The sequence below is a fragment of the Diabrotica undecimpunctata genome, chromosome 3, assembly GCF_040954645.1.
Source record: "Diabrotica undecimpunctata isolate CICGRU chromosome 3, icDiaUnde3, whole genome shotgun sequence".
NCBI classification, from domain to species: Eukaryota; Metazoa; Arthropoda; class Insecta; order Coleoptera; family Chrysomelidae; genus Diabrotica; species Diabrotica undecimpunctata.
In genome coordinates, this window is record NC_092805.1 from 11,856,120 (window position 1) to 12,837,512 (window position 981,393).

A 981,393-nucleotide genomic window follows, 5' to 3' on the forward strand; every position below is an offset into this window, starting at 1 on the left:
TTGTTTTCTCTTACGTTTCCATTTAGCACCATTACTTAATTTTTGCCAATTTAACAATGTTTCTGATAAACTTTCTTGGTTGTGGTTATCACTCCATTCAACTACCCTGTTACAAATATTTAGAGTTTTAACATTAGCTTTGCAACTTCTTTATACATACTGCCAACGTTTGATATCATTACCAATCATTTTATGGAAGTAATACTTGCAATTATTGTCAATCACTAGTAGAGACTTGCCCTTTTTGCTTAATATTCCACTTCAAATCAAATCAATTCAAATTCAAATCTTTTCTCAAAAATATATCACTTGCAATTTGTGACACGGAAAACCCAATCAAATATTAAACCAGGGAATAATAGCTCTAACATCATAATACTTTAGTGATAATATCGTTATATAATTTTCAGTAAGAAGCAGTTTTATATTTGGGTAACTACAAAGTTTGAGAAATATTTATAAAAAATTTTATTACTAAAATATATCAAAGTACCTGCTTTATGAAGACAACATTCTCTATTTACGCTGACCCTGAATTATTATTAATTGTGAACCTACTAAAAGCATTTTAAAACTATCTTTTCTAAGAAATATATGGCCGGATCGAATTTACCTGTGAATCTTTTCTGTAGAGTATTAAAATCTGATCGCCGCGCCGGATAGAACAAGTATATGCCCGTCCTATTTACACTTTTTGTAAATTGTGTTATGCATTATTTTCAGAATTATGTTTAAGATATGAGACATAAGACTTTTCAGTTGAAAGTCGTTACATTTTTTAGGGTTCTTGGATTTAGGGAGGGGTACATAAATGTTAGCCAATTTTATAGAATTTTGTAATTTTTATATATAGTATCGAAGATTTGTGCAAGAATGTCTTACACAAATTCTTGCACTAGGAAGTTTTTATCTTCTAAGAGCTGTACAATTTCACTATGAATGTTATTGGATCCAGGTGTTTTTCCAATATTTATGTTTTTCAATGCGTATTGTATTTATGATGTTAAAATGGGTAAATTATTATCAATGTTTAAATATCTGTTGATATCTTGTTCCCTGTTGCCTAAGAATAGATTTTGTACATATGTTTTCCATTCATCGTTTATTTCTTCAAATGATGAGAGGACTTTATCATACATGCTTGTTAGTATGTTGTACTGTCTATTAGTTCTATTGCCTTATGGCTGGAGGATAACTTTATCCATAATTAAATTAAAGAGCATCGGGTTTAATGAATTTCCCTATCTTATTTCGCCTACTATGTCTAATCTTCCAACGGATAACCCTTGACTATTATAGTCCACTATCGTACTCTGACGGCTTAATATGCTTTAGTTACTTTAAGCTAAAGTTACAGGAAATACCATTTTCACTTCTTCTTCTTGTTTCTTGTATGTAGGCTTTAAATCCTCTCTTCATGTGCCTTGTCCATCCCGAACGTTAGCAATCAACATGGCTATTCTGACTTTGTTTACGGCAGATCTGAATAGTTCAGCAGATGACAATTCGAACCATTGCCGCAAGTTTTGGAGCCACGAGTGTCTTCTCCTCCCTGGACCCCTTCTGCTGTCTATTTTCCCTTGAACGATCAGCTGTAGTCATCATCATTTAACCCGGATCTATCCACTGCTGGATATAGGTCTCCCTCAGTCTTTTCCATGTATTTCTGTTTTGTGCTGTTTGCATCCAACTTTTGTCGATCCGTTTTATGTCATCAGACCATCTTGTTGGTGGACGACCTCTACTTCGATGTGCTTCTTGTCTCGGTCCCCACTATATTATTCGCTGTGTCCATCTGTTATCCGACATTCTAGCTATGTGCCCCGCCCAGTTCCACTTAAGGGTCATAATTCTTTCTATGGCATCTGTCACTCCCGTTCTCCGTCTTATTTCCTTGTTCGTGATCCGATCCCTACGAGAAATGCCTAACATCGATCGTTCCATGGCTCTTTGGGTAACACAAATTTTATTTCTTACTTTCTTGGTTAGTGTTAATGTCTCTGCACCATATGTGAAGGTGAAACTTCTTATATCACTGTTTTTATTTTTTATAAATTATTATATCACTCATTGAGAGTCACCAACTATTTCTTTGGCATAGGGTAGTAATCATTTTAGCGGAATTAAAGCAACTATTTTATAAGTAGTATTGATTAGTGAAATTCCTCCTCCATATGTAAGTACTGGCAACACGCACTGATTAAAGACTTTTCTTTTAAGACACATAGGCAGTTCTGATTTAAGAACATAGCTTAGCTTGCCGAATGCCACCCAAGTGAGTCCTATGGGCTTAGTTCGCACGTTTGATTATCTCTTCCTATGCGTATCTCATATCCTAAGTACTTATATGAGGTGGTTTCTTCAATATGCATGCCATTTACTGAAATCTTTTCGCTTAACACAAGATTTGTCATGATTTGTGTTTTTATGTGGTTGATTTTTAATCCTACTTGTAGGGAGGCTAGGTATAGTTTCTCCAGTTGTGATACTGCATCATCGATTCTGTCAGCAAAAAGGACAATATCGTCAGCAAACCTCAAATGACTAAGCATTTCTCCATTGACATTAATTCCTTTTTCACTCAGATTTGCGTTCTTAAACATATGCTCTAATAATGTTGTAAACAATTTTGGCGAAATTGTGTCTCCCTGTCGCACTCTCCAGCTGTAGTACTTTATATTTATTATGTCTCATAACGTGACCCAAGTAGTCCAACTTTCTTTTCTTTATACTTATTCCTACCTCTCTCTCTCTCTTTACCTATCCGGCGTAGTACCTCTTCGTTGGTCACGTGCGCAGTCCAGGATATACGTAAAGCCTGTTTCTTCTTTAATATTAGCCTAGTAAATCGTTTAAATTGTCGCACCATCTTTTTCTTGGTCTGCCAATACTTCTTCGTCCATTTGGTGTCTCATCTCGTGTTATTCGTACTATCCTATCCTCTGCCATTCTACTGTGTTCGTTACAGGTGTTTCCGTTTTGTCATCCATCCATTTATGTCTTCGGTATTGCATGCTCTTCTTATGTTTCGCTTCTAACCCTATCCAACAGACTTTTCCCTGATATTCGTCGAAGTATTTTCATCTTTGTTGTTTCTAGTAGTTGTCTCGTTTTAGATGTGTAAGGTCTTGTCTCCGTCGTGTATGTTAATATAGGTCTAACTACTGCTTTATAGATTCTTCTTTTTGTGTCTTGTCTTAGGTGTTTGTTCTTCCAGATTGTGTCATTAAGAGATCTTGCCTCTTTACTTGCTTTTAAGCTTTGTTGTCGTACTTCTTCTTTAACATCTCCGTAACTAGTTATATCTATTCCCAGATATCTACACCTTGCTTCCTACTTTATTATTTTCCCATCAATTTCGATTTTACGTCGTGGTGGGTATTTAGATATTGTCATACATTTGGTTTTTTCTGCTGTTATTATCATATTGTATTTCTTGACTGTTGTATTGAAGATGTGTTTTAATCCTTGGAGCTCGTCTTCTGTTTCAGCAATTAATGCAGCGTCGTCTGCATAACATAATATTTGGATTTCTTTGTTCGCCATTCTGTAACCATGACCTTTAAGTACTGCTTGTATTATTTCGTCCATTATTACATTAAAAAGAAATAGGCTTATCGAGTCACCCTGCCTGACTCCGTTTTGTACTGGTATACACTGTGTTAGTTTTACATTTATCTTTGCCTTTGTCTTAGTACAAATACGGCGATTACGCAGAATCTTCCGGATCTGAATCCTTGTTGTTAATCTGATAAAGTTGTTAGTTTATTGATTTTGTCGGTTAGGACTTTTGTGGTAAGCTTAAGTGCGGTGTTCAGTAGATTTATACCTCTATAATTTTTGTGGTCTTCTTTATCTCCTTTCTTAAACATTGGTAACATTATGCTGTTTCTCCACTCGTCTAGTATCTTGAAGTGCAATATTAGTTTTGTCATCTCTAGGGTTATACTTTATCCTCCGTGTTTTAGAAGCTCGTTGGTTATTCCGTTTGGTCCTGGTGACTTTATATTTTTAAGTGAATTTATGGCTATCTCTACTTCCTGGAAACTGATTTCTATTTCGTGTATTAATTCAGGTACGTTATTGTATTGATTATTATTTTCCTTTCCTCTTAACAGTTCCGTCAGGTATCTTTCCCATTCGTTTGCTGGTATGTTATTGTATTCCTTTAATTCTGCCATTTCTTTCTGTTGGTTTCTTATGAATCTCCATATTTGTTTTTGTGTACCGTAGAAGTCGTTTTCCATCCTTTTTGTAAACTATTCCCAGTGTTCTTTTTTTTTGTTCTTCTAACCAACTGCTTTGTTTCATTTTGTATTCTTCTATAGGTGTCTCGGGATTCTGAAGTATTTGATGTTTTGTACCTCGTGTAGGCCTCTCGTTTCTCTTTACATTTCTCTTCTATTTTCACTGATTAGGGTAAATAAATAAATGTAACGCAAAAATTTTAAAATTTTTATTCACATATAATTTTCAACAACGTGCTTGTGTGGATTTTGTAATTACTGATGATTTAACACAAAAGTTATAACAACTATATAACATTGACTAAAGTTACTAATACTGTCCTAATCGGGTTAGCGAAAAACATAAAAGGACGAGAACTAAAAAACATTCATAATAAAAAGGATATTCCATATGGTATATACATATAGATAGTTATAAATACATTGGAAGGATTGGACATTGTTTACTTATATATCGAAAAGTTTAAACGTTTAAAAAAGTTATTTAAAACTTCTTCTATCACTGTTTTTATTTTTTATAAATTATATTACTCATTGCCAAATATTCCACAATATTGCGAGTCACCAACTATTTCTTTGGCATAGAGTAGTAATCATTTTAGCGGAATTAAAGCAACTATTTTATAAGTAGTATTGATTACTTACTGAAATTCCTCGTAATTTTTATAGGAGTCCTTTTTTTGTTTCATATGTATTGATATAATAATAGCACCATACAATTCTTGCGGCATTATTTCTTGTTTTTAATCAGTTCTGTATCAATATTGTCCAGACCCGAAATTAGCCTTTTTTAAAGGTTTTAATGCATTAGTAATTTCTGATCTATTTCAGCTTTTCTCGATACAACGGTTTTCAATTTGCATAAGAGTCGAGAGACAACAAATCCGTTTTTGAAGAGAAAGAAATATCTTCAACTTGAAACAATTTACAGCAAGAAATCTTGCATAAATCAAGAAAATCACTTCAGCTTATTAACCTACAAAAGTCATATAACAAACTATGATTCTGAAATTTATATACATTTAATTAATTTATTTTATTTAATCACAAATTAAAACTGGAAGTAAATTATAGCAAAGATTCCAATTCAATAAAGTCCTCCATCAGAAATGCTATATACAGTTTATCTTGTTAAAATATACATTGCGAAAGAATTTTAAAGTGGAAATGTAAATTAAGGAGTATGGGTATAGACCTTAGAGATGTATACCTATTTGATAGTTGCACCAAAGCCAAAGATAAAGATGATTTAGAATATAATTATTGCAACATAACTATAAGAAATATATCTACTGACTCTGGCGACTAAAAATCATCATCCAGCCTCAAGAGTCCACTGCTGAACATAGGCATCTTCTTCATGTTTCCAACCCCGTTTATCTTGCGCCGCTCTCATCCAGTTTTTATTGAGTCTTCTTAAATCGTCAGTCCATCTTGTAGGTGGTCGACCGACGTTTCTCTTGTCTTCCCTTGGCCTCCATTCCAATAACCTCTTTGTCCATCGCCCATCTGTCATTCTGGCTATGTGTCCTGCCCATCTCCATTTTAGTCTGGCTATCTTCTCGATGATGTCAGTCACTCCGGTTCTTCTCCTAATGTCTTCGTTGGTTATTCTGTCTCGCAGAGTTATTCCTAACATGGACCGCTCCATTCTTCTCTGCGTGACTCTCAGTTTGGTAGCTGCTGCTTTTGTTAAGGTAAGTGTTTCTGCTCCGTACGTCAAGACTGGGAGGACGCACTGATCAAATACCTTTGTCTTTAGGCATGTGGGCAGCTCACTTTTAAAAGTTTCTCTCAGTTTTCCAAATGCTGCCCACCCAAGGCCGATTCTTCTCTTCAGTTCATGAGTCTGGTTATCCCTGCCAATCATAATTTCATGTCCCAGGTATTTATATCTATCTACGAGTTCTATTTCTTTTCCACCAATACTGATGTTCTGGTTGGGTACCAAATTGGTCATGATTTTTGTTTTCGAGATATTTATATTTAAACCTACACTTTCTGTAGCCACAACGAGTTCCTGTACCATCTCTCTTGCCATATCTAGATCTTCAGCTATTATAAGTATATCATCGGCGAAACGTAAGTTGTTTAGATATTCTCCATCTATTTTTATTCCCTTTGTCATCCAATCCAAATTCTTAAAAGCATGTTCTAGCACCGTATTAAAAAGTTTAGGTGACATTGGGTCTCCTTGTCTAACCCCCCGTTCTATTTTTATGCGATTACTGTTAGTATGTAATCTGACAGTGGTTGTTGCCTAAAAATAACTAAATACAAATAGAAACTGAACTAACAATTCTTATATTCAACAATAATGATTTCATGATGATCTATAATCATACTTTGATATGATCAAATTGCTGAAAATAAGGCGGTTGCAATAATCAGTAATCGGACAACAGTTTGTTTGTAATTTGATTTGTAATTTGTTTCTTGGAGATAAGGGGATTTTCAAATATTTCAGTTAGCTTTGATCTGTATATATGTACATTAGTACAATATTTTACAAGAGAATTAAAATAGATAATTTTTTAATATTTTTTTGTACTATTTATACGTTGAGCAGTGTAAATATTTAAATTTATAGTTGTATAATTATAGCATATAGTTGTGCTGCTGACGTGGGTAAAAATGTCAAAATTTTTTACCCTGGGTTTTAAATTCTTAGATTGTAGCTGTTTAAGTATGGCTTAGAGGTATATTTAAACTATTTATTTAACGTTTATCAGTAAAATATTTGCTTATATTATTATTTACTCCTTAATTACTCACAGTGTGTAATAAAATATAATATTACACCAAAATATTGATGTACTGTCATCCAACTGTCAATATTAAATTAAAATTACTACTAACATTAGCATACTATCAAACTAAATAATTTTTTCTTCAAACGTCAAATAATGATGACATTACTTATCTAACTTGATCCTGTCAAAGTTTGATGTCTCCGCCGGCAGCAGTTTTTTTTTCCATTTCTTTACGGCGGAGGGAAAAATGTTGTCATGGCAACAATATGAAACATGTCACAAAGCAACAATACAAATGTCATTAACAACAATTAAACATCATTTTTATTTATAGTAATATTAAAAGTACAATTAGTTAATGAGGCATTTTCAAAATTGAAACCGTGCAAAAATGTTCCCGACTCTTGATACGCATTGGTAATTGTTGATGATACTGATGGTCGAGAACAACTTTCAGCAATCATTCCCGATGTTGGCGAATCATGAAGGTTTAAAATTTTTTGAGCATTATCGTTCTTATTTCTTATTGAATCCTCTATATATCCTTCGGCAACCGTGCTTGATTTCCAGCCCCCATGTCGTTTGAGGCATTCTAGATTTCCGCCTTCATCAATTAAAAGTGTTGCTGAAGTTCGTCGTAAAGAGTGACCCGTGTATGCGCTTGCATCGTTTAAATTTAAATAACTAGCTACTTTTTGGGCTACTGCGCTGATCGAATGTATTCCCATGACGCTTCGGTAACACTTTCCATTTTGGTACTTGATAAAAAATCGGTTTTCTGTGAAATTTTCAGGCCGCAGTGATGCATACTTTTTATACAGTTTAATGTAGTTTTGACCAATTATCGTAAAAGATCTAATTTGTCGTGTTTTACTGTCTGGAATTTTGATAACTATTACATTTTCTTTATCCTCAATGTCCACAGTCTTCATTTTTACCATTTCGTCGCATCGACAGGCGCCGGTAACCCCAATTAACAAAACAATCTGAAATATTTTTATAATTAAATAGAGTATACTACATGCTTTGCAATATAATTTTTTTTACCTTTAATCCTAAATACAACTTATCTGGCGCTTCAAACAAAAATTTATCAAACTCGTCTTTAGTGAAAACTTTAGACTTCTTTGCAGTATATCCTTCGTTTGTTTTTTTCAGAAAGGCACGTAACTTTAAAAATTTGCTATATCCACATTTTTTCTAATAACTAACTCGGATTTTATCATAGAGTATCGTGACCACATTGTAGAAGATTCCCATTTATTTTCATTTTCCATTATATTAAAATAGGCCAGTAAAACGTCTTCGGTAACTTGCCGTACTCCTCTTGTACCGCATCACTCTTGGAAGTGCTTGTACGCTAACCGATACTTTATTCCGGACTTGGAGGGCCCCAAACGTGCTACTGCATCATTAGCCGCGGACTCAATTTCGTTTAGGTTTTCCATTTTTGCACTAAATTTGCTGCAACAACAATAAGCTGTCTTTAATAATTGCAAACAACTGTAACCAGGGAGACGCAAATCCCACCGATGACTTAATTATTTTAATTTCTAACATCTAGACGACTTTGATAGTTGTCACAGTTAATTTCGAGTAAAAATAGCGTATGAATTGTACTATTTATGGTTGAAAATTGCTACGTTTGAAGAAAAAATAGTATACTTTATTCGGCAAAGAAGCGACTTTTCTTGACTTGCCCTCTATTACGCGCCTCACTTCGTTCGGCGCGTAATATCGGGCGCGTCAAGAAAAGTCATGCTTCTCCGCCTCATAAAGTAATATACTATTATTTTACTGTTAACAGAAATATATTAGAGAGGCAGTACTTAACTGTACGCCTAACTTTTAATCGATGATATTTTGATTAGTTGGCGTCAGGAAAGCAGAATTTTTTTCGTACTAATTGACTTTTAAGTACCTCCTTTTTATTTCACGATTTGTCACAAATTATAAGAAATATCCAACTGTATCATTCACCAAGAATTGATTGGATACTAACATTTGAAAGGTTTGGCCTGTAAATTTTTATTTTTAGTGGATTAAAAACAGAATAATTAGAGAGGGAATTTATGATTCATATTATGTATTCTAACGACAACTAACAGGTAGAATCTATTTATCTTTTATTTAATTTGTAAAATTTTCAGCGATCTTTCCTAAAAATTTCTTTTAAATTCATTCTGCTTTCAAACATCATTTATCAGCCTTATGTATGTTGTATACAATTATTTGTTATAACCTGTTTAGTATATTCACCATTTATAATATGAATTTAATTTATCTTTTAGTTCATTTTGTGCCGTACGATTCTTCACCATTTTTTTTAGATATTTTTTATCATACCATTAAAAATCGACAAATCGATTTATTTAATGGTAAACTGATATGAATTATAATTAACAATTCTTACTTTTTGATAGTAGTTATGAATTATCCCTGTAACGCATTCCTCCTTGAAATTTATAAATAATAATATATATTATGTGAAATTTTATATTCATTAAACAAGATCTGTAGGTTCCTTTAAACGAAATTATTCAATTTTATAAGAGCATTAGCATATTATTAAACTAAATAGATTCATTTCACTGTTTTATATTTGGTTATGCATTGCTAAATTTATAGATACTAATAAAAGAAATATATGAGAGAGGCGGTATTTTACGCCTATCTCGATGATATTTTGATTAGTTGGCGTCAGGAAAGTGGAACTTTTTTCGTACTAATTGACTTTTAAGTACCTCCTTTTTATTTTACGATTTATCACAAATTATATAAGAAATATCCAACTGTATGATTCACCAAGAATTGATTGGATATTAGCATTTGAAAGATTTGGTCTGTAAATTTTTATTTTTAGTAGATTTCCAACAGAATAATAAACTTTAGCAAACAGGCATTTGCTAAAATTTTGGAGAGGGAATTTATGATTCATATTATTTTAATGGCAACTAATTCCAATTTTCTTTTATTTAATTTGTCAAATTTTCGGCGATCTGTTCTAAGAATTTTCTATTAAACTAATTCTGCTTTCAAACATCATTTATCAGCCTTATGTATGTTTTATACAATTATTTGTTATAACCGTTTATTGTTTACCATTTATTATATGAATTCAAAATATCTTTTAGTTCATTTTATGCTGTACAATTCACCACCAATTTTTTATCATACCATGCAGGAACACCAGCAGCTTTAAATTTTGTATTTTGGTAATGGTTGGTCACATAGAGATACCTGTCATTCGCTAAAACTAGGTCTTCTTCTGTGCAGATCTCTATCATCTATGTGCAAGTTAGCAGATGGTGACTATTCTGAACCTGAATGTGTTGTAGCTGAGGCTTACCATAGGTGTATTTTTTTTTCGAGATTTTAGTCTACTTGGCTGAATTTGCTAAATAATGCTAAGGCAGAAGTACGGAGAGTGTGTGGTTGTGCTCCCCATTTTGTATTTGTTAGTTTGCGGATGATATTATTTCTGGCGCTTACTTTTTTCTTGACATCTTGACAGTGATATCGATAAGACAGAGTTGTATCCAGATGTACGCCAAGGTATTTTGGCGTCTCATTGTGTTCCAGCATCTGATCACGCCATTCCACCTCCAGTGTCCTTCGGGCATGCTTGTTTCTAAGGTGAACGACTTGAAAAGGTGACACAAAAAAAGACAGGTCTAAAACTCTTTGTATTCGCCGAATCCTTTCCGTTTTAAGAGAGCCACCACTCTAGCTTTCCTCCAGATTTTAAGGATTTGGAATGTACGGACGCAACAGTTCATTATTTTTAATATCCACTCTAGGGTTTTTGGTCCAGAGTGCTTTATTTGTTCTATTCGTATATCGTCTAGATCATATTTAATAGTAAACTAATATGATTTTTAAGTGACTATTCTTATTAGTTATGAATTATCCCTGCAACGCATTTTTACTTGCAATTTATAATAATACCTACGTGAAATTTTATATTCATAACACATGATCTGTAATTCCTTTAAATACAGGAAGTAACTTTATTTTACTGTTAACAGAATAAATAGATTAGGGAGGCGGTACTTTATGACTATATTTTAATCGATGATATTTTGATTAGTTGGCGTCAGGCAAGCAGAACTTTTTTCGTACTAATTGACTTTGAAGTACCTCCTTTTTATTTTACGATTTGTTACACATTATAAGAAGTATTCAACTGTATGATTCACCATGAATTGATTGGATTCTAGCATTTGAAAGGTTTGGCCTGTACATTTTTATTTTTAGTGGATTTAAAACAGAATAATGAACTTTAGCAAATAGGCATTAGCTTAAGTTTTAGAGAGGAAATTTATGATTCATCAGTTTTATCAATCTAATAATAACTAACTCGTGTTTACTTTTTATTTAATTTGTCAATTCAGCGATCTGTTCTTTCTATTAAACTAATCTTGCATTCAAATATAATTCATCAACCTTATGTATGTTGTATTCAATTATTTGTTATAACCGTTTACAGTAAACGCCACATAGGAAGATCCAACGTCACGCATGTGGCGTATGCCGACTGTATCCGAAGAGGTGGACAGTGCCGTGATTATGCTTTTTATATCAAGGCTTCCCAAACTCTGCGTCGCGACTGCAATATCCCAGGGGCGTCGCGTGTCAGCGCTGGCTTTTAATACAGAAAATATATTTATTTGATTTTAAATGAGTACCTATAAAATATATTATGTATTTTCTTCTTCTTCTTGTGCCACTCTTATCGGAGATTGGAAATCATCAAGGCCATCCTGAGTTTGTTTACAGCTGACCTAAAGAGTTCATTAGTAGTACAGCCAAACCTCTCTCTCTCCCAAATTACGCGACCATGATATTCTTCTACGGCCTGGATTCCTTCTATTTTTCCTCGCATTATATTTTGAAGTTATGCGTATTTATGTCTTCTCATCAGGTGACCCAAATATTCGAGTTTTCTTCGTTTGATCGTTGACAAAATTTCGGGGCCTTTTTCTATCCTTCGTATTACTTCAAAGTTTGTGACTCAAAGTTACATACTTCAAAGTTCGTGTATTAATAAATAAATCGATAGAACCTTGAATGACTCGAAATTATTCAAGAAATTGTTCAATCCGAAAATTATCTGATGGTACACGAAATTATTCGAAAATCGGATAATTATCCGGAAATTGGCAACACTGGAGTTGAGTGAGCGCCGAGCGCATTCTGTTTCGCAAGTCGGCTCCCCTCGCCCGTAATCCCTACTGTCGCCTGTGTTATATCATTTTTTAGCCAAGCTTTGAAACCCTTTCCTGTCATTCACGCCATCGACACTTTCAACAGAGGAAGAAGAACAACTAACAGAATTGTAATGTGATTCCAGCCAAAAGCTTCAATACGACAAGAACAAACTGTTTGAATTTTGGAGCTCACTTTCTCATGAATATCATTCCATCAGCACTGGTAATTGCTGTAATAAATTGGTAAGTATGATTGGTGGTTGGGTTGAGGGGGCGTCGCAAAAAATAGCAAAGTCCCAAGGATGTCACAGTACGAATAAGTTTGGGAAGCTCTGTTTTATATAATTAACGGCACCGAATAGTTACGGCTGCGCTACTGATAAATATGTAATCAAGGCGCTTGGATCGAATCGGTTCGAAAATAAGGATTGGCACTGGATCTTCGTAACTGGCTCGTACAGTAGGATGTTTATAATTTTTCATATGAGTTCAATTTATCTTTTAGTTCATTTTGTGCTGTACAATTTACAACCAATTTTTTTTTAAATATTTTTATCATACTATTAAAAACCAACAAGTAGATTTACTTAATGGTAAATTAATATGAATATTAATTAATTATTCTTATTTCTTGTTAGTGGTTATGAATTATCCTTTTTATTTTTAATGTTACGCATACAATAAACAACTTAGGAACCTAGAGTCAATGATTTTTGGGGGAGTTTGTATATAAAAGTTAAAGGAATTTTCTTTCGGCAAAATATTGGTCATGTGCATTTATTTGGTAATTGGAACTGCATCATATTTTGCAAGAATATTTCAAAATAATTAGAAGCAACTAAATTATGTATATTATATATATATATATATAGGTATATATATATATATATATATATATATATATATATATATATATATATATTATAGACGTCTTTTGTCATTTTGTATCGCATGCTTATTAAACCTATGCGAGACAACGAAGCACTAAGCCTACCAATTTTCCTCAGCAAGATGAACCGCTATGCAACTTTTTGCATTTGATTTGCAAAAGTGCCAAGAAAGTTTGTGAATACAAATCATAATAATAAAATGAAAATTACATTTTGTGCATAAGGGAAATGCATTTCCAAAGTTCACAGAAAATGAAAAATTTGTAACTTTAATCATATAGACAGAAATGAATTCAATTTTCTTACTCAGAGATTTTTGGGGTCGCTGAACACGAATATGATGACGACAATGGTGCCCAGGGTGGACCTCGTCTCCTGCATTTTTATGTTATTTTTGTTCAAAATTAGTCGAAAGTCATTACCAATGAGTTTAAGAGGTCGCTGAATACGAATTTGATAACGAAGAAGATACTCGAGCTAGTTGGTGCCCAGGGTGAATCTCTTCTCCTGGAGATTTAGAACATTTTCATTCAAAATTAGTCAAAACTCATTCTTCAAGGGTTTTTGGGGTTGCTGAACACGAATATTACGACGGCGATGATCTCTAAGGTATCTTGTGCCCAGGATGGACCTCACCTCTTGGAGTTTCATGTTAATTTCATTCTAAAACAGTCGACAATCATACTCGTGGGTTTTGGAGGTCACTGAATACGAATATTTCGTTGATATAATGACATATGAAACTTTAAAAAATTATCTAAAACAATATTTTTTATATTTGGCGTTTTTAGGCAGTTAATAGTACTGAGGAAATGTCAGCTGATACATAAGGTAATTCAGGGTGATATGGTGATCGGGTGAAATGGTAAAATCCTCTATTTCTTCTCCCGGTACACAGATGTCTCTGTAAATCTAAATGCCGACAGTTTATCATCATTTATGAAACAAATCCGTTGTGGAAATAAGCCACGTTTAAAAATTTAGTGCTTTTTAGTGCTTCATTGCCTCGCCTACCCAGTTGATTGTTCTGCTTAAAACCACTTTGATTGTTGTTTCGTTAAACCACCATCTCGTTATACTCTTCCATGCACTTTGCAATGCTGTAATTATAGCTTCATTACAAGGGTATAGAGTATTTTAATACTTTTTTTGAGGTTAGTATATATGAAGAATTTATTTATTTCTACAATACATTTTTTTAATTAAAGACGTGATTAAAAATTAAACAATAGCTTTACCAAAGATGAATATCACGATGCAACCAATAAGATGCAGTTTCAAAGCAGTCTTTTAGGAATGACTATATGTTACTGCACAAAATAATTTTATTTCTACATGCAGAATGTCTTAAACCAATTGCGATATGAATTTCTTTGTTTCTTAGCTTTAATCAAGAATTGCGTGGAAAATTGGACTTTCCTTTTAGTATTTTGGAAAGTAGAGAGACAACTAATTGCGAAATAAATATGGTTTAATCGGTATATTTTGTTAATAAAACGATACACTTGATGCTAAATATGTTAAACAGTAAAGTAAAACGAACTTATTGCAAAAGAAGTATCAATCATATTTTAATTATGAAGGAACACGTAGTGATAAAATAAGGTTTCAATAGTAGATCACTCACATTGACGTGGACGCCATTGTGTCAACTGTTAGCTATCTTGAAAACTGTCGTCTGTCAACTTATGTCATTCCATCTCTCTCGAGATAAATGTTTATTTCATATTTACTTCCGATTCGTTCAAAAATAAAAACTATTTAACGCCACAAAGCCTATGAGACTCAACCCAACCCAATGACCCAATGAAACCCAACTAATGACAGTGAAAAATTCAGATTACCCAGAATCAACTTTCAGGTTAGAAAATTGCACTTTTGAAAAAAGGCAAAAACCCAAAGAAAAAACTATATTTTTCAAGCCATTTTTAAAAAACATCAAAGGAAATAGCATACCCGATAATTGTATAAAGTGAAACAAATAGGTTAGAAACAACAATATGGCTTTAAACCAAATAAATTTAGACGTTTTTGACATACTGATTTTGCTATTATTGTAAATTTATTCAAATTTAATCCAAAATTACTATGCTTTAAATATAATTAGCTCTAGTACAAACGTTTAATCATCATAATCCGATACTAAGACAAATGGCGTATGACAAATGACAGCCGATACGAAATATTTGACAGAAAGAAAATAATAGTTGCTTACTTTCATTTCTATAGATATATAAACTGTTTAAGTTAAATTATTATCTACTTAAAAAGTCACCTAGCGGTAAGGGTTCTGGAAGCGTTCATAGTTAGTTAAAAGCTAGTTCAAGACTATTACCACCATTGCGATGATCAACAATTAATTTTGGTGCTAGGATAATTAGATTTTTAGCGACCATTGTTTCAGCGAGAGTGAGCATATGAGGCAGGCCAGACTATACGTAACATGGCTTTCCAAAAACATAGAAAGAGTTGGGGGTTTGCTCACCCGTAGATGTTATTTGATAAACGGAATGTCCACTGGCCGTATCACAATAACTGAGTCGAAATAATTCCGTTGAGGAAGCTTGTGGCTTACAATGTGGCTGGCAATGGTGATGGCTTAGACTTAAATGTAGGCTTACCTCGCTAATCTTTGATAAAGATACTGGAGTAGCTGGGTTCTGATCCGTTGCAGACTAGGTTATAGTATTAGCTGTGTGCAAGTCCTTGAAGGGGATACAAGAAACGATGCCTTGCATTTTTATTTCATAAGTACTATAATTGAAGAAAATGGGATTTCGCAAATGTTATATTATAAATTGTAGAAAAACAACAAGAAATAGTCAATTCAAGTTCTATTTGTTTAGAAATTATAAGAAAAAATTAATGCAAAGCGAAAAGTGGATTCCTAATATACATTACAATAATTATTGTAATAAATAAACAAGTTTAGATCATTTTATTTGTAGTTTACGTACGAGTAATATATTAAAAGTTCTAATAATTTCGCTGATCTATGATACTAGGTGGCGCTCTTATGAACTTGCACATAGCGAATTGTCATGACGTAAAAGGTGAAAAAATAGATGTCTTTAGGTGGTTAAGTATCTTAAGTGCTTACTGTATCATACGGATATACAGTACTCACAAATAAGTAGGCCGGAATTACTTGTAATTTATTACACAATTTAGTTTACGACATTTTGCATTACTCTAACCAAAATCTATATAATATATTTCTCTTTTTTAACAAGAATAGTTTTGTACACAAAAAAATACGCCTTATATTAGGGATTATGTTTAAATATCTTTATTTTTGTCAACAATTGTTTTAAAATTTCGATCTTTGGGTTAGAAATTAATAAAAACTACATAAAAGATATCTATTATACTGAAATAGTTGGAAAAATAAATTTAAACAATAGAAACATATAATAAAAGCTTCAAAGATTTAATATTAAAATATGTAGAATCCTATATTGTAAAAATGTGTGATTAATATCGTTGGATGTGGTTTAGATAAAACAATCTAGTCTGATTAATAAAAAAATTGTGGTAGTTTCCATAATAGGTATTTTTTTGTGTACTTTATTTTCATAAAAATATCTTCACATATCAATATAACTGTTTATTTCCGAACAAAAATATGTAGACACTTGAATTTAAGTACAAAATGCAATAATAAATGCAGCTTTTTAATGAAACATTAGTTTTTTTTTAACACATAGTAACATGAAATAATAAATATTATAAATCAATAAAAACTGATTACTAGTAAATAAGGTAAAGAAAGTTATGAGTAACAGTATTAAATAACATTTCCTAATACAAATAAAACCTTTGTTTCCTAAATAATCACCAGATTTGTTTGTATAAATTCCAAGAGTTTTCATCTTTCTGCGCCTACAATACATCATTCTCGCCATAATTACGGTAATAGTGGTACAAACCTCTAAACGGATCGAATTAAACAATTATACCTTTTTTATTTTATGGCAGCGCTCGTTTTCTCGATATTTTCAATGGAAGTGAAATCTGGTGAAGGTGCTGGCCAAGGAATTGTTGCCAAATGGTGTTCAAAAAGTTTGTAGTGTATGTTTTTACTCTTTCTATTGGGCTCATTTGGACACGGTGAGCAAAATAATAGAGGAGGTGTGCTACTACATTTTTTATTGCATCATCGGCTCTATGTGATGAACACATTTTTCAAAAAGAACCAACAATAAGTGGACGTGGGCTAGTCTAGATGGCATAACAAAAAACGAAATTGATTTCATCATCACAAACAGAAAAAATATTGTCCAAGATGTTACAGTAATTAATAAAATCACTGTTGAGAGTGACCATCGGTTGGTTAGAGCAAAAATAATGATCAACATTAGACGAGAGAGGACAGCAATGATAAGAGAGAGGTATTCTAATAAATGGAAATCAATAGAAGATAGAGTAGCTTATCAGAATCTCATAACTTCAGAACTGAAAGAAGTAGAACATCTAAATGAAAATGCATTAGCTATAGAGGTGACAAACATACGAATAAATAGTGCGATTATTATATAGGATATGGTCAGATCCGCAGCATGCTCCAATTCGGCTCTTCACATCTTGTATGCTTGTTGCGGCCCGTTTGTCTATCAAAACATGATCAATTTTGTTGGAGGTTTTTCCTCCATGCATAATCCATGTCGCTTTGTGTATGTCGGGGTGTGGGAAAAAAGTCGAACTTATGATCATGTTTTTTCTACTGGCAAAGTTGATAAGTAATTCTCCATTTTCATAGGTATTTTGATGGAGTGAATGTTTACCAATGGTTCCTAAGAAAAGTTCTTCTTTGCCTATTTGAGCATTCATATCTCCTAGCACGATCTTGATGTCGTTTCTTCATGAATGTGAAAAACATGTTTATATAAAAAAACAAAACCACATGTTCTTTTTGCTGTGCTTAGTTTGAACAAATTGTTAACTTATTTAGTTCAATTTATTGTTTATACATCGTAATCGTATAATGTCCATTTACTTAAGTGTCTTTACAACTTTAATATCACTGACTGCTACATATCTTTTTATGATAACACATGTAACAACTTTTTCATGCTTGTGTGGTTTTTTCATATTGTTCTTTTTAGATGAATTGATAATGCTTTCTGATTAAGAAAGCGAAACGTCTTCAATAAATAGATGAAGTTGCCATCAACTTTGTCTTTTTTCTCCACCTTTTGACCGAAAAAACCCACTACTCTTCTGAGTGATCCTTAATTTATATAATATATATATATATATATATATATATATATATATATATATATATATATATATATATATATTCTCTGCCTTGGATATACAAACAAATTTTGTGAATATTTAGAAAACAATAATTTTTAATTTAGTCATGCTAATGGATTCGCCTGACAAATTTTTAATTAAAAACATCTCAAACTTCAAAAAAAGTTATAATAAACAAATAAATGCAACAAATATAGAATCACAATGACAATATTTATAAATATGTTAATTTTTAATATAAACTATAAAAGATTCAACAATATTAGAGGAAAATACCATTTAAAATATATTTAGAAATATCTAAATCATGCTTATGTTTAAGATAAAATAAATAAATATTCAAAGACATGCCGTTAAAAGAAATATCATTTGTATTGATCGACATTTGTAAGTGTAATCAAAAAAATGTTGTTAAAATGTTGTTATTTGTATTTTATTTTAAAAGTAAAAAGTTTCAATTTGTAAATCGTTTCCGATCTACTCGAAGCTAACAGACCAGGTGCCTTTCTTACCTTAGTAGTATAATTATCAAATACGGAGGGTCCCATAGGAATGTAAAGAGTAGGATTACAAAGGAGAAAAAACTGGTCTTGCATAATTTTAAATCAGATAGAGATTGCAAGAGATTATCCCAATCTCTATTTGAGAGGGTGAAAAGTTACACAAAAAACGAAAACAAGCTTAAAATTTTTAGTCTGACAGGACAGAGAACAAGACTGAGTTCCGCAAATAAGCTCCTTCTGGTCACTAAGGTAAGACAGGTACACAAAAACCTTAGGCAGAATGTAGTAAAGACCCTCGATAAGCACTTAATTGAAAAACATCGGATATCTTTATGTTTCACGTAGTGCTATGCATATTCCACACATTTATATAAAAGTGTTTAAAACGTGGGTATATATACAAATGTTAGAGGACTATGAAGCGCCAGATGTTGGATGTCTCTCTCTTTGAGACCGAATCAAAAACGAAAGAATACGCCGTAGCACAAAAACAACAGACGTCGCCAGACTATCAGACAAGCGATGGACAAAACTTGTCGAGACAGAAGAAGTACTACGGAACAGAGAACGCCCACGAACCAGATGAACTGACGACTTGAAGCGTAATAGCAGAAACTGGATGAAAATGGCACAAGACACAGATAGATGGAAAGAGCTGAAGGAGATATATGTCCATGTCCATAAACGCATATGGGCAGACATCTTGATCTTAACAATAACATAAAAAGCTAAGAACTACATACTTTGGTCGTGAGTCATAATAAATACGATTTTATTTAACTCATAATAGAGAGTAAAATAAAAAGTGCTTACGGAACAGGAAACGGATAGTACTCTTGAATTAAGAACACCTGAGATTGGACATGCTTGTGGTCAAATTATTGACCACAAGCTTATCGCAGAAAATAATTTAAAAAAATTATTGCCTATCTTCGATGAAAATAACCATTCAAAGAAGAAAAAGAAATCGGGCACAAACGACTGGTATGAGAATAGTTCAGAAGAAGTTTAAAAGGCAAGACAAAATTTGGCAACTGACGGATAAATAAAGAAACTTTACTTGGCAGGATCGCCGTGTTTGTTATACATAGTCAGACAAGATAATTATATAATCTCAATTATTTTTAGTCATAAGCGGTTATGTTTTTCTTTACTACTAAATTTTTAGAAACCTTAGACCCCCTAATTCAATAAAGTACAGTTTTTAGTAAAGTGTAGTTTTTCATGCCGTTTTCCTAAGAGTATTTGAGAAGAAAAACATTGCGAATATTTCACCAAAAAAAGCGATAATATAATAACTGCTTTAGGGATAGCTGGCTGATTAGAGTAGCAATTCTCTCGCCTTTCTTATTACCCTAGAGGTAGCGTAAAAATTCTAGATGTAGAAAGTCGACAGCACAAAATCGTGTATTTAGAAGCTCAAGGGTACATATTGAGTGCTAAGCCCAGTAGGTATATTGCGACTGATTGACAACAAACTTAATGATTTGAAGATGGAAACTTCCAGCGCATTGAGCCGGTTCTACCGTCTTCCGAATTTAAACTTGACTCATTTCTGTTTAGAATATTCACAGTGTACTGAGTTTAGTGCTCTTCTGTTCCTATCTGAAACGTCTACAGTGTATACGATCCTAATTATATTGTGGTAAAACCCTAGATGTGTTGCCGCTGACATGTACACAGCATTACAACGAAAAAAACCGATAGATCAAAAGACAAGATATCATGTATACATGAAAGCCAAAGAACAGAGGTCTAAGACATATAAAAAAAACAGCAAATGACAGCACCTACTTAAAAAGCACGTAAAAGTTTTCTACAATAAAAGAATTGTATTCTATTCACGTCACAATATGTTGTAAAAAAGAATATTTAATATATTTAAGAGAATAATTATAATTACTAGGCATTGTAAGGAAGGCCGGGGTGCAAAGGATAAGATAGATAGGTCATATCTCACGAAAATCAGATAACCGATAGCCGAAACTAGTGTCGCAGTCTTGTGAGGGATGCGCGGGTTTTTCTTATAGCGGGAAGAGGAACAGTTTTAAACAAGTCTTTTGTTATAAACATTTTTTATTTTGGTTATTCCAGACACGCCCGATACGCTGTTTATTAGATCCTTTAATCTAATGACTACGCAGAAAATGTTTGTATAACAATGACCTATATAATAGATTATAAAATGGTAATGTACCTGAAAAACAAGATCAATAATTATAATTGGGTTATGTGTAAGTGAAAGTTATTAACAAACGTATTTCATCGAGACAAAGTGTTAAGTTTGTTAACGAGGAAAATTAGGAGAGCTCTTGTTCTACCTGCAGCACGATGGCACGAAGTCAATATAAACTTTGCTTCACAGTTTAACTCAAAAGGAAGAAAACTATTACGATGACCACGAACCAGATGGAGAAACAACATGGCTAAAGATCTCAATACCATGGGATTAGAGATCTTTATGGTGGATAGGAAGAAATGGAGGCAGATAGTACAGTCAGCCAAGAGTAAGTAATTAGGTAAGTAAGGATTTACTATGAATTTTAAGGAATATTTTTTAAATGCCATTTTCCAGTTTCATAATAATTTAAAGATATGCCTTTTTATTTTGTATAAGTTTATTAAATGGTTCATTGTACCATAGTTTTTACAGTTGTCAGAAAAATAAAGCAGTTAGAGGTATAAAAAGTATTCCTGATTTCTTGAAGCAACAGACAGCCAGTGATAATCATTTAGTAAACTTTATTCTGATTTTAAATATTGTTATTCGCTTAGAATATGCGTATTTATAAATACATATAACAGAAAAATAACATCTTTGTGATGACAGAACCACTGTATCAATTAGAGAAGATCATCAGTATGTATATTTATCCAAATTGTCCAAAAATATTTGGTATATATTTTATATAATAATTTTTTCTTAGGTTTTCACTGACTGTCTATATACCTATATGTCTTACACGTTTTTTTTATACAATATTAGAGGGATTTAAATGATACACATGATGAGATCCAAAAACTGAGTGCTTATGAAAACTCGAAAGGATGTGCTTAACAGTAATCTTCTTTGGATGCGGTTCATAGTTGCTTCTAATGCTTTACTAAACAAGTAAAACTACTGAATAACTAAATTGTAATTACCAATCGCCCGGAAGAACATTTCGACTGATAATAGCTAAAAAAATTGTCTATAAGTAAAAAATCGATTTATTATTATTATAACCGATGGCCAGTTAAATTTCTCATCCGATATTGTTTCTTAATAGACAAAAAAGCTAGTTCGTAGCAATATTTGATAATAAATTGTGTTTTCAAAGCATTAACTGTTATCAAAGTCTTTAAAACATTTTTAATATGTTGACATAACAGTTGCACTGTTGGATGGTATTTAAATGACCTTTAGTAGCTAATCAATGGCGTCAATTCCCAGAAGCAGTAGTGGTAAACCATAAATAAGTAATCAAATATGAGAAATTATAAAACAAAGAAGGCAAATTTAAATTGACAGTTATGATTAAAAGGTTTATAAAACCTTATCCAGAGAAATTAAACCAAGATGTTGCAAAGATAAAGATGAATATGTTTTTAACACGGTATTGCTCTTGATAGGATGTTAACATAGAATTCACACTTAAATGGTAGAGCTAAATAAGCATAATATATTGCCTATGAGCAATGTGGCCTTTCACCCAGGGTGATCGCCTGGGTCTACACTTCTGTTATTAGGCTAATGCTAACTTACAAAGGTATTGCTTGGGTACCAAAAGTGCTACAGGCAACAGCGATTTGTGAATATTTTACTGCAGTGTGCAATTGGTGCCATTGTCCAGTCAGAAGGCCACGTGCACGCCTCCCATACTTTTTGGTGTTTCGTATCATGTCATCTACATGGGCATAATATATTATCCGGAAAAGCTGCTTTATTGTTTTTTTCTTTGTCTTTTAATTGCTGCTTTAAGTTCACTTTGAAGTACGTTAGGTTCATTCCCAAAATTCGTATCTTCACGTTTTGGTAGAAGATCCAAATTTCCTTTTTTTGTGAGTCCTCGCATTATTCTATGAGGAGATTGATTAGTATCAAGCTATTCATATATTTTGACAGCCTCTCTAAATAGGTCTATTGAGGTGCCATTACATTATATTAATCCTTTCTTGCATTGTCATTGAATGCCATAGACTGTGGACTAGTATGCATTTTGATGTGCATCGCCCCGCCTCGAATTTTCCCATTGGCTCTTGACCTGGAAATCCCTATTTATCGCTCTAATAGCGCATATAAATATTGGCGATTTTCAGGTCAGCCAATTCAGTCCCTCACGGGCTCTCCGAGAGCTTATTGCTCTCGGGGCTCTGCTTCCTGCATTTATTTTCCATACTCTGTGGCTGATAATTGTTTCAACTTAACTTGGTGTTTTTATTTCGACGAAGAAATTGTCATGTAAGAAATAGCTTGCCTTTTTCAAGGCAAGACACCGAAGATAAATATTTTCCAAGTCCATAAACCGAAAATGGACTTAAGTAGAGGAGCTCTCGACGTTTACTCCGAAGCCCTCTACAGAGCACCCGGGGATATCAGAAGGTGGTTAGACCCTTATTTGTTCCCCCGAGGTGACAGCATGTAACGTGCCTTACTACTTTATACTTATCACCTTCAGAAAATGCTTCAGATATCATGGACAGATCACAAGAAATCACACAATCCTACAAGAAATTGTGGTTAATTCTCATTAATTATAGTAAATGATATTAAAATGCAACAAGAAAATAGCATCAGAATAATACGATATTTTAACATTTCTTTTTGTTGCGATTTGATCTTGGAATATTTCACGAACCAGGCTATAAAGGAATAATTTTCATTACACAATATTTTTCTTATGAAACGTAACATCAAAATGTACTTATTTACTTTAATAATATTTCAATATAATTAACTTTAGCAAATATAAGTCTACGTAAATATAACAGATAGTTGCATAAACACTTTTCCATAATTTCGCTTCACGTTAAATAATTTCCATTGATTTTATTATTAATTAATTATAATATGAGATTTTGTTCTTGCTTTCTTACCTGGTTTGCCTAGTTTTGAAATCTAACATTGACCTAATAATTAAAACCACGTCATTTTCAGCTGTTTGTGTTATCATACTGACTTAGTCTGTGTTTTGTCTGTGTTATTTAGTGTTTTTGCCGCGTATGTCATTATTGGTCTAATGATTGTTTTGTAAATTCTGCCTTTCATTTTTTCCCTATATTTTTATTTCTTCATATTGTTAGTTCAGTCAACCTGCGGTTCTGTTTGCTGTATTCATTTGATCTTCCATTTCTTTTTAGAGCTTTCCGTAACAAGATAGTGTAATGCCTAGATATTTGATCTCCATCACTTGTTCTATTATCTGACCTTCCAGCTTCAATTTATAACTTAGTAAATTTACTCTTATAACCATGCATTTTATCTTTTTTGGGGAAAATGTTAAATTTTCTGGCGGTTATATTAAATTGGTGCAGCCGACGTTGTAAATCATCTTCACTTTGAGAGAGTAGTATTGCGTCATCTTCATAGCAAATTATTTTAAGTTGTTTTTCTTCCATTTCTCCCAAAAGTTATACTTCTGTGCACTAGAGGGCATGAAGTACTTACATGTACATACATGCCATAGGGGGCATGTGACGCACAGACAGAATAGACCTAAAGGTATCTCCAGGGGCATGTGACGCAAGAACTAGTATATTAAGTATTTAACCGCCGCAGTTTCGTTTCTTTGTTGCTTCTTAGGTTTTTCAGTGTTCTGTAAAATAATTTTACGTTTTCTGTGCTGTTTTCTTCCATTTTTTCCCCGAATTTTTCCCAACTTTTCTTTTTCTCTTTCTTAACTATCTCTTTAACTTTTGTTCTTTGTCTCTTATAATTTTCATATTTTTGTTGTGTTTTGTCTTGGATGTATTCTTTCCATAATTTCTTCTTTTCTTTTATTTCTCTTTTCACTTCATCGTTCCACCAAGATGTTCGTTTTCCTCTGTTGTTATTTCTTGTGGTTCCACATATTGATTTAGCTGTTTTTATCATCGCATTTTTAAATTTTCCCATTCTTCTTCTATTGTTTCTGTTATTTTATGTTCATTATCCATCTCTTTCTCTAGTCCTTCTGAGTATCTTATTCTCGTTGTTTCTTCCCGTAGTTTATAAATTTTTATTATTTCTTTGTGTTTTCTGTTTATGTTTTCATTTCTTTTTATTTCTTTTCTTTTGCTTTTGAATGTGGTTTCTAGTAGATACTGGTCACTACCAATTTCATAACTTCTTTTTACCCTTACGTCTCTTATCCAGTTCTTTTCTGTTTTTTGCACTATAGTATAGTCTATAATTGATTGTTCGTCTCTTGATTTGACTTCTCTTGTGATCTTGTGTATCCTTTTATGTTGGAAGTGTGTGTTCATAATCACCAGGTTATTGTCTAGATAGAATTCGAGTAGTAATTTTCCATTTTTGTTTAGTTTGTCCTCCCCATAAGGTCCGATGACATTGTTCCATTTTTCTGTTTCTTTCCCCACTCTACTGTTCATGTCTCCTGTGATCATAATTTTCTCTGTACAATCATTTATCACTTCTTGTAATTTGTCCCAGAATTCATTCTTTTCGTTTTTTGTTGCGTCTTCATCTGGTCCATAATATATGATTAGGTTTGTATTGGTTTACAATTGGTGGTAAACAAATAATGAACAAGGAAGGAACAATAATAAACGACGATAAGACAATAATGGAAAGATGGAGGGAACATTTTCAGCTGATACTGAATGGAAATCAAGCGAATACAATGGAGAAGGCAAGCCACAACAGGAGAGTATCCATGAGAAACACGGAAAATCCAGAAACTATAGAAAAAGAAGAACTGGAAGAAGCAAAAAGAAAGATAAAGACTGGAAAAGCACCAGGAAGCGATGAAGTAGCACCAGAAATGATGAAATATATAGGAGTAAAAGCAAAAGAAAAATTGTTATACATATTATATAACCTAATATGGAAGAGAAAAGTAATACCCAGAGAATGGACAAATGCAGTAATTATACCTATATACAAGAAAGGAAACACAAGAGACTGTATGAACTATAGAGGTATATCACTACTATGTGTAGCAGCAAAAGTATACGAAACCATAATAGAAAGGAAAATTAGAAAAGAAATAGAACATAAATTAGAGGATGTACAAAGTGGATTCAGGAAAGGACACAACACACAAGACCATATATTCACCATGCAACAAGTAATAGAAAAAGCCTTAAAGAAAAATAAAGAAATACATCTGAGCTTTATAGACATGGAAAAAGCATTCGACTCAGTCAAAAGAAAAGATATATGGGAAAGCCTAAAGAAGAAACAAGTAAGTGAAGAACTGATAGAAGCAACAAAGAGTATATACATGAAAACAACAAATACAGTAAGAATGTTAAATATACAGTCAGAACCATTTGAAACAACCCAAGGAGTTAGACAAGGGGGAAGTCTCAGCCCAGTACTATTCATAAATGTAATAGATGAGATAGTGAAAGAATGTAAGAAAACATTCAAGAAATACTGCATCGGTTGGAACAGAATGCAAATGATAAATGCTGAGATGTGTATATTTGCAGACGACATAGTATTAATTGCGGAAACTGCAGAAAAACTGAAATACAACTTTGAGAAATGGAACCTAGAAGCAAGCAAATACAACTTAAACGTAAACAAAGAGAAGACTCAAATAATGAAAATATCAAGGAAACAAGGGACGGAAGATCAAATAGAAGTAATGATAGACCAACAAAAAATAATACAGACAAATTTATACAAATACTTAGGAACAGTAATCAACAACAAAGGAGACATCGAGGATGATCTTAACAACAGAATGGAAAACACAGGAAAACTATTCCAAGCACTAAATAGAGGATTCCTTAATAACAAAGAAATATCAACAAAGACCAAGATGACAATATACAAAACAATATATAGACCTACAGTGACATATGGAGCAGAAAATTGGATATTAAACAAAAGACATCAGAGCAGAATTCAGGCAGCAGAGATGAAATACCTCAGAAGAACGATAGGAGTAAAAAGAACTGATAGAATCAGAAATGAAGAAATAAGAGAAAGACTCAAAATCAAACCGATACTCGAGTCAATCAAAGAGAAAAAATTGGCATGGTTCGGACATCTAACCCGGATGGACAATAATAGACAAGTAAAAAGAGTGTGGGACGCCAAACCAATAGGGAAGAACAGAAGAGGAAGACCCATTAAAGAATGGAACAGTGACATCTCGCAGATACTGCAGAGTAAGGGTAAGACTTGGCAGGAAGCAACACAGATGGCATTCAATAGGAAGGAATGGAGAAAGTTCGTTAAGAGCTAGGACACCTCAGAAGACTGTCAAATATTGTAATTTAATGAATTGTATTTTAAACGGCCCAACACCGAAAGGTACATATGGGTCTACTGATTAAGTAATTAAGTAAGTAACCGCCGCAGTCAAGGTGTGAAATAGCCACATAAATTGCAAGTTCTGTGCTCAAACATTTACATTGCTTAAATGACAAAGCTAGCAGTACAATTAACGTAATCTTTTATAGTGACAACTGTTGCAGGCGGCAAAAAAAATGACATGATGACCATGCACCACCAATGCGTATCTCAAAAATATTGAAAATATAATTCTTAACTTATCTACTTTAAAATGTATAATATATGCCTATCTTCATTCTAAATGAGTAAAATTTTTTGTACTACTAAATAACAAGTACTTTGGGAACTATTTCCGAAGTGAAAATCGCAAAATTAACATAAACGTATTTTCAACTGAAATTATGGCAAATTTCCATTAAAAATAGTAAATGCCACAAGAAAATAGCTTCAGAATCGAGTACACAAATAACATAAAGAAATTCTTATCTCTAAGTAAAATTAAGTATTTATTTGTACTGGTTTATTGAGTAAAACATCAATGTATTCTCAGAAGCAACTAAGATCCACCGTCTCAAAATATGGGTATAGTAAAGTTAGCTTCACAGTAATACTATTAACATTTACAAAAATATGGGAGTCATTGGCAAAAAATATTATATCCTAACAAATAGAGGCCTGCTATTCGATGAAATATATAGATTCTTCCTATACAGACTAAATTTTTCGACGTTCTCGCTGATTGTGTATATTGAGGATATTTTCAAACCTGTTTTGTTCGGAATAATTTGAAAACTGGCGTGATTGTTCAAAGTCTGGGATCCCTGTAAAAGCAAAGGTCTTTTCTGTGAGTCTGATTTGTTCTTGAAGAAGTTGACTACGTGCTTCGGGGTAGAAAGCCGAATAGATAGAGGCCTTTTGTTGGAAGAAAATGGTGCTTTCCCGTGCAAGAAAGCCAATTCCGTTCTTCTTCTGTTCAAAACGTTATTATAAACATTAGTATCTTTGTTGTTTTTTCCAAAGTTGTTATAATAATACTGCAATATACTCCCGGTATGACTATTGTTCCGTTTATTGTTCTGCTTATTAGACACGTTATTCTGGATCAGCCTAGGGGTAGGATTAGGGTAGTATATTTTGTTAAGGGTAGTTTGGGGTGCGCTTTGTTGTTTAGAGAGACAGTTACAAGGTGAAGTGGCTTGACAAGCTACTTCGCTACGTTGTCACACTTCCTGTAGGAATTTTATCGGACAAATTCCCTGGCGATTATCACCGGAGCGGATCATGACCATGCCGTCTAACTCTTCGCCAATCTGTATGACTATTTGGTCCCTAAGGAGCATCAGACCGTTATCACCATCTGACACCTGAAGGTTGTGGGTAACCTGAAACACAAAAAAACAAGGGGTTAACGACTTGAATTAATTTATAAATAATAGAGTACAGTACACCCTTGATTCTCGTTTCAAGGGTGCTTTTTTTTTCGAAAAAAAGAAAACCATTCAAAACGTGTTTTCTTGGAAATGTGTTTCATAAAATCCAATACGTCTTGTATAAATATAAAGTCTGACATAGATAAACTGAGTAACATTTATTATTATTTACTGACAAAACATCAAAAATAAAATAAAGATTTACTTTCACATATACACACCATAATACACCTGCATGTAAAACATGTTGCATACCATCAAGACAGGTTTAATATACTACTTCCATTAATAAAACATGAAGAACACTTAATTACATTTTAATAATACTATTTTTGTTTTTTCTTTCTGTTCTCTATGGATCAGTTAAAACACACCATTAAAAGATGTCACAAATGAAGTTTTACTATCAATAACTAAATTTTAAAATGTATTTTGTTCATTATTTTATGTTATATTTTATATGTGTGTTATTAATGTTGAGTGTCATAGCTTTATATAGATAATCTCGACGACTAGTAAGTTGCACTAACAATTTTTTGATATATTGTAAATTTTATACATTCTTCTAATTACAGTGTCTTGAAGAACGAATAAAAACAATTCCGAAAGCTAGACCAAAAGTCAAAAGAGTGTTTCTGTAACATTCCGGCCAAACTTTCTGACTGCAGCCCTAATAAACTGTGTTGTTTGTATATATATATATATATATATATATATATATATATATATATATATATATATATATATATATGTATATATGTAATTGATATTGAGAATGACCTTGAAAGTAGAAAGTATATTTATTAAAAAGAACGGAATTCTTGTTTTGTTGGCAACATACGATATGCATTCGTTTGAGGATCTATAGTACACAGACAAGATTGACTTGAAATAGAGTTACGTCAAGGCGCCTTGTTCCTTTTCTAAGAAAGAGAAAACATTCTTTTTTTGCTGACATATTAGGTCCCAACTTAATGTTGGGTTGCAACTGGAAAATAATACTAGACCTGATAACTAGTGAGAAGAAGATAAAAACAAGTCAAAAAATGATATATCTAGATCACATCTGGGTGAGGATGTGCCCTGAACAGAGAAGAATGTAGATTCTTCCGTCTTCTTTTTCTATCACTCTTACTAGTAATATATAATCGTTTTGAAGATATTTTAAAATAATTTCGTGTAAACGTACCACATTTAGAACGATTTGGCTCCTTTATTGTAAAATAAGTTAATTTTAGCTGAATCTAGGAATTGATAGTTTTCTTTTGTGAAAAGTTTATGTACCCACTGTATATATTAGAACTAAAACCATCACATCAGTTAGTAGTCAATATATCAATTACCTGTAACGGTTTTTCCCCAGAGCCGAGCTTTGAAACGTATTTTGATGGGAAGAATCCAATTCTTCCGAGACATTTACCCTTCCACCAATCTGGGTCAGAAGTGTCAATAACCGTTACTTTGTAGCCGGCCTTCAGGTCTAACTCATCTTGATGGCGCGATTTGAAGTTGTACAAAACTACGTAAAGGTTGGTGGGGAGAAGTCGATGTGATTTCTGAAAAAGAAAATGAGATTAAAAAACTGTTATATTTATTTTTACACAGGATTTAGTTATTACAATAAAACTAAAATATATATATTACTAAATGTTTTTAATTTTAGCAAATAAGAGGCAAGATATATAGAAGATAATATAGAAGCAACAAAAAATACCAAAAAGTATGTTATTTTTTTTTTGTTTAGACCATCACTCATACAGCTAGCCATATTTGATAAATAATTAAGGTTATTTTTGAAAAATGGAACAAAAAGAATTTGTAGATTACCTAACAACAATAATCTGGGTATTAAATTAAATTTAACGTGAAGATCGTCAAGACAGAGATCTTGAAATACAAAGAAGAAAAAAATGGAGAGTGGAAACTACCCAAGCAATACAAATTATTTTCTGTACTACTGTAGTAATTTCAAAGAACCTCCTAAAGAACATAAAACAGCTGGGTTTTAGTAAAAATCTATAAAACATTTCAGACAGAGACACTGCTCTCAATATCCAGATGCAATTGCTCTAGAACTCTACGAAAATTTTTGGGAGATACTTCAGCATTACAGAGCACTTAGAACTCAATAACAAGGAAATAGTCCTCTCAAAACTTAATCTTTTTTAAACTGTATTTATCTGGGATTAGTAAATTTCCATGTTAGAGAGAAAGAGAGCCATCATCATGATCATCACTGGTATCAAAGTCTGTTATGTGCCAAAGCCTTGTTCAGAACAATCCTCTATTCACTCCTGTCTCTGGTAACTCTTCATCATGCTCTAACTCCAATAGATTTTAAATCATGCTCTAAGTTGCTTTGATACCTAAGTCTCGATTTTCCTCTGGCCCTTTGCCCCATCGGCTCCCTTAGGTCAAAAACTTTTCTGAATATTGCACCTTCTTTCGCCTGATTACATGCCTTATCTATCTAAAGCGTGCTACCTTAATCAATTTTATAACGTCAGGTTCTCCAAAACGTCTATATAATTCAAAGTTGCAACGCCTGAGACCCAAACCTTCCTTTTATTCCTCCGTATATTCCTTAGAATATAGAATTCCTCTTAGAATTTTTGTCTCGAAAGGTTTAAGCAGTTTTTGTTCCTTCTATATAAGTGACCACGTTGCTACTCCATATATTAGCACTGGTCTTATTAGTGTTTTATAGACGGCCACTAAGTCACTAATCATCTTCATGACTGATCTTATTGTCATCAAGTAGTTCTTCAAAATTAATAGTCCATCTTTTCAGTATTTTGTTAGTTCCTCCTCCTCATTCCTTGAGCCCTTGTCAAGGCGTGGTGACACCCTAAATATTCTTGGCTTGCTGCCTCCATTGGCTGCGATTCTTATGAACGGCTTCATCTAGGGATTTTTCCACCCGAGTTTTCATTTGGTCTGCCCAAACGAAAGTATTTTATCAGCATTTCAAATTCTTTTACCTGGATTTGCCTCTACAGAAAAAGCAACAGTGCTAAAAAATTTATCTGCCTATTACTCCCACGAATGAATCACTGAATATATGTTATGGTGTAACTGTAATAAAATATTATCTTTGGAACCAAATACCTTACAATTTTGGCAACTATTCCTGTTATAAAATGCAATACTTGGGTCATGTGTTGAGAGGCGAAAGATACGAATTACTTCAAGTTATACTGGAAGGAAAACTACAGGGGAAAAGATCAGTAGGAAGACGCCAGAACTCGTGGCTGAAAGACCTGAGGAGATGATTCGACCGCAGTGTAGAACGTTCGTTCTCAACAACGAAGTGAATATAAACTTTATCCAGAAACAAAATGGGAAACAAAAGACTCAGTTCATTGGCTCTCTTGCCCATTCATTGAAACGTTAAATTAAAGCCAGACGATATATTGAATGTTATGGCAAATAACAAAAATAGATATACTTTTGTAACTACATACATGTATAATATAGTTTATAGTAGATGTTTGAGGATAGAATTTTAGATAAACTTGTTAACTTCAGAAGCTACAACGAGGTTCTGCTCATTTAGTCTAGAACAACGTTTTCAAATTTTGAACGTAGATCGAAAATTTATTCTCTGAATATTTTTTCAATACCTTATCGTATAATCTAACAAATAATTTGAGTTGTGTATGGATCCTCCCCCTTAAGCACATTTCCTGGCTACGTGCTTAAGTCTTAATAATAATTTTATAAGTTTTTCATACTCAATTGGAGCTACATACATTGATTAAAAAAAAGTAATATATTTTGTAAGTAATTAACCATTTTTAATATAATGGTCGTGAACACTTTTTAAACTCACCTTAGCACCTACTGGACTCGGACAGGGTGAAGCACTTGCAGATGAAGGACTCTTATCATTTTCATCAGGCAATTCAACTGATGACATTCTAATATTCTTTGCTGATAGCAACCGACGATTGTGGACAGGACTTGAAGGTGCTGTAAACCGTTGTCAAATTAAATAATATAAAACAATGTTAAGCAATAAAATAAATAATATATTTTATTGGGCATACCATACAATATTAGGAGTATTATTTTAATAAACAAGTCGTACAATATGCAGCAAGATATTAGGAGAAAGTCTAAATAAGATAGCAGAACGAACAGTAGTGGAATAACATATGGAATTCGGAAAAGACAAATACTAGCAAATTTTACGAATGATAAAAGCACTCAGATCATCCCTTCTTAGAGGGCATCAGCATAAGATTCCATAAGTAGGACTTACTATCCAAGGCAATGCACAATTTGGGCATACCTCAGAAATGAAATAGACTGGTAAAATAAAGTCAAAGTAAGCATTACAAAGTAATTTTGAATGATTCGACACTACTGGATCTCATTTTAGAACAAGTCGTTATAAAGACTTCAATAGAAAAAACAGCTTTCACAAAGATCAGCCTAGTTGTAGTATATGTAGAAGCTATCGATTATACTTAGCTGGAGATTATAAGACTTAGAAGATTTGTTTACTCGTTTTAAAAATGTGGCGCTAGTAATGGATGGGCTTACAAATAATTTCTAAAAAAAATACATGAAGATATCAAGAGACAAAACCTTAACGCTCAAATATCATTAAGAAATCAGGTTTTTGGGAAAATTGACCATTTAAAATATTACATTTACAACAACAATAACACTAAGATGGCAGACATAATTACACTTGAAAACCTTGCATATATATATATATATATATATATATATATATATATATATATATATATATATATATATATATATATTTAGGGATTCTACAGTATTCACTGCCTTCCCTCGCTCAACCGTTTCCATCTCTCTCTGTTGTTCCATTCTCCATCGTTTAGTCCTCTCTTACTCATGGCGTCGTCTACTTCGTTCCTCCAGGATTTTCGGGGTCGTCCTCTTTTCCTCCTTCCTATGGGGCTCCATTCGGTTATTCTTTTTATCCATCTGCTGTCGCTAGCTCTTCTTACATGTCCATACCACTTTAGTCTTTTTTGTTCTATATATGTTAGTATGTCTGTTTCTATTGATGTTCTTTGCTTTATTTCGTCATTACTTCTCCTATCCATTCTTGTTACTCTGCAGCATCTTCGTAGGCATTCCATCTCTGTTGTTATTATCTTACTGCTGTTTTTCTTGTTTATGATCCAATTTTCGGCCCCATATGTCATAATACTTCACACTAATGTTTTATAAATCTGCGTTTTTGTCTTCATATTTAGGTGTCTATCCCACCATACTGAGTTAAGTTGTCGGATTGCTGTTCTTGTTTGTCCTAATCTTTGTGTAATTTCTTCCTCTGAAAACCTTGCAACATATTATAAATCCAAATTAGAAAACCATACAGCCATATTATTATTGACAAGCTAGAATTATTAGACAGTTATTAGATCTGCGGCTACCTACGAAAATCAAAGAAAAGTGACTAAATAGATACGAAAGGTAAATATCAATAAGAGGCGTATACAGAAGAAAGAGGAATGAAAGATAATAATGAATCGTGAAATAAATAAAATATTATAACGAGTCATCTATCCTAAAGGAAATATGAAGGAAACAACTAGGTCATAGAGGCATATAAGAGAAATCAGAATTGAACAGTATTAAGTGAGGAACTAGAAAAAATATCAAAAATGAACGACCAAAAGAAGACAGCTTAATAGTCGAATTCAATTCCTAAAAGAAAAATTAAATAATGCGAAACTCATACAAAAGATAGAGGGAACAAAAAAAAAAAAAGAAAAATAAAATAAAAACATTGAAATGCAAAGATTATTGTGTTGTTTTGTGTGGTGTGGATGGCGACGACACTATTTAAAAAACGATCCTAGAAGTTTGGTCACTGATGACAATAACGATAAATGAACTAACTGTTTATCGTAACCATTTTATCTGAAACTACAAGGATATAGCCATCTTCTAACCCAACCATAACCCGTTTGATGTATTATATACAAAGTTTGCTTAAATATCTAAAAATAAGTCTATATAACACTGGTCTAAAACTAATAATTATGAACTAGGCTAGATAAATAACTTAAAAAGTGAACTACAGGATGTTTCGAAATCGTTTCAATGAAAACACTGTATAGATAAAATATTTCCTTAAATGTAAAGTACAATAATTGTCTCTTAAATATTGATCTTTAAAATAGATATCGATGTTTTACTGAAACGATATTAATAAAATTCACACAAGCAGGAGACATTAGCCGGCAGTTCTTTGTGTAAACTTGCATCAGCCCGAGTCTCTGACGACGCAGGGATGCAGAAATAACGTTATAAGACTATCAATACCGATTCATGTACGAAAGGTTTGACGAATTGTGTTTTTACCTTCTAATTATCGGCTTATTTACATTTATTACTGAGCAATATCTTGTCTAAAAACGTCTGTATTTTCAAATATGAATTGAAAATTGAAATTTTGGGTTTTTTGTGTAAGTAGTTAATTTATCATTTGTCCTTCTTTCCCAAATACCATTTGGTTTTGCGTGCCAGAAAGCGCCAATTTCTTTTTAACATTCATTTTATTTCATCTTTTGTCTCATAATAATATCCCGACTACCTGTTTTTTGTAGGTCATTGAGTTTTCTTGATCCTATCTGGTGAAATTCCATTCCACTCGATATAAATTTTCAACCATGTCGATATTGCAATTCTTAAAAGGAATAAAGGAAAATATTTAACGGTACTTCTTGGGTTAAGAACCCTCCGCTACCTGCCTACATAATTTGAATATTATCAGTCAGTTGAGAAAAAGCTATTACCAAAGTCGGTCGCAAAATTTCGTAAGCTGAAATCGCCAGCTCGCAAAATACTCGCTTCGCTTATTAATAAATTATATTTGTAACTAAGTAGTTCGCATCGCATTATTATTCATAAATATTATCAAGCCAATCATTTATAGTAATCAGTGTTTCCTAAAACCGCAGTTATAATTTTCATATAAACAGTTCATTTATTTAAACCAGAATTGTTGCCAGTAGTTCGCTTTGAACATAGAAACCACATTCCGCTAAGCAATTCTACTTGTAATTATATGCAATAGTGAAAATAGCCTCAGTGAAAATTGTAGTGAAATATTCCATATCACAATGTTTTCGGAGAGATATCAGAAATTGCTATTTAATATTAGCATTAAATATAAGTTAGTGTTTAATCTGTTTTTTATTCCAGACCTCGGCTGGTGGTCCTTCGTCCTTTAATTCTTCAAATGAGTTATTGTTCGACCACTATCTAAATTGGTTCTGCTCCATATCTAGACCTAGACCTTGGTGTGTAAAGGGATAGTGAAGCGCTATATACAATGCTGTAGCCAGGTAGCATCACTAAGCCTCTTCTACAAAATCCCCATCTTTACCTTCAAGTTTTTACAAACCGGTAACCTAAGTAACTTCACTGGAGATTAAGTAACCAACCACAGTAGAAAGTAGGTTAGAGCTGACGGAAAGGGAGTCTTGTCCAAGCGGCTTGACATAAAATCTCTGATCGTTTCTAAGTCACTAGATTCAGGTTTCTTGTCCGTGTGATTGCTGATGTGCAGAGACATTCCTACATTAAAAAAAATAGAATAAAAAAAACACACAGACATCTTCCGCGAGCAATAAAATCAGTGCTGTGCACAAAAGTCCTATAATGATCAAAAAGTTGCGATGGCGAGGCAGTCTGAAAATCGTATCTTACAAAACACATTAGATTAGCATTATCTGATATGTCTGTACTTTCATCAACTTGCAAGGAAAAATAGTTACACTCCGTTAAGTGATCTATAATAGTTTCTTTAATATTATCTGATATCTCCACAATCCTACGCTTCACTGTGTTATTTGATAGAGCCAGCGAATTCACTTGCTTTTCCGAATTGATACTATTTTCATTGCTGGAACTATTAATTTCTCGGCAATTTTGTGAGGATAACCGGTTTCAGCAATTAATTTTGATCTTCCATAAAAAGCCAGTACAAGGTTTTCAGATACAGCTTTCTGAGAAAAATTCAACGACATAGTCTTTTTGTTAGCTATTAATTCTCACTTTTTATTTAAAAAAAAAATCTATTGGCTTACTTCTGGTGCTTCAATTCCATGTGCCGCTTCAATTTTGAAGGTTTCATGGACTCATTTGAAAGTGCAACATAACAAATAACACATAATGGTTTATCATCAGTACCCTTTATAAAACCGAACTGCAAGTAATCTTTGGAATATTTTCGGGCCCAGGACTCGTTCTTCTTTTTTGTGACAGTTGTAGACTGCGCATCGAGTGGCCGTTTGTAATTACCACTTGTACCTGCCTCTGGATGGACATTACTTGACAGTCTATTAAAATTTTCGCTCTTAGAACTTGTACCTGACTACCGATAACTCGATGGTCTATTTGTACAAGTCTTAGAACTTGTACTTTGTTTTATAACAAATTTATCCATTGTCAAATTCAACGTTATCAATATGCACGAAAAATACGCGTTCTCTGGCTTGACACTGTGCTTAAACAGAATGGAATAAAAAAAGCAGCGATGCAGCAGACGAAAATTTGTAATTTTGTGGATGTGTAGTGGGAGGTTAAAATAAAAGCGGTGGCGCCAGTCAGAGCGTGGCCTTCAAAAGCAATATATAAAACGGCGAGGCGAGGCGACCCGGCATTTTGCTTTCGAGACCCGGTACGGGGTCGCGACCCACCATTTGGCAAAATCTGCAGTAGAGATCAGTTTGACGTACCTAATGCTAACAACAGCTTCAAGCAGTGCAGATAACTGTTGCACTGACTACTGACAAATACGGTCTATCATGGATCTTCGGCATCTCCTTGAAAATAAGGAATTAAAGAAACTAAGTAAGAAGAAAACTGGTCTCTGCACTTAAGCACGCTGGTTCCAATACAAATTCCTGATTATTAGAATGCCCTTCTTATTTATTTCTGCTTTTTGTAGTGCGGCGATCTTCAGGAATAGACAACGGTCAAACGCTCTGACTTAGTCAATAAAGCAAATAAAGACGTCGCAACAGACGTCTCTGAACAATAACTCTCTACAAAAGATAAAACTATTTCTCTATAATTTTTAACCCTACGATTTTCGTGAATTTAATGACAATTATGATTCTATGATATTATTTGATATGGTAAAAAGTTATTTTTGATATAATGAAAGATCAAATAATCTTCTCGTTTAAATTTTTGTGATTTGTAAGTAATTTTCTAAATACAAATATCTTCTAAGAATCCAATCAATATCCAATTAAATTAACTCTATAAAAAATTTAACCACCAACGCTATCAGAATATCTTATCTACAGCACTTTCTTGTTTACGACTTTGAAACATCCTGTATAATTCTAATTAGGAGTGCGGCAAAGTGCAATGCATACTTGATGTAGCTTTGAAGTCATCATTTCGTGCTAAAGTTATCAGAGCAGGCCTGGAAACGACTGAGAAAGAGCATGCTGATGTTAGTATTCATAAAAGATTAAAAAATGGAGAACAAGTAAGGTTAATGTACAGCTATCAAATATGTAAAAGAGAAAAAATTACGAAGTATTAAAGAACAGTATAGAAAATATTAGAAAAGGGTTGTTTAAAAGTCAGTTTGCATTTAATTTAAAATTATACATACAAGGTATCGCAAAACTACGCAAAAAGAAAATTTAAAATTATTCTAAAATATATTTTTACCTGTCAAATATAAATTGTCTTAATTCAAATGTGACACATTTTAGAATCATCAATTTTCTATTGGAATAATACGAGTATATTACTTTTCTGCTATTTTTAAGCGTTAGTACTAGTATTATGTGTATTTCTAAATAATTTAAATTATTAAAAACAACATTCTAAAGCAAAAAAGCGTTTCTTTTTGGCAAACATACCTTATTTCCTGATCAGTGTATATACGGTAAGGCCCAATTAAAAAATATGACTGAGGTATCTCCAATGGAAAAGGTTTTTCCGAAAACATCGGTTTTGCAATCAAGAAAGACATGTTTTGGTTATGAATTAATAGATAGATAGGTTTATTACCTCAAATGGGATAGCAACTTCTTCATTAATGTTAAACAAGTAAAGCCAGTGACATATCATCTTAAAGACACTTCAACTTTTTATAAATATGTTGAATTTTGTTGACCTCCTTTAATTTTCAGTAGACGCAGCTTGTCTAAGAGACCATTGGGAGTCAATGACGGTTAATTCTAAAGCCAATCGGAAGGTTTCGAGTTTCTATGGCTCCATACCTTCTTTTGATAGGTAAATTTATCGACTGTGTATCATTGCAGTGTTGATGCTCGAACTTTTCTTCTTAAAGTTCCATCTCCTATCGGAGGTTGGATATCATAACTGCTATGGTCACTTTGTTAGCTGCTGCTCTGAAAAGTTGTAGTGAACTACAGTTAAACCATTCTCTAAGGTTCTTCAGCCAGGAGATGCGTCTTCTTCCTATGTTTCTTCTTCCTTGGATCCTTCCTTGCATAATAATTCTCAGCAGCTCATATTTTTCTCCTCTGGTTATGTGACCCAAATATTCTAGTTGTCTTCTTTTTATGCTGTTCATAATTTCTAACTCCTTATTTAGACGTCGTAATACCTCAGCATTGGTAATCCTTTGAACCCACGGAATTTTTAATATTCTTCTATAACACCACATTTCGAACGCTTCTATTTTCCTTATGTGTTGTTTCTTCAATGTCCAAGCTTCCATTCCGTATAGTAAGATAGAAAATATGTAACATCTTAGAGCCCTCAATCTGAGATGCAACTGAAGGTCTCTGTTGGTAAGCATTGTCTTCATTTTCACAAATGCTTGCCTTGCAGTTTCAATTCGGACTTTGATTTCTCTGCTTTGGTCATTTTTGTCATCAACCCAGGTTCCCAGATATTTATATGTCTCTACTTTTTCTATTTGGGTTTGCTCTATCATTAATTTTTCATTTCCATGTTGCGTTTTTGAGACAATCATGAATTTAGTTTTTCTCTTATTTATTTTTAGTCCGTATCTAATGCAATAATCGTTAATTCTATTTACCAATTCTTGTAGCGATTCCAGGGTGTCTGCCATTATAACGGTGTCATCAGCGAATCTTATGTTATTTACTATTCTTCCGTTTACAGAGATTCCATCACCCAGATCCGCTATCGCTTCCTGGAATATGGCTTCTCTGTACACGTTAAACAGTAATGGTGACAGAACACAGCCCTGTCTTACTCCTCTCTTTATATCTATATTTTCGGACTTTTGTTCTTCTATCTTTATATTGGCCTTTTGATTCCAATACAGATTGATAATGATTCGTAAGTCTCGTCTGTCTATATCTTTGTTTCCCAGTATTTCTATTAGTTTTTCATGTCGGATCCTGTCGAATGCCTTCTCGAAGTCGATGAAACAGGAATAAATATCTAGGTTCATATCTAAGCATCTTTGAGAGAGGACATTAAAAGCAAACAATGCCTCTCTCGTTCCCAGTCCCTTGCGGAACCCAAACTGAGTATCATCCATATCATCTTCTAGTTTTCTATATAATCTTCCATGAATCACCTTTAGAAATATTTTGAGGGTATGGCTTATTAGTGATATTGTCCTATAGTCTGAACAATCTTTGGCATATACTGTTTTTGGTATTGCTACAAAGGTGGACACCAACCATTCCTGTGGGATTTTTCCAGTTTTATATTCTTCATTAAATAGGTCCAGAAGTACAGGTAGAGTTTCATCGTCTAGACATTTCAGTAGTTCCGCAGGTATTTCGTCTGGACCTACAGTTTTTCCGTTTTTTGCGTTTCGTATTGCTTGTTCGATTTCCTCTATTATGATCTCTGGCCCCGTTTCGCTGTCGATTTCTTCCGGTTCTTGCCGATTATCCTCAAACAGATCTGTTATGTATGTCTTCCATTTTTTTAATTTCTCTTTAATTTCTATAATGATTTTTCCATTTGCGTCTTTCAGAAGGGCATCTTTCTTTTTTCTCAGTGTATTTGTCATTTCCTTTATTTTCTTATGCATGTTAAAGCTATCATACTGTTTAGTATATGCCTCTATTTCACTGCATTGATTAGCAAGCCAGGTGCATTTGGCCTCTTTTATTTTCTTTCCTATCAATCTCTGTAGTTCCTTGTATTTTGCTTTACTCCTGCCTTTATGTTTCCTTCTTTCCTCCATTAGATCTAAGATTTCTGAAGTCATCCATCTCTGTTTTTTTCTTATTTTTGTCTGCAGTAGCTTTTCTCCTGCCTTTATTAAAGTTTCCTGTACCATGTTCCATTTGTCATTAACATCTATTGTTTTTATCACGTCTTGTTTGATTTTCTTTAGGTTATCATTTATTTCTTGTTTTAAGCTCTGACGTATAGGTTCTTCTTTTATCTTTGAAACATCAAACCGTGGTATATTTGTTTGTTTTTGGATCTTCTTCAATTTTATCTGCATTACGCCTACTAATGGATTATGGTCTGAATTTATGTCAGCTCCGGGGTATGTTCTCAGAGACTTTATAGCGTTTTTATATCTAGAGTTTATTAAAATGTAATCTATCTGGTTTCGAACAATGTTGTCTTCTGAACTGTAAGTTTATAATTTGTAAAACCGGTTCAGTGGACCGTGAGAACTAATGCCTTTTTTGCGGCATAATGCAGCTCCTATAAAACTTAATTGCTCCAGAAATATCGCCATGTCTAAGCCCATTTGATTTTTCTTTAAGAGGTGATTTGAAAAATGAAAAAGTAAAATGTAGTCTATCTCTTTAGATGATCTTTGACATCAAAAAATAGTAGCCTATAGCAAATCAATATCTTAAATGCTACAAAATATTCAGGAAAGTTATTTTATTGTATTTATTTTACTATAGGGATGTACATTGTACATGGGTTGCATTTTAATTATTGAATTAAATAAAACATGCTTGACCAATTTTTGATTAGCTTCCCGGCAGTTCCAATTATTTTAATTCTACCACAGCATAAAAAATCTGTCAATACAATTAAAATATATTTAAAATTATGTGCCACTTGACATCTCTCTAATTTAAGATTCTTGAAGAGACTGCGACCCTATTTAATGTGAAGGACCTGTATCCATTAATTTACAACCCAAAAATATTTCCTTCGAAAGCAAAATCGACATTTATCAGGGTGGCTCAGAAAAAGCTTTTCCATTAGAGATATTTCAGATGGATTTTTTAATTTAGTCACTATTATATATAAATGTATATACTAGTTATTACACAGTTTAAATAAAAAAAATTGTTTCGCAAACTGGTTTTTAAACAACTAGTAAGACAGTAAAACAAAAACCTATTTAGTAATACTACCTTTAAATCTATAATTTGAAATAAATGATGAGCAGCATTTAACAAATTATTTTTCTAGGTTTTGTTTTCTATTTTAGAAAAATTAAACTATAGAATTAAATGTTCATTAAACTAATTTTCAAAAAGGATCTGCTAATATTTCAGTCAAAATTAAGAACAAGTTTTTGGAATTGAGGATTACGTTGAGGAATAAGTCTACATAAACCTTTTGTCCTCAACACGATTAGAGAGGCAAAATATGACAAATTGGCAGCTGTAAGAGAATTCTTGAATTCGTTTAATTCAAATTTACCTAAACATTTTTCATTATCAGCTTATACAACGGTAGATGAAAAACTGGAAGCTTTTCGTGGCAAGTGTGGCTTTAGGGTATATTTGTCCAATAAACCTAATAAATACGGTATACAAATCTAGGCACAAACAGCCACCTGGCCCATATAAAGTTGATACGAGCAATATTTCCCACGTTCCTCGCCTCTGCAGTCCTATATCTGGTTCTCACAGAAATGTAACAATGGACAATTTTTTACGAGGTTCAACTTGGCCGATCTTCTTTTGAATGAACATCATTTGACTATAAGCAGAATGGAGAAGACCCGTGTCGTCAAAATAACAAGAGATAAATTACCAATCGGCAAAAAAAGTATCGGACTACTGCGCAAAAATCAAGTGACAACATTCCATAGAGGTATTAATCCGCCAATGAACAAGCAGAATTGCTTATAAAGAGGAAGAAGAAGCAAATCATCTGACTATAATAGGCACTATGAGAAAAAACAAAAGAGAGCTTCCACTTCAATTTACTGATCTTAAGAGGCCAGAAAAAACAAGTATATTTGCTTTTAGAAAAAAATGTACGATTGTATATACCCAGAAAAAACAAAAACGTTATAAACAAATATAGATCTAATGAGATCTATATCATGGAGTTTAAATACCTGGGGGCGATAATCACAGCAGACAACCACGTAGAAAAAGAGGTCTCAGCAAGGATAGCTCGGGAAGGATAGAGCATTATACTCCCTTCAACATTATTAAGATCGAAGCTGCTAAAAAGAAAATTTAAATTAACACTGTACAAGTTGATTATTCACCCAATATGGCAGGGAAACATGGACTCTCAACCAGCGGGAAATCAATAAGCTTCTAGTATTTGAAAGAAAGGTTCTCAGAATAATATTTGGCCCTCAAAGAGATGAATTCACAGGTTGATGTCTCTGTATGGAACTGAAAACATAGACATATCAAGGCAAACCGAATAAGATGGGCAAGTCACGTGGTACGATCAGAGGATGACAGAGTGTTAAAGACAGTATTTTTTGAAAGACCAGATGGTAAAAGATCAGTAGGCCGACCCAGAAAAAGATAAAAGGATGATGTTGAAGCCGATTTATCTAGAATTGGGGTACAACAATGGGAAATAGAAGCGCAAGATCGTAGAAGATGGAGGGCGATAGTGGATGCGGCGAACACTCTCCCCGAGTTGTAAAGCCAGTGAAGAATAAGAAGAAGAAAAAGAAAAAGAAAAATAAGAAGAAGAAGAAGATAGAGAAGAAGAAGAAAAAGAAGAAGAAAAAGAAGAAAAAGAAGAAGAAGAAGATCTAATGAGATAGATAAAATGCCTAGAAGATATTTTCTACAAGCTCTTGATATGGAACTAGCAAACGATCATCTGTAATGTCGATTTTTGAATAAACGTATTCCTAGATCAATTAGGTCAAAAGTAAATACATGAATGAATATGTTTTTGTGTTTTATAGTAGTCAAAATGTGAAAAAGAAAAATCTGTTAACTTTTATTTTCAAAACATGAGTTTAAATACAAGTTGTAATAAATTTGTGTGCAAATGTTTCTTTGTCTATTTTAATTATATATTTAAAGAATCGACAAGTTCTCAGACCGTTTTTACGAAAATATTTGTTTTTTGACCTTTTTTTTTAGATTTGCGGACTGCTTGTCCGACTTTACATTTTGTGTACCATCATGCCACGTTATCTCTGAAAGGTTAATTGTATCGCCAATTATAATATAGAGCTTGTCAAATCTAGAAAAGTTACACCGGTTTATTGATATTATATTCTGTAAGAAAGAAAACATAGTGGTTAAAGGCTGGTAAGGGGTCTTGGGGGCGACATGAAGCTGCCGATGCTTTTGTCGTAACAAAACGCTAAGAAATGCCCACTGTTTTCCAACGAATGAGTTGGAGGTTTTAGGAATAAAACTCAGCTCTGCCAGCAAATCCTACTCTCACGTCCACGAAGACATACCATGTCGCGTAACCACTGGGTGCATGGCGTACAATGGGAGTACGTTATGTAGCAGACGAGAGAGGGCAAAAGGCGAGTTTCTGGCGCCTAAAAACTGGAACATATCGGCTAGGGGAATAAACCCCAACAGAAAATTCGGTCCTCCAAGGATGGGGGTTAAGTCGTAAGGCCAGCGACCTTACACTTGTGAAAATTCTACAGTGCTAAAATACCCAATGAGCCTCGGTTACCGGACGGAAATTACAGTAGACGAAAACAGCAACGAAAATGGACCATGAATTACGGAATCTGGAATATACAGGGAATCCGGAACAAACAACGAGAAATTATGCAGGAATTCGTAAATCGAAAATTAGATATAGCCATTCTCTCTGAGACCAAGAAAAAAGGAAATGGAAGCGAAAAATGAAAAGACTATGTACATTTATTCTCAGGAGTGGGAAAGGATCAAAGAGCAAGAGCAGGGATATCAATATTTGTACACAAGAAATTTGAAAAATATATTAAATCTTGGGAAGCATACAACGAACGTTTTATTAAAGTGACGGTTCTCCTAAGAGGAACACAAATAACAATTCTGGGGGCATATGCCGTAAATGATGACTACTCAGTGCAAGAAAAGGAAGCTTTTGAAGAAGACTTTAGAAAAATCCTGAACCAAATTCCTAACAGCCATGAGATTATATGCGGAGGAGACTTGAATGCTAGAGTAGGAAAACAAGTTCAAAGTAAAGTGGTAGGCATGCATGGAGAAGAAACTGTTAACAACAACGGAGAAAGACTCATAAATATATGCCAACAATATGAGTTAAAGATTTTAAATGGTTTTTTCGCCCACAAGAACATACATAAATACACCTGGTATCAGCACACAAGAGGTCTAAAATCGATAATAGATTATTTCATAACAAGACAACAAACTAAGTTAAGAGTACAGGACGTAAAGGTGAATAGAGGAGCAGAGTGCGGCTCGGACCACTGCCTGATAATAGGAAAAATATATACACCATTCGTAGACAGGAACCACACAGACATCAACAAAGAACACAGAGAAAAAATAGAGAGAACTACGTACACCTTAGATAATCTAGATAACGAGAGCACACAGTTACTTTACTCCTGGAGACTAACACAAAAACTACAGGAATCACACAGATCAACGACGGATGAATACGAACATATAAAAAACTGCATGAAAGACGCAGCGCTAGAAGCCTTAGGGCCACAGGTACGAAGAGTAGATAAACCATATTGGTGGGATAAAGAAGTGGAAGAAAAGATAAAAAGAAAGAAGGAAGTATATCTACAGTTATTAGAATAGGGAGACGAACATACAAAACAACAATATAAAAACTTGAATAAAGAAGTCAAACGAGAAGTGGTTAAAAAGAAAAATAGTACATGGGAACAAAAATGCCATTACCTAGACAACCATATAGGAGGGACAAAGAGCTTTGAAGCCTGGAGAACTATAAAAACGATGAGAACAACGACAAAAAACCAAGTCATAATAAATAGAATACCAGAGAACACATGGGTAGAGCATTTTGAGAACTTATTAACAGAGAGAAGAGAAAGGTTTAAACAGACAAATGAACAAGTGGAAGTAGAAGGAAGAATCGAAATATCAATAGAACAAGTGAATGAAACAGTTAAGGGAATGAAATTAAAAAAATCTCCAGGCCCAGGCGGAATACATCCAGAGTTGATTAGGTATGGATCATCAAAACTGTTTGAGATGATCCGAAAATTATTCGAAAGATGCTTAAACGGAGAAGAAGTTCCAGAAGAATGGAGACAATCGTATATCTCTCCAATACACAAGAAAGGCACAAAGATGGATCCTAAAAACTATAGAGGGATCGCAGTGATTGCTACTATAGGCCGACTATACTCAAAAGTACTACGAAACCTGATAGAAAACGATATTAAAGACAAACAACCCGAAGAACAAGCGGGATTTAGGGCCGGACGCTCCACTATGGATAATATCTTCACATTAAAAATTGCAATGGAAAAACGAGTGCAGAGAAATAGAGAAACTCATATAGCTTTAATAGATTTGGAAAAAGCATATGACAGTGTACCGATCTCCCAACTATGGATAGAAATGGGTAACTTGAAAATAAACCCAATTCTTATTAACGCCACTCAAAAATATTACGAACAAAACTTTGCAAGAATTAAAATGGGACAAGAAATCACCTCACCTTTTCAAACAACAAAAGGACTAAGACAAGGCTGCTGTCTGTCACCCACCTTATTTAAAATCTATTTGGACAGATCCTTAGTGAAATGGGTAAAAAAATGTAGAAACATGGGAATAACGGTGGAAGAAAACAAGCTATATACACTTTTCTTTGCGGATGACCAGGTAGTAATTGCCGAAGACAGATACGATCTTAGCTATATGGTAAGAAAACTACAAGAAGAATATGAGGTGGCAGGTCTAAACATAAATATGACAAAATGTGAATATCTCTCAGTGGGAACAGATGAAATATGTGACCTAGTCTTGAAGGACGACAAAATCAAAGGCGTGCAATCCTGCAAATATTTGGGGGTCATATTCAACAAGAAGGGAAATAGCGCAGATGAAATCAGGGAAAGAATAAACAAGGGCAGAGCAGCGATCCGTGCCTTAAACTCTCTTCTCTGACAAAAAACAATTCGACGAGAAACCAAAAAACACATTTACGGTAGTATAGTCCAAAGTATTACACTTTACGGTTCGCAAGTATGGGACGTCACCAAAGCTAATAGAAACAAACTTATGACGACAGAAATGGATTATCTGAGACGAAGCTGCGGTAGATCGAAACTGGAGAGAGTTAGAAACGAACAAATAAGAAACGAAATGAAAATGGAGAGAAATATCAATGATGACATAGAAAGAAAACAATTATTCTGGTTCGGACATGTTAAAAGAATGCCAGAGTACAGATGGCCTAGGAGAGTACTGGAATGGATCCCTCCTGAAAGAAGAAAGAGAGAACGACCACGGAGAAGTTGGCGCAATGATATTAATGAAACAATGGCGGCAAGAGACTTAGAAGAGGCAACTGCATATGACAGAAAAAGATGGAAATTGGGGGCGGAGAAGCGGCGACAGCCGTAATAAATCCGTTATTATATATTATATATATAAGAAAGAAAACATGTAATCTCTATCTTGCCAATGTTTAGATTAAATGCATAATTATGGGACAATACCTGACATTTAAAGTATAGGAGCAATCATAAAACATGATGCGATTTTAGCAAAAACACCGTTGGCTGAATTTTAAAATTTAATTTCCCAATTTCAAAACTCAATGAATATGAATAGAAATTCGCTTGATGTGCCCTCTTCTTTAATAATTTAGTGGGCTACACACCAAGCTACTGAACCGAGTTAAGAAAGAGATAAAGAACTTGTTTAAGAAGTTTTCCAGGTTTCAAGCGTAAAAGTTAATCAAGAATAAATTTCTAAAACGCTTACAGATAGGTGGATTTGGAAGGGTTCTGAATTTTTTCTATTATAATATAAAAAGTAATATTCCTTCAGTCAATGAAAAAAGGTTAGTAAAAATTTGGAAATATTATACAAAGAGTTTTCAAAAGAAAACAGAAAAAATATGGAGAATTTAACAACGAAATTGCATTTGCATATATTTATTATTGTCTTTCTTTTTTTACGACATTGAGTACGACTTTGACTGAAACTGGTGGCATAATTACAGAAAAAGCAAAGAGAAATTGAAACAAGAAGTAAGGACATGATGTCTGTGGCTGCTGAGTTAGAAGCTAATTATCAGCTCATTCATGACCAGATTCCACAAGAGAAGATATAAAACTCTCCCTGCGAATAGCCTATGACTCTGACATTGTATCTCCCAGTATCATACAGCTCGTCAGCATGCAGTCTATCCATATGCAGCTTTTAGTAGTGGTTGAGATTGTTGAAGTAATTTCTTTTGTGAAAAAGTAATTTATTCAGAAGAACAGCCGATGTAGTGCAAGTTATCAGACATAACAGATACATTTAAGCAGAAAGTCATTACTTTTTACATGTCATAACATAACAAAATTCTAAGACTACCTGGAGATCAAGTTTATGTTAAATATTGTAAAATAGGTTTGCAAAAGTAAAAGGATTAAACAGACGAAATAAAATGTAGAAAGTTTTATTCGCCATATTGGCATTTCTAGATGAATTCAAAAAACATAATATCCCATGACCCTTAAAATCCTTAAAACCACCGGGGCTTTGTTTATAAACAATAAGCAATTTAAAAATAACCATTTAAAAGATCAATAGTTTATGTTTTAAACATAAAATTTAAAAACGAGTCGTCCATGATGCGCCAAAGATAAGAAAGTAAGGAAAAGTCACATATCCTAACTGGAAAACACTGGAGAATTTTTTAAAAATATTAAGGGTGGAAAGTTCTCCACTGAGGGTGAAATACTTCAAACTCATTATGTTTCAAATGAAAACTCAGAGCAGGGGGTACATATACAGAGTAAGCAAGGCGCCTTGGGATCGACAGGACTATTCCCAGTGTATACCAAGAATGTACAAGAGACCTAAACACACCTATCATTCCGGCAAGTCAACTGACGGGATTTCACGATCGTTGCCTTTAGTCTTTCTTCACACCTCAATTCTTTACAAGAACTTTCCCTTTAATCGTTAAAAAGTTGCAGTAAAACCTATGACCATCTGTCACTAGATTACCAACGGATTTTTAAATTATGTTTTCTCAGACATTAAATAATAATCCTTGTATAGGCATGTAAGTAAGATATTTAATTCTATTTTACCTAATTTAAAATGGACACAGGCAATATATTCAGTAGTTGAAGCAAATATTTATTTTGTTTTGCGATTTATTGTAAGTTATTATGTAAGCCAAATTTCAGTTTAATTCGTTAAAGATATCTGCTTTAAAATTGAGTTGCAATATTTCACCTTAACAAAATATACACATCTATATATTTCTTCTTCTCAGGGTGCCTGTCCGTTCCAAACGTTGGCGATCATTCTGGATTTGTTGGTTGCTATACGGAAGAGCTGTGCTGAGGTCTTTCTATACCATGCTCTCAGGTTAGCAAGCCAGGATATTCTTCTTCGTCCTGGGGCCCTTATTTCTTTAATTTTACCTTGCAAAATGCATTAAAGTAGCTCGTATCTGCCTTGATTTCTCAATATATGTCCCAAGTACTGCAGCTTACGGCCCTTCACGATGTTGACCAAATCCGCGGTTGTGTTCATTCTCCGTAGAACTTCTTCATTAGTGACTTTGTCTGTGTATGATATCTTCAGGATCCTTCTGTGTAACCATAGCTCAAAAGCCTGAAGTTTTGATAGAGTTTCCGCCTTCAATCTCCTGTCCACGTTTCTACTCAGTACAGAAGCACTAAGTACACGTAATATTTAAGGAGCCTTATTTTTGTTTCTAGGGTGAGATCATGGCTCTTGAACACAGAGCTCATAGTCAAGAATGCACTTTTGCCTTTCCGATGCGACATTTAACCTCTTGGGTATTGTTCCACGACTCATTGATTATAGTTCCCAAGTAGTTGTATTGTGAGACACGTTCAATTCTCATTTGGTTCACATACAGATTTGCTATAGTTATGTTTTTTTTGCTGATGATCGTTAGCTTGGGTTTTTGGTGTTTATATCCAGTCCATATATTTTACTTGTTTCTGTTATTTTGTTCAATGGGTTTTGCAGCCTTTCTATGGTATTGTGAACACTTTCTATACAATTAATTGTCAATAATGAACCGATAATAAAAGTTAACCATTTTAAATACCTAGGATATTGGATAAACGAGACACTAAATCTGGATGAAGAAATTAAAACTCGTATAGAAATTGCAAGAGGAGCATTTATTAAACAGTTCTATTCTGAGCAATTCTCAGCTGAACTTACAGCTGAGAATTAAGTTCCTAAAATGTTATGTGTATCCTGTATTACTGTATGGATGTGAAACCTGGATTACGAAGATTAACATGGTGAACAAATAAGAAGCCTTCGAGATGTGGTTATATCGAGAATGCTCAGAATATCATGGGTTCAACACATTTCAAACAGAGAAGTCTTGAACAGAGTAGGTCAAGGTGAAGGCGACTTAATAAAGATGATAAAAAAGAGAAAACTCGAATATCTGGGACATATAATGAGAGGAAGCAGATACAGGATAATACAGTCGATACTCAACGGAAAGATCGACGAAAAAAGAGGAATTGGTAGGAAGAAATACTCATGGCTCTGAAACTTTCGTTAATGGACTGGCTTATGAGCAGATGAATTATTACATGCCGCACAAGATCGAGAGCGATATCGGCAAATCGTCATGGAAGCTATCTACTATATTCTCCATCTATTCGAAGCACCGCTGATAGATTCCAATACAGATTAGCTAATATTTTTAGGTCTCTTCCATCAATCCCTGTACTCTTCAGAACTTCCATCATTTGTTTATGTCTGACTCTATCAAAAGTATTCTTGTAGTCAATCAGGCATGCAAAAACATCACAGCTAACATATCTATCTATATCTACATACGTTGCAAGTTAAATGTTGGAAATATGGATTCTGAAATACCACTGTCTGTTAGCAGACTGTTGTAGCACATTGTAGTTTGAAAATTAAGAAAGAAATTATAGTGCATACGAACATGTGATATGAAGTAAAACAAAAGTCTGAATGAGGCTAGCATGGGAGCGGGCGGGCAGTGGAAATGGCGACGGCACGACACGCACCAGTCGAAGCACGCAGTCACTCAAACACACCCACCCACTACGCACTTTCTCACGGGCCGTAGTTTTCCCATCCCTGATCTGGAACAACTTAGGTCAACAATAGTCTAATAAGGATACAATATGTTCATCTTTTATAAAAATACTACTTTAAAACTTACTTAATATTCTGCAAGCAGTTTAAAGTAAATTATCAAGAAAACATTATCATATAATAGATTAGCATTTTCATGGCTGAAGAAATCTTTTGTCAAAGTAAAATGTAAAGAAATGTTAACACTGAGATGAAATCAAGAATTTCTTAAGCCAGTATAAGACTAATAATTATTATGAGATAGCCACAACACAACAGTAAATAAACAACAAAGATGAAAGTACTAGAACACCCAGATTCAATTAGGGCTGTAGTACCTAATAATTTTATACACATATAGGTATATAATATATAAGCATATAATGTATAAGCATATAATAATTATTATCTGATTTCGAATTCTCTATTCATTTGTAAAATAGCAGATCCTTTTTTCTCATGCAATTAGCAAAGAAGCTAGACTGATATACAAATAGTAAGTATGTGTTTGTAACAAGAAGTAACTAACAAAAATTTATACACTTCTTTACGTATGCAGAAAGATCAAGAAAATAGAGTATAATTTTCAGAAACTTTGAAATATGTTTTATTTGTAATTTTAAAGAATATTTGCGGGATTTCGACATTAATATTCCTTCAGCTTTTAAAATATTGAAATATTGAATCCTGAAATGCCAATTATCGGCATTGTGTAAAATCCACAACGATATTTTTCTATGACTCGTTATTATTGACTACAAAAGACGTTCAAGACAATTTAATAAAATCTTTTGAGCGACTTAAAATTGATATTAAATAAAAAATTCAGAAAAGTATATTTTATTTCTCATTAAGGCGCTTATTGATAATATCGGGATTTTTTGTCCTTTTAATCAGCTTTTTAAAAACTAAACTTAAGAAGTAGAGACCTTATATTTATATTATATAAACACTGAGACATATTTACTCTTTAATGAAAAACTTTTGAGATGTAGATGCTCTAACGACATTCCTTTGAAGCTGTAAATGATGGACTCTTAGCCGCTTATCAATATTGCATACGTAGAGCTGCTTGAATACAATATTCTGTGATTGTAGAGCTTTGTATATGAAACTTAGTTATTCATTAGATAACTTAATCGATAGTGACGTAATTCTCAATCGGCCATAACGTCAGTTACGTAGTTTTAATTAAACACGTTTATTGGACAACCTAAATATATATATATATATTTATATACATATATATATATATATATATATATATATATATATATATATATACATATATATATATACATACATATATATATATATATATATATATATATATATATATATATATATATATATATATATATATTTATATATACATCACTGAGTGCAAAATTGGTGTAAGTCATTTAAGAACGCGGTTAGGTTGTCGTTAACAGCTGCATTATTTTTTAAAGCATTTTTCTTGAATTTCCTGTTACAAATAAGTTTTAAATATTAGTTTAAATTTGATTTTATAGTAATTATGTTATCAAATTTCCACTTTGATTCAGATGATGACATAACAGGCTTGTATTATGTTCCACCAAACGAATCAATTAGTGATATAAGGTTGAATGCTCAAATAAATGAACTTTAATCGAATGAAAGCAGATATCGAGCACAGTTTATTTATTAAATCTTGCCCAAGTACTTTTGCTCCTAGAGCATCTTTAGGATCATTTCGTTAAATTGGTAACGTAACGTTTAATTGATAACGAGGTCAACATGGAAGTTAATGCTGCAATTGTTTTACTCACTTTAGAATCTTCTGTATGTGAAAAGAATGAAGATATGGTTGTCAAAAAGACAAAAAATTCTTCTCTGTAGAAAAGGAATGTCAAAAAAGCAGAAACAAATGCTGGTAAAATATTTGAACATAAATACTGCAAGTGCAATAAAAATGTTACGGTAAGGTTAGTGATGCAAGTCGAAAGATTCCCTTTGACTCGTTTTGGGCTATGGGTGACTATAAAAATTGTTATTTATGTAGCCTAGTACGAAAAATAGCAATTGCGAATAGACGAAGGTATAATGGAAGTAGAGGAATGAAGGCCTGTACACGTAAGTATTTTTTGAACCTTGAGGGCTTCAGTTACATTGTTTCTAAGCAGTATTTTTTGCAAACATTTCAAATTTCTGATTGTAGAATGACAAGAGCCTTGCAGAAAGAAAAATCTGGTAAAGTAGGGGAAGATTTAAGAAGGAAGAGTGCAAGTTCCAATAAAACTGATGAAGAGCGTGTTGGTTTTGTAACAAATCATATCAACAGTTTTTCTGCTTACAGCAGCCATTATACGAGAACTCATAATCCAAACAGAAGATACTTATATCACTGTCTTAATGTGAAAAAGATGTTTGCTTTATACAAAGAAAAATGCCTGAAAAATACAAAGAAGATGGATTGCAACCAGTCAGTAAAATCATGTACAGAAAAATTTCAACAGTGTAATAAATTTAAGTTACGCATAGACGCAGCTGACGAATTTAATAAAAAGCTTAAAAGCCAATTATGAACTACATGTAAGGAAAGCTGAAAAGGCCAAAGCTGCAATGAAAATTAATGCGTGTTTGGCTCAGTCTGATAAAAGTTATATCAGTCTGTTAATAGTTATCATGTAGTTTTGTTTGACTTACAGAAAGCATTGCCTTTCCCCAGATTGATAATATCAATTCCTTATAACAAACGAAATTTAGGTGTACATGACTTGCATACCTATAAAGCGTGGATGTATGTATGGGACGAAACCACGGCCTCTAGAGGATCCCAGGAGATTGCTTGCTGCTTAACAAAACATTTGAAATATGAGGCAGACTGTAAAAAATACACAATAGCGTTTAGCGATGCTTGCACGGGACAAAACCGTAATTATAAAGTTGCATTAACTTAATAACTTTTTTAGTATGTTTATTAGTCGTCGAAAACGTCTGAATTTCTTTAAATATTTTTTTAATTAAAACTTAACGGATGTGTAACACTCATAATTTTTTAAATTGTCATATTTCAATGCATCTAAAAAGTATACTGTGTCAAAAAATCAGCAAAACAGTTTATATAGAAAAAGAACAACTAGTAAAAATATTTATCCATACACTGGATCCTCGACGAACTGCTCTGGTTGGAGTGCGGGTCACTAGAAGCGTTAGTCCCGTGGTGTTTTCCTCTTCGGACGTGTTCAGTACTTTCGGGAGAGTCCAGGGATAAACTCTTCATCCTCAGGTTCAACTTCTGTCGGCGCGGGGAGTGGGGAGCTGCGAAAAGTCAGAAAGAAATATTAGATGAGATATGAGACTCGATTGTAAATGGAAACTACATGCAGGTCTGATTATTGAGTTTTAGGTTGGTACCTACCGCTAGTTTTTGGAAAACTATTTGTGCTAGTGTCTTTATGAATATACTGAGGCTATTAATTGTTAAAATTAATTTTTAATTGGTTTTAAATATTATTTTAACATTCTAATATATTTTATATAAAAATATTAACAATTTGGGTTTTGGATTGTAGAACATCGGTCGATAATTCTATTTTGGTACAAGATATCCAAAAAACGTATTTAAAAGAAATGTAGACAATGATATTCTCCATACTCGGAAAATATGTGGAATTCTACAGGGTGATTAATACCTACGTGGTATAGCAAACATACAATTTTTTTAACGTGGCACCCTATATATTGTTTCATATTTATATTCCTGTTCCTATTATACACCCTCTCATAATTCTTGTTCTTATAGTATTACGTTTTGTATTAATATACAGAGTATTTAACAAGTTATGACCATTTTTATTTCGAAATCCCTATGAAATCAATACCATGTATATAAAGAAGTAATGCATAAAAAATTATTTATTTTATATAATAAGGTAAACAATTTATTGTAGTTTTAAATTAAGTTTAACTGAAACCATTGACTAAAATTTGTATACAGGGTGAACTACAAAACAAAATTACGATTTTCTCATTTTTTTTTAAATCAATCACCCTATATTTTATTTTTTAGAATTATTGTATTTATAATACTCTTTCATTTTTATATAGCATTTACTATACCTGAACTCATCACTTTCCGAGATATTTTTAGTTTTCTTCAAATTTTGGAAATACATTTAAATTTTGTGAGTAGAAATAAGTATTGAGTATTGAGTGATAATATAGCAAAATTATTTTTGTTCAATAAATAACTAACAAAAAATATAAACCATAATAATATTCAATGAATGTATCAATAAATGTTATATAATGGAAATGTCATGTTTCCTTAATGAAATACAAGATTCCTAAAATTCCTACAAGATAATATGTTTTGTATAATAATATAACAGAGAAGAGAATATCGTCAAGTTATATGAACATATAAAAAACTGTTTACACGAAGCAACATTTGAAGCAATGGGATAACTACATAAAACGCAAGGTAAACAAACCATACTAGTGGGATAACAAATAGAGGAAGAAATAAAATGTAAAAGACAACTATACCAACAGTATTTAAGCTCCAAATCATTACAAGGCAAAATAAAATATAAAGAAAAACAAGCAGAAGTACGAGGAAAAATCTCTAAGAAGAAGAACGAGTCTTGGGAAAGAAACTGCCAACGAATAAATACTTATCTAGGAGGAACTAGAAGTACAAGAAGCTGGAAACTGATAAAAAAATTAGAAAAGAGAAAAGAAAAGAATAAGAAAGTAATATAGAGCATAAAACCTGAAGAATGGGAAGAATATTTCAAAGAACTTTTGGTAGAGAATAGAGTCGAATTTCAAGAACATAGAAATCAAAACCAAGATAGAATTTCAATAGTCGGCCCAGTAAAATTAACAACAGAGGAAATTAAAAATGTATGTTAACAGCTGAAGAGAAACAAAGCATCCGGACAAGGGGATATACCCGGAGAATTGTTTAAGTACGGAACGAACAAATTGGACGAATGTCTTCGACAACTATTTCAAGAATAGATAAACAAAAGTGAAATCCCTACAGAATGAAAGATATCATACCTAAGTACTATACATTAAAAGGGTGATAAAAATAATTGTGAAAATTACCGAGGAATAGCTGTAACCGGATCTATGAGTCGAATATATGGAAAGGTTTTAAAGAACCGAATCGAGAGAGAATACTTAGATTATGAAGCAGAAGAACAAGCAGGATTTCGTACGGGTCGATCCACTATTGACCACATTTTCTCCTTAACCCAGATAATAGAAAAAAAGATGGCACGGAATCAAGAGATTCATATGTTGTTCGTCGACCTACGGAAAGCCTACGACAGCTTTCCATTGAAGAAGCTGTGGCAATCAATGGAAAGCACGAATATTAATATAGAATTAATAAAAGCCGTCAAAGTGCTATACAACCTACCAATAACAAAAATAAAAGCAGGGACACAAATAACAACAGGATTTATAACATCAAAAGAATTAAAGCAAGGATGTTGTTTGTCCCCCACTTTATTTAAAATATACCTCGAAAGTGCTTTAAAAAGATGGAAACAAAAATGCAGGACAATGGGGATACCGCTCACCAACACTATGGTATATACGCTTAACTTGGCAGACGATAAGTAATAATGGCTCAAGATTATGACGATTTAAACTATATGGCATGGAAATTAATTGAAGAGTATGATATATGGGGTCTAGAAGTAAATAAAAAGAAAACCGAATACCTGTGCATTGGAGTAGAACAAAAAGATCTCACATTAGACGATAATACCACAATAAAGCACTGCTGTGACTATAAATATCTAGGTATCACTATTTCACAAAACGGAACATTAGACAAAGCCATAAGAGAGAGAAATACGTCGGGGAGAAAAGCCATCACAATGATAAAAAGCATTTTATGGGACCAATCTATCAGCAAAGAAAATAAAAAGAGGATGTATGAGACTATGCTTAATACATCAAACGAACAAGCACATATGACCTAACAACAAAACAACTTATCTGGTTCGGACACATACAAAGAATGGATGAACAACGAATACCAAAAGAAATATTAAAATAGCAACCAGAAAGAAAGAGAAAACGAGGTAGACCAAGAAAAAGTTGGAGCGAAGGAATAAATAAAGAACTGAGATAGAGGGCCGTAGAAGAAGACCTATGGAACAACCGGACTAAGTGGCGATTGGAAGTCGGAAAACGGCGGAGAACGTTATAAACCGACAAGTAGTAGTATTATAATAATATAACAATATTATTTTTATTCAATAAATAACTCACACAAAACAGAAAGCAAAACAATATACAATTCATGTAACAATTTTTAGATTGTTGTATCAACAGTATTCTAAGCTAGGAAGTTTTAATAAAACATTTCTAACTACCGATTGTGACGAGCAGTTATTAATAAGTAAGAGACCATTTGTGTCAGTTACAAATGTAAAATAGTAGACTTTAAAAAAATGACAGTTTTCATATTAATAACCGTAAACGGTGGGCTTTGAAAATGACCACTTTTCATATTATTACCTTTTTCATCGGTCTGTGTGGCTTGTCTTTATTGTTAAAAATAAATTTTTCTGTAGAAGAGTTAACAGATATGATCTGGGTATTAGGAGAAAGTTCGAGAAATTGCTTACTTGTATCCAGAATATATCACGAGCGATATCCTGAACGAAGGAAGCCACACGCAAGAGCTTTTGAAAAATTAATGGATCGTTTTGTTCGCACTAGGTCAGTTGTATATAAAAAAATTAGAGAACCAAAACTGTTCTAAGTGAAGAAAAGAAATATGATGTACTGATTCAGCACTCGTGAAATTTCACATCAACATAACATTAGTCAAATTTCGGCGGCAAAAATCCTGCGTAAACATAAACTGCATCATTAACGCATATAGCTACATCAAGAATTGGCAGTCGATGATTATCAACGCAGATTAGCTTTTTGTCAATAATCTCAGCAGCAAGTGCAAAGTGACCGATCTTTTTTTTATTATGTGCTTTTTGGAGATGAATTTATATTTCACAAAATGGAACGGTGAATCGGTATAATTTTCATTACTATGCACCAAGAAATTCCTATTTTGTTAACACTCATAGTCAAACTAGGTTGTCTATAAATGTTTGAGGTGGTATTGTTGGCGATTGTGTGATTGCCTCACATTTTTTTGACGGTCGTGGGAATGGTGCCATATATCTGGATTTTCTAAATAATCATTTGCCGATACTACTGCAAAATGTACCTATTACTATTCGACAACAAATGTGTTGTTTTGCACGACAGTGCTCCAGTTCACCACATTGCTTCTATTCACAATCATCTAAATATTAGCTTTCCCGAGAGGTGGATAGGCAGAGGAGGACCAACTGTTTGGCCACCGCGATCACCGGAAGTCTCCAACATTGATTTTTTCATGTGGAGTTATATTTTTTGTTAGTTACTCCTTGAATAAAAATAATTTTGTTATATTATCACTCAATACTCAATACTTATTTCTACTTACAAAATTGAATATATTCACGAAATGTGAAAAAAACTCTAAAACTCTAAAAAAAAATATCTCGGAAAATAATGAGTTTAGGTGTAGGGAATGTTATATAAAAATAAAAGAATATCATAAATATAATATTTCTAAAAATAAAATACAGGGTGATCCATTAAAAAAATTAAGAAAATCGTAATAACTTAACAACAATTTGGACTTACCGTAAAAAACATTATTTAAAAAAATTGGATCGTTTGTATTTAATATCGTTGGATAAAATTTTCTTATAATATTTATGTTTGCAAAATTACCCTTTCCGTCTATCAAAATCGTCATCTGACAGATCTTGAACCAAACTTTGTATGGATATAAGTTATTATCACGTAAAATTCTCATTACAGATATTTGTGGAATATCAACTTTCCTAGATATTTATCCAGTACTCAAGTGTGGATCGCTTCTAATATGACAAAAACTTACTCCTAAAGTACATTCATTTAGCAAATTCCCATCAGTAAATATGAGCACGTGTTAATATTTGCCGTCCCATTCGTCAAGAGGCTATTAACTATAATTTATTACCTTAAGCCAGCCAGATTCTCATGTTACAGATCCCAACTTGCCAGCATTTTAAATTCAAATTTTATCGTGTTGATTTTTAAGTTAATATATTGTGTTATATTTATGTTATAGTTATTGTTAAGTTATTTACTGGTCGTGTTATTTTTTAGAGTTTAGTTTAATTGTGATATAATGATTAAATTTCAAGAAATTCTTACACTAACTGTTTCAAAAGTAAATATTTTTCAAAAAAACATATGATACATAGGTCGTACATCAGTACGACCCTGTTTGGCTTACACGTGCTTCTATTGACGATTGGGAATTTGTAAAATGAATAGGGTTTAGCAGAGTTATGGGATTTCGGTTAGGGTATAATTTATTAAAGATATTACAAGATTCTTGTTCATTTTTACGCTTATTATAATATCCTAATATAACTAAAATCTCAATTGGTTCTTTTTCAGATAAATAATCTATTTTGACCTTGAATAAAGACCAACAATAATAGTTTATTGTAACGTCAAAGTTGTTATTGTTACAATAATAACCATGTTAATATATTATTTAAATTTAGGCGAGTATAATATAAATTTAGCTATAACTCTCAAATTATAGCATATAGATGATGTTTATGGTCTTAAAATCCACTTTGTTTGTAGATATATTAAAAACTTCAAGTAATATTAAAACTAAATAATTATCAAGATCTCTTTTTAATTGGTTTATTCGTAATTTGTTGTTATTATAACCAGAAACATGAAAGTTTAAATATAATCGAAAAAATAATTAGTAATTAATTACTCACTTTTCAGTTTTTTTTCTTTATTAACATATTGCACAGTTCTATCCATATTCAAAAAGACACTAACAACTCTATCATCTAAATATTTATGTGAAAAAATCAGTTCAAACATAAAACAAAACAGAAAACCAAAAATTTGTCGGGTAACTGCCACTACGGTCACTAAGGGTCATCTCTTTAATACAGACCAGCGTTTCGACTTCCAAACATTGGACAAATGTTCACAGCACTTGGTGAAGACTTCATGCTCGTTCCTGACACAAAAACATCGAAAAACAGAATGTAGGTATTCTCTACAAGACGATAATCAAACTCCCAGACATTTTATAAGCTGAAAAGCATCAAAAACTGCACAAAACTGCAATTATGATAAACCTATCTTGTGATTATTTATATGAAATTATTTGTTATTCCTGTGTTAATGAAACGTTTGATATGTAAAAAAATTTTTCTTAACCGAAAATGTTGTCTGTTCCAAAAATAGAAATTAAACACCAATAAAATTTGGGCTTCAACATATTTTTTATAAATAAGCTTCTTTTGCATTGTTTTTATGACATTACAGTGATATAATTATTAAAATTATCGGACTAAGGCCATTTTGCAGAACGTTTTTCAACAGAATATTATCTTAAAATAATCAAAATAGGGTACTTAGATGACTATTCCACTCGAGTAGAATACCACATAGTCCAGTCGACAGAAATTTAATTAAAAATCATATGAACATTGAGAGAACGTTTGATAAAACCACACTCCCAACAGCTCAACATCAGGAATGTTCCCCTGGCCGTTAGCGAATAGATATCTAGTATGCTCTCTAATAGAGCAATAAGCATAAATGTAGAAGATGTTTCTGTTAATGGCATGGTTACGAGGGGGTGTCCACAGGAAGGGATGCTATCACCTCTCCTCTGGAACATAGTTCTAGACACCCCGATTGACCAATTCAGCAGCAACGTATTCTACACAATATCGTATGCAGACAATATAACTGTCCTGCAAAGCGGTAAGTTTGAGAACACACTATGTGAGTGATTGCAAGTTGCTCTCCAACTAATAGAAACTTGGTGCAAGGAACACTTACTATCTATAAATCATAAGAAGACAAAGAAAGTCCTCTTTACCAGGAAAAGAAAAATCACGGGCTTAATACGTCCAAGGATTCTAAACTACAGTCTAAATTTTTCTGACAAGGTGAAGTACCTTGGTATTACCCTTGACAGGAAGTTAACATGGGACTCACACTTAGATAATAGACTTAGAGCATATATTGCCTATGAGCAATGTCGACGAACAGTCGGACGCATCTGGGGCCTTTCGCCCAGGGTGATCGCCTGGATCTACACTGCTGTGCACTGTTGGTACCCAAGCAATAGCTCCTAACTTACGGAGCTATTGTTACCAACAGTGCTACAGACAACAGCGATTAACAAACTAAACCAAATTCAGCGGATGGCTTGATAAAATTTAACAGGTGCCATGAAAACAACACCAACTGCTGCAATGGAGTTGATTATTGGCATCACGTCTCTAGACATATATGCCAAAGAGATGGTGCTAGTGACAATGATGCGACTGCGCTTAGCTGGTGCAAACCTTGATGTAGGAATGGGACAATTGAGAACTCGTTTCTGGCGGAGAGAGCTGGATGCGCTACCCCTGCTACAGGCAGGCTGCGACTCAATTGAACCAAAGTTTGTCTTTGATAAACCCTACAAAATCGAAACAAAACAGTACAGGGAGACAAATGTGACAAATGCCTATTGCATGTACACCGATGGCTCCAAAACGTAAGAAGGCTTAGGATGCGGGATACTCCAGATCACTGAACCTAAGAATAAAGTGGGGTATGGGCAAAAATGCCAGCGTAGTTCAGACAGAACTGGCTGGTATCTCCATAGCCGCAAAAGAGATAACCCAAAAATGTATAGCAGGGAAAACTATAATAATCTGCACAGATAGCAGACAAGCGCTACTAACCTTGAATATACCACGTGTTATATCGGGGTTAGTAATGGAGTGTCACGAGTTACTAACTCGAGCTTCGGATGGTAATACCATCATCCTGAGGTGGGTTAAAGGACATGATAGGAATAAAGGCAACCGCATTGCTGACCAATTGGCGAGGAAGGCGGGAAGCCTAAGACTCTTAGGACCTGATGACCTTTTTGGTTGGTCAACTACAACAATCGCGGAAATTGTCAAATGTCACTCCCATACGCAAACCATAAAAAGATGGGAAGAAGGACAAGGATGTAGACTTGCCAGGGTAACACTAAGTAACCTTGAAAAGTCAGCATCAAAGAAGTACTTAGGAAAGACCAGAACAAAAGCTACGCTTGACAGATAGTTTTTTAACTAGTCATTGTCAACTAAGCAAATACCTCCACACACCGGGGCTGGTAGACACACCTCTAGGTAGGAAGTCTAAACGAGAAGACGAAACTGCAGAACATGTCCTATGTGAATGTCCGGAGTTATCGTTAATACGAGAGTACGCGTTCAGCGAGTCCTGGCCCACACTGCCCACATAAGGGAGATCACCTTTCTAGAAATGGCAGGATGGACAATGAGCTTAGGACAACAGCTCCCTGGAAGGATACACAATGGGTCAATTGTGGCCTAAGTGATGTGGAACTTAACTTGCTGTCCCTACTCTACAGATGTCCCCAAAAAAGTTTATCATTCCTACTACTCAGCTTGATAGCAAAGTAGTAGAAAAATGTAGCTGAGATAATTTTCAATAAAAATATTCATTAGCACTTTTTGGAGAAGACGGTTTTGAGTGGAGTTTGTAGCTGAAGCTTTGTAGTTTCCAAAAACGGAATTTTGTAATTGAAATGAAGCAGTTTTAGATCATTTGTAATGTGAAAGTTTAAATTCAGCGTTTTTTAGGCATATTTCAAATGTCCCACATTTGTTTTCATACCTCAAAGTAAAATTGTATGCAATAGGTTTTGAAAATAGGCTCTAACAATGTAAATTCGTTCTATATAAAAAGTACTAATTAAGGATTTTTATTTAAATTTATCTTAGCTACATTTTTTATAAAACATGTTTTTTTTCTACGGCGCACAGATTCTTGGTCAATCGTTTTTACCGCCCCCTCACGAGATGAAGTTTAATGGAGAAATGGAGGGTAGGAATAGTAAACCTTTTGCATATTTTTTGGAGTCCCAAAATGGACGTTCTCAGTAAAATTCAGCTTATTGGCGACTGGAGTAACAGTCTTCTGCTAATTATGAGTTTTTGACGATATTGTCATTATATATGTCAAAAAGACTGAGAAAAAGTCTGCAACCTTGTCTCACTTTTATATTTGATATTTTTTTCGCCAGGATTCACCATTAATTTTGTATGCAATTGTCAATAATTATTTTCAGGATATTGTTTCTGCATGTAAAACTGCCTCGCAATACGATGTAAAGCTGCCTCGAAATTTATTAAGGGTATATAAATTTACAGAATTTTATGACCCATTTATATGTCCAGATATGTATTACTGCATATTTGCTCTTTTTATAATTAATTTTGTTCTTAGGTTAGAACTAGTCCGTTGTTTAGATACATTTGCATAGATTTTATATGTGATATTTAGTGAACTAATACCTCCACAGTGGCGGAGACACAGGCTAACTCCTCGATACTTGTAAAAGCCTGAACAAACTTTAATCTTTGCTCCGCATGAATATCTGCTAAGGCACTTCTGAACACTTATGTACATGACGTGTATTCTATTTGAACGATAATTGGAGTTCTTCCAATGGATGCAAATAGCTAAGCTAGAAATGTGCTCCATTACTTTCACTACAGCTATTAAACAACGACATGTTGTAAATTTCATTTTGTTTTAGATACAAATTACACGTAGTGGCTTTTTACTACAGCATCATATCAATAGGTTCTATTAAAAAATACTTTCTGTATAAAGTAAAGTATTTAACACACAATATATACATAACACTCCTAGAACGCACTCGTTCAGATTACGACACTCACTTGTTTTTCTGCTCGTGGTCGTAATTTTGTTTCTCGTCTGTAGACTCTTTCCATCTCTATTGGAGAATATAATGATATTTGCCAGACAAGTTCTTCCAATTAAACACATGTAGTATATTTGGACTTGTATTCTTACATTATAATATTATTGCATAAATATATAAATATTGCTTATCCTTATTTATTCTAAGATTTATCCACAAATCTCTAGGATACAACTTTTCGTCTCTTTCTTAACAGTTTGGACACTTTATCGACGATTTCTCGGAGCTTCTGACGCTTTGATGCTTTTGACGAGTTGAAAATGCTTCTCACACTTTCTTGGCTCTTTCCTTATGCTTTTGGTAATACCCTCTGAGGTTTTATTGTTATCCTTTTAATAAATTTGACACATTCTGGACGCTTTTACAACAATCTTCCGATTTTTCTAACGCAATTGACGATTTTTTTAAGCTTTTTGACATTTTATCTATTATTCCTAACTCTTCTGAAGCATTTTCAACTATTTCGACGCTTTTCTAGTAATTGTTCTAAATGTTTTTACGGATTTACAATGCTTCCTAGAGTCTTTCCCTATGCTTTTGACGATTGTTCAATAATTGGACAACGTCTCAGGCTTTTTCGAGACACAGAACAAATTTTGCAGAAAATCATTTGGTATGAAAGGGTACCATTTTGCAGAAAACCAGTATCGCTGCCATTATGGCCGACAATTAAACGCTGCCCCTTACCTTAGTGTACTCGCAATACTGTCGACAAATCTTCAACAAAGGCTTGCTCTGCATTTGTTACTGTTGTATCTTGCCAAACTTTGGCGAATGTATGTCCTACGTTAACCCAAGTCTCATCAAGGTAATAAATTTTTCGTTTTGCCACACCATTTTACCGAATTGAGCGTAGACAATTACGTGGCCATGATATTATTTCCTCTTTATCTGTTAAAATGATGTTATGGCGATGTTATATCTTTCCTATACTGTTGTACGGAGTTGTGTCGTGGATTTTCACAGACGCTACCTGCAATAAAATTGATTCTATACCGCACGTTACTAACCAGGACCTTTTATTAATAATGCAAAAAGGAAAAGAGTTAACCACAATATAAACAACCAAAATCGAATACCTCGGTCACATCATGAGGAACAGCGAAAGATATGGGTGTTGCTGCAATTAATTCTACTAGGAAACGACCAATTCCGAATGATCAGCTTATTGAGCCAGGTCCTAAAACTCTTCTTAAAGATAATTCACACAAGAATATACAACAGATGTGAAGGAGACATTAGCCCCACACAGTTCGGTTTCAGATAAGGATTTGGCACAAGAGAAGCACTTTATAGCTTAACTGTCCTACTTCAGAAATGCAGAGATCAACAAAAAGATGTCTTCATATGCTTTATAGATTACCAGAAAGCGTTCGATTGTGTTAATCCTTCAGAATTAGTAAGATTGCTCCAGGAACATTCGATAGATGAGAATGACCTTAAAATCATAAAGAACCTTTATATGAATCAAGTGGCATCTGTGATAGTAGGACTGGAATCTACATTATATTTCTCAATCGAAAAAGGTGTACGACATAGTTGTGTTCTGTCACCCCTCCTTTTTAATCTTTACTCTGAAACGATTTTCGATAGAGCCTTAAGTGACACTGAAGATGGAATCAAAATGAACGGACAGACTATTAGTAATCTTCGCTATGCTGATGATACAGTCATAATAGCTGATAGCCAAGAAGCGCTATAACGACTAATAGATAGAATAAATACTGAAGGAGAACGACTGGGCTTGAAGATTAATATAGACAAGACGAAGGTAATGGTGGTTAGCAGAACACGAAATATGCAATTAAAGAGTAAACAACAAGAACATCCAAAAGGTTCCCAAGTGCAGATATCTTGGTAGTTGGATAACTGAAGATTTAGATCCAGACATAGAGATACGTAGCAGGATTGAGCAAGCCAGAACAGCATTTACTAATATGAAAACCTTGCTAAGCAACAGCAGCCTTAACTTTAGCCTTTACTCCATACTGCTATATGATGTAGAAACCTGGACCATAAAGGCCAATGTTATGAACCGATCGGAAGCCTTTGAAATGTGGGTATTTAGAAGATTACTTAAAATTCCCTGGACAGATCACACAACAAATGTCGAAGCAGTAAATCGAATAGGCAGAGAACTGCTTATCTGGGTCATATATTTCTAAATTCCAAGTACCAGTTCTTAAAGCTTATTATGGAAGGGAAGATAGAAGGAAAACGGGGCATCGGAAGAAAGAAATACTCATGGCTTAAAAACATAAGGGATTGGACAAACCTCGATGCCCATGCACTCTTTAGAGCCACACAAGACCGAGAGGAGTATGCCAGAATTGTCGCCAACATCCACTAATTGAACAGAGCACCATAAAAAGAAGAAGGAAACTTAGAAGGAAAACGAGGACCAGGAAACCGAACAGTGACTAAAAAAGACTAACAGCTTTCTTTCAAGGTAATGTTTTTTTAGTCCACCATATCCTTTCCAGATAATTTTTATTTTTCATCTATGAAGGCAAATCGTCTTATTCTAACCTAGTATTTTGCCTTCCTTCAAAATAAAAAACTATGTAACAAAATGAGTACGAAAACTATCAAGACGAAGCAATCTAACCTGATAAGTTAAACATTGATTGCAAAAACTGTTCGCATGTTTTAAATAACATTTTTGCCAATTCACCATTTACTGGCTATGTAATTCGCACTAAGAGATTAAATTATACCAGATCATTTAACGTTCAACCACTCTCAACGCTCATAGGAAGAAGAAGCAAACTGAGAGTCAAAACCAAAATCAGGGTTACAAACAGCGTCAGCAAACAGGAAGAAGATTCAGATCTCTTAAAATCAAATCATACGAGATGCATTAAAAATACCGAAATACGTACCCCTAAGATACGTATACAGAGACTCAGGACAAACCAGAATCTTACGAACGCTAGACGAAAGCGCATACGATATATTTAACGGATTAAGAAATCACCCTAGCAGAATGCTAAGAGAGCTGACTAACTACAACGAAAACATCAGGACGGTACACAGAAGACCAAGACAGTAGATAGCAGGATATATGGGAGAACCCAAACGAATATTAAAGTATGTAATGGTGCATAGTCGTCAATCATAAGGATGCAGAAAGACAGGAAAATGACCAAAAAAACTCTAGCCAGAAGGTACGCTTCTTTTTTTAGGTTTTTAGGTTTTTTAGGTAATTATAAGGACAATATACAACGGGGTGTATGAGGACCGTATACACCTGAGAATGCACACCCCAATACACACATACTTTAGGATTAAGGAAAAAAGGAAAAAATTGTTGCCCAGGCACTTTATAGTCCCGAAGCACCAAAGAAGTCCACAAAAAAAATGTGTTTTTCTGTCTAAATCACTTTGGTTTCATCTAAAATTTTAATTATCACTTCTACATTCATTGTAAATTAAACTCTTTATCGTAGACCAAATATGGAGGGCCCGTTTGGCTCTCCATATACCGCATTAGCGGACTTGACCCTTAAGGCAGATCAGGTGAATAATGCTGATCTTCACGCGAAATCCGAGCACTGAGGTCATGTGCGGCATACACGGGCTTAGTGGCCGGACCCCACTCGGGTGCTCAGCCGGCGAGGAGAACAAAATTTATTTTGCCAAATCGGCGGCTGAGTGACCGAGCACACACTCTTTTCCGGGAGTCGTCAGCTCAGGCGGCGGCTCTGTGGTCGGAACACACGCTTTTTTTCTTTCTGTTTTAGGGACTCAAGTCCCGAAGTCATGATAGAGTAACTTCAATAGAGTCAGTAAAGTAAATAGGAAGAAAAGCCTAGATGTGGCTACCCCTACAGTTGAGTGGCATAACCACAGTCAATAAAAACAGAGGGTGTTCCATTACCCAGGGCACCTTAAGTAACTTTCAGATCATAAGCCTCCTCACGTAAGTCACACAATGAGGAGGGGTGGAGGAAAAGCCTGGGGGTCAGATAGGTACCACTTCGACTAGCGAAGTGTGACCGGTTTGATCTTCGGACATGTGGATCCCATTCTTATATTGGTATACACATGTTCCAAGAGGCAGGGTTGATCACTGCGTGTGTGTGTGTGTGTCAACAAAAATGTAATATGATAACAAGTATGACAAGATGCTGTTGAAATTGTGGAATTTGACAAAAGTTGACATTTTTAAAATTAGTACTTACCAATAAATCACCCTTTCCAAAAAAGTGTTAGGGATTAATAAATAAATGTACCAAAATACTTCTACTGTGTATCATTTTAAAGACTTTCAACGAAATACCAATTCTTTTTTGAGATTTTTGATAAATTATAATAATTTTAACTTATTGACAAAAATTCTAAAATTTGTCATTTGTAAAGGGATGAATTGACATACATTTTGTAATTTTAACCACGTAGAAGCTAAAAAAAATTGTTAGATAATGGTTACAGTGCCCCTTTTGATTTTCCTGGTCTAAAAATTAATATATTAATCCTCTCTTTTGGAACAACTTTTTGAATGAAGCTAAATGCAAACAAACATATTTTTTGTATACCAAACTAAGTTAATTCGAAAAAAAAATTATATAATTAAATATATATATATATATATATATATATATATATATATATATATATATATAGATATGTTCTTTACCTAAAATAGTAACGATTATCAAGTTAAAAAACTATAAAAAATGTTCAGAAAAGTTTGCTTCAAAAAGCAAAACATCTAAAATATGATGCTTTTTACGAAACTACGCTCATGTTATATTCAAAACAAACTTTTCAATATTTAATATAAAACATGTTCTGAATATTAACCTCTTCAATTCTTTACTGCCGATAGAAAAATTTTGTTTTTTATTCAACATAAAATCTGCTACATATTTTTACACGGCAGCGCTTTTTATACTCTGTCTGGAAGTTTCATTAACGTATTTACCACTCAGAAAACAGTAAACATTTATATCTAAACACCCAGCTAAAATACATACTGCTAAAAGGGGTTAAATAAAGCTGTGAATCGAGAGTGTAGTAGTTTCTGTGCTGAAGCAAACATCGACCTTTGGTAATAAATATTGTCGATGAATTTTTGTTTCAGAGTTCATAGTATTTACAGTGTTCATAGTAGATTAGGAATTGTAAAATACATACGGCTAAAAGGGGAGAAATAAAGCTGGGAATCGAGGATTTAGTAGTTTTTCTGCTGAAGCAAACATCGATAATTGGTAATAAATGTTGTCGATAAATTTTTGTTCCAGAGTTCAAAAATATTTACAGTTTTAGACTGGACAGTAAATTTAAAAGATATTAAATATATATTTACATATTTGCTATGTATATTACGTAAGTATTATTCCTTGGTTGTATTTTTTAGTACTTAAATTTTTTGCTTTTAAAATATATGTAGTTGTTTTAAATATATAAATATTCTTGTTATGTTATAATAGTATACCGGGTGATGACTCGTGAAATAAGGCACATTCAATGGGAAATTTTAAACTGTCGAATTCCTACTTCTCAAATTATTTTACATCAAAAGTCATAGGAAACTATTTGTAGAGGACTGAAACCTGTATTGAAAACAAATATTAAAATTGTTCTACGCATTAAAACATTGGAAAATTGAAGGCTAGGACTGTAGTCACACCGTTTGTCCAGTAAGGTAACTACGTTCCCTAGGAAAGAAATCGAAACTACCGACATCTGACATTTCAATCATATTTTGTTCTTAAAACGACACGTTTATTTAATAACACTAATATTATTAATTACATTTTAATATAATTAATAATACGATTAATTTTTTCGCAAATTTGCCAAAAATATCGGTTGCAGTAATTTTAAAATAAGATCTAATAAACAAAATTTAAAGCTTTACGTTAGTTTAGATTTAAACACCTAGCGTCACCTAGGAAAGAAATGTGAACTACCATTTGTCAGATCAAATAAATTAAAATTATCTGACAGATAAAATTTAAAATATTTATTTGTCAAATTAAATACTGAATAAAAAGTTATTTGGAAAATAAATTGTGTTTATTTTAGTTCGTTATTATGTTGTAGGTTATCGCGAAATCAAAAATATAACCTAAATATAGCTCTGACTGATATTCTAAAGAATGCAGTCCTAGCTCAATGCTAACAAATATATTCTTTTTTAATTTGTGTTGTATCTGTTGACATTCCTTATAGGAAAGATAGTCTCTTTCAAGAAATAATTTGGCCTGTCAATAACCCATTAATAACAGTACGGCGATTTGGATGTTATGTTAGGCAGGTTAATGAATTTGTAAATAATTTGAAAAAAAAGTAAGTAGATCCATTTACACTTCTTACTGGCTGGATCATGCATGGATTCTTCATTTCCTCCATTAAAGGTTACATCGTTAAACTTTATCAAAATAAAGTATGATCTTTGCTATGAACATAAGCTGCCAAAGAATTGATCATCTCCGCTCCGAAATTTTTTCTACAAAGTTCATAGCCCCATTTTATTGGTTTTTTGGCATATAATGCTTCATTACACTTCCACCTTTAATAATGGATAAAGTTTAAACTCATTTATTTATCATGGATTCATCAGAAGAAATTTGCTGAGATGGGAACAAAATGTTCTCGAATTTATGTAGCAAAAAAAATATAGCACTGGTTGCAGTTAATACACCTCATCAAAATTCGGTGAACCACGAGAAGGCACAGCAGAAATATCGCTTACATAAAAATGAGCCAGTAACCAACTATATTAATTGAGACTTATCAAACAAGAAATGTACGGATCCTTAGAGTCAGAGACACTTGACCAGTAGTCTTTATAACTGGGATATAGCTTTCTATCCATTACCAAGTTTACACTCAAGAAATTTTGTGTGTTTTTTTAAATTAGTCAAAACAGAATTTTTACAATAAGCAGTTTTAATTTGCTCTTCATATAGATCAGTTTGGAAGATCAAACGTTTAATAAAATCATCATTTATGAACAAGTATATTGGGTTTGATTCCAAAGCTCTTATAAATTCGTAGAGTTTGAAGGAAAGATAGGTCTGTGATTACTTGACCATATCGGAGGTGTATACACAGAAGTAATATTTTACAGCCTATAAGCCATATCCGTTGTTGCCGCTAACGGCAAATCAGACTCAGATTCTTCGCCTGAACTGCTACAAATCTCAACATCAACTATTGCAGTTTCAACCATTTCGGATTTTATAGTGAATTCTATTACAGTGGTATACTGTAAATATAATTAAAATATATAATTGAACAAAGAAAAAGAAAACAACGATATAATACACACGATAAAACATACTTGAAAAGGAGCTCAGAGAATCTGAATATGTATTCAGTGTAAAAGAAGCTGCTATAAAAGAATAACGACATATTATATTTCAAAAAGATCTTCATATTTTGTTACCAATTTTGCTCTTATTTTATAACAGATCATTCATGAAATTATCAGTATAATCTAATAGATTTTAGGAAGCTACCCCGCTATAGGCTGATCTTATACCTTACAAATTACCAGAAAAGTGTGTTAATGCTGTCATTTTAATGGTACTTTGCCTTTATCAAAAACTGAACTAATTAATGTGTCTCTACATTTATATCATAAAAGTAATTTTAAAAAGATGACAGATGATACAAATGACAATTTCTTATAGTGAATTTTTATCGATTATTTTCTCCTGTTATATTTTTAAAAAATATGTAGGCATGTTTTTCAAAATGATTCAAAAGACTTCAGCCAAACAGAAGTGCTTTTAATTGTTGGGTTACTTTCTCATTTACAATCAATCGGTGAAATTACATTAAAAAATGTCAATCTGTTTTACTAGAAAATATTATAATTTAAGCAATATTTGACTTTATAGAAGTCGCTGTATGGCTAAAGGTATCACAAAGAATCATGAGCAGCACAAAGAATATGTTTGTATTAACGGTAGCTGCCATCATGGAATGAGGACGAGAAAAAGCTGCTCAAGCTGAAGACCGTTTCATAGTCATGGCTGCAAAAAAATTTGCTGGAAAGTGATTAGTAGTCAGACTATTATAAAAATCCAATAATATCCACTTCAATCAAATCCTAAGAAGACAGAGATGGTCCTCTTTACCAGAAAAAAAAACCCCGGGCTTAATACCCCCAAGGATTCTAAACTGCTAGACACTAAATTTTTCTAACAAGGTTATGTACCTTGGTATTACCATTGACAGAAAGTTAACATAAAAGTCACACTTAGATGGTAGAGCTGAAATAGCATATATTGCCTATGAGCAATGTCGACGAATGATGGACATTGTCACGGTGACAACGATACGACTGCGCTCAGCTGATGCAAACTTTAAATGATGCAAGCTTTATCTTTGACAAACCCTACAAAATCGAAACAAGACAGCATAGGGACATAAACGTGGCAAATGCGTATTGCATATACACTGATGGCTCCAAAATGAAAGAAGCCTTAGGATGCGGGATATACTCCAGATCACCAAGCCTAAGAAAAAAGTGAATTATGGGCAACAATGCCAGCGTAGTTCAGACAGAACTGGCTAGTATCTCCATAGCCGCAAAAGAGATAACCCAAAAAGATATAACTAGGAAAATTATAATAATCTGCACATATAGCAGATAAGCGCTGATAACCTGGAATAGACCACGTGTCACATCAGGTTTAGTAATAGAGTGTCACGAGTCACTAACTCAAGCTTCGGATGGTAAAACCATCATTCTTGAGTTAAAGGACACAATTGGAATACAGGCCACCGCATTGCTGACCAATTGGCTAGGAAGGCGGTAGGCCTAAATCTCTTAGGACCTGGGGATCGTTTTAGTTGGTCAACTACAACCATCGTGGAAATTATCAAATGTCACTCCCATACGCAAACCGTAAGAAAATGGAAAAAAGGGCAAGGATGTAGACTTGCCAGGGTACCACTAAGTAACCTTGAAAAGTCAGCATCAAAGAAGTATTTGGGAATGACCAGGAATAACCTACGCTTGATTTAACTGGTCATTGGCAACTAAGCAAACACTTCCATAAACTGAGACTAGTAACACACCTCTATGCAGGAAGTGTGAACGAAAAGACGAAACTGTAGAGCATGTCGTATGTGAATGCCCGGAATTATCGTTAATACGAGAGTACGCGTTCGGCGAGTCCTGCCCCACACCTGCCCACATAAGAGAGATGTCTCCTGGCGACGTGTACACCTTCCTAGAAATAGTAGGATGAACAATGAGCTAAGGACGACAGCTCCCTGCGAGGATGCACAATGGGCCAATTGTGGCCCAAGTGCTGTGGAACTTAACTCGACCTCCCTACTCTACAGATACAGACAGATTCACTTCAAGTGTTAAGTATATATTTCTAAAAGCAAAACAGCATAAAGAAGAAGAAAGTATATGGAAAAAAAAAGTTAAAGCTAAATAAATTAAAAAATAACAGGTGACAACTTACAGATCATTCAACCAACTCACACCTCTAAACGAATTCGTAGAAAAACTTTCGATGGAGTAAAAGTCACGGTAAACTGCACTGGTGCTCTCCATAACGTTTAATACTTTGCTAAATTTTAGGTATAAAATATATATATGTGTTATTAACCCGTTGTTCACAGCTTTGCATATTTTGTTACATTGTTTTCAATAAATGGTACTCTTGCATAATATTATTTAACGTAAATTTCTTTCACCTACTTGTTTAATAATTGTTAACTTGTTTTAAAAAACACTTCGGAGTAAACTAGAACATTTTGTCAATTCAAATAGTGGTGGTTAGATTGACCATATTATGTCTGTTAGAGTGTACTGTTTGTGAGACGTCTGCGATTAAGGGTTAAAGTTAGGGTTCTGGTAAATATATTTAACTTTTTATTTTCAAATAAAAATATTTGCACTAAAAATAAAATAATTGTGGGAAACATTTTAATTTTTTTATGTACGGTTTCCAACCATTTCTAAACTTTTTACCAAACATAATTAAATTACAATCGAGATTCCTAATCATTATTAGGCTAATTTGCTTAATGTGTGTAGGATCTTTGTAACCGGTTATATTATATTTTACCTCTCAAGCACAACGGTTAAAAAGGTTCTTTTATATTGATCTAAACTCAGTATATTGTAATTCAAACGTGTAGTTGCAAGTGACCATCATGCCTAGACGTAAGTTGGATATTGATGAATTAATTGCAAATGTGCATAAATATTTTACCATGGAAAGAGACAATGGTGGACCTTCAAAGTCATTATTATGTATAAATCAAAGCGTTTGTGACGCACTCAGGATAAGTGAAAGTAAGCTAAAAACTGTAATGAAGACTATCAGAGATTTTCAAGAAGATCTTACTGTGACTGAGTATCACGAAGACAAGAAAACAATTCGTAAACATTCTAGGAGCATTGACTTCGATTTCTTCGCATTGAATTTGAAATTCGCAATATTTTGTATCCAATGCGTAAAAACAATTAACATGTCAGTTTAGATACTTTATTAGCCAAAATAAGAGAAAGACAAGTTTCTGAAATTAAGAGGACTAGCCTTTGAAAAGTGTTGAGAGATTTATATACATATAAGCGAGGTTCCTACAGCCTCTGCCGCTTCTCGCATTTCGACCGCCATCGTTTTCTGTCCATCCATTCGTCTTCGCTGATGGCTCTATCTCTCATTATGTGCCGTACATTCTCTTCCCAGACAACTGAAGGCCTTCCCCTTCTTCTTCTTTGTTGTAGTATGTAATTTAAAGCTTTCTTTGGCTATCTATCTTCATTGATTCGCTTCACGTGACCATACCACACTAGTTGTCTCGTTTCAATTCTGTCTCCACTGGAATATACAGTATTTGTCCTCTTTCTAATATCTTCATTCCTAATATGATCTTTTTTGGATACACCACTCGCTCTCCTTAGAAAATCCATTTCTACTACTTCTATTCTTTTTCTATCTTTTTTCGTGATCTGCCAAACTTCTGCCTCATAAGTCATAATAGGCTCTACCAAGGTTCGATAGATTGTCAATTTCGTTTCTTGTCTAATATCTTTAGACCATAGTAGAGAGTTTAGAATGTTTACCGCTTTTTTCCCTGCTGCGTTCTGTTTTCGATATCTCTTTTGGTAGTGCCTTCTTTAGATATTATAGATCCGAGATATTTATATTCATTACATGTTTTTGTGTTTCTAATTTCTAGCTCTGGACCTTCTTCATCATCTCCTATTTTAAGATAGTGTGTCTTTGACATATTCATATTAAGGCACCATTTTTCATATTCTTTCTTTAGTTTTCTAAACATGTAGTCCATATCTTCCTCATCATTCGCTACGACTACCTGATCATCTGTGAAAAATAAAGTTGTTAAACATTTACCATCGCCTATGTCTATTCCCATTCCGGATAAAAGAATTAAATTTTTGAGTGAATATAATAGATTTAAATCTGAAAATACAACATTCGTATACTTAGATGAGACATGGATATTTGCAAAGGGTAGAATTAAAGGAATTTGGCAAGACGACAGCACAAAATCAATAAAACACACAAATAGCGAAGGCAAAAGACACATCGTTCTTCATGCAGGAGGGAAAGAAGAATAGCGTTTATAGAAAACGCGGATTTGATTTTTTCTTCAAAATTAAAAATCTGCTGATTACCATGAAAACATGAATGCAGATATGTTTGTTATGGCTTGAGGAGAAACTGTCACCTAGTCTGAGTGAACCATCGGTTATAGTTTTAGATAATGCACCAAAAATTGGTTAGTTAAATATAATATTAATTTTCCAAAATGCTCCTTCAAATCAACTATTTTGGACACGTAGTAAGGGGAGACCGATATAATATTCTTCAACTTATTATGATGGGTAAAATCGAAGGACGCAGAGGAATTGGTAGAAAGCAGGCCTCTTGGTTGAAGAATATCAGGGAGTGGACAGGAATGAGGAAAGCTGAGCAGCTCTTTAGAATAGCTTAAGACAGAGACAGTTTCGCCATGTTAATCGCCAACGTCAAGGGGACTTGATAGGGCACGTTAAGAATAAGAAGAAGAAGCTCCTTCAAATCAGAGTAACTGAAAATTTTGAAAGGCAATGAAGAACCAACAGTTTATATAGTTGACCAATTTGTATCAAGTTATGGACATCAAGTACTACGGTTACCGCCGTATCACTGCCAGTTTAATCCCATCAAACACATCTGGGGTATATGTAAAACGTATTATGATCATCATGTTGGATGCAGTGGATACAGTGACGATGCAGTTAGGAAAATGTGGCAAGAAGCTCTTAAAACTGCAACTCCAGAAATATGAGCCAAAACTGTAAATAAATGTGAAAAATTAATAAAAGAGGGGTGGATCCGGGAAAATAAAATAAGTGAAATTAATCCAGTCATTATAGATTTACATAATGATAGCAGTAGTGAACTAAGTAACGATGATAATGATTTATAAATTTAAATAATCAGTAAGTTCACTATTATAATGATATTTACAAAATAATTGTACAGCAAGTTAACCATTATATTTATACAAATAAACTTCTGTACGCAGGCTTGAAAATAAACGCCGGGCTTATTAGATAGAAAACAATCTCAAGTAGAAGTCACCATAAAATCGGTTCGGGATGTACAGACGGCCCAAACAGAAGTAATATGCGCGAAAATCAAGGAGAAAGAGTTTGAAAAAAAAGGACAGAAAAGATTTTCTCACTGTTTAGAAGTCACTGTATTATCGGTATTTACATACAGTCAGTGCAACAATTTTATGCATTGTGAAATTAATGAATGGAATTCTTAATTGGTAATATGTTCAGTTTATATGTGAAATTATAAGGGAATATAATAGTAACAATCCCTAATAATAAAAAACTGTTAATAAACATATTTTTGTTAGCTCTAACACCGAATGCCTTTGTTAGCTCCGAATGCTAAAGAAAAAATGTTATTAGAGCCTGAACCTATTACCTGATCAATATTAGGTTCTTGAGCCACAAATTCTCTTTCAATTTCCATGGCATGTTGACAAAAACTGCCATTCTATTAAAGAAAACGAATCAAAGAGTTCATCACGCAACTTTTCAACATAAGAGAGATTCCACCTTGATGTTATTCAATCCTTTTGCTTTGCTTAATGATATTCTTAACCATGACGGTGCTGATTCCAACAGCTTTCACCGCCCTTCGATTTTTTACTGTCCAGTTTATTAATTTCACAATATAAAAGTTTAATTCAGATATACATTAATAAACCAAGAGCAGTAGCTATATTGGTATTATGAGTACTACATTAACAATGGTTTTACAAAGTTTAAATAATATATTTATAGTTACAAAATTTGATTAAGTAATCTATGTTAATACAAAAAGTTTTTTCAATTAATTAATTCAAAATATTTAATAAGAAATTTAAATATTGTTCTGAAGCTATTTTCTTGTGGCATTTTAAAGTAATTACTATTTAAATGGGAATAAGCCACAATTCTTCTTAAAAGGTGTAAGTAAGTGTATTGACGTTTCAATTTCCAAACCAAATAAACAATAATATTTAAAATTCCATTTGAATTGTTGCTCCTCATTTTATACAAATTAACTCTAACTGATAATGCAGGCAAAAATATTCTAAACAAAGTAAGTAATTAAAAAGATTATGGAGAACTCCAGTGCAGTTTACCGTGCCTTTTACGACAACGAAAGGTTTTCTGAGAATTCCATTAATCGTTTATAAGTGTAAGTTGGTTGAATGTACTGTAATATTAAATGATGTATGAAGACAATAAATAAACAGTGGTGATTTAATATTAAAAAATTCAAACGATTTGTTTATTACATTATTAAATTTTGTATATTCATTAACAACTGCTTGACTGCATAACATCTAAAAAATAAAGTATTTAGTTGTTTTCGAAGTTTCTCCCTACATATGAGCATAATATTTGTAAACTATTTATAGCCTTTGTAATAAAAAAATTATCACTCAAAACTGCAAATGTTTTTAATAAGCAAATCATAAATCTCACCCTGACAGTAGTGTAACAATAGATCTGTTTCTTAAGAACTGTTTATAAAAGAGAATGCTTTTTACTAGTACTCACTTGAATAGCAAGACAGTTTTAAAAGAAAAAAATATGTTAATAACAATTAAATAGTTTTATTTTTATCCTAAATATCAAGCAATCTGTGCTAAATGTTATAAACAATATCCATTAAAATCATGAGTAAATAATGGTATCAAGTACTTAAAAAGTCAATTGTTGATATTGGAACTCACGTCTAGATTCCTCTTTCGTCTTACTAGTTCGATTAAAACGTTTGGCGAGGTATTTCAAAGAGAACGTAGACATGAAAAAATATTCAAAAATAACGTAAAAGCATTCTTCTTTTAATTACTTGTTTACACCACTGTTTGTTAAAAAAACCCAAACCAAAAGCAACTTACTTTACTCATTTCAAAACTGATTGATTAAACAGACTATTTTACCACTTATTTTTTTATTTATCACAGTTGGACAAGTTTGGACAAAAGTAATAAACCAAAAACAGGATCGATTAAAACTAGATAACATCTTAAAATCTTTCAAAAAATATTATTTCATCAACTTTTCGATTATTTTTTGGGTTTTGTTCGTTTCGTTGCTACTGGTGAGATTTTTCCTTTAGGGGTGCTGCTTGAGGGAGAAGGGGGAGTGTTTAAGCCATTCCCGTTCTCTAACTGGGGACCTAACAGTAGGGGTTGGCCGAAAGGCCGGTTTCCAGAGCCGTCTTGAGAATTTCGTTCTGAAAATTTAAGTAAACTACATGTCCGTTCACTACGTTTCCTTCAATTTATTAATAAAAAACAAAAATAAAAAAAAATGTTTCCTAAAAAATCAAATAATGTTGTTATTTATGAACTAGAAGACTAAACAAAGTTTTCATTTAATGAGTTGAACTAGGGCGAGGTTATTTGGATCCAAATATGTGTATCGGCCTCATAATTACTTAATCAAATGTAAAAATGCGGAAAAGCTACTGTGTAATAAAACTTTTTTGTTGTTTTCGTTTTTAACTAATATTTTCATTGTATATTTAAAAATTATTACATAATTTTATTTATAAAGGCGTGGTAAATGATTCCTGATGACGGAATTGGGTCGAAATTTTTTTGACCATGTTTTATAGTGATTTAAATCAGAAAATATGACATAAAATATTTATCAGTTAAATTATTTACACATCATGAAACACCATGTAGGTTTAAAAATGTTTGAAGACCTCCAAATATTATCGACAGTATAAAAATAAACTTGTTTAACTAAAGCTTAATATAAAATTAATAAATAATTAACAAAGTAACTTTACCTTAGTATATTTTCGTCTGGGTCTAGAAAAACGTCAATAATTTGGTCAAGATATAGTCCAAGCTGTAGAGACAAAAATGAATGGTTTTGAGCATTAATTAGTGAATCTTTGAAACCAGCACAGCGTTATGAAGAGCAATGTCTGGAGTCTCCAAGTGTTTGCAACTCCAAACTGGTTATAATTTTTTCATCGTACTTTTAAGGTACAAAAGCGGTGTTTTTTGATTATTTTTATTTTTATGGTATCAAATCAATATCATAGGGTAAAATGAGTAGAAAATTGAATGAAAGTACATAAAAGAGCTTTAATTTGAGCTATGTTACATTCAGTTCGACCCAATAGTTATGCAAAAATAACAATTAAAAGTCCAAAAATGTGAATTTTTCGACATTTTTAAAAATTAAAATAACTTTTGTAAAAACTTTGTAAAAATAAAAAAGTGTGCGTACTTTGAACTTATTGATTCTTATAGCTGAAGTCAAAACAAAAATTAAAAAAAAGTTTTGACCAATAGGAGTGAAGTTAACTTATTTTTTGTTTAAAAAATCACAGCTGCTGTGTTTATAATTATATAATTAAGAGTTAAAAGTAGCGCCATTCAATAGTTAAAGGCCTATATTTTATGAGGATATGGTTTTTATTCTTAAAAATCACTGTTTATAGTCAAAACATGAGAAAATTTAACTGTTTTTCCCAGTTGCCGAATCGGCTCGGTTTTGGTTGGTTTTCATGTCGGCCCGGTGCGTTTCATATAATTTTCACCAATTTTGTGGAAATTTTCGATATTTTTTTTGGCTGAGATTTACACGTTTTTTTACACAAATTCTCTAGTTTTTTTGGACATACATTTAAGACGACTAGATTTCGTAAATCAGCTGTCGTAAGCAAGTTATCGGCGTCCAAAATACGTAGTTGTAATTGGTTAAATGAGGAGTTTGCTGTAAGAAGGATGCATTTGGGTGGAAACATATGCCTTAATTAAAATTGGCGAATAGACTGGTATAAGAACAATGCAGATCCAATAATAAATAAAGTAATTATACGTCTTTATGGATCTGCCTTCTCACTCATTTGGTGCAAGAAAGGTTCAGCTCTGGACTTGCATCCTTTTTCCACCAAACGATTGTAAATGTTCGGTAATTTTCGTGGAATGCAAGGTCATTTTCTGTTGGCACTGGGCCAGCAGAGCAGCTGATTTGTTTTGACTTTTCATGCGGTTTAATTGTTCGTGTAAAAATTCAACGTCGTGTAAAAATGATTGAAACCGAGTCAGATCCGTTTAACGCTAGTGAGTCAGACTATGAACTTACAAGCTCTGATGAAAGTTGTTCTAATTGTGATGTTGCAGGACTTTCAGCTAGAAGAAAACATCCAAAGAAGTAACGTACCTCTGTAAAACAACAACACATTGAACCTGTTTTCAATATGGAACCCACAGAATAGCCCCCAGTTGTTCCTGTAACCAAAAACAGAAAAAGTGACAACTCCACTCTCTGGAAAAGAAATATGAAAAAAAAAACCTATTGTAGAAGTGAAAACGTATACGAACTGGAAAGGAATATAAAAGCGACCGAGATTAACTGGATCGAACTGCAACTGTAGGTACAAGTGTTTTCAGAATGTGGACGAAGAAACAAGAAAAGTTGTCTTACAAAAGTTTAACAAAATAGTTGACAAAAATTTGCAAAATACCTATTTGGGAGGGTTGATTCAAACTACTACTATTCAAAGAACTCGAAAAAAGATTAATGAAAGGCAAGACCGCACTCGTTCTCACAAATACTTTATAAAGCTGGGTAAGCTATCCAAGGAAACGTGTAGATCTCATTGCTCAAACTTTTTGTGACAGAGATATTGCAGTGCCACCTAGTAACAAACGAAAGTATACAAATAGACCCAACCGAAAATTTTAACGAAATACTCAAAAATGTGAACATGCACATCCAGAGCTTTCCAAGATGCGAATCGCATTATAGTAGAAACAAATCCCGTCGATTCTATTTATCTCCAGATCCAGATCAGAGAATATAAAGAAGATGCATCAACTCTATTTGGAACTTTACGAACCAGAAAGTGTTAGCAATCCTAAATTTAAACCCAAAGTTCCCTATGACTTCTACTATCGATACTTCAAAGAAAACTTCAACTACAGGTTTGGATCACCTCGATCAGATACGTGCAAAATATGTGATGTCTTAGATAACAAACTGACTGAAAGATGTGACCCTCGACGAAAATGAACGAAAAGTTTTAGCAGCGGAGAAGAAGTTGCATGAAATTAAGGCCGATTTGTTTTTCAAGGAGCTAAAGGAGAAAACCACATTGTGCAAGCATAGCGACGAAGTGGAGGTTCTGACCTTTGACTTTCAACAAAACCTTCCACTTCCACAAAATTCCTGCTGAAGAAGCTTTCTACAAACGTCAGTTGTGGACATACAACTTCTGCGTCCATTCTGGTAAGACAAATCAAGCACATTTTTATATATATATATGATGAAACTACGGCTCGAAAGTCGCCAAACGAGGTAGTGCCATTTTTGTACCACTATATAAAAATATACTCCCTAAAAATGTTAAGAATTTATACCTTTTCTCCGATAACACTGCTGCGCAAAACAAAAACTCAGTAATGATTCAGTTTCTGTATTTGATGGTGAGAACTAGGTCTATTGACAAGATAGAGCACCACTTTCCTGAGCCAGGACATAGCTTTCTTTTCCGTGATCGGCGCTTTGGAGTTATTGAGAAGTTTTTAAGAAAGAAGTACTACGTTTTTAGCCTTTAAATTATGATCCTGAACTTTACTGGTCACTATGAAGGACATTTTAAAAAAGTTATCTCAGGTGCAGAAAAGCAAAGATTCCAGATTTCCAAACACCGAATTTTACAGTACAGCAATGAACATTTAGATGGTATTAAAGTCAGTCTATCTACTGGCCTTCCGAGTTTTTACTTATTCCAGATCTTGATAAACCTTGACAGCGACCTCTCAGTTTTTTCTGATATTCCTATCTATTGCAATCCTATACCTGTCAAAGAAGGCAAATATGCAGATGTAATGCAGTTAGCAACACGATTCGTTCCTATGGACCAAATGGCTTTTTACACCCGTCTCTAAAGTGATGCAGCCATGGCAGAGAACCAGAAAACCGAATAATCTGGAACGGATGATGACGATCGGGTAGATAAATGAAGGATGTGTTTGTCCGTGTGTTTAATGTTTTATTTTTTTTCTGAATGCTATTTTTTTGACACCAACCCGTTTCTTTCAACAGATTTTTTCGTATTTGTTTAGTAGGCAAACCATAGTCGTTTGATTGTTGTAATCAAATAAAAGAGTTTTTGTTGGGAATTTGTTTCTCAAAAATGATGGTAAAGAAGCATTATTTCACGTGATTGGTGTAAGAAAGATGCAGATCCATCTTCTTTTTAATTTTTTTTCTTATTTTTTTCAAAAATTATCTACTTGACAATAGTCTCAAGTATTGACTAAATCTGTTTGTCATCGATTGATATTATGTAGATAAAACCTAAAAAAAACACGAGGTGTAAAGACAAACATATTATAATATTGTGCTCATTCTACCCTTAAATACTGATTTGATATAATAAAAATAGAAATAATGAAAAAATACTGTTTTTTGCCCCCTAAAGTGCCACAAAAAAATTATAACCAACAATTATTGCACGTATTTTTCTTAACAGCTTGGACTAATACGGCAAATACGTCTTAGGTTGATGGAAAACCTATATTTGAGAAACGTTAGGCCATCGGAATAATAATAATTAGTGCGAGAATAAATAAGTATAAATAAGTGAAAATAAAAAAGATACTAAATGGAAAAGAAATCAATAAAAATGTAATATATTATGTACGTACATGGCGCAGTTCTGATAGCAGAGAATCAAGATGATTTAAGACTGCTGCCTCAATTCGATATCATGGCTAAGGATTTGAAGATAGGAATATTGCCACAAGAGCCAAAAAATTTGGTTGTATTAAACGAAATCAAATGGTAAAAGGAGTAATGAAATTAAAAAACCTTGTAGCCGTTTTATCAAGTATGTGCAATGTTGAGAAAGAAATACTAAAATACGTAACAAAAACAAGCAGAATAGTGAGATATCTTAAGGATAAGGATACAAAAGAACAGAACTAAATATTACAGCTAAATGACAAATACAATACAATAACGAAAAATACATCAACAGAAAATGTATTCAATGAAGGTGAGAAAAACATGTACATATATTAGATATCTCAATTTTATCTGGTGGGATAGGCACCACACAGGGCAAAGTGTGGTGTGTGTCTACGCATCTAAGGGAGCTACAATTCTTCAAAGGATTGTAGCTCCCTTAGCATTTTTGAATGCAATGCTTAACGACTAATCGACCTAAAACGAGTTCCAAAATTTTTATTTTTTTTTGTGAATAGTTCCTAAATACCCTGTATCTAAATCTAACTATACTTGAATAGCTTTGTTATTTAAATTCAAGACAATTACCCATAATTGTAAAAAGCAGATAACTTTATTACATTACCCTTTCTAATTTAGTTTCGGTCTTCTTTCATACTCCCTTTTGTAATTAATTTAGTTTCGTAATTAGTTTTACCTCAACTCCTCTCAGCTGTGCGGAAAGCTTTGGTCAAACAAGTCATTCTACCATCAGGACGAAAAAAAGACAAAACGTCCATTAAAAATCCTTTTTCACGAAGATCTTTTGTTTTACTCATCGCTCCATCTCCCTCTCTTGTATTTTCATTAACCTAAATTTGAATGACTAACTACAAGGCAAAAAAAAAACAGATAAACGTCTGCAATCAAAAAAATTATGTTGCTTTTAAACTGTACTTTGACGGTATTTACACAACCTAATTTTGTAATTTTTAAAGGATGAAAGTGGAAGGTTGAACTTATTTCGCCATTAAATATGGCAGAGATTTTTTTACTTAAACCATCAACAAAAATTAAATGTTTGATATACTACAGCAAGTATACTACAAGGGCATATTCTAAGTATATAATGAACAAAAATTTTTCATTTGTCTCGCTATAGGCTGTTGACTATGTCAAAAAACATGGGTAAAAGAAAATAAGGAATTCAAGAAATTTTATTATTCCATTTGACGTCTAAAAATGACAAACTCAAAGATAAAATAATAAAATTACTTTAAAGCTTGAATTCCTTGATAAAAAAATAGTCAATAGTCTATCAGGCAATAGACAAAATTCCCACACAATTTATATTACAGAACCGCATCCCTCTTGATAATGGCTCCAAATTGGTAATTTGTATTTAACTGACCGAGAAAGTGTATCCGAACGTATATATATATATATATATATATATATATATATATATATATATATATATATATATATATATATATATATTGAATTAAATGACCAAATATATGGCCTAGGAGGACAAATTCGTTAACTTCCCGTGCTCGAATGGGTATCAATAAAGTGTCATGATCATTTCGGCCTATCCCAGCCTCATCATAACACTTTATTGATAACCATTCGAGCACGGGAAGTTTAAGGAATTTGTCCTCCTAGGCCATAAATTTGGTCATTTAATTCAATAAAGCGATAGCAGCTTTCGCTAAAAGATTTAATCTTTTACACATTTCGCATAGCGCAGAGGATACAGAAAATGGTTGGTACTTTGCTGACTACTATTGTTTTAGTTTTCTGAGTTGAGATTATCATATTAAATTCTTTTGCTCTTATGTTAAATTTATTGACCAGTCTTTGTAGACTATCTTCATCTTGAGCTATCAATATTGCGTCGTCTGCGTAACAGAGTATTTTTATTTCTTTGTTTCCTATTCTGTATCCTCTTTCTTTGCTAACACTTTTAATAATTTCTTCCATGACCAAATTGAAGAGCATTGAAGGCATTCCGCTGCCTATTTCTATATTTTCTGTAAATTCTATTCTGACTTCCATCTTGTTGTTTTGGTAGGTGTTTTCGCTAGTTTTTATAATGGATTACATCTTTGAGTCTTACTCTGTCAAACGCTTTATTTAGGTCAATCAGACATAGAAATGCTGGTCTATTATACTCTAGTGATTTATCAGTAATTTGCTTTATAACGAATATTGCACCTGTACACTATCTTCCATTACAAAAATCCTGTTGTTAATCTGCTAAACTTATCCACGTATTTTATTGTGTTTTATAATTTTATTATTTAATGTTGTTAATTGTTCCGTCATCGCTGCTCCACAATATTTCAATAATTCGTTTGGTATTCCGACTTTACCTGCTGCTTTTCGGTTCTTCCGGTTTTCAAGTATTTTCCGAACTTCCTGTACATTTATATTAAGTTCTTCATTTGTGGTAATTTTCGGTGTTTCCATATTTCCTTTTGCAGACCCTAAAAATCTATGTTCTAATTCTTTCGAAAAGTGTTCCCAGTGATCACATTTTATTTTTCTTACAAGTTCATGTTTCGTTTCTAATTGTCTTGTAATTATGGTATGCTTTTCGTGTTTTGGTTGACATGTATTTAAGGTAAGATTTTTTCTTTTCTTTACATTTTCCCTTCACTTCTCTACAAAGCCATGGAGTTCTTCGCCTTGGGAACGGTTTTGTTTAATTTATATTTCTTTCACCAACAACTTTCTTGGCCGGAACTTACTTGGCCTTACTTATATCTAAGTAATTACTATAACAATGTTTTCTGGAAAATGTCAACGTTTTACCCATATATTAAAAATAAAGTTGTTTTTTTATCTTATTTTGCAAAACCCTGTGGAATATATTAAGAGCAAACACTATATCTTTTAAAAGTTTCGAGAGATCTTCATTTTTTAATATTTAAAAAAAATCATCGATATCTTTATTATCAAAAAAGAAAAGTACGTTCAAAGCATGGTCGTCCTCTGCTGCGTTTGTCTTCTCTTTGGCGCCAGTCAATTAGTTTTCTGGTCCATCTTGTGTCTTTCAGTCTCGCTTATGTGACCTGCCCAATTCCATTTCAGCTTGGCTATACGTTCGACGACATCACTGATACCTGTTCTTTTCCTTAAGTCTTGATTCCTTATTTCGTCTTTTTTTGTCACGCCGAAAATTGATCTTTCCATGCGCCTTTGTGCCATTCGCAATTTTAGTGCTGTTGTTTTTGTGAGCGTGAGAGTTTCTGCTCCGTATGTCATAATAGGAAGAACGCATTGGTCAAATGTCTTCCGTTTTATAGCTATCGGGATGTTGCTCTTAAAGATTTCTTTTAGTTAACCTCTTAGTGATTTTGGATGATTAGGTGTTCGCTGGGAACTAAATTTGTCATAAATTTGGTCTTACTGATGTTCATTTTTAGACCTATTGTTGAAGATACATTTTCTAATTCTTCTACCATTTGTTGTGCTTCACCCAGATCTTCGATAATAAGTACTATGTCGTCGGCAAAACGCAGATGATTGAGCATTTCTCCATCTATTTTTATTTCTCTATTTTTGCACTTTAGCATTTTAAAGGCGTATTCGAGGACCGTTATAAATAATTTAGGTGATAGAGTGTCGTCCTGTCTCACACCTCGCTTGATATGCATTTCTCTGGTGGTATCATGTAGTTTTAGCCATGTTCAAAGCATAACGTGATTTTATTGAATAATAAAACTCATTAATGGAAGCAGTTCAGTCAGGCAAAAATCAAACAATTTGACAGGACAGTTTTAGATTATCAATATTGTATACAATTCAATAAATTATTTGCTGTTTTGCCTATCAGTAGCGCACCTAGAATTTACCTCGGGGGGGGGGGGGTTTGGTTGGTCACCGAATTTTTTTTTATGATGCTACCTCCATTTTGAGTCCTTAAAATGTGTAAATAACAGTGTCGGAATAGGGTCTTGGGGGGGGTTTAACCTCCAAAATCCCTTCCCCCTCTGGGTGCGCCACTGTTGCGTATGTTAATTAGTTGACATGGACCGTCTTTTAAGAAATCTGAATCCAGATGAATGTGTTCAGGCAATTATTTTAGCTGATGTAGGGTTAAGTTACTGTCAAATAGACTTGAGATTAAGAGTATCTCATACTACAATATCATGAGTCATTCAACTTTTTCGAGAACCAAACGACCAAACGAGACGGCGTCTACAAGGAAGAGGAAGACTCACAACACCACGCCAAGATCAGTTCATCAGGCTACGTACTAAAAGGGAACGTTTTATCACAATGAGACATTTACAAATTCAAGTGGCAAATGTTCATAATATTTAAATTAGTAGAAACACTATACACAACCGTCTTGCTGAACAAGGTCTGCATGTAAGGATACCAGTCAGAGCAACAGCTTTAAACGTAAACTATCTTAGAAGTAGATTACAATTTGTCAAAGAGCACCTTGACTAGAATTTTGATGACTAGGAGCACGTGTTGTTCACTGATAAATCGAGGTATTTCTCATATAGCTTAGACAGACGTGTGAGAGATATTCGACGGCCAAGAGAACGCTATGCACACTGCAACATACGGCCTAGTTCTTTATTCATTGGAGGATCTGTAACGGTTTAGGGAGGAAGCGATGGGACTATGACATGGATAAGAACACAAGAAATTCTCTTGGCAGTCAATCGCGGAGGAGAATGGGTGCAGATTGTAATGAATCGAGAGGTTTGTTAAGGGAGGTCATGGCTCGTATTGGCCTCTACAGACAGCCATAGGCTTGATGGATGGAATTAAATTAGTTAATTGTGATCGTAGGACTTTATTTTACTTTTGAATGCAACTTGTAGATACATATTTTTTAATAATACCAAATATAATAATTAATTATTCGACTTAAGCACTTTGCATAAATCGTTGGTGTATAAAGCATATGAATCCAATTTCAAACTCTCAGTCCGACCCTATATACTTTAGGTATCAAACGCAAATTCAATTTCCTATTCAATTCGGTATCAAAGGGACAAGATTATCCCGAAGTTTTCCAACTTTTCCTTCGTGAGACGCCTAAGGGTAAATATTCCCAGACATGTTAGATAAATCCAAAAATCCGAAGGGACACACAGGCACGTCCAGTAGGAAAATTTATTATTTTAATACAAATCCCATTTGCGATTCAGTTTTAGAACTGACACAACATATGCATATTTAACAACAATTCTATGAAGAATATGATACAAAATAAAGGAAAGGTTGGAAATATGTCTGACGTTTAAGTCAATTTAAAAAACGTTTTACTTTAGATGAAAGACGGGCTAAATAAATGAAAAATAGACTCTTAATGAAAAATGGAGCTATGTTTTAGTAAAAATTGCTAAACTGAAACAAAAATAGACGTAAGGAATATGAAAAAAGCTACGTAAAATAAACTATATGGAAAAAATGGTGTAGTGGTTACAGTTTAAAAATGACTTAACTTCTGTTTGGATGAAGTAGGTAAATGCTATAATATTATTGATCCAAATAAAAAAAAAATAACAAAATCCTTCAAAATTAAAATATTATACATTTACTTAGCACCACTTTTAAGAAATGGTATATTAAGTACTACACTGAAAAATAAAATGTCACCTGGTTTAGACAGATACCCTTTGTTAAATGCCATACATAAATTAATAGTAAATATATGGAATTATAATCTGTGTATGTGTGTGTGAGAGAGATAGCATTAGACAAAAAATCTTTTTGCCACAGAAAATTGTTATAAGGATGTTTAAATTTTTATTTTAGAATCGTTTATAAACTTGATTTAGAATATTATATATAGATTTGTCAGAATAAGATAACAGATTGCTGATGTTAACTGGTAGGCTAATATTGAGATCAATTAAACCTAAATATAGGCTTCGAGTCTGTTCCCTATGATTGGGACAATCGAAAAAAAAGTGGTTCAAATCTCCGACAGATTTACCATCACAAGGACAGAAAGGAGTTTTATAGATTCCAATCCTATGCAGATGCTCTGGAAAGAGGCCATGGTTAAGTTTTAACCGGGTTATTAACGAAGAATGTACTTTATTATAGTTAAAATTAAAATGGGGAATATTTTTTGGTAAGCATGGATGAATAGAAAAGTAAAGGTTTCTTGAGGTCTTCTGAACCTCTTTATATTTTGACATCCATCTTTCCCTGCCAGTACTCCTGATAATAGAGAAAAGATCTTTAAAGTAGTAAAAATTTGTAATTTCGGGTATCTCATTTTTGCCATACCATCCACTAATTCCTTTCCAATTACTTCATTGTGTCCTTTAACCCAGAGTAAATAACTGTTTTTTTTTGTAAATTTTAGATCATGTAATAATTTGTTGATATCAAGTATAATGGAGTTTTGAAAACTATCCAATGGATGGCTACGAATAGCTTGTAATACTGGTTGAAAATCTGATACTATTACGATGTTCTCACAATAATTAGTGACACACCAAGTTAGTGCTTTCTGTATAGCAGCAGCCTCGGCTGTAAAAATAGAACAACATTCAGCAATTCGATATTTCTCAACATAATTGCTGTTTAAAACAAAAAAAGCGAAACCAGTACTTTCAACAGTTTTTGATCCATCTGTATAAATTATTGTTAAATCTTCCCCTAATTTGCTTAGTATGGATTTGAATATTAGATTAGTTAAAATTGGCAAGTCTGAATAAGAGGGCATTATAATGGTTGGTTTGTCTATCAGAACTTCAAAGTCTTGTATGTAAAAAGGAAATTTTGGTAGCTGTAATATATAAGATTGAAATGAATTCGTATGGATAAAAGATTCTGCAAAAGGAGAAGAATTTTTTATTCTCCAGTAAGAATTTGTTAAATTTTCTGTCAAAAGTAAACCTATTTTGTGAACCATAGTTGTATTAAACGATCTGTATGTTATTAGACGTTTGTTGTCTAACATTTGCCTACGTATGTGTAAAGGTGGTTCCTGGGCTTCTGCTAGAACTGCTTGGTTTGGTGAAGACATCATAGCTCCTAGACAGATTTTATATTAAATTATAATCAACTGCCACAGGAATGGAATACCGGAGTGATCATCTCACTATACAAAAAAAAGATAAACTTCAATTCAAAAACTTTTGGACAATAACGTTACTGAATATACCAATATACTATCAAATATTGTATCTTATCCATACCGGAGAGCTGTATGGTATTCTACAAACATTAAAAAGCTTATGTTATCAAACTAAAGCCAAGAGCACTGCGATATCTACAGATTTGATGTCCTCCATCGACTCGATTAAAAATATATATTCCGAACATCCATTAGGTCATGCCATACATGAAGTAACAAACCGTCTCACTTCTTCTGGAACAAACATTAATCTGAATTCCATCACACGTTGGCATTTTAGTTAATGAGACTGCTGATGCTACCGCAAAAGAAGCAATTACAACCAAATTAGACATCAAATCTGTTCAACTAGCATCGGATCTAAAATCACTTTAGTGTTTTTAACCTCGAAATTACACAAAATACAACCTACCACCGAAACCTTTCAGCTACTCAACTTAAAGTTTGTTAAATACGAGCGAGGACAAAAAAATACTCTATACAAGGTCTTACAAATGTGATTCTTAGCAATTAGAACTTCTTCAGAATGTACTAGATTTAATTCGAGAAACGAACTTGTATTACAAAATTTAGTGTCTTCTTTTTTATTACTTTCTTCTTCTTCTTCTTCTTCCTTCTTTTATGTAGGATTTAAAGCCTATTTCTTCTTCAATATTAGCCTAATACATTGTTTGAATTCGCACCATCTTTTTCTTGGTCCGCCAATAGTTCTTCGTCCATTTGGTGACTTATCTCGTGCTATTCGTACGATCCTATCCTTTGCCATTCCACTAATTCGTTCCACTCATGTTTTCATTTTGTCACCCATCCATTTATGACACCTATCCAACAGACTTTTCCCTGATATTCGTCGGAGTATTTTTATCTCTGTTGTTTCTAGTAGTCGTCTCGTTTTAGATGTGCCAGGTCTTGTCTCCGCCGTGTCCATTAATATAGGTCTAATTGCTGCTATATAGATCCTTGTTTTTGTGTCTTGTCTTAGGTGTTAGTTCTTCCAGATTGTGTCATTAAGATATATTAATGCTGCGTCGTCTGCATAACATAATATTTGGATTTCTTTGTTCCTCAATCTGTAACCATGACCTTTACGTACTGTTTGTATTATTTCGTCCATTAATATATTAAAGAGAAGTGGGGTTAACAAGTCACTCTGTCTGACTCCGCTTTGGATGCGATCAAAAGCCTTTGCCAGGTCTATAAAACATAGATCTGTTGGTTTATTGTACTCGATGGCCTTTTTTGTGATTTGTCTTAGTACAAATACGGCGTCTACGCATAATATTCCGGATATGAATCCTTGTTGTTCATCTGATAAAGTTGTTAGTTTATTGGTTTTGTTGGTTAGGACTTTTGTCGCGACTTTCTATTTTTGAGTGAACTTATAGCTATCTCTACTTCCTGAAAACTGATTTTTATTTCGTGTCTTAATTCAGGTACGTCATTGTGTTGATTATTATTTTCCTTTCATTTAAAAAGTTCCGTCAGGTATCTTTCCCATTTGTTTGCTGGTATGTTATTGTATTTCTTCAATTCTGCCATTTCTTTCCGTTGGTTTCTTATGAATCTATATATTTGTTTTGTTTACCGTAGAAGTCGCTTTCCATCCTTTTTTTAAACTGTTCTCAGTGTTCATTTTTTGTTCTTTTTACCAACTGCTTTGGATTCTGGAGTATTTGATATTTTGTACTGCGTGTAGGCCTCTCGTTTCTCTTCACATTTCTCGTTTATTTCATTTATGTACCATGGTGTATTGTTGTTGTTTCTTTTGTTCAATATGACTTTGCGTTTTCCCACAGCTTCTGTTGCTGCTTCTTCAATGTTGTTTTTAATTTTCTCCCAGGTTGCGTTTATATCTTCGATGTCGTCTATTTGTTTCAGCTATATCTCCTGTGTATTTCTCTTGTAGAGTCATTCCACAGTGATTCTACATTAAATTTTTCCTCAGTGATTTCCTGTAGAAAATGTTTTGGTGTTATTTTCAATCTTATTTTTGCTAGTACTAGTTTGTGTTCACTCCTTGTTTCTGCTGAGTTTAAAGTTCGGATATCTAGAATCTGCCTTGGTTGGATTGTTCTATTAGTGATTATAAAATCAATCATAAATTTGTGCCCCCTGAAGTTTTTAAAAGTATATTTATACTGGAGCTTATGGCCGAAAAATGTATTATTGATTCTCAGTTCGTTAAAAGCACAGGTATTAGCCATAAGTTCTCCATTTGCGTTGGCAGGGTTTTTATTAAATCTTTGTTTTACTCCTGGAACTATTTCATTTCCGATTCGTGCATTAAAGTCAACCGTAAGAATTAAGGGTTCTTCATGGGGTCTTTCATTCAGGATGGTTAGCAATTGTTTGTATAATGCCTCTCGTTCCTTCTTATATTTGCAGTCCTCGGGGCTAGGGGCTACATATAGATATGACATTTAATTTTTGGTAGTCCATTATGATGTTCATATGTATTATTCTTTTAAAAATATAACGGCAGTTATATTTATGTCGTCTTTAAATTTTTTTATGGATGAGTATACCTACGCCTGCTCATGCTCGTTCTTCTTTCTTCACTTCACTGTATGCTAGAAAATATTGGATATAGTCTCTTTGGCCTTTACCTTTTTTCTTTGTTTGTTGGATTGCACAAATGTCTATGTTTTTATTTATCAGTTCTTCTATTATCTCTTGGTCTTTATTTTTGAAAGAAGTAATGTTCAATTTTGCTAATCTAATTGTGGGCTTATTTTTCTCTTTTACATATTCTCTTTATTGTAAATTATACCTAATGTAATGTAAAATGTACAGTAACAAAATTGACCCAGTGTCAATAAACTGGTTAAGACACAATAAACTAAATAATGTTTTTAATAATGTGTATTTTGGCAGAAGAGGACCGGGACGCCGTCGTATCTCGTGGTTGAAAAATCTCCGACAATGGTTTGGGATGACCTCAGCGGAGCTGTTTCGCAGAGCAGTCAACAAAACCATGATAGCCTTGATGATCACCAACTTCCGGACCGGATAAGGCACTGAAGAAGAAGAAGAAACTAAATAAAAAAACATGTATTGTATTTGAGAGACTAAGCGGAGCATACTTGACAGATCCGAGAAAAAACTACATCCATTTACAAGACATCCTAGATCCTAGAAAAAACTAGTGAATTTAACAAATACAAACACAATCTTTCCATTGATTTTGAGAGTATCTGTGATAACATTTATAACACATTTTTGATCCATACATTGAAAGAGTTTATTATTCCAACAAACGTCATCGCAATATTAAAAGAAATACTTAAAATACAGAGCAACATTCTAATTAAAAACCAACTAACAGATATAATGTTAGAAAAGGCCTACTTCCATTCCGCATTTCTTTGTCTCCGACAGTTTCCTTTGCAAATTCCGTTAATATTGGTTCCAATTGTCTCCATTTTTCTTCTGTAGTATCTTTATATGTGATTCCGATAAGTTTTATTTGGAGAGCTTTCCATTTTTTAATTCGACTATTTTTTTACCACTATCGCGATGTTCAGCCGCACTTTTAAGCTATATGATAATGATCTGAGTCAGAGTTCGTCCCCCAATACGTTCTGACATTAGCTATGTCTTTTGCCCATCTTTTTGAGATGAGCATGTGGTCACTTTGATTGGTTTCGTTAGATCCTGGTATTTTCCACGTTCCTTTATGGATATATTTTCTCTGGAAGTTGCTGAAAACTGCATAATTATTAGCTGCTGCTAATTGTGCAAAGTTAAATGTAATTCACTTCTTAAAAATATTTGCAAATTTGATTACAAAAAATTTCATTATAGAAAAAATTTACTGTCAATTGTATCATAAAATTGAATGGAATTATTTATTAATATTAAGGACGTTATTATTTCATAAGTGCAGAGGTTTGCAAAAGTGTCAATGATATAGTTATTGAGACATGTTAGTATACATAAATAAAAAAATATAAAATTTGCTTCCAAATTTTTTTGTAAAAATAAATAACAAAAAATTGAAAAAAAAAATATATTTGTCATATTTATAAGAATCTAATCTAAAACAATACGTGTAAAATTTTCCTTCGTAAGGTCCTGTATCTAGGACACCTCCTAAAGCAAAACTTTACACAAAAATATCCAAATCCCGTTCGATTTCCAAACGTCTAAAAGCATGTTATAAAATTGATTACAAACAAACTGGTCCTTCTCCAAGGACGTACGTACGTACACTGAAAAAAGTAGGTTGTGTAAATATTTGACTTCAGTCACTTCTGATCAAACTGGGCGACAGAGCGATTGAGTAAAACAAAATAATCTACCTACTTTAAGCCAAACTGCAGTTTTGTAAAAAAAATCTTGTTAGAGAGATTTTCGGATGATTGATGCGAGCACTGGAGGAAATTTAGATAGGAATCCACGATGAAATTTTCGATAATTGTATGTCAATATTTATGTTTGCTCGTTTGAGCGTATTTTCAGGACTTAAATGGCTTTTACATTTTGAAAGTTGTAGAAATTTATGTTCACTTGAATGATTTTATAAAAAGATTATTGAATTCTATTGATAATTATTGAAGAAACCAGTAAAATATACGTTTATCACATATAAGAGATGAGTTTTTTAACTCAATAAAAATTACTTATTTGTTTTTCTTCCTATTTATTAACAATTTTTTTAGAAACTTATTGGTAAGAGGAGAGTCAGAAAAAAATACATTTATTCATTAAATTTAGTTCGTTTGTGGTTTCAAGACATTCTAAAGACGTATATAAATCTCGAAACGTTGGCAATTTATTGAATAATGTGTTTTCCTTCTTTCTCTTCGCTTACTAACTAGTTTCTCTGAAAATTAAAAGAATTAAAATGTAAATTATTATTCTATTTATTACCATTTTTATTAAAAATATCGATATACTATGTGAAACATATCAATTCTTTAAATTCCTAATTTGGGATGAGATTTGGTTTTAAGAAAAACTTTTTGTTACACACTTTTTGTTTTGTTTAAGTTTTTAGGATTACAAATAAAATAATTTCTATTTCTAATAAAAAAAAAAGAATTTTTACTATTTATAATAGAAATAAATAATAGAAATAAATAAAAATAGAAAATTTAAGAGATGACTCCATAAAATCATTATATCAAAAAAGGCTAAAACAGAAAATACAAATGGAGAATATCGAAAATGAAAGCAATGTAGAGACTAGCTGGAGAAAACTTAAGAAAAATATTCTGGATGCTGCCCGAGAAGCCCTTGGAACGAAAATAATAAACAAAAAGTGGTCAACGAAAACACCATGGTTTATATTAGAGGTTCAACAAAAATGTCACCAAAAAAAGAAAGCTTTCCTAAAATATAAGTCAGAAAAAACGAATGAATCATATGAAGAATATAAAAGAATAAGAACTGAAACTCATCAATTGGTAAGAAAAACAAAAACAGATTACTTGGAAAGATTTACAAACGGACTAGAGATGGATGTCTATGGACAACAGAAACAAGTATGGCGCTTCATAAGACAACAAAGAAGCGAAATGAAAGAACTAGTTGAAATAGAACACATACAAGAGGATACATGGGTGGCCTTCCTGACAGAAATGTTTAAAAAACAAAACGAAGAACCTTTACCAGAAACGCCAAATATAATAACTGAGGAAAAGACCGAAATCTCCCAAAAAGATGTGAAAGAAGGAATAAACAAATTAAAAAACAGAAAGTCACCAGGAGAAGATCAAATACCAAATGAACCCTTAAAATATGGAGGTGATCACCTTGTACAACAACTGCAACTTCTTATTAATAAAATAATCACCACGAACAGAATACCAGATGAATGGAGGAGAGCGATCATGGTGATGTTCTTCAAAAAAGGAGATAAGAAAGACCCCAATAATTATCGAGCAATAAATCTATTAAATACAACACTCAAATTGACAACAAGGATAATGGCGACAAAAATAAACGAACGAATATCTCTGCAAGAGGAACAGCAAGGATTTCGGACAGGAAGATCATGCACGGATGCAGTTTTTGTAATAAGACAAATAAAAGAAAAGTCGCTGGAATACAACAAACCAGCATATATGTGTCTGATAGATTTGAAGAAAGCGTTTGATAGAGTGAGAATTCGGGACATGATACATTTATTATGTGAAAAGGGAATATCACTGGATTTAGTAAAAACTATTGAGAATATATATAAAGATAGCATAGCTATGGTAAGATGTAAAGGAAAACTATCGCAACCTATCAAATATGAAACTGGCATTAGACAAGGAGATTCGCTGAGCCAATTAATATTTAATCTGATAATGGATGAAATCATAAAGAAAGTTAAAAAAAGAAGAAGATATAGAATGGGGGAAAAGGAAATAAGGATAATATGCTACGCCGACGACGCCATAATAACAGCCGAAAATGAAGATGACCTACAAAGATTAATTAAAGAATTCGAAGATCCGGCGCTCATATACAACATATCATAACATATACGGAGATCTCAACAGAGAAAACTAAAACGATAGTGATATCAGCGGAACCGAGACGATGTAAACTAGTCGTAAATAACAAAATAATAGAACAAGTGATGGAAACTGAATACTTGGGAATAAAACTGTCAAGCTACAGAAAAGTGGAAGAAGAAGTACAAAAACAAGTGAACATGGCAAACAGAGCAGCAGGATGTCTCAACAACACAATCTGGAGAAACAAATACCTCACAACGGAAACGAAAACCAGGATATATAAATCAACAATAAGACCGATAATGACGTACACGGCGAAAACACAAAGACTACTGGAAACAACAGAAATGAAAGTCTTACGAAAAATAACAAACCAAACTCTAAGAGACAGAGTAAGAAGTGAGGAAATACGAGCGAGATGTGGTATAGAGGAAATAAACGCGTGGATCAAAAGATGAAAAGTGGAATGGAATCAACACATCGAAAGAATGACAGAAAATAGAATAGTACGAATAGCAAGAGACAAATCGCCAAATGGAAGAAGATCATTGAGACGACCGAGGAAAAGATAGTCGGACAACGTCAATTGAGGCTAAAAACCGAAGTAAAACAGGCATTAAGCCTATTTATAAAGTAGGAAGAAGAAGAAGAAATAAAATAATGTGAGTTTTTAAACTGTAAATAATATTTTGTGCATATTTTGAATGTTTGTTTTTGAATTATTTTTACCTCATTTGTTGTTTTACTAATTATTAATGTTAAAACCACCCTTAACGTATGGGGTAGAAATATGACAATTAACCAAAAACAAACGTCAAACTATTAAATACTGCAATTAACTTTTGGAGGAGATTTTTAAGACGATCTCGGTTAGAATACATAAGAAATGATAATGTTATTAGAAAAAATGGGAGTATAAAAAAATATACTAAAAGATATGAAAACAACGATTTGGTACGAATATGTCAGGGAAACAAGAAAGAGCGACACTAATGTATATGAAGGGTATCGTTAAGGCGATATCTGAAAGAAATCTTAGGGAAGAAGACTACTAGGCTATGTAAGGAAACAGCATACCTCCGACGCGTGGTACGTGTCACAATTCTCAGAAGGACGAATCTAGATCATACAATCGATAGGGTTCTCAATAGCGCCTGTCTTCGAAACGCTACCGACAAGGTAAATAGAGATGGACTACTCCAGATAATTCTCAAATAATACTTTTGGTATATAATGTAGCGCTGAAAATGTTTCCAAAAGATTCGATAAAATTTCTCAAATAATTAAAGAAGTATGTAAAGAGAACAATGACAAGATTGAAGAAGTTTCTAAAACATTCGATAAGATACAGAAAAATGTAAACAACGTAGAAGAGAAGATCAAATAATTAGAGACCATGATAACCAATACAAAAGTATTACCACCAGTTAATGGTGTAGTTTTAGATCCTGTAGTGAAAGAAGAATCACCCAAGAGACGAAACGACACATCATATGCGATTTAAATTACCACCATTCGATGAAAAGTCTTCTTGGTCCATATATCTTGGACAATTTAAAGCTATTGCGAGAGCCAATCATTGCACAGAACAAGAAAAGGCGGTTTTCTTGACTGCTACTTTACGGGGCGATGCTGCGAATATCCTAAGATCAATTCCTAAGGGTAAAGAAAAATGTTACCAGACCTTGTTCGCTCGCCTAGACAAACGTTACGGAGATGCCCGTATACAAAAAGTCCATGCTTCTGTAAAAGCACAAAAGTAAAAATTTGCACTAGTTTGAAGCAGATGTTGCTCGTATAGTGCGGTTAGCTTATTCAGAGGCACCAGACAACCTTTTGGAAGAAATTGCTGTAGATACCTTCGTCAATGGTTTGAGAAACAGTGAATTACAGAAAGCTTTAAGACCGAAAGTTCTAGAGGAAGTCTATTATAAATGTCAAAAATGGAGTTCTCAAGATCAAAGGTGAAGAAGATACTATCAGCAATGCGACGTAATAATACCCGGTAATAGTGAGAAAATTCTAATGACCAGACTTAATGGTCACTGCCTAGAGGGAAATTTAAGGATGGTCAAAGATGTAAACAATGCCGAGTTCCTAACGGCAAAAGCTTTGTTGAGAGTTCAAGACGTCGTTCCTGTAAGAGTTATGAATTTAAACGGAACTGATATTAAGTTAAGTAGAAGAACTTTGATCGGACAGTATACTTCCGTGGCTTTTAGTTTTTTTAGCTTTTTGAGATGGTGATTAAAACGTGCCAGGATCTTGATAATGAACGAACGAAAAAAGTAAAGTCTATGCTGATAGAATTTCAAGATGTTTTTGCTATTTTCATGAAGTATAAAGGCAAAAAAAGCGTAGTAACGCACAAAATTAATACCGGAGATGCTCAGCCAATCAGACAACAACCTAGACGACTTCCATTTGCGAAAATAAATGAAGCCGAAGACATCATCAAAGACACCAACAAACAAGAGGTAATTGAAGCATCAAACAGTCCATGGACGTCACCAGTAGTTCTAGTAAAGAGGAAATATGGTTCAACGCGTTTTTGTATTGATTACCGCCAGCTCAATGTGGTAAATAAGAAAGATAGTTATCCTTTGTCCAGAATAGACGATACATTGGATACTCTCTCTTTGGTTCTCGTTGGTTCTTTACTCTCGATCTAAAAAATGGATATTGGCAAGTAAACATGGAGCCAGAAAACCGCATTCTCGATAGGATCAGGCTTTGGCAGTTCAAGGTTATGCCCTTTGGTTTATGTAATACCGATGCCACATTTGAAAGATTCATGGACGCAGTTTTAAGAGGTCTAACATGGAAAATATGCCTGGTTTATTTTGATAATGTACTTGTGGTTGGAAGATCCTTTGAGAAACATGCCTACAATCTGACGGAAGTTTTTTAACGATTGCAGGCAGCGAGTAAAAAGTTTGACTAGTTTGTGCTCCAATGTTTTTATCATATATTTTTTTTCTTCTTCATTCTCTTTATAAGCAATTCTGCTTGTTCATTGGCGGATTAATACCTCTATGGAAGGTTGTCACTTTATTTTTTGCCCGATCGTCCGGTACTTCTTCTGCCGATTGGTAACTCTCTTGTTATTTTAACGACACGGGTCTCTTCCATTCTACTTATGTGGTTATTCCATTCTTTTTTTTCTATTTTGTGTATATTTAATTATACAATGTACGTTACATTTTCTTCTAATGTCTTTACTTCTCTTTCGATCTTTTGGCGTATTTCCTGTAATTCTTCTCAATACTCTCATCTCTGCAATTTCCAGTAGCTTTTGCGTTGTGGCTGTGTCGGGTCTTGTTTCTCAGGCATATGTCATTATTGGTCTTACACTGGCTTTATAAATTCTTGACTTCATCTCAGTGTTAATGTATCTGTTTTGCCATATAGTGTTATTAAGGCTTCCTGCCAGTCTATATGCTTTTTGTACTTGATCTCTCACTTATTTGTCCAGGTCTCCATAGCTAGACAGTGTAATTCCCAGCTAGCCCAGTCTGGTTAAAAAAAAAGGTGGAAAAATGTTTCGCAGATATCTGAAGCTTTTAAGACATAGGTGGGGGATACTAGATGATGAATAGATAAAAAGATACTCCTAGTTTTACCTTGCGTTTTGTTTAAGCAATAATTTATGGTCACAATTTGATTTTTTGTCTATACATTTTTTCCCTTATATTTTAAATAAACAATATTTATGTCATTTTTTTATGTCAAGAATATCTTTATTTTTCCGTTTTTTTAAATAAAATTGATAAATAATTTACAGAGATATTTGCAAAAAAGCAGTTTTTTGGCTCTAATTTATAAATTTTATTAATTTTTTTATTAACAAAATAAAATGGTATTTGTACATTTAAACATCAAGGAATTACCATCTTTTAGATTTGTGCGAAATTTCCCCCCGATGAGTCAAATATTTTATAAGTTATTTCATTTGTTTATCCCTGAGGCTAATTATTTAAACTATTGAGCTTGCCATATGCATGATGCTAGACACATTCAGCAAATTTCATAGGATTCTTTAAGACTTAGACTATCTCAGAAGTTAAATGCATATTGAGTTTTCATCGAAATTATTTACAAAATAAACGTATGAAAAAGGGGATTGTTTTTTACTTATAAACAATTGTAATAACTTCTATATTTTTCAAGCTGCAGACTTGTACGTACAACCATTGCATAGCTGGTAAAAAAGCTCACATTAAAAAATAAAAAACCTTCTATGACCAATAGGAACGAAGTTAGTGACTATTTTTAAAAAAATCATATCTCCATTGTTTATAAACATTAAGAAGTAAAATTTGCACAAATTTTGAATGAAAATCTAAACTTTATATTGAAACTTATAGCTATAAAATTTATCTAATTTTTCGAAACGACGGTACTTTCGAAAGATCGACATAGGAAGATGGAGAGGATATCTGTTTCAGCTCCGTTTTTTTTTCGGCATCAGAACTTCAAATTGCAATACGTAGGAAAAATTTACATTATCTCGGCTTCCTTTGCAGCTGCAAGCCTCTTGTTTTTATTCTGGGGTAGCTCGTCGAAATATGAATAACTACATAGTTTTCACTGGCCGAAAAATATGGGAAAACTCGGAAAAATTGAGTCCATTTGAAATTCACCCTAAATACTTACTTTTTTTTAATTTGCTCGAATAGTCTGTCGCAGTATTAATAATGATGACAAAATTTTCACCCCCCATAAATCTCGGAAAATCCCGGAAAATCAACATATGTTTTTTCATTTTATATCAATGATGTAATAATACTTATATATTTTATAAATTAAATTTCAGGTAATTTTTTACACATTATATTATTATATTCCTTATATTAATTATAATTGTTTGTATTTTTATAATTAACAATATTGATTTTTATTCTATTTTTCTTACAAATATGATATACAATATTAATCTAATCTGCCTTACTGCTTTGATAAAATAAGTCGATTTTTTCATCACTTGCCTTATTAAATTTTGCAATGTTTATTGAACTTTACTTTTTTTATTTTCTTTACATACATTGGCTTAAAAGTTAAAATTTGGTTCATTTATTCGACTTCACTGTCAGGTCTGAACCTTTTTGTTGCAGGTTGTTTGTCTTCACTTATTAAGTCAGTCTTTCATACATTAACATATTAATGGGCGATCTTAATGCCAAGGTGGGTCAAGGTAAGGTAGGAGAACAAGTAGGAAAATATCTCCACAACATACCAAAGAAAAATCAAAATCAAATAGACTACATTATGATAGCAAGGAGGTATCATAATGTTGTTAAATGTACTAAGACGTACCCAGGAGCTGATATAGGCTCAGATCATAACCCGGTAGTTACTGTGATAGAGGCGAGACCAAAAAAGATTAGAAGACCACACAGAAAGGCACTAGATTTAAATAAACTTAGAAACAAAAATATACGACAAGAAACAGGAGAAGAAATAAATGAAAACCTCCGTTCAGTGCAGCAACAAATTAACGATACAAACAACGTTAACCAAAAATTAAAGTGCATAAATACAGCTATACAAATAGCAGGAAAGAAACATCTTACAAAAACAACAACAAAGAATAAGAGATGGATGACACAAGATATACTAGACTTGATGGAACAAAGAAGAAAGATGAAGAATTACCCAGACAAATACAAAGAAATAAATAAACACATAAAAAAGAGAATAAAACAATGTGAAGAAATGGAAACCTATGAGAAAAAGTACGATGCGTTCAATATGCACAAAAAAGTAAAAGAGATAACAGGAAGCATAAAGAAATGCTAAATAGGTAAACTTAAAGATAAAGATGAAAATCTTATTGTAGATCTAGAGAATAAAATAAAAAGATGGACAGAATACCTGAATGAATTATTTGAAGACGATAAAAACAACTTAACTCAGATAATCACTGCAACTGGGCCAGACATATTGAAAGAAGAAGTAGAATACGCAATAAGAAACGCTAAAAATGGAAAATCAAATGGACCTGATAAAATTCCTACAGAACTGTTGAAGCTTTTGAATGATAAATCCGTAACCATAATATTAAATTTTGCAGCGAGGAGCTAAAACAGTTTCCCCTCCACTTTCCTATGTCGATCTTTCGAAAGTACCTTCGTTTCGAAAGGTTTTAAGTTTCAAAAAATTGGATGAATTATATAACCATAAAATTCAATATAAAGTTTAGATTTTCATTCAAAATTTGTGCAAATTTTACTTCTTAATGTTTATAAACAATATTTGTTTATAACAAATTGTCACTAACTTCATTCCTATTATTCATAGAAGGTTTATTGTTTTTGTTAAATGTGAGTTTTTTTACCAGATATCTAATGGTTGTACGTACAAGTCTGTAGCTTAAAAAATATAGAAGTTATTACAATTGTTTATAAGTACAAAACATACCCCTTTTTCAAACGTTTATTTTGTAAATAATTTCGATGAAAACTCAATATTCATTTAACTTCTGAAATAGTATAAGTCTTAAAGAATCCTATGAAATTTGTTAAATGTATCTAGCATCATTCCTGGGGCAAGTTCAATGGTTTAAATAATTAGTCCCAGGGATAAACAAATTGAATCACTTTTAAACTGTTTGACCGATCGGGGGGAAATTTCCCACAAATTTAAAGGACGGTAATTTCTCAATGTTGAAATGTATTAATAACATTTTATTTTGTTAATAAAAAAATTAATTAAATTTATAAATTAGTGCAAAAAAACTGCTTTTTTTGCAAATATCTCCGTAAATTATTTATTAATTTTAATTGAAAAAACGGAAAAATAAAGATATTCTTGATATAAAAAAATGGTATAAATATTGTTTATTTAAATTATAAGGGAAAAAACTTATAGATAAAAAATCAAATTCTGATCATAAATTATTGTTTAAAAAAAAACGCAAGGTAAAAATAGGAGTATCTTTTTATCTATTCGTCATCTAGTAACCCCCACCTATGTCTTAAAAGCTTCAGATATCTGCGAAACATTTTGCCGTGAAATCGATGATTTTTGTATAATAATACTGGGCTAAGGTACTTTATTTCCAATACTTGTTCAATAGGGATGCCATGAATTTCTATTTTACATGTGTGTAGGTTTTAATTATATTTACTAGATTTTGTGTAACTTGTAAAAACAAAAAATAAAAGCAACTTAAAAATTGTTACTTCTGTAGAAAAACCAAGAAGGGAGTTCCAAATACCAAGGATTTCAAACGAATAAATGAAACAGAATAAAAATTTATTCGAACTAAATAAATGGCGCTGAAAATCTGTGGAAAATTTATTTACATAAATAAAAATTTATAAAAAATCTCATGCGAAACAACCAAACATTCCGAAACTATAATATATAAAAAAGAAAATGGTAGGGATTCATGTAAAAAAAAAAGAATTTGTATATTTAAAATAACCCAGAATATGTATATTATTGTTAAAGTTTCCGGCATACATATAACAGCAATAGAAAGCTAAAACTATAACATGAAAAAAGAAAATGTACACACCATAAATGCTAATCAAAGAAGAAAAATATAAAAAGACATAAAGGAAGCAAATAAAAACACATATATTTATATTTAATAAAAAAATAGAACTAACCAGTAAAAAAAAACAAACAAAATTGCTGAAAAAACGTAAATAAAAATACACATACATAAAATACATGAACGAAAATAAATTCACTAGTAAAATTAAAGGATATTTCTCAATTAATCTCCTAATTCTTCTCCCACACCCATTTTTTTGTTTGTTTTTTGAATGTACTTTTGGACAAAACAGATCTTAATGGTTTAGTGATTTTAAATGTTGTGCGAGAGGGGCAGATGAAATTATACTATCAAAACCATAATAATTTGTTTAATTTAAAAACATTGTAATCCGAAAACAATTTCCGAGTCTAAAGTCAAAATGTAAGGACGAAAAAAAGCAGAGCACAACCTGGGAAGTACATTCTTGATCTCTATAACATTTCGGCAAAATTTTTGAGAGTATTCTAAATGTTCGTTTGATGGAATATCTAGAAAAACACAGAAAACTTCAACTGTAATCAACATGGCTTTAGAAAAAAGTGTAGCACTACACTAGCTATACAGAAAATTGTGAGAGATATAGTTGATGGCGTGAAGGAAGGTAATTTTGTGTCTTTGACATTGTGTGACTTATCTAAAGCTTTTGACTGTGTTTCGCATGAGTTTTATTGGAAAAAATGCATAAATATGGTATTAGGGGAAAACTCTTAATATATTTAGATCATACTTATAATAAATAGAAAACAGGCAGCTTTTATTCTGAGTTTAACACTGTCGAATGTGGGGTTACTCAAGATTCGATATTAGGACCTACTTAAAATATGTTTGCTTTGCAGATGATAAAACTTTCATTAATACATAATTTAAAAATTAAAATAGTGATACAAAGAAAGCAAAAAACTGGTTTTTACATAATAGTTTGAAGCTAAATGAAGAGAAAAATCAGAATTTTATTTTTAGTTCCGATTGGAAATATATCTTAAGAAATAGTGTTAAACTATTAGGGATCTTTCTGGATGATAATTTGGATTGGAGTGCTCATACAGATTACTTAAGTTCTAGACTTGCTACAAGTATATTTTTAATACGCAACTTAGTTTATATGATTCCTAAAAGTAATGTGCTACTTTGCACTATTTCATAGCCATCTACAGTAAGGAATAACTGTTTGGGGTAATTCTTGTTAGGCAGATCGAAGTTTTAAACTACAAAAAAGAGTACTAAGGATACTTGCAAGAGCAGAGTACATGGGACACTGAAAACCTTTATTTCTGGATTTAGGTATTATGCCAATACCTTCACTCTGTATATATGAGAGGCTGATTGAAATTCACGGCAACAAAGGTAAGTTTAACATGAACTCCAACTTCCATGATCACGATACGAGATCTAGAGATGCTATTAGAGTACAAGTTGAAAAAGAGCATAAAAAATTCGATTGATATTGGTTTGTATAACTTTTGCCAGATGAAGTAAAAAGCCTTCACTTATTATAGTTTAAGCTTAAAACCAAATCACCCTTTATAAAACATTGTTTCTATTCAAAAACGGAATACCTAAGTACAACTTTTACACAATAGCACAATAGTACTAGTTTGGTGAGAGTATTTGCCTATTATGACGATATTTCATGTTTTTATATTTTTATTTAGTGTGTTTTTCGTTTATTAAATTGTTAATATTAAATATCTGTTTGTAATGTTTATATTCGCAAAAAATTTATATGTATGTATGTAAAAAATTTAACTATTCCTTTGACTTGTCAAAAACAAAACTATTTCTCTATATTGACTAAATAAATTCTATTCTATTCTATTCTATTCATTACAACGTTTTTTTTATCTTTTAATACACATTATGATACACTATTTATAACTAAAAACCATTAGATAACTATGTAGTTAGTTCAATTTGTATAACCAAAATACAATTATTAATTTACTTTTAGTATGTTTAATGTCCTTACCTTAATTTTGATAATTAAATAATTAAATTTTATTATAAAAATATTATATTAATTAGTCAAACATCTCGTTTATATTCAGGTAAAAGCCATTTAACCAATTCATTATCGACGTATTTATTTTATAGCAACGGATTTTATAGCAATAATTCCTCTAAATTTCCTCAGCAATTTCGTAATTTAATCAAATGAAGTATATTCGTTAAAATTTAGGCCAATCTGAAAAATATGACAAAAGTAATTTAAACCAAATATATTTTATTTAATATGAATAAATATTGTATTTACAATATACTGTTGTTTTGGTTACTCTTATAGACCTTTAATTCATACATTTATTTTGCTACATGTAATAGTTCTTTTTATATATGAATTATAAGACTATAAGGCGATGGTTTGCAATAAACGCCGTACACCGCGTATAGCGTTATGCCGTACGGCTCGTCTGTATGCTTGTACAGAAGTTGCATGCTGCGTTCAGTCTACAATAAGAGACCATATCCATTATTTATTATATAAAGCATATATACGCGACGTATGACATAACGATATACGCGGCGTATGGCGTTTATTGTAGGCCACCGCCTTATATAATAAATAATAGATGAGGACTTTTAGTGTACGATGAATACAGCATGCAACTACTGTATAAGCATATAGACGCGATGTACGGTGTAACGCTTTATATGGTGTATGGCATTTATTAGAGACCACCGCCTATAACTACATGTTCTTACCATAAACTGCGAGATAAAGAATAGTTGATAAACGGATATGTGAATAAACCGAAATATTCGAAGATTTGTTTGATTTTATACAAGGTATATCAACAACAAATTCATTTTTTTTATATGACAGCTGGTGGGAAAATATAGAAATAAAGTAAAACGTGTCGATATTAAGCAATCTTATGATAAAGTACATCGAGAAGTTCTGTGACAGGCACGTCATACACAAGGAGTTCTTGGTAAGAACGTAAAGGTAAAGATATATATGTATCATTGTATAGAACAGCATGTGTTAGAACAGGTAGGTCATTAACAGTGACGAATAGTTTAAACATTATTTTAAATATTGCTGTCTCACATGATGCACTAATTTTAATAAACTAATAATGGAAGTACCCCAGTTGTTGGTATTGCTATAATTTTATTTACACAAAAAATTCATAACTCAGATATCTGGACGATGTGCAGAACGATTTAAGGAAGAATAAACTAAGAGGATGGAGAAGACAAACACTTGACAGGGACGGATGGAAGAATGTTTTGAGGCAGGCAGACGACTGCTACTTCTGCTCGTGTGATGTCAAAGGTTTCAAATCAAAACCAAAGCATTCCGTTTCATACGCAAAACTCGTCCTCTTCTTCGTAGAAAACCCTGTCCCCCAGCCTCCTGTTATCTTATAAGACATACCAGATGAAAGTGAAAAATACTCTCAAGATGATCAGGACTCGTGATCAGACTTTGAAGATGACGCTAAACAAAATTGTTCTTCCAGAAAGACATATATTATTTGGTAAGAGATCTGGATCTTCTCAAATATGCTGATGTTGCTTGGGTCACTACTTAAGAGTAAAAATTTAATAATAACATTATTAACTGATTTTTTTATTTAGATATCGTAAATAGAATTTTGTGGTTTAATGCCTTGTTTGCTCAAGAAGAAAATCTAGTTTATTGTAGTACCACTAAAGGTTAAATGGTTCAATTAAAAATTCAGTATGAATCTACTCAATTGCATCCCCTTATTGACTCATCGAAGCACGACTTAAGCAGTTTTATTTCATACCAGTGGTTTTGACGCCTCCATTCCTGTTGGTCATTCTGTGTTCTTGAAAGAGATCTATGAGAATTTGGCAATAAAATGGTTTTTTGAAAACTCAGATATAAATATCAGGGTTGGCGCAATGTGCGGTAATTTGAACATTTTGGGTACGAGGCTTGGGAATAAGCAAAATATACCAAACTTCTTTTCTTTTTTTTTCTGTGGGATAATCTAGACCGAAAACATCACCGGTCAATGGAACATTGGAAGTTGATGACGCTTATGGTTGCTTAATACAATGTTCTGCAAGAAAACTTGGTACTACCAGAAAATATTCTCCTTCCTCCACTTTATATAAAGCTAGGTCTTACAAGACAGTTTGTCAAATCTCTCCCAAAATGCGGTTAATAGTTTAAATACTCGGCATAAAAGTTTTCAGTCTCTCAGAGATAAAATTAAAGCAATGTTTATTTGTTGGACAAAATATCAGACTTCTAGCGGATCAAGAGTTCGTCAACAGCATGACAGAACTACAGAGAAAAGGTTCACATTTAATGATATGAGGAATTTTTTTTTGATATAGTGATGTGATTCTTAATGAACGGGCCTTTACTTAGTAAGGTAGTTAATTTCACTTAGTGAACAGTTACTTAGTAGGAATTTCAAATCCACCAATTTATATGCGGTTTTTTATTAAAAGAAGAATGTCATATAAACCAAAGGTTATTATTAGTTACATTAGATATGTTATAAATTATGATATATATGTATGTATTTAAGAGGGATAGTCTCTTGATTCTCTATATTACACCATATCACCTATCATCTCGGATAAATTGTTGAGGAGGCGATAATGAGACCTTTGTTGTTGCACCGGGGAGGGTCACTGTTTGTAAAGAGGTAGGAATGTGTTGGTCTTGAGTGTCCTAAGCGTAATCTGGTTAACACTGTTTGTAGGTGGCGATTGTCAGTTTTTGGGCAACAAGATATTATGTCATTTTCGAAAGATCAAAGTTTAGAATGATATTGACACCACTCGCGTTTCCGTAAGCACTTTCGACTTAAGTCACGGTTTTAAGTTACGTTGTGAGTATTCACTTACTATTTCACTATCCTTCCTCGTTGCTGCACTCCGCGCACTTCTGCTACTTCATTACCTTCGATACCGATGTGTGATAGGATCAATACAAATTTTATTAGCTTATGTGTATATATATTTAGGGATTATACAGTCACTATCTTCTCTCGCTCAACCGTTTCCATCTCTCTCTGTTGTCCCATTCTCCATCGTTTAGGCCTCTCTTACTCATGGCGTCGGCTACTTCGTTCCTCCAGGATTTTTGGGGTCGTCCTCTTTTCGTCCTTCCTATGGGGCTCCATTCAGTTATTCTCTTTATCCATCTGCTGTCGCTAGTTCTTCTTACATATCCATACCACTTTAGTCTTTTTTGTTCTATATATATTAGTATGTCTGTTTCTATTGATGTTCTTTGCTTTATTTTGTCATTACTTCTCTCATCCATTCTAGTTAATCTGCAGCATCTTCGCAGGCATTTTATTTCTGTTGCTACTATCTTACTGCTGTTTTTCTTGTTTATGATCCAATTTTTAGCCCCATATGTCATAATACTTCGCACTAATGTTTTATAAATCTGTGTTTTTGTCTTCATATTTAGGTGTCTATCCCACCATACTGAGTTAAGTTGTCGGATTGCTGTTCTTGTTTGTCCTAATCTTTGTGTAATTTCTTCCTCTGTTGTTGCCTTTTTCGTGATTATAAACCCAAGTATTTAAATTTATCCTTTCCTTTGATTCGTACGTTGTCATCAATCTGTAGATCTTCTATGTCTTTTTTACTTGTAGATAGGTACTCTGTTTTCGCGAGGTTAATATCTAGGCCAGCCTGGTATATTCTTCTTCTACTTTCTTCATCATGTAGCTGAGGTTGTCTTGGTCTTGTGCAATCACTACTTGATCGTCTGCAAAGCTTAACGTATATAGGTATTCGTTCCGTACCGGTACTCCCATGCTCTCGCATTTTCTTTTCCATATAGTCAAAGCTTTCTCTAAGTATATTTTGAATAGGGTTGGATATTTTATTGAAACAAATAGCTTATTTGTTTCCTGGAAAATTAGAAGTTTGGATATATTTGCTATGGTGTTTGAGATGTAGATGTATGGCTGCGATAGAGCTAAGAAAATCGGCCAGAATAAAAAATTGTAGAAATTTAGAGGTATTTAAATATTTTAGAGCTTGGTATATGTCATAAAGTTCTACCGTGAAGATGGTTTGTTCTGAGAACAGTTTAAATATAAGATTAGATGTTGGGAAAACTATAGCTGAACATACACCGTCATTAGATTTAGATGCGTTTGTAAAGAGAATAATCAAATTTTAATGTGCTTCTGAGAAGTTCTTTATTGAGCGTTTAATTAAAGTAATGGCAGTATTCCATTTATCGAATTGAGTAAAAAAAGGCACACACTTGGGTGCTTTTACTATCCAGGAGGAGGATCGTCAAGGTTTGTTGGGAGAACGATTGGGAAACTAATGTCTAGGGAGTTAAGAGCTATCATCACCCGCTGGTAATAAGGTTTTGCCATGCGGGGTTTATTATCGTAGAGATGCTGATACTTTAGTGTAAATGTAGTTTGAGATAGGGATGGTTTTTATTTGCTGGGATAAATATACCATGGGTAAGTGTGAGGAATATACATCTATGTTGTAAGGATGGTTCTTAGCATTCGCCCTATAAACTTTCTATTGGAGTGGAGCGAGAGGCACCAAGGGCAATTATTAGGAAATTGTTATGTATGTAGTCAAGTGGTTTTAATATTGTTTTGATTGCAACTTAGTAGGTAATTGAACTGTAGTAGATTTTTGATCGAATAAGATATTTATAAAGCATAATCAACGTGAAATAATCTGATGACAAATCGCGGTTTGAAAAAGTTCTTGATAGATTAAGTCTTTTACTACAAGTTAGGTAAGTTTTTGGTCGAACTACATACTTTTTTAATAATTTTGATGATGGTTTGAACATAATTTTTTTATTGTAAAGGAAGAGATTGCGTGTAACTACTAAAGTTTCTTGGAAAATATTACTCCAATGATTTTTGAGACTGAGAACTTGAAACCGGTGTTTAGGGACCACATTTCTAATATTGTTTAAGGAATGTCTGTAGAATTGAGGAAATATATGATGTTTGTTCCTTTGATAAAGACTATTAGATCGTCGACATAAAAGCCAGCTTGTAGTGGATTAAGTATATCTTTTACTATGTCATTAATGGCAACTAAAAATAATGTACGAATTATTACAGACCATTAAGGAGTACCATTCCCCTTAACATGAATATTGGTAACAGAATTATTTACTTTTGTTTGAAACGTTCTTTGTTTTAGAAAGTTTTAGATGTTTATATGCAGTTGCTATTATATAAATCGTTAATTTAAAATTATTCTTTTAACTTAACGTTAATTATTAATTATTTAAGTTGATGTTTCAGTAAAACGTGTCAAATTGACTGTTTCCTATGTAAATTAAAACAATTATTTTTGTTTTGTCATATAAATAACATGCACAATACAACTGTTTATCTGTTTTATACAAAACAAGATAATTTTATTATTGTTTAACAATTATATTCCACAATAAATACTCTGCTATCACAGTGAATTGAAATTTACTGCAAAATTAAATTTCAAATTTATTTCGGAGCAAAATAATTAGTTTTTAAAGTTTTTTTTTAATTTACCATCCCCAATGTTATATTAACTGACGACCTCACCACAATACTTAATAAAAGCATACTATTCGCAATTTAACGTAAACATTGATCTATTTAAGGGATGTTTTAATCGTTGAAACAACAGTTTGAATTTTGCAACAGTTTATTGACTGGTTTCTACTTTCTTCTATATAGCACCGTATTTATAAGTTTTTTTGCAAAATTCGTGGATAAAATAAATAAGTAATAAAGTTTAGACTATTTTATATTTTCAGCGTCAGGTCTGAGAATACCGTGTTGCTGACGTATCTGTAAACAAAAGTATAATTTTCAGTAAAACTTATTTCTTTCGTAACTCTAAAAGTTTTCAGATTGGTCTAATAGTGATGGATGTGAGAATAAATAAAGAGAAAGAAAAAGTTTTCTCAATTTTCGTAAAAAATAGAAAGAAAGTGTCAAGCGGCTGAAAGCACATTTCACAACACTGCGACAAGCAAAAATGTACAGCTGGTAGATAATAATGTTCTGAAGTTTGGTGTATTTTGAATCGATATTCCGTTAAGTGGAAATTGATGCATGCAGACGATAAATAAATGTCACTTTATACTATGAAATAATGTTTTATAAGAACATTATAGAAAACAAGAAGTTAAGATAATTTATAAGAAAACTTCTAAATTTGGAATAAATTATGTAATCTATTTATATTCAGGAATAATTTAACTGATACCAACGACATACAAAATAAAACACTAAAAAATCGCTTTAACTTTCAAGAGTATTCAAACTCAAAAAATTAAAGGGATTAAAGCTCTATAATTAAATGTTTCTAAGCATTAAAATGTAAGTTTTAAGTTTTAGATATTTAGAACGTTAGAGTTTTAAGGCTATAAGCTTAATGAAACTTTCGAGTTCTAAAACTTCTTAAGAGAAGTTATATTATTCTTCTTATTTTATATTTGGTTTGTGAGCAATAGTGTGCGCACAATTGACAGTGTGCGCACTATTGCCTAAATGAAACATGTTTATTATTGCTACTTTTCCTCAAGTAAGTATATACTATACATTTTATTGTTTTTAAACAATAAATCATAAAATAAACATATTCATAATTCAAATATTGTTAATATCTAACTTTATTGTGATCAAACGCAACCAGTTAGACACATTCTGCACTACGTGTTGCCTAACTTCAGAACAATATTTTACAATGGTAAGGAATAAGGTATTTCTTAAAATATTTAAGTAATGCACACCTAACACCAATTTTTTGGCAAGCAGGCCCAGACATACCTAGCAAATATTGTAGCATTGTTTCCCTATAATATTTTCAATTGCTCTAATTCTTACTACAAATTGTTTTTAAATGTTTTTGTTCCTCTTATTAGTAAATTATTATTTGTTTGATTAAGTCAACCGAAATTTGACAAAAATTGACATCTGTGTCAATGTCTGTGTCAATTTAGTATATTATAATAAATGATAAAAGCAATAATCGACCCTTCAATAGAAATTGTCAGCATACAAAATGAGCTCACTAAGAACTTTTCAATAGTAAAAGTGTGGCATGCTAAATTTTATATACTGGCTTGTATTTTCAATACTATGTCTAGAGAGATTATTAATTTTTATCGCTTAGAATACGTATTCTTCTTCTTTAGGTGCCGTTTTCTTAGCGTAGGTTGGCGATGACCTCTGCAAAGTCTTTGAAAGTCTAATCCTGTCCAATCTTTGATGTTGCGTAGCCAGGTAATTTGTCGTCTACCCGAGCCGCGTCTGCCTTCTATTTTCCCTTCTATAATAAGCTGAAGGAAGTTATACCTGTCGTGTCTAAATATGTGTCCAAGATAAGACATTTTACGCTTCTTGACAATTTCTGTGAGTTCACGTTCTCTATTCATACGCCTTAAAACTTCTTCATTTCTAACGCGGTCGGTCCATGGAATTTTCAGCATACGACGAAATACCCACATAAAGCTCTCTAAACGTCGTAACAAGCTGACTGTTAACGTCCAAGATTCCACACCGTGTAACAGTACACTATATACATAACACTTTATCATGCGGTATCGTAGGGATAAATCAAGATTACGGGTAGTGAGTAACTGTCGCATCTTTAAGAAGGTGTTTCTTGTCTGTTCTATTCTACATTTAACCTGTTGTTCTTGGTCTAAGGTTTCATGAATCCAACAGCCCAGATACTTAAACTTTTTCACCTGTTTAACTAGATTGTTGTTGACTGTTGTTGTTGTTGAATACGTATAAGTGTTTAAAATACCCAAACTTAAAAGAGGTTTTTAGTAATAAAGTATGTTTGGGACTATAGTGTTCCATAAACGAATAATTTTTCTTTTAAACCACTTTATTTAAGTATTAATCACACATATAATTCCTTTTAAAATTTTATTGGTTTTTAGTTAAAGGGGAATAAGTATTCATACTGATTCTTTCAATTTGCTGTTTCTTCTTAGAGATTATCATACATTTTGTTTGCTTAATGTTCAGTGACGTGAATGCTGTGTAGGATGGGATGATAAATTGTATATAGTCGGTCAGTATGGGTAGGTTTATGAAATACGGAGAACTCTTATTTGTTTTTAAGCCTGATAATTGTTAAATCTAAAAAATGTATGGATTAATTATGTTCTGTTTCTATTATAAATTCAATATGACTGTGGAGTAAATTAATTAATTGATAAACATTTTTGACAAAATTTACTAATTCTCAAGTTTTTTCTAAAATAATCTGCTTAAGTTTGCACGTTTAATTAAAACGCTTTTAAATGAAGCTATAAAGTACAAAACACTAATCGATTTTGAAGTAGACAGACAACTGGCTTCTGGAGTAATGTCGTAAAAATTTTATAACCTTTTGAAGTGTTTTTCAAAGTCTAGCATCCTTCGTAAACTTTGTTTATACATATGTAATGCCACTTTTATGGATATCCTTTTAACAGCAGTGTTTTATCTTAGCCATTTTATTCTGAAATGGTGTTATTAAAACTAATCAATAGAGAAAGAGTAATTTGAGTGGTTTCTCTTCAAATTGCACGTTCTAAAATAGTCCCAATAAAGCAGTTTTTCTTATTGGTAAAGTCAGAGAAATAATGTTTGTACTATTACCCTGAGAATAGGAAAGATATAGGGGAGAGTAACCTAAAACGGGACGGTAACCTAAGATGAGACACGTAATTTGCCCGTCTATTCTGTGAGGCTACTGACATCTACCGTCCCGTGCGGAAACCTTCCTTCAGTATGAACAAGTTTTACGAATATCGGCCATCATCGATCTCGCAGTGTCCTGTGAGAAGCCGTTGCTTGTTATCGTGCCATTCGTTAAAATATTCTGGTTTATTCGAGGCGTGTTTTTACTCGGAAAATGTAAGTGCGTTTTATTTCTTTATTTGGCATAACATTAGGTACTTTATACTGTACATATTGCTATGGTTGCATGATTTTATTTTCGACTGCTGATAAGTAGGGTTATGAAATTTTTTTGTATATTCATTATTCCTAAGATGGGACAGAAAGAAGTTTCCTAAGTCGAGACGTCCCATCTTAGGTAACTTATTCTATTTTCTTCTCTTATATTTGGTATGCATTACAATAAAAATAAAACATATTTTTATAAAGTGTTATCGGTTAGTAGGGTTATTTAAAGAGTTACTATGTGAATAGTAAACAGCATTTTTTCTTGTTTCTAGATGCCCAACTTAGAAAAATACAAATATGTTAGAAAAACCAATCGCGGCAAGTGGTCTCAAACAGATATGTCGCAGGCGATTGTCAAGGTCCATAAAGGAGAGCTTTCCATCAGAGACGCGGCAGAACGTTACAATGTGCCAAAAAGTACCCTCGCAAGAAGAACGGGAAATAAAAATAAAACGGTACAGAACAGCGAAAAACATCTGGGCAGATTTCGTAGCGTTTTCAATGAACAGCAAGAACAGGAAATTATAGCATACGTTTTGGAAATGGAATCAAGATTCTTTGGAGTTTCCTATAAAGAACTTCGTCGATTAGCCTTCGATTTCGCTGCAATTAACGGCATCCCCAACAACTTCAACCAAGTGACAAGAATGGCTTCCAAAAAATGGCTCTATTGTTTCCTGTCCCGTCATTCGAACATTTCTCTTAGAAAACCAGAAGCAACGTCCTACGCAAGGGCGACGGGCTTCAACAAAAATGCTGTCTCGACATTTTTCAAAAATTTAGAAGCCATCTTTGCCAAGTATGATTTGTCTCCTGATCGAATATGGAATGTGGATGAGACAGGAGTAACAACAGTACAAAAGCTGTCTAAAGTACTAGCTCAGAAAGGTAAACGACAGGTAGGAGGGCTAACAAGTGCCGAACGAGGAGTGAACACCACACTCGTCTGTGCAATGAGTGCGACGGGAAATTTTCTAGCACCAGCATTTATTTTTGCTCGTAAGAGGATAAAACCTGAGCTTATGGATAATGCTCCCAATGGAAGTGTAGCATTTGCTCAAGATAAGGGCTGGATGGACCGCGACGTTTTTTTGAAATATTTGAAATATTTTGTGGATAATGTAAGACCTACTGCCGAAAAACCAGTCCTATTAATATTAGACGGTCATGTCTCGCACACCAAAAGCTTAGACGTAATCAATTTTGCAAGAGAAAACCATCTTATCCTTTTAAGCTTGCCTCCTCATTGCACGCACAAAATGCAGCCATTAGATGTGTCATTTTTTAAACCTTTTATGACATTCTACGACGCTGGGCTAAATAGATGGATGAAAAACCACCCTGGACGTACTTTTGGCATATATCAGGTTGCTGCAGCGGTAACTGATGCTTTTTCACAGGCAGCCTCTGTTAAAACTGCTATGAATGGTTTTAGAGCAGCTGGCATATGGCCATACAACCCCGACATATTTCAGGAATACGAATTTGCCCCAAGTAAAACGACAGAATTACCTTTGGAAGAAAACGACAGAACTGAAGCCCCTCCCCCTCTAGTTATTGAAAGTAACACCAATGAAGTGTCCATTCTGGGTAAAGATCAGTCACTAAATATCCCGAATAAGAAAAAATCAAAGGAAAACGCCGGAATCTTAAATAATCCACAACCTTCAACATCAAAAATCCAGGACGAAAGTGAAAAATCTCAGAAAAAGCATATCAGCATATTGCAGATAAGTCCTGTTCCAGTAGCCCGGAGCAGAAAAAAGAAAATGAATTCTAATAGGTCCCTACCATCAACCATTCTTACTGAGTCTCCGTATAAAAATGAACTTGAAGCGAATGAAAATACAAAAAATAAAAGTGGAAAAGGCAAAAGAAAGCTAGACTCAGAACAAAAAAAAGAGCGCGAAGAAAAGGAGTTGTGTGCAGTGTGTAAATGTATTTACGCATCTAGCAAAGAGGACTGGTATCAGTGCAAAAACTGTTGCCTTTGGGCAAATGAAACTTGTGGAATTTTAGATGAACTTTATTTCACATGTATCAACTGTTGTACTTAGTGTCCCTTTTTGAGTAACCCCATGTCCCATTTTAGGATATAGGTTGCCTAAAATGGGACATTTGCAAAGTTTTTTGCATTTTAAATTAGAAAAAAAAGTTTTGTTTTTTTACATATTATCTATGAAAATGTTTCTTGTCAATGTTATAAAGTTTCTGTTTCCATATTTTGTTTTTTCATTTGCCTTAATGATTGTTTAAAATTCTTTGGAACAAAAAAAGTGTCCCATCTTATGTTACTCTCCCCTATGTCGTTTATATTTGATGTATTGTACTTAAAATAGATTGCACTAGTCAGTGTTTGACTGAAAGGTTTTTTATTACTCACCGATATACTTCTTCTTCTTCTTCATCTTTATAAGCAACACTGCTTGTTCATTGGCGGATTAACACCTCTATGGAAGGTTGTCATTACATCTTTTGCGCGATCGACCGATACTTCTTTTGTCGATTGGTGTTTTATCTCTTGGTATTTTACTTGGTACTCAAAATCTGTGGACCAGTCTTTGCAGACTATCTTCATCTTAGGCTATCAATATTACGTCGTCTGCGTAACACAGTAGTTTTATTTTTTTTTTCCCATTTTGTATCCGCTTCCTTTGTTAACGCTTTTGATAATTTCATCCATGATTAAATTGAAGAGCATGGGGTTCAATAAATCCCCTTATCTTATTACACTGCCTATTTCTATAAGTTCTGTAAGTTGTCCATCCATTCTGACTTCCATTTTGTTATTGTGGTAGATGTTTTCGATAGTTTTTATAATATTTAGGAAACTTCTCTATTATACAGAAGTCTATTATACTCTGTCAAATGCTTTCTTTAGGTCAATAAGACACAGAAATGCTGGTTTTTTATACTCTAGTGATTTCTCAGTAATTTGCTTTATAAGGAATATTGCATATATATCTGTACACGATCTTTTACTACGAAAACCGTGTTGTTCATCTGCTAAATTAATTTCTGATTTATTAGCACTTGTAAAATATTAGTTGTAAGTTTTAGCGTAGTATTTAATTTAAGTTTATACCTTTGTAGTTTTCTGGCTGTTTTTTATCTCCTTTTTTGAATAGTAGAATTAGTTCGCTCGTTCTCCATTCTGCCGGTATTTTATTGTATTTATAATTTTATTAATTTATGTTGTTAATTGTTCTGTCGTTGCTGCTCCACAATATTTCAGTAATTCGTTTGGTATCCCGTCTTTACCTGCTGATTTTCTGTTCTTCAGCTTTTCAAGTATTTTCCGAACTTCCTGTACATTTATATTAAGTTTTTCATTTGTAGTCATTTATGGTGTTTCCAGTTCTAGCGTCGTTTGTTCTTCCTCTACATTGAGCTTTCTTAGGTAGTCAATCCACGTATCCTTTTCTATGTGTTTTGGTTCTATTAGTTCCTTTACCTCCATTCTTTGACCTCTTATAAAGCTCCATATTTTCTTTTGCAGACTGTAAAAATCATGTTTCATTATGGAACTTTCGAAAAGTGTTCCCAGTGATTAAGTGCATGTGTTGCGTTTCTAATTGTCTTATAATTATAGTATGCCTCTTGTGTTTTGGTTAACATGTACTTTAGGTGAACTTTTTTCTTTTCTTTATATTCTCCCTTTACTTCTGTACAAAACCATGAAGTTCTTCGCCTTGGGAACGATACGAACGGAAATATTATTCATTTCGTTTTACCAACAGTTCTATCTGATGAGTTAGAAATAGCGAAACACGTGTCATAGAATGGCAGGTTTGACCAGTTGTGAATAGTTCTTTTTCTATATTATTTACACTATTTTTTTTTAAAGTAGAAAATTGCAAATTATTTCTACAAGACGATGCGTTCTTAGCTATTTTATAAAAAATATTAGCTGCCATCTAGTCCTTTGGAGAAGAGAGACAAAGAAGTCTTTGTAGTAAGTTTGCTTCAAGTTTATATATATATATATATATATATATATATATATATATACAGTATGGTGGAAATGAAAGGAATAAATTCGTTATTTCGTAAACCGGAGACTTTAAGGAAAAATCCTGAAACCCGTCGATTTTTATTTTTAAATAAGCTATTCGTAAGAATACATTTTTATTTTTGACGTCATCTATGTGAGCGTGATGACGTCATTGCCAAAATTTTTAAAGAAAGGGGGGTATTGTAATACATCATTTGAAAGGTCTTTTAAATACCTATTTAGCCATATCAATATGTCTGAGTATTTGATGTTTGTAATTATTTAAAAAAATTATTAAATATTTATTATTACAATAAATATTTATTAAGTATTGATATGATGTATTATTGACACCCAAAAATAAATTTTATAAAGGCCATCACTGGTAATGAAATGTCTTTTTTATCTACTTTTTACCTTTTTAAAAAAACTAGTTACCTTATCAATATGAACATTGATAGTTGGACATTCAAACTTAATTATCTTTCTGTCAAGTGATTAATAGTATTATTGTAGTAAACGTATTCAAAAAGTCTTTGTATCTTTGAACATGAAGCTAACTGAAACGCAAAGAATTGAAATTCTCATAATGATTGATTATGGAGATAAAACACGTACGCAGAAAGAAGTATGTGCGTTATTTAATAATAAATACCCCCGTCGAGAACCAATTTCACAATCCACTGTAAGCAAAATTGAGAAAAAAATTTAGAGAAACGGGTCATATTAAAGACCTTTCTAAAGGTAGTAGAAAACCAATATCTGAAAACCAACAAGTAGACGTTCTGTTAGCTTTTCAAGATAATCCTCATAACAATTCACGGCAAGTAGCATTAGATAATGATATGGACCATTCAACAGTTCTTAAACAGCTAAAGAAGGAAAAGTGGCATCCCTACAAAGTAAGTTTAGTACAAGAACTTATGGAAGATGATTTTGATAGACGAATTGAATTTTGTGACATTATAATGGAACGAAATAACAGAGATCCGATGTTTTTAAAAAAGATTATTTTCTCTGATGAAGCTACATTTCTACTAAACGGTCATGTCAATCGTCAAACTTATCGGTACTGGGCTACGGAAAATCCACACTGGATGCAAGAGTACCGTACTCAATACCCAGAGAAAATTAATGTTTGGGTGGGAATAATAGATAATAGGTGTATTGGACCATACTTTTTCGAAGAAAACTTAACAGGTCCTGGATATTTAGAATTTCTTCAAAATTTCTTGCTTCCAGAATTGAACCGGTTGTTTCCAAACAGAAATGATTTATGGCTACAGCAAGATGGTGCGCCTCCACTCTATGCTGTCTTGGTACGCAACTACTTAAACAACGCCTTTCCAAATTGGTGGATAGGTCGAAGAGGAACAATAGAATGGCCGCCTAGGTCACCTGATTTGACTCCTCTTGATTTCTTTTTATAGGGATATTTAAAAAGTAAGGTGTATCAAAATAGACCACAAAATATTACTGAACTGAAAGAAAGAATACGTAATGAGGTTGTTCAAATAACTCCGGAAGTTTTAGAGAATGTTAGAGAAGAGTTCGTGGCACGCCTTTCTCATTGTACTTTAGCTGAAGGTAAACAATTTGAGCACTTAATTTAGGTTTCGTTGTATTTATTGAATAATACTTAATAAATATTTATTGTAATAATAAAAATTTAATTTTTAATTACTTAGACATATTGATATAGCTGAATAGGTATTTAAAAGACCTTTCAAATGATGTATTACAATACCCCCCTTTCTATTCAAAAATTTTAGCAATGACGTCATTACGCTCACATAGATGACGTCAAAAATAAAAATGTATTCTTACGAATAGCTTATTTAAAAATAAAAATCGACGGGTCTCAGGATTTTTCCTTAAAGTCTCCGGTTTACGAAATAACGAATTTATTCCTTTCATTTCCACCAGACTGTATATATTTTATATATGTATATATACATATATATATATATATATATATATATATATATATATATATATATATATATATATATATATTTCTTAAAATTATTACTTATTGTTAAAAATTCTTCCATAACGTTTTATTATGTATTTTATACCCACGAATGTAACAGTAAATCCCGTTATGCCAAGCCGCTATAATATTTTCGTATCTATCCATTTTACGTCTAGCCAAAAATGATATCCGAGCTTTACTGCTATAACATAATAATAAAGAGATCAACCAAACATAAATCTTCCCTTTCTCAGATATTTCATAAAATATTATTCATCTCTAAATAGGTATACATATCAGTGGAGTTATCTTGCAGAGAACATCAGTGTAGAATATCAAGTTTACCTCGAAATAAATTTCGTTTATTATCGAACGGGATAATTCGACTGGAGGATTTTGAATAATTGATAAAGGCGGCATGCTCAGAACCGCACAGCATTTGGGAATATATTGATTGCTGACTTTGAAGATATATGGATTACAAGCCGTTATCCCAAATAATTAAACCGATTGGTTAAATCCAGAAATTGGAAGATGCTACTATTGAATCAAACTGATTGTAATCAACTTTGGGGGGTTTGTAAACAACAAGATACTTTGATGTTGTATAAATTGTATAAAGAAAAATTAAAGAAGTTTTGCCTTAATAATTAATTTTGTGATATGTTTCATGTTTCAAACGTTATATGAAAAATTTGGTACACTTCCCGTCATATAAAACTGGTACACTTTTTTTCCCAATGTAAACCTGTGTTCAGACTGGATACAATGGTCCGTGAATCAATTCGTTGTTGCCATCACAGATAACGGAATTGCACAAAATCTGAATATAAAAATAACGTTCAAAAATGTATAAAGTTTTTAGATAGGTATTATTTTTATCATTAACAAAAAAAAACTGTATCTAATAAATTTAATAACCAAAGATAGGGTTGAGCTAATATCCAAAATGTTTGAAGGAAACATTGGAATGCATCTATAGCCCAGTCTGGTTAAAAAAAAAGGTGGAAAAATGTTTCGCAGATATCTGAAGCTTTTAAGACATAGGTGGGGGATACTAGATGATGAATAGATAAAAAGATACTCCTAGTTTTACCTTGCGTTTTGTTTAAGCAATAATTTATGGTCACAATTTGATTTTTTGTCTATACATTTTTTCCCTTATATTTTAAATAAACAATATTTATGTCATTTTTTTATGTCAAGAATATCTTTATTTTCCCGTTTTTTTAAATAAAATTGATAAATAATTTACAGAGATATTTGCAAAAAAGCAGTTTTTTGGCTCTAATTTATAAATTTTATTAATTTTTTTATTAACAAAATAAAATGGTATTTGTACATTTAAACATCAAGGAATCTTTTAGATCTTTTAGAATCAAGGAAAACATCTTTTAGATTTGTGCGAAATTTCCCCCGATCAGTCAAATATTTTATAAGTTATTTCATTTGTTTATCCCTGAGGCTAATTATTTAAACTATTGAGCTTGCCATATGCATGATGCTAGACACATTCAGCAAATTTCATAGGATTCTTTAAGACTTAGACTATCTCAGAAGTTAAATGCATATTAAGTTTTCATCGAAATTATTTACAAAATAAACGTTTGAAAAAGGGGATTGTTTTTTACTTTGTACAACAATTGTAATAACTTCTATAGTTTTCAAGCTACAGACTTGTACGTACAACCATTGCATAGCTGGTAAAAAAGCTCACATTAAAAAATAAAAAACCTTCTATGACCAATAGGAACGAAGTTAGTGACTATTTTTAAAAAAATCATATCTCCATTGTTTATAAACATTAAGAAATAAAATTTGCACAAATTTTGAATGAAAATCTAAACTTTATATTGAAACTTATAGCTATAAAATTTATCTAATTTTTCGAAACGACGGTACTTTCGAAAGATCGACATAGGAAGATGGAGAGGATATCTCTTTCAGCTCCGTTTTTTTTTCGGCATCGGAACTTCAAATTGCAACACGTAGGAACAAATTACATTATTTCGGCTTCCTTTGCAGCTGCAAGCCTCTTTTTTTTATTCTGGGGTAGCTCGTCGAAATATGAATAACTACATAGTTTTCACTGGTAGGAAAATATGGGAAAACTCGGAAAAATTTAGTCCATTTGAAGTTCACCCTAAATACTTACTTTTTTTTAATTTGCTCGAATAGTCTGTCGCAGTATTAATAATGATGACATAATTTTCACCCCCCATAAATCTCGGAAAATCCCGGAAAAACAACATATGTTTTTTCATTTTATATCAATGATGTAATAATAATAATTATATATTTTATAAATTAAATTTCAGGTAATTTTTTACACATTATATTATTATATTCCTTATATTAATTATAATTGTTTGTATTTTTATAATTAACAATATTGATTTTTGTTCTATTTTTCTTACAAATATGATATACAATATTAATCTAATCTGCCTTACTGCTTTGATAAAATAAGTCGATTTTTTCATCACTTGCCTTATTAAATTTTGCAATGTTTATTGAACTTTACTTTTTTTATTTTCTTTACATACATTGGTTTAAAAGTTAAAATTTGGTTCATTTATTCGACTTCACTGTCAGGTCTGAACCTTTTTGTTGCAGGTTGTTTGTCTTCACTTATTAAGTCAGTATTTCCATACATTAACATAATAATGGGCGATCTTAATGCCAAGGTGGGTCAAGGTAAGGTAGGAGAACAAGTAGGAAAATATGGGCTTGGAAACAGAAATGACAGAGGAGATCGATTGATTCAATTTTGCCAAAGTGAAGACTTTGTAATAACAAATACCTTTTTCAAATTACCTCCTCGACGGTTATATACATGGACATCTCCACAACATACCAAAGAAAAGATATTGAGAAATCAAATAGACTACATTATGATAGCAAGGAGGTATCATAATGCTGATAAATGCACTAAGACGTACCCAGGAGCTGATATAGGCTCAGATCATAACCCGGTAGTTACTGTGATAGAGGCGAGACCAAAAAATATTAGAAGACCACACAGAAAGGCACTAGATTTAAATAAACTTAGAAACAAAAATATACGACAAGAAACAGGAGAAGAAATAAATGAAAACCTCCGTTCAGTGCAGCAACAAATTAACGATACAAACAACGTTAACCAAAAATAAAGTACATAAATACAGCTATACAAACAGCAGGAAAGAAACATCTTACAAAAACAACAACAAAGAAGGGGTGGATGACACAAGATATACTAGACTTGATGGAACAAAGAAGAAAGATGAAGAATTACCCAGACAAATACAAAGAAATAAATAAACACATAAAAAAGAAAATAAAAGAAGCCAAAGAGGAGTGGATTAAAGAACAATGTGAAGAAATGGAAACCTATGAGAAAAAGTACGATGCGTTCAATATGCACAAAAAAGTAAAAGAGATAACAGGAAGCATAAAGAAATGCCAAATAGGTAAACTTGGACAAAGATGGAAATCTTATTGTAGATCTAGAGAATAAAATAAAAAGATGGACAGAATACCTGAATGAATTATTTGAAGACGATAGAAACAACTTAACTCAGATAATCAATGCAACTGGGCTAGACATATTGAAAGAAGAAGTAGAATACGCAATAAGAAACGCTAAAAATGGAAAAGCCAATGGACCTGATGAAATTCCTATAGAACTGTTGAAGCTTTTGAATGATAAATCCGTAACCCTAATATTAAATTTTGGAGCGAGGAGCTAAAACAGTTTTCCCTCCACTTTCCTATGTCGATCTTTCGAAAGTAACTTCGTTTCGAAAGGTTTTAAGTTTCGAAAAATTAGATGAATTTTATAGCTATAAAATTCAATATAAAGTTTAGATTTTCATTCAAAATTTGTGCAAATTTTACTTTTTAATGTTTATAAACAATGGAGATATAATTAACAAAAAAATTGTCGCTAACTTCGTTCCTATTGTTCATAGAAGGTTTATTTTTTTTGTTAAATGTGAGTTTTTTACCAGCTATCTAATGGTTGTACGTACAAGTCTATAGCTTGAAAAATATAGAAGTTATTACAATTGTTTATAAGTAAAAAACATACCCCTTTTTCAAACGTTTATTTTGTAAATAATTTCGATGAAAACTCAATATTCATTTAACTTCTGAGATAGTATAAGTCTTAAAGAATCCTATGAAATTTGTTAAATGTGTCTAGCATCATTGATAGGGCAAGTTCAATGGTTTAAATAATTAGTCCCAGGGATAAACAAATTGAATAACTTTTAAACTATTTGACCGATCGGGGGGAAATTTCACACAAATTTAAAGAACGGTAATTCCTCAATGTTGAAATATATTAATAACATTTTATTTTATTAATAAAAAAATGAATTAAATTTATAAATTAGTGCAAAAAAAACCGCTTTTTTGCAAATATCTCCGTAAATTATTTATCAATTTTAATTGATAAAACGGGAAAATAAAGATATTCTTGATATAAAAAAATGGTATAAATATTGTTTATTTAAATTATAAGGGAAAAAACTTATAGATAAAAAATCAAATTCTGACCATAAATTATTGTTTAAAAAAAACGCAAGGTAAAAATAGGAGTATCTTTTTATCTATTCGTCATCTAGTAACCCCCACCTATGTCTTAAAAGCTTCAGATATCTGCGAAACATTTTGCCGTGAAATCGATGATTTTTGTATAACCAGACTGGGCTACTACTGTAATTTTATACTTCAATTACCTACCGAACACGAACTGTATTTTGTGTCAATAAGTTTAGTAACATTCAAACTACCGAGATTAAATTATTATTTATTACAAGAACAATAAATGTGAAAAATTAACATACTTTATCCTACGTATTATAAACTATAAAATATCCGGGACGAAAAATTACAGGGACAGTTACAATCCAATATCTCACTGTAATGTTTTATTATAATAATTTAAAGTCATGTTTAGATTGATTATCTATCATTATTTTTGAATTGAAATATTTTAAATTATAATAAAACACAAATCAATGTGTGGGTACTTAATTGGGATTATGGAAAATTATTATATATTATGGAATTTGTTAGGATGCATGTTTAAATAAATGTGACTGACTGATAGAGAATGCTCGATAATGTTTTAGTTTTTAGTATACTCAAAACTGGCAGTCTGGCGCACAGCCCTGCGTTTAGCTGGTTTTATATAATATTTTCGTTGAACTGACAACAGTGCCCTAGAAATTAGAATGAAACATGTGACAAGATCAACGTACACTGTAGCATTTTATTTTGAAGTCCCCTCGTATATGTGTTAATTAAAATCCCCTTATATATGCATTAGATAAAATGAAGAATTTTTTCAATGTTTCTTAGTTCGTATCCTTCAATTTAAAACCCATATAATCTTTCGTTCTTTCTTTAGGTCGCCGCCGCCGATAATGAATCATTTTATTGTTTATTTATGTCACAGTCACACATTTATGTACAATGCTTTAGCGTCATGTATAAAAAAAATTATTTTAAATAAAATTAAATTAGGAATTGTAAGGTGTATGGAACACTTCCACAGATCTTTTTGGTAAACAAAGAACAACATATAGTATGGTATTTGGGTGATATAGAAAGCGTAAAAACATACACCTACCTTGGTATGAACGTCAAAGAAAATTGGGAACATTCCCTAGAAATAAAATGTAGGATAAAGAAAGCAAGATCTGCATTTCAAAAATTGGCTAAGCTATTCAAATGCCATGATTTATAAGTACTTATAAAAATCAGGTTCCTTGATGTTATATCTTTCCTATACTGTTGTACGGAGTTGAGATGTGGACTCTCACGGACGCTACCTGCAAGAAAATTGAGGCTTTCGAAATGTAGCATAATCGTCAAGTCCTAAAGATATTCTATACCGACCACGTTACTTACGAGGATATTTTATTAAGAATACAAAATGGAAAAAACTTGTCAACCACAATAAAAACAGCCAAATTCGAATACCTCGGTCACATCATGAGGAACAGCGAAAAAAATGAGTTGCTGCAATTAATTCTTAAAGAAAAAGTAAAAGGAAAACAAGGAACAGAAAGGAGAAGGATTTCCTGGCTGAAATCTACGTAGGTACGTGGTTCAACACATCAACCACAAATCTTTTTAGAGCAGCAGTTTGCAAAATACAGATTGCCATTATGGTCGCCAACATCCAAAAGGGATAGGCACTACAAGAAGAAGAAAATCTGCATCAACAATGAGTAAAACGATAGATTAGTTAAAAGCTAGAAATATTCTACTTCCTGCTTAAATGTCAGCCCAGACTTGTATACGATTAAAAAATTATATAAAACTAAATATTTTGAATTTGGTATTGATTATAGTATTAATACTCCAGTCACTGTGGAGGAAAAGAGGTCAATACCTCTAAATTTTTTATAACTGAATCGATTTTGCTAAAAATTTGGAATTAGGCTTATATATGCGCTAGGTGAGCTTTTTATTTTTAAGGGGTGAAATCACCTCTTATTGAAAATAATGAAAAAAATTTATATTAAAGCATTTTATGGATTTAAATCGTGTTAAATTAGGTAATTGAAATATTGTCAATCATAATAATGGATATTGTGTACATTCTCAACCCTTAAATAATCTTAAAAACCATCCCTTTTAATAAAAATAATTGTAAAAAATCATTTAACAGGTTCAAACGCTTCTGTAGTGCATTTATATCATCTACAATGTAATTCTCTGCTTATATAAAATAATTTTGGTTGATTGCAACACTTCAACCCTTAAAAACTACCCCCTATGTCAAAATATATAAAAAAATCTTTTTAAACAACTTCAAAAGTTTTTAATGTACATTTATATTCAAAAATTCCTTTCTTATCAATGAAACATTTTTTGATTGGTTGCTTATTTTCAACCCTTAAAAACCACCTCTATGCTCACGAAACAAATTCCCCTTTGGTAAATGTCTAAATAAAAAAATTAAGTATACTCATGATGTTTTTATTATAAACATATATATATATATATATATATATATATATATATATATATATATATATATATATATATATATATGTGTGTTTTTATGTATGTATTATATACATAACATATATATATATATATATATATATATATATATATATATATATATATATATATATATATTATGTATGTATTATATACATATTTGTGTGAGTGTTAGTGTGTCTGTTACCAGTTTTTCGAATATACTTGAATAAAGCATTTATTTATACAGAAAATAAGTTGATGCTCCAAAATATAAATAACATGCTCCAAAATGTTTTTAGAATAACTTTGTTAATTTTTAAGCTACAGTATCCATTAAAAAAATATTTTGAAGGTAATTTCAAAAGCTACAAGACTAAGTAGATTAAAATATGTTAAAGTTCTTTCTTTTTAAATAGTAAAGGGCCAAAGTGCTGATTACAGGTGTGTCAGCCGCTGTATCTCAAACTTCAATTGGCTATATCTCTATTATTTTTCGAGCTACAACAAAAATAAAAATATCAAAATTTTTGTTGAAAAAAAAACTACATTTTAGTATGGAACCATTTTTACGTATCTCTTATAGTTTTAGATTTATTTTAAAAAATTGTAAATTTTTATATAACTAAAAAAAAAGATTTTTTAATTTAAACATGATTTTTTCAAAAAATACGCATTTTAAACAGGCTAAACTTTTAAAACTTAGAAATAACACTAAAAAAAAAATTAATTGTAAAAGATATACGTTTAATTTCAATTCTGATCGAAATAGTGTTACTTATACTGCTCGTTTTTTTTTTAAACGCTAGAGTAATTCAAATTCTTTCCTTCGTATTTCGCTTTGTTTTAATCGAAATGGCTTTTAACGTAGCTCATTTTAAAGTTTTTTTCTAGCTCTTTAAAAAGTATTGTATGAGTTTTTATCAAAAAAGATGTCCATTTTCCGATATTTGATGTTAAATGCATCGAGTACAGTATCCCAAAAATAAAAAGTCATCTTCAAACAATTATAAATCGCTTAGTATTGTACTTATAAAACTTAATAAAAAAAAATCTCTTTGTTTTTTTATAAGCTTTATTTTTGTTTATTATAGATTTTTCAATAAAACGCTTTGTTTTTGAGTTATTCGTACAAAATCATTGGAAAACATGTTTTTTTTTTGCGAAAAGTTTACTTTTTCAAGTGCGTATAACTCAAAAAGTATTGATTTAGCGAAAAAAATTTATATGACTTTTTTATTTAAAATTTGATTCTTTATCAATTCCCGTGGTTATTTTGAGTGTAAAAAATTCAACCCCCTAGATGGGGTGCCAACCACCCCAGGGGTAAATGCACACATCGGCACTATATAACTTATGTTTTTTGAGCAATTTACTACCTACTGTAAAAATTTCGAATAAATCGGTGCAGTTATAAAAAATTTAAAGGGAAAATGCCACAGTAACTGGACTATAAAAATAACAGACATGATATACCCAGGGTACCACCTAACCATCTAGATATAAACCCGATGGATTTTGTTTGAAAAGTACTAAAATATTACATTGGAACACGAAATGCAGATTTCACAGCTTTAAGAATACTATTAATTATATTCAAAAAATGTCGGATAAGATATTTAAAATATTTTCCGTACAAGATTGTGAAAAAAATGTAGTCAAAGTGAAAATTATTGAAAAAATTACGTGTCTAAAGCCCCTTTGGCAAGCCGTTCTGTTTAATTTTTCTTTATTACCGTATTCTATTTGCTAAATCCTCTCAAATGACACCTCATTCGTCACGATCCAACCAGCCGTTCTACTTTCACCACAAAAGAGCAAAAAATTATCAAAATAAACCTTAAAATTTTTTCAAATTTCCCCAGAATCTTGAAAAAAATTGATTTTCCGCTATTGTCACTTGTGCTGTTTGTCAGAAGATCTGAGAAAAAAGTATTATTGCGGGGCCGTAGGCACATAGCTTATTAACTAGTTTCATTTTAAATTATGCATTAATTGATGTTCCCATATTATGTAATTTAGGTGAAGATTCTGATAGCGAAGATATATTCTCAGACTCAGACCTGAGATTCATGATGAGGCTTTGATTCAGTTTTAAATTATATTTTTTATTATGATTCTGGTTTTTTAGAATTCATATTATTGTGTATGGCAGACGATGGCAATTAACGTATTCAGGCAATTGTAATCAATTTCAAACCATCACAATTTTATCATTGAGTAATATTATTTCCACAGTCATTATTTTATAAAAACAATGATGCATGTAAATAACTTTTCTGTGCATAAAAAGAAATCAGTCAATATTTGTAGTAATCGGGCAACCGTGTAATTTAAGCCACACACGATTTCTGCATTTCTCCTCTGGTTTGAGGCAGCTCAGGTCTATTAGTATCCTGGGCATACGGTATCAATCTGACACTGAAAAAGCAGTTGCTTATAAAGAGAAAGATCAAGAAGAAAAAGAACAACTCATAATTAAACTCAATTTTTCACGTGTAGAGTGTTTTCGGTCAAATACAGTAAAACCCATTAGGTAAAATAACATACACTAATAAATTCGTTTATCTAAATATGTATTGTAGCTTATTTACTTACACCCTGTATACGCATAATAATTGTTCCTGATAGAGTCATTAAGTGATAATATGTTAACCACCTTGAGATTTCACAGAAAAGCTGTCTAAATATATTGGTAGTTTGTCGTGTATTCTACGTATTTTATCATACACAATCTACCACTATTTTAGCCTAAAATATCATATTCTTCCATAAAATCATAACGTTGTACAACTCAAATCAATTACAATTAAATAATTATTATTTACTAAGAGGAAACCCATTCATTTATTTGAATTATACACAAATTTCCGCTTATTCCACAACCTGCGATAGAATAGTTTTCCCTCAGCTATTATAGGTGAAGTACATTCGCATTATATCCCGCCCCTTGTAATAGTATAGTTATTAACCCGACCTCATTCCCTTTGTTCACCAGCAATTGTTAGGGCGGTACAATACGTTCGCGATTACGTCTAGACCTGCTTGCCGGTTAAAGGGCAAGGTGAGAAGTATGTTTCTCGGTCAGATTGGGCAGGGGAAGCACACACTTAACGAAAACCGACTAGGAGATTAGGGGAATTGTAGAGTTATCATATGCATATTTTTATAGTTTGTAATGATTATATTGAGCAACTAACTTAAGAAATGTTTTACTTTCACCCTTATTTACGTTATAGTATTTTTTACAGTACTTTATTTTAATTTATGAACTGAAATTACTAGGCGAAACTCCAAAAAGATGACTATGTCTCATAACTCTTAGAGTACCGAGCTAATTTGGTACCAAACTGTTTGTAATAAAAATATGCGCAACTTCTTTTAATAATATTTTGATAGGAGTACGTAAAAATGTAAAGAAACAAGAAACAAGCAAAACTTTTGATTTTATAATTTTCATGAAATTTTATATTTACCTCACGATGTATCAGCTCGGTTTACTTATTTGGATTTCTATTTTTGACACAATAAATTTGTACATTTCATATGGATAAATCTATTATATATATTTTAGTAATTACTGAAGAGATAATTCATTCTTTTAAATCAGCAGCATCTGTATTTTTAGGAATTATATAGGTACTAAATATATTGTTGTTACTGTTGCTCAATATAAGTCTTATATTGTCCATGATTCTTTATTGCATAGCTCCTTTAGGAGTTTAAATTCTAGGATTAAAAGTATTACTTTATTACTATTATTAAAAAATTGAGTATAGGAATAAATGTGAGGAGAGCTAAATGACTCTATATTGGAGGAGAATAGAAGGACCTACAGCTGTATATTCTCGGGAAGAATCGCGTTGAGAATTTAAAACTTGACTTTTCGGCACCCATTTTGGAGCCATTATTAAGAGGGATATGGATCCGTTCGAGTTCAAGGTCTCAATCTACGTACTCCTCAGTATTGAGTCACGACCAATCTTACCTTGTGTAGCTGCTTTAATACCCTCAGTATGCGCGGGAACGGTATGCTCGGAAACATAGCGCTCGTCTTGTTGCCGGCAGTCTTTTAGCGTCATCGTGTGTGTTTAAACTGTTAGGGCGTTTTTCAATTTCGATGACTTCACTGATAATTTTCGATTTTAAGGAGTGGATAGGAGCGATGGTTTTGCATTTTCGATATCTATTTTCGATATGTCTGAATATGATGTTGGGCTAGAAATGGAGTAGTATCGGAATGTTTGACGGATATAAAATGTTCGTAAATACGGTTGTGGATTTATCCATTTGTTTGTCCTATGTATGTGTGGGCAACTGGAGCAAGGTATCTCGTAGACACCATGGTCTTTATTGGGGATTTGGCCTTTTACGGATCTGACGAGATTGGACAAGTTGGAGTGAGTAGTGAAGATGGTTTTGATGTTTAAAGGGTTAAGAGTTTTGCTGGTCTTGCCAGTGACACATTTGATAAAAGGTATAAAGATATTGGGTTCCTCAGGCGGCAAGGTTTCTTTTTCGAATGGAACTGGATTTAGATGTTTTTGAATGCTCCTATTGATTTGAGTTTTGCGGTAGCCGTTTTGTAAGAGTGTTTGACTTGTTGAATTGATTTCTGATGATCTGTGATTGTCGTCGCTAAGTCTTATGGAACGGGAAACAAGAGTGTTGATAACTGAATTGAGGTATGCGGGGTGATGATCTAACTAGGCATTGAGATAACGGTTTTTATGCGTGAGTTTCTGCTACACGGAATAGGAAAAACTGTGAGGTGGGTGTTTCTGAATAAGAATCTAAATAAGAACATCAAGGAATGCCAAAGAATGGGAGGGAGAAACGGGGATCCCATTGGGGCACCTTTGATTTGACGATAGAAATGGTTTTGGAATAAAAAGTATGTATTAGACATACGGTAGTTTATAAGAGATAATGTTTCTTGGGGGATTTGATGTTTAAAGTTTAAGATGAAAATAGTTGCATCAATAGTAATGTTAGTGAATAAAGATACAATGTCAAAACTAAGTAGTATATCTGAGGATAAAATGGAAATGTTTGTCAGAAGATCAATGCAAGAAAACGAATTTTTGACAAAGAACGAGGCGTTTTCGTCTAACTGTTGTAAGGATAAGGCGAGATGTTTTGCCAATTTCTGAGTGGAGCAGTTGTGTCCACTGACGATGGGCCTTAGGGGGATATTGGGACAAGCCGTATATTCTTGGAATTTGGGATGAATTTTTCCAGGATATAAGAGATTTTTTGACGTCTGAAGCTAGAGTGGACTTACTTATGAAGGATTTGGTCGTTTTTTCTAGATAGGTGATGGGATCGTTTGGGACGCGTTTTTATTTTCTATAGTTGAGAAGTTCTAACATTTTGTCGAAATAATTAGAAGAGTTGATAATGACGTGGCATTACCTTTGTCGGCCGGAAGGATGACAATGTCAAAGTTCTTTAAGAGCACGTCTTTCTAAAATAGCTTCTACAGGTTAACAAATAATTTCCTCAGTTGTGATGGGAAGGGGAGTGACACAAAATCTAAAGCCTTTTTAGAGAGCTTTGGTAGCTGAATCGGATATGTGAATATCTGAGAAATTGCGTACAATAGTAGAAGGTTGTTGATTTGAAGGGACTGTAGACTTCGCTGTCGATAAGTTGGTCCAGTTTGCGTTTCTGGGTTTGGATTTTATTGTCAGAAATGTGTTGGGCTTTTTGATCAGAAAAACAATCGAAAGTGTCCCATAATAATGGGTGGATATTGTGAGAGTGAATATTATTGTAGGCATTAAAAAGTGGGGAATTTGTTATATCTAAGTTGCGTCGGGTGGAATGAATTGAGTTTTAAAGAAGCGAAAAACCAGTTGCTCTAAGAGTTTTAAATTCTCAACGCTGTTCTTCCCGAGAACTTGGTAATTTTCAATTGTTTCTTTAATATATTACAAAATACAGCCCAATATATGAAACGTCAACAATTTTGCAAAAATTTTGCAAAATTGTGATAATTTAAGATTGTAAATTTTTAATTAAAAATAGACATTCATCTATCTATTTCCAAATTTCATCCTTGCTTTATTTTTTTTTGGGTTTTAGCAAAATTTTAACTTCATTAATCAGGCTATAAAATAAAAGTTAAACTAAAAATAACACACCTTGTTCTGACCTTTTGAAATATTCTCTATAATAAAAACATACCCTTATAAATGAACTTTTGTATACAATTTTCTTTTTGTAACAGTAATCTCCTTTATATGGCAAATAATACCAATTTGCTTAATAAATACAGAAAACCTGTAGAAAGAAAATGTAACTCAATATTGAAAATTCAAAATTTATCGACTTTTCTTATTTAGCGAATATAAATATAATCATACGATTTGGTGTAATTTGGTGTTGAAGACAGTGTTCCTTCAATCCTTATTACTATAGCGCTTTAACTGAAAAAATAAACAATTTCTTATAGTCCATGTTGTGAGACCGCTTCCGTAGGAAAAATGTTTTTGATTTATTCAAATCTAAAAAGTGCAGTGCAAAATTTTTGAGCAGAAATTTTTTAAACAATTTTTTTAAACAAAATCCAAAACTCACCTTTTTGACTCTGAAAAATATTTTTTTAAGTTTTTTGTGTAATTTTAAACAAAGAAGGTTTCCTGTTATATTTCTCTAAAGTTGACCGTTATAAGCGATTTAAAATCAGGAAAATGCGAAAATACGCATTTTTGAGGCTTTGAAACTCGTTTGTAAATTATTATTTTTAAGGTTCCCACGTGCCTAAATTGAAGTTTAAACATTCACTTTTAGGATTGTGAAAAGAAATTGAAGCTTATTTCAATTTAGACCGGTATTTTTTAATTGCGCCGACGTGCCGCACCATTTGGTGCGTCTTTGTCGCACTTATACATATACAAACTTACGCAAAAAACTCCCAACAAATATTGACATGTATTAAAATTTTGTAATTTATTATTAACATGGTGATTTTGAAATTGATTGCGTACTATTATTACAAAATTTAAACGTCAATATGTGTTGAAATTTTTTGCTTAAGTAAGTCTGATATGTACAACTGCGTCAAATACGCACCATATAGTGCGAACGACCACCGCCGCGGCGGCTTAAGAATCGAGTGGACGTGCATAATTAACAACTAAAAAAGAACGGTCTAAATTGAAATACGCTCTGATTGATCATCAGACTCTTGAAACTTAATGTTTAAACTTTAATTTAGGCTTTGGCAACTTCAAAAAAATAATAATTTGCATATTAGTTTTCAAGCCTTGAAAATGCATATTTCGCAGATTTTAAATCGCTTATAACTCGAAAACTGCCAACTTTAGAGAAAAATGGTAAAAGACTTTTTTTGTTTAAAATGTCACAAAAAAACACAAAAAATATTTTCCGAAGCAAAAATTGTGATTTTCAACATTTGTTAAAAAAAATTGTTTAAACAATTTCTGTCCAAAAATTTCGCCAAGCTCCCTCTACATTTGTTTAAAGGGGACATTTTTTAACAAGAATCCGCAAATAAACTAAATAAGAAACGTTTTTCCTACGGGAACGGTCTCACAACATGGATTATTTGCAAACAATATAGTTAATAAAGAATCATCAACAATTCAAATCATTCCAGGACAAATAAAATAAAAACACGCTGCACAACAAAAAAAATGTTAAAAGACATACATATCAGGTTAACAAAAAACAAACAGAGATAGATAGAAGGCCTAAAGTGTTCATACTTTCTGGTAGAGAGATGGAGCGATGGCCCGGCGATCCGTGTCTCGACCTTGATCCAAAACCGGTCAGACTTTTCATTCCGGCGAAAAGCCTTCTTCTCATCGAAGTCGATTCCGCCATTATCGGAGCGCTATTTGGCGTTGATGGACCTTGCTTGTAGTCTGCATTTAGAGGGCAATTTTAGTTTAAAGACAATATTTTATTAAAACTAAATTTGGAATTTAAAGTTATGTTGTTAAAATCGATATTATTAAGCAAAATCTCTTGTTATTTATACATGTAAATAAATTAAACAAAATGGCTACATTCTTATTTTATTTTATTCACGCATATACACACAAAAAAGTATTTACTAAAAATAAGACAATAAAAAAACCAATAACAAAATATATCAGTTGGTTGTTTATATTTTACTCCTATAACTAATTTTTAAATGATAAAAATTTTTTGCAACAGTTATTAGGTACACATTATATTAATAGTACTTTAAATTTAACCCTTTAACGCATACTGTTGCAGAAGTGCAACAGTGAGTGACACCTCCTAATATTTTGTGCGTTTATGATGACATGCTGTAATGCATGGTGAGATGTTTGAAGAAAGTAGCTGAACAATATCGGCAAGCGCATTTCACAAACAAATGAACCTAGTTGACATTTTGCAGTTATACCTAACCTCAAAAATACGAAAGCCCATTTTAAGCAGAAATTTGATATTGGCCCTAAAAATATGATTGAATAAATATTACGTACACAATAGACTATAGGTACTATAGAGTTCTTCTTCTTCTTTTGGTGCCTATCCTCTGTGGATGTTAGCAATCACGTTAGTTCATACAATTTTGTTGACAGCTACTCTAAATAGATGTATGGTCCTGCCCACTGTCTGATGTTCTTCAATCACGATGTCGTTCTGCACCCTTGAGATCTTTTACCTTCTATCTTGCCTTGTAAAATTAGTTGAATTAGTTGGTACTTCTCATTGCGCATAACATGCCCTAAGTATGTCATCGTTCTGATTTTCACGATACGCATAATTTCCAGATCTTTATTCATACGTTGGATCACAGTGTTGTTTGTAACATGATGGATATAGGAAATTCTGGGCATGAGGCTGTAGCACCACATTTCGAAAGCTTCTAATCGTTTGGATATTGCCTCCGTCAAGGTTCAGGCTTTGACTCCATATAAAAGAGTAGAAAATACATAGCATCTCAACACTCGTGTTCTTTTATCAATGTTCAGGTACATATTACATAAAATCTTCCTGAGGCGATTGAAGACAGCTGTCGCCTTTTCTATACATCTTATTTCCTGTGAGTGGTCCCATTCCTTATTTAGGCTGCATCCAAGGTATGTAATTTTGTCGATTATTTTCAAGGGTTTATTATTAGCTGTGAATTGGTGCTGTATTACGTCGATTTTGCTTACTACAAGAATTTTGGTCTTCTTACAGTTTAATTTTATGCCGTATCTGTCACAGGCTTCCACTACACGGTCTATTAATGATTGCAGATCCTCCGTATTATCAGCAATCAAAACGGTATCGTCCGCATATCTTAAATTGTTTATGATTTCACCATTAATTTTTATACGTTTTTTTAAACCATCAATAGCTTCCCTGGACAGCATTTCCGAGTAAGTAATGAACAACGTCGGCGATAAAATGCAGCCCTGACGTACTCCCCGTTTTATCATGAATTCGTGTGAGGTTTCGTTGTCTACTCGTACAGTTGCCCTTTGTTTTAAGTATAAATTTTTAATTAGACGTAAATCTTTGTCATCAATACTAGATTCTTTCAGTATCTTAAATAATTTTTGATGTTGCATCTTGTCAAATGCTTTTTAAAAGTCTATAAAGCATGCGTAAACATCGCAATTTACGTCTCGAACTCTTTGTATCAATAATTGTATAGAAAATAGGGCCTCCCGCGTTCCCAGTTTGCGTCTAAACCCAAACTGAACACTGCTAATATTTTCTTCAAGTTTTCTATATATGCGAGAGTGAATAACAGAAAGAAGGATTTTGAATGCATGGCTCATTAAGCCTATAATTCTGTGATCAGAGCATCTGGTGGCATTTGCCTTTTTGGGAAACTAGCCAATCTGTAGGAAATTCTGCATTTTCATAGATTTTGTTCAGTAGACTCGTTGGAGTTTGAGTTGGTTGTTTTCAAATAATTTCAATATTTCAGCTTGTATATTATCAGGTCCAGGTGCTTTGTTGGTTTTTAGTCTTTTTATTGCATATGTTACTTCACTGAGCGTTATTTCTGGTTTTGGACATCCAGAAACACTGACTTCTGTCTCTTGCTCTTCCTTGAATAATTCTTCCATGTATTGCCTCCATCTCTTAGGTATTCTCTCATTTATTTTCGTAGAGCAGATTATTGTGCTCGTCATAAAAGTGTCATGCTTCTGTTCTAGGGATTCTATTTCTATGCATTGATCTTGTAGCCATGATTCTTTTGCTTCTTTAATCTTTTTTTTAATGATTTTGTTTATATATACTTTGTTTATATATTTTAATTATGCAACTATAGAGTTACATATTCTTAAATGCTGAATTGATTGATTCTTTAATATTTCCCATTAAAATTCTTCTTTATTATGTGGATTTACAGAAAAACTCATTTGGGTAGATCACGTTACAAGGTTAAAATCTTTAGAATGAAGAGAAGTTAAAAGGGAAAAAAGGAAAAAGAAAGAAGTCAATATCTTTAACATACCAAAGGTAACATTTTTGGCATATTATTGTAAGAAGATGAATATCTTGACTAAAATACCTGAACCAAGGGTATCATCGCAAATGAGTTGCTTTAAAAGTTATAATGGTTATCATTATTGGTAACCTCTGTAACAAAGATGGTACCTAAAGATTAAAAATAAGCTGATAAAATGACAGCACAAATGTCATATTAAAGTGAAGATATCAAAAATATCGCACAAAGATCGTCCATTAGTTAGTTTATATTTTGTACAATTATTCTTTGCTTACATATTATACATACTTTTAAATAAATCGACTGTTTTATTTTTTTTTTAGTGTATAAATATACAAAAAACCCATATAATAATTGAATTGTTTGTATTGTAGCTGAACTGCTGACAGATTGATTAAATACAATGGGTAAATTATGGAACGAAATTAATGTGGTGAAAATACAATAATGAAATTTGAAACCTGAAATTGGCAGTTGTCCAAAATAAACATTTAATCAATTTTGAATAGTATAAAATAGTCAATGAAAAGTTTTTTAGATAAATACCAGCAATGGATGTAGAGAACAATAGCGACATGAAAAGGCTATTATATCAGTATAATCGTATATATCACAAGAGAGAAAATTTTGCCGGCAATATTTTCGACTGGTATGAATCTTTGTTGCCTGGCAATTTTCGCAAATTAAATTTAGACAATTAAATTACGACACGTCGGTCGAATGATTTTGTCAAAATTTCATAAGCGTGTGTGTGTGTGTTTTATTGGGACTGGTTTTGACAACCAACTGGCCACTCAATTTGTTTTAAGTTCTCTCTTTACACAAGATATTGTAAGTATTTAAATTTAAAACTATTGTATTCACAGTTAAGACATGGAATGTTAGAAACTTACTTACTAGTTTACTCTGTTTTTGCTGTTTTATTTTTTGTATCTTTTTTTTAATTTTTTTTTATTTTTTTTTACTTTTTTTTTTATTTTGTTTTATTTATTTTTTTTATTACTACACTAAGACATAAACCCGATTCGACACCTCGGAGGTTTAGATCTTCTTTGTAACCTTTTTTTATTTTATTTTTTTTTTATTTTGTTCTCCATTTTTTTTTATTCTTTATTTTTTTTTATTTTTTTGTTTTTTTTTGTCAGAGCTTTAATTTTCAACAATTAATATGACCATATAAAATTTATATTTACATCTAGATTCTTTGACTCTAAAAGATGTGTTAGATTAGATTGTGCATAAATTGTGGGTTGGATTTTTTTATAAAATTTGCCTTTGTCTGAATTGTTGTAGTGTCCCTGCCATTTTGTGCGTTTAAGAGATCTGATTACAGATATTAAATCACCCATAGGAAGTTGATAGGTTTGCAGAGTGGATTCTTTCATTGTTGCTTTTTTAGCCAGATCATCTACTATTTCGTTGTTTTTTATACCAATATGTGCTTTTATCCAGCACAATATGATATTTTTGCCCGATTTCAAAGCTTCACTATTCAGTGCTGTGATGTCACTGATGATATAATTTTCTTCAAAATTATGTAAATTATATTTCAGTTTATGTACAATGCTTTGGCAGTCTGTAAATATAACATAGTTTAGTTCTTTTTGATTCATACATATTTTGTAGGCTTCTTTGACTGCTACGAGTTCAGCTGTGAAAGTTGTCATTTTGTCAGGTAATCTGTTGTTTATCTTTATACTTTTTTGGGGGTAGAATATAGCATATCCAACTCTGCCGTCTATTTTTGAACCATCTGTATATAGTTTTTGATAACTCCCCCAATGATGTTGTACATACTGAAGGTGATCTATTCTAGTAAGAAAATCTGTGGCAAGAATATTACTTAAATGGCAGTTAAATGGAGATAAATAATCTTCATAGTTTAATTTTCGAGATGAGGTTTGTTCCATTTGGTGTATGTCATCAATGTAACTAGAAATGTTGAGAAAACTTTCCACAACTAAAAGCTGCTTCTTTTTTTCCCAGTAATGATGAGTTAGGTATATAGTGGTTAGTTGTACAATTTTATTCAACGACAGTTTATTGTTAACTGCCACTTTAACTATAAATTTCTCACTTAAGAATTCTCTGCGTAATGCAAGTGGAGGTTCATTAAGCTCACATTCCATGACCAATATGGGAGTACTACGAGGATAACCAGTGCTTAACCTAAGTGCTTTATTTTTTATACTTTCGATTTTTTGAAGTAAAGCGTTTGATGCTGAGCCATAAAATATAGATCCGTAATCTAGGATCGATCTCATTAAATTTCTGTATAGTAATATTGAAATGTTTGGGTCAGCTCCCCAGTTACTGACACTTACAGTCTTGATGATATTCATTGCGTTTTCCGTTCTTCGCAATATATAATTTGTGTGTTCTTTCCAATTTAATTTTGAGTCTAAGAATACGCCAAGAAATTTTATTGAAGTTTTATAATGAATTTTATAATTATCAAATTGTAGGTGGTTTGGAGGAGAATATCGTTTTCTGGTAAAAGTAACAATGGTTGATTTACTCTCCGAAATTGTTAAATTCTTATCCGTCGCCCATTTTTTTATAATATTCAATCCTCATTTAAGGTACTCATTACAATTTCATAAGCGAAAATTGCCAAAAGGTAACAAAATAAAACCAGAAGAAAATTTTGCCGGTAAATAATTTTCTCTCCAATGCTATTCGACAAGACTATTTCACGAGACAATTAATGCACCATATCAACGAAACATAATCTTTATTTATATGTTAACAATATTAAATGTACAATTGTGTATGATTTTGTGTATTATTGACCTGTAGCATTTGGGATACGTACGAGTTGATGCAGCTGATTATAGGTAAACTCGAAGGAAAAAGGGGTCCTGGTAGACGACAAATATCCTGGCTGAAAAACATTCGCGACTGGACCGGGTTAAACACACAGACGCTCTTAAGAAAAGCAGAAGATAGAGACGAATTTGCAATGGATATAACCAACCTTCATTAGTGGAGACGGTACTAGCAGAAGAAGAAGCATTTGGGAACTCGAAGGTCCAGTTACATTTGTTGTTCTGAGATTTTCAATCAACTTCTGGCAGTAACTGGAATCCAGCTGCAGATATAGTTTCAGAGAGCTTACATTTGAGTGATCCTTTAATTTAATTAACTCCTGTTCAGAAATACCTTGCTTGAACAAGGTTGACACAGCTGAAGATCGATGAGAATGGTTTGTTATTTTATGTTTTTTGTGCCTATTACAATTTTTTCAGCTGACACTTTTGTCCACTTAGATACGGTGTTGATTCGAAGTGGACAGTTTTTGAACCAAGATATATCCTTCCAGTTGGGATGAACGGTAAGAAAGAGTCTGTCTGATAAAATCTTTGGTCCGCTTTTTTCCAATAATTCAAAAAATAATCCAATTGGGCATACATTTTTGTTTGATAAATTTCTTACCAGCCATTTGCTGTTTGCCAAACTTTTCGAACCACCTTGATTTGTTTTGGAAAAAATGCTGTTGTATTCAATTCGGCCCGTAAATTCTCCCATAACATCAAATTAATTCTGGAAAAAGTGAATCTTGCAGTCTTGCCTCTTTGCCTTTCAAGCAAGTTCAAGTGAGTAAACCCATTCTGGGTTTCCTCGTCGTAGCTTTGGATGATTTTTAATAGCTCTTCGGTGGATAATGCTTTTGAACTGAGTTTTCTTTTTTCTTGAATACTTTAAAGCTGCCTTCACTAGGTATCTCTGGTAAATCTTGCACATTTGAAAGATATATCTGTGAAAGAGTAGATTTTTATGCCGTACTCCGTAAAATATTTTTCTTGTACCATTTTTGCTGTAGTATTCCTTATTGACTTTACAGACGACTCTTTATAGTCTTCGCCATTGCCTTTTTTGCTAGTTCCGTTATGATAGTACATCTTTTAAGCTTAAAATCTCTCACCCGTAGGAACACCAAAAATTGGGTCCAAATAGAAGGTCTGGACTTCTGCGTGTTCAATCGGACATTTTCCGCAACATATTTTTTGATTTCTTTACCTGACTGGCATCCAAATTTTGATTTTTCGTCTGGATTCATTATCTCTTTTAAAAATTGATTACCTTTCAACGACATTTGTCAAACTGACAACAATAGAATTACCAGACACCTTTGTGATGGATCTGTCATAATTTTGTCGCTGAGAAATCACGGAACAAGAAGGAGTTTTGTCAGTAGGAAACGTTGCATTGCTATGATGTTTTATCAGTTACAAATAGTCTAGTGAAAGAGTCTTTTTAAAATTCTTTTAAAATACTCGAAATACATACACAGCTTGGCGCTGAAGAATTTCCCATACTGGTACCTGGGAGAGAGTAAAGACTTTTTCTTCTTCTTCTTTAGGTACCCTCTCCTCTAAGGAGGTTGGCAATCATCACAGCTATTTTAACTTCTGTGATTGCAGCTTTGAACAAGTCGACGGAACTGCAATTATACCACTTTCTCAGATTGTTGCCAGGAGATGCGTATTCTTCCAATACTTAGTTTTCCCTGTATTTTTCCCTGCATTATGGTTGGTAGCAACACATATTTATCCCCTCTCATAACGTGGCCGAGATATTGTAACTTTCTTATCTTAATCGTATTCATGATTTCCATTTCCTTTGTCATCTTTCTGAGGACCTCAACATTTGTTATTCGGTTTACCCAACTTATTTTTAATATTCTTCGGTAGGTCCACATCTCGAATGCTTCCAGTTGATCGCCCACCTCTTTCTTTAAGGTCCAGGCCTGCACCCCATACTGCAGCACCGAAAACACATATGAACGTAATATTCTTGTTTTGAGTTGCAAACTAAGGTCTCTAGTGCATAATACTTTTCTCATCTTATTAAATGTTGCTTTAGCTTGTCCAATTCTCATTTGTATTTCTTCTGTATACTCGTTATTTTCATTAATAATTGTACCGAGATATCTGTATTTTTTTACTTTTGTTATTGGAACCCCTCTTATGTTTAAAATGTCTTGTTGTTGTGTTTTGGAAATTGTCATAAACTTTGTTTTATTAGCATTAAGCGTTAGTCCGCTTTCCTCACTAGCATTTACTACATTATCTAAAAGTGTCTGTAGATCTTGTATATTCTCTGCAATTAGTATAGTATCATCGGCATATCTGATATGGTTGATGGGTCTGCCGTTGACTTTCATTCCAATTGTTACATTTTCGAGTGATTTTTTAATTATTTCTTCTGAATATAAATTGAACAATAAGGGGGAGAGTATGCAACCTTGCCTTACGCCTCTTTTTATCTCTACTTCCTCCGAAAGTTTTTTGCCTACTCTGACTTTTGCTGTTTGGTTAAAGTAGAGATGAGTTATTATTCTTAAGTCTTTTTTGTCAATGTGTTTATCTTTAAGTAACTGTATAAGACGGTTGTGTCGAACCTTATCGAACGCCTTATTGTAATCACTAAAACAAACATAGAGTGGTTGGTTTACATCCATAGATCTTTGCATGAGGACGTTAAATCCAAATAATGCCTCTCGTGTACCCATGGCATTCCTAAATCCAAATTGGGTTTCAGTGATGTATTGTTCCACTTTTCTGAAAATTCTTAAATGGATAATTTTTAACAATATTTGTAGTGTGTGACTCATTAGACTAATTATACGGTGGGCCTTACATTCCCTTGCATTAGGTTTTTTTGGTAATGTAATAAATGTTGATTTTAGCCAATCTCTCGGAATAATACCCGTATTATATATAGTATTATATAAGTCTACTAATACATTGATCTGATCTTCTGATATTAATTTAATTATTTCAGTTGGAATTGTGTCAGGCCCCGCAGTTTTATAAGATTTTGCCAGATTTATTGCATGTATTGTTTCATCCTTAGTTATATTTGGACCTATATTATGTTCCTCGCAACCGTTCATGCTATCTTATATATAAAATACGCACAGAAAAGTAAAGAAAAAAATCAAAATAGACCCACGATTAAATTTTCCAAACCCCTAAAATTTAGAAAGATTTTCAAAAATGGAATGGAATGATCGATTAATCGATTTCTTGAGTACTTCTAGAAATTGAGCGTAAGCCTAAAAGTTTATTAAGTCAGCTATTGCCTAAGTAATTTAGACAGATTTTCAAAAAATGTTTTTCATTAAGATTAGAACGTTTCCGGAACGTATATATTAACACTTGTCTACATCTAAAAATATTTTATTTTTCAACGATATCAACAATCCATTATAACTAAGCAATAATTGGAAATTAAAAAAAAAATAGCAACATGAAAAAACTTAATTATAATCATTAGTAAACACTAAAAGGCAATTAGTTAACAATATCAAAGCTTGGTTAAACACTTATTATGACGAAAATGAAATGTATGCATCAAGCAGTTGTTACTGATAAACTTACCTAAAAATTTTAGTGATAAGTATTTGTTAAACATAAATCTAGCAAAGAGTTTCTGGTATGGTTGATACTACCTTTAAAAATAATAAAAGACAATATATTGTATGAAAGACGTAAAATTAGTTATCCATTCTGTATTCAAAGAGACCAAGTAAACGTTGCAGATAAACGTGCATTTAAGTGTAATCGTTTTGGTGTCATTATTTATGGAGTCCGCCAAAGCCGCCTCTACGGCTCAAGCCATGCCGTATATTTGGCAACGGAGGAGACAGGCTTGTTTTTACATCTTTTTGGTTTCACACATTTACATTGTATATAATAACAAATGAATAAGAATATATGTGTCAAATGGGAGCTTAAAACCAAAAGATGATATCAAAGGTGAGAAATTCGACATTGAACTTCCGGTTCCAGATTTGCAACTGGAAGTAGTCTTTTAAAGATACAGAAAAGATAGTTAAGATGTGATTTCACGTATAGCACTTCTATAATTCGCTCATACGTATTTCTTTCTTTTTAGGACTCATCAGAGCGCCTCAGAAGGAAGAACTTCACGTGAAATCAAATCTAAACTGTCTGTTCTATATCTTTATTTAATCGTATTTTGAGTATTAGAAGCCAGTTCATGAAAGGTTCTTACTAATATGGATCGATATCACGTGGAATACAATTTTCTTTACTTATTGTCTGTTTGCTATGAAAATTGTAGGAAGCACAGATTTGGGCGAGACTCTGAATTTTGGCTTTGAACAAGTAAAAGAAATCTTTTTATGTTTTGCTTTACTCTTTTAAAGTCTCCAAAATAGTAAAAGCGATATATTATTCGACGCAGCTTAGCAAGACAAGAACAAATATATACTTTCGGTTTCTGTATCACTTCTGACTAAAAATTTGTAACCGGAAATGCCTTATTGTGGTCATAGAAATAGTAAATATGATATACCAATCGACTCGTATCGAAAAATCGAGCTCGAACATTTAGTTCCGGTTTTATTGTCATTTTCGGTTAAAAAATTATGACCGGAAGTTTGGCAAAATGACTCAAAGTTAGTGAAATCGTGTATCAATCAACACAAAGTTGCACGAAAAATTTAAATATTCCGAATCTACTTCCGGTCAAATTGGATGATAACTTAGAACTTACAAAGTCCAATTGCTTGTTTGTATTGTATGTTCTGTTATCTTCTTTGTCTTTTAGTTTCAAGACCGTTATCGATCGTTGGATATCATGTTGCCTACCATGTTCGCTGTCATGACTTTATTGTCAACATAATGTAGTCGATTTTGCGTACAAGTGTCTTAGATTTTTGGATATTTCTCTCACAAATTAAGAAGAAGAAATATTTTCTTGAAGTTGAAATTATACGAAGTTAGCCCTACATGACTCATGCTTTAGGAAAATTAGATAAAATACCATTGCGATACATGAAATTCGTGGAGTATTTTTCTCATTGTACCTTTATATTTGTATCGCCCAGAAGAGAAGAAAAAGACAAATTCAGACTCAGATACAGAAAACATTTTAACTTTTATTTTTTTACTGTTTATATATACCTATATTACCTTATTTTCTTTAATATCTTATTAAATCTTTATTATTTAACAAGTAAATAATTAAATCTTCATTATTTAAATTAATAAAATCTTTTCCAACAAATTTATTTTTATTAATGCCACGCTGTGATCAGAGATTTTGCTGAGATCGTTTTTCTCTGAATACTCAGCTTTATTTCTGATCGGGCTTTTCTTTTGGGAGAAAACTGATCTTTGTATCAATTTTCTAGCCACTACCGTGGGGAGCAGGAAATAGCCAACCACACTACCGTGGGGAGCAAGAAATAGCCAACCACACTACCGTGGCGAGCAAGCAATAGCCAACCACACTATCTTGGGAAGCAAACAACAGACAAACACACTACCTTGGAGAACAATCAGTAACCACCCATAATACCTTAAATCGACTGATGCATTAGAACATAATTTAAAACCCATTTACCAACACGGGGACATAAGTGATTGCTATTATTTAGACCATCAACCCCCGACAGCAGCTAACTTCCACAAAGATCGGAACACTTCCTGGAGAACTGAACAACTTCTTCAGAACAAACTAAAGCTGAATACTTTTTAATATATTTAATTATTTTATACCGGCAACCGGCCGAATCTTTAAGTCTCGGTTTAAAAATTTATTTTTGTTTCACATTCATAATAATTTGAATTATGTTTATTTTTATTAAATAAATATATATACCTTTACTATCACTTCGTGATTAAGTTTTTTATTTCCTGTACCTTTCTGGGATTGGTGTGGGGAGAGAATGAATAGGGAACGAACCCAGTGCTGAGCAGTCGGGCAGAGCACCATTCTGATGGATAGAACGGTGGGCGTTTTTCTCTTAATAAAATAATGAACTGGGGATGGGGCAAATATTGTAAGCCTTGAAACCGGTAGCCCAAAATTCACCAACTTTATTAAATAAAAAGTATTTTATTTCAGTTCGTCATAAATTGTAATCCCCATAAACCAAGTTTTATAAATATCGTGTAAGTAATTTCCGATATATAGATAGTATAAGCTCGTCTTGAAACACCCTGTATATTAGTTTAAGATATATATACATATATATATATATATATATATATATATATATATATATATATATATACATATGTATGGACTATATTTCTAATATAATATGTTAATTGGGTGTGATGTTAAATTTGGTGATATTTTTCTTCCAATCTTATCTCATTCGATCTTTACCTATCGATGTAAGCTTCTGCAACTACCCTAAAATAACACCTTTCAGTGTTAACTAAAAGTTGGAAAATAAATTTTCTAAATCGCCAGATCTCACTCTGGTCCAAATAAAACGGAATTTTCTCTTTTTAACCTTTTAAGTACCTTATCTTTAATTCCCCAATTCTGCCAACAACGATTTAACGATTACGAAACTTATTCTTTGTCGATTAACTCTTTAATGGTTCACCGAACATGCACTAGGGCCGGACTAAATCCGAAAGACACTATTTGTACAAAAGGTGAAAGAAAACATTCAGAAACTAAAGTTTTTGACTATCGATATGGCATGATGTGTAAAATTAACTGTATACCAAAGTATAACAAATTTAAAAGTTGGTTAATTTCCGCTAAATGTAAGCAAGATCATTAAGAGTATCTGAAAAGATTCTTCAAGAGAGCAAATAAGACGAATGCTTCTTAAAATTGTATAACAGTGATATGTAATAACTATGATATTAGCCGTTAGCTGGTTAACTATTGTTTTCCATTTTTTCATATCATTTGCTTTTCTTTTTGAATTTTTTATGTTAAGTCGTCCTATGTTTTCTATAACTTCATTGCTTCATCTAAACTTTGCTCTACGTCGGCGCAATTTGCCTTTATAATTCTAAACACAACCATTCTCTGAACGTGATCATACCATTTCTACTTTGGTAATTTATTCTCAGATGTCGCTATGGCGTGCATATTGCCGCCATTTTATTGTTGCTTCTTTTGAAGGCAAAGATTTGATTTCACTTTTAGAGCTTCTGTATCAGTCGCTCTGATGATTTCTGGCAGGATGAAATACCTATTAGCGAATATACAGAGGCACTATAGGTGAAATTAAATCTTAACTGTCTTTTCTTTTATGATCCAACCAATTTAGTCTTTGTACTCGAGGTTTGTTGGATTATTGTTCTTTTTTTATTGTCCGTTTTTGTTGACCAGTTCTCTCTCTTGTCCGTCATAATCTTTTCTCTATTTATTTCTTCGGTTTTAAGTACGTGGGTGTCCGTAAGTCAGCTGGAGTCTTCTAAAAATACACACGAGACAATTTCAACGCTTTCTCCCGGGTTCAGCGTGCATTACCTAGCAACACGGCCAGCTGAACATAAGTCCAGCTAGTATGCTCCAGGCATAAGTATGCTAGTCGACATCGAAACAATTACATACCGTTTTGTTTCGAGTAAAATCGCAGATAACGTTCGCGTAAGCTTACGTTATAACAACTTTTGTTCTTATTATCAGTTTTCGCGATGCAGAATTGCGATTACCAAGATAGATTATGCTAAGGCAGTCTTTTCCTGAAAGAATCGGTAGACGTGGAAACGAACCCTGGTATAAGGTTGCCAAACATTACTCCTATGGATTTATCAATTTGAAGAATGCTTGTGAACAGAGGCTTGCGCGAAGATCGAAGATCTCAAACATTGGATACAAATCAATAAAGATCTCGCGATATTTGCTCGCATTACTATTTCAATCGAAAACGTTATTTGTAGAGTATTGAGACGATTTGTGAACATTTAGAACACTTATTGAAAATACATATTTTGTTTGCACATTTGCCAGCTGACCAATGCCCCCCATACTAATTACTCAAATTTTAGTTTCTTTATATTATTTTCGTATTGTTGTTATCAACGTTATATTGCACTGCGTAAATTGTTTATTAATCAATTCCCTAAACTTTTATTTCACATTCCATAACATTTATATACAATCCTGTGGCTATGGACTTATGGACTACTCATCCAGCTTAATTTCTGATAAAAAAATTAAAATAACTATTGTAGGTTTACTTAATTCATGATTTTTCAGTCTGTCTTTGTCCTAATACGAAAATATTGTCTACAGTACTTCTACCTTTCCTAAAACTTTACAGACACTTTCCTAAAATGGATAATTTAGACAATTTTGTTTTGTTTTATTTTCGTCTTTGCTTAATGTAATGTCTTTCAGCTTTTTTTATTTTTTGGTTTGCATTTTTAATTGCACCTTTCAGTAGTATTTCACCATATTTATTAAATCATATATTTTGTTCTCCTTTGTTGTGTAGTAAAATTGTTACTGCATTTTTCCATGTTTCCGATATGCAACAATCTGTTAGACATAGATTTAACAAAATTTTTATTTGGTTGAGAAGGGCACGTCCGCCCATCTTTATAGCTTCTATTACGACTCCATCTTCTCCTGGCGTTTTGTTGTTTTTCATCTTGATTTCGCCGTGATTCTTCATCGTGATTCTTGCGTCTTAGATTTCGCTTAGTGTGATCTCTGGTATGAGCTCTGAACCCTGGTTGATGATTTTGCGTGATGCCGCGGCTTCCAACTTCGTTTGATCTTCTCTTTGACTTGTGTATAGTTCATGATAGAAGTCTTCAAGTATGTGTAGTAGTTCTTCTCTATTTAATATGGGGATACTCTTTCTTTCTTCTTTTGTTTGTGTATTTTACATTTTCCATTGTTTAGCCGTCTTCTCGGGACTTTCAGACTTTTATTCTCTTCTATAGTTCGTGGACCTTTTCATTCTTAAATTATCTTTATAGATTTTGATATTTCTTTATTTATTTTTCTTAGTTTTTCTTCGTCAATGCTTTCGTTTCCTTTGATTTCTTTTCTGGTTTCCATTAGTTGTTTTGTTTTAATGGTTATTTTTTCGTCTTGGCGTCTTTTAGAGCAGCATTTTACTTGAGTCTCTAGAATAGATTCTACGATATTTTCGTTTGTGATATTAACATTATTAATGCTTTTATTTTGTTGTAGAATTTTATTGATATTGTCTTGGTATTCATTTAAATTCGTTGGGACGTTCCATATCGGGTTGGCTTTCTTCCTTATCATTTTGGATCTTTCTGTTATAAAATCTAATTTTAGTTTGGCTCTTACCATTCTATGATCGCTGCCTGTCGTAAAGCAATTAAGGACTGTGACATCGTTGAATATATGTTTTTTTGTCACTGACTATGTAGTCTATCTCGTTTCTAATCTTGCCATCTGGGCTTTTCCACGTTCATCTTCTGTGGTTTTTTACTAAAAAAGAAAATATTCATCTGGTATAGATTTTGTTGTAATAGAAATTCTAGTAGTGTTTGTCCTCGTGCTGTTTCATGTTTATCCTGCTTTAGACGAAGCTTTGCGTTAAGGTCGCCGTATATAATCGTGTAGTGTGTTGGTGTTTCTTTTAGTGCCGTTGAGATATCATCGTAGAATTCTTCAATCTGCCCGTCTGGATGGTCCGTTGTTGGAGCATATACTTGAATAATCTTTATTCTATACCTTCGGTTTAGCTTTACGATTAAATAGGCTACTTTTGTGGATATCATCATCATCATCATCATCATATAACGGGAGTCCTACGGCGATTGCCGATTCCCGCATTTCAGCCTCCATCTTTTCCTATCTCTCCAATCTCCCTCTTCTAAGCCTCTAGATTGCATTGTTTTTGTAATTTCTCTTCTCCAGGAATTTGGTGGTCTTCCCCTTTTCCTTCTTTCTGGCGGAACATACATTAAGGCTTTCTTTGGCCACCGCTGCTCCTCCATTCTCATCACGTGACCATACCATTGTAATTGCCTTCCTTGTATTCTATCTGAAAGAGTATCTCTAATTCCTGTACGGTTTCGTATTTCCTCATTCCTGATTCTTTCCATTCTCGATACTCGACATGACCTTCTAAGATAATCCATTTCCACAACGTCTACTTTATCTCGTTCATTCTTTGTCATCGTCCAACATTCGGCACCATATGTGGTACTTGGTTCTACAACTGCACTGTATGCGCGAAGTTTGGTATGCATCTTTATTTTATTAGACCACAGTAATGAATTCAGTATTCAGATGCATTTTTTCCCTTGGGTTATTCGGTTTTGTACATCTATCTTAACTCTGCCATCTGCTGATATGATGCTTCCTAGATATTTATACTGGTTGCAGCCTTTTATGACTGCGTTTTCAAGCCTCAGATTTGTGGTATTTCCTCCAATTTTTAAATATTCTGTTTTGCTTATGTTTACAGTAAGCCCCCATTTGGCATATTCCTCAAATAATTTTCGATTCATATAATTTATATCTTCCTCATCGGTTGCAACCACCACCTGATCATCTGCAAACAACAATGTATACAGAGTTTCTTGTCCCACTTCGATGCCCATAAATCTACATTTATTTCTCCAATTCCTCAATGCTTCTTGGACGTATATTTTAAAGAGTGTCGGTGACAAACAGCATCCTTGCTTTAGGCCTTTAGTGACTTTAAATTCATTTGAGGTTCTGGTTCCAATTTTTACACAACTAACTGCATTTTCGTACAATTTATATATCGCTCGGATATACGTCGAATCCAATCCGGACCTTTTGAGGACCTCAAAAATTTTCTTTAACGGGACACTATCATATGCTTTCTCAAGGTCTATAAATACCAAATACTCTTGTGGATATGCTTCTTATAATTACTACTATTGATTAGGTTTCACTACCTATACTGTAAAATATATGACCTGATTTTAGTGTTGTCAGGTTTAGTTTGTTTATAATAAGTCTATTTACAAATAGGTTATTAAAAATAATAAAAAAAAACTTATTTACAATCCGTTAAATAGTTCCTTCGGCGTAAAAGTCAAGTTCTCTTTTAGCGGTTCGGTAACCTGATTGAGGACCTGACGATGAGCAGAAAATTGTAGTGCTCAAAACTGATGGTTTAAGGTACTATTAGATTTATTTTTAAGTACTTTCTTTTCTTTCATGACAGTTCTGCAGCTTAAGTTTTTTGTCTCTTGTGAAGCTAGTATTTCCAATTTGTCTTTTTGACTACGTTTATTAAATGCTTCGTTTATGAAACCCTCATATTCTATTTTATCCCTAGTAATTTTTCTTGTGCCGCCTTTGTTAGTTTTCCTCGGTTCGCATGCTATTGATTTTTTTGAGATGTTTACTTTTTTCAAATGATCCTCTATTATCTTATTTAAATAGGTAGTCTATTAGATATTGGTAGCTTCTGGTAGCCTAAATTTGTACCATTTCTTTTGTTTTTTTTATCTCTAGCGAGCCTTTATGCATAGCCTAAATTTATGTTTTAATCTTCGCTGTAAGTGATGAAAGTAACTAAAAAAGAGATAAACTATCATTTATATATTATTAAAAAAAAGTATACTAAGCAAAATGCAATAAAAGTTAGAAATATGGACCAATAGTTATAGAAAAAGACAGCTAAGATATAGTATGCTAAAACAATTGTAGGAGTTTGGTTCATCTTTATACAATTTTTGATATAAATAACCTTCATTCACAAACACCGTGATACTGAATTCTTTATTATAACATAAATTTATTATATAAGATCCCTCTTAACCTAATTAGTAACTTAAACTACCGTGTGTCCTTACAGTCCGGCCCTACCGAACCCCATTTCTTGCTCCTATCAACCCGAATCAAAAGTTTTCTCTTTCTTGAACTCTGAAACAATGAATCCCGGTCGGAAATGTCGCATTTTGTACCCTTTAGGGTTTAATTTCGTGCTTTCTTAGGTCGATGAATGGAAATAGAGCAGTTAATACGGCGGAGAAATTGGTTGAATTGGGCGAATGGAGTAATTGTGGAAAATTTGTGAATCCTGCGGGGTCACATTTTCATAACTGTCACCTTACGGGGTTAATAACCAGCCAGTTGGGATCTTCGCGAAACTTACTGGGAACTCGGAATATCTATTGAAAATAATTTGATTGGTATGATAAAGTTTAATAGAACGGAAGATTATTAAGTAGTTCATGAGGAGGACTATAAACTCAAGCTGTGTAAATATGATTTTTGAGGTACGATTTTGACCAGATTTAGATCTTGTAAAATTAATTTTTTTTATATATTGTATTGAAAATGATTTTCAATTATTTTTTTATACTTTTATAATTGACTCCTTGTCCTAAAGAACAGTTATTTACTCTTCCGTTTTTCTGTTAATACCTTTTTTATTGCTTTATTTTGTAGCCCTCAATATATCTTATTTCCTCGTCTCCTTTATACAACTTCCAGTGTCTTTTTGAATCAATTACCTTCTTCTTTATGTACCGTCTCCTCTAAGGAGGGTGGTAATCACCACAGCTATTTTCACTTTTGAGATTGCAGCTCTGAACAAGTCGACGGAACTGCAATTATACCACTTTCTCAGATTGTTGAGCCAGGAGATGCGTCTTCTTCCAATACTTCGTTTTCCCTGTATTTTTCGCTACATTATGGTTTGTAGCAACACACATTTATCCCCTCTCATAACGTGGCCGAGATATTGTAACTTTTTTATCTTAATCGTATTCATAATTTCCATTTCCTTTGTCATATTTCTGAGGACCTCAACATTTGTTACTTGGTCTACCCAACTTATTTTTAATATTCTTCGGTAGGTCCACATCTGGAATGCTTCAAGTCGAATGCTCACCTCTTTCTTTAAGGTCCAGTCTCCAACCCATATAGCAGAACCGAAAACACATATGAACGTAATATTCTTATTTTGAGTTGCAAACTAAGGTCTCTTCTGCATACACCTTTTCTCATCTTATTCAATGTTGCTCTAGCTTGTCCAATTCTCATTTTTATTTCTTCTTTATATTCATTATTTTCATTAATAATTGTACCAAGATATCTGTATTTTTTACTTTTTCTATTGGAACCCCTCTTATGTTTAAAATGTCTTGTTGTTGTGTTTTGGAAATTGTCATAATTTTTTTTTATTAGCATTAAGCGTTAGTCCACTTTCCTCACTAGCATTTACTACCTTATCTAAAAATGTCTGTAGATCTTGTACATTTTCTGCAATTAGTATAGTATCACCGGCATATCTGATATTGTTGATGGGTCTGCCGTTGACTTTTATTCCAATTGTTACATTTTCGGGAAATTTTTTAATAAGGAAAGTATGTAACCTTGCCTTACGTCTCTTTTTATCTCTACTTCCTCCGAAAGTTCTTTGCCTACTCTGACTTTTGCTGTTTGGTTAAAGTAGAGATGAGTTATTATTCTTAAGTTTTTTTGTCAATGTGTTTATTATTAAGTAACTGTATAAGACGGTTGTGTCGGACCTTATCAAACGCCTTATTGTAATCAATAAAACAAACATAGAGTGGTTGGTTTACATCCATACATCTTTGAATGAGGACTTTAAATCCAAATAATGCCTCTCGTGTACCCATGGCATTCCTAAATCCACTTTTCTGAAAATTCTTAAATGGATAATTTTTAAGAACCTTTTTAGTGTGCGACTCATTAGACTAATTATACGGTGGTCATTACATTTCCTTGCATTAGGTTTTTTGGTAATGTAATAAATGTTGATTTGAGCCAATCTCTCGGAATAATACCCGTATTATATATAGTATTATATAAGTCTACTAATACATTGATCTGATTTTCTGATATTAATTTATTATTTCAGTTAGAATTGTGTCAGGCCCCGCAGTTTTATTAGATTTTACCAGATTTATTGCATGTATTATTTCATCCTTAGTTATATTTGGACTTATATCAAGTCCCTCGCAATCGTTCATGCTATCTTGTTGTGTCCTGTCGTCCTCAAACAATTCTTGGACTTATTCTCTCCATCTGTTTAGTTTGCCTTTAATATCAGACATTATTTTACCATTCGTATCAACCAGGGTGTTACTCAATCAATCAATTACCAGAGTTTGTTTAGTTTTTATACTGAGGTTAAATGAATGAATTTGATCTTGTTTATCTAATTCTTTTAGATTTTAAACCTAAAAGGCCTTTGAACAAGATTTATTTTCATTTGCCATTCGGTGGTACGCTTATGGCTAGTAGAAAGATCAGCTCTAGGTAGATGAGCAAGTATTGAAGCAAGTAAAATTCTATAAAGTAAACCAAATTTTGGATGGTTTAATGTTGTTATGAAGTAAATTGTTCCTTTCATTATCAGAACTTTCTAGTCCTCAACCTTACTAGTTTACATCGCCAGTCGTTTCTGTTCATTACCAACCGTTCCTAGATTGTCACACCAATCTTTCCCACATCCTCATTTATACCATACTTCAGTGCTGAATTTCCATTCTACTACTATTTCTCACAGGCAATAAGAATATAGTTTACAAGTGCGGCTGCCCATCTTAGGTATTTTTATGAGGAATATTATATGCCTGTCAGTTGCTATTTTAATGTACGGTTGTTCAACCTAAAGAAAAAATACCATGGTATAATTTGCAATGGATAATTTTATCATTGTCGAACAATTTATCGTCAGACAAAATTATAAACTAAGTTGTTTTCCTTTGAGACGCTATGAAGGACATCAGTTTGGTAATGACCCCAAATTAACTAATACTTAGTTATGAAATATACCACAATTCTAAATTAAAATACTTTAAAATTTTTTTTATTTCAAATTCTTTATAAAAGGTATATAATAAAATACCCAAACGGGCTATATCACAATTACATTACAGAACGTTATCGGAATGTAACTTTAAATGTTGTTAAATGTTGTTAATTTATAGTTATGTTACATTATATATTATTACAAATTAGGATGTTCAAGTTACCGTTGGAATTGGTAACATGGCGACGTATGGCTCTTCATAGGTTACATGGTCCTGAGACCAAGTGTCTTCGAGGACCTGTTGATAACAACTTGTTGTTTTCAACAGGTTTATTCGCTACTTGGGTCTTTTAAAATTCTATTATTGTAGATTGTAGAATCAAAATCCTCAAAATATAATTTATAATTCAAGTCCTCTTATTAGTGTCCTCGTCAGCTCGAATATCAGTTCTTCTAGATATTCTTTCTAGTTTATCTAGATATCGGTTCTCCTTATACTGAGATTTCTAACCAGTACAGGGAATAGGGTGTTATTTTCTAATGAATACCAACAATGAAATACTAGATTCTCTGTTGGATTCAATATAATACGTTTTGAAATACCATCAGTAGTAGTTATTTGGGACACTATCGACTAAACGGTAAATTTAGAAAAGTATTCGTCATTCCGAAAGTCTAATTCGATTTTATGTCGGCACATTTATTTTCGAGCAGTGTATTCACAATGGGACGTGCCGTGACCAAAATGGAACATATTTATCAAAGTGAACCTACTGATTTTGTAAAAAATTGGTTTAAAATCAATTCCCAACGCTAATTCTTCACGTAATTTTGTAAATATGTATATCACCTTAGGATTAAAACCCATCGAACTAAAAACATTATTTGCTTTAAAAAAATATTGTTTAAGTGACTAAAACGTCAACAACAGGCATGGAAAACATATAAGTGATACTTTTATTTTATTAAATATTATCAGTGGGATATAATATTACTGAAAAAACTGTCTCTTTCTCATGTCCTATTAAGAATGATTGATTTTTATGTTTCTAATCAAAAAATTCTAAATATTTTCTTATGTAAATCTGCAATTATTTTTTAATCGTCCTATGTTGAGTTAACCATTAGTTTATAAAAAATTCCCCACAATTCTGTTTTTAACGCGATTCAACCAACCTCTCCATTTTGATAACTGGACTATCCACATCATAAAATGACCTTTTTAGGGATTATAGCTGGAAAATTAACGGGAATATACAGGAAATGAAAGTAAAAAAGAAAAGGAGAAGGTCATGCGTGATCCAAAGGAGATAGACACACACATAGTGAACTTAACAGCTTCTAGCGTTTTACATTTAGTGAAAATTGCGAGTATGTCTTCTCTACCGTTATATTGCCGATATTACCATAATGCATATTCATCTTGGGAAGATTAGTTTAATATGTGAATATTAAACGGTATGTGCGCGTTTGATATTAACATTAAAATTGGATATTGCCCGCCTAAATTTTTAGCAATATTACTTGTAAAATTATTGTGTACAAGCCTGCAATGAAGCGTTTATTATTTTTATTATATGGTAAAATTTCCGTATGCTTCGAAAACAAGTAGTAGATTAGATAAATCATTTTGGATTTGTGAACGTCGTTGGTATAAGGCAAGCTTTATTTAGCGTGAAGGTATTGTTTCAGAAATGTAGAGATGTCAGCTGTGATGTTTTTGCATGCCTAATTAACTACAAAAAGGCTTTCGATAGAGTCAGGCATCAACAAATGATAGAAATGCTAAAGAGGACAGGGATTGACGGAAGATACCTAAAATAATAGCTAACCTGTATTGGATCTAATCAGCGATGCTCTGAATATATGAAGAATATACAGTTTAGGTCAAAATCTTAAGGGAAGTAAGACAGGGGTGCATAATTTCACCACTGATATTCAATCTGTACTCGGAGCACATTTTTGAAGAGTCTCTAAAGGAAATTAATGAAGTCATTTCAATAAATGGAGTCAAGCTCAATAACCTCCGGTATGCAGATGATACAATAGTGTTTTCCAATACCATAGAAGGGCTGCAAAACTTAATAAACAAAATAACGGAAACAAGTAGAACATATGGACTGGATATAAACACCAAAAAAACCAAGCTAATGATCATCAGCAAGGAAATCATAACTGGAGCAAATCTATATGTTAACCAAATGAAAATTGGACGTGTCTCACAGTAAAACTACTTGGGAACTATAATAAATTAGTTGTGGGACAATACCCAAGAGATTAAATGTGGCATTGGGAAGGCAAAAAGTGCATTCTTGACTATGAGCTCTGTGTTCAAGAGCCTTGACTTCACCCTAGAAACAAAAATAAGGTTCCTTAAATGTTACGTGTATTCAGTCCTTCTATACGGAGTAGAAACGTGGACATTGAAGGCGGAAACTCTATCAAAATTTAAGGCTTTTGAGCTATGTTTATACAGAAGGATCCTAAAGATACCATGGACAGACAGCTACAGTACTTGGGACATGTAATGAGAAATCAAGGCAGATATGAGCTATTCCAATGCATTTGGCAAGGTAAAATTGAAGGAAAAAGAGCCCCAGGATAAGGAAAAATATCCTGACTTGCTAACCTAAGAGCATGATATAGAAAAACCTCAACGGAGCTATTCGTAAGCTAGCGTAAAGGTAATATAGTACATATTTAACTAGGTATAAAAATTTCTGCAGATAAATTGACTGAGTGATAATCTTCACCAGATATAATATGTAAACAATTTTTCAACAAGAAAATTATAATCAATGAAATAGATATTACAGTGAAGACAAATATCAAACGCCTAGAAATTATACTGGACAAAAAACATTATTGACAACAGATATTTACATTATTACTTTAACCACAAGGTAAACATCAAAAACGGAATTATCATTATACGATAAAGCCCGAAACACCTGTTCTAATCAAAATGAATGTTAACTGCTAACTTGCTAAAAAATACTTTAATCACTTAATATTTTTTTTAATTAAAAACACAACTTTTAGAAAAAATGAGGTTCTGCAACCTTTAGGACTCAAGATAGCCCCTTTAAAAACATATTCCAATTACGTTTATTAACAACATTACGGTCTGAAATTAACCAGTATTTTATGAGAAAAGTCAAAGTTTTTGATAAAACTTTTAGCAAACAAAATTATTGAATAATTAAACGGGAGAATGTTTAAACGGGAGTTTAAAAGTTACTACACATATCAACTGTGTAACCCTTTTATAATAGGTATAGTTGTGACGAAAAAAAAATTATTGGTCTAGAAAGGATTCTTTTGAGGTTGGCACAAAAATACGTTTTTTCTTTTGTATAATATTATTTACGTATATGCGTATGTTATGTTAATGAAGAGCTATTAGAAGATAATAAGGTTATCTTTCAACCATAAAACTCCAATAAGCAATAAACCACTACCAAAAAAGCCATCGCTCAAAGCGTAAAAACGTGATCAATTTGCGTCTTGCGACTATAAATTAAGTTTACCTTTAACGCCAGTCTATCCGAGTAATTTACATTCCAGAAGTCAGGAGAACTAATCAATGATTCAACTAATGATCCGTTAGCTAACTAGTAAACCGAAGGGCGAAGTGCCAATCACTGGTTTTTTTTGGTGGATAAGGGGACTGATGAGTTCGGGAAATTTAGTAGTTACAGACAATGATTTTTTTACAGCAACATTAACAAGTTAACTGTTAATGGATGGTGTTGTTTTAAAAGAAACGTTAAAGTAAATATAGGGTAGTTGTTGACCTTAATTTTAGATAAAAGTAATTTTAAACTTGTTTGTATGCAAATTTTTTGAAAATGGGTGACACAAAGGTGAAACAATTTAAAATATTATAATAGATTAAAATGAACGAATACGTTTTTAATACAATAAAAGAGAGGTACCGTAAAATAGGGTGAAATTGATCCAAGGGGTAAAACAAAGCTTTTCTTTCTAAATCTTTAAAATGAGTAACATATATCGCGCAAATTTAAAGTTATATCAAATTTTAGATTGTTAACTATAATTTTGTTTATATACCTAAAAAAAATATTTTCGTGTAAAACTGATTCGGCCACCCTTCTTCACCACCACTGGCACTGGAACTAGATGGGACCCTACTTTGGCTTTATGCCGTTAAAATTCGTCGCTGTGGCTGTCTGTTTGCATTACAGTTACACAGCCAATTCGCATTTCAGAGATATCAGTCGGCTATTGTTAGTAAGTTAGTTAGTTCATTGCTAGTGCGGTCCCTGACCGTGTTGAATCGTGTGATTTTGTACAACATTTTAAAGCTTTGTTTTTCACGGAAAATTACATTACGCGTACGTTGGTCCGTTGGTTAAAATGTGGATCGTTAAAACGGGATAGACCTACAGACGAAGAGGGAGAAAATGCATTCAATGTTAAAGTTAAAAAGTCAATGACTCTCGAACCGAATTGTCAGTATCTCTTGAACCCAACTCGTCGGCGTCTCTTAAACCTAATTCGACCAAGATAAGTGCTGCAAAAATTAGAAATTTCAACTCTGATTATTTGGAAATGGGTTTCACGTTCACTGGCCCTGAGCAGCAGCCTAAACCTCAATGTGTAATTTGCTACGAAAGCCTTTCGAATGAGTGTATGAAGCCAACAAAACTCCGTCGGCATCTTGAGGCAAAACATCCAGAGTACAAGAGTAAGTTATTCGATTTTTTAAAAAACAAACTAGCAGAGCTTAAAAGATCTCGTAAAAACATTACTAAACGCTATGGTGCAAATGTAAATGAAAATGCAACCCTTGCATCTTGTGAGGTATCTCAGCTTGTCGCTAAATGTGGAAAAAACCATAAAATTGCTGAAGAACTTATACTACCATCACCATCAGCAATATATCTATGCAAGAGAATGTTGGGTGATGCGGCTGTTAAGATAATAAGTACTGTTCCGCTCTCTAACAACACTGTCCAAAGACGAATTTCAGATAGGACCAATAACATTGAAGATACATTGCTGGTCAGACTTAACATGAGCAACATGTTTGCTCTTCAATTGGACGAAAGCACCGCCATATCAAAAAAAGCAATAATGTTGTGTTTTGTACGATTTTTGTGGGAGGACCAGATATTGGAAAATTTTCTTTTTTCACGCGAACTACTTTACACCACAGTAGCAGATATTTTTACTGCATTAAATGATTTTTTCAATAAACATGACGTCACATGGACAAAATGTGTGGGCTTGTCTACGGATGGAGCAAAATCAATGGCTGGCCACAAAGTAGGACTTCAAGCTCGTGTCAAAGCAGTAGCTCCTGAGGTGAAATGGACACACTGTTGTATTCATCGTGAAGCCTTGCTAGCCAAAACATTGCCTGAACCTTTGCAGAAGATACTTAACGAAGTAGTTCAAATCGTTAACTACATTAAAACTCGACCTCTGCAATCCAGATTATTTTCTTTGTTGTGCAAAGAGATTGGCAGTGAGCATAAACACCTTCTTATTCATACGAAAGTAAGGTGGCTCTCTCGAGGGAGGATATTGACAAGATTTTTTGAACTTAGAGATGAAGTTCGTGTTTTTCTTCTTGACACCAAGTACGCAGATGTTCTCACTGACTTTTCTTGGCTTTGCTCAACTGCCTACTTAGCTGACGTGTTTGAACACTTGAATGTATTAAACTTAAGTTTGCATGGGAAAAACGTAGACATGTTTTGAGAAACATGAGACATGAGAAATATTTAATATAGATCTTAAATCATATTAGTAAAAAATATGTAGTAAATTTTACAATTTACTATCATATTTTTGAATGAATAATTTTAGAGTAATCAATTTCACCCCATTTTACAGTATCGAAAAAGTACAGACTACTTAAATGCTTTCCAATTTTGATATTAGCAGATGTGTTTTATGGAAGGCAAACGGAAGTTCCTAGAAAGCTGGTTCGATAAGCAAACTTGTACTTAGAGAATTCACCCGCAAGAATTGGAATTGACAACACCATACCAGAAGAATTTCTTATTGACACTGGTCTTACGCAAGCTGATCCTCTTTGCTCTTTGTTCAACTTTGTCTTAGAATATGCAGTAAGAAAATTAGTCTTACTATGGAAAACGCTTTTCAGGAATCAAAAATATTACTGGTTTTTGCTGACGATATGGACTTTTTGGTAAGATTCACCAAAATTGCAAAAGAAATCTTCACCCAATTTGAAAACGGCATTAACCGTTAAGGTTAAGGCCAAAATAGTCCTATGATTACCGAGGATACGACTAAATACATAGTGGTTACTAAGAAATTAAGCGTTTGGTCGATGACGCAATTGATTAAAAGTCAAAGTACGGTGACAATTTTCTCCAACCAAAGCGAAAAAAAAAACTCATGTACTAAATTATGGAGATATTAAATTACCTGTAAGCGTTTTTAATTTTTATTTCTTGGTAAAATATCGGCTAAAAGGGACATGCTCGCATTTTTACTAAATTATTTTTGTATTCCAAATCAATATATAAGTGCGTGGCAGCTCAAAAGTACAAAGCGAATGTATTTAGCGGAAAAACTATAAATGACTTTTGGTATTTTAAATGGTATAGATTTGTAAGTTCTGAATACTTATTATATAATATATAGGAAACATTTTTAAAACGGCGTTTTGTATATAAAATAAGTTGTGTAAATTTGTTTTTGTCCGTTTCAATTTTTTGGCAAATTTAATGTTGAAAAGCACTTCATAATTACAATTGATCTTAAACGTACTAATAAATAGATCAACCGACAATATCAGACAACATGCAATACCGCTATTTATATTTAAAAATACGTCCGAATTTTATAACTATTCCTAAAAAATATCATCCAATCCAGCAAGTTTCAATGTTCGAAGCATTTTGTTGAAAAACCAAATATCACATGGTAGAAAAATCGAAAATATTTTTAAAGGAAAGCTCTGCAAAATTATTATATAAGTAATATCGTTACATAACCATCGTGAAAAATCCACAAAAGTTTTTATAGATTGCAAAAAGAGTTCATAAATGACGGTCTTACTTCGCTAGTTTTCTTTGCAATAATATAGACGATCACCAGAGTTTTCTCTAGATTTTTCGATAGTTTTCGCTAGTTTTCTCTAGAATAATATAGACGACCTATACTCTTTTAAGTGATATTTGATAGGTATGTATGTTTATCTTTTTTACATTACGATATCTTTGATCGTTCTAATGGTTATTTTTAGTTTTTTATTTTCACGTAAATTGTTATTCGGTTGAGTAATACTTTCAGTTCCCTTACTGTACTTAAAGATTGCTCTACTAAAATTGTTAAAAAAATGAGGCACAACACATTCCCCTTACTTTTATTTATCTGCAACTTTTCGGTTCTACGTTAATTTGAGCAAGTTGGAGTAGATATTATAAGCGTGTTCTGGCTTACCTTTCAAGATGGCGGCCAGAACGCAAGCTTACATAATCGGGTTCTGGATCACTTTTCAAGATGGTGGCTGTGACGTCAGAAGAATGCAAGCTTATGTGTCCTCGTGTCTCTAGGCCTCGCCCTAGTTGGTTTCAGCATAGTATATGTATAAGATAGATATCCTGATAATGCATATTCTGTGACTGTAGTATTTAAATCTGTGTTTTATGTCAGCTTTCTTTTTGAATATTTTTAAAATTATATAGAGTCGACATGAATATTCTTATTCATACGTTTTAAAGCGTTTAATTAAAATAAATTCTTCTTTTGTCACCAATCCTCTCTTAAAGCCTAATTAAACAATAAGATTCTCGTCTAACTTTTTATAGATTCTTTTTTTAAATTTTTTAAGAAACATTTTAGAAGTGTGACTTGCCTGGTCGATGTTTAACCAGCAAGCGAGAAAGACGAGTTTTAGACACTCATTTATCGTGCTAGTTAAATAGTAATTATTGAAGTAAATTTAAAAGTAATTAAGTAAAAAACTAAGTGAAAGTGATTTGTATACTGAATATTGAAATCGTGAGTAGATAAAATATACTTTTTTTTTTATCTATTTGGATTTAGATCTTTAAGTAAATCACTGCACTTAGTTATAAGTATTATCCAATTTCCATGAACTGGTATCACAGCGAAAGCTGTCAAACAGCATTGGTTTTAGTCGGATTTTAAATCCATTTAAAAGATGTCATCTTCCAGTCAGCTACCACAAAAGGCATCATACTTAAAAGCAGTTAGTTAACCACGTAGTATATTAATCCCAAACAGAAATCAAGCTATTCTATTTAACACTCTAGAGAATTGTAAAATCATTGACTATCTTGAAGGATTGAGTCAGCATATAGAATCAAAAAATATAATTTTCGCATCCTATAACAAACGGTAGAATATGCATATATCTATCATCTAAAAACCTAATAGATAAATTCATAGAAGAAACAAAGAAGATAATAGTAAATGGAAATATATTAACAGCGAGAAGATTAATAACTCCATCAGTCCACTTAATTCTGTCCAATGCAAGTCCATGCATACATTCTACCCTAAAAATGAACGAATTAATAAAACGAGGTTTAAATTCTCTCTCAGACATAATATACCTACGAATAGGAGCAACTAATCCTGCATTCAGTCATATTCTAAGCTTACGAAGACAAATTTTCGTTTTACCTTTTCCAGACAACTTTGTACTACCTGAATCTTTTATCAACGAATTACAACAAACATCATACCGCATATATATAGCCCAAAACGAAACATGTTTCAAATGCAAATTCACTGGACACCAGGCAGCTAATTGTCTAAATATTTCATCTTCTAACCATCCTCACAATGATAGTGCAATGCAAACAGAAATGAGACAAAACTCATCAATAAATCATACTTAACAAGATATTCTACAAAATACTCCCACAATCTCAAATACCACTCCCTCCACACTTACTACGTCTTCTCAAACCACATTACAAACAGTAGCAATCCCAAATTTATTAATAAACCAAAAGAAACAATGCTCACTACAAAATACATCTATACATTTGACCACTTCTTCAGATAACACTACAATTGCAACACCTACATCGTCTGAGTCATCCTCTAATATCCAAAAACATAATCAAGCTCACTCGAAACAAGTCAACACTTACCTCCAAATAGAAATATACATATGAATTCTCACGAATCCCAGATAACTTCGAACAAAGCAACCGGAAAAAGAACCCTAGAAGATGCAATCATGCCACCCGCCGAAGAAAACTTAAGCAAAACCTAAGCTTCAATTAAAGAAAAAAACCAAAACTAATGACAAAAACTTAAGAGATGAAATATCAAATCTCCAAACATTACTAGAACCAGTTAGAGAATATGTAGAAAGGAAAAAGCAATTGTTAAGCTTCGATCAAGTAGTGGATCTATTCGAAAATATACAAGGATCAAAAGACATAATCAGCGTAACAAAATTGTTCTCAGAAGACTCTTATGCACTTATAAAGTTTCTAACGGAATTACATTCATACTACATCGACAAAAGAATGAAAACCAAAAGCACCAAATTAATACGAAAACTTGGCAAACACATAGGTTTACTCTCCACAGTGAAAACTTCATTATCGGAAGAAGATTGCGACTCGTCGGTAAATAATTCCTGTAAAGAATAATAAGATCACTTGACTTCATGTTTGTTCCATCACATTCAGGTATACAAAGAAATGAAGAAGCAGATGAACTATCCCGCTTAGCATCCTTTAGTTAAGACTCCATTCTTATTAAGGAGGTTTCTTCTGATGACTTCATATCAGAAATAAAATATAAAGTGTTAAGTGCGTGGCGGAATAAGTGGAGTGCATCGCTAGGTAAATTCAAGGAAATCGAACAATTAGTGAAACCGTGGCTCCAACCCACAGCGAATAGACACGACCAAGTGAGAATAGCGCGTTTGCGGCTTGGACACAGTGATTTGAGACATAAACGCCTCTTTGCGCGGACTGTGCCACCAATGTGTGAGAATTATCAAGTAATATTCTCCGTAAAGCATACTAACTTAATGCAAAATATATGAAGCAGCAAGAGGGAAGCACACTATCCCAAATAATATAAAGGAAGTCTTAGGAAAAAACATGATTATTAAAAAACACAACAAGTTATCTTAAAGACTCAGAACTGTATCAATTATTGTAATTTTTTCTAACTTTACCTGTATTATATGTTTTAGGTCGCTAATAACCCTTGTGGTTGCAGCGTAAATAAATAAAAAAAAGAAGTGTCTATTATTAACCTCATTAGAGTGCCGAGTAATAAATGTTTTAAAAGGAGTGCAAAATTATGTTTGGTATTATACACGAGATGTTATTTTATTAAAATAAGTCCCAGGACTTCGATTACTTCCTATAACTTGTATTTGGAAGTGTTTTACGAAAACACCGCCACAATACATTACAAGAATGTATATAAAAACGTAAAGTAAATAAAAAACATAACGGACATTAAGGAAAATATTATAGTAGCTAGACTTAATGCAGCATAAGTAAAGTAGTGCATCTACGGAACTTTCAGAAACAAGCATAAATATTTTACAACTTCCGGATGAAAGTGCATAAACTCTTAACACTGCTAATTTTTACGAGCTCTTCAACAAATCCATCACGGTATTACCAAGAGTCACATTTAGCCTTTCCCTTACATACATTCTACTACTACTTTAAGAGCATCGACTTCCACAAACCTGAACTAGTGGAACAGGGAGCGGGGTTAACGACGGCCAACGTGGATCCCGACGCTCGGGACGGTTGTAGAGGCGGCGCTCTACGGTTTAAACTCTGTCCCGAACTGCCGGAGCTCCCGGCGTTCGAACTGCTCGCAGTTTTGTCGATGGGAGCGATTATTTCTACGCTAACGCGGGGTTTGCTGTTCGATATCTCGGTGGCTTGTTTTAGCACTTGGTAGATTTGGTCGACTTCTGTTGGCTCTAAGAGAAATAGCAAGATGGTTAAGTAAAACTGAGTGGTGTGGATTATATTTGTGCGTTTTTCCAATACTAAATATACATATTGAAAATCAATCTTTTATAGTTATTTTAGATCTGGTATCAGATCCATTAATGTGGTTCGCTGTAAGAGAAATAACAAGAAGGTTAAGTATTAGTTAGACTTAAATGTAATAGTTAGAATTAAATGAAATATACAGATGTATATATATATATATATATATATATATATATATATATATATATATATATATATATATACAGGGTGAGTTTTTAGTGCGCCATCGGTCGATACTTCCATTATGGTATAGAATATCCAAAAATCTTATTTAGAAAAAATGTAGGCAATGATATTTTCCATACTTGGAAGATATGCGGAATTATACAGGGTAATTAATACCTTTCGATCGGATAGCCAAGCGGCTGGGCGGCTTCTCCTTCGATTCACTGCGAGAGATGTCAGTTCAATCCCCAGCTCGGTGTACAGAAAACAAAAAGGCTAACGCAGCAGTTTAAAATGCTAAATGAATCTGCGGCTTAGTCTAGAATATGCTGGTATCTGATCGGCCTATGGTGGAGCAGTACGGCAAGAGATAAGGGCTTGCGGCTTGGTGATACTCCTCCATAGATCCCTACCGGAAGGGCGTGTGCCGCCTAAATACCGGGTATATATATATATATATATATATATATATATATATATATATATATATATATATATATATAATTAATACCTACGTGGAATGCAAACATACAATTTTTTAAATGGGGTACCATATATATTTTTTCAAATTTGTAATCTTCTCATAATTTTTTTTATAATGTTGATCTTTGCATTACTATACAGAGTATTTAACAACTTATGACCATTTTTATTTCAAAATCTCTATGAAATCAACACTATGTATATAAAGAAGTAATGCATAAACAATTATTTATTATATAATAAAGAAAACAATATATTGTAATTTTTAAATTAAATTTAATTGAATTCATTGGCAAAAATTTGTATACAAGGTAAATTACAAAACAAAATTACGATTTTCTCAATTTTCGGAATAAGGGATCACCCTATATTTTGTTGTTTAAAAATATTGTATTTATGATACTCTTTCCGAGATATTTTTAGTTTTCTTCAAATTTCGGAAATGCATTAAATTTTTGTAAGTAGAAATAAGTATTGAGTATTGAACGATAATAAAACAATAAACAAACAATAACAAAAACTTTATTCAATATGTAACTAACAAAATTATATTAACCATGACAATATGAAAGGAATCTATCAATAAATCTGATGGAAATATCATATTTCCTTAATGAAATACAAGATTCCTAAAATTCCTACAAGATAACATGTTTTGTATAATTACATAGCAAGATTATTTTTATTCAATACATAATTCACACCAAATAGAAAGCAAAATAATATACAATTGATGTAATAATTTTTAGACTGTTATATCAACAGTATTCTAAGCCAGGAATTTTTAATAAAACATTCCTAACTGCCGATTGTGACGCGCAGTTATTAACCTTCGAGTGGTAACGTACGGTTCCTGATACCGACGTAGTAGATTTTTCGCGCTAAAACTCAAATGCACATATTGTTTTGTCCGCGCGGCCAGGTAGCTTTCGAATCCTCATCACGCTATTCAGTCTTAAAAAATCTGTGGCCAAGTGCGGATAGTTCATAATAATATGTTAGTCGACCTGACGGTGTGAGCGACCGAGCTTACCATTTGTGTTATACTCAACGGTAAGTTTTTGTCGTTTTTGGTCCATAGTCAGTTTAAATAATAGATATTCATTTTAGGAGTTGTATATGAATATGACTTACGAAAGAGAACAAATCAGGTTAAAACAACTTTTTGACGAAATTGTTGCTAATTCCGAAACGGAACCAGAAGACGACGACGCAAGTTTGCAAGATGATTGTTCAGAAGTTCGAAAATATGATACCAATTCAGAGGAGGATTTCTGTGAGAAAGAATATGTCGAAAATCATGTACCAGTAGAAGTAATACCGCGCATACCACGTTTGTTTGGGAAAGATGGAACAAGGTGGAGGAAACATCATGAATTTAATCAATCTGGCAGGACCAAAAGGTAATATTAGGCAAAAATTGGTAATAAAAGAGGTTTGAGAACGTCTTTTCACTACAGATATTCTATAAAAAATAGTAGAATGCACCAAAGTTCATAGCATTGAAACGCTATGACACAGTCAATAACAGAATGGCTAGGCCAATTGATCTTATAGAATTAAAAGATCTGTTTGGGCTGTTGTACATATCTGGCGCTAACAAAAGCAATCATCAGAACGCAAGAGGTTCCAGTTTATTGACACATTCGGTTCGATGACAAAAGTACTAAAATACAAAGGCAAGAATTCGACAAGTTGACCGCGATACGTGAGATTTTTGAAGCTTTTAATTCTAATCTACCGAAGCATTACAATCTTTCAGCATATACTACGATAGATGAAAAGTTAGAAGCCTTTCATTCATCGTTTACATACCGAATAAACCAAATCGTTCCGGTATAAAAATATATGCTTTAGCAGACGCTGAGCTGTATTATACGTCCAAGATGAAAGTATATGTTGGTAGACAGCCAGCAGGAAAATATTTTGTTGACACGTCAAATATTTCACCTGTACCTCGTCTGTGTGAACCGATTTGGGGAACGGGAAGGAACGTTACAATGGATAATTTTTTCGCAAGCGTTCAGCTCGCGCGATTACTTCAACGTGAACATCGTCTAACTGTTACAGGAACGTTACAAAAGAATAAACCTCAAATTCCTCTAGTGCTAACATAACAAAGGCCAGAAAAAACCAGTAAGTTTGCATTTCAAGAGAAGTGTACCCTTGTATCGTATGTACCCCGAAAAGGTAAAATTTTAGTGTTATCTACAATGCATTACGACGACAACATTGATAATGCAACAAGTAAACCAGAAATAATCATAGATTATAATAAGACTATAGGAGGCGTGGATGTCGTGGACAAATTCCGCTAGAGCAACCCCATTTTTTACAGTTGTTTGAATGTCGCTGGGATAAATTCCTACATTATATATAAATCGAATACAGACACACGCATTCCTAGACGAAAGTGTTTAGAATACTTAGGTTTTCAACTTATTGACGTTTCAACGTATGTTTCAACATATTCGCAGACGAGCCCTAGAACAAAATATTTTAAGGACAATTCGTATGAGGTTAGTGGAAATTTGTGGCATGCAGACAAGAAATCAACCTATCCAGAATAATGTGTATGGAAGATGTACGTTCTGCAGTGGTAGGAAAAACCGCAAATCTCGGTTTCTTTGTAGGCAGTGTGGCAAATATATGTGTTTGGAACATTTAACTCGACTATGCGTTGTGTGCAGTGTAGAAGGAAATGAGGAAGCAAACGGACAATAGTTTCAGTTTATGGTGGACATCTGTTGAATAATTTTATTTTTTGGTGACATTTGTCTTGTCTTGCTTAGTCTTTATGTTTGTTGATATTTTGTATTCAAAAACTTGACATGTTTTTTAAATTGTTTGTCAATTATGTTAGTACCTAAAAAAAGCCATTTTTTTTATTGTGCACTTTTTTCTCGAAAATAAATGAACCACCAGTTAGAAGAAGGGAATGAATCCAAAAAGTAGATTTTCAGGAAATCAATAAAAACTGTTTATTGGTTCTATTTAATTTTTTCTTGTTTAATATTGACATCTACTATAAAGTACAGTTTATATAAGTTAATTTGGATTGGAGAAAAACCCTCCAATGATTTTCGTTATCTAGAAAAACGATAAAGAAAATCTTGGATTTATTCCTTTCTTACAACTTATATTTTTTTGTTATGAATAAAGATACAACATTTTATGAAAAACTACTACCCTTCTTCCTCAATTATATTATCTGATGCAGTAGTTGGCCATGTAAGGATGTTCTCGTAAAATTCTTTTTTATTTTCTGGAGTATATGGAATTATTTTCCGAACGTCTTCCATCTTTTTCTCATTTATTGGTATTTTTGCCCTGTATGCTCTGGTAGTAAGCAATGAAGGGATCACCTAATTTTCTTGAAGTAGAAACCTCTGTTTCAAAAAACCACCGATTTGTTCTGAAACTGTTACGTAGCCTTTATGGGAAGAAGAATAATCTAAATATCTATATTTGGATATCATAAATGTAGACGTATTGTCTACCAACTTACAAGTTTTTTGTAATAAATTTTCCAGGTATTTTTGTCGAATATGTCGTCTGAGGTGATTGTTGTTACCGAAAATCCTCTTGTTTTGGCAGTAGAGATCATTAGATTCTATTCCTCTGTGTTACGTAAATCTTATCTTTTCTCCTGATAAGTCTTTTTGCTGTTCCGAAATTTCGATCGCACTGTAAAAACGAATGTCCATGCACAGGAGTACTGATAATCTTTACTGAACCGTTCAGTCGAAGCATGAACATGAACCATATCAGGGTATTGCTTCTATTCTCTCCTCCGCAAGCGTCACTTAACACGTGAATTTCGGTTATAGCAGGATCCATATTCTGGATTGTGTTCCAGATTACGCTACATACATCATCAGGTCCCCGTTTAGTTTCTCCTTCATTGTACGTGTAAAAATCTGCACAATTAGTTTTCAAATCGTAGACACAAAACACGTAAAGCCATAGTTTCCTGAGATAGAACATTTCCCGCACTGGTATTTTTAAAAGCAGAAGATTTTGCATGTAGTCGGAAACAATAGCTCCGACATTTTTCTTTTCTTGACATGACATATTCTCAACACTTCTTGCTGCTTCAGGTAAAACTTTTTAGCTCGTCTCAGATGTACTATCTTTTCTGCAACTGCTACGCGCTTGGCGTTTTAATTCAGCGTTTGACTTGTTATTTTAGCCTCAAGTGCTTCATAAGTTGAACAAACGTCAACCTGTGTTCTTCCAAATTTGTAACCATGGTTATCATTATACTAAAAGAATCATATTTAACGATGTTGGCATTTTCGGGACACTTCTTGCAAAAGAGTTCATGTATTATCTTCACATTGAGGTTAGCATCCAAATATTGAATTAATCTGGTGCTGTAATGTGATTGTTTTACCGGAAATTATAGAATGTGATGATCGATCGCAAGAACTACATTGTTATCTAAATTGTTGCCATGATTTAAATGAATACCATGGTGATCCACCGGTAATTTTCCTTTGGCAATAAGAGAGGTCAGTCAAAAAATTGCTTTATTTTTTATAGCATACAAGATTGAAAAAGCTTCCCTACATACCTAAACTCCTGCAGAATTTATTTGGATAAAATAACGAAAAGTATTGTCACGCCTTTTGGGATTTTCATTTTTGGATGGTCTTCGAATAACTTTCGAGCAGTTTATGAGGTTTATAAGAAAAGTATCCTGTTCATTTTTTGGACGTCCACTGTACACAGTTTGTAGAATCGTTTGCTTTTCTTCTAAACTAAACTTCTGTGTGCACCGGTTTTTTCATGTACACTCACTAACAGCATTTGATTTTGCCGGTACAATACGCCCTGTAGTTAAACTAGTATAGGTTTCACCTTGTAAATGATGTAATTTTTGTACCTCGTGTTTATATAAATGTTTATTTCGTACATCCAGTTTTCTCTTCCGTGACGTCGCCAAATCGCATAAAATATTTATGTTACTGTCCTCACTGCTATTACTATCACTAGTACTAGTTACAACCACTAGTTACAGCATGTCGCCGTAGGCCGCCAAAAAACACGTGGCAAACAGATTCAACCGTAAGTTTGAAGAAAGAAATAATTCCGTGATTTATTTCCTTCTTAAAACTGTCGCACATTTCGTGTTGGAATAGCTCCGTATCTTATACGGTGTTTATTCCCTACTTAGCGCGGACAGATGGGTCTTGCCTTAAAAGGTATATTTTTGTTAAAAAGTCGTTTCGCCATATTTTGGCGTTTATTCCTATCTTCTAACAGGTGGTTCAAATAAATATTGATTATTTCTTACTATATTGTTATATGAAAATAATGAGTTTAGCTATAGGGAATGCTATATAAAAATAAATCAGTATTATAAATACAATAAATGAAAGAGTGTTATAAATACAATATTTCTAAAAAACAAAATACAAGGTGATCCATTAAAAAAAATAAGAAAATCGTAATTTCGTTTTGTCGTTCACCCTGTATACAAATTTTAGTCAATGATTTCAGTTAAACTTAATTTAAAAACTACAATATATTGTTTACCTTATTATATAAAATAAATAATCGTTTATGCATTACCTTTTTATATACATGGTGTTGATTTCATAGGGATTTCGAAATAAAAATTGTCATAATTTGTTAAATATTTTGTATAGTAATGCAAAGTCCAATATTATAAAAACAAGAATTATGAGAGGAATATAAATATAAAAAAATATATAGGGTGTCCCATTTAAAAAATTTTATGTTTGCTATACCACGTAGTTATTAATCACCCTGTAGAATTTCACATATTTTTTAAGTATGGAGAATATTATTGCCTACATGTTTTCTAAATACATTTTTTGGATATCTTGTACCACAATGGAATTATCTACCGATGTCGCACTAAAAACTCATCCTGTATAAAAAAATTATTTACGATCAGAATTTTAAAGCTCTCGTTTTTATACATAGTGCTGTATATAAGTAATTCATTGCAATATGCATTAAAGTCTTTACGTAAAACTTATTTAGAAATAAAAATTAAAAAAAAAATAAACTTGTTCAAATTATCTTTGAAGATAAGATTCTTATTAATTTAAGATCTTGATTTCTGATATTGAATTTCTCCGTATTTGTCATTAAGCGTTCAACGACGACTATTGCCAGAATGTCAATTAGACTTTAATTGATTTTTCACAAGTTTGCCAAAGGACCAAATTTATGTTATTATACGGGATTATCTTTGACTCTACGATAACATTCAATAAAATTAACAACGCCGGTGTCCCTTTCAGAAACCCCAAAGGATTTAGTGGGGTTAATAGGGCGAGATCAGTTCAAGCTAATCTTCCAGGAAGGCAACGATAACGCGGATATTTCGACTGAGATATTCTTGACCAAATTTTGTTTTGCCAATTCAATTAACTTAGCAAATCCCTTTACTTTATTACTTAATTTTTTCGTTATATTGATAAAATAATTGTGAAATATATCGATGAAATTTATAAAGGGTTTAGCCGGTTAAGAGAGTAAAAATGGCTACCATTTTTACGAAAAAACCAAAAGTATTCTCACGTAATATATAAAAAAATTAAAGATATAATGTATAGTAGCGTAGATACAGAAATATTGAACATTGTTCAAATTTTTAGACCTTAGACCCCTTTATAACCTCAAAAAACCCCAAAACGAAATTTTGCGTTTTCTTAACGATTTTTCCGGTTCTAATCACCATAAGTGCTTATTTATTTTTATATTTGGAAGGTGTGTATGGTCTACAATACGTCTACAAAACGCTCGAAATTTTCATAATTCAGTAAGAAAATCTATGTAGATCAATATTAGCGACAAAAAAGTAGATAGAGCGAATGACTAGTTATTTTTATATTTGGAAGGTGTTTATTGTCGACAATACGTCTACAAAACGCTCGAAATTTTCATAATTCGGTAAGAAAATCTATGTAGATCAATATTAGCGACAAAAAAGTAGATAGAGCGAATGACTAAGAGAACGATAACATCGTTAATGGTAACCAGACGCACTTGGAAACGGAAAACTGTGGGGTTTAAAACCAGACATAGTTACACAACTCTTCTTCGAAATATATAAAATAGCGCAACAGGTGCAGTGAGAATGTATTATAGGAACACAAACACATTTCCTTTAGATAATTGTACTAGGAAAGAAGACACCATCTCTCCTAAACTATTCACCGCTTTAGTGCCATTTACAAAGTGCAATGAGAAACATTAATTGTGAAGTCAACATAAATGGGTAGTTTCTGAAAAACTTGAGGTTTGCAGACGACATAGTCCTTATTGTAGACCGAGTAGATCATGCCTGTTAACTTCTTTAAGACCTGCAGAGCTCTTGTACATAAGTTGACCTTAAAATTAACTTTTCCAAACACAATACATAACCAACCTTGTACTAGCCAAAAACATTCCAACTAATGGCACGCAAATTGAACAAGTTTAAATCTATAAGTAACTGAGACACGAGATTAAATTAGGAAGAGACAATCAAGAGTTAAACAGGAGAATAGGACTAACATGGACAGCTTACGGAAAACTGAGGAAAGTCTTTATATCAGATATTCCCATGTACTAGAAAAAAAAGGTCTTTGAACAATGTATACTTCGAGTTCTTATGTATAGAGCAGAAACATTGATATTTACTAGAAAAGTAATTAATATAGTTAGGAGAAAAACGGGTGTTACTGACCCAGATAAAATAATTACAACACTGAAATGGAACTGGTAAGACATGTTGCCAGGGATGGAACATGGACCAAGAAAATTTTAGAATAAAGAGATGGAGAGAAATGGAGACGTGGTCAGACGACATAAAGCACAACTGGATTTAGGGGCTGAAGATCAAATGCAATGAAGTTATTTACGCTATGTTCAGCAGTCGACTCAAAACGGATGATGACGATGGTGGTAAAACCAACAATAACATATAATATACCAATAGTATTGCCAAAAAGTGCAATCTTCAAATTAAGCAAGGTACAAAGACTTGCATGTCTTGCAATTACAGTGGCTATGAGGTGCTATGAGGTGGAATTCCCTTCTTAATGCATAGTTCTAAGAGGGAAGATGAAAATGGAATATTATACATGAGCAAGCTTGAGTAACGTAACGGTAAGATTATGACAAAGCAACATCATATATGATATCAGGGATACCGAATGGATAATAATTTTTGATCCTATGGTAGCTAAATATAGAGCTAAATTATCTTTTCAAGGAGGCATTTGCCCAAGAGAGATATGAGTCAAAAAAAATACTTACAGATACAGACTGCAGCCTTCTACCTGGTATACAAACATATCCAAAACTGCAAAATAGTCTGACGTAGAAATAACCCGTAGTGTCGAAAATTTAAACATTTCTATTCTGCTTCTTCTTCTTCAAGTGCCATCTTCGTTCCGAAGGTTGGCGATCATCAGGGCTATACGTATTTTCGAAACTGCTGACCGAAACAATTCGTTGCTACTACAGCTATACCATTCCCGTAGATTCTTTAGCCAGGAGTTTCGTCTTCTTCCTATGGACCTTTTTCCTGCTATTTTCCCTTGCATAATTATTCGAAGCAGTTCATATCTTTCGCCTCTTGTAATGTGTCCCAAGTATTGCAGTTTTCGTTTTTTGATCGTAAATATGACTTCCTTTTCTTTATTCATTCTTCTCAAGACCTCGACATTTGTGACTTTCTCGGTCCATGATATTCTCTCTATGATAAATCTCTTCCGCAGAACACTCTCTTCATTTTAGTGAACATGGATCTGGCTTTTTCTATTCTTATTTTGATTTCTGCTGAGCTATCGTTGTCTTCATTTATAAAAGTGCCTAAATATTTGTATTTGCTAACTCGATCGATAATTTCATTGTGTAAATATAAATTTTGGACATTTTGTGTTGATTTCGATATTACCATAAATTTAGTTTTCTTTATGTTCAAAGATAGTCCATATTCTTCGCTGCAGTCTGCTATCTTATTCACCAATGTCTGTAGCTCTTCAAGTGTTTCTGCGATCAGAACGGTGTCGTAGGCAAATCTCAGATTGTTTAATCTAACACCATTTATTTTAATACCTACGGATTGCTCAGAGAGTGTTCTATTCATTACGTCTTCGGAATAGAGATTAAACAGGGTTGGTGACAGTATACACCCTTGTCTCACACCGCGCTTTATTTCAATTTCTTCAGTGGTATTATTCTCTACTCTCACTACTGCTTTCTGATTGTAGTACATATTTGCTATTAGTCGGATGTCTCGTTTATCTAAATTCTTTTCTGTCAGGAGTCTGATTAGGTAATCATGCCGCACTTTATCAAAGGCCTTGTTGTAATCTATGAAACACATGAATACATCTTGATTTATGTCAAGACATTTTTGAGACATAACGTTCAGTGCAAACAACGCCTCTCTTGTTCCAAGTCCATTTCGGAATCCAAACTGGGTATTATTGATGTCCATTTCCAGTTTTCTGTGTACTCTAGAGTGTATAATTTTCAGAAATATTTTCAGTACATGGCTCATCAGACTGATTGTACGGTAATCACTGCATTGTTTGGCATTTATCTTTTTTGGTATTGTAACAAAGGTGGATAAAAGCCATTCTTGTGGTATTTTTCCTGATGTATAAATGCTATTGAAAAGTTTAACTAAAATGTGAATCGAGTATTTTTCTATTAGTTTAAGGATTTCCGTTGGTATTTCATCTGGACCTGGGGCTTTACCATTTTTCATTCTTTTTAGTGCGTACATTACTTCTTCTTCCGTTATTTCTGGACCTTCGTCTCCTTGTATGTTACTTAGCTCAGATTGTTGTCTATCATCTGCAAAGAGTTCTTCAATATAGTTTTTCCATGTTTTCAACTGTTCTTCTAGTTCTGTTATTATGTTTCCGTTGACATTATACAGGGTATTTGGCTGCTTACGTTTTTGTGTACCTGCAAGTTCTTTCACTTTTTTATGTACATTAAAAATATCATGTTTTGTCTGCAATTGCTCTATTTCTTAACATTTTCTTTTATAAAAATCTTCTTTTGCTATTCTGATCTCTATTTTGATTTCTTTCTGTATTTGTTTATACCTTTGTTCGTTTTTTCCTTTCATTATTCTCCGATTGTCCATGAGAAAAAGGATCTTATCAGTCATCCACCTTTGCTTTATTTTTGGTTTTTCTTTAGTCAGAATTTTCTTCACAGGACCTGTTATCGCCATTTTTACGTTTTGCCATTTTTTATCTATGTTGTTCGTTGGCTGAGATGTTTCTTTTTCATGAAGTATTTTGAAATTATTATTAATACATTTTTGCAGTTTCTCCTTTACCTCCAGGTTACATAAATGACTGACGTCTATCTGATTTGCTCTTCTTTTCTGCTCCAATCTTTTTAGTTTAATACTCATTTGCGCTATTAGAGGGAAATGAGTATTTATTCTATCTATTCTGCTAGGGAAATATAACTCTGTACTTAAGGTAAATATATGATGAAATCTAGACTAGTGTGAACACGCCAAGAGGAATTTGACGAACTGGCGAAATATAACAACAGTATTACACTTAAGTTTCAGGCCACCAGGAAATACACGGCAACTTTCACAAAGAGCTTCAGATACAAAATACTTCGATTCAGAGCCAGCCGTGGGATTGCCAAAAAGCATCATCCGCGACCGGAAAAAAGCCTGGATCCAAAGGCAACATAATTTTCACTGGGGACAAACAGACATAGACTAAATATATATTGGACGGACATGCGCTAATAGAACTGAAGTACTGCGAAAAATAAGCAAGAATCAACTTAGAGTTATAACATACTCCTTGATTGGACATGCTCTTGATAAGACACCTGCATACAATGGGGCTGTAGATGGAAACTTCAGTTGCAGACTCTAAAGCAGAAAACCAGAAACAGTCAACCATATTATTCCTGACTTCGATACATTAGATAGCAGGAGACAAACACTTTTTGAAAAGTATCGAGTTACAGATTGTCACAACTTATACCATTTTCACACTGGTATGAGTTCCAGGTCATCGAAAAATATTACTGTGTAGGTGTAGAGACTAAACAAATACTGTATTACAAACTTAAGGGAATAAGGTGTGTAGGCGGATCATTAAAAAGATGGATAAGAGTTTGATGATGTAATAGGCAATCTATACCTAAATCTCTTACAAGAAGAGAAGAATACGGTTTAAAATAATCTTAAAGACTTATTCCCGGATCTAATCCATTTCAGTGATTAAAATAACATTTTAATCTTTAAACAATTTATCTCATTCAACGTTACGGAGTTTTATATATCGGTGGTTATATTAATTTTCCATATCCAATATTAATCATCTTAATATGTCACTTTTAGTATTACTAGATATCTGAAAATATTCTCAGCAACTTTAATCGCATACATATCACCCTTAACATCAATCACCTCGCCCCGGTTTTTTCTTTACAACTTTCCCAATCATGTTTTATATGTGTTTGGAGTTGATCCCTCGCAAAAAGATGTTTTTTATTTTCCCTTTTGAATTTATAAAGAAACGGGTTATGCGAAGTATAAAATATGTTTATCGGAACGGAAAATATCATTTTCGAGAACTCTTTGCTTCAGTGGGGAGCTCCGGTTCTTTATACGGGTACATGCCGACCATGGAGTTTTTTCTTAGGAATCTTGTTAGGTCCAATTCGGACTTATTCACGTAGAAAGTCTGGGTAAATATTTTCTTAAAGTGTTACAAAGGATATAGTATATATTTTTTATTCAGTTTTAAATTTGTTTGAAAACGGCTTATTTGGTAGAGTAAAGATCAGTATTTGGGAGAGTTTGCAGAAACAAAAGAATACTTTTAATATAAAGTAATTAAAAAGACTAAAGAAGGCTATATATTATTTAAAGTATTACGAGGAGTATTACTGAAAGTAAGTAAAGAAGAATATTGATTTTGATTTTTTGAAATTGAGGTTTTTCATATTCCAATGACGCTTCTATTAATCAATAGATTATTCATCTTTATAGATGCGTTTGCCCAAATTAACGGCGTTATTTTGAGTGGAAGCCGTTTTTAGTGCACCTTGTCTTGGATCTTCGCTAAGACTAATCCGTCCACCATTTGAGTAGCGTTTATCAACGAAATATTATTAAATAATGAAGTATTTCATTGCCGAAAGGAAAAACCCACGAGATGAGCATATATACATCAGCTAATTGTACAGCAAAAAGTGCCAGTAGTCATTGTTTGCAACTGCAGAAGCTCTTAGGGGCATACCACCAGGTGTTTTGCTCTAAGAGGGTCTTGCTAGACATCCCTTCTCTGTATATTGCTATAAGGAGGAAGACCAGAATGGAATATCATAGATTGCGGGAAAACTGGAGGAACGCAATGGTAATATCTGAATATAGTAGTAATAATTTTATAATAATTCTAATATCTCTAATGAAATATCTGATTATTAAGTACCCAAATATAGATCTAATGTACTTGAATAGGTAGACATCTGTTTACGAGAGCGATATATCAGAGGAAGAGGACCGGAAGAGTCCGCGGATTTTAGAACAATGGAAAAGGAGCAATATCGGTACGTGATTCGATTCTTGTTTTTGCAACGGAAATCGTGCGGCAAAATCAAAGAGTGCTTGGATGCTGTGTACGGTGACTCTTCTCCTTCGATGGCAACCCTCCAAAATTGGTTTAACGAGTTTCAACGTTGTTGCACGTCGGTTTTTAATGAGGCACGCCCAGGTACCCCTAAATCGGCTACCATGGAGGATAAAGTGAAAAAGTTCCACGATCTCATATTGCCGACTGAAGATACACGAGGTAGCTGAGACACTAGGCACCTCAAAAGACCGAGTATGTCTTATTCTGCATAAAATTTTGGGCATGTAGAAGCTGTTAGACAAAAAATTGTTGAGAACGGTAAAAGTACGCAAGACTGCATACCTTGAACACATACTAAGAAATAATAAATATAGTCTTCTGCAGGTCATCATGCAGGGTAGAGTCGATGGCAAAAAGGGAATAGGTAGAAAGAGGAAGTCATGGCTGCGAAATATTCGAGACTGGACAAACATGACTGTAGATGAATTATTCCACGTTGCAAAAGACAGAGAAGCTTTTAAAAATGTGGTCGCCAACCTCCGTTAATGGGGACGGCATAGGAAGAAGAAGAAGAAGCTGTTAGAATGATGATGGCTTCGTTTGCTCACTCCGGACAACAAGCTTAACCGTGAGACCACTTAAGAGCAGTATTTGACGCTGCTAATTCGAAAGGAGTTTCTACGTCGTTTCGTAACCACCGACGAAACATGAATATATTGGTACACACCAGGTACCAAGAAATAGTCGAAACAGTGGCAGCATCCCCATCCGGCGAACGTGCTCCGAAGGAGACGAAGACTGTCCTATCGGCCGAAAAGGTTATTGCCACCGTATTCTAAGATTCACAAGGGGTGATCTACGTTGACTACTTAGAGAATGGTAAAACGGTCACAAGGCTTTACTACGCTGAATTATTGTGCCGATTAGATGCCGAATTGCAGAAAAACGACACAATTTAGCGATGAAAAATTCCACCATGACAACAGATCCGCTCCATACCTCCGCCGTCGCCATGGTAAAATTGATCGACTTGGGCTACGAACTATTGCTCCACCCACCATATTCTCTAGATTTGACCCCATCTAACTTCTTTTTGTTTCCAAACCTGAAAAACACACTGACCGGGCGGAACTTTAAGTCAAAACAGGAGGTCATCATCGCCAGGGAAGCATATTTTGCAGACCTCAATAAAACGTATTTTTCAGACGAGTTAAAGAAGTTAGATCATCGTTGAGCTAAAAGTAGACTATTTTGAGAAATAAATTGTCAGTTTTTCAAAATTTTCGTTTTTCTTTTGTACGGTAAATACTTCTAGGTAAGTACTACTTAAGGTGTCTCCTAATACGAGTCTATAACTGTGGAAGAATCGGATGTAGGAACATTCAGTACTTTTGGGCTCCAGGCGTATGTTTATGTAATCTTATACTGTGCATGAGAAATTGATGAGGCTTTTTGAACTTAAGCCAACTATAAACACATATAGCCAACCACTTTATTATTCATTTTTTTTTAATTTGTACTTATTTATGGTACAAATATTATACGAGTAGATGAAAAATTAAATGCACGCACAACAATTTAAAAAATTTATATATTTTAGCATTTTTTTTATCAAATAGTTCACGAGATATTATAAAGTTTTTGATACCATCTATGATCTGTACAAACAAAGACATATTTCCAGATGATGCAAAAGCGTCGTGATATTGATAATGTACACAAAAATGGTTTTTGCTAATCTTGATATTTTAATTTTTATTCTGTCAAAAATAGCTTTTAATAAATTATTTATAGATAAACAAATATCAGAAAAATATTCCACAAAAACGTTATTTACTTTCAAATAGTAGTGATATCGCAACTAAAAAAATTGTAGCATGGGTATTAGTTTGTTTGCTAATGTCTGTTTCTATTATTTCTCGTATCAATCATTCAAAGATCTGGTGAATTCTCCTGGAAAACTACTTTTTATAGAACATGCAGCCAAATTATTTAAATTTTTGTCAATTGTATACTTTATTTTCTTTTTACTGATCTTAAGTTTATTCTAATTTTTTTCCACGTTTTTAACACGCCTTTTCTAAGTATTTGATTTTTACCAACCAATTTCTTCTTGGAAGTCTCTTCAGGCGATCATTCTACTTTAATTGTGGGTACTAAACACCTTATTCTTCTATGAATAAATTTCTACTTTTTGGGTCTCTTACCTTGCTTTTTTTACCTGTTTTTTTAGTATTCTTCATATTATCATCACATGTATTTATACCGCCTCATTCAAATTTCTACTATTTTTGATCCTTACGTTTCTTCTCTTATTACCATTTTTTTTTCTATCAGAGTAAGAAAATGTCTGGAAAAATCCTTATAAACCCATAAATCTAATGAAGGGTATAGATGCAAAAGTCACATTCTCCAATTTTTGTCAAAAATGTATTTTTAGTTGTTTCGTATTCTCCACATTGAAATACACAATTTTTCAAAGTTTGAGAGAGCTGAACTATCAGTCGCTTGTACAAATTAATGAATAAAAATCGCGTTGTTAGTCCAGAACTAACATTCTCCGCCGTATTAACTTGTAGAACTCACGTTCTCCCTTTCACCCTATGAGACTGGAGGGTTACGGTTACGTGCCACCTAGGCTGTTTGTTAGCTGCAGTGTTCCCTTTCGGCTTATTTTATTATGAATTAATTACACACAAGCGAAGTACTTGCTACTAAACAGTGCTATTGCTTCGGCAGAATTAGATGACTTTTTTCCAGTTACAATCGATCAACAAAACATATCATCTGAGCAAAATAAAGATCACCAAAGCCAGAAAAATTCTGCTGATAGATACGAACAACTCTCATGTAAAAAACCTATTGAGAATCACAAGATTTTCAACTATTCTGCGGAAGCTGGATTACAGGCAAATTACGCTGCAGCTCTTATAAAAAATTTGTCTTCCTATAATAATTGTTTTCAAATTTTCGTGGACGATAAAGTTATAGATGAGATGGTTAATCAAACTAACTTTTATGCCACCCAGATTTTGTACGATACTGATGATATCAGTAACGAATCTAGAGTACATCGATGGGTTCCAATCAGCAGAAAAGAACTGATACAATTTATTGGCCTTGTGGGTTATATGGGACTTGTGAGGCTGCCTTCTATTGACAAATACTGGAGCACTGATAATTTCTACAAAAATTGTATGGTTACGAAAATTATGCTTAGAAACCGATTTCAGCTCCTTCTAAGAATGTGGAACTTATCCGACAATACCACGTGTCCAGATGATGACCGCTTGCACAAAGTCAAAGCATTGCTAGATAAATTTATTAAAAACTTTCAAGCAGTTTATAAACCAGGGCCCATATCTGTATTGATGAGTCTGTTATTCCTTTCCAAGTTCGGTTAGTAATAAAGCAGTACATACCGCAAAAGAAGCATAAGTATGAAGTTAAGCTTTTTAAGCTTTGTAGTGACAATGGCTATACGTGAATATAAGGATTTATGCAGGTAAGAAGAAAAATGAAGGTAACGCTTCTGTACCAACAAATGTAGTGATTAACCTATCAGAAAGCCTTTTGAATTCAGGGCGTACGATAGTAGCTGATAACTACTATACAAGCCTAGAGTTAGCTAATATTTTACTTGATAAGGAAACTCACTATATTGTGAGTGACGTTAAGATCAAATCGTCGTGGAAACCCAAAAGAAGTAAAAATTAAAAAATTGAAAAAAGGGGAAACGTTTGGGTTGGAAAACCAGAGACGCATCTGCTTTTTGAAGTAGAAGGATAAAAGAGATGTCTTGTTACTATCTACTTAACACACTACCGAACTAGAGCAATTCAGTGACGAAGTGGTGTTGTTCATAAACCCCTACGTTGCTCATAGCCCCTATGGAATACAATGAGGCGCATCTATACCCTTCTAATATCAGTGGCATACATTTTAATTTAAATTTAATTTCGTTATTACCGGTATTGAAACTTGCTTTTCACATTTCAAATTTCCCAATTTTAACAAATTTTATTTATGATATACTTGAATCTATATAGGTTTTGATTATTCTCTCTCTACTGATAATATATAAACTTTATTTAAGATCATTTTTCGGTGAACATTTTTCATTGAAAACTGCTGCATGTCTATGGCATGTCACACATTACTACAAAAACGAAGCATATCTTTTTCCTCTTTGATTTATTTACAGGCTTGTCTAGGGATATTGTTGATGCTCAATAGACAAAAACTAATGTAAGTGACCACAATAAATAAAAATTTCACTATAAACGAAAACATCAACATTTTAAAAAATTTTTAACAAACACTATATTGTTTGGAAAACTGGTTAAATAATGGTTTGGAATATTTATAAATAAAATCATAAAAAATTAAGCTTTATTAAAAGTTATTGTTTGACAGAATAAATATAGGCTTATGATGTTTATTTTTTATTATTTTGTTATATCAGAAGCACGAAATACGAATGGCGAACGGATCCAGTTAACATGGTAGTAGCAGCAACAACACCTTGTATAGTACCTAAAACAACAGCGTTGTTGAGATTTGGATGAAGCTGGTTGTTGTTCCTCATTGACAAACGTCTATTAATGGTTGGCATTGAGAACACTGCTGCTACCCCTGGACATAAGCGTAATATAAAGAAAATTAAAATAAACTAAAAATAATAGATATACTTATAAGTAAAAGCTACAATAAAAAAAGCAAAAATAAAAAGTATGGTACAATAGTCAAGAAAATGTGTGTTGCGAAGAAGGTATTATAGAAATAACAGAAATTGAAATTTAACAAATTAGAAAACAAAAACTGCAAAAAAATAGAACTAATAATGGTATGTATAATGCTATCCAGTGAAAACTGAAAATTTGGATTACGAAACTTTTATACCTATTATTTTAAAAAACAGATATAGCTCTTGTAGTTTCTAAACTTCATTGTTCAGTGAAAATTGTATTTAAAGAAGACAATTTGTTATGCTATGTGGTCTGAAAAGTAACCTCCTTCGCCAATTAATGCGCTGCGATCTCAAAACACCGTTACGTCCGGAAAGTATGACATTTTTTAGGTATACATGTCAAATTTTAGCGCGATGCAGCCAATAGTATATTTTTGACAACTGCATAAACTTGACGTGTTTGGAGAAATGAGGTATATGAATAAAAACGATTTTCGATGAAATAAACTTAAAGCTGGATACATATTAGGGAAATAATGCTCCTTCAGACAACAAAACAACGTACTAGATGGCCTACCGATGTAGTTACACTGGCAAATGTAAAGACAGCGCATAAAATGGTTTAAGCTAATCGTAAAGTTAAGGTGCGTGAATTGAAAGAAGCCACAAGAATTAGTAAAGAGCGTACTAGTCATATTGTAAACGAAGTTTTGAATATAAAAAGTTATCCTTTTGATGGGTGCAGATTTGCTGACGATTGACCAAAAACATGATCGTGTAAGCACTACTTAGTAGTGTCTGGTTCTCATGAAGCATAATCTACTATAAAGTGCACTAATATACACCAGAGAACAGAATAAACGGACTACAATGGACAATAACTGGCAAAAGTGCCCCGAAGCGACCAAGAACGGCTCAAAGCGTCGGAAAGGTTATGGCCATTATATTTTGGGATTACAAAGGTAGGATTTTAATTGACTATATTGAAAAGGATGAAATTATTAATAGTCAATATTATTGTGCACTATGAGACAAATCAAAGAAAAAACTTAGTGAAAAACGGCTCCATATGCAGAAAAAAGAGTTGTTTTTCAATGCAATGGCTCACAATAGCGTTATGACTGTGGCAAAAATTAATAAGTTGTGTTTCGAATTGTTTTCTCATCCTGCTTATTCTCCTAATTTGGCCTCCTAAGGAGGTTACTTTTTAGACCACCTAATATTAGCGAACTATGATTAACTCTTCCAAAGAAAAAGAACTTAAAACTTCAACTTAAACACAAAGTTAAACAAAATAATCACAAATTAGATATATTTTATATCCTTTATTATTTCGTGGTTTTCCGTATTTCGCAACCATCACCTCATTTATTTTGATATGTTTGTCGCTTATTATCTAACACACTTTTGGTTGACTTTGAAGAGATAGCGCAATATGTATCTGGTTTCTTCCGAATGCGTTCTAACTTAGCAGGTGACAAGTTCGCCAAGTCTCACTATTTGACCTAATAGTATACTCAGATGCAAAAAAAACGCAACGGAGAAAATTTTGGTCAAATTCAAAGTGTTTCAGGTTTTTTTTTAGCTATATATTAATGATTTTTGTAGCACACTTTGTAAAAATTTATAAATTTTAATTTGGTATAGTGAGCTTTTTAATAAAATTTTGTATTTGACTTATTATACGGGGTTAATCGAAAGGTGGTTTTTTATCCTAATTTTGAAACATCCTGTAAAATAATTCCGTTAATGGATTTTTATTAAATCTTGTTTTTCGGTTGCAACCATATCTTCTAAGTATCATGTTTTTTGTTTCATGTAAAAATATGGATTGGTTCATTTTTAGGAGCGAAATAACTTTGCCACCCACAATTTACGACTTTTCCTATTATTACCATTTTCTTTTGTATTCATTTGTAATACGACGATGGGGGTTTTGGTGACTGATATCGAAGGAATGTCACATCAACATCCCAGAAGCAGTGTATTTAAATAATGATTAAAAGCAACGACATGATCTTGGTTTTAATGAACAATGATAACAATAACAAAACATAAAAAAAAATAACTTAAATGTAACTTAACCTAAGTACGCAAATAACAAAGAATAACTACTAAAAAATAACTTATGACTTTGTATTGCCTCCCCTTGCCTCTATAACTGTCTGTACACGTCGGCTCGTGCTGTCTATGAGGTTGTGAATATCATATTGCTGGATATTTTGCCATTCCTCTTCTAGAGCCAAACAAAATACGTTAATTGAGGCTGGTGCGACTTTGCGCCCTCTAATATTTTTACCAAGAATGTCTGAAATGTGCTCTATTGGGTTCAGATCTGGCGAGCACGCTGGCCAGTTTATTTTATTAATACCAACTTCCTGTAAATATTGCGTGACACACATTGCAGAGTAGTGTCGCGCATTATCTTGCATTAATAGAAAATCATCGCCGATATATTGAGAAAAGCATGCTACGTGATTCACTCAAATTTCCTCAACATACCTGTGTGCAGTCAACGAACCATCAATTAATACCAATTGTGCGCCTCTAGAAATATTCCTGCCCAGATCATCACCGAACCCACTCCATGGCTAACGCGAGGACTGAAAGCGCACTCGGCAAATCTCTCTCCAGTTCGACGCCATACTTGTTTTCTCCCATCTAATGAGAGAATACAGTATCTCAACTCACCCTTAAAAAGAACATTACTCCATTGCCCTAAATTCTAATGTAAATATTCCCTGGAAAACTGTAATATAACCACTCTGTGCCGTGTAAGTAATTTGGGCCCAGTTGTTGGTCTGCAACTTTACAAACCAAATTTATGTAATCTTCGACGAGCTGTAAATACACTTACATTATTGCCTTGAACCTCTTGAGGCTTCGCAGCCCAAGAAGCTCTAGGCGAAGAAACCAGAACAGTCCACAGATCAGCGGAAAAAATCACTTGGAATACACAGCTTGAAGAGCAAAGAAATAAGAAACAGGAAGCGTACAAAAGATGGCTGAACACTAAGAATCTTAAAGATAAAGAAATATACAAAGAACAGCAAAGAATATTTAAAGATATGACAAGGAACAACAAAAATGAAACATGGGATGCAAAATGTAAAGAAGTTGACTGTTACATCGGAGGAGATATTTATAATACTGACTCACCTCAATGAATACGAGTACAAGGTGAATATGTAAACATGGAAGAAGAACAAATACAACAAGCGCTTAAATCGATAAAGAATAACAAAGCATCCGGGCCGGAGAACATACCAGCAGAACTTCTAAAAAACGGAACACCAAAACTAATAAGCTATCTTAAAGTGCTATTCACAAGATACTTAAATGGGGAAGAAATCCCGAATAGTTGGAAAGAAGCATGGATTACTCCAATTCACAAAAACGGTCCAAAAGATATTTGCGGAAACTACAGATGTATCTCTGTCACCAGTACCTTTAGCAGGTTGTTTGGTAAAATCTTAAAAAACATGATTGAGAAAGAATACGAACCTCATGAAATTGAACAGCAAGCAGGATTTAGAGCTGGAAGATCTTGCGTAGACCACATATTTACCCTAACACAACTGAATGAAAAGAAAGTTGCAAGAAACCAGGAAATACATCTTTTATTTGTGGATCTCACAAAAGCATATGACACGATTCCTGTGAGAAAGCTGTGGCAGTCTCTTGAACGATCTTTATTAAATAGCACGATCATCGCCGCAGTCAAAAAATTATATAATAAAGCATCATCAAAAATCAAACTAAACAACACCTTAACAGAAGAATTTCCAGTAACAAAAGGCTTACGACAAGGATGCTGCCTCTCTCCAATACTATTTAAGATCTATTTGAATGAAGCACTAAAACACTGGAGAAGATCATGTTCAGGAATGGGGATCCAACTTGACGACGATACAACATTATACACTCTACATTTTGTGGACGACCAAGTAGTAGTGGCAGCAGACAAGGAAGATTTAGAATTCATGACGAGACGGTTGTTTAAAACATATGAAGAATGGGGCCTCTCTGTAAATAGAAACAAAACGCAATACTTATGCCTCGGGAATGAAGTAGAAGATCTAATGGTCAACGAACATGAAACAATCAAGAACTGTGAGGAATATATATATTTGGGAACAACAATCAACAAGAGTGGGCGCACCGAAAAAGAGATAGAGCAAAGAATCGTGAAAGGAAAAAGGGTGATAGGATGCCTAAACCCGATACTATGGTCAAAAGAACTATCAAATCAAAGAAAGCATCTCCTCTTTAACTCCATCTTTAAAAGTATAGAGCTCTATGGATGCGAAACATGGCAACTTACTAAATCCCTTGAGCGACGCCTACTTGCATTGGAAATGGACTTCTGGAGAAGATCAGCTAGAAAATCAAGGCTTGATAGAATACAAAATGACCATATCGGAAATATAATGGGAGTCAAGTCAACCATCATTGACGAAATTCAAAGGAGACAACTGATCTGGTATGGTCATGTGAAAAGAATGGACGACAACAGGCTGCCAAACCAAATTTTAAAATGGACGCCAAGGGAAAGAAGGAAGAGAGGAAGGCCAAAAAAATCCTGGCTGGGCGGCATTCAGAAGGCAATGTCGGAAAGAAACCTTCACCCTGGCGAATGGAATGACCGACGTAGGTGGAAACTGGGAACCGGAAGGCGGAGAACGCTATAAAAAACCGGGAAAAAAAACCTCTTGAGGCTGATTTCTTGTTTGCATCGCTGTTAAATGATGATCCCGCAAAGGGTTGACTCATACAAAACGATCATCTAAAGCGGTAGTTTTGTACTTCCTGCCACTTCATGTTTTACGCTTGTTTGTTCCAGTTCGTATAAAACATTCTATTACCCTTTGGATGGTAGAGCGATTAGTGTGTAGTACTCTAGCCATATATTTCATAATCGGCGTTCGCACAATCTTCGACACTAACAACCATGATCAATCATAGGTAAACAAAATGTAAATGTCAATATGACATAATGATAACAGTCACCAAAGCCACCTCCTCGTATTACCAAATACTCTAAAATAATTATAATTAAAAAAGTCCTAAATTGTGGGTGGCAAATTCATTTGGCTCTGAAAAATGAACCAATGCATATTTTGACATAAGACAAAAAACACAAGACTAAGGAGACATGGTTGCAAACGAAAAATAAGGTTTTACGAAAATTTGCACACTCAATTATTCCACAAGATGTTTCAAAGTTAGGATAATAAAACCACGTTTTAATTAACCCCGTACAATAAGTCAAATATGAAATTTTATCAAAAAACTGATTATACCAAATTAAAATTTATAAATTTATACACATTGTGGTAAAAAAATCATCAAAATAGGGCTAAACATAAAAAATTGAAATACTTTGAATTTGACCAAAATTTTCTCCGTTGCATTTTTTGCATCTGAGTGTACTTCAATCAATCAATATCAATCATCGTCAGAGTTTTTCAGACGCATTTTATATACATATATTAGCTTTATGTAAAAACAACATCGCAGATGCTATTCTAAGATCCATTGGTTATCTAAAATTAATCGAATATTTTTCAGTTTGTTCCTTAATTTGATTTAAAAAGGACTGTTTGTTTCTTATACAATGTAATTAACATTGTGTAAAAACAAATGACGAAATCTGGGAAGTGTGTTTTATACTACCTTTTAGGCTTCCCGTCTACTGAACCCGAAAAGATGCGAACTGCGAAGGTGCGAATTCGGACACAGGTCCTTATAACGAAATCGTGTTCGATTTCGTTATAAGGACCTCCTGAGAGAGAAGAAGAGATGAGAATCTCCTTCGATTCATTGACGTGTCAGGCAATATAGACGAAGTAGAGAAGTGTCGGTAAATTCTTTTTACGCAAAAAACAACGAGTTTGGGGAATTTGCCTATTTGTGGTACGATGTACCAAATCGACGATGACCACCACTTCTCATATTGTCGAATAAAAAAGGATACATTCCAATACATTCTTAACAAATTCATGCTAAGCTTGAAAAATTAACCGCTCACAGTCCATTGCGTCAATCTCGCGTGATCCAAGTTTCGCACTATTTCGCAGTTAGATCCCAACATGTTGGGATCGGACGCGGAATCGTCCGAATTCAGACGAAAACGTACGAACGGTACGGGCCCAATGCATGGGCCCAATGCACGCGCTCCTCTTCAAACCTCGTGTTTAGATCTTTCGTCCGTCTTCGATCGAATTCGGATGAATTGATTTCGCAGCTTTCCGGATCCAGTGGACGGGAGGCCTTATCCTTGTAAATTTTAATTATTTTATATAGAAGTCAACTTAGATCATATAAGACTTAATGAATCTTCTCATTGAGGTTTTGGCTGATACAGAATATACATAAATTTTAGTTTGTTTAAAAAAATGTAGCTTATTGTTGTAGAACGACAAGTGCAACTTTTCATAGAAGCAGTTTAACATTGCTAAAAAACATATAAGAAAAATTTTATATTACATATATTTAAAAGTGTTTTAAAACATATTTTAAATTGTTCAAAGATCAAATAAATGTCGAGCTTACTTTCATCATCGGGGTTCAGTTCTGGCACTCTGGTTTCAATTTCTGATGTTGACTTTTGTCTTCGCAGAAGCCTTGCTTTGGTTTGACATTTTGAGGCCTTGTCTAAGCAGTCCATGTGAACGTTCATCTTGCAGATTCGGCATTTTAGGCCTTGTCTGGTGTGACCTGCAATAAGAAAATTTGGTTTGTTGTCAAATATTTTGACGAAACATGAATAATGAAGCATGAATAACTGAAGATTTTCTGTCTGGAAAACTGTTTTAAAAATGTTTAGGTAAAATATTTTATACATAAACATTTTTCTTGGTAAATGTGTAAATGTAATCATGGAAGACGGTCACAATCAATTCTATCGATCAAATAGAACAATTATTATGAGGTAACCAAATTTTCAATGACCTTACACAACTTAGTTGAGTAGTTTTAAAGCATTAGATAAACAAAATGGATCAACAAAATATAAGCCCACTACATTGTTATATTTATCAATTTTCTCTATAACTTAGCTTATGCCATTACCATTACCATATGTTTTTTCCTTTGGTTAATTACCCAAGAAAAGTTTCCTAGCAGTATTCAGATCCCAACCAGGAAGTTTCCCATTGTAAGCTTCCTAATTTAGAACTAATTTCCATCATTAAATGCCAAACAAGTTTCGGTAAAAGTTTTAGATGAATTTAGAGAATGAATCGTAAGTTAAACTTTCTAATTACTATGTAAATACACGAGAAGATTCAATCTTTGAGAGAAAATTACCTTCCTGAAACTTACACAACTAAAATTGATTTTTCCTTTTATAAAACTAGTAATGCAGTCATTTTAAAATATTTATTTTTTAAAAATTCCGATTAAGAAAAGAAGTAAATGTTGTTGTGTTTTAACTATCAATAGTGATGCCTCACTGAAACTTATTTGTAGTGTTATTAATTCTGAATAAGTAAAGTATCAAAATTCTTATAAATAAGATAAAAATAATCTAATATTGATAAATTTAAAACACAATTTTAAAGAAAATAAGATAGTTAACAAGTCAGTTGGCTGGTGACTACTGTCAGACACACGTGGGCTGTGTTTTGAGTATGTAATTTTTTCAACCTTTTAAATGCAGCTTCAACAATCTAAAATCTTATACTGCTTTGTTAAGGGATTTTAAGCAAGTACTTAAGTTTTCACTGATGATGGTCTGATAGGTCTAAAACGTTTGTAAAAATTTTAGCCTGTTTAGATCTCTCAATATTTTATTATTTTTTAACAACTATACCAATTAAGTTGAAAGTTACCTGTGACCTAGGTATTTATAGGCCATTATCTCGCATATGAATTGTGTTCCTACGCATATACTTCGCTGACTACAAGATTTGTTATCATTTCGGCTTTAGATATATTTATTTTCAATCCCCCTTCTACTGAGGAAAGGTAGAGCTGATTTAAAAGTTCTTTGGGCTCATCTATCCTAGCAGCTAGTTGCACAATATCATATGAAAACCTTAGGTTGCTAAGCTTTTCTGCATTTATATTTATGCCCTTGTCGGTCAGTTGCAGTTGTATTTAAAAAAACCCAGTGAACAATTTCGATGATATGGTGTTCCCCTAACGTACTCCAACGTTTTATCGGGAATTTCCAAGTTTGACGATCACCCACTCTAACACTAGCTGATGCGTTTTGGTATATGCAATTAATTATATTTAAATACCAATAGTCAATTCGGCATTCTACTAAGACTTCCAACATCTTTTGTTGATTTATGGTGCCTTTTCATAATCCACAAATATTGAAGCTAGCGGCTTATTATATTCAACTTGTAACAATACTATTCGGGGGATATTAACACTTAATAAGTAAAGCTCGGATTATAGGCAAAATGCCTTTTTTGCCTATTATAATTGTTTTTTGCACTTTTTGCATTTTTTCGTAAATTCCGCCTATTTGTGCCTTTTTTAAAATTTCATGGTACTACCCATGATATTATTTTATTACTAAACCATTCTATAATAAAATTTTGGGTCAATAATAAAATCCACAAGGAAACTAAGTTCCTGTGTTTGGCTGTATACCATATATTAAAAATTTTGAATAAAATCCTTTGTATAAAAAGGTATATAAAAAACCCAGTTGGGCTATGTTAAATTGGCAAAACGTTTTCGGAATAAGTATTCCATCATCAGTACCAAGTTAATACATGGATGTAGCCACTAAATATGGGGTTACAAACCCTTTAAAAATTGCTAATTGAAATTTAGTTTACATAATGTCTGTTTTACAATTTAGATGGTAAAGTTACCGTTGGATTGGTAACATGGCGACATATGACTCTGCAATAAGTTGCAAGTCCTGAGACGGTATGTCTACGAGGACTTCAATAAAGCAACTTGCTCAGTTGCTTTATTGAAGTTCTCGTAGACATACCGTCTCAGGACTTGCAACTTATTGCAGAGTCATATGTCGCCATGTTACCAATCCAACGGTAACTTTACCATCTAAATTGTAAAACAGACATTATGTAAACTAAATTTCAATTAGCAATTTTTAAAGGGTTTGTAACCCCATATTTAGTGGCTACATCCATGTATTAACTTGGTACTGATGATGGAATACTTATTCCGAAAACGTTTTGCCAATTTAACATAGCCCAACTGGGTTTTTTATATACCTTTTTATACAAAGGATTTTATTCAAAATTTTTAATAATAAAATATCAATGGTTTGTTTATATAACAGATTTCTAGGAAAATGTACCTGATCGAGACTTGAGGGTTAACTATTTGGAAATCCCTAAGCTTTATTAGTTTATTATCAGTTGTACAGTCGGTTACTGTATCAGAGTTTAGTCACAAATTGCTATATCCTAGTTTAGTTTTGTTGCGTATACCGAAAAGCAAAGAACACGTTTTAAAACGTTTTAGACATTTGTGTGAAAAGTGTGTGATCGCACCTTATTCGGAACTTTCTCTAGAAGGACATGGAGGATTTTGTAAACCATGCGGCAAATCGGTAAGTTTTATTTTTTCTCTTTTTTTCTCGTCCCACAACATAACTAAATTCTAAAGCGGTTTTAGAATTCTAATTATTTTTTTTTTAATTCTCAGATTTCAAGTAGAAAAAAGTACTTTATTGACCAGCATTGTGGAACCCCACTTCATAAACGTAATTTGGAAAAATTAAATTCCTCTAAGTTAGCCCAAATATCTCTGCGGGATAGTTTAAGCAGTTCAAAAGAAAAAAGGAGGAAGACGCATTTAAATTTGATTTATGCCAAATGATGATTGCATCCAACATTCCTCTTTATAAAGTTAATAACCCTAGTTTTAAATGCTTTTTTGAAAAATATCTTAATAAATCCTTACCGGACAAGAGTACATTGAGAAAACATACTGTGGAAAAATGTTATGTTGAATGTATTTCAAAAATTAAGCGGGAGTTAGAGGGCAATTTTTTGTATATTATCGTGGATGAAACGACAGATGTATGCGGCAGGTATATAGCTAATTTAATGATTGGAATTTTGAACGAAAACTTTGAGAGAAAACCTTATTTAGTTGCCGTTAAAGAATTGGAAAAAAACAAACAATTTAACAATAAGTCGATTTATACAAGATAGTTTAACAAACCTCTTTTTACCCAACGCTATACAAGTGAATAAAATAGTTTTAATGCTTTCAGATGCTGCGGCATATATGTTAAAAGCTGCTGTTAATTTAAAGATTTTTAGAATGCAAATTCTGCAAATAGAATTGCTAAAGAAATAAGAAATCTGTTTTCGTTGGTAAATAATTTTATAAATTTTATGAAAAAAGTTTTTGTAAAGGCTCCGTTGAGAGTGCAAATATATAAAGAAAGACTTCCCGGTGTCCCTTTGTCGCCTAAACCAGTAATTACAAGGTGAGGAACCTGGCTCGAAGCAGTTTTTTTTTACTTTGAACACTGTAATGAAATAGAATTAGTTATGTCAGAATTTGATGATATTTTCATAATAAGCCATTCGAGAAGCAAAAAACATATTAAAAAATCCCAAATTGAAACAGAAACTCGCTTATATCAATGACAATTATAAATTAATAGTTACCACAATTACCTTATTAGAAAAACAAGAGATAAATTTATGTGAGTCAGTAAAATTAATAGATAATTTAAAGACGAAAAAAAAAATGAAATATGTTTTCGACAAGAATGAAGGTTTTTCGTTTTTATCTAATGTTGCTAAAGTTTTGAATGGGACATTTTCCGAGGAATTTTAAATTATGCCAGATTTATTATCCGCTCTGAAATATGCTCCAATTACATCTGTCAATGTCAAACGTTCGTTTTCAATGTACAAATTAATTTTAAGTGATCGAAGACATAGTTTTAAGACCGAAAATATTGGAAAACATTTAGTTGTTTCTATTAATGATAAAATTTTAAGTGGTTACAATGTTTAATTATTAATTTACAGTTATTTAGTTACTAGTTTATTTATACTAATGTTATGATTATGATGTGTAAATATACATGCCTTAAGTTAATATTACGTTAATTCACTTTGTACAATAAATAATAAGTTATATTCCTTTATTGCCTATATTTTGCCTGTTACTGTTAACTGTTAATATTCCTACCTTTTTTAATAAAAATCTTTACCTATATAGGCGCCTTTTTCTTCAATTGTTGTTGTCTATAAATCCGAGCTTTATTAATAAGACATGGGATATCAGCAGAATTAATTTGTTTGTTTATATACTTTTGGCACATAAAGGAGGTAAATTAATTGAAATAAAAAATAATTTGAAAAAGTAAAAAAAAAGTGGTGGGAACTATTTTCTCGTTATTTCTTAAAAAATATTTGTTGGTGGGAAAACAATTACCTTTGTGGAGTTTGTGAAACAATTTATTTAATAAAAAAATTAAAAAATTCATAAATGGGTAAGAAAACCAATTTAAGTCCCAAATACAGCAGTGTGAAATTATTTAAAACATTTTTTTTGGGTATAAAGCTACTTGACAATAACTATATATAATGTTAGTTCGTTTTTCTTCTTTTTTTTTGTTGAGCAAAATCTGCATCTTGTATAATTTTTTTGAACATCTGGTAAATGTGCTCCTACATTTCTCAGCCAAATTCGTCTGGAACACAAAAGTTTCCCGATTTTTTATTTTTAAATATCACAGGTCGAGATGCCTTTACTGTAAAGTCACCTATGAGAGTTCTTCCAAGGCGAAGCCTAAACGTCTTGTGGGAAGAATTTTTTGATCATGAATTCTTGTTTATATAATATACGCATTAATCACACTTGCATCTAAAAGAAAAAAGAAAATCTCATCCACCATTTTCTAGACTTCCTACTTATGGAATATGATGTCCTAAAGTGGCCAAAGTGATTAACACGTCCCATGTTTAGTGTATAATCTGCAATAACTTTTGTGTACATTATATATTTATTTGTCCCATCTCTTTGTGTACGTTTTATCATGGGTACTTCATGTGGTAGATTGGCAGTAATAACCTCTAATTCTTTGGCCATCGAGATGGTTGATTGCCTAGCTGAAAACTATCGAGCTTTAAAAGCTAAGTGAGTTCTCACTGCAGAAGGCGAGTAGATCAAAGAGAATCACGCTACAAATAATTCGTTTGAGCAACAATTTGTTCTATTAGATCACAAGGGAAGAAATTTTCAAAATAAAATATTGGTTGGCTTTTATATGTGAATTGAACATTTGACTGCAAAACAGAATCAAATTTTGGTACTTCTGGAACATCTGTTTGATGTTGCATTGTTCAGTAAAATTAGTTAGCGGAACCACTGAACTCTGTTTTACCAAGACACTTCGATTTCCTTGTAGGTCATTATCAGATGTTCTTCCAGTTGTGAAATTTACATCAACAGATGTAGAAGGAACAGCTTTATCAGCTTCACCAAGCAATTGTTCAATTCTGCTATCAATCACATCTCTATGAGACTTACCGCAAATAGAAGTATATGAGTATGGTATAAATATGTCATCATCAGAGTCGATATCAACATCAGACCAATCTTCTTCTAAGGCAGCATGAAATTCACGTTCTGATAATCCCTTTCCTTAATTTATAATGCTAAAATATAATAGAAATTTTAAGGTTTCTGACGAATGATTTTTACGTTTTTTTATGCAATTGGACAAGGGAAATAATTTTTCCAACAACTTCAAAGACAAAAATCACTATCTTTTCATATATTTGTATAAAAAATTTGAATGTATTTAGTTCGCCCAAACAATATAATAAAATTACAATTACTTTGTACTTACCAGAATTTTTTTAGCCGATTCACCAAATAATTTGCTAAATTGTAATAAAAATCAACTTTTAGCGGCAAGAAATATCACAACCTATCAACATCTAATTGTCGATTGTCAACTAAAAATCAGATCCGTCGAATAACTGTCAAAACAGTTGGTGTATTTATCCATGAAACGAATACTTTATATCACGTTAATTAAGTATTTTTTTAGCTGCATCATGCTGTTCTCTTTAATCATTTTAGACAAATGCCTTTCAACCACCGGTAATATGTTAGGTAGTCCCATGAAGGGATAATGATCTTAACATCTATAATAGCATTTGTCGTTATAAACCTGAGAATTTTTGTTTGAGATTTTTAAAATTATAATCAACCTTCTCCAGCCAATACCAAACATATTAGCGTTTTTTTAAGTATGGTACAACATATTAAATTTTACATGTTACAACTCAGTAAAATCTTTCAAAGCTTTAACATTCAGGATCTTAATGTCAGTTTTAAAGGAAAAATATCTTCGTAAAAATAATAATACTTCCAACGTCCTAACTAACCTTTAGTTACTTTATTTACCAATTAAAGATAAAAATTCCCCACTTACCCCTTAGTACTTGAGAACAAACGTCGCAGGGGGTGATCTTCTTATACGTGTATTCCTGGAAATTGTGAGCATCTGGGTCCCCTTTTAACAGTTCTCTTGTAGCGGCTGCTCCATTTTTCCTACATAAAAAAATAAACAAATGAGTTTGGAAAGACAAGAAACTAAGACTGCTTTGATATTTTATGTTCGTCTTAAATTTAGTATATATTTCATTGGAATAAATTGATAAAAAATAATACCATTTCGTTTCGTGTTTTCTGTTTTCCTTTATTTTTTTTGAAATGTGTTTGACCACCACCAGATCTCTTTATTCATTAAATTCCTTCTAATTTATATAATTATACTGTTAAATTTATATTGTTAGTTTATTGATTTTAGTTTCAACATTTCTTATGTTTATCCATTCTTCTTTATTTCCATAAAACAGTTGTCAGTGTGTTTTCTTACTATTACTATTTTATCAATTAAGGCTTACCAACCTAAATATAATCGACAGCTCTTCTCTTTGTTGATCACCCTGTAAAAGCTATTAGAGGGAGTTAAACGACGCTCTTTAAAACAAGAACGTTTTAGCCTGTTTCTAAATAAAACAAACGGAACTCGAAAGAAAAGACGCCTTTAGGCTATATAAACCTATTTAGGTTCTTTTGCCGCTTTGGATGGGGTAAGAATTGAAGCATTTAGGATATTTGTTGGTATTGTTATCGATCACGTTATTTTTCAGGGAATTTAATTTTGCTCCATTTTGCGAGATCGGGGTCGCAACGATATTGAATAAAGCCAAGAAAAAAAGTTAATAGAAATAAAATCCGATCTTTTGATGGGTTTTAGGATTTTTTATATAAACACACAAAAATGAGGGATACACATCGTGTATTTGTTGTTTGTGACGAGTCACTCAAGATAAGCGTGGATTCCTTGCTGCTATTTTTATTTGATTTGCACATTTCCATCAAGTAGTTACCCTTTTTATGTAGATATTTATTTTACTAGTTATTAGACATCTCAAGGTTTTTAGTTGTGGTTTTTAGACTCGTTTTTTAAACAATAAATCTGTACAAAAAGTTTAAATTGTAATCTTATTGAAAACAAAATCTCCTAAATCAAAAAGGTTCCCAATTATGCCGATGGATCTAACCACATAAAGGAGTATAAATAAGGTAAGTAGGTCTAACACTAGACTACCAATCTTCTTTTTATTCTTTTTCTGCAGGTATATTGTCCTCTGCAGACATTGGCTATTAACATGGCAATTCTAATCTTACTTACGGCACTTCTGCCGAACCACTTCCGCAAATTTTGGACCTACCAGTGTCTATTTTTTACTGGGTAATGAATTGAGGTAGACGGTACTTATCGGTGTCTCATCTGCTGGTTCAGATGAATTACCAAGCGAGCTATTAAAGTTGGTCAACGAGAAAAACCTAGACATAATAGTAGAACTGTTCAACGCTATCTATACTACGGGAATCATCCCTAAAGAAATGTTGACATTAGCATTTGTGTGTTTGTCAAAGAAAGTGAATGCCAAAGAGTGCAGTGACTATCGAACCATTAGCTTAATGTCACATACCTTGAAAATTCTGTTGAAAATTATCCACGCCAGAATTCACTCTAAATTGGAGCTGGATATTAGTGACGAACAATATGGGTTTCGGAATGGTATGAGTACCAGAGAGGCACTATTCTTCTTCAACGTATTGACGCAGAGATGTTTGGATGTTAACCGTCCTCTTTACGTCTGTTTTATAGACTACAATAAAGCGTTTGATAAAGTAAAACATGATCGACTCATGGAAATTCTAAAAAGTAAAAACCTAGATGAAAGAGATTTAAGGCTAATAAGAAACCTTTATTGCAATCAGCGAGCAATAGTACGAATTGAAAAAGAGAGATCTGAAGAAATGGAAATAAAGAGAGGAGTCAGGCAAGGCTGCATACTATCACCTCTATTATTTAACGCTTGTTCTGAAGAGGTAATTCGAGAAACTCTGAAAGATGAAACAGTAGTTTACAAGACTCGGAAAGACTCATAAGTAAAATAGTAATATGTAGTAGGGAGTACGGACTCTCGCCCAATATCAAAAAGACGAAGTTTATGAAAATTTGTAAAAACAACCATGATCCTAACAAAATCTTGATAGTAGAGGGCCAGCAGATTGAAAGAGTAAAAAAGTACACTTACCTAGGAACACTTATAACAGAAAATAATGACTACACTGCAAAAATCAAAGTCAGAATCGAAAAAGCACGTTCTAATTTTATGAAAATGAAAAAGGTTCTATATGGCAAAGATTTAACATTAGCTCGATTAAAAAAATGTTACGTATACAGTGTACTATACTATGGAGTGGAATCATGGACCTGAAATCTAGACAAAATGAGACGACTTAATGCCTGTGAAGTGTGGACCTATAGAAGAATTATGGGGGTTTCCTGGGTAGATAGAGTTATGAACAATGAAGTACTGAGAAGAATAGGTAAAGAGAAGGAAGTTGAACTTACAATTAAAGAAAAAAGCTACAGTATCTCGGACATGTGATGCGGGGCGAGAAGTATGGCATCCTGCGGTTCATAATACAAGGAAAGATAGATGGCAGAAGAAGCATCGGAAGAAGACAAATTTCATGACTTATTAAGAACCTGAGAGAATGGTTTGGATGCAGCTCAAAACAACTATTTAGAGCTACTGCCTCAAAAATTTAAATAGCTATGATGATTGCCAACTCCCGTAGAGGAGATGGCACCTGAAGAAGAAGAAGATCGGTGTATCAATATGTGGGATAGCTATTCAAGTTTTCTTTGTTTCATTGTGCTCACGATAGGTTGGTGCCAAGATATAAGTACATAAAATTCTACCTGGTATTAATATGTTGCTTCTCTAAAACTGTCAAAGCAGTTGTTGCTTTTTGCTTATCAGCATTCAATTTGTGTTCCTAAAGTCAATCAGCACCGTTACTCCCTGCTGCAGTCTATATTTCAAGGTAAAGTCAAAGGTAAGCGGGGACCCGGTAGAAGGAGAATATCATGGCTGCGGAATTTAAGAACATGGTTTAAGAAAACCTCAACGAAGCTGTTTCGAGCCGCAGCGAGCAAGGTCATGATTGCCAATATGATTTCCAACATCCGAAACGGATAGGAACCAGAAGAAGAAGATACTGCGATAGCTTCAGCATTAAAGATTGTAAAATTGGGATTTAGTCGAAAAAGTTTTTCTCTAGTAGTTGATGGGATGTAGAAAGCACATCTAGTACCAAAAATAGACTTTAAGGCATTAGTATCTAAAGAACCTGATATACCTCCTAAATAGGTGCTTAAAATATTGAAACTGATAGCAGAATTTACATGGTACTTTGGTTGTATCACAGTAATGTTTTGCAAATAAAAATAGAAATGCTTGTAAATTAACGGAAATAGTATAACAAAAATTAAATTTTGCCAATTATCTGTGGATGAATGTAATAAGGAACTAAGAAAGACCAAACGAGAAGTGGAGAAGGCATTTCAAGGGATAGAACAGAATGCATAAAGTACAAAACTCAATCATCCTCAGATAAATGACCCTTCACCCGAAAGTTATTAAAGGTGAACTTGTATAGTAAAAATAGTCAAAATGGTGCACAGACCCTAAGAGTACTTTTCAGGATGCAATTTTCTAAGTCTGAATCTAAGTTATACTAATAGTCACAATAAAACAGACTGGACTGGAGACGATAACTTGGATTCTAGGAAAAGTTGGTGTCTAGAGGGTGGTAGATCAGGACACAACCAAATGAGCAATAAATTTATTTAAGCCATTTAAATTATCGGATCAGAACGGGATTTATCCAATATTTCTACACAAGGGAGCATGGAGATCTATAAGGTTGATTTTTATACTCAAAACTGGCAAATGAGAAACGAGAAATTTAGGTTCACGAGACCAATAAATTTGGTTGTACTGAAGAGTCCAGAAAAACTGCTCAGTTATTGAAATATTGGTATTTAAACTGCTCAATTATTAGTATTGGTTGAAAGTATGACATGTGAAGGATAAAATACATGAAGAGGTGATGCTGGTTGCATTTATAGATATAGATGGAGCATTTAAAACTCTTTTTACAAAAGAATTATAAGAGCAACTCGGCTGAAACGAATAGACAGAATATGCTGCAGATGGGTATACTAAAAGCTAAACATATGCAATTTTATTGGTGGATACAGTGTCAATACAGATAACTAGAGACTATCTAAAAGGTCTTATCAAATTTTTTGTGAAATCTATCCACAGATGGGTTGATAACCAGACTCAATAATAACACACGTCTCCTAAGCATATATCCACAGTTCATGACGAATTTGGACGCACTGAGGAGATATAATTCAATAAGAGTTGACTGTATTTGTAGTGTGATTTTCAAACTTAGATCTCAATATAAGCTCCTAGAAGTTCAGTAATAAAAATTTACCAGTAGAAGTAATTAAGAAGGATAAGGTTTTCTAATACTAATTGAGGTTTCACATATCAAAATCTGATGAGCAAATTAGAGTAAACTTGAAGTAACACTATACTCGAGGCTTACTTCAAATTAGTAGATTGAAAGTATAACAAAGATATCGGTTACTACTTTTATTGATAGAGTAATGAAGCATTACAGTAGCCACTGATGTGGGTGCAAGGTCATTGGGACTGCACAGCGACAAAGAGCAGTTGATTTAATTTGTAAAAATAGATCAGTTATAAAATACAAAGTGTCAAAAAAGATCGCATAAGATTTTAGATGCAAACATAATATAATTTTCACTGGGAAAGCAAACTTGGTCAAGCTCATAGCAAAATTTGTATTAAACAGGAATAACGTATTATATAAAACAAGCCACATTTGGCATTTGTGGACCGGCGTATGACTCTGTAACAAGGTCAGAACTATGGGAGAGAATGTACAAATTAGAAATACAGACGGAACTCATAGAAGCTACAAAAGCTCTGTATAAAAAAATAAAGTGTCCATTAAAATGGGAACATGAATCATATGAGACTTTACCACAACAAAAGGGCTCCTGCAGGGTTGTTCTACATCTCCAGTCCTATTCAAAATACACTTAAAGAAAGCCTTGACTACATGGAAAATGCGAAGGCATGGGAGTACCGGTACAGAACGAATACCTATATACGTTAAGCTTTGCAGCCGATCAAGTAGTGATTGCACAAGACCAAAACGACCTCAGCTACATAATGAAGAAACTACAAGAAGAATATACCAAGGCTAGCCTAGATATTAACCTCGCGAAAATAGAGTACCTATCTATAAGTGAAGAAGACATAGAAGATCTACAGATTGATGACAACGTAACAATCAAAGGAAAGGATAAATTCAAAGGCAACAACAGAGGAAGAAATTACACAAAGATTGGGACAAACAAGAACAGCAATCCGACAACTTAACTCAGTATGGTGGGATAGACACCTAAATATGAAGACAAAAACACAGATGTATAAAACATTAGTGCGAAGTATTATGACATATGGGGCTGAAAATTGGATCATAATCAAGAAAACTAATAGAGCAATAAAGATTCCATGCTACGCAGATGACGCAGTAATAATATTAAATAATGAAGATGACCAACAACGAATGGTTCACGCTTTGGAAGCCAACGCAGAAAAATTTAAGCTGAAAATATTAGCACCAAAAACATAGTCCGTCGTTATTGCTAGGGAGCCAGTGAGATGCAAAATTGTAATAAACTAAGAAATAATAGAACAAGTATCGAAATTCAAATATCTGGAAACGCAAACGCAAACTATGGTTTGATAGCGTACATGAAGATCTCAGAAAAAAAAATGAATTGATGGTTAGGAAGAAAGAGCTACAAACAGGGATGAATGGAGGAGAATAGTAGGCCAATTTAGTAGGCAAGAATTTAGATGACTACACAAACATATGGTATCCATCCACTAGATATGTAAAAGCTGAGAAAGAATCCTAGAGTTATGAAATAGGTGTCATATATAGGAGTTTTTAAAAACTGTTAAACAAAACAGTTAGATATAAGAAAACAGAATATTCCAAGTTCCTTTTACCAAGTCCAAAATTGAACTTTTAAATCGTAAACAATACAGGAAAGTTTATTGCAGAAAAAGTAAAAGATTGATTTTTATTACGATGTAGAAGGACTATATTTGGAAGTTGCTGTTTGGTTACAATAATTGGTTGACACACAACCAGTTTTACACAACTAAATACGTTTAGATTCAGGAAATGCAAAAAGTATACTAGATGACTAATATTTTATTCGAAACATTTCTTTCCAATTGAAATTGGGTTTCTCTACCCTCCCTTTCAGCCTGAATTGTCTTTTGTATTTATCCTACTTTTACGTTTAAGTTACTGTCATCCGTTTTAAGCTATTTTTGTTCCTAATTAGATTCTAACCCAAAGAACTGGAGCGATTTTTGTAAAAATGAAGAATTTACTGTGTAGCAAAGATTTTAACTTGCAACTCAAAAGATGGCGAATATTATGTGTTTTTTTATTCAATTTCATGTATCTTTACTTTGTTCTGTTATACATAGCCGAGGTGTAGACCATTTTGGAAGCCATGGAGAAGAGAATACTACAGGCATTCGAAGTATGGATATACTGAGCAATTCTCAAAATTCCATGGACCGCAAGAGTTACCAATGAAGAACAATGAGTTCAACCTGGCCTACCGATATCACCAACACGTCGAAAACTACAATATTTTGCACACATCGTGCACGTTGGAAAACTAAAAATTTAAGACATGTGCCTTAAAACAATTATTTAATAATTATTTTATACACGTAACTTTAATTTTGATATTAAATGATTATTAATTTTAAGACAAACATAAATTACTTTGACAAGCAATTAAGTTATTCATTCTTAACAACAAATGGATAATTAAGTTCTAGTAGATCAGCTTTTTATGTTGCTTTGTAACATATTATAAACATTGTTGGAGACACAATGAACAAATTGTGTCGTGTTTATATAAGTATTTATTTAACCATTTATTAACACCATTTAATGCGGGCATTAACAACATACATACGCTTTTTTTACAATTATGAAACTTATTACTAAGCATGCACAAAAATATCCTAAGAAAGCTTATTCACAGGTCGCATAAAAAAATTGTAATGCACAAAATTATTTAAAACAGTTTGACGTATGCACATAGGTACGTCAAGTGTTTAGAATAATTTTACATGTTTCTGGACAAAAATACATAGGTAATATATACAGTATGATGCAAATGTATGGAATAAATTCATTATTTCAGAAACAGACGACTTTTAAAAAAAAATCTTAAAACACGTCAATTTTAATTTTTGAATGACCATCAACTGACATATATGTGTTGGACATTACGTCATCAGTGTCGGCGTAATGGCGTAATCCACGATTTTTTTAAATACAAAACGAGGTCACGCGACAGCTCATTTAAAAGGTCTACAGTCTAATTTATTTCTACAGGGTTCACCAAAATTATGGTAACATGGAATTACAATAAATATTCATTCCTTGAACTAAAATACACTAAGGAACGCCACTGGGATTAAAACAAAATAGTGTTTTTCGCAGCTTCCGAAAAGACAATACATTGATAATAAACGTATATAAAAAAATAAAAAGTATTCCAAGTAATTTTTCAAAAATATTTAAATTAATATTGTCATTGACTCGTCTTTGTTTGTCAATGATCTGTGAATCTGTCAAATAATAGACGTCAAATTTTTACTATTCGAGTTTATTGCCGACAATAATAACAGCATTTACAAAAATGAAACTAACAGAAACAGAACGAATCGAGATTTTAATCATGATTGGTTATGGAGATAGAGCGAGGACTCGAGCAGAAGTTCGTAATTTATTTAATGGTAAATACCCCAATCGCGAACCAATTACTCAATCAAAAGTAAGTAAAATAAAAAAAAAAATTAGAAAAACGGGCGATGTTAAAGATCTTCCCAGAAGAGGTAGAAAATCAATGTCCGAAGCCAAGAAACTGGACGTTGTACTGGCGTTTCAAGAAAATCACCATACCAGTTCTAGGCAGATCGCTCTAGATAAGAATGTCTACCAATCAACTGTTGTAAAAGTGCTAAAAAAGGAGAAGTAGCATCCATACAAAGTACATCTGGTCTAGAAGCTATTAAAAGATGACTTATATAGAAATGTAAACGAATCGAATTCTGCGAAACCGTTATGGAAAAATGTAACAGAGATCAGGGTTTCATACAAAAGGTACTTTTTTCTGATAAAACGTCTTTTATGCTGAACAGTCACGTAAATCGCCAGACATATCAATACTAGGCAAGTGAAAATCCACAATTGGATGGAAGAGTATAGGACACAATATCCCGAGAAGGTGAATGTTTTGGGCCGGCATTATAAACAATCAAATTGTAGGGCCATATTTTTTTGAGGAAAACTTAACTGCTTCTCGTTATCTAGAATTTCTTCAGAATTATCTGTTGCCATAGCTGAATCAGCTATTACCAAATAGAAATGATTTGTGGTACCAACATGATGGGGCTCCTCCACACTACGGCATTGAGGTACAAAATGGCCTTAATAGTTTTCCCAGGTAGGTGGATAGGTAAAAGGGGGCTCATCGAATGGCCACCAAGGTCTCCAGATTTGACTCCGTTAGACTTTTTTTGTAAGCAGAGTGCATCAAAATCGACCGAGTAATGTAGAAGGGTTGAAGGAGTGCACCAGAACGGAAATTGCACAAATAGCACCTTAAGTCAACGAAAACGTTAGGAAAGAATTGATTGCCCATCTTTTACATTATATTATTGCTGAAGGTCGTCAATGTGAACATTTGTTGTAATTTGATTGTATTTAAGTAAACATTTATTGTAAGTTAATTGTATTAATAAACCAACAGTTTTGGTTAACCCTGTAGAAATAAATATTCAAATGATTATATCATTGCAAAGGAGATAAGGAGACCTTTTAAATGAGCTGTCGCGTGACCTAGGTTTGTATTTAAAAAAATCGTCGATTACGTCATTACGCCGACACTCATGACGTAATGTCCAATACATATATAGCAGTTAATGGCCATTCAAAAATTAAAATTGACGTGTTTTAAGATTTTTTTTTTGTCGTCTGTTTCTGAAATAATGAATTTATTCCATACATTTGGATCATACTGTATATATTTACAATACATTGAAAAATACAATTTTAAAAAACTCACATATTCTGTTGTTTAAAAAATGAATAACTTAATTCAAAAAGTTTTAAAAAAATTGGTTGAACTAATCATAGAATATAAAACACAGTAAAAAGCAATACGTACTCTTTTCTATTCGTGGTGCACAGGGATATCATCTAGCAGTTGTGCAAATTATGTGAAATGAGTACAGTATATGACGTGTGTATGACGTTCGTGTATGAAAATTTTTAATGAGTGAAAATGTATATTTTGTTTTACGGTTTTAAAATTAGTGTTAAAATATGTTCAGATATTTCCAGGAAATATTATAAAATATAAAACAATAATACTAAATATTATGTTTATATGGAGTGAAGCCACAATTGATTGTAATGGAAATTACATTGTTAATAGCGTTTGATGTTTCGACCTCAACTCCGAAAACCGTTTTCAAAAACGATATTAAAAAAATTGTGCGAAAAATATAACCTACATACAAGTTGTCAAGGTTTCAAAACTGATTGTTGACTTACTTGGGCTCGATCCTGCAGGCAACAGCCTTCCTTTAGTCAACAAAAAAGGCCCGATATGACGGACGTGATCCGTTTGACCGTCAGACATGAGAATTCCTTAATCCGGGGAATCTCATGATGTACCTATATATTGTTATGGTTTAAATTTATTAAAATCTAATAAAAAATAAAATTCACCGACCGGTAAAGTTGTTTCACCCCATAACTAGGAATATTAGATGTGTAAGATTCAAATATTTGAATGAGTAATGGTTTTTCCAATTTAATAGAAAGTAGGCAGATAGGAAAATAGATATTTGTACGTTAATATTGTAGCGTCTTAAATTTTTTTAACTACGAAATATTTATATATTAAAAATTTTCTAATAACTCCTGGACTATATACATAAATCTGTTTGTCTTTATTTACATTCAAATCCCCCAAAGAAAAAATCGAGTTATGAAGTTAAAATAATCAATATAATATGTGTTATTTCTACGAATTTAAAAAAGTTGTTTTTGTCGTTGAAAACGATTTGTTTACATTCGAGTCCCCTAATATTTCGGTTGAAAAAGAGGTTCTTAGAAAAAATATTGCAAGTCAGGTATTCAATTTTTCTAAAACGTAATAAAGCTGGGAATATTTCAAGTTTGTTACGAACGAGTGTCGAGGGTTTTATGTTTGTTTTAAGTTTGTAGACACAACTGGTTTCGGAGACGTAAGGGAAATTTATTTGGCGTTGAATTTGTAAAATGTAACAGAAATAAGGGGTCAAGCAAGAGATTTCAAACGAGAAGGACGTTTGGCGGATTTTGAATCCATAGCCAATTCTTTGTGTGTAATGTTTTAAGACCGGTTAAGGTGATAATACTCTTTGCACAATGGCAGTTTAGAACAGAGTAATCATCATAAGATTTGTGCAGTACACCGGAACTGATGAAATTTTGAAAACGATTATATAGGATGTCCCACCAGCTTTGTTGTCGTTTGCCTGCTTGATCCAACTCCATCTACGTCAGATCTTCGTTCCTGAGTATGGAGAAATGGTTTCCTTTTTGTTCCAGTTGAGAGTTTTGTCCTTGCAGCTCCAATCCCAGAGATAGTAGCAAGTTTTTTTCCAAAGTTAAGTGGCAAAGTTTGTGAATTAAGGTAACAATTAACATTTTAATTTTTCCAATTTAAATAGACATTATTTTTGATAATTGATAATTGCTTTCATTAAAAGAATTTGTAATATTTGAAGTTTTATATTGTGTTAGAGGCGTGGCCAACAAAATGTCATAATTTATTCTGTCTTACAATGTTATGTTGACATATGACATTTTGGCTTAAATCTGCTGTTGTTGGAAAACAATTTTAATTTGATTATTATATAGAAAATATATTCCATATATAAGGTTAAATTTTAAGATATTTTCATAAACAAGGATATCCTTAATTTTTAATAATCTAATTTGGCCATATTAATAAATAACCTAGAAACCATTTCGAAAATTTTTGTAGCAATCTCCTTTGTAAACAGATAGACATGTAAGTTTTTTTGTTCTGTATTTTGCAACTATTTATATAATATATTTTTTGCGCCATTTGTATTTTTGATAACTGTTTGTGGTAAGACACAATAAATGTTAAATTTTGTTTCTCATCATTTGTTTCTTTTTTAACTAACCTTTTTTAAGTTTTCGTTTGAAAAAGATATGTTTCTTTATGTTTGATAATTATTTCCCTAGTTACAACTAGCTGTTGTAATGGTTATAATTAGGCACCTCGAAGTGGCGCTCTTTATAAATTACTAGAGGTGTTCCCTGTTTCGTTTTGTTTTTATTTGTTCCACGAGATTCATGACCCTTTATTTCATTGTGTAGTTACCCCAATCTGACACCCTTTTCGTTCACTTATCTACGACCCCAGCTCTCCAGCTAACCTCTGAGTGCCGTTCGCACATATAACGATTGTTTTGCTTGCCCTATCTTCGCCCCCATAGTTTCAGTCCCCAATTTTCTACCCCCATGATCTTACCCCGAGGTGGGCAAAATATATATCGTTACAATATATGAAAACAACACAGGAATTCTCATAAACGAATAATGTTAATAGCCCAAATCGTCTTTTGTTTACAAAGAAATTGGACAAAGAATTAAAAAGTTTTAGAAAGAAACAAAGAAAAGATCTTATTTATGTAAAATTTGGAAGTAAAATATACTTATATATACCAAGGTTATGTGATATTATAATAGCATTGAGCTTGTATTTGACAAGTCACAGAATTTGATTGGTCGAAAGGGATGGCGTGGTATGTAGGATGTGTGTGTCTGATTGGTGAAAAAGAGCAGGAGGGATTAAAGTGGACAACGAAAGTACATCCTGTAATAAACAAACAGGTGTAAAGTATATTTTGTACTAGTCGACTAAGTTTTGAGTTTGATCCAGGAGCTTTTGGAGAGACTGTTGCGGGGATAGGGTATGCGGGAGACGGTGACAAGCAGAGGAGATAGCAGGCGTTTGTAGAGCACCTGAGAGTACGAGCAAAAGGTGGGCAGATCACAGTTGTAAGAACAAAAGGAGCCAGTACAGAATTTTTGGAAATAGTTAGTAAAAAAATAGGAAAAATAATAATAATAACACATATACGTAAACACCTACGCATTTTCCGCACTTATTTGGGATTATTAAGTGGACTAAAACGGATGTAGAAACTGTTCAGCAAAAAGTACGAACACACCTCACAAAGACACAAAAACACCATCCTCGAAGTGCAGAAGAAAGAACGACATTACCGCGGTATTTAGGAGGACGAGAACGATTTCCGAAGTGGAAATTGAAACGTCAATAAACGTACTGTAACGTTCAATTGTGGCTTATTCCCATTTAAATAGTAATTACTTAAAAATGCCACAAGAAAATAGCTTCAGAACAATATTAAGAAACCGTTATGGGCCCAGCGTTATTCAAAATTTTCGGAGATTGGAAAGTCTATACAAGAAATTGGCACATTGTCAAAATTCAATAAAATTTTTACGAAGATGTAGAGACAACAACCTAATACCAAAGGGCTTGAAGTTACGTCCAGCATACTCAAGTAGAAGGTTGGAAAACATTATACATAGAGCCAGCTTGTCCATGATCCGCGAAAGGTTGGAGAACGATTTCCGAAGGGGAAATTGAAACGTCAATAAACGTACTGTAACCTTTAATTGTGGCTTATTCCCATTTAAATAGTAATTAGATCATAATTAATTTGGTTTTTAATATTTTATTCAGTAATTTCATTTCACAATAAACATAATCTTTTAATTCAGATATAAACAAATTAAAAGAAGTAATATTTCTTGAAGGAAAATTCTTTGTCTTGATTTAATTTGAATTGATAACCAACATTTTATTTGATAAACAACCTATTTGTGTATGTTATCATTTACTATAACGAAAATAAAAGGAACTTGCAAATTGTTTTACATTGTGAAATGTTCTATTATGGTAAATTGAATTTTAACAACTGGTGTTCAAAGCGGCAATAAAATAAATCCACCGAACAAAGGAAAGCTATCATTTACAACCGTCCTTCCTGTTTTAAAGAAGAAAAAAAACTACATACCTACATTCAGATGTTTCATTGTATCTCCGCCTTTGCCGATATTTAACAATGGAGGCAGGTATCAAAAGAAGTGCTATTGCCTCGCTATTCTATTTTTCAGACGAGTCGTTGGGCAAATGGAAAAGCTCCTATTTTCCCATTTTCTCGGTGTGTGACTCAAATTCTTAGCATTTGTTTCGCTCGATTTCTCAACAGGGGCGCATCTATGACGGTTATGGTGCCCGGTGGGACTGTTTGTACCTATTTAGGTCAGAAAATGAACCGGCTAAAATGTTTTTAATGTTTTTATGATTTATACTTCGGTTAAAGAAAAAAACTATGGAGTAAGCGCCACTATACATTACCCAATGGAACTGTATTGCAAGTAATAAAGTATATATTGTAAATTTTCATTATTTTTTTTACGATACTTATCCGTTCTGGATGTTGGCGATTAATAAGGCTATCCGTTTGCTTTGGTAGCTATTCGGAATAGTTCGGTTGTATTATATGACGTACCTAACCAGTTTCTTAAGTTTTGAAGCCAAAATATTCTTCTTCTCCCTGGTCTTCTTTTTACAAACACTCTGCTCTGAAGAACAGGGTTACAACAAGCCAAATCTTTATTCATTTCTCACAACATGACCCAGATATTCCAATTTGTGCTTTTTGATTATATAAATAATCTAGTATGTCCCACTCTAAGTTAAACCTCAGCAGTAGTTACACAATCTACTCACGAAATTCTTAAGATGCGTCAATAACACCACATCTATTAGGGTTTGAGCTTTCCTAACGAATTATTAATAAAGTACTGCTAAAAGTAATACATAAGAGAATATACGAAAGGCTAGAGGAGGATATTAGCCACACGCAGTTCGAATTCCGAAATGGAATGGGTACTCGAGAAGGACTATTTGCCATCAACATATTGATTCAGCGATGTCGGGATGTAAACTTGGACCTACACTTGTGCTTTGTTAACTACGAAAAAGCTGTCGATAAAGTAAGATATGAAAAACTAATATAAATACTTATGAACAAGCGCATTGACAATAAAATCATAAATATAGTGCAAACATTATATTGAAACCAAAGTACCATAGTTGGAATTGATGGGCAATACTCAGAAGAAATGAATATCTGTAGTGGAGTTAGACAGGGATGTGTTTTATCGCCACTTTTAGTTAACTTATATTACGATGAAATTTTCCAAAACACGCTCAATAATATCAAAGCGGAAGTTTTGAAAAATGAATTAACAACTTACAATATGCAGACGACACTGTGATCATAGCAACGAGTATAAAAGATCTACAATATCTTATCGAAAGCTTAAGTATGAATAGTGTTGAGATGGGAATTACTTCTTTAAGTTTCATCTTCTATCGAAGGTTGGAAATCATCATGGCTATGCGGACTCTGTTGACTGCCCCTCTAAAAAGTTCTGCACTACTGCATTCAAACCATTCCCTTAAGTTCTTAAGCCAGGATATTCTTCGTCTTCCCACATTTCGCTTTCCTCGGATTTTGCCTTGCATAATAAGTTGTAATAATGTGTATTTTTGCCCTCTCATCACATGTCCTAAGTACTCAAGTTTTCATCTTTTGATCTTCTTCTTCATGTGCCTTGTCCGTTCCGAACGTTGGCAATCAACATGGCTATTCTGACTTTGTTTACGGCAGATCTGAATAGTTCAGCAGATGACAATCCGAACCATTGCCGCAAGTTTTGGAGCCACGAGTGTCTTCTCCTCCCTGGACCCCTTCTGCTGTCTATTTTCCCTTGAACGATTAGTTGTAGTACTCTATATTTATTATGTCTCATAACGTGACCCAAGTATTCCAACTTTCTTTTCTTTATACTTATTCCTACCTCTCTCTCTTTACCTATCCGGCGTAGTACCTCTTCGTTGGTCACGTGCTCAGTCCAGGATATACGTAAAAAAAACGAAGTACATGCTAATTACAAAAAGACCACAAAATATACATCACCTGTTAACAATCAATGGTAACGTGATAGAACAAGTAGAAAAATATCAGTACGTGGGAACTTTGATCAATGAAACCAATGATCATACTGCAGAAATAAACAGGCGAATATAGATTGCCAGATCAGCATTTATACGGATGAAGCCACTTCTAACGTGCAAAAATCTAAATTTGAAGATCAGACTACGTACCATTCGCTGTTAGATATTTTCAATATTATTATATGGAGCTGAGACTTGGACAATAAAACAATGCAATTTAAAAAAAATCGAGGCTTTCGAACTCTGGTTAGACCGCAGAGTATTAAAAATATCATGGACTGATAGAATTACAAATAAAGAAGTACTGGAGAGGGTTGGTAAAGAAACAGAACTAATCACCACTTTACAAACCAGAAAACTGGAATACCTAGGCCACGTGATGAGGGGACCAAAATATGAAATTTTGAGACTTATAATACAGGGAAAGATTCAAGGAAAAAGATCTGTTGGCTAAAGGCAGAGCTTATGGTTGAAGAATGTACGTGATTGGTATCAATGCACATCGATTTATTTGTTTAGAGCAGCAAGTGCAAAAATAAAAATAGCCATTATGATTGCCAACCTCCGTAGGAAGACGGCACTCTAAGAAGAAGAACGAATTATTATAGTCCGTTAATAACATTTAAAATACATAACATCTGATGATAGCCATTTTGGTTTTAAGTAATAAAGTGACACTTTACGTTTACGAAAACCGATCTTGCTTCCCCCAGTGTTGTTTTATTCCAATGGAGTGGCATTAGCTGTTTGTGGGTACCAAGGTAGACGTTTACTGTTTCGATTCCTACTGTATTTTACTTTAACAACTCGAAGAAATTTCTTCTCTTAGTCTTCTTTCTAGATCAGTATTGTCCAGCTAGAATATTTGGTTTTCGCTTATTCTGAAATGAACTGCTTCTTATATACCACCGAATATTACACATATTTCTCAGATCTGTTCTAAAACTATTGTATTAATTTAATGTTGATCTTATTAGCGCTTCTCTGAAGCTATGTTCCATACATTCATAATGACAGAAAAGATTTATTTTTCACGTTGAGAAAGCCTATGAATAGCTGTTCTGATGAGCCCTATTAGGGCGAAATACGTATAAACTGATACATAGACACTTTGTACGTGAAATCAAATCTTTACTGTCCTTTTCATTTTATTCGGATCTACTCTGTATGAGTACAAGAAACCAATTCGCTAAGGATTTCTTCTTAGTTGAGGAGACATGTCGTGGAATGCAAATTTTAGATTCCCCATGTCTCTATTAACATCTTTATCAACGTCTGTTTTGCCTTGCAATTTTTAGAAGGCTCAGATTAAAGAAGAAATCTGAAATTGTGCTTCGAAACTATTTTACGGATTTATTTATTTTTAGATTAACTGTTTATTAAGCGATTGATAGTGTACAATGACAAACAAGAAGAGACTAGTTTCAACGCTGGTCTTTTCTATATTTTACTAGGTATGTGAAACATGGACAGTCAAAGAATCAGAAAGACGACGCATAAACGCTTTTGAAATGTGGACATGTCACGCGAATGTCTCGGTTCTAGATAAAATTAAACCAATTATCGTCTTTCTATTACTGTTTACACTAGAGTTTTAACTTTTTTTGAACATCCATCGAAGCGATCATCACAAAATGGAGCAGTTAGTGGTCCAATGAGGACCTTAGAGTCAACGCCAATGCAGCAGACCTTCGCAGTGATGGGCAAACATTACGAAAAAGCTTTCCAACAAACAGTATACTGAGACAGTACATGTAACAGATAACAGCGATCACTGGAGAAATATCACTAATGAAATCATCTGAGCTGCTGAAGCTCAATGATAAACCACAACACATCTGCTATGATAATAATGACTATAATGATGATTTTAGGATATTAGCTAGTTTAGAATTTGTCCCATTAATTTATTATAAAAACTTTTCCAACACAATCTCCTGTCTACATGTAAACTCCTCAGATATTTAGTGAATTCTGCAACAGACATATGTGTAAGATCTGTTTTAATTTGTTGATAACGATTTATTTTATGGGTTAAATTTGTATATTCCAATTTTGCTCATTAAATTCTTTATTTTTCTGTACAATATTTTGCAGCACTTCAAAAATGGTAGAGAGGAGATTAGAAATTTTTCGTTATACTATAAATAAACATATATTAAATTGTTGCAATTTGGAAATGACATTTAAAAAAAGGACTGTAGTAAAACAGTGTTTCCTTTACTGCCCTACCCCACCACTGTGATTAAAATGCTATCGAGTTGGTATGTCCTCCGGAGGCGTGTCAGCCGGGAGCTGACAGCCGAATTTGAATATTGGTCAAAATACTTGGGAATTCCAAGTTTGGCCAAATCCAAGTTTCTAATTGACTCGATGCAGGGAAATTCCACTTTTGCTACGTAAAACAAAGGATTTGTTTTACATAAAAGCAGGTAGATTTTCTCTTATCAGTCAGTCGAGCTTGCCTCTTCTACTGTAGACCTAGTTGGTGCTATTATTGTTCCAACTAAGTTATTGTTTTATTTCTGATTTCCTATATACCATTTTTATTTTAGCATTATTGTATATTCAGACCTTTTCAGGTTAGAATATTACATTGATCTATATTTGTTCATGTATTGATTGTTTGATATTTTATTTGATTATTTTGATTGTTTATTTTTCTTGTATTTTGTGTCTAAGTTGTTCTTCCGTAAGTTAAGAACACTTAGAAATATTTATCTTGCTTTTTCTATTTTATATTTTGATTTGTACTTTGTCTAAGTAGTTCTTTCCGGTAAGTCAAAGAACTCTTAGAAATATTATTTCTCTGAATATTTGACTTGGTATTTTAATTGTTTGTCTAAGCCGTTCTTTTCCAGTAAGTCAAAAGAACACTTGGAAATATTTTCATAATCATTGTTGCATTATTATTCCCGAAATTTTATATAAGATATTTTCTTCCTTAAGTTAAGAAAATACTTAATACATTTGTCTCTTTCATTTTCTATTTTATGCTAATTTGTTTCTTCCGTAAGTCAAGAAACACTTGGACATATTTCTATAATCTGTTTCATTTTTGCATTTCTCGTTTTATATTTTGAGTATTTTATTTTTCCACTCTAAGTCGTTTCTTCCGAAAGTCAAGAAACACTTAGAAATATTTCCATATTTTACTCTCACATTTACATATTTCATTTATCTATATTTCTGTCCTAAGTTGTTTCTTCCGTAAGTCAAGAAACACTTAGAAACATTTTTTTCTTTGCATTATATTTTTATACCATTTAATTTACTTGTTTACTAAGTTATTCCTTCCATAAGTCAAGGAATACTTAGATCATTTTTACCTATCTGTTTTCCATTTTTGCTGTTACTTTGTAACTATTCCTTGGAACCGTTACCTATAACAGATATTTGTCACTGGAACTGTTATTTATAACAGCGGGGGTATTTAACCTTTCTACCAGCACAAACCAAAGATGGTGAATACCCGATCCAATTCCGGGGATAGGAAGAAGCCCGAAGAGACGGCATTGGGTCCTACAGGCCCAAATGCCCCTCTCGGCAACAGTATGGGCATACAGAAACAGTTACGTACTACTAGTACTACTTGTCGGTTTATAACGTTTTTCGCCGATTTCCGACTTCCAATCGCCACTTAGTCCAGTTGTTTCATAGGTTTTCTTCTATGGCCCTCTCTTTCAGTTCTTTATTTATTCCTTTGACCCAACTTTTTCTCGGTCTACCTCGTTTTCTCTTTTCTTCTGGTTGCCATTTTAATATTTCTTTTGGAATTCGTTGTTCATCCATTCTTTGTATGTGTCCGAACCAGATAAGTTGTTTTGTTGTTGGATCATCTGTGATTGTTCGTTTGATTTCCATTATTTCTCTAATGCGTTCGTTGGTAATACTTTCTTTTCTAAATCTTCCTGCAGCTCTTCTCCAAAAATCCATTTCCGTCGCTTTCAACGTTGCCAGTGTTCTATCTTTCAGTGGCCATACCTCACAGTTGTACAAAGTGATACTTTTACTATAGTCTCATATATCTTCTTTTAATTTTCTGTGCTGATGGATTGGTCCCATAAAATGCTGTTTAACATTGTGATGGCTTTTCTCCCTGACGTATTTCTCTCAGAAACAGTTCTCACTTACAGTAGTAAGTAACTAAAGTTTATTTATATATATTTGTAAAAAATACATTATCTATTTACAAATAATGATAACCAAAAATCGCCCCAAAAACTTTTGTCAACGGTAATGAAATTGATTGTTTTGTTTTTTTTTAAACGCTTAAGTTTTGCGATAGAGATTTGGTTAATTAATCTGCGTGGTACTATATTATGGGTTTTAGGAATTTGTCTTATATTATCACATTTGCAGAAGAGTTGAAGATAGCTGGACAGAGTTTGTAATATTAATTTACTTAAGATTTATTCCTACAAGTCAAAAAGATCTTTGTGTAATTAATGAGTTTATAAATCGAGCAATTACCGTTTTATATTATTTTTTAGAAATTCCCAAAAACTATTAAATATGGACAAGAAATGGATATGAGCAGCAAGTGAATAGAAAATATGTATTATACTTTCCACATCTAACTCAAAAATTTTAAAATTCTACTTTTTAGTTTTTTATTACTTACAGTCACATATCCTTAACAATTGTTCCTTAATTCCTAATTTTACTGCACACTTTACACAAAATTTTCTTCTCGTTTACCTCCTTTCAGTACAATAAAACAACAGGTTGCGGTCGAAAAATATCCTTTTATGGCTGAGAGTTTTATCCTCGCTTTTATCCTTTCCAGAATTGCTTTCCGTTTCAAAAAGAAGCAAGTATGTGTAATAGGTGAACTCCAGTGACACGGAAAAGTGTTTCCTTTAAAGGGAGAGTAAGTATGAATTTAATCAAGAAATACCATTTTGTGTAATAATATATATAGCTGATTAAAGAAATAAAATTAAAAGCGCTTTAAAACACGTTTTTATTATCCATATAGTTAACACACTCCTTTAATTAATTTCTACTACAAGGACATGACGGCAGGAAGAGTCACGATTGGAGAGGAAAGTGGACCGAGAGAGACTATCCTGGGCTTGAACTATCTTTATTTGAACGATACAACAGCGACACCCATCAACCAGTGAAGTGGAGAAGCTGGTGAGCCATTGCAGGAAAACATGGATGTAGCTACCCATAGGCTGTGTAGTTATTTATACAATTTGTTATGACAAATAATTTAGACATTATAGAAGACAAAATCTAGTTTCATAACTAAAAATAGAATGAAAGTAATAGACATTTACTCAAATTTCAGACACTCAAATTTCACGAGAAGTTTAATATCAGAATGGCATGCGTCTGAGTAGGAAGGCTGCTCAGACCATGGACACATAATTGACACCTTGGATGAAAAAACAGCAAGTCACTTATCGGAACCCACGTTTAATCAACTGGGAGGCTTATGTAGAAGTTCTAGTTTCGAAGGTGAGGAGAGCAATAAATGACGTCACGGACTAAGAAATATCAGTAAATAGTCTGCTGAAGCTGTCATTACAGCAATCCAAGAAACCCCAAAATGGAGAGAAGTTCCACCAAGAATACGCCATAGTGGAATAAAGAACTGCCCTTGTTGAGGAAAGGGACAAGGAAGCTGTTCAGCAAAGCCAAAGAAACCAGGAGTGGAAAGAATACAGAACCACACGGACGGAAGACTATACAGCTGGATGATAAACCAAGAGAGACACACGGGGAAACACTGTGAGGAAATTGAAAGCACTTATGATGAGGCTCAAAGGAGAAAACACAACTTACTCATAGATTGATAAGGGCGAGTATATCAACACAGGAATAGAGACGAGTAAAGAGGTCTTCAAAGTGCATTTTCTGGATCACAAATAGTTGAATCAATAATTGACTGGGAGTCAGTAGGTAACAAGGCTCTGTAGAGTCTGTAGAGTTCCTCAAGAACTAACTGGCAGGCAGTCAAAAAGGTTGTAAATTATAAAAAGTATCATGGGCTAATGTAGCTAACTAATGTAAGCCGTATAAATTATCACGAATGAATGGTACATATCCAGTGTTATTACAAAATGGACCGAAAAAACGATCCTAAAACTTACTTGCAATAAACGGACAGTGCATATAAGTATCACAAAAATATTTAATTGTAACTGGATCACGTGACAAAAAGATACAATTTTTAAAATAATACAGGGTATCTATTCCAGATAGGAATGTATAGAGAAACTAGAGGTACTATAACCAACACGATAATATCTGGTATATAGACAGATCCCAGACTAAAGAGGGTATGAGAGACAGACGACGCGAGAGAGATAGCAGCCTTGCTAAAGCAGCGGGTTGAAAGTATTTGGTGGCTCGTGTTTATGTGTTTTTTCCGATGAATGTGTGCGAGAAAGAATGGAAATCGGGTGATAGCAGAGCATCAGGAGAGATGTTTTGCCTTAATCAGCCCTTCCATCCTAGTGCCTGGAGTGACAATGGAGAGGTTGTTAGTTGGATGCCGACCGTCTCGGAGTGGTGAAGCGACGAAGTGTCAAAGGTCTAACTCCCTCGGGCTTCTCGTCCTGACACAACTTTGTTAGGGTATTAGGAACCCAACACTACCTACGTGAGTCAGAAGTGTCTGTATGCAGTTTTTCTTTTTGTCTTTAAATATGCAAAAAAATACTAGAGAGGTTATGGGGGCAAGAATATACTGGCAACTCTGAAGGCATTGATGTATCAGGAAGTGCGGTTCAGGCTGGTGTGGGACTGTATCAGAAAACTGAATGAACTGGGAGACTGGAACAAGATTGAGCTTGTCTGAGTACTAAAACACTAGGCCATCGAAAACAACGAAAAAGCCGCAGCTAAAAGAGGATAAAACATATCAAACGGACTTGCTGTGATTCTGCGACTACCAAAGACTGCAGTACGTAGGGCTAGAGACCTGTATCTGAGAAATTCACGGGCAATTATGGAAAAGAATAATAAACAAACACATAGGCAAAGGGCATATTAAAAGAGCAAAGGAACTGCTTCATATGGCAGAAAAAAACTAAGAACAGTAATAGCAATGTTTATTGGACATGCAAAAGTAAGAGAATTCCTGAATAAAATAGGCATTTACAATGGACACATTAACTACAGACTGCGAAAAGGAACCAGATACATAAATTATGCGATTCATAGGTGCAAAAGATAACAACTATATGGGCAACTAAGAAGAGATCCTGGGATATTTAGGACACACCAAGCAAAAAATATGTACAAACTTCTACAGAATACAAATGTTCCAGACTGGGAGTAGAAAATAACAATAGGCAGCAAAATCAATAAGCTTCAGCTTCAGTGATAATAGAGATCTTGAAGCAGACGCACACAGGGAAGAAAAAAAATACTCCAAAGTGTATTTTGGTAACTGCAATCCGAGTCAAATAATAAAGTCCTACCCACGAATGTACTTTATAATCTTATTTCTACTAACCCTACCTCATTCCAATATTTTCTACACAAACAACTATAGATATAGATTTGACGAAGCTTTCGGGAAAAATCAAATTCTTACGTTATCTTCAGTTTATATTAATAAATTGTTGTATTTTACGTTTGAAAGACTGGATCGTTTGAAAAGAATACTGATCCTACACTTATAGTGTACGAGAAACTCAGACCAGATCCTTTTAAAGAAATTTAACTGAAACTTTTCAATAGTCTAATTCAATGGCAATTCAGCAACGACTCAAAGAATATTTATTGGATAAAACGCTGTACTCCGTAGAGAAATTTTGCAGGAACCGGCTGGGTAATTGCGGATCTGCGGATGTTATATATATGTGTGTCCTCTATTTACTTTTATGGGTATATGGATTTTATACCTAATTTTTTATTATATATCGTCATACTTTTATAGTTTAAAACTTTTATAGTTTAATAGTTTAGAGTTGTATTACAATTATTGCCAATATTTTGTATGTTACGTTTAGGAGGGTTATTCCTTTGTAGTTGTCACATATTGTTTGATCTCTTTTCTTGTGGATAGGTACAATTATACATACATTCCAGTCTTCTGGCAACTTTATTTGCTTACAGATCAGTTCTACCAGTCTACATATATAGTATGTAAGGTTTTTTTGCCATGTTTTAAAAGTTCTGAAAAAATGATATCTGCCCCAGGAGCTTTCAATTTTTGTATAGCTTGGATGATTTCTGCCTGTGCATTGAAGTAGAACAAAAGATCTCATATTATACGATAACACCACGATAAAGCACTGCTATGACTACAAATATCTAGGTATCACTATTTCACAAGATGGAACATTAGACAAAGCCATAAGAGAGAGAAATACGTCAGGAAGAAAAGTCATCGCTGTGTTAAACAGCATTTTATGGGACCAATCCATCAGCAAATAAAATAAAAAGAGGATATATGAGACTATAGTAAAAAGTATCACTTTGTACAGCTGTGTTAGGTCACAGATGACCTAACAACAAAACAACTTATTTGGTTCGTACACATACAAAGAATGGATGAGCAATGAATACCAAAAGGAATATTACAATATCAACCAGAAGGTAAGAGAAAACGAGGTAGACCAAGAAAAAGTTGAAGCGAAGGAATAAATAAAGAACTGAGAGAGAGGGCCATAGAAGAAGACCTATGGAACAACCAGACCAAGTGGCAATTGGAAGTCGGAAAACGGCGGAGAACGTTATAAACCGACAGGTAGTAGTAGTAGGATGACTTCTACCTCTGTTGGGATGTTATCTTTTTTTATTTCGTCGTCAATGTCCTCTAGTTGGATTTCTGATTCATGGAGCTATCCCATCTCTTATATTTAGCCTTTCTGTCCATCTTTTTAGTATCTGGTCCTGATCACCAATAATCTTCCCTGTTCTATTTCTAACGATTGATAGTCTAGGTTTGAATTCTTTCCTGTTCTGGTTAATCCTCTTGTAGAACTTTCGCGTTTATGCTTGTGCCTTATAGTTCTCTAGTTCTTTTCGTTGACTCTCTATATGCTCTTTCTCCTTTTTTTTAAGTATTCGTATTTCTTCTCGTTTCAGTTGCCTATACTCTTCCTCTGTTTTTCTCGTTCTTCTCCCTTGGAGTCTTCTATATGCCTGATTTTTTCTTTGCGTTGCTTGTGCGCATTCCTCATCGTACCAGTCCAACCTTAATTTTTTACGTTTTTGCTTTTCGATAACTTCAGTTGCCACTTCTTCCAATATGGCTCTACACTGCCTCCAATAGTTGTAAATATCAGTGTGGGTTTCGTAAAGAAAGATCAACGACCGATCATATATTCCTTCTAAGGCAAGCTCTGTAAAAAACGTATGGGTATGGCATTGATACACATCACCTGTTTGTTGATTTTAGATGTGCCTATAATAGTATTGAAAGAAACGCACTGTACAAGGCCATGATAGAATTCAACATACCAGTACACTTACGGGTCGAGTGTAAAGTTAGAGTGCAGAACAGAGTTTCCAGAACGTTCCAGTTTTAGATAGGACTTAGACAAGGAGACAGCCTAATATGCCTTCTATTTAATATTGCGCTAAAAAAAGCAATAAGAGAATCTGAAATGAATCTGAACAACCAGAGAAACTATTATTAATCGCAGCGTACAATTACAAGCGTACGCCGATGACATCGACATTACTGCAAGAAGAAAGGCGGGCGTGGTCGAATCATTCAAGGCGCTTGAAGCAGCAACAGAAAGAATGGGACTGGAGGTTAACACTAGTAAGATGAAGTATATGAAAGTATCAAATTATATACAAGCAGCACAACCCGAAGATCTAACGATCGGAACATATACTTTCGAAGGAGTAAGAGAGTTTATATACCTAGGCTCACAAATGAATCAGAATATTGTAGTAAGTGCAGAAATTAACAGACGGATATCTGACAAATAGAGCCTATTATGGATTAAAAATTGTTTTAGCAACAAGCCTACCATTTTCGTATATTTATCGTCCTTACTCGACTCAATGAGTACAAGAAAGATGGTAATTTATATGGGTAAATTGTTGATGCATAGTGGAATATAAATATTCCCAGCATCGCTCTTAATGGCTTGATTAAGCATGAGTATACAATTTACTTTAATTGCTATCGACACATTTAACTTCAACAAGCCTAGTTACAAAAAGAACGAAACTAGTGATATACAGAACTCTTATCAAGCCCATCCTCACCTACGCGTTAGAAACATGAACGATGACAAAAAGCGATGAAAAACGTCTAAGATGCTTTGAACGTAAAATCCTCCGGTATATCTATGAAGGAGTACAGGAGGGTGGATTATGGCGTAGACGCTATAATTTCGAACTTTATAGTCTGTATGACAAACCTGATATTATTAGGTCCGTCAAAATAAACCAGCTGCGGTGGTTAAGTCATATAGAGAGAATGAATGAGACGGAGCCGCCAAAACATATTTATGACCAAAGAATAGATGAAATGAGAAGGAGAGGCAGACCCAGAGCACGATTTAATGACCAGGTGGAGGAAGACTTGAGAATATTGGGAGTACGAAACTGGAAAGCCAAGGCGAAGAATAGGAGAGAATAAAGACTTATCCTTGAGTAGGGCAAGACCCACCATGTGTTGTGGAGCCAATGATGGTGATGATGATTACAATTATTGATTTTCTTATCCTATTATTACTTTACCTGGTCAAATGTATTCTGATTACAATTGGCCAACTATCTTTGCAGATACAAATATCATCGTTTTATGAAACTTCCTTCGATCTTTCTTCTCTTTTTGATATGGGTTGTTGCAATTTCTTCAAGGAAACATAGAAGAAAAACGAGGACCAGGAAGGCAAAGGACTTCCTAGCTGAAAAATCTACTTAAGTGGTTCAACACAACAACCACAAATCTTTTCAGAGCAGCAGTTTGCAAAATACAGATTGTTATGATGGTCGCCAACTGTCAAAATGAATAGGCACTACAAGAAGAAGAATATACTATGTGTGTGTATTATTAATTCTAAAAGCCCAAGTTGTTGTTCAATAATAAAAAGTTATCAAATTTTTTACAAAAACAATGTTCAATAAATTCTGGAAATTTAAACTGGAAGGTTAAATTAAAGCTGTTTTTAACCATTACCTAAACCTCCTTTCTCAATAAAGATATTCTAAAAATGTTCTTCGTTTATTTTAAGATTTTCACGTAGTAACAAAAAGCGGAAATAAATCGAGTAATTAATTTTGTATTTACCCAGATTCACTCGTCGTGAATGTTCACACACCTCTTTAACTCAATCGCATGTATCTCTCTCGACATTTCATCAACTCGGTGCCATTCTATTTAAATCGCTCACTTAGAACTTGTCAAATAGATCATTCGCATTCACAAGAATTGCATTGAAGTTAATTGCAAAGTAGCACGTCAGGCTACCTACAGTAAACGTTCTCGCTATAGTGAGAAAATTAATTAAGAGACAGTCTGTGTTTCAAGAAATCTTCTGTAATTTGTATTATTTTCATCGCATTTCAAATGAATTTGGTTTTATGTTTTATATTAGAATGATTTTAAAACGCTTTAGTGGATTCATAATAAATTAAGAGAGCAATAATATTTAGAAAGTCGTGAGAAATACTAGTAATCTTGTTTTGAACTTTTATAGTCGTCATTATTATTTAGATTTGTCTATACTTGTAAAGTGTGTCATATATTTATTATATGACATTATTTGTTGTAAATAAAGGAAGGTGTTAAATAAGGGAAGGTGTTTGATACAGGGAGGGGTAACTGGAGAAGAGATAGGCAGTGTTTGAGATAAGTCAGTGATCTTTAATAGCCGGCTCTATAAATTGCTGATAATTCCATACAAGAATATAAAAATCCAATAGTTTACAAGGGAAAACATCGGAGAGCTTTTTTAAGAAAATGAAAGGGATGTTATCAGGGCCTACTGCATTAATTCTACAGGAGAATAAGACTAATTTTAGTTCATAGAGGGTAAAATGTTCATTAATGTGTGTAATCTCAAGAACGTAAATAAAATAATTTATGAGAGAAGGGACAAGAGAGGAGTTAAACGCAAAATAGGAAATTTTTCTTTAAAATGAAGAACGAAATCGTTAGAAATCGATTGGCTATTACAGATAACTTTGTCATCTATGATAAGATTAGGAATCTTATTATTTGCGACCCTGTATATCTTTTATTTTGTTAACTATTCAGACCTGACTTAAGCAGATCATCGCCTGTGTTCCAGGAAAAAAAAGAGTGCTGATTTAAGGTCGCACGTGCTAAGATCTATAGCGTTTATATATTTAAAACAGCGTATACATCAACGTTTATATATTTAAAAAAGCGTATACATTTAAAACGTTTTCAACAAGTTTTCCTCTTCCAAATGTACGCCTGGATCCCCACATAGTACAATGAGCTATAAAGTCCCCATACGTATGAATGATTGGGAAAGCTGAAAAATTAGATCAACGAATTCTTCTTCTTTTAATTTATAGTCTGGAGGAATGTATAGACTACATATGGTAAGTTTGGTTGGACACCACGCAGTAACTGCTACAGCTTCAAGGTTAGTGGTGAAAGGAGTATATATCTCTTGAAGCAAATATATATGCACCACCACTGGTCTAGAACTGTATGCGATGATACCCTTCAAACTCTTTAGACGACCACAATGATATTTATTTATTTAACTGATAAAGTCAGGACTGTAGATTGAAATAAGTTTTTGTATTCTTTCTTTGGGAGTATAGAATCCATCGTAGTCTCGTAGGAGAATGGTGAACTCTTTATTCATTCAAAAAATTAAATGATGTAGTGAAATTAATGAGTTATTAAGAAGAAGTCACTGGAATAGCATTCGTCTGTACTAAGATCTCCAGAAAGAAATGTGTAAGAGTCAGGTTCCAGTTTGCATTTAATTGTGTTCTGAAGATGCGTTAAACGATTTTTTAAGAAACTTTCAGTAGAAGCTTTATTGAGCCTATTTAAATCTTATAGAAAAGAGGAAATGTATGTAGTAAATTTGTACACTTTCACTAAAGGGTCAGAATTACCAAAAGTGTTCTCAAGAAAACAAGAAAAGCAATTATTGTGAGCTTCAGTATATAAATTTTGAATGGCAGAGCGGGTTATATTGCTTATTATTTGATTTTCAGGTATTTGTAATTTGGATTTTTTTTTTGATAGCTTTTAAATAATTTGTGATGTAATGACTTCAGAGGGGGCTAAAGTATTTGGATCAGGAAGCCTAAGGATTTCTGGTAAAATAGAGGATGGAGTTTCCAGGTAGCTATCATTGGAGTGAGTTCTTTTGTCACCAGGTTGAGATGACTGTGCAGATATCGAGGTGGTAGGAAGGTTCTGAGAGTCATCAGTGAAATTTTGCACATTGTTAATATTGTTAACGATACTATTAATATGAGAAATGTGGGAGATATGACCAATATTTGCTTGCGAGGAAATAGGACTGGATATATTGGGGCGGTGTCAGCAGTATGATGGGGCTGTTTACAAAGGAAGAATTCCAATGACGTTGTTGTAACATTGTTAACGAACGTGCTTAAAGATATTTTAAATTTTAACATGCATTTTATTGGATGTACATATACATCAGCAATAATGTTATTTTAATATTCAATTTTATTTATGTGTATAATCTTTTAATTTCTTTACTTCCGATGAAGCTATTAAATAAACAGCGAAATATTGAGCTTTAGAAAAAACAAAGATTTTTATTTAATATAGACCACATACCCGATATTTCCAACATACTTTATATATATATATATAGCTTGATTGATGTTAAGTGTTATGAAAATAATATTCCTGGAAATGTAAGCCAAGTAAAAATGTTTCTATATTATAGTTATATCAAATAAAGTAATGTGACTTTAAAATTTTATGTGCAGAATGTGTGGTAGTGTATGTACAAATATGGATGCCTGGTCATGGGTTTGTTTGTTACACGTTGATACAAGCACCATTTCATTATTAAACAAACTGTTTTTTCTAGAAAACTTTGATAATGGAGTATCAAAATAACATACCTAAGTTATTTTTTCTTTTATAAATATATTTAGCCAAAACAAATTGGTGCTTGTAAGTAAAACGACATATAAATAGGAAGATGAACATCAAAAAGTGATCTAAGTAGGAGACAATAGAGATAGAGATGAAAAACAATGATGATTTTTACCTCATCGACATTATCGTTGAAACTGCGTGGTACATTTGGTTTTTTCTAAATTTAAAAATATTAACAAACATCAATAAACCAATTGGAAAATACTGTAAAGCTACCAATGGACATACATAAATAAAATAATAATTTCTGTACTATTTTAACATGTCCTAATTAATCTTTATACATTTGTTTCCACACCATTTCTAGGACAGTCATTGACAAAGGTACCTAGCTGTTAATCTTAGTAAATATATTTATCATAATATATGATATGCGAATAATGCAAAAGATTTTCTGTTATTCTTGACCTATAAATAACATATAAGCAAATTGGGACTTCCATTAAATTTAAAGGCTTGGTTAGTATTTGTGCGAGTCAAATTTATCCAACATTGATTTGTTTTACTGGAAAAACATGTAAAAACCTTCAATTAAAAAAAAAATAAAGTCAGATTTGAAACAAGCAAATTGGTTTTTGGTTTATAAAAGTACAAAATTATATAAACTTAAATATTAATAAATTAAAAATTAAATTAAACGAAAAATATAAAAACCACGGATAACACCACCCTTACTTAAATCAATAAATGAAAAAAAAAATCATTTAAATCGTTAAAAACTGATTCGGATTATAAAAAATGTACAAAACAGGTACAAAATAAATAAAAATAATGTAGCAAAATAAGAAAGGAAACAAAGAACAATTCCGAAACTATAGAGAGGCATATCGCTTATTAGTACATCATATAAAGTACTATCAATTATCTTGCTAAAGAGACTCACACCATATTCGAAAGATATTCTAGGCGATTACCAATGCGGCTTTTGTGCTGTAAGGTCAAACATAGAGCAGATATTTACCATCCGACAAATATCAGAGAAAAACTGGGAATTCAACCGCGATGTGCACCAAATTTTCATAGATTTTCCGCAAGCATATGATTCCATAAAAAGAAGCAAATTGTGGATAGCAATGTTAGAAATGGGAATACCAAGAAAATTAGTTGAATAACTCAAATGTGCGTGACATACTCATATGCACAAGTAAAGATAAGAAGCAGAACATCGATGCCATTTGATATAACTTTAGGACTTAGGCAGGGGGACCCCTTGTCACCGTTGCTGTTTAATTTTGATTTAGAATATGCAATAAGTAAAATATGGTCTGAGCTGACAGGAGGATTTGCTGATCAAGGATCAAAATTGTTGCTGGCTTTGCTGATGATATAGATGCAGTCACGCATTCTACATGATACGTGTGAGAGGTGTTTTTACAGCTCGAGGAGGAAACAGGTAGTCTGGGTCTCCGAATAAATAAAGAAAATACGAAATACATGGTAGTAACTAAAAATCCAAGACCAAGAGTTAGGCAGAACATCCGTATTAATGATCACAACTTCCAAGTAGTATAGGAGTTTAAATACCTGGGGGCGATAATCACAGCGGAAAACCACATAGAAAAAGAGGTCTCAGCAAGGATAGCTGCGGAAAATAGAGCATTATACTCCCTTTCAACATTATTAAGATCGAAGCTGCCAAAAAGAAAATCTAAATTAACACTGTAAGTTAATTATTGGCCCAATTATTACATATAGCTGTGAAACATGGACTCTCAACCAGCGGACAATTCATAAGCCTCTAGTATTTAGAAGAAAGGTTCTCAAAATAATAATTGGCCCTTAAAGAGATGAATTCACAGGTGATTGGAGAAGACGTCGCAATGATGAATTGGTGACTCTGTATGGAACTAAAAACATAGTTAGACATATCAAGGCAAACCGAACAAGATGGGCAGGTCATGTGGTACGATCAGAGGATGACAGAGTGTTAAAGACAGTGTTTTAAGAAAGACCAGATGGTAGCAGATCAGTAGGCTGACCGAGGAAAAGATGAAAGGATAATGTTGAAGCCGATTTATCTAGAATTGGGGTACAACAATGGGAAATAGAAGCGCAAGATCGTAGACGATGGAGGGCGATAGTGGATGCGGCGAAAACTCACCCCGAGTTGTAAAGCGAGTGAAGAAAGAAGAAGAATGTAGCAAAATGTATTCAACAAGCTAAAAAAGCTTATGCAGGAGGGCTAATAAATGCTAACAGAAATATGTCATAAGCACTGTGAATAAACAGCTTAAGAAACAAACATAAAACTGATAAAAATACAAAATGATGTAATACTAACTAATGAAATAGACATATCAAATGAATGTGTAGACTACTATATACCGATTTGGGAAAACGATATGCAGAAACGATTCCCGAGCCAACTGAGTTTGCAGAAAATATATTGGAAATAAATAATCTTATGTACCTATTTCCAACGACTGAAAAAGAGGTTGAAGAAATAATAAAATCTTTAAAAAATTAAAAGTTACCAGGACATAATAATATTAGATCTGAAACTTTAAAAGAAATAACGAAACAGATTTCAAAAACCATAACTTATATAATAAATACATGTCTTAATTTAGGCATTTTTCCGGGTATATTACAAACTGGAACTATTAAACCGCTATTCAAATCTATAATCCTATCATTTTTATCTTAAACATAGGCAAGAGATTAAAAAAAAAATAATTAAGATAAGACTTTTTTTTTAAATTCAATAAATTGTCTGAATGTCAGTATGGGTTTCAAGAAGGAAATTCCACTGAAGATGCAATCTGTGCTTTAACAGCTAACATTTACAAAGCTCTTAAAATGCAAGACCAGCTCTTTGTATATTTGTAGATTTATCAAAGGCACTTCACACTGTTTCACATAAAATATTGCTAAATAAACTAAAAAAATATAGTATTAGATGGTTTGCATATAATGTCGTAGAAAGTTATCTTCTAATCAGGCAACAAGATGTTTATATAGATGGAGAAATTAGTAAGGGAAGAATTATTATATTCTCTGGAGTCCCGCAGGGAACAGCATTATTCTCTTTAACATCTACATAATTGATCTATTTAGACTGAATATTATAGGTGAGATAAGCTTTGCAGATGACACAGCTATGATCCAAATACGTGGAGTAATTTTAAACAAAATCCGAAACAGACTTTGCTACAATTTAGAAATGTTTCATTTTAATAAGCACAGCTTAAATGTAGTTAAAACAAAACTATGCCATTTACATTGTATATAAGTAACCTCCCAAATCTGGGTTCATTAAAAGTTGATGCAAAAAATGAAATTCCAAATACATACGAGATAAAATATCTAGGTAAAATAATTGATAAACGTTTAAAATGGAATAGTCAAGAAAATAATATAATAGTTAAATTAAGAGGGCCCCTATCAAGATTCAAATTTTTAAAACAATTTTTAGGAATTGTCATTTACGAATTCTTTATCATGCACTTATACAATCTCAACTTACCTATGGCCTTTTAGGATGGATGGAATACGGAATAATTACTTGCATTTTATGAAAATTATTCAGAAGTATCTAATTAAAATTATTTTTGGGGAAAATTTAAGCTGTTCTAGCGAGCTGTTATATAACTAAAGTCAATTCTTAACTGTACGTAAATTATTCTGTTACAAAGCCCTTATATATATATATATATATATATATATATATATATATATATATATATATATATATATATATATATATATATATATATGCGAAAAAAATATTAAGAGGGGAAAGAAGGGGTTGAGTATGCACTTGTAAGTCACCTCCAGACCTTGACGTTTTTTTATATATTTTTTGATGCCTAGATTCGATTTTTCGAGGGTACTAGGCTGAAAACCCGTCAGATCATTTGTTAATACTAATTTAATTATTTACATTATTGTATCTCCTAAACTAATAGAGTTATTTAATTTTACTAAAATACAAATTATTTCTTTAAAAAACAACGTACAAAATGGCGTTTGGTTAACTTTAATCCGATTATTAGAACCGGAGTTATAACAAATTTCGTGAAAAACAATTGCAAAATAGGTATTTGATGCGGCTTTTCCAAGAAGTATAACTCAGCTTTTATACATGCGACTAACTTTTAAAGTGCCTTTAGTTTAAAGGTATTTTTTAGCAAAATTGCAATATTTTTATTAATAACAGAGTTATAGCAATTAAAGATTAAAAATTTTAAAAGTTGAGCATTAATTTGTTGATAAGAGATTTAAACAAAACTAAGCTATAAACTTAAAAAATCTGGCTAATGTAAGTTATAGAAACACTCAAAATAAACATTTTAATCTTTGGTAAATGTTCCTAAGTTGATTTTTTTCTAATTTACGCGCGGCGGCTTTCGCTACGATCTGACCGTGCGCCTAAGAGCGCGTTATTAAAAGTTTCATATCTTGGTCAAAAATTAACATAAAAACATTTAGTAAAGTTTAAAATGTTCATTTTAAATGGCTCTATAACTTTTATTGGTCATATTTTCAAAGTTTATGGCTTAATTTTGTCTCTTATAAACAAATCAATTCGCAAGTGAACTTTTTAATGTTTGATTATTATAACTTCTTTATTAATAACGATAAAACAATTTTGTAACGTTTTTTTAAAGCTGAAACAAAAACCTTTAAAATGAGGGGGTTTTCGCACATATGAAAGCTGTGTTATACTTTAAAAAGCCCCATCAAATGTCTATTTTGCAATTTGCTTTTTTTGTTTTGTTTGTTTTTTTGAGATTTGTTCTAACTCCGGTTCTAATAATCGGATTAAAGTTAACCAAACGCTATTTTGTTTGTTTTTTCAAAAGGAACAATTTTCATTTACGTAAAATTAAACATCTCTATTAGTTTGGAAGATACAAAATCATTTAAACAATCAAATTGTTAATATAAAATTACCTGACGTGTTTTCAGCCTGATTCCCTCGAAAAATCAAATCTACGCGCAAAAAAAACATAAAAAATGTCAAAGTACTGCGGGGACATAAATGTGAATATTCAACTCCCTCCTGGCTATTAGACAAAAATCTTTTGAAGAAATAAATGATTTCGAAATATTCCACCTATTTTTTATTGTTTATCCCAGTATTTCTTTATACCACTATTTATTATTGAAGCTTGGTAAACCAAAAAGATATTTGTTAATATAAATACAAATATTTCATTTTATTTATGTATGCCACTGAATACTACTAATATAATATGGAAATATATCTAAACATCTAAATAATCATATAATTAGTATTTAAATAAACAGAAAAATGGTTATGCTGATTATTTTCACGAAGATTTTGCTGAAGATAAAAGAAGTAGCGATTTTCCCAAGACACTCTCTAGTACGGGTATCTAACAGTTGCTGTTAATAAATTTAGTGACAACAAGATGTAATAAACACAATAAACAACAAATTAAATGTCATTTTTTACTTATAAACAATATATAAACAATGTAAGATAGCTCTTTGATTTTAAATATTAAAGGTGAAGATCATTATATGAAACAGTGACACAATTTTACTGGAAAAGCATAGAAAATCCTTGAAAATAAGAATCTGAAAAGTTTTTTTATTAATTTTTTGCTGAAATATTGCAAAAAGAGCTTCAAAAGTCGATTTTTTGAAAATTTTTAATAATTTTTCTAAAAATATACAAAAAACTTTGATGTCGCGTGATAATAGGGACAATGTCACATGTGTTCAGCTACAAAAACTTCAAGAAGTTTCACTTAACTATCAGAAGTTTATTTCAGAAAATTTTTATTTACAACGTTTTTATGCATAAACTATTAGGACTACATGAATTCTGAAAGCAAAAAATTGAAAAAAAGAGCTTATTTTATCAAATTAAATCATTTAACGATTAAATAAGTCTATCTTAAACATTGAAAAATTGGATTACAAAAGTAATGTGATTTTAAGCTTAAAAACATTTAAAATAACTCAGATGTATCAACATGTATGAAGTTATTTCTTTTAGAACTTGGAATTCTGCCACTACTAGGTATAGGTGGTCCTGTTTCTGTAGGTATTGGCCACTGGTTCCCCCTCTCATAAAAAAATAAATTTTTTAATTTTTTATGTAATTTTTCTAGGCATTAATAATACTCTCTTCGTCCACGATTATCTATCCGTTGTTATTAACAAGTTTACTTACTCTTCTGTTTTTACATTTACCTGTATATCTCGTTGTATTGTTTTATACTTTTTTCCATCAGCTGCAAAATCTCTGTCGTTATCTATGTCTTATTCTTACCTTCTTCGTTCTTCATAAAATTGTCTTTAATGTCGTCTATCGTTTTATTAAGAAATTTTATTTTCTCTTTTGTGCTTTCCGTTGTATTACTGATTTTTTTGAATTTTCTATTTATTGTTTTGCTGACTATTTCTTTTACTTCACTACATTTCAGTTTTCTCATGTCATGTTTTTTTACAGTTTTTCTGTATGTTTTCTTTAACTTGGTTCTATACACGCCCACTAAAGGATTGTGGTCAGATTGAATATCAGCGTCTGGGTATGTTTTAACACTGTTGAAACTATGTCGATATCTTTTTTTAACAAGTGTATAGTCTATTTGGTTTCTTGTAATAACGTCTTCTGCGTTTTCTCTAGGTGATTTCCACGTATACAGGCGTCTAGGCGGTAGTTTGTAAAATGTGTTTAGCACGATTAAGTCATGCTCAGCCGCAAAGATACTTATTGTTTCTCCTCGTTGATTTCTCTCTTCTAATTTATAAGAACCAATATGTTGCCCTTCTTTTCCGTTACCTATTTTAGCATTGAAATCTCCCATGACTATAAGGAGCTCATGTCTTAGTATATCTTTTATAGGGTTGCTTATTTGTTTGTAAAATTCTGATATTTGTGATATGTTCAAAAGTTAGATTAGTTTATTGAAATTATATTTACTGAGTTTAGTTACTTCAAGTAAGTCACTCAATGAAAATATGTATATAAAAAGTCAAAAATAATATTTTACAAGTTAATTTTGTTGTAAAGTTGGTTTTCTTTTTCTTAATGTGGGATAACAGAAGCTGTGACAAATTAAACTATATTCTCTGCAATTCTTAGTACTTTTAAAGTTCATATTGACCCATTTTAAATAAACAAACGTTGAACAAAAATAAAACTATAAATAATAATATTTCTCACTTATATTCTAAACAGTTATATTCTATATATAAGAAAAGCGGCTGAAAACAACTTTGTTCTACTTTAAAAAAGCAAAAAAACTTAAAATGCTCCTGGGAAGATAAAAGTACATTTCCTGCTACCTGTCAACCGTCAACATTTAAGTGCAAAACTTTTTACCTTCCACATATTTAGATATATTTCCTTTTATATTAAATTGTGTTAAAATACATATAGGAAAAACTCAGAACAGTCAGATCAGAACTTTCGGAAAAGGAAACTCGCAAAACGATAAGTTTTACTTACTTAGGCTCCGCTTCGGGCGGTGGAGTTTTAAGACTTTTAAAAGCCTTTAGCCATTTGTTTTTCATACTTGCCGTTGAGGCGGACGACATTTTTCGTTCGCGGGTAACAGTCTCGCCCTCCAATTTGTTCGAAAAAAGTTCTTTCTGTAATGAAAATATTTTAATTAGTGGAAACTGGCATACCAGTACTAAAAACTGACAGCTATAAAAAATTAGAAGCGAAAATGTATTTTATTTATGTTAAAGACTATTTAATTATGTATTAGATCTTTAGATTTTACAGTTAATAAATTCCCATTTAAAAAATGTTTATTTTTTAATTAGGTGCACTCTAAAAATAGCCCAGTGAAATGATCAAAAATACAGTGTTTTTAACAGCCCCTGTAACTACTATCTATTAATTGTTTTAGGTTCTTAAAGAAACAGCGAGTGTTCATCCACGAGTTTCCTGTTTGGTGCCAAACCCTTGTGACGACCTGTCGAATTGTCGATTTTAATCGTTCTATTTATAGGTGGCCAATTTTTTATTTTCTTTTCTGTATTTTCATCTACCATAAGAGATCTAGCGATGCATAACCATAACGGAATTCATCGATGAAGGACCATAAAAGAAAAGCGGGTGTTCATTCACAACTTTCCTGTTGGGCGTGAAATCCTTCTGAAGACCTGTCAACATAGATTTACAGAATTTTAATGGTTGTAGGTTGTTGATTCTTTATTTTGCCTCTTGTGGAGTGAAATTATGTACAACAATTTTCTTCACTATGACACTAAAGAGGACAACAACTCTTTAAAATGGAAAGCAAATTGGACCCAGAAAATTACGGAGGAATTAATTTAATAAACACAACACTTAACAGCCAAAGTGATAAATAAACTGAATGAAATTATAACACTAGAATGTAACAGAGTAATACTTGCGACGGTCCTGTATACATTTTAAGAGACAATTTATCAGTTTTATTTTTGTTTAAGTTGAGAAGTGTGAAATAATTCATTATTGGAGACGCATTATCGTTTTCGATAAAAAACGCAAATTAGTTATTTTAGATGAAAACTCTGTTCTGCTAATTTTCAATGGTTTGGACAAACTGGTGGAGTATTTAAAATGTGCCGTGGTTGCCAGAGGTTATAATTGCCATGAAATGCAAGATTTACCATCATTAGGATGCTTAGCTACTTCTACTTTATTATAGATAAATTGACATTTGAAGACGTCAATGTCAATGAAATGCTGAGTGCTGAAGACATACAAAAATTACTAAATATTCTTAATGAATATCCTGGATATTTTGCCACCAGCATTGAGCAATTGGGTAAGAGTACCACCACGAAAATGGCCATAAAATGAGCAGACGACGTTCCTATAACATACAGACCATATCGACTCTCCTACTCAGAACTAGGAAAAGACGTGACGTAGTACAGGAATATTTAGAGAATGACATTATTTGTGAATCTAATTCACTATATGCCAGCCCGATACTACTAGTCAAAAAGAAAAATGGAGAAGTGAGGTTATGTGTTGACTACCGCGCATTAAATTGGAAAACAGTTAAGCACCGATATCCCCTATCTTGAATTGACGATCTTCTAGACCGCCTCAAGGGTTGTCATTGCTTTACTAGTTTGAATCTAGTAGCAGGATACCATCAAATAGCAGTAAAAGAGTCTATTCCTAAGACAGTATTTATTGCACCCGACGGTCATTACGAACATCTACGCATGCTCTTTGGATTAGTCAAGCGATTACCTAGATGATATTCTTATACCATCAGCAAATGTAAAAGAATTTAAAAGAAATAATAAATTAGACTTACTCACAATCAATTTAATTTAACTATCAGACGACCGGTTTCGCTTTCTACAATATGCAAAGCATCTTCAGGTCACGATACAAAGTTAAATAAATGCTGAAAATAATAAACCCATATTAGGGTGTTGTCTAATAAAGGTAAAACAAAGATAGGTGATATAAATTGTATAAATTACAGTAATTATGCCAATATTACATGGCTGTGGTTTTTAAAAATGAATAAAATGTTTAAGCAGACAAGGTAAGACCCACAAATTGGTAAAATAGTCTATTAAACTGTAATGAATTAATAAATAAACAAATAAATAAAACATTACTTACATGCCGGTACTCTATTAATTGATGGTTGAAAGAACATGGTTCAAACTATCTTGTATTGTTGATTGGAGTACTCAAGTCAACTATTGTAATTGTTTAACAGTAAACGGGGAAGTTCTTGAGGAGACAGATTTTATCCAATGAAGTAGAGATAGGTAAATGTAATTGTTTGTTTGATGAAAGTAATGTTCTATACCATTAAGTTCTTTAAAGTTATTTATATTTATTCTGGAGATATATTTATGAAATGTGTGTTATTTATTGAGATTTTTATTTTTGTTTTGGAAGGTGACAGTTGTGAGACAATGAATAAGAATAGATGTACACATTGTGTGGGTGTGCAATTATATCAGCGTGTAATTATCAAATTTCTCTGATAAAGTTATGTTACAATATGTGGCAAATTGTTGTAAAGTCCAAATTATAAAGTTAAAATTTAAAATTGAGACACTTTAAGACACACAGAAAACACACAGAAAACACTTAAAAAACGGGGGGACGAAACAGACATTAAATTTAAAAAGGGGGGATTTTTTAAAATCCTCCCCCTTGTTTATTTATTAATTCATTACAGTTTAATAGACTATTTTACCAATTTGTGGGTCTTACCTTGTCTGCTTAAACATTTTATTCATTTTTAAAAACCACAGACATGTAATATTGGCATAATTACTGTAATTTATATAATTTATATCACCTTTCTTTGTTTTACCTTTATTAGACAACACCCTAATATGGGTTTATTATTTTCAGCATTTATTTAACTTTGTATCGTGACCTGAAGATGCTTTGCATATTGTAGAAAGCGAAACCGGTCGTCTAATAGTTAAATTAAAATGATTGTGAGTAAGTCTAATTTATTATTTCTTTTACCTTTTGAAATGGACTCACACGAGCAACACATTCATGATTAGTAGAAGAATTTCTTAAAGGTTTAGAAACGGTGCTAGAACTGACTAAGAAGTCTGGCATGACATTAAGACTTCAAAAATGTCATTTTCTACAAAATTTCATCTTATATTTGGAACACGAGATATCCGAAGATGGTATACAGCCTGGAAAGGAAAAGATAATGGCAGTGTTAAACTTTTCTACTCCCACCAACGTTTATCAGATCCGCCAATTTCTGGGTCTCAGTAGTTATTTTAGCAGTGTATCAGAAATTTCGCAGCTCTTGCAAAACCACTTTCTAATCTGACGAAAAAGAATATTACATTTAACTGGTCAGCCGATAAAGAACATGCATTCGTTAATCTAAAAGCAAAACTAACGTCAAGGCCACTGCTGGCGATATACAAAAGGGAGATAGTTACGGAACTTCATACAGATGCTAGTAAAATAGGAACGGGAGGCATCCTATTGCAAGTACAACCAAACGGAGAATTATAGCCGATACAATATTTTAGCAGGTCAACTACTAAAGAAGAACAAAACTATCATTCCTACAAGCTAGAAAAGCTAGCCGTACTTAATTCGCTGAAAAAGTTTAGAGTACATTTGCTAGGTATTCAATTTAAGATTGTCACCGATTGTAATTCGTTGCGTGCTACACTAACTAAACGTGATTTGATTCCAAGGATTGGTAGATGGTGGTTGTCTACTCAAGAATTTGATTTTGAAATCAATTATCGTGCAGGCCATTTCGGGTTGGATAAGACCCTGGAGGCTATTCAGAAAATATACTGGTTTCCTGCAATGCCAAATTATACGAAGAATTGTATCTTGTGTTGTTTAGGTTGCCTATACAATAAGAAACCATTCGGTAAATCGATTGGTAGTCTAAACCCAATAGAAAAAAGGGCGATACCAGTGGATACAATCCATTTGGTTCATATGGGTCCGTTTGCGAAGAGTAAAAGAAATAACAGCTGTTATCGTGACTGTGGATGGATTTAAGAAGTTTACCTTTATGAAAGCAGTGCCCAATACAAGTACCAATCCTGTGATAAATTCTTAAATAAAGTTATAGAGCTTTTTGGTGTTCCACGGCGCATTATCTCGAATAGAGGCATAGCATGTACAAGCCAGACTTTCAAAAATTTTTGCGGTAGACTCGCAATAAAACACGTTTTATGTGCCACCGCTACTCTAAGGGTAAACGGCCAAGTAGAGCAAATGAATCGCGTCATCCTTAATGCTCTGACTGCAACAGTCGAAATCGGAGAGCGTTGGATGAACTCGTTAGCAAGGTTCGGTGAGGAATAAATTTAACAGTTTGTTCCACTACCGGCAAATCGCCTTACGAGGTGTTCCTGGGTTATCGACCTAGAGGCATAAATGATGCATGTATGAGAAGACGAACATGAGGATTTATCTTTAGTTAGAGAGGAGGTTTTTGATAGGATTGCCGAACAGCAACTGGTTCCGAAACGGGCCTACAACTCCAGACATATCCGTCCTCATGTATACGAAGTTGGGCAACACGTGCTCGTAAAGAAGGCGAAAAGCGCCAATGATGGTAAAACTACCAAGCTTAAGCCGCGCTATAAGGATCCCTTTATAATAACGAAAGTACTCGATAAATATCGATAAGTCATAGAAGATATGCCAGAAGCGAAACGGACGCGCTTGTCATATAAGGGTATATGTTCCTCTGATAATATAAAGTTATATAAAACGGGTGTAAGCTCGGAGGATACGTCCGATGAAGAAGTCAACTTACACCAAGACGAGTAGGCTTATGTTATGGTAACTAATTTGTGTTTTTGTTTCTGTTACAGGTACACGTCGCTAAGTCTTCTAGGTCTTCTAGAGGGCGCAAAGATGTCAGGTTTGGCCGACTGTAACAGAGTAATACTCGCAACAACCCTGTATACACTTTAAAAGACAATTTATCAGTTTTTTTTTGTTTAAGAAGTGTGAAATGATTTATTATTGGAGACGCATTATCGTTTTCGATAATGAAAGTTAATTAGTTAGTCTGAAATAAACCTTAAGTGGAATAAGTTGTCGGCTTTTAACTATTAGTTTATAAGTACAAGAACAACAAGGTTTTAGGTCGGGAAGATCATGCACCGACGCTATATTTATAATGAGGTAAGTGCAAAAAAAAGAAAAAAATACAACAAATCGGCACATCTACATTTTGTGGACCTTAAGAAGGAGTTTGACCATTTTTTAACTTTTCTGACTTTAAAAATTTTTTTATGCTCAAAATTTATTTTCGTGCAATATTTTATGGTTTAAAGCTTTTGAAACACTTTGAGTACAACTTAATTAAAATTACAGATGTCATTTATATTATTTCGATGAAAAGATAAATGTTTGAATTGAGTAAACACTCCAAAAGGCGAAAGGAACAAATAAAAAGCAAACAATAAAGGAAAGATCTTGACTTCTAGTTTATCCGATATAACATTATTTTATCACAACTCGAACTGCTGAATCGATCGCCTCTAATGGAATTTTCGAATAATTGGAACAGGCCAGTCTTTTAGAAATTGCTCAATTCTCGTAAAAATACCTATAGAAATACGTCACTCACGCAACTCTGAGGTTAGAAATCCAACATGTAGTAATTATGTGTATTTAGATTTAAATAATTTAATATTCTTCTTCTTCTTGATGTGCCTATCCGTTACGAATGTTGGTGATCATCATGGCAATCTTTATCTTATCTGCAGCAGCGCGGAAAAGCTGCACAGATGTTGAATTGAACCAGATTTTGAGGTTCTTTAACCAAGATGTTCTTCTTCTTCCTGAACCTCGTTTTCCAAATATTTTTCCTTGCAGGATGGCTTGAAGGAGAGTGTATCTGGATTTATTTCGCATAATATGTCCGAAGAACTGTAACTTTCGAGATTTGATGATGGTGGTCAGTACTTCTCGATTCTCTTATTCATTCTTCTGAGGACTCCCTCATTTGTGACTCGGTCAGTCCACGGGATCTTAAGCATTCTCCGATATAGCCACATCTCAAATGCTTCCAGTTTTCTGCACATATCTTCGTTCAAGGTCCACGATTCAACACTATAAAAAAGGACAGAGAAGACGTAGCATCGCAGCATTCTTACTTTTGTATCAAGAGAGAGGTTGTGATCCGATTATTTTTATTACTTTTATTCATAAAAAGGAAACTAAAAAAGTTATAAACAAAAGTAACTAATAATTTTGGAACAAATACAACATTTTTCTGGTAATTTTACAATAAAATGAGATCAGAGTAATATCATAGAGGGTTTTTCATATAATAATTTTTACTACAAATTTGGCCAGCTTCTTGAATACTCGCCATCGTGAAATAAAGGGTACAAAGGGCTTTCGCGCTCTATCCCGTAAACTACAGCTTATTTCAAATCGAGTGGTGAGCCCTTCCACGAAATAGTTAATCGCGCAGACAATAGAATATCTATAATCAGACCCATGCAGTGGCGTTGCAATATTAAACAAATTCAATTATTTGAATGTATATAACATTAACTAAATGCAATACATACGCTCCATATAATATACAGTCCTTGTTAGCCATAGGTTCTGTAACAATATATAATTTAATTATAGAATTTTTGTCACACACATGCATAGCTTTATAAATCTGTATACGTTCATGAACATTTTCATGAGCGTGTATAGGGTTAGACTTGTACCCTCTGTTTATCCTATATGTAACAATACCTTATCCGTGGTCCAGTATTGTTTGTCTGTTAAAATAAATGTCTTGATGGACCCCTAGACGAGAAGCAAGTGTCCCTGTATTTTCCTTTGACGTGTTCTTCTATTAATTATCCGTCTACTTCGTTTTAGGGATATCGCTGTGCATTTGTCTGAGAGAAATAATTTATACTTATGTGTATATACATTCTTAAGGAATATATTATGTATAACCTTTCGAGACTGGCTGAATGACGAAAGTCTATGCCACACAAAAAAACAAAAAAATTATTTAAAATCGCACTAATTACAAAATTATTACTCACTTAAATAATAAATGGAGTTTGATTGTACAGAGTGCTTCAACCCTTCTGGTGAAACATGCAGTAACATCATGAAAATATTACTTCCGTTCTTTCGTAAACATTCACCATCCATACTGAATCAGATCCTGAACCGGAGTCTAGACTATTAAAGAAAATAAAAAAACAATAGATGGAAAAAATCTTTTTAAATATATAACTATTCTCAATACTATCTCGCCTGGAAGTTGTGAGTGAGCTAGACCTAATGGGGATACCACTTAAAAAAATGCACCTCTAGACCCTACCTCAAGGCTGGTCGGCAAAAAGGTCGATAATAAACTAATAATGCCATGGGAATATTACCAAAATATTAAATTATATGAATAAAAAAGTATATAATAAATAACTTAGCTTAATGGTTCATTTTTATCGTACTCTTTTGAGTATTCAATAACTCACTCAACTTCGAAGTCTATATTTGGTCTGTACTTTTGTATGGAGCAAAGGTATGAACTAAAAGTATTAGGTATAAACAGAATTAAAGCATTGGAAGTGTGGATTCATAGAGGGATGCTTAAGATACCTTGACCAGCTAAAGTTGCCCTTTTTGGATTTTGGTATTACAGAAGAATCCTACGAATATCATGGATTTAACGGATAGTAAATGTGAAAATATTATTGGAGAGTATCAGACGGGCTTCCGACGGGGAAGATCGACACTGGATCAAATATTTACAGTCAAACAGATCTTAAGTAAATCATGGGAACATCACATTGACGTTCACAACCTGTTTGTATATTTCAAACAGGCATCAGACTCAGTCAAAAGGAACAAGCTCTACAATATGTTGGCTGAATTGGCAATACCACACAAGCTAATTAGACTCATTAAAGCCACAATGGATGAAACTCAGGCATGTGTACGAACACAAAACCACCGAACAAACTTTTTCAAAATTTCGCAGGGATTAAAGCAGGGAGATGAGCTAGCCCCAACTTTGTTTAACCTGGCACTGGAGTATGCGGTTAGGCAAATGCAAACTGGACGAGGAAACCTACTGACCAACCGAAAGGTTCAACTGGCTTTATGCCAATGATATTAATAAGTTGTAAAGTTTACATACCTGAGAGTAGAAATATATGCTGACGGATCAGAAGATGGAGAAATATGGAAGAGAATAACGCAGGCAAACAGCTTATTTTGCCCTCTCCCATATATTTCGGTCTGAAAATGTCCACCGAAACACAAAGATGAGAATCTATAAAACCTTAATTCGACCAATAGCATGCTATGGCAGTGAAACATGGGTCCTGAAAGAAACATCCAAAAGCAAACTCGATACATTCGAAAGGAAAGTACTGAGGAGAATACTAGGACCTGTGAGGAAAAACCGAATCTTCTGAAGTCTGAAGATTCACACGGTTAGACTTCATAAGAATACAAAGATTGCAATGGGCCGGACATGTGATAAGAATGGGAGAGGATAGGCTACCAAAAAGACCACTAAATGCTAGAATGCAGGGAAAGAGACCTGTTGGAAAGTCAAAAAAGCGCTGAGAAGACATAGTAAACAGCGATGGACAAGCCCTTTTAGGAGTCCGTGTATAGAGAAGATCAGCCACAGACAAGCAAAAAGTAAAGGAGGCCAAGGCTCAATTTGGGCTGCAGTGCCGTAGAAGAAGAAGAAGAAGAAATGTGAAAGTAACTAGAATGATAGAAAACAGCGGACAAATTATAACTATTAAAATACCAAAACTTCAGTAATTAGGACCTGTAACAAGAGAGCAAAAATACTCATTATTATAATTTTTATGCAAGGAAAAATTCGAAGAAAGCGAAATATGGAAAGACGAAGAATATTCTGGTTTAAAAACATATGGAAATATGTTTAGAGCGGTTGTCAAGAGGGTCTGCGGTGATTTCTAATCTTCAATAGATAGAACTTAAAGAAGAAGTATTTCAAGGAAAACCCAAGAAAAAAAGTACTAGGCGATTACCAATCCGATAGACTGGTACAATCGAGAAGTTAGTAAACACTAACTTCGTTATTCTAGCGTTATTACAGCGCAAAAAGAGCAACAACCTCTGGAAGGAACGTAACATTCCTAATCACTATGCATTTGCTAGGATGTTTAGATTGAAAGGAAGGTACATATTTTTTCTGTGCTTCTGCCTACGTGTCGTTGTAAAGTGGCAAAAATAAGTGATGGTCTTGCATCTGTGTAACAAGAATATTTGATTCTTTCTATTTTGCTCTTCCCTACAATACAACTAAATAAAAAATGAGACGAATAATTTTATCTGAGTGATTTTCTATTACAAGTGGTACCAGGTAAATGATGTATTTATTATAAATGTTATCCAGGTGTGGCGAATAATGAATGTATTCACACCTGTAATGCCCTTACAGATTAACCGGTGTGTACAATAGAAAATATATACAAAATAAATAAGTGGAAACAAATAGGAATCATTTTTGATTTCAGAACCAACTAGTTTACCAGATATTACCCTATTTGGTTTTATAAGAAAAGATAATTACCTGCTTCTTGTCACAGAATCAATTTTTTAATTCTAATGGTACTAATCTGCGAACTAAAGTTCGGATATTCTGCAAAATTACCTCGTTTTTCCACAATAAAGGGCAGTTTTTGGTAATATAAATATGCCTTGATTAAACGTGCCAACAAACATAAAATATTCTAATAGAATGTGAATTTATGAACACAACTTTCTTAATTAATTTAAGTTATTTTCAATAGATATTATTGAAAGAGTTGAGTTTAATTTCCTGAACAACTTTCAATGTGTATACAAACATGAAGATCTAAAAATAGTTTAGGGACTACAGTAGGATATATTCAGCATTTTTAATTATAAAGATAATTTTTAAATAAATAAGAAGGGATAAATATCCCAGTGTGCTTACCAAATGGGTCTTTAAAGTCACCCAACCCATTTTCGCGCGAAATTGACGAAAACTTCAACCGTAAAAGACAAAAACTGATTTTTTTCACGAAAACTCACGGCGACAGATAATATCACAAATCACGATTAACGATATCACAGCACGATATTTGAAAAAATATCCAACAACACTCAACAACAGTTTTGATCAATAAAAATAGACCTATTCAATTTTAAAAGTAGTAACCACGCTCTAGGACCCGTACAGAAGCTAGGACAACAATTTATTGATAATCCTGAGTGCGCAAACTTCCCTTTGCGCAGATTGCAGCTGAAATTCTCGTCGAAAAGGGCCGACGAGCCGCGAAACAGATGGCAAGGGAAAGTTTGGAAGTTTTATTATGAAAGGTAGTGTCCCGGAATAATAAATCATAATATACACATTTCAAAACATACAAACAGCCCAGTCGTTTGAGAAGTTGCAAATGAGAATTACGTCAAGATTTAGGTGTGTCAGAAATGATCCGTTCAAATCAATAATTTGGTTAAATATTACTCCACATTTTTTTATTTAAGATCAAATTTTTATGGCAATTTTTCCAAATAAAAATAATAAGAAATTTATGCAATACAGAATAATAAAAAATCTTACAGTAGCACACCCTCATTCACATTTGCTATAAATCTGCTTACTAATTACTTTTCAAAACGCTTTGAGTACGTGGCTCATTAAGCTGATTAGCAAGCTCAGGAAATATGCACTTAAAAAAACCCTAAAATCTCCACGCAAATTTGCACAAAAAACAGTTGAAATATGCACTAAAATAAGCTTTTTATGATTTGATGCATATAAATAAAAAACGCAGTGATACTTGTATTGAGGATATTTAATTTATTTTATGCTAAAGTTACACAAATATTTATTGAATTTGTATTATTTACATCATTAGATTCATTGATTCATCATCATTCATCATCATCATCATTCTTTATTATACTATTATTAGAGTTAAAACTATATACAGGGTGAGTCATAACTATTGGGACATAGACTAAGGACAGGTTATTTGGACCAAAATATGGCTATTGAGAAAAATATGCCTTAATAAAATGTTGATGAGAAAAAAGATACAGGGTGTTAAAGTTAATTTTTGTTATTCTTTTTTTGCTAATAGTTTCCCTGTATATTTATAAATTGCTATCAAAATTGGCACGGAGGCATATTCTTAGACAAGAAATAGTATTTTATTTACAATTCCACTATCAAATACCAAACTAATAAACAAAGTTGCAACTAACGTAAGGTTTCCGTTTTGACGATAAATCAAATCTAAACACACTTTAACTTAAAAGAACTCACAAAAACTCAAACTAAATGTTCTACATGGTCTCCTCCGATTTCTATGCCTTTTCTAATTCTTTTTATAAAGGATTTTCGGACGTTAAAAAAATATTATTCTGTCCCCTTATAAGATTAGCTGCATTTTGAATGTATCTCCAAAGTTCGTCTCGTGCATTAATTTCATTGGCATAAACTAAGGACTTCATATGTCCCCAAAAATAAAAATCTAGCGGGTTGTACTCAAGACTTCTTGGTGGCCATTGAAAATCACTGCCTCTGCCAATCCATCGTTGAGGAAATACATCATTAAGATGATTTCTAACAGCTAATGAAAAATGAGGTGGCGCTCCATCCTGCATAAACCACATTTTTCTTCTTACATCCAGTGACTGATCATCTAAAATATCACTAAGAGTATTTTCCAAAAAGAATAAATAAGAATCTCCATTTAAATTCGGAGGAAGAACATAAGGCCGTAGTAGTTGGTCGCCTATAATACCACACCAAATATTCAATTTAAACTCATGCTGAAAATGTCTAGCTTTAATAGCATGCGGGTTTTCTTCTTCCCAATAATGACTATTTCGCCAATTAAAAACCTCTCGTCTGGTAAAAGTTGCTTCGTCGGTGAACATAATATTCTTAATAAAGTGTCTGTCATTGCGATGTTTATTCAGAATACGTTGGTAAAACTGTAACCGTCGTGGAAGATCTGTTGGAAGTAAATTTTGAACAGGAGTGAAGTGATAAGGATGGAGGTTATCTTTTTTTAGAATTCTAACAATAGACGACTGACTTACTCCTGTTGCTGCTGATAGATGTCGTGAACTTATTTCAGGATTTTCATCTACTCGAACCAAACGTTCATCTTCTTGATTAGGTGTGATTTGTTTCGGTTGACCACCCCGATTTTTAGTGTGAAATGACACAATTTCACCTAAACTACGATATAATCTTGCAAAAGTTTTGTGATTTGGTTGCCTTCTGTTTATGTATAACATTCCATACCTTCTGGGTGCCGAGCGACCGCAAAAATTTTCTTGTGCGTATACGCAAATCATATCTCGCATTTCTGTATTAGTAAAATGATTGTGACGAGGCATTTCAATCAAAAAAAGTAATGATTACTTTTAAAAAATGCAACATTACACTACACTGTCACATCAAAAATAATTTACTCTGAACAAATGATATTTACCAACAACAATTATCTGACAGTCCAAAGCATACTTTTCATAAATGAAATAATATTTGAAATCCTTTTTTAAGACTCTAAGCAGTTCGACTGCGTTTTTATCGAAAACGGTTGAAATTATCATGTTTAAACAAGAGTACCAATTTTACGTAAAAATGATGTTTACGTCATATTTTCTAATAAAAATTACTAAAAAGTTTCATCAGAAAAAGTTTAGACTCAATTTAATTATTAGGAATGATCCACGTAGGGCCCTCTATGACAAAACGTAAAATTGTAAATAAAATACTATTTCTTGTCTAAGATTATGCCTCTGTGCCAATTTTGATAGCAATTTATAAATATACAGGGAAACTATTAGCAAAAAACGAAAAACAAAAATTAACTTTAACACCCTGTATCTTTTTTCTCAGCAACATTGTATTCAGGCATATTTGGCCCAATAGCCATATTTTGGTCCAAATAATATGTCCCTAATCTATGTCCCAATAGTTATGACTCACCCTGTATTATTAAATGATTCTCTATATTTTCTAGAGAAAAACTGTGCCGTCTATCTGATAATAATTGTTTATATGCTGAAAAACTTTTTTCTACTTCACATGAAGTTAAAGGAGCAAACTTAAAATATTGTATAATTAAGGGTTCTACTTGCAAAATTAAATTATTTTCACAATTCCCCATCTTCATAATATTATTTTTTTAAATCATTATTATTTAACACTGTGCAGAATTTTTGATACACATTGTTGGTTTCCCCAAGGTGTTTAATTTTTTCATTTAATGCATTAATAATTTCAATACTTAGTCTTATGAAATGTTTCGCTTTTCTAATCTAGTAATTGATTCAGCAATATTTATAAAATTGAATTGGATATGTGCCAAATTACTTTATAATAACGGTTTTTGTAAATTTGTAAAACATCCACTCATTTTTTTATCTACCACCTGCGCTATCTATATCCAAACTACAAATGACGTCTCTAATTCCCTCAAAATTATCAGTTATGAAATTTACTGAATTTAGCCATGTTTCCCATCTAGTTATCACCGGTTCAGGTGGTAAAGGTACATTAGGTAAACGATCTTTATACGCCTGTACTTGCAGAGGAACTTTTAAAATTATTTTTTTTATATTTGATACACGGGTATGTGCTAAACAGGTAACGTATCAAATTTGGAAAAAAATATTTTTAAATATTGTCCAGTTTTGATCATATGTATATAATTACACTATAATTAGTTTTTTCAGATGCTTTTATCACCGATAATTTTTCTTTCAAATTTAAAAACTTTCTTTTAGTCGAAGACATTGTTACTCTTAGATCAGAATATCGCAACGAAATTAGAAATGTGTACAAAGTATAAATAAATTCTAAAACGGCTTTTCCAATTCAAATTCGGTGTACCTATGTACTTAGTTCTATGACCAATTAGTTTTATTACAATAAGTTATATACATATTCGGTGACCTAGAAACTGACCGTTCAGCAGAGGTTTTCGTTGTGGAGGGGTGTCCGTTAACAAAAGTTTTACCGTGCTGGATAATATGCTGGATTATAAAATGGTAGTAAGTATATAATACAATTTTTTATGTATTGCTATTACTAACTTACTTGTGAATTAATCGCACTGAGATGTAGCTGAGCAACTCGTAGATCGAATCGTTTCATCGATATATCCTCTTGTAGTTCGTTGGCCTTGTTGTAGAGAGAAGCTTCGACGGATTTCTGCTGGATGCGTAGCAACGTATCAACTGCATCGTGAATTTGACGAATCTGCGCCTCGAGATCTAGAGCTTCCTTGTGGAGGACGTCATGGCTTGGTTTCAATTGGACAGCTGATAATTTATCTATTACTAGTTCGTCTCTAAGAGGAGGAGGTATGTTATCCTGAAAACATATATTAATTTTACACACCATAAATTAAAAAATAAAGTGGGTTCTTTTAATAATATAAATAAATTTTGAAATTATAAACTATTAAAAGAGTGGACTTACAAGAGATTTACACGAAATACGCAGAAAAAATTATTATTAATTTTTAGCTTATTGTACAAGAAAGTGAAACTTAACTCTTGCTAAATAATGTAATAATTACTATTTAAATGGGAATAAGCCAAAATTAAAGGTTAAAATAAGTTTATTGACGTTTCAATTTCCACTTATCATATACATTTATATATAAAATTGTATATAAAATTATTTATTTCCAACACATCATTGACGCCATGCTGATTTTTGAGGCAATATGACCAATATGGTAAATAGAAGATTCAGAAGCAGTTTTAAATCTGTCAAAACATATCCAGGAGCGGACATTGAATCTGACCATATACCTTTAGTGGGAGTCATGGATGTGAGACTGAAGACAATAAAGAAAAAGTCTAGACCTAACTACGACATGACAGCCCTGCAACATCCGGAAGTTAAAAAGCAAGTGGGGGAATATATTAACAATCAAGTTAAGCAACTAAAAGAAGAAAATAACATCCAACGAGAAATCAATCAATTCGAAGAAATAATTAAGAAAACTAAACAAGATCTGCTAAAACCAAACAAAGAAACAAAGAAGAAATCTTGGATGACTCCAGAAATCCTTCACTCAATGGAACGCAGAAGGTTAATTAAAGGAAATAAAGATGAATACAAAAAAATGCAGGCTTACATCAGAAGAAAAATAAGAGAAGCTAAAGAAAAAGAAGCTGTAGAGAAATGTAAAGAAATAGAAAGACTACAAGCCAAGCATGACAATTTTAATGTACACAAAAAGGTAAAAGAAATAACGGGTACTTTTAAAAAGAGAACACAAATGAAACTCATAGACACCAATGGAAAATTAATCATTGACACCCAAGAGATGAAGGACAAATGGAGAATATATTTGGAGACACTTTTTCAAGATCAAAGAACGGATTATAGGCATCCATTTTCAGAGAGGATGACGGGCCCGGACATACTTAAATCCGAGGTAGAAGAAGCAATAAAACGGATGAAAAGCAGAAAAGCTGTAGGGCCTGATAATATCGAAGCTGAATTTTTAAAACTCTTGGAGGATGAAGGAATAAATTGGATCACGGCTGTCTTCAATAAAATATACAATACAGGAATCATCCCTGATAAATGGCTAGAATCAGAATTCATAGCGATACCTAAAAAACAGGGGGCTAAAAAGTGCGAAGAATATCGAACAATCAGCCTAATGAGCCACATGTTGAAACTGTTTCTTAGAGTCATCCATGGAAGAATTTATAAGAAGTGCGAGGAACAAATATCAGACAGACAGTTCGGCTTCATTAACGCAGTGGGTACCAGAGAGGCACTTTTCGGAGTACAGGTACTGATTCAAAGATGCAGGGACGTTAACTGCGACGTATACGCGTGCTTGATCGACTATGAAAAGGCATTTGACAGAGTTCAACATCAAAAGATGATAAACATTTTAAAAGAAGCAGACCTGGATGACAAAGACCTCAGAATTATTTCAGAACTATACTGGAATCAGACCGCATACATAAAAATTAACGGAGAAGAAACAGATCACATAAAAATACTACGCGGAGTTAGACAGGGATGTATTCTATCGCCGTTGATATTTAATATGTACTCAGAAAAAATTTTTAACGAGGCTCTTTACGGAATAGACGAAGGCATCCTTCTAAATGGTGAAAGAGTAAACAATGTTAGATATGCCGACGACACCATGGTGATAGCAGATAGTTTAGAGGGACTTCAGAGGCTAATGGACAGAATAAACGAGTACAGTCAACAGTACGGACTAAACATTAATACCCACAAAACCAAACAAATGATTGTCAGCAAGGAGAATATAAATGGGGCTCATCTATACATTAATGGGACGCAGATAGAGCGAGTAAAACAGTATTGCTACCTGGGAACTATTATAAACGCACAGTGGAGCAATGTACAGGAAATAAAGTGCCGCATAGGAAAGGCAAGAACGGTCTTTAACAAAATGAGCGCCATCTTCAAAAGTCACAACATATCCCTGGATACAAAAATGAGACATTTGAGATGCTATGTTTTCTCTGTGTTGTTGTACGGGGCGGAGGCATGGACGCTTACAGACACCACTATTAAAAAACTTGAAGCATTTGAGATGTGGCTTTATAGAAGAATGCTGAGAATATCATGGACAGCAAGGATCATGAACAAGGAAGTTCTAGAAAAAATGAAGAAGGAACCAGAGATTGTGTTTACGATCAAACGCATAAAATTGCAATATCTGGGACACGTTATAAGAAATCAGCAGCGTTACTCCCTGCTGCAGTTTATACTACAAGGTAAAGTTAAAGGTAAGCAAGGACCCGGTAAAAGGAAAATATCATGGCTGCGGAATTTAAGAACATGGTTTAAGAAAACCTCAACGGAGCTGTTTCGAGCCGCAGCGAGCAAGGTCATGATTGCCAATATGATTTCCAACATCCGAAACGGATAGGAACCAGAAGAAGAAGAAGATGACCAATAAAAGTTATTTTAAGGTTCAAATGATCTAACCTACTCCACTGAACATTCACAAGTTATGACAATTCAAATTCATTCAATGAATTGGTCTCTAAGTAAATCAAATTGAACCTGCTACTTAAATCCACAAAAGATCTTGACGATGTAACACCTAACTACGTCAATCCAAAAAGCTACCCGAACCATTTATTCATAATGACCTGAATATTGTCACTTGGTGTACAAACTACTTTAAGAGACTTCTCTCATCTCAAGAATCATCTCGTCCAAATCCACTCGCAAAAGATCTACCGATCCCATCACTGCTTATCAGACTAAAAAGGTTGGAACCTTTTAGATCTCACCACCGCTAGTAACTAGATAGAAGTTATTCATTTGTATAAAAGTCAGAAATTTGGCAATAAAAACTAAATAGAGGCAAAGGGTGTTTCCATTGCGTCATTTTTTCTATATCTTTCATACATATTGTTTATTTATACTGATAACAGATTACAATAAATAAAGTAGGTTAAAATAAATTAACTGTATGAGAGCCAATGATAAATATAAACTTCTTAATTGTAAGTTAAAAATGCGGAATAAGTACCTCTTGATATTTATCATTCAATTTCATTTGCCTATATTAACTGGTTTCAGAGCAATAAATAAACCTTTAGTTCATCATCATTATCATCATCATCATCATCATTCAGCCTTCATTTACCACGCCCACTGCTGGACATAGACCTCCCTTAAACTCCTCCATTCTTTACGATTTTGTGTTCTTTGTTGTCAATTTTTGGTAATATGCCAGATGTCGTCAGTCCAACGTGTAGGTGGTCTTCCTCTACTACGTTTGTCTGCTCTTGGCCTCCAATTTGTAATTTTGCTCGTCCATCATGAGTCATACATTCTCGCTACATGGCCTGTCCAGTTTCATTTCAATTCCGCTATGCGTTCCACAACATCAGCAATACTCGTCCTTCTTCGCAGATCTTCTATTCTTATTCGGTCCCGCAACGACACTCCTAGCACAGACCGTTCCATTCGTCCCTGTGCCAAAGATTTCTACTGCACAAAATTAAAAAAAAGTGGTTTCGAAAGAAGTAAGGTTATGAATATTGAAAATGCTGTCATAATTATAGAATCTAGATTACAATGAAAGTACTCACCCCAAAAGAATTCTGTAGATCATTATATGAAGCTTATAATAATTCCTACCTTCTTTTATTAATTTCAAAAACAGGCAAAAAATTATATTCACACTCCGTTAGAAAAGTTGATTGAAAGAAAGTAAGGAGACTAAAGTGAAGTTTGCACAGATGACATAGGACGTAAGCGTATGATGGAATTAACTCTTCTGTCAACAAAGAACAGAATATTTAGTCTACCGGACAGAAAGAGAGTGGGCGAATATTTATTCTACCGGAAAAAAAGAAAAAGAGGGCGCCAACTACTTTTTTAAAGAAAAAATAGTAAAAACGAAACTAAAGGCAAAGGAATTAATAAATTAATAAAGGAATTAAAATAAAATAATTATTTAAATATAAATTAATAAAGATGTGACGTTTATAACGTTACAATTCCTCGTAAAACTTTTGGAATGAGCTGTATTAACTCGTCTCTACGTGATATTATTTCATTTTGCTTGTTTCTTAATTAATGAATTTCACATTTCCCATTGGTTAGCTTCCTACGTAGAACTTTTAGGTTGTTATTTTTCTGTATGGTACGTTTAATATTATCGGTTTCAAATTTCCTTAAACCTCTCCTGATTGCCTTCGAAACAGTTTTATTAATTTCTCTTAGAGTGTGGCTGTCTGTATTCTCATCGCTTCTCATTTGTCTTCTTTGATCTAGCAGCGTTTCAGTATATGGACTTATTTTACTATCTGATTTTCTTTTAGAACAGTGCACTCGGTGACTTTTTTGTAAGGCGTTTATGATGCAAGTATTTAAGTCGTTATGATCGTTCTCGGAGTTTTCATGCAGTAGTAGCTTATTATTGATATGTGTCTGATATTGGTTGATATCCAATGGGGGTGTCCAGATACCATGAGATTTATTTGTAATCATTATGTTTCTTTCTCTTTTTGTGTTGATTTGGACTTTCGCTAGTATCATTCTGTGGTCACTGCTTGTGGTGAACTTGTTGAGTACTGTTACATCTTTAAATATTTGTTTTTTGCCACTTATGATGTAGTCGATTTCGTTCGATGTTCTACCGTTTGGACTTTTGCAGATCCATCTTCTGTGCGTCTTTTTATGAAGGAAGCTGTTCGTTTTGAATAAATTATTCTAGAGTAGGAATCCTAGTAGCGTTTCTCATCGGCTATTTCTTCCTGGGAAACCAAATTTTCTCAAGGATGTTTACAGATCTGCTTCTTTTACACCTATTTTTGCGTTGTTGGAGCGTATACGTGTATAATTTTGAGTTGAAATCTACTGTTCAGCTTTAGAATAAAATATGCCACTCTAGATGATACAATTCGGATATTTAGTATCTTGTCCGTGCGGTGTTTATGGACAAAGAAACCAATGCCTTCAACTGATGTAGTTTCTAATCTTCAGTTAGTTAGGTAAATTTTAACACTTTGTATCTCTGAAAACGAAGTACTTTCTGACATACGTGCATATAGCAAACTATAATTATTTTTTATAAAAAATTACCCTCTAAAGTTTGTCGCGCTTATTTACGACATTTTAAAGCTCGGTAACTCAGAAACAATGGATTTCTGAGTCATGGTGCAATAATAACTTTTAATTCAGGATGATCAAAGCTACCTTTCTGCAAATTTTTAGACAATTTAACTAATACCACTCTCACATAAGAAAAGTACTGGAGTTAATTATTCCATTTGTTCTTACTGCCGCTTCAAACAGTTTCGTTTATGATATGCAGATGTTCCAATAAAAGGGTAATCTTGTAAATGAAGTCCAGTACGAATCATTGGGTTAATCTATTTTGCTGATGCTTATATCAATAAAATAATACCCAAATTATCTGGTAAATAGCTTCCCTAATGCATTGTATTAAACACATTATACCGACATCTCAGGAAAGCAGGTATCTTGTTTGTACAAGGGAGTTTATATACATAGGATGTTTGATAAGGGTTTAGTGTCGCAGTTCGCCTCCATTATTTAATATATTGACGGTATATTGGGAAGACGGTATGAGGAAATATAGTCCGGAATTATATTAACAGGGTAAATAATTCCCTTGTTGACAGACCATAATAAATTGCCGTTGCAGACAACTGGGGCATAGATAAATTTGAATTTAATGGTTTACAATTATGGTGTATATACTTATGGTTTAAAAATACGTTATAACAGTGAATTGAAAACAATTTATTCTCCATTTTATTGTATATAGAAAATTTTTATTAATAAGTAGGTAGTTAATATTATTTTAGAGACATATGTCTCTTTTAAAGCAAAGCTTCTATACTGGCGTTATATTACTTTCTCTATAGTAAAATACTGAGGCGATAGTCACGAAACAAGTGGCACAAAATAGTTGGAAGAGTCCATTTACTCGATGAGGAAAGTCCATTATACAACACTGAGGAGCAACTGAGCAACACGTATTAAATCCAAAATATAATTTTAAGTTATCGACGAAAAACTAATTGTGTTAAACCTAGTTAAAAGTAAATATTTTATTTACTATAAAACTTTATTAATAACATTATTTCTGTTAGAAAGTTGGAGTTTTGTGTTCAGTTTCCAATTTTTAAAGCTTTCATTTTGTTGGATTTATCTCAGTTTGCTACACATGAATAGATTTATTTCGTTTTGCCAAACCGTTGGTTGGATTTATGGCATTTTGCTAAATAAGTAAATATCTAAATGTCGAAAATAAAACACCAGTATACGAAAATACTATTATTTATTTATAAAACAAAACTTCTCAAATATGTAGGCCTGTATCATCTTCTAGACAATCACATTCCTTTCTCATTTCATGACGTTCATTAGCGGTGCCATCAGCAGTTCTCAGTTTTCTTCCCACGCATTTCCAAATTCTTGTATCAGTAAATGTTTACGATTTTATTTTCTCTTCTTTTAGTGGTTTTCGCAATCTCGCGGTTTCTAGTATCAACTGTGAGTCTTTTATACCTTTCTTAAGCAACGTTTTAGGAACTTCAAAGTTTATTTCAAATTTCATTGTTTTTTAAATATGATTCTTCTTCTTAGAGTGCCGTCTCCCTACGGAGGTTGGCAATCATAATGGCTATTTTTATTTTTAAACTTGCTGCTCTAAAAAAATCAATCGCATCAATATCTGCATTGATACTCATCACGTGGCCTAGGTATTCCAGTTTTCAGGTTTGTATAGTGGTGATTAGTTCTGTTTCTTTATCAACCCTCTCCAGTACTTCTTTGTTTGTAATTCTATCAGTCCATATAATATATAACAGCTCCATATAATAATATTGAAAATATATAACAGCGAATGGTACGTAGTCTGATCTCCAAATTTAGATTTTTGCTAGGAGTGGCTTCATTCGTATAAATGCTGATCTGGCACTCTCTATTCGCCTGTTTATTTCTGCAGTATGATCAGTTTTATTGATCAAAGTTCCCAAGTACTGATACTTTTCTACTTGTTCTATCACCTTACCATTGATTGTCAATAGGTGATGTATATTTTGTGGTCTTTTTGTAATTAGCATGTACTTCGTTTTTTTAGCGTTTATAGTAATTCCCATCTCAGCACTATTGATACTTAAGCTTTTGATAAGATGTTGTAGATCTTCTATACCCGTTGCTATGATCACAGTGTCGTCTGCATATCGTAAGTTGTTAATTAATTTTCCGTTAACGGTAACTTTCGCTTTGATATTATTGAGCGTGCTTTGAAAACTTTCTTCAGAATATAAGTTAAACAAAAGTGGCGATAAAACACATCCCTGTCTAACTCCTCTACAGATCTTCGTTTCTTCTGAGTCTTGCCCATCAATTTGAACTATGGCACTTTGGTTCCAATATAATGTTTGCACTATATTTATGATTTAACTGTCAATGCGCTTATTCATAAGTATTGATATTAGTTTTTCATGTCTTACTTTATCGAAAGCTTTTTCATAGTCAAAAAAGCACAAGTTTAGATCAACGTTTACATCCCGACATCTCTTAATCAATATGTTGATGGCAAATAGTCCTTCCCGAGTACCCGTTCCATTTCGGAACCCGAACTGCGTCTCGCTAATTACTTTCAGCAGTACTTTTAAAATATGAGGCTCAGTGTTCGATAATCAGAGCACTCTTTTGCTGCTTGTTTTTTAGGGATGGTTATAAATGCTGACTTCAGCCACTCTTGTGGTATTATTCCTGTATCGTACACCGTGTTGAATAAATCTGCAAATACATCCAAGTTATCCTCTTCCACTAGTTTTAACAGTTCTACTGGTATTTCATCTAATCTAGCTGCCTTATTGTCCTTAGAGTTTTTGATAGCATATTTGATTTCATCTATCGTGATCTTCTGTCTCTCTAAAGTTCTCTAACGTACTCCTCCGATCGTGTTAATTTCTCTGGTAAATCTATTAGTCGTACTCCTTTTTTGTCTTTTATGTATCCTTGCTGTCTATTTTGACCCATTCCAGTCACTTCTCTTATTTTTTTGTGCATATTTCTCATATCATATTTTGTTTCTAGTTCTGCTATCTCTTTACATTGTTTCATCAAATAGATTTCCTTAGCTGTTTTGATTTTTTCCTTAATTATTCGTTGTATTTCTTTATACTTCTGTAGATCTTTTCCTTTATATTTCCTTCTTTCTTCCATCTGTAATAGTATTTCTTCTGTCATCCACTGTTTTTTAGCCTCTGACCTATGTTTAGCCTCAAACTTTCTTGAGCTGGTTTCAGTAATGTGTTTTTTATATTATACCACTTTTTATTTACATCCATAATTTGTTTGTTGTCAGTTAGTGTTTTTTGCATATTAACATTCACATTATTTTTTAATTCGTTTTTTATTTCTTCTTTTTTTAGAACTCTTACATTAATTTTTGGTTGTTGTTTTCTGAGTTCAATTCTTTTTAATATTATTTTCACGTCAGCAACTAACGGATTGTGGTCTGAGTTAACATCTGCTCCAGGATAAGTTTTAACTGAGGTTATAGAGATTTTATATCTGCTATTTACGAGTATAAAGTCTATCTGGTTTCTGACAATGTGGTTTTCTGTATGTGACGGAGACGTCCATGTATATAGTCTTCTCTTAGAAAGCTGAAACAATTGCAACAAAAAATATGATTGCAATTGGTTAATATCATACAGAATCCAATCAGATTAAAGAAAGAGCGATAAATTTCTTTATATTGTTCTTTTGTCTTTAAAGAAGCAGATTTTCTGAAGGCTTTGAAGTCTGCTGTTTGTCAGCTGGTAAAAAGCTGACACCTCTAACAGGGAATGTAAGATGAATTTTAGTTAAGTTTTCAGGGATTTTTTCTTCAACTAATAGTAGAAGGCATGAATAACATTGGTGTTTTTATTTTGCCCTTTACATCCGTTACTAAAAAAAACGAACTTTTTGTTTATTTTAAAAACGTGAAAACTCACTTGTTAACTTGTTAAAATTTCGCCATCTTTTAGTTCTTTTGTGTCGAAATGAGAATGTGCTTTGTCCAATAGCAAGACTGCCTTTCTCGGTAGATTATTTTCTGCTAAATGTTTTTTAACCTTTGGTACAAATTGATTGTGAATCCAAGCTTTGAATAGAAGATTGTTTATCCAAGCAGTCTTTTGATGACGGTACCAAAATTGTCACTCTTTTCTTTTTCTTCTTGAATCCTGTGCACTGTCTTCTTGTTTTGAGGTCAGAGTATAGGACGGCAGCATTTTATAATTGAGACCTGTTTGGCCACAATTGTAAAGCTGGTCTCCAGTAATTCCTTTCGTCTTCTAATAAGCTGCGCAAGGTCTTTTTGAAGACTTTGACAACTTCTGGGTCAGCAGACAGTTTTTCACCACATATCTGTGGCTTCCGCACACTGTACCGATTTTTCCAACTCTCCAACCATCCTTCACTTGCCTTGAAATCATTATCACTTCCAATTTATTTGTTGAAGTGTAAGGCTTTTTCTTTTAATATAGGCCCTGAGATTGGTAAAACAAAGATACAAACACAAAGATACATATATTCGAAGAAAGTCAAAACGGTAGAGAGAGTAATTCAAGGTCACATACCACGCTAGAAATACACCCATTTGTAGAGAACTACCTAAGCGCGGAACTGTTTATACCTTCGAAATATTTGTTACCGAACTGTCCGAATATGGGGAGGTCCGGATGTGGCAGGTTAGACTGTACTTTCAATGTCCAAAAATTGTAAAATTAAATAAATAAACTTTGCAAATCGATGATTGTAAGAAAAATCGTAAAATAAAAAATAATACATACAAAATTAAATTACTTAATTCAATAATTTAATGCAATTGATTGTCCAGGGAAAAATAGACAGTAAGCGAGGGCCAGGCAGGAGAAGACACTCGTGGCTCCAACAACTGAGGAAGTAGTTCGGGCTCACATCGGTCGAACTATTCAGAAGCGCCGCAAACAAGATCAGAATTGCCATGTTAATAGCTAACGTTCGCAACGGACAGGGCACTTGAAGAAGAAGAAGAAGAGAAGAAGAATAATTTAATACTTACTTAAATTTTAAAAATGTGATTTAAAATACAGAAAATATGGAAAATATAGTATAAAGCTTCTAGGCTGAAGCGCTAGTCTACAGTACTGCCTACTATACCACTTTTTTCAATTTTATTTTAATGAAAAGACAAAACTTTATCGTTATATGATTTAAAAAACCAGCTCTATAATTTTTTCACGTATAACCAAATAATAAGTAACAATTTCACTTCACTTTTGTTTACTTTATTACAAGAAAAACCTCCTAATGTTTCCATGTTCTAGCGTAATAAGTTCTTTAGCCATTTCTCTCCCTCTTTTAGTGTGGTTTCCTCCACATAACATTCTACTCAACTTCAAACAGGCACACACGCCAAGTGATTTAGGTTTGTTTATTCGCAGGAATACTTCGGGATGCCGTTAGGCAGATTCTGCGATGGATTAAAATTGAAACTAACCGAATAATGTGCTGTAGCAAATATCGTGTAATTGGATCCAAAGATGTCTTGTCACTAATAATGAGATCAAACATAAAGGGATGATTAAAAGGGTATCATACACGTACATTGTGGAATAAAGAGTTCCTTTAACGTGTTTCCTTAGTTATATTATTATATATAAGGGATATATAAGGGATATATATATATATATATATATATATATATATATATATATATATATATATATATACATTTATATATAATTACGAAATAGAGTATAGTACACATACTGACGCCACGCATAATCCTAGAAAAGTACAAGAAAAAAATAGCAAAAAATAAGACGAATTTTAATAGTTTTTACCCGCATTAAATAAATATTAAAAAGTATAAAAATTATAACAATTTTTTCTTTTTTAAATTATATTCAATGATTGCAGAAAAGGAAAAATGGAAAAGTTTCAGGGATTGGCTTTCAAGGCTTTCTAATTTTATTAATACCTTCATCAATTATATCTTAGTTTTAACAAGTGGCGTAAAATTTCTTCTTTATATTTTCGCTATTTTGTTGCATTCGTTTGTTCATCCATGTTCCATTGTTTAACTGGCATCTGACTTATTGTATTTGTGTATAGATATCTTACAATTGACTTTTGCTCTAACTAAGTGATGCTCTATGTCCTAATTTATTGCTCTGAGGCTCCTTACATTTAGGATGTTGTTTCTATAACCAGACATTTAAGACGAATTGATCAATTTGATTCCTGGCGTAATCGTTTAAATCCCAAGTGGACAGTTCGAATGCAATTATAATTTTTAGTTGTTTGTAATTCCCTGTTTTCGATTCTTCTCGGTCGACGATAACAAAATAAAATGTTGAAATCGTACAGTAAAATATGGTTTTATTGACAGCTACTAAATTATTACACTATGGTTGTTGTTAAGTTAAAAATTTATAATAGACTACGTCCCAAACTAATCCCAGCGCTATATTAAATTTATAATCTCACTAAAATGCTACGATTCATCAAATAAGTGTATTGCCCTCTGCATAAAAAAACCTTTGACTTTTGAAAGCTGGCAAATATAATATAATTTGTACTGAGGAAATGGTTGCAAATATTTCCTTAATACTTATTAGGCAATTTACAGTTTGCAGGAAGTTGAACAAACTCTAATTAAGCTACTAATTGATATGTTTCATAATTATACACGGTGAAACTATAAAAATTTAGGAAATTAAGATTAATGCGATATTACAAGTTAATGGACTAATTTGTGATTAAACACCAAGTCTGTTTGTTAATGTCTTTATGTTTGACTGTATTAGCATAAACAATAATTTCCAATACTAAAGAAAGAAAACAAACAAAAAATGCCTAATCCGTGAAATGAAGAAGAAGAAAAAAAGTGTATTAATGTTAGGAAAAAAGATAAAAATATTCTCCTAATTTTTATGACAAAATTAAGATAAATAATTATCTTTTCTTTAATCTGCTTACTATAAATTTTAAATAATCTCAAGCATGTTCAAATACTTTTATCTAAAAAATATTCTTAATAATATACGTACATTATGTGGCAAGTCTTGCATTTCTCCATCGACGGATTCAGTTGGAGGTGGGGGCTGAGGTGGCACAAACAACCTTTTCAGTATGGGCCCTCTTCCCCCAGGAACAGGTAAAGATCGGGCCAAGTGATTGAGATCTGAAGTCCCGGAGACTGCCTTACATTGCGATATAAGGCTTTCGTATCTCCTGCATTGTTCCATAGACTACAAAAGCAAAATTACAATAAGTTAAAAACAAAACCTAAAAAGCAGAAGATTTTTAACTGTTCGAAACCGAAATTCAGGTTACTACCTAAATCTGAATGGACCGACATGGTGAATCTAAAATTGCATCCACGAGATATCGATTCATCTCGGTAAGAATCTAGAACCCTGTCGTGAATTGGTTTCTCATTCTCAAAAATAAATGATTAAATAAAGATAGAGAAAAGAGAGTTAAGATTTGATTTCACGTGTAGTACCACTGTCGTAAACCAACGTCGAACAAGTGGACAAATATGCATACCTGGGAACAATGATTAACTCCACAAATGACTGCAATCAGGAGATCAAAATAGAAAGAATAGAAAAGAATAGAAAAAACTAGAGCAAATTTCAACAAAATGAGAAGAGTGCTATGTACCAGAGATTTAAAACTGGAACTAAGAGTTAAGTTGGCGAGGTGCTATGTTTTTTCGACTTTATTTTATGAAATGGAATCTTGGACCTTGAATGCAACATCAATGAAAAAACTGGAATCATTCGAGAAGTGGGTGTACAGAAGAATTCTGAAAATATCATGGACAGAACACGTCACAAACAAAGAGGTTATGGGAAGGATGAACAAAGAAATGGAAATTTTAAATACAATAAAAACAAGAAAATTAGAATATCTCGGACATATTACACGTGGAGAGAAATACATCTTGCTCCAACTGATTATGCATGAAAAGATAAAAGGAAAGAGAAGCATAGGGAGGCGTAGAATGTCATGGCCAGCGCAACTTGAGAGAGTGGTACGGATGTACATCAAATAAACTTTTCAGAGCAGCCGTCTCAAAAGTCCGAATAGCTATGATGATTGCCGACCTCCGCCGCGGAGATGGCACTTGAGGAAGAAGAAGGAGTACCACTATTATTCGCTTGCTTATACGTATTTCGCCTAAGCAAGACTCATCAGAGCGAATAGTATAGAAGACCTCAAATTCGTATAAGCAAACAGTAGAGACACTATACGTGAAATCAAATCTTAACTTTTTTTTCTTATACTTATAAGTATTAAGTTAGTTATTTAAGTAGATAGTGGTCAATGGCATCATTAAAAAGTAACTGGTTAAATTTTTGAAAAACACCACGATAAGCAAACCATAATTAAGACTGATTATGTGTACAATCAGTAGTAAATATTTCCCAATCATTATTAGAAATCGTAATTTTTCCTCATTAATTATTCCCATATTCATATCTTAGTGGAAAATAAAAAATGGAAATTGGTAAAAATTCTCCGATTATATCGATAATAATATTTCCAGTTTTTAAATAAACAAACGATATTAACTCGACTACAAAGCATTTTAATCAACTTATTTTAAACGCTACACAGAAATTTTTTGGTAAATCTGTCTGTTAACCGATGTCCTGTACCGTGGTGGAATGAACGTTGTGCTACAGCAATCCGTGAAAATAAATAAATCATAAACCGATACAAACAGCATAAAATATCCAAAAATAAAGTAAAATTTAAAATGCTAAAAGCAAGGGTATATGTACCTGTCAAAACTGCTAAAAAATTTTTATGGAATAACTAAGTATCGGAAATTAATACCAATACCCCTATCTCTGATGTCTGGAATAAAGTTAGAAAAATATCTGGTTTATATACTTTACATAATTTCACCGGTTTAAAAGAAAATAATAATTTTATAACACTGAGCAGTATTAATGCAAACATTTTTGGGAAAATCTACCAAGGCCACTCATCAAATCAACAGTATACCGTAAATTTTCTTTCCCATCCCATCCCATTCATCTGTTTGAGTTCAAAATAATTCCTTAAACCATCCTGCCTGTTATCAATAGATAAACTCATCTCTTCTTAACTTGAAGGATTCTAGCCCTGGACCTGATGATAATTGTTCAGCATTTCTAAAACATCTCCCTGTTTCAGCTATAATTTATCTCTTAAACATATTAAACAAAATTTGGCTTCACCACTAATAGACAGAAATTTGGCCAAAGGCAATAGTCATTCCTCGCCTAAAAGTTGACAAAACTAAATATGACCCAGAATCATACCGACCCATATCTCGGACATGGACAGCATGCAAATTACTAGAAAATATTGTTCACTCTAGGCTGTTGAGTTTTAGAAAATTCCAATTTCTTAATCTGCGAGCAAAATGGCTATAGAAGAGATCGGTCAACCACAGATATCATTTTAGACTGGTAAAGTGAGATACATAAAGCTTTTGCTACAAACCAAAAATTTTTTAATGTAAAACATGCATTTAATAAAGCTTGAAAGCACAACACCTTGAGATAACTTCATAAATAGAATAATTCAGGGTCACTGCCCTGTCTTCATCCAAAACTTTTTAAACAACAGATATTCTTAAGTGAAAATAAATAATATTTTTTCAAATATTAATAGTTTGGAAAATGGTACCACCCATGGATCCATCCTCAGTCCAATATTATTTTAAGTAGCAATAAATGATATTACCAAAAACATTCAAGCACCCTTACAAGGCCGTTTATGCGCTGACGAGCTAGCGGTATCTATTAAAGGCAAAAATATCTGCTTAATATCTTCAATTTTTTAAAATTTTTAGATACTCTCGAAAATTGGTCCCATTTTACAGGTTATTAATTTAAATAGAAAAATCAATAGGAGTTGTAGCTTTTTGCCACAACCCCCAATCGTAAGAATTTATGAGAAACAGCTGGAGTTTAAAGATTATGGAGCAATTTTCTATTTCACTGCTAATTTATAGCTTCTTAAATCATTAGATATTATTCACAATAAAAGTCTTAGATTAATCACAGGGGCTTTTCCAACTTCTTCTCTAGCCAGCATTTATGCTCTTTTAGGAAAACCACCGCTACATCACTGCCTCATGATCCTCGCCCTATCACATGCAGCCTCAGTCGCTTGCAATATTTTAGAGTCAATATATCAAAACACTTTTAGAAACAAATATGTAAACAAATTCTAAGATATTCGCTATACTGAAAAACTATATTACGAAGGAATTAAATTCATACTTCAAATCTAAACACTAATTTTCCGGATGTTTTTTCGTTGGATATTAAGTACTCTAAGCCTTGACTCGAAGTTCGAAGCCCTCTTAGAAAAGTACCCCTGTAATAAATAAGCTTCACTTATGGTATCGTATGGTACATTTATTTAAACACACTAGATACTCATGATTTGGTTTATTAGTTATCAAGTACAATACTAGATAGTACTCAGTTGACGTTGACAATATTAACCTCGACCATTCTCTTGATTCTTCGTTCTTAACAATAATGTTAATGCTAATAATCCCGTGATTTCCAGCTATTTAACACACGTGAGTTTGTTATTATAATACGTTTGTTATTTGTTAATTAATACACGTTATTTAATAATCTTTCGACTACATTGCAAATTTCACTAGGTCAGAGTGTGTCCTCGTTACAACGATATTTTCAATGTCGTAAACAAACAATATATTTTCGCAAATGTGTTTCACGTTATTAAAAAAGATTACTTGGATCTGATGCTTGAATAAATCCCGTTACACCCCGAGCACCCTAAAATCTTCACAGATGCTCGCTTGTCTGAACACGTAGTGGGGGCATCAATCATTTCCTTAAAAAACAATCTTCTTTGCGTCTACCCCTAGTATATAGCACATATTCAGCTAAGCTTTACGCTATATACCGTGCTGCAAAACTTTTTAACGAGCTCTTTTTTGAAAAGTTACCAAAATGCTAGCTGTTCCAAGCTCATTAACATGGAAAAAGAGTTTAATTTTTGTGAGTACCCTCACACGTCAGAATAACGGGAAACGAACAAATGTCAGGTCAAGCAATTTTAAGCAATTATGGGGAGCCTATAGACAAATGTGTTTCTAGTGATTTAAAAGTATATTTTAAAAATAAAGGGTTCTGCTTGTGGTGAAATGACTAGGTTCAGACTAACTCTAACCTACTAAGCTAAATAAAATCGAAAACAATGTTTCTCAGTGGATTTCATTATCGCTTAACAGCCCTGAACAAATTGTGATTGATTAAAAGGCAAAATATTTTATCGATTTCAATTTAACTTATCGATTATCGACAACTTTTTGCTGGTTCTTGCTTCTAACAAGTAATTAGGCTAGGCTGCTGTTTAATTTTATTAAGTGGCCAGGTCCGGCTTCAGATCCTCTGTGCCAATGTACGTATATTCTCAGCGGGAAGATGGATGAACCGGAATCAGCTACTACCTCACGAAATATACCCACTACGTCACATATATCTTACTCCAATGCATTAAACAGTTTCATATATCCTTCAAAAGACCAAGGTATTATACTTCCAACCATACAAGAAATAAAAGTTTTCGAATATGTAAAAGCTTTTGGATCAATAGTATAGCCAAAAAATGTTGTTTGGGCATCCAAAATAGCAAACAACCGCATCTGCATCTACCTCTCCTTTAAATATGTAGTTGATCAATTTCTTAGCTCCCACAAATATATAAATATTGATGGTAACCAGATTGAAGTAAGAAGACTTATAACCCCTGCCCAGAGACTCATCATATCTAATGTATGTCCTACTATACCTAATAGCATAATTGAAGAGCACTTAAAAACTATGGGTATAAAATCCGCCTCCAACATGACGTTTCTACGAATAGGCATGCAAGACTCAGAATACAGCCACGTAATCAGCTTTAAGAGGCAAATGTTCATAAGTCCTTTAGAAAATGGATCAATTCCTGACTCATTTCTAATCTCATTCGGCAATACATCATATCGACTATACATTTCCATAGATGGTTTAAACTGCTCCAGATGCAAGATTGTCGGACATCACGATTCTGACTGTCCTTCTTTATCATCATCAAGCAACTCAATTAATCAAATGGAAACTGACCACCACGTGAATATACATAACTCTACCAATGAAAAATATAATCAGCTACAAGATCAACCACGAAACCAATACCAAGAAGATACCGAAACATTAATGGAACCAGAACCCAATACCATACAAAATCACGCATCAGCTACAAAGGAACAAACCACTTCCTCACAAACAAACAATGAATTACAAATCTTGAATCAACCAAAAATATTCCAAGATAATTCCTTAGTAATTGAAAGCGATAGAAAAACCACTGAAATTACTCCTACAACTAAAAGACAAATATCCTCTCCTGAAATTCTTGAAAATGACCTACCTCCTCCCGATACTCAAGAACCTAAGAAAAACCCTAAAACCTAAGAAGATATTCCAATTATTCTAAATCAATTTAAAGAAAAAGTTTAAAATAGAAACCCTTCCTTTACACTTACTTTTCATGAACTATGTGATTTTCTGGCAAATTCCCTTCACTCAAAACATCCTGAACGCATTGTTAAAAATTATTCAAATGAAAGCCAAGAAATAAAAGAAATTTTAAACTTTATATATTCTCAAATACAAAATAAAACTTTAAAAAACAATATCACCAGATTGAAGAAGAAACTGCTTCTCAACAGTCCTTCTACTGACGAAACTGACTAAAAATCAAGTTCTCAACAATAAATAGTTAACACATAAAGAGTTAATGGCCAGCACATTCATATTACAGTGGAACCCCAACGGTTATTTTACACATATAGAATCCATTAAGCTTCTTATTCAAAGAATGTCTAAGTCAAGTAGGAACCAAATTCATCTTACCAAATAATAGAAAAGACCAAGAAGTCATCATCAACCGACTCCGAATAGGACATACTTTCCTTACACACAAGCATATTTTCAACCAGGAGGCTGCTCCGATGTGTACCAAGTGCAACACACAGTTGTCAGTGAAACATAATTGTTGAGTGTCCAGTGTACCAGAACGAAAGAATCGCGTGTGCCCTTAGTGATAATTTAAAAAGTATACTAACGTCAAATTTACAGTCTTTATTAAGTTATCTTAAAATGACTAAACTATATACCAGATTGTAAAAAATATTTTTTTATGTAACAATATGTATCTTACTGTTTGTGTATGTTCCCCCGCTAATAACCCGTAGTGGTTGATGCGGGTATATTTGTTTAAATAAAAAAAAATTGTGATTGAGCGATTACGTCTAGAACATACCAAGTTAACGCACTCGTACCTCTTTAGAAAGAATAATCCACCCAAATGTGATTAGTATAACTTTCGATTAACAGTCTATTTAATAAATTGTGGTAAATATGATTAAGAAAGTCATCGTTACAATAATCCGAACTCTTTGGCAGAAGCTCTAGGTCAAAAGTGTTCCTATGATAATATCTAAGATCTATTAACATTTTCTATAATCTGTAGTTATTCACTTTTGTTATTTATATTTTGATCCATCGCATTGCTCTTAACCTTTCGGTGGATGCGACTTTTTTATAATAAAAAAAAATACTTTTTATTTTTCACTTTAAATAATATCGAGTCTTATATCACTTACATGTGAATATAGAAGAATGAAAGAATTTCTGATACTGCTTTTTAATTGCTTGAAAGCGTAGTTTTACTCTTGGGACCGCGATTATCTGACACTTTATTCAACAAGATACATAATCTTTGATCTAATGAAATTGTTAGGCCCCGGAATGGTTATAGCTCAACGAATCTCATAATTCAGTGTTAGGACAGATCTCAACGAATACGAATCCCTTGATATTAAACAGCGAGAAAGGTTATTTTTTCTGTGGCTGCTGAAATTACGTCCTTTTCATTTATAATTCGTGGGAAGTTTAATTTTTAACCCAGGTGTGTAAAGCGGTCGTTTAATGAAAAAAGCTCACAAAAACGAATGAGATTGTTTTTTCAAGGTTAGGTATCTCTTGGTGATTCATAGCAAGTAACAGGCAGCATTTTAATTAGTACGAAATTACACACTAGGTTTTATAAGTAAGAAATTAGTTCATAATAAATAAAACAAAGAACATTAAATTTGCAATGCTATACGTTAAAAGTAGAGCGCACGTTTTCTGTGCTGCGTTCTGAGGCGTGCGAAAAATAAACAGCCGCAGGGTAACTGTAAACTCTGCTATTTGCTGAAAGTCGTAATAGAGGATTAGTTACCAGTGTTAGTTTTGTTAAAATTATAAAAAAATTCCGTGTACCATTTGTGCAAGCACGTTGATTAAAATATTGTGCTTAAGTGGTACGAACAAATTGAAATTGTGGATAGGAAAACCTAATAAAATGGCTCAACAATTGATTTTTCAAATTAAATAAATATAGAATAAAAATGAGGTAAAACCTCCCAATTTTTTGGAATTACGTCAATACGGATACATACATCAACCTAAAGCATTAATAAGATTAGTAAGTTTCACAATATAGTCGGTTCACTATATTTACGCGGGTTTTTGATTAAAAATTTTATTGTAAGTACCCAGTTTTAATTACCTGCTCTTTGGGGAAATATCAACTGGTCAAATGAAATGAAAAATAATCCATAACTTTTTTTAATTAAATAATAATGGAAAATCTTTTATATAATTGACAGTATAATAAGGAAAATTACTTCATTAATGGAGTCTAATGTGGCTAATATACCTAAACCTAATAATAATTTTATATTACACTTCACACACAAAATATGTATATTTGTTCCATGGAGAGAATTTCTAATGAAAAATAAAAAAATTTAGCTTGCCAACAAAAATGAAAATCAGTCATTATCATCAAAAATATCATAATCGTCATCATCATCACTGTCATCACCATTAATTGTTATTATGATTGGACTTATTTCGTTTATTTTATTTTCACGAGTCCACCAATCTTTTATTAGTTTCTCGCACTTGAATATACAGTTGCACCACACTTCTGGAGTTACAATTGAAAGTGCCTTTCGCCAAGTTTCCCGAACTGCGTCGTCGCTATAACCGTTAGGCCCAATATGGTTGTCATAATATTGTTTTGCTATTCCCCATATATATTCGATGGGATTAAACTGGCAATGATACGGTGGCAGACGTAAAACTTAATGACCGTAACTTTCAATAATCTGATCCACAACAAAGGTTTTTGGTTTTGCGTGGATATTTGCCAAGCGTAATAATTCTGATTTTAAAATATGTTGTGTAAATGGTATATGTTTCTTCGTCAACCATTCTTTAATTTTATTAACAGTCCAAGAATTCGTTGGACTTTTGTTTAATACTTCAGAATAGTAAGGTACTCTGGGCTCACTGTTGCGTAACAACAATACTTAATATTTTTAGTCTATTTTTGTATCATATTATTTAGTTTATTTTTGTATCATACTGTTTATTAGTTTAGATATATAAAATTTCTTTGTACTAACTAATAATCTGTAAAGCGCCGTTATCTTGCATTTAAATAACTTTCTACACAAGTTTCTAAAACCTTCATAGAATCGTAACAATGAAAGGATTAGTATTTTCCAAATTACCCTCTGACGCATTCCAAAATTCCGCAAGTTGAGACAAATACCCTTATTCAGGTAGTTTTTATCAATGAAAGAGGTTAGTCTTTGTATGTGGGTATATTTTATTTTATAAAAACCCTTAAAAGGGCAACATTACAAGCACGAACGTTTTCGGAACAACTGTTCCATCATCAGGTTAAAATGCAGGTTAACATGCCTGAGCCACCAAAATATTTGGGTAAAAACCCTTTAAATTGAAAAATGTTACCGAAGAATGTACATGATGTTTATAAAATTATATGATGTTTAATATTTTAATTAGATTTTACTTCAGGTAACATACACCCATGCTTAAGTGAGTTCCAGTGTCCGGAGAGTAAACCTCTTCAAACGGACTACGGTTGGCAACTCGTAGTCTGCCAACCGTAGTCCGTTTGAAGAGGTTTACTCTCCGGACACTGGAACTCACTTAAGCATGGGTGTATGTTACCTGAAGTAAAATCTAATTAAAATATTAAACATCATATAATTTTATAAACATCATGTACATTCTTCGGTAACATTTTTCAATTTAAAGGGTTTTTACCCAAATATTTTGGTGGCTCAGGCATGTTAACCTGCATTTTAACCTGATGATGGAACAGTTGTTCCGAAAACGTTCGTGCTTGTAATGTTGCCCTTTTAAGGGTTTTTATAAAATAAAATATACCCACATACAAAGACTAACATCTTTTGTTATACGTGGTATACAGCCAGCTACAGGAATTATTTTCCTTGTGGATTTTTTTTTATCAATGATTTGAAAGTTAAAGGTATTTGAAAAATAAACATATCTTTTAATACGTCGAGGGGTCAGGGGGGAGATTTCGGAATGTTTGTGATTGAGGGGCGAGAGTGGACATCAGTATCAGTTCAAATTCCAGCACTGAAGGAGCGTCAGGCTCTACTCGCCCTAGCGGCATATTAGTGTTTTAAACCAGTCGGTATATTAATAAGTTCGTGTCAATATTGTATCACCGACAAGTGTGTATCATATGCAAGTTATCGGCGTTTAAAATACATTGTATTTGTTTAAATATATTTGTTCAAACGTTCTTTTCGAATCTTCATTTTTCCCAGTTTTCTGGGTGGTCCTTCAAAGAAATATATATATAAAGTGAACCTATTTCCCTAAGGAAAAACCTTGTTCCCCAAGGGAAAAAACCAGCGACCTATTACTGGTGCGTGAAACAAAGCCATCAGGACAAAGGTGTAAGGACAAACACCTACATCTTCGCTCACTCACTTAAACCTGGGAGAAGTTTTTCATGTAATCATTTTACAAACATTTCTGTGTTCATATTATCGTGATAGTCACTTGAGTTTGATTTAGATGAAAATATTAAATCAGCACCTTCTATAAAACCCGATTTCCCTCCTGCATGTAAAATTATGTGTCGCTTCCCTTCTCCATCAGTATGTTTGATAGACTTTACGTTATCATCTTACCATATTCTCTTGGTTGCACCCCTAGAAAATATCCATGTTTCGTCTAAATATATAAAATTTGCCCTTTCTTCTTTTAATTTAAAATATTTTCTTAGAAAGTTATGCACAACAGAACTTCTTTTACAAAGGGCTTTTCTGTTATCCTCCTTTTGACATTTGAAACCCAAATTATGTATCACTTGCCATAGACTTGTTCTGCCAATTTCGTCAAATTTTCTATCTTTTAATTCCGAGAGAATTGCATTTAAGGTCACATGTTTCTTGTTGGCTCGCATTCGATAAATGGTATCACGAATTTCAAATTTTTTTCCATCTGGAATATCTTTCGTTTTAAATGATAGGCGAGTTTTTCGGTGATCTTCTTTCGGCCGTTCATTATTGCGATTTTGTAATACTCCTCTTAGTTTGGTTTCAGTAATTCCTAGAGCATCACATACGCGTTGTTGAACAAACATTACCGATTTTAAAGGACCGCCATTTTCTTTTTCATCCGTAAAATACTTATGTACACTACAAATTAGACTATCTACATCTAACACACGTCTAGGCATTTTTAAATATTTCCACCAAACATACAATGTCAACAGTGGCAAAGAATCAATTCAACTGCAATACTGTAACAAATTTATACCTACCCTAATGTTATTTTAATGTATTTTAAAATATGACGATTAATGCAGTTTTTACCTAATTTTCTGGGAAGTCGTTTACTGCAACTGGTTATCAATGAGTCATTAGCATAATCTTGTTAATCCGAAACCCGCGTAAATATAGAGAACCGACTTTAACCGAAACCATAGCCTAGAGCTTTTTTTGGGTTGATCTTATCTTTTATTTCAGTCATTATTTCATTACTTGCTCCACTTGAACTGGTTCTTCCCAACTTTGCTCATCTTTACTGCTAGTGGCGTAATTATCGTCCTCTAGTCGTTATAGTTCTTTTTGTAGCTTTTCGCAGAGAACAATCAGTTTTATTATCATTCGGTAAATCTGTTAAATATATATTAATTGTTTCATTCTTTAGTTGGTAAATTTCTCTTTTGAGTTCTTGACTCGCATTGTTTAATCTTGTTTTATCTTGAGGAGACCTAGTTTGTTGCCATATTCTTCTTAGTTTTCTTTTAACGGTTACTAATTTTCTTATTTTCTTTGGATAATTATTAATGAAACCGAGGATACCTTTTATCCTCGGTTTCAACACAAAAGTTTTTTCTCATGCTGTTTGATGGATATTGTCCACAACCAGTTCAACTTCCTCATCTAGCTGCTCTGAGTTTTGTAGCTCTACTGCCAGGTTGACTTTCTCTTCAAGACATAGTTTGAAACGTTCCCCATCAGTTAGTTTATTAGTTAATGTTGAAGTATTATCTTTTCTAATGATCGTATCGCTTAGAGTTATTGCTATTGGAGTATTATCCGATAAAATTGTCCCAACCATCATCAATGTCTGGGTAATTGACTAAAATATTTGTAATTACGAAAAATCTATATCAAGAATTTTATGTTTATCTGTAGACCCATAGGTTGGTCGGTTCGTAGATATCAATTTGCAACTATATTCGCTGATAGCCAATAGAAGTTTCTTTTCTTAAGTTGAAGTTAGTCTAGAGCCACAGTGAGTATTATTTGCATCAAAGTCTTTTACCATATATCTCTCTCCTAAGGTCAATGTTAGATATGCGACTGACAGATGGAAAGAGAAACGACTAAATAAGATTAAAAACAAAAGTACCGGATATCGTAATAAAAATTGCCAGACTTAAATAGGGCTTCGCAGGCCACACACCGCCTAGAGATCGATAGAGTATCGATCGAGTAAGATAGAGATCGATTAAATGAATTGGAAGAGGTTGGAAGAGAGAGGTTGATGTCCAAAATTGGAGTATAGAAGGCTAAGAAAAACAAAAAGGGACAAAGAGATTGCCAAAGTAATGTGTTCTCATGCTCAAAGATCAAAAAGGTTATGCCTCGTGAGACGGTATTTTGCTGGTCCTGAAGCGACCAACACCCCTCCCCAATCGCAGACAACGTAATGAAGGCTTTAGGAAGAAATGGAGTATCTGAGAAACCTTTCTGAGGTGATGCTGCTTTAGTAGGGGTAACGTTATGTACCTTTTTTCCTTGTTTAAATTTCGTTTTGTGAATCCTTATTAGTATATAAAGAGGCCTATAAAGCGCTGAACGGTCAAATAAAACGACTCTGCAATATGGACAAGAACACACACTTGAACAAAATCTGCATGGACATAGAAGGGCATAAAACAAAAACTGAGACCAGAGACATGTTTAAAAAAATAAAGCAGATAACACGTTCCTTTACACCAAACTACCTTGCTATCAAAGACGATAATGGAACTCTACTCACTTCTAAAAAAGATATTTTACACAGATGGAAAGAATACTGTGGACGACTGATGATGGAGGAAAGCACAGACGCCCCATCACAACAAGAAGATGCCAGTTTTGCGACGGAACCTGACGTACTCAAAAGTGAAGTTGAAGCAGCAATTATGAGGCAAAAAAGTCAGAAAGCTGCCGGTCCAGATAACATACCTATTGAAATAATTTGGACCCTAGATGACGTTGGAGTGGATATAATACATCAAATTTGTCAAAGAGTGTGGGAGACAATTAAATGGCCTGAGGACTGGACACAATCACTATATATTCCCATACATAAAAAGGGAGCGAAAGATTTATGTAGCAACTATCGCACAATTACTCTAATTGCGCATTGCAGTAAGATACTCTTACACATAATTCTCGAAAGGATAAAGCCCTTTTTACTACCTAACATTGCGGAGGAACAAGCAGAGAGAATTCAACATTACAACATATTTGTGCTTCATAGATTATAGTAAAGCTTTCGATTTGGTCAACTGGAGTAAAATGAGGTAAGTTTTGTCTGAAATGGGAGTCCCCAATCATCTGATACTGCTAATTAAAAGCTTGTACAATAACAATTATGCCAGAGTTAGAATAAATGGGGAACTAACCGATAGTTTCAGGGTCACAAAGGGCGTGAGACAAGGCTGCATACTAAGCCCAATTCTATTTAACATCTATGGTGAATGGATAATGCGGAAAGCTACTGAGGACTGGAACGGTGGCATCACCATTGGCGGGGAGAAGATTCGCAACTTGAGATATGCAGATGATACTACTATCCTCGCTAGTTCTGAAGCCGAATTGATTCACCTGCTACAACGGATAGAAGACGTAAGCTTAACGATGGGCCTTAAAATAAACAGAGATAAAACGAGAATCATGATAATTGACAGAGCTAACAACAATCAGAATCATCTGGTCATGATAAACAATATCGCTGTTGTAGATAAATTTGTGTATCTGGGCTCATTAATAACCAACAAAGGGGGCTGTACTGAAGAAATAAAGCGGCGGTCAGCAATCGCAAAAATCGCTATGGCAAAATTAACAAAAATTTGGAAAAGCCATGAAATAGCTACCGATACAAAAATGAGACTAGTAAGAAGTCTAGTTTTTCCAGTTTTTACTTATGTATCGGAATGCTGGACCCTTACTGAGAAAGACAAAAAGAACATAGATGTATTTGAGATGTACTGCTGGAGAAGAATGCTGAGAATACCATGGGTGACCCGAAGAACAAATCAATCCATACTGGACCAGCTAAACATAAAGAAAAGACTAAGAACACAAATATCAGAACAAATAATAAGCTATTTTCGACATGTGCTTCGAAGAAATGGTCTTGAAAAACTTACCATCCAGGGAAAAGTAGAAGGCAAAAGAAATAGAGGTAGATCGCCCACACGATACACGGACCATATTGTTGCTACCATTGGCGCTCCATTGTTAGAATGTGCTAGAATGGCAGAAGATAGAAAAACGTGGAGGAACATTGGGAAATTTAGCTAATAGCTTCATGATATCACGATACTTGCATCAGATTAACGGCTAAGAAGAAGAAGATTAGTATATATTCTCTAGTGTTTCCATTATTTATTTTGTTCTAATTATATCAGGTCTAATTTATGAAGTGTTATAATATGCTGTGATGTTAGTTATAAAAACTGACAAGGATCGCGATGTCGGGCTATCAACCTTGCGCCCAACTCGGGTTCAGATCAACATCTTTTACCAAGAATCAAGAAAACACAGATATTAATTTTCAATTTTTTAATACAACTTCTAATATGTTTACAATTGCAATAGGTCGGAATTTACGACCTATCATAATGACCGAGCACCAGTTTGTTCTTATTTCTTCGTCGGTTGAAAATATAACGCTTTAAGTATTTGTTTTCAAGGTCGGTTTACATAATAGCGTGAATAAACATAAAAATGTATAGAATATATTATAATAATATCACGTTATTGTTATTGACATAACTCCAATTCAAATGAAAGTAAATACTTAAATTTAAACTCTATTAAGAATTATTAAATAATATTAGCAAGAATAATCGCTAAAACTTGTTTAATTTATTATTAATCGCTAATAATTGAAACAAAATGACAAAGTTGTCAAAATCGTGATTGACATGATTCTGATATAAGAGAAATTCAGGCATAAAATGTTGAAAATGATTTTTTGTCACAAAAATGAAAATACTTTCTCCAAAATAACAAAAATTATTCCCAAATAAGGTAAAATATTTCTGAAGCAAACAATCTCCGAGCGTATTTGGGGGTAAGGAATATTTCAGGGGAACACCATTTAAAGATAGAAAAGATAAAATAAGGTCTTAGAATATTTAAAGTATTAGGGAAACGTGGATAGAGACAGTAGTTGCCCAACTCGGAATGAATTTGATATAATTCCTGTAAAGAAATAAAAGAAAACGAAAAAAAGGAGGAGATCTAGAGATGGAATATTGGTAGTGAAATTTTTTCTTGATAAAGAAGTGTTGAATGTTGTGTGTGTGTGTGTGTGTATGTGTGTGTATGTATGTGTGTATGTGTGTGTGTGTGTGTGCGTGTGTGTGTATGCTATTTAAAAATGTCTGGGTGAGAATGGCATACAATTTTTCTGTTGTCAATATGGAGACATATTATTATGGTTTAATTTTGATCCATATTTTCTATTTTCTCTTTTAGAGATTTTATATTTCCGCGTATTCTCGGAAAAAAATATTTTCAGATATTAAATAGAGGAAGGCTTTATTTTGGTATATTTTGTACAAAATTTGTAACACTTTATCCTTATTAGTTGTAATTGTATTTTAACCAATAATCAATGTTAATAATTTCAAACACCTTTTAACAAACCGAATTTGCAACTAAACAATAAATTTACCAAACTTCGTTCCCACACTCAAAGCATTAACCCAATAAAACGATTCAGGAAATAACACTTGCCGCTCGATAAATTACCAAACTATTATCAGGATTTGTAACAACATTATAATTACACCAAGTAGTTGTCCAATTACTCAGGTAACTTCCTAGTGTGCGATCTCGAAAGTTGAAGTACATTGCTTTAAACTGCAGTCGCCTGGAAGACGGATCCCCTTATTCTATTAATCTGCTACAAACTGAGGCTAATCAATACAGGGAGTTTCAACGTTCACGAGGGAAATTATTTTCATAAAAAATAAGATTTTATTTTAAAAACAATTTTTAATTGATTTACAAAGAGTAAACAAAGTTGTAGAAAATAAAAAGATTTTTTTTACATAACCTCAAAGTTTACGCAACAAATTTTAATATTTTATTTCACACAAAAAACATTTTTTCCCAAAATTTGATAAAATCTTACCTTTTTATATCCCAACTGCATTTTTTTATTTAAAATATTTATTTTTTTTCCTTATTTTGATTTATAATCGAAAAATCACCCTAATTTTCAATCAATAATTTTAACATCAAAATATCTGCTTTTTTAAATAATATTGGTGTGATTTTTGTTGATAAAATCTTTATTTTCTGACAGTGTCAAAAAATATACTTTACTATGACGAATTTGCTCAGAAAATACATAAAAACTCGATTTCGAAAGTTTCAAAAATCATTACGTAAAATTTTGTGCTATAGTAGAAACCCTAGTTACAATGCAGTGTAGGTAAGATAGGCAATATATTTCTTACGGGAGAACAGCTTTGGTTTGCCCCGAGCGGCGCATCAGGACCAAATTTAAGAATCATAGCACTGGAATATACGTACACATAACAGTTAGAGGGTTTTCAGACGAGGATACTGTATGCGAGATACTGTATGCGAGATACTGTATGCGAGATACAGAATTTTCGATGGCTGCTGTATCGGATTCACGGGCATGCTCGTCAGTATGAAAATAGTAGCAGTGCAGTGCGGTTATATTTTTGGATTATGGATGTAGAAGAGTGTGTTATGCTGTGGTACATATTAAATAAAAAGAAAAAGAAACTTAAAAGATGATGTAATTTGTATGTTCATCCTATTGTAGAATTAAGAGAAACCAAGGGAACGTATAATTTGCTGTATCAAGATTTATTGCAAGATCCATCGAAGTTTTTTAACTATTTTCGAATGTCTGTGAAGTAGTTTGAAGAACTTCATAAAATTTTGGAAATTCAATTGAGTAAAAAAGACACAACTATGCGTAAAAGTATTTCATCAAAAGAACGGCTTTCTATGACCAAAAAAAAAAAAAAATAAACAAAATATCTGACAATTGACAATTTCTTGCTAACTAAAAATTCGCAATCTAATTCATGAACCAAATGGACTGATCATGAATCAGTTAGAAACATCGAACTCTTTGTCAAAGTCCCGGATTTTTAACACCGCGAACGCTTGAAAGTAGAACTGCGCATGCAGATCAGTCAGAAACCAGTCAGGGACTGTCTCCGCGAACAAAACTATAGTGTGAAGAAAGAACATACTTCTAGAGAGAAAACACAGTCATTTTTGACATCAGGTAGGATAATATGTCGATTCCTATAAAACGAATTACCAAATTTTAATTCCGAAAAAATAGATATCTTTTTAAATAGTTATCCATATTTAACCATATTTTGTATGAAATATTGAAACCGTATATACAAAATCTTTCTAGTTTTAAAATAAACTGAAGCATACAAATTTTATTGACCTTGAAATACCACGATTTTTCCACCATCTTGGGACACCCCTTATTATAACTGTAGTTAGCAACCTTAACTGGGACATGGGAAATTTAGCACTAGTTCCTACTGCGAGAAGAACGGCAATGAATGTTTAATAAGTGGCGTTGAGATGGAGGCAGGAAGTCATTAAGTGAAAGCTTAATTGAAGAAGGAAGTTTCTTGAGAAATGTAATAGTTGCTTGGATGTGATTGCTATCTACATTAATAAAGAAAAGTAAGTTTTAAATCGTTTATTTTTATGTAGTTGATTTATTATGCGATTATTGTTGAATTCAATATTTTCTAGGGGTATATTAATAAGTAAGGTAACTATATATTCACCTTCTGATGTATATTATTATTATATAGGGTCCATAATTATATATTATTATTATATATTATTAAAAGAAAGGATAAGGGACAGACGAGTTTAAAGATTTTGTTCATTTCTATAGTGGAGTAGGAAAAGACAGAAGAGCAGCGGCAGGTGTACGTATATTGATAAAGAAAAGGCTGTCACGAAATATTAAGAACTGGGAACAAATAAACGAAAGGCTAATAAAAGTTGAGATGAAGCTAAAAGGACGTGACATAGTGGTAGTGGGCGCATATGCACCTTCTGAAGATGAAAAGAACGAGGTAAAGGATAAATTTTACGACGAATTGACGGACCTGGTAGAGAGTATTGGAACTAGGAAGAAAGTAATTCTACTAGGTTAAATGCTAGAACCGGAAGAAAAGTAAATAGCAAAGTGGTCGGTCCATTTGGAGAAGAAAAAATAAATAAAAACGTTGAGAGATTAATAAGTTTCTGCGATCATATGAATTTAAAGATAATGAATGGATATTATCAGCACAAGGATATTCATAAATTCACGTGGATTTAGCCAACGAGGAATTTGAAATCAATAATCAATTACTGTATATGCAAAGAAAACTCCACAATAAAGGCTAATAACGTTAGAGTCCATCGAGGACCAGAATGTGGATCTGATCACCATTTGCTTAAAGCGTCACTACTATTTACATTTAAAGGAAGCCAACGACAAAATGAAAACGAAAGTTCAATGATACTGCAAGACATTTTAACAAAGAGATATAATCTACAAGGTTTTGAAAATGAGTCCCCAGTCCCCAGAAAATGAAACCCAGTTTCTGTATCGAATGAGGTTGAATCTGAAATTGCACGATGTTTGTTACTCCTTACCAATTAATACGTACAACGAAATTATGAAAGCTCTTGACGAAGCTGCAATGGAAGCTATTGGAGAAGTGAATAGCATAAAAAATAGAAATGAATGGTGGAATAAAGAAATAGAAGATCTTGTGGGGAAAAAGAAGAATATGTATAACAAATGGCTAGCAACAAAGGACCCTTACTATCGACAACAGTACAACAGCTTAAACAAAGAAGTAAAAAAAGAGGTAAATAAAGCCAAAAATGAGATTTGGAATAAAGCCTGCGATAACGTAGAAAATTTTATGGGTACAGCAAGAAGTAAATAAGCCTGGAAAATAATTAGAGGTACTAGAACAGATAGAAAAGAATGCAGTAGGTTAACTCTAATAGCCCCAGAATTATGGGTCGAATATTATGAACAAATGCTGACAGTAGATCGAACAGAATTCCAAGATATTGACTACCAAAAATATGATATTTCCTACCGCGAAGAAACTGAAATAACACCAGAAGAAATTAAAAAACACGCCAACGCTATGAAAAATGGAAAGGCTCCAGGACCGGGGGGAGTACCCATTGAACTGGGTAAATATGGGCCTGACAAACTATTTCAGCTATTGGCTTATACTTTTAATTTATTCTTGAGAGGAGAAGAGCTACCCCCAGAATGGAAAACTGCATATATCAGCAATCTATACAAAAATAAAGGAGACAGAAAAGATTGTAAGAACTAGCGAGGGCTTAGTGTAACTAACTCAATCTGTAGAGTCCACGGGAAGATAATTAAAAGCCGAGTTGAAGATTGCTGGGAAGACGCTGAAGATCAGAGTGGCTTTCGTACTGGTCGTTCTTGTATTGACAATGTGTTCTGCCTAAAATAAACAATAGAAAAGCATTTGGTATGTAATATGGAGACACACATGGTATTTATTGATCTTCAAAAAGCGTATGACAGTGTCCCATTAGCCAAGCTATGGCAGGTGCTAGAAGACAAGAATATTCCACCGATTTACATTACTGCTATAAGAGAGTTGTATGATGATATGACGAGTGTAATAAAGATTGGACAAAAAGGCTGCTGCATTGCACCTACGCTCTTTAAGATTTATTTGGAGGGGGTTTCGGATATTTGGAAAAGAAAATGTTAACCTATGGGTGTTAAAATTGGAGACCATACACTGTACAGCTTGAATTTTGCTGATGACCAAGTAATACTTGCAGAAGATCAAGATGATATCCACTACATGTTACGAAAAATAGATGAAGAATATACTAAGTGAGGCTTATCAATTAATCCATCAAAAACAGAGTACGTAGTAGTGGGAGGTGAAGGAAAGCACTTAGAACTAGGAAGCAAACAAATTCAAAATACTGATAGCTATAAATATCTCGGTGTAAACATTACAAACAATGGTCGGAATACAAAAGAAATAGCTACTAGAATTGGTCAAGGAAATTCAGCAATACGTTAACTGAATAGTATACTTTGGAATAACCACATCACCCGAAACACAAAAATTAGGATATACAAAAGTATCATAGAAAGCATTGCTACATATGGTTCAGAGCTTTGGGTAATAAATAAAAATGACGCATCCAAAATAAAAGCAATGGGAATGAATTATTGGAGAAGATGTTGCCAACTCACTAGAAGATATAGAGTAAGGAATACTGAAATCAGAGAGCGTATGGGCATAGACATTGACGTCCTGGAAACTATAGAATGCAAAAGGCTGAAATGGTATGGCCATGTAGAAAGGATGAATGATCAACGATGGCCAAAGAGAATGTTACAGTGGATCCCCACCAACCGCAGGAAAAAGGGAAGACCAAGAAGATCGTGGAGACAAGAAGTAAAAGGTGCAATGGAAGATAGGGGTCTACAAGTAGATGACTGGAACGATCGCAAGCGTTGGAAGCTAGGTTGCGAGAAACGGCGGCAGCTGTAATAAACTCGTTATATATATATATATATATATATATATATATATATATATATATATATATATATATATATATATAATTATATATTATTATATTATATAGGGTCAGCCAAAACCAAAGTTGTTTTTTTTAAATTGAACATATTATATATTTAATGATTTTAAATATTTTATAAAAATATTATGAGCTTGTACAGTTCCCGTCATATAAAACTGGTACACTTTTTTTCCCAATGTAAACCTGTGTTTAGACTTGATACAATGGTTCGCAAATCAATTCGTTGTTGCCATCACAGATAACGGAATTGCACTAAATCTAAATAAAAAAAGAACGTTCAAAAATGTTTAAAGTTTTTATATAGGTATTATTATTATCATTGACAACAAAAAACCGTATCTAATTAATTTAATAACCACAGAGAGGGTTGAGTTAATGCCCAAAATGTCTAAAGGATCTTTAAATGTAGGGTATTGTCACAGGGAACATTGGAATGCATCTACTGTAATTTTATAATGTCTCTGTCGTACAGCCTTTTAGCTGATTTGGTACAATATTTTCGTTGAACTGGCAACGTTGCTCTAGAAATTAGAAGGGCATATGTGACAAGATCAACTTACACAACTTGAAAAACACGATTTTCGGTTATACGAGTTGTACCAGTTTTTATGACGCGAATGGTACATGATTTATGGCCCTGAGTTAATAATTTTCAAAATATTTCCACTTTTATTGAAAAAGTGATAATATTTAAAGTTCTGTGGATTATATTTTCACGATAATAAAAATATAAATGGCATGCCAAAATGTTTCCAGTGTAGTGCAGTTTTTAAATAATTTTTTTATCATTCCATCCATCACATCCAGTCATGATAAAAAGAATATTTTGTAATAGTCCTTCACATAAAAAGAACATCTCGATATATAAAACTTATTGCTTATTTTGGTCTAAACTATTATTTTTCTTCCTTCTTGTATGTAGGCTTAAAAGCCTGTTTCTTCTTCAATAATAGCCTCCTAAATTGTTTAAATTATTGCAATAACTTTATCTTGATCTGCCAATACTTCTTCGTCCATTTGGTGACTTATTTCGTGCTATTCGTACTATCCTATCCTCTGCCATTCTACTAATGTGTTTGTTCCACTCCTGTTTCCGTTTTGTCACCCATCCATTTATGTCTTCTATATTGCATGCTCTTCTTATGTTTTCGCTTCTCTCCTATCCAACAGACTTTTCCCTGATATTTGTTGGAGTATTTTCATCTCTGTTATTTCTAGTAGTCGTCTCGTTTTAAATATGTCAGGTCTTGCCTCCGCCGTGTACGTTAATATAGGTCTAATTGCTGCTTTATAGATTCTTGTTTTTGTGTCTGGTCTTAGGTGTTTGTTCTCCCAGATTGTGTCATTAAGAGATCCCGCCGCTTTACTTGCTTCTAAGCTTTGGTATCGTATTTCTTCTTCAACATTTTCGTAATTAGTTATATCTAATCCCAGATATCTAGACCTTACTTCCTGCTTTATAATTTTTCCATCAATTTCGATTTTACGTCATAGTGGGTATTTAGCTGTTGTCATACATTTGGTTTTTTCTGCTGATATTATCATATTGTATTTCTTGGCTGTTGTATTGGAGATTTGTGTTAATCTTTGGAGCTCGTCTTCTATCTCGGCGATTAATGCGGCGTCATCTGCATAACATAATATTTGGATTTGTTTGTTCCGCATTCTGTAACCATGACTTTTACGTACTGCTTGTATTATTTCGTCCATTATTATATTAAAGAGAAGTGGGCTTAACAAGTCACCCTGTCTGACTCCGCTTTGTATTGGTATACACTTTGTTAGTTTTCTATTTATCTTTGCCTGTATTCGATTATGGAAGTAGATGTGTTCGATGTTTTGTTTAATATTGATTGGTACGTGTCTTTTATACAGTAAGTGTAAGATGTCTTCGACTTGGATGCAACCGAAAGCTTTTGTCAGGTTTATAAAATACAGGTATGCTGGTTTATTGTACTCGATGGCCTATTCTTCCGGATCTGAATCCTTGTTGTTCATCTGATAAAGTTGTTAGTTTATTGCATTTGTTGGTTAGAACTTTTGTGGTAAGCTTTAGTGCCGTGTTCAGTAGATTTATACCTCTATAATTGTCTTTATCTCCATTCTTGAACATTGGTATCATTAAGCTGTTTCTACATGCGTCTGGTATCTTCCTGTGTAATATTAGTTTTTGTATCAGTTTTGTCATTTCTAGGGTTATACTTTCTCCTTTGTGTTTTAGAAGCTCATTGGTTATTCCCTCTAATCCTGGTGACTTTTTATTTTTAAGCGAATTTATGGCTATCTCTACTTCCTGAAAATTGATTTCTATTTCGTGTCTTAATTCAGGTAAGTTATTGTGTTGATTATTATTTTCCTTTTCTTTAAACAGTTCCGTCAGGTATCTTTCTCATTCGTTTGCTGGTATGTTATTGTATTCCTTCAATTCTGCAATTTCTTTTTGTTGGTTTCTTATCAATCTCTATATTTGTTTTTGTGTAACGTAGAAGTCGCTTTTCATCCTTTTTGTAAACTGTTTCCGGTATTTGTTCTTCTTACCAACTACTTTGTTTCATTTCGTATTCTTCTATAGGTGTCTCGGAATTCTGGAGTATTTGATGTTTTGTACTGTAGGCCTCTTGTTTCTCTTTACATTTATCTTTTATTTCTTTTCTGAACCATGGTGTATTGTTGTTGTTACTTTTGTTCATTATGACTTTGCGTTTTCCTAGAGCTTCTGTTGCTGTTTCTTTAATGTTGTTTTTAATTCTCTCCCAGCTCGCGTTTATATCTTTAATGTCGTCTATTCGTTTCAGCTGTATCTTCTTTGCTAGCTCCCTCTGGTACATTTCTCTTGTAGATTCGTCCCACAGTAATTTTGCATTGAATTTTTCCTCGTTGGTTTTCCTATAGGAAATGTTTTGGTGTTATTTTCATTCTTATTTTTACTAGTACTAGTTTGTGTTCACTCCCTGAGTTTGCTGAGTTTAAAGTTCGGATATCTAGAATCTGTTTTGGGTAGATTTTTCTATTAGTGACTATAAAATCAATCAATTGATTTAAGTTTACGTGAATATACGTTTAAAGCATCGTATGATTAAACCATAGAGATTAGCCATAAGTACTCAATTTACATTAACACGGTTTTCGCTAAATATTTCTTTTCCTCCTGGAACTATTTCATTTTCGATTCGTGCATTAGTCACCCCTAAGAATTAAGGGTTCTTCATGAGGTACTTCATTCAGGATGGTTTGCAATTGTTTGTAGAATGCCTCTCATTCCTCTTTAGGTTAACAGTAATCAGGACTGTAGATAGATTTTTGGTAGTCCATTGTGATGTCCATTTCTTTCGGAGATGTAACGGCAGTCATTTATGTTGTCTTTAAATTTTTTTATGGACGAGTATACCTACGCTTGCTCATGCTCGTTCTTCTTTCTTCACTCCACTGTATGCTAAAAAATATTGGATATAGTCTTTTTGGCCTTTACCTTCCTTCTTGGTTTCTTGGATTGCACAAATGTCTATTAATGGCCTAAAGTTATTATTAACAATTTCCAAAATTTTTTTTGGCTTGTTTATCGATTTAACTGATGTAAATTTTGAAAATACAGTATTGACATAATTATATTAGGAAATAGAGTTGTTAATTATACGAATAGAAGCCATTTTTAGTAAAATACTTACTCTATTTGAAACTACTTCTGCACCCTGTAGTACCGCATCAGTCACAGTTGAACACAAGTCTACATAAATATCTTCTAATTCCTGAAACAAGTAAATTTATTGATTATAAAATATTTTAAAAAAGAAACCAACACGTCACCTTAACATCACTTGCCATACGTTTGCCACATATAAAACGTTAACTCAATTATATTAGATGACAACATTACAGTTATCGAATATGTCCAAGAATTTCAAAAACTTGGGACGAATACACCAAAGCTACATACATATACAGGGTGTTTGGTAGGTCGATGGAAATTTTTTAAGGGATAATAGGGGACGCCATTTGCAAAAATTTTTGCTAATAATGTATCGCTCAAACTGTTAAGGTTTCCGAAATAAAGTTAAATTTGTCAATATTCGAAAATAAGGCTGTTCGTCTATTTTATTTTTAAAAGTAATTATCTAAGCGAGATACTTCCCTGACATACAAAATGTTGAATCTTAATGAATTGTTAAAATAACCTTCATTAATGAAATGGGTAAGAAAGGTAAAACACAACAACGATATATCATGCTTTTTGCAACATTTATTATGCCATATTAAGTATGTACATAAACTTCAAAAAACAGTCATTGTTGTTCAAAATGAGAACCACCATTCCTAATGCACGCTCTTGCCCTGCATCATATTCCTGATGTGGTTACTTTTAACCTCAGTTCTGCCCTTATAATGTCAGCTGCTTCGATAATCCTTTCCATTAAATGAGCTCTAGTTCGGATTCGAACTTGATAAACAAGTTCTTTGAATCTGCCACAGATGTGGTAGTTACACGGTGTTAAGTCAGGCCACAAAATTGGTCCAGTTTGTCCGATCCACCTATTGGGATAGTGATTGTTGAAGTTCTTATATCAATGTTCTTAATCACTAAAAGAGATATCTACCAAAACTCATTACATGACCTTCTTTAATATTAACACATTTCAAATGTCTAAAGTCTATTCAAAGTGATAACTTTTAGAGTTCATGCTTCACTCCCTTACAAAAGTGTGAAGTAAATGTAGCACTTGGAGGTTACCATATCATAATGTTACCAAAGCCCGGAAAAAATAGCACATTCCCGCAAAACTACAGACCAATAAGCTTACTATCTGCAATTAGCAAGATTGTAGAGAGAATAATCCTCAGCAGACTCCAAACTGAAATAGACAGATTAGATATAATACCCGAAGCCCAATTAAGTTTTAGACCAGAACACTCCAGTGAGCTACAAGTACTCAGATTAACAGAGTACATAGCAGTTGGATTAAATGACAAACAATTCACAGGAGCTACCTTCCTAGATGTAATCAAAGCTTTCGACAGAGTCTGGCATAAAGGACTGATCTACAAAATAAGAATATACTGTTACAGCGGAGCAATGACAAGACTAATCTCTTCGTACTTGAACAATCGTAGTTTCAGAGTCCGGATAGGACAAGTTCTATCCGAACTCGGGAACCCGGAGGCTGGAGTACCACAGGGAGCGGTACTGTCACCTCTACTCTACACGATATACACAGCAGACATACCTACAACACCAGGTACACTACTAAGCCTCTATGCCGAGGACACAGCGATAGCGGCCAAAAACAGAAATGTAGACATAGCGGTAAACAACATACAAACAGTGCTAGACGACATAGAAGAATGGAGTTTAAAATGGAAAATCGCTATAAACTTCGAAAAGATACAGCCTTTACTTTTCAAAAAGAGGCACCAACAACCAGAAGAACAGGTAACTGTGCAAGACAATCCCATCGAGTGGAAAAGTGAAACAAAATACCTCGGAGTAATCATGGACAAAGACTTAACGTTTAGCAAACATGTAGAAGCTAGAGTACAAAAAGCCAAAATGGCAAGAGCATCAAAAAGAGGCCTAGCAGGAAGAAAAAGCAAACTTAGACTGAAAACAAAAATAGTATTAATAAATAGTATAATGCTTTCTATATTATCATATGCATCTCTCGCATGGGGATACATATGCAATACATCAAAAAAGAAAATACAAGCGGCACATAACAACAGTCTAAGAGAAGCAGTCAACGTACCGAGATACGTAGCAGAAAGTTTTTTCTTTAGAGAACTACAACAAATCAGAGTGACTGACATAATGAAAGAAAAAGCTAGGACAAAGTTCGCGGAGATAGAGAACCACCCCATCCACATATTGCGAGAGATAATAAGGTACGACGCTTTCCACAGATGGAAGCACAAAAGACCCAAACAACAAATAGTAGAATAAAATCATAATACTAGAGAGAAAATCAACAATTTTTAATAAAATCCTTTATAAAAAGGTATATAAAAACCCAGTCGGGCTATGTTAAATAGACAAAACGTTTTCGGAATAAATATTCCATCATCAGTGTCCTAAAAAAGTTTTTAACCACTTAATTAAAAATCAACAATCACACCAGAGAGAAAACAAAACACCAGAGAGAAAACACTTCAAAAAACAACAACAACCCACAATGAAGATAGATCGTAGCTCTGAAAACTCGTCGACAATCGCAACGTACAGCGTGGATCCAGTTAATTTTAAGTAGATAATTTATTATATTAATATTTACTAATTTCTTATTTTATGTTTCAGACATCTTACAAAAAAATCCAAAAAACAACAAAAAATGGCTTCAGCCACCAAAAAAATCAAAAAACTACTAACAAAATCCAGCGCAAGCCACAAAAAAAAATATTAACAAAAACCATTAAAAACCCGGGCACGTAGGGCCCAACCCCTTGAGCACCAAGTCGCCGAACTGAGCCTAGCTCAGAGCGGAGACTTGAGGCCCAAGTAAGCAATTTTAGTTCGCGGATAAGCCACATTAAGATAACAGGAATATAGCGACAATGCGCTGTCCTCAGTTTTGAATTCGGTTAGGAAACCATGTTGGGGTTCTATTACCTAGGACCTCCACATGAATAGCATTTAGCTGATAGTTGTACCCCTATCTATCGCGCATCAGAGTGCTGTAGGGAGATAAGGGATGGTCTGGAGCATTGGAACGCGGTGGAGTGACTCCTGTTTTTACTTGAGTTAATACACCCCGCTCCAATGAATTCTTACACCCGAACGTAATTCTTAGGTGTGAACATTTCTCACAGGCTGGGTTTAAATAAATTGCTTGCTTGCTTAAAATTTTAATACCTAAATCATTGAAATGATCAATCAAAATTCATCCTTCCTTTGGTATGAATATGGGTAAATTTAAATTTGAACCAATTGAGAAATATTACAGAAACCAAAGTTTCAAGAAATCTGGAAACCTCGACAAATCGTGTCTGATTCAGCTGCTTTGTCGTCTTTTAATCCCTTTAGAGCCTTTTCTGTTTCTGTTATTATACTTAGTCCCGTGTCGGAGATTTTGGCTACGAAAGGGGGTATCGATATCGTCAAAAAGATCTGTCCATACCATTTTTAGTTTTTTTCCTTGGATATCTGTGTGAGATTGCCTCAACTAATAACTTTATTTTCATTTCTGCTCTAATTTTTTTGTGAATCAAATAGACCACCTCTTGGTAAAACAACAAACATTTTTTACGTAAAAAGTAGACGAGGTGGTATAGAACATAAGTAATAAGTATAAGAATATTCTATTATCTTTCTTAAGTAATAAATAGATATCACAGCTCACTTATTATAGGATTACGCGATCCTTCAAGCCCGATATTGGTTCTCGAGGCCTCTAAATTGGCATATCAAAGAAATTTTTCAGTCGACTCGCTGCCAGGATTCTCCTAATGGATCGGGGAGTTTTTCCCGGAAATATGTGAGAGTTATGAAATAGCGGGAATGAATGATAAGTATGTGAAGTGCTTGAAGTCGCGGGAGATTTGATTTGGATTCAAAAAAAATCTGCTGTGCCATTATTATTTTCGAGCAAGCTCCGAACAAAATGAGAAAGGATCAACAAGAATCTTGACGAGGGTTTAATGGATGGAGGAAGTTCGATGGACCTTTTCAGTAAGGTTTTATTGTAAAATGGCATTGGGAAAATGTTATTTTTTATATTTATAAAAGGAAATGTTATATTCTATTAAATATAACTTTAAATATATGTGGAAATTAAATTCAAATAATCAGCAGCTATACAATCACTATTTTTTTTAATAATTTTCATCGTTAAATAAATTAAATGTTCACTCATATTTATATTAAATTTATTTAATTAATCAAATATCTAAATCCATTTTGTTTCTCAGAAGTCAAAATTCTAGGACAGTGATATAGTCAAAATACTATTAACCGTAAAATTCAGAGTTTTCTAATTATTTAAGTAATATTCAAAAACGCATTTCCTTATTAAATGCTTATTAAATAACCCACACCAAACTTGTTAGATTTTAAAAATTCAACTATCTAAATCATATATTAAAATATTATTTCTGTTAATAAGATCGCTCCAGTATCTAGGCATGATCGTAAATAAAAATTTCTTGTGATTCAGACATATAAAGTATGTAAAATAAAAGTGCGAGCGTGGAATTACTCTTCTGCGTTTTGTTTCCAAAAAAAGATGGGGTGTAGATCAACAAATCTCTTTAATATTTTATAGATTCTACATACGATCCATTCTAGAATACCGTTGTATTCTTTACGGTTCAACATACAAAACAAATCTTTTAACAGTTGACAGAATACAATTAAAATCAATAAAAAATTGTCTAGGAGCTATAATGTCTTCACGGACGTGTACGAACTCATCACTATATAGCCCCCAATAAAATTATTAGACCCTCGGAGATATAGTAAACTGATCACCGGCATCCTTTGGAGATTGGTAAACTCATCACCGCAGATAGGTAAACTCATCACCGGGATTTTTACCTGGTTTCTAATGCGAAAGGTTGCCTCTTACCTGTTATACTTCTCGTTTATGTGATAATTTAATAAATTCAGAAATTATTTCAAGCACGTCGCTTTAAAATTTCACTGAGATATTAATGTGTCACACGGTGTGGCCTATTAGACGTATCTGTCAATCTAAGTGGTTTTGAGATCTAAAAATTTAGTTGCATAGGATTTCGATAGTGAACTTTAAAATGAAAATATTTGTCAATATGTGCTATTTTTGTTTATATCGGAAGTAGTCCCAACTTCGTTATTTGATTTTCATTGCATTTTTATATTTATCATTGAATTCTCGAGATAATTTGTTAAGCATACATTCGGTCTAAGTCTTACCGTTTTGGCGTTATTTGACTATCTTGAAAATAATAGAAGATTTTGAAAAGTTAGTAAATATAAAATATCTGAAAAATAGGAAAAGCTAAAAACTTGAGTGTGCTATTAGTGCTGAAGTCGAAGGAAACTTAATTTTTTACACTTGCAAAGCTTTACATTTTATGGCATCATTGGCGGAAATTTTAAATTTACAAGTAATCAGCAATGCAGTTATTGCGACAGAATGCATCAAAAGAAATAAGTGCTTTTAAAAGAAATTTTTTTAAATATCTGAAAAATAGGAAAAGCTAAAAACTTGAGTGTGCTATTAGTGCTGAAGCCGAAGGAAACTTAATTTTTTACACTTGCAAAGCTTTACATTTTATGGCATCATTGGCGGAAATTTTAAATTTACAAGTAATCAGCAATGCAGTTATTGCGACAGAATGCATCAAAAGAAATAAGTGCTTTTAAAAGAAATTTTTTTACATTTTCTTGGTTAGTTTTCGCCATTATTTGTAGGAGTCAGATGACTTGTTCATTTCATTTTATAAACATCATGACAACTAACTTCAATTAGTGTAAGATACAAAATAATTTTTATTCTGTAATTTGTACTAATTTTGTTTATTGTAGCACCCTGATGATGCAAATAAAAATTTGCGAAAGCTTGGTAGACTAAAAAGAGTACTTCTTTGTCCTATCTTCGGCTGAATACCCAAATATGTAGTTGTGTTTTGTAGTCTAAATGATCAGCGTTGACTACAAGCGTTTATCGCTTTTTCAGTATATATATATATATATATATATATATATATATATATATATATACATATATATATATATATATATATATATATATATATATATATATATATATATATATATATATATATATATATATATATATATATATATATATATATATATATATATATATGTATATAAGTAGTCCAAGTCGGTACCATATGGAAATTTTTTTTATTTTTAGTTTTATGAAAAAAAAATTATTCTCTAGTTGTGAATGATCTAGAACTTCAATCATCAGAATCAGATATTAGTATTCTTCAGCCATTTACGCGGTTCGTTAAACAACATGAATTTTATTAAGACTTGAGAATATCCACAATTCCTGTTTTTTGACAAAACGGGTCTACAACTAAAAAAAATTTAATATCTGATCATTGTATTCTAGGGTTTAGATCATTCAAAACTTTTTATGTAACATAATTATTTTATATAACAAAATCCATAAAACTAAAAATAAAAAGGTTTCACATATGGTGCCGACTTAATTGGATACCCTGTATATACATATATATATATATATATATATATATATATATATATATATATATATATATATATATATACATACATATACATATATATATATATATATATATATATATATATATATATATATATATATATATATATATATATATACATACATATACATATACATATAACAATGTGACTTTAACAATTTATCAAAATGTAATATCGGAAAAGGTAATCTACAGCAACAAAGTAATATTATGCCTTGCCTATAAGAAACATCTTATACAGTTAACTAAAGAACTTAATTACGCTGTTTTTTTCTGTTTGATCAGGATGATTCGCGAAAACCAGTGCGAAACAACTAAACAAAAACAGTATAAAATTTCTACTTACCAGTTGTATGACATTTAGCCTTACACCCGTTCGTCGCAAAAGTCCACAAAAGGCAATTCGAATTTTTTAGAGTTTTTTGCAATTAAAATTTGAAATTATTGATAACCATCATTTTTGTCCGCGTTGGCTCAGGACGTAATCAATTAGCAGTTTAGTATCTATGTTGAAGAAACAAGGGCAAATAAAGAGAAATTTTTCTTTTCGCATGATTTTAGGTAGCTATCAATAGAATTTTGTGAAATTCCCAAATAAAAACCAATAAATTGCAGTTGCATTTAACTAGATTTGGATTATTCTGTGAAATTACCAAAAACTAACCGTTTGCTGGGATTTTATGGTCTATACCTGATCCGGGGTGCAGGTAGGCTAGTGATCAGTTTACCAATCTCTTAGGGTCTATTTTGAAAACTCTACTTTTATGGCGGTGATGAGTTTGTACTATGTACGAGGGTATTTATGGTAATTGGTGATGAGTTTACGTGTACCCGTCTTGGACCAAACCAAGCAGTTCCAGCAGACGCTTCAGAAACACCTCTACACATACGTAAGCAAATTTTAGCCAACAAACGTCTAATAACATACAGATCGTTTTTATACAACTATGGTTCACAAAATAGGTTTACTTTTGACAGAAAATTTAACAAATTTTTACTGGGGAATAAAAAATTCTCCTCCTCTTGCAGAACCTTTTATTGATACGAATTGAATTCAATCTTATATATTACAGCAATTAAAATTTCCTTTTTACTAAAATGACCTTAAAGTTCTGATAGACAAACCGATCTTTATATTGCCCTTTTATTCAAACTTGCCAATTTTAACTAATCTGATATTTGAATCCATACTAAGCAAATTAGGGGAAGATTTAACAATAATGGATACAGATGGATCAAAAACTGATGAGAGTGCTGGTTTTGCATTTTTTGTTTCAAACACCAATTATGTTGAGAAATATCGAATTCCTGAATGTTGTTCTATTTTGACAGCCGAGGCTGCTGCTAGACAGAAAGCACTAACTTTGTGTGTTACTAATTATTGTTAGAACATCGTTATAGTATCAGATTCTCAGGCAGTATTACAAGCTATTGGTAGCCATCCATTAGATAGTTTTTGAAACTCCATTATCCTAACATTAACTAAAATTCACAAAAAAAACAGATATTTTACTGTTGGTAAAAGGAGAGAGTGGAGTAATTGGAAACGAATTAGTGGACAGTATGGTAAAGAATACATCTGACATATCCAAAATTACAAAAGTTTACTACTTTAAAGATCTTTTTTCTATTAGCAGGAGTTTTTGAGGGAAATATGGATGTCAAAATATAAAGAGGTTTAGAAGACTTCAAGAAACCATTACTGTTCTATTCATACATACTTACCAAAAAATATTCGTATAATGAAAGTTAATGTTCTGTAAATAACTTAACATTTTATTATCATCAACGCTATCAAATGCCTTTTCGAAATCAGCAAGGCATAGGAAACATTATTCTCTTGGTCGTGACACTTCTGCAACAATACGTGTAGAGAAAACTGTAGAATTTTAAGTACATTACTCATAAGACTTATTAATATGAAATCTGCACATTAGAAAATTTATATTTATAGGAAATGTTTGCTTTATTAAAATTAATTTGCTTAAATATCAAACCGTCTTGGAAAAATTAATTCTTCAAATTTCATTTCCCATGAGCTGACGGGAATCACGAACGGTTGACGAGGAAAGAGTCCGAAATGTCATACGCTGCTTTGTGTTTGGCACGATAAACCCATATCCCACTGAAGTAGTATATGTCCATCCGAATAATAAGCCTTTTGTAGTGTCACGTCAGTGGGAAAGGACCACATCTGTCGGTGGCACTTGCTGAATTGGAAAATCAAACGTACATCCAATTCTTGTCTGGTATCATATAGGTCAGCGAATAGTTCTATCGCTTAATACAATTTTATCAAAAACTTTGGTTCAAAAAGTGGTCTAGTTAGAAGCAAGAATATGATTTATAGAGTTATAATCCAATAAATAAAATTAAAAAGACAAATTTAAAGAAATTGAGCAATCTAAGGAGCACTAAAATACTGTCGTTTTTCTTAGTTTATCTTTTTAAAAAGCAGGTAAGGAAAAGTAGAAATCTTCTTATACAAAACCGCTTATAACTTCTGGTTCTCTCTTATTCACTTTTGCACACTGGGTCTTCTCAAAAACAGGTCTTTTCCAGTAATAAAAAAGTTGTGATTTTGAAAAATCTTATGTAAAGGATACGCTAGAAGGCACTATTTTTTGTCTACAGACAAATAAAATCTTGCTTAAGATCTATTTGAATATTATATAGATTTTCTTGCAGATTATATATTGTTTGTAGATACAGAGGCCTCATATATCTTTCTTCACTGCGATCTGCTGTTTATTCCCTCTCACCGGACCTTTCCCGCCCCATCTTACACTCTAAAGGGGTTTTTATTTTGCTGCTGTTTAATTTTTTCTGTGACAGAAGAAGCTATGGAGTGGACAGTTATTTACAATAGAGCCCTAAGTATCGGCAGATGATTAATAAAAGTGGGGCGCTATTTAAAACCCATATTACCATACAGTAATAATGACGGATAACAACAATGATTTACAGAACGTAACTTAATGAACGCTGTCATGAGTACGGACTGAAGATAAATTTAAAGAAAACTAAATGACTATTGAAGATACTGCAATTGAGAGTGTTAATAACTATAAATACTTAGGAACATGGATAACATCAGATGTAGACCAAACCAAAGAAATTAGGACACGCATTGAAATAGGACGTGCATCATTCATTAAACTTAAAAAGTTTCTTTGTTGTCGGGATATAAGGTTAGAACTACGCCTGAGAATACTTCGATGATACGTGTTCTCTACTCTTCTTTATGGCTTGGAAGCGTGGACACTAAAACAAGTCCATCTGAATAAGTTGGCCGACTTTGAATTTTGGTGTTACAGAAGAATCCTACGAATATCATGGATTCAAAAAATGTCAAACGTGGAAGTAACTAGAAGGATAGGAAATGAGGCGGAAATAATATTAACTATCAAAAGACGAAAATTTGAGTACTTCGGACATGTGATGAGAGGGCAAAAATACGCATTATTACAACTTATTATGCAAGGCAAAATCCGAGGAAAGCGAAATGTGGGAAGGCAAAGAATATCCTGGCTTAAGAACTTAAGGGAATGGTTTGAATGCATACAGAGTCCGCATAGCTATGATGATTTTCAACCTTCGATAGAAGATGGAACTTAAAGAAGAAGAAGATTTGAAACCCAGATCACATTATCCTTATCCTTCCATCGGTCGTACTCACCTCACAAACTTAGCGACCATACCGAGAATCAAGATCTTCTATACCACGGCAAGACCTCAGTGATTCCATACAGGTAGTTGTCGGCTTTTTCTTCGATCAGTCTTCTTATTGAATTTGTCCTAAGGTTTGAACAGAATAATTATTGTAAGTTTTGGCCTGTGAATTTAAATGAAAAACTTTATGCAAATCCGTAGTACACATATTAAACAACAGAGGACTCACTATTGATACCTGTGGTAGTCCTAAATTGTTACATCTAGGAACTATCCGTTTATTATTGTTAGTTTTCTAGAGTATCTTTCTTCAGGAATAAAAATTATAAATAGCTTCTACCAACTAAGGCGGCATTTAAAAATGTTTATTCAATTTTTCCCTTAAAATGTCAAGACTCATATTTTCATACGCACTTTTAATGTCCATATTGTAGGTAAATAAGTGTTGTTGCAAAATGTGTTTTAAATATCTATTACTAGTGTAGTAAGTGCATCAAAAGTACCACATCCTTTTTTATAATAACCAAACTGAAAATCTGGAAGAAGTTTATTTTTTTCTAGACACCTTTCCAACCTTTGTTTTAATATTCGTTCTAGTGTTTTCAACATAAAGGACATAACAGAAATTGGTCTATATGAATAAGTAAAATTCAGGTTTTTAGCTGGTTTAAGTATTAGTACAACAATATCAAGATATGGTCAATAGCTGATTTATTGCTGCTTACATGATCAAAGGTAGCGAATAGATACAGTTAACGATTCCGGTAAAGTTATCTCTACTTCAGGGTCGCGACCCTGTCTACGAAAGCCATGGTTAACTCTCATTCCCCGACAATCCTTTTCGATCACCCCAAATTTCCTTCTACCAACCCGCACCCGACAGTCTCCGACAGTTCCTTGAAACCAAGCTATGGTAGTAATCTAGAAGGTAGAGTAACAGAGGATGCTTTTACAAACGACAATGGCACAGAATATGTGTTATGGCAACATAAAACACCAGCACATTCATGGACGACAATTAACTGTTGTGTTCAACAAAAGTTAAAGAACTGTTGGTAATTTCATCAAGAAACCTATTGCAGAGTGTCTTTTAATGATGGCGTAGGATATATGATAAATAAAAAATTCACAAAGCATATACTTACAACTAAAAGCATAAGTGATAGAGTTGTTATCGTATCTACCAAGTTAAAAAAAAATGAGATTAACGATCATAGGTACTCACCTACAAGTGCTCACAAGAGTAGTATATAATATTATATAGTCAAGATTCTCACATTCCAGAGGTAGAAATTCCAGCAAAACAAAATCAAGGATCTGAGGAACAGAAATAACCGAAAAGGAAATTAAATCAGCAGTAAAATGTATGAAGAACAACAAAACACTTGAAGAAGATGGCATTGCAAGAGAGAGGATAAAACTAGGAGGCGAATGCATCATAAAAGCTTTAAAAACTCTTTATAATGCCTGCCTCTTTGAAGCAATTACACCAGAAAAATAGAACAAATCTCTACTTCATTGGATAAAATCTGTCTCCTCAAGAACTTTCCCGTTTACTGTTAAACAATTACAATAGTTGACTTGAGTTCTCCAATCAACAATACAAGATAGTTTGAACCATGTTCTTTCAACCATCAATTAATAGAGTACCGGCATGTTTTATTTATTTGTTTATTTATTAATTCATTACAGTTTAATAGACTATTTTACCAATTTGTGGGTCTTACCTTGTCTGAAACATTTTATTCATTTTGAAAAACCACAGACATGTAATATTGGCATAATTACTGTAATTTATATAATTTATATCACCTATCTTTGTTTTATCTTTATTAGACAACACCGTAATATGGGTTTATTATTTTCAGCATTTATTTAACTTTGTATCGTGACCTGAAGATGCTTTGCATATTGTAGAAAGCGAAACCGGTCGTCTGATTAGTTAAATTAAATTGATTGTGAGTAAGTCTAATTTATTATTTCTTTTACCTTTTCATTACGAAAATATTACTTAAAAAAGGAGATGTAACAGAAGTTGGAAACTACAGATTTATCACCTTGTTAACTGATTTATATAAGCTCTTTATGAGAATAATTGCAAACATACTGGAACTAAAGCTATATTTTCAACCACTTCAACAAGCCGGATTTAGGTGTGGCTTTGGAACGAATGACCACCTTTAAGTAATAAAATATCCGTTTCTCTGGCGACACAGACACATTTCCTTGGATAAGGTTTTGAAGCAAGGAGATACCATCCCTCCTAAACTATTCACTGTTTTATTACAGAGTGCTATGAGGCACAATAATTGGGAAACTATTGGAGTCAACATAAATAGGGAGTTTCTGAACAAATTGAGGTTTGCAGACGACATAGTCCTTGGCCTGTGTTGATCAGTGGACTCAAAACGGGTAGTAATGACATAATTAAAACGGAGCTTGGCGGCCACATTTTTAAAAGCTTTTCTGTCTTTTGCAACGTGGAATAATTCGTCTACAGTCATGTTTGTCCAGTCTCGAATATTTCGCAACCATGACTTCCTCTTTCTACCTATTCCCTTTTTGCCATCGACTCTACCCTGCATGATGACCTGCAGAAGACTATATTTATCATTTCTCAGTATGTGTCCAAGGTATGCAGTCTTGCGTACTTTTATTGTTCTCAACAATTTTTTGTCTCGACCCATCCTTCTCAGCACTTCCTCATTGGTGACCCTGGCAGTCCATGGAATTCTCAACATTCTCCGGTATATCCAAAGTTCAAAGGCTTCAAGCTTCTTCTGCCTGGTTCTGGATAAGATTATTTCGGTTTTTAAGAAGATATTCTAATTCTGTAGGACTAAAAGATTGTAATAAATAATGGCTGTGCTTATCTGCAATATAATTATGATTTTTAGGTGGCTCAACAGATAGTGGAGCAATTTTGTCAAAGATTTTATTTTCCAAAAAGTTTATCCAAATTGTTCGTGTTTAATGTTGATTTCCTAGCTTGCTTCCACAACGTTGTAGTTGGAGTACGTTTGTTTAGAGAAGACATAAATTCTTTCCAATTCTTTTTTGGTTGATAATTTTAAGTTTTTATTAGCTTTTGCTATGCTTGACAATTTATATAATTTTCAAAATTAGCATTTTTTAAAATGACAAGAACAGGCAATGATAGAACAATTAACAACATTTTAATAATAAAATTATAAAACTCAATGGAGAACGAGCGAACTAATTCTACTATTCAAAAAAGAAGATAAAAAGCAGCGAGAAAACTACAAAGCTGTAAAATGTGTGCTAATCTGTGCTAATAAATCAGAGGATAAGTTTAGCAGATAAACAGCAGGGTTTTGTAGTGGAAGATTGTCTACAGATGCAATATTCGCTATAAAGCAAATTACTGAGAAATCACTAGAGTATAGTATTTCTGTGTCTGACTTAAAGAAAGCGTTTGACAGAGTAAGACTCAAAGATGTAACCCATCTTCTGTATAATAGAGAAGTTCCTCTAAATATTATAAAAACTATCGAAAACATCTACCAAAACAACAAAATAAAAGTCAGAATAGATGGACAACTTAGAGAACCTATAGAAATAGGCAGTGGAATAAGACAAGGGGATTCACTGAGCCCCATGCTCTTCAATTTGATCATGGATATATATATATATATATATATATATATACATATATATATATATATATATATATATATATATATATATATATATATATATATATATATATATATATATATATATATATATATATATATATATAAGCGGGAATCTACAGCTTCTGCCGCTTCCCGCATTTCGATCGCCATCTTTTTCTATCTCTCCAGGTGTCTTCATCAATGGCTCTGTCTTTCATGGTTTCCATAACACCTTGTATCCAAGACTTGGCTGGTCTTCCTCGTTTCCTTCTATTACTTGGATTGTATTCCATAGCTCTTTTTGGCCATCTGTTGTCGTCCATCCTCTGTACGTGTCCATACCATATTAACTGTCTAGTTTCTATTCTTTCAGAAGTTGTATGTACTCTATCTGTTTTTCTTAAAATTTCAGAATTAGGTATACGTTCTACTCTTGATATACGGCAAGCTCTTCTCAGGTAGTCCATTTCAACCGTGTCAACTTTTTTCTTTTCTTTTACTGTCATTTGCCAATATTCTGCTCCATATGTAAGAATGGGCTCTACAATTACTTTGTAGATAGTCATTTTAGTTCTCATAGTAGCTTTGTTGGACCAAAGTATCGAATTTAGAATTTGAACACTCTTCCTGCCTTGTTGCACTCTATAGTCTATATCTCGTTCCGTTGTTCCTTTACTGCAGATAATACTTCCCAAATATTTGTATTCGTAGCACCTTTTCATTTGTCTAATTTTCAAATCCGGGCCTTCGTCTTCACTGCCTATACGCATATATTCTGTTTTAGACATATTCATACTCATCCTCCATTTTTTGTATTCATCTTTGAGCTTTCTAAGCATATAATATGCATCTTCTTCACAGCTTGCAATTAGTACTTGATCATCTGCAAAGAACATCGTTGTCAGATAATGGTTGTTAAGCTTTAATACCATTCCCGCACACTTTTGTCTCCACTGGTGCAGTGCTTCTTTGTAAATACCTTTGAGAAAGTATTTCCTGTTTTTACAGTGCTTTGAGGACATTTATAGATGTTCAGTATTGCTTTTAGATATGTTTTACTAAGGTCCGTTTTCGTCAAGACACTAAATAGGAGTTTTAAAGGAACTGTATCATAAGCCTTCTCCAGATCTATAAATACCAGATGCGTAGGGAGGTTTCGAGCTGTTCGTTTTTCAATTACATACTTGTTGAAGGGTAAATGTGTTGTCCACACACGATCTTCCTGCTCTGAAGCCGCTTTGTTCTTCAATTTCTTTATAATCCTCTTCTGTTCTTCTTTTCAATATACCACCATATAACCTTCCCAGCGAGCTAGTTACGCTAATGCCTCTATAATTTCCGCATTCTTTTCTGTCTCCCTTTTTATAAATGGCGCTAATGTGGGCCAAATTCCAATCGTCTGGAATCGTTTGGCCTTCAATTAAGCATTTATTAAAAATATTCACTAAGCTTTCCAAAAGAGTATCCGGTCCATATTTCACCAACTCGATGGAAATGTCTCCAGGCCCGGGTGTTTTTCCATTTTTCATTTGTTTTAATTCTTTTTTCAGTTCTTCTTTGTTTATCTTAAAACTTAAAAATATAAATAATAAATAAAAACTTTAAAACCGTTAAAAAAGGAAGAGGATACAGAATGGAAAACAAAAAAACAAAATCCTCTGCTACGCAGATGACGCAATATTGATAGCCCAAGATGAAGATAATTGCAAAAGAATTTAATATGACAATCTCATCTCAGAAAATAAAAACAATAGTAGTTAGGAAAGAACCAACCAGATGTAAAATAGAAATTGATGGCATTAGTATTGAACAAGTAATGGAAATAAAATACCTGGAAATTACACTGTCTAGGGATGGAGACCTGGATAAAGAAGTGATAGAAGTGAGAGAAATGTGTAGACTGACAGGATGCCTTAATAACAATATATGGCGAAACAGATGTATTAACACTGAGATGAAATCAAGAATTTATAAAGCCAGTGTAAGACCAATAATCACATATGCCTCAGAAGCAAGACCCGACATAGCCACAACGCAGAGGCTACTGGAAACGGCAGAGATGAGAGTACTGAGAAGAATTACAGAAATTAGAATGAGAGATCGAAAGAGATCGACCGCGCAAAAGATGGAGTGACAACCTTTCATAGAGGTATTAATCCGCCAATGAACAAGCTGAATTACTTATAAAGAGGAAAAAGAAGAAGAAGAAGCATTTTTTACATTTCGAGTTAACAAGTACCTTAGAAACAGTTCTTTTGATGTCTAATTTTATATTATTAGGTGTTTCTATGATCGTATGAAGTAATACGATTTAATTAATGTTTATTCTAGCACCCACACTAAATTTTCCAAATCAACTGAAGTACAATTCCACTTGAATTAAAGTATTGATTTAACCGAATAACATAAACGAGTTAGAAAGGAGAGGTAAACACTTAATCATATTTTTCATGGAAAATGTGTATGCGCTTCATTCGACTCATTGAAAATTCATCTTAAAGTAAGTTATTCAATTAAATAATTTTAATGGATTTCTCAAGAACATCAAAAGCAGTCGGTGCACTGGAAATGCTATTACTATTTCTCTTTCAGAAATGAGATAATTACGCGAGATGCAGTTTCGAATAAAATGATTGAGTGAAATTTATTCGTCGTTCGTTATATCCGGATTGTAAAATTACATTTTTTGTTTTACTATTCCAACTTAAACAAGCTTTTATATGTAAAAAGATATGGCTAATTAACAACCAGTCTGTCCATATCATCATCATCGTCATTAATATCTTGGCATATATATATATATATATATATATATATATATATATATATATATATATATATATATATATATATATATATATATATATATATATATATATATATATATAAATCAGTTTAAAACGTTCTCCTACGTCTTCTGATACTCAATTGCCACTCCTCTCGATTCATCCATAAGTCTTCTTCTATGTCGCTGTCTTTCATTTCTTTATTGATGCCTTCTCTCCAACTAAGGCGGGGTCTTCCTCTTTTTTTTTTTCTTGGGGGGTCCACATTAAAACTTGTTTTGGGAGTCTTTTTCAGACATTCTCTGTACATGACAGTATCATCTGAGTTGTTGCATAACAATATCGTCTACTATTGTATGTTTTACTTTCATAATTTCTCTTATTCTGTTGTTCGTTACTCTTTCTAGTCTAGATTTTCCAGCTGAACGTCTCCAGAAATCCATTTCCGTTGCCTCAAGCCTAAGTTCTTAACGAACAGTATACTACCTTAGTATACCGTTCGTTAAGAAGCTTTTTCGTAATGTTCGACTATCGATGTGAAGATATGCCGCATTGGAGTTGACTCTGAGGCCTTCCTTGAACCACCAACTGCTCTATTTTGTGATCAGTTCGATGGATATGACTAAATAACTTTAAAATTATAGAGAAAAAAATTCTAGAGAGATGATTATTGAGTTTAATTTCATCTAGAATCTAGATATTCGTACGGCGAGCCGTCCATGGAATTCGAAGCAATCGTCTTCATTTCCACATTTCTATGCGTCGTCTCATTCTTTGACTGTCCGTGTCCATATCTTGCATTCATAATAAAATATGGAAAATACTAAAATTAAAACGAGTCTCTTTTTGTTTATCACATTAACGTGAAGATCACGCCAGACCTCTCTTAGTTCAGTCATTGCTGCTTTTGCTAGTAGAATGAATCTTCGTATTTTGGGTTCAAAACTACCTATGTTGTTTAAAACCAGGAAAAAAACCTCATAATACTATCCCGACATGGTAAATATTTGGTCGTGCATTTAGTTTACTTTCAATAAACACCAAATTTTGATTTTATATGTTTGTTATTTAAAAAAGATAAATGATGTATCCTCTATATGTTACCGACTTACTAATACTGGTATTTTCCTAAGTATTATAATTATTATATAATTATTAATATTATATAATTATTATATATAATATTATAGTTATAGTTGTAGTTATTATAGCTCTGGTGTATGGTCCTCAGTTTTTTGAAGGCGCTTTAGTAGCTTTTCCGAAGATAAGGCGGAACTGCAGCTATGCTGGTATTGAATAAGTGTGCAGCATTAGTAAAAATATGATAATTCTTACATAGTCGACAAATATTAGTGCCAATGATTTGTTTTATTATGTAAACTTCTCTATCAGGTTCTTTATCACTAGTAAGTGGTCGTTAGTGCTGTATGTCGATCTAAATCCAGCTTGTTCTCTAGGCTGATAAATGTCCAATTTAGCGTCCAGTCTTTTTTTTGAAAATGTTTGTGAAAAGTTTATATACGTGTGAAAGCAAACTGATAGGATGGTAGTTTTTAAATCTGTTATGTCTTCTTGCTTGTGTAATAAAATCATGACTGCATTATTCCATCCAATTCCAGCAAAATTATCCAATATCCAATAATGGATCATTTTATTTTCATCTAGTTTGATCGCTTCAGTCACTACTTCGTCATCGTCAGAGGATTTGTTTTTTTATTTCTTGAAGTGTCATTTTGATTTCGTATGGAGTTATTTCTGGCATTAATTCTGATCCCTGGTTATACATTTCGCGATAAAAGAATTCGACAACCTCAATGATTTTAATTCTATCAGTAGTAACGTTTCTATCTTTGTTTTTTATTTTGTAGATATTGTTGTTGCCTTTGTTGTTCGTATTTCGCCTTATTACTTTTAAACTTGTGATTTCTTAAATTATTTTAGTTATTTCTCATGTATTGTTTTCTCTTATGTCTTTTCGGATTGACTGGTGGATGTCTTTATTTAATTTTTTCATTGTTGTGTAGTTGGAGCCGTATTTTTTCGTCAGCTGTCTTCTTTTACCTATTAGCTCTTTGGTATTTTGGCTTAGTTTATCTGTATGGATCAAAACGGTTAAGCAACAGTTTCTTTCCGTTTCTTTTGAAGCCTTCGTTATACCATCATTTGCTTGATCTACATCTTCTATTTCATCTTGCAAGTCTTGAGTATGTCTGGTTAGTGTATCTTCATACAGGTAGTTGCTTTCTATTTTCTATTATTGTTGGCCATATATAGCATTTAAGGACGTGAATCCGGAGACAACGGTAGTTACTGAATCTGGTAAAAGTATTTCTAGCTATTGTTACTCATATCTTCACTTCTTTGTTCCAGTTCCACTTACTGTTTAAAGTAGCTTTGTAGATATTTAAATTTCTCAACTCTAGCTATAATTTGGCTGTTTATTTGTAACTGCGCTTGCATATGAGATTGTCTGCTGATCACCATTAATTTCGATTTTGTGATGTTAATGCTCAGACTATATTCCTCTCCCACTGTATAAATATTATTTAATACCTCTTGTAATTTTTGTATGTTCTCTGTTATAACAGCTGTATCTATGCTATTTGCAAAAGATTGTCCAATTTAGCTACTCTTAATCCAGAGCATCTTCACTGTTGTGCTAATTTTGGTCCGCACTGTGTATTTTATTTTCCCGGCACCATCCATACTGAGACAAACTTCCAGTGACTGCTGTATAATAAAACCCGCATATATTCCTAATAGTCTACAGAGCCAGTGATTAAAAGAATAACACCTAATATTGCTATAAAAGGCCGCCTTGAGCGAGAGCTAGAAGGAAAGCATGCGCTGAGTGACCGCCAATATGCGGTAATGCCTTTAATATGGTATCATGGGAAAAAATCATGTCCAGGATGAGAGAATTGGGCGTTAGTGAGTACCTGGTCAACGTAATTGATAGATACTTTACTGACATGTCCATAAGAGAAAAATATACCAGCATCAGTTTGTCGCAGGGTGTTCCGCAGGGTTCAGTACTAGGTCCCATCCTGTGGAATGTCTTGTACGACGAAGTGTTGAGGCTACAGATGCCAAGGGTGCCACTCTTGTAGCTTATGCTGATGATCTCGCACTGGTTGCGAAGGCGAGTCAGAAAACGGACATGGATAATGCAGCTAACACAGCCCTGCGTCGCATTAATAGGTGAATCAGAGACGACGATCTACAGCTAGCGCCTCAGAAAACTAAGGTGTTAGTTCTCAAAGAGACCCGAGAAAAACCCTCTCTTCCCTTTATAGTGGAAGGTGTGGAGGTTGCACCGGTAAAATCAATTAAGTATCTAGAAGTCTGGTTGTCGGAAGGCCTAAGGTTCGGAGTACACATCCAAAAGACAGTAGAGAAGGCGAACCGAAATCTGGAGGTCCAGGAAGCACCAAAAGAAAGGTGCTAAATAGAGTTTTCTAGTCGGTGGTAACCTACGCTGCCCCTGTGTGGTGTAGTGTTCTAAACACGCTAAGCTGATGGAGACTTCGCAAAGGCAAATGCTCCTCAAGGTATCTAGCGCATATAGGACAGTTTCAAATGAGGCTCTATATGTCATTGAAGCGGTGATACCGATCGTTTTGCTATGTAAAGAACGAGCGAGGATGTACGCGACGAGGATGGATGTAAATATAGATGAGAATGAGAGAGAAAGAACGATAGTAGAGTGGCAGAGAGAATGGGCGAATGATAGTGAAAAGGCAAGGTGGACGAAGGAGCTTATTCTCGATCTGAGACCATAGTAGGAATGTAAGTTCAGGAAACTAGACTACTTCCTGACGAAGTTTCTGACCGGACATGGTAGTTTTGGCACCTTTACAAATAGCAATCAAATCTGCCTCGGCAGACTGTACCGTTTGTACGGTACCGGACACTCCCGCCCACATTTTTATCTGCCAGAGATGGGAAAATGAGATGGGAGATTTCGAGAGGACGAATGGGTTTCGGGCTGGATGAAAGAAACATTGTAAATATAATGTTGAGAGGAGAGAAATAATGAAGAGAAGTACACTGTCTGATTTCTGGGGTGATGAAGAAAAAGGAGCAGGAGGACAGAGGAGGAAATTGAGCCAGGGATTTAAAATTTATAGTTAATATTATTTATTAGTTTATGCCCTAATGTATAAACATTTTCTGATTTACGGTAATAGGTATGGTTATTTATAAATTTTTAGTTTTTTTATTTTTACTTGTTTATTGAGTGGTAAGACCACCTCTTTAGGACTGGTGTTCTGGCCTAGTATCCTACTCGGCTGAAAGATACCAGGGTGTCTAGTTCCGTGACTTAGATGTCCAAAAAAGATTTCCCCCACTGTTGCCTGTCAGAATTCAATGGATACCTTCTTAGGCTCTTACTGGAATCTGGCAATACGGCAATTAAAAAAAATATTGCTATAAATAACTGCTTTAATGAATACATTAAAGGAAATAGAATATTTTGAAATATGGAATATACCTGCTAGGAATAAATGCTTCATAAAAACCATTATATATTTTGTTGTCTACTTTAGTATACGCGATTAAAATACAAATTAAATATTTTCCATTTCACCCCGTAGTTCACATACTTGACATGATTTCTCACACTATTTAGCTCGAGCCATTATAGCTTAGAGCTAACCTCTTAGCCACAAAACCTTCGAAGTGACTTGACTAATTAACATCGTGCATCCACTTGATGAGGGTCCATGTGAAGCTGAGCCCAAAGGGTTCAAAATCCTTCGTTAGATGCCCTCGAATGAAATTCAAGCTGACGCTAAAAGCAGAGGTGTACGATTAAAAATTTACGAGGCGAACGAACAAACTAAGTAAACTACATACACGAAATGTTAAAGTAGATGGAAATGTTTAACTGTGTACTAGAGATTATTAAATTACTAGAGACATTTATAAGAGGTGAAGTATATAAGTAGAATACTTTAAAATAATCCAACTTAAGGATTTTGAATGCTGTGCGTAATACGATTTTGTGAGTCTGCGTTGAAATATTCCAATAAACTCCTTCAGGATTTATACTACATAAAAAACGATATGTTATTCTGGTTGCGGTGCTAAAAATTGTTTTTACCGTGTGCCTCAAGAGGTCAGCTAACTCCAGAAATCTTTTATATCAAAAAAATAATCTAGATTGGCAAAGATCCTTATAAAATATTACAGTCCAAGCATAATATACCCAAAAAAAAATTGTGATAAGCTTTTGTAAAACTGCTCAATCAACACAAATTTGACGATTTTTTTTACGTTGGTGAGTCCAAAAAGTGAACTTGTAACGTAGGCAAACTATTTATCAAAATGCGAATATACTGATTTATCATAAAGATTTTAAAGGTACAACTTTTTAAGAGCACCCTGCATAGTACTACCTACATAAACATTCTAGGCCCATTCGTTTGTGTCGGAAGGAGATTTGGGTATATAGTCCAGGAAATGAAGCATTTCACCTCGCAATTTTTTCGTCCTGCGTGGATTGACTTCAAAATTGATTGACTCAAAATCTATATCGAACCAAAGTGCGCCAAATCCTTGGGGGTGGTTGCCACCCCATCTCGGGGGTGAAAATTTTTTTTACGTTTTAACCACAGGTTTCGATTAAAAAAGTGATTCTAAACAAAAAATGTTTTATACATTTTTTTCGTAAAACTGATATTTTTCAAGTTATTCGCGATTGAAAGTAACAACTTTTATAATAATATAAATAACTCGACAATGGTGCATTTTATCAAAAAAATTGTAGAGAACAAATTTGTAGCTTTTAAAAAGACAAATACAATTCATTTTTTAAAATGTTTTTGCGATATAATAGGAACCGAAATACGGCCTATCAATGTTCAGCGGTTTTCTTCAAATGCCAAATTTGAAAAATTCAAAGTCAAATATCGGGAAAATGATGCATTTCTGGAAGAAAACTCATACAACCTTTTTTAAAGAGCATAAATAGACCTATCATAAACAAAAGACTCTAGCTCAAAAATTGAGTGAGTTATGATGAAAATAAGGTCAATACCTCATTTTTTTACGAAAAAATCGATGAAAACAACCCCCTAACCACCCCCATAATTAAAATCGATCTTCACCCTTCTTTGTACATGTATTGTTAATACGTCCAAGAAGTTTGACCCATTTAAAATGTTTAGTTTTAGAAAAAGTGCAGCTTAAAGCGAGAAACGATTTACAATTTCATATTTTTTACCCTTCTTTTTTTAAATATCCCCGAAAATACTGAATATATGAAAAAAATAAAAATGTACTAGATTGTAGCTTTTTTAATGACTAAAATTTTACTTTATTTAGATTTGTTGTACAATGAATATTTGGCGAGATATAGCCGTTTAAAGCATCGATTTGCGATCAAGCACCATCTTTTTCGAGCCCTTTAAACTCACCCCATTTAAAAACCAAGGGTTCCAAAAAGATTTAATTCACAGATCCTTGTAGCTCTTAAAAACCTCTACAAAAAATAAAAGATTTGGAGGCTTTTCTCGAGCAGATGCGGTACGAACAGTTCATCAAAGCTACAACGAAAAACTGTGCGGTTAAGCTATCATCCCTTCTGCCCAATGTTGATGCCTTAGATGAGCATTTAAAAAGATGCTATTACCAAATTCAACAGTGGCTTGGCAATGAAAATATCAGAGCAACAGATTGGGGATGGTATTCCAAAGATGGTTTGTTATTACCCGTACGCATGAACAAACAACCTGCACCCTATGAACTTTTGAAAATTATTTTTTGCCAATGCAAAAAAGGATGCGGCGTTTCATGTGGGTGCAGAAAAGTTGGTTTATACTGTAATTCTACTTGTTCTGGGTGCTCAGGTGAAGGGTGCAATAATAGTCCACCAATAATTGAAGAAGATGAGGATGACATAGATCACGATGAAGATGTAATTGATGACGAATAAAATTAATATTATAATTGTTTTACCTATCAATGTAAATATTTTCAACTATTTATGTAAATGTATAAGAATATATGGTGCCATTTTATGTTGATAAATTTTTTTGTATTTAATTCTACGTTTTTCAATTTATATCTATTAAATTAGTTTATAAAAACTGCAATGTTGTAAAGGGTGATTTTCAAAAGTTGAAAAGTTGCAAAATTTTGGCAAAAAATTGTTTTCACCTATAGCACTCATAACAATTGATTTTTAGGGGTTGAAAATTTATGAAATTGTATTTTAAAGTATAAAAAAATCACTCTTTAACTAATCCATACCAAATTTCACTCATCTTAAGATTTGTAATGTTATTTTACAATTTTTGAAAATTAGGGGTAGTTTTCACCCATAAGAACAATCAGGGTTCATCGGCATGACATAAACTATAAAGCAGAGGGTGAGTTGAACTTAAATCCCAATTTTTATTCAAATCGATCCAAGGCGAAATCATTTTTTTAGAATTAGTAATTTTTTTACATTAATCTCTAACAAGGGTTGCTTTTTAAGGGTTGAAATATGATGGAACTCTATTTAAAAGTATAAAATAATCATTATTTAACTAATTCAAACCAAATCTTACCCATATTCAGGTTTAATATGTTATTTTATAATTTTTGAAAATTAGGGGTAGTTTTCACCCCTAAAACCCTTCAGCGCACTTCGGTTTGATATAGATTTTGATCCTTGGGCTATCACCTACCTTCTGTTAAAATTTCAACTCAATCCATGCAGGACGAAAAAATTGCGAGGTTTTAACTTTTTTCGAGCTTTAGTTCCTGAACTAATAGTTCTTTTAAAATTCATATACAATCTGGTTGCATTATATTTAAAATTAAAATGAATTGGGCGCCATCCGTGATTTATCCTCGTAATTGTTAGAAGTTTTAATGCATCGAAAATTTTTTAATTTCATAATTATAGAAAATATTTTATAAAGTAATAAAAACTATTGATTATTAACAAAATAATAATAAATTTAAAAACCGCATAAAATATGTAATATTAACAAAAAAAAATGTAAAAGTTTACCACTGAGTTACATCCCCTTTATTTTTAATGACATCCACAATTCTTCGAGGCATAGTTTTTTTAAAGTTGACAAAATTCTAATGTAAACGAATCCCATATTTCTTGCAATTTTTCCTTCGATGCATTGACGGACCTGGCAGGATGTTTCCTCAAAGCTTTTATTATTTCGCGCCACAAAGTCTCAATCGGGGACCAGTCCGGACTGTTAGAAACCCATTCCAGAAGTGATATGCCATGGTCTTTAATCCATTTTAAACTCTTTTTTGAGGTATGGCATCCTGCGCCGTCCTGTTGAAAGACAAAATATTCCGCTGATGTTAAACCGTGTACCATCGGTAAAAGAGATTCCTCTAAAATATTCAAATATTTTTCCGTTTACAATCCCATCAATAAAATGTAACTTTCTCAGACTTTAGGCGACATGCTGCTGCAGATCTTGACAGATACAGGAAATTTTATCTTCAGACAGTCGGGATGGGAAGCTTCATTTTTCCTGCGAATGACGAGACTCATACTGTATCCAACACACACTTTAAATCTGGAGTCATCACTCCATTATATTGAATCCCATTGCTCTTTTGATCATCTTAGTCTATTTTTCTTTTGTTGTAATGTTAAAAGTGGCTTTTCCTTAGCCTACAATAAAATGAAATTTATTAAAAACAATTCGTACTAACTTTTTCAACCATAAAACTTAATTTGTAAGTACCAAATCCTAATTTGTGGGCCTCTCGGTGACATATTGATCTAGAAACGTGTCTTCCAATAACGGTACTCCATAAAACTCGTAACTCCATATAATTTGCTCGTCAATTTTTCACTATAATGCGTCTTAATGCCATTCGACCTGCTTCGGTTGTTTTACTTTTTCGTACATTTCTAGGTTTTGTAAGGACCGAACCTGTAGTTTTGTATCTTCTGACTATATTTCTTACACTATAGCGTGACAATTGCAACATATTCGCGATTTCCGAATTGGATTTTCCAGAATTTAAAGAATCTAATAATGATTACTCAGTCACCCTGAGACAGGGTGATACAATATCACCGAAACCTTTGAATTATGTTCTGGAAGATATTTTTAAAAGATTAGAATGGGAAGAAAAAGGTATAAAAATTTGTGGACAACGCTTGAACTATCTAAAGTACGCTGATGACATCGCATTGATAGTAGATAAAAAAGAAGAATTATTTAAAATAAAGAAAGAACTGGACGTAGAAGCCGGAAAGATAGGCCTTAATATGAATTATAGCGAGACCAAAATCATAACAAATACAGATGAAGACATCACAATGAGGATCGGACAAGATGAAATAGAACAAGTTCAGGATTATATATATCTGGGTCAAACTATAAAACTTAACAAAGAAAACCAAACAGCAGAGATAAAAAGACGAGTTAGACTGGCATGGGCGGCATTTGGCAAACTAAGCTACATTCTTAAAAACAAAAGATATCCACAGAATCTTAAGACCAAAGTATACAATCAATTCGTACTCCCTGTTCTCACTTATAGTTCCCAAATGTGGACATTTACAAAAGCAAACATGAACAAAATCATAAAAACCCAAAGAGCAATCGAAAGACAAATGTTGCACATAAAACTAATGGATAAAAAGAGAAACGAGAGGATAAGAGAGGAAACAAAAGTGAAGAATGTTAGACAAGAAGTTGAAAAATTAAAATAGAGATGTGCCAGACACAATATAAGAAAAAAAGAAGACCGATGGAATAAAATGCTTAAAAGTTGGAGACCTTGGGAAAAAAAAACGAAGCAGAGGAGGGCCCCAAATGAAGTGGGCAGATGATATTAAGAAGCACGTGGGTTCTAGATGGATGGCTGTAGCGACAGACAGAGAAGAATGGAAAAGGATTGGGGAGGCCTATGTCCAAAGATGGACCAAAGAAGGCTAATTAGAATAATGATTGAAAACATTTTCTTGTCGATAACTTTACCTCGACCCATTGTATAATCCAAAAACGGCAAAAAGTTTACAATAGTATAAAATACATTTGACATTAACTGACAATACTATTGTTTCGTACGATATCTCTTCTTTTAAGTATTTGTTAGTGTGTAGCGTTATAACTGCTACATTGCCTGCTTTCTTTCTTATGTTAATATATTTCGTTAATTCTATTCTCCAGTTTCCATATCTTCTGTCATAATTCATATTCTTCTATATCCTCCATTGTATCTCTTATTTTTCTATATATTTTCTCAGATATAGATTGTATCAGAATTATGTCGTTACTTAATTGATTCATTATTCTCTTTTCATTTTTACTGGTATTTGGTATAAAAACCAGTTGGCGTCCAAATCTATCTTCTTTATATATATATATATATTTCAGTATCTACCTTTCCTATTTTCTTAATAATCATCATTTTTATCTTTTACTCAAGTTTCTAAAGAATGAATTTTATTTTGATCTCTATTTCTGTTACTTTGGAACGAGAGGTGCCATCTTTATTCTGTGTTTAGTTTAATGCTAGTGACCTTGTCATTGCATTGTTGGTTAACTGTCTGTCAAAGACTCCTTTTTGTTGACATTTCCCCCTTCCCGTTCGATACAAAATTCGATTTAATGGCTTCTATTTCTTAAAATGTGGATTTTCTCCATGACTTCTGTAAAAGTACAATAACCAATTGTTGTGTCGTCTCCTAATTAGGAGTTAACCTCCGGGATACATTTCTCAGGTGCGGGTCAAATTCTATTAACATCCAGAAGACCAACCGGCCTGAGAATGGCACTATCATTCCGATAGGGGAGTTGACTCCGGGTGTCAAGAAAATCCACAGCTAACAACATGGCTTGCTAACAACCATAACAGAAAAGACCAGGATAAAACCTAGGGTTTGGTGACAAACATTTTTCTTTACTATAATGTAACACTGTAGCAAGAAGTCGAATAATTTTTATTTAAATTCAATATCATATTTAAACATGTATTTTTCTGTCATTTTTTTTTTAATATTTTAATAAACATGTGTTAATTTAACTGTGTATTGTTTCTTCTTTTTACTTGTTTGCGTATGTTGCTCCAGAGTAGGCCATATTCACGTCCTGAGTGAGCTAGCCAGGGAGTGTTTCGTATAACGTCTAATGTAGCAATTTTGCAATTGATACATTAGGGGTTATGACGTTAAAAATTGGTCCCAACGGGAAACGATTTGTTGCTCCAACGTTGTTAGTGATGTTAGTCGGGTTGTAGCAGCAAACTAAGGTTTGCGGTTATAAGTTGACAACAGCAGCTTAACGTTGGGATGTTACAAATTGAGCCTCGAAGGGTTACAAATTGGCACCCAATGAATATTTGTTGGCACGTCATAGATTGACGTCCAATGAATGTTCGTTCGAAAGTTACAAGTGAGCTACATGCTTGTTTGCTTAAATTTTTGAAATTCAATATCTTATTTGTTTTCATACGTCTTTTTTTACGTTAAATATCCACCGCGGCATAAAATTAATCTTATACTTTCCAAAAGGCACTCCATTAGATGGTACTCTGTTATATGCCACTGATATAAATATATGCCTCTGTTTTTAGCGTCAAATTCAACAAACAGTTTTAAAGTCTGTAAACACAAGTCATAATACCGATATTTAGCAATACTATGACAATAGTGCATACATTGAAAAATATATTGAGCAATAAAATGACAAATTTTTCTATGGGCCAACAAAGAGAGATAAAAAACTTATTGGTTCCAATGAATTACCTAAAATATTTACTTCAATAATAGGTCAGATTTATAAAATTTATTATATATTTAAGTTTTTTAATGTTTTAGTGTCATTTCTAAACCTGGTAATGTAAACGAGTACATTGAATTAAAAAACAATGGTATATAAAGAATCAAAAACCATTTTAATCGAGCTTTCACTTGCCTTTAATTTCCACTTAAAAAGTTTTGAGGGATTAGAGATCCATGCTCGCTTAGGATTTAATTTTGACGAAAAAGTTGTCTCCCTCACAAACAAACTTTAAGTATTTTAGGCTTTTCGATATAATCTTTAACTGGCAGTAATTTCTTTCGTTAAGTTTCCGATGTCTCTACCCGTACGTATTCTATAAAGTATTGAGTAAAACTTATATGTAACTTGTGGTTTTTCCTTAGTAATATTTATATTTGTTTTCTGATTTTGTATTTCATAGATTTCCATGTGACGCCGCTGAAAATTACGAGAACGAGCTATATCTAAAGTAACGTACTGCCGAAGACTAGATAGGAATAATGATTACGATAAAATCAACGATAATAACCATGTTAATAGAGGTTTGAAAGCGTGCATAAACCTTTTTAGCAATTAGGCAAGGAGTCCCAATTCCAAAAACACGCTTTTCCCTTTTACTTGCCAATATTTTATCGCTGAGGAATCATTGGAAAAGGAGTCTAATATCAGACAATGAAAATCGAAAAGGCGGGAACCCTTCTTCGTTGGGTCAGTTATTGTTTTGTAAATTTAGTTATAACAGAAATTGGGTTGCTAGGGTTTAGGATATTTTATCTCAAACATTGTCGGTATATCGAAAATATTAGAAATTAATAATGTTCAAAATTGTGTTTGGAATAACAATAAAGGGAAAACGTAGGTATACTAGATATATTTCACTCTCTAACACATTAGTGTATTTGAACTTACTTAATGTCGTTAATGACGAAATTAGTTATTTCTGCTCTCTTCTCACAGTAGCACAAAATTAAAAAACACTACGGATCAAAATTACAATGAATCAGGTTAGTCAAGTTGTTTGAGAGAAATATCTATACCAGACTCATCTCGCAAACCCAAATATTCCTAAGGGCAAGTTGTTACGATCAAGTTCTTACCCTAAATAGCTCTGTTGAGAATCTATGCCCAAAGAAACTTTAGTAAGTTTCATTTACCTTCTTCTTTTTCTTCTTTCGCTTTATAAATAATTCTGCTTGTTAATTGGCAGACTAATATCTTTATTGAAGTTTGTCATTGCTATTTTGACGACACGGGTCTCCTTCATTCTGCTTATGTGGTTATTCTATTATTTTTTCTATTTAGTGTCATTTATACACTGTACGTTAGATTTCTTTCTAATGCCTTCACTTTTCTTTCGATCTCTCAGCCTATTTCCTGTAATTCTTCTCAGTACTCCCATCTCTGCCGTTTCCAGTAGCCTTTGTGTTGTGATTGTATCGGGTCTTGTTTCCTGAGTAATATGTCATTATTGGTCTACCACTGGCTTTATAAATTCTTAACTTTATCTCAGTGTTAATGTGTCTGTTTCGCAATATAGTGTTAATAAGACATCCTGCCAGTCTTTTGCACTTGATCTTTCACTTCTTTTTCCAGGTCTTCATAGCTGGACAGTGTAATTTTAAGGTATTTTATTTCCATTGCTTGTTAATACTGATGCCATTAATTTCTATTTTATATCTAGGTGGTTCTTTGCTAATTACTATTGTTTTAGTTTTCTACGATGATATTGTCATATTAAATTCTTTTGCTGTTATGTTAAATCTGTGGACCATTCTTTGCAGACTATCTCCATCTTGGGCTATCAATATTGCATCGTCTGCGTAACAGAGTATTTTTATTTCTTTTTTTCCCTTCATGATTAAATTCAAGAGCATAGGACTGAATAAGTCCCGTGTCTTATTCCGCTTCCTATTTCTATAGGTTATGTAAGTTGTTTTTCTATTCTGACTTCCATTTTGTTGTTTTGGTAAATGTTTTCGATAGTTTTTATAATATTTAGAACAACTTCTCTATTATACAGAGGCTTTTGAACTCTGGTTATACCGCATAGTATTAAAAATATCATGGACTAATAGAATTACAAATAAAGAAGTACTGGAGAGAGTTGGTAAAGAAACAGAACTAATCACCACTATACAAACCAGAAACCTGGAATAACTAGGCCATGTGATGAGGGGACCAAAATCTGAAATTTTGAGAGTCATCATACAGGGAAAGATTCAAGGAAGAAGATCTATTGGCTAAAGGCAGAACTCATGATTGAAAAATCTAGGTGATTGGTATCAATGCAGATCGACTAATTTGTTTAGAGCAGCAAGCTCAAAAATAAAAATAGTCATTATGATTCCAACCTCCGTAGACGGCACTCTAAGAAGAAGAAGATTTGTCAGTAATAAAGTTTCATTGAATTTCTTACCACAAAACGGTATGGAAAGGGCATATTTTATTTAAAATATACCAGATGGTACCGTGCCGATTATTCAATATTTTGATAAATCAAATTCGAAGCTACAAACTTTTCTAAATAATTTAAAATTCATAAAAGCAGCAAATTCAAGATTTGCAAAAGGGTCTGCCACAAGGATTGCTTTTGGTCTCTCTCTTATTTAACATTTACACATTAGATCGTAGCATTTTCTTTATGTTAACATTGTAAATTATAAAAATTTTCCATAAATAAAAGTTTTATTAATAAAAAATTGCGTCTTAAAATCGTCGAAGAGAATAGGAATATTTTAAGTGTTTGTTTGTACAGTAAGTTGATCCTAACAAGTTAGGTACTCTCCTTCTCTTATTTTAAAAGTAAAATCTGAAGAAAATAACTAAGTAGCCCGCTTATAATTCAACGTCGAAGAATATTTGGCGTTTAGATTAAATTTTTGAAGACGTTTTGAAAAACATTTGAAGAATACTTCAGTTTGGATCATGTGTACCGGAATGATCCTAGTACGAGCGACGTCTGACTTTTGGAAGAACACTGTTTTTCCGACATAAGTGTTTGTTTGTCAAAGTTTGTGATTTTATTTTTAAAAAATCTAATACGGTTTTCTTAATTTCTGGTTCACCTCTTGTTATCAAGATGACAATATGGTCTTCATTAAGAACATGACACAACCAGCACATATTAGTATAAAAGACAATCAAATTGAAAAAGTATAAAGTTACAAATACTTGGGGACTTCAATAAACGAAACTGGAGACCAAAATAATGAAATAAAAAGACGTATCGAAATTGCCAGGACCACCTTCATAAAGATGAGGAAATTCTTCTGCAACAGAGATATAAGCATCCCTCTACGATTAAGAATGCTAAGAGGCTACGTATTTAACCCGCTATTATACGGTGTAGAGGCCTGGACTCTCAAACAGAACAACATAAAAAATATTGAAAGTTTCGAGATGTGGTGCTACCGTCGAATGCTGAAGATGCGAAGGATAGGAAAAGACCCAGAAATTTTGTCAACGATCAAACGAAGAAAACTCGAATATTTGGGTCACCTGATGAGAGGACATAAATACGCATTATTTCAAAATATAGTGCAAGGAAAAATAGAAGGAAAACGGAATCCAGGCCGTAGAAGAATGTCATGGTTGCTTAATTTGAGAGAGTGGTTTGGCTGTACCACTAACGAACTCTTTAAGTTAGCTGTAAACAAGGTAAGGATAGCCTTGATGATTTCCAATCTCCGATAGGAGTGGCACAAGAAGAGGAAGAAGATCAAGATGATAAAACATATAGAGCTGACATAGTGTCTCTGTTCGATGATTTCTTAAAGTAGCTTGAGTCCAAGCTGTAGTCTAGAACCTCTGGAAAGCAGATTCGTATAGACTACAACCAAATTGTATGGTAAAAATACCCATAATTTACTGTAAGTTGGTTTTTTATTTTTGTGTTCTACTAAAGAAGATTACCATGAGATACTCTTAACCTTAAGTCTATTTCATGGATTCTTAACCTTAAGTCTATTTCAACTTAAGTCGATATTAGCTAACGTCATTATCTTTACACATTCATCGTGGCTAGATTTCTTAAAATACGGGTAATGCTAACCAACTGTCATAAGTAAAGCAGCAAAACAATTAATTGATTGTAAACAATATTATCAGTCTAAAACTCTCCTGTCAAATATTTTGATTTTTGATATCTAAATACCTGCTTATTTTATATATAATAAGCGAGTCTTCTACAGCTGGCGCCGCTTCTCGCATCCTAATTTCCAGCGTTTTCTGTCGAAGCAATCTTCAGTTGTTAAATCTCTGGCGGTCATTGCATCGTCGACATCGTCTCTCCAGGATCGTCTTGGTCTACCTCGTTTTCTTTTAGTTGGCGGAGTCCATTCTTCTATTTTTTTGGCCATCTATTTTCAGGCATTCTCTGAAGGTGTCCATACCAGTTAAGTCTTTTGGCTTCGATTGTGTCTATTATGTCTAGATCGATTTCCTTTTCTCTCCGAATATCTTCGTTTCTCACCCTATCAAGTCTAGTGAGCTGGCAACATCGTCTCCAGTAAGTCATTTTCATGGCCTTAATTTTTGATTTGTTTCTTTGGTTTATTTCCCAGAGTTCGGCGCCGTACAGCCCAATACTTTCTATTATTGTTTTATAGATTCTTCTTTTATTTTCTTTTGGTATTTTTTATTCCGTAATAGTCCGTGTAGCTGTATGGTGGCTGATCTTGCTTGGCCAATCCTGGAGTGTATTTCTTCGCTACTTCCTGCTTTTGATGTTATTTGGACTCCCAAGTATTTGAAATTGTCTGTTGGTTTTATAGTTCCCATTTCGATTTGTAGGCTTTATGGTTTTTCTCCTACAACTAAGTACTCAGTTTTTTGTATATTAATTGTGATGCCCCATTTGGTATACTCATCTTCCAGTTTTCTAAGCATGTAGCCTACATCACTCTCGTCTTCAGCTAGAATGGCTTGGTCGTCAGCGTAGTGTATCGTGTACAATCTATCATCTCCGATTGGGATGCCCATATTGCAGCACTTTCTTCTCCACACTGAGAGTGCCTCATTTAGATACATTTTGAAGAGTGTAGGTGCTATACAGTAGCCTTGCTTTAGGCCCTTACTAATAGGAATTTTTCTAGTTAATCTATTTCCAGTTTTAATGTTTGCCGTCATATTTTTGTAGAGCTGTTGTACTGCTTGTATATTTTTTTTGCTTATTCCTTGTTTTTCCATTGCTACCCAAAGCATTGAAAGTGGTACACTATCGTATGCCTTTGTCAGATCTATATAGACTATATGAGTTGAAAGGTTGTGGGCGAATCTTTTCTCCACAACTTGCTTTAGAGAGAATATACTGTCCATACAGGATCTGCCTGCACGAAAGCGATTCTGTTCTTCAACATCTGTCATCTCTTTTTCAATTTTGTTTTTTATTATTTTTCCATACAGTCTTGAGAGTGAATTTATGACACTTAGCCCCCTGTAGTTTGAACAATTCTTTCCATCTCCTTTTTTGTAGATGTTGTTAATATGTGCTTTTGTTCACTCCGGTGGTAAGTCGTGTCCATTATAGAATAAGGTAAAGACATACGCCAGTAATTCCCGTAATACTTGTGGGCTATGTTTTAATAATTCACTTGGTATACCTTGTGGTCTGCATGACTTCCGATTTTTTAGAGTTTGTATTGCATTCTCGACTTCCTGTACTGTTATTTCATCGTCTTCACTGAATTCCAGTTCATATGTTGTCGAACTGATGTTCGTGAATTGAGGTCTTGTTTCAGTCAAAAGTTGTGAGTAGTGTTCGATCCAAGATCTTTCTTCTATTAAATCTATTCTACTCGTTTCTTTTCTGTTTGTTCTCAGATTTTTTACCGTTTTCCATGCTTCTCTTGATCTTGTTGACCCTATATATTATATTTATATTAATAAGTATTAAAATATAATATAATCACGTTAGACTTTCGACGTACTTTTCCTTTTTGACAGTAAAAATATCAATATGATTTCTTTTACGAAAATGTTGAGAAAGGGTCAATCTATCTCACAAGGTTAATAAGATGTAAAGTTTTTTTCTAGTAAAACATTGACATTAGTCAGAAAATATCGTACATTAATTTTTTAAAAATAGACCTATAATGCGAAATAAAAATCATACAAATCCAGCTAACAGTTCAAAAGAAAAATATGTTTAAATTTAAGGTACATTTAAGGTTGTGCGTTAATTTTGGAGAATAGTCTATTTCTATATCCATGATGATATACTCATAATAATAATAACAAAAATATGAGTACAATACTATAGATATATTCTGTTTATTTGTCTAAAGATAATCGATACACAAAGATTCTATATTCAACGAAGATGTTTGTGTTAAATCATGATACTAAGTATATTAAACTGTCAAGTCAAAGCAAATAGTCTAGACAAACTTGAAGCTGTTGTTGAAACTGTTCGTGCCAGATGTATAATCCACCCTATTCGGTTATCGACTAATTTTAGCAACTGTATTTAGTTTCAGACGTCAATTGAAAAGTATAATAACAACCTTCAAATTGCAAAGATACATTTCTGAAGAAGAAACTTAAAAAATTGGATAATTTGTGATTATGTTTTGCAATTGTTAAAAGTGAATGTCATAAAATATTTCAACAAGTAAAACATAATGTTTTTATTGATAAAAAATACAATTCTAAAATTTATAATGATATAACTAAAAACAAATGGAAAATTCAGAACAATATTTACACTAAGTATTAATAATATAATGTTTGTATGGGATTAAGCCACAATTATTGGTTGTAATTAAAATCACATTTTTAACTAACTCATGTTTGATTTACACACTTGAAATCGTTTTCAAAAAAGATTATTATACAAATTCTGCAAAATGTATCACTAAAGTTTTTGTTATTGGTTATGTCATTTCAAAACTTGCATGTTTAACCTCGATCTTGTAGGCAAATAGTATGAAAATGGCTAAAAAAAAAATCTTAGGGTGGTCTTTTTACCATAGAAATATCAAATTCTGACTGTTTTGTGTGGTTTTTCTTATATGTTTGTGTATAAACTGTATCGTAATTAAGGCCACATAGCATAAATTACGCTATATTAGATTTGTGTTTATGTGTATTGTGTGTTGCATATGTGTTGTATCTAATATTGTAGATGCTGGTTCAAGATGGTTCTAGTTACAACGAGATAGTGGTCACTATTTATCTTAACTCCTAGTTTTATTCTTACGTCTTTAATATATTGCCTTGTTGTTCTGTTCACTAACACATAGTTTATAATGTATCTTCCTCCTCTGATTTTGACTTCTCTTGTGCGCATCTTTGTGTTGAAAAAACGTATCCAGTTTTTTAATTCTTCTTCATATGGCCCTAATATATCTGGGGTATGTTTATCTATTTCACCCACTCGATCATTTAGGTCCCCTAATACTATAGTATTACCTTCTTAACTGTGTATTATCTCTCAGGCCTTCTCCTAGAATAAGTCTTTGCCAGCTGCTAGTTCGTCATCCCACAATTTATACACATCACATATGGACCCTGTTCTGCAACAATGGTGTAACCCACAATTTGTTTACAAATGTGATATACATGCCAACAACGAAGTTTATTACGAGTGGTTTGACAAAAAACAAAAATGGTAGAAGCCGTATCTGGTACTTTAGCGACATCTATTAACCAAAGTTCTAATCCACATTCGTCAAACTAGTGATAATGCATAAATCTACAACAACCAGGTAATCCACAGTGCGGGTTACATTGTTGTTGAAAAATATTTAATGGGTATATGTATCAACATAAACTACAATAAATCTTTTTCAAAACAGAACACGTTTTACGTCCGTTGCAGTTTTCTGAGTAGTTTAAACTACTAGTAGTATTTAAAAACATTTATAAAGTGGTTCGTGTAAAAGACAAGGTATGCATTAAAATATTTTTTAAACTATTAATCCGTAGGGTTTGCAAAAAGTAAATTAAACAAAAAATTCTGTAAAAATAAATTAAACATAACCTCTCAAAATGTTTTTCATTAATATCAGTATTTGCACTGACAGAAAAAGTAAATCAATTATTTTATTAGGACAAATTGGCTATAGATCTCAGTAATCATTTGTTTTATAATATGCTGTAGTTTACTATTTACACAAATAAACTTAGCGGTTGATACCCTGGTGCTATAACATGTAGTGGGTTACGCCGTTGTTGCTTATTGCTGCATTATACATTGGGGGAAAAACTAAGACAAATTAAGTTAATTGCGTTATACATTACATGCTTTTTTATGCAATAAACGACAATTAGACCGAAATCATTAGACTGAAAGCAGTAAACCAAACTCATTGGACCGAAAAGCCCTTTACCGAAACCTCACTAGACCGAACAGCATTAGACCTACAGCATTTTCATCCGTTAAACAAATTAGTAAAGGTAAAAATAAATTAGGAGAAGAGTGACGTTAACACCATTTTAGGCACCCTGTTATGTACATATTCCTTTCCGTCTTCTGCTTTTCGGTCTCCTACTGTTAGGTCTAGTGAGGTTTCGGTTAAGTGCTTTTCGGTCTAATAAGTTTGGTCTACAAATTATCCAAAATCCTATATATTATACAGCACACAATACACAAACACATAATCTACGTAAACACACATCAAACAAACAGTCAAAATGCAATACTCCGAGGGTCCTCAGATTTTTAAAACCAACAGCAGGCATCAATTTTGAAAAACATAACCTACAGTACATTCAACCAACTTAAACCTCTAAACGATTAACGGAATTCGCAGAAAATCTTTCGTTGTAGTAAAAGGCACGGTAAACTGCACTGGAGTTCTCCATAATCTTTAACACTTTGCTAAATTTTAGGTATAAAATAAATATATGTGTCATTAACCCGTTGTTGGTAGTTTTGCATGTTTTAATACATTTTTTTTTTATTAAATAGTATTCTTGCATTATGCTATTTAACGTAAATTTCTTTCACCTACTTGTATAAATATTTTTTTTTGAAACAAATACTACCGTGCTAAGGATAATTTATATTCAACGTAGATATACAAAGTACTAAAATATCACTTTTAATTTTTGTTAAAAAATACTCCGGAGTAAACTAGAACATTTTGTCAATTTAAATAGTGGTGGTTAGATTGACCATATGTCTGTTAGAGTGTACCGTTTTTGAGACGTCTGCGATTATGAGTTAAAGTTAGGGTTTTGGTAAATATATTCAAATTTTTATTGTCAAATGAAAATATTTGTACTAAAAATAAAATAATTGTGGCATTCCTAATGATTATAAGGCTAATTTGCTTAATGTGTTTAGGATCTTTGTAAGCGGTTATATTATATTTTACCTCTCAAGCACAACAGTTAGAAAGTTTCCGTCATATTGATCTAAACCCAGTATATCGTAATTCAAACGTGTTGTTTCAAGTGACCATCATGCCAAAACGTAAGTTGGATATTGATGAATTGTAATGAGGACTGTCATAGATTCTCAAGAAGATCTTCCTGTGACTAAGTATCACGAAGACGGGAAAACAACTCGTAAACATTCTAGGAGTATTGAGTTACCTGATGGAAAAAAAATTGAAATTCGCAATATTTTGTATCGAATGCGTGAAAATAATCAACATGTCAATTTAGATACTTTACTGCCCAAAATAAGGGAAAGACAAGTTTCTGAAATAAAGAGAACTAATCTTCGGAAAGTGTTGAGAAATTTAGGATTTAAATTTAAAAAAGAAAATAAAAGGTTACTTTTATGCGAAAGAAGTAGTGTGGTTCACAAAAGAATCAAATTTTTGAGTTAAATCTGGAAATGCAACATTCGTGTACTTAGATGAGACATGGATATTTGCAAAGGGTAGAATTAAAAATAGTTTGGCAAGACGACAGCATAAAATCAATAAAACACACAGCGAAGGCAAAAGACACATCATTCTTTATGCAGGAGAAAAAGAAGGCTTTATAGAAAACGGAGATTTCATTTTTTCTTCAAAATCAAAATCTGCTGATTACCATGAAAACGTGAATGCAGATATGTTTGTTAAATGGCTTAAGGAGAAACTCTTAACTAGTCTCAGTGAACCATCAGTTATAGTTTTAGATAATGCATCTTACCATTCGGAGATTTTGGAGAAATAATTAAAACAGTCGTGGAACGTACCGAGCATAAAAAATTGGTAAGTTCCATTCTTTAATGGGTCTTCCTCTTCTGTTCTTCCCTATTGGTTTGGCGTCCCACACTCTTTTTACTTGTCTATTATTGTCCATCCGGGTTAGATGTCCGAACCATGCCAATTTTTTCTCTTTGATTGACTCGAGTATCGGTTTGATTTTGAGTCTTTCTCTTATTTCTTCATTTCTGATTCTATCAGTTCTTTTTACTCCTATCGTTCTTCTGAGGTATTTCATCTCTGCTGCCTGAATTCTGCTCTGATGTCTTTTGTTTAATATCCAATTTTCTGCTCCATATGTCACTGTAGGTCTATATATTGTTTTGTATATTGTCATCTTGGTCTTTGTTGATATTTCTTTGTTATTAAGGAATCCTCTATTTAGTGCTTGGAATAGTTTTCCTGTGTTTTCCATTCTGTTGTTAAGATCATCCTCGATGTCTCCTTTGTTGTTGATTACTGTTCCTAAGTATTTGTATGAATTTGTCTGTATTATTTTTTGTTGGTCTATCATTACTTCAATTTGATCTTCCGTCCCTTGTTTCCTTGATATTTTCATTATTTGAGTCTTCTCTTTGTTTACGTTTAAGTTGTATTTGCTTGCTTCTAGGTTCCATTTCTCTAAGTTGTATTTCAGTTTTTCTGCAGTTTCCGCAATTAATACTATGTCGTCTGCAAATATACACATCTCAGCATTTATCATTTGCATTCTGTTCCAACCGATGCAGTATTTCTTGAATGTTTTCTTACATTCTTTCACTATCTCATCTATTACATTTATGAATAGTACTGTGCTGAGACTTCCCCCTTGTCTAACTCCTTGGGTTGTTTCAAATGGTTCTGACTGTATATTTAACATTCTTACTGTATTTGTTGTTTTCATGTATATACTCTTTGTTGCTTCTATCAGTTCTTCACTTACTTGTTTCTTCTTTTTTCCATATATCTTTACTTTTGACTGAGTCGAATGCTTTTTCCATGTCTATAAAGCTCAGATGTATTTCTTTATTTTTCTTTAAGGCTTTTTCTATTACTTGTTGCATGGTGAATATATGGTCTTGTGTGTTGTGTCCTTTCCTGAATCCACTTTGTACATCCTCTAATTTATGTTCTATTTCTTTTATAATTTTCCTTTCTATTATTGTTTCGTATACTTTTGCTGCTACACATAGTAGTGATATACCTCTATAGTTCCTACAGTCTCTTGTGTTTCCTTTCTTGTATATAGGTATAATTACTGCATTTGTCCATTCTCTGGGTATTACTTTTCTCTTCCATATTAGGTTATATATGTATAACAATTTTTATTTTGCTTTTACTCCTATATATTTCATCATTTCTGGTGCTACTTCATCGCTTCCTGGTGCTTTTCCAATATTTATCTTTCTTATTGCTTCTTTCAGTTCTTCTTTTTCTATAGTTTCTGGATTTTCCGTGTTTCTCATAAATATTCTCCTGTTGTGGCTTTCCTTCTCCATTGTATTCGCTTGATTTCCATTCAGTATCAGCTGAAAATGTTCCCTCCATCTTTCCATTATTGTCTTATCGTCGTTTATTATTGTTCCTTCCTTGTTCATTATTTGTTTCAGTTTCGTTTCTTTGTTGCTTCTTAGGTTTCATGCTTCAATAGTTTATATAATTGACCAAATTGTATCAAGTTATGGACATCAATTACGGTTACCGCTGTATCACTGCCAGTTTAATCCCATCGAACACATCTGGGGTATATGTAAAACATATTATGATAATCACGTTGGATGCAGAGGATACAGTGACCATGCAGGTAGGGAAATGTGGCAAGAAGCTCTTAAAACTGCAACAGCAGAAATATGAGTCAAAACTGTAAAAAAATGTGGAAAATTTATAGAAGAGTGGTGGATCCGGGAAAATAAAATTAATTTTGACCCTTGGTGAAATTAATCCAGTGATTATAGATTTACATAATGAGAGCGGTAGTGAATTTAGTGACGATGATGATGATTTATAAATTTAAATAATCAGTAAGAACACTATTAAAATGTTATTTAGAAAATAATTGTACAGCAGGTTAACCATTATATTTATGCATTATAAGCCAAATTAACAACGATATTTAAAATTCCATTTGAATTTTTGCTTCTCATTTTATACAAATTAACTCTAATTGATAATACAGGCAAAAATATTCTAAACAAAGTAAGTAATTAAAAAGATAATGGAGAACTCCAGTGCAGTTTACCGTGCCTTTTGCTACAATGAAAGCTTTTCTGCGAATTTCATTAATAGTTTAGAGGTGTATGTTGGTTGAATGTACTTTATTAACAATTTATTAGTTTTACGTTTTGGCAGATTTTTTTAAAATAACTTCTTTTGAAAACGATTTCCGCAGTGGAATTCGAAATGTCAAACATTAGATAAATATAATTTTTAATAAAATCAATTTTGTCTTAACCTCATATGAACATAATAAATGACTAAGTAATTTTTGACCCATTAGTGTGTATCTTAAAGGTCTCCTTTGGTTGTTGTATAATATTTTGTAAAATTATCTACTTAAATTATAGTAATGCTGTTAACTTAATACTAAGCTCATTTTTCTTATTATTTTAAGAACAGGTAGAACATTGATGACAGTCGATTTTCTACAAATTCTGAAAATTTATCGGCTACCAAAATAACAATAATTTCCTTGCGGTTATCATTAAATAATACACTAGTTTCAGTTAACAACAATATGGAACCTAATTTGCTTGTTGTGTTCAGAACTGAATACATAATAAGCTCTTCGTTCTACAACAACGCGCACACAATAGAATGATTTTGTATTAGGCATTGTTTGATTACAATATTACAGGAAAACCCATTAAAGGCTAATAAAGTAAATGTCTAGTAAATCCAGCAGACATTTTTCACACTAAAATTCAAAAGCGAGCGACATATCTCACAACAAACTTTTTATTTATACTCAATGACATTAGAAGTGTTACACTTACACCTAGAAGGACTAAATTCTTGAACTCAATTTTTTGGCAACAGAATAACATTTTTTAAAACATGCTATGATAACAATATCAATGTTTTATCTTTTCTACTTTTTGTAAAAATAAAGTTTTACCTTTATATTTTTTTGTGAAGATACCGATTTGTTAAATCCGGTTTGTATAGAAATACTTAGTTATTATTCCTCAGTATAATTGTATTCAGTGTAAGAAAATGCCTCGAGTTCGAAGACATCAAAATTACCACCATGTAAGCGATTTTGACAGGGGCAGAATAATTGCGTATAGAGATGTGGGTTTTTCGTATCGTGAAATAAGCCGTCGCGTTAATTGTACGGCAATGACGGTTATGCGTGTCTGTTGTGTGTGGACAAACGAAGGTAGAGGAACACGAAGAAGACTTACTGGTCAACCGAGGCATACCACAGAGCGTCAAGATAGGCGCTTTAGATTACTTGCTCTGCGAGACCGTTTTGCTACTACGCGTCAAATTGCTAAGCAATAGTTTGGAGTAGTAGGTAGACCTGTTAGTATGCGTACACTATATCGTCGCATTCTAGCCTTTGGACTGGTTTTATTGCGCTCACGCCTGGTGCTTCCTTTGACTACGGATCACTGTCATCAACGTTTGAATTGGTGCAGAGAACAGCAGTATTGGGTGTCAGAATGGCGTAATGTAGCATTCAGGGATGAATCAAGATTCTGTTTAGGGATGCATAATGGCCGTAGTATGGTAAGATGCCGCCGTGGAGAGCGACGAGATATGGGGTTTGCTGTTGAGAGACATGTACACAGGACAGTTAAAGTAATGATTTGGGGGGCTATTGCCTATTCGAGGCAATATGACAGCTGCGCATTATGTTGATGACATCTTACAATCCACTTTACTGCCTTATCTCGACGGCTATCGAGACGTCCTTTTTCAGCAAGACAACGCGCGTCCCCATATTGCTCGTCAAACTATGGACTTTCTCCAAAATGCTGGCGTTAATGTTTTGCCGTGGTCACCCCGTGCTCCGGATTTAAATGCTATCGAACATGTATGGGATATGATGGGAAGGAGACTGTCCACTTTGCACCATCCTCCACAGACTCTGGCACAGTTAACACATGAAGTTGCTTGGAACGAGGTGCCACAAGCAGACATCGATCATCTCATTTTGTCAATGCCTAAACGTATACAGGAGTGTATTCAGCTACGGGGTCGCCAAACACCTTATTTTTTTTTGTGATTACTTGTTAATAAAAATTCTTGACGACGTTATCGTTTCATTCTTGATGTAAATCTACCATGTTGCCAAAAAATTAAGTTCAAGAAATTATTCCTTCTGGGTGTAACACTTCTAATGTCACTGAGTATATTATTTAGTTTGCATCAACAACTTACTATTATTAGCATAAAAGACAAAAAATAATAATAATATACATAAAAATATTTTGGTTTTATTTTTCGTATTTTATTTTAGGATGGTATAATATCACTCCTAGTGTTGGAGATTTTATCGGTAGTGCTAGTATGAATTTCAATATGGACTCGCTTGTATGTAGTGAGGAAGGCGCAATCAGTTGATTTAATCCGGCCGTAGATTATGTAGGCTTCTCATTATAGTTTTCGATAATTTATTGGTTTTTTGTAGTTCGTATTCTAGTATCTTCGGGTTTTGTTGGTTGGTCGGTCTTAGAGTACGTTGGGCCGGAAATTTCACTTATCTGTTTACATATAAAGTATTATAATTTGTGGACCAATACGAAATTCTGGTTTCACTGCCATCAAATGCACAATTTTCTACAAGATTTTGTAAAACACAAGTCGAAACATTTGACTTTACTGATCTGTTGACAGAAGAAATTATTTCGCTATTTATGAAGAAATTCTCGAACCAATCGAAGAATTCAAAATAGGACCTATAAACATTATACTTCCGCTCACAATCCCGTTTCAAATTTAGCTCTAGACTAACATCATTTCCATGCAGGTCACAAAATTAATTTTAAAAATTTCAGGACTATAGCTTCTACTTACTTTCATATAAAAAAATTTCGAGAAGCTATAGAGATTGAAGAACGCCCGAATAGTATCAATAAAATAGTGACGTAAACTAGTGAAGCACGTCTCCGCCGGCAGTATAAATAGATAGTGTCATATTGAAAGCAGCATTAGTGGAGTGAACAGTAAACAGTATATAAGTAAAGTGATCAGGGCTAAGCAGACTGAAGGCCCTGATGAAGACTTCAGAAAGAAAGTCGTAAGCTCAGTGTATTACAATTCGACACGATTACACCCGGAAACCAGGTGTGTTTGATACTAATATATATTAAACGTCATTAATATTATCTATAATTTAATAGTACAGATCAATTAAGATTATAGCACTATAAGACAAGACAAGTATATTACAGTAGTCATATAATTTAAAGCACTGATATCCAAGATATACTTTAAATTGGTTAGTAGTAACATAATCACACAGATTCTTAGTCACTTCGATGAAACACTTTAATCACGCTAGAATTGAAAAGAAATGTAACCGCCTACTTTTATTTAAATCAATAGTCTTTAATAATAATTCATGTTTCTATTTCCCGTTTTCATTAAGTGGTCATAAAAGAGAGTTTCCGTTTACTAATGGATTACATCTTGATCATCTTCTTCCAAAGTTGCGTTGTCAAAAAATAAATTCCTGGTCGTTGATATGTAGTGAATAATTCCTTGTTGCAATGTTTGTTTACGCCATTTAGTTTTATTTCATTTAATTTCTACAATATTCAATCTAGTTTCTTCAAATAGAGAACCTTTTTCTTGTATTTAGGTTAGATTTTAATGTAAATTATATATACCTAATTGTACGAATTGGATATTTAATATTTTCAATCTCTTAAAGTCATTTATGTCGCTGATAGACTTCGCAATAAATGCAAAAAAAATAAGTATATTTTTAGAATGAACTATAATATTCTACAAGAGATATATACAGGGATTTTTGGTATAAATGACACAGTTAATAGTGACTTCTAATTTGAGCAGCAGTCGTGACAAAGTGTCAATATTTTAGAATGACTTCAGTCATGCAGAAGTACAAATGTTCACTTAAAACATCTAATTTTTTTAGAGAGAAGCCGAGTGTGCAAGTCTACGTTCAACATCCTGTATATTGAAGGTATAAAAATTGATATTGTTGCTTAAATTCTGTACCGTGTTATTCCGATCCAAGTGGATATCACTTTGATTTTTTATTTCTTTCTAGATTTTATATAAAAAATCACTCGTTGCCACATAAATCCCCTTCAAATGAAACGCGGGTTTTCTTGGTAAGCAATTTTTAAGCCACGTGCTTGTTAAAAGATTAGTCAGCACAATTTATTTCGTATTTCTTAGGATTTTCTTTTCCACGACGTATGAAAATTACTTATGAAAGTTCGTTTAATTTGTAAACAGGCAGACGAGTCTTGAAAAGCATGAAATATTTATGAACTTTAAGAAATTCAGATCAAAACTCTAGCGAAAAAAATGTCAACACAACAATACATTAAATCCAGAAGTAATTTAATTGCAACGATTACTAACACAAAAAAATAATATTGGCAATATTCCATGAACAAAATAAAAAGAGATTCTAATAGGGTAAAGAGATAAGTGTGAAAAAAGTTAAGAAATAAAACGACATGTCCTGAAAAATATCTCACAACTAAGGAGAAAGTGTTTACAGTAGAGCAATATTTCCGCTCAGATATAAATGGACCGAATTGCAGAAGCCATGTGAGTTTGCTGAGTGTGCTGATGCCAGTAGGGACATGTTGTTTCCGAAGAGTTATATCTGTAAACCTCAACGTTATCTCATCATCATTTGGCTCTACAACTCTATGTGAGTCTTGGCTGCGTTTACTATTTGCCTTCATTGTTGTCGGTCCTGAGCAGCTATTTTCCATTGCTTGTATACAACAAATATAACTACTTTGAATGTATATTATAAAAATCTCAACAAAAATGAGAATTTGTGCTGGTTTATTTGATGCCAGGTCTCTCCCAATTGCCTCTATATTTCTCTATCTGCCAATCTAATCTACTTATTGTTTGCCTGTCACTATTCTTATGTCATCTACCCATCTTTTTTGAGGTCTTCCCATGCTTATTGTTGTAGTTCTTGGTCTCCATTCTAGAATTCTCCGTGTCCATCTGTTGTCGTTATATCGGACTACGTGACCTGCCCACCTCCATTTCATTTTTGTAATTTATTCCACAATATCCCTAATCTTCGTTCTACGTCTTATCTCGGTGTTTCTAATCTTGTCTCTCAGTGATATTCCAATTATAATTCGTTCCACTGCTCTTTGCGTTGTTTCTAATTTTTTAGCAGATTTTTTGGTAAGTGCTACTGTTTCCAAGCCGTCGGTTTTACACCTTTTTCTTTAAGTTTACAGGAATTGAGGTGTGTTTCAGATATATGCTAGTTTGCAGAAAGCGCCCCATACCAGTTGTGTTCTTCTTTTAATTTCAGCATCTTGATTTGGTTTTCCCAGTTTGATGACATGACCTAGATATACATAATGTTCAGCATTTTCTATGGTATGATTTTGTACTTTCATATTTTGTCTGGTCTCGGCTCAGTATTTTTGTTTTGTTGTAGTTTATTTTTAAGCCTACCGCTACTGAAACTGCATTCAATTGTTGTAGCATATTATTTAGTTCCTGGATACTTCCATCTCAAGTGGTTTAAGTATGATCCGTCGACGTTGATACCCTTGTGGTTCCATTCTAGTTTCTTAAAAATATCTTCTAGAGCAAGAGTAAATAGTTTGGGAGAGATGGTGTCTCCTTGTCTTACTCCCGTTGTAGTCTTATGGGATTAGTTTTTGTGCTTTTGTCCAGATTTAACTGCATGGTGGCATTTTCAAATATGTTTTCAATTATGTTAGCGAATCTTAAATCTATACGTGCATTTTCTAGAGATTCAAGCACTGCCCATAATTCGAGAATCGAATGCTTTATGGAAATCGACGAACGCCATATGAATTGGAACGTTATACTCGGTGCATTGTTCTATCAGTGTTCTTATGGTGTGAAAGTGGTCCATGGTACTAAAATGTTTCCTGAATCCAGCCTGCTCGATAGGTTGATAGAAATCGAGCGTATGTGTTAGGCGGTTGGTTATGATTTTAGTTAGTAATTTATACAGATGTGATAGCAAGGATATTGTTCGGTAATTCTCGATGTTTGCTTTGTCTCCTTTCTTGAATAGTAGAATGACTTCGGAGTTGTACCATTCTTGAGGAATCCTTCCTTTATCAATTACTTTATTAAATAAAATATTTAATACCTGTTCCATTTTTCTGCCACCAATTTTCAACATTTCAACTGTAATTTTATCCTCTCCCGGACATTTATTCGTTTTTAGTTGATTTAGGGCCATTCTTATTTCATAGTCGTTTAAGTCCGGTATTTCTTCTGAGCCGGTGTTAATTATTGTTCGTTCAGTACGTCGTTGTTGTGGTTGTGTATTTACCGAGTATAATTTAGTGTAGAATTCTTCAATGACCTCGCTTATTTCCTTTCTGTCTCAGACGGTGCCGTTTTTCTCATTTTTTATTTCTATGATTTTTGTTATGATGAGTTTTTTGCTTTCAGTACTTTCATATTGCAGTTATCTTGTATTGTATCTTTTATTAGATTGTTAGTATAGTTTCTATGATCGTTCCTAATTTCTTTCTTCATGTTTTTGTTTAAACTTTTGAAGCTGTCCAAAGTTCGATCTGATCTGTTTCTTCTTTCTTGGAGTAGTTTAATTGTATTAGGTTGGAGTTTAGATGTTTTGGCTGTTTTCGTGTTTGAGCATATTTTCTTAACCGATGTTTTTACAGTTACTTTTATTTTATTGGCTAGTCCATTTATATCCATTTGTTTCAGTAACTCTATTGATTTTAGTCTTGTGCTTAGCTCTTTTTGGTTTTCTGTTTCTTTTTAAAACAGAACATCGGTGGTTGGGTATCGTTCTCGTTTAATAAGTTTGTTTCGTTCTATTCTCGTCTGTATTTTAATATTCGCTCTTATGGTATAGAATTTGTTATACCGGTATAGAATTTGTTAAGTACTGTCTCGTCGGTGCATAAGTTTTTGTTATTGGAGAGTATGTAGTCTATAATTTCGTTCTTAGTTTTCTTGTCTGGGCTGATCCATGTCCATTTACATTGTTCAGATTGTTTAAAGAAAGTGTTGATACAAATTAAATTTTCCTTATTTTAAGTAGTTGTACAACATCTCACCACTTTCGTTTCTGTTGTCCAGCCCAAAGCAACCGATATATTGTGTGTCGCCCTCTTCTTTTGTTCCAATTTTCGAATTAAATTCTCCTGTGATTATTACGAAGTGTGATTTTTCTTGGTCCCTTGCTGTTGTCAGATCCTCGTAAAATGATTCAGCTTCCTCGTATGTTGAGCTTCTTTTCGGTGCATATCCATGTTTTATCTATAAGCTGTATCTGCTGTTCAAAGCGATGACAAGATGACAAGTTTGATACTGCACAGGACTTTGTTACTTTATAGGCAGCTCGTTTGTTTATCAGGAACGCTACACCGCCTATGTGATGATTTTCCACGGAGTTTTCCTGGTATAGCTGGTGACCAGATTTAGAGATGATATATACTTCTCTTGGTAAGCGAGTTTCGCACAGTCCAATTATATCCCATTTGATATTTGAGAGCTCTTGTTTTAGTTCGTCAAGGTGTTCTTGGGTCTCCATAGTTCTTATATTGTAAGTGGCTATACGAAGCAATGATGGGTTGTTTCTCTTATAAGATTAAGTCGAAGATTTGTCTCCCTCAGAATCCATAACGTTGACTAATTGCTCAGTGTGAGATTCTGAGTGTATAACTCTACTCACCTGGGGTAATTTCGTATTGATACTCGACATCTTCCACTTGAGATGTTTTAGCATATTTAAAACGCCACGCTTGCCGCGCGGGTTAGCGAGTGCTTCTATACACTCCCTAAAATCAGGGATTTCATCCGTGACCCTAGATAAGGGACCCTAAGCAGGTACTAGTTTCCCGAGTCAGGAAACCCCTGAAATCTGCGGAGGGCAGTGATTGATTCATTTTTCCTGATAAGACTATCCAGAGGAGTTCCTACCCGCTACCTGCAATGTACAAATACAATAGCCAATGTACAAATAAATATAAATAACAAAAAAATAAAACTTTAATAAAATGCTAAAATTTTATTAAAAAAATTCTGTTTCCTGAAAAGTTTCTCAAAGTGGAGATTGCTGGTTTTGCATCTAGACCCCTCAAATAACCCGTTTTTAACAATTTCAGTAATCGTTCTTTATAACTATGTTAATTACGGATAATTTGCAAACTCGTTACGAAGCTTATTTGCGCCGTAATGCTTCAAATTTTGAAGATGTAAGATGTAATTAAAAAATAAATACAATATTGTACTATTTTTTATTCGATTCACCATGTTTTTTGCTGTCTTTGTATATTCCAGTTAATAATGATGATAATTTAATTATTGCAAACAATTAAATAATATTCAAAAAAAGTTTTAATACTGCAATGGTGCTTTATACTTTTTATAAATTTATTGGTATAACTAAATATACATAAAAAATTATATGATTATTTTAGATCTTCTAATCGTTCATGCCTTGAAAAATAACTGAATAAGGAAAGCCATTTCACATTGGGAATTTTATCACGAAGACGTCAAAAATATTTTTAAAGAATTTGTAACAATCTTCCTCCAGCAACATCGTTTATATTCCTAGAAAGTCTCTTCATAAATTTTTCGCCACTTTGCCGAGAATAATTTCACACACGCGATAGCTTGCTTTTACATTTTTAACATGAAGCGTATATCCTTCTGGTGTTTAAACAGAGTGGTTAAACATAATGGCACAGGGTGTATATTTTTTAAAAAAATAGCCAAATTTGTTCAGAATAAATCCCCTTTTTTGGTATAACGTGGAAATTTTTAATCCTTATCCGGAAAAGACTTTTTACTTTACTACTTAAACGGGCAGCACAGTCCGCAGGATTCATTGTTTAAAGTGTGCAGTCATTTATACTTTAAATGTTTTATTTTACTATTAAAAAATGACTTCATCAACATTATCTTTGCCTTTATCCCATTGCGGGGTCGGCTTTCCTAGATAGAGCTTTCTTCTAAGTTTGTATCTTGGGTTATACCAGTATCAATCTTCTGTATTGACATTTCCTGCCTAAGGATCTCCCCCCGGCAATCCTTGGTTTTTTTTTCCTACTCCATTCGGCGTGCAAATCAGCTATTATTCAGATTGGGTAATTAAATTATGATGTTGAACTTGGCCGAACTATTTTAACTTATGCTCTTTTATCTTAGTACTTATTGGTGCCGCCCCTAAAGTTCACCTTATATACTAATTTTATCAATTTATGTCACTCCACGCATCCATCTCAGCATTCTCACTTTCGCCACATGAACTATTTGCTCTTCTTTCTTTTGAACTGCTCAACATTCAGTTTCGTATATTGTTTTATGCCCCTGCTGCATAAACGAAATTCGAAAATAAAGCAGAATGTTTTTAAAGTCAGTTAAAACAGACGCTAAAAGCCTAAAGGAAAATAATATTAATTAAATGCTTGACCATTTTAAAGCAAAATTTAAAGAGGTCGAAGATCTGACTTGGTAGGCGAACATGGACTAAGAGAGGGTAATGAACGAGACGATAGGCTGTATCAATTTTGTCAACAGCAGGATTTGATAATGCCAAATACCTGGTTTAAACTACATAAGAGGAGGCTTTATACATCGAAGGTACCAGGGGATAATCCACATCATACAGTACGTAAATCTTTCAGCTGGACATAAGTAATATACATTAAGGTAATTGTGGCAACTGCGCTTTCTTAAGCCCACTGCTGTCGTCAAGGCCACCTGTTGGAAAATCATACAATTCCAGCGGCGTGGTTAGTTCCTTATTTTTTTAGAATTCAAATATTTTATTATAACTTAATTCTCTCATTATATCTCTGTTAATGCCTTTGTCCTTCTGTGAATTTCGTAATTACCCGATCTTACCTTACTATTATGGGAATATTATAGGTATGTGACTTCCTATAATTAAAGCTCTTACCGAATGAATATCTTAAATCCAGACATATCATTGAAAAATGATTCATGTTATCTAAAAACAAATTATCTGAAAGGTATATAATCGACTAAAAAACACTACTTTTAAGGGAAGCTGTTAGTCGCTGTTATTTTTTAACAGAAGTATTAGTGGCAACAGTTGCTGCAGTTGTCTTTTTACGAAGGCAATAACTTCGTATGATTCGTGAAGTGGTTCGAGAACATTCTCCATCTTGCAGATAGTTACTCTGTTATAGTATTGGATAATGCATCTTATCACAGCCGCCTTGTTAAAGGCATTCCAACGATGCCTGATAAAAAATTATCATGCAGAGCTGGCTACGAGGAAAATGTATTTTATTTACAGAGGATATAGCCAAAGCAGAACTAATAAAAATAATCAAGAAGCATCGTGGTAGCTATCGTCAATATGCTGTTGATTTAATGGCTAGACTTCATGGTATTACTGTTTTGATACTTCAACAAAAAGAGAAAAATACAATACTTGAGTCATGTGTTGAGAGATGAAAGATATGAATTACTTCTAATCATACTGGAAGGTAAAGTGCAGGTTAAAAGATCAGTTGAAAGACGCCAGAGCTCGTGTTCATTCGCTTAGTTCATGGTTTGACCGCTCATCCACAGAAACCGTTCATGGAGCAGTTTCCAAAGCTACAATTGCTATTTGGACCGCCTACCATTGGAAGGGAGACGCTGCAATAAGAAGAAGACACTTTGCAATAATTGTGCAGCAATATCGTCAGGAGGTTGGGATTTCTGCCATGGTTTGGCCTGCGCAAAGTCCTAAACTCAACTTAATAGAACATGTTTGATACATCGTAGGGAGACGACTATTAACTAAGACAAGATAGATCTAGATAATTATCTAGGACACCAAACACATTAGATCAATTGTCTTTGCGACTAGTTGAAGTTTGGAATCCAATTGATCAAGATGAAATAAAAAGGGTAATTTTCAGTATGAGAGATTGTTGTCGAGAAGTAATACATGCCAGGGAGGGCAATACTCGCTACTATAATCTATTCACAATTTGTCGATAGCTCACTACAAGTTTAACCCTAATTAGAGAACTGAAATACAGAGAGGATAGATAATACGATATAATAGTAAAAACCAATCTGAAACTGACGGTTTAAGATGTTTTCGACTAACCCACCTTGTATCTTAAGGAATACAATACCTTATAATCCGATTACGAAGGTATTTTGAATGGTTACAGATGACTGACCAGTGTCGTAGAGTATATGATTGAAACATTTATTTCAACTAAATAAATATATTTTTTAAATTGTACTTATGTAAATTGTATTTTTGTTTTAATAAAACTTCTTTATTTTATTCAAAAATAAAAAGTGTCTTGCCATTTGTAAGAGATACATTTATTTAATTAAGGGGAAAGGCGCCAAATGTCGTCTGGCAAAATTTTCAATGTGTTTTAAATGTATCCATTATTTTGGAATCCGGAGAAAACTAATAAATATTTTTGAAAAATTTAAAAGCAGAATGAAAGATTACATTATTACTGAGGGCAGAAAGTCCCTGAAAACTTCTACAATGTTTATTTTACTACGTTATGTAACAGGGGTGAAAATAAAAGAGAAAATATAGTATAATTTTTAATTGAAAATATTGCATGCAAAAGAAACTTTCTATTTATTCTAATAAATATTTCATTCTGCCTTTAAATTTTTCAAAAATGCTTTTTAGTTTTCTCAGGATTTGAAAAAAAAAATGGATACATTTAAAACACATTAAACATTTTGATAAGCGACATTTTGCGCCTTTCCTCTTTAATTCCTTACGATTACAACTACTATTACTTACCTTATATAATTACGATTAGAAATCTATTCAAGTTCAAAATAAATAGGATCAACTTCGGAATCCGAGGCGTCTTGAGGGTTAATAATTAGCGGTTGTGTCTCTACGATCGCATCAATTATGTTATCAAGATCCCACATTTTTTGTTCTTCTTCTATTATATGTCTTACTGCATCTTTCCAGTTTTGTTCTGTAATATGTTGTAAAGACTCGTATAACAATTCACGTACAGCTTGTATTTTATATGACGTATTTTTTCTAGCCACATAACTTTTAATTTGTGTCCAAATGAGTTCAATTAGATTTATTTCGCAGTGGTAGGGTGGAAGTCTAAGAACTGTGATGTTTCGCCTTTCCGCCATTTTGTCATCTACGTATTTCTTGAACTTAGATTTGTGTTGTCGGGCAATTTTTAGAAGTTCTGCTTTTACCATTCCATTTTTGTAAGGCAGATACTTATTTCGCAGCCATTCAAGAATATCCTGTTTCTTCCATGCAGTCGTTGGAAGTCTTTTTACTAGTCGTGAATGATAAGGTGCATTATCTAATACTATAAGTGAATTTGGTGGTATGTGTTCAATCATCTGCTCATAATACTCTTCGAAAACATCAGCTGTCATCTCCTCGTGATGGTCTATTGTGCTTTTGGACTGAAATTCCAACAAACCATGCTTAACAAATCCTTTTTCACTGCCAATGGGAGAAATTATTAATCTACTGCCTTTACCAGAAAGTGGGGGGATACCAGTAAACCAACCTTCCATAAAGGCTTGCCTGGAGCTTAATATATTTTTATCTGACCAATTTTTTTTTAGAGTATGACCTGAGTTTATCCACGTTTCATCCCGGTAGAAGATTGGCCTTCCTTCAGCCCAGAATTTTCGTATGGATCGTAGATAATTTCTTCCCCAACATATTATCTCCTCCCGGTCAATCAAAAGTGACTTTCGGTCTGATTTCTCCCACTGGAAATTTAATTCTTTTAAAACTTGCCACAATTTAGTTCGTCTGATATGAGGCAAATCCGGGTCGTCTCTAACTTTAGGTAAAATTTTGTTTAGGTTTCTTTTTAAAAAAATCCATGAATTTTTCTTCTAATACCATTTTTGGCAAATTCATCAATTTCAATAGGCTTTTTCCCTCTCTTTAAGTGCTCGTTTGTATTTGGGTTAGCTATACCGTGTTTTTTTTTTCTGATAAGAATCTATATATAGCTAGTTGACTCCCCTACGCCAGTCATGTTGGCACAACTTTCGACTATGTTCGATTCTAAGAAACCAGAGCATCGTGAACATTTAGGACAATAGTCTTCTCTCTTGGTGAATAGACAGACTTACTGACTGTACGCAACAGTACCGGTGTAAAACTTGATGATGTTGATGAAGAAGCCATCACAAACAATACAACAAAACGAGCACGAGCGAAAGGTACGTGAAATACTAAACAAAAAAATTGTTTTCGTTCGTAATAACTTCACCCTTTCAAGTTAAGTTTCGAATATAAACTGAACAGACGAGGCACGTGGCCAAAGCCGGCATCTTTATACCCATTATATTATTAAAAATCTAGGGAATTCCATCTTAATTATCTTGCAACGAATAGTACCTTCGGATATGAATTCCAGGTTTTCTAGTAAAGTGATTAAACGCGAAGATTAGTATTGAAATATCCAAAGAGATAAGGTATTCTTATTTACAAAATTGTTAATGGTTAAATTCTTATTTTTATTAATATAATATAATAACCAACATTAGCCGTGAAAGTTTTAATTGTTTTTTTGCTAAATATATTATTATAAAACATTATTAATATTATATATAACAGTATTAAAACATATTATTATTTAATGAATAAACACCTCAGCAACGCCTATGATGATACCAATTTTACGGCCGTTTTATGACTTTGAGGCACATTTCGTGCTCTCAACAATTTGTGAACGAAGTATAGTTTAATTTTCTTTTTAATATTTTGAAAATATTTCAATTCCGTCATTTATTTATGATGTTAGGTAGTTTTATTGCAATACAGTTTTCTTAAAAAAACGAAAAGTTTCTTATCTCAGATATTCTTAAAGCAACCTTAAAAAATAAAACAACAAATAAAATTTTTTTCATTAGGACTGAAATTATAATTTTAAAATTATGCGGTAATTTTGACGCGCAGTGTATTTGTAGGTACATAATTTTAATACTGCGGATTTAAAGTAATAATATAACAGTTGTGACCTTACCTGTAGCAAAGACGGTAAAGTACTCTTTCCAAATTCGTCCATCATTCCATTCGTCGCATGAAGCTGCTGGATATAAGCGTTGTGGGTGTTGAAGTAAGCGCTCAGGGATTCGGTTGAAGGTGCAGCCAAGTACGCCAGGTAAGCACTTTTATATTCTTGCCGACACTAAATGAAAATGATTAAATTATTAGAGATGCGATATTATATGCGAGATTATATGAGAAATAATTAAATTAATAAAGATGCATAACTAATTAAAAATAAAGCGAAGAAATAAGATAAAAATGACCATTGTTTATCCAATTTCATGCAATAATCGTAATCAAATAAGTTTTTTTAAGTAATCAAATATCTTAAACTTAAGTACTGCTCATTAGTCGGAGTAAACAGCCCCCATGTAGACAATGTTGACAGAGTATGAAACCAAACAATAAGAATAATCCCTGGGACTATGATAACGATCGTACTATTTTGGTTGATGGTCCTGAGCAACATCAAGCCACCTAAATTATGGAAATGTAGTATAATTATAAAACACTTCATTAAGATTGTTAACAACCCAACTCACCAGGAACTTATTTATTTCAGAAGACTTAAATCCATAAGAAACCGTGGACCGCAAAACAACTCTAAAAACTACAACATCATTGAAACTGGGCCAATAGACCAGACAAATATAGTCAAATCCAGATAGCATAATCCTATTTAATCCCTCCAACCACCCAGCGAACTTTCACCTCTTAAAGAAAACATGGGCAGCAATAAACAGAATGTACAGGCCATACTTAATCGTTAAGGATCCTCCCTATTTATATGGAACTGCTATAAACCTAACGCTAGCTGCGAGAGCAGAGAAAAATAAACAAACAATCCATCACATCATCAAGGAATGCCCGCTTAGGGTTTTTACTGGTAATGTACGACTGGATATTCTATGTTCTAGTGACTTATGACCACATTTCATTCCTTGAAAATGGTCCTTGTGAATTTTTAGAACAAATGATGATGCCGACCACATATTTAATGCTTTTTAATCGCACGCCATTGCTCAGAATTGCCGTCTTTATGTGGTTACGAATAACCACAAGCAACTATTTTAGAACAAATATGATCGATAACGGCTACGAAACTTTTTTGATATTTTTTGTGTTGCTATTTTTCATATTTTCTTATGGCGCTTTTAAAACAAAATCTTTTCTCTGTAAAAGTTTCAATCACCCCATTTTCCTGCTAGTAGTTAATTGAAAAATATCGCTAAAGGCTATTTCTAATATAAGCACGAAAGCTTATGTTTCGCTGAAAATAAGAACAATACGAATTATTTATGGCCGAAGTTACGAACTCCAGAAGGCAAGCATGTTATTTCCGATGAAGTTTTAAATTGAAACAGAAAGTTGAAGCCTTGCATTATTAATAACAGTTAAGAACTTTTTACTACTTGATATTTATACATCAAAAGCAAATATCTTTGATTTGTTTTACAAAATGTACCAACCAAAAAGTGAAGCTCTAACTTGTACGTGTAGCATGTAAAGTAATGGGTTATAACTAAACTTATATATAATGCATAAAAAATGCAAAAATGTCGAATTTTGCATATTTTTATAAAAGTGAGCATAAAGTGCATATAATTTGAAAATTTGGTGTTAACTATATATTTTTATATTCAAACTTACAGATAGCATAAAAATGCTGATATTAAATTTTGTTTTATAATCCCTTGCTATTTAAATTTTTGGTATAGTAACTAATAAAATACAGCTGCTTATAGTTTTGTTACGTTTTGTCCTGGAATTAAGCGTCTGTGTTTGCCAGTTTATGTCTCTAGGTAAAATTTTTTATTCTGACGATCAGTTTCACTTGGTTTCACTTTTGTTGTAAAATTAAAGGCGTAAACAACATATATTTCTAATTGTGAATAATTATTGTGCTTTGAAAATGACGAAAATAAGCAATGTTTCAACTTGGATAGAACCTTACAAAGAGCTATCTATGTATATGGATAGAATTTATTGCTCATGTTGTGGCAAAACCGTAAGTACATACGTATTATTTTTTATTTTATTTTAAAAATTTACACGGTGGTACAAACAGTTTTTAAAATTGGAGATTATGTTTAAGAAAAGTACCGACACAAGGCTAGTTCGCAATAAATCGATGTATTTTTTCTTTTTTCAAGCATTTTTTAAACTCCTTGCGATAAAAAATAGGATACCTATTTAAAATTCAAATCATTCAATAGTCTACTGAAAGGTCGCTAACATTTTTTTTCTAACAATAGCATAGTTTGCTTTAATTTTGCTAAAAACAAAAACATATCATATATTGGACTTAATTAATTAAGTGCCTTTAATTTATGCTCACAGTATTTTTTCTTTATATGTAAACAGAAAAGACCAAGAGCCTCTTGTAAATATTTGGGGGTTCTTCTTTCTTGCATAGTCATTTCTTGACATTTTCAAGATAACTACACCAATTTTTATTTGATTTAATTTAAATATTTTAATTGTTATGCAAAAACAGTTTATTTTTAGTTTATTTCTACAATCTTAGATTTTAAAAATGAGTACAACTATAGAATATTTATATTCTTTTTTAGATTTCATCTGAAAAAAAAATTCAAATAGATCAGCATGTCTGAACCGCGAAAATTTAACTAAAAAAGTAAAAACCACATCTGGTGAAAAATCCGGTTAATTAAAGCAAAAGTGAAAGTTAAAATTTTGACCAAGGCTATAACAAAAATGTTGTATAATACTTACTGGATTTACATGTTTGAAGCCACCAAATACATGGAAAAACATATGGGTATCAGAATGAAATATCTTTATTGCAGAATGAAATAAAGAGAGGTTGTTTTTAATAGCAATGTGCAAAATTTACGTTTTTTTGTCTTTGTAACTGTCTTTGAGTATGATATATCATACGCTGCATAATGAAGGACCAATATTTCATAAAACATTATTTTAAAATTTTTACAATGTGATATTTGAAAAACATTGCTCCGGATAAAGCTTTAAAATACTCACCATTATAAATTTTAGTACTATTTATATCACTACATGATATTTAGAAGCCTTACTAGTTGAACACTACAAAAATTTTTTCAAAATAAGTCGAAAAAGTCCTACAAACTCTCAAAAACAAAAAACCTAAAATGCAATCAGCGAACTAGGAGAACTACTTCTGCGATATAGCTCGATAGAGTTTTTATACAGGGTGAGTCATAACTATTGGGACATAGACTAAGGACAGCTTATTTGGACCAAAATATGGCTATTGTGCCAAATATGCCTTAATAAAATGTTGCTGAGAAAAAAGATACAGGGTGTTAAAGTTAATTTTTGTTTTTAGTTTTTTGCTAATAGTTTCCCTGTATATTTAAAAATTGCTATCAAAATTGGCACAGAGGCATAATCTTAGACAAGAAATAGTATTTTATTTACAATTTCACTATCAAATACCAAACTAATAAACAAAGTTGCAACTAACGTAAGGTTTCCGTTTTGACGATCAATCAAAACTAAACACACTTTAACTTAAAAGAACTCACAAAAACTCAAACTAAATGTTCTACATGGTCTCCTCCGATTTCTATGCCTTTTCTAATTCTTTTTATAAAGGATTTTCGGACGTTAAAAAAAATATTATTCTGTCCCCTTATAAGATTAGCTGCATTTTGAATGTATCTCCAAAGTTCGTCTCGTGTATTAATTTCATTGGCATAAACTAAGGACTTCATATGTCCCCAAAAATAAAAATCTAGCGGGTTGTAGTCAGGACTTTTTGGTGGCCATTGAAAATCACTGCCTCTGCTAATCCATCGTTTAGGAAATACGTCATTAAGATGATTTCTAACAGCTAATGAAAAATGAGGTGGCGCTCCATCCTGCATAAACCACATTTTTCTTCTTACATCCAGTGACAGATCATCTAAAATATCACTAAGAGTATTTTCCAAAAAGAATAAATAAGAATCTCCATTTAAATTCGGAGGAAGAACATAAGGCCCTAGTAGTTGGTCGCCTATAATGCCATACCAAATATTCAATTTTAACTCATGCTGAACATGTCTAGCTTTAATAGCATGCGGGTTTTCTTCTTCCCAATAATGACTATTTCGCCAATTAAAAACCCCTCGTCTGGTAAAAGTTGCTTCGTCGGTGAACATAATATTGTTAATAAAGTGTCTTTCATTGCGATGTTTATTCAGAATACGTTGGCAAAACTGTAACCGTCATGGAAGATCTGTTGGAAGTAAATTTTGAATAGGAGTGAAGTAATAAGGGGTTCTCTTTTTTTAGAATTCTAACAATAGACGACTGACTTATTCCTGTTGCTGCTGATAGATGTCGTGAACTTATTTCAGGATTTTCATCTACTCGAACCAAAAGTTCATCTTCTTGATTGACCACCCCGACTTTTAGTGTGAAATGACCCAGTTTCACCTAAACTACGATATAATCTTGCTAAAGTTTTGTGATTTGGTTGCCTTCTGTTTGCGTATAACATTCCATACCTTCTGGCTGCCGAGCGACCGCAAAAATTTTCTTGTGCGTATACGCAAATCATATCTTGCATTTCTTCATTGGTAAAATGATTGTGACGGGCGCACGTGGCGCCCTTTATGACAAAACGTAAAATTGTAAATAAAATACTATTTCTTGTCTAAGATTATGCCTCTGTGCCAATTTTGATAGAAATTTATAAATATACAGGGAAACTATTAGCAAAAAACGAAAAACAAAAATTAAATTTAACACCCTGTATCTTTTTTCTCAGCAACATTTTATTTAGGCATATTTGGCCCAATACCCATATTTTGGTCCAAATAACCTCTCCTTAGTCTATGTCCCAATAGTTATGACTCACCTATATTATTATACCTTTTATAATTAAATTTTTTTAAATATTTTTTTTAATTAAACGATTGTAAAATAACTTATTCTGACCAGTACAAAAAGTCTAAATAGTTTTATTTAAATTAATCAACATTTACTTTGTCGCATCTCTAATATGATGTATCAGGAAAACTTAGTAGTGAACTTATGATCACAAGTGCTCACGAACCAAAACCAAGCTAAATCCGGATAAAAAATCATCTGCGTCTCCGTTCATAAATTTCGATTGCATCGATAAACCTTATTTAAAATTCACGAGGCAATCGGTATTGGATCAGATAAGGAAAATTAAAAAGAACAAGCAAACCAATCTTTCGGTAAATGCCAGCCAGATTAATCACAAAACGAATACAATTAAGTATTCGGGTCACGAATGGTATCGATTATTTTTTCTATATGTCCTTTTTGCTTTCCTGCGGTTTCTGGTTTAGGAGAGTTTGTTGATATTTTAGGTTTTGCGTCTAAATAGAGATAACACGAAAGTGATTGATACGAGGCTGCTATTTATATTTTTTGTACTTGTTAGGATATTTTATTTACATGATGAAGAACCCTGGAATAACATCAGATAGAGTTTGAAGTTTTCTAAATCTGGAACTTCTTTCCTTAACCCATTAACGCCGAGAAAAAAAAATTCTTAAAATTTTAGAAATTAATAATAATAATGACTAAAATAAGACCCTACAATATACTTTTGACCATATTTTTTATTAGAAAAAACAAGATACTTAAAAATAGCTGTTCCCATATGGTCTCGTTAGGCGCAACCTATGTTATACACAAAAAAATTATTTTTATAAGAATTAACTATTGATTATGAAACATTCGAAAACAATCTATAAAAAGTCCAATATTGCATTTGCAGCACATTGTTCGTCCTCTACTATTGCAATTGTCACCCCCACATATTCGCCTTTTACCTTCAGGGACTTAAGGCTGTTCATAAATGTGCATGCTAAGATTTTCCAGCGTATTTAAGCAGTTCCACTGTTATGCCATCTATTCCAGCAGCTTTGCTTCTTTTCGTTTTTGTATTTATCGATTCTACTTCTTCCGGAAGAACTTCTGGTACATCTTCTTGGTTACTAATTGCTTCTTCAAGTGTTTTAGAAGGTGTATATATGATTCTCCAAGTGTTTTAAAGATTCTGTGTATAGAGCTGAATTCTAAGTACATTTTTGTAATTGCCGGGAAGAATATCTGAACTAAACCTTTAATTACTATTTGACAATTATTTTAGTAACTATAACTTATTTTATTGCACACTTACTGTATGTACTTCAATATTTACGTGAACAGCGATTTTATTGGTTCAAGTAACTACCTTTGTCTTTGGATTGTCAAATGAAGAAGGCAGGTCGGGGCAGTGGTGAGCAGCTTGCAAATGGTGATTAATGCGTCAAACTAACAACATGGTTTGATAATTAAATTAAATTAATTAAGGATGGTATGAGTCTCAAACTTTATGGGTTTAGGAAATACTGGAAATACATGAAATAAAACCACAAAGAAGTATATTGAAGTTTCTCGTCCAGAATTAAAAGCAGTCAAGGCATATAATTTAAATATGGGCGGAGTTTATAGTAACATTATATATAAAACTATATAAAACTTTTATGCGGTCAAGGAAATTGACGCTTCGTATGTTTACCCACGCTATCGATATTGATTGCTTAAGTGGATGGTTGAAGTATAGAGAAAATGCTATTAAATAAAGAAATTCTAAAAAATATGTGTATATCTGTCCCAAATTGGTATTTTCTTCAATGTATACCGAAAAAAAAATATCAGCGTCAATGAAATGAACAATAATATTACTCAAATATTAAAAGAAGCTGAAAAAAAAAGCTTTAATTAAAGTGATAATACTTATTTTAGGATAGCACTGATAATGGAATTGTTATTCCGAAAACGTTCTGTGTTATGTAGCCCCATATGGTTTTTTATATTACCATACCTTTTATAAAGGAATTCTTTTAAATAAAAATTTTTGAGATTCATGGTATACAGCCAACTAGAGAAATTTAGTTTCATTGTGGAGTTTAATTAAACTTTATGACAATTTTGTAAAACATCTAATTGCAGAAACAAATATGTATTAACTGTTAAAAAGAAAAAAACGAAACTACAAATAAGGAACTTAAATATATACAAAACCTCAACAGAGAGAAGATAAAAGAGAAAAAGTATTCAGAGCATTTTATAAGAAAGTTAACATCAACAGAAAAGAATTTAATATAGAGCATATAGCGCATAAAATATTTTCTACAGTACTATGTCACCGTATGGCACCATATGCAGAACGGATAGTACGAAAATACCAGGCTGGTTTCAGAAGTGGCAAATCCATCATATTGCAACTAAGCAATTAAGCAAATTCATCAGATTGCAACACTCGAACAAATTTTAGAAAAAACTCTGAAATTTGGCATTGATACTTATTACATATCTATAGACTACAAAGCAGCCTACGACTCTGTGAATAGAAGAGAAATAACAAGGAAAAGACAGAAGAAGAGAAATGTTTAAAGCAAAGAAAGAGCTAGGAGTACCCAATCAAAACTAACGCTTAAAAAGATGGGCTGGACACATTGCTAGGATGTCAGATCACGAATACACGAAGAGATTAACATTTTCAAAACCAGAGGGCACAAGAAGCAGGGACGACCACGAATGAGATGGATTGATGATGTGGAAGAAGACCTACAGATTCTAGGGGTTAGAAGATGGAGGGAAGTTGCCGGGAATCGACAGGAGTGGCGACTTCTTTGTGAGAAGGCCAAGATCCACAACGGATTGTCGAGCCACTTACTATGATGATGGTGAACTCTTAAAAAAGTTGAATGTGTAGTACGAATTCAGGGGGAAGTGTCTGAACCTTTTAAAATAAATACCGGGCTGCGCCAGGGAGACCCTCTCTGCTGTATACTGTTCAATCTGGCTCTAGAAAAAGTAATACGTAAGTCATATACCACAACTATTGCTTCAATATATAATAAATCAGTGCAAACCCTTGCCTAGGCTGATGATATCAATATTGTTGGGAGAACAAAAAACGCTGTACGAGAGGCGTATGTAGCATTAAAAGAATCAGCTACAAAAATGGGTTTAATATTAAACACCACCAACAAAACGAAGTATATGAAAAATTACGGGAATCGATAGGGGATTGTATTCTAAGTAACTTTTGTTTATAGAGTTTTTTGCAGAAAGTCAATACTGGTTAAGCTATTTATGGTTAAAAACAGCGAAATGTCATTAAAAAAAATGTCTTTTGTTAACGGTTTTTATGTATAACTCTTATAAAAAATGCCTGTGATCGAAATAGTATGGAAAACAAAAATAAATCTTATAAAAACTGTAGTGGTTGAAACCGGTCGTCGCTTACTAAATAAATAGATTGTGAGTAAGTATGTTATTTATTTTTACTACCTAATTTAAAATAGATTCACACGATCAACCAATTCATTATTTTAATATATAAAACCACATTTTAACACGAGCGTGTATTATTTTAAGTAATTTCAGTTTGAACACTTTACCTATTGTGTGCAGATTAGTGAAGATTTGCATTTGTAATTAGCTGCCAGTTGTAAACCCACATATCTCTTCTGTATTGAACAACCGAGGATACTTTCTTTATTTGTGCCATCATTATCTACAGGGTGATCTTATCTTTCTCCCCTTTTAGTATCCCTTAAGTGACCACGAAGTTACACCATAAAAACCAATTAGTACGTGATATAACCAACCATCAGATAGAGTAAAGAAGACGTAAGAAAAACTGGTCAAAAGATCCAACTTAATAGTCACTAGTAAAATGCAACTGGACAGTTTACTCTACGAGACAAAAATTTTTAACACATTAACTTAGTGCTTTATACAGGGTAAGTCATGAGGAACTTTACATACTTCTACCATATGTAGAGTCCCTCAGCAAGCATATCATGTGGCCACTAAAAAATGTCAAGTACTCTTCTTTATTAATTAACAGGGTGATTTGTGTAATTGACCATTTATTTCATTTTACTATAGTGTTTATACGGCTCATTTGATTTTTTTAATTTTTACATGATACAGTACACTACTATCAAGCATTCGACTGGTATTAGCTAAACTAAAAAATTCCAGGACTGGCTTTGGAAAAATTAATTTAGGGATTCGTATTAAATATTACACCCTGTATAATTTTTTTTTTAAATGCAATAAGTGATTTTCAAACTACATAAATAGCCGATGAAAACGACATATGCAACAATGTTGTCGCACTTTTATTAAATTTTTAGTGAACGATCAAATCTTACCAAAAATATAACAACCATAATGAAGTATCAAATTATAAGGTATTAATTTAAACAAATGTTATAAATTTCAAACATTTTAATTAAAATGAGTTCCTACAACATAATCTAATACGTAGAAAATTAACATCTTTACTGTCACTTTGTATTATCTCTACGATAGAATCAATTGTTTTTCAATTTTAAATTTTTACTCATAGATCGTATTGGGGCATTATTTTCGATAAATAATAAATTAAATTGATTAAAAAGTCAAACCTCTTGTATGTGTTAGTTTTTGTTGATTGTAAATGATTAAAATTTTATGTCAAATAATAATACATTGCATCAACTGTACTAAATAAAAATAAATCTAAAAAAGTTTAAAATGAAGGTTGGCGTTGACCGTTTGACGTTTCTTGATATTTTATACCCATTGTCATTATTGTCATTATTATCAATTGTTATTTATGTTTACAAGAATACATATTTCTTCTGTCATATCTACGTTAAGTACATTGTGTTAGTTTTGGTAGAGCTTTTGTTACTTTCGTTCAAAATGCCACATCAGTTTTCGACCACAGAATATGCAGACATAATATTTGTTTATGGATCCTGTAATGGGAATGGTAGGGCTGCTAGTAGAGAATATCACAGGAGATTTCCTAATCGTCGAACTCCCAGTCATCCAACATTTGGGTCAGTTTTTAATTTTTACGAGAAAATGGCACTTTTCCTAGTGGAACAACAGAGCGCCATGTAGATGAAGCGCAGGAAGATGACATTATGGACGCCGTTACTATGAACCCTACAATGAGCACTAGACAAGTAAGTCGGGAACTCAATGTTACTCAATCAAAAGTAAGTAGAGTCTTACAAAAAAATAATCTATACCCATATCACATTCAAATGGTTCAGCGACTACATGCTGGAGATGAGATCGATAGGTTGGAATTTTGTAGATGGATTAACAATATTCGATCAACTCTATACAGGACACTATTTACAGATGAAGCCCAATTTACCAGAGACGGAATAAATAATTCACGAAATTCACATGTGTGGGCAGAAGAAAATCCCCATGCTATTCGTGAACGTCGTTCTCAGTTAAGATTTTCGGTTAACGTGTGGATTGGTGTCATAAATAACCAATTAGTAGGTCCTCACTTTTTTGATGGTCCTTTAACAGGGCAGGTCTATTTGAACTTTCTACAAAATGTTTTGCCGAATTTGCTTGCCAACGCGAACGTTGCTATCCGAGGGATGTATTTTCAGCATGATGGGGCACCCCTACACTTTTTACTGGCAGTGAGACAACATCTCAATAATGTTTATGGCAACAGGTGGATAGGACGTGCAGGTCCTATTTCGTGGCCTTCAAGATCCCCTGATTTCAATCCCGTTGATTACGATATTTGGGGACGATTGAAGCAACTAGTTTACGCGGTGAATATTAATAACCTACAACAATTAATTGATAGAATTATACATTGGTGTAATACTATTAGAAACGATCCCCAGAGTATCCGTAATTCAATACGTCAATTAACAATTCTGCAACAAAAATGTGTACAGGCTGCAGGGTTCCATTTCGAAAATCTATTTTGAATTATTTTTATCTTGTTACCATTATTGTATCTTTTCCAGTTCTAATTTATGGGTTTATCATAACTATGTACATATTTTTAGTTTTTTTTTAAATTGTTCTTCGGTATTGTTAGTAGTTACTGTTTTTTGTTGTGCAGTGACTGAGTTTATCATTTCAATTAAAATGTTTGAAATTTATAACATTTGTTTAAATTAATTACCTTATAATTTGATACTTCATTATGGTTGTTCTATTTTTGGTAAGATTTGATCGTTCACTAAAAATTTAATGTGTTTATAACGGCTCATTTGATTTTTTTAATTTTTACATGATACAGTACACTACTATCAAGCATTCGACTGGTATTAGCTAAACTAAAAAATTCCAGGACTGGCTTTGGAAAAATTAATTTAGGGATTCGTATTAAATATTACACCCTGTATAAATTTTTTTTTAAATGCAATAAGTGATTTTCAAACTACATAAATAGCCGATGAAAACGACATATGCAACAATGTTGTCGCACTTTTATTAAATTTTTAGTGAACGATCAAATCTTACCAAAAATATAACAACCATAATGAAGTATCAAATTATAAGGTATTAATTTAAACAAATGTTATAAATTTCAAACATTTTAATTAAAATGAGTTCCTACAACATAATCTAATACGTAGAAAATTAACATCTTTACTGTCACTTTGTATTATCTCTACGATAGAATCAATTGTTTTTCAATTTTAAATTTTTACTCATAGATCGTATTGGGGCATTATTTTCGATAAATAATAAATTAAATTGATTAAAAAGTCAAACCTCTTGTATGTGTTAGTTTTTGTTGATTGTAAATGATTAAAATTTTATGTCAAATAATAATACATTGCATCAACTGTACTAAATAAAAATAAATCTAAAAAAGTTTAAAATGAAGGTTGGCGTTGACCGTTTGACGTTTCTTGATATTTTATACCCATTGTCATTATTGTCATTATTATCAATTGTTATTTATGTTTACAAGAATACATATTTCTTCTGTCATATCTACGTTAAGTACATTGTGTTAGTTTTGGTAGAGCTTTTGTTACTTTCGTTCAAAATGCCACATCAGTTTTCGACCACAGAATATGCAGACATAATATTTGTTTATGGATCCTGTAATGGGAATGGTAGGGCTGCTAGTAGAGAATATCACAGGAGATTTCCTAATCGTCGAACTCCCAGTCATCCAACATTTGGGTCAGTTTTTAATTTTTACGAGAAAATGGCACTTTTCCTAGTGGAACAACAGAGCGCCATGTAGATGAAGCGCAGGAAGATGACATTATGGACGCCGTTACTATGAACCCTACAATGAGCACTAGACAAGTAAGTCGGGAACTCAATGTTACTCAATCAAAAGTAAGTAGAGTCTTACAAAAAAATAATCTATACCCATATCACATTCAAATGGTTCAGCGACTACATGCTGGAGATGAGATCGATAGGTTGGAATTTTGTAGATGGATTAACAATATTCGATCAACTCTATACAGGACACTATTTACAGATGAAGCCCAATTTACCAGAGACGGAATAAATAATTCACGAAATTCACATGTGTGGGCAGAAGAAAATCCCCATGCTATTCGTGAACGTCGTTCTCAGTTAAGATTTTCGGTTAACGTGTGGATTGGTGTCATAAATAACCAATTAGTAGGTCCTCACTTTTTTGATGGTCCTTTAACAGGGCAGGTCTATTTGAACTTTCTACAAAATGTTTTGCCGAATTTGCTTGCCAACGCGAACGTTGCTATCCGAGGGATGTATTTTCAGCATGATGGGGCACCCCTACACTTTTTACTGGCAGTGAGACAACATCTCAATAATGTTTATGGCAACAGGTGGATAGGACGTGCAGGTCCTATTTCGTGGCCTTCAAGATCCCCTGATTTCAATCCCGTTGATTACGATATTTGGGGACGATTGAAGCAACTAGTTTACGCGGTGAATATTAATAACCTACAACAATTAATTGATAGAATTATACATTGTTGTAATACTATTAGAAACGATCCCCAGAGTATCCGTAATTCAATACGTCAATTAACAATTCTGCAACAAAAATGTGTACAGGCTGCAGGGTTCCATTTCGAAAATCTATTTTGAATTATTTTTATCTTGTTACCATTATTGTATCTTTTCCAGTTCTAATTTATGGGTTTATCATAACTATGTACATATTTTTAGTTTTTTTTTAAATTGTTCTTCGGTATTGTTAGTAGTTACTGTTTTTTGTTGTGCAGTGACTGAGTTTATCATTTCAATTAAAATGTTTGAAATTTATAACATTTGTTTAAATTAATTACCTTATAATTTGATACTTCATTATGGTTGTTCTATTTTTGGTAAGATTTGATCGTTCACTAAAAATTTAATAAAAGTGCGACAACATTGTCGCTATGTCGTTTTCATTGGCTATTTATGTAGTTTGAAAATCACTTATTTCATTGTAAAAAAAAATTATACAGGGTGTAATATTTAATACGAATCCCTAAATTAATTTTTCCAAAACCAGTCCTGGAATTTTTTAGTTTAGCTAATACCAGTCGAATGCTTGATAGTAGTGTACTGTATCATGCAAAAATTAAAAAAATCAAATGAGCCGTATAAACACTATAGTAAAAGGAAATAAATGGTTAATTACACAAATCACCCTGTTAATTAATATAGAAGAGGAGTTGACATTTTTTAGTGGCCACATGATATGCTCCCTGAGGGACTCTGCATATGGTAGAAGTATGTAAAGTTCCTCATGACTCACCCTGTATATTTTAAGGAGTCGATTATGAATATGCGTTCAGCAATTAAAAAAGAAAATTTTCCTTTAAGATTAATTTTGTAAAAGTCCCGAAATAAAAAAAAGTACGAACATAAAGTGTTACTCAGTTTGTTAAGATTCTAGATTTAAATACAAAAAATACGAACCTAAAGTTTTACAAATACTATATCAATAAGTTACCTTTGCCAGTTTTTCCTCGGTTTTTGCAATAATCGTCTCGTAGCTCTCTCTATGCGAGAAAACTTTCCTAGATTGTATCTTTCGATGAAAGGACCTCTCCAATAATGGCCTTGACACCTGCCTTCCTAGAATCGAAGCGATATCTCCAAGAGCTTGCGAGTCGATTTCCACTTCTTGGAGAAGAGTCTCCCACGTATGAAATAACGAACTGGGACATGCCGGTCTGAAAATAACAAATAAGCAAAATTGTTAGATTTTATAAGTGCTTTTCAGTGTAAGATAATTGGCAGTATCACATTATTGAAAAGTCGAGAGTTGGTTTCAGCAGAAATTGTTATCTAACATAGGCAGATCCAGGTTAGTTAGTTTAATTGAATGTCGAGTTTCCTTTATGAAATCGTTGCATAAAGTTTTTGGTGGCGTAACAATGTAGGATTAGGTAACTTTTCTATGCTACCTTGATACATTATAATCTTATTGTAATAAAACAAATAAAAATATTGGAAAAATATCAATTCTTTAAACAAAAATATTAGTAAGTAATTATTATGTAAAATTAGTAGTAGTAAATAATATTATGCACATATACACGTAGATGTACTACGATATGTAATATCATTATATCTGACTCGGCAATCCTTTGTAGATCTTGTCCAGCTCGCAGAGAAGTCTCCATTTCCGTCGATTCCTAGCAACATATCCTTAAATCGTACGGTCTTCTTCTACATAATCAATCCGTCTTCTACGTAGTCATTCTTTACTTCTTCTACCATCTGAGTTTTAAAATGCCAATCTCTTTATGAAATCATTATCTGACATTCTAGCAAAGTGTCCAGCCCATCTTAGTCTCTGAGCTTCTTCCTGCAATCTGCCTTCTATTAGAAAAGACATAACCCCCTTGGAGAAAAAGGTACAAAGTAGTAACTCCATCAGCTGTTGGATTTTTTTATCGAGCATACTATTTCTCGCGTGGTAAACAGCAGTATCTCACACAATTGTTAGTTATTTTATTTGACAGAGAGTTTTACTTGTCATATAGTTGACAGTTCTTCTTCTTAAAGTGCCCTCTCCTCAATGGAGGTTGGCTACTACAATTTTAAAATCTTCTCTATCTTCAGCTGTTCTTATTAGCTGTTCAAAATTTAGCCCTGTCCATTGTCGGATGTTTCTGAGCCACGATAGTCTTTTCCTTCCTAGGCCTCTCTTTCCCTCGATTTTTCCTTTCACTATAAGTTGGGCATATTGGTACTTATTATTTCTCAGTATGTGGCCTAGGTATGATGTTTTTCTAACTTTTACTGTGTTAAAAAGTTCTCTTTCCTTGCCTATGCTATGCAGCACTTCTTCGTTTGAGGTATGCGATGTCCATGAAATTTTGAGCATTCTCCGGTAGATCCACATTTCAAAGGCCTCCAATTTATTTACGGTTGATGTTTTTAGGGTCCACGTTTCAACTGCATATAGAAGAGTCGACCAGACTTAGCATTTTGATAAACGTAGTCAAATTTCGAGTTTTATTCGAGAATCACAAAGCAGTTTTTTTATTTTTTCGAAAGATTTTCTGGCCTGTTCTATTCTCGAACTTATTTCTAGATCAGGATTTAGGCTACTATCGATCCAACATCCCAGGTACTTAAATCTATTGACCTGTTCTAAAATGTGCCCATTTATTGTGCAAGGTTGAGGTACGTTTTGGTTTTTTCGGATTGACATCACTTTGGTTTTTTTAATGTTTATTTTCATACCAAATTGCTCACAGGTCGAGTTGGTCTTGTCGATGAGTCGTTGTAGACCTACGTCGGAATCCCCAATTAACACTGTATCATCGGCGTATCTGATACTGTTGATATTTACGCCATTCACCTTGACTCCATCCTTGGAATCCTCCAATGCTTCTTTAAATAGAAACTCGGAGTAAAGATTAAACAGCAGAGGCGACAGAACACATCCTTGTCTAACTCCCCTCCTAATTTCTACTTCTGCGGATGTGGAACCTTTGATCCTAACTCTGGCGTTTTGGTTCCAGTACAAGTTTTTTAAGAATTTGATGTCTTTTCCATCTAAACCGACTTCTTGCAAACGTTCTAAGTTGACAATTGCAAAAATTAAAAGCAAAAATAAATTCTGACGTCTCTTATACTTTGGCAAATTTAAAAAACATGGTTGGATCGAGGATATGTGTAAATGTGGAAAAAACAAAAGCTGAAAATTTGCATGTAAGTGGTAAGTGAGGTTAACCACCAGGCGGGCGTGCTTTTAAAAATCACAAGAATGGGCGCGCGGCGCAGATTTTATACCGCAAGCAGAACAACTTATACATATTTGTAACATACATATACATATTTATTTTTAATATAAAGTTTTAAATCCTCGTAAACTTGAGATAGTTAACTAAAATAATTTATTTTACAAAAATACAAAAATAATTGTATTCCTCAAAAAAGAACATTTTTTCCTAATATTCCTCTTCCTCCAGCTGCGTAAGTACACAATTTTGGTAGGTGGTAGTTATAATGTTATGCCTCTTTCATAGAAAATTTTTACATATATTTTTGTCATCTTTGGTAATGTAGAATAAATAATCAAACTTCTGGATTTCAATAAAATCCGGATTTTAAAAGTATTCATCTCCGATGTCGCTGTTGTATAATTTCTTCAACTTCACCTTTGTCTTAATCGCTTAAGTTCACTATATCCTCGATATCTGATAAATTATCAACCAACTCTTTTACCGCTGTGGTTGTCAAATATTTTTGAAAATTTTTGTACCTGGAATTCGTTTCTTACAACTAATACTTTACTACAACTATCTCTAAGATAATGGACTACATTTTACCACAAGAAAATTTTTTTTTCTAAATAAAAAGTAATAAAACAGATACAATTCAAAACTAATTTTACTTACATCGTCGGGCGCGCTGTGACACGGAATGCCGTAAAAACACCTATTACTTCACCGTCTCACTGACAACTAAATAAATGATATAGCGATGCGGTATGTGCGTCGTAAGTAGCCTAATATACAGTATGTTCCAACGAAACTGACCCAGAAACTCAAAAACTAAGAGTTACTTTAAAATTTAAGAAAACACATCAATCTATATTGGGAAGGTGACGAGTTTTCTTGCAAAATTTATGTCCTTAAATGCAATCCTTATTACCCCGCATTAATCCCCCGTTTTAGTTTAAATAGCCAGTGTGGTTAATTTTTTTCTCTACACGACAATCTATTTATTTTGATTTACGTAACAACTTTGAAGATAATTTTAAATTTAACTAATTTGTTGATTAGATATCAGTAATAACAAGAAAAACATAAAATTTCACCAAATTAACCAATTAAATGTTATTATTTAGATTTGTTAACGACTGATTAATCAGCGATATTATTGTAAAGGCATACAAAATAAGATATTCTAGTGAAGAAAGGATAGAATTAGTTAGGCTATACTATAAAAATATTTAGTGTGCTAAAGCTAGGGCAAGGATCTTTAACACGAACCACCCAGAAAAAAACGTAAGTTACCAATACGTTAAACATTTAACTGATAATTTTAAAGCTGCAGGTGACGTTAATGACACAACTGACCGTCGAGTGCAAAATGAAGCAGTTGAAGTGGCGGTATTGGGTCATGTACAAACGGATAATCGACATTCTATCATACAACTATCTCATACATCTGGTGTATCAGTATCTCTTGTGTATCTTATTATAAATCCCATAAATTTCACCCTCATAAAATACGATTTCTTCATCAATTAAACGAAGATGATCCTGCTTGTTGACTTCAATTTTGTGAAGACTCTATTCAAATCATAAATAACAACCAACATCGATTACACAAGACGTGTTATTCCTACGAGTATACTTTTATGTTAAATCTGTAATATGGTTACTTAATAACTTTTTCATTCAAAAGCATTTAAATCTTAGGTAATGTTACTTAACATGTTTTACGACCGGACCCTTCATTTATTAAAATATTATATACAATCCTTGCTAAAAATGTATAAAAATAAGTAACATACATATTAATAAAACAGTCATATGTAGAAACAACCTTACATTTCCGCAGGATATTCTCATATTTCCTCGTTAAATTCAATTCGACTTTTTATGGCGGATTGCACGTAATAACCCCCAGCGAAAATAATAAAAAAATAAGCACAAATCTTGCTGCGTTGTTACTATTGTTTGTTTAAGGAGGATGGGGTTCGAAAAATGTATTTTATTTGCTGAATTGTTCGTTCTGTTGGATGGGGTCGAGTGCGAAACAAAAAAAAAAGCTTTGGTATTTTCTAAATAGTAATTTGTTTTGTGAGCAGACTTTTTACACATACAGGTATATTTTGTTTACAATAACGTAAGTAATCATTCAATAAATGTATTTGATTATTCTCAAAAAAGCAGAAATTTGAGTATTTTGCTTCTTGATGTTTATTTTAAAGATCAAAAATACTACTTGTCAGGTTATTTTAATTAAGTATTAGATTGGACAAATAGTTTTAATTTTAATTTAGCAAATTGCCTGTTGTTTTATTCTTGAGGGTTTCTTTTATTATTAGCTCATTTTTTGAAATGCAGTTATTATCTTCGCTTTGTACGAAATACACATGTTTAATTCATCGTTTTCTCGTTTAATTTTAATTAAAATTTTAACAAACGAATCACCCCTTCGGGCACTTGTAATTTTCTTTATAATTTTAAATTTGTTAAATAGGATGCAAACGTTTAGGAAATTATTTATTAATTTAAAGATTTCCGCGTGGAAGAATTATTTGAGAAGAACTCTTTTGAATAATATTTTCGTATTAGCCTCTTTGAGATACCTTTGGAAACTTGCCACAATCCGTTGAAAACTGATTTACTTCTAAATTCGTTTGCAATTGATCATAACCGTTTTAGCTCGGTAAAAATAATAAACGTTTTTAAATATTATAGTATTGTTACGATAAATATCCTGGCCTAAAATAACTATAAATATATGATGACTAATTCTGTTTTGTTGTAGAAATTTCGGCGGAGGATCTAGAACCAAATTATGGTGAATGAGCCCGGTCTGAGCTTCTGGTTCTTTCGATGCGAGACGACGCTGTTCTCGAATATCAGGATTTCATATATAATAACCAAACTTTGATTGAAGAAGACAGTTAAATCTGAAGACTCGCGCCCGCGATTTAATTGTCACGTTCGCCTTTAAATAAATTATGTATTATTGAGTAGTTAAATAAATTAATATAAGTTATCGTGCTTTTTAATAAATTAAAATAAGAACCTTTTAATAAAGACATTATAAATTGAATAAAGACAAAAGACAGCAGTTAAATAAATATCATTTCATTGGTGTCAGAAGTGGGATCGAACATAAATTAGACTTATAATAATAATACAAGTGAATATAAAATAAATTGTGTAAATGGCTACGATTTATGAGCTGACAGTGACTAATTTAAGAAGACATCTTGAAGACAGAGAATTAGCTTCTACCGGAAAAAAGGCTGAGTTAGTCCAACGACTAAAGAACGCTTTGCTAGAAGAAGGACTAGATCCAGAGACTTATATATTTGAAGATGCTGTCCTCTCGTCGATTTCGAAAGTTTCTGGCGATATTTTGAAACTAGAGAACAAAGTTTCTGGTGACATCGCATCATTGGAGAACAAAGTTTCTGACGATATTTCGAAAGTTTCTTCTGATGTAGCCAAAGTTTCTGATGATGTAGACAAAGTTTCTGGCGACATCGCGTCATTAGAAAACAAAGTTTCTAACGAGATTTCGTCTCTGGAAAGTAAAGTTTCTGCCAACATTTCTAAAGTAACTTCTGAGATGTCTGCCCTGGACGATAGAATGTCTTCGTTAAAAAATCAAGTTGCTGCCGATATGTTGGCCTTCGAAGAAAAGATGAAAGAGATGGAAAGGAAGATGGAGGAAACAGGGACAGCAGAGAGAGAGAAATGTAAGTTGGAGACACGGCCGAAATTTGAAGGAAGTGGAGGTTCTATTCATGTTAAAGTCCCAACTTTCGACGGAAAATCATCATGGAACAACTACATGAAACAGTTCGAATCAGCCGCAAGAGCGAATGGATGGTCTGAAATAGAAAAGGCTGTAAACCTGACTATCGCTCTTCGAGGAGATGCCTTAGATGTGCTTCAGACCATAGCCGTAGAGGAGAACGATGATTTCGAACAACTGAAGAAGAGGTTAAATATGCGATATGGCCACGAACATTTGGAGCATGTATATCAGTCGCAGCTTAAAAATCGTAGACAGAAGAAAGATGAGGCTCTTCAAGAATATGAGGTAGATATTGCCAGATTAGTACGATATGCTTATCCAACAGCTCCCGAAGACATGATGGAAAAATTGGCCGTTCAAACGTTTATTGATGGTCTTCGTGATTATGAAATGCAGAGAACACTGCGATTAGCTCGTCACAAGACGCTGGTTGATGTCCTCTCCGCCGCCCTCTAATACGAGTCAGCTACGCAGGCCTCTGGCGGGTACAGTAAAGTTAGGACTGTAAAAGAGGAAGGAGATGAAGATAAACTTGACCAGCTCGTTAATATGATGAAAAGCATGACATACAAGAAAACGAAGACCATCAGATGCTGGAATTGTGGCGAAATAGGACACGTACGAAGCTCCTGTAAGCACCCTAGGTACGAGGGAAATCAAGAAAATCACCATCAGGAAAACTAGAACGGGTCAGCCTTAGGGGGGCAGCTTCGACCCAAAACTTTTCCAAAGACCCTCTCATACTAATAGCTTCTTTGAAATGTCGTGAAGATAGTGTATATGTAGATGGAGACATGAATGGTAAAAAGCATACGTTGTTGGTGGATACCGGAGCGACCAGAACCATTATACGCCCGACAGTTATAAACAGCCGAAAGAAACTGTTACCAACGAGGTTGCGACTTCGGACCGCTACAGGTGAAAATGCCAACATTCATGGAGAAATCCAGATACAATTAGGAGTAGAATTGGAGCAGAAAAGTTCGTCCATACTGTTATAGTTGCTGACATCGAAGAGGATGTTATATTAGGAATGGACGTAATGATTATGCATGGATTCCAATTGGATTTTAAGAATAAGGTAATCAAAGTTGGCCACGAAGAGGTATTTCTTCATCCACATAATGACAACACTGTGCAAGCAGCCATTACAGAAGATACAGTCGTGCCTGCGAGAAGCGAAACGATCATAGTAACGCGACTACAGGGAATTGTAGACGAAGGGACACCTGTTATGATGGAGCCTTGGAACCACGACGATGAGGTTGGCCGTGGAATCATAATTGGAAAGGAATTGGTGACTTCGGCTAAAGAAATTCCTGTGAGACTTATCAATGTCAACGACTACCCAGTGACCATCAAGAAAGACACAAAAGTAGGAACTTGTGTACCTGTGACATCCATAATCCGTCAGGCGACAACATCTGATAATTCCAACGACAAATTCGACCAAATGGTTGCAGTTGCAGGACAGTCTCTAAATCAGATGGAGAAAAGGAAATTAAGGGAATTTCTTCGGCAGTATCGTGATATTTTCGTACCGAAAGGAAGAAAGACGGGAAGAACTACCGTTGTTAAGCATAAAATTGGTACTGGTAATGCTAAGCCAATTCGTCAAACAGCTCGACGATTACCACAGGCGAAGAGAGAGGAAGCTGAAACGATTGTTCAGGAAATGAAGAAAGACGGGGTGATAGAACCTTCTACGAGCCCATGGGTCTCTCCGGTGGTCCTGGTTAAGAAGAAAGACGGAACGACGAGGTTCTGTGTGGATTACCGTTTGCTGAACAACGTTACCACGAAAGATAGTTATCCTCTGCCTCGGATCGATGACACATTGGACACATTGGCTGGAAGTAAATTGTTTTCTACTTTGGATTTGAAGTCTGGATACTGGCAGGTAGAAATGGACCCAGTAGATAAAGAAAAGACAGCCTTCACCACAGGATCTGGATTGTGGCAATTCAACGTTATGCCATTTGGACTTTGTAATGCTCCTGCGACATTTGAGAGGCTTATGGAAAATGTGTTGAGAGGGTTATCTTGGAAAACATGCCTGGTTTATTTAGATGACATAATCGTATTGGGGGAGACATTCGAAGATCATTTGAGGAATTTAGAAAACGTTTTTAATCGACTTAAAGCTGCTCAATTGATGCTAAACTCCAAGAAGTGCCAGCTATTTCAAGGTAAAGTCAATTATCTGGGTCATATAGTCAGTAAAGAAGGAGTGGCCGTGGATAAGGGAAAAATTGATTCCATTAAGGAATGGCCAAAACCAACTGACAAACATCAAGTGAAAAGTTTTCTTGGACTATGTACTTACTACCGGAGGTTTATTAAAAAGTTTGCATATATCGCTAAGCCATTAACGCGACTTACAGAGGAAGCAAGAGAATACCGCTGGGATACAGACTGCCAAAATGCCTTTGAGACCTTAAAAAAAACATATAATAACAGCACCAATTTTAGGGTATCCACTGCCAGAAGGAGAGTTCATCTTAGATACGGATGCAAGTAACGTGGGAATTGGAGGAGTGCTGCCTCAGATTCAAGGAGGACAGGAACGAGTCCTTGGATATTTTAGTAAAGTTCTTTCAAAACCTGAGCGGAATTATTGCGTCACGAGAAGAGAACTTCTAGCAGTAGTTAAATCAGTAGAGCACTTCTATCAATACCTCTATGGCAGAAAGTTTCTAATCCGAACCGACCATGCCGCCCTTAAGTGGTTGATGCAGTTTAAGAATCCAGAGGGTCAGATAGCCGGGTGGATCGAACGACTCCAAGAATACGATTTTAAGATTGAGCATCGGGCCGGAGTTAGCCACAGAAACGCTGATTCTCTTTCCAGAAGGCCATGCCCAGCAGAGTGTTCCCACTGCAACAAAACGGAATCCAAGGAAGCAGCAGTGCTAAGAACGACGATTGTCAACGACGACTGGACGCCTACTAAAATAAGGGAAGAACAAGAGAGAGATCCAGTTATACAGAAAATCCGAAAATGGAAAGAAGAAAACCGTCGACCACCTTGGCAGGAAATATCAAACCTATGCTCAGTAGTTAAGACGTATTGGGCCCAGTGGGACTCATTTATCATCGAAGATGGCTTGCTCAAACGAGTCCTGGAAAATGATAACGGTTCAGAGAAGAGAAGACAGTTGGTGATCCCAAAGCAGAATAGCCGAAGTACTTCGTCAGTTACACGACAGTCCATCGGGAGGGCATTTTGGTGTAAGGAAAACCCTTCAGCGAATTCGGGAACGGTTTTATTGGATGAACAGTTCCAACGATGTAAAAGACTGGTGTAAGAAATGTACTATTTGTGCCACGAGTAACGGGCCTTACCGAAAAAGGAGAGCTCCTATGAGACAATATAATGTTGGAAGCCCGTTTGAAAGAATAGCTTTGGACATCGCTGGGCCATTTCCAGAAAGTGAAAATGGAGGCAAGTACATGCTGGTAGTAATGGATTACTTCACTAAGTGGGTCGAGATTTACGCACTTCCAGACCAGAAGGCCGCCACCGTTGCAGATAAGTTGATCCAAGAATATATCAGCCGATTTGGAGTGCCTTTGGAGATCCATAGTGACCAAGGCAGGAACTTCGAAAGCGATCTATTCCAAGGAATATGTGATAGACTAGGCATGAAGAAAACAAGAACTACCGCGTATCATCCGCAATCGGATGGTATGGTAGAACGAATGAATAGGACAGTTGGCAAGTATTTGACAAAGATGGTGTCCGATCATCAGCGAGACTGGGACCAATACCTTCCGTTCTTCACAATGGCCTACAGATCTGCTGTTAACGAATCAACAGGTCAGACACCAGCCAGAGTCCTATTCGGACGCGAAATGCGACTACCTTGTGATCTAGAATTTGGGTGTCGACCTGGAGAAGATGTAGCAGGTGAAGATTATGTGATCGAATTACGAAGAAGAATGGACGATGTACATGAGTTGGTCCGTTCCCACCTTCAGATCGCTAGCGACCGAATGAAGAAACGGTACGATACACAAGCCGAAAAGGGTTGCTTTAAGAAGAACGACAAAGTCTGGCTGTATAATCCCAAGAAGCGAAAAGGTTGTTCTCTCAAATTGCAGCAGTTTTGGGAAGGTCAATGCCTCATCGTGGAGAAGATCAACGATGTCATTTACCGAATAAGCAAGATTCCGAGGGGAAAGCCGATGATAGTACACCATAACCGCCTGGCGTCTTTCGAAGGTGACCATGATGTAGATGAAGAATTGGAAGTAAACCAAGTCCAAGATGTGTCTGACCTCACGTTTGAGGAATTCATGGAGGTACCGGTAAAGCGAGACATGGTGTTACCACTGAAGAAAAGCAAGATCTACTCGCGCTCCCCGCTGACTACTCGCTGGCCCTTACCATCCCGGCCAGTATCAAAGACGCACCAGGGTTAGCATCCGTCTTTCGAAGGAAGTGTGGTCGAGTTGCAGAACTTCAATGCCAGGTGCCAGCTCCCGGTAAAACCTTGAAACTCCAAGATGCATCACGTTACCTTTTCTACCTGGTAACAAAAGACACTGCCCGTGACCAACCTACCTACCGAGATGTATGGGAAGCCTTACTTCAATTGAGAGAGCACGTACTAGAGTCCGACGTGCAAAAGTTAGCCATGCCAAAGTTGGAGTGCCGCCAATTAGATTGGAGAGTTATCCGAAATATGGTGGAGGAGATCTTTAAAGACACCGAAGTCCAGGTGTTAGTCTGTTGCAATCCGCATAGTTACGGAGAGAAAACCGTCCCTTGTCATTTTTATACAACTGGAAGTTGTAAAAGAGGGTCCAGTTGCCGATACCAGCATACAGTTCCGGTTCCAGTCCCGACAAGGTTTCAGGAGGAACCATATTTTAAGAGGGGGGCAATGTTACGATAAATATCCTGGCCTAAAATAACTATAAATATATGATGACTAATTCCATTTTGTTGTAGAAATTTCGGCAGAGGATCTAGAACCAAATTATGGTGAATGAGCCCGGTCTGAGCTTCTGGTTCTTTCGATGACGCTGTTCTCGAATATCAGGATTTCATATATAATAACCGAACTTTGATTGAAGAAGACAGTTAAATCTGAAGACTCGCGCCCGCGATTTAATTGTCACGTTCGCCTTAATATAAATTTTGTATTATTGAGTAGTAAAATAAATTAATATAAGTTATCGTGCTTTTTAATAATTTAAAATAAGAACCTTTTAATAAAGACATTATAAATTGAATAAAGACAAAAGACAGCAGTTAAATAAATATCATTTCAGTATATTAATATAAAATGTAATAATAAAAAATATTAAATTTAATCGTAACCCTATTGAAAAAAACAGTAGGTATACCCGTATTATAGTAGATGTGAACGACAAATTCATACAAGTGTAACAAAGTGTTATTATTATTATTACTTCCCAGTTTATTATTTTTAAAATATACCAGTAATATATGGTAATACAGGCAAGTTTTTTCCACTAATTCAAAATATACAATAAGAAATTTAACTGAAACTTAAGAGAGAAGTTAAGGCTTTCTGGTTTATAACGATATGTTTCCTTAATTAAAATTTATACAAAAAGGATTACAATTCTTCAAAACGTTTTCGGTCCAGTCAGACCATCATCAAATAAACCTGGAAGTATATTTCCACTTTAAAATAACACAAAAATAGGTAGAACTTTGACTGTTAAATTACTAAAAATGTGTAAATACGAAACTAGTCGTAAAAATCTTTGAATGAAATAACAACTATGGTTAATTGTAATGGTAACATTTTCGTTTCACTCCGTATATAAAAAAATACCGAAAAAGATTTTTAATCTTTTTGCGTCCCTCAGATTAATAATATAAACATTTTCGAGTCTGTTTATAATAAACAACTGGCTCTTTCGATTGATCTTGGTTTCGCCTAGATATTTAGGCAAAAAATAAACAGGAACCTTTCCGCGTATGTTTACAATGATTTAGGAGGATGATGTCACTTCGCGATGGGACACTGTACAAAGCGGAAGTTTTCATTGTGGAAGTCCGAAGAATTTCGATATCACGAATTTGATAGTGTAGCGATCAGGGAGAACAATTTAGGGTCGGAATTATCGTTTTCAGAAAGTTTTGAAAACCGGCAAAATTTTCCCTTAATACATGAGTTTTGCTAAGAGTAGGGTGATTTGAGCTTAATGTGCCATGTGACAATCTTTGCAATATGAGTTAATTATCGTCGTTGTTGTTGTTCTTTTTCTTCTTCCTCTTTATAAGCAATTCTGCTTGTTCATTGGCCGATTATTACCTCTATGGAAGGTTGTCACTCCACATTTTGCGCGATCGTCCGATAGTTCTTGTGCCGATTAGTGACTTTTGCTATTTTGGCGACACGGGTCCCCTCCATTTTGCTTATGTGGTTATTCCATTCTTTTTGTCTATTTTCTGTCCATTCATTTGTACACTTCTTCTTTTTAAGTGCCATCTCTGCGACGAAGGTTGGCAATGATCACGGCTATTCTGACCTTCGAGGCAGTTGCTCTGAACAATTGCCTTAAGCAGCAACCAAACCACTCTCTCAGGTCTTCTTCATACGCTTCTCCTGCCCTCTACTTTTCCTTGAATTGTAAGTCTCAAGATTTTGTATCTTTCGCCTCTCATCACATGTCTGAGATATTGCAATTTCCTTTCTTTTATTGTATTTTCCACTTCCCTCTCTCTGTCTATTCTCCTTAACACTTCTGTATTTATCTACGCATGGAATCCTTCACAATCTTCTAAATGTCCACATTTCAAACGCGTATAGTCGATTTATTGTATTCCGGTTTAATGTCCATGATTCAGCTTCATAGTAGAGTACACTGTGTACATAGCATTTAATTAGCCTTTTTCTGAGGGTTAATGTAAGATCTTTGCTGCATAAAATCTTTTTCATTCTCACAAAGTTGGCACGTGCTTTTGCAATTCTGACTCTTATTTCTGCAGTATAATCATTATTTTCTGTGATTATCGTTCCCAAGTAAGTATATCTTTTTACTCTCTCAATCTGCTGGCCGCTTACCGTTAATAGTCCGTATTGTCCACTATATCTTAATGTTTTGGTCATTATTCTTTATTCTTTTTAAGTCTTCCAAGTTGTCGGCTATTATGACTGTATCCTCGGCATACCTAATGTTGTGTGTGTGTGTGTGTGTGTGTGTGTGTGTGTGTGTGTGTGTGTGTGTGTGTGTGTGTGTGTGTGTGTGTGTGTGTGTAGATAGTGGATGGCATTAGAACTTGTCTATTTGCCACAGAATATTTGTCTGTCTCCTGTCTCCTTTACCAAAGCTTCTTGTACGATTTCTTAGAATAAGCATTAAACAATAACGGCGACAGTATGCAACCTTGCCTGACCCCTTTTTTTTATCTTCATTTCTTCTGAGACGTCTCTTCCAATTTTCACATTTGGTCGTTGGCTGTAGTATAAATTTGATATCAATGTTACATCCCTCACATCCAGATCCTTGTTTTTGAGTACTTCTATAAATCGGTCATGTTTTACCTTATCGAATGCCTTGTTGTAGTCTATAAAGAATACATAAAGATCTCGAATAACATCCAAACATCTTTGGGTCAGCACGTTAAAAGAAAATAGTGCCTCTCTTGTGCCCATTCCATTCCGAAATCCAAACTGGGAATCACTAATATCCATCTCCAGCTTAGCATGTATTCTATTATGAACGATTTTTAGCAGTGTTTTTAAGCTATATGACATTAGACTGATCGTTCGATAATCACTACATTCTTTGACATTTACTTTCTTTGGTAGATAAATAAATGTTGATGTCAGCATTTTACGTGGAATGATTCCTGTGGAATAGATTGTGTTCAATAGTTGGACACAATTTTGGAAATTTATACACTACGTTACATTTTCTTCTAATGTCTTCACTTGTCTTTCGACCTCTCAGCGTATTTCCTGTAATTCTTCTCAATCGTTTTGTTATAAGCTGTATTCTGTGACAAGGTATTTAATAGCAGCGTCCTGAGGGCTAAGTGGGCCGACATGGTTTTAAGAAGATGAGAAATTTGAGATACTGAAAAACAAAGAATATAAAATGAATAGACGACTTAAGAATCGAGAATTAATTGTGGATGATATAAAAAGAAGAATAAAAACAAACAAAAGTATAAAGTATATACAGTGATGAGTGCCTTAAGAACCGGTAAAATAACGCAAAAGATAGAAAACATAATACGTTGTGAAATAAAAAGAGATGAAAGTAGTAGAGGTGGGATATTATAGATAGAAACCTCTAATTTACATTAAATTACATTAGGACTATCGATAGTTTCCGACCTTTAGACGTTAGCTTATGAGCTAGTTGACTTCAGTCATAATATTACAAGTATGACGTCGAACATTAACATTTTTTAAATTTCGCATAAAGTAAAAAATTATTGAAGGCAATAAAGCAAATGTAAGTAAACAGTTTAATTAGTAGTAATTTGATAATTAATTCTGTGTTGACGAATACATAATAACAAGCTATGATAATTCTGTATTGAGAAGAGTGTATGCGACGTCTCAAATCATAGTTTATTATTGATCAATATTTTAATTTTGGATAAAACAATACTCCTACTTAAACTGTTTTACTTACATTACGTGATACGTATTACTATGACTGAAGTCAACCAGCTCATAAGCTAACGTCTAAAGGTGGGCAATTTTCGATAATTCTAATGTAATGTAAAGTAAATTATAGGTTAATATCGATAATTTCTCACCTCTACTACTTTCATCTCTTTTTATTTCACAACGTATTATGTTTTCTATCTTTTGCGTTATTTTCCGGTTCTTAAGGCACTCATCCCTGTATATAAGGGAATCCCTTCGAACATAAGAATACATATCAGAAATGTTTTTGTTTCGATACATCTAATCTGATTAATATCTTGTTCTCATTGTTATGATGTGCATACACATATTTTTAAAGTATCTGTTACTAATACTTTAACAAAAACATCTTAAATATGTAAATTACACTACCAAAGGACCAAAGTCGCAAATACCCAATAAAACGTGGTTTTCATTGAATAATCCTAATATTTATTCAAAATTGGCAATTTAAATATAGCTAAAACATTTTGAACTGTGGATCATGAATAGCGTTTACAACAGCCCTTCATGTGGTGTTATTAATCATTTAATTATAACTAGAGTTATGGCAATTACCAGATGACATTTTTTATTTTGAATTTTAATTGGAACGTGGCGATCTGTGTTCTAAAGTACACCATTAAATTTTTATGCTTGAATCAGCAAAATCACGGATAAATGTGCTCTTTTAATAGACAAGCGGAAAATTAATATAACTAAAAATAAATTTAGGTGTTGGTAAATAAAAAAAAATGTAAGTAAAAATAAATATTTGTCTTGGAAGAGAAGATATGAGTTAGAATTTTCAAAAAAATATAGATAAATAGTCATCAGTAAGTAATTACAAACGTAATCAGGTATAAATTAAAACAAACATAAAATTTAATCCACAAAATAAAAAATAAAAAGCAGGGTAAAAAATATAAAGGTATATATTGTCTATACTGTAAGAACTGTCTTTGAATGAGTCAGTTTAATAATTAGTATACGGGATCAATTTTTTTATTTATTTTATTATTTAATGTTGTCCAAACCACTGAGGTTATAGACGACAACAATGGAAAATACATAATCAAACAAAGAAAAATGTTATAATATTAATTACATACTAACATAAAAGAAGATTGATATATTAGCCCAGTCTGGTTAAAAAAAAGGTCGAAAAATGTTTCGCAGATATCTGAAGCTTTTAAGTCATAGGTGGGGGTTACTAGATGAGGAATAGATGAAAAGGTACTCGTATTTTTACCTTGCGTTTTTTTTTAAACAATAATTTTGGTCCCAATTTGATTTTTTGCCTTTCCCGAGTGGTAGACAATGTATCCATTGCTCTCGAATATGTTTGACCCTAGCCATTTGGTCTCGCAGATACCTAGGATAGGAATGTCTAGTCTGGCCATTTCCAGCTGAATATTGTGTAGCTTTGCGTCTTCAAACATAGTTGTAACGTTCCACGTAGCTATCTTGTGGACTTCCACGACACGGGGTTTTAGTGGGTTTACGACCTGAGAGGCCCCGTGGTCTGGTTGTGATCTTCCTCCCCTGCCGGATCTTGGATTCCAAAGTCCACGATCATTAAAAGTATGCATACTCCTTCTTCTGTCATGGGAAGCTGTACTAGAGATATCTACAAGGATCTTTAATGTAGTGGTTTCTTCTGGCCTTCAACATCCTGATGCCATTGACAATTTCTTGGTTCCTCCGCCTTTGAGACCGATTTCTCGGTCTCAGGACAACAAAGTGCCCTATCACTCACCAACTCATCCGCTCGAAGCCGTTGACCAGTAAGTGGGAGATTGTTTATACCGACAATCATTCGGTTTATCTGTAACCCTAGACAAGGGGTCCTTACAGGGTGCTATCAGCCGGGCCAGCTGAACCCTATTCCTCCTCTTTTATCCGTACTTGGGACCGGCTGTATCAGGTGTAAAGCTACTCAGTTCACCCCACATTTAATACAGGCAGAGTTTTAAGTTATTAGGCAATTTGCAAATTTTGTGATTAATTCATTTTGATAAAATTTTTTTCTATTTTATGAACATGTGTAACTTATTCTTTTACCTGTTATACCAATAGAAAATTACAACTTGTTCCTTAACCAAAGACCTACTTTTTTATTTTTTATTATCTCCAGTTTTTTAGTCTTATTTTGATTTTATCGATTATTACTCTTTCACAGAAAGCAAAAAAACCGAAGCAATCAAACTCATTGCCACAACTAATTACTACCTCGTATGATTCGTTTCCTGTGATTCACTTAACTGTTTCCAAATTGAAAAAAAAAAATGTCAACCTCAGCCAGTTTTAAATTCGTCCCAAAGCGTAATTAAACTCTACCGTTTTACCGTTTGCTTTAATAATTTGTTTTCGATTTCGCCATCGGAAAGACTGTTTATAGCTAACTGACAGGCACAGGTAGTAGATGTGAATAGCGTTTTCCCCTAATGAACATGTTTTTCATTTTCGTTCTTCGGGAAACTTGGATAAGTGAATAAAACGATTTTAATTGAGTTCTTTGTTTCCTGCAGTGTTTCTCCCATAAATTAGGTTTACGCTAAGTGAATGAAGTTGCAGTTAAAAGGTTTATGGCTGTAAGGTGGATAAGATTTTGCTTATGGAACTTGATAATAGCTTGCACAATCTAATGCTTTATTATTTTAATAATAGCTGGATAACAGAACATTTTTTAATAAACGTAGATGAGAGATATTGAGTTTTAATATTTCTGCCGGTATTTTATAATACCATCGACTTTAAACGTGTATCTAATTTCTATTTTCACGAGTTTCATATCTCATATTTCCATCGTGTTCGAATAATTTCCAAATACTTCTATGCACTGATGCTCAGTAAGTTTAATAATACATTGTTGTCTACAGTGAACACAACCTGGCTTCATTCGTTTCAAAATGGCGGCTAGTAGTTTAACAGTCATCACAACGACGGAATTAAATAAATTGAAAAAGAACGAATTTGAAGACATTTAAGTTAATTTTAAGTTACCAGTGACAGTGAAGAACATTTAGTTAATAAATTATGTAAGTAAACTTAGAGATAAAGCTACGAACTTAATAAACAGTGATAAAGAAGAAAAATTTCATGACACGAGTGAAAATTTATCTTGTGATTGTGGAAGACTTGGAAAAGATTATGACGCTATTTAAAAAGAACTTGAAATCGTAAGTAGACTTTCATATCGACTTAAAACCAGAACTCAAAAACAAGAAGAGTTAATATTATTGTTATAACTACAAAATACTAATTCAATTTTGCAACAAATCATACCTAGAAATCTAAGTTCCTCAACGTTATCTAAAACTTAATCATACAGTGGTAATTTTGAAAGATTTGCAACAATTTGATGTTTTCGAGAAAAGCACATTACTTTGATATTAAACGTAGAAAATTTCAGTCCTGTTGTTTTAGACCATTCTTGTAGGGAATTAATAGAAAGTTGAATAATGTTTGATGCCATATTAAGATTCTTATGATAAATATAGATTACGAGGTCATCTTGTAGCATTTGAAATATATTGAAATCCCCTCGTATATGTATTAAATTGAAATCCCCTTATACATGCATTATAATAACGAAGAATTTTTTCAATGTTTCTTAGTTCGTATCTTTCAATTTAAGACCCAAATAATATTTCGCTCTTTTCACGTCGCCAAGTCGATAATAAATCATTTTATTGTTTGTTTATGTCACAGGCGCAAATTCTTCGATATTTCTTTGTTCAAACCGCCCGATATTGCGTTTTCAAATTAACAATTTACGTCTTAATTTCCATTGTGTTTTGTTTATACCCAAAGTGCTTTGATTATTCTAACTTATGCGATGAATTTTTAAAGATAATTTCATCACTCTCGCTGAAGCCGCGGTCAAGAAGAGTGATAGGCTTCAGCGTTATGTCCAAATTCACGTCGAATTTGTAGTTTCCTGTTTTTGTCCCTTTTCAGGGAAATCTTCGTCTTTCGTTATGGAAAACAATTTTAGTAGCAGTTAATTAGTTAATGCAGCCTAATTCTACCTGTTCCTGTTTTGTAAGAGGCAGAGTCATAAGTTTTGTGTCCAATGCCGGCTTCTGCCTCAAATGGTCGGTTCAATTCACAGTGTGAGATGCAGTCTTTGTTTGTGTGTTCGTGTCCAGAGTTGAACGCCAGTTTCCAACCTCGTGAAAGTGTTTTCGTAAGATCCAGGTAACTTTTTTTTGTGTCCAATTTAAAGTAAAGACAGAAATTTTTTTTTAATAATTGCTTTCATTAAAATTTGAAAGGATTTGTAATAATTAATAAATTGTAAAATTTTAGGGTTTGACTTTGGCTGTCAACTTATTTGTTCAGTTTTTTTAAATTTAATGTTAACATATGACAGCTAGCTTTATTATTTTCGATATTTATTTGTTTTGTTTGTTTTAAAAAAAGGTTAATCTCTGTGCGGTAACATTTGTAAGTTTTTTTGTATTTTGTGACTATTGTTGTATCATTTTTGCACTGTCTGTTTTGTAACTGTTTGTGGTGATACAGCAATAAATGTTAAATTTTGTTTCTTAACATTTTGTTTATTTTTTTAACTAACCTTTTTTGAGTTTAATTTGAAAAAGATATGTTTTGCATTTCTGATAATTACTGTCCTAGTTACAACTAGCTGTTGTAATGGTTATAATTAGGCACCTCGAAGTGGCGCTCTTTATAAATTACTAGAGGTGTTTCCTGTTTCTTTTTGTTTTATTTGTCCCAAGAGATTCATGACCTTTTGTTTCATATTTTTGTAGTTGTCCCAATCCAAACCCCTTGTCATTTACTTATCCACGACCCCAGCTGTCCTAACAAACCCTGAGTGCCGTTCGCACAAGTAACGATTATTTTGCTTGCCCTATTTTGCCCCCATAGTTTCTGTCCCCAATTTTCAACCACATAATCTTACCCTATGGTAGGCAAAGTAGGCAGTTTCGGATACTGTTCTCGATAACGTTAATTGCAACTAAAAAGAGTGTTGCGCTTAATTTAATAATAACGTCATATTTCCATATAGTCTCATAAGCTTTAATTATATCAAAGAAGACAGCAATAACTTGTCGATTAGTTGCAAATGCCTCATTAACTGCCGATTCTAGTGACACTAAATTGTCAGTTGTGCTTCTATTTTTTGTAAAGCTGCTTTGCTGATTAACTATTAGATTTTTTAATTCTAAAAAGGATTGTAACCGTCTATTTAAAAAATTTTCTAGTAATTCACATAAGGAAGATGTTAACGATATATGGTGGTCTATAAGATTCCGGGTTTGACTACGAACTTGTTTTCGTTAGGTTTCAAAAGAGGAATTATTGTAGCGGTACTCCAGGATTTAGAAAATTGTATAGTCGAAAATAAAAACTTGAATATATTTAGGAGTAGATGCTTAGCAGCTAAAGAAAGATTAATTAAAAAACAATTTGGAATTTCATCTGGTCCAGGGCTAGAGTTTTTAAGTCCTTGCAGTGCTTCGTTTAGTTTTTGCATACTTATTGCAACATTTAGCGGACTTATAGAATCTGTAATTTTGACCTCTTTTTCTATTTTCTTTTTGTTTTTGACAAATAATGGGTCATGTACGGAATCACTTGAATATGTCTGAAATGAATTCGCTAAAGCGTTGGCTATTTTACTGTTGTTTGTAATTAAGTTTTCCTCAATGTCAAGAGAGTTAATTTTATTGCTGTATGAAATGCCTTTAATCATACGGATTTTATCCCAGCTCTCTGATGCAGGAGTATTTTCGGTTATTGAGGAAACATAATTTTGCCATAGTTCACGTTTACTTTTCTTAATTACGTACCTTGCGTAGGCTCTATATTTTTTAACAGCTGTTATGTTTTCAGGTGTATAATGTTTTTTTTTAAAACAATAAATGCATGCTTACTTTGTTAAAGTGCCTCTTCACATTGTTTGTTCCACCACTATACTGAATGTTAACGTTTTGATTTTACTGTTTTGCCTATAATATTTGTGGCTACCTCTGTTAACCTTGAGGTAAATTTGTCTGTAACAAAATTAATGTTATCTCCTATTGTTCCAAAATTAGGTAGGTAGTCTTTAATACGTTGTTGGTAATATATCCAATTTGCATCTTTAGTTTTTCATGTTTCTGAAAAATTTATAATTGTTCTTGTGGAATTATTATTTCTTATTTCTATAGGCCAGTGGTCACTATCGTAAGTATGGGATAATACTTACCAGTTTAGACTAGGAGCTAGTTTAACATATTTAATTTTAAATATTGCTGGCTACTGTCACTTTTAGACACATACCTTCGGTTACATTAACTGCTTTGTTCCGACTTCCGTCCTAACATGTCATTTTAATTAGTTGCTATCGACAAGTCCTCGCAGAAACTTCGTTTCAGGACTAGCAACCTAAAAATTTTTTAACTATATAGTTAGTGGCTTCAAACATCCAGTAATTATTAACCACATTTTTTGTAATAACCTTGGTCAAAATTTTAACTTTCATGTTTGATTGAGGTGGTGATTGATGAAGTGGTTATCCTTTTAGGATAGCACTGATGATAGAATATTAATTTCGAAAACATTCTGTGGTGTAGTCCAATAGAGTGTTTAACCTTTCAGTGCTAACGTGAATTATTTTGACGTAAGTGCTAACGTCCGTCTCTGGGACCGTATATTTATACATGCCCTAGTACTGTAAATTTTACCAATTTTTAAAATTTAATTACTTTAAGGGTCTTATTAAATACTTTTTTATTTAAAATAAATACAGTTTTATTTAAAAATTATGTTTATAAACATTTATTTTGACAAAAATAATTACTTAACAAAAACAAGCTACTATTCTAAAATGTGGGGAAAAAAACCCTAAAATCTTACTACAAACAAAAAATTTGCTTAGTTGCTTTTAAACTAAAGCTTACATTATCCACTTATAATAACCACACTTAAAAAATTCTAATAATACGAGGTAACTTTAAACTTAAAAAAAGTCAATCTTTTTCTGAACATTCCACACATATACCCTTTATGTGTTCTAAGCACATAAATTTATTACACGAGTAACAACTGTACTTTGTTTTTCGACTTTTCTGGCTTCCACAGTAAAAACAACGACCATGAGATTTTGCAATATTTTGCACATTCAACGTAATATCAAACATTTCTCTGAGTCGCATACTTATCATCCTTGGCATATTTGGTGCAATTGCTCTACGTCTGGCATGTGGTTCAAGCAATTGAATACCCATTGTCTCTAAAAATGTTCTTCTAAGTGGTATGCGTTGGGCTCTCCGAGCAGAATTACACTTGTATATTGTATATGAATTTATGCCGGCGATATTCAGTAGTGAATAAAATATCACCATGGGCCAGCGATTAGTCGATCTTGCACAATTGTAGCTTTCACACATCTTGTCAATAGTGTCCACTCCTCCCTTGGTTGCGTTGTAATCAATTATTATGTTAGGCTTACCAGTCTGGGGATCCAACGTATCATCTTCATAATGCATTGTTGACATCAGGAGCACAACTTTTTTCGGTTTTGGAATATACGAAACAATAGTGCATTTATCTTGAAATGCAAACATACTTGTAGAAGTAGGCCTATTTATAGGCGCCGTAAATTCCAAAGGCAGTTCTGGTCTATTTCTTCGAAGAGTTCCAATTATAGTGAGCTGATGATTGGCCAATAATGTATCAGCTAGCTGCTTACTGGTAAAAAAATTATCAAGTGTAACATTTCTATTTGTACCCCAGATAGGTCTGCACAAACGTACTACTAAATCCAAAGTCTTTGTGGTTTGCTGGTAGGGTCCCTGTGGTTGCTGACCAACATAAATTTCAAAATTTGAGGTATAAGCTAATTTAGCATCAGTCAAGGCGTATATTTTTATACCGTACCTATTTGGTTTTTTTGGCATATAAACTTTGAACCCACAGCGTCCTCTAAAAGCTTCTAATTTTTCATCAACTGTACAATAGTGTGACATGGTGTAGTGTTTTGGCAAATTGGTGTTGAAGTCTTCAAAAAAGTTTCGAATAGGAGCTAATTTATCTATTTTTTGTCTCTCTGCACGAGTTTGTTTATTATCAAAGCGAATAAATGCCAATAAAAATTTGAATCGCTCGTATGGCATTGTAAGGCGAAATATTTCTAAGGAAGTACCGTTTTTTCTAAACAAGTCGCGAGCATTGAGATGGTTATTCTTGAACTTTTCTGCTATGTACAACAGGCCTATAAGTGCTTTTATTTCTAGTATATCCGTCTTTCTGTAGGTTCTATTCAAAGGATCAGCATGTAGTTCAATATTTATATTTGTATTTATTACAATAAGTTCCAACATCTGGTCTGTTATAAAAGATCCCCAAATATCACTAAAGATTAATTTCTCCTTAGCATCCCCCTTTACTCCTGGTAAATGTCTCAGTAAATTGTTTGCTCTTGTACGCACTCGCTTATTACCTTATTACATGCTTTCGCCATTTAGTTTTTTTATCCTTACCAAAAAAAATAGGAATTCGCCGGCAAATATTTTCTGCTTCTGCCTCATGAAATATATCATTTTCTGCTTCTGATATATCCTGTTCACTCTCTGTATCGAGATTTTGTATTTCAACTTCGTCTTCTTCAGAACTATCCGAAGAATCGTTGCATTCCAATTCATCATTACTATCAACGTCCTCTAGAAGTCTCTGCAAATATTTTTGCTCCTCCTCGTAGTTCATTTCTATTTCTAAAAAGTAAAAAAATAATATCTTATTCACTAAAAATACAACGCTAAAAGTTACAATCCTTACCTTTAGTACAGCCGCAAAAGCTAACATCCGTCTCTGAGACCGAAATCGTGTGTAACGAACGAACCGTGTATCTACATTCAACAAAATTTTAATACTAACAACAGTTAGGCAAAATATGAAGCTATTGAATGACCTAGCGCGAATATCGGAACGGATCGTTAATTATCGGTATGAATAGGTTAGCTCCGTCTGTGAGACCATGCGTTAGCACTGAAAGGTTAAATATTATACCTTTTATAAAGGAATTTTTAAATAAATTTGTTGTGAGTTTTATTATTAGTTTATCCAGTATCAGCACTCCCAGTTGACTCGCTCTTTCGACTTTTGGTTTCTCTCTAAACTTTGTAGAATCTTTGTTGATTATTAAATGGCATATTTGATCTGTATTCACATATTATCCAAGTTTTCTTTATGTTGAACTCAAGGCCGCTATTTATAGTTTCTCAGAATTGTTCTATGCTATTACTCTCTTCCAGTTTTACCTTATTATATTTAAAACAGATAAAATTATTAAAACAAAAAATAAATAAAATGCTCTTATCTAACAGTAAAGTATTTTTTCATTTGCAGGAAACAAGAAGAATTAAATTTTTGTAACACAACTACACACTCATTCTTCTCTGTCAATTAATCAAGTCGTCCCATAGAGGAAGTTTATTTATTAAACCGCATGACGTATGTTATAAAACAGCAAATAGCGAACGGAGAATACAGAGAAAAGCGAGACAATGGGTGATGTGTAAAAGGGGGTTAATTACCTTTCCTTCCTGAGTTCGCCGTTTCGTTTCCGGAAGTTGGCGACGAGCATTTGAAGTTCTTCCGCATGGTGCTCGTACATCTGACCCAACTGTTGGGTGAAATCGGACACTGAAACAGACACGTTTTCTTTTATTAGTTTGGTCGAATTGAACTTATGTTCGGTTTGTTCTTAGACAGTTTGCGAAGTTTCAAACAAGAACAAAGTTGTACATGTTGTCTTAATAAAAATATACAATAACTGAATACAATTAAAAGTTGTTAAATAACATATAGGTTCCTGGAAACAAAAAGTCGACAAAAATGAAATTAAAACTTTTACAAAAAAGCAAAAAATTGGATTTTAACAAGCAACTTTAAATTTATTATTTCCAGTATATCTTAACTTATGGTTTGTTTTTTAACCAGGAGGAGTAATTCAAATTTACCGCGCCGTAATGCTTGCTTGTATTTGTAAACCGCAGGCAAGTTTACTCCACTAAATTATGACATTTCACTAATGATATTTATAAAAATTCAAAATTTGTATTGACGATCTTTTGTATTTTTTGCATTATCCTTTAAATTTTTAGATTTTTCGTTTGCACTTGTATAAAAACAGTTCTGTTTAGAACTATTTAGCGACGTATTAGTGTTATTAAGATAAAAATATGGATTCAATGCCAAGTACTAAGTGGTTATTATCACTTCTCCACATAAAAAACACCGAGTAGATTTGGGTCATCTTGGGAAGCATTTTCATTTTGTTTTCATTACAATAAAAGAACTTTAGTAAATTAATGGTGTGTTTTAGTTACTCGCATCATTAACATAGCCTGTAGACTTTGCTTTTGGTATTCGTACTTTTATGCTGTATTGATAAGTTGTTTTTGTTACTGGTTGTAGATTATCACAAGAAAACTACAAAATTATGCTAGAATGTAACATAATAGATTGAATTTGTTGATTCATCATCATCATCATCACTGGCTCGACAACCCTTTTTTGGGTCTTGGCTTGTTCCAGGATTCTTCTCCATACTGATCTGTTTCGTGCTTTTTTTCTCCAGTTTTTTATTTTTAAGGTTGTTATATCATTGTCTTTTTGTTCTTAGTATCTCAGCTTTGGTCTTCCTCTTGTTCTTTTTCCTACTGGCATCTGTTTGAATATTTTGTTTGGTATTTCGCCTTCTTCCATTCTTTCTACATGTCCTATCCAACGCAGCCGTCCTATTTTAATGAATGTTATAATATCCGGATCCTGGTATATTTTGTATAGTTCAGAGTTGTACCTTCTTCGCCATATTGCAAGGTGGCTAACAATGTTTCCTCTCCTTTAGTGAATGTTCAGGTTTCTGAGCCGTATGTGAGTACGGATGTTATTAGGGTTTTATATATTTGGCATTTTGTTTTTCTTGTGACGTTATCAGATCTTAGTTGCCTAATTAAGCCATGGTAACATTTATTTGCAATAAATGTTCATCTCTTCACTTCCTCCGTAACGTTATTATCAGACGTGACTAGGGATCCCAAGTATATAAAGTTTTTTACCCCCTCAATGTTGTATTCTCCTATTGTTATATTTTGTGGCTGCCTTATTTCTGCGTTTTTACTTACGTGCATATATTTTGCTTTGGTCTGATTGATTTTAAGACCACTATTGTGTGCAGCTCGTTTTATTTGGTTGTATGCCTCTATAATTTCTCTTCTTGATCTTGCGATTATGTCAACATCATCTGCAAATGCTAGTATTTGCACGCTTTTAATAATGATTGTTCCTCGTGTATTGACTGTTGGGTCCCTCAGTATTTTCTCGAGTACGATGTTGAACAAGATGCATGATAGAGCGTCTCCCTGGCGTAGTCGCTTTTTCACATCTATTGTTTTCGTTAATTTATTTTGTATCCGGATTCTACTTTCTAGTTTTAGAGATTCTTTTACCAGTTCTGTATTGATACAGTTGGTTTTGTTATTCCTGGTTGTAGATCATCACAAGAAAACTACAAAATTATGCTAGAATGTAACATAATAGATTGAATTTGTTGATTATCTCACAAAAATCCAGTATTTTTTAGTAAATTTTATTTATTGATAAGAAACAGGACAAACCCACTGTCAAAATTAAACAAGAATCCAGCATTAAGGAAATTGCAAGTACACACTTATTTATACAAAGTATCATTTTGCATTTTAGTGCTTCAAATAGAACATAAAGATATTGATACATAATTTAAACAAATCTATCTAATTAGATAACTGATTAGTATGCATGAGAAGAAGGACCACACCTATGTTTGAACCATAATTAATTCTGTGATGGGAAACATGAAAAAATGAATTCTAAAGCAGTGAATGGGAAGGAATATGTAAAACAAATTAACTGAAGCAATTCAGGAGATTGGATTATTAAGCTTAAAAATAATGATCAAGTCAAAGTTAACTCTTCTTGTAAGAAGAGAACCTAGATTCAAGAAATTGATCACATTAGAATACGAATATGGTCTACGCAGTTTAAAAGAACAGTATTTCAGAAATCTTTAAACTCTCTCTAACTTTTTGATACATGCTTAAGTAAATGGAAAACAAAACAGAGTTGAATTTTCAACTTGAGAGCAGATAAACGTGTAAGTTTTTAGAGATGCATTCCTACAAAAATCTCTGTTATGTGTTTTAATGAAACCAAGCCATTTCATAGCTTTGTTGCATATAAGATCTATTTGCAAATTAAAAGAAACATTTCTGTGAAAAAACATACTTAAATCTGTTTATTGGTAATAAATAAATACAAAAGTATTTTTTACAAGTCAAAGAAAAAAAAAATATGTCAATATAGTTAATATACACATATGCCAAAATAAATATAAAACATAGATACAGTGTTTTAACTTATACTGTTGACAATTACAACAAATTAAAATCGAAAGTAAAATACTCCTCATATGTAAAAAAGGCATTCACTATAAGGTAACTTTTAATTTTTGCCTTAAACTGATGAAAATCAAGAGCTTTTATTCTAGCTGGCACTAAGTTGTAGAATTTTATGGCTAGATCTCTCAAGTCGGCCAAATTCTGGTATAAGATTATTGTTAAATCTGGTGTAATAATTATGAAAATCTACATGCGCATTGTATTGGCTAAGATTTTGTTTAATGTGCAACAGACACTGCATAATGTATACACAAGGTAAAGTTAAAATTTTTAAAGCTCTAAAGGAGTTTCTACAGTATGCTCTATAACAGAGCCCAGAAATAATACAAACGGTATGTACCGGCTTCCTCTGTTGCGTCTCACCCCTCCATCAGTCAAAGGGACTAGCCAATCGAAATTATTTTCAACGACGCGCTCAGAGTATCCGACCTTGATCATTCTTAGCTTTGAAAATTGCAGAACTAAAATATAGAATATGACCATATTTTTACTACGCAGTTAAAATTGCAGTGTGATTTTTCTTCGATGTGTCCAGAAGCTTACGTCATAATGTAAACAGAAACTCAACGGAATTTTATATATAGCCCAAGGATGTACCAAATTAATTTTTACATTAAATATTCGATGGTTATAAGGAATTTACACATGCCACATCCGTAGAAGACAACTCTTTTCCATGAACAGCCAAAGAATGTGGTGTAATTTTTTTATCAACAATACCATCAATTATTTGTTTTCCAAGTATTTGTTTGATTCCCTAATCAGCAAATCTATAACATCTTGGTCAACAAATAAACAATAAAATTTAATTGGTGTAGTTAGTGTTGTTAGGTGTTTCCTGATAGTGACATCTTGTACTGGGTTAAATGTAAACTTATTTAGTTTATCCATATTAGGAGTATCCCATATGAGATGTGGATTTGGTGTAGTAAGCAAAATGTCAGTTGAACCAGAGTTAAAACCATTATTTGATTCTACACAACTGGACTAATCTTCTAACATAACTATAACATCTAACATTTTAGACCTATATAAATTGAGCTTAGTGCATTTTCTTTTACGTGTCTCACTTACAGTTGCATTGTTATCATCATCAGACTCACCACTAATTTCTTCCAATTCATAATTTTCAACATATAAACTATCATCACTACCAAAAAAATCACTATCTTCTAAAATCCGTTCTAAATTTTCTTGTAGTTTTTTTGGCATTATAAAATCAATATTACAACTTAAAACACTTACACAAGAACTACACGCGTAGTTGTTGAACAAACTTAAACTGAACTGAAAGTTGTTGTCAAACTACATGTCAAAATATAAATATTTATATAACCTTAAAATTCAAGTATCAGTCAAGTAAGTTATAACCTGAGGCAAATAAGTTATGTCCTAGGACCGGATGAAAACGCTATTTAAATGTAGTTGTGTATGTGATACGGTCATAGTCGATTAATATACAGTAAAACCTCCCTTAACCGAAACCTTTTTAACCGAAACCTCGTTTAACCGAAAAGGCTGAGTTTCAATAATTTCGTCAATAAAAAGTAAATTTTTATCGCAAAACGTAAACAATTCCATTAATTTCACTCACCGATTGATGCCTATGTGTGTTGGGAAATCAAAAAAACCAAGAGCTCTAAAAGATATTTCCGAAAAAGCACTTTTTATAAAGGCCAAAAAAGCTCATGGATGTCGACCACTTTATTTTCAGAATGGTTCTAACATGAATTCGTCCCAAGTGTAAAATCCTTTTTAAAATCAAAAAACCTTTCCATCAAAGCATTGTTGCCTATTGACAATGCGATAACTCACCCTCAAAATCTACAAAATGGTGAGAATTGTTAGACTTTTGCCACGGAATGTCACGAGCTTAATTCAGCCGTTAGACCAAGGAGTAATAGAGACATTCAACAGACATTATAGAGAAGCATTCTTAAGATATCTATTATTACAGAAGACAAATGAATCCAAAAGTGTTGATTCTCAAATCTTTAACAATGAAACATGTTGTTTATTATAGTTACATATGTTTACATATTACAAGAAGAGATACGTGAGTGGTTAGCAGCCTATGACTCAAAAAGTGAATTCATCGACCAGAACATCATTGAGATGGTTCTTCATCCAGATAACCTGAGCGTATCAGACGACGAAGATGACGACCCAACAGACAACAGGCAGCACGAGACCACCGACTCGCGCTGCCTTAAATGATTTTCAATGCCGTAGAGGTAAGAATTTTATACAGTAGGCCTAATTAGTTAAGGACACGACTAGGTTCTTAATTTTTGTTGTCTTTGCATAAAGTTTTGTCCTTTTCAGATTGCTTTACTTTTCGTCGAACAATCGAATGAGGCAAACTCATGACGTTCTGCAAATGAAAGATGAAGAGATATAGCTGCAAAACATCGTTGTCAAACAAAAACGCAAAAGAAAACAAAAGATTTCTTTAAAAAAGCATGTTAAACTTGTTCATTTTCCTTAATTTTATTACTTTATTCTGTATTTACTTATTAGAAAACATTACAAAATCACCTCAAAGTATTTTTTAATACTAATACTTTGACCAAGAATACTATAAAAAACAATTTTATTTTTAACCGAAATTCTTGTTATCCGAAACGGCCTCCCCCCCAAATATTTCGGTTAATGGAGGTTTTACTGTAACTACATTGCGTATGCCCAAGTATGATGCACATGGTCTTTGAGAAAATTTCACTGTGGCCGAATTTGGTGCATATGGTCGTTAAAGTATTATTAAAATCATTAAAAATTATCAAATTAGACAAATCCACTTTAGAAACTCTTAATATTGAGTCGTTATTACAACTAGTCAAACAATTTATCCAGGATGCATCACCACCATATGTACTAAATTACACCCAATTACTAGCATTCTTAGAAGATGTTCACGGTTCTTCCATGCCAGTAGAACTAGCCGTAGAATACACATATGCTTACTGAAATATATCCCATGTTGAACGAAAGAACAATTGAATCTAGAAATACAAGAATCAAGAAAAAACTACTTGTATTCAGGATGATACCTCTGAAGAAGATACTGACTCATCACAGGAAAATACTCCTTCCAACGATAAATAAAAAAAAACTTGGCAACAATTAAACAAAATGGCTATTATTCAGTGGAACATTCAATCCGTATACGTTCAAAACACCATCAAAGAATTTTCAATGAGGATATGGCTCGAAAGATGGAAAAAACTTGACGACAATAAATTACAACGCATCAACCCAAATTTGTCACCAAAAGGGATAATGCCACAAAAACGACGAGATCAAGTCATACCGCTTGAGAATAGGACGTACCTGGTTAACCCACCAGTACCTAATGAAGAAAGAACAACAATAACTGTGCTATTTTTATGATATTCCTCTGAGAATCGAACACATTATTGTTAGTTGCCAACTCTATCACCTGGAACGGCTTCAAAGTGATTTACCAAGTGATCTGAAAAGTCCTGTGAACTATAGTAAATGTGATAAAGTGACTAAGTTTCTAAAACTAACTAAATTTTACAATATAATATAAAAATAGACTTAAGTTCTCAATTGTAATTAGTTGTTATAAGCAAACATCTGATTTTATGTACAACTCTTCCCCGCCAATAACCATGGCGGTTTACTAAATAAAAAAAAATATGTCGTATGTCATATATACAACATGATTTAAAAAAATATTTTTAAGATGTAAAAGAATTACATTATTAGCGATGATGTATATATAAAGCCGTAAAAATAAGCGTGTTTATAAATTTAATGTCTTCCTCGAATGAAACATTTACTTTATGAAAACAATTTTTAAGATACAGCATATTTCTTCCTAAAATAGCGACAAAAGCGACTCCAAATTGCTGGCGGTAAGAGCGTTTCTAATGCAACTTAAGACTCCGCTATTTCACCTAAAATCGAGAGAGAATTTAATACTCTTTCGTCGATATCCTGCAAGAGCACGAGTACGAGCTAGGCAAACAGAATCAGGAGATTGTATGTCTCTCATCAATCAATCTACGAAATACGCGAGAAATCCCATTATTCACGCTTTGATAAATGCAAAATAAATACCGTTAGATTTTTTGTCAATTTTACGCCCTCGCTATTTGGGATCGGGAATCGTGCATTGAATCAAAACGGTCGGCGAACATATAATTCCTTTATGTGCTAAATGCCCACACATAGTAATCTTGTTAAAGTTCACAAATGTTTTGAACGAATGCATAAATGGAACATTATACTAATAGTCCAGGAATTTAAATTTATAGGCCTTCTTATTCTAGTTCTATGACCGTTATCGGTCATTGGATACCACATTTGCTATCGTGACATTATTAATAGCAGCTCTAAATAGTGATATAGTCGATTTTCCGTGCAATTGTTTTAGATTTTTTGGCCAGGTTCTTCTTCTACCAAGACCTCGTTTACCTTAAACTTTTCTCAGCATGATCCGATGCAGACATTCACCTTTTTGAAGGTGTCAGTCCTATAATAGGACCTTGTGATTTTATAGTTGAAGAAGTTAATGAATAGAGGAATGGAAACGTTAATAGACAATTAATAAAAATATATATTGTTCCGTTCTCCTTTAGATGCCGCCTATGGTGATTGTGATAGGTCGTGTTGGCGTTTGTGAAGATAAAGGGCATGTATGGCCCAAGACCTTTCATTTTCCGTAATCATCATTATCTTTGCCTTTATCCCTAATGGTTCGCTTTACCGACATGTCCTGAATAAGTCCCTCTAAGTCAATTTTGGTTTCTTCTCCTACTTGTCCCAGAAACCTACAGATCAGTATTTCGTCGTATTGGATGATTAATTTCTCTACTTGAACATGACAAAACCATCTTAATTTATTCTTGTAACGATGTGCATCACCAGCCATCGCCATTTCCCCGCCATAGATTCGTACCGCTGAGTTCCACTTTCATCGATGCGCGCTAGAGGAGATGGAAGTCCGACAACAGTATAAAACAGCGTACGGCACAAAAGAGGATCAGCTCCTTTTACGTCCACAGCAGGAGTTCCACAAGGTTTAGTGTTGGCACCTATACTATACAACATATACAACAGCGACTTCCCTAACCCCCGAAACACTCGCACCCTCACTTTACTCTACGCAGACGAAACTACTTTTGTAACAACATCTCGAGACAGATGCACTACTTAGGTTTGCTCAAAATCACCTTGACCTGGTCGACAGGTGGTGCGGAAGATGAAGAGTAACACATAACACACTACTCTGTCATACCAGATTTTATTGCGTGATCCGTGGATGTTTTAAGGTTAAATTTAGCTTGAAAAAAGTTATTACTAAGGTACGTTTTAATCATTGATCATAGTGACGCTCTCGCCCACCTTTTCAACTACCAGAGATAGGAGACTTCGAGAGGTCAATGGGTTTCAAGCTGGATGAGAGAAATCTGGTAAACATATTGATAAGATGAGAGAAAGAATGTAGATAAGTACACTGTCTGATCGCTGCGTGATTATGAAGAAAGAAAAGGGGGACAGAGGAGAAAATTAAATCAGGATTTTGAAATTTTGTTTTTGTTCTCTCAAGACTCAAGAGCCAGTAAGTACCAAAATTAGTTTATAGCCTCATGAAAATATTTTTATTTTTTTATTTTCTTCTGGTAATAGGCAGTTCTTTAACTTTATTTTCTGATTTATGATGATAGGTATGGTCAGTTGTTTATATGGTTTTCCGTAATATATGAATTTTAGTTTTTTATTGAGTGGTAAGATCCATACTCTGGACTGGTGGTTAAGGTTTTAGCCGGAAAACGGTTAATCCGGCACTACTACGGTTTTATGTCTTACCGTCATACTCGATCAGGGGAAGGGTGTCTTGCTCTGTGACATTAGATGTCTACAAAAGATTTCCCCTACCACTGCTTGCCACAATTTAATGGATACCTTCTTAGGCTTCTACTGGAGTCTGGTAATACGGCAATAAAAAGAAAAAAGGTATATTTAAAGGCTATAATTATGGTATATTTTTTTCTTTTAAATTTTTTCAAAAACATTTTTTGAAATATTTTGGCCAATAAGGAGCGAATACTTATGGGGCGTTTTCTTGGTTTTTGAATAAGGGTACTTTAAGCAAACTTACAGGTAATGGGGCAATAGATCAGCTTCAAAGTACTGTTATATATAATGGTTACAAGAACTACTGATATTCTACAGAGTTGTTTGAGGACTTGTAGGGTAACGAGGAAACACTTTAAACATTTAAACAAAAATGGTCTTGTACCTCGTTTATTGTGAATTTATTAATGTTTATACTAAATTACCAATAAGAAACACTCCAACGGTAAAAATGTGGAAAGAATTTATCAAAACTGCTTTTATAGTACCTATATTAAAGTATAAGTGGATATTGGGATCTTTACACGCGCGAGTTTTTGAGCACGACAACGCAGCCGGAGTGCTCGAAATAGAGCAAGCGTTTTGAAGACCAGTTATCTACGAATAATTTACGCTATTTGTTTATTGGTACACTTTGAAATCATGTATTATTACTACAAAAAATTGAAATAAGAACTAATAATCTAAACTGGTTGAATTTGTGATGTACGTCTTCTTCGCGTGCCATATCAGAAGTATCCGACGTTGGCGATCACCTTTGCGAAGGCTTCTCGATCTTCTGCAATATGGAATAATTGTCCTGCATTTGTTGTCTGTGTCCATTCACGAATGTTTTTTAACCAAGAAACTTGTTTTCTTGCTACACCTCTACGGCCCTCTATTTTACCTTTAAGGATCAGTTGTAATATTTTATATCGACTTCCCCTTACTCTATGTCCCATATAAGACATTTTTCGATGTTTAACGGTCTTTAGTAGTTCTCTATCTTTGTTGACGCTCCTTAGTACTTCTTCATTAGTTTTCCTTGCTGTCCAAGGTATCTTCAGCATTCGTCTATGAACCCACATTTCCAATGCTTCAATTTTGTTTATGATCGATACTTTTAGCGTCCACACTTCTGCACTATACAAAAGTACGGACCAAACATAACATTTAACCATTCTTTGTCTTAGTTCTAAACTGAGATGATTGTTGCAAAGATATGACTTTTTTTCATAAAAGTAGTATTAGTCATAGCTATTCTACGTTTTATTTCTATGTCTAGATCTAGTTAGTTTGTTATCACAGTTCCCAAATATGTCATTTTGTGGACTTTCTCAACTTGGACTCCGTTTAATTGAAGCTTTGCATCGGGATGTGGGTCACGACTAAACACTAAAAATTTGGTTTTGTTTGAGTTAATTTTTGTGTCCATTTCCTCTCCTACCTCTTGAATACGATCAAGCAGAATTTGAAGACCTTCAATATTATCTGAAAGAATTACTGTATCGTCTGCATATCTAGTTACATTAAGTATTTCCCCGTTGATTTTTATTCCATATGGTTGTGTCTCAAGTGCCTTTTTAAATAACTAGTCCGAGTAAACATTGAACAATGTTGGCGACAAAATGCAACCTTGTATGACTCCTCTTTGTATGGAGACTTCATCGGCGTAGATATCTCCAATTTATACGATAGCAGTTTAATTCCAGTATAAACTTTTAATGACACCAATATCCTTGTCATCTATTCCCATATTTTTCAGTATTTGCATTAATATTACATGCTGTACTTTATCAAATGCCTTTTCGAAGTCCACGAAACATGCAAATACATTTTTTTTTGGTCATGGCATTTTTGTAATAGGATGTTAATGTTCCCATAGGATTTCTTAAACCAAATTGGGTATCTTCGAGATCTTCTTCGTATTTGCGTCTTATTCTGTTGTGAAGTATTCTTAGGAAAATTTTAAGAGTGTGGCTCATTAGGCTAATTATTCGATATTCTGAGGATTTTCTTGCATTGTATTTTTAGGTATTGCGACAAAAATGGATTTGAGCCAATCTGTGGGAATCACTTCGGTGTTATATATTGAATTAAAAAGTCTTACTACTACTTTTATGTTATCATCCCCTATTAGTTTGAGCAACTCAGTTGGTGTATCATCTGGACCACAAACTTTTCTAATTTTAGCATTATTTATAGCGTGTTCTACCTCGCATTTCATAATTTCTGGGCCGTTAGTACAGTTTTGGTAGAATGTGTCAATATTATTCCTGTCATCTTTAAACAACTCTGATATATACAGCTGCCATTCTTTTCTTATTTCGTGCTCATTTACAATAATTTGGTTACTATTGTCAACGAGTACAGAGGGAACTCGTTTTTTAAATATGTTACTCATTTCTTTTAGTTTTTTGTGCATATTAAATAAGTCGTGTTTAGGTATACATCATCCATTTCGTCGCACCTTTCTCTCATCCATTTTTCTTTGGCTAATTTGATCTCCTTTTTTATTCTTCTCTACAGGTGTCTATATTCTGTTTCATTAGATTTTATCAGTCGACGTTGTTTCATTAATTTCAAGATGTCGTCTCTACATCAGTATACCTTTCGTTATTGTGGAAATGAGAAAAACAAAAATTTATTTGCAATCTGTAAAATCAGACTAATTGTTATTACTGGTTATATATTGCTTAAAAGAAGAATGAGAAGAATGTTTCCCAACGTTATTGGGAGTACCATTAATGGAAGTACAACCCCATTGGCTTCCAAGAATGATGGTAGTATTAATTTGAACAACATTTCATCAGATTTAAAAAACGGAAGGTATAAATATTTCAAACAATACCAACAGTACTTTTCACGTTCATTTCAAAGATAAAGGTTTCCAAATATTTGGATAAAGCTTTTGAAATATTTGTTAGTAATATTTTATTATTGATATTTTATTCTGTCAGGTCCATCGAGCAAAAAAGATAAAAGAGGGAATCTAATCTTTATGACAAGAAGACCAAAATTCATAAAAGTGGCCTCTTAATATGGCGGACATATCCGGAAATGCAAAGGCGCCAAATTATAATTTTACATTTCACAATAATCATATAATGGTGTAGAGGTTCTAATTTATCTAATGGAATTAATACACAGTTTGAAAATTTTAATATAATGATTGTTTTAATTAGGAAAATATTTCATGTTTTTTTATAAGGTCATAAAACAGTAAAAATGTGACTAAAATGTGACAAAATTGTTAAAAAAACTTTTCCGCCCACCGTCCATTTATGATTAATTTTAACACCCTGAAAATCATTGATTAATGACCCCTATTAATGAATGATTTTCTATTAATGAACGATTTTATTATAGGCAATACCACATACATTGCTTGTATAAATTAATTTAACCACATTTAACGCTCTGTGATTGGCAGTTACCTGTGGTGTAGGCAACCAAACATACCTATTTATATTCCCACTAAAAAATTATTTAAAATGAAGTAGCCGCTGTAAGTACTGTCTGTCATTGTATGTCATTATTTATCGTTAAGTAAATAAAAATTTAAACTAAGATATTTTTATTTCTGAAAAGTACGGTCGACGGAAAAGTTTTGTAACGAACTCGTGAAATAAAATGGCGATTAACAATCTCGAACATCTCGTTATTATATCTCAATTGTTATTCGCCCTTATTAATACACTTGTTGGTTAAATAACTAATAATATAAGCTTTCATGTGACAGTTAGGACAAACAATAACATAACCCAACTAAATTTAATTTCTTAAACAAGGAAAGATGCTCTCTTTCCTTGTTTAATGTGGCCTCTCAAGATGGCACTTCCCGTCTAACAATATTTTTGCCCCTACTACCTTTACATTTCCTCTTCTGTCTTTTTGCTCGATGGTCAGGTCAGATAAAAATATTTAAAACTGTTGATGTCGTCATGGTAACTTTAAAACACGTGCGCTTAAGTTGAATTTAAACATGCTACGGCGTACTTTAAATAAGCAAAATGAGGTGCAAATATTAAAAAAAATATATTTAAATGCAGTCCTGAAAGCTAAGTGAAAGCGAGTGAAAATATTTTTTATATAGCAAGCGTCACTATAAGAAAATTATCGTTCGAAACAACTTTAAAAGCCTTAGCAGACTGTCTAAGGTGCTACATTTTTACCATAATACACCACAATATTAGTCATCATTCGTCTGCCTTCACGTTAAAGTCATACTCAAAAAAGCTATTTTTTATAACATCTCGCCAACCTATAGAAGCAAACACTGTTTCCGTTATAAATGAAAATTGATTATTTCGAGAAGGGTGGAAATCTAAAATGGAATATCAACACCATTAAGAAGGCTAAAACGCTTTGCTGAGGAACGTGACAATACCCAGTTTTATGTAAATACACAGTTATTAATCATTATGTAATTCAACCTTTACGAAATGTACAAAATTTGTATCAATATTTGACGACAGCGCTAGCGCTGGTGTGAGAAATTAAGTTGCTTTTAAACCTTCAAATTAAAGCAAACGTCGTGTTTGCGGCCCGGAAAACCAAAATTGAAACGCAAACTTTTGTTTTATAGGAATTAGTAGAACATTAGAAGATTAAGAATTGTTTTTATTGTAAAGTACAATTTCACTAAGTTTAATTTCATTTAAGATTCAATATTTTGGCTCACAAATAATTACAGTAAAACTTTTTTACATATATATTATACATATTTGTCATTTTGTAATACGTTAAAGTAGTTTTTTAAAAAATATTTGTTTCTTGCATTACCCAGTATAAAGTTGTCTTTGTTAACATATTTGTAATCTAGTCGATAATATTCATAGAATTGTTTATTGATTTTGAAATGCAGTTAAGAACAATTTGTGTTTGAACGTAAGATTAACGGAAAATGTTGTTTGAAAGAAATCGGGAATTTGGAGTTCCTAGAAAATGTTAAAGTACTTACAACTGGGAAATTTGAAGACGTTGAAATGAAGAAAGAAGCATATTTGTTTTGACCAATGAAAAGAAAGGAAAGTTACTGATGGAAGGGGGTGTTAAGCCAAAAGAGTATTTGAAATGAAAGAAAACGACAGTAAGTGTAAAGACAGTGTAGGGAGTTGATTACCGATAGCTGAAAGGTGCAGTTTGTCTTTAACAAAAAAAAAGTAAAAAAGTGTCGGTCTTCGTTAACCATAAGCTTTGTAGGCATACCTAAAAGTAACAATTACAAAGTAACATTTTTTGAAAAGTTTAATTTAAATTCAGTGATAAGTGATAGCAGTAAGTACCCACATAATAGTATCCGACATCGCAATTAAAAATTGTTCCAAGGTATTCAGATATACCTCTATATTTTCTTCGTTGCGAGGACTTCTGTTTCGTCTACGCATAAATACTTCAGTGTATTTTGACAGGAAATTTTACATGAACAATTTCGTAATATTTTTAAATTATTTGTTGCAACCATAATTTATTATTGTATCTATACTGGGTAACTTTCTTTTTAAAATAGCTTGAGGTATTCTTTTATATGCCTTTTTATATTTAATTATTTACATAGATTGTTTGTTTTTTGCAATTTATGCTCTCATTAAAATTTGTGTTTATTTCTTTGGTTGAAACATTTTTTTTAATACACGGTTATATTTTATTTTTGAATTTTATTTATCCATGAGACTCCTCTGCGTTTTTTACTGGTACTAAGCCTAGTAATTTACCTTTGTAACTGACAAAAATGGCCTTTTGCTTATTAAGAGTGTTTAGAATTAGAATTTATTAGTTTATTATTCGGCTTAAATGTGCTGGCTCAGAGATGCATGGACATGAATCAGGATATGTACTTATGTTTTATAGACCTAGAAAAGGCATTTGACAAGATTCAACATAAAATGCTTATAGATATATTAAAAAGCAAAAATATTGACAGTCGTGATATGAAAATTATATCTAATTTATATTGGAATCAAACTGCCAAAGTAAGAGTTGACAACCAGTACACCCAAAATATCCAAATACAGAGAGGAGTCCGCCAGGGTTGCGTGCTGTCCCCAATACTTTTCAATGTCTACAGTGAAGCGGTATTTCAAAAAGCGCTCTCAGACTCAATAGAAGGTATATCTATCAATGGAGAAGTTTTGAATAACTTACGTTTTGCAGACGATACAGTAATAATGACGGATAACAACAATGATTTACAGAACGTAATGCAACGCCTTAATGAACGCTGTCATGAGTACGGACTGAAGATAAATTTAAAGAAAACTAAATATCCAACTGACTATTGAAGATACTACAATTGAGAGTGTTAATAACTATAAATACTTAGGAACATGGATAACATCAGATGTAGACCAAACCAAAGAAATTAGGACACGCTTTCTGCTTTAGTCATGTATTAAACTTAAAATGTTTCTTTGTTGTCGGGATATAAGGTTAGAACTACGCCTGAGAATGCTTCGATGTTACGTGTTCTCTACTCTTCTTTATGGCTTGGAAGCGTGGACACTAAAACAAGTCCATCTGAATAAGTTGGACGCCTTTGAATTTTGGTGTTAGAGAAGAATCCTACGAATATCATAGATTCAAAGAATGTCAAACGTGGAAGTAACTAGAAGGATATGAAATGAGGCGGAAATAATATTAACTATCAAAAGACGAAAACTTGAGTACTTAGGACATGTGATGAGAGGGCAAAAATACGCAATATTACAACTTATTATGTAAGGCAAAATCCGAGGAAAGCGAAATGTGGGAAGACGAAGAATATTCTGGCTTAAGAACTTAATGGTTTTAATACAGTAGTGCAGAACTTTTTAGAGCGGCAGTCAACAGAGTTCGAATAGACATGATGATTTTCAACCTTTGATAGACGATGGAACTTAAAGAAGAAGTTTATTATTCGAATGATTTTTGGTCTAATATTCTTTATAAGTTCCCAAATTTTGATATTTTTTAGAAAATATAATAATTTTTAATTGTTTACATATAAAGAATTAATGCTCAATGAAGTAGCAATACCATTATAGTGGCAATATCCCTAACTTAGACCGCGAAGTATATTATGTATCTAAAATAATTATTTTATCTTACAACATAAATTTCAGTCAAAGCAACACAACTAATTTCCTGCAGCTTCCTTGATTAAAAATTTTTCGACACATATTGGATAGAAAAGTTCAAACTTGACATGATAAATTAGATATCGTTCGATTTTTCTGTCGAAACTTATTTCTCTTTTGATTGTTCATATACAAGTTCATGTTGAGAATAAACTGGACTTTGGCTTAAAGTTTTATAGATTTAATGGCATATAGACAAACTCTAGGTAGTGATTAGTCGAATAAGACTGAAAATTCAAACAAAAATATTTAAATTTGGTATTTACGAGTTTTTGTAATTGGTTTAAACTTATAATAGTATGTCCTTATAACTTTAACATGTCATCTTAAAAAATCTGACTTAAACATCACTTAAAAACACTTTAAGATCTTTTTTAATTGCTGAATTAATTAAATACATCACATGGGTTCTACATAATAATATTTTTATTCATCATTATCATCTTTAAGTCTACAATCCTGTGTGGATCTTGGCCTGTTCAAGAATTAGTCTCAAATCGTCCCTATCTTTCGCCCTGACTTTCCAATTTCTGACCCCTAGATTCCTCAAGTTATCTTCGACTTGAATTTTAAATCTAGATCTTGGCCTGCCTCTTTTACTGGTTTCTACTGGCTCTTGATATAATATCTGTCTTTGGGGGTCTCCAGTGTCCATTCTTTCAAGGTGTCCTAGCCACCTTAGTTTATTAATTTTAATAGACCGGACTATGTTGCATTTTTCATAGCATTGATACAACTCAAAATTGTAGTGCCTGCTCCATATTCCGCTTTCTTGTAGTCCTCCGCATATGTGCCTAAGTATTTTTCTTTCAAAGCGGCCTAACAGTTCTTCGTCGCTTTTTACCATAGTCCATGTCCCTAACGCGTATGTCAAGACAGGTTTAATAAGAGTTTCGTATATTAGTATCTTGGATTTTCTGCTAATTATGTGTGATGTTAAAAGCTGCTTTAGTCCAAAGTAAGCTCTGTTCGCCAGGTATATTCTTTTCTTAATTTTTACGCTTACTAGGTTGCTATTATTTAGTTGTGTTCCAAGATATATAAACTCCGAGACCCCTTTGAATGTGTGTGCTTCTGTCACCAGATCTTGTGGTGCCGCTATTTGTGTGCGGTTCGTGACCTTCATGTATTTTGTTTTGGATACGTTGGCCTACAGTCCCATTGTCTTCGTCGTTTTTTTAATGTTTCAAAAGTCTGTATCAGGTCTCTTTTATCCGTGTTGCTATGTCAATGTCATCTGCGTAGGCGAATATCTGTACACTTCTATTGACATACATATTTTAATACCTAACGTTTATACTTAGACCATCAGATAATAAGGAGACTAAAAGGAGGAATCCGCCAAGGAGACTCGCTCAGCCCATTGTTATTCAATATGGTGATGAATCAAATAATTCACGAAGTAAGAAAACGACACGGATACCACATGGGAGCGCATAAAATCACGATACTATGCTATGCTAATGATGCAGTACTAATTGCTGATAATGAAGATAACCTACAAAGGCAGCTCCACATCTTCATTATCCCAGCAAACAAACTTAATATGAGAATATCCGTAGAAAAAACTAAATATATAGTGATCAGTAAAGAGCCGCGTAGATGCAAACTAGAAATAGACGGCAAAATTGTAGAACAAGTAATGAAATAAGGTAATTAAACCTAGGAGTAGAGATTAGTAGTGACAGGGATATAAGAACAGAGACTACAAGGCAAGCATCAAAAGCGGCAAGAGTAAGTGGTTGCCTATGAGAAACCATATGAAGAAACAAATATCTGACCACATAAAGCAAAATGAAAGTATACAAGACAACAGTAAGACCAATCCTAACATATGCAGCGGAGACAAGGACCGATACAAGAAAGACGAAACAACAAATCAACAATATCGAAATGAAAGTATTAAGATCAATAGCGGGCATATCCTTAAAAAACAGACAAACCAACAGAAGTATACGCAAACAATGCAAAATTCAAAAAAAACTGGAACGAACATGTAAACTGAATGGGACCAGATAGATTAGCGAACATAGGTAAAAACAACAAGCCGTATAGCAGAAGACCCGTTGGAAGGCCGCCAAAAAGGTGGAAAGATAATGTACAGTCAACAACGACTGAAACAGAATAAGAGGCAGACAAACAGGAGTAATCCTAGTCGCACAAAGAAGAAGAAGAAGAAGAAGACGTTTAAACTCTGTTTTGGCATATATCTTTTTTTAAAAATATAATCAATCAGATTTATGACAAAGTTACTTTCCTTATATGCTAGTTAGTAACTTTAATTAAGAGAGGCGTGTTTTAGGAAGTTTATAAAAGTGATTTTAGTGGCTACTAGGTTATTTTTTTGGCGGAGGATTTCCTATTTCGTTGCGGAAGTCCAAATAAACCTACTATGGACCCACATTTATTTTAGCTGAATAGCTCTTGGTATTTTTGTGTTAAAATCTGATATTTTATTATTTAAAATATTGAATTATTCGAATTTTTTATTTGTATTTAGAAAACTAAGTAAGAAAATAAATTGCAGTTATTTGGTTAGGATTAAGTTGAATATAAGAAATTATTTGTAATGGTGAAAGTGCGGGTTGATAAAATGAATGATTCCAAAAACGATTTCAGAGTATTATACTCTGAAATCTTATACAACTATAATAGTTGGACACTGAGTGTAAATAGAAAATGGGATTTTCCAAAAATTAAATTTTATTTGTAGGCCTTTGTAAATCTAGAATAGTTAGGAAAGATTAAAACTAACTTACATAAATTTTTAGAAGGAAGAATATGGAAAGTTGTTTTCGATGATTGATGTAGGGTAATTCCAAATTGTTCTTGTTATTGTTGGGTGTTCCAAAATATGTTGAGTGTATAGAGGTTATGTCGAAAAAAGAGTGGGAGAGATACATCTTGGAATAAAACTTTTTAATTGGCAAAGGGTGAGACTTTAGGAAATGGTGGGAACTACGGCAGGTTTGTTGATAAAAGAAAGAAAAAATACGAGGAGTCGATTACAAGATGTTAAAGAGAAAGGTTGTTTTTATATCTTGATAAAATTATTAACTAAAATTAAATACTGATTTTCTGCGGGTTTTTTAATAAATAGTGTAGTGGTGTAAGAAGCCGTGGAATGGGTGATTTTTGCAGCCAAGCAGTACAAAAGCGGAGAGTTTCCAAACAATTATTGTAAGTTTTTATTCAATACTAGTTATCTGAGATGAGGATAGGGGGATTTTTTTAAGGGTCTACCATATTTTGGAGCGATTGGAAGCAGAACCAGATTGGCAGAGTTCTTTTTCTATTTCTGTCCGATAACAATACTTTCTTTGGGCAAAGTTCTAACCAGGAAGAAAAGTCACTCAACTGGGAGAAACTAGATGTCAGAAGAAGAAAATGATCTAATTTGCAATTTCAACTTTGATCTTACATTTCTCAAGAAGGACAATAATAGGGAGATAAGTTTGTTTTTTCCTAATAGTTATCGACGTGATTAGAGAGACAGTTTTCTTTTGTTCTTACAATGTGTCAAACATGCCAGGGATACTTTTAATATACTTTTTTTAATAAAAAATTATTTTTCTTCCTTTGTTAGTCAATATTAGTAAGACATATTTCTGAAACCACGTAATAAAGTAATTAATAACTTATACCTTGACATTTTTTATTACTAAGTATTAAATATCTACCATAATTGGGTTATCGCGTGACATAAAATATTTAAAATTAATAAATATTAACTTTTACGATAAAATTTTTGAAGTATAAGAAGTTTGGATGTATGTTTCATAGCAATACTATTGAATGAATTGAAAAAAAGAGTATTTTAAAAGTGTGTAAACCATTTTATCCCTAGCTGAGCACTTTCAGTAAAATTTAAAAAGTACCACTGTAAGCCACTTGTGTTCCGAAATCGCTCAGCTAGGAATTAAATGCTTTACACTTTTAAAACACTTTTTTTTAATAATCAATTTATTTGTTATAATTGTGTACAAAACGTATCAATCTTTTGCAACAATATAAGTGTTCGTCCACTTTTCTATCTTTGCTTTTCTCGATATTCTCGACTTTTTCACAAATTTTAAATAAATAAATTTTAATATCTCATAAATAACAGAAATACATACTTACAAAATTAAAGACAAAAAAAAACAACAATGAATGATCAAAGAAATTCTTCACTTGATGGAGCAGAGAAGACATCAGAAAAAACATAGGAGGAATGTAAAAAAGCATAGATGAATAAAATAAAAGATAAAGGTCGTGAAAGAAAAGTGGAGAGAGGATAAATGTATTAAAATCGAAGGGTTAGAATACAAACAAAACACATTCGATGTGTTTAAAAAACGCAGAGAAATAGCTTCCCTCCATAATAAGAAAACTCCTCATACAACAAATTGTAGACTTGATAGGGAGACTAATGATAAATGAAGGAGAAATTTGAGCAACTTGGTATACGTACACAAATGAAGTATTTAATGACCACAGATCATAAAAACAACAGACATTAGGTAAAAAAAAGGATCAGAAATATTAAAGGTAGAAGGACTGCATGCTATTAAGTTGGCAAAGAACACGAAAGCTGTTGGCCCTGCTAACATCTCACTAGATATTTTAAAAATAACAGAATATTTTATAAATAACACATATTTCAAAAAATATACCTCTTCAATATATAAATAACTTTTAAATAATGTAACATCACATTTAATTTTCAACAAACAAATTACATAATACCTATATTCCTAGCATAGTTGTTATTATCTTTTCTTCTCAAGAACTATCCCTTTGACAATTGATAATTGGTATACCAGTGTCAATCTGGCAGCCAGACTGCTTATGAGAATTACTCATCTTACGGGAACTATGCGGTCTAACCGAAAGGGCAATTCTGCTGCAGTCGTGGGATCTAGACTAAATAAAGGCGAGATCAAAGCTCAGCAGTCAAACCATGGAGTAACCGTTTGTACATGGAAAGATAAGAGGGATGTGTTAGTGGTCAGCACATGTCACAAAGATTTAATGGTTGAAGTCACTCGACGACATGGAGCTGCAATCGTGAAACCGGAAATCGTGGTAAGCTACAATAAATCAAAAGCGTTTATCGATCTCTCTGACCAGATAAATGCCTACTCTCCGTACTTGAGGAGAACTCTCAAATGGTACCGCCGTCTCATTCTGGAGTGCATACTAAACACAACCATGGTAAATCCATTTGTTATGTACAATGCAAACAATCCAAATAATAAGCTTAGTGTGACGGACTTCAGGCATACGGTTGCTGAAGAACTTATCTATCCTACCGAAGAAGCACCCCTGGCACCAGACCCACCACCTGTCAGAGAACACAGATTGCAAGCTTTTGAGGGAGTTTATAAGAAAGTAAAGACGAGGTGCACTGGTTGCTATGAATATCTTAAGCGTGAACGAAATCATAAATATGCTGCAGCTCAGACAAAAAAAGTCATCACAAAACGTCTATTTTGTGACAAATTCTTCTGCCTTTCTTGTTTCAATGAAAAACATCCTTAAATTAGGTCACATGCATAAGTTAAATGTGCTAAGACGTGTTTATTTTTATTATAAGCATTGTATTGCTAGTTCTGTTAGTTCGATTTTTCATTTTGTTTGTTTTTGTAAATTGTATGATTCTTTATTTGTCCATAATAAAAAACAATTAACTGTATTATCTTGACTAAATTATTCATATTTTCCTTCCAAAATTCTGTAGACCATTGTATGCTTAATACACATGCTATCAGAGAACCAAGTAGACCAAGGTGTAGCGTAACATTTTCTCAAAAAAAAATACATTGAAACGTGATCCCAATAGGAGCCATAAGTACAGAATTACAACAGTGTCGTATGGCTCCCATGGGGATCACATGTACCCAAGTTCAAATGGCATTGTGATCTCCATAAGGGTCACATGCACCAGACTATAGGATACTATAATCGCTATAGGGGTCACGTGGCGTCCAATGTGTTAAAAGAAAAAGGATTGGGTGTCACATGAACAATAAGAGAGATCAGAATACCACAAGATGTTCCATTTATCGATAAAAAAAAACAAACAAACTCGAGGTTATTTGGTTAAAAAATTGACAAGAAAGATGGTATTATGTTGACAAGATGGATGGATAATGCCGTCATAACAACGGCATCAACTTCATATGGTGTGCATTATGTTTAACAAGTAAAACGTTATTCACATTTAAAAAAAGTTTTCCAAGTTCCTCGTCCACATGTTGTTGGAATGCATAACAAGTTTATGGAAGGCACTGATAGAAGGGATAAGAATTTAACAAGATACCCATAAGTAGTCGCAGTAAGAAATGGTATTAGTGTATACTTACAGGGGTAATTGATGCTGCAGTGCAAAAAGACCGAGAACTAATTTGAATTTTCGACGTGAAATCGCGACTACTTACCTTACCAAATTCAGAAACCTTCCCATTACACCTGGTAGACCAACAACAAATAAAAATAGTCTATCTTTTAATAGAATCTCTGATAACATTAGGTACGATGGTATTAACCATCTCATTAGACCTGTTCCTCACAAAAAACGAAGGCGGTGCGGAGGAGAAGGGTGCTGCTCAGTAGGACGTACGCAGTGTGAGAAATGCGATATTGGACTCTGCATTGAATGCTTTCGCATATTTCATAAAGAGAAAATCTTATAATATTTTTATAGTATTTTGACCTAGTGTTACCATATGGTCACCGTTTGTAATGTCATATATTCGATAAACAAACAAAATTTAATAGATTTTTCTGCCTATTTGTAATTTTCCTAAACTAAACTTGGTAAAAAACCACCAGTTCAACAAAAAAAAAATAATTCAGTATCTTTCAGAAAACGTATCTGTTATAAACTATATTAAAAATGTAAAGCAAATTAAATATATAATATATACATATATATTTTATACGATAGAAATGTCATCAGTTGATAACAAACTATAAAAAACATGTAATTTAAACTGATAAACATTGACCCTGCCATAATACGTCGGATAGATATTGATTTTCATGAGCAGATTTGTTGTCAGGTTATAACTTGTACTGTGATGGATGAGCTGGGATATTATGGTCATAATACAAAAAATTGGTAATATAAAAGTTGTAAGTTGAACCTACTTCACCATTATAATAACATCCAAGGAAATAGGTTTTATGATGAACTTTTATGAAAATACTGAAATATTACATTTTCCTGAAATATTCAGCAACTGTTTTTTGTTTTTGTATAAACTTTGCGGAATAATTTTCATCCTGTTTCGTATTCGATTTGTATACTCTTGTGTCTTTCACTATGTTTAGGTACTATATTACTTTATATTATTATAAAAATTCAAGAATTTTACAAAAAACTGCAAGAAGATCTTCGATCACTTAAATCACACGAGATACATAAAATAATAGACGATGAAAATGCAAAAGTAAGACGCAGTGGCGCACCCAGAATTTGTCTGAGGGGGGGGGTGATTTTGAAATTTTTTTATGTTACCTCCATTTTGGGTCCCTTAAAATAAATTTGGGTTTTATTTTAATTTAAAGTACTAAAGAAAGCATTACCAACGATTCAGGTATCTATTATCCTGCCTGCCAACTAAAACCACCCTCTCTTACTTGTGCGCAGTTGACTGTGGCACGTACCGTACTCCGAAAGTGGGGTGGCCGCTGTAAGCTAACGACATCTTTGGAAAACTCCCTTCTCTTATCTAGATCTTTAATATTTTAATGGGAATAAGCCTCAATTAAAGATTAAAATAAGTTTATTGACGTTTAAAATTAATCCAATCTGTAAATACAATACATTTTGGCGACGGCTATCGCCGTATTCCTGTTCTCCTCAGCCAATCCTCCCGAACCAAGGCATGCTGCTCCTCCAAATCTCTTGATTCCATCGCACTTCTAATTCCTTTATTCCATAAAGGTCGAGGTCTACCTCTTTTTTTTTCTTCCAGGGGGCTTCCCTTTGTGAAGTTTTTGGGGCCAACATTCGTCAGGCATTCTCAATAGGTGTCCAAACCATTTTGAACCCGTTCTTTCTATTCTGTCAATGACCGTTTCTAAAGCATTCATGTTATTTCTTATAGATTCGTTGGTCTTCCTTTCCTGCCTTGATGTTTTACTACTTCTCAAATAATCCATTTCAACTGCCAACAGTCTTCTCTTCAGGTCTGCATTAATCGTCCATACTTTAAAGCCATAACAAATAACTGATTCAACCATGGTTTGCCCTATTATTTTTTTGTTCCTTTTTGGAAATGTTGCGACCCGCCATAAGGAGTTCAGACATCCTACAATTTTACGTCCCTGATTATTTCGGTGTTTAATTTCGGTTTCTTCCAAGCCGTTCTTAGCAATGAGTGCACCTAAATATTAAAATTTTCCACTTGTTTGATTTCCACGTGCTCGTCCATCAACACTTCAAACCTTGCATCAGAATTGATAACTAAATATTCTGTTTTCTTTATGCTGACTTGTAACCCCCATTTTACATATTCTCTTTATATACACTTTAGCATAAATTCTAGATCATAAGAATCTTGAGTTAGGATGACTTGGTTATCCGTAAAGTTCAGGGAGAACAGTACGTCATTTCCTATGGGGATTCCCATTCCCTGGCAGTGGTTTTTCCAATTTTTGAGTACTACCTCAATAAATAAGTTAAACGGTAAGGGTGACATACTGCATCGTTGCGTTAGTCCTTTAATTACTTTTATCCAATAAATAAAACATCCCTTACATCAGAAACCCCAACTTCTCATCAATCCAGTACTCCTCCTACTTCTTCAAACAGACCACTACTAAATACCTCCTCCAACTCACAAAACCTACTCGAATCACTATCTAATAATACCAACATAATATTACACACTTCTATAAAAAGACAAATGTCAACATCTCCTGAAATAATAGAGTCAGAAAATCAAAAAATAATAATTCCTGTTCCAAAGAAATCTGCATCTAAAAGGATTAAAAAAGCTTTGAACATCGAAAAATCAATGAAACCCATAGAAAACATTTTATTGTCAGCTATTACTCCTTATACACTAAAATACACGGAACTATGTGACTATATTACAAATGCTATAGGTTCAAAGTTTCCTAAAAACGTAGCAAAGGATTATACAAGCGACCTAGAAGGACTTAACGCTGAATTGCAAATGGTACACATAAACACAAATGACCGAGGTCTTATAAATAAAATTTTAAGGATCTTAAAACAGATACATGGAACAGACAACTCTTCTATTACTGAGGAAGAAAGCGACGGCAACTCTATTTAATAACTAAATTCATAGTTCAATGGAATTTGAATGACTTTTATAGCCATATCGAAAACTTAAAAATATTAATCAATGAATTCTCACCTTTAGTAGTATGTTTACAAGAAACACGACTTTCTAATAATATTGTAAAATTAAAAAACTGTACACCATACATCAAAAATAGACCCGTGCAGCAAATAGCTAGCTGAGGTGTTGGCATCTTTGTGAAATCTACGGTCGAGTCCAAAGAAATTCCGGTAGATACGAATCTGGAAGCTGTTGCAGTCTCAACAGTTTATCATTTCAAAATCAACATTTGCAGTGTATATTTACCACATCCGGAAGAATCCATACTCCTAGAACTACAAAAAGTGATAGAACGAATCTTGGGGATCTGTGAAAATTGACAAAAATGGCAAAACTCAGAAATAATTAAAAACCTTAAACTGGTGCTATTAAACCCAGGAATGCCTACACGTTTTAACTCATACACTGGCACGTTTTCAACCATCGATTTATCCCTCCCTGGACAGTTTCTTTATCAATAGTCCACCTCTTCTTACTTAATCATGATAAGCATTCATATATTTCTGCTGAGGTCAGGCTTCAGTATTTCTGCCGGCTGTAGTATTTATACCGCAAAGCTCCAAGCACTACTTGACGCACTAAATTATTCTAAAACCACAAACTAAAAACACATACTAATATTATCAGATTCATTAAGTTCTTTACAGGCCATTAAATATGTTTATCCTACACACATCAATCTAATCCTAAAAAAAGACGCGTTGCAACAACTCCAATTTTCTGGGGAAACCATATCGTTTATGTGGGTCTCATCCACTGTCGGAATAACTAGTAATGAACTAGTTCAAAAAACAGTGTTTGAAGCAATAAACAATGTGAACATTCCGATTAGAATAGGTATAACAATATCAGATACTAAAACTTTATTTAAGACTCATGTAAACAAAATCTGGCAAGAAATATAGGATCAAACAAACTTCTTCTTCGCGTGCCATATCAGAATTATCCGACGTTGGCGATCACCATTGCAAAGGCTTCTTGATCTTCTGCAATATGGAATAATTGTCCTGCATTTGTTATCTGTGTCCATTCACGAATGTTTTTTAAATAAGAAACTTGTTTTCTTCCTGCAACTCTACGGCCCTCTATTTTACCTTTAAGGATCAGTGGTAATATTTTATATCGACTTCCCCTTACTATATGTCCCAGATAAGACATTTTTCGATGTTTAACGGTCTTTAGCAGTTCTCTATCGTTGTTGACGATCAAACAAACACAAATCTTAAGAGCATCAAACCAGACTTCAAAAAATCTTCCTAAACCACCAAAAAGAAGAGACCAGGTAATTATCAGCATACACGACTTACGTACGGCTACATAATCTCCGAAGAACTACGACCAATGTGCCAAAGATGCCAAAGACTTTTCACAGTCAACCATATAATAATAGAATGTCCAGAGTACACCTCAAATAAGGCGATATTCAAGATACCCAAAAGCCTGAAAGAAGCAATGGTTACAAAATTCACTGAAGTTCTGTCTTTTTTAAATGACTTTTAAACTTTATAATAAAATATGATTTATTTTTTGTTACATATATTTACATTCTACTATACTTCTAAAATGTATCTTATTTTCTCTATTTGTATCATAAACCTACAGCTAATAAACGTCGTGGTTGATGCGGATAAATAAAATAAAAATAGTTTAAAGCAAAATTGTTGCAAATATTACTGATAACCCATTTACAACGGCTTTTTACTAATCACTTTTGTGATGCAACTTATTTCTTTCACGTTATTATTAAGTTTATGATACAGACTTATAAACTACCACTTTTGCTATTATTTTAAATCATTTTATGTCTGTTATGGCAACCTATGTCTACTCAAATCAAACAAGAAATATGTAAAGTTAACTAATTTTTTAAAAGTGTTTAAATTCTTTAAATTATGCGATATGGGTATATGAAAATCAGTTTACACACTCCGTAAAATTCATACATATATGAACATATCTTAAATATTCATAAAGTTTAAATTGAGAAATCAGCCATACCGTAGGAAAATATATCACCCGGAAGTAGGCGACGAGATTTAAAAAAGCAACAAAAAATGGGTCACATATATCCTTCGAGATTGGAATAATTCCGAGATGGATCTCGTGGGAGTAATAGGAGTAGCAAAGTAACGGAGTAAGAAAAAATATTTTTCAGCTACGAAAGACACCGGATTAACTAGCTTTTTTTTATTAGCGATAATACACTCGAAACAACTGTTTGAATTAGATTTCATATTAAAATATGCAGCATGACATACTTTTTCTCAGGGATTACCGTTTTTGCTACAAGAAATTTATATTCATGGATAAATATGTGATCACATAAAAACATTAGACCACTTGACATCTTCTGATGTACATGGCTAGTTCATCTCTCATACCCTTATAGGCGTCACCATAGGGATTATGATTTGTAACAGTCTCCCCCTGGCATCGAACTCATTAAAAGAGGGGCCAGCAGAAGGTGCAGGTTTATTCTGGGACGTCCTCTTCTTCATCTTGGCACTACATGCGTTGGGGATTTAACATCATTGAGGTTAGCGTGTGTAAGTGCGGATATGTGGAACACACCGAGTGCAGTAGGAGTGCCCACTGCACAAAGCTAGTAACTCACAGGGTCCATCTCTCTTTGGGTAGAATTTAGCTGTCTGACCTTTTGAGCTGTTACTAGGAGATTTTGTTTTGACCCATACTAAATCTCCTTCTTTGAATGAACTGGGTTCCTTTACGTTCCTTGCCTATCTGGGCGTTGTTATGTTTTATCCTCGATTTATGCCATGTTTCAGCTATGCGTTTTTAGTACGGGGTTGTTTGAGGTATAAAATTCTCAGATTCTACAACTTGGAGAATATCTCGATAGAGTTCGCAGCTTCAGTCCAAAAGTTAAATATGAAGCGGCTTGTCCTGTGGACTCGCTCCATACTGAGTTCATGCCAAATCTAACTATTGGTATCTTCTTAGACCAAGTGTCATGCTCAGTTCCTATAAGCTAGGCAAGTCTGGGTTTTAGATGTCTATTATTGCGCTCTACCACATTAGCAGGAGGGTGATGGAGTGGAGCAAAAGTCTCTTTTATATGTAAAACATAGCAAACTTGTTTTATCATGCCAGACACGAATTGCACACCATTATTACTGATAATTCTTCAGGGTAGGTCAAATCGTAAGAATACCTAGTCAACAAGCTTCATATCCCATAATAATCGCATAATATAAATATCTCCACCAATTTAGCACATCTTTGGAAATCAAAATCCAACGTTAACCTTTTGATCCTTTAGGTAACGGTCCAAATAAGTCGATGGCAAGACATTTTCTTCTCAAAGAACGTTTAATGCCAGTTGGCGGATAATGATATTCTTTCATAATGGCCTCATGCTCATGTATGAATACTACTAACTGGGCCTCTTTTTCATCTTTTTTCGACAAGTAACGGTAGAGTTGCTGCCCAAGCTTGGGCAGCATTCGGTAAACTGAACTATATACTCAGAAATCAACAAATTCAACTACATCTTAGATCTAAAGTTTTTGATGCATGCATTATTCCGATATTAACTTATGCGGCACAAACATGGACAATCACAAAAAAGAATATGAATATACTTAGAGTCACTCAACACGCGATGGAAAGAGCAATGCTAGGTATATCACTTAAGGACAAGAAAACAAACACATGGATAAGACAGAAAACCAAAGTCACCGATGTGGTGCAAAAATCATTAAAGTTGAAATGGGAATACGCTGGACATGTAGCTAGGAGCGATCTAAACAAATGGCACAGATCAATTTTAACCTAGAGACCATACCAACACAAAAGACCTAGAGGCAGACCTCCTATGAGATGGACAGATGATCTGAAAAGGACTGCCGGGAAAAATTGGCTACAAGTAGCGTACAATAAAAAACAATGGAAAGAAAGACTTGAAGAGGCTTATGTTCAGATGTGGACGTGAATGGCTAGACGAAGAAGAAGAAACGGTAGAATACTCCTGGTGTAAGCAAGTATCCATAATCTGTCCATTTTACATATTCATTCGAATTTGGGCCTTTAAATTGTTCCACCCTGGACTTATATGCCAACCGATAGGGTTAGTTAATTTGCACCTTAAGTATATTGCATAACAGTATATCATTGTGTTTACATGGTTGTCTGGAAAGTGAATCGGCTACCATGTTACGTTTGCCGGGCAAATAATCGATAGTTAAGTCATAGCCTTGGACCCAGAGTGCCCGTCTTGCCAACATTCCTGTAGGACATTTTAGGCTTAGCAGATACTTCAGGGGTTATCAGTCTGCAGGGTTATATTAGGTCCTTCAGTATAAACTCTAAACGTTTCTAAGGCCCAAACAAAAGCTTATTTTTCTGAAGTCGAGTAGATGTGCTCGGCAGGGGTTAGAAGTCTGCTAGCGTATTCCATGGGGTGCTCGTCAGCGATCTCTCCTTGCAGCAATACTGCTTCTATGTAACCGCTGGCATTAGTATGAATGATATATGGATGATTTTCATCTGCTTGATGTAAAATGGGTGTGATGGTCAGCAACTTCTTAAGAGTTTCAAAGGAGTTCTACTTCACTTCCGTCCATTCCCATGCCTTACTTTTCTTAGTTAAAACTATAGTACATAATTTTTACTATCTGCAAAAGAAAATATGGCGCTTCATAAGAGGTCAAACAAACTAGCTAAAGGAACTACTTAATAGAATCAAAATACATAGAAAAGGATACGTGGATTGACTATCTAAAAAACCTCTATGCAGAGTAAAAACAAACTACGCTAGAATCGGAAACACCAAACATTACTACAAATAAAGACCTCATTATAAATGTACAGGAAGTTCGGAAAATACTTAAAAACCTGAAGAACACAAGAGTTGCAGGTAAAGACGGAATACGAAACTAACAACAATAATTAATAAAATTATAAAACATAATAAAATACCGGAAGAATGGAGAATGAATGAACTAATTCTACTATTCAAAAAAGGAGATAAAAACAGCCAGAAAACTACAGAGGTATAAACTTGTTAAATACTACGCTAAAACTTACAACTAAAATTTTAGATGTGCTAATAAATCAGAGGATAATTTTAGTAGATGAATAACAGGGTTTTCGTAGTGGAAGATCGTATACAGATGCAATATTCGTTATAAAGCAAATTACTGAGAAATCACTAGAGTATAATAGATCAGCATTTCTGTGTCTGATTGACCCACGGAAAGCGTTTGACAAAGTAAGACTCAAATATGTAATCCATCTTCTTTATACAAGAGAAGTTCCCCTAAATATTAAAAAAACTATCGAAAACATCTACCAAAACAACAAAATAAAAGTTAGAATAGATGGATAACTTACATAACCTATAAAAATAGGCAGAGGAATAAGACAAGGGGATTCATTGAGCCCCATGCTCTTTAATTTGATCATGGATAAAATCATCAAAACCGTTAACAAGGGAAAATAATATAGAATGGGAAACAAAGAAATCAAAATACTATGTTACGCAGACGACAAAATATTGATAGCCAAAGATAAATATAGTCTGCAAAGACTGGTCCACTGATTTAACATAAGAGCAAACGAATTTAATATGACAATTTCATCTCAGAAAACTAAAACAATAGTAGTCAGCAAAGAACCAATAAGATGTAAAATAGAAATTGATGTCATCAGTACTGAACGGGTAATGGGAATAAAATATCTGAGAATTACACTGTCTAGCTATGGAGACCTGGACAAAGAAGTGAGAGATCAAGTACAAAAGGAAATAGACTAGCAGGATGCCTTAATAACACTATATGGCAAAACAGACACATTAACACTGAGATGAAGTCAAGAATTTATAAAGCCAGTGTAAGACTAATAATGACATATATCTCAGAAACTAAATAAATAAAAATAAATCGTTTAGATAAATAAGAAACAAATTAGGTCCTAATATCGAATCTTGAGTAACCGCATATTCGACAGTGTTAAACTCAGAATAGCTGATATTAATAAAAGCTGCCTGTTTTCTATTTGTTATAAGTATGATCTAAATATATTAAGAGTTTTCCCCTAATACCATGTTTATGCATTTTTTCCAATATAATTCATGCGAAATACAGTCAAAAGCTTTGGATAAGTCACACAATGTCAAAGACACAAAATGGCCTTCCTTCAAGCCATCAATTCTCTCTCTTACAATTTTCTGTATAGCTAGTGAAGTGCTACACTTTTTTCTAAAGTTTTTCTAGATATTCCATCAAACGAACATTTAGAATACTCTCAAAAATTTTGCCGAAATATTGTAGATATCATGAATGTATTTCCCAGGTTGTGCTCTGCTTTTTTTCGACCTTACATGTTGACTTCAGACTCGGAAATTGTTTTCGAGTTACAATGTTTTTAAATTAAACAAATTATTATGGTTTTCATAGTATAATTTCATCTGCTCCTCTCGCACAACATTTAAAATCACTAAACCATTAAGATCTGTTTTGTCCAAAAGCACATTTAAAAAACAAACAAATAAAATGGATTTGGGAGAAGAATTAGGAGATTAATTGAGAAGTATCCTTCAACTTTATTAGTGAATTAATTTTTGTTCATGTATTTCATGTATGTGTATTTTTATTTACGTTTTTTTTAGCAATTTTGTTTGTTTTTTTTTCTTACTATTTAGTTCTATTTTTTTAGTAAAATATAAATATATGTATTTTTATATTTTTCTTCTTTGATTAGCATTTATTGTGTGTACATTTTCTTTTTTCCCGTTATAGTTTTAGCTTTCTATTGCTGTACATGAGTACATGAATGTAGCCACTAAATATATGGGTAAAAACCCGTTAACAAATAATTAGTTACATTAGTTTGACAGTATTTCTTATAAATTAATAGGATGTTAAAGTTAAAGTTAAGTTATTAATTTATAAGAAATACTGTCAAACTAATGTAACTAATTATTTGTTAACGGGTTTTTACCCATATATTTAGTGGCTACATTCATGTACTCCTAGTAAGTATTAACCACACTTTACTTTAACCTTGGTCAAAATTTAAACTTCATGTTCTTTTTAATTAAGTGGTTACATATTTTCTAGGGCACTGATGATGGATTCCGAAAACGTTTTGTCTAACACAGCCCGTTTGGCTTTTTAAATATATACCTTTTACAAAGGATTTTAATTAATTTTTTAATATATGGTATACAGCCAACTACAGGAACGTAGATTCCTTGTAGACCCATTGACACTGAGATGAAGTCAAGAATTTATAAAGCCAGTGTAAGACTAATAATAACATATATCTCAGAAACAATACCCGACACAGCCACAATGCAAAGGCTATTGGAAACAACAAAGATGAGACTAATAAGAAGATTTACAGGAAATACGCTGAGAGATCCAAAGAGAAATGAAACATTAGAAGAAAATGTAACGTACAGTGTATAAATGAATGGACATAAAATAGAAAAAAAAGAATAATAAACACATAGGCAGAATAAAATAGACTCGTGTCGTAAAAATAGCAAGAGATAAGTCACCAATCGGTAGAAGAAGTATTAGATGACCGAAGATGGAGCGACAAACTTCCATAGAGGTATTAATCCGCCAATGAACAAGCAGACTTGCTTATAAAGAGAAAGAAGAAAAAGAAGAAGAAGAAGTATGGCTCTTATATATTAAAACTAATTACACAACGTCCATGAACATGCATTACCTTGACAGCCAGTTCAGACATCAAGCCAACATTTTACGTTATAGAACGAAAAATACTCAAAGGGTTATATTATATAAAGCTACTAAAATATACGCCTTGATTAAAGATTACACTTAAATAAGAGTAATTATAATTACATTTCCAGACCAGTTCGAAATCCCTATTGTGTGGCGTCTATGGTAAAATTAAAACCGCCTTTCAACTCGACCTACAACAATAGAAAGGGTTACAATTTTGGATGTTTGGGATATAATTGCTTTCTAATCTCGTCAACAGTCAACACTTTGGGACTTTATTAACCAGGGCCTCTTCTTGTTAGGCCAACCGAGTGACAAATTAAAACGATTATGTTCGTCTTCTATAATTATAAACGACATATTTCTAAAATTAAGAGGATTTGAACGAGAAGATAAGCTCTTTTGCGTGGTTTATTGTAATTTGCTATATATAGTGATAACAACCTCATCTTTTCAATGCGAGTTTGTATAGAATTATTAGGACATAAAATAATTTTAAGTAGAGAATAAAATAGTTTTAACAATCTGAAAATAAACTCATATTTTTCTCAATAATCTTTATTTATTGATAATTTACTGTACGACAAGTTGCCTATGGACCTTGTTTGCCCGCGAAAACGTTGCACTAATCAAAATGATGATCGTTTTTTGCGACAACGTGCTCTCAGATATAGGAGAGTTACCAGAAATTTGCTAAAAAATGAATTAGCAGATGTTTGAAATGTCGCGATATCATCTCGGATAGTTAGAAGACGATGAAGACATGTACCAGAATTGAACAACAGGAAACCGGCTAAAAAACCCTTGCTTACCAGAGAACACAGGCTTCAGAGATTGAATTTTGCAAGATTACATCAAAATTGGATCATCGATGATTGGACACGAGTTCTTTTCTCCGATGAGAATAGAGTAAGTCTAAAAGCTCCAGATGGTCGTGAGCGTGTCTGGCGAAGGCGAGGAGAAAGGTTTGCCAGCTGTAATATCTCTCCTAAAGTACCTTTTAGTGGTGGCTGTAAAATGTTTTAGGGGGGAATTTGTTTTGAAGCTCGTACGGAGTTGGTCCCCATACGTACAAGGTCTATGAATGCCCATTATTACTTAGACAACATTATTGTCGAACATGTAATGCCTTTTGCTCCGTTTCTTGGACTTAATTTTTAATTCATGCAAGACAACGCTCGTCCTCATGTGGCTCGACAGGTTATTGGCTACCTAAATGATGTTGATATTCCATCATTAGAGTGGCCACCTAACAGTCCGGACATAAATCCCATAGAGCATCTATGGGACTATCTCAAAAAAAGATTCGAAGTCATAGACCCCCTATTGCCAATCACAACCAACTCATTGAGGCCTTTATTGAAGAATGGGAGAATATTTCGCAAGCTTTTGTTGAACATTTGATATCAAGCATGCCTCGCCGCATAAATGCAGTCATAATAAGTAGAGGAGGGCCTACACGGTATTAGTGTTGACCCAGATGCATTTTATTGTGTTACTTTACTGATTTTTTTCTTTTTGCAATTTGGAGTCATGCTAGCTTATTTACGCATTTCTGGCAAAAACAAATTTTTAAAGAAACAATAAGCCAAATTAAGGTCATGACAAGTCATCGTTATTTGTAGGTGTTTATTATTATTATTTCAATGTAACTTAATTTTATTTTGTGTTCATATTGAAAATATTAGATTAATTAAAGTGGTGCGTTAATTTTGTCCAATAGTTTATATACTACCACATCAAATGTCAGACCTAACAGAAATAACGAATGTCCCTAAAGTTTTCGGAAAATTTTAGAATTAACCCCTTTGCTACCATGTATCCACATGGATATGTCTCCACATGGATATGATACATGAGAGTTGAGAGTAGGTCTCCCACATACCAGTGTATCCATATGAGGATAAAAAATTTATTTTTTGTTGAGGATCTGGTATTACGTACTAGCTGTTATTTTATTATCTGGTATAGTTTAAAAAGTAGGCAAAATGTAACACAGTACCCCTACTTCCGCCAAAACTGCTGAAGTCGAGTCGATTTGGTTGAGATTTTGCTGTTGTTTTCGGTGATTGCACGTAGTCTTTCGGATTCGTAAACGTGAGTCGGCTAGAAATAGTCAAAAATTAGGGATACTTCAAGTGCAGATGAACCAAGCATTCCACGACTCGGGGTAGGAATACCTACCTTCCGATGACGATTCATTAGATGAAAATAATAGCTGGAGCAGTCTGTCTGACGATAAAGAGCAGCAACCAGTTACCATGGGAGATTATAGAATTTTATTAGACCCTTTTAAGGTAAATACTTTTGAATTATTTGAATATCTTTGTCATTTTTTTACCTTTTAGGAGTGCAGAATATCAAATTTGATACCTCCGAAATTACTTTACAATGGGGTAAATCCAGCAGTAACAATAAATGAAATGAAAAATACTAAAAAATGTTTCAATGTATTATGTCCAAAAAAATTGTGAAATTTCTTTGTAACTGGGCAAATGAAAGGGCTGGACAGTATTTGATAGATAAAGGCACTCAAAAAGTTCACTCGATTGTATGGATGAAATGTACGTTTGTATTTTTGGCAATGAATATATATATATATATATATATATATATATATATATATATATATATATATATATATATATATATATATATATATATATATATGGGCACAGTATGTTTTCCTAGAGTAAGTTACTACTGAAATCGAAATTTCTTATTTTTTAGGCCAAAAATATTTTGTTACGAAATCATGAGTAGAAACAGGCTCTTCTCAATTTTAAAATTTTTACGATTTAGCTCTCCAAAGTCACAGTAAACTCCAGTTTCGTGGCTACACTTTTAATTTTTTATTGTATATTGGAAAGGACATTTAGACAATAGTCCATATATCCCTAATACAGAGCATCTAACTATGTCAGAAAAGGTTGTCGCTTACTTCTTTAAAATTTTGTTGGATGAGGGAAGGAAATTATCCTTGATAACTGGTATATGCCATTACGCCTAGCAGATTTTCTCCTTCAACGAAATACTTATGTTAGTGGTACGATTCGTGTCGACAGGGGAGTGCCAAACGAGCACTCAAATTCTGTCTTGAGAAATTTTAATCATGTTTTATTAGAAAGGGCGACATTTTGATAGCACGTTTAAAAGATAAAAGGGACGTGTATGTACTAACTACAAAACTTAGAGCAGGATTTATCGAAAAAGAATTTTATCAAGCTAGAACCAGCATGAATATATCAGTCCTGACTGAGACTGTAAGCTAAAAACTTATGCTTGTGCTTAACATCGAAGTAAAAAAGTAAAACTAAACCAAATATCTGAACAGACCACAAACAATCGAGGGTAGATGTTGAAAAAAAAAATAAGAGATCTATTCAATGCAAAAGTAGTAGAAAAATATGCTGGGCTATGAAAGGTCCTCTTTCTTTTGTCGTTCCCCATTACTGAGGATCGTGATTTATTCCAATACTCCTAACAATTTTTCTCCATTGTTCTCTATCTTTAGCTGCTCTGAGAGCTTCGTAGAATAAGTTTTCAGCTAAATCCTTAATTTGATCGGACCATCTAGTTGGTGATTATCCTCTTGATCTTCTCCCCGGAACGTTTCCAGAAATAATTAATCTCTCCAAACTATCGTCGCTTCTGTGAACCACGTGACCAAAAAATTACAGAATATGTTGCAGACATATTGAGGACAGCCTTTTTTTAATCTCGAGTTGGTTAAGAATGGAAACGTTTGCCATATGTGCTGTCCAAGTTATGCAGCATTCTTCTCCAGAACCACATTTCAAAGGCATAAATTTTTTATCGCTCTCGACCACGAATAGTCCAAGTCATGCCTCGTATATAAATATTGAGAATACAAGGGTATTAATCAGTCTCTTGATACTTTGAGAGATAGATCTGTCTTTACAAACTTTAGTTAGACAACTCATCGCACTTTTTGCCATACAAATACGTCTCCGAACTTCTGCTTCACAGTTACCATCGTTAGATATACTAGACCCGAGATAGACAAAACTGTACACTATCTGGTATTCCTGTAACATGTTAGTCAGTTAAATAGTGTGAAATCTGTCGACCACCATTATTTTTGTCTTAGCTTTATTGATTTTCAGACCAACTTTATTGCTTTCGTACTTAACTCTTCGTAAGAGATTAAACATTTCTTGCTCATTTGCTGCTATTTATAAGTGTAGTGTCGTGACTAATAAAAACGAAACACATTCAGAAGGAAACATGGGACTACTTTTGATCCCTATTTGCTAAATGTGACGATAATAAACCACCAACACCAGAGGTGATGACAAACGAAGAAATAAATATTGAGGAGAAAGAGGTAAAGGAAGCATTAAGTAAATTTAAAAATAGAAAATCACCAGGAGAGGACAGAATGCCGAACGAACTTCTAAAGTACGGAGGACCAGATCTGACCAGATCTGACCAAACAACTATTAGAACTATTAAAATTAGTAAAGACGGCAAGAGACGGTTCCCCAATACGAAAACAATCAGTAGGAAGACCACGAAAACGATGGAACGACAACTTACTGGAGGCACATTGAAAAACAGACAGAATCATGTCTATATAAAAAGAAGAAGAACAAGAAGTGTAGTGCCATCAGATAATCTTAAATTAAAAATTTTCCCACCAGCCACTGTTACTCCACGGGCTCATTCATCTAAAGCCATCCTCCTGACGTTCACCATAAATGTTGAATAAGTCTGGTGACAATACGCATCCTTGTCTAGCACCTCTTTCGGTCTTAAATTGTTTTGAGAACTTCTAATCTAGTCATACTGTTGCTATATTGGAAGGTCCAAATACATTTAACAAAATGGTCAGTATTATTAAAGATACTTCTATTGAAGTTAACTCGAAAAAATGATTTGTTTTCCCTTTCTTTCAACCCCCTAAAAACCTCCTTTATTCAAAATCTAAGTCCTCTATTAGTCTAAATAATTAGTGAGTCCCTTCAAGTCATTTTGATACATATTTTTCCTCCATAACTCGAAAAATTAAATTAGACCTCAGTCTCTAGAACAAAGGGATGTTGTCTCTAGACAATGTAAGTACACCATTATTTCTCAGAAAACAATTTAGGAGTATACAATAATTAGAATTACCACTTAGGGAATTTATGGATCATGTTAACATGTGCTTGCTTGCTTTGTATCAGGTGTTTAATTTTATTACTTTTAATTTCAATTATTATTTTCGTTAGGAATAAGCTACAATATAAGTTTATTGTTGACGTTTCGATTTCCACTTCGGAAATTGTTCGGAAAGGTTTGTATTATGAGGACAATTTCCGAAGTGAAAATAGAAACGTCAAAAATACGCTTTTTTAAACTTTTTTATATTGGGGCTTATTAGCATTTCTAAAACCAAATTGGGTGTCTTCGAGATCTTTTTCGCATTTGAGTCTAATTCTGTTGTGGAGTTTTCTTAGGAAAATCTTAAGAGTGTGGCTCAGTAGGCTAATTAATCGATATTCTGAGCATTTTTTAGCATTGTATTTTTTAGGTATTGTAACAAAGATGGACAAAGGAGCCAGTCTGCGGAAATCCCTGCAGTGTTATATATTGCATTAAAAAGTTTTACTAGTGTTTTTATATTATCTTCATCTTTTAGCTTCAGCAACTCAGTTAATGTCTCATCTGGACCACCAGGTTTTCTAGTATTAGCATTTTTAAAGAGAGTTTTATCTCTTATTTTATAATTTCGCCCTCGCCGTTGTTACCGGAATTTAGTATTTTTTTAAGTTTAAGTAGTATTATAAGTTTAGTAAGGTTTTAAGCCTTAAACTTTAAAACTAAAAAGCTTAAGGTATAATGTAGCATTGTAGCATGTATAAAATTCCTTATTACCATCGAATATTTAAAATATAAAATTTATCTGGTACGCTCCTGGTTATGTATAAATTACTTTTAAAAGTTGTGTACAAAAACGTGTTTGAGACGCATTCAATGGAACTGAGTAATTAAATAATTCATATATTACGTCTCAGTTTTACAATTTAAAAAGCAAGCAATGATTCAAGACCAAATGCTCCCTTGAAAAGGATTTTGGTTGGCCCCTTGCGAAGACCGGTTGAGGGATGAGACGCAACACTTAATGCCGGTACGAGGCGTGAGGTTGGAAAAATTTGTCATTGAGAGCATAAGGCGGTGTGTAGTTTGAAGAAGCCGGCAAATTGGTTAAAAAAAGTGAATTATATTTAATGTAATGTGTCATTTCTGAAAGAGTAATCACTGTTTTTATTTCTATGCCGTCTCTCATCTGAGATATTTGTAAAACGGCATTTACAACAAATAAAAAGAGCCTTTTCTTTCATCCATCAGGAAGATTTTTCAAAGCGGCGTCCTTATTTTAAATAGCTTGAGAACATTCTTGTGCTTTTTCTCTTATGTTTGTCCAGGAGATTCATGCAATTATTCATGTATTAGTTCTCAAATAAATCCTGAGTAGCCGTTCGCCACAGTTTATTTTGCTTGCCCTATCTCTATCCCCGTAATTTCTGTCCTCAATTTTTACCCCTCCCCCCATAGTAATATATAATATATTTTTATTATTTTTGCGTGTCTGAAATTGATAATTTAAACATTTTCGAGTCTGTTTATAACAAACAAATTGCTTTCTCGTTTGATCTTGATCCCGCCTAAATATTTACGACGGAAGTAAACAATGATTTTGGAAGAATGATGTCACTTCTCGATGGGGTGCTGTAAGAGGCGGGTGTTTTCATTGTTTAAGTCCGAATTGAGTCATCGGGACTTTGATGTATTTCGTTTTCGTAAAGTTTTGGAAAAACCGGCAAAGTTTTCGCTTAATTCGATGGTGTAGTGAGAAGAAGGTGATTTGAGTGGAAAATAGGCAGCCAAATTTGATTGTTTTAAAGTTTGTGCGACAATATTTTTAATTTAAATGTAAGGTTTACAAACAAATAAACAAACAAACTTTTTTATTAATTTGAAAAGAAATAACTAGCCAGTGAAACCAGTAGTTTTTGCTTAATTTTTCTAAATAAACATTTGTATTTAATATAAAAAGTTTATAAATAAATATAAATTTTCATGTACCAGCTGATTGTCATATTATAGTTTGTTTTAAATAAAATTAACTTCTAATACTTAATTAGTAATTCAAAAAAGTCTGCAAGTCTATTTCAACATATGACAGATAGTACATCCTGCTCTGCCATTTGGTACTCTCAACTCAATATATTGTCTTTTGATACATTTAAATATATTTTTTTTGTAATAACTGTTTATGTGAAATAAAAATAAAAATGTAATTTTTTTTCTTTAAACTAGGATAAAATTATTTCTTTTAAAAAGATACTCACCCTTAACATTTTTTAGAAAAGACAAACCTTTCTGTCTAAGCAGCAAAGGGATTTTTTTAGATGAAGTCCTAATTTTAAATAGTTTAGGAGTCTTCTCGTTTAGTTTTGCCCAGGGCATCTCTGTAAGTATTTTTTGATTTATTTTTCGTACTTAGTATCCCGTCACCCAAAAAAGGAAACCTTCTCCACGATCTTATCTGATCAAAGAACGAGAATTGCTGCCAATAATAAAAAGAAGAAAAACTGCTTATCTGGGTCATATATTTCGAAATTCCAAGTACCAGTTCTTAAAGCTTATTATGGACGAGAAGATAGAAGGAAAACGGGGTATCGGAAGAAAGAAATACTCATGGCTTAAAAACATAAGGGATTGTCGCCAACATCCACTAATTGGATAGGGCACCATAAGAAGAAGATCCACGACCTTGCTTTCTAATCAAAACAAGAGTAGCCGTTCGTAAATATTTCAATTTATTTGCTTACTCTATCTCCAAATCCACTGATTGTTCAGTCCCCAATTTTAGCCAATAGTCAATATACGAATTATTTATAATTGAAATAATATTGAACCTACAATGAACGAGTGACATTGAAAAACACACATTAACATTACTTTGTAAAACTAAAAATGTAAACACCAGGACACCTACAATGAACGAGTGACATTGAAAAATACACATTAACATTACTTTGTATAACTAAAAATATAAACACCAGGACAGTATTAGAATAGAAATCAATCAATATTAATTAGTCATTGTAAATATGAAGTATTTCGCAAGTTCGTGTAGGCAAACTTATCGAGTTATTGCTCAATATATGTTCCAGCTGATAATGTAAACAGTCGTTCACCTATTTGTACAGAAATAAATATAGTCAATAAATATTGTGTTAAATGGAAGTAGTGACAAACAGTAAGTAAACCCTTATACATCTCTTCTATACCAGTGATAATATTTTTTTATAATACAATAGGTACTACGGTACTAGTATTACCGAAACAGTGAATAAAAGCCTTCTGCAACTGAAAAAACTAAAAACAACATACAATGAATTAGACAAAGAAATATTACAACAAATAAAAAGAAGGAAGATCTTAAATAAATCTAACAAAAGGGGAACCGACGAATATAGAGCACTTAATAGGCAGATTAGAAAAGGAATCAGACAACAAAAAAGAAAAGAAAACGAAAAATTAATAACAACAACTATTGAAAAAAATAAGAGAAAAGAATAAGAAAAAAATAAATATTGAAATGCCTCAGACCGACACTAGGACGACGTCAGATGATATCATTAATGGGAAAAGACGAAAATGAAATCACAACTAGAGAAAACATACTGACACGAATAGAACAATTTTACACAGAACTTTACAGAACACATCAACAAGATGATGAAATGAGACCAGCACGGAAATTAATAAAAAATGTTGGATCAGAAATAATGCCAAAAGTAACAATTTCAGAGGTAACTACAGCATTGGAAAATATGAAGAGAAATAAAGCTGCAGGAGAAGATAATATTACCACAGATATGATATTAGAAGGAGGTAAGGAACTAATTGCAATTGCAACTAAGCTTGTGGACAGTTGTTTACATCAGGGCAAAGTCCCTAAGAGCTGAAACAACTCTAAAGTAATCTTATTACACAAGAAAGGTGATAGTCGAAAATTGGAAAACTACAGACCTATCAGCCTACTGTCACACCTGTTTAAAATACTCACCAAAGTCATAACTACTCGACTAACAAGGAAATTAGACGAATACCAACCATATGAACAGGCAGGTTTTAGAAAAGGCTATTCAACTTCCGATCACCTGTTAACCACAAAAATATTAATAGAAAAATGTAACGAATACAAGTTTCCAGTTTTTCTAGCATTTGTAGACTACGAAAAAGCTTTCGATACCATAGAACACACGGCCGTAATAAACGCAATGCAAAATTGTAGACTAAACAGCAGATATATTAACTTAATAAAAGAAACTATGAATCAAGCTACAGCTACATACTACCTAAATGAAAATGAACACACGAACCCTGTACCATTAAACAGGGGAGTCAAACAGGGAGATACTTTATAACCCAAATGTTCACCTTAGTTTTGGAGGACGTTTTTAAAAACCTAAATTGGAAATATAAGGGAATAAACATCAATGGCCGCTACCTCAGTAATCTACGATTTGCAGATGACATAATCCTGATAGCTACTGACCTACAAGAAATGCAAACCATGCTTTTAGAACTACATACCGAATCTTCTAAAATAGGACTGAAAATGAATTTAAACAAAACAAAAGTCATGCACTCCGAAGACACCGTGACAATAATAAACGATAAAGTTATAGAAAAAGTTGAAGAATATATATACTTAGGACAAAAAATAATACTAAATAGGGAAATTCAAACTGAAGAAATAAAAAGAAGAAGAAAGTTAGCTTGGGCAGCATTCGGTAAACTGGACTATATACTCAGAAATCAACAAATTCAATTACATCTTAGATCTAAAGTTTTTGATGCATGCATTATTCCGATATTAACTTATGCGGCACAAACATGGACAATCACAAAAAAGAATATGAATATACTTAGAGTCACTCAACACGCGATGGAAAGAGCAATGCTAGGTATATCACTTAAGGACAAGAAAACAAACACATGGATAAGACAGAAAACCAAAGTCACCGATGTGGTGCAAAAATCATTAAAGTTGAAATGGGAATACGCTGGACATGTAGCTAGGAGCGATCTAAACAAATGGCACAGATCAATTTTAACCTGGAGACCATACCAACACAAAAGACCCAGAGGCAGACCTCCTATGAGATGGACAGATGATCTGAAAAGGACTGCCGGGAAAAATTGGCTACAAGTAGCGTACAATAAAAAACAATGGAAAGGAAGACTTGAAGAGGCTTATGTTCAGATGTGGACGTGAATGGCTAGACGAAGAAGAAGAAGAAGAAGGTACTACGTTTACCTCATACTTAATCGGCTTGAGCTCTTTTTTATTCCACTTTTCCACTATTTTTTTATCATAAATTTTTTCTGTTACCATATTTTGACATTTTCTTCTTTGATTTTTTTATGTTTGACAATGTCTCTAATTACTATTTGAATTATTTTTTTTATTTCTGTATCTTTTTTTAACTAACTTAACTAATTTTAGTTCTGTATCTATCAATATGTCTTTTTCTTTCGGTTTTAATACAGGGATGAGCGGCACAATTTATAAAAAAAAAAATCAAAAAATAAATGTTCCGCAGGATCCAAAAACCATTTTCATTCAACTCATTCCGAGTTTCATAAATTCACATAAAACAAATTTTGACGCCGCTGGTGAAAAAGTTTGTTTTGTTTGATTAGGACCTTCCATTATGTATATCCCGGGGTGTATTTTCATATATACCGAGACAAACCTAAATAAGACTCAGTATTTATTTGTTAGTTTATGTTATGTAGCCATTAAAATATTACGTATACGCCAGGTTTTGTCGTACTGGTCGTTTTCAGATACGAATGGACTTTGGGTATAAAAAGTCAATATCGACGTACAGAATAATTCCCTTTCATGTATAATGTGTACTGGTTTTAAAAAGCAATGTTTGTTTAATAAAAATACCCAATATTCGGTATAAAGGATACATGAAGATTTAGAGCTCAATGAATTTAAATTTTTATGGATAAAATCCTTGTTATCCCATAACATGTTTACATTATACTATACAGATAACGACAGTGTTTTGTTAACCATAGGAATTAGGATTTACTGTAATAGAGTATATTTATTGTAATGCTCTAAAACTAATTTTTTGGTTATTTTTTAGCCTTAATAGCAATACAAATAAATAAGTAAGTAAATAAGTAATATGCTTTATTGTCATTGAAAATTGTACAAATTTTATGGACAAAGCTTATAACATAAAGCCAAGAAAGAAAAAAAATCAGAATAATAATCGTCTGTACTTTTAAATAAAAAAAAAACAATAAAATTCTTCCAAACTTAAACATAAAAAATACTTTCTAATTAAGAACCTACAAACTTCGAATTAAGAACTACAAACTTCGTAAAATGTACCTAACAAAAAATAAAAATTAGAAAAGCAGATTAATGAATTAACACATTCAGAACCAACCGTTCCACATGTGTGACGGTGAAGTTTTCGTAAGAACTGCTGACACACATGTGTGACACAGAACTTACGTGATGAAATGTAAAATAATTTTACCATAGTTTATCACAATGGGTCTAAATTTGGCCACAGTCCACCTGAACAATCCTTCTTTCACACGCTATGGCTGGGTTGTGATCTCGACGTTTAGCACGTATGCAAACGTCAAATACGAAAAGTGTCGTTATTGTGTATAATTTAGACAGGTAATATAACTATGTAACTTATTTATACACGGTGTAATCCCTTATTATTTGTTTCAGACGTATTAACAATGTCAAAACGACATCTAAGTACACGAAATCTTCAATTAGAGGCCGAGATGGCTAGTAGGGAAGTTAGTGAGTACAGATATACCGAAAATATTTAATATTAATTCGAGAAGGACCATAATGATGAAATATTTTATTCTAGTGGAAGTGAATATTCTCCTTCTCATTATGGAAGAGAGACTGAGGATACTAGCAGTGAGTCGAACAATGATGGCGGTGAGTCGAGTAATGATGAGGGCGAAGTGAACAATGCAAATGAAAATATGGTACAAGAAAATGATGAGGCGGACTGGCTTGATGTAGAGGAAGATATTGAGATACATTAGTTAAAATATCAGATCAAATTCCTGTTGACGCAACGCCTATACAATATTTTTCATTACTATTTGATGAAGAGCTTTTGATAAAAATCGTAGAGTGGACAAACCACAGAGCTACTTCACGTAAAGAGAACCCTAGTTTAAGAGAATAAAAGAGAATTTAAGTCTTGATGAAGCTCTCTTACTGCGAAGAGGGCGGTTAATATTCCGACAGTATATTTGGAATGATGGAATATAAATTTATATGATTTCTAGCTCTGATAGATTTTTACTAAATTTCCTAATCTACAGCGACAAGGGGACAGTAGTAAATGAAAAAGTGCATGTGTTTGAAGTAGTTAACAGGCTTGTTACTGAATATTTAGAGAAGGGGCACACTATATACATGGACAATTATTACAACAGTGATGAGCTTGCCAAGTTTTTACATAAAAAAAAGACCTACGTTTGTGGAACATTAAGAAAAAATAGAAAAAGTAACCCAAAGGGTGTTATTACACAAAAATTAAAGAATGGAGAAGTCGTATGGCAAAGAAGAGATTTAATCAGAGTATTAAAATGGAAAGATAAGAGAAATGTAATAATGATTTCATCCAAGCATGGTTCCGAAGTCCAAGCATTTCAGTTTAGAGAGGAAGTGATTAAACATTTATTGGGACAAACAGAATGGCCAAGCAGAGCAGATGTCGACAGTGCAGTGCAAGCGAAAAAAGGGCTGTCACCTGGTACACATGTCAGGAATGTAAGGAGAGTGATGGACAGCCCATTGGGTTATGTGTTACACCCTGTTTTGCTGAGTGGCACAGAAAAGATAATTAAACTTATGTTTCATTTTTTATTGGAAGTAATTTTTATTTTTGTTAATGTTAAAGAAATAAATGATTTTTTATAATGTAGTAACTAGCTAAAAATTTTTATGTAACATATTTGTTACACTTGAGTTATGTTCAAATTTTTAATACTATAAACCAGTGTCATACATGTGTAACAATATACAAAACAATTTTTTTTATAATCCTTGTTTAATCAAAACACTCCTCCCCGAAAATGGTGGATTTGGCATGTTTCTTTCATGTATAACCACAATCAGTTTGACGGGACAGACCTAAAAATAGGTTGGTCGCGAATGTGTTAAGGGCTCAAATATTCCACCTCTTTGTGCTACAAACAGTAACCAAATCTGACACAGATTTCTCCTCATATTTTGGAGTAGGGCTGGTGTAATCCTTGCAGAGAAATGAAGTATTTTTGCCCTTTTTCGACTAGGTTTGTGGCTCTTTCAAACTGATTCCTATAAATGTTTTCTTTGAGAAAACCCCAAAAAAAGAAATCGTTCGGCGCTAAGTCACAGGATCTAGCGGGCCATTTAATTGTACCTACCACGTGTACTTATCAGTAGATCAGAAAAGTGTGATTGAGGAAGTCAATAGTTGCTTTAGAGTTGTGTGCCGATAACCCATCCTGTTGGAAATAAACCTCCTGAAAATTAACGGGAAGGCGTCGAACTGCCGGAATGATCTCATTCTGTGAAAGTTGTAATAATTTGGGCCCGTTTAGGTTTCCATCGATAAAAAATGGACCGACAATATGGTCGCCTAACATCCCAGTCCAAACATTTAACTTTTGCGGATGCTGTGTTCGCACTGAGAATAATACCTTATAACAGATGGATTGCGTTTTTTATGTAATGCAAATGAAGATTCGTCAGAAAATATTTAAGATATTTTTTAAAAAGTGTACATTTTCATTCTATTTATCTAACATAACTTCATAAAACTTCATCCGCCCAAAATAATCTTCCGGAAACAGTTCTTGTGTTGGTTGTATCTTAAAACAGTGATACCCATTCCTTTTGAGAACTCGCTGGATAGTTTGAGCATTCACGTTAATTTCCCTATCAATTTGTACACTATTGCAGGGTTCACTAGCTTCCACAAAAGCACAAATATTAATATCCCTGTTTTGACGGTCCTCATCGACATTTCTAATACGTGGTTCATTACCTTCATGACACTTTTTACAACTGTTTACACATCCCGAAGTTTAAAAATGTTTAATGGTATCTTTAACTGTTGTAACACTTGGTGAGGGTCTATTTTCGAAGGCAACAATAAATAAATCAATTACTTCGCGTATCGAATGATCCTGAAAGTACCATGTTACAAGTTGCACTTTTTCTTGGACGGTATACAACGTAATAGGCATTTTATTAATTATTTGTTTATTTTTTCAGGACTTCGTTTGAAATTTTTAATGTCAATGTGACAATTACGACAATTCGTACCTACTGTGAAATCATCAAGTTAGAATCTATGGAGTAGCTATGAGCATATTACCGTGTGTATTAAAAACGGCGTAGGTAGGCGTGGCTAATGATGATACCAATATGGCGGTGGGATCATAGCCGGACACAATAATATTAAAACTACTATAAAAATATGACTAGTTATTCAGAAGATTTAATCCTAATCTAAAAAAGTGCAATACATTTTTAATAAACTATGTTTTATTTATCCCCCGGTAAACACTAAAAACACGATATATTATACATAAAGATAAATTAATATAGTCAAATATTATAAATTATTCTCTGAAGTACAACATTGCTTCTGCTACTGCAACTACGTTGAGAACAAGAAACCATTATTATGCACTATCACAATATATTATTACAGTTTCTATAAAAGTATTATAAAACTAAAAATATTCGAAAAACAACAAACGTAAACAAACATATACGATCTGTCAAAAGTGTCAAAACAATCTTAACAATATGGCCGAAGTGAGGTCGTTTTTAGTCACGTGATGCCCTCTCCATAGATTCTAACTCGATGTGTGAAATGAATATAGAGGTGTAAACGTGTAACATGTTACAGCGATTGCCATTGTATTGTATGGTCAATAAAACAATGTCGTGATCTGTATAAATAATTATTGATGTTAAAAATTATTTTCCTACCCGTGTGTTAGTAAAAGGGCCACGATAAACTATCTAACCCATAAATAAGCACTTTTTTTTTGTTATTTGATACATAAAATCCATCAAATATACACTAAAAAAATTACCAAAATGTTTAATTTAATGTATGTTAGTAGTGGTAGCGGGTAAGTACTCTTATAAAATCCATGTGAGGATAGACTTACTTCTAGGACGTAATTCTGCCATACGCAAGCAATTAGAGGATTTGAAATATTCTCTTTCAAATCCTTTAATTAAGATAAATCATGTCTTGACCCCCAATACCTACGATATCCTACCAAATTCCCAAACCAACTCACCAACTTTCGACCCTCGGTAATAATGTAATGCAAAAATACTTGTATAAAAAATAGTTTTATTAGGATTCGAAAAAAATGAATGCATTTAATTAGCATTGGACCAAGATTTTGCGACTATCCCCTTAAGGCAATAAAATCAGGAGGAGAAATCCTACTTAAATCAGAAAGTGGGCTGTAAATGCGTATATAAGGGTATGATTCCAAAAAAACTAAAACAATGCAGAGATAGACTTGTTACACAAAAAGGTGATATTACGAAATTAGAAAATCATAGACCTATCAGACTTTTAATACATATTGTAGAAACATTTTATGAAAACATTAACAAAAAGACTATCACATTAACTTGATTTCTATCGGCCCAAAGACATGCATGCTCCAGGGTGGGATATACCACTAGTGAACATTTACATGCCATAAAGATATTAATTGAAATATGCAAAACCACTTAGAATAGGCAAACTGAGTGAAAATCGGCACTTTGCCTATAATCCGAGCATTAGTTCTAACATTAGACAGAATTAATCAGATATAATACTTTACTTTAAATATTGTAGTGATTATTGTACTGCTACGATATAATTGTAACAATCAATTTCAATCGTACAAAAATAAAACTCCATTACTGGAAATCGCGAAGCAATTTCCACAACAGACGCTATTCTAACTATAGCTTTTCTAAAATCGCACAAATAGAGTCAGTTACTCTTGATAAAGTTGGAGTATTACTGTTCGTTTTATGAACCGTTGCGACGTCTTGCATTCTCATCTCGGGGATTTAGTTGGTTTTATTTTCAAACGAATAGGGACTACTAATATTTTTGCCTGAGTTAGTTTCGCTCGCTTTTCCTGCTGTCTTGTTACCAGATTTGATATTTAAGTTCGTCAAATTTATGGTGGAGTTTCTCATTATAACTTACACTCTTCAGGTTTTAAATGAGAAGTTTCAGTGAAGAAAACGAAAACTTCTGTTTACTGATGAATAATAAAGAAGTGTTTATAAAAATTTGACCTGGTTGTTAATGTTTTAGCTTTTAACAAAAACAATATATTTGGTTTAAATATTCTAATTTATTTCTGTCATATTTATGCTCTTGAATGTACTAATGTAACTAATTTTTCATGTTTACTTTTCAAATTGCATTGTTTATACAAGGTCGCTCAACAGTAAATATATTGTACTATATTATAATAACAATAACATTCTTGTGTTCACCTATATCGTTTCCTAATATCACATTTTGGCACTGAACTAAATTCAAATCAAACACATCTACACACAACGCAAAAGTCTAAGGATATTTTAATAATTTGACAATACCAATGACAGAAATTTCATGACCATATAAATTTGCTTGTACTATAATTGTTGATACAGACACTCACTTCTTATCAACAAAAAATTGTAAAACTGATAGCAATACGTGTTTTAGAATGTTTTTTATAAGGGACAAAAAAATCGACATTTTTATGTTTTGTTTGTTTTTAATTTTAGTCACTTTATACCATTCTTGCTTAATAGGTGAGTTAAAGATATTGTCTTTTTACCATGCAACGACAACATTTAACGTTGGACGAGATAAATAGAGCCGTGAGCCTCCCTCAAGCTGGTATGCGACAAACTCGAGTTACTGACCAGCTGGGTGTCTCCCAAAGCGTCGTAAGCCGTTTGTGACGTCGGTTTATAGACACTGGGAGTCCAGCCGAGCAACATCCAGGACGTGGTCGCTCTACAACCGTTGCTCAAGACCGATATTTAATTATAAATGCCAGAAGGCAGCCAAAAATCACAGCAACCGAGTTGGTTAATGAATTACATCTTACACATAATGTAACAATTAGCAGCAGTACTGTGAGGAATCGTCTCCATGAAGCCAATCTTCGTAGTCGGCGACTACTGAGATGTCCACCTCTAGAGGCAATCGCGCTGCAATATTAACCTGATTTCAAGAGTTTCAGAATTGGACTGACAATGACTGGGCCACAGTTTTGTTTAGTGACGAGTCTAGATATGGATTTCATCCAGATTCTCGTTCGGACAAGAGTATGAAGATGACTTGGAAATAGAGAACGATCATGACATCTTCAAGAAGTGTATACATACAGAGGTAGTACATTAATGGTATGGGGCGGAATCATGATTGACGGAAGAACTGACCTCATGTTCCCACGTGGCTTTCTCACAAGTCAGCAATATTTGGACACTATTCTTGAACCTGTTGTGCGCCCGTTTGCTGCTGCTGTTGGACAAAATTTTTACTTTATGTATGGTAACGCTCGGCCACTTGTTGCGCATATTGTAACAAACTGGTTGGATAACGAGGGTATTGATGTATTGCCGTGGCCAGCACAATCACCGGACTTGAATCCGATTGAGCATGTATGGGACATGCTCCAACGAAGAATTACTCCACATATAGGCAATATCTACAATGAATTTTAATTAAAAGAGCTTCTGTGAGAACAATGGACACAACTACTTCCAGCAGACATTAACAATGTGATTCGGAGCATGAACAGTAGATGTAGAGCTGTGATAAACTAACGTCGTGGCCATACTTTATTTTAAGTTTATATTTCGTATTTTTGACATTTTATGGTGGTATGTGAAAGATGGGTGATTTGCAATATATTATTTTTTGCTCCAATTTTCTGTTTTTTGCAATTTATGGTTTTTGACATATTAAACAACAATTTAAACTACAAATTTTGTATTTCTTTTTTTTAAGTTGATAACAGATAAACAAAATACGTCTATTTATAAAAATATCCCTAGACTTTTGCGTTGTGTGTAATTTAATTTAAATCTCTAAAATTGTTTGTGCTTATGCCACATTATATTTGTTCGGTAGAGTCCTCTGGTTCACACCAAAGATATGGGAGTCTTCGGAAGATTCAGCTAATATTACCATTCGGAATGGAAATTCTCTTTACTAGTTGGATATTTCTTCGTCGCCATGATGTGTCATACGTTTAACATTCTGAAGGCTTTTCAGTTGCTGTTTTCATTCTTATCCTATCAGCTACTTTAAGGTTCCAAGGTTTTCTTCCTCAGCTAGTTGGTTGGAAAATAGACGAACTACCTGTTCACAATCCTCTCTCCAGAATGATATGTTTCTTCCGTGCATACCTAGGTTGTGGAAGTTTTGCCAATATGTAGTTCAGCTGCAAAGGTATTAAATGAGTTAAAAGGTTCAGAGATTAATCTATATTACCAGAAAGAGAAAAGATTGAAAGTTATTTTCCAAATATGAGCAGAGGCCAATTTAATCTGCATTTGCTATTCGCCATTTAGGTACATGATAACTATTTGATTTATTTTCGCTATTAAAAATCATCAATAAAAAGTGATTGCTATTAGAGATACTGTAAAGGTCCTACCAGTTTAGTAAAGATGATAATTTTGATCCAGGAAAACTTGGATTAACTGTGGAAAATGTACCAGAAGATTAATGTTGAAGTATATACTTAAGCCGGTGTTTAATAGGCACGTATCAGAACAATTTCATATTTTTCAATGACTTTTTCTCTTTCAAATGTGTTATCGAAATCCCACATAATATGATGTACATCGAAGTCATGCACAAGAAGATAAGGAGTAAGAAGTTAATAAATTATATCATACAGTTCCTCTTCTGAAAGATTGTAATTGGGTGGTATGTAAGTGCTACATATTATAATTTTGCTGGAACAGCAGATAGAGACTGATGATTGTAGAATATTGACAATGTGAGTACTAAAGCTTAAAAGATGGTCAAGAAAACCGAAGATGCTAATAAATTAGTAAAAAAAACAAGTTTTCTTACGGAGTTATTTGATCATAATGGAAGTAAAAAATAATGTTATTATATGAAACTTAAAAGTGTCAACTTTATATCAGGAAGAAAAGTGTAAAAACAACGTGGTTTACATGAGTTTTAAAAAATTGTATGTCAAAAACTACTCTTAACCTGGAGGGTCGTAAGAGAAAAAGCAACAAAAACTTAAAAAATATTGGCAAGAAATTCTGTCAGATAAAGAATCGAATGAATTTGGCGACATATATTTTCGGACGAGTACCAACCAACCGATTCTAGTGACAGTGAAAATAAATCGAATACTCCGAAACAGAATAAAAAAGAAAACGTAGGGCCAGAAATACCAAACTGTTAGGACAAGATGTATCGGCGTCCTTACTGGTGCAAAGAAAAAGAATATACGAATGTTGATGCTGCTATAGAATCTGTCATTGCCCAACATTCTGAAGTCTCCTTCTGTTTTCTAAAGAAAATTTTGGTAGAACCAATAGTATCCAATGCAATGAATGAAGCTATTGTCTGGGGGCCGGTCAACGGCGAAACTTTACAGAAATTTACATTTAAGGACTAAAATTCTGCAGGTTTTCATACACAATTACACGAAAACAACAAATCGCACTTTAAATTCTACGGATATTTTGTAGACAATCTTTTATTCATAGTGGCAAATATTTAATTTATTTGGTTTAACTAATTTTGATTTTTTTTTTAATTTTACGTCGAAGAGACAAATCGTTATACCCTGCAGTGTCAGGAAATAAATCAGAAAAAAAAGCACACGTATTCCCGTGTGGCACAACACTGATGTCACCAAAATAAAATGATTTGTGGGTATATTTATATGGATGGGATTATGTCATGTTCCATCTTTTCATTCGCACTGGTCAAAGAATGAAGTTTATGTGAATAATATTAAAAAAGTAATCGCTTCCAGTTATTGTGGAAAACGTTGCATGGTTTCAAGATAATTATCTGTATCGCACTATTGTTTAATGATTAACTGAGCATTAAATGTTCTTAATTAAGAAGTTCTTAATAGTTGAGTGAAAGTTCGTATGAAAATATTAAATGTTCCTTGATTGATTGTTAACTCAGTAGGTAACCTTAACTAAAGGAGAAGAAATAGTCGACGGAGATTCGCCCAGATAGTTGAAGATAAAATGATTATGATAACTTACGATAAGTCTTGATGACTGCTGCACTTTTCACTGAAGCTAAATACTTTACTTGTATTAAACACTGAAGTTAATTAAATTAAAGGTAGTTTATACCAATCCTTAATCTAATATGGTGTCAGATTAAGAAACTAAAGTGTATACACACTTAAAGAAAATATTCACAGAGACGGTAATATCAGCAAGCGGCTTCACCCAAAGATCGCCCTGCCAGAAGTAAAGTTCTTCCTCGCAAAATTTCACAGACTTCCCAAAAGAAGGTGGGACAGCCCCCACTCAAAATGACAGACCAGCCGGTATGTATTTCTAAGATTATAAAAAGTTCTAACGATATCGAAAATAACCGTACTCTTCTAGCTAGAAATGTGACTTCGACGATATTTACCAAATTTATCAAAAAGAAATCGCCTGACACCGAAAAGAATTAACCGAGGATTAACGAGAATAATAAGTCGGACCTCCCGTGTTTTGAAAAGTACGACCTATCGGTACGTGAGAATTTCGTGATTCGAAAAGTCTGTAGCGTGCAATAAAATTTTCTAATGGTAAACACGACCACCTATATATTATTTGCAAATACGGCCATCGGCGTCTCAGCAACAGGGGTAAAAGGATTAAAAATTATTTAATATTTTAATTATAAAAAAAAATGTTACAATATAATGTTATTACGTTTGTTTTTATGAAAATAAAGCTTATTTTGCCTAAAATGTGTTCTTACTATAAATATATAACAAAAAATATATAATTAGGCAATTGTTACTTATAAATATCTGTTGTACTCGTTGACATCTCAGAAGAAAAGGCCAAATATGCTTTCTAGACCACCTGGGCGCGCTCGAAATGTCCCCGTGTATTTTAATAAGTTCGAAAAGCCACTGATGGGCTACACAGCATTTTCTGATGACCTAGCAAATGAGTTTACGTCGGCATCACGCGGCCCGTATACAGCTTTTATGTGTGGGCCCGTGTTGGCCTCTCATGGCACTTAACCTGTTAAAACCATCTTTTCAAATATACAAATATTTTTAAAATTTATTAGTTAAAAAAATATTAAGACAATATTTTATATTCTTTAATTTGTATTGGATTTTTTATTATTTTCGAGGAATAAGAATTACCAATTTATGTAATGAAATCGTTAATACAGCTACTAAGTATAGGAATTTCTTTTCCACGTCCTCATTTCATGTTGTTTGGTGTCGAAATTGAGTCTCGAATTGTAATTCCCGAAATACGATACAAAGGCACGTGTACAATCCCCAATTTCGCGAGCCTTAATGAACTAAGCCTCGGAGTGCGGACCGCAGCCAAATGGTAATTTCTGCGAAATAGGCAGTTTTTCTTTTATCTTTCATTTTCTGGAGGTTCTGTGTGTTTTATATGGTTAGGGAAGTTCTTTTTTTGGTCTAGATATAATTAAGTAGTCGACTTGAGTAACGAAATATTTCCTGATACTTGTCGGTCGGTGGCTTAAAAAAACAAATTTAAAACACACATTTCTTTTCATTTAGAAGAAAAGGTTGTCTTTCTTTAGCCACCTAAGAAAATAATAAACATAGCACAATAGATATATAGTAAAATGATAGAAAAGAACTAGTTTATTACCAAGAATATAGTTATTTTGTTTTTTTTTGTATGAAAATTAACAAATTAAAAAAAAACCAGAGTAACCTGGATTAGTACTAAAAAAAACGAATGTACAATTAATTGTTTTTACTTTTTTAAACTCTTTTAAACAATTTTATGGTTTTAATAGAGATTTTAAGTACAATTGTAAACTCGTCAACGAAAGTTTTTTTTCACTATAATAATTTAAAGACACGAGTGGAAGACGATATTATCTAACATTTGTGTCTCTTGTTCGAGATTATTTGCTTAATTTTATATTTTTACTTGTAAGCCATTGGCGCTATTTCCTAATAGTGTGAGATTTCCTGGTGCACGGCGGTATCAACTGTGCGTATCATTTACAGAAACTCAGAGAAAGAAGGCGTTAAAAGCAGTTATAAGTTAACCCCTTCTTTCACTTCAGCTTATAGACGTATGATACATAGATATCACAAAACGATCACGTTCCCGCAGTGCAACAAAGAAAACTAACGCAAAACAGCCCCTGCATCTTTTTCTAATGGTTCGATCGACCACGTGACCTTCTCATTGGTAATTTAGGTCACGTGGTGGGTAAACCTGGTAAATTAGAAAGAGGTGCAGAGACTGCTTGGGGTTAGTTTTCTTTGTCGCCTTGGGGGAACAAGCTGGTATTGTAACGATCAGTCTATTTTTATTATACGTCTATACTTCAGCTAGGCGAAATATAACCAATAAAAAGATCATATAAGTGTCATTTCTGTGGCAGTATGTGTTTTGTAGTGACAGTGTTCGTAAAATTGCTTATTAAAAACAGTGAAAATTATAGAAGTAGTCTAAAAATATTGTTCTAAAATGTCATTAAAAAGTAGAAAAGTGGTTTTAGGTGCAAAACAAATAAAAAGATGCAAACGGTTGAATGAAGATGATAAACCTTAGCCTCAAATTTTTCTACAATTTAAATTTAAGGTGTTTTTTAATAGATGATTAAGATATTTCTATATTTCTCACACTATTATCAAGTATTAACTTTTTTACAAATGAGCATGATGAGTCCGTGCCATCTGATAATAACGTGGGCTCTAGCGATAAAAACACTATAGAAGTTTATGGAAATAATATGATTGAGAATACTAAATAACGATTGCCCTGATGATTGCCAACAGGACCTTAAGCTAGCGGGGTCACATGAGCGGAATCCAACTTAACCTACGCCATATTTGTCCATCCATTTTACACTAATTTATTACCACCCTAATAATTTTTCTCCACCAAGTTACTCTTAAGGGGAGCGATTCTGCTGGCTTTAAGTTCAAGCAAGCAGAATTTAAAAAAAGTTTTTGTCCTATGGTATATTTTTCTACCCATTTTTTACTAATTTATTACCAATCCGATAATTTTTCACCCCCAAACCTACACCTAATGGGAGCGATTCCGCTAGCTTAACTAACATCTTAGTAATTTTTCTTCCGTCAACTATCCCTTATGGAAAGTGTCAATATTTCTGTTGGGGTAAAATTTTAGGGGACAAACATTTTTTTACAATTTCACTTTCCTCTACTTTTAAATGAAATAATTAAGTGTTCTATTCAGGAAACAAAATCTATAATACTTACTTATCTGCTGATAAACTGCTCATTTAGGTGCCACTTACCTGAAAAAAATTAATTTAATTTAATATAAATATAATTAGAAAGCAAAAAATGTATTAAAAAAATAAATATATATATATATATATATATATATATATATATATATATATATATATATATATATATATATATAGATCATCATCATCATTATTCTCAGCATATTCTACCGATTATGGTAATTATGGTGTAGTCTCTGTTACATGTTCATTCTTCATATATGCCCACGATTGTCTAAAATTTAATCATACAATCCATATATTCGGCCATTTTCATAAATGAAGGCAGGTTATGGATATTCTCATTAAATCGTTGACAAAACAATTGCCGACTGGGTCCAAAAATGGCAAGCCAAATAAGTAGTGCAGTTTTGTAAGTGCTGACCAAACCAAGTTTTTGGATTTTGCGAAATCAACTTTGAGTTAAGTGAAATAAATACTCAATTCTCTTCGCAAATGGCCGAACGGCAATTACGGCCCTGTGAATCGAAATTTCAAAATCAGCCACAAGTCTTCATGGACTTAAAACAACAACAACTTCTTCGGGGCAACGAATTAATTGAGTAAAGACCATGAAGTAGGTTTCTATGCGTTTGTCGGGAAGAACACCGAATATAAGATACACGTTGCGAATCGTTATGCAACACAAAACATTTATCGCGGTCCTTATTTAGGTTCATTTGTCGGTTTGCTTGATGCGCTTCCCCATTGTCTTCGCTACAGGTGGCATAAAAGGTAAACGATCGTTGTTCATATTCCTCCGAATACAAGAGATGTCCGTTGTTGTTAGGTAATCTCTTTTGGTGAATGATTTTTGATGGCCTCTCCGATAAATCCTTTTGAGCTTTCATTTTGCAGTAGTTGCTGATGACATAGTTTTTAAAGGCTTAGTTTTTAAAGGTCGTTTAAATGTTTGTATTTCAAGTCGTAGTGCAGAATATTTTCCGCAACTAAAATAATTATAGTAATATAAACACATACTGGTTATTTTCATACAACTGGACTTTATTCCATCAAATAAAGTCTTCTTTAGTTTTAAAATTTTAATAAGTTATTTGATTTTTAATTATAAATATATAAATTTAATTATAAAAATGATCCATTTATGGTTAAAAAATATTTGTATCTTTAGCTGGTATTGCAAAACTTATTATAAGAGTACAATTGCAATTCTACATAGAAATTAGTAATTTATACTAAATGATTTTCGAATCCTGGCATTTTATAGTCTCAAGCAGTTGAAATTTGAAATTATTACCAACTGTTATTTTTCGTCCGCGTTGGCTTAAAACGTAATCAATGAGCAGTTCACTATGCACTTTAAAAGACCAAGTGCAAATGAAGAGAAATTTTTCTTTTCGCATAGTTTTAGGTAGCTCTCAATAGAATTTTGTGGAATTCCCAAATAAAAACCAATGATTTGAATTTGCTTTTAATCTTCTTCTTCTTAAAGTGCCCTCTCCTCAATGGAGGTTGGCTACTACAATTTTAAACTCTTCTCTATCTTCAGCTGTTCTTATTAGCTGTTCAAAATTTAGCCCTGTCCATTGTCGGGTGTTTCTGAGCCACGATAATCTTTTCCTTCCTAGGCCTCTCTTTCCCTCGATTTTTCCTTTCACTATAAGTTGGGCATATTGGTACTTATTATTTCTCAGTATGTGTCCTAGGTATGATGTTTTTCTAACTTTTACTGTGTTAAAAAGTTCTCTTTCCTTGCCTATTCTATGCAGCACTTCTTCGTTTAAGGTATGCGATGTCCATGAAATTTTAAGTATTCTCCGGTAGATCCACATTTCAAAGGCCTCCAATTTATTTACGGTTGATGTTTTAAGGGTCCACGTTTCAACTGCATATAGAAGAGTCGATCAGATGTAGCATTTTGATAAACGTAGTCGAATTTCGAGTTGTATTCTAGAATCACAAAGCAGTTTTTTTATTTTTTTGAAAGATTTTCTGGCCTGTTCTAGTCTCGATCTTATTTCTAGATCAGGATTTAGGCTGCTATCGATCCAACATCCCAGGTACTTAAATCTATTGACCTGTTCTAAAATGTGCCCATTTATTGTGCAAGGTTGAGGTACGTTTTGGTTTTTTCGGATTGACATCACTTTGGTTTTTTTAATGATTATTTTCATATAAAATTGCTCACAGGTCGAGTTGGTCTTGTCGATGAGTCGTTGTAAACCTAAGTCGGAATGCGCAATTAACACTGTATCATCGGCGTATCTGATACTGTTGATATTTACGCCATTCACATTGACTCCATCCTTGGAATCCTTCAATGCTTTTTTATATAGAAACTCGGAGTAAACATTAAACAGCAGAGGCGACAGAACACATCCCTGTCTAACTCCCCTCCTAATTTCTACTTCTGCGGATGTGGAACCTTCGATCCTAACTCTGGCGTTTTGGTTCCAGTACAAGTTTTTTAAGAATTTTATGTCTTTTCCATCTAAACCGACTTCTTGCAAACGTTCTAATAGTAGGTCGTGTCTTACTCTATCAAATGCTTTTTCGAAGTCTATAAAGCATATAAATATATCTTTCTGTTGGTCGTAGCATTTTTGGGCGAGAACTAGTAAACTGAACAGGGCTTCTCTCGTTCCCATGCCGGCTCTGAATCCAAACTGATCGTCTCCGATGATTGTTTCGCACTTTCTATAGATACGATTATGTATGATTTTTAGTAGGACTTTTACTGCATGACTCATAAGGCTTATCAGACGAAACTCATTGCAGTGTTGTGGGTTTGGCTTTTTTGGTAGTGGGATAAATATTGACTCCAGCCAATCTTGGGGTATTTTGCCTGTATCATAAATGCGATTGAATAAAAGGACAAATATTTCGATATTTTCTTCGCTGATTAATTTTAACGTTTCTGGGTATATTCCGTCTGGACCTGGGCTTTTATTTATTTTAAGATGATTAATTGCATTTATGATTTCAGATTTCAGAATTGTTGGCCCTTCGTTGTTATTTTCCAATCTTGGTTCTTCTCGTATGTCGTGAAAAAGAATTTTAATATAGTTTTCCCATTCTTTCAGTTTATCTTCCGTTGATTCTAGCAATTTGCCATCCGTGTTCAGCATGGTGTGAAAAGTCGTTCTCTTGGTAGTCGATGTAAACTCTTTTACCTTTTTATGTAACCTTTCTTTTACCTTTTTTCTCCAATTTTGTCCATAATTGCGTTTAGCTAATGATAATGAAAAAGGTGTTGTCAAATTATAAATTTCTCAGCAAATATCTAATAAAAATAGACTTTTATAGCAATAAATTATTCTTTTATTGACATGTACATTGAACCCTAGCGACAAAGCGGCTATTAAGGCCTCAGGACCTAGCTAATATATAACTACGGATTACAATACAGAACACAGTGAGGTCCGTCGTACACGTGATTTGAAACTCAACAAGTTATTTGGAATGCTGCCAACTCCCGAAATTTCGTGATGAAGTTTAGTTAATCCCGAAACGATATATCATCGTTGAAGGGATTTTACGAGGTATCGATGAAAAATTGGAAAATTTATTAGGGATTTAAAGTATGTAAAACTTTCCAGACTCGAGACTAAATGTGCGATAAAAAACGAGTAAGAAGTTTTAGAGAAAAACTTCTTATTAAAATTGCTTTTTGGAAATCTATCACATAAATTTTATTACTAAAATAAGAATACACAGAAATTTATTGGCATTTTGTTTTTACTGAAAAAATGTAAAATTCTCGAAATAAAATATTTCTATCATAAATAGTTCTTTCAGATAAATATTCCTAGCGAAAATACTGATATTATTCACCAAATTAGTTACAAAATTACAATACAGATAATGAAAAATGGCTTTACCATACTAGAATCAAAGTAAATGTTTTTTTATGCAGCTGTCATGAAAATAAAACTTTCGGTATGATTTATTAACTCGAAAGTACCATTTTACACAACTCGTACCAAAAGTAGTTACATTCGGACTAACTTTTTCACTTTCGGGACGATTTTGAGTAGCTAGGTAACGGATTTGACAATAACATTAACTTTGTATTCTATTATGACAACGCTTGTCATTAAAGATTCGTGTGTTTTCGCTTAGTTTTTCGTGTCTAACATCATCATCACCATCACTAGCTCGACAACCGTTTTTGGGTCTTGGCCTGTTCCAGGATTCTTCTCCATTCTGATCTGTTTCGTGCTTTTTTTCTCCAGTTTTTTATTTTTAAGGTTGTTATATCATTTTCTATTTGTTCTAAATATCTCAGCTTCGGCCTTCCTCTTGTTCCTTTTCCTACTGGCATCTGTTTGAATATTTTGTTTTGTATTTCGCCTTCTTCCACTCTTTCTACAAGTCCTATCCAACAACGCAGCCGTCCTATTTTAATGAATGTTATAATATCCGCATCCTGGTATATTTTGTATAGTTCAGAGTTGTATCTTCTTCGCCATATTCCGTTTTCTTTTGTGCCCTTATATATGTGTCGCAAGATTTTTCTTTCGAAGGTGGCTAACAACGTTTCCTCTCTTTTGGTGAGTGTCCAGGTTTCTGAGCCATATGTGAGTACCGGTCTTATTAGGGTTTTATATATTTGGCATTTTGTCTTTCTTGCGACGTTATCTGATCTTAGGTGTCTAATTAAGCCATGGTAACATTTATTTGCAATAAATATTCGCCTCTTCACTTCCTCTTTCGTGTCTAACACTAATTTCAATACTGCCACTTCTGTTAATATTCCTAACAATATCAATATAAATAATTGTTATAATTGAGTTACTAATATTCATAAGTAGATTTGTCTAATGTGGAATTCACGAGAGTAACTTTAAAGTGTTTAATAAAAGTTCATAAGTCAAGTTTATCCATTTATTTTTTTAACATACAAAACAGCTACAGAAAAAATATTGTACGTAATACGATCCAAAAGTAATTTTACGATACTCGCAGGATTCCAGGACTCTCCTACGGCTCGCCCTGGAAACTTCTTACTCGCCTCGTAAAATATCACTTTAGGAACTTGTTACATAAATTACTATTGTAAGGCAAACAGTCAATTTTAAAACTTTTGCAGCACTCAAAATAAACTTTAAATTCACTGATTGAATATTTGACATATCTATGTCAAATTATGTTAAATTATATTATATTGTGTTTTTGAATTTTTGTATTTTATAATAATTATGTATAATATTATTTCTAATATTAATATGGCTAGCGAACTATTAAAAGCTCAATATTTAGTAAGTATTTTTACGAATAGAATGTCATAAAACTAATTAAGACATATTTTAGTTGTCTTGAAAAAGAAAATAAACAGTTTCAAAAGCTCGACTTTTAATAAAAGAGTCAACATTTAGTGTTTTAATCACTATGCCTTTTGACCGCAACCTTTGGAAGTATATATATATATATATATATATATATATATATATATATATATATACTAGCTGTATAAGTAATAAAAAGAAGAAAAAAAGAAGAATTTACACTTGACAAATGAAGGGTAAAGGGGAAAAAGCACCTAAGTCAAAGAACTATATTTTTCAGGAGAAAGAAAACAAAATTTAAAACGATAAAAATCCTATGCTTTTTTACATTTTTAAATAATTTTACCCAAATATTTTTATACAATTAGTTCGATATGTATCTACTTTTTATAAATAGCTGGAATAATGTTATGATTAAATTATTATTTCGTAGATGTTTTTTATTTAAACAAAATAAGAACTAAGTTGGTTCTTTTACTGAACAGATCAAAAAATTTTAATTTTTATTACTTCTTTATTTCGTAAGGCATTTCTACTTAACATTAAAAGAACAAACAAAGCTTCAAAGTACTGTGTACTGAACATTATCGGGCTCAACTCAGGCTGATGCTGATTGGCAAAAAGAAGTTGGCTATGGTATTCTTCTTCACAGAATTTTATTAGAACTTTTAGATCAGCACACTTTTCTTTGGGCAAAGGTATTTGATTGAGCTGATTGGGTCTTGATGATCAGGTGCCTTTTCCCCCTTCTGGTTCTTCCTCTGATCTCCTACTAAGGACGACGTGAAAGGTCCGAATTATGTTTCCCTTTGATCCACGGTTTTCCATTTTGTTTAAAAAAAAATTAACTGTTTTAGTTGCCGAATAGGAAAAAAATATTTCGTTTTGTAGAACTTGGAAGGACAGAAATGTACCTCACCCTTTAAACATAATTTGTTCACATGATACAACAAAAATCGGATGTGGCTTAATTCGGGCGGCTTCGATAACCTCTCTCCAGTTATCTGCTGTTTTAGTTTTTGCACTTTTAGAGATTAATCCCATGTTTTTGTCCGATTCTATGAAGGAATGGCCGCGCACTGAGTAAGTAATTGGTAATAAATTTTTGTATTGTGCTCCGCAAGAGTCGACACACACAAGTTTTTTAACAGCAGGACCCAGGACATTTTTTAAAAAAATAATAGAGCATTGAGGCAACGTCTTCTGACCACTTTTTTGCGATAGTTTGGTCATACGTGTACATGATTGAAACACCATTTGACAAAATATGAATATTTAAAATTTAGAATGACAGCTGTCTTCTAAAATACACTTTCTACAGTCGAAGTTATATTCGGAGTAGGGAGGTTTTTCCGAAGTCTATAGCGATAGCCTCTACAGTTAATGACTTTCTACCTTTAGTTTTGCACTTCTTTTCAAATTATAAATCGGCCTTCTTCAAATGGAGTATCTTCAAATTCTAGCTCTCTAATATCCTTCTCTATCTTTTCTTTTTTGTCATCACTTTTTGAAACGGCAATTTTCCTATCAAGCTCAATAATTTTGGCTTTGTGCTCATCACAGCACAACAGCACGTTTTAATTCGTGGGTAACCGAAGGAGATGTTAAACTCTGACACATATATTTGCCTGAACGTTCATAACACATCTCAATGTATTGATGTTTAGTCAAAAATAATTCAAGAAGCTTTGTAACATTTATATCTTCCGGGAGGTGAAAACTGCAATAAGAATTCACGAGTTTGTTAGTCTACTATGAGGTCTATTGATATGTTTTCCCCTTCTATCGATTGGCTCCTTGCCAGTTGTTTTTAGAGATGTTTTTTATTGTATGAAATCGGAAGGCTTTAATTCCAAATAGTGAATAAAACGCTTTAAAACATACTGGTACTTTTACTGCACTGTCATTTCTAATAACTCTTACTTTGTATACTTCATTTTTCCTTGGCCTTCGTTGAAACACAGGTAGTAATGAGATAAATCCAGATAAGAAATATTCTGCAAGCACTTCTGACAGTCTCCTCCGGTTTCAAAGGTCAAGGACCGTAGTTTCTAAGCAACATCTGTTTGATAACGGTCATATGTTTTACGCTTTTTAGTTGATATTTCTTGATTATCACATGCATTTTCGTCAATATCAAACATTTTAAATATAAAACTTTCAACAAAGACTCTTAAAACTAAAGAATACTGAATACTTCTTAACAACTTAACGAAAAAGCTTGAATAAACGTGTCGAAACAACAACTAATAAACCCAGCTGCGATGACCTGCGTGAGAGTAATAACGAATTTGATAGACTGTGTAGGTTATTCCCATGTTTTATATTGGTTTTTCCCTGCAATATATATGTAAAACCTTGAATATCTCAAGACTACGTTTGTTGTTCCCCTTCACGATTTGTCAAGATACAAACACGGCAAACAGAAAGTGTGGAAAGGTAAACCGGACTTTTTTCATTTTTGGACTATGTTGGTTTTTCCCCTGTACCCTTCAAATGGTCCTGGTCTTGGCCAAGGTTCATGATTGGCTGGTAATGCAGATTCAACGCTTACCGACAGTCACGTCAGAATTGGAATCTGACCGTCTGCCCCAAGCGACCCATATAAGTCGTATAACAATAAATAAAATGGGAAAACGTCGGGAGACCCCGATAGAAAGATGATCAGTGTGCAGACCACGAAAACGATCTAACGACAACTTACTGGAGACTCAGTAAAAACAGACAATGCCATGTATACTTAAAAAGAAGAAGAAGAATTTTATTTATGAACCAAGTAATTTATTATTTTCTATTTAAAGACCTAGTCTAAATTTACAAGTTGTCAATTTAGAATTGACAAAAATACGCTTTATAGATCGTATACTTTTTGGTAATTTTATTTTATGAAGTTTGTCGAAAATTTTTTCTGTATTTAACTTCCAAAACTCAACAACAACAAAAAATGTTAAATTAATCACAATAATTATGGTTTATTTCCAAAATATAAAATTTTCACTAAGAAACATATAAAAAAAGTAGTTTTAAAGCAATATCAATTAGAGACTTATTGATTGCTGTATGTAGGTATATGCGGAATATGTTAGAGAATAGTTTTAATCAAAAAATTCATGCAGTAAATTATATTGGAACCAAAAATATTATACCGCTATTGATAGTAGCCTGATATTAAATTCTTACTCTGATTAAACAACTAGAAATTCCACGTTCGTTCCATAAAGCGAAGCATCAATTTTGAAACCAACCGTTTTGTTAATTATTTCTCTAATTTATTTTCCTAATGTGTCGTCTGAATTCACGAGATTCGGGAATTTCGCTGTTTTACAACAAACTCACTAATTACGTAGTACATGCATGGATGCAGCAGATTTACTTAGAGAGTTTACAACGGAATACTAAAATATACCAAGAACATGTTATTTCGTTAAATCAGATCCAGTGTGGATTCTGGTATTAGCTCTTTAGTTGATAGTTGCCAGTTTGCAATGAAAGTGTTTCTCGTACTGCTTTCAAAATGTATTTTGACTAGAAACCAGTAGAATAGACAAATTCGGAAAACAATATTTTAGTAAAATATCAAAACAAAATAAAAAATATTATAATATAAAATAAAAAACGGTAAGCATGAGATAAAGTGCGCTTCGAGAGTCTACCCAAAACTAATTTCTGAACCGCAAAATTTAAAGTAATAGTGATATTAATGATACCCTTTAACACATACATTATTTAGTGTTTTCCTCCGAAATTTATTTATTTATTATTTAGCCTTTGGCTTTTCGACATATCTACAATATTACAATAAACATTGCAATAAACGTTAAAATTGACTCGATATAAAAATACTTAAATCATGCCCAGTTTATAGGCAAACGTCGAGGCTGTTTATATAGTTAATTGACTCGATCGTCCAAACAGGAAGTCTTGTGAACTGCCCTCGTAGGCTGGCTGGTGTCACTCCTCCGTTATGTGCTTGATAGATTGGATCTCGCCGCAGCTGCATGACGGTGATGGTAGCTTGCCCCATTTGTGCAAAATATCTGCACATCGACCATGTTGAGTTCTGATGCGGTTAAGTGTGCATCAGGTCTTACGTGGTAGGTCAAATTCAGGAAGTGTCTCTGTGATGCAAGGCACGGCTGTGTTGGGTTTAGCTACCGACCATTCATGGATCCATTTGGTGATCATGTTGAACCCTGTGGTTGCGGCTAATTCTGTAATTTGTATTGGAAATTTTTTGGAGCGCAGTCGACTTTTGGTTGCATCTTCTATATAGTTATGTATCGGCAGCGCCTTGTTGCTAAGGATCTTGTTATATTCTTTGGTAAGCAGATTGTGTCGGCGATGTGGTGGTTTAATGTCGCCCAGCACGGGTAACCAATGTATTGTGTCGATTTGATTACTCGCGCGATCATTCTCATGGCGTTATTTAGCTGGACATCTATCTTTTTAACGTGAGCACTTGATCCATATTGGCGCGCAGTATGGAATAAACAAGAGCTAAGCCTGAAGATCTGAGTGTGGATGCCGACGCCCCCAATGTTGTATCTCAGAGCTTCTGATGATGTTATTTCTGGTTTTTAGATTCTCCTCAATTGTACTTAAATGCTCTCTAAAACTTAACGTTTTGTCCAAAGCCACGCATAGATATTTTGGATGTTTATTGTGGTTGAGTCGTGTGTTATCAAAGTGAACGTTAAGGGTTGTTGAGGTCAGATCGTTGTTTAGGTGGAAGGAGGGTACTTCTTGGAGGCATTGGGGAAAAGTCTACATTTTTAAAAGTAATTTTCCATAACCTCTAGCTCTTCCGTAAGAATCTCTTCAGCTTTTTTAAGTGACTTTGTTTGGGTTAATAAAGCCCAGTCATCAGCATAGCCAAATTTTGTTGATGTTGTTGTCGGCATGTCTGCAATGTAAAGGCTAAAAAGACCATTTTTGAGTTTTCTGTGGGTGCTTATATCGGATCCTATAGTTACTTGAAATACTTTCTCGATGAGAAAATTTCTATTAATCTAGCGGTGAGTTTATAAATGATTCCTACTCGCCAAACGGTGTCAAAAGCGGCTGACAGATCTATGAATGCAGCAGAACTCTTTAGTTTTCTTTAAAAGTCGGCTTCTATGTAATTAAAGAGAGATAACACCTGGCCTGTGCAACCTCGATTTGGTCTAAAACCTGCTTGCTCAATTAGTATACCTTTGAGGATTGTTGGGCTTATTCTATTAAAAAATAGTCTTTTGAGTAGTTTATACATTATAGATAGTAGACCAATTGGACGATACTTTTTTGTGTGGTCAGCTTGTTTACCCGGTTTTATTATTGCTATGACTTTTGAGTGTTGCAATTGCCGTGAGACTCTGCTGGTCTGAATTATGTTTGTGAAGAAATGTGAGAGCCAGGTTTTTGTGTATTTTCCGCAATTGTATATAAATGGGGGTGGATACCGTCAAAACCTAGAGCTTTACCCGGGTAAACGTCTGTAAGGGCCATATCTATTTTTTCAATTGTGAAAATGCGAGAGTGTTCGGTCTCGATTGATTGCGATTTCAAGGTTTTAAAATGTTTCTTTATGTAACGTGTGTGAGCTTTATCTCTGGTAGCTCTTTATTTCAAAATGATATGAGAGACTAAGTTTGGGTTTATACCTGATTTTCGTTGTTGGAAGCTTTTACCGTATCCAAGTTTCATTATTAGGACTCCGACTTGTTTTTTAAAAGTTTAGGCATTCAACTGTCTCAGTCCATTTTTGCTGTCGTGTTGCATTCAGACCATGAATAAGTTCATCTGTGATCTCTTGTTCTCAAGTTTCAAGAAAATCCTGGTATAATATATTAATATTTTAACACCATCCCATGATATATTATTTTCGATAACTTTTAGGTATGCTCTTCTTGACTGTGCTTATCACAGCCCCGAAAAAACGACCATAGCCCTTACTGATAGGAGGTATCCAGCCCAGGCACTTATCAAGGTCAGATGCAAACTTCCCTCAGACTGCTCGTGAAAAGTTCCATCTTGATCTTGAAATTGACTTAATAAGAGGAATTTGTATGCCCAGCTCTATAATAATTGGGCGATGCTGGCTGTGTAGAAAATCTGGAAGAACACTTCTTGTGGCTGCCAGAGGGGCGTTGTTACAGTCGCTTGATACGAAACATAAGTCTGGGTTGTACTCCCTGTTCCATGCGGCTTATTTAAATGTGCCTTTGTCTTTAGCATTAAAAATGAGATATAAATGCTCATATTCAGTCCATTTTACTAAGGCATCCCCATTTATATCATTCTCCCTGTATTTCCACTGCTCGTGAAGACTATTGAAATCTCCTACATACACCGCTGAATGGGGATAAGTTTCTAGAAAGTGCGTTGACTATTGCTTGCCTGGAGGTTTATAGACGTTAGTGATAGTGATGCTGCCGACTTTTGTAACAACGGTTTTTATGTTGTTCTTAGAGGAGATGGTAACAAGGGATACGTTTTCTATATTTGTTTTTATGTATGTGGCTGTGCCGTATGTTTAATGATAGGTAGTACCCAGCAGTTCGTAGCCTAGTGTTTCTTCGAAAAACAGCCTCTTATCAGCAGTTATTCAAAAACAGTTATTCTTATCTAGTGAATATTAAAGTAAAGGTGAATGATATAGAAACAAATAATATACCGATTACGAGAGAGGTCAGGCAAAGATGCATCTTGTCTCCGACGCTTTTCAACGTGTACTCACAGGTCATATTCAGAAAAGCCTTATGGAAAAGAAAAGAGGGAATAAGAATTGGTGGAGAAATCGTAAACACCATGTGATTTGCAGATGATACGGTAATTATGGTTGAGAGTATAGAAGAACTACAAACTTTACTAGATGCAATAAATAGTGAATGCATTCAAATGGGACTTGACATCAACACAGATAAGACCAAATTTATGATAGCATCAAGGAGTCCAATAAATAATGAACAACTAACTCTTGGTGGACAGCAAATAGAGAGAGTGACAAAATATAAATATCTGGGAGCTTACATCAACACAGAATTAGATCTAGACCAAAAGATCAGGATACGAATAGAAATGGCAAGAGCAGCGTTCTTAAAATTTAAGCAATGGTTCTGTGACAAAAATCTGAATACTGCGCTGAGACTGAGGTTTGTTGAATGTTACGTCTGGTCCCAACTATTGTACGGTGTAGAAACATTTACGTTAAAAATTGCAAATAGTTAAGAAGCTTAAAGCCTTTGATCTTTGGATATATCGGAGAATGTTGAGAATTCCATGGACTGCCATGGTCACCAATAAGGAAGTGCTGAGAAGGATGGGTCGAGACAAAAAATTGTTGAGAACAATACAAGTACCCAAGACTGCATACCTTGGATACATACTGAGGAATGATAAATATAGTCTTCTGCAGGTCACCATGCAGGGTAGAGTCGATATCAAAAAGGTAATAGGTAGAAAGAGGAAGTCATGGCTGCGAAATATTCGAGACTGGACAAACATGACTGTAGACGAATTATTCCACGTTGCAAAAGACAGAGAAACTTTTAGAAATGTGGTCGCCAACCTCCGTTAATGGGGACGGCATAGAAAGAAGAAGAAGAAGTGAATATTAGTCACTAATAGACTTTAATTGATGTAAATTTTCTACAAAAAAATCAAAAACAAAGGAGTTAGACTAACTAAAAAAAAAACTTGCTTTTATAAAGAAAATTGAGCTTATCAACTTACTTTATGTCCCTAATTAAACAAATGCAGACAACTTATATTAATTAAATTTATTATTTAATTAATATTATTATTTTAGTATTTTAGCCTAATTTAAAATTATTAATATGTCTTAAAGCAAACAGTAACATCAGTCCCATAGAGAAAATATTGATAAACATCAAATTTACGCAAACATTTACATCCTAACAACATTATTATAAGTTTCTTGGAATTTCCGAAGTTTTGTTTATATATTTTCTTCCGGACTAGACTGAAAATACAATGGTATCAAATTACGCAAACACTTGTAATTCAGGATTCGTACTCCATTGTACAATGGGGCATGTAAGCCTTCTTATGCGGACTCGGAATTCGCGAACAAGAACGAGTTTATTCAATATTATTCAAGAAGCAAACTTTCAAGTAAAAGAGAGTTCTGAGGAGCAACTCTCTAAATTTACAAGGGCTCATATCTGTTCGCTTTACCGACATGGGAGGAATGTGGATTTGTTAGTTTGTTAAGCACTTTCGTGTCTGCGGTAACTAAATATTTCGGAACGGATTTTTGTTATATTTATGTTGAATGAAAAGCATTTCTTTCGATTTTTATACACACATTCTTTTTTATTCATGCTTTAGATTTTTATTTTTGCATATATTGCTGAAATATTTTTCCTCTTAAATAAGACCTCAAAGCCATTCGCTCTCAGAATTCGTTATTTTTTTTTTACTCTTAAACCTCTTTATAGCGTTCCATTGGTATTTTACAGCACACCATTGAAATATATGTATGTGCTTACTTTTGCAATTTGTTTCCTTTATTTCTCAATAATTTCTTTGTATTTGTATATTTGCTTCCTCATACCCCTCAAGTTTTCTTCCATTAATATTTAAATGGAAATAAGCCACAATTAAAGGTTAAAGTACGTTTATTGACGTTTCAATTTCCACTTCGGAAATCGTTCTCAAAATACAAACATTGGTAAATTAAACAAATTTTGGTTTTTATTACTTGGTGAAAAATTCTTCTAATAATTTAATTTTATCTGACTCATTTATATTGACAATTCAGACATACATTATACATTTTAAAGTAGACGACTTTAAAATGATATTGCCAATATTGTTGAGTTGCGCTCCTAGGACGACTTTACTTATAAGATAGTTCATTCGATTACATGAAATCAACTGTACCTTGAGAATATCCGTCAGAAAAAAATCATAGCATGTTATTCGTCTTTAAAAAGACAAACACATGTCACGATGATAATAAAAATCTCCTGTTAGTGATTCCATAGTAAATTATCAGGGAAAACCAGGAAAAAACCTCATAGTGCTATCTCGACATGGTAAATATTTGGTCGTACATTCAGTTTACATTCAATAAAAACCAAATTCTGATTTTATATGTTTGTTTTTTAAAAAACATACATGATGTATCCTTTATATGTTACTGACTTACTTCACCGTAAAGAAACGGAAGCTTGAGTACTTCGGACATGTCATGAGGCATACTAAGTACCGGCTGCTATAGTTAATAGTCCAAGGAAGAATCGACAGTAGGAGGGGACCGGGAAGAAGACGACACTCATGGATGCATAACCTGTGACAATGGTTCGGACTAACATCGACCGAACTGTTCAGAGGTGCCGTAAACAAAGTCAAAATAGCCTTGTTAATAGCCAACGTCCGAAACGGATAGGGCAAAGGAAGAAGAAGACTTACTAATAATGATATTTTCCTTTTATTAACATCCTCTTTTAATATGGGTAAACAGATCCTACTACATTCTGCCGAGGAATTTGCGACAAAATTGGTCTCATTTAGCATAATTAGAGAATTTTGAGAACGATTTCTGAAGTAGAAATTGAAACGTCAATAAACGTACTTTAACCTTTAATTGTGGCTTATTCCCATTTAAATATTAATTACTTTAAAATACTACAAGAAAACAGCTTTAGAACAATATTCTTTCATTGAGTTTTACATTTTATTAACTTCACCCTAAAAACCCAAAAAAAAACCAATGAAAAAACTAAACAAATACTTTAGTCACCTGAACTAGAGGACCACAATAGATCTGGAAAGGTCGCAGTGTAATAGACCAAAAGGTCACCTCTCTAAATCTAATCTAGTCCCCTGTGAGTTCTAATCTTTTCATGTGTGACTTCTTTAGGGATTTTCCAGTATATAATGTAGATTGTCGAAACGGATTATGAACACGAGAGGCTCTTTTTGCTTTAAATGTGTTAACGCAACGATGCAAAGACATGAATGTAGATGTATATGCATGTTTTATTGATTACCGAAAACCATTTGACTGCGTTAACCATCAAAAGATGATCGAAATTCTGAGAACAACTGGAGTTGACGAACAAGACTTGCAAATTATCTCAGAACTATACTGGCACCAAACGGCAACAATTGAAATAAAGCACACAACATCCGAAGACATACAAATACGACGAGGAGTGAGACAGGGATGCGTCTTATCACCGCTACTGTTTAATTTGTATTCGGAGTCTATATTCAGAGAAGCATTAGACGAAGTCCAAGGCGTAATTAAGATTAACGGAATCAGCATAGAAAACATCAGATATGCTGATAATACCGTTTCAATAGCAAGCAACGCACAAGAACTACAAAATATAATAAATGCGCTAGTTCACCATAGCGAAATGTTCGGTTTACATCTAAACGTTTCCAAAACTAAAACTTTAGTATTTTCAAAGACACCAATAAACGTACAGGTGTATGCCAAGGGTCAAATAATAGAACAGGTAAATTCCATAAAATATTTGGGAGCAAATATTAATAGTAAGTGTAATCAAAAAAAAAAAAAAAAATCCTATCAAGAATCGAGCAAGCAAGGAAAACATTCATGAGCACGAAAACATTTTTTAGAAGATCAGACCTTAGTCTAGAGCTTAGCATCCGAATGATCAGATGTTACGTTTTTTCTGTCTTACTGTATGGCTGTGAAAGTTGGACAATGGACTCTGAAATAGAAAAAAGAATAGATGCCTTTGAGATGTACATATACAGATGAATGTTGAGAATTCCATGGATACAAAGAGTTACTAATGTTGTGGTACTTCGTCGCATGTGTAAACAACAAGAATTACTAAGAATAATCAAAGAGGAAAATGGAATACTTGGGTTATGTGTTGAGAGGCGAAAGATATGAATTACTTCAGGTTATACTGGAAGGAAAAGTACAGGGCAAAAGATCAGTAGAAAGACGCCAGAACTCGTGGCTGAAAGATCTAAGGACATGATTCGACCGCTCATCCGCAGAAATCTTTTCGCGCAGCAGTTTCCAAAACTACAATTGCCATTTGGATCGCCAACTTTCGAAAGGAGACGGCGATATGAGAAGAAGAAGAATGTAGATTGTAGAGATTATCAAAATTGTAAGATGACTAAAAAATAAATACCAAATTATTTTTTTGTGTTCGCTGTAGATGGAAGAAGAGGGTGAGAAAAAAGAAAAAAGATAAAGGTTTGGACAAAAAATTGATTTAGTCGAATAAAAACATAAACAGTTTGTGAAATTTGCTGAGACCTTGAATAAATTCAAACAATTAACTGAGTTTCGACATGAAACATATAAATTCAATGATTAGGAAATTAATAGATTATCAGTAAAATTATTCTTCCTTTCGAGGAGTATGTTACATCAAGCTGCTTTATTTATTCCTAATTACTTAGTTCTATTTAATATTACCTATTATAATATTACAAACAAATTACTTTTCATATATATTATTGATTTGCGTTTTTTTAATATATACTGGATAATTGGGAGTAACCATGATTAAAAATGGCATAAAATTTCGAAGTTCTGTTATTACCATTTAACTACCGTCAACTTTAACATTTAATTTAGTCATACTGTCGTCTACAAGTGATTAAGGATTCAAAAACCCCTTTTCCTTTTTCTGACTTGATTTGCAGCAAATTATTTCCCGAGAAAATTTAGTTGAACTTTCAGGAGTTGGAAATTTTAAAGTTATTTAAAAATAATGAATTTGAGTAATTCAGTTGATTTTACTTGTTCCTTGCTAATTGGATTGAAAACTGAACATCTATTTTCTTAAAAGAAATTATGGATTTAATTAGCCGCCTAACGTTTTAGAAAAATATAGACAAAAAAAAAGCGATGAAAAGTAATTTCTTTAACTTTTTTAATATCCTTATAATGCTGCCATATGGTTAAACAAAACTGTAGTTAAAGCAAACCTTAAAATTCTACACGTGTTTCGGTGTATGTACTTCTTATGAGGAGTACTCGTGGTACCTTAAACTAAAATGAAATGCTCTTAGCTATTTAGAAGTCATAGTACGTAAATTAAATGTTTTAAGCTAGGATTTGCAATTCATCTAATTTGCTATCGAAAAAGGAGTCTGCTGACCCATTGTTTCATGCAGAGGTCGCTACTAGTGTACTCAGGAATTTTATGTCAATACTTTTATATGAAGCTAAAGTTTGGTATTTTTGAGATCAAACAATAAAAGATTGTAAGCTTTTAAAATATAAGCGTATAGACACTTCTTGAGTATTTCTTTAATTTAATCAACAAAAATTTTGATCATGTAAGCTTTAGCTGATCATGTAGTATAAAGTAGAGTTAAATAAATTAAGACGTAGATGAAGAATTTAAAGAATCCGTCAAGTTGTTTAGAGCGACATCATCAAAGATATGCCTATATGTATTGATGGCAAGTTTCCGCCTGGAGATGCTACAATAGCAAGAAAAAGCATAACACCTGTTGAAATAGCCGTCCTGGATTTGAAGTAGTTACCACGACAATGAATGAAAACGATTTCTGCACGCTAAAAGACTTAACAAGTGTTTATTAATTGCTATACATAGTACGATCTTGAAATTGTGGAGGAACTAATTTTTAAAGTATGGACAGTTACGGTGTAATAGCGGACGGACGTTAGTAAGGCCATAGGCGTTGGGGTTTTTTAATAAATATTTAGAGGAATTTTATTAATAATATTTAATTTTGAACCTCAAAATATTTTGAAAATTATAGAGTAACAAAAATTTGTATGTTTCCAATATCATCTGCGACACAGTCTGAGGGGAGCGGAAAGTGACTCTGACCACTTCCTGGTCAGAAAAAAAAATGAGAACAAGGCTAAAGACGAGACATCCAAAGCAAAACCAACAAGGAAACAGATGGGACATTTCAAGGCTCGATTTATACTTTTTCCATTGTCAATTTGCCAAGCGTCGGCTTTTGAGGTTCTTTGATGTCGATGCCGACCATTGGCGTGGAAATTAAGAAAAGGGATCAGTTATCAAACGCATATTTCAAGAAAAATCATATAATTTTTATTAATTTTTACATAATTATATTCAGGAAAATTTCTCAATTTTTGGGCAGAAATTGTTTAAACAATTTTTTAAACAAATTCAAAATATCACCTTTTGTGCTCCAAAAAATATTTTTTAGGTTTTTGGGTGACTCTAAATAAGATCTATGTCATTTTTCTCAAAAGTTAATAGTTTTGGAGATATAAGCGATTTAAAATCCGAAAAATACGATACCTAATATGCATTTTCGAGGCTTGAAAAATATGTAAATGAGTATTTTTGAGATTCAAGAGTATCTAAACTAAAGTATCAACATTGATTTTGGTGAGAAATCGGAGCAATATTTTCCGTAGCAGAAAAAGGTGATCTTTTGAATTTGAATTGTTTCCGGCAAAAATGTCCGGCACCCTTTAACCTTCGATTTGTTTAAACGGGGCATTTTTGAATAGGACTCTTCAAAGGACGGAATCAGTTTTTTTTTCAAATGGGAGCGGGCTCACAACACCGAATAAATAACAAATTAATTCTTTCAAATTAAAGCTTGTTAATTTTAGTGATTTATAAGAATATTGGACTTATTATTTAGTTTTTACATAAACCATAATATTTTTTTACAATTATCTGTAAATAATGGCTCATTCTGTCAGAAAATTTTAAAACATTGTCTATCCAGCAATTAAGATAGTCAACTGAAATTTAATTTTTAAACACGGCCTACTGTTAATGCACAAACAGGGTGAATCTTCAATATTTTGCTTCGAGTTAGAGATATCTGAAAAAGTTATTTGGAAAAGATGTTCCAAATATTATTTTAACCCCACATAACAAAGTTTTATGTCAAAATTCGCACTTTTACTTTTTTCATTAATTGAAGAGCTTATTTCCAGTGTCTTAAATCCAAAATTTCGATTTTTTAAATTTTCTTTTTTTAAACTTTATAGATTTCTTCAAGTCTAGAATAAAGTTATATGTACCAAAACAACTTCTTATTTACCATTTAAAAGTGCATATGAAAATTGTAAAATTGTATAATTTGTATGTTAAATTTGTATGAAAATCTGTAATTTCATGGATTTCATTATATGGATGTAAGACACTTTGGAAATAAGCTCTTCAATTGTAGTCAGGATTCTAAAACGGACAGTTGGCTGTCCCGAGATGCATCTTTAGACAGCCAATTGTAGATTTAGGATCGAGATTACAAATAATACTGAAAAACTAAAATTGCGAATTTTGTCATGAAATTTGGTATGTGCGTTTACAATAAGTGGAACAACTTTTCCAAATAAGTTTTTCCGATTTCTCTAACGCGAAGCAAAATATCGAAAATTTACCCTGTTTGTGGATTCGCAGTAAGCCGCGTTTAAAATTTAAATTTCAGATGACTATCTTAAAAAAATGTGCACTAACAACATGTATGACTGTGCAAAATGTCAAATCTGTATGTATTTTAGTAGCTGATATATAGAGTTGTCTTCATCTTAAATGCGACACACTGTATAATAATGAATACTAGTGTTCAAGATGCATCGCGATAGCTGTAAAGAAATTAATTAGAAGGACTGAAAAGAATCGTCAGTGTGCCTGTAAAATTGTAAACTGTTCCCTGAATAACGTCTTTTGCAGCAGTGTCAATCCTACCCAATTTTTTATTTGGTCGCTTTCGTTTTAAGGAATGATCTGTAACTGTGCCTAATTTAATAATTGTATATATCGTCTTATACCCGATTTTTTTAATACATGAATTCTCGAAACAATTGCATTATCAGCCATCCCAATATTTTCTTTTTTCAAACACTCATACATATTTAAAACTATTCTTTGGGATTGTACGTGCAAATCTTTATTTTTTAATTCAGAGCTGTCATTAACATAATTGTCATTATTTATTGATAACACAGAAGTTGATGCATCTTAAAAAATGCCATCCTAGAAAAATATAATATTACTTATAACTTATATTATATTATAAGCCTCCGCCTCTGCAAAAGGAAATATTTTAGGGTGTCGCCTAGCCAGACAACAGGTGTTCATTAGAATTATCGGCTTTGCGCTTCGCGCTGTTGCCGCCATAATGCATGAGTTTAAAATTAGTGAATATAACCTTAATACCATTATTAATATATCTGCAATTTTTCATGTTTCCAGGTAAGGTATAAAATCAATGAAATTTGGAAAAAAATAATACAATTCTTGAAACCGTTTTTGAGAACTTGGATTCTTAAAAGTTGTCTGATTTCTTAAAAGTCGATCATTATATCTATAAAAGTATTACCGCTAAATTCACCAACAGGGCAACGTCGAACGTTCAAATTCTCTCCAGACTACAATGTTGCCAATATTCGAAAATTACTTAGAATATAAGTAATATATACAAAGTTCACGGTTGCTTTAATTCATTAGTGAAGAGTCCATGTAAATATTAGTACCTAGTTAATTAATTTATATATATATTTTTGAGAATAAGTTCATATTATTTTTTAAGAGTGTCGTTCGTTGACTAGCAATTGAATAATAACGAATAGAGAATAGAGAATATTTTTTAAATATAACCTTAGGAATTTTAGGAAATATGTCTGACAACCTTGATTTGAAAGGCGGTCTCTTTGATACCAGAATAAGACATGTTTATGTTGGAAAATTATTAGTGGATGTACTATACCTGATAATGAACGCCAATATCAAGTACTGATCCAAAACAACTTGCAGACACGAGAAGAAGAAGAAGACCATAGAAAGTGCCGCAGCGGAAACTATAGGAAAAGAAAGGAATAGCAAGAAGAAAAACCAGTGGTTTGACCAGGAGTGCGAACAAAGCTTGCATCAGAAAGCAATCAAGAGGCTAGAGTTACTAATACGCCCTACAGATAAAAACAAGGAAAACTACAATAGAGTAAGGACTCAAACGAGAAGACTTTTGGAAAGAAAAAAGAAACAGTAGCTAGAAGCGCGAATACAGCACCTGGAGGAGGAACATAGAACCGGTCAGTCTAGACAGTTTTATAAGGACCTAAAAACAATGAAGGGCAACACGATCAACAGCTCAAGATTTATAAAAGACGATGCAGGACAATTGCTCACAAACGACGAGGAGATAAGCCGCCAATGGAAAAAGTAGTTTTAGCAACTCTTAAATACAGAAAAACCCACAACGACAGTGCAACAAAGACAGTACCAGTTAGCCGAACTTAAAATACCAGGGCCCACACTAGCTAAAGTAAAGTCCGCAATTTCGTCCCTTAAAAACTATAAAGCCCCAGAGTCAGATGGCATACAGGCGAAACTACTAAAAAAAGGGGGAGAAAAGCTCTACCTTGAGATATATCATCTTATAAGAGAACTCTGGAAAAGAGTATCCACAAGAAGGAAGACAAACAAATATGTCGGAACTATAGAGGAATATCGTTAATCAATACAACGTACAAAATGATATCCATAATACTTTCTAGAAGGCTAACTCCATACGCAGAGGAAATAATAGGCGACTACCAAAGTGGATTCAGACCGTAAAGGCCGACCATAGATCAGATATTCGTCCTACGCCAGGTGTTAGAAAAAAACTGCGAATACAACCGCGATGTACAACAAATCCTCGTGGACTTTAAACAAGCTTACAATTCTGTTAGCAGAGAAGCATTGTGGAAGACCATGGTAGAAATGGGAGTACCTGGAAAGCTGGTACGATTAGCACAAGTGAGCACAGGGAACGCTTTCGCACTGATCAGAATTGGCAGCACGATGTCGGAGGAATTCCTCATTCACAACGGGCTTAGACAAGGAGATCCTCTCGGCCCCCTGCTATTTAATTTTGCACTGGAACATGTGGTACGGAAAGCTCAACCACAACTGACAAACGGATTTGCCGCCCAAGGATCAAAAATACTATTGGTGTTTGCGGATGATGTGGACACAATTGCACAATCCACCAGAGATGCAAAAGAAGTTTTCACCCTATTCGAAAACGGAGCCAAGGAAGTTCTTCTGAAAGTCAACGAGGACAAGCCCAAGTACATGGTGGTTACGAAGAACCCAAGACCAAGGGTTAGATAAAACGTAACAATCAATAAATACAACTTTGAAGTCGTCAAAGAATTCAAGTACCTGGGAGCGGTCATAACATCTGAAAATAAATATGAAAAGGACGTGACAGCCAGGATTATTGCAGGAAACAGGGCATATTACTCATTAATGACCGTACTTAAATCAAAATACTCTCAATACCAGCAAAAATAAGAGTGTACAAGATAAAAATCCGTCCCACAATAACGTATGGAAGCGAGACATGGACTCTGAACCACCGGGAAACGACAAAATTACTGGTACTGGAAAGAAAGATACTGCGGACTATCTATGCAGAGAAGAGACAACAGCAGAATAGAGAAAAAGACACAATGATGAACTCCAGACAGTATATGGAGATGAAAACATAGTACGCTACAATAAAGCGAACCGAATAAGATGGGCGGGCCACGTACTAAGATCGAGTGACGAAAGACTTCTGAACGCCACATTCTGGGAAAGGCCTGATGGTAGAAGGTCAGTTGGCCGCCCAAAAAAGAGATGGAAGGACGCAGTAGCCAGTGATCTACGCAAAATGGGAATACAGCAATGGGAAATAGCTGCTCAGGACCGACAACAATGGAGAAAACAGTAAACGCGGCCAAGACTCACATAGAGTTGTAGAGCCAAATGATGATAATGATGTTTCCAAAGATATCAATAACACCCTCAAATTTCGTTCTTAAAATCGTGGTGAAAATTCACAAAAATACTTTTCCAATTGAATTAATCAATTTTACATAACTTAAATTTAACCAATATCAGAAATGTCTGAGTCATCGCTATCTGCATTAGGTTATATGACAATTTATAATGAATATTTTATTTGACTACAAATAATTTGTTTGACAAAATACTTATATTAAGTCCAAGTAACACCAAAACAAAAAGTTGTCTCCAAGATACTTTAAGTGTAGATTAAATGAAGCAGTACATTGAAAATTATCAGTACGGTACTGGACAAATCAAAAACAAAAACAAAAGTAACATCTTAATAAAAGCATAATTACCATTTGGTTTATCGTGGCGAAAAGTTAACTCATCTTCTAATGCTAAACGGTGAAATAAAGAAATGGATAAAACATACTACGTAGGTTCTTAACAAATAGTATTTTGATAATTATGAAATCTATATATCATTAGGAAAGGTGATCACTGAGCATATTATATGCCTGAATACAGGGATAAATTAAGTAAAGTCAAATTCGAGTTAAGGCACAATAATTGATAGATATTTAGCTCCCAAGTAGATTTGACACATAATCGCAAAAAAGTTCCACCGTATAGTAGTAACATTTTCAACGAAAATCGAGTCAATAATCTTTCAATAATATTAGAGAACTACGAAAATGGAGCTATCTTGCAAATGCCTATTTTTCTGGCGAGGCAACTGACGGAAATCCTCACATGTCATTCCTAGCCTTCTTCAGTGCCTAGTACCGTTCGCGTCATAAAAAACTGGTACAACTCTTATAACCGAAAATCGTGTTTTTCAAGTTGTGTAAGTTGATCTTGTCACATATGTCATTTTAATTTCTACAGCAACGTTGCCAGTTCAACAAAAATATTGTATAAAATCAGCCAGAAGGAGGGCTGTGCGCCAGACACTAGATGCATTCCAATGTTTCCTATACTAATAACCTACGTTTAAAGACCCTTAAAACATTTTTAGAATTAACTCAACCCTCTCTCTGGTTATTAAATTTATTAGATACGGTTTTTTGTTGTTAATGATAATATTAATACCTATATAAAAACTTTACACATTTTTGGACGTTCTTTTTTTATTTAGATTTAGTGCAATTCTGTGATGGCAACAACGAATTCATTCACGAACCATTGGGTTAATTCTGAACACAGGTTTACATTGGGAAAAAAAGTGTACCAGTTTTATATGACGGGAACTGTACCTAGCAAGGATCTTTACTTCGTACGAATCCAACAAAAGACTCTTAAACCACTATCTCAATTGACGGTATTATTTCAAAGTATCAACATAAATAAAACGAATTATTACTCGAAAGGGTTATTTATTTTAAAACAAGCAACAAATCTTTAAAAACAAAGAGGTAATATAAACAAAAAAAATATAAAGTTATTCTAATTCTACATTGGAAAACTCCTTACAATCTTTATATTATAGGTTAATCCATTTGAAATGAGAAAGTTAATTAGATTTTCAGACAAATACAATAATCTAAATATCAGCATAATATTGGCTGTATCACAAACCCTTAAACATCAAAATCTATAAAAATCGTACAAGCCATTTCCGAAATTATTGAGGACTTAAAACTCATTTTGTATAAAACAAAGTTCTTACATGGAGTTTTGTATAATCTAAAGTTTTAATGCTTTTAAAGCACGATTTATTTACATATAAATAATATTTATTGTAATTACCTAATAAAGATCGATTACGACACCTATGAATGAAAATTATTAAATCTCTAAAAGCTTTTAGGCGCTGCGTATCTACTATTAAATTTCTAAACATTCATCCATCTAACGCATGATGGATAGTTCACCGAGGACTCTTGAAGAGAGTTAAATTTCACTATCCTGGATAAACAGGAATGCCGTGCGTTATTAATGGCCCTATACGTTTTGGGAGGACTTTTTGTTAAAAATATGGTGAAAGATTACGGTAATATCTCATTTTTATAGCTTTTTTTGCTGCAAAGATCGTATTAAGGGTTTAAAGAGTGAAGCTAAGATAAGGTCTACAAACTACATCTCATAAAAAGATGGTTTCTTTAGATATATTAATACCAAACCTTTAACAGCTTCACATATAATATTTTTTATATACATTACAACATTTTAGAATAATATTTAGACAAGAAAGGATTAAAATCACCCGAAAAAACAAACAAAATACAAAAATATTTGTTACATGACACTGCTACTTTGAGAGTTTTTGACTGACTTATTCTAATGTTTTATTAATTTTAGAAAATATTTTTACATGTGTCAAATAGTTGGTATTAATTTCTCCAAGGTGAGAAAGGTTGCTCAAGTTTTGAATGGGTTAAAACTTAAAAAAATGTCCAGAGTTCGGAAGAAAGTTCTAACAATTCCCACTTCCACGTCATAGTCGTAATCGCTGAGCAATGCATCACGTACAATGTGTATACATTATGTAACTAGTGTAAAAGAGTGAATGGCAAGAGTCTTGGAATCAAAAACGAATCAATCATACAAAAAAATAATATTTAAGGTCTTCTTCTAAAGATGCGTATCTTCTAGTAATAGAGGTTAATATATTAACAACATTGATCCATCTTATTCTATTAACAGCAGCTCCAAATAGATCAGTTGGCCACACCAGACCATTTTCTAGGATTGGTCAGTCAGGATATATGTTTACGTACATGGTCCTAGTATAGAATGGACTTAATTATTAGTCAGTTATATAAAAAAATAGTCAGTAACAGATTTTTAAAAAGAAAGTTAGTTTACACATGTGTTGTTTCTAATTGTTAATTTATGTCCTTAAAAATAGTTTTGTCCCAGGAGAGGACAGAACACCGAACGAACTCATAAAGTACGGAGGATGAGATCTGATCAAACAACTTCTAAAACTAATTCAAAAAATAATAAAACAAAACAGAATTCCTCAAGAATGCAGATCAAGCATCCTAATGCCTCTCTTTAAAAAGGTAGATAAATCGGACCCGGAAAATTACAGAGAACTGAATTTATTATTCACAACTTACTTACTTACTCCGTGGCGTTACAACCCTTCGTGGGTTTTAGCCGACTCGACAACATGCCTCCACCGTTTTCTGTCTTGAGCAACCTCCATCCAATTCTCCACGCCCATAGTGCTTAGGTCTCCTGCTATATTATCTCGCCACCGGAGATGAGGGCGTCCGCGTGGTCTCCTTCCAGTTGGGACTTCCTCCCACACCAGGCTTACTGTTCGTTCGTCAGAATATCTTCTGAGGTGTCCTGCCCATTGGAGTCTTCTAGACATTATTTCTTTTATGATGTTGGCGTCTGGGTAAAGTTCTTCAAGATTTTTGTTAGTTCTTATCCTATATTGTCCTGATGCTTCATCCAGCACAGAGCCAAAGATCTTCCTTAGGATTTTTCTTTCCCAAACACATAGTCTTTCTTCGTTTGCCTTTGTTATCGTCGACGCTTCGCTTCCAGACATCACAACGGGTCGTATGATTGTTTTATAGACCTGTATCTTCGTACGTCTTGTTAGTTGTTTCGATTTTATAAGGTTTTGGAGGGCAAAAAGATATCTGTTGCCGGCCTGGATCCTGTTGTTGATTTTTTATTAATCACAACACTAAAATTAATAACCAAAGTAATAACAAATAAACTGAATAAAGTTATGATACTAGCAGAAGAACAACAAGGTTTTAGGTCGGAAAGATCATGTACCGACGCTATATTTAAAATGAGGCAAGTACAAGAGAAATCATTAGAACATAACAAACCAGCATGTCTATGTTTCGTGGACTTTAAGCAGGCATTTGACGTTAAATTAAAGGACGTGATCCAATTATTATAAGCAAAAAGACATACCTTTAGAAATAATTAAAACGATCAAAAATATCTACCAAAACAACACAATAAAAGTAAAAGTAGAAGGAGAACTAACTGACCCTATTGAAGCTGGCCATGGAGTATAACAGAGAGATTTCCTGAGTCCTCTATTATTCAACCTGATTATGAATAAAATAAAAAAAGTAATTACTAAAAAAGGATATCAAATGGAAGAAAAACAACATAAAATAGTCTGCTATGAAGACGAAGCAATACTACTCTAAAAAATTTAAGATAATTTACAACGTATGCTGCACCAAATTAATATAACCGCCAGAAAATTGAACATGTTAATTTCCCCAAAAAATGATTATAACAGTAAATTTACTAAGATGTAAATTGGAGCTTAGAAGGTCAGATAATAAAAGAAGCGAAAGAGTTTAAAATCTAGGCATCATATTATCTGGTTACGGAAAGCTCGAAACAGAAGAGGTAGATCATGCAAATAGAGCAAACAGAGCCGCAGGTTTCCTTAATGAAACAATATGGAATAATAAAAATATCGGGAAAGAAATGAAAGGCAGAATTTACAAAACAGTCATCAGACCAATAATGACATAGGCGGCAGAGATACTACCTGATACAGAGAGGACAAACAGGATGATCGAAACAGCAGAGATAAAAACACTTTGAAAAATTAATACTTAAAAACTATGGGACGTTGATGCAAGGTAAAGAACATTAAGGACTGGGTAAGAAATAGAAGAGTAGAATGGAACGATCACATAAGCCGAATACAAAGAAGAAAAAGAAGAAAATATTAGTCTCAACAGAAGTCTCAGATATTTTTTGTTGAAGATACTCTCTTAAATCAGGGTTCTTCATTTTTTATTTCTACTGTAAAATTTCTATGGTGTTTCCTGTTGCGTTTTAGCTTAAGCATAATATTGACGATTAGTAGGTTGTAATGGGATGAGACCTCTGCTCCTGAATGTTTTCATTGCCTTAGATATCGCCCATTAATGATTATGCTATGGTCTATCTGATTTGTAACAATCTTTTCTGGATTATCCGCTGGCGATTGCCATGTATTAAACTTTATTGGTAATTTAAATAATATATTTGTGATTAATGGTTCGTGCTTTTGGTAAAATTATATTAAGCGATCCGCATTTCATTACGCTTTCACAATCCATAATCTTATACTTCAAGATCTTTTGCCAATATTTGCATTAAAGTCACCCATACGTATAGTTATTCACCTGTTCTTAGTTATTTCCAAAGCATCATCAATATGTTGATAAACGTTTATGAGACATTTATTTGTAGGAGCATTACCCTTTCGAAAATCCAGACAAACCTTTTACTACATTCTTTACCTATTTATCGACCATAATGGCAACTCCATGTCTATGCTGGTTGTTAGCGCGTCCAGAGCAGTATAACGTACCGATTTTTATCGGAAAGCATCTAGAGTTAGAACACTATGTTTCACTTACTCCTAATACACACAACCAAACTTATATGGTTACCATTACCAAGAATACAGGGTTTTAATAAAAATTAACAATTCAATAAAACAATCAGATAACACATACGGTATAGATTATTTGCTTTACAATAAAAATATGCCTTAGTGGGGTAAACGGATGTGCAAAGGGAAAAGATTATTGGTCTTGTGGAGCATGGAATGTCTCAGAGGGACATAGCTGCAATGGTGGGCTTAACACAAGTCGTTGTGTTAAAAACCTAAGCTAGGTACCAGGAGTTAGGAATGCTTCAGAATAGACAAAGATAAAGTCGCCAAAAAGTACCAATGGCTTGCCACGATCGTTTTATTGTCCAAGTAGCTAGAAGAAACCCAACACTTTTCCACCCGCAACTCCAAAAGCAGCTTTTGGAAGGTTCAGATGTAAGTATTTTAGTTAAAACGATAAGAAGAAGACTTCATGCCCAAAGGTTATACAGCAGTAGATAGTTATGGGTTCCCAGGACAGTGAAAACCAGGCAGCATAAGACTGATCGCCTAAATTGGTGTCTTCAATGCCAAAACTGACACAATGGAAATTCGCAAAATGTTCTATTTTTAGACGAAACCGGGAATTGTGTAAAATCATAACAGCTATGAATTAGTATACTTAGAGGGCGAGGAGGACAAGCAAGAACAGAAACAGCCAGATCAGTTTACAGACATAAGAGAAGAAGTGTTATGTTCTGGGGAAGTAATATAGTCGGTGAAAAAACTCCTTTAATTTCCATTTAACCAACTTTAATAGCTTGTAGTGGAGAGGGAACTATCAGATGAGTCCATACAACTTTGGTTGTGTGTTTTACATTTAATCTACACATTTCTTGGACAAAATTATGCATTTTACCGGGTTAATACATGCTTTTCATATTTCACGTACCAATTTTCATGTTGGACAATTGTATTTTGTTTGTGTGTACTTAATGTGGGACGTGGAAAATAAATAAACGGACTAATTTTATACATAAAAAACTATACTGTTATATAGCAAAAATCGTTTTTATGTGGAGACTTCTACAATATTTTTTATAAATATAAATGATTCTCCTCTAAGTTTTCCTGTCGATCAATCTTCTCAGTATAAAAAGTAAAAGAAAAATGCTAATGTTACAAAAATACGACGTTTTATTTTGGAACAAAATTAATATGTTTCGTAGACACCCTCGGAAAATACAATATTTAGAATCCAGCTTCATTTATAATAATCAATGGCAGACAAAAGAAAAAAGTAAGATCGCCGAGATAAAAATAATTACTTCGATTCTTAACTCTAGAAGTTTAAGTCTTTTTGTTACTTTCTAATTTGATAAAAACATAAAGTAAATGTGTCAAGATTGATTAATGGATCTTCGGCGAACCTCAATAAACTTGCTGCACAAAGTTCTTGCGCAAAATTAGTTTAAAAGTTATTGTCTTTGTGCTTGATCGATAACCCTTCGTAGTTTTTTGTACTTAGAATATTAATTTTTACTTCTTTTTGTTACTTCGACAGTTTATTAGATAAAGAACAATAAAAAAGGAACTAGGCGAAGAATTTGAAAGGCACGGAATGTGTACAAAAATAATAAATGTGTAAATTAGGATACAAAAAATTCGAATTTTTCGGCTAATCATTTTGAAAAATGTAGAGAGAAACTATTGTTTTGCCTACAGAAGGTTTTCTTATCATATTTTTTGAAATTAAGAACTCAGTGTAGGGTAATTTATTTATTGCAGCAGTTTTATTAACCCTTAACTGGTCCAGTACTGTAGCAGAAACGTAACTGGTCCGACGTAGTCTGCGAGAAGTCTGCTAAAAAACAGGTTCTAATTTGATGAAAATAAAAAGGTCCTATGTGGCAAAGATTTAACATTAGCTCTTAAAGTACGCCTAACAAAATGTTATGTATATAGTACGCTATACTATGGAGTGAAATCATGGACGTTAAATCTAGACACAATGAGACGACTTAACGCCTTTGAAATGTAGACCTATAGAAGAATTATGAGGGTTTCCTGAGTAGATAGAATTACGAACGATGAAGTACTGAGAAGAATAGGTAAAGAGAAGAAAGTTGAACTTACAATTAAAGAAAGAAAGCTACAGTATCTCAAACATATAATGCGGGACGAGAAGTATGACATCCTGCGACTCATAATGCAAGGAAAGATAGATGGCAGAAGAAGCATCGGAAGAAGACGAACTTCATGGATTAAGAACCTGAGAGCGGATTGCCAACCTCCGTAGCGGAGATGGCACCTGAAGAAGAAGAATGTATGTCATATCCTTGAAAACAAACAATTTTATATGAAAAAATAAAGTATGAAAAGATAACAAATTGCAAAGAAACATTTTTTGTGTTTGGGTTTACAAATAGCCTAAATAATATAAAGGTTATTTTAGCCGCAGTAGCATAAAAAACATTTTTTACAAGATCAGACCTTAGTCTACAGCTTAAAATCCGAATGATCAGATGTTACATTTTTTCTGTCTTACTGTATGGCTGTGAAAGTTGGACAATGGACTCTGAAATAGAAAAAAGAATAGATGCCTTTGAGATGTATATATACAGACGAATGTTGAGGATTCCATGGGTACAAAGAGTTACTAATGTTGAGGTACTTCGTCGCATGCGTAAACAAAAAGAATTACTAAGAATAATCAAAGAGAGGAAAATGCAATACTTGTGTCATGCGCTGAGAGGCGAAAGATATGAATTACTTCAAGTTATACTGGAAGGAAAAGTACAGAGCAAAAGATCAGTAGGAAGACGCCAGAACTCGTGGCTGAAAGACCTGAGGAGATGGTTCGACCGCTCATCCGCAGAGATCTTTTGCGCAGCAGTTTCCAAAACTACAATTGCCATTTGGTTCGCCAACCTTCGAAAGGAGACGGCGCAATGAGAAGAAGCATAATATGGCGAATATGCAGACCAAGATTAAAAATATCGTGGACGGCTAAGCAGACAAAAAATAAAGCAGTTCTCAACAGAGCAAAAGATACTCGTCAGCTGATTGATAGCATAAAATCTAGGAATAAGCATATCTTGAACATATAATGCAGGGAAAATAGTGTAATATTCTTCGACTTATTATTATGAGTAAAAATGAAGAAGGCAGGGGAATTGGTAGAAAACAAATCTCGTGATTGAAGGATGTCCGGGATACAGAGAGTTCAACAAGTTTTCAGAATAGCTCAAGACAGAGAGAATTTGCGATATTAATCGTCAAAGACAAGGAGATTTAATAAGACATATTAAGAATAAAAAGCATAAAATAAAGTATTTAGTAAAATAATCACTAATTAGGTAAGTCATCAGTGACTTATGAGATTAATATTCCTTCAACATTTTTCGATCTATTATTATAGCCAGTTTTAGATAATTTACCAAATATTTCAATAATCGATATACGAATAGTAAATGTATTGTACGTAAATGTTTAAATATTCTATTTCAATCTGAAAATGATATAATGTTTTATTAGGTATTCGAAAATAACAGCTACTGCTTTTACAGTGGCGTAGCTAATAATATTTTTATAAGTAGGTACCTTATCATGTCCAAAATTGATAACATCGTAGTAACTGGTTCTTATGAGTATTCATAAAAGAAATGAAATAAAATGAAATTTGAATAGTTTAGCCATTTTTTGACATGATTTCTTTATTTCTGATCATCATACATTTTGTTTTCTTAATTTTTAACATCCTTTATTGATTTTTAATAAATTTCCTCAGAACATATCGACTATGCGGAAGAAGAGGGTTTTTTTTGGCATAGATTTTTAGTTATTCAGCCAGACCCAACATGGTAGAAATGGTTGTCTGAGTTTATATAAAAATAAATACAAAACATTAAACAGGTAAACAGGGTTACTCTCTTCTCGCCTAGGGGTCCATCAAGGCATTTTTTTTTAAAATACAACACTAGGCCACGGTAAGAAAGGATTTTAACAATTGGGTTAAAAACAAAGGTTACGTTGTAGCTTTTGAAATATATTGAAATCCCCTCGCATATGTATTAAATTGAAATCCCCTTATATATTATTATGCATTATAATAACGAAGAATTTTTTCAATGTTTCTTAGTTCGTAACTGTCAATTTAAAACCCAAATAATATTTCGTTCTTTTTACGTCGCCAAGTCGATAATTTTTTTTATAGCCCTTTTTTTATCCGAATTGTCGAATAAAGGCCTCTCCCATTTCTCGCCATTCATCCCTGTTGTGTGCTAGGCGTTTCCACATTGGTCCTGCGACTCTTTTGATATCGTCGCTCCAGCGCATTTGAGGTCTTCCTCTTGGTCTCTTCGCATCGTACGGTCGCCAGTTTCCGACTTCTTTGTTCCATCTACCATCCTCGAGACGTTCGTTGTGTCCAGCCCATTTCCATTTTAATTTAGCTGTTTGTTTCGCGGCGTCCTATATTTTTGTTTTGTTCCGGATTGCTTCGTTCGTTTGCCGATCTATTAGTGAAATACCAAGCATCTGTCGTTCCATGGCTCGCTGAGTTTTTCGAATCTTCTTCAAGTCCATGTTCTTTTTTGTGAATGTCCAGGTTTGAGCTCCGTAAGTGAGAACGGGAAGGATACAAGAATCGAACACTTTGGTTCGATGGTTTTGGGGTATCTTTTTGTCTTTCAGTATGTACGAGAGTTTTCCAAATGCGGCCCATCCCATTCTTACTCGTCTGCTTATTTCGGTAGTTTGGTTTTTTTTGTTTACCTTGATATTCTGACCCAGATATATGTATTCTTCTACATGTTCCACTTTTGTTCCTTGGATGGTTATCGTCGGTTGATCATCTTTATTCGACATTGGCTTAGTTTTACTCAGATTCATTTTCAGTTTCATCTGAAAATGAATCTGAAAATGAGTCGATAATAAATCATTTTATTGTTTGTTTATGTCACAGGCACAAATTCTTCGATATTTCTTTGTTCAAACCGCCCAATATTGCGTTTTCAAATTAATAATTTACGTCTTAATTTCCGTTGTGTTTTGTTTATACCCAAAGTCCTTTGTTTATTCTAACTTATGCGATCAATTTTTAAAGATAATTTCATTGATCTCGTTGGAGCCGCGAAGAGCGATGGTCTTCAGCGTTATGTCCAAATTCATGTCGAATTTGTAGTTTTCTGTTTTTGTCCCTTTTCAGGGAAATCTTCGTTTTACGTTATGGAAAACAATTTTAGTAGCAGTTAATTAGTTAATGCAGTCTAATTCTACCTGGTTCCTGTTGTTTAAGAGGCAGAGTTATAAGTTTTGTGTCCAGTGCCGGCTTCGGCCTCAAATGGTCGATCTAATTCGCAGTGTGAGATGCAGTCCTTTTGTTCGTGTGTTCGTGTCCAGAGTTCAATTCCAGTTTCCAACCTCGGGAAAGTGTTTTTGTGAAATACAGGTAACTTTTTTTGTGTAAATTTTAAAGTAAAGATAGTATTTTTTTTTGCTAAAGTAATAATTGCTTTCATAACAAGTCAAATTTGTAATAATTAATAAATTGTACAATTTTAGGGTTTGACTTTAGCTGTCAATTTATTTGTTCAGTTCTTTAAATTTAATGTTGACATATGACAGCTAGTTTTATTATTTTCGATATTTATTTGTTTTGTTTGTTTTAAAAAAAGGTTAATCTCTGTGCGGTAACATTTGTAAGTTCATGTAGTATCTCCAACTCCTGGAATTTGTAAACAGATGACACATGTAATTTTTTTTTTGTATTTGTGTATTTTGCGACTATTGTTGTAACATTTTTGCACTGTATATTTTGTAACTGTTTGTGGTGACACAGCAATAAATGTTAAATTTTGTTTAACATTTTGTTTACTTTTTTTAACTAACCTTTTTTGAGTTTAATAAGAAAAAGATATGTTTTGCATTTCTGATAATTATTTCCCTAGTTACAACTAGTTGTTGTAATGGTTATAATTAGGCACCTCGAAGTGGCCCCCCTTTCTAAATTACTAGAGGTGTTTCCTGTTTCTTTTTGATTTGTTTGTCCCAAGCGATTCATGACCATTTGTTTCATATTTTTGTAGTTGCCCCAATCCAAACTCCTTGTCATTTACTTATACACGACCCCAGCTCTCCTAACAAACCCTGAGTGCCGTTCGCACAAGTAGCGTTTATTTTGCTTGCCCTATCGTCGCCCCAATAATTTCTGTCCCAAATTTTCAACCCCATAATCTAACCCTATGGTAGGCAAAATATTTCGTTACAACGTTATTAACTAATGCATAATTATTTACATGGTTATTTTACTATCTTTTAAAAACATAACTAAGGAATCATACACTGCTCTCGAGTCTAGTGATAATAAGTACTGAAGGTTCCAAGGGGCTAATATATTGTGTTTATGTAAATTACTTATAAACCTTGATGAAATTATAGTATTTCTGGGGCAACTGAAAAATACATGATCCTTCTTCTGTACAAAATTCACATTTATCATTATCTAAAACCTTAAGTTTAAATACATGTTTGGGGGTAACAAGCAGGTCTAAATCCCAGTCTTATGATCGTGGTAACATTTTTTCTAGGTACTTTAAAAATTTATACCAAGGAGTTTTAGGAATATCTGTTTGAAGAGAAGAGTACCTATTTGGGCTAACAATGGAATATTTCTTTCACATATTATTCCATATATATATATATATATATATATATATATATATATATATATATATATATATATATATATATATATATATATATATATATATAAATATATTTATAAACTGTTGTTAAATTATTATCTTAATTTCAAACTAGCAAAACATAATTATGTTATTAATTAATAACCCAATTATGTCGCATCCCTTTTCCAGCCGCACCTACCTCGCTACTGAAATTATAAATATTCAATATTATTAATGTCACAAAAACCATTAGTGAATAATTGATATAGCATGTAATGCAGTCAAGTTAAATAAATAATTATTCCCTGAAATAGATATATAAATGTGTTATAATAGTTTCGACTATGTGTCCCTCAAATATTTTAATAATACATGGTGATAATTACATAACTTAATATAAAAAAAACATATTAATGATATCTTTATAGATTTCACATAAAAATGTATATTTCAATAGTTTGGACATTAATAAAAGTAGGTTTCGATCAAAAATTTCCGCGAAAGAAGACAGGACGAGCGGCGAACCACCAAACAGATAACTATGACTAGACTTCGGCAAATATGCAAATAAAAATGTAGAAAATATGCGCATAAATATGCACGTGTTTACCCGAAAATATGCAAATATTTTACAAAATATGCATACAAATAAATAAAAAAATCGTAAAATAGTAACAATTTTATTTAAAAAAAAAGTGTACATAACTAAATATTTCCTACTATTTATTAAGATTTACATTTATTTTAAGTAACTACATCATTTTTAAGTATGAATACACTTATTTAGAATTATGGTAACAATAAATGACCAAGTGGTGTTCAAAATTTTCTAACAAAAACTTCTTGGCTTCTGTCTGAGTACATACATTTATATATGGAAAAACTTCGTTCAACATCAACTGATGTAACGGGAGCATTTTTCAAACTAACCAAAACATTTGGTTCTAAATTAATTGTTTCCGAAATATTTCCAGCTAGAACACTGACTAGTTCAGAAAGAATATGGTAACCTTTATTTTTTTCCATAGTAGCTTCAAATTTTTTGAAAATATCTTTTCCAATATTACCTCTAACGTTCCTTTCGAACAATGACAGTTTTGGTGATTCTGAGTAATTGTTTTTTGAACAAAACTAAAATTTGATTTTATAAATGAAAGTTCTTGTTGAAGCAAGTTACTCCGAAAAGTTTGTTTAGAATCCAAAAGAGATTGGGAACTTTCATCTGTTAACGTATCAATTATGTTCTTTATTTTAACAAAATGATCTGCATAAAAATTAGCTGCTTCTAACCATGTTCCCCATCGCGTTAAAATAGGTTGTGGTGGAAGAGGAATGTTAGGTAGCATTTCTTTATAAAGTTGAATTCTTATAGGAGATTTAAGAAATACTTTTTTGACACTGGATATCATGGTATTTACAAGAGGAAACTTTTTCGTATTTCCTCTGCAACTCTGTTTAATCCATGCGCTACACAAGTAACATGTATTAAATCTGGGAAAAATATTTTTAAATTTTGTCCTGCTTTCACCATATAAGGAGCAGCATCCGATAAAATAAGCAGTAATTTATTAGAAGGAATAGTTGTCGGAAGAAAAAAAGTTGCTAATGTTTCTTGTATAAAACGCGAAATTGTTAAAGCATTTGTTTTCTCAAGTTGCTGGCATGAAATAAGATGAGATTTTGGTAAGGTATCTTCTTTAAGAACACCAATCAATAAATGAGCAATATACTTTCCTGAGGAATCAGTGGTTTCGTCTACAGATATGTAAAAATAATTATCTGCAATTGTTTCCTTAATATTAATTAACACCGACGAGTATAGCCCGTTCACATTATTTCTTCTTAGAGACCGATCACTTGGAACATTAAGTTTGCAATATTTTTTTAGAAACGAACTAAAATTTACATTTGCTAATTTTGAAAGCGGTATGTTTGCAGACACTAATGCGCGACACAAGTCTTCATTAAAAGTTTCTTGCTCATCTAATTTTTTTGAAGTAGATTGGAAACATTTAGCCATTGAAGTTTGATGTTTTCCTCCTATTTTTCCTTTTTTTGCAATGTGTGAAGCAGTTCTCACATGTTGGTCTATCTGAAATTTCTTCTTACATGCTATCTATAAATAAAAATAAAAACCTTTATTTCAACCCAACCTTTAAAATATAAAAATATACAAGGTGTTTTTGGTTAATCAAATAACTGGTTTGAAAAAAAAAACACTCGCTAAGTGTTTTAAATGCAGTATTAATCCACAAATTAGTTTTTGTTACTAACCATTAGTACATCATATAACTTATTTTAAAATTCAACAAAAGTTTTTTTTTTGTTAATTCAATTACAATAAAAATAATTGTGTTTTAGAATAGATGACTTCATAAAAAAAAGTAAAGGTGAAAATTTTTTCTAAATATACACCATTGTATTGTACCATGGACAATTTTTTCTCACTAAAGGAAGCTATTTTTCATTTAAAAACAACCTACGAGTACTAAATTTCAAGTAAATACGTTTATTGGTTTTAAAGTTATTGTTGTTATTAACTAAAAGAATTTAATTTTTTTAAATTTTAACACCCTGTATCTCGAAAAGTAAATAAGTTTGACCCCTCATTAACTATATCGTTTTGTTCAATTTTTCGAGAAGTATCTACAGTCAAACGTTGTAAGTGTCATTTGGAAACACCCTGTATGTATGAAATATTAGATATTTAATAGAAAATATTAGACACTTACAATTTTGCTACAGACTAAACAGTAGATTTTTCCCATATCCATAGACAGCTCTTTATAAGGTTTAATCCAAGTTGAAGCACTGGTTGTTTTAGGCATTATACAATCACAATCTTCCTTTTTGTTACGCACAACGAGTGTTTACGCTTTGAATATCAAAACAAAAATGATTTACAAATCTGAGCATCAAATTAGAAATGTTTAGGTACCTAATTCAATAAACTGGGAGATTTTGGAAAATCCCTAAATTAGGAACAAAACTATTAGCCGTTTACCTGCTGTTAAGATACAATAAATAGTAGATACAATAAGTAGATAGATTTGGGGATTAGATCATAAAATGCAAATGAGCGAACCCTTAGCGATTATCCAATAACTGAATGCCTCAGTGACCGAGACTTTCTAAGAATGTTGAGGGCTATTTAAATTGATCTTCTTTGAAATTGTAAATGTTTTGTACCTGTAGAGATTACGTACTTAATGTAATTTTATAATTGTCTCACAGTGACCAATAAGCACGGTTTACATATTGTTATTACCATTTTGTCACAAATGATGGTGATTTCCGCAAAAAATTAAATGTATCTGAACTCTTAAGTTCAATTATAAACAGAATGGCAATGTTAAAAAAATTAAGGTTTTGAATCTACCTTTTTTTCAAATTTCCAAATTGAATCATCAAAAAGGTATAGCAATTTTTATCCATGTGTGAGTAGCACACATGGATAAAAATTGCTACAACTTTTTGCATCATTTTATTTAACATTTAACATCTAATTTATTCATAGAACGTGTAATACGTGCGAGGAAAATGATAAGATCTTATTTTATATTAGCATAATATAGCTCTTAGGCGGGGGCATTCGCTGCTCACCTAAGAGCTATACATGTGAAGTTAAGACATTATATTTTTGTATTACGAACACATCTGTTGCTCGTGATCAGTCTCAGGCTGGTTTCAGTTTCTTCCTTACATGTCTGATCACTAAGAGTACCTAAATACACATATGCACCCATCTTCTCAAATTCTACAACTGATCCATCCTCCACCTCCAATTTAAAGGAACCCCTGGTGTTTACTCTTTTTTCTCTCGAGATTTCGATGTACCTCAATTTATTAATATTAATTTTCAGTCCCATTTTAGAGCTTTTCTATTTATTTTTGGGGAACGATTTATCCCTATTTGTTAGTGGGACCTATTTATGCCACTAACCTTTACATGTTTTTCTAAAACTATGTTAAATAGCAAAGTAGACAACAGGGCAAACTCCTTTTTTCACTTTAAATTCTTCTGAGACTGTACCATTGCATTTCACGGCACAAATGGTTTGTCTAATTTTCATTTTTACCAATCTTACAATTTTTTCTGGCACTTGAAATTCTTTTAGCGTTTCTATTAATTTGTTTTTGTTTATTTTATCGTAGGCGGCTTTATCATTAAGGAAAAATACTTGTACTACAATGTATTTGATGTAAATACTCAACTATATTGTAATTTTTGAAATTTATTTTTATTTTCAGTCAGTTTTTTAAACGGAAAAACTTTAGTAAGGGACTCTATGAATCTACGATAATGCCGATGTCATTTTATATAAAAATCATTGATACAGGAATATTTTAGTCCATTTTTGGTTCATTTTTCAGCTTTGAAATTCACAAATATAAGTAGGTATTAGACTAAATTATTTAATTTCATGGTATTAGTTCTATTTTGTTCTCTTAGTGTTGTTGATTTTACACTGCTAGTATTTACATTTGTATCCCCCATAGTTAAAATACATCTCAAACCATATTTTAGCCTTGTGATCTACATTTAGAATTTTAAATAAACCAGTAATCTCATATAAACCTTATTTAACATTTTACAGCCGGTAACTTAAACATTAAACCAAATTTCCGTCAGATATACATGTCAAATAATAAAATTTAGACTCGCTCTCTAAAACTCCAAAACCTTCTAAAATATTTATCTGGGTGCCATCGCCAAAAGCATACAAAATTCATCTTCCTAAATAAACCATTCCATCTCCGGACTCTCTTGCACATTGTTTTTCTTGTCAAATAGTTTCCAATGTTCAGAGTGATGCTCTAACTTCCAATTTTAACTTATTGGAAAATAAAACACTCTTTTAAAAGGTGAAGCGCTCTTATCAAATTGAATAGGATGGTATTTGGGCCAATCGAAGGAAAGGCAATTTTCTGAGATGTACAAGACGTACAGGCACGGCTGATTTGACGTTAAAATGTCGAAGAAAAAATGCATTATCTCAATAGGTAATAGTTAAGTGTAAATGTTGAACTGTCAAAGTGAAAATTTGAATTTAAAAGTTCTCCGATAAAAATTATAGTTTTTAGTAATTTTAAACAGTATCGCTTTAAAATTTAAGTGCAAAAAATATAGTATTAGTATTGTGATTCACTTTTTATGTATAATTAGTATTTTAATTTTGACTGTATAGTTAAACAATCTAAGTGTTTTACGGTTGTAAACTTCTATTTTGTTCCCCCAATGGGGAAAACTAGTACAGGGACGTCTTCGTTGACGCCAATGTTAGTATATAATAGTAAGGATGGTTTGAAAAAAACTGATGATCAAAGCATGACCATAAAAATTGTCAATAGTGCAGGAGATGTCATGGAACCGAAAAAAAAACTTTAATTTACGCTCAGATAAGTATAATATTAAAAATATTTAGGTTTATGTATTTTATAAACCTTTTAAGCCAAAAACTCGAAACCCGCAACCGTGATGGAATTCTGAATGTGACACGATTATTAAAAACTGGCAATTTTCACTCATTAATTATAAAAAAGAACGTAATTTTGGAAACTATATAAAATGTCAATCAAACATGACAAGTACAAAAAAACAACTAAAAAGTATTGCAAAACAAAGCTGGCGGTTTTTTTTCTTAATAAATCAATAACATCATCAGTACTTTGAACTCAAGCTAGAAAGTTATATAGAAAATCACCAATAAAAAAAATCTTTTAAAGATATTTGGATAAAACAGTTTTTTGACATAATTGTTCCTCCAACACTGATATCTATGCCTGATAAACCCAAGAAAATAGTGACCGACAAAAACCACTTTTTACTTCAACCGATTAGACAGACAGAACTAAGCTATGTTTTAAATAATCGTTCTAGCACAAGTCCTGGTTATGATTACATTAAGTATCCTATGCTTGATCTGCTTTCTCCAATCGCTAAAGATCTTTTATTGGAAATATCTAACGACTTTCTTTCCGCAGGTACGGATGAATTTAAAGGTCATCCCAATTTTAAAGCTAATGAAGGATACGAATCTGGCAAAATCACACAAACCAATTTAATTCATGTCTTGTGTTCTTAAAGTATTAAAAAGGATACTAAAAATAAGACTCAAATGGTAGTTAAGTGAGAAAAAACTACTTCTAAATTCTCAGTTCGGTTACAGACAAGAATGTGGTACTGTGGATGGACTTGCTACCATAGTAACTCACATTCAGAATGCATATTTTTGCAATACGTATGTACCACTATTATTCTTAGTAGAAGAAAAACTATACAAGTGTACGAAAATATACTTAGATAAACAAATTTTAGCCAGTGTTAGAATCAATAAAACGCAGAGTTGAAGTACATTTGATTTAAATTAGTGGTGAGAAAATTACAAGTGCCTACTAAAATAAATATTTTATTTTTTTACTTAGAACTTATAAAAACAGATACGTTTTAATACAAAACATAAAGGAAACAGTGACGGCATGGCCCCTTTGTTGAAAATTTGTGTTGAAAGAACGTGGTTTAAGTAATGTTTTGATTTTTTCGGCAGAGGAAATGTATTTCCATAAAAAGATCTACCTCTCTTTTAATTTTTAGAAACTAGAAGATCGGTCAAATGTTAAGGAGAATCTTTCAATTGTAACAATTTCAGCTGTCTCTTGATAACTTGCTTTTGATAACTTAAGCATGAATTATCATATTGTTCTGAAGCTATTTTCTTGTGGCATTTTAAAGTAATTACTATTTAAATGGAAATAAGCCACAATTAAAGGTTAAAGTACGTTTATTGACGTTTCAATTTTATTATTATTTAATGTTTGTATTTTGAGAACGATTTCCGAAGTGGAAATTGAAACGTCAATAAACGTACTTTAACCTTTAATTGTGACTTATTCCCATTTAAATAGTAATGGATTATCATTTTTAGTAGTAGATTATTATCATTCTTCTTTGGATGTTTTTTTGCAAACTTTACAATGGTAGTTACAGAAATTGCATCATCATGATATATTTTTTTATATAATACCTATACGTTGTTTTTATATTGCTATTTGGTCACAAATTGCCAATTATCAGCTATTTTCGTACCTATCTTAATAAACAACAAATACTTAAATCTAAGGGCTTAGCCTAGGGCTTACTCTTATTTTATCTATCAAGTAATGCATGCACTACAACTAACATGCCATAACATCACAGCACTATACTCTACTTTTAGGCTAAACTGTTACACGTTTACACTAACTCAAATGTCTTTTTGTCCTTATGAGTCTTCTCTTTACACAGTTTCCATACCCAAGTCCTAGTGGAGGTTGCTGTTACGGATATACCAAGAAGCATTAACAATGTTCCTTAGTACTTTATTTTGAAATATGTATGTAGATTACTAGCTTTGGTACAGCCCCAGAGTTGTCGCCCATATACCCATACTGGCCTTAGTACTCGCTTGTAAATGGATAGGTTATTATGAATGGATAATATTGAATTTTTTCCAATTAGCCAAAACAATTTTTTATATCTAATATCAAGCTCTCTTCTTTTCTTTTCCACTCCATTCATACATAATCTCCTCGTCCAACTGACCTTAATTCTTTATCATTACGGATTTCGATCTATTACAAATTATTGTTTCAAGTGATAATATTTCTTTGTACTTACGTTAATAAGCAACTAAGGCCGGAGCAGAAAAAAAGTTATCAACGAATAAAATCGAACATACCGGATTTGCAATTGCTCTATATGGAATAATGTCATAGACCGTTCCAGATACACCGAAATGTAAAAAAAACATTAAAACAGTCTCATTTTTTTGGTTTATTTTTATTATCCTGTCGGCGACTACTAGACTTTTTAAGGATGCCTTTGTAAGAAAATGTGCGGATAAATTCGCACATTTTTTTACAAAGCGTTAGATGGTATTTAACATATTTTAATATTTTTTTCAGCACAGTATTTTGGTGTATGCCAACCTAAATGTTTTTTCTAAGCGCATCCACCACTATTTTAAATTAGTTCTGTGTACAATAGATTAAGCAGATTAAAAAAAGACATGTAAAAAAACACTTAAATTTGATTTATGCCAGAGGATCATTTTAATAAATACTTATCGACAAGAATTTTGGCAAAGTGGCGATTTATTTCTCAACACAGTTTATTTTTAGCTCCTTACGGTTGGCCCAGCGATGCTCTAACTTCTGTAACTCGTCTGAAAAATACATTTTCTCGAGGGTCTTCAAAGTAGACTTCCGTGGCGGCGATGGTCTCCTATTTCGGCTTGAATTTCTGCCTGCGAGTGCTTTTTTAAATTTAGAATCAAAAAGAATGCACACGAGGCCAAATCTAGAGAATATGGTGGATGGGGCAACCGTTGGTAGCTTAATTCGATCAATTTTGCCATGGCAACGGCGGAGGTATGAGCCGGTCTATTGTCATGGTGGAAGAGCACTTTTTCTTCGATAAATGGGGTCGTTTTTCTGCAATTCGGCATCGAATCGGCCCAGTTCCTTGACGTAGTAAAGCCCTGTATCCGTTTTGCCCTTCTCCAGGTAGTTGAAGTAGATTCCTCCTTGTGAATCAAACAAGTCATCTCAGAATTAGAGAAACAAGACTTTTACAGAATTAGACAATCTAAATTCAACATAAAAGCAACTTAAATACAACTTAAATACAACTTTATCATCATCATCATACAGACTCTTTTTCGGTTCATAGTCTTAGTGTTAGGCCAAGGATGGAGCGTTCCATTTGTTTTTGAATTATTTCTCTCTGGCTGTTTTTTAGTAAGGGTGAGAGTTTAGTATCTGTATATGGACTGGCCAGACACATTGATCTTCATTTGGGCTAGGTAGCCTAGCCTATGAATATTCTTCTTCGCAACTCACTTCTGTGTTTAATTTCTAAGTTTAATTTTTTTTCTCCGATGTCAATGTCATCGTAGGGTACTAGATTGGTCGTTATTTTGGTTTAGTTTCCATAAATATTTAATACCCCTTCTCCTGTTGTTGCAGTAAGTTTTTTAGCATCCATTTACCATTTTTTAAGTTATTCACTATGCGTATGTTATTTAAGAACTGTGGTTATTTAGTACTCTTCTTCAATGATAAACCTTTGTTCTCGCTATTTAGTATTTTACAAGCACATTCTAAAATTGTTGAGATTTATTTTGGAGACATACTGTTTTACTCCTGACCTGATGTCTATTTTATTGGTCTCATGGTCGCTAGTATATATCTCATGGAGATTTATACTAGCTATTGCATTTTCATATATATATTTTTCATGATTTTAAAGTAGCAATCATCTATTTTGCGTTGCTGTAATGTTTTTAAAATAGCCCCGAATGGCTATTAAGTCGAAAATTAATAAAAATCAGTACCAATAGTCGGTTATATTTGATCGTCTTTTTAATTAAGATCTTCAGACATTGCGGATGATCATTTTTACAGTATCTAGTGATCCTGAAGAGACTTGCAGCACTCCAACCGTTTTATATTTATATTTATTTACATATTTAATAAATAAACAACCCTAATTCCTAAAATTAACAATAAAATAGTAAAATAGTAAGATAAAATAGTAGTAGTTCAGGCTTTACGAATAAAGTTTCTATTACAAAAATTTATATTAAAAAGTTATTGGCAATTTAAAAATACTAAGTTAAAATGTATTAAAAAAAATCAAAAGATATTGCTATTTTTTTATTGATTACCTTTCAAATACAAGATTTTTTAAGAGGTTCAATAATTTGTAAGACAGGACAAACTATAAGGCAAAATTTAAAAGTCTTTTTAAACACTTTCTACCTTTTTATTACATTATAAACAAATCCTGGTAGCTTTTGGTTACATATGAATACATCTTTAATCATTCCTGTCTAATATCCATTTCGTCCTAACCATACACTACAAGAATAACGTTTCAGCACCCTCTTAATAACAGAGATTAATTTTTGCGGTCTCTCAGCGTCACCAAGACACAAATACCCTTTTACTACTGTTAAAATAACTTTGTAATATTAAAGTTGTAACACATAACAAACTGTATCATTACAATCTTAATAAACCTATTTAATTATACTCATATGCGCGTAATAAAACCTAAAATTTAAGTGTGTGACTTCATTTTATAGCTGTTTATTTTCCCAGTTTGGTTACACAAATGATACTTTGTGTAAAAGACGAACTGAGCTTGAATGCGGAGAGAGTAAACATTCATTTTAATATACCTCCATTGAATATTCTATTTGGTCCCAAATTTTCTGAAAAAGTAATAATTGAAAGGGTAAAAATTAACTTAAATCAAGATAACGTTAGGGTAAATAGTAATAAAATTCGGTCCCTTGTTCTAAAGGATTAAAAGCTGGGTTGTCAAATTTTCCTCGACATATACGCCCACCTTATAAACCAAGTAGTCATCGTCGTAAAATGGCTACCATTTCGAACATAATTGAAAAATTCTTCCGTATCATATTGTGGCATGTTTATTTCTCTTGATGTTAAAACTTTTGACGAGACTGTATTTTCAGTTAACTGTGTCTAAATATTATTATTTTTATCGCTTCGATTACGTTAAGTGTGGGTACTTAAAAGTTCCCTTTTCGTAATAAATTATGTTTGGAGTTGAAGTATTCAAATTTTTTATGCACACTTGCACAGTTCCCTCTTAATTTAGTCCACCTGAGAGAAATTTTCCTTAATCACCCTTAGAATTTTATTGGTATTGGTCTATAATTTTGTTGAAGTATTATTATTTTCGCAAGGGAACAAATATTTTGAATGAAACTACTCTTCTGCTCCCCAAAAATTAATTAGATTTGGGCTAACTTATAAAAAATCCCAAATCCAATTTCATTCTCAGTTGCGTATTGTTACTTTTATATCAATATGTATTTAGACATTGATATTTTCTTTGTTTAAAGTTTTGTTTACTTACATATTATGTGAGTCCAACTGGCAATTCACTTTAATGCCAATGAACCTCATAACTTAAGCAACGTGGTCCTCGTTAAGTCTTGATGAACGATTAGCTTTTTATTTATCGATTTTGTCAGTATTTTTGTTATTATATTGGATGATATTAGTGTAGAATCTCGTTAATCAGGTGTTTTGGTACTCTTTTACCTTACCAGTTACATTAATTGAAGTGGCCACGAAGACCAACACAACTATACTGTTGCGTAACAACAATATTTAATATTTTTATCTTATTTTGTGTCATATTATTTTATATCACACTGTATATTAGTTTAAGATTTATAAAACCTACTCTATATACAACTTTTTGTAAATTCTTATCTTTCACTCGGTCACAAAGAGTAATTGCATATTGCAATAGGTATATTTACAACCTTAAAAATAAAGAAAACAAAAGAAATAGTGTACTTTCGGCTACCGAACTAATAGAAGCTGAGCAGAGAATAGTTAAAATCATTCAACTAACATTCTTTCAATCAGAATTTAAAGATTTAAAGCATCAGAAAACCGAAGATTCGAAAATAGTTTGTCACTGTGGCAGAAATGCAGCATTTCTGAAAATGTTGGACTAGGGATTATTTAAATCGCCTCCAAAATAAGCCCAAATGGTATCTCCCCCAAGAAAACACTAAAGTCAATGATCTTGTACTCCTAATCGATGACAACGCTCCTCCTCTAAAATGGCCACTGGCAAGAGTAATCGAAACATTGCCAGGTAAAGACGGCAGGGTTAGAACTGTAAAACTAAGAACTAAAGACGGAACATTTATAAGATCTATTGTTAAAGTATGTCCTTTACCTCATACTCATTTAGATGTAGGTCACATCAACGGGGGGACTATGTTGCGTAACAACAATATTTAATATTTTTATCTTATTTTGTGTCATATTATTTTATATCACACTGTATATTAGTTTAAGATTTATAAAATTCTCTGTACCATCCAATAATCTGTACGGTGCCGATAACTTGCATTCAAATAACTTTCTAGACATAAGCTTCTAAAATCGTCAAAGAATCATAACAATGAAAGGATTAGTAATTCCAAATTATCGGTTTAAGTCATTTGAAATTTCCCAATATTAACGAAGGTTACCCTTCTCAGGTAATTTTAACAAGATAATGAAAGTCGAAGGTATTAAATGTAGATATATCCGTTAGATACGTCGAGGGGGCCAGGGGGAAATTTCTTAATGTTAAGAAACGGTTACGAGCCGAGTGATTGAAATCAGTTTGCATCAGTTCGAATCCAGCATTGGATGAGCTATAGGCTCTATTCGCGCCAGCCGCACTTCAGAAGGTTTAACACAGTCGGGATATTAATGAGTTACTCAGTTCGTGACAATATTGTACCACCGACCACCGAAGTTATCTAGTTTTATAGTTTCATAAAGTTTAGTTTCATAAATCAGCTATCGTAAGCAAGTTATCGGCGTCCAAAATACGTTGTAATTGTTTAAATAGACTTATTGTTAAAACGTTCTTTTTTTATACGTTCATTTGTTTTCTAGATGCTCCAAGAAGTAAAGTGAACCTATTTCCCCAAGGACAAACTTTGTTCCCCAAAGGAAAAAACCAGCGACCTATGACTGGTGCGCGAAACAAAGCCATCAGGACAAGGTGTAAGGACAAACACACCTGCATCTTCGCTCATATACATTTAATAACAGCCATGACAAATTATGTTGCAACTAACAGATATATATATATATATATATATATATATATATATATATATATATATATATATATATATATATATATATATATATATATATATATATATATATAGGTATTCGTAAAACTAATTGAGGTAAGATGCCTCAACTCAGCAGATGTGGTGTGAAGGTTCTGTTGCTCAGTACTGGTAGATTATGGGCGGGGTCGTTTTTAGAGATGAAAAACGCAAAAAAAGAATAGATAACAAAATAAAGTAGGGAACAGAGCAATTCTTTAAAATAAAAAATGAAGAAATTTTCTATCAAAAAAAAGCTGTCAAAGAACCAAAGATCTCTAGAATCTAGAAAGGACTAATGCTTTCGCTGTAAAGTTTTGAGCAGCGTACATATATAAATTCATTTTCGGAAGAATCCGTACTTGTACAAGTATTGAGCATCATTTTAAATTTGAAAAAAATGATATTTTTAACAGACTTATGCAAGTCAAAGACGATTGTCAGAATTTTTAGCTTAAAGTGAACTTTACAAGTTAATTAACAATTTCTATTATTTAAGTTAAAGTTGGGTTGTAGTAGACATCATGACTCTCAAATTTACGTTAAAAGTGGAATGTTAATTTAATGTTCACTTTAAATTAATTATGAAATTGGGCTTTATAAAACGATTCAATATTGTTATCTAATCGTTAATCTTAATTAAGAGGATCCAATATTATTATTTTTTTGATGACATTTATGATACGCTGTTTTTAAATTTTGACGTTTGAGAATCGTTACTGATAGAATTCTAATATCACCTTTTATATTAACTGTTTGTTTTGTTGCATCTTTCATTAACAGATATTCATATGACAGTTTTTAATATAAACCTGCTTAGAATAAATATAATTATGATAAGTAGAAAAGAATTTATGGAGAGCAGTGAATAGATGTGAAGATCTCTATTTTGTGATGCTACCTGTAACGCCTTCTCGTGGCGCTAGTACCGTGATGGTCACGTCAGCATTTTACTATAGAGTAAAAGAAATACAACGCTTGTGTAGAAGTTTTGCTTCCAAAGACCTGTAATTTAAAGATTCAAAAATTTAATTTTTGTTAATAAAAAAAACTATCTGCACAATTTTCAGTCTTTGTTCGAACCATCTATTTAGTAAAATATTCATCGAAAAGCAGACTCAGTTTTTTGACCCCATATTTGCGACACATTTTTATGCGCCAACCAAACAGAACAGAAAATAGCTAAAAGAGAACGAGAAGAAAAAGCGAGCGCATTTAATATTTAATTCTGATTCATTCGCTACTTTATAAACCAAGAGGCTATTTTAAACTTCTATGAACTTCTCTCGGACGTTTATGGATATTTACATCCGAAATGTTTCAAATAATATTTACTTTTCGTTGGGAAAACTACACTTTTAACGGTTTTAATTCTAACCAAACAGAATTAGGCAATAATTACGTCAATAAAAACCAATAAGCAAAATTGATTGATTTATTAGTACTGGTTTTTATTAGGTTTTGAAATAAAGTATTTGCAATTTCAGAGGCTGCATTTTCAATAGTGTTTATCTGCAATTAAAATCAATATCGCTTTGCTTTCATTATTGAGTGTTTGGTTTTGTCCATCCTTGAACATACACTTTTTCATTTATTTTCTCTTCTCTGTTTTTGTTGTGTTGTATTGTGTTAGTCCAGTTTGTTTATCGACCGTTTTGATAAATTAATCGTATCCCTGGTGATTGATCTTGGTTTTTTCCATGGTTTTCATTTTTTAATTTTTGGAGTCTGGCAGTATCAGTTATAGCTTCATATTCAACCTATTTCCAATTATTTTTCATTATAAGTTCGCTAATGTTTTTCATTTAAGTAAGTAACCTTTAAGTAACAAATTTATCTATTTTTATTTGGAGATTTATTTATGTTTCTTTTAACCTGTATACGAGCCCTAACAACTAAATGTTCGGACAATCGAAAATTTATTGAAAACGTTCATTTTCACAACTTTGCGTATTAAACCAAATAACGTGATCAACTGTACATTAAACTCTATCATTAATAACAAAATATTGAAATGGTTTGGTCTCTATAAAGTTCAAAATCACCAAGTTGATCGAAAATGTCAGAACAACAAATAAAGCTGGACCTTCGAATCACCAAATGCTACAGGTCAATTATACACAAAATCATGCTTTGGTAGAAAAGAATGGGCAAACTACTATAGCTTATAATAATTATACATTTAAGATCATAAGGAATAAACTAAATAAACAATCAGTGCTACAAGCTCCGATCGGTTGAAGAGGCGAGTAGCGCTGTGCGGGGAACCTTCACGATAAGGACAATAATTATAAGTGATTATTTACAAAACAATACATAGGCGTATAAGTGAGAATTATAACGTCAAAACACTGTCCGGAATAAGGTAAGAGATTTATAATATTTTTAACAATATGGCCGGGACAAGAGGATTAAATCAATGGGATAGTGAAGAATCTGATGATGGTAAGAGAAAGAGGGAGGAAAAAAAGAAGACGACCAAGATAAAAACCCTTTCATGAAAAGCAGAAAGTTAACTAGGTCTCCACCTAAGAAAGATTGTGATAATACCGAATTGAAAGAAATGATGATCGCTCTCATGAACGAAGTTAAAGGAGTACGAAAAGACCAGCAGATCTTTTAAGAAGAAATTTGCAATTTAAAAAAAGAAAATCGTGAGTTGAAGGGAAAGGTAAATTTCCTGGAAAGCAGGATCGAAAAGATGGATAAACAAATTCGGAAACAAAAAATTGCGATCAAAGGACACGATTTCAAAGAAAATGAGGAATTGGAAGATGCCACCAACTTTATAGCAAATTAATTGAATGTGAATGTGAAAATAAAAGATGTGCAGAAAATAAGAACCTCTCAAGGGAAACCACCAGTGGCGATAGTAAAAGTAGACACAATGAAGGATAAAGAACTTATTATGAAGAATAAGAGTAAATTAAGAGGAACACGGTATTTCATTGAAAACGATCTAACCCAAGCCGAAGCCAAACTACAGAAAGAGCTAAGAGATATGGCGAGAGAAGAAAAAGGAAGGAAAAGGTAATGAAACAAAACTCGGCTATCAGAAAATATGTATAAACGATGAATGGAAATGGAACCATAGTACTGAAAAACTAGAGAAAATGAAAAAAAACTGAGTCTACACAGGCAAAGTGGTCAGGAAAATATGGAAACGAATAAAGCGCGGAATAGGATGATGATAGGACAATGGAATGTTAGAGGGACTTTTGAAGTAGGAGCACTAAAGAACTTATCAGATACGTTAGAGAAATATAAGATAGATATTGCAGCTATACAAGAAACTAAACAAAAAGGATATTTTACCATGGATGTGGGAAACTACGTGTTTTTCAACAGTGGAGACAATGAACGTGTATTTGGGGTGGGATTTTTTATAAAAAAAACATTTGCCAATCTGGTGATAGATTTTGAGGCAGTCACAAGCAGATTATGTAAAATAAGAATAAGAAGAAAATATAGAAAAGTAACCCTTATAAATGTGCATGCACTAACAAAAAATACAGATGAAGACGTTAAAGATAGCTTTTATGAACAATTAGATCATATTATGTTTTATAAAATACCATCATATGACATAAAAATAATTGTAGGAGATTTGAATGCCAAGATTGGCAGGGAGAATGTGTACAAACAAATAACAGGGGGAAAAAGTAATCATAGAGACAGTCATCGGAATGGAAAAAGAGTAATAGAATTCAATTTGATCTTAGAGAAGATTTTACGAGAATGTAAAATCTACACTAGAGGCACAATATATCATCACAGGCATCAATGCGTAGCATATGCAGATGATGTTACCATAATAACAAGGAGACCTGCAGAATTAAGAGAAATCTTTACTAGAATAGAGAGAATAGCCAGGGAATATGGATTAGAAATAAACGAAGAAAAAACAAAATATATGGTGATGAAGGGAAACGAAAATCATCAAGGACAGTCCTTTAAGATACAAAGCCCAAATAAAGAATATAACTTTAAAGTTGTTAGCCAATTCGATTACTTGGGAGTGACACTAACAAATAGGAACGAAGAGAACCAAGAAATCATAAAAAGAATGGCCAAAGGTAGTAAGAGTGCTGGGAGCCTGACTAAGATACTGAGGTCAAAGATAATATCCAGAATAGCAAAAAAACGAATATATACAACAGTTATCCGACCTACAGTACTTTATGCTAGCGAGACCTGGACACTAAATAAAGATATGGAAGTAAAATTAGATAGATGGGAACGAAAAATTCTTAGAAGGATATACGGAGGTGTAAAAGAGGGGAACATCTAGCGAAGAAGAACGAATGAAGAAATAATGCAAATATATGGGCAACCAAAAATAACAAGACTTGCTAAAATTCAAAGATTAAGATGGCTCGGACATATAGCAAGAATGAAGGAAGGAAGAGTTCCCAATGAATTAATAAACATTGAGGCTGGTACAAAAAGAAAAAGAGGCCGCCCCCGAAGAAAATGGCTGGAGTCGGCACTAGAAGATCTGAAGTCGCTGCGGGTACAAGATTGGAAAAACTTAGCACAAGATAGAAAGAAATGGAAGAAAACCGTTGAAGCCTTGGGCCTTTGAGGCCTGTTGAGCCGAACTATATATAATATTGTTAACAAATAAATAAATATTATGTTTTGTTGATATGTTGCATTAATTGTCTCGTGAAATATTCTTGTCGAATATCATTCGAGAGAAAATTATTTACTGGCAAAATTTTCTTCTGGTTTTACTCAAGTTTGTTACCTTTTGGTAATTTTTGCTTATGAAATTTTGACAAAATCACTCGACTGACGTCTCGTGATTTAACTGTCAAAATTTAATTCGCGAAAATTACCAGGCAACACACTTTCATAGCAGTCGAAATTATTGCCGGCAAAATTTTCTCTCTTGTGATATATACGATAATATTAAATATAATATTCTAATATATCTATAATTATATCTAATTTAATATTATATAAATTAAGTCTAATAGGTACTTCCCTGCGGGGCTCCTTTACTTGACATTTTTAACCGATATAATACCGGAGATTAAGATATAACCTGAACTTGTAAAGTAAGTTGTTACTCATATATAAGCGAAACAGGTATATTGATCTTAAGAACAGATAATAAAAAAAGCAGCAAAGTCATCTTCAGCGACAAATCCGATATCAAAAAGAAATCGAAGTGCCTCTGTGCCATATCAGTCATCCGCTCCGCCGTATAGCGTAGCCGGTATGCCGTATATTCCCTTTTGTGCAATTCGAGAAAACGAACTTGGCAAACTGAACGCAGCTATTTGTTCCAGAATTCACTTGACTCAGCCTACTCTTTCGAAAATTGTGTGGCTTTGAGGGATATGAAATGATATTATATTTATTTTTTACTGTAGATTGTATGAAATAATACTCCTTAGATGAAACCAAGAATAATACGAATGGCAGCTATATTTGTTTCCAGAAAATGTAATGAATACCTTAAATTCGAGAACAAAAATCGAGGATACTAAAATATAAAAAAAATATCTGCGTGACGATCTAACTTTGACGATATATTAAATTACATAAACATGTGCATTTTATTTATTAAGTGGGTTCTGAAACCTCCCCTTTAAAAAAGAAATGACAGATAGACACAAAAAGAGACAAGCAACAATATTAAAAAATGATAATAACTAAATAATTATGGGTGCAAGAACAAACTAGAGAGATGGAAAGAATATATACAAACTCTTTTTGACGACGATAGACCTTGTTCTCTACCATCCACAGAAAGATGGAAAAGCCACCGGTCCAGACAATATCAATGTCGAAATACTAAAACTAATTGCAGATAACGAAAGTAAAAACCTAGGCTTAATAATACCACTATTCAATAAGATATATGACACAGGTAAAATACCAACAGACTGGCTAAAGTCAACATTCATAGCATTACCAAAAAAATCGAATTCCTCACAATGCGATTATTATCGAATATTAAGCTTGATGTCTCATGTCCTTAAAACTTTTCTCAGAATTATCCATAGACGAATTTACAAGAAGTGCGAGTTCCAGATGAGTGACACTTAATTTCGATTTTAAAACGGATTGGGAACACGAGAGAGAGAGTATAGTGCTGTGATGTTATGGCATGTTATTTGTAATGGATTAGTTGATTAATAAAAAACGCGTAAGCCTTAGGGTAAGTCCTTAGATTTAAGTATTTGCTGTTTGTTAATTTAAGTCAGAAAATAACTGATAATTGGTCATTTTTGACCAAATAGCAGTATACAAACAAACAAAATTTCTGAGCGAAAAAATCCTATCTAACAACCGTTGGGGTTTCGAGGATGGTTATTATGAGTAACAAACTTAGTATATACTGCTTTATGACCAGATAGTCCTGCATTAATGATTGTAGAGCGTACATCATGGATTGAGAAATCTGAGACAATATAATCAATTATGGTAGATGTTGTTTTAGTAATTCTCCTTATCAAGGATAATTATGAAACACAAGTAACAGCGTAATTAATATTCAAGTCACCAAATAGATTTTTTCTGCTTTTATTGGGTCGTCTAACAAATTTAGCAGGTTCTGAAAAAATAATCCCGTGGAAGAATCAGATAATTTACAAATGCAAAGAATGTATAGATTAAGATTCTTGTTATAAATCAATGAAAACTTAAACAAAGGCTTCACTCAACAGAAAGTCATATTTTGTTATAAGAGAGAAATTATTATTTATAAAAATAATTAGACTGCCACCATGAACTGAACTTGGACGATCATATATAGCTACCTAACTTAACTCCATTGATCTAATTTGTTGAATAATATATAGCAACAATCGAGAACCAAGTTTATCATATTAATAATTTAATTATAACTTACAGCAATTGTTACATTGTTTGATATATCGCAAAACCACGCAATGCTCCCTGTTTATAAATATTTCAATTTTTATTTTACCTGACTATTTCTTATCTGTGTAGACAAAGAAACAATAAAAAATTATGGAAAGCACTTTTACAACAGGCAAAATGATTTTTCTTTCCTTTCATGACTATTCAAATACGATGACGTTTATGTATTATTATATCGTGAACAAGTTTATTATTTTGTACATGCACCTAGATAGATTTTTCCGACGTTCGTGTTCGTGTCAAATTTTTATGAAAACACCCACCTGTGAGATCTCTTGTAAAAATAAAGGCAAATGCCGTTAAACTCGTACATGTGACCTACTTTACATTCCATATAATTAATGTTTTAGTCCGTGAAACATCCTAGATATTGATTTTTAAGAATGCGGTTAAAGGTCTGTGTACATTATTCCCTTTGCGGAACCAGCTGCGCCACAGTTTGGTACCGTATATAAAACAATGTTGATTTAACATGGAGTATTATTGTATAAGATATATATCGGCTTTACATTCTATTCACATGTACGTTTTTTTATATCTATTTTTTACTCACAAAACCTAACACTATAAAATTAAGCAGATTCGCTTCAAAATCGATTATTATAAACAAAGACGGCAATATTATGAAGGAAGATAACCGATATTTGGAATTTTAAGTTATGAAATTGTCAAAATAAATCTATTTGTGCAAAAAATACAGTTGCGCTACAACTAGTAAATACATGGAATACCATGGAAAGAATTGAATTGAATTCTTCATGATTAATAAAAAATTAATAGATGTGGTTTGATGACTATATTGAAAGAAAAACTGGTTATACAAAATAAAACTATCTACGCCTGTCACACTTAATGTCTAGAGATGAAATGGTCACTGCTGTGTCTCTTGATTGGATTTTTTTGACTCGTTCGGTGGAGGAGTGAGGGGCAATGCACATCAGGGACGGCGCTACACAAATTGCTCGAACATACTCCCCACCTTGAAAGGCTCCTTTCAATCATCTAGAGGGATTGGGCATATTTTGTTAAATCCACGTTTGATGATGCCAGTGGAAGTTTTAATTGACGCTACTCGTTAAATTGAACAATATTGTCCTTTCCAGGATGTAAACTGATTATTCGGTCTAGTTGCCAATGGGTTAGAAGTGTGTTGTCGTCCTTTATAAAAACTAAGGCTCCGTCTGTGAGACAATCTTAATTTTTCTTCCAGCGTCCCTTGGCTTGTAGCTGTGAGATGTATTCGGTTTTCCATCTTGTCCAAAAGCTTTGACACATCTACTGGATGAGTTGATATCGATTTAGTCGATTAACCTTTATATCGCTTAGGTCTTAGTCTGGAACTGCCATCATCGATTTACCAATAAGGAAATAATCAGGTGTTAAGGGACTGACGTCGTTAGGATCTGGATTAATAGGAGAAAGAGGGCGTAAGTTTAAAATTGCCTCTATTTGGATAATTAAAGTTTGAAATTCTTCATAAATAAGAGTAGTTTTTGATAAAACTCTTTTTAAATAAAGTTTTGACGATTTTACTCCTGCTTTCCAGAGTCCACCAAAATAAGGTGAATAGGAAGGTATAAAATGCCATTCAATTGATAGAGAAGTTGTTATTGCGCACAGTTTATTTGTCAATGCATGTGAATTTAGAAGAGATGCCAATTCTCGTTAAGCATCTATAAAATTGCTTCCATATGGTGTGCATGGGCTACCTGATTGCTTACTGGGTTTTCTGTTAGTAAATATTTGACTCAGTATTTCAGTATAAAAAACAAAATTTGGCATAAATTATGTAAACATTTTAGTTTTTTACGTAACTGTTTTTAAATCACCAAGAATAAAATTATTTTATGTTTTCAGTAATAAAAGTGACCCAATTACATGAAAAAAGGATTACCTAAATCAGTAATACTTAACATATAAGTACAATAATACAATAATCAAATACACACACACACTATGTTTTTGATTATTATTATTAATATTTATATTTTAACTCTGTCAAATTATGTGATAATTAAAGGAAAGTTAACAATATCGTAAGCTCCTTGAAAAGCTTTATCAAGGTAAATGAAGTGCTAGTCTGTTGGCAGATTACTGCTGAACATTAATCTGTGATGCTCCAGCAAAGAAGTATCGCCGTAAAACATCAGCCACATCTGCGAAAAACATACTAAAATTGAAGTATTCCCCTAGAGTATACAATTCTTCTTAGCAAATAAAATGTTGGTGATAGAAAAAATTCAATATTGCGACAGACAACGCAATATCGGGATTCAGAATTACAGGAATCATCCCATTTACAACACTTTAACTGCCAGGTAAATTCAGAGTAAATTTAGTACCTGTTCTTCTTGGCCAAAATATTTTTTTCTTCTTAGTTACTTTAATTGTGTTTGTTTTTAGCAAAAATTATAAAATCAGATTTGTTTTTTGGTTATTTTTGTAAAAATTGCTGTGTCCTCATATGGACCACGTGGCCTGCGATTGTGAAATTATTACTAATGTTTAGTTGCGGGAGTGACACGTGTAAGATGTTTCAGTTTGTTACTTACTTCCGATGGGAGCGTATTATCGACTTTACGATTAAAAAAAGTTAATATTGCGCACAATACCAAACAACTCCGTTATTTAGAAGCAGAAAAGGCTGCCGGTGAGTTAGAGGAGTTTAGAAAAGTGAACATGAGTGAGGATTTTTCTGATTATTCCGATTCAACCGACAATGAATCTGTAGTGAAAAGTCTCAGAATATTTTTAAATGTCATAGTTCTGCGTTAGACTCAATCATATTTCTATTAAAATACACGGTAAATGTGTACGAGCCACGGACAAATGGTTGAAACGCTGATAAAACTTGTGTCCATTATATGTACACATGGTAGAGAACTAAAATTGCCTACACATTGCAGTTAAAGTATTAATCCTGATGGTATCCCGATTATACCTTTTAAACATCAGATTTAGATCAACAGCAGGAAAAACAACAAGTAACGTTAAAATAGAATTTCTACTTTAACCAACCAAGTTGTTTGCACTGGCAGGAAACCACGAATTTCGTAGAAAAACTAACAGCAAAAGTAGATAAAGGTCAGGAACATGAACGCAGGCAAACTTAATTACAATTGGGCTGTACGAAAAATTCATACTAAATCATTAGTTCTTCATCAGAAGCACCAAATATGACTTTAAAAGTGGCAACAGAAAAATGTCAACAAACCCCTGAAAACTCCTGGATTATATTTCGCCGATACCTATCCTAAATAAAGTTACATTTTCAAGGAAGAATTCTAGAGCACAAGCTGAGATTTTAAATTATCCAGAAAACATCACCAACCTACGAAACAGAAAACGACAGAACAAAACAATTAAGTCATTGAAGAGTGGACAAAATCCCAAAAGAAAGGTCACAGAAAAAATAGTAACCAAAGAGACTATCAAAGGAAATACCACAACCAAGGAACCTAAGAAACGAAAACCGTGTATCACTGACACCGAATTTGACTCATATCAATAACGTGGATTGGATTAAATGTATTAGTTGCCAACATTCGCTGCACGAAGACTGTTTAAAATATAAATCCATGTGTTATAATAATATGTGGTAAAAAGCAGGAGGAGTAACTTTATCATTTTACTCCAAGTGCCTTCGCCATTTCACTTTTATGCATGGTGAGTTTAATAAAAAGAAATATTGTCTTTTTTTCATTTTTAACGTTTTAATAAAACTATAGAACTGTTAATTTGTTGCCAATATGTTGCGTGGAAGAAGTGTATTTTTATTTAGTGGCTAAACTTTTTTGTTCATCATACCAACCTGATTTCCGTAGATAATGAACACCAGATCTATCGATGTCACAAAAAAAGTTGATTTTTTTTTACCAGTGTTTTGACCATTATTTCTACAGAGCTTGTAGATTTATCACAAATGGCTTAGACATTCTTCTGCTTTACTTCTTAATTTTCATTTGTAGATTTTGAATAATTTGATTTATTTATCTATTTATTTACCATGTGAAAAAAACCTAAAACAGGTTTACTTTTATTCTCAAATTGACGAATTACTGTATTAAAATATTATACCCTCCCGCACCCCCTTTGAATTATAAGCACCCACTCGAAAATTTTAAATAACAAAGAAGGTCGTATGGCACCTTGTTAGAAAGCAATTTTAGTCTTTTGTTCAGCAATATAAAATTTTTTTAGTTTGGTGCAACCATAACTGAGAAAATTGATTTTTAAGATGTAAAATTTTGATAATGTCTCTATCACAAAACTTTAGGTTGAATGAAGATAATAATGTCACATAATATTTAGAATGCATTTTTCAATATACTTTAAAATTCAATAAAATGTTCAAAACGACCACCATTCACTTCTTGACAATAACTGAGGCGATTTTGGAATTCTCGTACAACAGTTTGTACGACCTTGGAGTTTATTTTGTTAATTTTTTCCGGTTTCCTAATTTTTAAATCAGCAATACTGTTTGGTCTATTAAAATGTACTTTAGATTTTAAATAACCCCATAAAAAATAATCGAGAGGAGTCAAATCGGGGGATCTAGCCGGCCATTCGATCGGTTTACGTCTTCCAATCAACCTATTGCGAAAAATCCCGTTTAAATAATTTCTAACTATACGTGCAAAATGCGGTGGAGCTTCGTCTTGTTGGTAGTAAATAAATCGATCTGTCTCATTTGGATGATTAACATAAGGCAAAAATCTTCGTAATGTAGGTACTAAAAAGTTAATCAAAAAATCTAGATAAACCTGACCATCAACTGTGCCCCCAAAAAAATAAAGACTAATAATTTTATTGTTAATGATACCAACCCAAACGTTCACTTTTTTAGGATATTGCGTGTGAGTCTCACACATCCAGTGAGGATTTTCTCTGCTCCAATATCTACAGTTCTGTTTGTTAACCGTTTCATTTAAATGAAACGTCGCTTCTTCAGAAAAAACTGTTTTGATTATGAACTGCAAATCTGTGTTCATTCTGTCCATCATCATTTCACAGAATTCTTACCTTTTATCAGGATCATCTTCATGTAGCTCCTGAACCAACTCAACTTTGTAAGGGTGGTATTTTTCTTAATGCAAAACTCTCAAAATGGATGATTTACTTCATCATTGACGGTGGCAAGTTCTCGAGTTGTCTTATGCGAATTTTCAATCTCTAGAAGTAGAGTACAAGCTTTTTTTTCCTCAGTAAATTTAACATTTCTACCTGGTTTTTTAATATTTTTGAAATGTCCAGTATAACGAAACTTCTATTCAATTTTGCTAACTGTAGACTGCAAAACTTGTTAACCAGAGTATTTATTATTAAAAATTTCACAAACCTTCTTTTGAGTTCTTGTTTTATTACCACAACCAATCATAATTAAAACGTCTATTCTTTGATTCTCGGACAAATGAGCCAATACGTGCACAAATATTATACTGACGTGTTTTAGTAATTTTAAATACCTAAATGACAGCAGCCTACTAGAGGCATATCAATTGTTTATTTGGCTTTTTTACTAATATTTTATTATCTTCAAAGTTTTTTTCCTAATGTTTAGCAAAACAGATACGAAAATACCTGAATATTTTTAAAGAATATTTTAATAGACCCGGCAATATTGCTGATTTAAAAGTTAGGATACCGGAAGAAAATAACCCTCGAGGTCATACAAAATGTTGTACGAGAATTCCTAAATCGCCTCGGTTATTGTCAAGAAGTGGATAATGGTGGTCAAGTTGAACATTTAATTTAATTGTAAAAATCAATTTTCTAGTTATGATTGCACAAACTCAAAAAACTTTATATTGCTGAACAGAGGACTAAAATCGCTTTTCTAACAAGGTGCCACACGATTCCCTTTGTAATTTAAAATTTTCGAGGTAGTGATTATAATTCAAAGGGAGTGCTGGAGGGGATAATATTTTCATACTGAAAATTGTCAATTTAAAAATAAAAATCAACCTGTTTCGGGCTTTTTTCACATAGTATATAATAATGCTAAAAATGAATTTATTCTACACATATGGACCCGCATGGTAGTTAATAATTAAGATAAAGTGTTGTTTTATTTTGAAAAAAAGACTTTGGCAAATAATATGTTTTCATAACAATCAACAACGACACAAACATTTTTGAAATGACTACAAAGTGAAACCTGTTGTCAGCCTCGCACATTTTAGTAAATTAAAGTAAAAATAAACCTATACTGTTTTCTTTTTGTGCCGCATTTCAACGCAATGAGGTCAAAAATAAATGTAGTGTGAACTCAGGACAAGACTGCGAGAATATCAACAGAAAAATTTCAGTTCTGCTAGAGCGTCACGCAAAAGAGCAATTTGTGTTAATTTTAATGGCGCTGGGTATTCTATAACTAAGTAAAATTATTATTGGACTAAAATAAATTAGGGAAGTTTTCTTACTTCTAAAGTACGAAAAAGTTTTGTCTTTCGCCCGCACAATCAATCTGTAGTTAATGGATGTGTTGTGATGGATTACTGTAATATTTATTGTGTGAAATGGTAATTACTGCTTCAAAAATTAATGGAGCGCCCAAAATGCTTAAAATAGAGCAAAATTTATTAAAAATTACAGTACCTATAGAAAAGTCCAAAAAATATGTGTTTTGTTTTGAAATAAGATAGACAAATTGATTTAAAATGCAATCCTTTATAAAAATGGATATTTATTTAATAGAACGTTTTCGGAATGCCTATTCCATCATTAGTGCTGTTAATAAGAATACATCTGTAAAACCACTAACTGTACGGGTAGCAAATAAGTAGTTTAGCCTTCTTTTTGCATAAGAATATAAGCATAGATGGTATGAATCTACCATCAGCTCTCATGCAACATATTATTGTCTTTAATGACCCTCGTTTACTCTCACTAATAGTCTTTTATAAGCCCTCATAGTAAGACAAACCATATTAGTACCAATAGTAGAACAGACCATATAAACTCTCCAGTTTTTTATTTTTAAGGTTGTTATATAATTTTCTATTTGTTCTAAGTATCTCAGCTTCGGTCTTCCTCTTGTTCTTTTTCCTACTGGCATCTGTTTGAATATTTTGTTTTGTATTTCGCCTTCTTCCATTCTTTCTACAAGTCCTATCCAACAACGCAGCCGTCCTATTTTAATGAATGTTATAATATCCGGATCCTGGTATATTTTGTATAGTTCAGAGTTGTATCTTCTTCACCATATTCCGTTTTCTTTTGTGTCCTTATATATGTGTCGCAAGATTTTTCTTTCGAAGGTGGCTAACAACGTTTCCTCTCTTTTGTCCCGGTAAGTACAGGTCTTATTAGGGTCTTATATATTTGGCGTTTAATTTTTCTTGCGACGTTATCTGATCTTAGTTGCCTCATTAAGCCATGGTAACATTTATTTGCAATACATATTCGCCTCTTCACTTCCTCCGTAACATTATTATCAGACGTGACTAGGGATCCCAAGTATATAAAGTTTTTTACCCCCTTAATGTTGTATTCTCCTATTGTTATATTTTGTGGCTGCCTTATTTCTGCTTTTTTACTTACCTGCATATATTTTGTTTTGGTCTGATTGATTTTAAGACCACTATTTTGTGCAGCTCGTTTTATTTGGTTGTATGCCTCTATCACTTCTCTTCTTGATCTTGCGATTATGTCAACATCATCTGCAAATGCTAGTATTTGCACGCTTTTATTAATGATTGTTCCTCATGTATTGACTGTTGTGTCCCTCAGTATTTTCTCGAGTACGACCTTGAACAAAATGCACGATAGAGCGTCTCCCTGGCGTAGTCCCTTTTTCACATCTATTGTTTCCGTTAATGTATTTTGTATCCGGATTTTACTTTCTACTTTTAGAGATTCTTTTATCAGTTCTATTAGTTGTGTTGGTATATTAAATTCTTTCATTGCTTTTATTGAGAATTCTCAGTTTATATTGTCATATGTGCTTTTAAAGTCTATGAAAAAATGATGTGTGTCGATGTTATATTCACTTGTTTTTTCAAGGATCTGTCGCAGAACAAATATGTGGTCTATTATTGACTTCTGTCTACAGAAGCAACTTTGGTATTCGCCAACTATTTTTTCAGCGTGTGGTCTAAGTCTTTCATAAATGAAGTTGGACCTTATTTTGTATGCTACATTCAGTAGCGTGAATCCACGGTAGTTTCCACATTCTAACAGATTTCCTTTTTTATGTAATGGTACAATAATACCGCTATTCCACTCCGCTGGTAGCTGTTTATTCGACTATATCTTTGTTATCAATTCATGTACTGTTTTTTGTAGTCCTCCTTTCTTCAGTAACTCTGATACTATTTGATCCAATTCCGGTGCATTATTGCTCTTTAATTTGTCTACTGCTGCTCTAATCTCGGCTATTGTTGGTGAAGTCTTTTCTCCGTTGTCTGCTTGGTCTAATGGTATGTCAGGGTTCGTCTCTCTCCAATCTCCTTCAATCTTTTCCGTAAAATGTTCTGTCCATCTACTTAGTATCTCTTGCTGTTCTGTCAATATATTACCTTCCTTATCTCTACACATCGTTGTTCTCGGTTTGAAGTCTTTTCTGCTTTTGTTCAGTCTCTGATAAAATTTTCTTGTCTTTGTTGATTTACTTAGTTCTTGTAGTTCTTGAAGTTCTTTGTTCATATATTCTCTCTTTTATAAACCATATGAATTTAAATTTGATAACTATAATAGAGTGTTGCATGCATTGAACAAACTCATAGCTACTAAAGATAAAGTCACGTTGAGATGGCAGTGTACGGATATAGGATAACAGCGTTGCCAATTCTACTGCCATTGTAAGTTTTGCTACTTTTGTAAAATAAGCAGTGCCAAACTCACGGTAAACTAAGATATGTTTAGGTAAGCTAAAGTTGTTAATAGAAAATTCGTGAATGAAATAAATGGTAATAGTTCCTAAAATGCTTTTATACATAATACCGCAGTTAATAGGGAAAAAAATATGAAAAATATTCTACAGGTTTTTTAATGTTCTAAACGGTAGATAAGGGATAACTGATGATAATTCCTTGAAAAATTACAGCCAATTTTGCTTTGTTTATTTTTTAAAGAAAGATGAAGTTTGGAAAAAAATCATTTTTTTGCCTATTTTGTTCCTCGTGCATTTTAGGGAAAAATGTTTCAAATAAATGTTGCAGATCTTAAACAGTTTTTTAATTTTTTAGTTTGTAAATTAAAATACATAAACAAATGACTGAGATAATTGCAAAAAACCCCTAATTGAGGCCCCTAGAACACAAGGGTGTAAGTGCAGTTGCTTATCACTTAGCAACTGATATCTAACAACAGGCACGTACTTTTGGCTTCAAACTTTCTACATTAACAACAATAACACCATCAAAAATTACATGTCATTGAAAACATGCTGAAAACTGAAAAAGTGCTACCTAGGTTTTTAAATTTATATCGAACTTTGAACAAAGATTTTTCAAAACTTTGTTTTTGGCACTTACACCCCTTGTGTTCTAGGGGCCTCAATTGTGCACTAATTTATTAAATGTTCATAACTTTATTTTTTGCATAATGACGTCTAATATAACTACTTGAAATTATGTTGATTAATGAGTTATTTAAGTGTGCTACACTTCAACCAGATCAACTAAATATTTTATTACCTTTACTGAGAAAAGAATACCCCCGAAAAACAATTTTCAATCATCTTCATTTTCATAATCTAGTTCATCTTCAGAGTCATCGTTTAATGAAATTATAATAGGTTTAATGTCATCTTGAATGTTGTCTACTGTCCAAAAATTATTCTCCAATTTTATAACATGGTTGACGTAATTTTTCCAATGTCCATTGTTCTGTACTTTATCATAACCTTCATAAATCAATGTTTTAACGTCGTTTTGTTTGATCATATCTATTCTCACGACTATTCAAATAACCGGTTCTTTTTTTTTCTTATAGGAGTTACGAGTGGACCATTTTTACTTTCACTTCTATATCGGAATATCGTTCGCTCAGAGACTCTAGTCATAGCAGAAACTTCCCGCACTATTGTTGATACACTTTTATCATTATTACTGTTTGATAAATAGTTAAAAACATTTAACACTATTTTTTTGCATTCACTATTTAACAAATTACCGTTTTTGAATTTTATTACACTCGGGGCCATTTTGACACTGACACGACACAAACTGAAAATTCTTTTAATGACTCTCAAGTATTTACCTGAATTTATAATTGCTGGCATTAGACAATAATTTTGAATTTATAAATAGGTATATTTTTTTAATTCTAAATTATTTTTTAATGTCTGTAACTGTAAATGCAGGTAGAGAAAGTGTGTCATTAAAACGACATTAAGATCAAAAACGGATTATACAAATAATTATTTCATTTCCACGAATTGTAAACAATTTTGAACAGAAGATATAATTCCGAAAAGACCAGATTTCCGAAATATAACTTTCTATTTTTAAAATACCAACAGAAAAATTATATAATTAAAAAAATGTAGTATTTTTCCGTTTCACATTCATAAATATTTCCGAAATTATAATTCTTTTATAGGAGCCGGCCCATAACGTACGATTGTAGGTACGATTAAAAACTGACAACAATGTAGTTATTTCTGGCGTATAGAAAGTACAGGCCTATCTCTGGAACGCTGCCATCTGAATGTGAATTTAGGTATAGGAGAAAGGGAATTCACACTTGACTTCGATTCAGACAGACAAATTAAACGGATGGCGGGTTAGCTTGTTAAGTTTTTGTTAATAATTTATTTTAATTAAAGATTTACTAAAATGCAGAATATTGGTTTTTTTATTAATTTTGGTTAGATATAATTTTAATATTTAATAAGCCAGTTTAAAATATCCTTTTATAAAATCTATACAACAGCCAAAAATTAAAATGTTTTATTATATCATGTTTTTTATTTATTTCACGGATCTTCTTCTTCTAGTGCCGTCTCCACTAATGAAGGTTGGCTATAACCATTGCAAATTCGTCTCTATCTTCTGCTTTTCATAAGAGCGTCTGTATGTTTAACCCGGTCCAATCGCGAATGTTTTTTAGCCAGGATATTTGCCGTCTACCAGGACCCCTTTTTCCTTCAATTTTACCCTTCATAATTAGCTACAACAACTCGTACTTATCATCATTTCTAATTATGTGCCCCAAATATGCTGTATTTCATCTTTTAATGGCGGTCAAAAATTCTCTGTCTCTTCCCATTTCGTGCAACACCATTTCGTTCGTAATATAATCGGTCCATGTTATCTTCAAAATTCTCCTAAAAAGCCACATTTCAAAAGCTTCCAGTTTTCTCATTTAGTCAACATTAACAGTCCAGGCTTCGACACCATAAAGAAGAATAAAGTGGATATAACATTTTACCATCCGATATCGGATTGACAGATTGAGTCTTTGGTTACTCAGAAATTTCCTCATTTTGAAAAAGGCTGATCTTAATTGCTCTATTCTTGAGCAAATTTCTGATTTCGGATTCAAACCGCAATCCAGACTCCTAAGAATTTCATTTTGTTCACTTGCTCAATATCTTCATTTTTTATCTGGATTCTTGTAACGACTTTGCACCTCCTACTGATAATAACCATGGTTTTTGTTTTCTTTATGTTTATTCTTAAACCAAACTGGTCCCCAGTATTACAAATTGTGTTTAGTAACGTCTACAGGTTTGTCTCACTTTTAGTGATAATGACTGTATCGTCAGCATAACGAAAGTTATTTATATTTTCACCATTATCTTGATCCCTTCTGTACAGTTTTCAAGTGCTTGCGTAAATAACTCTTCGAAATATATATTAAAGAGTAACGGTGAAAGTACTCAGCCCTGTCTCACTCCTCTACTTATCTATTGCGTATCCGTGCTATTTCCATCTAATATTACTACAGTCTGTTGGTTCAAATAGAGATTTCTCAATATGTTAATGTCATTTTTGTCGAGTCCTTTTCTCTTCAGACATTCCATGACAAAGTTGGGTTTAACTTTGTCGAAAGCTCTCTCATAGTCTATAAACGCAACGGAAAGATCTTTTTATTGGTCTCGACATTTTTGGGCAAGAGTTGTGAAACTATACAGAGCTTTCACTGTTCCGAAGCCGTTACGAAAGCCAAACTGTCTATTACTCGTATCCGCTTCGCACTTTCTGAATATTTTTGCTTGATTGCTTGAAGTTTAATCAGCTTGATATGAACTTTATCTGGCCCAGGGGCTCTGCCAGATTTTAAGTTATTTATAGCATTTTGGGCTTTAAAAGAATACGCAAATAAAGATTTTTAAAAAACTTTCTTTTATTTATTAGTGAACTTCCAAAACTACTGTGGATACTTAAAATGGAAAAACAATGTGTAAGTTTTCCTGTAATAACATACCCCCTGTTTTTTGCTTTAAACTACACTATAATGCATGAATTTATAGATCATATTAAATTCGAAGCTTTCATGACAGTCATGATGTACCAATACAAAATGCGCGTATTTAGAATACCTGTAAGCTACACGAAGCTCATTAATATTAACGAGTATATACATGAAACAAGAAGAAATATTTAAATATGACAGAAATGCATAAATAACATCTAAAAGCAACACAACATCCCTGTTAGAAATTTAATTAAACAAAGAAAGCCATCATACATCAGAGGTCATAAAGCCCATCCAAAGAATAAAAAATATGATACTCCAAACATTACCAAAAATATAGTTTAACCGTTATGTCAATACCCAAGTACCTGATACGGGAGTCTATACCCGTGCTACCCAGGTACCCGGCATTGTTTCGGTAAACTTCGCTTGTACATTCCGAAAATAACAGACAATTGGGATTTTTCTTTGTTTGCTATCAGTATTTATTTAACTGTGCTTACAAGTTGTTAATATTTTTGTGACTATATGCGTGTTTTATGTTGTAATTACTTGTAATAATGGCAAGAAGAGAAGTGAGTTCTAGCGAATTTAGAAGGTAAGTTATTACTGTTTATTTTTACAATGTTTTATACATAGATCATTCAATTTTAGAATGACGTATGAAAAGCAACAGAAGTATATAAGTTATACTTGCAACAATTTATAGACGATATAGATGAGGAAGTAGACAAAAATATCGAAAACCAGGAATCAGATGAGGACTATGTTTCGCAAAGCAAACCGGATGGAGATGAAGCTTCTGACGTAGAGGACGTTTTTACTGATATTAATAATAAGATTGAAATCGATACCGACGGCGACGATAGTAGTGATGAAGATTTTGACGATTTTTAAGAAAGTTCTTCCCAAAGTGATGTTCTGGTTGCAAAAGATAAAACGATTTGGCAACGAAAACCGTTTACTGCAAGTCGAACACTGAAACGTAACCTTTTGCGTGAAAAAACGGGCCCAGTACATTCTACTAAAACTCTTTCGATTAGAGATACATTCAAATGTGTTTTCAGTGACGTAATGTGTGACATAATTATACGCGAAAAGAATCGAAAAGCTAATAGCGTTTGTGAAAAGTATAATGTTGAAAACCCCGACAAACCTCACCCAAGTCACTCACAACAGAAGAATTTGATGCATACTTAGGTATTCTTATTACAGCAGGAGTACGGCATTCAAATTCAGAGCACTGGAAAGATTTATGGAAAACAGACTCTCATCCTTTATACCGAGCAAGTATGGGCATAAATCGCTTTTGGAGCATCAGCAGATTCTTACGGTTTGACAATGACAAAACACGTGCAGAACGTTTGCAAAATGATAAAGCTGCAGCTATTACAGATATATTCCATCTTCTCAATGATAATTCACATCGTAACTATGTACCGTCGGATTCTCTTACTGTGGATGAACAGTTATTTCCTTTTAGAGGTAGGACACGTTTCACGCAATATATGCCAGCAAAACCTGCCAAGTATGGCATCAAGGTTTGATGGGTTTATGACGCCAATAATTCGTATCCACTTACTGGACAAATTTATACTGGAAAAAATTCGACTGGACGTGAAACTAATCAAGGTAAACGCGTAGTAAAAGATTTGTGTTACAGATACAAAAATTCTGGACGAAACATAACAATGGATAATTTTTTCACAACTTCCGTCATAACCTGCCAAGATTGTCATTTCAATCAGTTGCTTTGACAAAGTCCTCGTAGACATACCGTCTCAGGACTTGCAACTTAATGTAGAGTCATATGTCGCCATGTTACCAATCCAACGGTAACTTTAACATATTAACTGTAAATTAGACATAATGTAAACTAAATTTCATTTAATAATTTTTAAAGGGTTTTTACCCACATATTTAGTGGCTACATCCATGTATTAACTAGTAAGTATTAACCACATTTCACATTAACCTTAGTCAAAACTTAAATTATTTCATGTTCTTTTTAATTAAGTGTTAAATACTATTTTAGGACACTGATGATGGAATACTTATTCCGAAAACGTTTTGTCAATTCAACATAGCCCAACTGGGTTTTTTATATACCTTTTTATAAAGGATTTTATTCAAAAATTTTTTAATATATGGTATACAGCCAAATACAGGAACTTTGTTTCCTTGTGGATTTTTCACAACTTTTCCACTAGCCCGTCTCCCGTTGTCTTGGAATTTATCATTAGTTGGTACTTTGAAAAGAAACAAACCATATATTCCACAAGAAATGCTGCCTTCGCCAGAGCGTGAGCCTGAATCGTCATTACACGGATTCAGTGCAGATCGTGTTACTATTTGTTCATATGTACCAAAAATAAGCGTTATCTTGCTGTCAACAATACATGACAACGATAATGTAAGTGGCCCAAAAAATAAACCTGAAATAATTCAGTTCTCTAATACAACTAAAGGAGGCGTAGACAACATGGACAAAATGGTTTCTCATTATTTCACTAAACGCAGAACTTTGCGTTGGCCAGTAGCCTTCTTTTACAATATCCTAGACGTAGCTTGCCTAACAACCTATATAATTTATACAGAGAATAATCCACAGAGTTCTACTGAAACCAGTAAGCGTAGAATTTTTCTACAAGACTTATTGAAACAACTAGTGATGCCTGCAATTTCTGCTAGATCTAAAGTACCAAATGTATACCGAAATTTTTCATCAAGGTCAGGAATTGAGTGTATATTAGGAAAACCTCTACCTACAGATTCAAGTAATACTGCAGAGTCATTACCACTTCAAGATTCCACTGGACGCCTCAAAATTGTTGGAAACTGCTACATTTGTATGTTTTTAGCGAAAAAGCGGCTAAGAAAGACACGAAAATCATGTAATGTTTGTAATCGTCCACTATGTAACGAACACTCAGTAAATATAAGTAAGTGTGGACAATGTGTTTAAAATGTAACTTTTATTTACGTTTCCATATCACTTTTATTATAAAAAAAACTAGACAGAGCTTCATAATTTACTAAACATTAGTGTTACCCGGGTGCCACGGGTGTGGACGTAATGGTGTAAAAACTTTGACAGGTAATTTTAATATATTATATGCATTTTTTTCTTTGGTTTTTATTATAAATCTCTTCGTTCTAAATAATTTTAGGAATAACTAGAAGCTCGAATAAAAATATTTATACTATCGTCAATGATTCAGATAAAACAATTACCAAGGATACCCAGGTACCTGGGTATAGACACAAAGGTTAAAACAGGAAAATCCAATTGAGCCAGACAAACTTTTAATGACGTTTTCCGCCAAAATATTAATTTTTACCTCAAAACATCTGCATATTTTTTACTAATTAATTATAAAAAGAAACGCTAATTGTAGGATCAACTCCCTGAATAGCTGGAGCTCAGAATTAGTTAATCTCTTTTCAGCTGGTTTAAATCGTCTAAACCTTTTAACTTCTTTTCGTCTCATTGGGGATTTTATTTAAACTGGTAATTTTAAAAAGTGGTTCTGTGCATTTTAGTTTTTATCGATTATATTGTTGGGAATAAAACACGATTATAATGCAATTTTTTATGTAACCTTGGCAGCCCACATGTAATAGTCAGCTAAAGGAAGTCTATAGTAGTAATTCTAATTATCTATTAAAATAGCTAAACTTTTTAAATTTTTAAATTAATTTTAATAACAGTACATTTATGGACCTATAAAAATATAACCAATTTTTAAATTCTACCAAATACGTAAAATCTAAAAAAGTATTAAAATAGCTGCTAAACATCGGCTAAATTATCACAAAAATAATATTAATTATTGCTAATTACATAAACAAAGCAGATATACGATTCTCCGCATTTTAAATATTATTTCAGATAGTTTTACTTGTTATAAACTAAATCTAACTGATTTTTCTCACCCCATGTAAAATTCACGTAAACAAGAATCAATTTTTGGTTATAAAGTAACAACTTTTTATAACATTTACCAAATTCAAATATAAAACAATCTTTTGCAACTGCCACACATCAAAATGTACCTAAATTTCTATCCAAAGCACAATAGTTGTTTTTCCTGCGCTGGAAAATACAAAGTTGGAACAATATTTGTTTACAGTTAATATTAAAATATAAATAAATATAATTTGATAGTATATTTAATTATTATATAAAATAAATAAGGTTAAAAATACTAGTTGTATTTAAGTATATAAAATTATTTTTAAACGAGAAGTGTCACTTAGATCAAAATTTAAGCACACAATTTAATATTGTTATTAATTTAAATATTATGTTTGAAACCGAGTTAGATGACTTAATTCGCCAACGTCCCAGCCCTTTTATACTGGCTGGAGACTTTAGTGCCCATAATACTATGTGGGGCTCAAAGAAAACATTTGGTAAAACAAAAACCGTAGAGACCGTATTGAGTTGCAATAATACTTGTCTGATGGATAGTGAAGCCAGTACATTTTTTACATCGCCTCAGGAACTTACTCTGCTATCGATCTAAGCATATGTGATTCCAAGTCTGCCGATTCGCTCTCATGGTATATTTTAGATAGCTTATATTATAGTAATCACTTCCCGATAGTCATAACAAATAGCAATAAAAATTTTTGCACCATTACTAGATGGAATATCGCTTTACCGGACTGGAATAATTTTCAGACTAACCCCGAAGATCATATCTTATTACTTCAACAATGTGAAGATATAGACGAGACAATAACTGTCTTTAATAACTGCATTATTATGTCTGCAGAAAATCATGTAAAAAAAATAACAATATACCCCTCTAAAAAAGCAGTACTGTGGTGAAATTCAGAATATGAACTAACTGTACGTCAATGTGAAACGGCCCTCAACAGATATCGAAAAAGAAGAACTCAAGAAAACCTGATCTATTTCAAAAAGCTAAGAGCCAAAGCGAAATATGTCCTTAAAAAAAGCAAAAAAGATTCGTGGCAAAATTTTGTTTCTACACTTACTAGTGATACTCCACCATCTCAAGTTTGGACAGAAATAAGACAAATGAAAGGTCATAAAACTTCTCCAAAAATTCCAGCAATATCATTAAATGGAAAAGTTATAACAGATAACCAAACAATTGCTCAAATTATGGCTGAAAGTTTTGCATGGGAATTCAGGTCTGTAGTCGAACAGATTAAAAGTCCAAGTGACCAGAATATACAAATTCCTCTTGCTCCACAAATTACTAGACACGACATTGACGTTATCAACCTTCCTTTTACACAAGAAGAATTAGCACTTGCACTATTCTTTTGTACGAACTACGCCGCTGAACCAGACAATATCCCAATTATATTTTTATCGGAAATTTATTTTATTCTAGCCTTGCAACACTGCTACATCTTTATAATAAGAAATGTCACACTCAGCAATTACTCAGACTGTGGCGTGAATCAATTATCATACCAATACAAAAATCTGATCTATCCTCAAACCTAACAAAATCATACATATCTATCTCTCTAACCTGTTAATTATGCAAACTGTTTGAGAAAATGATTAATTCAACATTAACATGGCTTCTCGAAAAATATGCAATAATTGACGCAGCGCAATCCGGTTTCAGACGTCACCGTTCAACCCTTGATAATTTATTGCTATTACAAACACAAAGAGCTTCCGCTATTTCAAATAAACAAGATCTGATCACTACTGTCTTTGATATAGAAGGAGCTTTTGATACTATCTCGCGCCAAGCCATCCTGGAAAAGCTTTGTCAATACAAGATAACAGAAAATATTTACTCCTTTATAGAAAACTTTTTACAACAAAGAACGTTTAAAGTGAAAAAAAAAATGGGGAAATTTCGGCGACATTCAGGCAAAATAATGGAGTCCCACAAGGTTCAGGACTCAGTACAACTATGTTCATTCTTGCAATAAATGATATTTGCTCCAGTATTTGTCCACCAGTCAAGCACTTAATATACGCAGATGACCTTATTTTATATTGTCGGGAAAAAAGTACAATTGCCACATGCAACGTGCTCCAGGCCGCTGTAAATCAACTTAGCGAATAGTCCAAAAAAACCGGATTAGCTCTTTCAACCACTAAGTCGAAATTAATACGGTTTAGCTGAAGACTCTGCAGCCAAAGTCCAATTATCACCTTACTGGAACTCTATTGCAACTAATTACTCATCACAAAATACTTGGTTTAACGTTTTACACTAGGCTAACTTGGAAACAGCATATTAGTGTAGTAAAGAGCAATACAATGAAGAGACTTAATATCATCAAGGCACTATCAAAGTAAACATGGGGTGCGGACGAAACCATCTTACCTAATATTATATAGAGCTTTAATCCGCTCAAAACTGGACTACGGTAGCTTCATATACATGTCTGCATCAAAATCTGACTTAAAGCTACTAAACTCATAGACAGTATTTTCTGCGAGGCTAATGAACCACTTCTCTGGATTCGACGAGAGTATCTTCTTAAATCTTACTTTGCTTCCGTATCCGCAAATTCATCCAATCCCAGTCTACCATTTAATAACTTCAACATCGCTTGTGGAGGCCCCGCAAAGGATCCAATCAATAATAGACATCCAGAAATTAACTCTAAGAAAAACCATCGACCTTACTAAAACACATCCCTTTCTAATCCCGGATACTCCGCCTTGGAATAGACCAATCCCACATTCAATCACTTCTCTATTAGAATACAGAAGACATGAAACCTCAAACCTTCTTATAAGGCAACACTTCGAAGAAATCATAAGCAAGAACCAATTTCAAAAAATTCTGTATACAGATGCCTCGACAAGGGGATCAGGCGTTGGATGTGCCATTACCACATGTGATGAAATAATAGAATTATCTTTTTTTCACCGAATTTATGCAGCGTATTCACTGGAGAACTTTATGGGATACTAAAAGCTTTTAAAAAACTAAGAACAGATGATAAAAACCAAGCAATATGCACAGACTCCCTTTTGTCACTACACTTGATAAAAAGTCTAGCCTCTCAGCATCCTTTAGTTCAAGAAATCCATAGGATTTACAGTGCACTCGCTTTTCAAGGTGTATAAATGTCACGATCATCTGGCTACTATCCCTTATCAGCATCCCCGGTAATAAAAAAGCAGACCAAGCAGCCAAGCAAGCTTTTTGTGTACAACTCTTCTAAAATTTCAGAGAGACAGAAGTGGAAATCTTATGAGGTAAAAGTAGTTGTTAGTTTGTTTTAATATTGCTTATATTTCACATATTCTGTGATTTTCTTTTCAAATTTATACTATGTATCTCTTATGATTTTTAAAGATAATTTAAAATGTAATTGTGCTATTGGTATGTTAGGATAAAATTATTGATTTAAATTAAAATAACTCTAATAAAAATAACAACAAAATATCTTGAAATAAAGAAAAAAATAATTTTTATTAATATTAATATAATAAAGTTTTATTCAAACATAATATAGCCTTAAAATATGAACTTTGACAGTAAGTATCTTAATACTTTGATATTCTTACCTCACAAATTCACTAACAACAAATAATACCAATAACACAGAATGAATGTCCATAAGAAAAAGTCCTTATTTATTCTGCAAATATTAAAAAAAAACAATATTTTCAACTTCTTATGGAAGAAATATACGTAAAACAAATTTGTTTGGAAACGTTTTCTAAGCCCCTCCCAGTGTGACGTCAACCTTAGGTAGTCCATTGTGCCACTTGTTCGCATGTTTACAACCAAATACATTTTTGTTTGTTATTTACTGCTTTAATTAATTAACCAGCTAATTTTATATTTCCTCAATAAACAGTATTATTTTAGTGAAAGTATAATATATTATTAGGAAATACATTAAAATTTCTATATCTCAGTTCACTTCACTAAATATCCTCCTTTATTTCATTGTGTTTATTAAGTTACCGAGATAGTTTGGTATGACTGTAGACATAAAGTGCCATAAACCCAAATATAATTTGACCTAATTGGTGGAGTGTATTTCATAGGCCGCTAGTTAAGATATTACAGAGGGTCTTCGTCCAGGGCTTAATTGAATGTATTTCGTGTTTATTGTATTTCTGAAGCTGATGGAAGTATAATCTGGAGTAATTAGATATCTGGCCATCTTGTTATGATGTAGAATTAGCAGATAGATAGAGTAATAAATAGATTTTTAATTTGGTGATAATTTATTAAAAATTGCTGACTTTAGAACTTTTAGATGTTAATGTTTTGGAAAGTATGTACTATTTCTTTTCATATTTTTACTATTAATATTTTTCTTAGTGTACTATAATGTGATCTAATTTAATCCTGTACTCTATCGACTCTGTTAAAATATATTGCTTCCTGTTATTTCGTAAAATTGTTAAACTGGCTATCTCATCTATTATGTTTTAAGTACGGAGAATTTGGCTTCTCTTTTGTATTTTGGGTCACAAATATAGAAACAAGTGTACGGTATCGTATTACCAGAACAATTACCGCAACACAATAGAGTGATTTGTTGGTGTACCCTCTTGGTATACAGACCACACGCAACGGCTAGAAGGTTCTTTTCTGACCGTCTTAAGTCTCAACTCAAATCACTTCATCCCAAGACAGCGAAGCAAACGGACCTAGTGTGTGATAGGTTCTTGTCATCTAGCGTCGGCGAGTGCCCCGACGCGGTACCAACGCTATTCCACTGGCTCAGAATAATACGACTCCAATATTTCAGAGGGTAAGTCTATATTCTTTGTACAAACAACAATAATGAGTATGGCTAGTTAATTTCGTAATTTATTGACAGTTGTATCTGCTATTTTTCGCTGATTTATTTACCAACAAAATATTGCATTTTTACTTTATAATTATTTATCTAATATCATTTAACCAGCGACCTCCTAAGTTTTATACAAAACAATGTTACTGAAATAAAGTTACTTGGGAAAATTTGAGCTGTAAAATAAGAGATTATAATTTCAAAACAAAAACAAAAGGGGTAAATATGAATGATTTGATAACAAATATATGCTATTAAGGAAAGAGAAAGAACTAAAGTAACAAAGCTTTAAACAGAAAAAGGAAAAAGCCAAAATAAAAAGAAGAAAGGTAGAGCTAGTCTATAAAAAGGGAGAAGACAAATATATTAAAAAAAATTATGTCACTAATACCACAGAATACACTACCCACAAAGAAGCGAAACGAAGGGCTTTTTTATAATCCAAATTTCTGTGTTGTTTAATAGTAAAAAATAGAATAATAGTGTTATACATATGTTAGTAATAAACTCATTGTGATGACTGCAAGCAAAGGAGGATTTTCTTATGTTGTTCGTGGATGCCCGTCTACATCTAGTAAAGAAATAAGTCTATTTTTAATACCAAGCGATCGTAGCAGGTAAACAAATTAAATTTGAAATTCAAACACGTTACAAAAGTTAACTGAACTTTAATTTATACTTTAGTTTAATACACTTTTTTCTACAGGTAAATAGGGAAGATTTTCTTTCCAGGCATGTGAGTGAATGGCATAAAAATTATAAAATGTGCGAGCAAGATTTTCAACCACAATACATGTCAAAAGGAAACGAAAGAAAGACATTATATATGCAAGCACATCCTACAATATTCTCGCACATCCAACATTCATAATGCACAGAATAACCATTAAAGAAAGTCATAAGGCTCGAAGGTAGGTACAGTTTATTTATTCACAATTATAGTGCCCCATAAGACCACACAGGAGTAGCAATAGACTGCGAGAAACTTGTTCATGTTTAAAACATAAAAAAGTTCTCATCAATGATAGAGACTTTCTGTTGGATTAAAGAAATGACAGGAAAATGGTTATAGGCGGTGTTGATAAGAAAGAAACTGCCAGATTCATGAAACGACAGCAGAGAAAAATAAAAGAATCATTGAGGGCAACAAAAAAGTTGTGTGTTACTCAAACGACCAATTCTATGTTAGCAAATTGTAATGAAGAAGCAGTGCTTGACTCTTTCTCAACAGAGACACCGTCGACTTTCACGTTTAATAGAAATACGTTGCGGTTTCCAGTTGCTAAAGTCAGTGATAGATACGGTTTATCGATGCAATCTGCTGCTGCTGTTGCTTCTGCCGTTTTGGTTGACGTGGGTTTGGTTTCTACCGAAGATCTGACACTGGTTATTAATTAAAACAAAATCCACAGAACTGTAAGTAAAGCCCGAAGATATGCTTCAAAAGATGTTGCAAGTATTGTTGTAAATAGCATTTACTTTGATGGACGAAAGGACGAGATCCTGATAAATGAGAAAATAGGGAATCGTTACCATCACAAAGAGATTTTGAAAGAACACATCTCATTGTTATCCGAACCCGGATCAATTTATTTGGGACATACAACGCTTAGTTGTGACACTGCAAATAGAATTTTTACTTCTATCAAATATTTTTTTGAGGGTCAAAGTTTGAATTTAGATAATGTAATTTGCGTTGGATGTGATGGAACTGCAACTAATATTGGCTGGAAGGGTGGTATAATTCAATATTGGGAGGAGTATTTGGAGAGACCGTTACAATAGTACGTTTGTTTGCTTCATGCCAATGAGTTACCGTTTCGTCACTTGTTCCTGACTATAGATGGTTCTACTTCGGGTCTTAGAAAATAATCCGGACCCATCGAAAAAAATTTAGTTGCTTATGAAAATAACCTCATCGTGACTTTTTCTGCTGTAAATGGTAATTTGCCTGACTTGTCAAAAAATGTGGTCAATGAATTAAGTACAAATCAAAAATCTCTATATGAAATATGTCAAGCAGTATTAACCGGTTTCTGTACTCCTGAATTGGCAAACCGTCAACCTGGAAAAATGGCTTACTCCACATGGCTTACTACTGTTAATCGTCTACTCAGACTTTATGTAAGTACGTTTAATCCATCAGAAAATTTACAATTGCTTGTAAACTATGTTGTTAAAGTATATGATCCGATGTGGTTCAGAATTAAGGAAAAAGCGTCTTTTAAGGAGCGAAGCCTATTTTTTAACTAATTATGTACTCTCGATTTCTACCCGAAAATCTAAGATCTGTTGTGGATACCGTTATCGAAAGAAATGCCTTTTTTGCCCACCCAGAAAACTTACTTGTGAGTATGTTGTTTGATGATAGAGATCACATTAGGGAGCTGCCATGGCGAAGAATAAAAAATGCTAGAGACACTAAAAATAGCGATAAATGCAGAATATTTAGAACACCAAAAATTAACTTCTCTGCTAAAGATTAAACCGATATTATTATACGACACAAATGTCAGGATTGCCAGGTTACAACACCGCTAGTTCTTCGGCATATTTCTACTGAGGACCTTTACATCATGGTAAAAGATAAAAGCTTGGATTTTTTTGACTTTTGATATTTGGGAACAACAATCAACAAGAGTGGGCGCACCGAAAAGAGATAGAGCAAAAAATCGTGAAAGGAAAAAGGGTGATAGGATGCCTAAACCCGATGCTATGGTCAAAAGAACTATCAAATCAAAGAAAGCATCTTCTCTTTAACTCCATCTTTAAAAGTATAGTGCTCTATGGATGCGAAACATGGCAACTTACTAAATCCCTTGAGCGACGCCTACTTGCATTGGAAATGGACTTCTGGAGAAGATCAGCTAGAAAATTAGGGCTTAATAAAATACAAAATGACCATATCAGAAATATAATGGGAGTCAAGTCAACCATCATTGACGAAATTCAAAGGAGACAACTGATCTGGTATGGTCATGTGAAAACAATGGACGACGACAGGCTGCCAAACCAAATTTTAAAATGGACGCCAAGGGAAAGAAGGAAGAGAGGAAGGCCAAAACAATCCTGGCTGGGCGGCATTCAGAAGGCAATGTCGGCAAGAAACCTTCACCCTGGCGAATGGAATGGCCGATGTAGCTGGAAACTGGGAACCGGAAGGCGGAGAACGCTATAAAAAAACCGGGATAATAATAAATTTTTTTTGACTTTCCCTGCCACACATAATCTGTGGAAAGATGTGTTAATCTGATTACAGAGGCCTCGCAGAATGTAACTAATGCTACTTCTAGAGATAGCTTTATCAGAACCAGGTTGGAGTCTCGGGCAAAAATGCCAAATTTTGGACACAAAAATAAGTTCAAAGTTAAGTTAAGGTCAAAAATAAGTTTTTTTTATCATTTTTCATTCATGAACCTTTTTCATTAATTTTGATAAGATATCTTTTAAATTTAATTTGTGTATTATTTGAAGTATATGATTTAGTATATGATTAGTATATGATAAGTATATGATTTTTGTAAAATTTACAAAACTTTAAAGTCTAGTAGAGACCTGAAGGTGACATGCTATCGTATTTATTTTACATTTTTCATAATCTCAGGAAAATTACGCAAATTTGGATACGTCTTGCGATAGTGTAGTCAAAAAAATTTTTTTATGCAAAAACGGGACACCCTACTATGTAGTGCAACTGTCATTCTCCCTCCAAAATTTCTGTCCTACGAACATCAAAGGTACCGACAAAGCTTTAGCTTGTGCTTATACACAAAAAATAATATACTAAAATATATTACACCGACAATCTTCTCATTCCCTCGTCGTGAAGTTTTGCATACTTTTCGAAACAAATTATAAATCTTATTTATAAATACAGCACTCACGAACTTTATTTAATTTAACAGTTGGTAATAGGATTTTAAGCACTGGGTATTATGTAAATAATCCATAACAGATTATTATTGGCACAAAAGTTATTTCCTGTCCAACGTCGACAAAAAATGGCTTCATTTATCTCCAATATTAAAGTAAATTGGATTTTGGCTCACACTTTCTTATAGCTGGAAATATGACTCACCTCAAATATGTATCAGTATAGAAATAGAGACAAGAGTTTCATATTAAACACATTTAGTAATTTATAGACATTAACTACCTATACGTATATATCCATGCTATAAATGTTTGATGCGTGGAAACTTTCGATGTTTTATATAAAGAACTCTCTTGTCCTGCATATGTTTGATATGATATAAGAAAAATATGTCCTTGGTCTTCTACAGTTAATATAAGCATTCGATAAAGCTTCTCAAACTAGATTACTTAACAAAATTCAAAGGTAGCTTCTGTATATTCATTTCAAAGTTTTCAGGCAGTAGATCCATCCTTATTAGTCAAAACAATGATTATCATTGTGCTATGGTTACAGTACATATTTATATTTGTACTATTGATTCTCTCCATCATAATCAGGGGATCCAATCAAAGGAATCAAAGGAAAAGACGTAATTGACAATACAATAGTAAGTAATTTATCGCTTTTTTGCATAAACTCATGCGTACAATTATGGATATTCACAGTTTTTTATGTTATCATTTTGTCTTGAAATTGAACTCTGCCTGTAGTAGGTATCATAGTAATTTTTAAAGGAATCTCGTATTGTTTTTGCCGACGCAACTGCATTTTTCGACTGTGCCCTTTCCAGATTAAAGAGGTAGCCTGTTTGCCTTCATTAGCCTTGCACGAGAACACCACTAGTGGTATCTTCTCTATTAAAAATCGTTTCTGTTAAACAATTTCTTGTTGTCCTTTTCCGTAAGAAATTATGAAGTGCGCAACACGCAAGAATAATGCCATCAATTTTGTCAACAGTGATGGCAATGGGTTGTAAAAATATTCTAAATCGTGCTGCCAAGATGCCAAACACATTTTCAACTACTCGGCGAGCCCTACAAAGTAGGTAACTGAAAATTCGTTTCTCATAAGTTATTTGTCTTCGTGAATATGGTTTTAGTAAATTTGTCATTAGCGGAAAAGCCTCGTCACCAATAAAGACATAAGACACTGCAACACCTGTATGTATAGTTGTTATTCAATGTATTTGCCATCAAACGCTTATATATTCCCGCTTTTTCCATATTTCTCCATCTGATACTCGTCCGTTGGTGCCAGTGTGAACATATAAAAATTCATAATTTGCACTAACTATTGCAAATAATATAACACTAAATGTGCCTTTGTAATTGTAAAAGTATGATCCAATTTTAGGAGGTTTTTTAATCAAAATATGTTTTCCATCATCTGCCCTTAAAGAGTTTTCAAAATTCCACATATTTTTTAAGTCGTCTGCAATTTTCTGCCACTTGTTTGCACAAGAAGGAACCTAAAGAAAAAAAAATATTGTAGTAAAATATTTTTCTAAATTTTGACACAATCAGTTCATAATTACTCAATAAAGAAAAATAGTGAAAAGTTTTCAATCTCATATTGTTTTTTTTAGGGTAAGAGTATGGGAAGTGAATATGAAGAAACAGAACCACCACTGTGGCCTATAAGTGACACTAATCATGTACGGGAGGTAGAAGATCCATTTGACTCCGAGGAAAATACAGCAGAAATAGAGACAAACACATATCACAATACTCAGATAATACAAACACCAACAACAGCTACATCTCCATCTCGTGCTTCTACTGATATTCGCCAAACACAAATACCACAGACACGTAGATCACCGTCTCGTAGTTCTCGAAATAGCCGGAAGAGAAAAAAAAAGGATCCACTTCAATAAAGGAAAGAGAATTTATTTAAATTAGCTGAACGTGCCTTAACTACTGATAACGAAGAATATATAATATGATTGCTGGAAAACGAATCGGTGATCAGCTGAGTAGTATAGCTGAGAATCAGACAATAATTGCGGACAAATTGATTTCTGATGTTATTTAGTACGCCAAGATAGGTAAACTGCAATAAACTAAACTGTAAAGCTGTAGCTAACAATGTACATGATTCGACATTACAGCCCACAACCTCTCATAATCAAACATTTGGTCATCCTCCACCACTTAGCAATCAATCAAGAAGCTACATACCCTTGCAACAACCAACGACAATAACGCAAGATGATATTGTTTCACAAGTAGACTCTATGAACAGTTCTAATATGCAAGATGGCAGCCAGAATCTCAAATACTTCTTAAGTAGCTAAGAGCTACAAGAGTAAAATTATTTTTTTATCATTGGTGTAGGTCATATGAAAAAAAAATTGTTTTTAATTTGCCTCTTATAATTCAATTAATTTCGTTCTTTTGTTTAGAATAGTTTGTTATGTTTAATCTATACATAAATAAAATTTGAAAAATTAATTTCATCTTTAACTCACCTTTAAATATTGTCGTTTTAAAGCCTCGTAAATGGCCCAACATGTTTCAAGTACTATTTTACAAATGCATTGTGCTGATATAGCGTAGTGTATTTCATGTCTTCATGGGAAGAACCTGTTGCTAGATATCTTAGCCTTACACTTAATCTTTTCTCAACGCTAACTGGATCTCGCATAATCGTTGTTTGTTTGGTAATTTTGGGTCGAACTACCTCTACCAGTAATTTAAACGTATCGTTGTTTATTCTTAAGTAATTTTGAAAATCTGCAGGTTCATAAACACGTAAGTTTTGTATTAATTTCATATCTGAAGACAAATATCGTTGCATTAACCAATTTTTGCACCATCTGGTTCTTTTTTTCTTTGTTTTTGCCTTTTCATCCAGAATAACAAGTAAAGCGGCGTAAAGCTTCATTTTTGATATAGTAGGCGCCATCACGAAAAATGAACTGATCACCGATGAGTTGTACCACATATCATTAAACTATGATATACGTGTGTGGACAAACCTGCAATCTGTCGTTCCAATTGTCTCTACAGTTTGCCGTATAATTTGTTGTACGATAGATTGTATCGTGTATGACATGCTTAAGTCACTTTTGGAGAGTCGTTGAACTTTTTGCGTAAAGCCGTCTTATGAAATCTACTTATAAAACCAGCATAAATCTAGTTTGGCAATTTATTTGTTGGGAGAGCTCGAGTTTTGTATTATATTTTTTACCGATCACCAAATTCACAGCCAATTTTTTAGGATCAACAAAATTTTCAAAAGAATTAAAAATTAAATTTTTAAAATAATAAACTTCTTGCATGAAAGGGCCGGTCTCTACACCTCCAAATATATATTGTCCTATCTGACAGATAGTTACAGACAGAAGAAGGATAGACGTTTATTTATAAAATAAAATGTACCCGTCTTTTCCCGTCAAATTATGTTGCGGATACTTACCTGTAATGTAAATGTCAAAGAAATCACAATAATGCATATTAATATAATATGCATTATTGTGATGCAGTAATAACAATTTTGATATCTCTTTTGGTTATACAATTTGTGGTGACAGGAATAAATTTAATAACGAATAAAAAAATAATATATGTTTACTGAATTTTCTTAGGTTTTTTCATAACACTAAAATATTATTATAAGGTTATCTCAAACATCTTCAACTTAAGAAAGTTCAGTAATGTTTTCAAATGCATCTTTGAAATTGTCTTAATTTTGATCTCTCGCTAGGTTATACTGGTAGAATGTTGCTGTATATTACAACAGTTAAATATTTTTAACCTTACAGCCACTTCCATGGGGTATAATAGTACCCAAACCTTCTTTTCCATACACTAAATGTTATGTTGCATATCTGGTTCTAATATGAAATTCATTGTAGAAATTGGATTGTTTAGTGGACTTTTTAAAAATGACTTTACTTTATAATTAGAATCTCGTTGTAAAGACCTATTTCGATTATCTCTATTTAAACTTCTTATCAAGAATACAAAATTATTTATTCCTACCTGGTAGGTACCTAGAAAAAAATTATCCAAGAAGTATGAAATTGTCATAATTTAAAATCAATATTCCATATTACACTCTGAATATTTCGTATATTTACTCTTTTGTTACTCGAGTCTTTTTCATATATAATTGAATGTATTTTATAATTATTAAAAGAATCTGACAACCTAGGTACTATGTGCATATTTTTCATTTTGGAACCCGATACTACTATTATTGAATCAATAGCATTAATATCTCTTGAAAAAGATTAATTAATCCATATTTGCTCAAAATATAGATCACTATTGGTTTAGTTAATCTTAACCTTGTAGAAAAGTCTTTGTCATTACAAAAATTAAAATGTTTAAGTCTGTATCAAATATTTATAAGTTTATAAATATAAAACATTATACTGATCATACTTTCGGAGTTCATTAAACCTTTTAATATCCATGTATCCAACCCACACCAAACAACAATATTTAGGTTATGTTTTTTATTTCGCGATAACCTACAACATAATAACGAACTACAACAACATAATAACATAAAAACAAAAAACACAATGTAGTTTGCAAATAACTTTTTATTCAGTTTGGCAAATAAATATTTTATATTTTATATGTCAGATAATTTTAATTTATTTCATCTGTCAGTTTATCTGTTCAGATTTCTCTCCTAGGTGATGCTATAAATTTAAATCTAAACTAACATTAAACTTTAATTTATTTTGTAGTAAACCGTACCTTAAAAATATTAATAATATTATTTCATAATTATATTATTATGTAATTAATATTTTTTGTATTATTAATTACATGTATTGTTTCAAAAACAAAATATGATTTACTCATAGGTTGAGATGTCAGTAGTTCAGATTGCGTTAGGATTTTAAATCTAAACTAACATAAAGCTTTAAATTATTTTTTATTTAATTCTACCTTAAAAATATTATTTAAATTAATTATTAATTATATTAATATGTAATTAATACACTATTATTCATTTAACGTATCGATTCAAGAACAAAATATGACTGAAATGTCAAATAGTGGTAGTTCAGATTTCTTTCCTAGATGGCGTCGTTAGCTTACTGGGCAAACGGTGTGACTTGTCATCATAGCCTTTTATATAGAAAAATGTTTCTTTCAATAAGTAATTCTGAACTTTAATAGTTGGTAGCGGCCAACTGTTGAAGTTTAAGGTAAAAAAGCTCAAGCTAAAAAACTAAATCTAAAAAAAGTTGGTCCCAAAAGTCTGCTCCCAAATTTCAAAAATCAGAATCAACAGTTTTGACATCAAAAGAAAATGGATATTTTCTGTTCGTCAACTATGAATTTGTCGATATGTTAATGTTACCACTTCTTTATGGCTTACGTTTTTGTTCCAATAAATTCGGATTGAAGTTAGCTTTTTTAAATAAGCTTGTATCTCGTAACGAATACTTCACATAGATTTCTATTATATTTAGTGTATAAATTTTTTAATATCCGCACCATTGGATATTATTTATAGCCCGAGTCATAAATTTGCCATTTTGTAATTAAATTTTATTGCCAATTAAAATTTTTATTTGATATTCGAAACGCACCTGCCGATCCTCACTGATTGCACTTAATTAATATTTCCAAGTGTGTACCTTGCGATATGTTTCCAGAGAATAATTATTCCCTAAAATACTCGACTGCCCCATTATGCCGTTATCATTGTACTTGTACAAAGGACTCTACTGCAACAATCATTATCAATTTTCATTATAGCAGTCCATTGTTCATTTTAACTACAACACTAACGGCTTTTATATTGATTTTGGTGCAACAAGTGGAACTGCGACCTTTGTGGGAGCGGACTCTCTTTGGGCACACTGTTAAAATACTCAATGTGGTCGACATTTGAACGGTTCGTAAGAGCGTAAAACCTGGTAACCAGGATTGTACTTAAAATGTCAACAGCTGCGTATTAAATCTTTTGGAATATGTGTGACATATCTAACACGTCTAGCTAGTTTAATCGGTATATCTAGATTCTTTGCTATCTTCTTGATTTTTGTACTACTTTATTTTAAAATTTTTTGTCCTTTTTAAAAAGACTTTTGTTTTGAAGGACATCATGAAGACAATGTATTTAAATAAAAACTGAACATTCAAAAAATTTAAATACGAGAGATGATACGTAAAGACTTCCAACTGCATGGAAAACAGTTCGACAGAAAAACGTAAAAGTGAATTAGCGACTAAGACCCCGCCCATTCGCATTCGCCTAAGCCTAATTACAAGAAGCGCTGCAAGGTTCTTAGCACAGCTTATAGCAGTGATAAGGTCATTCCACCAAAACTGATTAATTTGACTGAAATCATCACACATATTACACAAAGTTTAAATGACAAAAAATTATCATGTGATATATTTATCGATGTTCAGAAAGCCTTAGGTCAAGTCTTGCATTCGAGATTGGTGAAAAAACTACTAAGCATCGGCTTTATGAAAACATCATAAAAAGTTATTCCTCTACTCCCTTTACTCCTAAAGCAGCAGTGCCACAAGGGTCCGTGTTGGTACCAATACTTAAAATATGTATATATAGGTAATAGTTACTTTTCTTACCTATGAAACATAAATACACGCACTTTACTTTACGCAGATGACAGTGCTCTCGTAATAACCTCTCGAGACTAAGATGTCCTCGTTCTTCTTCTTCAAGTGTCATCTCCGCGGCGGAGGTCGGCAATCATCATAGCTATTTGGACGTGTGAGACGGCTGCTCTGAAAAGTTCATTTGATGTACATCCGTACCACTCTCTCAGGTTGCGTAGCCATGACATTCTACGCCTCCCTATGCTTCTCTTTCCTTGGACCTTTCCCTACATAATCAGTTGGAGCAAGGTGTATTTATCTCCATGTGTAATATGTCCGAGATATTCCAATTTTCTTGTTTTAATTAAATTTAAAAATTCCATTTCTTTATTCAACCTTCTCAGAACCTCTTGGTTTGTGATGTGTTCTGTCCACGATATTTTCAGAATTTTTTCATACACCCACAGCTCGAATGATTCCAGTTTTTTCATTGATGTCGCATTCAAGGTCCAAGATTCCATTCCATAAAATAAAGTCGAAAAAACATAGCACCTCGCCAATCTAACTTTTAGTTCCAATTTTAAATCCCTTGTACATAGCACTCTCCTCATTTTGTTGAAATTTGCTCTAGCCTTTTCTATTCTGATTTTGATCTCCTGAGTGTAATCATTTGTGGAGTTAATCATTGTTCCCAGATATGCATATTTGTCCACTTGTTCGACGTTGGTTCCGTTTATTAGAAGATTCTCGTTATTTCTTTGAGTTTTCGATATTCTCATAAATTTCGTCTTCTTGACATTCATTGTTAGACCATACTCTTTTCCATACTCCGCTATTTTGGTCACCAGTCTCTAAAGATCTTCAATATTTTCGGCTAAGATCACAGTGTGGTCCGCATATCTAATGTTGTTAATGAGAACTCCATTTACCTTTTTTCCAGCTGTTTTACCCTCAAGAGCGTTTTTCAGGATCTCTTCGGAGTAGGCATTAAAAAGAATTGGCGACAATACGCATCCCTGTCTCACTCGTATTTCAATTTCTTTTGACAGCTGTTCGTTAACACGTACTTTTGCGCGCTGTTTGTAGTATAAATTTGATATGATCCTGAAGTCGTTGTAGTCAATCTTCTTTGATTTCGGGACATTCATTAATTGTTTATGTCGTACTTTATTGAATGCTTTATTATAGTCAATAAAACATACGTATATATCTTGATTGGCGTCCAGGCATCTTTGTATTAGTATATTAACTGAAAAAAGAGCTTCACGCGTTCCCAGGCCTTTGCGAAAACCAAATTGTGTATCATTAACGTCTATGTCCAGTTTGTGATATATTCGGTTATGGATGACTTTTAGTAGTAACTTTAGCACATGAGACATCAAGCTAATGGTGCGGTAATCACTGCATTCTTCTGCGTTTTTCTTTTTGGGGAGACAAATAAAAATCGAAGTTTGGGTAATACGCCTGAACTATAAATTTGGTTTAAGAGTGTCACTAAAACATCAATGTCCTCGTTAGTTTAGCTCAAAATCACCTAAGCCTTGTCGATAGGTGTCTATAGGTGATGCGGGAGATATAGAATAACACATAACCCAAATAAAATACAACGAATATATATATATATATATATATATATATATATATATATATATATATATATATATATATATATATATATATATATATATATATATATATATATATATATTTAGTAGAATTTCTTGAGCTCAGTTTCATCAACAGAGATTGTCTATGATACTATGACATTTTTATGTAAACAACTTACTTTTTTTATGAAATTAATCCCCCAAAAAAAATATAATTTTATTAATAAAGTGGTGTGGTATTTATGGTTTCAACACCCTCTAATTATACTAACTTTTTCTATTACAGTTGTATGTATAAAAATGTCACGATGCAAAAACTTTTGCTCATTTAATGATACCTTAGTAATCAAAACAAAAACAAAAACAAAAACCATTCTAACGCAGATAACACAAAAAGTTTTTTAATAATAATATTGACTTTATCAAAACCTTGCCAAAGTTGTCTAAACAGTGTTATTTCAAACAGCATGAGAAAGCATACAACAAAATTTGAAACTTTCACGGTTCGTGGTGTTTGCCAATGTTGTAGGTTCATTTCTTATTAGTTTACAGGGTGATTTAATTGGATCAAAAATTTAATAAAAAAATACAAATAATCAACTCCTCGTGTTAAATAATAGTTCAAATCCCAATTAAAAGCTCTCACACTAGTTTACTTGAAATATTATTTTCCTAATTTATAGGCAATCAACTGGAATTTCTACTTGGTGTTTCTGATGATAAAAGATTTGATTCCTGAATATTTAGTGGTAAAATTAAAACATCTGGAAAAAACTGAGATATAACGAAATAACTCTCCAACTGAAATTTAAATATCCATAAATATTTTCTAAAAGAGTTAACCGCAATATCGACCAAAACGAAAACCAAGGGGCATAGTTCTTTTACATTTGCTGTAAGACATGTCTAATTTTCGAAGAAGTTATTTTAAGGAGAGTTTTCGAGCCGACGAGTTAGAATTGTTCTATGGTCTATAATAAACTTAATATTTCTCATATATTTCAACTATTTCTAAGAATCTTTGTGTCTTGAGGATTCAACAAGAAGAAATCTATTTGACAATATAATAAATTAAAATTAATTAAATTTAGTAAATCAAGCTCAATACCAGAACTATTAATGATATTATCATACAGTTTCTTGAAGGTTTTAAATATTTAATATTACTACCTCTAAGTTTTAAAATATTTATTGCAAAAAGGTTACCTAGCGTCATCTTCTCATTAAAATACACAAACATCTAAATGCTAGAAAGTTGAGGCGTAAAGACTAATCATAAAAAGACAACAAAATAGACTAAAACACGAGATAAATTGCCAAACAATCGAAGAGTATAGAAAGGTAAAAAGAAATCTTCGAGTGACAAACTGGACCTTCAACTGGAAAGTGTCCCAATATGAAACAGGTGAAATTTTTTGAAATAAATAAGAATAAAAAATAACTTAATTTATTATTTGTATTTAAACTTTATAAATCCAGTTCGATAGGTATCCATATAGATCTAAAAATTCAACAATGATTTAAAAATATATTCTAAAAGCAGTTTATCCTTACCTTTTTCATTTTAATGGCGTATAAATAAATTCTGTCCTATAGTTAAGTCATATTTTAAATATTATTTATATACTGCTGTCATAAATTATAAGACACAATAAAACATTCTGTCGACGCCTTTTAGCATCTTCGCCAAAATCCTCTCACTTGTACTTCAGGAACTAAAACGCTATAAATTATTTATACAAGGTGACACTACCTCCACAAGTTAACGTAAGAAAAGACAAGACTTAATTTTAGTTTACAAATTAAAAGTATTAAAAGGTATTATAGTGACAAACATATTGTGAGCTAGAAATAATTCTCATATTTTTTTTCTTTATATTTCGCCTTTATTCCAAAGGCTGCATTATAAAAAAACAGTTTATAAACCACTGGTTTGGAAAAGTATTTAGTCATCATCATCATCTTTGGCTATCTACTACACCTGACCGAACAAAAAAGGGCAGAACATCAAATAAAGTCCAGAAAGTGGGGTTGGATTGGTCACAAAATAATTCCAGTATTGCAAAGATTGCCCTAGAGTGGAATCCCCAAAGAAGAAGAAAAAGTGGTCGCCCGTAAAAACTTGGAGAAGATCCACTATTCTTGTAGAGCTCACTACAAATTTGATCAATTCCTGGTGCTTTATTGATATACGGGGAGAAATGAAAATGCTACAAATTATGGTTTACAAATTAAAGGTATTAAAGTGAAAAACATACTATGACCTAGAAATGGCTCTCATTTTATTAGTTTATATTTCACCCTTATTCCAAGGGCTACATAATAAAATCATGTTTATAAACCAGGGGTTTGAAAAAGTATTTAGTGGTTGTTTTGTAGCAATAATAATCTTATATACTAAAAGGCTAAGCCCTTTTCTTGACCACCACTTTACTCAAAAATCATATTAGATAATTAAAATATTTTTTCGGAATATTATTAGTATTACGTATGAGATTGTCAAGATATACTTTTGGTACAAAAATTTACTTCCGCTTTTGAGATGACCGGAAGTTAAAATTTACTTTAAGTTTTAGACCCCACAATGTATATATGGATCGAAAGGTCTCGTCGAGACGAATCTAAATATGTACTTCCGGTTGCGATCCGACACCGGAAGTGACCCGAAACGCGCATAGAAACATTGTTTTCGACGAAATATTTCGTGATATTTAATACACTTTTTACTTGCATTATTATTGATGAATGTTATGTATATTCTTGCTTATATTGTTTGTATTGATCTCTTAATTTTTCTCGCAAAATAAAAATTTCATTTAAAAAACTCGATGTCGAGTTGGTCCGCTAGTTTCCTTTAAAATGAAAGTATAAACATTTTGTGGTACACTCCTGGCTTTATATAAATTATGGTGTTTTTTGTTTACCGTCAAACTACTCAAGAAAGAATTCGGCGATGAAGTTAAATATGATTATTTTATGTATTTTTAAGTGTTAGTTTTAAACTGAAAATGTTTCAAAGTTATTTAGCGAGATAGTCAAAGTGGTTTAAAACAGGAATTGTGGGTTGTTTGGTTTCGAGAGCGGTGAGGAAGTAAGACGCAAGAACTGGCCCAGCCGATATTGAGGTTGAGGACAATTAAAAGTCAGGTTAAAAGATTTGGTCAATGGGAACAGTCGTTATGTAGTTTTGCGAAAACCCGGCAAATTTGTCGAAAAATAAGTGATGTACACCCAAAGTAATATATGTCAACTCTGATAGGGGTAATCACTGTTTTGTTTGTTTGTAAGCCGTCTCTCATAAAAGACATTTGTAATACGGCGAGTACAACAAATTGAAGGATAACAACATGTTCCATTGTTGAGTTTTAAGAAGCCCAGTCTAAGGTCTGTATCCAGTGCCGTCCATTTCAACCTCACTTTATTCGTACGTGGTCGTCGTTCCAGACCATAGAAGCAGTTTGTATTTGATCGTGTGACAAAGAGTTCAACCCCAGTTATATTTCCAGTTATGGTTTCAGAAATTTAAAGATAAACCGTGAAATTCAGATAACTTTTTAAGTGATTAAATTTTAAAGCAAGGACACACATTTTTTTGCTAAAGTAATAATTGCTTCTATAATCAGTTAAATTTTTAATGATTAATATTGTAAATCGTATGACAGCTAGCTTTATTATTTTTTGATATTCATTTTTTTTGGTTTTTAAAGAAGGTTGACCTCTCAAGGAATAGTTTCTTTTAAAAGATATTTCTTTATTTGCAATAATTTATTTCTGTATTATATTTGTGACTATTACTATAGTGCTTTAATATTGTCCATGCAGTAACAATTTTTTTGTAATAAATTTTTTGTGGTGTCTCTAACTCCAAGAATTTGTAAACAAATAAGGACACATGTACGCTTTTTTTTGTCTTTTTGTATTTTGCGACTATTGATATTGCGAATATTTTTGCTTTGTCTCTTTTGTAACTGTTTGTAGTAAGACACAATAAATGTTTAATTTTTTGTAAACCATTTTGTTTATTTCTCTCTAACCCCTTTGAGTTTCGTGTCAAACAGATATATTTTGTATTTCCAATAATTATTCCAATAGTTACAACTGGATGTTGTAATAGTTATAATTGGATTGGCGTCCTTTTTAAATTACTAGAGGTGTTTCCTGTTTCCTTTCTGTGTTTTGTTTTATTTGTCCCAAGAGATTTATGACCCTTTGTTTCATATTGTCGTAGTTGCCACAATCCAACCCCTTGTCATTCAACTTATCCACGACCCCAGCTCTCCAATTAACACCCCAAATAATTTCTGTCCCAATTTTCTACCCCTCATAATCTTACCCCATGGTAGGCAAAATATTTTCGTTACAGTTTAAATATGGCAGTATGCAAGGTTTGTTTGATAACCACGACAGTAAATTAAATATACCTTTAAACATATATGTGGGAAACATCATTAATTTTAACCCTGAATTATCTATTCTAAAATTATCAAAAAAATTGCAAGGGTTTTGTTTTTTTGTTTGGTTACTGCAATAAAGTTGTGAACTGAGTTTTCGATGATTTCCCACGAATTTTATTGACTTAAAACCTTTACTGCTTGTGTAAGGGAGGCAAAGACTCGTCGTTTTATAAAAAGGATGGTGGTCCTACAAAGCCGACAGAATTCAATTAATCTTCGTGGAATACACGCGAAACATACAGTTTTTACTACTGTGGCAATAAAAACGTATTCCTTCAGGTCCTGACATAAATCCCGATCTATTTTAAAGTTTCCTGACTTGTGCATACAAAATAAAAATGAATCCATTATTACACTGATTCTCATCATCATCATTAGTGGCATTTCAGTTCATTATGAGCCAAAGCCTACTTCAGAGCAATCCTTCATTCACTCCTGTCTCTGGCAGCTCTTCTCCATGCTCTAACTGTTTCATACATACACTGATTTTAGTTTTGTGGTATTTTGATTATCTTTTGTTTTCAACCATATCTTAGTCGGTCCAATGATGCTTAAACTTTATTATTATTTCTTTTTATTACTCCTATTTAATTTTTTCTGCTCTCCATACCAAGTAGGTGCAAGATGGAGGCATAATTATTTATGCTTATCACAGTATTTATTCTACCGAGATTTGTGCATAAATGTTGTACTTGCTTTTACTATAATGTATCACAATTGTATCGTCAATATATTGTAGATAATTTCGACAGTATCCATGTGTCCATTTATTCTAATATTACTCGTCAAGACTAGGAATGACTTCCGAAATTTTGTCCATCTGCGCAAAGAGTAGACAAAGGAAGTATCCGGAGAGAAAAAGATAGATCATCGCCGGAACTAGACTACCTGTTTATTAGAAATAGTTTACACATCGAGTATACTTCTCTTACTAAGATAATTTTCGGTTATTCTGCTGCATCAAGTGAGCTTGCCGGTTGTGGGAATTTTAGAGTCATTCCTAGCTTTGACAAACTGTACCGTACTTTTCTTTCTGTAGTTTCTTAAAGATATTCTCTGTTTAACGTTTGATAGCACCATTTTAAAGCTACTTTTAATATATATCTAGTATTCTAGTGTCGTTCTTTAAATTTAAAAATATCTTCTTCTTTTTCTTCTTCCTCTTTATAAGTAGTTCTGCTTGTTCATTGGCGGATTATTACTTCTACGAAAGGTTGTCACTCGATCTTTTGCCCGGTTGTCCGATACTTCTTCTGCCCATTGGTGACTTAATCTCCTGCTATTTTTATGACACGGGTCTCCTCCATTCTGCTCATGTGGTTATTCCATTCTTTTTTCTATTTTGTGTCAATTCATTTCAGCGTATTTCCCGTAATTCTTCTCACAACTCACATCTCTGTCGTTTCCAGTAATATTTGCGTTGTGGCTGTTTCGAGTCTTGTTCCTGAGGTATATGTTATTATTGGTTTTACACTGACCTTATAAATTATTGACTTCATCTCAGTGTTAATGTGTCTGTTTTGCCATATAGTGTTACTAAGGCATCCTGCCCGTCTATTTGTTTTTGGAACTTGATCTCCTACTTCTTTGTCCAGGTCTCCAAAGCTAGACAGTGTAATTTCCAGGTATTTTATTTCCATTACTTGTTCAATACTGATGCCATCAATTTCTATTTTACATCTTGTTGGTTCTTTGCTGACTACTATTGCTTTAGTTTTCTGAGATGAGATTGTCATATTAAATTAAATTCTTTTGCTCTTATGTTAAACCTGTGGACTAAGACTATCTTCATCTTGGGCTATCAATATTGCGTCGTCTGCGTAACAGAATATTTTTATTTCTTTGGTTCTCATTCTGTATCCTCTTCCTTTGTTAAAGCTTTCGATGATTTCATGTATGATCAAATTGAAGAGCATGGGGCTCAATAAATCCCTTTGTCTTATTCCACTTCCTATTTCTATAGGTTCTGTAAGTTGTCCTATCTATTCTGACTTCCATTTTGTTGTTTTTGTAGATGCTATCGATAGTTTTTTTAATATTTAGGGGAACTTCTGTATTATACAGAAGATGGATTACATCTTTGAGTCTTACTCTGTTAAACGCTTTCTTTAGGTCAATCAGACACAGAAATGCTGGTCTATTATATTCTAGTGATTTTTTAGTAATAAAATAAAAAAATAAAACATATTCAGTATAGAATTAAAAATTTCTGCCCTTTCTACGTTTTATATTTATCCCACAAATTTATTTCCTCACTTAAAAATAAATATTATATTAGATATGGAAGGTAAATCAAAATTATTTCACACTGTACCTACTACTAACAGCTTAAAAGCGACAAGACGTGTACCTACTTATCTAAATTTACTTCTACTTCCTTTTCTGTGCCTTCTTCCTCTGTTTTCCTTAAACTTGTAAATCATAAAGGGTGAAATTTTAGCTTGTGTATTTAAGCTCCAAAATTTAATGAGTAATACATAAAGTTGGAACGTGTATTTAAACAGTTATTATTATTAGGCAGATAATATAAAAGTCTCTCTTGTTAACTGTATTATTTATTTTAAATTTATGAACCTACACTCTTTCGATGTTATGGTTTCCTGTTTTATAGGAATGCGAGGATTGGCTGCTCGATTCAGTAAAGAATGCCATCGAAATGTACGCTTATAGACCTATATTTTGAATCTGTTGACATAACAAAAAACCGACATGGACATTCTTAGGCATATGGGAAAAAAGAAGCGTATTTGGAAATAAAGTAAAAGAGTTTTAAAATTATTCCTACCTTGAAATAAGAGCTGGAGTCAAGAACAAATGGATAAGAGAAAACCTAAACAAGAAATAATAATAGTGGGGGATCTAAATGGAAGAGTCGGAAGAAAAGACAATGACAGAACAGTTGGTCCGTTTGGAGAAGACACAATTAACGACAACGGAGAAAGATTGGTAGAACTATGTGAAGTAAATGATTTGAAAATTATGAACGGATTCTACAAACACAAAAATATACATAAGTACACATGGACTCAAGAGACAAGAAAACTAAGATCCATTATTGACTACATTATCATGAACCACAAAAGCTCCATCAAAGTGAAAGACACCAGAGTGAAAAGAGGGGTAGAGTGTGGAACAGATCACAAACTTGTGGTGGCATTGATGGAATTCCCCTATATCTGGACAAAACAAAAACATACATCGATTGTTACAACGGGAACGACAGTAAACGAAAAGAGGCTCAAATTACATCTATTGCAGGAAGAATCAATAAAAGATTTACACAAAAGAAGACTAGATCAAAAACTAGAAGAATTCAGATATGACTCGTTAGATGAAATGCATGAACACATAAAAACCTGCCTGATTTCAGCGGCCTTAGAAGCTCTTGGAGAAGACGACCAAAGAAACACCCATCAGAATATCAAATTAAGGGAAGACACATTGAAATGCATAAAAGAAAAAAAAAACTACACATAAAATACCTAAACACCAAAAAACAGGAAGACTTAGACCTATATAGAGCGAAAAACAGAGAGGTAAAGAAAAGAGTAACAAATGAAAAGAACGAACGATGGGAATAAGCATGCACAGAGATAAAACGACATATCGGAGGAACGAGAAATTCAGAATCATGGCGTATATTAAAAGCACTTCAACGAAATAAGACAGAGAAAACCCAGATCGGCAAAATTAGTGAAAACGAGTGGCAAGAATACTACGTAGAACTACTTACAGAAAACCGTCCCCAATTTCAGGAAGAGAATATAAAACATGCAGGAAATGGGGCATACGACCAGATAGAAATAAGCCTGGCAGAAGTTAAGAGAGCAATCAAGACATTGAAGAACAAAAAAGCCAAAGGACCCGGAGGAATACCAAACGAACTAATTAAAAACGGAACGGAAAAGTTATTCCGCATGCTACATAGAATGTTCGAAAGAGGACTAAATGGAGAAGAAATACCTGCGGAATGGACACAAGCATACATCATATCCATACATAAGAAAGGAAATAGGAAAAAATGTGAAAACTATAGAGGAATTAGTATAATATCGTCGGTAGGTAGACTTTACGGTAGAAGACCAAGCAGGGTTCACAGTAGGAAAATCATGCCTAGATCATACGTACACATTAGAACAACTGATAGAGAAGAAAATGGCAAAAGGTAGACCGGTCCATCTGGCCTTTGTTGATCTAAAGAAAGCATATGACTCAATACCTAGAGTCAAATTATGGGAAGCAATGAATGATCTCGGAATCCGACAAACACTAATAAAAGCAGTTAAAGCACTATACAAAGAAAACAAAGTAGCTATTAAATGTGGAAATAAAGCCTACAGTCCATTTAAGACGACAAAAGGACTTCTACAAGGCTGTGCTACGTCCCCTACTCTGTTTAAAATATTCTTGGAAAATACACTCAAACCATAGAGGAGAAAGTGCGAAGGAATGGGCATACCAGTAAGAGAGGAATACCTATACACCTTAAGTTTTGCCGACGATCAAGTAGTCATCGCACAAGATGAAGAAGATCTCAGCTTTATGCTCAGAAAACTAGAAGAAGAATATAAAAACAATGGAATGGAAATAAACTTAGAGAAAACCGAATACCTAACAACAGAAAACAAGGATATGAGAAACCTAGAGATAGACGAGGGAAGACAAATAAATGGAACAGATAAATTCAAGTATTTAGGAACCATAATATCGAACCAGGGAACAACAGAAGAAGATATAAACAACAGACTGAGACAAACAAGAAACTGTATAAGACAACTAAACTCAGTGTTGTGGGATAAGAACATTACGATAAAGACAAAAAAGAGAATATATAACACCCTGACAAGAAGTATCCGACATATGGGTCCGAAAACTGGACAATAAACAAGAGAAATAGAGGTAGAATAAGAGCAGTAGAAATGGAGTTCCTGAGGAGAAGCTGTAGACTTACAAAAAGAGACAGAATTGAAAACGCAGAGATTAAGCGGAGAATCGGAGTGCAATCAGACATAATCGACTATATAGAGGAGAAGAGACTATCCTGGTACGGCCACGTCAGAAGAGCGGACAGAGGACGCTGGATAAACAAAATCACAGAATGGAGCCCGATTGGAAGAAGAAAGAAAGGATGACCCCGAAGGTCATTCAGAGATAAAATCGACGAGGCTATGGAGAAAAGAACCCTGAGAGATGGAGACTGGAATGACAGGGAAAATTGGAGAAAACGGTTGAGTGAAGGAAGACAGTGAAAACTGTGGAAATCCTTAGTAGTAGTAGTAGTAGTAGTAGTAGTAGTAGTAGTAGTAGTAGTAGAGTCAAGAATTCTTCAGTTGTAATTTAATTAGCTAGTTTTACTCTCCGTCGACAGTCTGAGTCAAAGTGACCTTGAGATGGACCTGATATAGCAATCGGTGTATAGTGTTCTACTCTCTCATCTTCAAATAATTCAGAAATGTAGTTTACCCATTCTTTTAACTGTTCATTGATGTCTAGTATTCTGTGTCCGTTTCTGTCTTCTAAACTTTGGGATACTTGTTTCCGTTTGTTTCCAGTGACCTTTTTTAATTTCTTGTGCAGGTGAAATGTATCGTGTTTCTTTTCATATTGTTCAATTTCATTACATTCTTTACTATGAAATTGTGTTTTCGCGTGTCTTATCTTCTGCCCGATTATTAAGTGGATCCTCTTATACTCGTTTATATCTTTAGTTCTGACTTATCTTCTTTGATCCATAAGTCTCAGTATTTCTTCTGTCATCCACCCTTGTTTTTTTCTTGCTTTTAGCGCACTCAATTTTGGTTCTTGAACAGTCCTTAAGATGTCTTTAATTATCGTCCAGTTTTCCTCAGTACTTTCCTCTGTGCTTGATGTTAACTTCATTTTTTGTTCTAATATACTAGTTACTTCTTGTTTTACAGTATCATTTAACATCTTTTCTGTATTAATAGTAACCGTTTGCTTTAATCTCAGTCTTATTTTTCCTACTAAAATATTGTGATCTGTTGGTACATCTGCGCCTGGATATGTTTTTACTGTTAATACTGAATTACTGTATCTCTTATTTATACATATGAAGTCTATTTGGTTACGAACAACTCGTTCAGGTGTATCTGCTGGTGATTTCCAGGTGTAAAGATGACGTTTTGGAAGTTTGAAAATTATGTTTGTTATTACTAATTACTTTTCTACGCAAAAAGATGCCAACCTATCTCCTCTTTAATTTCGTATTCCCAGACCATATTTTCCTATGATATCTTCCTGTTCACCTTCACCAATCTCTGCATTAAAATCTCCCACGATAATATTGAGATCGTGTTTCTTTGTAGGTGTACTAGTGAACTTTGTAGAAATTTCTTCTTGTTCATAGTCTTGTGTTCACAGGAATAGTTCAGTAAAAGTTAAAGATGGATTCACTTTTCATTTAAATATTATTTAATACTCTTAATTTAAGTCAATGCTCTATTATATACATACTCTATTATATATAATACATATTACAGTTTATTGTTTTCAAATAATTAATATTCCTTCGTGTTCCAAGTTCTAACACATTAAAAATCGTCTTTTGTGCAGTTTAATTAAGTTTAAACTAGCGTTGCCGATCTAGCAGCGTACTCGACTACAACATAGTACATTTTAGTTTCTTGTGGCAATGCATTAAAGTTATTAATAATGCGCCTTGTCTTTTACATGATTAAAGTTCGCTCGCTTAAACGCACAGAGATGTTTCATGTGGCTTTCGTAGAAGAAACATGCTGGTGTAAGTCATAAAACTCATCAAAGTTGGGGCGAGGACTTGAAAAGAAATTTTGTAACTTCTTTAAAGTATAATACTTTGTTAAATTTGCGTGAAATTTTAAATGTGTATTTTATTATATTAAACTAATATTTTATTAAAATCGCAACCTTTCTTAAGAAATTAGCAACATTACTATAGGTAACAATTAAATTACGAGTAGCATATTTAAACATTTTTACAACAACTGTTAAATCTGGGAATTAATTTCATTAACATCAACGTTTTTCTCCGCCAAAATTGCGCGCTCCTGAGCCGATTATGATTCAAGTAATTATTCATTATAGCCGGAGAGACACTTAAAATTAATTTATGTTTGGTCTCAACTAAATTGATGAAATTATCTAAGTTTGATGCATTGTGTATTTGGATGCAGTTTTATTTTATCGTTTCCAATATTTAGCAAATGTTTCTTCTTCTTCTTATAGTGCCATGCACCTATAGTGCATTGGCGAATTATCTTAAGGCCAAACGTCTGTCTTTTGCGGCATGCAAAAGATCACCAGTGTTATTTATGCCTGTTCAGTTCTTCCTCGATTTCTCACCCTATCTGTCCATGGTATGCGAAACATTCTTCGCAACGTCCACATTTCGAAGGCCTCCAACTTAATAATGGAAGGTACTCTTAACGTCCATGTTTCAATGCCGTATAACAATATGGACCATACATAGCATTTCACCATCCTGTAGCGGAGATTGAAGGAAAGATTGCGGTTACATAGTAGCGGTTTAAATTTGATAAAAGCTTGTCTTGCTTGTTCGGTACGGCATTTTATTTCTTGTTGAGGATCCCATTGGTCATTCATCATCAAGTATTTAAATGTTTTCACTGGATCGATTGGAGCATTATCTACTTGCAGTTGTATTCTTAAAAGTGCGTTTCTCTTATTGCCATGCATTTAGTTTTTCCAGCATTTATCTTCAAGCCATATATTTTTCCTACGGTGTTTACTTTATTTAACATCAACTGCATATCATGTTCGTTGTCTGTTATTATCGCGGTGTCGCCGGTGTAACAAATTTCAATTTGATTTTGTATCATATGACCTAGACGATCTCCTGGTGCTCGCCATGTATGCAATCTTCTTGGTGGGAGTTGATACCACGTACAGCAAATGTTTGGAAAATAATAATAAACTCGATAGCTTTTTCTTTAGTTGTGAGATATAATCCGACTAGTTCAGTCGATTATCTATGGTTGTTTTCAATGTTTTAGCAGTCTCTTTGTTATCTGGATCATCATGTAAATTACTTGCAGACATAACCAAGTTGTGAGTTTTATCAGAGTTAAGTTTTGGTTTGTTTGCAGTAAACCATGTACTAGATTTAGTAGAAATTTCTATGTAATAGATTTTTACATCATCATTATTTTTTCCTAAATTTAGACAAATCGCTGACATAAATAATAAAAAAAGGTGCTAAGAGCGAACCTTCTGGGACTCTATGTTTTACAAACAGAAAATCAGAGAGATACCTTCAAACACTATTGCCTGGTGTCTACCACAGGTAAAAAGTTATAAGCTTCAGAGGAATACCTCAGATCCCCTAGTTATTTAATCTGTAGAGCAAAATGGCATGGTAACGCAGTCACAAGCCTTCGACAAGTCGCAAAAAAATTGCTATGCGATTGCTGAGTTCAACCTCAATCACCTCACTCACAACATTATATACTGTTCGTAGTAGAACGAGCACTTCTGAATCCGTATTGTGAGTTGCTAAAGTAAATTATTGGACTCAAATAAAATTGTTGTTTGGTAACCTCTTTAATAAATCACTTTTATAAAAGTAAAAAAATGCTTATGGGTCAGTCAGTGAGAAATCACCTTTTTTATCAATAGGTAGTACTTTTGAGTATTTTTCCTTTATACTTCCGCAAATACTCCAGTTGATTGAAGATGAGTGAAAGGTGTTAAAACTGTTTGGTAAGTTTTGTTTTGTTTTGTTTTTAAATGCATATTTACAATCTACTCATAAACAGTACATTAAGTAATTAGTAAATGTGATGACAAAATTGACTTAATTTGGGTACTGTTCAAACGTAGCTCTTCAATTTTACCTATTTAATCAGGCTTCTGACCAATTACTCTTCAGTCTTTTTTCCTACATTGGTGGCTGTTATCACCGATAATTTGGCTGTGGTGCTTTAAATTAAGAATTTTGGCCTTGTTGGCGTGAAGTGATATGGCATATTTCAAGATTGTTGCTCCTAAATCATTTTGAATGGTTGCTTTGCTTACATACAAAGGAACGTAACGCAATGTTTTTTATTGAAAGGTCTGCAAAATTCTTGTGTTTAAAGGCTTGCTACAGTCCCAGAGTTCTATGCCGTAAGTCCATATTGGTTTTAGTATGACTTTGTAAATCAGTATTTTGTTCTCCACTGACAGTTGTGACTTTCTGCCAAGTAACTAATTCATTTTGTTTTAATTTTGTATTAAGCTGAATATTTTTGGCGTTAATGTGTTGCTTCCCGGTGAGCTTTCAGTCCAAATGCAACTCAAGATATTCTAGCAGGAATAAGGGCTTTGTTTAGACTAACTTATGGACAAGTGCGTCTTCTTTTTGTAAATGTGATTTGGGCTAATTTTTGGTTATTGACTGTAATTTTCCATTTTGTTTACCAACTCTCTAATGTATGCAAGCAATTTTGTAGCTTTTCAGATACTATGTCAGGGTTTTTGTTTGAAACCAAAAAGGGCTGTATCTTCGGCAAAAGTCGCTACTGTGACGTCATCTGTATAAGGTATGTCAGCAGTAAAGATTAAATATTAGGTACAGGAAGGGACCGAAGACACTTCACTGAGGAGCTTCGGATTGGATTAACTGATAGGTTAAAAAATTATTCTTGATTTTTACTTGGAACATACGTTCGTTAATATAGGACTTCAGGATAAGGAACAAATTGCTAGGCAGTAAAGATTATATATATATATATATATATATATATATATATATATATATATATATATATATATATATATATATATATATATATGTATATATATATATATATATTCAGGGATTCTACTGTATTCACTGCCTTCCCTCGCTCAACCGTTTCCATTTCTCTCTGTTATCCCATTCTCTATCGTTTAGGCCTCTCTTACTCTCTTACTCATGGCGTCGTCTACTTCATTCCTCCAGGATTTTCGGGGTCGTCCACTTTTCCTCCTTCCTATGGGGTTCCATTCGGTTATTCTCTTTATCCATCTGATGTCGCTAGTTCTTCTTACATGTCCTTACCATTTTAGTCTTTTTTGTTCTATGTATGTTAGTATGTCTGTTTCTATTGATGTTCTTTGCTTTATTTCGTCACTACTTCTCCTATCCATTCTTGTTACTCTGCAGCATCTTCGCAGGCATTCCATCTGTGTTCTCTTTCTCAATAAAGATTTTAGTTTACGTATATACCAAACCGTTGTGCCAGACTTTATCGAAAGCCTAATGAATATCGAGAAATAATGAGGCACACATAGTATTTTCTTTCAAACTTTTCTTAATTTTATTTACTATTCTATGACACTGTTGGATTGTTGAATATTTTTGACGAAAACCAAACTGATGTTCGGGTATTATGTTCTCGACTGGTACAGTTTCGCTTATTCTATTTAGCAGAAAGAAGTCTTTCAAATATCTCGAACTGGCTTCAAATTTACCTGGCTTTCCAATCATTATAATATGAGCATATTTTCACTGGATCGGAAAATGGCTTAACTGCAACATTCTATTGTAAACAATAGTGAGCACGAGAACTGCTTTCTTGGGAAGATGTTTTAGGATTCTCATATCGATTAAATCATATCCTGGGGCTTTGTGAGAGTTGGTACTTGTATACTTGGTACTACATTAGGACTTATTAGGAGACTTTATTATTTTAGAGACTAAATTTACTATTTTCTAGCAGCCTCTAGGTTTATTATTGGAATTAGTAATAAAAAAAAAATAAGTTGACTTTTTAACATTTGTTGTTTATATTCTTTGCACAAATCGGGATTATTAGTGACTGCATCACTATTAGAGTGATCTGCAAGTGTTTAATAAGAGAAAGATTAGATCTGTAAGACCTTAATTCGTTATTAAACCATTGCACGTGTGTTTTTTAGTAGTTTGTCTTATTTTGTTAGTGGAAAATCCTTTAATAATAAGTTGTTAAATTTGAAAATTTATATTAGAATTACCAAGTATGATTAGTTTGTCTACTTTACTAAGCAAGGATGTTATAACATTATCAAAATTCACCAAAAACAAATCAAAGTCACGCTTACCCGATCTGTATACAATTAAAATATTGGTTTTTATTAAAAGTACATAAATTGCACAAAACTCTAAAGTTTGCTCTACATTATATTTACTTAGATTAAGATAAAAATACATAAAATTTTCTTTTACATAAATTTCAACTCCACCTTGTTTCTTTTTTACTGTACAAAAAAAGTAGATAATAAAAAGCCGGAGATGCTAATTAATTTTATATAGTTTTTTTAGTTTAGTTTTATATTTTTTAGTTTGTCAGTGCTCCGAAAAACGTATGACGTCATAGAAATTTTGATCCATAAGAAAAGCATTGATCGACTTTATTTGAAATACACTGTAAATTTACATGAAACATGCTTACCGTACCTTGTCGAATTAGTTTATTTTAATAACAGTTTGTAGAAGTTTCTAGGGTTCTTCTTCCGTCTTCCTTTTGTGCTGAAAATTTTTTTTGTAGTTAAATCTCCTGCAACTGCAGCTTCTTTGTGCCAGATGCTAGGTTTGTAGATCTCGTCAATTTTATTAAAAGGGAAAGATACCTTATACATAGAAAATTTGTCGGATATATAATATCCGTTTAAATACTTGATTTTCTTTTGCAAAAATATGATTTCGGCAATTTTTTGTGCTGCAGAAGATTATGAAGTAGTAAAAAGGGATGGCATATTAATTTGTGACATCCTTTTTGAAGTACCGTTGAGGTATGATGGTTGGATGTGCTGCCTGTATAGTCAAAATCAGCTATTTGTTCGAAAATAATTACTTTTATTTGTGAGTAGAAGGTTGGCAACATTCGGAATATTTTACACGAATATTTGGTTGCCTATTCAATGTAACTGAATAGATCGCCTGTTAAAGTAAAAATATCCTTTATTTGTTTACTTTAAAAACACTGTAAAACTTTTTACTATAAGTAAAATTTGCAAATTATGTATTTTTTGTTTGCTGTTATTTACTTATTTATATAAACCCACTTACGATATATTTCCCTAGTTAGTTAAATTGCAGACACATATCTAAATTTTTAAAACAATAAGGACTGTACTAGCTGTACAAGCGATATTCAATGGTGTGAAGTAAAAACTTGTCAAAATAATTGATTTCAAAAGTAACTCATTGATGTTTGTAATTATTCTAGATAAAACTGTGTAAATATTCCTGAAATATCGAAAAGTTTTGAAGAAGAATAAATGTTAAGTTCAGCCAATTATAAAGAAGGAAATAAGGAAACTTAATATATCTAATTCGCTTTACTAAATTATGAGTAAAATTAATTTAAAAATCTTTCGCATATTTCTATTTATTTAACTTATTATATATGTCAATATAAAAAGTATATCTAACTACAATATATACATATGACTAGGTAGATGGGTATAATATGATTATATTTGTAATGTTTTTTGTCATCTTCTGCATGTCAATGGGATAATCTCGACCACCACATTCACCGTCAGTCATCATGTGCGGCCTGCAAAGAAAAATTTGGAATAAAAATCATGCAAAATAAAAAGTAAAGTAAGCAAAGAACTTTAAAAGTCTCACTTAAATTATTTTTTAATCTAATTGCGTTTTAAACAATTTGACATTTATAATAATGAAATTTGGCAGCAACTATTTTATTTTAACATGTAGAAAGTAATTTAATATTGTTTTAAAGTTTCTGAATATAATTTTCTAAACTAAAAATAAATTTATGTTAAAGATTTTTCCTAATTGTGTTTTTGTAATATGTAATTATTCTAGTAAAACATTTATTTTTATTATAAGACAATTTTTTTTATAAAAATTGATGCTTGGTATTATAGAATGTGTATTTGATAATCTAGCAAACTTTGTCATGTAACTCTGAAATGTGAGTTTGAATTTTACCCAAAAAAGGGTGAACAATTAGTTGTAAAATATTGTGCCTGTTCTTATCTCTTGCCGAAGGGCGGATCTCTGAAAAACGAGTATATTTGGACGTGAGAGGTGGCATTCTGACTTTTGCAGAAAAAGTTGTTTGGTAACTACAATAATAATAATTGACTTTTGTTTCCTCTCAAATAGATTGAAAATATTAAAGAATTAAAATATTAAAGATTAAAAACATCGTTTTTTTTTACTTTTTTTGCTTATAAATAATTTATTTTGGAGCAAGGTCGTACTAGGATAAAATAGTGAAAATTAAATTTCCCATAAGATAAGACTATCCAAAAATATTTTCCACTAATTTCTATCGACATAAGACATGTTATATACATAACATCCCCGTACGTGTAGTAAATAATTTTAAAATTCTGAGAATAATCTTTGACTTTTGACTAAACTGGAAACGTCACAAATTTTAACAAAGGCTACTGCATTAAGCAACTCAATATAAAAAAATTTCTTTTACACTTTTGTTGGGCTGCTGATGAGAATGTACTTCTTACAGTCTACAGAGCTTTGATACAATTCAAAATAGCTAATCTATTAGCTGCTTTATTTACATGTCCGCCTCCAAATATGACATAAAAGTATTAGATTATATTCAAAATACTACTCTTCGTCTAGGCCTTGAGCTTTTCGCTCCAGCCACAGGACAGTCTTTACTTTAGAAGACAATATCTGCTCCTCTCATATGTTACCACACATCGAGTTTTCCTATCAATTCAATTAACAACTAACTATTTTTGTACCTTATTATTCCACTAGCAAAAACTCAGTGGAGGATGCAAGGAGGGTGATGTGGATGATCGCTCTCCTCTCAAACCAACTTTTATTAGTTTATTCCTGGTGGGCCAGTAGGCTAAAACGGGCCGGTATAGTAGAAAATTTTACAAAATAGAGCCGATCGGTCCTCTCTCTTAACAATGCTGGATTCACCACTGCAAGCACTCTCGCACAGTTAGAGAGCCATTCTCGCAATACTCGTCCTATTAAAGAACACTGACCTGACCTCATACTCTGCTCATCTCTTCTTCAGTCACCCCTTTTCTTCCTCGCCAACAAATATGACACACTCCTTACGCTTATAAAGGAGGCCTCCCTAAAAATATTATACAAATCATCTTTAAATTTAGTTCTTTGATGCTTCCAAAAAATCTAACGGTGTAGGATGCTACTACTTTAAAAGATCTTATAAGTTCCATTCGGTTGCCCTTACCATGCAGCATTCGCACGAGAGCTATTAAGCATTCTCCAAGCCTTTAAATTTATTTCCACCGTATTTAAAAATGTAGCAATTTATACCGATTTCCTTTCCTCCATATTTCAATTAAAATCAGTATTTACTGATCATCCACTAATTCATATTATACTTAATCTTTCTTGATACAAACAAAAACAAAAGTTTTACTTATCTGGCTTCCATTAAACTGCTGATCTCCATGATAAAGACGAACAACGATCTAACTAAGCAAATACTTTATTCTTCTTCTTCTAGTGCCGTCTCTACTAATGAAGGTTGGCTATAACCATTGCAAATTTGTCTCTATCTGCTGCTTTTCTTAAGAGCTTCCGGTGTTTCACCCGGTCCAGTCGCGAATGTTTTTCACCCAGAATATTTGTCGTCTACCAGGACCCCCTTTTCCTTCGATTTTACCCTTTACCATCAGCTACAATAGCTCGTACTTATAATTTATAAGTATCTGCCTCCAAATATGCTGTCTTTCGCCTTTTAATGGTGGTCAAAAGTTCTTTGTTTCTTCCAATTCTGTGCAACACCATTTCGTTTGTAATATGATCGGTCCGTGGTATCTTCAAAATTCTCCTAAAAAGCCACATCTCAAAAGTTTCCAGTTTTGTCATTAAGTCAACATTAACAGTCCAGACTTCGACACCATAAAGAAGAATAGAGTTGATATAACATTTAACCATCCGATTTCGGATTTGCAGATTGAGTTTTTGGTTACTCAGAAGTTTCCTCATCTTCAAAAAGGCTGCTCGTGATTGCTCTATTCTTGAGTGAATTGCTGATTTCGGATTCAGATCTTCCGTAATCCAGACTCCTAAGTATTTCATTTTGTCCACTTGCTCAATATCTTCATTTTTTATCTGGATCCTTGTAATGACTTTGCCAAAGTCTTTGCCAAATACTTTATAGCTAAAATTAAAAAGGGAATCCTGGTATCTTGGCAAGTTCGTTAGAATAACTGCGATACAGCTTTACGCAGAATTCAACCTAAAATTACCCGGCCAAGTCTTACTTATATCACTTGTAACAAATCACAGATAATAAGAAGACTATACATGGCTACTTAATATTTACCAATGAACGTCCAATATGTCAACAGCACAATTTTGTGCCCTTACCGTAAACCATTTATTAACGGACATCGCTTGGCAATATTTTAAATTATCCAAGTGAACACACCAAAGTGCTACAGTTTCTCAAAGACACTAATTTTTTTAATAAAGTTTAATACCTATTTTGAAATTTTTGAGAAAAGAATCAACTTCCTTGCCAATGGCCTTAGCTGCCAGGGACTTAAGCTACAAAAATATAACGAAAAGGCTTTAAATTAATATTATTTATTGCTATTTTACCTGGCTAAAAATTGGCAAGAAACAAAAAAAAGGAGGAATAACAAGCCTGTTTTTATTCAATGTTTTTGAACCACTTAGATTACACTTAGGACCTTCTTGTTTTGCCTAAAGAATATTAAATTTATAATGTAATAAAACAGTCCACAAAATTTCATTAAAATCCATTTAATAGATTTCTTATAATGATTTGCAAAATAAATAAAAAAAAATTAAAATTCTTTAAAATCTTGTACAACAAAAACTGAACCATATAGAAGTTTGTCCATTTAGATTAGAGTACTTCAGCTAATCAAAGCATTTTACAGAATTGAAATCGGATTATTTGGGTGGCATCAGGATTTTTTTTAAATTTAAAACTTAATTTAACAGGTCAGTATAGCTTGTTATGCACGGCCAAAAAATTCAAAATTAAATAAAAAAAATCTGGAGAGTAAAAGGACCTTAAACCTTTCTATTTTTTTTTATTTTCGGTAGGTATGTCGATAATTTTTTATTGTAATATACCATTTGTAATCTAATGTGATTAAAGATATAAAGCCACTGCATTAACAAAACGTTTACAGATTTAATGTTGTTGGTGGTTAATTATTCCTGCCATATAAAAGTGTACCATATTTTTTTGAATTTTATTAAATCCACTGCAATAAATGCACAAATATCCATTCCTAACTGTCCAAGTCATCAATAATATAATTTCATCAATCATGGAAAACTTCAAAAGTAAAAAATAAACACTAAAGTAATTTAAGTGAGATTTTTAGTAAGAACAAAACAAATAAAATAAAAATAGTGTATGAAAAATATAGACGGACAAGAAATATTCACTAAAAAGGACAGATGTACACATTAACATGCAGAAGGTGTGCTACAAAATATATCATTTTTAGATTTTGAGTGTTAATAAAAAATATCAGTTGTTATAATTTATGTATTTAGTTGTATCATTCACGTTAATGCCATTGGCATAAATGCTTATATTGTCTTTTAGCAGACTAATATTATTGGCAATATTAAAAGTTAATTCAAAAATCCATCGCGAACATTTTTGCGTGATAGTCTCTTTTAATATCAATTATTAATTAAACTCATGTACCGATCAATTTGTTTTGACCTTTGGTGATACACTAGTAACCTGATCAACCGTGATACACGGTTTTTATATTTTCGTGAGGGTTGTCCAAAATCGGCTACATACTTTATTAAAAAACATTAATTCTCTGTGATCAATTTTATAATACCACTTTTTATAAAATTACATAAACTCAATTGCCACAATTTCTTCTACAAAAAGAAATAATGTGATATTATTTACATTAACCAGTAACCGGTGAGCTGGAGTCAGGCAGACTCCTAGTACTTTAGAAGTTGTTGTAACTTTTTTCCGGTGACTTTGAATCTTGCGCGCTCATGTACTTTCAAGTCACTATTGGTATAGTTATTCATGATACTATAACAAACATGTTTGTTATAGTATCATGGTGGTTATTGGTCTTCAGTGGGTATTCCGCTAGAATATTGTGAACATATTCAAATTAAGAAATCAGAGTCTCAGTGACTTCACCTAACCGTTAAAGTAAGTTTTGTTATTGTTATAATATTAAAGATTTTTGTGTAAAACCTGTTATTTTTAGATGGATTTAGTTCTTAGAAAATAATTTTAAAAGTACTGTTTTAAGATGGTATATTAAGGAAGAATCTGCCTTGTCTAATATAGAAGACAGATATGATATCGAAGAAGAACATAAATATCTACCTTCAAGTGAAAGTGATGATGAAAAACCTTTTTCAAATGATGAAAATATTGATGAGGAATTAGACGCAGAGAATAAGGAAAAATTGGAAAAAGTACTATTATGAAAAAAATCTACAAAACTGGGCGGTAAATAAACCTGTAAAGAATGTGCAAAGAATTCCACAACATAATATAGTCATAACCCTACCAAGATTTCCTGCTCGTACTCTAGGTGATGAAGCCACTTCAGAAGATATATGGAACCTTCCCATCTCTGAAGCTATGATAAATATTATAGTGCAATATTGGCAATATTATTTTAAAGTCTACTTTAAAATGTATAATGTATGTCTAAAGTGTCAATATAAATAAGTCAGATAAAATTAAATTATTAGAAACATTTTTCACCAAGTAACAAAAAAAAATTTGTTTAATTTACAAACTTTTGTATTTTGAGAACGATTTCCGAAGTGGAAATTGAAACGTCAATAAACGTATTTTAACTTTTAATTGTGGCTTATTCCCATTTAAATAGTACTACTTTAAAATGCCGCAAGCAAATTGCTTCAGAACAATATTAAGAGTATTTTTATTTGTTTGTTTATCACTCTATATCCTTTTCCTTTGTTAATACTTTTGATGATTTCATTCATGATTAAATTGAAAAACGTATTTCACTCTTATTCCGCTGCGTATTTCTATAGGTTCCGTAAGTTGTCTATCTATTCTGACTTCTATTTTGTTGTATTGGTAGATGTTTTCGATAGCTTTTATAATATTTAGGAGAACTTCTCTATTATATAGAAGATGGATTACATCTTTAAGTCTTACTCTGTTAAACGCTTTCTTTAGGTCAATCAGACACCGAAATATTGTTCTATTAAACTAGTGATTTCTGAGTAATTTTCTTTATAACGAATATTCACTACGAAAACCCTATTGTTTATCTGCTTTATTCTTAAACTTATCCTCTGATTTATTAGCGCTTATAAAATTTTACTACCCTAAATTTTAGGGTAGTATTTAACAAGTTTATACCTCTGTAGTTTTCTGGCTGTTTGTTCACCATTCTTCTGGTATTTTATTTTGTTTTATAATTTTATTAATTAATGTTGTTAATTGTTCTGTCATTGCTGCTCCACAATATTTTAGTAATTCGTTTGGTATCTTGTCTTTATCTGTTAAACAGTATTTTCTTTTGCATACCGTAAAAATCATGTTCCATTTCTTTCGAATAGCGTTTCCAGTGATCATTTTTTATTTTGCTTACCAGCATGTGTTTCGTTTCTAATTGCCTTGTAATTATGGTATGCCGGATTGATATTTTTTACCGGAAATATAGATAGTTTTTCTATGTATTTATTCAATTATTATTTTCCGCCGAAAGATACTACCACTGTACAACAAAAGATTGTCCCATAGTTGTTTTAAAATACAATAATAATGGCAAAGGATGGAATTAATAAATTTGATCAGTTGCATGAACGATATGCTGTTGACCGCAGATCTACCAAGTAGTGGCACAGGATATTAAAATTAAAGCAGCAGAAAAAAGAACCAAGTATATATGTTCGTCATTCCAGGTACCCTTGTGAATGAGTTTGTTAAAAAACTTTCCAATAGGTTATATTCTTAAACAAATCATCTGTAGCTACCACAGTTAGAGCCAATACAGCTCGTAGTTGGTAGGATTCTTCTTTGGCATGCTAGAAGATCCGTATTCGAGTCGGATTAAATTAAAAATTTTAGAAATTACTTGGTTAATATTAGTGGTCAACAATACTCAAAAGAATTTTTTCTGTAAAAACAGTCTGATAAAGTATAGATATCTTCCCGATGTTTTTTTTTTATTTAATAAAACTTTAACAGGAATCTTATGATTATTGCTATCTGATCATTTACTATGATCAAAAAGCAAGTTAGTTCTATATACAAAATATTACAAAAAACTTATCTAAAGTTACATTCAGCAATATTCCTTAGACTCTAATACATTATAGTGCTACTAGCTAACGTGTACACTTTAGCCGCACTTTGCTCTGCTTTTTCACTTTCACTCACTTATAGCACTAACTCAAAAGTCTTCTTATCTTGTTCGCGTTGTCTAGGAGTTTGATGACCTCGACATATACGTGGTTGGAGAGCCTTTGTTCATGACTCTCGGCAAACTTACTTATTGTCTAGATAACCGTATCCATCTAGAGGTCTCGACTAAGATCACAGTTTCTGAAGTACCATAGAGCGTTAACGATCCTTAATAATTTAATCTGATATCGTTGTATAATTTGGATGTTACTTTCTTTTGTACAGCCCTATAGCTGTATACCATATGTCCATATCGGTTTAAGGACTTGCTTATACAATAACAATGTGTTATAAGTAGACAGAGTGGATTTTTTTCCCATCAACCAGTACATCTTTCTAAACTTAATTTCTAATTCCTCCTTTTTTTTATTAATATGTGCAGTATTTGCATAAGGTATTTGGTTTCTATTTATACTAACTGAGATATGTTGTTCTCTTCTGTTAGTAAAATTGATATGAACAGATTCTGTTTCATTCAGTTTGATACGCCATCGCCTGGTCCAGATGTTAATTTGTTCAACAGAGTTCTGTAACATGGTTGCTGCATCCTCCTGATTTTGTCCGACTGCTAGAATGCATGTGTCGTCTGCAAACATCGAAATTGTGTTAGGTTCTAATGATGGAATATCGCTGGTATAGAGCAAGTATAGCACTGGCCCCAGGACACTACAGCTTTAGCTTCTCTTAATTCTGAATATGCTTTCTCATATTTAACTCGATAATATCTGTCGGATATATATGATTCTAGTAGTTCAGAATATTGTTTTGGTAAGTAGCATCTCATTTTCTCGATGTGAGTAAAAAATTTATTTCTCACTCTTTCTGAGTAAAAACCCAACAATAATATACAATATATGTATATCTGCAATAATATATGTAGTTTATATACTATTCCTAATATTCTGTTAAATAAAACACTGTTGGAACTAGCTTGGTGACGTTGTAAAACAACAATGTTCTTAACCTTGATTTTACATTTTGATTCTATTGCCATCTAAATATATTATATAGTTAACGTATTATATTTTTATCCCAACCTCGTCTGCCAAATCGGCTTTTTAGAATTTTTTAAATACCCGGGAAGATTATGAAATACTTTAATTCCACGAGCCTTGTCACAGAAATAAATTTGTTTCGTTATGTTTGTAGTTTGGATAATTTTGTAATTAATGTCTAATAGTTTTGGCTTAAATTAATACTCCACAATAACCAAAAATTGAAATTTGTTTTAAATGTTTAATTTTTATTATTAATTATAATAGTTGCGAATTTTTCTATATATGTAGTTGATTTATATGATTTTTTTATATAAACTTATTTATAATTAAACAAAACCGATATTTAAACGTGTTCCCAAAAGCTTTATAAAAACCAACAATTTAGCAGTTCCAGCAGTTTAGGTGTCAAAGCCTCCTTCTAATCTGACCTCTATCATATCCACTTGGAAATCGTTTTCAAAAAAGATTGCTGGATGAGTAATTTCCATCGTTATCTGTTCTTTGCTGTCGGCGTCTAATTTCTCATTCTCATCTATTTGACATCTTCCATCACTACATCTCTTTATTTCTTTCTTGGTCTTGCTCTCTTTTTTCTGTCCTCAGGTAAAAAGGTAATTCCTATCCGTCACTCTAACCCTACCCTTAGACAATACAAACATGTCTTGTCATTACAAAATAAAAAATAAAACTCTTCTCTTAGTTAAGTGTGCCGTTGAGGACAGACGTTTTACACACCTCTCTGATCTTGGCTCTGAAACCCATACACGGGTTTTTCTCTCTTAGTAATAACCACTAGTTGCAACGCGATAAAATACCGCGAGTCTCTTCCTCTGATCGTAGTGATCCTACCAAAAAGACGCTTTCGATCTGTGCTACTCTCTTTCCTAGGTTTTCGCAAAAACGCACGTTTTGACACCTCTGATTTTTTCTTCTTTCTTCTGGTAGCAATTATGTAAAATACCGGGAATAACTATCTGCTTTTGAATCGCATAGACAACATATACATTATGCTCAGCTCTTGAAGTACCTTGGTATTACCCTTGACGTGGGAAGTTAACATGGAACTCACACTTAGATGGTAAAGCTAAAAGAGCATATATTGCCTATGAGCAGTGTCGACGAACGGTCGGACGCACCTGGGGACTCACGCCCAGGGTGATCGCCTGGGTCTACACCGCTGTCATTAGGCCAATGTTAACCTACGGAGCTATTGATTGGGTACCAAAAGTGCTACAGGCAACAGCGATTAACAAACTAAACCATATTCAGCGGATGGCTTGCATAAATATAACAGGTGCCATAAAAACAACACTAACTACTGCAATGGAGTTGATCATTGGCATCACGCCTCTAGATATATATGTCAAAGATGTGGCGTTAGTGACAATGATGCGACTGCGCTCAGCTGGTGCAAACCTTGATGTAGGAATGAGACAATTGGGAACTCGTTTCTGGCGGGGAGAGCTGGATGCGTTACTATTGCTACAGGCAGACTGCGACTCAATTGAACCAAAGTTTGCCTTTAACAAACCCTACAAAATTGAAACAAGACAATTGTATATGGAGACAAACGTGGCAAATGCCTATTGCATATACACCGATGGCTCCAAAATGAAAGAAGGCTCAGGATGCGGAATATACACCAGATCACTGAACCTAAGAATAAAGTGGGGCATGGGCAAAAATGCCAGCGTAGTTCAGACAGAACTGACTGGTATCTCCATAGCCGCAAAAGAGATAACCCAAAAAGGTATAGCAGGAAAAACTATAATGATCTGCACAGATAGTAGACAAGCGCTACTAACCTTGAATAGACCACGTGTCACATCAGGTTTAGTAATGGAGTGTCACGAGTCACTAACTCAAGCTTGGGATTTCGGATGTTAATACCTTCATCCTGAGGTGAGTTAAAGAACACAATAGGAATCAATTATTTGGGAAGGAGGTAGGCCTAAGAGTCTTAGGACCTGGGAATCTTTTTGGTTGGTCAACTACAACCATCGCGGAAATTGTCAAATGTCACTCTAATACACAAACCGTAAAAAGATGGGAAGAAGGGAAAGGACGTTAACTTGCCAGGGTAACACTAAGTAACCTTGAAGAGTCAACATCAAAGAAGTACTTGGGAATGACCAGGAAAAACCTACGTTTGGCAGTTGGTTTTTTAACTGGTCATTGTCAACTAAGCAAACACCTCCACACACTGGAGCTAGTAGACACACCTCTATGTAGGAAGTGTGAACGAGAAGACGAAACTGTAGAGCATGTCCTATGTGAATGCCCAGAGTTATCGTTAATACGAGAGTACGCGTTCGTCGAGTCCTGGTTCACACCTGCCCACATAAGAGAGATGTCTCCTGGTGACTTGTCTACCTTCCTAGAAATGGATGGACAATGAGCTAAGGGTGTCAGCTCCCTGGGAGGATGCACGATGGATCAATTGTGGCCTAAGTGCTGTGAAACTTAACTCGCCCTCCCTACTCTACAGATACAGATATGCTCAGCTCTTCGATTTTAGTGTTCGTGCCCGATAGACGTAAAATTTTGGTATTTTAGTAAAGAAAAAACAGTACCTCGAGACCCGTGTAAACACCGTAAGTTCGCGGTAGACAAACTCGTACGAGAAATCACACTTGTAAACTCTACCTGTATGAAGACTACGAGTTCCCGAGTGAATACACCAGCAATACTGGTAAAACCTTTATGGTGAACTTAATTATATATATATTATTGCTTTATAACCTTAAGTATTTTCTTCTAACTATTTTGAACCAGCCCTGTTTAATACAGTTCTCATACTGTTTTTGTATAAATATTAACAATCTTGGAATGTAGTCCAGAGGAAAAAAAACAAGAGGTAGTCCTTAAAAATAATAAAGAAAAGATATGACTTTAGTTCTTTACGCTCGCGTTTTACTTTCATTGAATTTTGGTTTTTACTTTTTACAGAATATACTATTTATTATAGACAAACTTCTGTTTTTCTTTTATAAATTATTACTTGGGGTAAAACGTTATCTTCTGTAATAAGTACACTTTTTAAATCCTCTAATCTGATTATATTATTTAAAATGTAAATTAAACATAGAAACAAACCAAGATTTCGTAAAACAGTCTGTATTGTCTTTTGTATCTTCTAATTATGTGAACACAAAGCGAATTCGCGATTTAATTACGTAGCAAACATTCGCAACAACCCTTTATTAATCAACCCCTTGGCGAAGTATTACGAATTAGCGAAAGGGAATATTTAACAATAATGGCCAAGAAGAAATCATCTGAAAAATTAAAATTTAATTTTAAGGCAATTGATGTTTGACGTTTCTGTTTTCTTGCCGTTCTATTCACTGTTTTCACATTAAAAGCATTATTTCTGTAGATTAGATCTGTGTCAAACAAGCCGATTAATGATGTCATTATATAAACGAGGATATTACTAAGTATTATAAAGCTTTGGTACGAAATTGATTTAAAGGAAAATCATTAGCATATTATTACAGTAATAGATATAAATCCGTAGAAACAAAACATTCAGAAAAAAGTAGAATAAAATGTTGGGTAATTTGAAATAAAAAAAGGAAATTAAATATTACAGAGGTAAATAGAGGATACAAAATAGTAAAATACCGAGGAAATAGAAAAAACGAGGCTATAAAAAAAGAAGAAAGAAGCCATTATAATTATTATTAGTTGTTAGTAGTAATACAGGGTTGGCCACTCAAAGGAGTTTTCCCCTGATATTTGGCAATATTCAGTGGATTTTGTGAAAATACCGACATGTCAGTTTTTATTTCAAAGGGATTATACCCCTCGTTTTTTACAATTTTTACAATGGAACGGTCTGGAAAAGTCCTTTTGGAAGATGTAAAATGTCATTGTAAAAATGGACTAAGACAGGGAGACGGACTGTCGTGTCTCTTATTTAACCTTGCACTAGAAAAAGTAATTCGAGAGTGCCATATTAATACGAATGGCACCATCTTTAATAAATCTGTACAAGTGGTCGGATATGCAGATGACATATACATTATTGCTGATCAAAGCATTTCGAACACTAACGGCGTCTACACTTAGAATGGGTTTAAAAATAAACGCACAGAAAACCAAGTATATGTATTGTACTCGATCAGGCAACCAGATACCTAGACTATTATTTGATGATCTGGAACTGAAATGATCTGGATCTACCTGGGCTTGCTGCTGACCAAAGACAACAATGTCAGCAAAGAAATTAAAAGAAGAATAGTGCTTGCCAATAAGTGCTATTATGGCTTGAGGAAACATATGGCCCCAAAACTACCCAGAAAAATTAAAGTTACCATATATAAAACACTAATAAGACCAGTGTTAACATACGGGTCTGAAACGTGGTCACTTACACAGAACGACCAAGAATTGCTTAAACGTTTCGAGAAAAAATTCTAAGGAAAATATATGGAGGAATCCAAGAACAGGGTTTGTGGCGTAGGCGCTACAACTTTGAGTTACATAAAAGTTTTGGGGAACCTGACGTTGTAAAATGTATTAAATTAGCTCGCCTTCGATGGATAGGACATGTAATTAGGCGAGATGAAGATGCAATGATCAGAAAGATTTTCGACCATAGAGGACCAGTGGGAAGATGAGCCAGAGGAAGACCAAAACTTAGGTATCAAGATAACGTAGAGGATGATCTAAAATCCATTGGAGTAAAAGCATGGAGAAGAGTTGCCAGAGACAGGGGCGAATGGAAGATTGTTCTGAAGAAGGCTCATAACGAGCTGTAATGCCACTGATGATGATGATACACCTCGTTTTTATTGCACAAAAACTTTAATTCTCTGTGCTTTTATTGCTCTAAGTATGTTCTTTGGAGCCATCCATTCTTGTAATTTGCTCATAATCGTCCCTTCAAAATCTTTCAGATGCTCTTCTTCTCTTGCTGTTAATGTCTCGGAAGCATATACCACTATTGGTCTTATGGGCATTTTGTAGATTTTAATTTTTGCGTTTTGACTTATTCTCTTATTTCTATACTTTTTTTTTATTTCTATCGAACTCTTTCGGTACACGGTTTTCTTACACTTCTAATACTACTCTTGACTAGTACTCCCAAATATCTAAACGTTTCAACCTGTTTGAAGCTGAATTTCTAGCTGAGTTTTTAATTTTCGAGATTTGGTAACACATAATAATCAGAGGGGAACAAATTAAGAGAGTAAGCTGGAAAAACTTACGAATTTTGCCGTTGTCATAGTCATAACGTTCTTGTGTGTTTAATAATATTGTTTTCTTCTGCATATGGAGTGGTTTCTTATTAAGATCCTGCTTCAATTCGTTCAGTGATACAACATACAATTGGCTATCTATAATTTTACCTTTTTCAAGTTCGGCAATTAAAATTACGCATTTTTAATCTTAAAGTATAGTGGCCATAACCTTTCCGAACCACTGAGCCACCTCGCCCACTACTGTGCGTTTATTCTGTACCAATCGACGCTAAAAGTCCGACAGGTTAGGCTTCACACGGTTCAAACTTGCTATTTAGTAATTCTTAAGACCCCTGTGAACTCACAAACCTTTACTTCTTCTTAATCTATGATAGTATCAGGAAATTTTATCTGTTTCTGTTTCCTTGGATTGTACCTACATATTTTATTGTCACTTCATCTTTTTTGTTCTTCCTAACACTTCTACTCGACGTCGATTTGTTTCTTGCTATGTTAACCATACTATCGTTTGTCGTTCTGTCAGAACATCTTCTGGAGATGTTACTGCTTCGCTTGTAAGCTGAAACTTACAAGCGAAGCAGTAATGTCTCCAAAAGAAGCCAAACCCTAGTGTTGGCGAAACGCCGAGAACTAATCTCAGAAGACAACGGCCTAACAGCCCGAACAAACAGTTTAACAACTTAGACGATAGCCGTGAAAGTATAACGCATTTTAAACAACGAAGTCATGAGAAGAGTCAATAGAAGAATGGAAATATTGGAAACCATCAAGACACGAAAGATGCAATACCTGGGACATATTATGCATAATGAAGATACAACATACTTCAATTAATTATAAAAGGGAAAATCCAAGGCCAGAGAACTGTAGGAAGGATCAAAATCTCATGGTTGCGTAACTTGAGGGAATGGTACGGATGCACATCAATCTACTATTTTAACTATTCAGAGCGGCATTGTTTTCGACTCAAACATTTATTCAAAATGCCTTGTTTACCATAAAAACGTATATATCTGTGTCATCGACCACCAAAAAGCTTTTGATAGAGTCCAACATGAACAATTATTGTTGAATGAACTAAAGAAAATGAAGCTAGACACAAAAGATCTCTGCATAATTCAATATCTTTATTGGAACCAAGAAGCAACCTTACAATGTTCCAACCAAACTACTAACAGCGTCCGTATATAAAGAGGTATCAGAAAAGGCTGGGTCATATCTCTATTGCTCTTTAACTTGTACTCTGAATGCCTATTCAAACAAGCACTAGACGGCGCCGAAATTAAAACCCCATATGAAAAAGCCCAATGGTGTAAGATTAGGTGAGCGAGGTGACATTTTTATGGTACCTTTTGTACTAACTCTAACATAATGTTTAAAAAATCTAATACCTCCCGTGCATTGTGAGCTGGACAGCCGTCTTGCTGCAACCAAATTTCATCCATATTAGTAGATAATAATTAATAGATAAAGGGCCGATTATTTTGTTACTTAAAATTTCATCCCAGACATTGACTCTTTGACGGTATTGTGTTTTGTAAATAACACTTATGTGCATATTTTCTGTAGAGTACCATACGGTAACAGATGGATTGTAATGGCTAGTTTAAGAAAAATAAAACTCATCTATTAACCAGATTTTTGTCATGAAATCTTCGTCACGATTTGTGCGTTCCATCATGTCCTAACAAAACACCATCCGTCGTTTTTAATCAGCAGGAAAAATTTTCTGTGTTTTTTTCAATTTATAGCAGTAGTACTTGTTTCTTTTTAAAATATTTCGTACAATTCTAGCACTAATACTAGTTTTTTTTTAATTAGGGTGTAACATTTTTTTTATAATTAAAATAGTAAAAAATTTTGAATGCCTTTACCCCTGTTGCTGACACGCCCATGGCCATATCCGCAAATAGATATGCGGGTGGGCTCTCTCACCCTTAGCAAATTTTATTGGAACATACCGACTCTCACGGAGTTCTCAAAGTACGAATAGGTTGTACTCATCAAAAGAGGCCGAAGTAGAATATTATATGGTAGAGCCTTGTTAACCTTTTTCGGTTCCAGGCGGTATAGCACGGTCAAAAAAGCTCTTTACACTATCTTTCTGAAAGAGCCTAATTCAAAAGGTTCTATATTTTCTCACGGTTTTCAACTATAAGAGTACCGTTACTTATCTAGAACCTTTCTATGTTCGGGTATCTTCCTAGAAATGGAAACAGCTTGGCATTCTTTCAGGCAAGTTGTCATTTTTAAGCGGATGATATCCCACTTTTTTTTTGGAAGCTTGTTAAATTTTGAGAGGAAGACAATGACTCTGGGCAGGACGGTCTTCGAGTAAAGACGCTTGCTTATCTTACCGTTTTCTGTGAATTTTTTCTTTAAGTGTGTATACACTTTAATCTTTGAAATATCTTAATCTAATACTATATTATATTAAATATGGTTATAAAGTACCTTCATTTTGATTAACTTCAGTGCTTGATACTAGTAAAGTATAGTAGAATCAGTGAAATAGTGCAGCAGTCATCGAGATTTATTGTAAGTTATCGTAATTATATTACCTTCAATTATCTGGGCAAATAATATTGTAATCATATTACCCAACCCTGGACGAATCTCCGTCAACCATTTCTTCACCTGTAGTTAAGGTTAACTACCGATTTATTAATTCAATCAAACATTTACAAAACATCAGAACATTTAAATCTTTCAAACGAACTTTCAATCAGTTATTAAGAACTTCTTACAAATTCTAATTACGAACATTCAATATTCAGTAAGAACAGTTAATTAAAATAAAAACATTGCGAGAGAGTTAACATACAGTCAAGTGCGGGTTGGTTTCATTTTTATACTACAGAATTCTTGTATTCTTTTGAATTTAAATTTAATTAATTTTATTTTATTTGCTATAATTGCTATCCATTTTTAAATTTACTGTACCCGTTATCTCGACATAAGCCAATAAACAGCGAAGAGAGATTTCTTTAACCAGCTTTAGTCGAATTTTTTTAAATACTACCAGGCTCTCTTCGCTGATAATTTAATTTGTGCATGATTTTATTATATTGTATCTGTAAAGGTATTTCTTGATCATAATACTGTTTATTACCATATGTATACAACCATTTATTAATTGATGGTGCATTTTTTTTTACTTGTGTTTACATTCAGCCGCCTATTTAATTGTGTTGTTAAATATATTGTTTTGTTTTATCCATGAATTTTATTTCTCGACTCCTCATAAGTTTCCTGATAAAAAAATACCTCTAAATATTTGCTTATTACATTAAATTATTATTATACCTTCGACCAAGAGAAAGATCAGGCTGATTAAGTTTTATAGGTAAGTAGGTGGGCGGAGTCCACCTAATATATTTATTATTTTGTTTATGTAGTGTATTTACAAAATTTATTTAATAATTAACTGTTGATATCTTCCCTTGGATTTGGTCTCAGAACCTAAATATCTTTCCTTATCTCTTTTCGTTTCTAAGTTTTCTTAATTTTCCCCTCGAACCCCAAAAAGTTAAGTGGCGCCCTTTTTCTATCTTATCTTATCTTTGGTAATTTTACCCATCTGTCTTTTTGTTTATTTCTGATCTTTTCTAATATATCTTATCCTGTCCTATCTTTACTTATTTCGTCCATTGGACCCATTCCCGGTTCCAAAGGCTAGTTTCGAACCCACGACTCGCTCTCCACCAACTATCTGGCTGTCGTCCGCAGTGTCTCCATTGGTGACCTTCTAGCACCATCCAAAAATAGGTTTTTAAGTTACAAGGGTGCTGTTACAAGAAAAATTGATTTCAGATAGACTATATACGGCAGTTTCACGCTCTTCCCGTTCTTCATTAGTTGAGTTGTAACGGTTACCATTTTCTCAACTTGAAATATTAATTTCTTTATTCTGTATTTTTGCAAATAAAACCAGAATTATTACAAATGAAAAAATAAACGTACTCTTGACTGTCACTTTGACAAAACTAGAATTCAATCTAATGGATGGTAAAAACAAGCTCGTATATTGGTACTATTTTCATACTATATTCGGTCTCTTTCTATTCTATTTCGGCAGAACAACCTCATACTGTTCTTTTCGCACTAGTTATGAATACTAACATGCAGTTTTAAGATTACCACAACTTTACATATTATCACTTCTCAAATTAGTGTCGTTGCGTGCTAACTCTATTTTATTTTTTCTTTGATACCCCAAATTTTTAACAGCTTACAACCCTAATTTGCCACCAGTTTTTCTCAGAAAACCTTATATCATCATACTTAGAAAAAATTGACTTTAATTTGGTTTAAAAACATTCATAAACGCCATGAGTAGCGTATTTTATTCAAAAAATAAATGAACGAAATAAAATTGTTGTACAAAAATTAATTACTATTAATTGAATTTTTGACTGGCAACCTATTATCAATGTATTCTCCTAACTTTAAATGCATGAAAAAACCAGAGTTTGATTAACTATATTATGAACGTAAACATTTTATATATATAAAATGTTTACCCGAATAATTACGACAAAACTAGAGAAAAAGTTAGATTTCTACCAGCCCCGAGAACAAGCTGGCTTCCGCTCAAAATTCGGAACAAACGATCACCTGCAAACAGTAAAGACCTTAATAGAAAAGTCGCTAGAATATAACAGACCACTGGTACTTATCTTCGTAGACTTTCACAAAGCCTTCGACACTGTGGAATTAGACAGCATTATAACTGCTCTGAACAATAGTAGAATAGATTACCGGCTCACAAAGCTAGTACAAACACTATACCAAAAGGCCACAATACGTGTAAAACTACATGATACCACCAGAGAAATTCATATCAAGCGAGGTGTGAGACAGGGCGACACTCTCTCACCTAAATTATTTATAATGGTCCTCGAATACGCCTTTAAAATGCTAGAGTGGGAAAATAGAGGAATAAAAATAGATGGAGAAATGCTCAATCATCTGCGTTTTGCCGACGACATATTACTTATTACAAAAGATCTGGGTGAAGCACAACCAATGGTACAAGAATTAGAAAACGTATCTTTAACAATAGGTCTAAAGATGAACATGAGTAAGACCAAATTTATGACAAATTTAGTTCCCAGCGAAAACCTAATCATCCAAAATCAAGTGGTAGAATTGACAGAAAAGTACATATATCTTGGTCATGAAATCAGAATAGGCAAGGACAACCAGACCTGCGAATTTCAACGACGAATAACACTTGCTTGGGCGGCGTATGGTTCACTAAGAGACATCTTTAAGAGCAACATCCCGATAGCTATGAAACGGAAGACATTTGACCAATGCGTTCTTCCTATTATGACATACGCAGCAGAAACTCTCACGCTCACAAAAACAACAGCACTAAAAATCCGAGTGGCACAAAGGCGCATTGAAAGATCAGTTCTCGGCGTGACAAAAAAAGACAAAATAAGGAATCAAAACTTAAGGAAAAGAACAGGTATCAATGATGTCGTCGAACGTATAGCCAAGCTGAAATGGAATTGGGGAGGTCACATAACGAGACTGAAAGACACAAGAAAACTAATTGACTGGCGCCCAGGAGAAGATAAACGCAGCAGATGACGACCACCAACAAGCTGGATGGACGACATTAGACGAATATCCAAGAAATGGCAACAAGAAGCACAGAACCGTGAAAAGTGACGAAAAAAGGGAGAGAGCTATGTCCAGCAGTGGACAGAAGAATTTGGATGATGATGATTATGAACGTAGTGATCTTGCAGTCAGATCTTTTACTGTAGTTTTTATTATTGTTTTATATTAGCATCCATTTTATGGTTTTCATTGATATTTTTCTTGTCATCTCGCCTATAGCTTTCGCTGCCCATATTTTGTGTCCCTGTAGAACCCTACCTAATTTTTAAATTTGTTTTTTTTATATATATAAAGCAGCATACTAATAGATATTATTTTCAGTTCTATCCGAACAATTTAAGAACCTTAAGACGTTAAGTATCCTTAAGTGATATTTTTTCTACACCACTTTAAAGAAACATAATACGCGATACTCTTTGGGAAAATTATATCCATTTTACTGTTATCAATTTGGTTAGCCGGAGGGAACTGGTGTTTTTATCTGCAATATAGCAGCAGTAAAATGGTAAGTGCTCTCGATAGCAGAGAAAAAAGTATAAAATAAAATGGCGAATAATATCGTTCAGGTTTACTCGGGAATATTTTTGCATAGAATTTCTGGTATTTTATGCCATTGTGAAACCAGTTGTGAATGGATGTAGGAATAAAATATCCAGTCGGCGGTACTTAAATACAGGGGAAACTATTTGGTAATGGAAATAACTTAAAAAATTGTTCAAAATCTTCATGTTTAATTGTTTTTCTTGTAGAAGCAATTGGATTATATTCTGTAAGTTAATTTATTATACAATGTGTCAATTTTAAAACTTACATTGGGCTATATCTCACGAACAAAAGCTGATATCGAAAAATGCTTGAAACCGTTTCTAGTATAGTAAGTAAGAACTAAAAAGACCCCCATTAACACACTAGGCTTCACCCACCACAACCAAATAAGTTTAAATCGCAAATTCCTACTTGTGATACATCATTGAAAAGACTATAAGAAAATCCTATCCTCCAATGGTATAAATAATAATTATACAGGGTGAAGCAATAATTGTGAAAATTTGACTCAAACGGAAAATTTAATGAGTTTTGTAATCAACAATACAGCCTATTTTTAAATTCTGCACGAACTTTGACAAATATTGTTTTAGTAAAAGCGCGACATCCTTGCGTAATTCTTTCTCGCAATTTCCCAAGTGACGCAGGTTGAGTTTTATAAACAACTGATTTGAGGTAACCCCATAGAAAGAGTCAGGACCTCTCCTTCCAATCCATTTGTTCGGATAATTAGTATCCAACCAGTGCCTAACTGGAGCTGCATAGTGAGGAGGTGCTCCATCTTGTTGGAAGTGCAGCAAATCTTCGTCTAAAGCTAGGTTGCCTTAATCGTCCCTTTGGTTCTGTAATTCATGCACAATTAGAGGTTCGATGGTTTTTCCAGCATATCGAGATAAATGTCGCCACTTAAATTGGCTGGTATGAACAAGGGGCCAATTATAGCATCCCCTAATATTCCTGCCCAAACATTCAGTTTTTCAGGATATTGAGTGTGACCTTTTCTGAATCGATGCGGGTTCGTATCACTCCAGTACCGACAGTTTTGTTTATATACATTATATTCAGCATAAAATTACATTCATCAGTGAAACAAATTCGGTTCAACGCGAATTTTGTTAGTCATGAGTTCACTAAACTCAATTCGTCGGTCTGGATCATCATCGCCTAGTTGTCTCATGCGAAAGTCCTGTCATTGCAGATACTTGACGTGTCGATGCAGTAGGTTCTATTGCAAAATTTTCAGGAACGTCAATTTGGGATGCTTCATTCAGTAATCTTGGGGCATCCCTTTTTTATTTTGCACCGATCCCGTTTCTCTAAACTTTTCATCTAAATCGCGAATACGTAACTTACATTTTTGTCCGGATGCCATTCATGAACTATTTGAGCTGTTCTTAAATAACACTGTCTAGAAGGCAAATATGAACATAATCTCAACGCGTTCAGGTATACTCTAAACCATCGGGATAACTTCAGCTGAATGACAGTACCGATCGTGCAAATTATGAAAACTAATGATATTTAAAATTCTCAAATAAACCAAAAATTATTGAATCTGACAGAATCCGAAAAACAGATGTTTTCAGCTTGTTTTGTAAAACCGCAAATTAAGTTTTTATTTAACAATAAATATCCAACGGGAACTTATCATTTAAAATAATAGTCCGGGAGATAGCATTACAAATACAAAAGTCATCGTAAGCCGGCTGATATTCATCATCACCATCAATGGCGTTACAACTCTTCGTGAGTCTTTGCCGCGTTTACTATTGCTTTCCATGTTTTTCGGTCCTGTGCCAGTAATTCCCATTGTCGCACTCCCATTTTCTCTAGATCTTCTTTGACTGCATCTTTCCACCTTTTTCTAGGCCGCCCTACAGACCTTCTTCCCGCTGGCCTTTCCAAAACACATTGTTTATAAGGCGATTGTCGTTACTGCGTATCACATGCCCTACCCATCTGAGTCTATTGGCCTTTATATATCTGACTAGATTTTCTTTTCCGAATAGAGACTCTAGCTCGTTATTGTATCTGCTGCTCCATTCGTTTGTCACGCTGTCTCTGCAAGGGTCATATATCATTCGAAGAATTTTACGTTCCCACACCAGCAATTTATTTATTTCTTGAAATGAAAAATGAAAAAGACAGAAAAGATTTGATATTGAATTTGTTTCGAAACTATCTTACCGATTTTTTTATTTATTTCTCTTTTTGTTAGCGTCCATGTTTCGCTTCCATACGCGACTGCTGGTCGTATTATGGTCTTATATATCCGGATTTTTGTATCTCGTGAAAGAAGTTTTGACTTCATTAGATGTTGCATTGCAAAGAAAGATCTCTTTCCTGCCATTATTCTCGTTTCAACTTCTCGCTCTAATTTGTTGTCATTTGTGATTGTTTCTCCTAGATATTTAAATTCTTTAACCACTTCGAAGTTGTGATCATTTATGGTAATGTTTTGCCTTATTCGCCGTCGTTCTTGTTTTGAGACGACCATGTATTTTGTTTTGTCTTCATTTATTTTTAGACCGATGTTTAATGTAGCTTCTTCAAAGCTCGAGAAAATATCCTTAATTTCTAATGTTGATTGTGCTACTGCGTCTACGTCATCGGCAAAGGCAAGTATGAATTTTGCTCCCCGAGCAGTTATGTCTCGTTTGATTTTTGGATATATTTTTCGCATGACATATTCTAAGACCAGGTTAAACAACAATGGGAACAACGGATCTCCCTGTCTCAGTCCAGAATTTACGCAGAAAGTATTTGATATTTTTCCCCCAATTCTAACTTGTGCAAAAGAGTTACTTACACACATTTGTGTTACCGCAGCTAGTTTCTTGGTTACGCCGAGCTCGATCATTGCCTTCCATAATGTTGCACGATTAATTGAATCATAAGCCTGTTTGAAGTCTATAAAAATCTAATGCACGTCGTGATTATATTCTCAATACTTTCCAAGCATTTGTCTAATTGTAAATATTTGATCAATATTCGATCTGCCAGGCCTGAAACCACACTGGTAGTCACCAACTATTTCCTAGGCGTATGGTACCTACTAATCTTTTTAATAATATCGAAGCCAATATTTTATATGTAGTGTTGATTAGTGAGATTCCTCTGTAATTCATGCATGATTTCTTTTTTCCTTTCTTGTGTACTGGTACAATAATACTACCACACCATTATTTCGGCATTATTTCTTTCCGGCTGATATTAACACCCTGTTTAATTATTATTTATTTATTAATAATTATACAGCGTCATTAACAGAATCAATAAAAACCCCATTTAATTTTCCATTTAGGACAAAGTTTCACAATTATTGTAAAACTGTATAATTATTATGTATACCATTGGATAGCATTTTTTATGTATGATAGCGTCTTTTCAATGATGTATCACAAGTACGGGTTTGCAATCTAAACTTTTTTGGTTGTGGTGGGTGGGGCCTAATGGGTTGATGGTGGTGAGTTCTCTTTCATATCATTTTAGTTCCACCTTACTATCCTAGAAACGGTTTCAAGCATTTTTAGATATCATCTTTTATTCGTGAGATATAGCCCGTTGTATGTTTTAAAATTGACACACTGTATTAGTATTTCTGATTAAGTCATTGGGTCATTTCTTTTTATTTCTAGTATCTGTAATACTAGTAATTTTTTTCATAAATTTCCTCCAGAATGTTTTCAATACAAGCAAGACGTAATAGCTCTTTTGCTTGATATCGAAAAATGCTTTTGATGCTAATCTTGAGGAGTACAGTATATCTGGATATACAAAGTGGACTAATAGTGTGGAAGCTTCTATTTATCTCTTCAATGAATAGTCCGAATTGTACAAAAGCCGGGATACTCCAATTCTATAATATGGAGATATTAAATTTGTTGCTTGCAATGTTGCCAGATTTACCATTGTTCTGGCAGTATTAGTCACTTTGGTTTTTAAAAGACAACACTCTGTATATTGTGTTATTATTAGAATACTCACTTCAATACAAGTTCAACTATATGTATCACTTGGTATTTTATCTAGTCATAAAGATCTTACACAAATAAAACTTCTCAGTGCCAAATAGTTTTAAAGTAATTCAGTAAACATAAAATGCTGTGATTGTGACATTTATTCATGAAAACAACAATACCTTGACAATTATTAAAACTATTGTTCTGAAACTATTTTCTTGTGGCATTTTAAAGTAATTACTATTTAAATGGGAATAAGCCACAATTAAAGGTTAAAGTACGTTTATTGACGTTTCAATTTCCACTTCGGAAATCCAAGTTATTATTTTTATTGGCGATACTTGAAAAGAAGAATTTATAAAACTAAACGAGCACGTCTTGCCTGCAAAGGTAAAATAGTATATGTAAAAAAAATCGATTTTTGAATTTGTCGTCGAAACTTGGTTATTTTCTCTGTCCTTTCTTATGCAATTTTTAGATTATTTCTATCTCATTTAGTTTTTAAAATATGACCCAGATAAAACAGTATATGCATACGTGTATTTGCATCTCTTCTATGGTAAAACGGTATATTCGGCAAACTCTACAAAGGCAAAATAGTATAAATCGTCTTATACGGTATATACAGGGTGAGTCATAAGGAACTTTACATACTTCTACCATATGTAGAGTCCCTCAGGGAGCATATCATGTGGCCACTAAAAAATGTCAACTCCTCTTCTTTATTAATTAACAGGGTGATTTGTGTAATTGACCATTTATTTCATTTTACTGTAGTGTTTATACGGCTCATTTGATTTTTTTAATTTTTACATGATACAGTACACTACTGTCAAGTATTCGACTGCGAAATTTTTAGTGAACGATCAAATCTTACCAAAAATAGAACAACCATAATGAAGTATCAAATTATAAGGTAATTAATTTAAACAAATGTTATAAGTTTCAAACATTTTAATTGAAATGATAAACTGAGTCACTGCACAACAAAAAACAGTAACTACTAACAATAACGAAGAACAATTTAAAAAAAAAAACTAAAAATATGTACATAGTTATAATAAACCCATAAATTAGAACTGGAAAAGATACAATAATGGTAACAAAATAAAAATAATTCAAAATAGATTTTCGAAATGGAACCCTGCAGCCTGTACACACTTTTGTTGCCGAATTGTTAATTGACGTATTGAATTACGGATACTCTGGGGATCGTTTCTAATAGTATTACAACAATGTATAATTCTATCAATTAATTGTTGTTCGGTTATTAATATTCACTGCGTAAACTAGTTGCTTCAATCGTCCCCAAATATGGTAATCAACGGGATTGAAATCAGGGGATCTTGAAGGCCACGAAATAGGACCTGCATGTCCTATCCACCTGTTGCCATAAACATTATTGAGATGTGATAGCAACGTTCGCGTTGGCAAGCAAATTCGGCAAAATATTTTGTAGAAAGTTCAAATAGACCTGCCCTGTTAAAGGACCATCAAAAAAGTGAGGACCTACTAATTGGTTATTTATGACACCAATCCACACGTTAACCGAAAACCTTAACTGAGAACGACGTTCTCGAATAGCATGGGGATTTTCTTCTGCCCACACATGTGAGTTTCGTGAATTATTTATCCCGTCTCTGGTAAATTGGGCTTCATCTATAAATAGTGTCCTGTATAGCGATGGTCGATTATTGTTAATCGATCTACAAAATTCCAACCTATCGATCTCATCTCCAGCATGTAGTCGCTGAACCATTTGAATGTGATATGGGTATAGATTATTTTTTTGTAAGACTCTACTTACTTTTGATTGAGTAACATTGAGTTCTCGACTAACTTGTCTAGTGCTTATTGTAGGGTTCATAGTAACGGCGTCCATAATGTCATCTTACTGCGCTTCATCTACATGTCGCTCTGTTGTTCCACTAGGAAAAGTGCCATTTTCTCGCAAATAATTAAAAACTGACCCAAATGTTGGATGACTGGGAGTTCGACGATTAGGAAATCTCCTGCGATATTTTCTACTAGCAGCCCTACCATTCCCATTACAGAATCCATAAACAAATATTATGTCTGCATATTCTGTGGTCGAAAACTGATGTGGCATTTTGAACGAAAGTAGCAAAAGCTCTACCAAAACTAACACAATGTACTTAACGTAGATATGACAGAAGAAATATGTATTCTTGTACACATAAATAACAATTGATAATGACAATAATGACAATGGGTATAAAATATCAAGAAACGTCAAACGGTCAACGCCAACCTTCATTTTAAACTTTCTTAGATTTATTTTTATTTAGTACAGTTGATGCAATGTATTATTATTTGACATAAAATTTTAATCATTTACAATCAACAAAAAAGAGGTTTGACTTTTTAATCAATTTAATTTATTATTTATCGAAAATAATGCCCCAATACGATCTATGAGTGATTTGATCCTTCAATAAAAATTTAATAAAAGTGCGACAACATTGTCGCATATGTCGTTTTCATTGGCTATTTATGTAGTTTGAAAATCACTTATTGCATTTTAAAAAAAATGTATACAGGGTGTAATATTTAATACGAATCCCTAAATTAATTTTTCCAAAGCCAGTCCTGAAATTTTTTAGTTTAGCTAATACCAGTCGAATGCTTGATAGTAGTGTACTGTATCATGCAAAAATTAAAAAAATCAAATGAGCTGTATAAACACTACAGTAAAATGAAATAAATAGTCAATTACACAAATCACCCTGTTAATTAATAAAGCAGAGGAGTTGACATTTTTTAGTGGCCACATGATATGCTCCCTGAGGGACTCTACATATGGTAGAAGTATGTAAAGTTCCTCATGACTCACCCTGTATAAGCATTTATATTATTAGCGCCTTATACCGTTATATACTATATATAAGCATTTATATTGTTTATTTCTGTTATATATGTTATATCTATTTTTTTAAACTCTAGTGGTAAAATAAAATATATGTAGTATATACTGTTATACCGTAACATACGTTATAAAAACTGCGTCCCAATTACAATGCTAAAATATTATAAAATTTCATATACTGTTTTACCATAGTATGACCATATTTTTCTCATTGCGCCGTATCCTTTCGAAGGTTGGCGATCCAAATGGCAATTGCAGTTTTGGAAACTGCTGCGAAAAAGATCTCTGCGGATGAGCGGTCGAACCATCTCCTCAGATCTTTCAGCCACGAGTTCTGGCGTCTTCCTACTGATCTTTTGCCCTGTACTTTTCCTTCCAGTATAACTTGAAGTAATTCATATCTTTCGCCTCTCAACACATGACCCAAGTATTGCATTTTCCTCTCTTTGATTATTCTTAGTAATTCTTTTTGTTTACACATGCGACGAAGTACCTCAACATTAGTAACTCTTTGTACCCATGGAATCCTCAACATTTGTCTATATATATACATCTTAAAGGCATCTATTCTTTTTTCTATTTCAGAGTCCATTGCCCAACTTTCACAGCCATACAGTAAGACAGAAAAAACGTAACATCTGATCATTCGGATTCTAAGCTGTAGACTAAGGTCTGATCTTGTAAAAAATGTTTTCATGCTCATGAATGTTTTCCTTGCTTGTTCGATTCTTGATAGAATTTCTTTTTTTGGATTACACTGACTATTGATATTTGTTCCCAAATATTTTATGGAAGTCACCTGTTCTATTATTTAGTTTACTATTATATTATTATTATTATTTAGTCTTTTATGTTAACGTTTAGATGTAAACCGAACATTTCGCTGTGGTGAACTACCGCATTTATTATATATTGTAGTTCTTGTGCGTTACTTGCTATTAAGACGGTATCATCAGCATATCTGATGTTGTCTATGCTGATTCCGTTAATCTTATTTCCGCCTTGGACCTCGTTTAATGCTTCTCTGAATATAGACTCCGAATACAAATGAATAAAGACGCAACCCTGTCTTACACCTCGTCGGATTTGTATGTCTTCGGATGTTGTGTGCTCTATTTCAATTGTTGCCGTTTGGTGTCAGTATAGTTCTGAGATAATAAGTCTTGTTCGTCAACTCCAGTTGTTCTCAGAATTTCGATCATCTTTTGATGGTTAACGCAGTCAAATACTTTTCGATAGTCAATAAAACATGCATATACATCTACATTCATGTCTCTGCATCGTTGCGTTAACACATTTAAAGCAAAAAGAGCCTCTCGTGTTCCCAATCCGTTTTGAAATCCGAATTAAGTGTCACTCATCTGGAACTCGCACTTCTTGTAAATTCGTGTATGGATAATTCTGAGAAAAGTTTTAAGGACATGAGACATTAAGCTTAATATTCGATAATCATCGCATTGTGAGGGATTGGATTTTTTTGGTAATGCTACGAATGTTGATTTTAGCCAGTCTGTTAGTATTTTACCTGTGTCATATATATTATTGAATAGTGCTGTTATTAAATCTAGGCTTTTACTTTCGTTATCTGCAATTAGTTTAAGTATTTCGATATTGATATTGTCTGGACCGGTGGCTTTTCTATCTTTCTGAGATTTTACTGCGTGAATCACTTCTTCTTTGGTTATTTCTGGCCCTTTTTCATTTATTCGATTATCTGTGGTTGGTGGAGAACAAGGTCTATTGTCGTCAAAAAGAGTTTGTATGTATTCTTTCCATCTCTCTAGTTTGTCTTCTGTACACATAAGTATTTCGTTATTATCATTTTTTAATATTGTTGCTAGTCTCTTTTTGTGTCTTACTGTCATTTCTTTTACTTTTTTATGAATATTAACGTTGTCGTATTTTTCCTGAATTTGTTTGATTTCTAGGCATTTTGTTGATATCCAGTTTTCTTTCTCCTCCCTGCACTTTTTTCTAATGATTTTGTTAATTCGCTTGTATTCTATTGGGCTTGTTTTATGTTTTCATCTTACCTCCATGAGGTTCATGATCTCTTATCTATTCTTGTTTTTTGTTGTGTTTTATGAATCCGATGTCGTCTTCTTGTATCTTTGTTATTTTTGTTTTTAGAGCAGTCCATGTTAGTTCAATGTCTGTCTGTACCAAGTTTTCGATCGTATGATCATAGAAATTTTTATCTCCTCCAATGGTATATACATATAAGGTTTTTAGATTTTCTTTTGACACTGTGTGTCAACAACATTTTGTGTTTGTTTTCCGGCGTAGCTGTTACTCTACGATTAAAAGTTATTTGAGTGGTGTTTTAAGACGATTATGCGTTTCTAGGTTTTTGTTTTATCCTTTTAAGCTGTTCCTGACTACGTAAAATTAAAAGTATTGTCTATGGTTAAACTGGTATTAAAAAGAAGACACCAGAAAAGCTACAATATAAAGGGCATTGCATTTAAAAAATCAAAGTGACTACTAGTATCAGAAAAATGATAAATCTGGCAATTCAAATTTTCATATTGTAAAGTAGGTGTATGACTGTTTTTGTATAATTCGAACCATCAATTTAAAAAATAATTAGTAGTTTCCACTTTTGGCCCAGTCTGTATATCTTCCTTTATTAATTAATTTGTAACGATTAGATTATATTGTACTGAATTGTACAAAAAAGATGAAAATCTAATAAGTGCGTTTTAAGAAAACGGTAAAAGTTAAGCTATATGGATTTCCAAGTGCTTCAATACTTTAGATAAAATCAAAACTATTGTAATTCACACAAAAACATATTATAGAAAACTAATACTTAATATTCTTCTACACTGTTAAATATACATTTTAAAATTATGCTAAGAGACTCACTTACCAGTACGAATAAGTTTAAAGCTAACTGCATTGTGAGACTTCAAATGTTCATTGTAAGACGGATGTATAAGGTCCTTCAATGGAGATTCATTTCCCGCCATTTTGGCTGGATCGTTCTCTAGCGCCGATGCTTTCTTCGACGTAACAGCTCCTCGCACGTTCTGGAAGAACTGTTTTTTCTTTGCCGGCGACTTTTCTACGAAAAAAATTATTATTTGTAACTGATATTGATTTGTGTTAGTCTTAATTTATGCATATAGAATTCGAGATACATGTTTTAATCACACGTCCGCATTAAAACAGGGAAAAGTCTAAAACAGACATTCAATAAATGAAAATGGTAAGCATATCTATCAAGCTCATCGTAAACTATGTGAGTATTGTGTTAATTATCCGGAAAAACCTGCAAAACGGAGTAACGATTAATTGTTATCAAAAAAGATTTAACGAGCATTTGATCACAATAAAGAACATATTTATAATGTTACTGAATTGTATAAAAATAAGATATATTTTTTAATTCTTCTTCTTCTTGATGTGCCTATCTGTTACGTATGTTGTCGATCATCATGGCAATCTTTATCTTATCTGCAGCAGCGCGGAACAGCTGCACATATGTTGTATTGAACCAGATTCTGAGGTTCTTTAACCAAGATGTTCTTCTTTTTCCTGGACCTTGTTTTCCCAATATTTTTCCTTGCAGGATGGCTTGAAGGAGAGCAAATCTGGCTTCATTTCGCATAATATGTCCGAAGAATTGTAACTTTCGAGATTTGATGGTGGTTAGGACCTCTCGGTTCTTATTCATTCATCTGAGAACCTCCTCATTTGTGACTCGGTCATTCCATCGGATCTTAAGTATTATTAGATATAGACACATCTCAAATGCTTCCAGTTTTCTGCACATATCTTAGTTCAAGGTCCACGATTCAACAGCATAAAAAAGGACAGAGAAGACGTAGGATCGCAGCATTCTTACTTTTGTATCAAGAGAGAGGTTGTGACTCTTGAAGAAGGTTCCCATCCGATTGAAGGTGGATCTAGCTTTTTCGATGCGTGCTCTAATCTCCTGGTTGTTGGTCCATTCTTCATTTATTATGGTGCCGGGGTAGTTGTACTGCGTTACTCTTTCTACAGAGGATTGATTGACGTAGAGTTGACCTTCTGTTATACTTTTCTTGCTTATTATCATAAGCTTTGTCTTCTTAACATTTATATTAAGTCAATATTTTTGACTGTAATACGTGATTTTGTTTATAAGAAGCTGTAGGTCTTCTCAGTTGTCCGCCAATACTATGGTGTCATCTGCATATCTGATGTTGTTTAGCCGGTAACCATTTAGTAGAATACCTTTTTCAGTTTCGTGCAAAGCTTCGATAAATATTCTTTCAGAGTACAGATTAAAGATTAGAGGAGACAAAATATAGCCTTGCCTCACTCCACGCGTGATTTTCACATAGTCAGTGTGTTCACCTTCAACTCTGAGATTTGCTGTCTGATTCCAGTAAAGATTTCTAATTATTTTTAGATTTTGGTTGTTAATAAATTGTTTAATTAGATTAATTTAAAAATTCAACTTACAGGATGATTCAAAAATTTTCTACAAGGATTAAACTCAAAAAAAAAAATGGATAATTAGAAGCATCATAATTTATCTTCTATAGGTTTGTTAACACATTTAAAATTCTAGCGGGAAATTAAAACATATCTATATTTTTATTATCTGCTTATTTGTATGACACTAGAAACACGTTAGGTAAGAATTAAACTTCTAACTAAACATCGCTGTTTTATATAGTGCCAACACTGAGCCTTGGGGAACTCTTGCTGTAGAAGTAAAAGAAGCTGAGAAATGACCTCGCATTTTTACCACGATTTTACATTGAGTGACATATGAATGGATAAGTCTAGCGAATGGAAAAGGCAAGCCGATGTGAAAATGCCGAGTGAAAGTTTGCCATCGTTAAGACTTTTAGTAAGGTGTGTGACGATTTGTGTCAATGCGCTTGTTGTAAATTGACCTTTTCTAAAGCCGAATTGGAATGTTGTGGTGATAATATGTTTTGTGATAAAGTCAACGAGTCTTTGCTTAATGATTTTCTCGAAGAGCTTAACCAAGACGTTTAGTAGAGGAATCGGCCTATAAAAGTGAAGATCGGTCTGGGGTTTGCCCTTTTTTTTGAAGCATGATCGTTTTGGCTTCTTTCCATGGGGATGGAAAGTAGCAGTGCCTAAGATTGGCATTGACAATGTTCGTCAGGTAAAGTGTGATGCTCGGTGGGAGTTATTTCTCGCAGTACCTGGCAATTTTGTCAGGTCCCGGTGCATTCGATCTGAAAATTTGGCAGTAATGTTCAAAAGTTTGTTGATCCACAGGTGCCATAATTGGATGTTCATATGATTTCTGTAGATTGAAGGGGTGGCGAGTCGTCTTGTTATGTCTTTCTCGGTTATTTCACGGAATTCGTGGTCAAATCTAAGGTCATCGGGGGTGATTAAGGTGTTTTGTAAATGTGTTTTGAAGGCGTCAGCCTTCTGTTGATCTTGTAGCATTTTTAAATACTTTGGTATGTGTTGAAATCTTCTCGTATATGTTAAAACACTAAAGAATATTTTCTTCGTATTTCTGTTTCCTATCGTACGTATTAAACCACCGAAATATTCTTTCAATCTTTTTTGCGTCGACGAGTTGATAATAAACACATGTTTAAAGTTTGTTTATATATCACAGATGCATATTTCCTCGGTATTCTTTAATCGTTAAGCCGCCTATTATTGCGTGTTAAATAATTTTTTCCCTTTATATGTTTTGTTTATACCAAGTTGGGCGAATGAATTTTAAAGATAATTACATCACTCTCGCTAAGGCCGCTGTCGGGGGCAGTTGGTTTTAGTGTTAGTCCAAATTTTTCTTCAAATTTGTAATGTTTTGTGTTTTTTTATCTTCCATCATGAGAAAATGTGTACTGTAGTAGCAGTGTTAAGTTTTATGTCTAGTTACAGTGAAGGTTGGGAAAAATCTTTAAACAGTCAAGGCGCTGTGAGTGTCGGCGTCAAGAACCGGCAAATTTGTTAAGAAAAAGTGATTTATACTCAATGTAATGTGTCAGTTCTAATAAGAGTAATCACTGTTTTTATTTTATGTCGGCTCTCACCTAAGAGATCTAAGATCTAAGAGATTTGCGGCATTTAAAACAGATTTGAAAGGTACCCACATGTGTTCCAGTTTTTTAAAAAGCCGGGTCTAAACTTCTAGTCTCAATTTGTTTGTCCTAAGAAGCCGTTTCAGAATATTTCCGCAGTTTGGAGATTAATTTGTTCGTGTGGCAGAGAGTATAAGTCCAGTTCCTAACCATAGAAATTTTAAAGAAATTTTAGTGAAATCTATGTAACTCTTTTGTGTTGATTTTTAAAGGAAAAATAAACATTTTTTAATAATAATTGCTTTCATAACAGTTAAAGAAATTATAGTAATTAAAATTGTAGATCTTGGAGTTTGGCTTATGTGGCTTCTTCTTCTTCTTAGCCTTCTGTCCATGTTTGGACATAGGCCTATTCCAACTCCTTCCATCGGTCTCTATCCTGAGCAACATATTTCCAATTTGTTCCGGCTATTCTTTTAATATCACTAACCTCATCTGTGGTCTTCCTCTTGGTCGTTTACTTTCGTAAGGTCTCTAATGTTGTATTGTAGTATTCCAACGTTGGTCTTTTTGTCTAGCAGTGTGACCCGCGAAGCTCCATTTAAGTTTGGCAATTTTTGTTGCTATGTCCTCGACTTTTGTTTTGGATCTTACCCAGTCGTTCCTCTTTTTATCTGACAGTCGTATACAACATTGCTCTTTCCATTGTTCTTTCTGTTGTGGATAGTTTATTCATGTTTGCCTGGGTTAGGGTCCAGGTTTGACATCCATATGTCATGATAGGAAGGATGCATTGGTTGAACACTTTGCTCCTCAAGTATTGGGGTATTTTGCGGTTCTTAAGTATCCAACTAAGTTTTCCAAATCCTGCTTATGCTAGTCTTGCTCTTCTAGTAATTTCCGCACTTTGGTTCTCTTTGTCAAGTCTCAGAATTTGGCCTAGGTAGATGTATTCCTGGATTTGTTCTATCTGACTGCCATTTATACGAGTAGTTATACGTCTGGGGTCATCTGTGTTTGTCATTATTTTTGTTTTTTTCATATTCATTTTTAGACAGATGTATTGGGAGCTGGCTGCTAGTTCCCCCATCATAATTTGCAGTTCCTCGAATGTGCTCGCTATATTCACTACGTCGTCAGTGAATCTGAGGTGGTTTAACTTGTTGCCATTAACGTTAATGCCATATGTTGACCAATTTGTATTTTTGAAGACGTCTTCTAGGGCTGGTTGAAAAGCTTTGGCGATATTACGTCTCCTTGTCTCACTCCTCTCTTAATAGAGATGGGATTTGTATTTTCGTCTAGTTGTACGATCATAGTTGCATTTTCATATATATTATGTATTAGTTGCCTATATCTCAAATCTATTCTACAATTATTAATAGCTTGTTCTATGGCCCACATCTCGATACTATCAAATGCCTTTTCATAGTCGACGAAGGCAAGAAATACGGGTAGTTGGTATTAATTTGCCTTTTCTATCAATGTTCTTATTGTCAGCAAATGGTCTGATGTACTAGATCCTTTGCGGAAGCCAAGCCTGTTCAACCGGTTGGTAATTGTCCATTTTGTAGATTAACCGATTGCTAATAATAATCATAAATAGTTTGTATACTTGACTGAGCAACGATATAGGTCTATAATTCTGTAGATCACATTTGTCCCCTTTTTTGTGTAAGAGTATTACTAGACTCTCGTTCCAGTCTTTAGGGATCTTGCTATTATGGAGACATCTATTAAATAGTTCTGTTAGTACAGGGATTGTTAATGTCTTGCTTGTTTTCAAGAGCTCGGCAATTATACCGTCGTGTCCTGGAGCTTTATGATTTTTTAGCTCTTTTAAAGCTCTTTCTATTTCGAATCCCTTTATATTTGGTGATCCCACGCTTTTTATTTTTCTTTTGACGTTTTCCTGTGTTGTTTCATTAGGCTGGCCTTAGGTACAAGGATGTGTAGAAGTCTTCGACAATATTTGTTATTTTATATTATTTGTCCTTATCTACCTTATTGTTGGCGTCTTTAATTTTGATGATTTTTTGAACTCCCAGTGCGGGTCTTAGAAATTTTAAGCCTCTGTTGTTTTCAATGACTCGCTCTATTAAGTTCTCGTTCCATTTTTGTATGTCGCGTTTTAGTTCTGTTCTAATTGTTTTATTAAGTTCTCTGTATTCTTGAGTATAGCATTTGTTTTGCGCTAGTAGTTGTCTTCTTTTCGTTATTAGCTGTTTAGTTTCATTGCTTATTTTGTCTTCTTTAGTCCTTGTTTTCTTTGCGACCTGTAGTCCTGCTGCGGGAAGGTTTTTATTTAGGTCTTTATTAATCTCGTCAATTTGATCTTGATTATGTGAAGGATCAGATTCGAACTTATCCGCTAAGCCCTCTCGGAATTGCTCTTCATTTGTTCTTAGTTTAAAGGCATCTATCCTCGATGTTTTTTTTTTAATCCTTTTTCTCTCTTCTTTCATGTTAATATTTATTTTTGATCTAACTATACGATGGTCACTACTCGTTGTTACGTTGTTTATTGTTGTGACGTCTTCAAATATTCCTTTGTTGTTTGAGAGAAAATAGTCTATTTCATTTTTGGTAGTTCCGTTAGGTGCGACCCATGTCCACTTTCTGTTAGGTTTCTTTTTGTAGAAGGTATTCATAACATACATGTTTTCTTGTTCCAGGAATTCCATGAGTTTTTCTCCTCTTGTGTTTCTTGTGCCAAATCCAAAATTTCCAATCTTGCTTTCAGAGTCTTCAATCTTACTTCCAATTTTGGCGTTAAAGTCTCCCATTATTATTATTTTGAATTCTTTGTTGTTGTCTATAGCTTTTTTAACGTCTTCGTAAAAAGAATTTATTTCCTCTATGTGGCTTAGATATCATATTAATTGTTCTCAATTTAAAAATTTAATATTGATATCTGACAGCTAGCTTTATTTTTTTGACACATACCTAATCATAACAGATCTTGTTTTTGTTTTTTTTTTTAAGATTAACCTTTACCTATAGTCCCATTTAAAAAGATATTTTTTATTTGTAATAATTTATTTCTGCTACAAATTATTGCCCAGTAACAATTATTGTAAGTTCTTGTAGTACCTCCAACTTCTAGAGTTTGTAAACGGATAGAACATAGTAAGTCTGTTTTTGATATTTTGTATTTTATTGTTATTATTTGTATTTGTAACTGTTTGTGGTGAGACAACAATAAATATTTAATTTTTTCCCTAAATCATTTTGTCTGTTTCTCTTAACTAACTCTCTAAACCGTTTTTTTGTATTTTTAGGCAGGAAGAACATTTTCTTTCATCCAGAAAGATTCTTCACAGCGGCGTCCTTATTTTAAATAGCTTGAGAACCTTCTTGTGTTTTGTTTGTCCAGGAGATTTATGTAAGTTCCCCTTTGTTTCATTTTTGTAGTTGCCCCAATCCAAACCCATTGTTTCATTCACTTATCCACGACCCAGTTCTCCAAATAAACCCTGAGTGGCAGTTCTCAACAGTTTCGTTTTATTTTGCTTGCCCTATCTCCACCCTAGTAGTTACGGTCCTCAATTTTTAACCCCTTATACTGTACCCCCTATAGTAATACCCTAGGTGGTACGCAAAATAATCGTTACAATCTGAATTGATAATTTGTATGTAAGACAGTGGAGTGTAAAACATTATAAACGCCTCTATTTTCTTAATTAATTACTAATGTACGAGTATCGTTAAGAAAGAATTCTTTAATAATAAAAAATTAAATTGAAAATTTAAAAATTAAAAAAAAATTGTTTTGGTATTGGCACGATACACCAATAAGGACTTATAAATAAACACAGCCATGATTGCAAAATTGAAACATACAAAACATTTTAATTGATAAAAGGAAAAACTTTATAATGAAACATTTACACATTGCATTTTTAGCTTTTTCAACATTTTTAGCCTCTTTTGTGCTTATTTGATGCTTTTTTCAAATGAAATTGTATGCTTTACAAGCTTTTTTTGCTTTTTATCCGAACTGTAATGATGACACCAAATAGTTCTAGGCAAATGTTAAAATAACTGACAATTTTAATTAAAAAAAAGATTAAATTTCAAACATATCTGTTTTTATATTTTATAAAAAGATTAAAGAGTATTGTAACGTGAAAAATTTATAAATTTGAATAACGAGAATCGAATAAATAATTTGCTGACTTTATTTTCAATTTAGATGTGTTTTTACTGTATAAATTAAATAAAATGGAAACATCAGAGACTGACTTTAATTTTGTTTGGAATTGGTGCGTGCGTGAAATTAGTGTAGAAATTCCAGACAGTGGCAATCACTTCCAACTGTAACGATTGACACTTATTGACGATAAATCGATACAGTTAACGGGATGAATAGATTGAATATGTATGCTTATTGCACTGAATGAATTATATGAAGTTGATATGGTACAAAGGTATTCAGGAAATTTCACTACATTGAGATTAATATGCCATTGTTAAGTGAGATAAATGATACTTGGCAAAACGGTAATCATGTATTCCATTGATTGAGCGGCTATTAAATAAAAGCGGAAGGCTGGTTCATATAACGAGGCAATATTTATATATAAAAAAAATAAAATTACTAAAAAAAGTTCAATTTTAAAAATCTAAATTCTTATTGTTGATAAGCATAGTCCTCGCACTTCTAACAATTGTCCTTAACTGCCTCTTACTGCCTGGGACCGTTTTTAGTTTATCTAGATTGTATGTTGGTCTCTTGGTGTTTCGCGTGGTTTTGTTTTTTGCCATCTTGATTTTAATGGTACCAATTACGAGATGATGGTCACTTGCGATGTCTGCTCCTCTTTTATTACGTACATCAAGAAGAGATGATCTCCATCTTTTAGATATAGCGATGTGGTCTATTTGATTTTCTCTTGTATGGCCAGGTGCAGTCCATGTTACCTTGTGAATATTTTTATGTGGAAAGATCGTTCCACCAATAACTAAACTATGACTGGAACAAAAATTTGTAAAGCGCTCTCCGTTTTCATTCATTATTCCTAGGCCATTAGTATGTCACCTTGGTTTACTTGTTGGGTCGTTTGTTCTAGTTGTTCGTAGAAAATGTCTTTTTCTTCGTGGAGAGATGTGTTTGTGGGAGCATAGCATTAAATCACTGTTATCTTACGGTATCTGGTATAAAATCTGGCAGTCATAATTCTATCATTAATGGGTTTCCATGAAATAAGGCATTTTTTGGCTTGTTTGCTGAGTAAAAGACCCACTCTGCTCTCGTGGCTCCCATTTTCTTTACCACTGTATAATAGGAGTTCTCCTGTTTGGGTATGGTGTTCACCATTACCCAACTATCTTACTTCCGATAGACCGACAAAGCTTAATTTGTACCTATTTAACTCTTACTGCTTGAGCTAGTTTAGAAATCTCATACAGAGTTTTAACATTCCAGCAACCAAATCATGTCCGTGTTTTCGGTGATACCAAGGTCGTCAACATGTGTTCCGTCCGGTTTGTTTCTACCAAAGTTTCAGTAATAAGGTCAAATTTAGGATAGGTAGGTTATTGGCCTTCCGCATCCGAGTCTGGTGCCGGGGCTGCCGACTGTAGCTTCCAGACAAGCCTCAGGGGGTAGTGGACCTGGAGATGGCAACGACATTTCCTCCGTGCAGGATGATAAGGTTATACCGCCTATACTCGGTCGTCAGAGCCTCGTTTGTGATAACAGGGTTCACCAACGGGAAGGTGAGGTTGACTATTGAGTAGGAGAGGCTATTTGAGACGCATCACTACCTCATTAGAAAAAAAAAATTTTTTTTTAACATAGCTATAGACTATGTTCTCTCCAAACTAGACTCCGACACAAGAGGGATACAATGGACGTTAACCACACGCCTAAGCGATCTAGAATACGCAGACGATATCTGTCTATTAGGTCAAAGGTTTCAAGATCTGGCTTACCAATTGGAAACACTTTCCACTGAAGCCAATAAAATAGGTTTGAAAATCAATATTAGTAAAACCAAGTCCATGAGAATAAATGCAAGGAACAACACGCTATTTACTATCGACAATATGCAGATTGAAAATGTGGAAAACTTTACGTATCTTGGAAGTGTCATAACAGAAAACGGAGGTACAGAAGACGATATTCGTATGAGGATACGAAAAGCTCAACAAGCTTTCAGCACGCTTAACCCTGTTTGGAGATCTGGCGAGTATACTACAAGGACAAAGATCCGAATATTCCGATCAAATGTCATGTCTGTTCTACTCTACGGATGTGAAACCTGGAAAGTGACAAACACCCTCACAGACAAACTGCAGGTCTTTGTTAACAAATGTCTACGAAGAATTGTTCGTATATTCTGGCCTAACACCATCAGAAACGACGATCTGCTACACCTGACCGAACAAAAGAGATTACAAAATGAAATTAAGTCCAGAAAGTGGGGTTGGATCGGTCACACACTCCGAAAAAATAGTTGCAGTATCGCAAAGACTGCCCTAGAGTGGAATCCCCAAGGGAAAAGAAAAAGAGGTCACCCAGTACGAACTGGGAGAAGATCCATCATGGACGAGATAAGAGGCCAAGGAAAGTCTTGGAATGAGGTGAAGGCCTTAGCGCAAAATAGAACCCGATGGCGCATTTTCACTGAAGCTCTATGCTCCACTTAGGAGTTCAAGAACCTTATATATATATATATATATATATATATATATATATATATATATATATATATATATATATATATATATATATATATATATATATATATATACTGCCTCTTACTGCCACCATTTTGTTGAGGTGTATATGGGGCTGAACATTCATGTAATATACCATTTTTCCTGATAAAATCCTAAAAATCACTATTGATATATTCTCGTTAACCTTGGTCACTTCTTAAAATTCTGATCTTATTACCAGTTTGATTTTCGATCAGTATTTTAAAATCCTTAAGCTTCTTGATAACATCTGACTTGTGTTCTAGAAAATAAACACGGCGAGAACCACTACAATCGTCTTTAAATAAAACAAAATATTTCAATCCACTTAGAGAGGAAATGTTTACTGGTCCACATACATACACTAGTGGCCAAAATTCTGGAAACTTTTCAAAAATTTTAGTTTTGTTATCAGCATTCCTCTTTTTCACGAGACTTATGTTATTTACAAGTTTATCTATAAGTTTATTACATCGTTTTATGCTTCTACTTAATATTTAACATCTATTTTAATGGGGAAAATCCTCTAAAAATTTAAAAATAAATAAAACAACAGCCGTTGCTATTAGTAGATATATTTAAAAAAATGGTACAATGATTATTATCAACAAAATTAGTATTTGGTAGGATAACCTTTGTTTTTTACGACAGACTCAATTCTGCGAGGCATGGAGTTGACGAGATGAGCCAAATCTTCTGGTGTAATAACTCTAAACCAGTTTTGAATAATGGCTTCTATCAGTTATATCAGACCGTAGTACACTGGGGCAAAAGCTCTTCTCCCGGTCGGCGGCTAACCAAGTTCACTCCGTCACTCCAAAAGATCGAGATTTTGGTTTCATCACTCCAAATTACTTTACTCCATTGTTCTTCTGTCCACCCTCTGTATGCCAAAGCCCAATCAATGCGTTTTTGCCTCTGTTTTTTATTCTCTCTGCCTCTCTTTCTAGGAATTCGTGCTCGCAATCAATTTTCACACAACTTTCTTCTGATAGCGCGGTCCGATATTTGTAATCCAGTTGAATTGACAATACCGTTAATATCTTTTGCGGATCTGCGACGATCTTCTTAAGAAAGTCGGCATATTCTACGCACATCGTAGTGACTAACTTTGGGTTTTCTGCCAGATCTTTTTGCTGATTTTGTCGTTCCATGTTTGCAAACTTTCATTCCACCTGATTTTGTGGCGCCACCACCCAATTTGTTTACTATTTCTTGATAAGTGTAACCTTCTTCTCGAAGGATAATTGCTTTGGCTCTCTTTCCTGGCGACCAGTCAACACGTTTTGGGTTTCTGGTTGTCATTTTCGTTGAATCGACGCTGATGAATTCCTCTTCGACAATTAAACAATATCACCTTAGTAACAACTACCTGATGTCACTAATAAACACTGTAAGCCGCACGAAACTGTACTAAAGGCCACCTAACCGCTTCCAGTTGGGTTGTTGACTGACTAGCAAAACCCTGACGCAATACAGTATTGCCAATGTTGCCATTTACAAATCTCGGATTTTCGGCGTTTCGCTTGAATCTGGTTCCATATTTTATTAAATAATGATGTTAATAAAAAAAGAGTGAGAAATATATAAAATATTATGCAGGAATATAAAACAATAAAATAAAAATTTAATTGTAATGGTAAACTATATAAATCATGATTATGAGACGAGTCTTGCTAAAAAAACGATAATTTTTGTAAAGTTTACAGAATTTTGGCCACTAGTGTATGTCTCAATCATTTCACTTGGTTTGTCTGATCTGCTTCTTGTAAGACTTTTATGGGATTTTCTTGATTGCTTTCCATACTGACATGACTTACAGAAAATATTTTCTTTATCTTCAACTCTCATATTTTCTACTAAATGAGCTGTTTTCTTGACAGAGTTCAACATGAAAAGCTTTTAAGTATTTTTGGGACCAAAAACATAGATAGTAGAGATTTATAAATTATATCAAATCTGTATCAAAATCAGAAAGTAAAAATAAGAGTTGAAGGAGAACTGATAGAGGAAGTAAGTATACTTAGAGGAGTTCGACAAGGGTGCATACTTTCACCACTCTTATTCAACGTCTACAGTAAAGTGATATTTCAAGAAGCTTTATTGGATATTGTGGAGGGTATTTTGGTCAACGGAAATAGCATTAATAATATTAGATATGCGGACGATACGGTCATATTTGCAAGTGACATGGAAGATCAACAGTACATAATACAACATGTATACAAATCATGCGAAAGGTACGGACTGCAAATGAATCTCAAGAAAACGAAATCAATGATATTCTCAAAAAAACCACAACATGTAGATAACCTGTTCATCAATAAGACAACTATCGAAAGAGTAACAACATATAAATATTTAGGAACGTGGACACTAAAACAGTCTGAAATCAAAAAATTAAACTCGTTTGAGAGGTGGTGCTACAGGAGAATTCACAGAATATCGTGGACTGAAAAAGTAACTAATATAGAGGTGTTAGAAAGAATTAAGAAAGAATATGAAGTCATAAAAACTGTGAAAATTAAAAAGATTCAATATCTGGGTCATATAATGAGGGGCGAAAAGTACGTATTTCTTAGATTAATTATGCAAGGGAAGAAATTTGAGAGAGTGATTCGGTTGCAGCTCATTAGAATTATTCAAAAGCGCGGCCAATAAAATTAAAATAGCGATGATGATTTCCAACCTCCGATAGGAGAAGGAACCAGGATCATACCATAACTTTATTGATGTTTTGTAAACTAAATTACATTCTACAATAGTCTTAAATCTAAATTGCTTGACCCACAGATTGAGCTCTACGTACTCGAACACACGAAATGTTACCATTTGGTTCTAGAAATTGACAACTGTTTTTGTGAGAGTGATAGATAAAGTTTTTATCTGTCATAGCTTCCATAAACATAAGCTGTGACTTAGTTCAGGAATATAGAGGACATTATTTATAGTACGATCATACCTCTCACCTTGAACTAATGCCTGTATTTTAAGGACACCTTTACCTTCTGCAGGAATCAACTTGTTGTTTGCTATTCTAACATACATAGATTTAGCTAGAGATTCTAATTTTGAAAACAACAATTTTTCACCAGTCATGTGTAGGCTTGTTCCTGAGTTACATATCCACTCACTTTTATTTACACTCGAGGTTGATGAGTACATGAAAGAAATATCACATATGTAAGCTATATTACTTCCTGATGACCTAATTTTATCTTTATTTTTGGAAACATATATTCCCTTTCTACACTCTCTAACCCAATGTCCCTTTTGTTTACAATAATTACAAGTGGTATTTTTCTTTAAGTCCTGTATATTTGTTTTCTTTTTACCAGTTGCTTCCCCTTTACTTTCTAAAGCCTCTACTCGTAAAGTAGGACGGGATATTTCAGAGTCATTATTATTCATTCTAGTTTCTTCTTTAAGCAATCTTGCTGCTAAATTTTTAAAAGACTGCTGATTACTGACTACAGAGTCCCAGGCAGTACAAAAGGCATTAAATCTAGAAGGTAAACTATTAATTACTTTGGAACAAACGGCTCTATTAATAATAGTTTCATTGTTGATATTCATAAAACTTTTGCCATAGTAACTCTCTACATATTTCTGTCTTTTTTCATATATTGTGATCGGTCCTGACCACATTTCGGCAGCATTTTCACAGCTTATTAAATGTTGAATTTGATCTTGACATATAGTAAATAACAAAATTACCTGTGCCTTTAAATTCTGGTTATTCCATTGTTTTCACCCACTGCTAGTTTGGTCTTCGGGTTCTGTAACTGTTCTATTCACAACTAAAAGCAGTTTTTTTGCTTTAAACAAAATGGTTACACTAAATTTTCATAGCTGAAAGTTTGAGCCATTAAGCTTGGTGATATTCCCAGAATCAATTTTCCCAGCTGAGGCCATTGTTTGCACTGCACTAAATGTTTATTTTATATTTGATACGACTCGAACGTAGCGAAAATACACAATGGGGTCAATCACTACTTATACTTGACAATCATCATCATCATTGGTGCTACAGCCCTATAAAAGAGCCTCGACCTTCCCAAGTCTATTACGCCAGTCAGTTCTATCCATTGCCAACTGATGCCAATTTTCTGCGCCTATTTGTCTACCATCCTCATCTACACCATCCCTCCATCTGAGTTTTGGTCTACCCCTACTTCTACTTCCCACAGGTTGTGACATAAGGATTCTTCTAGGAGGGTTGTTCTGCTGTGATCTTGCCAGATGTCCTGCCCATCTTAGTCTTCCTATTTCTATAAAGGATACTACGTCTTTACCACCAAATATATGTTTATATCTGTGATATATCTCGTAGTTGTACCTCCTTCTCCAAACACCATCTTCACAGATGCCACCAAATATTCTTCTCAGGATCCTTCGTTCAAATATAAGCAGGAGATTTTCATCTGCCTTGAAAATGGTCCATGTCTCCGACCCATATGTCAACACTGGTTGTATAAGGGTTTTGTATATGGATATTTTTGTTTTTTGGCTTAAGTTTTTGCTTCTAATATGTCTACTCAGTCCAAAATAGCATTTGTTTGCTAGGATTATTCTTCGCTTGATTTCTTTCGTCATGACGTTCTCCTTGGTGATCAGGGAGCCTAAGTATGTGAATTTGTCCACCACTTCAAAGGTAGAATTATCAACCGTGAATTGGTGGCCGATGTTTCTGGCTTTATTGTTGGGTATTGATGCCATTATCTTGGTTTTATTTTCATTTACTAGCAGGCCCATATTTTTTGAGGCGTTTGACAAGGTGGTATACATTTCTTCTAGCTTGCGTGTTGTGCGGGCAACTAGATCAACATCATCTGCATATGCCAAAACATATACTTGACAATAACTAAACTTTTTATCCGAACTAGATAGGTTTCTCTTTAAATCTTAAAATACGGTGGCTGGGCCCATAACTTGATGAATAAAATAATCCGACAATCGATTAATAAAAAGTTTATTAAATAATAAGCCTGAGAATATTAACAAAACATGTGCTTACATCTAACAGTTGCAAAGAAGTGACATAGCCTAAAAAAACAAAATTCTTCTCTTTTCTTTATCAATCTCAATCTTTAATATTGCATTAGGTTAGGAGCTTACTCTAACAACAATACTTAAATCATCTTAGCGCGGAAATAAAAAATTTAATTCGTTTCGCAACTAAGCTTTTACAGTCTAGGTATAAGCCCATGAGAGATTTTTAATGGGTCAATTGACCCAGCATAAATCACATACGAAACAATACTACAATATGTAATAACAATTTTAAAATCTATGTCATCAAAATAGCACTCAGAGGGGTTAGTTTTTTTGGCCGAACATTTTTGTACGGCATAACTTACGTACGTAAAATAAAAATAATAACATTCGACCTAATTAAGTACAAAAATATTGGTACCAGTAACAGGGAAAATTTTTTATTTTCTGAAAACTTTTTCCCCATTTTCGGTAATTTGACATAGTAAGGCATTCTTACATAAAGCTTCGAATCGGTACATAGATTAATTTGTTTGCAACGCCGTATATTTTGACTCGGACAAGGGAAAAAGTTTTAACCACGACTCGAAATCCGAAAATTTCTAATTGTCGAAACCAAACCAATTCGCCAAGGATTTTTGCTAGTTGAGGAGATATGTTGTGGAATGCAGTTTTAGATTCCCCATTTCTCTAATTACATCTTTATAAACTTCTGTTTTTCTTGCAATTCTTAGAAGGTACAGATTAAAGCAAAAATCTGATAGAGTTTCGTGATTTATTATCAGATGTCGCTATTGCGTCCATATCGAAGCTATTTTAGCGTTGCTTCTATTACGACAGGAAATATTGTTTTCACGTTCAGAGCATCTGTAAATAGTCGCTTCGAAGATTAGTTTTAGGATAAAATATGTATAAGCGAATATACAGAGTCACTATACGTGAATTCAAATCTTAACTGTCCTTTTAAAATTATAACCCTTCTATCATCAACACCTATTTTTTATTAGCGAAATTAGTATGACATAATTATAAGTATCACAGAGTTAGTTGTCACACTTCTTCAAAATGGCTTGACCGATTTTTATGAAATTTTATATGTATATTTGATTGAATATACTACTCCGAAGTTTTTTCCAGGAAAGTTATTTGCATTCAAATTATTTGACACAGTTATAAATCAGCATAACGTAGTCAACTATTCTTCAGAGTTTTTACATTCATTGGAATTGCCTGGACACCCACTCAACAATTTACATTTGAAAGCAGGATCAGTTATCATTGTGCTGCATATATAACCTCGGCTGGGTAATCAAATGAGACTCACTGTGAAAAGTCGAATGAATAAAGTCATTGGGACAACGACCAGCAAGGAAAAATAAAAAGCAGAGGATGTCTTGATCCCGCGTTTACTGATAATTTCAACGAACTTGTACAGCTATTTCAACGAAGTGGTACACTTGATTTTAAATGTTTATAATTCCCCGTGCTTTTGGCTTCTACAATGACAATAAACAAATCACAAAGCCAACCGTTTGGAAGTTTACGAAATTAACTAAGAATTTAAATGTTTCGGAGATATCCATTAATTCGCGTGTCGGAAAACCGTTATCGTTGTATATTTATTTAAATAAAAAAAAATGTTTTTATCAGAAAGCAATAAATTAATTCAACTTTGTTTATGCATAGTACGTTTAAGTGTTTTTTTTATTTTATATTATTTTCTATTTATTTCTTAGACACATTATTTCATTTGCTAGCTAGTAAACATATAAAAAGTGCTGAACCGATAGTTATTCCTTTGTTTTTGCGAGGCAAGTGAATTGTTATATTTATCTTTCTGTGGATTTTTTTAACATGTTCGTTTTCTTAATATATAAATCCATTATCATTTAAACATTTTTCACATATTTAATGAATTTTGCTGTTTTATTTGATGTAAAAACTCGGTTTAAAATATTGTGCAGTTTAGCGAAGATCAAAGAAAAAGTAGTCCTTACTTATATCGCATATTATCCCAACTTTTTAACTAAAACTTCTACTTAATAATTTTTTCCCGTGCCGTTTCAACGAAAAATCTCTTGATAATTTGCTGAATCAAGCAAAGTACCTTCTCCAGATTGGCCTTAATTAATTTACCTTTGTGAACAATATAAAGCTCGGTTTTGTTTTATCTTTTCGACACAGTTCTTTGTAGATATCTACTTGGAATCCTTTCGCGTCTTTTATTTAATAAAAGTTTGAAACAATTTCATGCATAACTTAATATATTGCATTTCTGCATTGTGAAATGAACGTGTTCTTTTTTTATTATATTTAAACAAATAAACCGGTATCGACTACTGAGAGTTGGTGGGTCATACATTTTTTTTTTATTAAATTTGCAAATTTACAATCTGCTATTACAAGCTATTAGTAAATGTGAGTATTGCAAATGAGAGAAATTATCCACTGATAACACTCCCAATACTAACACTAACAAATTAAATTAATGTAGGATTATAATTTGAAAATAAAATTGAAATGAAAATTAAAATTTAAAATTTTAAATTGAAATTAGTGAATAAAGTCTGTTGGCCACTGTCTCTTCAATCTTCCTCTGACTTCTGATTGGAGGTGTAGTTGTCTTGCTTCCTCGTTGGGGTAAGCTGACATATGTTAATAAATAATAAATAATTTCAATTTTGTTATGTTCAGAAAGTTAGTAGATACCTTCTGTGTTATGGTTGCCTAGGCCGTTGGCATTCTATTGTGCAATTCATAGTGATTTAAGTTTCATTACTGGATTTATTGATTACTGTGGAAAGCATATTTAAGATCACGCTATTTTGATTTATTAGTTATGAAAACATAGCTTTGAAATAGGTAAAAGAAATAAATTAGACTTACTAACAATCAAATTAATTTTACTACCCAAAAACAACCGGACTCGCTTTCTAAAATTTGCAAAGCATCTTCAGGTTAAATGGTACAAAGTAAATTAAATGCTGAAATTATAAAAATCCCATATTAGGGTGCTGTCTAATAAAGATATAGATCAAAAAAGTTGTAGTAATGATGCCAATATTACATGTCTGTGTTTATTAATATGCATAAAATTGATTTAGCAGACAAAGTAAAAACCCACAAAATGGTAAGAGATAATCTATTGAATTATAATAAATTAGTAAAAAACAAAATACTACTTACATGCCGGTACAAGAATTTTTATATAATGATTCGTGATACAAAGTTCAAACTATCCTCTATAAAACAGGATAGTTTTTTTTTGGTAAAAAGTTGTTAAACAGTTTTTTTTTTGTAAAAAATACAAAGTTCATATATTTCAGTAAGGCTCTCATTTGATCTTGCATGGAGCTACCCCAAATTATATTGTTCTAAACTTTAGTCATGGTCAATATTAGTGTAAGTTAAAAATCGCGACTGAATCTCACCGTTGCGTTAGCCACCATCTTGAATTTAAAGAAGCACCGTTGAAAGGACAGAAATGGTCGCAAATGCGGTTTCCTGCAATTTATTTTTGCGGTAAATATTTTCCGACTCAAAGAGGAAGACTATTCTAGTTGGGAATAAGCTAATCCTTGTGGCTTGTGGCTTAGTGCCAACTCAAATAGTAAATTGATATGACAAAATGTAAATTTGGAAAAGTAAAATAATATTCTTCTGGCTTATGCGTTTTATTCATTTTGTAAATATCGTTTTTGTCGGTACTTTATTCATGATCTGCTAATTACCATAATCTTTCCTCAGAAGGGTTTTCACACAATATTGAAAGGCAACAACACCGTAATCTTTTTCCAGGGTATGCGTAAACATCGAACGCTCTTTTCAAATAAAATGGCCTGGTAGATTTAGAAAAGCGAAAAACGAAGCAAAACCAAAGTATATGACAGTCAAAAGAATAACTGACAATGAAAATAATATCACAATAGACAACTATACTATCGAACGAGTGGATGCCTTTAGATATCTCGGTACAGAAATCAATCAGAAGAACTCCGTAAGTAGCGAAATTAATGCACGTATTTCCAGCGGGAATCGTACATACTATGCTAATAAAAGATTGATGACATCGAAATTATTAGACAAAAGAACCAAAATGACTATCTACAGAACACTGATTAGACCCGTAGTAACCTATGGATGTGAAACTTGGGTAATGACAAAAAAAGATGAAGCCCAACTCAGGACATTCGAGAGAAAAATACTGAGGAAAGTATATGGCACGGTACAAGAGGAAGATGGCACATGGAGAATCAGGAGAAACGACGAGGTTAATGAGTTAAATGAAGGTTATGACATTGTAAGATTTGTGAAAAGTCAAAGACTGTCATGGCTGGGACATGTGCAGAGACAAAGCGATGCAAAAACAACTAAGAAAATGTTACAATGGAAGCCCATAGGAAGGCGAAAAAAAGGAAGGCCCAGAACGAGATGGTTGGATGACGTGGAAGACGACCTGAAAACAAGGAACATAAGACAATGGAGAAGAAGGGCACAAGAGAGATCTGAATGGAAGGACATAGCCAGACAGGCAAAGACACATCCAGGGTTATGATGCTAAAAGAAGAAGAAGAAGAAGATTTAGAAAAGATTTTTTTATTTATTTATTAAGTCTTTAATAAATATTGAATATCCAATTCAAATCTTTTAATTCGTATTCAATAAAATAAACTATAATAAAACCTGTTTTAACGCTTCTTTACATTTATAAGATGTAGAATTCTTTAACGGAGTAAGGAATTTAGAAGTTAGCTCTAACAAAGACTGACTTTTAGAGAAAAAAAAAATAAAAAACGAAACTATGTCACAAGATCATTCCATCCAAATGCGATTCATGTGAAAAAAGGAAATAATAGCAATTTAGTTTTTGTAGTTTATCGTCAATGTACAAATGGAGTATCATCCCTAAAAAACAGCTTTATTTTGCGTTATCTATAATTCGGTTGGAAACTGTTCAACCAAAAACTCGTTTTTCGTAAATACAAAAAAATCGGCGTCGAATTTATTTTGCAGCAAAAATTCAATTTAATTTCTTTACCCTTATAAAATCCACATTGACAGCTAGAACATATCCAGAGCAGTGATTCGGAAATTGAGTGAAATGAACTAATCGTATCGGCAGCGTATGTTTCGAGTTGTTTAACCGCTGTCAGGGAAATAAAAAGATTATATCATTCGACGTTAATAAAAAAAAATCATCCTACAATCGTATAGATGATTTGAGAAGACAAGTATATACTTGAGAGTTTATAAGACTGTCTTTGAAATGTACGTGAAAGTATGAAATACATATTTATTTTTTAGTGTAATTGGTTTCTTTATTAGTCATATTAGTCATATTAACAATAACAACATAGATATTGTCCTTTTAGAATTACAGTTTACAGCCGGTCATAATTTTAGGCCGAAAAAATAAACATTATAAACAAATATCGTAAATATGGTTACTGTAGTGTAGGTATTTTATTCAGACATAGGCAAGATCTGTAGAAATTCAGACCATAATGGACATTTTCCATAGGAAGCTATTTTTTTGCTGGAATCCCTTCAAGATGTGCCCAATATCGATAATTACGATATGCGCCAGTCGCAAACCCTGTGCTAAATTTTTTATTTAACAAAATCTGAAAACAATTGAAAATTTCTCATTTTTTTGCTCCTATTTTCGTTTATAATTCGGAAAATATTGATTCTAGAGAAAAAATTATAAAAAGTTAAAAGTTTCGCTATTTAATTTTACACAACATTTCGTTAGCTAGAAATTGAAAATTTAATGTTTATTGTTGAAAAAATACCCATAATTGGAAAAAAAGTACAAAAAAATAAAGTTAATCCTTTAAATGTTTTCGACTTTCTAAACTTAACTTACAAGCTCCATATTCCGCCTAGAAAAACTTTTTAATATGTTTAAAACGTGTGCTAAATTTTGTTAAGATCGGTCGGATAGGTTTTGCATAATAATTCCAGCCTACTGGAAAAAAAAAATCGCAAATTTTCAAATTTATAGTAGGCCCTAAATAAGGCTCTCAGATAGTTGCAAATTTTTTTATATATAAAGAAAGGCTTAAACTTTCAAGTTTTTGTAAAATTCAAATCGGTTCACTAGGAGAGCCTAGAAAATGTTTTAAAGTTTTAAATATTTTTTAGGCTTATAAACAAATTAAATATTTACATTGCAAATGTAAAAAACTTTGTACAAAAACATGCAGTTATATCAAACATGGTCTCAAATATGGATATGGAGTCGATGGATTCCTTAGATTTTCTAGAGGCACAAGATAAAGCTACAGATGAAGGAGAAGAAACATTCAATTTACAGATCAATGATAAAGATATTCAAATGGAAAATGAAGGTTTTGAGGAAGAAATAAGGCCTGAAGATTCTTGTCCTTCCAAAAAAAGAAAAAGACTTAAAAAAAAAAATTATTGAAGATTGAGTCAAAATAAAGTATTTATATATGAAAAAAATTTTTTTTTTCGTTCGCCTTTGTTTTAACAATTTAAATTATTTATTAACAATTTATAAATATATAGTTCATCCCAAACCCCTCTTTCAGTGCGTCATAGTTGATCGAATTCTCTCTAACACATTAAGCTAGAAGTGACAGAAAAAAACGTGAGTCTGTGATTATTATACATAGAACTTAGAAAATGATTTATCGTAAAGCTAATTCTACTTACGGATGTTTAATTGGTTGGAGTTTAGAATACGCTAAATAGATATCCAATCAACGATGCGCATAAATATAATTTGACGCAGATTGTCTCGATCGTGACAGTACTTTCACAATGTCAACTGATAAAATAATAATTGTCATTCCAGGTTAGTATTATCAGAGATTTTACAGTGAAAATTTTGTATTTATTGTCATAAAAATATTTTAAATATACCGAAATATATCAAGAAAGAACAAAGACTAATATTACAATTATTTTCAATTAGAAAAAGAGAGATTATGATTCTACACCTGTCAAATTTAACTAAAATGTCATGCAATAATTCTCGACATTCTTAAAATCCTATATGACGTCAAAATTAGTGACGCACTGAAAGAAGGGTTTGGGACAGACTGTATAATTGTTTACTAAAAGTAACAATTTACTTCAATGTATAAATTACAAGCTAAAAAATGCATGAAGAAAAAATGCAATTACTTGTTTAACATACAATTGTTTATTGCAAATTTCCCAATTTGCAATTAAAAATGGTATTTGAAAATATGATATTTGAAATCCTTGTCGTCCGAGACATTGATTCAAAAAAAAAGAGCAAAATTGGTTAACAAGAAGCCGAGATAATGCAATTTTTAGCGCGCGCTATGATTTTGAACTCATCGATTCACATTTTGAGTTAATGTCCCCCACCACCACCTCTCATGCATTCCTAGCGACATTTTACGCGAAAACGGTTTTTTATTTATCTTTTTTATGGATGTTGCCATGAAGCACATTACGTAAAACTTTTCATATAAAAATTACTTGACAAGACGAGGGTATTTGTTTAAAAACGAGCCCTCTATCACTTATGATTACACGGCAAATATATGCCAACTTTGACCTTCAATATCTCAGCAACCAGTAAGCCGAATGTATCTTTTTTTTAACAAGCGTCTTTTAATGTTCTTTAAGTGTATAAATTTTGAAATTGATATGTTTAAAGCTCGTAAAGTTATTCAATTTGTTTATAAGCCTAATATATATAAAAAATGTTTAAAACTTTAAATTTTACAAAAAATTTGAAAGTTTGAGCCTTCCTTTATGTGTAAAAAAAATTTGCAACTATCTAAGGACCTTATGTAGGGCCTACTATAAATTTGAAAATTTACTATTTTTTTCCAATAGGCTGAATTGCAAAATTATTATGCAAAACCTATCCGACCGATCTTAACAAAATTTAGCACAGGTTTTAAACATATTAAAAGGTTTTTCTAGGCGGAATATGGAGCTTGTAAGTCAAGTTTAGAAAGTCGAAAAAATTTAAAAGATTAACTTCATTTTTTTGTACTTTTTTTTTCAATTATTGCTATTTTTCAACAATAATCATCAAATTTTTAATTTCTAGCTAACGAAATATTGTGTAGAATTGAATAACGAAACTTTTAACTTCCTATAATTTTTTCTCTAGGATCAATATTTTGCGAATTATAAACAAAAATAGCAAAAAAATGAGAAATTTTCCATTGTTTTCAGATTTTGTTAAATAAAAAATTTAGCACAGGGTTTGTGACTGGCGCGTATCGTGATTATCGATATTGGGCACATCCTGAAGGGATTCCAGCAAAAAAATAGCTTCCTATGGAAAATGTACAATCCAAAACAGATCCCGCCTAGACATCAACAATAATTTCGACGATGGCACAGAAGTAGTTTTTTAACCAAAAATAATCTCTTATTAGTATAAATTTATAGATTATATCTTGCTATCAACAGTTGCTATCATTAAATCCCCGTAGACACTTTGTCTCAGGACCAGCAACTTCATGTGGAGTCGTACATTGCCATGTTAGAAAAGCCACTGGTAACTTTAACATCCTAATATATAAGTTTGAATAATGTAAACCAAATTGTAACCTATTTTTTTTAACGGGTATTTACTCAGATACCGGTCTAACCGGTACAGAGCGGTCGAACCATCTCCTCAGGTCTTTCAGCCACGAGTTCTGGCGTCTTCCTACTGATCTTTTGCCCTGTACTTTTTCTTCCAGTATAACTTAAAGTAATTCATATCTTTTGCCTCTCAACACATAACCCAAGTATTGCATTTTCCTCTCTTTGATTATTCTTAGTTTTCATCTCTTTTTTTTTGTTTACACATGCGACGAAGTACCTCAACATTAGTAATTCTTTGTATCCATGGAATCCTCAAGATTCGTCTCTGTATATACATCTCAAAGGCATCTATTCTTTTTTCAATTTCAGAGTCCATTGTCCAACTTTCACAGCCATACAGTAAGACAGAAAAAACGTAACATCTGATCATTCGGATTCTAAGCTGTAGACTAAGGTCTGATCTTGTAAAAAATGTTTTAATGCTCATGAATGTTTTCCTTGCTTGTTCGATTCTTGATAGGATTTTTTTTTGGATTACACTGACTATAGCCCGATTGGGTTTTTTAATTATATACCTTTTATAAAGGATTTTAACAAATTTTTTTGTAACTGTTTTATTTAAGTATCAACAGTTTATTTATTGCTGTACTTGTAGTATTTTTAGTCATATATGTACTCGTATAACTTATCTATTTTAACTATTAACATTTTTATATCAAAACAGATGCTTCTAAATCACTTCACTTAAATTTTAATAAACTGAAAACGTTCCAGTCAATGATTTTAAATAAATCTATCAATATATTTTCAACATTTAGTTATATAGTTTAGAAAGTATCCATAAATCTACCTTGAAGTAGAAAAGTAATCGATACATCAGATGTTGCGAGTTAATAAATCGAGAAAAGCAGACATGGGTTCAATTCGTCAGGATTTATAGGATAGAACTACTAAATTAACAGATACTCTTCACTTCACTTTGGAAAAAACGTTGATTCGAGTGCCCAGATTTCGGAAGATTTATTGCTTCGTATTTGTTTTTATTGATAGTTGGGATACTTGTCCCAAAGAACTTAAAATCATTGTAAGCTCCGTCTACTGATAAAAAATACTATATATAAACTATAATTGTAAGTCCTGAATAGCAATAACGTACCGTTTATTTCAACGTTAATAAATTCATTAGAATAATATAGAAAAGTTAAACAAGAATATAGGAAGATCTTATATTCTTGTTTAACTTTATTAAATTAGAGACTAAAGGTGCAATCAAGGTTCTGGAACTACTTTCTTTCTGCAATGTTAAGGGAAATATTCTGTTTTTATGGGATTAAGTTACAATTACTGGTTGTGATTTACAGAAAACTCTCTCCAACCTAACAAGGTTATTAGCGGATTGGTAACAATTAATGACGTTGCTTAGTAAATCAAAGTCTTTTAAGAACAAAAGTAGACTATCTTTAGTGTTTTTTGATTTTAAAATGTCTTTTAGATTGTTTGGTAAATGGTATTTAATTCCGTGACGATTGAACTTTTCACACTTGGCGTTTTTCTTTCTTAAACAAATGTCTATGAGAAAAATTTGTTTATCCAAGTCGTAAACGGGAAATAATTACTCGCTTTCGTCTGGATACCCTGGGGTGGTTGTCATGATTCAATCTTATTTTTTATCTCCTGAAGCTTTGATTGTGTGGATGTATACATATACAAGGATTTCCACAGTTTTCACTGTATTCCTTCACTCAACCGTTTTCTCCAATTTTTCCTGTTTAGCCAGTCCCCTTCCTGTAGGTTTCTTCTACTCATTGCTTCGTCCACCTCATCTCTGAAAGATCTTCGGGGTCTGCCTCTCTTTCTTCTTCCTATCGGGCTCCACTCTGTTATGTGGATTTCTATTTATTGTTCCAGTTCTTGAACAGGTACTTTATGAAGTAGCTTTTTAGATCCTTACTTACAGATTAGAGTGATATGGGATACTGTTGTCGTTTATAGCGTCCTCTAGCGGACAAAAATGCGTCGGCATTTTTGTTCGCTGCTTCGTTACCTGCTATTCTAACATGTGATGGACCCAAACTTGATGCTTGTATCTTTACATAGTATGCAATGTATATAGTTCTTCCTTTATTAGTAAAGCTAATGGATGCTGTGTGTATATTTTCCCGATTATTTGTAGTGATGACATAGAATTTATCACGATTAATATTTTGTTCTTATTTGCATTTGCGTGTAGTATCGCTTGGTATCGCTTGCTAAAGTGAGTTCTTCTGTTAATATAGTTGCAGTATCTGGAATTCTATGTTTGAGAATCTCTGTGCTGTAAATTATTGCCACTCCGACTCCATTGTCAAATTTAGACGCATTTGTATAGTAACTGTGCAATCGGAATGGGAGTTAATTAGATCTCTGAAGAGTTGTATGATAAGGTTAGGGGTGGTGATATTTTTTTGCATTGTAACAGACTGCAATTGACTGTTGAAATTTTTATAATCCAAGGTGAAAGATATATTTTTGTATTGCTATAAGGGTGGAAATTGCTTCCAGTTAGGTAGGTTCGTTAGCCATGGATATGTTCAAAATAATATTTATTGGAATTCTTTTATTTACAGTTATACTAAAAGTGTAATTAAGGTTAATAGCTGCCTACAAAGCTCTAGCGTGTGTTCGTTTATTTTAGCTTGTATGCTATTTATCGGAGTTGTTCTGTATGCTCCAAGTATAATCCTTAGGAAGGTATTATGTAACGCATCCAAATGTGTTAACGTTATTTGTTAACGTGCGTATTCAATTTTGGAACGAATTAAGGATCTGTATAATATAGTGAGTGGTTTACAATCGGCACTACAAGTTTGGTGAGCTGGGTACTTTAACAAAGTTAAGGCAATTTAGACATTAAAATACTAACTGTTGGATACGACTTTTCTAATTTACCTGTGGATCCGATATCACTCCTAGAAACTTTATTTCGATTGTATAGAAAAGATTTTGGTTTTCAAGCATTAGATTCGGTTTATTCTCGATATGTCTTTTTACAAATATTATACATTTGGTTTTATTAGAGCAAAACCTGAAACCCTTACTTAGGGACGAATCTACTAGTTCTTAAGTGTTCTTGTAATATTGACACTATGAGATTAACGTTCTTGACTTTGATGTAAATAATTAGGTCATCAGCATACAGTCTTGCCTGAACAGGTTTCGCAATGATTTTTATTATATCATTTATTGCTAATAAAAATAGAGTGGGACTGATAATTGATCCTTGTGGGATTCTGTTTTGTTGTTCTCTAAGATAGGATAGAGCACCATTCGCTCGGACTTGAAATGCTCTTTGAGTTAAACAATTGTTTATGTAGGCCAGAATATTTCCTTGATATCCTAATTTTTTTAGAATATTCAATATACAGTATTTCCATACTGTATCAAATGCTTTAGTTATGTTAAAGTAAATTATTGACATACATTTTTAATTATTTGCAAAAGCTTTGTAAATGGCGTTTTCTAGATCTATAATGTCGTTTGTAGATCTGTCTAGTCTAAAGCCAGCTTATTCGATGATAAGTTGATCATTATGTTCTAGGTTCCACATTAATCTTTTGTTGACTATTTTTTCCATTAATTTACATAAAGAACATGTTAATGATACAGGAAGATATGATTCTGGTTGTAATTTATCTTTATTTGGTTTAATAATAAGAATAACAAACAGAATTTTTCCAGATTTTTGGATATGATTTTTGTGACCAAATACCTAGTAATATTAAACATTTGGAGTAAAATCTTCAGCTTCTATGAAAAGTGGTGGAGAGGATAAATTTATTACCATATTTCAGGCGTAGTTGAACACCTAAGGACCACTGAAGCAATTAAACACTTAAGAAGTATTTTTCCTTCGATTTATTTATAGTGAACTAGTGATTCTACATTGATAATTATCGCAATTCTGATATTACTAAAAGGAGTTATACAAATATCATTAGCTTTACAGTGGTAGGTGGCAGTAAGAAGGATACAGGGTATTGAGAGAAATAAATCTGGTATACGTTTTTAACACAAAACAACGGTTCTAACGTTAGCGCATCTATCACTCACGCAACACGCACTTTTCGGGATCGACAACACAACCCCGTCTTTACTTGCCGTGAGGCAAATTCGCACTGTCCTAAGTTACGTAACGCGGGGTGGAGAGAGATTATGAGGGAGAGGGTCGGACACACATTAACACGAGAGCTGACGAGCTAAGCGTAAAAGTTGATAAAATAACTATATTACGATTACAATATTATAAATAGGTTGTTTTTACAACAGAAAGTTTTTTAATAAATTGTATTGGTTAGTCATCTGGACCTGGTGAGGTATCTTTCATGCTATTAAGTGCTTCTTGAAACTCCCCATAACAAAGAGGTGTATTAATACGGTTAAATTCGTCGAAAATTGTAATAGACTGCCTTCTCCTGTTGTTTATATGTTAAGAAATCGTTACTGTAATTTTGGCTTGATGAGAATATTTGATAGACATTAGCTAAGTAATTTACTATATCCTGTGGATCAGTTAGTAACGTCCTTCTTTTTCTAGACTTACGATTTGTTGGTAAGTATGCTGCCCTGTTATTTTTTCCAAGCCGATGATATATTTGTGTTGCTGTTAATGCGAGACATGTATTTTTGCCAGGATTGTTGTATGCTTTTTTTTATGATTTTACCAGGAAACTGGTTTGTGTGTCTTTATAAAAGTTAAGGTTTTCCTATGGATATAATAGCAGCATCCAATACAAGCTGAATAAAGCTAGTGAGTGTGTCGTCAATTGACTCTGAAATTTAAATCTGATTTATTCTCTCTGATATAATTTTTTCAAATTCAATCCAAGTTGTCTTCTTTTGTTTTTATTTTTGAGTTGGCATTATATTTGTATTTAAATTAACTGAATGTTTTATTATGATTGGGAAGTGGTCACTACTATATAAATCTGTTAGAGCTATCCAATCGAGTTGGATGAGCAATGAGGGTTCGCATATGGAGAGGTCAATGGCAGAAGATGTTCTCGTAGCCACATTAAATTTATTTGAAGATCTGTCGTTGAGTAGGCATAGGTTCATATTTTTAAAAACGTTAAAATTACATTTTTAATTAAATCGTTCTCAAAAAAAAAGATATTTTTTGTACAAATTATATAAAAATATCTACTACTACATTTTTTTTGCTCAATTACGTTACACAGCCACAACTATGTTATAATTTTTTTACACAGCGTATAACATGAAACACACAAAAAACGGTCGGCATTTGATATTTCTAGGTAAAAATACTAACCTAAAAATGTGTTGTAACCACCATGGACTGTTGCCTACAAGATCTAAGTCAAGTATGTCAACTGTATAATGACATAACCAATAACAGAATCTTTGGTTATATACACTTTTACATAATCTTCGCTATGTTGATGATACAGTCATAATAGCTGATAGACAAGAAGCGCTACAACGACTAATAGATAGATTAAACACTGAAGGAGAACGACTGGGCTTGAAGATTAATATAGACAAGAATATAATGGTGGTTAGCAGAACACGAAATATGCAATTAAATATTCCCCAAGTTCAGATTTCTCAGTAATTGGATAACTGAAGATCTAGATCCAGACATAGAGATACGTAGCAGGATTGAGCAAGCCAGAACAGCATTTACTAATATGAGAACCTAGCTAAGCAACAGCAGCCTTAACTTAAAGCTTTGATATCGCTTTGTAAAATGTTACATTTACTCCATACTGCTATATGGTGTAGAAAACTGGACCATAAAGGCCAATGTGATGAACCGATTGGAAGCCTTTGAAATGTAGATATTTAGAAGACTACTTAAAATTCCCTGGACAAATCACATAACAAATGTCGAAGTATTAAATTGAATGGGCAGAAAACGAGAATTGCTGCCAATAATAAAAAGAAGAAAAACTGCTTATCTGGGTCCTATCAAGTACTAGTTCTTAAAACTAATTATGGAAGGGAAGATAGAAGGAAAACTGGGCATCGGAAGAAAGAAATACTCATGGCTTAAAAACATAAGGGATTGGACAAACCTTGATGCCCATTCACTCTTTAGAGTCACACAAGACCGAGAAGAGTACGCCAGAATTGTCGCCAACATCCACTAATTGGATAGGGCACCATAAGAAGAAGTACAAAAAACCTTTTTTCGAGAACGATTTCCGGAGTGGAAATCAAAACGTCAAATATTAGTTAATTAAAAATGTGATTTTTATCACAATCACAACCAATAATTGTGGCTTAGTCCCATAAAAATATAATATTTAAAGGTGCAATCTTTCTGATGCGACTATTTCTTGCGTTTGACGCACTAACGCACAGCGTGGTTAGTTTTTCTTGTAAATTTATACGTATGGCTAGGATTTCTTTACTGAGAAAGGTTATCTATTTCTGCCTTTATTGTTTCATGTAATAATGAGCATTTTATTTCAAGAATAATTCATTGCTGACTTTTTTATTTTATTTTTTCTGTTGTACTGTAACTTGCAACGAAAACAAAAGTTAGCAATCAGGAGATTATAATTTATATACCCTCTGGATGTCTTGCTTACTAAATGCCTTGTACTTCTGCTATTTTCTTTATATTATGTCAAATTCAGATTATCCTTATTTGAAATCCATTGATTTTTTATACATATTCTTCCTACTTTTATTCTACACCCAGGAATCTTATTTAAATATAAACTTTATTATCTAAAGATTAAAGTTTAAATTTTTATCAGCTTGCTTTCACTTTTAGATGAACTCGAACAGAGGCAGATTGTGTCTACAAGGGTTGGTTGAAAATCAATAAGAAGGAAAAAAGGCAGAGGTAAGAGATTAATAAAACATGCGGTAAAATTTCATTCAAACGTTGCCTGTTAAAGTAAACAAAATTAAACAGAAAGGGAAAGAAATTCATTTTTACCGAATATAAAACCTACCGACCTTAAATTATTTTCCCGAAATTGCTTAGAAAATCAATTGTCGACGAAAATTGGATATTCTAGAAGCCTTTGGTGTTTCTTATTATTTTTATCTTTTAATCTTGTTTTATTTTATGGTTGTCCTAATCAATATAAGTATTAAAATATCAAAATTATATTAATTGGACAATAATTTAAAGTTTTTAACATTATACGGAATTGTTTTTATTTAACCCTAGAAAGGTAGACTATAATTTACTGGCAGTTATGGTGGACTATCGTCATTTCTACATCAAGTATACGACTACACGAAGGCACAGAAAAATTCAGCTTAGGTCGAGGAGTTAGACAAGGAGACAATATTTCACCAAAATTGTTCACAGCTCTAGAGTCAATATTTAAGAACACTCAATGGCAAGATATGGGCATCAATATAGATGGAGAAAGATTAAATCATCTAAGGTTTGCAGATGATGTTGTATTAATCGCAGATAACTTACAGGATACAGTTTCTATGATACATTCGCTTAAAAGTTTGTCTGAAAGAGCAGGATTAAAGATAAACTTTGAGAAAACTAAACTTATGACAAATCTTGTAACGAGTGGAAATATAACTATAGACAATAATAACATACAACAAACAGACACTTACAAATATCTGGGACAACACGAGATCAAAATAAGCAGAGACAATCAAACACATGAAATACAGAGGCAAATATGCCCGACATGGGCAGCATTTGGCAAATTAAACCATATTTTAAAAACCCACAAGGAATCTACGTTCCTGTATTTGGCTGTATACCATATATTAAAAAAATGTATTAAAATCCTTTGTAAAAGGTATATATTTTTAAAAACCCAAACGGGCTGTTTTAGACAAAACGTTTTCGGAATCCATTATTCCATCATCAGTGTCCTATAAAATATATAACCACTTAATTAAAAAGAACGTGAAGTTAAAATTTTGACCAAGGTTAATGTAAAGTGTGGTTAATACTTACTAGGAGTACATGAATGTAGCCACTAAATACATGGGTAAAAACCCGTTAACAAATAATTAGTTACATTTGTTTTACATTACATTTTATAAATTATTAGGATGTTAAAGTTACCGTTGGATTAGGTAACATGGTGACATATGACTCCACGTTGAAGTTGCAAGTCCTGAGACGGTGTGTCTACGAGGACTTAATGGAAGCAACTGATTGAAATGACAATGTTGACAAGTTAGGACGGAACAAGTAACAGAGTAGTCAATATAACTGTATGTGTCTACTTAAGACAAAAGCCAACGTTAATTAAATTTGTTAAAGTAATAGATTTTTTGATATTAAATAATATAACAGTATCAACCATCAATGTTGTTGTTTTTTAAAAATTAATTTTTATGTGTATGAGATGAAATGTGGAGAAAAGATAATGTGGTTATAGTTAAACAACCAACTATGCATGTGTGTGGTAGTGTAATGAAAAAGAGATTTTTATATTTAGGCCCTTTATGTTTCTTCAACATTTGGTACTTGGAAAATAGAAAATATGATCATGAAAAACCCTGAAATACTCCATTGGTTCCGCTATGTTGATGACTGTTTAGTCTTCATTTCAGGTAATTCCAATTCAGCTGAACATTTACTTTCCAAAATTAACCAAATTCACCCCAATATCAAGTTCACTATGGAACTAGAATCATCCATGTCAATCAATTTTCTAGATCTCACCATTACCAGATTAACTGACCACTTCGATTTCAGTATCTATAGGAAACCCACACAGACTGATCACACAATTCCATTTTCATCCAACCACCCCATGTCACATAAACATGCAGCTTTTCACAGTTACATCCACCGCTTAGAAACCATTCCACTTTCAGACATAAACTACAAAAAAGAATTCAACATACTTAGACAAATAGCAGTCAACAATGGATATGATCCCAACATCATCAACAAACTCATCCGTAAAAAATGCCTTAAGACCCTGCAGGAGAATGCGTTCCCCAGAGACCTCACCACCAAGCCCAATTACGTTTCACTTCCATACTATCATGAAAGTCTTTCTGGAGATATTCGAAATCTCATCCAACGGTCGGTTGAAAACATCCATGTGTCATTTAAAGTACCCAACAATTTGGGTCAACACATATCTAATTCCAAAGATCCCATCAATTATATGGATCGGAGTGGAGTGTATAGATTAAAATGTTCAGATTGCAATGCCTCTTACATATGTAGAACATGCAGATCACTATCCTCACGTTCTCTAGAACACACTAAAAGAGAAAATACTTCCATTTTCTCTCAACATCTTAAAGAACACAAACACACCCTTAATATCCCAGAAGACGTTTCACTTATTCACAACATCCCCCAAAAAAATTTCCTTAAATTAGACTTATACGAAGACCTTGAAATTCTTAAAGAAAAACAAAAAAGCCCAAATTGCGTCAATCGTCATGTATCCTTCAATCGAGACTTCCTCCCTCTCCATCGCCAAATATTTTCATAATCTTCATCCCCTACTCACTTTTACAACAAAAATCTACATTTATCACTATTTGTCCGCCCAATACTCATCTTCTTTAATCCAATCCAAAAAACTTTTCTGTTTACACATCACACTCCCAATCAGTCCTTATCTCTCTCTAGTAAACCCAAACTTCTAGTCCGACCCACTATACCTTTTGTTGTCCATACTTCTTGTCGGCACCTCCAAACCTTAGACTATTCTTCATCTCTTTCAAACAAACCTCTCAGTCCTCATTTCACTCTTCCACACAACCCCCCTAGGGTTTGGTTGCAGCTCTCTGGGGATCTCAGCCTTCTGTATTCTTTCCGTATCCTACATTTTTTCAAAAACACTATAGTTTTCTTATTTTTCACTCAATTTCATCAGAGCCACCCTAGAACCATTTCATTTTCATAATTGAGGTTTATATACACTTATAAAATCACCCAACTTATAACTTATCTCTCTATATTTCTCATGTACCTAGTGTTGCTTTATGACAGATAGGGCCTTTCTCAAGTTATAAGTTGAGTAGTATACTTACAATATACTACAAAACCATGCTCCAGCCATCAAATTCTGTTTATTTTAGATAATAGTTTAATGAACACCTTAAGACCTTCATATTCATTAAGAATTAAAAACAAATCCCACAACTTAATTACCATTAAAGCTGACCCCATAATTTTTGTTTTACTTAATTCTAACAGAGCCAACCCACAACCATTCCATTTTCACATTTTGGACAATTATACACCTGCAAATCATACAACTTGTAACTTATCCTTTTATAGTTCCCATGTACCTAGTGTTGCTTATGACAGATAGGACCGTTCTTAAGTTATAAGTTGAGTACTATTCTATTAACTTATTATAAAAAAACCATGTCCCAACCATCAATTTCTATTCATTTCACATAATAGATAATAAAATAAAACTTCCATACCACTTAGTCTGTTAACACCCTATCAGATATTTAATTTCATGTACTTATAACTTAATTAGTTTTACATTTACCAGGTACCAAATGTTGTTTTTTGACATACAGGGCCTTCTATAATCGAGTTACAAGTTAAATTTCACATGACCATTATACTACAAAAGTTTTATTTCATTCATGTAAGAACACTTTCATATTTTAAATATATTCATTCATTTTCCACCAATATCAAACAAAATTTCTATAACTCAACCTTCTACATGTGTCTATTTTCTATTTTCCAAGTACCAAATGTTGAAGAAACATAAAGGGCCTAAATATAAAAATCTCTTTTTCATTACACTACCACACACATGCATAGTTGGTTGCCTAACTATAACCACATTATCTTCTCTCCACATTTCATCTCATACACATAAAAATCAATTTTTAAAAAACAACAACATTGATGGTTGATACTGTTATATTATTTAATATCAAAAAATCTATTACTTTAACAAATTTAATTAACGTTGGCTTTTGTCTTAAGTAGACACATACAGTTATATTGACTACTCTGTTACTTGTTCCGTCCTAACTTGTCAACATTGTCATTTCAATCAGTTGCTTCCATTAAGTCCTCGTAGACACACCGTCTCAGGACTTGCAACTTCAACGTGGAGTCATATGTCACCATGTTACCTAATCCAACGGTAACTTTAACATCCTAATAATTTATAAAATATAATGTAAAACAAATGTAACTAATTATTTGTTAACGGGTTTTTACCCATGTATTTAGTGGCTACATTCATGTACTCCTAGTAAGTATTAACCACACTTTACATTAACCTTGGTCAAAATTTTAACTTCACGTTCTTTTTAATTATTATTTATATTATTATATTATTATATTATTATATTATTATATAAATATATTTTATAGGACACTGATGATGGAATAATGGATTCCGAAAACGTTTTGTCTAAAACAGCCCGTTTGGGTTTTTAAAAATATATACCTTTTACAAAGGATTTTAATAAATTTTTTTATATTCTAAAAAGTTCAATTCCCATGTGTCTCAAGCGAAAGGTTTATAACCAATGTGTTTTGCCTGTACAAACTTATGGAGCAGAGAATTTAATACTCACGCAAAAAACTGCGAATAAACTCAGAGTTACACCACGAGACATGGAACGTGCAATGCTGAACGTGAGCCTTCAAGACCACATAACAAACCAACAAATCAGGCAAAGATCAGGAGTTCAAGACGTCATCGAAAGAACCTCGACGCTTAAGTGGAACTGGGCAGGACACTTAGCCAGAACACAAGATGGACGGTGGAAAAGACGTATTATGGAATGGAGGCCAAGAAACTATAACAGAAGCCGAGGACGACCACCGACTAGATGCACCGATGATATAAAACGTGTAGAAACTGGCCACAAGCGGCCCAGTGTAGGGAATACTGGAAGGAACTGAGGGAGGCCTATGTCCAGCAGTGGACGCGATTGGCTAATTGATGATGATGATGATCGTCATTTCTACGACATCTAACAAACCATTAGAAAAAAATACAAATGTAATTATAAACACTTTTATTACAAAAAATTAGAAAAAATGTTAGTCTAAGTAAGCGATACAAATATAAATAAAGTCGATGTACACTACTCGTTTGCACACATTGTACATATATCCCAGTATGGTTATGCAAAAATCATCGATTTCACGGCAAACTTTGTCGCAGATATCTGAAGCTTTTAAGACATAGGTGGGGGTTACTAGATGACGAATAGGTGAAAAAGTACTCTTACCTTGCGTTTTTTTTTTAACAAAAATTTATGGTCACAATTTGATTTTTTGTTTACAAGTTTTTTCCCTTTACATCTTTTACATAAACAATATTTATATTATTTGTTTTATATCAAGAATATCTTAATTTTTAAGTTTTTTAAATTAAAATTGATAAACAATTTACGGAGATATTTGCAAAAAAGCAGTTTTTTGGATTTGTTTGAGCGCTGTGTATACAAGTTTGTCGAACTACCTTAATTATAAAATCAGATCTCAAAAAAAAAAACTAAACAATTTGTAAGAAGAATTGAGCTGCAATGTTGGAAGTAATTCACCATCTTCAAAATGCAGTTCATCTACATTTCGCACAGTTTTTGAAGGACGCCATGTCATATGACTTTTTTTTGATAGATTTTTGTTTCGTAGGTAGTTCAGTATCCGATTCATCGGTTGATAAATCATTCTTATTTTGTAAATTAATTAAACATATATTAGTATTTGTATTAGAAAACACAAACAACATCTTTATTTTACATAAAAGGCAACACATAATAATATTATATGAATTACGCAAAGATCAATACCACTACGAGTAATCATGAGATTCCATCAAATTATTATACGAGAATGCCACTCTTTCAACTCTGCTATAATATTTCATGTCAAATAGAAATAATTTCAGCTGCAATAAGTTTGTTACAGAATAATATAAATTTAAGTTTATTCTCCATTTGCTCTAAATACTCACAATACAATATAGTATTTTATTTTGTGTATAATAATTGAAACTAATGAGAGTATTCAAAAAGTTTTAAAAATACTTTTTGTAAACATATTTCATTAAAAGTGAATTCTTTTGATATGAGTAAAATAGATAATTTCGTTTCTGGAGTGTCAAATAACTGTCAAAGTGTAAATACGCATTTTTAGTTTCTCTGCAAATTTGCAAATGTTGTCTAGTAATTACTAACAGTTTAATTATAAATAATTACAATAATTAGGTGACAATTATCTGAAACACCAGTAACCAGTTTTTGTAATTTAACCTTCCGTTACTCGCGCACGGTGTATAAGACCGGCCCTGTAAATAATTTCCAGTAACTCTGATTATAGTGGGGATTTGGAATTGCTGCTTCATGTACCTCTTCAGTCGTCGGTCACTTATCGTTGAAGTCTGTGTGTAGTGTCAAAAAGAGCATTATAATTTTATTATTAGGCAACACGGTGTGCGATCATCGGTAATATCCGGTCACCGTGTGCGAGTATTGTGGATACATTTTTGTGGTTTGGATCAGACATTGAAAGTTTTACTCTGCAAGGTGATTCAAGTTCTTTTTATTATTTTCAATGTTTATATTTATAGGTATATGGATATGGATTGCGAGAAGGAGAAAAGAGATTAAAATTATTTGAGGAAGTATCGACTGACGAGGAAATGTATGAAGATGATGATCAACAAAATGAAATTGGCCATATAGAAGAACGATCTGAATGTAGTGATACTGAACAGGAATTTAAAGCCGATCAAACAGAGGAAGAAAATGTTAGTTTCAGAAGGGCGCCGTACTTTATGGGTAAAGATAAATTAACAAAGTGGAAAAAACATTGTCCACCAAAGAATGTAAGAACACGCAGTACCAATATATTTGTACGATTGCCAGCTATAAAAAAATTTGTTAAAACTCACTCAATACCTATTGACATCTGGAATTGCATTTTTGATAAATAAATGTTAAATCTAGTTGTTGACTGTACAAATATAACAATTTAGAGTGTTACAAATGACTACAATAGACAAAGAGATGCGAAACCTACCGACATTGCCAAAATCAAAGCCCTAATTGGTCTCCTTTATCTTGCTGGTATTAGAAAAGCAAATCACATGATGCAGGAGAATTTAAATACCGAAATATCAAAAATCCTTAAAAATAACAATGAACCGCTGGAAAAGTGGAGTGAAATTAAAAAAGAGATTAGGACTTCAAGCACTAAGTTTTTACTACCTGATAAGAGAAAAAAAAGACTGAATGACTGCAGAAATCCTTGACATGATGGAAGAGAGACGGATATATAAAACTAAAGATACTGCCAAATACCGTGAAACCCATAGACGAATTAGAGCTGAGATAAGAAAAACTAAAGAGAAATGGTTCTCGGAGAGATGCGAAGAAATCGAACAGTGCGAAAAGGTATACGACTATCACAATATGCATAAGGAGATAAAGGAACTCACAACAAAGAAAAGCTACAATATTTTATCGAAAGGGCTATGCGATGATAATGGAAATCTACAACTAGACCCCGACAAAATAGTTAGAATCTGGGAAACTTATTTGGAACAACTGTTTAATGATGACTGTCCTAGTGGGTATACACTGAGCAATGATGATACTGGCCCTTCTATTCTAAAATCAGAAGTGAAGAATGCTATAAAGGGTCTTAAAAATAACAAAAGACCAGGCAACGATAACGTATACGGGGAAGTATTGAAAATGCTGTGCAAAACAAACAGTCAATTTCTAGACTCACTCGTCAGACTCTTTAACAATATTTATAACAGCGGGGAGTTTCCTGAAGACTGGCTAGAGTCAACTTTTGTTGCCATACCGAAAAAACCAAAAGCAAAGTCTTGTGATCAACATCGGATCATAAGTCTAATTAACCACATTTCGAAGGCATACACCAAGGTTATTTACAACAGAATAAGCAAAAATGCGAGGATAACATTGGAGATTCGCAGTTTGGGTTTCAGAATTCTCTTGGGACAAGAGAAGCACTTTTTAGTCTACAGGTACTCATCCAGCGCTGCAGAGATATGAACAAAGACGTGTACATATGCTTTATAGACTACGCAAAAGCATTCGATAACGTAAAGCACGAAAAGATAATTGAAGTTCTCCATGAGATCGGAGTCGACTACAGAGACATTCAAACAATAACGAGTCTCTATTGGGGCCAAACAGCTAAAGTGAAAGTAGGATCTACATTGACCAATAAAATTGAGATCAAGAAAGGGGTACGACAGGGCTGTATCTTGTCTCCTATTGTCCTTAATATATACTCAGAAGAAGTCTTTAAGACAGCGCTGGAGGAAAGCACAGAAGGCATAAAGATAAATGGAGAAATAATTAATAACATAAAGTATGCTGATGACACTGTGATTCTAGCAAGTAGCATGGAGGAACTGAGTTGCCTAATGAGTAAGATACAAAAAACAAGTGCACAATACGGACTCAGACTAAATATCACAAAAACCAAATGGATGTTAGTAAGCAAAACACAACAACCACCACAGCAACTGATATTAGACAATGAAAGAATTGAACACGTGGATTCGTACATCTACTTGGGAACAACAGTTAACTCAAATTGGGATCAAGCGAAGGAAATACGTATAAGAGTAGAAAAGGCAAGAGCATCGTTCACTAGCATGAAGCAAATTTTCACCTCTAAAAGCCTCACCCTACCTCTCAAAATTCGACTTCTGAAATGTTATGTATTCCCGGTTTTGTTATATGGAATGGAGGCGTGGACAATGACCGCAATATTGATGAAAAAAGTAGAGGCCTTCGAAATGTGGGCTTACCGACGTATATTACGTATATCCTGGACTGAGCACGTGACCAAGGAAGAGGTACTACGCCGGATAGGTAAAGAGAGAGAGGTAGAAATAAGTATAAAGAAAAGAAAGTTGGAATACTTGGGTCACGTTATAAGACATAATAAATATACAGTACTACAACTGATCGTTCAAGGGAAAATAGACAGCAACTGAGCGTTCACGGGGTCTAGGGAGGAGAAGACACTTGTGGCTCCAAAACTTGCGGCAATGGTTCGGATTGTCATCTGCTGAACTATTCAGATCTGCCGTAAACAAAGTCAGAATAGCCATGTTGATTGCCAACGTTCGGAACGGACAAGGCACATGAAGAAGAAATCACATGAATTTAGAGGATCACCACTATACAAACCAGAAAACTGGAATACCTAGGCCACGTCATGAGGGGAGCAAAATATGAAATTTTGAGACTCATCATACAGGGAAAGATTCAAGGAAGAAGATCTGTTGGCCGAAGGCAGAACTCATGTTGAAGAATCTACGTGATTGGTATCAATGCAGATCGATTGATTTGATTAGAGTAACAAGCTCAAAAATAAGAATAGCCATTATAATTGCGAACCTCCGTAGGGAGACGGCACTCTAAGAAGAAAGTCAAACCAGTGTAAGACCAATATTGACATATACCTCAGAAACAAGACCCGACAGCCACAAGGCAAAGGCTACTGAAAACGGCAGAGATGAGAGTACTAAGAAGAATTGCAGGAAATACGCTGAGAGATCTAAAGAGAAGTGAAGACATTAGAAGAAAATAAACAAGCAAATTTGCCTATAAAGAGGAAGAATAAAAAGAAGAAGACAACATTACACTTTTAATAAAATACATTTTAAAAAGTATCTAAACTGTATTTAAAATTCGTTGGAACTATAAAAATAGAATCACTAAATAACTTTTTATGAATTATTTTTCAAAATATAAAACTTTAAATCGCTCTAGTATGAAGTTTAGCAAATAGTGCTTGCTAATTTTTGCCTCTCAGACGTCGATATTAAGACGGTTAGGGTACGTACAATCATAAAAACATATTATCCAGAGGGAGTTGTAATATTAATATAAAATTACATAATGTGAAAATATGTTATGGTAGCCAACCCCGCATAAAGAAGAATAATGATGAATGACAACGTTTTATTTCAGTTATAAATTCTTATTTTGTTACTTATCGTTTTGGTGAATCAATATAATTTATTTACACACTTACTATTTACCTTAATATATCATGAAAATGTTAAGTTAATGTTAACTGAACATATCCTATCCATATTTAAACGGTTTTTCAGCCGATAAATATTTTTGCAGCTCTAAAATAACAGTAAAATATCTCAAAAATAAAAAGTTGTTTATAATAGTATTGGGAGGTTTGAAAGTGGCACTTCTTAAAACTATTTTTCACTTGGCTGTTAACAGATGTTCTATTTTCCATAAAACGTGACATCTAAATGATCACATGAGAATTGTAGTGGGAACAGTTGTTTAGATAAAAATAGAATATAACAATTTGATATTCGGTTAGATCTTTAAACTACAGAACAAGGTGAAGGTATTTTGTTACCAAAACAGATACAAAAGCACTATACCACCAGTAGGTACAATCCTTTTTAATTTTACAGTTTGACTTTTACAATTTATTTTAAAACAGAAATATTTGTAATACATTGGGCTTAAGACAGGACAATTGATTTAGTTTACTGTCTTTAGGACTAGAAAAACTACTGACCCCTACCATGATACTCTCCTTCTTCTTCTTCTTCATTACATAATACAGGCATTTATTTCCAATTAAGGATTATAATTTAGAAATTGTTAGATTCGATTACAGTAGCATTAATTATGGTATGTTTATTGAGATGAAAAAGATCTTGTTTAATTTCACTTGTTTTTTTTTAAGAATAAATATTATAAACAAATTTTTGGCACTCCTATGGGAGCCAGTATCTCTCCACTTCTGACTACATATATGTAATGGACGATCTGTTGGACGATGGATATTGTTGTCCAGGTTGTTCCTTTTAACATTACTGTTATTAAAAGGTATGTTGATAATTATTATGTTCTGTCCACTAGCTTAAGAGACTGAGCCCTCAGACATTTTCAATGGCTATGACCCCCACATTCAATTTACTCTTGAAAGAGAGGATCAAAACCAATCTTTTTCTTTTCTTGACACAATGTTCACCAGAAAACTGGATAACATCATTATAATTGATTGGTACAGAAAAAAAGTGTAACTCTGGGAGATACCTCTAATACCATTCTTTTCAAAAGTTAAGCATGAAAGTTAAACTAGTGAAACAAATGACCACAAGAATTTGTGAACTGGCTGACCCTGTTTTTAGAAAGAAGAATCTCAATATCCTTTTATAATTGCTCCTAGATTATTCTAACCCTGAATACTTACTCAGAGAAACCATCTTTACCATCTCCTCTATTATGCTCAGCACAAAAGAGAACCCTCCCCAAACTACAGGTGCTATGAAAATTAGCTATGATTTCCATTTACTGACTAACAATATTCCTAAAATCTCTTTTGTATCACTTCCATTTATTAAGGATGTCACTCCCAAATTGACCAGAATTTTTGCTCAATACTTATTAAATGTAAAAATTGCTTATAAAAGCACTCTAATTGTGGGATCTTTGTACAATTAATTGAAAGACAAAGTACCAAACTCTAATAAAATTCAATTCAGATCAGATAAAAGTAATGTTCTATACAAACTTGGTTGTTTAGGCTGTGAGCTTTCTTATATAGGTCACACCCCTCAAAACGTTTCAAGCCGTTTGACCCTTCACAAGAGTGACATTAGGTTACATCCTGATAAATGTTTCCTAGCCACACATGCTAACACAACAGGACACTCTTTCGATTTTCCGAATGTAAAAATTCTATCCACGGAAGGTAATTATTCAAAAAGATTATTTCCCCAGATAAAATTCATTTTTAAAGAAAAAGAAACCATTCATAAAAAGACACATACCAAAAATTTAAGCAACTTATACTCATTATTGTTAACTTTTTATGACTATAAATCTACTAATAAAGGCAATTCATAGTCAATAATATAAGTTTAACTATATATGCGATATATTAAATCTATTCTACATTATAAAATAAGTCTTTTTGCCTTTTCCTTTTCAGAAAATTCAGCGCCTTTCAGGTATACTATTACCTTTACATATGTTATCATTTTAAGATCCAACGTTCTGTCTTTTTAAGCTAATAATTACGAATTTACAACTAATTCTTTTGTTTCTGATTAAGTATATAACCCAGAATTTTTATAATACGAGTATGACTACATTTTTTGTGATGATTTTATAACATGATTTAATTAAATGTTTGTCTGTAAAAGTTTTTTAAATATGTGTTTTGTGTAAAAACGTTTTTTTTAAACAAACAATTTTTTAATAGTTTTCCCTATTATTTGTAGGAGCCAGATGAGTTGTTTATTCCATTTTATAAACACCTCATGACAACTAACCTCAATTATTTTAAGATAATAATTTTTATTCTGTAATTTGTACTAATTTTGTTTATTGTAGCACCTAGATGATGCAAATAAAAGAGTACTTCTTTGTCTAACTCAGGGCTTCCCAAACTGTGCGTCCTGACGCCATGGGGCGTCGCTACGTTGTCCCAGGGGCATCACGTGTAAGCGCAAACTTTTAATACAGAAAATATATATTTATTTGATTTTAAATGAGTATTAAATATATTTATTTATAAATAAATCAAATAAAAAATATAACATCAAGTCGATAGACCCTTGTTCGGATAATTATCCGAAATTATTCAAAAAATTGTTCAATTCAAAAATTATTCGATGGTCCACGAAATTATCCAAAAATTGGATAATTATCCGGACATTGGCAACACTGGAGTCGAGTGAGCGCCGGGCGCATTCTTTTCGCTACTGGCGCGCGTGTTATGTCATTTAGTAAAGTTTTTGTTTTGTTCTATCACGCACGCGGAGTGTTTTGCTATCAACAATGTATACTTATGTTTAAAAGAATAAAAAACGAAGTGAAGAAAAGGAATGTAGAGCTTCCACAATGTGTTGTTTGTCACAAAGTGTTGGCGTCTGAAAGTATGCGTCCTAATAAACTAAAACGGTGTTTAAATCAACTCACAGTCATTCAAAATGTAGGCCAAGAGACTTTTTTGTAAGACAATTGCGAGAGCTAACTGATCAGACCACCGCTTTCGTTTCAAGAGCATTAATTCCTACCAAAGCATTGCTCGCCCCTTACATGGTAGCTTACCGTGTTGCCAAATGTAAAAAACGACATACGATCGCTGAGGAACTGATCTTACCTGCAGCGGTTGATATGGTAACAGTAATGATTGGAGAATCGGTAGCTAAAGAAATAAAAAATGTACCTGTTTTAAACAATACGGTTAGTCGCCGTATTTACGTCATTGCAGGAGATATTAATGAGCAAATTGTGGGAAAACTTTCAGGTGTCGTAAGTATTATTGGGGGGACGGCCGACACACCGAAAGAACCAGGAACCCTGCATAGCCTCTATGCAGACGATACGGCCATAACAGTCAGCAAAAGAAACTCGAACACTGGAGCTAATTATCTGAAGAGAGCACGAGACAGACTCCAAAGCTGGTGTATAACGTGGAAAATCGCCCGAAACCCAGATAAGACGCAGCCCATCGTGTACAGACATCGCAGAAGTATATCAGAAAACGAAATAACAGTAGATGATACCCCCATTAAATGGGAAAACGAGGTAAAATATATCGGATTAATACTTGACAAAAAACTAACATTCACCGAACATGTCAAGCAAACGGTATACAAAGCCAAAGCACTAAAACTACAGCTCTCTACACTAATAGGCAGAAGAAGCAAATTACGTTTTAAAACAAAAATGAGAATAGTAAACAGCGTAATAATACCAACGGTCACATAACCCTCCGCTGCTTGGGGACACACCTGCAAAAGCAACAGGAAAAAAATCCAAACGACATAAAACCAAATGATTAGGGAAGCAATAGATCTACAAAGGTATGTTCCCCTAAGAAATCTATACAGAGGTTCCGGACAGGAAAGAATATTAAGGAAAATGGATGATAGAGGCTACGAAATATTTGACAGGCTAAGAAACCACCCAAGTAGACTGCTAAGAGAGCTAATAGACTACGACGAAAACGTTAGAACGGTACACAGACGAACTAAGCAACAAATAGCTGGATTCAGAGCAAACCAAGAATAGCCACACAGCAACGATTTTTTAGATAGTGAGCACCAAAAAAAAAATGAGGCGGAATTGCTGCAGCCAATCAAGAGATGTTTGGTTGGATGAGTTTGTATGGCTGTAGCAATTCAGTCTCAGTTTGGCGAGACTAAAACGATCGTATATAAGACCAATATACACCGGGATGTGTGAGAGCAGTATACACTTGGGAATGCACACCCATAGTTAAATTAGTTCAGTAGTAGTAATTAAGATAAAAAACAAAAAAAAAAACAAAAACCGCTCACTGTCTAAACAAAACCACGCCTTTAACCGAACATCGAATGTTATATGCTGTCTCGACAAAACAAAAAAAAAACCCAACTCAAATTGTATTAAAGGCCTGTCAGGCCTTCTATACCAGCCGTCAGGCATAGGCTTCTCAGGCAGATCATATGCAGATCTTATCGCGAATTCCGAGTACCGAGGTTATGTGCAGCATACATGGGCTCGGTGGCCAAACCCTACTCGGATACTCAGCTGGCGAGGAGAACAAAATTTATTTTGCCAAATCGGCGGCTGAGTGTACGAGCATATACTTTTTTCGAATAGAGAGTCATCAGCCCAGGCTGGTGGCTCTTTGTTCGGAACACACACTTTTTCTTTTTTTAGAGACACCAGTCCCGATGTCATGGTAAATTCTATACAGTTAGTAAAATAAATAGAGAGAAATGCCGATATGTGTGCTACCCCTACAGTTAGGTGGCTTAACCACAGTCAATAAAAACAGAGGGTGTTCCATTACCCAGGGCACCCAAAGTAACCTTGTAGATCATAAGCCTCCTCACGTAAGTCATACGCTGAGAAGGGGTGGAGGAAAAGCCTGGGGGTCAGATAGGTACCACTTCAATAGCGAAGTGTGACCAGTTTAATCTTCGGACACGTGGATCCCACTTTACAATGGTATACACATTGGGGTGTAGAGTTGTGTTATAGAGGTAGCACCTTTTATCGGAACGACCACATCGAGCGTCATAGACGGGAGATGGTTCTTGATAACTGGTCCTCATAAGACAACTAACTCTCACTTATGGCTCCACGTGCCACACCCCGGGCAACTGCATTGGTCTGCAGGCTAAACTAAGTGAGGGTAGCTAGATATGGCGACAATTCCACCGAGCGATTGCCGGTATAAGCAATCCCCCACTTACCTACCAACGGCTTCGGGCGGAAGAGTGGGTAAGTGGAAGGGCACTCTTTTGTCCTGAGACAGAGAAATCTGTCTCGAAGGCGGATGAATCAAGGAATGGTCAACGGCGTAAGGATACAGAAGGCAACGGGAAACCACTGTATTAATGATCTTTAAGATTCCCTAGTATAATCATGATGGCAAATGTCACATCAATCACTCATGTTACTGATCATGGACCTCGGAACCCAAGATCCGGCAGGAGAGGAAAACCACAGACAGACCATAGGGCCTCTCAGGTCGTGAACCAGCGAAATCCCTGTGTAAGTAATGTCAATCACCTTAAGATGTTAAGAATAGCGACGTGGAATGTAAGAAGCCTCTTTGCAGCAGGTAAATTAACTAATGTAGCCCTTGAAATGGAAAACCTTAAAATTGATGTCCTAGGTATAAGTGATGTACAGTGGCCAGGATCAGGAAAATGCACGAATAGTAGTGGAACACTTTATTATTCAGGCACCATCAGTTCAACTCATCGTTACGGTGTCGCTGTCTTGGTATCAAAGAAAATCAGTAACTGTGTAACAAGCTTTACTCCCTTCTCTGATAGAATAATGGCACTACAACTTCAGTCAAATAAACAAATTATAAATATTATACAAGTATATGCTCCTACAGCTGATAAAGATGATGATGAAATTGAAAGTTTCTACTACGATCTGGAACAAATTCTAAAATCAATGAAGAAACATCACACTACAGTAGTAATGGGCGATTTTAATGCCAAAATTGGACATGGATGTGTGGACGGTTACGTGGGTGACTATGGATTAGGAGAACGAAACGAACGAGGAGACCGTATGGTACAATTTTGTCAAGCGGAGGAGTTAGTAGTTGCTAACACTCTTTTCAAGTTACCTAACAGACGACTGTACACATGGAAATCTCCGAGTGACACCAAAGGTAGAGTAGTCAGAAACCAAATTGACTTTGTCCTTGTTAGACAAAGATTCCGCAACTCTATACTCTCAGCTAAAACCTACCCAGGAGCAGATATAGGCTCGGATCACAATCCTGTAGTAGTCACATTAAGAATAAAACTAAAGATCATTCAAAAACACATACAGAAACAAATTGACGTGAGAAGACTGAGTGAACAACATATAAAAGAGAAAACAATAGTGAACATCAAAGAAAATTTACAAAATATAGAGAAACTGAATAGAAATACTGATAACATAGACCAAAAATGGGAGAATAATAAACATGCCGTAATGCTGGCAGGGAGAGAAAATTTAACACCGAAAGAAAGGAAACATAAAGAATGGATGAATGAGGAAATACTACAGTTGATGTGTGAAAGAAGGGTACACAAAACAAATAATCCGATAAGATACAAAGAAACAGATAAACTGATAAAAAAGAAAATAAGAGAAGCTAGAGAAAGATGGCTAAGTGAGCAATGCCAGGAGTTGGAACAACTGGAGCGCAAATATGACTTTTTTAATGTACACAAAAAGATTAAAGAAATGACAGGAAGGAGAAAAACAACACAGACAGGACAGATCAAAGATACAGATGGTTTACTCATAACAGATTTACAACAAAAAATGAATCGATGGACAGAATACATATCACAACTTTTTGATGACAAAGATAGACAAGAAATCTCAAACGAATATACAGATGATACAGGGCCTGATATAATCAGAGAAGAAATAGATTATGCAATCAAACAAGCGAAAAGTGGTAAGGCCCCCGGTCCTGATGAAATTCCCGTAGAACTGCTCAAACTTATGGACGATGAATCTATTAAAATACTCCTAGATCTATTTAACACAATATATAGAACTGGAATAATACCTAGGGAATGGCTCCGTTCGACCTTTATACTACTGCCAAAAAAGGCAAATACAAGGGAATGCAGCGAATATCGTACGATAGCCTTGATGAGTCATGCTCTAAAACTGTTCCTGAAAATAATCCATAATAGGATCTATAGGAAATTAGACGTAGACATCAGTAACACTCAGATGGGATTCAGAAAAGGGCTGGGTACAAGGGAGGCTCTGTTTGCAATGAACGTTCTCTCACAGAGATGCTTAGACATGAACCAAGAAATTTACACCTGCTTTATTGATTTCGAAAAGGCCTTTGACAAAGTACAACATGAACCACTAAGACAAATTCTAATAAAGAAAAATATAGACAGCCGAGATATTCGAATTATATGCAACCTATATTGGAATCAAACAGCAAATGTGAAGGTTGAGGGTAGGCTAACAAAAGAAATTCAAATCCGTCGAGGAGTCCGGCAGGGATGCATCTTGTCGCCACTTTTATTTAATCTGTATAGTGAAGCTATTTGTGAACAAGCACTCGAGGAAGAAGATCTTGGTCTGATAATAAATGGTGAGACGATCAACAATATAAGGTATGCTGACGATACGGTTCTCCTAACGGGAACGCTAGTAGAACTACAACATCTCGTTCAAAGTCTCAATATATACTGTAACAGTTACGGCTTGAAAATTAATTTGAAAAAAACTAAATTTATGGTAATCACGAAATCAAAGAACATCAGAGCTAATCTTGTAATAGACAATACAACGATTGAGCGTGTGTCCTGTTATAAATATCTAGGTGCTTGGATCACAGACGATACTGATCAAACAAAAGAGATTAGATGTAGAATAGAAATCGCAAGATCAGTCTTTAATAGAATGCGCAAACTCTTTTGCAATCGTGATATCAATATAAAGTTACGAATACGAATGCTGCGGTATTATGTCTTTTCTACCCTGTTGTATGGAGTAGAGGCTTGGACACTAAAACAGTTGACCACAAAAAACATCGAAGCTTTCGAGATGTGGTGCTATAGGCGCATTCTCAGAATATCATGGATGGACCGCGTCACTAACACGCAAGTACTCCAAACTTTAGACAAAAGATGCGAAATTCTAAATGAGATAAAAACTAGAAAGATGGAATACTTGGGGCACATTGTGAGAGGTGAAAAGTACGAACTTTTAAGAAATATCATGCAGGGCAAAATTAAGGGCAAAAGAAGTGTGGGAAGAAGAAAAATATCGTGGCTTCGTAATCTACGTGAATGGTTCGGGTGTAGTTCGATTGAACTTTTTAGGCGCGCTCCTAACAAAGTCGCAGTGGCCATGATGATTTCCAATCTCCGCTAGAAGTGGCACGAGAAGAAGAAGACACATGTTCCATAGGGGCAGGGTTGATCACATGTGTGTGTATTGGGGGTTGGGCATCGTAAAAAATAGCAAAGTTCCAAGGGCGTCACAGTACGAATAAGTTTGGAAAGCCCTGGGTTAGCCTGGGTCTAACTATACCTGAGGAGCTAGCTTAGCTTCCTCCGTGGATGTGTTGGTTGTTGCTCTGAAAACCTTATTAGAGTCGTCTAACATTATTGCCACAAATTTGTCGCATTGCTCCTATAGTGATCCTTTCCTAAGTTAATATGCTCCTTTTCTAACTTAGCTGCACCGTACTGAAGACGACCAATAGTCAAAAATATGTATATATGGTTGCTTTCCATCTAATACACATATTTTGTTATATTTTTTTCCATTGTTGCGAGCTATGTCGATATATTTTACCTTTATTTTTATTAAAATAGCCTAGTACAGCTAGTAAAATCATTGGGGACAGAGTAGCTACTGTTTCCATCTATCTAGTTCGTTTGCTCAATAATAATTTATGTGTGAAAGCTGTAAAAGCTCTGTTGAATCAATTACGAACGCGGGATCTAGTATTAGTTCTTGGTGAAATGTTGTGGTGACCTATTATGGTGACTTATTGAAAAATTGTTATGGTGAACTATTTGTAGACTGAGAAAGTGATGTGGAATGTAGATAATGACCCAAAAAATCTCCTTGGTAGTCGATCGTAGAGAAGAATGGCTACAGACTGTAGCAAATCGGGAGGTTTATTGAGGAAGTGCCATAGAGGCATAGGATGGATGTTATTTTACAATTCACATTAGTTTTTCTGAACATTTTTCTAAAATTTACGGGAATTTTTTATACTTTTTTTACTATCGCTTGGATATGTTATAAAAAAGTAAATTATTTTACATTTTTTTATTATCACATATAAAATATACCAACGCCAAGGAACTTCTTGCCTTATGTTTATTTTACGGCGTAGCTTATACACTCCTATATCACCCCCTATAATCCATCCCTACACTCATTCTCGAAAGTTTCTTTGTCCCAAAGACCCGAGAGGAATATTTGCAAGAGAAAACATCGTAACGAACTTTAGCTCATGAATTTGTCACAGTATTTTAAGAAGTCCTTTTTGTTTCAAAGACGATTTCAGCAAATAGTTCCTACTCATAAATATTAAAGCTGTCGTGCTTCTTATTTATATCAACGAGTATATTTGTTTATGGGAGTTTAGCTGCGCCGCATAATGAATATATTTTCTTTGTTAAATCGCACTGTTTACTTTTAACACCGTAGATTCATTTTCACGGGAACGCTTCATAAAAAAAAGTCCACTCTCTCGTGATTAAAGCCCATTAGACTAATAATATGTTCTTATAACAATTTAAAATTTAATTACTACCAGGAAATTTAAGTGTTTATTTTCAGATCATATATAACTGATAACTTATAAAATACGTTGGGGAGGCACTATATAAACAGATTTATGAACTAATACAGAATATATCGAGCAAAGAAATAATGCCCGAAGAATGGAAGAAGGGAATTATAGCGACAATCCCAAAACAATGAGACCATAGAATATACAAAAACTACCGTGCAAATAATTTACTGAATGTAACATATAAAGTAATGGCTGGTATAATAATTAGAGACAGACATACAGAACAAATCATAGGGGATTACGAGTACGGTTTTAGAAAAGGAAGACCTACGATAGACGCTATACATACGCTAAAACAAGTGATAGATTAAACATATGAGTACGACGGAGAAACACATATACTTTTCCTAGACTTTAAAGAGGCGTTTGACAGACTATAGAATAGAATAGAATGAAAATATGCTTTATTGTCACTGAAAATTGTACAATTTTATGAATTTACTAAATTTACATAAATCGTCAATATCCCAAAATAAAAAATAATAAAATAAAATAAAATAAAATGAAATAAAATAAAATAAAATAAAATAAAATAAAATAAAATAAAATAAAATGAAATAAAATAAAATAAAATAAAATAAAATAAAATAAAATAAAATAAAATAAAATAAAATAAAATAAAATAAAATAAAATAAAATAAAATAAAATAAAATAAAATAAAATAAAATAAAATAAAATAAAATAAAATAAAATAAAATAAAATAAAATAAAATAAAATAAAATAAATTAAAATAAAATAAAATAAAATAAAATAAAATAAAATAAAATAAAATAAAATAAAATAAAATAAAATAAAATAAAATAAAATAAAATAAAATAAAATAAAATAAAATAAAATAAAATAAAATAAAATAAAATAAAATAAAATAAAATAAAATAAAATAAATAAAATAAATAAAATAAATTAAAATAAAATAAAATAAAATAAAATAAAATAAAATAAAATAAAATAAAATAAATAAAATAAATAAAATAAATAAAATAAATAAAATAAAATAAAATAAAATAAAATAAAATAAAATAAAATGAAATATACAATCCACTGCAAAATTTAAATAAATTGTAAATTGCATAATAACATCTTACGAACTAATAAGTTTAAGTTGCTGCATGTGATACCCAAATATACAGGGTATTTCAAAAAGGTATGTCATAATTTAAATCACGCATTCCGGGGACCAAAATAAATTGATTGAATCCAATTTACCTCAGTACAAAATGTACACAAAAAAAAAAGTTACAGCCCTTTGAAGTTACAAAATAAATTTGTTTTTGTATTATCTCCTAAACTGCTTGACATTTTGTAATAAAATTGGACACGTTACTTTCTTGTTCCAAAAGCATTTTTAATACAAAAGAAACAAAAAAATCTAAGCCACAGAAAAATTTTAAGGGGGGTGTGCAGCCCTAAACCCCCCTAAACTTTTGAGTACGTTCAAATTAAATGAATTTTATGGCATCATTAGTTTAACACATTATTTTTAAAACTTTTTTGCCCTATATCACTTTTTTGAAAAACCAGTTTTTTTCTAATTGGCCATAAAATTAATAATATCATTATAAATAATCAATAATAGTCAATAATTTGAAGCTATCATTTATTGTGTGAATAAGATTAACATTAAAAATTTTGATATTACAATGGCCTACACATTTCAGAAAATTGCAAATATGCATTTAACTTTGGGTAAGTTGGATCAGATTAAATTATGATTTCAATAAACTCTCGGGAATATCGTAGGTAAACGTCAAGGAAATTATTTTAAAACGTCAAAGAGATTATTTCTGACCATTGATCGTTGTTTACGAGAAACGGGTACATTCCAACCGCAAGTTGCTGGCAATAGTGGTCGTCCAATAATGGATGCAACTGATGAAGATATTTTAGAAATCATTGAAGAAGTCCCTGGAACAAATACAAGGGTAATAGCTGCTCAACTTAATGTTCCTCACGTAAGATTTAGGGGCGTTTGAAGGATCAGCTGCTTAAACCCTATCACTTAATAACGGTTTAAGAGTTATTGGTTGAAGATTATCCTAAAAGGATTGGATTTTGCGATTGGTTGTTAATGGAAAACAATTTTATTAGAAATATTTTGTTTACCGACGAAGCTACCTTCAGTAAAAATGGAATAACAAACCATCATAACGAGTACATTTGGGCCGACGAAAATCCTCACGCCAAAAAAAACTCACCAAAGGACTTTCAAAGTTAATGTTTGGGCAGGAATTGTGGATAACAATCTAATAGGCCCATTATTTCTTTCCAACAATTTAAATGGTGATAATTATTTGCAGTTCTTGGCAAACGATTTACATGAGTATTTGGAAGCAGTGAATATTGCAATTTAGGCAAAATATGTGGTTTCTACAAGATGGCGCTCCACCGCATTACAGTAATGAAGTCCGGGAATACCTTTGTAGGCAGTATCCTGGTCGGTGGATTGGAAGGGATCGTGACGCACCTATTTCTTGGCCACCCAGAAGTCCAGGTCTTAACCCCAAGGATTTTGCTTTTGGGAGTTTATGAAAGAGAAAGTGTATTCTGTAACAATAGAGGACGAACAACAATTAAGGGTTAGAATAATTGAAGCTGCAAATCAATTTCGTCAGAAAAATTTGATTTTTTAGTGCACTCGGTTTTCCTTATTAAAACGATACCGAATTGCTAATTCATTTAAGCCATTTATTTAGTTGCACGTAATTTTTTAAAGGTTAGTCAAAAGGGTCGAAACTCAATAAAAACGGTTTTTTGAAAAAAGTGATGAGGCAAAAAAATTTTAAAAATAATTTGTTAAACTAATGATGCCACAAAATTCATTTGATTTGAACGTACTCAAAAGTTTGTGGGGATTTAGGGCTGCACACCCCCTTAAAATTTTTCTGTGCGCTTAAATGTTGTTGCTTCTTTTGTATGGAAAATGCTTTCAGAACAAGAAAGTAACGTGTCCATTTTTATTACAAAATGTCAAGTAGTTTAGGAGATAATGCAAAAAACTATTTTTATTTTGTAACTTCAAAGGACTGTAACTTTTTTGTATACACTTTTGTACTAAGGTAAGTTGGATTCAATCAATTTATTTTTATCCCCGGAATGAGTGATTTAATTTATGACATACCTTTTTGAAACACCCTATATAAAAATACTTTAGTTGCTTGTACTTAAACGTACTGTAATTTCTTAGTTATTCGTTAAGAAACTCTTCCACTGAATAAGATGGTCCTTTAGCTAGATAGGCTTTTGTCAATTTACGGAACTTAAGGAAAGAAGTTGTAGAGGCAAAGGAAGATGGTTGTATAATTTTTTTGCCAAATATAATATAGATTTCTTTACTAAATCAGTGGACGGGATCGGTAAATACATATCAAAGGTTAAATTTTTGGTGGAATAGGATTAAGTCTTGCTGGAAACACATGTATGTGTTTACGAATTAGGCAAACAGTTTCTAAAATATATAAAGAGGGAGGAGTTAAAGTCGCGTGAATTTTGAAGTAGCTTCTGCAATGTGTTATTCTACTGAGATATTGTAGTATATATAGTAAAGATACTGTACTTTTTTGTAATTTAAAAATAACATCAGATTGGGCAGCTGTACAAGAACCCCAAAAAGGAAGGCCATATCGAAGATTGGACTAGTACAAAGAAAAATATGTTATTTTGGAAGATGTTAAATTGATTTCTTTCGAAAAAGATCATTGCATAGCAGACGGATACTAGTTTCTTACTAAACAAATCAATTTGAAGGGACAATTTAAGGTTGCTGTCTATAAAAGTACCAAGACATTTTACAGAATCAACGATACTGATCTGGCTGTTATTGGGAAGCAACGGCTCTAAAAAGAAGCTAGAGCTTCTTTATAGGATAATGTTACTGTCTTATCCACGTTAAAAGTGAGTAAATTAGAGTCAGACTAGGTTTTTATTTTAAGTAGATCAGAAGTTATAGTTGCATGAAGAGTTACAATATTAGCGTTCCTCCAGGTGATACTGGTATCATCAGCAAAAAAAAATTTCCATCGATTTTTTAGTGTCCCATTTATAAGTAAAAGTAGAGGACCCAATACTGAACCTTGTGGTATTCCACATAAAATGCTTTTGTGACTAGAGTCAGTATCATTTGTTTTAACTAGTTGTTTCCTATAAATCAAGTAAGATTGGAGCCAATTTAAAGAAATACCTCGAATTCGAAATAACTTGAAATGTCGTGATTTACACAATCAAAGGCTTTGGCTAGCCACAGAAAATAGTGCCAGTGTAAAGATTATTGTTTAGTGCTTGATAGACCTCATGTAGTACAGAAAACATAGTATCACTGGTACACTCATTAGATAAAAAGCCAAACTGATTTTGTGATAAAATGTTGTTTTCAACGAGAAAGGACAAAAGTCGGGGTTTTATAAGTCTCTCAATAATTTTGGATAGGACCGGCAGTAAGGTAATAGGTCTAGAGTTGCAGACATTCGATTTTTCACCACCCTTATGAAGAGGAATAATAATGGCTCTCTTTAGGCACTCTGCAACCATACTTTTTATAAAAGAATTATTAATTAGTAAGATCAGGACTTCCAACATATTTTTTGGAAGATTTAAGAAAATTTTTATGGATAGTTCATTAATAATGCATGAAGATTTGCTTTTGATACTATTGATTGTTTGGATCAGTTTAGATTTATCAACTGGTCATATAAAGAATGAATTCGAGACCTTTTTGTATTAGGGAGATATAAAATAGGATCTTGTTGTGGCAAAATACTTGATGTTATATTTTTAGTCACATTAACGAAGATAGTTTATTATGGACTCTTTAAGTTTCTTTTGTAACATTTTTAAAGCTTCCCAGATGATTTTGATAGTACATCTTTAAGCTATTTTGATAAGTTTTAGATAGCTTCCTCTGCAGTTGGTAATATATTCAGTGACAAAGACGTTGGTAGTAAATTTTTGATGTACAGTAGTGAACGCATATTCTTGGTTAATATGCGTATACTTTTGGTAGTCCAGGGTTTGTGATGTTTTGACTTAATTGTAATTAAAGGAAATATCTTATTGAAAATACAGACAAATCTCTGTAAAAAATACCACGTCTACAGAGGTAAAGTGCCACCCAGAAGTCAAGCACAAATTTTGGATTTTACGAAAGTTCTGAGCGGAAAAAATCCTACCTAAACGTTGGGTTTTCGGGGATGGTTTGTTGAGAGTATTAAACTTGGTATATACTACTTCATGATCAGATAGTTCAGTATTAATAATTATAGAGAGTAAATGAAGGGGTAAGAATTCTGAGACAATCAATATTCAGAAGCGAAAAATCTTTTAACGAACTATAGAATAATACAACTAATCAGCCTAATGTGCTTTCGAAATTCGACACAGAACATATCGAAATAATAATTGGAATCATACAGGGAGACTCATTAAGAAAAACTAAGCAATAAAAATAATAATATAACAGATAATAGTAGTTATAATAGTAATTTTGATAGAGATGATTTACTAAAACTTAGATTGCTGCTGAATAATAACTGTATACTAAATACTTTATTTTATTATAGATCCACGACAAGTGGCAATTTATTATGTTAGTTAAAAAAAATTAGTGATTCTCGTGTACAGACGTTTTAAAAGGAAAACTTCTTAATAAATAACGTGCTTATAATTTCATGGATATGTGCCAAACTGAATCATCTCGATATTGGTAACTTGCTATTTATATAAAAACAAATTTTTCACTGAAAAAACATTATTTTTCTAAAAATCTTATAGCTGTCTATGCTTTTGTTCTTGGCTTAGTTGTAATAATATTTTGAAACGTATCACGAGTTATTTCAAATTAAGTAATATATTTTATAAATAAAATGCGTCGTATAGTAAAAAATTTAATAACATGAAATACAAAAACAAAGAGCAAAATAATTAAATACAATTCAATCCAATAGTCTGATAGTATTATTGAAATTGTATTTTCTGTCTACTTATTTAAACCATTTTGTCTAAATACATCAACAAATGAATTTAATTTCTAAACACATCTATATCCATTTAGGAAATAGAAATGTAAATCTTGTCCAAATTAGAAATCGTTATATATTTAATCATCTCAATAGTACAATGGGTATTACACCCATTTAGAAATGTTGCAAATATTAATCTCAAAATACAGACCAATGATTCTATGTTTACAAGAAACTAATTTTAAAAGCAACACTGTACATAAACTAAAAAACTTTAATTGTTTCTTTAAAAATCGACAACATGCTAAAATAGCCAGCGAAGGAGTAGCGATATACATAAAGAACGACATTAATAGTACAGAAATACCATTAAAAACAAACCTCGAGGCAATTGCAGTCAAAATCAAAGACGTAACTACCTTTTCCGTATGCAACATATACATTCCCCCCAACCAAGAACTTAACCATAACGAAATATCGGACCTCTTAGATCAAATACCTATTCCACGACTAATTGTCGGAGACTTCAACGCACATAAGACTTTATGGGGTTCAAAAAAATTAACGAGTCGGTAGAAAAATAGAATACCTTCTGGAAAAATTTAACCTAAATCTACTTAATGATGGACAAGACACCCGTTTCGACATTAGATCGGGTGAAGATTCTGCTATTGACTTGTCTATATGCGAACCATCAATAACTCATATGCTTTCATGGGATGTATTACTGGAGCCATACGACAGTGATCACTACCCTATTATAATCCAGAACGAAGAATCATCTACAGCTATACCTGAAGTAAAATGGAACTTGAAAAATGCTGACTGGAAGAAATTTCAAAACCACATCCAACACAACTTGCATGTCATAAACCAAAACAGTAATGTGAATGAAGAAGTAGATTTTATTACAAAACTGATAATAGATTCAGCAGATAAAAATATTGGAAAAATTAACTTCGCCAGTAAATTCCATCCAGTTCCTTGGTGGAACCAAGAATGCAAACAAGCAATTCAACAATCCAAAAAAGTGTTTAATAAATTTAAACGACAGAAAAATAAACAAAACTCTTTAGAATTCAAACGACTACGAGCTATAACCAGATATACTATCAAAAAAGCAAAGCGCGAATCTTGGATAACATACGTTTCAACAATTGACAGTTCTACTCCAATGACAACTGTATGGAAAAAAGTAAAAAGAATATCTGGTACAAAATCATACAAGTCGATAAATCTGTTAGAGCAAAATAATGTAATATATAAATCTCAAAAGGAAATATCAAGTATACTGGCATTAGGTTATGAAAAAAACTCAAGCGATGCATGCTATTCACCAAATTTCTTAAAGAACAAAATAAATGAAGAAAAATCTAACATAGACTATGAAGATCAAAATAACAGCGAAATAAACTTTCCAATATCGATGGATGAATTAGAAACGGTACTGAAAAATTGTAAGAACTCGTGCCCTGGGCCAGATAATATACCCACTATTTTTCTAAAAAACCTCACCTACCCATCTAAAGAATACTTACCTAGCATGTTCAACCTAATTTTCTCGAAAAATGTATTTCCAGAATCCTGGAGAAATTCAATAATAATTCCTATTTCTAAACAAAGTAAATCAAAATCAGATCCCGAAACATATAGGCCAATATCTCTTACTTGTAGTATGTGCAAAATGCTAGAGAAAATAATAAATAACAGACTCATATGGTATCTGGAATCAAAGAAACTAATTATACCAGAACAAAGTGGCTTTCGAAAACGTCGTTCTACTGTAGACAACCTTATTGATGTAGAAACGGAAATACATAAGGCTTTCGCAATCAAACAACACTGTATTGGAATATTTTTCGACATTAGTAAAGCCTACGATTCAGTATGGAAATATTTAATTTTGAAAACGCTCAGCGAATGGAAAATAAGAGGCAATATACTCAAATACATATCAAACTTATTAAAAAATAGACAATTTCAGGTCAGAGTAGACGGCGTATATTCCTCAACAAAAAATCAAGAAAATGGTATACCACAGGGCTCGAACCTTAGCACTACTCTGTTTCTTGTAGCTATGAATTCTATTACCACAAAAATTAAACATCCTGTAAAAGCTAGGCTATATGCAGATGATTTAGTTATACTTTGTAGAGGAAAGAACCTAACAACCATCCATAACCATGTCCAAAAAGCCATAAATCAAATTGAAGAATGGCCATTCACAAGTGGTCTTCAGTTCAATATCCTCAAAACCAAAGCAGTATGTTTTACGAAAAGTCACCAAATACAACCTAAGAACTTATATTTAAATGAAAAACAGCTTAAATATGTAGACGAAGTTAGATTTCTTGGTATGATCTTTGACCAAAAACTAACTTAGAAGAAACATTTTGAATATTTAAAAAAGACATGTCAGCCTGGAATAAATTTGTTACGATCACTCGCAAACAAAAAATGGGGCGCCGACTCTTCTACATTACTATATATCTACAAGGCTTTAGTACGCTCCAAACTGGACTACGGCTCAATTGTTTACAACTCCTCCAAAAAATAGATGTTATTCAAAATACAGACCTACGAATTTCCTTAGGAGCACACTACACAAGTCCAATACAAACTCTATACTGGGAAACTGAAGATATTCCACTCGCATTTAGAAGACAATATCTAATCTTATGCCGCAGCAGTATCGTCTAATCAAGATAATCCTGTTATACACAACGTATTCGCTGACCGCTTCAAAAGTTGTTTCCAAACTTCAAATCGAACTGATCACCCTTTCTATTACCGCCTACATACCTACTTGTTAACAATAGGTATCCATTTTCCAGACACCTACGATATCTCCTCAATTCAAACCCCTCCTCCTTGGACAATTCGACTTCCCTCTACTGACACCAGCTTATTGCGCCTAAACAAATCAGAAACGCCAGCAAGTTAAATTAATCAAGAATTTCTAAAAATATTAAGCAAATATGGTAGCTGTTTCAAAGTTTACACCGATGCCTCCAAAAACGAAGACGAAACTGGGGCAGCAATCTACTCATCAGATTATACAGAAGCTTACAAATTACCTACATATACAACAACGTTCCTAGCTGAACTGTATGCGATACTAAAAGCACTAGTTCTGATAGTTAACAAAAATAAAAAGAGAAATATCATTATTACAGATTCTCTCAGCTCAATAATGGCATTAAACCAAATCTACTGTAATCATCCACTACAACTTCTCATTAAAAAGGAACTAAAACATGCAGAAAATATAAACATTAAAGTTAATAAAACGAGGTTGTAGATAAAATAGCAAAAAATGCAACTACTAACCCAAACTCAGAAGATAATACGAAAGTTTTTCACACCGATCTGAAAGCATTCTTTAAAGAAAGGATTAATTCAATATGGCAGGATACATGGAAGCACTCCCCAACCAAGCTGTACGAAGTTGATATTAATCATAAAAAATTCCCAAAATTTAACAATAGAAGACAACAAGTAACCTTTACTCGCCTCCGGATTGGCCATACTCGGTTAACACACGACTACCTACTAAAACGTACTGATAAACCTGTGTGTGATATGTGTAAAAGTGTCTTAATGGTAAAACATTGTTTATTGCAGTGCCCCAAGTACGATGTGCAACGCAAAATGTATAACATACCATCAACATTAAACAGTGCTCTTGGAGAAGACAGTAATACTAAAAATATTTTCACCTTTCTCAAAGACTGCAAGCTGATATCAAAAATCTAATATTTTACTGTGTATAGATATAGGTTTATTTCTATTTATGTATTGCTATAGTTAATATTCTATTGTTAAGTTCTAACTCTGTATCACAATCCATACACGCTAATAACCCTGCGTGGTTGATGCGTCATATAAGGAAAAAAAAAACATTTAAAATAACACAAAATCACACCTAAGTTACTAAAAAGCAGTTAGTTAGTAGGTAAAATCCAAACACAAACTCATTAGTTAATATACTGTTAAGAAACTAACCACGCTTTTCACTCTGCTTCACCTGATTGACGACCTGCCAAGTTGGTCTCAGAGCCAAAAGTTTTTAAAGGAATGCCTTTGATTGGTGGACTTTTATTGGGTGTAGAATTAACGGAAAGCTTTCCCGGGCTAGCAGGTTCTTGTTTGAAGAACCCGTCGAAATCGAAGGCTGTCCTATCGCGGCCAAAATTTCTGGGACTGGAAGATTGAGCCCTAAAGAACTTTAGCACTGGAGATTTTTCACGTTTAGGTAGTGGTTTCACACGCAATTCTTGAACTTTATCACTTCTAGTGTTAATTATATCACTACGAGGCACACGTTCTCTGTTTAAAGCTAAATAATCGGAATAAGACAGTCGTCTACTATCACTACTATCACTTTTCTTGTCTTTTTTGCGTTCAGGTCTCACTGGAGGTTCTGGAACTTTTTCTTTGGTCAACGCGGAGGGTTTAAGAAAAGATCTAAAGGAATTACTATTAGTTAGTTTCTTCTTGGGCTCTGCCTTTGGGGAATTTCCCGACTCGGATAAAGTACGCGGTCTTGAAAGTAGTTCTTTTGATTCTGCACTTTGTTTCGTCTTAACAGCACCTACAGATTTGGAAGAACTTGAACTGTTTTTGCTGGATTTACTTGACTTGTTGCTATTACCAGTTGAGCCCCTTTCTAAAGTTTTGTTTAAGTTTTCAGCTTCTCTAGCTTTTAGGAATTTGTTTGGAGATTTACCCTTAGTTGAGTTGTATTCTTGAGCTTCCAAAGTTCTAGATCCAAAACTTTCGGTTTCTACAGGACTTTTAGTTTTAAAAGATCGATTTGGGGTGCTGAATCTATTAAACGAAGTAGATTCCTTTGTAGCTGAATTTCTAATTGCGATATTCTGCACTTCTTGTTGACTTTTTGGTTTAAGAACCCTAGTAGGTGTGCTTAATCTACTAGACGTATCTAAGCTCTGAACAGTTGTTGCTCCTGTTTTATTTAAAGAAGCAGCTTTCCTTAATGTACCAAATCTATTTAAACTTCCAGTAGATTGTAAAGGTTGTATATTCTCAGGTTCGTTAAATTTATACTCACATTTATTTCTTTCTAAACTATTATAGCCAGATGTGCTGGGTTCCGAAGGAATATTTTTAGAAGATCGATTGGTTGCATATCTTTTAAGAAAAAAACTGGATTTATTAGTGAGATTTGCAGGTGGTGCTGGGATAGATTTAACTGAGGTGCTCTTTAATTGCTCAGATTTCTCGCGTTGTTCGGAAGATCTTCTCCGTTCGTAATTTATTCCGTCAATTCTTATCTTTTCCGAGGACTCTCTAGTTTCTAAATCAATACTCCTACTACCAATACTATACACGTCGTTTTTGGACTTTTCTTTATTTTTAGACTTAGAGGATTTAACAGCTTTATCAGACTCGCTACTGGCAATGGATTCTCTCTGACTAGGACTATTTTCAGATATACCAGGGTAAAACAGTTGATTGTCTTCCAGGGACGTTCTGATAGGGGGTGTTCGTAGTTGGTTTTCAGGTTCAGGGGTTGAAGGTACATATATAAGGCGACCATATGACAGATAGACTATTTCATCTGCCGGGAATATGACATACATGCTCTGTAAGGCACCCACATTGCGAAGACTTGCGTTTGGTTACCGAAGGGGGTGGTTTTAGATTGGCAGGTTTCATGCGTCTACTTTTGGGTTCTAGGGGGCGTGTTTTGAAAAGCTCTTGCTTAGCTCATTGATGCGGTTGGTATCTATAATAAAAGATAAGTGTTTGATATTAATAGAGGGTTTAAATAAACATGTTTGGGATACATAAGAATAAATATTTTTTATTTGTTGAGACCAAAAACATTAGTTAGAGGAAGGAACCCACTGTAAAACAAAAACAAAATAAAACCAAAATTAAAAAATTAAAGTAAAAATAATACACCAGCGATCCGAGGTCGGGTAGTGGAAGATGGAGTTTTTAAGGGTTATAAAAGGTTTATCACGATTTCCGACATAATGGTCTCATAGAAACAAATTAAATAACAAAGTTGTACATAATAAAAAGATCTACAACTTTCTTTTCAGGCGTTTTTCACAAAACCTCAAAGTTGATGCAAAGAATTAAAATAACCGAGTGTTTGGTTATTTATTTTTATCTTCCATAAAAAGAAAAAAAAAATGTTCTCCTAATTTTACGGACACTTACCATTTTATGTCTCAAAAACACTAATTTTTTTAACTTTTGATATTATGTTTTCCCTTATTTTAATTTAAGATCGAAAAAGTACTGTAATTTCTAATCGGAAATTCTCATGTCAAAATACCTTCTTTTTTACAAAAGTTAGTGTACTTTTTATTCCTTAAAAAGTCTACTTTCTGATGGTATAAAAAAAATATAAATTAATATAAAAAATATTTTGTAATATATTACTAAGGGAAATACTAAGGTAAGTTTTTTGTATTTTTTGCAACCATTTTGAGGTTTTGTAAATACAAACGTTGTAGTCGTTTTTATTACTTACTACTTTTCTATTAAACTTTTCTCCATAGGACATAGTTTTGCCAAAAATCATGGTAAACCATTTTTTACCATTAAGAACTCACCCATTTTCAACTTCCCGACCTCAGATCGCCCTTAAATTATTTTTTCTTTAATTCTGGTTACATTTTGTTTCTTTTTACAATAGGTAAATATCCGGTTATCATTTTTTTTCACTTTTAATCATTCTTAAAGGCTTCACCCCTGGTCTAAATATACAGGGTGTTTCAAAATGGTATGTCATAAATTAAATCACGCATTCCGGGAACAAATATAAATTGATTGAATCCAACTTACGTTTGTACAAAAGTGTACACAAAAAAAGATACAACCATTTGAAGTTACAAAATAAAATTTGATTTTTTGCATTATCTCCTAAACTACTTGACATTTTTTATAAAAATGGACACGTCACTTTCTTCTTCTGAAAGCATTTTTTGTACAAAAGAAACAACAAAATCGAAGCGCACAGAAAAATTTTAAAGGAGGTGTGCAGAGCTAAATCCCCCAAACTTTTGAGTACGTTCAAATCAAATGAATTTTGTGGCATCATTAGTTTAACACATTATTTTTAAAACTTTTTTGTCTCTTATCACTTTTTCAAAAAACTAGTTTTTTCCTAGTTGGCCATAAAATTACAATTAGTTTTTATGGATACAATAATTACAAATAATTCCATCAATAAGAGTCAAAAATTTGAAGCTACCATTTATTGTGTGAATAAGATTAATATTAAAAGTTTTGATATTACAATGGCCTATACATTTCAGGAAATGGCAGATATGCATTTAACTTTGTGTAAGTTGGATCAGATTAAATTATGATTTCAATAAACTATCGAGAATATCGTAGGTGAATGTCAAGGAAATAGTGCAGCAGCCGCAAGGCGTTATGCAGTAAAATAGCCCAATCGAAATACACCCGATAGACGATTATTTCTGACCATTGATCGTAGTTTACGGGAAACGGGTACATTCCAACTGCAAGATGATGGCAATAGTGGTCGTCCAATAATGGATGCAACTCATGAAGATATTTTAGAAATCATTCCCTGGAATAAGTACAAGGGTAATAGCTGCTCAACTAAATGTTCCTCACGTAAGGGTTTGGAGGCGTTTGAAGGATCAGCTTCTTAAACCATATCACTTAACAACGGTTCGAGAGTTATTGGTTAAAGATTATCCTAAAAGGATTGAATTTAATGTGAATTTTATTAGAAATATTTTGTTTACCGAGGAGGCTACCTTCAGTAGAAATGGAATAACAAACTATTATAACGAGCACATTTGGGCCGACGAAAATCCTCACGCCAAAAAAACGACTCATTACCAAAGGACTTTCAAAGTTATTGTTTGGGCAGAAATTGTGGATAACAATCTAATATGCCAGGTATTTCTTCCCAACAATTTAAATGGTGATAATTATGTGCAGTTCTTGGCAAACGATTTACAAGAGTATTTGTAAGAAGTGAATATTGCAATAAGGCAAAATATGTGGTTTCTACAAGATGGCGCTCTACCGCCTTAGAGTAATGAAGTCCGGAATACCTTTGCAAGCAGTATCCTGGTCGGTGGATTGGAAGGGGTCGTGACGCACCTATTTCTTGGCCACCCAGAAGTCTAGGTGTTAACCGCATGGACTTTTGCTTTTGGGGGTTTATGAAAGAGAAAGTGTATTCTGTAACAATAGAGGACGAACATCAATTGAGAGTTAGAAGAATTGAAGCTGCAAATCAATCGAATGTGTATTAAAGAAAATTGAGGTAATTTTGAACATTTATTGTAATATTATATTTATAGAGGTTATAGACATTTTTTGTACTTGTTAATTCATTTCAGTCATTTATTTAGTTGCACGTACTTTTTTAAAGGTTAATGAAAAGGGCCGTAAATCAATAAAAACTGTTTTTTTTTTTGAAAAAGTCATAAGAGGCAGAAAAATTTTAAAAATAATGTGTTAACCTAATGATGCCACAAAATTCATGTGATTTGAAAGTACTCAAAAGTTTGGGGGGATGCAGGGGAAAAAGGGCTGCACACCCCCCTTAAAATTGGTCTCTGCGCTTAGATTTTGTTGTTTCTTTTGTATGAAAAATGCTTTCATAACAAGAAAGTAACGTATATATTTTTATTACAAACTGTCAAGTAGTTTAGTAGATAATGCAAAAAACAATTTTTATTTTGTTACTTCAAAGGGCTGTAACTTTTTTTGTGTACACTTTTGTACTAAGATAAGTTGAATTCAATCAATTTATTTTTGTCCCCGGAATGCGTGATTTAATTTATGACATACCCTTTTGAAACACCCTGTATATTATGTGTTTAAATTTGTAATATTCCATAAAATTATACCTTAATCAATTCCATTTAAAAAAAAAAATGAGAAAAATTATAATTAGTAATTAAAATTATGAATAATTTTAATTTATGACGCCAAAATACTAATTTTATTTTCACTCTCAGAAAACCAACACAAGAAAAGAATTTAAGATAGAATCTATGAATATTCCATTTTGTAATTTCAAATTAATTTGTGCCTTGGTATGAAGTAAAGGAAAATATTGGGAAATGAAAACGCTGATCAATTGGAAAAACTACCAATTTCTTGTAGGGTCTGAATTTTGTAATAGAGTTGCCGATATAGGTAAAAATAATGTGAATAAATTTACCATTCAATGAAATGGGAAAATCAATATAAGCGTCAAGTTTATAATTTCCGTATTCATTTGGAAATGCGAGGTTCTTCTAATTTTAACTTTCTAAATTCATGTCAATTTTAAATTATTTTAAACATACCTTTTTGTATTAAAATAAACATTCATTAAGGTATACCATAACCAATTTCATCTTAACAAAAAACAATAAGAAAAATTTTAATAAGTAATTATAATTATGAAATATTTTAGTTAAGACGCCAACATACTAATTTTATTTTCACTTCTAGAAAAGCATTACAAGAATTTAAGACAGAATCCATAAATATTCCATTTTATTTTGTAATTTCGACTAAGGCATCCTACTTCGACTAAGGCATCCTACCCGTCTATTTGCTTTTTGTACTTGGTCTCTCACTTCTTTATCCAGGCTAGACAGTGTAATTCCCAGGTATATACCCCTTGCTGACTACTATTGTTTTAGTTTTCTGAGATAAGATTGTCATATTAAATTCTTTTGCTCTCATGTTAAATCTGTGGACCAGTTTTTGCAGACTATCTTCATTTTGGGCTATCAATATTGCGTTTTCTGCGTACCAGAGTATTTTGATTTCTTTGTTTCCATTCTGTATCCTCTTTCTTTGTTAACGCTTTTGATGATTTCATTCATGATCAAATTGAAGATCATGGGACTCAATGAATCCCCTTGTAACAATAAAACACTGAAAACTTTGTTTCCAAAACTTCCACAAAATTTTGTGGAATTTTGTGGAATTTTGTGGAATTTTGTGGAAGTTTTGGAAACAAAGTTTTCAGTTGTTACATAAAATGAATTTCCATCAAGTAACGGTCGAATCCATCAATGAATCCCCTTGTCTTATTCCGCTGCATATTTCTATAGATTCTGTCAGTTGTCCATCTGTTCTGACTTCCATATTGTTGTTTTGGTAGACGTTTTCGATAGTTTTTATAATATTTAGGAGAGCTTCTCTATTATACGGAAGATGGATTACATCTTTGAGTCTTACTCTGTCCAACGCTTTCTTTAGGTCAATCAGACAGAAAAATGCTGGTCTATTGACACTAGTGATTTCTCAGTAATTTGCTTCATAACGAATATTGCATTGGTACATGATCTTCCACTACGAAATTCCTGTGTTCATCTGCTAAACTTATCCTCTGATTTATTTTTTGAATAGTAGAATTAGTTCGCTCGTTCTTTCTTTCTTCCAGTATTTTATTGTATTTTATAATTTTATTAAAAAATGTTGTTATATGTTCTATCATTGCTGCTCCACAATATTTCAGTTATTCGTTTGGTATCCCGTCTTTACCTGCTGCTTTTCTGTTCTTTAGGATTTCAAGTATTTTCCGAACTTCATGTATATTTATATTAAGTTCTTTATTTGTGGTAATTTCTAGTATTTCCGCATACCATTTTATGATTATGTAAATTAAATATGAATCTTAGGTTATGGGACAAAATGTAAGTAAACAATAAAATGCTGTGGGAGGTGCCTCAAACACAAACCAGTGTACTAATGAAAAAGAAAATATTAGAAAACTCATAAAATTTTGTATGTTGAGACAGCTGGCAACTTAACTGACTTTTAATCATAAATTATTTAAATTTAACCGCATTAGTGAAAATGAAATTAAATTTAAAGTAAAAAATATGTGAATCTGTCCCTCTTCCAGGATCCCGATCAGATACAATGTTGCTGATTGACGAGTTTGATATTTCTGGGAGTGTCGCGCGATCAAGCAGCGTCATTCCTACTCTAGCCAATTCTTTGGTGACATTCGTCGATGACGGTATCTTCCTGGACAGCGATACAGAATCCACACAATATTCAAACACGTAGAGATGTAAAAATAGACGTTTCATATCTAGAATTAAAGCATTAGGTAAACAATTTGTATAAATAGCACGGCTGTGATATGCGAAATCATTTTATTAATAAGTTGTTGAAATTGTGTTCGAGGAACTGTGACCGAGAACATATTTAAATTTCGAGGTTACATCTTTTGACAAAATTTAAGAGTAAAATATTGATTGTTTTTTTAACAAACCCTTGAAAAAGATTAGTACAAAGAAAAGTACCCTAGAATGGGTTGACTGGTTAACAAATTCTAACTGAGTTGTCCTAAAGATCTGAAAAATTCGCCAATAGTTAAAGAGATATCTCATTATTAAATCTTCGCTTTTAAACTGCTGGACATATAATAATAAATTATAATTTTCCATCTGTAATTATAATTATGTCTCTTGGATTTAATTCCTGTGGCTTGGATCGTTGGTCCAACATGTTAGTAGATGACTTCTGCTTCGGTAGGCATCATCTCTTGGTCTCTAGTCGAGTATTCGCTTTGTACATCTGTTATCTGTCATTCTAGCACCACGTGACCTACCCAATTACACTTCAGTGTTGCTATTAAAATGATATTGCCAAAATTGTTGAGTTGCGTTCCTGGGACGACTTCACTTTCTAATAAAGTATTATAAATATTAAATAATAAATATTATTATTATCAAAATTAATAAACAAATTTAGAGAAAATAAAATCATTAGGTAATTTAATTTTTTCTTCGTGAAATACTGCGAGAATTATATAATTATAAATATCTTTCAAATTTTAGACCTGTCAGTTCTTAGCCCATCAGTATCCTCTATCGAAAAATAAAGCAACGAGGAAATTACTACAATTACTGAAGCCCAACTGTCCGCTTTTAAGACGCCTGTGCCAGAAACATCAGATCAAGAAGGAAATTCATGTTTTTTTTTTAATTCGGATTTAACTCTACATAACTTTAATATTTTAGACCTTTCAACACATGGTTCATCGGTTAACAAAGCACAAGACAATAGAAAAATACAAGATGAAACTAGTGGAGACTCCGACAATTCAATTGACGATCCAAATTATCTGCCTGAGACTGATATTTCAGAAGACAATAATAATATTACTGAAGGTATGTATCTGAAAGTATAGGTCATGAACTTATTTGCTCCCGAAAAAGGAAAAGAGTAAGAAGGAATTCAGAAAGGAGAGACAGAGATAAGAGAAGTCATGAGTTAAGGAGTCCATGTGTATGCAAGAAGAGATGTGTAGAAAAAATAAAAAAAGAAGGGTAGCCATCTGAAAAGAATTCTATGAAATGTATTACAATGCAAGAAGAGCTTGGATACATGGTTGTTGCCCAAAAAGATAAAGCACGTGGAATAACTTAGGTGGAAGTAAGAAAAAAAAACGCACACAGAGCATTTGTAGAAAATTATTTTTAAGAACTCTTGGTTATGATAAAAAAAAAAACGATAAGTTTATCACAACGATGTTACGCAATTTCACACCGAAATCAATAACTCTAAATAAGGATGGACGAGGGTCAGCAGTACCGTCTAACAAATGTAATCGTCAAATTTTGGTACATCATATTTCATCATTTTATCCATGTAAAAGTTACTACCGTAGAGAACATGCTCCTAACCGTTTGTATCTAGCTAACGATATCACAATTCGAAGTATGCATGCTAATTACCTTTAAAAATATCCGGAAAATAAAGTTAGTTGTTACACCTATCGAAAAGTGCTGTCCGACATGAACATTAGCTTTACAAAATTAGGAAATGAGGAATACCATCACTGTATATTCGGCCTATAAAATCTCACAATAAGGCAATAGCCACAGCAGGTAAATGTTACTGAAATTGTGGAAGGTTCTAATGAAGATAAAACTATACACAGAACAAATAATATTAATACAACTGCTAGTTCTAGACTTAATCTGTCGTCTCTTGAGTCTGTAAGCATTAAGTTTGAAGCAATTTGTACATCTTACATGAAATGGCTACAGAACTCTGAAAATGCCAAAAAATGAATATTTGAATACAAAGAGGATGTTGTACAAGAAAAAGTGGAAACCGAAGTAGTAAGAAGTGTAGACCAAGGATTCCTGGAAGCCAGAAGACATTTTTTACAAGACGACTTGTGGCTTTTCAACTAACCTTTGCATCAATGGCAAACAAGAAGAGTACAAGTACCAAAAAAAACATATCAGTCTTATGGCATAAAGGAGTGACTGGAAGAAAGGCAGAAGAAATTGCATCTGCATATTGTAGATCGTTAGTCGAAGAAAGAGACGCCGTTAAAGTATTGTATTGGACAGACAATTGTTCAGCCCAATATAAAAATTGGTGCTTATTTACCATGTTTGTCCCAATGGTAAATTCCAAAATAATTGCCACCTTGGAAATTACCCTTAAATGTTTTGAGACAGGCCACACCTTCATGTGTGCTGATTTTGTTCATCACGGTGTGGAATAGAGTATGAGGATCACAAATGAAGGAAATATTTACGACTTCAACGATTTTATCGAGGCTGTAGAGAAGTCAAATGAAAAAAAAAATAAACGTAATTTGCTTAAAAAACGAAGATGTTTTAAATTAGCAATCTGAAAATTCAAAAGCCAATTAAAAAAAAACTGATAGACCTTTGCTTTGCGATATATCTGTGGTACAGTTTAGATATCAGTCGATTACTTTTTTATAAAAATAATGTTAACGACGAAAATTTCAAAGTATATAAGTTCTTAAAGCAAATTTTACACTAGAAATTCCTAGTAAATTACGTGATAATTGTAGAGGTGTCCTTACGCAAAAGAAACAAGGTATAATTTCGCAACTATGCCCTCTTATACCTGAAAACAGACGGCATTTTTGGCTTTCATTAAAAGAAGATGACGTAGAAGACAATAAATTTCAAATAGTTTGTTTAATAATATGTAATTAATTAAGACTTTTTTCTTTTTTTAATGTGAATTACATTTGATTTTTTATTTGATTACACTAACGCTTTATTACGCATTTTTGTTTTATTTTTAAAACCGATATATACATAAAGCTGACAATGCTACATCTATGCTTAAGAAAACCACTTTATTATTACGGCAAACAGCAGTAACTGCTGAATTGTCAGCCAACAAGTAAGACAATTGTTTGATTTGCCAAAAATTAAGACATATTTTTTAATGTTTTCTAACGTTTTTTTGCTTAAAATTAAAGAAATGGTAAATTGTATAAATAAATGGTAAATTGTAAATTGGTAGAAAAACTCTTAAATTACAAATAACACCAAACTATTATTTTGGCACTTACTGCTTTTTACCTTACCACGGCAGTATATCTTTCCGATTTAATATTATAAAATGAATCTCATTTTTTGTTGTTGGTTCGAACTCTTCCATCATGTCTACGTTGAGGTTTCTTTCTGAAGAATGAGTTCATCACAAACCATTACCCTGAGGTAAGCAGCCTAATATTGTTTAAAGCCCAATTTAGCGTCAAAATCTTCAATTATTATTGTATAATGGGCTCTTAAAGCTGTATAGCTGCTCTTATATCTTCATAGAATTGATCAACTTGATCGTCTGAGTAGCTCGTAGTTGGTGCATAAGCATGTATACTTTTAAGTTTTTATCTTAAATTTAATTGAATAATATAATAAAATAAATGACTCTGGTATATATAATTTTTATTGTAATTATCAACTCCTCCGACAAATGACTTTGTTTTCCCTGAAATGAAACATGTTTCCTAATTTAAGTAGTATTTGGTTTTCTTCTCGACGCCTAACCTCAATTACACCGACTAGGTATATCACATTTTATCTGTTTTAGTCTGTCCTCTTGTTTTATCATTGATGCTTCTATTGATAGTCATTGTACGTTGTGGGCACATAAGCATTTGTGTTAGTTATGGTGACCTGATCTCTTCAAGTGATTCTTAATTCTCTGCTCCAACTCTGTTCTGATTGCCACCTTGGTCAGGGAAATTGGAACCTTGGGGTAATGAGGGCTGTACACTTGATGTATCCATCATGAGGAAAAATTTGGCCTTCAAACGCGATATTTGTTTAATCTTAAATGAGGGTACCATTGTGTAATGAATTGTTATTAACTTTTTTGCGTCTTTATATCCGCATTACAGAACTGTAAAATTTTACGCTAAAAGAGCATTATAAAATTTATAATTTTTTTCCCATTAACCCTTAAATGCCCGTGATATGAAAATAACCATAAATGCCCATGTGGGGTCTCCTAGGGACCCCACTAAAATTTTCAATTTAGTAACGTCATTTAGCACTGACTAAAAGGAAAACACGGTTAACAATAATTTTAAGCATATTTGAATAATTTTTATTTATTTTTCATACAAAATTAACGGCTTTTCTAGAAACAAATTATTTTCAATTCGAACAAAATTAAAATTAAATAATATAAGCATATAACTTTTAGTTGAAATTTTTACATACAATAGTTTTTTCTTCTTTTCTGTGCACCTGGCATATAAATTTTTTTCAAAAAGAGCAAACGGTATTCACTTTTCTGTCACAGTTTCGCAGACACTGGTAACAACGAGCACGTTTCTTAGCTGAATGGACGGATTGAGTTGTAACTTCGGTAGTTGGGTTTACCATTGGTATGCCACAATCTTTTAGAGCAGATTTTACATAGGCTTTATGTTTTATATATTTCGCTCTTTTTTCCATGTTGTTTCGAGCAAGCTCAGCCCCTAATTGTAACAGGAAAATACGTCTTCGTGAAAAATTATTTTTCTTCCAATCAGGATTTTTTTCAATATATAAAATATAGGCATTTACTGCACATATGTCTATAATATTCATAAAGAGCCTGAATGGCCAACGAGCAGTTCTTCTTTTACAGGAATATTCCCTAATCAGTTTGTCGGCATTATCAACACCACCCTTGGTATTATTATAGTCTAAAATCATCAAGGGTTTGTTTTGAGAGTCTTAACAAATTATATCACTATCGTGTTGACTTGAAAGAAGATGTACCATCCTGTGTATTTTAGGTATGTACGAAACCATAGCTAATTCTTTAGTAAAAGCAAATATTGACGACTCCGCAGGTCTTTTTGTCAAACTTAGTTGTGGTGGTGTATCAGGTTTATTTTTGCGGACGGTCCCAAGTAAAGTAAGGTTTTTAGATAAAAGATATTGAGCAAGAGGAACACTGGTAAAAAAATTGTCAGTTGTAATTCCTCTCCAACTGCCATGATATGGTTCCACCAGATCTTTCACAACACGAAATCCCTGATTTTTCTCTATTCTAAAACCTGGTAGTTTTCCAAGGTACACCTGAAGTTTTGATAAATAAGATGTTTTAACATCCGCGGCAGCCCAAATTTTTATCCCATAGCGGCAAGGTTTTGATTTTATATATTGTCTAAAAGGACACTTTCCTCTAAAACTCACTAACTGTTCGTCAACGGTTATATGTTCGTATGGTTCAAAGGCTTTGTCACAGTTAGAGACGAACATGTCCCAAATTACTCGTATCGCCGCTAACTTATCCTGTTCCTTCCGCTCCACCCTGGTCACTTTGTCATCAAACCTCAAGAAACTCAATAATTCTTCAAATCGGTTCCTAGCGAATGCGGCTGTAAAAAATGACCGGCGTATTGAGGTGTCTGTAGACCATATCTCTCGTGTCTATTCTTTCCCACACCTTAAAGCACCAGCTTTGATAAGTGCTCCTAAAAAGCTATCCAGTTCATTGTTGGTAAGTACCGTCCACTCTTTTTTGTTATTCGGATGTTTTTCGTTCCACTCTTGATAACGCCTAACAGCTTCTTCATTAGTATGAAGGCATATGACATTCTTTATCTCTTCGGTCAAAAATTAATTGAAATAGTCTAAAAACGTGTTGGAATTTTTACTATAGTTTGTTAAGCCTGGATGTACATTTATAATATTTTTTTGTTGCCTCTTGGATCTCACGAAAGGTAGGCTATTCCACTGCATTCCAGATTTGGATGTATATGTTGGACCACTAACCTCACTAATATTATCGTCCACTTCGGTAGGTTCTGCATCTGATTCCTCGTCACTGTTGACTTCTAAATTGTCCTCAGCTTCCGAAACATTTTCCTCAAAAACATCTTGCTCTTCGCTATCTGATTCGTCGGTAATCTCATAGTCGAAATCGGAGTCTGATATCCCTTCTTCTATATTTCGGATAATTTTTTCATGTTCTTGGTCGCTTATTGTCATTTTCATTCTCTTACGGTCCATTTTTCAATGTAAACTGACGAAAAATGTTAAAAATAATAAAAATATTCTGGTGCCTCTAAATGCCCAATCGGGGTCACAGCGAGACCCCACTTATCTAAATCTCTCTTACAGACCACTGCACCTCACGAATGTTCGTGGTATACTAACAGAAAACGTAGGAGACACGTCCACACAAATACCTGATTGCGTGGTTGCCAAATGTTTCAAATTTGTCACTAATTTGTCTCCTCTTGTATATTCTTTTCTAAAATTTGCGCAATTCGCACCTCGACACTAATTTGGTGAGTTTTATGAAAACAAAATTAAATGTTGCAGCAAAACAAAATTAAATGTTAGCAAAGGTATTATTAACTATTCTGGAAAACATACAATTTTATATACACTGCATAACGAAATTCAAAACCGTGACTAGCATATTGTTAAAATAGCCTTTCAGTTTAATTTAATACTTCAATTAATACCATTAACGAATAAAATTGGAATTTAAAAGCACATTACTAGTTTGCATTAATTAGTTTATATTATGAGTATGAACTGTAATGTGATTGAATTTTTAAAATCGATGGGTTATTTCAACAAAGTTCATACCCAAATGAATATTATAGCAATTTAAGTTGTTTTTCAAATATACATTAACCCTAGAACGTACACAATCACATTTTACATTACCTATTGCTCTCGTGATGTATAATAAATAATTTATAAATGAGTATTCTCCCTCTTTACTATATCAGAGATGAGTTGAGTGCAAAAAAAATTGATCAAAACTCTATCAGATTTTTGTTTACTTTCTTGGTTATTCTTCTTTAGATTCCATCTTCTAGTCGCATGTTGGAAATGAATATGTTGATTGTTACAAATAGGTCAACTGTTCTAATTCCGAACTAAATAGATCAATTTTTGTAGGTACAAACCAATCTTCTTCTTCTTCTTTTTCGGCTTTTCCCATTATGAGTTCGCCGTTTTCGTCCTCCACAGCACTCTATTCTCCCAGTCACCTTCTCTGAGGTCTCTATCTATCATAGCATTTCCGACGTATGTTTTCCATCTTGTAGCAGGTCTTCCTCTCCGTCTTCTTCCCGGCGGGTCCCAGTTTAATATTCTTTTCGGCCACCTATGCTCTGGCATTCTTTGTACATGCCCGTACCACTGCAGGGCTCTGTTTTCCAACTTTTTTGTAATTTAGCATTTTACTTCCATTCTATTCCATATTTCCTCCGTTCTTATTCTTTCCGCTCTTGTGATTTGTAGACATCTTTTCATAAAGTTCAGTTCAACTGTTCTTATTTTATTTCGTATTGTTGTTGTCATTGGCCATACTTCCGCTCCATATAGGGTAATAATTATCACTATGCTTTGAAAGATCCTCTTTTTGTTTTCTTTGGTTAGAGTGTTGTTCCATATCACTTCATGAAGTGCTCTTATGGCTTGTTTTCCCCGTGCTATTTTAATTTCTATATCTTTCATACAAGTACCATCTCGGCTAATCATTAACCCTAAATACTTAAAAGCCTTATAACTCTTAATAGTCTCTTCTACTAAACTTAAGTTCAAATCTGCAACCTCGGGTCCAATACATAAGTATTCGGCACATATTTATCTTGAGTCCGCAAAGTTCATATTCTTCCTTTAATTTTCTTATCATATATATCCTCCCTGTCTTCTGCAAAAATGACTTGATCATCTGCGAAAAGTGGTGAATGTAATATATTCTCTTGTACTGGTATGCCCATTGTTCCGCATTTTCTATACCATCCTTTCAAAGCCTGATCTATATATATATATATATATATATATATATATATATATATATATATATATATATATATATATATATATATATATATTAAAAAGTGTAGGTGAGAGACCACATCCCTGTTTAAGGCCTTTTGTTGCAGTGATTGTTTTTGTTATTTCATTACCTAACTTCATTTTCACTTGTGTTTCTTTATACAGTCTTTGTGTTATATTCACCCATTTCTCTCTAACGCGCATTCTTCTCATTGCTTCCCATAGTTGTTTCCTGGGCACGCTATCGTATGCTTTCTCTAAGTCAATAAAGGTCATATGTGTTTCAATGTTTTTTCTTTGTTCTTTTTAATCACCTGTCTCATAATGAATATATTATCTAAACATGATCTAACTTTTCGGAATCCGGCTTGTTCTTCGCTATAATGGTCCATGTGTTGTTCTAGTTTTTCTTTTATAACTGATGAAAAGATTCTTGCTATTGAAGGCATTACACTGATCCCTCTGTAGTTATTTGGTGACCTTTTGTCACCTTTTTTGAAAATGGAGGACATGTATGATAAATTCCACTCATTGGGAATCTTCTCTCCTGCTTCGATTTTATTACTTCCAAACAAACCAATCTAGCAAGTTTTAAGCCAGGATATTTTTCCTGCTTTGACTACGTTTGCCTTTTACGAACTTAATACTCTATTTTTTTTTATTTAACATTCCAATATATTGACCAATATATATATATATATATATATATATATATATATATATATATATATATATATATATATATATATTCTAATTGACGATTTTCTGTGTATTCTTGGCACTGAAATAGTGTCACGTATATGTCTAAGGGGTTTGGTTGGGCATCTGGGATTAGTTTATAGTTAACAGGTCTTCTGGGATCTTTTATTTGAGCCTTCGTCCGATTGGTTGTCATTAAATTTTGGGCTAGATTATTAGAGTGGTCGGATCATATTGTTGGCAGAGTTTGGTGACTTCTTCGTTAACAGTTGTCATTTTGAGATCTCGTGCCATTATCTTGTTCGTAACGTACCATGAAGTATTAGTTATCATTCGAGAGACTTTGGATATAGCTGCTGTTAACAATATCTGAATTTCATAGTTCCAAATGGGTTCTTAAGATATCTTAATATGTTTAAATTTTGTTGTCGGTTGACAGTTTTGACTTGGTAGATATGTATTTTCTCCATGTGAGCCTGCGATCCAAATGCAGTTTTCCTTGAGGTTTTTTAATGTTACCTTCACAGATTTTGTCTCGTTAGCTCATAGACGACACACTTTTTGCCAAGTTTTTATTGCATATAGGTAGCCTGTACTTTGTGTGATGCTTCGACTGGGTCTTTATAATAAGATTATTGTCATTCCATATGAATAAGTTGCTGTTGTGGCTTCTGGTAATGTATGTAAGTCCGCAGTGAATATCAGGTACAGCACTGGTCTAACGACACTGCCTTGAAGAAATCCAGCCATGATTTGGTGAAGTCTGGAAAACTCATCGTGATGTTTTACAAGGTAATAGCAGTCTTGCAGGTGTGATCTTAGGTTTTGTATAAAAGGCCATTATGTCAGACCTTGTCAAATGCCTGGGAGATGTCTAAGAAGATTCCGGAGCAATATTTTTTGTTTTCCAGTGATTGGCGCATTTGTTGGTAAACCTGGAAGATTTGTTAAGTGGTAGCGTGTTGTGGCCTAAAGCTAAACTGGCGATTAGATATTATTTGTTTGTAGATTAAAATTGGCTCTATTCTGGATAACAGAAGCTTTTTCAATATTTTAGACATAATAGAGAGCAGGCCTGTAGGACTGTATTTACTCCAAGGGTTTTCCGGGTTTTAGAATTAATAGTATTTGACATAATTTCCAAACTAGAGGAAAATGTTCTGTTCATAATACGGCATTATATAGTTGTGTATGATAAAGTGGGACTTTTCTAGTAATTCCTTTAAGATTCTTATGTACGCTAATTAGGTCATACCCTGGGGACTTTTTGGGGTTTAATTTAGTGTGAATAATATTGTTGGCTTCTTCCAATGTATTTTTTTTAGAGGAGTTTATAGAGAGATTCTAGATAAATTTGTATTTCATTATCTATATTAATACGTTCATCTCATGGAAAAAGCTGGAAAATCGTTAAAAAAACAAAATCGTCTAAAAATACAAACATTAGTGTTTGTATTTTGAGAACGATTTCCGAAGTGGAAATTGAAACTCAATAAACGTTCTTTAACCTTTAATTGTGGCTTATTCCCATTTAAATAGTAATTACTTTAACTTCTTCTTCAAGTGCCATCTTCGTTCCGAAGGTTGGCGATCATCAGGGCTATACGTATTTTCGAAACTGCTGACCGAAACAATTCGTTGCTGCTACAGCTATACCATTCCCGTAGATTCTTTAGCCAGGAGTTTCGTCTTCTTCCTATGGACCTTTTTCCTGCTATTTTCCCTTGCATAATTATTCGAAGCAGTTCATATCTTTCGCCTCTTGTAATGTGTCCCAAGTATTACAGTTTTCGTTTTTTGATCGTAAATATGACTTCCTTTTCTTTATTCATTCTTCTCAAGACCTCGACATTTGTGACTCTCTCGGTCCATGATATTCTCAGGATTCTGAGAATATCATGGACCTGAATATCACTTGAATATCACTTTAACATACCATAAGAAAATAGCTTCAGAACAATATTAAGAAAAAGTCTTGAACCAGTTCATGCTTATTGTCAACTGGGGCTTCTCCTCCTTATTTTAAGAAATCGGCTGGTATATAATCTACTTCTGGCGTTTTGTGATTTGTCAGAGCTTTGATGGCTCGAGAAATATCATCCTTAACTTGCATTTCTACCTTAGTTTTCAGAAAATCGACACTGAATATTTGTTTGGCGTTATTAGCATCCTCTATGCATCCCTATCATTTTGTAGCTCACTGAAATACTCTGTCTATATTTTAAGAATAGCTGTTTTATCCTCAACGAAGTTCCCTTATCCATTTTTGAAAAAAATTGCATTTGGTTTGAAACCTTTTCTTTTATTAATATGTTTTATTTATTATATTAAATTTTATTTTAGATTTTGCTTAAATGTATCAATTAGACCTTTAAACTCAACTCGTTCTTTTAAGTTGAATATATACCTATTAATTTTTCAAGTTCAATTAAACCCACATTCCTTACAAATCCAATTAAAATTTAAAGTCAGTAATTACATTTAATTAAAAATTTTAGCACTATCGCACACCGTTTAAGGAACGAAATCTGTGTCGTCACCGTAAAATATTTTCAAGGTTTGTTTACAATCTTTTTATTTTAAACTCATATTTCTTGGCATGTGCTAGCTGAACGTTAAATCGAAAATAATTACTTCTAAGTTCTCCGGTAATCTTCCCAAAATATATTTATAGTAAAGTAGGTCAGTGAAAAAGACACGGAACTCGAGTGTTACTGTACGAAACTGCATTAAGCAGACTTCCTATTTTCCATCGACTTTCGAGGAATATATATACAAATAAACACAGCCGAAGCTTTTCTTAAAATAAAAGTAAAGGACGTATATAAGAGAGTGCACCTGGATAACAAACTAAAAGTCATTTAGAAACAGCAAATCTAAACATTCTGCCTTCCGGTCTGACAAACTGCATTCTAGACTTTCTCTTTTTTATCCATCTGTCGACTTGTTTTATCTATATTCTTTTCTGACTTTATCTATTCTGCCCATTACCAAATATATATATATATATATATATATATATATATATATATATATATATATATATATATATATATATATATATATATATATATATATATATATATATAATTATTAAAAGTAGTACAACGAACAAACAATTAATAAAATATTAAATCAGAAACTACACAAGAAAGCCCTGAACTTAGTATTTCCACCACCAGAGAAAAAACTCAGTACCTTCTGCTCGATTACATATACAGGCAAAATATCAACAAAAATAGCCAAACAGATAAAAAAGAAAGGAATAACACCAGCTTTCAGAACAAATAACAACCTAGGCAAATATATTAAAAACAACAAGAGCCAACATAAAAAACACTTACACAGTGGTGTGTACAAACTTAAATGTGGCGACTGCCCAAAAACTTACATTGGTCAAACAGGTAGAAATTTTAATAAACGAATAGCAGAACATAAAAGGGCTTTCAATAATAGAAAAACAGATTCTACATACGCACTTCACCTTCTAGATCATAATCATTCTTTTAATGACGAATTTAAAATTCTCCACATTCAAAATAAAGGCCTTAAGCTATCTTTGTTAGAATCTATGGAAATCAACAAATTAAAAAACACAGATATAATTCTGAATGACCAGCTTGAGACAAACAGTTCTCCCCTCCTCAACCTATTTCATTAGAGACTATAAAGTGTAAACCCATACCAAAAACAGATCACTTGAGAAAGGCAATCAGCCGAAACAGCTGTAGTGATAACAATTTAAAATAAATTTTGTGGAAGTTTGAAAACAAAGTTTTCAGTGTTTTATTGTTACCTCTTTGTATTCTTTGAATAAAATTAATAAAACTCTCTATTGTTTGAATATTTTGTACAGTTACTGTTTGCAAAACATCAGCATCAAAATGTCTAGATACATTTAAGACTGTTTCATCCTCTCTTAGTGGTGGTTCCAAATATTTTGCAACCGTTATCAGTTTCAATGCATAATCTACCATATTTGATCTTAAATTGTGATTATACTTTCCAAAATATAGAATTTCTCTAAATTTGGCTTGCTCTAGTTCACCCCAATAATAATTTAAAAATTTATTTTCAAATGTTTGAAGATTATCTAAATCATTTTCAATACTGGCAAACCAAATTGCAGCATTATCACTTAGTGTCATTCTAATATAATCTTTAATATCATTAATATTATTCACTAATCTTAATTTATGTTTTAAACTATTTATGTATACTCTAGGATGCAGATTTTTATATTACCAGAGAATTTAATCCCAGTCTCATTTGTTAAATTTAAATAAGGTCTCCCTATGTCTCTCATTTGTGAAATATCATATATTCTCTGTTCCACATTTGTGATTTGATTATTATTTATTTGGATATTTTGTTGCATATCATCTAATTTTTCTTCTGTCTTTCTCCCGTCTTCGTATTTTTCTTCTAAGTTACATTTCTGCAACTCTATTTTCTGTTCTATATCTATCTTATTATCTTGAATAATCCTATTTACTTCTGTCCTCTCATTTTCTATCCTTTTCTTGTAGTCATGCCGTATATGTTTTATTTCATTTGCTACTTTTTTCTCTGCAGCTTCAAGTTTTTTATCCATTTGTTTTTCTATTTGTTTTACAATTTTATTAATATTATCTTCTATTTTCTTTTCTAATTTTCTATAATTCTCCTCTAATTTCTGTTCCATTTTTTTCATGTCTTCTTTGATTTCTTTTGAATTCTCTTCCATTTTTTTCATATTCTCTTCCATTGTCTTGTTCATCTGCATCATTAATGACATCAAAGCTGCCATATTGACATTTTCCTCTCTTTCTGGATTCATTTCTGCAGTATCTTGTGGAACTTGAACTAAAATCTCCTCTTGAAGAGGTTGTATTTCTACTTCCACATCTTCTTCATTCTTTTTGCTTCTTGTACCTTTCTTTCCTTGAGACATTTTGAAACTTTACTTTTTCAAATATAATTAAAAATAAAATCTATAATTTTTTTTTTAATGAAAATTAATTTAATTATATGAGAGCACTTATCTTCCCAAACTAATTCTTTTAAATAGAGAGAATGTTTTAATGAGCAATGAGTGTTTTTTAATAATATATATCTAGGGTTTTTATCGCGGTTCTCAAAGAATTAGTTTGTAAGCACTTTTTGAAATTATCTTTATTATATCTATTATAAACACACATATATATTTAACATAGCCAATGTAAATTTAAAATAAACTATTTTTAAATTGAAATTCTTATGAAACTAATAAAATTATAGAGACAATGTAAATTTTAAACAAACTATCTTTAAAATTGATATTGTTATGACACTAACTAAATTATATCAAAACAAAATTTTGTACCTTTTTGTCACTGAATGCCTAAATGAAACTGTTCTCCAAAATAAATATTTTCATCACCACTCAATGTCTTCGTTCTCAGCCTCGGTTATCCTTGTTTTTGTGAAATTACTTTTTCCAATTATCAGCTTCCACCAATTTAAAATACTTTTCTTCTTAATAGCATTTATATTTATTCTTCTTTTTAATATACCAATATCCAATCACCAAATATATTATATAATATTAATTTTCAATTAATACTTTCTTCCATTATCCAATCACCATTTATACATAACATAATTTTTAATCTTCAATAATATTCTTCTAATATACTTTCCAATTTTAATACTAAATCACTGATTATTGCATACTTTATACTTTCTTCCTAATTCTCACTGATGAATCTTGAACTTACTGAACAACTGACTTCACTTACTGTAACTAACTGTGTCTGTCCTTATACTGACTTCATAGTAACTGTAACTGTCCCTATACTGACTTCATAGTAACTGACCTGACCCCCTTACTGACTGACTGCTTACTGACTGACTGTTTGGACTCATACTGACTTTATAGTAACTGTAACTGTTCTTATACTGACTTCATAGTAACTGACTGGCTTCTTACTGACTGACTCGCCATTTTGAATCCAAATCACCGAGTATTTATACCTTTTCAATGTTCCAGAACCATCTGGCAAGAAATCATATTCGAATTGTTCTATATATGAATGTTCTCGAAAAAGTATATGTTCTGGTTATGTCCATTTCACAGACATCACCATTCGCGAAGGTTCTACCGTAAACAAAGGTTAAATTCTGTATTCTAGAGCATTCTTTACTTTTCTATCGAGAATTTTATTGACATTTAGGCTTTTTAGATCAGAATATAAACTTATATGTAATTTAAACAACCTAAATTAATAAATTACACTATTTCAAATCCGTAATTATATGTAAATTAAACATCTCAAACCAATAAATAACCCCACTTCTACATTCGCAACCATCACTTAAATGTCATTTTCAGAGTATTTTTGGTTGCCTATGCACATGGCTCACTTAAATATATTTACAATATTATATTTTTACAATAAAACTTTTTCTTTGCTAATTTCTTAAGAATACCCTCATATAAATAATTTTTATAGTATATAACTTATAAATTATTTATTTTTTTTAAACACTATTTTTCTTCCTCCCATGTCCAATATCATTTCAATATATATATATATATATATATATATATATATATATATATATATATATATATATATATATATATATATATATATATATATATATACAGTAAGGTCTCTTTTTATGCGGATTATCTTTATGCGATTTTAAATTTGTGCGGTTTGTATTTCATCCAAAAACTCCTATTGTATTAAATATTAACTATTTACATCTAGTTGTCCAAGCGGGCCTTTGCAATTCGGGGATTCCCTTGTTACATGATGTCCCTATTACATCATTGCTAGTTTTGCATTGAAAAGTATAACCTGTTATTGTTTTAAAATAATTTTTCTCTTAGCAGTGCTTTCGTTTTATAATATCTTGTTTAAAATTTTGCTGATTCCAAGTTGCAATATAATAAGTAGCAAGATTTTCGAGATAAAAGATTTCAGATGAGTGTCGTATAGTTTTATTTTTCATTAGAAGAGGTTTTTGCCATTAAGCGCCAAATTTTCATTTTACTCAAGGGATGTATTATTAGGAAGAACAGAAAAAGCCATCGCAGTTTGGATTGAGGAACTAGTTCAAAGAACAACTTCTGTAAGTTGTTATTTAATCCAGGTAAAAGCTCTTTAGTTTTATGAGTTAATGAAACAGTCAGAGCCACCAACTTCCACTTTATAAGCTGGTAAACAATGTTCAGCTTGCAAAGAATGGCTAATCAGGTTTATAAAAATAAATGCATTTCATAATATCAAGATCACATGAGAAAGTGCTCCAGCAGATAAGCAGCAGCAAAAATATTTCCACAGGAGCTAGCGAAAATTATTTAAGATGGGGACTATTGTGCCAGTCAAGTATTTAACGCTGATGAAACGGGACTGTATTGGTAACAAATGCCTAACCGTTCTTACATCGCGAATGATGAAAAAACTGCAAGTAATCATAAAGCAAGTAAAGGTTGACTAACATTAGTACATAATTTGTAGCAATACATCAGGAGATAGCTTTACAAGTAAAACAAGAAATAGCAATTATTGATGTTATAAAATTAATAGAAAAACATTCATCTGCACACAAAGTTCATAAACAATTAGTTTTCTTTTAACAACAATACTAGTAAAAAAAGAGATTTCCCTGCTTTTCTGTTTATCGACACGATATTAATAAATTTAAATAGTCACAAAAACGAATAGAAATGTGGACCAGTTTTTTTTATAAGCTTTTGTATGAATTTATTTTAGATATTCGAAGTAATTTAAAATCCTAAGCCTATTTCTTTTAATTTTTGGAAACTTTTTTTGCTTTTGTCTTGGTTTTATATAATTTTAGGCTACGAGATGTATCTCTACTTTTTCAAGGCAAGTAATATTTTTTTATGCAATTTTTTATTTACCCAACTCTAACATAGTCCATAATATTTAATTTTAATGAAACATCCTGTATGTTTTTATGTTGCATTAACAACATAATCTCAACGAAATATGTCAAGTAGGATCTATTATAAATAATATTGAAATTATTTACAATTTTCTTGAAGATATTAAAATAAACGCTCAAAATGTTCTCCACCAAATACAATAACACAGTCTCCTATAAAAATCGTTACGAACTGTTTAAAGTTTTAAAGTAAAATATTCCGTACTTGTGTAGTTATCCTTTCTTTAAGGCCTGCAATGCTAGTTGGCTGTTTTGAATATACTTTGTTTTAGAGATAAGCTCACAAAAAAATCCAAGGGCGTAGAGTCTGGCTATTTAGCCGGCCACTCAAGACTACCTCTTCGTTGAATAGGTTCGATGCCGTCGGTTATCCAGCATTTGTATGTGTAGTCTTTCCTCTTTTTAACTTATTTCACTAACGTTTGGATCTGCTTCCAAGTATCTTCAATGTCTTCCTCATTTGTTATTTTATGAATTTTGTCCAACCTTAAGTGTAATTCGACTTAGCACCTTCTACTATACCAAATGATGTCAAGAATCAATGAAAGATTATTATGAACTTTACAAAAGTGAACCTGTTCTTTTAAAAACAGTCTAAAAATTGCGTAAACGTCGGTTCGTTATTTGTCCCAAAAAAAAAGGTATTTCAAGCACAATTATAAAGTCTATTAATTGGTATATTAGTGTAATATTGCATTATATTTATAATTTCTATATAACGGTTTATATTTTTTAAAATTACTTTAAAAAATTTCAGTCTTTTAACAGCAGGTAAACAACAAAATTACGTTAAAAATAATGAGACAATTGAGACATATGGGGGATCATTACTCAATATTTGTCACAGTTCAAACATGCATGAAGTGATGCTCATATTGTGAACGCATAAAAATAAACGGGTTTAAAAAATCGAAGGTGAAACTACAAAAATATTAAAAAATTTGTTTTGATTTTTTTACCGTTTTTAAGCTGATTTAAAAACGTTTAATCTGAAAAGAAATTTTAAAACATTTGTAATAGTTTATTCGTTTTTGTGAATTAACTAGATAGAACATTGTTTATTCTAGACACTCGTTTACTAATTATGTTTTTCTAATTTTAACTTATCTCTTTAATCAGAAAATTTAAAACATAGAAAATTAGTTATCAATTAAAACAATTTTTTTCGTGGAAAACATTGAAAATGTTTGTATTCGCTCCGTGCGTGACCATGGTAGGGGTACTTTGAAACGATGCCAGCGTGCGTAGCGGCGAAATATGACACAATTGGACCTACCTTTTTACGCATAAATTTTATCAAAAATATGTGCAAATACATATTGCGTATTTAATTGTGCTAATAATAGCAAAAATACTAAGTGTAGTTTTTATAGCTTCCCAAAGATTACATATAAATTAGAGAAAAGAAAAAGATGGATCCGTGCTATTAATATGAAAAAGTTAATATCACAAAACTTCATTTTTATGCAATTGAAATAGGAAAAATTTAAATAATTTACCTTAAATGATATTTTATAAGGCTTTAAGCTAACTACAGAGTGCCTGATGACTTTAGTTTTTATATCATAACTTTTACTATTACTGTTTTTAAATATATGCTCTTTCACGTGAAAAACTTGATTTGCCAGTACTAGATTTTTCCCTTTCTTTTCCGTTTGTGGTTGAAAAGATAAATTATGATGAATTTTGAGAAACCCAGTTTTTAATACTACATTTATTTTGTACATAAACTGAAAAAATATAATTAAAAAGTTAATTATTAATTTTTGTCAATTTCGCATGTATTTAACAATGTCAAACATATGTCATATAAAAAAAAAGAGGTTAGTCTTTCTATGTGGGTATATTTTATTTTATAAAAACCCTTAAAAGGGCAATATTAAAAGCACGAACGTTTTCGGAACAACTGTTCCATCATCAGGTTAAAATACCTAAAATAAGTATAAACCATTTAATTAAATTTAATAAATAATTAAATGGTTTATACTTATTTTAGGTATTTTAACCTGATGATGGAACAGTTGTTCCGAAAACGTTCGTGCTTTTAATGTTGCCCTTTTAAGGGTTTTTATAAAATAAAATATACCCACATACAAAGACTAACCTCTTTTTGTTATACGTGGTATACAGCCAGCTGCAGGAATTATTTTCCTTGTGAATATGTCATATGTTTAAACTGAAAATTGGTAGGTCCAAAACTGTCAGATGAAGGCGGTAGGTGTCGCGTCAGTCACGCACGGAGCGAATATTGGATGTTTTAAAGTTGATATTTTTCTTCTAACGATCCCTATCATTTTATGTTAAGTAGATTGATCTATCTTATTTCATTTACTGCACATAGATCAGTTCCAAATAGATCAGTTTACGTTCTTCTTCTTGTAGTGCCATCTTTTGGGATGTTAGCGACCATCATGTCAATATGTACTTTGCACACTGCTCATCTAAAAAATTTGTGGTTATTGTGTTGAACCACGTACATAAAGTTCTTAGCTAGGAAATCCTTTGTTTTTTTATCCTCGCTTTCCTTCTACTTTTCCTTGTAAAATTAGTTGCAGCAATCCATGTCTTTCGACATAGACCAGATATTCGTCCTACGCCAGGTGTTGGAAAAAATCTGGGAATTCAACCGCGATGTACACCAAATCTTCGTGTATTTTAAACAAGCTTACGGTTCTGTTAGAAGAAAAGCATTCTGGGAGACCATGGCAGAAATGGGAGTACCTGGAAAGCTGGTACGATTAGCACAGGTGCAGCACCACGTCGAAGAAATTCCTCATTGACACCGGGCTTAGACAAAAACGTGGACAAAATTGCACAATCCACCAGAGATGCAGAAGAAGTTTTCACTCTATTCGAAAACGGAGCCAAGGAAGTTGGTCTGAAGGTCAACGAGGACAAGACCAAGTACATGGTGGTTACGAAGAACCCAAGACCAAGGGTTAGACAAAACGTAACAATCAATGAATACAATAGTTTCTTAGTTAACAAATCGATATGAAGGAACCATTTAAGGTTGCTGTCTATAAAAATACCAAGAAATTTTACAGAATCAACGATATTGATCTGGCTATTATTAAGAATTCAGGGTTGAAAGGCTCCTTTATAGGATAATGCTTCTGTCTTTACCACGTTAAAAGAGAGTAAATTAGAGTCGGCCTAGCTATTTTGATAAGCTTTAGATAGGTTTCTCTGTACTTGAAAATATATTCAGTGACAAAGGCGTTGGTAGTAAATTTCTTGATGTACAGTTTTGAACGCATATTCTTGGCTGATAGGTTGATACCTTTGGTAGTCCAGGGTTTGTGATGTTTTGACTTAATTGTAATTAAAGAAAATACCTTATTGAAAATATAGACAAGCCTATCTAAAAAATCACTGAAGTTATAGCCCACTTCCACAGAGGGAAAGTGTTAACCAGAAGTCAAGCGAATTTACTAAAGTTTTGAGCGGAAAACATCATACCTAAACGTTGGATTTTTGAGTTTCGAGATTTGTTTGTTTATAGTGTTAAACTGAGTAGGTATATATTGCTTCATGATCAGATGTCATCAAGTGCCCTAGTCTATCGACCAATAGCACGCACTTGATGTGCATTGCCCCGCCCACCTCGACTTGGAAAATTATGTATAGATATTTGCACAATTTTCGAGTCGAGAGCAGATCATCCGATCAGATCACTGCGATCAAGTCTACGAACCGCGGCCTTTCCTAGAGCATCGTGCGCTCTAGGAGGTCGCTGGTCGGGGCTCTGCCTCTACTGCTACACCTAGACTCTGTAGTTAGTATTTGCTACAACTAAACTGTGTTTTATTTCAACGATATTGGCTACCTATTTTCTCCTGTTAGAAAATTTTACAAGTCTTTTTCAAGAGTTGTCTGAATTCAACCTCACATCCGAAGTTGAATTGGATAAGTGCCTAGAGGGTGTCGTATACTACACACGATATTCCTGGTACAGAGCGTATAGCAAAATAGATGATTTTAGAAGTCTATTTCAGCAAAGACGACACAGATAGATCTGCATTAATAATTGACGGGTGGGAAATTGAGCGTCAAGGGGTGAGAAATCTTAGACAATGTAATCAATTATGGTAGATGTTGTTTAAGTAATTCTTGTAGAAGAATTAACGTGCATAGTAAAACCATACGGTTTGAATATATTGACCAAAGATAATTGGGTAGGACAAGCAACAGCGTAAATAATATTTAAGTCACCGCATAGAATCTTTTTGCTTTTATTGGACAGGTCGTCTAGCAAATTTAACAGGTTCTGAAAAATGGTTCTGTGGAAGAATTAGGTGATATATAAATGCAATGAATGTATAGATTAAGATTTTTGTTACAAACCAATGAAAACTCAAAAAAGGATTCATTCAACAGAAAGTCATATTTTGTTATTGGAGACAAATTATTATTTGTAGAAAGAATTAGGGCTCCACCATGAACTGAATTTGGACGATCATACCTAGCAATTGGGGTATATTCTTCTACAAAAAAAAACATTATTTCAAAATTTTTCCTTTTGGAAAGGCAACGTAATAGTAGTGTCGGTGACTTTCCCTTAATATTTGTATGTAAATAATTCTTTCCGAAGTGAGAAAGGACCTTAAAGCAGCAAGATCAGCTTCCACCTCAGTTGGACCAATTATATAGGCATCGTAAAATTCTAAAAGGATTTTTCTGTCTTGGTGGGAAGTTTTTCGGAAGCCAAAAAGATTTAAACGCTTGTGTTGGTGAATCATTCGTAATATGCTGAAGCAGTTTCTTCGTGTAGAAAAGCAATATGTAGTTTAATGGCTTTAAAGATATCCGGTTCTCTTAATTTGCTAGAAGATATCGATTTTTCGGGTTATTGGTTAATCTAACTCTTGGTGAGGTCAAAGAATCCAGATTTATCTATGGTTCCAGAGTATCCTACTTAATGAAGTTAATATGAGAATGGAAAGCATTCTTGGATTTGCAAATTTCGATGGCCCGCTTGTCTGTGACTATTTTTGTGGTTTCCACTTCACTTTTGTTGTTGCTCAAAATGGTAATTGGATTTTCCAAGCTAACGGGGCTTCTGATGTTCTTTGGATATTGACTTCATGTATGTCACTAAAGAACTTATCTGTAATATCAATGGTTTTACTTATTTTTCACGATATTTCTCAATATTATTTCAGCTTTCAATAAGAGACCGTATCCACGTATTTAACCCTCCATTCCACGGGTGACTTTCTTGTGACACAAATACACGGGTGGGGTCTATCAGGACCAAATTTAAAACAATATTTTCCTTATTAAAAAAAAAAAAAATTTTAAATATTTTTAAGGAAACTTTCTGATGTAACGTTGTACTACCTAAATGTACATATAATATGTCTATCAATATATATTTTTATAGTTTACTGCGAAATAACTAACACCATTATTTTTTTACAAGAGTTTACTAAAAAAATCATTAACGGCAAAATACAAAAGAAAAATATAAAAGAAGACAATATTATTATTCTATATACTTACAGTAATACAAGTAAAAAGGATACATCCAAAATTAAAATTAGAAACAGAAAATAGAGGGGGTTAAATTATGTAAATTTTCTTTCTACATGATCAGCACAAAATGATTTTATATGTTCCATACATAACCAGTTTTTGTACAATTGGCAAAAATACCTAGTTTTTCTTTTTATATAATACTTATACATCCCTGTTTTCGTGGGGCTGGGTCATCCCTCGTCATTTGCTCAATTTCAGAAAATTGTGCAGCAAGTAACTGTGATGTTCTCTATATACGCATATTTAGGGCTCGTATTTTCATATTTTTCTGGACTAACGCAATTCCTAAAGACTTCCTAAAGAAACAATCGACGAGAAAACCGAAATTCTGCATTCGTATTATTGGATCTCAGTATATAATAAATGCATTTATAGCTGCAATATTAACCAAGCCATAGTACAAAACAAGAAACGCCCACCCACGGGTGGGGTCTGTCAGGATACTTTTGCAGGTAGCGATTGAAGGGGTTCATACAATTTCACCAAATTATGCTAAAATGTACTATTCAGTGCTATTAAAAGGTACACCAAGTCTAGGAAAAAAATACAAAAAAAAATTTAAAAAATTAAGCAATTTCATTTATAGTTGTACTGATAGACCCCACCCGTGGGAAGGAGGGTTAAATAATACAGACGCGACGTATTGTGTAACGCTATACGCAGCGTGCGGCGTTTATTGAAGGCTGTTTTTTAAACCCCTAAAACCCCCTCGTATGATAAGAAGTTATTTGTCAGTAATAATTCGTATATATCTACTTATATGAAAGCATAAGGCACAAACTAAACAAATCAATCTATTAACAGTATAAAAACGCTACACAAAAGACCCGAACGGTGATAAAACCTGTGATAAATGCGTTTGCCATGAAAATTGCTGGGCAATAAACACTTCATGAATAGGCAATAAAAAATTTATTATGCTCCGGTATTGAATTATGTAGGCGGCTGGCATAATTTTCAATTTAGTTTATTGTTTTTCCAGAAATTTACGATAAAATTGGGTATTAATATTTACACTGTAAATATGTTTTAATGAATGGGTTGTGTTTTTTAAAACATACGATAGAGATACGTTAACAACCTTAAATTGTTCCTTTGAGCTGGATAATTAGTAATAAATATTTAATCTTTGGAATATTTCATCGTTAGTGGGCATAATTAATATTCTTTAATTAATATTAGCGATGACGTCCAGCCGCCATGTTTGTTTTTTTTTAATTTTGAATGTACGTATTCCAAAAATATCCCAATATTATATCAGTTTATTTTAAGCTTCTTAGAGAATTTATTGCAATATATGTGATTGCAATACATCTATATATCATTTCACGGGAAGATGAAAAAAGGGTTTTTGAAAAAGACGTAAGATCTGACTAAAAGTACGTAGGTGGTCCCAGATGTATCCGACCCAACAAACGTAAAAAAATGTATTAATTATTCAATATAATCTCATTTTAGCTCTATACTCTCTTCCCAGCGATGTTCGATAAGTTCGATACCCTTTTTATAATAAAAACTCTCGTACCCTCCAAAATAGACATTAACTGCCGACATCGCATCTTCATGAGTGGAAAATCGTTGACCACTGAGCCATCTTTTGAAGTTTCCGAACATAAAATATTTAAAGGGCGCGAAATCTGGTAAAGAGGTTGCATGAGATAGCAATTTAAATTTTAATTTATGAATTTTGGTCATTGTAATAATGGATCGGGGAACTCCTGCACTGTTTTCATGATACACTTTTAACTTAGCCAAATGCGGCTCTTTTTGCTTGATTTATTCACACTTGCAAGAAGTTTGCATAATACTTGTCGATAGTTTTTTCTTTTTCAAGATAGCCAATGAAAATTATCTCAAAAAACCGTCGCCATGACCTTACCTGTAGATGAAACGGTGTTCATCTCCTTTGGAACCAGTTCTCCTTTTCTAGGTCATCGTTTTAATTGTTCTTTTGTCCTGGGTATGAAGTCATGTTTCATCCATGGTTATGAAACAGCGCAAAATTCTGCTTTGTTACTGTTAAACTTTGCTAAACACTTGTGTGAGCAAACGTGGCAGCCATCTTGCACACAGCTTTCTCATCTCAAAATTTTAAGTCAATATGCGATGTACCTGTACCGTAAATTTTTTAAACTTTATACCAAGTCTGCTAGCCCGCGCACATTCCGTCAACGATCATCCACTACCATTTTGTAGATTTTTTACAGTTTCTTAAGTCGTTACCTTATTTGGTCGTCCATTGCGATGCGTTTAAGCTCTGCTTTCCAAGATTTTACCATTGCAAATGAAGAAACATACTCACCCAGAATAGGATCGAGTTTAGCTTTTATATTGGTTAGGCTGATATATTTCAAATAAAAGTATTGTATCCAAATCCTCCCCTTTTTAAATTTAATGTCTGTTTCGTCCCCCCGTTTTTTAAGTGTTTTCAGTGTGTCTTAAAGTGTCTCAATTTTAATTTTTAACTTTATATAGTGAACTTTACATCCATTTGCCACATATTACAACATAACTCTATCAAAGAAATTTGATAATTACAAGCTAATATAATTGTACACCCACACAATTTGTACATCTATTCTTATTCATTGTCTCACAACTGTCACCTTCCAAAACAAAAATAAAAATCTCAATAAATAACACACATTTCATAAATATATCTCCAGAATAAATATAAATAACTTTTAAAGAACTTAATGGTATAGAACATTACTTTCATCAAACAAACAATTACATTTCACCTATCTCTACTTCATTGGATAAAATCTGTCTCCTCAAGAACTTCCCTGTTTACTGTTAAACAATTACAATAGTTGACTTGAGTTCTCCAATCAACAATACAAGATAGTTTGAACCATGTTCTTTCAACCATCAATTAATAGAGTACCGGCATCATTTATTTAACTTTGTATCGTGACCTGAGGATGCTTTGCATATTGTAGAAAGCGAAACCGGTCGTCTGATTAGTTAAATTAAATTGATTGTGAGTAAGTCTAATTTATTATTTCTTTTACCTTTTTAAAAGCATTGTATCACATGACGTAAAATTTCTGGAAATAATATAGAAGATTGCTAAGAACAAATAAAAACGAGAATAACCACTGCATGTCGAGACAATTTTCTAAAACAAACAACAATTAAAAATGATTGAGTGACACACGACATTCGTTCGAACATTAGACTTAGATCTAATGGACGTTCGAAGGAAATACAAATCCAGAAACAGAGAAAAATACAATGAAGTACATAAAGAAATCCAAAAAAGAATTAAAGTAGCAAAAGACCGATAGTTACAAGAATCCCATTTAGAAATTGAGAAACTGGAGCAACGACAGGACAGCTTTCATTTACATGGAAGACTCTGATGGTAGAATTTTAAGTTATATTAAAGAGCGCTATACCGAATGCGAAATTAACATAATAGAATTATTTAAAGATGACCAAAGAATTTACCAAGAAATATCTTCTAAACGAGATACAGGCATACCGATTCTTATCTCAGAAGTTCAAAAGGCCATCGACCCAGCAAAACAAAGCGAGACTTGTGATCCTGATAAAATATCTGCAGAATTGTTAGGTGTGGTGTTTGGATTAATGCAGTCAATTCTGAATGTCTTAAAATCCCTTCAAAGATGTAAAGGTTGGCTTGATTACCTCAGAGACACTTTGAAGTACTTCCACAGCGGCATTAGAATTTTTACTACAGTTACCAGCAATAGATATTGCTAGAAGGTAAGTAGGTGCTTTCCATGCTGGCGATCTCAAAAAAATCCTATACCCTGGTCTAGAACTTTAATCGTATATTTGAATTTAAAGTGGAATATGAAAAAGTATAGAAAGGTATGAGGGGCGCGGTAATATGTTATACGGATAAGTAGAAAACCTAGGTCAGGAATAGTCTTTGTAACTAGGAATCTTCCTTTTCCTTTTCAAGCGGAGACACTGGCCCTGCAGGAAGTGGCAGAAACAATCATCAAAGCTGGAATTTAAGATCATAATATAATTATGTATAGTCAATGAGATCTGAAAGCGTTGATAAATCCTATTAAAGGACAGAGCCACGTACCAACTTGTTTTAAAGCTTATAGTTGCAGGTTAAAAAAATAACAAAGCAGCTGTTAAATGGGTGTCTGGGCATTCTGGTATTGAAAAATGTGGCGGCCGATGTAGCAGCTAAAGAAGATATAGAGCAGGTATCTTTTGGACTTGAATGATTTTACAAAGTTTTTTTAGAAACGTATAACTAATATACGGAAGTGCTGCCTAGATTAACAACTGGAAAGATGGAACAGGAGGACAACTCAGTTTTGTTAGTAAAATAACTAACTGATTTAAGTAAAGATGAAATTCGGGAGGTTATATATGTCCTCACAGGTCATGCTAAACTCACGAGACACCGAAGTATCTGTGGGCTTAGACAATCAGCAATGTATCCCAGGTACGAAGGAGGCAAGATATAGCAAGATAAAGACTTTTCCAGCCTTTACTAACGCGAGACAGCAAGGGTTTCACTTTCACCAAACAACTCTAGTGGTGCTGTATCTCTCAAAGAGGTAGTGATGTAGATCAAGCTTGAGAAGCTTGACGGTTTTATCAATCAGATCGGACGTCTAAAATGAAGGCCCGGTGGCAATCCCGAATAGGTATAAACCTTTAGATCCCTCACTAGAAGCAAACTGATAAGACAATGCAGTACTTAACAAAGGAAAATCTACGTAAAATGTTTAAGATTTTGGTATGGGTAGACCAAGATAACTTTGCTTTGGCCATTTTAGTTGAAACACTACTTTAGCTTTAGCATTCACATCTTCGTCTATCTAGATACTCAGGTATTGGAAACTTCGTAAGAGTTCCAAATTGCAAGACCCTAGAACTGTCTACAGTTTAAAGCACGTAATCAGCATATCTTAAAGTATTTATTATTGCTTTATTCATTTTGTGTTCTTAGTGGGTCTTCCAGTCGATAACGGAGATAAGAGCAGTGTAATATGTTATCATTAAACCGCGTCCTTTATAATATAGTTTTCTGTAATTCTTGCTAACAACGTGTCTAATTTAACTTTTGACATTAGTACGTAATTATTTATTTTTTAACTACACAATTAGAGCGCTTCTTTAAATCAAAAATAATTGTTGCATAAAACTCGATACGTAAATGGATCTAATCTTACAAGTTACTCTGTTTCTGACAGACTTTGGAAGAGTTTTAAATTAACATTGTTCCATTTCCTGTGTAGCATTCGCCTGCTTTCTCTTTTTCATATTTTTAATTCGACAAAGTTTAACTGATTCTAATTATTATTTTAATTGTGATGTCTTATTTAAATTAATTTTGCTTTTAGTCAGTTTAATTAAACAAAAGGTCAGTTTTATGCATTTTATGGTAGATTAGAAATGTTTATTAAAAGTATTATACCTTTGTTAACAGATTCTATATAAAGCCAGGAAGAATGTGAACTTACCAACTTAATAAATTAAATTAATTTTCTAAAATGTATGATCCGGTTTATAGTACAAATACAAGACAATAATTAAGTCATAATTAAGAATTGCGTTTTTAGAACCATCGGACGATCGAGGAGGTGCTTTCCAATAAGCGTTCTTATTTGGATATTTTAACTTTGAAAACCAAACAAAACCCTCCCCTAGTTTACCCTTGCAAAATACCATCTTTTGCACTCTTTGACTGACTGAATAAACTGACTTGTTGTTGTCGATATGGAGGTCACTACTAGCATACTCAGAACATGTTACTATATCGGCCTGACATATAAACAGCAGTTCATTTCCAAACGAGCTATCACATGTCTTCCTGATGAGAAGTAAAACCTCAAAACACGTATAGAAGAATGGTGGAGCTCGAATTAAAAAGAAATTCAATCGTTCACTTTCATTTTAACTGCGTTAAGAGTGTTAAGGATGATAAGGATGATTGATGTTTCCCAAGGGTAAACTGAATGTACCGTAGACATAAAATGTTATTCTTAAAATTGTTCAATGGCTTCTAGCAAGCTTGGATTTGCAGTATAATATGTCATCATTACCTAAATTTTTTTTAAAGGTTTAAAAATAAACACAGCAAAAACAAATTATATGACGAACTTAGTACCAAGTAAACAACATGTAATACAAAATGAAGAAATAGAACTGGTAGACAAATATATATATTTGGATCACGAAATTAAGATATGTAATGACAATCAAACAACCAAAATATCCAGAAGAATAATACAAGGATGGGCAGCATATGGAGCTCTTAGGAACGTTTTTAAGAGTGACATCCCAACTAATATGAAGAAAAAAGTTTTCGACCAATGCGTGCTACCAGTGATGACCTATGGTGCAAAAACATTATCGCTCATAAAGAAAAACACACAAAAACTAAGAGTAGCGCAAAGAAGAATGAAGCGATCAATGATAGAGGCCACTCTGCGAGACAGGAGTAGAAACGAAGATCTACGAGTTAAGACCAAAGTTATAGACCAAAGTCATTGAAAGAAGCTGTAACTTAAAATGGAAATGGGCTGGACACGTTGCCAGAATGAAGGACGGAAGATGAATTCGCAACCTAGTTGAATGGAGACCAAGAGCCGATAAACGTAGCAGAGGAAGACCACCAACACGATGGCAAGACGACTTACGAAAGACAACAAAAAACTGGATACAGCAAGCACAAGATAGAACACTTTGGAGACAAACAGGGGAGGCCTATGTCCAGCAATGGACTGAGAGAGGCTGATGATGATGTCATCATTAAACTATCACCATCACTTAATGCCATCGAGAAAAAAAATGTGGCGGTATGATTTGCTTATTGAGGATACAAATCTCTATAAACTACAATATGCATACGATCAGTTAGTGATCACTTACGAAAAAAGGGACCTAGAAAGCCTGATGAAAAAGAACTGATAAAGGAATATTGAGATGGGGTCAGTTGACAAAAAAGCGAAGAAACGATCTACTACTAATATCGATTTTTGAACTTTTGGAGAAGAGCAACAAGAACATCTAGACTAGAGCATATTAGAAACCAAGAAATCAGAAGGCAACTGTAACAGAAACGATAATACAACGTATAGAAAGACGTATATATTATTGACACATAAGGCTAATGGCAGAAGAACATCTCTGAAAAAAGATATTGAAATGGATCCCGACGGAAAAAAGCAAACGAGGCAGACCACCAGCATTATGGTTACATGGAACTACCAAAGTAACGTCACAAAGAAATTTAAGTAAAAACACCTGGCGGGAAAGACAGGCTTGGATACAGGAGCCCAAAGGCGTATTACGCTATAAAAGATATTGTGTAGTAGTAGTTTTTTATTATGCCCTGATTTCTTTAAAACAAAAAACAAACAAACAAATAATACGTGCGTCAGACCATTTCACTGGCATCTTCTTTTTTTTGCTAATATTGACAATTGCTATTAGAAAATCAAAATATATTGATTATGGGGGACAGCCAAGATAATGGAGAAGAAAATATACTATAAAAACGGAAGATGGTTTATAAATTTAAAAGTAAATTCGTTCATTTATTTGGAAGTCATTTTACAAGATAACGGCAATGAGACAAACTCTAAAAGGTAAGTTCAAGATTGGCACAAGGTTACAGGAAATATGGAAGCATGAGAAGTCCGTTCACCTAAAAATGATACAAAAAGCAACAGATAATCATATTATTAACAAATTAAAAAATTGTTAAAAATATTGTCCATTTACGTCTAAACACAACTAAACTCTTATCTACAATAAAGAAAACAAAACTCTATGCCATATTTCTAGTAAGTTTTGCCATCTGTTTAAGCAAGTTAGTAATGATAACACTATTATTATACTTCATTAGGAAAGAAATAAGTTTTGTTTTTTGACAGGTTTGCAGAGATGGGTCACAAGTGACAAGTGAGACATCAGACATTAGCAAAAGAAAACATGTTGCCAACATACACAAAATAATAACAGTACTGCATTCCACAACATCATCATCATCATAAGTAGCTCGACAATCCGTTGTGAATCTTGGGCTGCTCACAAAGAAGTCGCCACTCCTGTCGATTCCTGGCAACTTCCCTCCATCCTCTGAGCCTTAGAATCTGTAGGTCTTCTTCCACATCATCAATCCATCTCCTTCGTAGTCGTCCTCTACTTCTTGTGCCCTCTGGTTTTAAAAATGTTAATCTCTTCGTGTATTCGTGATCTGACATCCTAGCATGTCCAGCCCATCTGTCTCTGCACTTTAACGAATTTCACAATATCTGGATCGGTGTATACCGATATATTGAACTGATATTTACGGCCCCAAAAATCTTTCCATATTTTACACAACAATACCAAGAAGTCTTTCATTATTTTGATATAAGGTCCACGTTTCTGCCCTATATATCAAAACCGGTCTTATTAACCTTTAACTACGGGCTACGGTGTACTCAGTACACCAGTCGCACTAAATTGGCCGCTATTTCTGATAAGCACTGGTTGCGCACGTGTCCCTCTACCTAACCTATCTCTGATGTGTCAGCTATAAACCTCAACAGTTGTAAAATTGATTGCTGCAGAGATAGACTGACGGTCGGAAAAATTCAGGAGAAGTTTACCAGTGGTGTATGTAGTACACCAAGCACCTAGTTATGTAAGTAAATTTTGTGAGATTTATATTACGTTTATCTACTAAAAAATAGCATTATTAATGTATACCAACTTATATGTAACAAAAGCTAGACATTTTGCAACGTTTTGAATAAAAGAATTTGTAATTTGTTATTAAAATTTTAATAAAACTTTCATTTTATTATAATAAAACTAGTTTTATGATAATACATTTGATCAAATATTTTATTTTAGCATTTTCTCATAACTTAATATACCGTTATCTATTTGGATATTTGTGAGTACCTATTATTGGACTATTTAACGACCTTCTAGTTGTTTTTGTGGTCTTGTTTTTTGTGGCATTGTTTTTAACTCCTGAATATTGCCGGAATTAATAGCCAGATCCTGTACAATGCTGCCAACATCGACAATCCTCAAAAATATAGAAGAGTTTTTCTAAAAGAATTATCATTGGCATTGATAAAACCTCATCTTTCTGAGAGGGCGGAAATACAGAGTTTACCTCTGGATTTAAAAATATTCTTGAAGAAATACAAAAACGTGCAAGACGACCACGATGAAGAACCACCAGCAAAAAAACGGGGGAGGTGCCATTGTTGTGGAAGGAGCAAAAATAGAGTTACAACAATATCTTGCAACAAATGTAATAGAATGGTTTGTAAAGAGCACTCTGTTACAATTTGTGCAAATTGTAATTTAGTAGACGCAAACGAGGAAGAAAACGAAAGTGAATAGCACACATATTCTCAAATATGTTCATTTGTGAATGATTATTTACTCCTAGTTTTTAGATTTATATACTAGTTTTATAATATTTTTAATGTTAAGCTAATATACAAGAATCTCAAGAATATTATTTTTAGAGAAAAAGAAGTGGTTGAGTTTTTGTTCTTATATTTGTTGCTAATCTTTATATTTTCGTTATGTATTATTTTTTATGTTAAGACATTCTCTTAAATATATGCCTACATTTATTATATACAATATATGTACTAAAAATACCTAGTTTTGGCTTTTATTTGCGTTTTTAGTCGGTGGTGTACAGAATACACCGCGCACGTAGTTATGACTAATGGAGGGGCGCCCGTAGTTAAAGGTTAAGGAGTTGTATATATTGAGCTTTACTGCACGTTTTATTATTTTTATTTTTTAAATGTTTCTGGAGACCGCAAACAGTTCTGTTTGCTATTGAAATGCGTCTTTTCATTTCGTCGCCTGTCGTGTTAGTTGCGTTTACTAGCGATCCAAGATATGTGAATTCTTTGACTTCCTTAAAGGTATGGTTGTTAATTTGAGTTCTCTGTTAGATATTTCGGGGGTTTTTAGAAAACAACATATATTTGGTTTTTTCCTCGTTTACTACAAGTCGTAATTCACTTGCTGCGTCTGCAAGCCTTGTAAAACACTACACCATGTCTCTCATACTTCTGGATCATCAGCGAATACAAGAAAAATAGTTCCAAGAATTATCCCAATTCTTCTTGTACAACAATACCCTGTCTCAATTCTACAAAAGTGCAATTGAATTAAATACAAATTTTAAACAAAAAGAAAAAACAAAACTGTTCACATTTTTCTGTTATATTAATTTCTGTGTAAATAATGAGTTTTTCCAGGTTGTAAATTGGTATTAAATAAATTACACTTTTCATACAAAAGAAAATCCATTTACTGTTACATCTTTATGGACGTAATATTCGATCATTTCTTCTTTTTCTTGCGCTAAATATCACTTTTCAAATGATATGCTTCAAACTGTACTCCTAAATATGCTAAAACAGAAACTATGATGCCTTGTATGTAACTCAATATATTAAATTTATATAAATTTTTATTGCCACTGAAAAAACTACTGTTATCTTTTTAAAAATCTAAGGAATTATACAACAGTAACGTCCAATTTTTTAGAACACTAAAATTTGGGCTAAGGAGTCTCATGTGCGTAATGTTTTATTGTTAGTATTGTGAACGGAGGTTATTTTCGGTACAAAACGGATTGAAATAAATAGTCGAGAATGTGAAAATGTGCAACTGTTATGTCAGTGTTAACATTAAAAGATTTTCCAGCCGAGTTTATTGGGTTACGGTGTATTTTCAAGTATTTATGTAATAAGCGGTGTCAGTAACCTTTAGTGATTGATCCCTGATTGATCATTAAGTAGCACTTGATAAGTGATATACACAAGTCTAGGCCAAATTAAAAAGGAGCTGATTTTAAATAATAGTCTAATAATAAAAAAAATTGTTAAAATCCTTTATAAAAGGTATAAAAATTAAAAACCCAATGGGGCTATGTCATGAAGACAAAACGTTTGTGGAATCCATATTCCATCATCAGTGTCTAGGTGTACATGTTTTGAGCCACTAAATATATAGGTAAAAACCCGTTAAAAGTTATCGGTTACAATTTAGTTTACATTATTTAGTCTTATATAATAGGATGTTAAAGTTACCAGTGGATTTGATAACATCTCTCTTGTTATCAAATCCACTGTCTGGCAACTGCTCTGTTCTGGAGAATCTTGTCTGGCAACTTCGGGTTGCTCAAAAGGAAGATGAGAAAAAGCTTCTTTAGTTTTGACAAATAATTTTCTCAGTTGGGATGGAATGTAGAGTGATAGAAAAATTGAAGCCTTTTGACCGAACTTTGGTAGTTGAATCGGATATGTGAAGATCTGAGACATTGAGTACTGCGGTAGAAGGTTGTTGATTCGAAAGGGGCTATGAATTTTGCTGACAGATTAATTTGGCCAGTTTGTATTTCTGGATTAAGGTTTTGTTGTTAGAAACGTTTTGGGCTTTTTGGTGTATTTGCTTAATTTAGCGCCTGTACTTTCACTCAAGGATAGTGTGGGACTTCAGGTACTTCACGCGAAGTGTGCCAACCTGACCTTACCCACTAAACACCCCTATCTCCTACGGCATACTCGAAACTACCCTTATGTGTGAGATTATCCTGCACCTCACACATAGGTCATTTGTCTTTTTAGTTTTATAAGTAGGTATATATAAACACCCATGGCTTGACGAATTGCGTAAAATAAAAATTAGTATGTCTAAATTTGCATTTTGTCCAGGGCTTTATATGGGCAACCTTGTCCAATTTTCTTTAATTCTTTCTTCGGACCACTCTGTCTGCCACTATATCACACTATTTTTTCTGATTTGTACACTGAGCGACTTCATATCCCCCTTCTTTTATTGTACATAGTCACCTCCTCCCTTACCATTATTTAAATGGGTACAAGTCCTGTTGATATTTGTATATCAGTTATTGTGGTTGTCGTACCACAACAACACATCGTTCGTATCGTTTACGAAAGTAAACGACCAAGAGGAAGACCACAGATGAGATGGGTTGATGACATTACAAGAATAGCCGGAACAAATTGGAAATATGTTGCTCAGGATAGAGACCGATGGAAGGAGTTGGGAGAGGCCTATGTCCAAACATAGACGACAGAAGGCTAAAAAGAAGAAGAAGGGTTAATACTCTTGGTTGTATATTTTTTTACGCCCTCATCATCATTTCTATGTACTTTTTATTTCTTTAGTACTTCCTTCCAGACTGAGATAGCACATAGAACTGTACAATGTAGTAGTTCTAAGTGAATCTTCCTTATATATGAACTAGGCCACCATATTTGGGATTATCTTTGCTAAAGTGGCGGTCTTGTCTTCAGATTTCTCAATAACCCTTTCTCTATATGTTGTGAAATTAAATCGGTCATAGAGTTGAACCCCCAGATACCTCGCTCTTTTTTCGATATAATTTCAAGCTCTTTTAGGTTAAACTTCATAAATAAAGTCCCTCTTTTTTTCCTTTTATTATGACCACCTCTGTCTTTTTTTACTTATATGGATACATTGTTAAAAGCCGTATTTAAGAACCCTTTTCTATGATCCCCTAATTTATATCATCTTTCATTATGATGGCAATATCATCTGCAAAAGCAACTATTTTTAGCCCTTCCAAACTTCGAATACCATGTTTTACATGATATTTCACAGTACCGGTACCAACACCGATCTCTCAGGGACTCCTGACGTTTTGTCTAACCATTGTTTACTGTTTATTTTTATTTTTCTCTTTGATAGATAGTCACAAAGTAATCTTTGTAAAATATGTAAGTATATTCACGTTTTTCATAATTTCGGGAAACGGAAAATAAGAGGAAAAAACGGAAAAGACAACAAAATTATAAGATAACATTGAAGAAATAATCAAATACAACGAAATCATCAAAACATTAAACTAATGACAAGAGACAGGAAAGACTTATATAAAAAAAGGTAAATAGTTCTAATCCCAGTATTAGAAATTTCTAATGTGAATATTTTGGACAAATAACCATGAAATCGTCATTTCCACATAAAACTACTAAATATACAACGAATTGTTTTAGTTTTCTTACTTTATAATATGTTATAGCTTACCTCGTTGTTTCATATAATTGTCCCAAACTCCCCCATGTAAAATACCGGAAAAATAAACCCATGTCCACTGTCACATGACAAATTCATTTAAGAAAACAAACGCACGCACACATTCGACAGAAATATTACATGATCTTTTAGGTTGAGATCAGACCTTCAAACAGGTGAACAAAAATAGCGTCGCGCGGTGACAATTTTAGAGTCGCGAGATGCCACAGCTTGGATTGTTACTGGCAAATGAGCCTCGAATGTTCCTCACGGTAAATTTAAAATAAATTTCCTTCAGGGGTAATGATTCCCCAAGGATTTTTCTAGGTTAATTGTAATTTTCAAATGAGTGCTTTTCTTTCTGAATGGAAGATATTTTAACACGTTTTGAAGAATTTGATTTTTAGGAATTAAACTGTTTGGTTCATATTGACACTTTGTGTAAAACAGCTTTGTAATTTCCAAAGAATACAAAGAATAATGTCCATTTTGCTTTAAGTATATTACATTTATTTTAAATAAATTTAATGATAAAGATAAACTTGAATTCACTTTGTTAAAAATATATTTTACTTAATTTCTTTATAGTTTAACTAGCGTTTCCCAAAGTTTTTAAGTTTTTTGGTCGAGAAGCACTATTCACAACAGAAATTCTGCAGGGAGATCTTACCATATTGCACCTAAAACCTATATAGGTGCCACAGAGTAATATTAGGTGGGGGGGGGGGGGATATTAACCATTACATTTTCTATTTACTTTATTAATTTTTTGTTTCAATCGCAGACATAAGAAACTTAATTACATATAACGAAAAACAAAAATAAAATGAACATACAGATCCTATTTCTAAAATCATCATTTTAATGTGAAGAATAGGGCTGCCTTGATTTGCACAGGTTAGTAATATATGGTTGAATTTGGGATAACAGCAATCGAATGTCAGGTTCCGCATTTATTCGAGATACATAATTTGTTTTTAGTGGCCACATAGGCAGAGAATGCTGCTTTACATAAGTATGTTGTTGCAAAAAAGAGAAGAATAATTTTCGCTTTATCTGACAAAATTTTAAATCCGTCTTTGAGTTGACACCAAAAATCTAGTAATGATTTACTTTCAAAATGTTTTTTTTTAATTTCAGAATCCGATGTCAAATCTATCAGGCATTCATACTGCTGAGATGTTAAGGAAGCTGATTTCTTTATCATTGCAGGGTATGGTTCAGCAACCCAGAAGTTTTTTTAAATTTTTTCGTGGAATTCCGCAGGAAATTAATTATCGAAGTTTTCAAGTAAATTTAGCAGATGAACTCGTTAAAGTCAGCTTCAGGTATGTCCGATTCCAGTTCTTCTCGAAATTCTGTTATTAGTGGAAAGCTATCAAGATTTTTGATTTTTACTGATTCTGCTCAAAAAATTAAGTTCTTCCTATACGCTAGTAGTCTATCATCGGCGTTAAAGACAGTTATTGTCTTTCCCTAAAATGAGAGACTAACTTCATTGACCTTGGGTTAATTAAATATCCCAATTTAATTAACCAATGCTCATTACACAATCGGCCACCCAAGTCAAAATTTACACCTTCCATACTAAATATGTAAAGACGAATGTATCTGACGATGTCATCGCACACTACTCTAAACAGCTTTGTATTCAGTGGTCGTGATTTGATAAAATTAAATATCTTTACGATTTCGTCCAAGACTACTTTTAAGGAAGGCGACATTTTTTTTACTTTTATAGTCAATAAACAAATATGTTTAAATAATAATAAAAATAACAGTTAGTGTCTCAATTTTAATAAAGTAATTTAATTAAAATTCATATGTATACATTTCAACATATGGGTCCTTGACCTGGTTTACTTTTTAAAAAATGTACAATCAATCTTGTTCCGAAGGTTATTGTCACTGTAAACAGACAATTTTTGACATATCAAATTAGTTGGCATTTAATTCCAATCCATTTACAGCCAACCACTGTTTGCTGTTGTGGTTATTTTTCAAGTACTACAAAGTAAGCAATTAACCACATGTTGCATATAATAGTCAAAAGTTTACCCTACGTTTTTATCATGTATACCTGGTAATAGCACTTATAATGGACTTCCTGTCTATGATGTAGCCCGCAGGGGTACTTTTTAAATTAATGTAACTTGTTATGAAGGTTTCTTTAAATAATTTTTTTATTTAGAAGACAGTTTCATTTATGAGAACAATTTTGACGTCATCACAAATATTTCTAAGCTTTTAATAAAATGTGAATGTTTTTAAAAAATAATTAAAAGGTATGAAGCGATCATTATTTTTCAATTAGTTTAAAAAATTAAAATTTTACTGTCCAAAAAAAGTATGCAACCTATTCTTAACAGATTAAGTGCCACGATATTGAAAATTTTAATGTCTTCATTGGTCGATCACTTTTTTTTTAATTTCTCTTACTTTCTTTCAACTTTCAAATCAAAACCTAACACTCTAAAATGTGAATTTTGGTTAAAATTTTATTTTTAAAAATGTGAGTCTACGTTGAAGTTTCGCGGCAACCAGCAAGGTTTTTATCACAAAATGTCTATGAGAGTCCAACGTGGCATCACGCCTTGACTTGTGTATTCCTGTTGAAAACGTGTCGGCAAATCCCACAAGCGAAAGTGCCGTCGCCGTGGCTTGCGTTTTTCTCATCAGTGCTTAGATTAGAGCGGTACAGTGCAGTCGTACGAGAAAGAGCAACATAAACTTGAAAAATATTAGCAAGAAATTTTGTCAGATGAAGAATCGGATGAGTTTGGCGACACGTATCTTTCGGACGAGTACCAACTAACCGATTCTAGTGACAGTGAAAATTAATCGCGTACTTTCGGAGAACATGTTGATACTACTATAAAATTTGTCATTGCATAACATTCTGAAGCCTCCTATTACCAAATATGAAGTCTCTGGAAAGGGAGTTACTTAATCTGCTGTCCAGTGTTCAAGTAGTGGATGGGCTCTAACATGGATCAGCCTATGTTCCTTGTATCAGCCTTTAAGGACTGGCAGACCATCCAAGTGTTTTAAATCTTCCCAAATCCAAGTGTAATTCGTAAATTCTTCCCCAAATAAAAAAAAATCTTCTTTCCCAAATAAAAGTGTAATTCTTCCCCAAATCAACAAATCTCCTTTCCCAAATAAAAAAATGAAATTCCAGTCTTGGGGTTGGAGCCGGCAGGCTACAAGAGAACAAAAAAAACCTTTTTATTCTGTGTTCTTGTATTTATTTTAATATAGTTTTTGTTCTAGTAACAAAAACTAGAATTTATTTGCCATTAAGTGATCTTGGCTCAAATATTTAATGTTAATACACTGGAATATATTATATTATAAGATTTAGACGATTGGAAACTGGCAAATTTAAATGGAAGATGTGTGGTAACTTACCAAAACTTATTTGGAAGTTTTATTTTCCATAAACAACGTAACTTCTTAAGGCACAAAACTAAATACTTCTTAAACAACAACAAAAAAAACTCTTCACCTTTCCCAAAAAAAAAAAAATAATAAAATACCTTAAATTCTTTTTCCTTCCTTTAAGTTCTGCCTGCCGCAAACTCAACAACCTATCTCCAGAAAGTTCTGTTCCAAAATGGCCATTACATTATTCTTTTTCCTTTTGACAAGGGAATAGATTATCTTATCAACGATATCGATGCTCGAAAGTCATAAAATGAAATATTAGAGATAGTATTGTGGGTTGCATACTCCAACGGCGGCAAATTAGTAGCTATTGTAGGGATTCGGTTTGCTAACGTTCAAAATGTTAGATTATTAACGATCGTAACGGTACAGCACCATACCAACAAATGTAGTGATGAAACTTATGGATGGACTGCTTGACACAGGACGAACACTTGCGATTGATAACTACTAACATTCTGTCACATTTGCACATGAACTCCTACAGCGAAAAACTTATATGATTGGTACGCGCAAACCCCAAATGTAATCCTAAAAACGTCATTGTAAAAAATTAAAAGTAGGCGAAAAATGCAGCTGAACAAATTAATTCGGGCATCGTTGTTCAGAAGTGGACGGATAAGCGAGATGTGCTGATGATTAGTACCAAATTAGCTGACGAAATGGTGACAATGTAAAGGGCACGCGGTATTGTAAAGCCAAAGAATGTCATCGAATATAATAAATATATAAGCTTTATTAATATATCAGATTAAATGAAAAGCTATAATTCGCCACTATTTAAAGGATAAAATGGCACAGAAAACTATCGATGGAGCTCTTGACTGGCACAGGACTTATAAATGCCTATGTCGCGCATCAAAGCATGACGATTATCAATTTCAAGGAAGAGGTAATTCGGGGCCTATTTTATGAAAAATAGTCACGAACTCAGCGGTGTTGATCGTAAGACAATATACAACGTGTTACGCAAAAATAGTAGAAGACAAAGGAAGGGCTCAGAGGAAAGCAACCAACACCTCATTGACATGTGATTGCTGTAAAAAATTCTATTGCTTTGGCTGCTTTTTTGTACTACATTCCGTGACAAAAAAATTAAATTAGTACTTTAGATACAATTTTGATATAATATTACGCTTTTTTTATAAAAATAAAGATTATTTTGCCTAAAATGTGTTCTGACTATGAATATATAACAAAAAATATAATTATGCAATTGTTACTTATAAATATTATGGTCCATGTGAGTCCTCGTTGACACCTCGGAAGCACAGGCTAAGTATGTTTTCTAGACCATCTGGCCAGGTTCGAGATGTCCCTACGTATTTTAAATGAGTTCGAGAAGGCGCTGTTGAGCTACACAGCATTTTCTGACGACCTAGCGCGTGAGTTCACTTCGGCATCACGAGGCCCGTATATGTGCAAAGTTATGTGGAATATGTAAAGAAGCAACATAAAATGCACATCAGTTGATTTAGTCATCCTATGTTCTCTCTTAAACAAACACTTCTCTTTAGCGACTAACTTTTGATTCACTGATGGTGGTCGCTATTTTATATTTTACATTAATAGCATTACATTCTATTGTGGTTTAATCCCTTATTAAAAAATATCTTAATCCTTTATATCAAGCAGTCAAATATGTCTACACAGCTTCTAATTTCCAAAGATAAAATAAATTAAAAAGTAAAATAGGTTTGCATGAACTGATTAAATAAGTCTTTCTCAGAAAGTTGAGTCTAATTTCAGTATATAACAAGTATAAAATATTATTAATAAAAAATATCTCCGCTAAGACATAGTAATTCTTCAAAATTGACAAATGAATTGTCCAAAATGTAATAAAAATAACTTGAAAAAGTTAAAATTACATTGCGTAAAATTGACTCCTTCAATAAATGACAAAACTTGAAAATTTGTTTGAAAAATGATAAAGTTGTAGTGATTGATATAACCAACACAGGAAAAAATTAATTTGAATATAAGCACGTATAGAACGGTACAAAAAAGATTAGCATGGCATCTGAGAAAGTATGGTGTCCACAATCGAAAACAAAAAGAAACACAATATTAATTTATTTTACAGCTTACGCGACACAACAGTTTATTTTAGACTAAACTTAAAAATCTAATTTCTTTGTCTTTATATGGTTTGGCTCTGAATCAAAACGCGCTGGAAATTTCTACCGACATCTCCACGTAACGGTATGGTTCTCTTGGAACTACATCGTAGCTATCTGAACACCGGTTCTTTTTCTCTATCTCTCGGCCATTTTCTGGAGACGCGGCATTTGCGTTCGATTGAAACTTTGGAAGACAGTGCGTTACATTGCCCCCTCCATAAGAGTTGGTTCCTCCTGGAACCTTGTCGGTACTGGAACTGGATACTGGTGTCAGCAACTAGACCCTCTCTTACAACTCCTAGTTATATAAAAGGCACAAGGGACGGTGTTCTGTCCGCACCAGTAACTATGCAGATTGCAACAGATCTAATTCATCTTATTTCAGACAATCCTCCATTCTAATTGGCGACACTCTAGTTTTGGCATGACTAACTTTTGCACGTTGTGCTCTCACAACTGAAGTAATACTTTCCATACATCTTGGTAGGTAGGTTGGTCATTGGCAGTGTTTTTCGTTACTAGATAAAAAACGTAACGTGTTGCAACTTGGAGTTTCAAAACTTCTTCGGAGGCTGGTAGTTGGCATTGAAGTTCTGCAACTCGAGCAAACTACCTTTGAAAGATAGATGCAAAACCTTGGTCGTCTTTAATATTGGCATACGGCATTATGGAAGTGCAAGTAGATTTTGCTTTACTTCAGTGGTACCACCATGTCTTGCTCTACCGGTACCTCCATAGGCCCCCATGAATTCCTCAAACGCAAGTCGAAATCTTGCTTATTCGGTAGATAACATCGTTAATCATCTTTATAATAAGGTACAGATCTTCCCAGATCTGCTGCAATTTGGGAGAACAATCCTTTCGCTTCTTTTAATTAGAGAGACAGACTTTGTCGTTCTTATTAAAACACCCATTTTCTGCTTGAGTATAGAATCGTTCCAGCGATCTGAAGATGGAAATAGACCAACTTGTGTTTTTCGTCCATTCTTCTTTGCAATTCATTCACATAATCTTCGCCAGCTACATCTTCTTCAGGTCGACATTCAAACTCAAACTTTGGCCCGTTGATTATTTAACAGCGGATCTATAGGCTATTGCGAAGAACGGAAGGTATTGGTGCCAGTCTCGCTGATGATTGGACACAATTTTTTCTTTACAAATACTTGCCAACTGTCTTATTCATCGCCTCATCCATTCCATCCGACTGTGGATGATAGGTTGTAGTTCTGGTTTTCTTCATGCCTAGTGTATCACAGATCCCCTGGAAGAGATCGCTTTCCAAACTCCTTCCTTGGCCACTATGGATCTCTAAAGGCACTCCAAATCGGCTGATATACTCTTTGATCAACACATCTGCAACAGCGGCGGCCTCCTGATCTAGAATTGCGTAGATCTCGACCCACTTATTATTATATTATTTTATTATTATTATATTATTTAAGCAAGCTGTCTTCCATGAGAAAGGAATCCCACTGGGCCAATACGTCTTAACTATTGAGCATAGGCTTGATATTTCTTGCCAAGTTGGTCAACGGTTTTCTTCTTTCCATTTTCGAATTTTCTGGATCTTTCTCTTGTTCTCCTCTAATCTTAGTCGACGTCCACTTGTCGTTGACCATCGCCGTTCTTAGCAGTACTACTTCCTTGAACTCTGTTTCTTAAACTGGATTAACCACTTAAGGTTAGTAACTTAATATGTTGTTTCAATGATGTTCTGTATTATTTTATTATCTCATTGGCCACATATATATTCAGTTCTTGTATTAAGTTTTTATTTTCTCTGGAAGATCTACAAAAATGACGGAATGCCATAGCACAAATATGATATATTTTATTCGAAAACCTACTTTTACTGTTATAGTTAATTGTATTACTTTTATTAGCTTTTTAAAATAAACGATAATAAATAAGAAAAGTAGTATAGTACGAATACAGATGACAAAATAACATAACGTTTTTTTTTTAATATATTTTTTAACTTTTAGAAATCTTCTAAACGAGAAAATATACTTCAAGCGACACTTCTTGTACAAAAGAAAAGTCAAAAGAATAGCTTTAGAAGAAAAATACTGATGTGGCAGAGGAGAGAAGAAAAGTTTACAAAGTTAGCAGCAATAGAGATGAAATTTCCAAGAAAAACTGCAGGGAAAACAATGTGAAACAGGTAGAAAAATGAAGATAGACGAATATCTAAAGGCAGTAGGTATAAGAACTTAAATGGTTTTTATATGTCGTAAGTGTGAATGAGTAGTTAGTTACAGAAGAAAGTTAAAAAAGTTAAAAGACGCTAGGAAAAAAAAAGGATGCAGGTCAAGGAAAAGCTGAGAGTAAAAAGAAGCAAAAGTTAAGAAGAAATGTTAAGTTTGACGAGGGATCGTAAAGCATGGGGAAAATGGATTAAAATTTGTTCCAATACTTCATATTTTTTGTCATTTTTTTTAACAATTTTAGAAATAACTAGGAGTTTGATTAAATATATTTATACAGTTCAAATATTATGCGTAAAATACGAAGAAATATTAATCATGTATCTGAATATAGACACAAAAGTTAAGCCGGTATTACCTTTAGACCTAGCGCTAATAAGTAAAAAGTAGAAAATAAGTTGCTCCTTTAAACCTTATTCATTCTACAAATTCCCAATCGTCAACATAACCACGTGTAAGCCAAACAGGGTCGTACTGATGTACGACCTATGTATCATATGATTTTTAAAAATATTTACTTTTGAAACTGTTAGTGTAAGAATTTCTTGAAATTTAATCATTATATCACAATTAAACTAAACTCTAAAAAATAACACGACCAGTAAATAACTTAACAATAACTATAACATAAATATAACACAATATAATTAACTTAAAAATCAACACGATACAATTTGAATTTAAAATGGTGGCAAGTTAGGATCTGTAACATGAGAATATGTCTCGCTTACGGTAATAAATTAATTTTTATAGCCTCTTGACGAATGAGACGGCGAATATCAACACGTGCTCATTTTTACTGATGGGAATTTGGTAAACGAATATACTTTAGCTCTGTATTTCGTTTTTATTATGCGTCAGTTGCCCCCACATAGGCTAAACATCATATTTTTAGATATGTTTATTTTTTAGTGATATATGTATACTTATCCGATAATCTTTTGAATGTTTTATGATTGTTTTCTTCCAATTTTTAAACCGATTTATGTTGTGCGGTTAAATTAGTGTAAAATATTTTTAAACCAACCTCCACACGTACGCATGCTTTTAAAAATGATTTATAAATTAAACAAATCAATTAGTTTATTGCCATTCATTATTAAATACATTAAATCTTTCTAAGATAAACTATTAAGATATAAGCAATAACCCTGTAATAATAAATAAAATTAGAAATAAGAGAAGGATGTTGTATTTAATTATTTAATAACTCTTTTTTATTTTTACTATTGTCTTCTTCTTTAAGTGACATATTTTCCTTTAGGAAAATTTATTTATTTATTTTTCAAAATCATCATGGCTATTCTAATCTAAGGTGTGGCTGTTCTCTGCTCTAAATAGTTCGATTGATGTCCATTCGTACCACGTTAGGCAGCCATGATATTATTCCGCTTCGTATGCTTCTGTTTCTCTGGATCTTTCCTTGTATATCTGAGTGTCATAAAATGTACTTTTCGAATGTGCTTCATCCAGAGAAGCTGCGGTTGATATCGTCGGTATACTGCGAAAACCAGGTAAATGTCGGAATACCGAAATCGAAAAAAAACGTTTTTAAAGTTTAGTTTTTTATTGTGAATTAAGCAGTCAGCTTGTTTTTGATATTAGGTATTCTAGTGAAAGATGCATATATCTGAAATGATATTCTATCATTAGTTTGAAAAAGTTGAGACACCTATCTGACTAATCCTAAATTTAAGTTGGAAATGCTATCACTTACCTGGTTTTACCTGTAAATCTAATTAAATCAATTACTCTTCAAATAACATATTTAACACAAATATAATAAACCAAGTATAATATTTTCCAATTTTGTGATAGAGATATGAGGCTTTTACTAGGTAATAGCAATGTTTTAAGGTATTAGTCGATATTCATGACATTTAACTGGTTTTCCCTGAAAATTTTATTAACAGCTGTGTGTAGTTATAGTTATTATTTATATGAATGATAGGCAGTTTTATAGAAAAAAACAAATTTATTTCGAATATAATAATAACAATATTATTATTATGAGGCTTCCTCGTCCAATTCGTCACTAAAATCAGGCTCTGGCAAGATGTCTAATACATCATTTCCCGTTTTCAAATTATGATACCACCCGTGATATTCCTCCGGTATCACATAGCTGTAACAAATCTCTCTTTTTTGCTATGCTAATTGGCAAATGTGCATCATAAAGTCGCTTAAGTTCTTCAAGATTGCTTGTATTAGTTGATAACTTGGCGTGCTTTTTTCTTGTTGACTGCCGTGCAGTATCAGTAAGGGAATAATTGAAGCTTGTTGACATGTCATAATTAAAATAGATTCTCTTTGTCTCTCCTTTCATGAATCTCATTCTTTTTATCTTCAACCACATTATTTTTTCGCCGTTTTGGTCTTTTGTCCGGTTTTTAATTAAAGTGTGTGACAAATTTTTTAAACCGTAAAAGTCATAGTATTTAAATTCTTTACATTTTAATGATTCTATACACACTTTTTATCATCAACCTTAATATTTTTAGTTCCTCTTGCATTTTGAAAAACAGACAAGTAATCTGGCATCCCACAGATAGATCTGTGTTTTTTAGCGGTTTCGATACTACTATGGATAGAGTCAACTTCCATATAGGAATGTCCAGACTCTAAAAATTTGTGTTCAATAATATTTAAATGGTCTATGTTTTGAACAGCCCTTAATAGCAAGGCTGCAATATTCTAATTACGATTCTCTCCCTCGCAGGTATCAGAAAATAAACTTATTTCACTTATTTCACTTACTTACATATTCTGGAACACATTTTGATAAGCAGTGGAGTATAATGTTTCCTATTTCAGAACTTTCTCGTCTACCGTTAATTTCTGACCAGGCAAAACAGTAAGCTGCATTTGGTAATGCGGCTTCATATACACACAAATTCTAGACATATAATTTTCGAGAATAATATAGTTGTCCAGTCAATCCACTTGGAATCTGTAGTACGGCCTGTAGATCGAAAGTAATTGAAACAAAATCACATTGTTCATCAGATCTTTTCATATCATTTTGTTTTTTAAGATTACGTACTTCTTTTCTTTTCCGATGTTCTCTATAACTGTCTTCTAAATCCGATTTGTCAGTTGGATTAGCCCTATTTATTACAAACTAAACATTGATCTTTTCTAGCAACAAAAAAGCTTAAATTATAGTTGTTAGAAAATATTCAGTCATTTATAAAAAGTACATTTTTCTTATACTTAAATTTTTGCCCAAATATCTATGCTTTGAACTTTGGCGAATATAATGTGGGCCCATGGTTAGAAAAGACTCAATATGAGCCTTCACGATTTTTCGGGTTTTACTGCTTGTTTTATTTGGCGGTGTATGCTTGTCTCTTTTATTCGTATCTGCATAACAGTCTAGAATATCAGTTTTTCTTACATCTTGTATTAACAACGCTGATATACAAAGTGTCTTACAAAAAAATTTCTCACATACCTGTATGTCTTGATCATTCAAAGAAAAGTAACACTTTTTGGAAAATGCACGTCGTTTTTTAAACTTCGACGAACTGCAAAGACTCTCTTTGGTGGCTCCGTTTTAATACGTGCAATAAGAAAATGTTTCTGGCCTATATGTTCTAACTTTCAATAATCACGACATAGTCTTTGTCTGTAATCTTCGCTGAAATAACTGGCACATATGTAAAAGCACTCTAAACAATTAACTGGTTTTGTCAATTTTGCTGGTCGATGTTCTCTTTTTTATTTCATAAGGCAAACCCTCAGCACGCCTCCTTTTTGCGACATTTATTACCCAATCTTTGGGGTTAGCTTTTCTCCAACGTTTTAGTGGACGTAGGTCTTTTCATACTTTGTCAAGAACTAGATTTAATATTCAACTAGCTATTTCAGTTGACACTAAATTGTTCGTGGGTGCACCTATTTCAGTGTTTTTTTTTTCTTATCATTTAGGCTATCAAAGACAGCTGTGTGTAAATCATATAGACTTACTAGAAAGAGCGATCCCTCTTCACTTGGTTGATATGTGGGGTCTACATCTGAAAAGTCACTATCAAAAATGGATTTCATTATTGAGACTATATTGTTATCAGAATCATCAAGAATTGAACTGCTGTCTTCAGTTATTCTATCCGTGTTTGTGTTATAAGATCATTTATGGGTTTAGCTGAATAACCATTTCTAAATTTTAACTCAACCCGTTTTCAGGTAAAATGAAGTAAGTGTACTTAAAGGTTTTTACTAGTCGACATGAAAGAGAAATTTTAATAAATCATACACGTAAAATGTATTAAAGACACTTATCACCTTTTTACTGAATATGGTATGCAGGAGTAGAAATATATTGTTGTCCGGCATAATAATATATGTGGGCTTACTTTCTTTTACATGCAACAAAACTTTAATTTTATGGAAGTAAGTAGCGATATATTGTTTTATTTGAAAATGAAAATTTGATTAGGTGTAACTTATTTGTTTATTACACAAATTATCTGCTGAATGGTAAGTCGTATCATTTATTGGGTTTTACCTGTATGTAGAGCGGAAATTTTGGTATACTTAACTCAATATTTTAAAATTTGTCATTTACCTGATTTTCGCAGTATACCGACGATATTTAAACGATGCTGTATTAAGCTTAATTAAATATCTTATATTCTTAAATAGGCGTTCACATGTCTATTATTTGTATGGTTAAATACATTTCAATTTTATGGTCTCTTGCCAAATCCAGAAAAAACTATTTAACTTATATACAAGTTGTACTCGTTGAATACCAGCAAAATTACTTAACTTTGCATTTTCTAAGATCATAAACGAACATTTATACAACTTTTCTTTCCGACGATTGCCCTTGAGCATTCAATTCACTTTGGAAAATTGACTTTCGTAACTTTGTGCACTTTTAAGAAAGAATGATTTTAAGGAAATTGAAGAACTATCGGAAAATTCGATTTGTCAAATTTTTATTATAAAAGACCCTTTTGTCGAGTGCAGTCCTTGAGGGGAAACCAGTAATATGTTGTCTGATGAGATGGTTTGATGAAAATGTCAAATAAAAAAGAATGACAAACATAACTACAAAGAAAGTTTTGTGATTTCGATTTTATATACCGAATTGACTTATTGTGTTCGTAGGTGTAAAAAATATTCTGGAATAGTCGTTTCTGTGACAGATGGAACCCCAAAATTGAGTTTTACTTCAGTTTAATCGTTTTCTAGATAGGATCTTGCTATTTTGTATGATTTTAATTTTAGAATTATCCTTCCGTATTAATATTTGCAAATTTTTTATATTTACTTTAATATTATTATCAAAAAAAATTAGAAAATCTTTAAAAATCTAAATAGTTAATCTGGGGCACACGTTCAAAATTCTATAGGCTGTTAAAATTACCAATAAACAATATTCTTTATTATCTAAACACGATTTAGAAAAAAGCAAAGAGTTGGACATAAGATGAACTGATAGTAGGCTGAACTATATGGGAGGTTTTTAAGCAAATATTTTCCATTATATAGTCTGTATGATGTTCTTTGCTTACCAATGCGATGTTATATAACTTTCAGTGTGATTGATGTAGTTTTGTGATTGAATGATGTATCATTTTATTTTGAAGTCACCTCGTATATGTGTTAATTGAAATCCCCTTATATATGCATTATAATAACGAAGAAATTTTTTCAATGTTTCTTAGTTCGTATCCTTCAATTTATAATCTTTCGTTCTTTTTAGGTCGCCGCCGTCGATAATAAATTGTTTTATTGTTTATTTATGTCACAGGCGCAAATTCTTCGATATTCCTTTGTTCAAACCGCCCGATATTGCGTTTTCAAATTAATTTACGTCTTAATTTCCGTTGTGTTTAGTTTATACCCTAAGTGCTTTGTTTGTTCTAGTTTATGCGAGCAATTTTTAAAGATTATTTCGTCACTTTCGTTGGAGCCGCGGTGAAGAGCGGTGATCTGATCTCCAGCGTCATGTCCAAATTCAATTTGAATTTGTAGTTTTCTGTTTTTGTCCCTTTTCAGGGAAATCTTCATCTTACGTTATGGAAATCAATTTTAGTAGCAGTTAATCGTCTAATTCCACCTGTTCCGGTTGTTTAAGAGGCAGAGTCATAAGTTTTGTGCTCAGTGCCGGCTTCGGCCTCAAATGGTCGATCCAATTTGCAGTGTGAGATCCAGTCCCTTTTTTTCGTGTGTTCGTGTCCAGGATTCAACTCCATCCACGTCAGATTTTCGTTCCAGATTATGGAAATAGTTTCCCTTTGTTCCAGAGTTTCGTTCTTGCAGTTTCAGTCCAGAGATATAACAAGTTTCAGAGTTATGTGCGAAATAGTGAAATCCAGGTAACATTTTTTTGTGTAAATTTAAAGTAAAGACAGGCATTTTTTTAATAATTGCTTTCATACAGGATAAAAATTTGTAATATTTAAAGTAGTAAATTTTATGGTTTGACTTTAGCTGTCAATTTATTTGTTCAGTTTTTTTAAATTTAATGTTAATTTATGACAGCTTGTTTTAGCATTTTTGATTTGTTTTGTTTTCTTTAAAAGAAAGGTTAGCTTACATGTAAATTTTGTAAGTTTTTGTAGTATCTTCAACTCCTGGAAATTGTAAACAGATGACACATGTAAGTTTTTTTTGTATTTTTGTATTTTGCAGCTATTGTTCTTATATTTTTGTATTGTTTTTTTTGAGCATTTTTGTGTTCTCGATGTTTTGTAACTGTTTGTGGTGACACAAAAATAAATGTTAAATTTTGTTTCTTAACATTTGTTTATTTTTTTTAACTAACCCTTTTTTTGAGTTTCCATTTGGAAAAGATATGTTTTTTTATGTTTAATAACTATATCTCCAGTTACAACTAGCTGGTTGTAATAGGTATAATTAGGCACCTCAAGTGGCGCCCTATATTAAATTTCTTGAGGTGTTTCCGGTTTATTTTCATTCTGTTTGTCCCAAGAGATTTATGACCCTTTATTTCATTTTTCTGTAGTTGCCCCAATCCAAACACCCTGTTTTTTACTTATCCACGACCCCAGCTCTCCAACTAACCCCTGAGTGCCCGTTCGCACAAGTAGCGTTTATTTTGCTTACCCTATCTTCGCCCCAAGAATTTCTATTCCCCAATCTTCTACCCCCAAAATCTTACCCTATGGTAGGCAAAATAAATCGTTACAACTAAACACAGTAAAATTTTACATAACATCCCAAAGAAAAATTTTAGATTTGAGAACCTTTCAGAAGACCTTGAGATATCACTTTTGTCATTTTACAGAACTTAAGGAAAGATGTTGCAGATTCAAGTTGTAAAGGGAGATAATTGTATAATTTTTTTGCTGAATATAATGTAGATTTCTTTACTAACTCAGTGGATGGGATCGGTAAATACACATCAAAGCTTGAATTTTTAGTGGAGTAGTCATGACTAGGTTAGGCTGGAAAAACATGTAGGTGTTTACGAATTAAGCAAACAGTTTCTAACTAGAACTCCAAAAAGGAACACCATATCGAAGATGAGACTCGAACAAAGAAAAATATGTTATTTTGGAAGATGCTAAATTGATTTCCTTCGAAACAGATCTTATTGCATAGCAGGCTGAGGCTAGTTTCTTATTTAACAAATCGATATAGATCATTTAAGATTGCTATCTATAAAAATTTATAGTATAACACTTCAACAAGCTCTAGTATTAAACTTTTTTTTAATTTATTCAATACTTTTTTCCTAGAAAAACATTAAAGCTCTTTCTGAATGGCAGTAAATCACAAAAAAAATATAAATAGATTTAAGGTCCGCTCTTTCAACCAACACGTTTTATCTAGACCGCTAAAAATGTGTTGTAATTATTTTTTTGTGCGTTCTTATAAAAGATCTAATTAAACTTGAACATTTTGGCAAGAGCCAGCTGAGCCTAGTTTCATGAGTTGAGTTGACTTCATTCCAACGGATTTTTTAAGCAACTGCATATTGTTTTTAACTCAATACCAATTTACCCGGTAAATTGGACGGTGTTGGGTTTTATTGTCAACATTGTAACGTGGGAAGAACCTAGTGTAGTAAACTTGAATGTATCATGTTTAATGGAACGTGAAAAATTTTTTTCATGAGAAAAGAAAACGAAAAGAACGTGATAAAGTTTTAGTAATCAATTTATTAATTATAATCAATATGAAATATACAATATCCAGGGTGTAACAAAATGGTAGGTCATAAATTAAAGTACGTATTCTGCGACCAAAAATAGTTCGATTGAACCTAACTTACCTTTGTACAAATGTGCACATAAAAAAAGGGACAGCCCTTTAACGTTAGAAAATGAACATCGATTTTTTCCAATATATCGGAAATATTATCCTGATTTATATTGAATTAGATTTTATATTGAAAATAGACCTGTGGCTTTCTTATGTCAGGAATATTTTGAATCTATCTGTCAATCAAAGTGAAATTTGTACACCCTATAAAAATTTTATGGGGGCTTTGTTCCTAAAACCCCCCAAATGTTTTATCGAGATGGGGCTACTTTTTTATTATGTTTTAAAAATTATCTAGTTGGCTGTATAACACTTGTTGCTATGGTTACTATGTATTAAATAGTAGCATTAACAATACATAGGGTAACTAGTACAGTGATTGGCCACTTAAGTAATTGCCTTCTTCTTCTTCTTAACATGCCATACACCATAGTGCGTAGGCGACTATCTCATTACTAGAATTCTGTTCTTGGCGGCGTGACACAGCTCGCCTGTATTGTGTATTCCTGTCCATTCTTTAATATTTCTTAACCAGGATAATTGTTTGCGGTCGGCTCCTCTCCTACCTTCAATCTTCCCTTGTAGGATTAACTGTGGTATTTCATATTTTGCTCCTCTCAATATGTGCCCAAGGTAACCAATCTTGCGTTTTTTAATTAATTTAAAGAGTTCTCTTTCCACGCCGGCTCTCTTAAGGACGTCATCGTTTCGAACTCTATCCACCCAAGGTATGCGCATCATTCTTCTTAATGACCACATTTCAAATGCTTCAAGTTTGTTGATAGATGTTTTTTTCAAAGTCCACGTTTCCATGCCATAAAGCAAGATGGACCATATGTAGCACTTGACCATTCTGTAGCGTATTTCGAAATGTAGGTTTTGATTACATAGGAGCGGTCTGAATTTCACAAAAGCTTGTCTTGCCATTTGTATTCGGGTTTTTATCTCTTGTTGTGGATCCGATTGGTCATTGATTGTGGTGCCAAGGTATTTAAAAGTTTTCACGCGTTTTATGCGATCGTCACCTATGCATATTATCGGGTTTCCTGGAGGGTTTCTGCTAATGACCATATATTTAGTTTTCAAAATGTTAATTTTGAGGCCATATTTTTTACCTATGCTATTCACCCTATCAAGTAATAACTGCTGATCTTCCAATTTATCAGTTATAATCACTGTGTCGTCTGCATAGCGTAGGCTGCTAATTGGTATGCCGTAAGGAATTGCCAATTTAATTAAAATTGTAAATTGGTATCTTTTAAAGCGAAATATTTTGTAAGGTTTTTTTTTAACTCAGCTTATTTTAATCAGAAATAATAATGTATATCAAAAATAAACACAAATTTAAAAACTTACAGAACTTCACAGTTATTGGCCATACAAACATAGTTATTGGCATATAGAATTAAAGTCATTGGCCAGTCATAAAATTCCCAATTTTCTTTTTTTGTTTGTGCAGGTAAGGCACACAAAACTATTTAAGTTTTCAATTTCTTGTTGTTTCTTTGCACAAGTACCAATATGGTAGCCTCTAACACAAAATAGACATTTTATTCCAACTTTTGATATAGATGTGTTATAGGAACAAGAATAACACAATCCTGTATACAAAAGGCCATTTACAGGTGGGTTGGTGTCGTCTGATTGTTTTACCGTTATATCTGAGAGAATTTGTATCTTTTCATGTTATGGATATCCCTCAGTTTCAAAAAATAACTTTCTTTTAGTCGACTCACCAGCAAAAGTTTTTCTTTGCTGGTGTCCAAATTTGTACATTTGCTTTGGGATGTATTCTTCAAACTTGATGAATTCATATTGTTGCAGACATCGAAAAATATGTTATCAATTGTGGACAGATTAACGTTTTCCTCTATAGAATCAGGAAATTGGTTCCGCGACAATTTTTTTTTTCTTTGAGGACAATAACATCTGGTATATGTACTTTAACTTCCACTTTTCAAAGTAGTGCTTTTAATTGTATGATCAATAAGTGTATCTGCTTTCAAAATATTTGTATCTGCAATATCAACTGTATTTACTGTAGCATTTTTTTTATTGTTCACAACAGTTTTTATTACTTTCATCTTGATTTCCTTGTTTTTTTGACCTTTATTGTTTGATTTTGCGTCAATTCGCTTTTGTTTTCGTTTTAATTTTATTTTTTCTTGTTCTGCTTTTTCTTCAATTTTACGCCTTTCTGCATTTTGACGAACTGAAGAAGTGAGCACGAAAGGCAACCTTTCTGTTTGCTTTTTGCCTTTTCTTTCTGGGATTTTTGGGCAAAAAAAGAATTTGTAGATTGAAGTGTCAATTTCTTTAGATAATGAGTTGTCTTGATTAACTAAAGGCAGATTATTGGATGTCGATTGAATATCTTCTATCATTGTATCTTCTGTGACATATTTTATATTGTATATAATACCAACGTTTTCTGGAAATTGAACTCGAAAATCCGAAAGTAGATTTTCTTTTGTAATAACAGGAATAATATCTATAGGGTTAAGTGTAATATCTGAAGATAATTACTATTTAAATGGGAATAAGCCACAATTAAAGGTTAAAGTACGTTTATTAATGTTTCAATTTCCACTTCGGAAATCGTTCTCAAAATACAAACATTAGTAAATTAAACAAATTTTGTTTTTTTGTTACTTAGTGAAAAATTCTTTTAATAATTTAATTTTATCTGACTCATCTATATTGACAATTCAGTCATACATTATACATTTTAAAGTAGAGGACTTTAAAATAATATTGCCAATATTGTTGAGTTGCGTTCCTGGGACGACTTTACTTATAAGATAGTTCATTCGATTACATGAAATCAACTTTAACTTGAGAATATCCGTCAAAAAAGATCATAACATGTAATTCGTCTTTAAAAAGACAAACACATGGCATGATGACAGTAAAATTCTCCTGTTAGTGATTCAATAGTAAATTATGAGGGAAAAACCAGGAAAAAAAACCTCCTAATACTATCCCGACATGGTAAGTATTTGGTCGTGCATTTAATTTACCTTCAATAAACACCAAATTCTGATTTTATATGTTTGTTATTTAAAAAACGTAAGTGGAAATTGAAACGTCAATAAACGTACTTTAACCTTTAATTGTGGCTTATTCCCATTTAAATAGTAATTACTTTAAAATGCCACAAGAAAATAGCTTCAGAACAATATCTGAAGATATATGGGCTTCTGTGATGATAGGGGTGTCTTGTATATCATGTGTGATTCCATCTGTCTCTGTAGTCTGAATCGTGGGTAGATCTATGGTATTTTGAAATAAATTAAATATATTAAAGAGTAAATATGAATCTCCATTTAGTTCTACGCCTTTTTAATACCTTTATTAGACATTTGGAATAGTCTATTGCTTTAGGGTTGCATGGATACAATCCAGATGTTTTAAAGCCATTAATTATGGAATTTGATTTTAATTGACTAATGGCTGTGTTTAGTACCAATGCAAAATTCTCTATGGAAACTAGTGATTTCGGGTTTTCGCGTTTAAACTTTTATACTGCCAGGTTTCAATTTGTCTTTAATAGTTTAAATTCAGCAATATCTGCAGGTTGTATAATTCTGGTCGCATGGGGATATAAGGCCACTAGAATAATTTGTAACTTTGAACATAATTCACTGGTTTGAATGGTTCAGTGAGTTTTATGTCCATCAACGAACAAAATGACTTTAAAATTAGTGTTTTTCGCAACTAGGTACTTATATAAGACGTTTTCTATATATATTCATAGAAGTTTTTATTCTTCATCCATCCCATATCGCTACATCCTATGCGCCATTCTCGTGGAACGGAATTTAGAAGATTTGCTAGAAATTCGTTTATAAGGGTAAATAATCATTGGAGCTGTTATTTCCCCAGATACTGCAAAGGTTAACATAACCGTCAAATTAACGTTGGAGTGATGCTATATTTGATATACATTTTTGCTTCCCTTAGTACGCGATATGATAGTATATCAGGGTAATTCAACATACTCAGAGCTTACAGCACAAAAGTATGGCTTGAGTGAATCAGCAATTCTTAGTTTGTGTGAAAGTCGTGTTCCTGCTCATCACATTTACTTCGATCGCTATTTTGCGACAATAAAACTTGCTGATGTATTACTAGAAAGAGGATTCTAGGATTCCACGCAACAGGCACGAGTGTAAACAAGAGATGTAACAATAAAACAGTGAAAACTTTGTTATCAAACAAGAGAGTCCCTCTTGTTTGTAAACAAGAGAGTCCCTCGGAATTGTATCTTTTCTCCAGAAAAACAGTTCATGAAAAATCGAAGAGGTACATCTGGAACGAAGGTTCGAGGTGATGGAAGCATTGCCATAACTCGCTGGTAAGACAACAAATCTGTTACGATTCTGTCAACATACCATGATGCTAACAACCCAGATAAATGTAGGCGGTGGTCAAAACTTAAAAAATGATACAAAATGGTTAATAGACCTGAGGTGATCAGGAACTACAGTCAGTTCATGGGTGGAGTTGACCTTGTTGACAGAATGTTGGCAGTCTGTCAGGCACCAGCATGTAAAAAAAGTGGACAATTTGTTTTATTAGCCACATGCTAGATTTAGCAGTTAGCGACTCTTGGTGTCAATACAGATCAGTACAAAAGGAAAACATGTACCAGCTAAAACATTCCTTAAGAGCGAAGGCGCAAAATTTCGGGCCAATGGTTTTTAAATGCATTCTTTATTTTTTCGAATCCTGAGAAAACTAATTAATATTTTTGAAAAATTTAAACGCAGAATGAATGAATACATTATTACCGAGGGCCGAAAGTTTTTGAAAACTTCTATAATGTTTATTTTAATAAGTTACAGGGGTAGAAAAAAGAGAAAATTTAGTGTGATTTTGAATTTCAAATATCTCATTCAAAAAAATTTTTTGTTTATTCTAAGGGACTTTCGGCCCTCGGTAATAATGTAGTCTTTCATTCTGCGTTTAAATTTTTTAAAAATATTTGTTAGTTTTCTTAGGGTTCGAAAAAAATGAATGCATCTAAAAAGCATGGTTCCGAAATTTTGCGCCTACGCTCTTAACTTAGATTATTCAAATTAGAAATAGGAGAATATTTGATTTTGGACAACACTCAGTCTTCCGATTCTGAGACCTATAGCGACTACGAAGACCTGGAGCCAAAACATAAAAAACAAAGAGTCATAATTCAACCAATACCTGCCGAAGTTAAACGTCTTCATAAGGCTCAACATTTAGTGGAGTATTCTGATAAACAAAATAGATGCAAAAAGGTCATTTGTAAAAATACTATAACTGCACTTTGTATAAAATGTAAGATATTTTTATGTAGTACACGAAAACGAAATTGTTTTTTACAGTTTCATACCAAAGACCAAGTTCTAATACATTGTTTTGTGTATATAAATAATATTGCTAAAATATGAAAATTTATTGTACTGTTTCTATCTTATGTTTAAGTTTATTTTGGTAACAGGTAGACCCAATGTCATATATCGTCGGTATACTGCGAAAACCAGGTAAATGTCATAATACCGAAATCGAGAAAAAACGTTTTTAAAGTTTAGTTTTTTATTGTGAATTAAGCAGTTTTTGATATTAGGTATTCTAGTGAAAGATGCATATATCTGAAATGATATTCTATCATTAGTTTGAAAAAGTTAAGGCTAGGTGCCTTATGTGCTCTGACTAATCCTAAATTTAAGTTGGCAATGCTATCATTTACCTGGTTTTACCTGTAAATCTAAATAAATCAATTACTCTTTAAATAACATATTTAACACAAATATAATAAACCAAGTATAATATTTTCCAGTTTTGTGATCGAGATATGAGGCTTTTACTAGGTAATAGCAATGTTTTAAGGTATTAGTCGATATTTATGACATTTAACTGGTTTTCCCTGAAAATTTTGTTAACATCTGTGTGTAGTTATAGTTATTATTTATATGAATGATAGGCAGTTTTATAGAAAAAATCAAATTTATTTCGAATATAATAATAACAAGATTATTATTATGAGGCTTCCTCGTCCGATTCGTCACTGAAAGCAAGCTCTGGCAAGATGTCTGTTACATCATTTCCCGTTTTCAAATTACGATATCACCCGTGATATTCCTCTGGTATCACTCCCTTATCCCATAGCTGTACCAAATCTCTCATTTTTTGCTATGCTAATTGGCAAATGTGCATCATAAAGTCGTTTAAGTTCTTCAAGATTGCTTGTATTAGTTGATAACTTGGCGTGCTTTTTTCTTTTTGACTGCCGTGCAGTATCAGTAAGGAAATAATTGAAGCTTGTTGACATGTCATAATTAAAATAGATTCTGTTTGTCCCTCCTTTCACTCATCTCATTATTTCTATCTTCAACCACATTATTTTTTCGCTGTTTTGGTCTTTTGTCCTGTTTTTAATTAAAGTGTGTGACAAATTTTTTAAATCATAAAAGTCGTAGTATTTAACTTCTTTACATTTGTATGGTTCTTTACATACTTTTTTATCATCAACCTTGATATTTTTAGTTCCTCTTGCATTTTGAAAAACAGACAAGTAATCTGGCATCACATAGATAGATCTGTGTTTTTTAGCGGTTTCGATATTACTCTGCATAGAGTCAACTTCCATATAGGAATGTCCAGACTCTAAAAATTTGTGTTCAATAATATTTAAATGTTTTGAACATCCCATAATAGTAAGGCTGCAATATGCTGATTACGATTCTGTCTTCTGCAGGTATCAGAAAATAAACTTATTTCACTTACATATTCTGGAACACATTTTGATAAGTAGTGGAGTATAATGCTTCCTATTTCAGAACTTCCTTGTCTACCGTTAATTTCTGACCAGTCAAAACAGTAAGCTGCATTTGGTAATGCGGCTTCATATACACACAAATTGTAGACACATAATTTTCGAGAATAATATAGTTTTCCAGTCAATCCACTTGGAGTCTGTAGTACGGCCTGTAGATCGAAAGTAATTGAAACAAAATCCCGTTGTTCATTAGATCTTTTCTTATCATTTTGTTTTTTAAGATTACATACTTCTTTTCTTCTCTGATGTTCTCTGTAACTGACTTCTAAATCCGATTTGTCAATTGGATTAGCCCTATCATATGTATTACAAACTAAACATTGATTTTTTTTAGCAACAAAAAAGCTTAAATTATAGTCGTTAGAAAATATTCTTTGATATGTAATTTCGCTAACACCTTCCAGTTTCTTCTGCTCACGATCATTTATAAAAAGTTGGTACATTTTTCTTATACTTAAATTTTTGTCCAAATATATACGCTTTGAACTTTGGCGAATATAATGTGGGCCCATGGTTGGAACAGACTCAATATGAGCCTTCACGATTTTTCGGGTTTTACTGCTTGTTTTATTTGGCGGTGTATGCTTGCCTCTTTTATCCGTATCTGCATAACAGCCTAGAATATCAGTTTTTCTTACAACATCCTGTATTAACGACGCTGATATACAAAGTGTCTTACAAAAAAATTTCTCACATACCTGTATGTCTTGACCATTCAAAGAAAAGTAACACTTTTTGGAAAATGCACGTGGTTTTTTTAAACTTCAACGAACTGCAACTACTCTCTTTGGTGGCTCCGTTTTAATACGTGCAATAAGAAAATGTTTCAGGCCTACATATTCTAACTTTCAATAATCACGACATAGTCTTTGTCTGTAATCTTCGCTAAAATAACTGGCACATTTGTAAAAGCACTCTGAACAATTAACTGGTTTTGGCAATTTTGCTGGTCTATGGTATTTTTTTTATCTCATAAGGCAAACCCTCAGCACGCCTCCTTTTTGGGACCTTTATTACCCAATCTTTGGGGTTAACTTTTCTCCAACGTTTTAGTGGACGTACGTCTTTCCATACTTTGTCAAGAAGTAGATTTAATATCCAACTAGCTATTTCAGTTGACACTAAATTGTTCGTGGGTGCACCTATTTCAGTATCTTTTTTCTCATCATTTAGGCTATCAAAGACAGCTGTGTGTAAATCATATAGGCTTCCTAGAGAGAGCGATCCCTCTTCACTTGGCTGATATATGGGGTCGACATCTGAAAAGTCACTATCAAAAATGGATTCCATCATTGAAACTATATTGTTCTCAGAATCATCAAGAATTGAACTGCTGTCTTCAGTTATTCTATCTGTGTATGTGTTATAAAGATCATTTATGGGTTTAGCTTAGTAACCATTTCTAAATTTTAACTCAACCCGTTTTCAGGTAGAATGAAGTAAGTGTACTTAAAGGTTTTTACTAGTCGATATGAAAGAGAAATTTTAATAAATCATACACGTAAAATGTAGTAATGACACTTATCACCTTTTTACTGAATATGGTTTGCAGTAGTAGAAATATATTGTTGTCCGGCATAATATATGTGGGCTTACTTTGTTTTACATGCAACAGAACTTTAATTTTATGGAAGTAAGTAGCGATATATTGTTTTATTTGAAAATGAAAAGTTGATTAGGTGTAACTTATTTGTTTATTACACAAATTATCTGCTGAATGGTAAGTCGTATCATTTATTGGGTTTTACCTGTATGTAGAGCGGAAAAAGCTGAGAATTTTGGTATACTTAACTCAATATTTTAAAATTTGTCATTTATCTGGTTTTCGCAGTATACCGACGATATATGACATTGAGAAAAGCCAGATTTTCCATTTGCATATTTTTTTGTAATTTTTTGCTTTAAGTAGCAAACAAATAAAATGTTAAAATCCCAAAATAATTTTAAAAAATACTCTGGGTTTCAGGAGGATATTGGAAAAAATCAATTTTCATTTTCTAACTTCAAAGAGCTGTAACTTTTTTTATGTGCACATTTGTACTAAGGTAAGTTAGGTTTAATCGAACTATTTTTGGTCCCAGAATACGCGATTTAATTTCTGACCTATCTTTTTGTTACACCCTGTATACACTTAGTGGCTGTCTGGAGAGAACCAATTAAAACTAAAATGAAATGTAGCAGTTTATTCTATTATATAAAATTTTGTTTTTCCTTAAAATATTGCATCCTACCTATATCTTAAATTTGTTTCACACTATATTTATATTTCACCAAAGTGTTTTACTCTCACCAGATGTCCGTATTGAAATTTTATTTATAGACTTATTTTGACTAATTTTACTATGTTTTCGTATTATTTTTCATTATACTTCAATTGCAAGGACATAATTTGCCGATATTTCGTTTTAATATGCGGGTTTCAGTATAAAAAAAAGTAAAATCAACAAATATCCCATCGTCAAAAAATAAACATTGGTGTTAAAGCTGTGTTTATACAATGCGGACAATGTAAACACAATTTATATTCATTTGTTATTCAATCAAAATATTGTTTTACAAATAATATATAAAGTGATAATAAAAAGGGCCGTAATTTTAGTGTTAGTAATTCGAAACTATATATAATACATTATACCGGGTGGTGAATCGACAAACGAGCTATAGGAGTCTAAAGCGGGCCCTAAACATAGCAACAAATTTGTTCAACTAGTTTGTACAGTTAAGTAACGTATGGCCCTAAAGTTTTGGGAAAAATTTCACCTAGTCTGATTGAGAAGCAAAATGCATTTAACAAAGAAGGCCATGGAATTGAAATGTCATCAGTTATATATATATATATATATATATATATATATATATATATATATATATATATATATATATATATATATATATATATACAAGGATTTCCACAGTTTTCACTGTATTCCTTCACTCAACCGCTTTCTCCAATTTTTCCTGTTTAGCCAGTCCCCTTCCTGTAGGTTTCTTCTACTCATTACTTCGTCCACCTCATCTCTGAAAGATCTTCGGGGTCTGCCTCTCTTTCTTCTTCCTATCGGGCTCCACTCTGTTATTCTATTTATCCACCGATTTTGGTCTGCTCTTCTGACATGTCCGTACCAGGTTAACCTCTTCTGTTCGATGTAGTCTATTATGTCGGAGTTCATGCCCATTCTCCTCTTAATCTCCATGTTATTTATCCTATCTCTTCTTGTTACTCTGCAGCTTCTCCTTAGAAATTCCATCTCTGTTGCTCTTATTTTGTTTTTGGTTTTCTTATTTATTGTCCAATTTTCACACCCATAAGTGAGGATACTTCTTGTCATGGTATTATATATTTTTTTCTTTGTTTTCATGCTGATGTTCTTATCCCATAGTACCGGGTTCAATTTTCGTATGCAGTCTCTTGTTTGTCCTAGTCTATTTTTTATATCTTCTTCCGTTGTTCCTTTGTTTGATATTATGAAACCTAAATACTTATACTTGTCTGTTCCTTTGATTTGTTTACCTTCGTCTATTTCCAGCTGTTTTATTTCTGTATTCTCCGTTGTTAGGTATTCAGTTTTCTTTAGGTTTATTTCCATCCCATTCTTTGTATATTCCTGCTCCAGTTTTCTCATCATAAAACTGAGGTCATCCTCGTCTTGTGCGATCACTATTTGGTCGTCGGCAAAACTTAGCGTATATAGATATTCGTTCCTTACTGGTATACCCATTCCTTCGTACTTTCTTTTCCATGGTTTCAGGGTTTTTTCCAGGAATATTTTGAACAGGGTGGGAGATGTGGAGCAACCCTGTAGTAGTCCCTTTGTCGTCTTAAATGGACTGCATATTCTATTGCCCGTTTTGATAGCTACTTCGTTATTCTTGTAGAGTGCTTTTACCGCGTTTATTAATCTTCGTGGAACTTCGATGTTTTCCATTGCTTCCCATAGCTTGGTTCTAGGTATTGAGTCATATGCCTTCTTAAGATCAACAAAAGCCAGATGGACGGATCTATTTTTGGCCATTCTTTTTTCTATTATCAGTTATTGACATTTAATAAACAAAGCAGAATATTTTGGTTTGTGCTCTGCAAAATGTCTTATAAAATTGATATTCGTCGAGGTGTTTATAATATGGTTGGGCGAATGTCGAAACAAGATATTGTTAATATTTATCGAGATCAAAACATAAGCAAATCGACAATTTATCGCACAATCAGAGAATGTGAAGAAGAAAGATACCATGTGTTAACTTGCGTAAAAGTGGCCGACCGCGGATATTGTACCATATAAGAGAGGCAAGACTAATGGAAGCAGCTAAGAACAAAATTGGGGTCTCACAGCGAAAATTGGCCAGAAGATTTCATGTTGGAAAGACTACAGTATACAGTATACCCTATCGAGTAACAATATTGTATCAAACAATATTTGTATCAACAAATAATTAAATGATTATTATTATTACAACAATACAATATTTTTTTCTTAACCTGTGTCTGAAATTTGACGTTACCTGACTAATACTATCCTCATCATCATTTGAAGCTTCTGTTTGTTCCTCAAAAACGTCTATATTCTCTGTGCCCTCTCTAACCATTTCTTGATCTTCTGTGAAACAAACGTGAATCGTAAATTTCGTCAGTTCCAGTACCAGACACTTTTGATTCTTTTACCTTTTGCAATTCTCGCCTGAACGCTGTTCGTAAAGAATTAATTTTTTCACCACCATATCTTTGTCGGTGACTGGCTCTATTTCTTTTAATTTTTCAATCATCCTATCATAAGCACTTTTTCTTAGATGTTTATTGCTGTACTCTTTACTTTTAATTTTCCAGACACACAGCAACTCTCTGTATAACTCAATGAAGTCGGTTATAAATTGTTTAGAATAATTTCTTATATCACTCATTTTCTTTGTTGCTCAATGAACCACCAAAAATAACAAATCGTAAATTTCGTCGTACCACTACATGCACGGACTTGTTTGTGCGAACTGTCGTTCCAACAAAAAATCAAAGCCTGCAGATTTAAGTTCTGGTGTTTGAACGTTTAGTATGCACAAACAAACTGTTGAGCTACACGGATATTTAGGTATGCTCATATCCGTTTGCGCATACAAAATTCTAGAAATGCTGTTACATGTAGCGGTAACACAAACAAATAGATATTGACATGTTGGTACAAACATTTTGGCATTATGTCTCTTTCTTCATAACATGCTTGCACAAACATTATATTTAAACTAAATGCATTATCTAGGATTAAATTAATTGTACCGATATGTTTGATTAAACATATTTTATCTGACTAGTATGGACGTGTAGTTTTAAAACTTGATGAAGTGTTATTTGTATGTACAAACTAGTTAAACAAATTTGTTGCTACGTTTAGGGCCCGCTTAAGTCTAAACTGTTTAATTTCTGCTTCCCTAATTATTTTACATCAAAAGAAGAGCATTCACGCAAAAGTGGATAAGTCCAAATTTGCAATTTTTGAGATAGGTATGGATTCAGCATCTAAAAGCAAATATCTATCGATATTTTCATACAAACTCGTGCTAAAGTTGATAAATACCATGAAAAATAAATACAAAAGTGGTCACGATCAAGCAAAAGTGAATATTTCCCTAATATGGAACTTATATAGGTAACTTCAAACAAAATTCGATAATTCCTGTTATCTTATGGGTGCTATCCGGACTCAGTCTTAAGTTGGTAAGTTACTTCGGGGATCACTGTAATATATTTTTATTCTTTTGGCAATGTATGCCCCCCTGTTATCAAGTAGTTGAACCTATGTCATTAAGAAGAAATACATCACTACAGTATTTCGTTTTGTAGTTCACATAAAACATAAAAATAACGAGAGCGTTGAACGGTTTTCGACTTACTTTTGGTTATGGCAGGCAAATTATATTGGTGTAGTTATGGATGATTATAATGAAGATTTTTTTAGTTTTGGTGGGGAAAAGCAGTGCTTATTAAACGTTTTCCAGTTGAAGTTATAAATTAATGTTACTCGAATTTTTGCCGCTATGGTCAGTTATGGTGTAAGCGTTTTTATCTTACAATCCCAATCGTACCGAATTATTAAATAAAAATCATAGCTGAATACAAATTTAATACCAGGGGCCTATATAAGGTTTATATTGTTGTTTTAGACATTGGATTTCAATATTCGATGAGCTAATTAAATGCAACCATAATAAGAAGAAAATTTATCAGTGTAATGAGGTGATACTTAAAGATATACATCAATGGAGAGAAACATTGTATCATGGAAATTCTAAAATAGAACAAGATCGGCTGATTTGTAAGTTTCTAGCTGTAGTAGAACCGTCTAGAAAACGAGGTGGGAAAAAGTCTTGGCAAATCTCTATTAGTTACATAGTAAGTTGGAAAATATTAATTGTTTTTAGCAAATAAAAGTAAGGGATTTCCTTTCTAGATACCTATAAAACCAGCCGTAAAACAGTATGATTTTTCTTAGGGCATTTAAGCTTTTAAGAGCTAGAGTTATTAGAATTTCTAAAATCTTGGAACGGGGCGATGTACCTAAGGAAAGACAAGGGGTAGATAAAATATCACATAACTAATTTTTAACGAGGCTCTTTACGGAATAGACGAAGGCAGCCTTCTAAATGGTGAAAGAGTAAACAATGTCAGATATGCCGACGACACCATGGTGATAGCAGATAGTTTAGAGGGACTTCAGAGGCTAATTGACAAAATAAACGAGTACAGTCAACAGTACGGACTAAACATTAATACCCACAAAACGAAACAAATGATTATCAGCAAGGAGAATATAAATGGGGCATATCTATACATTATTGGGGCAGAGATAGAGCGAGTAAAACAGTATTGCTAACTGGAAACTATTATAAACGAACAGTGGAGCAATGTACAGGAAATAAAGTGCCGCATAGGAAAGGCAAGAACGGTCTTTAACAAAATGAGCGCCATCTTCAAAAGACATAACATATCCCTAGATACAAAAATGAGACATTTGAGATGCTATGTTTTCTCTGTGTTGTTGTACGGGGCGGAGGCATGGACGCTTACAGACACCACTTTTAAAAAACTTGAAGCGTTTGAGATGTGGTTTTATAGAAGAATGCTGAGAATATCATGGACAGCAAGGATCACGAACAAGAAGGTTCTAGAAAAAATGAAGAAGTAACCAGAGATTGTGTTTACGATCAAACGCATAAAATTGGTAAAATGGCTAAAAAATTGCTCTGCAGACTGAGAAAAGAATTTATAAACTACGAGCTAAATAGTTCTACAAGTTAATGAAGAAAATACCGGAAAACTGTTTGGCTTACTGCTTCGATCTACAAGTCCAACCCTTGCCCAAAACAGCGGTTTCGGATGCTTTCTACCTAAGGCAAATAAGTTATAATTTTGAAATTATGTATACCAGTAGACCAAACTTTTGTCGCAAACTTTTTTTCATGGACAGAAGATAAAGCTGGAAGAGACTGCATAGAAGTAGCATCTGCTCTTTTCATCATCATCATCCAGCCTCAAGAGTCCACTGCTGAACATAGGCCTCTTCCTCATGTTTCCAACCCCGTCTATCTTGCGCCGTCTTCTTAAATCGTCAGTCCATCTTGTAGGTGGTCGACCGACGCTTCTCTTGTCTTCCCTTGGCCTCCATTCCAATAACCTCTTTGTCCATCGCCCATCTGTCATTCTGGCTATGTGTCCTGCCCATCTCCATTTTAGTCTGGCTATCTGCTCGATGATGTCAGTCACTCCGGTTCTTCTCCTGATGTCTTCGTTGGTTATTCTGTCTCGCAGAGTTATTCCTAACATGGACCGCTCCATTCTTCTCTGCGTGACTCTCAGTTTGGTAACTGCTGCTTTTGTTAAGGTAAGTTTCTGCTCCGTACGTCAAGACTGGAAGGACGCACTGATCAAATACCGTTCTCTTTAGGCATGTGGGCAGCTCACTTTTAAAAGTTTCTCTCAGTTTTCCAAATGCTGCCCACCCAAGGCCGATTCTTCTCTGCTCTTTTACATTTTCCAAACTCTCTGGAAATCTTACCGGAAATAAATGCTATTACTTTATTTTGTGATGGATGTGGTAGACAAAATAAAAACAAACACGTTATCCGTATGCTAATGTATTGGTTAGCCAATACTGCCACATCTACCTATAACTATGGTTAAAATAGTATTTTCTGTAAGTGAACATAGCTTTTTTCCAGCCGACAGGGCATTTGGAAGGGTCGAAAAGTTATTGAGAAAAGAGCCATTTATCAAGACAAAAGAACAATATCATAAAATTTGTAAAAAAGTGGGTAAAGTCGATGTTTCGGAGAAAGATTGGAAACTTATGGATAATAAAAGTCTAGAAAAATCCTTTAAAAAATGACAGAAATAAGTGACATGAAAAGAATACTAATAGAGAAGAGTACTCAAGACTCCAAAATTAAGATCGTGTTACTAGGACATCAGAGTTAAAGTGTAGATCTTGACATATTATAGGAGAATCAGAATTTGTGCCAGAGAGAAACAAAGTTATTTAACCGTATTCTTCCAGCTTCCATATTCTTCATTTTTCCTTATTCTTTCAGATTAAAAATTGCTTGTCTGTTAACCTCTAAAAAAATTAGGAACATGTTGTCCTTATTAAAGGCAGAATATGGCAAAAATTGGGATACAGATACTAATTTAGCATGGTACAAAAAATTGTTCAGAAAACCCCAAGATGCAAACTGTCATGAAAACTGTAAGTGAGAACTTAAAAAACCTTGTTCAATTATTATAGGAGCTAAAATTTAATTTACCGCTAATTATTATAGGAGCTAAGTAAAGTAATGAACATTTAAAGATATTTATCCGCATAAATAATTCAGTTGCTTCAAAGAGACAATAACTAAAGAACTAGTTTCTCAAAATTGGTTAAATTGGACTTATCAACTTCGACTTGGATCTTCAAAAGATGAAGCTATTTGTAGAGGACTAAAATATGTCTGTATTGACACCAAAGGTTAAAATTGTTCTTCGAATCTTTTAAGTATGTTGACAAAACACAAAATGTGCCGAAAACATCACGTTACTCGTTGTGAAATCGAGCAAGATCTTGGCCTTTCACAGGTCACAACTTGTTGAATTTTTGCGATGTGACTTGGGTACTAAATTCAATGACCCAGGAGTTGAAGGCAACGACTATAGAAAAAAAATGTGTTGATGAGTGAGCTCTGGAGAACTGTTGAAAATAATCTTTAGTGATTTTTGCATGAATGTATGGAAAAATATGTAATATTAAATTTACAAATGACGCCTTAATTTAATTAAGAATATTATATAAAAGTTTTTCCAAAATTTTTCGACAAATAGTTCAAATTGTTTAAAAACATTTAATAGAATAACAAAAATTATAATTAACGGTGGATAGATAAACTGATATTCTACATTCTATTTTCATTACAAAACACATTCACATAGGAAATGGTTGATTGTACGGTTTAGAAGTAGATTAAACAATTTTCTTTTACCTCGAACGGCATATTACTTTTATTCTACAAAATTTATGTGGTTATAACACGTTTTCATTGTCATAAAATTAATTTTATCGGAAAAAGTAATTTCGCTCCAATCCATTTTTACCGAGCCATTAAATTTAATAATCTTTTTGTGGGGTGTATCGGTATTCTTATAGGTTCTTTATAAAAGCGGAATTTTCACTATAGAAACTGTATATACCGAAAAAAATACACGAACTATTTCATATTGATAACTTTACCGTGACTTATATTTTAGGTGTATTTACTTTTAATATGGAGTACTATATAATTCGGCATATTTCTCTATAATTCTGCAAACTTTTAACTTTATGTCTTTAACTTTATCTTATTTACTTTTTAGTCCAGTCATCATGGATTTGATCTCCCAAACGGGACGAATAAGCTGAATTATATTGAGAGCACTTTTTGTGTAGATTGAAATAATCTCTCTCAGAAATAATCTTAACAATAACAATAAGTACTGTAGAAAATTTCTCAAATGATATTAGTATGCATTTTGAACTGGACAAGTGCCGTATACTAAAGGAAAGGGTCAGTCGGAGGTTTCGATATGCATCATCATCATCATCTTTGGCTCGACAATCCTCTGTGGATCTTGGCCTGCTCTAAGATTCGTCACCATTCTGTTCGGTTTCTGGCAACATGTTGCCATCTTCGGATTTTTAATATCCGTAAGTCGGTTTCAACTCCATCTAACCACCTAATTCGCGGTCGGCCTTTGCTTCTTCTTTCTACAGGTGTTCCTGTGGTTGGTTTCGATATGCAAGATGGCCAATACATCGAGGCAATGGGAGAAAATGATATTTACAAATATCTCGGAGTAAAACAAGCGCGGAAAATTGACCATAAACAAATAAAAACTGAAATAATTTCGGAGTTCGTGCGAAGAGTAAGACAACTAAATGGATCATATCTTAATAGTAAAAATTGGTTTAAGGCATTAAATACGTACGCCTGTTCCGCACTGAGCTACTCATTTAATATTATAAAGTGGTCAAAAACGGATATAGAGGGTCTTCAGCCGAAAATAAGAACACTTCTCATAAAGGCGCAAAAACATCATCCACGCAGTGCAGTAAAGAGAACAACATTGCCGCGGTATCAAGGGGGAAGAGAACTTATGGATATAGGGCTGAGACATCTACTTTACATCGAGCAATCTGCGCATTAGATGATACAACGACGCTTAAACTGAGGGAACAAGAAATGCGCATAAACCATCTGACTAAGCAAGAAAAAATGCGCACCTGAGTAAACCTCTGCATGTTCGATATCTCAATGAGATCAGCCAAGAATATGTCGACAATACAGCGTCGAACTATTGGTTGACATCAGGAAAGGTATTTCCCGAGACTTGCCATTCAGGATCAGGTTATTCCAATAAAAAATTATCTAAAATATATTATTAAAGATCCTCAAGTTCAAAATGACAAATGCCGATATGGATGCCAACCCCAAGAAACCATCCAATATATTACCGGTGACTGCCAGGCATTTGTCGATACTGATTATAAAGAACATGACTCAGTAGGAAATATTATTCACCATGAACTAGCTCACAAACTGGGACTTCTCCAAACCGACCATCTTCCTTAATATCAATACGTCCCTGACAGAATGCTTGAAAAAGACAACTACAAACTATATTGGGACCGCACTGTGCTTACAGACCAACCAGGGGTACATAATAGACCGGATTTCATACTAGTTAATAGAATTACTAGGCAAACAACACTTATTGATGTGGCGATACCAAACAGCAATAATTTACGTGTTAAATACAACGAAAAGATCGCCAAGTACTGAGATCTAGAAATATAAATCAGGCGACAATGGAGAATGGAAAGTACCCAGACAGTACCTATTATTCTATATACTACTGGCGTTATTCCCAACTCCTAGAGAACATAAAACAGCTGGGTATAAATGAACATTTCTATAAGACCATGCAGAAAGCTGTAGTCCTCACGACGTCCAGATGTGTACGAAAATTTTTGGAAGATACTCCACCATATCAAGTCACCTAGGGCTCGATAACACGGAAAGAGTCCCACCAGAGCTTAATCCTTTTGTTACCTTAGGTATCTGGGATGAGTGAATTTTCCCCTTAGAGGGAGTGTGAGCCGTATGGCTAAATCTGGATAATAATAATAATACCTTTTTACGATTTACAATGAGAGCAATAAAATTATTACTTCTATTTACTGGTTGCTGTGTTGGCCTCTTTAGTCTGTAAAGTTTTGTAAAAGCTTGGTGTCTTTCTCTTGAAGGCTAGATCCAAGTTTTTCGCATGACCTTTGGGTTGCAGTAGTTTACATCATGGACAAAAATTACAAGGCTAGCAGTAATGTATTAGGAACCTGAGATCTCCTTTGTGACCTAATCGAAAGGCTTACAATTACATTGAATCATTCTATGTCCGCACCAGAAATCTTTCTTAGTGCTTTTTTTAACGGATCTGCCAGTATTGCAGATATGTAGGGGGACATTAGTCCAAACTTATGGAGCATATAGTAGATGCAATTTCGGCTAATTTTTATGGATTGTTCCAGAAGTTTTCCCATAAAATTTTTCCATAAACACGTTGCTTCGTATAGCAAAAATGACTACGGTTATAACTTCGGTAATTACGTTTTTAATACCGCATTGTTTACATTCTCTAGGCCATCTGTAAAAACTAAATTTAATATGTGTGAAAAACAGTGCAGGTTTTTGCCCTCTCCGAGCAACTTCCTAACTTAAACTACCATATTTGCTCCATTATCCGTACAGGCGCGAACAATTCTAGCCAGAGGAATGCCGAATTCTTCGAGGAGCTCCTTCACGGTTTAGCAGATATAATTACCAGTATGAGTTTTCTAAAGGCGTCAAGCCCCAACATCATTATGAACAAGATAATTGTTTTCTTAATGATCTATTCTCTGGTTTTTCACCGGTTATTACTTTAGAAAAAACCAGTTATAATCAGAACAAAAAAAAAACAACCGGAACAACCGATTATTTTGGATTAAAAAAACTAGTTTTAGAATTTTACGCCCCTACACTTAACTATATAATAAAATTTAGTGCGGAATCTTTACATATGTCTTTATCTCCACGTTCTACTCTTTGTAGAGTGTAGAATTTAATATGAGATTTCTTTCAGCAATCAATTTCAGAAGTTTTAGGAAACCTGACGTAGTAAAATGTATTAAATTAGAACGCCTTCGATGGATAGGACATGTAATTAGGCGAGATGAAGATACAACAATCAGAAAAATTTTCGACCGAAGAGGACCAGTGGGAAGACGAGCCAGAGGAAGACCAAAACTTAGGTATCAAGATAACATAGAGGATGATATAAAATACATCGGAATTAAAGCATGGAGAAGAGTTGCCAGAGACAGAGGCGAATGAAAGATTGTTCTGAAGTCTTTGGCTCTTAACGAGCTGTAATGCCATTTATAATGATGATGATTTTTTTCAGCAATAGAATAGAGTCCAGAATATCGTCTCGATAGAATTGAACAAAAAAAATCGCAAAATGGACAAAAACATACAAAACCATAGCAAAAAGACCATTAGAAAGACCCCGAAGAGGTGGTGTGACATCTGGACATCAACATTACAAGAACTGGGATAATATAATAAACAGTACTATGTTCTACACGAAAAGAAGAAGATATTTAAAAAATATCTATTATCTATTTAGGATAATAAAGATATAGTCCCTGACTCATTTGATATTCATTATTAACGTTATTAAATTCGCTATTTTAGTTTTTTTGCATTATGAAAAATTTGTTGAAACACCATGAAGAGATGTAGTAAAAAAACTGCTATTTTTATATAACTATTTTTTTAATCGTGTATGTAGATAAATCCAAGTTGAACTTTCAATAGAAATTCAAGGGGTAATTAGTAAACGACATCTGTTAGAACAACTCCATCGAACACTACCCTACTGTTTTTGTGTATGTCTAACTTCTAAATATACGTTTTGTTATTAGACTCCAGTTTACACACGTTTGGGTGTAAAGTCAAATTTGTCTCCAACAACAGTAATAAAACTTTCCGAACTAAAACTTAAACTGTCAGTCTGGATTTGGATTAGTTGTGGTGGTTTCAAATTAGTGTTTTCATTTAGTATGACGTTTCGTAGTTATAAATACTCTATTTACATCGAACGTTATTTGACTGTCTCTGATATTGAATAAAAAGTTTGAACGTAGAATAGAGTTTTGAAAAACTAGTACAAATTTGTATGAACAAGTATAGATGTGACGATTATTCAAAAAATAGGAAAGGAGCTAAAAAACGGTTAGTGTATTTTTTACTAGAAGCTTTATACTTAAATATGGTGAGATTTACAATACATTCTATAGGACGTATTGTCCAAAATAAAAAATATAAGTATAGTTTACTAAGAGTTTTGAAAATTGAATATTATAGGAGGATAAATACCGTCTAATTCGCGCTTGGAACGGAGAACCTGTTCGATACATTTTTATATAAACTTCTTTAAAATGCTCATCAAGGTTGTAGTGCTGTGAAGCGCAAAAAGCCCTCATAGCTATTCTTAATGTATTCTGTATAATTTCGAATTGAGCAAGTACTTTTCTTGCCTTCTTCTTCTTTTTCTTAGCCTTCTGTCGTCCATGTTTGGACATAGGCCTCTCCCAACTCCTTCCATCGGTCTCTATCCTGAGCAATATATTTCCAATTTGTTCCGGCTATTCTTTTAATGTCATCAACCCAACCCATTTTATCTGTGGTCTTCCTCTTGGTTGTTTAATTTCGTAAGGTCTCCAATGTTGTATTGTAGTATTCCAACGTTGGTCTTTTGTCTAGCAGTGTGGCCTGCAAAGCTCCATTTAAGTTTGGCAATTTTTGTTGCTATGTCCTCGACTTTTGTTTTGGATCTTACCCAGTCGTTCCTCTTTTTATCTGATAGTCGTATATCTAACATTGCTCTTTTCATTGTTCTTTCTGTTGTGGCTAGTTTATTCATGTTTGCCTCGGTTAGGGTCCAGGTTTGACATCCATATGTTATGATAGGAAGAATGCATTGGTTGAACACTTTGCTCCTCAAGTATTGGGGTATTTTGCGGTTCTTAAGTATCCAACTTAGTTTTCCAAATCCTGCCCATGCTAGTTTTGCTCTTCTAGTAAATTCCGCACTTTGGTTCTCTTTGTCAAGTCTCAGGATTTGGCCTAGGTAGATATATTCCTGGATTTGTTAAATCTCACTGCCATTTATAGTTATACGTCTGGGGTCATATGTGTCATTATTTTTGTTTTTTTCCTCCGACGTATTGGGAGCTGGCTGCTAGTTTCCCCATCATAATTTGCAGTTCCTCGAATGTGCTCGTTATAATCACTATGTCGTCAGCGAATCTGAGGTGGAGAAGCAGAGGATCTGTTAAACCAATCTCTCAGGTTTCTAAGCCATGACGTTTTTCTTCAACCTGGTCCCCTTTTTCGTCTACCTTGCCTTGTATTATTAAATAGAGTATAATTATTCTCTCTGGGTGGCGCATAACATGGCCAAAATATTCAGGTTTGCGATTTTTAACTGTTTTGACGACTTCCGTAACTTTTTCCATTTGATGCAAAACAACTTTAGTTTCATGAGAAGTGTATCCGTCAAAGTCCAACCTTCGACACCATACAAAAGAGTAGAGAACACATAACATCTCACTAATCTAATTTTCAGACTTAAAGTAATATTGTTTCCACATAACAGTTTCTTCATCTTAAAGAATGCAGCTCTGGCCTTCTCTATCCGTATTCTAATTTCTTTGCTCATGTCCCAGTTCTCATTTATATTACAACCAAGGTAAGTGATACTGTTAGTTTTCTCCAGTTGTTCACCATAAGCCGTTACCACTTCCGGTTGTATTGGCGTTTTACTGACGATCATCACCTTTGTCTTTGCGGTGTTTAGCTTAAGGCCATATTCATCACACGTTGTGGTAATAACACAAAAAAATAAATAACAATCAGAATGCCCACTCTCAGATGTCGCCTTTCAAGTTTGTCAGCACGCAATCGCCATATTTTAAACAGAAACATAGACTTGAATTGAGAAATTTGTGACAAGCTACGACAGAACTGTAATTTAAATTTTTAGAGATTAATAATTTAGTACATTTGAAGTAATTTAATCTATTCTTCAACTAAAAGTACGAATAAAATAATGTATATTATGTCTATAGTTGCCGTAAATAAATTAAACCGGGTTAATTTTATATAATTATATAAAATAATTAATTATATAAAATTATATAAAATGAAACATTGCATTATTATTATTTATTTATTGAATTATTTATTTATTTTTTATATACAGTGTGTTTATTTAATAGGTATTTCGAATAAAAATCATGATCACCCGTTAAATACCCTGTATAATAGTGCCAAACCTCATATTGCAACAACAAGGATTAAAAGAGGAATCTAAATATGAGAAATATACTGAATGTGCTAATAAAAAATGTATATTTGCTTTACCTTATAATTATTAATCACCCAGTAGAATTCAGCATTATTACCTACAGTTTTTCTAAGCAAGTTTTTTCGATGTTGTGTACCATAATGGAATTGTCGACCAATATCAGACTAAAAACTCATCCTGTATATATACATATGCACATACAATTAAAAATGTTATTATTTTCTTCCTTTAACGGACACTTACCTTACGCGAACACTTTATACGTAACGACTGTTGTCCGTTCAAGAGAGAGTACATTGTATTCAAATAATTTAATAAATATTTGTACGAAAATATTAACTTTGGTTACGCCAGTTTAATAAAATACGAAAAAGCTTTCCAACATAAATGACACAAAAGCGTCACCCTAAATTTTTAAATCCAAACATGAAGTTGTCAATAGCAGATCGGAAAGCAACAAAATCCACTTTAGCCATTATCGCTGTCCCAGACTCACTCAAATATTGACACAGCGCATTTGGAAGTTTATGGATCCGGAGATATTAAAATCAACATTTATTTTAATTCGGGCCATGCACAAGTTTAATCTGGCTGATTGTATTCAAATTTAATTATTGTGTCTGGTTCACGTGGTTGCTTGCCAAGTTATAAAATTTTACGTAAATAAAAGCCGATACTAAAATGTGGAATAAAAATATACAATCACATGTGCATCTGTGACATTTAGATACATACTGTGCAAGTTACTGTACTGCAATTGAAAACAGAAATAGAAACAACTGTTATTAAGAACAACCTGTTAAATTTTTATATGATTGTTTTCGAAAGCGATGGAGTAATTTTAGCAAATTACTTATTTACTATGAGATGGATTCAACTTAGGATTCATTAGATACGCTTTTCGCTTAGTTTTGTTGTCATGTAGTATTATGTTTTCTTCAAAGATAGATGGTGAAATATTTCACATTGTTTTTAGTAAATGTTTACTTGGCTTTTCTTACGATTTATTTCGAGCACGAATTATATCATACACGTCATAATATGTTCATGAAAAATATAACAGAAAAAAACCCTGGCAAATCTTGAAATTTTCAGAGGATACCAAGAATCTATAAAAGGTTTAGAAAAATTGGAACATACGTATCATAGACACTTTATTTTACTCATCAGATTTATATTTGTACTTTTCATATTTAGAATACATTGTAATTCCTCATTCTGAAAAAAATTTATGGTTTTTGACTTGGGGATTCTTATGTTAAACCTTATATTTGAAGTCCATTCTGTATTGCTTAGACCACGATGTCTTTCATTTTGAGTCTAGTTATTAGCCCATCCATAACCAGTGTTGACAAGAGAGGAGATAATACTCCCGGTGCTGACAGACTTTGGCACTTTTGAAAATACCTTTGAGGAATATTGTGCTATTCTGTTTAAAATTAGTCCTTCGCGAAGATTATACGGTATAGATAATAGAGCAATTGCTCAACAGTTTTTTGGGTGGTCTGTTGGTTTCCTCGGTTTTAGTATTGCTATAGCTTTCTTTTTCTTCTTTTTCTTTTTATGTAGGCATGACTCTGTCTGTTTATCAGTATGCCTCCAGTAAGTTGTCTGTTGTTCAATCGTTTTCGTAGTCTTCTTATTGGTGAACCGTCTCTTGGCGTCTTCACTACTCTATTTGTTATCATTCGGCTTATATTATCATTCAATTCTACTTTTCTATTTCTTACCCAGTTCTTGATGTTCTCCACCTTGCATCTATGTCAGATCTGGTCTTTGTACTTTAGCAATTCGTTCGGTATTCTATCCTCTTCTGGTGATTTTCTGTTTTTTATTTTACTTAATGCTCCCATTTCCTCCTTCTCCTCAATATTTATATATAATGGTCTTATATTGGCTTTATAACTTCTTAACATTATCTAATTTCTGAAAAGAGTTTTTTTTTGGAAGCGCTGGTTTTCTAAGTGGACTTAATCTACACTTACCTGTTGATTATTAATCTCCCATTCGACTTTGCTTCTGATAGTATTGCGTCTAGTCGCTGAGATCAGATTTTTTTTATAATTACCCGGTATTGATCTGCAACTCGTTGTTCAAATATTTGAATTTCTGCAAAATTTGGCATATAAATTTTGTCGATTTTCTTCTTTTGGTGCCTATCCTCTGTGGATGTTGGCAATCACGTTGGTCCATACAACTTTGTTGACAGCTGCTCTAAATAGATGTATGGTAGTTATTCCTGTCCACTGTCCGATGTTCTTCAACCACGATGTCCTTCTGCGCCCCTGAGATCTTTTTCCTTCTATCTTGCCTTGTAAAATTAGTTGAATTAGTTAGTATTTCTCATTGCGCATTACATGCCCTAAGTATGTCATCTTTCTGATTTTCTCGATACGCATAATTTCCAGATCTTTATTTATACGTTCGATCACGGTGTTGTTACATGATGGATATAGGAACTTCTGAGCATGCGGCAGTAGTCCCACATTTCGAAGGCTTCTAATCGTTTGGATGTTGCGTCCGTCAAGGTCGAGGCTTCGACTCCATATAAAAGGGTAGAAAGTACATAGCATCTCAAGACTGGTGATCTTATATCAATGTTTAGGTGCATATTACATAAAATCTTTCTTAGGCGATTGAAGACAGCTCTCGCCTTTTCTATACGACATCTTATTTCCTGTGACTGGTCCCATTCCTCATTTAAGCTACATCCAAGATATGTAATTTTGTCGATTATTTTCAAGGGTTTATTATTAGCTGTGAATTGGTGCTGTATTACGTCGTTTTTACTTACTACAAGAATTTTGGTCTTCTTATAGTTTAATTTCATGCCATATCTGTCAAAGGCTTCCACTAGACGGTCTATTAATGTTTGCAGATCCTCCGAATTATCAGCAATCAAAACCGTATCGTCTGCATATCTTAAATTGTTTATGATTTCACCATTGATTTTTATACCTTCTCTTAAACCATCAATAGCTTCCCTGAACAGCATTTCCGAGTAAGTATTGAACAAAATGCAGCCCTCACGTACTTCCCGTTTTAACGTAAATTCTTGTGAGGTTTTTTTGTCTACTCGTACAGTTGCCCTTTGCTGTAAGTATAAATTTTTTATTTAATCGTAAATCTTTGTCATAAAGACTAGATTCTTTCAGTATCTGAAATAATTTTTGATGTTGCACCTTTTCAAATGCTTTTTCAAAGTCTATAAAGCATGCGCAGACTTCGCAATTTACGTCGTGAGCTCTTTTTATCAATACTTGTATGGAAAATAGGGCCTCTCGCGTTCTCAGTCCGCTTCTAAACCCAAACTGAACACTGTTAATGTTTTCTTCAAGTTCTCTATATATGCGAGAGTGAATAACAGAAAGAAGGATTTTGAGTGCATGGCTCATTAAGCTTATAATTCTGTATTTAGAGCATCTGGTGGCATTTGCTTTTTGGGAAGAGAGATGAAGGTGGAAACTAGCCAATCTGTAGTAAATTCTGCAGTTTCATAGATTTTGTTCAGTAGACTCGTTAGGAGTTTGAGATGGTTGTTTTTAAATGGTTTTAATATTTCAACTTGTATGTTATCAGGTCTAGGTGCTTTGTTGGTTTTTAGTCTTTTTATTTGCACATGTTACTTCACTGAGCGTTATTACTGGTCCTGAACATCCAGAAACACTGACTTCTGTCTCTTGCTCTTCATTGAATAATTCTTCCATGTATTGCCTTCATCTCTCAAGTATTCTCTCATTTTCGTAGAGAAGATTGTTGTGCTCGTCTAGTATTAAGTGATCCGTTTCCGCCCGTTAAGTTTTTGATCTTTTTATGTAGGTTAAAAGTGTCATGATTCTCTTCTAGGGATTCTATTTCTATACATTGGTTTTGTAGCCATGATTCTTTTGCTTCCTTAATCTTTTTTTTAATGATTTTGTTTATTTCTTTGTACCTTTCCTCATTCTTATTTCTGTGTTTTCTTAGTTCTTCCATTAGCTCTTATTTTGTCGATACCCGATCGTTTCTTGACCTGATAATAGAAGCGCAAAATATTTTCATTTATGGACGCCGTCCATTTCATGCGCTGCCTCGTTCGTGTGAGCGCTGCCCGCTTGTGTGAGCGCCAGCTGATGTTCCAGCATAGCACCTTCAACGAGAGAAGCTCTTGGTAATGTTTGACTCGCTTGTGATTGTTCTTGTTATTGGGCTGTAGCTGATTGTATGTCAGGAGTCTGCCTTCTCAGCACCCTGCCTTTTAGATTTAGCCATACGACTTACATTGCCTCTAAGGAGACAATTAACTTATCCCAGATACCTACGGTATCAAAAGGATTGGGCTCTGGTGGGACTCTTTCTGTGTTATAGAGCCCTAGATGACTTGGTATGCTGGAGTATCTCCCAAAAATGTTCGTACACATCGGGACGTTGAGAGTTCTACAGCTTTCTGCATAGTCTTGTAAAGATGTTCACCCAGACCTAGCTTTTTCATATTTTCTAGTCTACCTTATTATTTATTATTATTATTTTTAGTTCTTGTAAAATTTTAGTTGTAAGTTTTAAGGTAGTATTTAATAAGTTTATTCCTTTGTAGTTTTTGTCTATTTTATTGTTTTATAATTTTGGTAATTATTATTGTTAATTGTCTTATAATTACTGCCCCACAATATTTCAGCAATTTGTTTGGTATTTCATCTTCACCTGCAGCTTTTCCGTTCTTAAACTTTTCAAGTATTTTGAGAACTTCGTATGCATTTATATTATATCTTCATTTATGGTAATCTCTTTTGTTTCCAATTCTAGCGTCATTTGTTTTGTCTTCGCATAGAGCTTTTTTAGATAGTCAATCCATGTATCCTTTTCTACGTGTTTTGGTTTTATTACATCCTTTATCTCCGATTTTTGACCTATAATAAAGCGTCAAATTTGCTTTTGCAGACCATAAAAATCATATTTTATTTCTTTCGAAAAATTTTCCCAGTAATCATTTTTTATTCTTTTTACGTGCATGTAAAAATAAAGTTTGGAAAATGAGACTAATGAAGGAATATCTTTAACTAAGCCCCAGGCCTAAAACATCTGTGTCGGTGATTTATAAATCTGAGGTTAATATTCGAATAACGCAAAAAAGTTTCCCACAGACAATATTTGTAGCTGACTTCGGATAAAAATAAAATTTTATATTCACGACTTTTCATTAATTCTGAATAACGAAAACAACGTGATTATCCAGAGGAGTAAAGACAAACAATAAAATTATACTCAAAACACAAACAAATGTAAAAACTAACTAAAAAAATTATACATTATCTTGGGCTCAAGAGATATAACAGATATAATATTCTTTAATATAAAATGGTCTTAAACCAATTAAAGAAAAATAGGGGAAATGGAAGGAAATATTACAGTTGATATTTCATGACCAAAGGATTGAACAAATTCAATAAAATAATTAATGAAGCATAGATTCATTCCTAATCATACAAGTCATCCTTGAAAGTAAGCAAAGAAATCAATGGAACATTAAAAATTACCGAGTTGGTAGTAGGTATTAGTAAAAATAAAATGGCGAAGGGCCGATTATACAGGGTGTATCAAAAAAAGATAACCCGTCTCTAGGGTAGGCAAAAAACTAAAAAATAATTGGGGTTGGCTTAGTAAAAAATTTTTGTAACGCCATCCGTTTTCAAGATACATAGCGTTGAAGCAAACAAAATTTCACGCATTTTTTACGATTTTGACGAAACTATTGGCAACATTGTAATGAAATTTTATACGAATATGTTTTGGAAGCTGATACATCCCATGAATTTATTTTTATATCTGATTCTCATAGAGGGCGCTAGTTACACGGATCGTACTAAGTATTAGTCAATATAACTTTTTTAAGACTATAATTATTAATCAAAATTTTAAGTTAACTTAAACATCATTCAATTTTACATGAAAAAGGTACTCTTGGTAAAACTCCATACTGTGTACCGTTTTCGGAATATTTTGATTTGAAAATTATGAAGTAATAATTGATGCTGGTAGTAATGATAAAGTTCTAATAGGTATACCTCTATTTTCTCCAAGTGTGCCATGGAAATCTGACATTTATTGATTGTTATGACGATAAATCAATAATAATTAGAGTTTTGAAACCTTGTTATTTGTAAAATCAAATCAAAATGCACTCAAATGTTAAATACACTGACATGTTATTAACCTTAGGCAAATGTTTAGGATGTTCTATAGCTGTGACACGTTATGCAGAAACGTTTCCTAGAAGAAACTTACCAAGTAAAAAAACATTTAGAGCCGTTGAACGACGTTGTCGAGAAACAGTGAATGTGGGACCAAATAAAATAAATTCTGGTAGACCAAGAACAACAAGAACAATTAATAAAGAAAATAATATTCTAAATTTACTTGATCAAGATCCAACAGTTAGCGTAAGAAATATAGCAAGACAAACAAATACTTCTTCTTCAAGTACTTGGCGGATACTGAAAGAACAACAATTACATCATTATCATTACAGATAAGTTCAAGAGCTCTTGCCAGATGATTTACCGGTTAGAGTGGATTTTTGTGAAACATTGCAACAAAGGACAGCCCACAATCCAAATTTTTTAAAATGCATTCTTTTTACGGACGAGGCCACCTTTACGCGACAAGGTGTGTTTAACTCCCATAATGCACACTACTGGTGTGATGAGAATTCACGAGTCAAAAGGGTATCACATTACCAACACTCATTTAAAGTTAATGTTTGGGCAGCAACTTTAGGTAACAAATTAATAGGTTATCATATTCTACCTGGAAATTTAAATGGTGATATGTATCTTGATTTTTTAAACAATTCCTTATTCGAGATTTATTTTTTATGCACGATGGAGCTCCACCACACTTTGATAGAAGGTGTCGTAATTGGTTGAGTAATCATTTTCCGAATCGATGGATTGGTAGAGCTGCAGAAGCTCCGATTCATTGGCCTCCTCGGTCATGCGATTTTAACCCTTTGGACTACGCAGTTTGGTCGTATATTAAGGAAAAAGTCTATGCTACAGAGGAAAATTCACGTCAAGAATTGGAAGAAAGTATTCAGTGTCAATTTAATGACATCATATCTGATCCCCTACCGTTTAGAAGGTTAATGGAATCTTTAGAAAAAGAATAGACTTGTGTATTCGCGAAAACGGAGGGCATTTTGAACACTTACTGTAATTGAATTTTATTTTATGTTCTTAGTCATTAATTTAATTTTTATCTTGTGAGTTTTGTTTAATTACGAACTATTTTATACCAGCATCAATTATTACTCGTCGATCGGATAGCCAAGCGGGCTGGGCGGCTGGCTCCTTCTTCGCTTCACTGCGAGAGATGTCAGTTCAATCTCCAGCTCGGTGTACAGAAAACAAAAAAGGCTAACGCAGCAGTTTAAAATTCTAAATGAATCTGCGGCTTAGTCTAGAATATGTTGGTATCTGATCGGCCTATGTTGGAGCAGTACGGCAAGAGATAAGGGCTTGCGGCTTGGTGATACTCCTCCATAGATCCCTACCGGAAGGGCGTGTGCCGCCTAAATACCGGGTATATATATATATATATATATATATATATATATATATATATATATATATATATATATATATATATATATATATCAATTATTACTTCATAATTTTCAAATCAAAATATTCCGAAAACGGTACACAGTATCGAATTTTACCAAGAGTACCTTTTTCATGTAAAATTGAATGATGTTTAAGTTAACTTGAAATTTTGATTAATAATTATACTCTTAAAAAAGTTATATTGACTAATACTTAGTACGATCCGTGTAACTAGCGCCCTCTATGAGAATTAGATATAAAAACAAATTCATGGGATGTATCAGCTTCCAAAACATATTCGTATAAAATTTCATTACGGTAGTAGTTTCGGCAAAATCGTAAAAAATGCGTAAAATTTTGTTTTTTTTCAACGCCCTGTATCTTGAAAACGGATGGCGTTACAAAAATTTTTTACTAAGCAAACCCCAATTATTTTTTAGTTTTTTACCTACCCTAGAGACGGGTTACCTTTTTTTGAAACACCCTGTATAGTCAGATACAATGATAAGAGGTAAACTCGAATAATTATGGAGTGGTGGCAAATAGAGATAAAAAGAAGCACAGGGAGATCTCGAAAGAGATATGTTGATGACATACGAGCAGTTTCCAATAAATAGTGATTCTCATTGTCAGATGACAAGAAAATATGAAAACAATTGGAAGAGAACCACATTCAGAAGTGATTAGATTAACAAACAGCTCAACGACAAAACAAGAATTTTAATAATGTTTTAGAAATCTGTATAGGAATCGGAAACTCATTAACTCATTTTATATATCTAGTTTGTGTTTAATATGTGCTGTAGAAAATTACACGGAATAAAGCATACCTACTTATTTCTTTTTTTTTTTTTTTTTTTTTTTTTTTTTTTTTTATTTAAACAAATATACCCGCATCAACCACTAAGGGTTATTAGCGGGGGGACATACACAAACAGTAAGATACATATTGTTGCATAAAAAAAAATATTTTTTACAATCTGGTATATAGTTTAGTCATTTTAAGATAACTTAATAAAGACTGTAAATTTGACGTTAGTATACTTTTTAAATTATCACTAAGGGCACACGCGATTCTTTCGTTCTGGTACACCAGACACTCAACAATTATATGTTTCACTGACAACTGAGTATTGCACTTGGTACACAACGGAGCAGCCTCCTGGTTGAAGATATGCTTGTGTGTAAGGAAAGTGTATTTTCAATTATTAAGTGATTGAAAATTGCAGTGAAATTACAAATTTACAAATGAAATTGAAGTAACAACCAATAATTTCCGGTGCTTTCCTTCATAAATTATTTAAACATTACACGGTGTTACTAAGACGATACTTGGTGGCTTTTCACATAAAACCTACCTAACGGCCATGTTGCAAGCAGCTTAAAGTTCATTGTTATTAATTTTGTGAATAATTTTGACTCCATACAGTTGTTAATAAATGTCTAAAAATAAAACAGAATATTTATTTGTTTTGTAAAATAAATCTTATACTTTAACTAATATAGAAATAAAATAAACATTTAACAATTTCATCATAAATATTTGGTGTATCCCTACGACAATTTTCGCAAGATAATATCAGGAAAGAGTATCAAAATACAATATTTTTCTTATAAAAATTTTTCTGAAATGAACACTATACAAATGTTAGTAAAATTGTAACGAAATATATTTTGCTTACCATAGGGTAAGATTATGGGGGTAGAAAATTGGGGACGGAAACTATGGGGCGAAGATAGGGCAAGCAAAATAAACGCTACTATGCGAACGGCACTCAGGGGGTTGCTGGAGAGCTGGGGTCGTGGATAAGTGAACGATAAGGGTTCGTATTTGGGCAGCTACAAAAAAAGAAATAAAGGGGTACTTATACAAATCTCTTGGGACAAACAAAACAGAAAGAAACAGGAAACACCTCTAGTAATTTATATAGAGCGCCACTTTGAGGTGCCTAATTATAACCATTACAACAGCTAGTTGTAACTTGAGATATAATTATTAAACATAAAAACATATCTTTTTCAAATAAAACTCAAAAAGGGTTAGTTAAAAAGGAATAGACAAAATGTTAAAAAACAAAATTTAACATTTATTGTGTCTTACCACAAACAGTTACAAAACATAGAGAACACAAGAATGCTCAAAAAAAATACAAAATATTACCACAATAGTCGTAAAATATAAAAAACCTACATGCGTTCTACTGATTTACAAATTCAGGAGATGCTACAAAAACTTACTAATGATACTGACGTATAAACTGTGGTAAATATAAAAATTTTTACAAATAAAAAAATTATCCTTTTAAACAATGAAAGCAAATTCTTATTATTAAAAAAATGTCTGTCTTTATTTTAAAATTTGAAAGTTACCTGGATTTCACAAAAATTATACTTGCGCTGTAAACTGGACTTCTTAAAAACTCAACAATGGCTGGGAATCTCTGACACATGAACAAAAAGGAAAATGGGTCACTGGAACACAAACCTTGCGAACTAAACTGGACTTGGCTTCTTAAAAACAGGAAAGGGTACAACTGGATACAATGGCAATATTTCAAAACTCACTTAAAACTGTAACTGAACCATTAAACTGCTACTATATTTTACATATTTTTCATAAAAAAAGACGAACAACGAGGAACATTTTAAATTTGACGTAAAATTTGGACATAACGCTGAAGACCACCGCTCTTTACCGCGGCTCCAACGAAAGTGACGAAATTATCTTAAAAAATTGATCGCATAAGTTGGAATAAACAAAACACTTTGGGTTTAAAACACATAAACAAGACATAACGAAAATTAAGACGCAAATTCTTAATTTAAAAACGCAATATCGGGCGGTTTGGACAAAGAAATATCGAAGAAATTTGCGCCTGTGACATAAACAAACAATAAAATGATTTATTATCGACGGCGGCGACCTAAAAAGAACGAAAGATTATTTGGGTTTTAAATTGAAGGATACGAACTAAGAAACATTGAAAAAATTCTTCGTTATTATAATGCATATATAAGGGGATTTCAATTAACACATATACGAGGGGATTCCAATAAATTTCAAATGCTACAAAATAAAAAGTCATAAACTGACTATTATTCTCATTTTATTTACAAATTGCAACTGAAGATTAAAATCATCACACGATATACTACCTAAGGTAATATTTGGACATTTCTTGGTTGAAATTTACATGCGTTCCATAGTCTGTAATTATTAAATTACTGATCTACCAAGAGAACCATATAAAACGGACGCCCATGACCGGCACTAGAAATTCGCAGTTGATGAAATTGATTTAACTCTGAATGATAAATAGTCGTACAAGTTTTTGTTTTTCTAACTAAAAACGTTCTGGCGGTATTAAAAAAAACTAATTACAAGACGCCATCTTCAAAGAGCTCTAGCTCCCTTAGGAAATATTATCGAACTAGGTGAATTGGGCTAAATTGTCTTAAAATTATCAGAGGAATCTCCGATATTCGTTTGTCTGAAGAGTTTCTAGACACTCTGTATATTTAAAGTAAATGAAATAAAAAAATTTGCCACGCACTTAATTTTTTTGTCGTTGCTTTAAGCTTTTGTCTCTATGGGACCGTTTTACGTCCTCAGGTACAAGGTCAGTTGTATACCAATGGCTTGGAGAGAACAGAAGGCATTTTACAAGTAAAGTATTTATCTACTGATTTAAAGTTTTGGACTTACTTCAAACCGTCCGCGATTTGCAAAAATTTGTCATTCCTAGCCACCAGAGGTGATTGACTAGCTTGGTGTGGCTAATTTTCGACATGTGGTCCAAGCCTTTTATAAATGACGTTAGACAATATTTTGTATGCTGCGTTCCACAGCATGATTCCACTGTAGTTTCGACATTCTAACTGGTCTCCTTTTTTATGAAATGTTAAAAAAATACCACTATTCCATTCCGTTGTTACTGCTTATTCAACCATATCTTTGTTATCCATGGTTTTGTACAGAAGTAAAGCAAAAATGTAAAGAAAAGTAAAAAGATTACCTGAAATATATGTCAACCAAAACACAAGAGGCATACCATAATTACAAGACAATTAGAAACGAAGCACATGTACTTGTAAGAAAAATAAAAAAAGATCAATTGGAACGGTTTTCGAAAGAAATGAAACATGATTTTTACGGTCTGCAAAAGGAAATAATGTACCGGAAGTTCGGAAAATACTTGAAAAGCTGAAGAACAGCAGTAGGTATGAACGGGATACCAAACGAATTACTAAAGTATTGTGGAGCAGCAATGATAGAACAACTAACAACATTAATTAAAAAAAATATAAAACACAATAAAATACCGCAAAAATGGAGAACGAGCGAACTAATTCTACTATTCAAAAAATGAGATAAAAACAGTCAGAAAACTATAGAGGTATAAACTTAGAGGGTTTTCGTAGTGGAAGATCGTGTACAGATGCAATATTTGTTATAAAGCAAATTACTGGGAAATCACTAGAGTATAATAGATCAGCATTTCTGTGTCTGATTGACCTAAAGTAAGCGTTTGACAGAGTAAAACTCAAAAATGTAATCCATCTTCTCTTATAATAGAGAAGTTCCCCTAAATATTATAAAAACTATCAAAAACATCTACCAAAACAACAAAATTGAAGTCAGAATAGATGGACAACTTACAGAACCTACATAAATAGGCAGCAGAATAAGACAAGGGGATTTATTGAGCCACATGCTCTTTAATTGAATCTCGGATAAATTCATTAAAAGCGTTAAATAAGGAAGAGGATATAGAATGGAAAACAAAGAAATAAAAATACTCTGTTATGCAAACAATGCCATATTAATAGCCTAAGATGAAATTTAATATAAGAGCAAAAGACTTTAACATGACAATCTCATCTCAAAAAACTAAAACATTAGTAGTCAGCAAACAACCAACCAAATGTAAAATAGAAATTGATAACATCAGTATTGAACAAGTAACGGAAATAAAATACCTGGAAATTACACTGTCCAGCTATGGAGACCTGGACAAAGATTTGAGAAATCAAGTACAAAAAGCAAATAGACTGGCAGGATGCCTTAATAACACTATATGGCGAAACAGACACAATAATTATAGATAAAGTCAAGAATTTATAAACTCAATATAAGACTAATAATGACATATGCCTCAGAAACAAGACCCGACAAAGCCACAATGCAAAGGCTACTGGAAACGGCAAAGATGAGAGTACTGAGAAGAATTACAGGAAATACGCTAAGAGATCGAATGAGAAATGAAGATATTAGAAGAAAATGTAACATAACAGTGTTAAATGAATGGATACAAAATAGAAAAAAAAATGGAATAACCCCATAAGCAGAATAGAGGATACCCGTCTCGTCAAAATAGCAAGAGATAAGTCACCAATTGGCAGAAAAAGTTTTGGACGACAAGGAAGATGGAGCGACAACATTTCATAGAGATATTAATCCTCCACTTCTTCTTCTTCCTATGCCATCTCCATTAACGGAGGTTGGCGACCACATTTCTAAAAGTTTCTTTTCTTTCTGTCTTTTGCAACGTGGAATAATTCGTCTACAGTCATGTTTGTCCAGTCTCGAATATTTCGCAGCCATCATTTCCTCTTTCTACCTATTTCCTTTTTGCCATCGACTCTACCCTGCATCATGACCTGCAGAAGACTATATTTATCATCCGCCACTGAACAAGCAGAATTGCTTATGAAGAGGAAGAAAAAGAAGATCTTTGTTATCAGCCCATGTATTTTCCCCTTTCTTCAGTAGTTCCGATGCTATTTGATTAAATTCTGATGATTTATTGTTCTTTAACTTCTCTACTGTTCTATTGCTGCTCTAATCTCGACTTTTTCTGAAAATTGTCTGTCCATATTCTGAGTATTTCTTGCTGTTTTGTCAATATATTAAATTTCTTATCTCTACAGATCTTTGTCCATGGTTTGAATTGTTTTCTGCTTTTGGTAAGTTTCGGGTAAAACTTTCTTGTCTCTGTTGCTTAGATAGTTCTTATAGTTTTTTAAGCTCTTTGTTCATACTCTCTTCATTTTTTCTTCCTTAAATTTTCTTTTCTTTTTTACGTAGTTTAATATTCCTCCTCTGCTTGTCGTGTTCTTTGCCCCTGTTGCTTCCTTAAATATGTTCTCTTTTTTTTGTTTTTGGTGTAATCTGACATTCTTCATCAAAACAGTTATTTGCTCTTGTTTTTTTTTTGTTTACATTCCATCCCAGTACTTCTTCATCTACTTCTTTTATAACATTTCTGCACTTTTCCAACAGCTCATTTATGTTTTCAGGTATTAGTCTGTTTTCTGGTTTGATGTTTATATTTTCTTATTTTCTCTGTTTTTGTTCTTATCTTTGAGTCCCTGCTATAGGTATGTGTTAAATAAAAAGCTTGTCAGATGCCTGGATAATTCAAAATCCTTTTTTCCTAAGCAAATGATTATCTAAAATAAATTTTCAATGAAGTTTTGTATCAAAATCTTTGCTAATTTTAGTTCATTTGCGTATGACACATGTCTGTTACTATTACATACGGGGATTTAGATTGAAGTCTGGTTAGCTTTATTCATTGTTTATTGGTTAAATCTCTTATTTGGCTGAGACGAGAAATAGCTGTAATTACAAAATAACTTATTTTTAGATCATTTGGATAAAAGTTTCCCTTGTATATGCTAGTTTTTACTCTGCTTCGAAAAATATTCATCGTTAATAATTTAACAATGCATAAAAGGTATTAATTATTACTAAAATTAACCCTACGATGATTCTCTACAGAAACGACCTTCTGATGGAAGATAAATTATTCGTCTATAAATATGGATGATCTAATAATAAACGCTAATTCCCAGTAAAAGTGATTGATTAAAATTTCCAGAATATATTTACACTATGCTGAAATTTCATGTTTAATTATATGCACGCCCTAGTGTTTTTATTATTATAAATTAATATATATATTAAGTGCTGAAATATTTTATAACAGAATGTTAAAAACAGGGTCACCTATTTTATACGCGTTTCACATAAATGATAAATTATTATACAAACCCAGGTGGAAAAAGTGTTTTACAGCCGGCAATAACAATTTTAATTTGGTAGTATGAAATTTTTAGCACATTTTTTATGGGTAGTGATGAAATATGCTAACAAGTTATTCAAAATTATATTGCATTTGTTAAAAATGCATAGTGACATTGGTATTTTCATTTATAATGCGGAATGAAATCGCTTGACGTGAAATGGATATCACCTAACAAAAACAAACCCAACCAAATAGTTCTTTTCTTCTAAAATTATTTTAAGGCTTTATTTTCTGTTATAATTGCGGTATCGTCTGCAAATCTTAAGGTATTGTTATTAGTGACGTTCCTTCCAATTCTTGCACCGTCAGCTCTTTCCCATAGTGCTTCCTTAAATATTAGTTGAGAGTATATATTAAATAATTGCAATGATCCACCAGAAAAATGAAGTTCCTCTAGTTTTTCAATTAGACAATTTAAAAATTATTTGTAAAATGTATGGAATTAATGGTTATATTGTTTCAAATGTTGTGTCGAAGTGTTTTCTCTTTTCGTCTTTTCTCTAAAGAGCATGATGACAGTAATGTATAGGTTTTGTCTATATATGTAACATCATAGTTGGAACATTTAAGTTTGTAGACACCACTCCAATTCATGTAGTTTATAGGGTCTTTTAAACTGTGAAAGTAATATGTGGATGTTATTAACTGATCAATTGGTGAGATTTCTAATATCTCCAGAAAGTCTACATGATGGTATTGTCCTCCGGAGGCGTGTCAGCCGGGAGCTGACAGCCGTGCCGGACGCATCAAGGAATTTGGATATCGGTCAAAATACTTGGGAATTCCAAGTTTGGCCAAATCCAAATTTCTAATTGATTCGATGCAGGGACATTCCACTTTCGCTACGTAAAAAAAGGATTTGTTTTACATAAAAGCAGGTAGATTTTCTCTCATCGATTAGTCGAGCTTGCCTCTTCTACTGTAGACCTAGTCGGTGCTATTATTGTTCCTACTAAGTTATTGTTTTATTTCTGATTTCCTATATACCATTTTATTTTAGCATTATTGTATATTCAGACCTTTTCAGGTTAGAATATTACATTGATCTATATTTGTTCATGTACTGATTGTTTGATATTTTATTTGATTATTTTAATTGTTTATTTTTCTTGTATTTTGTGTCTAAGTTGTTCTTCCGTAAGTTAAGAACACTTAGAAATATTCATCTTGCTTTTTCTATTTTATATTTTGATTTGTACTTTGTCTAAGTAGTTCTTTCCGGTAAGTCAAAGAACACTTAGAAATATTTTCATAATCATTGTTGCATTATTATTTCCGATATTTTATCTAAGATATTTTCTTCCTTAAGTTAAGAAAATACTTAATATATTTGTTCTTTTCATTTTTTATTTTATGCTAAGTTGTTTCTGCCGTAAGTCAAGAAACACTTATAAGTATTTGTATTCTTATTTTTCTTTATTTGATTCTCTTGTTTGTTTTCACTCTAAGTTGTTTCTTCCGTAAGTCAAGAAACACTTAGAAATATTTCCATACCTTGTTTTATATTTACATATTTCATCTATCTGTATTTCTGTCCTAAGTTGTTTCTTCCGTAAGACAAGAAACACTTAGGAATATTTCTGCACTTTTCTATTCTTTTATCTTGTGTATTTTACTTTTCATTCTAAGTTGTTTCTTCCGTAAGTCAAGAAACACTTAGAAACATTTTCTTTGCATTGTACTTTTATACCATTTTATTGTTCTTGTTTACTAAGTTATTCCTTCCGTAAGTCAAGGAATACTTAGACTATTTTACCTGTTCTGTTTTCTATTTTTGATCTGTTATTTTGTAACTGCTCCTTGGAACTGTTACCTATAAGAGATACTTGTCACGGTAACCGTTATTTTATACCAGTAGCAGTATTAAACCATTTTATCAGTGACAAGCAAAGATGGTCAACACCCGGTCTAATTCCGAGGACAGGAAGAAGTCCGCAGAGCCGGCGATGGGTCCTACAGTCCCAAATGCCCCCTTTCGGCAACATGGCGCCCAACGTGAGGAGCCATGTCACCTCGGGGGAACAATTAAGGGTCTAACCACCTTCTGTTATCCCCGAGTGCTCTGTAGAGGACTTCGAATATACTGTCGAGAGCTCCTCTACTTAAGTCCATTTTCAGGTTATGGACTTGGAAAATATTTATCTTCGGTGTCTTGCCTTAAAAAAGGCAAGATATTTCTTACATGACAAATTATTCGTCGAAATAAAAAAACCAAGTTAAGTTGAAACAATTCTCAGCCACAGAGTATGGAAAATAAAGTCAGTCCGTCACGGGCTCTCCGAGAGCTTAGTGCTCTCGGGACTCTGCTTCCTGCATTTATTTTTCATACTCTGTGGCTGAGAATTGTTTTAACTTAACTTGGTGTTTTTATTTCGACGAATAATTTGTCATGTAAGAAATATCTTGCCTTTTTCAAGGCAAGACACCGAAGATAAATATTTTCCAAGTCCATAACCTGAAAATGGACTTAAGTAGAGGAGCTCTCGACAGTATATTCGAAGCCCTCTACAGAGCACTCGGGGATAACAGAAGGTGGTTAGACCCTTAATTGTTCCCCCGAGGTGACAGTATGGTAAGGAAGCGTAAATGGGTGTGGTGATTAGATGTCTGGGGAACGCAGTCTAGTGTAAGGTTCTGAGCTGTTTTTTTGTGAATGAGTTTGCTGATGATCTTCGGATCATATCCGTTGTTGACTGCTATCACTTAACAGATTCTACTTACACACTTTACCTTCGAGATCATAATCATTCTTTTAATAACCAATTTCAAATTCTTTACATTCAAAACACCGAAGCTATCATTACTAGAATCTCTTAGTAGTTTGAAAATTTTATTAGAACTTTTTTTTGTACTCCTGATGAAGCTATAAAGATAGCAAACAAGCTGAAGGAAAAAGTGTACATAAATATATTAAAAAAAGTTACTGAATGTTCATCCCTACAATTTAGTTGTAGCAAAATGTTAGTTTTAACGTGATACAGTAATAATATTTATTCGCCATATTTAATAATTCATAATTTACAATTTTGTCAAATTGAAATTGGTGCCCTTTACTGGTTTTAAACGCCAATATCTGACGTTCAATTTTATAATGGAAATATTATACGTGCTACAACGGCAAAAATTGCAGTTAAGTCTACATAGCGGAAACGTGAAATTCTGCGATAAATCAAATATTTAGCTCATGAGATTTTTCGCCCGAACGAATTTGGTTTCTTTACATCCGTGCAGATTACCGATAACGCCATTTGTACAGTTTTTATGTACTCTTTTAATTTTTAATTAAAATACCCCCTATCAATATTATATACCCTTTTAGAAACTAACTAATAAAAAGCAAAATCTCAGTGGTTGGCTGCATACCATAGTTAAAAAAAAAAAGGAATAGAAAAAAATATTAGAAAGTTTTCGAAACTAGCCACTTAAAAAGGTGTAATAACTTTTAGATTAGATATTAAATGTACTAAAAATTAAAATTAAAGCAATATACAGAGTTTGGAAACGGTCAATTATCTCATAAATTGCTAGTCATAATTGTACAAAATTTGAGGTACACATATTTTGGGATACGGAGATTCCATATTTAATATTTGCAATGTTGCCAAATTTGCCGTTTATCTTATATTATTAATAACTTTGGTTTTTTAAATTAATCACCCTGTATATTCAGTCGTTATTGAAATCTCCTATTCAATACAAGTTCAACCATATGTAACACTTATGATTTTATGTAGCCTGGAAGGTCTTAAATACATAAAACAGAAGTTTGGCAACGCCTAATTGTCTTAATAAATTTTTTAATACTAACTATTTTCAACTATATTAAACCGTATCAATTGATAGATTACATTTTTTAAAATAATGTTTACTTTATTAAGTGTTTAAAATGTGCTCCATTTGTGAGTTGACAGTACCCTAATCGATGGTAGAATTCGTCTACCACATTTCTCCATGATTGTCTAGAAATTATTCGAGATTCATCGATAATTTGTTGCCTTAGCTCTGCAAGACTTGCTGGTTTGGTTTTGTAAACTGAATTTTCCAATAAAAATAATCTACAGGATTGAAATCAGGTAAACGTGGAGGCCATTCAATTCTACCTCGCCTACCAATCCTTCGCCCGGAAAATGTATTATCTAAATAATTCTTCGATAACCAATGGCAAAAATAACTGGGTACCTACTATACCTGCCCATACATTTAATTTTTGTGATCCTTGAGTATGGTTTTCATGCATCCAGTGTGGATTTACGTCACTCCAGTACCTTAAATGGTGTTAATTTATACTTCCACACAATGTAAAGGTTACTTCATTGGAAAAACATATTCTGTTAACGAAATTTTCATTATTTTCAATTTTATCCATCATTACATAAGTAAACTCTAATCTACGATCAAAGTCATCATCATTTAATTCTTACAATAAGTTAATTTTGTATGGTTTAAATTTATTCTTATGTAATACACGTAAGACTCTAAAGTTTTGTTGTTATTCATAACTCTTTTCTGTCTACCTGATCCGTATCTATCTTTTACTTCTTCAGATTCCTCAAATCGCTTTTGTTTGGCTTTTATTCAATCTATGTACCGTGAAACATATATAAAGTGCAAATGGATTGTTTGAAAGTTACAATAGTCTTCGTTGTTATCCGAGGCGATAGCATTGGTTATCGTAACGTAAAAGAATTAGAAACGTTAGTGAGTGAGTGGATGAAAAATCTAAAAATAGTCTAAATCTGGGACTTGAACACGAAAATTGAAAAAGTATAAAAATTAAAGAAAAACAGATTGGTGCACCATATGAAAACACATATAGAGAAGATAGATACCTTCTTTTTAATTAATTTTGGAAGTTAAAAGATCATACAAGAAAGTCATTGCTCGTCATGTGAGACAGGTTGTCAAACAACAAGTAGAGGAAAGTAGCCTAATTTCGGATAGTGTCTTAATTTCGGATAGCGGTGTATCTAAAAAAGTTTCTTTATTTGCGAACAGAAACCTATACGTATGTCACGCTGAATACCACAGAGAACATTATCTTAAATTGTTTAGGTAGTAGAGCTGCTCCCCGTTAGATGGCAGTGCCGAAACCACCAAACGTTATTGTGCAGTTTTTTTTCGGTCGTATTTCAAAGCCTATTTTTTCGTGTTTTTATTCCTGTTTGAAGTTTGATCTTTTGGCAGGGGTAAGCTAGAAACCTGTTTTATTTGATTTTGCTACTAATTTAAAGCAGATTTTAATCACATATAAATTAGAGAGCCCTAACCTTAAAAATAAAAAATTCCTAATTTCGGATAGTACAAGTCCCATAATTTCGGATATCCGAAATTAGGAACCTTAAATTGATGATCATGTTAGCATAAAAACTTTTGTTTCTTTTCAGAAGAAAATGCCAAAAACAAGTAAAAAACATAAACAATGGGATCCAGACCGAATGATACGTGCTATCCGTGCCGTCAGGGGAAAGGAAATGGGGTATCTTAAAGCCTCGAAGTTATTTGCTGTTCCGAAATCAACTTTGGAAGATTATGTTAAGCAAGAAAATAAAACTCCGGAGCAGTTGGTTGCTGTTAAAATTGGAAGAAGACCAGTACTTTCTGCAGAAATGGAAGCAGATTTAGTCTCGTATTGCCTAGAAATGGACCGGCGATTTTACGGAATTGGGACCGCTGATATCAAGAGACTTGCATATCAAATAGCTTTACGAAATGGTCTTCGTCATCCATTTGCCCATGCCGAATCTGCCGGTAAAAAATGGTTAAGGGGATTTATGAGGCGAAACGCAGTTTTGTCCCTTAGAAAACCACAAGGAATCTCGAAAGCCCGAATTAAGGGATTTACCCCAGAAAATGTCAGCAGATTCTATGATCTTTTAGAAACGTCAATGGAAAAAGTTAACTTCAACCCCGCAAGAGTTTATAACGTTGATGAAAGCGGCATAACAACGGTTCAGTCCAAGAATACTCGTGTTATAACATTAAAAGGAAAAAAACAGGTTGGATCTGTTACCGCGACTGAAAGAGGCGCATTAGTTACTGTTGTATTTTGTATGAATGCTGCTGGTGGGTTTGTCCCTCCATTATTCGTGTTTCCAAGAAAGAACATGAAAGTGGAATTATTAGATGGATCGCCGCCTGGCTCTATTGCAGCTTGCCATCCATCAGGTTGGATTCAGCAGCACATTTTTTCCCAATGGCTACAGCATTTCGTAGCTCACGTGAAACCATCCCGTGAAGACCCAGTGCTGCTTATTCTTGATGGTCACTACAGCCACACAAGAAATATAGATGTGATAGAAGCAGGACGTGCAAATTTCGTTACAATTTTGTGTATCCCGCCGCACAGTTCACACAAACTACAACCTCTAGATTTGTCTTTTATGTCACCATTTAAAACATATTATTCGCAACAAATTGAGATGTGGTTAAGGCAAAATCCTGGACGCACCATAAACTCGTATCAAATTTGTAAGCTTATGTGCCCGGCATATTTGAAAAGTGCTACTGCAGAAATTTCCGCGAATGGTTTTTGCAAATCTGGAATATATCCTTTTAATAAAAATAACTTTTCTGATCACGATTTTATAATGGAGAGACAAAGAGAAAGAACACCACCACCCATAAATCAAAATCATGGGGAAGTATTACCAACAAGAGGTCAGTCAAGACCAGAACCACAAAGAATTATCGAAAGGACACCTCCAAAACATAACTTAACAAATAAATCATCCAATGGAAATGCAACTGAAACTACGGCAACTATGATAAGAGCTGAGGATATTAGTCCACTGCCTTCTTGCAGTTATACCTCACAAACAAACAAAAAAATCCTCGAAAAGGTTCTAGTTGGATAATAACTAGTACACCTTATAAAGATGAACTTAAACGAAGTGTAGCCGAACAAGAAAGAAAAAAGTCTTTGAAAGAAAAGAAACCAAAAATAAGCAACGAATTAAATCAAGTCAACAGAAAAAAACTCCACGCCAAAAAAAGCAAAAGAAAAAAATTGAATCGAGTAGTAGTGACACTTCACATCCTGGTGATGACCTTATTTTGGATGATGATTCTGATATGGATGTAGACGATGAAGATGGAGACACAGAATGTATGTTTTGTGACAGTTTATATTCCGAAGATACACACGGTGAGAAGTGGATAAGGTGTATAAAGTGCTTCAAGTGGTGTCATGAGATGTGCGCCAATGCTGATAAGAAGAAAACCTATATTTGCAACTTTTGTCAAGATGTGTAACTATTCTTATGATGAACAAAATGGTGTCTTAATTTCGGATAGGGTATCCGAAATTAGGAGCCCTAAAATTTTTGACATACAAAAGCACTAATTTTATTGAACAATATTTTTTGTAAAAAAGATTTTCAATAAATTGTCTATGATAATAAAATTAGTTTCTATATTACTCTGCAAGTACTCTTGAGTAGATAAAAGTTTAAAATGTGTTATTAGGTGAAAAATATGACACTAATTGTAAATGGTATCCGAAATTAGGCTACTTTCCCTTAACCATTAGTGCAGAACAACGGTCTTGAAGAAAAGGCTTTTGTGAATATTAGTTCTATATTTGCAATGAAGAAAACTATGTTCTTGAAAATCCTTAAAGTTTAGTATAGACATTTGAATCACTACAGCGTTATTAAAACTGAAGGATGGTGGATCATTAGAGAAAGATAAATGTCACCACAACCTATACACAACGTAAAAAATCACATCAATCAGTTTCTTGTAGTACCTTCCCATTATAAGTGTAAGGATACGACGAAGATGTACCTTGAAGAAGGGCTAAATATCCAGAAAAAGTACCGATTGTACAACGAGTATTGTGAATAAAATAACATCACTACAGTTGCCACATCACGCCATTATAGAAATATTTTCAATAAACAATTCAATATTGAGTTATTTAAATCTAAACAGCACCAGTGTACCGTTTTTTCTGTTTTTAATGGAGATGCTGAAAAACCAAAATTGCTCGAAAAATACGAGTTCCATATGAAAAACAAAGAAGTTATCAAAAACTTAAAAGACGTAGACAAACCGCTTGCACTAAATGATAAGAACTTGTGTGTGGCTTGCTTTGTCCTTCAAAAGGTTTTATCTTCCCCTTTGTTTAACTTAGTGATTTTTACTACAAAAGCAAATAGTCTACATATAACGTTACAGTTTAAAATGTAGGAAATAATCAGGGTTACTGCTATGTCTGACATGAGCAGGTAGCTAAAAGAGGTCCAAATGAAATTGCCAGTTACATCTGAAAATTTTTAGATCTCAGGGCAAAACATATTGTGGGGGACAAAATAGGAATCGTTTTGTGTTTTCGATTTTTGCTTTTGCTACTGCACATTTTTACATTGATATTATTTACAGATTTCTGGAAAAAGGCCGCTGTTAGAACGATTGTGACAGTATGCACGCTGCTATTGAAAATGCAAAGAAAAGGCAATCGCCTAAAAAAGCTAAAACTACAGGAAGAGTTTAAGATATTACGGAAATATCCCAAGATAATTTTTTTAACTTTAAACAACTGACTGATACCAAGAATTGAAAAGTTGACAAAATTCTATAATGTTTAAATACAAATTTAATGATGAAGTCGTGACTTAAAATTAAATCGAAAATGCAGAGGACGGCCTTCCACTATCATCAAAATTTTCACCGAAACTGTATGATGCACCATTACCAATTGAAGGAAAAAGCTAAAAGGATTACTGTGACTGTGTAATACTGGCAAAATACTCACAATGTACCATGGATTTTATAAAAATCTTAATTCAAAAAGTTATGTAGCTCCTAAAGTCGAGTCCGAAGTTGATTCAGTTGACAGCGAAAAAGAGTCAGGGAAGGAAAATTGAATTAAAATACAAAACCGCAACTTGGATCAGTATTTTTTTTAAAATGTAATATTTTATATAAATAAAGTTAAGAAACAAATAATTCTGTTATTTATTATTTTAAAAATATATCCATGAAACACTATAGTAACTTATTCAAAAGTATCACTTAATTCTATAAAAACATCTATTTTATAGATTAATGAATTTTGGTAACGATGTAGATATATTTTTATAATTATCTCAATTGCCTGAAAAATAAGTTACTTCAGTCTTCGTAGGACCAGTCGATATCCTATATAAATAAATATCATACTAAGAGTTATTAGTATGTTTCTTGTTTTTTTTTTCAAATTTTACCAGCGGTACGAAATAGTTAACTGTGTCCGATCATAACTAGATTATAACTATTCACTCTTAAAAAAGAAGTGACACAAAGGAGGGTTCTAAGTTCCTTGCTATTTTTGGAAGAAGTAATCAAGAAAGTTAAGCAGTGAGCTAACCCATTATACTGACGATGTGAAAATCGTAGCGAGAAGTAAAAGGGATGTAAAATATATTCTTAATATAAGGTATGAAGCAAATGCAATAAAAATAAACAAAAGAATGCAAAAAATAAATATCAACAATTTACCAATAGGAAAAAAATACACCCAGAGACAAAAAGGTCAGTTTTAAGGCAATATAGAGACCGATCTGGATTGGTAACCTTCAAGTTAGAGATCGACAGAAGAATATTACCAATAAGTTGGGTTAATAGAGTTCGAATGTCGAGGTGTTGATCAGAAAAGATAAATCTTCTGGTTAAATAATTTGAAAGCTTGCGTGTTATTGCATTTCTGCTCATCTTTTTAGAGCAGCTGTATTTAAAGTGTGAATTGCCATGATGACTGCCTACCTTTCTAGAGGAGATGGCATACGAAAAAGAAGACAAGGCAATAATTACATATAACTATGAAGTATAGGTGCTGACAAAATAGGAAAGAATTAGAATAACAGCAGCTAAAACAAAAGATCTGAGATACCTATAAAAGTAAAAGTTTTTTCACGAATAATTAAGGTGAGAAGTGAAAAAATTTGACAGATCTAAATATTGAATCAATAACACAGTCTTTAGAAAGGAGACAATTTGGTCGGTTATGGCACTTATACAGAATAAATGAAAAAAATCCATTAATTAAATATTGGAAGAAATATCGATAAAAGAAAAAAGGTGAAGAGGACCTAAAGTGACTCAATGTTGAGATGATATTAAAAAAACTACAAAATATAGCATTAAGCGAAACAAATGGCGAAAAATAGCAAGAACAGGGAAATTAATATAGTATTTAGGAATAATTTATACCCCTACGCCCTCATAAGGAAAATTGATTATATATATATATATATATATATATATATATATATATATATATATATATATATATATATAATATATATATTATATATTCTTGTGTAAGACAAAGTATTAATAATTACTTTAAATAATATAATAAAGGTTTGTGTGTGGTAACTATTTTAATATTAAAATCCAATATTTTTGGTATCGGAATCGGAAAAATTTCAAAATAGAAAAGGCGTATAGCAACATCTAAAAATGCAGCACTGCTAACATATATAAAAATCCTGTATAGAAAAAAACTGTTGCACATACCTATGCCATATCGCAGTCATACTATAATTCCACACCAACACAAATAAAATACAAAGTCCAACGAAAGAGAAAAAATGAAAAAGTTTGAAACGAGCGCTTTAGAGTAGATCTGGCGTCGGCGTCGTCTTTTCACGGGCGTCGCGACGATAGCCAACGTATCGCGGTTATTTCCGTCCGTGGCCGCAGCTGAACTGACGGCGTCGAGTTGGAAAACGGCGTCACGGCCTTACGAATACCAACGACGGTTTTCACCTAGTGTATATTACCTGTAGTGCCAACGACGCGCGCACATATCACATTTAAGAAATTATGGCACAATGTGTGAATGCTTTTATTGCAACAAATATTAAAATATTTGTAACAGATATTAACAGTTATTAAAATCCACAAGGTAAATCAAATTCCTGTTGTTGGCTGTATACCATGAATAGTAAAAACAATTATTTAACAAATACTTTATAACAGGTATACACATTCTAAAATGCCTTTTCGGGTTACATTACAGAACGTTTTCGGACTAGTAAGTCCATTATCACGGCTGCCCCCTTTGAAAAACACAGTATCCAACAATTTCTTCATAATTGACTTTTTTACTTTTATGGATATAACTTAATGTTGTTTATTATATTTTAGGTTTAAAATCCTCGTAAATCACTTGGTTTTGAAGATTTTCGAATAGTAAAACACAGTGCAGTAAAACCTCGATATAACGGACTACTTGGGGGGAGGGGGTGTCCGTTAAAGCCGAAAGTCCGTTATATAAAAATATGGTTAAAATAAATCAAAATACTTTGTTTTTAAAATATATATGTACACTGTAATTAGATATATATAAAAAATACAAAATACAAACAAAATTCTATTTAAGTAATTGTCTTCGGACATTCGTCGTGAAGTGACGTTGCTGTTAATATCGACCCGCTTGCTATCGGTAATCCCGTTTTGAACAAGTTTCGTTTGCTCTTTCCATGTTTGCTGTTTTTCTATGATCAACTCCCTAAATACAGTTTAATTTAATAATCAATAAATGTTGTTAGATCGTCGAGATGCGATCTTACCTCTGATAACTTCATTTTTAACAGTCTTGTTTTGTCGTCTTGTTTGCTATCTTTACTTCTGTTCTCATTTTTAAGGTTCATAACTTCATCTGTTATTTCACTTTCAGTCATGATGTTATACCCAGGGTCACCTTCATCTACTTCTAGCGATTGTAAAACATCTTCCTCAGCTACATGTTTTCCGGCATTATGACGTATTGTCCTACAGAAATTAGTAACTTTCAACCCTTCTAAATCTATGTCTGCATCTTGGCCATCAAACAAATCCTTCCAACCATTTTTTAATGTTTGCTCTTTCACCTCCTCCCATGCTGCAGCAAAATTAAAAATTGTTGATTTTAAATTGTAAAACCTTAAGTTTTGCAAAGTACGTTGCGCTCTTGTATCTTCTGCATTATCTCCATCGTACAATACAACCATTACTTCGTCTAAAAACTTTCTGCGATATATTCGTTTGGCTGCAAAATTATTCCCTGATCCATGGGTGAAATAAGCGATGTTATATTTTTTGGCAAAAACATACACCTGAAGTTTCCATCTTCTGAACGTAGAATACTTTCAGAGGGTGAGCAGGAGCGTTGTCTAAAAGCAATAAACATTTCACCTCTTCTGAAGGTATTCCCAATTTCTCCTCTTGAAATTTTCTCACTGAAGGTATAATTTTCTATGAAAAACCAATTATTAAAAATATCTGAGGTGAACCATGCCTTCTTAGAGCTATAATATGAAAGGGGCATATGATGCATTACGTCTTTTAAAACCCTAAGTTTACGAGATTTGCCAACGACTACAGGTATCAATCTATGCGATCCATCAGCGTTAGCACAAAACAGTGCCAAGATCCTGTCCTTGCTGATTTTTCTTCCAGAATCCGATTTTTCAAATTTGGAGGCTTGTGCGCTTTCAGGCAAAGTACGCCATAACAAACCAGTTTCGTCAACATTGTAAATCTAAGATTCTAATAGCATTTCGTTACTTACTTCGCCTAAAAGGTTCTGTTTGTTCTTTAGGTGCAGTTGAAGCTTCGCCGTAAATTCTTTTATTCATGATTTCGTGCCTTTTACGAAAGCGCCAGAGCCATCCATTACTTGCTCTGGTATGTCCATATGATTTGCTAATTTAATTGCAGCAAATATCAATTCTACTGCTCGGACCAGGATCCCACAGAACGTTGTTGGCCATACCATTTTAAGATTGCTTCTTCCAGTGAAGTTTTACGAGACAATTTCATTCGTTCTCCAAGATTGCTATTCTGTCCTACATCATAGGTGAATGCAAATTTATTTATTTTGTTTTTGTTTTTCTATGTCCGAAAGTTTGCTTTTTTATGCCATATGGATTACATATATGAGACGCATGTGTAATATTAACAGTATGTTTTTATTTTTTTACATTTGACCGGATTTTTTGTCCGTTATATCCGAAGTCCGCTAAATAGAGGTCCGTTATATCGAGGTTTTACTGTATTTACCGTTTATTTTCTAATAATTGTAAAATGAAAAACACAGTATCTCTCATATAGAAGTGTAAAAGACAGTATATGCCAGATACTTTGTTTTTCATTTTATTGTTACAACATCTTCAATTAAAAATGTTTTTACCATACTGTGTATTTCAGTTCAAGAAACCAACGCATAACCTCCAAAAAAGTTGTTTAAGTACATGTGTATGGTAGATACTGTGTTTTTCAGTTCAAGAAACCAACGCATAACCTCAAAAAAAGTTGTGTGAGTACATGTGTGTTGAGATAAAATCTTTTTTAAAAAGAGTATTCAAATATGTCGCATAGTTATCCAAGTGGGCGTACTCGTCTCATATTGTCTATGATAAACAGTAATACCGGTGTTAACGACGGTGAAAATGAGCCAAGCTGTTCACGGTAAGTTTTTTTGTACATGATCAAGGTTAGGGCTGCAGAATAAACGATTGTTATTAAAGACATTCAGTAACATACAATTTTTACTTCACAGTATGTACTAAAACCTTTAGTTTTATTGTGGTATATTTTGCTGTTAATTACATACACCTATATTAATAGTAACCTAACATAGAAGTGAGTTAAAATTATTACACTGCTATAATTTTATCTACTTTTACGTCTTCTTCTTCGTCTTCAGGTGCCATCTCCGCTACGGAGGTTGGCTATCATCATAGCTATTTTAATTTTTGAGGCAGTAGCTCTAAATATTTGTTTTGAGCTGCATCCAAACCATTCTATCAGGTTCTTGAGCCATGAAATTCGTCTTCTTCCGATGCTTCTTCTGCCATCTATCTTTCCTTGCATTATGAGTCGCAGGATGCCATACTTCTCGCCCCGCATCATATGTCCGAGATACTGTAGCTTTCTTTCCTTAATTGTAAGTTCAACTTCCTTCTCTTTACCTATTCTTCTCAGTACTTCATTGTTCGTAACTCTATCTACCCAGGAAACCCTAATAATTCTTTTATAGGTCCACATTTCAAAGGCGTCAAGTCATCTCATTGTGTCTAGATTTAACGTCCATGATTCCACTCCATAGTATAGTACACTATGTACGTAACATTTTGTTAGGCGTACTTTAAGATGTAATGTTAAATCTTTGCCACATTGGACCCTTTTCATTTTCATAAAATTAGAACGTGCTTTTCCGATTCTGACTTTGATTTCTGCAGTATAGTCATTAATTTTCTGTTATAAGTGTTCCTAGGTAAGTGTACTTTTTTACTCTTTTACTCTGCTGGCCTTCTACTGTCAAGATTTCGTTAGTATTATGGTTGTTTTCACAAATTTTCATAAACTTCATCTTTTTGATATTGAGCGAGAGTCCGTACTCCCTACTACACATTACTATTTTACTTATGAGTCTTTCCAGGTCTTGTAAACTATCGGCTATTATTAATGTATCATCTGCATATCTGATGTTGTTAACTAAGACTCCATTTACCCGTACGCCGACTGTTTCATCTTGCAGTTTCTCGAATTACCTCTTTAGAATAAGCGTTAAATAATTGAGGTGATAGTATGCAGCCTTGCCTGACTCCTCTCTTTATTTCCATTTCTTCAGATGTCTCTTTTTCAATTCGTACTATTGCTCGCTGATTGTAATAAAGGGTTGTTATTAGCCTTAAATCTCTTTCATCTAGGTTTTTATTTTTTAAAATTTCCATGAGTCGGTCATGTTTTACTTTATCAAACGCTTTATTGTAGTCTATAAAACAAACGTAAAGAGGACGGTTAACATCCAAACATCTCTGCGTCAGCACGTTGGAGAAGAATAGTGCCTCTCTGGTACCCATACCATTGCGGATCCCATATTGTGTGTCACTAATATCCAGCTCCAGTTTAGTGTGAATTCTGGCGTGGATAATTTTCAACAGAATTTTCAAGGTATGTGACATTAAGCTTATGGTTCGATAGTCACTGCACTCTTTAGCATTTACTTTCTTTGGCAAACACACAAATGCTGATGTCATCATTTCTCTAGGGATGATTCCCGTAGTATAGATAGCGTTGAACAGTTCTGCTATTATGTCTAGGTTTTTCTCTTTGACCAACTTTAATAGCACGCTTAGTAATTCATCTGGACCAGCAGATTTATTGGTTTTCATTGAGTTTAATGCCTGACTAACCTCTGATTTGGTTATCTCTGGGCCTACATCTACTTTACTAGAATATATTAAAAAAACCTTAACCCTTATAGTAGTTCTTAGCTAAATTAAAAATTACATTTTTTCACCAAATATAAGCAATGAATTTAAATCAAAAACAGGATCATATACCTACGTAATCAAAATCGATTCGAATGCAAATATTGTCACTTTTGTAAACAAACTAGATACAATTTTTTGTTTTAGGATCCAAAAGAGTTTATTGCAAGAATTCAATGATGAATTTGAAAGCGATGAGGATGATGATGACAGCATTGCTGATCCAGATTTTCTTCCCGATGAAACTGAGCTTCTAAGGGAGAGTTTTACAGAACCTAACGTGACCAATAAAAATATTGAAACCAATGAATCGGAAATGGATGATGGAACTAAGGCTGCAGAGAAGAGTTTTACTGTACCTGTTTTTCATGTACTTGACGTGGCTAATTAAAATATTGATATTGACATCTTGGAAATGGAAACTCAAGAATTTGGCGTGACTAATGATTAACGAGTCGGGGATGGAAACAGCTAAAGGAGCCACACATCATGTAAACGCGGAATCTGAAATAGTTTTGGCAAATCCCGAAGAAAAGCATGAACCAGTAGTTAAAAGCAAAAAGAAAGAAAACCTTAAGAGACCTATTTTAACAGACGAAGATAAATTTTTGCGAGATACAAAGAAACATCCAATGTTTTTTCTGATAAAGATCAAAAAAAAAAATTGAAAGGTTATTGGCTAACAAATGGCTAACTATTGGCTATAGACTATGGCCAGCGACGAGTATGGCTCTCACAGAAAATATATACAAAAAAAATAAAACTCGACAGTTTTATTTGCCCAAAGACAATGAAGACACTGTTAAAGTTTGTCGTAATTTTTTATTGCGCACTTTGGGTTATACAAATGATTCAGTTATTACCAAATTATGAAATGCAATGAAACGTGCCCCTTTGGGTACAGCAGTGAAAGCAAATAGAGGCAAGTACCAAAAAAAATATTAGATCGAGATATAATTAAAGCACAAATTGAAAGCTTTCATCCAATTGTAAGTCATTGTAGACAACATAACGCACCGAACATAAGATATTTACCCAGAGACTTATCAATTACTTTAATCTTTTCAAACTTTCTAGAAACACATCCTGGCTATTGTTCGATAGAAATGTATAGGTCTACCATTAAGGAAATGCACATTTCTTTAAAAATGACAAAATCGGACAAATATCTAGAGTGTGAAGTTTTTAAAAACAGACAAGGAAAATAAAGAAATACCTCCGGAAAATCTAGACAATTCATCATCATCATCATCATTCAATCTTCGCTTATCCACTGCTGGACATAGATCTCCCTCATAATTTTCCATCTATTTCGATCTTGTGCCTCTTGCATCCAATTCCTAAGACAACGTTTTCGATCGTTAGTCCAACGTGTTGGTGGACGACCTCTGCTTCAGTAGGCATCATCTCTTGGTCTCCATTCCAGTATCCGCTTTGTCCATCTATGGTAAATGATGGGGTTGTTATATTTGATGACCATTTATTTAGAACACAACTGTACACTATTTTCTTAACATTACTTATTTTAATTAAATTCAGTACTTAGTTGACGTTGCTATGAGACTACTTCATAATTACTGATACGCGTTACATCAACTTGCTATCTTGACGTTAATTTAGTTCTGATCTCTAAGATAAAAGTCGTTGTCTCTTTTATAATAGACCTTGCAACAGTCAGCAGTCGTTCATTAGTGGGTCAAGTTTGTTTTACATAACCTACGACAAATTTGCGTCGGCGATTCATAATTCTGCTGACTTTACACATTCTAATCCAGGCTATTTTATGGGTGTCCTCGATTCGAATTATTAAACATATTTTATATAAACAAATGGGAAATGTATTACACGTTCCTTTTGAACTTTATCTTTTTATGAATTGTAATATTTTAGGGATAATACCACACATCTATTATCTGTCATTCGAGCCACGTGACCTGCCCAGTTCCATTTCAGTGTTGCTACTCTCTCTACTGCATCAGTCACTCCTGTTCTTTGTCGTAGCTGGCGATTTGGGATCTTGTCTCGTAGTGAAACGCCCAACATAGCACGCTCCATCGCCCTTTGACACACAGGGATCTTTTGAACTGTTCTCCTTGTCATGGTCAACGTTTCCGCACCGTAAGTTAACACTGGCAAAACACACTGATTAAACGTTTCTCTTTTAAGGCATATTGGTATATCAGACGATTTGAAAATATGGTTCAGCTTGCCGAAGGCTGCCCAAGTCAGTCTTATACGACGGAGAAGCTCAACGGTTTGGTTATCTTTTTCTATGCGAATCTCATGACCTAGGTATTTATAGGCCATTACCTGGTCTATGGATCTTGCTTCTTCTAGACAATTATAAAACTCATATTGATAAAGCAAAAAAGGCTAACGAATTCTATAAATCCGATGTTGTTCTTGCAAATACCTTACCAATACATGTAAAGTTTTCCTCAATGGACTTACAAAAAGTTATTTTGCTTCCCATAATGCCAGGGATTAAAGATACTTTTTTTGCCGGAAGATTAGTATGTTCTAACTACGTCCATGGTTTTAACGAAACATTTGCTCCGATCTATAAGAAATCTGGGTTAAATAGCTGCTGCGTAGTTTGGCACGAGAGAATGTTTACGGTTACAAAACAGTCATCAGACCAATAATGACATACGCGGCAGAAACACGACCTTACACAAAGAGGACAAAAAGGATGTTAGAAACAGCAGAGATGAAAACACTTAGAAAAATTGATGGTAAGACACTATGGGACAGAGCTAGAAGTACAGATATACGACGTAGATGCAAGGTGGAGAACATCAAGAACTGGGTAAGAAATAGAAGAGTAGAATGGAACGATCATATAAGCCGTATGAAAACAAATACATTAGTAAAGACGGCAAGAGACGGTTCCTCAATAGGAAGACGATCAGTAGGAAGACACAAAAACGATGGAATGACAACTTACTGGAGCCAAATTGAGAAACGGACAGAGTCATGTCTATATTAAAAGAAGAAAAAAAAGAGGAAACGGTAGTCTCACTGACTACGCGGGACCAGTTACATTACTGCTACATTACTAGATCAGTTAAGGGTTAAAAAAGAGTTTAACAATAGAATAAAAAACATCGGAGAACAACTAGAAGATCGACAGAATTCATGGAATGAATTTTAAACCAAGTTAATAAAAATAGGAGTAACTTAATCAACAAAAATCAATGGATGACAGAAGACATTTTGAAATTGACGGAACAACATCGTAGGAGGAGGGAGAAACGGACAAGGATATATGAACACTTATTGAATAAGATGAGCATTGTATCACGCATTTTACACATTCCTAATACTTTTATCAGCAGTTCCCTGAACCAACATTTGATTTCATGTATAAAAAATTAAAAATTAAAAAAAAATCGATACCAAGTACCAACCATCTAAGATAATATATATTACAGGATCCAAAATCCAACTTGTAAATACAGTACATTTTGAGACGCCTATTGCCCCAATCCTCCCGGTCCAAGGCATGTTCCTCCACCAAACCTCTCAATATTGTTCTGAAGCTATTTTCTTGTGGCATTTGAAATTAATTACTATTTAAATGGGAATAAGCCACAATTAAAGGTTAAAATACGTTTATTGACGTTTCAATTTCCACTTCGGAAATTGTTCTCAAAATACAAACATTAATAAATTAAACAAATTTTGTTTTTTTTTTGTTACTTAGTGAAAAATTCTTCTAATAATTTAATTTTATCTGACTCATATATATTGACAATTCAGACATACATTATACATTTTAAAGTAGACGACTTCAAAATGATATTGCCAATATTGTTGAGTTGCGTTCCTGGGACGACTTTACTTATAAGATAGTTCATTAGATTACATAAAATCAACTTTAACTTGAGAATATCCGTCAGAAAAGATCATAACATGTAATTCGTCTTTAAAAAGACAAATACATGCCATAATGACAGTACAATTCTCCTGTTAGTGATTCCATAGTAAATTATGAGGGAAAAACTAGGAAAAAACCTCATAATACTATCCCGACATGGTAAGTATTTGATCTTGCATTTAGTTTACCTTCAATAAACACCAAATTCCGATTTTATATGTTTGTTATTTAAAAAACATAAATGATGTATTCTCCATATGTTACTGACTTACCAATACTGGTATTTTCCTTTTAATAACTTCCTCTTTCAATATGGGTAACCAGATCCTACTACATTCCGCCGAGGAATTCGCGACACAATTGGTCTCATTTAGCATAATTAGAGCCGCTTCTTTGATTTTTCTCTTTTTACCATCCGTTTCTTTTAGGACTATATTTGAATCATTCCATTGAACCCTATGTTCATTATCCCATGCGTGTTTACATATTTGAGATCTATCAAATTCTCTATTTTTAATATAGGATTGATGTTCACTTATTCTAACATTTAATGGCCTTGATGTTTCACCTAAATAAAACTAATCGCATTCACAAGGTATTTTATAAATGCAATTCCTTGTCGTTTCTTGTTCATTGTTAGGTTTGGTTTTGGACAAAATAGATCTCAACGTGTTTGTTGTTTTGAATGTTGTTGAAATGTTGAATTTATTTCCTATCCTTTTAAGCTTTTCCGATAATCCTTTTATGTATTGTATTGTTATTTTCCTCGTATTATTCCTTGTATATGCTGTAGGATCTCGTTCTAAGTTGTTTTGTTCTATTCGATCGATTGTTGAAGATTCCTTATTTATAAACGATAAAGGATAATCATTTTTTAATAAAACAGATGTTAACAAATGTTTTTCCTCCAAGAACGAAGTTTCGTTAGAACAAGTAATTTTAACAAAATTTAAAACCCTCAGTATGGTGGAGATATGTAGATGATGTATTCTTAATATGGCCTCATGGATCAGAGTTGTTGGACACATTCCTAAATGATATAAACAATAAAGAAGAGACATTTACCATGGAAAAGGAAATAACACATTACCTTTTCTGGATGTTTTAATCTCTAAGAACGATACTGGATACGAAATTCAGGTGTATAGAAAACGAACACACACCAACAGATATTTAAATTTCAAATCAAATCACAATATTAATATTAAAAAGGGAATCATTAAATCCTTATAAGATAGAGCCAAAATTACTTGTTCTAACGAAAATTCGTTCTTGGAGAAAAAACATTTGATAACATCTGTTTTATTAAAAAATGATTATCATTTATCGTTTATAAATAAGGAATTTTTAACAATCGATCGAATAGAACAAAACAACTTAGAACGAGATCCTACAGCATATACAAGGAATAATACGAGGAAAATAACAATACAATACATAAAAGGATTATCGGAAAAGCTTAAAAGGATAGGAAATAAATTCAACATTTCAACAACATTCAAAACAACAAACACGTTGAGATCTATTTTGTCCAAAACCAAACCTAACAATGAATAAGAAAGGACAAGGAATTGCATTTATAAAATACCTTGTGAATGCGATCAGTTTTATTTAGGTGAAACATCAAGGCCATTAAATGTTAGAATAAGTGAACATCAATTCTATATTAAAAATAGAGAATTTGATAGATCTCAAATATGTAAACACGCATGGGATAATGAACATAGGGTTCAATGGAATGATTCAAATATAGTCCTAAAAGAAACGGATGGTAAAAAGAGAAAAATCAAAGAAGCGGCTCTAATTATGCTAAATGAGACCAATTGTGTCGCGAATTCCTCGGCAGAATGTAGTAGAATCTGGTTACCCATATTGAAAGAGGAAGTTATTAAAAGGAAAATACCAGTATTGGTAAGTCAGTAACATATGGAGAATACATCATTTATGTTTTTTAAATAAAAAACATATAAAATCGGAATTTGGTGTTTATTGAAAGTAAACTAAATGCACGATCAAATACTTACCACGTCGGGATAGTATTATGAGGTTTTTCCTGGTTTTTCCCTCATTATTTACTATGGAATCACTAACAGGAGAATTTTACTGTCATCATGGCATGTATTTGTCTTTTTAAAGACGAATTACATGTTATGATCTTTTCTGACGGATATTCTCAAGTTAAAGTTGATTTCATGTAATCTAATGAACTATCTTATAAGTAAAGTCGTCCCAGGAACGCAACTCAACAATATTGGCAATATCATTCGTCTACTTTAAAATGTATAATATATGTCCAAATTGAGTCAAATAAAATTATATTATTAGAAAAATTATCACCAATTAACAAAAAACAAAATTTGTTTAATTTATTAATGTTTGTAAGTGGAAATTGAAACGTCAATAAACGTATTTTAACCTTTAATTGTGGCTTATTCCCATTTAAATAGTAATTAACCAAACCTCTCGATTCCATTGCTCTTCTAATTCCTTTATTCCATGAGCGTCGAGGTCTATCTCTTTTTCTTCTTCCGTCTAAGATACTCTTTAATTATAAATCAATCAGAAACTAACATAATTGGATCCAAAAATCATATTAATCAACCAGGCAATTGTGTTTTTCATTTGAATTACTATTCTTTATAATATTTTGATTTGAGATGAAAAATCTATTTTATAGTTATATACGTATAAGTTGGAAATGTTTGTAGGTTTTTTATGTATAGCAATATTTATGAATTCATTTATTGAGTTCAAGCTTTTGAAGCTAATTTAAAATAAGCTCTGCATACGTTACACATCCAAACATATTGCAGTCTCTACACACATAAAAGAACTCTATTCATTCTGTTGTAAGCACCTGATTGATTGCTTTTATATTTCACTAGATACGTGTGCTTTGAAGTCGTGTTGTATTCACCATATCTAATCAATTTTCTCGACATACCGGAAGAAAATATAATGCAGACTTCAGAACTGATGCTTCTATTAACTTTTATAAAACAAAATAGGTTATTTCAAAATAGTGTGTGTTATTTCTTTTAAAAACCTTGGGATATTTGTTATTATCAAACAAGCCAAACAATTTTTTTGATTTTCATACAGAAATTGTTCGTTATTAATGTTTTTCGTAAAAAAATGGTCTTTTAATTTTGGTTTTTGGATGGTTAGAATCAACATTGAAATAATTATATGATACTGTAATTTCATTAACGAAAGTTAGTATCGAGTAATCAAAAAAGTTTTTATTAGATTTTCACATTTAAGGCTTACTCTAGATTTTTCAAAAAATCGTTTTGTTAGTCACGTATGTTGATACAGTGGTGTTGATTTAATAGTATAATACGTTATTGTATTTCTCTTTCTATGTTGTGAAGATTGAGCTATGTGTTTACAGTACATTCAACCAACTTACACCTCTAAACGATTAATGGAATTCGCAGAAAACCTTTCGTTGAAGTCAAAGGCACGGTAAACAGTTGTCCATAATCTTTTGTAATTACTTACTTTGTTTAGAATATTTTTGCCTGTATTATCAGTTAATTAGTATAAAATAAGGAGCAAAAATTTATATGGATATTTAAATATTATTGTTTATTTGGCTAATAATGAATCGGAGTACCAAGACTGGGCTAATAATGAATCTTTTTCTTCAGATGCAAATCCCCTAATGGATGTTAGCGATTACATTTTCCATTAATTCTCTATTTCTTGCAATATGTATCAGATATTGTATGTCGTTAATCCCTGTACATTGCCTTATGTCTCGGAGCCAGGACATTTTCTTGCGTCCCATTCCTCTCTTGCCTTCAATTTTACCCTCGATTATAAGTTGGAGGAACTGGTATTTTTCATTTCGCATGATGTGACCTAGATACGCCGTTTTCCTTTTCTTGATGGTTTCGAAAAGTTGGCGTTCTTGGTTTATTCTTTTAAGGACATCTATATTTGTGATTTTCGCTCTCTATGGTATTTTTAGGATACGGCGATAGAGCCACATTTCGAAAGTTTCTAATCTGTTTATATCCCTCGTTTTGAGTGTCCAGCCCTCTACGCCATATAGCAGCACTGACCACACGTAGCACTTAGTAAACCTTAGTCTCAGATGAAGATCGAACTCTGAACAAGTCAGTACCTTCTTGAATTTTACGAAAGCTTGTCGAGCTTGCTCAATGCGACATTTTACTTCCCTGTCCGATGTCCAGTCTTCAAAAAGCCACGATCCCAGGTATTTAAATTTACTCACTCTTTCAATGGACTTAGTATTCAGTGTTATGGTGGAGTTTTCAAGTGCATCCAAGTTTCTGGAGATGATCATAAATTTGGTTTTTTTGGTATTAATCTCTAATCTCATTCGCTTACTGTATTCTCCGATTATAGTGACAAGTTGTTGAAGATCGACTATGTTGTCACAAATTAAGACACGATCATCAGCATATCGTATGTTGTTGATCAATACTCCATTCACTTTGATTCCCATCTTTGCATTCTCCAAAGACTCTTTTAATATGGCTTCCGAATAAATGTTAAATAAAAGAGGGGAAAGCACACATCCCTGTCGAACGCCCCTTCTTATATGTATGGGTTTGGATATAGAATTGTCTATTTTTAACTGTGCCGTTCGATGCCAGTACAAGTTTTCAATGCATCTTATGTCTTTTTGGTCTGTATCAACTTTCTTGAGGATCTGCATTAACTTGTGGTGTTGGACACGATCAAACGCTTTTTGGTAATCTAAAAAGCATAAGAACACATCCTTCTTCTGATCGTAACAATTTTGGACCAGCACCTGTGTTGCTACTATTGTTCTCGTGTTCCTTAACCTTGCCTAAACCCGAACTGAATGTATAAATCTAATGGTTAACCTGCTGTACAATTATTTTGTAAATAGTGTTCTTCTTTAAGTGCCGTCTCCCGATCGGAGGTTGGATATCATCATCGCTATCTTTACTCTATCTACTGCTGCCCTGAAGAGTTCTATGTAACCGCATTTAAACCAATTCTTTAAATTCTTCAACCATGACACTCTTCTTCTTCCTATACTCCTTCCTCCTCTTATCTTTTCCTGTATTATCAGCCTTAGCAGTTCATATCGCTGTCCCCTCATTACGTGTCCCAAATATTGTAACTTTCTTATTTTTATTGTGTTTATTATATCGCATTCTTTGCCCATTTCTCGCAATACTTCCGTGTTCGTTTTCTTCTGTGTCCATGCTTTTCTAAGCATCCTCCTGTAACACCACATTTCAAAGGACTGTAACTTATTTATGTGTTCTTCCTTTAATGTCCAGCTTTCAAGTCCATATTGCAGTATCGAAAACACGTAGCATCTCAGTGCTCTTAAGTACTTACTGATTAACTACATTTATAAATCATCATCGTCGTCACTAAATTCACTACCGCTACACTACCGTGTATTGCCGCTCTTTTCCGGCATATGAGGTGGCTACTAAGCAGTGATATCAAAAGCATTTCGTGACTGTTCGTAAGCTACATAAATCTGTATAAATTCAAAGAGGTACTTTATAAGGGTCATCTTCCACCAGTTTACACTGAAAATCCTCATGTGCTGTTCTCAATAAAAATCAAGACAGAATTTCTCAATGATGTCCAAGGCCCCATGTTTAACGGAAAAATCCAGAAGAATGGCCTAATTATTATTATATGTTTACTGATGGTTTAAAAAAAGATAATAACACTGCTTGCGCAGTATATCAACAGAATTCTGGACAACAGCATAAATATAAGTTACTTAGTGAAGCCACCATCTACACATGCGAAATGCTGGGTTTAAAGTTTGCTCTTTCTCACGCTTTGACAAAGGAAATGAAGAACTGTGTAATATTTACAGATAGTAAAAGTGCAGTAGAAAGATTATGTGTAACAAATAAATCCAAGCAATTGACTCATCTTGATATAGAGATTTTAAAATTGTACTACGAGGTTTCAAAGCTCGGAGGAGAAGTTATTATCGCATGGATCAAAGGCTATTCTGGGATAAAGGGTAATATAATAGCGGATGCTTTGGCAAAAAAAGCATTATCAAGCGGAGAAACCATAGACAACAATATTTTACAGGTGTCAGATATAGATGTATATAGTAAACATCGGCTCAAATTAAAATGGCAAGCCAATTATACGGAATCCGAAAGTCAGTCATCCTTTAAATATTGGCAACCCACACTTCTTAAAAAAAAAGGTGGTTTTATTCAGAGTCCAACAGAAGTTTCATTAAAACTATTAATAGGCTAAGGTCAAATCATGCTCTACCACCTTCAAGAATGTACAAAATGAATTTAGCAGACACTCCAAACTGTACTTGTGGTAAATATGGAGATTTAACACATATCCTGTTAGAATGTTTAAACCAACAAGGAAATATTACATGTTTATTTGAAAACTTACGAAAACTAAATGTCTGTTTCCCATTTCACATAAATGAATTAATTTTCTCTGGAAACGTAGAAATCTTTAATTGTATTTATCGGTTAATAAGAAATTGTAAATATAAACTTTAAACAATATAATGTACTAACCATAGAATTAAGATGAAACTTGTAAGCAATTTGCGAACATACCAATCATGTAATAAACCATTTAATATGAAAAAAAAAATTAATAAAAAAAAAATAAAAAAAAAACAAAAAAAAAATGTAAAACAAAATTATTATAAAAGACGACCAAAACAAAATAAAAAATATATATACATATTTCATATAATATCGAAAAGTTATATAAAAAATTAAAAAAAATAATAAATAAAAAAAAAATAAAAATAAAAATTAAAACTTACATTTAGTACTAACTGGAACTCTGATTGTTGTTCTGTGAATACAAATTACAAAATAGTCTGGTCAATTGGGTATGCCAAGGCCATTAAAAAAAACGGTCCTTTTCAGATTATTTTATTTTGTTCGGTTTTAACGCGTGGATAGCTGTGGCTATGTCCTCACCTAGGATCAGGTATCGCTGTGCAATGAGATTGGGAAACCACAGAAAACCAATCTCCCCCTGTCCTGATTTCAATTGCGACTCTTAAGGAGTATACTTGTATGTTGTTGGTTTGTTTCTTGTTTTGGTATTTGTACGTTTATTGGTTTGTGAGCTTGTGTGGTTGGTAAAGTGTTTTTTTCAGCTTATTATATCTTTTTTATTGTTCTTCTTCTTCATGTACCATGTCCTTTCAGAACGTTGGTTACCATCATAGCTATCTTAATTTTATTCACTGCAACCCTAAATAGCATGCTTGTATCAACACCATACCAATCTCGCAAGTTCTTCAACCATGAGGTTCTTCTTCGACCTGGACTGCGTTTGCCTGCTATTTTTCCTTGCATGTAATTTTGTAGCAACCTATATTTGGGACCTCTCATTACATGTCCGAAATACTCCAGCTTTCTCTGCTTGATGCTTTTTATGATCTCAGTAGTCTTGCTGAGACGTTCTAGTATTGTGGAGTTTCGAATCTTCTCCAACCAGGAAACTTTTAAAATTCTTCTATAGCACCACATTTCGAAAGCCTTAAGACGATTTAGATCGATTTTATATACAGTTAAGGACTCAACACCATAAAATAAGACCGAGAACACGTAGCAACGAAGTAGGCGGATTCTCAATGCCAATTTTAGGTCTCTGTTACATAACACCTTGGACATCCTTCTAAAAATCGCTCTATTGCCGCTTTTATTGGTAGGACTACCCCATCTTATAAACACATTGAAACTTATTTATTTTTTAATTTATAAATTGTTATATGCTCACATTTTGAGATAGTCTTTACTTTTTTTTTTAAATAGAAAGGGAGGAAACTTTAGGCATGTAACAGTAAAAAATACTATTATAAAATCACACAAAAACATGTGCTATATAAATCTGACCAAATACTACAATACGTAGTAAACAGTTCTTAGTAAATTTAACCTCATAATTCACAAAAATATTATTCAGATATTTTTGTATATTCCTATTAAACATATAAACGTTTCGTAATGTTAGATTAATAAATATTCTTTCAAGTGTCAATCTTTGATGGATTCTTGTTTATATTTTCATGCCAAAAACTGAAATCTACATCTACAATAACGTCACGTACGCTGAAAAAATTAACAAATTTCAAATTATATATAATATTAAATTCTCTATTTCTAGTTAATCGATTAATAAGTCATCTCAAGAGTACATTCGCTGTTAATTTATAAATTTTCAAAAGGTTAAGAAATATTTTATTGCTTTTCTTTCAGTATATTCACATCTATTTTGAAAGGAAAATACATAGAAGGCTCTATCGACCGGTAAGGAAAGATATCTCGTCAGGAATCAGAAGGAATTTTGAGCTTTAAGCGTAGACACAATGGAAGGGTGTAGGAAGGTTCATAAAGTGGAAAATACTATGTTGTGACAAGTAGAACGAATACACTTGGAGAGAAAATTTCGTACAACAGAATGGTAGAGACAAGGAAGAGAGGTAAATCAAAGAAGCTACGGTTGGAGAATATGTAGAAGGATTTGAGGGGGATGTAGGCCTGTTGGTGAAGAGGTGAAGAGACTGGATCTGAATCGAACTGAAGGGCTGTCCTTTTTTTGAAGGGGGGCTCTGTTAAAAACCGGTCAACATCATCATCATTATTATTATTATCATCATCATCATCACCAATATTTTTATCACCATCATCATTATCGTCATCATTATCAACCAACCATGTCCAAAATGGAATATAGTTCTTTCCTAATTTCTTCTAGTTGTGTCGGTCTTGAGTTTCCTGCAGCATTTTCTTTTGACGTCGTCTCTCTGCTTCTTCTGACTACTCGTGTTCACCACACTTTAATTTTTTAGGTCCGTCGCCCGTCATTACACTTTTGGTTACACATAAGGTTTTGGCGTTATAAGTCATAACGGGAAATACACATTTGTCGAACGTCTTGTTTTTGAAATAATGTGGCATGTTGCTCCTGAAAATTTTTGTTAGAGCTCCATATGCGGCTCATCTTTGCAGTTCAGCGGTTTAGTTGTCCCTGCCAATTTGAATTTCTTGACCTTAGTATTTACATTTATAAACTAATGATATTTTGTTACAGCTAACTTTTGGATTTTCATTACTACTAACTTGGTAAACATAGATCCAATCTTTTTTATATTATCTGTTTTCAGAACTATCGTCTGTCGTCTTTAAATTGTAGGTAAGAGAGCATTTGCCGTTGAAATTGATTCCTTTGGCGTCCCACCCCAAAGCATGTTCCAGAACTGCTGCGAAGATTTTGGGAAATAAATTGTCGCCTTGTTTCTTTTGATTTTTATACATTTTGTATTTTTGTTCAATCTTACAGTTATGATTGCATTATTATATATTTTTAATTAATTTGGAGTACCAATAATCTACACGACTTTCTTTCAATACGAAAGTCTTCAAAAGCTAGGACCAATGGTCGGTTGTATTTAATAGATTTTTCTATAATCCTTTTTATGCAATAAAGGTGGTCGTTAGTGCCAAAGTTTTTCCTAAAGCTGCCTATTTCTGCCTAGACTTGAAACAAAAATCTTATTTTGTTTTTAATCTATTTGATATTATTCTTGCGAATAATACTAACTTGTAGAGGTGGCTTAACAGGCTTATGGGTCGGTAATTTTCTATGTCTTTTGGATCGTCCTTTTTGTTTAATAAAATGATATGTGCACTGTTCCATCTTGTAAGTGTTTTACTTTGGTACAGTAAATTGATCAGTTCCTTTATATTCTCTAAAAGTCTGTCTTCTCCAATCTTTGCGGTTTTTAGAACCATTATATCGTCTCTTGGAGTATAATTTTTTTTTGTTTTCTCTAGTGCTTTCCTTAGATTGTCTGTTGATATATCAGGTATCAATTCCAATTTTTGTTTGACTAATCTTTTTCCTGAATTTTCTAACTTTGTTGTTAGTTGCTTATTATAGTTTTGTTGACTTCTTTATAATTCTATACAGAAGTCTTCTACTACCCTTAACAATTCATCTTTAGTCGTGACGAAATTGGTCATACGACAACATATTTTACATTTTTTTTGCATCATGTTATCTTTTCCAAAATTGTGAAACCCTGCACCGGCTTGCACATGTCTAGTGGATTGGTACCATATGTTTTTGAATTATCTTGGTATTCTCCAAAAATCGTTTACCAACTGCAATTTAGTGGCTCGGGTCATGCAAGATAAGGTTAACTGTATCTAGATCTCTGTTATAGCAAAATTAACTTAATTATTTATAAACCAGCCCCATTGTATGCATATGTCCCTTAAATATTGTTGGCGCAGTAAGGAATCCTGAATTATTGAATGTACATTCTGCTAGGCGCTTTTTCGGAATTCTTTCTTAGTGAGAATTATGTTTTGTTTGGATTCAGACTTTTTTCGGCTGCGAACGGTGCCTTTTGCCACTCTTCCAGACTGTTGACTGTTCACTTCTTTCATTTTCTTCTTCTTTTGTTTTATGGTATTTTATTATTCCTCAATAGTCCCTGTAGCTGTCTAATGGCTATCTTGCTTGGTCAATCCTAAAATGTTTTGCTTCGTTACTCACTGCTTTTGATGTTATTTAAATTCCAAAGTATTTCAAGGTTTCAGTTGATTTTATAGTTCCCATATCAACTTGTAGACGTTCTATTTTTTTCTTCTGTAACTAAATATCCGGTGTTTTGTATATTAATTATAAGACCCCACTTGGTAAACTCCTTCAGTTTTCTAGGCATAAATATTGTGTATATCACTTTCGTCTTCAGGTAGAATGGCTTGGTCGTCAGCAAAGTGCATCGTGTACAATCTCTCGTCTTCGATTAGAATGCCCATATTGCAGTATTTTCTTCGCAATAAGAGCGACTCATTGAAATATATTTTATAAGAGTGTAGGTAGTCCCTTACTAATGGTACTTTCTCTAGTTAATTTGTTTCCAGTTTTAATGTTTATCGTCACATTTTTGTACTGCTTCTATATTTTTTTATGTATTCCTTGTTGTTCCATTGTTACCCAGAGGATTAAAAGTGGTACACTATCGTATGTTTTTGTCAGATATATAAAGACTACATGATTTGAAAGGATGTGAGCTAAAATTTTTCAATAACCTTCTTTAGAGAAAATATGCTATCTATATAGGATCTGCCTGTATGAAAACCGTTTTGTTTTATTTTGTTGTTTGCCATTTCTAAATGTAGCTAGAAAAGAAGAAAAATCTATCACTACTTTACAGAGTATTAGTTTGATACTACTTTGTAAATCGATATAAAATAAATCATTTAAATTATCCTGTACACACTAAGATAATAATACTCACTTATATATTTCTCCTTGACTTGGATAATTGTGCAACTTTATATTGATACTTTTAAAATAATAAAGAACACCAAGTCTCACATTGGTATAATATATTGTATTAATCTAATATTGTGATAGTGATAATATAAAATATCATCTACAAATCTACTTTAATTATTCTTCTTAATATTTAAAAATCACACATTGATGTCTCTGATAAATCAGTTTTTCATTGTTTGTTTTGTGTAGTTTTTTTAAACAAAGACTTATATAACTGGAAACTGATGATGGGACATATATTCCAAGCTTCAAAACCGCTAGCCAAAATTTAACAACATTAAAAATTACCTACGAATTGTGAGCATTCACATTCATTCATTTCTATTTTAAAACGATAATTTTAAATTATTTATTGTAATATATGACGCCATGGAGAATAAGTGCTTTTCTCAGTCATTTATTAGGTCTTTTTCCAATATTATATTTCGGAATTTTTCAATATTTAATATTGTTTCCAAGTTATTCTAGGTAAAAAATTCAAAACTAGGTAAATATACGAGTGCATGTTTTTTTTTTGGTCAATGTCACAGGCAAAACCGTTGTACCAATATTTAAAACGTAACCGAAAACGAACAGCTAATATAGCTATAGAAGTAGAAAAATGGCGGAAGTATTTTAAAGAAATATATCAAGAAACGTATAGAGAAGAAGCAGAAAGAGAAACCATTACGAACACAGAATAAGATGAAGAAGCAGAAGAATTAACCTTTACAGAAGTGAAGGAGAAAATATGCAAACTTAAAAACGGGAAAACATCTGGAGAGGGCAGAATATATATGTAGAACTTATTAAATATCGTGAGGAGGCACTATACAGAGAGTTTTACGAACTGATACAGAATATATGGCTGATTTCAATGGGTGACATTATGGGTGATTTCAATGCCAAAGTTGGCAAAAGACATAGCAATATGGCAAAAGAAGACAATGTCGGTTTAGGCGAGAAAAACGAAAGGGGAGACCGACTTACCCAATTTTGTGGAGAAGAAGATTTTAGCATTGCTAACAACTGGTTTCAACTTCCCCCGATACGACTTTATACGTGAAAGTCACCTGCAAATACAGCCAGCAATATCATCAGAAACCAAATAGACTTTATTTTCAATAACAAAAGATTCAAGAACAGCTTAACTTCGGCGAAGACCTTCCCAGGAACAAACGTCTCATCAGACCACAACCCATTAGTAGGCCAGATAGAACTCAAACTAAAGAAACTCATCAAAATAAATCTAAACAGAACCTGGATTATGACACTCTAAAGTACCCCTTAGTTCGTCGGAACGTAAGAGATGTAATAAGAGAAAAACTAGAAACCGCTAAACAACAAGAACATAGTGTAGAACAAAAATGTAGTTATATCAAAGACGTCATGCTAAATGCAAGAAAAGAACATCTGGAAACAAAACAAGAGTAAAAAATAAAGAATGGATGACTGATGACATTCTACAGATGATGGACCAAAAAGGTATAATTAAAAACAGGGACGCGAAGAAATACCAAGAAATCAACCAAACAATTAAAAAGTAAAAACTAAGAGCCAAGGAGACATGGATGCAAGAAAAATGTAAACTAATCGATGAGCTCCAAGTGAAACACGATCATATAAATATCCACCGAAAGATTTGAAAAGCCACTGGTCAATACAAGAGGAGAAACACACATCTCTTCATAAACAAAGACGGGAACCTGGCGACGACAGTTAAGGAGAAGTTGGTGACCCGGAAAATGTACATCGAAGAACTTTTCTGGGTCTACCGAGGTAACCTTCCAGAAATAAATTGCATGACAGGCGAGTCAATACTAGAAGTAGCTTTAAAACAGTCTAAGAATGGTAAGGCCACAGGTCCGGACGAAATACTCGTTGAAATTTTTAAGGTGATGAGCAAAGTGAGCACAAAAGAGTTAACTGAACTGTTTAGCGCTATATACGATTCAGGTAATATCCCAGATGAATGGCTATTGTTAACATTTGTAACACTACCAAAAAAAAAACGATCTGCGAAAACGTGCAAAGATTTTCGAACTATCAGCCTTATGAGTCATGCACTTAAGATTTTTTTTAAAATCATAGATGCCAGAATTTACAAGAAATGCGAAGAAAATATCGGTGAAATGCAATTTCGATTCCGAAATTCCATGGGTATACGTGAAGCACTTTTCACCTTACAAGTCCTACTTCAGAGATGCCGCGATGTCAGTTGTAATGTCTATATTTGTTTTATTGACTACGCCAAGGCATTTGACCGTTGTCAGCACCAGAAGATGGTAGCTGCCCTACAAAGAGTAGGATTTAATGAGAAGGACATTCGGATCATCATGAATTTATACTGGAACCAGCGTGCTCAAGTTAAGGTCAAAGACCAGCTGACCGACCAAGTGAAGATCATGTGAGAATTAAGGCAAGGCTGTGTGCTCTTGCCGACTCTTTTCAATATATACTCTGAGAAAATTTTTACTGAAGCCCTCGCAAAACTAGAGATGGGAATCCGAGTGAACGGTAAATACATCAATAATATCAACCAGCCTAAATGATCTACAAGCCTTACTAGACCGAGTGAGAACTGTGAGCATAACATACGGACTAAAAACTAAATTCATGGTTGTCAGCTGTGCAAATTTAGATCCCGGGACACTAATTGCATGTAGCCAAGAGATCCAGAGAGTCGACAGATTCACTTACCTCGGAACTACCCTCAACTCACAATGGGACTACTCTCAAGAGATTAGATTCAGAATTGAAATGGCACGGTCTACATTTATTAAGTTGAGATCTTTGCTATGCTGCAGTGATCTCTGTTTGAAAACCAAGATGCGGATAGTGAGGTGCTACATACTTCCAGTGTTACTATATGAAGTTAAAGCCTGGACACTGACGCAAGCCACAGAAAAGCGATTGAAGCCACCAGGTAAAAAATCCAGAGGTAGACCTAAACTGACATGGAGACAACAAGTGGAAAAAAATTAAGAGTATGGAAATAAGAAATATAAAAGGGAGAATTAAAGAAGAGAAGAATGGAGAAAAGTAGTGGAAACAGCGAAGTCGCACCAGAAACTATAAAACCAAACTCATAATGGGATCATCCCCCAAACAAAAAGGATCTTCAAGTGAAAACAGCGTCAGCTTCTTCGGGAGCGAATAGCTTGTATATAATGTCAGAGGCTTGGTACTTATAAGAATACAAAAGCATACCACATATTTGAAAGAAATTAAAAAATGAAATCTTTAAGGATCGTGCAATAATTTGAGATTCAAAAAATGGTTTAACTTTTTTTTACACGATATATTTATCAGCATCTTCTGTTTTAAATAAAAAAGAGATTGCACCTCAGCGACATGAATTATTAATCGTAAAAAAACGTATAAGATCAAGAAATTGGAGCTCTTAAGTCCAAATTTACTTTCCTTTGCCGTCATTTATTAGGGTGACGGATTTGTATTGTGAAAGCCTACTTTTCACCAAATCAGCCAAGGGTGCAAAATAGAAATAAATGGCTGTTACATCTCACGGGTCTGTCCCATGATAGTTAACAGGGACGGACACGGATTTGTAGATCTATTTACACGCTCGTAAAATATATTTATATATTTGTAACAAAAAAAACTTGGTTTAAAATAAGTGTAAACATCAATTAAACGTTTAGCTTGTATTTTATGCACAATTACTTTAAAATGCCACAAGGAAATAGCTTCAGAATAATATAAAATATTATAATATTTTTTATAACCTACTGACGATAACAACTACAATCCAGTTGGTAGATAATATCATTACCTATTATATTTGCTAATACAAAATCATTTATAGCATCATCCTTACAACACTAGGGTATTTTAAGCAGTTATTCAATTTTCTTTTACAGGAAAAATACGTACTGTTAGAGTTAGCTGGTATGCACCAAAGATTAATTCAAATAAAAATCCATTGGTGATTATAAAATTAATAGGTTTAATTTAAAACAAGACAAATGAAATTATACTTATAATTATGATTTATAACGTATTTCTAGTCTTCATGAGGAAGGTCGTCATAATATTTATGGTAATCTCTCGGCATTAAGTTCTTTAGCTGCTGTAAATCCAAGTATTTCTTTCTTGTAATTTTTCTGCAATTTGTAATTACAAATTTGACAAATATTAAAACGATGTTGAATTTATTTTGGATTTTTTCCGATGGTAAACGAAAGAAAGAAAAAAGAGAAAAAAAAATTTTGTACCCTTCGCTGGTACAAAAAATTGGGTATACATATACCACAAGTCGTTTTAGTAAACTCTTATTTTTTATTTAACAAATATTCTGGAACAAATCTGTCCCTTTATGACTTTCGACTAGAAATTATAAGAAATTTAATACGCTCTTCTCAGAAAAATGTTCCTAAAACATTGAATAACTTGTTTGAACGGCATATTTTGAGCAAAATAGCTGAGAAAAATGCAAAAGGAGAAACGAAACGTAAAAAGTGCAGGGTGTGCATAGTGAATAAAAAAAGAAAAGATACGATTTATGAATTTTATTTGTACTGACAAACCTGGTCTTTGCCTAGGCGCATGCTTCGTAACATACCATGAAGACCGAAAATTACTCTAGTTGGTGTATTTTTTGTACTAGGGATGGGAAAAACCTACTGGTTTTAAGCGAAAACCGGCTTTTTTTACTTCGCAATAACCGGTTTTATCGGTTGTTTTTTTGTTACGGTTATAACCGGTTTTTTATTTTTAAAGTAAAAACCGGTTATGAGGTTTTTACGGTAATTAGGATTAGGTTAGGTATTATTTTGGATCCCAATCATAATTATTATTTTCAAGTAATTATTCCAAACAAAACCATAATTCAAATTTTATTTTATTTTATAAATACAGAAGCAAATTGAAAGCAAACTTGTAACCTATTGGATTAAAAAAACCGAAAACCGGTTTTTGGACAAACCAGTTTTTTGGCCGGTTATAACCGCCAGGTTAAACCGTAAGCAAAAAAACCCGGTATAACCGAAAACCGGTGTTTTGTCAAAAACCGCCATCCCTATTTTGTACTATTTGTTACATATAATGTTCCAGTTGCTCTTATTATATTATTTTTAGTGTATGTTTCGTTACTTTTCAAATAAAACATACATTTTTGTAGCCTTTTATTTCAAAAACAAGACGCGGATATGCGTCCGTTAGCATTTGGCGTGATACACTCATTGACAAAAATATCGAATATTTAGGAATTTTCCAATTTTTTTTGTAGTCACTATTATTTCAAAATATTTTTAGATTACTGATAATACTCATATAGTAGGCTGATGTACTCAACTGGTTTGAAATATTTTGATGTTTATTTGGACGTTTATTTAGTGGTTAGTGTCATTCGTACATTTTATCATAAAAAACCTTCATATTCATTCTATTCACTTAAAGCAAAAATCATGCTAATTCGGTTATTTTTAGTTTAATTTATTAAGTTTAATTAAATACTGTTTTTATTTAACCAAGTTTAAAATAAGTATCCCACCAATTCGACACTGCGATGAAACCCAAGTAGCACATATTGTAATTTTGTACGAGTAAGGATATGCACAAAAAGATATCGCACGACGTCTCAGCAGAACTGAATCTATAGTTTCTAATACTCTAAAAAGGTACCACGAAACAGGAAATTTTGTACGAAGGCCTGGTCAAGGACGCCCAAGGTGCACAACCGCAATTGATGACGGTTTTTTGTTTCTTAATTTTACACGAAATCGTTCATTGACGTCAATGCACCTCACAAATGAGCTATTATATGTTAGACAAGTTAATGTGAGTTCACAAACAGTTAGACGAAGATCAAAAGAAGAAAATTTAAAGCCCAGACGCTCCGCCAAAGTTCTACGTCTTCTCCAAAATCATAAAGCTCGTCGTTTGGAATTTTGCAAGAACACATATTTAGTGGAATATCGACAACTGGAAAAACGTTCTTTTCACTGATGAGACCAGAATCCTATTATGGTATCCAGATGGTCAAAACTACGTCTATAGAAGAGTTTGAGAGCGATTCGCCAGCTGCAGTCTCGCCCAGACCGTTAGTTTTGGAATTGATGTCATAAATCTTTGCGAAGGTATTAGTTGGGAGGTACTAACCGCACTTGTGGAAGTGATTGGACGGATGACTAGTGATTCTTACGTTTAAAACATCCTGCAAGATCATGTTTTGTTATATGTTGGTTACATTGGATATGAAAGATTCACGTTAATGCACGATAATGCTCGACCACATGCTGCTGCCATAGTGAGTAATTATCTTGATGAGGTCCAAATTCGAAGATTTGATTGGCTGCCGTTTAGCCCGGATTTAAATCCAATAGAGCACATGTATGATCACCTAAAATGCAGCATACGACAAAGAAATCCCGTTCCAAATACGATAGAGCAGCTTCGGCTTGCTGCACAGGATGAATGGAATGCAATTTCCCAAGGATATGTCCAAAATTTACTTACAAGCATGCTGAGAAAGACGCAAGCAGTAATAAGAGCTAGAGGGGGGAATACTCGTTACTGATCATACACTTCTTTCAGTTAAAACGACTTGTTTAAGCAATTTAAATTATCATTTAAGTTTAGAGTAAAATAACCTTATTTACCTAATATTAAACATTTCGTTTTTTCACAATTTTCTCATCATAAAAACTTAAAATTGTTCATTAAACATTGTTAAAATAAACTCTATTTTACAATAAACGACTTGATTGGCCAGAATTTATTTTGAAAAAAACAAAAATTAGAAAATTCCAAAATATTCGATATTTTTGTCCATGAGTGTAATTTAAAGTGTGGTGCTAACGGCGCGGATCCGCGTCCTTTTAACATTTGCTCCCAAATGTGACATATAATATCTAAAACATCTAAAACATCATATAAAATACCAACAATCAACTCTTATCACTAGACTTCGGCAAATATGCAAATAAAAATGTAGAAAATATGCGCATAAATATGCACGTGTTTACCCGAAAATATGCAAATATTTTACAAAATATGCATACAAATAAATAAAAAAATCGTAAAATAGTAACAATTTTATTTAAAAAAAAAGTGTACATAACTAAATATTTCCTACTATTCATTAAGATTTACATTTATTTTAAGTAACTACATCATTTTTAAGTATGAATAAACTTATTTAGAATTATGGTAACAATAAATGACCAAGTGGTGTTCAAAATTTTCTAACAAAAACTTGTGGCTTCTGTCTGAGTACATATATTTATATATGGAAAAACTTCGTTCAACATTAACTGATGTAACGGGAGCATTTTTCAAACTAACCAAAACATTTGGTTCTAAATTAATTGTTTCCGAAATATTTCCAGCTAGAACACTGACTACTTCAGAAAGAATATGGTAACCTTTATTTTTTTCCATAGTAGCTTCAAATTTTTTTAAAATATCTTTTCCAATATTACCTCTAACGTTCCGACAACATGACGCAAATTCTTTTATTAATGCTGTACTTTCGAACAATGACAGTTTTGGTGATTCTAACTGAGTAATTGTTTTTTGAACAAAACTAAAATTTGATTTTATAAATGAAAGTTCTTGTTAAAGCAAGTTACTCTGAAAAGTTTGTTTAGAATCCAAAAGAGATTGGGAACTTTCATCTGTTAACGTATCAATTATGTTCTTTATTTTAACAAAATGATCTGCATAAAAATTAGCTGCTTCTAATCATGTTCCCCATCGCGTTAAAATAGGTTGTGGTGGAAGAGGAATGTTAGGTAGCATTTCTTTATAAAGTTGAATTCTTATAGGAGATTTAAGAAATACTTTTTTGACACTGGATATCATGGTATTTACAAGAGGAAACTTTTTTCGTATTTTCTCTGCAACTCTGTTTAATCCATGCGCTACACAAGTAACATGTATTAAATCTGGGAAAAATATTTTTAAATTTTGTCCTGCTTTCACCATATAAGGAGCAGCATCCGATAAAATAAGCAGTAATTTATTAGAAGGAATAGTTGTCGGAAGAAAAAAAGTTGCTAATGTTTCTTGTATAAAACGCGAAATTGTTAAAGCATTTGTTTTCTCAAGTTGCTGGCATGAAATAAGATGAGATTTTGGTAAGGTATCTTCTTTAAGAACACCAATCAATAAATGAGCAATATACTTTCCTGAGGAATCAGTGGTTTCGTCTACAGATATGTAAAAATAATTATCTGCAATTTCTTCCTTAATATTAATTAACACCGACGAGTATAGCGTTCACATTATTTCTTCTTAGAGACCGATCACTTGGAAGATTAAGTTTGCAATATTTTTTTAGAAACGAACTAAAATTTACATTTGCTAATTTTGAAAGCGGTATGTTTGCAGACACTAATGCGCGACACAAGTCTTCATTAAAAGTTTCTTGCTCATCTATTTTTTTTTAAGTAGATTGGAAACATTTAGCCATTGAAGTTTGATGTTTTCCTCCTATTTTTTCTTTTTTTGCAATGTGTGAAGCAGTTCTCACATGTTGGTCTATCTGAAATTTCTTCTCACATGCTATCTATAAATAAAAATAAAAACCTTTATTTTAACCCAACCTTTAAAATATAAAAATATACAAGCTGTTTTTGGTTAATCAAATAACTGGTTTGGAAAAAAAAACACTCGCTAAGTGTTTTAAATGCAGTATTAATCCACAAATTAGTTTTTGTCACTAACCATTAGTACATCATATAACTTATTTTAAAATTCAACAAAAGTTTTTTTTTGTTAATTCAATTACAATAAAAAGAATTGTGTTTTAGAATAGCTGACTTCATAAAAAAAAGTAAAGGTGAAAAATTTTTCTAAATACACACCATTGTATTGTACCATGGACAATTTTTTCTCACTAAAGGAAGCTATTTTTCATTTAAAAACAACCTACGAGTACTAAATTTCAAGTAAATACGTTTATTGGTTTTAAAGTTATTGTTGTTATTAACTAAAAGAATTTAATTTTTTTAAATTTTAACACCCTTTATCTCGAAAAGTAAATAAGTTTGACCCTTCATTAACTATATCGTTTTGTTCAATTTTTCGAGAAGTATCTACAGTCAAACGTTGTAAGTGTCATTTGGAAACACCCTGTATGTATGAAATATTAGATATTTAATAGAAAATATTAGATACTGACAATTTTGCCACAGACTGAACAGTAGATTTTTCCTATATCCATAGACAGCTCTTTATAAGGTTTAATCCAAGTTGAAGCACTGGTTGTTTTAGGCATTATAAAATCACAATCTTCCTTTTTGTTACGCACAACGAGTGTTTACGCTTTGAATATCAAAACAAAAATGATTTACAAATCTGAGCATCAAATTAGAAATGTTTAGGTACCTAATTCAATAAACTGGGAGATTTTGGAAAATCGCTAAATTAGGAACAAAACTATTAGCCGTTTACCTGCTGTTAAGATACAATAAATTGTAGATAGATTTGGGGATTAGATCATAAAATGCAAATGAGCGAACCCTTAGCGATTATCCAATAACTGAATGCCTCAGTGACCGAGACTTTCTAAGAATGTTGAGGGCTACTTAAATTGATCTTCTTTGAAATTGTAAATGTTTTGTACCTGTTGAGATTACGTACTTAGATCATTTCTTGATTAAAATGACTACAAAATTTTATACAAGAATTGAAATAAATTGGTATGTTTAAAAATTTTCAAATACAGTATAAAAATCTGAACTTTTATGCACTTTATGCAAACTTTTATACAAATATGCCAAAATATGAAATATTTGCATAAAATATGCACAATATGCAAAATATGCAATATGCATATTTGCCGAAGTCTACTTATCACTGTTTGTTAAAACAAAGTTCCTAGCACCTGGCATGTTCCTACTAGATTACGTACGCAGTGAATCTGTTAACTGTCAAAATCATGAAGTTTCGAAGAAAACGGAGGTGACTGGGTTTCGAATACCGATTTTAACAGAAACTAGTGATTTTATTGGAGTTATTGTTTTTGCAAATCATGCGGAATTATAATTGTAAACCAACTGCGTCCAAAAACTATTTTTGGTGAAACATGGAGTTAGCCGGTTTGCTAATTAGGGTATCGGTATAAAGAAGGGACCTAGGCCGTAGAAAAATGTTATAAATATCAAATTTTAAAATATGTTTTATCTGTATCACAAATAAACTTTTTATAGCAACAATAAATGAGGTCAGAATAGCTTTTTGATTTTTAATCTCGGATAAAACTACATTGCTAGAATTTGTAGACTCGATATATTTCTGTTGGCTTTCTGATTAAAATTTACAGATAGCAGTCATTATGTTTTCTTTAATATTTGATTGGAAATGCAAACTTATACACAAAATACATACAACTAGTGTGAAAGTTAAACTTGATTCCACGGCGTAATGGAATTTTTAACTAGATTCAGGTAGTAACTCCGTGTAAATTGTTTTTTAATTTCCGGTATATTCTCCTCCTATTCGTTTAGAGAAGGCACACTCAATTGGGTCAGTGCTATTAAACTACTACCACCGTTTATGTAAATGTATTTTGTTTACTTTACCGGACATTATTCTCCATCACGGCCACACCAACGGCTAAAGTTTCCCGCTTGGGGGCAAATAATTATAATTGAGTTAAAAATAAAACAAATTGTCGTTTTTAGGTCAGGTCTACTGAAGATGAGTTATTATATTGAAATTAATTTCGTTAATGAAAGGTTTATACCTAACAAGGAGAGATAGAAGATGCCGGTTTTCGCTATAGGCCTGTCAGATCAAGTTAGTATAATGAAAATACTCTAGATTAAGCATTCAATTTACCTTAAAATACAAACAACCAAAAAATAAAATAAAAACAATTTTATCGATAAAATACTATAGTTTATTTTTATGAACGAGAGAGTAATTAGCATAATTTTAACTGGTAGCTCCGACCACTCCATGGGCGTGCTCAAGATTAATTGAAAAATTACTTTGAATAATTATTGTAAAAAATAAATGAATTATTTCAGTGTTATAAAGTGTTATGTGTATGTAAACAAAAGTGACCTCTTTTATCACACACTATATTAGAACTGACTGGCCTACATTAATAAGGGTTTTAAAAAATTCACATTTTTTTTAATTTTTAAAAATTACAAAAGAGAAAAAGAGTTTTTAAAACCGTCTAAGGTATGTTAAATAGATGAATAAAAATATTAATATAAAACTTACAGCTACTTGTTACAAATCCAAATCAGATTCAGAAGATGAACTTTCAGAACCAAGATTTATAATAACTGGCTCGATCATTTTATCAGTAATATTGTCCAGCTTCCACATGTTTTCCTCTTCTTTAATAGTGTGATTTACTGCCTTTTCCCAGTTTTCAGGTTTTACATTATTTACGGCCTCCAAAAACAACTGTTTAACATCATGAATTTTAAAAGTGGTATTTTTTCTTGAAACTTCACTCTTTATCTGTACCCATACCAGTTCAATCGGGTTTAATTCACAATGATATGGTGGGGATCTAAGTACTGTCATTCCACGATTTTTGGCAATTTCATCAATTTCGTATTTTTTAAATTTTTCTTTATGAAGGGCACACAACGAATAAAGTTCCTTTCTTATAGATCCGGGATGGTACGTAATATTTTTTGAACTCAGCCAATTCTGCAAGTCTTTTTTTAACCACTTGGTTGTGGGCAGTCCTTCTATAAGTCTGGAGTGATAACTTGCATTATCCATTACTATTACACAGTTCTTAGGAAGAAGATCTATCATTTGTTCGAACCATTCTTGAAAGACATCAGCGTTCATGTCTTCATGGTAGTCACCGGTACGAGTTGATTCAAAAGGTAATAAACCACCTTCAACAAAACCGTCTGAACTGCCAATGTGTACTATTATCAGCCTGCGTCCCTTTCCTGATGGTGGGTTTAAACCAGTAGATAAGTTATTTACAAAAGCGTGCCTTTGACTTGTAACAGTTTTATCCTGCCAAAATTTATTTGGTGTATGACCCTCGTTGATCCACGTTTCTTCAAGATAAAATATTTTTCTTTTTTGGTTTCTCATTTCCTTTATGGTTCTTAGAAAATGTCTTCTCCATATGACAATATCGCTTCTTTCTAATAAAATAGACTTTCTGGGATTCTTTTTCCAGCGGAAGCCTATTTCTTTTAAAAGTTTCCATAACGTACTTCGACTCATTTCTGGATAATCCTTATCATCTCGAACTGAGACAAGAACTTTATCCAATGTTGGAAATTCTTGTCTAAAGAAGAATTCATGCACTTTCCGTCGAAGTCCTTCTTTAAAATGATATTCTATTTGAAATTTTGGTTTCCCTGGAGCATTACGTGGCATTTGAAAACTACCACATTTCTCTTCTTTAATAACTCTGTAAATCGTAGATTTCCCAACACCAAGTGTACTGCTAACTAACTCAACGGTCTCATCAACACTTTCACATAAACGTTTGTCTGTAAATGATTTAAAACAATTAAATATTAATGTTTTTTCATTAACTGTTAGAGGACCAATTTTTCGGCGTTTACACGGCACTTCCAAATTTTCTATAACACTAGTATACACAATAAACTGCACCTTGCAACTGAAGTACCTACTTTTAGTGAACTGTTAAGAATTTTGAATACGCCACTTGGACCTTCCTATATACAAAATGGAAAAACCCACTATCACATTTTCTGTGGAATAAGTTTAGAAGGTAATTATCTAGTCAATTACTGTCGTAGATTCCTGGAACTAAAGAATTAAATGTTTGATTGTTGAAACCCTTACTTCGTGGAATGCACTCATTTCAGATAAAATAAAACGTTTTATTTTATCTAAAGAATTAAACTTTATTTTGCAAATAGGCAAAGAATTAAACTTTATTTTGCAAATAGATAAAATAAAACGTTTTATTTTATCTAAAGAATTAAACTTTATTTTGCAAATAGGTAGGTACTTATTAAACTTTTATTGGTTATATATAACCAATAAAATAAACATCTTACATTTCTTGCAAATTCATTAGTACCTGTTAACCTCCATCACTCCGACACTGGCAACCTTATTTAGGAATTAGTAACCCTCACAACTATTGTATTCTATTCTGCTCCAACCTTTATACCTGGTGGTCATACTCAATTTAAAATTGTTTTCCTATATACTTCTGTAAACTTGTTGACAAATATCTGTTTTTCATTGAGTCACCCGTATCAACAGTTTAAGGATTTGCATACATAATTTATTGTTTTATTACTCTCTCATACATAAAAATACACTATAAAAGCAGTAAAATATATTCTTTAAAGTTCTGTTTTTTTTAATCGATTGTTAACTAAATTACTCATTGTTGCTGGTAATGAACAATCCATTCTTTAGATTGAGATATAGTCTTTAAGTTACTTATTGTGTTTTTTAATGTTCATGTTTTTTCCTTTATATTATTTGGGATAGTGTGCTTCCCTCTTGCTGCTTCATATGTTTTGCACCGCCACGGAGAGTGTTACTTGACAATTGTCATACATTGGCGGCACAGTCCGCACAAAGAGGGGTTTATGGGTCAAATCACTGTGTCTCAGCCGCAAACGCGCTATTCTCATTTGGTCGTGTCTATTCACTGTAGGTTGGAGCCACGGTTTCAATAATTGTTCGATTTCCTTGAGTTTACCTTGCGATGCACTTCACTTATTCCGCCACGCACTTAACACTGTATATTTTATTTCTGACTTAAAGTCACCAGAAGAAACCTGATTAATAAGAATGGAGTCCTGGTTATAGGATGCTAAGCGGGCTAGTTCATCTGCTTCTTCATTTCCTTGTATACCTGAATATGATGGAACAAACATGAAGTCAACGGTGATCTTATTATTCTTTAGAGGAATTATTTACCGATGAGTCGGAATCTTCTTCCGACAATGAAGTTTTCACTGCAGAGAGTAAACCTATGTGTTTGCCAAGTTTTCGTATTAATTTGGGGCTTTTGGTTTTCATTCTTTTGTCGATGTAGTATGAATGTAATTCTGTTAGAAACTTTATAAGTGCATGAGAGTCTTCTGAGTACAATTTTGTTACGCTGATTAGGTCTTTTGATCCTTGTGATCCTTGTATATTTTCGAATAGATCCACTACTTGATCAAAGCTTAACAACTGCTTTTCCCTTTCTACATATTCTCTAACTGATCCTAGTAATGTTTGGAGATTTGGTATCTCATCTCTTAAGTTTTGTCATTAGTTTTGGTTTTTTTTTAATTGAAGTTTAGGTTTTGCAAAGTTTTCTTAGGCGGGTGGCGTGATTGCATCTTCTACGGTCCATTTTTCGGTTGCTTTGTTCGAAGTTATCTGGGGTTCGTGAGAATTCATACGTGTATTTTTATTTGGAGGTAAGTGTTGACATGTTTCGGGTACGGTTGATTGATGTTTTTGGGTATTGGAGGATGACTCAGACGATGTGGGTGTTGCGACTGTAGTGTTAACTGAAGAAGTGGTCAAATGTGTAGATGTATTTTGTAGTGAGCACTGTTCGGTTTGGTTTATTGATAAATTTGGGATTGCTACTGTTTGTAATGTGGTTTGAGAAGACGTAGTAAGCGTGGAGGAAGTGGTATTTGAGATTGTGGGAGTATTTTGTAGATTATCTTGTTGAGTATGATTTATTGATGAATTTTGTCTCATTTCTGTTTACATTGCACTATCATTGTGAGGATGGGTAGAAGATAAAATATTTGGACAATTAGCTGCCTGGTGTCCAGTTAATTTGCATTTAAAAAACATGTTTCGTTTTGGGCTATAAATATGCGGTATAATATTTGTTCCAATTCGATGATAAAAGATGCAGGTAGTACAAAGTTGTCTGGAAAAGGTGAAACGAAAATTTGTCAGGATTAATTGCAGGATTGGTTGCTCCTATCCGTAGGTATGATAGGTCTGAGAGAGGATTTAAACCAGTTTTATTAATTCGTCCATTATTAAGTAAGAAGGTATGCTTGGTTTGATATACGGAATGCGAAAATTATATTTTTTGGTTCTATATGCTGACCCATTCCTTCAAGATAGTCATTAATTTTATAATTCTCTAAAGTGTTAAGTAGAATAGCTTGATCTCTGTTTGGAATTAATATACTACGTGGTTAACTAACTGCTTTTGAGTATGATGCATTTTGTGGTAGCTGACTGGAAGATGACATATTTTAATATACATCGGTTTAGAACGTCTTTCGACGTTGTCCGATATCTAAACACCATCTCTTCCTATCTTCGCAGTCGTTTGTTGTTAAATTTCTTTCGCTCATGGACTTGTTTACGCCGTGTTGCCATTCTAATCTGGGTCTTCCTCTTTTCCGTCGGCCTATCGGTTGCCATTCTATTACTTTTTTGGGGAGTCTTGATGCTGGCATCCGTTGAACATGCCCATACCACCTTAATTGGGTTATATTTCCTTCTATTCCCATACGTTGTTTTATTACATCATTTCTGATTCGGTCTCGTCTGGAAATACCTAAAGATCTTCTCATTGCATCCAGCTCTACTGCTTCTATTCGCTTTTTGTTCTGTTCACTAATTCTCCATGTTTCAGCGCTATAAAGAAGAGTAGTTTTAATCATGGTCTCACATATATTAAATTTTCTTCCTTTCGTTATCTCTTTACTCCACAGTATACTATTGAGACATCCTAAGACTTTCTTTGCTTGAGTGATTCGTTTTTCTATTTCCCGTGTATCAGTTCCTGTATTGTCAAAGGCAACACCCAAGTAGTCATAGCTCTGACAGCAGGAAATATGTTGTCCGTTTTCGAGGTCTATGTTATCTGACTCGTTTCCAATACAAAGATATTTGGTTTTTGTTGTATTGACATTCATTCCCCAGTCGTGATATTCTTCTATCAGTTTTCTTAGCATGTACTGCATGTCTCCCTGTCGGTCGCTAGCACTACCTGGTCATCAGCAAACTGGAGTGTATATATACATTCATTGCTAAGCTCTATACCCATCCTATGTACCTTTCTTTTCCATCTTTCCAATGCCGCTGCAACATATATCTTGAATAAGGTTGGTGAGATACAGCATCCCTGTCGCAAGCCTTTTGTAACCAGGAATTCTTCCGTTAGATATTTTCCTGTTTTTATTTGTGCCTTTGTGTCTCTATATAGTTCTTGTACAGCATTTATCAATGTGTGGTTGATGTTAGATCTTTTCAACGTTGTCCACAGTTTTGTTAAGGGGATGTTGTCATATGCTTTTTGCAGGTCTACAAAAGTAATATGAGTTTCTAGATTCTTAGCCGATCTTTTTTCTATTATTTGTTTAAGACAAAATACGTTATCGGTGCACGATCTTCCTGCCCGGAACCCGCTTTGTTCTTCCTCTTCATTGTGCTTATATTCTTCCTCGATCATATTTCTCAAAATTCGTCCTTACAGTCTGCTCAGGGTGCTGGTTACCGATATGCCTCTATAATTATTACAATTCCTTTTGTCCCCCTTTTTGTGTATTGAGGACATGTATGCCGTTCTCCATAGTTCTGGTACTGGGTGTCCATTTAGACACTGATTGATCACATAAGTTAATATTTCAAATAGTTTATGAGTTCCATTCTTAAGCATTTCAGCATAGATTCCCTCAGGTCCAGCGGATTTACCATTCTTTAGGGTCATTACAGCCTTCCTTACTGTTTCGATGTCTACCCTCGCTTCCTCTCCTTGTATATGTACTGACTGTGTTGGGGAGTTCGCTAGGTATTCTTGTCTTGTCTCTGTCAGCAAGCTTTCATAGTGATCTTTCCATTGTCTTGGTTTTATGGTGTGTATGTGTGCTTTGTCTTTTCCTGTATTTTTTACTAATTGTATAAAATTCCATACCTCTGTACATTGCTTCCCTCCGATGTATGTATTGATTTCTTGACATTTCTGATCCCATGTTTTATTCTTTTCTTGTTTTATCATTTTTCGCAGTTGTCTATCGGCTTCTTTGTAAGCTTGATGGTCTTCAGTATTTTTTTTATTTAGCCATTTTAGATGCTGTTCTTTTTTCTGTTTTACCATATATTCGATTTCTTCGTTCCACCATATTTTGTTACTAATTTTGTTTTGCTGTGTCCCGAGTGTCTCCTTAGAGGCCTGGTGTAAACTAGCAATAATATTCTCGTAAATATCTGAAAATGTTTGTCTCTCTATTTCTCGTAGTTTTTCATCCAGTCGTCGTTGGTATAGCTGTTTAGTACTATCATTTATAAAACTATTGAAGTTGTACTTCGGAGTATCTACTGTCTGCAAGTCTTGCTTGTCTTCTAGGTTTTGGTCTCTGTGTATTATCTTAAGTGGGAACAAAATTTTCGCTCTTACTAAGTAGTGATCGGATCCACATGTTATTCCTCGGAGAACTCTTACATCATTCCACTGCAATACAGATTTTTGTTTACTAATAATATAATTGATGACTGATTTTAGATTGCGAGTTTGTTGAATCCAGGTATATCTATGTATGTCCTTATGTTTGTAGAATCCATTGCTAATTTTTAACTCATAGCTCTCACATAAGTGTATAAGTCTACCGCCATTATCATTAGTTGCCATTTCTCCAAAAGGTCCTACTACTCTACTGTTTTTCTGATATCCCGTTCTACTATTGAAGTCCCCAAGCATAATTATTTCTCTGTTTTTTCCTATGTTGTTAAGTATATCCTCGATTTTTTGAAAGAAATCTTCTTTCACGTTGATTGTTACATCATCAGAGGGGGCATAAGAGGCTATCATGGTAATCTTGTGCCCATATATGTCTATATTTACTCTTAGGATATTCTCATCAATTGTTTCCCAGTCTGTGATATTATTCTTAAGTTTTTTCTTTATTAGTATTGATACTCCCCTAGCGGCTCTTTTATCTTTCGGGACTCCAGTGAATATATGTATATAATTTCCTACCATATCAGTGCCAGTTCCTTTTTTTTTGTTTCAGTTAGTGCTATAATTTCCATTTTCATTTGTTCTAGATCAGGCACAATGATATCAATCTTTTGTTTTATCCCCTGTATATTCCATGTACCAATATTCATAATCCGTTTTCTTAGCTTTGGTCGTTTCCTTGAAAACCCATCTAAAGTTCCGAGGCTTTGTTTAGGCTTTTTGGTATGTTAAAATTTTGACGAGTATTGGAGAACCAGTCCAATGCCACAACCCCCAACCTGGAGGACCGGGTAATTTGTGATCAAGGTTTTCTTCCTCTAGCCTTTGACGATCCAACGACTATAACTACAAGGCAGCAGCTTGATTGTATACAAACCCTAAAATCAAAGGTTGCCACTTCCGCCCTCCATGCCGTAGTGAAGATATTCTTCCCCGCCACGAATGCCGTTGTGGACTTCATCCGTAACCCTGGACAAGGGACCCTAAACAGGTACTAGTTTCCCGGGCCAGGAAACACCTGGAATCTGCGGAAGGCAGGGATTGATTCATTTTCTCTGATAGGACTATCCAATAAAGTTCCTACCCGTTACCTACATGACATCTTTTAAATGGATTTAAAATCCGACTAAAGTTTTAGAGCTTTCGCTGTGATTACCTCAAACAAGCAGCTTTTGATATCGTCAGCGAAGATATATGCATAGAAACAAGACCCATAATCCAGGTAATAGCCTATAAATACCTATCTTATGAGATTTGTATAGAAAAACAAAACCAAATCATTAAGATTCTCTATCGTATAAGACTGACTTGGACAGTCTTCAGCAAGTTAAAATACATTTCCAAAACGTCCGACATACCAATATGTCGTAAAAAAAACCTCAGTTTGTTCAAAGATTAGGAGTGGTTGATGCTGTAGGGCAAATAGCAACACTGCAGTAGAACTGGGCAGCTCACGTGGCTCAAATTACAAATAACAGACGGACAAAGTGTCATCTACTCTTCCATTCGTTGGATTGTTTTCTATTTTAGAAACATTTCATATAGGTTTAATCATCGAAGCAAGACACTGCTCTAACTTATTAGATGATAGTTCTTCTAGAGGAGCAAACATAGATAGTGGTCACTATTTAGTTACAGAATGATTTAAATAGAGATTATCCAATTTAAAGAAGGAGATCGGGTAACGGACAGAAAAAATCGACATTAATAAACTTATTGATCCCGACATTGCAAACGTATGCAGACAGCAAATATAAGATCAAATAAGGACAGAAATTTGAGAAGAAGAAGAAGAAGACATTTTAACCAACTATGGGCAAATACACAAGAGATCATGTTACAGAAATTGGTTAAAATATTGGGCAAAACCAAGTCAGTAAAAAGAAATCATTGGTTTGATCATGAGTGCGAAATGTACACAAATAGAAAGAACGTAGCATATCAAAAAACCGTTGACGCAGATTGTACACGGAGAAAAAAAAAGGGTATACACATCTTAGAAGAGAAGAAAATCGTATCCATCGACGTAAGAAGAGGGAATACGAACAGAATACTTTCAATGAGATACAAAGTTTATTCGATAAAAATGAAACAAGGAAATACTACAAATTCTCAAATGATAGCCGTTGAGAATTTAAACTACGATTAAAAATTTGTAAAGACACTAACGGTGAAATTCTACATGATAAAAACTTCTTAACAGATAGGCACAATATTCCAGCGAAAATCTAAATATAAACGATATTAAAGGAGATTACAACATAAACAATTAACAAAATTATCAACATCAACTACACAGTGAGTACCCAACAAGAGAAAAAGTGTCAAATGCCATCCTGCAGACCTGCAAGACCTACAGATTCTAAGGATCAGAAGATGGGTGAAAGTTGCCAGGAATCGACCGGAGTGGCGACTTCTTTGTGAGCAGGTAAAGATCCACAACGGATTGTCGAGCCATTTATGATGATGATGACATATAGGTTTAATACATAATTTCAGATCTCTGTTTAAATTTTCTACTGTCGCTCAGATTCAAAGATCCATAAGAGAAAATGCTCAAATATTTAAAAATTTTCTTTTAAGTCTATTCTGCATAGATGCTCCCCGAGTTAGAAGTACACGGTTTTATGGAAGAAGTATGTTACCAAAGAAGAAGTACTGGGAAGATTTCTACAGTGGATAAGCATGATGGAAGATGGTCTATTTCCTAGATATCTGTAGAAAGAAGGATGCATTCTTGAAGAGTGTGCATATCATGTGTGCATGTGCATATCATACGCTCAAGAAAAAAGAGTAAGATCGTGTTGGCTAAACGCATATTTTGGTCTTGGATAGAGGATCATACGATTTGATGTTGATCTATGTAGTATCTCATTGATCTGTATCTTACATTTTTGTAATTATCTACTTTAGCCTACCTGCCTGATGGTACCTATTACTTTTTTATTATTAATATGCCTGATGGTTTTTATACGCTAGTTAAAAGCTTGTTAATAATTTTTTCACCTATTTATTATTCTTACTATTTTATATCTTAATATCTCATATATTTTTATATGTGGTCTTTTATAACTTTTAAAATGTGGTCACCTTTCTAAGACTAATTTTCTCTAATAAACACATTTTTTAAAAAGTAAAATGTACTGGCCTAAAAGATCGCTCACTTGTTACTTTGTTAGACGCAAGTCAAATTTTGGTCAATAAACTCTGGAGTGAACTTTACGCAATGCGTATTTTAGCTCCCCTTATACATTCACCTTATATTGTCTGTCATCCGTTTTAGCGTACATATTTTCCTCATTGTAATGCGAGTGACGAATTCTGAATAAAAATATGAAACGAAGACAAAGCGCAAAAGTTGCGAGGGAATTTTTAACGAGCAGGTAATCAGAATTTCTCCTTGCGGCAATATTAACCGCTGGATTATTCCTGTTGACTTTTTTAAAACGCGAAAGTTCCTGCGGCAATAATTGGACCATTATGTTTTATTTCCACTTGGATTGATTATATATTTTTTAAGTGCATTATAATATTGGCGCTTATATTAAAAGAGATTGTAGTTATTACCAGATCATATCAATATGTATATTTTATCTACAATCAATAATATTGAACGCCTCAAAAGCATCTAAACGTCAAAATATTTTTAAATAGTTTTAAAAAATTTAATGATTTAGAAATTAATTTAACAAATAAAATTTGTTATGTAAAATAAATTTAATATGTTTGGTTACTGGATTTGTCCATTCTGTCTGTCAATGATGACATTACTATCACCTGCAATCATCATGATCTTAATTGCAGCCATAGAAGCATCACAACAAGCACTAGTTGATGCAGAACAATGGTTTTATAGACCTAAACAATACCCAAACTTTGATTTTTTTTTCAACAAGGCAGCTTTCTTTTGGGGATGCAGAGAAACACATAAAATTTTTGGCGGTTTACTTGGATGCAGGACTGTGTTGAAAAGATCCCTTGTTACGAAATTAGGACCTGCAACTTTTCTGATCAGAAAACTTTCTAATTGTGTATCTCAATTCACTCTAAAACACGCCTATTTTGCACTATATCACTTGCACATCAAATATACAATTTTAGCACGTGGTAAGAGAGCACGCAGAGAAGAGTGGTAAGGATAATTGCTAGCTTGTCCTATCAAAAAAAATGTCGGCATTCATTTGTTGCACTACAATACTAATTATACCTTCACTATTATTCCAGAGAGTTGTTTATCTTCTTGTTCATCTTCTTTATATGTGACCCTGTCTGTTTTTCAATGTGCCTCCAGTAAGTTGTCGTTCTATCGTTTTCGTCGTCTTCCTACTGATGGTCTTCCTATTGGAGAATTGTCTCTTGACGTCTTTACTACTCTATTTGCTGTCATTCGGTTTATATGATCGTTCCATTCTACTCTTCTATTTTTGACCCAGTTGTTTATGTTCTCTATCTTGCATCTACGTCGTATATCTGTACTTCTAGCTCTGTCCTATCGTGTTTTGCCATCAATTTTTCCAGTGTTTTTATCTCTGCTGATTCTAACATGCTTTTTGTCGTTTCTGTGACTGTTTTGTAAATTGTGCCTTTTATTTCTTTACCGAAATTTTTATGCCTTCATATTGTTTCATTCAGGCTCTGTTTGCTCTATTCACTTAATCTTTCACTTTAGTTTCGAGCTTTCCGTAGCTAGATAATGTAATGCCTAGATACTAAAACTCCATCACTTGTTAATATTATCTGACCTTCCAGCTCCAATTTACATTTTAGCAAATTTGCTGTTATAACCATGCATTTCGTATATTTTGAGGTAATCAACATGTTAAATTTTCTGGCGGTTATAATAAATTGGTGCAGCATACGTTGTAAATCGTCTTCACTTTGTGAGAGTACTTATGTGTCGTCTGCGTAGTAGATTATTTTAAGTTTTTTTCATCCCATTTGGTATCCTTTTTTAGTTCTTACATTTTTTATTATTTCATCCATAATCAGGTTGAAAAATACAGGACTCAGGGAATCTCCCTGTCTTATTCCATTGCCAGCTTCAATAGGGTCGGTTAGTTCTTATTCCACTTTTACTTTTATTGTGTTGTTTTGGTAGATATTTTAGATCGTTTTGATTATTCTTGCGTACAAGTGGATAACGTCCTTTACCCGAAAAAATGCCTTTTTAAGGTCTAGAAATATAGATATGCCGGTTTGTTGTATTCTAATGATGATAAATATAGCGTCGGTGCATGATCTTCCTGACCTGAAAACTTTTAGTTCTTCTGCTAGTGTTATAATTTCATTTCGTTTATTTGTTATCACTTTGGTTATTAATTTTAGTATTTTGCTTAATAAATTACTTCCTCTGTAATTTTCCGGGTCCGATTGGTTTACCTTTTTGAAGAGATGTGCCTGATCTATATTCTTGGGGAATTCTGTTTTGTTCTATTATTTTCTGGATTAGTTATAATAGTTGTTTGGTCAAATCTGGACCTCTGTGCTTTAGAAGTTCATTCGGTATTCTGTCTTTTCCTGGTAATTTTCTATTCTTCAATATCCTTAATGCTTTATTAACCTCTTCCTCCTTAATATTTATTTCTTCGTTTGTCGTCACCTCTGGTGCTGGTGGTTCATTATCGTCACCTTTAGCAAATGGGGACCGAAGGTAGTCTACCGATGTTTCCTTCTGAATGTGTTTCATTTGTATTAGTTCGTTTATCTCTTTTCTAGTTCTATATACAAAAGTATCATAGAAAGCATTGCTATATATGGTTCAGAGCTTTGGGTAATAAATAAAAATGACGCATCCAAAATAAAAGCAATGGAAATGAATTATTGGAGAAGATGTTGCTAACTCACTAGAAGAGATAGAGTAAGGAATACTGAAATCAGAGAGCGTATGGGCATAGACATTGACGTCCTGAAAACTATAGAATGCAAAAGGCTGAAATGCTATGGCCATGTAGAAAGGATGAATGATCAACGATGGCCAAAGAGAATGTTACAGTGGATCCCCACCAACCGCAGGAAAAAGGGAAGACCAAGAAGATCGTGGAGACATGAAGTAAAAGGTGCAATGGAAGATAGGGGTCTACAAGTATATGACTGGAACGATCGCAAGCGTTGGAAGCTAGGTTGCGAGAAACGGCGGCAGCTGTAATAAACTCGTTATATATATTATCTCTTTTCTTTGTCCTCTGATCACTCTCTATATTTCTTTTTGTGTACCGTAGAAGTCGTGTTCCATCTGTTTTGACAGTTTATAGTGGTTATATGCCCGTTGTGTTTGTTGTGTTCTATATTGTAAAAAGGCTTTCTTCTTTTCTTCAACTTTTTTCTATACTTTCGATGTTATCGTGATCTAATATTACATTCCCAGCGATCGACTTTTGTTTGTGTTGGCGCCGCTCTCTTAAGTGTAAAGTATTTCAGGATGATTCTTATTTTACATAATACTGGGCTATGGTCGCTACCTACATCTGCTGAGTTGAGGAATCTTACGTCGATTATTTTCGATGGATGTATATCTCTGTTGTTTATAACATATTATACCATAGATCTTTGTTCACGGGTGTTATTAAATGTATATTTGTGTTGGTCTTTGTGGTCAAAAAATGTGTTGTTTATTCTTAGTTCGTTATTCGTGCAGAAGTTTATAATCAGTTCTCCATTTTCGTTTTTAACATCCTCGTTATGTTTTTGCTTAATTTCGGGTATTACTTGATTGCCCATTCAAGCGTTAAAATTCCCAAATATTATCATCTTTCCAGCAGGGAGTTGTTTATGTAAAACAAAATATAGATAGTAATCAAAGTCATGAAAATGTACACCAAAATAAAACCAGGAATAAGCATGTCTTAATGCTCTCCTACACCAGGCTCCAAAGAAGTAGAGACGGACCAAACTCTTGTGGTATAACATTTTACAACAAGCTGCCTTCTAAAATTACTGAATTACCAAATTTACAAATAAAAAAAAACAAACAAGAATTTTTAATAGTCAGGCATTTTATAGTAGTGATGAATTTTTAAATTTTAACTGTAATGTTTGGAACTGGATTGTGGATTGATGAATGCTATTCTGAATGCTGGATTTTGGGTATTTTTATTGTGGTTAAATTGTGGTTTATGGTGCGCAGTTGACTGTCGCACGTACCGTACTCCAAAAGTAGAATGACCGCTGTAAGGTTGACGATATTTTCGGAGCACTCCCTTCTCTTATCTAGATCTCATCTCTGTTGTTGGCCCAGTTGGTGTTTCTCTTTTTCTTTATTCATTTTAATTACTGTTCGGATATAATTGTAAACTCTATTCTAACCGTCCTTACCTTCCGTTATCTTCACGATCATCTTTCTCACAGTCACAGGGCCATACCTATATATTTCTCTATACATTCTGTTTCTCTCCACTGTCCATCTATTACACTCCAACATTGTGTAAATAACAGTGTCGGAGAAGCAAGTAATCCAGTCGCCTGCGACCATAGTTCATTCAGCTCCTTAGGCTCGGGATGAGCATCTTGGTCCACTAGTCACCATCTGTCATGTTGTTCTACTCATCTTGCCATCTTACCACTGATCTTTCCCTTTCTTCTATTTTTATGGCTGTTGTCAAATGCTTTCTTGTCTCATAGATACGTCTCTTTTCTTCTGCTAACGCGATAGTCTACAAGGCCGCCGCAGATACAGTACTGTAGGCGCATGCTACTCGCAACAGACTCGTTATGTCTACTCGTATCATGAGCCTCTTATAGGTCGGTATCTCTACCGCCCCAATCCAGACTAGTGCCGCGTAAAGGATGATTGACTGCATAACACCATGTAAGGGTCCTTTCTGATTTGGTCCTCCAATGTTAATCATCATTCTCCCCATGGCAGTCGCACTCTTCGCTGCCTTCTAGGCTACCACCCATAGGAGTTGTTTATGTAAAACAAAATATAGATCGTAATCAAAGTCATGAAAATGTACACCAAAATGAAACCAGGAATAAGCATATCTTAATGCTCTCCTACACCAGGCTCCAAAGAAGTAGAGACGGACCAAACTCTTGTGGTATAACATTTTACAACAAGCTGCCTTCTAAAATTACTGAATTACCAAATTTACAAATAAAAAAAAACAAACAAGAATTTTTAATAGTCAGGCATTTTATAGTAGTGACGAATTTTTAAATTTTAACTGTAATGTTTGGAACTGGATTGTGGATTGATGAATGCTATTCTAAATGCTGGATTTTGGGTATTTTTATTGTGGTTAAATTGTGGTTTATAGTACGCAGTTGACTGTCGCACGTACCGTACTCCAAAAGTAGAATGACCGCTGTAAGGCTGACGATATTTTCGGAGCACTCCCCTCTCTTATCTAGATCTTATCTCTGTTGTTGGTCCAGTTGGTGTTTCTTTTTTTCTTTAGTTATTTTAATTACTGTTCGGATATAATTGTGAACTCTATTCCAACCGTCCTTACCTCCCGTTATCTTTACGATCATCTTTCTCACAGTCACAGGGCCATACCTATATATTTCTCTATACATTCTGTTTCTCTCCACTGTCCATCTATTACACTCCAACATTGTGTAAGTAACAGTGTCGGAGAAGCAAGTAATCCAGTCGCCTGCGACCATAGTTCATTCAGCTCCTTAGGCTCGGGATGAGCATCTTGGTCCACTAGTCACCATCTGTCATGTTGTTCTACTCATCTTGCCATCTTACCACTGATCTTTCCCTTTCTTCTATTTTTATGGCTGTTGTCAAATGCTTTCTTCTCTCATAGAGACGTCTCCTTTCTTCTGCTAACGCGATAGTCCAAAAGGCCGCCGCAGATACAGTACTGTAGGCGCATGCTAGTCGCAACAGACTCGTTATGTCTACTCGTATCATGAGCCTCTTATAGGTCGGTATCTCTACCGCCCCAATCCAGACTAGTGTCGCGTAAAGGATGATTGACTGCATAACACCATGTAAAGGTCCTTTCTGATTTGGGTCCTCCAATGTTAATCATCATTCTCCCCATCGCAGTCGCACTCTTCGCTGCCTTCTAGGCTACCACCCGTATATGCTCCTCACCCGCCATATTAGTGTAGCTTCAATCCCAGATATTTGACGCATTTATTTGTTGTTAGCTTCACCTGTGCACATTGGAGTTCCTTCCCCTTTTTCCGTTTGCCCTTTAGAATTATGTCTTCGGTCTTGTCTGCTGCGAGTTTTAGTCCGTAATCTATTATCCAGTCCTTTACGACGTTGCCTCTATGTCTTACCCGATATTAGAGATCCGGCTATTATAAATATCTGGGCGATAATATTAGCAGTGAGTAACCAGAAAAGAAAATAACACCATCAATTAAGAGAAGACAACATTTATAAGCATGAAGAGATTTTTCATAAGATTAGACCTGAGTCTAAAGTCCAGAATTCGGATGATCAGATGCCACCTTTTCTATGTTTTACTTTTTGGATACAAAAAGTAATAGGCCTTTATGGTTATGGATATCAGAAAATGTTTTGACCACTCTTTTGCAGTAATAGTTCGTGTTGCAGTTTTTAAAACTATAATTGCCATTTGAATCGCCAATCTTCGGAACGAGATGACGTAATAAGAAGATAAATTGCCAGTTTTCTTTTACTAAGTAAAAAATTTCGGAACCTTTTATTTATTCAAAATTAAAATAAATTTTCTATATTCATAACATCGAATGAATCGATCAGAATTCGTTCATTTATGTGAAAGTAATATTCTTACCAAGCTTATAGCTTTCATGTTACATTTTATTTTCCTTTTTATTTTCTTATTAAGCTATATTGAATATTCGAGATAACTCTTTAAATTTGGTTCGTCTACAAAAATCAAAGTCGTTGATCTTATTTTCTGCATTTTTGAAATATAATACAACATTTTGGGTCAACATAAAGTAATCAAAAACCAATCTCTTCGCTCCCAAACCTTAATATCATAATATTTTCCTTTATAAAAACCGAGATTTAGTAAAAGGGCAAAAAGAGAGAAAAAAGATACTCAAATATATCAAACACCTTTGTCGGCTGTTTACAATTTCGGCGCTGACGGTATACACATATGTTAGGACTCAATATGTAAAATAGAATTCTTGCTGTTCTTCTATTCCTCTACTTCGAATTCTGCATTCGAGACAGCTTGTGTTGAATTTTAATATCCTTTGCAAAATCCGAGGAAAACTTGGAAAAGCAACATGTTTCCATTCAAACGACGTGCTATTCATGTAGCTATGCGTGTTACAACGCTGGCTCAAAGGGCATCGTCCACCTTTTACGAGTTTTTACGGTCAAATGGGTATTTGATTTAAATTACAGGCTCTTTGGACTTTTGAAGTTATTATATTTATTTTCTTTTAACATTAACTTTTTTATTTATATTTTTTTTATGTTTATGCAAGAAACAAAACTGTATTTTTTAAAAAAGAAATATGTAGGATGTCAGGTGTCGTATTTTCGAATTCGATTGATTTTTTATGTCATACTAGTTTATTATTGTGTTTTTATTGCTTAGTTACCAACTACGTAATAGTGTACATTATGCTCGTGCGGGCATAAAGTGTACTTTATGGCCCGCACGGTCGTGAAAATACAAACAAAAAGATAACTTAATAATTTTTAATTAACTTTTTTCATTTTCCTTGTCGTAGACATCTCTCGACTTATATGGTAGTAACTTTTGCGTAGATTTTTCCCCTTTTTTTTTAAATTCGGTTAGGGATCTCAAAAATATCTTGCGTTTTCACGGTTTTAGTTTGACACGTTTGATAGCATTTCCTTAGCGTAGCAAGATAACACGGACGATAGAATGTCTACTAGTAAATATATTGTCAAAATGAAATCCTATTTTCGGATTTTTTAGAACATATTTATTTGTAGATGCAATAACGAACTAGTATGACATAAAAGTTTGTATGCACCGCAGGTATTAATAGATGTATATGCATACCCTCGGGCGACTTACAAACCCGAGGGCCAGAGGCCCTCGGGTTTGTAACATCGTCGCCCTCTGGGCATAATATACACTCGCGATCATAAAATCCGGGTCACCTTGAAAATCACCGTTATTTCATTTTTAACGAGCTTTATCGTAAATGATAATAACACAAATACAAACTAATGCATATTTCTAAGAATTGTTGTCGCCTTATTGGTTTCCTTTGTAACAAAGAATTCCAATAATGCCGATTTCGCGGAAAACTATACACTTGCCAAAATGAACGGTACCTGTAACTGCCGCTTGTTTTAAATGTCTCATTTGTGATTCGACTTTCTGTTCAAACGCAACAAACAAACGTTTATTATTGCCACCATTAGTGTGTATTAGTGCCATTATTAGTGTTTATTATTGTTTATTTTTTACCAAAAATGCCTTTGAATGTTGTTGAAATGGCACGCATTGTTGCGCTTAAGGAAGACGGTCATACTCAACGGCAAATCGCAAGAACTGAGACCGTTTCCTTACGTTTCAGGCATTACGAAACTGGACCTCAACTGCGGTTATGCATCGAAATTGTCTACAGGAAGTACGAAATTGCAATGTTAGCGTTGCAACAGTCAGGAGAAGACTTCGTTCTTCTGGACTATTTTCTCGGGTAATGGCTACAGGACCGCCACTTCGCCGGGCGCATCGAGTTGCACGACTAGCTTTTGCTCGACAATACGCGCATTGGGGAATTAATGATTGGAGCAAAGTGTTATTCTCAGATGAATTACGTTTCTGCCTAACTGGATCCGATGGACGTATAAGAGTTTGGAGGAGAACCGGTGAACGATTTTTACAAGCTTGCATTGCTCCAAGAATGCCATTTGGTGGAGGCTCGGTTATGGTTTGGGGAGGTGTATCTTCCGACTTCCGCACAGAATTACCCTGCATCGAAAATGGGTCCTTAACTGCACGAAGGTACATTACGGAGATTCTGGAAGAACATGTTATGCCCACCATGACAGGGCTTGGAGAAGACGCCGTTTTTATGCAGGACAACGCGCGACCGCACGTTGCCAGGATCAGTATGCAATACTTAGACGAGTTTGGAATTACGAGGTTACCCTGGCCAGCTAGGTCTCCGGACCTGAATCCCATCAAACATCTCTGGGACGATTTGAAAAAATGTATTCAAACCCGTACACCACCTCCTAACAACGCACAGGAGCTTAAGGATCTGTTAGTAAGAGAGTGGAATAACATACCACAACAAGTTATCCGGAGAAAAATTGAGAGTGTGCCCCGTCGTCTGCAAGAGGTTATTAGAGCAAGGGGAGGCAATACACGATATTAGTCATCGAAATTCCACTGTTTTACCAAGTTCTGTATTTTTCATTCTTTTTTCGTATGTCTGTTTTATCAACAATTTGGTTTGTTTTCTGCTTTTTCAATAAAAACAATAAAAAACCGGTTTTTTTTCTTTCAAAACAAACATTTATAACAAATAAAAAGTACATTAGCCTAAAAACAAGGTTATTACTGCACTAGATGCAAAAATATTCAATAAACTTGAAATTTTCGAGGTGACCCGGATTTTATGATCGCGAGTGTATAAAACCATCATACGACCAATAGCAACGTATGTCGGAGAAACATGGATCACGTCAGAAAAAACAATAAACCTTATTAATACTTTTAAAAGAAAGATATTAAGAAGAATATTGGGACCCATCTGCGACAAATGTGCAACCACGAGTTATATAAATATTATAAAGAACCTTCTATTGCAAATTATGCAAAAATATAAAAATTGGGCTGGCAAGTCACCTTATAAGAATGGATAATAACAGAACACCTAGTAGAATGCTAAGCGGAACTATGGTGGGACGTCGAGCAGTAGGAAGAGAGGAAGAGGTGGATAGACGAAGTGAGAAGCGATGCTAGAAAGAGCAACCAAGGAAACGGGATGCTTGGAAGTGGATGCTGAGGAATACCAGGGCCGGACTTGGGCTGTAGCGCCATTCGAAGGAGAGAGAGGGAGAGAAGACTCTGTTCCTAAATCATCTTCTCTTTCTGGTTTCTGGTTTTCTATCGTTTTGATAAACCTATGTGGTATTTCTATATTATTGAAAAATGTAGGGTAATTAGATATGTATTGATGATACAAATAATTTGGTGATAATTTTTAAGCAGACTACCACACAAGTTCCCTATGCAAGTACATTTATGATACAGTGCTAGTAACTTGTTACAACAAGCATGAGTAGGAGAAACATATATCACGATTTAGCAATGCGCCATATATAACTATATTGTAAACTCGAATAGAAAATTTCATATACAAATCTCAATGTATTTTTAAACGTCCTTTGACATGCAATACGTATACGATAAGAATTTGCACCGGCAGCACTGCAAATTCGAACAACCAAAACTCAAATAAAAAAAAAAAGAATAATTAATAGTCTTACTTAACCTATTTTATGGTGATTTTTGTCATCTAAAACAATTCGTTTCTTGTAAATTAGCTGAAAGAAGTAAAAAAAGTGAATGAAATATGGTGGTTCAGTGTCGGCCGAACAGAAAAAAAGAGCCATTTAAATCAATCAATTCCATTGTGAGGGGCTTTGTCAATCTGTATAATTTTTAAAATTGTACATGCAGATAGTCCTTAAGAGGGTTAAGAAAGAGATGGTGAACTCTGCTTCTCCGTTCCGCTAATATTTCCGCTTTTGCAAGGGCATTAACTATATTTCTTTCTTTAAAAAACTATTCAAGCCTGCTATTGAAAACAAAGTTCAATGTAAAAATGTTGTATATAACAACGATTAAAATCTATCAGCTAAAATCTTGTCTGACTCTCAGAGGCCCAGTGACAACCAAACTGACAATTACTTTGATCGTATACGAGCATCAAAATTCGATTGGTTCAGACCCATTCGAGTTGTCGTATAAGAAAAAATTCGTAAACGCATTTGAAAATACCATCGAGTTAGAATCTATGAAGAAGGCATCACGTGACTAAAAACGACGTCACTTCGGCCATATTGTTAAGATTGTTTTGACACTTTTGACAGATCGTATATGTTTGTTTACGTTTGTTGTTTTTCGAATATGTTTAGTTTTATAATACTTTTATAGAAACTGTAATAATATATTGTGATAGTGCATAATAATGGTTTCTTGTTCTAAACGTAGTTGCAGTAGCAACGTTAATAAAAAATCTACAGGAATAACGTTATACAGGTTAGTATACAAATATGTAAACAAAGTAATGGCCCGTACTTCAAAGAATAAATTAATAGTATTTGACTGTATTCATTTATCTTTATGTATAATATATCGTGTTTTTAATTTTTACCGCGGGATAAATAAATCATAGTTTATTAAAAATGTATTGCAATTTTTTAGATTATGATTAAATCTTCTGAATAACTAGTCATATTTTCATAGTAGTTTTAATATTATTGAGTCCGGCCATGATTCCACCGCCATATTGGTATCATCGTTAGCCACGCCTACCTACGCCGTTTTTAATACACACGTTAATATGCTCATAGCTTCTCCATAGATTCTAACTCGATGGAAAATACATAAAACTTGATTTTGAGCAAATTTCTGTATGCGAAATATGCTCGAATAAATTCTAAAATACGACCCCTGGAGGTAAACCAGCACCGACGTGAAAGTAAAAACAACAATAAAACAAAAGTACTGACAAATTATGCTAAAAAAGTCATAAAACCACGAACAAATTAGTAGACAAGGCAAAAAGCTCATGATATAACCCAAGCTAAGGTTCAAGAGGTCACCCAGGCGAAAAGTTGATTAATTTTTTTTTAAACAAATTGTAACAATAAACTTTTTCGGACCGGACAAATTTTTTTTGTTTTGAATTTTTTGATTATTTTTAACAACATGTCAACTTTTAGTTTTTCTGTAATCTTGATCGTTTTCGAGTTATAAATGATTTAAAATTAAGATAAACACAAAATTACGATTTTTAAGACTCAAAAACACAAGTTAAAAATATTATTTTTAATCTCATCAAGAACCTAAATTCAAGTTCAAGCCTTGTTTTACCATTTCCCGATAAGTGTTTTGGACCTACATATGAGGAGGTGTCAATCAAAATCAATCATGTCCATAAAAATCAAAAAATGAGTTAGCAGCTGTTTCATAATATAAAGAGTGAATCCTATGGTGTTTTCGGTTTCGGTTAAAAAAAAGTATGTCCTGTTTAAAATGAATACACAATATTAGGTTCCCAAATCAAATGAAATCATGTCCACAGTTGGTTTCAATCATACCACCACATGTCCATTCAGCTAATAGGAGTGCCCCGATTTGGTCACGTGATTTGACCATGTCAACACATTGTCTGTGTTTTCCCTCTAGGTTATGTCGATAGCGAGTATTGAGTTTGTATTGCACTGTGGTTTAACTTTAATATTATTATAGTAGTTTTTATTAAATAAAATTGAAATTTTCGATGGATGAAGAAAACTTAGTGAGAGTGGGCGATGCCAATGAAGGATCTCGTAAAAATAAAAAGACTGTGGATAAAAAAATTAGAGCCAAGCTTAAGCGATACAGTACTCCAGTGGGATGTCGTGTGTTTGTTCCATGTAAACACATGAACAAAGGTATGAAATGTGCATTAGTTAGGCCTATAGATGCTATTTTTGTTCGAAATATCCTCTACAAAATACCAGACAAAAACACGCAAGATAACACCATTGCCAGTTGGATAAATCAACGTAACATAAAGCGGCGAAGGCCTAGGCCTACCTCTGAAAAATCAAACTCTAAAAGTTTTAGTGTACAATATTCTATACTTTCATCAACCGGTAAAGTTATACCTGTGTGTAGGAAACTTTTCATGCATATTACCATGGTGAAGGGAACAAGATTGACTAATATTTCTAAAAAGGTGAAAGAGGGAAAGGCTGTTAAGGATCAGAGGGGTGGCGATAGGAAGAGTCACAAATCTGCTGCGAACAAGAAATCAGTCCGCCTTTTTTTGAGAAATTTAAGGGGGAAAGAAAGCCACTATAATCGAAAAAAATCGAAAAGGATTTATCTTGGTGCAGACTTAAACATTAAGAAGTTGTGGCTAATATACAATAATTCTGTACTTGATAATCTTAAAGTTAAGAAATCTATGTTTAGGAGAGTTTTCAATGAATTAAATATCGGATTTTCATCACCAGCTTCTGACGTTTGCAGTACATGCAATAAAATAGATCTTCAGCTGAAAATTGAGAAGACTAAAGCTGTGAAAGACTTGGCAGTGGTCAACCAATTCATGATGGAGAAAAGAATACACAGATTAAGAGCTAATGCTTTTTATGGGCTCTTAAAGGAAAACAAAGAAAATGAGGTTACTTTCTGTTTTGATCTCCAACAAATTCAACCACTTCCCAAAACTCCTATTCAAGACGCATTCTACAAAAGACAATTAAGTTTTTACTCTTTTTGCATTGTAGCATCAAACGCACAAAACCCCATATTTTACGTATGGACTGAAGAACTTGCAGGAAGGGGTGCGACCGAAGTTTCATCTGCACTTATAAATTTCTTGAACTCCGCTAATTTTTCAAATGTAACAAGACTGAATCTGTTCTGTGATAGGTGTGCCGGTCAAAACAAAAACAATGCCGTTGTTCACACATTAGTATATTACTTAAGATCAGCGCAAAATGCTTTAGAGGAGATTGTTCTAACATACCCTGTTCGCGGGCATAGCTTCCTCCCCGCTAATCGGGTGTTCGGAAGGGTTGAAAAGTTACTCAGGAAGCAGCCTACCATTGCAACAAAGGAAGAGTACTACAATGTATATAGTTCTGTTGGGGAAGTACGGAAACTTGGAGAGGATTGGGGATTGATTGATGCTAAAAGTTTGGCTACACGATTTAAAAACATTAAAATGATATATAAAAAGAAGAGGATTTTTGTGAGGAAAGAGAAAGCTGTCAACCGCAATGGACAAGAACTTACTGTTATCAAAGTAAAATCGGCACAGAATTTTAGGTTTGAAAGTGATTTTGAAACCTACAACAAGCCTCAAAAAAAAGGCTGGCATTCTGCAAGGTCGTTCTCAACTCCTGTAGAGTCACTTCCACTCAGCAATATAGTGAAAGCAGCTAAGAAGAAGGACGTGGAGACGTTACTTGTGAAAATGTATGGTGATGACTGGCAGAAACATGACTTTTTATCTTGGTATAAGACCATAATAGTGGAAGTCCAGGACGACGAAATTGATGCTGACGAAGTGGCTGAATCCTGTGATTGTCTAGAACCTGACATTGGACTACACATTTAAACATTTATATTTTGTGGAAAGTGTCGTTGGTAAATGTTAGCCATTTTTCAAGATATTTTTTGTAACAATACAATAGATATTTTAAGTAGTCTAAGAGTTTTTTTATCAACCCCTTCTATCAACGTCCATGAAGTCCTATCAAATAAGAACATGTCCTTTTTTTAAAATGTATTTACAGGTTTATTTATACCTTCACATTTGAAATATTTACTAAGAGTCAGTTAATTTCAATAAATAAAATGATATATGCTAATTTATCCGATTTTTCATGTAAGGTTATTTACTAATACGTTTTTTGCGATTTCCCTAAAACTTCTTAAGGTGGACATGATTGATTTTGATTGACACCCCCTCATATATCTTTTTAAAACATTGTTTTTTAATCGTTAATGAAGTGCTTATGACAGGACGGTCGCTCGGGCTGCGACGGGTATAAGAGAGAGAAACAAGATCTAGGGCACAAATTTTTGCTGATTTTAATTCTCATTGTACAAATAACTTTGTACATTGCGCCCTACCATACGCGCTTCATTATCAATTAAAAAACAATATTTTAATAGTTATTTATATACCAAGTATGTTATGAAGATGATTGCGTCCGGAGAGCAACATAATCCAGCCAGAGGGCGTTTGGTCCGAGGGATGAATGTTGCTCGATGGGAGTAATCATCCGGTCGCACCAGTGATACATTTACATGATACAGTGATGTATTTCGTGGTTTTCCACTTATCATTAAGAAGTTGTGAAGACTCAAACTGAATAGAATCGCTGTGCTTGGAAAAATCTGTGATCTCTAACCAGAAAAAGTTGTATGGCAGTTACTTGGAACACTCTTGCAAACCACGATGAAAATCTTGTAACAGTTAAATTTCTGTTCTGTCCTCCTGCGGCATCAGATAACAACACAATAGTTTTAATGGTAGAAAATTAACTTATCTGCATTTTAATAAAATCAAATAAAAAAGATAGCACAGAGTTAAGATTTTTCTTTCTATCACTTAGTAAATGTATAGCAATAACTAGAGTTGTCTGTAAACGCATGAATGTTAAAACAGTACAACCAAAAGATTCTTTTGTAAAATTGGGTATTGACATTTAGCTTTCATCATCATCACTGGCTCGACAACCCTTTTTGGGTCTTGGCCTGTTCCAAGATTCTTCTCCATTCTGATCTGTTTCGTGCTTTTTTCTCCAGTTTTTTATTTTTAAGGTTGTTATATCATTTTCTATTTGTTCTAACTATCTCAGCTTCGGTCTTCCTCTTGTTATTTTTCCTACTGGCATCTGTTTGAATATTTTGTTTGGTATTTCGCCTTCTTCCATTCTTTCTACATGTCCTATCCAACGCAGCCGTATTATTTTAATGAATGTTATAACATCCGGATCCTGGAATATTTTGTATAGTTCAGAGTTGTATCTTCTTCGCCATATTCCGTTCTCTTTTGTGCCCTTATATATGTGTCGCAAGATTTTTCTTTCGAAGGTGGCTAACAACGTTTCCTCTCTTTTAGTGAGAGTCCAGGTTTCTGATCCGTATCTGAGTACCGGTCTTATTAGGGTTTTATATATTTGGCATTTTGTTTTTCTTGGGACGTTATCTGATCTTAGCAATAAATATTCGAGTCTTCACTTCCTTCACAACGTTATTACCAGACGTGACTAGGGATCCCAAGTATATTAAGTTTTTTACCCCCTCAATGTTGTATTCTCCTATTGTTATATTTTGCGGCTGCCTTATTTCTGCGTTTTTACTAACCTGCATATATTTTGTTTTGGTCTGATTGATTTTAAGACCACTATTTTGTGCAGCTCGTTCTATTTGGTTGTATGCCTCTGTCATTTCTCTTCTTGATCTTGCGAATATGTCAACATCATCAGCAAATGCTAGTATTTGCACGCTTTTATTAATGATTGTTCCTCGTTTATTGACTGTTGTGTCCCTCAGTATTTTCTCGAGTAATGTTGAACAAGATGCATGATAGAGCGTCTCCCTAGCGTAGTCCCTTTTTCACATCTATTGTTTCCGTTAATTCATTTTGTATCCGGATTCTAGTTTCTACTTTTAGAGATTCTTTTATCGTTTAGCTTTGGTATTGGGAAATTTTGAGAATTGCGGATTTCAAAAAGGCATACATGGGTCTTTATCATTGACATTTAGCTTGATCTTACATTATTGGCAATAATCGCCTACAGCTGTTTTAGATTTGCGAACAGAATAGGAAAACTTAGTTTTAAAGTACGGATAATTTGTTTTATAAGACATCTTGAGATATATGTATATTGTATATATATATATATATATATATATATATATATATATATATATATATATATATATATATATATATATATATATTGTCATACTTTTTCTTTCCCAACCAAAGAAAAATAAATAAAAAAATCCATCGAAATAAAATTTCAAGATATCAATATAACCAAATTGTATATAGTAATTTAAGATAAGATTTAGTGTAGATAAGAATAGAAATTTGTTTGGCAAACGACCTTTTTCCGTTTCAAACAAAATTATCAAAAAACCTTTGTTTAGAATTAGAAGACATTTTACCTGTAAGTTAATCTTTTCATTGTTTGTATAGTCGAGTATTAAATGACCATATTCTAATCTTTTGAAATATGTATAAATTGTGTATTGACAAAACCAATTTTAAAGTAAGCTATTTAGTTTTTCTCTGAAACCGAAATTAGGCTTTTCCAAAATCATGGTAAACACAATTTGAGCTTTTGATTGGACAGTCGTTTTTAAATGGGAATTTGTGAGCCGATCAGGAGACCGGAGGAGTTAGTTATAATTTGGTCATTGACAGAAACAGTCGTTTGTCTCAAGATAGAGTGTGGTTCGTGAGTTTGGATACCGGCGTAACGAAAAGAAGTGAATAGTTCTGCAGAAGGAGATAACAAGTAGATTAAAAGAGGTCCTTGTATCTACCGTGGGCATCTTGTAAAGTATATGTGAAAGTATTCTTACGGCATCAAGTTGACAAAAGGAGGTCCTTGTATCATAAATAAGTAGCTGAGTTTGGAGAAGTGAATCAAGTGTCTTTGTGTAGTCTGCAGGAGGTTTGCAGAGACGTTAGGAAGGAGCCGGGGTGCCAAAGAGGAGAGATCACATCGTTGAGGAGACTGGACTTTTCTGGGTATGTTCCAACATACAACTCAACAAGAAAATAAGCTGTAAGTGTTTGTACAATTGAATTTTATATCTGTGAAGGGTCGGTTTGACATCATGGTTATTAGCATTCAAATTTAAGAACTAAGGTTTTGGTAGGCTAATCAAAAGTTAAAAGTTTTGTTGTTTCTTTTTTTAAGTAACGAAAAATTTAAGTACAATTGGTTTTCACGTAATATAAATGTATGTAGATTTAAAATCTTATTATTATAAAAATTTGAGTTATTTTCTTGTATGCTGATTGATAAGATAACGACAGAATTTGATAATTTTTTTATTCTTTCATATAAAATAAAGAAACGTAAATTTTTGTAATATAATATTTTTTTTTTATTCTTATCCTTTTTTCTCTATCCCGATAAAAGACAACTAGAAAATCTTTGAATACATCGATCACAGGTAATATAAGGAGTTTATTTTACTTTTGATAACAAATAATTTTTTTATTGGCTCAATAAACTAAGATTAAAGTCAAAATAAACAATCATAGCAATACATATATATATATATATATATATATATATATATATATATATATATATATATATATATATATATATATATGTATATATAAAGAAAGAGAGAGAGATAGAGAGAGAGATATGTATATTTTGTACACAATAAAACCAATGATTCATTTTCTAAAGTAACCAATTTTTTCTTAAAGTTCGTCTACCATCTATACAGAAATCCTAGAAACAAAACTTCGCGTGTCATAAATGTGGCTGCTTTTAAAACAGTAACCTTTTCACGTAGTAAATTCAGTAAATAGAAGTTTCGTTAAAGACCGCCAGATATCGTCGGCAACATGAAAAACCGTCGAGGCGCCCCTATCGACGCTCGGTGACGCCATGCGCTGTTATCGTACACTCTGAACCAACAACAAACCGCAGGAAATTCCAAGAATTTTCTACATGCTGTCGGTAAACGGTGTAATCAAGGCTATATGTGAGGAACGATCATTATAACTGACCCTGAGATATTTATTTATGTTTGGTGACAGGATAAAGGCGCCAGGCTATTTTTGTAGTAATAATTTGGATCTGAAATTAATACACAAAGATAGAAATATGTCAAAGGATTCTTTTTTCTTGACGACATTTAGAATACACGTGGCACGTGGTATCGGACTTCCAGATATTATATTATTATCATACACATTTTTGACAATGAAATTACAAACTAAATAAAACTGACCTAAGATATACGTATGTACGAGTAAATAGGACGCAGGATAACATTATAAAAACTTCAACAAGTTCCTCTGATATTTATGATGAAAATAGAAATAAATCGTTCAGTATTGAGCAAAGACAACGTTCACTAAAATTTAGAGGAGAAATGTATAAAATCTTCCTCTAAATTAATAATTTTAAAAAAGAATAAAATGAATAAGGCAATTTTAAAACAAACTGACAGGAAAATCATACATGAAACCACAACCAGATTAAAAAATCATAGTTTTTTTGTCGTCTAAATTTCTTTCTGTCCTTTCCTTTTAGTTTGATAGAGCGAATAAAGTCTGCTTCAAACCAAGATGGATATATTTCTACCGGATGTACTAAAATTTCTGTGGACTGAAACTTAGTTTCTAACTTTAAAAATAAAGACTTTAAAAATAAAGAGCCTGAATAGAATCGAGGCATTTGAAATGTGGGTGTACCGTAGGATTTTAAAAATTCCTTGGACAGCACGAAAAACAAATGAAGAAGTACTAGCGAGACTCAATTTAGAAAAAGAACTATTGAGAACAGTCAAAAGAAGAAAAACCAGTTATTTAGGGCATTTGTTGCGCAACGAGAAATACTACATCCCTCAGTTGATAATAAAAGGCAAAATAGAAGGAAAGCGAGGAATTGGAAGAAAAAAATTGTCCTGGTTACGTAATATCAGAAACTGGACAGGACTTGGATTTGAGGAACTCTTAAGAACAGCTGAAGATAGACAAACGTTTGCCATCATAACCGCTAACCTCCATTGATGGAGACGGCACTTGAAGAAGAAGAAACTTAGTTAATAAATAAGAAAACAATTCTATTATACAAAGTGTCCACAAATCTAATAATTTAATTAAAGCCACTTAGGAAAGATCAATCTCTTTTATACAATTCTCTATATAAATCACTATATCAAATAAAAATTTCCAAACCTAGCCAAACCTAAATCTAGAATCCATCCCAATGATATTCGCGACAATTATTATAAAAGCTGGGTGGTAGGGATTTTCATAGACTCAAGGATACATTTCACTCATTACTTCGATGGCAAAATGTCACATGACTAAATCTAGTAGTCTACTTTGGTGATTATCACCGTCAAATTGACCAAGACTAAAACAGTGCCAGAAACTTAGTCAAGTTATTCCAAGCAATTAAAATTTTTTTTAAAATCCTGCAAGTTAAATTTGTTTGGTAAATAAACAATACCCAAAATTAATTGTACTCCAAACTGTATACTATTTCTTTTTCCACTGTAGGATACAAGGGTGGTTTTTTTCTCAAATGCAAAAATTCCGGAGTGTATAGGTCCTAGTTTTGCTTGGTTGTAACTGTATGCGGTGTATGCGGTGGTATGCAGATGATACAGTAGTGTTTTCCAATACCATAGCAGGGCTGCAAAACTTAATAAACAAAGTAACGGAAACAAGTAGAACATATGGACTGGATATAAACACTAGCAAAACCAAGCTAATAATCATCAGCAAGCAAAACATAACTGAAGCAAATCTGTATGTGAACCAAATGAGTCTTGAACGTGTCTAGGGAACTATAATCAATGAGCCGTGGGACTCATGATTATAGTTCCTATCTATCTATCTATATACGGATTTTTACAGCTGTCGCCGCCTTACTTCTGTCAGCCAACGTCTCCAGTCATTTCTGTTCTGCCATTTTCCATCTCTAAGGTGTCGTCTTTCCATGGCCTCGTCCACTTCATCCCTCCATGATCTTCGGGGTCTACCTCTTTTCCTCCTTTCTATTGGGTTCCAATCCGAAATCTTTGCGATCCATTTTTGTCACTCTGCAGCTTCTTCTCATGAACTCCATTTCAGTTGCTGTGATTTTAGACCTGTTTTGTTTATTTATTACCCAATTCTCTGCTCCATAGGTCATTATACTACGTACCAAGGTGTTATAAATTCTCTTCTTTGTATTTCTGGTAATCTGTCTATCACACAGTACCCCGTTCATTTGATTTGTTTAATACATGTTCTTGTCTGTGCTAATCTGCTGGTTATCTCTTGCTCGGTGGTTCCATTTTTTAAAAGTATAAATCCTAAATATTTGAATTTGTCAGTGCCGTTAATTTCCCTATTATCGTCCATTTCCAAGTTTCTCACTGGTTCTTGCTCTGTTGTTAAATATTCGGTCTTTTCTAGATTTATTTCCAGTCCATTTTTTGTGTGTTTCTATTCTAATTTTCGGAGCATATAGCACAGATCTTCTTCATCTTGAGCCGTTAGCACTTGGTCATCTACAAAGCTTAATGTACACAAGAAGTTGTCCCGGATTGGTATTCCCATCCCTTCACATTTCCTTTTCCATGGTTTTAATATTTGTTCGAGGAATATCTTGAATAGTGTCGGAGATGTAGAGCATCCCTGCAATAATCCTTTTGTGGTCTTAAATTCGTTGGAGTATTTATTGCCGGTTTTAACTCTTACCTTGTTGTTGTAAAGGTTTTTTTTAGTTCCCAAGAGATTAAAGATCGCATCGGAAAGGCAAAAAGTGTATTCTTGACTATGGGCTCTGTGTTAAAGAGTCATGACCTCACCCTAGAAACAAAAATAAGGCTCCTTAAATGTTATGTGTACTCAGTGCTTCTGTACGGAGTAGAAAAGTGGACATTGAAGGCGAAAACTCTATTAAAATTTTAGGCGTTTGAGCAATGGTTATACAGAAGGTTGCTGAAGATACCATGGACAGTTAAAGTCAACAATGAAAAAGTACTACGGAGGATGAACACATCCGCGGATTTGGTTAACATCGTGAAGGGCCATAAGCTGCAATACTTGGGACATATAATGAGAAATCAAGGCAGATATGATCTACTCCAATGCATTTTGCAAGGTAAAATTTAAGAAAACTGGGCCCCAGAATGAAGAAAAATATCCTGGCTGACTAACCTGAAAGCATGGTATAGAAAGACCTTACACAGGTATTCCGTATAGCCAACCATAGTAAAACCAACAAAGTGATCATATCCAGAATAGTCGCCAAAATTCCTAGTAAGAACTCTGGTGGGATTTACTTCAAATTTTTTCTAAGTGCCAACCAAATAATTTCCGTTGAAAAAGCTCTTAAAACAAAAGATAACTTGTGTATCAGTTATCCTTGGTCAAATTTTTCTTAGAATTTTTAAAAGTCTCAACCAGTACAATGTGTTGCAGTGTTTGATAGATTATATCTTTCTTCAGGCTGCTTGCCATAGTAAATTTCTAAATTTCCTCTTTGGTAATTTTGCATCTCTATCTCTTGTGTACCTTTCTTGAATTCTTTTAATAAAAATATTTATGTACGATGTTATACTTTCTACTATTTATTTGGTACGAAATTGAAAAAATACACTTAGCTCGTCTTTGACAATTTCCTTATCGACTAGAGGTCGTGAGAGAATGTTTACAATATTTTTGGAAGTTGCTTTGCAAATTTACTTACAATAAGATACTTATTCCGCGGCATATTTCTGTCGCGACTTGTAAACGTAGGCATGTTTTCTACTTCTGCGTTCATTTGATGATCACTTACTTTTTAAAACAATCCGTTATCGTCTTTCTTCTCTAAAGTGAATTCATGGCCACTATATTTAATTCCACTAGTCACTACTACTACTATTCCACTTGTCACGTAGTTTCACTACGAGACAAGATACCAAATCGCCAGCTACGACAAAGAACAGGAGTGGCTGATGCAGTAGAGAGAGTAGCAACACTGAAATGGAACTGGGCAGGTCACGTGGATCGAATGACAGATAATAGATGGACAAAGCGGATACTGGAATGGAGACCAAGAGATGATGCCTACCGAAACAGAGGTCGTCCACCGACACGTTGGACTGACGATCTAAAACGTTGTGATAGGAATTGGATGCAAGAGGCACAGGATCGAGATAGATGGAGAATTATGAGGGAGGTCTATGTCCAGCAGTGGATAAGCGAAGATTGAACGATGATATTTAATTCATTCATCGGACGCATCATTCATCAATACCAACATGTGTTCATCATCAGATTCTTCCATCATTTATTTTTAAAATTTCTCGCCAGTTTTTTTATATAATTGTATGGTCAGTTAGACCTAAAATCTAAAATTTAACATAACTATAATTCCACTAAACTATTTGCCCTGATAACAAAAAAATTATTGTTGTAGTGAGGATAGTGTTGAATAGTATGGCAGCAGTCTCAAAATCTTGATGCCATATTTTCCGCAACTGTTTTAATTTTGTGCTTGTCGTACTCGTCTCTAAAGGCGCCCGCAGTGTCCAGTAATTTACTTTTTAGGTAATCTTTCTCGAAGAAAATGTTCTTTTTGATTAGCCAATCCTTGATTGTAAAAGTGGTATGATGCGTTATCCAAAACGACAATGTTTTCTTTGTCTTTCGGCAAGTTTGGAATTAACGTCTTCTTAAACCATTCTCCATATAGATTCACATTCATTTCATCTTGGTAATCAGCGGTTTTCGCTGTCAAAGCTTGTATGTCCCAGAGAAAAAAGTTTGGCGGTGGTGGTGTCATGGTTTGGGCTGGAATCTCATTTGAAGCTCGGACTGAACTTATTTTCATTAATGGCCCCCTCAATGCGCACCAGTAGATAGTGGATATTTTAGCAGAAGCAATAGTTCCATTTGGGCCATTTATTGGAAACAATTTCGTTTTTATGCATGATAATGAACGGCCGCATACTGCATGAATCGTGACAAATCACTTGGGGGAAGTAGAGGCTAATACTCTAGAATGGCCAAACTGCAGCCCTGATCTGAATATCATTGAACATTTTTGGGATAAATTTCATCGTAGGGATAGAAGTCAACCAGGCCAACCAGAACTTCAAAACATTCGTGAAGAATATAAACGTATTCCTTTCCCTCCGAAGTAAGTTTTATTTATTTTATTCAAAATTTATTCCTTTCCCTTCCAAATCGTATGCAAATGATTATTGATGTTTTAGGACTATTATTAGATATTAGACAATTTTTTTTAAGTTCACTCGTAATTTTTATATTTTGTAATTTGTTTCGATATTACACTATTTTCTTTTGTAGCCTTCTAATTAAATAAATAATGCTATGGAATCAAGCTGTAATGGCCATTTTTGGTTTAAAAAATGAAAGATGTTGAGTATACAATATAAAACAGTGCATAAAACTTCCAATGAATTTTGATCTTCGGAAATATATAAGGTGGCCACTGTTTTTGCCGGTCAGTGTATTTCAATTCATTTGCACAAGCTTCTTGTGTAAACAGTCAATCCTCAAAAGCCCAACATATTTAAATCTGTAATGACCTAAAGCAAATATTCAAGCAACAACAGTATCATACTTGGCAAACCCACTGGAACACAATCAAGAGTGCATTAAATGAGATCCGACAGACTGTTGAGAAATTTGAACTTCCAAAAATGTCTAGAAACGAAAAAGCTATCATCCGAAGATTAAGAATAGGACACACCCGATTCACACATGAATATTTAATGAAATCCGAGCCGAAGCCCAATTGCCAAATCTGCTCAAGTGTATTAACCGTGAAACATATCCTGATCGAGTGTCCCCGGTACGCAAAACACAGAGAACATAAACTTAAGTCAAATATCAAAGACTCGCCCGATTAAGTCTTTAACCTAATTGGTTTCTTGAAAGACATTCAGTTGTTCAACAGATTATGACCCCTTGTTTTCCATATATTTTATCTTTAACTTATATCTTAGTGCTAAAACTGTTGTATTATTTAGTGATAGGTTCTAAGCTTATAGATTAACTGTAGCAATTAGTAACATGTGTTTATTGTAATTATTGTACGCAATATTGTTTGTGTCAATGGCCATTGACAAAATTCATTTCCATGATCTTTTAAATTATTTATCTATCTATCCATATCTATCTATCTTAAACAGCTAGTACAAAAATTTAAAATATTAACATTTTAATAAATATATTGCAATTATCGTTTACTTCTTCTTCAGGTGCTCTTTCCATTGCCAGAGTTCTGATCTTGCTTATGGCACTTCTGAATAATTCGATCGATGTGAGCCCGAATTAAATATTTCCGTAGATTTTGTAGCCACTAGTATCTTCACCTGCGTGGCCCCCGCCATCAAACTAATTTTTCCTGGGTAGTCAATTGAAGTACGCGGTACTTACCGTGTCTTAATATTTAGCTTAACTATTTAAGTTTTCTTTGTTTAATTTTTCCCACATTTTATTTAGTTCTGCGGCTTACACCTATGTTGGTGACATGTTCAGTTCAGGATATACCAAGAATGAGTCGGTACATCCACATTTCCAGAGCTTCTTATTTTTTCATGAGCATCTCTCTCATCGTCCAGGTCTTTGCACCATATAGTAATATCGCGAAAATGTAGCATTTCACTACAACAAGGTGAAGTTTTATGCGGTGGATACGTTTCACAGAAAAGCGCATATACAAAAATTACATAAAAAAAGACATTACTTGCCTTGAAAACCAAGACAAAAACAAAAAAGTTTCCAGAAATTAAAAGAAATACGCTGCATGATAAATTACTTCGAATATCTGAAAGAAATTCATACAAAAGTTTAATAGAAACTGGTCCATAATTCTATTGGTTTTTATGACTTTTTATATCTATTCATGCGTCGATAAACAGGAAAACAGGGATAATATTGTTGTTGAAAGTAAACTAATTATTTATGAACTTCGCCTGCAGGTGAATGTTTTCCTAAGTTTTCTCGTTCTAAAACTTAAAATAGCTTAATAATTCTTCAATACCCTTCCAGTTTAAATCATAATGTGACGTCATGTAACAAGGGAATCCCCGAATTGCAAAGATTTACTTTACTGACATCTGGATATAAATAGTTAATATTCGGTTATATATTCGAATAGTTTATATTAGTTAAGGGGGTCAAAAGGAATTGTAATAATTATAGAGGCATATCGGTAACCAGCACCCTGAGCAGACTGTATGGACGAATTTTGAGAAATATGATCGAGGAAGAATATAAGCACAATGAAGAGGAAGAACAAAGCGGGTTCCGTGCAGGAAGATCGTGCACTGATAACGTATTTTGTCTTAAACAAATAATAGAAAAAAGATCGGCTAAGAATCTAGAAACTCATATTACTTTTGTAGACCTGCAAAAAGCATATGACAACATCCCCTTAACAAAACTGTGGACAACGTTGAAAAGATCTAACATCAACCACACATTGATAAATGCTGTACAAGAACTATACAGAGACTCAAAGGCACAGATAAAAACAGGAAAATATCTAACGGAAGAATTCCTGGTTACAAAAGGCTTGCGACAGGGATGCTGTATCTCACGAACCTTATTCAAGATATATGTTGCAGTGGCATTGGAAAGATGGAAAAGAAAGGTGCATAGGATGGGTATAGAGCTTAGCAATGAATGTATATAAATATACACTCCAGTTTGCTGATGACCAGGTAGTGCTAGCGACCGACAGGAAAGACATGCAGTACATGCTTAGAAAACTGATAGAAGAATATAACGACTGGGGAATTAATGTCAATACAACAAAAACCAAATATCTTTGTATTGGAAACGAGTCAGATAACATAGACCTCGAAAACGGACAACATATTTCCTGCTGTCAGAGCTATGACTACTTGGGTGTTGCCTTTGACAATACAGGAACTGATACACGGGAAATAGAAAAACGAATCACTCAAGCAAAGAAAGTCTTGGGATGTCTCAATGGTATACTGTGGAGTAAAGAGATAACGAAAGGAAGAAAATTTAATATATATGAGACCATGATTAAAACTACTCTTCTTTATGGCGCTGAAACATGGAGAATTAGTGAAAAGAACAAAAAGCGAATAGAAGCAGTAGAGATGGATGCAATGAGAAAATCTTTAGGTATTTCCAGACGAGACCGAATCAGAAATGATGTATTAAAACAACGTACGGGAATAGAAGGAAATATAACTCAAGATATAGAGAAGACACAATTAAGGTGGTATGGGCATGTTCAACGGATGCCAGCAACAAGACTCCCCAAAAAAGTAATAGAATGGCAACCGATAGGTCGACGGAAAAGAGGAAGACTCAGATTAGAATGGCAACACGGCGAAACAAGTCCATGGGCGAAAGAAATTTAACAACAAACGACTGCGAAGATAGGAAGAGATGGTGTTTAGGTATCGGACAACGTAGTAAGACGTTTTAAACCAATGTGTATATATATATTAGTAGAAATTTTTGGATTAAATACAAACCGCACAACTTTAAAATCCCTTTAAAATAATCCGCATAAAAATAAACCGTACTGTAATCGTATTTTTAGAGGAAGAGACAAATTCTGGCTTATGAGGATCTTTTTCATGATATTAAATGCTGCTCTAGCGTGTTCTATTCTCGCATTATTCTGTGACTTCTTCCTATTTTGCATTAAAGTTGGGACCAAGTTGCATATAAGATTATATATGGTCAATTGGTATGTCATTAACTTGCTTTTTGCTCTTCAACATCCATTTTGTCTTCTTGATGTTAAAGCTTAGGCCCGTACTATTCACTGACTTCATTTACTGTTTTCATTGCCTATTGTAATTCATCTATGCTATTGGTAAGGATCACCGTGTCATCAAGCGTGGATTATTCAAGTTTATAAGAAGTTGGTTATCACAGAGTTGAGCATTTGGTATTTTTTGGGATTGTAACAAATGTTGGCTGCAGCCAGTTCTACGGCATTATTCCGCTATTATGCATGTTGTTAAAAAGTATAACTAGATTATTAAGGAATTTTCTGTCTGATTTACATAAGATCTTTTATATTTGGTAGAGTATATTCGCGCAACCTGTTGCGTTGATGCTTTTTAGTGCTGTAATGGCATCTTCTGTCTCAAATTTAAGGATAGAAGATTTTTTTCTGCTTTCCCATATATCTGATCATCACTGTTTATATTATTGTTTAGTGACTTATTGAATCTGTCCTTTCTTGTCATTGATTTTTTTTGCATATTTTAACTGATCAAGTACAAAGAACTAGTACACACCTTTTTGTAATACATATTAACACTATTAAATATATAGCAATTTTCGTATGTATGTTTAAAACATTTTACATTATAATACATACATTGGTAAAAAATAGTTTATATTCATATTAGGAATACTTGTCTTCACTATTCATAGTTTAAAAATAACAAAAATATTTCTGCCTGAATAAATTTTCAAGTTCACTACACCCAAGTATCACCCAGAGGTAAAAATAAACCCCTTATCTGTGACTTTCTAATCGCCTTCCATAGTTGTTTATTCATTCTAACGATACTTGATTATATTCTGTACTTTGCAGTTCTAATTCGGTTGGCGTACGCCACTGAAATCAAACTTTTGATTAGAATGCATAATTACCCACTTCGATACGAGCTTATTTTACGTATATTTTCGATTTTAACGTTGTTTTTGTTGTAGTTTATGTGTATTATGTTGTTCAATCTTCCAGTAATGTATTTTAATAGCGTAAGTATCGTGTTGTATAATATTTTATAATAATTGAGTACTAATTGAATCGTTTATTTAAGAAACCACCTAAGTGCGCTTTTTTCAACTTTCGGTGTTTTGCAGCTTAAATATAGGTCTAGTCTCTAGTATATTTTTTACATGTCAAAAACATGCTATTGGGATAATCAATTTTTTTATTTTCTTTGTCTTTTAAGTTTTTGTGTTATAATTGTTTAAAAAATTTGCACTTAGGTGGTTTCTGCATTAAATAAGTGTATCTTAAGTGATTGTTTAAAATTTAATTTTAAAATTAAGTCAAATCATTAATTTGTATCTGTTTTGGTTTCTTCTTGATGTGAATATCTGATACAAATGTTGGCGATCATCATGGCAATCTATATTTTATCTGCAGCAGCGCGGAAAAGCTGTACAGATGTTGTATTGAACCAGATTCTGAGTTTTTTTTAACCAAGATGTTCTTCTTCTTCCTGGACCTTGTTTTCCAAATATTTTCCTTGCAGGATGGCTTGAAGGAGAGCATATTTTTCCTTGCAGGATTTATTTCGCATAATATGTCCGAAGAATTGTAACTTTCAAGATTTGATGGTGCTCAGTACCTCTCGGTTCTTATTTATTCTTCTGAAGACCTTGTCATTTGTGACTCGGTCAGTCCACGGGATCTTAAGTATTCTCCGATATAGCCACATCTCAAATGCTTCCAGTTTTCTGCACATATCTTCGTTCATGGTCCTTGATTCAACACCATAAAAAAGGACAGAGAAGACGTAACATCGCAGCATTCTTACTTTTGTATCAAGAGAGAAGTTGTGACTCTTGAAGAAGGCCCCCATCCGATGCGTGCTCTAATCTCCTGGATGCTGGTCATTCTTCATTTATTATGGTGCCGAGATAGTTGTAGTGTGTCACTCTTTCTACAGGGGATTTCTTGACGTAGAGTTGACCTTCTGTTATCCTTTTCTTGCTAATTATCATAAGCTTTGTCTTCTTAACGTCTATATTGTGTCCATATTGTTGACTGTAATACTTGATTTTGTTCATAAGATCTTGTAGGTCTTCTAAGTAGTCCGCAAATACTATGGTGTCATCTGCATATCTGATGTAGCCGGTAACCATTTATTAGCATACATTTTTTAATTTCGTGCAGAGCTTCGATAAATATTATTTCAGAGTACAGATTGAAAATTAGAGGAGACAAAATAAAACATTGCTTCCCTCCATGCATGATTTTCACATAGTCAGTGAGTTCACCTTCAACTCTGAGATTTGCTGTCTGATTCCAGTAAAGATTTCTAATTATTTCCAAATCTTGGTTGTTAATTCCTGCTTCTTTTAGTATTTGCATCATCTTGGAGTGCTGTAGTACGACGCTTTCTCGTAATTAATCAGACATGCGTATACGTCGCAGTTGACGTCTCTGCATCTCTGAAATAAGACTTGTACTGAGAACAAAGCCAAGTCTAGTACCAACAGCATTTGTGAACTCGAACTGATTGGGGGAAATTTGACTTTCACACAGCTTGTAGATTCTCTTTCGAATTATCTCAAGGAACAATTTTAGGACATGACTCATGAGGCTAATAGTATGGTAATCTTCGCATTTTTTGGCTCCTGGTTTTTTTTTTAAGTGCAATAAACTCAGATTTTAGCTTTGCCATCCTTTAACTGTGTTATTGCGAAATAAACTTCCTGCTGTAATATTATTGGCCCATCATTTACCTCTTCTTCTAGCTCAAATCATATTGGAAGGTAAAGTGCAGGTCAAAAGATCAGTTGGAAGACGCCAGAACTCGTGGTTAAAAGACCTGAGGAGATGATTTGACCTCTCATCCACAGAAATGTTTCGTGCAGTAGTTTTTAAAGCTACAATTGCCAATTGGACCGTCAACCTTTAACAGGGGACGGCGCAATAAGAAGATACATTTTTCAGAGTGCTTACATTTTTTAAAAAATATTTATAACGTGGGTGAATATGATCAGCCGGCATTACATATTATGCTTTTTTCATTAAGTTCAATTGGTTGCATTTTTTAGTTAAAATCTTAATCAAAACATATTTTTTGTAGAGAAATATTTAATATAGATCTTTTTAAATCATATTAGTAAAAAGTATGTACTGAATTTTACAATTTTCTATCATATTTGTAAATGAATAATTTTAGAATAAACAATTTCACCTCGTTTGACGGTACCTTATTTCTAAATATTTAAGATGCCAGGAAACATCACCCTGTAAGAATAGTGCAAAGCTATAACCATGCAAGACCATCCTTCACCAACGATCCTAACAAAGACAACATGTTTTTATAGGACATTATATACACCTGTTGTTTAGCAACCAGTAGCAAAAAAACGCAAAATATTAAATTCAGTGATATATAAATAAAATCCAATAATGCAATATACTTCTAAAATATTAGGTTACTGATGATTCGCGGTATTTTTTGTGTAATATATTATACAATAAAACAATAACTAAAATATCCGATCTCAAACTTTCCGCCGCAAAATCGTATCTTCCACCCACCAATATGAATACAGTATCGATCGGAAGTGTCTGAAAATTTTCATACGGGAGTGTACTTTTCCCAGCTGATCGATCCCTGCTAAAACCAGTGGGGAGCTTGACACAAGACTCTGTCCTGAATTAAAAGACCTACAAATACCGAAAAGCCCTGATTTTTGTAAATAGTGAAGTGTAAATAATATATTTTTGAGTGCGTTGATTCTAGGATACAGAAGTTCGTAGAGATATATACTAGTGGTAAGTTTTATATAGATTTTTGATCGTTTTTTACTTATTTTGAGCTCTAGGAAGGGTTACTGGGTTTTAACCTCTTCGACAGATTTGTGTAGGGAGGATTTAGAAAAGTTTTTCAACGCTAAGGGAATTTCGCACATAAAATAAAAACTGGAAACAAATGTTGGCAAATATTTAAAAAAAGTGGTGCAATATTATTAAAAATGTTGATAAAATCTGATACTATTACAAAAATACACAGTTTGTTACAATGTTTGTTTTAATACTAATACCTCATCTTATTATCTTAATATTTATTGTGATTATTTAATTATTCCAGAAAATTATCAACTTTACGTGTTTGCGAGCAATGTTTATTTATTTTTTCTTATTATAGTATGTTACGTTACATAATATAATAAAAAAAATTAAAAATGTATATAACAAGAATATACCGATAATTTACTTTCAATAAATACTCAGGAATAAAATCGAAGTTTTGCAGATGATACCGTTTTATACTTATATTACTTAGCAAACACTAAAACAGATTGTAAGGAAAAATAGACCAGGGAAATTAGTAAATAAAAAGCTTTTTTCGGGACACTCTATGATACAGATATCTAACCACTGCTTAAACAATCCGAAATAATTTAAGATAAATGATTATTTTGGACATTTTTTTATGTATACTACGAAATGCCCCAAATTAAAAAAAAACAACAATTTTCGATTATTAAAACCGGGGATATTGCGACTTTTATACATTTGAATTTATGAATTCAGATTTTAAAATAGTAAAATCGCTTCGCTTTTAAACCGCTAATCTTAACCCTTAATTTAAACCGTTTTTAATTATTTTTGTCTAAACTTAGTCTCGTATTCTTTTAAATTATTCTTTTTAAATAGTTGATAATACACTTGTGGAAGGAAATGTCAAATTTAAAAGTAAATCCAGTTCTTATTAAGGCTACTAAAAAAAAGTATGAAAAGAACTCTGCAAGAATTAATATCGGAACAAAAATTATCTTTCCGTTTGAAACATACGAAGGTTTGGGACCATCATGTACAGTACATTCAACCAATTTACATCTCTAAACGATTAACGAAATTCGCAGAAAACCTACGTTGTACTAAAAGGCACAATAAACGGCACTGGTGTGACCATAATGTTTAACACTTTGCTACATTTTAGGTATAAAACAAATATATGTATTATTAACCCGTTATTCATAATTTTACATATTTTCTTACATTTTTTTTTTAATAAATAGTATTCTTGCATAATGTTATTTAACGTAAATTTCTTTCATCTACTTGTTTAATAATTTTTTTCTGGAACAAATATTACCGTGCTAAGGATAATTTATATTCAAAGTAGATATACAAAGTACTAAAATATCACTTATAATTTTTGTTAAAAAATACTTCGAAGTAAACTACAACATTTTGTCAATTTAAATAGTGGTGGTTAGATTAACCATATGTCTGTTAGAGTGTACCGTTTTGGTAAATATATTTAACTTTTTATTTTCAAATGAAAATACTTGTACTAAAAATAAAATAATTGTGGAAAACATTTTAATTTTTTGATGTACGGTTTCCAAAAATTTCTTAACTTTTTATCAAGCATAATTAAATTACATTCGGAATTCCTAATAATCATGGGGCTAATTTGCTTAATGTGTTTAGGATCTTTGTAAGCGGTTATATTATATTTTCCCTCTCGAGCACAACAGTTAGAAAGTTTCTGTCATATTGATCTAAACTTCTTTCTCTTCCTCACGTGCCATCTCCTCTAAGAAGGTTGGTAACCATCATGGCAATTCGCACTTTCGACACCGCTCTAAGGAGGTCAGCAGAAGTGCAGTTAAACCAAGCTCTTAAATTATTCAACCAGGAGATGCGTCTTTTTCCGCGACTACTTCTACTCATTATTAATTGTAACAAGTTATAACATTAAAATGAGAAAATGAGAAAGGTACTTTGTGCAAGAGAACTAAAATTGGACTTGAGAGTTAGGCTGGCAAGGTATTATATTTTCTCGACTCTGCTTTATGGGATAGAAGCATGGACACTTAACGCGTCGACTGCTAAAAAGTTGGAAGCATTTGAAATGTGGGTGTATAGATGAATCCTGAAGATATCATGGACCGAGCGTGTAACAAACAACGAAGTCATGAGAAGAATCAACAAAAGAATGGAAGTATTGGAAACCATCAAGACACGAAAGCTGCAATACCTGGGGCATGTTATGCGTAATGGGAGATACAACCTACTTCAATTGATTATACAAGGAAAAATCCAGGGCAAGAGAAGTGTAGGAAGAAGAAGAATCTCATGGTTGCGTAACTTGAGGGAATGGTACAGATGCACATCAATTGAATTATTCAGAGCAGCAGCATCTAAGATAAGAATAGCCATGATGATTGCCAACCACCGTCGCGGAGATGGCACGTGAAGAAGATAACGCTCGTCCCTCATGACATGTCCCAGATATTGCAGTTTTCTGACTTTAATTGTATTTAAAAGCTCTTTATCTTTTCCCATTCTTCTCAATACCTCGACATTCGCGACTCTATCCACCCAACTTATTCTTAATATCCTTATGTAGGCCGATAACTCGAAGGCTTCCAATCTGTCCGAAACATCTTTCTTTAAAGTCTAAGCCTCCAACCCACAAAATAATACGGAGAACACGTAGCATCTCAGAAGTCTTATCTTTAAAGAAATTGAAATGTCCCTGCTGCAGATTACTTTTTTTAGTTTGTTGAAAGAATTTCTTGCCTTAATCTCTTCTATGTACTCATTATTTTCGTTAATTATTGTACCCAGATATTTATATTTTTCAACTTTTTTAATTTGTTCTCCATGATCTAAACTTAATATACTGTAATTCAAACGTATAATTTCAAGTACCATCATGCCTAGACGTAAGGTAAATATTGATGAATTAATTACAAATGTGCATAAATACTTTACCCTGGAAAGAGACAATAGTGCACCATTAAAGTCATTATTATGTATAAATCAATGCGTTTGTGACGCACTCGAGATAAGTTAAAGTAAGCTAAAATCTAAAATCTGTAATGAAGACTGTTAGATTCTCAAAAAGATCTTACTGTAAGTGAGTATCACTAAGACAAAACAACAGCTCGTAAACATTCTAGGAGTATTGACTTACCTGATGGAGAAAAATTTGAAAATCGCAATATTTTGTATCGAATGCGTGAAAACAATCAACATGTCAGTTTAGATACTTTACTGTCCAAAATAAGAGAAATATAAGTTTCGGAAATTAAGAGGACTAGCCTTTAAAAAGTGTTGAGATATTTAGGATTTATATTTAAAAAAGAAAATAATGGGTTAGTTTTATGCGAAAGGACTAGTGTGGTTCACAAAAGAATTAAATTTTTAAGAAAATATACTAGACTTAAATCTGAAAATGTAACATTCGTATACTTAGATGTTACTTAGATTACATTAAATCAATAAAACACACAGATAGCGAAGGCAAAAGACACATCATTCTTCATGCAGGAGGGAAAGAAGGCTTTATCAAAAACGCAGATTTGATTTTTTCTTCAAAATCAGAATCAGCTGATTACCATAAAAATATGAATGCAGATATGTTTGTTAAATGGCATGACGAGAAACTGTTACCTATACACTGACGTCTTCGACTTGGATGCGAGCGAAAGCCTCTGTCAGGTCTATAAAACATAGACATGCTGGTTTATTGTACTCGATAGCTTTTTCTGTGATTTGTCTTAGTACAAATACGGCGTCTACGCAAGATCTTCCGGATCTGAATCCTTGTTGTTCATCGATAAAGTTGTTCGTTTATTGATTTTGTTTGTCCGGTCTTTTGTGGTAAGCTTAAGTGCGGTGTTCAGTAGATTTATACCTCTATAATTATAAAGGTCTTCTTTATCTCATTTCTTGAACAGTGGTATTATTATGCTGTTTTTTCATGCGTTTGGTATCTTGCAGTGCAATATTAGTTTTGTATAAGTTTTGCCACCTCTAGGGTTATACTTTCTCCTCCATGTTTTAGAAGCTCGTTGGTTATTCCGTCTGGTCCTGGTGACTTTCTATTTTTAAGTAAATTTATGAGTATCTCTACTTCCTGAAAACTGATTTTTATTTCGTGTCTTAATTCAGATACGTTATTGTGGCTGCCCAACTGGTTGATATAAATTAAGTTTTTGTGAAATGCCATTGGTTTTTGTCTTGTTTGTAGTTTCTAATATTGGCGATGTACCCTTTTTTTTGTTAGAATATTACTTTGGCGTTTTCCCACCGGTCTGGTATACGCCTGTCTATTAGTTACTTATTTATCACGATTTCCAGCTACAACAATGTTACTGACAATTTTTAACACTTTGGGTGCTTTTTTGTTTTTTACTTGTTGCAAGGCATGTTTGATTTAGTAACAAAAATTTAATAAAAGTGTATGCATTGACAGCGAAAAGTGTACTAGAAGAACTTGAAAAGTTCTGCGCAGATGTAAAAACTGTTACTGACCAAGTAGTGATCGCACTACACTTATGTTTTTATTGTTTTTCTTCCATTAACTCGAATGTTAATTTTTTTAGTTTTGGTTTTCTCCGGTTTTTATTTTTTCCAGAGATTTTTCTTGCAGTTACGCCAATAAACTTATTTTAAACTTTAATTGTGGCTTATTCCCATTAAAATAGTAATTATTTTTTCTTATACTATCGTGCAGAGAGGTGATATTAAGTGGCATGTAAAAAGCTTAATATTCCTTAAAGCGTATACTACTAAAGAAAATCCGACTGAAAATAACGTTAATTTTCATATTTAGCCACATAATACTGCTATCAAAAATTTATGTAACACTAACCATTACATTTTATTAGAAATTGGCTGTACAAATAAATAAACGCAAAAGTTTGTTTAAAAATAGTACCCAGACGTTTTTAACGGCCGAGCCGGTCGAGCTTGCATGATAATTTTATTTATGTAAATGGGACTGATACAACTTCGATCGATTTCTACAAAGGAGAACCAAGGAAAAATACCGTTTCTCTCTCTAATTGAAAGATAAAAAATATATATAATAATAATACATATTAAATATGAATTAACTTTGACATAACAACACGAAATTGGAAGTAAACAAAATAAAATCAAATAAAGTTGTTGAGCAATACTTACATTTATTGAATTTTTAGGTTACTCATTTCAGTAGTTATGTAATTACGAGTATTGTCGCAATTTATAACTGACAATTTAATTTTTAACCCTACGTTGGTGTGGTGCCTGAAACTTACGTGCCTGGTGTGGTGGGGTGTGACATACCCCATAGCAGACTACGTCTTGGAAAACTCAATATTTGAGTATCTGCATTAAAAGTATATACATTTCATTTGAATACAATGACAATAGTGTGTACTATAAAAAAATTGAAAAAGTATCAGCTCAAACAATTTATTGCACAGTTTAAAAATAGCAGAAATAGCAGCTTAAAACTATTACATTTTTCTGAAATGAAAAAAAACTAAAGACTTCTAAAAACACATTTTTCTTTATTTACTTATAAATTAATAAACATTATAAAGAAAAATACGGACATCAACACAATTAACAACATCATTTACTGACTTTCCTCGTTGATGCAAGTATCACATTTGAAACATGCATATTCTAAACAAACAAAATGCCTGCAATCATAACACACGTAGCGACTTTTTCTGTCTCTTGTTCTGGGGCACACCACATATCTACCTTGTACTTTCTGACGTTTAGGCAACGGTTCATCACAATCTGCAGTCTTATAGCCCGATGTCTCACGCAGTTTTCTCGGCAACCGAGGATTGTGTTGCCTTTCTTCCATATAATCTGCTATGACTGACAAACTAAGAGATTTCAAATATTTTCGACGCTTCAGTGTATAGTTATTATTGTTGATCTTATAGATTACTTGGGAGTTAATTCCACACATATTCAAGAGCGCATAGAACACCGTCAACGGCCACCTTCTGCTGTTACGGGAAACGTCGTATGTACCTGATAACTGGTCAACGGTGTCAACTCCTCCCTTAGTAACATTGTAGAATGTGATTATTTCTGGCTTCCTAGCGTTTCCAGTAGATTCGTCTATTGTGTCATCATGGTGTAGTGTTGATAACAAAAGAACATTTTTGTTTTTCTTTGGGATATAGGATACTAAGGTTGTATTTTTTTGGAAACCAAAAAGTGTAGGTTGGAAACTCGATTCTTTGTATTGACCATTGTGGAAGGAATTTGCTTCTTATTCTTTCGGACAGTACCCACAGATGTTAACTGGTGTTCTTCAAGAAGTTGTTGCATTAATGGATAATTAGTGAACCAATTATCGAATGTGATATTTCGTTTGCTGCCAGACACTGGTGAAATCAATCTTAAAACTACATCTGTAGGCTTTGTACTCAGTTTGAAAGGACCATCCGGTTGAGAACCACAATAAATTTCCAAGTTTGTAGTATAATAACATCTTGAATCGACTAAAGCAAAGATTTTGATTCCATAACGAGCCGGTTTATTCGGAATGTATTGCCGAAAAGGGCACCTGCCACGAAATGCCTCCAATTTTTCATCAATAGTGAGATACATGCCAGGTGTATAGGCAGACTAAAAATTGTCAACTACTCTTTCGAAAACACTTCTAATTGGAGCTAATTTATCGATTTTGATTCTATCTACGCGCGTAGCTCCATTGTCAAACCGCAAGCACCTTAGCAGAAATTGAAAGCGTTTTAGAGACATAGTTTTCTTGAATATTGGCATTTCTGTGCCGTCGTTTGCCCAGAAATCTTCAAGGTTTCGCCGAGACGATCGATGAATTCCTGCCAAATAAAGTAATCCAACGACACCCTTGATTTCTTGCTCGGAGGTCTCTTTTACTACGTATTGGTGCCCATCGTTGTAACGTTCACTTACTGAATTGATTTTCTCATTAGTATGTTTTACAATATCAGCAATGAGTGTGTCATCCATGAAAAGCTTCCAACAATCAATTGCAGTTTTAGCTTCTTTAGTGTGTAGTTTCACGCCAGGCAATTGAGAAATTATATTTTCGGCTCTAGTGCGAACCGATCGTACTTCTACCTTCTTAGCCCATTTAGTCACTTTATCTCTGCCCAAATAATATCTACCTAATGTACTCACATCATCTCCATTCTCTTGTTCACTTTCATCTTCGTCGCCATCTTGTTCTGTGTCTGTGGCATGAAAACTTTCACTAACATTGTCGAACTGCACTTCGTCTTCGGAATCAGGAATAGCCCCATCTTCATCGCTTTGTACCTCTTCCCAGAATCTTAGCAATCTCGCTTGCTCTTGTTCATAAGTACACATATTTATAACAAATTTTGAGCACAACAACCAGAGTAAAAAGTAAAAAACCACGTGAAATTTGGAAAAAATGTCCAGCATCAACAATGACAAACTGACTGACGGCAGAGGTGTGGTGGGGTGTGACATACCCTTGCGGCATATTATGACATCTATATAAATCAGTATTGAAGAAATTATGAAAATAACAATGCTACTCGATAGAATGATATTTTGGTAACAGCTACTGAACAATAGAGGGCGGTAAGGTGCTGTTTTTGAGAGAAATTCCGTTTTTTGCATGCGTGGGGTGTATCATACCCCACCACACCAACGCAGGGTTAAGGAATTTTTTAAAAATGAGAAATGTTATATTTGCACAAGGTTCTAAATCTTCGGTGCCAATTTAAAGTTTTGTAAAATATTTTTAAGAATTTACTACTGTTTTAATAGAAATAAACCTAAAGTTAAATTAAAAATTCGTTGACTTCTACGTTTATATTAGAAAATTGGAAATCATTCTCATAAAAAAAGATATTTTGAGAACGATTTTCGAGATGATCGAAACGTCATTCTCTTGTATTTCTGAGACATAAATTTCTTTTAACTGGCTGTTATATACCTAATGTGCGTAGTGTCTTCTTCTGCTTCTTTCCTAGCTTTCTCCTTTTCGTACGGTTACGTTTTCCTCGCTATTTGCTTTTTTCTGCTTTTAATATTTTGATTTTACAGCTATTTTTCGCAACTTTTGAGCTTTATTAAAGCTTCTATTTCCATTTTTTACATTTATGTTTAGAGGATAAAGCAAATATAACAGGGCATTTAATTTTAAAAAAATTAATAACTTTAGGCCTAGAAAACTTTATACAAACGCTTCATATTTTTAAAAATGTATTCTAAAATAATTTAATATACAGGGTATACTATTCAAAAAAAACTTTGGTTCATTCCTATGTTCTTACTGACCCTGTATATTCGAAAATAATTTTATATTATAGACGTCTTTGACATACATCAATTTTGTTTGAAACATTTTTCTATATACCTTATAATTTAGCCATTTAGCCTTTGACCAAGTTAATCATAACGTTTTGGTTCACAAGCATCTGGCTTTGGTGACCCCATTGTTAATTGAATTAAAAGTTTTCTTATGGGACGTACACGTATGGGACGATAAATTCGTATTACCAATTATATTTTAAAAGAATTCCATTGCTGTTCTGGTGTCCCATAAGGATCTCATTGTGGTCACTTGTTTTTTAAATGCTACCAAAAACTCACACTTTCTGCTATTTGCTGATGATCTTAAGTTATTTCGTTGTATACATGATAAATCAGATAGAGATCTCTTGCAAGATGATGTAAATAATATATGTTTAAGGTCGAAACAAAATGGTTTAAGCTTAAATCCAACTAAATGTTCTTGTTTCCATTAGATCGTATAAATAATCTAATAGCTAATAGATATGTTCTCGAAACATAAGTTCATAATCTTGGTTTTATTTAACGTAACAGTCACGATCTCTCACCTATTGTATTCAAATTATTGTATTGCTCTCTGGTACGCTCAGGTCTTGAATACTGCTTTGTTGTTTGGTCCCCATTTCATCAAGTCTACATTGATGAATTGGAGAGCTTTCAGCGAAAGTTTCTAAAATCTTTAGCTTTTAAAGCACATATTAATATAAGAAATACTAAAAATTATTTTATAGATTATTCTGTAATAATGTCTCAATTTAACATTGCTACACTAAAGAAACGTAGGTTGAGAGCTGATATGATATTTTTATTTAAAATTCTAAACAACGTTATTAATTGTCCCTCGATATTAGCCAATGTGAGGATACTAATACTAAGGATGAAATAATACATGCAATAAATCTGGCAAAATCTAATAAAACTGCGGGACCTGACACAATTCCAACTGAAATAATTAAATTAATATCAGAAGATTAGATCAATGTATTAGTAGACTTATATAATACTATATATAATACGGGTATTATTCCGAGAGATTGGCTCAAATCAACATTTATTACATTACCAAAAAACCTAATGCAAAGGAATGTAATGACCACCGTATAATTAGTCTAATGTGTCACACACTAAAAATATTCTTAAAAATTATCCATTTAAGAATTTTCAGAAAAGTGGAAGAAGACATCACTGAAACCCAATTTGGATTTAGGAATGCCATATATACACGAGAGGCATTATTTGGATTTATCGTCCTCATGCAAAGATGTATGGATGTAAACGAACCACTCTATGTTTGTTTTATTGATTACAATAAGGCGTTTGATAAGGTCCGACACACCAGTCTTGTACAGTTACTTAAAGATAAACACATCGACAGAAAAGACTTAAGAATAATAAATCATCTCTACTTTAACCAAACAGCAAAAGTCAGAGTAGGCAGAGAACTTTCGGAGGAAGTAGAGATAAAAAGAGGCGTAAGGAAAGGTTGCATACTCTCCCCCTTATTGTTCAATCTATATTCGGAAGAAATATTTAAAAAAACACTTGAAAATGTAACAATTGGAATAAAAGTCAAAGGCATACTGATCAACCATATCAGATATGCCGATGATACTATACTAATTGCAAAGAATATACTAGATCTACAGACACTTTTAGATAATGTAGTTAATGCTAGTGAGGAAAGCGGACTAACGCTTAATGCTAATAAAACAAAATTTATGACAATTTCCAAAATACAACAACAAGACATTTTAAACATAAGAGGGGTTACAATAGAAAAAGTAAAAAAATACAGATATCTTGGTACAATTATTAATGAAAATAACGAGTATACAGAAGAAATAAAAATGAGAATTGGACAATCTAGAGCAACATTTAATAAGATGAGAAAAGTATTATGCAGTAGAGACCTTAGTTTGCAACTCAAAATAAGAATATTACGTTCATATGTGTTTTCAGTGCTGCTGTATAAGATGTAGGCCTGGACCTCAAAGAAAGAGGTGAGCAATCGACTTAAAGCATTCGAGATGTGTACCTACCGAAGAATATTAAAAATAAGTTGGGTAGACCGAATAACAAATATTGAGGTCCTCAGAAAGATGAAAAAGGAAATGGAAATAATGAATACGATTAAGATAAGAAAGTTACAGTATCTCGGTCACGTTATGAGAGGGGATAAATATGTGTTGTTGCAAACCATAATGCAGGGAAAGATACAGGGAAAACGAAGTATTGGAAGAAGACGCATCTCCTGGCTCAATAATCTGAGAAAGTGGTATAATTGCAGTTCCGTCGACTTGTTTAGAGCTGCAATCTCAAAAGTGAAAATAGCTGTGATGATTACCAACCTCCTTAGAGGAGACGGTACGTAAAGAAGAAGATTAGCCAATGTGTACTTAAACACAATACATAGAACTCGACACACTGCAATCTTTTATATTCCTTTTCGTACTACTGATTATGCTCATTTTCCGTTGTCAAGAATGCTCAGCTCTTGCAATGACCTCCTATTGGATCCATTCTGTACAAACAATAATGTTTTCAAAATGCAACTTAAGAGTCTAAATAATCTAAATATTTTGTGATTTGACATACTGTTTACTTTTTACTATTTTTTGTATTTTTGTATTTTATTGTAAATGCTTCTGCCGTTGAAATAAATAAATAATTAAAATAATCAAAGGAAGCCAGAGGTTTGTGGCACCTTGTATAAAGTTTCTAAACCAGATTTTATTATTATTTGATTTCCTGTATGTTTTCTAATTTCTTCAAAACCTTAAAATGCACCTTTATTAATTATTTATCAATAATAAAGCCTCGTCATAGTACAGCATATCGATATTTCGCGATTGCTCTTTTATCTCTTTTATTTTTTAAACTGAACGAATGAATAAATCACAGAACACAAAAAAAAAGTATAACCAGTCAGTGCCAGCAAATGGAATGACCTCCCACTAATTAAATAACGTGAATCAAATATTTTCACTTGTTTTTGTGGCAAAATGTCAGATCCAACGAAATTACCATTTTATGGAAATAAATATAGCCAATTGAAGAATTTTTGATGTTCAATTTTGTAGCGTGAAAAAATAAATACGTTATTTTGTTAACTCTAATATAGTAAAATATGAAATTGATCAATTATCTTGTAAAGTATTTATTTAGTATTGATTTATTTTGCTTTTCACGTGTCGCTAGATCTAGGGCATACTTAATAAATATGGAATATAATAATAATAATAATAATAAAGACTGTAAAAAATGGTTAACTTTCTTCTATAAATTGATTAAACACCTTCGTAACATACCTATATGAAAGTTGTATTAGGACAACATAAGTGATTTATAGCCATTATATAATAAGTATAGATGGAACTAAAAAAAAGGACGAACTTTTCCAAAAAGTGCAAAAAACTATGCTTTCTATCGGTATGGGTACATCAAAAGAAATCTTTTTCTTAAGGTGCCTGTCCATTCCGAACGTTGGCGATCATCTTGGGTATGATGACTTTGTTGGTTGCTATACGAAATAGCTGTGTTGAGGTCTTTTTATACCATGCTCTCAGGTTAGCAAGCCAGGATATTCTTCTTCATCCTGGGGCCCTTTATCCTCCTCCTCCACCTTGCAAAATGCATTGAAGTAGCTCGTATCTGCCTTAATTTCTCATTATATGTCCCAAGTACTGCAGCTTACGGCTCTTCACGATGATGACCAAATCCACAGTTGTGTTCATCCTCCGCAGTACTTCTTCATTGGTGACTTTGTCTGTCCATGGTATCTTCAGGATCCTTCTGTATTACCATAGCTCGAAAGCCTGAAGTTTTGATAGAGTTTCCGCCTTCAATGTCCACGTTTCTACTCCGTACAGAAGCACTGAGCAGACATAACATTTAAGGAGCCTTCTTTTTGTGTCTATGGTGAGGTCATGGCTCTTGAACACAGAACTTATAGTCAAGAATGCACTTTTTGCCTTTCGGATGCGACATTTAATCTCTTGGGTATTGTCCCACGACTCATTGATTATAGTTCCCAAGTAGTTGTATTGTGAGACACGTTCAATTCTCATTTGGTTCACATACAGATTTGCTCCAGTTATGTTTTCCTTGCTGATTATCATTAGCTTGGTTTTGCTGGTGTTTCAAAAGAAATACGGGAGACTATTAAACATTGTATAATAACACCAAATAATCGCCCAGAGGTAAATTATCCGGTGAAACAGAAACACTGGATAACAAATGAAAGAAACCTTTCAAATACTTATTGAGAATCGAAAAAATCTTTGTCAAAATTGTGTACATAGTAGAAGGGAAAGATAGTTAAAGAGACCCCAACATAAAAGTAGAACGAATATGTAAGGCTTCTTCTTCTTTTTGATGTACCTATCCGTTACAAATGTCGGCGATCATCATGGCAATATTTATCTTATCTGCACCACGGAAAAACTAAACGCAAGTTGTATTGAACCAGATTCTGAGGTTCTTTAACCAAGACGTTCTTCTTCTTCCTGGACCTAGTTTTCCAAATATTTTTCCTTGCAGGATGGCTTGAAGGAGAGCATATCTGGATTCATTTCGCATAATATGTCCCGTGGACTGACACGGCCAGTCCACGGGATCTTAAGCATTCTCCGATAAAGCCACATCTCAAATGTTTCCAGTTTTCTGCACATATCTTCGTTCAAGGTCCACGATCCAACACCATAAAAAAAGGACAGAGAAAACGTAGCTTACTTTTGTATCAAGAAAGAGGTTGTGACTCTAAAAGAAGGTCCCCATCCGATTAAAGGTAGATCTAGCTTTTTCGATGCGTGCTTTAATCTCCTGGTTGTTGGTCCATTCTTTATTTATTATGGTGCGGATCTAGTTGTAGTGCGTCACTCTTTCTACAGGGGATTGGTTGATGTAGAGTTGACCTTTTGTTATCCTTTTCCTACTAGTTATCATAAGCTTTGTCTTCCTAACATTTATATTGAGTCCATATTGTTGACTGTTATACATGATTTTGTTCAAAAGAACTTAAAGGTCTTCTAAGTTGTCCGCAAATACTATGGTGTCATCTGCATATCTGATGTTGTTTAGCCAGTAACCATTTAGTAGAATACCTTTAGTTTAGTGCAAAGCTTCGATAAATATTCTTTTAAAGTACATATTGAAGATTAGAGGAGACAAAATACAGCCTTGCCTTACTCCACGCATCATTTTCACATAGTCAGTGTGTTCACCTTCAACTCTGAGATTTGCTGTCTGATTTCAGTAAAGAATTCTAATTATTTTCAGATCTTGGTTGTAAATTTCTATTTCTTTTAGTATTTGCATCATCTTGGCGTGCTGAACTCGATCAAACACTTTCTCGTAATCAACCAGATAAGCGTATAGGTCGCAGTTGACGTCTCTGCATCTCTGGAATAAGAATTGTACAAGAACAAAGCTTCTTTAGTACCAACAGAATTTGTGGATTCTCTCATGAATTATCTTTAGGAACGATTTTAAGAGGTGACTCATGAGGCTTATAGTACGGTAATATTCGCATTTTTTGGCTCCTGATTTTTTGGAAGTGTAATAAACTCTGATTTCAGCCATTCTGTTGGTATTTCTCCGGAGTTGTATATGTTGTTAACTATCTTTGCGATTATTGCTATTGATTCGTTGTCCATTAGTTTAAGTAGTTCTGCTTGTATATTATCAGGACCTGTCGCTTTGCCATCCTTTATCTGTGTTATTGCGGAATAAACTTCCTGTTGTAATATATATTCTTGGTCCATCATTTACTAAATAGTTTTTCTAGATATTCCTGCCACGTTCTTATTTTACTCTGTTTGTCCAAGATGATGTTTCCGTCAGAATCAGTTATATTTTCTTTCTGCCTTCGTCTTAGTCCGCCTGTAAGGCTAGTAAACAATAATTTTATCGCAATATATGCAAAGAAATTAACAGCCATGATCAAAACAATAAGCCAAGAGGTCTATTTAGAAAAATACGCTACATAACAATAGACTTTAAAGCCAGAACTTGGACCATTGAATCCTGAAAACCAACATAGAAAAAGATTATATTGACGGGATCTATATAAAGATAATCAACGCCAAAAACTTATTATTATAATAAGCTCTAATAAAAACTTTTACTTTATAATATAACGTTAGTTATTATAATAATTATAATAAACTTATTATTTAATGTATGAAAGATTATACGGATTATGGATTCAAATAAATGTAAATATTTCGCCAAACTACACCTTGTATGTGTTGTATAACAAAAACATTATTAACAGGAAGAAAAAACTAAGCAGTAATGTATATCTCACTTCATTTTTTTTTACCAAATAAAAATGGTTTTCTTATTAACCATATAATACTCAGAACCATCTCAAATAATATATAAGTTAATTTCGAAGGCAATCTTCCATTTCCGTTAATTCTCATTAGAGACATAATACCTACCACAATATAAAATAGTCTTTTCAGAAAAATTATTGCTTCTTTCGTAAGTAAGATTACAACTTAATCATAAAGATTTATTTGTATTTTCCTAGTTACTTTTTATTCTGTAATCAATAGTAATATAGGTTTGGAAAAAACAAATAAAATTAAATTTTTTTTATATAAAGTATTTATAATATATTAAAATATAAAAGCGCTGCAAGAGAAAAAAAATATATAGCATCCCTTGACATTATATAGCAATCAGAATATTAAAAGCCTAGAGATAAATGAAAAGGGAGTTATTAGTAATACTAGGATTGCCAAATTCCTTGCTAACACAAACAAAAACCGATCCAGTAAATTAATTATAAAAATGCTTTCGTTAATAATTATAAACAGTAAAAAGAAAATAAGAAAATTAGCATTATATCTAACACAGATGAACCGTTAAATTTACCCAGTTCACAATTAAAGTATATAGAAGCATTATTAAATTTTAAAGAAATTAGAGCTAGCCGATATCTTTAACATGCGCCATATGTAAGTTACTAGAAAAAATTATGTTGAGGGACAATATTTAATTATTCCAGAACAAAGTGGTTTTATAGAGCAAAGGTCAACCATAGATAATATCATAGATTTGGAAAGTGACATTTCTGAAGCATTCGCATTAAGGAGTAAATGTCTAGCGGTTTTCTTCGACATATCAAGAGCTTTCGATTCAGCCTGGCACGATTATATACTAATTAAATTACATAGTTGAAATATCCAAGGTCGGTGCCTCTTCTTTATTAAAAACTTCCTTCAAAATACAACTTTCAGAGTTAGGAGAAGCAACACAACATCAGATAAAATGTATCCAGAAAATGGCATTCCTGAAGGCTCGGTTATAAGTCCTATCCTCTTCATAGTGGCAATCAATGATATTCTCAAAAACCTAAAATCGCCTATAAAGGCACGAGTCTACGCAGATGTAGTTTTTTGCAAAGGTAAAAATATACAACATATATTTTGTCACACATAGAACTTTATACAACCCTTAGAACTCTGGTCACAAAAAACAGGTCGCAACTTCGTAGTCAAGATCGTTTGTTATCCAGCAACCAAGTACGGGTTCTTCTGTTCTGTTTGTTGTAGATACAAATATTAATGCCCGCATTTGGTGCACGTGTAACGGCCATACTTTTGGCGTACTTTTGTTTTATTTGTATTTATATTCAGCCCCAACCTATGTCCCTCTCTGGATATGGCATTCAATAGTCATTGCAAAACCCCACCGTCAGTGGGGTTTTGCAACGACGGTACCGACGGTGTCGTATGCGTATCTTAAGATGTTTATATATTCTCCGTTAATTTTTATTCCTTCTTCAATATTTTCGAGGGCATCTTGATCTTTTCGGAATATATATTAAACAATAGTAAAGAAAGTGCACAGCCCCGGCGAACTCCCCTTTTTATTGATATTTCTGCTATTATACGATTGTCTATTTTAATCGACGCCATTTGATCCCAATATAGGTTTTTAATAAGGGCCACCGTGTTATGGTATATACCATGTTATGTTAGGGTTTCTATGAGTTCTGTGTGTTTTACTCAATCAAACGCTTTTTCGTAGTCGATGAAACAGAGAAACACGTCTTTTCGTTGATCTTGGCATTTTTGTAGTAATATCTGGAGGCCAAATAATGCCTTCCTCGTACCAAGCCCCATAAGAAATCCAAATGGATTGTCGCTCAGATTTCTTTCGCATTCTCTGTTTATACGTTGATGTAAAATTTTAAGTAAAATTTTTAGAAAATGGCTTATTAGGCTAACTATTCTGAGCTGTGAGCATCTATTTGATTTATTTTTCTTGGGTATAGGTATAAATGTCGATCTAAGTCAGTCTTCTGGGAAGATTCCAGTGCTATACTACTACTACTATCGGTTTACAGCGTTCTCCGACGCCTTCCGACTCCTAACCGCCATTCTTCTCTATTCAGCCATAGGCCTGGAGGGTTGTTGTTATCTACTAAATTAATAGCAGAGTGGAGAAAATGCTAAAACTGTATTATACAACAAACAAAAAAATTATATGCAGAAAACAAGACCCCAATTATGGAAGACAAAAATGGCTATAGAGATGAAGATTTTAAGAAGAATTAAATGCTCTACTAACATGGATAGAACAAGAAACACATACATAAGGAACGAACTGAAAATACAGTCAATACTGGAGTTACTGGAAGAGAGACAGCTGAGTTGGTGGGGGTCATTTCCATCAGATAAAAGATACCGTAGCAGTGAGAAGAGTGTAGGAAGCAAAATATTAAAAAACAAAAAACGAAAAGACCAAAACAGACATGGGATAAATTAATCGGGAAGATATTGGAGAGAAGAGCAGTGGCGTGGACAGACGCAAGAAGAAACATTTGCATTAGTGTGGGAAAAAATGTTGGCATAAAGCAATTGGAACATCATTGATTTTATCGCGAATCATTTATTTCAGCTGAGCGATGGTAGCAGGGGGGCAACGTAGATGCGGCTTTTTAAGTATCCCCACAAAAGTAATCTCGAGTCACTAGGTCAGGCGATCGTGGAGGCCATTCAATGTCGTCATATAAGGAGACGAGACGAAAGTTTGTATGTTCTTCTTTACTCTAGCAATTTCGTTGCTATTCGAACAGCTTTTGGCTTACCGTGGTTTTTCTGATTTTGGGCTGAAGCACTGTTACAACATGCAACATTTTTAGAGGGTGTATTCGCTACACAACGAATATTGTACTGTGCAAAAAACAATCGCCTTGCCACTGTGCAGTGGCACAACCAGGGGAGGTTTTGGGGGTTAATCCCCCCCCCCCAGACATATTAAGTAAAAAATATATAAAAATCAAAAACGATAATTGAATAATTAAATTACCACTTTAAATATGTAGAACACAATAATTATTGTATAAATACACAATAATTAATACACACTAATTAATTATATTTTTCATTATATTTAGATATAGATACCTAATATTGGGCTTATAACAAAAGTATACAGAACGAGTCTGTTGCGAGTAGCATGCGCCTACAGGACTGTATCTGCGGCGGCCTTGTAGACTATCACGGGTTGTGTTCCTCTGCAATTGTTAGCAGTAGAAAGAAGACATCTCTATGAGAGAAAGGAGCATTTCACAACAGCTATAAAAAAGAAGAAAAGGAAAGATCAATGTAAAGATGGTAGGAAGAGTGGAATAAGGTAAAATGTTGCCCAGTGGACCAAGATGCTGATCCCGAGCCGAAGCAACTGGGTAGATTGTCTGTTTTAGGGCGTATCTTCATAGGTTCAGAAAGACAGAAACAGGTAAATGCCTATGCTCCAAATATTCCGACACTGTTACTTACACAATGATGAAGTGTAATAGATGTAGAGTGGAAAGAAATAGAACGTATAAAGAAATAGGTATAAAACCTGTGACTGTGAGAGGGACGATCGTGAAGATGACGGAAAGTCAGGAGGGAGGGAATAGTGTTCACAATTCCATCCGAACAGTAATTAAAAAGAAAGAAGAAGAGAAATACTATCCGGACCAACGACAGAGATAAGATCTAGATAAGAGAAGGGAGTGTTCCAAAAATGTCGTCAGCGTTACAGCGGCCATCCCACTTTCAAAGTACGGTACGTGCAACAGTCAACTGCGCACAAGTAGCAGAGGGTGGTTTTAGTTGGTAGGCAGGATAACAAATACGTGAATCTTGGGTTCTGCTATCTTTAGTACTTTAAATTAAACTAAGACCCAAATTTGAAGGATTCAAAATAGAGGTAGCATAACAAAATTTTCGGTACCCAACCAACCCCCCTACCAGGAAAATTCTAGGTGCGCCACTGCCACTGTGTACTAGTTATTGCTCTTAATTTGTTTATCTCTGCTCATTGTTTAGCCTGACTACTCCTCAATGCATACTAAAATAAATCCGCACGGCTTCTGACGTCATCTATTCCGTTCCCCAAACTGAGTTTAAAACTTAAGTGATTTTGTAGTATCGTCATATTGTTCTATTTTATTACTTTAACTTTTTAAACTTTATATCTCAACAATTCTACTGTATATTGGATATTGGTAAACACTTTGGTACTTAATGGACCGACAATAATGAAGATCAGACGGTTTTATCGATTTTCAGTTTACACAGTTTACTGTCGATGTTTTTTCTTTGTTTACTTCCAATTCGGACTCAGCCAACCAATTACTTTTATCAGGCCTATTAAAATTTTACGCTTTCGACTGCTGAATCTGTACACAGCAATCCATTTCGATTTTAATATTGTATGAACCTAATACTGTTTTTAAATAATTGTAATAAAAGGTAACAGCGATATAAAACTGTATAACTGTTTAGTTATTTTAGCAATAGAACAATAAAGGAATTAAAAGCAATTGTATTAGTTTCGGATTTTTTTATGGTTAGCGAGTGTTTTAAGTTTTTAGATAATTAAGACCCTATTTAAACTTAATTTAAAGCGTTATAATTTTTAAAAATTGTATTACAACTTACATATCTTAAAAATATAGATCTTCTTCTTCTTCAAGTGCTATCTCCGCGGCGGAGTTCGGTAATTATCATAGCTATTCGGACTTTTGAGACGGCTGCTGTGAAAAGTTCATTTGATGTACATCCGTACCACTCTTCAAGGTTGCGCAGCCATGATATTCTACGCCTCCCTATGGTTCTCTTTTCTTGGATCTTTCCCTGCATAATCAGTTGGAGCAAGGTGTATTTCTCTCCAAGTGTAATATTATGTCCGAGATATTCCAATTTTCTTGTTTTAATTGTATTGAAAATGTCTAGAATCTCTAGTTCAGAACCTCTTTGTTTGTGACGTGTCTGTCCACGATATTTATAGAATTCTTCTATACAACCAAAGCTTGAATGATTCCAGGTTTTTCATTGATGTTGCATTCAAGGTCCAAGATTCCATTCCATAAAAAAAAGTCGAAAAAACATAGCACCACGCCAACCTAACTCTTAGTTCAAATTTTAAATCCCTTGTACATAGCACTCTCTTCTCATTTTGTTGAAATTTGCTGTAGCCTTTTCCATTCTGATTTTGATCTCCTGAATGTAATCATTTGTCGAGCTAATCATTGTTCAGATATGAATAAGACTTGTTACCAGAATAGCAAAGTATGGAAAAGAGTACGGTGTAACAATGAACGTCAAAAAACGAAATTTATAAGAATAACGAAAACTCAAAGAAATAACGAGAATCTTCTCAGGACAAAATTTGTCCACTTATTCGACGTTGGTTTCGTTTATTAGAAGATTCTCGTTATTTCTTTGAGTTTTCGTTATTCTCATAAATTTCGTTTTCTTGACGTTCATTGTTAGACCGTACTCTTTTCCATACTTCGCTATTCTGGTAACCAGTCTCTGAAGATCTTTAATATTTTTGGCTACACAGTGTCGTCCGCATATCTAATGTTGTTAATGGGAACTCTATTTACCTTTATTCCAGTTATTTTACCCTCAACAGCTTTTTTCAAGATCTCTTCGGAGTAGGAATTAAAAAGAATTGGCGACAATATGCATCCCTGTCTCACTCTACGTCTAATTTGAATTTCTTCTGACAGCTGTTCTTTAACACGTACTTTTGCTCGCTGTTTATAGTATAAATTTGATATGATCCTGAGGTCGTTGTAGTCAATCTTCTTTGATTTCAGGACATCCATTAATTGTTTGTGTCGCACTTTATCGAATGCTTTATTATAGTCAATAAAACATGCGTATATATCTTGATTGACGTTCAGGCAGAATTGTATCAGTATATTAAGTGAAAAAAGAGCTTCACGTGTTCCTAGGCATTTGCGAAAACCAAATTGTGTATCACTAACATCTACATATGTCTAGTTTCTGATATATTCGGTTATGGATGACTTTTAGTAGTAACTTCAGCACATGAAAAATCAAGCTAATGGTGCGGTAATCGCTGCATTCTCTTGCGTTTTTCTTTTTGGGGAGACAAATAAAAATCGACGTTAACCACTCTTTGGGTAATACGCCTGAACTATAGATTTGGTTCAAGAGTATCACTAAAACATCAATATGCTTCTTGTCTAAAATTTTTAGGATTTCTATAGGTGGGATGTCAGGTCCAGGGCTTTTTTCACTCTTCATTTTTAATGCGTGTAATATTTCTTCTTTTATATGGACCTATTCTCCTCTTTTACCATAGAACAGTTCGTCGATATATTCTGCCCATCTTTGTACTTTCTTGTCCGTCTGTGTTATAGTAGTCCTGTGTCTATCTAGAAGTGAACTAGTGGAATTTTGTTTTCTTAGTCCTGCCAGTTCTTTAACTTTCTTGGGCAGGTTAAACAGATCATAATATTTATTTTGAAGGTCTTCGATTTCTTTGCATTTCTCTTCGAATTATTTTTTTTTGCCTGCTTTATCATGTTGCTGATCTCGTGGTTTATCTCTCTGTATTTATTGTTGTCTTTGTTTTTAAATTATCTTTGTTGTTTCATCATATTGAGTATTTCGTCGTTCGTCCGTTCTTCTTTGCTCCTTGCTGAAGTCTTTAGTATTTCTTTACAGGGTTCCAGTAGACAATGTTTTAGTCGATCCCAGTTCTCGTCAATATCATTGGTGTTTGTGTTCAATTTGCTACAGTTCACATGCAGTTTATATTGAAAGCATTCTTTTACTCTGGGTTCTTTAAGTTTTCTTGTGTCTGTTGTAGGGATTCTTTGGTGCCTTTTAATATTCTTAAGGGGGAGTGTAATCTTGGCGATAAGTAAATTGTTATCTGGGCCACGTCCTATCCAGGATATTCTTTTACAGCTTTAACAGCATTACAGTATCTTTCGTTGATCATTATGTAGTCTATCTGGTTCCTGACTACTTTCTTTGATGTATATGCGGGCGATCGCCATATATACATTCGTCTGTTTGGTAACTTGAAAAATGTGTTTGTAATAATCAAACACATTTTGACTGAAAATACTCTTGACGGAATTGTAAAAAACGGTCTCCTCTCTTGTTTCAATTTCCCAGACCATCGTATTCTAGACACTTTCCGCTTTGTCCCTTTCCAATCTTTGAATCCTTGCAATAAAATCACCTAGGACTATCGTGGTTTCTGTTGTTTCCGTTATTCTCAGTGCCTCTTTGATATCTCGGTAAAATAATCCCACTTCTTCTTCGTCGGCATTCTTCATAGGAGCATAAACTTGTATCAAATTCAGTTTGGCATGAGATGTCACCAACTTCAGTACCATTACCCTTTCTGATATAGGGAAATAGCATTTCACTCTATTAGATTTTTTATTAACTGTTACTGCCACTCCGTGTCTGTGTTGGTTATTCTCGCTACCGGAATCATATATTGTGGCTTCGTGTGTTGAAAAACAACCTGAGTTGGGCCACCTGGCTTTACTGATACCCAGTACATCGATATTCAACCTGTTTATTTTTTTTAATAACATTGTGTATTTTACCAGACTGAAACATACTCTGAACATTCCAGGTTCCTATTCTAGTGTTGGACAGTATTATTTTTTCATCTACGTTTTTTTTTGACAAGGAATTTGCTGATTAATGACCTGAGAGTCCTTGTCTACTTCTCTACTGCCGGATCTTGGTTTCCGAGGGCCATGATCAGTAACGCCGTTATTAGTTTTTAAAACCCTGATGATTGTACTAGAGATATTCTTGGGGATCTTTAATGTAGTGGTTTTCCCTTGCCTTCTACATCCTTATGTCGTTGACCAAGATATTGGTTCATCCACCTTCGGGACCGATTTCTCAACCCCAGGACAAAATGGTGCCCTACCACCTACCAATTCTTTCGCCCAGAGCCGTTGATTAGCAAGTGTGGGATTGCTTATACCGGCAATCGGTCGGTGAAATTGTCGCTATATCTGGCTACCCTTACTTAGTTTAGCGTGTAGACAAATGCAGTTGCCCGGAGTGTAACACTTGGAACCAAGTGAGAGTTAGGTGTCTTATCAGGACCAGTTATCAAGAACCATCTCCCGTCTATGACGCTCGAGTTGTCGTTCCGAGAAAAGGTGCTACCCCTATAACACAACTCTACACCCCAAAATATAGATAAAAATGAACAAAATGAGTTTATATAAAATGTTCTAAGGTAATGGAAACAACCTTGTTCTTTATTATTAAATAAATAATTTTGTAATAAACAATTGGAATAACTTTTAAATAAATAAATATTTTTCAAACAAAAATTTATGTGTACCTTAAGGGTGTTAAAAGTCTTATTTTTATGTAACTTTTGTTATTATTTATGCTTTTTTTTTATTTTTATTGCTCCTACAATTTTTTGCAGTTTTTCGCAATTGTTTAAATAAATTATCAATCAAATTTAATTTTGAAGGTCTCAAAGGAATTGTTTTTTCATAACCTTTCAAAAAAAAATACAAAAATGAAAACGAAATACTTCGTACTTTTCACATGTATTACAATTATATTTAACTGTAATATATTTAAAGCAACGAACTAGCAGTCTTTATAAAACCACCATTTTCTTGATCTACTTGATATAACTATAAAAAATATAACTTTAGCTTCACAATATTTCCCACCATTACTTCTAAATTTGCGATTTGTGTGTATTTACAAGATAGTAAAAACCAAGCAATAGTAAGAAAACTGTTCGGAAAAAAGTAAACTAATATCGAATTATGTTATTTCCGTTTTTTCGACACAATTTTGATATCCAGCTAAGAAAACGTCGAACGTCAGGTTAGGAAGGAACTCGAAAACGATAAGTGAAAAATTATCAAAGCAAATTACCCAGCCCATTGCGGTTAGCGTTAGCAACATTTTCTTATCAGTTAGTTCTATGTCGACCTGAGTAGTTTAAAGTGTTGTGACATTTAAAAAATCTATATATATTTATGCATGTAGTAGTATGCCGAAAGCGGGTAAAAAATTGAGTTTTTTGTGAAAACCGGCTCTTTGTTAGGTTATTTTTTGAATATGTTGATTTGGTGCCCTTTATCTTGTTCATTTAAATATGTATTACACGGGTATATTGACGTGTCCAGCGTTTTGGGTGGTATGTCAGTATTATTTTGTGTTCTATGTTGTGAATTTATTGGTTAAAGTATATTCTCTTTTAAGAAGGTAAAACTTATATTATTTGATCATATTAACATGCAGTGTAGTAATATTATTGCGCCTCATATTATAACAGCATTTATATTGTAAAAATTGCCTTTTATTGGTACATTTTTTAGCTTATACAAAAAATTTACTTTTATTTTACTTTACGCTTTACTTATGTGTTCTACCATAATCTTCCTTCCCATTTTTTGTGCTTTATACAGTACAGTTAGAATAATCAATGTTAGTTATACTGTATTTAATCGATTTACAGACCTTGTGGAAGGTCTCCGGCTGAAATACATTAATAGAATAATAAATCTTCAAGTAAAAATTAAAAGTTTACTCAAAACATAAGCCTTTGTAAAAAGCACCAGTTATTGGCTTCTTAAGGAGAGCACGTCGATATATCTATAAAATGTTTTGACCCTGTGAGCTATTATGACTGTTTTTGACATCATGGAATTTTATTAATATTTCTTCATGTTGCACAATTTTATTATGTTAATCTTTCATGTCTTGAAAGTATTTTACATGTGTTCTTTTGTAAATGTGCAAATGAACCAGATATTGGCCACACTGTTCCAGTTATTGACACAATATACATATATTAGTGATTGGCCATCATTTTTTAAAGTTACATTTTACCACTTAACTCGTAATTTAAGATAGATAGGTAGGTACCTATTTGGGTAAGCAAGGATTTTGTAATGAGTGTGTAATTACGCAAGTTAGGTACACGATATGTTCTAAGACACATTTGACATATAATGCCTTCCTTATACTCTATATTATTTAGTACACATAGATAACACACACTTTTAGAAACTTTTTGATTTTTAGAATGTGATGGCATGTTTGGTACCCAGTTTGTATTTTTAGAGCGCGAAAGAATGTTTGATACCAAGTTACGATTTTCGAAGTGTGAAATAATAGTGTAAACCACCTACTTATTGGCACTTTAAGGAAAAGAGTTGTTTAAACATTGGATTTGCTAATATGGGTAATGCACCATAGGGGGATATTTTGAATTTTTTTATAATTTACTATTACTGAACACAAATTAAATGTCATTTTATTATAAATATTGGAGAAAATAATGCAAAAATAGGTTATTTTACACATTATACACATTTATTGGCAGTTATATTCCAGTTATTGGCATGTAGTAATTGGCAGTGTACTCAATCATTGGCACCCAGTAATTGGCATAATTTTTATATCAAAATATTTATTAAGCATTAAAAACAAAACTAAAACATAAGTACTTACGTACAAAGTGTCATTTATTTATATACATATTTAGGGATTCTACAGTATTCATTGCCTTCCCTCGCTCAACCGTTTTCATCTCTCTCTGTTGTTCCATTCTCCATCGTTTAGGCCTCTCTTACTCATGGCGTCGTCTACTTCGTTCCTCCAGGATTTTCGGGGTCGTCCTCTTTTCCTCCTTCCTATGGGGCTCCATTCGGTTGTTCTCTTTATCCATCTGCTGTCGCTAGTTCTTCTTACATGTCCATACCACTTTAGTTTTTGTTGGTCTATATATTGTTACAAACATGCTCTCGGCATGGCCCAGGTAACGGTTGCATTGCATCTCTAATACCCTTCCAGAAGCTTCTCCGTGTATCGAGTGCGAGAGAGAATAACCGGTCACGTAGGCGAACTAGAGGTGGGACAACGCCAGAATATTCTCGAACGTAGTAACTGTAGTATATATATAGGTAACAATGTTAGAAGTGAGTTAGTCGTTAAGATACTACCGAACTGTAAAACTTATAAATAAATATATGTATATAAATTCGAACCGCTCGTTTTATTTAATCTCGCTACAGTTGGTGTCCGGTGTGAGATTTGCAAATAAATTCAGCAGTGATTTTTGAAAAAGACTTTTGAACTTTTGAAAAGTATTGTTCGTCGGGAAAATTCGCGTAGTTCGGTAGTGACCTTTGTACGAAAGAACATTTAAAAAAGTACGTGTGTGCCTGACCAAAGATGCTGCTAGTAGAACTTTCGGTAAAACAGTTGCGTGAGCAACTGGAAGAACGCGATGAAGACTGCAGCGGGTCCAAGAAGATACTCCAAGAACGACTGAAGACTGTTCTCAACAAGAATGGAGAAGACCCAGAGACATTCCAGTTCCAGTCAGCAGACGAAGCCGTTTTAACTAAAATAATTGATGGAAAATTCGAGAATGTTTCCAAAAGATTCGATGAAACGTCGCAAATGATAGAAGAAACTTCTAAAAAAACTGATGATAAATTCGAGACTGTTTCCAAAAGATTCGATGAAACGTCTCAAATGATAGAAGAAACTTCTAAAAAAATTGAAGAAACTTCTAAAAAAAATGATGATAAATTAGAGAACGTTTCCAAAAGATTCGATGAGAAATTCGAAAATGTATCTCGAAGATTCGACGAGAAATTTGAAAATGTTTCTCAAATGATGGAAGAAACTTCTAAAAAGAACAATGAAAAATTTGAAGAAGTTTCTAAAACATTTGATAAAATACAGAAAAATGTAAACGACAAGATAGAAGACGTAGAAGAGAAGATCAAGCAATTAGAGACCATGATAACTAACACAAAAGTACTACCACCAGTTAATACAATAGCCTTAGATCCGGTAGTGAAAGAAGAATTACCCAGAGACGAAACGACACATAATATGAGATTCAAATTGCCACCATTTGATGGAAAGTCTTCTTGGTCCATATACCTTAGACAATTTGAAGCTATTGCGACAGCCAATCATTGGACAGAACAAGAAAAAGCTGTTTCCTTGACTGCTGCTTTACGAGGTGATGCTGCAGATATCCTAAGATCAATTCCTAAGGGTCAAGAAAAATGTTACCAGACCTTGTTCACTCGACTAGATAAACGTTACGGAGATGCCCATCTACAACCAGTCTACAAAGTACAAATAAGAAGTAGAATCCAACGAGCAAGTGAGAGTTTGCAAGAATTTGAAGCAAATATTGCTCGTATAGCGCTGTTGGCCTATCCAGAGGCACCAGACAACGTTTTGGAAGAAATCGCTGTAGATGCCTTCGTCAATGGGTTAAGAGACATTGAACTACAGAAAGCTTTACGACTAGCAAGACCGAAAGTTTTAGATGAAGCGCTCGCTATTGCCTTGGAACATGAAACAGCTAGTCAAGTTTCAGGGAGCTATCGAGTACGAACCTCTGAAGAGAGCGACGAACAAAACGAGAAACGTCTGGAGGAAATCGTACGGAAAGTAGTTCGCAACATGATGCCGAAGAGACACGAAACCAGATGTTCGAATGATGGCGACGTAGGTCACATTCGCCGTAAATTGCAAGAAAATAATACAACAGTCAGAAAGCTAGAACAAATGGAACACAGGGCTGGAAAGAGTCATTCAAATGATGATGCTCAGTCAAGACGGGCATACAGTGCAAATCGTAATCATTGTCTTGAATTAGAAGAACGACTTTGCCCCGTGAGACGAACCGCCGTCATTAATGATCAATGGCAGCCTCAACAGCTACAAGACGCTCAAGCAGATGATCCATGTATAAAAAGAGTATTGGATTGGATGCGTCGAAGTGGAAGACCTTCTTGGCAAGACATTAGTGCATGTAGTCCAGAAGTCAAGTGTTACTGGAGCCAATGGAATTGCCTAGTGCTGAAAGATGATCTTCTGTATAGAACCTTTGAGAACGATGATGGTACAGAAACTAAGCTTCAGTTGATTGTACCTAAAAGTAAAGTGTCAGAAGTTTTACGTCAGTTGCATGACGGTTCATCAGGTGGACACTTTGGTATTACGAAGACTCTGCAAAAGGTTCGAGAACGGTTCTATTGGGTGAACTGTAAAGATGATGTAAGAAGATGGTGCCGGAAATGTGAACTGTGTGCAACCAGTAATGGTCCAGTTGGTAAAAAGAGGGCACCCATGAAACAGTACAATGTTGGTAGTCCTATGGAAAGAGTAGCAATCGACATTGCAGGTCCACTTCCAGAGACGAATGATGGAAATAAATATATCCTGGTAGCCATGGATTATTTTACGAAATGGACTGAGGCCTATGCGATACCAAATCAAGAAGCTGCTACCGTTGCAGAGGTACTTGTTAAAGAATTCTTTAGCCGATTTGGTGTTCCTTTGGAGATCCACTCCGACCAAGGGCGAAACTTTGAGTCAACCCTATTCCAAAACGTTTGTAAATTGATTGGTGTCAATAAGACCAGAACGACACCCCTGCATCCTCAATCAGATGGAATGGTCGAGAGAATGAACCGAACAATGGGTAAACACCTGTCCAAAGTTGTATCAGAACATCAAAGAGATTGGGACCAGCACATTCATTTATTCCTAATGGCCTACCGCTCGGCCGTGAATGAAACTACAGGCCAGACTCCAACCTGTCTGATGTTAGGTCGTGAAGTTCGTTTACCCTGCGACCTAGAGTTTGGCTGCAGACCTTCCGAAGAACATGTTGCAAGCGAAGATTATGTCGACCGCCTGAAGTTAAGAATGAACAACATTCATGAACTTGCCCGACAACACATCCAGATAGCCAGTGACAGAATGAAAGATCAATATGATTCTCGATGCAAGAGTGAAAGCTATGAAGTAGGTGATCTTGTTTGGCTTTATAATCCACAACGTCGTCGAGGCTTGTCTCCCAAACTGCAAAGACAATGGGAAGGTCCATATGAAATTAAAAAGAAAATAAATGACGTAATATACCGAATTAAGAAGTTGCCGAAAGGTAAACCAAAAGTAGTTCACATAAATCGTCTTGCACCATATGCTGGCTCAAATGAAACAGAAGAAGCACGAACCCTTCAACATGAGAGCAAAGATGACCGGCGACCAAGCTTTAATGAATTTATGTCAAATTACGCAGAGAGAAAGAGTGCTAGATTCGGCGTGACCACAGAAGTTCAGCAGGATCTTTTTAGTGTTCCGCATAACGTCTCTCTAGCCCACTGTGTTGCCCAAGATCTTGAGATGACTAAAGGAATCTCATCCGTATTTTATAAGAAATTCGGTCGTTTGGACGAGTTAAAAAACCAGCAGCCTAAAGTTGGAAGAGTACTGAGATTAGAAGATGGTTCTCGATCTTTGTTGTATATGGTGACTAGGAGGTCGTATACAGACAGGGCAAGCTACGAGGATATATGGCGTGCTCTAACTAATTTGAAGAAAATTGTGTGCAATTACGACATCAAGAATTTGGCCTTACCCAAGATAGGCCATGCACTAGATAATCTGGATTGGAAGATTGTCAGAAGCATGCTTGAAGTAATTTTCCGAGAAACCGGCGTACGAATTACTGTGTGTTGCATTAACCCGATGAGATCGTATCCTTCAAAGTCAGTAGACTGTTATTTCTTTCTAAAGGGTTCATGCAGAGCTGGAGAGTCCTGTAGATTCCGCCATCCTGTGCCTACATATAGAGTTGCTGATCGGGACGATCAGATTTAAGAGGGGAGCAGTGTTACAAACATGCTCTCGGCATGGCCCAGGTAACGGTTGCATTGCATCTCTAATACCCTTCCAGAAGCTTCTCCGTGTATCGAGTGCGAGAGAGAATAACCGGTCACGTAGGCGAACTAGAGGTGGGACAACGCCAGAATATTCTCGAACGTAGTAACTGTAGTATATATATAGGTAACAATGTTAGAAGTGAGTTAGTCGTTAAGATACTACCGAACTGTAAAACTTATAAATAAATATATGTATATAAATTCGAACCGCTCGTTTTATTTAATCACGCTACAATATGTTAGTATGTCTGTTTCTATTGATGTTCTTTGCTTTATTTCGTAATAACTTCTCCTATCCATTCTTGTTACTCTGCAGCATCTTCGCAGGCATTCCATCTCTGTTGCTACTATCTTACTGCTGTTTTTCTTGTTTATGATCCAATTTTCAGCCCCATATGTCATAATACTTCGCACTAATATTTTATAAATCTGCGTTTTTGTCTTCATATTTAGGTGTCTATCCCACCATACTGAGTTAAGTTGCCGGATTGCTGTTCTTGTTTGTCCTAATCTTTGTGTAATTTCTTCCTCTGTTGTTGCCTTTTTCGTGATTATAAACCCCAGGTATTTGAATTTATCGTTTCCTGTGATTGTTACGTTGTCATCAATCTGTAGATCTTCTATGTCTTCTTCACTTGTAGATAGGTACTCTGTTTTCGCGAGGTTAATATCTTGGCCAGCCTTGGTATATTCTTTTTGTAGTTTCTTCATCATGTAGCTGAGGTCATCTTGATCTTGTGCAATCACTACTTGATCGTCTGCAAACCTTAACCTATATAGGTATTCGTTCCGTACCGGTACTCCCATGCCTTCGTATTTTCTTTTCCATGTAGTCAAGGCTTTCTCTAAGTATATTTTAAATAGGGTTGAAGATGTGGAACAACCCTGCAGGAGCCCTTTTGTTGTGATGAAGTCTCCTATGATTCTTGTTCCCATTTTAATGGACACTTTATTGTCTTTATACAGAGCTTTTGAAGCTTCTACGAGTTCCGTCTGTATTTCTAATTTGTACATTGCCTCCCATAGTTCTGACCTTGGTACAGAGTCATACGCCTTTCTCAGGTCCACAAATGCCAAGTGTATATCTCTATTTTTTGTTTTTTTCTTTTCCAACGGTTGTTCCAGTGTGTATATGTGGTCTATGCATGATCTTCCTGCCGTGAAGCCTGCCTGATCCTCACCGATTTTGCCTTTAATCGGTTGCTCTATCTTTTCTCGCAGTATCTTGCCATATAATTTTTCTATTGATGATATTACGTTTATAAATCCTCTTTAGTTTTCGCATCGTTTTCTATCTCCTTTCTTAAATATAGATGTCATATATGTCTCCGTCCATTCCTTTGGGAGCTGTTCTCCATTTATGGCTTTCTGAAATATCCATTGTATCATCCGGTGTAATTTTTTTGATCCGTATTTTATAAGCTCAAGTCATTTATTTATATTTTTTAAAACAAATTTTACAAAAACAATATTCTTTACACAAGTTGTTTAAGGCAAGTTTTACAAACAAAATATTCTTTATATAAATCATATTTTTCAAGACATCCCTTGTGAAATATTCTGGAATACTTCTGGCATTTAACTCCAAACCGTATCGGGAAAAAATTTCCAGTACATGTAAAGCATACACCCTTATTTATAAAAATATTATTTTTAGGTGGTGAGCAGAGTTCTGGAACTTCTGGATCAAATCCTAAAACTGACAGATTTCTAACGAGCTTTTGGAATTGACCGATTTCCATATTTTTTTCATGGGGCTGTCGATCATCTTCTTTATTTAAAAGCTTGTTTACTTTTAAGTCCTCTAAAATACTAGGTTTCTGCTGAAATAAAGATGTTTCTTTGAGTACCTTAATCTTAGTATTTCGTTTTAATTAACACTTTTTCCTTTCAAGGAATTTTCTTTACTTTCTAGAAATCGTTCTGCTTTATTTTCTAACTTTGTTCGCTCCTTTTCATTTTTTTCGCGTTCCTTTTCCTCTAGTTCTCTTTTATAAACTGAAGAAGAAATTACAAAACGAGATCCCTTACTCCTTTACGTTCGAGAGTTTTGGCCAAAGGCAAACAATCTTCCATGTTACTGCTCTTATTTATAGAGTTTTGACTAGTATAGGAAACTGAATCAAAAGTTGAAATGGCAGTGGATCCTGTGATTGTTTCTTGAGTATTTTCTGAGTAAAATGTTAAACTTTGTGCCACTTTACACACATAAGATATGTCTGTACAGACATATCTTCCAAAAACATAGCATCTATTACAATTTGTGAATTATCGCCTTCTTAATTATTTGGATTATTTGGATGTAAAATGTTAGTTAGATTAAGTAGTACCCTGAAAATTTTGCTAGTGATATCAAAGTTTCCATTTGTTCTGGATTTTTTTAAGAGCTGTAAAGTATCTTCATCGCATATGTTGCAAAAATCGGTCAAATTGATTGATTCTGTTGTGGTTTGGCCAAATTTATCTACGGTATATTTTTTACCTAGGCATTTGCTGTAGTCAATACTATCCGCGTTCCAAGAACAGAGACCACACTCTAAAACCACTTACGATAGCCGATGGTTTAAGAGTATTTACCGCTTCTTTTAAAATTGGAGCAAAGTTACTCTTACTTAGTTGTTCAAATGAATTTTGTCTCTTCAAATTCAACAAAGCTCTTTTCCACGCATTTTTAAGTAGCTTGAAACTAGTGACCTCGGCGGGTTGAAGAATTCTAGTGGCATTTGGACATAATTCCACTAAGATTATTTCGAGTCCTGTACATAGTTGACTTAGTTGGTATGTTAAATGTGTTTTGTGCCCGTTTACAAACATTATAAATGGAAATGTAACATGTTGTTTTTCTAAATAAGGATATAATATCTTAGATCTATAATCATTAAAAACATCTGCTTGCATCCAACCTTTTTTACTAGTAGCAATACCCCACCCATCTGGAACACATTCTGTAATGCTTTTGGGTAATCTTTTATAAGCATAAACGATCATCGGTGGCGTTGTAACTCCCGCAGCAGAAAATGTGAACATGACGGTAATATTTGTTTTCGATGGGCCTTGCTCTATCTGATAAACATTTTTGGCACCTTTTGGTGCTTGGAACAGAAGCTTGGATGTCCTCTTTTCTTTTCGGAAACCCTTTTTTGTGACAATCTAATACCCATTTTTTTTAATACAGTTTCTTCTGAAATACTTAAATAAGTATTTGGACCATCTGCTACTTTTTTAAATTTTTCGCTCAGTCTAAATCGAAGAGTAGCTGGGTATCCCATATTTAACTGCTGCCGTCGCCTTTGGCATGTGATTAATTATTTCCCGTAAAGCTTCTTGAAGAATTTCTTTATTATATTTTTTGCATATTTGCTTTTCTTTTGTACTTTAGGCATTTTTTTCTTCATGAAATTAAAGGTGCTAATCACTAAATAAATACCTCAGCTCTCTAATTATTGGCAGCATTGCTAATCACTAGCATTTGCTATAATATGACGTCCAAATGTTGGTATTAACAAAAATTATTATTCTTATGTAGAAAATAAGCATAAAACGAGAATACGGTACAATGTAATTAAAATATTCAAATTTGAGAATTAATTTATAAAAAAATTGGTACCACTCTGCGACCTACATATTCTTCTTCAGGAAAAATTTTACATAAGATAGAATATCTTTTAACTATCCAGCATTCCATGCACACAAAAAAGTACCTTGCTGCCGGACTATAAAGGTCTTGGTCGTGTTATTTGTTTTCTACCCATGGTTGGGATACGTACGTGGCTCGCTGTTATTACGATGCCCGTCCTTATCGCAGGATTTTTATAATGATAAAACAAATTGGGCCAAATTTTAAATTTCTTATCCGATGATATGTAAATTATATAGCCATGATAAAATTACTACTACTTGCTTTAATCATTTATATGTTTGTGTACTAAAATAAATTACTACATTACTCGTATTTTTACCTGTAGAAAGTAACACAGAGCCTTGAAAATAAAACGCATTTTTAACTGATACTGCTTTTTATGACTTTTTATTCTTCTTCATCAAGTTTCCCTCCTATCGGATATTAAAAATAATTCTGGCAATTATAGTTTATATGCCATAATAATGCCAAAAAGAAACCCTAGAACAAACCTAGGCGGTCGACCAGTCAAGCACTAAAATGTGGAACAACTGCAAGGAGGCTCTGAAATTAGTAGCCGAAAGCACATTGGGAATATCCCGAACCCAAGAAAGAAACGACGAAAGAGACTCGGAAAATAACATATTAGAACGGTTCGAAAGCCATATGAGTCACGGAGAAACAAGAAAGTTCTTTTATCAAATAAATATTATTAGAAAAGAATTAAAATCGAGAATCAACTATTGTAATGATAAGGAAGGTAACTTACTTACCAACGAATTGCCAGGCCAGTCGAGCACGTTTATTTGGTTGTCAGCAAGAAATTTTGTAAAAGTTTTTGCTTTGTGACAAAGCGCCGAGTCATGCATAAACGTGAAACTTTTATTCGGGAACCACTCCTGGATCTGGGGAAGCATTTTTGTTTGCAGTATTCTCAAATACGGGTCCTGTCGCATTGTTCCTTTGACAATGCCGAGTCTACCAATTTCTTGACTGCTGATAGTAGACCACTTCATTATACTCAGGAAGTGCTTTACTATCCTCACAATACAATCCGCTTTGTATTCTTCCTTAGGTCTTCTCCTCACAAATTTAGCTTTATCCATGAAGATCTGCATGATAGATTCGTCCCAAAAATAAATCTGGAATATTAATATTATTTTAGAATCGTGAACAAATTAATCAACTGTAAACTACGTAAAAGTAAAACAATACTAAGTAATGTTATGTACCTGATTTCAATCATTAATGGTTTACTATTTAGCCCATTGAAGCCTTTTTTTCTTCTTTTTTGCAGTGCGACAGGTCCCCAAATCCTTTATTTGCCAACGAGCTGTTATTGGTAAAATATTGATGCCAGACTCCTGCATCATTTTCGTTAAAATCCTTTGAGGTTGTTTTCTGTTTGCCAAAACAATATCTCGAATATCTCGAAGTATATGTATATAAGTTTTTTTTTTATACGGTTCACAGTTGCTCATGAAACTTTCGAACTTCTATTCTTCTCTTGGAGTGATAAATGTTCAATAATAAAGTTTTTCATCCAAATTCATCAAAATAAGAAAGCTCTTAAGCAACCGCCTCCTAAGCGTTAACCTTCGATGGCGCGCCACGAAATGCTACGTATTCTCTACGCTACTTTACGGAGTTGAAGGGTGGACGTTAACAGCAGCAACTATAAAGAAGTTAGCGGCTCTAGAAATGTGACTGTATCGACGGGTACTGAGAATACCTTGGACAGAGAGATTGACCAACACAGAGGTATTAAGACGAATGGGTAAAGAGGTGGAATTGTTAACAACTGTTAAAAGGAGGAAAGCGTCATACCTGGGTCATGTGTGTTGTAATGATAAGTACAGTCTGCTACAGCTTATCGTGGAAGGCAAGATTGGAGGTAGAAGAAGTTTTGGCAGTAAGAAGAAATCCTGGCTGAGAAACTTGAGGAAATCGTTTCAAATACCAGAAGCTGCGAACATAATACATGCGGCACAAAACCTATTGTAGCTCCGGAACTTATTAAACATGGACCCAAAATACTAATGCAACGACTACGACAACTTTTCCAGGAATGCATAAATAAACATGAAATACCTGAGGAATGGAAAGAGTCGCATATGAGCACCATCCATAAAAAGGGAGATAAATCGAAACCTGAAAACTATAGAGGAATTGCAGTTACTAGTAGTATTAGCAGAATATATGGGAAAAAAAATAATAAAAAATCGAATAGAAGAAGAATACCAAGATATGGAAGTCGAAGAACAGGCTGGTTTTCGTGCAGGTCGATCTACAATAGACCATGTCTTCTCTATTACCCAGATAATTGAAAAGAAAGTTGCTCGTGGCCAAGAAGTCCATCTGACGTTCGTAGACTTTAGGAAAGCATATGATAGTATCCCGCTTAATAAATTATGGGAGGCACTGGGGAAAACAAATATAAATTTAGAATTGATTGAAGCAGTAAAAACGTTGTACTACCAACAAACAACAAGAATTAAAACAGGAAATCTGATAACACCGGGGTTCAAAGTGACTAAAGGACTAAGACAAGGATGCTGTATATCCCCAACATTATTCAAAATATACCTCGAAGCAGCACTCAACAAGTGGAAGAAAAAATGTACGAATATGGGCATACCACTAATAGACTTAACTTTGTACACTCTGTGCTTTTCGGATGACCAGGTCATCATCGCACAGGACTCTGAAGACCTTAGTTACATGATGCGAAAACTATTAGAAGAGTTTATAGAGTGGGGTTTGGAAGTGAACATGGAAAAAACTGAGTACATGAGTATCGGAGGAGATCAACATAACCTTCTCGTAGAGGAAAATCAAGAGATCAAACTATGTGATGACTACAAATACCTAGGAGTAAAGATCACTCAGGACGGAAAATTGGATGCAGCCATTAAGGAACGAAATACTCAGGGAAGGAAAGGCATAGCCTTACTGAACAGCGTACTGTGGGATAAAAACATCTCTAAAGAAAATAAAAGAAGAATATACAACACCATAATAAAAAGTATCACAACATATGGATGCGAAGTGTGGCCCCTAAAAGACAGAACAGAGAAAATGCTTAGAGCAACAGAAATGGACTTCTGGCGCCGCTCGGCGGGAATCTCCAGACGCGACAGAATAACAAACGAGAGAGTCCGAGAAATCATGGGAGTTACACATAATATTGTTGATGACATCAAAACGACACAACTCAGATGGTACGGACACGTAAGAAGAATGCCGGAGAATAGAATACCAAGACAAATTCTCGAATGGTAACCAAGAGGTAGGCGAAGACCAGGAAGGCCTAGAAGAAGTTGGAGAGAAGGAGTTGATAAAGAAATCAGAGAAAGAGAACTGGAGGACGATCTATGGAACGATAGAATGAGATGGAGATTGTAAATCGGAAGACGTCGAAGAACGTTGTAAACCGACATTATATATATACAAAACCTATTGTATGATGGTCTCCAACCTTCTTAGTGAGATGTCTTTGGCTTTTCCCATGATGTTCTAGTATCACTGGTGTAACTAACATGGAATATTTGCTAAATTCACAAAACGTAGTATACGAATTGAATTTTACTAGGTGGTTCTAATAATTTGATCACCTAATGTACTTTACTCGACTTCACGAGTATGTAGAGAGTAACCTCGCCTCGATCAACTTCACTTCGACAGTTCGCCCGAAGAACTTCGATCGAGAGTGTAGACGGCGTTTAAGAATTAATAAATTATCTTGACTAATGAGAAAAAGATAGTTTTCCACATATTAGCGATGCAGCCGTAGTACGAGGCCTATATGTCCCGTAATACATCAAACGTGTTATGTGATTGACTTTCAGTGTTTCATAGTAAATATAATTTTTGATTTGTCTAGTGATTTTTACTAAAGTATTGATCTTTTAACTGTTACTGTAATAAAATTGACACATTGTTACACTTCTGTAAGTGACGACCTATTTTCAAAAAGTTAAAACTAAACTACTGTCATTTTTAACTTCACATAAACATTATCGAAGTTGTAAAGAATTCTGGAGCGTAAAAACCATGTTATCGGTCTCGCTTTTTTCATAAAATCGAGACTTTCATGCCAACGATACTCGGTTGACCCACTTTCATCAAGGACAACTCCACAAGCTACACTTCTTTTTGTTATACAGGGTTTTATTATACTTTTTGAACAACGCATCTTCGAGAAATATCCTATGCCTCTCAACATCGCGAATTCTTATTATGTACGATACACTTTGTTAGCATAAGGGAAGAAGGAATTCAGGAAATGAAGACAATTTTAAATTTAAATTCCTTTGATGATATTTTGGAATGGTAATATTAATTTAATGCTAATTCGAAATAAAGCATGTGATAAAACTGATTGAGAATAGTCCACTGTAACAATTTATAAGGAAGCTAATTAAATTAGAACTGAAAAGATAGCTACCGCCAGAAATGGACTGGATGACATGAAAGCACATTTTATTTAATATCAGTACTAAAAAATATATATACTTAACCAAATACCGATACTTACAGAACTGTGCGAATTAATGGTGTCACAGGGTGTTTTAATGAAAGAATAGTTTATTTAGAAAAAAAATATATTTTAACAAAACTATAAAGGTAAACTTACATCATTTAGTAGGAAATATGGTATATTTTGGCTGCAATTACTGCTTCTACCCGTTTGGGCAAAGATTCTACGAGCTTCTGACAGTTCTCAGATATTCTTTTATCTTATATCTTGAAACCAAACCTGAATGACCACTTCTATCATTTTTATTTATGTAGTACAGTCAATTTTGCGCAGTCTAGCTTTACAAATGGTCCATACTTTTTCAATGAGGTTTAGGTTTGGCAAATAACCGGGCCAATCTAAAACATTGATCTTTTTATTTTTGAAAAATTCAATCATTTCCTTTTAAAAAAGGTAAAAGAAATAATAAATTAGACTTACTCACAATCAATTTAATTTAACTAATCACACGACCGGTTTCGCTTTCTACAATATGCAAAGCATCTTCAGGTCACGATACAAAGTTAAATAAATGCTGAAAATAATAAACCCATATTAGGGTGTTGTCTAATAAAGATAAAACAAAGATAGGTGATATAAATTATATAAATTACAGTAATTATGCCAATATTACATTTCCGTGGTTTTTCAAAATGAATAAAATGTTTAAGCAGACAAGGTAAGACCCACAAATTGGTAAAATAGTCTATTAAACTGTAATGAATTAATAAATAAACAAATAAATAAAACATTACTTACATGCCGGTACTCTATTAATTGATGGTCATCATCATCGCCATGTTCTTTCAACCATCAATTAATAGAGTACCGGCATGTAAGTAATGTTTTATTTATTTTAAAATGAAAAAGACAGCAAAGAGTTGATTTCACGTTCAAAGCGTCTATGTATCTGTTGATACGTATTTCGACTTAATAAGTCTCATCAGAACAGTTATTCATAGCCGTTCTTAACGTGAAAAATAATCTTCTCTGTCTTTTAGGAAGCAACAATAAAATGGCTTCGTTATGGACGCATTAGCGATATCTGATGGAAAAATCGGTAAGATAGTTTCGAAACAAATTCAGATTTCTGCTTTAATCTGAACCTTCTATAAATGCAAGGTATAACAGACGTTAATAAAGATGTTAATAGAGACATGGGGAATCTAAAATTTGCATTTCACGACATGTCTATCAACTAAGCAGAAATCCATAACGAATTTGTTTCTTGTACTCATACAGAGTAGATCCGAATAAAATGAAAAAGACAGCAAAGATTTAATTTCACGTTCAAAGCGTCTATGTATCTGTTGATACGTATTTCGACTTAATAAGTCTCATCAGAACAGTTATTCATAGCCGTTCTTAACGTGAAAAATAATCTTCTCTGTCGTTTAGGAAGCAACAATAAAATGGGTTCGTTATGGACGCAATAGCGACATCTGATGGAAAAATCGGTAAGATAGTTTCGAAACAAATTCAGATTTCTGCTTTAATCTGCACCTTCTATAAATGCAAGGTATAACAGACGTTGATAAAGATGTTAATAGAGACATGGGGAATCTAAAATTTGCATTCCACGACATGTCTATCAACCAAGCAGAAATCCATAACGAATTTGTATTTATTTGTTTATTTATTAATTCATTACAGTTTAATAGACTGTTTTACCAATTTGTGGGTCTTACCTTGTCTGCTTAAACATTTTATTCATTTTGAAAAACCACATACATGTAATATTGGCATAATTACTGTAATTTATATAATTTATATCACCTATCTTTGTTTTATCTTTATTAGACAACACCCTAATATGGGTTTATTATTTTCAGCATTTATTTAACTTTGTATCGTGACCTGAAGATGCTTTGCATATTGTAGAAAGGGAAACCGGTCGTCTGATTAGTTAAATTAAATTGATTGTGAGTAAGTCTAATTTATTATTTCTTTTACCTTTTGAAATGGACTCACACAAGCAACACATTCATCATTTCCTTTTACTTGTGACAGGGAGTAGAGTCGTTGAAAAATCGCTCCTCCTTAAGGCTGACATTTTTGGAGTTCTGTGTCCAAATGCTGTTTCCACATGGATTTGTGTTTTTTTTTGCTGTTCATCATGCCTTCGATTGGTACCAAAGATCCAACCCCCATGTATGAAAGACATCCTCAAAACATTTTCTTGACTGGATGTTTTAGGGTTTGATCAATATGAGATGGTGTAAGATTTCCATGTTCAAACTTTGTGATGAATTTCGACCGCAGTCATCTACAGTACAATAATTATCGTATTTTTTGGCCCACAATAGCCTTTGTTCCTTTATTCGTTCAGTTAGAAACTGTTTTTTCTGTAGACACATTGCCCTTCTGGCATTGTCCAGAAGAGTTTTTGAACAGATGTTATGAATCACCACACCTGATGCTGCTAGATCATGTTGGAGCTCGTGGCTTACTTTTTTTTCGGTATAATTTGCTCTTTTTAAGAAAAAAATCTTTTATCTGCTGGTGCTGTTTTTTCTTTCTTTCGCATTTTCCTAACTTTTTCACATCCATTGATCTCGTTTCTCGTTTACGCTTTAAAATCTTGCTTACTACCCCCCGACTCACTTTACACGTTCTTGTTATTTTTCTTTGTGACATAGAAGTGTGTTCACTTAACGTTATAATCTTTTCACGCTTCCTAGGCGTAATATCCATTACGGAATAAACGAAACAAACTGACTAATTACCGAAAGCAACACAAAACAACACAAACTTAGTGAGAAATGTTCTAAAACATCCTCAAATAAAAGGCAGAGAAAAGTAAGGTTATGTTTTCAATGCTAGATTAGTTGGAAATGTGTGGACAGTGTTGCCAACTGTGAATATTAAAAAATGTCACAACGATTCCATTAATTCGCACAATACTGTAGTTCGAGCGCCCACGGCGCAACTGTTTAAAAACTAGAGCCTGAAACCGACTTGGTATTTGCAATTATTTCGTTAGCGTCGACAGTGTAAATGTACAGGGATTCGCTCAGCAGACAGTCAGCCTGGGACTAATTTTTCACTAGTTTTTAACCCTTATTTTAAAACAGTTACGTTGAGTGCGCTTGACCTTAGATGCGATGCCATGATTAAGTAAAAAGTCAGTTTGTAGTCAGATTCTAGCCATATTCGATAGTCTTTATTTTCGTTATCTACCAATTCAATTCAAATGTACTTCATGTGACGTCAGGCGTACCCTAAGGAGCTCACTGTTCACCCTTGTTATTTAATATATTTGTGAAAGATGTATCAGAATGTTTTAGAAACTGTGATTTTCTGATATTTGCAAATGACCTGAATTTATTTAAACCTGCACTATTTAAAACAATACTGGTGTATTATCTGGCTTTACTTCTTTATGAATATCATTTAAACTTAACAATAAAGTGTAATTTGAACCCAATAAATAATATAACCTTCCTAAATAATTAATAAATGATGGATGTTCATGGGGTGTAAAAAATAAAACAAGGGTACATTCAAATTAACTTTTATTTTATTAAATTTACAAAACAAATAAATTTTTTGCACATTAATAAACATTGCACAAATTTTGCACAAAAATAACGAGCTTATTTTTAAAAATTTTAAACTGTTTGTCGTTGTGTAGTGTAATGTAATGTACAATTTTATGTTTATGGCATTCTATGATTGTTATATAGGCCAAAATTGACGAAATGCCCCTGAAGATGCTCTAGGAAGAGAAAGTACTTGGGCAAGATTTAATTAATAAACTGTGCTCGATATCTGCCTTTATTTTATCAAAGTTCATTTATTCGAGAATTCAACCTTATATTAATTAATTAATATTTTGTTTTATTTATAATTAATATTTTAATTTCATTTAGTTTGTAAGCAATTACAGAGATTGATTTTTATACTGTATGTTAACATTTATTTTTTTTGTAAATGGGGGTAATCTCGTATATTAATAAACATAAAAATAGACTTATCTTATACACTTTAGCTTTTTCATACAGCACGAAATAAAATAAGTCTTGAAAAAAGAAAGAAGTCATATTAGAAAGCATAAAAACTTATTTTACTTAGTCAATTACAAAACTATAGTTATTAAGTTAAATTGTACACCTTCTTATATATTTTTATTTACTCTAACACAGCGTTTCCCAAACTGTGCTCCGCGGAGCACGGAGTGCAAGGAAATAGAAAATATAATAATAATAATAACGGATTTATTATGGCTGTCGCCGCTTATCCGCCCCCAATTTCCATCTTTTTCTGTCATATGCAGTTGCCTCTTCTAAGTCTCCTGCCGCCATTGCGTCATCAATATCGCTGCGCCAACTTCTCCGTGGTCGTCCTCTCTTTCTTCTTTCAGAAGGGATCCGTTCCAGTACTCTTCTAGGCCATCTATACTCTGGCATTCTTTTAACATGTCCGAACCAGATTAATTGTTTTTTTTTTCTATGTCATCATTGATATTTCGCTCCATTTTCATTTCGTTTCTTATTTGTTCGTTTCTAACTCTCTCCAGCTTCGATGTACCGCAGCTTTGTCTCAGATAATCCATTTCTGTCGTCATAAGTTTGTTTCTATTAGCTTTGGTGACGTCCCATACTTCCGAACCGTTAAGTGTAATACTTTGGACTATACTACCGTAAATGTGTTTTTTGGTTTCTCGTCAAATTGTTTTTTGCTAGAGAAGAGAGTTTAAGGCACGGGTCGCTGCTTTGCCCTTGTTTAGTCTTTCCCTGATTTCATCTGCGCTATTTCCCTTCTTGTTGAAAATGACCCCCAAATATTTGCAGGATTGCACGCCTTTGATTTTGTCGTCTTCCAAGACTAGATCACTTATTTCATCTGTTCCCACTGAGAGATATTCACATTTAGTCATATTCATGTTTAGACCTGCTACCTCATATTCTTCTTGCAGTTTACTTATCATATAGCTAAGATCGCAGCTGTCTTCGGCAATTACTACCTGGTCATCCGCAAAGAAAAGTGTATATAGCTTGTTTTCTTCCACCGTTATTCCCATGTTTCTACATTTTTTACTTACTTCACTAAGGATATGTCCAAATAGATTTTAAATAAGGTGGGTGACATACAGCAGCCTTGTCTTAGTTCCTTTGTTGTTTGAAAAGGGGAGGTGATTTCTTGTCCCATTTTAATTTTTGCAAAATAGAAAATATAATGGTTAATATTACTCTCCAACCAATATCTCTCGTTCTCTGTGGCACCTATATAGATTTCAGGTGCAATATGGTAAGTGATCCCTACAGAATTTCTGTTGTGAATAGTGCTCCTCGACCAAAAAACTTTGGGAAACGCTGCTCTAACACATTTGTTTTCTTTTAGAAAATAAACATAAGCTACTTTATTTTTAATATGAAATATACTGGTGCTTTATAAATAAAAATGTCCCTAGACTTATTGAGTTATTGATTTTTGCTAAAACTAGATATCAAAGGCAATCAGATAAACGAACGTCAGGGTCACGTTAAGAACTTACAATAACAAATAAAATGAACCAAGTATTTAGACATGTAATTTAAAAATACTAAACCGAAATAAATAACCTATTTGTCGTCGAGTAAAAGCTTTCAAATAAATTATGGATGAAACTAAATGCGCTATACAGAAGGTCCTTAAGTAATTGTACAAAAAGAAACAGTAGATTCGATACTTTAAAATATTACGATTTAAGCCAAATTGTATTAATAAAATGTTGATAATAAGAAAAATGTTAAAGTGCAAATTTAAAATTTTATTTTTCGAAATAACTTTTATGTTCGTAAACATTTTTGTATAAAAATTTACAACTGGGTACTTTTAAATATGAGAAATTATAATTTGCTGCACACTTTGATGTAACTGCTAGAGGGCACCACATATGCCTAATATGTGGCATAAATTTGGACTTAACTTTTTTGCTCTTCAAGTTACTGTCTGTATTTGTGACAAAAAATATTAAGAATACATTATTTTAACAAAAAAGGTATACCTGTTAATAAAGGAATGTTAACGAAGGAAAAATAGACAAAAACATCAATACTTCTGAATTTTGGTATAAAATACCTTTAACTAAAGTTGATAGTTAACGAAATATAAAGAAACTGTTGCAGTATTTATTTCTTCTTATAGTTGGTTGCGGATGTTTATGGGATTCTTATAGACACGTTATTTTAATGCGCTCCATACACCAAAATAAAACAGATTAAATTCTGGGCTACGTGGTGACTGTAATGTATAATGAATGAATACAGGGTGAGTCATGAGGAACTTTACATACTTCTACCCAATGTAGAGTCCCTCAGGGAGCATATCATGTGGCCACTAAAAAATGTCAACTCCTCTTCTTTATTAATTAACAGGGTGATTTGTGTAATTGACCATTTATTTCATTTTACTGTAGTGTTTATACGGCTCATTTGATTTTTTTAATTTTTGCATGATACAGTACACTACTATCAAGCATTCGACTAGTATTAGCTAAACTAAAAAATTCCAGGACTAGCTTTGGAAAAATTAATTTAGGGATTCGTATTAAATATTACACCCTGTATATATTTTTTTTAAAATGCAATAAGTGATTTTCAAACTACATAAATAGCCAATGAAAACGACATATGCGACAATGTTGTCGCACTTTTATCAAATTTTTAGTGAACGATCAAATCTTACCAAAAATAGAACAACCATAATGAAGTATCAAATTATAAGGTATTAATTTAAACAAATGTTATAAATTTCAAACATTTTAATTAAAATGAGTTCCTACAACATAATCTAATACGTAGAAAATTAACATCTTTACTGTCACTTTTTATTATCTCTACGATAGAATCAATTGTTTTTCAATTTTAAATTTTTACTCATAGATCGTATTGGGGCATTATTTTCGATAAATAATAAATTAAATTGATTAAAAAGTCAAACCTCTTGTATGTGTTAGTTTTTGTTGATTGTAAATGATTAAAATTTTATGTCAAATAATAATACATTGCATCAACTGTACTAAATAAAAATAAATCTAAAAAAGTTTAAAATGAAGGTTGGCGTTGACCGTTTGACGTTTCATGATATTTTATACCCATTGTCATTATTGTCATTATCAATTGTTATTTATGTGTACAAGAATACATATTTCTTCTGTCATATCTACGTTAAGTACATTGTGTTAGTTTTGGTAGAGCTTTTGTTACTTTCGTTCAAAATGCCACATCAGTTTTCGACCACAGAATATGCAGACATAATATTTGTTTATGGATTCTGTAATGGGAATGGTAGGGCTGCTAGTAGAGAATATCGCAGGAGATTTCCTAATCGTCGAACTCCCAGTCATCCAACATTTGGGTCAGTTTTTAATTATTTGCGAGAAAATGGCACTTTTCCTAGTGGAACAACAGAGCGACATGTAAATGAAGCGCAGGAAGATGACATTATGGACGCCGTTACTATGAACCCTACAATAAGCACTAGACAAGTAAGTCGAGAACTCAATGTTACTCAATCAAAAGTAAGTAGAGTCTTACAAAAAAATAATCCATACCCATATCACATTCAAATGGTTCAGCGACTTCATGCTGGAGATGAGATCGATAGGTTGGAATTTTGTAGATGGATTAACAATAATCGACCAACGCTATACAGGACACTATTTACAGATGAAGCCCAATTTACCAGAGACGGGATAAATAATTCACGAAATTCACATGTGTGGGCAGAAGAAAATCCCCATGCTATTCGAGAACGTCGTTCTCAGTTAAGGTTTTCGGTTAACGTGTGGATTGGTGTCATAAGTAACCAATTAGTAGGTCCTCACTTTTTTGATGGTCCTTTAACAGGGCAGGTCTATTTGAACTTTCTACAAAATATTTTGCCGAATTTGCTTGCCAACGCGAACGTTGCTATCCGAGGGATGTATTTTCAGCATGATGGGGCACCCCCACACTTTTTACTGGCAGTGAGACAACATCTCAATAATGTTTATGGCAACAGGTGGATAGGACGTGCAGGTCCTATTTCGTGGCCTTCAAGATCCCCTGATTTCAATCCCGTTGATTACCATATTCGGGGACAATTGAAGCAACTAGTTTACGCAGTGAATATTAATAACCGACAACAATTAATTGATAGAATTATACATTGTTGTAATACTATTAGAAACGATCCCCAGAGTATCCGTAATTCAATACGTCAATTAACAATTCGGCATAATCTTTTCCAGTTCTAATTTATGGGTTTATCATAACTATGTACATATTTTTAGTTTTTTTTTTAAATTGTTCTTCGTTATTGTTAGTAGTTACTGTTTTTTGTTGTGCAGTGACTCAGTTTATCATTTCAATTAAAATGTTTGAAATTTATAACATTTGTTTAAATTAATTACCTTATAATTTGATACTTCATTATGGTTGTTCTATTTTTGGTAAGATTTGATCGTTCACTAAAAATTTAATAAACGTGCGACAACATTGTCGCATAATGTCGTTTTCATTGGCTATTTATATAGTTTGAAAATCACTTATTGCATTTTAAAAAAAATATATACAGGGTGTAATATTTAATACGAATCTCTAAATTAATTTTTCCAAAGCCAGTCCTGGAATTTTTTAGTTTAGCTAATACCAGTCGAATGCTTGATAGTAGTGTACTGTATCATGCAAAAATTAAAAAAATCAAATGAGCCGTATAAACACTACAGTAAAATGAAATAAATGGTCAATTACACAAATCACCCTGTTAATTAATAAAGAAGAGGAGTTGACATTTTTTAGTGGCCACATGATATGCTCCCTGAGGGACTCTACATATGGTAGAAGTATGTAAAGTTCCTCATGACTCACCCTGTATATTGTTTTGGATACATATTTAAGTCTTATGGTGCATTATGGAACTACATCTTATTTATCGCAGAGATGGATTAATGTGTGAAACTGTGATGTATCTCGTTTATTGGTTACTTATATATACACACGAAATAACGTATTGATGACATTACTTATTTATATGATTACGTTACAGTTTACAAGTAACTATAATTACATTTCGAATAAATGGACTATTATGATTTAGTAACGAACTAATATTATGCTGGATTAAATTGCCTGTGTGTTTATCATATTTATAACAATATTGGTTATTAGGCCAACAATGATGTTATTGTAAAAATGCTGAGTCTTTAAGGTTAGATTTGTAGCAAAAGTATTATGAAACAAAACACATATACGATATTCAATACCTGTGCTCTAGTTTCTAATTGTCTTAATAAAAATGGGTAAACAATTTACGTTATAAATAATAAGCATACTTTTGGGATTTTTTGTGAATTAAATAATTATATCAACATCTCACCAGATTGCTAAGGGATATGACTACCACGACCAATCCAACGTTCAGAAAAGTTGTATTTAAGTATGTTCTCACTGCCCTCTTTTTAGAATGTGGTGGTGTACCATCTTGCATAAAGCACATATTTTGGGTTCTCAGAATTGTACAATAGAGAAAAAGCAATACAACGCCAGTATAGTATATTTGTAAACATGATGACGGCCAACGTCTGAATATGGACACGGCACCTAAAGAAGAAGATGAAAGCTACATTTTTACACCTATCAAAATTTCTTTTTTTGAAACTCTGTTAAATATTCTATCTATATTGGATTAAGCAATAAATTGAGCGTAATAAAAAATACATTTTACATTTTTTTGACGTTTGATAAATGACTTGCAGTTTGAGTTAATTAGTTTATACAGATCACGACATTGTTTTATTGACCATACAACATAGTGGCAATCGCTGTGACATGTTACGCGTTTCCACCTCTATATTCATTTCACAATAGATACGAATTGTAGTAATTCTCACATTGACATTAAAAATTTCAAACGAAGTTCTGAAAGAATAACCAAATAATTAATAAAATGCCTATTACGTTGTATACCGTCCAAGAAAAAGTGCAACTTGTAACATGGTACTTTCAGGGTCATTCGATCCGCGAAGTAATTGGTTAATTTATTGTTGTCTTCGTAACTAGACCCCCACCAAGTGTTACAATAGTTAAAAATACCATTAAACATTTTCAAACTTCGGGATGTGTAAACAGTTGTAAAAAGTCATGAAGGTAATGAACCACGTGTTAGACCTGTCGATAAGGAGTATCAAAACAGGGATATTGATATTTGTGCTTTTGTGGAAGCCAGTGAACCCTGCAATAGTTCTCGAAGCGAGTTTTCAAAAGGAATGGGTATCACTGTTTTAAGATACAACCAACACAAGAAGTGTTTCCGGAAGATAACTTTAGGCGGATGGAGTTTTGTGAATTTATGTTAGAGAACAGAATGAAAATGTACACTTTTTAAAAAATATTTTGTTTCTGACCAATCTTCATTTTCATTACATAAAAAACACAATCCATCCGTCGCAAGGTATTATTCTCGGAAAAATAAGCACCTCAGTGTTGAACGCAGCATCCGTAAAAGTTTGGACTGGAATGTTAGGCGACCGTATTGTCGGTTCATTTTTTATTGATGGAAACCTAAACGGACCCAAATATTTACAACTTTTACAGAATGAGACCACTCCGGCAGTTCGATACCTTCCCGTTAATTTTTAGAAGGTTTATCCAACAGGATGGGTGTTTGGCTCACAACTCAAGAGCAAGTATTATTTCCTCAATCAAACGTTTTCTGATCGACTAATAAGTACACGCGGTACAATTAAATGGCTCGCTGGATCCAGTGACTAAGCGCCTAACGATTTTTTTTTTGGGATTTTCTCAAAAGAAAACATTTATAGGCATCCGTTTGAAAAGGCCACAAACCTAGTCTAATTAAGGGCAAAAATACTTAATTTCTCTTTAAGCATTACACAAACCCTACTCCATAATATGAGGAGAGATCTGTATAATAGATTTGGTTACTGTTTAACACAAGGCGGAGCCCTTATTTCATTATTTTGTTTTCCTAATTTTTATTTTTTGTTAGGTACATTTTACGAAGTTTGTACGTTCTTAATTAGGTAGTATTTTTTATGTTTAGGTTTGGAAGAATTTTATTGTTTTTTTTATTTAAAAGTACAAACGATTTTTATTCTAATTTTTTTCTTCTTTCTTGTCTTATTGTTATCAGCTTTGTCCATAAAATTTATACAATTTTCAGTGAAAATAAAGCATATTACTTATTTACTTACTTATTTATTTGTATTGCTATTAAGGCTAAAAAATAACCAAAAATTAGTTTTAAAGCATTATAATAATTACAGTCTAGAGATGGGATTGCAATAAATCTTAATTCCTATGGTCAATAAAATAATGCCGTTATCTGTATACTTAATTAGATAAAGTTCAATAGAACTCTTCAGAGCAACGATATGTATAGTAAAGATAGTGATGATATCCAACCTTCGATTGGTAGACGGCGCTTAAAGAAGAAAATGTAGTTAATTGTAGATGTTGTATCTCTAACCTTCCATTGCTGACTTCTTCTTGTAGTATTGGTAACCAGAGCATGCTATATTCTGTTAAAAAGTTTGCTACATATTTTTATATATTGGGTAAGATGAAGGCTGCTCGTTTGATTTTTTTCTTTTTGCTGTATGTTTCTTTTATAACTATTAATGCATCTTTTCCTTGTACTCTGTGCTTATTGTTCTATAGTCGGTTCACAATTTGTTGATAGCTCACTACAAGTTTAACCCTAATTAGAAAACTAAAATACAGAGAGGATAGGTAATACAATATAATAGTAAAATTCAACCTAAAACTGACGGTTTAAGATGTTTTCGACTAACCCACCTTATATCTGAAGGAATACAATACCTTTTAATCCTATTACGAGTGTATTTTAAATGGTTAGAGATGTCCGATCAGTGGCGTAGAGTATATGATTAAAAAATTTATTTGAACTAAATAAATATATTTTTTAAATTGTACTTACGTAAATTGTATTTTTTAATAAAACTTATTTATTTTATTCAAAAATAAAAAGTTTCTTGCCATTTGTAAAAGATACATTTATTTAATTAAGGAAAAAGGCGCCAAATGTCGCCTGGCAAAATTTCCAATGTGTTTTAAATGTATCCATTACTTTCGAATCCGGAAAAAACTAATAAATATTTTGAAAAATTTAAACGCAGAATGAAAGATTACATTATTACTTAGGGCAGAAAGTCCCTGAAAACTTCTACAATGTTTATTTTAATACGTTATGTAACAGGGGTGAAAATAAAAGAGAAAATATAGTATAATTTTTAATTGAAAATTTTGCATGCAAAAGAAACTTTTTATTTATTCTAATAAATATTTCATTCTGCCTTTAAATTTTTTAAAAATGCTTTTTAGTTTTGTCAGGATTTAAAAAAAATGGATACATTGAAAACACATTGAACATTTTGAAAGGCGACATTTTGCGCCTTTCCCCTTTAATACCCTACGATTACAACTACTATTACTTACCTTTTATAATTACGATTAGAAAACTAATCAAATTCAAACTAAATAGGATCAACTTCAGAATCCGAGTCGTCTTGAGGGTTAATAATTAGCGGTTGTGTCTCTACGGTCACATCAATTATGTAATCCAGATTCTACATTTTTTGTTCTTCTTCTATTACATGTCTTACTGCATCTTTTCAGTTTTGTTTTGTAATATGTTGTAAAGACTCGTATAACAATTCACGTACAGCTTGTATTTTATATGAAGTATTTTTTCTAGCCACATAACTTTTCATTTGTGCCCAAATGAGTTCAATTGGATTTATTTCGCAGTGCTAGGGTGGAAGTCTAAAGACTGTGATGTTTCGCCTTTTCGCCATTTTGTCAACTACGTATTTCTTGAACTTAGATTTGTATTGCCGGGGAATTTTTAAAAGTTGTGCTTTTACCATTCCATCTTCCTAAGGCAGATACTTTTTCCGCAGCCAGTCAAGAATATCCTGTTTCTTCCACGCATTCGTTGGAAGTCTTTCTACTAGTCGTGAATGATAAGGTGCATTATCTAATACTATAATTGAATTTGGTGGTATGTGTTTAATCATCTGCTCAAAATACTCTTCGAAAACATTAGCTGTCATCTTCTCGTGATAGTCTTTTGTGCTTTTGGACTGAAATTCCAACAAACCATGCTTAACAAATCCTTTTTTACTGCCAATGTGAGAAATTATTAATCTACTGCCTTTACCAGAAGGTGGAGAGATACCAGTAGACCAACCTTCCATTAAGGCTTGCCTGGAGCTTAATATATTTTTATCTGACCAAATTTTTTTTAGAGTATGACCTGAGTTTACCCAAGTCTCATCCTGGTAGAAGATGGGCCTTCCTTCAGCCCGGAATTTTCGTATAGCTCTTAGATCATTTCTTCTCCAACATATTATCTCCTGCCGGTCAATCAAAAGTGATTTTTTTTCTGATTTCTTCCACCGGAAATTTAATTCTTTTAAAACTTGCCACAATTTGGTTCGTCCGATATGAGGCAAATCAGGGTTGTCTGTTACTTCTTGTAAAATTTTGTTTAGGTTTGGTATTTCTTTTTTGAAAAAAAATCCATGAATTTTCCTTCGAATACCATTTTGGGCAAATTCATCAATTTCAATAGGCTTTTTCCCTCTCTTTACAGAGAGTCTTCTCTCTGGTAAATAGAAAGATGCACTGACTGTACGCAACAGTACCGGTGTAAAACTTTATGATGAAGCCATCACAAACAATCCAACAAAACGAGCACGAGCGAAAGGTACGTATATGTTCGTAGGTATATGAATATATACGTATGAATATTCGAGACGCTAATTACTGCCGTAGACGCACAAGCACCGACGAGCCGTAAATTACATGCGCTTAAAAACGTACTAAACAAAAAAATTGTTTTCGTTCGTAATAACTTCACCCTTTCAAGTTAAGTTTCGAATATAATTATATTATAAAAAATCTGGGGAATTCCATCCTAATTATCTTGCAACGAATAGTACCTTCGGATATGAATTCCAGGTTTTCTAGTAAAGTGATTAAACGCGAAGATTAGTATTGAAATATCCAAAGAAATAAGGTATTCTTATTTACAAAATTGTTAATGGTTAAATTCTTATTTTTATTAATATAATATAATAATCAACATTAGTCGTGAAAGTTTTAATTGTTTTTTTTGCTAAATATATTAGTATTAAAATATTATCAATATTATATATAACAGTATTAAAACATTATATTATTATTTAATGAATAAACACCTTAGGAACGCCTATGATTTACGACCGTTTTATGAGTTTGAGGCACATTTCGTGCTCTTAACAATTTGTGAACGAAGAATAGGCATGCTTGCATATCTAAGATCTGTCGAAGTCGCTGTTTTTAATGTACGTCTCATGCTCATTTTTGCTACCACTAAAGAGTCTTGAGATATTTTCCAAATAAAAATTATTGTTGCATTTACAAAAATATTTTACATACATATGTAGTTCTTTGATCTCTTCTGTGTGTTGTTTGGTTCGATTTTGGAAAGAATAGAACTCAGTGTATCGGTTGTTTTGAATGTTTTTTTGATGTTACCTTTATTTCCTACCCTTTTTAATTTTTCTGATAAACCCTTTACAAATGGCGTTTTTGTTATCTTCAAATCCCTTCTCGTGAGTCGTTTTATCCATCGAACCATTTTCTAAGCATTTCCTCATATTTTTTATTGCCAAACTTTGTTCGCACTAAGAGAGATCACATGATATAAAGCAAAAACAAATTTGTAGAATTTATTTTTAAAATCACTAAAATTGGAACGATATATACTTTTTTTAGTAAGGCAAATTTTGACAAAAACATATTAATAAACAAGAAAAAATAAGACACAAACTTACCACGAATCAATCACACATAAACACATAACCTACAATAAAACTATTATTTCGCGACGATCTGTATGACGGACCGGTAGAATTCTCAGTATCACTTCCACAAGGTCCCGCAACATAATGAAAATACTGACTACAGCGCCGTTTATCTCAATCCTATTATAATACAATAATACAATATACTCGGTACAGGCTCAATCAAATTTAGAAAACTTCTTCTGCTCCTTCGATGTTAGAAATGCATTCAAAACTCTACAGTAGAAAGAGATGATGCGTGTATGGGAGAAGGGAGAGTATCCTTACTGTATTTATATATCTTTAACGTACTACAATATTACTTTTATTACTAAGTAATTTACTAATTTTACTACTAAGTAAAACTATTTATATGGACTAACATCTTATAAATTCTTGAATTTCTTAGCACATAAACTCCTAATGTGACAAAAATACTTTGTCACAACCTCCCTTTTATCGACATCTCTTTCTAAATAGGTGGAACACTCTAGGGACTGGTAATACCCTTAGTTTTGTACATTGCTGTTTCATCCTTTGTTCTGTGACATTCGGTAAAATCTGAAGTTCTTTGAAGTGCTCGAAACTTGTAATTTTAAAAGGTAGCTATACCCACCCGCCGGCTTCTTTCGTTCCGTGATCATTATATTCTAAAAGCAAAGTTGAATTTTAAAGAAAAAGTTATGTCTGATGTTTCATTACACTTCGATTAGAAAGAGATACAAAGCAATTAAGTATGATTTCACTTTAACCCATTTCTTCCCAGTGGTGCTTTTTCGAATCTTAGTTTGCGATTTTTTCTTAATAACAGCATTTTGAAATATCAGACTTTGACTCGAATTTTGGTTTGTACATTTCTGACTCATTTTTTGGTAATATTGACGATTAAATCAATGTTTAAACAAGTATTCCCTAAAATTAAACCGACAATATTATGAAAATCATTTTTTTTTATAAACTTTGATTTGGAGAAGGTTTTAATTTTAAATTTTAAATCATTCCATCTAATCATTTTATTTTGACCTAATTAGTTGTACAAGCTGAACCAAGTAAGCAAGCAAGCAACTCAATTAAACGCTGCCTGTGAGACATCTTCACCGCTTAGAATTACGTTCGGGTGTAACAATGCATTGGAGCAAAGTGTATTGATTCGTTTTAAACAGGGATCCCTCCACCGCTCTCCAATATTTCAGATCATCCCTTTCTCCCCTATAGCACTGTGATGCGCGATAGGTACACAACTATCAGCCAAATTCTCTTCATGTAGAAGTCCTGAGTAGTAGAACTCCAACAGGGTAACCTATCCGATTAAAAATTCAGGCAAGCGTTAGTCGCTTTTTTCCTGCTATCTTCATGTGACTTATCCACGAAACTAAAATTGCTTAATTGGCCCTCAAGTCTCCCGTTTCAGCTGTGCCCAGTTTGGCCACTGAGTGCTTAAGGGTTTGGGCCCTACGTGCCCGGATTTTTGTGCTTTTGTTTATATTTTTTGTTGGCTTTCGCCGGTTTTTGTTAATAGTTTTTATAATTTTTTTGGTGACCGAAGCCGTTTTTTGGGTTTTTATTATTTTTATTTGTAGGATGTCCTTAAACACAAAATCATAGTTAGTGCATATATATATATATATATATATATATATATATATATATATATATATATATATATATATATTATTGTGATATTTAAAGTCTTGGTGCGCCAAGCAATAATTAGCTAATTAATTTTTTGATTAATTAAAATTATTTAAATGATATGATTATGACTCTATCACAATTTTTAATTCTTTTATCTCAGGGTTAAATTCGTGCTTCAATATCTATGCTATTACATGTGAAAGGTAAGGTCCAAAGAATACCGGAATAATAAAAAACACATATGATCTAACACTATATATTGAAATAAAAATAATGAAATAATTCACACTCAAAAGTTTTCAATAAACAAATCTCATATAATGATTCTCAAAATTTTGTTCTACGTACGTGAACAATCAAAATTAATGGTACAAACAATATTAATTGAAATCTCAAAATCCCAAACTATTCTAACTCTCCTAATCAAAATATTTATATCCTTTCTAAATTAAGTGTAAAAATTGTGTTATCAATAAAAGAAAAAACTGCTGACAACAAAATTATCTCTCTCTGATGATGAGTGGTCCAAATCCTTGTTCCTTGTAGACTATATTATCTCCTCTCAACCGCTCCCTATGTAATCAGCAATCTTACAACAGATTGTTGCAAGTATATCGTCCTTAATGATCTCCTTCAAAAGCACAAATCATTCAAATTATGATAGCCTTTCTCCACTCGATAAACTGAATCTCTCGTTGGCCCGAGTGAAAAATGACTCTTGGAATATCTTCTCTTTACGATAAACTGAATCTCTCGTTGGCCTGAACAGTGACTCTTGGAATATAAGTAGAAAAATATGACTTACAATATTTTGATGCTTCATCTTCTGTCAGATACACTAACTCCACAAAAACTCACTAACATTCAACACTACTGCTTGCTACTTCTCGGGAACCGCCAGAGAACAATCACTGTTCGTCTTACAGACTTGGAAAACCAACTCATTATCTTTTCTCTCTCCTAAATCTAGCTAAACTTTCCTTCCTACATACCTATCCCACCTTTTTCAATCTCCGCCAATCAAAACTCGTCACAATTCCCCCATTTTTTCATTTCGATAACAAACAAATTTTTACCTATAATTATAAATTTCCTAAAACTTATTTACAAATAATATTTTTCTATAATTCTTAAAAACTAACAAAAACCTCTTTCTAAAATCTCTTCTATTGTCTTTAATCACTGCATTAATGTATTTGAAAAACCCGGTTCAATTGTCTTTGGATTTTACTTAAAATTATGCGGGTCACTCAAGTATAACAAAGAAATAATTTATGCATAGCTTACATTTTGTTTAGTACAGGTAATCCAAGAATTTAATAACTTTCCTTCTTCGAAATGTTTGTTGGTTATTATCATACTTATCTGAATTATTTTAATGTTTTTGAACTTTGAAATATTTTAATCAACCCAATATTTTTCTCGATTTTACATATCATAACAATATATATATATATATATATATATATATATATATATATATATATATATATATATATATATATGTATATAAATCATTTTACCTTGGCCTACACTATGCTGCGCTTGTCCACGTTGTTATAGAACTACGAACTATTCATTTTTGTGTGATGTTGTTGTTGTTTTCTTTTCTCTACGGTGATTTTCGCTTTCTCTCTGGTATATTTATTGATTTTCTCTCTGGTATTTATTTTGTTTTTATTCCACTAGTAGTTGTTTGGGTTGTTTGTGCTTCCATCGGTGGAAAGCTTCGTATCTCATGATCTCTTGCATTATATGCCTTTGGTGGTTTTTCAGTTCCGTGAATTTTGTCCTGGCTTTATCTTTTATTATCTCAGTCACTCTGATTTGTTGTAATTCTCTAGATAAGAATCTTTCAGCAGCGTAGTTCGCTACATTGGATGCCTCTTTTAGGCTGCTGTTATATGTTGCTTGTATTCTTGTGTCCCCATGCGAAAGATACGTATGTTAGTATAAGTAGAATTATACTATTTATTAATCTTTTTTTTTTTTCATCCTAAGTTTACTTTTTCTTGCTACAAGTCAACCTATTGCCCCTTTTGTCATGTTTTCTTTTTGTATTATGGCATCTACGTGATTTTTGAATGTCGATCCTAGATATCCTAGTTATCCATGGTGACTCCTAGGTCAGTTCTTCCTCTGGTTGTTGCTGTCTCTTTTTGAAAAGTACTGCTTGTGTTTTTTCTGCGTTAAGGGCGATTTTCCATCTTAAACTTTACTCTTCGATCCTTTTTGCAGGTTATTTACCGCTATGTCTATATTTCGATGTTTGGCCGCTATCGCTATGTCGCATGTCGTCGGCATATAGGCTCAGTAGAGTTTCTGGTGTTCTTGGAACGTTGGCTGTGTATATTGTGTACAGCAGAGGTGACAGTACCACTCCCTGTGGTACTTTAGCTTCCGTGGTTCCGATATCGGACAGGACTTGTCCTATACGAACTGTGAAACTCCGGTTACTCAAGTACGAAGAGATTAGTCTCGTCATTGCTTCGCTGTATCCGTATCCTCTTATTTTGTATATTAGTCCTTTATGCCAGACTCTGTCATAAGCTTTACTTGCGTTTAGGAAGGCAGCTCCTGTATATTGTCTATCGTTGAATTCAGCTGCTATGTACTTTGTTAATCTGAGTACTTAAGAGTTGAAAAGAAAAACAATCTATCTGAGGACATCATAGATAATCTTATCGAGAATGTTGTAGCAGGTATAACTATATCAAGAGTTATGTCACCGCAATTCTGATTCACACTACAACCGTATTGTCTGTGAAAGAACAGACGAAAACCGCGGAAACCACAACGCACTATACATATTATATATTAGACAAGTTATTTAATTGTATTTTATATTAAATACCTAAATTATAACAATCTAATAAAATCAACTTGAAAACCAATTAGAAACTAACACGTTTGGATCTAAATTCCTTATCGTTAACAATTTGCGATTTTTTCAGTTATAAATAGTTTTATTTATTCATTTTCTGCAGCACATGTTAGGGCATGTACTTATATTAGCTGTAGTTTGTGTCTTTGCGATACTTAAAGGGCTACATAGATATATCCATATCTGAAGTTGAATTTACTTTTATAATTTGGTTTTTGATATTTTTACTCACTAATATTGCTGCTCCGCCTAGTGCGAGTCTTTATCTCTGTTGTTCTGATATAAGACATGACCTGCATTTATGGCGAGAAGTAAAAACTTCTACGGAGACGAACGACCTCTTCTATTATTAGAAGAAGATCACAAGAAACCAAAAATGCAAACAAAATGTGATATTTTGGTAGCACATACAATTAAAACAAATGTTAACAGTTTAAGAAAATAAATATGATTAAAAAGATCCACAAGGAAAATAATTCCTGCAGCTGGCTGTATACCACGTATCACAAAAAGAGGTTAAATCTTTGTAAATGGGTATATATTTAAAAAAACCCTTAAAAGGGCTACATCAAAAACACGAACGTTTTCGGAACAACAGTTCCATCATCAGGTTAAAAATACCTAAAATAAGTATAAAGCATTTAATTAAAGCAAACGTGGTTTAAAATTTTGACTAAGGTTAAAAAAGCAAAATGGTTATACTTACAGGTTCACATGCCTGCGCCACCAAAATATTAGGGTAAAAACCCTTTAAAATATATAAAGTTACCAAATATTGCACATAATGTTATTATTATTAGATGTTTAATATTTTAATTAAATTTTACTTCAGGTAACATACACCCATGCTTTAAGTGAGTTCCAGCGTCCGGAGAGTAAACCTCTTCAAACGGACTTCAGCTGGTAACTGATTGACAAGATACCCATGAACGGTGTCGAAAACAAAATGTCAATGTACCATGAAACAATATTAGTTAAACATAGCATTACTACAGCCAAAAGATTCAAAACTTTGATGATGTTAAAAATGAGCAATCCAGGTGTTGGGATTTAAAAATTTTTTAATTATTTAATTGTGGATATAAAAGTTGTAAAATTACTGAAGTTGTTAAAGGTCATGTTTAAGAGAATGACGTATGCATTAGGCAGCTTATGTTACTTTTTGTCGTATGGAGTGGGTCTAAAAAGTGTAATTTGTGACAAATTAGCTTAGATATATGGAATTGTCCTTTTATGTTGCTCACATCTAGGACAAGGTAAAATTGAATAGTATATATTTGTAGCTAATATAAGACTTCGTATTTAAATGAATTTGTTTAATACTGCTCGTATGGTAAAAAGGTTAATATAAGTTAGTCTAATAAATTGAAAAAAGGGTTAGAAATCTTCCGGCTGAAGGAATTAAAGTTATGTTATAACATATTTAATTAATTTAATTTAAAATTGAAAAGGCTGAGCTCCTCAGAGACTTGATAAGAATAAAAGTAAAGGAAATGACTAAAGAATAAAGGGGGGGGGGGATTTTTCCTTTAACCCCCTCTTCCTTAATACAAAGATTTAACCTCTTATTAAAAAGATATTGTGTGTCTAATTCGTTATCTAATACCTGTACCCCCGTTCTGAAATGATAGTATTCTGCTCGGTTTTTTGTACGTACTTTCAAAATATGATTAATTTATTTTGTTTTAAACTTGCCGGTAAGTTGCCTTTTTACTCCTTAAAATATTAATTTTAACATGCAGTTGTAAAATTATAAGTTTTAAATTATTAATTCTCTTGTCAGACATAAAGAAACGTATCCTGGATAATAAAATACCCTTTTTCGTTATCGCTATCTCAGTTATTACCAGACTCTTCCGTCAATTAATCTTTTCCATCTCAATCAATGACTTACATAAGGGCCAGACCATTGCCAATTAATTATTTAAGAAGGCAGCCTAAAAGTGATTTTGAGTGTAATGGAAACCTTTAATACAACCTAACTCAAACTCGGCGGCGTAAGGTATTCATCGTCGCTAAATTTGGAGTGAAGCCGAAAATATCCGACCTTTTTCGGTAAATTTTGGATATCACTTACTTTTTAATAGATTTATCCACTAAATTAACAAAAAAAATCCTATTTTAGATGTAATATAGTATAAATTGGAAAAGTTTGGAGTAGATTTTAAATAACTAAATAAAGTTGCTCTTAAAATAACAAAGTTTATTCATTTTCACAAAATTTATAAACTTGTTAAAAGGTACCATTCCTGAAAACAATGAAACAATAACAATTAAAGCTATTAATTAGGTTTTGTTATCATTTCGCATTTCAAAATCTTTATTTTTACTTGTCACTTTCACTCGTATTTCACCGGCTATCTTAAGCTGCTTGGTAATACTACGTTCCCTCGGCAAGGCGGTAAAAATTTAAAAAAATGTCTACAGCAGATATTGCATGTCGTGATTTTATTTACATCTCCTACTCCCCCTTAGGAGGTAAGAACTACACAGGCATTTGTGTGTTTATTTTTGGATTATTCAAACAACGGTGTTAGTTTTGTTATGAGGAATAGTTTTTTTCTGTGTCCAGTGCCCAAATCGTAGATTGAATTTGACCACTTCGTCTTAATTGTATATGGTCCAGTACGCAATTCATTTAGCTTTGCCCTGTTTAATTTGTTACCGTTTTCTACGTATACTTGGTCTCCAACATTGAGTTGTAGGTTTTTTCGATGTGCGATCCCATCTTCACTTGTTTTATTCATGTGATTTTAATGCCAATTTTCTATCTTTGCTTAATTTTTCTTGTGTGATTGTAGGTCTTATTTCATCAGGTAGTATGTTTGTGTTTTCACTTTCTAGCGGATATTTTGGAGAAAACTTTGTTATCGTATGATCTGTTTTACAAGAGGCTTCTACACATTTGTGTGCAACTGTTGCCCGTGCAACTTTGTTTTTTGTTTCATTTATTTTACATATTATTTTGTTAATGAGCGTTTGGTTTACTCTTTCATTCAGCCCATTAGAAAATGGTGCATCGACGACAGTGAATATCAGTTTTGTATTATTATGCTTAAGAAATTGTTTATACTCTTTTGAGTTTATTCCAAGGTATTGGTCTTTACATATATATTTGGCCATTTAATTCAACAAAGCGATAGCAGCATTTCGTATAGCCCAAAGCACATAAAACGATATTATTAAATCGTTTTCGTTTATGGCCACCAAAGCAAGTGGCACCTCTGTACGCTAACCACTGCAGTGGTCGAGTTTTAGGAGACATTCGTTGGACTTTCCGAGTTTGAATTTGTATCAGCCAAAGTGTCTGATGAGGCAGGGATATGCTGAAATGATTCATAATACTTTATTGATACATAGTCGAACACGGGAAGTTAAACGAATTTGTTCTTGGCTATATATTTGGCCATTTAATTCAACAAAGCGATAGCACAGCAGCTTTTGCTAAAAGAGCAAAGTGTCGCATTATACCGATTTCTATTTAAAAAATTTACGATTACGTCACTACACCTACACCGGTGACATCATCCCTACTTCATGTACGTTATAACATGGGTATTTTATAACAAAAATCGACCTGTTTCGGGATTTTCCTCAAAACTCGACGGTTCTCGAAATAATGATAATATTCCATAATTTAGCCGTTCACTGTATATAATCTAAAGCAGTTGGGTATTATTAACTTATGTAAAATATTGTTTAATTTTGAGGCTGCTCATTAATTATAAGGGCAGGATAAATAAAACTCTTTGCTAATATCAAGCTTTCGGAAAATTTATTTGCTTCATCAGGATATGCTAAAATAAATTCATTTTTCACTAATACAATGAAATAAAAGCGAAAGAATACTGTATTAAGAAAGCATATATACTTACAACCATATATCCATAAATCATAAATTTATATGTACATATGTAATATTGGATTTACGTTTAGCCTGTGCTATTAAGTGACTAAAGAATTTAGTATAATTACAGGAGGATTTAAACCTTTTTGTAACATTTTCCTAGACTCATGTCATGTTTTCGGAATTAGTTACTGCATAGTTAATACCACAAAGTTAAGTTCAAAGTCGAGACGGGTAGAAAGGGTTGTACCAGCTTTTTGTTCTGATACTCATTAGTAACTTTGGGATTAGTTTAATTTGAGTTATAATTGGATATGTTCAGTTTACTGACTTTTAAATAAACAGTTATAGGAAATAATAAAATTTCTTTTCGTATTTAATTAATTAATATTTTCTGACAAAAGTTCAAAAGCTTTAATAAGTTCCAGAATCTAAAATTTAACAGTTTGAATTAAAAAGGAGTTAACAATATAAACAAATATTCTTCTGCATTATAGTTTTAACTAGTAATTTCGCACGTTGATATTGCTAATAAGGAAACAGTTTTTTAGCAGCACTAGTAATAGAAGTTTGCATAAATGTCTGTTTTCCATCATTCTACATTTTAAAATATTTTTTTCAATCTGTACTCTTATGTCCTAATTCAAGCTTTATCTTAAACTTTCTTCTCTTTTATATGTCTATTCTTTTAATCTACATACAAAATTAAGTATTTAATACAAAAAAATAATGATCAAAACATGCAAAAAATTACGGGATGTACACCTTTAAAAAACACTAACACTGTACTGCACTGGGTACATGTATAGGAAAAATAAAAATAGTAAGATATGTTTCCTTTTTCATATACATTACCAAACGCAAATATTTAGTTTATTAATTATCTGCTGAAACAGTATAAAAATGGTAAAAAATTATTTTGAAATTCTTTGTTTCTCTATACTTACTTTCACTGTAGACTTGCGGGTTTCTTTTATAGACTAAAGACTGGTTCCCAATATTAACTAAACCATTGTAGGTTTCTCTGCAATAAAAAACCAAAAAAACCTTATATTTCCACTACCATCTCTGGCGAGTCAACGAATACATAAATTTTTACTTAACTTTTAATAGACTGAACTAAAAAGTGTTGATACTAAGGGACAAAGCTCCAAGTAACTGACAAAAGAAGCCAGATCATTAGCTTGTTTAAAAGCTGGACCGGTAATAATTTTAATTCTCACACATTTATGATTTTGTCGATAAAACGTAAGTTTTTTTTTTAATTGTTACAATATTCCTTAACTACTGACGTGGATGTTTCAGGACGTAAACACTGACATGCGGTATGTCATACCGCTGCCTGTGCTCCTGTTTTCAATACGAATTTGTCTCATATCACTGTATTTGTTTTTTACGTCAACTACGGAATGATTCGTCACACTCCTGTAGAATAAAATACTGCTCCAAATAAAATAAACTTTATTTTTTCAAGAAAATTATGAACGCATGCATAATATTTAACAAATGGTGGACGTTATTACAAAATCCTTTATAAATTGAATTACAAAAAAAATTGAGTAGGTATTGGTAACTAAAAAATGGTAAAGAATGTTAAAAGGTACAGACTTATATTATGAATAAACAAAAAATAAAATACAAAATACTGAGAATAACTAAAAATTACAAGAAAATAACTAGTCATTTTGAGCGCAAGGTCCGCAAATTTTCTTTGTACACTGTATGCCTACTGGTTTTTCACAAGAAAAGCACACATAAAAGTGTTTTGCTTTAATGCACTTGAACATAAATAACACGTCTTCTTTTTCTAAAGCCTTCCTTCAAAATCTGCTTCTTTTTGGCTTTTTTTACGTAGTATTTGTTTAATACAACATAACAATTCTTTCGAGATTCTGGGATTTTCGAGTCTTCTCTGAAGATGTGGTAAAACTAGTTATTTCGGCAACTCCTTTGTGTAGTTTAACCTCTCCGTTTTTTTCTGTAATGATTGGTACACAACATGCGAATTAACAGCAGCTATATCCATGATGCGGTAAAAAACAGTAAGTGTCCATTCTGTCGTCCTAACATGAAAGGTTCTATCTGCAAAATTTAGGTTTTGAGAAAATCCAGTTTTTGTTTCTTTTCATTGTATAACGCTTGGTAATTTAAGAAACTTTTTATGTTTTATTTTATATATTATGTCGGAGAATAGAATTTAGTTGCTGGTCATAATTTTGATTTATTCTTTCCAGGTTAGTCGATTTTTGATTATATTGTCACTTAGGACAATTTAACTTAGTGTATATGAAGTAAGTTTTTTTGCATTACTTACTGAAATTGTCCTAAATGAAACTGAAATTCCAATGAACTGAACACTTTTAATTTTATTATAATAAGTTTTACACTTAATACACAATTTACATCGTAATATATGTAACATAAATGATATGTATCGACAAAAATAATCAAATAATACAAATAATCATTTTCTTCCTTAAAAGCATGTTTGTTAACCGGCAAATCTTCTCAAAATTATATCTCAAATTATATTTAAATTATCTTTTCAAAATACGATTTTGAGGAATGAATGAGGAATGAGGATAGAAGATTTTTTTCTATCTAAAGTTACACCGCGACATGTATTACGAATCTGGGTACTCGTTAGTCTACCCTTAACGTATCTCATAAAAATATCTTTTAAATCAATAAAATTGTTTTCAAATTCTTTTTTTTTTTTTTTTTTTTTATTTAAACAAATATACCCGCATCAACCACTAAGGGTTATTAGCGGGGGGACATACACAAACAGTAAGATACATTGCATAAAAAAAATATTTTTTACAATCTGGTATATAGTTTAGTCATTTTAAGATAACTTAATAAAGACTGTAAATTTGACGTTAGTATACTTTTTAAATTATCACTAAGGGCACACGCGATTCTTTCGTTCTGGTACACTGGACACTCAACAATTATATGTTTGATCAGATAAAAGGCATATATCGAGCACAGTTTAATTAAATCTTGCCCAAGTACTTTCGATCCCTAGATCATCTTCAGGGGCATCTGAAATAAGCCAAGAAACGTTTTTTTATAACCAAAGAAATTGAATAACTTCGATAAAAACTCGAAGTTTTATGGTTGAAAAAAGGTTTTTTATATGATTAACGTTTATAGACTTACTTCGTCAATTGTGGCCTATCCGGCAAGAACAAGATGTCATAAACATAAAATTGTACATTACACTACACTACAAATAGACAAACAAACACTTTAAAATAATTTAAGGGAGGCTACATTGCTTGAAGAAGTCGGAGACAGAATGGCTCCTGATCTAACGGAAATGTTGGGGTGACATGTGACAAATGACAACTTGGATGAGCAGTCACAATCATAGATATGTGATCTGCACCTTTTACAATTCTATGAAACTAAGTATTGACCAAAAGTCCAACTGACACTACTATAGGAGATCACTGATGAAAAATAAAAATTATATAGAATATTTTTAAGTAAATTGAATAATCCAGATCTCACACTCAAACATGTCTGTAATAATTAAGGTGTTAGTTTGAGAGCAACTGAAATAGACGAAAAGTAAGAATGCAAGAAGCGGACTAAACAATATGTTAAACAGTGGGTGGTTGACTACAATAAAATGGTCTACCAAGCACTATCTGTAATATAGAAAGGAAGAGATCTGACTATGTAATTAAAATACTAATAATTGAAAATCAAAATGGAAAGCAAAATATATAAATGGGGTGTAATCCAAGTAGTACAGTTGAACCCACAGTCAATGGTATAACTATAAAATTACTATGGATGTGCTCAGTGCAGGAAGTCTAAACAGTCGAGCTGGGTCCCCTACGAGGTGAAGCTGTAATAAAGTTTTTAAAAATAGGTTTAAATTTAGTACAATTTAAATTAATTTGAGTATTAAGACAGTGAGAGTTTTCATTCGTTTCCCTTGTAATTTCCAAATCTTCCAATAAATCCAACTCCATATAGTTTTTCTTTCTACTAATGTCATGTAAGATAGATGAACCAGTGTTGATGTTAAAATTGTGTTTACTGGATAATAAGTGTTGACCAAAACTTGAAGAGTTTGGTCTTTTCAAATGTTCTGAAACTCTAGTGGATAACTTTCTAATGGTTCTACCTACATAAGAGGCATCACAATCATCACATTTTAATTTGTAAATACCACTTTTGTCAAGTGTGTTCATCCTATCTTTGGTGTTGATTAAGAAGGAACCTTAGGTTCCTTCTTAATCAACACCAAAGATAGGATGAACACACTTGACAAAAGTGGTATTTACAAATTAAAATGTGATGATTGTGATGCCTCTTATGTAGGTAGAACCATTAGAAAGTTATCCACTAGAGTTTCAGAACATTTGAAAAGACCAAACTCTTCAAGTTTTGGTCAACACTTATTATCCAGTAAACACAATTTTAACATCAACACTGGTTCATCTATCTTACATGACATTAGTAGAAAGAAAAACTATATGGAGTTGGATTTATTGGAAGATTTGGAAATTACAAGGGAAACGAATGAAAACTCTCACTGTCTTAATACTCAAATTAATTTAAATTGTACTAAATTTAAACCTATTTTTAAAAACTTTATTACAGCTTCACCTCGTAGGGGACCCAGCTCGACTGTTTAGACTTCCTGCACTGAGCACATCCATAGTAATTTTATAGTTATACCATTGACTGTGGGTTCAACTGTACTACTTGGATTACACCCCATTTATATATTTTGCTTTCCATTTTGATTTTCAATTATTAGTATTTTAATTACATAGTCAGATCTCTTCCTTTCTATATTACAGATAGTGCTTGGTAGACCATTTTATTGTAGTCAACCACCCACTGTTTAACATATTGTTTAGTCCGCTTCTTGCATTCTTACTTTTCGTCTATTTCAGTTGCTCTCAAACTAACACCTTAATTATTACAGACATGTTTGAGTGTGAGATCTGGATTATTCAATTTACTTAAAAATATTCTATATAATTTTTATTTTTCATCAGTGATCTCCTATAGTAGTGTCAGTTGGACTTTTGGTCAATACTTAGTTTCATAGAATTGTAAAAGGTGCAGATCACATATCTATGATTGTGACTGCTCATCCAAGTTGTCATTTGTCACATGTCACCCCAACATTTCCGTTAGATCAGGAGCCATTCTGTCTCCGACTTCTTCAAGCAATGTAGCCTCCCTTAAATTATTTTAAAGTGTTTGTTTGTCTATTTGTAGTGTAGTGTAATGTACAATTTTATGTTTATGACATCTTGTTCTTGCCGGATAGGCCACAATTGACGAAGTAAGTCTATAAACGTTAATCATATAAAAAACCTTTTTTCAACCATAAAACTTCGAGTTTTTATCGAAGTTATTCAATTTCTTTGGTTATAAAAAAACGTTTCTTGGCTTATTTCAGATGCCCCTGAAGATGATCTAGGGATCGAAAGTACTTGGGCAAGATTTAATTAAACTGTGCTCGATATATGCCTTTTATCTGATCAAAGTTCATTTATTCGAGCATTCAACCTTATATTTAATTATATGTTTCACTGACAACTGAGTATTGCACTTGGTACACAACGGAGCAGCCTCCTGGTTGAAGATATGCTTGTGTGTAAGGAAAGTATGTCCTATTCGGAGTCGGTTAATGATGACTTGGTCTTTTCTATTATTTGGTAAGATGAGTTTGGTTCCTACTTGACTTAAACATTCTTTGAGTTTATTAGCAGTGTGATCCCAAGTAGTTTGCCACGTTCTGTATACGTGGGCTTTGATATTTACTTTGTGATCAGTCCAAGGCATTTGATTTATGATAGCAATACTTTGGTCGGTGGTTGCATTGCTTGCCAGAGAGTCCACTTCCTCATTACCACTTATTCCCATATGGGAAGGTACCCAGATAAAGGAAATATCTTTTTGTTGAGTCTGTAGATAAGATAACTCTTCTTTGATCTTGAGAAGTATGGCGTGAGTTGTATATAGCTGTTTTATTCCAAGTAATGCGCTCATTGAATCGGTGATGATAACAAATTTGCTTTCATTGATAGAACAACATTTTTTCACGGCCTGATGAATTGCCGTAAGTTCTCCGGTATATATACAACAATTTGTTGGAATTCGTATGGTAGACTTGACGTTTTCGTAGATGTAGGCTGCAGCATGTCCTTCATGACATTTGGAAGCATCAGTGAAGATTTGATGGGTTGTTGGGTATTTGGATATTACATTTTTATAAGCTTGCTGTATAAGGAAAGGATGTGTGGAATGTTTCGGGAGTTCTTTTAAAGACGTGTCTATTTTTGGATGTTTAATCATCCAAGGAGGAACATTTACATGAATAGGCATAGTAAGACTGAACTGTTCTAAATTAAGACCAATACGTTTTATTCGTTCGGGAAATGGTAGTTTTTTTATTGCAATGTTTCTGTAAAGATCGGACGTTATATTTGTTCTGCAAAGTATTGTTGAGTAGGTTACGTTGCTGTTGTTTGCTGAAATTCTGGCAACGTAATTTAGTGATAGGAGTTGCCTTCGTTGGCTTAAGGACAGTTCATTAGCCAAAACTTGTAAGCTACTTACTGGACTAGTTCTTGTGGCACCTAAAACTAATCTCAAGCACATATTTTGAATGTAGTCAAGTTTTTTTAAAGATGTTTTGTTAGCAGTATCGTAGCATAAACAGCCGTAGTCTAGTTTACTTCGTATTAGTGATCTATATAGAGTAAGTAAGGTTGTTGTATCTGCCCCCCAAGAGGTATTTGACAGCATCTTTAGTAGATTAATTCTGGATTGGCAAGAACGTTGCAGATTGGTGATGTGGGTTTCCCAGTTTAAGTTACGTTCAAAAGAAAGTCCTAAGAAATTTATTTCTTCTGCTTGTTTCAAAACAACTCCATTTAGTGTTAATTGAACATTAGGATAATTTTTTCTTTTGCTAAAAATTAAATAACGTGTCTTTTCACTAGAGAATATAAAACCCGTGTTATGCGACCAGCTTTCAATTGTGTGTAAGGTAGTTTGCAGTATATGTGTTCCCAGAGTTACATTGTTTGTTCTTAGATAAATGACTAAGTCATCTGCATATAGGCTAGTAAATACAGGTAGTTTTATTTGATGTATAATACTATTTATTGCAACTAGAAAAAGAGTAGGACTTAGAGTAGATCCTTGTGGAGTGCCGTTTTGAAGTACTCGTCTGGAGGATGTAAATCCATTGGTTCTGACTCGAAAAGTTCGTGTTTCTAGAAAATTCTTAATAAAGGACAACATGTGCCCTTGAACATCCCATTCTTGAAGTGTTTTTAGTATAAGATGTCTCCATGTTGTGTCAAACGCTTTTCTTATGTCAAAAAACACGGCAATAAGTTTTTGGTTGTGCAGAAAGGATTCATGTATACTTGATTCAAGTGTTATTAGATTGTCTGTTGTGGATCTACCCGTACGAAATCCACTTTGTCTGATACTTATTAGGTTATTGTTTTCGAGGTACCATTTAAGACGATAATTAAGGATTTTTTCTAAAAGTTTGCAGGTACAACACGTAAGTGATATTGGACGATAGGAATTTGGATCGTCTTTTGGTTTATTATATTTAAGGATTGGAATTATAGTTGCTTGCGACCATAGATCAGGAAAGTCATGATGAATAAAAATATTATTAAAAATATCAACTAATATTAGCTTTGCATTCAGAGGAAGATTTCGTAAGAAAAGAGGGTGGATATCATCAGGTCCTGGACTCGAATTTTTAGCACTTAAACAAAATTCTAATTCTTGAAGACTTACTGGTTTGTTTATTGGATTGCCACTCTCTGTGATTTGTATATTTGAAGACTCCGTTAGTTTTTTGTGCTCTAGAAAGGATAGGCTGTAATTAGAATCACTAGAATTACGTTCGTATATATCTGCTAGTATTTCTGGAATATCTTCTTTGTTTGAATGCATTTGGTTATTATATGATAGAGTATCTATACCACGAAAGTATTTTGTACCTTTTATTCTACGGACTTTGTTCCATATGTTGCCTAAGGGAGTGGAAGGATTTATTGAAGAAACGTACTTTTTCCAACTTTCTCGTTTTGCTTTTTTGATTAATTGTCTGCTTTGAGCTCTGAGATTTTTAAACCTTAAAAGGTTTTCGATAGTTTTATGTTTCTTGTAAACGTTAAAAGCGTGTTTAGACAAAGTGAGTGCTTGTGCAATTTCGTTATTCCACCAAGGAACTGGCTGCCTTTGACTCGATTTTGTTTTTCCCACTGCGATTGTTGCTGCAGAAATAATAATGTTATTAAATATTTCCAGGTTTTGGTTTGCGTTATTGGTTAAATTATATTTGTTTGTTTGTTCTTCTATCAGTGTTCGATATAAATTCCAGTCAGCTGACTTTATTTTCCATGTCTGGTGAATTGGAAAAGTTGATTTATCATTAGTGTTTATGGTTATCGTGATAGGGAAGTGATCACTATCATATAAATACCCCAATGTGTCCCAATATAATAAAGGAGCTAGCGACGGACTGCATAAAGAGAGATCTATGGCAGAAAATGTACCATTGTATGAATTGAACCTAGTAGATTTGCCAGTGTTTAGTAAGACTAAATTTAAATTATCAATGAGATTATTTAGGAGATTGCCACATTTGTCGGTTTTGTTACTTCCCCAAGTACTGTTGTGACAGTTAAAATCGCCTAATATTATTTTTGGGTGTGGAATTTGGTTTAAAACATTGCTTAGTTCAGTTATGTCTAAATCAGTAGGATGAGGTAAGTATACATTGCAAATATTGATTTTCATTTTGTGGGTGACTGACACTGCAACTATTTCGAGATTTGTTTGTAGTTGTATTTCAGTTGACTCTATGTCATCCCTTACAAAAATTGCTGTTCCGCCGCTTGAGTGATCTGCAACTCGGTTTCTTAGAAAAGGAACATAATTTTTTAATGTCACACTTTGGTGCTTGAAATGGGTCTCTTCTAGGCATATGACTAAAGGAAGATATTCGTGTATAAGAAGCTTAATGGATTCTATATGTGTAAAATAACCGTTGGGGTTCCACTGTAATATGAATGTGCTGGCCATTAACTCTTTATGTGTTAACTATTTATTGTTGAGAACTTGATTCTTGGTCAGTTTCGTCAGTAGAAGAAGGACTGTTGAAAAGCAGTTTCTTCTTCAATCTGGTGATATTGTTTTTTAAAGTTTTATTTTGTATTTGGGAATATATAAAGTTTAAAATTTCTTTTATTTCTTGGCTTTCATTTGAATAATTTTTAACAATGACTTCAGGATGTTTTGAGTGAAGGGAATTTGCCAGAAAATCACATATTTCATGAAAAGTAAGTGTAAAGGAAGGGTTTCTATTTTCAATTTTTTCTTTAATTTGATTTAGAATAATTGATATATCTTCTTGGGTTTTAGGCTTTTTCTTAGGTTTTTGAGTATCGGGAGGAGGTAGGTCATTTTCAAGAATTTCAGGAGAGGATATTTGTCTTTTAGTTGCAGGAGTAATTTTAGTGCTTTTTCTATCGCTTTCAATTACTAAGGAATTATCTTGGAATATTTTTGGTTGATTCAAGATTTGTAATTCATTGTTTGTTTGTGAGGAAGTGGTTTGGTCTTTTGTAGCTGATGCGTGATTTTGTATGGTATTGGGTTCTGGTTCCATTAATGTTTCGGTATCTTCTTGGTATTGGTTTCGTGGTTGATCTTGTAGCTGATTATATTTTTCATTGGTAGAGTTATGTATATTCACGTGGTGGTCAGTTTCCATTTGATTAATTGAGTTGCTTGGTGATGATAAAGAAGGACAGTCAGAGTCTTGATGTCCGACAATCTTGCATCTGGAGCAGTTTAAACCATCTATGGAAATGTATAGTCGATATGATGTATTGTCGAATGAGATTAGAAATGAGTCAGGAATTGATGCATTTTCTAAAGGACTTATGAACATTTGCCTCCTAAAGCTGAGTACGTGGCTGTAGTCTGAGTCTTGCATGCCTACTCGTAGAAACGTCATGTTGGAGGCGGATTTTATACCCATAGTTTTTAAGTGCTCTTCAATTAAGCTATTAGGTATAGTAGGACATACATTAGATATGATGAGTCTCTGGGCGGGGGTTATAAGTCTTCTTACTTCAATCTGGTTACCATCAATATTTATATATTTGTGGGAGCTAAGAAATTGATCAACTACATATTTAGAGGAGAGGTAGATGCAGATGCGGTTGTTTGATATTTTGGATGCCCAAACAACATTTTTGGGCTGTACTATTGATCCAACAGCTTTTATATATTCGAAAACTTTTATTCCTTGTATGGTTGAAAGTATAATACCTTGGTCCTTTGAAGGATATTTGAAACTATTTAATGCATTGGAGTAAGATATATGTGACGTAGTGGGTATATTTCGTGAGGTAGTAGCTGATTCCGGTTCATCCATCTTCCCGCTGAGAATTTACGTACATTGGCACAGAGGATCTAAAGCCGGACTTGGCCACTTAATAAAATTAAACAGCAGCCTAGCCTAATTACTTGTTAGTAGCAAGAACCAGCAAAAAGTTGTTGTCAATAATCGATAAGTTGAATTGAAATCGATAAAATATTTTGCCTTTTAAACTTCTGATTTTAAGGTTATTAATAATGCAGTTTTGTACTCACAGAATTCTACGATTTTCAGTACACTGTCACATTTAACTTTGAACAGGATTTTGATTTTAATATTATTCACTAATTACACGTTCAGAACTAAAGAAATAATAGTTTAAATATTTAAATTTTTAAGAGAAACTTTGAAATGCGTCTAAACACTTTGACAGTTTTTTGACAATCGTTTTCAAATTCTATTTTGTAATAATTTCTTCTTTTAAAATGAAGACAAAATATATCTTTTAAGTAAACGCTAGAAATCAGCTTGTGTAACTTATATTTGGAGGTACAGTCAGTGAAGTTAAAAAGTAGCATTTTTATTAAATTAACTTTTGATGAATTGGCTTGTTTTACCGTTTCGAAAAAATCGTCAAAATCGTATACTTTTTTTTCTTTTGGGGGCAAGCTCAACTTGGCGATGAAATGAATCTGCTGCCATAAAAGTATGACCTGGCTCAAAAAATTTGATTATTATATTTTCTACAGCAATGATTTTATCATTGTCTTTTTCATAGCCAAATGTCGCCAAAAGAAATATCTTTTCACGCTTTTCATTGTACAAATACACACCTCTTTGGCTTTCTTTGATGTTAGATAGTATTTGTAGAAATACACTCTTGGTAATGTTTGATTCTGAGATGTACTTGTTTTTTTCTCAAATTATTTTACGCAGCTCAAAAAAAAACTGTTTTTGGTATTCTTTTCCAATAGTCAGTATTGTGTGTTAATGTCTTTTTGCCTAGTATACGAAATTTTTTACTTTATAAGCTCTTATGTAACTCTCTCTTTTTTGTTTCTTTTTTTAGACAAATGGGTCTTCAATTTGTTTTCTTTTTCTTATTTTCCCAGTTTTTGTATACAGTTTACTCTTAGCTTTATCAACTGTGTTGTTTATAATTATTGTGAGCTGTAAAATGAATATCTCGAATTAAATCCTGAACGAAGTTAAATTCGTTTTCTTTTGGTTATATAATATATCGGATATTTATTGGACGGCCCAGGTATATAATCTGGAGCATTTTCTATTTTGGCTAAATATCATAAGTTTACATCTATCGCTGTTCCGGCTAAGTAACGCTACATTGCTACACTACCAATGAATATAGACGCATATGCGTCTATATTTTTTGCTACTACTACAAACACTAATTACAATCAGTTATTGCTTATACATAAGGTAACATTATTAAACTTACCCTTCATCCACTTCTCACAATATATTTACTTAAAATAGAAAAAACATGAGCGTACACCCAATGTCTGATAATAACAAATACCTTTTATAATTAATTATTTCAAGTTATTTTACAAACATGCTTTTGTCGTACTACGCAAAATTGTCCTAACTGATGCCGTTCAGTATAAAATGCTACCTTAAACAGTCCTAACTGCATTTCTAAAGTTAAAACGGACAATTTTTCTTAGCATATGTGAGATAGGACAATTTATGTTAGTAAACATTGCTTTTTAGTCAGTTAGGACAAACCATTTAGGTATATAATAAGGCACTTAAGACGCTTATAGGACAATTTCATTTTGTACATACATAGATAATATGTTTACGCATGCCATGAGCCAATAAAGTCATTTTACCAAATTTTGCAGATAGGACCTTTCATGTTAGGACGGCAGCATTGGCGAGAACGACGTTTAACAGCATAATTGGCACACTTGGCATCTAACGTATCGACACCTCCTTTCGTATGATTATAATGAGCTATAGTCTCTGGTTTTTCAGTAATCTGATCCGTGCTTATTGAATGGTGCATTGAAGAAATAAGTCAAACAGCCTTCGATTTTTTGGCAAATGGAAAATTTGTTTGACATATGGGAAAGTTTAAACTTTTCGTAAATCCGTATGAAGTCAAATTGACTTCCTTGCATCAGTGTAGTTGCAACATAGGTTAACTTCTTTAGTTCTAACTGCTGTATTAATTATATAGAAATAAACCAATTATCGGCTGTAATATTACGGTCAGTTCCACACATAGGTATAGCAAGCCGAAGAACAGATTGAGTTTTCTTTTCGTCATCAGGTAACCCTGTTCCGTCAGTGTCCTTGGCTCCTTGGCTATATATAGGCATCGTATAAGTAACTCGTTCGAGTAACAGTCAGGCACATTATTTTAATGCCATATTTCACAGGCTTATTAGGCATATATATTTTGAACCTACACCTTCTCCTAAAGCCGACCAACATTTCATCAATACAAACATATGTGCCTACAGGAATACAGTTTTTCACAATTTGATATAAATATATTAAATATGTTACTAATGGCTGCTGTTGGATCTATCTTTTTTCTTTCCTCTCTTTCCAGAGGGTTTTCAAAACGTAAACATTTTAGAAATATTTTAAATCTTTCTTTTGACATAACACATCTGAATATATCCCTACCAGTGCCATCTGTAGCAAATATAGAGTTTATATCTTCGTCATTGGATTTGAAAGCTGATGTGTATAAAAGCAATCCCAAAAGGCTTTCAGTTCTCCTTCGTTAATTTCATTTAGTGCTAATCTATTCATTTTTCTATAGTTTTCACGAATTGCACGTAATTTAGTATTTGTCCATTTAAGTATTTTTTGTATTAAATCCTCGGAAATAAGAAAATTAAAAAATAATGATGAACTCTTGTTTCTTACATTTTTGGACCGAAGAGCTTGGAGTCTTGTTACAAGATTGTGTAACAGAGTTCTTACATTTTTTGAGGGTTCTGTAGTAGACCACTTAAATGATTTTTGCCATTAATATGACTTATCAGTAGCATTTGAATTATATTCGTCTTCAGAACCTTTCGATTGCTCACATCCGGTGTAGTGTTGACTTTCAATGCCTACTTCTTTGCTTACACCTTACATCGTCAATATCACTATCACTAAATCGCTAGGCACTTCATCAGCCCATTGAGCTAAAACAGCCTCAAAATCATAATCTGAAGGTTTTACAAATTTACGAGTAAATTTAGAACAACTTGATAAACTGGTTGCCATACTAATATTAAAAAAGAATACATTGGACTGCTTTTAACTATAGAAACGTAAACACTGACATGCGGTACGTGACACCGCAAGAAAACTTTACGTCAACGTAGCTCAAAGACTAAACCCATATTAAAACTGCAGCAGTTGGAAGCAGGTATAATTACACACCAGTTGAAGGTACACAAAATATATTTTCAGTACGGTATGGTATTCCAAAAGAGTGACTTCGCTCTACATTTATCGCCCTACCAAAAACACCACGTGCGAACTTCTGCAAGGACCACCGACTTATAAGCCTAATGAGTCACTTTTGAAAGCTTTTCCTGAGAATACTGCACACTAGATTGTTTAAGAAATGTGAAGAGGTCAGTGGATGGAGTCAGTTTGGTTTTAAAAATGGACTTGGCACGAGAGAAGCGATCTTTAGTATGCAAACATTAATACAGAATTGTTTAAATCAAAGAAAGGATGTTTTTGTCTGTTTCATCGATTATGAAAAAGCATTCGATAATGTAAAACACGAATTGATGATAAAATACCTACAAGAGTTGGGATTGGACGACAAGGATATAAGAATTATCGCCAATCTGTATTGGAACCAGACAGCAACAGTACGTCTTCAAAATTTCAACCAAACAGAAGATTTCTCCATTAAAAAAGGAGTAAGGCAAGGTTGTATACTGTCTCCAATGCTGTTCAATTTATACGTAGAAAAAGCCTTCGCAGAAGCAGTGGCAGACTCTAATAAGGGTATTAAAGTTAACGGCATATTTATTAATAACATCAGGTATGCCGATGATACAGCCATAGTGGCAGATAACATCAAAGATCTTCAATGCCTTTTAAATGATCTAACTCTTGCAAGTGAAGCTCGGGGTTTGAAAATAAATATCAAGAAGACAAAAACAATGTGTATAAGTAGAAATAATTACCCAAACGCAAAGATATATGTCTCTGGAGAAGAAATCGAACAGGTCAGACAATTTAAATATTTGGGTTGTTTGCTAAACGAGGGTTGGGACCCCGAGAATGAAATAAAGAGCAGAGTTGAACAAGCCAGAAATGCTTTTTTGAGGCTTCGTAAGTTTCTGACTGATCCCAAATTGGACTTCAACGTCCGATACAAGATGCTTAAGTGTTACGTGTGGCCTGTTCTCTTGTACGGAATGGAAGCATGGACGTTAAAGGCCAGTTCCATTAACAAACTTGAAGTGTTTGAAATGTGGTGCCTGAATGCTTAAATGCTTATAATATCATGGACGGACAGGGTCAGAAATGAGGAAGTACTCAGAAGAGCAGGCTTACAGGATAGGGAACTTTTTAGTTATGTAAAAAGTGAGAAGACTGCATACTTGGGACACATATTACGAGGAGAAAGATATACTTTTCAGCAACTGATACTCGAAGGGAAGATAGAGGGTAGGAGAGGTCTGGGACGTAAAAAAATGTCATGGCTGCACAATATTCGACAATGGACAGGAATCCACAGCTATGAAATTCTTTGCAATGCTGCTAAAAACAGAATTATTTAATCCTGACTATTTAACATCTCACCTGACAAGACGATGTATGGTGAACGATTACGCAGAAATGCACGGCACCTTAAGAAGAAGAAGAATGGTATACCGCATGTCAGTGGTTCATTGATATATATATATATATATATATATATATATATATATATATATATATATATATATATATATATATATATATATATATATATATATATATATATATATATATATATATATATAACAAAAAGAGAAATCAAACTATTTCTACCTAGCGAAACCGAATTCAAATTTTTACCATTGTGTTTCCTAAAATTTGCGAAACAAACAGCTGGATAAATTACTCGGCAAGGGAATCTAAAATTGCATTCCACATGCCGTTCATCCTGGTCAAAATTCGTAGTGAATTCAGTTTCTGGTACTCCAACCGAAGTAAGTAATAAAACATAATGACGGTATTAGATTTTTGTTTTGATACAGGGCAGCGACAATCGCTTATACGTATTTCGACCTCTTTAGGTCTCGTCAGAACGGTATAGCCACTGCTCTGAACCAAAACAAAAATCTCTCCCGTCCTAGACAATAGTTATCAAAATAACTATATACGGACGTAACTACGCCATCTAAAAACAAAAAGAGAAATCAAACGATTTCTACCTAGCGAAACCAAATTCAAATTTTTACCACTGTGTTTCCTAAAACTTGTGAAACAAACAGCTGGATAAATTACTCGGCAAGGGAATCTAAAATTGCATTCCACATGCCGTTCATCCTGGTCAAAATTCGTAGTGAATTTAGTTTCTGGTACTCCAAACGAAGTAAGTAATAAAACATAATGACGGTATTAGATTTTCGCAAGTTTTAGGAAACACAGTGGTAAAAATTTGAATTAGGTTTCGTTAGGTAGAAATCGTTTGATTTCTCTTTTTGTTTTAAGATGGCGGAGTTACGTCCGTATATAGTTATTTTGATAACTATTGTCTAGGACGGGAGAGATTTTTGTTTTGGTTCAGAGCAGTGGCTATACCGTTCTGACGAGACCTAAAGAGGTCGAAATACGTATAAGCGGTTGTCGCTGCCCTGTATCAAAACAAAAATCTAATATCGTCATTATGTGATATATATATATATATATATATATATATATATATATATATATATATATATAAAATAGAGTAAGTAGTATTTTGTAAGACTTTCCAAAGTAAATTATTCCTCAGACGAAAACCCAAAGAAGATTGTAAAGAATTTTGTGACTTATGAAGACAAAACATCTTTCTTTATCAAATCAACTAGTAATCCGTTTAATAAACTTAAAACTGTCCAGAAGATTTCTAGAAGGAAAATATCTAGAAAGTCATCGTAATCTGGATACCTCATGAGCTCTAAATTATTCTACATCTAATTGTTGATGTAAATGCCACAAAAATTACAATCATTATAATATTATTATATCACCATACCTCAAACAGCAATATTTGCCAAGATAAAAAATACTGATAAGCTGTTACCACCTGTCTATAACTAATCAATAAGTTATCAATTAAGTGAACTACAATTAAACATTACCCGATGTTCATATGTATTAGTGTTGATGCTAGTATTCGTAAAACTGAATCTGAAAATTAGCTGTCAAGCACCAGATTAGCATATTCAAGCCGGTTTTCCCTAGATAATCTGTTTTCACACGCTGGTAATGAAATCAACTTGTGTTGGCTTCGTTTAGTTTAGTCGAGTGCAATTGACGTACACTGCTCAAATAAATAGAGGGAATCACTTTATATTTCTATCTTTATTTGACATACAAATTGTAAATTGATTAAATGTAAAATTGTAGTAAAATAAACACGTATTATTCAGAATATTAAATTCAGTGAAACCTAGGTAAACATGAGCCTGCCTATAATGAGTTACCTGTATTTCAAAGTAAAATATTTAGCCTTTTCCTTTTAAATCTAGGGTGAAAAGTATTTACAATTTATGTACGTAATTATGTATGTACGTAAATAACACTGGAGAACAATTTGAAACTCAATTTCTGTTGAGTTAGATTTTTTAGCTGTTTTCTATAGAATTAGGCGTGCTGATTTCAAAACTGTTTTTACTTTTCTTCTATCACGTCACGTTCGTTTTCTATATGGGTGGGGCGCATGTTGGTCGGGGAATGACGCGCTGATAACTGCAACTGGTCTAGACTTGACTTTTCACGTGTTCACTTCAGTTACATCTGTTATACCGTGGTGAAACGTTGTGTGTTGGTTAGTGCCACTTTCAGCCGAAATCCCTGTGCCAGTTTTCAATGAATTTCCCTCTTTGGAAGAAGGGGAATACGGATATGGTGTAGATGAAAGCGCTACAACGATGAAGATTTCGAAATTGAAGATGACTCCGTACGTAAGGGATTCGAGCAGCAAGAGCTAAATGATTTGGAACGAGATTTGGGACTATCCAAAAAAGCTTCAGAGCTCTTAGCATCACGACTCAATGAGAACAACTTGCTTAAAAAGGGAGCCAAGGTATTCTATTTTCGAACACGAGAAAGGGCATTTCTGCAATAATTTCAAAGTGATGGTGGATTTGTGTTTTGCCATAATGTAATTGGTTTAATGGAAAAATTGGGAATTTCAAACTATAACGCAACTGACTGGCGACTGTTTATAGATAGCTCAAAGCGGAGCTTGAAGTGTGTTCTCCTCCACAATGAAAATTTATTTGGTTCAGTTCCAATTGGCCATTCAGTTTGTTTGCGTGAAGAATATACCGACATAAAGAAAGTCATTGATCTGTTGCAATATCACATGCACCAATGGATCATTTGTGTTGACCTTAAAATGGTCTGCCCGCCAAGTCCGGACCTGAGACCTGGTGATCCAAACATTGTACATCAACCACTTGTCGACAGGCAAAAATATTATATTTCCACATCTGCATGTAAAATTAGGTCTCATGAAGCAATTTGTTAAAGCTTTGAAAAACTGAAGGAGACTGTTTCAAGTATCTCGTATCGAAATTTCCTAGCCTGTCATTTGAAAAGATAAAGGCCGGTGTTTTTGATGGTCCACAGATTCGGCAGCTTCTTACAGATGAACATTTCGTGATAACAATGTCAGAAATTGAAAAGAATGCGTGGTTGGCATTTAAAAACATTGTTAAAAACTTTCTTGGAAATACACGAGTATTTAATTACGCCGACATTCTCCAGCAACTCTTGGATAGCTTCCAAAAGCTAGGGTGCAACATGAGCATTAAAGTGCATTTTTTACATAGCCACCTTGCTAATTTCCCGGACAATCTCGGTGCGGTGAGTGATGAGCAGGGTGAGCGTTTCCATCGAGATTTGAAGGTCATGGAAACACGATATCAAGGTAGATGGGACGTACATATGATGGCTGACTATTGTTTTAGCATCAAGCGCATATGTACACAAACTGAACACTCCAGAAAAAGCTATAAACGCAATTTTTTGTCTTAATTTGTAAGTACTCTTCACTAATTAAACAATTTTATTTATACGAACTCGATTTAACTTGCATTAAATGTTTTGTAAACTGTAGATTTGGTACGTTTTATTTTATGTTCTTTTATATGCATGATTTTTGAGGATACCCTGTAGTTTAAAAAGTTGACGTGATAGACAAGATCCTGAGGTTATTCTCAGATTCAGAGGACACAAATTAGTGAAAAATCAGATCTTACTCAACAAAAAATGTGTGTTCCCCAGTGTAATTAGAGGGTTCAGAATAAAAATGAACCAAGTCCACTTTATCTACATTTGAGCTACAGAGGTTTAAAGTTAAAGCTTTATAAGAAAATTACCCGTTAACATTTTTAAAAGTATATAATATTTAATTTAAGAAGGTCAAGGAGTAACTTACACATTTACAGTGCTTTTATTGGCCAAATTTGATGTAATAACCCCAAAATATGCAAAAAAGTGGACGTTCAAATGTATTCTGAAGAATTTTAGAAAGATAATGAACCAAATGCTAGTGTTAATAATACACTTTATTTGTACATCTACTTCTAGAGAGATCTAGAGATCATATTAGAAATATTAAAACAAAATATTACTTAGGTGAAAGGAAAAATTAATTGACACAAAAAAACGAATCGTCGCCGTACCATGTCCTTCAGTTGCTTCGTTGTCCTGGGTTTGACGAGTTGGCTGATTCTCTAGAAGGGTTCTAAAGTATCCATGTTGAATATGGAGTATGTAAAGTAGCAGAGACAACATGTCCTCCTTTTTTTTTAATCATTTGTCTTTTGGTTGGGTAAACATGATCCTTCTGTACAATCAACAAGGTTTGCACTTCCACGGGTTTTCTAGGCCATGTTTTACTTGTCTTTTTCGAGATGTTTAAGGTTGAGAAACTCAAAATTTCACTGAAAGATTCATTTATTTTAATTTAAAAAAGTGCTCCTTTTTTAAACCTTAACCAATGTATCTTAAGCGAATTGATTTGTCTACCTTCAGTGCCCTTTTTTCTATTTATGATTGAATCTTCGAGGAATATTGTGCTTAAAAACTATTCCCGCTGTAGTTTTACAACTTCCAACTGAGGCTTTTTCATTTTTGCAGTTTTAATGATGTTGTACCAGTCATCCGATATATTGATGGTCCTATGTTTCTTGGCTGCTCTCTCTATTATACCGAATTCAGTATCATTGGAAAGGAATGAGGGGCCTGGTATCATAAGTTTTAAATAAATTGTTTCCACATTCATTAGAGGGTCTTAAACAAGTTTCAGTAGAGTAAGGCTAGTTCTCTATTCCTATTTTACCCAGCGCATGAGTCAGAAAATATAACAACGTGTTTAAGTATCCTTGTCATTTTCATACAAATATTTCCTAAGGCATGAAACTAGATCTTTAGAATCCCTTCCACCATTAGTCTCATCCCAGACATGCATATAGGCAGTGTTGTTATTAAAAGAATAAATTCCAAAGTATATATATATATATATATATATATATATATATATATATATATATATATATATATTGTAACAATATATATCTATAAAAATGTCTCTTATAGTAGGCTATTGAAGTTGTGAGTTTGGAAAAAGGCAATTGAAGTTATGAGTTTGGAAAAAGGCAATTAAAGTTGTGAGTTTGGGAAAAGGCAATACCTTTTGAAGGTCAAATGTGCAAACATATTGATCCTGCAAGGCCTCAGCGGCATTTTTTTTTAGTTCTACGTGCGCTTCTTCTGCCTGCTCGCCTAAAGTGCAGTTCTCTTTCTGTCTTTAAGTCGGCTGGTTTTTCAGAACAATTTTTTTTAAATAACTTGTCATATTTGCTGACAGTGTCCTTTGAAGGAGGTTTAAAGTGCAAGTTAAAGTTTTGACTGAAGATTTGGTAGTAATATTTTTTTTCATAGGATTTCTGTTTTTACTTTCACATTTCTCTTTGTATAAATCATACACTTTTTTATAATTCATATCTAGACTTAGGTATCTTTTGTTCTCATAATGTTTCTCATATCTTCCGTTCTCATAATTTCTTGTATAGTGTCTTTGGTAGCAGGGAAATGACTTTATATGAACAACAACATCTGAGCTGTCTATTTTACGCAACGCTACTTTTCTCCTCCAAGAGTAAATGGAGTCTTAGTTAACAACATCAGATATGCAGATGATACAGTAATAATAGCCGATAGTTTACAAGACGTAGAAAGACTCATAAGTAAAATAGTAATGTCTAGTAGGAAGTACGGACTCTCGCTCAATATCAAAAAGACGAAGTTTATGAAAATTCGTAAAAACAACCATAATACTAACGAAATCTTGACAGTAGAAGGCCAGCAGATCGAAAGGGTAAAAAAGTACACTTACCTAGAAACACTTATAACAGAAAAATAATGACTACACTGCAGAAATCAACGTCAGAATCGAAAAAGCACGTTCTAATTTTATGAAAATGAAAAAGGTCCTATGTGGCAAAGATTTAACATTAGCTCTTAAAGTACGCCTAACAAAATGTTACGTATACAGTGTACTAAACTATGGAGTGGAATCATGGACGTTAAATCTAGACACAATGAGACGACTTAACGCCTTTGAAATGTGGACCTATAGAACAATTATGAGGGTTTCCTGGGTAGATAGAGTTACGAACAATGAAGTACTAAGAAGAATAGGTAAAGATAAGGAAGTTAAACTTACAATTAAAGAAAGAAAGCTATAGTATCTCGGACATGTGATGGGGGCGAGAAGTATGGCATCCTGCGACTCATAATGCAACGAAAGATAGATGGCAGAAAAAGCATCGGAAAAAGACGAATTTCATGGCTCAATAACCTGAGAGAATGGTTTGGATGCAGCTCAAAACAACTATTTAGAGCTTCTGCCCCAAAAATTAAAATAGCTATGATGATTGCCAACCTCCGTAGCGGAGATGGCACCTGAAGAAGAAGACTTTTCTCCTTGCGTCAATACTGACATTAACTTCTGTTTTATTTAAACATCTGTATAATATTTCCCAACTTATTTGTAACATGTTAAGATAGTAGGTCTTACAAACCTTCAGCTGATTATTATGTTCATTTGGAATAACATACTGATAAATCTTTGATTTTGCTTCTCCTGATCCGTCTTTTATTCTACGCCTACTGACAGTTAAGGCATTAACTAAGTCCTGCAAAAAATAATTTGTTTTAAGTAATCTGCTAGTTTCAATTAAAAAATGATTTCAATGTATCTTCAGAAGAGAACTCACGGCAATTTTTGGGGCATTTACAGTCATATCCAGAGGGAAATATCTTCGCTTGTGTTACGTTATTACTGTGAGATGTGTACTCTTTACCGCTGTTACGATTCAACTTCCTTTTGTTAACTTTCTAGTTTTCAAAAGTTCCTCAGGCCGCTTTCTTCCTCGGGAAATCTCTTTATTCTCCCAATCTGAATGGACAGGGGGAGGAATGATGTTACTATTAGCAGTATCCGAGACAGGTTCAAACACCTTAAAAACAAATTAAATTGTAAATTAAATTCTGAAATAATGTCGCAAGTAGAAAAAAGAAAAATGGTGGAATATTTGTATAGAAAGGGTGTTCGAAACGTTAAAAAAATTAGTGCAACTGACTGAACTCGGAAAAAGTTCAGTGTATGAGATAATAAAGAGGATAAAAAATGGCATAACTATGAGACATAGACCAGTTTCGGGTAGACCGCATAAGATTCGCGGAAACAATTTAAATGGTTTAGGACGACAAAATCCTGGCCTGGGGTTTCGAAAATTAGATTTGAATTGAATCTTGAAAACGAAGAATAGATTTTTGTCAACGTTTTCGAGAAGATAATTTTAATAATATCTTCAAAATTTCCCACTATAATAATGGTTTGGAGAGCAATATCTCAGCGTGATACTACACCTCTCTGTATAGTTAATGGTACTATTGATAGTGCAAAATATTGTGACATCCTAAATGGTTTTCTTCTTGAAACGGCTCATGTTTTATATCCAGAGGGGTGGCGTTTTCAGCAAGATAATGCAAAATGCCATACTTCTACTTATACTCAAGCTTGGATGCAAGAACACGACGTGGCCAGCAGCATCTCCAGATCTTAGTCCCATTGAAAACATATGGGAACTGATGAAGATTGAAGTAAAACGAGCAGCGCAGATAAAGGTTTGATTCGGTCAATTTTACAGGCCTGGAACACCATTACCGAAAATTATGGCCTTGATCTAGTTTCGGGTGTACCTGGACGTTTAGTTAAGTGTTTAGATTTAAATGGAGGTTGTATAAGTAAATGAGATGAATTGTTTGTTGAAATTTTATATTTAAAGTGATAGAAATAAATACCGTAAAATTATAATTCTGCTTTCTTTTTTCCGGATACTTTCTAGGCGGACTATATATTATGTATTATTATACCTAATGAAATAGCGTACCTTCGACAAATCACTTGTCACAATTCTCAGAAGGATAACTCCAAAATATACCATCACTGGCATTATCAATAGCGGCCCTGCCCTTCCAGAACATACCGACGCAGTGAATAGAAATGAACTACTCCAGATGATTATGGAATAATACTTTTGATATTTATACGCAGCGCTGTTAAGAGTTGATTTAGTTGATAAAATATTATCGCGCTGTAAGCTTATAAATTAATAGTTACATAAAAATTTACAATACCATAGTGATTTATCGATTACTTTCAAAGTTATTTAAATTGTGTATCCCAAACAATTTTTTACAATATATAGTAATATAAAAATGAAAGTAACTACACAAAACAAAGAAATATCTTCTTGTAAAATAGTAACTGTTGTGAATCGGTCAGAAAACAATTATCTAAATATAGTATTTTTATAATTTTTGAATCTACTTAGCATCGATCAGAACTGCTGGCATGTAGATCAGGAGAAAAGGCGTTCTTAAATTGTTTGAGCAGTGTACTTCAAGAAGTAATATGTCTTTTGGATTTTTTTATTTATGCATAGTTTTTGAATTTATATATAAGTTTCATTTAAACCTTACAATCAACAGGTGACCATGCCTTCGAATTAAAAAAACGTCGATCCCATAGGCTAATTTCGTGGGTTGAAATTCCGCTAGGATACTTTTCTGACAGCGTAAGTTTGAACAATAATGGGGTTCTATAATAATTTTTTTATATAAATAAAGTTAATAGTTATAAAAATATAATATAATTCAAATATTCAAAAATATTTCTTGTTTTTTATAGCTTACCTAAGATTCAATTACTACATTAAAATCACAATCAAGATGCACTAGAAATAACCAAACCAAGACACGTTAAATGTTACAAGGAGCACTCTCAAATAGTGATTTACCATGTATATATACAGTGTGGCGCACCGAAAACGAAACAGAGGCATTTACTGGCAGATGATTCCTTTTTTGAAAAAACGCCCGGACCCGTCGATTTTGTTTTCGAGGGGGACACAAAATTGGCATAAAATCACTTTAACATTTGCAGCCCCTTAAGCGGGTGTGGCATCATCCCTAAAATCTTAACTTAAATAAAAAGGGGGGTCGAATGATCCATTATTTGAAAGGTCTTTCAACTCCCTTTATAATGATGTAAAATTCATGTATTCAATTCAGTAGTTTTGGAGGTTTATTGATTTAAAGTTTAAAGTAGACTTTAATAGGTACATCAAATTAGTTTGTACTTCTTTCAGAAGAAATTTAAGTGAAAGCATTTTCTTGATAAGTAAATGCTTTTATTTACTACGCCCATGGTTTATTAATAATAAAAATAGCAATTGAAGTGTCCTTTGTGACAAAAAAAGTTGTTTCTTGAAGAAAGATAAGTAGAGAATGCCACGTACTTATTTTAAATAGGAAATAGTACATTAGTTTGCGATTGATTTGACCAATCTTTGTTGTTAAAATATCATTTATTGCTTTATACATAAATTAACCATGGTATATTCCACGGCAGAAAGGGTTGAAATTATTGAAATATTTTTCGGAAATAATCAGTGCGCTAATAGAACAGCACAAATTTTTAATGAGCGACATGAGAACAATAATGTGCACCGAAAATATGTTCTAGAACTTCGCTAAATTTCGGGAAACTGGATCAGTCGCAAATAAAAAACGTAATATTGAAAATCCTATAAGGAACGAAGCAACAGAAGTGGGGGTTTTAGGGCAAGTTATTGTAGATCCTACATTAAGTACCCGCAAATTGCAAACTTCGTGTGGTGTTAGTCGACGTACTATCCAACGGATTCTAAAGGCCCATAATTTTCATCCGTATAAAATTCACCTTGTACAAGAACTTAATGAAGACGATTTTGATAAGCGATTAGAATTTTGTGAAGTTATGAGTGAACGTATTACAAACGATGAACAATTTTTATTTAACATTTGCTTTTCCGACGAATGTTCCTTTTTTTTGTCGATATTGGTCGGACTCTAATCCCAGAATTTACCATGAGGTACACACACAGCAGCCACAAAAATTAAATGTTTGGGCTGGCATTTTTGGCGATCATTTGGTTGGTCCTTTTTTCTTACCTGGAAATTTGACTGGTGAAATGTATTTGGAATTACTGCAAAATGCCATAGATCCTGCGCTAACAGATATAATTGAAAATCAGAATGATGGTCGATACGTTGAGAATATGTTGATGTTCCAACAGGATGGTGCCCCACCACATTACGCATTAAGATTTCGGCATTATTTAGATCAGACCTTTCCAGGTCAATGGATTGGTAGAAGAGGTGCCGTTGAATGGCCCCCAAGATCGCCAGATTTATCACCTTTGGATTTCTTTTTGTGGGGTTACTTAAAAACAAAATCTATGCTACTCAGCCAACATCCTTAGAAGATTTACGACAAAGAATTGTGAATGAGTGCCATCAAATTACTCCTCAAATATTGCAAAATGTCAGGCAACGTTTTCATCAAAATCTTTATTATTGCATGGAAAGTAATAGTGGTCATTTTCAACATTTACTCGGCTGACAGGTCAGTTCATTCTTTATTTTTTAACAACTTTGCTGCTATATATTGATCTCCTCTTACGATGATGTATTTAAACTTTAAATCAATAAATCTCCAAAACTACTGAATTGAAGTACATGAATTTTACATCATTGTAAAGGGAGTTGAAAGACCTTTTAAATGATGGATCATTCGACCCCTCTTTCCATTTAAGATTTTAGGGATGGTGCCACCCCCGCTTAGGGGGCTGCAAATGTTAATGTGATTTTATGCCAATTTTGTTTCCCCCTCGATAACAAAATCGACGGGTCCAAGCGTTTTTTTTAAAAAGGAATCATCTGCCAGCAAATGCATCTGTTTCGTTTTCGGTGCGCCACCCTGTATATATTGTATAAATCCCAAATTATGATTTACAAAGTTTACACATCGTAAATAAATATTATTCGGGAGTGTTCCTCGTAACATTCAAGTGTCTTGGTTTATTTCTAGTGCATTGTTTTTATCTAGTGATTGTGATTTTAGTATAGAAGAATTTTTGATAGTGACACAGGTTTCAATAGCGGAGGATCATTACGCATTTGCTGTGCTTTCTTTTTTTTTTAGTAGATTCTTGTGTGATTTTTCTCGATTTGTAGTTGAATTCAATTGGTTTCTATTTTTTATATGTTTCATTTAGTTTAGTATGTATAGCTGGTACGACTCTTAAAGCGTATTTAGTAGAAAATTGAGCAGTGTATTTTGAAGAATAAAAACTTATTATTTACAAACTGTCACTGTCACTGCCAACTCTTAAAATTTGTCAGATAACTGATTCTGTTTAACCTTAAAAAATGGCTCCAAATACTAGCAAAGAACTAAAAGCAACCATTGTAGCGAAATTAGAAGATGGTTGGTCACTATCTGCCGTAGCGAACCATTTAACCGTAAGCAAAACAACAGTTTTTAAAAGATGGAGAGAACAAGAAACTGTCGAGAGAAAGCAAGGTTCTGAAAGACCAAAAATATCAACCGCTCATGAAGATCGTACGTTTTGGAGATATTAGAAGAGAATCCTTTTGAAGATGCAAAAACTGCAAGAATTATGTTACAGTTTCCGGAAAGAAAGACAACAAATTGGCGCAGAATTAAAGCATTGCGCCTTAGGTACCGAACTGCAGCAAAAAACAAGCTCTTACACCACAACAGAAGCAAGTAAGACTTAAATTTGCTTTAAATCATTAGCTAAAATATCAAGATTTTTGGGACAGGGTTAATATTTACAGATGAGAAAATTTTCAATCTTCTAAAAAGGGCAAAATTGGGGTATATAGAGCAAATAATATTAGATTGAATCCTATAAATGTTGATACATATCGAGCAGCTTGTCATTTTAGCGCCAATGTATGTGAATGGATTGTATCTAGAGGAATGGGAATGGTATGGCGTATTGATGGTAGGTATGTTGGGCAGACTTATCTGAATATTCTAGAAAACATCATATTTCCCAGTGTAGAACAGTTGTATCCAGGAAATAATTTTATTCTCCAACAAGATAATAATTGTCCTGTTCACACTTCAAATATAATAAACCAGTGGCTTTATCATAACAACATCCAAACCTTACCATGGCCAAGCTACAGTCCAGATTTAAACCCAATCGAGAATCTGTGGGAGTTATTATAAAACGGTTGTTTCGGCGTAATTTTATACCTCAAAATGCTGAAGAGCTATGGTACGGTATACAACAGGTTTGAGAATAGCTCTCTGAAGAAGAAAATATTATAGTTCCTTTCACGTAAATGGATCGAAGAATACAAGCTGTTATCAGTGCTGATGGAGATATTACCAAATATTAATTTTATTTTTACATACCTAAATTTAGTATAGTTTGGTCTTCCAGGCCCTCGCTTTCTTTCTAGAGTTTCTTGTTCCCTCCAATTTTTATTAATAGAAAAACTGTGGTTCTGCATATGTTAAAATGTTTTGCTGCCTCTAATAATGCCCAGTTATCTTTTAATGTGGTTACAATTATCGCTTTAATATATTGTTGAGTGAAGTCGTTTGTTTTATTGCTTAATAATAATAAAAATAATAATAACAACACTATTTTATGTAATAACCATCATTTATATACTCTTTATAAAATGCAGGAATTGAAAATAATATCAAAATTTAGGCCTTAATAATTATTACAATTTATGAATTAACATATCTAATCAATTGTTTGTTGTTTGTTTATTTTATTATTTCTTTGTCATAATAAATATAATATAATGTCAGACCAATCAAATACACTGCTTAAAATGATCAAATCTTACGATGAGTCGTATCAGTTTTTTTAGGAACCAGCTGTACATCTCTTTAATGTTATTCCTGACTTAGTAGTCTCCCAATTTACATTTTATGTCTTTTTCATTGATGGCACTGATATTTATGGACTACGAGAAAGAATTTGCTAATATTCGCTCCGTGCGTGACTGACGCGACACCTATCGCCTTCAACTGACAGTTTTGGACCTACCAATTTTCAGGTTAAACATACGGCATATGTTTGACATTTTTAAATACATGCGAAATTGACAATTATTAATAATTAACTTTTTAATTATATTTTTTCAGTTTATGTACAAAATAAATGTAGTATTAAAAACTGGGTTTCTCAAAATTCATCATAATATATCTTTTCAACCATAAACGGAAAAGAAAGGGAAAAATCTAGTACTGGCAAATCAAGTTTTTCACGTGAAAGAGCATATATTTAAAAACAGTAATAGTAAAAGTTATGATATAAAAGCTAAAGTCATCAGGCACTCTGCAGTTAGCGTGAAGCCTTATAAAATATCATTTAAGGTAAATTATTTAAATTTTTCCTATTTCAATTGCATAAAAATGAAGTTATGTGATATTTACTTTTTCATATTAATAGCACGGATCCATCTTTTTCTTTTCTCTAATTTATATGTAATCTTTGGGAACCTGTAAAAACTACACCTACTATTTTTGCTATTATTAGCACAATTAAATACGCAATATGTATTTGCACACATTTTTGATAAAATTTATGTGTAAAAAGGTAGGTCCAATTGTGTCACATTTCGCTGCTACGCACGCTGGCATCGTTTCAAAGTACCCCTTACCATGGCCACGCACGGAGCGAATAGACAGGCAGAAAATGGTAAAAGTATTGACAGAATGTCGAATAGACCATTGCTACACCAACATAATCCAACCTATCTACCAGAATGCCACTGTTATGGAGTAACGTTAAAAGATAAAAATTACGAAAGAAAGGCAAAATTACTAATATATACCACAACTAACTCGACAGACGATTCTCCGAGTAAAATCACTTGGCCATGTAGACAAAATAAATACTGACAGAATCCCAAGAAGAAGGTACTAAAAGAGAAAGAGAAAGACCACGAAAAAAATAGCTAGATTCAGGAAGGAAGAAATCACTTCAAGTGGCTGACGGAAAAACTTTGACGCTAAATATCAAAAATGAAGGATTATCATCGAAGCATTGAATATCTAGGAACTGTTGTGCTGCTTTATAAATTATTTTGAAGTTTAAATTTTCAAAATGATATATTTTAATAGAAAAACACGTATTTTGGGGGCAAAATAAAAAGAGGAAAAGAAGGATATAAATATCATCTTCTTCCTTAGCTTTTTTTTCCATGGGTAGCTGTTGCTTACTCTTCGCCGTCACTCATTTCTGTCCATCGAGTCTTCTTCACCTAAACCTTTCTTTCTTAAGTCTGCTTTTACATAGTTCTCCCATCTTCTCCTCCATTTTCCTCTACCTCTTCTTACATCAAGTTCTAACAGCTCTATCCTTCATCCAACATAATTTTCTTCTCTACCTGTGACATGACCATATCATTCTAGTATTTGTTCTTGAATCTTTTTTAAGACTGTAGTCACCCTGGCTCTATCCCTAATCAAGTCTTTTTTGATCCTGTCCCTTCCAATCTTACCCAACATCCACCGTAACATTTTCATTTCAGCTACCTTCATTTTCTTTTCCTGGATCTCATTTACAGCCCACACTTCATCGCCGTACACCAACTCAGGTCTAACCACACTCTTGTATATCTTTGCTTTCAGCCCTTCTCCGACTTTTCGATCACAAAGTATCCCGCTCATTCGCTTCTGGTTAAATCAACCAGCTTGTATCCTGTGAACAATCTCTCGATCTATGTTATGTAGGAGCCAAGGTTTCGTCCTAGCTTTTCTGCAAGCAATTCTACCTCCCCAATCATTCCTCCTCCTCACAACCATATATACATAATTTTCGACATGCTAACCTCGCTAAGTTCTCCCTCTTCAATAGCCCTTCTCAAACAATTTAACTTCTCCTCCATCATTTCTTTGTTCTCCTCTACTAACACGATATCATCAGCAAAGAGCATTGACCAAGGAGCCCCCTACTTCACTTTCGCTGTCAGTACTTCCATAACAAGGTTAAACAGGTAAGAATTTAGTGAAGAGCCTTCATGCAAACCAACCAACCGTCACTGGAAAACTTTTAATCAATCCAACAGCGGTTCTTATTTTGGTATACGCTCCGTCATACATATCCTCACGTACTTTTCAGGAACCCTTCACAAGGTCTATTAATGTCAAATGTAGCTCTCATTTTTTTTAACTGTACTTCTCTATCGACTGGCATAAACCCAAACTGTTCTTCTCCAATCGATGTTTCTCTCCTTAAATTTTGCTCTACAGTTGTCTCCCAAATTTTCATTGTCGGTAACATTAACTTTATCTCTCTACAATTCTTACAGTTCTAAATGTCCTCTTTATCTATATACAATGATACCATCACACTATCTCTCCATGCATTGGGCATTCTTTCTTTCTCATATATCCTCATCATTTGGTACAAATAATCAACCCTTTCCTCTTTTAGAGTCTTTTAAACCCCTACCCAGATGGGATTCAGAAAAGGGCTGGGTACAAGGGAGGCTCTGTTTGCAATGAACGTTCTCTCACAGAGATGCTTAGACATAAACCAAGAAATTTACACCTGCTTTATTGATTTCGAAAAGGCCTTTGACAAAGTACAACATGAACCACTAAGACAAATTCTAATAAAGAAAAATATAGACAGCCGAGATATTCGAATTATATGCAACCTATATTGGAATCAAACAGCAAATGTGAAGGTTGAGGGTAGGCTAACAGAAGAAATTCAAATCCGTCGAGGAGTCCGGCAGGGATGCATCTTGTCGCCACTTTTATTTAATCTGTATAGTGAAGCTATTTGTGAACAAGCACTCGAGGAAGAAGATCTTGGTCTGATAATAAATGGTGAGACGATCAACAATATAAGGTATGCTGACGATACGGTTCTCCTAACGGGAACGCTAGTAGAACTACAACATCTCGTTCAAAGTCTCAATATATACTGTAACAGTTACGGCTTGAAAATTAATTTGAAAAAAACTAAATTTATGGTAATCACGAAATCAAAGAACATCAGAGCTAATCTTGTAATAGACAATACAACGATTGAGCGTGTGTCCTGTTATAAATATCTAGGTGCTTGGATCACAGACGATACTGATCAAACAAAAGAGATTAGGTGTAGAATAGAAATCGCTAGATCAGTCTTTAATAGAATGCGCAAACTCTTTTGCAATCGTGATATCAATATAAAGTTACGAATACGAATGCTGCGGTGTTATGTCTTTTCTACCCTGTTGTATGGAGTAGAGGCTTGGACACTAAAACAGTTGACCATAAAAAACATCGAAGCTTTCGAGATGTGGTGCTATAGGCGCAGTCTCAGAATATCATGGATGGACCGCGTCACTAACACGCAAGTACTCCAAACTTTAGACAAAAGATGCAAAATTCTAAACGAGATAAAAACTAGAAAGATGGAATACTTGGGGCACATTGTGAGAGGTGAAAAGTACGAACTTTTAAGAAATATCATGCAGGGCAAAATTAAGGGCAAAAGAAGTGTGGGAAGAAGAAAAATATCGTGGCTTCGTAATCTACGTGAATGGTTCGGGTGTAGTTCGATTGAACTTTTTAGGCGCGCTGCTAACAAAGTCGCAGTGGCCATGATGATTTTCAATCTCCGCTAGGAGTGGAACGAGAAGAAGAAGAAACCCCTACCAGTATTCTATTGGGTTCTACTAATTGCCTGACCAATTTTCGTCTTATTTAACGCCTTGACAGCTTCATCTCTCGCTATCCCCGGTATTACATTCTCAAATTTGGAACTCTAAGGACTCTGCACTTTCTTATAATAATATTATTTTGAAGTTTAGATTATTGAAATAGGTATATTTTAAGAAAAATACGTGTTTTTAAAACGAAAGAAAGAGAAGAAAAGAAGGATACTGTCGTCCAGAAGATGTCCTCTTGTTGGTTGCCTTAAGACTATTTTGTAGAACAAAATTGTCGTTCCTCAGCTGGCTCTTTTGAGAAAAAATTTTGTATTGAATGTAAAAAACCAAAACTGAAATAAAGTTAAGTTTATTGGCTATACACATCATCAGTTTTTTTATAGATATAATATATTTGTCTTTTCTTTTATAATACAAAGTATTTTATCCTTCGGTCAATATTTAAAACAGTAAAATTATTTGTCGTTTACAATCCACTGTGACTGTCACCGTCGATTATTGTGCACCCTCTGATAAACTCAACTACATAACAAAATTTATTAAACAAAACTATATACATATGTAAACCGTCTGACCATTGTTTAATTTCTAATTTTCAGATGGCTGGTGCAGATCCAAAATGGCAGAAGGACGCCGCCGACCAGAATTTCGATTACATGTTCAAATTATTGATAATAGGAAACAGTTCGGTTGGCAAAACGTCGTTTCTCTTTAGATATGCCGATGATAGCTTCACGTCAGCGTTCGTCAGCACCGTCGGAATAGACTTCAAAGTTAAAACTGTTTTCAGACATGACAAAAGGGTCAAACTACAAATATGGGTGAGTTTGCAAAGCGATATATGTCAAAGGACAATGTTAGTTTTATAAATAGACATCAAAGATGGCTTTGAAATAAAGTTTGTTCTGTTTCACATTTATCTAATAAAAATAACGAAATTTTTTACTTAAACTTGAAAACTAAATTAAAACTTTAATAACAATTAAGCTTTATTTTCTTTTTTAAAACCGTGTATAACTTTTCGTTGTTGATACTTTATGGACATTATGGTTGATAAACTTTTATGTTTAATGTGTTAGTCATTTAATGACTGGCTGTTTGTCTAGTTTGTGCTATTAAAAAAACTTTTATTATTAAAAAAATTCATTTTGTTTAACGCTCGAATACGGGACCTTTTTTGTCAAACGTAAATACGGGACTATCGTTAATTTTACTACTCCATAGAAAGTCCAGATATACGATCCTAGAACAGCTGCACAAAAAGAAGACATCAACAGTTTCTATGGTCGTTTAGAAGAAACTGCTAGCGCTATTCCGAATCGTGCACTAATCATAATTTTAGGAGACTTTAGCACCAACGTAGGGTCATCTGATGAAAATATTGAAGAAGTGCCGCACAAAAATGGACTGGGACAGAGAAATGAGAATGGCAAACCTCTAGTGAAGTTCTGTAAAGAACTATATCTTACAATTGCAAACACGTTCTATCAACATCATCCACGAAGATGATATTATTCATTATTCTTTCTAAATCTTCCAAGTTGTCTGCTATTATGACTGTATCGTCGGCATGCCTAATGGTGTTTATTAAACTTCCGTTCACTTTTATGCCGAGTGTCTCGTTTACCAAAGCTTCTTGTATGATTTCTTCAGAATAAGCATTAAACAAAAACGGCGACAGTATGCAATCTTGCCTGACCCCTCTCCTTATCTTTACTTCTTCTGACACTTTTCTCTCAATTTTTATATTTGATCGTTGGCTGTAGTATAAATTTGATATTAATGTAGTCGGTCATGTTTTACTTTATCGAATGCCTTGTTGTAGTCTATAAAGCATATATAAAGATCTTGATTAACATCCAAACATCTTTGAGTCAGCACGTTAAAAGAAAATAGTGCCACTCTTATGCCCACTCCATTCTGAAATCTAAACTGGAAATCACTAATATATATCTCCAGCTTAGCGTGTATTCTATTATGTATGATTTTTAGCAGGGTTTTTAAGGTACGTGACATTAGACTAATCGTTCGATAATCACTACATTCTTTGGTATTTACTCTCTTTGGTAGACAAATAAAATGTTGATGTCAGCATTTCACGTGGAATGATCCCTGTGGAATAGATTGTGTTCAGTAGTTGGACTAAAATATCTATGTATATCTATTGACCAGTTTTAGCAATTCACTTGGTATTTCATCTGGACCAGCAGCTTAATTATTTTTCATGGACTTTACTGCATGCATAACTTCTGACTTTGTTATTTCGGGTCTCTCGTCTTTACTCTGATTATCTTCATATGTATTTTCCTGTCTGTGGTCATGGAATAATAGGTACCTCTATATATTCTTTTCATCTTCTTAATTTTTGTCCTGTCTTAACTAAAATGTTTCCTTGTTTGTCGATTAGTATGCTTGAGGTTTTTTGTTTTGCTACCCCAGCTTATTCTTTAACTTTCTTATGGAGATTAAAGTTATCATATTTGTTGTGTAAGTCTTCTATTTCTTGGCATTTTCCATCGAAATAAGTCTCTTTAGCTTCTCTTATTTTCCTTCTTATTTGATTATGCAGCTGTTGATACTGAGTTATGTTGATATTCTTTTGCCTTCTTCTGTCCTCCATCATTTCCAAGATATATTCTGTCATCCAATCTCCTTTCTTGTATCTGGTTGTTGCGAATTATCTGCGACTTGGTTTGATAATTGCATTTTTAAAGAATTGTCACTGTTGTTCTACATCACCATCAATGGATTCCGGTGTGGATTCTAGGTCTGCATTAATTTCTTGTTTCAGTTTTTCTTTTACGTCTTCTGATTCTAATTTTTGTATGTTTAGTTTAACACTTTTGTAGCTTTTTTGTGTCTTTTTTAAGTGAAGTTGGAATCGCAATAATAAACAATAATTTAATTAATTGTTTTCGTTTATGATCACCATGGTATATACGGAAGATCTTTTAACTGTTGTCAACTTTATTTTCAACGTTATTTGACAATTATTTTAACAGGTTTTGTTTATATATATTTTATATATTTTTGTCTTATTGCTTTGGAAAACTTCCAGCTTTTTATCCATTTTGAGCTACCATACTATTTAATTCGTCATACTTCCTTGTTATATTCCATTCTTCTTCTGTGTTATTTTCTTTTTAATTTTGAAAGCGGATATATGCATTATCTCGTTATATTCGTTTTTATTTTTAAAGATCGATAGTATTTGTTGCACTCTTATTTATTTTATAAAAATTCTCGCAAAATTATCCATTTTCCGATGCAACGAAATCAGTTTGGTTATGATTAAAACTTAACGGCAGAAAAACAATATTGTTTGTTCGCCATGCCATGCTGAAAGTACAAACTAAAATAAGTTAATCCTCGTTCGTCAGCTGACAAAATTATCTACACTATTTGACAGATTGATCTTTAAACAAACCCTCTCAGAGATATTTCCGGCGGGTTATAATTCAGTTTGGGGATGAGACAACTACATCTGATGGTGTGTCAATATCCGTGGCGAGAGATTTCATTTTTGCCAGCTATTGGAGTTGACGTTTTATTTTACCACGGAAAATGGATATATGAGGCTACTGTATTAAATATCGATTTATCAGCAGGATTAGTTTCCAATGCTGGAATTTTTCCAGCGCGTGATTACTAAAAATACTGAACTTCAATTTCCAAACCAAAAAAAATATGTTGGAAGTATTAGACCAGTGATTCTCAACCTGTGGGGCGCGCCTCCCTACGGGGGCGCGGTATTATTAATGGGGGGCGTGAGCCTATTCGAAAAAAACATCAACATCAAACATCAACATTGACTAATTTACTAAAATCAAAGCAAAACAAAATTCTTACAAAATAAAAAATAAACTACACATGAACACTGATATAACAGATATAATTATAAAGAGCACTGAACACTAAATTATGAACAAGTTTACTAATAAATCAGTGACTTTCTTGAGCTTGTTTTGTAGAGCAAAAACTATCGAAACGGGGTGTAATATTAGAAATAGACGTTCTCAGTTTTTTTTTCTATATTTAGCTGCGATCTATATTTGGTCTTCAAAGTAGCCACCGCAGAAAATCCTGTTTCGCAAAGGCAGGATGTTGAAAACGGCAATAGTGTACGGAACGCTCTGGTTTTCAGTGCAGAAAACTCATCATTTACTCCTGCCCAAAATTCAAAGAGGGATTTATTATTAAACTGTTTCTTGATTTAATCATTTGCCTGAAGAATGAAGGTTTCTTCTTCGGTAGTAGAGAGCCCTTCCGGTGTAATTTGGAACGGATTTCTAACCCACTCGTAACTACGTATTAATTTGTCGTCGGCAAAAAAATATCTTTTAAAATTTTTAGTCAGCATCGATAAATGATTTTCAATGGTTACAGAAACCACTTTCACGTGTTGTTCTTTAACCTTGTAAGTTTTAATACATTCATCCACATTTGCAAACATTTCTAGGTTTTTTTGATTTGAATTTCTGCTCCACAATTCCAATTTTTACAAAAACCATTAACTTTATCACTCGTATCCAATATATGTGTATTGGCTCCTTGAAGCTGAATCTTCAAAATATTTAGTTTCTCGAATATGTCAACCAAGTAGCTCAATTTCATCAAAAATAAACTCGAAACATCTCGGCTTCCGGTCTATTTTCTTCTTCTAGAAAAATAGCGACTGCATGTCTTAATTCAAAAACACGTTGTAAAAATTTACCACGTGATAACCATCTTGCCTCACAATAAAATAATAATGCTGAATGTAATGCACCCATGTCTTTACAAAGTGCAGAAAAGATTCTGGTTTTCAAAGGTCTCATTTTTATGTAATTAACTACTGTTACAACCGTTGTTAGCACAATATTCAGGCCAGGAGACATTTCTTTGGAAGCCAGAGCTTCTCTGTGGATCATACAGTGTGTCCATATACACATTGGAGACTTTTGTTTCACAAGCACTTGTAGACTATAAAATTTTTCGGACATTACACGAGCACCATCTGTGCATATTCCGACGCAATTCTTCGACTCTATTTTTGCTTTATTTATATAATCTTTTAAGATAGCAAATAATGCGAGCGACGTTGCTTTCAGTTCTATTGGTTTGCAGAAAAGTAGTTCTTCTACTAATGATATGCCATCACAAAATCGAACGTAGGCAATAAAATGAGCGTATTTATTGCTATCTGTTGCCTCATCAAGCTGAATCAAAAACAACTTGTCGCGCAACTTCCCGAGTAGCTGATCCTATACATCTTCAACTATATCACAAATTCAACAGGCAACAGTATCATTTGATAGAGGTATAGGCTCCAATTTTTTGGCAAAATTATCTCCAAACATAGTTTCTACAATTTGAATTGCAGCTGGCAAAATAAGCTCTTTACCAATAGTGTGAGGCTTTTTACATCTAGCTATTTGATGGGAGGTTTTATAAGAGGCAAGTAAAGCTTTTTCATTCACAGTCAAAGTTTTTTTTAAAAATGATTTTTGATTTTCATGTGATTTTAATTTTAACTCGAAGAATTCTCGGGGTTGATTAATGCACTCACTATGAAGCGTTTCCAAATGTCTTTTAAGTTTATTTGGTTTCACGCTTCTTCTTCTTCTTTGTGTGCCATGCTTGTATTCAAGCATGAATTTTGCATCAAGCATGTTTCATTCATGAAACAGTTCCTCGACCGTTCGACCTGTCCATTGTCTGATGTTACGCAGCCAGGACAGTTGTTTTCTTCCGACCCAACGTTTTCCTTCGATTTTGCCCTGAATGATTAACCGGAGTAACCGATATTTAGGTCCTCTCATTATATGACCGAAGTATTGGACCTTTCTCATTTTGATGATGTTGATCAATTCTCGCTCTTTGTGCACGGTCTCTAGCACGCGTTCGTTAGATATGTGTGCTGTCCACGGGATTCTGAGCATGCGACGGTAACACCATAACTCAAACGCTTCTAACTTGTTGAGATTTTTTAAGTGGACCAGACGTAGCACTTCAATACTCTTAGACGTGTGGTCAACGACATACTTCTACTGCATAATACAGAACGCCAGTTAATAAAGTTTTTCCGTGCGAAAAAAATGGTTTCATGCTGTCGGCTGCTAAAATTTTTGAGCAAATGATACATAGAGGCCGTTCTTCTTCATTTACTTCAGTGAACGTAAACCCAAAATTTAAGTAATCTTGAGAATATTTTCTTGATTTTATTTTTGGAACCACTCTCGCCTGTATACTTGTTGATGCTTCACTAGTATCGAATGCTCGCTTATGCCCAGTTAAAAATTTATCCATGATTTTGTATAAATTTAAGTATATTTACCTACTGCTTGGAATATTTTAATACTGTGAACTGCAATGAATACACGCAAACTACAAGATAAACATTCACAATAAATTTAACAGGTGCAGAAGGACTGACTGGACTGACTAAACTGACTCGACTAAGGTCTGGGCAGTGTTCCCAAACGTAAAAAAATAAAATCGATAGAATTTTTTTAAAAATCGGTAGATTGTGGAGTAAAATCAATAGATCCTTCAAAATATAATATTTTGTTTAAATTTCAAAATGTTTTGCAATTCGTTTATTTAAGAAAAAATAAAATATGTTTATTCATTTAAATCTAATAAAATAAAAAAATGAGAACCGAGATACTGAACATAAAACGAGAACATTGTGACTAGGAATCGAATACTTATCTGAGAACCGAAAACTCGAGTATAAAACCCTTTTACAAGGAAAACAACAAACAGACTACCGAGTTTTTTCATGAGGTGCACTCGGTAGCTTAGATTAACTATGCGGTGTTCCGGTTTTAAGTCTCCTAACTTGACAAATTCCCAGAACCAAGCGGTCGGGATCACAATGGATTTGGATTCATTTATTGTATTATTAGCTTTTATGACATCATGTACTTTGTAAAGTACCGCTTTGGTATCATTTGAGAATAAATTTTGGAATGTTTTCACACGGTTTCGTGAATACACAAAAATTGTCAATGCAAATTACACGTATCGCAAGAAAAATTGTTTTGTCTCTTACATATTTATTCTCAAATTTAAGAATAAGTAAAAATTTCTATCTGAATATAAAAGTCGGTAGAATTTAAGTCTTTGGTAATTTGGTAATTAAGCACTCTAAATTTGACAAATAAATATACTTTAATAACGATAGGGTTTGATTGTCTTTATGACACTCAATTGTGTGAAAAGTGCCTTAAAAAAATTTCGGTACCACCGAAAAAAGTTCATGTACCACTACTCCCTCCCCCCTGAAAATCGGTCCTGGATTCATATATTTTTATTGTATGAGGGGGCGCGGTGAAAATAATTATATAACATTGGGTCGCAACTGGTAGAAGGTTGAGAAACGCTGACTATTATTTTACTTATTTTGCCACTGGAACTTGATATATATTTTTCTAGTTAATCAATTTAACCGAAAATTGACAAAAACTGTGTTTAAAATTAAATAAGTGCCAACAAAATCGTAATTGTGAATTTAAATTATTAATATCAATAAAAAAATATTTACAAGCATTTTGTTTTCAGGACACTGCAGGACAAGAGAGATACAGAACTATTACCACTGCATACTATAGGGGAGCTATGGGATTTATTCTAATGTATGATATTACAAATGAAGAATCATTTAATAGTGTACAGGATTGGTATGTATAATAAAAAAATTTCATTTAGATAATAATCCATATATTGAGACTACATACATCCATACAGTAGACTAGAAAAACTATATAATGCAGCGTTATGTAAAATTAATTCACTACATTTTCTTTATCGTATGCTTTTATTATAAGAAATTCAGAACTCCCATCATCCAATCCATTCAGATCTAATGCTAAAAATAAGTTTCTTTCAATCGTTTCGTCATTTAGCTATTGAGAAATTTGTTACCATTTCATAGTGATACTATGGACTATCAATACTACATAATTTTGATTGCAGTATTTTACATAAAAATATTTTATTTTTTTCCTAATTATTCTTATTAATATAAAAAGCGTTTGTTTAGTCTTCGGTACCTTTACACAATCACATTGCGATTTTACATCGCTAATTTTTTTTTGTTCCTATTAGTTACTTGAAGATCACAATTTGGTAACACTGCTAATATAGTAATCAAAATTTAAAGTTTATATAGCTATCCTATATCAATATATTTTATAGGGTAACTCAAATCAAGACATACTCCTGGGACAACGCTCAGGTTATTTTGGTGGGAAACAAATGCGACATGGAAGACGAAAGAGTCATCAGTTTCGAAAGGGGAAAACAACTAGCTGAACAACTTGGTGTAGAATTTTTCGAAACCAGCGCAAAAGAAAATATTAATGTAAAGGTACGAACATTTTTTAAAAACTCGTGCAGATCAATATTTGATTAACTTAGTTCGACTTACATTATATAAGTGTTAATCATTAATTAATTAGTAATTTATCGCAATTTTTTCTTTCTGTAACTTCACAACACATTGTGGGTATTTGCTACCTACAAGTCTTACCTCCACCTACTATGGTTAATCATATCTTCTCAATAGTTGTGTATTTGCATGACACGTAAATCTTTTAGACTGTAATTTCTCTATCCTGCCGATTAGATTTTCTTCTCATATCTTTTCGATGATCCGTTTCTGATAGGCTCTACACAAATATCCTACCCACTTCAGTATCTGGACTTTTATCTCGTTGATAATGTTTTATTTAGTGATACAAGCATTTTATAAATGGGCAATTTTATAGAAATTAAATGTTCTTTTATTGACAAATAAACGAGTTCCCTCAAAATACTAAGGAAGATATTTGGACCAACCCAATGCAGCGATGGTTCGTAGAGAATTAAAATGAATCACGAGCTGGATGAACTAATGCAGAGCGCAGATATTGTCAGATTTGTAAAGTCACAAAGACTAAACTGGCTTGGTCACCTAGAAAGAATGCCAGATAATCGAGCTGTAAAAGTAGTCCAGAGATGGAAGCATCAAGGAAACAGAACAAGAGGAAGGCCCCGTAAAAGATGGATAGACGACGTAGAGAGGGATCTTAAAACCATGAACATCAGGCAGTGGCGAAGGAAAGTATCCGACAGGGCAGAATGGAAGAACATTGTTAAGCAGGCCAAGACTCACAAAGGGTTGTAGCGCCATTAGAAGAAGAAGAAGAAACGAGTTCCCTATGACTTGATGTTAGGCGATCAGAATTTATGCACTGCTCAAAAAAATATGAGTACATATCCTATTCCTTCATATAAAATCTTAAAGATACATATTTTATCTATTCATAATTTCTTTGTGGGTTTTGCTGTATCCGAAATATTCCGCTAGATTCCTAAATCAGGATATTTTCCTTCATTTTATTTTCCTCCAAAGTAACTTCTAAGTCTACGATAAGTGCTATAATATTTCCATATACTCGACGTATAATCCAATTGCACTGAGTACTAACTGACCTTTCTTCTTCTTCAGGTACCATCTCCGCTACGGAGGTTGGCAATCATCATAGCTATTTTAATTTTTGAGGCAGTAGCTCTAAAAAGTTGTTTTGAGCTGCATCCTAACCATTCTCTCAGGTTCTTAAGCCATGAAATTCGTCTCCTTCCAATGCTTCTTCTGCCATCTATATTTCCTTGCATTATGAGTCGCAGGATGCCATACTTCTCGCTTCGCATCACATGTCCGAGATACTGTAGCTTTCTTTCTTTAATTGTTAGTTCAACTTCCTTCTCTTTACCTATTCTTCTCAGTACTTTATTGTTCGTAACTCTATCTACCCAGAAAACTCTCATAATTCTTTTATAGGTCCACATTTCAAAGGCGTTAAGTCGTTTCATTGTGTCTAGATTTAACGACCATCATTCCACTCCATAGTATAGTACACTGTATACGTAACATTTTGTTAGGCGTACTTTAAGAGCTAATGTTAAATCTTTGCCACACAGAACCTTTTTTATTTTCATAAAATTAGAACGTGCTTTTTCGATTCTGACTTTGATTTCTGCAGTGTAGTCATTATTTTCTGTTAAAAGTGTTCCTGAGCTTTCACACATAGTAACTACACAACATAGCAGCATTAAACACATTATTCTTTAGAGTACTTACTCATATTTGTACAGTTCAGTGCAGTTTTAAAAGTGGGTTTTTTGTGATTAAAATAACTACAATATTATTACACTACATAAGAAGAGGAGAATTTGTTCTAAATAAACGTACACGAATTACCAAAATCCTAATGGTTGATCAAAATGGCAAAAATCAGCCGTACACAGTTTGGTTTTTGGAACACAGTGGGTACGACAGAGGTTTTCTCTAGCATACAAGTGCTATTTCAACGATATAGAGATGAGAATTGCATAGTTTCACATAAACCATTGTAACAAGTAGGAGTAATGATTATTATAGCTAGTTATAATATGATTTTATATGAGTACTCTACTCCAATTGATTCTTTCATTCTTTCAATAAAAGTTATATTTTTCGTTTTTTACGTCAGTTATAAAATAAAAGTAATAAATATTTTATACCAAAATAATGTTTCTAATGTTTAGGCTGTTTTTGAGCGTCTGGTAGATATAATCTGCGACAAGATGTCGGACAGTTTAGATACAGATCCAACCCTGATGAGCGGCGGAGCCAAGGGCCAGCGTTTGACGGACGCCCCTCAGGGACCTCAAGCTGCCAATTGTAACTGTTAATATACTTATATAATATTCTGATTAAATACTAAACTGTTGATACTTCGACCAGGATGTACGAAAACTAATTTTTATTTTTATTCTCATTGAGACTGACAATACGCAGGCGCAAAATCGGTTCAGGTCATCAGATATATCACAACCTAATATAACCATTAAGGACTATCAGTTCAAATATTTATTTTCTAGATGTATATACAGAATACTTTATAAATAATAACAGAAGTAGTAACAGAAAACAAAATTAAATTAAGCTGAAATTTAAAAAAAAATTTCATTTAGATTCATTCACGAATATATCACTTATCTTCTGACAATAGTTTTAGTCAATTTTACGATGGAATTTAGAATTTTTCTCTATGAATTTCCGACAAAACCGATCGTCCTTTGTCTCGGATGGCTAAGTCAAAGTACGATCTTCGGCCAATACCGAAAAACCTGGGAAAGAATGATCATTACTCAGCCTAGACTAAAGGTGGGACGGAGCCGGTCAGTCAATACTTGACACAGACGAGGAACAGAAGGGACTAGTTATAACCACAAATATTAAGAAACATGAACTGCTTTATATTTATGGGATAAATAGTAAACATTGCTTCCATTTGCAGTGAATCTCAATATATGAAGAATAATAGATAACAGATAAAATTGGTTATTTAGTCTTATACAAAATTTTGTAAATAGGTGAGGCAATGAACCAATAAACCTACCAATGTTTTGCAGTTGGATCGATATTAATAAAACTTGTTAAATTCGATTCGTGAGAGCGCTAGGAAATTTTGTGAACTAAAGTGATGATGTCGAAATGAAAATTACATTATTGGACAGGAAAAATGCATTTTTCAAAGTGCATATCGAATTGATGAAAAATGATAAATTTGTAATTCGGAAATAATTGACGAATATAAGTTTACTGTTTCTACTTGCAGATTTTTGGTAGGGAGGGTGAGCCTTGCCTTCTGGAATTTTATGTTAATTAGATACATTAGTGCAAACTCATTACTCGGATGTTTTGGGGTCGCTGAACACGAACATTATGTCGGCGATAGTTTCCGAGGCATCTAATGTACAGGACGAGACTCGTCTCCTGCAGTTTTATGAAAATTTAATACAAAATCAGTTCAAACTCGTAACTCTAGAGTTTTTGTGGTCACTGATCACAAATTCTGCTAATTAGAGTATAAAGACTGTTGAAACTAAAACTTTTTTCTATTTAAATATATAAATCTTCAAAAAAGCTTAATATATTATAAATGATGGAACAAAACGGTTAATGGAAAAGAGACGCACATTTCTAAGCGAATGAAAGCAAAACACCGATGGTTTTAAAGAATTGAATAAACAAATAAAGAAGAGAGTAAAGGAAGATTTAAGAAAATACAATGAAAACAAGGTAGAAAAAAATAATAGAAAAGACCGAGGGCTGAAATGCTCACGATCAAACTTAGGAAAGCCTATAATAAACTCATTGAAGAATAAAGATGGAAAAAAAATATGAGAATGGAACGAAATCCCAAGAGTTACTTAAACATTTGACCGTGATTTATATACACCAAACAAGAACCTAGATAACACTGCAAAGAAGGATCTTAAGAGAAAGATAACGAATGTCAACTCAGAAATACTTCCTAACATAGAATCCTTCGAAATAAAACAAGCTATGGCACAACTAAAGAACAATAAGGCTCCAAGCCCAGATGGAATACTTCTAAAAATGTTGAAGGAGGAAAGTCAAATTATTCTTAAAGAGTTGAAAAAATTCTTTAACGAATGTCTTCACAGAGGAGAAGTCCCAGATGATCGTAATGAAAGTTTGACAATACTTCTCTAAAAAAAAGGATACAGGGGAGGTCTGAAGAAATATAGAACAATCTCCCTGCTGTACCGAGTGTACAAACTGTTAATGAGAGTAATATGACTCCATATAACTTTGGGCAATAGAGAGAGCTATAAACACTTGCAGGATAGACTCCCAATACAGAATACTCATACATAATATTTCCAAGAAAAAAATAGATGCGAAAAACCAAAGCTATACCAACCACCAGAGGAGTTCGCCAGAGAGATGTTATCTCACCAAAACTATTTACACTTGGACTGGAAGACGTATTCAAAGAAATTAACTGGGTAGATCAAGGATTAAATACTAATGGAAGAAAAATAAGTCATTTGAGATACGCTGATGATATTGTAGTATTCGCTACAAATTTCGAAGAACTACAGACCATCATGACCCAACTATTTCAAGCTTCGGAAAAAGTAGGTCTTAAGTTGAACTTGGAAAAAACAAGAATACACCGAACATTAGATAAATAATGTTGAACGACATAAATTTAGAAATAGTAAGCGAATACATCTACCTGGAACAGATAATAAAAGTTAACAAAGAAAATCAAACTGCCGAAATTACCAGAAGAATAAGGTAGCGTGGGCAGGATTTGGAAAACTGAGTTGGATCTTGACATGCACTAAAATAGCACAATATTTGAAACTCAGAATTTACGATCAGTATATCCTCCCTATACTCACGTATGGTTCACAGACGTGGACACTCACTAAGTCTAATGTGAATAAAATAGTAAAGGTACAAAGAGCGATGGAAAGATCAATGCTCGGGATGAGACTTATAGACAAAAAAGGAAACAATGTATTAGAAGCAAAACCAAAGTAAAAGACGCAGGAAAACATGCTGCCAAATTAAAATCGAGTTTCGCAGGACACAATGGCCGACTGAAGGAACCACGAAATACAACAACGGAGACCATGGTTAGGAGAGAGAATCAGAGGAAGCCCACAAAGGGCTGAGGGACTGATAACATTAAGAAGATCGGAGGACACTGAAAGCAAATGGCGCAAATTAGAAAACATTGGATTGATTTGGGGGAGGCCTGTGTCCAAAGTTGAATTACTTAAAACTGAAAAAGAAGAAAAAATATTATAAAACTAAACTGCTTTTTAACAAGCAAATAATAAATATGATTTTTTATTAAAACGAAATAAAAACATTACTCAGATTTATACAGTACAATTTTTTTTATTTATTTATAATAAATATTAAGAATATTTAGCAAATAGAACAAAAAAAACGTGTGCTAAAATGAGAAAAATAACAGGTTAGTGACAAAAACTAAAAAGGCGGGGGCCGCCTGACTGTTGGACAGATGTAGCACTTTGACAATTCTACCAACAGCATCAAAAGCCAGATTTAAAAAAAAAACTAGAATAATTGATTCAATATTCGATAAAGTTTATAAAAATATTGTGGGTTCCTCGAGGATGATTAACAACGAAATATTACGATTACCAATGAATTAGTGTTCAAGATATCAAAGTAACGAGTTTGTACTGACTTTGTATCAAATTTACATATTAAAACTACAAGCAACGAGGGCGATACTGGGCACCAGGTGCCGAGGAGTCGATCGCTGTCATAATATTCGTGTTCAGCAGCCCCAAAAACCCCGAATAATAATATTCAACTAATTTCAGTCAGTTATTTCCAAATTACAAATTTTTCATTTTTTATTACTACGAAATGCACTTTGAAAAACGCATTTTACTTGTTAAATATTGCAATTTTCATTTTCACATCATCATTTTTATTCAAAAAATTGCCTGACAATCTTACGAATCGAATACAATAAGTTTTATTGAGATCTATCCAGTAAAAAATTGGTAGATTGTAGGTCTTTACTGCTTTATTGCCCCGCCTAAATAGGAGTCTTAAAAAGCAAGGTATCCATATAATAAATAAACAAAAGACTAATAGGTTCAAAATTTTACGGAAACCTCTACTCAAATCTTTATAATTTAAACATACTGTATATACAACTACAGCTCTAGTTTACAATCGATATTTAAATTTCAAAAATATTTCCTCAAAACCAATTAAATTCTTCTACTAAAATTAATATACTCAATCACATTAGAGGTGTTACACCTAGAAGGAATAAATTCAATTCAGTTCTTTTTGTAAAAATAAAGTTTTACCTTTAAATTTTTTTGTGAAGATACCGATTTGTAAAAACCGGTTTGTATAAAAATTTTTAGTTATTATTCCTTAGTCTAATAATTGTATTCAGTGTAAGAAAATGCCTCGAATTCGAAGACATCAAAATTACCACCATGTAAGCGATTTTAATGGGGGCAGAATTATTGCGTATAGAGATATGGGTTTGTCGTATCGCGAAATAGGCCGTCGCGTTAATTGTACGGCAATGACGGTTATGCGTGTCTGTCGTGTGTAGACAAACGAAGGTAGAGGAACACGAAGAAGACCTACTGGTCAACCGAGGCGTACCACAGAGCGTCAAGATAAGCGCTTGAGATTACTTGCTCTGCGAGACAGTTTTGATACTACGCGTCAAATTGCTGACCAATGGTTTGGAGTAGTAGGTAGACCTGTTAGTATGCGTACACTATATCGTCGCATTCGAGCCTTTGGACTGGTTTCATTCCGCCCACGACTAGTGCTTCCTTTGACTGCGGATCACTGTCAGCAACGTTTGAATTGGTGCAGAGAACGGCAGCATTGGGTGGCAGAATGGCGTAATGTAGCATTCAGCGATGAATCAAGATTCTGTTTAGGAATGCATGATGGTCGTTGGATGGTAAGACGCTGCCGTGAAGAGCGACGAGATATCGGGTTTGCTGTTGAGAGATATGTACACAGAACAGTTGGAGTAATAGTTTGGGGGCTATTGCCTATGGTAGCCGATCACCACTTGTGTTTATTCGAGGCAATATGACAGCTGCGCGTTATGCTGATGATATCTTACAAATCACTTTACTGCCTTATCTTGACGGCCGTTGAGACGTTATTTTTCAGCAAGACAACGCTCTTCCCCATATTGCTCGTCTCATTATGGACTTTCTCCAAGAAGCTGGCGTTAATGTTTTGCCGTGGCCACCCCGTGCTCCGGATTTAAATCCTATCGAACATGTATGGGATATAATGGAAAGGAGACGGTCCACTTTGCACCATCCTCCACAGACTCTGGCACAGTTAATACATAAAGTTCAAGTTGCTTGGAACGAGGTGTCACAAGCAGAAATCGATCATCTCATTTTGTCAATGCCTAGACGTGTACAGGAGTGTATTCAGATACGGAATTTTTTTTTGATTACTTGTTAATAAAAATTCTTGACAACGTTATCGATTCATTCTTGATGTAAATCTAACATGTTGCCAAAAAATTAAGTTCAAGAAATTATTCCTTCCGAGTGTAACACTTCTAATGTCACTGAGTATATATTTTTCTTGATTTTTATTTATTGCTTTCAAACTGTTTTGATGACCAAACCCTTTTTCCGTTTAGATTGCATGCGTCTGTATAAATGCATCTAATTGACACAAAAGTATAATTTCTACGACAGTAAGAGTATTAAAAAAGTTTGTAGAAGTTAACCTTTTCCCTACGAAGGTATAAAATTTTGTTTTATCGCTACCATACACTAATTATGTTAAAATCTACTTTTGATACAACTTTTGCTCATTTTTCTAAATAAATTTAGATATGTACTTGTTAAACGCGTAGTCAAAGATCAGCAGATCAAAAATGAACCATTTTTAAAAAATACGGAACTGGGAAGACAATAATTCTTTTGGACGTAAATAAATTGGAGCTGTGTATCCTGAATTTTGATACGTATTTTTATTCGGTTCAAACAGAATTTAGTACCTTCAAAGCCTTAAGCCACTTTAAAATTTTAATTAACATACGCATTTCATATTTACTAACTAAACCCAACAAAAACGATGTCAATACAACAAAATGTAGCATAGATTGGAAGATGTAGAAAAATGATGGAATGTTCGTAGCGATGTATCATGTCAAGCTGTTAATTTTATTCGTGTTAACCATTTAAAAACATGGTAGATTGACAAGATGTCTATTTTAAAGCCTTCAAAATCTGTTATAAAGAAACCAATAAAATTCTTAACAAATAATATATTATTTTATAATAGTTTAATGTTTATTTTAATTTATTTAATACACAATAAATTTATAAATTTTATTTATTAAATCGTACAAATATATTTATTAGACTAACTCCCTTATATTTACCCCCTATATTAGCTCTATCTTCTTCTTCTTCAAGTGCCCTGTCCGTTGCGAACGTTGGCTATTAACATGGCAATTCTGATCTTGTTTGCTGCGCTTCTGAATAGTTCGACCGATGTGAGCCCGAACCACTTCCTCAGATTTTGGAGCCACGAGTGTCTTCTCCTGCCTGGCCCTCGCTTACTGTCTATTTTTCCCTGGACAATCAATTGCAGTAGACGGTACTTATCGTGTCTCTTTGGATTACCTCTATGTTGGTGACATGTTCGGTCCAGGATATACGAACAATGCGTCGGTACACCCACATTTCGAATGCTTCTAGTTTTATCGTGAGGGTCTCCGTCAGCTTCCAGGCCTTCACACCATACAGTAAGATCGGAAAAATGTAGCATTTAACTAGACGTAGTTTTAGGGGAAGAGACAAATCCCTGCTTATGAGGAGCTTTTTCATATTGCTAAATGCTGCTCTAGCTCGTTCTATTCTCGCCTTAATTTCTGTGGCCTGTTCCCATTTTGCATTTACGTTGGTGCCAAGGTACACATAAGATTCTACATGGTCAATTAGTATGTTACTTATCCTAAAACTGTCGAGCAGGCTGTTGCTTCCTGCTTATCAGCATCCACTTTGTCTTCTTGAAGTTGAGACTCAGGCCGTATTCCTCACTAACTGAATAAACTCTTTCCATTACCTGCTGTAATTCGTCTATGGTACTGGCAAGGATCACCGTGTCGTCGGCATAACTTATATTGTTTGTTAACTCGCCATTTATTTTTATGCCCTCTTTTGCATTTTCCATACATTTGTTAAATATTTTTTCGGAATAAATATTGAATAGGAGTGGGGTAATATACACCCCTGATGGACACCTCTTTTGATCTGCACACTTTCAGTGAGTTCGTTGCCAATTTTTGCTCTTGCTGTTTGACCCCAGTATAGGTTTGCCTCAATTCGAATGTCCTTGTCGTCAATACCTGTCTTTCGCAGAATATCTATTAATTGTTTATGATTGACATTGTCAAATGCTTTTCTAAAATCCACAAAGCACAAATACACGTCCTTATCAACGTCTCTACACCGCTGTATAAGCACTTGGAGAGCGAAAATTGCTTCTCTAGTTCCAAGTGCTTTCCGAAAGCCAAACTGCGATCTATCAATATTTGACTCACATTTATCATATATTCTTCTATGAATGATCTTAGTGAACGCTTTAGTGACATGATTGATCAAGCTTATAAGCCGGTAGTCATAACAGATCTGGGCATTTGGTTTCTTCGGGATTGTAATAAATGTTGACTGCAGCCAGTTCTCCGGGATTTTACCGCTATTATATATGTTGTTAAAAAGTTCAACTAGATTATCAAGGAACTGTTTGTCTGATTTACATAGGATCTTTAATATTTCGCAGGGTACATTGTCCGGACCTGCTGACTTATTGTTTTTTAGTGCTGCAATGGCATCTTCTATCTCCGATTTAAGGATTGAAGGTCCTATTTCTCCTTCTCCATATAGGTGATCATCAGTCATGTCAGATGCAAATAATTTTTCTATGTATGATTTCCATGTTTCTAAGATCGTTAATGGCTCCGAGATAAGATTTCCATCGCCATCTTTTATGCTGTTGGGTGACTTATTGAATTTCCTCTTGTTTGTCCTTGATTTTATTTTTTTGTGCATATTGTAACTGTCGTATTTTCATTCGTATTGTTCTATTTCCCTGCATTTGTTGGAAAACCATTTTTCTTTGGCTTCTCGAATTTTCGTTCTTATGATTTTGTAGATCTGCTGGTATTTTTCTGCATTTTTATTCTTGAATTTACGTCTTTCATCCATCATATCCATTATCTGATCAGACATCCATTCTTTCTTCTTCCGTCTGTCACGCTTTAATAGAGTCGCGCATGTTGTTTGGATTGTTTCCCTCGATTTATGCCATCTCTCTATTATGTCCGACGTGTTCTCGTTAATGTCGTTTATTTTCTTTGCTAGTTGTTCTCGTACCTTTATTTCGGTTTCTGGGTTAGTGAGTTTCTTAATATCAATTGTGTTTAAATTAGATCTTTTCTCGAGCCGTTTTATTTTCATGACCATTCTGCATACCAACAGATTGTGGTCCGTAGGAACATCGGCACCTGGGTTCCGATTAGCTCTATATGTTATATAATTCCGCCTCACTTTTCTAAACGCTTCCGAAACACAGTAATTTTCTCTAGACGTTACAGTAGCCGCAGATCTTCATCTTATAGCCGAAGTAATGTTTGTCCCCAAAGAAGGGGATTTTTTTATATACCCTGATAAAAACGTCTTTGTACAGATTACTTGTAAGGATTACTGTTCTGTACTGTAAATGATAATAGTACTCCTCAGATCATATAAGGAACATGAATAAATACGTCTGCTTTTTAGTTGGAAGCAAAATCTGAAAGAAGATTTTAATGTATGTTACAGCCCAGCCAGACAAGTTTGTGTATTGTACTTAACTTTGTTCAAAGTGTACTCGAAAATAATATTTAAAAAAGCCTTGGTAAGTGGAAGTTAAATTTGAGGAGAAACTATTATTAACATTATATATGCAGATGACATAGCCACCATCTGCATCATAAATTCCTTATACAAAAATCGCTATAAAATAAGTTAATAATAGACTGGAAATAATTACATTAAATAACAATTTACTGTTTTTTTTTATTTATTAAGATGCCACAAGAAAATTGTTATAGAACATTATACAAGACGTCGGCCCAGTGCAACTTATTGTCAATAATGAAACGATTGCAAGTGATAACCATTTTTAATACTTAAAATTCTGGATTTTAAGGAAAATACCACAATATCAGAAAACACAAAATCAGAAATTATCAAAAGAGAAACTAACTGGAAGAAGAATCTTTAGTTAGTAAAATTAGCAGAAAACAATTGGACTGGCTTGGGCACATCAGAGTATAAAAGACAAAAGATTGCCAAAGAAATAATTAGAAGCTGAAAGAGTAAACAAGTGAAAGAAAGGACGATCAAGAAAAAGTATAATAAATACCATTATAAAACCAGGTAAAGTAAGGGGGATTAACTAATCAGAAATGAAAATTATATCGAAAAAAAAAGAATGAACACAACATACGAAACACGGAATTCTGATGAAATAATTTATATTTTATGTAGAAATGGTAAGGAAGCTTTTGTAAAACTTGTACTCTACAATCCGTAGCTGAATCTATAACTAAGAATAAAAGTCATAAAATGTTATGTATATCCTATACATTACTATATATGGTAAATCTGGATTATAAAAGAAAATATCGTAAATTACTTAGAAGACTTCAAAATGAGGTCTTATTTTCTGCGCACTTAAACAGAATAAGTCCAGTAATAGGTGAACTAACGAACATGATAAAATAGAGAACAAACTCTAAAAACGTGGAGCATTTGATAAAAACTAGCAGATACTTGATATTATACCGCAGTTCATAATCAACTGAAGAGAAGCAGCAAAGATTACAATGATACCAGCAGATAAATTATTACAGACCGCACAAGATCGAAGAATATCGGAAAATTATTGCAAAGGATGTCAAAACCTAAAATCTTGACATTGCACTAAAAAACAAACGTATTAACTGTTGGTGCCACTTCACTGTTATTCATATCTGAGCAAACTTATAGTTTGAACGAGTGATTGTTTGTCGACATGTATATAGATATAAATTTAAACAATCTATAATATAAACTGTCTAAATTTTTTCTTCTTTAAGTAGCTGTTTCAACCTATCAAATATGAAACTGGCATTAGACAAGGAGATTAGCTGAGCCCATTAATATTTAATCTGATAATGGATGAAATCATAAAGAAAGTTAAAAAAGAAGAGGATATAGAATGGAAGAAAAGGAAATAAGGATAATAGGCTACGCCGACGACGTCATAATAACAGCCGAAAATGAAGAGGACCTACAAAGATTAATTAAAAAATTCGAAGATACGGCGCTCATATACAACATAAAGATCTAAACAGAGAAAACTAAAACGATAGTGATATCAGCGAAACCGAGACGATGTAAACTAGTTGTAAATAACAAAATAATAGAACAAGTGATGGAAACTGAATACTTGGGAATAAAACTGTCAAGCTACGGAAAATTGGAAGAAGAAGTACAAAAACAAGTGAACATGGCAAACAGAGCAGCACTATGTCTCAACAACACAATCTGGAGAAACGAATACCTCACAACGGAAACGAAAACCAGGATATATAAATCAACAATAAGACCGATAATGACGTACACAGCGGAAACAAGAGCAGATACGGCTAAAACCCAAAGACTACTGAAAACAACAGAAATAAAAGTCTTACGAAAAATAACAAACCAAACTCTAAGAGACAGAGTAAGAAGTGAGGAAATACGAGCGAGATGTGGTATAGAGGAAATAAACGGGTGGACCAAAAGAAGAAAAGTGAAATGAAATCAACATATCGAAAGAATGACAGAAAATAGAATATTACGAATAGCAAGAAACAAATCGCCAAATGGAAGAAAATCATTGCGACGACCGAGGAAAAGATGGTCAGACAACGTCAATTGAGGCTAAAAACCGAAGTAAAACAGGCATTAAGCCCATTAAAAAGTAGAAAGAAGAAGAAGAAGAAGAAGAAGCTATGTCAAATAGTTATTTTAAGCTCCAATCATATATTTCTTGATTTATTGCTACATATGACAAAAGTTGTTGAGATTGTTGTTTAAACAATTATAACTTGAAATAATGACAAAAAACGTTAGGAGAGATGTTGGTAAAGATGTGGAATTTTTGCAGAGATTGCTCAAAATTTTACACTTTGTCTCTAAGTGATTTCGAAGAATTACTTCATATTTTAGATAAAATCGTTAAAAAATAAAGAAAGTCAATGGGGGAAAAATATTTCACCATATCGTTGAAGGGCTGTGAAGCTACATGTTCTAGTGAAGAATTGTCCAGCAGCATACTTTGTGGTATCTACTTATATGATTGAAATAAATAACAGCCAATGCCAGGAAGAATATATTTTTACTGAGTGAGTAAACATGAAGAATAGATAAATAATATGTTTTTGGCAAAAATTTTTAGTGTTTTCTACAGTACCTGTAGTTCTGCTTCTACATCTGCATAATTTTGACTACCGCGTTATCTCTGTCTCAAACAAAGTCTTTAGACATTGACTTTTCAATCCTTCATATTTATTGCATAAGATAAACCTTACACGTCTTTGTATTACGTATCACTCACATTTTTAATACGATTTAGATGAAGACTTAATTAAGGCTCTTGAAGGAAAGAACTGGAAGATAATTCGTTTTTGGCTGACAAAGCTGCAAAATTACTTCGGAAGTTAAAAACAAACTTGAGCACTCAAACACTCGAAAGAATGATGATAAATCATCATCATCATCATAATCATATAACGGGGGTCCTACGGCGATTGCCGCTTCCCGCATTTCAGCCTCCATCTTTTCCTATCTCTCCAATCTCCCTCTTCTAAGCCTCTAGATTGCATTGTTTTTTGTAATTTCTCTTCTCCAGGAATTTGGTGGTCTTCCCCTTTTCCTTCTTTCTGGCGGAACATACATTAAGGCTTTCTTTGGCCACTGCTCCTCCTCCATTCTCATCACTTGACCATACCATTGTAATTGCCTTCCTTGTATTCTATCTGAAAGAGTATCTCTAATTCCTGTACGGTTTCGTATTTCCTCATTCCTGATTCTTTCCATTCTCGATACTTGACATGACCTTCTAAGATAATCCATTTCCACAACGTCTACTTTATCTCGTTCATTCTTATGATGAACGATGATAATCAGAATGATGATAAATCAATATGATAAAGAAAAGACAACCTATATAAGGAGAGAACATATACTGGATAAAACATATTGAACTTGTTAAAAGAGATATATAAATCAAAAGCATGTGGAAAAAGCAGGAAAAACGCTCGAAATATTAAAAAAGGGAACAAACTAAAGGTGAACAAGTAGTAATGCTAGCTCCAAGAAGAGGATGTGTTTTTAGAATCTTGTTTGTCCAAAGACAAACATTTTCTCGTTAATTATTTATGTTTGGTATTGCTTCAAATATATCTCTGGAATAGATTCCTATACCCTGAAGTGGACAAAAATATCTATATAACTCACTCTAGTAAAATTAGTTGGGCTATAATGTGGGCTTACTTGTAACGCATTATTTCACATCTGTTTTATTTCCTTTATACTTTGAAAACTAAGTTTTTGGAGAGTCTTAATTCATAACGTTAACAAGGAAACATTTTTATTTATTTTGTTTAAAATACTTTATTTTTATTTAAAAAACTATAATTCATCTTGATACCAGAGGCAATTTGAAAAGTATTTTTGTAATAAAATTCTTCATAAAAAAAGATTTTGATTTCACATTTATTAACAATTTTGTTGGTTTTATCCATAAATACAAAGAGGTTTTAAAATAAACAAATAATATATTTAGAAATAATATCCAAAAGAATGTGTTAAATTGGAGGCAAATAAAAACTGATTCAACTATCTGAACACCCAAACAATCTGCAATTCAGCTTACGATCTATTTTCATATATAAATAATTTAGAAATAAAAATTCCAAGTATCTTTGAGCTCTGTAATCCTACTAACTCATAACACTTATTTAACAAAGACATAATTATACCATCTACTGAGTAAAAAAATGCCAAAAAGGCAAATGTTCTCTTTAATCGATCAGTCATACATAATTTTTGGTTTTGTAAAACTATGTATTTTTCAAATTCAAGTGTCTACTTGAATATCGTAGAGTAAGGACGTATTCCGCCGAGTGCGATAGCAAAAAGTGAAAATTCATATAATATATTTAAAATTAAACAAAGTAATTTTATTATTAATTTATTATGATTTAGAATTATTATAAAAATTTAAACAGATGATTTAATGTTATTAATCGGATCACATTTATAACTTATATTAAATTTTGACAATCGTTACGAATCGAATTGTTTAGTCGCAGATATTCTCTTAATTTTTTACTTCTTATTTAATGTCTATATTTTGTTAGTAATTTTTTCTGCAGTTTTTAATTTAAAACTGCTTACAGCAAATATATAATGACTAGAAACAAATTGATCAAGAGTAGTAAATCAATGTCAAGAATCGCTATTCTATGACGCTACTTGTGACGGCTGATGACGCCATCTTGTGAGGCTGGTTCCGTGACGCTTGCTTCAGCATTTTGCTGTAAAATAACTGTAAATTATTAACATCAGTTAAAGCCATGTAAGAAATAGATGAACAGAAAAAAACTTAATGGTATTATCGAAAGATACCTAAACCAAAAAAAAAGAATAGGAAAAACAAACATTCTTATGTTTCGTGACGCAGCAAATACAATACGATAAAATATAGGAGAACTATTTAAAATAGGATTAGAATCAAAATTCAACTAATGCAGAACATCATTAAAATGAATACAAACAGAAAAGGAAAGTACCAGACCAATGGAATAGTTGTAAAGGACCTAGAAGAGAATAATGACAGCGGTAAACTGTTTAGAAACCTAAAAAATGCAGAGCAGTGGTTTAAATTGACAATGGGTCATGGGAAAATCACTTCACAGAAATATTTACATGAAAAAAAAGCACGAAAGAGAAAAAAAAGTGCAACAGAAAACATGAGAGATAATGTATTGAGATGTAATGAGATAAAGAATATTGGAAAGGAAAATCTTTAGAAGAATTATGGACCCGATAAAAAAAAGCACCTGGTCCGGATAATATAAACAATTAACTGATAAAATATGGAGGAACAACACAACGCAATGGAAGGAAAGTCTCTTGCTACCGATACTTAAAGAGGGAGACTCAAGTAATCCTGAAAATTATAGAGGCATTATTCTGATGAATAGCATATTAAAATTGTTAACGGCAGTCATAAAAGATAAAATCGAGGAAAAAGCGAACATGGCAGATGAACAACAAGGCTTATGGTTTTTTAACCTGTTGAGGATTTGCATACATAATGTGCTATTAATATGATGGAAAAGGACTATAGTGGATCACCACTTAAAGATAGGACATAATGAAATGATACATATAATGCCACTGATCAAACTAAACATACCATTTTTGATAACGCATATATTTTTTGATAATTTTTGATAATGAATATATCAAAATTTTAAAATAATTAAAATAATATTGATCATAACTCATTAAAATTCAAGCGATTTTATGTACTTCATATTTGCTCTGTGCGCAATATTTTTGTCTTTGAAAAGATATATAATATATACTGCCAATTATATTTAGATCTTTTTTGATTAGATTGGTGATACTAAAGTCTTATGCAACAGATTTAAGAGAGTATATGGGGCCTATATGGTGGCATAGTATAGCAAAAATTTTAGAGAATTTCTTGTTATCGGTGACAGTATCATATTAAACTTCTTAAAACTAGAAATAGACAAACAAGTATGTAAAATATAAATAAATAAAACCTTATTAAAGGAAAATATTTGGCATATCTAAATATAACTGAAATATCGTCTAACCGATGCCACTACCTACCTATTTTGAATTGAATAATTAAGAATATATTTTTTTTTACCTAGCCCTTAAAGCTTCAATGACTTCCTGTTTGCTCAGTCGTATTATGCTTATCCAAAAAAATTTAATGTTGAGTAAATGTTTAAAGGTCAGGTATAATTGGAACAGGTCAAAATCTTAAGAAGAATGAGACAGGGGTGTATAAATTCACCAATTATATTCAATCTGTACTCGGAGCACATTTTTGATAAGGCTCTGAAGATATTGCTGAAGGCATCTCAATAAAATGGTGTCAAGCTCAATAATCTGCGGTATGCAGATGATACAATAGTGTTTTATATTATTATAGAAGGGCTGCAAAACTTAATGAACAAAACAACGGAAACAAGTAGAACATTATGGACTGGATATAAACACCAGCAAAACCAAGCTAGTGATCATCAGCAAGGAAAACATAACTGCAGCAAATCTGTATGTGAACCAAATAAGAATTAAAAGTGTCTCACAGTACAACTAATTAAGAACTATAATCAATGAGTCGTGGGAAACTCCCAAGATATTAAATGTCGCATCGTAAAGGCAAATAGATGTGCGAACTCTATCTTCCGCCAATGTAGGCTCCGACCATGGCCTGGTACTAGAAAAAATAAGTATAGCAATCACCACACAAAGCAAGCGAAATACAAAAGTAGAAGGAAAGTTAAACAGAGAAAGCTTAGAAGAAGAAGGGACACAAAACTTTTATAGAAACAGACTAACAGAAAAGCTAAACAGCCATAACCTAGAGACTAAGAAGAATATAGAAGAAACCTGGATTATGGAAAATTATTAAAAAATGCAAGCAAAAATTACAAGCAGCGGAAGAAGCTTTAGGTAAAAGAAAAGTTAACAGAAATAAACGGGAATACAAAACTCCATGGTACGATAAAAGGGTGAAAGCACTAGCAAATGAAAAATAACAAGTTTTCCTAACATACAAAGGAGTGAAGACACCGGAGGCATAAAAAGACTACGTGAGAATTAGGAATAACCAAGAAATAGATAACATCAAAAAAGAACACTGAGAGAAATTTACCAAAGATATGGAATATGACCTCTATGGATCCCAGAAAAAAGTGTTTAAGATGATAGGAAGACAAAAAACAGAAATGAATGAATTTGTACGCATAGATAACATTACGGAGGAGCAATGGACTAAGCATTTCACAAAATTATGTGGAGAAGGAGAAGAAGAGAACAGAGAAAGAATCATTAACGAAACTCACGATAGAGACTAATATTAGAAGACTAGCTACAAGAACTAATCAAAAAACTAAAAAACAGAAAAGCACCTGGTCCTGATAAGATAAACAATGAACTGCTAAAATGTGGAGTAACAACACTACGCAAATGTCTCCTAAAATTATTCGTCGATATAATAAATACCGAAGTAGTACCAGCAGTACAAGCAGTACAGCAGTACAATGGAAGGAAAGTCTTCTGCTACCGATACTTAAAAAGGGAGACTCGAGAAATCCTGAAAATTATAGAGGCATTAGTCTAATGAATAGCACATTAAAATTGTTAACGGCAGTCATAAAAGATAAAATCGAGGAAAAAGCGAACATAGCAGATGAACAACAAGGCTTCCGGAAGAACCGCAGCACAATAGACGCAATTTTTATTATCAGACAAATAATAGAGAAGTCTATTGAATATGGAAAACCAGCATACATGTGCTTTGTAGATTTAAAAAGTGCTTTTGACAGGGTGAAGCGAAATGACATCTTAAATTAATTACAAGCTGAACAAATAGACCATCAGATAATAAGGACAATTAATGAAATTAACAAGAACAACAAGACCAGAGTTATAATGCCAACAGGGGAAACAGAATGCATAGAACTAAAAGGAAGAATCCGCCAAGGAGACCTGCTCAGCCCATTGTTATTCAATATGGGGATAAATCAAATAATTCAAGAAGTAAGAAAACGACACGGATACCACATGGGAGCCCATAAAATCACGATACTATGCTATGCCGATGATGCAGTACTAATTGCTGATAACGAAGTTAACCTACAAAGGCAGCTTTACACCTTCAATATCACAGCAAACAAACTTAATATGAGAATATCAGTCGAAAAAACTAAATGTATAGTGATCAGTAAAGAGCCGCGTAGATGCAAACTAGAAATAGACGGCAAAATTGTAAAACAAGTAATGAAATTCAATTACCTAGGAATAGAGATCATTAGTGGCAGGGATATAAGAACAGAGATCAGAAGGCAAGCATCAAAAGTGGCAAAAGTAAGTGGTTGCCTCCGAGAAACCATATGGGGAAACAAATATCTGACCACGGAAAGCAAAATGAAAGTATACAAGACAACAGTAATACCAATCCTAACATATGCAGCTGAGACAAGGACCGATACAAGAAAGACGAAACAACCAATCAACAATATCGAAATCAAAGTATTAAGATCAATAGCGGGCATATCAATAAGAGACAGATAAACCAATAGAAGTATACGCGAACAATGCAAAATTCAAAATATTAACAGGTGGATAGGAACAAGAAAAAAAAACTGGAACGAACATGTAAACCGAATGGGACAAGATAGATTAGCGAACATCTGTAAAAACAACAAGCCGTATAGCAGAAGACCCGTTGGAAGGCCGCCAAAAAGGTGGAAAGATAATGTACAGTCAATAACGACTGAAACAGAATAAGGGGCAGACAAATAGGAGTAATCCTAGTCGCGCGAAGAAGAAGAGAAGAAGGTAAAAATGGAAAACGACATAATAAAGAAAGAAGATATAGTAAAATTATTAAAGTAAAGTTATTAAAGCTCATAGACTGGGGGGGGGGGGGGTGCTTAAGACACATAAAAAGAAGGAAAAACGATGTACTGATTAAGAAAATCACCAAATGAAAACAGAAACTGAAAGACCAACGAGAAGATCTAGAGAGATATGGTACAACCAGTTAGGAGAAATATTAAAATCCTGAAAAAGCGAAACTAAAGTGACCTATGCATGGATCGAAATAAGTGGAAGAAAATTGTAACGAAAGTCAATTTATACAACTTTGTTGCAGCGGCATCACAGAGTGACAGCTCTTAGCTGCATGAGAAAAACAGGTGATAGCGTCGTCGTCATACACTGTCACGTAGAACTGACTAGCTGTGACGATATTGTACCATAGCTGGTTCATGTTTGTGTTTTTGCAGTGACGATACTATCACATATCTGCCTCATGTTTTGACGATACTGTTCGGTAGCTTTGTTTCTGGTCCATTATATCAAATTTCAAAGCGTCGCTAAGTATTTTATTACCTAAATATCTAAACATCCCTTAAAATACGGTTGATTTAAAAAATTAGCCTTTTAAGAAATCAGTATATTACAAACATACCCAGCAACAACATATTTTTAATCGACCTAGAAATGGAGTATATTATAGATATTTATGCTATAGCGTAGAATGGGTCGAGGTCACTAAATCTGTGAAATTAAAAGACGAATAAAATAATTAGGAAGAGCGGATTTCATTTAGCTTATCCAAAAAAAAAATGTTTTGTACAGTTCTTGTTTCCAGTGTTAACCTGTAGTAACAGGTTTTTATGTTAAGTATTTTGGTAAATATAAGAATTATGCTTTTAATAAACTTCAAAACTTATATATCACTGATCAACTAACGTCAATAAGTGTCACAGATTCACACATTTTGATTATACTTTGACACTTTATGTAAAGCAATTGTTTGTTCGGTAATAAAATAATTGTAATTTTGTAAAAAGTTGCAGGTACCGAATGCTAGGATAGCGGGATTCTAACTTGCTGTAAATTTAGTAATAAGTGATCTCTTACAAATTTAACAGATAAAAATGTGAAATCTAAGTGTGCAAGTTAAGATGAAAATGTAAAAATTAAAATAAAATACAAAAATTTATCACATTCTTTTGGACGTTTATTACTATTATGTAATTTTTGCTAAGCATTGCTAACACTTACAACAAGACTCTGGCATTTTCGAATTTGATTGAAAACTGTTCTCCAAAGTCAATCTCAGCCACTCAAACAGGAGGTTTGTCAAAACTGAAAGAATTATATTTAAAAAGTTTATATAAAGGCAGCCATAAGCGACGCCTATCCTTCTGGAAATTTTGATAAACATCCTGTAATTGGATATTTTGAAAAACGAGCGACATGAACTAATTGATATAAACTGTTAACGAATTTTGTAAATGTTGCGATATATAGTTAGTTAGCAAATTGTTAGGCCACACTGTAATATTTTTGAAAGGAGTCCCAAAATTATAAATTATTATGCTACAGTAATATACAGGGTTGACTGTGTTTTCTCTCTTAGGCTAATTTATATTTTTTAAAGCGTTGTGGTCTGTATTGGTGGGTGTTCTGTTGCTATACTTTTTATTTTTTCTGAGTGGTTAATGAATTTCTCAGCTTATATTATTGTAAAACTAATTTTGGATTGCTTGCTTTAACAAAAATTACTTTGGGTTGCCTAAAATCTTTTTCGCAGTATTCCAAACATTCCAAATATGGCAACAAGGCTATGCGATATGCAACAAAATTAGTTTTATTTTAATGTGCAGAGCATAATGAACTAAACACGTACAGTGGGAAAGGGCAACGTCGCACAGAAAGTTTTGATGTTACAATCGCAAGGAAGCATTGTGTAGAAAATACGTAGTTGCCAAATTTCAATTTTTTCCTAATACACTGTAGAATGTGTTTGAAAAAATTATTTCATGAAATGTACAGAAAAATATATTAAATCTTAAAATATGGGACACCCATCATAATAAAATCAAGAAACGTAGCTTTATTCTCGTGGCCCACTTCATTCTCATGGCATCCAACCCTACATAACTTATAAAAATTGAACAGGGTTCTGCTGTTTTAAGTCACGTCGATATTTTTAGTTCAAAATACATATCGCAGGCCTAAAAGGCATCATTATTTGTCAATGTGTTGTAAATTTAGAAAAAAAGGGGTGTAGAAAAGCTTGGATAAAAACGCGATGTAGTAACAATAGTATTCACTAAAAAGAAAGTCAGTGTAAAGTTGTAAATATATAGGCCTTTGTTTAATTTATAAATTTAATGTTTAAGTTAGCGAAAGGCAGCGTTGCCAAATCGAGATCTAGAGCACAACTAAAAGAATCTGTTTGCAGTATAATTATTGTATTGACTATCTAGAAAATTTGGAGGCGCTGCTCAATTCCAATTGTTGCTAAAAATCTGTTCTACTTATTTAGACATTTATTTTTTATATAATGTTAATTAGTTGTAAATTAGATTGTTTTTGCTTGCAAACAATGAACTTGACACTTAGTTGGTGGATTCGACTTGATAAAAATTCGTTTTGTAAAGGAAACATTGTAAACTATTCTTTTCTAAATTTTTACAAATTCTTTTAATGTACTTATACAAAAATTTGCTATGATTACACTTTCCTTTAATAAAAGTTTTTAATGTTTATAGGTAAAATTTATGAACAATAAGTATCAGATTTAGGACAAAAAAGTATAAACTAAATAAATCGGTGAGAATTAAGGGGAGCTCTTTTAATCTCTAATATCAATTTTTCTGAAACACTTTTCTCTGAGTATGGTATATATGTGTGAGTATATAAATATGCATCTTAAGTAAATATATGTATACGTCTTCTTCTTCTTTTTCTACCTCTTTATAAGAAATTCTGCTTGTTCATTGGTGGATTAATACCTCTATGGAAAGTTGTCCATCTTTTGCGCGGTCGTCCGATATTTCTTCTGCCGATTGGTGAATTATCTCTTGATATTTTGACGACATGGGTCTCCTCTGCGCTTGGAAACAGTGCAGTTCCTCTCCAAGGAAAATATTTAGCTAATTCTTGGATTTTTGGACTATATTCGTGCTTCCACACCCTCAATAGTCTTGGATCCGCCTGTGTGTCAAATCTGACCCTATTGGTTGTAGTGCTTCTTGTTTGTTGATACATTCCTGTCTGGAGTAGATGCCATGTATGAGCTGTATGCAATTATATCTTTTAGCATGTCATCTGGTTCCACATTAAAAATTTCCTTTGTCACAGTCCTTGTAATACTCATATGATCTGTCTTCATTGTGAAGTTTCAGTGATTGTATTATTCTGTAAACTCCCTAGTAGAGTCTCCGTAGCTGCTGTTGCAGAAGTTTACATGGCACCGTTAATCCCCATAAACACAAGTCTTTGCACTCTGCTGAGTTTGACTTTTGCAGATGTTTAAAATGATTTAGTCCACCACTTCGTCGCTTCATAGTTAGTTGGGGTTAGGATCACCACGGTGTACACCTAGTGCACCACATTCAGTTTTAATATCCATTTATTTCCATACATGCGTTTGATCCTCATAAGAGTTGTCATTGCACTGCATTTAAAGGGATTTTAAAAATACATGTAATAGACTTATCTATAGATAGGAGACCGAGCCTAGCTACATTTTAAAAATGTTTTATTTGTACGCTGGATCAAACCGCTGGATTCTGCTGATGTTCAGAGGAAATTGCAGATGTGTAGGTTGAGGAGAGTTGAGGGAGGCACTTACTCCATGATCGGTTTCTTTCTTTGACAGTATTCACCACTATCTTTGTCTGGTAGTATAATTTTTTTCCGTCGTATTTGGTAATCTGACGCTTCTGTAGTTTGCTTATATTTAGTTTATGTTTGTGAAAATTTAGAAAACAATAATTTTCAGTATTTTGTCTTTATTTTGACACTTGTTAAAAGACTATCATTTTGATACTCTCTAATTTTTTTACGAAAGAAGTCTACTTATTAACAATATATCAACAATTTACTTCTACTAACCACTTTTTGTGTATGGTAGGCCTTTGAATTGGATTCAATAAAACACTAAGTGTTAATCGTTTATAAAAAATTTAATCAATATTATCAGTGTTTTGCTCTAACGTTTTTTAATCCAATTGAAGGGTTTATGAATAAAACAAGAATATATTAATGGTAAGTGTGTAGAACTTAATATTTACTTTTATAGATGATGTAAATATGGTAGTAGCTATACCCATATACGCAAATATAATAGAAATAAATACTTTCAGTTGTAGAGGCATCAAATAAGTTTCAATTTTGTGAAGTGAAATTGTTTCTTTTTACTGGACTTTTTTACGATATCAACGTTCCAAATAAAATAAACAGTATCTAGAATTTTTAAAATGTAATATATAACTGCACATACAATACAACCATGAAAAGAACAATGTAGATTATATAGCAGTGTTCAAGAGCTAAAAACTCAAACAAACGACACATAAGATAAAGTTAAACAAAACAACATATACAACAAAGCTAAAGTTGAACTGCGACATTCAAATATCAAGAAGGAGGAGCCATTATTTTGCTTCCACTTTGTTTAACAGTGTTACCAGCGAATTATTGCTATTTGCTATTTTTCACTGGGCGCAGATATATCGAATTTGGACGATCGATAAAAGTTCGATAGAACAAATTCCTTTGGTGGCGCGAATAAAGAATGTAAGCTTGCATACACATCGATCTTTGTCGACCGACCAGAGGATTTAAAGCTTCATATTTAAAGTTCTAAATCTGGTAAAGTTACCTTAAAAATGACCCAAAATGAACTTCTTAAAATTAGAAAAGAAATTAAAAATTCTTCTTGTGAAAATAATGCCTTGCGTAGAAATTATTTTTCATCAATTGCAAAAAGTATGCACTAATTCAGTTAAGATGAAAAAAGATTTAGAGAATTTTGAAACAGCAATTCAAGGTATAAGGAAGCAAATTAATGTCATTAGTGACAATATTTAAGGAGAAATAAACACGTCACCGAGAGAAACGGACAATGATGAATCAATAAAAAAATGTCGGGAATTTAAGAGGATACACCCAGCAGAAAACGGAAATCCTTAGAGATATGAGATGAACTTTTGTTGCAAATAAAAACAAGGTTTACCTTCTCTGGACATTTAGTTGCTTCTAATTTATTTATATCGAAGACGTTTTATGCTTATATGCATCAGTTCGCTGAATCATTTCTTAATGAAGCATACAGAAAAATTTTATTTTTATACAAAACTCGTATTAAAAGTATTGTATTAGAGAGTCGAAATAAATACTAGCTCTAGGGCAGTTCCGCTATCAGTTTTATTAAATGGGGAAGGTTTAAAATGTACATTTGAAAAAACTATTAAACTTTAAAGTACTTTAATTACCATTCCTACGTCAGTATATAAAGCAGAACGTTGTTTTTCGATGGCAAAACGAATTAAAACATTCCTTAGAAATACCAAAGGAAGAACCACTTGATGCTTGAGCTATGCTAGGCACATGACAACCAAAAAAGAAAGAAGGATGGACTTCATATATCGGAAACTTTAAAAGTGAAAAAAAAACTTTAAAACAACTTTGTGCTTGTCTGTAAATACAGAAATAGTGATATCTTTATAATTTTGCAAAAGAATCTAGATACTCAATCGAAATAACAAACTTCAAGTATCTTCAGCAGTACATACTGGTGGGAAGTTGGATTTTTTTATTGTTAATTAATTTACGAAACTGTTTTGATAAATTTTGGATAACTTTTTGGCACCCCAGAAATAGTAGATACCTACCTAATGTAAAAGTATCCATGACCATTATTTTTAATTTCTATTTCTAACCCATCACTAAAAATTTAGGCAGCAGCCCTAATTCTGGCACTTCTTTCTTAAAGTCGTAAGCGCCGATACTGACCTTTCTTGGTTTCAAAATTAAAAGTAACGGAGTAAATTTCTAGAAAGAAGTAAAGTGGAGAAAAGTACCTTATTCTAGTAAAATATGTCATTGAGTGGGATAGAGCAATTTTTGCAAGTTCTAATATGAAAATTTTAACGGTAATAATATCGAATAATATCGAACCTCGAGTAACTGTTTGTAATTTGTATAATAACCACAAGTGATGATTAGTGTGCTTTAAACGAAGTGATAAAAAATATTAATAAACAATATGGGAAAACTATAGATCATTCAGAATTATTTAGAGATGTGAAGCATAATATAGAAGATAAAAAAAGTGAGAGAAATTAAATAAAGCTATATTTAAATACATTTAAAATAAAAAGAAACCATTAAGAATAATGATATACATTACGTAGAATAAAAAAATTAAAACAAGACAACTGAAAATGACAAAAATTAGACTACTAAAAATTATGTTTTAAAAACTTTTAAAATTTCTAATTTTATTCAGCCCAAACTTGACAGTTAAAGCAATTAATGAGAAAATAAATAATTTAAACCTAGTTATGAAATATTGTCCAATACTAGACGAATAAATATTATGATCTATACACTTATCAAAATTTTTATTACCCATTTTGATTGAAATTTCATGTAGATTATACTTAAACGTTTAAAACTAATGAATGTTTGAGTTCCATTATACGTCAAACGATTTGATCTCTGATGTTAAAAAAAGTTTAAAGGCATATTTATGTAACGTTTCTATTATATAGATGTTTGATTGTCTAAAATTGCTGTTTTTAAAATATATCGAAATAGACAGAACAATAAAATTCTTGCCAAATATCAAATAAATTCTAGCGGGCGTTAGGACTGTGTAGCATGGGAATGTTTTGTTAAAATCTCTTTGGAGATCCGCTCATTTGGTTTCTAAGGAACACAAAATTATGCAGGTGCATGTTTATTTTTATTCGTTGTAGACAATAACACAAAACAAATTGTTGGTTCTGCATTTTAAGAAAAAAATAAATTAGATAAATTGTTAAAGATCGTTAGAACCTTTCAATTGAATTTTAAAATTATTACAAAATCTGCTTAAAACAAGTTTATTTTCAGAATATAAAAAAAGAAGTTAAAATGACCATCTTAACATCATAATATTACTTCTTTTAATGACGCAACTGACAAAAAGGGTACAGATCAAATGATCGCAGAATTCAGAGTCGTAAATGTTCGAGTAAAATGGCAGTTCCGTCGTCACATCACGATTTTGGTATTGTAATGTACATGCTGCTTAAATCCATTTCAACTTTGACCTTAAGGCCGTTCCTTGCTATTCTAGGCATAGCTAAATTCCAATGTAAAAGTCTTATTAAAATAATTTAAAAACTGTGGCATATATTGAGATAATTTTTTTCTATGATAGGTTTTAAAAAATTCTAGTGCACTAACTCTTTATAAATTAAAAAATTGTTTAAACAATTTTTTTTTTGTTTAAAATTAACATTAAAAAAATTTAAAAAGTTACGTCACTATAGAATTTTTCCCACTTTCCGAACCTGTTTTTACTTTTATCATAAAGTGTAACGCAAAGCAGTTGTTTTCTTTAAACTTTTTTAAGAAAAGCTCGAAGCTCTGCTAATAGTTATCTCTCTCGGTCAACACAGACTGTTCTTGTTGTCGATATCTAGCCAGCACGTATATACTCTACACTCGTAGCAAAGAATATAAACATATTCTTTGCTCGTAGGGTAGGAAACGGTCGTGATGGGCCAGGGTTGGTCAGCCGCTAGATAATCTTTTCTGTCTTTGTTTGCTACTCTCTCTCTTTCTTTGTAATTTAATCATTTTAAGGTAAAATGTACGTCTGTAAATTACTTCTAAAGCTGTATAAGAAAAATGAAGTGCAAGCTTTAAAGCTAAAATGTAAAAACCATATTTATAAGTTTTTTTTAAGAAGAATTGATATGTTAAAAATATAATTATAAATTAGTATGAGAAAATGTGGTATACAGCACCTAAACTATTATAATGGCTATAATTAAGTTTTTAACAAAAGTTTCCATGTGAAGTATCTAATTCCTACTAACTAATATATCAAATATCCAACGAATTGAAAAAGGTTGACACCTTTATGTCCACCTGATTTTATATATAGCGTATACAAGAATAACGTAAGAATTTTATTGTTTTAAATTTCTGTTACTAAATAGCATCTCTTCCACTAAAAATCTTAAAACTCTGTGCCTCGAGGAAAGAAACACCTTCGAATCAGAATCATAGTTACAAGACAGTGAAGAATTGAAGACCGCACACTATTCTGAACATGTTTAAACATGTTTTATACACTAAATGCTGATTAAAGTTGTGTATAGAACTCCTACTGTTAAGTTATTACATGGATTGTATATTATTTTGTGAATTAGTGTAAAATAAATCTAGTGTAAATGCCTAACAGTTATTTATTTATACATTTTTTACATGAACCTTTAATATCCTTACTGTTTAACCGTTAACCCTGGATCACTCTTCTTCTTATTATTGACTCTTAGCTTGACTCTTCAGAAGACGCTATTCCCTACTTTTCGTTCACCTAAACCGATCTCAATTAAATCTTCTGCCACAAAGTCCTTCAATTTTTTTCACGGTTTTCCTCTACCCTTCCTTCCATCAATTTCTAACAGCACTATCCTTCGTTCAAAACAGTTTTTACGTCTAACAGACAGAACAGACACACAGGTCTTAAATTTTATTTCTTTGGCAACACTGTTTAGCTACGATTCTCCCTCCCAAATACTATTTTATTAGAGATAATGAATTTTCTAAAGAGCTATGATGTTGTAAATAGTTACGTAGATCGAACTGGTAGCGATGCACTGGAAGGATAAAGTGAAAACTAGAAAAGTCCGTCACATTTATGGTTCCGTTTGATAGCTCAGACGAAGTGAAAAATAACAAGAATTTAATTGCAAAATGTAATTTAAACCATGAGATATTTAATTAAAGAAGATTAAACTTGTGATCATACACCAAATATAAAATTATAAATTTAATGTATTTAATTAATATAGGTAAACTTCTGATTAATTCTAAATATTATTGTTTATTAATGTGTTAAATATTTAAATCTAATGCCACCATTACCGCAAATGTTTTTATAATTTTATAAAGTAACGTTTTATAAAGTAATTCTTACAATTAATTTTCATACATCATCCAATTTAAAAGTTACGTTGTAGGTAGCAACTTCGTTTTTTACCAATTCCCATATTCTTTCAATAGGATTTTGCTCCGGATGATCAGGTGGTAGACGCAACGTTAATATTCTGTGACTGAGGTGAGTAAGCACATAAGTCAAATTTTCCGATTTTTTTTTTGATAAAAATATGTTTGTGATTTGTAATACTATCATCGACTCTAAGCACTTTAGTCTACTATGCATTTTTACAGCTGTTATGGCGAAGTGTGCATAATAACCATACTGAGAAAATACCGACTTGAGTTTGTGAATAAACACTTAAGTCGAAGTTTGGTTTGATATTGCGAATAACACATGTCCAGAAATTTTTTGTTTAAAGTGTCTGTTGATGATAAGTTGATAGCAGATACATTCCTAAAAGCAATTCTGTTTTGATGACAAAATAATAATACTACAAGCAATTTTACTTAAAGCGTAAAAATCACGTCAACAGCTGCAAAAACCACAAGTCACAAGAAAGGCTAGAGAATTACGAAAAAAAAGTAATTCGGGAAGTCATATATTACATATATTACAAAAAATGTTAAAATAATTCCAGAAAGACCATTTCAACCTCTGCCACTATGCCGAGTAACGTGCAAAACAAAAATCACTCAAAATCAGCTGAAAGAAATTTTTCCCGAATATTGGAGTTTGGGCAGTTACGTCAAGAGAGTAGCTTATAAGTATAGCCAGTCTTTTCACCTTACATGACAAAAAATCGCTGAGGCCTCATACAGACATCCAGACAAAGAAAAATTTCGCCTCAAAACCTACAAATATTTTTTATGAATAAATGGTAGCCATATTTTTGTTTGCCGTAAATGCTTTCTTGTGACTTTCAATGAAACAGACAATTTCATAAAAGTTATCGCTTTAATAAAAATAGCATAACCTGCGGAAACAAAGACTGATTCTGCCCAATGAAAGAATATTCCACCAAACAAGTGGTCTGAAGAAAAATTAGAAGAACTCGGTAAGCATATTTTGAGTTTCCTGAGTTTCCCATCACATTTGACTCTAGAAGCAATGTATTCCCTGTACAAGGAATCATACCAAAACTTTGTGTCGTATCTATATTATAGATCTAAATTTCATAAATTGAATCTGTCGTTTAAAAAGCCTCAAACGGATATTTGCCATAAATGCGACAAGTTAAAGGGACCATTGGTGTCTAGGAAAAAAGACGATCAAGGAGAACCTTTTCGTTGGCATGACGTGCAATGGCTAAATTATATAAAATGGGATAATGGGAAAATATTTTTCAAAAAATCCTTAAATGCAGAGAAGCCATTTAAGGAAATTTCTTTTTTTAGACGAAATGGGTTGGGAAATTTAGTTCCTCCGTTGAAATATAAGGCAGATGTGCCAATAAATAAAGAAAAAAAAGGATCTTCTTGATTTGCTTCCCTTAATCCCTACAACTTTTCATGGGTTCTATGAAAATCTTTCATCGATCGAAACAGCGTTGCTGGACTATTCAGGTATTTACGAAGATATAATCGATCGATTAAATAGTTTTTTATCAAACTTCCTCTTTTATAACAAATAAAAAATACTTTGTTTAATAATATTATTTTCATAACCATTTTCTGTAAGTGCAATAACACGTAAGTCATGGACACTCTTGGGATCAAATGACATAAGTCACGAATTTCATTTTTGACATATTTTTTATTTCATGTGTGGTGGAAAATTTGGAGAATAGTCTATATCAGTATAAGACAGTTATATAGATAATTATAAAAACAACAATTAAAACCAAATAAAGTAAGTAACACGTAATTTTGGGCTATAAAACGGATTTAGAGGTAACCGGTGAATATTAAATCGCTTCTACTGCAAAACTAGGCAAAATGACATATGTGCTTTCTCACGACGGTCAAAGAATATCATATTCCGCTAGAATTTTATTAATTAAATATGTTTTATAACGAGGTTTTTGAATTTTTATAATCGTAAATAATTCGGCAATTTTTTCTATTTGTCGGATGAAAAATATTTCTTTCAGCAAGCCACTTCAACAGTGCATCTTTCTTTCAGGAAAAATTTGGAATAGATTCTAGGAGTACATTATGATAAGATGTATTATCTATTGCCCATATCCCTTTTTTCGGAGTATAAGGAATAAATTTTTCTTTTATCCCTTTTATAAAATTAGTGCTATTCATTTCATCGTGGTAGTCTCCACTTTTTGTTCACGATATAAAAATTGTTAGGTCCCAGGCATGAATCATGCTTTAGCCTCACCATAAACAATAATAAGCCATTAAACTAGAGCTACAAATGATTTTAAACTTTTATTTTGACCACCATCCCATGCTTTTGGTACGTTATGTGAACCATTAATATATGTTTCATCACAATATATAATTAGCCGTCCCTCGTCTTTGTAGTTTTTAAGTTTTCTTAAATATTCAATTCTTTTTGATTTTATATCATATTTCTTCAATAAAACTTTTCTGTTATATAGGGTTTTTCTCCACCCAAATCCTATTTTTTCACTACTTTTCTAAACGAGTCTATTTTGCCACTAAAGTTTACCCCTTTTTATTCTATATTTTTTTAAAAATTATTTTTATTTTAAGTCTTTTTTTGTAGATTTCAGTGTAAGAATAAATAATTCTTCGAACTACTTCCTCTTCAAACTCCTTAATGGACCCTTTGAAAGTTAAAAGTTTGTTAATAGCTTTTTAAGATTATTTAGAATACTCACCAGGAGATTTTTTATATGATTCTTGAACAATGGATTTAACCGTATTGACAGAAACGTCACAAGCTTTGGCCACGCTTTCCTGTAAATTCCTTCTGGGGAGAATTAAGGATTCTTCGTTCTTTTCCTGTTTCATAAACTAATGTACACTCTATATAATTGGTCAACCTTAGCTATGAATAACTTTTCTGGAACTACTTACGTTTCACTGCACAAAATATTTTTTTAAATGTTTGTCTTTAAAAGTCACTTAACTAACAATTAAACCAAAAAACAATAAAAATTAATTAAAAAAGAAACTAATTTTACTGCACTATAACAGTTTTGAAGTAGAAAAAACCCAAAACAAAGAACTGCCAAAGAATAAAATTAAACAGCTAAAACTTTTAGCATGATTTTATCGCATAGCGCTTTAGAAAATCCATAACTTCTACCTACTAAGTAACGCATCGCTAGCAATGATTAGTATTTGTTCTGCAGATACCTATAACGTATAAGTCGGTTTTTGAAAGTGTTCCAGTCTCACAGACCAGGTGGTTCGCATTACGCCTGTAATAATACAGGTATGTTAGGCCAAATGTTTAATATTATGTATAAAGTACATAAGTACAAAAGTAACCAGACTAAAGAAATAACCAGAAGAATAAGAATGGGGTGGGCATTCTGAAAACTCTCATATACTATCAAAAACCAAAAAATACCTTTAAAATTAAGAACGAAGGTATTTAATGCATGCGTCCTACCTGTTCTGACATATGGTGCCCAGACGTAGACGTGTACCAAGAACAAGTTAGATAGAATAAAGAAAACTCAAAGAGCTATGGAAAGACTAATGTTGGGAATATCGTTGAGAGATAAAAAGAGGAACGAGTGGATAAGATGCAAAACCGAAACAACAGACGCTGTCGAACATGCATTGAAATTAAAATGGAAATAGGCTGGGCATAACGAAAGATATCAGGATGGAAGATGGAATAAAGAAATTGACCGCTGGAGACCATATACTGCAAAAAGGTTAAAAGGTCGACCGCAAATGAGATGGAAAAATGACATTGAGCAAAGCGCAGGTCCAATGTGGCAAAGACAAACAGAAGACAAAGGCAAATCGAGACAAATGGGAGAGGCCTATATTCAACACATAAATAGATTTTGGGCTATAGATAGATAGATAGATCAAGTACATATCGTAGTCTTTGTGGTAATAATTCCAAAAGCGCCTTTTATTACTTTTAGCGAGTTTCTTCCACGAGCAATGAAAATGTATCAAAACTTCCAACCAGACAAACAGTTAAGTTTTGAGAACTATTTTGATCAGATTATTATGAAGTAATATTTAAAGAACGATGATAAACCTGATTAGAACGAGGAGGTTGATGACTCTGGTATAGATCCGGACTATGCACAAATTGGTAGTAAGCCGAAAGTATTACAAGAAAAAAAAAACCTGAGAAAAGTGTCAGTAGTGTTGGAGAAGATGACATTTTAGAGACTGAGCAACAAAGTTTCGGTAAAAGCGTCAACCAACATGAGAAATAAAATTAAGCATCATAGTTTTTATTGGCAGAAACGATAAGAAAGGGATGCAAATGGTTAAAAAATGGAATTACCAGAAAAGTTTTCCTAATAGTGAACCATGGCAGAATAAAAATTTGTAAATGCTTATTCGGCTTACAAATTATTAATAAAATTGACCAATGCACAATTTCTAAATTAATTTCAATTATAGAGATACTGTAATTATAAAAAAGACATGAAACCCACTATACTAATAACATCTATGATCATAGGATCGAACCAGAATATTACGGTTGATAAGTTGTGCACTTTATTGGAGCTGGTAAAGAAACTAGGAAAAAGATCTTTAACATATTTTGTAAATTATGAACATTACTGATTCGCTGCTTATGTGCCTGAAACTCTGTTGTCAATTGTTCCGAAAATCATTAGTAGTGCTTATATCGTCTATGCATGAGGGGTTAAGGCAAATTCTGATAAAAATAAACAGAAAATTGTATGTTATTATAAAAATTGCTTTATATTCATCTAATAGAGGAACCAGGAGATGACTGTCAATCATATTTTACGCTGTAGATAGTTGAAGTAGTGTTAACAGTTTCACATTGTATTTTGTATTGCCTTCAAAATTCCATAATAAAAAGGATTAACCTTGTTCAAAGTTTGGCTATGTCAATCAAAGAACTACTCTTAGGAAACCCTTAACAATTAGAGATTATTCTAGAAAAATTGGAAAATCCTGTCAAAAAACTTTCGGAATCTCAAAAAGTTCAGAAAAGCAAAATGCACATCTCGAAAAGTGAGAAAAACATCATACAAATGTATAAAATCGTCTTTCCTTGCAGTTCAGCAGAAAACAATGTAATAATTGTTCTATAATAAAGGTTTTCTAGGATGAAGAAATTAAAGAATTTTATGATTACATAGAAACAGAGTTACCTTGTCACACCAGCATATTACACAATAATTATCGGCGACTTTAATGCGAAAATGGGGTTTAAACAAGATGATCGAGAATTAGTAATGGGTAAGTATGGATATGGCGAAAGAAATGTGCGAGGGCAAAGATTGCTGAACTTCCTACAGCAGGAAAATTTATCCATGGTGAACCCTTTTTTCGATAAAAAGCCTCAGCGTAAATGGACATGGATCAGCCCAGATGGCAATGTCAAAAATGAAATAGATTATATTATAACAAAAAGAAACGAAATAATTAAAGACATAAAAGTACTCAACAAATTTTCAATAGAAAATGACCACAGATTAATCTGAGCTAAGATACTACTAAATGTCAAATTGGAAAGAACAAAGGTGGTCCTAAAAACAAGAAAAAAGAAATGGATTCTTCCAGAAAACAAATACCTATACACTAACCAGACATATACAAGACTTGCAAAATCAAACAAAAGATATCGACCAAGCAAATGATGGCATAACGAAGGCTCTAAGAGAAACGGAAAGGGAGTGCTGCCCGACCGTTCTGGAAAGATGGAAACATTACTACTGATAGAACCAAAATCCTTGAGGTTACCGAATCCTTTTATCGCGAAATGTATGAGAGCACCGAAGAGAGGCAAGATCAGACCTTGCCCAAAATCACAAACCAAGGATCAGAATTATTGCTAGAAATAACTTCATACGAAATCAAAACGACACTTTTAGAAATAAAAAACCACAAATCCACTAGCGATGGATAGCTTTGGCTAAGTTTTTTACTGAATGCATCTACCAAGGCAAAACTCCTGAATGGAACAATGCAGTCAATATTTTATTACACAAGCAAGGAGACATACCAGATCTAAAAATCTACCGTTCTATCAGTTGGAGAATAAAGGTCTTAATTTATAATTCATAATTATTGATAAAAAAAACAGGATTTTGTAAAAAATAGATAGTTTATTATTATATCAAAAGTATATTAAGGTCTCTGTTTAGCTACTTTATTTGATTACATTATTTAACTAGGTAGAGATAATAACTATTTTCCTCAAACTATTAGTTTCTTCAAAAACTGTATTCTTAAATGTTAGTCACGGGTTAAATTATTGAGTGTGATTTTTCTGTCTTCTGCTTTATTCCATCCTGGTGTAATTGTTTTAAAAATAGCTGATAACTTTAGTAAGGGTTTTGGCGCTGAGACTGACAATAATGTTATATTACGAATAAATTGAATTTGTGAATTCGCGGCAGTACTAGATTGTGGGCTGGTACTTTTTGTAACACTTGCAGTGTTAGCTTTTCCGATTGTCATATAGATTTCGTTTGTGTTTTTCATCTGTACTGACTGCGTTGTTGGATTTGGCAGTTCTGTTTGGTCCGAGCATTTGGTAAATGTAATATAAGATCCGCTCTCTATTTCCACGGTTTCATCAGGAGGACAAAAAATCAAATCGGTACTAAAACAATAAATAATGGGTCTCTAATAAAACGATTTTCATTTTTAAATTTAAATAAATAAATAATTTAAATAAATAAAATAAAGTTTGTGGGATATTATTGAACTTTTTTTTACGTTTGAAATACTTCATGATGCCATTACGTATGGAATATAAAAGTCCAAGGAAATAATATTTTTCTCGTAACCCTGACCAAGCCAGGTAAACATCAGTTGTTGTGAGTAGTGTGGACCTCAAAACAATAATTCGAACAGTATTAGTAGAAGGGGAAGAAAAAGATAAATATATAAAAAAATCAAAAAATGTAAAGATATAAGAAAAATTTAATTTTAAAATAAAATAAATCTTATAGCTGTGAACAATAGTAGGAAAATGTAGAGAAGGGCTAATAGCAAGTTGGTTATATAAATGTGGTAAAATAGGCTTAAACGAGATAACAAAATGTTACAGAAATATGCAATCAATAAGAAAATGTTTAAAAACTATAAGATTAGGAAGAAAAAGAACAAATATAGCGGTGGATAATGCAGTTCTCGTTTTTTACCAAACAATATTTACCTTTCATAAAGAACCCTCAGTGCCTAACCCACCTCAATTCTTTTAACAAGCATTCAACAAACCCACAGTTCAAATCCAACCAATGATATTCTTCACAATGACAAGGATTATACACATATATACACAGATGCATCTAAACCAAATGAAGGTACTGGTGCTGCAGTCATAACCCCAACATCGACAAATAACTACAAACTCCCTTCAGATTACTTTATTTGCTCTGCTGAACTATATGCTCTATATTAGGCCACCATTGCTGTCAACGCATCCAATAATACCAATTTTATTACTTTCATACTCTCTAAGTTCCGTACAGTCACTCCAATATGTCTATTCAACTAATCCTTTGGTCATAAAGATAAAACAGTAAGTTCATACCCCTCAACTGAATGAAAAAATATTGTATTCTTCTGGATACCATCCCATATTGGAATTCAAGGAAATGAAGAGGCAGACAACGCTGCAAAAGAAGCTGCAACTAGTAATAGTGCGTAGTGTACGTGGATATATGGAAAAGTAAATAAAATATGTAATCGTAAAGTGAGATATATGTGGGAAGAAAAGTGGAAAGTGTCATCGGCCAAGCTACACGATAGTAAAAAATCGATAAAACCCTGGCCCACATTACCAAAAAGTCGGGGAGACTAGGTAATATTAACGCGACTCCAGCTGTGTCATATGCAATTAACTAATGCCATGTGTTTTACAACAAAGAAGAACAAAGATGTGACAACTGTGAAGAAAAGTTAACAATCAAACATATATTAGAGAAATGTCCAGCATAAACGTCAAAGCGCAGGTTGCATAATATACCCAACATACTAAGTGATATTTTAGGTCTACAGTGCAATATGTCAAACCTAAGAAGTTTCTTAACTTCAATTAACGGTTATAATCGATATCTAAACTTAAATGTAACACAAATTATTGTTCGCTACTATTGTTTCGCTAATAGCCAATTTAACTGATGTGATTTGTTAATAAAAAAAATATTTACCTTTCATCGTCGTTACCTGTACCCAAAAATGCAACTGTTACTTTTTGTACCCTAATGATCATTCTGCAAAAAATAAAACAATATATCTTTTTCTTTTCAATCCATTTTACTTTTGCTTCTCTAATATTATTGAGACGAGGAGGCTTGGCAAAATATACAAAACTATTATTAGTGGCTGACTGACTTTTGAAGACTCTATAGGTGTCCCTAAAAGAATGATATCTTTATGTAAACTTTTTCAAAATATGTATACTTCCATATATCAATATGGAGTGAGCTTTTAGTGCGACATCGGTTGATAATTCTATTGTGGTACAATATATCTAAAAAACTTCTCTAGAAAAAATGTAGACAATGATATTCTCCATACTTGGAAAATATCTGGAATTCTACAGGGTGATTAATAAATACGTGGTAAAGCAAACATACAATTTTTTAAATGGGACACCCTATATATTTTTTTATATTTATATTCCTCTCATAGTTCTTGTTCTTATAATATTAGGCTTTGCACTAATATACAGAGTACTTAAAAAGTTATGACCATTTTTATTTCGAAATCCCTATGAAATCAACACCATGTATATAAAGAAGTAATGCATAAACAATTATTTATTTTATATAATAAGGTAAACTATATATTGCAGTTTTTAAATTAAGTATAATTGAAATCATTGACTTAAATTTCTATACAGGGTGAACTACAAAACGAAATTACGATTTTCTCAATTTTTTTAATGGATTACTTTGTATTTTGGATATTCTATACTATAATAGCATTATCGCCCGATGTCGTACTAAAAACTCACCCTGCAAATGGTAATAAACAGATTCAATAGGTACTATTCAGCTAAGTAACATCACTTGTAGAAATATGAGATAGCAGACAGCTTCAACTATCGCGGATTTAGTAGAACTAAGATGACAACTGCGAAGAAGAAATTCGAAGACGTATTAGTATAGCAAAAAGGGCGATGAGTTGCCTAACTAAAGTTTGTAAAGACAGATCTATATCTCAAAAACTCAAGATAAGGCTGGTGCATGCACCAAGAATGGCAAAAAATTGATCTCTTTTAGATGTGGTGTTAGTGAAGAATTTTGGACATACCTTGGACAGCTCATCGGACAAAAGTTTCCATTATTAACCAACTTGACATTCAAAAAGGCTGTCGATAGCGAATATACAGTTCTTTGGTCACGTGGTTTGCAGAGTTGGCGATAATTTAGAGAAATTCATTGTTTCTGGAAACTTTTCTAAAGAAAGAACAAGAGGTCGGTTCCTAATCAGTTGGTCCGACTAAATTCAGAATTCAGAGGACCACTTATTCTGCGAAATCCTTAGAGTAGCTGAAGATACAGATAATAGAGAAAATTTGTTAGAAGTATTGGAGGAAATCACCATCGTCAAAATGTACGTATATATTAAACAAGAATTAATAAAGTTGTATGATATACCTTACCTACTTTCAACGGTGAGAGAAGCTTCAGCAATATTTGCATTTTCATCGACTAGGATAAAGGTAAAATATCCGTATTTTTCATTATCTGTAATGCTGACACTTATTCGATATTCAAGCACTGAAATATTTATAGATAAAAAGAAAATATATGAATAAATTAAGTTTTTTTTCATAGCTAATGTTAAAGTATTACTATAACAACTGTTTTGAGTAGATAAAGTATTACTTTAACCGCAAGGGTAGATAAAGTGACACTTTAACATCAAAAGTAGATAAAATGTTTAACTTTTTTTTATTCAATAAAATTTACAAATTCAAACACATTAAGGATTAAAAACAACTGATATTTTACAATTAACATTATTAGAAATATCTATTTTTGGAGCATCAGAACTTGTACTCGTTTGCTTAAACACTTGATTCGACGTACTGGATTGATTTTCTGGTCCGCCAAGTATACACTTGGATACAGCAATCTTATTGCTTATTGACTCTTCAGTGTAAGATTCTGCAACAGATGACGATTTCCATCCACCTAAACGTTTAACTTTTACTAGATCAGCTCCAGAATTTGCGAACATAGTAGCTGAAGAACGACGGAAACAATGCCCCGCATACATTTCTGAATTTGCAAGTTTCAAAAAATCTGCAATCTTCTTGGGGATATTATATATGGTGTTAATCCCCACCGGTTGAGTAGTGCACTTTTGCTGTCAGTAATTTACAAAAAACTTACTGTGAGGTACGTTTTTGGGGCGCAAGGCAATATACTTTCTCACAATTTCCAAGAAACTCAGTCCACTTTTCTTGTCAGTAATACAAAACGACCTTTCCTGCTTGGTTTTAGTATCAGATAATGAAACGATTATCACCGATTTTCTGTCGTCCACGTTAAACACTTTTAACTTGTACAAGTCATCGGACCTAGTGGCTCCATGCACACCAAAAATAGCAATAACCTTCTTCAACAAATAGACGTCATCAGGAGCTTCTGTCAGAAATTTAATAATGTCATCTGACTCCAGGATTTTGAACTTTTAGCTTTGTATCCTCCACTCAGTTTTTTTAGTAAAGTGGTTAACTTGCTGAATTTAGAACTGTCACAATTTTCATTCACCAAAAACGTACGCTTCAGCATCGAATAATACGACCATAATGACGATGGCATCGCTTTCTTCGACTTTTCAGAAAAATACGCCAGAAGTATTTTTTCACTCACGCCTTTAATATTCTTAATGCTTTTCCACTTTTTAAGAGACTGGTATTCTTTCTCATATATCATCCTAGATTTTTGTGGCAACAATAAACTTTCTGCTTCCAACGCTGCATTTTCTACATCTGACGGTAGGTTTTCCTTTTCTTGTGTCAATTCTTTTCCGTCCATTTCGTATTTCTTCACTTTGTACACAAAACGCAACAATATTTTCCGCAAAAACCAAAACGTAACATTTGTTTGACATTTGTTGACAGAGTAATTCATATCCCTAGCAACGGAGCAACACAATTGCGATTTTTGTGCTAAAAATTACAATTTTCTTTGAAATTCTATTTTTTACCTAAACTTGAAGTCTTGCTATAGAAAAAAATGTTGTATTGCACACGACGATAAAATCGCATTATCTTCTCGAGCATAATTAGCGTCTCGACGCTAAAAAACGCTCTCGAAGATAAAGTACAATTTTATCGTCTTGTACAATAAATAACTATTTTTTAATTACTCAAACTCCAATATTATTTTAGTGTTGATTATTTTTTTTAATATTAGTTTTATTTTTTTTTATATCTAAATGGATTTTGATTTATAATTTGCATATTTTTGCATAGGTCATGATTCCTATGGTGATACTGTTTAGTTTTGTTTCTTTTTTATTCTTTATTCTCTTGTAATAGGTCAAATTCGCCCAGAGTTAGTATTGTTTTTGTAGTTTTAATTATATCTTGATTTTTAGTATATTTATTCGGTTATTATTGATTTAATTATCAATTCTCGCAATTTTTCACAATTAGATACACTGTCATTTTTTTTTACTAAATTACAAAGTTCTGCAGTCAAAAATTTTGACCCCAGCTTTTATTTACAGCTGGTTCCTAAAAAAATTGATACGGCTCATTAGTAAGATTTGATCATTTTGAGCAGTGTATTTGATTGGTCTATCATTATATTATATTTATTATAACAGACAAATAATAAAATAAACAAACAAATAATTTATTACATACAGTCCATCTAATTTACTTACCGTTGCACGTCATTATCATTGACAGAGATCGAAGTTAAGATAGTTGCCAAAGTATAAAAAAATCTTGAGTCCATTTTAAATCAAATAGGTCAAATAATTATTACAAGGGTGGATTATACAACAAAACAAATTAATATTTAATGTAAATAAATACAAACAAAACAAGAGTTAAAAAATAATCTTGTTAAAAATAATTTGAGCCGTGATTTTTGGGCGGTGATAGAAGTGTATTAGTTTTTACGGCCTGAGAAATAGAACTCGCAGTTGAAACAGTTGAAATATGTAAATTTAAAGCTGCAGCTAAAACAAGAATGTGTATTTTAAGCATCTAGAAAAATATAAAAAACATACATTTACATGCTTCTTTAACAGCAGTCAATGGTAAAATGGGGCCGTTATTATTACGTTCGGAACAGTTTGTTCCGAACAAATGTTCTTTATAAAACGCTTTATAATGCATTTATATAAATTAAACGAAACATATTATTGTGTATTTTTTAAGTTAACATTAATAAAAATCTGTAAATATTATTTCTACGCGTATATAATAAAATAGGTCTAGTGGCTGTAATGCCAGTGTACTCGGCAAAGTGATTCTAAAAAAGAACACACCTACCGCCTAAATATTTCGTGTTGGTATCATGTGACCTCACGGGCTATGACGCAGATGACGTGTAACGGTATGTAAATTAGATGAAGTCTATGTTAATTCATAAATTGTTATAATTATTAGGGTCTAAATTTTGATAATATTTTGAATTCTTGTATTTTATAAAGATAATTGATATAAAGAATGATAATTTTTACATAAAATAGGGTTGTTATTATTTTTATTATTATAAATGAATAAATGAAACAACCACAGTTTTTCTATTAATTAAAAATTGAAGGAAAAATAAACTCTTGAAAGGAAGCGAGGGTCTGGAAGACCAAAACTATACTAAATTAAGGTATATATAAAAAAAATTAATATTTTCTAATATCTCCATCAGCATGATAACAGCTTGTAGTCTTCAGTCCATTTGCGTGAAAAAATATATGAAATTGTCTTCTTCAGAGAGCTGTTCCCAAACCTGTTGTATACCGTGCCACAGATCTTCATCATTTGAAGGTATAAGATTACGCCAATACAACCCTTTTATAATAACCCCCCACACATTCTCGATTGGACTTAAATCTGGACTGTAGCTGGGCCATGGTAATGTTTCGATGTTGTTATTCTGAAGCTAGTGTTTTTTTATATTTGCAGTGTGAACAGGACAATTATTTTGTTGAAGGATAAAATTATTTTCTGGATACAACTGTTCTACACTGAGAAACATGATGTTTTCTAGAATATTCAAATAAGTCTGCCCAACAAACCTGCCACCAACATATAGAGGATTAAATCTATTATTATCTGACTGAATATAGACCGTAATTGTGACAAAAAATGCCCTGTCCCAAAAATCTTGATTTTGTAGCTGATGGTTTAAAGCAAAAAATATAAGTCTTGATTGCTTTTGTTGTGGTGTAAGAGCTTGTTTTTTGCTGCAGTTCGGTATGGAAGATACGATGCTTTAAGAGCGTAGGCGCATTTCGGGTCAATGCTTTTTAAATGCATTTTTTTTTTTAAATTTTTTTCGAATCCTGAGAAAACTAATAAGTATTTATAAAATATTTAAACGCAGATTGAAAAAATACATTATGACTAAGGGCCGAAAGTCCCTGAAAACTTCTATAATGTTTATTTTAATAAGTTACAGGGGTGAAAAAGAAGATAAAATTTAGTGTGATTTTTAATTTCAAATATCTCATTCAAAAAAACTTTTTGTTTATTCTAAGGAACTTTCGGCCCTCGGTAGTAATATAATCTTTCATACTGCGTTTTAATTTTTCAAAAATATTTATTAGTTTTCTCAGGATTCGAAAAAAATGAATGCATTTAAAAAGCATTGGCCCGAAATTTTGCGCCTACGCTCTTAACTCTGCGCCAAGTTGTTGTCTTTCTTTCCGAAAACTGTGATATTATTCTTGCAGTTTTTGCATCTTTAAAAGGATTGTGTTTTAATTTCTCCAAAAGCGTACGATCTTCATGAGTAGTAGATATTTTTGGTCTTCCAAAACCTTGCTTTCTTTCGCGAGTTTCTTGTTCTCTCCATCTTTTATTAATATTAAAAAAAGCTGTTCTACTTACGTTAAAATGGTTCGCCACAGCAACATAATAAGTAGTTATCTTTTAAAGTACACTGCTCAATTTTCTTTAAAATACGCTGTAAAAGTCGTATCAGTTTTTTTAGGAAACAGCTGTACATCTATTTACACAGCTGTATGACGCGGGCGAAAATCACCCACGTCGTTCATTAGCGCTTGTTAAAATAGTGGCAACATCGCCAAATTCATCTGGCGCCACGAGTACCTTCCCATAATATATAATGGGAATGGTATAATTTATACCTAATAGTTCTTGTAAAGCCTCATAAATTTCAGTATATAAATAAGATTTGAACGAGTGGTGTCGCGTTCTTTGGACTTTTGGATGATTTTAACCCCACCACACAGTTAAAGTGCAGTAATATTTAGTTTTTTGGGTAATTTTAACCCCAAAACACCGGTTAATTATTAACAGGTAAGTTCTTATACTAGCACAATTTATCTTTATTTTTTTTAACAGAAACATAATGTAATTGGTAGAAATATTAAAAATTGATTAGGTATTCTTAATTTCAGACATATAGAAATATGAGTAGTTGGGAGCAAGAACAAGAAGCTCTCTTGAAGCTTTGGCAGGATGAATTAACTGGATCAGAGTTAGGATCAGAAAGCGAATCTGAAAATTAAAGTCAGCAGGTTAGCCTTCGTCCCAGTGAGGATGTTTTAGAAAACCAACTTCAATCAGTGGAAAATTGTTAGCCTGGAAGTTCTAATTAGGAAAATCAATCATCGTCGGAAGATTCTTCTCAAGACAACAATAAGTGTAAAGATAATAAAATAAGACAATCTAAGTTTTTTATCGGACGGGACAGGAAAACAAAATAGGCAAAGAACTGTCCTAATAAATCGGTTAGAACACAACAAGAAAATCTAATAACTTAACTACCCGGTATTCGAAATAATGCAAAACATTGCAAGTCGCCCATTTTTTGCTTAGAATTAATTATGGATAATATTATTGTAGAAGATATTGTCCAATGCACTAATAAAAAAGTCAGTTTAGTCGCTCAGAATTATAATGACCAACATAAATATATCACCAAGTCTACGGACGCAGAAGAAATTCGTGCAGTTTTCGGATTATTATATCTATCACGCGTTTATAAATCCAATAGGTTAAATCTGGAGGATTTTTGGGCTACAGATGGAACAGTACTTGACATTTTCAGGCTAGCAATGTCCCTGCAAAGATTTATATTACTTTTAAAGTGTCTACGATTCGATAATATCAAAAATATAGAAGAACGAAAAAGAGTGGATAAACTGGCCGCTATACGAGCTATTTTTGATCGATTTGTATCCAATTGTCAACAATATTTTATTCCTAGTCGATACCTGACGAACGATGAAAAATTAGAATCTTTTCAGGGACGTTGTTCCTTTCGGCAATATATTCCCAATAAGCCGTCCAAATATGGCATTAAAATATTTGCCTTAGTGGATGCCAAAACATTCTACATTTTAAATTTAGAGGTATATGTTGGCTCACACCCTGAAGGACCTTTTCAATTTAGTAATAGACCGTTTGATGTAGTAAACAGGCTTGTAAATCCAATCCGTGGTACTAACCGCAACATTACATTCGACAACTGGTTTACTAGCATACCGCTAACGGAAAATTTGCTAAATGAACATCGGTTAACATCTGTTGGAACTATTCCTAAAATCAAGAGGGAAATACCGACAATATTTTTAAATTCCATAAACAGAGCTGGAAACCAGACAATTTTCGGATTATAAAAATTTCTTGTGCTTTGTCCCGAAGAAAAATAAAATAGAAAAGAAAAATAAAATAGTAGCTTCTTCACTTTATCATAATACAGAATTTGACCACAAATCAAATTAACCTGAGATTATAGACTTTTATAATCACACAAAAGGTGGCGTAGATACGGTTGACGAAATATCTGCGTTATAAGTATAAGGTGTCTCGTACTAGCAAGCGATAGACTCTAACAATTTTTTTTTTCACTGCTTAATAATGCAGGAATAAATAGTTATGTTATTTATCAACATAACAAGCCAACTGAAAAACTAAAACGCAGATTCTTTTTAAAAGAACTTGGTTTGGCACTAATTAAACCATATATTAAAAAAAGAGGTAACATTCAAAGAATACCATCAGACATAAGAGCAAAACTAAAAAGAAATGATAGCGGAGAGGACTCTCAAGGACTTCCAAACAAGAAACAACGAACAACATCCAGATGTGGAGTGTGTCTCTGTGGAAAGGACAGAAAGTGCCAAAAAGAATGTGTGAAATGTCACATTTTTCTTTTTTTTTGAACATTGTATATATTTTTGTTCTAAATGTGCAAATAATTGTTAATTAGGCTATTTAAACAAAAGTTCATAGTTAGTTTTTATAAAATTTGTATTTTTTTTTATTCTGTATCTCTAATAAAAATTTTGGGTAACAAAAATTGTAGTAGTGGTTTAAATATAAACTAAATTTTAGTATATTTTTTAAATCGTTGGAAAAAGATTATATAATAATATAACTATGATTTAAAATTTTAAGCTTGCATGTAAAAATAAAATATTTTCTCAATTTTATAAATAAAACAAAATAGGGTGATAATTACCCCAACACACAGCTCCTGTCAGAAAATTTCACCACACAGTCGCCGGGTTAAATAGTTTCCTGCTTATAAAACTAAAGCAAATCTCAACTAAAACGGTTTATAGTAGATACTTAAATTAAAGGAATAGGAAGTTTAGACTTACTACAAAATGGAAATTGGGCAGCTGTATTGAGAAAGAATCTGTTTCCCTCTGAACTATCAGAATATCTATTTAAACCAAGTACTCTGCAATTATGTCCTGAAGCATTACAGCTGGTACATTTACCCTAAAATATAAAATTGTTTTATTTGAAAATAACATACCCTTCTATACGATTATTTTAACGTTTTGATTTTACCTTCGAAAATCATTCTCAAAATATAAATTTAACCAATTAATTTGATTTGTTACTTGGTAGTACAAAAAATTTCAATAATTTAATCTTATCTGCCTCATTCACATAGACAATTAAGACGTATATTATACATTTTAATATATAATGATTTCCAAATGATATATTTAATATACAACACGAATTCAAACATAGCAAAAATGTGTAAAAATAAAAAGCAACAAACCTTACATTATCAAAATCTTCTAAACTTCCACATTTTATTCCCTGAAAAGCACATTTCTTGCTCACCAGTGATTCCACAAAATATTTGAACGCTCTTTTATGACTACAACCAGGAAAAACTTGACCTTGCTGTAGACTTCCTCTTTCCAGTGATAGTACATTCTCGAATGAAGTATTTTCTGAACAACCTGGCTGTTTCTGTGCTCCGTTTATAAAGAAATCACTGTGTCCTAAAGTTTCGTTTATGCCCTGGCTTCTAGCTATAAAAAGTTATATACAGGGTTGCAAAAACGTCTGACAACAAGGAACTATATACTATTTAAATAAATAAACTTATAATTATTTGTATGTATTATTTAGAAACTATAACTAACTGTATGAGAAAAACTATACATCGGTCAAACTGGTAGAAATTTTAATAAACGAATAGCACAACATAAAAGGGCTTTCAATAATAGAAAAACAGATTCTACATACGCACTTCACCTTGTACATCATAATCATTCTTTTAATGACGAATTTCAAATTCTTCACATTCAAAATAAAGGCCTTAAGCTATCTTTGTTAGAATCTATGGAAATCACAAATTAAAAAACACAGATATAATTCTGAATGACCAACTTGAGACAAACAGTTCTCCCCTCCTCAACCTACTTCATTAGAAACTATAAAGTGTAAACGCATGCCAAAAATAGATCACTTGAGAAAGGCAATCAGCCGAAACAGCTGTAGTGATAAGAGTTTAAAATAAATTGTGTGAAAGTTTTGAAAACTGAGTTTTCAGTGTTTTATTGTTACAAAACTATAAGAAACTATAAGAATAAATGATACACTTTTCAACCGAATGCTCCATCTTTGTTTTTCCCCAACTCAATTGAAGAACGCTGAAGTAGTAATTATTTCTTAATCTAAAAACATTTCCCACCAAAATTTATACCGACCTATAAGCCACCTGCTCCTAAAATATCTGAAAGAACACTTCAAAGCAAAATAAAAGAAAGTCTACCAGAGAACTTAATACCTGCTCACCAAATTGGCTTTAAAGAAAGCCACTCTTAAATTCAGTAGTTTCACACAATAGTGAATTATTTGAAGAATCTTAGATAACAAAAAATCTAAATCCTGATCTAGAAATATGATCAATAACAGACCAAAAAATCTTACGAACAAATCAAAAAACTCCTATGTGATATTAAAATAAATCTAGAAACTGGACTACATTTATTTTGTCAAAATGCTAAAATAGTCAAATAACCAAAACATACCAATACAACGTAAGTTAGGAAAACATACCTAGGCCACATACTGGGAAATAATAAGTATACAATGCCTAAATAATAATAGAATGGAAGATCTAAGGAAAGAAGGGACTAAGAAGGAAAAGACTATTGTGGCTAAGAAACAACCGACAATGAACAGGATGAAACTTTCAACACCGAAGACAGTAATTAGTTTGCAATTTAAGTAGCCAACTTAAATTGAGGAGAGGGCACTTCAAGAAGAAGAAAACAAAAAATGTTGAGTGTAGTATTTTTAGACATATAAAAAGTATTCGACAAGGTGTGACAAAAGGTATTCTTGTTCAAATTCAAGAAAACTATGCCTAGTCAGTTATATCTGCTCCTGAAATTAAATTTTTTTAAAATATACTTTGACATTAAATTCAACAATGATGAACGCGACTAGCATCTGCTGATACGTGCAGTATTTCACGGCATGGCTTATCTTCAACAACTCATCAGACAAAATTAAAAATGAAAAATTTTTGTAACTGAAAATTTTGCAAAATCATAATTTTGCATCATACATTTATTGTAAAAAGAAATTAGTGTATAATCTGTGATTTACTTTACATTCATAATAGTCGCTATGAATGACTTCTACGTAGCTTGCGCTTCTTGGATTTAATTTGACAAAATCTGGCATGCCTTCAAATCTTGGACCACTTGGATCTAGACCTAAAAACAAATTTTAATAAAATATAAAGAAATGTCGAGATTTTTGTAAAGACGGGTTTTTTGTACTAAAATATTATCAAATATGATGCAGTAAACTCAAAGTTGTCTTCTTGACTGAAAATCGTGTCGTGTCTTGTTTGAACCGGTCGTAAATCTTCTTAATCTTCTTAAGTGTTTCTTTGTCATACTGTTATATTTTGTTATATAATTAATTTCTATCGATTTTTGTTCTGCTTTTAAGCTCCCAAACTAAGCAACATGGTCTTCGTTAAGTATTATGAACGAGAAGCTTTTTATTATTTACTTTTGTTAGATTTTTTGCCACAACCTTCGCAAAGGTATTTCTCATTGTGTTATCCTCAGTTGTCAACTTCTATAAGTCTCTTATCGCACTATTGACACTAGATTATGGACAGTTTCGTTCTACCATTTGTACTGGATGTCCCGTAATGAATTTAGGATTTGAAACTATTCTGGCGCTAGACCTGCTCTACGCAGGTGGGAGATGACGGTATAGAGGATTTGTTGAGCATGCGAATTTCAGTTGCGATGGCACCGTGGCCAGAAGAGCAACAGGCGTTTATGCTTGAATTGTTCTTTAAGTCGAACGAGTCTTATATCGTGGCGCGTCGAGCTTTTTGTGTAAATTTCAATATCAGACGTTTAGCCGATGCATCATCGGTATCTTTGGTGAACAATTGGGTGAAAAGATTCCGAGCAACAGCTTCTGTCATAAATCGCACCCAAAACCACGAGAACGTACTTTTTTAAAGACGGTGCTGGACGTTTTTCTTTAAAACCTTAAATCCATTATGATTCACCCTGTACAAAATTAAAATTGTAGACTCATGTTACTGTTTTTATGATAATACGAAGTTAGCAGATTTAAATCTTATGTTTTTTCAATGTTCCAAATATGATCAGGAAAGAACCTCTTTTTTGTCCTCATTGATTCAAATAAAGTTGCCTTAACCAATGAATACGCCAAATCTTCAGGTTTCCGTTAAAAGAAATGTTTAATATATATTGGCTAACTTTGTATGTAGTAAAACAAAATGTATATAATGTAAAATTGTTCTATTCTGTGGCGAATAAACATATATGCATGTTTTATACTATTACACACCATTCATACACACGTACACAAAGAGAGAAAGAGACAAAAACAAACAAACATACGCACATAGAAAGTGAGCAAGTAGGAAAAAACTGCTTTTAAGAATAAGTATATGGATTAAATTCAAGAATTCAACAAAATAACTTAGAGGTGCAACACGAAACGATAGAAATGGTAGAAGAATTCTGCTACTTAGGATCACTGGTAGACTACAAAAATAACACATCCAACCAGATAAAAAAAAGAATATGCGTGGATAACCGCTGTTATTTTGGCCTGGGCCCTCAACTAAGAGCGAGAAGTATGTCAATAGCAACAAAGTGCAAACTTTATAAAACAATAATACGCCCAGTGCTCACATACGGATCGTAAACATGGGCAATGACGACCCGAGATGAAGAGTTACTGCGAGTCTTTGAAAGAAAAGTATTGAGGACCATATATGGCAAACTAAATGAACAGGGTCTGTGGAGAAGGCGATATAACTTTGAACTCTATAGACTTTTTGGTGATGCAGATATTGTGAAGACCATCAAAATAAACCGCCTAAAGTGGGTGGGCCACGTTATGCGGATGGATGAGAGTGATCCCACTAAAATAACTATGCTAAACAGGCCGGTCGGAAGAAGAAGAAAGGGGTGACCTAAACTGAGATATCTGGACGATGTACAGAAAGATCTGAGGGAGATTGGAGTGAGGGGCTGGAGAAGACAGACACTCGATAGGGAAGGATGGAAGAATGTTTTGAAGCAGGCCAAGGCTCACGAAGAGCTGTAGCGCCAACTGATGATGAGATGGATTAAATAATATAACTAAACAGTAAAAGATCATATTGTACTCACCTGTAATTTTTCCAATCGTATTGTGCGTAATACCAACGTATCCACAGATGTGTGCTCCTACACCATGTCCCACCATGTGAATGTTGTTTAAATTAAAATGGAATTTATCCTAAAAATTTAGCACAAAAATTATGTTTATCAATAAAGCATTACGAATAATTTAATGGCGAGGGGATGAGTAATATTGTTTCGTGAATACTTTAAATCCAACAATAAGATGGCCAAAATTAAAAACGAAACAGTCAGAAATCATATAGTTACCACTAAATCATAGTAATATTCTACTTTAAATATATCCAACATACAAACCTGCAACTCCTTTATTAGTAGTATAATTTCTAACGCTACAACTCTAGCATTTGCTATAGCCTGATCAAAAGGCGGTTCTGCACCTCTTTGCCAGTCCACAGAAATTAAGTTTATATCCATGGCATTGGTTAAAATAGTATTAGATAAATGCTAAAATTAAGATTTATTTATTTATGAATATTTATTGGTTTTACTGAAAATGTTGATAATTTAGGGGATACTTTAGGGGAAATTTAAAACAAACTTTATAAAATATAAGAACAAATAGAATTCATCCTACTGTGTTCTTCAAATTTACTAATATAACTTCTATAAATGTATTTTTATAACTTGCGTAATGTGTTAAGACCTTGTAAAAATGATCTCTAATAGGCATGTTTTTTAAGTAAGTAAGTGTTTTGCGATTCCGCCGCCGCAGCGCTACGGTCGGCGTTCCGCGCATGAGCGCTGGTTACCTACATCTCTTGTCTACGCACTGACGCCATTACAGTCTGATTCTTCATTGTATACTTGTTTAATCCAGTGTTTAAGATGCCTCCAACAAACGTGAGTCACGCTGATTGTGAAGTACGGGCTGTTATACGATTTTTCTTAGTGCTAAAGGCGTAAAACCGATCGATATTCATCGTGAGATCGTTGAAGTTTACGGACAAAACATTAGGAGTGATGGAATGGTAAGGAAATGGGTGAGAGCATTTAAAGATGGCCGCACAAATGTGCATGATGAAGAACGGAGTGGGCGTCCTTCGGTCATTAATGAAAATTTGGTGCAGAAAGTGGACGAAAAGGTGAGAGAAAACAGACGCTTTACAATTTCATCATTGTCTGACTGCTTTCCTCAGTATTCTCGTAGTGTTTTGTATCGCATTGATACCGAGAACTTGAATTACCGGAAATTGTGTTCACGTTGGGTTCCAAAAATGTTGACGGATTTGCACAAAACCCAACGTTTAGGCAGTGCATTGACTTTCCTTGAGCGGTACCATAGTGAAGGTGAAGATTTTTTAGACCAAATTGTTACTGGTGACGAAATGTGGGTGGCCTACGTCACACCAGAATCAAAACAACAATCCATGGAATGGCGACATTCATCATCATCCAAAAGAGTGAAGTTTAAGCAAACAATTTCTGCCCGGAAAATCATGTGCACAGTTTTTTTGGGACAGAAAAGGAGTATTGCTAATGGAGTTTCTGCCTCGTAATGAGACAATCAATGCAGCGTCTTATTGTGAGACAATGAAAAATCTGCGTCGTGCAATCCAGAACAAAAGATGTGGCAGGTTGAGTAAGGGTATCGTTTTGCTGCATGACAATGCCCGTCCACATGTGGCTAATCAGACCAAAGATCTCATCAAATCATTTAAATGGGAAACTCTAGATCATCCTCCATACAGCCCTGATCTGGCGCCCAGCGACTACCATTTGTTCCAGCACTTGAAGAAACACCTGGGCGGTCAGCGTCTTCAAGACGATAACGAAGTCAAAACATTTGTGATGCAGTGGTTAACAAGTCAGGCGGCAGAATTTTATCAGGAGGGTATTCAAAAACTGGTACCACGTTATGGCAAGTGCCTCAATATTCACGGAAATTATGTAGAAAAGTAGATTAAGGTACAGGCTTTCATGGAAAAATAAAATTATTGCCATATCTTTGCACGTCTTTTTTTAATTCCAAAACGATACTTAAAAAACACGCCTCGTATTTTTTATAAAACAAACATCGTTTGTTCTTGAACAAAGCAGATTTCGAAAAAAATATTGTTCAAAACATGGTATTTTACAAACAATTATTATTCGATAGGAATAAAATAAGGGGTACTATAGCACAATTCGTTAAAATGTTCTTATATCATCTAACTTTTAATGCACACGTTAACAGTCTCAGATATCTTATAAAAAAAATTCAAAAAAAACGAAATTGAATTCCTTAAAGATCTACCTTAGGCGTCTCTCGATCTATTAATGTAATAAATATTGTTATCTCCACTTGTGAGTTACCAGTAGAAGCTAGACCCTTTGCTGGTGATTCTTTTATTCTTGTTAGTAAAAAAAAGTAAATTTATTTAACCTTACATACACAAAATCCTGTAGAAAATCGAATCATGGACGAATTCTACTGCTCTTGAGTTATCAACCAGACAATCAAAAGCAATGATTTTTTCAAAAAAAAAACGAAGTTGTGCCAGAAGGTCTCCAGATTTAAAACTGTTTAGTTTGAACTTTTCAAACTAGACTCAACATTATAAAAATTGCGCATAGGGAATAGATAGTAAAACATGCCTTCTTATGTAAAACCTCTTGAAATTTTTCGGCGGTCATGTCTAGGTCCAATATACGCCTTATCTTCTCTTCAACCCTGATTAAAAAATATTCCAAATACAGGTTAATGGTAAGCATGCTTGATATGCTTCTTAGCTTGTTTTATAAAGACTAAGATAAGTTTCTTCGAACTGCGCAGTGCCTGTCATTTCAAAATAGATGCGTTAATGGTCTGAATAGGGCAGTTCATCTGGCACATGCCACTTTTAAACAGTTTCAAGTCAGGTAAGTGGTGGCCACTGTTAAATCAATTTCCTTCTTCCGTTGTGAAGTTACAAAAGTTGGTTTATTTTCGACGTTTAGTCTTTTGTCTGTTGGTTGTTGGAGATTACCGTATGGAATGTATGCTGATTTGTGAATTGTCTCCCTTATATCTCATACCTTTATGATCTTTCTGTTATTAAATAACAGAAACAAAGTTTTATCATCGGCAGTGTTTTGATATGTTTGACTAATATGCAAGTCCTCGGAACTTTGGAAGATTAATTTTAAATAAGCTCTTCATCAATATCCGATAGACCTCTTATTTTGCCCTTGTATACCTTGTATCAAAGTTACATCAAACCTCGCAGCAACAGTAAGTTCTGTTAAAGCTGCCTTACTAGGGGTATCTAATTGGAACCTTCAAGGCCTTCGATGGTTTTGAAGGGTACCTTTCCAAGTCAGTAATACGTCTTAAAAATTGGCAGTATTTAATGCTGTATAGAAGACCTCGACAATCGTGTATACGAGGACTTGCGCATCTTTTCCAATCTTCAATTTCCTTAATAATCAGTCTTTCATCTCAAAGTTCTTTTTTTGGGTCTCTAGAAGAGTCTTGGTTGTTGCTTTCTTAGCCTTTTTTAGGCCTACTTAAGTCTGCTTGAGCCTGATCTAGTTGACTATCAGGATATGGTAACATTCCTTAAAATCCAGGACGTCTGCATTGAATAGGACAAACAAACAAGTGCCAGCAAGAAAAGGAAAAACTAAAAAACTGGAGAAATTGAGAGTAGCATTTGTTTTAAAATAAAACAAAAAATAAATAAAATTTTGAAAACTGCACCTATTTGTACAGCGGAATTAACTGCAATCCTCAATGCAGTAAGTTTTGTAGTAGAAAATAATATCAGAAACCCGTCATTAATACACAATCTTGAAATAGTTCTGTAACTGTCTTAAATAACATCATGAATAACATCAAACCATTCTATCTCGTTTGACAATAGGTCACACCGCCATCGCCGATAAACCTTTTTGCTGGAGAATGATTCTAAACCGCAATATCTTTTATTTGTAGCGAAGGAAGAGTTAATGTGTGTAAATTACAAAATACCTTGGAAGCAATACTAACTGCCAAGGCGTATACATTGGACAAACAAGTAAACAGATAGAAAACAGAATGTAATCACATAAATACGACAAAAATATCAGACATCCGTTACCAAGCAACACAGAACAAAATCATTATTATAATTCTAAACAACACATAACAATAACCCACATGCCATCAGTGACAAACATCGGCCATTTAAATAAAATTAACCACAGCACAATATACATTACCTTTAGGCCAGTAAATGAATGTGAAATTGGGCGATACCCTTTAATTTTCCGTCTCACCACCGAATTGCATGTAAATTTGAATTCAGGTTCTAATTTGTGAAAAACTGTCTAGAAGCGTGGTTTTTATTTTGAAAAATAAATATTTTCAGTCGCAAATAGCTCAAAAAGTGTTGACATCGTGAAAAAACTCTATGGAGTAGAAGTTACTTAGAATTAGTCAATTTATTCATTTCCATACCTATTTTAAACGTATGTTTTTTCCCCAAAAAGTGGTGGCTTTCACTCCCCAACCAAAAGCATCCCTGAGCATAATTTCCAAAGTAAAGTAGAGAGTAAGAGAAACCAAATTTTCAAGCAAATTCGTCATGACGAGGTACATTACACTCCAGAATGGTCATTTACTGGAGTACTTGTCAAGATCAGAAATAATTCATTTATTAACAAACACATATTAACCTTTAGAAATACTATAGACCTCCTAGTCAGAACTTAGTGAAGTAACATATTATTATTGACTAAAGAGTTATTATAGTTCGTGCTATAATGTAATGCATTAAATGTCAGTTAGAAAGCGACGTAATAGTTAACCTTTGGAATTAACTTAGTTTTATATTAGCTGTTAAAGATCTAATGTTATGTTGTTTTATAGATGAAACCTACTTTTACCCATCCTGTGTAACCGTTTGCAGTAAAATCGTGAATAAGAATCATAAGTTCTGATTCGTTTTTAAAACCAGCTTCCCTCAACGACGATTCCTTAGCTGTTATACTGCTATAATGCAAGTCTTGCGTATTCTGCAAAAAATTATATAAAAAGTTAAAAAAATAAAATTAAAAAGTGATTTGAGTTAGTAGCCAATAGAATATTGTAGCATCATGTATAATATTTTTCTTTTTTCAAAAGAAGGTATTGAAAATAGATAACAATTTATTCTTCACTTAGTTACGCTTCTTTCAAGTTAAATGAAACGGCATAGAAATAACAGAATAATTAATTAATTTGATGAGAATTAATGCCATCCACAACAATCTATGGGTCTTTCATTAAGCACATATCCAAGAGGGCAAGATTTATTAAACAAATGTGCTCGATAGCTGCTCTTTATTTGTAAAATTAATATATTCAGGCATTCAACTAGTACTCTAATAATAGTAATCTATATTTTAGCATTTAAATTACCTTTCTGTAGACATGACGATGCATAGCAAATTATAGTATGCGGAATCGGTCATCCAAGATAAAATAAACTAATTGTGAGTAAGTTTAATATTTATTTCTTTTTACCCAATAACCATAAAGTTTAAAATGTTAAAGTGTTAAACCCAATAACTGTTGCTGAGAGGCGTAGATTGGGGCTCTTTGGTCCATACCGGGCTCGTCGGGCTTTTTGCGGTCCGGGGAACTGGACCTGGAGGTATTTCTAGTGTCCACGATTATTCTTTGTGCAGTTCTGCGTATTTGAATGTAATAGACAAGTGTAGGAAGCTTTTTACAGGTAATATTACAAGTCTCAAGGTATTATAGCTCAGGTGTATGCCCTCTAACGTGACTATTACTAGAGCTATAGTGAAAATAAAGGAAAGAATGGTGTACAAGACAATATGCAATGATTATCAGAGTATGTTAACAATAAAATGGTACGGAGATAACGCGCTATCTGTTTTCTTGACTTGACAAGGAAATTAGGACAGAAAATGTGTACAAGAAAGTATATATGTATTGAAAAATACCACAAGTAATTCTTTACCTTACGGAAAAAAATTACAAGTCGATTTTTCCACAGAAAATGCAATAAATCATGAATATCGAAAATTTACTCGAGTGTATAACAGGAATCCGTAGGAATATCACACGAGAATTAATTCTCTAAAATCGAAATATAAACAATAAAAATGCAACAGTAATAAGGCATATGAAAAATATATATATATAATGGGTACCTTTCAGCGCTTGGTCCGCAAGCAGAGATTCCGCAGAAATAGTAAAAGAATAAAATAAACAAGAAAATATTAATAAAATATCAACAATAAAATATAAAGTCAGAAAATATAGTAAAATAAAAATGCAGAATCTAGGTGGATGACTAAGCGCGGTACCTAGAGTCTTCAAATACCAGAGGAAGCTCGAATTGGCCGATGATAGAAAATCCACGTTCTTTTATACAAGAAAATCCTTTGTTCTTTCGGATTATGAAGTACTTAGATGGATTTTCCAAACATCAAACCAATAGGAAATTTAAATTTCCGCAAGATTGGAAATACCACGATTTCCAACCAATGGGTAATTTTTCCTGTTTGTTGAGATGCGCGGTTTGTCCGGTACGCTGATTGGCTACTGAGTTCCAGCGTCCGGCGACATAACCAGTCATGCTAGTGTTTTTTAGGTCGTCTAATGATTCTACGACCTATTAAAGATTATTTAAAGAATGGCTCTAATACGTCCAAATCTGTATTATCTTGTTAATAGAGTTAATAGAGTTAATAGAGTTAATAGAGTTAATAGAGTTAATAGAGTTAATAGAGTTAATAGAGTTAATAGAGTTAATAGAGTTAATAGAGTTAATAAAGTAAATAGAGTTAATAGAGTTAATAGAGTTAATAGAGTTAATAGAGTTAATAGAGTTAGAGTTAGAGTTAATAGAGTTAATAGAGTTAATAGAGTTAATAGAGTTAATAGAGTTAATAGAGTTAATAGAGTTAATAGAGTTAATAGAGTTAATAGAGTTAATAAAGTAAATAGAGTTAATAGAGTTAATAGAGTTAATAGAGTTAATAGAGTTAATAGAGTTAGAGTTAGAGTTAATAGAGTTAATAGAGTTAATAGAGTTAATAGAGTTAATAGAGTTAATAGAGTTAATAGAGTTAATAGAGTTAATAGAGTTAATAGAGTTAATAGAGTTAATAAAGTAAATAGAGTTAATAGAGTTAATAGAGTTAATAGAGTTAATAAAGTAAATAGAGTTAATAGAGTTAATAGAGTTAATAGAGTTAATAGAGTTAGAGTTAGAGTTAATAGAGTTAATAGAGTTAATAGAGTTAATAGAGTTAATAGAGTTAATAGAGTTAATAGAGTTAATAGAGTTAATAGAGTTAATAGAGTTAATAGAGTTAATAAAGTAAATAGAGTTAATAGAGTTAATAGAGTTAATAGAGTTAATAGGGTTAATAGAGTTAGAGTTAGAGTTAATAGAGTTAATAGAGTTAATAGAGTTAATAGAGTTAATAGAGTTAATAGAGTTAATAGAGTTAATAGAGTTAATAGAGTTAATAGAGTTAATAGAGTTAATAGAGTTAATAGAGTTACTATAGTTAATAAGTTAATGGAGTTTTTCATTTAAAAATATGACATAACTTACCATTTCATTCTTTTTTATTAGCAAAAAATCCGTCTTTAATATATGTCGAGGAAGTGGTCTAAAATTTACTGGTCTATATTGCTTGTGATACCACCGTGAATCTGTCTCAATACACCCCAAATTTTCATCACATACTTTAAATATATCTGAAATAGTACATTGGATCATGTTTTTTATTTTTCAGTTTTACTTTAGATTTACCTACACTATCGCTACTCTTTTCCGTATCAAGAAGAAATTGATTTATTGGATATACAATTTCTTCTGTCGATGCTTGAGATTTAGTGTGAATTATTATGGTTATAAATATACATAACGCTTCGTTTATCTTAATCATTTTTTCATTTTGAAGTACTTGTGTTTGATAATTGAAGTGTCAAAATTTACTTATTGTTTAAATTATCATATAAGTAGTAAAAATGACAGTTCCATAATATAGACATAACAAGTATGATGTCACTATTCTAAAACATGAAGTGACTTTTAAAAGACTAAATTTTAGTTGGAATTGTTAAGAAATATTTATATCTGTTTATTTTTCTCACGGAATTCAAGTTTTATTTATAACAACAATTTTTGTATCCTAATTTATTATCCTGATCCCAACATGCTCCAATTCACCTTAGTTATGACGCAAGACACGCAAAGTAAATACATATCGTGCTGTAATCAAAAATAAAAATTACTTAAATATCCACATGTAAAATAGTGTTTACAATAGTAGTCTTTTTTCTTCTTCTGTCAAATTTCCGCTTCTGTACCGCTTACTTTGTGGGGCCATATCCTCTTCGCGTACCTGATAAACTAATTTGCGGTCGGCATCTACTTCATCTTCCTACAAATGGTCCTGTGGTTAGCTTTTAGCAGTCGTGTTTTCTAGCATTCGTATTATGTGTTCAGTATATCTGAGTCTGTTACTCACACAATGTTGGAGTGCAGTAGATAGATAGCGGAGAGAAACAGAATATATATTGAAACAGGTGTGAACTATGTGACTGTAAGAAATATGATCGTGAAGATAACGGGAAGTAAGGAGGCATAATGGTATAGTGTACACAAGTGCATCCGACCAGTCATTAAGAAGAAAGAAGAAAAAGAGAAACACCAGAAGAACCAACGAAAGATATAAGATCTAGATATAAGAAGGGAGTGTTTCGAAATTGTCGTCAGCCTTATAGCGGCCATCCTACTTTCGGTGTACGTACGTGCGATATTTAACTGCGCATAAGTAGGAGAGTGTGAATTTAGTTGGTAGACAGGCTAACAGAAAGGCATTCGTTTGCAGGATCTCCTTCTAGAAGAAATGGGCTTGGAAGCTGATGTATTCCTCTACACTGAATTCAACACATGCCAGTCATCCTTAGGAATGGGTTAACCTGGTAAGATTATTCTATGTTATTCTGGTATACTCTGGTTTAATAGTTTTCTTCTGATTTTTGTTATTACAGGAAAGTGGTCAATATCTGTGTTTAAACTTCGCTAGCTTCTGGTGTTATTTGTCTGATTCTTAGTTTTACATTATATTAGGTATCTCTTGTATAATTTATACATAACATACCGTAGAATTATGGGTCTGTAACAGAAAGAACTTTACTGCTTCGATCCAGTTGCTTGGCATCGTTTCTCTGTATGAATATAATTCACTCACATATGAAAATTAATTCGAATATCTTTTTTATATAACAATAAAACACTGAAAACTTTGTTTTCAAAACTTCCACCAAATTTGAAAACAAATTTTCAGTGTTTTATTGTTACATAAAATGAATTTCCATCAAGTAACGGTCAAATCCATCAATCTTTTTTATACTTCCATTCCACCATTACCTGATTATTTGTGATTTTTTAATTTGTTTTATTTTATTCTATTTGATGATTTTTGATTTCAGTTTACTGGATTTCTTTATTTTTGGTCAAAATTGGCATTTTTATTATTATGTTAATGGGTGGCTCATTAAGCCACCTATTAACAAAAAGAAAAGGGAAGAAAAAGCGAAGATGCATCCTTAGGAGCATATATTTACCACGGAGGCCAATAAGTAAGCTTTGTTGGGAAATTTTTATTCAGGTTATTAAACACTCTCTACAATATTTCACGGAAGGTATACCAATTGTCTTCATAGAGATGTTGATTTTTCGTGTGAATATAATGGACGTGACCAATGTGGTGCAAAAATCATTAAAGTTGAAATGGGAATACGCTAGACATGTAGCTAGGAGCGATCTAAACAAATGGCACAGATCAATTTTAACCTGGAGACCATACCAACACAAAAGACCCAGAGGCAGACCTCCTATGAGATGGACAGATGAACTGAAAAGGACTTGAAGAGGCTTATGTTCAGATGTGGACGTGAATGGCTAGACGAAAAAGAAGAAGAAGAAGAATATATCAGAGAAAACTAAAATCACCAAAGAGAAAACAAAATAAAGAACAACAACATCACATAAAAGCGGATAGTTCGTAGCTCAATAACAACGTGAACAAGCGCAGCACAGTGTAGGCCTCAGGTAAAATGATTTTAATATATAATAATTATGATCTTCTTTTTCAGACATCCTAGAAAAAAAAATATAAAAAACTCAAAAAACGGTTGCGGCCAACAAAAAAGTTATAAAAGTTACTAACAAAAAACCGCAACAAAAAAAATAATCAAAACCATATATAACCCGGGCACGTAGCGCATAAACCATTGAGCACCAAGTAAGTATCCGATTAAAACTTAAAAGAGTAGACAAAGCTAAACCCAGTCAGAGAATAGCATGTAGTAGTGCTAACCAAGGACAGCAACAGAAGTATAAAGACATGATAGACACGCAGTTAGAATCTAAGACAATAGCTCCCACTAAGGAGAAGACAGTAAAAGAAAACATTGAAGACATGGATGACAAACGAAATATTACAAAATATGGAAAGGAGACGGATGGTAAAAAACAAAAACCTAACAAGATACAAGGAACTCAACAGGGAAATTGAGAAAAAAATAAATGTAGCTAAGGAAAAGTGGATGAAAGAAAAATGTAAAGAGGTAGAAGATATGCATATAAAGCACAAAGATAGAGCACTACACAGAAAGGTTAAAGAAGTAGCTGGAATATGGAACCCCAAACACTTATCGATTGTAACAAACAATAAAAACCAAACAGAAATGGACCCTGAAAAACAGAAAGAAATATGGGAGCAATGTCTTAAAGATTTGTTTGGTGATCAGAGAACAGAAGAGTCCCCACAAATAGATACAGATGAAAAATTAAACGTTCTCACCGAAGAAGTTTTGCAGGCAATAAAAGACGCAAAGAACAACAAGGCACCTGGCGAAGACCTAATAACAGCCGAACATTTTAAACGCCTAAGTGATAATGCTATCAGGAAATTAACATCCCTCTACAACATTATATATGAACATGGCATAATACCGCATGACTGGCTAACATCCACATATATAGCTCTTCTTAAGAAACAAAAAGCAAGGAAATGTGAAGACCATTGAACTATATCCCTAATGAGTCATGCCGCTAAGATTTTTATGCGAACAATTTATAACCGAATTCAAAATAAGTGTGAAGAATACCTGAGTCGTTCTCAATATGGTTTTAGAAAGGCTACAGGCACTAGAGAAGCAATTATGGGATTGGCACTGATGGAGGAAAGGTATCTTGAGGTTCAAAAATGGCTGTATGTATGCTTTGTTGATTATAGAAAGGCCTTTGACCGCATCAAACACGTAAAATTGATCAAGGTGCTAAAAGAAGTAGGGTTGGACGGACACGACATAGCTATCATAAGTAATACATACTGGAACCACACAGGATGCGTTCGAACAGAGAACGAAAACACCAAGTACATCAACATAAAACGAGGAGTGCGTCAAGGGTGCATTTTATCCCCCCTATTATTTAACGTATATGCCGAACATATAATCAGAGCTTCTCTTAAAGATCGCCTAAAGGTGCCAGAGCCAATGGAATTATCATTAACAGTATAAGGATGACACCGTAGTATTAGCAGAAACAGAAGACTAACTAAAAATATTGATGAACATATTATCAGAAGAAAGTCACAATTCACAGTCACGCCATAGGAAATTTGAGCAGCTCCAAGTAATACTAGAAGGCAAGATTGAAGGTAACAGGACCCACACAAAAGGAAATCAATTAATTCATCAATCCCAGAATAGAGAGAAATTTGCCATATTGATCGCCAACCGCAACAGAGAAGGCACTTGGGAGGAGGACCAAGTAAGTACCCAAGTAAGCAATTTTAGTTTTACGGAAAAGTCAAAAGAGACTAAAGCGCCTAGCGCTAGCCTGAATTTTAATCAGATATGGCAACCGTGTTGAAGTTCTATTGCCCAGGACTCCCACATAAAGAGCATTTGGCTGATAGTTGTGCCCCTATGCCAAAACCAGGGTAGCTCCTTTAAAACATATTCTTACAGTTCCCCGACTTGAACTTTCTGGAGCCTTACTCTTATTTGAATTGATGGACAAAGTAAAGCAATCACTACAAATTGTCAGAAAACTGCCTGTTCTCTTATCTGTTTTATTCGCTTTGTGCAAAATCAATCTTTCTATAAAGTGCTATAGGAAGGAAAGGGATGGCATGGAGCATGGGAACTTGGTGGAATGATCCCTGTTTAACTTGAGTCAATACACCTCGTTCCAATGAATTGTTACCACGAACGTAATTCTGTCTGGGTGAGTGGGACTTTAAATGAATAAATAAAACACTATCGTTAATCTAGGATCATATATTATTCTTCAACAATAATGTGGTTTTAGTTTATTACCTATAATTTACAAATTTGTGTCTCTGTATCCTAAATATTATATATGTACAATATTTACAAGAAAATTGTTTAAAATATTTTCATAAATCTACGTATCATAATTATTTCTTTAAAATTTATTCACTATTTAAAACCATTTTAAAATCTTATTTTTTAATTGTACTCACTAGATAAGTGTCGATTTTATCAAGTTCGATAAGCTTATTTTTGACTTCATTTAATTAGGGAGAAAATATTTTAAACATGCCGCTTTATTTAAACATCACATTTCATATGTTTTCCATCTTATAGTCTACAGGAAGATTCGAAATTGTGTTGGTATAAGGGGGCTTAGAAAAATATTAAAAGTCTGTTATTAAGAAAAACTTTTTTTTATTAAAACAAAACCGTTTTCAAGGCTAAAAAACGTTAAAACCTAGTTGATAAAATAAAGAAAAAAAAGAGTATTGTTTTATTATTTTTCCCTCTACACTGTGCATCTATATAATAAATGTTTTTCTTTTTGAATAAGAAAACCAGTGGACAATTTATTACATGCTTGTATCTTTTACCGAATAATTTTTAAAGTTCTTGCAATGTTTTTATAAATACTCTACTTGCGTCTTTTCTGAATGATTAGATCTATAAAGTTTTTTATCTTTGGTACCTCCATTATGTTGTAATGATGCCATGATTCCAACCAAAGCTAAAGGATCGTTTAGGAAGGTGTTACCCTTATATTGCTTTATGAGGGTCATAGGTAAAGATTTGTTTTACTTTAAAAATGTAAAAGAATTTTAATATATACATTGGAAAACATCTTTTAAGATCTCACTACTCATAGCAAAATCAGGAAAACCTTATAATTTGCGAGAATAACTGACTACGCTAGCTGTTAAAGGGGTGTTAAGAATTAACAGCAGCCTGCATACGATATACTTAAGATAACTCTTTTTAGCAACAACTTTCATATTTACTTATCTACATACGAACCAATTTTTAATTCAGCTGGACGAGAATCAACGTTACCTGGTGATAAATCGCTCTTTTTGACATAAATGTTCATTTTGTTATGGTCCAAGTAATTGAAGAAGACCTTTTCTTTGCCAGAACTTTGGTAAAACAGTAAGGCGGATCAATATTGAATAATTTGTATGACTGTTTTACTGAAAAAGTGATCCCTTTGTCAAATATAATATTGACAAAAAATATAATAAGAGTAAATGCATCTTTAACCAATATGTTAAGTGACAAAATATAATATTTTTAGAAGTCTGCATGAAAAACTTGTTGATAAAGTGCTGATATTACAGATTGCATACTTCTAATTCAAAGAGAAGAAGTAGCTGTCTGAAAACGCCAACAAGCTGTTATGTAACATCAATGTTATTCAGTGTATGTAAAACTTGTCAACTGCAGTCAGTGTACTTAATACAGTGTAGATGTTGTGCCGATTGAGGTATTAAAAATGTCTGAATATTATAACTAATAATTAGTTATTTGTTGCAGAAGAATATTACTAACACGGGACGAAAAAGAAAAAGAAAAATTAGTAGACAAAATAAAACAATAATACAAAAAAAATTAAAAAAATAAAGAAAAACCTGTAACGAGATCCCTGCAAAAGTTATTGGCCCATTAGAAGAAGAGCGAGCAACAATATTTTCTAAATTTTGAAAGCTTAAAAACTATAATATAAAAAATGCGTCTATTTATGGATATTTACGTAAAAATAATATTAAATAAAAGACTAGAAAATTAAATACAAGAAGGACACCTTTAAATTCAGTATTCAAACAAACAATAAGTTTAAAAATTTGCAAACAAGCTTTAATTTCTGTACGCAGAATTGGTAGAGACCGAGTTGACTATTAATATTGTAAATAAACTAAGAGAATGATCCATTCTTCCCGAAAACGACCAAAGGGGTAAACACGGGAACCAAAAAAGAAAGTACTTGCAAGGAAGGTCGAATGAAGTTGCCAGTTGCTTACTGTTTTGAAAAATTTAATGTCCATGGAGAAATACTTTATGCTATATCAGATAACTGTTGTGGCCAAAATAAAAATTTGACAGTCGTGGGATTTTGGTTACGTTCATTTAACTTCTGGAAGATTTAAAAAATTGTTCATGTTCTTCTAAAGGTAAGTCATACTATGTTACCTAGTGATAAGAATTTTTCCCCTGTAGAAAAACATTCAAAAACAAATACTGCAGTCGATTCTCATAAGGAAGTCAAAAAGAAAAGACCTTTCCTTGTAATTAATCTAAAGAGGGAAGACATTTTCAATTTTTCTTATCTAAGACGGCAGTTTATCAAAACTAATTTTGGCATAAGAAACTGGGTGAAGTTGGAATTTACTACTAGTAGTCTTTATGTCATGCAAGCCTATGAAACATATTCTGGACTTTCCAGACCGATTAACTTGAAAGGAAAACGTGGTAGGCCCAATTTTTCAATGAAAGATTTTAGTATGGGAGTAACGATAAAGTATCCAGAAGCTTTGCCCATTGAAGAGTCGAAACTGGCCCATGTAAAGTATTGTCTTCAGTGAAGTTCTGACTGACATTAAGGAAAAATGGCTTACAGGCGTCTACCATTAAAAAAAGAAAAAAACTCCGAAACAAAATTAGAGACAGTAGAAGAAGGAAAACCAATTAGTATAACTATTCTACCCTATATAAAGAGCACGACAGATAAAAGTGGCAGTGCTCTAAGAAATGCCCAATAGAAACTATATTTAACAACTTTTGAACTATACTACTATCTGCAATAAACAAAACTTGTATTAGAAAATCAAGGACTCTACAAGATACTTTGTGGGGACTGCGACAAATCATACATCGGAGAGATCAATCGAAGAATATGGGAAAGACGAGAAAAACGTCATAATGCTATCGAAAGAAAATTAAAGATGTCATTGCCTTCTACAATATTTCATAAGCATAGGACGTAAAACAAACTTGAATCAAATAACGATGCCAGCTGACATTCAAAACATCCAAACAATTTAAACACAAGAGATCATGTCCAAAGACTTCCAACCGCACGGACACCAAAAAAAATCGGTTGCCTGTAAAGTCGGTTTTACGGGCGAAGATTTTACGTGACAACGTCTTTTTCTCGGTAGAATATTTATTGATATGAATATTATTAAATTGCACAATAGGAACAAGGAATTGAATGAAAATAAGAATTGCACAAATTTTAACTATAGAAATATATTTTGTTTACTAAAACATTGTACATGTAAACTTAAACTTAACTAATTTCTATTTGAGTGATTTTGTTGAGGATAGGACGATGATAGGAGAAATATGAAATGAAAGGAAGTGTTTCTGCTGTAATGTGTCTTGAACGCCAAGAACGCTCGAGAAAGACATAGACACAAGAAGCACGGAAGCACGCACCGATTCAACGCGCCTAATTCTCTAGTGCTGCGCGCGCAGCGGACCGATCATGTTTGAGTGGGAGAGAGACGCAAGGCATTCGCCGGTCCGGCGGGCCTCTCTCTCGTTCGGTGACTCACTGTAACAGAAGTGAGAGAGCGTTACACTTTTTCATGAATGACTCCGAGCCACAACCTAATTTAAGACGTTGTCACGTCAAAAAAATACATAGAAATTAAACATGCACTTAAACTTGCGAATAAGACCCCGCCTACTTGCACGAGCACAGAACAAATGACAAGAAGCGCAGCAAAGTATTTGAACGAAACACTTGAGTTTCAAATGTGTACCACTACCATCATACACTTAAAAAAATGTATGTTACGATTAATGGGCTATGTAGATTATTTATATCTTGACTAACTTGAAAGCAACTGGTTTTGAGCCGTAAAATGGTTCAAGGCAGTCGGTAATGCAGATTCCCCCCTTATCGATACGACTTACGGCAGGTATTGGGTAGGTATTGCCAGACCTGCATAGCCCACTAACCGTGACATAATGCTAATAGTATTATGTATCATATTAATATTGGTTTCTCTTAAAAATCTGAAAATTTTTACATAAAAATACAAGGATATTTTATCTAAACCTAAGTACAATTTACTTTACTTTTCTTTCTTTATTTTATCAAACAAAAAGTAGTAAGTATTATTCTTTCATAACTAATAAATCATATAAAAGCAAAAATATAAAGAAATAAAACACGTATAACATTGTACTAAAATATTAAAATGTATAAGTACATAATATCAACTTTACGTGGTAATAATTTATTAATTACAAACACAATTTCGGCATCCTAGGATCTGAAAATTATCGTTTCAATTCCGATAAACTTTAAAATATCAACAAGAGAATAGAGAGATTACTTACATCTAATAAATAGACGGAGAATTTTTTTATAAATTGACTCAAAATTTTGACAGCATCATATCAAACGTGTAGTTAAAATGTATCATTTATAAATAACAAATCAAGTAAGCTTATGAAATTGTTTAAAACAAATGTTTTTAATTGTTTCAGTAAAATCAAATATAAACAAATAATTTTCAAAAAACTAAAGACTTTCTAATGTCTGGATCTGTAGAATCAGTGGAGCAAAAACTGTACATAAACCTAGAAGTAGATAGACAAGGAAAGAGAATGGACAGGTAACACTCATTTAATGAACTTTCAACAAGTGAAGCCAGGTTCGATGTGACCGCCACATTTTGGTGCCTGTAGAGCATTCTTAGAGGGGGTTATTACGTGCTTGTGTTGTGACTTAACCATAGTCCACAGTTCGTTGAATTGATCGTGTGTTATAAGCTAATATTTTATTTTGAGCTAGACTGCATTTTTTATTATTTTGTTACCATGTTTGAGAAAAGAGAAGGTTGTGTTGACGATGAATCAAAATTTAGAACTTGTAAGTAAAATCGAAAGTGTTACATCCCGTAAACTTATGTTGTGTCAGTACAATATGGGTTAGCCTACAATTTGAGATATTAAAAAAAAGATAATTTTTTCATTTGCATCAAAAAGCTCTTCTGCCACAAAAAAGACAATAAAAACCTTATCTAACATCATAATAAAGAAATAGGACATCATTGATAGAAGCTCAGCGGTGACCACCAGGGAGCTAAGGAATTTAAAAGTGAGTTAAAAAAGTCTCTTTCTTTAAATGATCCAATTTGCGAACAAATTTATAAAGCAGACAAATCACGGCTCTTCTGGAAATCGGGCGTCTTTCAACTAGGAGGCCAACTTTTGAAAGTAGACGTAAAACAGAAGGCCATAATTCCACAGATCACAATTATTTACTGCAGTAACGTTACAAAAAGTCACAAACTGAAGTTAAAGGTGATTAATACAGTAAACAACTAGATATTTTAATGACACTACAACAAAAAATCTACCTGTTAATTATTTCTACCAAAAGAGAGGGTGGATAGATAAAAAACTATTTCCAGAGTAGCTTAAAGCTAAATTTGTAATGTAACTTAACAAACATTTAAAAGTAACCAATTACTAAAAGCTATGTTGTTGTCTTTACAACGCCCTTTCACATTCTAAAACGTATGTGCTAAATTCTGAAATGTTTATAAATTTTTTGCCCCTAAATACAACTGCGTTAGTTCAGCATATTGGCATTATTAAATTAATTAATTAAATAAATTACCACAAAAATTTGAAGGCCCAGCACTTAAAGGTCCATTATCGAATCAAAAGCGTAATTAGGAGATCCGATTGACTGGCAGTTAGAAACTAGTATGAAACAAGGCGCTGGGTAGGTCACGTAGCCCGATATAATGACAACAGGTGGACACGGTGAATTCTAGAATCGAGACCAAGGACGACAACAAGAAGCATGGCAAGACCTTAAAAAAGATGGGTAGATGACATAGAGCAGTGGCAGGCAAACAGTGGATTAGATTAGAGCGAGATAGAGAAAGATGGAAGCAATTGGAAGAGACCTACATTCAGGAGTGGATGGATAATGGTTGACAAAGAGATGAAACAAGACAGACAAGTTTGACAACGAAAGGTAAGTGGGGGTTAAAGGTCGAGAGAAGCGAAGAGAACTAATTCTGAAGAAGGAAACATCCTTTTCGGTTATAGTTTTAAAATCCTGAAAATTTTCGCTTAATTCGATGTGTTTTGGTTAAAAGAAAGTAAATTAATTTTGATATGCTATTTGGTAGTCTTTGTAAAGTGAGATAAGCACTTGTTTGTTGCAGTATTCCGTGTCGAGGAATCTGATAACAGCGTTTCTGAGGGTTAAGTGACCTACATGGTTTTGATTGAAAAATAAGCAGCCGGGTTTTAAAGGATTATCCAGGATAACCTAAGGTCCAGTTTTGGTGTTCATCAACCTCCATTTTGTGTCTTTCATGGGTCGAATCAAGACCGGAAAAGTTTATACATTCTTTCTAAGTACCAAGAAGATTCTTTTAAACGGCGTCCTATTTAAATAGTTTAGAAATCTTCTTATGTAGTGTTGTCTAGGACATCTCTGTAAGTCTTTTTTGATTTGTTTCTTGTAGTTAGTCATTTCAGTCCTCCCCAAATAAAGGAATCCTTATCCACGACTCAGCTCTCTAGGTTAAATACGAGTAGCTGTTCGCAAACGTTTAAATTTATTTGCTTACCCTATCTCCAAGTTCAGTAGTTGTTCAGTCCCCTCTTTCAACTCCCTATAAGCAAATTTTTACAAGTGACCTTGTGTTTAGTAAACTTAGTTCCTGGAGGAAAGAATGTGAACTAAAGAAACTCGACAGAGCAAGTATATAACAGATAAAGACATTCTAAGAAAATGTCTAAAAGAAAACAAAAAGGCAAGTCAGAAAGTAGAAGAAGAAGTGAATTTGCACCTGACGGACGAGCAATACATAAAGCGGCGTTGTGCCACATAAACAAACTGTACCTGTTAAGTAAAATGTAATGTTTTCCAACCAAAGAAACAAAAACAAGTGACGGACTACTTTCAAAGTGTATAAAAGATGTTTGTAAGTACCTATACAATAAAAATTATATATTAAAGATTTTGGTAAACCAAAATTTTTATTTTTTGCTTTTACTTGACTTTCTTTAACCAGTTAGCAGCTTATTCGCGATTTTAGTAATCCGCCGTAACCGTGCCAGTTAACCTCCCAGATAAAAGAGGGTTAGCTCTACTTTCAAAACCTATAAAAAAGAATAAGACTTCTTAAAACAAGACTTTGCTTTAGAATTATACCCTTTTAAAGACATTTTTTATTTTTTCATTTCTCATTTCCTTTCCGAACGTAGGCGATCATTCTAACTATGATGACTTTGTTCGTTGCTTTATGAAATAGCTGTGTTAAGGTCTTTCTATACCATACTCTTGGTTGCTTAGGTTAGCAAGCCAGGATATTCTTCTTCGTCCTGGAGCCCTTTTTCCTTCAATTTTACCTTGCAAAATGCATTGGAGTAGCTCATAACTGCCTTATTTTCTCATTATATGTTCCAAGTAATGCAGCTTACGGTCCTTCACGATGTTGACCAATTCCGCAATTGTTTTCGTCCTCCGTAGTACTTTTTAATTGGTAACTTTGTCTGTCCATGGCATCTTCAGAATCCTTCTGTACAACCATAGCTCAAAAGCCTCAAGTTTTGATACGACGTTTCTACTCCGTACAGAAGCACTGAGTACAAGTAATATTTAAGAAGCCTTATTTTTGTTTCTAGGGTGAGGGTACAATTTTGCCGTCTATTTCTAGTTTGCATCTACGCGGCTCTTTACTGGTCACTATACATTTAGTTTTTTCTACTGATATTCTTATATTAAGTTTGTTTGCTGTGATATTGAAGGTGTGGAGCTGCCTTTGTAGGTCATCTTCGTTATCAGCAATTATTACTGCATCATCGGCATAGTTTTCTTACTTCGTAAATTATTTGATTCATCACCATATTGAATAACAATGGGCTGAGTGAGTCTCCTTGGCGGATTCCTCCTTTAAGTTCTATGCATTCTGTTTCCCCTGTTGGCATTATAACTCTGGTCTTATTGTTCTTGTTAATTTTATTAATTGTCCTTATTGTCTGATGGTCTATTTATTCAGCTTGTAATAAATTTAAGATGTCATTTCGCTTCACCCTGTCAAAAGCACTTTTTAAATCTACAAAGCACATGTATGCTAATTTACTGGTTGTTACATATTCAATAGACTTCTCTATTATTTGTCTGATAATAAAAATTGCGTCTATTGTGCTGCGGTTCTTCCGGAAGCCTTGTTGTTCATCTGTTATGTTCGCCTTTTCCTCGATTTTATCTTTTATGACTGCCGTTAACAATTTTAATGTGCTTTTCATTAGACTAATGCCTCTATAATTTTCAGGATTTCTCGAGTCTCCCTTTTTAAGTATCGGTAGCAGAAGACTTTCCTTCCGTTGTACTACTGTACTGCTTGTACTGCTGGTACTACTTCGGTATTTATTATATCGACGAATAACTTTGGAAGACATTTGCGTAGTGTTGTTCCTCCATATTTTAGCAGTTCATTGTTTATCTTATCAGGACCAGGTGCTTTTCTGTTTTTTAGTTTTTTGACTAGTTATTGTAGCTAGTCTTCTAATATTAGTCTCTATCGTGAGATTCCTTAATGATTCTTTCTCTGTTCTCTTCTTCTCCTTCTCCATATAATTTTGTGAAATGCTTAGTCCATTGCTCCTCCGTAATGTTATCTATGCGTACAAATTCATTCATTTCTGTTTTTTGTCTCCCTATCATCTTAAACACTTTTTTCTGGGATGCATAGAGGTCATATTCCATATCTTTGGTAAATTTCTCTCAGTGTTCTTTTTTGATGTTATCTATTTCTTGGTTATTCCTAATTCTCACGTAGTCTTCTTATGCCGGTGTTTTCACTCCTTTGTATGTTAGGAAAACTTGTTATTTTTCATTTGCTAGTGCTTTCACCCCTTTATCGTACCATGGAGTTTTGTATTCCCGTTTATTTCTGTTAACTTTTCTTTTACCTAAAGCTTCTTCCGCTGCTTGTAATTTTTGCTTGCATTTTTTAATAATTTTCTATAATCCAGGTTTCTTCTATATTCTTCTTAGTCTCTAGATTATGGTTGTTTAGCTTTTCTGTTAGTCTGTTTCTATAAAAGTTTTGTGTCCCTTCTTCTTCTAAGCTTTCTCTGTTTAACTTTCCTTCTACTTTTGTATTTCGCTTGCCTTGTGTGGTGATTGCTATATTTATTTTTTCTAGTACCAGGCCATGGTCGAAGCCTACATTGGCGGAAGATAGAGTTCGCACATCTATTTGCCTTTACGATGCGACATTTAATATCTTGGGAGTTATCCCACGACTCATTGAATATAGTTCTTAATTAGTTGTACTGTGAGACACGTTAAATTCTTATTTGGTTCACATACAGATTTGCTGCAGTTATGTTTTCCTTGCTGATGATCACTAGCTTGGGTTTGCTGGTGTTTATATCCAGTCCATAATGTTCTACTTGTTTCCGTTATTTTGTTCATTAAGTTTTGCAGCCCTTCTATCATAATATAAAACACTATTGTATCATCTGCATACCGCAGATTATTGAGCTTGACTCCATTTTATTGAGATGCCTTTAGCAATATCTTTAGAGCCTTATCAAAAATGTGCTCCGAGTACAGATTGAATATCAGTGGTGAAATTATACACCAATGTCTCACTCTTCTTAAGATTTTGATCTGATCCAATTATACCTGACCTTTAAACATTTACTCAACATTAAATTTTTTTGGATAAGCATAATACGACTGAGCAAACAGGAAGTCATTGAGGGCTAGGTAAAAAAAAATATATTCTTAATTATTCAATTCAAAATAGGTAGGTAGTGGCATCGGTTAGACGATATTTCAGTTATATTTAGATATGCCAAATATTTTCCTTTAATAAGGTTTTATTTAATTGTATTTTACATACTTGTATTTCTATTTCTAGTTTTAAAAAGTTTAATATGATACTGTCACCGATAACAAGAAATTCTCTAAAATTTTTGCTATACTATGCCACCATATAGGCCCCATATACTCTCTTAAATCTGTTGCATAAGACTTTAGTATCACCAATCTAATCAAAAAAGATCTAAATATAATTGGCAGTATATATTATATATCTTTTCAAAGACAAAAATATTGCGCACAGAGCAAATATGAAGTACATAAAATCGCTTGAATTTTAATGAGTTATGATCAATATTATTTTAATTATTTTAAAATTTTGATATATTCATTATCAAAAATTATCAAAAAATATATGCGTTATCAAAAATGGTATGTTTAGTTTGATCAGTGGCATTAATGTATCATTTCATTATATCCTGTCTTTAAGTGGTGATCCACTAAGACACAAGAGTTTCTTCTGATGTCGCAGTCACTTTTGTGTTAAGCGACACGTTGTTTAAGCCACTTTTGACTTTAACTAATATAACAACTTTGAAATTCTCGGCAATTTATTCCGTAAATTATTTTGATCATTTTTTGTTTGAAGTTTTAGCGTTTATTTTTAAGAACATATCATAAATTATTTAGTTAATTTAATGTTTGGAAATGATTTGAAAAGTAGGACAGCTTTGTTTGTTAAATTTTATATGTAAGGTATTTTTTTGTACTGGTTCTCAATTATTTATCAAAACTCTATCATGAAAGTTGTTGATATAAATAAGTTTTTTTAGTATGTGTTTTGGGTAGCCATTGTTTAAAAACATTTTAACAAGCTTCTTCGAATTGACATCTAGAAAACTCCGATCACAAATTGTCGTTAAATTTCATATGTCTAGGATGACTAGAGTAATAGTTTATAAATCTGCTGAATGCAGTATATTTTTAATACCAATCAGAGTCAAGTAACAGGGTTCAACAGGGGTAGTGAGACAACAAGATGCTATCAACTATCCTACTCAATTCCTATCCTCACCTCCACGAAGTGCGGCTTGAGCTGCACGGGCGAACCCCGGAGAACCATCATTAGCTTGGTTTTGCTGGTGTTTATATCCAGTCCATATCGTCCCCTTAATACTACAGTTAGGTGACTTAAAATTTGCTATTTTTCAGGAGAGCAGTTTTAAGTTTGAAAAGAAACAAACCGTGCTATATTACAACAAATGAATTTTTTTCCGAATATTTATAGCAAGAAGTTGAAATAAATCTAACTTCTGATTAATTATAAGTCTTGTAAAGCCTTGTTTTAGTTTTTTTGTTATTGAAAAACAAGATATCTAAAGACACTAGTTGTTGCAATTAAAATTAAAAAAAAAAAATAAAATATACCTAGTTGTCGACTTAGCAATAAGTACTTTTTAATACCAAAAAAATTATTAATATATTTTGATTAAAATATAATAAAAACAGAAGAAGAATGTAACTAATAATTATAACCATAATTTTTCTTTCACTCGGTGTTACTTATGTCAGATTCAGTTGATACTTCCCTTTCTGTTGCTGTAAAAGGTATGTTTTCAAAATAATCCTTATTTTCCAGAGGAATTGCTAGAGATTTAGTGTTAAACAATGTCAGAAGATCCTTCTATTTTTCCAGAGTAATAGGGATTCTCTCCTTATACAAAGGATTTGGCATTATTGTAGTTATATTTTGAGACGATTTTGTCCTTCTCTGGCAATTTAAAGTTCTAAATTCTTCGTTAAAGTTTTCTTTAAATTTCAAGATGGATGATTCACATTTAGAAAAGAACATGCAACACATTTTCTGCCATGCTACTTGCTGTCCACTTTAATCCAAACTTCTGAAAATTCAAATTTTATCCGCATGATTTTTCCAATCCAATATTTGTTTGTGAGTGATGTTATGAATAATGTACGGTTTATCTCCTTTTCTCCGGGCACATCTAGCAATTTGTTTTCCAGTCTTGTGGTAAATGTGTTTTGCCTACTCTTTTGAACT

At 33.1% G+C, this 981,393-nt stretch overlaps 3 protein-coding genes across 17 annotated transcripts; 1 reads left to right on the top strand and 2 right to left on the bottom strand.

Moving 5' to 3' along the window:
- Positions 1-27,772: 27,772 nt before the first annotated feature.
- On the bottom strand, positions 27,773-735,457 carry Stacl (SH3 and cysteine-rich domain-containing protein). Of its 7 annotated transcripts, none has more exons than XM_072525271.1 (17): positions 735,241-735,457; positions 629,009-630,733; positions 568,828-569,022; positions 378,519-378,627; positions 354,327-354,549; positions 340,560-340,724; positions 285,889-285,969; positions 261,903-262,103; positions 249,397-249,672; positions 235,308-235,450; positions 198,517-198,635; positions 191,664-191,828; positions 166,853-167,095; positions 54,274-54,432; positions 32,577-32,716; positions 30,088-30,300; positions 27,782-28,696 (listed from the first exon to the last, which is right to left on the bottom strand). In XM_072525271.1, exons 2-17 carry the CDS (start codon positions 630,585-630,587, stop codon positions 28,535-28,537), a joined length of 4,173 nt encoding a protein of 1,390 aa, XP_072381372.1. In that variant the 5' UTR covers positions 630,588-630,733; positions 735,241-735,457; the 3' UTR covers positions 27,782-28,534. The 7 variants fall into 7 exon arrangements, with proteins under 7 accessions (XP_072381378.1, XP_072381372.1, XP_072381373.1 ...); XM_072525272.1 differs by lacking the exon at positions 735,241-735,457 and adding an exon at positions 671,286-671,502; XM_072525277.1 differs by lacking the exons at positions 629,009-630,733; positions 735,241-735,457 and adding an exon at positions 671,286-671,502 and having other exon boundaries at positions 27,773-28,696.
- Positions 735,458-803,523: 68,066 nt separating this feature from the next.
- On the top strand, positions 803,524-935,332 carry Rab3 (RAS oncogene family member Rab3). Of its 8 annotated transcripts, none has more exons than XM_072525285.1 (6): positions 803,527-803,671; positions 890,779-890,864; positions 899,436-899,657; positions 906,382-906,500; positions 907,018-907,189; positions 909,391-935,332. In XM_072525285.1, the coding sequence occupies exons 3-6, from the start codon at positions 899,436-899,438 to the stop codon at positions 909,535-909,537; spliced, it is 660 nt and encodes a 219-aa protein (XP_072381386.1). In that variant the 5' UTR covers positions 803,527-803,671; positions 890,779-890,864; the 3' UTR covers positions 909,538-935,332. The 8 variants fall into 8 exon arrangements, with proteins under 8 accessions (XP_072381383.1, XP_072381386.1, XP_072381388.1 ...); XM_072525280.1 differs by lacking the exon at positions 803,527-803,671 and adding an exon at positions 829,962-830,073; XM_072525286.1 differs by lacking the exon at positions 803,527-803,671 and adding an exon at positions 857,612-857,630.
- Positions 935,333-942,274: 6,942 nt separating this feature from the next.
- On the bottom strand, positions 942,275-965,135 carry LOC140435491 (pancreatic triacylglycerol lipase-like). Of its 2 annotated transcripts, none has more exons than XM_072524224.1 (11): positions 964,977-965,135; positions 964,776-964,921; positions 962,080-962,214; positions 957,556-957,705; positions 957,247-957,355; positions 955,183-955,287; positions 953,336-953,589; positions 952,915-953,038; positions 945,755-945,872; positions 944,295-944,501; positions 942,275-942,739 (listed from the first exon to the last, which is right to left on the bottom strand). In XM_072524224.1, exons 1-11 carry the CDS (start codon positions 965,110-965,112, stop codon positions 942,370-942,372), a joined length of 1,854 nt encoding a protein of 617 aa, XP_072380325.1. In that variant the 5' UTR covers positions 965,113-965,135; the 3' UTR covers positions 942,275-942,369. The 2 variants fall into 2 exon arrangements, with proteins under 2 accessions (XP_072380325.1, XP_072380326.1); XM_072524225.1 differs by having other exon boundaries at positions 964,981-965,114.
- Between the last annotated feature and the right edge of the window lie 16,258 nt (positions 965,136-981,393).

Coding starts and splice junctions, on each gene's coding strand:
- LOC140435491 (XM_072524224.1), bottom strand. CDS start 965,112: ATGATTAAGATAAACGAAGCGTTATGTATATTTATAACCATAATAATT. Junction 964,922..964,976: donor AAAGAGTAGCGATAGTGTAG/GTAAATCTAAAG, acceptor GTACTATTTCAG/ATATATTTAAAGTATGTGAT. Junction 955,288..957,246: donor TACGATTGGAAAAATTACAG/GTGAGTACAATA, acceptor ATTTGTTTTTAG/GTCTAGATCCAAGTGGTCCA.
- Stacl (XM_072525271.1), bottom strand. CDS start 630,587: ATGTATGTCATATTCCCGGCAGATGAAATAGTCTATCTGTCATATGGT. Junction 262,104..285,888: donor CAGAAGTAGTTTCAAATAGA/GTAAGTATTTTA, acceptor TTGCTTTTGTAG/TCTATGGAACAATGCAGGAG. Junction 235,451..249,396: donor TCAGTGCGATTAATTCACAA/GTAAGTTAGTAA, acceptor TTTTCATTACAG/AAAGAACTTTTTTCGAACAA.
- Rab3 (XM_072525280.1), top strand. Junction 890,865..899,435: donor TAGGATACTTTTCTGACAGC/GTAAGTTTGAAC, acceptor TCTAATTTTCAG/ATGGCTGGTGCAGATCCAAA. Junction 907,190..909,390: donor AAGAAAATATTAATGTAAAG/GTACGAACATTT, acceptor TCTAATGTTTAG/GCTGTTTTTGAGCGTCTGGT.